The following is a 907,875-nucleotide window of genomic DNA, read 5'->3' as shown; positions in this document are numbered from 1 at the left end:
CTGACATCAAAAAGAATACAAGAAAAAAACACATAAAATGATATCTTCAAGGAATATAGAAATATATACAGAAATATGTGGAAGACGAACATTATCAAATTTTAGTAATTCATTTAGATATTTATAGAACTCTACACTCAACAATGTCAGAATACACCTTCTTACCAAAACATTACAGAATCCAGAAACAGTCCCACACCTATGTGGAAAACAGACATTTATCAAAGGTACAAAGGCAATCTAATGGAGAAAGAATACCATTTCAACAAATGGAGCTGGAGCAACTGGATATCTTTAGATTTAAAAAAAGACTCAAAATAGACATACACCTAAATCTAAAACCTAAATAAAACTGTAAAACTTCTTGATCAAACCTAGGATAAAATCTGTGTGACCTTAGGTTAGGCATAAAGAGAAAAATAACTTCTCAGTAAAGAAGAACATCAATATGATTAATGGCAGACTTCTAATTTGATATAACAAAGGCCTGAAAGCAGTGGGATGACTGAAAAAAAAAAAAAAGTGAACCAAAAAGAATTCTGTATCTAGCAATATTACCCTTCGGAATTGAAGGTGAAACAGACATTCATAGATAACCGAAGACTAATAGAATCAATTGCTAACAGACTTGGTTTATAAGAAATAGTAAAGGAAGTCTTTGAAAGGGATATTCTAGATAATATCGTGTAGTAACTATTGTTTCCGATTTTTATTCCCCCTCCCCCTGAAGGTTATTGCTCTTTTTTGTTTGTTTAGTAATGTGGCTGGACTATACTAATAAAATCTTTCTTTCTCACAATGTGTGTTAGCTGAGGTCTTGGCTTAGTTTAGTTTTATTATTGTTGTTGTTGTTATTATTATTTTAAACATGGCTACCTAGGAGTAGCCTGTGTTTCTGCATTGCAGGGCCAGGACTAAGGTGCGGCCAGTAAGGACCCTTGAAAGGGAAATTTAAGGGAGTATTTGTTCTCAGTATTGTGCAATACAGGATTGATTGATGGGTCTGTGTGTAGTTTAAGTAGCACACTCAAAGTTATGCACTTTTCAATCTCTCCCTATTTTCTTTTTGCTAGAACCTCTCATGTGTCATTTGCATGTGTGTGCAGCCTCCTTTTGTTGGCAATATTTTGATATCTTGAACTATATCCAGTGTTTGATACAAATGGGCACAGCCTCTGTTCATATCCAGGCATACTTAGAGAGTATATAAAGGCTGTCTATGGCTATCTCACCTTCCAGATTTTCCTGTTAAATCCCTGCTTAGTCTTTTGGCTCTGCCACTTACCCCAACTGGGACTGCAATCTCAGTCTAGGATATCTTCAGGCCTTTGCTTTTCTCTGCTGGGTGCAGGGTTTTTGCCTTCTAGTCTAAATTAATTGATCTTTCTCCAGCATCAATGCTGCTGATTTTCCCAGATTGTCCCTTTCTGATAGAATCACCCTGCCTACTAAGCTGGAGGGCAGGTATCAATAGATGGGAGCAGCTCCAGGCAAGAATGCTACAGACACCCACTATTCTTATCTGAAAGTCAGTAGTTCCTCATGAAAAAAAAAATGCATTTCCATTTGCTGTATGCATTTGGCTGAATCCCAGAGAACCAAAATGGTTGTTTTTGGCAGTTTTGTCCAACTATATATTTACTTTTGAGAAGAGGATTTGCCAACCTCCTCATTTTGACATGCCGTAAGTAGCCTATGTTCATTTGACCATCTGGGACGTATTTTCTTCACCTATGAATTAGGTCTAAATGCTGTTTAATGTGCCAATCTCACATGACTTTTGTGGCAGTCAAATGATACATTTATAACAGCTAGCATTACGGACATATATACACTACCAAATGTAAAATAGATTAGCTAGTGGAAAGCAGCCACATAGCACAGGGAGATCAGCTCGGTGCTTTGTGACCACCTAGAGGGGTGGGATAGGGAGGGTGGGAGGAGGAGCAAGAGGGAGAGGACATGGGGATATATATATATATGTATAGCTGATTCACTTTGTTATAAATCAGAAACTAACAGACCATTGTAAAGCAATTATACTCCAATAAAGATGTTAAAAAAAAAATAACAGCTAGCATTCACTGATAGCCTTTTTAACACCAAAAGCTATTTTGAGAATTTTAAATATATTACTTTATTTAATCCTCAAAAAAACTGATTGGCTATGCATCCTAATTATTAATGTTAGAGATTAGAAAACTGAAGGAATTAAGAGGTTAAGCTGTCTATGGACACAGAGCTAGTGAGGAAAAAATAAGGATCCAGAGCCTAAACTTTTAATACCCATATTTTGTCACCCACATTGTAAAGTGTGAGAATAAGGTATTTATGCTGTCCTCCATATTCTGTCTCATCCTCCAGATATTTACAGGAGTTTTCAGTCACTGGTTTATCTACTGACTCTTCGTTTTCTTGATCAGCTCTGTGTCTCAGAATGGATAACCTTTAGGTATGAATAGAACCAGAATTTTCAGAGCAGAGGGCAACAAGCCAAAGAGATTTTGATTAGGAAACTGAAGAGCTATGGCATAGAAAACATAGCTCAGAACAGCACATGGCCTATCTAGTTGTCATTCTGACAAAGCGATTTTTTTCCCTTTAAGGATGGTCAGAGTTCATGAGTCATCTCCAGTCAGCTGTCTGACAGAGTCTTTGGTGTGCTGAGAAGCAAATCATATTTTCTTTTCCATGCCACTGGATCTTCAGAATTGAGGATATATCACACAGTGTTTTATTTTCTTATTGTTATTTACTTTTTACTAAGGTCTTAAGAGAGGTACAGAAAAGATATCTCTGGGAGGAATGCAAGTAACAGCCACCACATAAAGTCTGGGTGATGACATGAAAACATTTCTCCCTAGAGGTCGATAAAACAAATGGAAACAATCCTCGCACTTCATCAGTTTATGTCAAGGCTTATTCCCAAGTGGCCACATGGAGCCCACACAGTTGAAGCCTCCTCTGACATACACAAATACACTCTGGATCCTTTGCAATAACAACTGTCTACCCTACATTATTCTGTCTCCATTATGTCAATATTAAATAAGCATTATGTCCAACATAAAGAACAATGACTGCCCTTTATTTCAAAGGCCATTGATTTCTCTATTTGTTTTTGAAGTAAATGTCAGTTAGGAGGAAAAAAATGCACCAGTATTAAAACCGGATGTGACTGGGTTGCAAAGCACTTACTTCTTGCTCCTAAAGTACTTGGGCTTGATAACAGCAGTGCCCTAAAGGTGCACTCCCACAGAGAGGCAGCACGGGTTCAAATTCAGCTCTACCACTTATACCTCTGCAATATTGGTCTAATATTTGGATTTTTAGATTTGGATTGGGTTTTTTCATATTTACTTTGGATTTTTTTTTTTATTGGTGATCCATAATTAAAATATTTTGTACTAGAAGATAGTCATTGTAGGAATCAGACTATGAGGGTACGAGGAGAAAACTCCATGAATGGGGAAGATAAATCAGCTGAATGGGAACTGTTGCATGTTGCAGAAAAGAGTATGAGTCTTAGAGTTGTACAGAAGCAAATTCAAATTCTGATTCTGCTAATTTATACCTGTGGGGACAGAGGCAGAATACTTAATTTAAACTCTGTTTTCTCAGTGGTTAACTGAAGATAATAAGAAATGCCTACCATCTACTGAGTATCCATGATGTACAAAGCACTATATTAAACATACATCATTTAATTTTTCAGGAAAACACAACGAAGCAAGTTCTATTAATATGCCCATTTTATAGAGGAGGAAATTAAGCCTTTCAAGGTTTGGGTGACTTACCCAAAGTCACAAAATTGGTAGGTGGGAGAGCCATTTTTATATCCAACTGTCTGGTTCTAAAGGCTGTACATTTAACGACTAAATTAAAATGTCTCCTTACCTCTTTAAAGTGATTATGTATGTGTGTGTCTGTTATTATTATACATGGGTATATATGTTATTTGTAATGATATATCTGTCATTATATGGATATTTATCTTATATATAAATTACATATGTTATACATTTAATGTATTTCATAAGCATTAATATTAATAAATGGCTATTTTTGCTGATGAACTCTTTTAAAAAGACATCATCAAAGATTTTAACAAATGTAATTAATATTTTATTACTTCAGATATTGAACTATGGTTTCTTCCTTAATTTAACTCATTTAATTTCAATGAAAAACATGCTGAAGCAAATATAATTATCTATTAATTAAACAGATTAATTAAAAAAGAGAGAGAGCTCAGGCAATTGAGTGACTTCCTCTGGATTACATAGCTACTAAGTAGGAAAGCTGGAATTTAAACTTGATTTTCTAGCGTCAATGTACACATCTTCTCACTATATCACACAGTGGATTAAACTGTGCTCCATGGTTTATAAATATATTTTTGACAAACGTTTTGTTATCAACCTATTAGCTTTTTCTTCATCTTTAAAAAAAAAAAACTTTTTCCATTATTTTTTGAACATACACCAGGAGTTATGATTAACACATGCCAGGGAAGGTAGAAGAATGTCTTAGTTATCAGCAAACATTTTTCCATAAATCCATGAACATTTTTAATTAGGGATATGACATACTTGATAGACAACCTAGTTTTCAAGTGTCTATTACTGAAGACATCCTGTAATCATGATTTTCTCACCTTATTATTGCATAAAAGGACATGTGTATAATACTGATGAAGCTGCCAACATCTCTGATAGCTAATGCAATATCAAAGTAACTTGGTGTGATCCTAGGTAGATGAAGGGGAGAGAATCCAGAAATACTGTATGTCACAATACATTCTGAGCTACTGAGCTCATCTGAGAGTCATCACTGTTTTGACTTGTGAAGGTAAATTGACCCAGACAAGGAATCAGAAACACATGCAGATATTTGCATCACATCATACATAACCCTGGGTTTTTCTGCATTGGTAAATATGCCAGCAAAATCATGACTTTTGAAGTAGTTTACACATCAGAAAGACCTGGGTTCAAATCTGATACCTGGCCCTGTTTAGCTGAAAAACCAAGGGTGAGCTAGTTAACCAATCTGAGTCTCATTTATAAGAGGGAAAGCTGAAATACTGTGAGATTCACATGAGACAAAGCGTAGCACAGTGTCTGTCAGCTTACTATTACTTCTTTTGTTATCTGTCTGCGGCAGATTTTCCCGAATTTCTCTCAGTTTGCTAAATGCAACAAGGTATTCATTGTTCATATTACAAGTCTTCCTGACAATAGTGGGGAACCTTAGTTAGATAAAGGACTATAAAATTTTTAAACTGTCTTTTTTCAAGCACTTCTATTTTCATGCCTACGCTTTTAATGTTAATTGTTTTTGTCTTCATTTGTGGCAGATCTTTATGGTGTACATGGGGTGTAGAAGTTGTGGAAAAGAATATAAAAATGGTTAAGAACTACTTTCAGAAATTTGTAATTTACAGAATGGATAGACATGAAAAGGACTCCAAAGGGAGTGCACTATGGTAAGTTCTAAGTAACGGATGAGTAACAGAAGAGTCATAACATTCTGAGAGGAAAAAAATATGTCTCTTGGAAGGATCAGGTAACATTGAGAGCAGAAAGTAGGCTTTGAAAGGCTGAATAGGAAGCAACAGAAGGCTATTAAAATGTAGGAAATTACCAAGTAGAACATAAGCCAAGTTCTTGGGAAGTGATAGATTATAGGCAACAAATGAGAACCAAGACTAGATAGTAAATGCTGAAGAACTGAGGGCAGTGGAGAATGAAAAAAGGGTCAATTTGTGCCATGTCCAGGAGCACCTGAATCAAATAGGTCATTTCTAATGACCAATAGGGTAAAGAAGTCATAAAATCACTTCAGGAAAACAACTACAGAATCTTATATTACTTCCATGTGACATGTCACCTTTGCTTGTTGGCATTTGAAATCTCCAGTAACCATGTGGGAACCTCTTAATTTGTCACCTTTCATGTGTTTTACACTAACAGTAAAGTGATGTTCAGTAAGAGGCATTTATTTAGTTTTAAAAGATTTTTGCCACACAAAAGTTCATGCATTGAAATCTGAAGGCAACAGATTTATGAGAAGTGATTCTGCATTGTCTCTACAGGGTTCCTGGGATTATTGGTTTTGGGTGAGTTTACCTGTTAATTTCTCCACTTGCAATGCTTTAATGTGAATAGTGCTGAAATCTGACTTGTTACCCTCGTGATACATAAGATTGGAGGCCCTGTTTCTAAATTTGGCCTTCTGTACCTCATCCCCAGTCCAGTGAGAGGAGATTTTCTAAACTATCTCATAGAATGGACAGTACTTCAATTTTCAACTTAGGCAGGGATCTCAGAAATTGCTCCCCACAATGCACAAGGCTGAGGCCACTTTCTTATTTTCATTTGCCTGTTGAAGCCTCAACTCCTGTAGTCTAATCATTTTTCTGCTACTCTGGTGGGCTATATACCGTCAATTGCTGCTCATGATTCTGGCTTTGAATTCTTTCTTCTTTCTGGTATATAAAATTTCTCTTCTTTGCTTATTTTTTAAAATGCCTTTATTGGGATGTATTTCACATATCCACACAATTCACCCATTCAAAAGATATAACCCAAAACCAAATCCAAAAATACATTAAAAGGATCATACACCATGATCAAGTGGGATTTATCCCAGAGATGCAAGGATTTATCAATATCTACAAATCAATCAGTGTGATACACATTAATAAAATGAAGAATAAAAAACATATGATCATCTCAATAGATGCAGAAAAAACTTTTGACAAAATTCAACACCCATTTATGATAAAAACTCTCCAGAAAGTGGGCATAGAGGGAACCTACCTCAACATAATAAAGGCCATATATGACAAACACACAGCTAACATCATTCTCAACAGTGAAAAGCTGAAAGCATTTCCTCTAAGATCAGGAACAAGACAAGGATGTCCAATCTAGCCACTTTTATTCAACATAGTTTTGGAAGCCCTAGCCGTGGCAATCAGAGAAGAAAAAGAAATAAAAAGAATACATCTTGGAAAAGAAGTAAAACTGTCACTGTTTGCAGATGACATGATACTATACATAGAAAATCCTAAAGACACTACCAGAAAACAACTAGAGCTCATCAATAAATTCAGTAGAGTTGCAAGACACAAAATTAATACACAGAAATCTCTTGCATTTCTATGCATTAACAATGAAAGATCAGAAAGAGAAATTAAGCAAACAATCCCATTTACCATCACATCAAAAAGAATAAAATACCTAGGAATAAACCTACCTGAGGAGACAAAAAACCTGTATGCAGAAAACTATAAAACACATGGAAACAATCCATGAAAGAAGTCAAAGATGACACAAACAGATAGAAAGATATACCATACTCTTGGACTGGGGGAAGAATCAATATTGTCAAAATGACTATACTACCCAAGGCAATCTACAGATTCAATGCAATCCCTATCAAATACCAATGGCATTTTTCACAGAACTAGAACAAAAAATTTTCTAATTTGTACGGAAACACAAAAGACCCTGAATAGCCAAAGCAATCCTGAGAAAGAAAAATGGAGCTGGAGGAATCAGACTCCCTGGCTTAAGACTATAGTACAAAGCTACAGTAATCAAGACAATATGGTACTGGCACAAAAACAGAAATATAGATCAATGGAACAGGAGAGAAAGCCCAGAGATAAACCCACACACATATGGTCACCTTATCTTTGATAAAGGAGGGAAGAGTATACAATGGAGAAAAGACAGCCTCTTCAATAAGTGGTGCTGGGAAAACTGGACAGCTACATGTAAAAGAATGAAATCAGAACACTTCCTAACACCACACACAAAAATAAACTCAAAATGGATTAAAGACCTAAATGTAAGGCCAGATACTGTAAAACTCTTAGAGGAAAACACAGGCAGAACATGCTTTGACATTAATCACAGCAATACCTTTTTGGATTCACCTCCTAGAGTAATAAAAATAAAAACAAAAATAAACAAATGAGACCTAATTAAACTTAAAAGCTTTTGCACAGCAAAGGAAAACCATAAACAAAACAAAAAGACAACCTACAGAATGGGAGAAAATATTTGCAAATAAAGCGACTGACAAGGGATTAACCTCCAAAATATACAAACAGCTCATGCAGCTCTATATCAAAAAAAAAAAACAAACAACCCAATCAAAAGATCTGAATAGACATTTCTCCAAAGAAGACATACAGATGGCCATGAAGCACATGAAAAGATGCTCAACATCACTAATTATTAGAGAAATGCAAATCAAAACTACAATGAGGTATCATCTCACACAGGTCAGAATGGCCATCATCAGAAAGTCTACAAACAATAAATGACATAGAGGGTGTGGGAAAAAAGGGAATCCTCCTACCCTGTTGGTGGGAATGTAAATTGGTACAACAATCCTGGAGAACAGTATGTAGATTCCTTTGAAAATTAGAAATAGAACTACTATATAATCCAGCAATGCCATTCCTGGGCATATAACCAGAGAAAACCATAATTCGAAAAGACACATGAACCCCAGTGTTCATCGCAGCACTATTTACAATAGTTGAGACATGGAGACAACCTAAATATCCACTGACAGAGGAATGGATAAACAAGATGTGGTACGTATATACAATGGAATATTACTCAGCCATAAAAAAGAAGGAAATAATGCCATTTGTAGCATCATGGATGGACCTAGAGATTATCATAATAAGTGAAGTAAGTCAGATAGAGGAAATTAAATATCATATGATATCACTTATATATGGAATCTAAAAAAAAAAACCGATACAAACGAACTTATTTACAAAACAGAAACAGAGTCACACACTTCGAAAACAAACTTACAGTTACCAAAGAAGAAATGTGGGTGGGAGGGATAAATTAGGAGTTGGGGATTAATATATACACACTATTTTATGTAAAATAATCAACAAGGGCCTATTGTACAGCACAGGGAACTCTACTCAATATTCTGTAACAATCTATATGGGAAAAGAATCTGAAAAAGAATGGGTATATGTATGTATAACTGAATCACTTAGCTGTACACCTGAAACTAACACATTATAACTTACCTATACTCCAATATAAAATAAAAATTAAATTTAAAAAATAATAAAAGTAATAAAATATACAACCCAATGACTCTTCCAGTCCAATGCACAGTTTTGTGATTTTATCACAACCAATTTTAGAATCTTTTTATTACCCCAAAAAGAAACCCTTTACACCTTACCATTTACCCCTTAATCCTTTCATCTCCTCCACCCATAGGGAACCACTAATTACCTTTGTCTCTATATATTTGTCTATTCTGGACATTTCATATAAATGAAAGCACACAGTATGTGGTCCTTTGTGACTGATTTAATTCACTTAGGATGTTTTCAAGGTTAATCCATGTTGTAGCATGCATCAGTATTTCATTTCTCTTTATCCCTTAATAATATTCCATTGTATGGATATACCACATTTTCTTTTTCTATTCATCTGTTGATGGACCTTCAGGCTGTGTCCACTTTTTGTCTATTATGAATAATGATGCTATTAAAACTCATATACAAGTTTTTGAGTGAACATATGCTTTTAATTATCTTGGGTATATACCTAGGAGTAGAACTGCTGGGTCAAATAGTAACTCTATGGGTAACATTTTGCAGCACTGCCAGACTCTTTTCCAATGTGACTGTATCCTTCTACATTCCTACCAGTAGTATGTGATGGTTCCAATTGCTTCACATCCTCAACAACACTTGTTATTACCTATCTTTTTTATTATAGCCATGTTAGCGGTTAAAGTGATAATTCACTGGATTTTGACTTCCATTTCCCTGATGGCTAATGATGTTGAGCAACTTTTCATGTGCTGATTGGCCATTAGTATATATTCTCTGGAAAAATATCTATTGAGAAATCAACATTTAATGAAGCATCTCTCAAACGATAATTTTTATAGAAACCTGAGAGTACCCAAATTCTGAATAAATTTGAGAAATATTAGGTTTTTCATTGCATCATCAATATCTTATCATCATTACGATATATGTTACCTGAAGAGGGCATATGTCCCCAGTATCACTCCCTACCAGACTGTAAAATCCAACAAGAAAAATACAGTCTGTTTTTATCATAATTGAGATGTTAGTAACTAATAAAGTACCTTTAATATGGTGGATATTCAAAAGTATTTGATGGATAAATGGAGACATCTCTGTAAAAACACACACACACACACACACACACACACACACACACACAAAACACTGCCCTATTCCATTTGCCTGGGGGTTATTTGTTCTTTTTTATTCTCCCCAGACTAGTTTTATTCTGAAATTATTAAAAGTAATAGTACAATATGAACCACTTGCAACTTAGCTAAAAACCATCATTATTAGCCAAAATATACTTGATTGAAAAGAAATACCATACATATCAGGCAAAGAAGATGACTCAGCTGATATATTTCAGGCCATTTTAAGTATACCCTCCTTTCTTTTCACTATTACACATTCACCAATGGTCTAGCATGCAAAGCTCTAGATTAGCACCAGCAAATAGCCATCAGAGGCCCGTGCTCTGCTGGTGAGGTAATATTTAATTATACATTTACTGAACTTTGGTCACTAAGTGGTCTGTTTAAAGAATCTGCAGAACTGGCAGATAAGACACTAAAAGTCCTCCTGGAAACCTGCTCTTTGGGTTTGGTATTTTGTATCTTTCTAGGGATTTATCCATTTCATCTAGGTTATATAATTTGTTGGCCCACATTTCTTCATGATATTCTGTTATAACTATTTTTACTTCTGTGAAGTTGGTAGTAATGTCTCCCACTTTCACTTCTGATTTTAGCAATTTGAGTCTTTTTTCCTTTCTCAGTTTAGGTAAAAGTCTGTCAATTTTGTTGATCTTTTCCAAGAACCAACTTCTTATTTTGTTGAATTTTCTCTATATTTTTCTCTTCATTAATTTTCATTCCAATCCTTATTATTTCATTTCTTCTACTTGCTTTGGGTTTAGTTTTCCCTTCTTTTTCCAGTATCCTAAGGTTGAAAATTCAGTTTTTATTTGAGATTTTTCTCCTTTTTTTAAGGTTAAGCATTTACTGCCATGTTTCCCTCTAAGCACTGCTTTGGCTGCAATCCGTATGTTTTGGTGTATTGTGTATTTATTTTCATTAGTGACAAGGTATTTTCTAATTTCCCTTGTGATTTCTTCTTTGACCCACTGGTTATATAATTTCCATGTTTGTGAGCTTTCCAGGTTTCCTCTGTTACTGATTTCTATTGTCATTCCACTGTGGCCCAGAAAACATTTTTATGATTTCAATCTTTTTAAATGTATTAAGACTTGTTTGTAGCCTACCATATGACCTATCCCAGAGAATGGACCATGTGGACTTGAGAAGAATATGTATTCTGTTATTTGGTGCAATTATATGTTAGGTCTAGTTTATGTATAATGTGGTTCAAGTCCTTTATTTTCCTCATTGGTTTTCTGTCTAGATATACTATGCTTTACTGAAAGGGGGACATTTAAATCTCTGACCATTATTGTTAAATTGTCCATTTCTCGCCTCAATTCTCCTCATGTATTTTGAGACTCTATTATCTATTGCATAAATGGTGATAATTATTACAGCCTACTGACAGATTGACCCGTTTTTCATTACACAACATTGTCTTTTATATCTGGTAACCTTTTTTTTTTTTAATAACTTTTCAAGTCAAGTTTGTCCGATGTTAGTATAGGCACTCCAGGATTCTTAGGGTTTCAGTTTGCATATCCTTTTCCATCCTTTACATTCAACCTATTTATATTTTTTAGTCTAAAGTGTGGCTCTAGATAGCCCACAGTTGAATGTGTTTTTCTTTTTCTTTTTAATCCAGTCTGTTAATATCTTCTTCTTATATTAGTTAATCCACTCACATTTAATGCTATTTATATACTTGAATTTTTATTACCTTTTTACTTATTTTCATATGTTATACTGCTTTTTTCTTCCTCTATTTCTCCTTTATTACTTTCTTTTGCATTAAGTGAATATTTTTGAGTGTAATCTTTTAATTCCTTTAAAGATTTTTTCACTATGTTTTTAAAGTTATTTTCTAGTAGTTCCTTATCTTATAAGACTTATCAGAATCTACTTCAGATATATACTAACTTAATTCTAGTGAAATATAGAAGCATTACTCCCATATTGCTCTACTTTCTCTTCCCTCTTTCTGTGCTATTATACAATACATAGTATGTCTAATTATATTACAAACCCAAAATATATTGTTATACTTATTATTTTATGCCTGTTAAAGAAGATGAGGAAAGAAAGATGAGTTAGTATATATCTTTTGAGTTTGTTATATATAACTTATTTTTTATTTTAAGACTGTATATATTAAGATCAATTTTAGGCTTACAACAAAATTGAGAGGGAAGTAGAGATTTCCCATATACTCCCTGCCACCACACAATGGTGGCCTCTCTCATGAGAGAGAGGCTTCCTAGGCAGCAGGCTCTCCACCCGTGCTTGCAACTCATACTTGAGTTAGGAGAAACTCATGGGCCCTTCATGCCCGTATCTCAAGCAAAATCTTAGTGGAAGAGCATACAAAATGTCCTAATATGACAGCTGCTGATCTCATAATTTCCCTAACATTTGAAATCCTTTCCTTTATCCAGAATGAATTTCAACGGCAGTGTTCTTATTATGAAAATTAAAAAAGAGATAATTATGTAAAAAGGATACAACATGGAAATACACAAAATCTCCATTTATGAAGTTTTGAAAACTAGCAAAACAGACATAACAAACAAATATAAACTTCCTTCCACAGGCAGCATTCAGGTCATCTAAGAACACCTATACCTCTTGTTTAAGCTGCTGTTTTTCAAATATAGCCAGGCTCTCTTCAGAAGCAGCTGCATAGTAAAAATAATTCCTTCATTCTTCAAACCTAAGATTCCAAACATTCATAGTGACTCATGTACATATTTAAGAACTTCTCTTTAGCATCAATATATTAAATACACTCAATAAGGCATTCACTTATTTTTAGGTATTCTGTGTAGTATATTTAAAGACACCATTTGATATCATTTTCTATGTTACAAGCTTTCACTGCCATTGATAAAGAAATGATTTCAAAGCTTTCAACAAAATTCAACACCCATTTATGATAAAAACCCTCCAGAAAGTAGGCATAGAGGGAACTTTCCTCAACATAATAAAGGCCATATATGACAAACCCACAGCTTAAATCGTTCTCAATGGTGAAAAACTGAAACCATTTCCACTAAGATCAGGAACAAGACAAGGTTGTCCACTCTCACCACTATTATTCAACTTAGTTTTGCACGTTTTAGCCACAGCAATCAGAGAAGAAAAGGAAAGAAAAGGAATCCAAATCGGAAAAGAAGAAGTAAAGCTGTCACTATCTGCAGATGACATGATACTATACATAGAGAATCCTAAAGATGCTACCAGAAAACTACTAGAGCTAATCAATGAATATGATAAAGTAGCAGGATACAAAATTAATGCACAGAAATCTCTTGCATTCCTATACACTAATGATGAAAAATCTGAAAGAGAAGTTAAGGAAACACTCCCATTTACCATTGCAACAAAAAGAATAAAATACCTAGGAATAAACCTGCCTAAGGAGACAAAAGACCTGTATGCAGAAAACTATAAGACACTGATGAAAGAAATTAAAGATGATACAAACAGATGGAGAGATATACCATGTTCCTGGACAGGAAGAATCAACATTGTGAAAATGACTATACTACCCAAAGCAATCTACAGATTCAATGCAATGCCTATCAAACTAGAACAAAATATTTCACCATTTGTATGGAAACACAAAAGACTCTGAATGGCCAAAGCAATCTTGAGAAAGAAAAACGGAACTGGAGGAATCAGGCTCCCTGACTTCAGACTATACTACAAACTACAGTAATCAAGACAATATGGTACTGGCACAAAAACAGAAATATAGATCAATGGAACAGGAAAGAAAGCCCAGAGATAAACCCACGCACATATGGTCACCTTATTTTTGATAAAGGAGGCAAGAATATACAATGGAGAAAAGACAGCCTCTTCAATAAGTGGTGCTGGGAAAACTGGACAGCTACATGAAAAAGAATGAAATAAGAACACTCCCTAACATCATACACAAAAATAAGCTCAAAATGGATTAAAGACCTAAATGTAAGGCCAGACACTATCAAATTCTTAGAGGAAAACATAGGCAGAACACTCTATGACATAAATCACAGCAAGATCCTTTTTGATCCACCTGCTAGAGAAATGGAAATTTAAAAAAACAAAAACAAATGGGACCTAATGAAACTTCAAAGCTTTTGCACAGCAAAGGAATCCATAAAAAAGATGCAAAGAAAACCCTCAGAATGGGAGAAAATATTTGCAAATGATGCAACTGACAAAGGATTAATCTCCAAAATTTACAAGCAGCTCATGCAGCTCAATATCAAAAAAACAAACAACCCAATCCAAGAATGGGCAGAAGACCTAAATAGACATTTCTCCAAAGAAGATATACAGATTGCCAACAAACACATGAAAGGATGCTCAACATCACTAATCATTAGAGAAATGCAAATCAAAACTACAGTGAGGTATCACCTCACACCAGTCAGAATGGCCATCATAAAAAAATCTACAAACAATAAATGCTGGAGAGGGTGTGGAGAAAAGGGAACCCTCCTGCACTGTTGGTGGGAATATAAATTGATATACTAAATGTAAATTGATACAGCCACTATGGAGAACAGTATGGAGGTTCCTTAAAAAACTAAAAACAGAACTACCATACGACCCAGCAATCTCACTACTGGGCATATACCCTGAGAAAACCATAATTCAAAAACAAGCATGTACCACAATGTTCATTGCAGCTCTATTTACAATAGCCAGGACATGGCAGCAATCTAAGCGTCCATCGACAGATGAATGGATAAAGAAGATGTGGCACATATATACAATGGAATATTACTCATCCATAAAAAGAAACGAAATTGAGTTATTTGTAGTGAGGTGGATGGATCTAGAGTCTGTCATACAGAGTGAAGTAAGTCAGAAAGAGAAAAACAAATACCGTATGCTAACAGATATATATGGAATCTAAAAAAAAAAAAGGTTCTGAAGAACCTAGGGGCAGGACAGGAATAACGACATAGATATAGAGAATAGACCTGAGGACATGGGGAGGGGGAAGGGTAAGCTGGGACGAAGTGAGAGAGTGGCATGGACATATATACACTACCAAATGTAAAATAGATAGCTAGTGGGAAGCAGCCACGTAGCACAGGGAGATCAGCTCGGTGCTTTGTGACCACCTAGAGGGGTGTGATAGGGAGGGTGGGAGGGAGACGCAAGTGGGAGGGGATAAGGGGATATATGTATATGTACAGCTGATTCACTTTGTTATAAAGCAGAAACTAGCACACCATTGTAAAGCAATTATACTCCAATAAAGATGTTAAAAAAAAAAACAACTCATGATTGTTTTCCAGAACAACTGTGGCATAAACTACTACCAATACTGTTTCAAGGTATCTGTTTCATCAGCATTATCTTCTGTCATTAAAAACATGTCAAAAATTTATCCTTGTGAATTTGACAATACAATAATATATCAATTAAAAAATGCATATGAGCTTACAAGGTGACTGTGTGAATACACTCCAGAGATCTTCAGCTTTTAATGTAGAAACAGAAGACAAAAGAAGGCATTATATGTTAAATACTGAAATATGTTGTATTAATTACTAAATATTACTAGAGTTCAAGAAAGTATGAGCAACTGTTATTGAAGAAAGCTTCTAAAAAAAATTGATCTGTGTCTTGTAAGGTATTCTAGGGTAGAGAAACCACAAAAAGACCACTGAAATTTATAAAATTTGTACAAAATGAAAGAATGACTCACAATGGTGGGACAAACAACACCTGAGCCCACATACTCCACCTGTTCCCTCCTGTTTTTACAGGTGAGCTGTCCATATTCTTATGAAAAGCTGATCCTTCCATTTACGCACTAGATACCATATTCTTTTGCCTCTTCAAGAACACAGATCCTGAAGTTTCCTCTCATCATCTTGACACTATTTCTTCTCTCTCTTCCAGATGGTTTCTCTTGGCTTATACATACATTGCAATTTCTGCCATCATATAAACAAGCCCTCTCTTGACCTCACTTCCCCTTTCAAGTAACACCAATATTCCATTCACATTTACATCAAAACTCTCTGAAAGTCCTATGTACTCCTTTTATCCAATGTCTCTCCACCAAATCAGTCTACTGTCTCCAATCCTCCATTATAACTGCTGTTGTCAAAGTGACCAATGACCTTCATATATCAAAGAGAATATTTAAGCCTCAGACGTCATCATTGTTGTACTTTCTGCACATTTAACATTTCATCCATCCTTATTAAATAACTCTTTTTGCTTGGCTTTCAGAACACTACATACTGCTGCTTTTCCCCCTACCTTACTGTCACTCTTCTATCTTTTTTGCTCATCTCACCTCATATTCTCAACCACTAAGCAAAGCTCAGTTCTAAATTTTCTTTTCTAATCTTATCAATGCCCATTACCTTGTTGATTTCATCTAAGCTCACTGTATTAAATCCAATCTATAAGATATCTCCTCACAAAGTGACTATTCTAATCCGAACTCCTTCTATGAACTTCATTTTTAAATGTTTAAGTATTTATCTGACGTCTCCACTTAGATGTCCAATAATAGATATTTCAGAATTACATTCCAAACTAATTTCTTAATTTCACCCTACCACCCCACCAAAATATGCTCCTTTCATAATCTTACCCATCTTAGTTAATGGCAATGCCATCCCTTCAGTTTCTAAGGCCAAAACCTTTGGATTTATTCCTGATTTTAAATCAACCAGCAAATCCTACTGTCTCTACTTTCCAATATATTCAGAAAACTCATCACTGATAGTTCCACTCTGGTCCAAATCAACAGTATCTCTTGCCCAAATCACTGCAACAGCTACCTAATTGTTTTCCCATCTTCAGCTACTGTACAGTCTCTTAATGGTGGAGAATCCATAATTTACACAGCAGTCTGAAGATCATTTAAAATGTACCTTGGAAAATATTCCTAAGCCCCACGTAACTACTATTTCACTCAGAGGAAAAGCCAAAATCCATGCAGTGCCTTCCACAACCCTACATGATCTAGCCCCTCATAACCTTTCTGATTTTATCTCTTCCCCTTTTCTCCCTCTATCACTCTACACTAGCAGCACTGACAACTGTGCTGTGTCTTGATACCTAAGGGTTTTATGTTCACTCTTTCTCTGCCTGGAATATTCTTCTCCAAGATATTTAACATCCATGTATCAATTCTACTCTTCATCTCATTCAGGCCTTAGATCCAATATCACCCTTTCATTGATCCCTTTCCTGCCTATCCTTTCCTGCCCCTTTTTCCAAGGTTACATTCCTTTATAACACTGATCACTAGCTATGTCTGTCTATCTATTTATCTACCTACCTATTTATGGGATTTCTTTTTGTCTGTTTTGTTTGTCTACTGAATCTCTGGTACATAGAAAAGAGTCTGGCACCTGATAGACACTCAGTGAATATTTGTTTAATGACTCAATGAATAAGTGAATGGACCAGTTTTAGTAAGGTTAAAATGCTATGGACTATTAAAATAATAGTAAGATATTATAATAATAATCTTATAAAAATTACTTAGTGTAAACTATCGATGTCAGAGTGGAAAACAGGGATTTCAAGTCACTACACAGCTTGTGGCATATGCAAAACAGAACTGTGCCACTGCCCAGCTGGGAAACAACATGCTCATATCACTCTGGCCATCTTTTCTTTTCACTACCGTCTCTCACAGTACCAGCGGTGAGCCAAACGGCTTTACACAGTGCCTGGACACAGCATTAAATAATACTGAATCCCATCATGAGAAATTCAAGTCCTTTTTCTTGTCATTCTTCCTTTTACAAATCTTGCTTTTTAACTAAGAGTGACAGCTTCTCACTCAGAATTTTCAGGAAGTAACCATATTTACAGATAGGATTGAATAATATTTTGGCTTTATTATACCTGCTGAATACACATTTTCTATTCAGAGCAAACAGTACTGGCTTTCCAATCCTATTCTTGGCATAAAGTCCTCCTCTAAGATATTTATTTAATAAACCAAAAATTTATTTAAGGAGAGATACTGAATAACTGACAAGCTTTTGACATGTAAATATGGCAAAAAAATAATTAAAATGATACAAGAATAAGTGTATATTTAAAAACTTCAACTGGATAGGCAAATGACTAAGTTTGAGAAAATGGTGATGTTTTATCCATCCCACATTGGAATATTTACAGAATGATATTGTTTGGGTCTAGCATAAAACTTAAGAAAACAGGATAGATCGACATAAAATAAAACCTCTTTAACCTCTCCATCAATCCCTTGAGGCAGAGCAAGTGGTCTTTAGAATTAGTTAATATGTATCTAATTAATGAGGCTTGATACTTCAACATCTGCATTTTGCTCTTCATTTATTTTCTTTCTCCAACAAAAAACCTCTGAACAGTCAAACTATATATAATAGGGCCAATTAGTAAAGAAGGAACCTGAACATCTTTAGAGAGGATCTGAGAAGGCATAGTTGGTTTAAGATTAAACCTAATTATCTTACTTCATTTGTTCTCATTTCTTTTTCTCTGCAAGTTTAAATAAAGTACCCATAAATTTCAGATTAAGACAAAGGAAAAAGCCAAGGTAAAGTTATGACAAAGGTAATAGCACTATGTTTTGCAGGCCATTTACTTCGTGCCAGCCCTGTCCTTATTTGGGGTAGTTAGGGAGCTTGAACAAAATTTCCAGGAATTAAACACATTTCCAGATGTCTCCTCTACCCAGCTCCCCTTGGAGATGGATGCTTATTATTGTCTCCCATTTTTCAATACTGCCATGCTTCCTGTAAAATCCTTTTCTGATACCACTTCTCCTTTCTGAAATTGCCACCGCCATTGTTCTCTACCAATTTGTGCTTCAAAGCCCAAATAAAGTCTAGCTCCTCATGAAGCCTTCTTAGATTATTCTAGTCACCCTCAGTCTCTCTAACTGAGCTCTCTTTAATATTATTTTCAATCACAAAATTAGAATTTGGTTATTAACAGGCTATTTTCTATGGTACAAAATTAGCAATTTATTACATGTAGTCTTGTTCTCAACAATCATTTCATATATCTAACATGAACATGTGCCTTTTAATTACCATAGGTTGTATTATGTTACTTTTGATCCCTACAGAACTTAGTGTGTGTGTGTGTACATATATATACATATATATTGGGTTGGCCAAAAGGTTCGTTTGGGTTTTTCCATAAGATGTTATATGTACATATACGTACATATATATACATATACATACACATATATACAATATATACATATATATAACCCATAAATTTCATGACTTTGTAAGCCATGTGGAACAGAAATGTCAATAACTTACACGTCCTAATTATATAAGAGAATGCCTGCATGTGTTTTGAAATTCCTGTTCTTGTTGATGAAATCCTTACATGTAATAAACATCCAGCTGTGACAGCTAAAATTAACAAACCTTTCTGTAACATTAAGTAGAATGCGCTATAAGCCCACACTGGAATAAAATGCAGTATTTGCCAATTTTAGAACCTCTAGGAAAACAGGGCACTTCTTAGCACAATTGACAGAAGCATCAGTGAGCCAAACATCAGAGGCTTCATCTTCCCAAATTTTTAAGTATTATATAATTATTATCATAATAATGAAAGTTACCATTTATTGATGTTTACTAGACTCCAGACACTTAAGATTTTTACATGTGTAAAAATCGTATCATCCTCCTGACAACTGTATCACATAGTTATAATTGTTACCGTGATTTTACAAAGGAGGAAACTGAGGCTCAAATAGCACATAAAAGACCCAGAAATAGAACTCAGTCTGGTTCATTCCGAAGTTCATGCATTAAAGCTTTTAAGACCTTAGTCAATTAACACAACAACAACAAGGCAATCTCAGTGAATGAATATAATTCAGAAGCCCCTATCACGTTCAAATCAGTCAGTTTCCACCCCAACTTAAGCAAGACTACCCCTATACATAGCCTCTATCACCAGGAAGCTACCAGTACCAGAGACAGCCTCCTTCTCCTTGTCCTGCTCTCTGTTTCTAATACACTTGTTCTGCCTTGGAAGATCCTATTTCAGTCCTCTTGTCTAGTGCTTGATCTGCTACAGCAGTACTTGATCCCACCTTCATCCTTCTTTGCTAGATTTCAGCTATATCCTAGTACCATTCCTTATGAATATATCTCAGAAACATTCCCTAGTAAGTATAGATCAAACTCTCTGCATATACACTGGTCATCATAATCCTTCAACCCAGTATAACATATAGATTGTCATTTTTCCATGGGGAGACATCTACTCATTACCAACCCAACAGGGATTCACTAAATTTCTTCTATATATAAATCATAGTCCCGACAATTGTGAAAGCCACAGAACTTCATGACAGAGCTCCTATCATTATGGAATCTACACCATGTATTTGAATTTATGAAGGAATATTAGTTTCCTATTGTTGCTGTAACGAATTATCACAAATTTAGTGGCTTAAAACATTAGTTGATTATTTTACAATTCTGTAGAAGTCCAACAGCAAATTCAAGATGTAGTTAGGGTTGCATTCCTTTCTAGGGGAGAATCCATTTTCTTGCCTATTCCAGCTCCTAGACGCTGCCCACATTCCTTGGTTCACGATCTCTTCTTCCATCTTCAAAGTCATCAGCTTTGCGTCTCTCTATGGCTTTCTTCTATAGTCACATCTCTCTATGCCTGTCTTCTTCTGTATCTTTCCTCCAGTTAACTACCTTTGTGATTATATTGGGGTCCCCTGGATAACCCAAGATATTATCCCTATTTTAAGGTCAACTGATTGGCAAACTTAATTCTATCTGCAACCTCAATTCCATTTTGCCAGCTAACCTAGCATATGTATAGGTTCCAGGAATTAGGACAAAGAAAAAGGGATCCATGAGAAGAAAAGCACAGAAAAAAGGGAAAACACAGATTATGTCCAGAGAACACTCTTGGATAGAAATCCCACCTCCTGTTTCATCAAGACATCTTACAGATGTTACATATTACTGACAAGATTCCAAGAACATACGAGTACTTTTTTGTATGGTGGCCTCAATTTATTTTTGAAACTAAGTTATAAAATATTAATAAATAAATAACTATGACACAGAGGGGAAGGGAAAGGGAAGGAGAGTGAGAGAAATGCAAGAGACAGGTCTCGAATGCTATTGAAGTTAGCAGATTTACTCCAGCCTAAAAATCTCAGCCCTGATCTTTCACTTGAGGTTTCAGCACATCAGTTCAACTCTTAGAAGGTGGGTTGTCTTCAACCAATACTCAAGGTGTGTGTGTGTGTGTGTGTGTGTGTGTGTGTGTGTGTGTGTGTGTGTGTGTGTGTGTGTGTGTGTGTGAGAGAGAGAGAGAGATGGGGGTGGGAGGGTGGTGATGCCTAGTGAGATGCCAGCTTCAGCCTTCTTGATGCCTAGGCACAGAACACTTGTTTTAGGCCCAGCTAAGGGCCTTTGGCTGGAGTCAAGATGTAGAGTGTTAGGTTCTAAGATGAAAAGTATGGAGTTATACTTGTGATGGGCCATACATTTGCAGAGTACTCTTGGTGAGAGATTATATAATCACTTTTAGATAGTGTTAAGCATCTAAAAGAACTCATCCCACTGTTCACCGTGGAGAGAAAGAACTCCAGTATTACTTATGTTAGATTTTCTTTCTTTTTTCTCTTTAAAATAAAATCACCTAAATTCTCATCAAACCTGAAGACCCAAGCAAGCTTTATCTCTTCAAGAATACTTTTCCAAACTGTATTTTCAGTCATATCGCCTATATCTTACTGTTTAGCATTTGATCACACAACATTATCTATTACTCTGTAATTGTTTTGCAAACTTGACATCTTCCCAATTCTATTACATGCTTTTTAAGACCACTTTTTAAAAAAGTTCTCAAGTTTCTAGCCATACAGATCAGTACATAATGAATATAAGTGAATACAACTGAAAGGTCCTGGTCAAAAACACTTCCCTTAAGTCAATTTCTATTTCAAATGCAATCATCATTCAAATGTGTTTGAACTTTTTTTGGGGGGGGAGTAGGTTGTCATTGCAACTACTGCAGATATTTATGATCATATATTTTATGTTCATGTACGTTTAAGTTTCAAATAATAGTAGCAAGATATAATAAAAGGAATAACACTACCATTCGTTGCATAATTACTATTTGCCAGAAACCATTAATTCCAAGTATCTTATAGGCACTATCTCATTGCATCTTCATCAAAACCCTAGATCACAGATCACTGTGAAAATTAAATGAAGGATTTTAAATAGAGTCCTAAACACAGAATCTTACCAATGATCAGTGAAAGGGAGCAGAATATACAACCCCAAAACATGACTGCAGGAGTTCAGGACATACTACCCCAAAATATGCCACTTTGGTATGTTGATTATTTTGAACTGCAAGCACTAGCAATGCAGCAGCAAATGCAGGGGGAGGCTTTCTCTGAACTGCCCTTATCTGCCTAAAGACATATCCTCCAAAAGAAACTCAGCTGTCACAGATCCCCTCCCCTAGAGTTTCATCAGCCAAGAAAGATAGACTCTTATCAAAGGAGACGAGACTAGACATTGACACCACAGCCAGACAAACTTTGTCTCAAACTGTCATACCTCCCATCTATTCTTCTAAGACCCCATTCAACCCTTCCTAAAAATCATTCACTCTCCTCTAAGAAGCCTATATTTCCCCTCCCTTTTCCCTATTAAGGTGGTATTTAATCATGAATTCTAAGCCACCTCAGGGAGTTACTAATTTTTCCCTGGGTATCTCCCATATGTACATGAGATATACATGTTAATAAACTTCTGTTTTTCTCTTGTTAGTAAGTCTTTTATTACACGGGTCTCAGCTAAAAATTCAAAAGAGCAGACAAAAATTTATTTTTCCTCCCTTACAATCAGCTGTCAAAAACTGTTAGCTACTATTTAATTTTCATATTATATCTTTCACCAAAACAACTGGAATTCAATAATTTCAGTGACCCATTTCTTGGTATTTAATAAAAATTAATAACCCCTCAACAACTAAGAAGACATTAACAACAGCATAATAAATTATTCTGACCTAGTATGGCTCATTTTCTTGCCCCTGGATTCTTCCCAGTATGCATAAGCATTTGCAATATTTCCCAATGATAGCAGACAACTTGCTTAATTTTGTTCCTATGGCATCAAAACTATTCCACAAATAAAGTTTTTAAATGAAAGGCCTTGGGTGACTGAATTATAATGACCAAACATTTCAAAGCATCCACCAAAACAATCTGAGCCCTCAGAAGAGCTGAACACATTAATGAAATGGCCTCCCTGTGGAGAGAAATACAAAAAGAACCACATTTTGTTTGTGTTTGAAAATAAAGCATCCTATTTTCAGGGGTCCAGAACATTAGAGAAGGATGACACTCTTTGGTTTGGAGGATAGAACGATTAGGTGGTAGGAAGCACACCTGCATACCACAGGTGAGTGCATATCAGAAAGACCTACTTTAGAGTTCTAGAAGGGTCAGCCATACATGCAAAACCTGAGGCAAACAACAAATGAGTTTGAGTATCTTTGAAAAAACGTTGCATACTATAGCAAAACTTGAAAGAAAGTAGGTGTTTCTTTAAGTTTTGGACTTAAGTACAGTAATCGCCATTATAATTCATCTACCATCAAAGCAAGCTTGTGGAATAGAGCTTGGGGTGCTGTTCTTCAAAGGGCTTCTCTATTTCTCAGGATTTAGCATTGCCCTTCAGGCAAAACCACCATAAAAGTCCCACCTGCTATTTCAGCGTAAACTTAAAACACTAATGGTGCTGAAGAGCAATATTGCCTTTGGAAAGCCATCTATCATCTGCAACCATACTTTATTTTCCAGGGAACTGAGATACTTCAATACTGAAATGAAAATCAGTGGAGGAGGAAGGGCAGGTTTTCTACTACTTTCCAACCCATATTTTTCATGAAAGTAGAACTACAAAACCCTTTTCTAGCCCAGACTCTGTTAAGACCCCCTGGAGACATTTCATGTCTTGAATATCTCTACCTTGTTCCATTTTGTTTTTCACAGCTCTTCTTCACCAGCTCTGCAGGCTGATAGCAAAATTTTAGAATCTCACTTTGATATACCTCATATCAGGACAAGTAACAATTTCAAACAGTAGGAAAATCACCTGGGTAATAAAATACCCAATTTTATATATTTAAATACAATGATATTAGTCTTCAGATTATCAGGGAAGAAATAATTTACTTATTAGATTGTTTTCACATCCGTTTTACTTAATTCTTTCACACTATTCACTAAATTCATAGGTGTGCCAATAAGGAAAAAATGTTGGGAAACCATTCCTTAAATCAAAAGACATAAAACTGACTAACCAGTCCAACTTGGGTGAAAAATGTTACCTTTCTGTCGTATATTGATTTAATATTTTACTCAACTGTCTACATGTAACATACTAACAATAATAATAAAAACATCATCATTGAAAATTTACAATGGCATTGTAATGAATAAGCCCTTATCAGCCATTACTTTTTTTAATCCTCATAGCAAACTCTATGTGGTACGTACCATGTGTTATTTCACAAACGAGAAAAATGAAGCACAGTGTGGTTTAAGGCCCTTACCTAAAATCACACAACAAGTACACAGTAGTCAGGATTTGAACCTAGGCAGTGAGTGTGACAACCAATGACACACTCTAAAATTTCTCATTCATTTCGAAGAGAATTGTCTACTCCATTTCTTTTCCCATATGGGAAAATGGAATGGGGAGTAGGAATTTGATATTTAATGAAAACTAGTGTGCACCAAGCACTGAGACACTGTATTGTTTCATCCTGGTATCTTTGTAATTGTTTTTGTACAGCACAAAAACAATGAGGTGCTTCTAAAATGTTGGTGGTGTTTCAGTGCTTTACAATATTAACTCATTTAATCTGCATAATGACTCAATTAAGTAGATACCATTTTATATACCCGTTTTCCAGTTGAAGCGTCTTTAGCACAAAACAATTAAGTAATTTAACCAAGATTATGCAGCTGGTAAATGGTAAGATATATTCATACATAGTTCCCCATAGCCATAGCCGATGTGAATCTTATTATATCAGTTCAATGAAGTGGATGTTTCCTACACTCAGAGGAGACTCTTTTATTAATACCTATGCCTTAACCAAGAAAAGCTGGTATATGACTTAGGAACAAGGCATTTCTATCTTCTATCCTCTGGGACTCCCATTAAATAAGTTTTTTCACAAGGTTCACCGGACTAATTCCAGTTTCTCACATAATTGCTAAGTTATTCCTCTTAGTTCCTTCTAAAACAGTGGCTCTCAAAGACGTCTAAACAAAGGAAAGCCAGTTAAGCAGTTGTATATAAATGGGCAATAGTGGAAACAGTCCTCTCGCTGAAAGGTTTAATACCAGCTTCTCCAACAGACTGAGAAATGCTTCTGACAAGCTGCAAAATGCAAAATCATACTCTTCAAAACTCACTATTTGTATGAACTGCATGACTTAGTATGACAGGAGTAGTTCTTGTTTTTGATATTCTGAAACTGGATATTACAACTAATATTGTTAACAACAAATTTATTCCTTAAAATACTGTATTTTCTTACATGTTTCAAAAACTAATATTTCTCTGAATTATATTTTTATAATAAAAAATTGTGGTTATCTCTGGAAATTATCTTAGTAGTTGCCAAAGGTGCAAATAGTCAAATAAGCAAGTCAATAGAGGTAATCTAAGTAGCAGAGGTGCTACAGAGAGGTGAAATATTAAGTGGAGAGAAATTCCTAGTGAAACAAGAACCATAAGGGTAGTCTAATTGGTTTAATTGGGTCAATAGCCATAGTTAAATAAACCTGTGGCTACTGACCACATTGAGACAAAGAGATCCATTTCTACAAAGTACCTTTAGGAGTCTTTTCTTCTTTTTCTTTTTCCAAATGTTGACAAGAGAGATGAATGAGCAACCAGTCCTGCCAATTGAAAGAGTCATCTTTTCAGTTTATCTCCAGAAGATTAAATGTAGTTCAAGAAAATTAATCATTTTATACAATCTAAAAATCTACATATTGCTGAAAACGTGATCAGAGCATTTTCATGATAAATTTGGAAAAGACCAAACTGAAGTCCTTTACTGCAAATTATCATACTTTGACCTGTTTAAAACAAGCACTTAACCTGATACCTGTGCCACTATAATCAACTTCATGTCCACATCATTTCCTGAGAGAAACAAATATCTCATCAATAAGAATTGGACTGAGATTTTAAGCACCACGAGCCAGTATGGTATTTCCTTACTCACAGCTGTGTTTCTAACACTCTTAAAAGCAGTTATACCTTATGCCTTTTAAATTAACTTATCCCTTCCATGCAACAAACAGCTTGTTAAAAAAGTCTAGATGCCAGAAGTTACTCACCAGTTCACCGTTTAAGGTCACCATTCCTTTTTCTATAATTGCAGAGTTCAGTACCGCAGTCCAGATACCTGCTACATGTTTCTAAAACTCACAAGTACATTCTTTTGAACTCTAGCCCCTGTACTCTATGAAACTGCATACTTGTCCTCAGGCTGAGTGAACTTGCAATCATAAGAAACACTTGTTGGAGGAGGCTATCGAGAGGCTGTGACCACTGGTTGACCCTCAAGCTAGATCCAGGCAATTGGAGGCTCCCTTGTCCTTGGAATGTATATTCTGACCATCATTCCCACACAAGGAGCCGTTTCAAGGACGTAGCCTTGAGAGAGTAACGTGCTGTTGAGACCATCTGGAAGGTAAGGCGACTTAACTCCACTGAGGCCTCTATAAACTTTTAAGACTCTGCCAGGCGGGTGCGGAGATGTCCTCGTTTTGCGGCCGCCCAAGACAAGCGTCATATGTAAGTTCCGTGGCTTAGTAAACCTGCTCTAACCGCAGAACCACCCCCCACTGCCCCTGTCCCGGTTCTAACAAGATACTGAGCTGTTTTTCAGCGGTAACAGAACAAAAGCGAAACTCACACAGCCGAAGCATGCGCAGAGGAGAAAATTTTGACCTCAACACCCGGAACCAAACTTCCCCCTCCCACGGAACCAAAGAACCAGGGCATGACCGGAAGCTGAACGCCGGAACCCGAACGCCGGAACCCTTTCAAAAAGGACGGGTCCATTGTCCAGGAGGTTGTGCTGCTGAAGCCGTTTTCCCACGCTTTTCCATAAATGGCCATGTTCCAGAGCCTTCCAGTCAGAACCTGCACCGCCAGGACTCCAGCATACCAGCTGTCCTCCCCTGATTTATAAAAGCTGGACAGGTATGACCCTTGCTTCCTGTCTCCTTGCCAGCCGACCTTGCAATAAAGCTTTTTCTTCTCTCAAAAGCCTGTGCCATAGTATTGGCGTCTGTATGCATCAGGCAGCTGGCTTACGCGGCCACCTATCAGTGTGGAGTGGTCGCCCTCTTTCTTCACTATCTCCTTGCCCTCACATATGGGGGGCCCATTTGTGAACCAACAGCACTCCCACTACCTGTCCTGTCTCTTCAGGACTCATCCTGACAAGGCTAGTTTATCCAAGTTTCGTATCAGTCAGACAGAACAGGATCAATAGCTGACTCTCAGGAAAAGAGTCAGGTATAGTTGTGGGTTATGGCCGTCTGCAAAAAAGAAACTTGCAAAAGAAAGGAAAAAGAGTAACTTATTTTCTTACTTAAGCTATGACGTGAAAAGAGAACAGGAAAATCACCTGTCCTGCATGAAGATCACAGCTCTACTGCTACAGTTCTCACCCTGCACAGTATTCTGTTGTACTAATGATGCCCCTAACTCTCATCCCACCTCTCTATCGAGCAAGCTACTGTGCCTGAAAGTGCTTCCCATCTGTGATGGACATTCTTCTGCAAAGATTACATTATATTTTGAGTTTGGAAAAATCCACTTAAAATATGTAATCCTTATGCAAGTGCAATCTGTCCACTGTACATCAAGCCTCTGCTTTCACACCAAAACCCTGAATCTGTTTTCTTTTGCCTCTGATTTTCAATCAGTAATTTTCCTCCTCTGATTCCAAGAGGAAGACCAAAATTCAAAAATTAAGTGTACATAGCACCTCCATAGTTGTATGTGCATTATGTACAATAAGATTATGGGCTTCTCCCCTTCAGAATATTAACTTCCAGAGGTCAGATAATGTGTGTTAATATTCTGCAGGAAAATCCCAATTTTCACCCTGGTATGCATACATTCACCCTAAACAGTTTCCCATTTAAAATGTCTTGCCAGAATCATGTACCAGTACGTATAGACTCATACCTCCCTATCCCTAAAGAGGAATAAAATAACTCGGTGTTTTTAGCAACCAGCTAAAAGCATACTGTGGCATGTTTCCAATGGAGTATCTCTCTGGAAAACAATTCCTGTGGATTGTAAATAATGGTGTTGACCAATCGCCACTAAAAAAAGGTAACACAGTAATTGATATTTCTCCTAGAGTGACCAAGGGAATGGCTTGACTATATTTGTGAGAATTAAAAACAAATTGCAAGCTCCTAGTCTGTCCTCTGTCCTTATAAAGCACCAACAACGTTTTGTTGTCTCTCAGTACCCCATTTGGTGCATCTCAACCTGTTTTTTTTTTATGTCTTAGTTTATTAAAATAAATGTTGTACATTCTCGTTGTGGTCAAAAATAAACGACGGCTCATATTGTGCGTAGGTTCTTGCTCATGACAGTCCAGACTGCTAACAGATTGCTAATATGTTAACAGCTCTATTATAAGACTCTTAAGAATGCAATTTTTTTGTGCCATTTCTGAAGTCAAATTCTCCATGTTAAAGAAGTACTGCACAGGAACACTGGGATAGATGCCCGGACTCTTTCTGCATGCAGATATCTACAGTGTAATAGATCCAGATGGCTGAGAATTTTAAGGCAACATTCTTCAAGGTGTGCTGCTTATGCAGGTGTGCCCACTCTGGAAACCAGAATATTGATCTGAAATACTCAGATAGGATCTCTGCCTCCTGGTCCAGATCCGCATATAATAAAATTTAAAGGTACCCTAAATGTAGAAGTTTCTGGAAATGATGGAAGTTAAAAAAAGTTTTAAGAATGGCTGGACTCAAATAGTGAACTTAGGTAATTTTTCAGTTTCTCCTTCCAAAGATACTGGTGAAAATCTTTAAATAGATGTGATTCAGTGTCTCTAGTTCTTGTGTGATCCAGATTTTTTAAAATATGTATTATTTACATGGTTTAATATCCTTTTATGAATTTTATGCCGTTTGTCCCATAGAGTCTTGGTACTGATATCGTCAAGGGAGAGTCTGACTTTAGATAGGAGCACGGATGGTGGCTAAGAGCATGGATACACGTCTGATACATCGAATGTGCTCCATAAAGGCATCCCAGGGAAGTTGCTCAAGATTATTGGTTCTAACTTTTTCAAAATCATCTGTTCTGTTTCACCAAGTTGCTCATTAGTGCTAGGAGAATATTCTGTAGAAGACTGTCATGGTCCCTCAATCTTCAGTTTATACTGTCAGTGAGGTTCAGCCATTGATTTAGATTGACTCAGGTAACATGCAAACAAATCACACTGAGTGCTTACCTGCCAGTCACTATGGCAAAAACATACTTTATAGGCACAAAATTCCTACAAGAAGAATATAAATATTACAAATCTTACTCTGTGTGTTCAACACACTCTTTTCATAATAATAATAATAATAATAATAATAATAATAATAATAATAATGATAATAATAAATGAGATTTATTTGTTCATGAAACTGAAATTGTAAGGAGGGGATTTGGCTTCCGGCACAGCAAGATTCAGATGCCCAAACAATACTGCATGAATTCTCTTTACTCTCCAGTTGTTTTGTTTTCCATTATGCTGACTTTATTTGGAAGCACATTCTTTAAAAAAACATTTAGGGGCTTCCCTGGTGGCGCAGTGGTTGGGTGTCTGCCTGCCAGTGCAGGGGACGCGGGTTCGAGCCCTGGCCCGGGAGGATCCCGCATGCCGCGGAGCGGCTGGGCCCGTGGGCCACGACTGCTGGGCCTGCGCGTCTGGAGCCTGTGCTCCGCGGCAGGAGAGGCCGCGGTGGTGAGGGGCCCGTGCACCGCGGTGAGGGGTGGCCCCCGCTCGCAGCGGCTGGAGGGGGCCCTCGGGCAGAGGCGGGGACCCAACACAGCCATAAATAAATAAATAAATAAATAAACCCAAAAGTTAAAAAAAAAAAAAAAAAAAAATTTAATCACCCCTCTGGATTTGCCATCCTAGTAGATTTTCTAGTAATTCCAACTAAGATCCTGGGCTGTTGCTTGCTCATTGATACTCTGTGATTGTGCCTAAATCATCTGCCTACCTCTGAAGCCACACCGCAGGTTCAGCATACTCTGAAACATGAGCATTGAATCTAAGGGAGGTTAAGTTCACAGAAGAAACTCAGGAAGCTGTCATTGGAAGAGAGCTAAATGGAGTTGTGCTGACTAAAACAATAGATATCCACTGTACTCTCACCTTACAGAGAATTACATTGAAGCTTTGGTAATGTACCAAGTAAGTAAAACCAAAACTCCCACTCAGGCCTACTGACCTCAAAGTCACTCTTGACAACTGTCCCTTATTGTCAATCAGTACCAGTTAAACTAGCTCTGATATCAAACTTAGGGAGGATTGTTTATTCATTGTTTATTGTTTATTCTAGATCCATTCTCTAGAACTGAAAGGAAAGTAATTTAACAAGTGAAAGTATATATGTTTTCTTCAAATTTTTATCTGTAAAAATAATATGTTTTTCTTAAAATTCAGATTTATATATGAATATCAAGAACTTCAGAGGTATATCCCACTAAGATCCTACCCTGCTATAAGGGCAATTTATAAACGGCTTCAAAGTCTCAGAAAAGATGAGCTATTAGTCAAACACATTATGATTTTTTTGTTGTAGCTTGGATTTTTTAAATTATTATTTTAAATATAAGTAATTAACGCCAAATTTATTTTCTATAAGCATAGCTCTGAAATATGACAAAGCAAAGAGCTTAGGCAGACAAAGTAGAGGGTGATTCAAAGACCTTCCTTTCAGTATTCTTTTTAAAATCTCTGTCATTCCTCATCATTTTTTTCTTTACCATTGACAGTCATTTTTAAAAAGGCTTTCTGAGATCAGAGAACAGATCAAGTTTCACAGAACTGGATATGTGTCTGCTCACATAGGAATGCAGCCTTCAATCCAAGTTCTATGTCTTGTGCTCTAAGTCAGCTAACTAGCCTCTCACTATGACTTCTAATTAAAAATTCTCATTATACCACAGCATGCTTGGCAGAGCTCATACTGCTTTACATAAAACGTCTTCAAAAGTGAGGAAGAAAATATACATTGCCTCACACGGGAGTTGTGTTGATTATGACATTATCATTTTCGAGATGAGAAAACATAGAAAGGTTAAGTGACTGTGGAAGGTTACACATTTCCTCTGTGTAAAGGAGGATGACAGTTTTGTTTGCAAAATTTGAAGAACTGGAAACATCATTATCTAAGCAGTCACAGATTAACAGTCACTGCACCTTCTGGCTGTAGCACACTATTAGGAATGCATATACCCTCACAGATATGTGTCGTCGTTTTGCTCCTGTGTAATTAATTAATTGTCACAATGATGCTTAAGGTGCTAGATTTTTTTTAAATTTTCACTTAGTTTTACATAAAGATTTACCAATTTATTTAAAGATGGTTCTTCTAAATCTCATGCAATGTTGGCATTTTTACTGTACAGGATAACTGAAACTCTATAACCTCTACCTTTATATAATTTAACATGAGAAAGCAGCTGCCCTAAAGGGTAGTTCTAAGAACTGAGACTCCCCTTTCTGAAAAAGAACAGCATCCATGAAAGCTTTTAGAGCAGTAGTTTCTGACTTGTTAAAGATACCTAAGAAAAGACCAAATCATCTTTTGAACCAAGCATAACCCTCCCACAAAACTTTCCTGTAATAAAAATATTTTAATGCTCTGAAGGGGAAAAAAAAAAAACAGAACATGGAGAGAAGATACAGATATTTAGCTGATTCAACTAAAATCTGGTTTCTTTTAAATTACCTTAAGTTTTTTCACTGATTTTTCCCATGGCACAATCAGAATGTCATCAACACCGCGCCTACTATGTGAATCAACAGATGGGTTAATGTGAAGAGTGAACTTTTATGACTAGAAGCCCAGCTGACACTAATTCCTTGATATAACCTTCCAACTGCAGGGGCTCTGTAATCACATCAACCATTTTTCTTAACTTTGACAAATTTTGAACCTCTGTTTTCTGTTTTATAGTATTCCAGAAATACTAAGAAGCCATTTCAACTTAGTACATGGAGGTCAGCTCGGTTCTTAAAGGAACTGTCCTTAGGGATGAGTTGATCAAAAACCCTTATTCATGGAATGTAAAAAGACTTCACCTGAGATTGTAATTATAAAATAATTATTTTTTATTCAAAAAATATGTATTTCTTGTATATGAATTAAAAGTCATTATGCTAATACAAAATAAATTAGAGTCCCTGCCTTCATGTTGTTTTCAAGCTAGTGGCATTGGTTAAACATGTATAAAATTAATTTTAATGCAACTAGGATGTAATCCCGTCATAAGAGAGAGACTGTCTTTATTGAATTTTAGAATAGGAGTGGTCACTTTCATGTATGACTGTATGGAAAGGACAAAAAGGGATGACTCTGGAGCAGGAAACATTTGAAGATCTTCAGAGATGGTTACAATTTTTAATGCTGAAATGAGAAGCAAGAGGCATAGAGAGAATAAGACACAGAAGTAGAAAGCCACATAGATTGTTCTGCCATATATTGAAACCAAACACATAATGGCTTGAACAAACGTTGGAATTCATAAAGCCAGACTAAACTAAAATGTTACAAGAAACGTTTTCCTCTTTGATGAGTATGGTAGAGATAGTGATATGGAAGCCTGAGAGTGTCTTTTGGTATGTTGGAAATATTTTACTTTTTGATCTGTAGGGTACATTACAAAAGTATGTTCACACTGTGATAATTCTTAAGTTATACAGTTATGATTTATACACTTTTATGTAAATACATTAAACTTGTACTAAGAGTGTGTTAAAAATAAAATAATATAAAATTTGTGTGTGTGCGGCCTTGACTTTCTTATGAAAGCATGTTAAATAGTCCAGTAACTATGATAACGTCTTAACTATATCTTCATTTAATAATTTCTCTTGTCTTTGAATAATTCAAAACACTTTGTAATCTGTGAACAGGGAGTTGAAAGCCTCAAAAAGGATGTATCCCAAGCATTGGAAACAAGGGTAGGAAATACCACTTGCAGAAACTGAATAAAAATCCACATAGCAAGGGTTAGATTACTCATTATGGAAGCTATTTACAACAAATAAATAATTTGTATCTAAGTTATCTATAAGACTTCAGCGGTTCTTAAATATATACTGTCATTTTAAAATATGTAAAATGGAAGAAATATTTAGAAAATTGTAATATTTCAGGTGGGATGAGTTATTACAGTCATTTTTTTTAATGGCTAAGTGAAACAAAAGATAAGATATTAAGTAGAAATTTCCAGTCAGTAAAAAGCGTGATTTGATTTTAATAACTGTAATATTCATTAGCTAGACAGACATTAACTCCCTGTACTGGAAAAGAAAATATCAAATACTTGTGCCTTATGACGTTGTCTCTTTGTTCTTCCATTAACTTCCTTTACTCATCAAAAAATCTACAAACAATAAACGCTGGAGAGGGTGTGGAGAAAAGGGAACCCTCTTGCACTGTTGGTGGGAATGTAAATTGATACAGCCACTATGGAGAACAGTATGGAGGTTCCTTAAAAAACTAAAAATAGAACTACCATATTACCCAGCAATACCACTACTGGGCATATACCCTGAGAAAAACCATAATTCAAAAAGATACAGGTACCACAATATTCACTGCAGCAGTATTTACAATAGCCAGGACATGGAAGCAACCGAAATGTCCATCAACAGATGAATGGATAAAGAAGATGTGGCACATATATACAATGGAATATTACTCAGCCATAAAAAGGAACTAAACTGAGTTATTTGTAGTGAGGTGGATGGACCTAGAGACTGTCATACAGAGTGAAGTAAGTCAGAAAGAGAAAAACAAATACCACATGCTAATATATATATATGGAATCTAAAAAAAGAAAAAAAAAAAAGGTCAGAAGAACCTAGGGGCAAGACGGGAATAAAGATGCAGACCTACTAGAGAATGGACTTGAGGATACGGGGAGGGGGAAGGGTAAGCTACGACAAAGTGAGAGAGTGTCATGGACATATATACACTACCAAACGTAAAATAGATAGCTAGTGGGAAGCAACCGCATAGCACAGGGAGATCAGCTTGGTGCTCTGTGACCATCTAGAGGGGTGGGATAGGGAGGGTGGGAGGGAGGGAGATGCAAGAGAGAAGAGATATGGGGACATATGTATAACTGATTCACTTTGTTATAAAGCAGAAACTAACACACCATTGTAAAGCAATTATACTCTAATAAAGATGTTAAAAACAAAAAACAAAAAACTGTTTTGTTACTTCATTCTTGAATGGTCCTACCTATATAGAGTGATGTCCTTTGTTAATAATTAATTTGTTCCAAATATCAGTAACCTGCCAAATATAAAATTAAGCAGCTATCATTCTGGATCATTAGTATTCTCTGAGCTAGTATTGATATGATTAGAGTAGGCTATGGATAAAATTAGATATTTTAAGCACCTCCAAAAACACCTGGGACATTGCAGGTGCTCATTAAATGTTTGTTATTACACTAGAAACTAGAACTGACTACTACCCAATAGAAACTTACTGTTGATTAGTATCTTATTAGTGTGTCATAGGAGGGGGCTTCTTAGTGTCTTTGAAATACACTGAATAAATCTGCCACGCAAAGCAAAAGCTAATGCTTGTTAAAAATTATCATACTCTGGCTTCTTTCATTCAGCATAATTATTTTGAGAATCATCAGTTGTTGTTGCATGTATCAATGGTTAATTCTTTTTTAGTGTTGAGCAATATTTCCCTAGAAATACTCTAGAAAAGAACAATTTTGAGCTTTCTCCTGTTAGGAGAAGAAAATTATCATGAATCACTGGAACTTCCATCTTTTTTAACAGTTAAATGAACCTTCTTGACCAAAATAGGTTGATATTACATACAACAACACAGATGGCTCTCAAAATAATTATGCTGAGTGAAAGAAATCAGATTTTAAAAAGTAATACTGTACGATGATCTATTTTATATAAAACTCTAGAAAATGAAAACTAATCTATAGGTAAAAAAAAGCTGAGGTCGGGCACTGGGAAGGGTAGGAGGGAAGGATTACAGAAGGGCATAAGAAAACTTTCTGGGGTAATGGATATGTTTACTACTTTATGGTGATGATTAATGGGTGTGTACATGTGTCAGCTGTACATTTTAAATATGGAGTTTACTGTATGTAAATTACACCTCAATAAAACTGTTTTTAAAAGATAAATAATAATAACAACAACAATTATTTTTCCCTCCATATTTTACAAATGTTTATTGAGTGGGTTTCCTGTGCTGGGTTTGAGCAGCTCAGTAGAGATTAGGTCAAATATAATTCTTGCCCCATGGAGTTTAGTTTAGAAAGGGAAACAGACATGCTTTAAATGTAAGTGTAATATGCATTACAAAGTGTATTGTGAAACTGCACAATAAAGAATTGAACCTAGTCTGGGGTTTAATCTGAGTGTTCCAAGACTTAAAAGATGAGAATCATATGGCCAGGCCAACAGTAGAAGAATGATCTTTTCTAGGCAAAGAGAATACTATATGCAACCCTTACAAGGTAGTGAGAAGTTTCTCATGTGGCATAAAAGGTCCATGTAACTCAAGGAGCCACCAGAGAAGACTGAGAAGATATAGCAGGGAAAAAAGAGTGGGTTATTGATTAGTAAAGCTCCTAAATATATGTACTATCGGAGAAATACTAAAAATTATTCATCACTTATCTGAAATTCCAATGTAACTGAGAATCCTTTATTTTTTATTTGCTAAATCTGGCAACCTGTGTTATCAGGGATGTCAAGAGTAGAAAATATTTCAAGGAAAACACAACAATTACAAATCCTGTTTATGGAGCATTGTGCCAAGTGCTTTACATGAATTATTTAATTTTATTTCCCCATCTCTGCCAATTCCAGTGGTCACAGCTGGATCTACTGATGGCCTGATTTGAATTTCCTGGTAACCTCAATTTGTTGTAGGCACTAGAATAGACAAAGAAAGTTTTAATATTTTTCTGTCTCAAAAACCCATCCATATTGGCCTAGCATCTTTGTATGATCCCTACTTTGCTGACAGCAGAATTATTCGAGAACCATAATGTCTTTCTAGGACTAAGCCCCGGCCCTAAAGTTTTGTCTAATTAGAATTATGCAAGTGCTAGTTCTTCCCTGAGTAACAGGGTCTCATTCTTCACATTCTCTTAACCCCCAGAATTCTAAATCACAATTGGCTATCACCATCTTAACCCTAATCATTATAATATTTAACAGTTGCTGAGTTCTTATTATATGTCAGGCGCTCTGCTGAGAGCCCTGTATGAATTATCTCATTGCATTTCACAACAGTTCGATAATGTTAATTTCTTATTCTTCATACTCGTGAAGAAACTGACACCTGCAGTTAAGCCACTTGCCAGGATAAGAGAACTGAGGCTCTCAGAAGTTGCTTGTCCAAGTTCAAAGTGAAATCCCTTGACCAAGACCACTCAGCTATGGATTCAAGATTCAATTTACATGACTGTCAACTAAGCCCAGTCTCTCTCTTTTTTTTTTTTAATTTTTTTATTCTTTTAAGCCCAGTCTCTTAATAAATAACCCTATATTCTCCCCCATCAACTGACACATATCCTTGTCATTTTCAAAGCCTGACTTCGGCCTGTTGTCTTGGCCATTTGCCCAAATGTCCCTCTAAGAAACAAGGACTTGGATCTTTTGACAGTGTCAGAGTTCCCCTTTTCATCAACCCATTTTAGCATGTCTTGTATGCAAAGCAACTGTCATTACCTCAAAAGTACCAACTCTACTGTACCTCTAAAAAAATCCACATAACATTTGGGTTTAGGATTCTCCTTTATATCTCAAACTATGTGTGGAATTAAGGGAAATGAGATGAATTGTGTATCTGGATTAGATTGTGAATATATAGAAACATTGGTTTGTTTCATTTAATTTGTGAATGTAATACAGAAGCTTTTTAAAAAAATCTCTTTAAACATGTCTATTGGGGCTTCCCTGGTGGCGCAGTGGTTGAGAGTCTGCCTGCCAATGCAGGGGACACGGGTTCGAGCCCTGGTCTGGGAAGATCCCACATGCCGCGGAGCAACTAGGCCCGTGAGCCACAACTACTGAGCCTGCGCGTCTGGAGCCTGTGCTCCGCAACAAGAGAGGCCGCGATAGTGAGAGGCCCGCGCACCGCGATGAAGAGTGGCCCCCACTTGCCGCAATTAGAGAAAGCCCTCCCATAGAAACGAAGACCCAACACAGCCAAAAATAAATTAATAAATAAATAAATTAATTATTTTAAAAATGGAGCATTTATTAAAAAAAAAAAAATATGTCTATTAACTCTCAGTATAGGCCCTGCTTCATTAAGCCTCCTTATTGTGACTACATTAGTACCTCCATTTCTGTTCCAGTTAGTTTATCAGATCGATAAAGTACAAAAAAAAATTGCTGATGAAACCATTTGAAATGGCAGATCAAATAATCTGGAAGATTTAAGGGAGATTATGTAGGCTCTAGGCAATCATTTGAGAGAGTTAAATCTCCAATGGCTTTAGAAAGATGCAAAAATTGCTTGACATTCTGGAATATAAGTTGAAAGACATAAGAATGTTTAGAAAATAACCAAAAAAGATAATGCTAAAAATAAAATACCTACTGTGGGACAGCATGGTGACTGAAATAAATTTTTTCCCAGCAAGTAGTTTTTTAAAAGTTTACTACACATTATTTTGGGACAGAAATGACATTCCAATATAGGATATACATTTGTTCTGAGGTAACATAAGTTCTAGATAGAAAAAAAAAATACTAGGAAGCTGATAAATGGGAGTATTTTCCTGTTATAACTAAAAAAGCGGTAAGTCAAATATAATGAAGAACTCTCAACTCGGTTCATTACAACTAAAGCTACCTGTGGCGTGCTGTTGAAATTAATCTGAGGAGCCCCAGATTAACATGATCTCATGTTTTAGATTCAGGCCAAGTAAAGCTTCCCCCATTAAACTGTATATTATTCAGGATGCTTTCATTGCAACAATAAACTGTATATTAAACTGTATATTATTCAGGATGCTTTCACTGCAACAAAAGACATCCAATTCAAGCTTACTTTATATAAAGCTTACTTTATGTAGCTCCTGTAACTGAAAGGCATATAGCTTGGGATATGACTGCCCAAAGGTTCAAACAATGTCTTTATGTGCTGGCAGTTTTCTCTTCATCTTTAAGATCTGTATTTCTCCCTATTGGATTTACTATGTTTGGCCTTCTCCAAGCCACCCTTTATAGTTTCTACCTCCCATCCCATTTGAAAGAGAGATACTCTCTTCCCAAGAGTTTGGGCAAAGGTTCTAGAATTAAGGTTGCTTACCCTGATTGGGTAAATAAGTCAATCCCTGAACCAGTCACTTTGGTGAAGGAGATTATAACTAGTAGATTGTTAAGCATGCTTAGATCCAGAGGTGGACTGAGTTCTTACTCAAACCAGTGGTGCTAAAGGGAAGGCTGAATGTCTTGGAAACTGGATTAAGACACTATCGCTGGGCGAAACAGGAAGGGGTGCTGGAGAGACCAAAGCCACAAATGTTCCCTTTACCTTTGTTCCATTTTCTCTCTCTAAATAATAAAAAAAATTGTTAAAACTTTCTTTTTTCCTCTGTATTTACACTTCACTGTAGCTCACACAGCTAAGAGTAGTTCCTTGAATGGATTACAATGTTTTAATTCTCTGAGTCTTTGTACATGCCAGTTCTTACTTCGTGGAATTCCTATCTCTCCCTTATTCACTCTTTCTCACTCTTATCGCATGACCAACTCCATTAATTCTCCATTTAAATGTCAGTTCCTCAAGGAAGTCTTGGAGTAAAGGTTCAGAGACTTTGATGTACCCGATGCCCTGTTAGAGTAAAACCAAACGAAAGCCTTTGCCTCATGGCACATGAGAAAGCATTTGCATCACTGGAGACCAGAAGCCCAGATCTCATGAATGTGCTATACTGCAGCATAACCAATATTGAATGAGAATAGAAATGTACTGAAAATGGGAGATGGGCAGAGAGGAATACAATCTGACAAGACTGAGTTATTATGGCCAGAGGGCAAAAACCAGAAAAGTTTGTTGGAGAGTGAAAAGTTAGAAAGGCAGTAACTCCACATTGGGTCTTTGTGTATTTTACAGTGTTCTACGGCTGCAATGAGCCAAGTATAAGCTGACATTTGAAAATTCAAAAAACCCAACAGCAACAAAACCATGAAATCAGAAGTTACTGTATAACTTAAAAACAACAACAAAATAAAATTCAAACATTCTGATGACTATTTCTAAAATACCTTCTATTCTCTTTTAAGAAAAAATTTTGAAAGACAGAGAAAGAAATCAAAAAAGGAAAAAAAAAGATATTTCAGGCTCTTTTCCTAGGAGTTTCCAAACCATCACTTTTGGTCATGTTCTGAAATTTTTTATACCTTTTTAAATTGAGGAATAATTGACATATAACATTATGTTTGAGGTATAGAACAGAATGATTTGATATCTGTATATGTTACAAAATGATCACAATAAGTCTAGTTAACATCTATCAACATGCATTGTTACAAAAAAATTTAGTCTTCATTTTTTTTGTAACTATGCACAGTGTTCTGAAATTTTTATATTAGCATAATGTTCAGTGAAGGCAATGCTTTAAAAATTCTTTTTTAGTTTTTTGTTTGTTTTGGGGTTTTTGGGGGTGTTTTTTTTAGAGGAAAACTCTTTGAGTAAAATAAAGGGAATCTTGCTTTTGCTACCTGGTATGCTCTTCTCTCTGTCTTTGCTCAGCTAACTTCTACTCCACTTAAGGTGTCATCTCAACTATGATTTTCTCCAAGAGAGGGTTTCCCCGAGCAATTTATTAAGATTTTGGTCTATCTGCAATGCTGTCTTATTAAATTTTCCTCACTTATCACGTATTTTTACTTGGGGATTATTTGTTTTATGTCTGTCTCCCCTCACAGGCTGTGAGTTCATGACTGGCAGTGTTCATGCCTGTCTTGTTCCCCCATAGTATATTCAGAGTGTAGCCTAGTTCCATAGAAGTCACTCAGTAAATATCTGTGGAATGGATAAATGCAACACATCCTCAAGACTCAGCATAAGTACTTGGAACTCCAGGTAGCTATCTTTGATGACATCTGCCTGTAGATGTCCTTGTTCTTATTTCCAGAGCAGTCTGCATATATACCACTATCATAGCATATATAACATTGTACTATGAATCCATCATTATTATTCTCTCTCACCTTCTAGAGGGTACTTAACACAGTTCCTGGAACACAAAGAATACTAGATTGAATGTTGTTGAAAGAATGATTGTATAAATGAACAACATAATGAATATGCCATACATCCACCAGACTCCCAGGCACCACACTCAGCATTACAGCCTGGCTGAGGATCCAAGGAACTGCTATGTTGAACACCTCTGAAATGCACTCTTCACTTGAAAAGGCTATTACCCCAGACAGAAAAGATGCAATTATAATAGCCTCATCCTTTAATAATAGTTTTAAAGGTAAGCTTTTAGTGTCCTCACTCCCTTATATGGTAAGAAAGTATCTTTAGCCACTTGATTCTAGAGTTTTTCAATGTGACAATATCATTAACTACACTTTTCATCATGTGAATGAAGTCAAATAGTTGACACATTCCTCATGGGGCAATGTGATTTCAGTATGATTCAGCTGCTTTTCACCTACATTAAGTGAGAGTGATTCACAACACCTGAGGAGTGGCATGACCCCTCCTGAAAAGAAATGTTAATGGAATATCCAAATCAAGACCTCCAGGTCCCTTTCAAATGAAAGGGATGAGGCTATCTATTCAAGACTACCACTCCCTTTTTATTTGGGATTTAGAGGAGATTCCTATGCCTTTGAATAAAAGAACTTTCATCACTAATAAAATGCACGTTTACTAGCATCTAAGATATTACACATGGATTGTGTGTGCACATAATTGGGTAATATGTCAACCTCACATACAGACATATGGCTTACATAAACAATATATACACAAATAGCGTATACGTATATAATACCCTATCTATTAATTTAACAGGTATGTACTGAACCCCTATTATGTACCAACCATTATTCTAGGCCCTAGGAGTGCAGTGGTGAATGTAGCATAGAGAGTTCTTATCCTTATGGAATTAACATTCTATTAACAGAAGATAAAATAAACAAATAAATTTTTAAAATTGATGTTTTATAAGGGATTGAATAAGACAATATGGTAACTAAGGAGGGGAGCCACTTTAGATATTTCATTTGTATACATATGAGTAATATACAAAATTTACTGAATATCTCAGTAAAACTTTAGCATATTTTTTAAAAAACTAGAGTTTAATAACTTAATTTTTAAGGAGTCTAAAAATAATTAAGGGTAGTTCCATATTTAGGCATTTAAGAAGTCAAATATATTAATTAACTCTGGTAGAGTTAAAAATAAATCAGATGATTGCAAATATTCAGATATTTCCAAAACTGTAGAATACTAAAGATGAGGCTTATATTAATGTGTTTTTAGAAAGTCATTCCCAAGTATGGCTCTGATAAGAATTATCCGAGGTGCTTCTGTAAAATATAGATTCTGGTTGCCCATCTTAAGATCTACATAATCACATTTTTGTGGATGGGACCTGTCACTATAAGTGTTTAAATGCTCCCAAGGTGATTATGATAACTGGCCAGGTTTAAGATCTGTTCATCTAAGGTGTTCAGTGTATGCATATCCAGAAAACATTCAAAACAGTGCTTTCCAGATTCAGGGAAATAAACTTGCCCGTTTGGTAAAAATGCAACCTACAGTTCCCAGCCCAGATATTCTGACTCACTAGGCTTAGAGAGCTGTTTATCCAGCTTTTATAAAACTCCCTAGAGAATTCTGATATGCAAATAAGTTTTTGGAAATCATTGTTTTGAATAAAATATATTAGACAGGAAAAACTGCCTACAGGTATAAGCATGGTAATTCTTTGCACAAACCTGGGGAAGCCTACCAGCAAAATTTCAAATAACTTCTTCCTATGAAGAAATGCTACACAGACTATGTCAACAACTAATGTGGCTTCATAAGAAAATGCTGTTTTGGAAGAAAAAGGAATAGATGTGTATGATATCTGAGAGAAAAGTATATTTGGCAGGTTTTCATGAGTATCTACTGGTTATTGCATTTAGATGAAAACAAAGGTTTTTATTTACACATGAAAGAGGAGATTTAAGGACTTTTCTGACACTGTTCCTTATGATAATTACTGGGCATGAAGACCAGAGTCATAAATATGTCATTCATACAGACATGAAACTTAGTCTGCTTTGTGTTACATTTTTCATGTTTGCTTCCCTATTACTTAGATAAAATATTTCTGCTCTCCACCCCTTTTCTAGCTTCATCTAGCTTAATTTTCTAATGAATTTTTGCTCCCCTCAATTAATCGCTCACACCTATTAGAACAAGACATTCCCATCCTGAGCTGAGAATTATGGGAGCAGGAAAGGGTTTGAAGAGGCATCAATGTTGGACCAGGTGTAAGAAATAATGAAGGGAAAAGGCGTAGATGGTCAGAGAGATGGGGCTTCCTCACAGCACTCAAATGGGAGCTGTCTGGGTGGGAATGTATATCACAGTGGCTTACTGTGAATATAAGAGATTTGTCACACCTTGGGTATCAGGCTTTGGAATAGGCAGGTGAGTGAAAGAGGCTCTATGAAAAGGAAGAGAAGAAATAGAGAGAGTGTATTACAGCCTATATTCACTGAAAAGTAAACACATTATAAACCTACAGTAATTTAAACTGTATAGCACTGAATAAGAATTGACCTACAACTTAATGAAAAGAATTAGAACTTCTAGAAAAAGAAGCAACAACATGTGAAAATAAAGGAATCATTTCAATTCAACTTAATATAGATTGTTATAAGAATCAGAAATTGAGTAAAACATAGCAAAATTCAATATGTTGCTATTGTTAAAAATAATATCAAACATAATAAAAATGTGTGTGGGTCCTTATCCCATTCTTTCATCTTGGTTTTGGTACTATACATCTTGAACTCACCAAATAGTTCACATCTTTGACGGCATCCCCCTGCAATTACTGTTTATTCTTCAGGCTTCCTTCTTTCTTCAAAGCTCCATTCTGGGAAGCCAAGTCTCTAGTCTGAGAAGTGCATTGGTTTCCTAGATATAGAACCAAAGAAAAGAAAAAGAGATAGGAATTAATGTACCCTTTCCCATTACACAGTCACTTTCAGAAAAAAAAAGTGTTTGCATTGACCTCAGGTTGACAATTATTAATATAAAATATCTCAGATTGTAGGTACATCCTACATTTGGTTTAAAAAAAAGTTTTTAAAAATTATTAAGAACATGAAATAAATTACAAAAAAGCCATTCCACAGATATTACCTAATAATATATAGTATGCTGGTTGATTTCTCTCAACCACACCATCTTTAGGTTTGCATTTACACTGGGTACCAATAGAACTTGATGTTGTTTAACTTAAAATAGTAGAAATTCCTTCACATATTCAAGAATGCTGAGAATCATTTCATTTCTCGGACATAATTTTGCAAAATGGCAAGAGCATGATGTTTCTAAGGAAGATGCCTTTATGTGGCTCTGAATCAATCACTGTTTCTAGTTTTGTACTGAAATGAAGCCAAAAATATAATTTTATTATAGGCCTCTGACAAATAAATAGCAGAAAATAACCCACTGCAAAAAAATGAACCAAAAAATCCTGTTTTCTTATGTTCCTACAGCATCATATCAGTGTGTAAAGCCTGACACATTTAGATATAATGTTTTCATCTGAGCACTTATTCCAGGCACCTATAAACATGTGTAAACAGATTAAAGGACAACAATTATCCTAAGTTGCCTATTTTTTTGGCAGATGCAAATATAACAAGACTTTCTTATAATTTATGTTACTACTTGATTTTAAAAATACACACTTTATGATTTGTTGCAGGACACTGCTGTGAATAATCAACAGTTAATTAAAAAATTATTCAACCAGCACATTTTTTAAAAAGGTAATTATTAAATGAATCTATAACTGATTTTTCCCAAGTGGCTTAATGACAATGGAGAACATATTAATTAAATAGTTACTTTGAAAAGCATCCTTTCTGTGGCCTCGTTTCTCCAGTTCTAACAAAGATGTTTCTAGTGATAGTACTCTTCACAAATGAACATTGGACACATCATTCAAATATAATTTCAAACTATTGTCCTGTTCTATTTAATCCTCTCATTTTTCCAACTATAAAGGCTGAATATACTATCTACATAGTCTTTCTCTCTGATAGATCCAACAAGTAAAGCAATATTTCTGAAAACTTTCTTACACATGAAAAGGATCAAGCCTTCCATTAATTTTTTGAAAATACTTTTCAACTTCTACGTGGAAAATCTTGACAATTTTCAAAAAAATATTCTCGGGCTTCCCTGGTGGCGCAGTGGTTAGGAATCCACCTGCCAATGCAGGGAACACGAGTTCGAGCCCTGGTCTGGGAAGATCCCACATGCCGCGGAGCGGCTAGGCCTGTGAGCCACAACTACTGAGCCTGCGCGTCTGGAGCCTGTGCTCCGCAACAAGAGAGGCCGCGATAATGAGAGGCCCGCGCACCGCGATTAAGAGTGGCCCCCGCTTGCCGCAACTAGAGAAAGCCCTCGCACAGAAATGAAGACCCAACACAGCCATAAATAAATAAATAAATAAATAAATAAAATTCTGGGCTTCCCTGGTGGCGCAGTGGTTGAGAATCTGCCTGCCAATGCAGGGGACACGGGTTCGGGCCCTGGTCTGGGAAGATCCCACATGCTGCGGAGCGGCTGGGCCCGTGAGCCACAACCACTGAGCCTGCACGTCTGGAGCCTGTGCTCCGCAACAAGAGAGGCCGCGATAGTGAGAGGCCCGTGCACCGCGATGAGGAGGGGTCCCCGCTTGCCACAACTACAGAAAGCCCTCGCACAGAAACGAAGATCCAGCACAGCCATAAATAGATGGATGAATTAAAAAAAAAAAAAAATTTTCTATTTGATTTTTTTTCTCACTCCTCCAAAGCTCCTAAAAGTCTAAGAATGGAAAATGGAAATCTACTGCATTAACTTGTATACATATCAGCTGTTACTATCTATATTGGGGAATATTCTTTCGTCTCTTTTATCAGGTTTCAAATGGATTAAAAGTTAACTGAAAAAGTATTCAAAAGAAAGACAGTGGCACAAGGTCAAATAAGTTTTTAAAGATACAAAGTTTCATATTTTTTATATTGGAACAGATGCCCAATGCAAGAAAAATTTTCTAGTGACTAAAGAATGCAGGGAAAATTTCACCTATCTATAACCTGACTATAATGTGGAAAAATTAAATGAACCTTTTGCAGATCCACTTTATTGAGTAGGTTAAGAAGTATTTGTGATTACAGCCTTCAAGGTCCCCTAGTATTATACATGAGCTTGATCTATTTTTTAAAGTGCCCTTCACAACATTCTTTACTTATAGACTAGGACCTGCTCTACTCTTGCTTGTGTTTTTCTTTCTGCCTATTTTGCCTTTCTCCTCATCTCCACGTTCTAAAATACTCCATATCCACTGATATCATCTCAAAAACTTTCCTCTCTCAGGTCACCTTCCCCAGCTGCCTGACTGGGTATTATATTTTCTTGCTGATACTTAGAGCTTAATCTACATGTATTGTGATTATGCATATGTTTGTTCTACGTATTCATCAATAGTTTAAGATTTTGAAACCACAGATACATCTGAGTCATCCTTAGCTCCCATAGTACAATTATATGCACAAAATAAACATGTTGCCTTGAATGAATTTGAATTTGGCTCCTTAATCTGTGGAAAGAGCATGAAGTTTTGGTTAAATGTATTCTGACCCCCAACAGCTAGAGCCAATCCTAATATGTGTGTACCTGTAGTCTTAAAGTAAGTTCCAACTTGAAAAAAATATGTTCTCAGTTATTATTATAATTCAATCCAATGTTGAAGTGTTTCAAACTACTGTCAAAATCTCACTATGGGGTTTCAGTTGAGTGACTAAGAAGAAAAGACAGAGGAAAGAAAACAAAACATATCTAAAGTTCACGAAAATGTTTTGAGGTCATCTTAAAAGTTATAATGTACTATAGAAAGAGTCTATGAACATGTAAGTAATGACTATACCAATAGCTCCTTTTCTGAGAGAAAAATAACAATGAGGATAATTATTTCTTTAGTACTTGCTCTATAACAAACATGTGCTAAGTACATTAGATTTATAACTTAATTTGTTATATAGTGGTCCTAGATTACTACATAGCACTAATTTGTAATAATCCTATGCATTATTGTGAGCATGCCCATTTTATAGATGAGAAACTGAGTGTGAAAGAAAAATTGCATACTCACCGAGTACACTTCTCCACAATTCCCAATGTTCCTGTAGGAAACAGGGGAATGTAAGTAGTTCTGGACCATGGACTATGTTTGGAATTGATTGGTGCTAATCCAAATATTTAGAATGGGTGTGAGTTTGCTTACCTCTTTCTTCCCCTGGAAGCTATCGGTTGAGATGATGATGCCACAAGATTGAATCACACTGGGCTGCTGAGTTATATGTGGCATTAAGCTACCCTGGAGTCACTGATCTGCAGCAGATTAAATGAGCAAGAAATAAATCTTTGTTGTGTTAAACCACTAAGTTTGGGGGCCTTATTTGTTACCACAACATAACCTAGCCAACCCTAATTAATACTCTGAGACTCCAAAATATATTGTAAGTTGTAATTCTGGGAAAAAAGTTGAGTAATTTTGAGTTAAGTTCAGAGCTTATCATCTTGCACAGTATGCTTCTTGCAAGAAAGCAGTTCCAAGTGGTTTCTCCTGAAGAGGATCGCTCATGTCATGTGTGCAGCATCAACAAAACATCCCCGGCTTTCTTTGGTGGGAACGGTGACTAGTGCCCAAGCCAAAGTCACTCTGTGAAGACCTGGATATGAGGAAAGTTGATACTCTCTGAGATGGCACATTACCCTAATAAGATTGACACTCCAGGAAGTATAAATTCCAGGTGCCCAGGAAGAAGCAGGTTACTGGAGCTCAGACTGAATTCTTTGAATAATGCTGAGCTCAGCTTCCACCTCTCCATGAGACCATCTATGCTACATATGAAGTGTGAGATCCAGAAGAAATGTTAAGGTGCTAAGGCTGTTTCCCATGCTACTTTCCTTTCTCTGTGTCCTTATTATAAATCCACAGCAACAAAGACAATCTGGGGTTGACTCTTTTTGGAAACCATAAAGAGTCTAAGTAATGAAGATACTACTCCTTTTCTAAACAGCATGTTTTCAAAGGCTGGAATGATACTCACATGTTCATTAGCCTAGATGTCCTACAAATTATAGCCTAAGCACAGTGCACTTTTAAAGTGGTGTTTCACAATTACATTTCCAAAGACAGATATCAATTTACAGTTAGTTAGAAAAAGATATCTCAGAACAAATGATAATCTGGGGATTCAGAAATGTTACAAATTGTGTTGCTTTTCTAACTTCCAAGTTTGCTTGTGTGTGTGTCTGTGTGTGTCTCTATCAGAAACTAAAAGGAATGTTGCTGTCTCTTTTCACAAGAAAGCCCAGTTTATCTTTAAAAAGACAGCTTTGCAACTAAAATGACCTAGAAGGACATGTGCTTCTTAGCATACTAATTGCTTTTGCCTTGAGGTGGGAGAAATACCTTGTAGCTGGCTTTGCATTTCCTAAGCTACATATGTAGACACCCCCTAACCAGGAGGGAAATTTCACTTAATGTGCTTTGTGACTTTCAGAAATGATTACACACTGGACCAGCAGGTACCACTACACTTTCAGCATGTAGCTTTGCAAATGTGGTAATTCTTTTTATAGATATGTGACTGCTCAGTTGAAAAATACTGGGAGAAGGGAGGAAAATTCAAGGTTTATGGTCCACGGCAAGCTAGAAAAGTGATAAAAAATTTTTTTTTAACTTTTAATTAATAGTACTTGGTTTCTTCAAACATTCAGATATAAATTATAGATGCCAAGTCCTTATTAAAATGATGAGTTTACTGGCATTAGAATATAAAGTTATACACAATAGGAAAACAATTAAAAACCCGACAGCTTATATTTTCTTTGTTTATAAAAACGAAAGCACCAGAGGGCAGAGAGTGGAAGCAAGAAGAACTACAATACTGCAGCTGATGCAACAAAAACCACATTCACAGAAAGATAGATAAGATGAAAAGGCAGAGGGCTATGTACCAGATGAAGAAACAACATAAAACCACAGAAAAACAACTAAATGAAGTGGAGATAGGCAACCTTCCAGAAAAAAAATTCAGAATAATGATAGTGAAGATGATCCAGAACCTTGGAAAAAGAATGGAGGCAAAGATCGAGAAAATGCAAGAAATGTTTAACAAAGACTTAGAGGAATTAAAGAACAAACAAACAGAGATGAACAATACAATAACTGAAATGAAAACTACACTAGAAGGAATCAATAGCAGAATAACTGAGGCAGAAGAACGGATAAGTGACCTGGAAGACAGAATGGTGAAATTCACTGCTGCAGAACAGACTAAAGAAAAAAGAATGAAAAGAAATGAACACAGCCTAAGAGACCTCTGGGACAACATTAAACGCAACAACATTCACATTATGGGGGTCCCAGAAGGAGAAGAGAGAGAGAAAGGACCAGAGAAAATATTTGAAGAGATTATAGTCGAAAACTTCCCTAACATGGAAAGGAAATAGCCACCCAAGTCCAGGAAACGCAGAGAGTCCCATACAGGATAAAACCAAGGAGAAACATGCCGAGACACATAGTAATCAAACTGGCAAAGCTTAAAGAAAAAGAAAAATTACTGAAAGCAGCAAGGGAAAAATGACAAATATAAAAGGGAACTCCGATAAGGTTAACAGCTGATTTCTCAGCAGAAACTCTACAAGCCAGAAGGGAGTGGCATGATATACTTAAAGTGATGAAAGGGAAGAGCCTACAACCAAGATTACTCTACCCAGCAAGGATCTCATTCAGATTCGATGGAGAAATCAAAAGCTTTACAGACAAACAAAAGCTAAGAGAATTCAGCACCACCAAACCAGCTCTACAACAAATGCTAAAGGAACTTCTCTAAGTGGGAAACACAAGAGAAGAAAAGGACCTATAAAAACAAACACAAAATAATTAAGAAAATGGTCATAGGAACATACATATCGATAATTACCTTAAACGTGAATGGATTAAATGCTCCAAACAAAAGACACAGGCTTGCTGAATGGATACAAAAACAAGACCCATCTATATGCTGTCTACAAGAGACCCACTTCAGACCTATGGACACATACAGACTGAAAGTGAGGGGATGGAAAAAGATATTCCATGCAAATGGAAATCAAAAGAAAGCTGGAGTAGCTATACTCATATCAGATAAAATAGACTTTAAAATAAAGAATGTTACAAGAGACAAGGAAGGACACTACATAATGATCAAGGGATCAATCCAAGAAGAAGATATAACAATTATAAATATATATGCACCCACCATAGGAACACCTCAATATATAAGGCAACTGCTAACAGCTATAAAAGGGGAAGTCAACATTAACACAATAACAGTGGGGGACTTGAACACCTCACTTACACCAATGGACAGAGCATCCAAAATGAAAATAAATAAGGAAACAGAAGCTTTAAATGACACAATAGACCAGATAGATTTAATTGATATTTATAGGACATTCCATCCAAAAACAGCAGATAACACTTTCTTCTCAAGTGTGCATGGAACATTCTCCAGGATAGATCACATCTTGGGTCACAAATCGAGCCACAGTAAAGTTAAGAAAATTGAAATCATATCAAGCATCTTTTCTGACCACAATGCTATGAGATTAGAAATCAATTACAGGGAAAAAAACGTAAAAACCACAAACACATGGAGGCTAAACAATACGTTACTAAATAACCAAGAGATCACTGAAGAAATCAGAGAGGAAATCAAAAAAATACCTAGAGACAAATGACAATTAAAACATGACGATCCAAAACCTATTGGATGCAGCAAAAGCAGTTCTAAGAGGGAAGTTTATAGCTATACAAGCCTACCTTAAGAAACAAGAAAAATCTCAAATAAACAATCTAACCTTACACGTAAAGGAACTAGAGAAAGAAGAACAAACAAAACCCAAAGTTAGCAGAAGGAAAGAAATCATAAAGATCAGAGCAGAAATAAATGAAATAGAAACAAGTAAAACAATAGCAAAGATCAATAAACTAAAAGCTGGTTCTTTGAGAAGATAAACAATATTGATAACCATTAGCCAGACTCATCAAGAAGAAGAGGGAGTGGACTCAAATCAATAAAATTAGAAATGAAAAAGGAAAAGTTACAACAGACACCGCAGAAATACAAAGCATCCTAAGAGACTACTACAAGCAACTCTATGCCAATAAAATGGACAACCTGGAAGAAATGGACAAATTCTTAGAAAGCTATAACCTTCCAAGACTGAACCAGGAAGAAATAGAAAATATGAACAGAGTAATGAAATTGAAACTGTGTAATGAAACTGAAATGTAATGAAATTGAAACTGTGATTAAAAATCTTCCAACAAACAAAAGTCCAGGACCAGATGGCTTCACAGGTGAATTCTACCAAACATTTAGAGAAGAGCTACCACCCATTATTCTCAAACTCTTGCAAAAAATTGCGGAGGAAGAAACACTCCCAAACTCATTTTATAAGACCATCATCACCCTGTTACTAAAACCAGACAAAGATACTACAAAAAAAGAAAATTACAGACCAATGTCACTGATGACTATAGATGCAAAAGTCCTTAATAAAATACTAGAAAGATAATCCAACAACACATTAAAACGATCATACACCATGATCAAGTGGGATTTAGCCCAGGGATGCAAGGATTCTTCAATATACGCAAATCAATCAATGGGATAAACCATATTAACAAACTGAAGAATAAAAACCATATGATCATCTCAATAGATGCAGAAAAAGCTTTTGACAAAATTCAACACCCATTTATGATAAAAACTCTCCAGAAAGTGGACATAGAGGGAACCTACCTCAACATAATAAAGGCCATATACGACAAACCCACAGCAAACATCATTCTCAATGGTGAAAAACTGAAAGCATTTCCGCTAAGATCAGGAAAAAGACAAGGATGTCCACTCTCACCACTCTTATTCAACATAGTTTTGGAAGTCCTAGCCATGGCAATCAGAGAAGAAAAAGAAATAAAAGGAATACAAATTGGAAAAGAAGAAGTAAAATGGTCACTGTTTGCAGATGACATGATACTATACATAGAGAATCCTAAAGATACCACCAGAAAACTACTAGATCTAATGAATGAATTTGGTAAAGGTGCAGGATACAAAATTAATGCACAGAAATCTCTTGAATTCCTATACACTAATGATGAAAAATCTGAAAGAGAAATTAAGGAAACACTCCCATTTACCACTACAACAAAAAGAATAAAATACCTAGGAATATACCTACCCAGGGAGACAAAAGACCTGTATGCAGAAAAGTATAAGACACTGATGAAAGAAATTAAAGATGATACCAACAGATGGAGAGATATACCATGTTCTTGGGTTGGAAGAATCAATATTGTGAAAATGACTATACTACCCAAAGCAATCTACAGATTTAATGCAATCCCTATCAAATTACCAATGGCATTTTTTACAGAACTAGAACAAAAAAATCTTAAAATTTGTATGGAGACACAAAAGACCACGAATAGCCAAAGCAGTCTTGAGGGAAAAAAACAGAGCTGCAGGAATCAGACTCCCTGACTTCAGAGTATACTACAAAGCTACAGTAATCAAGACAATATGGTACTGGCACAAAAACAGAAACATAGATCAATGGAACAGGATAGAAAGCTCAGAGATAAACCCATGCACCTATGGTCAACTAATCTATGACAAAGGAGGCAAGGATATACAATGGAGAAAAGACAGTCTCTTCAATAATAAGTGGTGTTGGGAAAACTGGACAGCTATATGTAAAAGAAAGAAATTAGAACACTCCCTAACACCGTACACAAAAATAAACTCAAAATGGATTAGAGACCTAAATGTAAGACCAGACACTATAAAACTCTTAGAGGAAAACATAGGAAGAACACTCTTTGACATAAATCACAGCAAGATCTTTTCTGATCCACCTCCTAGAGTAATGGAAATAAAAACAAAAATAAACAAATGGGACCTAATGAAACTTCAAAGCTTTTGCACAGCAAAGGAAACCATAAACAAGATGAAAAGACAACCCTCAGAATGGGAGAAAATATTTGCAAACAAATCAACAAAGGATTAATCTCCAAAATATATAAACAGCTCATGCAGCTCAATATTAAAAAAACAAACAACCCAATCCAAAAATGGGCAGAAGACCTAAATAGACATTTCTCCAAGGAAGACATACAGATGGCCAAGAAGCACATGAAAAGCTGCTCACCATCACTAATTATTAGAGAAATGCAAATCAAAACTACAATGAGGTATCACCTCACACCAGTTAGAATGGGCATCATCAGAAAATCTACAAACAACAAATGCTGGAGAGGGTGTAGAGAAAAGGGAACCCTCTTGCACTGTTGGTGGGAATGTAAATTGATACAGCCACTATGGAGAACAGTATGGAGGTTCCTTAAAAAACTAAAAATAGAATTACCATATGATCCAGCAATCCCACTACTGGGCATATACCCAGAGAAAACCATAATTCAAAAAGACACATGCACCCCAATGTTCATTGTAGCACTATTTACAATAGCCAGGTCATGGAAGCAACCTAAATGCCCATTGACAGACGAATGTATAAAGAAGATGTGGTACATATATACAATGGAATATTACTCAGCCATAAAAATGGACGAAATTGGGTTATTTGTAGAGACGTGGATGGATATAGAAACTGTCATACAGAGTGAAGTAAGTCAGAAAGAGAAAAACAAATATCGTGTATTAGCGCATATATATGGAACCTAGAAAAATGGTACAGATGAACCAGTTTGCAGGGCAGAAATTGAGACACAGACGTAGAGAACAAACGTATGGACACCAAGGGGGGAAAGCGGCGGGGGATGGGGGTGGTGGTGTGATGAATTGGGCGATTGGGATTGACATGTATACACTGATGTGTATAAAATTGATGACTAATAAGAACCTGCTGTATTAAAAAAAAAAAAAGTAAGCACCAGCTTTAGGAGATTTTAAAATTCCCCCTGTATAGGACATTATAATCAAGAACATAGCTGGTACCACCATCTTCAAGTAACTAATTTACCATTTTGCCTGCTCAGAATCCATTCCCACTGCTACTGGTAATAGAATGTATTTTATTTGAGAATCATCTCCCCCGCCCTCAGTTCATGTAACTTAATTTATCTGACAGTACCTCTTGTTCAAGGAGATAGTATGTGACCAAGGCTTGTAAATCAGAGCAAAAATGATCCCCTAGTATAAATGGTTAGTTCAGGTATAGAAACAATCCAACTCAGACTAATGAAGTTCAATTCCAAGACATTTGTTGTCATAAAGAAGAGAGACTCTAAATTAGACCTAGAGCTTGGAGAGTGATTTGCCTGAGTGTGAAGCCAACACAAAAGGAAGCTAAAAGACAGAGAGAAATGGCTCTTGATATCACATGAGCCCCTCCATCCAGCTACTACTGTACTACCTGGAGTTTTTCAGTGACTAGAGGCAATAAGGCCTCTTATTTTGCTTAACTGAGTTTGGTTTCAGTTTTAGTCACTTTTATTTGTGTTCCAATTTATGCAATTAAGAAAATCTGGCAAGTAAAACTATACTTGATGACCATGCTTTTTTGGCAGGATCTGAAATTCACATACTACATGTCAATCAACATCTGGAAAAGGCCCATTGCTATTGATAAGACTGATTTCCTTTTGGCTTGCCGTAAACGGTCCATCTCCTGTTTCTCTTTCATTCATTCATTGAGGAAATATTTGAAGTCCACTATGTGCTAGGTTCTTACACTATCATGGGTAATACAAGTCTGTGAACAACACCATAAAGTCCTGACCCTCACACAGTTTTATATCTAGTGAGGGAGGCAGACCATGCTTCATGATAAATAAGACTAGACAGCAAAGGCTGGTGTGGGTGTATAGGAGCACATAGGAGAGCACATAACTCAAATTCAGGGGCTCAGCAAAGGTTCCAAGACGAGGTACCACATAAGACCAAAGGATGTGTACAAGTTGTCACCAACTGTATGCATGAGACAATCTTACTGAAAGAGAAAACACGAAAGGAGCAGCAGGTTTGAGGGGCTGGGGAAGCAGGGAAGTAAAATTTTAGAGAAAGATATCCGAGAGTAAATACTAGGGATTTGGCTCTAGAGTCCTAGAGATGAAGGTTTGTGAATCATCTGCATAATCTTGGAGTTTGAGGCCATGAGAGTAAAGGAGTTTCCCAGAAAGTGTAGAGACTGGAGAAAAGCAGGCTTCATGCAGACTCCAGGGAAAGACTAACATGGTCAAAGGGCCCTGAAAAGGAAACAAAGAACTATCCACAGCAGGAGATAGAAGAACGGCAAGTCTAGCGTCACAGGAGCCAAGAGGACGTGTTTCAAGGAGGAAGTAGTTGTTCTCAACAGTGCCAAACAGTGTAGAGAAGTCAAATAAGGCCTGAAAAGTGGTCACTGCATTTAACATTTGAAGAATGGTTCATATCTCGGTTTTTGAGATCATTTTCAATGGAGTGGTAAGTACAGAAGACAAATTACCATGTGTTAAATGTTTGGTGAATAAGAGGTATTAGATTGGGAAAATTACATATGAATATGAATATATATTTGTTTAAGTTGATAGATATTTGAGGATTTTTAAATTTTTCTTTTAGGAAGAAGTCGGCAGAAGGAGAGGTTTCAGATCTAGGAGAGAAAAAAAATTGCTAATAGATAATTAGGCACAAAGGACACGAGATGGAGATATACAGAAACTAGCTTACCTTTCTCTTTGTACTGAAAAATACAAAGCATGGCATTGCCACGAGCAATATTAAATCTTCACATACCTAAATATTATAGCTCAGCTCAGGTAATCATCCCTTCCTTACCTTCTTTGTCTTCAAAATTCCTGATGGATTCTGGAATCGGATGTTGGCACATTATGCATTGGATGGTTTTACCTCTTCTCTTAAAAGAATAGAAAATAAAGAGAATCTAGGTAAGTAGACATGCCGCTTTCTCATCATACTTTCAGAATTTATACACAGACACATCTTTTTATAGAAAAATAAGTGGGCAAGCGTTCCAAATTGCATGATTTTTTTGACTTTATAAATTACTATGAAAAAACATACACACACCACACAAAAACCTTATCTCTTTCTTTCTGTTTTTATCTACTCTGTCTTTCCAACTACCATCCATCTTTCTTTACCCACTTATTTTCTGTTTCTGATGAGAAAATTCAACTCTGTAATTCCTCCATATTTTATATGTGTATCTTGTGTTTCTTCACTAAATCTCTATTCAGTATATTCAAAATAAAAATGTGGAAATATTTCTTCAGTGGACAATCAGGAATGAAACCTTCAACAGATCCTTAAAAATATATCTCATGAAGTTACTCTATTAACAATATAAATAGGCAGATGTTCTCTGTAAATACAAGTATTTGACTGATTTTAGAAATATACTTTACTCTCCAGGAAAAAACATTTGGATTCTGAATTAAAGCATTCAAGCACAGATAGATTAAATTCAGCAGATAATTAATTAGCTCTTTATACAACTATCTCATATTCCAATCCACAAAAAAATTATACAGTATACAACGTACATTTAATTTGTGAAAAGCTCATTAATTCCATTGCTGTTTTAACCAATGCTCAAAAAGAATATTGAAGATATTGCTACTATATGGCTTAAAGCCGTTAAGTATCTTCCACATTCAATCCAAAGGACATTTCATGACAGATGGAATAAAAATGACATGGAGTTACTGCAATACGAAAATGACCTTATAGTTTGGTAAATTTATAAGCTATTCCCACTTAAAGAACTTTTTAAAAGTATCACAGACATTTTCAATTTCTTGATATATCTTTCTTTGGGTAGATGGAAGAAAGCCAAATAATCACTAACAATCCATCAACCATATACTGGAATTTATGCTTTAACAAACTGACTAAATAATGGCTCACATTTAGGAAAATGGGCTTTTTAAATGGCCTAATTATAGTCCTCAACTATATTTTAAAGATATTTCTTCTGAAGGCTTTAAACACTGTATAATTAGATAGGTAATGCAGTATATCATGCTTTCGCTCTAGGGCAAACAAAACAAACATACCAACTAGTCTAGGAACAAGAACTCCCGAGAAGAGTGAGAGAGAAAGAGACTGGGACACTTCCTAGAAACAGAATGAATCTGGCATATTCCAGCCTCAGGCAGCCAAGGAAGCCACAAAGAAAATCAGAAAACTTAGGACAGAATTACAGATACAGAAATCGTTGTATAATGACAACAATTCTGCCTACTTCGAGGGCAATGTAAATTAAACCTCACAGGCTTCACAGGCAAAAGTAAAATGCATTGCAAAACTAGCCAACATTCTTTTCATGCTAATTCATGTTACTGGATTCTAGGAGGCACTATATACATGAAACTACCTGTCCACAGAAATAGAGAAATGAGACTCAGTATGGCAGGAAATGTGTTCCTTGAAAGGAAATTAGAACATATGGTAGTAGCCAACTCTACTAATTTAGAAAATGAAAGTTTCTTTTGATTTTGAGTTAATCTAACCCTCCACGTTCACAATCAGAGAAATATCGTGACTTAAGTCTTATTTTATCCCTCATGGCACATTAAGGCAGAGAAAACAAAGCACAATCCCATATTTTTAAAATAAGTTCTATATAAACTACATAAATTATTGTAATGATCTTTCACTTTGCTTTTGAATGTGGAGACTTGGCCTTCCTGTAGCAAATTTTGGTTTGGTTTTACTCTAAGCAGCTGCCTCTTTTTAAATGACTCACCGAGCTTATCATATATCAGACAGTTGTTCAAAAACAGACTTGGCCTAGATTATCAAGAGTACAATTCAGTAGCCCATGTAGTATTTTCCAGGAACTTAAAGTTAACATCAACTAAAGTAAAAAATCATCAGCATCAGGTCAGCCAGATTCACAGATGAGCAAAACAAAAAGATTATGTTTTTCACAAATAAAAGGTCACCTTTCAGAATGAAAATGCTTTGTGTGATCATGCAAAAGTAACCCATGTATTCATTTGTTTATCATTTTTTTTGCTTGTTGAGGCAAAGGGATTAAGAAACCAGCGATATTTTTCTTCATCATGGTTTATATTTATGTACTGTATCTACATTTGGAAAGGGTTGTTGGGTAACTATGAGTAGAAGGCAACTCTGGCAAGGTAAAGTAAACTTACATAGGGAATTATAAAAAAGGAAAAAATATGAAGCACCAGACTTCATAAAGGGCAGGCACAAGAGAAGCTTGAGGAACTAGGGAGCAGAAACAATTGGATAATCACTTTAGGCCATCCTTCCATGAACTGCTCAGGATTCAATTTCTCAGGAGAAAAACCTGAGTTTGGGTTTCATGTCCATCTCTTGGTCGGTTGAGCATAGGTTTAAAAGTCCCCCAAAGATTATACGTAATGAAGATATGCAGCAAGGGAGAGAATTTATAATTGGGTATCTGGCCTGTAACTTACAGATACCCTTGGATAAATTTATTCTGTACTAAAATCATCCATAGTTTCTTTTCCTTGCAAATAGGAAGACAGAATAATCAGCTTTCACACCAGTAAGCCTATATTGTACTTGCCTATAATATATCAGATAATACATAATATAAATTGGGAATTGAAAATTAAATCAAATTAGGTTGTTAAACTCAAGGCACTACTAATAAAAATAGGAAAGGCAACTAAGTTTACAGTACAATAACAGCTATGCTAGATGCATATGGTTAATGGAATTTTTGATGAAGCAATTTGTGATATTCTACAGGAAAGAGAAAACAGATCTCTAGGCAGAGAAATGTTACGTGGCCCACCATGCATGTCAGTGTGACAGTTCACCATTGGAAAGCAATGGTAAGTGTTTGTGAGTTGACCATAAACTCAAATTTAAGGTTGGCTACCTTCTTTTGTCATAACATTCCTGATGCACTAACTCCTCCCATTTGTCAGATTATTCCTCTACCCACTGCAGAAGAGATCATTTTACTGCTAAAACACGGAGAAAACAACAATGACGACAACAACAACAACAAAACAACTCTCTTGAACTTTAGAGGACATTGAAGAACTCCCTGTGGTATCACGGTATGTGTGTGTGTGTGTGTGTGTTTGTGTGTGGTGTGTGTAGGGATATCTTTTCCCATATGTAAATACACCCTCAGAGATTTCTCTAAAATAATCCAGCTATACAATGCCTCTAAATGTTTGAAAAACTAAGTAGTTACAAACACATGAAATATTTGAAAATTTATTTCTGGACTACACCCTATGAGCAATTATTTATATCCTTAAAGATGTTATATTTTAATATTTTTAGTGCAATAAAGGAACTCACAGTCTATTAAACTTCAAAACTTGCTTCTAATCCAGGGCATCCCCTGTGACTTTTTAAATAAATTTTAATGCATTATTTGTGATTAAGAGTAATAAAGTAGCAGAGTTTATTTAAAACACAATAAAAGGCTTATTAAACATTGGTAAATTGCTTGGGATTCTTCAGGGAGACTTCTTTTCCTTCTCCTGAAATAGTGCTCTCCTTCTCTGCAGAGTTTCATGAACTTTATACACCTTGAGTGGGATTAGAATTCCTGCTGCTACAGTAGAAAGCTACTTTCAAAGTGTTTTTTTCATAAATGGCTAGTATCCCAATAGAATAAATTGAAAAGGTCATTGAGAAACCTTTGGAATCCCAGCAGAACAGGCAGGAGTGAGGCAACTGAATCCTAAGAAGAATTCGACCATGTTGGTCCACACTGTTTTTCATCCATTCTATCATGAAAATTAACATGGCAACAATATTTTCTTTTTCTCGGAGGCTCTTGCAACTCCTCTCCTCTGAAAACCACACATATTTTCCTCCTGATGAAGCCAGTTTGCTAATCAGCCAAGGTGCACTAAAAAGTCAAGTGCAATCAGGTATTAAGAGACAAGTGATTAGGGAAAGTATTTAAGAATCATAAGCAGAAGTCATATTAAATGTAAATGCTTCTGTTTCTAAACTTAGAAAGTTTTGCTTTGTGACATTTAATTTCTGTTCTCACCTATATTACCCATCTGCTATTCTACTTAACATTCTACATTCACTCCCAATGTCAGCCTCTCCTATTGGTTTACGTCACTATGAAGCTAGTTCCTCTCCAGCAAAGTAGGTCTTAAAGCAGTTCTAGTGAAACCTTGTGGGGTCTAAATAGATGAATTATTTAGCCACTAGTCAATATGCTTTAAGTTCAGTTTCTTGATTATAAAATGAAAATATCACTTTTTAAAACATGAATCTTTAATATAGTCAAATCAAGGTATGTTTCATGGGAACAAACTTACGTTCCAATAACTTTTCAAGCTAACACATGGTAATAATGATTGAGACAGACATACTTAAAGACTATTCTGACATTGACCCGTGGGAACTAAATGTGGACCATGTTCACAGGCTTAAAGATTCTTCCATACAAATAGCATGTGTTTAAGATAGGCATTCATCATACAGAGACTTCTTTCTACCTTGTCTCTGACAATGTAAAGTGTAGAGAAATATAATTCATCAACACTAGGAAAGGTTTAAGGATTGCAAGCTAAATGAAAACTGTTTTCCCCTAAAACAGTGTTTCTCAATAGTAAATGTTTAAACATAAGTGACTGCTTTCAGAAATGTCCTCCTGGTACTTCTTGTGGGTATTTCTACATTCAGGTCAAAGGAATTGCATGCACCTGATTAACAACTGAGGAAACTTAATTTTCCCTTTAACCTATTTGGGTGTTTTTGTGGTGTTTTTGTCTTTTTCAGTTCTTTCAGTATCTGTTATCATCTTAATAGCATAGTAAACATCTTTTCAGGAATTTTCAGCTGAAGGCTTTCAATTTAGTTACCTTTGGTTTAATTAATTTATGGCCAACATCTGTCACATTCTAAATAATATTTGGCTTAGTTTAGTCATACATATTAAAGACTGTTTGGCAAGGGCCTACAAGTGGTATGGGAATCAGGGAAAGGCTGCCTCTTTGGTATTTCATCTGGTATTGATTAGTGCTGCCAACCTTTGGGGAGAAATGGTCACAATGAAGCCCTGTCAAAATTTATTAGTACTGTCTTTGTTCCTTCAAACACTTGAACAGTTGTGATAATATTTAAGGAAAATAAAGTTGAATTTCAGGTCTTGCCATTGCCATTAAAAACAAATTAGACAGAAAGCTTGGTTTTACCTGGGTACAAACTTACTTGAATATTCAGTACCTGAGGCATCTGACCACTGTCACTGTGCCAGACCAAAGAGCAGCTACATCTTAGTGGTCACTAAACTTGCACTGCTTACATAGTATAGTTGCATCTTTGCATACGGATGATTTTTTAAAATCCTTTTACATATTTAGTGGTTATGATCCAATGTGTCATAAGTTAATTTAAATTAGTTTAAATCAAATATGCAATGTTTACTTGAATTTTATTTCTATTAAAAGCAGATTTTGACTGTTTGTAGGATTTTCAGATTTTCAGTCATGTAAGATTTCCCTTCAGTCATCTTTAAAGCAGATGCATAGTGTTAGGATCTGCATATCTGGGGCACTGAAAAGACAAATGACTTACAAATATGTTTTGCTTACATTTTGTTCTAGGACTAGCACTGCTATCAGTGGAAAGTATTTTTAACTAGTCTGTTATTGAGAAATTAACCATATTTTTGCATTTCAGCCAAAATAAAGACCATATCTAATATTCTGTAAGATACAGCTAATTTGTAAATCTGAAATTCATGTGTTTCATATGATCTGAACTGTATTTTCCAACTTAAATTAAAAATGCAATATAGATTCAGAAAGGTCCATATTTTTCTAATGACTTCACTTTATATTATTTTGTTGAGTTGCATAAAGAAGCAAGGAATTGTATTTGTATTAAAAGCTTCAGCAAGCTGTTAGTTGAATTTATATTTGTACATGATTGCAGATTAGTCTATTCCCATTTAAAGAAAAGATGGACACTATTTTAAAGTGATCTTTAATATGTTTTTATATAAACAAATTTGAAATACAGTTTACTTTGGTTGTTTTTACATATCAAGTCCCATAAGTCTTGTATTTGTTTCTCATAAGTATAACCCTGGACCATGACTTAACGTTATCTTTGCTTTGTCTTTTGGGTGGCCTAACCTACATTAACATGAAGGCTGAACATTTTTAAACTTTTTTTCCCAAAAATCATAATAATGATTACTTTATTAATAAAGTCCTGTATTTGGAAAAAAAAAAAAAATGAGGAGCCTTTTTAAGACTACTCATGTCTAGACCCCAACACAAACAAACAAACAAAAAGTTAAGGTTTTCTGGAGATGAGCCCCAGACCCTGGTATTATCTCAAAGCCCCCCAGGTGCTACCAATGTGCTGCTAGGATTGAGATTCACTACCCTAGAAAGTACACATGTGCACACACACACATATCCAAAGTAGTAATTTCAAGTTTACAGTGAAGGGGATTTAAATATTTTTCCCTGAGTTTCTAAGAATAATCGATATAGATGTACCAAAAAGTTTTAGTAGCAAACTTTCTCATCAACTGTTTGTTGAATAAGAAATGCTTACTAATTTTCCAAGATGCATTAAGTGGCTAATATACAAAGATGAAAAAGTCCATATCTTCACAGAGGATAGAGTAAGCATAAGCATTCCTCAGTTTAGGACCGCTGGGGGAAAACCTGGTAGGTCCTCAAGAACCAAGAAATTTGTGTAGCAGAAACACATTCTTTAATATTATAGTCACTTTTATTTTTTCTTAATACTTTCAGATATTTTCCAAATATTTCTCAAAATGCTACTTGAAAACAAAGCGTTATATTCTTGAAGGACATCTGAAATATGTTAAATAGTAAATGTATCCTATCACTGAAAGAAATTAGAATATTAACTTTTACTTGTTATTCTTGTTGGGTTTTTTCCCAACTACCATGAATTTGTTATCAAACCAAGGTGTTTTCTGGATGTAATTTTTCTATGAGCCGAGTGAATTATTCATTTAGAAAACCTTTTTTTAGTTCTCTCTCTCTCTCTCTCTTTCCTTTATCATGATTCTCCTTCATATAACATTGTCACTTGTATCTGTTGTCTTCCTGTTCATTGTTCCCAAAATTCTCCTCCAGGATCTGAAGTCCTATCCCATTGGTCTGTGTTTGGATCTTTGTGTTTCTTGGTGTGGGTCAGGAAAGCAGGAGTGATTCAGATTATTCATGGCACATCTGCCAAAAATGAATGTCTAATGTCATTAGACTACTAATGAAGACAGTGGGGCCTGAGTGGCCCAGATTAGCCTAATTCACAATAAAGGAACTCACAGGTATGAATGTGAAGATAAGGATGCAACCAATTAATTGTCATACTTTATTTTTCCTATATTATCTTAACGTCCCCACATCCCATTAGCTCTTGAACATCCTACTCAATTTCTACTAGCTCCAAACCCCCTTTTCTACTCACGGGATACAGAATTCCTTTAAAAATCTGTCCAAAGTAATTTTTGAAGTTTCCATGCACTTATATTCACTTAAAAATAATTTCTGGATTTTGATGCTGTTGATGCACCTCATTTATGCTTCGATTCCTGTATTCCACAACAATTCAACAATCTCTAATTAAACAAAGATGCTCTCCATGAGTTACCCACAGTGAAGCGCTCAGGGTGCCAGCATGTCCCTAAATAATTAAGATCTTTTAATGAACAAACTCTACTTCCCCCACAAGATGAAAAAACATTTATCATTTTTCTTGATCAGAGCAGTATTAGTCACCATAACATGTCCAAAAATCTGCTTGCTTCTGAAGACAATGTTCTGCTGTGAAATCTAGTTAAATCAGACCACATTTTCTCTTGTCTCCTCTGCCATATGAATCCCACTGTCTCCCTTCTTCCCAGTCCACAGTACAATAGTTAAACTAGGGTTCTGCTTGAACCCTAGTCATCGACACAATTTGAGTGATTATCCTTATGTAAGTCAGTGGATGCAAATGACTATGAGAGAGTTGCTAGGGGTTGCCTAGTTCCACCTTTGAGTTACATAAATCTGAATTATGGTACCAGTAATGCTGCTACATGTGATTTTCTTCCATGCACAACAGGAACTCCTTGAGAAGAAGGATCGTATCCCCAAAGCTTGACTCCTTTCTACAGTTCAATAAAGATGTATGGGACAGTTGTACAAATGAAATATTGAGGGATTATTTAGAGGTAGGAAAAGGGTAGGTATATCTGAAACATACTTGTCTGTATTCCACAGCATTCTTTTTCATTGAGAACCTGGTTTTTCCCCTAGCCTAAAAAAATGCCAAAGATATAAAAAATCCATAAAGTCCTCTTTATCTTCTCCTACCTCAGCCAACAGAGAGGCCATTGCTGCTCTTGTTCCCTTGGAAGAGCATTTCCCTTGGAACAGCTTAACAGTGCACTTATCCCAGCAATCAAGGTTAAATCTATCTCAAGGAGCAGTAATTCTGCACAAGTAGGGCCACACTGAGGGATGCCTTACTATGCAACAGTTATCTGGGCCAAAAGAACATGGGAGATGTTGATGTGATTATTTTGTTCCATCTGATTTCTAGATGCTAAACCTGATAACCTGATATATAGCCTCTCTTCTGAGTAAAAGTATGATTGTTGAAAGCGTAGCCAAGCTCCATTCCATTAGATTTACGATTACATCTTTTTTAGGAAGGAGGGGGAAATGATATTTTCTGATATTATAGCAAAGACAAAATTAGTTTTTTGCTCCTTAATATGCTTTGTAGCTCCAGGTTTCCACTTCACACTCAGCCAGTCACTGATCTTTTAAAATGCAGGGCCTAGCACAGTGCCCTGCACATTTATGTTTTCTTTTATTCAAATAAATATTTATTGAGCTTCTACTAAGTGATCAATAAATATTTATGATAGTCTTATAACTCAAAGTCAGAAAGAAGATAAATAAGACTGTAGAAGAATAAATGGGAGGATAACATTACTCACTACATGATGAACGTTTTCAGGGCAAGGGCTGTTTTTAAGTACCTAGCAAGGTGGCTGTACTCAATAAATAGCTGCAGAAGTGAATTGTGAAGCAACCAGGAAAAGGACCTAAACTAAGAAATTAGGAGAGCAAAGTCAATTTTATTTGAAAATGAGTTGAAAGGGTAGCTAAGGAATTTAAAGAAGGACATGGAAGACCCAATTTGTATCACTTGCTTACTCTTCTTGGAATTCTGCAGGAACGTGAAGAACTATGCCCCTTCTCTTGCCTGTCTTACAGTCTAGTCATAGAAGCTAGACATAAAGAAGGATTTGCTTTTGTTAAACAGTGAGCACATTTGCATAGGGCACTATTAGAGAATTTAAGACTCAGTGTCAAATTTAAAAATGCCGACATCGTTAAATACATAGGACTGTAATATTACTGTTGGTTTCATAAAGATGGTAAGACTTGGGCTATTCTTGCTTAATAAATTACCTAGGTATTTCTCCTAAATATAGGTTCCTGATAAACTTCCATCTCTAAGAATAAAAATAAAACATTCCCCATGAAAAACATAAACCCTGTGTGTATGCGTGTGTTTCAGAAGCACCAAATATATTTTATGTGTTGATCACAATTTATTTGCCAACCTGTGACAGGTTTTACACAACATGCAATGCTTGTCAGAAACCGCTGATTTAAATACTTTGACACAAGTTGACTTGTAAAATAGCAACTTATAAAACAAGCTCTAAAATGTTACTCACATTTATTTCACCTATGATTATCTTGTGACCACAACTATATTGTAAAATACCTGAATATTGATAATACTATTAGATATCTTTTTTGCTTCCACAACAGTTTCTAGTATGATGCTCAGGAATTTACTAATTTACATAAAGACATTAATTGTTGGACAATCTGAAGCTATCTCATATGATTTCTAGGTAAGACGATATTAAGAAACCTATCTAGAAAAGTCTAAGAGTGGAAAAGGGAGTAGTTTTCTGTAATTAAAACCTTAAACAATATTTTTTCATGAGTTGACTCTAACTCTGAAAAGATTCTAAAAATGTAAACCTTCTGCTGGCCTGGAAAAGATGAAAAAAATATGGAAATAGGTATTACCATTCAGTATTCAGATGCTTGAAATGTATTAGATTGTTTCAAACTCTGCTCTTAGCAATTAGGCCTTTGAGCTTGCAAATACTTAGAAAATTTAGGCAACTGTAGGTATGAATGTTTTTAAAGCTTTAAATGTAATTGAAGCAATACTGAATCGATCTGCTTCACAACCTTGGGTGAAAATAATTTTAAATAAAAGAGCTAGGATTAAGCACTGAGAAAGGTAGATGAGTCACATGGGAGTTAGTCAAGTCAGTACAGAAGGCAAAATCAATTATGTATAAATTACCCTGAAATTACCTGGAAAATACAGTACACAAAATTCTGTGTACCCTATTTAATCCAGAAAATTGTTTGCACACTAAAATTTGAGAAACATTGAACTAAGGAAAGAACAAAAGAAATTCTATATACCTCTCTGCTTTAAATGCAATGATGAAATCTGTAGAGGTAAGCTGGGGTGAGTGGGGATTGCAAAGTGTTTGTCCTTACACATCAATTTAACCAGTTTTAACATTAAGCCCTTATCTCAAGTTATTTTAAGACATTTATTAGCTGGTGTGAGAGGTTAGATTCTAAAGTTAGCACATCATGTAAATGTACCCTAGTCTATGACTCCACTAATCTTAAAAGGACCTCCTGTCCCCAAACTCTCCCTACTGCCACTTCAGCGTACCTGATTATCTCACAGGTCTTACCAAGGTAGAAAATGGTTTGAAGACCAGTGAAAAGGCAAATGCTTTATGGAAAAGGTAACTGCATCATCTTTGGCTAGGCGCTGAATTTCTCTGGATAGTTTAATTCACACTGTCCATATCTCTATGTAGAGTTAGTTCCATTAAGGATATTGTTGTCTACTCATGCTGTCCAACATGAAAGCCAGTAGCTACATGTGGCTATTTACATTAAAATTAATTAAAGATAAATAAAATTTAAAATTCAGTTCCTCAGTCATATTAGCCACATTTCAAGTGCTCAATAAGCACATGTGTGTAGTGGTCGCCATTTTGGACAACACAGATACAGAACATTTCCAGCATCACTGAAACTTCTACTGGGCAGCACTGGTATAACCATGTATCTAATTGCCTCATTATATTATTTCTGTGGAAAACTCCACAAGTAGTTGGGGTAAATATTGTACTACAACCAACAGACTAGTAGTTTAATTACCTATAACAGATTCATTTACCTCTAATTTACTTGGAGCTATTTGTCTCCATGAACATGATCCCTGTTTACAATGAATAATCTCATTTTGCTGATGAAAGAAATGTTTTATTTGTAGTCCACAAATAGAGAAATATTGTGCTCTGACATTATGGAAATAGCAAGGTACAACCCAGCATATTAGGCTTTATAAAACGTTTATTTCTCTCCTCTATATACTCTTTTGGCGGCAGGGTATACTTTCTATGTGATGCGTTGCTCTAAAATTGACCAGAGTATCTGAGCCAAAAATAAAATTAAGTATGGTGTCTGCTATTGATGGAAATTACACTACCCTTTATCCTTCACCCTTGGTGGTTGTTCATTTCTGGGAAAGTGAATTTGGGTACAAATGTCAAAAACATGCTAATCTCTACTGCAGGGAATTCATTTTCAAACACAAAGCTTTCTTGTTTATTTTCATATTGAATGCTTGGGTTCAAGGAGGGAGGACTACCACAAGTAGGGCAGTTTATTGTCTTTTTCCCATCCAATAACATTTCCACTTTGTAGAAGTGGCTTTGTAGCTCCCGCAGTTGGCTGGTTGCCCACTTGTATCCAAAGCAGAAAAATAAATACATAAAAGCAGAAAAATAAATGGACTTAAGACAACTTTTCATACTGGGTTCATTAACTTTTATTCCAACTCTGGTTCATTCATTCAACAATTATTACTGGGCACATACTACATGCCAGACACTATTGTATGCACAAGGCAGAAGCAGCCCCTGCCTCTCATGGGGCTTTAAGTTTATAGAGCTTGAGTAAGTGGAAGGTAAGGAAGGTAAGATAAAAATGTAAATAAATGCATAAATAAGATAATTTCAATTAGTTACAAATTCTATGAAGAAATTAAAACAGGCTAATGGGAGAAAAGTGACTAACACAAGGGGCTACTTTAGGTAGAGTGCTCAAAAAGTCCTCTGTAGGGGGTGACGACTGAGATGACAACTAAATGATGAGTAGGCATTAGCTGTGCAAAGACACAGAAGTAAAGGATTTCAAGAAGACAAAACAGTGTGTAAAATCCCTGAAGCAGAAATAGCCTCAGTGTGCTTAAGAAATAGTATATTTTTGTAAAGGTTAGGATTGCTAGAGTGCAGGAGAGAGGACAATAGTAGGGAATGAGTTTAGGCGTAGGTAGAAGGAAGATACTAGAGTCTCACAGGCATGGTACTAAGGTAGGAATTTATTCTAATTGCAGTACAGAGCCATTTGAAGCACTTTAAGAAGGGAAGGGATACCTTCTGATTTCTGTTATTAAAAGATCATGAAAACAAATTTGTGGTACTAACAGAAAATGGTAACATGACTAGAATGGTGACAGAGGAGATGGGGAAATATTGATCCAGGATATATTTTGGATGTAAAGTAGACATAACTTGTTAATGGCTATGGGCAATGAGAGAAGAAGGGCGGTTAGGGATGAACCCCCATTTTTGGCCTGAGCAAGTGAATGGATGGTGGTTCCATTTAACGCAAGTGTGGTTGTCATAAACTACTATGCTACACAACTAATCTTACATGGAAGACGACTAGCAATGTCCACTTGGCTCAGCACACCATAGAGGGAGATATTTCTTGGTCACCAGTTTGGCCATGACCAAAAGCATTCTGGGACCAGAGAGGAGATTTCTTATCAGGATTGATGTAGTTGCTAAAATGTGACATAAAACCACCATATAATATGTAATTTTATCTCAGCCCATCATGATAACCTTAACATGTACATAAACTTATATGTATACTCTTAAGATAGCAGAATACTCAGATTGGAAAGAAATGGTAAATATAACCCATTTCCATATCTCACAGACCTGAGTTCAAATTCTTGCTTTGACACTCTGTAATCTTAGACAAGTCACTTAACCTCTTTAAGTCTCATCTGAAAACAGGGGAGATAACGTTGGCTTTACAGGATTTATGTGCGATTACATGAAACACTCTGTGTAAAACACTTCACATACTGCCTGTGATATGAGAGATGTTTGATAAAGAAGAGAGCCCCTTTTTCATTTCTTCTTACTCCTCCCCTTCCAGGAATTGCCAGGTTGTCCCTTAGCCTCACCTAGCTCATCAATTTAGCAACCTTAGCATAAAATATTGTCTCTCTCCTGGTAGTTCCAGCAAAAGTTCCAGATTTGTCTTATTTGCATGTATGCACACCAGAATTCCTCAAACCATGTCTAGTGAACATGAGAGAATGGTGGTTCCACAAAGGGAAATCAAAATGAGGTTACCAGAAGAGAGAGTAATGAATGCTGACCAGAAGAAAAACATCCACTGCGATGTATATACATCTATTTCTTGAAAAATGCTTAGAAATATCAATAATTATTGCCCCAATTTTATTTTATTTTATTTTAAAAGTGCAAATCTTTCAAGCCCCCTCTCACCGCTGAACTGCTCAGAGGAGTCAAAATTATACTGTAGGACTGGTTCTAGACAACAGTAGGCACAAAATTTGCTTTTTCATAAATGTTATCAGCTTGAGTCTTGACTTTGTACTTCAACAGCAAGAATGGAAACACTTGGTATTCAACTCTTCCTTGTAGTTTAACAAAGCTCAGACTCTGGCAGTATTTGTTTTTGTTTTCGGTTTTTGACTCTAGTGTGGATTTCTTATGACCATTAAAAAAGTCTAGAGTATATGAAGTGGTTTGAGATATTGTATTGTGGATTTTTTTGTTTTAAATTTGAATGAAGTAATACAAAAATCTTGAAATACTTTCTAAATTGAGCTCATAATTTTTTCTTTTTGAGGACTTTACCGAGCCTTCCTGTTGGCTCTACATCTGTATTGGTTTCCTATGGCTGCCATAACAAATTACCGCAAACTAAATGGCCTAAAAGAGCAGAAATTTATTCTTTCACAGTTCAGGAGTGAAGAAGTCTGAAATCAAGACACCAGCAGGGTTAGTTCCTTCTGGAGCCTTTGGAAATCTGTTTTATTCCTCTCTTCTAGCTCTGGTGGTTGCCAGTAATCCTTAGCATTGCTTGGCTTGTAGCTGCATTACTCTGATCCCTGCCTCTCTAATGGTCCTCTTCCCTGTGTGTTTCTCTATGTGTCCTCTCTTCTCTTTGTAAGTACACCAGTCATTGAAATTAGGACTTCTTCTAGGACCCAATATGATCTCATCTTAACTAATTACAAATAAGGCCACATTACGAGATTCCTGATGTACATAAATTTAGGGGGAACATTATTCAACCTGCTACATTGTGAATTGGATTCTTCTTCATAGTTCAACAAAATTCACACTCTTGTCATTTCTCTGGAGTAGATTTCCTCTTACCACTGAAAAAGTCTGGGGTATATGAAGTATACTGTGCTTTTTTTGTGGGGGCACAGGGCCCTGCTTCTACAGCATCTTTGCACAAATCTACCTCATCAAGTACCACTACAAAAAAAAGAAATCTTTTCTATTCCTTGTTTTTCTTTGAGAATGCAGGCTTTTTGAGGAGGGGGAGCATGAGTTGGCACTCCTGAAATCTCAAGGTTTTAGCAACTATCCAGAACATAAAAGGCAAAACGGTGGTGACATTATTCATTTATTCATTCATTTAGTCATCAAATACTTATTGAGTGTCTTCCATGTGCCGGCACAACCAATATAGCAGGTGGGAGAAGATATTTTGGATCACATACCTATTTGAATATTAATTCAACAATTTCCTAAAGTGTATACATATGCGCACACAGGTTAGCACACAATTCCACAGAGTTCATAGAACCCAGAGATTCATGCACTCTTGGTTAAAATTCCCTAGCTACTTATCTTGCTTCCATTTTCTCATTCCCAAAGTGGCTACAAGGCTATTCATAATAATACCTGTCTTATGCATTTGGCAGTAGATAATAGAAATCTCAACTAATATGTATTAACCCAATATAGTTTTGTCTTTCTCACTTAAAACTAGTTGTAGATGTTGGAAATTGCTCGGTTTTCTTCAGTTCCTCAATGACTTCACCTGAGACCCAACCGCTTTCAACTAACTTCTCTCCCTTTCTTAGTAAGGGTATTGACTTTGGACTGTATGTCTTCATTCAAAGACAGAAAACAGTGGTTAACTAGGAAAGTAAGGACCTTATCTTCTCTCACCTCACATTAGAGAGCAAAGATCTTTCCCATTAACATGCCAGCAGACTTCCTGTTCTGTTTATTCAGCCAGAAGAGAGTAACATGGAAACCCTTCAGTGCAAGCAATGCTGAGAAATTAGTATCTATCCATGACTAGATTAGATCAATAATAAGTTATTTCCTGGGGCTGGGTACATTGCCTTGCAGAACATAATTAAAATTCTTTTAGCAAAGAAGACAGGTGGGATGTCTGTTGAGTAGATGAATAAGAGTATCTGCCACACATGCGTACATCTTCAAAGCTTAGAAGTACTTTCCAAAATGTAGTCTCATCTAACCATCATACTTGCAGCTCAAGAATCACTTCCCATCTGCATGATGAAACCAAGGCAGAGCAGAGTAAACTGACTTGCCTAAAGTTGCACAAGTAAGTTGCTGAGCTGAGATATAATCTAATCTTCCAAGCTATTTGAATCTGGGCACATTTTTAAAGGATGTTCTTTCAGATGTCATTAAGCATTCAAAACAGGTAATGATCCTTTAAAAGAACACTGTTAGAGAAGGCTTAAGGATGAATTCAACTGAATTCATTTGAATTTCCAGTTCACATTGCCCGTGAAAGGTTGATTCCCTCAATATAATAATAATAATAAAAAAGAGAGAGGTCAATTTAAAGGTATACTAAGTGAGCTTAGAACTAGGTAGAATAAAGCATGAGAATCCCATGCCATTTTCTATTTTAAAGGAGAGATGTCTGAGAGGGGTCTGTATCTAAATTCAGAGTTTGCTGTTCTCTCCTTCTTTCTTTCTTTCAGTAAACCTCAAAACAAACCAGTGAGGTCAAACAGCTAACATGACTTGGAACATCATGGAAGAAAAATACTCATCCCACTAAGCGAGCTATATGTTATATATTACTAAGTGAAAAAGATCGTTTTCCACGTGGTTTTATTTTCTATTAACAGCTAAGAACATCTCATTTTAGTGACATGCACATTACATTTACATTAATTTTATTTTTAAATTTGGATACAAACAAGTTAATTTATATACTTTTTTAATAAAATAAATAATTATAGAATAAATGTAAGGAATATAATTATTATGCATTACACATTATGAGGATATTTTCAAAAATAAGCATCTGAATAATATATGGAGAAACAGTTACATGCTGGGTTTTAAATTTAATAAGATATTTTAAACAATCATTAAAAAAGTAAATAAAAGCAGTTGAGAAGCTTGCAAGGTAGTAACTCCAGATGTTTAAGATTTTCAAAATGTTATTCATATCTGCTCTATGCACTCTTCAGTTCTCTTTCCCAGGAGCTGGAGTTGGAAGGAAAGCCTAAAAAGCTATCCAATTACAGAAAGATTTCTGTATGTCTTACCACCTGATTTAGGAACTCATTCAACATATTATGCGTTAGAATCAGAGATAATTCTCACTATGTTCTTATAATAATCATTGTTGTTTTAATTGTCAATGAGCAAGTGAAGCTTATTCAGGGTGTTTCTCAACTGAAAAGAAGAAAATAACACAGGTCCAGTCTCCCGGACAAAGAGTTTTACTTGGAAATTGAAGGCGTTTTAACTATTATTTCCTCCTTCAGTTTCTCCAGGTCCAGGTTCTAGATCCAGACTTTTCCTTTTATACCTTGCCAACCATTGTTTTAGCTTCCTCCTGGCAAATGTGGAACATGACCAAAATATCATGGAGGAGAATCCATGAGATCATTAGCCCATGATCCCATTTTATTATGGCAGGTTACGGTGTCAAAAAGCAAACATTTTTTGAGTGCTTACTCTGTGTCAGTCACCATGATAGGCATTGGATTTTCAGCAGTTAAAACAGACATAACTGCCTATGGAAGACAGTATTACTTCTCTTAACATTGGGATGTTTCTATCACTGATCCAACCTCTCCTAGAGACCCTGGTTTCTTATTCCACTCTCCACCATGTTGAAACCTTTAGTTCTAGACTGCTGTGTAATGATTAATACTGTAACTTCTGTTTTAGTTTACATAGTTAAAGAAATATTTTGATAATACTAGTATGTTTCCAAATTGAGTATGTTCCCTACCTTGGGATGTTTTGAGTGTGTACTGGAGAAGGGTATCTGGAATCCTCCCATGACCTCAAGAGCTCCAGATGGTGACTCATCTCGCCTGTTTGCAGCTGGTCCAAAATAACTGTGAAAAGAACAGTTTTAAGACACTTAATAGGCTACTTTTCCTCTAAGAGTTTTGCATTCTGTTCTGAAAGATGAAATTTAGTTCACTTCTATAATAGTTACAACCAAATGGCCAAATTGCCTACCTTTTTGCATTCTGATATGTAATTATCTATATTCAACTAAAATAAATAAACAAAACTCTATGCAGTAGCAAAAGCACTAGCCTGAAATGCTCAAACCCAGAAGAAGTGACATTATACATGTTTTAATTTACTTACTTTGGAATTTTGCCAGAATTGCTTATGAACTAAAAGAACTATGGCATTTAAAATAACCCTAGAAGGCTATGTTCTAGCATCAAGATAAAGACACCAAAACTTATCGACATCAAAAGCTTTCCTTATACCCCTTTTCTCTTAAATTCTGGCTATATTCATTTGCTGATGTAATGTTGCAGCTATGTTAAATTGCTTTAGTGTTGCCCTTAGGGAGCACAAATGAGCTGCATTGTTAAATGTATTCATTTCATACCCAACGATTATACCCACACATACTTTCTATGCTAACTACACTTATTTTTTATTCTCTCTTGTTAGGAAGTTTAAAAACAGATTTTTCTGCCTTTTTCAAATTTAAGGAATTTAATTCAAATCTTCTCAAGTGGCCTATTTTTATTCATCTGTTATGTAGATTTATTTAATCATTAAAGTATCTCTTTTGTAAATAACACTAAAGAAGTTCAGCCTTTAAATAAAAATTTAAAAACACAATTCTTATCCTGAAAATAAGGAAACATTAAAAGTTCATGGGGAAATATTTTACACCTGAATTTTATAGGCACTTATCTTCCAGAAGATACTGATGAAAGTCTTTTGATGATGTAAAACAATAGTAATAGGTAATTGTATTTATTATAGCCATTTGCTTTGTTTATTGTCTGAAGTTAACTTTGTTCTGTCTAATGCTATTTTAATTAAATTTACACTGCAAGGAGGTCAATGCTGTTAGATGTTGGGTCAATATAGTTATGAGGCAGTTTATATTTATAATGACTCTCTTGCTCCTTTCTAGCAACATTTAATGAACTATAAATTAAAACAGCTGAACTGCCTCTTGAAAATAGGACTAAGAATTATTTTCAAAAAATGAACATTCAAAGTAGGTTAACATCCATGAGTGGAATTGTGAGCCAGTTTATTTCACACATTTATAGTGTGTGTGTGTGTGTGTGTGTATGTATTCATGCAACCAAGCTAACTTGAGTGAGATGAGGTCACTTAGCAGAAAAAAAAATAAAACATTTATACGAAACCCCCAAGGCTTATGCTTTCTCACATCAAGAGAAAATATCATCAAAAGTGATAAGACACTTGGTGATATTAATGAGTTAAAAAAGGAAAACCTCGACACATGCATGCACACACACCAACTTATTAATGTTCACAATAATGAGCTAAGCTGAAGCTCTTGCACAGGTATCAACACATGATAATTGCAGCATTGCTGAAACCACAGAAGTCGTGTTCCACTGGGCACTGCCCACATAAGGGTACCAGAAGGTAAAGGAGGAATGAAGTGCTGAGGTGGTAAAGCCACTTACCCAAATGGCCTTTATGGAAACACACAAACAAACAAAAAAACAGCTAGTAGTCTTGATTAATTGAGAAGTGAAATAGATTGGGGAATTCAGTAATAAAATGCTTCCAAACGTAAATGAGAATACAACTTATTTTGGAGGATGAAAAAAAAATACAGTCAAAGAAAACTGTTAGGAGGGAGCAAGATAGGGAGGGTGTTTGGAGCAGGACAGAGGAGAGGAACTCTGATTGTGGTGCTTCGAATTGAAAGCGTGTATATCACAGGGCTCTGAGACCAAGACAAAAGGGCTTAAAGATAGTTCCCACAAAATTTCATGTGCTTTAGAACAATAGCTAAGACAGTAAGTTCTGAGTCATAATTTATAATTACATCATATGTCTAGGTTTTCTACAGTTTGGAATGGGAGATTCTGAATAGCGAATTCATTAATTTTTAATGGACAAAGATATGTGAATATTACATAAAATCTAATGAAAAGGTCATCTTGTAGTGGTTCCTTTGTAAAAAATAAAGTTGAGAAATTAAAATGTGTACAAAAAAAAAAAAAAGGAAAATCTCAATAGCCTCCAAAGTTGTAGCTTCAGAATCTCAAAATCATTATGTCACTGTATTGGCAAGGATCTTTGTGACCCCTCTCACAGGTCCAGAGATAATGTCTACAGATAAAACTTCAAGGTCCCACCAACTAGAAGTTTCCAAAGACTCAACCATCATACTTTAACCATACAAACTGATGTCTGACAGACATATTGAAATATTCAATCAATCACATTATGACCTCATATTCCTTGATTTTTCAGAAAAACAAATTGTGTCTGAGGCAAGTAAAAGGATGGTTCTGCCATTTGGGGCAGAGCCTGACTATCTACACTTCTTGGTCACTTGTATCAATAATATGGGATATGCTCTAAGATTCTCAAATTGCAAAAAAATAGATACCTTTAGGTTTTATTTATCAAAGTTAAAACCAATCTCTTTCTGAGGTATGGGAAACAATAAAAGATAATCTCTTCCTGCACAAACCCCTTTTAATAAATGTAAAACTGACTTTTAGATCGATTGAATCATCCTTTTGCATCACAGGTTTCTATGTGAATAAATGCAACGAGGATATCTAATGAATAAGCAAATCATCATCTTAAAGATATCATAATGTCTAAAATTTTAGGAAACCAGGTTCTAGAAATTTGTTTGCTTAGTAAGTACTTTCTGCAGGCCTACATTGTATCAGGTATGAAGAAGAGCTGCAGGGAATATAGTAGTAATAATCCAATGCATTTGAAACAAATATCTTGCTTTCATGGAACTATATAAATCTAGTGGGGAAGATAAGAGATTCGTAACAACTATGATATGAAGATGTAAATGTTCAGAACCAAGAGAAAGTGGTCCAGTACAATACAAATTTAGGTCATGAAGAAGGCATTTCTATTAGCTTTAAAATGCCCACATACTCCCCAGGCATCCATCACAAATATTTTTCACATATATATTTTGGTATATAAGTCAAATATTTTCTAACTTGTGATGTGCAAATTTTTAAAAACATTAACATTTTGACAAACGATGAAGGGAAGGAAAAGTAAACCAGTTAAGTTGTCTGTCCTTTACAGGCCCCAACCCAGAGAAAAACATTAATACTCTACAAATGTTAGTTACTGTTTATTATTATTATTATTATTACTATTTCTAACATTATTCAGAACCATTCCCTAAACCTGTGCCAAGGTATATTGATAACTCTATATTCTGAATATAGGTCAACATTCCCTGAATTGCACCTCTCAGAATATTAATTCTGTGAAACTTTTGTGTTAGTGTTATATTTAAAAAGAGAAGTTTCTTTCAGTGTCAAACATGTTTGGAAAATGCTGGGTTAGTCCTTCAGGGAGAATCTGCAGGACTTTTCTGAGTCTTTAATATGATTCTCCTAGAGGACACAGCAGTTGCACAACTTCTTTGAGCAGAGAAATTTTTTCTCTCAGTTCACTGAAAAATCATCTTTCTAATGTGTGCAATTTGAACTCTAAGGGACTTCTGTTAAGTCCAAGACTGGCTAGAATTCACTCCACTGCCACTCCTGGCCAAGACTATTTTAAGTTGATAACTAATTTCTCCCTTCCCCCTTCCCGCTTCCCTTCTTTCTTTCTTATATTGCTGTTTATAAAACACATGGGAAAGGCAGATGGCACAGCATCAGGTTGTTTGAGGCTAGGGTAGTTGGAGTTTTTCCAGAAGATCCAATACTTTGAGAACTAATATTATTTTTCTTAGGACAGACATGGTCTGAGATGGTGAACCATGTTCTGAAGAGGGGAGAAGAGGACTAAAAGAAGATATGAATTGTGGATTGTGTTTAGATCTAACATGATCCTCTTTAGTTTGTTTTTCTCTCTGGAATAAGCAATTAAACCAGTGCACCCTATAATATAAAGAAAATACATGATCAAGGTAGTAGCACATACTTGTTCTTGAAGTAGTGAGAGAGGCATTACAAATAGTCTGGAAGCATAATTTATTGATATACATTGCATTATGTATCAGACTAAGAATTCTCCACACCAGGACACTCATGATACTTTCTCTGAAACTTCTATTTCCATTTCTATCATCCCACCTCATACCAATTGTTCTTATGCTGATGTGATGTGACTCAACAATATTTTGGTTTGAGTAGCTATCAGGGCTGGGATTAGGATGAGGAGAATGAGATCCCCTCCTTAGGGACAGATTTCAAGGAGATGCCAAAAAATAGAACACTAATCAAAATAAGTAATATTTTAGTGAATGTTTTAAACTAAAATTAACATAAGAAAATCCATGATGAACAAAACATCAAAATTCTAAATAAAGACAGGATCATAATACTGAATTTTTTTGTAACGTAGGCTCTACATGGCTCCACATGGCACCAGTAGATGCCTCTTTAATCAGAACTTCCCTGGGTTTGCACTCTGTCACTCTCGCACCTGAGGATACTTAGTTTGCAGTAGCTGATTCTTACATAACCCATATAAATAAGCACATTTGAACACAAATGGTTTAATTCAGTCACTTAAGGTGTTATCTTTGTCAACAACCATTCAGTACTTAGTAGCTAGATTAAGCAGATTGTTCTTCTTTTTCTCTAAACTTGTTTGTGAACAGACATATTCTATGTGACAAGATCAATGGACAACATAAATATTGCTTATTAGAGCTCTGATGGAAACTTCAAAGCCTAGAAAAGTTAACACAAGGTCAAAGAAAGACTTCCAGATTCTGAACACCTCCACTCTGTCTTTTCCTCTCTCTCAGAAAAAAAAAAAAAAAGAAAGAAAGAAAGAAAGAAAGAAAAGAAAAACATTATTTTGGGCAAATAGAAAGTACAAATCATGACACTAACTTTTCTTCTTTTATAAATATGTTAGAACTATTTTGATCATTTTTCTAGAGGTTAGAATGAGGGATTTGGTTAGTCTTGTCTAAAATAAATTTATGAGCCATTATTCTACTGCCCTCTATTGTTAAAAAGTGAATAATAAGGTCCTTGAACAGGGTGAAATAGAGTGAAATGTTTTTTACAAAGCAGTCATATATATCTGTCTCCAATATATTTATTGATCACCTAGAGCATTCTCTGGAAGGTAAAACATTTGTAGTTTTTCTTTGGAAATCCAAAATCCATTAGCAAAAGTTTTTATGCTGGCATGTATACTTCAGGACACAATATGATATACTATTAAGATTTATTAAAATTAACTTATTTATTTCAATAAAATAATACACACACATTTAAATATAACTGTGCAACATAGAAATGTTCAAGGAAGAGAACAAAAGACCCCCAAATCCTATACTTATAGATAAACACTAGTGACATCTGATGCTATACTTCTAGACTTTACTGTACACAATTTTATTGAATACTTACCAAAAAATCACAACTATTCCTAAGTATACTTTTGTTTTTACTCAATGTAAAAGGCATTTTATCTTCTTCTTGATTGGTTCTTTCAAATACCTTAAGAGTTCAATTGCTCAAGCACATCGCCCATGAAGATTTATGCCAGGAACAATGAGGACTATTATAAAAACTACCCAATAGCCTTGAGAAACATATGACAAGCACACATGAAACAACCAACTACAGAACATGAATGGCAGCATAATGTTATAAAAATAAGTCACAACTAGAGAAATGAAGTGCAGAGCAGCAAAGGTAGTGGAGCTCACATCTGCTACAAAGATGGTTAAGGAAGGTTTGTTCATTCTGGAGAAAGCAAGAATGAAGAGGGGGCAGAATGACATTACTACAGATGTCAAATGAAGGCTGAGTAAAGGTAACGGTGGGTTGTACCACAATGAGAATAAGCATGATTCTTACTGAGGATAGTGAAGCACATAATACAAAAAAAATGAAAAGTAGAACAAAACACTGACCAGGCTCACCCTAGACTGTGAGCTCCTTAAGTGCAGTAACTATTTCATAGAGTTTGTGGCATTTTCAGATCAAGATGCAGTAGACAGTAAGCAATAAGAAATGTTAAAGAGAAAGAGGAATGATATAAAGGAAAGGAGAAAGATGGGATAAAGGTAGTACAGGAGGGAGGAGGGACAGTGACAGGGAAAGCAGAGAAGAAATAAATAATAAAGAACAAAGAAGAAGAGTGGAAGGAAGGAAGGGAGAAAGGATGCAAGGAGGAGAGAGAATCATAGGGAATATTGAGAAGTACAATATTCATATATTCAGATATGTGTGTTGCTTTATTGGATAAAGAGCACAGCTAATAAAAATGCCATAAATGAAAAAAAAAAAAACCTTTAAATTCATTCATTAACGTACCTAAGCAGACACTGAATTTTGAGCAGTTCAATGATAGTATGAAAATAATTTGGCCTTGGGTGATATGTGCAGGTGTACAATAAATAAATGTTGGCATTACCTGATCATGCAGAATAGTATTTGTAATAATACATTATTGCTAATAATAATCTTCCTATAATTGTAATGTACAGGATAACATTTCCAACACTCCCTAGCCTGCTTAATCTGCCTGCTATTCATTCATCCATTTATTCAAAGAAGAAATATCTATCGTATATCTTATGTGTGAGGGGCACTGTTCCAGATCTAACAAGAAAGTGAAGACCATTTCTTTATATATGTACATGTTCTGCACCTTATTCCAAAAAGGATTTAAGGCAAGAAAATGTGATTAATATATGCTTGCTTCTCTTAAGAATGTTATAATCTCAATAGCAATTATATGCATGCATGACAAAACAAAGCAAAATAATCATTCTATGACAGCTCAAAGGAGTCTAAGATGAATTCCAAATTGCTGAATTGGGGAAGTTTTAAAGAAAGATATGGTGGGGCTTCCCTGGTGGCGCAGTGGTTGAGAGTCTGCCTGCTAATGCAGGGGACATGGGTTCAAGCCCTGGTCTGGGATGATCCCACATGATGCGGAGCAACTAGGCCCGTGAGCCACAACTACTGAGCCTGCGCGTCTGGAGCCTGTGCTCCGCAACAAGAGAGGCCGCGATAGTGAGAGGCCTGCGCACCGCGATGAAGAGTGGCCCCCACTTGCCGCAACTGGAGAAAGCCCTCGCACAGAAATGAAGACCCAACACAGCCAAAAATAATAAAATAAATAAATAAATAAATAATTTTTAAAAAAAGAAAGAAAGATATGGTGTAAGAGTAGAGACATGAAGGAATCACAGAATTCTAACAGGCAGAGGAGACAAACACATACTGGGCATTGGCCATAGAAAGTGAACTAGATGATCAGAACTATGACGGTTTCAAGGAACAACAAAACATAGAATGTGGCTACATTCCAGGTGGACAGTGGCTAAGTAGATAGTAGTGGTGATATACTTGCAGTGCTGGAAGATATTACAAAAATTAGGGAGATTTAAATTATTGACAGTTAAGAATATCATATGACATTTGGATTTCCTTTTCTTTGAAAATAAGACTTCTATTCAAGACGGTGGAGGAGGAAAATTTTAAAAATTTTTATAAAGCAACGAATGCTAACAAGAGTACAAAAATGAATTACAGAAATAACAGATGGGAGTCAGAGAGACCACAGAGAAGGCTATGTAACATTGCAAAGTACCCACGATCAAGTCTTTAATTTAGGTTTTTGTGATGGAAAAAAATGTATAATTTAAAGAATCAAATAAATGTAGTGACCAGTTTTATGAGGGAGAGTATAAGGAGGTGGTTAAAAAGATAGTATTTCTAGCTTTAACAATCAATGATTTCAGAAGAATCTTAGAGTTCAGAAAAGCTACTAATTAAATTGTTTTGGATATGATTTTTTTGGACTAGTGGGATATTTAAAAGAAGATATTACACAAAGAACTGTAAATAGAGATAAAAAGACATTAGGACTGCAGGTACAGATTTAGAAGTCATCTTCATTAAGGAGTTTTTAGGTCAAGCAACTGGACTGAAAGAGATTTCCATGGGAGAGGATGCTGAGTTAGAAGAAATTAAGATGAAGATACAACTTGGAGAATACCTATACTTTAAAAGCAAAGAGAGGAAACAGAGGCATGAAGAAGATAAAAAAAGGTATGGTCAGACATGCAGGAGGTATAATTTGATTTACTGCTGATTTATACTGCAGGTTAGTAAAAGAGACATTTTATTATATTAGACATATGTGTTATATTTTCTATTAGGAATAAATATGACCCTGAGTAGCTAGCTTGATTTTATCTATAGGTATTATTATATTCTCTGTTCAAGGGAGAACTCAGAGGCAAAATTGTGGCTTAATTCTTCTAAATATGTGAGTGTTCTTGGTATCATTTCATTTATTAAATTATCATGCGATAAAATTGACTTTTTGGTATGTATTTCTTTGTATTTTAAAGTAAATATCTGTGTGAACATCACCATAATCAATATACAGAACAATTTCACGATCCAGAAAACTTTCTCATGCTACCTCACTTTGCAATCATACTCTACCTCCACCCTGGCCTCTAGCAGCCACTAATCTATTCTCCATCACTACAGTTTTGCTTTCTTCCAGGAAGTTGTCTAAATGAAACCATCCATTACAGAACTTTGAGGACTGGCTTCTTTCACTCAGCATAATGCCTTTGAGATACACGCATGATTTTTTATACATCAGTAGTCCATCCTCTTTATTTCTGAATAGTATTCCACTGTGTGGATATACCACAGTTTATCTATTCACTCATTCAAGGACATTTGGATTTTTCCATTTTCTGGCAATCACAAATAGAGCTGCTATAAACGTTCATGTACAGGGTTTTGTGTGATTATAACCTCATTTGTCTAGGGTAAACACCAAGAAACGAATCACTGGTCATAAGTAAAGTGTATGTTCAACTATATAAAAAACTGCCAAACTGTTTTTTGGTGACATTTTGTATTCCCACCAGCATGTGAAAGTGCCAGTTGCTCTATATTCTCAGTTGCTAATGGTGTTGAATATCTTTTCATTTGCTTATTTGCCATATATGTATATTCTTTGGTGAAGTCGTGTTTGAGGTTAAAGGGCATTTATTTTACACAGTATTTTAATACCTGGCTCTATGTTATTTCCATATCTTATTTTGCCTCAATTTTTAGCCTGGTTTTAAGTGTATTCATTCTTTATTATATGCCTTCTAATAAGCCACTAAATATTCACGAAATAAGTTTGGGGACTTGGACGAGAGAGAAAAATTATAGTTACATGTAAATAGTTAAATATGCAAGAAATGGGATTAAAAACTGGGGAAAATTAATTAAATTCTCTCAAGAGCATTTTTAGTTTACCAAATCAGATTTGTAATTATATAGTCATATGAAGAGAGCTTGGGTGAGAGCTAGTCAGGAACGGAAAGGGTCCTATTTTTTTCCTCACTACATTTTTAAAGAAAGAATTATTTTGATGGGTATCAAAGACAAAATGGAATCTGGAATACGTTAATCAATGAACTTCACATTTGCACAAAAGTGTTATAAATTCAAACGGAACGCTTGGTTTTCCTTTCTAGGAGAGCTGAAAGCCTTAGGGTAAGAGGTGCCTTGTAAATAAACATTATTATTCCCCCAGGCTCTGAAGAGAGGTTATGGGACATCAGCCAGAGTTTAATTAAAGAGTCTCAGCACTGCCGAAACGGTCTCTAGCATCTTTCTCGGGCTGCTTGAAGAACTGTCTAGCAAATGAATTGCTGAAAACCAATGTGGCATTTATGCTGTAATTAGCACAAATCAACCTGTAATACTACAGCAGACCTTATGACTTCCACTTCACATTTTGTTTCATATCATTGGCTAATGCAGAGCAATGAAAATTTTCCAAAAAGATGATGGATACTAAATCCCAAAGGCATATCTCTTTTATTTCCTCCAACTGACATCATGTATCTTAAATCCTAAAAATCAGGCATCACTATCTATAAAGACATTACTTTCAATAGAGCTAATCAGATAACAGCTTTGGAAATTATATAAGAATAAATGCTATCACTTAGAGAAACAAAATAAAATACAGGTCAGAGAACTGTATTGGAATCATAAAATAGTTCTTATTCAAATTTTGAAAAGTTTCCAACTCTTTCATGTGTAATTTAAGCAGTAATTTTTATCACAGCTTCATCAGATTTTCCTCAGAGAAGCTTTCAAGAAAAAAAAAAAAATTGCAATGGAAATTTAAAACATAATGGTAAGAATTTGCCTTTACAAATAAAAAAAATATGATGTTTATTGTGCCTGTTTTTTGTGGAAAAAATAATGCATTTCGTTGAAGTTATTTAAATCATCTTTACACAGAGAAATGTTTCTGGCAGCTTTAAATCAAACTTTAATTTGGCATCTATTAAAATACACATTTTAAAATTGCTTGGTGATATTAACTTTTTTACATTGACTAAATGCTTAATTTCCCTTTAAAATACCTTTTTATTAATCACTATTTAAATGAAAGTGCAAGTTCACATTAATATCTTGCCTGTGGCCAAAATTCCAATTCTCATTACCCATGTTACTATTTGCTGGAGATAATTAGAGGAGGAATGAGATATCATACAGTCCTTCTTAAAATTCACAATGCGCTTTACAATAATGACTTCAATGTTTTTCCATGCACTAGAAAGCTTATGCAGCAATTATGCAGTCTCCTCCATTTTCCGGTGATGCTGCATCATTGCAAAGAGGAAAGAAAAGAGAACACAATTTGAGCAAGAAGGTAAGGCTTTGCATGAAAAAAAAAAAAAAAAAAACAGGAAAGGGAAATTCTGTTGGGTTTAGAGCTACTGTGAAGGAAACCAAACCAGGTGAGTCAGAGTAAGTATCTCAAGGGCCAGCGTTGATGCTTGCAAAATGTCAGGAGAAGGCAATGAGCAAGGGACATGACATGAGACTTAAAAGGAGCCTGGCATGATGGTAATCCATAAGGAGATCTGATGCAGGGACAGTGCTTTTTCCCTTTCCTCAAGGTGATGAAGGAAGGTAGGAAGGAGGGAGGGAGGGAGGGAGGGAGGAAGGAAGGAAGGAAGGAAGAAAGGAAGGAAGCAAGCTTCATCTGCTGCTCCCCATCGTGCCCCATCGCTCCCCATCGCTCCCCATCACCGCCTGAACTAACCATGCCCCCCCACACACACAGCCCCCGCCCCGTCCGTGGAAAAATTGTCTTCCATGAAACCAGTCTCTGGTGCCAAAAAGACTGGGGACCACTGCTCTAAACCACTTAAAACTCTCTTATATTGTCCGAGTTGAGCATCCCATATGCTTAGAACTATTAGATGATACCTTATATTCAGATGTTGGAAAAAACCATGTTTCTCACTAAATTTCAACGAATAGGCTTACTATCCATCGTACCATATATGGGCAGGATTACACAGAGGTTGAGAATGGAGTCCTGAGTTCAAACCTGGTCTGCCACATATTAGCTGGGTACCCCTGGATAAATAACTAATTTAAGCCACAGTCTCCTAAGGATAACTGAAGATAATAAATGTGTATAACTGATAGCATTATTGGGAAGTTTAAATGAATAATAACAGGTGAGCTTTAGTATGGTGACTAGTCTATGGTGAACACCCAATAAATATCATTGTAATAATAATTCTTATTATTATCTGCTAACAGTAGGATAACAGGCAGGAGGCACCAAACTTTTTAATGTACGCTACTCTTCATCTGAAAATTAAGCTATAAAATGACAAGTAAGGACATGTTTTCATTGCAAATTTTAAATATGATTTCCATCAGAAAGGTCACTGTATGCAAATGGGTTATTTGTATGACTATTTAAAAAATGCATGCTGCATTTTTGGAGTGAATTTGGGATCCAGTCAGTTTCAGTGATACTTGGAGTTATGTGATTGTCTCAGCACAGGACACTGTTTCCTTATTTTGGTTTCTGCTGCCTGCCTTCACAGTGCCTCTCTGCCACTGTCATCAGAATGACACACTGATTGGATTGATCATCATGATGATGTGGCTCAGAATTTGTCAGCTGTATATTTAAAAATTATTTCTAGTACTTGGGACCTTCTCAGCAAACGAGAAGAAGAGATTCATTTTAATGTATCTCACAAATCTCCAAAAAATGGATTATTCTGTCATAAATAGGACTATGTATAAGATGCACATTAAATAAAAAAATTAAATTTCCTTACTAGGTATGATTCAAATTATAACCATTCAGATGGGTCTTTATTAACCCAAACAATACATCCTGAGCATCTCTCTGCTATGTTCTTAGCTCTAGTTTTAGGAATAAATAACATATTTGGGGAATTTTTAATATATGGTACATATTATATCATAACATTAATAAAAATGGCAATATAAAGAATGACTTGCACCATTTTACTCAGTGATGTAATAGCTAACATTAAGTCAATACAGGGCACTTGGGTTCTGTTCTAAGCTATGTTATGTGTATTAACTCACTTAATCCTCTCAGAAAGCCTATGAAGTAGGTAGTCTGATTATCCCTATGTTATAGATGAAACAGATACAAAGAAGTAAAAAAGGGACTTCCCTGGTGGTCCAGTGGTTAAGAATCTGTCTTGCAACTCAAGGGATGCCGATTCGATCCCTGGTCAGGGAACTAAGATTCCACATGCCACGGGGCAACTAAGCCCGCACACCGCAACTACTGAGCCCACTCACTCTGGAGCCCATGTGCCACAACTAGAGAGAAGCCTGCATGCCACAACTAGAGAGAAGCCTGCGTGCCGCAACGAAAGATCCCGTGTGCCACAACTAAGACCTGACGCAGCCAAAAAATAAATAAATATATTTTTTTTTTTTTTTCAAGTCACATAGCTAGTAAGTGGTGGCACAAGGTTTAAACTCAGACATTCCGGTTTCAGTGTCTACACTCCTGATTACCTCATAATTTTCAATAATGGTAGTAACAACACTTTTCAAGTTTTCCTATGTAAACTAGATGTATACTTAATATCAACTTTTACAAACAACCCTGTTATTTTTGTCGTATTAATTGCATACGTCACGTACGTTATAATGGATGGAAGAGCAGGAAACAATAGAAGACGTTTCTGAAATTTATTCTCATGTCCTATCTACTCCAGTATTGAGTCTAGCCTGCTTTCATTGTGACGAATCTTTCTTCTATCCAGACTATTTAGTTTTCAGGACTCGTGTCTCTCAAAGCAAATTTCTTCTAGATTCATGCACCTCAAAGTAACCCTACTTAATTCTATATCCAAGACAAGAACCTTCTCTGAAGTCCACTTAGATACCTTCCAAAACTGAAACACATTCATATTTCTTCATATGGGAGTTTCTGTGCTTTCTTCCTGACCATCTGACTGACTAATACCATCCTGACTAATGATCATTCATTTTAATACCCACCACTAGTAGAACTATGGGCTCTGGAACTAAATCACCAGTGTCATCATACCCAGGTCAGCTCCTCTTTTTTGTTTTTGTTCTTTTAATTTTTAGTCACAGGTAAACTGAAATATACCGTATCATCAATTATCAGTAATATTCCATGAAAGTGCCAGTGCAAATGGTATAATTCTTGGGGATGATCAGAGGCTCCATTGCCCCTTTTTTCCTCCACGAACTCTCCCGTGCTCAAGGAGATCTGTTACCTGATCCCTCTGCCAAAGTCCCCTGACCATTTCCAGGATTCATGTCTATGTCCATAAGATAATCCTCTCCAATATAAAATGTGAAAATAACTAAAGTAATGATTGAATAATCAAGAAAACAAGAGGAAAATTAAAATTGCAGCTGAAAAAAAAAGAGGAAACAAACTGACTGTGTTCAGTATTTTCTATGTGCCAACTATTAGGAAAAGTACTTTTTGTGTATTATTTCATTTAATCCTCACAAAATCCCTATGCCATGAATCCGTTAGTGTGCTTATTCTACAGAGAAGAAATCTGAAGTTCAGCGTATTTAAGTTGCTTGCCTGATGTGATACATTTTGTAAGTATCAAGACTGAGATATAAACACAAGTCTGTCTGATTTGAGAATAAATTATTTTAATTCTGCAGCTAGTAAATAATAGAACTGAATGCCTATAAAAAAAGCAGTTCACAAGACTCAGATAGAAATTTGGATTGGTTTTTTAAATTATGCCCTATATTAAAATTAAAGTTAAAGTAATATCAGTACTATGTTCTATGTTGCAACAAAGTAAATGGAAAATTATACTCAAGATCAGAAATTCAAATTACACCATGCAGAGTGATGTCTGGTTGAACGCAAATGAGCCTCACTTTGCAAAATGCCTATTGAAGAACTCAGTGTCAGCAAAAGTAAGATGCTTACATTGATAAGAAAAGATCTTAACATTTGTTTTGGATAAAAATAACTTATCAACAGGAGATGACATCAGTGCTATGAGGTGAGCTATTTTCTACTACTAGGGTGAGAAGTCAAAGTTACTTAAAAAGTTTGCTGAGCAAGCATGCAAAGTTCATCACATTTTTCACATTCTGTGTGACGGTGGTTGGTGACTAAAACCCATACTTGGAAAAAGTATTTTATTAGCAATGAGTTTAAAATTCTAGTATTTATTAACTCAACTGTAGGTAAGTACCACAGGCTATGTCTACATGACAGAGCAAAATATTACACACACACATACACTTATATATAAGTTCGAAATCTCAGATTTATCTCTTTCTGACTATCCACATGACCTCAGACATTTAGTTTTTCTAAACTTTGGTTTCTCACCTTTCAAATGGGAATAATATAAGAACCTATGTCATTGGGTGGTGAACCTATGTCATTGGGTGGTTGATACTATTCAATAAGATACATATGCAAAGTGCTTAGCGCATTTTTCAGTAAACACCAGCTATTAGCATTATCAACACTATTTCCCCATTTCCATTCAAAAGAGTTTGGTGCTCTTTAGCAGACAACTTGAAAGGTGATTTGACTGTGTTTTTGATGAAGCTGATTCACCTGGTTGAATCTGTCGAAATAATTTGTGGCTGTAGATTTAGCCTAAGTTGCACGTACCCTAATATTTGGTCTCAGGCCAGGTAATTAGATTTTCTGACAGCTGTCCCACTGGGCTATTTAAGATTAATGGCTTAATAGCTTTATTCCCACCTTAACGCCCTTCTTCAGGAGAACTAACTAGTGCAGGAAACTCCAATGCCACTGTGTTAAATAAAAGTGATCTTTGTAAATTTTTCTAAGTAAAAGGCCTAGTATAAGAAGCACTTTTTATTACTACTCTACTCTTTGTTTCCAGTTTCTATTAGGGTTTTAGTTTTAATGTATCTCTTGGTAACAAATGTTCTCAGAGTTTCAGGCCGCCAGCACAGAACATGAATATCCCATTACAACTGGATTTCCAACTATTTTCTTACTTTCAAACCCTTGTTCATCTGTCTTGAGATATAATTATTAAGCACAGTCAAGGCATAATCACAACGATGCTACTTAAGTGATTTTTCTCTGCAGGAAAGCTACTGCAGTTTTTGAGCAAAAAGGAAAAAAAAAAATCCAGGAGACATTTCATGCAGTATACTTTCTGATTCTCTCAGTGAAGCATATGTGAGCACTTCTGGTCATAACTTATTTTTGTACAAAGAATTGTTCCTGCCTAAGAACAGAATTGCCCTAGGGAACTTCTTGAGATTTCCCGGTATAGAAAAATAGTCAGTCATATTCAGATTCAATTTACTTCTGTTTCAGGACAGAAACACAACTAGGGCCACTCATAAAGTCAGAGGTCACTCTCTTCAAAGTCTGCAGGTTCAGACAGGTAACAGCAACTTCTAACCTATAGTTGATGCCTGCCATGTAGGAATAGGGTCTGGTACTGCAGTATTTTGACATTTTTTTTTTTCCACAGGAAGAAGTAAATGTAGACTGTGAATTTCTTGACTTTTAAATGCCAGTAATGAATTCACATATTTAAAATATATTTTGTGTGTCACACTAAACTTTCAGGCCAGACCTAGCTAATGAGCTGCTAGATGAAGACTTCTGCTTTAGGACCTGAATGACTGCCGAAATTGATTTATTCAGAGATCCTAAACCGAGCGTAAAATAGTGCTAGATATAGTGAGATACTGCATCATTTCACAGCTACCGAAGGCAGTATCTGTGCATCTGATCACAGTTGTGGTCTTTAGTAACCACTGGCTTAATGGAGTCCATTGTAGGGAGGCCATTGTGGACCAGAAGAACTGAGCTATTTCTCCCTTTTGGGTGAAAAGTACACTCTTTGCTAATGCCATGACAATGAGCCAAAGAGCCATCATCTTTTAAGATCTTCTCTGGGTCTCTCTCCTTTAATTGCTGACAATAGGATGATAATAATCTTCCTTGACTGGGTTCTAAATATTTCTTCGTATGACTCCATTTCATGTTATTCCAGACCCGCAAGTATCAGAAAGAACTGTCAGTGATAACATGTCTGAACCTTTATCATAGTTCTATATTATTATATTAGGGTTTTTTCTTATCCTTTGAATCAACTACCAGCTCCTGATGATCTTCCTGCAAACTATTAACCAAGAACAATGAACAATGGTTATCCCATCGCTTTTTGAAATGATAACTTTTTTCAAAGTAACTATTTTACAAGCAACTCAGTGTGTAAGAAGAAAGAACTACTCTTGATGCAGACAAAACTCGCTAACTCTCAACCCTTCTGTTTCTTTCTTTTCTGTCTCTCTGTCTCTGTCTCTCTCTCTCTCTTTCTCTCTCCTTCCTAGCACATCTTTGGATATTCATGGAGTCCTAGAGTACAACAAAGAACAACTTGAACCTTGAACATCTCTATAGAGAACACAATGATATCACTTGCTTGAATCTATGACTAAACTCAGAATGTACAAATGTGTATATGAGTGTGTGTGTGTGTATCTTAAATCGACTACTATTTTTGTGTAACATTTTAGTTGAATTGACAAGCTACTCTTCCTATGGCTCCTTTCTTCTTAATACATCTTCCTTTAAGATCTACTTTTTACTTCTCTTCTTGTTTAGAAATAGAAATGTTCTTCTCTTACAATTATCTCTTAGAACTTGATCCATCAACTATTCCCACCTCTGTCTCTTTCACTCTTCACTTTATCATTAAAAAAAAAAAAACAACTATCAGTCTTGAATTTCTACATAAAGAAGTTCTTAAATTTGATGTTACTTATTACCATTGCTTACCATGTTAACCAATTTCAGCAACATTTTTCTAGCTTTATTGAGATATGCTGCCAAATAACAATGTGTGAGTTTAAGGTGTACAAATATAGTGATTTTAAATATGTATATATTGTAAAATGGTTACCACAATAAGGTTAGTTAACACATACATCACTTCACATAGTTAAAATTTGGGGGGGGGGTTTCGGTCAGAACTTTTTAAATATACTCTCTTAGCAACTTTCAAATATACAACCCAGTACTGTTAACTACAATCACCATGCTGTACATTACATCCCCAGAACTTATTCATCTTATAACCAGAAGTTTGTACTCTTTGTCCACCTTCCTCTATTTTCCCCTCCCATTCACCCCCCAGAGAAAGGGACAGAGAGTTTATTTAAACCTATTTCAATATGTTTAGACAAATAAATATATGTTATAATATCGATACATTTACAATGCCAACTAAAAAGTTTCCATTTCACATTGTCTGGAATTGTATTAAGTGTTTTTGTCAAGTCATAGTTTTATTCATTCTGTACAAAGCCATGATATTAAAAGGGAAATGATATCAAGCTAGAAGAATAGGAAATGTAATGTGAAGTCTCTGGGCTTGAAGGAGGTAGATAATACAGTACACTGAGGCTCTTTGTTGTTGATTGGGCAATATTTATCTAAATAGGAATGTGTTTTAGAAGCAAATGGAAAGTACTTGGGCATAGGCAGAAGAAAGAGAATGTAAAATCCATGAAATCTGGGGGCTGTGTGCATGCTACCGAGATCTTGAGGAAAAACAAAATAGGGAGAATCCTTCAGAATATTAGAATGCAATGCATTATTTGAAACACAAGAATAAGAAAAGCTGAAGACACAGAGGTTAATAACCATGGGGTTAAGTTTTCAGTTAAGGCTGAGATGCATATGTACACTCACAATTTCCTTGCAATATCCCACTCACCACCCTCATAGAGTCATGGCAATAAGTAGTTACAAAGCCAAATGTAATCTAGTCAGAATCACTTGGGGGAGAGTGTGCGGAAGAATTTGGAACAATTAGTTCCTCAAAGTGAGACTATGAGAGAAAGAAGACTAAAAAAATAAATTAATTAAAATAAAAAATAAAAACATTTAAAGTGAGCACCTGGGGTAGTATCAAATAATCTTTTCCAGTATACCTGGCCAAATCAGTGGTTAAAATCATGCAGCTGCATTTCGTCATTGCCTCATTCTTTTACCTGTCATCATCTTAGGAATACACTTGAGAAAGGATGTATTCATCTGGATGAAAATCACACTGACGCTAATTTTATCATCACAAAAGATGATATTTAGCTCCTTCACAATATGTTTACTTATTATTCAATTTTCTTGTCTCATTATATAGGCTAGCATTTTTAAAACAATATTCCATAATATATTAATAGTAGGGATCTTTATTTAGTTCTTATATTTGTAGGAATATCTCTAGTGTTTGTTATGTTTAATGTTTTCATTTGATTTAATAGAGAAAACTACTTATTAACCTTAAAAATCCTTCTAGAGGGAGTTTAATATGTTTATGTGTGTTTTCAGGAATGGGTATTTAATTTTCTCTAATGATGTTTAGTAACACCAAAATCATTTTGTTCTGTTTATTGATGTGATTCAACACACAGATGTTAAACCAACCTTACATTCCTGAGGTAAAACCAACTAAGTCACAAAGAATTGTGTCTTATACTGTTAAATTCCCTCTGAGAATAACTTATCCAGTATATTTATACCCATATTCCAAAGTGAGCTTATTCTACAATTTTATGTTTCAGTGTTGCCTTGCTTATTTCCTATTATGCTTCATTTCCCTTTTTTACTACACTCCTCTCTATTTCTAGAAGATCATGTCCTTTTTTTGGGAAACCATGTTCGACAGAGTGTTTTAGAACCAGAGGGGAAAAAAAAGACAGCAAAAATGACAGTCAAAAAATGGAATGTTAAAGACAGAATATGTGCTGTCACTGAGAGAAAATGTTCATGTAAAGACACAGGGGAAATCTTTCATTATACCTCCAGAGTAATAATTATCCATTAGGCAGCATGTTCTGACAATATGTCTATTTTTATATCTAAGTATTTTCACTTATGAAATCAATGAGTGAACTAAAATTAATAATTAAGAGCAAGTGAACATTAAATTTAAATTCTACTTTATCTTTAAACTTATTGCCTGTCATTTTAGTACATAGATCCAAATATTTGAGTGACCTATTTTATGAGACTTTAAAGGAAAAAAATCCCTTATGTGAATTTTTTACATATTTTTATATGCATTTAATATATTTAGCAGTCTAGACATGTTCACCCTAAAATCAATAGAGAGAAACTTGAAAAATAGCTGATTTCTAAAAATTTAGGGCTTATTCAATTATGCTTTTCTGAAGAAAGGGAAAGTTATGGAAGAAATTAAAGTTTTCTTTAAAGACCATGAATCTATTGAAAAATGTCAAAACTTCTTATAAAGATTAATTGTTTAAGCTTCACTGCACCTCAATAAGGTGGAAATCTTTTTTTTGTTTAACTGCAGTTTGTCACTTTATAGACAAACATAGTTGGAGATTATATAGTAATTTACAATGCCAAAATTTTTTAATGTAACCCAATTACTTTTATATGAATCAAAAATAATGCATATAAAGCAACAACACCTATTTAGCAAGAATACAAATAAACAAAAAGAAACTCATTAAACATGTTAGAATGAATGTCTATCATGAAAGAGAAAGGGAGGTAGAAAGTAAGGATAGAAGACAGGAAAAAAGGAATTTTGTAAAAGCTTTTTATTATTAAGCTATTTTAAGTACGTAAACCAGATTTTTTGAGTGTCACCTTGAAGCTTTTAAAGCTTAATTAGATGTTGACTAAACAGTTTTCTGGTTGTACTAGAGTGATACAACCTCTAAAATCAGCTGGTTAAAAAACCAGGGAAAGATAAACATGCTTGAATAAGATGCCCCCTTATTTTTGTGTGATTAGGGATATTAGATAGTTCTGATTCAGAAATATACATGGTATGGAAAAAATTCCTCAACCTCCTGTATCCACATTCTTTTCTCCAAGACAAATAAGAAGATAGTGAGAGTTCACTTTCTACCTAAAAAAAAGTCTCTACATAGAGTTTACCAAGTGCCAAAGACTGTGGGTCCTATTGGGCCACTTTAAATTAAAAATAGAATTACTATACAGTCCAGCAACCCCCTTCTGGGTATATTTCCAAAAGAACTGAAATCAGAATCTCAAAGATATATGTGCACTCCTATACTTATTGCAGCTTATTCATGATAGCCAAAATGTGGAAACAACACAAATACCCATCAACAAATGAATGGATAAAGAAAATGTGGTATATACATACAATGGAATATTATTCAGCCCTAAGAAAGAAGATAATCCTGCCATTTTCAGCAACATAGATGAGCCTGGAGGACATTATGTTAAGTGAAAAAAGCGAGTCACGAAAGGACAAATAGTGCATGATTCCAATAATATGAGGTATTTAAAAGAGCCAAACTCATAGAAAGAGTGAGTGAAATGGTGGTTGCCTATGCCTGGGAGGAGGGAAATGGGGAGTTGTTATCCATTGGGTTTAAAGTTTCAGTTACACAAGATGAACAAGTTCTAGAGATCTGCTGTACAGCATTGTGCGTGTAGTTAACAATACGGTATTGTGCACTTAAAATTTTATTAACAGGGTAGATCTTGTATTACGTGCCCTTACCACACACAAAAATGTTTTTTTAAACAAATTTTAGATGGGAAATTTAATCTCTGGTCTCTCTTTGTGGGGAGAGTAGGAGCTAAAACACTGTCAACTTCACATTCACATATGGCCACGTTTGGTAGGTATTGAGCAGAAGCTCCTCCCCACCTCTTGGGCTCCCTTCCTGTCATTAAGACAATACAGCAGTTAAGTTGCCACAATCCCTTTCTCTCTTTATGCTTCCTAACACTGAGATGGAGGGTCTGTTCATAGTCGTCGTTGTGCTTGCACTGCTGTTCTCCCAGAATCAGAAAGAATGAGATGTATTATTTGTTCCCATGTCTGTCAAAAGTGGCAAAATGAATGATAAACTGAAAGGCCTGCCTATTCCAGTATAAGTGGAAGAAAACAATTTTCTGTATAGAAGTGAAGATTCCATTCAACCAGCTGCAATCAAGTTATCAACCTGGTTCATGAATGCATTCAAGTTTGGGATCCCTGCTCTATGAAACTGAGGTACAGCAGATAACTATAGTAACTACTAAAAGAATCAAGACTTTCTATTTTTCATGATGAAATAGAGGGTTGAGGACTATTGAAGGTTCCTAAACTATAATATTACCCAATTTCCTTAGTTTTTTTGTAAATTGACTGAATTACCCAACTAGGCATAAAACTTTAGGAAAGAAATAGTAGCAACCCTTATAGGCTATTGCCCCACACCCCAAATTCAGAAACTCTTCTGACTGCCTTATCTCCATGGCAACAAAATATCTGGTATATTTAGTAATTTTCATAAAACTTCAGTCAAGCCTAAGAGTGTTTACTGTGTAAATCACACATTCTTTTGTGCTGTTATTGTTGAAAGTTTCCATGGATTAACTGGGAACATAACATAGAGCAGAGGATCTCAAACTTTAGTATGCGTCAAAATCACCTGGAAGACTTACTAAAACACAAATTTCTCAATCCCATTCCCAAATTTTCTGACTTAGTCAATCTGGGATGGGGTCTGAGAATTTTTATTTCTTCCAAGTTCTCAGGTGATGCCACTGGTCCATGGTTCACATATGAAGAATCACTGAAGCCATAATGCACTTGTGAAGTAATACATTACATTTTTAATCAGAGATTATAAATAAAATTTGTCATGGTAAATATTTATAACTTCAAATAACATTTTTATATGAAAGCTAATAGCTTGACCTATGTATTAGCACTTCCTAATGGATAAAACCTCTAAGGATTCTTTCAATACTTTTATTTGGATAAGCAGCCTCTGGTTAGCATAAAAATGGACTTCCATAGCAAGTATCATTTTTTTGTGTGACTCTTTAGGAAAAATACAGAGAAAAATACTAATATATTAATACCTTGCAAAAAGGAAATCTATCTAGCTCAGAAGTTTACAGCTTATTGATTTTTAAAATAGATCTGTACTCAGGATTGTAAAAAGCCTAAAAGAGATTATTTTTTTTTAAAGATTGCAAAGGTAAGTTGTCTTACTGAAAATAAACCTTTAAAAAACTTATACACACACATATTTTCTAATATCCATCACTGTTCACATTCAAAATTATATATTTCACTCAAGTCTATGTAGTACAATATAATATTTTGTGTCTTAGGTAAATTATATTCTTGAAGAATTTATATATATATAATGCATTTGAAAATATTCATTCACATTAGCTTGTCCATAAGCTGAATTTATATTTTCTATCAGTTAAAAAAAATTAAAACTTGTTAACTACATTGAATGCAGCATCTAAGCTCATTTCCACAACAATTTTTCATATTGAAGATGTCATTAATATTTAGCTATTTAAACACCCCTTACATCTTTTACAAAAATTATAACTATCAATAATTCTAAAAAATAAAACTAAGAGAACTGCCCCTCTTAGAATATTTCATTCAAATACCTTATTTTTATAAATTATAATGCTTAATGGGCTCAATTATTACTATCCACTTATATACATTCTTATTAGTCACTCACATATGAAAATAAAGACCACACAACGAGAACAGAGACTATTCAGAGCTTCCAATAGCAAGGAAGTCAATCACCATCATTTGTATTTAAGAGACTCAAAGGCAGGGAGGGAAATGAGAGCTTTACAATGAAAAAAGGAGGGCTTCAGGTATATTCAGACTGGAAGTTGTTGGCATGGAGAAGCTGAAGGTAGGCTAACTGAAAGCCAAGCACCTTATGTGAGTGGTTTGGGAAGCTTGTTTGGCTTTTTCTGGCTGGTCCTGAGTTGGAAGCAAGGGCAAAATACAGGGAAGTTGCAGTTATTGACTAAGTCCTAACCATTCTGGGCTGACTGCTACAGAAGTTGTGGTTTGGCTTCCCAGGCCAGTTGCTGCAGAATTTGTGGGTCAGAAACCTGTCATCATATATGGTCTGGCCACTGTTCATTTGCATATTCAGTAACTCATCCATATAATATTCAAACAACAGGACTCCTACATCTTCATGTGAACCTGCCATTAGACGAACTCCTTAGCACGAACCCAGAGCTAATAAAAGTATCTGTTGATATTTCACAATATAAATTCTAATTAAACAAATAAGGTAAAGAGATGTCCAAATAATTATTTTTAATCCAGCATCATATGGTCCTTGTTGTATACACACAACAATGATCTGGAAAAAGAATACTTTTTCACTTAACAAAGATTCATTGAACACTACAGTGGTTTAGTTGTCACATCCCAGGAAACCTAAAGCACTTCTGTAACATTTTCTTCACCTTCTAGTAGTAACAGGTATCGAGCTTTCCCTTGGGGTCCCCTGAAGTTCTCTCAATTGGTGGCTGCTTCAGCTGCCATATCCTAGACCTAGAGGTGGGGTAACTGATCACCCTGCCTCACATTGCTGCATTCAAATCACCATTCCTTCCTTCTCCCTAATGAACCCCCAGATCTTACTGTCAGACCGCATCATGTTTCCTAACCTGTGGTGCCATCTGCAGACTGATCTCATTCCTTCAAGATTTTAGCACCTTGCTCAAATATCTTCTTGCATCTTCTATTCCTATCATTTTTATTTGTGATTTCACAATCCAAAGAAACAATTCAACCAATACCTTAATTTGCTCACTTCAAATGACAATAAGTGATTCCCATGAGTAGCCAGGGGTGCAAACCAGTGTCATAAACCAGTAGTTCTCTGTATCAACAGCACCTGGGAACCTTTTTTTAAATTTCAGTGTTCTGGTTCCACAGCCCAGACCAAGTAATGTCATAATTTCAGGGAATGGGGCCAGGCAACAGTTCTCCTTAGAATAAAGAAAGGAAGGCAGGCAGGCAAGGAAAGAATACATAAATGGATGGATAAATAAATAAGTAAACACACAAATTTCCTAAGGGATTTTACAATACGTTAGAGTTGAAAAAGCTGTACTTTAGACCATTTTCATTACCAATAGTTCCCTTGCCTCTGAAATCTTTTTTTTATTAACCGTAACTCTGAAATCTCATTTCCCTCAAATAGGCTGAAATCACCAGTTCCTCAACCACATAGAGACATCTGATCTGCTGACCCTTCTCCCTTATATTCGCATTTCCCTCCGTAATCAATTTAGATTCCAAATTTACCATGTTAATCACTCTCCTACAAAATGCTCAAATCACTTGTCCCACTCTTTCCTTGCTGTAATAATGAACTGGTCTTTCTCTATTTATTTGAACCATGCTTCTTGCTCACTATAGAACATTTTTCTTCCAGTTTTCTGCTCTATCTTATTCATCACTAATATCTTTTTCACTGGATCATTTCCACCATCAAAAAAATTTGTTATGATAATTCTGCATTTAACAATAAGCTCTTACTCTGCATTCCTTTTTAGTTAGCACCCATTTATCTTCTTTTTACAGCATAACTCTTTGAAATGCTGTCTCTATTTATTATCTTTTCACATTCTTTCAATCTACTCCAATCATCCAATCCATTCTTGTGAAGGTCAGTAATGACCTCTACATGAAGAAATACAATGGCCAATTTTTAGTTCTTTTATTATTCTATTAACTAGCATTTAATGTACATGATCACTCCTTTCTTCTAGAAATACTGTCATTTTATTTATATGATACCCTGTTTTTTCCTTTCCTCCTACCTCATCCTACTTCCTAGCTCACTGTCTTCTTTGCTGAATTTTTATTTTCTTCCCAAACTCTAAATAATAGAGTGCACAAGGGTCTGTCCTTGGATATCTTATTTTACCTAGGTACACTCAATCTCTCGGTGACCTCACTGTTTATATGCCATCTTTATATTGATGACTCACAATTTAATTTCTTCGGGCTTGGCTTTCTTCTGAACTTAAGACTCCTATATCCATCTGCCTCCTTAATTTATCCTTGTGAATACATAATAGGAGCCTCAAATTGAACATGTCCCAAAACAAACACTTGATGTTTCTCCCCTGCTTTTTCCTCAATCTTCCCAACCTCAATAAATGACAATAACATTCTTCCAATTCTCAGGATAAAAATCTGGCATTCACTTTTGATCTTTCTCTTATACCCCAATCCAAAAGCAAATCTTGCCGTCACTCCCTTCAGAATCCATCCTGCCCCAACCTCCCCTACAGGTTCTACTGCTCGAACCTGTGGGACAATTACCTCTCACCCGGGCCACGGCATCAACCTTCTAACTAGTTCCCCTGTTCGACACCTCCACTCCTAGCATCATTCTCCTCTCCACATGTTAGCCATAGTGATAACTGTACAATATGTGTCCAATCAGCCATCACTGTCTCATGCTAAAGAGAAGTAAAAGCCTCTCTTTACAAATACAATTTATAAGTTTTACCTGGTCCCCAAATGTCCTATCTCCTATGATTTTCTTTTGGAATCACTTTTCTCCAGGCTTAATAAACGTTTTTTTTCCTGTTATTTGCACATGCCCAAAACAATACTACTTCAGATATTTTCTACATGCTCTACCTTCTGCCTGGAAGGCTCTTCTCCCAGACGTCTCAATGACCTACCCCCTCACTTAATTCATCTCTGTTGCAATATCATCTCCCCAAAGAGACTTTATCTAACCACCATATCAAAAAGAGCACCTTCCATCACTCTCTATCCACTTCCTACATTTTTAAATTTTATTTTATATTTTTCCTTATTCTTTTATTTATCTACTCATTGTTGTGTATTATTTGTCTTCCCTCATGAAAATATTAAGTTTAAAAAGCAAGGACTTTGTCTATTTTTTCATTGTAGTATTCTGGAGTCTAAACCATGCCTGACACATAGTAAATGTTTAAATATACTCAAATAAATGTTTGAGTGAACATTTACTATAAGCCAGGCTTTTTTTTTTTTTTCCTGGTCCAGCCCTCATGCAGAAAATAAACTAATAGAAAATAAATAACCAAGACAAAAATCCAGATAATTACATATGAAAATAAGTGCTGTGAGGGAAATATATACAACGATGTGTTTTATAGCAATCCAGACTACCTTAAGTCGGCCTGGGAAGACATTTCTGGGGAAGTGCTATTTAACTTGATGCCTATAGGCTAAGCAGAAACTAACCACTGAAAAAGCTAGAGGCAAAATACTCCAGTAGAGGAAACTGCAAATATTAAGGCCTCTTATTAAAGGAAATATCCAAATGCTATGTAACTGAAAGGAATAAAAATACCAAAAAGGAGCTCTGTGAATGAATACACGAGTAAAGCAATGAGTCTAACAGCAAGTAAAGAAATGTTACTTAAGAGGATTTGTATAATAACCTAGGTCTACAGTAAGATTTAATTTTCTGATGACTCTCTGCATTACCAATGCCTTATGGCCTAAATATAATCCTGACCAATGTCTCAACAATAGCTATTTTCCCTGCATCACATGGGCTAAGCTATTCCACACTCATTCTAACCAGCACCACACACGTTGTCATTCTTCAAGAATATAAAATATACAGCTTGATTAGACTATCCTGACATCTGTTTAAACAACATGATGTGATTTTTTAAAAACTGATTACATCTGCAGCAAAGACAGAAAATTAGATTCTAGTTCCAGCTCTGGCAACAGCTTAGAAGGTAGCATTACATTAGAGACTTCAGTTTCTACATCTCAGGGGATTTTTATCTGCATAATAATGAGGTTTGACTCCATCATTGGTTGTCAAATTGTGTGCAAAGGAACTGACACAGTGGTCCCCTCAGGGAAGGGCTAACTAGAGCAAGTGGACCTCTGGACGTTAAGATCTAGTGTGATGACAGCATCCTTGAGTTGATTTTAGGAAATACTGGGGTTCCCTGTAAGATTAAATTTTAAAATGTATGTTTCTGTATACATTGATAGATATGTGATAAAAAAATATAGTTAAAATTTTAATAGTAGAATCTACATGCTGTGAATATGGTGTTCACTATGAAGTTATTTCAATTTTTCTCTATATTTGAACATTTTCTTAATAAAATATTGTCAAAAATGGGTTCCGGGGTTCCCTGGTGGCACAGTGGTTGAGAATCTGCCTGCCAATGCAGGGGACACAGGTTCGAGCCCTGGTCTGGGAAGATCCCACATGCCATGGAGCAGCTGGGCCCGTGAGCCACAACTCCTGAGCCTGCGCGTCTGGAGCCTGTGCTCCGCAACAAGAGAGGCCGCGATAGTGAGAGGCCTGCGCACCGCGATGAAGAGTGGCCCCCGCTTGCCGCAACTACAGAAAGCCCTCACACAGAAACGAAGACCCAACACAGCCAAAAATAAATAAATAAATAAATAAAAATAAAGGAATTCCTTTAAAAAAAAATGGGTTCCACTATAAAAAAATAAAGTTATAGAATCTTTTGGACTACTTAATTAAAGCTTTATTAGCTCTTATATCCTATGGATCAATGAAGTTGTACTCTAGCCTTTGGATTTAAGGAACAGTTTTTAACGTACTACTAATACACCAATGCTTCTATTGTTGAGAAATCATTAAATCAACATAATCCTCTAGAAGACTGTATGCAGCTTAGTGGCAGAGCTGCTCTTATTTCTTTCCAGGTTCCCAGATACTAGAACAGGGACAAGCTCATCAGAGGCTCATAAATATTTGTGTGTGATTTTTAATGAAAAAATAAAGAGATGGCATAATAGCTCAGTAGTCATTTTGATAAATAATTTCATTTTATTTTATTAAGTGACAAGGCCTTCAAAATCAGTTTGTATATCTGAGTTTACAAAGTGGCTTTTGTACAGGTGCAATATTCCTTCATTTTCTTTCTTTGGCATATGTTAAAAAACAATACAAGGCAAACAGAACAAAGCAGTCTGAGTTCAGCAAAGTACTTACCAAAAAAGGCCCTGTGGGCTTTTTAAGCCACCATTTCAGTAAGTGACAGAAACTAACTAGCATCATATTGTCCCAAACACTTTGCAATAATGAGCAAATCCCTCTCTCCCCCACCCCCAGTGAAGGGACAGCCTTTTCTTCTTTCCTTTTTCAAAACATTTTAGGATTCCACTCAATCTCACAATGTCAGTCCTTTGAAGATGGAGTTGAGGTTGTCTAGTTTTGAACCTTTATTGCAAACAACTAATTTCCTTGTGTTCACTTGGCACAGAGATTGGGATATTAACTCTTTCATGGGTATCTCCTAGGCACATTTTAGAGAAACCATTTACTGTAATAATTATCAAAACAGAACAAGCAATAAATGAAAACCTGATGTTCTAATAGTCATAACGGAGAAAACAAGTAATAAAATATACAAAGGATTTTCACGCCTGGCTCACAGGTTGTGACACTAAGCACTCAGGTATTTCAGTTAATGTTGCCTACATTTCATAATGATGGCAGCAGGAGGTTACAAGCAGTTTCATTTGTGATGTGCTGACACATTAGCAAGTAAGTACTTCTCCCCAAATGTCTTCCACTAAGTGAGCAAACATGAATAGAGAATTTTACGTGTGATCAAATGGAATTTTTCTCCCATACTTTAATGAATTTTAAATGGTATGTGTTCATTTTACTTGTTAATTACGGTCATGTGCACACTGAAGCTGATGAAAATCTAATTCACTCGAATTAGGACTGAATGGTGTATTTCCAAATGTCTTCATTAATGAGAAGGTAGTCCACTGACAGAGCAAATAAAACAGTTTCAAACAGCCAGCTGGAGAGGTTATGCCCTGAATCACTATGGTTTAGAAGTCATTACTTAGTGGTTCCAATAAGAAAATAAAGAATGACAAACTGAATACTTATTTTGTACCAGGAACTATAATGAATGTTTCAGTTGCTTAATTTCATATAATCCTGACAATTTTTGGAAGAAGACCGTTTGATTTTAACTTCAAAGATGAGGAAACTGAGGACTGGTGAGGCAAACTGTTCAAGGTCACGCAGCTGGTAAGTAATGAAGCTGTGACTCAACCCAATTCTATTTGATTCTAAGGCACAAATGCTAAACCATCAATTTTGATGGCCCCTGTTCAATTATGCCTCAGTGTGGCCCAGCACCCTGACTGGATTGTAGGAAACTAATTTTCACCCAGAGCTCTTTTGTTTGCATAACACTTCTAGTCTGTGAATATAGAATATGAAGGTGTCAACTCTTACAGACATGTCCTTTCTGAATTCTTTTCTCAGCACAGTGAAAGTGAAAAATGAAATGTTAAAAAAAATCAAAGCTTCCAGAACTTTATAGAGTATATTTTGGCAAGGAATATATATATATTCTGAAAATTAAGTATAAAAATATGTAATGACCAGCAGAAATAAAAGACAAGAATTTAAATAAACTTCCCTTTAAACTTATTTTTCATTTGCCAATAAAAGTGAAGACATAACACTAATTAACCAGTTTGTTAATACTTATTCTTTATTTACAACCTTTAAAGGGAGACTAGGCTTTGGAATACTATGATCAGTACTGTTACTCAACAAATATTTTTCTATTTTGACATATCAAATATGAATGGCTCATTAATATCCTGTAAGTATTATCAACTTACATCTCTCAAGGAAGTATATCTTGTAAAATTACTTTTTTTCTCTATTTTTCTCCTACAAATATATCAAAAAACACATCACTTTATTTAAACTTGAAGGAACGACTTCATCGTTTGAGTATGCTCAGTACCTATTTTTCCTTTCTGCTAACTGATACCTTGATTTTTTTCCTGGTGGGTCATCCCACCTCATGCTCAGACAATGTGATTAAAGGGGTCTGAGACTAGTCCAAGGACTGAGAGATTAGCATATGGCTAGTCAGAGCTACATATCATGGTTTAAATATGGCCAAAGGACCTGATACAGGCCAATGAACTCAAGCCTAGAACTTTTGTTTGTTTGTTTGAATTGGGAAAGAGAGTATCTCTCACATAGAGTTACTAAGCTGGTAAAATGTGAGCCTGGATCTCCTGGTGGTCCTTCTCCTACTTTATAAGACAGCTTGCCAGAGACTAAGGTCAACTTCTAGGACAGCAAATCCAAGAAAAGGTAGAGAAAGAGTCCTGAAGACATTTTGAAACACCTAGATCCAACTGTGCCAGAAGCTTTGATCTTTCCAGGTAGATTTTCATTTCCTGAGCCTATAAATTTTGTATGTTGTATAATCTGTGTGAGCTGGGTTTTTAGGACTTGTACCCAAAAGAGTCTTGCTAGTATATTTTGACACAAAGGGAAAAAAATATTCACCAAGATGTGACAACACGCAAAACTGAGAGGATTATTTATTTGACTAAAAATCGTCTTCCTATAGGATTTCTCTTCTCTATGATAGAAGGCAATTAGGCACAGCATAGAAGTTGTGAAATGGATTTCTAGCCTTAGTCCTCAAATTTCTACATGAACACAATATAACACAGTTAAATATATCTACTTATTCTAGAGTTAACTCCAAAATAGAATTTATAATTCTTTTTGATTGTGAAAGTACAGCATTAACTTAAAAGACATAGCTTCCTTACAAGGCAAGGAGATGATAGTCAAATAAGAGACAATGCATAAAGGTGAAGTTGAATCAATAGACTGGGTTCTAAACCCCCTGTGACTTTTTCCTCTCCGGTTGTCAATGTTCTCATCTATAAAATGAGGATAATAAAATATTCTCTGTGTGCTCCTCAGCTTTACTGATAATATAACAGTGTATTTATATGTAACCAGTTGGAAGGCATGACCCACATAAATAGCAAAGCTTTATTATCTGGACTACTTTAATCACTAAAACCTATTTCACAACACAATGCTGACTTTATATCATAAACATAGATCAGTTTTTACCATCCCAACAGAAACATCTTTTGTGACTTTTTTTTTTAAAAAGGCATTTTACTTGTATAAGTTATGCCTCCTTAGTTTTCCAGCCACTTGAGACATAAGAAAAGGGATAAAGTTAAGCATGTCTATCTCCTGTGTGTTGGGAACCATGCCATTTCTGAGCCTCTAGAAGCAGATGTCCCAGATCCCAACCCTGAAGTTGATTATTGGTGTTTTTCCAATGGTCCCTACCATATTTCTTATAGGGTATTACAGTTGTCCTCTGTAAATGCTATCGGCTGTTTACCTCTGCACCCTGCCAGATGCAGCCTCCTCCTGTTGTCCTGCTGATACTGTCACTTCTCCACATGTGTTTTACCAGCACTTGAACTGACCACACCCTTTATCCCCAAATGATTTCTTACTCTTTACCTACAGTCTGGGAAACTAAAGGCCAAAAGCCACCCCACTGACCATGATAGGCTGCCCGTCTGAGCTTTTCAGAACAAACTGCGAACCAGACTACTTGAATTCAATGCCATACACAAACCCCCATCACTCTCACACCTCCTGTTGTGTGGCTGACTGCACAAGGTGCCATCCATGCTCATAAATTGACATTAATTAGCAAATGTAACCAAGGGTGAGTAAAATTAATTATACAGTTATGAACATTTCAAGTTTAACCCCTCCAAAATTACTTCATGAACTATGTTATGAATAATGCCTGGTTAAAAGAAAATAGATATGAATACTTTTAAGTCACATTCAATAGTCACATGCCCCATGCAGCCAACATAAATATGCAGAATTCTGATCACATACCCCATTACTGACAAAATATTAACATCTCTAGACTTGTAATCATTTCCAAAGACACAGTTTGAATTTCATGCTGACTTTGGCTTTAGGTATTGTTTTGTGAACTCTTAAATTAGGTCATGTCCTATAGTGGTACAAGTTGCTCTGGTTAAGCCGAAAATAAGCTCTCTTTCCACAAAAGATACCCTTCCTTCCTCCTTGCTTCCTTATTTCTCTCTCTTCCTTTTTTTATTCCCTCCTTTCCTTCACTTTCTACTTCTTCAGTCTTTATGGAGCTCCTTCTATGTTTCAGATACCATACTAGTATGTAGAGGTTATAATATTCAACAAGACAGAAGCTCATTTTCCTTCAAGGATATTAAAATCCAGCAATAGATACTAAACTGGAATAATGAATACATTGAGGGAGGAATAGTTGGATAGATATATTAACAAAAAGACAGCAAAATATTCATTATGAAATATAGGTGGTAGAGTTAATATAGATGCTCAATCTGTAATTGTTTCATTTTTCTGTACACTGGAAATTTTTCACAGTAAAACTTTGGAGAAAAGTTCAGTAGAAGAGATAGAAAATAAAACAAGCAATTCTATAAAGTGTAATAATTGCTTTAAAGAGAGATGTACAAAATATTATGGGAGTGAATCCTGTCTAAGGGATAAAGGAAGAAGTCAACAATTTCTAGATGAAAATCAACAATTTGGAGATGGGCACTGATGGTGACTCCAACATCCATTGTGTGAGAGCCATGTGGTTTGTGGAGATGGACTCCATCCCCCAGTTCGAGATTCTATTGGTTCATCTAACCTAGGCCTAAACCAGGGAGAAAGCAAGAAATGTGCGTGTGACTCAGCTGGGGCCAAAGCAAAAAAAAGTGGGTATTTTCAGGAGATAGAAATTTCTTTCCTTACACTTTTGAAAAATGATACCAGAAGCCATTATGTCTCTCTTTTTGAATAGTGTGATATGGTTTGACAGCTAGGACTGCTACATTCATATTTCTATCATGACAAACAAGACTTCATATGTGGTTGACAACTCAGACCTTTGATGACATCTTAGAACCAGTAATACAAACCAAATCTAAGGCCACATTTACTCCTAGATTTTCAAATTATGAGACCCAATAAAGTCCCTTTATTTTTTAAATTACTTTGTATTTTCAATTATTGCAAGAGAGAATCCAAGTTTGTTTAGAGGACTATTTCTGTTGTTCATTTGTTCGTTTTGTTTCTAATATATACAGTTCCTAGTTCATCAATTTTAAGTGACTAGTTTTTCTAGTGTTTTGCAGCCCTTGACATGCAGCCTCAGTTGATGAGTCAAAAGATGATATGAATAAAAAGACATTATTGTACCAAAATCCTACCTCTAGACCAAGGAATATGTGGGAACAAAGCTGGAACATCTTGACCCTCTCTCCCTGGTTCCAACTAGCTTATCTGTTGTCAACCCCAGGTACCCTAAACTAACTTATCCCCAACATTCCAAAATTCTCAATTTAGTCATATATTAAACTGGACAATAAACTTTTGACAGTGCTACATTTATTGGCCCAGAAGTCTTTATTTTCTTATCACAAGTAAAAAAAAAAATGTCTGGAAATAACTCAACCCATCTGTAAGTATTTTGTTTCTGTTTTTAAAACAAAACCTTTTCATGTTTGTATTCGTAGAAGAATAAACAAAAACAAATGTTGGCATTGTTAAAAAAAAATAATTCAGTGTTTGGGAAATGAGGGATTTTTTCTATGTAAATACTGAATATATGATATTGGCTTACTTTTTATGCCTATGCCTGCATATTCATTGAGAGAAAAATTCTAAAAAATAAAAAGAGTTCTGAGTATATTTTAAGGTTTATGGGTCAGTGCAACATATTTCATCCCCTAGACCAATCAGCAGAAATTCCAAACTGTCCTCCATTTTTATTGGTCCTTCTTGCAGATAGAAAATAAGGATCTTTTGATCTGTAAATGATAGTAATATTATTCTATCAGGAGAAGCATGTTTAGGGTGAAAACCACTTAAAAACAAGAATAGCCAATCAAACAAAGATCAAATGTGTCTTCAGTAGCCTTCAAATTGCTTTTTATGGTCCTCTTTTTCTCTCCAAATTCTGTTTCCTATTCCTCTCAATCCCTACACATCCTAGCACTTGATGCTAGGATGCTGTCTTTATCTATATGGCTCATTTTTTTGTACCAGAAGGCCAGCTATCACTCTCTATCCCCACCTTTTCTTATTTCCTTGTATTAGTTTTCTATTTCAAAACAAATTACCATATGCTTAGTGGCTTGAAACAACACAAATTTATCATATTACAGTTCTGAAGGTCAGAAGTCTGGGCTATCCCTGGTTCAGCTGGTTTTCTGCTCCACGTTTCACCAGGCTGAATTAATGTGTGAGCAGGACTGAGATATTTTTTGGACCCCCTGGGGATAAATCTGCTTCCAATGTTATCCAGGTTGTTGGTCAAATTCAGTTCCTTGTGACTGTATGACTGAGGCCCCCATTTCCTTGCTAGCTGTTGTCTGGGGGTCCTTCTCAACTTCTGATGGTTGAGATCCACATTCCTTGGCTCATAGCTCTCTATCTCCATCTTCAAAGACAACAGTACATTTAGTTTTCATGCTCTGAATCTCTCTGACCTACCCTTTAACTTCATTTCTTCTCTGCCTTCCTCTTCTGCTTTCAAGGATTCATGTGACTGCATCAGGCCCACCAGGATAATCTCTTTATATTAAGGTCAGTGGGTTAGTAGACAAATTCCTTCTGTAAAGTTTGTTCACAGCAGTACCTAGATAACTTTTTAAAATAGTTTTATTGACATATAAATGATATACAAAAAACCTACACATATTTAATGTATACAATTTCATGAGTTTGGGCATATACATACACCCATGACACCGTCACCACATTCAAGGTAATAAACATATCCATCACCTCCAAAAGTTTCTTTGTGTCACCATGTTGTTTCTTGCTATTGTGTTGTGTTTTGTTTTTGTTGTAGTAAGAACACTTTTACCCAGGATCTACCCTCTTAACAATTTTTTTTAAGTACACAATACTATACTGTTTATTATGGGCACTATATTGTACAGCAGCTCTCTAGAACTTATTCATCTTAGATAACTGAAACTTTACAACCATCAAGCAACAAATTCCATTTCCTGATGCTCTCAGCTCCTGGCAACCACCATTCTACCATTCCACCATTCTGTTTCTATGAGTTTGTCTATTTTAGACACCTCATATAAGTGGACTCATGTAGTACTTGTTCTTCTCTGACTGGCTTATTTTACCTAGTGTAATGTTCTCCAGGTTCATAATGGCAAGGGTTTGCTTCTTTTTTAAAGTGAATATTTCACTGTATGTATATATCACATTATCTTTATCCATTTACCTGTAAATGGACATTTGGGTTATTTTCATATCTTAGCTATTGTGAATAATGTTGCAATGAACATGGGAGTACAGATATCCCTTTGATATCCTGATTTCAATTCCTTTGAATATATACCTAGAAGTAGAATTGCTGGATCACATGGTAATTCTATTTTTAGTTTGTTGAGGAACCTCCATACTGTTTTCTTCAGTGGCTGTAGTTTTTTACATTCCCACCAATAGTGTACAGTGGCTCCAATTTCCCCACATCCTCTCCAACCCTTGTTATCTTTTGTACTTTTGATAATGGCCATCCTACCAGGTGTGAGGTGGTACACACTGTGGTTTTGATTTGCATTTCTCTGATAATTAGTTATGTGGAGCAGCTTTTCACATACCTAGTAGTCATTTATATGTCTTCTTTGGATAAATGTGTAATCAGGTCCTTTGTCCATTTTTTAATTGTGTTACTTGTTAGGGTTTTTGTTTGTTTGTATTTTGCTTTTGAGTTGTAGAAGCTACTTAGATATTCTGGATGTTAACCCTTTATCTGATATTTTCTCAAATTCTACTGGTTGCCTTTTCACGCTGTTGATTGTTTTCTCTATGAAACTTTTTAGTTTGACACAGTCCCACTTGTTTATATTTGCTTTTGTTGCCTGTGTTTTTGTTGTTATATCCAAGACCAGTGTTAACAAGTTTTTCCCTGTATTTTCTTCCAGGAGTTTTACAATGCAGATCTTATGTTTAAGTCTTTAATATATTTTGAGTTGATTTTTGTATATGGTATAAAATAGAAATCCAGGCTCATTCTTTTGCATAATGATATACAGTTTTTCTAGAATCATTTACTGAAGAAATAATATTTTTCTCATTGTGTATTCCTGGTACCCTTATCAGAGATCAGTTAACCATATATGTGTGGGTTTATTTCTGGTCTCTCTACTCTGTTCCATTGATCTATGTATCTGTCTTTATATAAGTACCATACTGTGGCTTTGTAACATATTTTGTAATCAGGCAGTGTAATGCCTCCAGCTGTGACCTTCTTTTTCTTAAGATCACTTTGGCTTTTCTGGGTCTTTAAATTTTAAATATTTTTTTGTAAAAAAAAGTTGTATTAGATTTTGATGGGGATAGAATTAACTACGTAGAACATTTTAGGTAGTATGGACATTTTAACAATATGAAGTCTTCTAATTCATGAACATGATATGTCTTTCCATTTATCTGCGCCTTCTTTAACTTCTTGCATCAATGTTTTATAGTTTTCAGTGTATAAGTCTTTTAACCTCTTGGTTAAGTTTACCCCTAACTATTTTTATTCTTTTGATGCTATTTTAAATGGGATGATTTTCTTAATTTCCTTTTCTGATAGGTTCTTGTTTGTATATGGACTAGCAATTGATTTATGTTTATTTTCTATTCTGTAACTTTACCAAATTTATTCATTAGTTTTAAGTTTTTTTGGTGAAATTTAGGGTTTTCTACATATAAGGTCTGTCATCTGCAAAAAGTGACAATTTAATTTTTTTCCTTTCCAATTTGAGTGCCTTTTATTTAACTGTCTTGCCTAATTGCTCTGGCTAATACTTTGAGTACTATGTTGAATAGAAGTGGCAAGAGTGGGCACCCTTGTCTTGTTTCTAATCTTGAAAGTCTTAGTTTTTTTATTGTTGAGTGTGATGTTAGCTGTGACTTTGTCATGTATGCCCTTTAATATGTTGAAATACATTCCTTCTATACCTAGAAAAGCAATAGAAAAGATCAACAGAAGGAAGAACTGGTTTTTTGAAAAGATAAATAAAATTGACAAACTTTTAAGTAAACTGTATAAGAAAAAAGAGGGAAGACTCAAATAAAATTAGAAATGAAAGAGAAAGCATTACAGCTGATGCCACAGAAATACAAAGAATCATAAGAGACCGTGAACAATTATACACCAACAAATTGGAAAACACAGAAGAAACGAATAAATTCCTGGAAACATATAACCTACCAACATTGAATCATGAAGAAATAGAAAATAATCTGAACAGATCAAAAAACAGTAAAGACATTGAATCAGTAATCTAAATGGCCATCATCAAAAAGTCTACAAATAATAAATGCTGGAGAGAGTGTGGAGAAAAAGGAACCCTCCTACACTGTTGGTGGGAATGTAAATTGGTGCAGACACTGTGGAAATCAGTATGAAGTTTCCTTAAAAAAACTAAAAATACAGTTACCATATGAACGATCCTGCAATCCCACTCCTGGACATATATCCGCAGAACACTCTAAATTGAAAAGATACATGCACCCCAATGTTCATAGCAGCACTGTTTACAATAGCCAAGACATGGAAGCAACCTAAGTGCCCATCAACAGAGAAATAGATAAAGAAGATGTGGTACATATACACAATGAAGTATTACTCAGCCATAAAAATAATAAAATAATGCCATTTGCAGCAACATGGATGGGCCTAGAGATTTTCATACTGAGTGAAGTCAGTCAAACAGAGAAAGACCAATACCACATGATATCACTTATATGTGGAATCTAAAAAAAATGATACAAATGAACTTATTTACAAAACATAAATAGACTCACAGACATAGAAAACAAACTTATGGTTACCAAAGGGGATATGTGGGGGAGGGACAGATTAGAAGTTTGGGATTAAAATATACACACGACTATATATAAAATAGATAACCAACAAGGACCTACTGTAGAGCACAGGGAACTATACTAAGTTTCTTGTAATAACCCATAATGGAAAAGAATCTAAAAAAGAATATATATATATATATATATATATATATATATATATATATATATACACACACATACACACACACACACACACACATATATATATACTTTGCTGTACATCTGAAACTAATACAAAACTGTAAATCAACTATATTTCAATAAACATTAAAAAAAATAAAGAAATAAAATTTAAACAACAACAACAAACTTCCTAATAAAAAAGCACCCAGGACTAGATGGTTTCACTGGTGAAGTCTACCAAACATTTAAAGAAGAATTAATGCCAATCCTTCTCAAACTCTTCCAAAAAATCAAAGAAACTTCCAGACTAATTTTACAAGGCCAGCATTATCCTGACACTAAAGCTAGGCAAAGAAAAGAAAACTACAGGCCAATATTCCTGATGAATATAAATGCAAAAATCCTCAACAAAATACTAGCAAACCAAATTCAACAGGACATAGAAAGGATCATACACCATAATCAAGTGGGATTTATCCCTGGGATGCAGGGATGGTTCAACATACACAAATCGATAAATGTGATACAAGACATTAACAGAATGAAGGATAAAAATCATATAATTATCTCAATAGATGCATAAAAATTCAATAAATTTTATTCAATAAAATTCAAAACATTTTAGTGATGAAAATGCTCAACAACTTGGATTAATATTTAGTTGTAAAATCAAGGCATGTTTATCTGGGGAGTGAGCAATCTTTAGAATTTTGACTACTCCACTTCTCCATCCTTCAAAATGTAACTGTCATACATTTTATTCTGTCAACTAAGGGAAAGAACTTACATTTTATTGAAGATTAATGGTGATATGAGCTTAATAGGGTCCTTCTTCCAAATCTGGGTTTAATATACACCTTCAAGGTGTTTAGGTAATGAGAAAGGCTGATAAGAGAAGTTTCTTCAGGTTCTTTGACGCATGCTATAAAACATTTTGTCTACAGTTATAGTGTACTGTGTGTCTTCCTGTGATTCCATCAGGGTGATAAATTCTGTATTGCATTTTTTAGAATACTGAACTTCTTTCCCATGTTTGGGGAGTTCCTCACTTTATGAATGAGTATCTCCAACCATAAAAGCTGGAAAATACTGGATACTCATTTCCCTAGGTGTCAATGCTATGACACAGACATGTAACCTAGATGCAGCCTTAACAGTGCATCAGGCTTAGTGATTGGATCAGCAAGGGTGGTAAGGATCTCTCTCTTTAGAGCGACAGTAACAGTTTCTGAAAATAATAAATCCCATCAAAACTGCCAGTTCTATTAACAAACGAGCTCTATTGTTTAGTTTTAGACATGGATTCTGGCTGCATACCTTTGAGTCTTGTTTTCCAGCACCCCAACAATTCTATGAACTCTCAATATTCTTATAATAAATTCTTTTTCTATTTACTCAGCTAAAGTCTGCTTTAGTTGCTTTCAACCAAGAACATTGAACAGTACAGACAACATCAAATTTCCTAATGGAGACTCTGAAGGAGTTGAGAGCACTTCAAAGGGGACCTGATTTACTGCAATCCAGGGCTTAGATTCTGAGAGAGTAGAATACAGCCTTGCCCCTGATGTAGTTTTGTCATTCATCCAAGGAATCTCATTTGAAAGAATGTAACTATGCATTTGGAAATTGCCAATTTAATTCATACTTTGTTTTTGTTTTGCTATCAAGTCACTATTTTTTCTATTTACATGACTAAGTGTTCAATGAGTTATAAGCAAAATAAAAATTGTCAGTTTTGACACATTTGCATAAGAAATTAGTGTAATGATCTTTAATTGCATTCCAGTGAAATAAATTCATAGCCATATGGAAAACCATGCATATTTTTCCTTTAATGAAAAATAAAGTTTTTCATTTAGAAGAGTAAAATTAAACTCTGTATGTTCTTAAGGAAGACTTGAAAGTAATTTCAAACAAGAGCGATAGAAACAATAAAAAGTCAAAGTTAAACATTGTACCCAGCCTAAATTATTCATTTGGCCACACCGTGCATTATTTTATTCTTCCATTTCCCACTCTTTCTTTTGCTATAGATAATATGAAGCTAAAGACAGCTTAAATATCTAATTGTGGCAACGTCCTCCAAAACTCTGGATGATGAGTAATATTGGAGACAGACATCTATTATAAGTGACTGTCAATGAAAAAGAGAAAGAACATAAAAGTCACACATCAATATTTATTGTTTATTGATACTACTTCCATTTTGTTTCAGATATTGGCTAGAAAAGTAAATAGTCAGGTTACCCAGAATACACCTTTGTATTCTCTATCTTACCTTAAAACAAAGCCTGGTTCTGAGTCTGGACGGTGGGTATAACTGACTTGGTTCTCTATACATATACTTGGTTTATTATGAGATACAGTTTTAAAGGTCATGTTAATACTAACAAATTCTTTAAAACATGACATTTTTGTGAATTATGATTCTTCCCCAGCCTTTTCAAAAGAAGCTTTTACCAGAAACACTATTTATTTTGTGTCAATTTAAAATTCATAGAAAACAGATTCCAGAACTCCCTCTCTAAGCTGTGACTGACTAGCTTTAACAAATCTTTATTAGTAAATCATACCAGATGACTGTTTTGCTAAATTAGATTTATTTAGTCTTACCAATCTTAATTGCAATAAATAAACAAGTAAGTGTTTTCTGAGCACTAACTGTATATGTTTCAGGGCATGTATGTACATTTCTGTGTGTGTGTGTGTGTGTGTGTGTGTCCGTCCAATGCTCCATGCCCTTCCTCCTTGAGGGGAACCCTTCATTGCAAATATAATAGGTGGGATACTTTACATCACATCCCTCTGTAGAAGGCTGGTCGGGGAGAGCTACAGAATTGTTAATCCTTATTCTGTCCGCTTTGCTTACAGTTGTATGCAAGTACACGGACTAGGTCACCAATCACAAGTTCCCAAATCTACTCTTATTCACTTGATGGTGAGGTAAAGAGGACAAGCACCTGCCTCTTTAAGCATGGTATATGCTGCCTACTGTCAAACCAGCTTTCTTTCTACCCCTCCTGCCCACATGCACACTTTACAAATCTGGTTCTCCAGCCTTTATTCTCCTCTGTGAATTCCAAAGAGCTTTTTATTAAATACTTTTTTCTCTCAGGACAGCTAGAGATGGTTTCAGTTGCTTGCAATAAAGAAATTAAAAACTCAAGAGCCCTGACTGTTATACTGTCAGATTTAAAGGATGGTATTGACTACTCAGTACGGTGCCAGACATTCAGGAAAAGTAATTGTATGTGTGGGTAAAAGGGATGGAAAAGAATATTGATGCTAGGTTTGCAAATGCTAATTGATGATCTTAAACCCCTGCCTTTCCATCTCCTTTTTTAATAGCATGAGAATGACTGTATGAAAATATCTCAGTATTCTCTTTTCCGAGTGAGATCATCCCATTTTTTTAAGGTTAAAAAATGTGAAGTTTAAAGCTTTCATTTAGCAAATATGTACCCTTTTAAAAAGATAAAAATAAAAATTAAACAAATATTAATAAAATTGACTTTGAGTGCAATCACCATTACATACAAAATTTTAGAAAACTCATTATGTTTGCATCCCTACCCTTCTACAGTTGAGCTTATGTACTTTCACTGTTTACATTTTATTTGACATAAATGAGAAGCTAAGTAAGTAAAGTAGCTCTAAAAAAGATCTGCAACTAGCATCATTGTGTTAGAGTTGCAGACAACCAAACTCAGGCTCATGAGTTTGCCTTCAGATTTAATTCTAGATGTCCTTTCTCTCCTGCACATGTGAATAAATAGGGAAATGATTTCTGTTAGCTAGATCTCTGGTTTAAGCAGAAATGCAATCATCACGGTTCCTAAGTGTTGTGTGTACACTCTCTAACTCAATTTTCTCAGCATTATTTAGACACGCTCACTGCTTAAACCTGATATGAAGCCTTCCTGCCCATACCAATTAACCTAACCTTGCAATTTAGTTTTACCCAGTCGTCCTTGAATCCTCCCTTGTTCTCCTCTGTGCTGCTCATTTGAATTGGTTTGAATCCTTTCCCAGAAAGTGTTTGTAATCTAAAAATTGTCTTAATCTCTTTGGTCCAATTTTTCCTGCTCTTTAATTTCCTGCAGGACCCAAGTGGATTTCCAAACTTTTCCACACATCGCATGGAACACTATTTTTTAGGTACAATTTTCTTTTTGTGTTTTGCCCATGGGAAATGGCACTCTTAAAAAAGAGCAGTCATCGGCCAAACCGCATTAAAGACTTTCTCTTCCTCCAATTCTCCTGGGATTTCTAGCTGTTTCTCTCAGTAGGATCCAGGAGGGAAAGAAGAGACAAAAAAATGTCTTAACTGCCAAGCTAATGCCATTCTCTACAGGTTAGGCACTGGAAAATAGAAATCAATTGAGAGCTATGAAGTCAACGGTGACCTTGGAATGACTAATTCTATGAGTACTTGGGACCAGATTTACATAAATAAATGTAGCTTAGAGAAATCTTCAATTTGGCTCAAACGGGAAATTAATTATGAACCCCATATCACCTAGCAACATAAAAGCAAGATACAGTCATCAGAGGGGATAAGTTCTCTGAAGGTTTCATTTAAAACTTGGTTATCTTTTAGGTCCTCACCTTTACATCTTCTATGATTACCCCTGAAGTGACAATATGGGTTCATATGTTTAATTGGCTTAATTCGATGCATAAATTCATGATTTTCTGCAAAAACATTGACAAATATTATGTCACTCTTCATGTGTTCACATTTTTCTTATATTTCTCTAGGTGGAAATTTTTTTGTTGATATTCTCCATTCAGTAAACAAATTAAGCCCTGTAATAGTATGTCGTAACAAACTGGTTGACCTTGGATCTAACATCTCCACAAAATAGATTTCCTATAAAAACAATAACAAAGCAACATAAAATATGGTAACATATCTCATTTCTCTTTGGCATCTTAATGATTTTAAATGGTGTCTCTATCAAGTTATATATATTAAAGAAAACTAGTTTAAATTTAAAAATTTCCACAACTCTTTACCTCCTCCATTTCCTCAAATAAGATTCTTCTCAATTGTTTTTCTTGGCAAAACATGGAACAAAGACTCTAACAATAATAACTTAAATGCTAGACACTATATTTGTATCATTTCACTTTGTCCTCAAAATAACATAATTTAGGTATCCATGTTATTTCAGTTTTACAAATGGTGTGACTAAGGCTTAGAAAGAATTGTTACCTGCCCAGAGTGGCACAGGTAGTAAATTGTAGAGCCAGTATTTGAACACAGGTCTATGTGGCTACATAGTTCAAATTCTTAAATACATCCCCATAGAGGGTCACAAATGTTTATATCATAAATGTAAATCATACAAGCAACAATTTTGAGATTAAATCTATGCTTGGAAGGAACAACTGTACTGTGCTATTTATCTTTGGCAGTGGGAGGAAAAGTCTTTCACATACACCAGAGTTTTTCCATTTGTGCAATAATGATTTTCATTTCTCTCTAAAAGAGTAGAGAAGATTTGAAATTTCCCCAAAGACCATGACATGATTACCAATCTACTCACAGCTTTTTGCTTAACCTGAACTTACATTAATCTTTACGTCCAAAAGTTCCAAATATTAAGACCAAACATACTTGTGAACAGTGACCTGGTGATTCAGTATTTTTGTAGTATTATACAATGGACCAGGGATATGTCCTAGATACACAGGAAAGCAGAGTGGTTCACTTGGCTTACTTTTAGTATGCATGTGAGTATGTGTGGGAGTTTGCATATGGTGGACATAGAGAAAAAGGAGAGTATTCAGAACCATCTAGCCTCACAGATTTATTTTAAGAGTCACCAAATGATATATGTCTTCAGAGCAAAGGATATTTTTAATTACTTATTTAAAGAATCCCATGTATTCTGTAATTCATGCATTAGTTGAATTTTCTTCAATACTTTGAATATTTTTATCCTTTAAAAGTATGCAGCCAAAATTACACACTCTTGAAACTGTCTTTCTTGAGTTTGATTTACTGCTCTGATGCTTGCTAAATAGAAATATATCAGAAAAGGCTAAAATAAATAGCTAACCACATGACAGAAGCTAGTGCTAAGCTATGATAGGCCTAGAACTGTATATATTTTGCATTACCATGTGTTAGTAGTTTTCAGATTAAAAACGATTTATAAAATAACTGTTTTTCTCAAAACAGACATTTCACCAAGGAATACTATTTTTCTCTGTTCATGCCCTAAAATATTTGAAAGGAAATTTTTAAAACCTGGAATGTGTGTGTTATAAATCAGAGACCACAAAATTAGAGGCCACAGGCTTTTGTTAGTCCACAGAAAGGTTTTACTTGAGTATAAATTTGAGCCATATGAAAATACAGACTTTGCATGTCAGTACTCTCCTATGTAAAATGTAATTTTTGGACAAGGTGATCTCTGAGCTCTTCTTCTTTGAAACAGTTTGACATGCTGAATGCTGAAAATTGCTATCTGCCATTTTAAAATGGAAGGAGGACTGCCGATTTCCACTAAAGTGATACCTTCCTACGGTGGAGCTGAAGAGGTGGTTAGTACGAGTGGATAGTAATGTTGTTTGCAACTCTGTAAGGCAGTACTTTTCAAACTTTAGAGTGTGTAAGAATCACCTAAGAATCTGAGAAAATGCAAATTCTGGGGCTATACCCCCAGAGATTCTGACTCAATAGGTTGGGAGTAGAAACCTGCGTATTTGCATTTCTAACAAGCTTCCAGGTGATGCTGCTGTTACTGGACCTCAGACACATTTTGAAGAATACTCACTGACCTGAAGAAGGGTCTCAACTTTTCAAAAGGCATTCTACTCACATCACATACAAAAATTAGCTCAAAATGTAATCAAAGACCTAAATGTGAGAACTATTTTAAAAAGCAGTAAAATCCTAGAAGCTATAAAAAAATAAAACTTAGAAGAAAATGTAGGCATAAATCTTCAGGACCTTGAATTATACACCAGCGACAACAAAATCAAACAGATAAACAGACATCATCAAAATTAAAACAGGTTTTCTTCAAAGGACACCAATAAGAAAGTGAAAAGACAATTTATGGACTAGGAGAAAAATTTTGCAAGTCATGTATATGATAAGGGACTATTACAGCTCAACACCACACAGAGACTTGTGCATGAATGTTCACAGCATCATTATTCATAACAGCCAAAAAAGTAGAAATAACCAAATATCCATCAAATGATGAATGGATAAATAAAATGTGTTATATCCACACAATGGAGTACTATTTGGCAATAAAAAAGAATGACACATGCTACTATATGGATGAATTTTGAAACTTTATGCTAAGTAAGAGAATTCAGCTACAAAGGAGCACCTATTATATGATTCCATTTATAATAAAATGTCCAAAATAAGCAAACCTATAGAGGCAAAAAGTAGATTTGTAATGCCTACGGCTGGGGAAGGGGGAATATAAGGATTGCAGGGGTGTGTGCTAAGGGGTGTGGGGTTTTGTGGGGGGTAATAAAAATGTTCTAAAATTGGTTGTTGTGATGGATGTACAACTCTGAGAATATATTAAAAATCACTGAACTGTATACTTTAAATGGGTGAATTGCATGTAATGTGAATTATATCTCAATAAAGCTCTTTTTAAAAAGGCATTAAAATGTTTATTGAGCAACTACTGTATTTTGAGCACTGTCTTCCGATTAAATAGCAATTTCTCTGGAAAATTTTTGTAACCTTTACCCTTCCCAGTGACTTGATTTGATCCTTTGACTATGTGCTTTCAACACACCCTCTACTCCCCGCTCAGAGCATATGTGACACTTTAATGTGAAAGAGTGTTTAACGTTCTGTCATCTTTCTCAGATTCCAAATTCCAGCGACAAGGAATGTTTTGTCTGCTATGTTATCCTCATAACTTAACACAGTTTTTGGTAGAGTTGCTGCTTAATGAATTATTCTCAAATAATTAATGAAGGGCTCATGGTCTTATGGGAAAATAAATCTCCTTGTTTATAATCTCATAACACTCTGGTAGCATGAGGTGAAGAGAAAGCCAAGCACTTCCTAGGCTATCCACAGGCATACAGGCATAGTTACTGTGGAGACAATGCGACTTTTGTTACAATCAAAGAAGAAACCAACAGAATAGCTTAAAAAGGAGCATAGGCTTGCAGAAGATTTAGATTAAAATTCTGACCATGTTTTTCGTTATTGTTGTTTTTGTTTTAAAGCCGTGCAGCTCTGGGCAAGTTGCCTCATCCAGCTAAACTTCAGTTTCCTCATCACAAAGCGCTGGTAAAGATACTCTCTTCTTTCCTCTCTGGGTGGTTTTGAAGAACAAACAACATAACCCAGATGTTAATTCCTTGCAAAGATATGAAACTGTACAAATATAATTTGCTAATGGTGTAGCGTAACAGTAAAGAATTAAAAATATGACAACTAAAGAAAGACATTTATTTAGATCAGAACCAAACAGCAGACATTCTTAATTGTCCTCACAAAAGCTATTTCCCCTTTCTTCCTTGCTAACAGATCCCAATTTTGTTTGGGCAGCCAGGCGTCCTCCCTAGGAAATAAATTATAACTGGTTGAAGCAAATCATTAAAATTATATTTCTGTTACCTACAATTGGTCTTGGGGTAGACATTAATTCAATTCTGGCCAATGACAAGCAGGGTGAATCTATTTTGTGCTCCAGGGAAAGATTTTCCTCCTTGAAAAGAGGCACGCAAGAGAAATTCTTTGACAACCACCCATCCTACTTCCTGCGTGAGAATCTGTCCTATAAGTTCCTCAGGCAGAGCTCTCTGCTGCCTCCAACCTCCAATCAAGAAGGAAGGGCTAAGACAATCACAGGGACGCTGCACCAACAACTGCCACTGACCCAGCAACCCTGGAACCACCTCCCCCCAGACTTGTCACCACGTGAGCAGAATAGCTGCATGTAACATGGAAGCCGCTATTAGTGAGGTTTTAAAATAGTTGTTTTTGAAATCATTCTAACCAATACCGAGCTCTTTGGGTAAGTACAACGGCATGGTGACATGGGGAAGGCTAGGAATCTCTCCTAAGGGCTTCCTCAGCTATGTAAAGCACTGGCAGTCCACTGTCTCCTTGTTTTTTTGCTACGTTAGAGCTGTAACAATAGGCAATTAAATTTTTGAAAACTAGGAAACTTGCTCTTGAAATTAAGCAGATTAATTGAAATGATAAAAGGTATTTTTAAATGTTCACCTCTAAGTACTTGTCACACTACTTTTGATAAAAGAAGAGAAGACAAAGCATAGGAGAAAAGAGGGTGAGGTTTTTAAGCCTGAAGAATTTGCTGATCTCTAACGCAGATTCCTATGGGTTCACAGCACCGTTTTAAACAAGGTACATTGTATAGTTGAAGACTAATGATGCAATTTTCTGTGTGGCTTTTGTAGCCTCGCTGTCCCAGCCAATGTTTGTCTCTTTTATTAGAGTAACCAGGTCAAAGCAGCTGTGAGGCCCAGGAATGCATAAGCAGAAACACATACACACACACATTCACACAATTATTTATGACAATTCTTTAAAGTAAATGAGATTTAATTTCTACCCACTTGGATTTCTTTGGGGGATACTTTCATTGAAAATACAGAAGTGCTAACTCTTAGGTAAATAAAGCATCTAGTGGGAACTCAGACAATGGATCTTAATGCTGCTTAACACTGTGTCTAAAAGGAATGATTACTGACACATAGTTTTCAATGAATTTATTCCTCTTCCCTTCAGAGATAAATCCAAGGCAGTTTCAGCCTTGGTAAGCATGGATAAAGCTGAATGATTCTAAACTACAGTAATGAGTCATTTGTCTGACAAGGCTGACTCTAAGCTCATCGATGGCAAGGCCCTTCCTTTGCCTTATTCATTATTGAGTTCCCAATGGTGGGCAAAATGCCTGGCACAGAGTAGTGGCTCAAAATTTTTTGCAGAATAAATGTTTGAATGAATGAGGGAATTAATAAATCAGTAAGTCTCCAAATTGTATCACTATGCTTCCCTTTTAATTTCTTTTCTAGATCATGGACATTTTTATAAAATATCTTTCAAACTCCATGTATTACGAATTTTTTTGAACCATGAGGACATATATGACACTACACAATTTAGATCATTATGCGCGAGAGTGAAGAATTGTTAGATTTTAGTTTTATAAATGTTATGCATTTATAAACTGAGAGTGGGTAATATGTGGTTTCCAGTAGGGACTCAGGACACGAAAAGTAACTCACAGACCCGATAATACCTAAGAAATCCACTAGGTTTAGGGTCATCGGTGTAATCATGGCCTGTTCTGGACAATAAACTTTGACCAAGAAATGGTTCTCTTGTAATTTGGTAAGGTCATCCTTTTTCGTACAATCCCACAGCTTCAAGCAAGACTCCTAGGAAGGAATAAAAGAGGATCCAACTAGATCGGCAGTACAGCTTAATACTGGGATGGAAGACATTGTAGCCAAGTTGCTCTAGGCTCTCACCCTTCGCCATCTAGAGGAAAGGAAATGGCCTAAACAACCTCATATGCAACCTCCCAGATCAACCATGTTGTTGCTTTATTTGATACTATCCTTTATACAAACTTTGCTCATTCCCGTTTTAATTTCCCAGGTCATGACAACCTCAAAAGTATCCTTCTCAGCTCTCCCATACTCACCATAATGCCCTTCTTCTTCATAACAATTTATGCAATCAGTACATTCTGAAGTAATCTCTTCCTTCTCTGAATTCCTAAACCATGTATAACCTGCCCTATGTCATTTGCCTATGCATGATCTGTCCTATATTATTTCACTATGTATAGCCAATCGCATAAAATTTCAGCATATATAGCTTGTCCTATATCATTTCATCATGATCATTATTATTTTTAACAATAGATACCTTTTATTCTTTATATATTATGTGTTAGGTGCTATGTTGGGTGCTTCATAAATGTGTGCCATGGTTATATCTCACGTATATCCTGACAACAGCCTTCTGCATTACCCAGCCTATGCCAAAGTAGAAACAAAGACTCAAAAAAGATGCTGACATCAGTATACATTCTTGACTAAAAAGTGACTGTGCCTCCCCTTGAGTACTAGACAAAGCATTTATCCCTATGCTTTCTATTTTCTTTCTAGATCATGGACTCTGTGCTTTTATAAAAGCAGGGTTTGCAGAAAGGCCAGGAGAAAGAGGCGGAAAGAGTGGAGGGTTCTGAGTAACCAGAGAAAAAAGAAGTTTACATTCTGGAGGACCAGGAAGTAGCATAGAAAGGACAACTCTCCCAATTTTTCCGAAGAATGGAGGACCCATTATCTAAGGACAACCCACTAAAGCAACAGTCCTGGTCACTTGTAAGTCCCTAAACTAAGGGTGCCCAAGTATAGGAACTGTTACGTAGTTTTTCCCATTTGCTCTGAATTAGGAAGCCTTGGTCTATATGATATTTGGAAGGATTTTGTGAAAACTATCACCATGTCTATATATCTTATGAATTCACCTTGATTATAAACCTCTAAAGGACAAGAATGGTATTCAATCATCCTAGAGGTACAGTAATTATCCTATTAACCAATATACTCAATTACCCAAGATGTCCTATTCATCGAAAACATACTTAATAAACAGAAGCTCATTTAGATAAGAGAAAGCACAGGCTTCTGAAAGACCAGTAAATTTCAGGTGGCAATAAGATTAAGAAACAATTACAATCCATTTCTGTCCTCTACCATCCAAGCAAACAACAAACTGTCATTCTTTTGATACTAAATCATATAAAACGTTAACAAGGCTAACGACTTTAAAAACTAAGCAAAGCACAGAGCATATCTATTAACGGGGAGTAAGATGGTCCCAGAAACTTAGGCCTTTCTTACTAGTTAACCAAAAGAATTGAAAAATGACTTTTATCATTTTTACCTTTCCCTCTAAGCAACAAAGTACTAGTTAAGAAAGTTTTCAGGTTTGTCTACTGCATAATTTGTGATATCATTAATCATGAAGGAATTAATTATTTTTGCCACCTAATTAGTGAAACAAACCTCCACTTAACACCTTGTGCAGAAAACGTGTCAGCACTTCATTACACAGATATTGGAAACTGCAATCTGGTTGCTATGGTAACAATAAGATCCAATGGGGATTTTTGTGTTTAGCTGACATATCTAGATCAAACAGAATACAATTAAATGGAAAAAATCTAACTTAAAGCACTTTTGTACTCAGAACAATGCAAAAATTGTTTTTTGAAACTGCCAATTTCAAATAAAATGATTGCATAACTCTCCATAGAAATAAAAAACTTTCTTTTTCATATTTCATTATCCTTGGACCTGCATTTTTTTTTACTTTGAAAATGAAAATCATTATTGTAGAAACACTCAGATCATAACCCCCATTGTTTCAAAATTTTATTGATTATAATAATGTAAAAATCAGGTTAGAAGTCACAGAGTTAAGCCAAAGCAAGGAAAACAAAAGATGTGTGGCCTTAAAACAACAAATAAATCAGAAACAGAGACTGCTTTATGTTAATATGATTCTGTGACAGTAATTGGCAGGGAAGCTTTTTAAAAAGGCAATTCATTAAAAGTTATAGCTTTGGTTGGTTGGATGCCAGATTTTCCCCATCTATCCTTTATGCTGTGCCTCTGCCTTCATTTGCAATACTTGATTTGTACAATTTGACATATGTATAGTGGAGCTCTTGGGTCAATATTAAAATATAAAAAATATTCCAGTCAGCAAATAATTATTGAGCTCTCACTCATTCCAAAATAAATATAACACACTATAATTTGTATACTTTAATCCTCCTTTTAAAATTTCAGTTGATCTCAGAATATGCAATGCCTGACTTGCACCACCCAATTCAGCACCTAAACAAAGAATAACGCTGCATAGCCTTGGGTAGTCAGGACCTAGTTTCTGTCAAGACTAAGGTGCCATTAGCCACAGAGCAGGCAAGACCCAAGAGACTAAGAGAAGCCTAGGGTGGGTGTGGCTCGTGCTTAGCAAGTGAACTCAAGAGCAAATAACGCCAGCAAAGTGTAACAAAAAGAGAAGTCGCTTGACAGTTGGAACCCCAAATGGTCAGTGCCCAGGAAGGCTCTTAGCAGCAAAAAGGATTTGAAATTTAATTGTAGCAAAGATCTCACCATTGAAAAACATAAAATACTGGGCAGGAAAGCAAGGTATTAGCGAACCTGCTACTTAGTTTGGGAAGCTGTTTTAAGAAGTAATTTTTGCTGATGCAGAGTCCACAGGAGCCAACAAGCCATTACTGAAGTCCCACATGACACAGAATAGGTAGCTCTGCCACTGGACATGCAAGTTTGAGAAGTGATAACTCTTTTGAGACTCTGACCATATATCAGAATATATTAGTGACTGAAGACTCAAGAGAGCCCTAAAATAACTACAAGAAGTGTGTTCATAGAAAATTTTTATATAGAAATTATTTTGCCAGTCTTAATAATGAATTATCAGGATTATAAATACAGGGAGACCCTATCCATACAACTTCAAGAGTCATGACCAAAGCCTTTTGCATAAATTATTGTGCTGGCTTCAACTTCACTGGAAGCACAAAAGGTAAATACTCTTCTATAAAATAAAAATATGAAACCACACTTTGATAATCCAGATCCCATTTACTCAAGGCAAAATAATATACATTAAATTTTCTATATTTCTGTAGAATTCGTAATTATTTAAGTCAGCAGTAGTCATGCATATTGAGTATAACATGTCTTCAGGGCTACTTTGGTGGCTTCAATTTGGTGGCTTCACTTTTAGCTGTCCTTATGCTAACTAGAATCTCTCTTAGCACTACACTGAGTTCTCACCTCCATGATTGGAGATGTAATACACAGGCTTACAGCTGTGGAGCAGACTGAAGTTTTGTGCATGATTTACAAAAAGTGTCTGAGCTTCACACATTATTGTTAAATATTTATTTAGTCAATTCCTACTTATCACTTAGGAAGATGGATGGCTTTATTATGAGCTACACAAGACTATTTAAACATCAGTCTATAGCAAATATGAAAGGATACACTATTTTTTTGTTTGTTTTATAATTAAACCTTTTATTTTGAGGCAATTTTAATCCACATAGTATAGTTTTAAGAAATACTATAAGAAGCTCCTGTGTACCTTTATTCAGTTTCACCCAATGGTAACATCTTGTAAAACTACAGTACAGTATCCCATTTAGGATATTGGCACTGATACTATCAAGTTACAGAACATGTCACCAAGTATCCCTCATGTTGCCTTTTTACAACCGTACCCACTTTACTGACAGCCCTAGCCTCTCTTCAGTCCCCGGCAGCTGCTAATCTGTACTCTGTGTCTGTAATTTTGTCATTTCAAGAATGTTATATAAAAAGAATCACACAATACATAATCTTTGGGGACTGGCTTATTTTATACAGCATAATTATCTGGAGATTCATTCAGGTTGTTGCATTTATCAAGAGTTTGTTCCTTTTTATCGCTGAGTTACTATTCCACAAGTGTTTAACCATTCATTCATTGAAGGACAACTGGATTGTTCCCAGTTTTTAGATAGTATGAATAAAGCTACTATAAATATTCATATACAGACTTTTGTGTGAATGTGTTTTCATTTTTCTGTGATAAATGCCCAGGAATGCAACTGATAAGTCATATAGTAGTTGCTTGTTTAGTTATTGTTTTCCAGAATAGGTGTACCATTTAACATTTCCAAAAGTGATGTATAAGTGATCTAGTTTCTTAGCATTCTTGCCAGCATTTGGTGGTGTTACTATTTTTTATTTTGGACATACTGATTAAGTGTATAGTGAGATCTCATTGTGGTTTTAATTTCCCTAATGAAAATGATATTGATTTTCTTTTCATGAACTTGTTTGCCATCTGTATATATCTTCTTCACACCTTTTGCTTATTTTGGAATAGGAATGTTTTGGGGTTTCCTTTTACTGTCGGGCTTTTTAATTGAGGTAACATTGATTTATAACGTAAGTTCCATATATATACTATTCAGCCATCAAAAAAGATGAAATCTTACCATTTATGATAACATGGATGGACCTTGAGGGTATTATGCTAAGTGAAATAAGTCAGATGTAGAATGACAAATACTGTATGACTTCACCTGTATGTGGAATATAAAAAACAATCAAACAAAAATACTGCTGAGCTTTGAGAGATCTTTATATACTCTAGATTCTAGTCCTTTGTCAGATATGCAGTTTGCCAAATTTTCTCCCAGGCTGTAGCAAGTTTTTTTTATCTTCTTAACAGTCTTTCACAGAGCCAAAGTTTTTAATTGTGATCAAGTCCAATTTACCAAATTTTTATTTTATGTATCATGTCAAGTGATAGAACACTTTGACTAGCTCTAAATCCTGAAGATTTCATCCTAACTTTTCTTCTAAAAGTTTTATAGCATTATGTGCTACATTTAAATTCACAATCAATGTTAACTCAACGTTTGCATAGTGTGTGAGACTTAAGTTAGAGCTCGCTTTTTTGTTTATGCTACGTATGTGCTCCAGCACCATTTGTGGAAAAGTTTTTTCTCCACTGAATTAATTTACTCCCTTGTCAACAGTTAGTTGGCTGTATCTGTGTGGTCCATTTCTCTGTTTCTAGTCTGTTCAACTGGTCTCTCTGTCTATCTCTGCCAATAAGGTATAGTTTGGATCATAAGTCTTGAAAGTAAGTAGACTGATTCGTCCCACTCTATTCTTTTGCAAAATTGTTTTAGCTATTCTACATCTGTTGTCTTCCTATTAAATTTCAGAATAATTTTGTTTATATAAAAAGCGTTGCTGGGAATTTGCTAGAAATTGTGTTAAATCTGTATATCCATTTAGTCAGAACTGATATCATTATTCGTTGAGTCTTCTCTTGATGAACATGGTACATCTGTGTATGTATTTAATTCTTCTCTGAATTCTTTTTATCAGCATTTTATAGTTTGCAGCATACAACTCTTGTACATGTTCTGACTGGCTTACATTTAAGTAATTTAATTTTTTGAATGATTATAAGCAGCTCTGTATTTTTAACTTCAGTGTCTCAAATTCATTGCTAATATATAGAAATACATATTAAATTGTATTTAAATTGATTTTTTAAATTGTATCTTGTGATCATGATGAATTGACTTATTAGTTCTAGGAGTTTTTCTAGTAGAAAACTATGTCATCTGCAAATAGGGGAAGTTTGAGATCTTCATTTCCAATCTATGCATTTTATATCCATTTCTCGCCTACTGCACTGGCTAGAACTTCCAGCAATATGTTGTGTAGGAGTGCTGACATATTTGCTTTGTTACCAATCTTTAGGTGAAAAGTATGTAGTCTTTCACCATTAAGTAAAATATTATATATGGTTTTTGTGGGGGGTTTTTTAGATGCTCTTTATCAAGTTGAGGAAGTTCCCCTCTATTCCTATTTTTCTGAGAGATTTTTGTGATGAATGAGTGTTAAATTTTGTCAAATACTTAAATTGTGTGATTTGTTCTGTGATTGTTATTATGGTGTGTTACACTGATTTTTTAAAATACTGAACCAATCTTGCATCCCTGGAATGAACCCAACTTGGTAATGGTATATAATTCTTTTCATGTATTGCTCAGTTCTGTTTGATAATATGTTTTGGGGTTCTGCATCTTATTAATGAGGGATAACGGTCTATAGTCTATTTCTATTTTTGCACTGTCTTTTTCTGGTATTGGTATCAGGGTAATAACTGCTTTATGAAATGACTTAATAAGTGTTCCCTCGTCTATTTTTTGGAAGCATTTGTGCAAAACTCGTGTTAATTCTTCTTTCAATGTTTGGTAGAATCCTCCATTGAAACCTTGTGCCCCTGAGGATTTCTTTTTGGCGAAGTTTTTACTTACAAATTCAATTCCCTTAATAGTTATAGGACTATTCAAATTACTACTTCATACTGGGTGATTTGTATTAGTTTGTACTTTTTGAGAAATTTGCCTATTTCATCTGAGTCGTCAAATTTCCACGTGAAGAGTTGTTTGCAACATACCCTTATAGGCTTTTCTGTTGTCTGCAGGTCTGTAGTTACACCCCCTATTTCATTTCTGCTATTGCTAAATTGTACTTTCTTTCTTTTTTTATATTTTCTTTGTCAGTCTGGCTAGAATTTTGTCAATTTTACTTATCTTTTCTCAGAGCTAAATCTCTCTTATAGATGTACTCTATTGCTTCTGTTTTCAACTTAATTGCTTTCTGCTCTTATGTTTATTATTTTCTTCCTTCTGCTTGATTTTGGGTTTATTTGCTCTTCTTTTTCTAGATTTTTGATGTAGAAGCATAAATTACTGATTTGAGATTTTTCTTCAATTCAAATGTATGTATTTAGTGCTATAAATTTTCCTATCGGCACTGCTTTAGCCATTTAGCCCCATCAATTTTGATATGTTGTATTTTCCTTTTCATTCAGCTAAGTATGTTTTTTATATTTCATTTGATACTTCCTCTTTTACTCATAGATTGTCTAGAGGTGTGCTGCTTAATTTTCAAGTGTTTGGAGATTTTCCTGATATATTTTATTATGATTTCTAGTTTTATTTTATTTTAGTCAGAGAGTACAATTTGTATGATTTCAATTTTTAAAAATTTGTTCAGGATTTTTTATAGGACCAAGATATGGTCCACGTCGGTATATGTTCCATTGGCACTAGGAAAGAATGTGTATTCTGCTATTGTTGGGTGGAATATTTTATAAATATCTATTAGATCCTGTTTGTTAATAGTACTTTTGAGTTTTTCTATATCCTTGCTAATTTTCTATTACTCTAATCAATTATTGAGAGAAGACTGTTAAAGTTCAACTATATTTATGGATTTGTCTACTTATCCTTTCAGGTCAGTTATTTCTCCTTTCAGTTTTTATTTTACATATTTTGTAGCTTTGTTATTTTGTGGATACATATTTAGGATTGTTATGTCTTCTGAAGGACGAACACTTTTATCCCTATATAATGACTTTCTATGTCTCCAGAAATTCTCTTTGTTCTGAAGTCTACTTTATATGATATTAATATCTTATACTAATATCCTGCTTTATTTTGATGAATCTTTGTATGATATATTTTTCTATCCCTTTACTTTCAACTGGACTATATCCTTACATTTAACGTGAGTTTCTTCTAGACAACAAAAAATTGGGTTATTTTTTATTGTTGTTTCAGCAGTGGTGTTTTTTTAAATCTACTCTTTCAATCTTTGTATTTTAACTGATTTTTTAAATCATTTATATTAATTTAATTTTAATATTTTAGGGCTTAACTATGCCATTTTACTTTTGTTTTATCTCAATATTTTTCATTTTTCTCTTTTTTCTGTCATCTTATGGAATACTTGAACATATTTCTTTGGAATTCAATTTTGATTTATCTATACTGTTTTGTTTTTTTTTATCTTTACTGGAGTAAATGTTGTGTTAGTTGCTGCTATACAACAAAGTGAATCAGCTATATGCATACATATATCCCCATATCCCCTCCCTCTTAAGCCTCCCTCCCACCCTCCCTATCCCACCCCTCTAGGTCATCACAAAGCATCGAGCTGATCTCCCTGTGCTATGCAGCAGCTTCCCACTAGCCATCCATTTTACATTTGGATGATACTCTCTCACTTCGTCCCAGCTTCCCCTTCCCCATCTGTGTCCTCAAGTCCACTCTGTGTCTCCATATTTATTCCTTCCCTGCCACTAGGTTCATCAGTACCATTTTTTTAGATTCCATATATGTGCATTAGCATATCTATATTCTGGTTTTGAGTGTATGTCTTTGTATAACTTTTTAGTGTTTGCTTTAGATATTACATTATACATTTACACAGTTTATCACAGACTACTACTGTCAACATTTTATAAGTTCAAGTATAGTATATATACTTTACCTCCCTTTCAGTCCCCTTAAACTCCATTTAAAATTTTTGTAAATATTTTCTCTGCATACATGTAGAACCAAATCTGATGGTTTTATAATTTTCACTTCAACCATCAAAAATTTAGAAAATTCAAGAGAAGTATTTTTCCATATTTTTGCTTACTGTGTTGAAATGATGTTTCAACATTTCATCTTTTACCATTTCTTTGTTTAGAGAACTCCTTTTAGCCATTCATTAGGGTATGTCTGCTGGAAACAAGTTCTTTTTGTTTTTCCTTATTTGAGAATGTCTTGATTTCCCCTTTATTTCTTTTTTTTTTTTTTTAAAGATTTATTGATTGATTGATTGATTGATTACTATGTTGGGTCTTCGTTTCTGTGCTAGGGCTTTCTCTAGTTGTGGCAAGCGGGGGCCACTCTTCATCGCGGTGCACGGGCCTCTCACTACCGCGGCCTCTCTTGTTGCGGAGCACAGGCTCCAGACGCGCAGGCTCAGTAGTTGTGGCTCACGGGCCTAGTCGCTCCGCGGCATGTGGGATCCTCCCAGACCAGGGCGCGAACCCGTGTTCCCTGCATTAGCAGGCAGACTCTCAACCATTGCGCCACCAGGGAAGCCCCTCCCCTTTATTTCTGAAGGATATTTCCATTTGGTATAAGATTCATGGTTGACAGTTCTTTTCTTTCAGCACTTCAAAAATGGTGGGTCACTTCTTTCTGTCCTCTATGGTTTTCTATTAAAATTCATTGTCATTTGAATATGTTCCTCTATAGGCAAGGCATCATTTCTTTCTCTTTCTGCTTTCAAGATTTTTCTTTGTCTTTAGTTGACAAAAGTTTTACCATGATATGTCATGTAGATTTCCTGAGGTTATTCTATTTAGAGTTTGCTTAGAATCTTGAATTTGTATGTTTACATCTTGCTATAATTTGGAAGTTTTCAGCCATTCAAGTACTTTCCAGTACTTCAAGTACTTCTTTATCTCAGCTCTATTTTTTCTCTTCTACTGAGACATCAAAGACAAAAAAGTTAGATCTTTTGTTATAGTCCAACAGGTTCCTGAGGCTATGTTCATTTTTTTTCACTCTTTTCTTTCTGTTGTTAATTGGATAATTTCTATTGTTCTATCTTCTTGTTCACTGATTCTTCCTTCTTTCCCGCTCTACTCTGTTCTTGAGCCCATCAACTGATTTATTTTGGTTACTGTATTTTTCAGTTCTAAAATCTCTGTTCACTTCCTCTGATAGAACTATTTCTTTGCTAAAACTTTCTATTTATTTTGCTGAGACTTTCTATTTATTCATTTGTTTCAAATATGTTCATAATTTCTCACTGAAGTATGTTTATGATGGCTGCTTTAAAATCTTTCAGACAATTCTAATATCCCTGTCATCTTGGTGTTTCTATATGTTAATTTTTTTCCCCTTCAGTGTGCAATCTTCCTGCTTCTTGGTATGACAAGTTATTTCCTATTGAAGCCTGGATATTTTGGATATTACTTTATGAGACTGCCATAATGACAAATCCAGTGGTCAATGATCAATCCTTATGTTACTTATCAGTAATATTTGGCATTTTCTAGATCCTTCCTTCTTAAAGAACTTTCTTCACTTGATCTCTTATTATCCTTCTACTCTATTGCTCTTCCTTCCTTTAGTTCCTCTTGTAACTATTAAAGGGTCCAAGGACCCTTTCTCTTTCTACATTCCCTAAACAATCTATTCCGGGTTTTAATATACTATAATGCACACTGCCAACTCAATACTCACATATCCAAGTGAGACTTCACCCATAATTCAAGATTCATATACTCTACCAACTACTCAACATCTCCATATGATTGTCTAATAAACATCTCAACCTAATCATATAAGTGGAATTCTTAAGTTGTTCTCTCAAACCAATGTTTTCTGCCATCTCCCAAATCTCAGTAAATGGCCCTACATTCCTTCATTTGCTCAAACCAAAGTCCTCAAATCATTTTTAATTTTTAATTTACTCTCTTACCTCATACTGAATTCATCAGAAAATACAATCCTTCAAAATATACCCAGAATCTTATTAGTTCTGCAAACCTTCATTGATATCATCCTGGTCCAAATTATCATCATTTCTCACCTGTTCTTCTTGCTTCGGTGCTTGCCCCTTGCAGACTAGTCTTTCTTCTACAGTAGAAATAAGATTATATGACCCATCTGTTAAAAATATCCCAGTGTTTTATACATTCCATAGAATAGTATCAAAAGGCCTCACCATGATATATTAAGCCTTACATGATTTGGTCTTTTTCTTTTTTAACAATAAGATACAATGGACAAAAAGTGGTAGAAGTAGCAAGTGCCCTAGTAGCTACACCTATTACTTTTATATCATCTTTTCTATTGAAAATTATACAAATATTTGTTTATACTCTTTTAGCAGAGAAACTGAATTACTTAAGGGGTTACTAGCAAGTACTTTTTAAAATCAGATTTTGTAGTGTTTTTTAAATTTAATGAGTGTCTTCATGAAATTAAAACTTTTCCATAGCAGTCAATTAAAACAGAAATTGTGCTTAGAGTCTCACAATTTACTTTCATACCTTAGTATGTCATGTAAAACTCAGAAACTGTACTCTTACAAATCACTGTCCTATTACTGTTATGGCCCATCTTTCTGAATCCTCAAAAGATGTTTCATAACCCTTTCAATAAATTGTTCTAACTTAAAATTAAAAAACAATAAACTTTGTTTATGTCAACGCATAGCATGGCACACCATGCTAAACTCTGAAATTCCCCCCTTTAATTCAGAATAGTATATAATTAAGGAAAGAGAAATTTTATATTGAGAAAAAATTATTGGGACAATGAAAAGGACAAATACTATTCTAGATAAAGAGTTCTCCAGGTTTTTTTTAAGAGTTCCTTTAAGGGTCTCTTTATCACAATCATCAATGGCTATTTTATGATTATTATGCAGATGTACACCTCAAAGTTTAAGAATTGATAATATAAAGGATCCATGACACCAAAGCCTATTACCATTTACTTATTCTCTAAACAAAAATTTATTGAATATCTACTTTTATACAAAGAATTATATTTGACATTCTTGTATTTGATGAATGTAAGCAATAAAAGTCCTTAGTCACCTTTTCTGAATAAGGCCAACACATTTATAGTTATAAAAACTAAGGAGATTGGAATGACATTTTGCAGCAGATGATTTTTCTTTTTTTTTTTTTTGAATTTTATTTCATTTTTTAATACAGCAGGTTCGTATTAGTTATCTATTTTATACATATTAGGGTATATATGTCAATCTCAATCTCCCAGTTCATCTCACCACACCCCCACTTTTCCCCCTTGGTATCCTTACATTTGTTCTCTACGTCTGTGTGTCTATTTCTGCTTTGTAAACTGGTTCATCTGTACCATTTTTCCAGATTCCACATATATGTGTTAATATACAATATTTGTTTTTCTCTTTCTTACTTACTTCACTCTGTATGACAGCCTCTAGGTCCATCCACGTCTCTACAAATGACCCAATTTCGTTCCTTTTTATGGCTGAGTAATATTCCATTGTAAATGTGTACCACCACTTCTTTATCCATTTGTCGGTCGATGAGCATTTTGGTTGCTTCCATGACCTGGCTATTGTAGATAGTGCTGCAATGAACACTGTGGTGCGTGTGTCTTTGAATTATGGTTTTCTCTGGGTATATGCCAAGTAGTGAGATTGCTGGGTAATATGGTAATTCTATTTTTCATTTTTTAAGGAACTTCCATATTGTTCTCCATAGTGGCTTTATCAATTTACATTCCCACCAACAGGGTAAGACAGTTCCCTTTTATCCACCCTCTCTCCAGCAACTATTGTTTGTAGATTTTCTGATGATGCCCATTCTAACTGGTGTGAGGTGATACCTCACTGTAGTTTTGATTTGCATTTCTCTAATAATTAGTTATGTTGAGAAGGTTGTCATGTGCCTCTTGGCCATCTGTATGTCTTCTTTGAGAAATGCCTATTTCAGTCTTCTTCCCATTTTTTGATTGGGTTGTTTGTTTTTTTAATATTGAACTGCATGAGCTGTTTATATATTTTGGAGATTAATCCTTTGTCCATTGATTTGTTTGCAAATATTTTCTCCCATTCTGAGGGTTGTCTTTTGGTCTTGTTTATAGTTTCCTTTGCTGTGCAAAAGCTTTTAAGTTTAATTAAGTCCCATTTTTTTATTTTTGTTTTTATTTCCATTACTCTAGGAGGTGGGTCAAGAAAGATCTTGCTGTGATTTATGTCAAAGAGCATTCTTCCTATGTTTTAGAGTCCAGTCTTACATTTAGGTCTTTAATCCTTTTTGGGTTTATTTTTGTGTATGGCATTAAAGGGTGTTCTAATTTCATTCTTTTACATGTAGCTGTCCAGTTTTCCCAGCACCACTTACTGAAGAGCCTGTCTTTTCTCCATTGTATATCATTGTCTCCATTGTCATAGACTAGTTGACCATAGGTTCATGGGTTTATCTCTGGGCTTTCTATCCTGTTCTGTTGATCTATATTTCTGTTTTTGTGCTAGTACCATATTGTCTTGATTACTGTATCTTTGTAGTATAGTCCCAAGTCAGGGAGTCTGATTCCTCCAGCTCTGTTTTTTTCCCTCAACATTGCTTTGGCTATTCGGGGTCTTTTGTGTCTCCATACAAATTTTAAGATTTTTTGTTCTACTTCTGTAAAAATTGCTGTAGGTAATTTGATAGGGATTGCATTGAATCTATAGATTGCTTTGGGTGGTATAGTCATTTTCACAATATTGATTCTTCCAAACCAAGAACATGGTATATCTCTCCATCTGTTTGTGTCATCTTTGATTTCTTTCATCAGTATCTTATAGTTTTCAGAGTACAGGTCTTTTACCTCCTTACATAGGTTTATTCCTAGGTATTTTATTCTTTTTGTTGCAATAGTGAATGGGATTGTTTCCTTAATTTCTCTTTCTGATCTTTCATTGTTAGTGTATAGGAATGCAAGGGATTTCTGTGCATTAATTTTGTATATTGCAACTTTACCAAATTCATTGATTAGCTTTAGTAGTTTTCTGGTGGCATCTTTAGGATTTTCTGTGTATAGTATCATGCCATCTGCAACAGTGACAGTTTTACTTCTTTTCCAAGATGGATTCCTTTTATTTCTTTTTCTTCTCTGATTGCCGTGGCTAGGACTTCCAAAACTATGTTGAATAATAGTGGTCAGAGTGGACATCCTTGTCTTGTTCCTGATCTTAGAAGAAATGCTTTCAGTTTTTCACCATTGAGATGATGTTTGCTGTGGGTTTGTCATATATGGGCTTTATTATGTTGAGGTAGGTTCCCTCTATGCCCACTTTCTGAAGAGTTTTTACCATAAATCAGTGTTGAATTTGGTCAAAAGCTTTTTCTGCATCTATTGAGATGATCATATGGCTTTTATTCTTTGATTTATTAATATAGTGTATCACAGTGATTGATTTGCATATATTGAAGAATACTTGCATCCCTGGGATAAATACCACTTGATCATGGTGTATAATCCTTTTAATGTGTTGTTGGATTCTGTTTGCTAGTATTTTGTTGAGAATTTTTGCATCTATATTCATCAGTGATATTGATCTGTAATTTTCTTTTTTTGTAATATCTTTGTCTGGTTTTGGTATCAGGTTGATGGTGGCCTCGTAGAATTGAGTTTGGGAGTGTTCCTTCCTCTGCAATTTTTTGGAAGAGTTTGAGAAGGCTGGGTGTTAGCTCTTCTCTAAATGTTTGACAGAATTCACCTGTGAAGCCATCTGGTCCTGGACTTCTGTTTTTTGGAAGATTTTTCATCACAGTTTCAATTTCATTACTTGTGATTAGTCTGTTCATATTTTCTATTTCTTCCTGGTTCAGTCTTGGAAGGTTATACCTTTCTAAGAATTTGTCCATTTCTTCCAGGTTGTCCATTTTATTGGCATAGAGTTGCCTGTAGTAGTCTCTTATGATGCTTTGTAATTCTGTGGTGCCCATTGTAACTTCTCCCTTTTCAGTTCTAATTTTACTGATTTGAGTCCTCTCCCTCTTTTTCTTGATGAGTCTAGCTAAAGGTTTATCAGTTTTCTCAAAGAACCAGCTTTTAGTTTTATTGATCCTTGCTATTGTTTTCTTTATTTTTCATTTATTTCTGCTCTGATGTTTATGATTTCTTTCCTTCTGCTAACTTTGGGGGTTTTTTTGTCCTTCTTTCTCTAATTTCTTTAGGTGTAAGGTTAGGTTGTTTATTTGAGATGTTTCTTGTTTCTTGAGATAGGACTGTATTGCTATAAACTTTCCTCTTAGAACTGCTTTTGCTGCATCCCATAGGTTTTAGATCATCATGTTTTCATTGTCATTTGTCTCTAGGTATTTTCTGATTTCCTCTTTGATTTCTTCAGTGATCTCTTGGTTATTTGGTAGTGTATTGTTTAGCCTCCATGTGTTTGTGTTTTTTATGTTTTTTTCCTTGTAACTGATTTCTAATACCATAGTGTTGTGGTCAGAAAAGATGCTTGATACAATTTCAATTTTCTTAAATTTACTGAGGCTTGATTTGTGACCCAAGATGTGATCTATCCTGGAGAATGTTCCATGTGCACTTGAGAAGAAAGTGTAATCTGTTGTTTTTGGATGAAATGTCTTATTAATATCAATTAAATCTATCTGGTCTATTGTGTCATTTAAAGCTTGTGTTTCCTTAGTAATTTTCTGTCTGGATGATGTGTCCATTGGTGTAAGTGAGGTGTTAAAGTCCCCCACTATTGTTGTGTTACTGTCGATTTCCTCTTTTAGAACTGTTAGCAATTGCCTTATGTATTGAGGTGCTCCTATGTTGGGTGCATATATATTTATAATTGTTATATCTTCTTCTTGGATTGATCCCTTGATCATTATGTAGTGTCCTTCGTTGTCTCTTGTAACATTCCTTATTTGAAAGTCTATTTTATCTGATATGAGGACTGCTACTCCAGCTTTCTTTTGATTTCCATTTGCACGGAATAGCTTTTTCCATCCCCTCACTTTCAGTCTGTATGTGTTCCTAGGTCTGAAGTGGGTGTCTTGTAGACAGAATATATACAGGCCTTGTATTTGTATCCGTTCAGTGAGCCTGTGTCTTTTGGTTGGAGCATTTAATCCATTCATTTTTAAGGTGATTATCGATATGTATGTTCATATTACGATTTTCTTAATTATTTTTAGTTTGTTTTTGTAGGTCCTTTCCTTCTCCTGTGTTTCCCACTTAAAGAAGTTCCTTTAGCATTTGTTGTAGAACTGGTTTGGTGGTGTTGAATTCTCTTAGCTTTTGCTTGTGTGTAAAGCTTTTGATTTCTCCCTCAAATCTGAATGAGATCCTTGCCAGGTAGAGTAATCTTGGTTGTAGGTTCTTCCCTTTTATCACTTTAAATATATAGTGCCACTCCCTTCTGGCTTGTAGAGTTTCTGCTGAGAAATCAGCTGTTAACCTTATGGGAGTCCCCTTGTATGTTATTTGTCATTTTTCCCTTGTTGCTTTTAATAATTTTTCTTTATCTTTAATTTTTGTCAATTTGATTACTATGTGTTTCAGTGTGTTTCTCCTTGGGTTTAGCCTGCCTAGGACTCTCTGCGCTTCCTGGACTTGGGTGGCTATTTCCTTTCCCATGTTAGGGAAGTTTTCGACTATAAACTCTTCACATATTTTCTCAGGTCCTTTCTCTCTCTCTTCTCCTTCTGGGACTCCTATAATGTGAATGTTGGTGTGTTTAATATTGTCCCAGTGGTCTCTTAAGCTGTCTTCATTTCTTTTCATTCTTTTTTCTTTATTCTGTTCTTGGCAGTGAATTCCACCATTCTGTCTTCCCAGTCATTTATCCATTCTTTTGCCTTAGTTATTCTGCTACTGATTCCTTCTAGTCTATTTTTCATTTCAATTATTGTATTGTTCATCTCTGTTTGTTCTTTAATTCTTCTAGGTGTTTGTTCTTTAATTCTTCTAGGTCTTTGTTAAACATTTCTTGCATCTTCTCAATCTTTGCCTCTATTCTTTTTCTGAGGTCCTGGATCATCTTCACTATCATTATTCTGAATTCTTTTTCTGGAAGGTTGCCTATCTCCACTTCATTTAATTATTTTTCTTGGGTTTTATCTTGTTCCTCCATCTGGTATATAGCCCTCTGCCTTTTCATTTTGTCAGTCTTTCTGTGAATGTGGTTTTCATTCCACAGGTTGCAGGACTGTAGTTCTTCTTACTTCTGCTGTCTGCCCTCTGGTGGATGAGGCTATCTAAGAGGCTTTGCGAAGATGATTTTTTCATCTAAGAAGTTTACCAATTTATTTTCTTAAGTGTAGAGCCTTCCTACATATGTACATTCTTGAGGCCTTTTACAAGTTGCCTCCTTCTTTTTACATGATAGGTAGCTGTTTTTACTGGTGTGTGACATATTTATGTCATCTAAAAGGTTTGTGGCATACTTTGTGTCAAAACCTTTGAGTGGAAATTGTGATATAACTGTCATTTGTCATTATCATGAGACCCTCCAGCTATAAAAAATGTTTTCAAATATTGTCAATATTTAAATATTGTCAATACTCCTACCTCAAGCAAAATAATATACTTATTAGTTGTGAATAACAACGGTTAGCTACTGTACCTTGTATCCGAGTAAGCACGTACTTGTTGAACATTTGTGTTAAATTGTTCTATATGTTTAGAAGTTCTGTTCATTACTCCATGCTGACAGGCCAGTACCATGCTGTGTTATAGTTGTCTCAACAAACCATAGTGTACTGATCCATGCTTTTAGCTAACAGCAATAACTTCACTGATTGATAAGAAATTATAACAGAGATTATAGGAGAGCCCATCATTTTTTTTTTCATTTTATTTCTCCCAGAGAAATAAAAGGTGGGATATCTGGCCTCATGTTTGCTCTGATTTCATACTGGCTCTATCTACTCTAATCAATCAGGCCTCCTGTTGCTCCTACTTTGGGATTTTCATTTGCTGTGTCCTCTTCCTGAAATGCTATTGCCTGAGATATCGGCATGGCTTGTGTGCTTCTTTGAGATCTGTACTCAAATATCAAATCTTTGCGAGGTGTTCCCTAACCACCTGATATAAAATAGCCCTACCCCATCACTCTTTATTATGCCTTATTTTCCTTCAAGTTACATATCCTCATCTGACCCACTGGATATATGTTTGGTATGTGGTTATTCTCCATAAAGCAGAATGTGAACTCCTTGAATACAAGGACTTTTTTTGTTTTGTTTATTGCTATATCCCCAATGACTAGTACAAACAGCCAAAGTATTCAGAATATTTTTTAATGATTGAATAAATTAATGTATGTTATCAAATTATCTTTTTCTCTTTAACAACTGACGCTTTATACACCTTGATGCTAGGGTTAGATTATTTGTATTATGATTATATATCATTTTTGTAACTTTTCAGTGACTTGTACTTAAACTATGTTATATATTCCTGTTTTATTTATCTAATGCCTTTTGCCTTGAATTCACCTGTTTCTCATATAAATATCATCAACTGTTTCTATGTATTTTTATTTCTATAATATTTTCCCCAGCATCAACCAAAAGATCAATAGGAAGTTTCGTATAGTCCTCAATATTTAGACTAAGAAAAAGTTTTAAATATATAAATGTATTACTGTTACGGACTTGAGAGTCCTTGGAAGGCATTCATAAGTTCCATTCTCAGCCAGTGAGTATGTTCAAGAAAACGTCACAGCAAAAAGGATCTTGAATGCTCAGAGTTTTTGAGTTATAATTTCTTTTTGATTAATATAACAGCCTTTCCAACCTAAATAACCATAGTTGGTTTATTTTTATTTATTTATTTATATGTCTTGCCTACTGTCAAAAAGGACTGTAGTCAGCTTATCCAAAAAAAAATCTCACATATACAATAAAGCACATTAAAACAGAAATAGAAATAATGAACCATGGAAAAGAAAGAAAACTTATGGCAAAAATCTCAGCTAATGTGGTTTCTACATGTATAATACATGATTCTAATTTATATTAGCTTTAAGCTGCTTTATTTTTATAGCAAAATAGAAGAGAGAGAAAGAGAAGGAGAGAGGGAGAGAGACAGTTGGGGAGGAGGGGAAGAGGGAGAAGAATATGAACTGTTATTTAAGTTGATATTTCTGCATTAAGGAAAAAGTGAAAAGCAGTGGACAAGAGGGAAACAAGAATCATTTATTAAGTGCCTACTTTGTTATAGGAACTGTACTAGGACATACACATACATATTACCAAGAATATAAATTCTTTGAGATATGACTATTATCCTTACTTTACAGTTAAGAAAACTGAGCCCCAAAGAGATGAATAATTTTCCAGAGTTCATATGACTGGATCGTGGTATACCCAGTATTGAATTTTGGTCTTGCTACACCAAAATAGCCTTCATAGATCATAATTAAGAGTTTTAAGGATAAATAAATATAATTCCAGGATATGCACACACACATACACACATGCATGCATCTAGTATATGCACACACAGTATGCAGAATATCAGAGAGCTTTTCTCCATGTTCAAACACTGGGAAGGGAATACTATCTACCTTCAGTCTGCAGGTAATTTCTATCCTGGTGTATTGAGTTAGGGAAAGTTAGGATGTTGTAGATCAAGCCTCTTCTTTCCTTTCATTATAGGAAGATATTTCTGACTTAGCAAATTAAATCAAATTGAATCATCATCTCAAGAACACAGAAGAGGCTTCTATACCAATGGGCCACAATCTAATGCTCTGTAAGTCATTATATCCATGCTAAGGTGTTTCACAGACCTGAGCTGGAGAAACAGAAGTAGCCCTAGGGAGACAAGTTTCTCCTGGTTCCTAAATAACAATCTTCAAAAGTAGCAGTCCCACTTAAAACTATTTTATATATTGGTCCTTTTATTAGTTAATCATTGCTGTGTAACAAATTTATCCCTAAATGTAATTACTTAAAAAATATTTATGTGTTCCCACAGTTTTTAGAGTCAGTAATGTGGGAGGTAGCTTAGCTATGTGGTTATGGTTCAGGGTCATTCATGAGGTTGCAGTTAAGTTCCTGGTCAATGCTACAGTCATCTGTTTCCAAGGTGACTCATTCACACAGCTGTTAGCTGGAGTCCTTAGCTGCTCACTGTGTGGAACTCTCCATAACACTGTTGAGGATCTTCATGACATAGTAGTTAACTTCTCCCAGTGGTTATCCAAAAGATAGAGCAGAAAGAAAACCCCAATGTCATTTTTGACCTAGTTACTCACTATCATTATTGCCATACTCTATTTGTTAGAAGAGAGTCAGTAAGGCCAGGCCACAGTCAAAGCAAGAAGACTTAGACTCCTCCTTTTGGAGGAAAGGGTGTTGAAGAATTTGTTTTAAATCCACCAGCTAATTCCAAATAAGATGCTATTTTTTTTTGAAAAGTGTTTTGTTATTTTAAAATCTAAAGGTTAGAAAATATTTTTCTAAATTAATTTCATTAGTGTACATGGCAATTCAATTATATCACTATTTAGGCATCATAAAGCTTGTTCTTGGTAATCTTTAGTAGGGGAACATAGGAAATTGCAAAATGAGGAATCAACAGTATAAGAGATAGTCTAATATTTGATTATAAATCACATAAATGTTAAGTGACACTTAAATGCTGTCAAGAATCTCTTTATTTTCTATCAAGATCTCATTAGTTTTATTTTGTTTTGTTTTTTTACACTTTAGTTGGAATGAAATATATAGGAGGCCCTAAAGCAGTAGGAATGAAATGTAACCTGGGCTTTAGGCAATAGTACTGGGCAGACAAGTGCTGATTGTCTTACCTGAGATCAGTAATACATACTAGTTTCTAGTTTCATCTTTTTCAAGTTGTGCTAAGTTTAGATATATATCCTATGATTTGATTTTAGCATTGAGAGAATCATAAACTGACATCAGAGTGAACACAACTATAAAGCTCAAATGGGAAGCCAGTTTACCAATTCCAATAAGAGTCAAGATTTTTCACACTGTCAATTTTCATCATACTGAACTAGTTTAAAAAGAAAAGAAAAAGTGTCTGCTGCAAGCTTTGCAAGACAATTTAACATACAACCACACACACATACGCATCTCTACTGTCCATGCCCATATCCAGGCACATACACTCATACACACTCACTTGTCTAATCCTAAGTTTTCCCATGTGTAAAACAGCGATAATAATAGTATATAACACATAAGACTGTTGTGAGGGTAAAATGAGATAATACATGTAAAGTACTTAGCACAATTCTTGATCCATGGTTAGGGCTCAAAATATGTTAGCTATTTTTATTATTTAAGTGACGTTATAACTAATATGACTTTCCAATGATTGTGAATAGGAAGATAGAAGTTATACAGCTTTAATTCTGCCTTCTGGTATATATAATTCTAAAATTAAATTTCTGAAACAGAACCATCTTATTTCTCCCTAACTATAGTCCTATTTTTAAGACTCAAGATTACTCAGCTAGTAAGTAGGCAAATTGGGATTTAAGCCCACAGTTTTTTGATCTTTCTTCTACACTACAAGAACTGAATAGATGGTCTCTCAATATATATCTTTAAGTGTGTCTTTTTGTAATCATCCATTCATGTACAGGTTTCTAATATAATCTTCATTATACAGATATAATATATTCTATATACTTAGATGTATGAGGTCCTCAGGGGTAAGGTCTAAACTCTTACTGCTTTCACTCTCCTCTTTGCCCATCCCTTCTCCAACATAATCTCTCAAGACAATACAATTCTTTGTACAGGTATTCAATAAATTCATGCTTCTCGAGAAGATGAATTCCTTCCAGCACCTACTTATTTGCAATAGCTGGTGTTACCTAAAAACAATCATCTCTGACATAGGAATTGATCCAAATCCGATATTCAGTAGCTAACTGACTCTATAAATATGGTAGTCATGTGAATACATTGACTTATATGTGTCTTACCATTCTGAAGTTAGTTTTTCTCTTCAATGACTACAGGTTGTGCTATAAACAGTATAATCATGTTGGTATTTCAAGTAAATGAAAAAAAAAAGACTTTTCTCTCAGACTTTAACTCTACTCAAAAGCAGGAAATTTACTGTTGTTTTTCACTGCAAAAGATACCTAATGATGGATGTAGCTCACTGGTTCTCAGAAACAAAGAATAAGTATATGAATGGAAAACACATTTCAGTTCCTATATGGGTAATAACTTCTGAAGAACTGATGGATAGAAGGAGATTCTTATAAAATGACAAATTGAAATTGGCTCTGGTTCCCTTGCTCATGAAGTGTAATCCAACAGATCATCTCCCAAATTAAGCTGGTTTTTCAAAGATAGAGTCAAGTCCTCTGGCCGTGCTGAGTTCTCAAGAAGAGATAAGGAAAAAGTGAGAGTCTGGTAATGGTCTGGAGAGACCTCTAGAATGGGTATCTAACCAAACATGGTGAAGAAATACTGACATACTGCCCCTGCATAAGTAATGTGTCTTGGAGGTTAGATGTGACTCTGGATCAGAGGACCTAAAAAGGAGTAAATGTTACATGAAAACCTCCCTTCTCTCACAAGATGAGGAACACCAGCTTTAGCAATAATGAAGTTGGTAAGCAGAGAACCTTCCCTCAGGGATCTAGACTCGAGAAGGAGCCTTACAAGTTGCTGCCTGGCTCACTAGCTCAACCAAGACTATCCAGATAGATATTGCAGATGGTCAGGACTCAACATGCTCCAGAAATTCAACCTCAGCACCAAGAAGCAAACAAAGGGGAAAAAAAAAAAAAGGCCACTAGATAAGGAAAACATAAGCAGAAAAAAACAGAATGAGAGACTCAGTGAAACAGAACTAATGGGGGAAAAGACAGTAACTTGAGTAACAGAAAAAACCAATAAGAGCAATTAAAGACATTCAAAATTAGCACAAAAAAGCTTATGTGAAAGAAAGTGATATACAACTATAAAATTCAAGGACAAATTGATGAGGAATTGAATAGGCATTTTTGAAATCCCAATTAGTGGTCTGGAAGATTAAGAGAAAGACATAATACAAAAAATAATAATAGAAGAGATGGGAAGCAAGACTTGCAAGATGAATCTGAGAGTGCTAGCTAAAAATAATAGGTGGTCCAGGAATAAAATATCATTAAGTAAATTAAAGAAAAATTTCGGAGAAAAATTCTCAGGAAAAAAATATAACCAAAAATACAAATGTTAGGGCAGAGACCTCAAAGTAAGATAAAAAATTGAAAGAGAGTAGAACAATGAACTTTGCAGTATACACAGCTGAATCTAAATGGATAATAATATAGTGGTTGACGGTATGTAATTTAAGAGCCAAGTAAGGATTCTTGGCATAGAAAAGAAATACTACTGGGGAAAACATAACAATAATCTGGGACTTCCCTGGTGGCGCAGTGGTTAAGAACCCACCTGCTAATGCAGGCAACATGGGTTCAAGCCCTGGTCCGGGAAGATCCCACATGCGGTGGAGCAACTAAGCCTGGGCGCCAACTACTGAGCCTGCACGTGCCACAATTACTGAGTCCGTGTGCCACAACCACTGAGCCCATGCTCCTAGAGCCCGTGCTCTGCAACAAGAGAAGCCACTGCAATGAGAAACCCACGCACCACAACGAAGAGTAGCCCCCACTTGCTGCAACCAGAGAAAGCCCGCGCGCAGCAACAAAGACCAAATGCAGCCAAAAATAAATAAATAAAATAAAATAAATTTTTTAAAAAAATAAAAAACAATAATCTGGAACTAAAAATACTAAGATATCTCAGAAAAAATAAATAAAACATTAAAATGTAGTAGGATACAGATGTAGACTATTCTCAATGTCTCTTCTTCTTGGAATTGAAAAACATAGTTTACTATGAGAATTATTTATAAATTACTTTCATAAAATGATACATGTATTTTGCCATTAACAAACATAGGCAGACATTAGAGAAATAGAATAAACAATTAAACTCCAAAATAGCAAGACAGATTGGGAGAAAAAAAGCAGCTTGGTCCAACCAACGAAAAACAAAGTGGAAAAAAAATACACAATAATATAAAATAAATAGTAAACATATATGAACCAGAAGAAAGAAAATCTATTATATCCATTGTTATGCTAAATATGAGCATTGTAGAACTTTATATAGAAAAGATATTACAAAAGAAGGAAGGCACATGAAAAGATGCTCAGTATCTCTAATCATCAGGGAAATGCAAATCAAAACAACAATGACATATCACCTCACACCTGCCAAAATGGCTATTGTGCTTGGGATCCTTCTGAAGTTAATACAGACACCACAGTTTAAGGGATCAGGCCCACAAGATTGCCCCCACCTTTAGATGCCAATTGCAAGGCCCTGGTTGTCACCTATACAGTGAGTCCCCTACATATGAACAAGTTCCGTTCTGAGAACACATTCATAAGTCCAATTTGTTCGTAAGTCCAACAAAGTTAGCCTAGGTACCCAACTAACAGAATTGGCTACATAGTACTGTACTGTAATAGGTTTACAATACTTTTCACACAAATAATAGATAAAAAACAAACACAAAAAAAATAAAGAAAACATTTTTAATCTTACAGTACAGTACCTTGAAAAGTACAGTAGTACAGTACAACAGCTGGGATACCGGGGCTGGCATCGAGTGAACAGGCAAGAAGAGTTACTGGCTGGAGGAGGGAGAGAAGGTGGGAGATGGTGGAGCTGAATGATCATCAGCAATAGGAGACGGAGGGCAAGCTGTAATGTCACTGACGCCTGACATTGATGGCACAGATTCTGGTTCCATGCTGGAACCAGATGCATGTTTGCATCTTTGAAAGTCTGCAACTTGAAGGTTCGTATGTAGGGGACTTACTGAACTTCTGCATGAGCAGCTATAAATTGGAGGTTCCCATGACTTTCTCCTCGGGTTCAATTCTTCTCTGGAATGGTTAACAGAACCCAGGGAAACAGCTGACTCACTATTACCAATTTACTACGAAGGATACATTAATGGATACAAATGAACAGCCAGATGAAGAGATACATTAATGGATACAAATGAACAGCCAGATGAAGAGATACATAGGATGAGGTCCAGAAGGGTCTCAAGCACAGGAGCTTCTTTCCCCATGGAGTTTGGAGTGTACCACCCTACTGGCACTTGGATGCATTCTTGTTCACTAACCCAGAAACTCTTCAAACCTCTTTGGTTAGGGTTTTTAATGAAGTTTTTACTAAATAGGCATGAGTGATTAAATTATTGGCCACTGGTGATTAACAATCTCCAGCTCCTCTCCCCTCCCCAGAGATTGAGTGTTGGGGCCAAAAGTGCCAACTCTCTAATCACATGATTGGTTCACAGTAATCAGCTTCCTATCCTAGGTACTTTCCAAAAGTCACCTCATTAAAATAAATGCAGGTGTAGTTGAAAAGGACTTGTTATGAATAACAAAAGATGCTCCTTTTACCTTTATCACTTTGGAGCTATTTCAGGAACTGAGGGGAAAAAAACCAAATATTATTTTATTTTATTATATTAGTTGTTCTGTGCTAAGAACCAAGGACAAAGATCAAATATATATTTCTTATTATATCACAATGCCACACTTGGAAAGACCCAAAGATACGATCTGAATCATCTTCTTTTCTTCGCAGGGGTGGTATTCTCTTGAATCAAGTATATTTTTGGTTAATTATAATAATTTTTAAGTTGCAGGTGATTAAGATCTTACTATTACTTTTAATAATTTCAGGATAAACCTGACCTAGTGGGGATAGAAAAGATCATATAAACAGGCCCAGGTGAGCAGAATAGGTTGGTGTTTTTGAACAAGAGATGTCTCCATTCATTTATCCATCAAATAAATTTTATTCTCTCTCATATTAAAAGTCCAGTACTAGATGCTAAAAACTCGCTAATAACTAAAACAGACTGTATTTGTCTTCTTGGAGTATATAATCTGGTGGGGAGAGATACTATGGGCTGTGTACCCTCTTCAGATTATACACATCACATAAAATGATAGATCAAATTTAGGATTAAAAAAGTCTAGTATATCTCACTTATTAAGAATTTGAGCACTCTCAAGTTTCTACTAAGAAATTATTATTTGAGAAACACTCAATTAAAATGGATTGCTGGATAGACATTTCTCCAAAGAAGAAATACAACTGCCTAATAAGCACATATTAGCCACTGGGGAAATGCAAGTCAAAACACAATGAGATGCCACTCTACACCCACTAGGATAGCTGTAATCAAAAAGGCAGATAGTAACAACTGTTCTTAGGATGTGGAAAATTGGAACCATCACACACTGCTGGTGGGATTGTAAAATGGTACAGCCACACTGGAAAACAACTAAAATCTCAAAATGTTAAACACAGATTTATCATTTGACCTAGCAATTCCACTCCTTGCTACATACCCAAATGAAATAAAGACATCTGTTCTCACACACACACAAACTTATACAAAAATGTTCACAGCAGCATAATTGATAATAGTCAAAGAATGAGGAAAACCCAAATGCCTGTCACCTGACCATTTGATAAGCAAAGGTGGTATATGCATACAATGAAATATTATTCAGCAATAAAAAGGAATGAAGTATTGATACATGCTACAACGTGGACAAACCTTAAAAATATTATGCTAAATGAAAGAAGTCAATCACAAAAGACTACACATTGCATGATACCATTTATATGAAATGTCTAGAATAGGCAAATCTATAGAGACAAAAAAGTTCATTAGTGGTTTCCCAAGACTGGAATGTGGGAGTAGGGGAAGTTGGAGGGAAATGGGGATTGACTGCTAATGGATATGAAGTTTCTTTTTGGGGTGATGAAAATGTTCTAAAATGATGTTGTTTGTTGCACAATTCTGTGAATATGTTAAAAACTACTGAATTTTCCGCTTTAAATAGCTGAATTATATCTCAAAGCTATTTTTTTCCTGTTGTGATTCCTTTGGTGTATTCTTTTTTTAATTGAAGTATAGTTAATTTACAATGTTGCATTAGTTTCAAGTGTACAGGAAAGTGATTCAGATATCTATCTATCTATCTATATATATATATATATATATACCTATATATATATACATATATATATATATATATATATATACACACACACACACACACATATATGTATTCTTTTCCAGATTCTTTTCCATTATAGGTTACTACAAGATACTGAGTATAGTCCCCTGTGCTATACAGTAGGTCCTTGCTGTTTACCTAATTTATATATAATTGTGTGTATATGTTAATCCCAAACTCCTAATCCTCCCCTTTCCACTTTGGTAACCATAAGTTTGTTTTCTACGTCTGTGAGCCTACTTCTGTTTTGTAAATAAGTTTATTTGTATCATTTTTTTTAGATTCCACGTGTAAGTGATAGCATATGATATTTGTCTTTCTCTCTCTGACTTACATCACTTAGTGTGATAATCTCTAGGTCCATCATGTTGCTGCAAATGGCAATATTTCATTGTTTTTATGGCTGAGTAGTATTCCACTGTATACAGGTACCACATCTCCTTTATCCATTCATCTGTCTATGGACATTTAGGTTGTTTCCATGTCTTAGCCCAGTGTTTGCAGCAGCACTATTTACAAAGACGTTATTTTTAAAATGCCAGTTGCTATCATTTTAGGTGCCTAATTCTTGTCAATATGATCTTAAACAAAATGTAAAAATAGTCACTAAAGTATAACACCCATTACTGATATAAACTGATTAGCCAGATGAGCAAATTATGCTTTTATTCTTTACAATGTTTGACAAGATAATGGCTCAACATTAGCAAAGTCAGGTAAGGAATCGCACTCTTCCTGCTCTCAGAACAACGTTTTTTCCATTATACCACTGTGAGAGAATTTTTTCCTGATATGTTACGTAACTTTAAAAGGTGCCATTGACAGGACAGTACAGTGAATGGCACCCCCTTGGAGTGTACCATATGAACAGCGGTACACGGTTATCCTGGTTGGGCCACTGCTCCAAAGAGTAATAGAGGTTTACTACTAAGTATTTGAACTTCCCAAAGGTAACACACACCCTGATTTGTTTACTGAGATTTATCATGCACCTTGCCTTCTATTATTCTTACCCAGACCCACGAAATCAGCATTAGGAAAAGCAAGGCATTTACTGACATCTGCAAGACACCTCTCTAAAAAGCAACCAGTATGCTGGTTGGAGTCATGGACTGCTGTCGGGATGAACAAACTTGTCTCGGTGATTTTCTACAGTAAAGCAACCCAAGCAAACTTCAAATCAAAACTTAAATCATTTTAGTTGTAGAGAAATATTAAAAAAAAAAAAAATTAACATATGATAGAATTCGGCAATTTAATTTGTTTCCCTTAATTTAATTTTCACATGCCCAAAGTGCAGACTAAAGAGGTATTAAAATGCAGGGAACAACTTTATAGAATTAACCTTGCTCCCTGTAAGAGGTTACAAAGATGACATTGGTGAGCATTTCCCTGAACCACTGAATTTTAATGCATTGATGTGGGCATTTTGAGATGAAGTGTGTAAAGGGCTGAGTTCCTTGAGATTTCACTGTGTACATAGATCGTAAATGCATATCCTTGGTGTTTCCCTAAGGTCCTTATGTTATCTGTTTAGAAGGCAGTGCATTATTCAAGTGAAATGCGGAAATCATGTCCCCTCTATGTAGTTAGCAAGTAAAATTGCTTCTGGAAACGTTGATTCTTCTTCAAAAGGTACAATGAATTGATGAAGAAATACTTTTTTTTGTTGTTTTTGTTTTTGTTTTTAACATCTTTATTGGAGTATAATTGCTTTACAATGGTGTGTTAGTTTCTGCTTTATAACAAAGTGAATCAGCTATACATATACTTTTAAATGTTAGACTGAAACAAATAAATATGTTTAAGAAATATTAAGTTTGAAGAGAACCTAAGGAAACGAGTCTTTCCCCGACAATAGTTATAGATAAAATGATAAAGAATGTTACCTTTATTTTTCATTAGAAAAGTAACCCTTATTCCTTAAAGAAAAGGTTGAACATAGACATTTTTAATACCTCAAGAACCACCATCATATATATCCATAAAATATCTTTGAAGATTTAAGACATGAAAAAAATAGGGTATAAAAGTATAAATTCAGCATGGCCATATGTTAGCAGTGGTTACGTCTTGAAAGCTGGATTACAGATGGTTTGTTTTCCTAATACTTTTCTCTATGTTCCAAACTTTCCACAGTAAACATATTATACTGGACTTAAACAAAAAATGAGTTTTAGTACAAAATATAAACTAACAAATAAAAATGTGAGGGACAGATAGACATGAAAAGAAATGTCCTCAGTTGAATGTGTGGGGTTTACTTTAAAATGATCCACCATCCTCCCCCCAATAGTTGGGAGAAAGATGAACAAAAATGGCAAAATGTTGAAAATCATTCAAGATGAGTAATAGAAACACAGGGTTTATTACACTACTCTCTCTACTTTTATGTTCAAAAATGTCCAATAAAACAGGGAAAAAGAAAAAAAAAACCACTATCATAAAACAATCAATGTTAATGTTTTGCTGTACTTCCTCCCATCTTTCTTCCTCATGTATAATTTTTGTTTGTTTTGCAAAGCATCAATCATCTCTTGTAACCATACTGTTTATCTTTACAGTTTGGTTCCAAAGCACAATACTTAAACTGGAATCAGGCCATGTTTACACACACACACACACACACACACACACACACACACACACACCCAACACACACAACTTCACCTGCAATTCTCTCATCCAAAGGACAATTCCTGTTTGCCCTCATTTCCTTACTTAAGCCAGAATATGTATGTACTACCTTGAAGATGAAAGGTTCCAGAATAACGACCAGAGCTGATTAGTCTGGTCCAAACAGTTCCCAAAACAGATGACTGGGATTGAATCGAAAAGTGGAGAAAGGCAGAGTCGCCACTGCGGACTTTGAAATACATCATAAGCCTGTATGTTTCCAATGCTAATGCTTGGGCCTGAGCCTTCTTTTGAAGAAGTTATTACCCTCCAGGCAGATCACAGGGCTTCTTCAAGGTGGGAGACAGGATGAACTTTCCATCAGTGTGATGGGAGCTAAAGATAAATATCTTTGCACTACCATTAGTCTTGGATCCCAGGATTATAACTGGATTCAGTCACAAAAACCACTTTGCAGGGCACAAGCCTGTCTAGCATAGGGCATATCGCTATATCATTCATCCCTGTATCACCCATAGAAGCACACCATTCCCTTTTGACCTATAGCTTTAGAGCAGTGGAGAGCCCACAGGGTCATTCTGTACTTTTCTGCTTTTATTCAAAGTTTATCTCTGGAGTCATAATTGCTCTTCCCTGATCCCAGAGCATCACTCAGGGCCACCTCAGTCCAACTGGCTTAGGAGAAAGGAGTTAGGTCTTGATTCTTTCTCTTCAAAAACCGCCCTGGCATCTTAGGTAAATGAGCCCATTAATTCCAAGACAAATTTCAAGTCACATCAATCAATGTTTTCCTCAAGCAGACAAAATAGAATTTTACCCCACCAGGCATAGTCACTATATTCTATATATAAGGCAACATCTCCTGGCAGTTAAGAATATGGGCTCTGAAGCTTCAGTGCCTGGGTTCAAATCTCATCTTTGTCATTTACTTTCTTTATGACCTTGATCAAGATACTATAAATCTTCTGTGTCTAGACTTCCTCATCTGCATAATAGGGATACTATCAGGGTCTTCTTCACAGGGATCTTATGATAATTCAGAGTTAACACATTTAATGTACTTAGAAAAGCACCTAACATATAGTAAATGTAGAATATGTGCTAATCAGTATCCTGATTTTTTCACTTAATATTATGAATATTTTTCATGTTATTTTTAATAGTTGCCAATTTTCTATCAAATGAATACGTTTATTCAACAATTCGCTTCTAATTGAACATTTAGTTTCTTTTCAGTTTTACTATTATAAACTATATTGATATAAATATTTTTATGCATGGATTTTCTCATGTTTCGTGTCAAATCTTTGAAGTTCCCAAAATGGAAATTACCACATCAAGGAATAAACATTTAAAATTGCCTGATAAATTTTGCCAAAATATCTTACAGGACCAATCTGACTGTTTTCACTAACTTTGATGCCAATTTAGTCCCAGACTTCAAAAGATAAAATCTGAAGGAAAAAAAGACTGTCCCAGAATTTTTAAACCAAATTTTCAAACACAACCTTCAGACATTATTTCAGGTATTATTTGTCCTCATCTTTTGCTCTGATAGCAATGATACCATGCCAAACCAATATGTAGATGTCTCTTGTTTTCGACTTTTCTGGGACTTTAATTTAAACTTGATAAATATGCAAAAGTGGTAGCTAACCTCAATACAAACTCTTTCAGTCTATATACCGATCTCTAAATATTGCTTACATTTACACTGTGTCCAAAGCCTTACAATGGAATCAGAGGAAATAAAGGGGTGACTCAGAGACAAATACTATAAATATCTGAAATAACCAGGAATACATAAAACTCAGGATAGAAGATGGAGAAAACTTAGAAAACCAAACACTGCCATCAAAATGTTGCTATAGAATAGTAGTAACACAGTGGTTACTGCAAGCTCTAGGTTAGAATGCTTAGTGTGAATGTGAGGTCTATCACAAAGAATTTTTATTTTGAGTTACTCTTAAAATAGGTAAAAGCTCATGGAAGGCTGAATGTAAGTTTCTACCAGTGGAGATTATTTTGCATGGTACAGGTGTGACTGATTTTAAGTTGTTCCTGAATAACTTCCCCCCTTCTCATAAAGTTTTAGATGAGTATGTGGCCACCCAGCTAAACTACATTTCCCAGCAACCCTTGCATCTGGGTTTATCCATATGCTAAAGTTCTGGCAATTGGAATATGAGAAGAAATGAAGTGTGCAATGCCTGGATATTGCCTTTAAAAGGAGTAGATGTGTATCCTCTACGCTTTGCTCCTTCCTATAGGTTGATAGATGGTGAGAAGTAAAGGATCTTCCTTGGTTACATAAAGCGAAAATGGCAGCTGACTGTGCTGGACTGTTATATGAAAACAAAATAAAGTTACAGGCACTTTAATAGTAGGGTTTCTTAGTTAAAGCAACTTAACCTGTACCCTTCCTAATATAATATGACTCCAACCGAAGTCAAGCTGGTTTTGATTTGAATTTTTGAAAAGAATGACAATAAAATATTATCAGAAAAGCATATTCAATATTCGCTAATGACTTCTACATTGCTGAGTGATCTTACCCCAGCTGCTAGGAGTAGTGGGGGCCCACCATCTTCATCTGTCAGTTCAGTTAGTAGACATTTGGTCATGTTCAAAACGTCCATAAGACATTTGGTCCATGCCAAAAGGTCCTTAATATTTGGTCCTGTCCAAAACCCAGTGGCATTAACCAAATATGCTCACAGACGTTTTGGACAGCACCAAATTTCAAAGACCTTTTGCCAAAGACCAAACGTCTTATGGACCAAATATCTTATAGATGATTTGGACAGGACCAAATGTCCTACAAGGGTCAGTTCTTCATAGTTTGCCTCAGCTGTATAAAGCCACCTTGCCCAGGATCTCACCCTAATAAATGGCCGGCACACTAAACCCATCTCATGGTCCAATTCCCAGAAAGTTCAACATGCAATAGTATGTAACAGGAGTGGAACAAAAAAATTAGGCAATAGAATAGATTTTTGTAGCTGGATTAGTCACTGTCTGCCTAGCAATTAGGGTCACATCATTGGTGATAGATATAACACAAATAGACGCTGGTAAAACAAAATGCCCCAAATGCTACAATTTTCACTGGTAGTGAATTGTAATGATGTGCTAGTGCAAGGGGAGGCAAGAGCTAACACACTGCATCAGGCATTTGAAAAATACGGGGAAATAGTAACTATAATGATAATGGAATTAAGTGGCTATTACTAAGCTCCATTGATGGAACTAGAAAAAGACAATAAAAGCTAAGAGCAATTAACAGGCAATTGAAAGCCAAGTGTGAGAGCCAGAGAGCCTCTTTGGTGGTATACAAATAAGCTCTCATCTCCTGCAGCAAGCCAGAGAAAGTTAAGAACCAGACCTAGGATTTAATTGTCACTTGAGGGATTTGTAATTTCTCTCCCCAAAACTCTAGGTACTGCAGAATTAGAGGTCTTAGTAACTAAATAAGGCTAGGGGACCAAGCAAGAGTCCCTTTGAATTATAAACTATAGATGCTGCCTAAGCATTTGTGGCTCCTTATGTCCAGAGACCAGACATCAAAGAGTCACCACCTTGACAGGGTTACTGTTACGCAATGAGGGCAAGAAGGAGTATTTTTGGCACTCCAGTGATACACTTAGGTGCCACTTGATACTCTCTTGCTAAGTCTTTATGATAAATCAACAAGTGAAGTAACATTAATTTGAGAAGAGCACGGTGACCAGAAATGAGGTTCTGGGCCATGCTACCAGACAAGCCCTGAAATCACCAGAGATGCTAACTGTTGCTGAGGGAAATCTGGAATATATAGCAGAGGAGAAAGAAAATGAGCATTCATTGTGACCCCAAAACCAATCAGAATCATGGAGGATCTGCTCTCTGAAATAAAAGTAAAACAAAACAAACAACAAATGCAAATATATACATATATATACATGGGCACCGACCCACCCAACACACACACACAGTCAAAAGTCCACATACTGGGGCTTCCCTGGTGGCGCAGTAGTTGAGAGTCTGCCTGCTAGTGCGGGGGACAGGAGTTCGAGCCCTGGTCTGGGAAGACCCCACATGCCGCGGAGCAACTGGGCCCGTGGGCCACAGCTACTGAGCCTGCGCGTCTGGAGCCTGTGCTCCGCAACAAGAGAGGCCACGATAGTGAGAGGCCCGCGCACCGCGATGAAGAGTGGCCCCCGCTCGCCGCAACTAGAGAAAGCCCTCACACAGAAACGAAGACCCAACACAGCCAAAAATAAATAAATAAAATTAAAAAAAAAAAAAAAAAGTCCACGTACTGCTATCTCTGCCTCAAAAACAAAGGAATTGATAAAGGACACACACAAGGGCAGGAAGCTGAAACAGTATGGATAGAATCAAGACTCAAACCCTAGCTCTTTTGATTCCATGCACTGTGATCTCTAATCAAAAACAAAATTTTCCCCATATTTAGTTAATTTAAAGATCTGTAAAATGAGAATATTAGTACTGTACTTATTGAAAAACACTGCATATAAGTGGACTCATTCAGATCAAATCCATGTTGGAATCTGAGTGCAAAGAGTGGATTATAGTGGGCACAAAGATGCACCACTCAAGAAAGGACCTGTTGCCTCAGCCATTATGAAGGATGTCAGCCAACAGCCTGTGGTTGTCAGACCCTTAAGGAATTGCCTCAGCTGCGAAGAGTCACCTGGCTCAAGGTTATACCCTTCCCAGGGAAACACATATTTAATGACTAATTGCGGTAGGGCATTAAAAGTCCAACAATTTCAATTTAACAAGGGACAACTATGAGGAGCCATTTTACTTCTGTGGGATCAACCTAGGCTGTCACCAGATCACGGCAGCTCCATCTCTCTCTCTGCCCCATGCTGCTTTCTTCCTCTTCCTCCCACAGGTTTTCCTCCCACCAGCGTTCCCTAATAAACATGGCATATACTGCAACTGGTCTCAGAGTGGGCCTGCCAGAGAATCCATTCTTTTGGGACACACACTTTATTCCTCATAGTCCTTGAAACACGTTACTCATGTAGATTATAAGACACCATAGGCGGATTTTTCATCTACTTGACTGACCACTATTTCTTACTCTCTTTTGCCATTTCTCTAACTTAGTATGCCCCAGGACTCCCTTTCTAGTCCTGTTCGCTTCTTTTCATTACCTACACTCTTGCTAATATTACTAGTCTTGTTGCTGTAAATACCATGCAATCTGTTTTTAATAAAGCAGCCAAAGCAGTTATGTTAAAACACCAATCATGTTACTCCTCTCCCAAAAACCATTCCACAATTTCTCTTCTCAAAGAAAAGCCCCGTTTCGTTCTTGTTGTTGTTTGTTTTTTGGGTTTTGTTTGTTTTTTGGTTTTTTGCTACAGTGGTCTGTAAGGGCCAATACCAGAGGTTCTCAACCCTGGATATATATGTTATATATATAGGTTATATATAGGTTACATATGTTATATATACCTGAGAAGCTGAAAATCCAGTGTACAAAAAATAAGTACTTCACCTTTATGAACTAAAAATAACTTTATAAAACAGATATATCATCATATTACTAAATCAAGTACAAATAATGTTACCAAGCAATAACAGTTATGGATACAGATAAATAAAGCACACTTCTGAGTTAAAGTCAGGTTTGTACTGTCAATAGCCCTGCCCTACCTTTCCCCCAATTACATAGGTCAAACCCTTTTTTCTCCCACCCTTATAGTCCATTCATCACTAAAGCCTGTAGTTCTATTTTCAAAACATGTCCCTTATAGAAGTAATTGTTAATGTTCAATAAACATCCCCATTCCCCTTCACATTCCCAGTCTCACTGCTGTTAGGTTGAAACCATGGAATTAATTCAAGCCAAATAAGTTTGAATGGCAATAATGAGTATCACTTCCAGTCTAAGATAATTAGGAGCTGGTGTGCCTCCTTCATCTCTCTCTTCCTCTGCTGTAGTGACCTTGAAGGCCATGTGTTCCAGAGAGTAGCTAGAAGATGGAAGGTACGTGGATTCTTGAGTCACCGTTTGGAAGAGAGTTGCTTTGGAGATCTGCCCAAACTGCGTGAGAGTGAAATGAATTTGGGATCCGTTAATTACTCTAAAAATTAACAAGATTGGTACCAGGAATGGGCAGGAGCTTCCTGGTACCAAAGACAAAAAGCAATACATGTGGTATCTGCTTAGGAGTCAAGTGTTAGGACAGCCAGGGAAGTGAAATTGGAAGTTGAAAAGATATTAATCTCTCTTACCATGAGCAAAATATGTGATCATGCTACTACCTACAGTAACTATGATCACATCATTAATGAGCTAGAAACTCTCGGAGAAGAAATGGGAAAATAGAAAATGAGTGGTGTTAGTCGCTTATTCTAGGCTCTAAAAATGTCACCTCATCACAGAGGACTTTGCTTTCATCACTCCCCACAAGTTAACCTTTCATTACTCTCTGTATCAGTTCATATTATTCACCATAATCCTAAATTAATATGTTGTTTACTCATGAAGGATCAGTCTCTCTAGAATAAAATCTCCATGAAAAAGAGACTTGAGTCCCATGTTTACCACTTTATCATCAGAATCTTAACAGTGTCTGCCACACAGTAACAAAAATAAATGTTAAACAAATGAAGAAAATAAAGAATGAATGCACTCTATTTGTTTGAGATGAAGACTCATTAATTAATATGCATTGGTACCTGTCTGCTTCTCTTTCTCATTCTCCTTCACCTTCTTGTTCTCTCTACACAGCTTCTCTTCTCTTTTTTTTTTCCCCATGCATTTGCTTTATTCTTTTCTCCCTAAAACTAGTTTCCCTGCTTCCAAGGTCACATAGCAGCCCCACAGCTTCCAAATTAATGTTAGTTCTCTCACTACACAGTAATTCCAAATTATCTTGAGAAATAATCTGATTGAGCTAGTTTAGGTCATTTATGACCAATCATTTATGGACACTGGTGGGGGAGAAGGGAGGAGGTATATACACAATTGTCAATGTCCTAAGCAGAAATCTGGAAACGTGATTACTACAAATGCTCTTGACAACAGACTAATAGAGAGGAAGCTGCTGAATAAATTTTCAAATAACTCCTTTATCAGGTGGGGTCTCAGGATACCAAAAATTTAAAAAAAGTAATGAAAAAGTCCTAAACTTTGCATTCTAAAAAGGAAATAGATAGCTGAGTGATATTACTGACCATTTTAAAGAACAAGGAAATAATTAAAATTTTAATCAAATTGTACATAAAGCAATATTCCAAAATCTTTGGAGTTACTTGTTCACAATTACTGTTCACAATTACATATTTGAAGCAAAACTCTCTTTACTGGGAGCATCTTTAATGACAATGTGACCAAAAAAATAATGAAGATTAAAAATAGAATCACATGTAATTTTTCTCCTATACTTGTTTTATTCCCTCTGTCTTTCATTTAGGAATAGAAAAATTAACTAGCTCAAGCAACCAATTTGTAAGCAGATGATAAAGAATGTTTGCAACAGTTTACTCTGGTACTTCACTGGAAAAGTCACAGATGAGACTAAAAGATTCTGACAGTAAATATCCTGTTTATGAGTATGATTTATCCATAGATATAGCTACTGATTTAAAATAAACTTATAAATCGTACTTTATGAACTATGCTTTAAATATTACTCCAGTTATGTAGTCTAGTCTAATCAAGCCTGTTGGCATTCTGATTTGGGAAAATAATTTTAATATATCATTTTATTATTATTTGATAATTATTTAACGTTCAAGTGGTATTTACAGTTGTATAACATACACGTTTATATTATATAATACATACAATATGTACACACATAAATGCACACAAATGTGGGTTGAAAACATTAAATTGAAATTATATCTAAAACTATGTCATAAATGGGTATCCTACCTTTTGACTCTTCTCCTCAAATTCTTCAGATACCCATTATCCTTTGCTGCCCAGAGCTGTCAAATTGTACTCCAATACTAAGATCTCTTTGTTTTACTCCATAAAATGTCTCTTCTGTTTCTCTTCCCATATCAATCAGAAGATATATCCCAGAATGTAAAATAGATGATTATCTTATTACTTGACACCGTAAAAAAGTTTTAACACTCTCATATTCATTCAAGAAGTATACACACACACATTTAAGTGTTCACACACACACAATAAGCTGACAATATGGTAAGTACTGAAGAAACCATGGTGAACAAGCCAATTTCCTTCCCTCAAATTGCTTAGAGTCTAATAAATAAAAAATTATTATGCCCTTACTATATGCCAACAGGTGATGATCAAAGTATAGTAGCTCATTTTACTCCTTAAACCCTTTGACCTAGAGTTAATCCTATTTTAAAGATGTGATAGGGACTTCTCTGGTGGCCCAGTGGCTAAGGCTCTGTGCTCCCAATGCAGGGGGCCCAGGTTCGATCCCTGATCAGGGAACTAGATCCTTCATGCCACAACTAAGAGTTCACATGCCGCAACTAAAGTTCCCTCATGCTGCAACTAAAGATCCCATATGCTACAACTAAGACCTGGCACAGCCAAATAAAAAAATAAATATTTTTTTCAAAAAAAGATGTGATAAATTATTTAACAAGTCCAAGTTTAGATAGTATCATTTTTTAAGTGTCTGGATATCTAATCCTCAGATGCTAATATTAGTAATCAAGGTAGGGTTTGAAGTACTAGTTGATGGAATTTGAATAAGAACCTACGAGCCCCACAATTCCTTTCCACCAAACACCCTCTTCTTCTATATAATTGCTAAGGCAGATAAATACGTATTTCACTAATAAATGGGAACCCAAAACATCACTTTAGTATTAGGTGGGCTAACAGTGATACCCAAATGTGAGACTTTCTTGTAACCTAGATCAAACCCACAGCTTACATCCAAGCCCTACACAGCCTTCTCTATGTCAAAGAACGGAACCCAGCGATGATGATTCCCTAAGGCTTGGGGAATGCTCTGAGAGGAAGCACAGAGATACAGGATGGGTAACTGGCCCTCCCCTGTAGTGTGGGCCTTGGTCTCACACAGGTCCTGGAGATAAGGAGGAGAAAGTAGGAAAAAGAACTGCAGTAGAAAAAAGACCCTAATTACTAATAACAATGGTCCAACCACTGATCCAGAGTCTGAGGAATTAGATTTCTCTCTCTAGGGAAACAGAAAAAAAAAAATGTTTCGGAGAGAGGGGCGCTTCTTCTCCCATGAAATTAGTAAATGTTGAAACCAGAATATGATCTGGGTATATTCACTCCAAGATTCCAAGTTTATTATTTTAACTGCTCTATTTTTTTAAAAAAAGAATGTGTTACCCTTGTTTTTTGTTTGTTTGTTTTTGTTTTTTGGCCACACTGTGTGGCATGCAGGATCTTATTTTCCTGACCAGGGATCGAACCTGAGCCCCCTGCAGTGGAATCAAGGAGTCCTAACCACTGGCCCACCAGGGAATTCCCTATCCTTGTATTTTTAAAAGGGCTTTATTTACAAAAATGAACCTCTAAATAATGGAATACTCAAAGGATTCATTTTAAAGCATAAATGATTCCTCTCGGGACTTCCCTGGTGGTCCAGTGGCTAAGACTCCACGATCCCAATGCAGGGGGCCCAGGTTCGATCCCTGGTCGGGGAACTAGATCCCACAGGCATGTCGCAACTAAGAGATCACATGATGCAATTAAAGATCCTGCGTGCCGCAACTAAGACCCGGTGCAGCTAGATAAATAAATAAACATTTAAAAAAAATGATTCCTCTGCTTCTCTTTCTAGCAAATTGCCTCTTCCCACTATACCTATTCACTCCACTCATTCCTCACATGTGAATTCTTACCAAAGTGGTTTTCTCAGGTTTTATCAACCATTATTAACCCTCCAATTTGAGGAACAATCTAAAACTTTACATTAATGATATTTGATGAAAACAGAGAGATCAAAATAATTATCATGATTAAATATCAAGCAAAGCAATGGCCATTTTAGAAGAAAAATTTTTTAACCTTCCAAGAAATATATTTTTCTTTATTTTTTAAACTTTAAAACTGTAACATTAATGAAAGGATAAAATTGTCTAGTTCATCAAATATTATTATTTGAGTAATATGGAACATATAGCCCATGAAAGTCCACTATTACTGTTAAGTAAGCTCCGCTGTGCTTTTTTTTTTTTTAATTTTTAAATACTCATTTCTTTCTCCCACCACTAGATTTCAGGGTAGTATTCTCTTCAATGTCTCTGTGCCCTTGAAATTTGTTTTCCCTATTTCTGGAATTATTTTCCTTTCTCTCTAATTTGTAAACTATGACTTGTCAATCTTTAACACTCAGATAATACGATGAGGGCATTGGCACTCCACCTCATAGATTTATGTGCCTACAAAATTGTACACTTCCTGATTTCAGAACTTGCAACAATACTTTCTGTCCCGTGACACTGTGACATCCTTGAAACAAGAGACTATATTCTATGCAACTCTGAAATCTTCTTCCCCCAAAGCCCATCACTGTTCCTGTCTAAGGAATGAATGAACAATTTTTGGAAGGGAGTGAGTACAAAAATTCACAGCTCTAAACTCTCAGAAAATTATTCCTCTCCCCTCACCCCTACATCTATTAATACCCATATGTATATAACAAGCAAGCTCTGACTTGGTATTTTAACCTTTATATAGTTCTGGGAAGTCTACGTCTTTTAGGATGCTACAGCATAAAAAGAATGATTTGTGATGACTGATTCTGATCCATGTCAAGTAGGACAATAAAATATATAAAACTCTTCACATTTTTAGAGTCTAGCTCCTACATGATTTACTGGAAGAGAGATATGGTATCTTACCAGAAAATTAAATTGACTAGCCAGCTCTTTGCCTATTTAATAACTCTACTCTCATAAGGAAATATTTTGATTCAGCCATTCAACTTCATAACACAAATCTACGTGTAAAAAAGAAATAAATTACTGGCAAAGAATTTTAAACTTGATAACTTAGGAATATGAAAGAAAAACTCTTCTTAGTTACTGGAGTTGACTGGAAAATAGACATAACAAAGTATTCAGATGGGCTGCTGACTTAAACTATCTAAATCATTTTAGATTTAGAATCATTTTTATACAATTCTTAAAAGGTCTGTTTCATTCCACAAAGATTTTTGACCATTTACTAAGCACCAGTCACCCCTCCGCTAGGTAAGGAAGAAAGCCAAACACAGCATCATTTGCATGAGCTGTTATTAGAAAATGCCTGGCAGAAGGATTTTAAGGAGTATCTAACTTGTGTTATAGGGCATTAGCATGAGGAGGCTGGCCAAATTGCAGCCATTTTCAGGAACAATGGATGAAAGATGGTTCTGGGAAAAAGGAGGAATTTTTCCTGTAAATTACCATTCATTGATTGGACAATGTGGATCTTATCAAGAGGGATGCAGAGGAACAGTAAGGAGATAAAGTCTTGTGCAAGAGGGAGTGGGGGAAACAAAGGCAAGGGACAAGGACATGCATTTTCAAATGCACAGAGACAAGGGGATGAGGTACCACTGAAGACATATATTATCACCAGCAATGCCAAAACAGACCACTCATTTGAAAAAAACACAAAGTACACAGATGCCCCACCTCCAATTCTCATGCATAAATAATAAAAGTATAAGGCATAGCTATAAGTTGTGTTTATCATGTGGGAGTTATCAGAGATTTTTTTTTTCTTATATCTTACAATACCCAGAGGAAAAGCTCCACTCTATTCTGACATCCAGAAAGATGTTGTGCTTCTTCTAATAAACTATTTTGCGTTTATTATATGAAAAGAAATGTATTACATGAAAATGAAACATGTAATTGATAAGCATTCCCTCTTCCTATTGATTACTAGAAAACTCAGGACCTACTTTATAATCCTCCTAATGCAAATGTTCATGCCTTATAGAGAGTAATTTTGTTTTAGATACCATCCCTGTATTTATCATATTTTTCTTGCTTTGCCTGGATATCTTGAGTACAATTTAAAATATGTCATATATATTTCTTTAAATGACCTTAAATCATTCTTAGAAATTTGAGGAATGAATGAATGTACAGACAAATGAATAAGTGAATTAATGAGTAAATGAATGAATAATAAATAAAACCTATCCCTCCAGAAAATTTTTACAAGTAATGGGCAAATGCAAGTTCAATATAACACTACATTAAGTTGAACACTAAAAACAAAATTGGTTATTATTTAAAATTTGATGTTGGGCATTCTCCCAGCTCACATTTTCCACACCAGAAAGTTAGAGTTTGACTGGTTTTAATTCCTGTCTCTACACTCATTTCATATCCAAACAAGCTGTTTTATTCTATAAATATTTATAAAGCTCTCTCCTGACATGCATTCAAAGTTGTTCTGTCAAAGAGAAAAGGTTAGCGAAGCTCAATTAGACCAAATGGAATGCGTGAGAGAACAGAACTGTCTTTGGCATTTTTTGAACGTTAATACTGAGTTAGTCGATTCTGTGTCCTTGGACAAGGAATTTTGTAGCTCTGGGCTGGAACTGACAAATGTGTCAGTAACACCTGCCCACACCAATCTCTATATGGAAATGGGTAATAAGCCATCGCATCAGGGTTACACATGATAGTGTAAAGAAAAAAATATATTTTCAGGTAAGCATTTTCCAGCTATTTCATGTCCTTAAAAAAGTGACTGCACTGTTGCTTTGAGAGTGATAAACAGATGGCTCAGAGGAATGTACCATTTAATACAGAAATATTTGCAGAAGAGACAACTAAGCAAAATATTTAGGGAATCTTCTGGAAAAAAGGTGTTACTCTCAAGTCACTGAAACTCTATTTTCTCATCTTCTAATTGTGCCTCTTAAGTAAAAGCTAAAATGTGCATTAATTCCCAGCTTGGTCACCAGAGAATTCTCATTTAAACACTGGATACAAACAGTCGAAATTGAGATTCAAACTGAGCAAATGTTCAGTTTAGTAAGACAAGCACATGTTATAGCTGTAGATTTGGGAAGAACCATGAGGATCTAAAATGCAATGCCTATATCTCTATGGGATAAAGCAAGAACAAATACAGATCTTTTTTGTTACATGACTGATTTGTGCAATTGGATAGAGGAGAATTCTACTGGTTATTAAGGAGGTATATAGAAACATGAAGGAATCTCTGGTAAGAATGAAATCAAAAGAGTGAAATGGATTAAATATCAGCAATTTTACTTCTTTTCTCAACTATGTGTTACCAACGGAGGTTACCACATAAATGCATTTTTAAGTCATTAGTCAATGTTGGACATTTTCTCACCACATCAAAAATGCATACGTTCTGGTACTTAACTTTACCACTAACTTGCTATTTGAGTTTAGGCAAGGTTCTTTGTGAGACACTATTTTTATCAATAAAAATGAAACTAATATAGTTCCTCCCTATCGCCCAAGATCATTGTAAGGTTAAAATGAGATAGTAGGTAAATGTAAAGTTTGGCATTTAAGTTCAAAAAGTTAATTGCTCAAAATAAATCAACTGTGCAAATATAGGATAGAAGAAATGTTAAAATAAGATTACAATCGCCTACGAATGGACATTTCAATTAACTGGTTGCTAAAAAGCTAATGAAATCCAAGACTACAAAACAGAACTATCGTCTAGCTCAAGGGACAGACAGGGTACCACACGCTGTACTGGTCACAACAAGCAGACATTGCTCAGAACATTGAGAGCCTAAGTAGGATTAAGTGAAGTGTTTGGAATCTGTCAAAAGAACAAACTTTCAAACAATCAGGGATGACTACCCAGGACAAGTAAGGTTTCAGAAGTGTTGTCAGTAGAACACTACATGGAAAAAAGAAATCTGAGTTGAAATATGCCTAGCAATTAGAGCTGTCCGTAAGTGAAAAGACAAAGCTGCAATGTAATGAACTTTCTGTCACTAGAAGGGTTCAAGCATAGGCTAGGTAATCAATCAACTGTTACTGTGCTATACAAAAAAAAGTACTAGATATGCTCCAAAGTCTCTTCCAACTAATTATTTTAAAATTGTGAATATATCCAGTGCTCTTTCCTACTGCACGAAATTATTTTCAGTTCAGCATCTGAGAGCTACCAGAAAAGAAAAATAAGAGTTATTGCCAGGACATCAGCACATTCAGAAGAGATCGAAAATGCTATGCTTCTGTATGCAGGGCTGGGATTGTGATTTGGACGCATTAAAAGTTAGAAATAGAATGTCCAAAGTGTTGTCCTGCTGGAATTGAGTACTTATTAAGAAGATGGATGGAAGTTTTGAATCAGAAGATCAAAAGGACTTTGCACTTTTCCATACATGTGACGAGTGGCAAAGGAGAAGGGGCAGGAGGAGGACTGGAGGTGTGTGCCAGGAGTTCAGAGACAAGCCACATGCAGCAGTTTGGGGAGGTGAGCCAGGTTACCAATGTTTATCGCAGCTCTATTATGAGATGGAACTTTCCCTAGACCCAGTGACAGCAGCCTCTCACCTTGGGAGTAAAGAGCTATACCAGGTTCCACCATTAACAACAGACCTCTCCACTGCCCACAACATGCCCCTTCCACAGTGTCCCTCCTTTGGAACCAGGGAGTGGCATCTGGCACCTCCCTGTTTTTAATGACCCTGGTCCTAGGGGGGGCAGAAAGAGAAATATTCCAACAGAAGATAATGCAAAAAATATACAAATTTTTCATTTTTTTCATGGCTAAGTCGGAAAGGTTACTCAAAGGAAAATATCCAAGGATGCATTTTCATGGTAGTGTGAAGACTGGCTCCCTTGTTCATGAGAGAAAATGTAAGCAGTATTTAGATAAGCAACAGTCTCTACAGCATTTTGTGTGAACTCTCTAACTTGTGTTGTTTATTGTTTTTACTTTTACACTGGCTTTCCCAACTATATTTTTAAGACCCATGGGGCAGTATCACTATCACATGCCTCCATATATTATTAGCACTGTATATGGCGATTTGCAAACAGCATATGCTTAATAAATGTTTGTTTTCTGACAATAAAAGAAAATAGTGAATATAATAGTAATTTTAAAATTAACAATATTATGCAAAGGAGAGACATCGTCATTTGTAGGAATAGGTTCCTCCAATGAAATATCATTGAGTAATATGCTAATATGCCACTACTCTGAAGATGATGGGTCTAAGTGGTAAAAGGAGAGAGGGAATAAAACCAATTAGTTCTTATTCACCATTTTCAAAGTGAATGCTTATGACTTAGATGCTGCTGTCAAATGCATGATTAAAAACATACTTTTCAACGTGAATATGCAACTTACCTATCATTTCTATTAGTGGAGGCATGAGTTGCTTTTGTTTTGAAAATAAACGTCAAAGAACTTTCTGCTCAGAAATAACTTGAAAGGAGAAAAACTGATTTTATTTAGAGTTAATACTAGGAAAACAATATTGAGACATATGATCAAAATGAAAACTGTTTCATGAAATAAGTTATGACTCAATATTTAGTGACTTGAGTTTGTTTGTTTGTTTCATTTAACTCTATAGCCCGTTCAGACTGAAACTGATGGCATAAATTTAAATCAGTTTTCAGAAAGCATAACTTTCCATGAGCTATACTGAAAACCTCTTGTATATGTATAGTACACATACATTTATCTGAGGTTACATATAAATAAACACATTTTTGTAGACGTATCTGGGGAAATCAGAAAATCATTCTAAAATCGTATTTGATTATAGGATAAAATTAAATGTATAATTTGGCTCCCCAATCTTTTTGCTATTCACTTATGCTAAGTAAGCTCCAACCGGGCTAGTTGGCCCACTCCAAACCTACATAGTTAGAATCATAAGATTTTGAGAACATAACTATCCTAAGGGAACATTTCCTGAAGGGAACACAGAATCAACTGTCTTCAAGGACCAGGCAGGTAATAGAAATAGAAGACATCAGAGAGTGACAGAGTTTGTGGAGAACTGCAGACTCTCCCCTGATGAAATGCATCAGATTCAATTTATAAAAATTCCCTGATGATGAAACAAACATTTGTCTGTACTAGATCTGACTCAGAGCCAACTAGGTGAAATTCCAGGTCTAATGTTCAGCTATCTTACAGATAGAAAACTGCAGTGGATATTGGGTTAAATAAGTGACTTAAAGCCATTATAGTAAGTTGTAGCAAAGCTAGATCTAGATTCCAAGTGTTCTGTCTTTTGGTTGTATACTTATATATTATACAACTGATTCTCTTTCCAATATCCAGATCCTATCATTCTGGCCTTTCAAATATATTCATGTATATAAAAATTGTGTTGAATTGTACATTGATGTCTCTTGTAATCTTAATTCTCTGTTCTTTTTGCTTTTTCCTATTAACAAAAGACTATTACATGAAGTAAAATTATAGTGAAAAAACCTTATAAACATATCTAGGTTTTGATGGGAAAGTGATCCTCCTTTACAAGTCACAAAGAACCAAAATTTTCTATTCTGAGAGGTGGACTTAACTAATAATAAAAACTGAGCCTACCATATTGTTTATTCATGTCTAGTTCTGCTACATTTGCACGCCTATTTCCTTGGAGAGAACAATAAACCATTTTATAATCCCCTCTGCAGTTAGCCTGGCATGGATCTTCATAGTCTGCTATTAATAAAAGAAAGTTTGTTAGGACAAACCAAAGAATAATAAATTTTTGCTTTCTAGAAGTAATTTGCAGATAGACTATCATCCCACTTTTTTTTTTTTTTTTTTTGCACATCCTAACCGTGTGTTATTGCATCTTGGGAAAGATTTGTTTTCGCTCAGATGAGACAAGGCAAGCAATTGGAGCCTTCAATCTGGTGATCTGCAAGGATGACATCGTGCCAGGAATAATCACCATGTTTACGCTGGTTATGTCCATCAGGACATTAAGCAATTGTTGCTCCTAAATAGTCCAGAGAAGAGAAACAAAAAATCTGATGAGTATCATTATTGAAGTGGCTCCAATCTCTTGAGTCCGAATTATAATTATTATTTGCCTCTAAGGCTTCTGATTATATAGGAATTCTTCAGTAACAAGTTATCTCTCCTCGAAATTTGTTCTTCATTCTTGAAATAGAAACATAGCTCTACCTTGAACACAATGATGAAAGATGAGAGAATGCAGCCCAATCTATTTGTATGAATGGGTTGGATTGATTTCCTTTTTGGCAACTGCAAACTCAAAGCATAGGAATAAATGTGTTCATTGAACAGAAGTGTGTCTTATTTGATTGAATAATGTCCTGATCCAAGCAAAAGAGTCTTAGAAAAATGGAAAAGATTCATTAGGAAGTGAATAAGATATTCATGTAGTAATGGAAATAAAACCACACACTGGAATTTGTTAAAGACATACATAGACATTCTCATCTAGAATATAAGAATGATATACAGCTCTCCTCACTGACCCTTAGTTGCTAAACAACTATAGTTATTCAGTTATTTCCTGGTCCCAAGACTGTTTATCCAGCCTCCAGTATTAGTACTGCCTATGTCAGTTAGGATTTTGTTGGTTGTAATCAACAGAAGTCAACACTGAATAACTACAGACATTAAGAAATTAACTAGAAGGCTGTTATGTAGCACACAGCTTCAAAGATAATACTAGTGAGCCAGACTCCAAAAAAGACAAGAGTCAGGGAATCTGCTCGAATTCTCAGAGGAACACATCCAATTGGTCTTATTTGGGACATTATGCCCAGAGAAGGCACAATGCTTTAATTGGTAATCCCAACAAAACTGCATAGGGCAAAGATGATTCCCCAAAAGGAAAAGGGGATACTATTATCAAATGGGAGAGAGGGGAATAAAATAAACATGCACTGCACTGCTCTTCACATTTTGGCATTGATCAGGGTAAGATTGAAAAGGCAGATTGCAACAGAGGCCCAGAACATCAGTAGAGGCTTATGCCCATGCCTCTCTATTTTTGTCTTTATGTGACTCTAGCCTTGCTGCCTGACTGCAGGTATATTTTCAATACTGATTTGAGACCAGGCCTGCACATGGGGATTCTTGTTGTTTTGCCCTTCTTATTGCAAAAAGGAAACCAAACAAACTGCCAAGACCCATTTAACAGGAATCAAGCTGAAAATCTGTGAGGTTCTGTTTTATTTTACTTTGTAGAAAACATAACTGCTCACTGTCAATAGTTTCTGGCTGTTGCTACACATCAGTATATGAGTTTATCATAACAGAAGTAGTATTAAACAAGGAAAAATTAGTTTTATGTAAATCAGAGGTGAATAACCAATTTCTGTTTTTCAGATTTACAATCTTTTACTTATTTATTTTTTGGCCAGGCCTCACGGCTTGCAGGATCTTAGTTCCCCAACAAGGGATCAAACCCATGCCCCCTGTGGTGGAAGTACGGAGTCCTAACCACTGGACCATCAGGGAATTCCCAGATTTACAATCTTTTAAACTTGATGTGGAAATAAAGATTTGGGGAATATTTATTTATTTACCAAGAACACCTAAAAACAGTTTTACATGCCCAATATGCACAGTGAGAATTTTGACTGATGAATTTTATTTTATTATGTGCTTAGTAAGCCTAAATGAAATCCTTATCAGCAGCATCAATCACTAACATTTGCTATTTCAGCCCTGTGATGGATGCTTTGCAGACAACAGTCACTGACGCTTACAGCCACTTGTAAGAAGAATGGTCCGATTCCCATGTTATAGGTAAAGATGATAAAGCCCACAGTGGTTAAGTAACATACTGTACTTAGAATCATTTAGCTAGTAAATGCTTAGAACTGGTGGTTAAGGCTTCCTGGACCTCAGTTTTTATCCACTATGTCATAATTCTCTAAAAATCATCAGACAGCTTTGAGCAATATTTAAGAAAAATGAATCTAATTTATTCCTATCAAGTGGCTCAAATTTAATTGTGTTTATTTAGTCACAGATGTTGTCTATAAAATGTTATAAAATTTAAAAGGAGGTAGAATTCAATGTCGGGGGGGTCAAGAGCACCTATAACAGTCACATTTCATATTATAAAAACAAATTATAGTAACTGTAATGAATTCAGCTAATTCCTTTTTTTTTAATTGCTCATTATTCCCGTGTTACTAGGAAATAGACATTACTAGAGACATAGTTTAATTAACCATGGCTAATATTTATTGGGTAGTCACTATGTGATTAATACTGGATGTAAAAATATGCCCACTTCTTGCTCCATTCTATTCCTCTACTCTTTTCTTACATTGAAGTTGTCTGTTCTTCTAAACATGCTTACTCATCATCAACACTACTGTCATTTTGAACGGAATAATTCTTTGTTGTGGGGACTGTCTTGTATGTTGTAGGATGTTTAGCACCATCCCTGGCCTCAACTTACTAAATGCCAGTAGCACCGCTTTCCCACTTGTGACAAAGATATATCCAGAATTTCCCAAATGCCCTGAGGGGTGGAAGAGGAAGTTATGGGTTAAATCACTCACAGTCAATAACTACTGCTCTAGAGTTACTCCTTTCTGTACCTATTTCTTATACTCACCCCTGACATTTTTTGTAAGAATCTTACCCTCTCTATAATCATCTCTCCAAAATCTTTAAACTCTCTCTTTTAATTAGATTATTTCCATTGGTTTTAAATACACAAGCTACCCCCTTTTTAAGAATACTAATTAATCAATTAATTAAAAATTTTATCTGGCTCCTTAACATTTGTCTGAACCCTGTCCTCTCTTCTCCCCTTCATAACCCAAGTTTCTTGGAGAGACATCTATTCTTGCTGTGTCATTTATCCACTTTCCTTTCACTCCTTACTCCACCCCAAACTGATTTCCATCAGTCCCTCTCCTTCCTTGGCTTCTGTGCATAACAGTCTCCCAATTTTCCTTCCTTTCTGGGAAATCTCTCTCTCTCCCCCCTTTCTCTCCTCCCTCCCTCCCTCCCTTCTGCCCTCCCTCTCTCCCTTCCTCTCTTCTTCTTCACTACCTGGCCATAAAATGGTGGTGTTTCTCAAGGCAGATTCCTAATTCCCCTCTTCTTTTCACTCAAGCTTCTATGCCTCAGAGATCCCATGGCTTTAATAGAAATGTATATGGTGAGAGCTCACAATAACCCCAGGTCTCTCCTCAGAGAACCAACCCACTGTGTCCAATGATCATTTGACATTTCCTTTGCAGATCCTAGAGCACCTCAAACTCTACGTGTCCAAAATAAAACTTATGACCATGTCATCTCTACACCTATTTTTGTTCATTTCTCTACACAGTCATTGGATCCTTGACTCATCTTGTTGTGCTATTGAGAAACCTAAATGTTATTCTTCAAATCTCCATTTCCTTTGACCTCCATATCCATTTAATCACAAAATTATGTACACTTTACCATTTAAATATCTTTCATTCTATCCACCCTTGTCATATTCATCAGCTCTAGCCTAGTACATACTACTTTTTTTCATGCTCAGAGTTTTGACAGTCTCCTAGTAAGTCTGCACGAGTCCACTCTGGGCTGCTCCAGGGAAAGTGATATATTTTACTTTTAAAATTATTTATTTATTTAGCTGCACCGGGTCTTAGTTGTGGCACGTGGGATCTTTAGTTGCAGCATGCAGGCTCTTTTAGTTGCAGCACGCACGATCTAGTTCCCTGACCAGGGATCGAACCCAGGGCCCCCTGCATTGGAAGTGTGGCGTCTTAACCACTGGACCACCAGGAAAGTCCCAAGAGAGTGATATATTTTAAATGGAGATCATTGATCTCACTATTCCCTATGCCTTTAAAAACTTTAAATGGCTCCCCAATGCCATGTGAAACACACATTATTTAAAGTTTATACTACAAGCAAATGACTCTACAAACACTGTAGCTAACTCCTCCTCAAGCTATACAGCAGTGAAATCTGTAAGAACAACAGTAACAACAACAGTAACATAACAGCAACCAAAACATAAAAACTTTATTATGAATCATGTACTATTCTAAGCACTTTACATACATTAAATAATTTCTTTCTCACAAGAGTCCTAAGAGGTAAATATTATTTTTATGCCTATTTCATAGATGAAAATATGGAGTCACAAAGAATCACAAGTGATCTGAAAAGGTCACACAACTATGAATGGTCAGAGGCAGGATTAAAATCCAGAACAGATTGGTTCTGGGTTCACACCAGGTCCTGGACAATCACACTATTTTTGCTCTCAGTAATGTAAAAGTTTTAACTACCTCACAAAATATACACCAGGATTTTTATTTAACTGAACTTTCCTTGCTACTTTTACAGTTGTAACTGCTGTAAAAATTGGAAGAAAAAAAAAGGTATTCAATTGCGACCATTTAAGAGACATTTATCATTTTCAATCAAATGTGTATTATAGTAATGCCCCCTTCCAAACAGCTTGGATGTGAATGGAAATGGGATCACCCAGATAACTATGAAACAATATGTATCACGGAAGAGCGTGAGAGCGCCATACTAACGATATAAAATATTATCCGTGATAGTCAACACAAAACTGGATTAAATACATTACAACTTCTAAAGGAGAAGAGGGCATTAATCAGAAGGGAACAGGGAATTCACAGAGGTATACCTCTACCATCAACAACCACCCCGAAGAACACAGGAAGGGCTGATATTTACTGAACATTTACAAAAGCAAAAAATTGAGTGGAGCCCTTCACGTGCTGCAACTCATTTACTTCTCACAGTAACTGTAATACATATTATTACCTATAATTTACAGGTGAGTCAACTGAGACTCAAGACCATGGAGCTAGAAAACCTCAGGGCTGGAATTTGAACCCAACCTAATCTAACTCTAGTGATCATAAAAAAAATAAACAATCTACTTCTTACAGAAAAAATAAAATCATAAAGCATACTGATGCAGAATATAGGTGGAATCTTTCCAGGTCCTGGTCCAGTGGTGAGACTGCCTTGCCAAGAAGTGACAGTGAAATGTATGAGAAAACCCTCAGAGGCTCAAGGAAAAGGAGCTGGGTTTCCTTATAACAACTGCCCTTCTTGCCTGCTCTGCTTTTTGCTTCTGCTCTGCTCTGAGAGCTTAGTCATTGGTTTTTAAAGTGAAAGTTGTTCTCTAGCAAAAGCTTTTGGTCCAGCCTTTAGGTAGATTAATTTTTTAAGCTTTCACAGCTTGTTCTTCAAACACTACTCTCTGGCATTGCCTGAAGATGGCAATAACTGAAGACCCTTGACACACAGCCAGAACTGGGGAGTGTAACTGCTGTACAACAGCAACAAAAAGGAAGAGATGATGAAATTCAAATAAAAGCTGAATTGAAAGTTTTCTCCTGACCTCCGGAGAACTTGCTTGAAAATACGTCTCTTAACATGTATTCAGAATGCCAGAATCAGAGGCTGCCCTTCTGAAGTACACAAAGTAAAAGAGCCTGAATACTGTCCACAGACTCCTCTAAGTGACAGACTTTCTAACCCAAGTCCTCCTGTAGAATTCCTTGCAGGATTTGCCTGACCATAAGCTTCTCTCTCAGAGACATCTGTAGCGGCAAGATCACTTTTCTGCATATGAAAAATTAAATTTCAAAGACTGATAGGAATTTGAAAAGAACAAAATTATCTGGCTGTGAAAAAATAGGCTGCATAATATTCGGGGACATTTGTAAAAAGAAGTGTGTTTTCCTTCCGATGGATCCGCCAAAAAGCCCGTCTCAGGCTCAGTGATTAAGCATATGTCAAGACTTCAATAAACATTCATTCATCACGTCATGGACCATTCTATGATAAATAAGAGCGCAATCAAAATTTCTTCTGCACTTGCAAACAGAAAGAAGTCTGACTTGAGGATGCAGAGCACAGTTCACAACCCAAGCCTAAATCCAGGCCACAAAAGAACTTAAGATGCCAGGTAGCTTGGAAGAGCCACTAGGCATCTGAACATGTGTTAGAGAAGACAATATAGAATTATATTCCACTATTACTATTATAAAATAGGACCGATTTTATTGATAATAGAAATGTTAGTAATGTTAGACTAGAATACTCTTTTAAAAAGAGGTCCAAAACTCTAATGTCTCAGACACAGTAGTTGCTTATTTCTTCCTCAGTGCAAAGCAGGTGATGTTGGCTGGTGGCTCTTCTCTGCACAGTGATCTGGGCCCATAGTTCTTCCATTCTTACATCTCCAGAACCTTGTTAGTGCCCATTCCCCGCTAGATGAAGGGGATAAAGACCCACACCAGCTTTTTAAAGGCCATAAACCAGAAAAGGCACACAGCAATTCCACTCACATTAATGAAAACTAGGTGCATGGCCCCGTGGAGATGCCAAAGGGGCTGGGAAGTATAGTTCCTGTCTGGGCAGCCACCATACAACGCTTCTATTGACATAGAAAAGGACAAAGGGTTTTTGATAGTCACTTAGTCATCTGCATCTCAACAAGAGTACAAGCAGGTTCATCTTGACTGACAATGGAATTTCAAAGGCAGACTATTACTAGTTCAGGTTCTAAGGACCACTAATCCAAAATCAATGTAAATCTATCAGGAAAATAGCAAATTTAAAAGTAGAAAGAATCAAAATGTTGGAATGGCATTATACAGAAGAACTGAAAATTCAACCTTGGATCAATGGTCAAGGGAGAGTAGCATCAACATATATACACTACCGAATATAAAATAGTTAGCTAGCGGGAAGCAGCAGCATAGCACAGGGAGATCAGCTCGGTGCTTTGCGATGACCTAGAGGGGTGGGATAGGGAGGATGGGAGGCAGGCTTAAGAGGGAGGGGATATGGGGACATGGGGATATATGTATGCATATGGCTGGTTCACTTTGTTGTACAACAGAAACTAACACAGTATTGTGAAGCAATTATACTCCAATAAAGATCTATTAAAAAATAGTTATGCTATTTTATGCTGTTCTATTTCACTGAAACAGTATTTAACAGGATAGTCAGACAGACCTGATTTAAACTAAGGTTCTGTGTATTTCTAGCTGGGTGAGCTTGGGAGAGTCAGTTAAGTTCTCTGATTCTCAGTTTCCTGTTCTCTTAAACGGAATTAACATCATCTACTCATAAAAGTTTTAATGATTAATTAATATGTACATAGAACTTAGCAGAGTTCATGGTACAAATAAATGTACATAAGGTACTATTACCATTATTATTCTTTGTCATATGTTTTAATTTTAGAGGTTACTGCAACATATCCAAAACCAAGTTCATTATCTTCCCCTGTTAAGTCATTTCAAGTTCTTTGCCTGAGAGGTACTTCTAGTATTACAAAAATACTGGACCTGGGCTCAAAACTTTGTAACCAGCTTTGATTTCCTCTTATCTCTTTATCCAAATTCCAGGTGTATAAATACCCATCACGTGCCTATTCAATCTCCCTAATTCACATTTCTATCATGTTTCTTATGGAGTACCACAACATCAACCCAGACTAAATGTCCTAAGGAAAATACCTTCAGGAAAACAGGGAGGGAGAAAAAGTGAAACTTGAATCTATGTGTTTAAAGTCAGAAAATAAAATGAATCTCTAGTATCTCTAGTTTGATGCTTGTGGAAGCTGGTAAGGATTTGTCTCCAAATGAATGAAAAAAGGCATCAGATCCCCTTGACCAGGTTTCTGATTCAAAGTGGGCTTTATAGATATCGTCACTGAGATGGTATGGCTATACTAAAAGTAGGACAATATTAATAAAATCCTCTTTAACTTCATGTGCACTGAGACCATCAAAATGTGGTAAAGCCCTGACAGCACCATCTGCCTATCTTTTTACTGATCCCTGAACTAACATGTTCTATTCACTAAATAAGCATCTCATTGTTTAAATCGGTCTTTTTTACTCCAGGTTTTTTTTTTTTTTTTTTTTTGGAACTGCATGTTCCCATAAAACAATAAGGTATATTTTAATTTTTACTGCATGACATGACACATTCAGCTCCAATGACTTGTGTTGAATCACTCGAATTATAAACAGCGGTTCCAGGCAAAAATGCAAACTAGGTCTGGGCATGTTTTTGTAGTTTAAAATACAGGGGGAAAATGGCAATTGGAACAACCACTGTTCAGTGTCTTATGGAGCTTTGCTTTTAGTCAATGCCACAAACTGAGCCACAGATTCAGCATGGTACCTCTAAAACCAAGCAATCAATAGCTTACCATAAAGATATACTATAATGCCGGTAGACTTAGTAAGTTGTGTGTTATAATTTCCTATTTTCCGGTACCTCAGCACTTTCTAGCTCTTTTTCACAGAGGTGACTTTAATATGCATCAAAGAACGCAGCCCTGCAGTTCTGTTCCCTCTTGAGTCTGTGCTTATCAGAATATCAAACCAAACAGCAGAAACCAGAACTGGAAAAAAAAAAAAAACAGGGTAAGAAACATGTCTGAGAAGAGGCAAAAGACAGGGTTGCTTGGGTTGATTTTCCTCCCTTCACCTGTGATCCTTTGTAAGGCTAAAATAAGGGGCCAGTACCATTCAAGCACATTTACATGGTGTAGCGCTTTGTAATGGGCATATTCTTCCAGACAGGCCTATAACACAAACCCCCATAGTGCTGAATCACAGGGCTCAAATCTACAGAGGAAGCGCAGGTTCTAGGAAATTGTAGCAAGAGTCCCACATCCTTCAGTGATGCAAAGAACAGTTGCCCGGAAATCGTCAAGGGAGGCATCAAAGTGAGCAGGGATGAAATACCATTTATATAGATACATCAGTCATAAAAAAGTCTTCTTAGTGTAACCCAGATGTCTCAAAGTCCTCTGGCCTTTGGGGGTCCATTTGCAATATCCAGATAACGTTGATCCATTCTGTGAACAGTAGGAAAACATCCAATATCTTCAAGGTCTCCCAAAGGGCTCACATTCCTGTTCATCCATTTTTAACATAGTCTAATTTCTAACTATTACTCTCATCCTCTCTGTTTCTCCTTTAAGGATAGAGCAGGAAGTGTAGCACATGGGAAAAAGAAAGTTGAAAGAAGAGCAGGATTCTACTCTGTAACTTATAACACAATTCAAAGGATTAAACACTGATTAAAATTGATAAAAAGTTTTAATGTCCTGGCAGGAAGATCCTCATAATTTGTTATTATTAGCTCTGTACTAGGATTTCTGAATTACGAGTTCTAGTAGCAACTACCTTGTCTAACTTTATCAAGCAAAAAATGCAGCATTATTGCAATTCTTTATTTGTTTAATGAATGAGTTACTTAAGAGGTATCCAGAGTTTTCTGAAGGCCTCTAGGGAAAGATCAGAGTACATATTTAAAAGCATTATCTATTTTTCTGACCCTAGTAGTTAGCTTGTCCCATTTTAGAAATGTGGAGACTAACAACCAGACATGTTAAATATCAAGCTCAAAGTCACAGATGGAAGCAGGAGCCCGTTTTAAAAATATGCTCTCCTGACTGGTAGGTTGTTTCTTTGTTGGGCAGCGGGCCCGAGCTTTCTGAACCAGCTCCAAGATCTCCACCTTGTCCCAGAATTTACATTTCACTGAAGCCAGCAAGTCTTTCAGATTCTTCTTTATCTCTAGGGCACTGATTAAAGCCAGCAATGGGACAAATGCAAAAGCTTCTTCAGGGGAGCATCTTCTCATGATGCTTGGGCACAGCTGACTGCCATCTTGATTTTCAGCCATATGACCTTTCCATAGAGGATTAAATTCATGTGAGGATACTATAAGGAGAGGTTGCTTCAAAGATGGTAGGGTTTCATAGTAAGAATCATTTTTACACCAAAGGGCTTCCCTGGTGGTGCAGTGGTTAAGAATCTGCCTGCCAACACAGGGGACACGGGTTCGAGCCCTGGTCCGGGAAGATCCCACATGCCGCGGAGCAACTAAGCCCATGTGCCACAACTACTGAGCCTGCACTCTAGAGCCCACAAGCCACAACTACTGAAGTCTGTGTGCCACAACTACTGAAGCCCACACGCCTAGAGCTCAGGCTCCACAAGAGAAGCCACCGCAGGGAGAAGCCCACGCATTGCAACAAAGAGTAGCCCCTGCTCGCCACAACTAGAAAAAGCCCGCACAGCAACAAGGACCCAATGCAGCCAAAAATAAAATAAATTAAAAAAAAAAAGGGGGGGGCCTCGGGAAGATGGCGGAAGAGTAAGACGCGGAGATCACCTTCCTTCCCACAGATACAGTAGAAATACATCTACACGTGGAACTGCTCCTACAGAACACCCACTGAACGCTGGCAGAAAACGTCCGACCTCCAAAAAGGCAAGAAACTCCCCCCGTACTTGGGTAGGGCAAAAGAAAAAAGAAATAACAGAGACAAAAGAATAGGGACGGCACCTGCACTAGTGGGAGGGAGCCGTGAAGGAGGAAAGATTTCCACGCACTAGGAAGCCCCTTCGCGGGCAGAGACTGCGGGTGGCAGAGGGGGGAAGCTTCGGAGCCACGGAGGAGAGCGCAGCCACAGGGGTGCAAAGGGCAAAGCGGAGAGGTTCCCGCACGGAGGCTCGGCGCCGAGCAGCACTCTCCAGCCCGAGAGGCTTGTCTGCTCCCCCGCCGGGGCGGGCGGGGCTGGGAGCTGAGGCTCGGGCTTCAGTCGGATCGCAGGGAGAGGACTGGGGCTGGCGGCGTGAACACAGCCTGAAGGGATTAGCGCACAACAGCTGGCTGGGAGGGAGACCGGGAAAAAGTCTGCAGCTGCCGAAGAGGCAAGAGACTTTTTCTTGCCTCTTTGTTTCGCGGCGCGCAAGGAGAGGGGATTCAGAGCGCCGCCTAAACGAACTCCAGAGAAGGGCGCGAGCCGCGGCGATCACCGCAGACCCCACAGCAACAGGGGCGCAGAGGAAAAAAACGGAGAGACTCCCGCACAGAGGCTCGGCGCCGAGCAGCACTCACCAGCCCGAGAGGCTTGGCTGCTCGGCGGGCGGGGCTGGGAGCTGAGGCTCGGGCTTCGGTTGGATCGCAGGGAGAGGACTGGGGCTGGCGGCGTGAACACAGCCTGAAGGGGTTAGCGCACCACAGCTGGCTGGGAGGGAGACCGGGAAAAGGTCTGCAGCTGCCGAAGAGGGAAGAGACTTTTTCTTGCCTCTTTGTTTCGCTGAGCGCAAGGAGAGGGGATTCAGAGTGCCGCCTAAACGAACTCCAGAGAAAGGCGCGAGCCGCGGCGATCAGCATGGACCCCAGAGACGGGCGTGAGACGCTGGGGCTGCTGCTGCCGCCTCCAAAAAGCCTGTGTGTGAGCACAGGTCACTCTCCACATCGCCCCTCCTGGGAGCCTGTGCAGCCCGCCACTGCCAGGGTCCCGTGATCCGGGGACAAGTTCCCCGGGAGAACGCACTGCCCGCCTCAGGCTGGTGCAACGTCACGCCGGCCTCGGCCGCCGCAGGCTCACCCCGCCTCCTCTGTACTCCTCCCTCCCCGCGGCCTGGGTGAGCCAGAGCCCCCGAAGCAGCTGCTCCTTTAACCCCGTCCTGTCTGTGCGGGGAATAGACGCCCTCAGGCGACCTACACGCAGAGGCGGGTCCAAATCCAAAGCTGAACCCCAGGAGCTGTGCGAACAGGGAAGATAAGGGGAAATCTCTCCCAGCAGCCTTAGAAGCAGCAGATTAAAACTCCACAAACAACTTGATGTGCCTGCATCTGGTGAATACCTGAATAGACAACGAATCATCCCAAATTCAGGAGGTGGACTTTGGGAGCAGGATATATTAATTTTTCCCCTTTTCCTTTTATTTGTGAGTGTATATGTATATGCTTCTGGGTGCGATTTTGTCTGTATAGCTTTGCTTTACAATAGCTTTATTTTACTTCACTATATTATAGCCTCTTTCTTTCTTTCTTTCTTTCTATTTTTTCTCCCTTTTACTCTGAGCCGTGTGGACGAAAGGCTCTTGGTGCTCCAGCCAGGCATCAGGGCCGTGCCTCTGAGGTGGGAGAGCCAACTTCAGGACACTGGTCCACAAGAGACCTCCCAGCTCCACGTAATACCAAACGGCAAAAATCTCTCAGAGATCTCCATCTCAACATCAAGACCCAGCTTCACTCAACGACCAGCAAGCTACAGTGCTGGACACCCTATGCCAAACAACTAGCAAGACAGGAACACAGCCCCATCCATTAGCAGAGAGGCTGCCTAAAATCATAATAAGGCCACAGACACCCCAAAATACACCACCAGACGTGGACGTGCCCACCAGAAAGACAAGATCCAACCTCATCCACCAGAGCTCAGGCACTAGTTCCCTCCACCAGGAAGCCTACACAACCCACTGAACCAACCTTAGCCACTGGGGACAGATACCAAAAACAACAGGAACTACGAACCTGCAGCCTGTGAAAAGGAGACCCCAAACACAGTAAGATAAGCAAAATGAGACGACAGAAAAACACACAGCAGATGAAGGAGCAGGGTCAGAACATACCAGACTTAACAAATGAAGAGGAAATAGGTAGTCTACCTGAAAAAGAATTCAGAATAATGATAGTAAGGATGATCCAAAATCTTGGAAATAGAATAGACAAAATGCAAGAAACATTTAACAAGGACGTAGAAGAACTAAAGAGGAACCAAGCAATGATGAAAACCACAATAAATGAAATTAAAAATACTCTAGATGGGATCAATAGCAGAATAACTGAGGCAGAAGAAAGGATAAGTGACCTGGAAGATAAAATGGTGGAAATAACTACTGCAGAGCAGGATAAAGAAAAAAGAATGAAAAGAACTGAGGACAGTCTCAGAGACCTCTGGGACAACATTAAACGCGCCAACATTCGAATTATAGGGGTCCCAGAAGAAGAAGAGAAAAAGAAAGGGACTGAGAAGATATTTGAAGAGATTATAGTTGAAAACTTCCCTAATATGGGAAAGGAAATAGTTAATCAAGTCCTGGAAGCACAGAGAGTCCCATACAGGATAAACCCAAGGAGAAACACACCAAGACACATATTAATCAAACTGTCAAAAATTAAATATAAGGAAAACATATTAAAGGCAGCAAGGGAAAAAAAACAAATAACACACAAGGGAATCCCCATAAGGTTAACATCTGATCTTTCAGCAGAAACTCTGCAAGCCAGAAGGGAGTGGCAGGATATACTTAAAGTGATGAAGGAGAAAATCCTGCAACCAAGATTACACTACCCAGCAAGGATCTCATTCAGATTCGATGGAGAAATTAAAACCTTTACAGACAAGCAAAAGCTGAGAGAGTTCAGCACCACCAAACCAGCTTTACAACAAATGCTAAAGGAACTTCTCTAGGCAAGAAACACAAGAGAAGGAAAACACCTACAATAACAAACCCAAAACATTTAAGAAAATGGGAATAGGAACATACATATCGATAATTACCTTGAATGTAAATGGATTAAATGCTCCCACCAAAAGACACAGGCTGGCTGAATGGATACAAAAACAAGACCCATATATATGCTGTCTACAAGAGACCCACTTCAGACCTAGAGACACATATAGACTGAAAGTGAGGGGATGGAAAAAGATATTCCATGCAAATGGAAATCAAAAGAAAGCTGGAGTAGCAATTCTCATATCAGACAAAATAGACTTTAAAATAAAGACTATTACAAGAGACAAAGAAGGACACTATATAATGATCAAGGGATCGATCCAAGAGGAAGGTATAACAATTGTAAATATTTATGCACCCAACATAGGAGCACCTCAATACATAAGGCAAATACTAACAGCCATAAAAGGGGAAATCGACAGCAACACAATCATAGTAGGGGACTTTAACACCCCACTCTCACCAATGGACAGATCATCTAAAATGAAAATAAATAAGGAAACACAAGCTTTAAATGATACATTAAACAAGATGGACTTAATTGATATTTATAGGACATTTCATCCAAAAACAACAGAATACACATTTTTCTCAAGTGCTCATGGAACATTCTCCAGGATAGATCATATCTTGGGTCACAAATCAAGCCTTGGTAAATTTAAGAAAATTGAAATCGTATCAAGTATCTTTTCCGACCACAACGCTATGAGACTAGATATCAATTACAGGAAAAGAACTGTAAAAAATACAAACACATGGAGGCTACACAATACATTACTTAATAACGAAGTGATCACTGAAGAAATCAAAGGGGAAATCAAAATATACCTAGAAACAAATGACAATGGAGATACGACGACCCAAAACCTATGGGACGCAGCAAAAGCAGTGCTAAGAGGGAAGTTTATAGCAATACAAGCCTACCTCAAGAAACAGGAAACATCTCGAATAAACAACCTAACCTTGCACCTAAAGCAATTAGAGAAAGAAGAAAAAAAAACCCCAAAGCCAGCAGAAGGAAAGAAATTATAAAGATCAGGTCAGAAATAAATGAAAAAGAAATGAAGGAAACAATAGCAAAAATCAATGAAACTAAAAGCTGGTTCTTTGAGAAGATAAACAAAATTGATAAACCATTAGCCAGACTCATCAAGAGAAAAAGGGAGAAGACTCAAATCAATAGAATTAGAAATGAAAGAGGAGAAGTAACCACTGCCACTGCAGAAATACAAAAGATCATGAGAGATTACTACAAGCAACTCTATGCCAATAAAATGGACAACCTGGAAGAAATGGACAGATTCTTAGAAATGCACAAACTGCCGAGACTGAACCAGGAAGAAATAGAAAATATGAACAGACCAATCACAAGCACTGAAATTGAAACTGTGATTAAAAACCTTCCAACAAACAAAAGCCCAGGACCAGATGGCTTCACAGGTGAATTCTATCAAACATTTAGAGAAGAGCTAACACCTATCCTTCTCAAACTCTTCCAAAATATTGCAGAGGGAGGGACACTCCCAAACTCATTCTACGAGGCCACCATCACCCTGATACCAAAACCAGACAAAGATGTCACAAAGAAAGAAAACTACAGGCCAATATCACTGATGAACATAGATGCAAAAATCCTCAACAAAATACTAGCAAACAGAATCCAACAGCACATTAAAAGGATCATACACCATGATCAAGTGGGGTTTATCCCAGGAATGCAAGGATTCTTCAATATACGCAAATCAATCAATGTGATACATCATATTAACAAACTGAAGGAGAAAAACCATATGATCATCTCAATAGATGCAGAGAAAGCTTTCGACAAAATTCAACACCCATTTATGATAAAAGCCCTGCAGAAAGTAGGCATAGAGGGAACTTTCCTCAACATAATAAAGGCCATATATGACAAACCCACAGCCAACATTGTCCTCAATGGTGAAAAACTGAAACCATTTCCACTAAGATCAGGAACAAGACAAGGTTGCCCACTCTCACCACTATTATTCAACATAGTTTTGGAAGTGTTAGCCACAGCAATCAGAGAAGAAAAAGAAATAAAAGGAATCCAAATCGGAAAAGAAGAAGTAAAGCTGTCACTGTTTGCAGATGACATGATACTATACATAGAGAATCCTAAAGATGCTACCAGAAAACTCCTAGAGCTAATCAATGAATTTGGTAAAGTAGCAGGATACAAAATTAATGCACAGAAATCTCTTGTATTTCTATACACTAATGACGAAAAATCTGAAAGTGAAATTAAGAAAACACTCCCATTTACCATTGCAATAAAAAGAATAAAATATCTAGGAATAAACCTACCTAGGGAGACAAAAGACCTGTATGCAGAAAATTATAAGACACTGATGAAAGAAATTAAAGATGATACAAATAGATGGAGAGATATACCATGTTCCTGGATTGGAAGGATCAACATTGTGAAAATGACTCTACTACCCAAAGCAATCTACAGATTCAATGCAATCCCTATCAAACTACCACTGGCATTTTTCACAGAACTAGAACAAAAAATTTCACAATTTGTATGGAAACACAAAAGACCCCGAATAGCCAAAGCAATCTTGAGAACGAAAAATGGAGCTGGGGGAATCAGGCTCCCTGACTTGACTATATTACAAAGCTTCAGTAATCAAGACAGTTTGGTACTGGCACAAAAACAGAAATATAGATCAATGGAACAGGATAGAAAGCCCAGAGATAAACCCACACACATATGGGCACCTTATTTTTGATAAAGGAGGCAAGCATATACAGTGGAGAAAAGACAGCCTCTTCAATAAGTGGTGCTGGGAAAATTGGACAGGTACATGTAAAAGTATGAAAATAGAACACTCCCTGACACCATGCACAAAAATAAACTCAAAATGGATTAAAGACCTAAGTGTAAGGGCAGACACTATCAAACTCTTAGAGGAAAACATAGGCAGAACACTCTATGACATACATCACAGCAAGATTCTTTTTGACCCAGCTCCCAGAGAAATGGAAATAAGAACACAAATAAACAAATGGGACCTAATGAAACTTAAAAGCTTTTGCACAGCAAAGGAAACCATAAACAAGACCAAAAGACAACCATCAGAATGGGAGAAAATATTTGCAAATGAAGCAACTGACAAAGGATTAATCTCCAAGATTTACAAGCAGCTCATGCAGCTCAATAACAAAAAAATGAACAACCCAATCCAAAAATGGGCCGAAGACCTAAATAGACATTTCTCCAAAGAAGATATACAGATGGCCTACAGACACATGAAAGAATGCTCAACATCATTAATCATTAGAGAAATGCAAATCAAAACTACAATGAGATATCATCTCACACCAGTCAGAATGGCCATCATCAAAAAATCTAGAAACAATAAATGCTGGAGAGGGTGTGGAGGAAAGGGAACACTCTTGCACTGTTGGTGGGAATGTAAATTGATACAGCCACTATGGAGAACAGTATGGAGGTTCCTTAAAAAACTACAAATAGAACTACCATACGACCCAGCAATCCCACTACTGGGCATATACCCTGAGAAAACCATAGGTCAAAAAGAGTCATGTACCAAAATGTTCATTGCAGCTCTATTTACAATAGCCAGGACATGGAAGCAATCTAAATGTCCATCGACAGATGAATGGATAAAGAAGATGTGGCACATATATACAATGGAATATTACTCAGCCATAAAAAGAAATGAAATGGAGGTATTTGTAATGAGGTGGATGGAGTTAGAGTCTGTCATACAGAGTGAAGTAAGTCAGAAAGAGAAAAACAAATACAGTATGCTAACACATATATACGGAATCTAAGGGAAAAAAAAAAAAAGGCCATGAAGAACCTAGTGGCAAGACGGGAATAAAGACACAGACCTACTAGAGAATGGACTTGAGGATATGGGGAGGGGGTGGGGTGAGATGTGACAGGGTAAGAGAGTGTCATGGACATATATACACTACCAAATGTAAAATAGATAACTAGTGGGAAGCAGCCGCATAGCACAGGGAGATCAGCTCAGTGCTTTGTGACCACCTAGAGGGATGGGATGGGGAGGGTGGGAGGGAGGGAGATGCAAGAGGGAAGAGAAATGAGAACATATTGTATATGTATAACTGATTCACTATGTTATAAAGCAGAAGTTAACACACCATTGTAAGGCAATTATACTTCAATAAAGATGTTTAAAAAAAAAAAGACGCAGATGTAGAGAATGGACTTGAGGACATGGGGAGGCGGAAGGGTAAGCTGGGACGAAGTGAGAGAGTGGCATGGACATATATACACTACCAAACGTAAAATAGATAGCTAGTGGGAAGCAGCAGCATAGCACAGGGAGATCAGCTTGGTGCTTTGTGACCACCTAGAGGGGAGGGATAGGGAGGGTGGGAGGGAGATGCAAGAGGGAGGAGATATGGGGGTATATGTATATATAGAGTTGATTCATTTTGTTACACAGCAGAAACTAACACAACACTGTAAAGCAATTATGCTCCAATAAAGATGTTAAAAAAAATAAAAAAAAAACAAAACTTTTTCATCATGCAGAGAAATAAATGTAAATACTAATAGAAAAAAAAAAAAAAGAATCATTTTTTACACCAAAATACTGAGGCTTCATTCTTTTACTGCTCTGGGGGTAAAAAATAATACCTGGAAGTTTCTAGGTGCAAAGAGAAGACAGGTTTTAAATTTTTTGTTGTTGTTATTACTGTTGCTGCTATTTTAATGTTCTCAAAGAAATAAAGCTGATTAATATCCTCATATCTGAACAGCAAAAGGTATTTTGAAACAATTACATTACCTAGATATGTCTAGAAGTCAATCTGCCAATCAATCGTCCCTTTAGAAACTTTTCAATATAAATGAATAGCAGGTATGGGATTATTAAATATGTAACAAAATGTCTTTGGTTCAATTAACTAATGGTAATAACAGTCACCTTATTTTGAGTGTTTGCTATGTGCTAAATTGTGAGCTGATCACTTTACATCAATTATCTCTAATCCCTACAACAACTTTTTGAGAGATGAGCATAATAAATAGTTGTTAGAATAAAAAACTTAAGAGTGTCAGTGTAGCACGGCCCCTCCTTTTCTACAGTTCTTGTGGAATATCCTTCCTATACTCTGTCCTCTGGGTGTGTTCAGTCATGCTGCCCTACCTTCTCCAAACAAAGGGAGGGAGCACAAACCCCACACTGGCCATCGAGAATGCCTTCATGTGCCTGACCACACTCATAACCCAAGCAGATCCAATCAGATCTGCCGAGGCCTCTGTGAGCAACAATTCCTCTGGGCTTTCTATTGTGGAGATGTAAGTGGAGATGGCAGAGGCCTTCCTGCCTGATCCGGAGAAAGTATGACATGAAGCTGAGCAGAGAACAACCAAGCCAAGAGGTGAAAAGAGAAACACTGTCTCAGCAACTATCTTTTGAAACCTCCGCACCAAACTATGCCTAAAGCCAGAACTACACTTGGATTTCAGTTACGTGACCAGTCAATTCCTTTTCTGGTCAATGGAGTTGGATTTGGATTTCTGACACCTCTAGCCAAAAGAGGCCAGACTAAACTTTATGAATGAAATCCATTTTACAGATGAGAAATAAATATCAAATAAATTACTCAAGGCCACTTAAGTGGTGAAGCCGAGGTTTAAAACTAGGTCTCTAGACCCTACAGCGCATGTTTTGGAAGTTGGTATGAGAGTCTAATGCTTGCTGTCCTTGAAGGCATCATATACTTAGATTTTTTTGTTCCTCTAGCTGGAGATAATTTGTTAGTTGTGCTCTAAATCTCAATCTTCCTTATCATCCATGGAGCGCAGTTCTGAGACAGTGGCTGAGACCAGCACAATGAAACTAATTGGTTATCCAACATCCAATTTTTAGCCTTGTATTAATCAATGGATGGAAGGGGGTGTGGGGATAACAAAGAAAAAAGAAAATCCTGCCCTCAAGGAGCACTGAATTAAAGAAAGTGCAGAGAGACAGATGAATAAGCAATTACAATATGATATTATAAGTCCCAGAGTTATTTATGCAGTGAGGTACAAGGGCAAGAAAAAAGTGTGAAAAGATAACTGGAGAATGTGAGATTTCCCAAAGGGACAATACTTAAACTGAGGGTTAAAAGAAGAATAGAAGCTTGGCCATTATAGAAAATTGAAAATACACTGTTGGTCAGGAATATTCTAAGACATAGAGAGTCAGCCAGATACAGTTAGAAAATGGATTTGGATAAGCATCAAATCCATGAGTCTAACTTCATTAATGCTGGTCTTGCATTTCTTTTTGAACTGACTAAATCAGTCCTTGAATTCCAGTGCTTTACTTACTCTTCTAGGATGTTTTAAGGCAAATCTATTTCATTCAGTTCAACAAATATTTACTGAGCAATTTTATTTTTTTTTGGTCCACGTGGCGGCTTGCAGGATATTAGTTCCCTGACCAGGGATTGAACCTGCACCCTCCCTTGGCAGTGAAAGTGCAGAGTCCTAACCACTGGACTGCCAGGGAATTCCCACTGAGCACTTTTTATATCCAGGCTCTATGCTAGGAAATGAGTAGATGCCTGTGGGCAGGAGTGGGGCATAGCAGGAGGAGTGGCTGGGGAACAGAGCTGGGTTATAGAGGATACACTCTCAACAGTCAGGTTCTTCAAGGAGTTTATCCAAAGAGAGAAATACAAATAGATAATCTCAAAGCAAGACGGTAAGTACCGTTCTTCTGCTGTAAGAGCACAAAGAAAGGGCTCAGAGGAAGTACTTGGAGGTTATGGCATTTGACCTGAATCTTGAAGGAAGAATTAGAATGAGACTAATTGAAAAAAGGGTGAGAAGGGCATTCCAGACCTGAGGAACAGGAGCAAATACAGAGGAGAGAAACCACACAAGGTATGTAAAGAATTCACAATAATGTGGTATTATTTCAGCAGCAAGTGGCTGAGAAGTAGATAGAGACTAGGACACAGAAGACCGAAAGATCTAAAACTTTATTCCATGGACAATGAAGGACCACCAAAATGTTTTAAGCAGAAGTGTGACAATGCCATGCTGGTTTTAGCTGTAATACGGAGAATGGAGCTAAGCAGGGGAGAATTGAAGATCAAGTTGTTAGGAAGAAGGCTAGTGTAAAATTTAAACCTACTGGATGCATTTTAAAATATAGTTTGGAGAGCAGCTATAATTCAGGAGCATTTAGACTCCATTCTCTATCAGTCAAGGCGTTGGTGCAAAGCTGTCCAAATCCTCTGGCCTCTTTGGATTATAAAAGCAAGGTAATTGTACAGTTGGCTGTGCAGGTTACAGATGAAAGCCATATTTAAGGTTAGCTGTTAAAGAAGCCTCTCCATCCTTTAAATATTCCTCTACTCAAAAAAGGATTTTACTCGGTTCTTCCTTCAGCAAGCCTAACCAAACAAAATACTGTTGGCAGGGAAACAAATTATACAGTTCACTGCTAAAACCAATGCAATAAAATCAACTTGTTTGGATGGCCTTTTGTTTATTTTAAAGTCACATCGAAGCTCTTATTATAACATCTCAAAGGTAAATTCCAAATACAGATCATTTCAGAGTCAGGCTGAAATAGATCAAAAAAGTGCATTTATACATTAATCCTGGGGTTTTTGTTAAGTACAATTTTTTTCTAGAAGTGTGAAGTTTGAGCATGCAATCCATAATTACCACTACAGTAAATAAGAAAATTAATTCCAAGGACAGTATTTTTCACAGTTATAATATGTAAACTAACTGGAGTTTTTAGAGTTAGTATAAACTAGGAGGTGGTGAGGAACTGGCTTTTTGGAGTATTTGAAATGTTTAGAAATTTTATAAGAAGCCCAATATATATTCTGCATTTTGAAGGTAATCTGCGCTCATGTGGTACAGTCTTTCTCTGAGATTCTTCTACATTGTAGAGTTTATGAAATAGTGGGAACCATCAGTATTATCATTACAGCATAACATCTAAACTGATGAGTTTTAATTTGAGAATTCAGTTTTGACTGGGGTTAGTTTGTCACATTGACAGTGACTGAAAGTCAATTCAATTTTTCTCATGTAAGAAAAAAAAAAATGAAGAATACTGGTAGAAATCCAAAGAAAATAGAACTATCAAAGAGCTAGGCATAGATGATACAGATGACGTGGAACTACTAGTGGATCAGATAAGTATTCATTTTACTGTCCCTCCTCTATTCAACCACTTCTATAAACAGAACATCCATTAAATGCTAGATTTGTGAAAACCAACTCCTTTCCTTCACCCCAAACTTGGTGATCTGATGACATGCCTCATCTCCCAGCAAGTCCCATAGCCTGTGCCTAAACTACTCAGCATATGTTATTCTTTTGACAGCAGTAATTTGGTCAAGGATGGAATTATGGCTTATATTATAACAATTATAACCATAAAAACTTACTTCTACGAGTTTTTTCTGAACTGTTAGCAAAGTTGACTACCCATCAGGTTCGGGTAGATCACGCTCTATATTGGCAAGGGGTCCCTGCCTAATGGCATGTTTCCAGGACTCAGGCTGATGGAAGCACCATCATGACAGGCTCCCATGATCACAGCTCCAGGAAGGAGAGAATTTGACAGACTGCATATGTCCCTTCCCCTCACAATTCATAGGCCAAAAGAAACCATATGAGTTCTAACTTGCATTTGCAGTGCAAAGCCCATCTCTGTGTTATCTTCTACCCAATGGAAATGAGACTCAATTTCCAATCAGTCCTCTTCCAACCCTGATATTCTAAACTCTCTCCTTCCCCCTTTATTCATGCTTATACACTGACCAATAATTTTCTGAGTTATCTGTTTCTTGCAGCTCCTTGTTAAAGGCAAAAAATAATAAGCAAACATCTTAATAACATTCTGTTTGTTAATATCTTCACCTAAAACTCATGATCATTAGGCACATTATATGTCTAATAATAAATCATAAGTATCCACTAAACAATAAATATCTACTAAATTAAAACTTTAGAGGTAAATTGTATCTAAGCATTTTATCATTGGATATAATCATAATTAAGTAAACTCCATTAAATAATTTAAACTATATGGCACATTTGATATATATTTTTTTGCTGCAGCAAATTACTGTAATATTGAAAACAACACAGATATACTCTCTTTCCATTTTGACAGCCAGAACTCTGACACAGGTTTCACTGAGCTAAAATCAAGGTGTCAGTAATGCTATGTTCCTCTCTGGAGTCTATCAGGGAGAATCTGTTTCCTCACCATTTCCAGCTTTTAGAGGCCCCCACATTACTTGTCTCATGGTCATCTTCAGAACCAACAATACTGCATCTCTCTGGCTCCTGTTACATGGTCACATGTCCCTCTGACCACAGCAGAAAAATGTTCTCTGATCTTAAGGACTCATGATTAGTTTGAGCTCATCCAGATAATCCAGGATATTCCCCCAATCTCAAGGTCCTTACCTTAATCACATCTGCAAAGTCCCCTTTTCCATGTAAGGTAACACATTTACGGGTTCTGAGGATTAGGAAATGACATTGCCAGGGGAGTGTGGCATTATTCTGCCTGCCACTGTGTACCTGATTCTTTTGGATGCTTCAAACCATGTAAAGCAGACAAACCACACCAATACAAGTATCATACAAGTTAGCTCTATTCTTAGACACATGTATTCTAAAAATAACACCAAAGGTTTAAGAAATTTGTGAACTATTTTGAACTGGTTTTACGTCACCCTACAATAACAGATAGGCTTAGCTTAAAACGTCCATCAGGAAAATGACTGTGAAAGCCTTTTGTAAGGGTAAGATGAACTTTTAAAGTCTCACTTTAAAAGTTCGCATGACACATATACAGTATTGATACTATGTATAAAATAGACAACTGATGGGAACATACTGTATAGCACAGGGAACTCTACCTAACGCACTGTGGTAACCTAAATGGGAGGGAAGTCCAAAAGGGAGGGGATGTCTGTATGTGCATGGCTGATTCGTTTTGTCATGCAGTGAGGCTAACACAACATTGTAAAGGAACCATACTCCAAAAAAAATTAATTTTAAAAATAAATAAATAAATAAAAATAGAGTTTGCATGACATAATCCATTGTTCTGTCAGTTTGCCATATTGACCTGACTTGTTAGAATTATTTAAAAGTTGATGCATCCCTTATTAACATAATATTGTAATTAGCAGGGCCATGTAGAGGTTTCATCTCCTAGAAAGTAAGAGATTGAGTCTACGTAGTTAGCTGTCTTTTTTGAGAAATTTGCTAATTTATTATCCAGGAACAGGCTGTATAACTTTTGCTACTTGATAACTGTGTAGGAACTTATCATTCTTTGCCATACAATAGAGTTCTTAGATTTCAAGGACTACTTGTCTTAATTTACAACTCCCTATGTTCATGCTTCACTGCTTATACAGTTAGAAAATAATTTTGTTAGACGTAATATGTAGACAAATACCTAATGAATATAATAGTATTTTAAAATATGTATATATATACACATATACACACGTGTGTTTATGTGTGTGTGTTTGTGTGTGTGTATATATCCTGACTCATGAATATAAATTTGAAACAAGGAGTGCTATTTAAAAGTTAACAACTGGGAGAGTTCAAATGCCAGTTCATCAAAACAGATGCCAGCTGCAAAAAAATGAATGCCAGCTATAACGAACCGCTGGTACCTCCATAAGTCATGCTTATTGAACCTTTTTAACACTATGTAACTTTTTTTATACTCTGTATTTTCTTTTCTAATTATCATTGTGAACATAGTAGCCTTAACAAACTGAAATTATTTCAATCAGCCATAATAGCTATGATGGTTTTTGCTGCTGTCATTTTTACTGAAACTGTGCTCAGATTTCTTGGCCGATGGAGACTCTTTAAGTTAGCTCTATTTTCTTCCAGCACTGCCCTTTCAAGGGATTCTGACCTCTTTTATTAGAGAAGACTTTGGGACACCCATATCAAGGGGTGAGATGCATGAGAGCTCGTGGTGGTCAAAATTGCCGTTGTAATTGAACCACTTGTGAAAGAGCTGTAAAAAATATATTTCAAAGTCACTGATTATTCCAAGTATTCCAATATATACTGTGATATTTTATCACACTATTTTTAAAGAATAAGGTTTCACACTTTAAAATTTTTCTACTACATAAACACCTCAGAAGCATACCTATACTCAAACACTTTACTCCATTTCTTGAGGAAATAATTCCTATTTTCTTCCAAACTTTTCAACAACTACACAAATCTTTTACACTTATGAAATCTGAGGACTATAAATGTATGCATTTATTAAAATACATTTTACTAGCACTAAGGATGTTTGGTATTCATTTTAGATAGCTGATTGGAGACACACCACAAAACTGGGGTGAACCATGCTGAATGCCTATCCAAATTGATAGATAAATCATGACATTTATGAACAATGGAATTATAAAAATACCTACTCAAGTGAAATAATCATTTTTTCCTGTTTTTCGTAAGTTATAGAGAAAATCAAGTGAATAGTTATTAGGGGCTTAAAAGCTTAATAAATGGCATGACTTAGGTTTAAAAAACATAATCTTATTTCAAAGTACATGTATTTAGCCTCCATATTTTCCAGAATTTAAAAATGCACATGAGAACTACATTTACCATTATGGCCATTCGCTGAGAATAATACATCTTGAAAATATATTCTCCAAAATGATTATGTCTTCTAGAGAATCCAGTAGTTGGGGAAAAGTGGTTTTTTTCTTCTCTTCTCTTGCTAATATGACTATGAGGCTATTTAAAATAGTAGGCATATTAATTTTTCTATGTTTAAGAGAGTTTAGCCTCTTCAACTCAACCTTGGATTCTTGAAATTTACCTACTCATTCATACAATTATAATGAATCTACCATTTGCGGTTCTAAGTGCCGGGAACAAAATAATGCAGAAAGTAAATGCACTTTTCCTGAAATTCTGTTTTGTCTTTTGCTATTCCACCCTAGCGCCTTCCTCCTGGCTATTTCTTATTATACTTAAGAACTCTGCTTAGGTACTATATTTTCTGGAAAACCTATCTTGATTCTCCAAGAGTGAAAGATGTTCTTTCTACATGCTTCCACAATGCTCTCTATTTAGTTCTTTTGTAACATTTTTATCTTGGACAGTCATTGGCTATTTTCTTGTCTGGACTCTCCCTGCCCCTCAGAGTCCTACAAGCAATCACTGTGGCATTCACCATGGTGTTTCCATGGCCTAAAATGTGCTTGAAAAATTCAGATATCCGTAAATATTTACTCATTAAATTAATGTGGGTTAATGCAGGGGTGGTGTGTCTACCTTCCAAACACTTACTCTTTAATGAGTACAGTAAACAGACATAGATATTGCAGGATTATACATGCACCACTATAGGAGTTATGGAGTGCGATGAGAGCGAGCAGCAGAGGCAATTAACTGGGACTTGGTGAGCCATGGTCCTCTCAAGGGAGAGATAACATCTACAGCTGTCCGCATCCGAAGGGCCGTATAACACGCGAAGGAAACATGGTCCTTGCATTTCCTGACTGCTTGTTTTGAACCTTACCCAAATTATAAACAGCTATTTCCTGTTTATCCTTACCCCAAAAAACACCATGGAATGCCCTAACTCTGAAAGACAGATAACAGAATGTCTCTCCATTTCCGGTTAACCAACGTTTTACTGTGAATGGAATGAAGAAGTAGATAAATATTCCACACCAAGGCCTAACTGACTGAAAGACAGAAGCTTATCAACTGCCACTTCTGTCAAACTGCCCCAATTTCACACTCTGGCACTCTTCCTATCATGGAAGGGAAAAGATATTAACTTGGAACAATGATCAAGAGAACTATAATATAACAATGATCAGACCAAACTGGAATGGGTTTCCTAACCTGTCGTCAAAACACATAACTAAAGGTAGCGGTTAGAAATTCACATTAAAATAGAGGGAGGGGCTTCCCTGGTGGCGCAGTGGTTGAGAATCTGCCTGCCAATGCAGGGGACACGGGTTCGAGCCCTGGTCTGGGAAGATCCCACATGCCCTGGAGCAACTGGGCCCGTGAGCCACAGGTGCTGAGCCTGCGCGTCTGGAGCCTGTGCTCCACAACGGGAGCGGCCGCGATAGTGAAAGGCCCGCGCACCGCGATGAAGAGTGGCCCCCACTTGCCGCAACTAGAGAAAGCCCTCGCACGAAACGAAGACCCAACACAGCCAAAATAAATAAATAATAAAAATAAATAAATAAAATAAAATAAAATAAAAACAACAGCAACAATCATTTAAAAAAAAAAAAAATAGAGGGAGAATGACATCTACTGGTTGAGAGAATTCGGCCTACTGGACAGCTGATAATGGTTTCTCCCTATAAAGTTTAAATGTTTCCCTTTCTTCTTACACATAAAACTCCACTTAATGATAAAGGGAATTATCTACACACAAAGGGGGAGGAATTGACCTCTAATCTGTGCAGGTCTAATAGTAATGAAAGAAAATTAATCCTTAATTGGCTAGCATTGCAATTGGAAATATTTTGCAAATGCCTTTAAATGCCTTTGATTTTATTTCTGTACATTATGTAAGCAGTATTTCATAATCATCTCTGGTACAAAACTAAAAATCATCATCTTGCTTATTAATAAAACAAAGATTTGGGTGAGAATTTTTTTTAAAAAATCATTTATTATAGTTATCACAGGCGCTTCCTGTACTACAAGTTATTTGTACTCTGAAAAATAACCATCAGGAGAAAATGTGTGTGACCTCAGGTTTAGTGATGAGTTCTTAGGCAGAGCACCAAGGCATAATTCCTGAAAAGTATTTGATAAGTTGGACTTCATTAAAATTAAACACTGTTCTGTGAAAGACACTGTTGAAAGAGTATAAAGACAAGCCAAAGATTGAGAGAAAATATTTGAAAATCAAATATCTGGTAAAGGGCTTGTATCTAAAATATGCATAGAACTCGTAAAACTCAACAATGAAACAAACTTTAAAATAGCCAAGACAATTTAAAAATAGCCAAAATTTCTGAACAGACACTTCCTCAAAGAAGATATAGAGATAGTAAATAAGCATATGAAAAAAAATGTCCGACATCATTTGTCATTAGGAAAACGCAAAGTAAAACAATAACTGGTTACCTCTACATGCCTATTATAATGACTAAAATCCAAAACACTAACACTACCAATTTGCATGGAGCAACAGGAACTCTTATTCATTGCTGGTGAGAACGTAAATGGTACAGCCACTTTGGAAGTTTAGCAGTTTCTTATAAAGCTAAATAAAGCCTTACCATACAACCTAGCAATCAGGCTTTTAGGATTTACCCAAATGAGTTGACATTTATGTCCACACAAAACCTTCACATGAATGTTTATAGCAGCTTTATTCATAATCATCAAAAACAGGAAGCAACCAAGATGTCCTTCAATAGGTGAAAGGACAGGCAAACTTGATATGTCCACACAATGTAATGCTTTCAGCAATAATAAGGAATGAGCTGTTCAACCATGCAAAGACAATGATGAATCTTGCATACATATTGCTAAGTGAAAGAAGCCAGTCTAAAAAGTCTACATTCTATACATTTCCATTTGTATGGCACTCTGGAAAAGGCAAAACTATAGAAATGGTAAAAAGGTCAGCAGTTGGCAGGTGTTTGAATAGGTGAAGCATAGGGGATATTTTAGGGCTGTGAAATTATTCTGTATAGCAATGTAATGTTGGATACATGACACTATGCATTTATCAATACTCACAGATTCTTACAGCACAAAGAATGAACCTTAATATATACAAATAAAAAAATCAATTAGGAGATTGAGGGGCCCAAGATGCAATGCGGACACTGGCAAAAGTATCTACTGGCAAAAGTATCTAACTGTGTAAAAATGTATGACACACCTCTGAAGTGGGTGGGAGGAAAAGTGCTGCCCTAAGTAACATGGGAAACAATGTTAGACTGTAAAACTAAAGACAAAAGGAATTGTAGGCAAGCGCGCTATGCACTGTAGTTGCTAAGTGGTTTCCTATAGGGATATGGATTAACAATTCTAAAATCACAGGACAAGTGTACTGGGATTGAACAAATAAGTAAATGGATGACAGATGGTAGGAGCTAGGATTCTCACTGTTGGAGTGAAAGGTTACAGATAAGCAAGGGAAGAAGACTAGAGTAATCCGTGTGGTACTGGATAAAAGTCAGAGACATCAGGATGAATTCGTGTTTAGTTTAACATTGATACAGATGGACATTGCATTATATATGATTATATATATAAATACATGTTATGTGTGCACACACAGGTTGGTATTCACACATGTATTTTCTAGCTCTATCTTTTGAGAGGGCCTAGAAGCAATGACACTCAATAGCAAAAGGTCCCTTTGGTCCTAAATTCCACATTACTTAGCATTTATCATTTCACTGCATCCCATTTAGTCATGTGTGTGTTTCACAATCTGCCCCTGACTTCAAGACTGTATAAAGAGGACCCATATCTCTTCTAACTAGCAGCTCCAGTGGTTAAAGGAATCATACATAACTGTAACCAAGGGGGAAATGCCTTATGACATTAAACTTAAGAACTTAGACTTACATACATTATTCATATATTCAGTCCTTCATAAACTTTTACTGTGTCTACTATGTTCAGGTAACTTTAGTTAAGTGCTGGAGATGCACAAAAGAACCAACGAGTAAAGCCTCTGTCATCAGGGACATTAGTCTAGGGTCAAGAGACAAAAAAGTCAAACCAAGTAAAATGTAATAAGAGCAAGAATATCAAAATTGTGACAAATGTTACAAAGCAAATAAATCAGGGTGATGTATAGAAAGATTCTGGGTTAGGCCTACTTTAGAATATGAAAGGTCTCTCTCAGATTACATTTGGATCTGAGGTTGAAGGAGTTAAAAGATGAACATTTATTCTATTATTAACATGTGAAAAGTCTAGGAGAGAGCTTGACAGTAAGAAGGAAAAGTAGGTCCACAGGAGCTGTTGAAAGAACAGAGAGGAGCCAGTGTGGCTGAGGCATACAGTTCCAGAGGGAGAGCCAGGTGGCATCAGCTATAACTGCAGGGAGAAGACAATGCAGGGCCCCACAGATCGTGCTAAGACAAAGCACTGAAGAGTTTTGAAACTGGGGATGATTTATGTTTTAATATTACAACTCTGGCTGCTCTGTGTAAAATGAATTGTGGCACATCAAAACTGGAAGCAAACAGACCAATTAGGATGCTACCCTAATAGACAAGAGATAACTACCCAAACTTTGACCAGCATAGGACTCCCAAAAAGCAGCCCCTGGCTTACATTAGTCCCCTGCTAGAGAGATACCACAAATAACTTTTTTTGGAAAACCTCTAAATTCTTCATTTTCCCCAGTTAACCTTCTGAGAAAGTCAATTTCAATTCAACTCAGCTCTATGGACATATATTGACCCTTTTTTTTTTTTTAACTTGGCCACTATGTTTATTTTTTTTATACATCTTTACTGGAGTGTAATTGCTTTGCAATGTTGTGTTAGTTTCTGCTTTATAACAAAGTGAATCAGCTATACGTATACATATATCCCCATATCCCCTCCCTCTTGTGTCTCCCTCCCACCCTCCCTATCCCACCCCTCTAGGTGGTCACAGAGCACCGAGCTGATCTCCCTGTGCTATGCGGCTGCTTCCCACTAGCTATCTATTTTACATTTGGTAGTGTATATATGTCAGTGCTACTTTCTCACTACGTCCCAGTCTCCCCTTCCCCTTCCGTGTCCTCAAGTCTGTTCTCAATGTCTGCATCTTTATTCCTGCCCTGTCCCTAGGTTCATCAGTACCAATTTTTTAGATTCCATATATGTGTGTTAGCATACGGTATTTGTTTTTCTCTTTCTGACTTATTTCACTCTGTATGACAGACTCTAGGTCCATCCACCTCACTACAAATAACTCAATTTCGTTCCTTTTTATGGTTGAGTAATACTGCATTGTATGTATGTGCCACATCTTCTTCATCCATTCGTCTTTGACACCTTTTGTACTGTGGCAGATGTGTATGACAAGATGTGTAGGAACAGACCCCTGCCCACAAGGTCTCCCAATCTAATAGAGGAAACAACATGGGTACAAATAAAATCAGAGAATTCGCCATATACTGCGTGAAATAAGATCTCAATTTGTTTCTCTTATATCTACCTCCTTCACAGTTCAGAGGATGTTTCTAGGATTAGATAATCAAGTCCTAACAGTTAGGATTTTTATGTCTCCTTTCTAAACCCTATCCACCTTTTTTCTTTCTCATGTGAAAATCTATTTTTAACCTCAATCCAAAGAGAACTGAGGCTTCCAATGGTCTTTAGATGTACTCTTCGGAGGTCACAGCTGAAGGCAAGAATGCAATCTAAGCAGGCTGTTTAATTTTTTTATATATATAAAAGCTTCAGATGAGAAGCAAAATGCTCAGAGATCAACATTTTTGCAGCTAGGAGAAAGATGTGATGGAAGCAAATTAATTTGAGCAGATACTTTGCTTTAAATATTTCAGAGCAATTTCATCTCAAGATAAAGTGGAATTCTCCACATGCTGGAGATATTGCCATCAACTTAATCATTTAACCTGGCCCTTTCCAGCACTTGCTTTCTTCTTGTAAATAATATTTAAGGACACCAATTTGAATCAACAGTACCACACTCATCTAAATAAATCTAAGTAAAGCATCATTGCACCCCAACTAATCTCTGCTTTCTCACATTTATTCTACATGTTTCAGGTATTAGAATTGTATTTCTTTAACACTGATTCTCTTCACAAGTCAACTGGGAAAAATAAAGGCTTTTTTTTTTTTTTAAATCACAGCAGAATAAAAACATGCATAACAAACTAATTGAGAGTAGTTAGGAAAAGGGATTCATGACCCTCTCATAATCAGATTTGCAAGATTTGACTTATGGGAAATGATATGAATCTTTTTAAGCAGCAGTGTATTCATTAAAAAATAAAAAACTTCTCCTGAATTCAAATATGTAAAAAGAGAAATAGATGAGAAAAGGACTAATTAGAAAAGCTAACTATACCACAACAGATTTAGAATGTAGATTTCAAGTGAAAAGAAGAAAATTTAAGATGCAAAATTTTTAATTAGCAACATGGAGGATAAACAGAAACTTCTCTAGTCATAAAGGTATGAGGGGCTTTCTGCTTTCAATATCTTAATGGACTAGAGTCTCTGAATTGATTTGTAACTAACATATAACTAGACCCTTGAAAAAATTCAAGGCATTTCCCAAGCAGGAGGGGAAGAGAGGAAGAGAAAGCTGATACCTGAGAGCCATAAATAATGCAAGAGCCAAGAGGAAGGCAATGCCAATTCCAGGACAAATATAAGACAGAGCTTTAAGTCCTACAAGAGAAAGATGTAGACCCAGAGACGCCCTTTCAGAGAATTACAGTGATCCAAGGGTGTGACAAATTCCTGGCAATCAGAAGAACAATTATGAATCCTCTCTGAAAATAAAAATTGTCCCTAATTTAGACACTTGGGATTCTCACAGATTAACCTCAGCATATAAACTAACATTAAAAAATGATGTACAAGAAAACAAAAGTCTGCATGAGATTGATACCAAAACCAAAAATAAACAATGGGCAGACGCTCCCAAGAATTTAAGATTTTAGAATTGTCAAAATAAATAGATAATAGCTAATACAGAAATATATTTTAGAGGATGGAATGACAAGCAATAGGAGGCTATTAAGAATGACCAGTCATATCTAAAACACAAATTCAAAGGGAATTTCTATCACTTAAAAATATAATTATTGGAACAAAAAACAATAAGTGGACAAAGAGTAAACTAGGAACCAACTAAAGAGAAAATAATTGCACGAAATATATATCTAAATAAATTATTCAAAGTAAAGCATTGAGAGACAAGATGAGAAATATCAAAGAGTTATTAAGTGAATATATAGAACAGAATAAGGTCGAACATATATAATCAGTGTTCTATCAGGAAAGAATAGAGAGAGTGGAGGGGAAGAGGTATTGAAAAAATAATGGCTAGGAATTTTTCAGAACTGAGGATGGAGATAAAAGTAAATTATAAACTAAACAGTATAAATTAAATGAGATCCAATATTAGACCTATTGTAGTGATACTAAAGAGCACAAAAAACAAATAAAATATTAAACTTAAGCAGAATAAAAAAGGTTAATCAAGCAGGAACAAAAACAGAGTAACAGCAGACCTTTTAAGAGCATTAATGAAAACAAGAATACAATGGCATAATATGTCCAAACAGCTGAGGTGGAGGGGAGGGGGGGGGAAGTCATCCTAAAACTGTATTTCCAGCAAAACTAGCTTTCAAGGACAAGGGTAAAATAAAAACGTTTCTGGATAAACAAAAATGTGATCAGTTTTATAGAACTTTACTACAGAAATTTCTATTAATATACTTTAAAAAGAAGGAAATGACCCAAAAAGAAAGTCTGTGATGGAAGAAGGAAAATGAGGGTAAAATATCCATGAATACGTATACATATGGTTACCTAAATGTAGCCAAATGAATACGTATGGCTACCTAGTTATTTTTAAATAGGAATGTAACTATCCCTCTCACAGGGTATTCAGAAATGTGGTGAGGGGAGTATTTTTGACTGTCACAATACTTAATGACTATGCTACTAGTATTTAGCTGTAAGGCCAACAATACTAAATACCTGTAAAGAGAAATGGCAAGATCACTTTCAATGCATGTTGATAAATGAAGCATTTCAGTTAATATTTCATTTTAGTATTATCCGTATCTCACTATCAGAATCCCATTTTTTTCCAAAAACATACATTTTTATCTCTCTAAGCATAAAAGCTATTTATGTTATCACTTGGAAAATATTTAAGACCATATATGTTTAAAACTACACATAATCTCACTACCCCAAAAAGAAAGGATACCAATATATCAACATTTGAAAGGATACAGATCCTAACATTTTCATTTTGTGTGTATCTACATATTTGAAGAATTACATTGTGGCTATTACAACTGCTATTTTTCACCCAGTTTATGTTGTTTTTTTCAAAATATATTTATAGTCATAAATTTTCTCCCATGTTAATGTCACGTTTCCTAGTCTCTAAGGCTGCTTAGCATTCCAGCACTCGATGTAACACAGCTGATCTAATCAAGTCTCCAATGGCCAATATCTGAGCTCTTTCTGATGTTCACTGTTGTAAGTGATGCTGCTATTTCTTGCCCTTATTGGTCTTTTTAGCCACGTGAACTACATTTCCTTTGGTTGTATCTTCTCCAAAATTTCGGAATTATTACAACTGGCTCAATTCCAATTGTGGCTACTTTTGCTTTTTTATAGTAACCAACATATAATTGTTCAACGCACATATTTCTAATGTGTGAAAGATGCTTATATATATAACTGGTTTTAGTGCCCAAACCCTGCCATGTTATACCACAACTTTCCCATTATAGAATACATTAAATCACACATTTACTGAAATGTACTTCACATATCATAAATTTCACCCTTCTAAAGTTTACAGTTTGGAGTTTTTTAGTATATTTTACAAAGTTGTGCAACCATTACCATTATCTAATTCCAGAATATTACAATCATCCCCAAAAGAAACCCCATACACATTAGCAGTTACTCCCTTTGGCCCCTCCCTGCAGTCCCTGAAAACCACTAATCGGTTTACTATTTCTTTGATCTTTCTCATCTGAACATTTTACATACATGGAATCAAATAATAAAATATACTGATTAAAGAACCAATCCCAATGTCATGCAGTAAATATTTACTGAATTACTACATTGCACACTTATTTATTAATATAATCCTAGTTTTCCATGAGGTCTCAAAGATTATCAGCCCGTTTCACTTTATAAGTAAGGAGAATTATGACTGGAAGATGAGATGATTGCTTCAGACCACGCAGAGAAAGGGGCAACCCTGATCTTCTGAATACTATTTGAAGTTTCCTTTTTCTATACTAAGCTACATGCACCCTATACTGAGACCCCCAAAAGACACACCATGACACTACAGATACTGACCTAACTAATTCTCTTTCTAGGTAACACAAAATTAATCAAAGAAGGGAGAATTAGGGATGTGGGAGTGGGAGGTATGCATATTGGTAAACCAACCAATGCTATTAAGAACCAATATAAACTAATTCAACTTTCATTTGCAGCCACAAGCAATGTTTCTTTTGCATCCTTCTAAAAGGATTCATTAGTTCAATTTCTGATTATAATCTGGTTTGTTCTTTCCCTTCCTTTTCCGTCCTCTCCCTTCCCTTCCATTTTCTTAGCTTCCTTAATAGTTAATTCTTATATCCATTAAGTACAACAAAGCAAAGTAGGTATTCACACACTGGGAGAGGAAGAATGTGTTGGTCCAGAGAAGGACAGGTTGAGATATTGCCATAGACGGGGGACCCCAAGCAGAGTATCAGAGCCTGTGCAAGACAAGGAAGGCAAATCTGAAATGGGGCGACCTGGTACGGAGTGCCAGGGTCTACATAGGATCACATGGGATGGGAATGTCATCCATAGGGTGGAGGGAGGGAAGGTGTAGTCAGCAGTTTATGGCACCATTTGATGAAAGGAAAGGAAAGCATCCCCATGAGGGTGTGGTCCAGCATGGTGGGAGCCCATGCAGGGTGAGAAGAAGGGTGTCTACATAGTGTGAGCAGGCATCCAGGAGTGGGGAGTCAGAGTCGAGCATAGTGAAGGGGGCATCAGTACACAGAAGGGGTGGCAATGGTAAGAGAAGATTGGCTGTATAGAGGGTATTGGTCATATGAATAAATATATAAGGATGATGCAAGCCAGTCTTCCTACTGTCAGAAAATGGAGTTACAAATACGCAAAAGGAGAACTCTATTATGACCCATGTGGTGGGGGATTGCAATTGGGAGTATGGTGTGAATTCATGGTTTTCAACATATACAGATAGATATACAAATAAACATAAAAGTAAGTGCATATACACCTATGCGTGCAATGCATACTGTGTTCAAAGAGATGGTCTAGGACAAATGACACCCTAGCAATAAATATACCTAATGCCCAGGTCTTCACCAAATATCATTCTTCACCAAAAGGACGTAGGACCCTTTGTAGAAATGACTGTTTCCAGAGTTGAGGCACGAAAAGTAGAATGAGCCAGAGACAAGTTTTTGCGTGCCTAAAGCAGGTATGTATTCAAGAAATGATTAGATCGTGTCAAAGGGACATAAAGAACAGCTTGGAGGGACTCTTGTTGACTAGATCTGAAGCAAACTTGAGTATCAAAATAAATAATCAAATTAATGGATTATAAAGCATTGACAAAAGTAGGAAACCATGAGTCCATAATATGATAAGTAATGGTTAAAAAATAAGGTCCACAGATATTTATTAATTTCAAAAGAGAAAATAGTGACTGGTAGACACCAGCTTAATTAATTAATCAAAGCAAACAGCATTAGTAACACCACAGATCAAAACTGTGTGCCATCTGACAGGATGCATCAGACATACAATCAATTCTGCAATATTGCTCCTAGAAATGCATAATTTAATATACTCATGAGTAAGCAAAAGACAAACACAAATTGAAGAACATTTGAAAAAAATAACTAGGCTTATCTTTAAATGGGTCAAGGTCTTGAATGTCAAGAAAAAAATTGGAAAAAAACACTTCCATAGTTCAGGAGAATAAAGATCCATGACAACCAAATGTAGTAAAAAGTTCTGAACTGGATTATTTTGCTATAAAAGATATTATCAGGACAATGGTATAACATGAATAGGATTAAATGATGGTAATGTATCTGTGTCAGTTTCCTGATCTTGGTAGTTTATTGTGATGCTATAAGAGAACTGGGAATGTACTGCATATAGGTCAATATTCTGGTTGGTTCAAGAGGATAAAGGACAAATTTCAAAACCACAGATATCATAGGAAAAATTCTAAAGTAATATATTAAATAAATACAATATACACACATTAAACCAGTAGGGGGTCAGGAGACATCAGGTCAGATCACCTCCTCTCAAATGTTATAGTGACAAAAAGTTATTTGTACTTTCCTAAAAATTTGAGACTGCTTTGAAATATTATAGAATCCTAGTAAAAAAAATTATCTGAATTTTATATAAACATTAACATTCAATTCTTTTCATCACATATACAAGCCAACATATGACTTCAGGTTTCATAAACAGTTCATTAGGCTCAGCAGGATTGTCATTTATTTTTCACACCTAAGAGAAACAAAGCAGAACCACAGAAGAATTGTGCCTCTTTGTCAGCTGAAAGGGAACATTTGCTAATCAAAGCACTGCTTTCTTTCTGCTTCTTGCATACAGTTTTGTCACGCATATTTGCCAAATATCTCCTGAATCCAGAACCAAGTATAGTGTTTGGCGTACAGTATTAACAGAAATACTAGTAATCGTCCTAACACTCTTAAATATTGCTAATTATATACAAGGCACTGCTCTCAGCACATGACATAGATCAATTCATTTAACCCACACAGCAAACCAATAAGATTATGCTAACATCGTTCCCATTTTATAAAAAAGGAAATCAATATACAAAGAAATTAAGCCAATTACTCAAGGTCATACAGCTAGTAAATGTCAAAGCTAGAATTCAAAGGTGGAGTATTTGACGACAGAGTCATATAAATAAATATTTGTTTACTAAAATTTAATAAATTTACTTCCCTGAATTAAACAACTTATAATGGATAAAAAGGCTAATTCACCTACTGGATTGCATTTTGAAATCACCGAAGACATAACATAGCTCTGGTTTCTTTAAAAAAAAAAAAAAAAAAAGATCAGCATCTAAGAGGAATATAAACCATACCATATTTACATTTATATATACAATATGAGTCATATCCACAGTAGACACACTCTTTTTCTGTTACTTTACAAAAGTCACCAGTTTTAAGATAAATAGAAATTTTGAAGTTAAAATATTTTAAGCATTTTCTCTTATGAATACAAGCTCATAAATTAAACTAATCCATTCAAAACTAAATTTTGAAAATGCCATAACATATTAATTCATTGCTTCAACAAATACTGAACACATACCATGCACAACTCTATTCCAGGCACTACATAAATGATTAAAAAAAGGAGAAAGAAGCTAATTAAATTAATAGCATTATATAAAGGTCTCATTAATAAATCCAGTTTTTTAAAGATGCACAAAGTATCATTCATTCGTCCATTCATTCAAAATAAACTCATTCTCTACCATGTTCCAGAATGTAGTTGTAGATACGTATGAGGACAAGGGCAATAAAAGCAAAGAAAAACAAGAACAAGCTTAAGAAAGTCACTGAGAAAAAAATACCCAAAAATGTTATTACAAATCAAAAAAAAAAACACAAACCTATTTTGGCATGTACAAAGAGGAATACTTAAAGTCCAAATAAGAACAAGGAAATAGAACCACAATATTGAGACAAAATAACAATAGCTAACATGTTTTCTATGTGTCAGTAAAATTATATATTATTATCTCATTAACTCTTCAATTCCCCAAAACAGTAAGGTAGGTATGATATGATTCCTACCTGTCAAAGAAAGTAGAAATATTCAACTCGGTGTCACTGTGAACTGCAACTGAATTAGAAAGAGCAGTGTTAATATAAAAATTAACTGGAGAAAGGAAAGGTGAAGAGAAAGCTGCTTTTAAGTGGTTTGATTTTTCAAGTACACAGGAACTGCTTTTCAAACATGGTTTAGGTTAGTGGTGCTGTTTGGGGAATCACAGAGAATTTAGAATAAACTGCATATAGTCCAATGTTCTGACTATTTTCAAAGGGAAAAAAAGACAAATTTCAAAACAGAACTCCTAAAACAATGTTTAAGCTATTTATTATACAGAAAATTTATGAGTATTTTAAAAGTAAATTAGGGGAAGAACTTCAACATGGCGGAAGAGTAGGATGCGGAGATCACCTTCCTCTCCACAGATACATCAGAAACACATCTACATGTAGAACAACCCCTACAGAACACCTACTGAACGCTGGCAGAAGACCCCAGACCTCCCAAAAGGCAAGAAACTCCCCATGTACCTGGGTAAGGCAAAAGAAAAAAGAAAAAACAGAGACAAAAGAATAGGGACGGGACCTCCACCAGTGGGAGGGAGCTGTGAAGGAGGAAAGGTTTCCACCCACTAGGAAACCCCTTCGTGGGCGGAGACTGTGGGTGGCAGAGGGGGGAAGCTTCAGAGCCACGGAGGAGAGCGCAGCCACAGGGGTGTGGAAGGCAAAGCGGAGAGATTCCCGCACAGAGGCTCAGCGCCGACCAGCACTCACCAGCCCAAGAGGCTTGTCTGCTCGCCCGCCGGGGTGGGCGGGAGCTGGGAGCTGAGGCTCGGGCTTCGGTCAGATCGCAGGGAGAGGACTGGGGTTGGCGGCGTGAACACAGCCTGAAGGGGGCTAGTGCGCCACGGCTAGCCGGGAGGGAGTCCGGGAAAAGGTCTGGAGCTGCCGAAGAGGCAAGAGACATTTTCTTGCCTCTTTGTTTCCTGGTGCGCGAGGAGAGGGGATTAAGAGCACCGCTTAAAGGAGCTCCAGAGACGGGCGTGAGCCGCGGCTATCAGCACAGACCCCCGAGACGGTCATGAAACGCTAAGGCTGCTGCTGCCCCCACCAAGAAGCCTGTGTGCAAGCACAGGTCACTATCCACACCGCCCCTCCTGGGAGCCTGTGCAGCCCGCCACTGCCAGGGTCCGTGATCCAGGACAACTTCCCCGGGAGAACGCACGGCACACCTCAGGCTGCTGCAACGTCCCGCTGGCCTCTGCCACCGCAGGCTCGCCCCGCCTCCTCCATACCCCTCCCTCCCCCCGGCCTGAGTGAGCCAGACGCCCCGAATCAGCTGCTCCTTAAACCCCATCCTGTCTGAGCGAAGAACAGACACCCTCAGGCGACCTACAGGCAGAGGCGGGTCCAAATCCAAAGCTGAACCCCGGGAACTGTTTGAACAAAGAAGAGAAAGGGAAATTTCTCCCAGTAGCCTCAGAAGCAGAGGATTAAATCTCCACAATGAACTTGATGTACCTGCATCTGTGGAATACCTGAATAGACAACGAATCATCCCAAATTGAGGAGGTGGACTTTGGGAGCAAAGATATATATATTTTTTATCCCTTTTTCTCTTTTTGTGAGTGTGTTTGTGTATGTTTCTGTGTGTGATTTTTGTCTGTACAGCTTTGCTTTTACCATTTGTCCTAAGGTTCTGTCCATCCGTTTTTTGTTTTTTTTTATTACTTTAAAAAAATGTTTTCTTAATAATTATTTTTTTTATTTCAATAACTTTATTTTATTTTACTTTATTTTATCTAATCTTCTTCCTTTCTTCCTTTGTTCCTTTCTTCTTTTCTTCCTTCCTCTCTTTCTTTCTTTCTTTCTTTCTGTCTGTCTGTCTGTCTGTCTGTCTTTCTTATTTTTTCTCCCTTTTATTCTGAGCTGTGTGGATAAAAGGCTCTTGGTGCTCCAGCCAGGCATCAGGGCTGTGCTACTGAGGTGGGAGAGCCAAGTTCAGGACACTGGGCCACAAGAGACCTCCCAGTTCCACATAATACCAAATGATGAAAATCTCCCAGAAATCTCCATCTCAACACCAAGACCCAGCTTCACTCAACGACCAGCAAGCTATAGTGCTGGACACCCTATGCCAAACAACTAGCAAGACAGGAACACAGCCCCATCTATTAGCAGAGAGACTGCCTAAAATCATAATAAGGCCACAGACAGCCCAAAACACACCACCAGATGTGGACCTGCCCACCAGAAAGACAAGATCCAGCCTCATCCACCAGAACACAGGCACTAGTCCCCTCCACCAGGAAGCCTACACAACCCACTGAACCAACCTTAGCCACTTGAGAGAGACACCAAAAACAAGGGGAACTACAAACCTGCAGCCTGCAAAAGGCATAGCCCAACACAGTAAGTTAAGCAAAATGAGAACACAGAGAAACACACAGCAGATGAAGGAGCAAGGCAAAAACCCACCAGACCTAACAAATGAAGAAGAAATAGGCAGTGTACCTGATAAAGAATTCAGAATAATGATAGTAAAGATGATCCAAAATCTTGGAAACAGAATAGAGAAAATACAAGAAACGTTTAACAAGGATCTAGAAGAACTAAAGAGCAAACAAACAGTGATGAACAACACAATAAATGAAATTTAAAATTCCTAGAAGGGATCAATAGCAGAATAACTGAGGCAGAAGAATGGATAAGTGAACAGGAAGATAAAATAGTGGAAATAACTATTGCAGAGCAGAATAAAGAAAAAAGAATGAAAAGAACTGAGGACAGTCTCAGAGACCTCTGGGACAACATTAAACGCACCAACATTCGAATTATAGGGGTCCCAGAAGAAGAAAAGAAAAAGAAACGTACTGAGAAAATATTTGAAGAGATTATAGTTGAAAACTTCCCTAATATGGGAAAGGAAATAGTTAATCAAATCCAGGAAGCACAGAGAGTCCCATACAGGATAAATCCAAGGGGAAACACGCCAAGACACATATTAAGCAAACTATCAAAAATTAAATACAAAGAAAAAATATTAAATGCAGCAAGGGAAAAACAACAAATAACACACAAGGGAATCCCCAAAAGGTTAACAGCTGATCTTTCAGCAGAAACTCTGCAAGCCAGAAGGGAGTGGCAGGACATATTTAAAGTGATGAAGGAGAAAAACCTACAACCAAGATTACTCTACCCAGCAAGGATCTCATTCAGATTTGATGGAGAAATTAAAACCTTTACAAACAAGCAAAACCTAAGAGAATTCAGCACCACCAAACCAGCTTTACAAAAAATGCTAAAGGAACTTCTCTAGGCAGGAAACACAAGAGAAGGAAAAGACCTACAATAACAAGCCCAAAACAATTAAGAAAATGGTAATAGGAACATACATATTGATAATTACCTTAAATGTAAATGGAATAAATGCTCCAACCAAAAGACACAGACTGGCTGAATGGATACAAAAACAAGACCCGTATATATGCTGTCTACAAGAGACCCACTTCAGACCTAGGGACACATACAGACTGAAAGTGAGGGAATGGAAAAAGATATTCCATGCAAATGGAAATCAAAAGAAAGCTGGAGTAGCAATTCTCGTATCACACAAAATAGACTTTAAAATAAAGACTATTACAAGAGACAAAGAAGGACACTATATAATGATCAAGGGATTGATCCAAGAAGAAGATATAATAATTGTAAATATTTATGCACCGAACATAGGAGCACCTCAATACATAAGGCAAATACTAACAGCCATAAAAGGGGAAAGCAACAGTAACACAATCATAGTACGGGACTTTAACATCCCACTTTCACCAATGGACAGAACATCCAAAATGAAAATAAGGAAACATAAGCTTTAAATGATACATTAAACAAGATGGACTTAATTGATATTTATAGGACATTCCAACCAAAAACAACAGAATACACATTCTTCTCAAGTGCTCCTGGAACATTCCCCAGGATAGATCATATCGTGGGTCACAAATCAAGCCTTGGTAAAGTTAACAAAATTGAAATTATATCAAGTATCTTTTCTGACCACAGCGCTATGAGACTAGATATCAATTACAGGAAAAAATCTGTAAAAAATATAAACACATGGAGGCTAAACAATACACTACTTAATAACCAAGAGATCACTGAAGAAATCAAAGAGGAAATCAAAAAATACATAGAAACAAATGACAATAAAAACACAATGACCCAAAACCTATGGGATGCAGCAAAAGCAGTTCTAAGAGGAAAGTTTACAGAAATACAATCCTACCTTAAGAAACAAGAAACATCTCAAATAAACAACCTAAACTTACACCTAAAGCAATTAGAGAAAGAAGAACAAAAAAACTCCAAAGTTAGAGGAAGGAAAGAAATCATAAAGATCAGATCAGAAATAAATGAAAAAGAATTGAAGGAAACGATAGCAAAGATCAATAAAACTAAAAGCTGGTTCTTTGAGAATATAAACAAAATTGGTAAACCATTAGCCACACTCATCAAGAAGAAAAGGGAGAAGATTCAAATCAACAGAATTAGAAATGAAAAAGGAGAAGTAACAACTGACACTACAGAAATACAAAGGATCATGAGAGATTACTACAAGCAAGTATATGCCAATAAAATGGACAACCTGGAAGAAATGGACAAATTCTTAGAAATGCACAACCTTCCGAGACTGAACCAGGAAGAAGTAGAAAATATGAACAGACCAATCACAAGCACTGAAATTGAAACTGTGATTTAAAATCTTCCAACAAACAAAAGCCCAGGACCAAATGGCTTCACAGGTGAATTTTATCAGTTAGAGAAGAGCTAACACCTATCCTTCTCAAACTCTTCCAAAATATAGCAGACGGAGGATCACTCCCAAACTCATTCTACGAGGCCACCATCACCCTGATATCAAAACCAGACAAAGATGTCACAAAGAAAGAAAACTACAGGCCAATATCACTAATGAACAGAGATGCAAAAATCCTCAACAGAATACTAGCAAACAGAATCCAACAGCACATTAAAAGGATCATACACCATGATCAAGTGGGGTTTATCCCAGGAATGCAAGGATTCTTCAATATACGCAAATCAATCAATGTGATACACCATATTAACAAATTGAAGGAGAAAAACCATATGATCATCTCAATAGATGCAGAGAAAGCTTTCGACAAAATTCAACACCCATTTATGAGAAAAACCCTCCAGAAAGTAGGCACAGAGGGAACTTTCTTCAACGTAATAAAGGCCATATATGACAAACCCACAGCAAACATCGTCCTCAATGGAGAAAAACTGAAACCATTTCCACTAAGATCAGGAACAAGACAAGGTTGCCCACTCTCACCACTCTTATTCAACATAGTTTTGGAAGTTTTAGCCACAGCAATCAGAGAAGAAAAAGAAATAAAAGTAATCCAAATCAGAAAAGAAGTAAAGCTGTCACTGTTTGCAGATGACATGATACTATACATAGAGAATCCTAAAGATGCTACCAGAAAACTCCTAGAGCTAATCAATGAATTTGGTAAAGTAGCAGGATACAAAATTAATGCACAGAAATCTCTTGCATTCCTGTATACTAATGATGAAAAATCTCCAAGTGAAATTAAGAAAACACTCCCATTTACCACTGCAACAAAAACAATAAAATATCTAGGAATAAACCTATCTAAGGAGACAAAGACCCATATGCAGAAAATTATAAGATGCTGATGAAAGAAATTAAAGATGATACAAACAGATGGAGAGATATACCATGTTCTTGGATTGGAAGGATCAACATTGTGAAAATGACTGTACTACCCAAAGCAATCTACAGATTCAATGCAATCCCTATCAAACTACCAATGGCATTTTCCACAGAACTAGAGCAAAAAATTTCACAATTTGTATGGAAACACAAAAGACCCCGAATAGCCAAAGCAATCTTGAGAAAGAAAAACGGAGCTGGAGGAATCAGGCTCCCTGACTTCAGACTATACTACAAAGCTACAGTAATCAAGACAGTTTGGTACTGGCACAAAAACAGAAATATAGATCAATGGAACAGGATCAAAAGCCCAGAGATAAACCCACACACATATGGCCACCTAATCTTTGATAAAGGAGGCAAGAATATACAGTGAAGAAAAGACAGCCTCTTCAATAAATGGTGCTGGGAAAACTGGACAGGTACATGTAAAAGTATGAAATTAGAACACTCCCTAACACCATACACAAAAATAAACTCAAAATGGATTAAAGACCTAAATGTAAGGCCAGACACTATCAAACTCTTAGAGGAAAACATAGGCAGAACACTCTATGACATAAATCACAGCAAGATCCTTTTTGACCCACCTCCTAGAGAAAGGTAAATAAAAACAAAAATAAACAAATGGGACCTAATGAAACTTAAAAGCTTTTGCACAGCAAAGGAAACCATAAACAAGACCAAAAGACAACTCTCAGAATGGGAGAAATTATTTGCAAATGAAGCAACTGACAAAGGATTAATCTCCAAAATTTACAAGCAGCTCATGCAGCTCAATATCAAAAAAACAAACAACTCAATCCAAAAATGGGCAGAAGACCTAAACAGACATTTCTCCAAAGAAGGTATACAGATTGCCAACAAACACATGAAAGAATGCTCAACATCATTAATCATTAAAGAAATGCAAATCAAAACTACAATGAGATATCATCTCACACCGGTCAGAATGGCCATCCTCAAAAAATCTACAAACAATAAATGCTGGAGAGGGTGTGGAGAAAAGGGAACCCTCTTGCACTGTTGGTGGGAATGTAAATTGTTACAGCCACTATGGTGAACAGTATGGAGGTTCCTTAAAAAGCTAAAAACAGAACTACCATACCACCCAGCAATCCCACTACTGGGCATATACCCTGAGAAAACCATAATTCAAAAAGTGTCATGTACCAAAATGTTCATTGCAGCTCTATTTACAATAGCCAGGACATGGAAGCAACCTAAGTGTCCATCAACAGATGAATGGATAAAGAAGATGTGGCACATATATACAATGGAATATTACTCAGCCATAAAAAGAAAGAAAATTGAGTTATTCGTAGTGAAGTGGATGGACCTAGAGTCTGTCATACAGAGTGAAGTAAGTCAGAAAGAGAAAAACAAATACCAAATGCTAACACATATATATGGAATCCAAGGAAAAAAAAATTGGTCATGAAGAACCTAGGGGCAAGACGGGAATAAAGACACAAACCTACTAGAGAATGGACTTGAGGATATGGGGAGGGGGATGGGTAAGCTGTGACAAAGTGAGAGAGTGGCATGGACATATATACACTACCAAATGTAAAACAGATAGCTAGTGGGAAGCAGCCGCATAGCACAGGGAGATCAGCTCGGTGCTTTGTGACCACCTAGAGGGGTGGGATAGGGAGGGTGGGAGGGAGGGAGATGCAAGAGGGAAGAGATTTGGGAACATATGTATATGTATAACTGATTCAATTTGTTATCAAGCAGTAACTAACACACCATCATAAAGCAATTACTCCAATAAAGATGTTAAAAAAAAAAAAAGTAAATTAAATCAGTAGGCACTAAAATAGTAGATGACATTTACTGAGGACTTACTATGTGCGAGGCACTATTCCAACTATATCTATATAGTCCATATAAAAATTGACTCACCTAACCCTACAAATATTCTATGGGATAGGTATTATTAGTATCCTCACTTTACAGAGGGGAAACTGAGACTTAGATAAATTCAATAACTTCTCCAAAGTCGTATAAATAACCATTGGCAGTCAGAATTTGACCTTGTGTGGCATGATTCTCATCTGCACTTTAGATCTACCTTTGTTAGAAAAAGACACAATTGAAATGCCATTGGCAAAATGCAGAGTCTCCCACAATGGGGGTGCCTGGCACATCCTGAGCATGCAGTAGATACTTGTTGAGTGAATGAATAAATAGCCTTCTAGCTTATTTCCACCTCAGCATCTTTACACATGTTGTTCCCTCTGCCTAGAATGTTTTCCCATTGTTTTTTGAAGGGAGCTCTTTTTCAACAATTGGATCTCAGCTTGGTTATTTTCTCCACAGGGAGAATTCCCTGACTACCCTTCCAAAAATACCAACATGTATGCCCATCATATATCCAGATATATATCCATATACATCCAGGTATATGTCACTTTTTTTCCCATAAAACCATGGAATTTATCTAGTTTATGTATTTATTTACTTGTAGTTTGTCTGTTTTTTCCCAGTAGGATATTGGCTGTAGGAGAACTGGGGTCCTGTCTGCCATGTTCATCACTCTGTATAGCTACTAGGCTTTCAATGAATGTCGAATGAATAACTGGATAGATGGATATGTGCATGGATGGATGATTGAATGGATGGATGGACAATGTATCTGGATTGCAGCCAGGCATTCGGTCATAATTCTTATGATGTTGAGATGGGCTATATATATTTCCAGGTGGTTAAATGACTGGACTCCAAAAAACCTTGATTTTACCAAAGTAATAACAGCTTAGAGAAGTTCTCGTTAACACTTTTCAAAAAGGTTTTTCATGTGTGTCAAAAGCATGAATGTGAAATATGTAATCTGTAAGCTCTAACTCAAGTGCTCAAAAATATTTTAGATTCAATTATTTTATTTGATGTTCTAATATTAATAGACAATACCTAGAATCATTTCCATGCTCAAAAATATTATCATTTCAACGTACTACATGGTAAGGCTTCAGCTATACTTTTATTGTTGGTGGGAAGTGTGTGTGACTAAAAGTTAAGCAACAAAAAAAAATACAAGAAAAAATTTTTACAATTGTTTTGCGATGAATATGGAAGGCTAAGTTGTTACTTTATTAATACACAAATCCAGAAACGTTATTTAGGAAGATGTTATAGTTTAGTATCATTTATAAACATTAGAGTTACAGAGCAAACATTGCTTTTTAAGCATATAGTAAGGATTAGAAGGTATGAGAGCTCCTGATTAAAAGATTACACATCAAGCAGATATTTAAAATAAAGTTCATTCTTCCCTAAACATGAGCAGAGTGTGTCTTCTTAGGTATAGCCGCAGACAATATGGGTGTGAGGAAGCATGAAAATGTGGATCACTTCCTCTTTCCATTCCCTACTTTCACCATCACTTGGTATCCTTACCCAAGGACAAGACAAGGACCCAGAATCCCAAATCTTCTCTTCTCCTCTTTCACACCACTGCATGCTCCCTCTCTACACACAAACACACTTGACATTTTTTTTTTTTTTTTTTCTGATACAAAGTCATTCCAATGGCTCTAATGAATAGAACCATTTTTAAAAGGCTCTTCAGGAGCAACAACTAACTGACCAGGCAATGTGAGTGCCTGTTCAGAAAACAATTTCCAGGCAAAGAACATGTTTCAATTCCCCAAATTATACCACCATGGACACTTATCTCTATGCCTCATACCAGCCTTGCTTCCTCTCTCTAAGTCTGTGTGTAATTCAGGTCCTAGCTTTAGTCAAAATGAAAAGACTGCCACCTACTGAATTACAGGCGAAGACAACTGGAATCTTGAGGCACGTTTAATTTAATGCGTGGAGTCAGTCTTCTTCCGAGAGCAGGCACCACCTGTTCTGAGGCATTATGTGTAGGGAGAAGGCAAGAGGATGACTAGCATGTGGGTGGTAACTGGCCGTTGATTGGGAATAATTTCTACAAAAGCCTCTCCTTGAGTGACAATATAAAGTGATAACAAGGTAATTCTCAGCTCAATAAGAATCAGTGAAAGCAGGATAATAAGTTCTTTGGGATATTTCCTAATATAAATACTGAGATTGTGTTTCCCTATTCATCTCTTCTGCCTGCTGAGGTTGTTAACCACCTTCCCTTGCTGAAACAGTAAAATCAAAATGGGCAGCTAAAGCACTATAAAAACTATCAAATTAAAGGAGGACAAATCATAAAGATTTCTTATGTCTGTCTGTATTTGCATCTTCATTCAGTGTCATCCCTGCCACTTGTTACCTGCAACTTCACACATCTCACTCCGCAGATAAAAATGAAGGGTCTCTTCAAAATTCAGATTACAGCAAGCAAGCAACAGTCATATCACTGACAGTGACAGGGATTGCTTTTTATGATCCACAATAGAAAAGAAAAAACACGATTTTTTTCCATTAACCATAATTACCTGAGGTTTAAAGAAAAATTAATGTTGAGAAATCAAATATTAACTCATTAGGAGAAAACAGTAGATCACCTTCAAATTCATGAATGTTGGCCTTCATTAGCTAAAACAGAAAAAGCACAGATGCAGGAACTACATAATTTACACAAAGGCTACCTGAATGATGCCAAATACTCTCCAAATACAACTAAAAGCTTGATTAATCGCTTTTAACAGCCAATGAAGCTCATTTAAATTCACTCAGGGGAAAACGTAATTTTCAAACTAAACTAATAAAAGTCTCACTGTTTCTTGAACTAAGTTAACTTTATTAAGTTCTTTCTTTAAATTCATGATGACTTAACATTTAAAATGTGCTTACTGTTAAAAACTCAATAGTTTATTTCATTATTTTAATTACTCATTAATCCAATACTAAAAAAAATCTAAATCATGTCTGTCAATTGTTGATGTGCCAGTTTATTTGGAAATGTCCTGATTCCTAAAGATATATAAATACTTCCCACAGATATGTATTTCCTGAATACACACACACACACCTATTTCCTGCATATACATATATATGTACTTCACTATTATTTTAAATTTTCAACAAGTGTATAAATTTTGTATACAGATAATGTGAGGTTTTTTATTTTAAAAAAAAGAAAAATCCCAATTAGGCACACTTATAGAGACAGAAAGTAGATGAGTGGTTGCCTAGGGGTAAGAGGGTTTATTGTGTCTTACAGGTATTGCTTACAGTTCCAGAAATTCATGAAGCACCAGGAAAATTTTTACCCACAGTTTATATTCAATGTCTCTGAAATGCCATTTTCTCTCAATATCAGATGTTCATGTTCCATCTTGAAACCAAATCACCTGGTACCATTTTCTTCACAGATCTTATCACTGTTACTTTTTAATATTTTTTCTCCTCCTGCTAAAATATAACCACGATGAAACAGAAAACCTATCTTTCTTGTTCATTGCTTCATCTTCAGTGCCAAGAACAGTATATGATACATGATAGGCACTCAACAAACATATGTAGAATGAATAAACACTCATTAATTTCCCAATTTCATTTACCTGCTTGAACTAAGAAATTCTGAGAATATCTTGAATCTACAAACATTTATAAATATTTCCTATGACTAAAGAGCAGTTGGTTATAGGGCAGGGGCTAGGAAAGTGTCATGAAACTGTTTTTTTTCCTCAGACCTTAGTTTTTTGAAAGACAGATATCATTTTTCTTGAGAAAGCTAAGAACATAACATCGACCATCTCTTTGGTCTAAAAAGAGTCTCATCAAAGTACTGACCTTTGGAACACATGTCGGACATAACTGATCTTCCCAGGTAAGAAAACTCCAAAGCTTCATCTGGATTTTCTATTTTCCTTTATAATATTTAGTTTTGAGAAACCTGACTTAAATGGTTGCCATGGAAATGAGCACAATGGTGAATCATAAAGCTTTTAGAAGGATGCGGCATAAATGTAAGAAAGGGTTATTTTTATTAACTTTTTAAAACTGATAAATCTCAGGGTAAGGAAGGTACTACAGAAAAAGAGAAACGATTATTATAGCTCTCACCTAGGTTATGTTTTGTAAATGCTGTGAAAAAAATAAGGACACTGTTGCAATGAATCAAAGCAAATACAAGAAGACTATTTCTATATACTGATTTATTATTTTATAAATGTGCATATATCATAAATCATAAGCCCTTTGAACCAATATAACAGCTATTCATTTACACACGTATATAGGTTATCTTGTCCAGTCTCAGCCTTGTAAGGCATGTCCTCTTTATTTTCTACTATAGCACTCAGCTCTTTCTTTAAAGCCCAATAAGCAATAAACAAGCAGTTTAATTAATTAAATTGTTAACTATGAAAATAAACCAATTTTATTTTTTAGAGCAGCTTTTGCTTTTGCTGCCTTATGATGTAAAAAGAGACAAGTACAGATCTGTGAACTCAACAAAGCAACTGTAGTGGGAGACAAGGTGTTAAAACAATTTTAAGGGTATTGCATGAAATGTTTATTGACCAGAATTTGGTACAATGGAAAAAGGCTCCAGCATATAATCAGATTTCCCACATGGAAAATGAACACCAAGGAACTACAACAATAGCCTTCATTTTTTTGTAATGTATTTTTAATTACATGTTCATTATTTTAGGCTTATATAGAAATTTTCCCTATCCAATTAAATAATTTTAAATTGACCTCATTCAGTGTATATATAATAGCTACAGTCAGTAAGTGGAATGATTTCCCACAAGGATTAGCAAGGTAGTAGATTGTGCTTTTGCTGTCCCTTCTAATTTCAAACTAAATCATTTATTTATTGCCTTTATGGCTACTGCCATTTTTGAAGACTATCACCACATCTGAATAGGGTTTATTGAGCATGTATGTTTTCCTCTTCTGTTTCAAAGCTAATTTTTAGAATTCTTTTGTCAATTAGGAAATGGAGGTAACCATGAGGACTGGTAAGCTAAGGTGAAACCTAGCTACTAGTTTCCTATATATTTACTAGTTTCCTGTATATTAAGGTATATTTGCCAAATGGCACACTTCCCCTTATGATGTTAAAGAGTATAAAATAAAAACTCATTTTCAATTTAAACTCTAAGTCCTGATAGTGTTCTGGAAGTCCTTTCTATGAGAAATGGATTTTTTTTCCGTATCAAGTATAGGAGGATTAAAGAGTTACCTTTACGTTTCCTACAATTATAACTCATTTGAACCTAATGAGTCCCATTTACCCTCCCTAGAATATTATATTATAAGATCAATAAATAAATACCAAATACCAAATAAATATCAATAAATAATACCAAATACATTTGCCTGTTATGGAAGGTCAAGAAAAGTAATTTTCTTCTAGTGATAGGGAGAAATATTAGGAGATGGAGGTAATGTTCAAAAGATTGTGTGTGGTTTTGAAGTTACCTGCCATGATAGAATAATCAATAGATAACTAGGAAGACCTTCATTTGATCATTCATGCCTCATTGCTCATGAACATTATTAAATATTCTCTTGGTTTCTCAGCAGGTTGCCTTTGAAGTTGCCACATGGAACATTTTTCTGCGTGAAGAATTATATTTCCCAAAAATGCGATACTGATGTGTAGCAACAAGATAAAAAGAGATATAAACTTGCACATAGCCCATCAACTGCTCACTGACCTTGGATCATAAGATTATTTTATCAAAATATGCATGTCTCCTCCTGAGAAGTCAGTTTTGCCAAATGGCCAACCTTTCCTGTGGACCATGGGGTCATACGGGACAGAGGAAAACCATTTAAACCATAACTGTTACAGTATATATGTCAGAGTTTCATAAAGAAGCAAGTCATCTTTCTTATCCTCATACTTTTTGTCAAGAGTTATGGTAAATTAAAATCGCTTTCTTCAGGTGTGTGATATTTGTGATTATTAATGGAAGCATTTGGTGAGCCAAAATTAAAATTTAGAAACCCTGTGCCATTAGCGCTGATATTTTTCAAAATCTGAAATATGTAGCAACCGTGAAGCAGAGCACAAGTGTTAGCCTACAACGAGGAATTTTATGCACAACCACAAAGGACATGTGGCCTAAAGCATTGAAATGATTTATGTTTACAAAAATCCAAGACCCTAAAGAAAATTCTGTCATTTCTGAAGAACAAACCCTTAGGAATGAGTCGGTTTTGACTAGCTTTATGTTCCCACACAGAAAACACATTTATTCACTTGAAAAGATCTCCAAGACCCCTTCTAAGAGTAAGAATGAGAGGAAGTTACACTGAGAAGTTATTCCATAATCTCTCAATAATGGCAAATCTTTCACTTTAAAATAATGTTTCCCATTCACTCAAAAGGCATTTATGAGAATCAACTATGGGCTAAGACATGCAAAAGGAGCTGAGAATACAAGGATAAATAAGCCACACTCACACAGTGGGGAAGCGAGGCACACATACAGATTGCACAGTCCTGTAACAGAACCATGCTCAGAGGAATCATGCCTGATCCACCTGGGACATTCAAGAGAATGTCCACAGAGAAAGTAATATTTCAACTTAGTCTTGAGGAGTAAGTTTGCAATACTGAGAAAATATGAGAAGACAATCTATGGAAAGAGCACAGACTGAGAAAAGGATTTGAGTTTTGAAACTCATGGGTGATCTAAGAACTGTGAAAAATTCCGTGTTACAAGAGCATAGAATGCAAAGGATGAGGCAGCTAATATAGCTAAAGAGAGATTTGTTACCAAATTTTGATATTTTCAATGGTTAAGACAAGAGATAGCAGTTTGAACAGTTATAGTAGGGATAACATTAAGGGGCCTGATCAATAAACTTTATAATTAATTATGTTGGGAAATGAGTGGAAAGGCAGAAGTTAAGAATGACAGCAGTCTTTCTTGTATAGATTTAAAGTCAATAGTAATGTCATTAACCAAGATAGGAAATAGAAATAAGGAATTAATATCAAGACAGTGAATTCTATTTTGGACATTTCAAGTTTGAATTTCCTAAGAAACATCTATTGGAAATGCAAAAATTCTGTTACAAATACAGAAGTGGATCTCAGGAGAGAGATCAGGTGCTGGAGACATGTAGTTGGAAATTAATTGCTCTAGATGGTATGGTACTTGAAATCTTGAAGCAAATGTTATCACCCAGGGAGAAGAGGAAGAAAAAGCAGAGAATCAAGGATAAAATCTCAGAGAGTGTCAAAGTCTAAGAAATGAAGGAAAGTGAGAAGAGGTCAAATTTTAGAGGAAATCTAAGGGCACAGAGGTCGGGGGAGTGGCTAATGGCAAAGGAGAACAGTTTTCTTGAAGCCAAGACAAGATTACATCAAGGAAGAAAGACAGGAGGACTTGGTCAAGAAAAACTGAAGAAAAGGTCTAAGGACAAACTAAAATAGGTCATAGGATTTAGCGATTAGAAAATAAGCCCCTGGACTTTGCAAGACTCTCTGTGTAGTAGAAATACAAGCCAGGTGTCAGCTGGCTGAAGAGAAGGAATGAGGTGATGATGTGGGAAAAATAATTATATACTACTTGACCTAGAAATTCCAGAAGGATGGAAGAGAGTGACAAAATGGAGGCAGCTGAAAGCAATAATAAGCATGAGGGCAGGTTTTTTGTTGATGTTTCATTTTATTTTTGTTCAGAGATGGAGGAGCAAATAGTGTGCTTTAAACAAAAGGGGTTTTAAATAAAGGGGCTGCATAGAGAGGCAAAAACGAATGCACAAAGTTCTAAAGAATTTGCAGTAGATGAGAGGCTTAATCTTAAGGTAAAAGGTAAAATGCACTGCTTACTCTCAGATAAGACTGCTATAATGACACATGAATCTTTTTAGGTGTATTAAGAAACTGAAAAAAGAAAAGTGATAAATGTTGTAAACTAATAGATTCTATTTTCTTTGGGCTGTACACTTATCTTCTGAAAGGTATACATCAGAAGGGAAAGACTCTACAAATTACACTGTAGCAAAAATAATTTTGTTAATCTAGTGATTAGAAAGATGGAGATAAAATGGCTGTGAAATCTATAACATTGAAAAATACACAAGGTGACAAAAGTTGAGGGTCAATATCAATAAAACATGGGTCATTTTTAACACTAGATGTGTATAACCTTCCCACCACACCCACATGCACACATACATTTAACTCATTTCTCCACAGTTGCTCAACAAAGCCAAAGTGTGTGGGCTAGAAATTCAGAACACAGTCTCTCAAATCAGAAATACAAGTTGGTCAATGGTATTAAAAGACCATCAAGCATTGTGTTGCATTTGTATTGAGTCACATGATACTTAAAATATTTACCAAGCATTAATATTAATTATATAAATTAAATATATTAAAATTGAATTATAATAATATTAATTATATAAATTAAATATATTAAAATTAAAATATATTATATAAATATTGGGCATATTTAACCAAGAATTCCTAGCTATTGGTTAGAGATTTGAAGATGGATTTAATGACCTTTTAAAAAATATTGTTCTCTCACTCCTTATTGTTTTGTTGTTCTACCTTGAAAAGCAAATCTGGAAAACTAGGTCATTCAAACTTTATTCCTCCAAAGCACAATTAAATCACAAATGTCAGGAAAAATTTTTCAAAACTTGGAAATGAATGGGCAAGAGATTACTGGGTGTCTTTAAGGAGTATGTCCATGCTTTCTAGCATGCCCTCTGGGAATTACTTGATTCTATTAGTTGAACATCTAACTTTCTATTGAGTAGATTATTTTACATCTCTCTAATGGCAGAAGATAACTTGAAGAAATCTGATAGCAATGCAAATTATCCTTACCCATAACAATGCAAATGAAGATCATCTGGTGGAGAATCAATTATTTATACCTTGCAGAATAGATCAACATTACACTGTTTTATTGTCCTATATGATGTTAACCAGTTTTACATCTATTAGCAACTTCATTTTTATATTCCTGTATGTGCATGCATGCACACACACACATAGAATCACACACACATCAGTTCTTCAATTTTTTTTAAACTGGTTTTAACATCTTATTGGTTCCCTCACTAATTAATGAAGCAAATAAAATTTTGAATATGTGTTCATTTTATATTTTTAAGAGAATAGTGGTTTACCTTTTTTAAAACTGAGTTTTAGCACAAAAAAATTAAGTGAACTGGATAACTACATTTAAGAATACCTGTCTAGAAGCTTGTCCTCCAGATCTTCTTAACAACCGTCATTGTATCAACCTCACAGCATTAATAATTTTAAAATCACAGTCTCCCATTTATATGGATTCACCACTTGAATATATGCATTTTTGTCAACCACAAACAAAGTAAAATGCATCTAATCAAATTAGAACTGTACATATCTGTATAGTAAGAGAATCTCTATTTTATTGAAAAAGAAATGTTACACAGATTGAGTATTAGCCAGAATGTTCAAGAGTATATCCTTAGTCACTGTGGAGCTATTTTTGCAATAAAACCTGCACTTTGTCTAACAAGTTCCCTTGGGAATTAAGAGAAAAACATGTTGAAATGGGGAAAAAAATGCAGTTGGAAAATTTCAGCCTAACAACTATATGGTCTAGCTTCATACTTTAGGGTAAATATTTGCAACATATTATTAATGCCCTAAGTTTTCATGTAATGAAACAGAATAAATTATTCAATATTTTAATTATACCTATAAAAATAAAATTTGCATAATAATGAGCTATTTGAAAAAGTAGGCATAAATTAACAAAGTATGAACCATGATCCTTTTAAGAAAATAAGTATGGACTTACTGATGTTAATTCACTGGTGCCATGGAAATTACTTCTTTTATGAACTCCATTTACCTCAAAAATAAACATTTTCATGACTCAGGGAATGCATTATTTTGACTACCCATAAGTGTTCACCTTATCTAGTTAGTGATTCATACAGATAGACTCACCTTCAAATACAAAGAAAAAGCCATTTGTATAATGACCTCATCAAAAGAAACAAACACACCAAGCCGCACGATTACTCTTAAACACATGACGGTGCAGGTGGAATTTTCTAATTTAATCTTGTGAGAGATAGTTCTAAGATCAACATGCTCCATATTTTCTAACACTTTGGATTTGGCCTCCAACCATGTTTTAATATTTTACTACAGGTTAAGTATTTGTAATTATGAAAAAGTAATCAGGATATAATTTGAAATGCAAAACAAAAATATTACATAAAATGTCAAATGAATAAAAATAAAAATAAACTATGTTTTATATATACACACATGTATACAGGCATGTAAAAACTGGAAAGAAACCCTCTGAACTCTGAACTGTTAATAGTAATATTTCCTGAAGCAGTTTATGGTTGATATGTTTTGTCACCTTCTTCATAATTGATTGTCTAAATTTTTGACAGTGAAATAAAAAATTACTAAAAAAATCTATGCTTTTCCACTGGTCACACAATGAGCTACACATTTTTCTCTCTTTAAAGTTTTCATCTGCCATTTCTTCACTCAGGTGTTTCAAAAGCTCAAGAAGAATAATGATTCCCACTATTTGCACAATTGTTTCTATCTTTTTAATTGAACTGAATTCATAAAATATGGTTCATAAGCTTCCAGCTGTGGCAGGTTTACTTAATACCTTGTCCCTGATGCGTTATAAATGTTTTACATCCTTTCATACCCATTTTGAGTAAGTCACTTGGCATAACTGTTCACTGCTACAAAAGGAATCCACTCTGAAGTCATACCCACGACTAACTAGAAACACATTGCCTGGACATTTGCAAAGTCAGCATGGAGCTGATTATTTTCAAGAAATTGAACAGTATATTTTCAGTAGTAATCAAACTAGAAGCAAATAGCGTTGTTCTAACAGACATTTTAATCACTAATGATTATACTCTTTTAATTTTTTTAATATTTATTTGTTTGTTTATTTATTTATTTATTTTGGCTGCACTGGGTCTCAATTGCAGCATCCTGGATCTAGTTCCCCTACCAAGGATCGAACCTGGGCCCCCTGCACTGGGAGCATGGAGTCCTACCCACTGGACCACCAGGGAAGTCCCACTCCTTGAGTTCTTCATGTTTACAAAATAAACATGTAAAATGAAAATGGCATTTTAAAAGTAATTTTTTGGTATATTCGAATGATTGAGAAGTATTAGTTTCATCTAGCAGTTAGGAAAGTTCCTTGGAAATACAATTATTTCCACAGCACAAGGATTCTTGGAAGATGGTGGCTTGAATGACTCCCACCTTGGTTAGCCTCTCAGTTCTCACCTGTTCACTTTTGCTAAACGAGCCCCTACTGAGAAGAAAAGGTAGGCAGAGCCTAGGAGGGTAAATGTGAGGTTACAACTTTGTCTTCCTCCTCACGGAGACGGACAGTCTCTCTGGACCAGAGGCGAGTCTGGAGAACAGCAACAGAGAGGCCTGAGACAGGATACAGATTGCCAAAAACAGGCCTGTTTTCCTTGGAGACCAAGCACTCAGTAAGTGATGGAGACCAACCTCTCCATGAGACTAAAAGACTGAGACGAGAACAGGGAGCAGGGAAGCTTTTTCCTGTGTATCTAGAGGTGACTGCAGCTTGTCAGCTGTTATAATACCAACCTACATATACTCAGAGTCTTGCAACTTACCTCACTCATGGGATGCCAACATTTAAGGTACCAAGCAACTGGCATACAAAGGAAAATTACCACAAGCTCAGTGGCACCCTATCAGCATGAAAGAGGAAATGGACAAGCAAAATGAGCCCTTACAGATACTAGAGATTCTGAAGGAGAAAGATAACGACATGACCAAACCTAAAAAGAGCACAAGAGCACATCAATATATTTAAGAAAAGCACAAAACAAGGTTCTGAAAAGAGAACACATCATTTTCAAGCTAAACAAATATTCTGAACTGAGAGAAAGAAAACTTATTGATGACATCTGAATTCAGTAGAGCAACAGGATCTGCTCAAACCTTCCTAATGATTTCCCATCTTATTCAAAATAAAACAGCCATTTCTTACCATGGCTGGTAAGGCCCACTGTGATACTGCATTGCACTACTCTCAGACCTAGAATCTGACTTGTCTCCCCTTACTGTAATCCAGACACATTTCTGTTCCTCCTTAAACGCTATCAGCATGATCATGCCCCCAGATTTTTACACTTGCTATTCCCTCTCCTAGATAGCCACATGTCTTGTTCCCTCATGTCATTCAGGTCTTTATTCAACTATCACTTCATCAGAATACCCTTGGTCACCCTATCTAAAACTGCTGCAGCCCTGCTCTCTCAAAATTCTTATTCATCTTTATTTTCCTTATAGTATGCATCATCATCTGTTATACATTTAATTATTCATTTTTTAAATTGTATCTCTTCCCCAACAAGAATATTCTCCCTCGGAGCTTATCTGTTGCATTCATTTCTGAAACCTTAGTGCTTAGAACAATGCTTGGGACATTGTAGACACTCAATAAATTTGTTGAATCAGTGAATAAATGAGTGGTGAGAAAGTTCCTATTAAAATTGGCTTCTCAATGTCCTCAAATTTTAAATTGAAGTATGGTTGATTTACAATATCATATTAGTTTCAGGTGTACAACACAGTGATTCAATATTTTTGTAGATTATATTCCATTTAAAGTTTTTACAAACTAATGGCTATATTCCCCAGTGCTGTACAACATATCCTTGCTGCTTATCTATTTTATACATAGTAGTTTGTATCTCTTCATCTCATATCCCTATCTTGCCCCCACTTGCCTCTCCCCAGTGGTAACAAATAGTTTGTTCTCTATACCTGTGGGTCAGTTTCTGTTTAGTTATATACATTCGATTTATTTTTTATATTCCACATATAAATGGTAACAGAGTATTTGTTTCACTGCTGACTTATTTCACTAAGCATAATACTCTCTAGGTCCATCCATGTTGTTGAAAATGGCAGAATTTCATTTTCTATGGCTGAGTAGTATTCCATTGTATGTATATACACCACGTCTTCTTTACCACTGATGGAACCTTAGGTTGCTTCCATATCTTGGCTACTGTAAATAATGCAAACCTTGGGGTGCATATATCTTTTTGAATTAGTGTTTTTGTCTTCTTTGGATATATACCCTGTAGTGGATTGCTGGATCATATAGTAGTTCTTTTTTTAGTTTTTTGAGGAACCTCCGTACTGTTTTCCATCGTGGCTGCACCAATTTACATTTCCACCAACAGTGAGTGTATGCGGGTTCCCTTTTCTCCAAATCCTTGCCAATGTTATTTGTGCCCTTTTGATGATTGCCATTCTGACAGGTGTGTGGTGATATCTCATTGTGATTTTCATTTGCATTTCTCTCTTGATTGGCAACGTTGAGTGCCTTTTCATGTACCTGTTGACCATCTGTATGTTTTCTTTGGAAAAATGTCTACTCAGGTCTTCTGCCCATTTTTCAATTGGGTTGTTTGGGTATTTTTTTTTAATATAAATTAAGTTGTATGATCTGTTTATACATTTTGGATATTAACCTTTTATTGGTCATATCATTTGCAAATATCTTCTCCCATTTGTAGGTTGTCTTTTCATTTTGTTGATGGTTTCTTTTGCCGTGAAAAAGTTTATTTTTAAGTTTAATTAGGTCACCTTGTTTATTTTCCCTTTTATTTCTTTTGCCTTAGGAGACAGATCAAAAAAATATCGCTACAACTTATGTCAAAGAGTGTTCTGCCTACGTTCCCCCTGAGGAATTTTATGGTTTCAGGTGTTACATTTAGGTCTTTAAGCTTTTTTTAAAAAAGCTTTTTAAAAAGTAATGAGAAGCATTTGTGGAAATGAATTCCTATATTATTGTGTATGTGTATAATACTGCTGAAATAGTGATACCAAGTAGAACAAAAAGTAACTACTAGAAAAATATTTACTACCGGGGTGAATTTTATTAAACAATAAACAAATTAAATTGCTCACAATTTTTTGCTTCCTCTGCACCCCTCCCATGCTTCCTTGCAGGCAGATTATAGTTACCTGCCCCACCAATCTCAGCCTTAATTATGTGACTTGCTTTAGTCAAAGAAATGTGAATGGATGCGACTATTGTTGCACCTGGGCAAAAGCTTGAACAGTAGCTGTGTCATTTTGTGTTGAATTTCTTGCTCTGAGACAAATACCATGAGAAATGAATGTTCAGTTGTCACCTATTCTTTCAGCTTGGGTTCTAGAGAAGATATATGGAGCTCAAGCAATCTAAACAGAATCAAAGCCTTCACAGAGCCACATAACATAAACAAGAAATAAATACATATTGGTATATGTCACTGTGGTATTGGGGTTGTTTTTGCTACAGCAAAAGATGAATAACACAACTAAGTATTTCAGAGTTTAATATCTTTGCAAAAAAATAATAAAAGTAATGGGTATTTTTTTTATCTGCAGCTGTATCCCCAGTGGCTAGAACAATGCCTAGCATATAGTAGGTATCCAGTGAATAGTTGTCAAACACAAGGGACCATTGTCTATCCATTAAAATCTCTCATGTATGACCAAGGTGAGCCTGTACATCATCTGTAAATACTTCAATGACAGTTTTACATTATGAGATAAAATCCTGATGAATTCTTAGTGTGTGAAACCTGTGTTTTCTAACTAGCAGACAGACCTTCCCTTTATTACCTCATACTTTGAATTTGGCCACCCATACTTAGGTGACAACACCTGATTAAGCTGACAGCTGAATACACATCTGAATGAGCATCTAAAGTTTGTTAGTATCACTATATTCTTAAATTGGTATTCAATGCCAGTTTAATTTGAAGAAACTCTCCCTCCTTGATTTCTAGAGGGCTCCCTTCAACATAACAACCAAATACGTTTTTTGTCTAGTCTGAGTCAGTCTCTAAGCTTTCAGAATTACACAAATTCTTTCAGATACGTCTTCCTTAACAAATGCAACAAGAATAATAGAAGTGACTACCTTTAATGTTGTATTTACCTAATTGTGATTTAATAGGTTAGGAAAAATTAAGTAATAAAAATAGATATATATATATGTATATGTATATATATATATATGTAAAAAGTGAGAATGTTCATGGCATATTCTTGAAAGAAAGAAGTAAATGAAGGAAAATTGTGGTCATCACTAGAACTGTTGAAATATTTCTTAATCTCCATCTTCTAGACTGAGTATGATTGCAGTTCCTGGCCTTTCACAGTTCAGTGGAAACAGACAACTAGTTCTAGACAATGAGTTGTGAGTGGAAGTGACATGGGTCACTTCTGGGACAAAGCATTTAATTGCTGGTTTGAGACATTAAGAGTTCTACGAGACTGTGAGCCATGTGGCAGAGCAGTTCTCCTGGGTTCCCTTACCCTACTGCTCTCCACCTGGGCGCCCCTTCTGGCACCGTGACTGGCAAGGTCCCACACGGTAGCTTCTCCATGAACTTGGGTCTCTGTGGCGACAAAGAGCAGATCTCCAACCAACCCATCTTGGACATGTCATGTGAATAAGAAAACCATACCATTGTTTTAAGACTGGGAATTTTTGGAGTGCTTACTGTAATGCACAACTTAGTGTAACCTAATTAAATAAAACAGAATACATACATATAATTGAATGTATATCTTCAGTGTGTATGTATATGCACAACATAATTGGTCTAGAAGAATAACACAAACTAGTTAGTAGTTATAATTATGTAACTATTAATTTTAACTAATTGATTAAAATTAATAACTATGATTAACTGTAAATAAATATTAATTATATAATTAATATTATAATAAAGGGAGATTTTAACATTTATATACTTGCATGGCTTTCTTTTTGCACTGTGCATGTAGTAATGTTATAAATTTTCAAAATAATTTATAACAATAAATGCAACCTCTACACTCCTGAAAAATGTATCTTTTAGTAGAAAAGTATAGGAAACAAGGTAAGTCACGGGAGCTCTGTTTGGAATAAAGAACTAGCAGCAGAATCTCAGAAAGGTAAACCATCAGCTTCATGCCCACGATTTCACTTTTGTGTGGTATCCGGTAGTAAACAGTAAGATTCATGTTCCACCAGCACGTATCTCATATAAACTGTTGAAACCTGTGGTGTTTCAGGTGGAAAAAATTTACAGCAGTAGAGACTTGGGCCCCTAATTCTGCTAGCTTTACATCAAATGTTAGTACTGTGAAGCAGAGGAACACAATGGATAACCTTGAATCAATTCAGAGCATCAGAGATAAAGTTTAACAACCTCAGATTAAGAAGATGCAGCACAGCCTAAAGCACTTTTTTTTTCTGTCTTTATTCATACTCTTTTCTTTTTCTCTGCATTGAATTCAATCCTCCAAAGCAGACTTTTTTAGCCATTTTTCTAAATTACTGCTGATCTCCATTTTTTCTCTTTGATATCCAATGCACTGTTTCCATCAGAGCATTTATCATAATTTGTAACTGTTATTTATTTTTTTGTATTTGTTTATTGGCTGTATTTCCCCCTATGATCTGTGTTTTATGAGGGGAGGAGCCATGTCTATCTCTTTTAGTACTTTCTTCCCAGATTCAGGCAGTGATGGACACTCAATAAATATTTTTTCATAAATAAATAAGTCATTAAGTCAGTCAACATTATTCCATAAACTGAATGGCTCTAACAGGGATAAAACATGAAAATACTGATAGTTACTTATATTTCCCATTGTAGGAATTATCTTATACAAAATATAGTTCACTTTTAATGAACTCCCTGGTATCACATGTAAAGTAAATGGGATTGTTTCTGTCTTTTTTTCTTTCAAATTTTAGCAAAAAAATTTATGTTCATTCTTTGGAATACCATTGGATCTTGAACAGAAAAAAAGATTTGAGAAACATGTCCTGAAACTTACGTAAGAGTTCAAAATTCCTTGAAGATTTTTTAAATTTTACAAAAATAGATCAAATTGCATACTAAAGAATTTTTTTAAATCATCAATTGATCAAGCTTTTCTTCAAAGGCATGACTTTTGAAAGAATTAATTCAAATAATTAATAGCTAAGAGTTTGGCTGTTTCTTAGCAAATTGTTTTGAATACCTCTACAGATTAGACTACTCTTGTTTGAAACTGGAATTAGAAATCTCAAGGAATTGCTGGCATTTCTAATTTGATCCATACCAAGAATAACTCAAACAAGGGGCATGATATGTTCAGATTAATTAAAATTCTAATTAGAAATGAATTTAAGAAGCCACCCCTGAGAACTCTAGAAATACCTGAATCTGTGTATTTTAGATCTTGCAGGGATTTATCAGATACCCTTAAGTCCTTGCTCATTGAAATATACTGTCAAGACATTGTCTACATTTTGAAAAGAGGTTTAAGTTCGATTTATGCTTTAAACTAGATTTTAATCCTTTCAGAAAAAGTTCATCTTTAACTGCTTTCCTACAGCTAAAATTCCTTACACAGAATTTTCTCTTGGTCAAAAATACTTTCACAATAACTATTTGCTAATTATTTTTAACATTAGGGCTAAACAAACTTAACTCAGTCCCCTTACTGAATTAGGGCTTCACCACCACCATATTAAATGCAGATCATGAGATCAGGCCCTGTTTTGATAAACAAACAACAACAACAAAAAATCCTAAACTGGGCAATCTTCAATGTTGCAATTACTGCTGCTTCTGTAAGTACATTCACTGATTCACTGTAACAATGAATTCAGTGACAAGTTGGTTGACCCTCTAAAGTTTCTGATGCATATCAATATTCATGAGCAAAGATTAGAAGAGTCTGCTATTTATATTCCTAAAAACTGTCATGGCCAATAGCATTTCTAAATCCTGCTCATCAAACTGCTTGACTCTGCTTGTGAAATTGAGAGAGAAGTGGGCTTGGGTCTGAATTATCCTCTGCTTAATTCTGGTAGGACCAATTCAAATCTAATGACTTTTTCCAGAATGTACATATTAGTTTTTATGGCTTATTCCCAGGTACCTTCTGGTAGGCTGTACTCAGGTTGTAGATTTGATGACAAAGCAAGGGAGAAAAATGTAAATAGGTCGATCGTGAACTATGGTTTTTAGTGTGTAGTCCCTCCACCAGCAATAGGAGCACTACCTGAGAACTTGATAGAAATGCTGTTCTCAGGCCTGTCTCAGATCTACTAAATCAGAAACTCTAGATTATGGGCCCAGTAATCTATGCTTCAACAAGGCCTCCAGTTGATTCTGATGTTAAGTTTCAGAACCACTGCATTAGCATGTTCTTCTAGTCAGTGGACTCTTGCATGCTGGCATCTCCCCCTGCAGTGGACCAGGCCTCAGAGCTCCTCTGCCCTGGAGAGTTTCTACCTCCACGTGGGCTGTGTTGGCCCCTGAACTTTAGGCTTATCTCCCCTAGGAACCAGGAGGGTGTTGGCTACTTGCAGAGCTCCCTATGTTTATATCCTTAACTACTGCATACCTGCGGTTATGCTCAGATCCTGATTAAAATTAAATTAAACCAAAGCCAGCATGATCCTCATGAGTTAGCATCATCACCAATCTTCAAACCTAGACCAACACTTTACGTCCAAGCCCAGCTCAGTGACAGTCCAAAAGCACAAATGAAAAACAAATCTACTGTCCTTCATATATGAGTAATGGTTCATGAGGGCTGTCTAGATAATCTAGATTTCTGGATAATGAGATTTACACTTTCTATTCTGATCTGAATAACTTACTTTCAATATTTAACAAAAAGATGTAAGCCCCCCCACTGATGTTTTGCCAAAACCAGCATCATTCTCAGTATCTGTTTTGATAGTTCAGAGGGTGTTGCTTTTACTCTGATCAGTAAATACAGGTAGTTAGCATACGGTCCGCAGTATCCTTTGCCCTTCTGAAAGAGCCATTGAATACTGTTTGAGAATTGCTGTTTAAAATCGTCATATATTCTAAACAGCATTGTCTACATATGTCTAAATTCAATTTCCGTGCCACCTTCTTCTGAAATAGTTACCTCCTTCAAACCATTATTAATCTTATATAAATGTAACGTTCCAGAGAGTCAAAGGGTCATGCTGGGAAAACACCAGTATCATTTAAAACTCTGAAAATATGTGACATAAATTTGAAATAAGGTACTAAGAACAGAGACATTCAATATTGCTACTAAGGGTCAAATTTAAATATGAACCAAGAACGCAGCTGGAAGGAAAAATGGCAATTTCCATGAACCTAAGTCAAAAACAGAAACAAAGCATTTTCCCAAAATTGTCCTCATTCTCTATGTAGAAATACAAAGTTCTGATAATTAGTCTTGTGTGATTACAATTCCCATTGGTAGGCTTCCACGCCTCAGTGATAGGCTAACACTTGGGTGGTAGTATTAATTGCATTTCCATTTTCAGTTGCACTTTGACTAAGTAGAATGTCACTGCCATTCTACCGCTGGCAGAATCTTAAAGGTAAGTTATAAATTTCAAAAAATTAAGGAAATTATCTAAGAAACTTGAAAATTGGAAGTTATTCTTTGTTGCTGCATTTGTCCAGAACTACTGTTACCATTCATCTTTTATATCCTTTTTCACTGAAAAATATTATAGTCTAACCTTCAAAACTCATGACAAGAAGTTGTTTATTCTGATTTTTGACACAATTTATTTAAATTTAACTGGTGTAGTCTTAGGCAATGCTTCTCAAATATTTCATGGCATACCTAAAAAATGGTAATTTTATGTAGCACACTGAGGCAAGTGACCAAGAGTATTTTCAGCTATCCTAGCCTCTCCCACCAGTGACCACCCCTGAGTCACCCAAGCACATTTGTGGCCCATTCATTAAATACTAAAGCACTTATACACTTCAGTTGTCAGACTCTGCCTTCAGTTTTTGACAATCTGTAATTCCTAGAATGAATTATAGAACAAGAAAAAGGAAGGAAGGAAGGAAGGAAGGGAAGGAGGGAGGGAGGGGGGAGGGGGGAAGGTTAGGGTGGTAGAAAGGGGGAAAGAGGAGAAAAGAAATTTCAAAAAGAAAGAAAGAAACAAAAGATGGGAAAAGAACAAAAAAGATATTTTAGAAAAAGAAACAATTAAAGAACAAAAATACTGGTCAAAGCTGAAAGGTCCAAATTTAAAAAGCAAAGAAAAAAGATACAAGCCAAGCAACAGAGGTCAAAAGACAGATTGATTAACAAAATAATTATTATTGTAAGGATAAGTAGATTAACAGGAAAAAAAGTTAGTTTTGAGGAGTGTAACAGATAATTATAGGTGGTACAAAGTGACAGGCATTAATAAATAAATGTATTATGCTCCCTTTCTCTTTATTTTCTGATTAGTCAAGGATAAATGTTCAGATCAATACTAGTACGTCTTTCAAACTTCTTTTAAACTTTCTAACCTTTTTTTTTTCTAACCTAAGCGCCTTTGAACTCTAAGTGGAATTCAATATTATTTTGTTACTCATTGTAATTACACCATTAATTTATGTATAAGGTACCCAACTGGTGCAAGAGTGATAGAATTTTGAAATCTGGTCTTGCCCAAACTTTACATCGCAAGAGTCTTCTAATTACTGAACTGGACATTAAAAAAGTATGCTTCTTTCTTAAAGTCGCATGGTTTCCAAGAGCCAAAGTGGACACTGGAAAACAGTTCTCTCCCTCTCTATCTCTGTCTCTCTATCTATCTCTCCCTAATGAAAAGAGACTTAGAAACATACTTCAACTAATTTGTTACAGGTTTCTTAAAATCATCCTCATTTATGTTCAACCATCCAATTTTCTAAAAAAAAAAAAAATAGTGTATGTCTGTTTCATTCTCTTAACATAAATAAAACTACAGCCAGATAAAACCATGCTTGCCAAGGCTGCTTAACGAAAAATGAAAACTCTTCACTACCACAAGATCTGGTCACATTCCCTCTAAGCAAAAGCAATGCTACTTAAACATGAGAACTACAGAGCCCAGTGCAATAGCCATAAAGCTATTAAACACTTAAAATACGGCCAGTCCAAAATGAGATGTGTTGTATTAAACACTGATTTTAATGGTTTAACATGAAAAAGGAGTGTCAAATATCTTATTAATAATTTTATGTGGATTAAAATAATATTTTAGATACATGGATGTTAATAAAATATACAATTAAAATTAATTTCATTTCTCTACTTTTTTAACATGTCTATTATAAATTTTTAAATTACATGTGTAACTCACCTTATATTTCTATTGGATAGTGCTATTCAGGAAGCTCTCACCAATGGATTCAGCAACGTGAAGGCCATTAATGACTTTGTGGAAAACATAATTTTTGTGAAATTTTTTCACAATTCCTTTCATAATCATAAGTCTATTCTTGAATTATTTTTTATAATTTAAATTTTCCTAGAAAATAGTTCATTTCAGAGCTTTTGAAATATTTAATACATATAACTTATGTATACTATCCTCATGAACTTCTGATTTTCTCTGGATTGCTAGTTATATTTCTAATGTTGAATTGTATGTATTTGGAATTTACCTTTTTTTGGAATTAATTTATTATTTTTATTGCTTTTCTGTTTTCTACTTTTACAAGTTTCTCCTTCTAGATTTACTAACATCTTGTTTATTTTACTATAATTTTGTTAATTTCTAAAATTAAATCCTTATTTTTTCTTATTTAACAATAAACAGCATTAAGAATGTACATTCACCTGATTTTTGTAGCATGACATACAATTTTTATGTTAATGATTTCTTTGACATTGTTTACTAAATGGTATATAATTTGAGCTTGATGTCTACCTTATGTTGAGTGTTTAGATTTTTTTTTTTAATTTCAAATGTCTTAGTGCTTTCTATTTAACCATTCATATTTAGCATATGGTATTGATAATGGTAAATGTAAACTGTATGGCTTCTACTTTGAAAAATTCATTGAACTTATTCTAGTGACCTAGAATGTAAACAGTGTTAGGACCCAGGGCAGTCCACACAAAAATACCTCAACAGAATATTGATTATTTTGAATTAAAGTTATTTAAGAAATGGCCGATGCAAGAGGACACTTTGACCCTCCTCTATATCTCCCCGAAAGCAGGAAATAAATCTCCAGTGTGAAAGGTACCCTTCTTGTAACAAGAGGTAGAAAGACATCCTTATCACCAGAGACAGGGAATTCAGGGCCAAGAAGCCTGTATAAACCAACTTTGTTACTTCTTCACTAATTTACTACCCAAGCCCAAATTTGGCTTAAATTCCTTACTAATTAAGCACCCAAACTTAAGTTTCTTTGTCCTGTCAATTTCTCTCAAATTTATTGTTTCTTCTTCTAAAAAGTAGAAAAGCTGCCTGCTTTGGACACTTCTTAGATCCCATTTCTATAAGACCTCCACTGGCATGAATTAAATTTGCTTCGTGGGCTTCCCTGGTGGCGCAGTGGTTGAGAGTCTGCCTGCCAATGCAGGGGACACGGGTTCGAGCCCTGGTCTGGGAAGATCCCACATGCCGCGGAGCAACTGGGCCCGTGAGCCACAATTACTGAGCCTGCGCGTCTGGAGCCTGTGCTCCGCAACAAGAGAGGCCGCGATAGTGAGAGGCCCGCGCACCGCGATGAAGAGTGGCCCCCGCTTGCCACAACTAAAGAAAGCCCTCGCACAGAAACGAAGACCCAACACAGCCAAAAATAACTAACTAAATTAATTAATTAACTAAGCACTTTTTAAAAATAAATAAATTAATTAATTGGCTTCTTTTTCTTCTGTTAATCTGTCCTGTGTCAATGTTATTATTAGTCCAGCCATAAGAACTCAAGAGGGGTAGAGAGGGAAACTTCCTCCTCCCCAACAATAGTCAACATTTATTTAAAAATTCCTGTACTCTCTGTAACACAAAAAAATTTATATTTATATAGTACATATAGCCTATTAATTCATATTTCAAGTTTTCTAAATCCTTGCTTTTATTTTCATCCTTTGTCAAAAGCCTGAGAGAGCATTTCTCTGCATATTCCTAATGGTTTGCCCAACTCCACAGAAAGGGTAATCTTACATTCCATGCTTGAATAAGATGCTTCTCTTTCTTTCTCTTGATGTTTGTAAACAAAAATGTATGTTATACCAATTCTGCTGTTAGCTATCTTGTAACCCGGAGGGAAGCCAACTTGAGATAAAGCTGATACATATAGTAGTCAGCAAGTAGAAAGATGAAAAAGAACTGGATACTTTATTCATATTTCCTAAGTTACATAATATCCTTTTCCTGTTCTAGGATCCATCCAGGATACCATATGAGATTAAGTCATCATGCCTCTTCATCTCCTCCTGGCTAAGAGTTTTCTTACCTTTTGATAACCTTTACAGTTTTCAATAATTTTGATCAGGTAGTTTGTAGAATGTTCTACAGCTGGGATTTATCTGATATATTTCTCATGACTGGAGTAGAGTTATGGAATTTACAGAAGATTACAGAGGTAAAGTGTCATTTTCATCATATCATATTAAGAATAGATACTATAAGATGATTTACACCTGTGGGTGTTAACCTTGGTCAACTGGTTGAGACACTGTTCGCCAGGTTTCTGCACTGTAAAGTGACTCTTTATTCTGCCGTCTCCATACTATACCCTTTGGAAGGAAGTCACTATACATGGCTTACATGTAAAAAGTTGGAGGTTATACTCCTTAAGAGTGCATTCTCATATAGGTTATCTGAAACAGTTCTTCACAGGGGATTTGTGTATTCTGTCCAATTTATTTTTTTCAATCAATTAATTACATCAGTATGGATTCACAGATGTTTAATTTATACTTTGGGTTATAATGCAATACTTCTTTATTTTGTGTCTCAAATTGTTTCATCTTCTCCATTGGGAGTTTTTCCAGTTGGCCCCAGTGTTCCCTGAATGTATGTTTTCGTGTGGGCAGGTTTTCAAATCAGTTGAATAAACACCTAGAAGCATAACTGCTGGATTGTAATGCCTTTGCTTTATTTGTTTTTGCCCATTATACTTTGACAATTTTTTTATTTTTTAAACTTCACATAATTTTGGTTTTAGGTATATCTCCTGTAAGTAATAATATATAACAATGAAATATACTGCAGATGGCTTTTTTTATTCAAATAAAAATCTCTGACTTTTAGTAAGTTAAATGCATACGTATATATATGTATTTATATTTATATATATTCTGAAATTTGATGGTTTCCTTTAGGTTTTAAAAAATGTATCTCTACATACTTTTATTTTTAAAATACTGCCAGAAAGAGACAGCATTCAGTGACTATCTCTGGGAAAACTGAGGAATTTAGCATACTTTTGCTTCATTAGTTTTCCATCTTTCAAAGTTGTAGGTATAATCTAGAATAGTTAATTTAAATCTTTTTAGTAGTGGAAACTTGTCTTCAAATTTTACATGAAAATATAATAAAGTGGCTAAACAATGCAATTGCTCTAGTTGAGTCATAGTTATTCCTCCCTCAATTCTTTTCAATTTCTCCGAGTAGGCTCAAAGATTGTCTTTGTGTGATAACAGTATTTCTTTATAATCTCATTAAAATGTGTCACACTCATCTCACAAAGGGTAGGCAGGCCTTTAGAAGCAATGTGTTTTCACTGTATGAATTTACTGTTACTCCTTATGACAAATGATCCTAGAGTTTAATTCACCATGGTGATATAAGATCTCTTCCTGAGATTAATTAAATTACAGAAGTGAGTTGATCTAAAGAAAAATACTATGTAAAACTCATGCAGACAATATGATTTTTAAAATCTCAGTGGTGGATAAAGGAATGATACAACCTTAGGAAGCTCCGCTCTATAACCAAGCCTCCTAGAAGAAGAAAAGTACAGTCAAGGAGAAATAGAAAGTGTTGTCTAGGACTACAACAGATAGATCGGGGATCTTTCAAAGATTTTGCTTCAACAACAAAATATTAGGGGAAATATAATAGGTTTAACAGATATGGTGATAAATGGTATAAGGCAACAGACCCATGTTAGAGCCATGGACTGCTCCAGTTTGCACACACCCCTCCTCACTTTATTCTTAGGAAGGAGCCAGCCTTCTTAAGGAATAAACAGTAACCAGAAACAAACCACCACAAGATGTATGCATGAAAATGCACAGAGCAAATGATAAATGTGGAGGATACACAAATCATATCCAAAGAAGAGTCCCAAAATGCAAAAGAAAAAAAATATTCGGGATGTAATAAAACTCTCCTTGAAATAAAGAAAAGATAATGAGATGTAGATTAAAAGAGCATCCCATATACTGATACAGTATGCCAGTGATATATTGAGACATTACTGAACATCAAAAATAAGGAATGAATCTCATATGCATCTAAGCAAGAAAACTGAATAATGCACTAATGAAAAACTGATTTACCTCAGACTACTCTATGGCAATACTCAATGCCAAAATTAAGTGGGTTAATGTGTGTAGTAGGTTGAATAATGGTCACCCAAAGATATCAAGTTCTAATCCCTGGAATTTGTAAATGTTACCTTGTTTAGAAAAAAGGTGTTTGCAAGATTTGACTAAATTAAGATTTCGAGATGAGGTTACCCAGGATTATCCAGGTGGGTTCTAAATGCCATCGTAAGTGTCCTTGTACAACAGAGACAGAGGGAGCTTTCACACAGACACACAGAGGCCACGACAGTCAAGCAGCAGAATGATATAATCACAAAACAAAGAAGGCTAAGGCAGCCATCAGAAGCTGAAAGAGGCTGTTTGCCAGGTTTGTAAACAATTACTAATTGTACAGATTCTTCCCTAAACCCCCGGAGGGATTGCTGCCTTGCTAGACTTCAGGCTTCTAGTCTCCAGACCTGTGAGAGAATAAATCTCTGTTATTTTGTCATCAACTTTGTGGTAATTTGTTATAGCAGCCACAGGAAACTATCCCAATGTATAAGATATGATGAGGGAAAGAATATTATTCCCAGACAAACATGCACAAGTATGCGAGAAACTAAGAAACAGAGGCCATCTTAGAAAATAAAACAAGCCAAAAATAACTCACTTGAGTATGAAATCCAACCAAGACATAGGTTAAAATAAATAATTAAGGAATAAAGGAAATGAAAAACAATAATAAGTCAATTTGAATATAGAATCAAGTTTTTAAAGCTGTGAGAATTATGTTTATAAACATTATACAAACATTAACATATATTTATATATATAAACCTTAACAAGATAATAATAATATAACTAAGATGAACCAAGGGAAAGTAGACTAGGCAGAAATGAGGAAAATGAAACTGGGACAATAAAATATCTTTTATGAAAGGGAACAGAAAATATCTAAATTAAATACATAGTACAAATACCTAAGAATTTCAACCTATAATTTTTTATAATCTTTTTCTTAAGTTTAGTGTTACCTTTTAGGAACACATTAAAGTGTCAACCGTGCCAATTTAAATAGACTATAGTACCTCGTTATTTAAACACACACTGATCTCAGTATTGCTGTGAAAATATTTTATAGATGTAGTTCACATCTATAAACAGTTGACTTTAAGGAAAATACCATCAATGATCAGGAGCTTACCTTCAATGACCCTTCATCCAATCAACTGAAGGCCTTATGAGCAAAGACTGAGATTTCCCAAAACAGAAGAAATTCTGCCTCAAGCCTGGAGCATCAATTCCTGCCTGAGTTTCCAGCCTCCCCACCTGCCCTACAGATACCAGACTTGCCAGCACCCAAAACTGTGTCAGCCTGTTCCTTGAAACCCCTCCCCATCTGTTTCTCTTTTTCTCTCTCACCTATCTATCTACCACTGGTTCTGCTTCTCTGGAGAGACCTGACTGATACAGGACCTAATTCTGTTTTTCTTCAGATTCTTTTTTAATAAAATTAAATTAAAATGAAATTTTAATTTAAAAATATGGCCTGTATAATTAAATTATATTTAAAATATTTTCTTCTTTTTTCCTTATAGTTCTCTTTCTTTGTTTTGTTTTTCCCCTTCCATCCTTCTTTTCCTTCTATTTTGGTAGATCAATATGCACAAGGGAGAAACGACTACTAAAATGTTCATTAACAGTTATGAAAGTTGTATCTAGCTACTGAGATTATTTTTAAACTTTCTTTATTGTACTTTTTGGTGTGCTTAGAAATGTTACAAGTGATCTTGTGTGTGTGTGTGTGTTTTTAAGCATTCAAAAATAAGTAGTCCTGATATAATCAATTATTTGGAAGAAAATCAAGTTGAGACCCTTTCTCTCTTACACACACATGCATGTATGCACACACATACAAATGAATTTTACCTTAATTATTTAAATGCAATAACATAAATGAATGTAAAAGAAAATAAATTAGCCCTAATATGAAAAATAGAAACTATTAGTGGATAATTTACTAAATATTAGAGTGAGATAGTACTTTCTCACATAAAATCAAGAAAAATGAATTACAAAGTGTATTCATCAGGGTTCTCGAGAGAAACAGAACCAACAGGATGTAGATATAGATACAGACATAGAAATAGCGAACTCATGCAATTATGGATGCTGGCATGTCCACAATCTGCAGGGTGAGCCAGCAGGCTAGAGACCCAGGGAAGAGCTGATGTTGCAATTCAAGTCTGAAGACCATCTGTTGGCAGAATCCCTCTTCCTCGGGGGACTGATTGGAAGAGGAGGGCTGACTGCTCTTCAACTGATTGCATGAGGCCCATCCACATTATTAGAGCAATGTGCTTCACTAAAAGTCCACCAATTTCAATGCTAATCTCATCCAAACACATCTTCACAGAAACAACTGCAATAACGTTTGAGCAAATATCTGGGCACTGTGGCCCAGTCAACTTGACACACAATTATTCAGCACATGAAAAGAATTGCTTAATATAAAAATATAATAATAAAAGAGAAAACTAAAACCCAAATATGTCCTAGAAACTTAAGTGGCAGACTATTTTAAAAATGTATTCATACATCTATTCCATCCATGAGGAAAAGGGTTACTTCTGTCTTGTTTACTTCTGGAACCTCCAACTCTTAGTACAGGCACGGGCACAAGATAAGAACTTAGCGCACTTTTTAAAATTGGAAGGAAAGAAAGGAGGAAGGGAGAAAAAAGGAATGGAGAAAATATGTCAAAATTTTAAGAGAATGACACTGTCTTCTTTATTTTTTTCTCTATTTCTCATCTTTTTTTTATAGTGAACATTCTATTAAATACATATTATTAGTTTTAAAATAAATACGCTTTAAAAACTAAATAATGTGGAATTACATGCATTGACATATTCCTCTTTAATAAAATGTGATCAAAACTATATATTTACCATAATTTATTTTCAAAGGTAGCTTAAAATATGAATACTTATAAACTATGCCTCTGAAAAGATTTAGTTTTGGTCTTATAGAAAATATAACTCTTTAACTATTTGCCTTTGAAGTATTAGAATAATAGCATGGGTTTACAATTTAGGTATTAATACAAATTTTCTAATTCCACAGTTACTATAGTTATCTCTCAGTATCCACAGAGGATTAGTTCCAGCACCCCAGCCACCAAATACCGAAATAAGCAGATACTAAAGTCCCTTATATAACCTACATACATCCTCCCATATACTTTAAGTCATCTGTAGATTACTTATAATACTTAACACAATGTAAATGCTATGTAAACAGTTGTAAATACAATGTAAATGTTATGTAAATAGTTGCTTTAGGGAACTTTCTGGATTTTTAAAATATATTTTTGGTCTGTGGTTGGTTGAATCCACAGATACGGAACTGCAGATATGGAGGGCCTACTGTAGTTGTATGACCCCAAGCAAGCATATGAAATACTATTACAGTGTCTGGAAAATAAAAAGGGCTCAATAAAAATATAGCTATTAAGATGCATCTAAAGAAATTTTTCAGTATAGTAATCTGAGAAAGGATATCAGTGGAAGTACCATAGCACAATAAAAACAAATTCACACTACCAAAAATTACTTTAATGCCATTGTAAAATATCCATTCATGTCCTCTGAAAAGGAAATCTTGCTTGAATTACAAACAATAATAATCTGGAGATTATTATTCTAACAGTGAGCAGATGAAACTGATAGTCTCATCTGTGACTGTGCATTGTTATTATTCAAACTCACAGCTACACAGGGTGAATTACTTCATCTCTCTTTACATGCCCAAGCATAGCTTTATTTTTACTTAGAGCAGTTTACATAGAAAAGCCAAAAAACAACAGGGACACTTAGATCCAACCCAGGTACTTTTAATACCACATTTATTTCATATTTCCTTACATGAAATTGAACATTTCCGTCAAAAAATAATCACTGATTTAAGTAAATTTATGTTTTATAAGGGCCACATAATGAAGATAAAAGTCTAAAAAGAATTCCTGTAAACAAAGCCTATCCAAATCCATTGAAAAGAAAAATTAATTTCTCCTTTATATATCTACAGCCACCTAAAAATTATCTAAGGCAAAAGAGTGAATTGAAAGTAAATTTTTATGTTTCTGGTTCAACTTTACAAGTTCAAAGAATGACGTAAGAACCACATAAGTAGAGTATGACGAATCAACTTTCCTTCGCCAAAGTTAAATAAATATTCTGCTGTTAGAAAAATTCACTGCTCAAACTGTGGATCTCTGTCTTCAAGGTTTATTATAAATTTGATTATCAGGCATTTTAATTTCCTGCATTTAAGTGTGGAGTCTCTAGCAGAAACATCCATTCAAACACTTGGAGTTAGCTATAGTTTGTGAATACAATGATAGCGCTTTTTCTATAGAAGAACTCTAACAATCAAAACACTTTAGACAATTTACAAATATTATCTCTATAGATTAGGATAACGATAACAGGCAAGATTTAAGTAACTGAGATCTGTTTTGTTGCCAAGATTACATAACATTTGCTTAATCCAATCTCCCCCATAATACTTTCACTGATCACTCTCACTGCATTAGTTTCATCTTTCTTTTCCCTCTTTATGCTCATCATCAGAGAGCAGCATGAGGATTAGCACTTAAATGCAGGGTGTGATCTAGTCTGGTTCCCTAGCCTAAGAAAAGGCCTTCCTTTATATGCATGGTATTGCCTGGCTCACTGTAAAAAGATCTTACTAAATGCCAAACAGTTTCGTAGGGGATTTTACATGCAGTGCCTCATGTGATTTGCACAACAGCCCTGTGAGATGTGTATTGTTATCATACCAATTTTTCCAAAAGAGGGAGCTGAATTACAATCAAACTAGAGTTTAATCCTAAACCACCAGATTCCAGAGTCTTTCCTCATCTCATTACATACAACCACATAGTAGCTGTCCAATAAGTACTTGGGAGCAGAAGGAAAAGGAAAACAGATCTCAGATTCATATCCTAGTAACTCAGTTTTAACGTTTCCTTACTCTATAAAAGTAATGGGGATGAAATAACTAAAAGCATACAGAAAGTAGTGGGATTAAACTAATTCTAGTCAAGTTTACTGAAAGTAATTTTAAAATTAAATTCCTCTATCAGTCATTCATGCTTCTTTAAAAAAAAAAACCTTTGGAAGACCTACAATAACAAGTCCAAAACAACTAAGAAAATGGTAATAGGAACATACATATCAATAATTACCTTAAATGTAAAGGGATGAAATACTCCAACCAAAAGATATAGACTGGCTGAATGGATACAAAAACAAGACTCGCATATATGCTGTCTACAAGAGACCCACCTCAGACGTAGGGACACATACAGACTGAAAGTGAGGGAATGGAAAAAGATATTCCATGCAAATGGAAATCTAAAGAAAGCTGGAGTAGCAATTCTCATATCAGACAAAATAGACTTTAAAATAAAGAATGTTACAAGAGACAAAGAAGGACACTACATAGTGATCAAGGGATCAATCCAAGAAGAAGATATAACAATTGTAAATATTTAATGCACCCAACATAGGAGCACCTCAATACATAAGGCAAATACTAACAGCCATAAAAGGTGAAATCAACAGTAACACAATCATAATAGGGGACTTTAAAACACCACTTTCACCAATGAACAGATCATCCAAAATGAAAATAAATAAGGAAACATAAGCTTTAAATGATACATCAAACAAGATGGACTTAACGGATATTTATAGGACATTCCATCCAAAAACCACAGAGTACACATTCTTCTCAAGTGCTCATGGAACATTCTCCAGGATAGATCATATCTTGGGTCACAAATCAAGCCTTGATAAATTTAACAAAATTGAAATCGTATCAAGTATCTTTTCCAACCACAACACTATGAGACTAGATATCAATTACAGGAAAAAATCTGTAAAAAATATAAACACATGGAGGCTAAACAATACACTACTTAATAACCAAGAGATCACTGAAGAAATCAAAGAGGAAATCAAAAAATACCTAGAGACAAATGACAATGAAAACACGACAACCCAAAACCTATGGGATGCAGCAAAAGCAGTTCTAAGAGGGAAGTTTATAGCAATACAATCCTACCTTAAGAAACAAGAAACATCTCAAATAAACAACCTAAGCTTACACCTAAAGCAATTAGATAAAGAAGAACAAAAAAAACCCAAAGTTAGCAGAAGGAAAGAAATCATAAAGATCAGATCAGAAATAAATGAAAATAAATGAAGGAAATGATAGCAAAGATCAATAAAACTAAAAGCTGGTTCTTTGAGAAGATAAACAAAATTGACAAACCATTAGCCAGACTCATCAAAAAAAAAAAGGGAGAAGACTCAAATCAATAAAATTAGAAATGAAAAAGGAGAAGTAACAACTGACACTGCAGAAACACAAAGGATCATGAGAGATTACTACAAGCAACTTTATGCCAATAAAATGGACAACCTGGAAGAAATGGACAGATTCTTAGAAATGCACAACCTTCTGAGACTGAACCAGGAAGAAATAGAAAATATAAACAGACTGATCACAAGCACTGAAATTGAAACTGTGATTAAAAATCTTCCAACAAACAAAAGCCCAGGACCAGACGGCTTCACAGGCGAATTCTATCAAACATTTAGAGAAGAGCTAACACCTATCCTTTTCAAACTCTTCCAAAATATAGCAGAGGGAGGAACACTCCCAAACTCATTCTACGAGGCCACCATCACCCTGATACCAAAACCAGACAAAGATGTCACAAAGAAAGAAAACTACAGGCCAATATCACTGATGAACAGAGATGCAAAAATCCTCAACAAAATACAAGCCAACAGAATCCAACAGCACATTAAAAGCATCATACACCATGATCAAGTGGGGTTTATCCCAGGAATGCAAGGATTCTTCAATGTATGCAAATCAATCCATGTGATACACCATATTAACAATTGAAGGAGAAAAACCATATGATCATCTCAATAGATGCAGAGAAAGCTTTTGACAAAATTCAACGCCCATTTATGAGAAAAACCCTTCAGAAAGTAGGCATAGAGGGAACTTTCCTCAACATAATAAAGGCCATATATGACAAACCCACAGTCAACATCGTCCTCAATGGTGAAAAACTGGAACCATTTCCACTAAGATCAGGAACAAAACAAGGTTGCCCACTCTCACCACTATTACTCAACATAGTTTTGGAAGTGTTAGCCACAGCAATCAGAGAAGAAAAAGAAATAAAAGGAATCGAAATTGGAAAAGAAGAAGTAAAGCTGTCACTGTTTGCAGATGACATGATACTATACATAGAGAATCCTAAAAATGCTACGAGAAAACTACTAGAGCTAATCAAGGAATTTGGTAAAGTAGCAGGATACAAAATTAATGCACAGAAATCTCTTGCATTCCTATACACTAATGATGAAAAATCTGAAAGTGAAATTAAGAAAACACTCCCATTTACCACTGCAACAAAAAGAATAAAATACCTAGGAATACACCTACCTAAGGAGACATAAGACCTGTATGCAGAAAATTATAAGACACTGATGAAAGAAATTAAAGATGATAAAAATAGATAGAGATATATACCATGTTCTTGAATTGGAAGAATCAACATTGTGAAAATGACTGTACTACCCAAAGCAATCTACAGATTCAATGCAGTCCCTATGAAACTATCAATGGCATTTTTCACAGAACTAGAACAAAAAATTTCACAATTTGTATGGAAACACAAAAGACACCGAGTGGCCAAAGCAATCTTGAGAAAAATAAACAGAGCTGGAGGAATCAGGCTCCCTGACTTCAGACCATACTACAAAGCTACAGTAATCAAGACAGTATGGTACTGGCACAAAAACAGAAATATAGATCAATGGAACAGGAAAGAAAGCCCAGAGATAAACCCATGCACATATGGTCACCTTATCTTTGATAAAGGAGGCAAGAATATACAATGGAGAAAAGACAGCCTCTTCAATAAGTAGTGCTGGGAAAACTGGACAGCTACATGTAAAAGAATGAAATTAGAACACTCCCTAACACCTAAGAGTTTATACACAAAAATAAACTCAAAATGGATTAAAGACCTAAATGTAAGGCCAGACACTATCAAACTCTTAGAGGAAAACATAGGCAGAACACTCTATGACATAAATCACAGCAAGATCCTTTTGACCCACCTCCTAGAGAAATGGAAATAAAACCAAAAATAAACAAATGGGACCTAATGATACTTAAAAGCTTCTGCACAGCAAAGGAAACCATAAACAAGATGAAAAGCCAACCCTCAGAATGGGAGAAAATATTTGCAAATGAAGCAACTGACAAAGGATTAATCTCCAAAATTTACAAGCAGCTCATGCAGCTCAATATCAAAAAAAACAAACAAGCCAATCCAAAAATGGGCAGAAGACCTAAACAGACATTTCTCCAAAGAAGATATACAGATTGCCAACAAACACATGAAAGAATGCTCAACATCATTCATCATTAGAGAAATGAAAATCAAAACTACAATGAGATATCATCTCACACCAGTCAGAATGGCCATCCTCAAAAAATCTACAAACAATAAATGCTGGAGAGGGTGTGGAGAAAAGGGAACCCTCTTGCACTGTTGGTGGGAATGTAAATTGATACAGCCAATATGGAGAACAGTATGGAGGTTCTATAGAAAACTAAAAATAGAACTATCATACGACCCAGCAATCCCACTACTGGGCATATACCCTGAGAAAACGAAAATTCAAAAAGAGTCATGTACTGGGCTTCCCTGGTGGCGCAGTGGTTGAGAATCTGCCTGCCAATGCAGGGGACACGGGCTCGAGCCCTGGTCCGGGAGGATCCTGCATGCCGCGGAGCGGCTAGGCCTGTGAGCCACAGCTGCTGAGCCTGCGTGTCTGGAGCCTGTGCTCCGCAACGGGAGAGGCCACGATGGTGAGAGGCCCGCACACCGCGATGAGGAGTGGCCCCCGCTTGCCGCAGCTGGAGAGGGCCCTCGCACGGAGGCAAAGACCCGACACAGCCAAAAATAAATAAATAAATAAATAAATAAACTCAAAGTTTAAAAAAAAAAAAAAAAGAGTCATGTACCAAAATGTTCATTCCAGCTCTATTTATAATAACCAGGACATGGAAGCAACCTAAGTGTCCATCAACAGATGAATGGATAAAGAAGGTGCGGCACATATATACAATGGAATATTACTCAGCCATAAAAGGAAATGAAATTGAGTTATTTGTAGTGAGGTGGATGGCCCTAGAGTCTGTCATACAGGAATAAGTCAGAAAGAGAAAAACAAATACCGTATGCTAACACATATATATGGAATCTTAATAAAAAAAAAAATACGTCATAAAGAACCTAGGGGCAAGACGGAAATAAAGACACAGAGCTACTAGAGAATGGACTTGAGCATACGGGGAGGGGGAAGGGTAAGCTGTGACAAAGTGAGAGAGTGGCATGGACATATATATACACTACCAAACATAAAATAGATAGCTAGTGGGAAGCAGCCGCATAGCACAGGGAGATCAGCTCGGTGCTTTGTGACCACCTAGAGGGATGGGATAGGGAGGGTGGGAGGGAGGGAGATGCAAGAGGGAAGAGATATGGGGACATATGTATACGTATAACTGATTAACTTTGTTATAAAGCAGAAACTAACACACCATTGTAAAGCAGTTATACGCCAATAAATATGTTTAAAAAAAAATCTTTAGGCAATAATTTTAGACTCAGTACAAGTTGCAAATACAGTACAGAGTGTCAATGAAAATAATCAGTAAACAATCTATAATAGGAATAGAAAAGAGTTTTATTTGAGCCAAACTGAAGACTACAGCCTGGGAGATACAGATTCAGAGGCACTTGAATTGTGTTCTGCCAGACTACAAAATGGGGGAGGCAAAAAGTGAAAAATTACATAAGTTGTTTGTCAAGAATTTTAACTGGAGCCAGCAAGAAGGAGGGGTGCTTGTTAAGCAAGGATTGGTTGGGGTCTGAAATGGTTGCATAGTTTCAAGGGGAGACCTTGAGACCATAGGGTTGCAGCTGGTGGCAGCTAGCAGATAATGTTTTGAAAACAGCTGGTGATGTCCTTGAGTCTGACAGAGTTCAGAAAATTCAAGTTCTCAGTGATGCAGGAACATGTCTGAAAGCATGTCCACAGTGGCCACCCAGCTCCATTCTGCATGCCTGAACCACAGCTGAACCATTTAGATTTTTGAATACATTCTTTTCTTTAATGGTTAAAGCAGATGTACAATGCATGTTTAAGAAGCCACAAAACAGGCTGTTCTTTTGATAATTAGCATAAAGTTTAAGTTAAATCATGTATAAGTCAGAATGACTTTCCCATACATCAATATGTGAAATTTTCTTCTATCAAGAGAGCTACTATATAGCCTTCACTCAGTTTCCCCCGATGTTAATATCTTATCATATCATAGTACATTATTAAAACCAGGAAAATGACATTCACAAAACACTCTGTTGTTTTTGAATGTTATGGTTTGTGGAAATGGATAGGCCCATTTCCTAAAAGTTGTTTCAAACTAGTAGAAATGCCAAGCTTTTGCTAGGGAATAGTATCTTATAACGACTAGTCAAATTCTACAAGAGAAAGAATAAGAGCCTCATAAATACAATTTTGTTTCTGCTCTTGTAATTAAGCAATTGAAACCGAAAAGTTATGTACTTGGAAAAAGGTAGTATCGTATTCATGAACCTGCAGACATGGAAATGCTCTTAAGGAATATTGAGTACAACCCCTCATTTTATCAAATGGTATAAGATGCTAGGAGACTTGCTCACCATCACACAGGAAGTCAGTGATTTAGTCTGGATGAGAACCCATGTGTTTCCAACCAGCATACTTTCCATTATACCCCACAGTTGTTTTATAAGTATAAAAATAGATATATAGACTGACTTCTGAAAAGGGACAGAGAGCCCCAGAGGAATCTAGCTTCAAAATCAGACCAGGTTTAGATTAAACAGGGATTGATAACATTTAAAGATGAGTGAGAGAGCTGCATAATTACACACGATATTTAAAACTTCCAATTTTTCATTTTAGATGTGATAACATTTAAATTAGCTATTTTTATTCCAAGTAAATTTTAATGAGTAAGCTGAGCTGCATTAACTAGATATGTAGTCTGATAATATTTAAACAACAGGGAATCACTGAAATGTGATAGGTGGACATACATCACAATGAACCAAACATTTAAAGATTAATAAAATTAATGTAAATTATACCTGCAAACCTAAATTTATAGGAATCATCCTCTTTTACCCACAAGTATAATTCTTAACCTATTTCAGTTCCGACTTTTCTCTCATGTCTTAATTAGTTCATACTAATCTAACTCATCTCTGATCTACTCTACTACTGCTTATAATCTGTATCAACAAATTTAATAACTGATTAAACCCTTTCATATTCTTCTTCTCTATATGTTCTCTCAACGTTATGAAGAGCCCTTTGGGAAGGAGCTTGTGTTTAATGATTTTCTTGTCCAAAATGTCCACAGAGTAAGTGTTCAGTAAATAAGTCCAAAATTATTTTGACGAATGTTCCAGCATAAAGAGCATTTTATGCCATATAAACTGAAAATCTTCTTTGTGTCAAGTCACTAACAGAAAAGAAAATTAATATTCTGAAAAGGTTGATAAAATAGGACTAAACATCTGACAATGAATCATCAGTAATTTATGCACGGAGTAGCTTTACAAAAGTTACCGCTTATTACTTTAGAAGGTTGGGGAGGAAAGCTCTCAACTTTAGAAAAGTTTTTAGCCTGGGCTATTCTTCCAGCAAGCTGCATGACCTTGGGGAAGATACATAATTTCTTTGGGCCTCAATTAGGATTGATCTCTAAAGTAGTTCTAGGTCTAAAATATTATGAGTTTATTTAAGTTCTAAAAGCATCCTTTACTTATACAAAGGAAAGAGGAATTTAACTTATAGCAGAGCTTAGAAAATCAAATGTTTTAGATTATCTGTTTCAATATCACATAACCATTATTTTAAGTTAATTTGTGAAAACCTATTTCAGAGACAAAAACTAAATAAGAAAAATTCTGAAGGTTTAAAAAACATATAGATGCTGGTGTCAGCTGACTTGAATTTAAGACTCTGCTTGACCCTTACCAGATATTAGAACTGGAGGAAACTGCTTTACTCTCTCTTTGCTTATTTTCTTATCTATTAACAGGTGTGGGTGCTGGTGGGGGTGAGGGTGTTATTATGATAAAAGAGTCTTTAAAGACCTTTCCACATTTTTTATTATATCTTAGGAAAATGGTGTGATATTTCAATACCACCACTACCTCAAGAAAGAAGGCTCAAGAAAGCAAAGCATTAAATAGTATAGTGAAAGCAAAGAGTATGGGTCTGAGTCAGTCACAGCTCCAAAGGTGAATTTGGGGCGGTGGGGGAAGCCATCCTATGATCCCTAGAGAAGAGAGGTTAGAGGGTAAAGCTGGAACTGCAAGGTCACAGGAAGGAGCTAGAAAACACTCCAAGGAGGCAAATCTCTGTACGTATTTGCCAACTTACCCCTCGCTATAAACTGAATGTTTGTGTTCCCCCAAATTTATTTTTGAAGCCCTAATCCCTAATATAATGATGTTTGGATGTGGGGCCTTTGGGAGGAAATAAGGTCTGGAGGGTGGGGCCCTCATGGTGGGATAAGTGCCTTTATAAAAGAGATGAGAGGGCTTCCCTGGTGGCGCAGTGGTTAAGAATCTGCCTGCCAACGCAGGGGACACGGGTTCGAGCCCTGGTCTGGAAGATCCCACATGCCACGGAGCAACTAAGCCCGTGAGCCACAACTACTGAGCCTGCGCGTCTGGAGCCTGTGCTCCGCAACGGGAGAGGCCGCGACAGTAAGAAGCCCGCGCACCGCGATGAAGAGTGGCCCCCGATCGATGCAACTGGAGAAAGCCCTCGAACAGAAACGAAGACCCAACACAGCCAAAAATAAATTAAAAAATAAATAAATAAATTTTTAAAAAAAAGAAGAGATGAGAGGTGTGTGTGAATGAGAGAGAGAGAGAGAGAGAGAGAGATCTCCCCACTGTGTAAGAATACAGCGAGAAAGCAGCTAACTGCAACAGAGCTCTTACCAGGAACCAAGTCAGCCAGCACCTTGATCTTGGTCTTGCCAGCCTCCAGAACTCTGAGAAATAAATGTTTCTTATTTAAGCCCCACAGTCCGCGGCATTTTGTTAAGGCAGCCCAAACTAAGACAGTCCTCCACTGAGGCAGCCAATTATTTCTTTTAAACTAACACTTTCAAATCTAGCCCATACTTTTATTCTGAAGTGTGGATCTATATGCCTATTTTTACTTAGATGTCTTACAGCCATTTCAACCTCAACATGTCCAAAATCAGGGTGACTTGATTTGTCCCCTCAAAGTTATTCTTCTAGTGTCACAATTCATCCAGGTGCTCAAACCAGAAATTCCTGATTCCTCCTTCCTTTCTACCCACCCTCAACATCCAATTCCTAATAGTCATAATAGTCCACCTCTAAAATGTCTTGAATGCATTCACTTCTCCCCATCATTACTGCTATTCTCTAGTCAAAGTCACTGTCAGTTCTTGCCTGGACTATTCCAGTAGACAGCTTCCATTCCTTTTTCACCCGAACCAAAATCCATTCTCTCTCTCCAACAGTCAGAATAAACTTAAAAAATATAAATAAGATTGTCATGATTATGGTTAAACCCTCCATTGGATTCCCAGTGCACACTGTTTACCACACTCTGCAAAACCCTTTATGATTTATCACGGGCTTCTCTCCATCTTCACCCCGGCTGGCTCTACTCCTTGATCAATTTTTTCTAGGAGCCCCTGATCCTGGAATAGACCAATCTCATTTTTCCCTTTGGGTTTTGCATAGGCTGTCTCTAATTCTTCTGCGTGGCATGCTTTTCCCTTTCCCTCCTCTTATATCTTAGCCCATTCCCCTTCACATGACCAGTTTGTTTTCCTCCTGTAGGGTTTAGTTTGATGCCAGACAAAGACAAGACAAGTTTTCCCTCACCACCCTACCAAAAATAGCTTCTCCTTAATCACTACCTAAGTCCTTTATTTGTTTCCTTCATGGCTCTTACTAGAATGTGCAATTATTTAACTCATCTGTCTCTTTATTTTTAATCTCTCTTCTCCTCCCTCCTCGAAGGTGGGGAACAAATATCTCATTCACCACCGTTTCCTCAGTACTTAATACAATGTCTAGAATATGACAGGAACATGGTAAATATTTGTTAAATAAATACATAGTGTGTTGAGAAATTTACCTATCAGGAGACATCAAATTTTCTCATGAAAACTAATTATGAAATGATAGTCATTTTCTCCAGTTTCTTCTTTGCCAGATTTATTCCACAAAGCAGGGGAAACCTGGAATGAAATAACTGAGAAACTGCTGTTTATGTGTCTTCTTATCACGTTGCTCATTTGAACTTGTATTTTATTTCTCATGACTCAGAAGTTTCTTAAAACTATTTCTTCTAGATATTAGACCATATCTTATACTTAAAACGTTTGAAGACTCCAACATTAGTATCCTCAGTATTCCTTGTTAGTAAGTTTACTGGAGTTCAGAGTTGCTGATTAAGCTATTATACTGTGAAAACTCTGAGAATATTATTGGATACTTTGAACACAAATTGGCTGGTATTAAAAATGGTATTCATGGGCATATATACTGCCCATGGGGTATTCATGGGGTAATCCACATACCATCAACATTCCACAGCACTTATAACATGCCATATAGTTTACTTCTTCAGGACAAAAATCAGTTTTCTAGGGAGACTGTGCAGTCAAATTAAGCTTGCATTAATTTGAACCTTAAGTGATTTTTTATAACTCAAAAGGATAATGTTTCCAGCAATAAAAAGTGAAATCGTATTAAGTAGTGCTTTGAATAAAGTTGTATCTGCATTTATAAGTTATCATAATCCTATTTTAGACAATCTTATATTTTCAATGGGTCTGTTTCTGTATGAATTCTTCTGAAAATTAAAAACTAGTGGGGAAAAAGAGTGAAAAAAATTAACCTACTGGTCAAAGCAAGGAACCTGTGAATAGACCTATTTACCTTTGCTCAATCAATATTTCTTTTGCAGCAGGGTTTCAAACCAGTCGACTGGATTTATATAAAACTTTGACCTGAATTAAGAGCAGATGGGGGTGACATAAAATTCTACTGCATGAATTCTCTTAGTAAAAAACACCTAGCATTTACAAAAAATCTATCAGTTAAAACTAGTACTCAGAGTAAGTTGCAGAAAACTGTTAAGAATTAATTAACTCCTAAAATCTTAGTAGGAGCTGATTAGGAACAGTCAAAATGGTAGAATCTGCAAAACTTGCCTGAGGCATCTCAAATAAAGAGTGGTAATAAGTAGTCAGAGAAAGTTTTCTTAAATTATTCAGTTTATATTTGGATTTGGGGATAAGAAATTATACTTATCATTGTTCTAACTGACTTCACTATTTTAAAATATAAAGAAGTCAACACATTTTTAACCATATATTGTGAAGTGCCCAGAGGTAAAATTGATTATAGATATATGCAAAAAATTAGATCCTAAAATGCAGCATAAGACTGGATATAATAGAAGGTAGAAGGTATTCTCAGCACAGCAGCCAGAGTGATCCCTTTGAAACGGGAGGCAGATCCTGGCATTCCTCTGCTCAAAACCTTGCCAAGGTGCCTCCTCACTCAGAGTCCAAGCAAAACTCCTTAAAGGGAACTTCAAGGCCTTCTGTGATCTGCTCGCCTACAGCCTCTCTAAAGCCACAGCAGCCTCACCTCGCCTCTGACCTCACCTCCTTCTCTCTCCTCCTCTTTCACTCCCCACCAGCTACGGTAGCCTCCGTGCTGTTCCTTGAATGTTGCAGGCACATTCTCACCTGAAAATCTTCATACCAGCTGTTTCCTCTGCCTGGAATGCTCTTCCCCAATATTTACAAAGCTAACCTCACACCTTTTTCACATCTTTGCTCATATGTCGCCTTTTCAAGGAGGACCATCCCTACCACTACATTTGAAGTTACAGCCTGCCCCCCACACTCTCAATTCCCAGTTCTTGCTCTACTTTTTCCTTTTGTCTCCATGACGCTTACCACCTTCCAACATGCCATGTAATTTACTTCTTTATTGTGTTCATTGTTTATTACTGCTCTTCCATTATAAGAATGTAAGCTTCATGAAGATAAGGATCTTTATCTGTTTTATTCCCAGACACCCAAAAGAGTGCCTAGTATGTGGTAGGCATTCAGGACATATGTACTGAATGAATGAAATGATAAGTCCATGACTTTTCTTCATTAGAAAATTTAGAGCCCTAGGAAAACCTAGACTAGGAACAACTTGGCTTGGAGTGATTAGACAAAGAAATTCTAAAATGGGGAAGTTTAAAGACTTTAAGTTAGCCAAAGTTGGGTTTTTTCTATAATTCCTTTACATTGTATAGTAATCTTTTTGATATCAGAAAGTCGGTTAGTAATATTTTTGATACTAGGAGACATTTTCTGTGAAAGTATTCCAGATGCCTTCTTAGGAAAAGAACAAGAAGAAAGTGAGGCTATCTCTGTTTGGCTACAAACCAGCAATCCAAGTATTAGTGGCAAGTGACCCTAGAGCCAATGAACCATTGCAAATCTGTAATATTTCCCTCAATATCCTGACTCTTGGGATTTCATTGACCATTAAAGAAAATTTTCTTTCATCCAAATTGACATTTTATCCAGAACAGGGATTTTTGGTTGAAGCTTTAAGATACTTTCTTTGTTATTTTTCTAATTAGAACTGCTGCTCTATCCAAAAATTGACTTTAAACTTTAAAATTAGGATAGACTTAGAAGCTGAGATCTATAATACATTCTCAAGATGAAAATTACTCATTCTCTAATCTTTATCAGAGAAGTTTAAGTTGCCTTTTAAAATCTCTATAATAAAAATGAACTAAGGTCCCTATAATTTCATGAATAGAGTAGGTAGGCAATAGGAGAAAGAAAGGCAAGACACTACCACTGGTGACAAAAATTCAGCTATTCTGCTATTTTGGCAAATTATAGCTTCCTTCACTCAAAATTCCATTCTCTCTTATCCCATCATTGCTCACCTATAAATTTATTTGTAAAATTTCTTGCTTATAAATTTATTTACTTATTGACTTTAGGTAAAGAGGCTTCTCAGGGAAGTTTCATCCTATACAGATTCCAGAAACGTTCTAGTCTTTAGATCTGTGACTATGTCACTACCTAGGTCTAAATCTAACCAGAAACTGCTAACATCAGTTCATACTTTCAAATGATTTTTATAAAAAATAAAATTTATAGCTCAAGTATGTATAAAATGACATGTATTAACATAACCTATTCAACTGGACGGATACCTAGTAATCAGCAATTACTCTAGAAACTGGATGTGAATTTACCATAAATTTTTTATGGTAACTCTGACATTTAGAGAAGGCAGATGATGTAAACTGTTTACTTTTTTCTTGGGGAATAATACCAAATGATGTTTTGAAATAACACGCAATGTTTAATTTAGCCAGTTGTTAACTGTCTTCCCTTCAGACTTCATAATCGTTAGTAACCAAAGGGGTTTATTGATAGGCATTTTAAATCCCTAATTTGGTACTAGTGTTCAATAAGATATCATCTAAATTGGAATCACAGTTGATTCAGTCAGGTGGGTAGTGGACATCAGAGCCTCTGAGTGGCAATAGCTAAGTACTGAGGGTTGGTCTAGGGAGATTTCTCAATGACCTCAATCTTACATTTATAAGAAATAATCAAACAACTTGAATAGAAACATAGATTAAAACTAAGAGGGGCTTCCCTGGTGGCGCAGTGGTTGAGAATCTGCCTGCCAATGCAGGGGACACGGGTTCGAGCCCTGGTCTGGGAGGACCAGGAGTTGCCACAGAGCAACTAGGCCCGTGAGCCACAACTACTGAGCCTGCGCGTCTGGAGCCTGTGCTCCGCAGCAAGAGAGGCTGTGATAATGAGAGGCCCGTGCACCGTGATGAAGAGTGGCCCCCACTTGCCGCAACTAGAGAAAGCCCTAGCACAGAAACGAAGACCCAACACAGCCATAAATAAAAAAATAAATAAATAATTAAAAAAAAAAAAAAAACTAAGAGAATTTTTCATCATTAGGGAAATCATGGTACATCCATCTATTAGAATATTCTGAGGTCACTTATAAAGAGAACTTTGATGTTTATGTATTGACCTGGAAAGATATCCATTAACATATTTTTAGTAAAATGTCGTAAATAAAGAAAGTGAAGAGCAATACCCCATTAATACCAGTTGCTGTGTTGAATACCAAACGCTTTTTATGTGCATTACCTCAGCATTTTATGTGCATTACCTCACTAAATCCTTATATTAAGCCTATTAATTAGGTACCATTAGAAACTCTATTTTAAAAATGAAGAAACTAAAGCTCAGAAAGATTAAGTGACTTGCTTAACTTCACTCAGTAAGGCAATGGTAGAAGTTGAGCCCTACCTTGGATCAGATCAAATTCAGAGCCTGCATAAGAAAAACACGCTTGAAATGTGCCAAACGTCAAAAATGGTTCTATCTGGGGAGTAGAATTAAGTAAGGAGTAGAGGAAAAGAAGCAATTTTCTATAATCTCAATTATTTAAATTTTATAATAAATATGCATTATTTTTTAAATTGGAAAATAAATGTATCAATATTTGAATATTAAATTTAAGAGAAAAGCTCTTAGATGACATTTTTTCAACTGTTCTTTCCATCCTGCAAAAGAGGGATATTAGCAGTTCTTCAATCCCTAGAAATTGACTTCTTCTAGGATTAACTTTGAGAACTCTTCTTAGAGGAAAAGCATCTGTCTCAAGCTGTAGGCGGCTCTACTCTAAGGTGAAAATGAAATGACATATGTGGTCATGAGCAACATCAGACTATGTGGAAGATCAGAAACAAAACTGCAACCCAATGAAACAGATTGGTAGATAAAATATGAGATCAACAAAGATTCAAGGCATATAGAAATTAAGATGGCAGAGACACACTGAGGCTGGAAAAAGGTCCAAAGTTTTTGCAAACAGCGGCAAGAAAGATCTTCAAATGAGTCCAAATTACCAGTCAAATTGACTACTTGAAGATTCTGAGGAGCAATGTTTAGAGACTACTGGATACTTGGCACCCACAACAAGATAGCTTGTAGGCCATCATTAATTACTTTTATTCCTTTACTTTCCTGGCATCCTATATGTGGCACTATCAGGCTGCTATTTAACAGGATATGGGACAGACTCAGTTCTCTGGCAAGACATTACCCTAATGTGGATAGATGTGGGAAGTTGAATTCTTTCAACTTGAACAAATGGTTTCTGAATCATGCTTAGACTTAAATATTTTGTCTCTAACGCTTTGTAATGTTAGGATTCAGAATTAGATATTGCCCACCCAATTCCACCCATACAAGTGATAACTAACGAATATATCTTTCATTCAACAAAGAATTAATGAAAGATTATAATAATATAAAATGGAGATCAAGATACAGAGACTTTGCCATCAGAAAGCTTATATGTACAGTAGAAAAGAGAGACTAGGACTTCCCTGGTGGCGCAGTGTTAAGAATCCGCCTGCCAATGCAGGGGACATGGGTTTGAGCCCTGGCCCGGGAAGATCTCACATGCCACGGAGCAACTAAGCCCATGCGCCACAACTACTGAGCCTGAGCTCTAGAGTCCGCGAGCCTCAACTACTGAGCCTGCGCACCACAGCTACTGAAGCCCACGCACCTAGAGCCTGTGCTCCACAACAACAGAAGTCACCCAATGAGAAGCCCGCACACCACAAAGAAGAGTAGTCCCCACTCACCTCAACTAGAGAAAGCCCGCGAACAGTGATGAAGACCCAATGCAGCCAAAAATAAATAAATTAATTTAAATAAAAAAAGAGGAGACTAAATAAATTACTAAATAAATAAACAAATTTCAGTTATAGAATGTGATAAAATGGAGAGACAATGGGGTATTATGAGAATATGTAAGTGATGATTAAACTTTATTGAAATTTCTAATCATGGGAACAAGAAGCATACAAATATGGAGGGCTTGGAATTCCTTTAACTATTGCTCAGGCAGATGTTTGTTTCATGGTTTAGACTTGTTTCTTTCAAGTGCAAAATAATTCTACACCAAGAGCAAGATTTATTTACTCTTTCTAAATAATCTAGTGCCCTGTCCTTATATGTAGCAACTGAAATTAAATTTAAAATATTGGAGCAGTGCCTTTACTTGGATTCTGCAGTAAAAACATTTGTCCAATGTGGTTCAATAAATGGAGGAAGGAAATTCAACAGCAACTGAGGCTACGAGTGAAACTTGATAAAAGAATTACGTGCTGACATTTGTTCCTGAAAAACATTTGTGAAGAGGAAGGATTATGTTTCTACAGCAACCAACTTTGTTGGGTCCACTGAGCTCTATTAAAAATGAAGAAAGAAACAGAGAGAGACGGAAGTGAAGGACAGAGTGGGGTCTAATGTGAAATAGCATATTAGGCAAAAATTCGGACTGCTGAAGTCAAGGTCATTGGAAGAGGGATAGAAAAATCCCCAAGCTACCCATGCCTATCCAGTTGTGTCCCTTTTAACTTTCAGATCAGTGTTTTGATTCCCAATTTTTTTTTTTTTTTTGGCTACACCATGAGGGATCTTAGTTCCCCAACCAGGGATCAAACCCATGCCTCCTGCAATGGGAGCGTGGAGTCTTAACCACTGGATGCCAGGGAGGTCCCTACAGATCAGTGTTTAAAAACACAAGTGCCAAAAGGGCAAATGAGTAAAGCGGGCCAGGTGATAACTTGTATAAATAAGAGTCCCAGGTTTCAACCAAATGGGGCCTCTACTACTCAACTCTAATCCAGTGTGGACAAAAAATATACTTAGACACATGAATTTCTGTGTGAAATATCTCAGTACTAGTTTCCTTTCACTGCCATAAAAAAAATTACCACAAATTTAGGGACTTAAAACAACACTCTTTTATTATCCCACAGTTCTGGAGGTCAGAAATCCAGTTATAGCATAACTCAACTGGGTCCACTGCTTAGAGCTTCTCAAGGCTACAATCAAGGTGTCAAGCAGGTTTAAGTTACTTTCTAGAGCTTCTAATGATAAATTGGCTTCCAAGCTCATGCAAATTTGGCCAAATTCAATTCCCTGTGGTTGTAGAAGTGAAGTCCCTATTTCTTTGCTGGTCTTTGCTGCTAGAGGCTGCCCACATTCTTTCTCATGCTTTCCATGCGGCCTCCCTCCTATAGCAATGAGTTGAGCGTTGCGTTTTTTTTCTAAAGCTTTGACTATCTCAGGTATTCCCTGCTGTCACATCTATCTGCCTTTCATCTGGAGGAAGTTCTTTGTTTTTAAGGGTTATTGTGATTAGATAGGGCTCACCTGGGCAATCCAGGATAAACTCTTTATTTTAAGGTCTGGTCCATAACCTTAATTATATCTGCAAATTCCCTTATGCTGTGTAATGAAACATACACAGTCTAAGGAATAAGACATGGACGTCTCTGGGGAGCCATTACTCTGCCTACCACAACCCAAATTTAAAATGTTGGCTAGTAATTACTAACACCACTTGGGCCAGACAAAACATGTCTGTGGTCCACATCTTGACTTGGGGACATAATTTGTGATCTCTACTTTAGGAGATACATGTTATTAACGAGACCAATATTGTGCTGTATCTTTTAAAATAAAATGTTCTTTCTTAAGTGAACTGGCATGAAGATAAAAATATCATTAAAAAGAAAATGGATATTTGGTTTTATGGATATTTGGTCTTTGCTCCTACATGCATTTGTTAGTACTACATAGAGGTCAAGATCCTTCAGAATGGACTTTGTTAATATTTGAATAATTAATAATCAACATTTGTTTGTAACCTTTCTCTCTTTTGCAACACTATTAGAGTCATTACTATTATGTACGCTGCTTTGAAGGCAGTTTAAATATGTCATTTTCTTACTGGGCTTGATTTGTATAATCTAATAGATATTTTTCACTGGGTCAAGAGACAGAATTAATATTAACCCAAAGAGTAATTTGTTATTTGTATATTCTCATTAATCCTATGGTAAAATGAACCATGGAACTATATTAAAGTATGTTTGCATTAAAAGTCTTCCTTAACATTTTATTTATATTTTAAATCTTCAAGCTAAATTTCAATGCAATTTTAAACGCTGATAATTTAAAAAGGAAAACAACGAATAGGACTGGGTAAGGCCACGGCAATAGAATTGCAATACCTCTTCACCAATTTGCCCTCACCATAGAGAGCTGCCTTTTTTTCACTTTTTTTTTAAAGTTTTATTTTATATTTTTATTGAAGTATAGTTGATTTACAATATATTAGTTTCAGGTATACAGCATTGCTTTAAACATCTCATTTATTGGGAGGCAAGGGTCTAGGCTTGGGAGACAGACCTGGATTGGACTCCAGGATAAAGCACCATCTAGTCAGTTAACTCAGGACAGACTGCTAAACAAACTGAGCTACAGTTTTCTCCTCTGTAAAATGATTTACAAAAAAATTTTACCTATTGTTCATAGGGGCTGTTGTGAGGATTAAGTGAGATAACTCACGGACAATGCTTAGACAATGCACAATACATAGTATACTTTCAGCAATATTAACATAATTCTGATTTTAGCTCAGATAATATGTTTGGTTCATACAGCGAGTACTACTCATCTAATTTCCTTTGGACAATTCTCTTCTAATTTCTAAATTCCTCTTAAAAATTCAACCTGTTATTAATTATTACTGCCATTTTTTTGAGGACTAACACATTTCCATATACTGAGTTAAGGACTTACATTACTGCATTTAGGATTGCTTTAGTTAATAATATTCTATTTATAAAAATACTTATTACAAAGGCCAAATAGAATTGAAATAAATGTATGAAAAAATGTGAAATAAAAAAATACAAAAATTGCACATAAATGCAACTCTGTAAAATATATATAAGGAATATAGACAAGACCTAGAGGCAAATAAAAAATAATTTTGTTAGGGATTACGGGAGGACATCTTTTTTAGTAGTAGGACATCCATGTTTTCAATTAAAATAATAAGTTGTTTAAAATCCTTAAGAATTGTCAACAGGCTTTTTAACATGTATATACAGTTGCATAACAAATTTGAAGAATTCATCATTTACAAATAGAATTTTAAAAGGTAAAGGTGACCTTAGAGGCTAGCCAGCCAGGAAGTTTTCACACTATGCACAACAAAGCCATTGCAGGTCAATGGAAGTGCTTTGGGTATAATTACATGGCATGGTTTTTATAAAGCACATGGCAAGCAGGCAGAGACCCAGGCCTCTCCAGCACTGCTTCCATTAGAACAGTTTCACTCCTATTTGCTTTACATATTTATATATTTCATTAAAAGAAATGCTTCACTGGTTAAGAAAATAAAACAAAAAATCAAAATCCCCTCATGTGGAAGACAAAGTCACACACACCAAATATTCCATTTGCTCTCCTCTATTTCTCAGCTTTCTTACAGTTAGAGGGGACCAAGGACTGTTCCTTACCAATGAAATATATCACTTCTAGGATGAGGCAGTAACAAGCTCATACACAATTCCCTACTCTCTCTCTTCTGTTGATGAGGTGAGATGGCAAGTGGGGAAGGCGCATGTTCACACTGGCTCAACTCCAAGAGAGAGAAGCCTCCATCTCCTTGCCCAAGTGACTGTGGAGCAGACCCCTCTGTCCAACCACATGGGACATGCAAAATAAGTGAAAAGGTAACTTTGTTGTATTAAATTTCGAGTTACTATGGTTACTTGTTACTTCTGAATAATTTAACCCAACCTTACTAATACACTCCATTTTAAGATGAGGAAACAGGATTGCAGATAATAGAAGTGAGTTGTTCAAGGTCACTGAGATCTGCACTGAAATCCAAGTTTCCTGACACCCCAATGCAAAGGGGGTATCACTATACCAATCTATAAGGCCTGACTGAGCACAGTGGAATAATAAGCCACGGTGTTGGGGGTGGACCTAAAGATCACCTAATCCAAACTTCTCTAAATTCAAGACGACAGAAGACCATCCAGATGATGGTGAAAACCAGTGACGGCGATCTTACCATTTCCAGGGTTGGTTGATTCCCATTTGATTGTTGCCATTATTAGCAAATCCTTTTCTAAAGACATGGCATTGAAAATAATGAAGCAAGGAGAGTGAAGATTTGTTCAAGACTTGTTAAGCAATTAATTTTCGAGCCCTTACTATGTGATAAACACTGAGTTACAGCATAAACAAATATGTAAGCACTGATGAGTAAACATAGACATGATTCCTACTCTCATGGAGCTTTCAGGCCAGTGAAGTTATATATATATATATGTGTGTGTGTGTGTGTGTGTGTGTATATATACACACACACACACACACATATATATATTCATGAAATAGTCACAAATATAAATCAATGATCACAAACTTCAATAAATCCTATGAACCAAAAATCACACAGTATTATGAGAGCATAAGAAAAGGGACCCAACTTAGTCTGAGTCATAAAGGGTGGAAGAGGAAGGTGTCAGGGATAACATACACACTTCTGGTTTGCCCACCTTGGCAGATTAGAGTATTATTTGTTGAAACAGGGACACTTCTGGTTTTGGGGAGTGAAGGGGTTGAGTTGAAGAAACCATGAGTTCAACTTCAAAACATCTGGAGTTAGAGGCATCAATCTAACTTCCACATACAAAAGAATACATGAGGATGCCAGGACTCTTTGAAGGAGTATCTCTATTAAAACCTAAAAAAAGATGGAACTGGGCATGACAGCATATTCACTCAGCTGGAAGCATCAACCCTCCCTGCCCATTCATTTTCAAGTCACTGGCAACAGAGGCAGATGACTGCAGGTGAAGCCCAGCAGCTGTTCCTCCTGTCCCCTCTCCTCTGACATTTGCCAGATGGTGTCATTCTGTGGGTAATCTTTATTAGAGAGCAACGCTGTCAGTGTGGACCTTAAAGAATGGCCTGAGTCAGGAGGTGGAAGTGGCTGCCCTTTTAATTCATACCCATCTCCTGCCATCCCTTTGGCCTGGTGTGTTCCAGTGCTGAATAAAGTGCTCCCCTCTGAGGCTGAGAATCCTCCGAAGCCTTATAATGACATCCCGCATCCTGACGCAATACAACCTTAGCCTTTTCGAGCCTTACCCCTGGAAAACCTACTCAGCTAGCACTACTTGTCAATCAATTATGATTTTTTTTTTTAAAGAAAAAAAGCTTTAAAAAAAATTCACAGTAAACCTAGTGGACCATCACTGGCCTCTGGAATCTGGATCAACAGAAAGGCAAAAGCTTGAGCTTCAAATGTACCAACAATCTGAGTTATGGAAGCCGCCGTCAGTAACCACTTGTGGAGCTTTGAGCAAGTGATGTAATCATTCTGGGTCTTGGTGCTATTGTGTATAAAATTGGGCTAATATCCAATATTGGGTTGCCATGATGACTAATGATTATAAGGGCTTATTTATGCATTGTACTTGGAAGTTTAATGCATTTATAATCCATATTATTTTACACACTGATTTGTTTCTGCCTAATACTATAAAAAATAGTAGCTACCTTTTACTAAGTGCATACCGTGTACCAGGCACTTTCTTAAATGCTTTCTGAATATCAGTTTATTTAATGTTAACAAAAATATGTGAGGTATTTACCATTAATAACCTCAGGGTTTTTTTAGATGAGAACACTGAAGCAGAGTTGCTTACTCAAGGTCACATAGATTACAAATGAGGGCAGTGAGATTTGAACCTAAGCAGTCAGACTTCAGAAGCCATATTCACACCCATCATGCTAGGGTACCAAGGATAAAAGAATGCAGTGTGACTAAGAAGCAGATAGACCTATGTAGTGCACACCTCTTTTTTTAGGGGCAATATTAACACTTGAAAACGTTTCTATAAAATTGCAAGTGCATCCTTCCTCAGCTGGGCTAGATGGGGAGAAAGCCGTGTTACAGGGAAGATGGGAGATGTGAGGCAAGGTTTGTGGGAGATTAGCAGCAGGATGACTATTTTGACTAGCTAAAGACAACCTGATGGCTTTAAGGTGTAGCTGGGAGCATACTGAACTAGAAGCCAGGAGATCTATGTCCTCGTTTCAGCTCTGCCACTCACAAGCATCTAGCATTTCACCTCACATAACCTATCACACTACCTTGGTGTCCTCATCTAAAATGAAGAGTTGGGTCTAGCACTAGACCAAATTAGTTTAGACAGATAGTCTCTAAAGATCATCTCAGTTCTAATTTAATTGTATTATTGTATTAAAATCCAAAAACACCATCTTTAGCCAGAAAGACCACCAGCAATATCTTTTAATCTTAGAAACAGGATTTTTAATTAAATTTGTCATTAAGTTTAATGAATGCATGTTATACTACTTGATTCAAGAAAACTGGATAGATATAATTTTGACTGAGGAATTGAATACCCATGTGTCAGTGTGTGATGTGCCACTAGCTGTAGAACTCTTGGGCCAGCCCATACTTGACCGTAAAGCTCAATATCTTGACCAAAAGGGGTAATTTCCACATTCTTTTCCTGATATAACATTATTCATGGTCCAGTTTCAACCAAGTTAATAATCTCTTGGAAACGCGTCTGTTATATTGATTTTACCATTTATGAAAAGCACCTTATGTGAAGAAAAGGGAACCCTCCTGTACTGCTGGTGGGAATGTAAGTTGGTGCAGCCACTTTGGAAAACAGCAAGGAGGTCCCTCAAAAAACTAAAAATAGAGTTGCCATATGATCCAGCAATCCTACTCCTGGGCATATGTCTGTACAAAACCATAATTCAAAAAGATATATGCACCCCTATGTTCACAGCAGCACTATTCACAAAAGCCAAGACATGGAAACAACCTAAATGTCCATCAACAGATGAATGCATAAAGAAGATGTGGTACATTTATACAATGGAATACATAAAAAAGGACAAAATAATGCTACTTGCAGCAACATGGATGCAACTAGAGAGTATCATACTAAGTGAAGTAAGTCAGAAAAAGAAAGACAAATACCGTATCACTTATATGTGGAATCTAAAATATGACACAAATGAACCAATCTATGAAACAGAAACAGACTCAACAGATATAGAGATCAGACTTGTGGCTGCCAAGGGGGAGGAGGAAGAGGAATAGGGGAGGGATGGAGTGGGAGCTTGGGGTTAGCAGATGTAAACTATTACGTATAGAATGGATAAACAACAAGGTCCTACTGTATAGCACAGGGATCTATATTCAATGTCCTGGAATAAACCATAATGGAAAAGCATATAAAAAGAATGTATATATATGTATAACTGAATCACTTTGCTGTACAGCAGAAATTAACACAACATAGTAAATCAACTATACTTCAATTAAAAAAGAAAAGCACCTTAAAAAAACATCCATTGTTTTCTGAAGAAACAAAGCTCCGAGGATTCTCAGCTGGTGACATTATGCAGCGCAAATCTGCCATTGACAGACAGAAAGCCTCTGGTGTTGCTTCTTTTCAGAAGGCACACAGCTAAGTGGTGGCTGAAAGTTCCAGGAGTTAGCCTCCTGACTTTCTGATTTGTCTGGGTAGGAAACTTTCCACTACTAGTAATTAGTACCCTCTAGCCACCTGTTTCCCTGGGGGAAAAAAAAATACATAAGCCACAGAAAGATTAAATCTAATTATTATGATTTCCATTTCTGGGGCAAGGCCTTTTCATAAATAATTATGTCTTAGTGCAACACTGGCAAATTTTAAGCACTGGCCCTATCATTCATAATAATAAGTAGATTTATAACCCCCAAACTCATTAGCTACAGAAGGCTAATTAGGACTTTAACCAAAAACACCACTACGTGAACTGCCCATTGAGGTAACCACAGTATCTTGGCTTTGAAAACGCCCACTTCTTACCAAATGAACACCATATCCAGACCCCAGGGTAAAAGTGAAGTAGTGACTACAACTCCAGGAAAGAGGGGTTTACAGCTCCTGAAGAAGTAACCCTCAGAGAGGCAGGTTTCTGAATTCCTGAGGACATATATACTTAAAACATGTGCGAATGGAAATCATGACAGAATAAAATACTAGAAAGAGCACTGGATAGGCATGAGAAAGACCTCAGGCCTAATTCTGGCTGAAATACTGCCCATTCTCTCAGCTTCATTTCCTCTCATTTAATACGAGAATACTGAACTAAATACACTCTAAAGCCATTTCTAACCACCTAATATGATGGAAAGGAATTAAGGCAGAGGCACATTTTACCTCCTGTTTCATAAGATGTGTTTATTAATTTAATTTTATTTATTTTATACACATACTCCACTTATACGTGCCAGGCACTGTTCTAAACTTTTTACAGACATCATCTCATTTAATCATCACAGAAATGCCTTAAAATAGGGAGTATGACTCTACCTTAAAGACAAGGCAACTGGACCATAGAGAAGAGGTTAAATAATTGGCCCAAGGTCATCCAGCTAGTGGTTCTCAATCCATGTGCTACAGAGTGCTGGTGGGCCACAGGTTCTTCACGACCCAATGCTGATCAAGGTGGTAATTTGATTTAATTACAATTGATATGTACTTTTACTAAAATGTCTGTCAGAAGAAGTAGTTACTTGAGTGTCTTGTGTGATACGGAGATTTTTCATTTTTGAAAGATAACTATCAATATTGGAAATTATATTTTTGACATATTTTTTTGCTTTTTAATTTTCCACCTCTTGTCAGTAAGTATAAACTCCATGAAGACAGAATTTTCTCTGTCTTTTACAGTATTCTATCTCCAGAACCTAGAATGAATAAATAAATGAATGAATGAGAATCTCTTTCCTCAGTGATTTAATAGATTATATTTGAAGAAACACATTATGAGGAAAAAAATTTGGAAATAATTATATAAATAACACTGCCAAAATACCTATATTATGAAAAGTCATAAAATTCAAGCCACATCTCTTTCAACAAAGAAATCTACATATACAAATTCTTATCAACCCTACCATAAATCATCTTCATTAATCAGAATTCAAATACTTTAACAACTTTTTATTACTTTAATAACATATGTTGTTTGCTATATTGCTTACTGTGTTTGATGACCCCATGTCACCTCTACCCCTAATCATTCCTCTAAGCTGATAATGATAAGCTCATCCCTTTTCCAATAATTGGCTCAAGAACAGACTGGTCATATAATGCTCTTCATACATGAGTAGGAATCTGTTGGATGGGACTCTGAAATACCTCCTCTTTTTTACTGACTGCATAGAAAGATATACTGTATCTTCTTATCCTGTCTAGATGTGGTGGAACTGTTGCCACCATTTTGAAATGGGATTGTAGAACAGAGAGATGGAAAGAAAAGGATCCTGGATGATATCATTGAGCCACTGAACAAACATCCCCTGCAAACTACCTTACCTCAGGCTTTCTAGTTATGACAGCAAGGAATTTCTTTCTTGATTAAAGCAGTTGTAGTTGAGTTTTTTCAACATGCAGCCAAATTTATTCAGACACCCCTACAAAAGAATATTCCTTTAATTACCACTGCTATCCAGCGCACTCTTTCCTATGATAACAGGTAAGTTCAAAATACTGAAACAACTGGTGGCAAGAGAACTACTTCCCTATCCTAAGCTGTCCTCTGTAGCTTTCACCATTAACTTTCACTTCATGGAGGCATGAGTCTCCATCTGATATTTTCCCATCAAACACCAAGGAGTCTTGCTTCCTCTATTTTCAGCAATCCAATGTTTGTAGATGGTCATTAAATCCTGATACTCTGAATTCTCTTTGACCAACTGATACAGCTCTGATCTTTACCACATCAATACTCTTCCACTCACTAATGATAGTGTTGGCATTTGATGTTTGGCAGATAGGATCCCAAACCTTATTTGTATATTGATTAAATATACTACAGTTGCTTCTTTGATGTTCTCAATATGTCTTGGTAGCCCTAAATTGGCCAAAATGGGAAATTAGAGGTGAAAAAGCAAGATGATATTACATAATTAGTTTGGAAAAAGGGAAAAGAGGTAAAAAAAATTCTCTTTTTATTAAATAAGGAGCTTCTGCACTCATTATACTCCTCACAAACCAAGCAATTTAGTCAAACTTAGCAATATGGCAGGAGCCAAACACTTCACTCCAAACTTCAAGGCTTTCAACTAATAGTAATTTTTCTCCTTATTTCCTCTTCATAAGAAACTTACTTTTGATTACATGTCAAAGCTGTTTCTGACTCTGCCAAGCCCACCTCCTTGCTAACTCTTGTTACCTCCTAACTATATCAGTTAACATGCTTTTCTTTCCATCTAAAAAACATTCTTATCTCTGCACAAGCCCAGCATATATTCCTCTCCCCCAATCCAACTGATGACTAATAAGATAAAATGAAGGAATGTGAATAATACTGGAAACAATGAATATGTCCAACAAATGAGATTAGCTAGCTATGGAATATGTGTATTGTGAACGAATATGCAACTAGCAAAGGCATTCTGTACAAGAGTATATATAATAAATCGATATGTGGAAAAGAGAGGTGCAAACATCATAAATTCACCCACTGATAACATTTAATAGGCTCCTTCTGTGTGTCACCTATTTGTCATATGATGATGAGCAAATTGCACACACTGCCCACCTTTCACAGGCTGGTGAAAGTGACAAATATTAGTCAAATAATTACATGATATAAAGGACAGCTTACATGGACCTATTACTAAGTATCATAAGGATACCTGACTCAAATGAAGGTCCAAAGACTAAGCAGAGATTTGAAGCATGGCTTGAGGTTAACTTGGTAAAGACAGGATGGAAGAACATTCCAAGAGGAAGTAAGAACAGGAGAAAAATGCCTTATGATAAAAAAAAAAGAGGATACTTTGCAGAACACAAAATAGGGCCAGTAGAGTTGGAGAACAAAAGGAGTGGAGGGAGCGATGTTACCTCACATGGATGTATGGATCATGATACTGCAAAAGCTAGGGGCCTTCTTCACACAGACTAAAATGTGTCAACTGCTTCCTGGAGCTGTACAGTACGCAACAGAACACAACTACACACAGCAGCCTTGAGGCACAGTGTGACTGGTGCAAGATGTTGCTAAAAAAGTAAGACGTCGCAGGGTCTTAAATCTATGATAGATTTATCTTCATCTGAAGTGTAAAGGGAAGCCACTGCATGGTTTAAGGATCAGATGTGCAGTTCACAAAGATCACTAGAGTGATGGAGAAGAGTTTGGAGGGCAAAGTGTGGATGGGAAGTAGAGCAGTTGAAAGGTCATTGGAGCAGTGCAAGTGAAACGTGATGGTAAGGTGACCATTGACAGCCACAGTTGTAGTATAGCTGAAAATAACTCTCTAGATCTGGGAGATATTTTAGTAATAAAAATCACCAGGATTGGGGTGGACTGGATATGAGGACAGAGGAAAAAGATTTTTAAAATGACTCCATGTCCTGCTTATATAACTAGTATCTACTAGTTGAAGGTGTTGCATTCACAGAGATGGGAAAGAACTGAAGAGGAGCATGCGTGGGGTTGAGAGATTGTAGAGTGTCATCACATACTGTAGGACCCTATTTTTACAAAAGAACCAAGAACACATGCTCAGAGCGGGACAAGATTTTGAAGGAAGTAAAGCCAAATATTAACATTTAAATGTGCACAGTGATAACAGAGAGGACTACCACATCATCGTGTGAGCAATATATTTAAAATACTTTATAGTTTTTTTAAAGGCTTTTTAAAAACATGTCCCTGGTGGCGCAGTGGTTCAGAATCTGCCTGCCAATGCAGGGGACACGGGTTCGAGCCCTGGTCTGGGAAGATCCCACATGCCACGGAGCAACTGGGCCCGTGAGCCACAACTGCTGAGCCTGCGCGTCTGGAGCCTGTGCTCCACAACTAGAGAGGCCGCAACAGTGAGAGGCCCGCGCACCGTGATGAAGAGTGGCCCCCGATCGCCGCAACTAGAGAAAGTCCTCGCACAGAAACGAAGACCCAACACAGCCAAAAATAAATAAAATAAATAAATAAATTTAAAAAAAAACAAAAAATATATTTAAAAAAAAAACATGTCATTCCAGTCTTTGTGTTATACTCAGGGTTATCAATTACTACTCTGTGACTTCCCCTCTGATAGTCGTGTACTCTGCTTTAGAAGAATTTATAAATTCTACACTTTCTCACGCTTTGCTGCATCACTGATATCCTAGTGGGCTACAAGTCCCTACAGGGGAGAAACTAGTTTCTTCTGGCTTTTTGCACTCACCCCACAGAGCCTAGTTCAGAGCTTGACATTCAGAAGCACCCCATGCATATTACAAACTGACTTTTTATCTACTTCCACAGTTACACTGGAAACATCAGTGAGGGATTGTTCAAGCTCCATCAAGGGAACAGCCAGTGCAGTTTAATTTAGCATATCATAAAGTACTCTGCAAAAACAAAAGAGGAAGAAATGAAGATTTGGCTGCAGAGAGGACAAGTTTATAATTTGTGATGTGCTCCCAACCAGAATTTACTCCCAGGAGGTATGGAATGGCATACAAACCAATAAATCACTATTCACTCACGGAGTCCTGCCCAGCTCAGAGCAGTCTGATAATCTACTGCCTTTCATTCAACTCCCCGGTATAACTTGGTAAATTAGCAATAAGGTCTGGCCTAAGTGCAGTTCACATGTAGTCAACTATAATAATGCATATGTTACGCTTCATTTACACAATCCGTTACACCTATTTCCACTGGTTGATTTTACCTTTTATTATTGTTTCAATGTTATTTCAGGAGCTAAGATGAATTGATGCCTTAGCAAACTTATCCACTGGCTCATATATTTCCTGTGAAGGCCTCCTTGAACTTTTTTGAATTGATGAAGGACCAAAGGAGATAATCCCTACCTCCCAATATGCCACCCTACAGTAATCATTTTCACTATACACAACCCTATTAAAAATCCTCCAGGTGTTTTCATGATTTTAAAGTAAGATGAAAAAATAAAAATAAAACCAAAGGAAGAATTAGAGATTCTGGGTGCTTCAAAAATGTGTTCCAAGGTCAGTGGCATAATACTAGCATTTTCCCTTCTCCTCAAACCTAAAATACTGGCTTCTGGGAAGCTCCAGGACTCTGACAGAAGTTACAGCATGGCTTTTCCAAAAGATGGTTCTTTCTCATATTTTGTCCTGAGAAACTGGTAAACTTTTATTGCAGAAAAGGTATCTCCAGAAAAAAAAAATGCAATCAGATGTGCTGCTATTCATTTTCAGGAGACCACATAGAAGAGCTATTCTTACATTTTTTTGGTCTCACAATCCCTCTACATCCTTAAAAATTATTGAAGACCACTAAAGGCTTTTGTTTATGTGGATTTTATCTATTTATATTTAGCAGATTTCAAAACAAAAAGTGAGAAATTTAAAAATATTTGCTTAATTCATTTAAATAACCTATATAGCATGTTCACATGAAGAGCATATTTTTATAAAAATAATAAAAAGTAATTTTAAAATAACTTAGTGGGAACTGTATCACTATTTCCCATTTTTGCAAAACTTATCAATGTCTGGCTTGATAGAAGACACCAGAGTTCTATTTTCCTCTGATATCAATCTGTTGTGATTTGTTGTGATGGTCAAAGTATGTGTAGGAAACTCAGCCTCTCACAGATAAGAGAGTTGGAAAAATGGTACCTCATGTGAAAAACAGCTAGCTCTGCCTGCAACTCAAACAACCACCATACTTCAGTAGACAGAGGAAGTGCTTTATGTGCACATCTGATTTTGTCACACAGAATGTTAAAAAGATGTGTACTCAGAGGTTGAGATTTATTAAAATTATCTTTTTTTTGGTTCCTTACAGATGTAAACTGAACTTTGTTTTTTTAAGATTTTACTTTTTTAAGCAGTTTTAGGTTCACAGCATAATTAAGAGGAAGGTGACTCCGTGACACATGCACAGGGCTCCCTACGCACCGCCACCATTATCAGCATCTTCCACCAGAGTGGCACTTTTATTACCATCGATGAACTACATTGATACATCATAATCAGTCAAAGTCCACAGTTTACCCTAGGATTTACTCTTGGTGTTAATACATTCTGTGAGTATGGACCAATGAATGTATAATGATATGTATCCATCCTTATAGTATCATACAGAGTATTTTCACTGCCCTAAATATCCTCTGTGTCCCACCGATCATCCCTCCTCCCACAGTCAGGCCCTGGAAATCACCGATCTTTTTTACTATTTCCATAGTTTTGCCTTTACGTTCCTGAGAGATACTGGTAATTTTCTTTTCTTATAATGTCTTTGCCTGATTTTGGTATTAGGTTAAAACGGGTCTCACAGAATGAGTTAAGAAGTATACCACCTGCTTCCATTCTCTGAACAATACTGTAGAGAACTGGTATGATTTTTTCCTTGAATGTTTACTAGAATTCACCAGTAAACCCATCTGAGCCCAGTGCTATTTTGGAAGGTTATTAAGTATTGATTTAATTTATTTAATAGAGAGAAGCTTATTAAGTTTGTCTATTTTGTCTTGTGTGAGTTTTGGCAAATTGTGTTTTTCTAAGAATTGGTTCATTTCAGCTAGTCTGTCAAAATGTGAGCAAAGAGTTGTTCATAGTATTCCTTTAATTATCCTTTTAATGTTCATAAGTTCTATAATGATGTTCCTCCTTTCATTTCTGTTTTAGTAATTTGTGTCTGCTCTCTTTTTTCTTAGTTAGCCTGGCTAGAGGTTTATCATGTTATGGGTCTTTTTGAAGAACAAGCTTTTGGTTTCATTTATTTTCTCTATTGGTTTTCTGTTTTCAATTTCATTCATTTCTGTTGAAACATTTCTTTCTTGCTGCTTATTTTAGATTTAATTTGTTTTTCTACTTCTAGTTTCCTAAGGAAGAAAATTAAGTTATTGATTCTAGATTTTTCTTCTTTTATAATATGTGTGTTCAATGTCATAAATTTCTCTCTCAGCACTGTTTTTACTACATCCCACAAATTTTGATAAGGTTTGTTTTCATTTTCATTTAGTTCAAAATCTTTTTTCTTTGAGATTTCTTCTTTGAGACCCATGTGTTATTCAGAACTGTGTTGTTTACTCTCCATGTATTTTAGAAATTTCCAGTTATCTTTCAGTCATTGACTACAAATTTGTTCCATTATAGTTTGACAGCAGATACCCTCTGATTTCTATTCTTTTAAATTTATTAACGTGTGCCTTATGGCCCAGAATGCCATCTACCTTAATGAATAGTCCATATGAGTTTGAGCAGAATGTGTACTCTGCTGTTGTTGGACAAAGTTGTCAACAGATGTCAATTATATCCAGTTCACTGCTGGTGTAGTTAAGTTCAACTATGTCCTTTTTTTTCCCCACATATTTATTGGAGTATAAATGCTTTACAATGTTGTGTTAGTTTCTGCTGTACAACAAAGTGAATCAGCTATATGTATACATATATCCCCATATCCCCTCCCTCTTGAGCCTCCCTCTCACACTCCCTATCCCATCCCTCTATGTCGTCACAAAGCACCAAGCTGATCTCCCTGTGCTATGCAGCAGCTTACCACTAGCTATCTATTTTACATTTGGTAGTATACATCAATGTTACTCTCTCACTTCATACCAGCTTCCCCATCCCCCCCGTGCCCTCAAGTCTGTTCTCTACGTCTGCATCTTTATTCCTGCCCTGCCACTAGGTTCATCAGTACTCCTTTTTTAAATTGCATATATATGCATTGGCATATGGTATTTGTTTTTCTCCTTCTGACTTCCTTCACTCTGTATAACAGATTCTAAGTCCTTCCACCTCACAACAAAAAACTCAATGTCATTCCTTTTTATGGCCGAGTAATATTGCATTGTATATATGTGCCACATCTTCTTTATCCAGTCATCTGTTGATGGACATTTAGGTTGCTTCCATGTCCTGGCTATTGTGAATAGTGCTGCAATGAACACTGTGGTACATGTCTCGTTTTGAATTATGGTTTTCTCAGAGTATATGCCCAGTAATGGGATTGCTGGGTCATATGGTAGTTATATTTTTAGTTTTTTAAACAACCTCCATATTGTTCTCCATAGTGGCTGTATCAATTTACATTCCCACCAACAGTGCAGGAGGGTTCCCTTTCTCCACACCCTCTCCAGCATTTATTGTTTGTAGAATTTTTGATGATGGCCATTCTGACCTGTGTGAGGTGATACCTCACTGTGGTCTTGATTTGCATCTCGCTAATGATTAGTGATGTTGAGCATCTTTTCATGCCTTTGTTGGCCATCTGTATGTCTTCTCTGGAGAAATGTCTATTCAGGTCTTCTGCCCATTTTTGGACGGGGTTGTTTGTTTTTGTGATATTGAGCTGCATGAGCTGCTTGTATATTTTGGAGATTAATCCTTTGTCAGTTGCTTCATTTTCAAATGTTTTCTCCAGTTCTGAGGGTTGTCTTTTCATCTTGTTTATGGTTTCCTTTGCTGTGCAAAAGCTTTTAAGTTTCATTAGGTCCCATTTGTTTATTTTTGTTTTTATTTCCCTTTCTGAAGGTGGGTCAGAAAAGATCTTGCAGCAACTTATGTTATAGAGTGTTCTGCCTATGTTTTTCTCTAAGAGTTTTACAGTGTCTGGCCTTACATTTAGGTCTTTAATCCATTTTGAGTTTACTTTTGTGTATGGTGTTAGGGTGTGTTCTAATTTCATAGAAATTAGCTGTAGCTGTCCATTTTTCCCAGTGCCACTTATTGAAGAGGCTGTCTTTTCTCTATTCTATATTCTTGCCTCCTTTATCAAAGGTAAGGTGACCATATGTGGGTGGGTTTATCTCTGGGCTTTCTATCTTGTTCCATTGATCTATATTTCTGTTTTTGTGCCAGTACCATACTGTCTTGATTACTGTAGCTTTCTAGTATAGTTTGAAGTCAGGAAGCCTGATTCCTCCAGTTCTGTTTTTCTTTCTCAAGATTGCTTTGGCTATTTGGACTCTTCTGTGTTTCCACACAAATTGTAAAACTTCTTCTTCTAGTTCTGTGAAAAATGCCATTGGTAATTTGATAGGGATTGCACTGAACCTGTAAATTGCTTTGGGTAGTATAGTCATTTTCACAGTATCAATTCTTCCAATCCAGAAGCAGGGTATATGTCTCCATCTGTTTATGTTATCTTTGATTTCTTTCATCAGTGTTTTATAGTTTTCTGAGTACAGGTCTTTTGTCTCCTTAGGTAGGTTTATTCCTAAGTATTTTATTCTCTTTGTTGCGATGGTAAATGGGACTGTTCCCTTAATTTCTTTCTGATATTTCGTTGTTATTGTATAGGAATGCAAGAGACTTCTGTGCATTAATCTTGTATCCTGCAACCTTACCAAATTCACTGATTAGTTCTAGTAGTTTTCTGGTGGCATCTTTAGGATTTTCTATGCATGGTGTTATGTCATCGGCAAACAATGACAGTTTTACTTCTTCTTTTCCAATTTGTATTCCTTTTATTTCTTTTTCTTCTCTGATTGCTGTGGCTAGGACTTCCAATACTATGTTGAATAATAGTGATGAGAGTGGACATCCTTGTCTTGTTCCTAATCTTAGTGGAAATGTTTTCAGTTTTTCACCATTGAGAATGATGTTTGCTGTAGGTTTGTGATTTATGGCTTTTATTATGTTGAGGTATGTTCCCTCTATGACCACTTTCTGGAGAGTTTTTATCATAAATGGGTGTTGAGTTTTGTCAAAAGGTTTTTCTGCATATATTGAGATGGTCATATGGTTTTTATACTTTAATTAATATGGTGTATCACATTGATTGTTTTGCGTATACTGAAGAACCCTTGCATCCCTGGGGTAAATCTCACTTATCATGGTGTATGATACTTTTAACGTGTTGTTGGATTCTGTTTGCTAGTATTTTGTTGATGATTTTTGCATATATGTTCATCATTGATACTGGTCTATAATTTTCTTTTTTTGTGTGATATCATTGTCTGGTTCTAGTATCAGGGTGATGGTGGCCTCATAGAACGAGTTTGGGAGCGTTCCTCCCTCTGCAATTTTTTGGAAGAGTTTGAGAAGGATAGGTGTTGACTCTTCTCTAAATGTTTGATAGAATTCGCCTGTGAAGCCATCTGGTCTTTGACTTTTGTTTGTTGGAAGATTTTTAATTACAGTTTCAATTTCATTACTTGTGATTGGTCTGTTTATATTTTCTAATTCTTCCTGGTTCAATCTTGGAAGGTTGTACTTTTCCAAGAATTTGTCAGTTTCTTTCAGATTGTCCATTTTATTGGCTTAGAGTTGCTTGTAGTAGTCTCTTATGATCTTTTGTATTTCTGCGGTGTTGATCATAATCTCCCCTTTTTCATTTCTAATTTTATTGAGTTGCATCCTCTCCCTTTTTTTCTTGATGAGTCTCGTTAAAGGTTTATCAATTTTGTTTATCTTCTCAAAGAACCAGGTTTTAGTCTTATTGATCTTTTGCTATTGTTTTGTTTCTATTTCATTTATTTCTTCTCTGATCTTTATGATTTCTTTCCTTCTACTAATTTTGGGTTTTCTTTGTTCTCTTGGGTTTGTTATTGTAGGTCTTTTCCTTTTCTTGTGTTTCCTGCCTAGAGAAGTTCCTTTAGCATTTGTTGTAAAGCTGGTTTGGTGGTGCTGAATTCTCTTAGCTTTTGCTTGTCTGTAAAGGTTTTAATTTCTCTGTCGAATCTAAATGAGATCCTTGCTGGGTAATCTTGGTTGTAGGTTTTCCGCTTTCATCACTTTAAATGTGTCCTGCCACTCCCTTCTGCCTTGCAGAGTTTCTGCTGAAAAATCAGCTGTTAACCTTATGGAGATTCCCTTGTATGTTATTTGTTGTTTTTCCCTTGCTGCTTTTAATATTTTTTCTTTGTATTTAACTTTTGATAATTTGATTAATATGCCTTGGCATGTTTTTCCTTGGATTTATCCTGTATGGGACTCTCTGTGCTTCCTGGACTTGACTGACTATTTCCTTCCCCATGTTAGGGAAGTTTTCAACTATAATCTCTTCAAATATTTTCTCAGACCCTTTCTTTTCTCATCTTCTTCTGGGACCCCTATAATTTGAATGTTGGTGCGTTTAATGTTGTCCCAGAGGTCTCTGAGACTGTCCTCAATTCTTTTCATTCTTTTTTCTTTATTCTGTTCTCTGGCAGTTATTTTCACCATTTTCTCTTCCAACTCACTTATCCATTCTTCTGCCTCAGTTATTCTGCTATTGATTCCATCTAGAGTATTTTTAATTTCAGTTATTGTGTTGTTCATCACTATCTGTTTGCCCTTTAGTTCTTCTAGATCCTTGTTGAATGTTTCTTGTATTTTCTCTATTCTGTTTCCAAGATTTTGGATCATCTTCACTATCATTACTATGAATTCTTTTTCAAGTAGGTTGCCTATTTTGTCTTCATTTATTTGGCCTTGTAGGTTTTTACCTTGCTCCTTCATCTGTAACATATTTTTTTTTTTGTTTCATATTTTTTTTTGATGGGTGGGGCTGTATTCCTGTCTTACTGGTTGTTTGGCCTGAGGCATCCAGCACTGGAGTTTGCAGGCAGTTGGAAAGAGCCAGGTCTTGGTGCTGAGATGAGGACCTCAGGGGTGCCTCACTCCGATTAATATTCCCTGGGATCTGAGGTTCTCTGTTAGTCCAGAGGTTTGGACTCGGACCTCCCACCACAGGAGCTCAGGCCTGACCTCAGGCCTGGGAACCAAGATCCCACAAGCCAAGTGGCGTGGCAAAAAAAAAAAAAAAAAAAAAGGAGCAATATAATTACAAAGAATAAAAAACAAAATAAAAAACAATAAAATTAGAAAGGTAAAAAATATATTAGGAAAAATTAAAATATAATTGAAACAACTGCAGCAAGATAAAACCACAACAGAAAAAAAAAACAAAACAAAACGCTTGGCTATGGGGGGTGGAGTTTAGGCAGATGTGGAACTTAGGCAGGGGTGGGGTTTAGGGTGCGGCAGGACCTAGGCAGGTTGGGGGTGACCTCAGAGTGTGGGGTGGGGCCTAGGCTCAGGACCCACAGAGCTGGAAAAGGCCTTCAGGGTGGGGCCTAGGCGTGATGACGTTCAAGTGTGGGGCAGGGCCTCTTCTTAGGACCTGTGTGCACAAGGGGAGAGGCAGCACATCGAAAGGAGGGTCTCCGGAGTGTGTAGTTCTGGAGTTTGGAGGTAAGGCCCTGGGTGAGGGTGTGTGGGTGGGGTTTAGGCCCAGCGCAGTTGGGGGGGGTCTCAGAGGGGGCCTCCGAGTGTAGAGGTAGTGCCCTGGGTGGGGGTGTAGAGGCAAGGCTTGGGTTCTGAGCAGCAGGAGTGAGGCTCGGAGGGCAGAGGATTAGGCCCGGGAGCCCAACAGGTTTCCTGGTGCCTAAGTGGATAGGGAAAGTCCTGGCCACATTCCCTTCCGTTCCATCGCGCCGCTCCCCCCATGGTCTCCCACAGGGTCTCCCCTGTCCCCTCTGGACCCCTAACCATGGGTGGGTCCCACCGGATGTAGGAACTCCACCCCTCGCCCAGCCACCCCTGAGAGGTGCCGGTCCTGTAGGTCTGGACTTTACTTTTTTTTTTTTTTTTTTAATTTATGTATTTATTTATTTATTTATGGCTGTGTTGGGCCTTCGTTTCTGTGTGAGGGCTTTCTCCAGTTGTGGCGAGCGGGGACCACTCTTCATCGCGGTGCGCGGGCCTCTCACTGTCGTGGCCTCTCTTGTTGCGGAGCACACGCTCCAGACGCGCAGGTTCAGTAGTTGTGGCTCACGGGCCCAGTTGCTCTGCGGCATGTGGGATCTTCCCAGAACAGGGCTCGAACCCGTGTCCCCTGCATTGGCAGGCAGACTGTTAACCACTGTGCCACCAGGGAAGCCCTGGACTTTACTTTTATTCCTTCCTTCCCTCCCACTCCCTCAGGACCCAGGCGGCTGGAGGGTGCCTCGGTGGGTAGAGGATCAAGCCCAGGATCTCATCAGGCTCCCAGGGGCCCAAGTGTGCAGGGGAAACCCGGCCACGCTCCCTTTTGATCCTCTGCCCTCCCAATGGTCCCCCAATTTACCCCTTCGGGCATGGGATCCCTTCCCCTCCCCACCAGCCGCCCCTCAGGGGCACCAGTCCCGTTCCGCCTCCACTCCTCCTCCCCCTTCACTCTCCCCATGCCCCACATCCTACCCAGTTGCTGGGGTTCCTCCCGTCCCCTTAGGTGTCCATGGTCGCCCACCGATGCCTGGTAGGGGCCCTAGTTGTGCGGAGATGCGAATTCTGTGTCCTCCTAGTCTGCCATCTTGACTCCACCCTCCCAACTATGTCCTTAACTGATTTTCTACCTGCTGCATCTGTCCATTTCTGATAGAAGGGTGTTGAAGTCTCCAACTATGAAAGTGGATTCATCTATATATGCTTACAGTTCGACTAGTTTTTGCATCATGCAGTTTGATGCTCTGTTGTTAGGTTTATCTGCATTAAGGATGTTTATGTCTTCTTGGAGAGTTAATCCCTTTATAATTATACAATGCCCTTCTTTATCCCTGATAATTTTCCTTGCTTTGAAGTCTTTTCCATCTGGAATTAATATAGGCAGACCTTGGAGATATTGCGGGTTCAGTGCTAGTCTACCACAATAAAGTGAGTCACATGAATTTTTTTGGTTTCCCAGTGCATATAAAAATTATGTTTATACTCTACTGTACTCTATTAAGTGTGCAATAGCGTTATGACTTTAAAAAGTTCATATCTTACTTTAAAAATACTTTATTGCTAAAAAAATTTGCTAACCGTTATCTGACAATGCAGTGTCGCCACAATACTTCAATTTGTAAAAAATGCAAGATCCATGAGGTGCGATAAGGCAAAGGGCAATAAAATAATGTATACCTGTATAGCTACTCCTACTATCTTTTAATTAGTGTTGGGATTTTATATTTTTCTCCATCTATTTACTTTTAATATTTATGTACCTTTATATTTATAGTCTTGTGGGTTTCTTGTAGACAATATACAGTTGGGTCTTATTTTTTGACCAACTGGTAATCTATCTTTTAATTAGTACATTTAGACCATTGATGTTCAAAGTGACTACTGATATAGTTGGATTAACATCTACCATATTTGTTACTATTGTCTATTTGCTGTCCTTGTTCTTTGTTCTTATTTTTGTCTTTCACTCTTTTCCTGCCTTTTGTGGTTTTAATTGAACATTTTATATGATTCCATTTTCTCTCTTTCCTTAGCATACCAGTTATTTTTTTCCTTAAAGTTTGCCATATACATTTACAACTAGTCTAAATCCACTTTCAAATAACACTATACCATTTCACAGGTATATAATAACAAAATCATCCTAATTTCTCCCTCCTGTCCCTTATAGCATTGCTGTCATTGTTTCTTTCCTCTGGCTTCTTTAGGGACTTTATCTTCGATTTTCTGTAGCTTGAGAATGATATGTCTATGTGTCATTTGTTTGTCTGTTTGTTTTCAGGGGTAGCATTTACATGCTTGATGTTCTCTGAGCTCCTGGATCTGTGGTTTGGTGTCTGACACTAATTTGGGGAATTTCTCAGTCATTATTGTTTCAAATATTTCTTCTGTTTATCTCTTTTTCTTCTTCTGGTATTCTCTTTACATAAATGTTACACCTTTTGTAGTTGTCCCACAGTATTTGAATATTCTATTCTGTTTTTTTCAGTATTTGTTCTCTTTGCTTTTCAGTTTTCAAGGTTTCTAATGACATATCCTCACGCTCAGAGATTCTTTCCTCAGCTGTGTCCAGTCTATGAATAAACCCATCAAAGGCATTCTTTATTCATGTTATGATGTTTTTGATCTCTAGCATTTCTTTTTGGTCTTTTCTTAAGACTTCCACCTCTCTGCTTACATTGCACATCTGCTCTTGCATGTTGTCTACTTTATCCATTAGAGACCTGAGCATATTAAGCATGGTTGTTTTAAATTCCTGGTCTAATAATTCCAACATCCTTGCCGTATCTGCTTGCTATCTCATCAAATTGTGGATTTTGCCTTTTAATATACCTTGTAATTTTTTCTTGCTAGCTGGACCTAATGTACCAGGTAAAAGGAACTGCTGTATATAGGCCTTTAGTAATGTGGCAGTAAGGTGATAGGGCAGGAGAAGAAATTGATAATCCGATGATTAGGTCTCAGTCTTTTAGTGAGCCAGTGCTTCTGGACTGTGAACATCACAAGTGTTTCTCAGGGTTTTTTTTGTTTTTTTGTTTTTTTTTTGATCCCCTCTTAGGTGGGAAAGGATGGCTAGAGTGGCCTGGAATTTGATATTTCCTTTCTTTCACTGTGGAAAGCTTGAGGGGGCTGGAGTTGGGTTTTCCCTTCCCCAGGTCAGTTAGGCCTTGTTAAGAAGAAGAGTGCTCTACATATCTCAAAATTATTCCTTTTCCCCTCCCCCTGCCCGAAACACAGCTAGATTTTTTTTTTCTGATATTTACTAAGAACCTCTTTGAGCTCCCTGTGGTAACTCTCACAATATTCCAGGGCCCCTTTATGCCTGGGTTCCCCTGGAGTTTTAACTCTCAGAGTTGTCAACACTGAGCCTCCAGCAATTCATCAATTACAGTTCAGGTTTCCCTGCCCCAGTTCTACTTTCTGCTCTTGAGTCTCTGCTCCACTAAGCCATGACTCTTTGTATTTGCCTGTCTGTCTCTCCATCCTTGGGGCCAGCAGTTCGTTCTGTGTCCTCCCCTCTCTTAGAGATCCAAGAAGAGTTGTAGATGTCTTAGTTTGTTGAGCTTTTTACTTGTTGTTAAGATGAGTAGTGACTTCCAAGCTCCTTATATGTGGAATCAGAAGTCTTTTTTTTTTTTAAAACCATGAGTGCTTAGTAAAAAGAATATAACAACTGCTAGTACAATTTGCTGCCACTGAACTGATTTGTACTAAGGCACCAGCAATTTTACCTGTTATTGCTTTTTGTAAAATTATGGCAAATTTCAAACACTAAAATAGCAAATAATGTGTTAGTATTACTATAAACATAGTTTTGACCCTGTGGATCCCTGAAGGAATCTCAGTATTCCCTAGGGGTCCTTGGATTCCACTTTGAGATCCACTGTCTTAGAATTTAGCACATATAAAAACTCTTCTTTTGTATGCTATATCAAAATTACATACAAAAGTGGAATGGTTAACGGTCTATATTTCTTTGGCTCTAAAATATGTCTTTGCTCAACAGCTTTTTTTTTCTCTAGGAACAAAAATGACCCTCCAGGGCACCTACCTCTACCAGCACTAGTTACCTTTTGTTATCACAGAAATGAAGCTAGAAGTAACCAACAAAATTGCCTAATCTGGGCTTTTACCCATGAGGAAACTGAGACCAAAGACAGGAAAATTCACTAGTGTAAGGCTGTTATTTTAAGTCCCCTGATTTCCAGCCAAATCGTGTTTTATTTTTGTATATATGTCTTTATTCAACCATTAAATTCTTCTCTCTTTATTATGTTTATTTTCTTCTTTCCCTCTCTGTTTTCCTTCTTTTAATCAGATGCACTCCTAATCATACCCAGTAATGTTTCTCATTTATGTTTTGCTAGTTCAAGCTAAAAGATCTTTAAAATATCGTCTCTGGGTGGTTTGACTACATTTAAAAGCTGTGCTATAGCCCAAAGCAATTAAAAATGGTTTAGTATAAATCTCTGTATGATACAGTTTACGGAGAAAACAGAATGCATATAACTCCTAATTATCTTTGCATGAATTTGAAATCTTTCTGGAGAACAAAATATTGTTTAAACATAAATAATTGCAGTGGAGAGGAAATAAGTTCACCCTGGAATGCTGTCTCTGAAGACAGCAGTTTACTCCACCCTTCAGTGGCTGTCATCTTGACTAAATTAAATATAATGAGTAAGAAACTATTAAAAAGGAAAGCAGAAAGCGCAAGAGGAGAAAAATGCAATCGATATTTTCAGTCCTAAATTACAGGTTTACTAATCTAGCTGCACCATGTTGCAGATGTTTCTTGATCCATTATGAGTGAACCTCAGCAAATTTCCTCCTACAGAGAATAAAATTGTTAACTTAACCCCCCCAAAATACATGAGATGATGTGAGCATCAAGCACTGGGTAACAGCTTTGAAAATGTGCCCATCCAAAATCTATGATGCCTTTAGCAATTAAAATGTGGTTAATAATTCTCATGTCAGTCATTTATGGGCTATTTAGGTCTTGTTAATTGAATTTAAAAGAGGACTTATCATAGAGATAGGACAGACTGGTTTTGAATATCCTCCCGAAATAAATAAAGAACATTTCTATGTCCAGTGTATGGAACAAGCTAGTGGCTTGTTTAAAAATGAGGTGCCATGTTGCTTTTCAGATCTCAGGATAATAATCTGAGTGCCAAGGGGTCTATTAGAAGTCAATATTGTAAAGCTGAATTCCCTTATGCAGCTTAAAAGGTAGGTTTTGTATACTTGTTTTTGAGAATTATACCTTAGCTCTTTCTAGGTTTTGTGTAACACAGATCTAAAGATGGCTCCAGCTTAACCAGCTGAGCATATCACCCAACAAACAGCTCTGGCTTACATTATAACAAGCAAACAAGGTGAGCTGCACACTTCTTGTCAATCTTTCAGTCTTTAATGGCTCAAATTTAGTGAGAACAGTGCTGTAGATTTCTGTTTGTTCTGTTAGAATGGCACGTTAACTAGGCATCCATGGCTGTAAGTTTAATATATTATCCAGTATTCAGATTTTAGTCATAACAAATTGTTTAAAATTAGAATGCATTTTTATATCATGTTATAAATTATAAGGGAGTATCTAAAATTTCAGCGTATTTCTAAAACATTGGCTCAAATACTTTTGCGACAGCTTCCTTTGATCCAACAACTTTCCAGACATTACATATCTAAGCTTAACATTATAAAATCTACAAGGAAAAACTGAAACAGTGAGTGTCTGCCCTGTGTGGCTCTCAGTATGTTAGTGTCACTTCAAGGTGCTAAAATCAAACCTGAAATCTTTTCCTCCTATGGGTATGGGCTGAACAGCTTTGAGTCAAATGTTAGAGGGACTCCTGATGATTAGTTCTTCCAAGCTAGTTTTATTTCATTCCTTTCTTAACTGTGTATGCAACAGAACACTAGCAGGTAATTACCAATGAGCTATGGTAAGATCAAGCAATGCCAAGTCTGATGTTTCTGTATGCAAAAATGATCACTCCAAATCCAATCCAAATCTGGCTGACCAGAACAAATGTGAATGTTTGCATATTCAGCTTTGCTGAGTACACACTGAGAACATCACCCTAGAAACATTATTATACTCTCAGCTATAAATTTGGGATGAAATTAAAAGTGGAAAAGAGAAAACATGACAATTTACCTTTATTTTACAAAGAGTAAATCGTCTTTGGTTCAACTGTCACGCAAAGTGACAGAAACCCGAGTATTCTGAGGTGAAACTGGCTCAAAGAAACAGAATACTGAAAGGAAGAAGAGGAGTTTAAATCTGTGTTCCATGTTCCAGGTACCTTCCAGAATATCAAGAGACAGGGAATAATAAGAGCAGCCATATTTACTGAGCATTTGCTCTAAGCATGACTCTGTCCTTCATGTGCCTGTTCATTTTATAGGGAAGGAAAAGAATATATACAAGAGATATAAGAATCCAATAATAAAAATAACTAGTGGCAAAATGCATTGTTTAACTCTACAATACTTCAAACTCAGACTTCACTTCCTGGGTTACTTAACAAAACTGTCATTCCATGAAGGTATCAGAATTTTTATTTATCTCTCTCTCTATATATATTATGTATGTTTGATGTTAAACAAGTTTATATATCTAGATATATAGATAGATAAGTATATATAAAGACATACATACATATAAATATATGCATATTTATATAGCAATAAATTAATAGATATGCATACATATATTAATGTACATATGTGCGTATAGAGAGAGACAGAGACAGAAAGAGAGACAGAGCGAGGCAAATAGAAAACATTTTGTAAATCTTTAAACTCATCCCATAGTTCCACTGCCTGAGTCAGGGGAAAAGAAACTGGGCCACAGCTCCTTTGCATTAAAATTGCATTTGAACTATTATATTTGGCCTAAGTGTGATTATCCTCTTTTCTCAAATGAATTTGGTCCTTGTGAAAAAAATATGGATTGTCAGCACTGGATCACAACCTTGAGCCCACGCTGAGCACACTTTATCAAAAAAAAGTGTTAACTATGTCTGCAGGGATTTTAGAGATATAATATGCTTCCACAAATATAAAAATAAAATTTAGATGTTGTGACAATAGAACAGCATTAAGGAGGAGAGTGTGGAGATGTCTCTCTAACATCTAACATTGAGGTTCTTAATCATTAGTGAATGTACACACACAAAAAATGGGGCCATAGGGAACCAGACTGACCAGAAGCCTCCTGTTTAGGCAAACCAAACCAGGCCTTAGTTATAAAAAAAATCTGTACGTAAGGTTGTATAATGACACTTAAAAACAATTTGAAGTGAAATAAATCACACAGCAAAAGACATACTGTATGATCTCACTTATATGTGAAATCTAAAAAAAGGAAACTCATAGAAACAGAGAACAGATTGGTGGTTGCCAAAGGCAGGGGGCTGGGGTATGTAATATATAGCATGGTGACTATAATTAACAATACTGTATTGTATGTTAGAAAGTTGATAAAACAGTAGATCTTAAAAGTTTCTACCACAAGAAAAATAATTGCAACTATGTGAGCAATTTGAACACATATCAGTTTGATGGGAAATAACTAGAAATAAACTAGAACTCATTTAACTCTTTGAGCCTTGTAAGATTTAGAAAGCCCTTGAAATAAGAAGGAAAGACTATCTCTGACAGGTGTTTAGAGTAGAAGGACCATGAAGGCCCACATATATCTCACATCCACTAAATCTCTCACTACTAAGTTGCATTCACAACCTCAGTGAGTCTAATATAATCATTCTGATCTTCTTCAGTGGTAAAGTAGATATGTCAATCCCTGGATTAACTGCAATAATTTTAAACTAAAAATAACTACAGGTATAAAAGTAATTATATGTGTGGTGGTCAACAGTTCCATTGTAAGTACTTGTGGGGAGATTTTTGTTTCATTTTAACATATATCCAAATTTCTCAGAAAATTGTAATACTTATAATTACATTTTAAATCAAAGCTATTTATATCCAATAATTAATATTTGATTTCAAAAAAATGCATAAGGGAAAAAACACATATCAAGATATCAAAAATCTCAAATTACCAATGGCATTTTTTACAGAACTAGAACAAAAAATCTTAAAATTTGTATGGAGACACAAAAGACCCCGAATAGCCAAAGCAGTCTTGAGGGAAAACAACAAAGCTGGAGGAATCAGACTCCCTGACTTCAGACTATACTACAAAGCTATAGTAATCAAGACAATATGGTACTGGCACAAGAACAGAAATATAGATCAATGGAACAGGATAGAAAGCCCAGAGATAAACCCATGCACCTATGGTCAACTAATATATGACAAAGGAGGCAAGGGTATACAATGGAGAAAAGACAGTCTCTTCAATAAGTGGTACTGAGAAAACTGGACAGCTACATGTAAAAGAATGAAATTAGAACACTCCCTAATACCTAACAGTTTATACACAAAAATAAACTCAAAATGGATTAAAGACCTAAATGTAAGACCAGACACTATAAAACTCCTAAAGGAAACACAGGAAGAACACTCTTTGACATAAATCACAGCAAGATCTTTTTTGACCCACCTCTTAGAGTAATGGAAATAAAAACAAAAATAAACAAATGAGACCTAATGAAACTTAAAAGCTTTTGCACAGCAAAGAAAACTATAAACAAGACAAAAAGACAACCCTCAGAATGGGAGAAAATATTTGCAAACGAATCAACGGACAAAGGATTAATCTCCAAAATATATAAACAGCTCATGCAGCTCAATATTAAAAAAAAAAAACACACAATCAAAAATTGGGCAGAAGACCTAAATAGACATTTCTCCAAAGAAGACATACAGATGGCCAAGAGGCACATGAAAACCTGCTCAACATCACTAATGATTAGAGAAATGCAAATCAAAACTACAATGAGGTATTGCCTCACACCAGTTAGAATGGGCATCAACAGAAAATCTACAAACAACAAATGCTGGAGAGGGTGTGGAGAAAAGGGAACCCTCTTGCACTGTTGGTGGGAATGTAAATTGACACAACCACTATGGAGAACATTATGGAGGTTCCTTAAAAAACTAAAAATAGAATTACCATATGACCCAGCAATCCCATACTGTGCATATACCCAGAGAAAACCATAATTCAAAAAGACACATGCACCCCAATGTTCATTGCAGCACTATTTACAATAGTCAGGTCATGGAAGCAACCTAAATGCCCAGTGACAGATGAATGGATAAATATGTGGTACATATATACAATGGAAGATTACTCAGCCATAAAAAGGAACGAAACTGGGTCATTTGTAGAGACGTGGATGGACCTAGAGACTGTCATACAGAGTGAAGTAAGTCAGAAAGAGAAAAACAAATATCATATATTAACGCATATATGTGGAATCTAGAAAAATGGTACAGATGAACCGGTTTGCAAGGCAGAAATAGAGACACAGATGAAGAGAACAAATGTATCAACACCAAGGGGGGAAAGGCGGGCGTGGTGGTGGGATGAACTAATATGAACTACATATTAGTGTATATATGGGTTGACATATATACACTAATATGTATAAAACAGATAACTAATAAGAACCTGCTGTATAAAAAAATAAATAAAATAAAATTTTTTTAAAAGATATCAAAAATCTGAAAGGGACAACATCCCAAGAGATTTTTCATTTTCTTTTGAAATGAGGTAAAAGGAGTCTTTTTTCAAAGTCTTACCTCATCATTTGACAGCAATATCCAGAGATACCAATATACCTTGATCAAGCTGAGCAATAAAGAATATTCCCAGGTTTATGGAAAGAGGCGTATTTGATGGACTCCTACTATATGAGTGCTTTAGACAAATAACATTGCATATAAAAGCAATACTAATTGAAACTTTTTTTTAAATAGTAAAACATTGGAAATGTAAAGAAGTAAAGTTCAATACAAATAATGACCTTACCTCCCACTTGAGACAATACTGTTATAATGGACATTTTTTAACACTGATTATAAACCAAGACCGATTTTTTTTTTAACACCTTAAGCTTGTTGAATTTGGGAAGATAAAATAAATTATACTTCAAACAAAAATTATTTGTGAAAACAGAAGAAATACTGACCCAAAATATTGATTTTTGAAAAGTTTAGATAATCTTCTAGTGACAAACTGTGGGCTATGTTAGAGATGTTTTCTATAAATTAACTTCAGAGAATTTTTCTATAATTTTGCCCTTGTGCCTGTCCTTGGGTGAAACAACAGACTGAAGGAACCATATATGTAACCCAGTAAACTAATTTGTATTCACTTATTTACACAACAAATATTAGAGTACCAGCTATGTGTCAGGCATTTGAGGCTTCCTGCTGGGATTAAATAATACATGATGCATGGTTAAATATGCAGGAGTTACTATATTGTTTTAAAGTTGAAATAATAGTTAATGTTACACATTAAGTAAAGCACATCCTTGTAAGGGTGAAGAGTACAATATACAGTGAAGATGTAACTGTGGTTTACCTATGGGCAAACTACTATAGTATCACAACACTTAGGGTCAAAACATCTGGGTATGCAGAGACAAACAGGTACAAGCAGCAAGGTGTTTTAACACAGTTCTCATTCTTTATGTGAATAAAATAATCAAAAGTGACTTAAGAGAGCTGAATAAAAGAAAATTAATAAGAATTGAACTCTGTACTCTGGAAAAAAAAAGTGCATTTTCTTTTCAAATATCCATGAAATAGTAATCAAATTTTGATCATATATTTGGCCACAAGGAAAAAATTAATTTTTTTAAAATGAAAAGCATACAAATGACATTCAATGACTATAATCTAATTTTAAAAAGCAATAGATAGTTATTTACAAAACAGACTCACAGACACTGAAAACAAATTTAGGGTTACCAAAGGGAAAGGGTAGGGGGAGGGATAAATTAAGAGTTTGGGATTAACAGATACTATATATAAAATACATAAACAATAAGGACCTACTGTATAGCACAGGGAACTATACTCAATATCTTGTAATAACCTATAGTGGAAAAGAATCTGAAAAAGAATATATATATATATACATATATATATATATAAAACTGAATCACTTTGCTATACACCTGAAGCTAACACAACATTGTAAATCAACCACAATTTTAAAGAGCAATAGAAATCAAAAGTAAAAACTATATCCAGACCCTCAGATATTTAAAAACACTCTCCTAAACTTCTTTTGAAGCAAGAAGTAAATAATCTCAATGGCTAAAAAAAAAAAAAAAGAGAAATCAGTGAGAATTACCCTTTGTTCCACAATTCATGGGAGGTGATCAAAGAACACTCATTTGAAAGGATAAAATAGAATGAAGGCAATCACTGTTTTGTTTTGTGGTTGTTATCATCATTACTAAGGAGAGGGGCAGATAGTAAAACAGAACCAGCCAGCCAAACTGACAAAGGGACACAGAGAAGTGGTCTGAGAAGACCCTGGTCATTATGTTGTCATCATTTTAACAGTGATGAGAAGGTGTGCTCTGGGCTCAGTGCCTGGAATCAGATTCTTTTTCTCCCATGTTCTAGCTGAGTGATCATGGGCAAATTTGCCCATCTTTAAATTGGTAATAATAAATACTTTCATGAGGTTTTCATAAAGGGTAAATAAGTTATTCAAGGCTAGAATAGTGCCCAGGACAAAGTAAATTCTCAATAAACGTTAGCGAAATTCCAGTGAGGAGAATCGAAAAAATAGGAGGACAAAAGGTATCAAATACTACAAAAAGGCAAAGGGCATAAGAGTTAAGAGGATATTACTGGATTTGACTAGCTGATTGCCACTTGAAATTACAAGAATGCAATTAGAGAAGAACAAGGGAAGTTAAAGATGATAGACTGCAGGAGCTTATTATGTTCCCATGTAATGTTTGGGGGAAAAAATTGTCCAGGATGTCTAATAGGCAATTCTTAAAGATTAGTATATATGAATCATTTTGCAAAGCTATTTCAAGATGGAAAAAAACAGATCATTCCACTGGCTTTCTCTCCTGTATCCTCTGTTGGCAACCTAAAGGCCCATGGGCATGACTCACTCAATCACAATCACGCCATATTCTTTGTTTAGTATAATCACTCCTTAATGTGTTTAACTATCTACTGAGCACCTATAACATATAACAGTGCCAGCCTTTATGCTAAAATTTAGAAATCAACACATATCAGTCTCAGAAGGTAAAACAGATCTGATTTTGAAGATGAACCAAAAATCCAAATGTTTATGTAAAATATACTGATTTTTACGTGTTGGCTCAAAAATATTGAGACCATACAAACCAACAAAATAGAAGGTTAAGTAGAGTTCATACTTGATCACTGTGACAGTTTAGCTCTTTATTTTTATTTTTTGACAATTTAGTTGTTATCCAGTCTCTCACTTATTCTCATTTTTAATCTCTTTCAGTGTTTCCTGTAAAATTCATGTCTTTTTTTTTGAAGAAAACAAAAAAAAGCCTCTAAAGTACAAGAGATTTAGAAATAAAGGAAGTCAGAGAAGAGTACTACCTGTCCCTAGGGTATTTATTTCATGTCCTTAGGTCATCCCATTTTATTTTCTTCTAGTTCTGAAAATATCATGCTGACCAGATTTCTGATTAAAGGTGGATTTGGACTGAGCAGAAATTTAGAGAACTACATATCAACTGACCAAAATCCTTTTCAGGAATGAAACTGAAGAAAGTACACTTTCCTTTTAGGTACAATTCTTATAGGAGTGAAAGTATTTCTTCAGTATTTAGCAATCCCCCTATCTCTTAATTCCAGGAAATCCATACAAGACTCTTTTATAATTATGTATTATAATTGAATAATTATTATATGCCAGGCATTAGGCTAAAGTGAATAATAGCATAAAAAAAGAACTATTAGCCATCCTATTTTCAAAAGAGAAATCAGGAACTCAAAGAAAATAAACAATTTACAATAGGTCACATAGCTATAACCAGAGGAGCTGAGATTAAAACCCATAATTATGTGATAATTCTGTAAGGACTAAAGAAGATAGCTAGGTTGCAAACAACAAAAGACTGTGGAGTAAAGGACAAAAGGAGGAGAAAAGAGTAAAAGTAGCACACAGAAAGGGAGGCAGTGGCAATAATAGATATAAAGTCCCACAATCAATAGTCGGCCTTTACAGAATTCTACTTGGTATTTCATCCTGCACAGGAAACAGGAGATGAGCTTTTGGAGGGTGCCTCTTAATAAGAATGATCTCTAACCCGCCAAGGACAGCTGACAATAGAATCCAAAGAGATAGTTGAAAAATGTCTGATTGTTCCTGTGGGGTTTTTTTTTTTTTTTCTCACTCACTGAGTAGGAAAAAAAAAAAGCAGCCGGAAGAAAAAATAGGAAGATGTGTGCCACCTTTTCATCTTTGCTCCAAATGGGAGAGGTGGAGGGCTCATTCATACATCCATTGGTAACATCCGCATACTTCCAAAACAGTTCTGGGATTCTCTTTTTTGATGGAATTATAGCATTGTTATTTCTTTAATGAGGTTCATATCAGAAATCTTTGTCAGAGAAAAATTTAGACAATAGCCCAAATGTACCACAGTGAAGGCTGGATGATTAGATAAGGAAATAAGCTACACTATCATTTATGAAAAAGGGATGAAGAGAGATGCTGACCATTTTTGTAATTAGATTTCTTCATATTTGGATGTAAAGGTATAATCTTTGGATCTTAAAACATAAAAAAATCAATTAATGAGATTATTTCCTTGGAAATAAATGAGATGCTGTGTAAATCAATACCAAAGTTACATAGAAGTCAGGAAATAAAAAGAACAGTGCTTCTCTACGGTTTTAATAAGCCATAGTTGGGATATCAATCCATCACTTGCCAAGGTTGTCTAGAATTCATATGAAAATGTTCATAATGAATGGAATCAGTTGAGGAAAGAAGTGTCTGATGTCCACAGTACAGCCTGTCAGGTCATTCTGAGAAGGGCAAAATGATTTAGACAAGGATTTCCTATATTGCTGGAAAAAACTGCATCACCAATCGTCACAGGCTCAATTGCAATTCTAATCTTTGGGCTATAGAATTCATCTGCTGCTGAGAAACTACTTTGCCATGTGTTTCTAAATCTTGTGACATTTAGCAGTGTTACAAAGATTGCCAAATTTATAATAAATACTGAACTTCAAAAGAAGAGGTATTTTTTAGTCATTTCTTAGGTGTACAAATGCTATACAGAAAATAATTATGTACCTGACAACAATAATATGAGTAATGGAAATGGCTAACTAATTTGTTATTTCTTATTTACTTCAACATTGATAATTTAGGAAAGATCATGTAGTCTTATACTTTTAAATCTAAATTTTTAATATATACTGTAGCCACGTGGGTGTATTACAGTCTGTCTAAGCATTGTAAACACAAATGTCTTTCAGGGTCCATACAGGTAAAGTCAAGGAGTAAAGTGAACCCAGTTGCAGAAAAACCACATGGCCATCTTGGTCTACATTTTTTCATCAATCTTTTGACAGGGATACAGTGAAGATAAAAATTTATATACTATACAAATATGATGATGAATGGTAAATAATGTTCAATACTAGTGTCAGAGACAAGAGGGAAGCATTTGGACTTTGGCAAAGTGAAGACCCCATATCTCACCAAAGGTGTCAGCTATTCCCCAGTCCTATCTTACCACTGCCTTTGAGAATTTAGGTTCAGAGCTGTCCAATCTTTTGATTTTTTATATTTTTGAAAATGTTTCTAAAATATCACGCTAAGACAAACAAAATGCATCTGTGAACTATGTTTAAGTCTAAGTCTGAGGAAGGATAGAGCACAGATAAGACAAAAATCATGCAGTTGTATGTGAATTGGTAAAGTCTGGGCAACACTCCCACTATGGTTCTATTTAGATGTCTAGTTCATTCTCAAGTTCTTCTAGGTTGTGTGCTCAAGGGGGAGGGAGGGCAGGAATGAAGAGGGACATGTAGTCCAGGCTTCAGGAAGATGGACAGAATGGAATTACTGCAATCGACTGTGTGTACTTGGGTACTGGAATCAAATTTGCTGTTAACTGGCTTTATGATACTCTCTGACTCATTTAACATCTCTGTGCCAGTTTTCTCCTCTTTTGAATTAATGAGAATTACATTAGATAATGTCTAAAATCTCTTCTACCCTGAAAAATCTAGAATAGAAGTAGGCAAACTATATCCTAGCCTCTCAGTGACACCTAAGGAAGTTGTTAGTCATATTGTATCAAGCCTATAATTTATCTTTAAATCTTCTTTCATAATCCTTTTCACTGAGGTAATTTTCATTTTTAACAATTACCTTTATTTTTATACTTTTATGAGTTTAAAAAATTCTAGGTGTGTGCCTTAGGAATAGGCAAACAGATTTCATCTCGTGTATCAGGTCTAATATTAAAGTAGCTTCCTGGAGGACAGCATTCAAAAGGACTGTGGGAGTTCTAGAGGCGGTGCATAGTGTCATGCTTGATTAGCAATGTCTGCATAGGCGAGGGAGAATGATTTACAGTTTATATCAGAACTAGGTTTAGAAGTATTGATTCTGAATCCTAAGATTTCAAAATTACCTGAACCTTAGATTAAACAACCAAGATTCATGGCTACTTTTCTCTATATATGTCTTCAAGAACTTTAGAAATAAAATTTTTTAGCCAAAATATCAACCTCCCTCATTTATTTTTTTTGGGGGGGAGGGTGGGGAGGGCATAGGGTGGTACCTTTTTTCTCAAATTATAAAATACATTATCAAAAACATCATTGCTTTAAGTTTTATTTCAAAATCCTGGAAATTCGTAGGCAAAATATATAAAGTATATGTTGAATTAAAATTAAGCAAAATTAATTCTCCATATCTCAGTTAAGTATTTTCTAGCAAATCAGGAACCTAGTTTATCTTACTCTTCACAACTTAGATAAATATCAAGGAGAAGAGTGGTATGAAATATACTAGGCCTGTTAAAATTTAGCCACATTTAAGATTCTTATCAGGTCTTTTACACAGGTACATGAAACATAGAATCCAATGTGCATCATCATTGCAAAAGGATTGAATGTTCCAGAAATGTCAGAATTTAAAATAAAAGTAAGATCTTGAAATACTTAGAGGAGGAAAGAGTCTTGTTGCCCAGACGTTTCAGCAGGGACTTACAGTTAAACATTTATTCAAGAAATAAACAAGAAGAGATAACTCTTCCAAATGCCATGATCTCTAGAGATACTTTTTTGAATAAAGTTCCTAAATTTGTTCCATTAAAAAAATATATTTCTATTAATAGTATGATGAGATTTTATTGTCTCAAGTAGATTTTTAAAGTTCTGATTTTAAAATGTCCATATGTAGAATTTTTTAAAATAGTTTTATTATTTGTAGTGCTTACTATTAAGTAGAATAGAAAAGGACTACCTAATAGATGTCTTATCACTTCCTTGGTGAAGAAACAATAATAATTTGGAATTTATTCTATTAATTTTCAGTAGATAACTGTGTGCCAATTTAGGGATTTAAGATTCTGAACAAAATTGTTCTCTAAGATTAAGTCTTATCTCCACAAGTAACCTTCATGAAGATACCGTTTCCTAAATTGAGGTAAATTCAAATTACCACTGGCTCTGAATTTCTGAATTAGTAAAGAATAAATTATCATGTAGTCATCTTACCACTCAAAGTTCTTACTTATTAATAAATATATTTAAAAGAAAAGCAACAACTTTGGGGAAAAGGATAGCCACACTTTGAAAGGTCAGGTTCTCAAAAACACTTCCCTCACAAAGGTTGCTCAGATGAACATTTTATATCTCAATTAAATTTCTACATGATCTTCAAAACCTGTCTCCTATGTTTGCTTTTCTCCCAAGAGCCAGAGCCATGGCTTTTCCAATTACAGGCATGCTTGGAAATCCCTAAATCTCGAAATAAAACCTTTTCTGGATCCCATGGGAAGAATTTCTGTGTGGTTTGCACAACAACTTTAACTCTGACACAACATTTAGGCTAAGAGAGCTGTCAATCCAGAGGCAAAGAAATCCATGTATTTTTCATGCTGCTAAAGAAAATCAGTCCAGCTATTCTGGGGGGAAAAAATCATGTTTCATTTCTCATTCTGGGCAATTCCCCATTGAAAGTAACATGTCTTCTATCTTTGAGAATCTTCTCACTAAAATTCCAAACATTTTTCCAATTTTCCAAATTTCTCTAAATTGTCATATGGCCTGAAAAAAATTCAACCTCTAAAACTTCTCCATGCTAGGAAGTAACAGTATGTTAAATTTATGCAGGTCTTTTATCACCACGAGGTAATAATTACATTCATTATGGAAAAACACCAAGAACAATACCATAGGATGACAGGATTAGTCTTAGCGTTAAAAGGAATTGCATGCCCTGAAGCATGTCCTTAATTATTCAGAAGACCAAGTAATCATCTACATGGAATTTATCAATAATTAATATGCCTCCCTTAACGCACTTTAACTGAACTCCCCTTTTTATAGTGAATCATCCACATTCAACACCATAAACGCTTAAAGTTTTAATGAACTTTCATGTGATATCAACAGTGAGAGCTCAGGCATGTGTCATTTTCTTTATTTACACTCTCCCTTTGGGTCCTCTCATCCAGTCTTAAATCTCTGAATACCAATTATGTGCTACTGTTGTCTCTAAAGTTTATTTCTCTAGCTTGGTGCTCTCCACTGTACTCCATATCCATTCATTCAACTGCTAATTTGATCTTTCCACTTGAATAGGCATCTAATGAACATTTTAAACTTCATGCTTCCAAAAGTCAACTACTACCTCCAAAAGTCAAATAAACTCCTCTAACAATTTGTTTTTTCCATTGGGGTAAAAAAGGGCTACCATCTACTCTATGGCACAGATTTAAAAATCTACAAATTGTCCCAGATTCCTTGCCTTCCCTCATTCTCTCCATGCAATCCTCCAGCAAGCCCTGTTTGTTCTACGCGTAAAATATAACTCCAAGGTGCCTACTTCTCTCCACCTTCACTGCTACCATGCTAGTCCAAACCACCACCATCTCTTGCCCAGCAAACTGCAGTAGTCTCTGAAATAGATCACTGTCTTTATTCTTGCCCCTTCTCCAAACCATTTTGCAAGTAGTAGCCAGAGTAATCTTCTGAAACAGAGTATCATTGCGTGTCACTATGCTGAACAAAACCCTATACTGACTTCACATTGCATTGAGAATAAAGTCCAAACTCTTCACCTAACAAGGCACTTATCCTCTAATCCCTGCCTTATTCTTTGAATCCTCTCTCTTTTTTTTTTGTCATTCTCTCCCTTGAATACAAACTTTAGAAGAGAAGAGACTTTCCTGTCCAGTTTACCTTCAGCCCAGCCCTTAGAATAATGTGTGGTATATAGTAGACTCTGAACATATGTTTCTAAAAAGAATGACTCAGGTTTCCGAAATATGAATACAAATGTATGCATGAAATATGGGGAAGGGAGCAGTGTTGGTCATTGTGTTATTAAAATAAGATCATATAATACACATTTCTGTACCTTTTTTTCCTCATGAAACAATAATTTGAGGGATTTTTTTTTCTATTCAGACAATAAAGCTTTAGTTTCTTTTTGTCAATCATGTACGATATTGCATTAAACAGCTCAAACATTTTTTCAGCCATAACCCTATTAATGGACATTTATTTTTTTCACTTTTTGCCACTTTGAATAATGTTGCTATATCCTTGTACATATGTCCTTACATAAAGATACATTTATATGTATCAATCAATGAGATTGACTTCCAAAATCAAGAGAGTTGGGTCAAAATTATATATTTTTGAATTTAAATAAATATTACCAAGAACAATAGCTGTAGCTTTTTACATTTCAACAGCAAAATATGAGATTATCCTTTTCCCACATCCATTCCGTTACTAAGATTTTAAGAAGTTGTTCTTGTATATTTTTTAATTTTTCAATTTTGAATTTTGTTATATAATTTACCTACAATGTATTTATATGTATTTATAATACCAAAAATATTTTTGTTTTATACATTTAATTTTTTTTACCTTTTTTCCTGTTGTTTTTCTTTAGTTTTGCATTTTTACCCTTGATTCAGAAGGTTTTTCCACCGTGAGATTATAGATATAGTCTCCTATATATCTTATAACATTTTTATTGTCCAATTGTTTAAATTTATAGGTTTAACCCATATAGACTACACTTTTAAATGTAGTTGGAGATGGAGGGTCCAATATCATTTTATTCTAGAGCTGTTTTGACAGTATCATCACTATCCTATTCCCATAGTGAGTTAAGCTATCATTTATATCATGTGGTAGTTTATCGTATGTATATCACATGTCTCCTTTCTCAAATATTCTGGGATATATTCTTGTCCACTAATTTATTTGCCTTTTCCACATACTACTACCACACTGAATTGGTTGCAGTGACTTTATATTATCCTCTCATTGTTCTTTGGGTATTTGCCAGCATTTACGGTTCCATATAAATTTTAAGATTATCTTATACCAGTAAAAATCCATGTGGTACTCTAATAGGAATTGGATTTAATTTATGTAAATCTGGGGACAACTCATCTTTTCATAAGAAGTCTTCCCAGTTAAGAATATGATTTTAATGAAATAATGCCATTTGCAGCAACATGGATGGACCTAGAGATTATCATACTAAGTGAAGTAAGACAGAGAAAGACAAATATCAGATGATATCGCTTATATGGGGAATCTAAAAAGATGATACAAATGAACTTATTTACAAAACAGAAACAGATTCACAGACTTAGAAGACAAACTTATGGTTACTAAAGGGGAAAGGTGGGTGGGAGATAAATTAGGAGTTTGGGATTAACATATACACACTACTATAAGTAAAACAGATAATCAACAAGGACCTACTGTATAGCACAGGGAACTCTACTCAATATTCTGTAATAACCTATGTGGGAAAAGAATCTGAAAAAGAATGGATGTATGTATATGTATAATTGAATTACTTTGCTGTACAACTGAAACTAACACAACATTGCAAATCAACTACACCCCAATATAAAATAAAAATTATATTAAATAAAAATATGATTTTCTTATCCATTCACTAAGATTTTGTTTTATGACTTTCAAAAAGATTTTCTCACATAAATCTTATGTAATTTTTTTCCTGAATTTATTACTAAGTACTTTTCAGTGTACTTTTGCTGTAGTTGATTATTTCCAGTACAGATTTACCTGTATTATTCTAAGTATTGCTGCAGTAGGAAAAAATGGGTTTATTTATGATATTTCTTCTCCCCATTCATAGTATCCAATTTTTGTTGAATTCGGGAAGTTTTAATATTTTTTCTTGGTTTCTTGCATTTTATAGAAATACAACACATCAGAAAAAAGACAGAATTGTATTCTAGTTTTTCCAATGTTTATGCAAGAGTTACTAACTTTTACGAACCTTTAAGTCAATGAATAATAATGTTGATAATAAACATGCCTATCTTGTTCTTATTAAATTCAAATAGTTTTATTTTTAACAGTATTAATTTAATGTTAAATTAAAACTACAAATTTTACCTTTTTAGAATTTCAAATATTTGAGAAATGTGAAAAATTATTCAATTCATTAAAACACCTCAAACCCACTATATATTGTTCTCAACAACTACCATGATCTAACTGCAAATGTCCACATACTTTTGTCTTTGGAAAAGAGATCTATATCATATTTTATTAGTATATTTTTTGGATAAATTACTTATATATAGGAGTTGCATGTGAAGAAATAACGTTGTTGAATTTTGTCAGATACATTTCATACGTATTGATATAAATTGTCTACCTTAATGTGTTAATACAATGCACAATAATTATTTCTAGATATTAAAATAAACTTGCATTCCTTAAATAAACTCTGTAACAGTCTATTATTCTTTGACATATTTCTGAACCATTTGCTAATATTTTATCAAGAATTCTGCTCAATATTTAGGATGAAAGTGGTCTCTTTATACTAGATGTTTATGTATTTATAGTTATTAAAGCAATTTTAGTTTTCACAAAATAAATTGGGAAACAATTCATCTTTATCTATGTCTCGGACTACTTTAAATGCCATTAGAATATTCTGATCTTTAAATCGAACCTAAACTCAGTGGTGAATCCATCAGGTCTTAATTACTGATCAACAGTAAATATCACTACACACTTATTAAATTGGCTGAAATTAAAAAGACTGACAGCATCAAATGTTGGCAAGGATGTGGAGAAATTGGAACTCTCATACACAACTGGAGGGAATGTAAGATGGGTCAACGTAGTCAAAATAATTTGATAGTTTCTGGAAAAGTGAAACGTGTCCACCATATAATTCAGATATTCCAATCCAATCCAAGAGAATTTAAAACATATTCATGCAAAGATAAGTATGCAGATGATCACAGCAGATTTATCTGTAACAGCCAAAAGCTGGAAACAAGCCACTGTCCACCACAAGACGAAAGGATAAACAAACTGTGATACAGGCATACAATGGAATACTACCTAGCAAAATAAAGGAATTAATTCCTGATACATGGAAAAGGATAAAGAAACTCAAAATAATTATGCAGATTTTTAAAAAACAGATGAAATGATTACATACTGTATTATTTCATTTATATAAAGTTACAGATACTGCAAACTAATCTATAGTTAAGGAAAGCGGATTAGTGGTTACTGAGACAAGAGGGTCAGGGAGTGTGTAAGGGAGAGAGTACAGAGATGCACAAATAAACTTTCATTATCATTGCTGCAGTGATATTTTCATATATATATAGAACATTCTCAAACTGTGCTCTTTAAATATGTATAGTTTATCATATGTCAATTGTACGTCAATAAAGCTGTTTAAAAATTCCTAAAGTTCCTTCCTGGTCTGTAAAGTCATAAAGGATGAGTAACTTGTAGGGACTAAGAGTCAGAGTGAGGCTCTCTGAATCCAGCCTCGTGTTATCCCAGTCTCATCTTTACATCCATGGGACTGTCAAATAGATGTCTGCCACAGGTGTCGAACAAAATCTTTATTGCTAAATCTTAAAAATTTCAATGACACATTATGAAATTAAAGGGCAAAACAAGATAAATAAAAATATTAGAGCATACGCAATACATAAAAATATGAATCAATTGGCACTTATTATATATCACTTAGTATGACAGTAATTATATGCACTTGTGCATATGTATCCTTAAATAAACTCAATTAATAAAGAGCATTCATCAACACTCACTCCAAACAACCATACTTAATGATATCCTTAAGAATTAAAAGCCTGACTCTTGTCATTAGTTTTTAAAGCAGTGTCTATGAATTTGATTAATAAACTCTAGGTACTGATTACGCTATCTACTCGTGCATGCATTCGTCTACCAAAACTCACTGTAATTCAGAAACATCATTAACTCTAATGGTCATTGTTGAAAATGAGGGTGTTGTTAATATCATGGCCATCAGCATTAGCACATTAAAGACACTTTCTCACACTCCTCCCAGCTTTAGTGACTTAATTTTGTTTTGACAAAATGGGAAAGTATTTAATATGATCTTATTATGATGTATAGCAGCAGCATTTGAAATAGCAAAGGAAAACCCTTTATTCTCTGAGAGGAATATATGAATAAGTTCCATAATTGTAGGACATAATGCAGTTATGGAAAAAATTATGTATATAAATATGAAAAGTTTCCAAGTTACATTGTTAAATGAAAAAGGAAATTAGAGAATAATTCTATTTTAAAAGATGAAATCCCTCTATAATGTACGTATAGCCTTACTGTAATACTAGAAAAAGTATGAAAAAGTGTTTACAAAATTGTCAACATCAGTTACCTTAAACTAGATTGCAAAAGCATGGGTAATTTTCTTCCTTATTATTATTACAAAGTATATATTTTATTTTAATTTTTATAAAATCTGTAAAGAAATATTATCTCTCAAATACACTTAAAATTTTGAAAGTCCCAGAAGACCTCCCCTGAAAGTAAAAATATCTATATGACATTATTCATTCAAATTAATAAAGTTAGTTCAAGGAATTATCATATACTGAGAAGACATAGATATGTACTCTATTTCTTACAACACTACAAAATAAGCATCATTATCTTCATTTTACAGGTGAGGAAATTAAGGTTCAAAGAGGATAAGTGTTATTCCCAAACATAGTGCATAATTACCAAATAGCATTAGTTAATTCGCACTCAAGTCTGGCTCTAAATCTTGAGCTTTTGACTCTACAATATTACTTTCATATGCTTATAGCCTATTTTAAAACACAGAGCATTCTAACACTGCAAATATTATAAAGGACTGAATATTATAGAGCAGACACTTTGCCTTTAAGAAACATTGTATCTTGAGAGAGAGAAGAAACAGTCACTATATGAATAACATAGTATGCTCAGTGACCAATTCGAAATGAAAGAAGCCACATCTATTTCATTCATCTCTGCTTATCTCCATGCCTTTCATACAGTGGATATTTAACAAACATTTGTTGAATAAATGACGTCTTTCATTGTGGAATATAAACGTATTAAAAAGTCTCAAAATATTCAAATGTGTTCTGCCCAAAGGGTATGCAGAGGCTGTGTCAATCCAACGTGGACAAAGCACAAACCATGAGGCATTTCTCTTCACTTAGAGCACTGATACCACTCCAGCAACACAACCTTATGCGCCCTCTTTTGCCAACAAGAGAAGACACTTATGAACAGGCTGGTTGGAGGGATATGCGTTGTCCATGGTCCTGAAACTTGAGCTCTCTGGGTAAAGCTCACTGGCGTTTTTAACTGTTTCTCATTTCAGACTCCCAGAAGCCACATGCCAATTTAATGAAGCTAATTGGCATTTAAAAACAGTTCTAAATATAGGTTATTAGGCCTGAAAATAGACTCCAATGAAAAAAATAAATTTACATGCATCTCCAGGGGTCTTTCATTCTCCTTAAAACAACTGTGCCTTTTTTCCAAACAGTAAGATTTGGTATTAGATTACTCTCACAGGTCAGGTCACTTTCCATGTGGCCTTCTCAGAATTTTATGGCCTTCTACGGTTGATAGTTTCATGCTCCTAAGAAAATTATTTTAAAACTTCTTGGATTCCCAAGCAAGAGGCTCTGCTGACATTGCATCTAATTGACTATCTCAAACAGGGACTCAGAAAGACAATATAAAATGAGTTACCAATGGCTTTTTTCAGTAGGCATGATCCTACACCTTTCATTTGGTTATTTTATGTGTCAAAAATGTGTATATACATATATAGGTATACGTATACATATACATTTGCTGCTAAGAAGCAGCAAATTTGGATATACCATAGGTCAATTGCCTCTTTGATTATCTGCTATCAGAATAATCAATATTTATAGTTTTAAACCTATTATATTTGAATTTACTCCCTCAACCTATGAATTTTGAATAAGAATTATATATAATGTACATAACTTGTTAATGTAAAATTGGGAAAGACTACATTCATTCATTCACTCATTCATTCAAATAAGTATTAAAAACCTATTATTTATAAAGCAATGTGCCAGGCACTGAATTTTTAAAACATTCCAACATCTAGCAATTGTTTAAATACAATTATTTAAAATATCGACTGAAGTAATTATGAGCAGTATTTTGATTACTGCATAACAATCTGAAAAATCCATGTTTATAGAAGATTTCAGTGTCTTATTCAATATCTATTAAATACTAGATTTCCTATTTTACTGGTTGAACGTACAACCAAATGTTTTTACTTTTCAAAATCATAAATTTTGACAAATGTAAAAGGTCATTAGCTGCACTGAAATCCTTAAGACCTGCTATGAAATGTGCTCTCGATGGGATATTAATTTCAGAGACATCCATTTCAGTTGATTACCCTTGAACAAAACATAAATGTTACAGGACCACTGCTGCTAAAGATATGTCTTGCTTTTAAAAGAGTAAGGAATTAAATGAACTGGCTTTTCTTTTTCTTTGCTTTTCTGCAAAAAATAAAGGCTATAAAGATACTTTACTTCCAATTTTACTTAAAAATAAAAACAAGATTCTTAAATAATTAGACTCTCTTTGTCTTAGAAATTCTTTCATAAATTTTTCTTAAGCAATAATTAAAAACTTGCACAGAGAGTTACTTACAGAAGTGTGCTTGAAACACTGTTTATAATAGTAAAATAACTGGGAAAAAACTATTCAGTGGGAAAATATATTTTTATATAGTGCATATATCTGAGTCTCTGTACATATTTTATTTAATATATACTATATATATAATTCATTAATTACAACTGGGATAATTATGATATACTTATATATTTTATATTTATATCATTTATAACTTTCTGCAGCATGTCTTTACTGCTTCTACAATGAGAAAAACATTGTTTGAACCAAATTTTTTAAAAATTAAAAAATCTGATACTGAAGTTTTGTAAATTTTAAGCATCAAGTATGTATTTTATTAATTAGTCCTTCTCCATTTTATGAGCCTCATGAAATGCAAAGTTAATCTCACTCACTTCCACAAATTTGTTTACTGGCTCCTGCCTTTACGCTTTCCCACCCCTCCTCAACATGCATGCCAACGATATTCTATATACACCCTTGAAAAAGTTCCTTCTTTTCTCTGAATCTCAGTTGTTCTTTGTTGTAAAATAAAGGCATTAGAGTAGCTTCTTTTTATACTTTAATATTTAATATTCTTATGATATTCTAGGAAGCATCCCTAATGTAAGCCTTGGTTAGTTCAATATATAACTCGCAGCCTTGGTTAGTTCAATATATAACTTCATTCCCATATAGATGAACTTAATTTTCCATTAATCGAACAAAGCATACTCACTAGGCATACATTTTCTCTCCTAATACAGCCTAAACTTAAAGCTCAGCACTTGTAGTGCATATATATTGTTTTATCTCAACATCCCTCCTTTAGTCCATACGATTTTCATGAAACTGTGAAGTCAGAGTGTTCATGTGACACAAGTCTGTCAATCATTATGCTCTAGGTCATAGGTGTAAGTCTAGGATAGCGTGGAAGAAGAGTTCTTATGATCTATATTTTTATTGGTAGATACTAAGTTGTAGCTGGACTTATCTGTCCACATTTAAGAGTAAACATTTTGTTTTATTAAGGAATAAAATAAATGTTATGTGAAATAAAAGCATTAAGGCCAAAGTGAAGCTAGAGCTGCTGGCCATCATTTTTTCCCCGGCTACATAAAGAAAGACCATTTGCAAAGCACAGCATGTGACCAACATAGAAGGTATCAAAATTGAGAGATGGAGGAAGGAAAAGAAAATTGCTAATGACATTAGTTAAGCAGTTGGACTAAATGCGAGTAAATCAGTCCTACATCCTGGATTTCCCAGATATATGACACAATATATTTCCCTTCCTTATTTAAACTAGTCTTTGCTGGGTTTCTGGGTCCTGCAATGAAAAGAATTCTGGTGTATAAAGAGCAGGAATTATCCATTTATGTGTGTTTTGGTTTGGTTTTTTTCTATTTTAAAGCTTTCCCCATCACCTACAATAAATTCTATACTATGGTATTCTCTATATTTCCTGGCTTAAATACGTAAGAAAATGTTTTCAACCATTTAAGTTTTATCTCCCTCCATAATGTCTTTTTCACAGTATTCAAAAGCTTAGTGAATAAATTCTAGAAACAAAGCAATACAGTAAGCCCCCTACATACGAACCGTCAAGTTGCGAACTTTCAAAGATGCGAACATGCGTTCCATCAGTGTCAGGCGTAAGTGAAATTGCAGCTTGCCCTCTGTCTCCTATTGCAGACGACCCTTCAGCTCTACCATCTCCCACCTCCAGTCAGTAACTCTTCTTGCCTGTTCACTTGATGCCAGCCCCTGTATGCCAGCTGTTGTACTGTACTACTGTACTTTTCAAGGTACTGTACTGTAAGATTTAAAACGTTTTATTTTTGTGTTTGTTTTCTTAATGTATTATTTATGTGAAAAGTATTATAAACTTATTACAGTACAGTACTATGTAGCCGATTGTGTTAGCTGGGTACCTAAGCTAACTTTGTTGGACTTAACGAACAAATTGGACTTAACGAACATGCTCCTGGAATGGATCTCGTTCATATGTAGGGGACTTACTGTATATCAATTTGTAATACAAAACTTACATTTCTACTTTGGTGTCAAAGGTCAGCAGATACTCTGCTCATGGTAAACTGACAACAAGCCACAGAGGAAGGAAAACTGTTCTTTTCTATAAAATTAGTGTAAGATCAGAACTGGACATGCTGGGCATTGTTTCAAATCCTCTCTGCCTCATCTCTTAATCCAGTCATCGATACAGTCATGGCCCTTCACCTCCAAACTGGACTGGGACCCTCTCACTTCCTGCCCTAGCTTCTCTAATGCCCTAGGCTGGGATGCCTGCAGAAACTTGTTCCTCATTGCAGAAACATAATCAGAAAGTTCAGAATTCACTCCTGAGACTGCTAAGTCAGTTAATTTGATAGTAATCTCAAAACTATTATACTCACCATGCCTAACCATGCTGAGTTGACAGAAGGCTACTGGTATGGCCTTCTAAATATCTACTGGACGTGAACAGTCATTTCCAAAAGCCACCTTACCATTTCTACAAATTATTGATGGATTTTTTTCTTTTCCTGAATTGGCTAATGTGATCCTCTAGAAACAAGCCATTACCCAATGGCTCAACTTAGCCCCTGATACTTCAATTTTACTTTACATTTCTCTTCCTTCAAAGGTTGACTTGTAAAGAAATCAGTAATTAAATATCACACAAATAAATGAATGTAATGTTGTGGTAAGTCTTAGGAAGGAAAAATATAGAGTGCTTTAGGGGCTTAAGATAGGAGACATAGTTTAACCTACATACCAGGAAAAGATTCCCAGAGGAAATGTCATTCAAGCAGACCAAAAGGATGAGATTAAGTTAACTAAGAGGATTTAGGACCAGCGGAAGGAGAGGCATGTGGGAAAATATGGACAAAGCTCTGTGGTTGGAGTGAGCACAGAAAGTAGACATAGCTAAAGGAAGATCAGTGTAAATGGAGTGAAGAAAGTGAAGAAAGTCTTCACCATATGGGGTCCTGTAGACCCTGTTAAGGTTTTCATCTTTATTCTGAGAACAGAGGAAAACAATGAAAGGTTTTTAAGCAAAGTTTGGTGTGAGAAGACATAGGATTGTAGTAGTTGTTAAGTTATTTCGTTGGTCAAAGTCTACCTTCACTTTCTCAAGACTCTTAACCCCATGCAACTGTGAAGATAAATCTTATTTTACTGGATGAACCAAGGAACAATTTTTTCTTAAATATCAAGGCACTTACATGCACAAAGATAGCTAAACTTACATGTACTCACACACAATATTTCACACACAGATAATCTTAACTCTCATCTTTTAGCTCATTGTTTTTTAAATATGACAATATGTAACCACCTCTATGATTATCAAAATTTTCAAAATTTTGCATCAACATTACCTATTTCACAGTCTTATGACAGAAAGCATGCATGGTTTAAGGCCTAAAATTAAAATCCAACGTTACGTGCTACCTTGACATCTGGGAGAAACCAGGAGGGCTTCATCTGGCCTAACTCCAAGTTTCCCTCCCCATTCTGATCCTGTGGGTAAGGTCCCCTAGCTAAACAACCTTCCTTACCAAGGGAACCAGGCACAGCCCCTGCTTATCCCTAAGTAGCATATTTCAGTTCCCTGCCATCCCATGAAATTATTCAAACATGCCAACCGCATCCTCCTGCTGGAACAAGAGGTCACCTCACCCTCTTGGTGCTACAAACCTTGCTGCCCACAGCCCCTGGCTGTTCATTCTGTTCCTAAATACAACCCCTGTATGGCCCTGCATGGCACAGTATCGTCCTTCCTATATATGTGACTACTTAACTGCTGTCAATCTCATCTGTCCAGTGTTATGGTGTCATGTGTTCAGCCATTGCCATAGCCCAATGGTGGAATCTCTCTGTCATAAACAAGGTGAATAGGAGATGATTAAAGAAGCATGTGAATTAAAAAAACCAACATGTGAAAGTGTTGTGAAAGATATTAAGTACTTTACAAATATAAAATCAGACCTTTAAATTAAGCTAAGACTCCTCATTTTCGGCTGTCAAATTGCCCTGTTTATTTTACAGATGAAGAAACTGAGGCCATAGAAGCAAAGTTGTTTTCCTAAGTTCATGCAATTACTAAGTTTTATGGTTAGATTTAAAACTTTTGGTCATCTGAATCCAAAGCTCATACTCTTCCTATTATGTCATATTGCAATCATTTGTCCCCGTTCAAGTGTGAAGTATATACAATGAAAATAATTAATATTTCTACTTTAAGAAAAACATAAATAACAACCATGTGATTTTCTTTAAAATGATCATATTATACCCAGCACATCCACCCACAAGCATAGGCAAACACCTCATAAAAAAGCTCTCAGGTATCTCTGGTTAATCCATCACTAATGTCCTTTGACACACACACACAGACATACTTGACCACCACTGCCACCTCCATCGCATATTCTTGCATTTAGTGTTAGCACTTCTAAAAGGAAGGAGAAATTCATCTTTGGTAAAGCAACACAACCATGGAGAATGTTCCATCATAATATTTCAACTGCCAAACAATACATTATATCACTATTGTTACAGTATTTAAATTTCCACATGGCACCATTTATTTGGTAACTTCTAACATGGCTCACTATCACAGAAAGATATCTGAAGGAATGCAGTATAGCCTAGTTCCTTGAGAAAGGATTGATAAACAAACATGATCAGTGTTTACACTTGCCTCAGCTCTGAAATGTGCACAATAAACACAGATGAGAGTATCCAGAACCCAGTGCTGAAAAAAACATCTTAGAGGAATAAAGAAGTGGTATGTTTCAACCTGTTAAAAAGATGATTTCATAAAATCTCTTAATCTCTTAACACAGAGTTTAAGATGCAGAAATTACTCAACATACAGTGCATGTTAGATATTAGGATTCAAAGGAAAATCTGATGCTGCCTTATGTAGTCTTCAAAGCACAATAAGTATTTTGCATGTTTAACACTACATAATACTCACGAAATGAAACACTTGCAGCTATCTTTATATTGAATTTATTCTTAAATCAGTAAATGGATTTTCCCACATAAAGTTATTTACTTATGATTAGTCAGAAGTAACAAAATTTTCAAAACCCAAATCAGCAAACTAGAGATTTTCATTCTCAAAAGTCAGCTTAGCCTTCTCTCTATAAGAGGAAACACACACACAAACACACACACACACCCACACACACCGTGCTTAATACGTAATCTAGCTATGCTCTGTACATTTTACCATCCTAAATTTAATTTACTTTGCTCAGGAAAATTTCAGCAAGGAAAAGGACAGCTGTGGGAAAGGGAGTAGGTATTCGATTTAAGTTTACAAGCATTTATTGAGTGTCTATTCTCTGCCAGGAACCTGTTACACTTTGAAGATAAATGGTAAATTAAATGCACACACACAGTCGCTCTTACAGAGTTTGTGTGTGGCAAAAAAACACAGACTCTCCTACAACACTGTTATTTTATTCTGCTCATTTGTTCATAGGACTTACTTTTTATTTGTATTTATCTATTTGTCCGCTTATTTGTTTGTAATTTGGGTTCTCCAACATCAGCTGATACACCCATGAAGAAAGGACTCATGTCTACTTCATTCATCACTGTAAATCTTGCCCCTAATAGATGTCTGGCACGTTAGACAAGTAATAGACTATGTTTGGGGTCCCCATACCACCCTCAGTTTCAATGATTCACTAGAAGTACTCACAGAATTCAGAAAAGCTGTTATGTTCATGGTATGGTTTATTACAGCAAAAGGATACAGATTGATATCTGCAAAGGAAAAAGGCTCATACAGCAGAATTCAGCAGAGATTAGGCACAAGCTTCTGGCTGTCCTCTCCCAGTGGAGTCATACAGACAGCACTTAATTCTCCTAGCAATGATGTGTGACAACAGGCATTAAATATTGCCAACCAAGGAGCTCACCTAAGCCTGCTGTCCAGGGTTTATTACTGGAGGTCAATCACATAGGTAGGAAACACTGACACTGGTTACTCAGTGACCTCTCCTGCCCCTTTAGAGGTCAAGCTGACACAATACTGCTCAAGGCCGCCCTGTGAATCTCATTGTTAGCATAAACTATCTGCTGTGGCCCAAGGCCTCAGGTGTACAAAGATACTCTTATCAGGCAGGATATTCCAAGGGCTTAAATGTTATCTCTCAGGAGCCAGTCAAGGGCTTTTTAGAGTGCTTTAAGAGTACATAGCAAAGGATTTAGCCTAATTTAGGGATAGGGAATGTCTCCCTGAGTACATGCAAGTTTAAACTGTGATCTAGAAGACAAACGGAATGTACCAAATTAAAAGATGGGGAAAGTGAAAAGGGAGTAAAAAAGGAAGTGACAGTGGCAGGGATAGCCTACCAGAGTGAATAAGCAGCACGGAGAAAATCTGGAGACACATTTATCATTTTTAAATTACTCCACCCGATCTCTGTAAAAAACATACATCGATGTTTATAGAGAAGAGAAAACTCTGCATAAATTTCTTTTAGATGCATCATTTAAATTTTATACCAAGAACAAACAACCCCTTCCTCTGGCCTGTATAGTTTAGGCTCCAATCTTTCCTTAGTCTTCCTTGGTAGTTCACTCACTTAAAAAAATATTTAGTGACATTTACAACGTACCAAGCATCATGCAGGACTTTGTCAATATAGCAGCTAATCTCAGTTCTTGACCTTAGTGAGGAATTTTATCTAAAATGAATTGGCACGGTTTTACATTGTGAGAGTGTAAAATAAAGGAAAAACTATAAACAGGAATAACAGGTGGAATAAAATTTGTATGATTTAGATTTGGGTGGCAAGGCCATCCTCTCTAAGAAATCACATTTGAACTGAGATCTAAAAGACAGAGGAGTGAGCCAGGTAAAGCATGAACAGGATGGGGAACAGGGAGTGAGTAGCAGTACCGGAAAAAATCACAGGACCGTCTGAAGATTCCGAGTGGGAAATACCTTGATGTGCCAGGGAACAGAAAGCGAGCCAATATTTCTGGGGTGTTATATATAGAAGGGAAACTGGTCCAAGGAACAGGTAAAGTGAAAAATAAGGGCCAAATGATGGAAGTCCTTCTGGCCTATCATAAGAGTGTGCCTTTAGTTTGAAATGCAGGTACAGAGCAGAGTTCTAGAACCATTAATAGCCTGTTTGGGAAGGACAGCTAATGGCTAGTGGTTACGGCCAGCTCTGAGTCCCACTCGTGCCTAGATATGGCTGTTTCAAGTCCTTTAACACAACACACTCACATACACACGCACACACACACACCAGACTTTGTGCTTTCAGACAAAGAGCAGACTAAAGAATATTGTACACTCCCCATTAGCTTTGGGACGGGGGAGTCCTGAGTTTACGTAAGGTCATTCTTTGAGTCCAGAGCACCTGAACCAAAAGGATCAGATCTCCAACCCTGGCAAATGTATAGGCTTACCTATGACTCTCCTCCTCAAGGCAAATTTTTCACCTCCTAGCCCTGCATTCACTGGTGTGCTGAGTCACCCAAATTAGGCCCAGAAAACAAATTTAATGGCCCTCAATATATATGTATGTATTGGAGACATTTAAAAACTGTAAAAGTATTCCCTGTTCTTAAGGAGCTTGGAACATAGTAGGGAAGATAAAACATAGACAGAAATTTTCTCAAGTTCAAGCCATAAATCACAGAAGGGGGAAAACAATAAGATACAGAGGAGGAAAAAAAAAAAAAATGAAATCAGACATTATTTCGTGGAAGGAATATTTTAGCTGCACTTCAACTATGTAATAGCTTCAACAAAAAGAAACAGGTAAATGTATTAGGAAAATTTGCAAAAGCTCTTTGAATATATACATGGGAAGCTACATGGATTGGTTGATCTTAGCTTCTACTGGTGAAGGCCAAACTTCTGTTTCCCTCCACATGTTCTCAGAACAATTTGAAAGTTCCCCTTTCTGTCCGGGGACATATGCACAATACAATATACTTCGTCACTAAAGCATCTGAGCTATGGGTTTAGAGCAAAGTCAGGTGGGGTGTTGAAAAATTCAAATCAGATAATGCCAAAAGTGATGGAAATGTTTTACAATCGGCTGAGCTTTCAGCTATGATTTCAAGAAGCCCAAAGAAAAAACGTTTCATGGACCTCATCACAAGACAGGAAAATTTTACTGAGAGTTCTCTGAATAAAAAATTAACCAAGGATGGTGATCAGGAGGTTCAAATTGCTGGTAGGTTAAGTCTCTGTGGTACTGCTTGTATCTTGCTATTAAATTTACCATAGACAAAACAGACGGGACAAGGCTTGAGTCCCTTGTCCTCAAAAAGCAAAGCCTTTCAAAATGACACTGTGACAGGTTAAATTCCACATGCTCTATTTGAAGGAAAAATAAGAGAGGTCCCTAACAGAGGTAGGTTTGGCAACACTAAAGAAGCGTTAAAAATTCAGTTCCTCTCATTTTTATTTGCAGCAGGATGAGAATTTCTCTCCCTGTCCCAGACTTTCTTGTCTTGCATCCTCCTCCACTCTCACCCCTCATTCAGTACTGTAAACAGAGAAGAGGGGCAAAGACATCTCAGAACTCTAACACATTTATTTACTCATACATTTAACAAGTAAGTCCTGAGCACTTACTAAGTACTGATAATCCCATAATGAGCTAATAAGGTCCTGTCCACATAGCACATGTATTTTTATGGATCTTACATTCTAGATCTTTCATCAAAATTATTTTGTGAAAAATTCTTTATTATCCAAAGGAAGATGTGTTTGTCTTTGTGTTTCACCCTAGAGACTATTAAGAACCTACTCCTGCGACACACGTGGGGGAAGGCCTGGAAGTACCTCCCCAATATGGAACTAAGACCCTCAGGGAGGTGGAAGAAAACAAAAGGACTAACACACTGAAAAAAGGGAGACTATCAGACAAAGAAGTGAACTCCATGCTGCCTAGTCAAGATGGACTGACAAATCATTTAATGGAAAAATCAAGAATTCGTATGTACCATTTTCTTTTGGGTAATGGATGATATCTATACCCTCTCACACATTATAACAATAACCACAGAGTTTACATTTGAAGAACTCATTTTTCTCCTTCCCCCTGACCCTTTCCTTGGAGGAAGGTCTTCACTAGGGCAGAGTAAAGGGATGTTTAATATTAGCAAGAGAAATTTTGTTTTTATGTAGATGCTCCAATCCAAAAGAATCTAAATCCTCCTCAACTGATACTCAGGGTCCTGCCCCTTCGGGGTAGAAAGTGGTTTCAAAGAAAGAACAAAGGGTTGGGGGGAGAATGAGGAAGAAAACAGAACACTCTGCCGTGTACCCTTCTGTTCACGCTATGAAGCGGGCATTGCTTTGGGCCCTCAAAGAGATGGAGCCTCAGTCCCTGTCATGAAAGGCCCACACCTTGAGGGGGTGTATTGTACCTCACAGTCTGGTCCACAGGAGACAGCCATAAGGAACACACAAGTTGCAAAAGGAGAGTTTGCCTCTGTTCTGCCCAAGGGAGAGAGCAAGCTTCATATAAACGGAGATGCAGGAAAAAAGGCATGGTGGTGGTAATACCAGTTCACACAAACGTACAGATCTAGAGGATCCCAGAGTATGTTAAAGGTAGAGCCAGCTCTCCAGTCTCCCTGCATTATAGAGTATCAGTAGAATTTTCTGGGAGTGAGACCAGAAGATATAATTAGATTTCAGGGTTTGGAAAAGTGTGTGAGAAAAGGAAGCCCATCAGAGAAGTTGGAACTCAATTCAGCAGGAAATGTGAAATCAACCCAAAGCTTGCTGTCTGAACAATGATGTCAGGATTAATAATTTGCCTGGAAAGGAGAATTTGCTATTTCTAAACTCACTGAGGTTGGGACAGGAAGACTTTAATTAGAGCCTAAGAAAAACTTAATAACTTTATATGGGTAATATGAGAAAGAGGAACTTTACACTCATTGTTCAGTTACTTCCTTTAGAACTAAATTGGAACATGATGGGAAAACATCACTATGGTAAGAAGAACAAGCTTCAGGACTTCCCTGGTGGCCCAGTGGTTAAGAATCCACCTGCCAATGCAGGGGACATGAGTTCGAGCCCTGGTCCGGGAAGATCCCACATGCCACGGAGCACCTAAGCCCGTGCACCACGACTACTGAGCCTGTGCTCTAGAGCCCGTGAGCCACAACTACTGAGCCCGTGAGCCACAACTACTGAGCCCGTGAGCCACAACTACTGAGCCCGTGTGCCACAACTACTGAAGCCTGCGCGCCTAGAGCCTGTGCACCACAACGAAGAGTAGCCCCTGCTGGCCGCAACTAGAGAAAGCCCGCGCACCACAACGAAGACCCAATGCAGCCAAAATAAATGAATTAATTAAAAAAAAAAAAAAGGACAAGCTTCAAAGTATGCCATTAGTGTTTAATAGGAGCCTGATGCTATTTATCTGAGAATAAAATTTTCCCAAATGAGCTAATACCAAGTGTAGCAGATCTTGAGCTGTACCATCATTAGATAAATCTAAATGATATAAGGAATTCCTAATATCCAACCCAGCAGGCCAATGAACTCTTCCTTGAAACTGTATCAAGCTCACTAAGAACACACTCTTTGGAGTGAGATAGGATGACACTAGCTTTATCACCTTGGGCAAGCCACTTAACCTCTGGCTGCCAATGACGCAAGAGGGAGGAGATATGGAGATATATGTATATGTATAGCTGATTCACTTTGTTATAAAGCAGAAACTAACACACCATTGTAAAGCAATCATACTCCAATACAGATGTTAAGAAAAAAAAGGAATGCAGTTAAATATTTACTAATCATTGGCTGTGGATCAGGTGTCATGCAAACTACTGGAGTATAATAGAGAAACAGGCAGATGTAACCCCTGGCTTCCTAGAGTTTACATTCACGTGGAGATTGTTCAAAATGGGAGTGAACAAACAATGCCAGTTTTGTAAAATGAAGATATTTTTACAAAACCTTTGTTATGCTTATGTTATAGGTTATTGTGAAAATTATATAAAATAATGTATATAAATCCCTTCACTGACCTAGTAATAAATACTGAATAAGGCTTAGTTATCATTAATATTATTACTGACACTGTGGGCTTCAGGAAGTTGCATTTGTAAAAGCAATTTGCAAATGCAACTTTTGTGGAAGGCTAAAAAAGTCGAGTAAAAAATGATTTCAAAGCAAGCAGATTCTCAGTTTCTAACAGGATACATAAGCACAGTGAAACTGACACTGTGCAAAAAGTATATATATACTTTGTTATTTTAAAAGGACACCTACTGTGGCAGACATCACTCCTTTTATCTAAGTGCTTTGCCATCCAATCACAGAATCAAGATCTAATTTAATGGTAACTGGTTACTTTGGACAAAGAGAAGCAAGAGACAGGTTAATTGCATTTCACCGGGACCGGAACATTAAAATAACCCAGGGAGTAATTTATTCTAAAGACAAAGAATCCGGGGCCAGGAACATTTTAACCAACTATGAAAGACATCCATGGAATGGGGCTGTGTTAAAGAAAAGCCTAGTAAAATTCACAGGCTCCCTTTTCTCAAAGTTTGCAACCTGAAAAAAAATTAAATAAGATAGAGTGGGTAATTTTTTTCAACTATAAGTTTTCTAAAAATGGGAAAAACAAGTTAAGATTTAAAATGCAAAGACTTTACCAAACTGTGGTCTTCTAGTAGTCAAATCCTAAAGCTTACTCAGGATTCCCTGGTTCAGTGTCTGCTCACAGCAAGCTTTCAGGAATTACTTGTTGGATAAAGCAAATTTTCTGGCCTTGTAAATTCCACTCTGTGTTTTAATAATTCAATAGCAAAAATAAAAAAAATAATAATTCAATAGCAAAGCTGAAAACATTGCTTAGTCATTCCTCATGCAAAGGCCTTGCATGTTATACCACAGTTTTATTAATAAGCCAAGTATTTCAGCTTTCATGCTGTCTGACATGAAATTAGAATAAATTTAACTGTGCTATTTCCTCACACTCTTTCCTGCTCCTTACTAATCATTTTCCGTTATCAGCTGTTAACACGTGAGCCATCACAAAACCCAGCCTAAGCCTCTACTGCAGTTCCCTATGTTCCATCGTCAAATGGTGTTTAAAATAATTTGTTTTGATATTCCAGTGCTCTTAGGATCATAGGTGGTTCCGCATTAAAGAGGACTATTGAAAAAATAGTGAGTTTGCTGAGTGATGTCACAAAAGGAATTGTCACAAAAGGAACTGAACAAGTGATTAGCTGCTAGAAGTTTCATAGAACTTAAAATAACAGTTCTAAGTACACGTTCTGCTAAATTATTTTCACACTGAATGTCTACCATGGTCTGAAACATTATCCAAGCCACCATCAGTATTAAACTGGACCACTGCAATAGCCTCTTATATGGCTTTCCTGCTTCCATTCCTGTTCCTACAAGTTCATCACTGAGTGGCCAGAGTTACTGTAAAATTTAAATCAGATCATGCCGCTCCCTTGTGTAAATTGTTCCATTGCTTTCACTGCACTGGAAATTAATCCATATTCCAAACTATGATCTTCAAGGCCTTATATAGGGTTCTGGCCCCTGCAGACCTCTTGAATGCCAACTCATGCTAGGAACCTGGACCTACTATATGTGAACCACACTGGCCTTTCTATTCCTTGGGTACACCAGGTACCTCTCTTCTTTAGAGCCTTTGCATCTGCCTTTTCCTTTGACAGAATGTACTGCCCCAAGGTTTTTCTAATGAGCACCTTCTTATTCAACTCAGTTCTCTGCCCCATGTCTGAAGAGGCCTACTGTCAACATCCAATCTAAAGGAGCAGCTACTCCCGAATTCACTCTCAACTCCCTCTTACTTCAGTCACAAATTTATCACTGTCTAAAATACTGTCTTCAAGTATTTGCTTACCTATTGATTAGCCGTCTGTTCAACAAGCCCACCCCTAAGATTTTCAATGCCCACTGACATATGTTTAAACATTTAAAAGTTATAAATCAAGCTAAAAAAACCTGCTAAATAAAATACATTCTATCCTCCTACCTTTGATAAAAAGGTTTAATAATGAAAGGCCAAGTTCAAATTTACCATGCTCAGACTGCTTGATGTACTGTGCCAGAATATGCAGCCTGAGAGAGGGGGTCAAACCCTGGCTCATGGCCCAACCCCTTTCCCTTCCCACCCTTTGACAATGGCCCACTCAGAAAAAAAGCCTCATATTAACATACAAAACACACCAACCCATTCAGCCATGTCTCATCTACAGTTCCTCCTCCCAGACAAGTAACAAGGCCCTGGCCACTCCGCAGACACAGAAGGGAGCACAAGAGTGTCATACTAGAAGGGATTCATGAAACAGGCTTGTGCACTCTCTAGAAGTCGGCTCAGGGTGGTTTGGGCAAGGAACTCAAGGTGCCAGTTACCTGGTTTATGATCTCAAAAGAGAGGCAAGTCAGCAGCTTCCCTTGGCCATTCGGACACCATGGCCAATATGGAGGGATGTGCTGGATAGGGCCAAAGTGTGATCCTCTTACATGTAAGGCCCAGGACAGGGCCCTGCTTGTATGAATTTCAGAGAGGTATCGCAGTCTAAACCCCACCCCTACCCCATCTATAATCAGAATGCAAGTTCCACAAGAACAGCTCTATTTTGTGTTTTCATCTTTAAACATTTCTATGCACTTAGTATGTGCTTAATAAATATTTGTTGAATAAACGAACAGCTGGTACTTGAATGTTTATGGAAATGCATATAATGTTTTAACCTCAAAATATCTTTATGAGTGTCTAGATAATTGTATATTCAACTTTTTAGCCCAAAACTTGAGTACAAGTTTGGGGGGCCGGTGGGGGTGGGGGGGAGATAAGTTCAAGTTCACATACTAACTGTTAGAACTAAAAATGAGGATTAAAAGGAGCCAGGTATTCAAGAGTAGAGACTCAGTTTTTGCCACCCATCAGATTGCAATTATGTGGAATACATTTTTTAAAATACTAGACTACTTTTTAGAGCAGTTTTAGGTTCACAGCTAAATTGAGAGAGTATAAAATGTTTTACCTTTCAAGTAACACAGAAGAAAATGAGAAATTTAAGATCCACACTTCTTCACCAAAAATGATAGGGAACCGGGACCTAAATCATGTCAAGGTTAGGAAGGCCAACAGGCTGACCCAGGGTCCTCCCTGGCAGGGGGTCCACTGTTCTTTGGAAAACTTAGAATCCAGAGATGCTAGAAACAACCTGAGATCTGCTGTTGGACCTCTCAGAGCCTACCAGATGGGTTCAATGGACTGGGTGAAAACTTTCCCTTAAATGTGACGGTCATCAAAGAAAAAACATCTAGGAAACAGGGCTTCCCACCATCATCAAGTTTTTCTAATCAAGGAAAAGCTATTGGCTCCAACTCAAAAGGAAGAATGTCAGCAGTCTGATCATATGGCAAAAGAACCATAGCAATAACAATGACAATCATCATGGCGAACGTATACTGAGTTTAGCTTTGCAAAGTCATGAACTTCTTGCCCTCTCCACTCCCCTTTCTCTCTAATCCAAGGTGCCATCAGCCCTCACCTGGTGGACAGCAGTCCCCTCCTCACTTAGGTCTTTGAGCATCCACACCTACCCTCCCCTATCTTCATGCTGTGACCACAATTCAAAATGCAAACATACTCATGTCAACACCACCAACACCTTATCCTTCTTAAAACCCTTCAGCAGTTTCTCAAAAATCTCAATTTAAAAAAAAATCAGAATCTATAACATGGTCTAAAAGGCCCTATATGTTCTAACGCCTGCTAGCGTCTCCAGCCTCATCACACATCACTCATCCCTCTTGTTGCCTGGGCTCCAGCCACACTGGCCTATACTGCGTTCCTCGGAAGCCTCCTGCTCCCTGCTGATTCCAGGACCTTTGCACGTCTTACTCTCCATGTGATGAAACCTCTCCTCTCTCTCTCCCCATCTTCCCTTAGCTAGCTTCTTCTACTCATCTTTGAGATCTAACTCTGATGTCACCTTCTCAAGGAAGTTTTCCTGCTCTTCCAGACTCAGAAGATACCTCAGAGCTGTAATACTGTATTGCTTTATTTCATAGCACTTGTCACAGTTAAAATGTTACACATATTTGTGTAGTTATTTAATTCATAGCTGTCTTCTCAACTAAGCTCACAAACTCCCCAACTATATTATAGGCTCCATGAAGGCAGAATGAGTGTGCCTTGGCTCACCCCTTTATTCCCAGAACTTAAAACCGTTCCTGGGCAAGTGACATCAGCAACATGGCTGAATAAGACATCCCTCGTTGTATCCCCCCCATCAACAACAACAATTTGGCATCCATCCACAGACAAAAGTGCCTTTGGGGGAGCTGTGGGACCTAGCACCATACACCAAAGAACCCAGGAAGAGTCCCGCTCACCCATACATTAGATAATAGGCATACAGACCTTGGTCCTGACTGTGGACACTGCAGGGTGTGTGAACTGGCTCCAGCCACTCTCAGCCATGGTCCAGGAGGCCCTGGAGAACACTGTCTTGGACAATCATACAGATAAGAGAGTCCTTGCAGAAGTCCAAGTTTCCAAAAAAGAAGTTCCAGCACACTGTTGGAGAAAAAAAAATGAGTTTAGATGCATTGAAGAAGATTGGAGGGAAAGTTTCCCTTTACCCATGTCATGCCTCCCCCAGGGTGGCACAGCTCAGTGTGCCAAATGAGACCTGCTAGGCCCATGATTGCTCCCACAAGGAAAACTGAGAGCATGTAGGTGAGTATCCAGCTTCCCTAGCTATATGAGATGTTGCCATAATCCCATTTCTCTCTCGCCCCATCCAGGGTACTAAGTCATGAGCTGTATGAGTAGGGGAGGGAAAAAGCTGAGAGAGCTGCAGATAGGACTCTCAGACGGCTTTAAAGAGACATAGATCCTACCAACTACATCACAAACTACACCAAGAAGCCTGTCCATGAGACATTGGGGATGCCTCACCTACCGATACCCCCAATTAACCCATGGGCATCCTTGGTGCTCTGGGTGCCTTGCCAACACGTATCCCCACCCTGCAGCTAGGTCTCCGTGCATGCTCCAGATGGTGGCAGAGCCAGTTTTGGAAGATGGCTAATGAGCACATGCAGAAAGCTGACCTGAATCTGTGAGCTAGAGACAGACCATAAATTTGAGCTTGAGTTTGGCCCTTGGGAAAGCAACAGGAAGGTTGTCAGCATTTGGCCTGGTGCTTTTTGGGGTGGAGAGAAACCATACACTCTTACAAATTCTGCCACAAGAAGCATGGAGCAGTTATATCCATAGAAGTTCTGAGAAAGCCTCATATTTCCTTAGTAGGGCTGATGGAAGGTATTTATTTCCCAAGGGCAGTTTAGTAAAGACAGGAGGACGTGACTAAAATGTAAATAAGACAGCAACAGAAGACTACAAGGAACATGAAAGAAATCAAGAAAATATGACCACCAAAAGATCAAAATAATCATCCAGTAACCAACTTCAAAGACATGGAGATAAGATATTGAAAATAACTGTTTGAAGGAAGATCACTAAGTTACAAGAAAACACAGAAAGACAATTCAACAAAATCAGGAAAACAATATGTGAACAAAATAAAAAGTTTAACAAAGAGACAGAAATCATAAAAAAGAACCAAACAACAATTCTGGAGCTGAAGAATACAATGAATAAAATAAAAAATGCAACAGACAGAATCAACAGCAGACTAGATCAAGCAGAAAAAATGATCTGTGAGTTACAAGATAGGACAAGAGATCTTCTCTAAGACATGTTATGATAAAACTGTCAAATATCAAACACAAGGAGAGTTTCTTAAAAGTAGTAAGAGAAAAGAAGTTGCAATTTACAAGGGAACCCCCATTAGGCTATCAGTGGATTTCTCAGCAAAAACCACTTAAGCCAGGAGAGAGTGGGATAATATATTCAAGTGCTAAAAGAAAAAACTGCCAAACAAGAATACTTTATCCAGCATTTCTTTATTCCAGCATTTCTTCAGAAATGAAGAAGAGATAAAGACTTTCTCAGACAAATAAAAACTGAAGGGAGTTCATCACAACTAGACCTGCCTTATGAGAAATACTGAAAGGAATTCTTCAAGATGAAATGAAAGGATGCTAACTAGTAACATGAAAACATATGAAAATATAAAACACGTCAGTAAAGGCAAGTATGTAGTCAAATTCAGAATACTATTATACTGTGATACTGTGGTGTGTTAACCGCTTAATTCTAGCATAAAGGTTAAAGGACGATAGTATTCAAAGTAACTATAGCTACAATAATTTGTTACTGAACACACAATATAAAAAGAGGTGAATTATGGCATCAAAGACATAAATGGAAAGGAGGAATAAAAAGGTAGAGTTTTGTATGCAAAAAAGGTAGAGTTTTGTATGCAAAAAAGTTAACTTGTTATCAACATAAAGTAGATATTTATAAGAAGTTTAATGTAAGCCTCATGATAATCACACAACAAAAACCTACAGGAGATTCACAAGAGAAAAATAGAAGGGAATTAAAGCATATCACTATTAAAAATTATCAATTCACAAAGGAAAGCAGCTGGAGAGAGAAAGGAAGACTGGAACTACAAAAAAGCCAGAAAACAATTAATAAGATGGCATTAGTCAGTCTTTATCTATCAATAATTAATCTTAATGTAAATGGATAAAGTTCTGCAAACAAAACGCACAGAGTGGCTGGTTGATTTAAAAAACAAGACCCAACTATATGCTGCCTACAAAAGGCTCACTTCAGCTTTAAGGACACACTTAGGCTCAAAGTGAAGGAACAGAAAAAGATATTCCATGAAAGTGGAAACCAAAAGCGAGTAGGGATGGCTATACATGTTTCAGACAAAGTAGATTTTAAACCAAAAATTAGAACTAGAGACAAAGAAGGTCATTATATGATGATAAAGAAGTCAATTCATCAAGAAGATATAACAATCATAAATAATATATGTACCCAACATCCAAACACCTAAATATATTAAGCAAATACTAACAGATCTGAAGGGAGACATAGACAACAATACAATAATAGAGGACTTCAATACCCCACTTTCAAAAATGAATAGGAACAAAAAATCAAAAGGAAACTTTGGACTTGAACTATACTTTAGACCAAACGGACCTAACAGGCATATACAGAACACTGCATCAAACAGCAGCAGAGTACACATTCTTCTCAAGCACACATGGAACATATTCTTCAGGATACGTTATATGATAGGTAACAAAACAAGTGTTGGCCAATTTAAGACCAAAATCATACTAAGTATGTTTTCCAACCATAATAATATAAAACTAAAAATCAATAACAAGAGGAAAGTTGGAAAATTCACAAACATGGAAATTAAACAACACACTTAACAACCAATGAATCAAAGAATAAAATCAAAAGGGAAATAAAAAAAAATATTGAAACAAATGAAAATGAAAACAAAACATACCAAAATACATGGGATGCTGCAAAAGCAGTGCTGAGAGAAAAGTTTTAGTAATAAACACCTACAAAAGAAGCAAGACAGATTTCAAGTAAACAAAATAACTTTATACCGCAAGGAACTAGAAAAAGAACAAATGAAACCCAAAGTTAGTAGAAGAAAGAAATAACAAAGATCAGAGCAAAAAGAAATGAAGTAGAGACTAAAAAGACAACAGAAAAGATCAGTGAAAGTAACAGCTGGTTTTTTGAAAAGATAAAATTGACAAACCTTTAGCTAGATTCACCAAGAAATAAAAATGAAAAGACCCAAATAAAATCAGAAATGAAAGAGACGTTACAACTGATACCACAGAAATATAAAGAATCATAAGAGACTATACTATAAACAATTATACACCAACATATTTGGCAACCTAGAAGAAATGAATAAATGCCTAGAATCGTACAACCTACCATAACTGAATCATGAAGAAATAGAAAATATGAACAGCAAATAATGAGTAAGGATTAAATCAGTAATAAAAAATCTCCCAACAAAGAAAATTCCAGGATGGTTTCCCCAATAAATTCTACCAAATATTTAAATAAGAATTAATGCCAATTCTTCTCAAACTCTTCCAAAAAATTAAAGAGATGGCAACATTTCCAATCTCACTTTATTAGGCTAGCATTACTCGATACCAAAGCCAGATAAGGATGCTACAAGAAGGAAAAAAAAGAAACTACAGGTCAATATCCCTGATTAATATAGATGCAAAAATTCTCAGCAAAATATGAGCAAACTGAATTCAACATCACATTAAATAGATCATACACCATGATCAAGTGGGATTGATTCCAGGGATGCAAGGATGGTTCAACATATGCAGATCAATAAATGTGATATATCACATTAATAGAAACAAAACCAAAAATCATATGGTCATTTCAATAGATGCAGAAAAAGCACCTGACAAAATTCAACAGCCTTTCATGATAAAAACTCTCAGCAAAGTGGGTATAAAAGAAATGTACCTCAACATAATAAAGGGCACATATGACAAACTTAGAGCTGACATGACACTCAAAACCTTTTAGATGAAAATTTTTACTCTCAGATGAGGAAAAAGACAAGGATGCCCACTCTCACCACTCTTATTCAGTATAATACTGAAGTCTTCACCACAGTGATCAAGCAAGAGAAAGAAATAAAAGGAAGGAAGAAGTAAAATGTTTGGTTGCCGATGACATATCATATAGTATATAAAATCCTAAAGACTCCACCAAAACCTGTTAAATAAATAATTGAGTAGAGTTGGAAGACAGAAATTCAACATACAGAAATGAGTTGTGTTTCTATGCATTAACAACAAAATATCTGAAAAATAAAGGAAACAATCCTATTCACAATAGCATCAAAAATAATAAAATACTTACGAATAAATTTAATCAAGGGTGTTACATCTGTGAGAATGGCTATTATCAAAAAGACAAGTAATAACAAGTATTAGATGGGGAGAAAGGGAGCATTCATGCACTACTGGTGGGAATGTAAATTGGCACAGCCACTAAGAAAACCAGTATGAAGGTTCTTCAAAATTTAAAAGAGAACTACCACATGATCCAGGCATTTCACTTCTGGGTATATATCCAAAGAATATGAAATCACTCTCTTGAAGACATATCTGCACTCCTATGTTCATTGCAGCATTACTACACAGCCAAGATATGGAAACAACCTAAGCATCCATCTATGGATGAATGGATAAAGAAGGGGTAGCGTGTATATATATATATATATATATATATATATATATATATATATACACACACACACACACACACACACATACCTATATATACATATTATACATATATTTACATATATATATAAATATATATATATATAAAATGGAATACAATTCTGTCATAAGAAAGAAGGAGATCATGGCTTTGGGACAACTTGGATGGACCCTGAGGGCATTATGCTAAGTGAAATAAGTCAGACAGAGAAAGACAAATACTGTATGATATCACTTGTATGTGGAATCTAAAAAAGATAAACTCACAAAAACAGAGAGTAGAATGACGGTTGCCAGGGACTAGGGGGTGAGAGAAATGAAAGATGTTAGTCAAAAGATACAAATTTCCAGTTCTAAGATGAATATATTTTGGAATTTAATATGCAATATGGTGATTATAGTGAGTAATACTGTATTATATACTTGAAATGTGCTGAGCAAGTAGATCTAAATAGTCTCAACACAAAAATGAAATGGTAATTATGTGAGGTGATGAAGATGCTAACTGACCCTACTGTTAGTTGGGTTTTGCAACAGATACATTTTGCAATATATGAGTATCAAATCGTTACACTGTACACCTTAAACTTACACAATGTTGTATGTAAATTATATCTCAATAAAGTTGGGAAAAAAACATCCCTAGCACACATTTGGTGTTCCGTAAATAGTTCTTGAATAAGGGAATAGGTAGAATAAAGGAATAGTTCCTTGTGTGCAAAGAATTGTGTTCTGCATTATTCATGTTATAAATGAGGAAACTAAAGCTTAAGAAGTTGACTAATTTCCCCAACATCATATGTTCAATAAACTGATCCTGCAGCCAGGAATCAAGCCCCCATTTTCTGACTGAGAGCTTCTATATGTTCAAAAATACTATGTAATAATATGTCTGCAAAAATTTACTTCACCTGCCTCCCCATATCTAACTTTTCTTCCATATCATAACTTCATTTGGAGATAATGTTTCAGCAGAAACGAAAATATTCCTAAGTTATTCTAGCACTTATTTTCAAATAGCAATGTGAGGCACTCTTTCAAAAACATTCCCACTTTTTATGAAATGGAAAAGACGTTCAAAATGTATTTATTTACCACAGATAAATTGAAAAATAATGTCAGGTACCCACGGTGTTACACTAAATCATTCCATTTTCTTTCCTAAAGCAAATGGTATTATCAACCTCATGCCACACAAGCCTTATACTACCCTGCTCCATGGTATTGAATTAACCTTTACCTGACATTTCTAGGTAATCATTTTGGGAGCCATCCAATAAATCATTTAATAAAATGAAAATGCAATAACTTTTCAGAAAGAATGTGTGCTCATTTTAAGTACTCCTAAGTGGAGGCAACTGCACTCAACAACAAAAATAGCTGTTTGCATCACCAAACATAAACGAGTGGATTGGCTTTCCACAAAGGCAGCCAGGAAGTATCTGGCCATGAACCAGAACAGGCTTCTTAATGACATCCTCAAACAAGGACAACTATGCCTGTGGGGTTTTCTTTCCTGCCCTCTTCCCCGTTTGTGGCCACTGAATTTTGCAACTGATCAAAAAAGCAGATTGCTTTTTGCAAGGACAATTGCATCACTGTGTGGTATAAAAACTGGTAACTAAAACTCCTTACCATTTATTTACCTTAAGAGACCACTTGTCTTTTGGAGAGAGAAGCTGACATCTATTTTAAAATATGGAAATGGATGGAAAAGTCACCTTGAAGAGAATTTTGGTTCTGCAAAAGGTCATTTTAATGACTTAGTTATGCCAATATAAGGAAGTGGGAGTCAGCTGTTACGTTCTTGAGTACCTTAGCAAATCTTCATTCCTTCATATTCCATGTTGGTTTCTCAGAATGAATAGACTAGTATGCCTAAGGAGGCTAGAACCTGAAGGAGGGAAAGGAATCATAGCTGAAATCCTTATCTTTGAGAGTTGATGTTTGGAAATTAGAGGAGTGGCCCAGAATAGCTTCAACCAAGGCCCAGTGGTAAGACAAGGAAATAAAATTTCTTTGAAAAATGAGGCTACTACAAGCTGGCAACTCTGCCTCAACTCAAGAGTCTGAGATTGTAGGAGAGGGTAGATTTAACAGGAAAAAATAGCTTATATAGCTGCTACTTCCTCTGAAACACTTCCTTTATTGAGTTCTCAGATAAAAAGATCTGCCATTTCACCTCATATGGGATCTTTGAACACTTACACAGCAAAGACCTTTCTGAGGATTTTAAATGATAATAATTGGCTTGAGAGAGTAATGCAATCAATGTATCCAACAGCAAGTAAAAAAAAAGCACAGAATAGTGATCAATTAGGAGTTCCCCTTAACAACAATGAAATCAGGTAATTACTTTAAAAAGCACTAGCATTTGTTTACATTCCATAAAATAAGGAAGTTTTGCATCTCTGCGAAGTGTATATCTACAGATCAGTGGCTATCAAATAGGGGCAATTTTTTTTTTAATTTAATTTATTTTTAACTGTGTTGGGTCTTCGTTTCTGTGCGAGGGCTTTCTCCAGTTGCGGCGAGCGGGGGCCACTCTTCATTGCAGTGCACGGGCCTCTCACTATCGCGGCCTCTCTTTGTTGCAGAGCACAGGCTCCAGACGCGCAGGCTCAGTAGTTGTGGCTCATGGGCCCAGCTGCTCCATGGCATGCGGGATCTTCCCAGACCAGGGCTCGAACCCGTGTCCCCTGCATTGGCAGGCAGATTCTCAACCACTGTGCCACCAGGGAAGCCCAAATAGGGGCAATTTTGCCCTCTCTCACAGAACATTTGGAAATGCCTAGAGACATTTCTGTTTGTCACAACAGGGTGCTGATATTGACCTCTAATGGATAGAGGCCAGGGATGCTTTGAAACATTCTACAATGCAGAGGCCAGTCTCCCATAACAAAGAATTGTCTATCCAAAATGTCAGCAGTACTGAGGTTGAGAAACCCTGATATAAATCAAAAAGAATCATCTTAAAGTCACAAAAAAAATACTCAGATCTCATTACAAACTCCACAAAAGTCAACGAATATGAAAACTGACAAAAACTTTGAAATCTTTCCATTTTTCAGACACCTGATTAAGTTCTTCATCCCAGGAATACATTCATAAAGGCTACTGAAGAAAAACTCTTCAGTCATTCTTTCCAGTATCATTCTAAATCCACACTGACATTCTGGAGGTGTATCTAAGACAGGCTTTGAGAATTTTATCTATACTTAAATGGACAACCCAAGTTACTATACAGTACATTATGGGGCATTTTGTGTACTTGGCAATTTGGCAAAAGAAACTGAACCAAAACAAAACTGTAATAAAAAGCCAGTGCTGTAAAGTAATATCTAGAAGCAGCCTGGGGCCACCTAAAATGAGTTGTTCTTTGATTTCTAATGTAGTACTAAGAGTGTGAAGTCTGGTCAAACAGAAGAAATTTTGAGTCCCAGCTCCATTTTAACAAACTGTTCTATTATAGAATCCAGGTTCACATACCTCACCTAAAACTAATGATTGTACTTATCTCAGGGGGTAATTATGAAAGTTAAACTATATGGTGCTTATCAAAATATTTAGGACATTAACAGCTTGACACTCTACAAATGTAGATAATAGTGACATGTTCCAAGCTAACTTAGGTAAGTGTCACAGGATGAAACTTGATTGAAAGAAGAGAATTTGGGGAATTTTCTCTATTGAAAGTGTCTCTTCTTTTGGAAAGTTTGACTTTCAGTAAGACATCAATTTAAACCACTAAGATATTGAAAGACAGGGGAAAGCTTATGCATTACTTCATGCTGATTCTAAATCAGGGTATTTTGTTAATGTTGATATACAGTAAAAACTTTGTCACAAAGAATAGAGTAATAATTACACAGAATTTCCACAGTTTTACTATTATAGAACTTCAATTGTTGGATGACCAATTTAAGTATCTCAAGATCTCACCTAAAGAAATAAGTATAAAAATAAAAGATAAGACATAAAAGTGACATAGTTCTGTTGGAAATTACAAATTTATGCATTTAAACAAAACATAATAAAACAAAACAAAAATTAGCATAATTGTCAATTTAACATTAGCCATATATGATTTAGAGGTGAGTAACTGAATAAATTCTCAACTTCTCAATGAGAATTTCTTAGGGGACATACCTACCTCGTCTAATAGAGAACATACTACCTACTCAGTAATCCCAAGATATCTACCCCAGGGTACCTATCCATACTATACCATTAATATCATTTGATTCATAACTCTTCCAGCTTGAAACCAACTTCATACTTTGTCCAGTTATACACCAATGGCCCAGTACATACACATAATTTATTGTTCCAAGTGGGTAGCTAAATCTATAGCCTTCAAATGATTTACACTTAAAAAAAAAAGATTTACACTTTCCTATGCCCAATCTGTTACACATGTCATAATCTTGATATTAGAGATCTGATTTTGGCCTAGGATTTTGAGCCTCCTGGACACTAATATAAGAACTAGACAGAAGCTATACAAGAAGAAAAGCAGCTTTATGATAGAGTTTGCCCAATACACCTTTTATGTTGCAATACTCCATTGTCAATAAACAAAAACTCACATGCTTTAAAAAGCAGTGCTTTTGTGTTATCTCAGTAAGCATGAAATTCTCCATAGGTTCCCATCAAAAATTAAGGAATAACAACAGGAGTAAGAAAGTTATGAGAGGTAACACAAACTAACAAAGTGCCTGGAATATAGTAGGAAATCAATAATGTTAACTATATTTAATATTACTAAATGAACTCAAAATATCAACATTTAAATCCAATCATTTTCTAGAACCAGAATACAGAGAGCATAAAATAATTTACCCCACCAACTTTCGACCTCTATCCAAATATCTCCAAGAGACTTTTAAATTATTTCATTATGTGGGAATTTACTGTAGCAAATTGCTTGATATACTTGTTTAAATACAGGTTTAAATAAAAACATTAGTTGACAGCTGGAAAATTACACTATATGCAGAATAATTTTATTCTAATTATATGACTAGAGAGAATATGTGTTATTTTATCCATTGTTCATCTCTTTCTTTTGGAAGATTTCTCTCCCCGAGTCCATGTAATTTGGGGAACTGAGATTGAGAACCATTAGAATGGCATAAATATGAGCTTCATGGGGACCTCTGCCCCAAGTATGGAGAAAGTATGCCTGAGAAATACAGGGGGTTTAGAAGAAATGGGACTCCAAATATAAAGAGATATAGTCATTACAGTTCCTGATCATTCCTAGCAAGGATTTTAGTCTTAAGATTTTAGTCTTAAGACTAACGGGAAGCCATGAAGAGAATCAATCAGGAGACAAGCATGGTCATGTTAACACATGGCAAAGATAACTCTGACTACAGTGTGGGACACAGTTTGGATGCGAAATAGAGTGAGTGTGTGAAATCCATTTTAGAGGTTATTTTTGACATTCAGGCAAGAAATCAAGGCATCTTTTCATGTGAGTCTTCCCTGACCAATATCAAACCTGACAAAGAGTTTATCCCCAGCTACTATGTACTTTAATGGTATCTTTTTTCCCATCATATTTATCTCAATTTAAGATGTATAATTTGTATGCTATAGTTTTTTTTGTAATGCCTGCTCTTCACTAGACTTGCCCATGAGTGGCAGGGATTGCATCAGTTTTATTTACTTCTTTTAACTCCAGTACATAGAAGAGGGTTTAGTTCAGAATTTAGGCCCAATAAATATTTGTTGAATGACTGAATGAATGGCCAGCTGAATAAGAATTGACACTAACCTTCATTGATCTCAGAAATATGGTTTCAATAGAAATGCTATCTCGACACATGATAAATAGAGATGAAAATAAATACATGGCTGAACACTCATTTATATCAATAATTACACAACTACAAGCAGATTTTTTTCCCATGGCTGTCGGTAAAGGAGACTGCTTTTATCTTTCTTTTGCTCAACATTATACATTCCAACAAACAGAAAATTAGCAGAAGTTGTTGGAAATTGGAAGAGTGGAAAAGAGTTGGACAACGTATAGGGCAAATCCTTTGACTACTAAGTAAAAAAGTTACCTACAAACTAAATCTACATCAAGATCCTAAAGCAACATTTTCACTCACCCTCCAGTAAATTAGTTTGATAATATAGAAAAAGAGTTCCTTTAAGGTTACTATAGCTCTAACTGAATTTTCAGTCCCTTCCCCCTCACCACTGTAGGAAAGTGTACTGTTCATGGTGCTGAAACTACAAAGATGGATGACTAAACTTTCTGAAGGTCTAAACACAATCTCAGCTCTTCTTTTTGATGCATGACCACAGGACCATAAGTTTGTTGCTGGATTCATAATGAACCTCTCCCACTGGCTTAGTGAGATAAGGCACATTCTAATTATTTACTTTCAGGTTCTGAAATCACATTGAGCACAAACCAGCAGAGAATCAAATCATGTTTTGACTGACTAATCTCTCAAGCAATACTGAGTCATACTTCAGAGAAGGTGATATTTTGCATGCACTGTTTAGATTTTCCATAATATGACCTTAATAAGTAATTTTGATTGTTTTACAAAATTTGAATCTGTTTAGATTTAAATAAGAAAGTATTTCATCTCTGTATTAGTAAATATATGCTATACTCCTACTGTATGTGTGTTTTTTTAAATAAATTTGGTTCTACATTAATGTGATGATTTCTTTTCACTTGTCTCCCTTGGATAATATGGTTTATTCTATATAAAGTCTCAAACGAAACTTGCAACATTACCTAACAAATGGGATGTAGAGATTATAAATGCATTATGGGAAGGTATAGGAAGCCAAATTTGCTAAGCATATTACTTCTGTGTGCCCTATCTAGGTTCTAAAATGAGTTGGTTTCTGAAGCTGGAATCATTTCCAATTATTTCCAGTGGTTAACATTACTATTATTCACCATAATAGAATAATAATCTTAGCTTATTTTTGTGTTTAGCTGTTACTTAGCTACTTTCTTATTATAGAGCTCTAAATTCAGTTAACAAATGTCCTTTTGAGCTCTGGACAGAAATTATTTTGGCTGAGTTCCTTAAATCAGGAAGATAAATAAGTACTTAAATGGATATGACTTGTGCCTTTGAGTAAATGTCCTGGGAAGATTACTGTCTTTTAATTAATCTGCTTTCTCAGAACAAATAGCTAATTTTTTTAATTTGCATGAAACTTGGGACATTGTATATATTGTGTCATGCTCAGTTTAGACCACAGTATGTCAGATTAAAATCATATTCCTGTAAGAAGAGAAAGAAGTGAGAATTACCCAATATTTCAATAAAGTCTTCACAATAACCTAGACAGAGTTTGGGAACAGATGTTGGAATTCTCTGAAGATAATACCCCAAACTTAACCACATTCTGTTCTTCGTGTCCATGCTCTATGACCACCTGATAGGGGAAATTAATTGATTTAAATAATGTCTTAGTACTTTAGGAACTCAATGAATTCTTTAGAACACAGTCAATTCTTTCTAATTTTCATCAATCTTCTTCGTAAAATCCTGTGTTCCTTTAATAAATATCTAATCTCTTTTTCTATTTTCTGCACTGTATTGAGGGATTTGCAAAAGAAAAATAAACACATCTTACATCTCTATAGTTCTCTATGGCTTGCAAAGGGTATTTCACTACATTTCATTTAACCTGCATAATAATACAGTGAAGTAGCTCTCTGGAAAACAGACCCAAGGGAGGTTGCTACTCACCCAAGTTCATATAGACAATGACAGAATTGGGACTTGACCTGGGATTTCTGACTATAGGTCCAGTGTGTTTATAACTGTTGTAGACCATGATGTCTGACCTAAAGAGTATATGATTAATTGAAAACAAAATGCAAACAAATATGGAAAAATTTAAGTACCACATTAAAGAGGCAAATCTAAATAATTTCAGGAATTTTTCTAAAAAATCTAAGAAAAAAAATTCTCTCAGAATTTTTACTGGGAGGGTTTTCCAGATGCTTTCATAAAGGAAAATCAAAGAAGCTTCTCTATGACTAAACAAACTAACTAAAAATAATGTAAACCAGATGAGGTAGAAATAGTATCTTCCAATAGCAGTACACATTTAAAATATCATTCCCTATATTTCCATGTAGATGGCAATTCTATAGAAATACTCCATGTTTTGTTGTTTTATTCTTGATGATGCTTTGGAGTAATATAGGGTGAATTATTATTTGCTGCCATAGACATTGAAATGGAAACTGGAAGTTAAATTTCCTAAACATTTCCAAATGCGCAGATATTCCATATTTTGAAAGCAGTTCAACTAGTATTGGTCTACACTCTTTAGTTTTCTTTCTGATGTTAACATTTAACGAAAAAAATAATTCTGTAAAAATATGGGTCAGAAAAAATTATGTTGCACTTAATAATCCAATTAATTTGATATAATGAGGAAATGAAATCACTAGCTCATTTACTGCAGAGCATATGGTAAGTACTTTCCTACTTTTGGCCCACAGTCCACTAAAACTATTAAGAATTATAAAAACTGGACTGATATTATAGAAAGTTGTATATTGAATAATGCTGGTCCTTGCTGAGAAAGAAAGGGTGGGAAAAAAAAAACCCAGACATTGTTGCTGAGAGAGAAAAATAGAGCCCTTAGTGTGAAGGAACCTACATGTTATGTGACTTCTTAGTGACTCACAAAGAAATCAGAGCTAATAAGAAATTTTCTATGAAATGAGTGGGTTGGATAAGAAATCCATTCTAAAATTCATTTCAGCTCTTAAAAATGATGCTACTTTTCAAAAGTCTGATTCTTTTATTATAAGAAATATTCTGACTGCAAGTAGCAAAACACATTTCAAACTAGCTTGAGCTACGTAAATAAATAAGTTGATAAGGGGTGAGCCTAACTCAAAACTCAAAAATAGTTCAGAGAAAATACTGAGATTATAATACAAGAGATGATGGTAGCCTCGACAAGTATTATCAGCAGAGATGGTTAGAAATGGAAAGGCACAAGAGAAATTTCTGATGGCAGAAACAACAGAACCTTTTGAATGATTGGATATTGAAGATGAGGATTAAAGAAATACCAAGGAAAGCTTGTTTTTGTTTTGCTGTTGTTTCGTTTGTATTAACAATTGGATAGAAGAATTCAGGGCAGTTTGGGACATGTTAACTCTAAATACTTTTGCATAGCCTGGGGGAAAAAGTAATATATAAAGTAGTGATATAGTTAAATCCATCATTTTTCCCTTTAGGATTTTTCCTTCGTGAATCAAAAAATATATTCCACCCAATGTCACAAAGGTCCCTTATGTTTTCTTCTGTTGGTTTTACAATTTTACTTTTTACATTTAAATCTTTAATCCACAGAGTGTATAAGCTGAAGGGAGAGTCAGGTTATACAATTTCTAAAATGATTTTCCCACAGATGAAGGATAACTATGTGCCATGAACTGATGATGATCTCAATTCTGGGGACTTAAAAACAAAACAGAACAAAACAATTTTTTCAATAGAGGCATTAATAAATAATTATTAAAAATGGTCTATATTTACATTAGTAGGCTTAAACCATATCCCAGATAATTACACATTGGTGTTGAAAAACGCCATGGAGATCATCTAGTAGTTCTACCTCTGGAATGAAGACTCAGAAGCTCAAAAAAATTAGTTAGTTAATATAATACAACAATATGTAAGCAGAGCTGAGACCAGGACCCTCTTTTCCCAGTACCCAAATGAGTTTTTCTTGCCCTCTTCCATTTACTGATTCATCAGCTATTTACTCAGCATCTATTATATGCAAGGCGTGTGTTAGGTCCTATAGAGATGTCAAAAGGTCAGTCCTCATGGCCAAGATTCTTAAAATGTATTGGCAATACAACAGTATACACAAAATCTATAATACAAGAAAGCACATAAGGACCAAACAAGTGGTTAGATATAGCTTTTGAGTTCAAAAGAGAAAATAAGTCAAAGTTAGTATTTCTTTCCAGGCACTTTGCTAAATGCTTTACAGGTCTTCTCTCATTTAATCCTTAAAATGCAACTCTATAAGACAGTTATTATTAAACCCACTTTACAGATGAAGACATGCTGAGAGTTCTGGGTGATGTGTACAAGATAACATAGCTGTTAAATGTTCAAACCCAGGCAGTGACTCCAACTATTGTACCCCACTGTTCACCTACAGTAGTGGGAAGGATGACAAAATTTTGGAAAGAATATGAGATTTGCTCTAGGTCATAAAGTATACATAGTATTTCCAGTCATGAGAAAGAGAAGGAATATCATGGACCGAGAGAACATATTGCGGGCATCAGGAAAAACATGATACTGCAGAGTTGGCGAAGTCCATGAGTTCACGTAAAGCGGTATTAGAAAATTAAGGTGGAAAGTTAGGAAGGGACCAAACAGTCAAAGAGTATGAGTACCAAGCTAAAGTGTTGGGCTTTATATTGTAGGCAGTGGGAGATATTAAAACTTTCTGAGCACAGGAGCAGCAGACACAAAACAGACTTTTACTAACGTTAATCTGGCAGGAGTATGGAATTTACAAAGAGAAAAAGAGCAGGAAGACCCAAAGAGGAATTGAAATATTTTGAAATCCAGGACAGCAGCCTACACTAGAAATAATAACCAGCCAGATTTGTTTACGGAGTCCTTGCCACCAATAACAACGCACCAGATTTGTTTCTTACCAGCTCTGAAAAAAGATGTCCTCACTTTCAATGTTTGTTTTTACTCACTGGCACCATTTTCAATTATAATGATGTTCAATAATGTTTTGAAAAATTGAAATGTTGATTCTTAATTACTCAAGGTTTTTTGGTTTTGCTATAGGATGAAATTATTGAAGATTGACTCTGGTTACCAAAGAGTCCCTAAGTAAAATAGAATAATTGGGATATCTATATAAAATCTGACCTAGATTGCATATGTCCCAAATGTTTCCCATTGTAAAGGACACCTCTCTGTGCATAAATTGTTGAGAATTCAGCACATTACTTGTGAAAAAGGATATCATAATCAAGTGCCTGGTAGCCCAATTAAAAAACAAAACAAAACATTATTCTTACATAAGAATTCTTAATGTCAAGAATCTAAGAATCTGTGTGTCTTCTTTTTAACAAGGCAGAAAAGAATATGCAGTAAAAAGAAATGTTCTAAAAATGAGAGGACTAGAAAAGATAAACCTTTCTAAAGAGTCTCCCCCTCTGTTCAGAGAAATAGAAGGCCTATTCTGAGCATTTCTCCCCAACTCTATTTTCAGTGACACTATATTAGAGGCTAGAAACTGGTCATGCCGGGAAAATATACAGCATGGAAATCAGAAAATACTACAAATGTGGGCATCTTTTTTCAGAGAATTTATTTGCCAACAAATTTGCCTATTTGTTATCCCTAATCATATATGTTCCAAATATTTCCTATAGTTAAAAATCCCTACTCTTATAAAAATGTTTGAGAACTTGGAACTTGAAATAGAAATTTTAGAGAGACTTTTGAAATGAAAAGTTTCGCATACTTTTGTTTTTTAAAGAACAGAAGTTTTCTAATATTTATAATTTTCCCTTTGTTATAGCATGGCTCAATAATGTATTGCCACTAAGTATTTTCCTTAAATATAACAGTCTAGTTCAGTTGTTCTCAAATATTAAAGTGCATCAGAATCATACAGAGCAATTAAAACACAAATTCCTGGTTTGAGAATTTCTGATTCTGTGGATTTTAATTGGGGCTCGAGAATTAGCATTTCTAACAATCTAACAACTTCTAACAAGTTCCAGAGTGATGCCCATTTCCTGGTCAGGTACCACACTTTGAAAATTATTAGTCTAGTGTAGTACATTTTATTACCAACTAGAAAATTTACCATAAACAATTTTAAACATTTTAACTTTCTGATAAAAAATCTTCTGAAAGGGAAAGGTCTACATTCTTATTTCATAATGCTTACCAGACATAATTTAATGTTTCTTTAATAAAGGATCTCTCTGGATCCCTCTGGGTCATTAAGTCATTATTTGGACATCAGTTCTCATTCTTCAGAATTTTAGATAGAATAGATGATTAACATATATGCTATTGTGACCCCAGGATACAGTGTCTCTGAGAGTTTTCCATGGTAATCTATAGTTAAAATTATCATCAGACTGTTTTCCTATGATTTTCCTCCTTTCATAGGAGTAAAATCATTCTGCTATAATTGAGAGTTAAGATTATATTGTCTATATTTTTTAAGGCAACAGTAGCATTTAAAAAGTATAAAAATCCCACACACGTGAAAACTGACACCAAAAATGGCAGTATTTCAAAATCTAGCCTTGGTTGATCATTCTCTCTCAATCTCTCCTTCTCCACACACATTCACACACACACCATTTCCAAATCTATTTCCATATTTATTATTGTCCCCTTAAGTTTGAGCAGTTATCTACCTTTCCTATAATTTAACTTTTCTTCTCCAAAGTAGAAATATCAGTATTTCCTTCTTAAGGATGTTGTGTTAACCAAGTAACTAATGATGGTTAATGTTAAGCAATGTTACTGACAATGTTCAAATATTCAAAGATACACTGTAATAGAGAATCTTATTTTTAGTCGGAAACTGAAATACTTTGAAAAACAAATAGGGAAGATAAAATAGCTAGCAAAATGTCAAGGGACTGTTTTAAATTATATACCAAGAGTTGTATATTAAAGGGAGCATTATGCATACACCAAAGACTGTCTATTCATTTACTGACATATGCACTTGCTTGTTCCTTCATTAAACTAATATTTATTGAGTACCTACTATGTGTTAAGGACTATGCATTGGGGATACTATACTGAACGAAAACAGACATGGAGCCTGCCCTCATGGATCTTAGAGTCCACCAGGGCATAGAGATATGAATGAAATAGGCATGTTAATGGATGTATCATTCTAAATTCAAATAATTTATCCAAAGAAAAGAAACAAAATGTTATGAGCGCATATAATGAAAAATGACTGACCTACATTTGGAAGTCAAGGAAATAGTCCACAAGGAAATGACAGTCTTGTTCTGAGAGCTGGAGGATTATCAGGAATTAACTAGGCAAAAAGAGAACAGCGTTCCAGAGGGAGGAAGCATCACACAGGTAGGTCCCTGGGCTAAGCGAGAGGATGCTGGAGTGTTGGAGGACAGGAACGAAGACAGCTTAGGCCTGGTCGTGGGAAGAGAGCAGAGCAAGAGACTGAGAGCGAGTGAGCACATAGGCTGGATAAATCATGGCAAGAACTCTACCATGGTAAGAATTTTAATGAACCTGAGAACACTAGAAAGGCATAGGTGGGTTACAAGAAGTGAGGAGACATGGACAGCTTTGTTTAAAAGATTGCTACTCTGGTTCCTTTGGATATATTGCATCAAATAAGATATATTATAAAATTAATTTCACTTTATTTTACTCTTTTAATGTGTCTATTAGAAAATTTAAAATTTTATACGTGGCTTTCACATTTCTCGTGCACAGTGCTATTCTAGAACTTTAGTTTTCTCTGCTGCTTTGAGCTAAGCATTGGAGAAAACCCAATTGGTGAGAAACCAGAACGCTCTTTCCTCTCAGATAAGCTTTCTGAATACTACTAAACACTTAGATATTACATACTAAAGATGATGACCAAAAATGAAGATGTTAAAATGCATAACCTCAAGGAACTTAACAAATCTGTGGTAAAAAGCAAGGAACCCTATTTATTAGACCTTATAAGTTCTAGGCAATACATTTAACTTTTTCATTATGACATTTATGAACTCATTGAACAATACGCAGTAATGATGTTTACACTAACATAGGAATACTCATATCAAACCTGATTCTTAAATTGTGACTCACACAATATGAACTTAGACACATAATTCATACCCCATACTCAGATGCTTAGCCCAAATCAGTAGAAAAAGTAAAGTTCTAGGACAGCACTCTCCATGAGAAATAGAATGAGAGCCACATATAAAATGTTTAAGTTTTCTAGTGGCCATATTAAAAGAATTTTTAAAAAGTGAAATTACTTTAATATGTTTTATTTAACCCAATATATCCCAAGTCTCACCACTCCAATGTGCAGTCAATATAAAATTATTAATGAGCTATTTTATGTTCCTTCTCTAGTACTGTCTTTGAAATCCAGTGTTTATTTTACTCTCAAAGCACATCTCAATTCAGAGTTTTCACATGCCAAGTGCTCAACAGCCAAATGTGGCAGGTGGTTGCTGTAATGTACATCACAGTTCTAGAGGGAAGTGATTTTAGAATCTTGTTCTGACTCCATCACTAAACAAGGTAACCTTGAAAATGTCACTTAAACTGTAAGTTTCACTATGTCATCTGTGAGATGGGCATAGTATCCATTGTATCTGCCTTGAGAAGTTGTAAGAATAAAATATTAAATTTTAAAGTAATTCAGTATGTATTTCACATTATAAGGAATGACTTTGATCTTATTTTACTTTCATGATTTTTATCCCTCCTAAATTAATAATAAACACATAAAGCACTCAAAAGGATTACTGTTACTGTAACTACTACTACTATTATTACTATTATTTGTACTGTGGTTTTAAAAATATACACTATGTGATGTTTAGTTTTCTCTAAGTGAAATTAGAACTCACACAAATGTCCCTTATGAATGGAGTCATTAGCCAATATTTCAAAAAGAACATTCACAGGAATTTCAATAAATTGGAAATACTTAATGATGCTAATGTGCAAATACTGGGCAGGTGACTTGTTGATGGGTACCATACGCATTTCCATTACCAGAAAATTGGAAATAGCATAGATTATGAAGGAAATAATGAATAATAGCACAGAATTTTAATTAATATTGAAATACTCTAAGTTTAAATCACGATGACATATAACAATGCTATGGCAGCAACTCTAGATTTCTATCTTTATATAACTGCTGAAAGGTAAGTGAAGTTGAATAAAGTGTTTGGCACTTAATTTTTTTACATATCTTAATGTTATCCATTTGATACAGAAGACTTTGACTGCTTAGTTGATTATATGCAGCATAGCAAAGCCTAATAAATGGGGTTTGACTCCTTTCCTACAGCTCAAGTTTGTCATTGTAACTAGTATTCTGTGTGGTAAGGAGACTGGGTGTCCTGTCACTGATATTCTTGAACTCAGTTCCAAAATTCAAGTCCCTGTTACATACAAAGTGCTCTGCTAAGACGGATATAACACCTCACCACAATTTTTTAAAACTGTTACAAATGTCAAAGTCATCTGAAGAAAATTAAATTTTGCAATGATTCACTGTGCTTTGAAAAAAAAATGTTACTGCCTTTAAAATCCCCTCTGCGGTAGACTGATTGGTTGAATGTCCCCACTTATTTGCTTTTCTGTGCATCCATGCCCATTTTGCTACATGTCTTTGCGGTAATAATTACTAATGAGATTGAATCTATTCTCTTTTTATGTATTTTTTTATTGTGGTAAAATATACATAGCATAAAATCTACCATCATAACCATTTTTAAGTGTACAGTTCAAAGACATTAAGTACATTCACATTGTGCAATTATCACCACCATCCACCTCCAGAACTTCTTCATCTTCGCAAACTGAAATTCTGTACCCATTAAACATTAATTCCCCATTCCTCTCTATCTCCAGCCCCTGGCAACTACCATTCTATTTTGTCTACACAAATTTGATGATTCTAAGAACCTCATATATGTGGAATCTTATAATATTTGTCCTCTTAAGACTTATTTCACTTAGATTAATATCATAAAAGTTCATCCATTTTATAGCATAGTCAAAATTTCCTTCCTCTTAAGACAGAATAATATTCCATTATGTGTGTGTGTATACCACATTTTGTGTATCCACTCATTTATCAGTGGACACTTGGCTTGCTTCCACTTTTGATCTACTGTGAATAGTGTTGTTATGAACATGGGTATGAAAATATCTGTTTGGGGTCCTTTCTTCAATTCTTTGGGATACAGACCCAGATGTGGAATTTTACATTTAATCTTTTGAGGAATGACCATACCATTTTCCCCAGTGGATACACCATTTTACATTCCTGCCAGCTATGTGTACTTCCTTGCCAACACTTGTTATTTTCTTCTTTTCTGATTACAACGAAACTAATGAGTGTGAAACGGTATCTCATTGTGGTTTTGATCTGAATTTATTCCCTTACTCCTGAATCTGACTTTGGTACTAACTTTGGTCAATGGAATATTAGCACAGCAACTCAATAATAAGCTTTAAAAAATGCTTATGCCTTGCTCTCTGCCAATAACATGGGAAGAACAAGCTCAGGCTTGCCTGTTGGAAGAGGGAATATGAGGAACAAAGCTGAGTTGCTCAAGTCATCCCAGACAAGGTCATCCTAGATTAGGTAATAGGCAGCTGATCCTCAAACATGTGAGTGAGCCCAGCCAAGATGAGCAGAGCTACCTAGCTGACCTGCTCTGAGTGCAGAGACACAGTAAGCCCAGCTGACATGAACCAAGCATAGCCAAATCAGCCAAACCCAGTTCAAATCAGAGAAACTCCACAGACTTGAGGCTAAATAAACTATTATCTTTGCTTTATTTTGCAGCCATATCTATAAATACATAATCTTCTGGGATAAACCAAAGAATAAATTATTGCATGAAACTCTATTGTTACATAATGAGTCAAGGTAGAAGTATCAGTGGTAAGAATGTACCAAAACAAAAGATCAATTAATTAAATGTTGCCAGAGTACAGTGGAGCAGACCATTAGAACTGGGATGGAAATACTGAATTTTGCTTTTTTGGAGAAAGTACATTTTCCTTTCTCCATCCATTCTTTCAAACCATGGCCAGTGTGTTTGGCTCCCGAAACCTCTTTCCAAGAATCCATAACTGAAAAAGCAAAGAATCAAGGGCATTGGTTTGTACCTATGGAAGACCCAGAAATTTATGAATCTAGGCATGACCATCTTTCTCATAGTTAGACATGAATATCTCATTGGCTACACAATTTTCTTTTCACTTAACCCCACTCCCTGTGACCTATGGTCATCTTATTAGCCCTTCCTCTGTTTTGTACCTGGCCTGTTATAGGCTTGTATGTTTCCTGCCTGACCTCCGTCAACATTTGAGTCATAACCCTGATCTGGAATTATGACTTCCTTTGGTTTCTTCTCATTGTGTTCCCTGGAAATGTAAATTTTCAGAAAACAGAAACAAAACATGACTTGGATATTAGGAATGTTATACTTGGTTTGCTATTGAAGACAGCTTTATTTAACTATGGAAACTCAAATTCCAAGAACTTTAAACACAGTATTAGAAACAAGTATGTTTTTTCCCCATTTGGTTTCTTTCTCTCCTACATTTTGGACGGTATTCTCACAGTTGTCATTATCATCATTATTTTCATTACTCATGAAATGAGCCATGTAGCATGCTCAAGTGGAAGCCAAGGAGCTTGGTGCCAATTTTTGTCCTGTGATCAATTTGAAATGGCTTGCTGTTTTGGTCCTGACTGAGAGAGATTAATAACATCTTATGGTAAAATGCTATTGATTAATCTACTCTTAAAAAAAATCCCTATTCCCATAGAAATGTGTTATTTCTGATCATCAGATCCTTTTATTTAGTTCTTTAGTCTAACAACATTATTTTTATAAATAGACACCCTTCCCCAGCAATGTCAGAGTATACAAATACCACAGGGATTTTATTAAATGCATTTAATTGAGATGGGCATGCCAAGGGAACATTTTGCTTCATAATAATAAAAAAAGCAAAAAGAACAAAATCTAGTCCCAATTTCCCTACAGAAATATCATTTCAAGGATAATTTTTCAGTGTTACAACTTATGTTATGAGAAATGCATCAAAACTATTCTTTGACATATAAGAAGTCATCTGATATATCTTTTCTTAATCTATGTAACAAGAATGTCTAACCTGGAGAACAACAGGCCATCAAGGAGACCATGGATTAAAGTCAGGCAGTCCACAGGGAGAGGGAAGGGTAAGCTGGCATGAAGTGAGACAGTGGCATTGACATATATACACTACCAAATGTAAAATAGCTAGCTAGTGGGAAGCAGCCGTATAGAACAGGGAGATCAGCTGGGTGCTTTGTGACCACCTAGAGGGGGGGGATGGGGGGTGGGAGGGAGACGCAAGAGGGAGGAGATGTGGGGATATATGTATATGTATCGCTGATTCACTTTGTTATACAGCAGAAACTAACGCAACAATGTAAAGCAATTATACTCCAATAAAGATGTTTAAAAAAAATTATATCCTTTGTTTTTCACTAAACTGTACCTGATTTAGCTTTTCCTTTAATCATGAGTGAAGGCAACAAATTCCAGTACTGTTAGCAGAATCTATGGTTCTATCAGGAAAAATCAAGATATTTTTGTATTACATTGCAGTTGTTCCAAATAGTTCAATATATCATTAATGTTCACCACTACTTCAAAATTATGGTAATAATTAGGTAATAATAAATCCTATTATTGTGTTGAAGAAGTATATATGTTACCATGTCACAAGTTTGTTTTTATTCTGTTTTGAGAATTGTATTTAAACATAATAGGTTTCCTTTAATCGTAGGTGTTCTATTTTTTACCTTTAATAACATAATTCAAAAAAGAGGTCCATAGGTTTTACCATGTGCCGTAAGAGGTCCATCGTACAAAATTGCTTAAGGACTTCTGCTTATCAGAAATATATTCTCTGGCGGAAGAGGCTTGTTGAACCTCTTAAGATAGCGAAAATAGCATCCATTTAGGAGAATGAAATTTGATGAGTCACTGACTGAAAACTTTGTGTGGGCAGCCCCAAGAAAAACTAAAATAAGCAATATCTGAGGCAGTCCTCCTGTCTCTGAGCTCGATGCCCTAATTCTGCCTGTGCCTAAGTTTACCCAGGACCCCCCTGGACAGCATGCCGTTTTCCCTCCTTTCTTGGAAGTTCTCAAATGTTGAGACTTTTATCAATATTCCATTAAAACTAGGTCCCTACTACAAATATAAAGTACTGACAGGTGTTTTTATGTTCAGTGCCTTATTGGAAAAAGATCTGCACTTTTACAGAAGCTTTATGGAGCCAGTGTCGCAACTGATTACTGAAAATTCTTAAATGTGAGGAAAAGAAAGAAGACACTGTTGACAACCAGGAGTTCATAAGCTCAAGCTTCTCTACTCACCTGTATTTCCAAAAACTCTAGAAAAGGTCAAGCTCACAAATTGGGCTACACATTACAGCCAAATTCCCAGGTTTGAGTTAACCTAGGGATATGAATTCTACTCTTCTGCTAAATTAGAAAATAATAAAAATCACAATGTAAGTTTTTTTTCTTCACACCTATGAGAGACCCTCTGAGAGCAAACAGGTTTGGACCAATATTCCAAAATCCAGATGTTTTCCAAAGCTCAACATATCTGTAGGTGTCTTCAACCTAGCTTAGTTTGTCCCATGTCATGCCCTCTTCTTAGATCTGAATATCTGAATTAACATATATTCATTTCTAGTAAGACAAACAACATACGACATGAAGTATCACAAGATAGCAAATGATTCAGCCAAGTTTTTTCTTCCTCTCTCTCTCTCTCTCCATTCCTCTATAATCTAGGGCACCCACTGGATCAGTAGAGGAACATTTTAAGACTTTAAATTTTAAGTTGAAATTGGATAGTTTTAAACAAAAATTGTATTCACATTTCTCTGCCAACCTCAAGGGAAATGTACTAACTGAAGATCACGTTGAAAGGGAGGTGTATTCAGACACTTCCTGGGTTTTTATATTTAACTTCCTTTAGACTCAAAGCAAGAGCACAGGGAGCCCACCTCCATTTCATAGTCTGTTAGCATGTTTCATAAAGGAGGGAAGAGATGATTGAACAGTTAGAATGTGTAGCAATTCTAATTATGTGGGATGCTGAATAAGATTAGCAACAATTGAAATGCTGACAAGCAGACTACATCTTCAGAAACAGAGTTAAGAAAAGTCTCAGCATCAGAGATTTAAGAGTGTAGGTCTGTTCCCAACTAGCTTATTATAACAGGCAGATTTAAATTTAGTACATAGTACAGAGCAAACCTGAAGATGGCTGACTCTCTTTGGTCAGGAAATAGATCTTTAACCTTTTTTTGAACTGAAAAACTTTAAGAGTAAAACAAACACCCTTGAGGTATGAGGTTCACATATATTCTAATGCACTCAGCAATTAATAACTGCAATGTCATCTGTAGGAGGAATACAGCATTATTCCACTTGGTCACATCCAGAGCGCCTATGCTTACAGGCCACATCACTGTCATGTTTTGCTTACATCTAGGATCAACATACCATAAAGAAGATGTGTTAGATAAATATAAACATATTGACAGGTAAATGCAAGTATGGACAGTAATACCTTTGAAAAGTACAAATTAATATGACTTACTTCTATGAGAAATATTTATTCACTTAATTTGGCCCTTTCATACAGTTTCTGTTCTTACCTTCCCCAAATATCATTTATCTGCCAAGTTGTATTTATTTAAAAGCTTTTGGACTATTTAAATGAAATTACACTTAAACTACTTGCAAGGGCAGAGGACAAGGCCTCAGATTTTGGCAGGACCTCTGCCATTTGTTCAGTTAACTCACCGATGATCTGAAAGTAAATCTGGTATTACAGGGAGTTACATAATGCCCATCTATGTGACAATCAGCTGAACTGTATTAGCTCTCTCTGAGAAGGTAGAGAGCCAAAGTCACGATGAAACGCAAGCCCCCACTTGGACACGGGGTGGGGATGGGGATTCAACAATTCAGAAAAAGTGCTGGGTTAGCTGAATCTGTAGGTCAAGCTCAGGGTCATGGCCAAGGATGCCTCCTTAAATTTTGTACCTTGGGTTCCTTGCTTGCTGCACCCAGCCCTGATTTAAATAGTATCATTTCAACCACATTTGACATTAGGACGCATAGCATACAGGAAGGCAATATTTTCCTTAGTGTGGCTTATAGTATTGAATCAGAAGTACTTGCAAAACCTGGCAAAATTGAGATTTTTTTTTATACCAAATCCTTAATCTACTGAGAGAGATGTTCAGAGAATGAGGCCTGATAATTTTCATTGATAATCACTTGAGGAGATTCTGATGCATTCTAAAATAGATCCTCAAATGCAAAAGAATGAAACTGGACCCCTATTTTGTGTTGATGCACAAAAATCAACTCAAAATGCATTAGAAACATGAACATAAGACCTGAAACCATAAACTTCCTGGAAGAAAATACATGGGGTAAAAGCCTTGACATTGGTCTTAGCGATGACTTTTGGGATTTGACAACAAAACCAAAGGCAACAAAAGCAAAAATCAACAAGTGAGACTACATCAAACTAAAAAAGCTTCTGCACAACAAAGGAAACCATCAACAAAATGAAACGGCAACCTATGGAACGGGAGAAAATATTTGCAAATCATATAACTGGTAAGGAATAAATAAATCCAAAGTATATAAAGAATTCATATAATTCTACAACAACAACAAAAAAAAATGATTAAAAATGGCAGAAGATCTGAATAAACATATTTCCAAAGAAGACATACAAATGTCCAGCAGGTACAGGAAAAGGCACTCAACATCAGTAATCATCAGAGAAATGCAAATTAAAACCACAATATGGTAACACCTCACACCCTTTAGAATGGCTATTATCAAAAAGACAAGAAATAGGGCTTCCCTGGCAGCGCAGTGATTAAGAATCCGCCTGCCAATGCAGGGGACGTGGGTTTGAGCCCTGGTCCAGGAAGATCCCACATGCTGTGGAGCAACTAAGCCCATACACCACAACTACTGAGTCTGTGCTCTAGAGACCACAAGCCACAACTACTGAGCCCGTGTGCCACAACTACTGAAGCCCGCGCACCAAGAGCCCGTGCTCCGCAACAAGAGAAGTCACCACAATGAGAAGCCCGCGCACCGCAACGAAGAATAGCCCCCGCTCACCGCAACTAGAAAAAGCCCACACGCAACAAGACCCAACACAGCCAAAAAAATAAAATAAATACGATAAATAAATTTTTTTTTAAATGACAAGAAATAACAAGTATTGGCAAGGATGTGGAGAAAAGGGAACCCTTGTGCACTCTTGATGGGAATATAACTGGTGCAGCCACTATGGACAATAATATGGAGGTTCCTCAAACAATTAAAAATAGAACTACCACATGATCCAGCAATTTCACTTCTGGGGATTTATCCAAAGAAAATGAAAACAGGATATAAAAGAGGTATTTGCACTCCCATGTTCATTACAGCATTATTCACAATAGCCAAGATATGGAATTAACCTAAATGTCTGTCAATGGATGAACAGATAAAGAGGTACACAGTGAAATACTATTCTCCCATGAGAAAGCAGGAAACCCTGCTGTTTGCAACAACTTGGATGACCTTTGAGGACATTATGCTAAATGAAATGTCAGACAGAGAAAGACAAATACTGTATGACCTCACTTGTATGTGGCACATTAAAAAGCCAAACTCACAGAAACAGCGTAAACTGGTTGCCAAGGATCGGAAAGTTGAGGAAATAGGGAGAGGTTAGTAAAAGGGTACAGATTTTCAGCTATAAAACGAAGTCTGAGGATCTTATGTAAAACATGGTGACTAGAGTTGATAACACTGTGGTATATAATTGATATTTGCTAAGAGAATAGAACTTAAATATTCAAGGAAATAAGGAAAGAAGGAAGGGAGGGAAGGAGGAGGGGAAGGAGGGAGGTCCTTCAAATACTTGCTATATAACCGAATGATTGATTGACTGAATAAACAGAAGGTAAGTGAAGACTTAGGCGCGGGCGGTTTGGGAGTTATCTTGTACTCTGGGCATTTTCCTTGAACTAAAAGAAACACAAGGCAGAAAGGAGAAAAATATCTGCATGTGGATTTACCCATTCACATAATTTACCACGTTGTTTTTCCTAAGAGAACATATTCTAACATCTTTAAATAATTTCATGTAGAAATATTAAATTTAGTCTGAAATATTATTTTGTACTAGATAATAGCAAATACTGCTATTTTCTCAGGTAAGTAAATTGAAAACAAGTGGCAATTCAATTACTTAACTTTTGTGAACTTACATTTTTTAAATTTCTGGTCCCCAGTATTTTACTAGCCTGCTCACCCAGAATGCTATTAAATTAACAAAATATATGTTCTTAAAAAGTCAGACAGAGTACCTTAACAGAAATCACATATGCACTTAAAATAGGAGCACAAAATAGGATACAAGTTTTACACTATTCTTCAGAAAGCATAGGATTGTGATATTTCCCTCTAGGAGAAAAGGTTACCTTTGGAATCAAACTTTAGGTTGTTTACAGAAGAAATACTTCCGTTTAGGAAGCCGGAATAATGATACGGATTGGCATTAGACTTTTGATTGTGGAAAACACCTATGATTGTATTTTACAGGTTGGCATATTGCTGCTGGGAAAGGAAGTTTTATGTTTTACAGTCTTGAATTCATTTTTGTTTTTTATATAATATACAACTCCTGTGGGTCCACCGAAGCCTTACTCAATAGATACTCTCTGTTACCCCATTTATTACAGCAATGATTATGATATGAAAACATATTTTGGTGCTAACAAAGCCATACTGTAGGCTTAACAGCTAAAGTGACAGAGCAGAATGGCCCACCAAGGTACAGTTTCTGAGAAAATACTGCCACAGAATGTTCATCTAGGGAAAAAGAGATTGTTTCTGTGTGTTAGTTGAACATAGATTATAGTACTTGGGGGATTACTGGATGGTGTTCTGGAACTTGGGGCTTCTATGAATGTGGCAAAATCTTTTTCTGTTTTCTAGGAACAAACGCCTAAGTTAAAGTGCAGTAACCAGGGTAACAGATTCTGAGAAAAGGTGAATCCTCAGTCTTTTTCACCCAGTCACTAGCTCCAGCTCCCAGTCTCATCAGCTTTGGCCCTTTTCCCATAGGTAGAATGAGAAGATAAATAAGGTTATCAACACCGAGACCAATGTGATAAAGAAACTGGAGAGTCAGAGAAAGACAAACACTGTATGATATCACTTACACGTGGAATCTAAAAAATAATACAAATAAATGTATATGCAAAACAGAAACAGACTCACAGACATAGAAAACAAACCTGTGGTTACCAAAGGGGAGAGGGAAGCACGGAGGAACAAATTAGAGGCATGAGATTAACAGATACAAACCACTAGGTATAAAATAGATAAGCAACAAGGATATACTGTATAGCACAGGGAATTATCTTGTAATAACTTATAATGGAGTACAATCTGCAAATATACTGAATCACTATGCTGTACACCTGAAATTAACAAGCATAATAAATCTCAAGCAATGGAAGTATGAGTTTAACATACACAAGAAATAAGCAAGTAACAGGGATGTTAGGAAAATAGGTCTCTGATTCGTTTAGGGTATTTCTCTAGGTAGCCTTTTTAGTAAGGCTGAAGCATAAAACAATATTTTCCAAAGGGGAGCCTTGGACCACCTGCACAAAATCACTTGGAAAACTTATTTAAAGTGATGTAGTCAGAAATCTGTTCCTCTCTGTCTCTCAAGTCTGCTTTCCTGTGTTGGCATCATCTTCAGGCAGGCTCTCTCCTGAGATGTCACAGGCTGCTCCAAGATTCCTTGTTCTGCACAGGTAGCAAAACAGATGCTCCTCTGCCCCAGCCTTTACTAGATTACATGCTAATGGCCTGACTCATGTCACATTGATGATTCCTGCACCAGTTATCATGGCAGGGGATGAAATATGTCCACGCCTAGGTTGTTTGCCTAACCATGGTGCCAAGAAAGGAGGTCAGTCTCATCCAAATCTTAGACTGTGGTAGGGGCAGTTACTCCTCAAAATCAGGCTGCAGCTACTAAAAGATAGGAAACTAGATACTGGCCTGGCAGAAACAAGAAATGCCTTTTACAAGACAGGTTATGTATTTTCATTTAGTTACTTTTTAGATATTAATTTATACATTTATTGGTACCATTCCTGTTCTAAGAAGGATTTAAGATCAAACACCCGCTATTTAAAAACCCACACAACACAGAAAGAGATGAATTCTCCACACTAGAGTCAACACTATTTTTACCTAGATATGAGGAAGTGAAGCCTATCTGCTTTGTTTTTTTAACCAATTAAGGTATGATTAACATGTAAAAATCTCTACATATTTAATGTATACAACCTATGAGTTTGGAGATAAGTATACATCCATGGAATCCATGGAACCATCACCACCATCAAGGCCACAGACATATCCACTGCCTCCCAAACTTTCTTCTCACTCCCTTTGTTACTATTAATATTGCTTTTTTTTTTTTTAAGATATTCGCCATGTATTTCTTCTTTAGGTCTTTTTTAAAATTTATTTATTTTTATATTTATTTTTGGCTGTGTTGGGTCTTCGTTTCTGTGCCAGGGCTTTCTCTAGTTGTGGTGAGCGGGGGCCACTCTTCATCGCGGTGCGCGGGCCTCTCACTATCGCGGCCTCTCTTGTTGCGGAGCACAGGCTCCAGACGCGCAGGCTCAGTAGTTTTGGCTCACGGGCCTAGTTGCTCTGCAGCATGTGGGATCTTCCCAGACCAGGGCTCGAACCCGTGTCCCCTGCATTGGCAGGCAGATTCTCAACCCCTGCGCCACCAGGGAAGCCCAATATTGCTATTTTTATTTTCTGTGTCTGATAAGAACACTTAACATAAGATCTACATGGGTAGTCCTGGAGGACATCGTGCTGAGTGAAGGAAGTTAGACACGAAGACAAATACTACATGATATTACTTACACGTGGAATCTAAAATAGTCAAACGTATAGAAGCAGACAATATAATGGTGGTTGTCAGGGGCTGAGGGGAAGGGAAATGAGGAGGTGATGCTCAAAGGTTACAAAGTTTCAGCCATGCAAAATAAGTTCTGGAGATCTACTATATAGAGCATAGTACCTATAGCTAACGGTACTGTATTGTATATTTAACATGTACTACCAGAGTTGCTCATATGGTTACTGTATTAATCAAAGTAGAAGCTCCCTGGGGGTACTTTTAAAATTCTTAATTGTTTTTATAATTTCTGCCCTTGCTCTGCATTTCTTTGCCTCATTTACTTCTACACCACACTAACTCTCATTTTTGCTCTCTGTAGTTTGGCCTTCCCACAATCTTCCCATGAGCTTAAAAATGGTTTAGTTTGGAAAGAAGACCAAGAACATAAAACTATTAAAAGCATCACATGAATTTGGAATTGCATTCAGCTGCTAAAACAGGCCTCAAATAACAGTTGTTTGAGCAAGATACAGTTTTATTTTCTCAATATGGAAGCCCAGAAGAAGTAGGACAACCAGCGCTGATATGAAAGATGGACAATATTCTCATTGTCCTAAGCCTCTTCCATCTTACTGTCACATTGTCTTTAGCACGTGCCTTTCATTCTCAAGGTTGTCTCAATGAAAACAGAGAATATGCTACTGCAACCACAGTGTTCCCAGAGAAGGCTGGAAGAAGGGAAAAGGGGGAAGGACAGACAGCATGCATCTTGTCACCAAGTTGCTCCCTTTACAAATTTTTTCCTGGACTCTCTACCAAATGACTCCTGCTTACACGTCAGTCATTTTTATCTGCCGGAAAGACTGGGCATTGCAGAACTTTGATTTTGTTTTTGCTTTTTGTTTCTTGAGCAGGGCACATTGCTTCCCTTCCCTATCTCCACAATTCATGGAAATGTTACTAATGAAGAAACAGAAGATAAATATTAAACAATTTACAATCTTCAGCACAAGTGAGTATCCATTGGTTCTTGAGACTCTGCAAATTTAAACCTCAAACTCAAGAGCAACTCATTCTTTAAGAAACTCTCCCAGAAAAATCTTGATAATGCCTCCCACAAATTAAAATGAAAATCAATTTGATTTTAATGTCATCCAGTTTGATTAGACAATAAACATTAAGGTGTAATTTAATGAACAGGAGTGCTCATATTTTAGAAAATAATGGTATCATAAAGTAGAGCCACTACACTATAAATGGGCAATATGCATTCCCAATTTCTCCAGGGGGAAAGGTTTATTAGCCCAAATCGCAGACAGAGGTAACACCTTCTTGTTATTGGAAACTCGGTCATATAGTTCTCTGCTACCAGATAAGAAATCTAAGGAAGCCTTTCGTTTATACAACAACATGGTTAACTCAGTTCCCTAACCTGCTATTAATGTCACCTCATTGGATCCCAGGGCATATTCTTAACCTGAGCCCACCAAATTATGTGTGTGTTTTCTGGTCAACAAAGGCGAAGGAACTTTTTATTAATTTGAGAGAACAGTAGAGTGTAATAAAATACAGTGAAACAACCATTCCCTTGGCATAAACACCCATTTACTGAAGAACAAACTGTAGACCCAGTCATTTAATTCTAAGAACCCCTCTAGTCCAGATTGCTATATTCACTAATGCTTTCCAGACTGATCATAATTCTTCTACTTTTGCCTCCTTTGCAGCCTATTTTAGTTGGAAAGTTACTAACATCACCCATTTTTAATATTGTAAATGGGTTGTCCACTGAAATGATGTATGTCATTTTAAAAGTAGGAGAGAAGCAAAAGAGCTCTGCTAGGCAATGTATTCCTACTATTAATGCTGTGGCAATATGTTTTCACAATTTGTTTTGTTTTGTTTGTAGTTTACTGCTACACCAGCATCAATTCCTTGTTTGTTTTTTTGTTTGTTTGTTTTTGTCACAGGACCCTGATTTTTCTTTGAATATAAATTTAGTGGGAAAATAGATCAAGGCCCCCTCAACTCCTGGCCAAGGGTGGGCAGGACGCCAGATGTTCTCTTCCTGGAACTTGAATTTTAAGCAGAAAAACCCACAGATTAAAAAGTTCAAGTTCATTCATCCAAGAGAAGTACCCTATAAGGACCATCCATTTCTGCTCCCTGAATTTTCAGAGCAACTGTAGTCATTTATAAAGTTTACAATCTTTACACAATTGTTCAACAATTCTCTGAACTACTCTATATCCTTTCAACAAATATCTACTTTGCTTAGGCTTATCAGAGTTTGTTTTATTTGCTTTCAACTAAAGAACCATAATTGATATGAAGAGCGAAGACCAAATGTGATAATAGCACAAGCCCCCAAAGTCCCTCTACATCCCTGAGTGCTGTGCTTCTTAAGCAAATGGGGAGAAGATAATCCTCCCCAATTCTTGAAAGAAAAATATAGGTTAACTCTACAGAAAAAAGTGCTACATAGTTCCAAAAGCTTGATTTATAACTCAGAGCTTCTGCAGTTCATGTCCATGTCTTGGCATACAGGTATTTTTAATGATTTAATTTTAGCTGTCTGATGCACTTAAGGAAATTTAAAGATTTGAACCAATATACCACTGTTTTTTAAAGTACAATTTTATATTTTTAAGTAGAGGATTTAGTATTGGAAAGAATCAGATACACTGACCTGAGCTATAGTAAGAAATAAGAGGGAAAAAAGATACTCAGTAGAAGGAACTTTGTTCCTAGAGCCCAACTAGCTTCAATCTTTACCACTCTTTATATTACATGTGGCACCCTTCAGAGAGACAGAAAAATAAGCCTTTTCCCTAAATGGTCCTTATCTTTGGTCTTCTTCCTATATCAACTATAAATTACAATTACTGGGAAATTAAAAGTGGCATTAGTTGAAGGTTACTACCTTTGAATAGGCGGATCAGAAGTTCTTTCTTACTTAATCGATCAAAATGCTTGGGCAGTATTATCAAAGAATAAGAAGCCAGCCATGAAGAACAGAGAACAATATTTAGGGAAAAAATAGAATACTATGCACATAAATTTCTATTGTCTTCCTTTACTACACATCTCTTCTTCCAGCCTTCAATTGCATGCACTTATAGTAAGAATTTTCTTCTAGTTCATCTCTATAGAAAAAAATAAATTAAAAGCTCAAAATGTTCTTTACAGATGGCTACTTATCAAAGCTCTGAAGGGTTTTCAAAGCATCTAATAAGAAAACAAGTTGTCTTTGGTACATAAAGAAGTGCATAACGGTATTTGACAATAACAACTTACATTTTACTTACTCAACTGCACATTCGATTACCCATATCCAAACATGAAACTGGTGTTTCTTTCACCAAATTTTAAAGCCTAAAAGCAGGGTATACAATGATAAATGAGGAATAAACTGCTTTCCTGTGAAAGAATTTTAGGGATGCTTAAAGGAAGAAATAAAGAAATAGAATCAATTTGAATTGTACTAGCGTGGGAAAATGATTGCTTTCCGTTTGCATTGTGGAAGTATAGCGTTATGGTATATTTATGTTTTATTTATTTTTCAATTGTGAACTATTTTGTGCATAGAAAATAGCACCTGTAATGCTTAAAGTTTGTTAGGTGTATGGTTTAAATAATGATAAAAACAACACCTAGCACCCAGAACCCAGCTTAAGGAAGAGACCCTTATGGGTATTTTGAAGATCTCTGGATGCTCCTCCCTGAACAGAGCCCCTCCATACCCCCTGAGAGGTAACAGCTGTACTAACTTTCTTTTAATCATCATTTGGTTTTCCTTAGACTTGCCCTACAAACAGACGTCCCTAGTTGACAAGCTTGCTCATGCATGTTTTTAAGGTTTAGGTAGATCTTTCCACCACTTTTATTTATTGATTGATAACCATTGTTTTTAAAATCCATCTATGTTTCATTACTAAATAGTAATCCACTGTATGCACAAACCAAATTTGGTTATCTACTGTTTCTAATGATGGAAGTTGGACTGCTTCCTCTATTAAGAAAATAAGCTGTGATAAATACACATATCTTATCACTTACAAATGTGTAAGAGTTTATCCAAGGTGTGAGCGTACAATACCTTATACAATTGCTGGTTCTTAAGGTACATGCATCTGCTTTTCTACTAGATAATACTAACGTTTCCCACGTGATTATACAGTTGACCCTTGAACAACAGGGGTCCACTTATACAGGGATTTTTTTTTTAAATAAACATACTGGAAAATTTTTGGAGATTTGCAACAATTTGAAAAAGCTCGCAGATGAACCTAGTAGTCTAGAAATATCGAAAAAATTAAGAAAAAGTTAGGTACGTCATAAATTCATAACTTATATGTAGATACTAGTCTATTTTATCATTTACCACAATAAAATATACAGAAATCTATCATAAAAAGTTAACATTTACCAAAACTGCACACAAACTGTACATGGCGCCATTTGCGGTCAAGAGAAATGTAAACAAACGTAAAGATGAAGAATTAAGTCATAACTGCATCAAAGTAACAGTAGTACATACCGTAGTCCTGTGATAATTTCATAGCCACCTCCTGTTGCTACTGCGGGGAGCTCGAGGGTTGTGAGCCTCGGTTTCAAACGCCAGAGACGCCAATCATCCCCACCTGAGTAGCTCTGTCTCGCCCGTAAAATCTCATCTCGCGGGAACATGATCTCTCGCAGTTCTCGCGTATTTTCCATCGTGTTTAGTGAAATACCTTAAACCTTGAACAACACCATGAGACCCATACAATGTGCCACTAGTGATGCTGGAAGTGCTCCCAAGAAACAGAGAAAAGTCATGACATTACAGGAAAAATCTGAATCGCTTGCTATGTACCGTAAATTGAGGTCTGCAGCTGTTGTTGCCGGCATTTCAAGATAAGTGAATCCTGTGTAAGGACCATTGTAAAAACAGAAAAGCAAATTCATGAAGCCATCCCTGCAGCTACACCAGCAGGCACGAAAACCTTGCACTTTTTGCAAAATACCTTTTTATCTCATATTGACAATGCAGCTTTTATGTGGGTGCAGGATTGTTATAAGAAAGGATACCTGTAGACTCTAATAGGATTGGAGAAACAGTGAAGTCACTATATGACATCTTAAAGCAAAAGGAAGGTAAAGTATATAAAGCTGGAGAATTTAATTCCAGCAAAGGATTGGCACCATATAAAAAACTTTAGAGAAATTAGAAAGTCAGACAGAAATTACAGTGTATTTCCATAAAGTTTGCCGAGTGTGCCTGCCCCTCTTTTCTCCCCTTTCACCTCCCCCACTTCTTCTGCCTCTGCCACTCCTGAGTCAGCAAAACCAACCCTTCCTTCTCCTCCTCCTTAGCCTACTAAACTGAAGGTGACAAAGATGAAGACCTTTATGATGATCCATTTCTACTTAATGTAGTAAATAATCATCATGTACACTTAATAAACGTATCTGTTGTGTATGTGTGTGTGTCTTTGTGTGAAAATCTAATAACTATATGGAAAGAACTATTTGAGATGTTTTTGTGTCATCATCATCACCTAAGTATTCATCATTAGAACATCGTATACAAGACAGTCTGGATATTAATCCTATGAGAGTCATAAGTATTACAAATACATCATAGTTTTTAGTTTGCATTTTCATGATTTACAGTCTTTTCATAAATGTAAGGTCTTACCTTTAATGTAAAGTTATTAATTTTCTGTATAATTTGACGGTTTGTGTCATGTTTAAGAATATAATAAAGAATATGTTTCTCTAAAAATATATAATTACATCTTTTATAATTAATGTCACCAAGAATTGATGTTTGTTTGTGGGTCTGTAGAAGTGAAGCGGATTCAATTTCATATCTTTCCACATAAACAAATGTGTGTCCATTAACTTTTTTATTGCTAAGCCCACCTTTTTTCAAATCATCTGTACAGCACTTCTGTAATATGTTTTCATATATAAACATGAAATATTTGGATATATGGGTATAGTTCTAGGATTTCTAACATTCCATTGATTGATTTATCTATTAGCAAGAGTTTTTTTGCACCTGCTGTTGCTTCTACCTGGAAAGCATCTCCAGCAGGTCTTTTCTTGGCTTACTCTTTTCTCCATTTAGGTCTTTTTTCAAAGGGTACTTTTCTGACAATTTTAACGTAAAATAGTCCCCAATCTCTCATTTTTACCCCATCTCATATTGTATTCACTATATCCTTTACCACTGCTTTATATTTATACTTACTTGTCTGTTTATTGCCTGCATCTTCCATTAAAATGTAGAACCATGAGAACTGAGACCTTGTCTGTCTGGCTCATTTATGCATCTTCAGTGCCTTTGGAATACTTGGAAGATAGTAGGCATTTAATGAGATATTTCTCAAGGAATAAATGAAGAAATAGGTATAAAGTTTGCTCTGTCACTTATGAGATGAGGAATCTTGGGCAAGTTAATCATTCTAAATGGCACTTCTAAAATGTCAATATTATTTCCTTATTTGCAGGCTAAGGCTTAGGGATAATGTTTATAATGTGCCTACGATGGTGCCTGGCACACAGAAAGTGCTTTGTAAGTGCTATATACTATTATATACCGTCCACTGATAAGAAGAGACAAGATGCAACTTGCCATCAAGAAAACCACAAATATAAAGATACAAAATCTCAAATGAGAATTTTGGACTCTGATTATTAAAAAATGAAAGATTTTTAGAGAGAACCCCCTTGAACTACTTTAAATAGAAGAGGGACTCCATTAGGAGATTACAGTGATACCTCATGGAGCACAAGACTGGAAATAGGGAACGCAAGGAATCCTCCTTCTCCCTCTCTCATTGCTGCTTCCCTTTGCAATTAATTTCATGTCTTCTTCATTTCAACTAGCTTTCTGTTTTTTAGTTAATAGAGCAGCCCCAGGCTACTGAATTTATATGTTACATATTCAGCCAATCAAAAAGAGGTCAACCTTATTTTTTCAGTCCCAATTCCAAATTGTCATGGGAAGGATTGATTTGACTGCTTTGATTTATATACCTACCATTCAACAAATTGGTTGTGGTTAGAGAGCAAGGGTCATATTGTACAAATATAGCAGCTCCCTCTGACCCATGTGGGTGGAGAGAGCAATTACCTGCTCCCCAAAAGGAAGCAGACCTCAGTAAGTTAAGGGGGCTGAGAGGATCATGGATAGGAATCCACTCTCACCATATTCTTTTGAATGTTAATAGTGTCCTTTAAGCATCAGCTCACAGAAGAACCACAATCAGAGGCATAGTACAATGAAAAGACCACTACCCTGAAAGTTAAAAGACTTGGTTTCCAGTATCTAGTTAACCAGCCGGAAGAATTCAGAGAAGTCACTGTACAGTAAAAGGGTTAAATTAAACAGTATTACTTTTTATTGCTTTAAACGTTTATAATTCAATCCTTTCAGTGATGGGCTAAATTCCAGGATATGTTGATGGCTATAAATAATACTTATTTTTCTCCAAAGTTAAAGGCAGATAGATATTGGGACTGACTTTCCTATCATGAAACTCTTATTTTACCTGACATACTGAATGGCTCCAAAAGGGCAAGGCACTGAGAAGGATATATTTTTCTTCCCTCATTTGACCTAACATTACTCTGGAGGGGTCACTCCCATGGTGACAGCTTCTGGGAAATTTGACAGTACCATCACCAATTAAAGTGCCTCTTTTTCTTGACAGTCAGTACCTATTTTATTCTAGATGTGCAATTTGGCCTCTTTCTGTCATAAACCTTCTCTCCTGGACGGCAGTTTGAGGAAACAGACACTGCTACTTGATTTCTCTCATACCATGGGAAGTTTCAGCCCACTGAAATCTCATCCACATGGTACTAATTCATGTTCCCTTTACAGCCCTCAAATTCAAAAGGCACTATCCACAGGTCCACGAAGCAAAAGACCAAGTAGATAATAGTTTGCAAATGATATAGACAGCAAAGCCATTAAGGTAAAAAAAATAAAATACTGTGTTAACGACTGTATTACAGTAATGTAGGCCAGATTCATACATGAAAAAGAATGGTTAGAGAAGCTAAGGCTTCTTTTTTCTGAGCAACCACCAGAACCAGGTATTAAGCTAAGATGTTTAAATAGGTTATCTCATTTAATCCTGTCATAAAGTCTCCATTCTTAAAATGAGGAAAAGAAGGCTTGAAGAAGAGTTTCCCAAATTACACAGAAAAAAAAAAAAGTATTGTTTAGTGCAAGTTTCACAAACTCAAATGTTCACAGGAGCCAAGCAGGTAAGACAAATGAATAAATTAGGTGTGGCACTTGCATATTAAACAAGAAAAATTTTCTTTGCTTCTACAATTAAGAGTACAGCAACTTTCAAGTATACAATACAGTATTATTGACTATAATTTTAAATGTTCTCATCACAAAAAAAGAAAGGGTAATTACGTGACACGATGGAGGTGTTAGCTAATGCTATGGTATTAAGCCTTCTGTAGGATATAAGTGTATCAAATCAACACGTACATCTTAAACTTAAACAGTGTTATATATCAGTTATATCTCAATAAATCTGAAAGAAAAAAAAGAGAACACTGTCTCCTTTTCCTTGAAAATCCCCACCCTCTAGATCCATCCTTCATTTTTTTAAAATGATTTCATTTTTTTTTAATTAATTTATTTATTTATGGCTGTGTTGGGTCTTCGTTTCTGTGTGAGGGCTTTCTCTAGTTGCGGCAAGTGGGGGCCACTCTTCATCGCGGTGCACGGGCCTCTCACTATTGCGGCCTCTCTTGTTGGGGAGCACAGGCTCCAGACGCACAGGCTCAGAAATTGTGGCGCACGGGCCTAGTTGCTCCACGGCATGTGGGATCTTCCCTGACCAGGGCTCGAACCCGTGTCCCCTGCATTGGCAGGCAGATTCTCAACCACTGCGCCACCAGGGAAGCCCCCATCCTTCATTTTTGAAGGTACATTTTCTCTATTATAAGAAAGGCAACAACGTGAAAGAAATGGTCACTGCTTACTGTCCCAGCTTTGCAGTCAGGACAACAATATAGAAGGATAGAAACTATGGCAAACTGTAGAGGTCATGTCTTGACTAAATTGAGGAGACAGAGTAACTCTCTAGTTGATAGTTCCCCTAGGATATAGACACATTTTTCAAGGGAAGATGCAAGTCTGGATTTTTACATGAAGTCCTCCAATTTTTAAATGCTGGCTCAAACAATTTAAAAATATAATACATAGGCCAAATAAAATACACCTGTGGATAAGTAAAAAAAAAAAAAATGAAGATTCTCGATAGTGCACACCTGGGTTTGAAACCTAACTATGCCACATAACAACGATGTCCTTAGCTTCTCTAATCCTCAGTTTTCTCATTTGTAAAATGGAGATTAAAAATAGTACCTGTAGGGGCTTCCCTGGTGGCGCAGTGGTTGAGAATCTGCCTGCCAATGCAGGGGACGCGGGTTCGAGCCCTGGTCTGGGAAGATCCCACATGCCGCGGAGCAACTAGGCCCGTGCGCCACAACTACTGAGCCTGCGCGTCTGGAGCCTGTGCTCCGCAAAAAAGAGAGGCCGCGATAGTGAGAGGCCCGCGCACTGCGGTGAAGAGTGGCCCCCGCTTGCCGCAACTAGAGAAAGCCCTCGCACAGAAATGAAGACCCAACACAGCCATAAATAAATAAATAAACCCCAAAGTTAAAAAAAAAAAAAAGTACCTGTAAAAGAATCATTGAAAGGATTACATGAGATAAAAAAAAGCACTCAGTACACAGTAAATGGTCAATAAATGTTAGCTAATGTTTATGCTAAGTAAATGAGTCAGGATTTAAACTAAAGTTTACCTTCCTCCAAAGCTCATGCTTTTTCACATCACCATTCATTTAACCAGCTGAGGATCCTTCACAGTGATTTAAGCACCTCTCCTAATTTCGTTCCATCCTGTAGTTGCTTTCCCCCCATATAACTGTGATTAATCCCCTGAACTTACTTTAGTTAGCACACTTAGAAAGCTAAACATTGGCTTTGGTCACCAATAAAAGAAATACCTAAAAAGTTTAGGCTCAACTGTATCACAAAAGTTGTGTGTGCATGTGAATGTGTGTATGTATGTGTGTGTGTGTGTCCCATATCTCACTCTGCATGCCAAGATGTTTACATATTCCTAAAACCAGCCTATTTGGTGATCTCAAGATGGCTGCTAATACATGGGATACGTGCTTCCTTATCCACATGTAGCAGGAAAAGAGAACATCTTTACTCCTGAATTCTCAGCAAAACCCTGAATTTCACTTCTATTAGAGCTAAGCCGACATGAGAATGGGATGGCAACCCCAGAACCAAAGCATACAATCAATGAAACGAACTGATCTGACTGGCATAGTCTACCTAGGTTTTTGGCTTCACCACTAGATGCCCACAAGAGAAATCGGCAACTGTTTTAAAAAGGGATTGAGGAGAGGGTTATCACAGAAGATATCAACAAATGTCCACTAAACTGGTTTTGAAATTTTGTTTGTTTGGAGAATTGAAGGGTAAGTTTTATTACCAGGGGGTGTTGAGATAGCCATGGACTGCACCAGTTATGCTCAGTGATAATTTTACATTAAATAATGCCACATTTTAACACAAAACAAAATGATACTTAGTATCACAAACTCTTACAGCTTAAAAACTAGAAGAAATCTTAGAGATCAGCTAATGCAACATATATATTTGATAGATAAATAAACATGTTTCCTGAATAGCATAAATGTCATGCTTAACATCAAACTTAAAAGTTAATTGTAACTGGAATCCATATTTCTCTACTCATATTTATGTTTTCTTTGAGCAGCTTAGAAAAAAGATACAAAACAAACCTCAATCCTTATAGAGAAAATTTAGATTGATAAAACATAAAGCAATTTTTAAACCAGACTTACATTCTCTAAGTACTTCTAAGAGGAGACAACTGATGGATCCCTGTTTGAGGGAGGAAATAGATAATAGTCTCTACATCTGCCTGGACACATGCTATGGTCCCACATAGCTATTCATCTGGCTTGATATATTTTCAAGTTCTCCAGCCTATAATATATGAAAAGAGAAAGGAGAAGAAGAAACAGAGAAAGGGGATGGGAAGGGAAGAGAAGGGAAGGGAAAGAAATAGCTTAATTACTAGACCTTGTATTTTGTCAAAGGCAAATCTTTTTCAAGGTTTTCAGATTTAAAAAAAAAAAATTTATATTGTTCTCGGATTTTGTCTCTGCCAACATCAATAGCAGAATATTGCCAGAAGTGGTAAGCAATGCAATACTAATACAATGCAATACCATACCATACCATACCATGCCATATCATACCATACCATGCAATGCAATACTATATATATATATATATATATATATATATATACACAAACATATACAAATATATACATATATATGCTTCACTTGATAGGGAAACCAAATCCATTATAAAATCTACATCTTTACAAGTTTTTTGTTTGTTTAGGGATAACAACGGTAGTATGATAAACCTGTGTTCTATACTCCTCACTTGAAAGTTAAAACATTGTGTTTTTATAGCTTTCAAAGATATTCCATAATTGAACCCTCTAAATGGTAAAGAATCTGTGCATATCCAAAGCAAGAAGAAAAATGAGCAAAGATTTCATAATGATTTTTCCCAAAACATACATTTCTCAATCTCACTATTCTTCCTGGTATTTTTCTCACATAAAAAGTATGATTTATAGCCTAGACTTTTAATGGAATAATGATTCTAATGTTAAGATTAACTATGGTCTGCATGGAACTGCTGTGTCAAACAACAGAACACAGGTTGAAAAAAGCCAATTTGGGGTTTAAATTAAAAATTAAAGATTGAAAAAAAATTTATTTCTCTGGAAATAATAGCCTTCTTGGACTACGTGGTTATCATTGTGTCCCTAATTCACTGGTAAATAAAGATTTACAAAGTATATATGTGGCTGCACAGCAAATAATCTTTTAACTACTTTTACCACTAGTTCGACCAGTTTGTTGGATGTTATTCATCAATGTTTCACTTCAGGGAAAAAATACTTGGAGCAGTGTGAAAATTATTTAACAGATAGCACCAGATTTCTTTTTGTGGAGGGAACCAACTTTGTGTAGGAAATGCAATGATACAAAAGTGAGTTAGGGAAGAGTGAAAGTGGTGATAGGTTGGCAAAAGCAAGTACAACAGAAGAAATATTTAAAATTCTCCACACTGGAAAAAAAGAGGTAAAGTATCCTCTTTTGCTTGCCTTTAATTACCTATTGTATACACAGAGAATCAAAAGTAGGGAAGGTGTGAAAACAAAGAAGAGAGAAGGAGGCACAAAGAGGATGAGGAAACACAACTAGGGAGCCTGGAGCTCAACTTCTGGAAATAGCTACAGGACTTCTAAAAACAGGCATGTCTTACCGTGAATTTTAAGTTATATGTGTTTCTTCAGGGTAAAAGTCTCCACCTACTCAAAAATTCAGGAAAACCTGGACACAAATTCCTTAAATAAATGGTTTGGTGAAAAGTGAGGGGAAAGGCTAAATACTCTGCTTCTTGGTTCATGTGGTGTGAAACAGAGACAGAGGCAGAATGGACAGACCATCCCCAAACTGACCTTACTCATCAGAAGATGATGACTTTATTCATCACTCATCTCAAGGACCTTAAATAGTATCTGGCATGTAGTAGGTGCTTAATAAATATTTGTTGGTTGAAGGAATGAATGCATGAATGAATGAATGAATTAATGGAGAATTTGAAAGGCAGCAGTGATTTTAAGAAAGTAAGCCCTTTGGGAACCATGCAAATCCTGGAGAGGTGGTCATACTGTTATATATGAAATGAAGTTTCAAGTAATCTTATCAAAATCTTACAGGTCAGTAAAAGCCTGGTTAACATCTAGTTTACATCTAGGTTAACATCTAAGACTTTTAAAAATCATTGTTTCAAGAATAAATATGACCAAAAGGTTTTTGTTTTTTTTTTTTTAAATCTTAAAGTATCTACTTTTGCTTGCCTTTAATTACCTATTGTACAGAGACTCAAAAGGTTTTTAAAGTCACTACTAAAAATAAATGTCCAGAGCATAATTTACAACTACTGGAAGAAAAGCATCCTGAAATACAGCTTTATGGACATCTAGTTAAACCAAAAACTCTATCAGGCTGATTTCAAAGTATTAAAGGGTTAAGCCTAACAAACTACCTTAAAACTTAGTGGCTTAAAAGAGCAAAAAATACGCATCATCTCCCAGTTTCTATGGATTGAAATGTAAGAACTACTTAGCCCAGTGATCCTGGCTTGGAGTGTCACAGGAGGTTGCAGCCATGATGTTGGCCACGGCTCAGTTTTCTGAAGGTCTGAATAGGGCTGGAGGATTTCCTCCCAGAGTGGTTCATTCAAGTAGCTGGCAAGTCAGTACCGTTTCTTGGCAGAAGGACTCAGTTCCTCATTACAAGGATCTCTCCTTAGGGCTGCTTGAGTGTCCTCACAAGTCAGCCAACTTCCACCAAAGCAAGTGATTCAAAAGAAAGACAGAAGCTTCAGTATCTTTTACAACCACCCTTGAAAGTGACACACCATGACTTCCACCACATTTGATTCATTAGAGGAAAGTCACTAAGTACAGCCCATAGTCAAGAGGAGGGAAATTAGGCTCCACCTTTTATAGACAGGCGTGTCAAAGATTTGGGGGACACATTTTAAAACCACCACAATTACTGTGAGTCAAAAATGTTAAGTATTCAGTTAAAAAGCTATATTTTAAATATATGTTGTACTTCAGTAATACAATGCAATTTAACAATTTAATGACTTTTTTTTTTTTTTGGGCTCTGTTGGGTCTTCATTGCTGCGCGCGGGCTTTCTCTAGTTGCAGTGAGCGGGGGCTACTCTTCGTTGCGGTGTGAGGGCTTCTCATTGCAGGAGCTTCTCTTGTTGTGCGGCATGGGTTCTGGGTACGCAGGCTTCAGTAGTTGTGGCACATGGGCTTCAGTAGTTGTGGCACATGGGCTTCAGTAGTTGTGGCTCGCGGGCTTTAGAGCTCAGGCTCAGTAGTTGTGGCGCACGGGCTTAGTTGCTCTGCAGCATGTGGGATCTTCCCGGACCAGGGCTCGAACCCGTGTCCCCTGCATTGGCAGGCGGATTCTTAACCACTGCGCCACCAGGGAATTCCCTTCACTGACTATTATTTTAGCAATTAGAAATGCATTATTTAGCAAATTAGAAGTAAAGTAGCCCGTGAAGAATATTCCTTTACTGTGTCACACTATTGAAGAATGTTGTTAAAATTAGATCTTAAATACAACTTCTTTAATGCCAAATCAGCAAGGTCTGCCAGGTTGATGAATTTTTATCCCATTTTTCCATCTTTATTCATTATTCCTAACATTTTTATTTAATTAAAACTTGGCCATCTCCAAATGAAACTGAAAATAGTTTTTAAAGACAGACGTCAATGCTTTGCATTCTAACAAAGGACAACGTGTGTATAGTTTCATGCATGCATTCCCAGAAAATATGTAGGTATTTATAGGCACTGTAGTGTATCAGAATGAAATTGATAATTCATTAAAATCACTTTAAAGAGCTGCCCTTGGCCACTGGGTTTGAAGATGAACTTCTAACTCACGACATTTCTTTTTGAAGGAATCGCTTTAAGAACACAAGTTATATTAACCTTAATGTACACCACTACAAGAAATAAAAAATGTCATAGTAAAACATTCAGTTGAAGAATTGCTACCCTTAGGCAACACAGAGAATGTTACCACCAGGTTTTGTAAAACAGTAAGTATTTGATATCTTTTAGGGACCACTACTAAAGTGTTTTTATGAATGAGGATACTAGATCTTAAGATTCCTATATTTGTGCTTTTGATTAATCAGTTATTAATTTAAATAACAAAAAATCATGGAGATTGTTGACATACAAGAAAGAAAATGAGCATTAAATATTAAAGATCTTTCCTAAATAATGCACTGTTTGAATAACCAGACTTGCTTTAATTAATATTTTCCATTGCATGTTTATTCATACCAGACAGGGGAATAATTCATGTACAGACTATTGAACCAATTTTCTGCAAATGTTAGAGAAACAGTGGACAGCTAATTTGACCAGAAATGGAAAAACATGACTGCTAGCTGATAATGATCATATCTTACTCTGAAATTATGGGTCAAAATTGTAAGGTTTACCTCCTTACTTCACTTAAAAACTTGTTGTGCTATTTTCCCATGTGTAATCCCCTCAAGGAACTTCTAATGTCCTTGAGGAAATTAGACCGGTATACATAGAAGGATCCCAGAATCCCGTTTAAGGCAGTATATGAAGAAGTACTGGGTTTTAATGATTATGGTATCAGAGGTCACACAATTCCAACATTGAATGCACCTCTAATATATATATTAGTGTCCCTTTAGCTGAGACCCTATGAATAACATGATTCCTGTTAGAAATGGAAGTTATCAACAGATTTTTCAAAGGTTCTAAGGGCAATATAATTAGTAACAATAAAAGATATATAACCCATCAATAGTATAATAGTTAACTGTTCATATACAAATTTTAATATTAACGAGCATCTCTTCCTCAAAGCAAGTCATACATAAGACTTACATTCCAAAAGCAGGACTCTATATGTACCTAGACCAAGCCAAAAACAAAAAATGAAAGTTTAATCTAGTGTTGTATTTGCAAGTTTTAATAACTGGAATCTTGAGGAAAGTAAATAATTCTGGGTTAACTTAAGTTTTCAGCATATTTGTCATTCATCACTGGGTAGAGTATAGTCAAATTTGATCTTTTGCATTATAATTGACGGCATTTTTAACTATATATTTAAGGTAACCACAGAAAATAATATCATCCAACACTGATCCATCATAATAATTCATGATTAGTATTTTCTCAGAAAAAGACATTGAGTTATATGCTATTATAACCATATTAACTGCTTATTCATACTAATACAAAAAGAAAAACATAGTCACCTATTCGCACAAAGATTTCTAAGTTTATAATAGCTAATGATCTTCCTAATATTAAGAAACCTACAAAACTCTAGAGTGACTCAGATGCTCCACTGCAGACTAAACATTCTCGAATAAAAACCAGAGCTGGGCAGTAGCTAAAAAAGCAAAAACAACTTTTACTCAGGACTATTGCAATAAGGTAAAAGTGACTCAGTACCAAACCTAGATTAATTGCAAATACAGGGCAAGTGGGAATATACAGCCAAGGAGTGGAAGGGGAGGGAGGGTAGTAGATGGAAAATTACTAAGGGGAACATCAGGGATAAGGAGAATTTCACCTAAACTGACCTAACAGGGTTCTTTGCTGAAGATAGGCCAGGGTAATCAGGCATCATCTGGGGGATGATGAAGGATGAAGAACCTGATCAGATATAGAGGGTGATCAGATATTGAGGATGGGGGACTCTTGCTAAACTGACTTGGCAGGATTCTTGCTAAAACTGGATTTTACAAGGAAGTATACAGGTGAGTCCAGGAGAAGGTTCAGGAGCCTAACTAAAGTTTGGTCAATCAAGCAAAGAATCTGTCAACATAAACATAGATGATTTTAGGATACATACTGTAGTGATGTACAATCACTGCATGATCATTTTCATAGTTAACATCTAGTTTCAAAAAGTTCTAAGTGTGAACACACTTATCAGTAGAGTTTAAAAGAAAAAACTACAGTCATCCTTCAGTATCCATGGGGGATTGGTTCCAGGATCCCCCGCAGATACCAAAATTGGACGGTGCTCAAGTCCCGCATATAAAATGGCATAGCATTTTCATACATAACCTACGCACATCTCCCATATACTCTAAATCATCTCTAAATTACTTATAATACCTATTGCAATGTAAATGCTATGTAAATAGTTGTAAATAAAATGTAAATGCTATGTAAATAGCTGCAGGCATGGTGCAAACTCAAGTTTCGCTTTTGGAACTTTCTGGAATTTTTTTAAAATATATTTTTAACCCACAGTTGGTGGAATCCACAGATACAGAACCTGCAGATACAGAGGGCCAACTGTATTTTTCTTCATAATTGTGAGCACATGGAGGGTCATTCTAAACATATTTTCAAAGTTCAAAACTGTAAAGAAGGAGGCTGATAGATTTGAAAACATAAACATTTCAGAAATTTGAATAATAAAATGCCATTATCAATGTTTACAAAAGACACACTGGCCTCAGCACTAGTCCATTGATCCAATAAGAAGCCTCCACCTTAGAATTTCTTATATTCACTGTTGCCCCTACTAGGAACTCTGTTGCTCAGGTCTCCAGATGTCCTTATTTCTCTCACTTCCTTCAAATTTCTACTCAACTGTCAGTTTCTCAGTGGGGTCTTTCATGACCACTTTATATAAAATAAATGACACACCTCCCCAAAAGAAGCGGGTATTCTTATTCCCCCTTACGCTACTTTATTTTGTTCAGAGCATTAGTCTGCCTCTGACATACTTTGTATTTAGTTGTTTGTTTATTTTCTGTCTCCATTCCCACTCTAAACAAAAGCATGATCCATGAGGTTAAGGACTTTATTTTGCCACTACCATATCCCCAGTAACTAGAATGGTTGCTGCTCCATAGTCTGTGCTCAATAGGTTTTCATTAAATGAATTCATAAAAGAAAAAAAGGATTTTAAAATATTGCTACATGCTGCCAGAATACCTCCCCAAAATGTTGCAGCAATCACCACTATTCTGCAATATGTAAGAATGACTGTAACTGCTTCCCCATACTTTCACCAACACTAGACATTATCAATCTATTATGTATTTATTTATTTATTATCAAAAGGATAGGTGTAGCTTTTATCAAATGAATAGTCAAACCTAATTTATAGCCAGGAGTATATATTTTTGTTGATATATCCCTATGTAACACACTATACAGAATGCAAACAGAAACAATGCAGATGAAGTTTCAGAGTTAATATCCTCAATAGTTCATGCTCATGCCTTTTAGCTCTAAGAATTAAAATGCAAATAAAATACATCTTCAGGGGAACCTGGGTAAGGCAGTAATCCTTCCATTTCAAGAAAGCATCTTTCAGCCAGCACCATCCTTCTGTGAAATAAGCAGTTTCTCTGGCAGGTCTGAAAGAAAGAATGAGAAAAATGAGAGGATCACTCATTATAACTGCCCTCCTGGAATCCTTTCAAGATATGCTTCCATGACGTAAAGAGAATTCAGAGGCTAAGAGGCACTCTACTAAGATTTACGGGAGGCTTTGGAATAGATCCACATGAAAGATAAATACAAATGTGCAAAAGAAAGCCAGATGTGGCAGTGGTAAAGACATTCCTCATGTGACATGGAAGACCCCAAGGAACAGTGATTCTGGGGATGCAAACTCAGCCTGTTGAATAGCTCTTGAGAATGACAGTTGTAAAAGAACATCAAGCAATTGGAAGACCTATGGGGAAATTGGCTTAGAATCGGTAACTAGATGGTCTGCATGATAAAGTTTCTAAGGCACAGATTATCTTTAAAATATCTCAGTGTTCAAAGATCACTGCCGTACCCAATGTAGAAATTACAAAGATGGGCCATTCTTTGGATAGTTCTGAGTTAATACAAATAATAGCATAAACCAAAATTAAAACAACATTCTGCCATTCTTTTCTTTTTAAGTTATTCTTTCCTCTCGTATTTAATAGGATTTTAAAATGTAAAATAGCTGTCTTTCCAAATTGCAAACTATAGATGTTCTATATAAACGCCAAATACTCAGGCTTACTTCTAATTTTAGCCAAATTCCCCATTTGAGAGACAGAGCTTAAGCTGTCATTAAAGCAAAAAAATAAAAAAATAAAAAATAATTAATTAAATACTGCCAGATTACAGAAGACTTGGATCATTTCAATGATGTTGCCAACAGATGGCAAATTCAGGGCAATTGAAGATAATGCCAAAATAATTACTTCTCATGCCAGGATCCAAGCTAAGAGTGTGCTCTCTGAGAAACAATGATTCTGCTCACTGCTGAGGAAAAAGACATACACACACAAATATTAGGAGAAAAATAATCAAATCTATAGAAATTAAGGCTGAGAACTAAGGTTAAAAATATTCTAGTAGAAGGAAAGGAAAAGGGGAAGGAATACTTTAAATAAGCCAATTAAGAATAAAATTATATTAAAATTATTCAATGGTAATAATGCTGACCTTTTTAAAGCAGTATATGTATAGTCCATGTCCTTTTACAAGTATGTTCTCATTCAACCCACAGGAACGCTATGAGCTTGATTTTATTATTATCCACATTTTACAGATAAGGAAACTGAGGGATAAAGAAGTTAAATAACCTTCCCAAGGTCACAACTTGTAAGTGGTAGAGCCAAGATTCATTGCTAGACATTCTGATTCCAGAGACCCTACCCTTGGACATCACACCACTATGTATCAGGTTAAATGTTCAATGTAAACACCCAAAAGGCAGTTTAACTTTCTGTTTGAAGGCAACCCAACTCTGTAAGCCTGGTTCACTATGACAGCATTGCTCTGCTCGCATAAAACTCAAAGGTTCATTGATTCAAACATTTAATTAGCACTACGTATAACACAAACATCACATCAGGCACTAGAGAGATGACAATTTATTTCCAGCTCAGAAACAGCTTATAGCCCAGCAGGAAATAATACAGATATGTAAACAAAAATAATCATAATGTGATACAGGAAGTGACATCCTATGAGGTACATTTCAAATATAAAAAGTTACAGACTTACCAAAATACTATTGCATTTTTATCTCAGGTAGGGAGGGGGAAATGAGAAGAAAGAAAAGAATAAGAAAGAAATAACGGCTGAAAACTTCCCAAACCTGGGGAGAGATTTGTATATTCAAGTTCATGGAGCATATAGGTCATGCTAAAACTTCAATTCAAAATAATCTTCTCCAAGACACAGTATAAGAAAACTGCCTAAAATCAAAGTCAAAAAGAGAGTTTAAAAAGCAGTAAGAAAAATCAAATTTCTTTCATACAAGGAAACCTCCATAACGTTATTAGCAGATTTCTCAGCAGAGACATTACAGACCAAGAAAGAATGGGAAGATATATTCAAAGTGGTGAGAGAAAAAAAAACTGCCATCCCAAGAATACCCAGCGAAGTTATCCTTCAGAAATGAAGATGAGATAAAGAATTTCCTAAGACCTATCTTACAAGAAACACTGAAAGCAATTCTTGAGGATGAAATGAAAGGATACCAACTAGTAACATGAAAACTTATGAAAATAAATAACACACTAGTGAAGGCAATATATAGTTAAATTCAGAATATGCTAATACTGTAATATGGTGGTATATTAACCACTTAAAGCTAATATAAAGGTTTAAGAACAAAAGTAATAAAAATAGCTACAGTTACAAGAACTTATTAATGGATACACAATATAAAAGGATGTAAAGTGTAACATCAAAAATATAAAATGTGGAGGGGGTAATGAAACAGTAGAGTTTTCATATGCAATTGAAGTTTAGCTGTTATCAGCTTAAAACAGACTATTATAACTATAAGATATTTGAGGTAAGCCTCAGGGTAACCACAAAGCAAAAACCTCTAGTAAATACATGCAAGATAGAGAAAGAAATTAAAATATACTGCCATGGAAAATAATTAATTTACAAAGGAAGATAGCAAGAGAGGAACAAAGGAATAAAGGAATTACAAAACAGCAAGAAAACAATTAATGAGATGGCAACAGTAAGTACTTACCTATCAATAATTACTTTAAATGTAAACGGATTAAATACTTCAATCAGAAGGCACAGTGGCTGAATGGAGACAAAATAAGACCCAACCATATGCTGCCCACAAGAGACTTACTTCAGCTTCAAGGACACACATAAGCTCAAAGTGAAGGGATGGAAAATGTTATGCCACACAAATGGATACCAAAAGAGAGTAGGCGTAGCTATACTTATAGCAGACAAAATTAATAGACTTCAAGTAAAAAATGGTAACAAGAGACAATGAAGGTCATTATATAATGATAAGGGGTCAATTCATTAAGATAATATAACAATTATAAGTATATATGCATCCAACATCAGAGCATTTAAATATATTAAGCAAATATTAACAGATCTGAAGGAGTAATAGACAATAATATAATAATAATAGTAGGTTACTTCAATATTCCACTTCAAAAATGGATAGATTAATCCAGACAGAAAATCAATAAGGAAATATTAAATTTGAACTATACTTTAGACAAAACAGGCCCGACAAATATATACAGACATTCCATCCAACAGCAGCAGAATACAGTTTTCTCAAACACACATGGCATATTATCCAGGATAGGTCACATGTTAGGTAACAAAACAAATATCAAAAAATTTAAAAAGATTAAAATTATACCAAATATATTTTCTGACTACAATGGAATGAAACTAGAAATCAATAACAGGGGAAAAATGGGAAAATTTATTAAAATGTGGAAATTAAACAAGATGCCACTGAACAACCAATGGGTCACAAGAAATCAAAAGGGAAATCAAAAAATACCTTGAAATGGACAAAAATGAAAAAATTGACTAAAACTTATGGGATGCAGCAAAAGCAGTGCTAAGAGGGACGTTTATAGCAATAAATGCCTACATTAAGAAAAAAGAAAGATCTCAAACAACCTAACTTTATACCTTAAGAAACTAGATAAAAAAGAATAAACTAAGCTCAAAGGTAGAAGAAGGGAGGACATAAAAAAAGATCAGAACAAAAATAAATGAAATAGAGAATGAAAAACACAGAAATGATCAATGAAACTAAGAGCTGATTCTTTGAAAAGATAAACAAATTTGACAAACCTTTAGCTAGTCTCACCAAGAAAAATATGAGTACTCAAACAAATAAAATTATAAATGAAAAAGGTAACAGTACAACTGATAAAACACAAAGGATCATAAGAGACTACTATGAATGATTATATGCCAACAAATTGGACAACCTAGAAGAAATTAATTAAATTTTTAGTAACAAACAACCTACTAACCCTGAACCATGAAGAAATAGAAAATCTGACAGATCAGTAACCAGTAAAGAGATTGAAGCAGTAATCAAAAACCTCCCAACAAGGAATATCCCAGGACCAGATGGTTTCCCAGATAAGTTCTACCAGACATTTAAATAAGAATGAATGCCAATCCTTCTCAAACTCTTCCAAAAAACTGAAGAGGAGGCAACATTTCCAATCTCAGTTTCTTAGGCTAGCATTACTTTATACCAAAGACAGATATGGATACTACAAGAAAAGAAAACTAAAGGCCAATATCCCTAATGAATATAGATGCAAAAATTCTCAAAAAAATACTAGGTAACCAAATTCAACATCACATTAAAAGAATTTTAGGACTTCCATGGTGGCACATTGGTTAAGAATCTGCCTGCCAATGCAGGGGACACAGGTTCGAGCCCTGGCCCGGAAAGATCCCACATGCCGCAGAGCAACTAAGCCCATGCACCACAACTACTGAGCCTGCGCTCTAGAGCCCGCGAGCCACAACTACTGAGCCACGTGCCACAACTACCAAAGCCCATGCACCTAGAGCCCATGTTCCACAACAAGAGAAGCCACCTCAATGAGAAGCCCCCTACTGCAACAAAGAGTAGCCCCCGCTCTCCACAACTAGAGAAAAGCCCACGTGCAGCAACGAAGACCCAATGCAGCCAAAAATAAATAAATAAATAAATTTATTAAAATAAAATAAATAAAAGAATTTTACACCATGATCAAGTGGGATTTATCCCTGAGATGAAAGCGTGCCTCAACATACAAAAATCAATAAATGTGATACACCACATTAACAAAATGAAAGATTAACATCATATGACAATCTGAATAGATGCGGAGTAAGCATCTGACAAAATTCAACATCATTTCATGATAAAAACTCTCAGGTATAGAAGGAATGTACCTCAACATAATAAAGGTCATTATATGATAAGCCCACAGCTAACATCATACTCAACAGGGAAAGGTTGAAAGCTTTTCCTCTAATATCAGGAGCAAGACAAGGGTGCCTACTCTCACTACTCCTATTCAACATAGTACAGAAAGTCCTAGCCAGAGCAATTAGGCAAGAAAAAGAATAAAAGGCAAAAGGCATCCAAATTGGAGAGGAAGAAATAAATTGTCTTAGTTTGCTAACAACATGATCTTGTATACAGAAAATGCTAAAGAAACTACCAAAAAAAACTGTTAGACCTGATAAACAAATTCAGTAAAGTTTCAGGATAGAAAATCAACATACAAAAATCAATTGCATTTGTATATACTAGCAATCAACTATCTGAAAAAAGATAAAGAAAACAATCCCATTTACAACAAAATCAAAAACAATGAAAAATACTTAGAAATAAATTTAACCAAGGAAGTGAAAGATCTATACACTGAAAACTATAATACATTCATGAAGAAATTAAAGAAGCCACAAATAAATAGAGAGAGATCCTGTTTTCATAGGTCAGAACTAATGTTGTTAAAATGTCCATACTACCCAAAGCAATCTACAGATTCAGTGCAATCCTTAACAAGTTTCCAATAGCATTTTTCATAGATATGGCAAAAACTACTCTAAAATTGTATGTAACCGCAAAAGACCCTGTACAGCCAAAGCAATCTTGAGAAAAAACAAAGCTAGAGGCACTATACTTCCTGATTTCAAACTATATTATAAAGCTATAGTAATCAAAACAGTATGATACTGGCATAAAAATAGACACATAGACCAATGGCATAGAATCAAGGGTGCAGATTTAAACCCTTGCACATGTGCTCATATAATTTTTGACAAGGGAGGCAAGAATACTCGATGGGGAAAGAATAGTCTCTTTGATAAATGATGTTGAAAAAAATGGATAGTCACATGCAAGAGAATGAAACTGGACCCCTATATTATACCATTCACAAAAATGCAATGCATTAAAGACTTAAATGTAAGGTCTGAACTGGTAAAATTCCTGGTAGAAAATATAGCGAAATGCTCCTTGCCATAGGTCTTGGCAATGATATTTTTGGATGTGAAACTAAAAGCACAAGCAACAAAAGCAAAATCACCAAGTGGGATTATATCAAATTAAACAGCTTCTGCACAGCAAAAGAAACAATGAACAAAATGAAAAGGTAACCTATGGAATGGAGCACATGTACGCAAACCATATATTTGATAAGGGATTAATATCCAAAATATATAAGGAACTCATACAACTCAATAGCAAAAAAAAAAAAATCTGATTTTAAAATGGGCAGAGGACTTGAATAGACATATTTGCAAAGAAGATATACAAATAGCCAACAGGTACATGAAAAGTTGCTCAACATCATTAATCAACAGGGAAGTGCGAAACAAAACCACAATGAGATACTACCTCACACCTGATAAAATGACCATTATCAAAAAAGACAAGAAATAGCAACTGTTGGCAAGGATGTAGAGAAAAAGGGGCCCTTGTGCACTGTTGGTGGGAATGTAAATTGGTGCAGCCACTATGGAAAACAGTATGGGGGTTCTTGAAAAAATTAAAAATAGAACTACCATATGATCCAGAAATTCCACTCCTGGGTATTTAACTGAAGAAAACAAAAGCACTAATTCAAAAAAAATATATGCACCCTCATGTTTACTGCAGCATTTTTTACAATAGCCAAGACATGAAAATAACCTAAGTGTCCATCAATGAATGAATGGATAAAGATGACATGATTATTATATATATACACATACATATGTATATGTATATATACATATATGTATATATACACATATGTACATGTATATACATATATTATACTACACACACACACACACACACATACACACACACACACACACACACACACACACACACACACACAATGGAATTCTATTCAGCCAGGGAAAAAAAAATGATATCTACCATTTGCAACAACATGGATGGAACTTAAGGGCATTGCGCTAAGTTAAGTAAGTCAGATAGAGAAAGACAAATACCATGTGATCTTATTTAATATGTGAAATTTTAAAAAACAACAAACAAACAAACAAAAACTAGTTCATAGATATTTGCCAGAAGTGGGGGGTAGGAGATAGGTAAATGAGCAAAGGGGGTCAAAATAAATGTCATGGAGATGTAATGTACAGCATGAGGATTATAGTTAATAATACTGTGTTGCATATTTGAAAGTTGCTGAGAGTAGATCTTAAAAGTCTTGATCACAAGAAAAACAATTGTAACTATGTATGGTGATGGTGATGGACGTTAACTAGACTTACTGTGGTGATCATTCTGCCATATATACAAGTACCAAATCATTATGCTTTATACCTGCAACTAATATAATGTTATACGTCAATTATAATTATAATACCTCAATTTTTTAAAAAGTATTCAAATATAAAATGCAGGCTATGGCAAAAGAACAGGCAAAAAAATTTTTTTACATAAGCAGTACTCTAGTTGATAACGTTTTTTCCCACAGGGGCTTAGATTAACAGTTTTAAACAACTATATATGTATATCGGAATTGAACAATGAAGTAAATGGATAGTGGATGGTGGGAGCAGGTTTTTCACTATTTGAGAGGAAATTACAGACAAGCAAGGGGACAAGACTAGAATGATCCTTGTGGTAATGGATTAGAATGGGAGACATCAGTATAAACTCATGTTTAGCTTAATATAAATATAGATGGAAATGTACAGAAATACTTACAGATATGTGTATATGCACAGGTTTATATACTTACATATACTTCCTTTTTCTGTCAGCTGTGAGGCCTAAGAGAAACAACATGCCAGTAGCAGCTAACACACCTAAAAGCCCAAATTTTGATTTATAATACCATGCTCAATAAAAGAAACCAAAGCTACCTGGAGAAATGTCTGATTCTAGGACTTGGGAAGTAATTATTCAAGATGAGCATGGAATATCTTGTATAGAGTAATTTTAAAAATAAGCCAAAATTGGTAAGGGTATGTCAAAATGGTACAGAAACCAACTGCAAGAGCTCCCAAAGGCCAAAGCTGGAACAATTTGAGCAACAAATAATAAAGTTGTATTAGATTATAACCCAAAGTATAAAATAAATACTCATAAGTCCATACTAATCTAAATAACTGAATGAATAAATAAACAGAGGGAAAATACAGAAATCTCAATTTGACCTGGAGAATATTCTGCAAAATGCATGAACAGTACTCCTCAAACTATCAAGGTCATCAAATACAAGGGAAGTCTAAGAAGCTGTCACAAACAAGAGGAGCCTAAGGAAACATGACATGTAAATGTAATGTGGTATCTTGGATGGGATCCTGGAACAGAAAAAAGACATTAGACGACAAAAACTAAAGAAATCTGAGTAAAATCTGGACTTTAGTTGGTAACAATGTATCAATGCTGGTCCATCAGTTGGGCTAAATGTATCATACTAATGTATATATTAATAATAGGGGAAACCAAGTATGAGGTATTATAGGAACTCTCTGTACTATCTTCACAACTTTTGTGTAAGTCTAAAACTACTATAAAATGTAAAAGTTTATTAAATATAAATATCTATCATAAGAAATAAAAAGAATTTAAAGAATGTACAAATCAAATTGACTATTTTTACATTTATGAGTTTCTAAAAAGAAAAATAGCATCCTATGAATATGTACCTCCAAGTATTACGTGGTTAAGTACCTTAAAAACTTATACATGGGAAAGATGGACATTTTTCTCAATATGTAAGAATATTACAAGAATAGAGCAACTTTTTAGCAAATTCCAAGAAGTAGGACTTCTGAAAAAAATAAAGGACTCAAGTAAAGAGTTGCAGGACAAACCTGAAGTGGATAGAATTGGTATTATTAAAGAATAAGATTGTCTCCCTGAATGACTCTCTCTCAGTTCCTAGGAAGGCTTGTTCTTATTTTTCTAACCAAAACTTTCAAAAAGATGGGCTTGAAATGAACTGCCAAAGACTGAATGGACAGTGGTCAATTGTCAAATCAATTGAACAAAAGAGGATCATAGACTCTCAGAGCCGGCAAAATCACCAGGGTCAAACCTCTATTTCTTACATGAGGAGGCTGAGATGCAGAGAGATGAGGTGCCTTGTCCTACAAAATATGTGCAGCTGGTGATTCAGGATTCTACAGCCGAATTCCCTCTATCTCCAGGGCCATGCTTCTCCCAGTGTATAATACCAGTGACAGCGAATGACTGCTACCTGTTACTTCTTATAGCCACTGCTTCCCCAGTACACTCTCATTCTCTCCCCTCTCTTGGGATAGACAAAGGTTTTTCTATCACAATCCACTTACTCACTGAGCATACACAGAGATTCAAATAGTTCTCTAGGCAGTACCCCATGCATCCTCTACCCAGGATAAGAATTGACACAATTGATAACAGTAAACTTTTAGTCCATTCTTAAAAGACAAGAAACAGTACTAATATAAAGCAGCTATGCCCTAAGGTGACAAGTTAATGCTGGAACTGGAGTGAACAGCCTCCTATCATAATAAACCCATTAAAGTAATGTTTGCTTATTAAACTGGAACCAATTAAAAGTAATCAACAAAAAAAAGTGATCTATTTCTTCTACTATATTAATTTAATTTGCATGGGAATAAGCTCTACCTCGAATTAATCACTTCAATGAGAGTTGGTTAAAACAGTTAGGTTTTCCAGCCTATCAAGTTTTAAACTAAAATGGAGAAAAACACAAAAGCAGTTCAGTTTAAATAAAAGTACTTTGAAGCTTTGAACTTCAAAATAATCAGATATTGAGCAGACATAGCTATTTTTCCAACTTAGATCCTAATTAGTTTTCTTCGGTATGAGGCTGATATGCATCCAATAAACTTGCAAATTTAGCAATTATCTGTAAAAATCTTTTCCTTTAAATAACTTGAGAGTTGTCTCCTGGGAGTGAACATATAAGCAACAGATAGAGAAATGTTTAAAAATGACAAATTTGCCTGACTAAAATATATTTAGAAACGTGAAAAATCTGTGCTTAAATAGGTTACCTCAAAATCGCATCACGTGACCATGAATTTCAAACTTATTAAACTTTCAAAATCTCAAAGGTGTAAGGAAAATGTCAGCAGTTCCTGGCAAGCAAGAGTAAACTTTATACTATGATAATGCTTCACAGTCTGCAAAGTCTGAATTTCAGAGCAGAAAGAAATCTCAGCAACCACCTAAACGAAATTCTGTGTTTCACATTTGTTCATTATACTTACAGTCTGAGTGAACTCCCAGAAGGGACAAGGGTAGCTGGGATTAAAACCCCAGGGTACTGCCTGCTCACTCAGGGCTTGCCACCTCTTCCCATCATAACGTGCGGCCCTCTCGGTTTCCTCTCTTCAGAGCTGGCTGGCTGCCAGGCTTATACAACAAAGAAACCTGCACTCCCTCATCCTCATCTGTTTTCTTGGTTCCTCTTCACCCTAAAAGTCAAGACTATTTACTTTGGGATCTTTATTTCCTCATAGAGCTGGTCAAGACCTGACTGTTTGCTTTCTAGCTTAAAGTAATAGGTCTAAAATATAATAACAACCTTTATTTTTTTCCTTCTAAAATAGGGTGACAGTAAGTAAAATATATCTTTCGGATCCAGGATGAGCAAAAGAGAAGTTATTAAAGTATCTGCTAATTAAAGAATAATCATACTAAGTGGAGCTCCGCTCAGCGACTCAACATAGTTGGTTTTGTGGTAAAGAAACAGGCTCTGGAGTCAGACTTCCAGAGACCTTACATCCTGCTTCTCCCACTGATTAACTGTGTGACTTTAAGCTCGATGCTCTTCTTACCACATCCTCACCAGTTTTATAGCTCAAAAAAAAAAAGGAAAGAAAACATCAACATACATATATTTATATATCTGAAATTATAAAAATATGTAATTATATATAAAATTATATATATAAGTCCCTGGATTACTGCCTCAATGCCTCTTTTTAAAATATCAAATAACACATTATTTCATTACTTTTTATCTTTCAGGGGTTATCTCTGCTATACTAAATACGTGTCAGTCAGCCTATGATGTAATCCAGGGGCTACTTACACAACAAGTTCCTTAAAATTTCCAGGTCTCAGGTTTCCTCATGTATAATCCTTAAAGAATGAAAGGAGACAACAACTATTCTGCTATGTGTTAAATGTAGAGATTTAGCAGACTTTTCACCCTCTTCTAGGCTTCTCCCTTTATAACAGAGGCTAGAATCTTAGGAACTATATTTCTCAGACTCCTTTGCCAATGTGATTCTAGATATAGTTTAGTTTCTACAATTCGGGTGAGTTTTGGAAGACAGAGACAGCTACAGTACATTACTCTTCCTTTGGTAGTGGCAGGTAATCATGTGACCTCTGGCAGACATAATGCTTCACAGTGGCCTCTGGATATTTCCCACCCCCATCCCCGCCCACACCTCAGCATTACCTATCTTCATGCTACAAGTTGTCTGTCTTTTCCTAACATGGCAAAAGCAGCAACCTCTTGATCCTCTAAAAATCTAGAGCCAACAGAAAGTCGGTGACTTTTCCTGACCTTCACTCTTCAAGCCCATCCAATAATTCTGTAATCAACCAATCACCTGTATTAAATTCCTCTCTTCACAAAATACTTAGAATAATGTCTGTTTTCCTGACTGACCTGACTGATAAACCTATAAAGTATTCATCACAGTGCAGTGCCTAGCACACAGTAGGCACTCAATAAAGATAACTTGTAATGGTAATAGTAGTAATAGCCACAGCAGGAGGAGGAGTAGAGGCAGTAAACTAAATACCCACATTCTCAAACAAAACAAGGATAAAGTACCACGCAAATGAGGGGAAGTTCTGGATTATGGAAATCATGAGAGAAATGCTACCTTAGTTTTCAGAATTAGATGCAATAATTCAATTCAGGTGTCATGCTATTTTGTTGAACAATACATGGATTTGCAAGTATTGTTTGTGTATTTTATATCCATGTGATTTGGAGGAATGATCTCTAGACAAGAAACCAGGAAATCCGGATTCAAATCTCACTCAGCCAATTTTTAAACTGTGATCTTGTATAAGTCAGCTTTTGGTGCTTCAGTTTTCAAATCTGCAAAACGAAGTAGTTGAACCAAATGCTCAGTGAGGGCCTATTCAGCTGTTTAATGTTCTGCTTTTATAACTAAGTATGTGAAGGGCTTTAAGGTCCTTGAAGACTATTGCCCAAAGTCATTTAAATATTCCCCTGAAATCAAATGTATGTGATTAATTTTCTGAAGAAAGAAAGCATTTGCATATCAAAAGGTATTTTTCATTTTGATATAGCCTAGCTCCTGTCCCAATTATCACCAAATTTTTATTAATAAAGTAATGCTGTCTCACTTCAACCAATTTACCATCGAGAGAAAGGAGACAGACCTGAAAAGTATCCATTCATTCCAGCTCCATCTCAGAGAGCAATTATACACTCTTTTCAATCATCAAATCCAAACAAACAAGTAGCTCCTAGTAAAAAAAAAAAAAGGAAAAAGTAGAGGAGAGATGAGAGAGATGCAGAGAAAGAGAGAGAGAGAGACAAAGAGACAGAGAGTCAGAAACAGAGATGAAAAGACAAGAGAGAATATGGAAACATTTTGAAAAGCACAAAGCACTCAATAAATGTAAATATAGGCAGCTTCAACCACCCACTGGAGAATTAGTTAACCAATCAATGAATTGTACTTCTTTATGTTGCTTGAAAGTTTAAATTACCTAAGGCAGTCCAGCAGACAGTGGTGAGAGCACGAGCTTTGAGTCCAGGCAGACACAACTGAATGCCAGATTCAGTAATCACCAGCTGTTTAACTGTAAACAATTTGACCTCCATGTGCCTCCGTTTCTCATTAGTAACATGAGAATAACAGTAATATCATAGGATTGTTGTGTGGATTAACTGACAAAATACATGTCTACACATGCACTTATCAAGGTATTTAGTATAGAGTAAATGCTCCATACCTGCTAGTTATTGGTAGAAATTGCCCCTCCCGCCTGAGTTGTCTCACTTCATGAACTATCCTTAGCTAACCCATTGGTGCCTTTTGCAGCAACGTCATTATTCTAAGCCCAGCTCTGTAGGGCTAAATTGATTTCAGCCTACCCCATTTGGGACATGTGAAGATATGCTGAAAGGAAAAACCAGAACAAATTAGAAAGTAAATTAAACTAAGTTGAAGCTGAAGTTGAATTATAAAGGAAAAGTATGATCTTTTTAAGTGATTAGGAATACTCTATTCAGTCACAACTCAATCTTTTAATCTGCTTTTATTTTCAGCAGATGCTTACCCATTCAGTCCTAATTAAATTATAAAAATGACTGTGCACCTGAAAAGACCAACACGTGTGCTGGCACTTCCACATGAGCATGACTAATCAGATAACCTTCAGTGACAGAGGATTTTGCAAAATCTAAAGGAAAGAGGGAAAAGGTACAAATCCAAGGGGCCTCAGAAAAATATTTCTCAGTATACTAATAAACTAGTATCTTATCAGGCAGTTATTCTCAAAGTGTGGTCCATGGCCCTTTATGGGCTGTCACACACTTTACAGTGGGCCACGAACTTCTCCAATTCAGTGGCAATACCATTAACAAATATTCCTTAGATGTAATATGTGCTATTAACTATTCTAGATGTTGAGGATACAGCAGTAAATAATATAGAACAAGTCCTTGCTCTCCTGGGCTTACTTTCTAGTGTCCAGAGACAGACACATAAAAATTAATAAGTAATATATATTCTGTGTCAGATGATGATAAGTGCTTTGGAGAATAATAAACAGTTTAGGTGCATAGAATTGCCATGGTGGGGAGCAAGTTTCAATTTTAAATAGAATAGTCAGGGAAAGGCTCACCAAGATGATAACATATGAGTAAAGATCTCAGTGAGGTGAGTTGTAAGCTATTTGCATATTTGGGGAAAGAGAATTCCAGGCAGAGGGAAGAACAAGGCACAGACACTAGGGTGAGGAAGTGCAAGGAAGCCAGTGTGGTCAATCTTTTTTCTAACTCCCTTTTTCACCCAATGCAGTAAGTGCACCATGGAATATTTTGACCTCCCCAAAACCACCTCCCCCAAATCAGGAAAGTCCTCAGATGCACTGCTGCAAGTTGAGCCCTGTACAGCGGAGACCTGGGCAAATTACTCAGAACAACATGATACAATTAAAAAAGAAGCATGTCCAGTGAAGATTCGTTTTGTGCTGGTATATGCTTCAAGGCACTTCCCTAACTTTATCTCATAAGAACTCCAAGGACTGAGACACCATCTCCCTCCAGAGCCACCCTGATTTCTATATTTGGGTTACTTTCCTACACAGTTTGCCATGGACTGAGATACAGTTTTAAGACTTCTCCCCTTCCTTTCCCTGCCCCTTCTTTAGACAGATTCTTTAAAGGTTTTTCCCTGTGATTTTACCAATAACAACTCTAGGAAAAGCAAGGGGAATTAATAGCATAATAAACACAGGGATCCTACCAAGTTATAAGACAGGACACGGGGAGGGGGAAGGGTAAACTGGGACGAAGTGAGAGAGTGGCATGGACATATATACACTACCAAACGTAAAACAGATAGCTAGTGGGAAGCAGCCGCATAGCACAGGGAGATCAGCTCGGTGTTTTTTGACCACCTAGAGGGGTGGGATAGGGAGGGTGGGAGGGAGACGCAAGAGGGAGGAGATATGGGGATATATGTATATGTACAGCTGATTCACTTTGTTATAAAGCAGAAACTAACACACCATTGTAAAGTAATTTTACTCCAATAAAGATTTTCAAAAAAAAAAAAAAGAAGCATGTCCAAATGAATATCATATTACAGTCTCTTAACTCTGGAAAATACAAGCCCTGTGAATAAAAACTAAAGAATAGCAATCATGTAATAATGGCATTCATTCAATAGTCAGCAAATATTTGGTAAGCATGAATTATGTTTCAGATATTATTCTTTATATTATTATTAGGAATACAAATAAGTAGACCATTTCCTCTCATCCTGGGCTTGGACAGATAAAAGGGACACATTCACAGAATCATGTGATAAAACAATTCACACACTTGGAATCAACTTTCCATCCCACCAAGTGCCATCAGGAACATTCTGAAGACAATTTCCTTTGGAGTCTCACATTATAGCCACAGTAATCTCCATTTACAGACAATCCTGGGATTACCAATTTAACATTATTCACAAGTACTGGATAGCATGGGTTCTAAAAATAGATGTAAACAGATTAGATTCTGTGTTCCTAGTAGAGATAAATTTCACATAAAGCAAAGCAAGAAATAAAAAGGTACTCTGGAGAAAAAACTTTCCACTTACCCTTGGGCTGGACAACCCTTTGGTATTTTATGGATGCAGAAAATAGCACAGACAATTCCCCCTTGTCTTCTATTCCCATAGTGAACATCTGCTGCATTTGTCTTTCCACAGTCCCTTTTTCCCTTCTCTTAAAGAATCATTTCCTTTCCCACTCTGAGTCTGTTACTTTGATTATGACTCACAACTCCAGGGGTAAGCAAGTGACTGAGATTGAAACAGAGTATTTCCCGTGCCCTTGAAGGGCCAGCCAGCTTTACAGGCATGTGAGCTGTGAAGGTGTACAGGGCCCTGCACTTATAAGGGCCTCACACTGGGTTTAATGCTCTTCAGTCTCTGTTTCAAAGTGCTAATAATTTTCTCTTTGAATTTGTGTTTTGTAAATAAAGTCCAATGAGACAATAGAATATACATGTGCGCAGAGAAAATACATACAATATGCACCATTCCTGGTCACTCCATTCACATATAAAATGTATATCACATTCTGGAGGCCCCGTGAATACAACATTCCAGTCTGTAGAGTTATGAAGATTCAAAGCAAACACTAACTAAGAATTTTTACCTAAAACTGAGTAATTGAGGCCTCTGAAAACCACACTTTCCACTTGAATCAGGCTTGCTTCAATGGAGAAAAAAGCAATGGCATTCTAAGAAACACAAATGACCAGAAAACCCAATTGTATTCATTTTTTACTGTTACTTTCCTGTATTAGGCAACCACTTATGCTGAAAATAATGACACAGAAGAAAAGAGAACTATGGGGTATCTCATAGTTCCTTTTCCTTTTGGTCCTTCCTTACTCAACAGTAATCTGAAAGATGGAGAATGTTGATAGAATGAGCACATAACAAGAAGTGAAGTTAGTTTGATGAAGCATCTCCACTGCTTTGGTAAGAACAAATTTCATGTGCATGGGCAGGCTATGAAACTTATACAATGTTATAAACCAATGTTACCTCGATTTTCTTTTTAAGTTGCATTATATACTCCTACTTATGTCGCTTAAGATGAAATGGAATTAAGGTGTTCCACATCCTACCTGATCAAAATCCTCCCTCACCTTTACTCACAGGTTCCATCAGACAATGCTTCAAAGAGACAAACTCTACCAACCTCTGGTCTGAGTCTCTCAAGTCACAGGTATTCATCTTTGTGGTACAACAGGAAATATACACTTGGTCTTTGTCCCAGATTCCTGGCACAAAGCTCCTAGAAGCCTTAGGATCTCCAGAGTGATGTGTCTTTTGTGTGCTAGTGACATGACTGGTGCTGAGGGCCCCTAGATACCTTCAGGATGGGGACTGATCACCAGAAAGACCAATCATGATTAGAAGGTTGGAACTTTCCATACCTTCTCCATCTCTGGGATAGGGAGAAAGGCTAGAATTTGAGCTAATCACCAATGGCCAACGATTTAATCAATCATGTCTGTGTCAAGAGACTTCTGTAAAGTCCTTAAACTACAGGTTTCAGAGAGCTTCTTGGTTGGGGAATGCATCCAGTGCCGGGACAGTGGTGGTGCACCCCAGTTCTACAGGGAAGAAGCTCCTGTACTCAGGACCCTTCCAGACCTCACTCTGTACACCTATTCGTGTGGATTGTTTTGATATGATTTCAAATCCACTTGATTATGACAAAAATGAAGTTGTTTTTAAGAGTAAAGTTGTTTCTAAGAATGAAGTTTTTGTCTTGATATAAAAGTAAAATTGTGTGTCAGGATGTCATTATCCACATCTGTGGTTTCCAATAAGCATTCAGAAGCTCAGCTCCTGAGGGGCCCTGCTGGGGCCTTATTAGTAAGAACATAGGGAGAAGCAACTATGCGGAGGAACATTTAGACTATAAATACCAAAAGCTTATGAGCACTAACCGAGATCGTTCATCTAGGCAAGGCTAACCTTTGATGGTCTAAATTAGTGCTCCAAAGACCGTGGGGCACCAGCTCCCGCTGGAGTAAAGGCAACTCTTTTACTGGCAGTGCGGTAGCTGCAAGAAGAGGATCATCTTGCCCACCAGCATCAAGGCCATTGTTCCCTAGCAACGTGCTCTAGCAACAGGGGACCTTTGTTTCACTGGCAGCTGGATGTCAGCTCATGGTTGGTTAAGCCCACTCTCCCAAGAAGCAATTTGTAGAAAGGGTTCACCTCAACTAAATCTGAACTTTATTTCTTTCATCTCCCCTTGTCTGGAAGAATAGCGTGATTAATCTGTCATTGGTTTGGAGTATGTTACATCTTTACTGGCTTATTAAGAGATATTATCCTGTATGCTGTTAGCTTGTGAAATTATTACAATTCCCACAGTGAACCTGTGTTAAATAAACTATTGGCAAAAACAATCTCAGTCTCTGAGTATAATTTTCCTTGAAACAAAACATGACTGATCCTTTTAATATATTATAGTAAACCAGTGATAATAAATGGAGTGTCTTCCTGAGTTCTGTGATCCATTCTAGCAAATTACTGAACATGAGGAGGGTTTCATGGGAACCCTCAACTCATAGTCAGGTGGCCAGAAGGATGGGAGACCCAGAACTTGCAATGGACATGTGAAATAAGAGGTAGTCTTGTAGCACTAAGCCTTTAACCTCTGGGGTCTGTGTTAACACAAGGTAGTTAGTGTCAGAATTGAATTGAATTGTAAGACACTCAGTTGGTATCTGGAAAGTTGGAGAATTGGTTGGTGTGGGGAAAAAAACCCAAAACGTTTGGTGTCACAAATGTTGTGATTAGGAACAGATCAAAATCTTTTAGGCAAAATCAGCACTTGGATATAGAAAGTCTCATATTGTATTCCAAACTGTTTTGTATTCAATAAACAATAAATTCAATGAAATCAAAGACATACCATTTAATTTTCTTCCATCTTTCCCTCTCTTCTACTCCTAGAACACAGAAAGCATCCAATAAACATTAGCTGAAAGTTTTAAACTAAGATTTAGTTATTATCAAAGTCTATTCCTTAAATATTTCTTCCACAGTTGTTTAGATACTCTAATGTAAATGGCACCCACGGAAGGACAGAATACAACATGAACATTGCCTCTGGAGTTTTGCAATGCACTGGCCCTGTCTTAGCTTGAGTGTCTCCATAAACAATGATATGGGTGCAAGTAGTTTATTTAGAAGGTGATACCAGGAAGCACTTTGAAGGAACAGAAAAATGAGAGAGGGAAGGGAGGAAAAGTTAAAACAGGGTTCACAAATAAGCAAGTTACTACTGTAGACAACTGGATATCAATCCTGCTAAAGACCCTCTGAGAGTCTTTGTGGAACACACACTAAGATTCCCATTCCTCACTGGGTTGAAAGTCACTCCAGGAACATTAACTCTCTAGCACGTCTGGCCTTCCCCTTGGCTGCCATACTCCTGCAGCCAGAGAAAGTCCTTGGGCAAAGAAGAACAGAAGGCTCTGGGCATATAAGGGATCTATGTGCAGTTGTCCTAGGGTATGCTGAGGTGACACAACTGACAGAATCTACTACAGATCCCGATACGGGTCCATGACATGCTGTTAGAGTGCCAATACTTATCTACTATGTGGCTGCTATGCGCTAGACATTGTTCTAGATGTAAAAGATACAAAGTTGAAAATAACAGATTAAAATCTCTCCCATTTTGAAACTTGTAGACTAGTGTAGTTAAAGGATATTAACTAAAATATTATATTGGGTTGGCCAAAAAGTTCGTTCGGTAATGAATACATTGTTCAATAAAGTTCTTGGTGAAAATGAAAAATGTATCTTTTATTTTTACTTAAAACTGAACGAACTTTTTGGCCAACCCAATACAAATACATGGAGCATGTTTCAAGAAAATATGTATATAAATGATGATTTGGTCTTATCTAGGAGATTGGTAATAAGCTTCATAGAAAAAGTGAGGTTGAGATGAGGAATGAAAGATAAATAAGAATGTACTAAGAAATACTTTCAGTGAATTAAAAAAAGGAAATATAGATGAAGTGTAGAGATAAAATGGGAAAACTAGCAGGAGGTAAGTCTGAAAAGGCAAGCAGGGGCTGGGTCATTCTGGGCCTTAAAGGCCATATTATAACCTGTAGTCCTTAAAATAAGATTGATGTTGTTCAAGGGTACAAATTTGCAACCAGTAGTAAATAAGCCATGGAGACCTAATGCACAGTGTAATAAATATAGACAATAATTATACTATAATTATATAATGTTAGAACTATCACAATGGCAATCATATTACAATATATATACATGTATCAAAGTAGCACATTGTATGCCTTAAATTTACACAATGTTATATGTTGAATTTATTCAATAAATAAATAAGATCAATAAAAATCCATTGAAAGGTTTTAAGAAAGGAGTATATCTGTGGCAAGAAAACTTTGTGTGTTTTGAAAAGACTACTATGCCTATCTTGTAGAGATTAGTTTAGAGAAGTACAGAGTAGGTATAAGAAGTACCCTTGAGGCCATGTATAGCACACTGGAGCAAAAATGGTAGCTTGCACTAGACACAGAGCTAAAAAATAGATGAACTGATTTAAATTGGCAGGATTTGATGATGACTACGAGAGAGGGAGTATCCGTGCAGATACTGCCCCTTCCACTTCTGGACCATAGAACATGTTAAAAAACAAACAAACAAACAATATATATATATATATAGAGAGAGAGAGAGAGAGAGAGGGAGTTATATAGAGTTATATTTGGATACAGTTTAGATAAATATTAGAGAAGGAGCAAACATAGATAAGGGAAGATTATTTCACTTTGGACATGCATTTGAGACATTCAAGTGGAGCTGCTCAGTAAACATTTGGAAAAGGAAGCCAATAGCTCACAGAAGGGTCTGGTGTGGATATGCAAACTGGAATAGTCACATATATTTGTTACCTGAGGCCCTGGCCATACTCGGGATTGCCTGGGGAGAGAAGTTAGTGTTAGAAGAGACCCATGAGGAACTTGATTTTCCATATATTAAACCTAATGTGTAACTGCAAAACAATTTCTCCTTTGAAAGTTTATGTCAATATTCATGTTATTTTGATATAAATAAATTGTCAAGACAGTAGCTTTTGGTGTTGCTTTTTTGCTTTGTTTTGTATTTTACATTGCCTTGATTTCTCAATCTCTTAGAGATAATTTTGCTTTTCTCTCAGATGTTAATTTCCATCCAGACACAAACACACAAGTGGGTCTCACATTTTAAAAGCCTGTGATAAAGCTTAACACAGCTTGAACTATTATAAATAAGAAAACTATTCAACAGTGTTCTGAAATAGCTCTCTTTACCCTCTAAATTTTCTAAAATGCAGAGTTAATTACTTAGTGGGACATAATGGCAAATAAAATTAAATGGAAAGAAGGCACAGAGTTGTCAATAGAATCCCAGAAATAAGGCAACTGCTTACTTGTAGGTTGATAAAGCAAAGAGAAAAAACACCTCTTTCTAATTTTTTCAACAGAAACAGAACATACACATCAGATGAATGGTTTTTATCTTACATCTAACAATGCCATAAATATACAGAAAAGCATTTGATCTTTGCGATCTTGTAACCATACACCAACCAGAAAAACAGTAGCTAAATGATATTTACAGCACTGGAAACAAAGCCATATAAACTGGAACTTCAGGAAATTCTACTTATTTTAAAACTTACTTCAGTTTAGATTTTCCTCAAATGTTTGTTTAAGCCCCACACACTAAAGGGAGAAAATAAGTATATCCCCAAATCATAAACAGTTAATAGCAGTTCTGGCATTTGGATCACGGTGTGTCTTAGACCAGGACTCTCTTCCTCAAACCACACTTTTCATTTTTACCTCCCATGAGTTCCTCTATTAAAATGAGTCTCTTCTCTATCATGTAGATTAATCCAAGGGTCATTATTCTAAATCAGCAAGAGAAGTGAAAGATGAAGCTTACATTTTAATATTACTGAGTCATCACCACCTGCCCATCAATGGATTGAAAAAGGAAACTAAGAAAAAATGGGCTCCCAGAGTTACATCCAAGTTACATCCATGAATCTCTTCGATAGGCGATATCAGCCTTTAGTTATTCAGGGTGACTTGACGTCAACGAAGACTGGGTGGCGAAGTGCCCAGCTGTGACTACCATTAACTGGCTCTTCCCCCTGCTTCTGGGACTATACCCATGAAATGTCAAGATTCAGACTCACTAAATTTTAGATTTTGGAAATACTACTAGACATGAATGAGGAAAATACAGTTTTTAAAATCTGACATATAAGTAAAATTAGATGTATAAGTGGACTTGCCTCCAGCAAACCAAAACTTCACAGGAAACGGTTCCTATATGTGATTAGATTCTGTTTATTAGTTTCTCAAACATTTAAACAAATGTAGAGGTGCCCCAAATGATAAACTCTAGCTTCTACCTCTCCTCTGACTTCCAGATTCATACCCACTCCGTGTTGACTCTTCCACTAGGCTATTCCGCAGAATGCTCTAAAATTTGATTATGGATTGCTACCTTCTCCCTCCAAAGCTGTCCACCCTTTAGGTTTCCCTACGACATTGAACTGTGTTCAAGCTACCCAGCTGCTTCAGTCAGAAACATAAGAGTCATCCTACTCCTTTACATCTCACATAGAATTTATCAGCAGATCCTATTGCTATCATATCTAAAATATGAACGGAATCTATACAGTAGTCTCCAACTCTGCTACCACTAGCACTGTCAAAATCACCATCAATCCTCTTCTGCATAACTACCTTAGCCCCCTGTCTAATCTCCCTGCGTCTAAATTCATCCCCTACCCAAATTAATAGTAGCCATAGCAATATTAGAAAAAGATAAACATGATCGTGTCATTTACCTGATTAAAACCTTTCACTAGCTTCCAGATGAACTTCAAATTAAACCCAAACCCCTTTTCACGGTCAAAGGTGAATCCCTGCAGGCTGGGCTCTGCCTACTTCTCCCACCTACCCCACATCATCACTCACCACGTACTCACTGTCATGTACTCACTGTCACCCAGTCACAGGGCCATGTCAGGGGCTGGTCAAATACGCTGAGGTCTTTCCCACTTTGGGATTTTTGCACGTGCTGTCCCTTTCACTTGGAATTTTATTCTTTCTGCTTATCCTTTTTTGTTCCTTTTCGTATTCTGGACTCAGCATAAATGACATCTTCTCAAAGAGTCCTTTCAGAGTCACTCAGTTGGAAGAGAAACATCCTCTCTCCACACCCTTATTCTCTGCTCAGCAGCCTGGTCTTTGCTTTCTTCACAGTGCTTGGGGCAACAGGTACTTAGTTGTTGATTGCCTTGTTTACTAGCTTATTTCTCATTTTCCCCATAACACTGTGAGCTCTGTGAGGGCTGGGCTTTGTTTTACTCACTAATTTACACCTAGCACCTGGAACATTGTAGATATATATTTGCTGAAAGAATGAATGATGCAGTGAAGTGATAAATGCTCCTCCTTGGAGAATCAGGCATGCATCTTCAAACATCAGCCTGGCTGATTTTTGAAGGAAATCATCAAGAGGATGTGACCTCCAGTTGACCCTTGATCTGGACCCAGGGAATTGGAGGCTCCTCACCCCCTCCTGTGTCCTTGGAATGTATGTTTTGCCCACTCTTCCCAAGTGGGAACTGTTTTCAAGGACACAGCCTTATGAGAGCAATGTGTTGTTGAGACCATCTGGACGACATACGTGAATGAATCCCGTTAGGGCTTCTACATGAACTTAAGATTCTGGTGGGTGGGTGCGGAGGTCTCATTTTGCAGCTGCCCAAGACAAGCTTTGTATGTAAGTTCCCTTGCTCACTGAAACTGCCACCTACCAATCTGGAGTGGTCTGCCTCTTTCTCTGGTCTCTCCTTGCCCTCCATGTATGCGGGCCAGTTTGCAAATCACCACTAATAATCTACTGAATTCAGAACCTACTATCAGTAAATAAAGCAAAAACTGAAACCACAATCTGGCAGTTTTTTTCTGCAAAAGGATGCTATTTCCCTCTCATTTGAAATATGCTAACCATAGAGTAGTCCATTGATGTCTCCAATTTCACAAGTCCTCAAAGATCTTGGATTTTATTTTTAACCTTTTTCCCAGTTTCAACTGAGTGTTTGTTTCAGTCAGCATTAATGGGTATGCCATGCTGATTTCAGAGAAGTGGAATGAAAATTTAAGACTTTTATTTCCAAAAACTCAATTATTTTGGATGTTATGAGAAACTGAAGGCTCAAACATTTCTAATCTTTTTTTTAAATAAATTTATTTATTTTATTTATTTATTTTGGGCTGTATTGGGTCTGTTGCTGTGCGCAGGCTTTCTCTAGTTGCGGTGAGCAGGGGCTACTCTTCGTTGTGGTGTGCAGGCTTTTCATTGTCGTGGCTTCTCTTGTGGCGGAGCACGGGCTCTAGGTGTGCAGGTTTCAGTAGTTGTGGCACCCAGGCTCAGTAGTTGTGGCTCGCGGGCTCCAGAGTGCAGGCTCAGTAGTTGTAGCGCACGGGCTTAGTTGCTCCACAGCACGTGGGATCTTCCCGGACCAGGGTTTGAACCCATGTCCCCTGCACTGGCAGGCGGATTCTTAACCACTGCGCCACCAGGGAAGCCCTCAAACATTTCTAATCTTAATAAGAAGTTCCCAAAAGAACTTTTTAATAAAAACAGTTGTTCCAAGAAGTGATGGTGTGTATACAAAAACACATACTCACATACCTATATACATACATAAGACAGGCATTTATATATATACACACAAGGTATTTATATAGTCAAATAAATATAGGAAATACTGAGTTAGACAAGGCTAAATAGGCCTTATAATTGTCAATTTCTCAGAGCCTTTAACATGCAAATATGATTATGAATTTCCAAAGTGGAATAAAGTACTCAGCATTTCCAATTTTATTTGACCCTCAAGTCCTTGTCAAGTGCTCTCATCTTGTAGAAGCACTGTTCTACAGAGCAAAGTATAGAAAATGCTTTCCTAGAGAGAGTAATTAAAATTCTAATTCAAGAATTTTAAAATTGTTGGGACTTCCCTGGTAGCGCAGTGGTTAAGAATCCGCCTGCCAATGCAGGGGACACGGGTTCGAGCCCTGGTCCGGGAAGATCCCACATGCCGCGGAGCAACTAAGCCCATGAGTCACAACTACTGAGCCTGCGCTCCAGAGCCTGCAAGCCCCAACTACTGAGCCCATGTGCCACAACTACTGAAGCCCGCACACCTAGAGCTCATGCTCCGCCACAAGAGAAGCCACCACAATGAGAAGCCCGTGCACCACAACGAAGAGTAGCCCCCGTTCGCCACAACTAGAGAGAAAGCCGGTGCACAGCAATGAAGACTCAACACAGCCAAAATTACTTACTTACTTACTTAATTAATTAATTTAAAAAAAAGAATTTTAAAACTGTAGAACCAGAAGAAATCTCAAGAGATATCTCACTTGGTCTCCTGACCAGATGTCACAAACTCAAATGCAGAACTAAAGTACACTGAAAAGAATATATCCAACATAGAGGAGAAAGTAATGACTTAGCTTCAGCTTTAATGCAGAATCAATGTTCCAGATTATTTAATTTTCCAAAAGAAGCCAGAAACTCAAAGTTTGTATTAAAACTTTCCATTTTTAGATATTTGTAACTATTTCAAAATGATGTTTTTCAAACACTACACAGACTAAATAAAAATACCTGTAGGCCATATTTAATACACAATCCACCAGTTTTCAATCTGATTTAAACTACCTAGTATAGATATTTGTCTATTCCATTTTTCAAAATTTGTACTTAGTGACTCACCTAATGCTGCTGCATTTGTAACCATCTTTGATTTACTTTCCTTTATGGTCCCCTGTGAATCCTCCAGTTTGGCAAATCTTTCAACTGGAAGGTATAAATAACATCAAAATGGTCAAAATTTCCTTTGCATATAACATTAAGAAAGGGCCAGGTAATGTGCTAGAGTAGATGTCCTCCAAGATAAGCTCCATTCCATTGAAAGATCCATTTACTGCCATACATTCTATAATGTTCTATTCTACTCAAATAGAGATATCTAAACTAACTCAATAAAGACCATTTCACTTGGAAAAATAACAAAAATTTTCAAAGGGAAACTTGTCTATAACTCCTGTAAATAATAACTTTAATATCATTAGGACCTAGGCATTTTTCAGTTACAAAGTAGGTGAAGAAAAATGAGCAGCATAGATAAGAGCATAGGCTCTGGAGTCAAATAAGCCTGTGTTAGAATCGCAGCCCATTTCTTACTGGCCAGCTGATTTTTAACACGGCATCCTCCCAGACTCTTGGCATCTTTGTGTCCTAGGTTAAAATGAAGAAAATAATAGTACCTGCTTTAACAGGTTGCTGACAGTTCTAATTATATAACATGCTTAAAGTAATAAAGTTATAGCAATTGAAAAGAGATCAGTGGTTATCAGATTGTTTAGTTGGGATGTGTGACTATTATGGGATAACCTGAAGAAATTTCTTTGCAGTGATGGAACTCTGTATCTTGATTGTGATAATGGTTACATGAATAGATGCATATGGTAAAATTTCATAAAACTGTATACCAAAAAATGCATGTAAAACCGATGTAATCTGAATATGGTCTGGATTCAAGTTAATAGTTTACTAATGTCAGTTTCCTGGTTTTGACAATGTACTATGGTTATGTAAGCAATTATACTGAGGGAAACTGGGTGATGGATACAGAAGAACTCGCTATATTATTTTACAACTTCTAATGAGTCAAACTATTTCAAAATTAAAAGTCTAAAGAAAAACAAATGAAAGAAAAGCTTGCTAAGAGGATTGTATGTGAGAGTGTGCAAAGAACTTGGCATAATATCTGGCACATTATAAATGCTCTCTAGATGGTAGATATCATTTTTTAATTATTAAGTCTAGGAATTGAAACTTAAGAATAATGAAAATGGAATATATACCACTGAGAAATGAGATAAAATTTATCAGTTATCTAAGGAGGTAACTCAAATTGAATTTTGAATATTAAGACCAATAAAAGGGCAAAAGATGAAGTGATAATAACTCATCAGCTTCAAACTCATTTCTCATTGCCCACCTACCAACATTTCAGTCACTTGACATTATACCCAGGAATCACTAACACATCACTGAAATTATGCAGTCCTTTAAAGGACTGCATAATTTACTGTAATGACACAGTAAACTTTTCTATCTCTATGCACTTTCAGACTAATGATGCTTTAAATACTTACAGCTTACTAATAGCTATAACACATTATAAATAGTTTATAACATAATCACCTGTTTTAATTAATAGTAGGGCTTAAGCAGTAGGGAAAACTTAATTTTGATAAATCTTTATAGACAAGTTAAACTGACTTTCTGGTCAGTATAATGTTCCCTCCTCTTGAAGTAAACTCCGAAAATAATTAGAATATTAACGTACATGAATCTTTACTTTCTTCTTTCCAGATGTACAGCTGCTTAAGAAATACAGTTTGATGTTCTAGTTTTTATGAGTAATTATGAAAGAATTATGAAAAACATGTTCTAATCACTCTTTAATTGATACATGTCTAAAATGATCTATAACCATACAAATATTCTGATTAAGGTATAATAAAAATAGCATGTGATTTGAGGTCAGATAGCATGGGCTGTTATTGATACATTTATTCAACAGATTTTATTGAGCTCATACTATGTGCCAGTCATTTTTCTAGGCACTAGGCATACAGCAGGAAGCAAGACAAAGTCTCTACCCTTATGGGGCTTACATTCTAGTAGGGAAGACAGACAAACAAATGGCATACAAACAGAATAGAGTATTTCCTGTTATAAAGGAGAATTACATAGATCCATAATAAAAAGTGGGGGGGTGATGGAGAGAGGGGTGACTATAATATGTAGTGATTAGGGAAGGCTTCTTCAAGGAGAAAGCATTTGAACGCCAGAAATGAATGAAGATGAGGAAGTAAGCCATTTCAAGCCCCAACAGAAGAGTATTCCCAGAAGAGGGAGCAGCCAGCACAAATGTTCTCAAGAGGGTCAGGCTTGGTGGGTCTAAGGGACAAGAGATAACCATCGTAACTAGACTAAATTAGCCATGCAGAAGATGAGGTAGGCAAGAGAGCGAGAGATAGGTTCACGGGATATGGGTGTTACTGAGTGTGATTGGAAGCCTCTAGGAAGTTTGAGTAAGTGTGTGTGTCATCCTCTGACTTAGATTTTTTAAGTTCAAACTCACTGCTGGATGGGGAACTAACAGTAGGTGGGACGGAATGAACAGGGAGGCCTAGCTTAGCAATATTCTTCCCGGTGAGACGTGATGATGTTCCTTCTCAGCTCTGTGAACATGTTGCTTGGCCTCTCTGCCTTCAGCTCCCTCACCCACAGACTGTGAGCTCTAAGTGAGCTGTTCTTACATGTAACTTAAATTCTGCATGGAAAGTGAAACAAGCTTGGATGGCTGACCACAGATTCTGCATCTGAAATAAACATCAGGTTCCAGTTCTACCCTAGGCAAAACTAAGGGCTATCTTTCACAGAATTTATTTCATAGGTACTGTATAAATTTTGGAAACGATCCCCAAGTATAAAGAACAACGTAAAAATTCTGCAGCAAGTCTACCATGTAAGAATGATGATCCTGATTATGTTGCGTTTTTCCCCCACCCACACATAACCTTTTTGGAAAACTGCTTTTTTCCTCAGAAACATTTACTATACTTCAAATCATTAAATATTCTTCAAACGTATGAACTTTTGATTTATTTGCATAAGTCCCTACCATGGTACATTTCACCTGTTTCCAGGCCTACGTAACTATAAATGACGCTATGATCAACATGCTAATATGTAAATCTTTGCATGCAGAGTTGGTCGTTTCCCTAGCGTAAACTCTTAAAAGTAGAGTTTCTCAACAGTCAAAAACTGTATGAAAATTTAATGCATTTAACATATGCTGCCAAATTTCCTGCCAGAAACTTATTCCAATTACCCTTTAGACAAGTGCCCGGTAATATTTTTGAGTCCTCTAGGGCTTTTTTTGAAATCTCTACAGTCCTCTTTATCACTAATCTTACAGGGCTTCTTGTATCTACTGCAATTTCTATCTCTGTCTGTTCCTCTTGGGAGTCCTTGCTCCAGACTTCTGCTGTTCATCCAGATCTAACCCCACGTAAGTCTACACACTCAAAGCCTCCCAAGGTGGGTCATAGCACACACTGTTGACTCCCTACATAACTGCCTTTTCACCGTCTCCCTGGCTAATAGTGACATGCTCTTGTCTGGGTATCAGATTGCCAGCAATGTACTTGAGGAAAGTAGGCTTCTCTTCCAACCCTGAGGGTGGAGGGTGAATATTTATTTTTCTCATCCATTGCTAGGGGATAAATCTCTTTTTTTTTTTTTCTAATTCCATTGCCTTTGCCACTAATTAGCAGCATGTGAACTATGTCTAGTGAATAAAGCATAAGGGGAGATATGCTGGGGGCTTCTGGAACAACAATCTATCATTCTGAGATAAAAGGAAAGAAGTAGTTCTCAAGCTGCCCTAGTTCTCTCCTGCTTCCTACTTTTGAACAGAAATGTGATACATGGACATTTGGCAGCCATTCTGCAGCCATTAGTTGTTTCAGGATGAAAAAAAAAAACAGGTCAAGGATAGTAGAGCAAAAGGACAGAAAGTGGCTGGCTTCTGGACATTACTCAGGCACTGAACAAATCTTGAAGACCATCTGTATTTAATAATTGACATTTATTGAAGTAAGGCTCCGAATGTTCCACAGAGACTGCGAGATAGAGGCTCTGTCTTTTTTGATGGTTACTATTCAAAGGAATGGCTCCTAGGTTCTTAAGGAAGACATTCTTGGGTTGTAAAACTGGCAGGAGACTGGGAAAAGATTTATATCTCTAAGGGGCTGAGAGAGATTTTATAGTTGCAAGTTTTCTAAAGTAAATACTCTAAGGAAAGGAATCTCAGGGGCCTATAGTCAGAAAGAAAACTGTCTATGTTTAGTGATGGTGAGAAGAACACTGAAGCCATCTTTGTCAGTGAACATGCTGCTTCTCCCTCAGTTACCCTAATCACTCCCCACTCTGAAAACCTGTGCTAAGGAATTAAGTGAGCCTCTTATGACCTTGCAGAAAATTCCTAAATTGGCCAGTTAGCTTCTATCCTTTGCAACTAAAGCCCCCCTGATGAATCAAGATTGCATTCCTTACGTTTCTCTTTTTTTGGAAATTAGGAAATGAAATTACATTTTCCACTGAGAGTAAATTATAATAGATCAGATATAGTGGGGGAAAAAAGGTACTGAGCTTGGAGACCTGAGATATGGATTCTAGTTTCAGTTTGGTTACTGTATGTTTGAGGTCTGATGCTCGTTTTTCTCAACCTGACAAATGAGAAGGTTGGACCAGATGGTCTTTGAGGTCCCTTCCAAATCTGACTTTCCGAAACTCTGTGATAATTTTGACCAGTTAAACAAATGAACCTTTAGAAATGTAAAACCAAAAGATCATTTCTTTATTCTAAGATTTTCATTAGCTGGAAAGAATAAAAATAACTATGCCCAAACTGTCCATGGTTTAGCAGAAGCAAAATCACAGTCAGAATTTCAAGCAGCAGGTTTTGATTAGAAGGAGTTCAAAGTAGTCATAATTTACTTGCTCTTCAAAGAAGCTCTTAGCATAGACCTGCACAAATTACCAACATAAAGTGGTTGGCAGGTACAAGGTAAAAGACAAGAACCATATTGAGTAGATAAAGAATTATCTCAGACACTGGATGATACTTTAGAACAGTAACTTGGGAAAGGAGGAATATGACGAACTGAGCGTCATAGAATAAGTTCATTTTTCCAGCAATCTGAAAGCAGCAATCCAGAGCAATGAAATAAAATCAGCACGTCTCACCACATGGGGCAGCTCAAGTTGTAGTCTCCACAAAAGAAGGATAAATGGAATGTGTCACAGGGGATTAGGTGTTTAAGGGAGTAGAAAGTTCTTATAACAGCTGCTACTTGTGATAGATTTCAAGAATGCTTTTGAAATGAGTAGATAAGGTACTGAAATTCTTGCATTCTGCCTGGGCTCGATCCTTTGGGAAAGGGAGTAGGGTAAGAAACAAGCACTGAAATTTGTTGCTGGAAAATGCTGAACATAATTTTAAATATAACATTTGTCTCATTGGAATCATAATTCATGCTCATTTTAGGAAAACTGCAAAAGAAATATATACAAAAAAAATTAAGAAAACATATTTCCATTACTCATCTAGACACAACTCTACTTCTTCATTTTCCCTGGAACAAAATCTCAGCTATTCCAACAGGGGAATTATTGCTTTCATTACTAGCCACATACCTAGAAGGAGCGTGTTCAAATTGGAGGACTAAAGAGAGATGGGTTGTTGCCTTTCTATCTCTCTCCCTCTAACTACAGATATAATTACATAGATATTACTTAAAGAGCCTAGGAATGTTGAGGGCATAACTTGGTTTGCCCAAGCTACTAGGTTAGGCTACTGGGAAACTACCTACTTCTACTAGTAAAACTAGTTTTCCTATAAGCCTGGCATCCCTTCTTGGGCAAAGACAGCAAAGGATTCCCATATATTAGGTTTCCCTCCAAAGAGAATTATCAAGGTATAATTCCCTGCATTTAATCCCTTAGGTTCTCCTCCTACATGCCAGCATTACTGGGTCATGGTTCATGGCGAGTAATGCATATTCAAGTACAGATACTGCCTCTGTCAGCACCTACTACCTCTAAGCCCCACCCACTCAGGGAAGCAAGTGTTTTAGCACGTAGCTCCATCCTTATCCTCCTGCTATCTGCATACCACTTGAAGAGGATTTAGAAACCCTGTATGGCTCCCAAATGCAGCATAGGTCATCTTTCTAGTCTGGATAATAGGGGAACAGACCACACTGAATGGCATGAAAATCTCTGTCAAAGGCACTAGTAAGGATTTCCATGGGGTGCTATAGCCTTAGCCAAAAAAACCACTGGGCTTTTCATTTAAAGTCAGGTGTTATTCCCTTGGATAGAGGCAGAGCCAATCACTTACACATATTTAAAAGCACTACTGACCAACCCAATACTTTAAACATTTAATTTTTCTCTACTGGGTGGGCAGTTCAAGCTGTGCAGCCAACACCAACTAGTTTTTGCATTACTTCAAGCAAAGGCAACAAAAGAAACAAAACTCATTACCTTTGAGCATTCAAACCCTGACAATACACCACATAAATCATCACTTCAAAAGAACATGTTAACGATGACTTGACTTCCCCATACTAAGCAGCTAAGGAAGCATTACAAAGTATGTTGATTGGTTGGTTTTGCCAGGGGCAACCTATCCTTTTAAAGGGGTGTCCAAGATATTGGAATTTGTCATTTACTGATACTATCTGTGCACAAGCTGTATGCTGGGACTAGATGTTGGAAAATATGGCATTCAGAAAGAAAGAGGGCTTGAAGTGGCTTTCTGCAGACTTCTGAGAAAAGGTCTCAGGATTCCCTCTCTTATTTCTCAATCCATCTGAGAAAGTTAGGAAAGAACCCTGAGGTGAAGTATGGAAATGAAAATAATTCTGAGGAATTTTCTAGAAATTTCCACAATCCAAAAATTTCTTTCTCAAAATTTTAATGGAGCAGAAAGTTCTCCCACAGTTCCATGAGTTAGCCTTTATTTGCCAGTCTTAAGCAACTTTGGATCAATGGTTAAAAATCTGAAAGAGATAAATATTGCCAATCAATGTAAACAACTGATGGCTGTTGACTGATGATTAAGTTGTGTCATCGATACTATAATGGCATATTACTCTGTGATGTGATATAGGTTGTAACAAGATGCAGCCACGGTAGCTAGGACCAGTGATGTACCAAATATGTGGGTGTTCCTAATTCTCTCAGTTGAAAATACAACCTGACGCAACCCTTCTAGGAACAATATAGGCCCTTTGTTTTGTTATCTCTATTTTAAAGAAAGGAGAGGACTATCATGTAGTAGATAAGTTATGCTAAGAATCAAGTATAATCTCCTTATCCTCTTTTGGAAGATTCTACATGAACTGGACTTGCCTATCTCTCGAGTCTCTTATCCTATGACCATAGCCTCAAAAGTTAAGTCTCTTCTGACTTTGCTCACTTTCCTCTACAAGAAATTTTCTTCCTTCACCCAATCATCACAGAGGTAACTCCTTCTTACTTGGGTTTCAGCTCAAATGTTAGCTTTTGAAATGTTCTTAACTGACCAATCTAAGGTATCTTGATACCCCAGATAAAGCTTTATGTTTTTCATGGTTCTTACTCCTATCTGAAATTATCTAGATTACTTGCTTATTGTCTTTTTGTCACTATAACAATATAGATTGGATTGGGGATAGGAAACTTGTATATCATGTTTATTGTTAGATTCCTATTTTCTACAAGAATGTCTAGAATATTTGTTAAGGAATTACTGAATGCAGAGTATAGTGGTTTTCCAAGGAAGAAAAATTAAAGAAAGATGTTGTTTCTTCAGTATTGGTATGTGCCTCGTACTTGGAACATATCATGAACATTTTCTTAGAACAGGGTGCAAAAGACAACTTAATCAAATGCTGATCACTATAATGAAAAAGATGTTAAAGTACCTCCACTGTCTTTAGTGCATTATTGCTACTTATGTGGCATGAATAAAACCAAAGGCATATGTAGTATATTTTTACATTTTTCAGTGGGGGTTGTATATCTTTTTTGACAACTGGCTCCCAGCACTTAATTTAATGCTATACTGAGGTATGTTTTAGCATTTTTGTACTCATCTATTTCTAATCAAATTAAACCAAGTCTATACCTTATCAGCCAAATGCTACACCGACCCAAAGTTTAAATTCCTGCTGGAATCTCTCTGGGAAGGTGGTCTATGTTTCAGCATGGTTTTCAACTTCTCTTCAACATTAACCTGTTATTCTTATTCCGAGATGTAACCCTTGGCCATTCTTACAAAAGACATGACCCTTTTTTCATACTAGGTCCAGTAATAAATTTGGGAGCTCCATCAAGCCTAGGAATTAGTGCAAATAAATACCAGAGTTTATGATTATCTTTTCGAAAACAATATTATCCTCCAACCTCCTAAAGAGATTTCCTGGAAAATAATTTAAATGAAAGTGAAATGATTAACCTAGTCCCACTAGGTTACTGCTAGCTTGTTTGGAATCTGGATGCTTTATTATTGCTTTCAGCCGATTTAATACCAACTGTCTATTTGTTGTCAATGTCAATGTCTTTAAAACTCCTTGACTGGGTCCCTAATGGAAAGACATTAGATGATAAGGCAAGTGATTTCTCTACCTTCCTTTTGGTGTCTGACATCATTAATGTGATTAATGAGGTGACCAGGGAACCAAAGTCACTTGTCACCATTAGATTGCTAATACAATAGCCAAAGCTCAAAGGTGAGGAAGGAATGAGAAAAAAGTCTTCTCTTATCTCTGTTCTCTACTTTATCAAGGAGACAAACAACCTACCTTGTGTGAACCTCTTTGTAATAGTAAACATTTTGTAATAGAAAATGCTAAGAAAATGAAAAATGTGTTTATTTGGTTCCAAATTATTTGTGATGACTGAAAAATAATTATTTTACCTTTAAAGATTAAGAATCCCTTCTAGATGATTGAATAATGACTATACAATAGAAAAGAAATCGCTGGATCTGTGCCTTTAAAAAGGAGTAAGAGGAAAGGTAGACTCACCAATGGAAGTGATTGGCTCATGTTGATATAAAGTCCAGCAGAAGCTCTTGCTTCAGGCACAGCTAACTCTGTCTTCCTCCTCCTGTCCCCCTCTTCCTCTCTTCACCATTTCCCCCTTCTCCCTCCATTTCTCTGCTATAATTTTCTCTGTTGTTTTCAAAATCCTGGAAAATAAAACAGAGAGAGAGAGATTAAGAGAGAGAACTTCTTTTCTCTCATTGTAGTAAAATCCCAAAATTGATACAAACCTGGCTTGGACTACTTAGTCAGTCTTAGAGGATGAGAATATGTATATTGATGTGTTCATATGAGCCCAGACCTGGAGCAGGGGAAAGTAGTTCACCCAAATGTGAAACATACAAGAGTGGGAAATTGTGATGCTTTTTTACACATAAAAGGAAAAATCAATCCTGAGCAACCAAACAATAAAAATAAACTATCTATCTACCATAGAAGGAACAAATGGTTTTTAAAGAGAAACTGGGTTTGCATTTGGTCATACAGACTTTTTCTGTAGAGTTATATGGACTGATGGGCATTCTCGTGCATGGCTGGTGGAAGTGTAAACTTTAGAATTTTCCTGAAGAGCACATTGGAAACACTTTAAATATGAATATACATCTTAAATATGAATATACACCATTCTAGAAATTTATACTAAAGGAACAATAATAAATCATCACAAAAATGTGACTAAAGTGATGTTTCTCTCATTGTATATATGACAACAAAGAATTGGCAGCAACCTAAATGTCAAAAAATAGGGGAGATTAAAAAAAAGCATGGAAAGTACTATTTTAAAATTTATGTGTTTGTTATTTATTTATTTATATAATCTGAAAAGATATATACCAAAAGACCAGGAATATTAGGATGGTTGAAATATGGGTGATTTTTCCTGCCTTCTTTTTGCTTATCTCTATTTACTAATTTTCCCCCAATGAGTATAAACATGTATTAACTGTGTAATGTTTGTGTTCTGAGAAGAGAGCAGCTTGAACACAGATTCCTGATTCACTCTAAATACCTTTTCTAAATAATACCATATTGGGATGGGAGGCTGGTGAGCAGGACATATAACACTTCAAAGGTGTCTTTAGGGACCAAGAATCAGCTGTAAACTATTCTCTTTCGTGATCTAAGCCAAGGGATCAGACCCAAGGGAAAGGGCTTACCTATGTTTGGGGTCTCCAATGATGACTCAGGTTTCTTTGTTTCTTGAAGGAAATCAGCGAGCAGAAGCCTGGGCTTCTCCTCCAGAACGACTGCACCTGTCCATTTGCTGCATGTGGTCCTACTGACCCAGAGGCCTGGAAGAAATTACACAGAGGAGAAAAATGCCCTGTCCCTGAAGTGGGGAAAGGACTGCCACTTGTACCCCAATTTCACATGATATTTTAAAATTAATTCCAGATGAAATAAGTTTTTAAATGCAAAATACATAATGGTTAAAACATTACAAGAAATTTAAGAAGAGTATTTGTATAACCTTGCATTATACAAGATTATCCTAGGCAAGATAGGAGACCTAAAAGCCTTATGTAATATTTCATTATGTAAAAATTAAACACCTTTCATGGCAAATATACCATAAGCAGAATTAAAGAGAAATGAGAAACTGAGGAAAATATTTTCAATGCCTATGTCAGATAAAGGGTTAATATTCCTTGTATTAAAAGATCTCCAGAAATAATTAAGAAAAAGGGAAGTAACTGAAGGAAAAATGGATGAAAAGGCAAAGACAGAAGAAGAAATTCTAATGGCCAATAAATACACAAAAATTCTCTTAACTTCTCTAGGGTTTAAAGGAATGCAAGTGAAAGCAACAAGATGTCATTTTTCCATTAATCTCATATAGAAATAATAATATAGTGAGACTAAAGCACTGATGAAAAAACAGGGATACATAACCTCTGATAGGAAATAATTTGTGAATTGCAATGACCTCTTAGATTGACCTATTAATCTCGATTTGGAAAACTGTCCATTAGAAATAAAAACCCTGTGTTCTATGAACAAAGATGTCTATTGCAACTCTATTTTATAGTAGCAGAATAAAAGAAAAAATAAAGGGACACCAACAAGGGAAATGGTTGGATAAATCACAGTACATCTACTCCATGCAACAGTCCATAGCTATCAAAAAGAATAGATTAGGCCAATGACTCTCCAAGTGTGGCCCTTGGACCAGCAGCCTCAGCATCACCCAGGAACTTGATAGAAAAGCATGTTCTCTGGCCCCATGCCAGGCCTACTGAATGGGAATCTGTGAGGACGGGGCCCAGTAATCTGTGTCTTAAGTTATCCATGTGTTTCTGGTACATGGTTAGATCTACATCACTTGTCTTGAGAAGTCTATTCATATTGTTAAATGAGAAAATTAAATTTCGGAGTAGTATATATATATATATATATATATATTTTTTTTTTTAAACTTTGGGTTTATTGATTGATTGATTGATTGATTGCTGCGCCGGGTCTTCGCTTCTGCGCGAGGGCCCTCTCCAGCTGCGGCAAGCGGGGGCCACTCTTCATCGCGGTGCGCGGGCCCCTCACTATCGCCGCCTCTCTTGTTGCGGAGCACAGGCTCCAGACGCGCAGGCTCAGTAGTTGTGGCTCACGGGCCCAGTCGCTCCGCGGTATGCGGGATCCTCCCAGACCAGGGCTCAAACCCGCGTCCCCCGCACTGGCAGGCAGACCCTCAACCACTGCGCCACCAGAGAAGCCCCAGAGTAATATATTTAATGTGATGCATTTTTATAAAAACAAACATCTATAAAGCATACACTTTTTTGATATGTACTCATACTTCTGTATGTGAAAGCATAAAGTTGTGCCAATAACATTTTTTAAGGTAGGAAAGGAGTAGGGAAAGAGAAATAACCTCTCTCTTCATGTATCTTTGCTTCCTTTTTCACTGGAAACAGTGAGCATATATTACTTTCCTAAAAAAAAAAAAAAAAAGACATTTAAATAATAAGTTAAAGAAAAAATGGTCTTTGAGCCTAGATTTTCACCTGACCTAGATCAAATAGACTCTAAGCTATGTGGACATCAATTGGTTAGATCTTCCTTTCACCAAGCCTTAACTGGCCTTAAGACCTAGCTAGGGATGGCTCTGGCATAATCCTTTACTAAGCAAACTATTAAATAGGTAGGCGGATCAGAGCAAGGATTCTTGGATTTTGCATGAAGGGGCTCAAAAGCACAATTTCTCTGGATTATTTTCTCCAAACTACCTTTATAGTTAAAGTTAAGACCCATCCATTGGACCCTCTGAAAAGGATACGGTCACTGTAAGTAAACTATATAGATGTCAACAGCTATAACACAAGTCTATGCACAGTTTACTGAATTTAAAAATTTTGTCGACTGGTAGTTTATTCCAATCCTTCTTTCCATTGTGTTTTAAATGTTAAGTGTGGAGAAACAATGGTTTCTTCTTCAAAGCCTTAATCATTGATTGAAATACCATTTTTAAAGTCAAATTATTAAGTTAAATGTTGAATTATTACATTTTTTGGCTAAGATTTTCCCTTCAAGGACAAAATACTCCAATGCTATCATTTGAGATTGGTTTTAGCTATATCTGAAGTTTGTTAGAAAATACATGTGTTTGCAAAGCTCTAGCAAGTCATAAGTACATGATTGTTGGATCCAAAATTTACATCCCAGGAAGTCACAAAAGTTAACAACATGGGCCAGAATAATCATGGAGATTAGGTAAATTTAACTTGTGATGTTGACTTCCTCCTTTTAATTACTTAGCTCTTGAATATAGTCAATAGTCTGATGAGCTCTGATTATGGAGAACTCAGCTAAAAATATACTGAATTAATAATCACCTGCAATGTGACATTTAAAATTCTACGATTTTAGTTCCCCTATACACCCATTCTTCTTCCATGGGACAACTTTAGGGTTATAAGTGAAATGAATCTCTAATGACTAATGCCCCAGTGATTTGATTTTTGCACATTGCTGGAAAATTAAGAAGAATGTTTACTTGCCCTTTAAAAACCTATATTCCACTGAAAGGAACCTAGATTTAAAATTCTCACAAGCCTGAAAGAAATAATTTCATAATCTAATATGTTATGGTGGTCTAAATGAGAATTTTCCAGCTCAGTCTCATAAAAAGAAGCCTTTTGCCACTAGACTTATAAAAGATTAGACATACAATTTAATTAAGTTAACAAAGTCCACTGTAATTCCTTAGAAGTGAATCTCTTTTAATCTTCCAAGTTTATTGGCTTCATTACTGTTGCAAAGAATTTCTAACCCACGATTAAATCTATGCCTTTCTGCAGAGCCATTCAGCGTCCTGAGAAAAACCCAACTAATTTGATTACATGCTTTGGTTCTCAACAGATCCCAAATAGAGAAAATCCTTTCTGCCTTTTATCTAAAATGTTTGCTCTGCATTAACATATTTCACTAGTATAAGTAAATAAGCTTTTTTTCCTTCAACCAAGTATTCGAGAACCTACTATGTGCCAGTGCTTGCGAAGCACTTCAAGTGCATAAGGAAAATCAAGACAAGGATTTGACATAAGTAGCTTACATTACAGTGAAGATCTCTCTCTAAAAGGATTCCTTAAATATTTTTTGCTAACTCAATATTTATCACTTAATCAGATGCTTGATTTAACACCCATGCTATTTGCTACCCTATTAATAACTGATTAATGCATTTTACTATTTTGCTCTAAATGTTTTACTACCCTCCAAGGGAAATATTTGGACATTTCCCTTCACTGAGGCCAGATTATCACTGGCACCCAACCAAGGAACAGACCCTATGTTCCTTCCAAAATTATTTGACTTTATTTCCATAACATAACACCCTTTCTTTTATCAAAGAGTGCCTGAAATGCTGGAACTGAGGAGAATATTTTTATTTAAATATTAGAAATTTGTACCTGCATAACTTAAAGCACCATACCTTACCCTGAAAGGATTTATATGTTGCGCTGAGAGAGTGTATCAATTTTATTTGTGGTGTTAACGGAAGTTCAAATTGTTAAATTAGATTCAGATAACATATTCATGGTTTGCATTAACAAGAAAATAAGCAGACAGTTGAACAGATTCAGAAACTATGCATGTTTAAAGCAATGAGCATTTTAAGTGTGAAGAGAAAAATAATGTAGTTTTAGTAAATAGTCTTTCTACTTTAAAGTCTCAACCATGGCCATGGGACTTCTGTTCTCATTAAATCTTAGTTTTTTCTTAGTCCTAAAAAGACTTTTCAGTAGAGGGAGGAAGAAATCCAGTTTTGAAGAATTCATGTTACTGAAATCGCCATGGTCAGACTCTACAGGTGAGAGAATGTAGTCCCTCCTACAAAGTTCGTCCTGTTAACCAGAGGAAGGACACAACCTTGGGGCTGAAAGAGTTCAGATTCACTACTCACAACTGATACTAAATTTCCCACGTTTGTAGTAGGTGATTATCCAAAAGATACTTCTATACTTCCTTTGCAACAACAAACTTTTTAAAGTTTGATGCTATTCAGTAGGACTTTTCCTGGAAATTTTAACTAAAAAGTACTTTAAACTTCACACTAGAATTCTTAGAAGGGTGATTTATAGAACCCACACTGGGGTTTTCCATTAGAACTGTAACTAAAAATAAATAAATAAGAACTGCCATCTCCAACCAATGGTTAGGAATGAAGGTGCTGGATTTGATATCCTGGGCTTGATTTCCAGCTGTGTAATCTTGCACACATTACTTTCTCTAATCTTGCTAAGCCTCAGATTCTTCACAGGTAAAATGAGGATAAAAGTAGTGCCCATCACAAAAGGCTCTTTGTGAAGATTAAATGTAATAAGGTGTTTATCAGTACAATGCCCTGCACATAGTTCCCATTCTATAAATTCATGATTCAACAAATAAATATGTGCTACTCTGGTCATTTTCAATATTTTTACTCTCTATTATTTTCCTTAATAGGCTTTAAGGGTAATGATGTTACTGTCATTTTCAAAGAACCAGATTAGTATTTATTCATCTTCTCTAGAATTTTTAAAATTTTTGCCTTCTTTTTCATAAATAACATCTTTTATTTCTATTTGTCTCTTCTTGCTTTTTCTTTTAAGTTTTTTTTAAATTTTATTTATTTTTAGCTGTGTTGGGTCTTCGTTGCTGCATGCAGGCTTTCTCTCATTGCAGTGAGCGGGAGATATTCTTTGCTGCAGTGTGCAGGCTTCTCATTGCAGTGGCTTCTCCTGTTGTGGAGCACGGGCTCTAGGCACACGGGCTTCAGTAGTTGCAGCACGTGGGCTCAGTAGTTGTGGCAAGTGGGCTCTAGGGTGCATGGGCTTCAGTAGCTGTGGTGCGCGGGCTCAGTAGTTGTGGCTCAAGGGCTCTAGAGCACGGGCTCAGTAGTGTGGCACACGGGCTTAGTTGCTCTGCAGCATATGGGATCTTCCTGGAGCAGGGATCAAACCCGTGTCCCCTGCATTGGCAGGCGGATTCTCAACCACTGCGCCACCAGGGAAGTCCCTCTTCTTGCTCTATTTTTCTTTTTTCTAACTTCTTAATTCTTTTATGTTTTGCTTTCTCTCCCAAGGTAAGCATTAGGACTCTGATTACAACTTGTACTATAGCCTGTAGGTTTGTATGTGATGTGTCTCATTAAATTGCTTTCTAAAGAATTTGCAATATTCACTGTCTTCTCTTGGATTCGAGAATAATCTGGGAGTGAATTTCTTAGTTTCCATGTAGTTGAGATTCTTTTTGATCATCTGTTAACTTTTGGATTACTCTATTTGACAATACCTTTTAATTTAGAGTCATCTTTACAAAAAAGAGATTTCTGTCCTAACAGTTAGTTAAAAATTCATTATCATCTAAGGGAATTTGTTTTTATTTAATAATTCTGATAGCCCTTTAAGAATTCCCAAGAAAAATTTCACAGTTTCTGTAGCCTCAATACTGAGAAGCATGCAACAATGAGTAAAAGCAAAAGAAGGTCCATTTAAAATGTCTGGGCATTCAATCTATTTTGCTTTATTATAAATCTTAAATATCTAGTAGGAATCAAGATGGAGAGAATTTAAAGTATTCCCACTTGCTTATACACTTTATTCTTCTCAATTTTAATAAAAAGCCTTTATAATAGAAGCCAGTCCAGGGAATTTTCTGGAAGTAAAATTAATAAGAAGTCAAGCATCAAAGCACAGTGTTAAACATAAAATGAAGCCAACAGACTGGGTGCAAGGAGTATGTAGATGATGAAAGTCAAGCCTATGTTTAAAAAAATAATAAGTACATCATCTGAGCCATATGTATGATCCACCAAGATAAGGAAACCCTATCACTGTTGTATCTCCACCTCAAGGAGAAAAGAAACCCCAGGAACAAGTGGTTTAAATTCCGAGACATAGCCAACAACTCTAAATGCAGAGACTTCCACATTAGTTCTAGAAGTTTATAATCTAATCCTCAGTCCCAGGAAAACAAAACATTTTACCCTGGATCTAGAGTACTCTCCAGTTTTATGCAGGGTTATAGAAAGAAAAGACTATTTCCACAGCTTTAGGCAAGTGGTTCTCGCTGACCCTTAGTTTCCTCATCTGCCGAATAGCTACCAGGTGGCAAGAGCCCTGATTATATAATCTGTATGTTTATTTTTAGCTCTAGCATTTTAAAATTCTACAGGCAGGTTAACATGTGTCTATTCTAAGCATTAAAAATGTATGAAGAAATTCCAGTCACAAATAGCAGGGCTATAATAGAACTTACTAAAATAGTTTTGATCAAATATACAACACCCTGAAGTATTACTTGATAAGACTAGTTTTGAACTAATCCTATCATTGATAAATTAAGTGTTCAGGTATGAAGATTAATCATGTCAAGTTATTTCATGATGAAGAAATTTTATTTACCCAAAAGAATAAGAAGAAAGTGGCCCCTGCTTGCTGCAACTAGAGAAAGCCCGCAAGCAGCGGTGAAGACCCAGTGCAGCCAAAAATAAATAAATAAAATAAAGTTATTTAAAAAAAAAGAAAGTAAACTTTTGAGTACTTTAAATGGGCTGAGAAATACGTGCTAAGCATTTTACACGTGCCAAATACCTGGAAATCATGAAAATAAAAATTGTGGACTATCAGTCTAGAGCAGATGTTGCTGGTTCCCTGCCCATATCCCTCTGGTCTTGTTACTTCAGTTTGCTCCTGTACAAATACCAACTGCCAGAATCTGCATCTCTTCGCCCACAAGCCTTTGAAGACTTGGAAGGCTGCCACACCTTGCACCCAGCAGACCTGCGGTGGGGGGAACTAACACCTCTACCCCAGGGAGCAGTCTAAACCAAGGGCTGAATGGAGTTGCTTGGTAAATGCCCAGCTTGCTCACCCCACAGGCAAGGTGTGTGTTTTACACCATTTTTTCAGAACTTCCCAGGGGTGTTAAGATCTAGTTACCAATAGCAGTGGCTGCATTGATAGTTCTTCGCACACTGGCTACCCCACCTTCCTTGTGTCTCTTCCCCACTCCCCTACTCATGTTTCCTGCACCTGCCAAGCTAACTACTTGCACTCAAGTCCTTCTATCGTCTCAAGATCTGCTCCTGGGGGGACCCAAACCAAGACTGACTACGAGAAACAGATTGATCTCATTGTGCAAGTAAATCTTCAAGTCAGTTACGATTTTGTCCTTCACCACCCCACTTAAATATACCGTCATGCTCTTTGCCCCAAATTAGGAACAAACTGGGCAGGAGTCTTGTGTATGCAATCAAGAAAGCAATACTCACTTCCAAAAGAAAAACAAATACAGAGGTGAAACTGGATACCCACCCTGGGAGCAAAGAACATGACAGAAACCTTTTGCTCAAATGAAGATATTATAGGATGGGGGGATGGAAGGAAGAGGATTAGCCCTTTGATTACCATTTTCCCTACTCTCAGGAGAATTTTGATGATAAAGATTTAGATAAGCATATTTTAGCAGGGTAGACATGAGTTAAGGGTTCATTCTGCTGAACACTAGTTCTGAGTCTGAAAGCAAAATTGTGGCAGGGACACATCATGGATATAACCTGTACCTAACACAGTAGTTGGAACATAGTAGGAGATCACTATGTATCTGTAAATGTAGAGTGAGAACCAAGATGGATCAGGCAAGCCTTAAAGACTAAGAAAGAGGAAGTTAATCCACTATAACTAGCTCAAGACTAGTTAGAAGGAAAACTAAAACGCCATCCCGTTTCAGCTCACCAAGTTAGGAAGGAAGCCTGCTTGATCAAAAACTCCACATGTCCTGCTTTTTAGGAGCTTGGAGATAATGATAGAAAGGGGGGTGGACATTCTCCAAAAGGAAGAAAGGGAAACGTCCATCATCCCAATGATGTTTTCATTATAAAGTCCAAACCAAAGCCAAACTTAAAATGTTATATTCAGAATGACTAAAGAATTAATTACTGTTGTAATATCTCAGTTCTCATGTGTTAAAGTCAAAATTATACCTTCCCAAATGTCTATTTTCATATCTCTGAATCACGCATGAACACACTGTAGGTTACAGGCATGCTACTTTTACCTGACCATTGTGGAGCCCTTCATATTAATAGACCTGATCTTAGGTAAAAATATTCTGATGGAGACAAAAGAAATTTAACATTTGACTGATCCTAGCCTTCTTACATCACCTCCAGTTATAAAGAATTTGCTCATTCTCTTTCTCTTCCTTCTTCTCTGCTCTCTTGAAAACCTGGTCCCCAGGATATTATCATCCTGAATTTGGAGAACAGGTATAGTGATATCTGGTTGGAGGAATGAGGATGCTTCCAAACACAGTGGACACATGGTTTGGGGCTTGGTAAGACAGGAAATAAAGGGAGAGAATGAAACATTCAGGGATACTATGGTAAATTTAAAAATGAGAGAGGAAGGGGGATTTTATAAAGCATTGTTGAATTACAGAGCTGTGATTCAAATATAAACCACTAAAATACTTGTCTGGAAGTGTAAGTTTAAAGTATAGTATGGTATAGTAGAGTAGAGTATAGTTTAGTATAGTATAGTATTGTCTGAAATACTATAGCTTAAGCTGCCTCTAGGCTAAGCTGCCTCTTCTACCCTCTTTCTATCCTGAAACTATATACAATAATGTTGCTGGGTCCCCAGAGCACTAGCAGGACAGCTTTGAAATAATTTATTAGAAAAGCAAGTCACCAAAGAGGCATTAAACTATCATCTTTCCATCAACCACAATATCCTTCTGTCTTTAAAAGACAGATGTTCAAGGAGTGAAAATGTGCCTATTTTATCTGGGAAAAAGTGGGAATTTTATTTCAACTTCCTGTGTATCATTAGGTTGCTGGAAATCATGGAAACCTAAATTACATATGCAACCACTTCATGCACTGAGACCTCTTGTAAGAAGAAAGCAGCAATATAATCAGTCAGCTCAAATCATCCTCAACATTAACAAGGTGGCTGTAGAGCCATTTTAAGAAATGACTTTCTGCTCCTATTAGTAGACTGATTATACTCTAGCTTTTGTTCCAGAAGCATATCACCAAACTAGTCTCCCAAAATGTGTATTAAAAATGATACATTTTCCTTGCCAGTGTTTATATTCAAGTCAAAGTTTCTTTAGAAAAGAACAGGAATACAAAAAAATTTGAAGCCATGGCAGTTTGCATCTCTCCAACAAAAGCAATCATCAAGGCAAATATTTATTGTTTGAGTTGTTGAACATAGATGTGTGGACAGAAGTTTAATGTCCATGCAATCTGTTTCCAGTGCATTAGCTATCACATTACAAATGACAAACAAGATTCTTTCATGTTTAAAATGTGTCGCACATGCTCAGAATCAATCTTGATCAACAGACTGTGGTATAATTTGGCAGTTCAGAGATAAGAAGATTATGGACACATTTCAGTTAAAAAATAAATTCAAAGAAGACAACTTGTATGCATGATGTATCTAAAAATGCTTCCAAAAGACATTTAGGAATCTAAGTCAACTCTGAACAGAGAGTCTTGGTCTATTTTGTCAAACAATATAATGTAGAAGAATTACTTATGGAGAAGCTACAGACAACTTTCCACTTTTTATACAACAAATTCCTGAAGTATATTCAAAAGCTGAATGTGAAAAAATAAAACGATCTGTGTGGAACCTTAGCTCTACTAATTACTAGTTAAAAGAATTTAAATTATTTAATGTCTCTAATTCATACATTTATACATTCAACACATATTTATTGTGTTCCTGTTACATGTCAGACACTGCTCTAGGGTTTGAAAATACAGAAGTTAACAAAAGAGGTTACAATCTCTGCCTTCACACTTTGAAATGAGAGAGGCAAAACAGACTGAGGACAAATATATATTAGAACATGATAATGTTAGAAAGAAAAATAAAATAAAAGAATGGGATACGAACTATTGGAGGGGTATTACACAGGTATTTGACAGATATTTTAGAGAGGGACAGGTAAGATGTCACCAAGAAGATGACCTTGATGATAATCTGAAGAAAGTGAGGGAACAAGTGTGGATATCCATGGAAAGAAACAGCATTTCATGAGTGGCAAGTGCAAAGGCCCTGAGGCAAGACTATGCCTGACAAGAAAAGATAGCAAAAGACAGCAAAAGCAGAGAGATGAAGGGTAGAGTGTCAGAAGAGGAAGTCAAGAAGTAAAGGGGGTCAGAGCTGGGGAACAGACCTGTTAGTTCATAGCAAGGACCCTAGAGAGAATAAAAAGCTATTAGAGGATTTTGAGAAAAGAAATGATATCACCTGCCTTACATTTGACAGGAATAATAACAATTCTTCCTCATAAGTTTACTGTAAAAATTAAGATAGGTACTTCCCTGGTGGCGCAGTGGTTAAGAATCCGCCTGCCAATGCAGGGGACATGGGTTCAAGCCCTGGTCCGGGAAGATCCCACATGCAGTGGAGCAACTAAGCCCGTGTGCCACAACTACTGAGCCTGCACTCTAGAGCCCGCGAGCCACAACTACTGAGCCCACGAGCCACAACTACTGAGCCTGCATGCCACAACTACTGAAGCCTGTGCACCTAGAGCCCGTGCTCCGCAACAAGAGAAGCCACAGCAATGAGAAGCCCACACACCACAACAAGAGTAGGCCCTGCTAACCACAACTACAGAAAGCCCGCACGCACCAACGAAGACCCAACACAGCCACAAAAAAAGTCTCCCTTTTAAAAATAAAAATTAAAAAAAAAGCCCTCTTCTCGAAAAAATTTTTTAAAAAATTAACTAAGATAATTGACATAAAATGCTTCCCACAGTACATAGCAAAAGGTAAACATAAAATGTTAGCTGCTATAATTATTTTTGTTATTCAGACAGGGATTAGGAAAACATAATAAAAAATGAAAGCCATTGCATGGGTTAGGCTTCTTATTTTTTATTTTGTCTTTATCCTTAAAAAACTCAGAATAACAATCCAAGGAGGGAAAGAAGAATAATGAAGAGATGCTCTGGTTCAAAGATCAAGTGAAGATAATTTCTGATACATTTAAGTGCCTTTTTTAAAAAATGGAAGAAAAAACTTAAAGTACAAAACAGAAGGATATTAAATTTTCCAGGTAAATCTCTCAATGCTCTAAGCACAGATATAATTGGAAATCTATTTGAAGCAATTTGAATTGATGTTTCTTCCAACTTAGGGCCAGGAAAGAAGCATCAAAACTGTTGGGATGACTTTTGGCAAAGAGCTATACATAGTAAATAGAAAGAATTTATCATAAATAGATTCCAAGAAAGCTACTAATAGGCCTCCCTGCTGTCTGAGCAAGATTACTGAAACAAAATAAAGCAAAGCAAAAGGTATTATTGCCTACTTAAGCAGTCTGGCATAAAAATTATTACAGTAGCTGAACTGGAGAAAAAATAAACAGATCATGCTTAAAACATCATGAGAGGCAAAGTACATTTTTCTCTCTCCTAGTATATCATGACAGGTGTACAATAGGCATAAATGATATAAATATTGGAGAAGGATTTATGATTTGAACTCCCAGAGAACCTTCAAAGTGCAGAATCTCATTTCATACACAGCCCAAGGAACAGTATATTGTTATCTTTCATTTTTATATCATTTTATGTATTTCATTCCTTTAAAAAGCATTTGATTACCTATTATGTGCAAGGAGCTGTGGAAAATAGAAAATTGTGTAACACATGGTCCTTGTCATCCAAGAAACCCGCGTTATAGCAAAGGGACACAAGGCATAGTGTCTATTTCACTGAACATAAGACACCATCAACTGGAGTTAAATCAAAATAATAATTTTATAGGAAAAAAGAAAATCAATAAATATACATAGAGTTTTTAAGATAAACCCAATATCAGAAACATTAAAATTTGAAAGAAATACATATCTTAATATACAAAATCAGGTATATAAATATCTACACTAAGAGGAAGCATAAGTGTCAAAGATGGTTTTTGAAATAACAGGATGTTATAGGCACACAAAGGAAAAAGTATTACCACTGGGTCAGAGAGGTTAGCAAAATCCAGATGATGTTAGCATTTCAGCTGGGCTTTAAAAAAAGCAATAGAGGGGGGGTCTGGGCAAGATGGCGGAAGAGTAAGACGCGGAAATCACCTTCCTTCCCACAGATACAGTAGAAATACATCTACACGTGGAACTGCTCCTACAGAACACCTACTGAACGCTGGAAGAAGATGTCAGACCTCCCAAAAGGCAAGAAACTCCCCACGTACTCGGGTAGGGCAAAAGAAAAAGAAATAACAGAGACAAAAGAATAGGGACGGGACCTGCACCTCTGGGAGGGAGCTGTGAAGGAGGAAAGGTTTCCACACACTAGAAGCCCCTTCACGGGCGGAGACTGCGGGTGGCAGAGGGGGGAAGCTTCAGAGCCACGGAGGAGAGCACAGCCACAGGGGTGCGGAGGGCAAAGCAGAGAGATTCCCGCACGGAGGAGCGGTACCGACCAGCTTTCACCAGCCCGAGAGGCTTGTCTGCTCCCCCGCCGGGGTGGGCGGGGCTGGGAGCTGAGGCTCGGGCTTCGGTTGGATCGCGGGAGAGGACTGGGGTTGGTGGCGTGAACACAGCCTGAAGGGGTTAGCGCACCACAGCTGGCTGGGAGGGAGACCGGGAAAAAGCCTGCAGCTGCCGAAGAGGCAAGAGACTTTTTCTTGCCACTTTGTTTCCTGGTGCGGGAGGAGAGGGGATTAAGAGCGCTGCTTAAAGGAGCTCCAGAGACGGGCGCGAGCCGCGGCTATCAGTGCGGACACCAGAGACCGGCATGAAAATCTAAGGCTGCTGCTGCCGCCACCAAGAAGCCTGTGAGCAAGCACAGGTCACTCTCCACACCGCCCCCCCCCCCCGGGAGCCTGTGCAGCCCGCCACGGCCAGGCTCCCGTGATCCAGGGACAAATTCCCCCGGAGAACGCACGGCACGCCTCAGGCTGGTGAAACGTCAGGCTGGCCTCTGCCACCGCAGGCTCGCCCCGCATCCGTACCCTGCCCTGCCCCCGGCCTGAGTGAGCCAGAGCCCCCGAATCAGCTGTTCCTTTAACCCCGACGTGTCTGAGCGAAGAACAGACGCCCTCAGGCGACCTACATGCAGAGGCGGGTCCAAATCCAAAGCTGAACCCCGGGAGCTGTGCGAACAAAGAAGAGAAAGGGAAATTTCTCCCAGCAGCCTCAGAAGCAGCGGATTAAAGCTCCAGAAACAACTTGATGTACCTGCATCTGTTGAATACCTGAATAGACAACGAATCATCCCAAATTCAGGAGGTGGACTTTCGGAGCAGGATATATTAGTTTTTCCCCTTTTCCTTTTTTTGTGAGTGTATATGTGTATGCTTCTGGGTGAGATTTTGTCTGTATAGCTTTGCTTTCACCATCTGTCCTAGAGTTCGGTCCATCTTTTTTTTTTTTTTTTTTACTTAAAAATTTTTCTTTCTTAATAAATTTTTCCTTAATAATTTTTTCCTTATTTTTTATTTTAAAAAATTAAAAAAAATTTTCTTAATAAGCGTCTTCTTATTTTTTATTTTAAAAAATTAAAAAATTTTTTTCTTAATAAATTTTTTTCGTAATAATTTTTTTCTTATTTTTTATTATAATAGCTTTATTTTATTTTATTTTATTTTATCCTCTTTATTTCTTTCTTTCTATTTTTTCTCCCTTTTATTCTGAGCCGTGTGGATGAAAGGCTCTTGGTGCTCCAGCCAGGCATCAGGGCTGTTCCTCTGAGGTGGGAGAGCCAACTTCAGGACACTGGTCCACAAGAGACCTTCCAGCTCCACATAATACCAAACGGCGAAAATCTCTCAGAGAACTCCATCTCAACATCAAGACCCAGCTTCACTCAACAACCAGCAAGCTACAGTGCTGGACACCCTATGCCAAAAAACTAGCAAGACAGGAACACAGCCCCATCCATTAGCAGAGAGACTGCCTAAAATCATAATAAGGCCACAGACACCCCAAAACAAACCACCAGACGTGGACGTGCCCACCAGAAAGACAAGATCCAGCCTCATCCACCAGAACACAGGCACTAGTCCCCTCCACCAGGAAGCCTACACAACCCAGTGAACCAACCTTAGCCACTGGGGACAGATACCAAAAACAACGGGAACTATGACCTGCAGCCTGTAAAAAGGAGACCCCAAACACAGCAAGATAAGCAAAATGAGAAAACAGAAAAACACACAGCAGATGAAGGAACAAGGTAAAAACCCACCAGACCAAACAAATGAAGAGAAAATAAGCAGTCTACCTGAAAAAGAATTCATAATAATGATAGTAAAGATGATCCAAAATCTTGGAAATAGAATAGACAAAATGCAAGAAACATTTAACAAGGACGTAGAAGAACTAAAGAGGAACCAAGCAATGATGAAAAACACAATATATGATATTAAAAATACTCTAGAAGGGATCAATAGCAGAATAACTGAGGCAGAAGAACGGGTAAGTGACCTGGAAGATAAAATGGTGGAAATAACTACTGCAGAGCAGAATAAAGAAAAAAGAATGAAAAGAACTGAGGACAGTCTCAGAGACCTCTGGGACAACATTAAATGCACCAACATTCGAATTATAGAGGTCCCAGAAGAAGAAGAGAAAAAGAAAGGGACTGAGAAAATATTTGAAGAGATTATAGTTGAAAACTTCCCTAATATGGGAAAGGAAATAGTTAATCAACTCCAGGAAGCACAGAGAGTTCCATACAGGATAAATCCAAGGAGAAACACGCCAAGACACATATTAATCAAACTATAAAAAATTAAATACAAAGAAAACATATTAAAGGCAGCAAGGGAAAAACAACAAATAACACACAAGGGAATCCCCATAAGGTTAACAGCTGATCTTTCAGCAGAAACTCTGCAAGCCAGAAGGGAGTGGCAGGACATATTTAAAGTGATGAAGGAGAAAAACCTACAACCAAGATTACTCTACCCAGCAAGGATCTCATTCAGATTTGACGGAGAAATTAAAATCTTTACAGACAAGCAAAAGCTAAGAGAATTCAGCACCACCAAACCAGCTTTACAACAAATGCTAAAGGAACTTCTCTAGGCAGGAAACACAAGAAAAGGAAAACACCTACAATAACAAACCCAAAACAATTAAGAAAATGGGAATACGAACATACATATCGATAATTACCTTAAATGTAAATGGACTAAATGCTCCAACCAAAAGACATAGACTGGCTGAATGGATACAAAAATAAGACCTGTATATATGCTGTCTACAAGAGACCCACTTCAGACCTAGGGACACGTACAGACTGAAAGTGAGGGGATGGAAAAAGATATTTTATGCAAATGGAAATCAAAAGAAAGCTGGAGTAGCAATTCTCATATCAGACAAAATAGACTTTAAAATAAAGACTATTATAAGAGACAAAGAAGGACACTACATAATGATCTAGGGATGGATCCAAGAAGAAGATATAACAATTGTAAATATTTATGCACCAAACATAGGAGAACCTCAATACATAAGGCAAATACTGACAGCCATAAAAGGGGAAATCGACAGTAACACAGTCATAGTAGGGGACTTTAACACCCCACTTTTACCAATGGACAGATCATCCAAAATTAAAATAAATAAGGACACACAAGCTTTAAATGATACATCAAACAAGATGGACTTAATTGATATTTATAGGACATTCCACCCAAAAACAACAGAACACACTTTCTTCTCAAGTGCTCATGGAACATTCTCCAGGATAGATCATATCTTGGGTCACAAATCAAGCCTTGGTAAATTTAAGAAAATTGAAATCGTATCAAGTATCTTTTCCGACCACAATGCTATGAGACTAGATATCAATTACAGGAAAAGATCTGTAAAAAATACAAACACATGGAGGCTACACAATACACTACTTAATAACGAAGTGATCACTGAAGAAATCAAAGGGGAAATCAAAAAATACCTAGAAACAAATGACAATGGAGACATGACGACCCAAAACCTATGGGATGCAGCAAAAGCAGTTCTAAGAGGGAAGTTTATAGCAATACAAGCCAACATCAAGAAACAGGAAACATCTCAAATAAACAACCTAACCTTGCACCTAAAGCAATTAGAGAAAGAAGACCAAAAAAACCCCAAAGCTAGCAGAAGGAAAGAAATCATAAAGATCAGATCAGAAATAAATGAAAAAGAAATGAAGGAAACGATAGCAAAGATCAAGAAAACTAAAAGCTGCTTCTTTGAGAAGATAAACAAAATTGATAAACCATTAGCCAGACTCATCAAGAGAAAAAGGGAGAAGACTCAAATCAATAGAATTAGAAATGAAAAAGGAGAAGTAACCACTGACACTGCAGAAATACAAATGAACATGAGAGGTTACTACAAGCAACTCTATGCCAATAAAATGGACAACCTGGAAGAAATGGACAAATTCTTAGAAATGCACAACCTGCTGAGACTGAACCAGGAAGAAATAGAAAATATGAACAGACCAATCACAAGCACTGAAATTGAAACTGTGATTAAAAATCTTCCAACAAACAAAAGCCCAGGACCAGATGGCTTCACAGGCGAATTCTATCAAACATTTAGAGAAGAGCTAACACCTATCTTTCTCAAACTCTTCCAAAATATTGCAGAGGGAGGAACACTCCCCAACTCATTCTACGAGGCCACCATCAGCCTGATACCAAAACCAGACAAAGATGTCACAAAGAAAGAAAACTACAGGCCAATATCACTGATGAACATAGATGCAAAAATCCTCAACAAAATACTAGCAAACAGAATCCAACAGCACATTAAAAGGATCATACACCATGATCAAGTGGGGTTTATTCCAGGAATGCAAGGATTCTTCAATATACACAAATCAATCAACGTGATACATCATATTAACAAATTGAAGGAGAAAAACCATATGATCATCTCAATAGATGCAGAGAAAGCTTGTGACAAAATTCAACACCCATTTATGATAAAAGCCCTGCAGAAAGCAGGCATAGAGGAAACTTTCCTCAACATAATAAAGGCCATATATGACAAACCCACAGCCAACATTGTCCTCAATGGTGAAAAACTGAAACCATTTCCACTAAGATCAGGAACAAGATAAGGTTGCCCACTTTCACCACTATTACTCAACATAGTTTTGGAAGTGTTAGCCACAGCAATCAGAGAAGACAAAGAAATAAAAGGAATCCAAATTGGAAAAGAAGAAGTAAAGCTGTCACTGTTTGCAGATGACATGATACTATACATAGAGAATCCTAAAGATGCTACCAGAAAACTGGTAGAGCTAATCAATGAATTTGGTAAAGTAGCAGGATACAAAATTAATGCACAGAAATCTCTTGCATAAACTAATAAACTAATGACGAAAAATCTGAAAGTGAAATTAAGAAAACACTCCCGTTTACCATTGCAACAAAAAGAATAAAATACCTAGGAATAAACCTACCTAAGGAGACAAAAGACCTGTATGCAGAAAATTATAAGACACTGATGAAAGAATTAAAGATGATACAAATAGATGGAGAGATATACCATGTTCTTGGATTGGAAGAATCAACACTGTGAAAATGACTCTACTACCGAAAGCAATCTACAGATTCAATGCAATCCCTATCAAAATACCACTGGCATTTTTCACAGAACTAGAACAAAAAATTTCACAATTTGTATGGAAACACAAAAAACCTCGAATAGCCAAAGCAATCTTGAGAATGAAAAATGGAGCTGGAGGAATCAGGCTCCCTGACTTCAGACTATATTACAAAGCTACAGTAATCAAGACAGTATGGTACTGGCACAAAAACAGAAACATAGTTCAATGGAACAGGATAGAAAGCCCAGAGATAAACCCACGCACATATGGTCACCTTATCTTTGATAAAGTGGGCAAGCATATACAGTGGAGAAAAGACAGCCTCTTCAATAAGTGGTGCTGGGAAAACTGGACAGGTACATGTAAAAGTATGAAATTAGAACACTCCCTAACACCATGCACAAAAATAAACTCAAAATGGATTAAAGACCTAAATGTAAGGCCAGACACTATCAAACTCTTAGAGGAAAACATAGGCAGAACACTCTATGACATAAATCACAGCAAGATCCTTTTTGACCCAACTCCTAGAGAAATGGAAATAAAAACACAAATAAACAAATGGGACCTAATGAAACTTAAAAGCTTTTGCACAGCAAAGGAAACCATAAACAAGACCAAAAGACAACCCTCAGAATGGGAGAAAATATTTGTAAATGAAGCAACTGACAAAGGATTAATCTCCAAGATTTACAAGCAGCTCATGCAGCTCAATAACAAAAAAACAAACAACCCAATCCAAAAATGGGCAAAGACCTAAATAGACATTTCTGCAAAGAAGATATACAGATTGCCAACAGACACATGAAAGAATGCTCAACATCATTAATCATTAGAGAAATGCAAATCAAAACTACAATGAGATATCATCTCACACCGGTCAGAATGGCCATCATCAAAAAATCTAGAAACAATAAATGCTGGAGAAGGTGTGGAGAAAAGGGAACACTCTTGCACTGTTGGTGGGAATGTAAATTGATACAGCCACTATGGAGAACAGTATGGAGGTTCCTTAAAAAACTAAAAATAGAACTACCATATGACCCAGCAATCCCACTACTGGGCATATACCCTGAGAAAACCATAATTCAAAAAGAGTCATGTACCAAAATGTTCATTGCAGCTCTATTTACAATAGCCAGGACATGGAAGCAACCTATGTGTCTATCATCGGATGAATGGATAAAGAAGATGTGGCACATATATACAATGGAATATTACTCAGCCATAAAAAGAAATGAAATGGAGGTATTTGTAGTGAGGTGGATGGAGTTAGAGTCTGTCATACAGAGTGAAGTAAGTCAGAAAGAGAAAAACAAATACAGTATGCTAACACATATATATGGAACCTAAGGAAAGAAAAAAAAAAAAAGGTCATGAAGAACCTAGTGGCAAGACGGGAATAAAGACACAGAACTACTAGAGAATGGATTTGAGGATATGGGGAGGGGGAAGGGTAAGATGTGACAGGGTGAGAGAGTGGCATGGACATATATACACTACCAAATGTAAAATAGCTAGCTAGTGGGAAGCAGCCACATAGCACAGGGAGATCAGCTCGGTGCTTTGTGACCGTCCAGAGGGGTGGGATAGGGAGGGTGGAAGGGAGGGAGACACAAGAGGGAAGAGATATGGGAACATATGTATATGTATAACTGATTCACTTTGTTGTAAAGCAGAAACTAACACACCATTGTAAAGCAATTATACTCCAATAAAGATGTTTAAAAAAAAAAAAAAGCAATAGAGAGTCTATAATGGAAATGATGTGTAAAAAAAAAAAAAAAAAATGCATTCTAGGCAAGTAGAAATGGTGGGTAAGAAATGCATTCCAGGCAGATGAAATAGCACGTACAGAGTAAAAATTACTTTGCACAGAGGAGCAGCCATACTTTCAGATTGACTGAAGAAGGTTCACATTGGACCCAGTTGTAAGGGGTTTTAAATGCTAAATAAATGATTGTAAACACTGCCCTGTCAGAAACTAGGAAGCTTCAAAAGTAGACAACACACGTTGTTTAGGAAGAATAACAAAAGAAAAATCCACAGTGAACTGGAGGGAGGCTAGACTGCAGAGTGGAAGAGCAGTGGGGAATCTTCCATAACACTCCAGGCAAGATATGCCAAACCAGACGAGCGAGGTGAAAAGGTGGGTTGAAGAGAGATGGATGTGTCTCTCCCTTTAGCGTGCTTTTACTCACATGCTCGTAATTAATCCGTAATAATGTGACATCAAAAGAATTATTCAGATTTTAAAGAGGAAGAAGCCAAGAGAGAAAATTTATGACTTTTTTTTTTTTTACTATATATCGTGTTGAGATAAACTGAGTCATATTAAAATTTTTAAGTTTATTTGAGCAAAAATCAATTGGAACCAGGCAGTGCCAAACCTTCAGTGGTTAAGAGGGCTCTGCCGAGAAGAATGGGGGGAGATGTGTCTAGAGAAAGTGCAGAGGCAGAGAAAGGAAAGCATAACTTGGCTATAGCTTAAAGCCTAGTTGGCTCTTTGTGATTGGTTGTCCTTAGTGTATTGATTTTGGAACCCTAAAGCATTTGCAGGCTTAGATTTTGGTTTGCTCATGTAGGCCACAGCATTAGCGCCTCCTCAGTCTAAGGGGCTTGTTGTTTAATTAATTTAATACTAGATAGTGATGGAGTCAGCCCCAGAAAACCATTTGACCACCCCAGAGGGCAGATCTGCCATTCTCTTCTCAGCACATCACTTTCATAGGTTTATAGGTTTCTGACCAGAAATTACAGAATGAATGCTTTAGGATGAATTGGATGTTTCAACTTGAAAGATAAAAGCACTGTGAACATACAGGGTGCAGTGCTTTGCTAAACAAAGATGGCTATACTGACTCAGCTGTTCAACCTCACGCAGTTGTTGACAATTTTCGCGGCAGTGACAGTTTGTAAAGGCATTATCTCTGTGCCCAGCCTGTGGCCATGTAATCAGAAAACTACGACAGATGGCTGAGTGACATGGGATGAGAGGTGAATCAGAATTTTGGCTACTTCGTTAGCAAAATCGTGTTTAGGGTGATTTGGAATTCCACATTCCTATTTCAAATGATAAAATATTTCTGAAGGAGATTAGGCATGCACACATCATCAAAAGAAATTTCATTTAATGATGTTGGACAAATTACCAATCAAAATAGACTAACTTCCCCAAGCATCACTTGCATGAAGAACACTGGTTCTCAATTTGTAAATCATTTCTTAGATACTTGGTAGAGTTAAAAAATAAGGGTCTTATTTTGTGGAGTCTCTGACAACTCTATCAGAGTCACCTTGGGTGACCCATAATTCAGATTATAAACCAGGCGGAATGGAGTCAGGTTTGGAAATCTGTAGCAACCAGATTTGGAAAACACTGCTCCAGGAGACACTGTGACCAATAGATAGCTCCCATTGAATCCATGAGAAGAAACTAGTTTTTCTCTCCACGCCATGGTAACTTACATCTTCAAATTCATTCCAAGCCACATTCTTTTGCAAGCAACCAATTTCTATCTTTTGCGATAATTATATTAATATTGATACTAAGCACATATGAAAACCATGCATTCTTTTCTACCTGGCATCTTTCAAGATAATCCACGTCATGGTGTGTATAAGTAGTGTGTTCCGTTTTATTGCCAAGTATAATAAGAAGGTTGGGAAGGAGAAGCAAACCTGACCACAAGTGGGATTTTTCAATCATGAAAACTATTCTTAATTAGTAAATACTTACACATATGTACACATATATACATACACTTTCATATACATGCATCCTACGAAGGTCATCTATGGTTTCAAGATTATTCTATTTGTAGTTATGCAGTTTGTGATGACAGTTTATTGGTCTAGGGCAACCTCTGTTTATATAATGTCCGCCAAAAGGTGTTTTTATTTATTTATTTATTTATGGCTGTGTTGGGTCTTCGTTTCTGTGCGACGGTTTTCTCTAGTTGTGGCAAGTGGGGGCCACTCTTCATTGCGGTGCACGGGCCTCTCATTATCGCGGCCTCTCTTGTCGCGGAGCACAGGCTCCAGATGCGCAGGCTCAGTAGTTGTGGCGCACGGGCCTAGCCGCTCCGCGGCATGTGGGATCTTCCCAGACCAGGGCTCGAACCCGCGTCCCCTGCATTAGCAGGCAGATTCTCAACCACTGCGCCACCAGGGAAGCCCCAAAAGGTGTTTTGTTCAACAAAGAGAGGAACACAAAAGTCTCATTTTTGCCAAGTTCTTTGTAGGATGGACCTGTATAAATTCTAAAACAGTCATCAGGGAATGCGCTGAAAAAAAATATTCTAAAGCAAGTCTCCACAAACTTTTTCCATAAAAAGCCAGACAGTTAATACTTTAGGCTTTGTGAGCCATATGGTGTCTGTCGCAACTACTGAACTCTGCCAATGTAGCATGAAAGCAGCCACAGACCACAGGTAAAGGAACAAGCACATCTATGTTCCAATACAATTTTATTAATGAAAACAGGTAACTACCAACACCTATTAGAATGGCCAAAATCCAACACACTGGCAACACCAACTTCTGGCAAGGATGTGAAGCAATAAGAACTCCCATTCATTGTTGGTGGGAATGCAAAATGGTAGCCACTTTGGAAGATAGTTTGGTGGTTTCTTACAAAAGGAAACATACTCTTGCCACACGTTCTAGCAATGATGCTCCTTGGAATTTACTCAAAGGAGTTGAAAATTTATGTGTTTTGTTCATTAGAATACTCACAGGGGATTTTTAGGGCAGTGGAACTAACTCTTCTCTATGATAGGTAATGGTGGATACATGACATTATGCATTTGGCAAAACTCATAGAATGTACAATGTGAAGAGTAAACCCTAATGTAAACTATGGACTTTAGTAAATACAAATGTATCAATATTGGTTACTCAATTTTAACAAATGTACCACACTAATGCAAGATGTTAATAATAGGGGAAACTGTGAGTGGGGTGAGAGCACACTTTCTGTTGGGAACTCTCTACTTTCTGTTCAATTTTTCTGTGAACCTAAAACTGCTCTAATAAAACAAAACAAAACAAAAACAGGCAATGAGCCAGATTTGACCTGTGGGCTATAGTTTGCTGCCCTCTGTTCTAGAGAATGAAGACATCATCAGAGAATACTTGGAGTTCATAAAGTTGTCTTTGTGAATGTCACTGACTTCAAAGAAATTCATTCAATACTGCTTTCAGAATTTTGTTTAGAAAAGCATGATAACACTCCTGCCAATTACATTCATATTTTCATATTTTTATTTCCATAGCAAAAAGTTATCCATTATAATCATGAAACTGAACCCATGCACTTTTCTTACAAGCCAACAGTTAAGCAGATCCTTCTTGCTCCAGCATTGGGGGGACCTCCCACAAGCCACAGAGCCCCTGTGTGGGGAACCTAGCACATCTTAATGTAACACAAGCAGCGCTCCAAATACAGATGTCTTCAGGCTATGGCTTCATCTAGACTGCTCAAAAAGATTAAATACTTTATTGCCTTCTTAAATAGTCTCATATTTTATACTTTAGAAAGTTTTATCTTCTAGAGTTTCCACCTGTCATGTTGCCATCAGTAGCACGGGAAACAACCCTAGCATTTTTTTAAAGAGTGCTATAAACTCAGTCTTATCTCCATGGCCACTTTACAGTAGTGGTGTGTATTCCATTTTTAAGATACTAATCAAATTTTAGTTACAATAGTAACATGTATTCTCAGTAACAATACTATAAATAATCTGTTTTGCACTTAATGTAACAGTAAAAACATATGTTCAATGGTGTTATTATTATTTTAAATATTTAATTGTTTTTGTTTATGTTTCAAAATGCAGCAATAAAATTTACTTCAACTGCAACCACCAATGCAACTACAACTTTTCTTATAATTTGCCATAAATAATAAATAATGCAGTGCCTATAAATGCACAGCAATCTTTCTTGAGAAAAGTTGGCTTTTGATTGCTGTAATTTATGTGAGATTTGTCAAGATAGAATTTTAACTAACTTGGGGTCCACCTGCTGCTAAGTGATCTAGGAACGTGTAGAAGACTTGTTTTCTTTAGGACAAGCTATAACTGCTCTGGGAATCGTAAAATGTATATTTCTGCCCCTTTTTTGTTATTTTCAACAGAGTATACTCATTAACAATGGGAAAGTAGCTGAACTTCAACCATTTAGTATAAGGATTAGGTTGATTAGCTTCTGAGGGTAGGATGGCTGAGTTGGAATGAAAGACTTGACTTCTCAGTATCTGCACACATAAGCTATTTGCCACTCATAAAAGACTAACAACTTTCTGGGCTTCCCTGGTGGTGCAGTGGTTAAGAATCTGCCTGCCAATGCAGGGGACACTGGTTCGAGCCCTGGTCTGGGAAGATCCCACATGCCGCAAGGCAAGTAAGTCCGTGCGCCACAACTACTGAGCCTGCATGCTACAGCTGCTGAAGCCCGCATGCCTGGAGCCCGTGCTCCACAACAAGAGAAGCCACTGCAATGAGAAGCCAGCACACCACAATGAAGAGTAGCTCTCGTTCACCGCAACTAGAGAAAAGCCCGTGTGCAGCAACGAAGACCCAACGCAGCCAAAAATAAATAAATAAATAAATAAATTTTTTAAAAAAAGACTAACAACTTTCTTTCCTGACCATGTCTGTAACTAGGTCAACAGCCATTTTGAAAAGAGACAGATATGTATATTGTGGAGAAGGTAGAATAGAAAAGAGAGAATCCAGAAAAATCTCTTTTAAATAGAAGCAGCATCATCTGAGTTATGAATTGAGTTATTTGTCAAGTGATCTCGTCTTGAGAAAGTATAAATAACCTTTAGAGAAGTGACAGAGACATCTACTACCAGCTATTGACCACATACCATGCTAGAACAGAAGTCAGTACATAAGCAAAACAAGGTTAAATACATTAACAAGGACCCAGTGCCATATAACTGCAGTTTGCCCCAATCCTTCTCTCTCTCTTTTTTGTCTCCAAGTTTTATGTGTAGGAGGAAGGCAAGAGGGAATCAAAGCTTGCAAGGAGAATTTTGCCTTGTTATTTTGCTAATTTAATGTTCAGCATCTGGTCCATCTGCTGCTGTGCATGGTCTATGGTGATCTGACACTGATCATGGAATGCTGATTGAAAAATAATGAAGAGTCGACTTCAGATTGAAACTCTTTGCGGGTGAACTAACAACATTCAAGCTTACTAAGACCAGTCAATAACGAACCAGATTTTTGCTTTTGAGTTATTTTAACAGATGGCTGCTTTATCTTCTTTCATAAGCTCACAAACAGTGCTCATCTGCATTTTCTTTACATCTTAGAAAACAGTTGCTGTGGTTCTTCACTTTTATTCCCTTATGCATTTAAGTTGAATTTTTTATGTTGAAACTTTGGTCTGGGCTTTTCCACTTTATAGTGGCAAGGTTAGAATAAGTTAGTAATAATTAAGTGTGGGTCAGAGGCATATGCAATTTTCGACATATGCCTTGGAAACTCAAGTTGCCTTAGGAAAACACCCCACCCATTTCTTCAGCTGCAAAATGAGAGATTCTGTGTTTGCCAGAGTCAGCATCTGTCTATATAAAACAATTTTTCAGAGTTAGAGAAAGTTTAAGGCAATAAGGTGACTTTTTCTAATAGTGACGGTGACTTTTTGTAACTACAAACAGATATTTAAGCAATTATGACAAAGTCACATCTCTGAGTGCTTACAGGGCAAAGTTTTCCAATGGCTCAAAGCAATATACACATCATCCTACGTCTAGGACTATTTGGCGAGTATCATAGTGGCACATTACAGCAATATGGAATTCATCCCAATTAGTTGAAACTTTTTCTCCTCTTGTCTAGCCTAATTTAGTTCTAGAAATACTTGAAAGAATTTTTTTTATCTCATGGATAGAGCTTTCCTTTAATCAAGGATAATAAGTGCTATATGAGAGAAATAGGAGTCTTGATCTGTTGGGAAGTAACATAAAGGCTTATATTGCGGAGATGTGGTCAATTAATTGCAATATTCATAAAAGTTCTCAAAACAATAAAAAGAAAATTGGTAGCAGGTCTGAAAATATCATAATTACCATCCCAAGATACAAGCAAACCAGTTTACACATAAGCTAGTTTGATAATTCTGCAGCCAATTAGTAACAATACAACCAAAGTTACCTGAAGTACTCAGAGAACAGAGATTGTTCTTGTTACACTCCCCAAACAAAACAAAACCAAGCCTAGTATGGTAGACTGGTTACATTAACGGTCCCAAATAATGCCTCCCTACACTGTGGCCCTTAACTGTGTGGTCCTCTCCCACTCTGTCTCCCGCTGTGGCCAACTAACTTATTTTAGCCAGTGGGATACTAGCCCACATGCTGCAAGCAGAGACTTGAGGACATGTACGTTTCTGCTGTTCTCTGGTGTGACTGGGCTGGCTTACTCTTGGACCCTTACAACTACCAGATGAACATTCCTAGGCTAGTCTGATGAAGAGATATGAGAGACATATGGACTAAACCCAAACTGTCCAAGCTAAAGTCATCCTAGTTAAGACAGCCCTCTGCTTACCTGCCAGCTGACCAGAGATGCATGAGCCAGCCCACCTCAGATCAACCCAGCCTCTATCAATAAAACCAGTAGCCAACCCACAGACTTATGAGAAATAATAAATGTGTGTTTTAAACATCTTTGTTTTGAGGTGATTTATTACACAGTGTTATTATGGCAATAGATTATTGATAAACCTTGTTACAGTCTGAAAATCTTTCTGAGAACTTATAAATCCACCTTTTTGCCTGAATCTGTTGATTTGCTAAACACAGTAATTTTCTCCATTTGTCTCTTTCCCTCAATAAATTGAAATTAAATGCCTCATTACGTACTGAAATGTCTCTCTGTTATTACCATTACTTGCATTTCCAGTGCAGTATACCAGTTATCTAAAATTACTATTCAACTTCCAGGTCAAATTTTTGCAGTTTTCCAATATGCCTTCTACCTAAAAGAAGTCTTAAGACTTGAAGGGACACTTCTAAAAGAGATTAGTCTTAATCAGAGAAAAAAATATCCTAAAGGTCTTTGAGGAAATAAATCAAAAACAAAAAACAAAAAACTTGGAGTATATGCAATTCCTTGCTGCTACATTTTTTTCTCTTTTTGAGTTTTAAATAAAGGTCAGCTTAATGACAACTAGAACCAATCTATTTATTTCTTGTCGTTATCAGTCAAAGTTCAGGTCATTTTAAAGGGACCCTCCACTCCTTGACAAGTTTTCCATACCTTTCCTAAGGACAGTACTGTCCCAACATTAGTATGATATGCTTATCATACGTCTTTGCACTGAGGGATTGGAAATCATCGATTTTTCTTTACAGAAAGGAAATCTGGGCCATTGAAGAGGCGAGGCCATTTGCTTTTTGCTCAGCCTCTCAGAATCTTGGTTTGTTCTTTTATCACAAATCAAATGAAGTTGTTGGGCACAGAAAGTTTTGAGCAATTTGATTGTCTTCAAATAACTATTTTTCCTCCATATTTCTGTGGGAATAGAGAATACAGAATCAGAAAACAGAAATGATTTGTTTTTATCATAAATCCATCAACCCAAATAAAGGCATAGGTGTGGAAATTTAATGTGAGAAAGTTATAGGTTTTAAAGTTTTAAAATAAAGGTAAGATACTCTATTTCTAGTGGGTTTATAGCATGTGATGAGAGTGTAGGATATAAACAAAGAGATGTAAGATTGCCAAGCTAATGGCAACTTATTTATAATGATAAAACACGTTACTGAGAATGATAAAAACTGCTATATCTTCTTACTCTAAGTCAGACTCTCTGCTAAGTGCTTTCCATACATTTAATTTAATGCTACAACCACCATATGATTCAATGGCAAATACAAGTAGTTGGCAGAGCCATTTCTCTCTCCCTTCTCTCATACTACCTTCTACTACTGTGGCTAGAAAAGTGAAATATTCAGTTTTCCTTGTAGTAAGAGATGGCCATGAGATAATGTTCTGTCCAAGTATATATAAGCAGAAGTTGGTTCAGGAGATTCCTGGGAAAACTTTTGTTTTCTTAATCAAAAGAGACAGTCATGAATGACATGACTTTTCCCCCTTTCTTCCTGCCTTGAATGCAGATTTGACACCTAGAGCTGTGGCAGCCATCTTGTCACCACATGGAAAAGGCCTAGAGGATTACAGAGATGCCAACCCTGTTAATACTGAACCACTAAACCAATCCCAGGAGCCTCTACCTCCAGATTTCTCATCATGAAAGAGAAAATAAACCTCTACTTATTCAAGTCACTGTTAGGCAAGAGTTTCACTACTTCAACTTGTAAACATTCCTAATAGAAATTTCAGATCCCATGTTTGTTTCTTTGTTTGTTTTTGTTTTATGTTTTTCTTTTCGCCAATTTGTAGATTAGTTTCTTTAATTCACCTCCAGTAATGTTAAAGTTCAAAATAAATCCACACATTCAATTAAAAATTTATATAATATCTAAATATGAAACATATCAGGTAGGTTTTAATTTTGCCTTGTTTAACATTCAACAAATTGAAATTGGGCTGAGCATAGATATCCTAGTAACTTCAAGCATTAAAGCAATCTCTTAATTTTGAATACCCATTCATTCTAAAATATACACAAAATATGCAAAGAGGTGTTCATACTTAGCTAGAAACAAATAGAAGCTATGATGTCATAATTGAAAAATAACCTTAAGTAAATATCCTATACTATTAAAAGTATAGATTTTAAAATGTAAACAATTAAATAAAAAATCAACTATCCATGCAAAATACCCAATGCAGAAGATACACTTTATATTCATTCATCTGTTTTTCACACATATACCTAAGTCCTTATGTCTGGGAAGGTACTTTGTATTTCTGTTTGTTATCAAATCCCATGTTCTTAAGCAAGCTCCGTACTGCCTCTCTCTGTACTCAATACTGAAGTAAACATTCTATCAGCAATCTCTCCAAAACTTCCCAACACCAATCTTATCCTAGATTCCAAGGGCATGTAATGTGCTGGTTATAAACTGAAATCAATTGATTGCTGATTTTAGTATAATGATCACCAAGAGAAGCAGAATTAGTAGATGGAATAAGCAAAAGGTTTACTTTTTATTTGGCCATACGGTGGATATAAAATAACAGAGACCAAAACAGACATTAAAGTATAAAATGAATGACTTTCAGAGAGTGTATTTCCTGGGAGCAGGCCTTGCATTCATCCCTTTATCTCTGAGGAGGCAGTAATCCTCAAACTACTCCTAATTTAGAGAACTTTGGAACTATTAGAATGACTCAGTGAGGATTTTGAATTCTGAGGACAATGAAGTATAACTGCAGGCTCAGACTTTGGTATCATAGAAAGAGTTCAGGCTTTAAAGCCAGATGAACATTTACTAGTAAATCACACCTGGGGTGATTTACTTAGCATCTTTGAGCATTAGGGTCTCATCTATAACTCACAGAAAAGTTGCAGACTAAATATACCATTTTTTAAAGTGTTGGTACAGACTATGGCATATATTAAATGTTCAATAAATGATGGTTATTTTTATTAGCTTATCATTTTGATATATTATCTTATTTTTAAGTATCATTAGACAAAGCTAGAAAAAAAATCACAGTATGTTCAGCCAGTTTCACACTTACTCAAAATGAATTTCTGGCCTCAAAATTAAATCTTCTTTTATAACCTATAATCTTTAAGTATGAGGCAAGAAAACTGTGGTGAGAGCAGCCATCGATCATGACGAGATCCCTGACTGAGCTGAGTAAACACTGGGTAAAGTCCAAGTTCAATGAGGATTGAGCGAAAATGAAATAAAACCACAGCAAGTACTGTTTGCTCCATCTGCCTAAAATGTGGAGAAAGTGCAAATGGGGTGTCCTGTTAGTCTTCTCTTTATTTGTTCAGTAAATGTGAGAGTGGTCAAGGAGCCCATGTACATTTGGCAACGTGGGTCACAAAATGTTAGCTATAAATAAAAAACAAGATCCGATACCCTCTTTTTATCCGTTCTTCCCTCAAGACTGCTCATTTAACAAGTATTTCAGCTCCTTCTGTTTGTTAGGCACTGAGGATACAAAGGTTAATGAGATACAGCTCCTGCCCCTGTGAGATCTCCCACGGTGGTTAGAATGAGAAACCTTTAAAATCTGACTGCTGGAGCAACCATGATGAGCAGCAAGGTGAGTGCAGAATGAGAACGTGGAAAATAAAAGCTCTGCGGCTCAAGTTATTAATCGAAGTTATAACGTGAAAGGTCTCCCCCTCCCCTGCCTCCCTGATCAAGCTTCTCTATGTGAGTGCCAAACCTGGGAGACTGGAACGAGGCAGAGAGGATGACCCAGGCTTGGATTGAGCTAAGATTATGAAACCAGCCTGAGGAAAAACAAGGAACTATGGATAATGTGTCCCATCTAGCCTGACTCAGAAATTCCAAATGTCCACTCTGCCCAGCAGTCCAGGTGGGCAGCCTGCGAACCCAGCTCACGTCCCCATGAGGTGACCTTCTCCCAAGGAGAAATAGTGGCAATTGTGTCCTGGTGACACATCAGAAGCCTCCCTGGTTACCAAACCCAACCAGGTACACTTTGTCTATGGTCACTGTGCTCCCTACCACAGCTGAGTGAACAGAGATGGTGGAGTAGTAGTGAGATTGACATGCAAACAAGTAATTATAATACAATGTAATGTGGAAGTTCAGATTGGTGAGCAATGAACTCACCTCAGTCCTGGGATCAGCTGCTCACAGAAAGCTCAGAAGACTTGTCACCTGGTGATACTTGGAGGAGGATATAGAAATTTCATGAAGCTGGTGTGTGGAAGCGGGGAGTCAAGGAGAGAGCATGCATGCCAATGGAAGAGCAGGAGGTAAGAAAATGATTGAAGTGCTCTGGGAAAGATAACAATTTGACATAACTGGAGTGCAAGTGCTCTGTGTGCGGGAGAGGTGAGGGCAGTGGGTGGTAGGGGTAGGAGCAAGGAGAGCAATGAGACAGAATGTTAAACCCAGATTGGGTATGGCTTTTTATGCATAAGTAAAGGGTCAGACAAACTATGTGCCCAAGCAGCTCAAATTTGCTCCCCAAAAGGGCATTTTAAAATTTCCTATAGATTACATAATCATTTTTACATAAAATTCCATATTTTTATTCTTTCTTGAAAACTCAGATGTGGTGATAATCTCAGAGGTGAGGTGATCACGTGGCCCTCTTAGAGCCACGTGTGATCCAGTGGGCCACGGACCCTGCCCAGTGCATGTCACTTGTTTTGTTTCCTGCCAGAGCCTGGAAGTCATGTGAGTTTTTCACTCCTGCACTCAGTGATGGAAAGATAACAAAAGTGTTTGATAGGAATACTGATAAGATCGCATTCATTATCTACTCAACACTGTGAGCAAAAAAAGAAGGGATATCACAGAAACTCTACTAATGCCAGCATTTTAATAGTTTAAAACTCTTTCACTGTTGCCTACACAATTTTAAATAGTATGTAAAATGGACCTCTGAAATACAACTATCTTACTACCAAATCCTTCTTTTTCTCTCCTTTTGTACAATAATTTTCAAATCATGGAGCCCATCCCCAGAAAGCCACAGAAGATAAATTATTTTATTGTGCTGAGTGCCTTAAACAATTCAAATCAAAACAAACTCTGAACTTAATATCACTCACTGATGATGTTCTAATGCACATTAAATATCTAGCATTGTTCCAATTGGTTATATAAAAGTTTATCCTAATTTGTAGTGTTTGCAAAGCCCTTCAGCATATGTGTTGCTGTGGTATGTGGCCTCAGTATGTAGTGATTTAGTTTCACCCCCAAGTCAGAGGAAAGTTGAGTTTAACAGTATCAGCATACTTCATTGCAGTGCACTGAATTAAAAACAAATTAATATTTTATCCTCAGGTAACTCTTAAAATCTACAAAGTCTTATTGAAAGAGATTTATTAAAAGAACTAGGAGTTTGGCTGGTTTAGTTTAGCTTTTTATTTATTTACTAATCAGAGCAATTTCGACATTCTCCAAGATGCATAGCTAAGATGCATAAAATGTAAAGCTTCTCAAGAAACTGAAGTTACAAAATCCTCTAAAGTAAAATATTGACCAATGAAGAATATGAAGATGTATCTCATGCCATCACAACAAATGAACTCGAGGTGGGAAAAAAATGATTGACAAAGAGATAGATCTCTATTATTTACTGAACACCTTCTAATGTCAGGTACTATATTGGGCTTTTTACACATTATACATTTAAACCTTACAACAAATCTATGAGAAGTTTAAGTCCCCACTTTATAGGTGCAGAAGCAAAGGCTCAGAGAGGTTAAGTAACATGTGTAACATGTCACAGCTGCAAGAGGCACTCAGTTTTGAACCCAAGATTCCAAAGCTATGCTTTTCTCTTATATACATATATATGTGTATATACATATATGTATGTATATAACTATAATTGACTTACAGTATTATATTAGTTTCAGGTATACAACATAGTGATTCAATATTTTTATACATTACGAAAGGCTCACCATGGTGAGTCTAGTTACCATCTGTCACTGTACAAAGTTATTACAATATTATTGACTCTATTCTCTATGCTGTACATTACATTCTCATGATTTATTTTTTAACCGAAAGTTTGTAATTCTTAATCCCCTTCCCCTATTTAGCCCATCCTTCCCACCTCCCTCCTCTCTGGCAACCACTAGTTTGCTTCCTGTATCTATGAATCTGTTTCTGTTATGTTATATTCGTTCATTTGTTTTATTCTTTTAGAGTCCACAAATAAGTAAAATCATATGGTTTTTGTCTTTCTCTGTCTGACTTATTTCATTTAGCATAATATCCTCTAGGCCCACCCATGTTGTCATAAATGGCAAGATTTCATTTTTTTTATGTCTGAGTAATATTCCATTATATATACATGCCACATTTCTTTATCCATTCATCTACAGACAGACACTCAGGTTGCTTCCACACCTTTACGATTGTAAATAATGCTGCAACCAACCTTGGGGTGCATATATCTTCTCAAATTAGTGTTTTCATTGTTTTCAGATAAATACCCAGAAGTGGAATTGCTAGATCATATGGTAGTTCTAGTTTTAATTTTCTGAAGAACCTCCATACTTTTTTCCACAGTGACTGCACCAATTTATATTCCAACCAATGGTGTACAAGGGTTCCCTTTTATCTACATCCTCAACAACACTTATTACTTGTCTTTTAGACAACACCCCTTCTGACAGGTGTGAGGTGATATCTCATTGTAGTTTGGATTTTCATTTCCCTAATGATTAGTGATATTAATCTATGACAAAGGAGGCAAGAATATACAATAGGGAAAAGACAGCCTCTTCAGTAAATGGTGTTGGGAAAACTGGACAGCTACATGCAAAAGAATGAAACTAGACCACTTTCTTATACCACGTATAAAAATAAACTCAAAATAAATTAAAGACTTAAATGTAAGACCTGAAACTATAAAATTCCTGGAAAGAAACATAGGGAGTACTCTCTTTGACATCAGTATTAACAATTTTTTTTTTTTGGATCTGTTTCAAAAGGCAAAGGGAACAAAAGCAAAAATAAACAAATGGGACTACATCAAACTAAAAAGCTCTTGCACAGTGAAGGAAACCATCAACAAAATGAAAAGGCAACCTACTGGATGGAGAAAGATATTTGTAAATCACATGTCCAATAAGGGGTTAATATCCAAAATATATTTTAAAAATTCATACAACTCAATATCAAAAAAACAAACAATCTGATTTTAAAATGGGCAAAGGACCCAAATAGACATTTTTCCAAAGAAGACATACAGATGGCCAAAGCTATGCTTTGAAAGGAAACTCAAAATGATCAGGAGTTATACTGAGTATTACCCAGTCCTGCTGAAGAACAACTGCCAATCTCAGCTCTATGGAGGATCTGAAGCTAGATGCACATATTAGGGAAGGGAGGCTTACAGGTGTCTCATATTTGTTCCTCTGTTAAGGGGTACTCCTGCAAAGGTTACACAAATACACACACACACACACACACACACACACACACACACACACACACACACACCAGCAGCATTATTATCATCAAACTGACGGCAGTCCTATATATCTAGAAAGTTATGAGAGGATGGGCCATTCCTCCCCCCAAAATAGTTAGGCCATCTTAAAGGAGATCAAATATTGGGTACCTGGACAGACACCGCCCCTGTAAGTGCATAGATAAATGTGCACTATCCTGCTAAAAAGACAGCAATAAACACGCTCACAAGCTATCCATCATGGCTAACACTCTGAACTGAACTGGGCACCAGAGGCCACTGAAAAGAAATCCTTAAACCGAAGACCCCCTTTTACTTGTTTCTTTAATATTTCACTAGGTTTGAGGAAAAGCTGGCCAAACAACTCCACCAAAGTAGCAATAGTTCCATCCAGATATTTTTGTATGCAAAGGAGCCAAAAAACTCAAGGGTGAGAATAATGAAGCTGCCAAACAAGATGGATGTAATGGCAGCATGAAGCAACAGGATGAGTGACTGAATTGCAGAATGAGGGCTACGCTGCTGAGGCCAGTAAACCAAAGGTGGCTTGTTGGGACTAAGCTCTAAACATTAAGATCAGGTCACATCAGAGGCCCGCGCACCGCGATGAAGAGTGGCCCCCACTTGCTGCAACTAGAGAAAGCCCTCGCACAGAAACGAAGACCCAACACAGCCAAAAATAAATAAATAAATAAATAAATTAAAAAAAAAAAAAAAAAGATCAGGTCACATCAGAAAAACTCCAAGAAAGGCTTTGAAAGAGCAGATCCCTTTCTGATGGCTTCATTTCATTTACGAATTCACACAGTTACACACCTACTTTCAAATTTTGCTATCTGCCTAGTATGGAAAAACAGAAAGAGCAGGAAATAATATCCTCAAAAAAAAAAAAAGACAGGTAATAGCAGTTATCAGAACTTAAATGAAATCATTATTCTACTTGATGTCAACAACTGTGCTGTAAATGAGCACATTTCCAGAATCTTGACACTTATTTTATGTCCAGATTTCACAATTTTTCCCAGTTACAATAGCATTTGCAGGGAGCTCTTATCTTCCTGCCTATATATTGTCTTAGATCTTAAACTCTTAGAGGCAATGACATGTTTTACACTTACTTTTATGTAACCGGCTGCACTTTCTTTTAAATAATAACTCATTGCCTTTATAAAGCAGATTATATATTTCAATAGAGTTTTTCCATTATATCATTTTCTTTGACTCTCATTGTCTTGTGGGGATGAGCAGCATGGCATTATCCCAATTTTGCGGTTAAATTTTAAAAGAATAGTTTCTCAAGAACACACAACTATTCAGCCATAGAGTTGAGGCAAGAACCTGAATCTTCTGATCTAAGGATAAATGAACCCAATTTTCAGATCTATTTTTTTTTCCCAAGAAGGAAAAAGCAGCAATGATTTTCATGTAATCCTCTTAAGTGTACTCAGCCTAAATCATGCGTCAAACTCTGGAAACCCATGAGCAAAATCTTCATAACTTGTTGTTTAGCCCAGATATTGTTATAAAGGGCAGTATAACAAAGTGCCTAGGCAGTTGGCAGAAATGTGAGTAAGCTATTTTCTTTGAGGAAGAAATTAATTTTGATTAGGTGTGTGTTGAAGTTTTAATTAATATGATGGCCTATTGAATAGCTTAAATATAAAATAAAGCAAATGTCATTGCTATGGACTGAATGTCTGTGTGCCCCTAAAATTCATATGTTGAAACCATAACCTCAACATGATGGTATTTGGATATGGGGTCTTTGGTAATTAAGAATATGGTAATAAGGTAATTAGAGTTAGATTAGGTTGTGAAGGTGGGACCCTCATGATGGGATTAATGCCTTTATATCAATACAAAGAGGATGAGACATGAGAGCTCTCTCTTAGGGCACACACCCAGGAAGGCCATGTGAAGACATAAACAGGAAGAGGACCCTCACCAAGAAACTGACCATGTTAGCACCCTGATCTTGGATTTCTAGGCTCCAGAACTGTGAGAAATAAATTGTTTCTCAAATTTATTTTTGAGAAACAATTATTGTTTCTCAAATCTAAAATTGTTGTTTTAGCCACCCAGTCTATGATATTCTGTTATAGCAGCCCAAGCAGACTGAGACAGTCACACTATAAGGCAGGTGTCATGCATGGCCATAATAGACAAGCAGCTTAGCACCAATTCCTTATACCAAGTGGCCTCTGTTGTCATTTGAGATTGTGACCCTGCAACCCAAATAATGATTTGTCCTTAATTCTTCTAAAAGGTACTATACTGAAAATCCTGCTCTTAGTAAGTTATAGCTCCTAAAATGCCACAAGGTAAAGAACTTTACAAAACAGGTTAAAATATCTATCAACTGAATCAATCAAAAATTGTATAAGTAATATTGACTTGTTAAGTCCATTAGATGATTACCTCAGTGTTCCATTCACTGTTCAATAGGATGTTACATATTATTCTCCAAAATAAAAGCAAACACCTCAAAAAAAAAATCTTGGAAACGCTGAGTGAGATATAATACCTAAACACACTGCTTACACAGTGAGAGTATTAATATATTTCCAAGGGAAAAATATAAGAAGTATCTAAACATAATAAGCACAAGATTCAAGAAGCCAAAGGGATGGACGAGTCAAAACATTTTTCTGTGCATTCTTTGAACCTCAACATGTACATAAATTAGTAAATATCTAAATGAAGTGCCAGTGCAGTCATTCAACCAGGAATAAGGCAAGGTGAATATGAAGTCAGTACAAATCACTGGGCCCTGCTGGGTAGAAAGAGGATGGGGTAAATCCCATGTCTGCCCTTCCTAGGGAGACATTTTTTTCCCACTGGGCCAAAATCAGGTCATAATTAAAGTATTCAACATTTATTCAAAAAATATTAACTGAACACTTACAATGTTCCAGGCATTGTCCTTGACACAAAGAATAGAGAAATGAACAAGACAGAGAAGGTCCTTGATCTAATAGAACTTGCAATCAATTTGCGGTAAATAGGTGAGAAAAATGTAAACAAATGAACAGGAATGTTTCTAGGGATGATACCTTTTTATGACAAGTTAATTTGACAGAGAATAGTCTGGCTAGGTATATGTAGATAGCCTGGTATTTGCCTGTATCTCTAACCTAAATTCTTATCTTCTTCCACTCCCTGCAGCTGCCTCAGCCTAACCTTTTCTGATGACTGGAAGGCACTATAATTCGCTGTCCCAGGGCTATAATATGAGAAAATTTTAATGTCATTTAACACTTTACAGATTACATTCACATACATTGTCCCATTAAATCCTCACACCTTAGGAGATAAGCAGAGTAGATATTTATTATTTGGGGGATATCCTGCCTCATTTCCACCTTCCTAACCATACCCTATTTCTTTTTGGGGAGTTATCTGTCTCCCATCGTTTGTAGTCTGGGTAAGATTATAAATCCAGGTGTCTGTCTGCCACTAGAACCCAAATTGACTGGAGTATTCTGCACTGTCCTAGTACACCAAGCAGTTGAACATATAACCTGAACCCTGTCAAAGTTTTCTGACAGAAATTTTACTATTTAGGGCAAAAATGGAAGAAGAAAACATCGTTGATGTTATTCGCCCTGATAGTGTAACCTTAACTAGACTGTCCCTATTACCAGAAATTCCTGTAGTTCTTCCTTTCTAGCCTTCAGAAGAGGCTTTGTTTCAAGTCATCCTTCAACCTTCCCTTTGATTGCTGAATGCTAGGTAGACTTTCATTTAATGCCTTTTCCTTGAGTTACCCAAAGTTTCTGTTGCTTGCAACCAAAGTCTTCCAACTAATAAATTAGATCATTATGCCCATTTTACCAATGAAGACTGAGACTGAGACGAGTTACCTGTCTAAAGTCATACCCTTAAACAGTACTAGACCTAGAATTTGAACCTACTTGTTCTTATTCCAAATGCAGTACTCATTTTGTGACACTTTGACTAATAAAATGTATCAGAAAACTATAAAGACTATAAAGACCATAAATTGAAAACATGCATTTACCTCTTCTTTCCCCTCTTCCATTAAATAAAAAAGAAAGTAAAGAAAATTTCTAAAATATAAACACAGAAGGATTAAAAATAAAGGGATGGTAATAAAATTCTAGAAACTGGAGAGTAGAAGCATGAATAGTATACACAAGAAAACTGAGTCCTAAGCCAAGAGTAAGAAAGCTGTGATGCAACCTGATTTCGACTACAAAATCCCTCAAAAGACACATATGTTGTCTGTGCATATTACTTCTAGAAGTGAATGTAAAAATAAGGCTAAAAATTAGAGAATAGGTATAAAATCTTTTTAGAAAGCTATTAAACTTCAGATTCCTCCCCAACCTAACAAAGAAAATGGAAGTTCATTTTATGGAAGGGTAAAATTGAGCTTCTGGATAGGTCATAATGAAAGGCAGGATAAGGAAAACCAAAAGTTTTCATGGAAACACTAAAATGTAGAGCCACCTCCCCAGCTCAGCTTTCAGAATACTGGAAGCAATTATATCATCAAGACAGGAAACAGGATTCTTCATTGGGTGACACAACCAGCCGAAGAAACAAGATCTAAACTCACCAATACAACATATTCCCCCAATTAAATGGCTCAGATATATTACCCTATAATGAAGCCCACATTTAGCCAAACATCTGAGGAAAATTTCAAATATAAAATATATACAGCAAAACACATAAACTGAAAAAGGGCTAGTTGAAGGAAACAAAACTTTGCAGAGAACTAAACACTTTAAAAATAATTAATATCCTCAGAGAGATAAAAAAGATACTCCATTCATGAAAAAAGAATAGAATGCTATTTTTAAAAAGAGCAATCAAAGATCAAGAAAGAACTCTTAGAAATAAAAAATACAGTAACAGAAGTGATGAAAGGCCCAGTAAAAAGTTGGACAGTAATATTGATGAAATCTCCCAAAGGCAGAAATTTGAGGAAAAAACATTTTTTAAAATTAGAAAATAAATTCATGAGCTCCAATAGTCAAGAAATGAAAATTGAGAAAGAAGAATAAAGAAATGGAACAGAGCAATATATGAACAAAATAATTCAAGAAAAATTTCCAGAACTGAAAAATTTGAACCTCAAATTGAAAGAGCCAATCAGTTGTTCAGAAAAAAAAAGCTAAAGGAAAAAAATCAAGGCACATTTCTTTGAAATTTCAGAATACTAGGGGAAAAAGAAAAGATACTAAAAGCATCCAGAGAGGGGACAAAAACAGGTTACTTAATTAACTTCATGTTTAAGATGGACTTCAGATTTCTCAAAATCAGTACCATAAAGCAAAAAGACAACACCTTCAAAATTCTAAGAGAAAGTTATTTCCAACCTAGAATTTTATTCCCAACTGAATTATCATCCATAGGTAGACTGAAGACATTTTCAGACATTCAAGATCTCCAAAAATATCCTACATACCATTTCTCAAAAAAATTACTAGAGGAGATACTCCCCCAAAACAAGAAAGTCATAGGATCCAGGAAACAAGTGAGAGATAAAGGGAATCCCCTTGTCAAAGATGATAATGAAGAGAAATCTCCAGCTGACAGCTGTATAGCTGAACAGATTGAAGCAGGTCAGAGAGGTTCTGAGGGATATACTGTCAAGATGAAAAAAATAGAATACCTGATGCATTTGAAGTGATTGAAAGGAGATTTAGATAAATGTAGAAGAAATGGTTAAATATATATTTATTTATTTATACATATGTATATATATATACATTATATATATTTATACATATGTATATATATATTTTACATATCTGTGTGTATATATACATTTTAATTTTAAAAAGGACAATTAGCAATTAAAGGGAAAAAAAGGAAGTTATGCAACAAAGGAATAATGTTTGGAATATACCACATGGCTCCACTGAGCCTACGGCTTATGTGATCATAGTAAATACAAAAGGTGAATATTCATCTATCCCAAATAATTATTTAACTATGTTCATTGAATGGGCAGTTATGTTTCTATGCTTGCCTGTGCTAGGAGGGGTGATGAAAGAGAGGTAAATTTTCCTCTACCAAAGTGAGAAGTAAATAGATGCTGGTTAAAATGTAAAAATCAAAGAGAAGTACCATAAACCATTGTTCAGAAATGTGGAGGTACTTTTCATAAGAGGCTGTTGAAAATAGTTGCCTCTGGAATGCAAAAAATGGGCAGAAGAATCTGGAGACAGATATTCTTCCAAATAGCCTTGGAGAGCTGTATGAGTCTTTAAATTAGATCTTGAAAAAATTAAAACAACATAATAAAAATAAAAATTAAATTAAAAACACCCAACTGGCTATCCTTTTCCACACTAAAGAAGCCACACATCTAACCTTTCCTTCATAGGTCAAGCTTTAGCTTAGTTAACCGTGAAACCATATACACTTATTCTGGTGACAAATCAAGGATGCATTTTGCGTGTGTGTGTGTGCGTGTGTGTGTTACTCTCATGGAAAATATTATCCTCCTGCAAGATTGTAGCTGGCAGAGACGAATGCCTGAAAAGGTTAGGAGAACCACTGACTTGATTGGAAGAGAGGACAGTTTGTTAAGAAACTGTCCCAAATCCACCACGGAAGAATGAAGCTAATTTCCAAAGACCTTGATGCAATTTTCTGTCCTGGCCCTACCCACCTTCTCTACATTGGTAGGCAAAAACCACGGAAGCAAAAACCTTTTCCTAATTTAATAGATGCTGAGAAACAAAGTTGACTAATGAAGGTGATCAGAACACCTAGGCAAACTGGATACTTACCTAACACTTGAATTTTCCAGATTAAAGAAAGAAGGTTACAGTTCCCTTCGTTAATGTTCCGTTTAGAATCTCTGCATCTTCTTCGGAAGAGAGACCTTCCATCCTTACAGGGATAACAACATTTTCTAGGGTTTTAAAGCTTCCTTTGAGCGGCTTAAAGTAGGGATATTTCACTATTGTCTTCATTTTTGAAACTCTATGCCATTGAGCATGGTGTTTTCCTTGAAGCGTTTAGCTAGACCAAAATCACTCTGAGATGTACACACAGGAGACACACCTGTCTCATGCCCCAAACACACACATGGCCATACAGCACGAAACCTAATTAATCTGGGGTATGTAGTCACATTAACAGATGTTTTAGTTGTGCCATTTTGCTTCTTCACTAGTTTTCTATTCTCCTTGGCAGTGACTCTCAGAGTTTAGTTGGCTTAAGTATCACCTGGGATGCTTTTTCAAAAATGCAGGACCTCAAGCCCCCAGTGATTTGGAGTCTTCACCTCTAGTGTTGAGTTTGTGAATCTGCTTTTTAACAAATCCCCCTCCATCCTATGATGCCATCACAATATTTATAACACACTAGCCTGTGGGATAAAATCAATCCCTTATCACAGCATACACAGTCCTCCTAATCTGGCCCTTGCCTACTTCTATAATCTATACTTCTTACATCCCAGAATGAATGTCACTGCTCTAGTGGAACTTGCAAATTTCCATGCTATTTCATATATGCATGCCATATTTCACATTATTCCCTGGGATACATGTCTCTAGCCAATATTTATTATTTTATGTTCCCATCATCCTGGGAATAATCTTATCTCCTGGGAATAATAAGCTCTTAGGAGGGGGGTGGGGTATGCTTTTCATACCCACTCATTCATTCTAAACATGTTTCACAGGATCTGCTAACCATAGTATCCACTCCCCCAGCCACAGGGAAATAGGAGTAGGTATGTGAGACCAACAAAATATTTTCCCTGGGATTTTTCAAACTGGAAATTTTAAAAAGAGGTAGACCTTTACTAGTGAAAAAACTAAAAAAATGTAAAGGACAGGAGCTATGTAAAGACTTGTTCCTTGAAAATGGAGGAAAGCCGTCAGAGTAAAGCTAACGTTCACAAAGGAGCAGAGATAGTTAATAAATGTGAATTGACCAAAATACAATTTTGATATGGATGATAACATTTTTAAGTTAAATATTCTGAAAGAATTATTACATGACTGGTAGGTAGACTGAGGACTGCATGGACAAATTTTATTTAGGAAAAATGTATTTAATTCTAAGATTTATTTAGGACTTTAGTGTTGTTCACAGTTTACTTCAAAATGCCAATAATACCTTAATATAATAGCATATATTAACATGTAGTGAAGATAAATAACTTCTTATAAAGTGCCCTAAAATGACAGAAAATTATAACATTTTCTAGATCATAGATCTTTTTGAGAAACTGATGAAAGTTAAAGATTCCTTTGGGGCAAAAAAAAAAAAAAAAAGCACATTCACACAAATTTTTACAATTTCTAGAGAATCACAGATTCCCCTGAAGCCCATTCATGGACCTCTTAGAAATCCCTGGGCTCAATGAGGCTTGTTTTGGTTCTATTTCACACGTCTGCTACACGAGCCTACCTATGTACATAAAAATGGATAAAGTAAAGTGACATTTGTGAGAATTGAAATTTTTTTAGTTTCCAGGTTGGAGATGGTAGACAATAAAATAAATGAGAGAGTTCCAAGTGGCAATTAGGAATCAAGAAAAACCTTAACCTAACCAATTTTAAAAACATCTTCCTTCTCTCTAGTTTTTATTTGGTTTAGTTTTTGCTTTCTTTGTTGCTGTTGGTGGAAGTGTTTGCTTGCTTATTTTTCTTATGATTACTTAGTATATTTATTTCATCTAATGTAAAATGCAAATGCTTTTCTCATGATTTTTCTTCAGATTTCCTTGTGATCTCTGATGCAAAACATAGGTGCTTACTTGCCACATTCCAAGTACTTTGTCTTCATATCTATTGACTGTGAAAATGCGGCAGCACTTTGAAATATTAAATAGATAATTCAAGATTGAATAGAGTACAGATTTTACATATTGAATAGAGATTCTAAACTGCCTTTACAACCAGCATCTCATGAGACAATTTTTAGACTATTTCATAGTCTGACATTTAACAATATATTTTATATTGTTTTCTAATAACTACATGCCTGTTAATCTTCTTTATCTTATTATAGCAAATTACTTATGAGCAGGTTTCAGGTCTCCTATTTCCCAGGTAATTTTCACAAAATATTTTGGTCAATATTTTAAGTTACATGTGACAGTGAAAACTCATACTGCCTTAGGGGAAAAAAAGGAAGGGGAGTGCTATTGTCTTCAAAAACTGAGGAGGTCGATGATGATTCCTCCTTCTGGGACAGCTGGTTCTAGGGGTTCAAACAATGATGTCAAGGATCACTCCTTCTATAGTTTGCACAGTATTTCTCTGTGTTAGCTTCATCATTTGATGGGTTCTTTCCATGTGGTGGCTCTCAGCACCTACAAGCTTACATTGCCCTTGCATTCTCCTTCCCAATTATACATTCTTGCACATTTCTGGAATTCAGTGCCATGTACCCAACTTGACTAATGTACTCATCTCTGAACCAGTCTGGACATAGGGATTGATTATATACAAACTAAATGAGTTAAGGACTGAGAAGAGAGGGAGAGATCAATATGGCAGAATAGAAGGACATGGAGCACTCCTCCTCCCACAAATACATCAAAAATACATCTACATGTGGAACAAGTCTCACAGAACACCTACTGAATGCTGGCAGAAGACTTCAGACAACCAAAACTGCAAGATCACCATATAACCAGGTAGGACGAAAAGGAAAAAAAGGAATCATGATGGGACCTTTGCCCCCTGGGAGAGAGCTGTGAAAGAGGAAAGGTTCCCTTACCCTGGGAACCCCCTTCACCAGCTGGGAGATCAGACAGGACAGAAAGGGAGCTTCAGAGGCTCAGAGAAGAGTGCAACAGCTGGATTGTGGCAGGCAGAACAGAGAGAGACCAGCACAGCCTGTCCTGGCCACCTCACTGCACTCCCAAGCCCAAGAAATGCATCTGCTAGAGCACGTGTGGGCTGGGTACTGAAAACTGGACTTCAGCGGACAGACCTGGGGAGAGGACTGTGGTTGGCTGAGTGGAGATAGCCCGAAGGGGAGGGAATGTGGGCCAATCCAAAACCAGGGGTATATGCAGGACAGAACCTGGGTCCACCATAGAAGCCCTGCTGCTAACTCACATGCGAAGGGAGGAGCAGGGCCCCACCATAGCAGACTCATTCTTCACATGCTCACAGAGGGCACGGCTCTGCCTCTATGAGCTCTGGGAGTGTGCAAGCGCCAGAGGTGGCCTGTACATGAAGGTGGGGCTGAAATTTGAGCCAATCTCAGGGGCTGAGTGACTTAAGAAGCAGGGCTGAAATCTGAGCCCAGCAGCTCTGAGATCCACGGATTTATAGTGCTGCCACCTGTGGCTATGTAAGCTCTGCACCTGAGGGACATCCAAGCCAATTACTTTGCTCCCATGTCTGGGGAGGGTCTGGCATCAGTAGCTGCAGGCTTTGTGGGCACAGGCTCGCAGAGGCCGGGCCAGGGTCTGGGCTGATATCATAACTCCCACCGCGGGTCCAGGTACGTGACTACACATGACTACAGCAGGTCCCAGTGCTTGACTTCAGGGGACCTGCACTGGTGGCTTTCTGAGCACAGAGCCTGAGGGACACCTGGGCTGATTGCCAGCATTCCCATGGTTGAGGCAGGTCCAAGGGCAGTGCCAACAACAGTGTACTTTGTGAGCCCACACAATGGGTGACAGGTGATACCACACAGTACACTTCCTGGTGGACACCTCCTATGTCCTACAGATGAATGGATAAATGTGGACAGATGTGGTACAATGGAATACTATTTAGTCATAAAAAAGAATGAAATAATGCCATTTGCAGCAACATGGATGGACCTAGAGATTATCATACTAAGTGAAGTAAGTCAGATAGAGAAAGACAAACATCATATGATATCACTTATTTGTGGAATCTAAAAAAATAATACAAATGAACTCATTTACAAAACAGAAACAGACTCGCAGACATAGAAAACAAATTTATGGTTACCAAAGTGGAAAGGGGGGAGAGGGAGGGATAAATTAGGAATTTTGGATTAATAGATACAAACTACCACATATAAAATAAACAACAAGTTCTGTGTAGCACAGGGAACTATACTCAATATCTTGTAATAAACCATAACAGAAAAGAATATTATATATATATATATATATATATATATATATATTTGAATCACTTTGCTGTTCACCAGAAACTAACCTACAACAGTGTAAGTCAACTATACTTCAATATATTTTTAAAAAAGAAGAAGAAGAACTGAGAAGAGATACTTCCCTTTCTCTTGGTAATATGCAGTCAATTTGGTAGCCATTGTTGAGAAAGAATTCATTATGTAAAAAATAATCATGTAATAAATAAAGTAGGGCCATTCCTACATCTGAGCTTATATATTATACAGCTTTTATAATATATATGGTGATTATTTTTCCATATCTGTCCTACCCACCCTCACTGGACAGTGAGCCCCTTGAGGGCAGTGATTTTGTCTTATCTTTTCATCCTTAATTCAGACCTTGGCACATATTAGGTCTTAAATAATTACTTGTAAATAGCATTGAACCTAAAAATTCCTACAATTCCTAAAAATTCCATTATTCCTTCTAGGATGTAGAACTATGCGGCTCTTTATTCTGTTTTATGTAGCTGAAGTGCATAAAATATATTGCCCTCTGAAACCTTTAGTCAAATGCCACAAAAAAAGAGGCATTTGTAAAACAGTCTATGCAGTGTTTTTTAACCGGGAGAGGAGCTTAAAATCTCAAGGCAAGTACTGAGTAAATGTCTAACAAAACCTAACTGATATTACATCTTAAGTTCTTAGCAACTGGTATAGAAAAAAGAAGCTGCAACATTTTTTGAGACATTGCATCAGAATTTTTGGTTCTGGGCTCCAAACCTTGCTGCATCAATCTACATTCTTTTTCTTTTTTTTTAAATTAATTTATTTATTTGTTTTATTTTTGGCTGCGTTGGGTCTTCGTTGCTGCGCGCGGGCTTTCTCTAGTTGCAATGAGCAGGGGCTACTCTTCGTTGTGATACGCGGGCTTCTCATTGTGGTGGCTTCTCTTGTTGCCGAGCACGGGCTCTAGGCACGTGGGCTTCAGTAGCTGTGCCTCGAGGGCTCTAGAGCGCAGGCTCAGTAGCTGTGGCTTGTGGGCTCTAGAGCACAGGCTCAACAGTTGTGGCGCACAGGCTTAGTTGCTCCACGGCATGTGGGATCTTCCCAGACCACAGATGGAACCCGTGTCCCCTGCCTTGGCAGGCGGATTCTTAACCACTGCGCAATCAGGGAAGTCCATCAATTTACATTATGAAGGTTATCTTCAGAGCCAGAAGGGTGAGAAACAGAAAGGTTTAAAATAAAAAATTTCTCAGGGTTACTATATCTAAAAATCCCTGTATTTTAAATTCTGCTTTCACCTTGATAATAGGACTCTGATTGTGGTAGGAAAGAGCCTTAATTCTGTTTTCCTTGAAAATGTACTTTTCCAGTGTGGGAGAATGCACTGAACTACTTTTAAAGTTATGTTCATGGATATTTCATAGATTGCATTGACTTGCGGGTCCTGAAAGGGTTAGTATTTCTCTCCTTTGGGATCCTGACTCAACTCCAGGACCAAAAATCAGCAAATGAAACTGCATCCTAGTTAGGAGCTTTGAACACCTCCCACTTGTTTCTAAAGGTGCCTCAGGGACTTATCCGGCCTAGATAAAATTCAGCAAACATTGAAGATGTGTGCTAAATTGCAGAGCAGGGAGAGGTTGACTAAAGTCAGATCATCTAACACCTGCCTGGAGAGTAAGGAAGAAGTGTTTATCCTGATCTAGGGGCAGAAAAGTGGGTGATAAGATGAGGTTGCAATACTGAGGAAGAGAAGGAACCTCAAGGTGAAGGGCACAAAGAGAGGAGAAGGTCATCAGTGGTCACTTTGTGTAAGGGTTCTAATCAAACATTGCTAATTATTCCAAGTTACAAATCCAGAAAAGCTCCTGCTTTGGACAGAGTGAGTGCACCTGTTTAAAACATGCTCCAGCATTCTTAAACTGACAATGTTGGGAGTCCCTTGGGTAGAGTCCTGGGTCCTCTTTTCTTTCCCTTTTATAGTCCTTCTGCCCTTAGAAAACTTGTCCAGTCACATGACTTCAATTAATTTATATACCCTGATGACTCCAAATTTTTATCTTCTAAGCTCCACCTGCCTACCTAACATTTCAATGTGAAAATCTCAGCCACCTAACTGTATCCCCTCTAATGCAGAACCCTTGATCATCCTGCAAAATCTTCTTCACTTCAATTTTCCTTGACTTAGTAGATGGTGCTAGTATCTACTTCCTTCTATTTTCCCTGACAACATCCAAGTTGAAGTAACTGTCCTACCTTGTCTGGACAACTGTATCTGTCACCTGAAATGGTCTTCCTTTTGACAGTCATCTTTGTCCTCCTACCATCCATTTCCCATACTGCTGCCACAGTGATTTCTTTTTTCTTTCAAGGAATGGTGTTTGATAGTGTCACATTCCTGAGTAAAGGCTTTACATGGTTTACCTTTGCTCTTAGAATCTAATCTCAAATTCTTAATGCAGCCTAAAGGTCCAGCACAACCTGGTCCCTTTCAATTAACACTTTTCCTCTCCTTTCTTAAACTCCAGATATACCAGTGCCTTAAATATGCAAAGACCCACCTGAGTGCAGGGCCTTTGCAAACAGTCTTTTTCCACCTTAACCCTCAAGCACCTTTACAGAGTAACTTCTACTCATCTCTTAAGACCTAATTTAAATGCCACTGCCTCTGGGAAGCCCTCTCCATGTCCTGGACCAGGATAAGTATGAGCTTAGTTTCCTTTTCCTTTTCCTGTACTGTAAATATAAGATTCTTTATACAATTTTTGTGTACAGGCATACCTCGTTTTATGGTACTTTGCTTTATTGAGCTTTGCAGATATTGCATTTTTTACAAATTGAAGGTTTGTGGCAACTCTGTGTTAAGCAAGTCTATTAGCGCCATTTTTCCAACAGCATTTGCTCACTTCACGTCTGTGTCACATTTTGGTCATTCTCCCTCTGTTTCAAACTTTTTCGTTAATATTATATTATACCATATTATATTATTATTATTATATTTGTTATGGTGATCTGTGATCAGTGATCTTTGATGTTACTATTGTAACATCAACATTGTTTTGAATTGCCACGAACCTCACCCATATAAGACCATGAACTTAATAGATAAACGTTGTGTGTGTTCTGACAGCTCCACCAACCAGCCGTTCCCCCATCTCTCCCTCTCCTCAGGCCTCCCTATTCCCTGACACACAACAATATTGAAATTAGGCTAATTAATAACCCTACAATGGCCTCTAAGTGTTCAAGTGAAAGGAAGAGTCATACATCTCTCACTTTAAATCAAAAGCTAGAAATGATTAAGCTTATTGAGGAAGGCATGTCAAAAGCTGAGATAGGCTGAAAGCTGGTCCTCTTGTGCCAAACAGCTAGCTAAGTTGTGAATGCAAAGGAAATGTTCTTGAAGGAAATTAAAGGTGCTACTCCAGTGAACACACAAATGATTTTTAAAAAGTGAAACAGATTTGTTGCCAATATGGAGAAAGTTTTAGCGGTCTGGAGAGAAGATCAAACCAACCACAACATTCCCCAAAGCCAAAGTCTAATCCAAAGCAAGACCCTAACTCTCTTCAATTCTATGAAGGCTGAGAGGAGGTAGGAAGCTGCAGAAGAAAAGTCTGAAAGTAGCAGAGGTTGGTTCATGAGCTTTAAGCAAAGGAACCATCTGCACAACATAAAAGTACAAGGTGAAACAGCAAGTGCTGATGGTAGAAACCACAGCAAGTTACGCAGAAGATCTAGCTAAGATCATTAATGAAGGTAGCTACATTAAACAACAGATTTTCAATGTAGATGAAACAGCCTTATAGTAGAAGAAGATGCCATCTGGGACTTTCATAGCTAGAGGGGACAAGTCAATGCCTGGCTTCAAAGGTTGAAAGGGCAGGCTGACTCTCTTGTTAGGGGCTAATGCAGCTGGTGACTTTAAGTTGAAACCGATGCTCACTTACCATTCCAAAAATCCTAGGGCCCTTAAGAACTATGCTAAATCTATCCTGCCTATAAATGGAACAACAAAGCCTGGATGACTGCACACCTGTATACAACATGGTTTACTGAATATTTTCAGCTACTGTTGAGACCTGTTACTCAGAAAAAAAGATTCCTTTCAAATTATTACTGCTCATTGAGAATGCACCTGGTCACCCAAGAGCTCTGATGGAGATGTACAAGATTAATGTTTTCATGCCTGCTAACACAACATCCACTCTGCAGCCTGTGGATCAAGGAGTAATCTCAAAGTTCAAGAATTTTAATGTTAAGAAATGCATTTCATGGGACTTCCCTGGCAGTCCAGTGGTTGAGACTTTGCCTTCCAATGCAGGGGGTACGGGTTCGATCCCGGGTCAGGGAGCTAAGATCCCACACGCCTCACAACACATGCCAAAAAACCAAAACATAAAACAGAAGCAATACTGTAACAAACTCAGTAAAGACTTTTAAAATTGTCTACATCAAAACAATCGTAAAAAAAAAAAAGAAATGCATTTCATAAGGCTAGAGCTGTCATAGATAGTGATTCCTCAGATGGATGTGGGCAAAGTAAATTGAAAACCTTCTAAAAAGGATTCACCATTCTAGATGCCATTAAGAACATTCATAATTCATGGGAAGAGGTCAAAGTATCAACATTAGCAAGAGTTTGGAAGAAGTTGATTTCAACCCCCATGGATGACTTTGAGGGGTTCAAGACAGTGGAGAAAGTAACTACAGGTGTGGTGGAAACAGCAAGAGAACTAGAATTAGAAGTGGAGCCTGAAGATGTGACTGAATTGCTGCAATCTCATGATAAAACTTTAACAGATGAAGAGTTGCTTCTTATGGATGAACAAAGACAGTGGTTTCTTTAGATGGAATCTACCCATGGTGAAGATACTCTGAAGATTGTTGAAATGACAACAGAGGATTTAGAACATTATATAAACGTAGCTGATAAAACAGTGGCAGGGTCTGAGAGGGCTGACTCCAATTTTGAAAGAAGTTCTACTTCATGAAAGGAAGAGTCAATCAATGTGGCAAATTTCATTGTTGTCTTATTTTAAGAAACTGCCACAGCCATCCCACCCCAATCAGCCAGCAGCTATCAACATCTAGGCACAGATGATGGTTAGCATTTTGAAGCTATAAAGTATTTTTTTAATTAAGGTATGTACATTGTTTTATTAGACAATTGTATTGCACACTTAATAGACTACAATATAGTGTAAACATAGCTTTTATTTGCATTGGAAAACCAAAAAATTTGTGTGACTTGTTTTACTGCAAAACTCGCTTTACTGCAGTGGTCTGCAACTGATCCCACGGTATCTCCAAGGTATGCCTCTGCTGTGAGCTTCCTAATTAGTCTGTGAGCATCAACAGAAGCAGAGGCAATGTCTGTAGTGTCATCTACTGAATGTTCAGCAGCTAGCAAACTACTTGGAAGGTACTTTGTAGAGAAACAGTAAATATAGCATTTTTAGAAAACTCACTAATGAAGGAAGCAAGTATATTAAAAGATCAACTAAGGATGGCAGCCCTATTAGTTAAGGTTCTCCAGAGAGATTTATTTTGAGGAATTGGCTCATGTGATGATAGAGGCTGGCAAGTCCCAAGATCTGTAGGGTGAACTGGCAAGCTGGAGACCCAGGAGAGCTGATAGTTTAGTTCCAGTCCAAGTCTGAAGGTCCAAGAACCAGGGGAGCCAATGCCCAAGTTCAAAATTCTTCCTTGCAGGCAGGAAGAATTCTCTCTTGCACAGGGAAAAGTCAGCCTTTTTGTTCTATTCAGGCCTTCAACTGATTAGATGAGGCCCACCCACATTATGAAGTGCAATCTTCTTTACTCAGTCTACTGATTTAAATGTTAAGCTCACCCCAAAACATCCTCACAGCAACATCCAGTATAATGTTTGACCAAATCTCTGGGCACCCTATAGACCAGTCAGGTTGGTACATAAAGTTACTGTATCAGCCAAATAATCCCATGGGTTTGGCTTTTTATTGGCCATTAAATGCCCTTATGTCTCCAAAATATTAATGTCAAAGCCAAAGTCCTAACACACAAAAGGTTTTAGGAAAGTCAGTTTGTCTGACATGTTGCTGCACAACCCTGTTTACGATTTTCTTTTCCTAACTGCTGAGCTGCATTTTACTTCAAAAACATAAAAGCCAGAAAATGACAGTAGAACTAATCATGTTAGATGGTCCACGGGCTCTCCCTACATCCCCACCACCACCACAGATACGTTCCCAACAACCAACACAAGTCTGTGTGTTCCAGAGACAACTAAAGTAAGTCACTGTAAAGAAAAAGAAATTTAGACATGGATACTCAACACAATTGTTTTCAGAGTCTAAGGGAAGGAATTTTAAATAAATAGTTAGCTCTTGAATATTTACAGGGATCCTCCTAAAGGATGATCCACAGTCTCCATCTTTGTTTCTCTGTAAGTCCTTCCTCATCTGTCCATCCTCAAAGATGCAAATCCGTACCCTTATTTTGAAGAAATGCTCAGTCTTGTCATAGGGTCCATTGCCTTCCCCTATCCATGGCTCACAGTAAAACACAATTACACAGTCTAGTACATTTTCTGAAGAGTGTTCCTTCTATAAAAAGGGGGCAAAGACCTCCAGCAAAACACTGCACAGTGGAAGAGTTTTGACACTCCAAATCTAGTTGATCTCAGTGGCTTTTAGTACATTGGGTTCTTTCATTAGGCAGCTCTCCAAATGTTATGGACTGAATGTTTGTGTTGTGGTTGCCAAGGGGGAGGGCAGGGGGGGAGAGGGATGGACTGGGAGTTTGGGGTTGGTAGATGCAAACTATTACATCTAGAATGGATAAATGACAAGGTCTTACTGTATAGCACAGGGAACTATATCAAATCTCCTGTGATAAACCATAATAGAAAAGAATATTTAAAAAGAATGTACATATGTGTATAACTGAGTCACTCTGTTGTACAGCAGGAATTAGCAGAACATTGTAAATCAACTATATTTCAATTAAAAAAAAAATCACATGTTGAAATCCTATCCCCCAATGTGATGGTACTAGGTTTGGCCTTTGGGAGGGAATTAAGTAATGAGGGTGGAGTCTTCACGAATGGGATTAGTGCCCGTATAAAAAGACACAAGGGAGCTTGCTTTCTCTCTCTGTACTCTCTGCCATTGTGAGGATGCCATGAACTATGGTGGCACGCTGATCTTAGACTTCCAGCCTCCAGAACCGTGAGGAATATATTTCTGAGAAGCCACCCAAGCTATGGTATTTGTTATCTCAGCTCAAATCGACTAAGACACCAAACATACAATATTTACTGTGTCCCTACTACATGCCAGGCCCTATTCATTTTGAAGGGTCCACCACCAATATAAGGTAAAGATATGTCCCTTCACACTTTCAACTATCAGAACACAGTATATACACACACACACATGCAAATACACTTCATGGAAAAACAATACCTTCCCAAATGTAAATTTCTCTGCAAAAGTTTCCCCTGCCCACAGTGCAGATAGCCTTTTACATTTCAATACAGGGCAAGTGGACTGAGTTCCTCTATATGCACTGTCTTGTTCATACCCAGTCAGGCTATACTTCTGCCTAAGAAACTAGCAGATAATGGCATGTATATGCAACATAAACATCTGCCTCCCATAACCACTCCTAGGTACAAATGACTTGAAAAAAAAAAATTGAAGTTATCATTTTTTTGTTTCTCCTTTTACCATTGTCCAAACTCCCCCTGCCCCCACTTCCGCACAACTGGTTTCAGTAGGCAGAAGCGGAACAGAAAGGGGTAAAAAGGATGGGCATTCCTTCCAGTTATACAAATATATACCATGTATATATATGTATATAAATACGCACATATACATATACATGTATTTACATAGTCAAACTTGATGTGTCTTAAAATAAAATGTAACATGTTGTCAGAGGAAAGCTCTTTCCCAAATGAAACTTTGCAAGATGGATTTTTAAAGTAGGATCATACTGCAGTCACTGGGTTCTTGAAAGGTGACCTTCACCCACAACTACATTAGTCAGCAATTCAATTTTCTCAGTATCTTAAAGAGGTGATAATAGCTGCAAATTGTCCTGACACATGCTACCAGCTGCTTCTTTAAAACAACAGTTTCACAACTTGCTTTCTCTCAATTTGAATTTTTTAAAAAAATGTTCTTCTTTAACAGTTGTTTTACATTTTCAAACTCAAGTTTGGAATTGAAAGTTGGGAACTCATACGTACAGGAAGATCCAAAAGCCAGTCTCAACTAAGCATATTAAAGCCACTTTTACGGATACATAATTGCACCTTTTCTCAATCTCATTATTTTTTAGATAACTTGAAATGCTATCCTATTTGATCATGTTTATATCATTTGTCATTGCTATTTCACACTACATCTGAAATAACACCACATTTTTTCATAGAATGTTCACATCTCTCATTTCTCGAAAGCCTCACAACTGTGAATACGGTAGGTGGGGTGGGTAATATTAACCACAGTTCAGAGTAGGCGAAATGGAAGCTTAAAGAAATTAGAGTGTGAATATTCTCAACAACTCTGTCTTGAGTCCCCATTCTTCCATTATCCAAAGGAACTCGTGTACTATATAATCATACATTCAACACAACTTTATGTGATAGCCTCATAAAATTCTAACTTTAATTCCTCCTGTTTATCTGAGCGCCAAGCTTGTGATTCCAAATGTCTCTTGTCCATTTCTTGTTGTATATTTGACCATAATTCAAACTGAACTGAACATCTCCTATGACCTTTTTCTCCTTCACTAATTCCTACTGCTAGCACCTCCATATCCCGCTCTGACTTAAAAACCTTCAGATTTTTAGGGATTCTCCCATCCCTTTCCACAAATAAAATTAGTGTGAGGTCATCCAACTCCTCCCCTCAGAAATCTTCAGTAGCTCCCCATTTTCTACCACAATTAGCTAAAACTTCTCCCAGGTCTTTAGCATCCTTGAATAACAGGTTGAAATCATCTTCTCTACCAACTTCATTTTCAGTTGCTACCCATCCCTTGTCCTGGTTCTAATCAAATTTGCATACTTGACTGCCTTGTGAAGATACTAGAATCATTCTCGAATGTCTACCTTTTATGTTTTTCTTTTTACCCGAAATACTTTCCACCAATGACTCAGTCATCGCTATTTTTTCCTTGTATGGCTACTAAAATTAATGTCTATACCAAAATTTCAGCTATTCAACATTTTGGTATGATTTATTACTTGTTTTCTGAAATTTTTCTCATCTTTGAAATTCTTAAAGAAAATATGAAAATAGATAAGTTGAATTTTATATACCTTCCCAAGTACCCTAGCCCAGAGATTAGACACACTCAAGCAATGTGGGTGGCAAGGGTAGTTCTGAACTAGAAATCTGCAAGCTTAGCCTACTAGCTTGTAGTGTGATTTTGGATAACTCATTTAACCTCCTGGATTGCAAGATCTCTATCTACAAATATAGGAATAGTAAAATAGGGGGGGAAATCCCTCAAAACTCATTTCCTGCCCATCTTCATGATTCACCCACTGAATTATTCCCATCAGCATATAAATAGTGATATCACCATCACCCAGAGCCCTCACTGCCTTCCACCAACCACTCCATTTTTCTGATGCCCTTTATGGCAAGGCTGCTCAAAAATGTTATTCCATTCTTTTTTTTTTTCACTTTCATTTTTTCCTCAACCCATTCTAATCAGATACTTTGCTTTTTGCACACTCGTAAACGATGTGTGTTAAGGTAACAAATTATCTCCATTCTGCCAATCCAGTGACCAATTCTTAGTTCTCATTTGACTGAATCTATTAGCAGCATTTAAAATTACAGATCACTCTATCCTTCTTTTTTGTTTGTTTGGGTTTTTTTTCTTCCAGTTTTATTGAGCTATAACTGACATACAGCACTGTATAAGTTTCAGGTGTACAGCATAATGATTTGACTTACGTACATCATGAAATGGGTACTGCAATAAGCTTAGTGAACATCCACCATCTCCTATAGATACAAAACAAAAGAAGTAAAAAAAAAATTTCCTTGTGATGAGAACTCAGTATTTACTCTCAACAATTTTCATATATAACATACAGCAATGTTAATTTTATTTATCATGTTGCACATTACAGCCTTAGTACTTATTTACCTTATAACTGAAAGTTTGTATCTTTTGACCACTTTGATACAATTCCCCCTCCCCAGCCCCTCGCCTCTTGTAACCACAAATGTGATCTCTTTTTCTATTATGCATTTTGCTTGTGTACTTGTTTTTGAAGTATAATTGACCTACAACATTATGTTAGTTCCTGTTACACAACATAGTGACTCGATATTTTTGTACATTTCAAAATGATTGCCATGATAAGTCTAGTTACCATGTCACCATGCAAAGATATCACATAATTATTGACTATGTTCCCCAAACTGTACATTTCACACCAGTGACTCATTCATTTTGCAGCTAGAAGATTGTACCTCAATCTCCCTCACCTATATCTCTCTTGAGAGAGAAAAGTCCTTCTTGAAATACATGCTTAGCCTGCCTTCTAGAATACCACACTACTCTGAGTCTTTCTCTTACCTCACCTTCGCCTACCTCTTATCTACCAAGGCTCTATCCTCAGCCCATTTCTCTTTTCAACATACATTAATTCACGAGACACACATTTAACTTTAATATCATCTACACATATACGCTCAAACCTATATCCATTTGTAACCTTTCATTTACACTCCAGATTCATATACACTGCTTATTAAACATCACCACTTGGATGTCTAATAGGCATCTCACTTTTAACATGTCCAAGATAAAATCCTTTAACAAAACTTGCTCTCTTTAAAATCTCCAAATCTTCTCTTCCCTTACACTTCCCCATCTCAGTAAGTGGCAATACCTCTCCTTCCATCAACAAGGTCAAAAGCATTGGAGACTTTCTTGACTTCTCTCTTTTCCCCAACCCACACATCTTACCTATTAGCAAATCCTATTGATTAAACTTCTGACACTTATCCTGATTTCATTCTCTTCTCACCACCTCCATCATCACAACCCTAGTAGAAGCAAGGATGCTACTGGCCTAAAATTGTCACTGTACAAAATTTTTAAAGGTACCCACTTGGGGCAGCAATATCATTGGATGAGAAAATGGGGCATCTGTGAGATTTAGAAAAAATATGCCCCTCCTGTGATCACATGGCTTGGCAACAGATGAACTTTGCAACGATTGGAAAAGGCTCTCCTTCCTCTAGGTGAAAACAACCGTTGCCAGGGCACAAGGCTTGGAGAGCAGAGCTCTAGCTGTATTTCAGCCCCTACTTGATCCTCATCCTGCAAAACTGTGCTTAGCAGCCCTGAGTCCAAGCCACCACCACCTCTCACCTAGAAAACTGCAATCACTTCCTGTTCACCTCCTCGCTTCAGTAGGTGTCCCACCACATCCAGTTCTCCATAAAACTTCCAAAGTGGCATTTCTGAATTATAAAGCTCACAAGGACTCTCTCCTTGACCAGACTTGAGTCAGCTCCTCCCACCCCTCTTCTCCACTAGGCCCCAAACTTAGGCTCTGTCCTTGGTCTGCTAAGTCCAGTTTTAGCAAGAAACCTGCTGGATCAGTTCAGTGAGACCCCCCCACCCTCAATATCTAATCAAATTCCTCACCCCCCACCTTTGGTTCTGATGACCCTTGATATCTTACCACTCTGGCCAGCCTTCAGCAAGAATCCTGTCAAAGCAGTTTGGCCAGAACACCCTTTACCCCTGATGTTTCCTCTTAGGAATTTTCTACCTACTGACCCCCACGCCCAGCTCCTTGGCTACACATCCATACTTGTCCATATTGTATCGGGAGTTGAGCCCCATCTCTCTCCCCCACTGCAAAATCCCCCTTGCAGAAGTCTCCTCTTGAATAAAACCTTTCTTATCATCTTTAACCATTGTCAGGAAGAATTTTTCTTGAACAAAGTAGATCTCAGCACACCCTGACTCAAAGATCGCCAATGACTTCCCAATCACACTCAGAATAAAATGCAAACTGCTTACCATGGCCAACAAGGCCTGGCATGATATCACTCTTCCTCTTTCTCTGCTTCATCTCTCAACATTTTCTGCCATATTCACTCCTGTCTAGTCATGCAGCTTTCTTGCTGTCTCTCCAGCCCACCAAGCTTATTCTGCCCTAGGTCTTTATAGCTGTTGCTTCTTGTACCTATAATCACCTTCTCTAAGAACTTTGCAAATATTGCTATCTCAATTTATCCCAGTCCTCTTTAAAAAGTTCCTTCCTGAGTGTCTTTTGTCTAAAATAGCACACACACACAAACTTTCACTCTCTATCCCCTAGCCCACTTACTTGTTTTCACAGAATTTATTACAATATGATATTTTTTATACTCATTCATTTTTTTATTATTTGTTTTTCCTTCTAAGTTGTATAGTTGCTAAAGGGGAAAGTATCTGTCCTATCACTATATCCTCTAATGTCTAGAACACAGACTGGCACTAGTGGATACTCAATACTTGTTGAATGAATGAATGATAATTACCGTGCTTATAAACCAACTTTACAACTGTTTATTGACATTGTCTTATTTAAATTGAACGTCTTTGTTACTTACATGGCTATATTTTAAATGAAAATTTTTTTCATTTTAATTAGAAAATGAAAATAACTAATCAGCAGTAGGATTTGACACATAGAAGGTAATCTGAAAATGGATATATTGAAAACAAAATAGTATTTATGGCATTTCAGTTAGCTATTATTCTAGTCAAAGACTCTGCATGTGGACCTTCCTCTGTTAAAAAAGATGACAAGGTATTGGAGAAGTGATAAGAACTCACCAGTACCAAACTGAGAGTTTCTCCTCCTGAGTAAATCAAAACAATCAAGAGAAAATTAAAAAAAGAGAAAATCTTTTTTACTTATGAGATTCAAAGTAATTAAATGCCATGTCATTATACTACTTAAAATCATCACACATGTCATCAGTAGGCAACTTTTCACTAACTGGGATGCCCTGCACTAGGTAGTTAAGCCCTTCACACCTCTCAGTCTGTGAGGAATAAAAGCAGCTTGCCCAGGGTCACACAACTGTTCAGGGTATACTAATACTTGGAACCAGATTTTCTGATCCTATCTCATGGCTCTGTCCACTAAATTAATCATCTCCCCCATTTGACATCAAAACTATAGTTGCCATCTTTCTATACACCTGTAACCTGGCTTTGGCCTTTCCTAAAGTGATCAAATATTCCCAAGTCTCTGGCCATGAATTGCACTCAAAGCCTACCCACGGGTTAAATCAAGGTCTAGGAGAATAACAAATTTTACAATCCTTAATGCAAAGTCAATTACACCGCTCTTTTTTTAACAGCTTACATCATCTGCATATGTGAAATGAAGTTGATGTGCAGTTGAAATGACAGAAACAGATGCTTCTGCCATCACTTAATATGAAACATAATTTTCCATGCTGGTGAACAGAAGGCACTCAGCTGCAGAAGCTATAGGTACAAAGGGTCTTACATTTTAGAATCCACTGAGTATAAAATGTCTCCAAACTTATCCCCAAACACGTTTTGTTTTGTTCATTGAATGCTGTGCATTCCTATATTGGTTTAGGTTATAAACCCCACTGCTTAATGGTTGTCCACTGGTTGACAGTCTCACTCCTGCTTCTAAGATATAAATATCCAGATTGAAAACCTGAGCTTCTGACCACCCTAAGCTTGATAAACACTCGTTCATTACAAATGGTTGTCATAGCAATAAGCAGGGTATTACAAAACCAAGATAGAATAATACGTTCACATAAAATTTAGATAACTTAAAATATCCAATCAACGATCTTTAAGGTAAAATTCTACATCTGCTATAGTATAATGGTGATTTAAATGCCCATATTCAGCAGGTTTTCCAGCCTTAATTTATTCATTACTCAACAGTCATTTGTTGTTAGGAAGCAACATAATATGGTGAATAGGATAAGAAATTTGGTAATATATACTGCTGGGTTTGTATCCTGCTTCTCCCACTTACTGGTTCTATGGCCTCGGATTAGACATCTGGCTCTCCTGAGACTCTGTTTCCTCTTCTACTTTAGAAATGATTATACCTTTCAAGACTGTTGTAGAATTAAATTAAGTAACATGTGAGTCCAGTGTTTGACAGCTACTAGGCAACTAACAATCAACCCCTCTTCCTTCCCTCGAGGCAGCCTCTCCTACTATGTGCTGTTATATGTATAAACACAAAGATAGAGGGTAGAGTTGTTGACTCAAGAGTTCACAGTATAAAAAAATTCAAATTCTTTTCTACCTTAGGGCCACACATAGGATTTCTCAGTCTAGGAAGCCGGACACAATTCTACTCTCCTCTGATATCTTGTTCCCTTGTCATATTCAGATCTTAATCTAAATGTCATCTCTGAAGAAGAGTCTACCCTGACTACCCCCTAACACATACAATGAGTCTTAATTCCAACATCCCATTTCTTTCTTTCATGGTTTTTATTACTATTTATATAATCATTATATGTGTGTGCGTGTGTGTATTTTCCTCCACTGCTCGATGTAAGAGGGCTGGGAACACATTTTTCTTATTACTAATACCCCTAGTTCTTTGTCTAATGCCTGGCACTTAGTAAACACTCAAAAATATTTGTCCAATAAGTGAATAAAGTGTTGAACAATAAAAACACATCTCTTTCACTTATGAAAATATTCTAAAGTAAAAACAAATATTAAACAACAAATTAAAAAATAATTGTCCAGCTATAATTGAGATAAGAATATAAAATAGGAAAAAGATGCTAAGGATATTCATTTTTGAATGAAGACATATCTATAATACAATTTGATGAGCACTATAATCAAGGAATGTTCAAAGTGCTTCACAAACAAAGATGATGGAGAGATTTGTTTTAACTAAACACAGAGGGTAAACCTGAGATTTCATGGAGTAGCTGACATTCTGACCTAAGCCTTGAAGAATAAATATAATATGGTGAAAAGTGGAAAGGGTAAGAGAGTATTCCATGATAGAGGTCTCACAGTAAACAAACAACTTCTAACAATATTTGTCAAAATGTAGAAAGGAAGGTTAAGCGGGGTAAAAAAGAGGAGCATAGATCAAAAGTAACTTAATAGGGACACCTTCAGGTTCAGCTCTGACATGTAAAGAGTTTGGCAGTCATCATTCCCATCCTTATAAAAAAAAAAAAAGTGGACATATGGACAAACTGAAAATAAATGACTTTTCTTGGACTATTCAAAGAACTGAGTTTGCAGAGTAAACCACCAGCCTGAAATCTCAAGAGATAGACTAATCTGGAGAGACAAAGTCAATGATCGGCTCTGTGCTATAAATTTAAATCATGTATGATTTCCTAGGGCTGCTGTAACAAATTACCACAAACTTGGTAGTTTAAAACAGGAGAAATTTATTCTCTTACAGTTCTGGAGGCTAAATGTCTAAAATCAAGGTGTGGATAGCGCTATCCTCCCTTTGAAAGCTCCAGGGAAGGATCTTTTCTTGCTCCATCCTTCTTTCTGGTGGTTGACAGCAAATCCTGACATTCCTTTGCTTGCAGCTGCATCATTCCAATTTCATCCTCTGTCTTAACATGGCTGCTTTTTCTCTGCATGTCTCCGTGTCTTCCCTCTATGTGTTGCCTCTCTATGCAATATAGATAAGCTGAGATTTTTTTCCAAGTCATCAAGTTCTGGTTCCTTTTACTTAGCAATTCCTACCTCAATTTATTTCTATTCTCTCACATTTTACTATAATCAGAAATCTCCCTCTCCTTTCTCTTATAAGGACACCAGTTATTGGATTTAAGGCCCATCTTAATCCAGTAAAACCTCAGCTGAACTTGATTACATCTGCAAAGACCCTATTTCCAAATAAGATCACTTTCACAGGTACTGGGGTTAGGACTTAAACCTATCTTTTTGGAGGGAAACAATTCAACCCACCACAGATTGCCCTCTGGCCCCCAAAATTCATATCTTTCCCATGTGCAAAATACATTTAACCCATCCCAACATCCCTGGAAGTCTTAATCCATTTCAGCCTTACATCTAAGTCCAAAATCTCATCTAAATATCATCAACTCAAAAAATCTCAAATCTCATCTAAATCATCTAAATTAGGTAGGGTTGAGACTCTGCCTATAATCCCTCCTAGGGCAAAATTCCTCTCCATCTGTGGCCATGTGAAAATAAAAATAAGTTATCTGCTTCCAAAATACAATAGTGGGACAGGCATAAGGTAGGCATTCCTATTCCAAAATAGAGAAATTGGAAAGAATAAAAGGTCATTGGTCCCAAGTCTAAAACCCAGGAGGGCAAATTCCATCAAGTTCCAAGGCCTGAAAACAATCTTCTGTGGCTCTGTGCTTTGTCCCCTCTGCTCACTGCCCATTGCAAGGGCCCCTCCTCTGCTGCCCTTGCACTGGTATCCCTTCCCTCTCAGCTGATAGCTCTGTCATTTGAGTCATTCTTCCCTTTTCTTGAAGGACAGAACATGTTTGCAACTGAATAGCTTGATTGGCTCATTCCCTGCCTGTAGAATCCCAGAAGCCTGATAGTCTTCCATCATTTTATCCCATCTTTGTCCCTTCAATCCAAACTGGCGGTGTTTTAGGTGGCATAACATTCTCAAAACCTTTGTGGGTCTTCTGAGTATTTCAAGAAGATCCACATCATAGACATAAGAATCCTCCACAGGTCCTGCCTAGATAACTAAACCTCTATTCCTGGCTTCTGCTGAGATGGTTGCAATCAACCATTATGTGATCCATGAATCACATGCCTAATCTCACCAGCAGAAGGTTGCCCAGCTACACACATGGCACTCTCTCTAGAACATGTTTTAGCATCTCTTGCAATATAAATAGGCTGAGATTTCTCTAAATCATCAAGTTCTGGTTTCTTTTTGCTTAATAATTCCCTCCTCAACTTATCTTTTTCCTCTCACATATTACTATAATCAGCAAGGTGAACAGGCCATGCCTTCAATACTTTGTGTAGAAATCTCCTCAGCTAAAATATTCTAGTTCATTGCTTACAAGTTCTATTTTCCACCCAATAGTAGAACACAATTCAGCCAAGTTTCCTGCTACTTTATAACAAAGATAACTTTTCCTCCAGTTTCTGATAACATTATCCTTATTTCCATCTGAGAACTCAGTGGAAACACCTTTAACATCCATATTTCCATTAATACTCTCTTCAAAGCAAGCTAGGATTTTTCTACCAGGTGCTTCAAAGTTCTTCCACCCTCTCACATTACCCAATCCAAAGCCACTTCCATATTTTTAGATATTTGTTACAGAAGCATCCCACTTGCTAGTACTAGATTCCTAGGGTTGCTATAAAAAAATTATCACAAACTGGTAGCATAAAACAAAAGAAACTTATTCTATCACATTTCTGGAGGCTAGAAAATTAAGGTGCCAATTCAATGTATCAGCTGCGCCATATTTCCTCAGAAAATTCTGGGTAAGATTTTTTCTCTTTCTCTTCCAACCTTCTAGTGGTTTAGTGGTTGCTGACAAGCCTTGGCTTTTTTTTTCTTTCTTTCTTTCTTTCTTTTTTTTTTTGGCTTGTAGTGACATCACTAAATTCGATTCAGCTTTCCAGCTGTCTTCCTTCTGGGTGTATCTGTGTGTCAGATTCACCCCTCCTTTCTTCTAAAAAGACAGCAGCTGAAAATATTTGAAGAGATTATAGTTGAAAACTTCTCCAATATGGGAAAGGAAATAGTTAATCAAGACCAGGAAGCACAGACAGCACCATACAGGATAAATCCAAGGAGAAACATGCCAAGACACATATTAATCAAGCTATCAAAAATGAAATACAAAGAAAAAATATTAAAAGCAGTAAGGGAAAAACAACAAATAACATACAAGGGAATCCCAATAAGGTTAACAGCTGATCTTTCAGCAGAAACTCTGCAAGCCAGCAGGGAGTCATATTTAAAGTGATGAAAGGGGAAAACCTACAACCAAGATTACTCTACCTAGCAAGGATCTCATTCAGATTCGACAGAGAAATTAAAACCTTTACAGATGAGCAAAAGCTAAGAGAATTCAGCACCACCAAACCAGCTTTACAACAAATGCTAAAGGAACTTCTCTAGGCAGGAAACAAAACAGAAGGAAAAGACCTACAATAACAAACCCAAAACAATTAAGAAAATGGTAAAAGGAACATGCATATCGATAATTACCTTAAATGTAAATGGATTAAATGCTCCAACCAAAAGACACAGTTGGCTGAATGGATACAAAAACAACACCCGTATATATGCTGTCTACAAGAGACCCACTTCAGACCTAGGGACACATACAGACTGAAAGTGAGGGGTGGAAAAAGATATTCCATGCAAATGGAAATCAAAAGAAAGCTGGAGTAGCAATTCTCATATCAGACAAAATACACTTTAAAACAAAGACTATTACAAGAGACAAAGAAGGACACTACATAATGATCAAGGGATCAATCCAAGAAGAAGATATAACAATTGTAAATATTTATGTACACAATACAGGAGCACCTCAATGCATAAGGCAAATGCTAACAGCCATAAAAGGGGAAATTGACAGTAACACAATCATAGTAGGGGACTTTAACACCCCACTTACACCAATGGACAGATCATCCAAAATGAAAATAAACAAGAAAACACAAGATTTAAATGATACAGTAAACAAGATGGACTTAATTGATATTTATAGGACATTCCACCCAAAAACAACAGAACACACTTTCTTCTAAACTGCTCATGGAATATTCTCCACGACAGATCATATCTTGGGTCACAAATCAAGCTTTGGTAAATTTAAGAAAATTGAAATCGTATCAAGTATCTTTTCCGACCACAATGCTATGAGACTACATATCAATTACAGGAAAAGATCTGTAAAAAATACAAACACATGGAGGCTACACAATACACTACTTAATAACGAAGTGATCACTGAAGAAATCAAAGGGGAAATCAAAAAATACCTAGAAACAAATGACAATGGAGACACGACGACCCAAAACCTATGGGATGCAGCAAAAACAGTTCTAAGAGGGAAGTTTATAGCAATACAAGCCGACATCAAGAAACAGGAAACATCTCGAATAAACAACCTAACCTTGCACCTAAAGCAATTAGAGAAAGAAGAACAAAAAAACCCCAAAGCTAGCAGAAGGAAAGAAATCATAAAGATCAGATCAGAAATAAATGAAAAAGAAATGAAGGAAACAATAGCAAAGATCAAGAAAACTAAAAGCTGCTGCTTTGAGAAGATAAACAAAATTGATAAACCATTAGCCAGACTCATCAAGAGAAAAAGGGAGAAGACTCAAATCAATAGAATTAGAAATGGAAAAGGAGAAGTAACCACTGCCACTGCAGAAATACAAACGATCATGAGAGATTACTACAAGCAACTCTATGCCAAGAAAATGGACAACCTGGAAGAAATGGACAAATTCTTAGAAATGCACAATCTGCTGAGACTGAAACAGGAAGAAATAGAAAATATGAACAGACCAATCACAAGCACTGAAATTGAAACTGTGATTAAAAACCTTCCAACAAACAAAAGCCCAGGACCAGATGGCTTCACAGGCAAATTCTATCAAACATTTAGAGAAGAGCTAACACCTATCCTTCTCAAACTCTTCCAAAATATAGCAGAGGGAGGAACACTCCCAAACTCATTCAATGAGGTCACCATCACCCTGATACCAAAATCAGACAAAGAGGTAACAAAGAAAGAAGACTACAGGTCAATATCACTGATGAACAGAGATGCAAAAATCCTCAATAAAATACTAGCAAACAGAATCCAACAGCACATTAAAAGGATCATACACAATGATCAAGTGGGGTTTATCCCAGGAATGCAAGGATTCTTCAATATATGCAAATCAATCAATGTGATATACCATATTAACAAACTGAAGGATAAAAACCATATGATCATCTCAATAGATGCAGAGAAAGCTTTTGACAAAATTCAACACCCATTTATGATAAAAACCCTCCAGAAAGTAGGCATAGAGGGAACTTACCTCAACATAATAAAGGCCATATATGACAAACCCACAGCCAACAGCTTTCTCAATGGTGAAATACTGAAAGCATTTCCACTAAGATCAGGAACAAGACAAGGTTGAACACTCTCACCATTATATTCAACATAGTTTTGGAAGTTTTAGCCACAGCAATCAGAGAAGTAAAAGGAATAAAAGGAATCCAAATCGGAAAAGAAGAAGTAAAGCTGTCACTGTTTGCAGATGACATGATACTATACATAAAGAATCCTAAAGATGCTACCAAAAAACTACTAGAGCTAATCAATGAATTTGATAAAGTAGTAGGATATAAAATTAATGCACAGAAATCTCTTGCATTCCTATACACTAATTATGAAAAATAGGAAAGAGAAATTAAGGAAACACTCCCATTTACCACTGCAACAAAAAGAATAAAATACCTAGGAATAAACCTACCTAAGGAGACAATAGACCTGCATGCAGAAAACTGTAAGACACTGATGAAAGAAATTAAAGATGAAACTAACAGATGGAGAGATATACCATGTTCTTGGATTGGAAGAATCAACATTGTGAAAATGACTATACTACCCAAAGCAATATACAGATTCAATGCAGTCCCTATGAAACTATCAATGGCATTTTTCACAGAACTAGGACAAAAAATTTCACAATTTGTATGGAAACACAAAAGACCCTGAATAGCCAAAGCAATCTTGAGAAAGAAAAACGGAGCTGGAGGAATCAGGCGCCCGGACTTCAGACTATACTACAAAACTACAGTTTTCAAGACAGTATGGTACTGACACAAAAACAGAAATATAGATCAATGGAAGAGGATAGAAAGCCCAGTGATAAACCCACGCACATATGGTCACCTTATTTTTGATAAAGGATGCAAGAATATACAATGGAGAAAAGACAGCCTCTTCAATAAGTGGTGCTGGGAAAACTGGACAGGTACATGTAAAAGTATGAAATTAGAACACTCCCTAACACCATACACAAAAATAAACTCAAAATGGATTAAAGACCTAAATGTAAGGCCAGACACTATCAAACTCTTAGAGGAAAACATAGGCAGAACACTCTATGATATAAATCACAGCAAGACCCTTTTTGACCCACCTCCTAGAGAAATGGAAATAAAAACAAAAGTAAACAAATAGGACCTAATGAAACTTAAAAGCTTCTGCACAGCAAAGGAAACCATAAACAAGACGAAAAGACAACCCTCAGAATGGGAGAAAATATTTTCAAATGAAGCAACTGACAAAGGATTAATCTCCAAAATTTACAAGCAGCTCATGCAGCTCCATATCAAAAAAACAAACAACCCAATCCAAAAATTGGCAGAAGACCTAAATAGGCATCTCTCCGAAGAAGATATACAGATTGCCAACAAACACATGAAAGAATACTCAGCATCACTAATCAATAGAGAAATGCAAATCAAAACTAAAATGAGATATCACCTCACACCAGTCAGAATGGCCATCATCAAAAAATCTACAAACAATAAATGTTGGAGAGCATGTTGAGAAAAGGGAACCCTCTTGCACAGTTGGTGGGAATGTAAATTGATACAGTCACTATGGAGAACAGTACGGAGGTTCCTTAAAAAACTAAAAATAGAACTACCACACGACCCAGCAATCCCACTACTGGGCATAAACCCTGAGAAAACCATAATTCAAAAAGAGTCATGTACCACAATGTTCATTGCAGCTCTATTTACAATAGCCAGGACATGGAAGCAACCTAAGTGTCCATCGACAGATGAATGGATAAGGAAGATGTGGCACATATATACAATGGAATATTACTCAGCCATACAAAGAAACGAAATGGAGTTATTTGTATTGAAGTGGATGGACCTAGAGTATGTCGTACAGAGTGAAGTAAGTCAGAAAGTGAAAAACAAATACCGTATGCTAACACATATATATGGAATCTTAAAAAAGAAAAAGGTTCTGAAGAACCTAGGGGCTGGACAGGAATAAAGATGCAAACGTAGAGAATGGACTTGAGGACATGGGGAGGGGAAATGGTAAGCTGGGACGAAGTGAGAGAGTGGCGTGGACTTATATATACTACCAAATGTAAAATAGATAGCTAGTGGGAAGCAGCCGCATAGCACAGGGAGATCAGCTCAGTGCTTCGTGACCACCTAGGGGGGTGGGATAGGGAGGGTGGGAGGGAGACGCAAGAGGGAGGAGATATGGGGATATATGTATATGTATAGCTGATTCACTTTGTTATAAAGCAGAAACTAACACACCTTTGTAAAGCAATTATACTCCACTAAAGATGTTAAAAAAATAAATGAACTAATTTTAAAAAAAGACTGCAGCCATTGGATTCATAGCCTACTCTAATCCAGTATGATCTCATCCTAACTTGATTATATCTGTGAAGACCCTAATTCCAAACGTGGTCTCATTCATAGCTACAGATGTTAGCAAGAACTGAGGTGAGCTAGAGAGCTGAGTTGCCAAGTTTTGGAGTAGCCAAGTAAAACAACAAGCCAGATGAAAGTAACAGTCGAGTGTTTGTTTGTTTTTTAATAAATTTATTTATTTATTTATTTTTGGCTGTGTTGGGTCTTCGTTTCTGTGCGAGGGCTTTCTCCAGTTGCGGCGAGCAGGGGCCACTCTTCATCGCGGTGCGCGGGCCTCTCACTGTCGCGGCCTCTCCCGTTGAGGAGCACAGGCTCCAGACGCGCAGGCTCAGTAATTGTGGCTCACGGGCCCAGTTGCTCCGCGGCATGTGGGATCCTCCCAGCCCAGGGCTCGAACCCGTGTCCCCTGCATTGGCAGGCAGATTCTTAACCGCTGTGCCACCAGGGAAGCCCCAACAGTCGAGTTTTTAATCACTTAATGCCCCATAGTATAAGCAAGAGCCTAAACTAGAGAAAGCAATGACTTCCCCTCTGTTCTGTTTTCCCCATGGAATGGTTCTTGTGGAGAACAAATGGATCAGCACAGACATAGGGAGGTTTCTCACTGCTGAGAGAGCCCCCAACCAAAAGCCCCTGCAGTTTTTTGGACCTGGGGGCCAGAGGGCGAGTGAGCGGAAAGGCTAGTAATGGAAAAGTACTGAGTACTGTCAGAGCAGAGAAAAAGTGTCTTCAAGGTAGCCTCCCATGAGTAAGGAGGCTTTGACAGGTGTGCCTGAGGAAAGCCCCAATACAAAGGCTTTTGAATGCAGGCTCCTAGGCTAGGAATGCAGATATCTGTAAAAGGATGGTCCTTGACTGCAGCTTCCTAAAGAGACTTCAGTTCATTGATTGTGCACCCCCAAGTCTGGTGTGGGGAGGTCAGATTTTCCTTGTGAGGCATGGCAGCTAAAGCCTTTGTAATTGTCTGTGTTTGGGCCTGAAAAATCACATGCAGGTTTTTGACCAGGAGATGGATTCCTCAAGGACTTGAGCATATCTTTTTGGAGGGGGCAGAATTCAATCCACTACTAATGGTAATTTGGACATTGCTGGAGGGTGAGTGGTCTAGTATGAGAGTAAGAAACTCCTGAGGCTGCAGTCTTAAGGCTTCACCTCCAGGAATCCCACCAGATGTTCACAGCAGAGATCTAAGAAAGATCCTCTCTTGGCTCTTGCAGGAAAGAGGAATATTAATCAACATGAAATACACCCCAAGTCTTCTTCATAACAAAGGCCTTCTCTCCAAAGAAAATTACTTTTCCAGACTCTTATCCTAGTTGGGGAAAGGGCATTCCTCCCATTCCAGCTCCCTGTAACCTTACTGTTTCACCTAAGGGGAAAAAAATTATAGTCAACAGGGCTCAAGGCTTCAAGGAGATAAACTGGGAATGCTGTAGCCAAGGAAAAAGATAAGGGACAGTGAGGATAAAATGTATACTACTGGAAAAACAAGTGTGAAGGTCATGGGCCCAAGACAGGGAGTCACCAGAGGCTGAAATTTAATTAGAAGATTACAGAATGCTCCCCCTCCCCATACCTTACCACACCACCAAAGAGACTCAGAATAATAACCTTGGATTACAACTGAAAGAGCTATAAGACAGACTCTCTCTGTGAAGGGATACTCAGGAAAGTTCAAAGTCAAGAGAGAAGACAAAAGCAAAGACCCAGAGGAATTTGAAGTCTCTTGCACCTATAACTATAGCAATCATTAAATACAGTCCAAGTCCTAGGCAGGTTACTATAAATCCTCCCAACAAAGGCCCATTTACCTTTGGTTCTATTGCCTGATACCATAGCTATCACAAAATATTACAAGCATGCCTAAAGCTAGAAAAAAGAGTGAAGAGACAAAGCAATCATCTAAGCCAGACTCAAGTATGACACAGCAGGTGGAATTATCAGACAGAGAATTTATAATAACTATGATTAACACATTAACAGCTTAATGGAAAAATAGAGTACATGTATGAAAAGATGGGTAATGTAAGCAGAGAGATGAAAACTCTAAGGAAGAATCAAAAGGAAATGCTAGAAATCAAAAACACAATAGTGGAAATGAAGAATGCTTTTAATGGGTGCATCAAAAGACTCAGCAGGGATTCCTTGTTGGTGCAGTGGTTGAGAATCTGCCTGCCAATGCAGGGGACACGGGTTCGAGCCCTGGTCTGGGAGGATACCACATGCCGCGGAGCAACTGGGCCTGTGAGCCACAACTACTGATCCTGCGCATCTGGAGCCTGTGCTCCGCAACAAGAGAGGCCACAATAGTGAGAGGCCCGCTCACCGCGATGAGGAGTGGCCCCCGCTTGCCGCAACTAGAGAAACCCCTCGCACAGAAATGAAGACCCAATACAGCCAAAAATAAAATAAAATAAATAAAAAAAAAATTTAAAAGACTCAGCATAGCCAAGAAAAGAATTAGTGACCTTGAATATAGGTTGATATATAGTGCAAAGAGAGAAAAAAGAAGAAAAAAACAATAGAACATACAAGAACTAAGGGACAATTACAAAAGGTGTAACATACACATACTTGGAATACCAGAAGGAGAAGAAAGACAACAAAGAAGAAGATATTTTTGAAATAATAATAACCAAGAATTTTCTAAAATTTATGACAGATACCAAACCACATATCCAGTAGGCTCAGAGAATAGGAAGCAGGATCAATACCAAAATAAAAACAAACCACAACAAAAAATCCAAAAAACAGAAACAAAAGTGACCAAAACATATAAAATCCACAGTTAGGTATTTCATATTCAAGCTACAGAAAAGCAGAGACGGAGAGAAATATCTTAAAAGAAGCCACAGGAGAAAAAATATTTCACCTCTAGAGGTAACAAGAATGGGAATGACAGCAGACGTCTCAACAGAAATCATGCAAGCAAGAAGAGAGTGAAAAGAAATATTTAAAGTGTTGGGGAAAAAGACACATAAAGGACTTGTATCCAAAATATACAAGGAATTATTAAAATCACCAATAAGAAAACAACCCAAATTTTTAAAAAGCAAATGATCTGAACATACATCTCACCAAAGAAGATATGTAAGTACATAAGCATATGAAAAAATGCTCAACATCATTTGCCATTAAGAAAACACAAATTAAAACAATGAGGTACCACTACACACCCATTGGAATGGCCAAAATGCAAAAATCTGACAAAATCAGTTACAGCCAATAGGAACTCTCATTCATTGCTGAAGGGAATACAAAATGGTTAGCCACTTTGGAAGACAGCTTACAAATTTCTCATAAAGTTACACATAGCCAAACAATACAATCCAGCAATCACATTTCTAGGTATTTAAGCTACTGATTTGAAAACTTATGTCCTCACACCAAAACCAGCACATAAATGTATATAGCAACTTCATTCATTAACTGCCAATCTGGAAGCAATCAAGATGTCCTTCACAGGTGAATGAATCAGCAAACTGTACTTGTTATCCCACTCATACAATTTGAGCAATAGTAAGGAATGAACTACCAAGACATAAAAAGATATGGATAGATCTTAAATGCATATTTCTAAGTAAAAGAAGCCAGTATGCATACGATATGATTCCAACTATATGACATTCTAGAAAAGTCAAAACTGTAGAGACAGTAGAAAAAGGTGTGAACCTTAATGTATGCAAACTTTAAAAAATCATTTAGGAGGTCAGGGATCACAGGATGGAATACAGTATGTAACAAAAGAATCCAACAATATTGCAAATATATGAAACAACTTCACTGAAGAAGATTGGGGAGAAGATACTGACTTAAGTAACTTTAGAAATGAGTAGAACTTGTAATGGTAACAGCAAAGGGAACCGTACATAAGCACGGTACTCCAGTTGATAAAGTATCGAAAGCTTCCTACATGGGTATGAGCTAACAATTCTGAAATTATACTGTAACTGAAAAATTAAGTAAATAGATCATGGATGGTAGGAGCCAGGTTTCTCAGTGTTGGAATGGGAAGCTAAAGATAATCAAGGCGAGAAGACTAGAATAATCCACATGGTAATGGCTCAGAGTCGGAAATATCATATGAACTCATGTTTAGCTTAATAGAGGTACAGATGGTTACAACATATAAATATTTATAGATATGTGTATACACACACATATATTTCCCTGGTCTATCAGCTGAGAGGGCCTAGAGGCCAGGGTATCTAGCACCCAGATCTTGGTTTCCAACACCATTCTCCAATGACAGGAACCAGGGCCCTTTGGAGAAATGGCTGATCCTAGGAATATGGCAGGATATACACAAGATGAGCCTGGAGCACTTTGTAGTGCCAGAAAGCAAGTGTTAAAACACTCATACATACACACACACATACACACAATGATGGGGGTATGTCAATAGGAACAGGACCAACTGAAAGAGCTCCCGCTGGTCAAAGCTGGAACAATTTGAGCAACAAAATAAAGGAGTACAACGCAAAGTATAAAATGCATATCCATACTGATATCAATAAAGGACTGAGTATGTAAATAAGGGAAAATAGACAAACCCATTCAGAAGAATTCCAAATGGGTTTGTAGATACTGCCCCCTCAAGGACATGGAGCACAAATCCCCACTCCTTAAGTACAGGCTGCTCATAGTGGCTTTTCCCCAAAGAGTAGAGTACAAAAAGAGGGAAAAAGAATAACTTTACAGTGGAGAAATCTGGCAAACATTGACTGCCAGGAGATCAAGGTAAACATCAACAGTGATAACTTGTATTGATAGTGTGTTCCCTTGATAGGATGTGATGAGAATCAAACTTTACCTCTGTGGTCTTCCTCCCAAGAACACAATGCTCCAGGCTAATCATGAGGAAAACAGACAAATCTCAATGGAGGGATTTCTACAAAGTACCTGACCAGTACTCCTTGAAATGGTTAAGTACATTAAAAACAAGGAAAATCTGAGAAACTTTAACAGCCTGAGGAGACATGAACGACAACTAACGTGGTATCCTGTTTGGAACCCTGGAAGAACAACAACCACAAAACACAATGAATTAAAAATGAAGGAAATCTCTGAGTCTGTTTCTGTCTTGTAGATAGGTTCATTTGTGGTTGCCAAGGGGGAGGAGGGCGGGAGAGAGATGGACTGCAAGTTTGGGGTTGGTAGATGCAAACTATTACATTTAGAATGGATGCAACAAGGTCCTACTGTATAGCACAGGGAACTAGATTCAATATCCCGTGATAAACCATAATGGAAAAGAAAATTTAAAAAGAATATCTATGTGCGTATAACTGAGTCACTTTGCTGTACAGCAGAGATTGGCACAACATTGTAAATTAACTATACTTCAATTAAAAAAAAAAAGAAAAGACTCTGCACTTCCACTGCAGGGGGCACAGGTTCTATCTCTGCTTGGGGCAGTAAGATCCCGTGTGCCCCACAGCACAGCCAAATTAAAAAAAAAAAAAAAAAAAATGAAGCAAATATAAATAAAGTACATGATTCTTATATAAGATATTAATAACAGGGAAAACTGAATGTGGGGGTACATGGCAACTTGCTAAACTACCTTCACAATTTTGTTGTATATCTGAAATTATTCTAAAGTTAAAAGTTTATCTCAAAAATCATTAAATATTTTCGGTGGTCACTCATGAACAATATCCTCCATATACCACCACAACCCTCCTTCAACAACACTTCCAAATAGGTACAGAAGAAAAAGACTAGTAAAACTCATACATAGTGATGCCAAAGCAACTATTCCTCAAAACCACATTATTATCTTCATTCTTTTACTCACAAAAATGTTCCACCATCCTCCTGAGAGCCAGAGAAAAGCTTTCTCTTGGCAAGAAAGGTGAAAGGGAGAGCAACGTTCACCAATTTACTTTAAAAATGTGACTCCTTTACTTCTATAAAGTCACCATTTTTGTTCTGACACTTTGGGTTACCCATCCACCAGGTATTATGCCCGTTTTCTTATTTTCCAGCACAGTCTGCTTTGCATTATAAAAGCTGAAAGCATCAGATTCTCACCTTCTCAGATACTTTTAAAAGTTCAGAGTTGGACATTGTGATACAATCCTGGGGAATTCTGTTTAGAGGCTCTGGGAATAGTTTGACTTCCAAATCAAAAGATATGTGAGGAGAAACTCCCCATATTTCCTCTTATATACATTTCATGGATATACTTGTATGAGGACATGATGTCTGAAGCTACAGCAGCCATGTAGCAACCATGAAGGGATAACCCTAACAGTGAAAATCAATCCACCAAGAATGGTGGTTCTCTAAAGGGTAGAAAAGCATCATCTTTCAACGGCATCAATGAGCTTCTAAACTTGCTAATCCTAAAATCTGCCCCATGTCCAGAATCCTTGTTAAATGGTTAATAAATATCCTTATGGCTTCAAATTCTTTTATCTATATGTTGTTACTTAGAGAGGAGAGCCCTGTAACTGTTACACATCTAATTATACTGTTCCATAAATTTGCTCTTCCCCACACCAACTTATGTTTGTCTACCTGAACATGACATATGTTATTCAAAGTACAATGAAATTTTCAACACCTGACAATCTCATTCCAAGAGAAGATAGCCCTGCTCTAGTTCATTAACCTTTACTATCTATAGCAGTCATTCAAACTGCTTGTTGCTCAAAAGAATTATTTGAGGAACTCGTTAAACATTCAGCTTCCCAGACTCTACTTCAGACTTACTAAATCAGTCTATGAAAGAAAGAAATCTGGAAATTTGCATTTTTAACAAGCTACTCAAATAATTGCAGTAATCCTCTAAATTTAGGAAGCACTGGTCCATACTGCACTGATACTTAGTTGATATGTTCATTATCTAACACCATAACCAGGTTTGTAAGCTTCTAGACAGCAGAAACTAAGCCTTAAGTCACATGTTTTAGTTTTTCTGGCATATTTTCTGCATTCTTCTGGGGTAGTATTACTCAAAAACATAGCCCAAGTCCATGTAAGGTCTAGAGATTATTCTAGGTGGAGCATTATACATTATACAAAGTGGATGAATGTGATATGCTTATCTTACAGATATGGCCTGAAATCTAATCTCAAAGCAGTCATTAAGAAGTAGCAGGGGTGGAATGTCCCATAAATATCAATTAAATCTATCTGGTCTACTGTGTTATTTAAAGCTTGCGTTTCCTTATTTATTTTCTGTTTGGATGATCTGTCCATTGGTGTAAGTGGGGTGTTAAAGTCCCCTACTATTATTGTGTTACTGTCAATTTCCCATTTTACGGTTGTTAGTATTTGCCTTATGTATTGAGGTGCTCCTATGTTGGGTGCATAAATATTTATAATTGTTATATCTTCTTCTTGGATTGATCCCTTGATCATTATGCAGTGTCTTTCCTTATCTCTTGTAACAGTCCCTAATTTAAAGTCTATTTTATCTGATATGAGTATTGCTACTCCAGCTTTCTTTTGATTTCCATTTGCATGGAATATCTTTTTCCATCCCTTCACTTTCAGTCTGTATGTGTCACTGGATCTGAAGTGGGTCTCTTGTAGACAGCATACACAAGGGTATTGTTTTTGTATCCATTCAGCCAGTTTGTGTCTTTTGGTCGGAGCATTTAATCCATTTACATTCAAGGTTATTATCTATATGGATGTTCCTATTACCATTTTCTTAATTGTTTTGGGTTTGTTTTTGTGGGTCTTTTTCTTCTCTTGTGTTTCCCACCTAGAGAAGTTCCTTTAGCATTTGTTGTAGAGCTGGTTTGGTGGTGCTGAATTCTCTTAGGTTTTGCTTGTCTGTAAAGCTTTTGATTTCTCCGTTGAAGCTGAATGAGATCCTTGCTGGGTAGAGTAATCTTGGTTGTAGGTTTTTCTCTTTAATCACTTTAAGTATATCTTGCCACTCCCTTCTGGACTGCAGAGTTTCTGCTGAAAAATCAGCTGATAAGGTTACGGGGATTCCTTTGTATGGTTTTTTGCTTTTCCCTAGCTGCTTTTAATATTTTTCTTTGAATTTAATTTTTGATAGTTTGATTAATATGTGTCTTGGTGTGTTTCTCCTAGGGTTTTTGGGACCCTCTGCACTTCCTGGACTTGGGTGGCTATTTCCTTTCCCAAGTTAGGGAAGTTTTCCACTATAATCTCCTCAAATATTTTCTCAAACCATTTCTCTTTCTCTTCTTCTTCTGGGACCCTTATAATTCAAATGTTGGTGCGTTTAGTGTTGTCCCAGAGGTCTCTGAGATTGTTTTCGATTCTTTTCATTCTTTTTTCTTCTGCTCCTTGGCAGTTATTTCCACCATTCTGTCTCCCAGCTCACTTATTCGTTCTTCTACCGCACTTATTCTGTTATTGATTCCTCCTAGTGTATTTTTCATTTCAGTTATTGTGTTGTTCATCTCTGTTTGTTTGTTCTTTAGTTCTTCTAGATCTTTGTTAAACATTTCTTGTATTTCCTCAATCCATGCCTCCATTTTATTCCGAGATTCTGGATCAACATTACTATCATTATTCTGAATTCTTTTTCAGGTAGATTACCTACTTCCTCTTCATTTATTTGGTCTTGTAGGTTTTTACCTTGCTCCTTCATCTGTGACATATTTTTCTGTCTTCTCATTTTTATTCTTTTGATGGGTGGGATTGTGTTCCTGTTTTACTGGTTGTTTGGCCTGAGGCTTCCAGCCCTGGAGTTTGTAGGCTGTTGGGTAGAACCAGGTCTTGATGCCGAGATGAGGACCTCCGGGAGACCTCACTCCAATGAATATTCCCTGGGGTCTGAGGTTCTCTGTTAGTCCAGTGGTTCGGACTCAGGGCTCCCGCCACAGGAGCTCAGGCCCAACCTCCGGCTCGTGAACCAGGATCCCACAAGCCATGCAGGGCGGCAAAAAAAGAGAAAGAAAGACAAGAAAGAAAAGGAAAAACAGCAGCAGAACAATAACAAAGAATAAAACATAAAATAAGATTAGTGGGATTTCCCTGGAAGTCCAGTGGTTAGGACTTCGCCTTCCAGTGCATGGGGCAGGGGCAGGGGGGCAGTTCAATCCCTGGTCATGGAGCTGGGATCTCACATATTTTGCAGCCTAAAAACCAAAACATAAAATAAACAGAAGCAATATTGTTAACAAATTCAATAACGACTTTAAAAATGGTCCACATCAAAAAAAAAAAAAACTTAAAAAAAAGTAAATAAAATAAAATAAGATTAGAAAACTAGGAGATATGTTAGAAAAAATATAAATATAAGTGAAACAACAACTGGTAGATAAAACAAAACTACAATAGCAAAACAGAGGGGAAAAAAAGCCAGAAAATGCCTTGGCTGTTGGGGGTGGGGCTTAGGCAGGGGTGAGGTTTAGACAGGGGACGGGCCCTATGCTTAGGACCCACAGGGCTGGAAAAGGTCCTGTGGAGGTGGGGGTGAAGCTTAGGCTCAGCAAAGCAGGAGGGGGCAGGACTGCCTCTGGCCTTGGAGGGTGGAGGACCAGGTCTGGGACCCCAGCAGGCTCCCTGGGCCCGAGTGGCAGGGGAAATGTTGGCAGAATACACTTTCTTCGCAAGTGCACATGGAACATTCTCCATGATAGATCACATCTTGGGTCACAAATCAAGCCTTGGAAAATTTAAGAAAATTGAAATTGTATCAAGCATCTTCTCCAACCACAACACTATGAGATTAGAAATCACTTACAGGAAAAAAACCCCACAAATATATGGAGGCTAAACATTGCACTACTAAATAACCATGACATCACTGAAGAAATCAAAGAGGAAATCAAAAAATACATGGAAACAAATGACAATGAAAACACGATGACCCAAAACCTATGGGACACAGCAAAAGCAGTTCTAAGAGGGAAGTTATAGAAATTCAGTCTCACCTCAAGAAACAAGAAAAATCTCAAATAAACAATCTAAACTTACACCTAAGCAACTAGAGAAAGAAGAACAAACAAAACCTAAAGTCAGTAGAAGGAAAGAAATCATAAATAGCAGAGCAGAAATAAATGAAATAGAAATGAAGAAAACAATAGTAAAGATCAATAAAACTAAAAGATGGTTCTTTGAGAAGGTGAACAAAATTGATAAATCTTTAGCCAGACTCATCAAAACAAAAAGGGAGAAGACGCAAATCAATAAAATCAGAAATGAAAAAGGAGAAATCACAACTGACACTGCAGAAATACAAAGGATTATAAGAGACTACTACAAACAACTATATGCCAGTAAAATGGACAACCTCAAAGAAATGGACAAATTCTTGGAAAGGTACAATTTTCCAAGACTGAACCAGGAAGAATTAGAAAATATAAACAGACCTATCACAAGTAATGAAATTGAAACTGTAATTAAAAATCTTCCGGGTTGGTTCAAGATGGCAGAGTAGAAGGACATGTGCTCACTCCCTCTTGCGAGAGCACCAGAATCACAACTAACTGCTGAACAATCATCGACAGGAAGACAAAAAAATATCCCACATCCAAAGACAAAGGAGAAGCCACAATGAGACAATATGAGGGGCACAATCACAATAAAATCAAATCCCATAACTGCTGGGTGGATGACTCACAAACTGAAGAACACTTAAACCACAGAAGTCCACCCACTGGAATGAAGGTTCTGAGCCCCACGTCAGCCTTCCCAATCTGGGGGTCCGGCAACGAGAGGAGGAATTCTTAGAGAATCAGACTTTGAAAGCTAGCGGGATTTGATTGCAGGACTCCGACAGGACTGGGGGAAACAGAGGCTCCACTCTCGGAGGGCACACACAAAACAGTGTGCACATTGGGACCCAGGGGAAGGAGCAGTGACCCCAGGGGAGACTGAACCAGACCTACCTGGTAGTGTTGGAGGGTCTCCTGCAGAGGCGGGGGGCAGCTGTGGCTCACCGTGAGGACAAGGACACTGGCAGCAGAAGTTCTGGGAAGTACTCCTTGGCATGAGCCCTCACAAAGTCTGACATTAGCCCCACCAAAGAGCAGGGTAGGCTCCAGTGTTGGGTCACCTCAGGCCAAACAACCAACAGGGAGGGAATGCAGTGCCACCAATCAGCAGACAAGTGGATTAAAGTTTTACTGAGCTCTGCCCACCAGAGCAACACCTAGCTCTACCCACCACCAGTCCCTTCCATCAGAAAGCTTGCACAAGCCTCTTAGATAGCCTCATTACCAGAGGGCAGACAGCAGAAGCAAGAAGAACTACAATTCTGCAGCCTGTGGAACAAAAACCATATTCACATAAAGATAGACAAGATGAAAAGGCAGAGGGCTATGTACCAGATGAGGGAACAAAATAAAACCCCAGAAAAACAACTAAATGAAGTGGAGATAGGCAACCTTCCAGAAAAAGAATTCAGAATAATGATAGTGAAGATGATCCAGGACCTCGGAAAAAGAATGGAGGCAAAGATCGAGAAGATGCAAGAAATGTTTAACAAACACCTAGAAAAATTAAAGAACAAACACCTAGAAGAATTAAAAAACAAACAAACAGAGATGAACAATACAATAACTGAAATGAAAACTACACTAGAAGGAATCAACAGCAGAATAACTGAGGCAGAAGAATGGAAAAGTGACCTGGAAGACAGAATGGTGGAATTCACTGCTGTGGAACAGAATAAAGAAAAAAGAATGAAAAGAAATGAAGACAGCCTAAGAGACCTCTGGGACAACATTAAACACAACAACATTCGCATTATAGGGGTCCCAGAAGGAGAAGAGAGAGAGAAAGGACCTGAGAAAATATTTGAAGAGATTATAGATGAAAAGTTCCCTAACGTGGGAAAGGAAATAGCCACCCAAGTACAGGAAGCGCAGAGAGTCCCAGGCAGGATAAACCCAAGGAGAAACACACCGAGACACATAGTAATCCAACTGACAAAAATTAAAGACAAAGAAAAATTATTGAAAGCAACAAGAGAAAAATGGCAAATAACATACAAGGGAACTCCCATAAGGTTAAGAGCTGATTTCTCAGCAGAAACTCTACAAGCCAGAAGAGAGTGACATGATATATTTAAAGTGATGAAAGGGAAGAACCTACAACCAAGGTTACTCTACCCGGCAAGGATCTCATTCAGATTCGAAGGAGAAATCAAAAGTTTTACATACAAGCAAAACCTAAGAGAATTCAGCACCACCAAACCAGCTCTACAACAAATGCTAAAGGAACTTCTCTAGGTGGGAAACACAAGAGAAGAAAAAGACCCACAAAAACAAACCCAAAACAATTAAGAAAATGGTAATAGGAACATCCATATAGATAATTACCTTAAATGAAAATGGATTAAATGCTCCAACCAAAAGACACAGGCTTGCTGCATGGATAAAAAAACAAGACCCATATATATGCTGTCTACAAGAGACCCACTTCAGACCTAGGGACACATACAGACTGAAAGTGAAGGGATGGAAAAAGATATTCCATGCAAATGGAAATCAAAAGAAAGCTGGAGTAGCAATACTCATATTAGATAAAATAGACTTTAAAATAAAGAATGTTACAAGAGACAAGGAAGGAAACTACATAATGATTAATGGATCAATCCAAGAAGAAGATATAACAATTATAAATATATATGTACCCAACATAGGAGCACCTCAATACATAAGGCAACTGCTAACAGCTATAAGAGAGGAAATCGACAGTAACACAATAATAGTGGGGGACTTTAACCCCTCACTTACACCAATGGACAGATCATCCAAACAGAAAATTAATAAGGAAACACAAGCTTTAAATGACACAATAGACCAGATAGATTTAATTGATATTTACAGGATATTCCATCCAAAAACAGCAGATCACACTTTCTGCTCAAGTGCACCCAGAATATTCTCCAGGATAGATCCCATATTGGGTCACAAATCAAGCCTCTGTAAATTTAAGAAAACTGGAAACATATCAAGCATCTTTTCTGACCACAACACTATGAGATTAGAAATCATTTACAGGAAAAAAAATATAAAAAACACAAACACATGGAGGCTAAACAATATGTTACTAAATAACCAAGAGATCACTGAAGAAATCAAAGAGGAAATCAAAAAATACCTAGAGACAAATGACAATGAAAACATGACAATCCAAAATCTATGGAATGCAGCAAAAGCAGTTCTAAGAGGGAAGTTTATAGCAATACAAGCCTACCTCAAGACACAAGAAACATCTCAAATAAACAATCTAACCTTACACCTAAAGGAACCAGAGAAAGAAGAACAAACAAAACCCAAAGTTAGACGGAGGAAAGTAATCATAAAGATCAGACCAGAAATAAATGAAACAGAAACAAAGAAAACAATAGCAAAGATCAATAAAACTAAAAGCTGCTTCTTTGAGAAGATAAACAAAATTGATAAACCGTTAGCCAGACTCATCAGGAAAAAGAGGGAGAGGACTCAAATCAATAAAATTAGAACCGCAGAAATACAAAGCATCCTAAGAGACTACTACAAGCAACTCTATGCCAATAAATTGGACAACCTGGATGAAATGGACAAATTCTTAGAAAGGTATATAACCTTCCAAGACTGAACCAGGAAGAAATAGAAAATATGAACAGACCAATCACAAGTAATGAAGTTGAAACTATAATTTAAAAACTTCCAACAAACAAAAGTCCAGGACCAGATGGCTTCACAGGTGAATTCTATCAAACATTTTGAAAAGAGCTAACACCCATCCTTCTCAAACTCTTCCAAAAAATTGCAAAGCAAGGAACATTCCCAAACTCATTTTATGAGGCCACCATCACCCTGACACCAAAAACAGACAAAGTAACTACAAAAAAAGAAAATTACAAACCAATATCACTGATGAATATAGATGCAAAAATCCTCAACAAAATACTAGCAAACAGAATCCAACAGCACATTAAAAGGATCATACACCAGGATCAAGTGGGATTTATCCCAGGGATGCAAGGATTCTTCAATATATGCAAAACAATCAATGTGATACACCATATTAACAAATTGAAGAATAAAAACATTTGATCATCTCAATAGATGCAGAAATAGCTTTTGACAAAATTCAATGCCCCCTTATGATAAAAACTATCCAAAAAGTGGGCACAGAGGGAACCTACCTCAACATAATGAAGGCCATATATGACAGATCCACAGCAAACACCATTCTCAATGGTGAAACACTGAAAGCATTTCCTCTAAGATCAGGAACAAGACAAGGATGTCCACTCTTGCCACTATTATTCAACATAGTTTTGGAAGACCTATCTACGGCAATCAGAGAAGAAAAAGGAATAAAAGGAATACAAATTGGAAAAGAAGAAGTAAAACTGTCACTGTTTGCAGATGACGTGATACTATACATAGAGAATCCTAAAGATGCCACCAGAAAACTACTATAGCTAATCAATGACTTTGGTAAAGTTGCAGGATACAGAATTAATGCACAGAAATCACTCGCATTCCTACACACTAATGACGAAAAATCTGAAAGAGAAATTAAGGAAACACTTCCATTTACCACTGCAGCAAAAAGAATAAAATACCTTGGCATAAACCTATCTAAGGAAGCAAAAGGCCTGCACTCAGAAAACTACAAAACACTGATGAAAGAAATCAAAGACAACAAAAACAGATGGAGAGCTATACCATGTTCTTGGATTGGAAGAATCAACATTGTGAAAGTGACTATACTACCCAAAACAATCTACAGATTCAATGCAATCCCTATCAAATTACCAATGGCATTCTTCACAGAATTAGAATAAAAAATTTTACAATTTGTATGGAAACACAAAAGCCCCCAAATAGCCAAAGAAAACTGGAGAAAGAAAAACGGAGGTGGAAGAAAGAATCAGACTCCCTGATTTCAAACTATACTACAAAGCTACAGTAATCAAGACAATATGGTACTGGCACAAAAAGAGATATATAGATCAATGGTACAGGATAGAGATCCCAGAGGTAAACCCATGCACATATGGTCACCTAATTTATAACAAAGGAGGCAAGAACATACAATGGAGAAAAGAATTCAATAAGTGGTGCTGGGAAAACTGGACAGCTACATGGAAAAGAACGAAATTAGAACACTACTTAACACCATACACAAAAATAAACTCAAAATGGATTAAAGACCTAAATATAAGACCAGACACTATAAAACTCTTAGAGGAAAACATAGGAAAAACACTGTTTGACATAAACCACAGCGAGATCTTTTTTGACCCACCTCCTAGAGTAATGAAAATAAAAACAAAAATACACAAATGGAACCTAATGAAACTCAAAAGCTTTTCCACAGCAAAGGAAACCATAAACAAGAAGAAAAGACAACCCTCAGAATGGGAGACAATATTTGCAAACGAAGCAACAGACAAAGGATTAATCTCCAAAATATACAAACAGCTCATGGAGTTCAATATCAAAAAAATAAGCGACCAAATTTAAAAAGTGGGTGGAAGACCTAAATAGATATTTCACCAAAGAAGATATACAGATGGCAAAGAGGCACATGAAAAGATGCTCAACATCACTAATTATTACAGAAATGCAAATCAAAACTACAATAAGGTATCACCTCACACCAGTCAGAATGGCCATGATCAAAAAATCTACAAACAATAAATGCTGGAGAGGGTGTGGAGAAAAGGGAACCCTCTTGCACTGTTGGTGGGAATGTAAATTGATACAGCCACTATGGAGAACAGTATGGAGGTTCCTTAAAAAACTAAAAATAGAACTACCATATGACCCAGCACTCCCACTACTGGGCATATACCCTGAGAAAACCATAATTCAAGGGACACATGTACCCCAATGTTCATTGCAGCGCTATTTACGGTAGCCGGAACATGGAAGCAACCTAAGTGTCCAATGACAGATGAATGGATAAAGAAGATGTGGTGCATATATACAAGGGAATATTACTCAGCCGTAAAAAGGAATGAAATTTGGTCATTTGCAGAGATGTGGATGGACCTAGAGTCTGTCATATAGAGTGAAGTAAGCCAGAAAGAGAAAAACAAATACCATATATTAAGCATATATGTGGAATCTAGAAAAATGGTACAGATGAACGTATTTGCAGGGTGGGAAAAGAGACATAGACGTAGAGAATGTACATGTGGACACAGGGGGGAAGGGGTGGGTGGGACAAATTGGGAGATTAGAATTGACATATATATACTACCATGCGTAAAATAGCTAGTGGGAACATGCTATAAAGCACAGCAAGCTCAGCTTGGTGCTCTGTGACAAGCTAGATGGGCGGGATGGGGGCGGAGGTCCAAGATGGAGGGGATATAGGTATACATATAGCTGATTCACTTCATTGTACAGCAGAAACTAATACAACATTGTAAAGCAATTACACTCCAATTAAAAAAAAAAGTTGCAGGGGTAAAATTATCTCTAGAAAACTAGAGAGTTCTATGAGAATCACTTTGTTATATCAGACATCTCAGAACTTATTTGTATATTTACCTTCTCTTTATTATACATAATGTTAATTTAGATAAAAATAATATGTAAAAAGAGTGGAGGTAGAACTCAAGTGGTTGAATGTTGAAGTAGATTGCTCTGTGGGATTGTGGTAAATAGTTTTCATTTTATTAGCCATGACAGTAATCCCTTTAATTAAGTAGAAAAAAAAATGAAATGCAATCTACCTTTCAATTTGGTTTGGCGCCTTGCACCAAGTGTTGCACATAGTAAGAAATGCATTAGTAAAAAAAGGGAAATAAAATCACACATTTCACCCCTGAATAGTGAATCTCTAAAGTCATTCACACATTCAGTCCTTCAGTCATTCAACAAATACTCATTGAGCATCTGCTATGCAGCAAGCTCTGTTCAACCAGCCATTTGTATGCTACAATGACTGTGTAAAAAAAGCTTGAAATTTTCATTTTTAACAGGTTATCTGGATGAGTGTGATGAGCCTTCAGGTTTAGGAAGCACTGGTCTGTGTTACATGGATGTTTAGTTGTATATTCATTAACACTGCCCTAATGAAACATGTATTTTCCATGTGGGAGAAGTAGCCAACAGACAACTTAGCAAATAAATACATAGTCTGACATATAATAAGTACTATAGAAAAATAAAACATGGTAGTACCAATTTCAGGCAGGTGGTGTTATTTTATATCCAGTAACCAAGAAAGTCCCATTTATAAGGTGGCACTTGAACAAGATCTGAAGAAAGGAAGTGAATGAGTCATGGGCTGTCTCGGGGAAGAGTTCCATGAAGAGAGATCAGGGAAGGCCCTGAAGCAGGAGCTTAAATGGAATGCTTAAGGAACAACAAAGAGGCCAGACAGGGAAGTTGAGCCACAGGGAGAGATGTAGGAAATGAGGTTATTGAAGTAGCGGAGGAGCTGATCTTGAAAGCCTATTTGACCATAAAAAGACGTGGAATTTATTCTGAATGAAATGGAAGGCCAGTTGATGATTTTGAGGAGAAGGGCATAATCTAACTTATGTTTTAGAAAAATTATTTTGCCTGCAACGTTGAGTATAGACCATAGGAAGAGTAAGTATGGAAGCAGGGAGACAAGTTAGATGAATGAGGCTGTAATGTGTGCAGAGAATTTGGGAGGTGATCATAATAAAAGTGGTAAGAAATGGATCAATTCTATATGTATTTTGACAGTAGAGCCAACAGGATATCCTGAAAGATTAGGAGTGGGGCTTGGGAAAAATAGAGGAATGAAGGATTACTCTATGGTTTTTGTTTTTGTTCTTGGTTTGCTCATTTTTTATTTGTTTTTGCTGGGGTTTTTGGTTTTATTTTGGGGTTTCTGTTTGTTTGTTTGTTTGTTTGTTATCTTTGTCTGACCAACTGGAAAGAAGGAGTTTCCATTTATTAAAATAGGGAAGACTCTTAGAAGAGTAATACTGGGGAGAAATCAAAGTGCAGTTTGAGACATACAATACTACGTTTAATAAGTTTACAGTACATTGAAGTGGAAACAACAAGTAGGCATTTGAATCTATGCGTCTGGTGTTCGGGGAGGGGGTCAAGGTTGGATACAGAAATTTTGGAGTTGTTAATATTTAGAAGGTATTAAAGCCATGAGATCTGATGAAATCACAAAGTGAGGGAGTGTGGATAAAGAAAAGGGACACTCTAAGGATGTAGCCCTGAGGTGTCCCAAATAAGTTAGGGAGATGAGAAGGAACTACAGACTGAGAAAAAGTACCCAGTAAGGTAGAAGAAGAATCAAGAAAGAATGGTGTCCCCAAAGCTAAGTTGAAAGTTAGGGAGCGAGCACCTGTGTCAAATGATCTGAAAGGTTAAATAAGATACAAACTAGGGATTGGTCATTAGAAGAGCAAAAGGAAAGTCACTGATGACTTTGACAAGCATAATTTTGATGGAATGAGGGGAGAAATGCACAGAGAGAATGGGAGGAGAGAAATCGGTCACAGGTGATAGAGACAGTTTTTCTAGAAGTTTTGTTATAGAGGGGCTACAGAATGGGATGGGAGCTAGAGGAGGAAGTATACCCAAAAGTTTTTTTAGTGGATAATCATACCACTAGGCTGATAAAAATTTTAGTGGGAAAATTGATTTACAGGAGAGAGGAGAACTGCTAGACTGATATTTTTGAAAAAGCAAAAGAAAATGGGACCCCGTAGACCAGGGGAAGTTGGCCTTAAGTAGGAAAACAGATAGTTTTTCCATAGTAACAGAAGGGAAGGCAGGATAAGTGGATATAAACGCATACAGGCTCATACATGTGGTGGCATCAAACAGTACCCCAATACCAGATCTCAAAAATCCTAAAACATTATCCTATGTTTCACTTGACAAGAAGAAAAGATGAGCCATTATTCTGTTTTCCACCGATAGAGGATTTTAATTGGGTCCAAGTTTTGAATGAACTTAGTTTTACAGAGATGTTCTAATCAGCTGGAAAGAAAAAGTAGAAAATAGCAATATTCAGATATGTAATCAATCGAAACTATGTTGACTTCAAATGCTCCCTAATAATGAATGAAGGAGGGAGCAAAGTTTGAAAGTTTCTTTCACTTACGTATATTACTCTTTTTATTTTTACTGTTATCCATAATGACTAATAATTACAAAACTCAATAATGTATCATTTCCTTTTGACTACAGTTGGTCCTAGCTATAGGATGAGGTGATTGATTGTGGCCTGACATAGTCAATGATGATATGTCTCTTTCAACTTTCCAATCGAATTTGACTTAGGAATCCCTGGATTATGGTAAATTTGATATTGAAATGATAATTTAAAAGCCTGTAGAAATATGTAATACACTAAAATTGTGCACACCTGGATGGGACCCAAAACGTGATGAGCTTTTCCTGCTACCCAACATCAGGCCAAAGTCCCTGGAATGCTGAAGCATCCAGGGTCAGCCTTGATCAACATCCAAAATAAATCAATGATGTAGGAAAAGTTGAACAAGATTGGCCATTAAGCCCTTGAGAACAACTGAGGCTTGCATTTCTCATTCTGATGAGCTAACAAAAAAATCCAGAATAATGAAACTACACAATCTTTCACTTTAAGCTGATTTTTCCATAGACCATAAGTATATGCAGCATCCTCTCAATAATAAATAGCTTAAGAATAGCACCTCTAAATGCAAAAACATCTCTGCGATATTTGAGAAAATCTGATATTTACATATGGAACCAGTAACTTTTCACATTTGATACAAAAATGATGGCTGGGGCAAGGCCTACAATTACTTTATTTCCATTAGGTGTTGGGAATCAGTCGTTCTTCTGCTTCTGATGTAAGTGTTAAATCACTTTTCTTTCCAAATTAGTGACCCAGAGTCACCCTAAAAGCAGACCAATTCTTCTTTTAGGCAGTAGAAGATTAAATTGTTTAACTTCCAAATGTTGAAGGCTCTTATAAATCAAATCTAAACTTTACTCATCATATAGTTACCAATCCTTCACCATGGCTAAATGAGAATATAAAATACTTAGCTCTGAATAGATATGTCATGATGTAATATGTAATATTGTCACCTTTCAGTACATCACTTTCTGAGTCATTAATAAATACACAAATCTGCACAAAGTACATGTCATTGGAAAACCAAGCACAGGAAATACCTGAATGAAATGCAAGCACCTGACAATCATGAGAGATGGTGTCTTGAAGGACAAGTTGAGCTTTTCAGGTGCTCTAACCTGCATGAATCATTAATACTTCTTCAAGTATTTAGGACACAATTTTTATTTTTCACTGAAGGCATTGTGAGAAGATTTATAATAGTTTTTCATTGGTTATATTACCACTTCTATTTACCTAAATAAGACTATATCTTGTTTTATGTATGTGCTGACAACCACATTCTAATGCTAAAGACCAAATGCACAGTGCAGCAGGTTTTGTGACATCAACACTTCATTTTTATTAATCCCCAAAGATATCAGAAAAGAATATTTTAGCACTTTTAAATACCTGTGTCATAAGGAACTACAGCAGAAATAACTGGAAATAGAATTATGCGTACTATAACTAGCTGACATATAATTCCACATGTCAAATACAATAATATAAATACATAAATGTTTCTAATCATAGTTTTCTACCTACTGAACCAAATCTAGCTTTTCTTCTCTTTTTTCCTAACTAGAAATTTCATGGGTGAGTCAGAGCTCAAACCTAAAAGAAAGTGAGGAGGGAAATGAGTCAGGAAGTCTTTGAAAAAAGCTATACAAAAAAAAAAACCAAAAAAAACCCACCTAATTTTCTTATCTATATTAACAGAAAACAGTTCTGTCTCCATAATGTCATCTAATACTATAAATGCAAAGTTAATAGCATAAGTCAAAAGCCTTTCACTAATTCTAGAAGCACTTCTGGGTTCAGACCCCCTTTCTTCACTCTTTATGTCCTGTTTATGGTTGGGGAGTACATGGAGAGTACAGGATTCTCAGAACTGATCACGCATCAGAACCAGGTCTGCTTATCTGGAATCTGCCTTTCCCATCAGGAAGAGCTCAGTCCCATCAGGAGGAGCTCAGTCCCTGAGGATTATATGGCTTCGATTTCATTATTTATGATTAGTCTTCCTATTAAAACAACATTAAGAAAGCAGGATAAATGGAAATGCTTTTGAGTTTCCGTTTGCGGTATGAGTACTTACAGAAGCTTGTAACAGCCAGGGTAGTGAGCCCTGGTGATTGTCCACATATGACATGAAAGGTAGGAACTAGGTACTGTTTAGCATCTACCAAAATGTGAACATAGGGGCTTCCCTGATGGCGCAGTGGCTGAGAGTCTGCCTGCCAATGCAGGGGACACGGGTTCGAGCCCTGGTCTGGGAAGATCCCACATGCAGCGGAGCAACTAGGCCCGTGAGCCACAATTGCTGAGCCTGCGCGTCTGGAGCCTGTGCTCCGCAACAAGAGAGGCCGCGAGAGTGAGAGGCCCGCGCATCGCGATGAGGAGTGGCCCCCACTTGCCGCAACTAGAGAAAGCCCTCGCACAGAAACGAAGACCCAACACAGCCATAAATGGATAAATAAATAAATAAATAAACAAAATTTAAAAAAAAAAAGTGAACATAATTCCTTCTGCTCTTGCTTTCTACTCTATGCTCCAAGAAGGCTATGGCCTTTAGATATTCAGTAGATGACAAATTTAATAATTCTGTAGACCCAAGGACACCCAGGCAGTATTTTTCATGAAAAAATATGACCATATTGTCCCCGGCATTAATCAGTAATGCATTGAAAACTGGTTTTTATAAATTCTAATGGCAACATAGTTTAGCGGGGAAAAGATGACAGTTATGATGGAAGACCTACAGCTTACTCTAAGCCACCAAATATTTATGATTGCAATCCTGTCATTTTTCAGGTTCCCTTGCTGGTATATGGGGATGGAATCTGATTACAAACAAATGCTGTGGGGTTCTGATTGAGAGAATGCTGGATACAAGTTCACAGCATATGGTCAAAGGCAACATGCACTTTCCAGTCTATCACTATGACACTCATCCCCACAAGGCCACAGGGTATAAAGGCAATGACATCTGTGAGATAATAAGTTCACTGGAGATTGTCTTTGGGATTGAGTCAGGTCTCAAAGTAGAATTTAAACAACTGTGTATCCCAGCAGTCCCAGTTTTTTATAGCTTTTACCTGCACTTGCTTCAGCAGTAGCAGGGACCCACCTATCACCTTTCCATCCCACTCATGGTGGCTTCTTTGGAAACCAGACGACACATCTAATTGGCTTATTCACTCTGAAAACACACACACACAAACACACACACACACACACACACACACACACACACACAAAGCGAGGCTACTTTTAATGATACAAGGGTTTTTTTTGTTTGTTTTCCTTGCTCATTGAGGTAAAGCTCAGTAATCTTTAAAAAATGAAAGATCTGTCAAGTACAAGGTCCAGTACAGTTCCTTCTCTGACAACATTTTACTGTAGAAAGTCTCTAATTAACCTTCATTTAAACAAATCACTAGATTAAAAGACCTGTTGCATTCCCTCTGATAGACTCACCAAACTAATATCCGTGGCATGATAAACTTATAGGCATTTTTCTAGCACTCTATCCAATTATGGGCCCACCAGTTGGGTTGTACTTTTACCAAGAGTGAACTGTGTTTCTTTGTTCCTACCCTGTTAAGACCAGTTGAACTTGTCAAGGTAATTAAAGCACTTAATAAACTGTTGTGTAAACCACGGAAATACGAATTCAAAAGAATGAAAGGTGTTTTTCTATGACAGCCAAGGTAAATGTTTTGAAAAGATGTTCTAAATAGGACCACTATCAAAAATTGCTATTAAGTTGTGTGAATGAGATGTGGGTGGTGATAAAAAAAATCTAGATGGAGTCTGGAAGTAGGCAGCTTCACAACATTTTAAAATTCTGACTCTTTTTAAAGAAATGGAACCTGAAACAGGATATAAGTGAACAGCAACCTCACGGGTATAGCTTAGTCAAGAAAAAAGATAGAGAACTCCAATCAGTGAAGCTCCCCTCAAACAAAGGCCTCAGATTATATCAGTGAGATTGGCAAATGAATATATATTTAAATGTTTTACATTAAAACAAAATATTTAACTGTGTATGTTTCATTTCTTTTATGATTCCCTCATTAAATGACTTTTTCAATTAACCCACCACCCATTGTTCCTACTTGCTTTGGGTAAGAGCTCTGCTTCTATTTTTCTAATCTAACCACATTTCACTTTCTCCTGTTACTCACTCTACTTCCCCAAGGCAAACCCCTCAGAATAGTATTTATTAAAAAATCTCTCTACAGCATGACTAAAAATGCTGGCAAATAAAAAAATACAAGTCTTTGCATTCTTTGTGAGTAGTGATAAGGAATCCTATCAACCTGCATAAAGTAAGATTTCATTCTGGCTTCAATTTCCTTCTAGCCCTGTTATCATTCCATGACATTTTGCACTACTAGGGGAAGAGGCTGGCTAAATCGTTGGTGCAGATGTAATTTCTGGCAATTTAAACTGAGTCAAGAAGTTAATAACTTTGAAATAATGCATGCACCTCATACTGAGTTTAATCAGGGTTTATTAAAAGATGGGTTACATATGCCTTTTTGCCCTTCACGTATCCTCATGCAGAAACAAGTTTACCAGTAATTAAGCAAGAGCCCTCATAGTGCTCTTAATCTGAATTGTGAGCTTTTTGTAAAAATGACTTGTCAGAACGTAAACGGTTAAAAAAAGATTCCGCAGCTCACCTTCATCACTCCTAGGGTATATTATCAGCAAAAAGCACATCTCTGTCCACTCTGAAATTGTAGAAAATGACCCTCTTGTGAAGCCTGTGGGACTCCTCACTAAGCATGAATATTCAGCACCGAGAACAGAAACTTCAGCACATCAAATTAAATGTAACCTTAAGAAGAGCTTATCATTTTTAAGTCATTTGCATCTTTTCCTTTCCCAACTGTGGAGAATGACTTGGCATCTCTACCCAGTAAGCATGAACTTCAAATGGATGCCTTTGCTGGCAGCTCCAGGGTGAGAAGCTTGGGCTGGTCACCTGGAGCAGCCATATAACCACCAAATAGTCAGTATTATATGGGATAAGGTTATCGCTGACAAGCCTCACAGCACTATTCAAGTCCTGGGAGAGCAAGTATGTGTTAGGAATTCTCAATTATGATTGTTTGGTTACAAGTATCAGAAACCCAACTGAAGCTGATTTAAGCAACAGCAGGAATATATTGTTACACTTAACCTGGAAGTTACAGGGGAGCGGACTGGCCTCAGACACAGATGGCTGAGGGGTTCAAACTATGCTGTCATGTCTCTTGCTCCCTCCCTAATCTCTGTTCTCCCAGATATCCCTCACTGTATAAGAGCAGGGATAAGGTATGCTGTTCTCTGAGCCCGTAAATTCAGCAAAAAGAGCACCCCTGGGTGCCTGTGTCAGCCTCTTGATGGCGCCATCCCTGTTTGGGTTACATGCTCATGCTTTGGGCAGGGAACCCAGGGCCAAATAATTAACCCTTTCAGGAGAGCAGGGTATGGAAAAAAAAAAGACAGTTCCCCCCAAAAACAGATGCAGGACAGACCAAAATATAAATTAAATAAAATAGCCAACATCCACAAATATCCCTTAAAAGAGTCAATAGACAGGGAGGTAGGCAGAGAGGATTTATATGGGTAAGAAAAAGGATGCACGCTTTGGAGCCAGAGTTCTGTCTTTGAAAACTGTTTATACCACCTACAAGCAGTGAGCCCCTAAGTCACTCATCTCTCTAAGCCTGTTTTCCCCCCTGCAAAGCAAGTCCTAGCTTGCAGAATTATTCCAAGAATTAGATGTCCTCTTTGTAAAGCACCTAGTGTGGGACCTGCCAGATAGTAGACATCCAGTAAAGGGTAGTTCTTATTATTTGGGTGAGGCAAGGGAACAGAGATTAATTCTAAATCTCAGTCAAAAAGAAGCAGACAGTTGGAGAGATATGAAAAAATATAAATTTACTCTCTCTAACAGGGAGTAAATAAAATGACTATATTTGCTTTGAAATATTTGAAATAAAATTTAGCATAAACTTACAAAATAGCAATTATATTTAAGTATCAAAGTATTGTTATACGGTGAAGTATTACAGTGACATTTACAAACCAAGCATGTTGCTCAGAGTGTGTAGTTGCAATAAATAAGTGGCAAATATTTTCAGCCTCAATATTCACATTGATATTTAATACACACTAAATAATTAGCACAACTCAAGATGTTTCTAAAACATCTAAAAGCAGAACTAGGAGAAGGCAGCAGCAAAGGCTTGTGGATGAGCAAGGAACAGAGGGCTAGAGTTTGAAATCCCATTTCTGGTTCTCACACTAACCTCTTCTGTGACCTTGACTGTCAGTCCATTAACTTTTCAATGCTCACCTCATCTGTGAAAGAAAAAGCTAGTGGGCCCTAATCACCTCTAAACGACAGTTTGCGCTTGAGAACACGCCATGAGAAAGAAAGAGGATTTATTTCAATCCTCAATTTCACCTCACCTCCCAGGACAATTTTATTAAATGAACAGTTAATTAATACACACCTATCCTTCTGATTAGTTGCACATCTATGTTAATTGGGTCTTAATATGCAAGACCAAATCTATTAAATAGGCATATTTTGTAGTTAATATAGGAATTCAAATCCACAGAATCACAAACCTATAGAGACAGAGGTAATCCTAGAACTGAACTAGTCCAACTCCTTCATTTTATAGATGAGGAGAATCAGAACCAAGTCCATGTCTTCCAGGCCTGAACTGTATTCTACCACTCCAGTTAAGCAAGAGCTTTTAAAGGTTTTAAAGTTATTTTTAAGGCAGTGTTAGGTCTCTCAGCTACAAAGAGTAAAACCGAGTCCTCTGCCAAGTTTATGACTAACCTGTCTCTCCAAAACCTTATTCCCTTTCTTTGCCAACACCTGTTGACTGAGGAGTAGCAAAGAAAAGGGGGGACTGAAACCTAGCAGGACCCTGTGGGACCCTCCCAGACATGAAAGCCTTTCCGTGTCGCCTATTTCTTGTTTGTAGGAAAAAGGTTTCAGTCGCCTAGACCTTCCCTGAATTCCAAAGGGCAGATTCAAACAGTCACTAATTAGGGAAGTGAGGGAATGCAGAAAGAAACCGTACTGCAGAGATGGGGCCTGGTCCTGGCTCCTCCCCAAGGGATATACATAACAATCTGATACACATCTCTGAGTCCTTTTGCAGGAACTAGGGCCCTCACCCAGGTGGAGGATGGTAACTCCAGGGTGAAAACTAGCACTCCTGGCTGGAACCAGAGGTGGAGGATGGTAACTCCAGGGTGAAAACTAGCACTACTGGTTGGAACCAGAGGCTGATGACTGAGATACCTGGAACACCATCCTTTTACCTCACCACCTACCAATCAGAGGAAGGTCACACACCTTGCAGACCTTACCCCAAAATTTGCCTATAAAAGCTGTTCCCTGAAAACCACTTGGAAGTTCGGGTCTTTTGAGCAGGAGCCACTCTGTTCTCCTTACTTGGTCCTGCAATAAACCTTTCTCCACTCCAAACTCCAACGTTTCAGTTTGTTTGGCCTCACTGTGCATTGAACACACAAACTTGGGTTCGACAACAAGAGGAGAAGACTATAAATAAGAAAAAATAAAGATGTAAGAGGCAGTACTGAACACATATGGTCCAGATCGGGGTCTGAAACTGGTTGAAAAGATGTCCTTGAGATGGGAGACGGGAGAAAGCCATTAACCATGGAGATGAATGAAAGAGCAGAAATGAGAGAGCCTCAGAGAATTTTAACTTAATAATCTTCACATCCCACAAGGACAGCACATGACTATCTACAAAGTAAAGAATCAATGAAAATATTCACTAACCAATGTAATATAAGGTTACTAAATTAGCAGTTGATAAGGAAAATGTTCAATAAAATGTCATCACACCATACAACTGTTTTGAGTAACTACAAGCAAATTCTAAGGAGAGAAGTGATTATTAGTAGGCGGTATGTGCCAATGCCTAGAAAATCAACAAATCCATTGTGTTTAATAATAGAAAAAAATTTTTAGTCTTAAATATACAACCTCTGTAACCTTATCTTTATGGCTCAGAGAACTGCTAAAAAGTGACTTGAGCAGGACTCTTGGAATGCTGGAGTAAGAAGCTCAACAGATCCTCTCCTCAAAAAGCATTGATAAAACTGAACAAAATTATCCAAAACTAACATTTCATTTTGAAATGGGCCAAAGGTACGATTTCATTGGAAACGGACTGAAGGCATACAACAAATTGAGATATGTTTATTCAAGAAAAAAAATCCTAAATCTTGGGTCATAACTGTGGGAGTCCATGGGGTTTTAGCCTGGAATTGCTTCCAACCCCTTACCCAGAACCATCAGCTTCAAAGATCTACTAGGGTGGCGGCAAGCTCTGAAAACCAGGGATATTGATTTAGATATTGATTGAGAGGGATACTGATCTGGAGGGATACTGTTGCCTGAGAGGGATATTGATTTGGAGGAAAAAGTCAGAAAAAGCCCATGCTCCTGGGAACTATCAAAAAGAGTAGCCACCTAGATGTTAACAGAATGGGGAAGACCAAAGTCACAGCTGGCCTGAGGAGACGATCCTGGTTGGGTCTAGTAATAAACTGGCAGACTAGCTAGAAATTTAACAGGGAGGTCCAGAGAATGAGACATACCTATTTGGCTTCGATAAGCAACTACATATCCCTGGTAGTCTGAGAAGCTACACATAAGGGCAAGGTCATGAAAACCAAGCAGGACCCTGTGGGGTTCCTGGGCACAGAAGCCTTTCTGTCCTCTGTTTATTGTAGGAGACAGACTCTAGCCTCCAAGACCTTCCCTAAGTTCCAAAGGGCAGATCTGGCAGTTGCTTACCTGGGAAGGGAAAGGATGAAAAGACAAAGGAGGGGCAGCCAAGAAACAGTAGTGCAGCCTTGGGGCAGGGTCCTGGTTCCACCTCAAGGGACACACATAACAATGTCTTTAAGCTCTTTAAGATGTCAATATTCTTCATACCAAAGAAAGACCACCTGAGGCTACATTAAAGGAACCAGAGAAGCTCATCAAGAAGATTACCTGAGAACAGGTTAGAGGAGTACAGGCCCTTCACACACCCTTATCTTATCAGCAACCCCACCCTTGAATCGTTGCTATAAAACTCCTCATCAATCTGCCTGCTAATGCAGGGGACATGGGTTCGAGCCCTGGTCTGGGAAGATCCCACATGCCGCAGAGCAACTAGGCCCGTGAGCCACAACTACTGAGCCTGCGCGTCTGGAGCCTGTGCTCCGCAACAAAGAGAGGCCGCGACAGTGAGAGGCCCGTGCACCGCGATGAAGAGTGGCCCCCGCCTGCCACAACTAGAGAAAGCCCTCGCACAGAAACGAAGACCCAACACAGCCAAAAATAAATAAATAAATAAATAAATAAATTAATTAAAAAAAAAAAAAAACTCCTCGTCAAATCCTCCCGTATTGAGACACACAGTTTTTCAGGGCAGGAGCCTGCTGTGTCCCTCTTTGCCTGGAAAAGCAAAAAAGCTATTCTTTTCTACTTCACTCAAAACACTGTCTCCAAGATTCGATTTGGTACTGGTGCACAGAGGCTGAGCTTTCGGCATCGATATTCTTTTCTACTTCACTCAAAACTCTGTCTCTGAGATTCGATTTGGCACTGGTACACAGAGGCCAAGCTTTTGGCATCAGTCAGACAGGAGAGCAATCACACTCCCCTAGCTGAATATGAGGCCATGCACATGTGCAGAGGTGAAAGAGGGCTGAGCAGTAAATAAAAGCCAGGGTAACTGTAAACTGATGGAACTTTGCATGCACTCCCTAAACCACACATACATCCATTGGTGAAGGGTGGAAATGTTACCAACTTGAGATGTTTGAACATGAAGGAAATCAGAATATGTAACCCCCAAATAAGCTACTTTGGCACAAGGATTATTTTGAGCTGAAGGCATTTGAGAAGCAGATACAAGAAAAGATCCCTGCCTTCTCCCTCTTTGCTAAAAGCAGGACACAAATTTTCAAAGGTGTCTTTCCTTCCCTCTCTACCAGGAAAGACAAAAGTTAATCATTGGAGACAACTTCAGACCCTATTAGCCCAGTAGCCTTTAACTATTGTACCATTAGTTTCCCATATATTTACTTCCCCATAGTTTGTTGCTCTTGAAGCCTATAATTGCTTTCCTTTGTCCTATCATTTCTTTACAAATTTATTGTTTCTTTGTTGGAGGTACTATATAAGCCTGAATTCTAAGCCAGATCTCTGAGTTACTCTTCCCTGAGTTATATATATACATATAAATAAACTTCTGTTTCTATTTTCTCTTGTTAATCCTTTATTACAGAACCCCAGCCAAGAATTGAAGATGAACAGAGTAAAATTTTTTCCACCCATGCAAACATAACCTTTGACCAAACATTGGCTGAACATCAAGTCATGCTGATTCAAGGGTGACCCCAAGTTAGCCAGATTTTAAAATAAATACAAAAATTAAGGAAAAACAACAATAACAAAAACACTAAACAGAGACATCCGTGGCTACACATGAAGGGGGAGATAGACTCCAGAGAATTAGTCCAGGCAACTTACTTACAAAACAAACAAAATAGGAACAACAACAAAAAAAAACTCAGAAGGGTAAAAATCAGAATCCAGAATTATATTAAAAATGCCCAGTTTCAACTACAACAAAAAATGAGATATGAAAAGAAATAGGAAAATTTGATTCCTACTGAGGGAAGAGAAAAATAGGCAATTAGACATGTTTCTGAGGGTTCCCAGATGTTGGCCTTGGCAAAGACTACAAAACAACTATCATAAATATGTCCAAGGTACTAAAAGAACTATATTTAAAGAATTAAAGGAAATTATTATGATAATGACATATTAGACAATTTCAATAGAAAGCATTTTCAATGAAAATTCTGGAGTTGAAAAGTATAATAATCAATTACTAAATCTGACTCTAGAAAAAAGATAAACAATATTCTTTCATTTACTCTCCCATAAAATTCCATGAGGCTGGTATTAGACACAACAAGAAAATAAATTACAGAACAACATCCCTCATGAACATAGATGTAAAAATTCCTCAACAAAATATTAGCAAGCCCAATCCAGTAATATATAAAAATGATTAAACACCATGACCAAGTGGGATTTATCCCAGAAACATAAAGTTGGTTTACTAGCTAAGATCAATCAATCTAATGTTTACTGGACTAAAGAACAAAAATCACATGACCATGTCAATAAATGCAGAAAAGGCATCTGACTAAAATTCAACATATTCATGATTTAAACTCTCCACCAAGTAGGAAAAGAAGAGACCCTTCTTCAGCTTGATAAAGAGCATTTAAGAAAATCTATGGTTAACATCAAACTAGATTTTGCCTTCCCCCTAAGTTTGAGAGCAAGGCAAGACGGTCACTGTCTGACCTGCTGTCACCACTTCTATTCAGCATTGTACTGGAGGTTCTAGCCAGTGCAATAAACCAAAATAATAATAACAATAATAATAACTGTTATAATACAATAATAATAGAAAGGAAGAAGGAAGAAAGAAGTAAAAGTGTAAAAATTTCTTCATCAACAGACAATAAAATCTTGTAGAAAATCCTATGAAATCCACAAAAACACAGTTAGAACAAATAAACATGTCAGCAAGTTCACAGAATACAAGATTAATATTTAATAACATTGCATTTTACACATTAACAACGAGCAATCAGAAAAGGAAATTAAGAAAGAAATTCTTTTCACAATAGTATCAAAAAAGAATAAAATACTTAGGAATATCTTTAACAAAAGAAGTACAAGACTAGTATACTGAAAAATACAAAGCTTTGCCAAGAAAAATTAAAGATCTAAATAAATGGAGGTACATTCTATATTAATGGATTGAAAGACTCAATAGTGTAAGATGGGAATTTTCCCAAAATTGATCTTTAGATTCAATGCAATCTCTATCAACATTCCAGCAGGCTTTGTGCAGAAATTAACAAGTTGACCCTAAAATTTATATGGAAAAGCAAAGGATCTAGAAGAGCCAAAACAATTTGAAAAACAGAAAGAAAGTGGGAAGACTTACTCTAAGTTCAAAACATTCAATCAAACTACAGCAATCTGGACTGTATACCACTGGCATAAGGACAGACATACAGATCAGTGGCACAGAAAAGAGAGTCCAGAAATAAACTCTTACACTTATAGGCAATGATTTTCAATAAAAGTATCAAGAATTAAGAAAGGATAGTGCTGGGACAGTTGAATCTCAATAAGCAAAATTATGAATTTAGATCCTTTCCTCATATCATACTCAAATATCAACTCAAAATGGATCATAAATCTAAATGTAAGAGCTACAGTTATAAAACTTGTACAAGAAAGCACAGGAGAAAATCATTGTGAATCAGTTTCAACTAAGTGTTCTTACATGCAACACCAAAAGCCTGATCCATTAAGGAAAAAAATTGGTTGATTGGATTTCATCAAAAGACACCATTAAGAAAAAAAATTTTAAATACCAATTGGGAGAAAATATTCATATATCTAATGAAGCTCTTATATCAAGACTATTTTTAAAAGAGAAAAAAATAAAACACTCTTACAACTCAGAAATGGAAATGCAAACAACCAATTAAAAAATAGACAAAAGGTTTGAACAGATATTTTATTAAAGAACACATACAAATAGCTAAAAATCACATGACAATGTTCTCAATATTTTTAGTCATTAGAGAAATGCAAAGTAAAACCACAATGAGATACCACTTTATACCGACTATAATGACTGTACTTCCAAACCAGATGATCACAAGTGTTGGCAAATATGTGGAGAAACTGGAACTCTCATGCATTGCTGGTTAGAATGTAAAATGGTACAGCCACTTTGGAAAAGAGTTTCACAGTTTTTTAAAAAAGTTAAACAGTAAACTTAACATATGACACAACAATTTTATTCCCACCTAAGAGAAACAAAAACATATCCACACAAATATTTATACACAAATGCTCACAGCAGTTTTACTCAAAAACCGGAAACAATTCAAATGCCTACCAACTAGAGAATGAATGGATAAACTGTAGTATATCCACTCAGTAGAATACTATTCAGCATTAAAAAGGAACTAACTACTGATCCATGCTACAATTTGCTCAAAAACATTATACAAAAGACTAAAAAATTATATATTGTGTAAGTTCATTTAAGTGAAGTGTTCCAAGCAGGGAAACTGAAGAAATAAATAGCAGTTCAGTGGTCGTCTGATGCTAGAGGTGGAGCAGAAATTGACCACAAATAGGCATGCGGGATTTTTTGAGCTGATAGAAATGTTCTAAAATGGAATTATAATGATAATTGCACAACTCTATAAATTTACCAAGATCAGTAAATTTTACATTTACAACAGGTGAATTTTAGAGTATGTGAATTTCGCTTCAATAAAGCTACTAAAGTAAATGATAGATAGATTTAAAAATTAAATGACTGGGGCTTCCCTGGTGGTGCAGTGGTTGAGAGTCTGCCTGCCAATGCAGGGGACACGGGTTCGAGCCCTGGTCTGGGAAGATCCCACATGCCGCGGAGCAACTGGGCCCGTGAACCACAATTACTGAGCCTGCGCGTCTGGAGCCTGTGCTCCGCAAGAAGAGAGGCCGCGATAGTGAGAAGCCCGCGCACCGTGATGAAGAGTGGCCCCCGCTTGCCACAACTAGAGAGCCCTCGCACAGAAACGAAGACCTAACACAGCCATAAATAAGTAAATTAATTAATTTTTTTAAAAAATTAAATGACTATGGACACCAAGGGAGGAAAGCAGGGGTGGGCAGCTGGGATGAATTGGGAGATTGGGATTGACATATATACACCAATATGTATAAAATAGATAACTAATAAGAACCTTCTGTATAAAAAAAAATTAAGCAACTAGAAGTATATAATTCACACCACTTGCAAATAATTTGCATTGAAATTACACACAGGAATCTAAAACAACTTTGGAATCTATCTTTCCTTGATATCCCTTACAGTGGGGGATGGTTCAGTCAGTCCTCTGTCAATTTCAAATCATGACTTGGAAGAGATTAGGGAACTGAACTGAATAAAGGAGACAAGTGAGGCAAAACGTTTTAAAGACTAACTGAAAACCTAAATCACAGTGTATGACATAATAAGAAGATCAAGATCATACACAGGTCACTGAGTACTAAGATTCATGTAACTCCATTTTAATAACATGTAAAGCAGATGATACATGGGTGAAACCATGAATGTTGGTATCTCTGAGTCCTAATGTTATCATTAAAAAAATCTGAGTGATGGTTCTAAAAGTCATAAAACTTAAATATTCATACTTTGCATCTTTCACTCTTTCCTCACAAAGAAACTGATAAAATGTGAGATTTTTGAAATCATTGTTTTCCCAGATAAAGTATTTCAGGAATTCTTTTCCCACATTTGCAATAATTTCTTATCTGAAGAAGACCAATAAGACTTTTCTTCTTCTTTCTAAGGACTAAATTAGGCTGAAGAAAGCATGTTTCTCCTATACCCTACATACATTCAAAGAAAATATGGATGTTTTTATTTATTGATATTTATTTATACTGGAGTTACAACCACAATATTATTATATTAGGCACTGAGGAGTCTGGAATGCTTGAACACTAAAATTTAATTGGCAGTGTTGTAGGCAACAGACTGTCAACAAGAGCAAGTACAGGGAGATCAGCTCTGTGCTTTGTGACCACCTAGAGGGGTGGGATAGGGAGGGTGGGAGGGAGGGAGACGCAAGAGGGAAGAGATATGGGAACATATGTATAACTGATTCACTTTGTTATAAAGCAGAAACTAACACACCATTGTAAAGCAATTATACTCCAATAAAGATGTTAAAAAAATAAATAAATAAAAATTAAAAAAAAACAAAAAAGCAAACATAAGTTGCTTGTGGAATGTATGTTGTTATAGAAACTGGAGTAAGGATGAGGAAAATAAGGAGACTGGAAAGCACTGTCATAATGGACAGAAGCTCATCTACAAACTGTATAAGACCATTCTTCTTTGAGTTATGCGTAAAACCAGCCTGATCTATTGTTACCATCAAGTTCAAAATAAGTCTCGCAAGGTTCCAGGAGTCAGGCTGATCTCTGTATTTACCTTGCTTACCCAGGATTCTCATGGAGCCTGAGTTACAGGGTGTGGGGAGGAGTATCATGGTATTTGTAACAAATTGACCTTATTTAACAACACTGAGGGATTACAAAGATCTTTAACACTAGAGTTTGATTCCTATTTTTATAAAGATGGACTCATCCTGTTTTTCAAAATTGAACTGGAAGGCAGTGGAAATTTTAATAGAGAAATCCTAAGTCACATTCAGTTTAAGACAGGAACGGGGCTGTGAGCAGAGACTAAACTTTTAAAATAATGCTACCTATGGAATAAAAAAAAAGAAGAAATCCCTCCTGATGTTCTGTTCTAAGTGTTAAGGGTACAGGGCTCAAAGCTGCATCATCAATGCTATAAACTGCCAGGAGCATGGGGTGAGTGTCTGTGGGGCATCTCTCATAAAGACCTCCTGTCTACTCTTACCGTAAGTAAAGAGGTGCAAACCTCTTCTGTTGACTGAGTGTTCTTCTAGATGATATCCAGTCCATATATTCATGAAATGATTTACTTATTTTTTTCACTATATCAGATTACAGCCTGATATTTTCATTTATCTGCTTTTTAGATGTTAACGTTGATGTTATTACTGCTTCCTCAAGTCATGAAGTTAGCCATCATTGAGAAGACATTAAGGTATTTGCATTTATTTCAATCTTTCTGGACACCTAGGAAAAATAATGTTCTAGTGTAAAGAGCTTTGAGGTCAATAGGCTTTAGAAGTCTGGGCTTTGTCACTAACCAGCTGTGAACACTGGGGCAACTTCCTTAATCCCTCTGAGCCTCTCTAGAGGGCTAAGAGACAGTTTAAAGAAACTGCATATATAAACTATTTATGATAGAGCCTGAGAGGGTACATTCAATAAGACAAATAAGGGGACATTTTCATAGTTAAATCTGGGTGTTTGATCTTAGGAATTGCCTGGATCCTGCAACTCAGTTTATGTGTTATGGAAAAATTAAAGCTGTAGAAAACTGCATTACACTGAGAATCAACCAGATCTTAATGCTTCTTCTACTGAGGCAGGAGTGAGCAAATTATTGCCCAGAGGACAACGAATCTACTACCTGTTTCTGCAAATAAAGTCTTATAAGAACACAGTATATCCAGTCATTTACATACCACCTATGACTACTTTTATGCTGCAAAGGCAGATTTAAATAGTTGTGACAGAAACTGTATGGCCTGTAAAGCCAAAAATATTTACTATCCAGTTTTCTGAAAAAGTTTACCTACCCCTCCTGATACTAGAGTATGCTATATAAGCACATACAGCAAAATCAGTATCAGAACCTATATAGTCTTGAAGGTAATTTCAAGCTTAATCATTCAAACTTAATCTACTAGGAAAAGAAATAAACAAACTGCGGCTGTTAACTATCTGACAAAAATTCCAGAAGAATATGCCATGATTATGATCCAGTGGAATTTCTTAGAAATCCTACATTCTGACTGCGGGGTAGGGAGGTGTTTGAATGTACAATATAGCTTTCTTAACATATTTTCTAACTTAAATTATCAACACTCAGGTAATTTGCAGAAGAACAAGTTTATTCCTAAATAGACTAATTTCTTGAGTGACAGCTAGGTATCAAACAGTCCACAGAAGTGTTATCTCATGGGCACTGAGTCATTTTTCCTGTGTGTCTGTTTTTTAAGTTTAAACAATGAACACTGGTCAAGGGACAGAGACTAATGGAAGACGATATTCTGTCAGTCTTTCTTAACCAGTATTCCCTGAGAGCATTAAGTCCTGATGGCCCAAGACACTCATCATATATAGTGAAGTAACTTATTTCCTATGCACCTAGAATGGCACTAGCATACTATCCTTGGGAGAATTGAGCTCAATCATTTTCTACATGCCTTAGTTTTCTCACAGAACACTGGTAGACAAAAGCTGGTAGATATAGGGTTGGGGCACTATGATTTAGTCACATTTTCTTGACAAGAGCTATGCACGCCCTACCCTCTGTCCTGAGATTTGACCATCAGGAAATGTCTATGGGATGTGAAATTAGAAATAAATAGACTAGAATGAGAGATTATAAAGAAACCACAGAATCATCCTAGCTCTGGAATTAAATAACTACTAAGGGTGAGACTTTGGTAAACTAAATGTAATAATGCTTGCTAAGGGCTTGCAATTTAATAGGGACTCAATAAATGATCATGGTTATTAATTATTCCTACTATTATATCCAATTCTCAAAATCTTCTAGCATAAAGAACCACCTTGCTTTAAATGCACCATACTATAATTGCTAACCAAAGTCTCAGTAAGCAAATGTCTAGAAGATGAAAATGGAGAAAGTACTTGAGCATATCTTTTAGATTTTCAGTAAGTTACTGAGTCAAATAATTCAAAGATGTAAGTGACTAAAGAATCACTATTCTTACCATCCCTTAGAAGAAAAATAATGCAATTTTATAATGCCTGAATTTTTAAACACTGATTCAAATCTTAATAGAAGGACCAATATTTTATAATAACTATAAGTAGAGTATAACCTTTAAAAATTGAGAATCACTATATTGTACACATGTAACTTATATAATATTGTACACCAACTATTGTACATCAACTTTTTTTCAATACAAAAAAAAATTAGGAGGACCAGAGCATAGAGGCTTGTTGCTGTATGAAAGAAGACTCTTCATCTTCAAGAAAATTTCACTGGTAATTAGAAAAATACAAATAAAATAACAATGAGAGACCATTTTCACACATTAGTTTGTAAAAAGTAAAAATAAATAATAAATATCCATTGTTACCAATGGTATGGAGATAAATACTCTCACACTGATAGAAGTATAAATTGGCTCAGCCTTTTTAGAGGGTAATTTGATATCTATTTATGTGCACATCTTTTCACTGAGTAATTCTACTTTTATGAATCCATGCTGCAGAATTCTGACATGTTCAAAGATACATGTTCATCCCTAGCTTTTATCTCCAGGCTTAATATTTCACCTTTACTGTAGATTCTTACATACAACTGCCTATTGGACATCTCTATCTGGATGAATGATAGCATTCTCACAATTTAACATTTGCAAATCCAACTTTTGAAAATACTCTTCCCCAAAAAGAAAAAAAGAAAAAAGAAAAAAACCCCAAAGATACATGTTCAAAAATATTATTGTGTACTTTTTTGCAATTAAAAATGAACAAAAATTTCATCAATAGGAAAATGCATACATTATTTATGATTACACTATGCCATGGATGCAATACAACCATTTTAATCATGAAACAATTTTTATATGCTGATTTGGAAAGTCATCCCAGATATACTGTTAATTGAAAAGAGATTTTAAAAAGGCACATTCCAGAACAAGTTTCACAGCATGATATTATTTATGTAAATATTATTTATGTCATTAGGGTACATTTGTGCACATGTGTGTACATACATGATTCCAAACGCAAAGAAAAATATGTGGGAAGATATATATCAAACAGATGATAGGATTTTCTCTGGGAAAAGAGATGGGATTAGGAAAATATGAGTAGGGAAGCGTTAGTTTTTACACTCTACTTACTAATTATTTTAAAGTTATTTAAAATTGCCATCAAGCATACACTACTTCTGTGATTAAAAGTATTTTGAATCCTTACTAATAGATATGATATCTATTATTCCTATTTGGTTCAGATACAGACCTAGAAGCTTCATCTAATAATGAAGACTTCTATCAATAAATATTAGTCAGAAAAATCAGTGCTAATTTTCAAAAATAAAGAACAATAAATATTTTAGGATAACTATAAGGACAAAGAAATGGATAGCCTAATTTTAAATTCAACAAACATTCATTTAGTACTACCAATATGTCAATCACTGTGAGTTGCTTGGCATTGAAAGATTGTTAAAACAGATACAGTCCCTGGCCTCAAGGAGTTCTCCGTTTAGTGGAAGCATTTGACATATAGGCAGATTGCTTCAGTATCCTAGGATAAATGCAGTGATTGAAGATCAAAAGGCTATAAGAACAGTGAAGAGGAGTCCCAGAAAGGAAGTCTGGATGTTTACCCTTAGACTCTAAGGAATTAATCTCTAGGAACTGAGACTCTTATCCATCTAACTGCAAATAAGCCCAATTGAAAAACAGAAAACACTGAAGAGGCCATGCCCTAATAACTCTTCAATACATTTTTTTTACTTAAGGAGTAGAGAATTAAAGATCCATATCAAAACCGTGTTACACTTTAGCTTACTACAAACAAATTAAAAGATTCGGGTTTACATCATTTATTTATTTGTTGCTGAGCTCCCAACGATATAGTCATAGGCAATTATTCAGTCATTTATAGTTTACAAAGCACCTACATATACATAATTTCATTTCATCCTTACAATTTCTGTGTTAGATGTAGGAATTTTTCCCATTGCAAAGATTAGAGAAGGGAGGTTTACAGAGGTTATAATAGACTGTCCCTAGCCAGATGACATTCTGCAAAAAATGGGGCATTTTTCTTCATCTGGAGGAAGATTCTGGATTTGCAAATACACTATTTAGTAATTAGAGAAAATATAATAAAGTGTTCCTGTTTTATCCCAAATTAACAGCAGGACCTTTTCATGCCATGCTTATATGATTACAGTAATTATGACAGTAACAAGAATAAAACATACTGTAAGAAAAGGGGAAAATATCAGCCTAAACTTCCCTCAGAACTCCTAGAAATGCCCAAAATGGCACCTTATGTTTTTCAAATCTTAATTCCTTCAATCTAGTTGTTCCCTCCATCCTAAGCTCTTTTAGTAATTTAATTTTCCATTTCCATGACTTACTTCACTAAGTTACTACATCAACCATGTGACTTTCCGGAAATTAAACACAAAATAGTTTATTTTAAAAAGGAAAGGTATAAGAATCACATAATGTAAATTCCAAGAATATGTTTGTTTCAGGTATGTCTTGATCCAAGGGCTCAAATAATGACATGAGGACCCAGATCTTTTCTTTCTCCTGGTTCTGCTCTCCTCAATGTTGGCATCGATCTCAGGGGGCAAAATAACTGCCAACATTTCCAGACCACAGCCTTCCAGGTTCAAATCCAATAGGAAAAGTGCCCATACCTTTTTCTTAGCAACTTAAGAAAGTTTTGTTTTACCTCATTGGCTTTGCCTCATTGACATACTTATTCCTAAACTTTGGCCAGAAAAAAGTGATCCTTTGAATGGTTAGGCGTTAATCTCAAGTCAATCCCTTAAGCTGGGGGTGAGTCAATGTCATACAAAGCACACAGAATGAGAAGGAAAACGAAGTGTATCCCCACAGGAAAATCAGTATACAGTTGCCAGAAGAAAGTTTAATGGATTCTGAATGGCAGAAACAATAGTCATTCATGACAGTTCCATATAGGTCTTATATTAAACCCCAAGCTCAATTTTGTATTAATTGAAGGCTGAGTGCTAGTTTTATGGCCTAAAGCTACATAAAGAAGGGTAAAAAAAGATGCTGTAGATCAGGTTCCCTGGGAAGCAGACTCTGAAATGGAGATCACATACATGAATTTCACTGGGACATGCATTCATCGACACTTGTGAATGGGTGAAGGAAGCAGTATTGAGAGGTGGAAAAAGAACTCTGAACAAGTTGGTCTTAGCCAGTGCCACAGGGAGCTCTGAAACTAGTATAGTCTTCAGAGTTGTCCTGAATTGTGGCAAGTAATTGGCTCCCCACATTGTCCAGTAATTGGATACAGGCTGTGCTGGGGGAGGGGACATAACCTTGGGTGACACAGCAGCCTTCCACTGAAGTCAGTTCCTGGGAGACACTCAGCTGTGCCCTCTCAGCAGATAACACTACCAAAAGTGCCTTGATACTGATGTAGGTGATCTAGGCAGCATACCACAACATACACGGGTTTGCCTCTTTGCTACTCAGATCCATTGGTAGTAAATAAGTTTACCGCATTTGGAAACACCTCCTCTAGCATTCTGATTGCTCTCTTTTCCTGGGAAAACTTGCAAGTAGAAAGTTAGTTGGATAAACTACAGCTCCTCCACCACTGCAACTATTCTCAGGGCCTCAACTGATATTCATCATCTCCTTCCTATGCTACCAATTTGAGATTCCCTTCCCCCACCCCCAAGCTAGCACATCTGCCAGTATAAGCCCCTTTTCATCATGACTTTCTCAAGTCACTGCACTTGTCCACTTATGGTCAAAATCAGGCAGGGGAATACCAAGAGATGCCCAGTGGGTGTTTGTGTGGATCTGGGTATGTTCATTACATAAAAGCAATCCTACTTCCTCCTAATGATGACAGTCAATTATCTTTGCCAGGGTGGTCCCACCTTACCCTGCTTTCTAGTTCCTTGGTACAAGGATATCAAAGTGACTGGATCCTTAGCCATAGATTAGAACTTAATGGAATGCTTGCTGTGTCCCCTGGTGGATGGATTTCTCTCTGAGACCATAATCTCTAGACCCACAGAACCCAGAGTTAAAAGAACAAGAAAAAAATTCCTTGAAAGGATCATTGGGAGTGATAGGAAGCAAGTCAACTCCTACCACCACTCCTTGGTTTCCAGACCTATGCAGTCAGCTTACTGGGGCCATCATATAATGGCTACTGACTAAGAAGGATTGTATCTGGTGTTCTGCGCCCTTAAAAAGCTGTTCATTCATCACTTACTCTGACAGGCCAGCATTTTTCAGATGTTTTGGTATAGGATAGAACAGTGAATACCACAGTCAAGCATTCACAGTCGCACCTCCTTAACTATAAAGTGGGTCCCTTGGTCTGAAGCAATTTTATGTGGAATCCTATGTCCATGGATCAAACACTACTAAACCCTTGGATAGTGGAGCTAGCTGAAGCCCTGTGGGCAGGAAAGTCAAAATATTCCAATCCCAGTCAACATTAATCTCTTTTCATTCATGGTGGAAGGGGTCCAATATAATCAACTTATTGTAATGACTACCAAATGGCTAGTCAGTCTTTTCAAGGAATGGTGGCATATCAAGGGTTAAGCATTGTCTCTGTTGCTGGCAGTTCAGACATTAATCAGCAGCAGCACAGCTGGATTAGCCTAGATGAGTTAAAGCTGTGGGCTCATGGATAGCCTGCATCCTTGCTACCACAGCTATTCCCAGAACTTGGGTGCTGATGATAGGCTGGTAGACATCTCCTCGTATAATCATTGTTATCTATTTAGTAATTTGGTGAAATTTTGTACAAATGCTCTCTGATAAGTATTAACATATAATGCAGAAGCTTTCACAAATGATGAAGTTAGAGACTAAATTTATACTCCCACCTGAAACGATTTTTAAAAACCCATAAAATATATGAAAGCACAGTTTCAGCATACTAGACGTCAGGCAACAAAAGACAGTAATTCCCTTCAGTTGAGGAGATACAGCTGACAGTCCATCGTTAAGGTACAGAAAGAAACTGTCAATCCAAAATTATATACTCAGTGACAATATCTTTCAAAACTAAAGATGAAATAAAGGCCTTTTCACACATATAAAAACCAAAAGAATTTATCAACAGCAGAGCTGCACTCTAAAAAGTGGTAAAGGAAGTCTTTGAGCCAGTAGGAAAATGATACCAGATGGAAACATGGATCTACACAAAAGAATTAAGAATAGCAGAAATGGTAAACACATGGGTAAATATTTGTTTTATCCTTATTATTTAAATATAATTAAACCACTTGACTGTTTGAATAAAAAGAATACCAAAATATTGTGGGATGTATAACATATATACATATGTAAGTATGTATAAAACAAGGGCATAAAGCTGGAAGGAGAAAAATGGAAGGATACTACCATAAGGTACTTACACAATTTACACTATATATGAAGTGGTATAATACCACTTGAACGTAGATTGTAATACGTTAAACATGTACTTTAAATCCTAAATCAACCACTAAAATAACAAAAAGTTATAGCCAACAAAAGAGATGAAGTGGAATCATAAAAACTACAATTATGCCAAATGAAGGCATAAAAAGAGGAAAAGAAAAAAAAGAACAGATAAGTCATATAGAAAATGAACAGCAAGAGGATAAACTTAAACCTACCCATATCAATAATGACATTAAGTGTAAATGTCTAGATAGAAAAATATATTCCATAAAAATGGAAACAAAAGGAAAGCTGGGGTAGAAATAGTCATATCAGATAAAATAAACTTTAAAACAATCTATAATAAAAGACAAAGAATGACATAATATAAATAAAGGGGTCAATCCAAGAAGAGGATATAACATTGGTAAATATATATGCACCTAGTTTAGGAGCACCTAAATATGTAAAGCAAACATTAACAGACATAAAGTGAGAAATTGACAGTAATACAAAAATAGTAGGGGACTCTAACACTCCACTTATACTGATGGATAGATCATTCAGATAGAAAATCAATAAGGCAACGGTGGTCTTAAATGACATACTGGAACAGATGAACTTAATAGATATCTACAGGACATTCCATTTAAAAACATTCTTTCCAAATGCACATGGAATTTTCTCCAGGATAGATCACATGCTAGGCCACAAAACAAGTCTTGGTAAATTTAAGAAGACTGAAATTATATCAAGCATCTTTTCCAACCACAATGGTATGAAACTTGAAATCAATTACTGGAAGAAAAATGAAAGACAAACATGTGAAGACCAAACAACTTACTACTAAAAAAACCAATGGGTCAACAAAGAAATCAAAGAGGAAATCAGAAAATATCTTGAGACAAATAAAAATAAAAACAAAACTTTCCAAAATCTATGGGACAGAGCAAAAGCAGTTCTGGGAAGATTATAGCAATATAGTCCTATCTCTAGAAATAAGAAAAATCTCAAACAAACATTTTTCATCTAAAGAAATGAAAAAAAGAAAACACAAAGCTCAAAGTCAGCAGAAGGCAGGAAATAATAAAGATCAGAGCAGAAATAAATAAAATAGAGACCAAAAAAAATCAATATAACTAAGACTTGGTTTTTTGAAAAATAAAAATATTGATAAACCTTCAGCAAGGCTCATCAAGAAAAAAGAGAGAGGGTCCAAATAAACAAAGTTAGAAATGAAAGAGAAGACGTTACAACCAAAATATAATCATAAGAAAATACTACAAACAGTTATACACAAACAAATTAGACAACCTAGAAAAAATGAATAAATTCCCAGTAACATACAATCTTCCAAGATTTAATTAGGAAGAAATAATCTGAACAGACTGACTACTAGTACTGAAATTGAATCAGTACTCAAAACCTCACAACAAAAAAAGTCCGGGATCTGAAAGCTTCAGAAGGGAACTCTACCAAACATTTAAAGAAGAATTAATACCTATGCTTCTCAAACTATTTTCCAAAAAAATTGAAGAGGACAGAAGACCCCCAAATTCACTCTACAAGGCCAGCTTTACCCCATTAATGAAAACAGACAAAGACACAAGAAAGAAGGAAAGAAAGAAAGAAAGAAAGAAAGAAAGAAAGAAAGAAAGAAAGAAAGGAAGGAAGGAAGGAAGGGAGGAAGGAAGAAAGGGAGGAAGGAAGGAAGGGAGGAAGGAAGGAAGGAAGGAAGAAAGGAAGGAAGGAAGGAAGGAAGGAAGGAAGGAAGGAAGGAAGGAAGGAAGGAAGGAAGGAAGGAAGAAGGAAATTACAGGCCAATCTCCTGATGAACATATATGCAAAAATTCTCAACAAAAATTTAGCAAACTAAATTCAACAATACATAAAAAGGATCACATACCATGATGAAGTGGAATTTATTCCAGGAATGTAATGATGGTTCAATATCTGCAAATCATTCAATGTGATATACCAGATTAACAAAACAAAGAATAAAAGTTACATGATCATCTCAGTAGATGCAGAAAATGCATTTGACAAAATTCAACATCTATTCATGATAAAAACTCTTAACAAAGTTGGTATAAAAAAACATACCTCAGCATAATAAAGGCCATTTATGACAAACCCACAGCTAACACCATACTAAACAATGAAAAGCTGAAAGCTTTTCCTCTAAGATCAGGAACAAATAAGGATGCTCACTCTCACCATCTCCATTTAACATAGTATTCAAAGTCCCAGCCACAGAAATCAGACCAGAAAAAGAAATAAAAGGCATTCAAACTGGAAGGAAGAAGTAGAACTATTTGCAGATGACATACCAGATAGATAGATAGATAGATAGATAACCCTAAAGACTCCACCAAAAGCTATTAGAACTAATAAATGATTTTGGTAAAGTTTCAAGATACAAGATTAGTATACAGAAATATGTTGCTTTATTATACACTAATTATGAACTATCAGAAAGAGAAATCAAGAAAACAAGATACCTAGGAATAAACTTAACCAAGGAGGTGAAAGACTTATACTCTGAAAACTATATGACATTGATGAAGGAAACTGAAGACAATACAAATACATGGAAAGATATCTCGTGTTCATGGATTGGAAGATTTGATATTGTTAAAATGTCCATACTACCCAAAGCAATCTACATATTTAATGCAATTCCTATCAAAACACCCATGACAGTTTTCACAGAACTAGAAAAAGTAACCCTAAAATGTGTAAGGAACCCCAACTAATCAAAGCAATCTTGAGAAAAAAATAGAACAAAGCTGGAAGCATCACCCTCTCTGACTTCAGACTACACTACAAAGCTACAGTAATCAAAACTGCATGGTACTGGCACAAAACAGATGCATAGATCAATGGAACAAAATAGAAAACCCAGAAATAAACCCACGCACCTATGGCCAATTAATCTATGACAAAAGAGACAAGAGTATACAATGCAGAAAATAGTCTCTTCAATAACTGGTGTTGGGAAAACTGGAAAGTTACATGTAAAACAATAAAACTAGAGCATTTTCTCACACCATATATAAAAATAAACTCAAAATAGATTAAAGACCTAAATGTAAGACCTAAAACCATATGTGGAGTCTAAAAAATAAAACAAATGAACAAATATTTTAAAAAGAAACAGACTCACAGATACAGAGAATAATCTAATTGTTACCAGTGGGAAAAGGGGTGGTGGGAGGGGCAATAAAGGTGAAGAGGATTAAGAGGTACAAACTACCAGGTATAAAGTAAATAAGCTACAAGTATGTGCTATACAGCACAGGGAATACAGCTAATATTTTATAATAACTTTATGTGAAGTATAATCTATAAAAATATAAAACGACTATGTTGTACACCTAAAACTATTAGAATTGTTTTCCTCTTTATGACTTAAATGATGAACAGAAGATGAAATAATTTTAAAAATTAGGGCTTCCCTGGTGGCGCAGTGGTTAAGAATCCTCCTGCCAATGCAGGGGACACAGGTTCGAGCCCTGGTCCGGGAAGATCCCACATGCCGCGGAGCAACTAAGCCTGTGCACCACAACTACTGAGCCTGCTCTCTAGAGCCCACGAGCCACAACTACTGAAGCCCGCATGCCACAACTACTGAAGCCCATGCGCCTAGAGCCCATGCTCCACAACAACAGAAGCCACCACAATGAGAAGCCTGTGCACTGCAACGAAGAATAGCCCCTGCTCACCGCAACTAGAGAAATCCTGCAAGCAGCAACAAAGACCCAATGCAGCCAAAATTAATTAATTAATTACTTAATTTAAAAAATAAAATTAAATTAAAATTAAAGGACTTTATGATGTTTCCATTAAAGAAATGTGAATGATGTAAACATGCCAATAAGGCAAAGACTGGAAAATAAAAAAACAAGACCCAATTACATGCTGCTTACAAGAAATGAACTCTAAATATATAAACACAAATAGGCTAAAATTAAATGGATGGAAAAATATACTTTCCACAACTTTTTGATAGATAACACTAATCAAAAGAAAGCTGTGTTGAGTATATTAACTTCAGCATCATCTTCAAGCACAGAGATTGTACTAGCATTTAATAGGATGTAGTGAGCCACTTCTGCAGGTCCAGAGGATTCAGAAAGATCTGAAGTTTCAATTTTCTCAGGTAATTTAACTTAAATGTCCCCATCCCAAGACTCAGTATCCTGCTCCTTCCCAACCAGGATCTTTACCTTGCATAGCAGAATTCCTGGCCTTGAGAATATTGCAGTTCCCTTAGGAAGCCCATTTTGATCCTGATATTCAGTGCTCTCATTTCTCTGACTTTGAGAGACGAGAATTTCTTTGTATCTTATTACTGAGGTCTTTTGACTTTCACACTTAAGTCAGTGATCAATCACATGCAGTCTTTCACTCTCTTCAAAGTACTCATGGCACCGAGCAAGAGATAATCAATTCCACAGACCTTACGATTACTACTTTCCCTAAACCTTTCAAATGTCTGTGATATTGAATCTTGTAGTATATTTCCTTCTATCAGCACCTGATCTTGATTCACCACCAAAGGATATTTGAATACTTGCACTGATACCACAGACTATATACACTCTGCCTACCATCGGTGATGTAATCCTTATTGCCAGCCAACTGGTAATCAGCACCAAAATCTCATTTTAGAATCTGCTTGTCATTTAGATTCTGCTGATTCCAACTGTCTTAAGTCAGGCTCACCAGGTAACAGACTCTGAGATTGAATTTACATTCAAGTAGTTTATTAGGAAATGCTTTCAAGATAAAATCCTATAGGAATGAAAAGAAGTATATAGGACTGAGTAGGAGAACTTCAACTGTGATGTAGTTGAAACAGACACTTCAGCTGCTCCCATGGGGACCTCTGAAGCTGAGATTTGCCAAATAGAAGCAAGAGAACCAAGCCCTTATTCCCCACATTGGTCAGTCTTTGGATGTGGGTGGTTCCTGAGGTGGGGCATAATCTTGGGCAAGAAGACTCTCCTTTGATGAAGGTAATGCCTTGGTAGGCACTCAGCTATGAGCTGTCAATAGGTAGATTATGACAAGTTAAACATGTGTACTATAAATCTTAATTCAACTTCTAAAATGAAGCTGAGCAACTGGGTGCCTAGATGCTAAAGGTAGAGGGTGCTGGGGAGAATGGGGAAGGCAGGCTGAGAATTTAGGTAGCACACCATAGATCTACCATAAAAGAAAATACTGAGTGAAAAGGGGTAAAAAACAGTTAATCTCACTCCTGTTTTTAGTTCTGTGAACTACATTATAAAAAAAAAGTACCACTACTGCTTCACCTTCTTGGGCAAGGGGCTGATGATAACAAGCAAACCCTTCAGTAGGAATTTTTGGCATCTTCCTAAAATAACCAGAAAGAATAGATCCCCCTTACTTACAGATGTCAAATGGTTACACACTTATTATAGACACATAATTCTTTTACTTCAGATTGATCGATGGATGCATCAGTCTGTCATAGATGAAAGGGAAAAGGCCAAAGGATCAAAGAATCCAGCTGTTGTTACAGTGGAGGATTACTGGACTGAATGTCAATATTATGACATAGTATGAGTGTGTTTCGTGTTTGGTAATTGCAATCATTGCTGCTTTTGTTGTGGTCATCCATTTACAATGCTTGGTGTCAGTCTATTTATCTCTTGTAAAAATAAAATACAGTGTGTGTGTGTGAAAAAAAATAAAAAATAAAAAAATAAAGATAACAGCCTTATTGAGATATAATTCACATACCATCTGTATTAGTCAGGGTTCCCTGGAGAAACAGAACCAATAGGATCTATATCTATATCTATATAAATATATATTTCTAAGTAAAATATAAAAAAGAGATTTATTATAAGGAATTGGCTCCCATGATTATGGAGGCTAAGAAGATCCACAATCTGCCATTTGTAAGCTGGAGGCACAAAAAAGTCAGTGGTGTAGTTCTAGTTCGAGTCCAAAGGTCTGAGAACCAAGTACACTAATGGTTTAAGTCTCAGGGCAAGAGAAGTTGGGCAGAGAGAGTTGTTCTCTTCAGGCCCTCAGTGGGTTGGGCGATGCCCACCCACACTGGGGAGGGCAATCTGCTTCACTCAGTACACCAATTCAAATGCTAATCTCTTCCAGCAATACCCTCACAGATATGCCCAGAATAATGGTTAACCAAGATCTGGGTACCTTGTGTCCTCCAGTCAAGTTGACACATAAAATTAACAATCACACCATCAATTCACCTTTTTAAAGTATCCAGGTCAGTGGTTTCAGTACATTTACCAAGTTTTGCAACCATACCATTATCTAATTTCAGAATATTTCGTCATCCCACAAAGAAACCACACACCCATTAACAGCCACTCCCCATTGCCCCCTTCCCCCAGCCCCTGGAAACCACTAATCTACTTTCTGTCTATAGAGATCTGTCAAATCTAGACATTTCATATAAATGGAATCATATAATATGTGGCCTTTAGTGACTGATTGCTTTTACTTAGCATGAAGTCTTTAAAGTTCATCCATGTTGTTGTATGTATCAATACTTCATTCCTTTTTATGGCTGAATGATATTGAATTGTATGGAATAACACATCTTGTTTATCCAATTTTCAGTTGATGGCCTTTTGGCAGTTTCCACTTTTTGCCCATTATGAATAATGCTGCTATGAACGTTCATGCACACATTTTTGGATAGACATATGTTTTCAATTCTCTTGAAATTAGGAGTAGAATTGTTGAGAGTGGAATTGCCGGGTCATATGGTAACTCCATGTTTAACTTTTTGAAAAACTGCTACGCTGTTTTCCAAAGTGGCTGCACCATTTTCCCTACCAGCGACATATGAAGGTTCCAACTTCTTCACGTCTTGAATGCTTGTTATTATCCATCTTTTTGATTATGGCCATCCTGGTGGATGTGAGGTGATGTCTCATTGTGGTTTTTGATTTGCATTTCCCTGGTGACTGGTGATGTTGAGCATCTTTTTATGTGCTCACTGGTTATTTGTATGTCTTCTTTTGAAGGTAGACACACTTGAGAAATGTATATTCAAATCTTTCAATATCTGATTAAAAATCCAACTTAAAAAAAAAGAATCCAGCTGATACTCATTTTCAAATCAAACAAAACCATTTCCTAAGTGCTAATTTCTCTCAATTGTTAACATGGGTTCAACTCTTCTGTTTGATCCTCATTGAACCCATATTGTAGAATTGGCCTACTCAACCCAATACTAATTCAGTTGAATTAATTTTTAATGTGTATACAGAAAACATGGGTCTGTTTTTCTCCAAATAATTATCATGTGGAATAAGCATTTTTGAATCATACAATTTCTTTCTATCTCCATTTAACTCAAATCCCCTCATAATGAAGTTTTTCTCTTTTAGAGTTGATATGAGCCAGACCTATCCAAAAGCAAAGAGCTGCCCCCAAACCAAATGTATCAGACAGTTTCATTTCCCTGACTAAAGCTAGCTTTAGGAGACTTCCCTGGTGGCACACTGCTTAAGAATCCACCTGCCAATGCAGGGGACACAGGTTCGATCCCTGGTCGAGGAAGATCCCACATGCCACAGAGCAGCTAGGCCCGTGTGCCACAACTACTAAGCCTGTGCTCTAGAGCCTGCAAGCCACAACTACTGAGCCCATGCAACTACTGAAGCCCATGCACCTAGAAGCCCATGCTCCGCAGCAAGAGAAGCCACTGCAATGAGAAGCCCACGCACCGCAACAAAGAGTAGCCCCCGCTCGCCGCAACTAGAGAAAGCCTGCATGCAGCAACGAAGACCCAACACAGCCAAAAATAAATAAATAAATAAATAAATAAATAAATAAATAAATAAAAACTGAAAAAAAGTTGTTGATTATTCAAACCTGTAGCTATTTTAAAAAAATAAAATAAAATAAAAACAGTAAACTGATTTTTAAAAAATAATTTAAAAATTAAAAAAAATAAAAGTGTTCTCCCAAAGTAACACTCTAACAATATTCAATTAAAAAAAAAATCTAGCTTTACTCCAGATTCTATTTCAAATATAACTCACCAAGAACTTACCCCATACATTCTCCACATGGTACCTAACAAAGTCACAAGAAGCCAACCACACCGAACCATCACAGGTTCCACCTACACTTCCAATGTAAGCTTTGACAAAATACATGCCATGAAATCCATATCATTTTACATTTTCAAAGAGCTTCAGAACAGAAAAAACACCTGCCTTTACATTCCAAACAGTCATTGCAGAACTCTGATGCATGGGTTACTAACACCAGAGTGACGAGATAACTACATTTGTCGGCTCAGGCTGCCATAACAAAATACCATATCCTGGGTGCCTTAAACAACACAAATTTATTTCTCACAGTTCTGAAAAGTACAAGACCAAGGTGCCAGGCTATTCAGTTCCTAGTGAGGGGCCTCTTCCAGGCTTGCAAGTGGCCACCTTCTTTCTATGTCCTCACAAGGTAAAGAGAGACAGAATTTTTGGTCTCTCTTCCTCTTCTTATATGTACACTAATCTCATGATGGGGACCCCACCCTCATGAAGTCTTCTAAACCTAATTACCTTCCAAAGGACCATCCAAATACCATCACACTGGGGTCAGGGTTTCAGCATATGAATTCTGGAGTAACAAATATTCAATCTATACCACTAACACACTCAAAGATTCATGATTATGTACTTTCTTGGTCATAATTTCAAGTCTGTTTTCTGTATATTAAACAAATGCCTACGTTAGCTGCCTTTTATATAAGAATTAAAATTGGTCACAGAAGTACATTTTAACAATGACTTTTAAACACAGATTTCATAATAAGTAACTGGTTAGATAAACGCTTTTGTGATATGGTCTTGAATTTCATTTTGTATTTTAATTGAATATTTTATCAGCTAATCTAAACATTTTACATTAAATAGAAAGCTCATGCATTGAAAAACTATGGTTAATTGAATTGTCTGGTTAGTTAAATATTGAGGCAGAAGATCCTTTAATTCAACAATTTCTGAATACAAACATACACACAAACACACACTGTCTCTCTATATCAACCTATCTATATCTAGCTATCCATATATATGCTGCATAATTTAATCTTTCTCAGTGCCTGAATGTCTTTCAAGGCTTTAAGAAGACTTTGACCAGCAATAATTACACCATAAATGCAGATGGTCAACATCAGGCTGGTTTGTACATATCAGAAAGTAGATTTGTATATTTTTCATTTTCTGAAAAAGAGACAAAGAAATAATTTAGAGTCCTTCATTAAATGTATGTAATACATATTGATAAAGAACCTGTATAAGTCCAGCCAATTAGATGCTCCAGATTACCAAAAGAAACACTGATCTGTTACCTAGAATGACAAAAGCTTACCACAAATATTCATAATATAATAAAGTAGAGGTGAATTTACTTGTAACGGCATAGTCATGCTCGCTTTCGTCTTCCCAGCTACAGAATATTCAGTAGGCTTTAATAATAACTGCAAGTAGTCGTTCCGTCTTGAAAGATACAACAACCTTGAACTAAAAGGCTTAAATCATCTTTCTTTGACCAGCATTTACACTTCCCAAAAGTGAGGATTTTATTGATGCCATTCAATATGAAAAATTTGTATTAAACCCCCTTCCTATCTACTCACCCCTTATTCAGAGCTACCTATGAAGTGACAGATTCCCTTCATATTCATCCCATTTATAGTTCCTAGCTCCTGGCCCCATTTATAATTCCTAGTCCCTGGCCCACTCATCTGTTTTAATCCAACAACTGGCTCCATCTCCCTAACACAGCATTCTGCAAAGATGGCTGGGGCTGAGGTAGAAAAGTAAACAGCTAGGGTGCAGAAATAAGAATAGATGGAATCCAATTGGTCAGGTTTGCAGGTAATGAAAGTTAATTCACAGGAATCTACTTGACTGGGTTTCCTATGTATGAAGCCCTCAAGAACATCTTCTTCCCAAATCCTTTTCCCCTAAGTACACCAAACAAAACAAATATAAAGTCTTTCTTTTTACCAGATCATGAGTCCATCTTTTATGCAGCACCTAAATTTCTCACTATACAGCTGACAACTCTTCCACCCCAATTTCATTTAATTATCTTATTCCCAGGAATCAGCATAATTCTAATTACTCTTAATCTTTTTTGGAGGCATATATCTATTAATCTTCAGTAATAACTTCACTTAGAAAAGTCTTTTTATTTTTCATATACCCTTAAGCTAATTCTGAAAATCACTGACTACTCACATATATGATTCTTGAGCTGGGTGCTTAAACAGTGGTCTTTGAACACATTGAACAAAATAGAGAAATCATCAGTCCATATTCATGTCTGATCCTTTTCCCTACTCTGGGATAAACAATGGGCTTGTAATTTTTTTAATTGAAACTGACAGATGAAGGTTTTATGTTTCTTATGTCCCCAAAAGAATCACCTCCCCCAAAAAATATTGGTTAAAAGTTATAGTTGGTTAAAATTTTTTGTCAGTTTGATTTAACTTTAAACCTATAATATAAAAAATATTCTCACCCAAAGCAAGATAAAGTAAAATAGACAATTAAAGCATAGTCTTAGCTTTTTATGTACTCAACTTCAAATTTTTCATGCTTTTTGTAAAATTGCCATGCTGAGAACCTTTTTTCTCTGTTTAACATTCAGGACAAAGCAAAGTATATGTCTACAGACCTATTTGTCTAGAAATAAAAGTAATAAATGAGAGTCACATTTGAATAACAACAGTGGACTAGACATGAGAGAATAGAACAGGCCTAGGCAGCTTCAATTGTCCATCTTAAAATTACTTACTATTGTTGGGAATAATAGAACATCAAAAGGATAAATTCAAAACTCAAATTAATTCCTGCCCTCCCAGGAGAGACTGACTGCCTGATTCTGATCTTTCATGCATCGTTCTCACTCAAAAGTTACAATTTCAAGGGCTAGAGTGTCATTCCAATATGCAAAAGAGAGTTGGCATTGATGAGAGTTATATTTAGAAATCCTTCTACTGTGAGATAGAATATAACATTAAACTTGTGAATTTTAAGGTTATGACAAGGACATATTGACAAGCTAAAGTTTCAAAACTATGTAAATTAGCTACTTGGATAATCACAGGCTCTACACATCTTCTGCTCAAATTAAGAGACAAGCTTGTTCATTCTTTCCACAATTAAGAATCTGTCAGAATAGGGCTATGCTATTTTCTGCTGACAAACAATCCTCAAATCTCACTGACTGACTTATAAAAGCCAAGGTCTATTTCACACCACATTGCTGCCACTGTAGGTTGTCTCACTCTGGGTGGCAGCTGATAGAGGAGCAACCATCTCAAATGTTGCTGGTCACGTTGACAATGGGAAAACATAGCTCTAGGGTGTGTTGCACCAGTGATTAACTGTTTCTGCCTAGAAATGACTCTCACTTCACTCAGAAATTATTGATTAAAACAAGCCATAGCCATACTGAAACAGGAGGGAAGGGGACAGGGCACAACATTTAAAAGAATGACACAGCCATAAGACATGACAAAAACTGGTTAGAACTAACTAGATCCAAGATGGCAGAAGATTCGACTTGCAGTGGACCTTGAGCCTCATTGTACGCTCATTGTAATACATCAGCACACTAAATGACACACCCACAGGAACCATGGCAGTTCCAAGGCTAACCATAAAAGGTCAAAAAGTGGGCCATGGCCCAATTCTGGAAATCCCCACCCCTTCCCCAAAGTAGCTGGAATACTCCTCCCACTCATTTGCCTATGAAATTACCCACCCCTATAAAAACTGATAATCCCTGTATCCTGGTGCCTCTTCCGAGATGACCCACACTCTGTCTGTGGAGCGTGTTTCTCTCTAAATAAATCCACTTCTTACCTATCACTTTGTCTCTCACTGAATTCTTTCTGTGACGAGACATCAAGAACCTGAGTTTCGTTAAGTCCTGAGACCACGTGTGTGATCTGAATTAAAAGACCTTGGGTTCAAGTCCCAATCTGGCTTTAGGCCAGGTTCGAGTCCCAGCACATGGGTTCAAGTTCCAATCTGAGCTACATGGTTTCAGTACCAACCAACCGTAATGGGGGCAGGGAAGTACAATCTCTCCAGGTACCTAAAGGAAAAGAAGATGACAGCCAGAGCAGCGATCACAACAACAAAAGTCCCTGCTCTTAGAAACTTATTAGTGAAAGGAGTCATACAAATACAAAATATACAAATGAATAGGGGAGATATGTACCCCCAAAGGAATAAGTGATATGGAGGAGATAACCAATGATGTGGTAGAGAGTAATGTGAGGGGAGAGAGATGAATCAGAAGGTCCATTTTAGACAAGGTGGTCAGCTATAAGATAAAGTTGACAGTAGATACATTTTGATATCTTCCCTTTGTCCTTTCAGGTTCACTCTTCTTCTTTTTCCACCCTGCTCTATGCCTTGAGAAGACATGGGAAGGGTAGCAAAATATGGCACCCCAAAATATGGCTGTATGGGTTCAGGACATGCTACCCCAAGATATGAAATATGCCGCTTTGGTGTATTGATTATTCTGCGCTTATAGGCACTTGAAAAATAGCAAATGCAGGGAGAGGCTTTCTCTGAACTCCCTTTATCTGGCTAAAGACAGATCCTCCAAAGGGAACTCAATTGTCATAAACCCTCTACCCAGGAGTTTTATCAACCAGGGAAAATTGAGGCTTTTTTTTTTTTTTCCATTCTTTTCCAGTTTATTTTCTGTTGGTGTTGAAATACCGATTTTGGGAAGGAGGGCCTCAGACAAGTTATGTCATTAGTGTCACAGGAATTTGAATTAATTTGAATGTGATTTGAGTTGAGAAGTCTTTGGGTATCTTTAGGATAAGATAATGAAGGTCATGGTTTAAATATAGATATTTTGGATGGGGACATAATTGGGTTATTAGATGCCTGGTAGAGAATTAGTCCCTGAGTCCAGGCACACAGGGTCAGAAGTGAGGGATCAAGAAGTAATAGATGAGGGGTTGCTAAGGGGAAGGAAAGAGAGTGGTGAATCTGGATAAATGAGAGTAGAAGGATGCAAAGAAAGGGTCCTCCTTGGGGGTAAGCGCTTTAGTCGATCTCTGCTAAGGTAAGGCTTTGTCCTCATGAAGTATGCAGAGTCATGACCTCAGGTGAAGATCTTTCTGGTTTCAGTTCCCTAGAGAAGAGGCAGTTTCTCAGACAGGAAACCTCATGTAAGGAGACGAGCCTTAGGCAGACAGTAGAATGGTGGCATGGTCAATTTCATGTGTCAACTTGACTGGGCCACGAGGTGCCCAGACATTTGGTCAAACATTATTCTGGGTGTGTTGGTGAGGATGTTTCTGAGTGGGATTAGAATTTGAATCAGCAGACTGAGCAAACCAGAATGCTCTCTCTAATCTGAATGAGCCCTATCCAATCAATTGAAAGCCTGAATAGAACAAAGAGCCTGGCCCTTTCACAAGTAAGAGGGAATTCTTCCTGCCTGACTGTCTTGAGCTGGGACATAGGTTCTTTCCTGCCTTCAGACTCAGACTGAAAGAAGACTGACTCTTATCACAGGAGAGGAGAGTAGCAGTAAACAGCACACCCAGACAAAATTACTCACAAACTATCATACCTCCCATCTATTCTTCTAAGGGCCCATTCATCTTTCTTAATACCATTAACCATCCTTTAAGGGGCCTACAATTCCCCACCTCCCCTTTCCCTGTTAAGATGGTATTTGTCTGTGGAGAACAGACTTGTGGTTGCCAAGTGGGCGAGGGGTGGGGGAGGGATGGATTCGGAGTTTGGGATTAGCAGAGGAAAACTACTATATACAGCATGGATAAACAACAAGGTCCTACTGTATAGCACAGGGAACTACATTCAGTATCCTGTGATCCTGTGATAAACCATAATGGAAAAGAATATTAAAAAAAAGAATGTCTATATGTGTATAACTGAGTCACTTTGTTGTACAGCAGACATTGGCACATTATAAATCAATTATACTTCAATTTAAAAAATTAAAAATTAAAAAAAAATTTTTAAGGGCTTCCCTGGTGGCGCAGTGGTTAAGAATCCACCTGCCAATGCAGGGGACACAGGTTCGAGCTCTGGTACAGGAAGATCCCACATGCCGTGGAATAACTAAGCCCGTGCACCACAACTACTAAGCCTGCACTCTAGAGCCCATGAGCCACAACTGAAGCCCGCATGCCTAGAGCCCATGGTCCTCAACAAGAGAAGCCACCGCAACGAGAAGCCTGCACACCACAACAAAAAGTAGAACCTGCTCGTCACAACTAGAGAAAGCCCGTGCACAGCAACAAAGACCCAATGCAGCCAAAAATAAAATAAAATAAAATTTTTTAAAATAAAAAATAGAGGAGCTTCAAGATGGTGGAAGAGTAAGACGCGGAGATCACCTTCCTCCCCACAGATACATCAGAAATACATCTACACGTGGAACTGCTCCTATAGAACACCCACTGAACGCTGGCAGAAGACCTCAGACCTTGCAAAAGGCAAGAAACTCCCCACGTACCTGGGTAGGGCAAAAGAAAAAAGAAACAACAGAGACAAAAGAATAGGGATGGGACCTGCACCAGTGGGAGGGAGCTGTGAAGGAGGAAAGGTTTCCATACACTAGGAAGCCCCTTCGCGGGTGGAGACTGTGGGTGGCGGAGGCGGAAGCTTCGGAGCCACCGAAGACAGCGCAGCAACAGGGGTGTGGAGGGCAAAGCGGAGAGATTCCCACACAGAGGATCAGTGCCGACCAGCACTCACCAGCCCGAGAGGCTTGTCTTCTCAACCGCCGGGGCGGGCGTGGCTGGGAGCTGAGGCTCGGGCTTCGGAGGTCAGACCCCAGGGAGAGGACTGGGGTTGGCGGCGTGAACACAGCCTAAAGGGGGCTAGTGTGCCACGGCTAGCTGGGAGGGAGTCCAGAAAAAGGTCTGGAGCTGCCGAAGAGACAAGAGACATTTCCTTGCATCTTTGTTTTGCAGTGCGCGAGGAGAGGGGATTCAGAGCGTCACCTAAACAAGCTCCAGAGAGGGTCGTGAGCCACAGCTATCAGCATGGACCACAGAGACAGGCATGAGATGCTAAGGCTGCTGCTGCAGCCACCAAAGAGCCTGTGTGCAAGCACAGGTCACTAGCCACACCACCCCTCCCGGGATCCTGCGCAGCCTGCCACTGCCAGGGTCCCGTGATCCAGGGACAACTTCTCCGGGAAAACAGACAGCACACCTCAGTCTGTTGCAATGTCATGCTGGCCTCTGCTGCCGCAGGCTCGCCCCGCATCCGTACCCCTCTCTCCCCCCGGCCTGAGTGAGCCAGAGCTCCCTAATTAGCTGCTACTTTAACCCCATCCTGTCTGAGCGAAGAACAGACGCCCTCAGGTGACCTACATGCAGAGGCGGGGACAAATCCAAATCTGAAACCCAGGAGCTGTGCAAACGAAGAAGAGAAAGGGAAATTTCTCCCAGCAGTCTCAGGAGCAACAGACTAAATCTCCATAATCAACGTGATGTACCCTGCATCTGTGGAATACCTGAATAGACAATGAATCATCCCAAATTGAGGTGGTGGACTTTGGGAGCAACGATATACATATTTTTTCCTTTTTCTCTTTTTGTAAGTGTGTATGTGTATGCTTCTGTGTGTGATTTTGTCTGTATAGCTTTGCTTTCACCATTTGTCCTAGGGTCCTGTCTGTCCGTTTTTGTTTTTGTTTTTGTTTTTTTAGTATAGATTTTAGCACTTGTTATCATAGGTGGATTTGTTTTTTGGTTTGGTTGCTCTCTTCATTCTTTCTTATTTTTAATTAATTAAAAAAATTTTTTTTAATTTTCTATAATTATTTTTAGTTTTTATCTTAATAACTATATTTTATTTTACTTATTTTTTCTTTCTTTCTTTCTTTCTTTTTTTCTCCCTTTTATTCTGAGCCATGTGGATGACAGGGTCTAGATGCTCCAGCCGGGCATCAGGCCTGTGCCTCTGAGGTGCGAGAGCCGAGTTCAGGACATTGGTCCCCCAGAGACATCCAGGCTCCACTAATATCAAATGGTGAAAATCTCCCAGAGATTTCCATCACAACGCCAAGACACAGCTCCACTCAACGACCAGCAAGCTACAGTGCTGGACCACCTATGCCAAACTACTACGAGGACAGTAACACAACCCCACCCATTAGCAGAGAGGCTGCCTAAAATCATAGTAAGGTAACAGACACCCCAAAACACACCACCAGACGCAGACCTGCCCACCAGAAGGACAAGATCTAGCCTCATCCACCAGAACACAGGCACGTCCCCTCAACCAGGAAGCCTACACAGCCCACTGAACCAACCTTACCCACGAGGGACAGACATCAAAAACAACGTGAACTATGAACCTTCAGCCTGCGAAAAGGAGACCCCAAACACAGTAAGTTAAGCAAAGTGAGAAGACAGAGAAACACACAGCAGATGAAGGAGCAAGGTAAAAATCCACCAGACCAAACAAATGAAGAGGAAATAGGCAGTCTATCTGAAAAAGAATTCAGAGTAATGATAGTAAAGATGATCCAAAATCTTGGAAATAGAATGGAGAAAATAAAAGAAATGTTTAACAAGGACCTAGAAGAACTAAAGAGCAAGCAAACAATGATGAACAACACAATAAATGAAATTTAAAATTCTCTAGAAGGGATCAGTAGCAGAATAATGGAGGCAGAACAACAGATAAGTGACCTGGAAGATAAAATAGTGGAAATAACTTCTGCAGAGCAGAATAAAAAAAAAAGAATGAAAAGAATTGAGGACAGTCTCAGAGACCTCTGGGACAACATGAAACACACCAACATTTCAGTTATAGGGGTCCCGGAAGAAGAAGAGAAGAACAAAGGGTCTGAGAAAATATTTGAAGAGATTATAGTTGAAAACTTCCCTAACATGGTAAAGGAAAGAGTCAATCAAGTCCAGGAAGCACAGAGAGTGCCATACAGGATAAATCCAAGGAGAAACACACCAAGACACATATTAATCAAACTATCAAAAACTAAATATAAAGAAAAAAAATTAAAAGCAACAAGGGAAAAGCAACACATAATATAAAAAGGAATCCCCACAAGCTTAACAGCTGATCTTTCAGCAGAAACTCTGCAAGCCAGAAAGGAGTGGCAGGACATATTTAAAGTGATGAAAGGGAAAAACCTACAACCAAGATTACTCTACCCAGCAAGGATCTCATTCAGATTCGACGGAGAAATTAAAATCTTTACAGACAAGCAAAAGCTGAGAGAGTTCAGCACCACCAAACCAGCTTTACAACAAATGCTAAAGGAACTTCTCTAGGCAGGAAACACAAGAGAAGGAAAACACCTACAATAACAAACCCAAAACATTTAAGAAAATGGGAATAGGAACATACATATCAATAATTACCTTAAATGTAAATGGATTAAATGCTCCCACCAAAAGACACACACTGGTTGAATGGATACAAAAACAAGACCCATATATATGCTGTCTACAAGAGACCCACTTCAGACCTAGGGACACATACAGACTGAAAGTGAGGGGATGGAAAAAGATATTCCATGCAAATGGAAATCAAAAGAAAGCTGGAGTAGCAATTCTCATATCAGACAAAATAGACTTTAAAATAAAGACTATTACAAGAGACAAAGAAGGACACTATATAATGATCAAGATATCGATTCAAGAGGAAGGTATAACAATTGTAAATATTTATGGACCCAACATAGGAGCACCTCAATACATAAGGCAAATACTAACAGCCATAAAAGGGGAAATCGACAGTAACACAATCACAGTAGGGGACTTTCACGCCCCACTTTCACCAATAGACAGATCATCCAAAATGGAAATAAATAAGGAAACACAAGCTTTAAATGATACATTAAACAAGATGGACTTAATAGATATTTATAGGACATTCCACCCAAAAACAACAGAATACACATTTTTCTCAAGTGCTCATGGAACATTCTCCAGGATAGATCATATCTTGGGTCACAAATCAAGCCTTGGTAAATTTAAGAAAATTTGAAATCGTATCAAGTATCTTTTCTGACCACAACACTATGAGACTAGATATCAATTACAGGAAAAAATCTGTAAAAAATACAAACACGTGGAGGCTACACAACACACTACTTAATAACGAAGTGAACACTGAAGAAATCAAAGGGGAAATCAAAAAATACCTAGAAACAAATGACAATGGAGACACGATGACCCGAAACCTATGGGATGCAGCAAAAGCAGTTCTAAGAGGGAAGTTTATAGCAATACAAGCCTACCTCAAGAAACAGGAAACATCTCGAATAAACAACCTAAAATTGCTCCTAAAGCAATTAGAGAAAGAAGAACAAAAAAACCCCAAAGTTAGCAGAAGGAAAGAAATCATAAAGATCAGATCAGAAATAAATGAAAAAGAAATAAAGGAAACAATAGCAAAGATCAATAAAACTAAAAGTTGCTTCTTTGAGAAGATAAACAAAATTGATAAAACATTAGCCAGACTCATCAAGAAAAAAAGGGAGAAGACTCAAATCAATAGAATTAGAAATGAAAAAGGAGAAGTAACAACTGACACTGCAGAAATACAAAGGATCATGAGAGATTACTACAAGCAACACTATGCCAATAAAATGGACAACCTGGAAGAAATGGACAAATTCTTAGAAATGCACAACCTTCTGAGAATGAACCAGGAAGAAATAGAAAATATGAACAGAACAATCACAAGCAATGAAATTAAAACTGTGATTAAAAATCTTCCTACACACAAAAGCCAGGACCAGATGGCGTCACAGGTGAATTCTATCAAACATTTAGAGAAGAGCTAACACCTATCCTTCTCAAACTCTTCCACAGTATAGCAGAGGGAGGAACACTCCCAAACTCATTCTACGAGGCCACCATCACCCTGATACCAAAAGCAGACAAAGATGTCACAAAGAATGAAAACTACAGGCCAATATCACTGATGAACATAGATGCAAAAATCCTCAACAAAATACTAGCAAACAGAATCCAAGAGCACATTAAAAGGATCATACACCGTGATCAAGTGGGGTTTATTCCAGGAATGCAAGGATTCTTCAATATACGCAAATCAATCAACGTGATACACCTTATTAACAAATTGAAGGAGAAAAACCATATGATCATCTCAATAGATGCAGAGAAAGCTTTTGACAAAATTCAACACCCATTTATGATAAAAACCCTCCAGAAAGTAGGCATAGAGGAAACTTTCCTCAACATAATAAAGGCCATATACGACAAACCCACAGCCAACATTGTCCTCAATGGTGAAAAACTGAAACCATTTCCACTAAGATCAGGAACAAGATAAGGTTGCCCACCCTCACCACTATCATTCAACATAGTTTTGGAAGTGTTAGCCACAGCAATCAGAGAAGAAAAAGAAATAAAAGGAATCCAAATTGGAAAAGAAGAAGTAAAGCTGTCACTGTTTGCAGATGCCATGATACTATACATAGAGAATCCTAAAGCTGCTACCAGAAAACTACTAGAGCTAATCAATGAATTTGGTAAAGTAGCAGGATACAAAATTAATGCACAGAAATCTCTTGCATTCCTATACACTAATGATGAAAAATCTGAAAGTGAAATTAAGAAAACACTCCCATTTACCATTGCAACAAAAAAATAAAATATCTAGGAATAAACCTACCTACGGAAACAAAAGACCTGTATGCAGAAAATTATAAGACACTGATGAAAGAAATTAAAGATGATACAAATAGATGGAGAGATATACCATGTTCTTGGGTTGGAAGAATCAACATTGTGAAAATGACTCTACTACCCAAAGCAATCTACAGATTCAATGCAATCCCTATCAAACTACCATTGGCATTTTTCACAGAACCAGAACAAAATATTTCACAATTTGTATGGAAACACAAAAGATCCCGAATAGTCAAAGCATTCTTGAGAAAGAAAATCGAAGCTGGAGGAATCTGGCTCCCTGACTTCAGACTACACTACAAAGCTACAGTAATCAAGACAGTATGGTACTGGCACAAAAACAGTAATATAGATCAATGGAACAGGATAGAAAGCCCAGAGATAAACCCACGCACCTATGGTCAGCTTATCTTTGATAAAGGAGGCAAGAATATACAGTGGAGAAAAGACAGCCTCTTCAATAAGTGGTGCTGGGAAAACTGGACAGCTACATGTAAAAGAATGAAATTAGAACACTCCCTAACACCACACACAAAAATAAACTCAAAATGGATTAAAGACCTAAATGTAATGCCAGACACCATCAGACTCTTAGAGGAAAACATAGGCAGAACACTCTATGACATAAATCACAGCAAGATCCTTTTTGACACACCTCCTAGAGAAATGGAAATAAAAACAAAAATAAACAAATGGGACCTAATGAAACTCAAAAGCTTTTGCACAGCAAAGGAAACCATAAACTAGATGAAAAGACAACACTCAGAATGGGAGAAAATATTTGCAAATGAAGCAACTGACAAAGGATTAATCTCCAAAATTTACAAGCAGCTCATGCAGCTCCATATCAAAAAACAAACAACTCAATCCAAAAATGGGCAGAAGACCTAAACAGACATTTCTCCAAAGAAGATATACAGATTGCCAACAAACACATGAAAGAATGCTCAACATCATTCATCATTAGAGAAATGCAAATCAAAACTACAATGAGATATCATCTCACATCGATCAGAATGGCCATCACCAAAAAATCTAGAAACAATAAATGCTGGAGAGGGTGTGGAGAAAAGGGAACCCTCCTGCACTGTTGGTGGGAATGTAAATTGATACAGTCACTATGGAGAACAGTATGGAGGTTCCTTAAAAAACTAAAAATAGAACTACCATATGACCCAGCAATCCCATTACTGGGCATATACCCTGAGAAAACCATAATTCAAAAAGAGTCATGTACCACAATTTTCACTGCAGCTCTATTTACTATAGCCAGGACATTGAAACAACCTAAGTGTCCATCAACAGATGAATGGATAAAGAAGATGTGGCACATATATACAATGGAATATTACTCAGCCATAAAAAGAAACAAAATTGAGTTATTTGTAGTGAGGTGGATGGACCTAGAGTCTGTCATACAGAATGAAGTAAGCCAGAAAGAGAAAAACAAATACCGTATGCTAACACATATATATCAAATCTAAAACAAAAATAAACTGGTCAGAAGAACCTAGGGGCAGGATGGGAATAAAGATGCAGACCTACTAGAGAATGGACTTGAGGACCTGGGGAGGGGGAAAGGTAAGCTGGAACAAATTGAGAGAGTGGCATGGACATATATACACTACGAAATGTAAAACCGATAGCTAGTGGGAATCAACCGCGTGGCACAGGGAGAGCAGCTCGGTGCTTTGTGACCACCTAGAGGGGTGGGATAGGGAGGGTGGGAGGGAGACACAAGAGGGAGGAGATATGGGGATATATGTATATGTATAGCTGATTCACTTTGTTATAAAGCAGAAACACACACATCATTTTAAAGCAATTATACTCCAATAAAGATGTTTAAAAAGAATAAAATAAAATAAAAAATAAATACATTTTTTAATTTAAAAAAATTTTAAATGATGGTATTTATCTGAATTCTAAGCCAACTCAGAGTGTTACTCATTTTTCCCTAGGTATCTCTCATGTATACATGAGGTATATGTGTTAATAAACTTCTGTCTGTTTTTCTCTTGTTAATCTGTCTTTTATTACAGCGGTCTAACTCAGAAGGGTAGAGAAAAAATCATCTTTTTTCCCCTACATATGTATGGATTTCATCAATGAAAATTCTTTTCCCTCTGGCTTCCAGTTAGGTTCCTCCGCTGAGAAGCACAAGGGTAAAATCAGAGGCAGGCAGAAGAGTGAAGCCCTCACATCTTTGCTGATGGACTGCTGCTGCTGGCTGGCTGCATTCCCCAACTATGGTTACAGCTCCTGCCAGGTAGCCGTCACCGCATGCATTCTCTCTCTGCCCATAGTCGTGGCCAAACCCTCTTCAGTTTCTTCAGGCCCAAGAGGGGTAACTCCCTAATGTTTCTAGCCACAGGGCACTGTAGTATCCAATGCAGCTTCCCTAACTGCTACGGACTGAATTGTGCCCCCACAAAAGTCATGAGAGGACACGATGAGAAGGCAGCCCTCTGCAAGCCAGAAAGAAAAGCTCTCATCACAACCCAGCCATGCTGGCAACCTGACCTTGTTGCAGGAAGGAGGACCCCTTCCAGGGACTGAGAGTGGGCTCTTGTCTAACAATTGGAAATGAATTGTCCGAAGAGACACACGTGCTGACAAAGCAAGAGACTTTATTGGGAAGGGGCACCCGGGTGGACATCAGGAGGTAAGGGAACCCAGGAGGACTGCTATGCCACGTGGCTCGCAGTCTCAGGTTTTATGGTGATGGGGTTAGTTTCTGCGTTGTCTCTGGACAATCATTCTAACTCAGGGTCCTTCCTGGTGGTGCACGCTTCACTCAGCCAAGATGGATTCCAGCGAGAAGGATTCTGGGAGGTTGGTAGGACATATGGACTAGTGTCTCCTCTCTCCTCTGGACCTTTCCCAAATTCTTCAGGTTGGTGGTGGCTTTTTAGTTCTGTGTTACTTACCAGGACCTCGTGTCACAATGTAACTCATGAAAATGGTTACTGTGGTGCCTGGCCAGGGTGGGAGGTTTCAGTCAGTGGTTCCCCTAACAACCTCAGACTTCCAGCCTGCAGAACTGTGAGAAAATAAATTTCTGTTGTGTAAACTACCCAGTCTATAGTATTTTGTTATGGCAGCCTGAGCAGTATTAGACACTAACCTATACTCTTACAATAATCCCTTTATTAAACTTTTCTCAAATTATCCCACACAAGTGTCTCTTTTCCTGCTGAGATCCTTATCATGCAAAATATGTATTTTGAATTCTCATTTGTTTGCACCTATAATTTCTCTTCAACTTGTAATTTCCTATATACATGACAGCTTAACTATGACTTAGAAAATTAGAACAAACTTTTGTTTTAAAAGGTAAAATATTTAAGTAAATATACCATTTATCTTTTATTTAAGTCACGATAGAGCAGAATCATTCAGAGAGCAGGCCTAGAGGTTTAGGCAGACTTGGCGTTCAATCCCATTTCTGTACCTGGTAGCAGAGTTACTTGGCCAAATTACTTCTCTAATGTTCATGTTCCTCATCTGTCGAATAAGAATCACAATCTGCTTTATAACCAATGTGGTTATCACAGGGTTGCAGTAACAGCCCAAAGTGAAACAGAGAAAGCTATTACTATTACTCTTAATCATTATTATTATTATTCTCTTACCAAAAATCCTTTCGTGACATTACTATTTGGGGAGGCTTCTAGAAACTTGAGCGTATCCAGGGATACTAGTTCTCACAACCCTCGAAGACTTCGGGATTTTTACATCAAGGAGAATAGATTAGTACCCATATACAGGCTCCAAAGGTAACACGAACTAAGGCCAGGAGGCATCCTGCATTTTGCCTACAGAACATTCCCTTCAGAGGGGAAGTTAATCAATGCCTTATTACCTTTAATGAAGTTCTCATATTAAATGCAGGACACTTGATATAATTTAATTAATTACTTTTCTATGCTTAGAGGAAGCTGCTTGACAAATTATTTGTTCTGCCTGTATATTCTCTTTTTATCCTTTTTCTTGCCTGCTGCCACATCAGACATGGATATGACCTGTACAGAGAGCTGAAAAATACTCACAAGCATTAACCCCTATCTCAGCAACTGACCTAAGACTTATTCACACATCACTTAATTTTTCTTTAATTACACAGAATTTTCTATGGCTCAGTCAATAAGCATCTTATAGGAAAGTCAAGCTAGGCTCTGAAGTCTGCACATATTATGAGCCTTTGCAATAGGAGAAAAGATTTCTCAGCAGGCAGATGAAATCATGAAAAGTCTGAAAACCAACCATTTATGCAACAAGGTTATGCAGCAAGGAATGTCTAGCTTTCTAAATTCAAAGTTCAAAAATAATTTCTAATAAACTGCTACTTATACATGACCTTGAAAAATACCTAATCAACCCATACTTCCAAGATGAGAATATTAAGCAAATGAGATACATGACCTTGATCAAGTTCCTTAGCCTCTCTGATTTTTAGATTCCTCATTAAAATGGGGAAATAATAGAACATAGGGCAAGAGCTGCTGAGAGAATGACATGAAATAAGGCATGCAAACTGTAGTTCCTGTTACATAGGAAAGCACTCAGTAATTGTTAGATAGTGTATTATTAAGATATCTGATATCCATTCTAGCTCTAGTATATTATGACCCATTGCCATTTAGAAAATTTGACTCATCCTACAATAGAAAAGGGTTATTCCTATTACTATATGACTACACTTTTAGTTTAAAGCTTTCTTGTAAATATTTGTATCCCAAGAAAGATTTGACAATTTTCAGTTTTCAAGGTTATCCCATGGGGGTGTGCCCATGAAGATCACTGGCTTATTAAATAACTTCATACTGATAAGCAAAAAAGCTTTTTCTGATTTCTGGCTCATCACAGTCTAGAATATAATAAAACTAGGGTAAATTTTACCCTAAATAGCTTGAAGAAATAGGGAGACCAGGTTTTAAACATTAAATCTTAAGTAACTACTAACTTGCTCCAAGGATTCATTTACATAAACCATAAAGTTTATAAATGTAAAAAAAGATAAAGTAAAAATGAACAAATAAACTAATAGAGAAGTTCTTATTCATGTTTTGAGGTTTTTGAATTTTATGATAGGTATTTTTTTAATAACTCCAAAGTATATTTGTAAAAACATTTTTTAAATGGGGAGGGAGTATAATCCCAGAGAGCCTACCACACGAAGAAATGTTTCTGAAGTGCATTCATTCATGCCACACAGTTGGTTGCCCTTACTAGACAAACTAGTCAAAAAGAAGGCATGTTCATGCAGTCAGACATTTCACAATCCAGTTTTTATTTCCCCAGTCAGGACCCAAAATGTAAGGAAATAAGCAAATGAAACTCTAGTCCTTTTAAATATTTTTCTATTTGGTTAATTTTCTTTGGAAAGAAGAGAGAAGTCTTAAGACAAAAATAACTATTTTTGCTCCAGAAATTAATTGCAGTTACATTAGCTTAAGGAATAAAGCCTATCATATAAAAATACAATTCAAGCAAAGTTGGCATGCTAGTCAAGAGAGTCCATTTCTACAGTGAAGTCTAAAGCTGGATGAAATGTGAGCTTTCCTACAGGATCAGAACAAAAAGGATTGAATATTGATTTTCCTAGGATAAATGTTCACAAGACAAATTCTCAGTATCATGCCACGGGCAAATGCCTCCTACCTTAAATCCATTCTCAACTGGAGTTAGCAACCAGAGAATTAACAAAGTGACTGCCTACCAAAGGCTGTGAAATAAAAGGGCTCAATATAGTGTCCTTTAAAACACTTTCAAAACCTCCTGAATGTGGACAGTTCCACAAGATGTCGTTCATAGACTCTTCAAAAGTCAATGTCATGGAAAACACAAACAAACAAACACATACATCAAAAAAAGTTTAAGGACTTACCTGGTGGTGCAGTAGTTAAGAATCTGCCTGTCAATTCAGGGGACACGGGTTCGATCCCTGGTCTGGGAGATCCCACACGCCGCAGAGCAACTAATCCTATGTGCCACAACTACTGAACCTGCGCTCTAGAGCCCATGAGCCACAGCTGCTGAGCCTGCGTGCCTTGAGCCTGTGCTCCACAACAAAAGAAGTCACTGCAATGAGAAGCCTGTGCACCACAACCAAGAGTAGCCCCACTTGCTACAACTAGAGAAAGCCCAAGCCCGCACGCAGCAACAAAGACCCAGTGCAGCCAAAAATAAATAAATAAATAAATAATTTTTTTTTAAGTTTAAATAAATAAAATGGGAGCACATCTATTAAATGGCTAAAATTTATAAAAAGTTATTTTACAAAGCGTTGGCAAGGAGGAACTGGAATTTTCATACACTGCAGCTGAAAACATAAAATGGTACAACCACTATGAAAAACAGTTTCGCCATTTCTTCAAAGGTTAAACATAGAGGGACCTTCAAGATGGCGGAGGAGTAAGACGTGGAGATCACCTTCCTCCCCACGCATACATCAAAAATACATCTACATATGGAACAACTCCTACAGAACACCTACAGAACGCTGGCAGAAGACCTCAGACTTCCCAAAAGGCAAGAAACTCCCCCACGTACCTGGGTAGGGCAAAAGAAAAAAGAAAAAACAGAGACAAAGAACAGGGACGGGACCTGCACCTCTGGGAGGGAGCTGTGAAGGAGGAAAAGTTTCTACACACTAGGAAGCCCATTCACTGGCGGAGATGGGGCATGGGGTGGGGAAACTTCGGAGCCACAGAGGAGAGCACAGCAAGAGGGGTGCAGACGGCAAAGCGGAGAGATTCCCGCACAGAGGATCAGTGCCGACCAGCACTCACCAGCCCAAGAGGCTTGTCTGCTCACCCACTGGGGCCAGTGGAGGCTGGGAGCTGACGCTCTGGCTTCAGAGGTCAGATCCCAGGGAGAGGACTGGGGTTGGCTGTGTGAACACAGCCTGAAGGGACTAGTGCACCACAGCTAGCCGGGCGTCCGGGAAAAGGTCTGGACCTGCCTAAGAGGCAAAAGACCATTGTTTCAGGGTGCGCAAGGAGGGGGGATTCTTTCCCTGTCTGCCCACAGAAGGCAGAGCGCCACCTAAATGAGCTCCAGAGACAGGCACAAGCCGCGGCTATCAGCTCAGACCACAGAGATGGGCATGAAACACTAATGCTGCTGCTGTAGCCACCAAGAGTCGTGTGTGCAAGCACAGGTCACTATCCACACCCCTGCCCTGGGAGCCTGTGCAGCCTGCCAATGCCAGGTTCCCATGATTCAGGGACAAATTACCCAGGAGAACACATGGCACGCCTCAGGCTGTTGCAACGTCATGCTGGCCTCTGCCACTGCAGACTCGCCCTGCATTCCAATTATAACTACCATATTCCTCCCTCCCCCAGGCATGAGTAAGCCAAAGCCCCCTAATCAGCCACTGCTTTAACACCCTCCTGTCTGAGTGGGGAACAGATGCCTGAGGGCAACCTACACGCAGTGGTGGGGCCAAATCCAAAGCTGAACCCCGGGAGCTGTGGGAACAAAGAAGAGAAAGGGAAATTTCTCCATGGAGCCTCAGGAGCAGCGGATTAAATCTCCACAATCAAGTTGATGTACCCTGTGTCTCTGGAATACCTGAATAGACAACGAATCATCCCAAAATTGAAGTGGTGGACTTTGGGAGCAACTGTAGACTTGGGGTTTACTGTCTGTGACTGACTTGTTTCTGACTTTTATGTTTATCTTAGTATAGATTTTCTGCTTGTTATCATTGGTGGATTTGTTTATTGGTTTGGTTGCTCTCTTTTTTTTATCACTATTATTAATTTTTACTTTTTATTTTAATAATTTTATTTATTTATTTTCTTTCTTTTATTTCTCCCTTTTCATCTGCGCCGTGTGGCTGACAGAGTCTTGGTGCCCTGACCTTGTGTCAGGCCTGAGCTTCTGAGGTGGGAGAGCCGAGTTCAGGACATTGGGCCACCAGAGACCTCCCGGGCCCACAAAATATCAATCAGTGAGAGCTCTCTCAGAGATCTCCATCTCAATGCTAAGACCCAGCTCCACCTAACTGCCAGCAAGCTCCAGTGCTTGATGCCCCATGTCAAACAACTACCAACACAGGTGCACAACCCCACCCATTAGCAGACAGGCTGCCTAAAATCATACTAAGTTCACAGACGCACCAAAACACACCACCAGACGTGGCCCTGCCCAAAGAAAGACAAGATCCAGCCACACCCAACTGCACAGAGGCACCGTTCCCTCCACCAGGAAGCCTACACAAGTCACTGAACCAACCTTACCCACGAGGGACAGACATCAAAAACAATAGAAAATACGAACCTACAGCCTGCAAAGAAGAGACCCCAAACACAGTAAGTTAAACAAAATGAGAAGACAGAGAAATATGCAGCAGATGAAGGAGCAAGGTAAAAACCCACCAAACCAAACAAATGAAGAGGAAACAGGCGGTCTACCTGAAAAAGAATTCAGAGTAATGATAGTAAAGATGATCCAAAATCTTGTAAATACAATGGAGAAAATACAAGAAACGTTTAACAAGGACCTAGAAGAACTAAAGAGAAAACAACAATGATGAATAACACAATAAATAAAATTAAAAATATTCTAGAATGAATCAATAGTAGAATAACTGAGGCAGAAGAATGGATAAGTGACCTGGAAGATAAAATAGTGGAAATAACTACTGCAGAGCAGAATAAAAAAAAGAATAAAAAGAACTGAGGACAGTCTCAGAGACCTCTGGGACACCATTAAACGCACCAACGTTTGAATTATAGGGGTCTCGGAAGAAAAATAGAAAAACAAAGGGTCTGAGAAAATATTTGAAGAGATTATAGTTGAAAACTTCCCTAACATGGTAAAAGAAATAGTCAATCAAGTCCAGGAAGCACAGAGAGTCACATACAGGAAAAATCCAAGGAGAAACACACCAAGACACATATTAATCAAACTATCAAAAACTAAATATAAAGAAAAAAAATTAAAAGCAACAAGGGAAAAGCAACACATAACATACAAAGGAATCCCCACAAGCTTAACAGTGGATCTTTCAGCAGAAACTCTGCAAGCCAGAAGGGAGTGGCAGGATATACTTAAAGTGATGAAAGGGGAAAACCTACAACCAAGATTACTCTACCCAGCAAGGATCTCATTCAGATTCGATGGCGAAATTAAAACCTTTGCAGACAAGCAAAAGCTAAGAGAATTCAGCACCACCAAACCAGCTTTACAACAAATGCTAAAGAAACTTCTCTAGACAGGAAACACAAGAGAAGGAAAAGACCTACAATAACAAACCCAAAACAATTAAGAAAATGGTAATAGGAACATACATATCGATAATTATCTTAAATGAAAATGGATTAAATGCTCCAACCAAAAGACACAGTTAGCTGAATGGATACAAAAACAAGACCCGTACATATGCTGTCTACAAGAGACCCACTTCAGACCTAGGGACACATACAGACTGAAAGTGAAGGGATGGAAAAAGATATTCCATGCAAATGGAAATCAAAAGAAAGCTGGAGTAGCAATTCTCATATCAGACAAAACAGACTTTAAAATAAAGACTATTACAAGAGACAAAGAAGGAGACTACATAATGATCAAGGGATCAATCCAAGAAGAAGATATAACAATTGTAACTATATATGCACCCAACATAGGAGCACCTCAATGCATAAGGCAAATGCTAACAGCCATAAAAGGGGAAATCGACAGTAACACAATCATACTGGGGGACTTTAACACCTCACTTTCACCAATGGAGACATCATCCAAAATGAAAATAAACAAGGAAACACAAACTTTAAATGATACATTAAACAAGATGGACTTAATTGATATTTATAGGACATTCCACCCAAAAACAACAGAATACACTTTCTTCTCAAGTGCTCATGGAACATCCTCCAGGATAGATCATATCTTGGGTCACAAATCAAGCCTTGGTAAATTTAAGGAAATTGAAATCATATCAAGTATCTTTTCCAACCACAACACTATGAGACTAGATATCAATTACAGGAAAAAATTGTAAAAAATAAAAACACATGGAGGCTAAACAATATACTACTAAATAACCAAGAGATCACTGAAGAAATCAAAGAAGAAATAAAAAAATACCTAGAAACAAATGACAATGAAAACACGACGGCCCAAAACCTACGGGATGAAGCAAAAGCAGTTCTAAGAGGGAAGTTTATAGTAATACAATCGTATTCAATAAACAAGACTATCTCAAACAAACAACCTAACCTTACACATAAAGCAATTAGAGAAAGAAGCACCAAAAAACCCCAAAAGTTAGCAAAAGAAAGAAATCATAAAGATCAGGTCAAGAATAAATGAAAAAGAAATGAAGGAAACAATAGCAAAAATCAATAAAACTAAAAGCTGGTTCTTTGAGAAGATAAACAAATTTGATAAACCACTAGCCAGACTTATCAAGAAAAAAAGGGAGAAGACTCAAATCAATAGAATTAGAAATGAAAAGGGAGAAGTAACAACTGACACTGCAGAAATACAAAGGATCATGAGAGATTACTACAAGCAACTATATGCCAATAAAATGAACAATGTGGAAGAAATGGACAAATTCTTAGAAATGCACAACTTTCTGAGACTGAACCAGGAAGAAATAGAAAATATAAACAGACCAATCACAAGTAATGAAATTGAAACTGTGATTTAAAATCTTCCAACAAACAAAAGCCCAAGACCAGATGGCTTCACAAGCGAATTCTATCAAACATTTAGAGAAGAGCTAACACCTATCCTTCTTAAACTCTTCCAAAATATAGCAGAGGGAGGAATATGCCCAAACTCATTCCATGAGGCCACCATCACCCTGATACCAAAACCAGACAAAGATGTCTAAAAAAAAAGAAAATTACAGGCCAATACCTCTGATGAACATAGATGCAAAAATCCTCAACAAAATACTAACAAACAGAATCCAACAGCACATTAAAAGGATCATACACCATGATCAAGTAGGGTTTATCCCAGGAATGCAAGGATTCTTCAATATACGCAAAACAAGCAATGTGATACACCATATTAACAAATTGAAGGATAAAAACCATATGATCATCTCAATAGATACAGAAAAAGCTTTCAACAAAATTCAACACCCATTTATGATAAAAACTCTCCAGAAAGTAGACATAGAGGGAGCTTACCTCAACACAATAAAGGCCACATATGACAAACCCACAGCCAACATCGTTCTCAATGGTGAAAAACTGAAACCATTTCCTCTAAGATCAGGAACAAGACAAGGTTGCCCACTCTCACCACTACTATTCAAGATAGTTTTGGAAGATTTAGCCACAGCAGTCAGAGAAGAAAAAGAAATAAAAGGAATCCAAATCAGAAAAGAAGAAGTAAAGCTGTTACTGTTTGCTGATGACATGATACTATACACAGAGAATCTTAAAGATGCTACCAGAAAACTATTAGAGCTAATCAATGAATTTGGTAAAGTAGCAGGATACAAAATTAATCCACAGAAATCTCTTGCATTCCTATACACTAATGATGAAAAATCAGAAAGAGAAATTAAGGAAACAGTCCCATTTACCATTGTAACAAAAAGAAAAAAATACCTAGGAATAAACCTACCTAGGAAGACAAAAGACCTGTATGTGGAAAACTATAAGACATTGATGAAAGAAATAAAAGATGATACAAACAGATGGAGAGATATACCATGTTCTTGGATTGGAAGAATCAACATTGTGAAAATGACTATAATACCCAGAGCAATCTACAGATTCCATGCAATCCCTATCAAACTACCAATGGCATTTTTCACAGAAGTAGAACGAAAATTTCACAATTTGTATGGAAACACAAAAGACCCCAAGTGGCCAAAGCAATCTTGAGAAAAATAGACGGAGCTGGAGGAATCAGGCTCCCTGACTTCAGACTATACTACAAAGCTACAGTATTCAAGACAGTATGGTACTGACACAAAAACAGGAATATAGATCAATGGAACAGGATGGAAAGCCCAGAGATAAACCCACGCATATATGGTCACCTAATTTATGACAAAGGAGGCAAGAACATACAGTGGAGAAAAAAGAGCCTCTTCAATAAGTGGTGCTGGGAAAACTGGACAGCCACATGTAAAAGAATGAAATTAGAACACTCCCTAACACCATACACAAAAATAAACTCAAAATGGATTAAAGACCTAAATGTAAGGTCAGACACTATCAAACTCTTAGAGGAAAACATAGGCAGAACACTCTATGACATAAATCACAGCAAGATCCTTTTTGACCCACCTTCTGGAGAAATGGAAATAAAAACAAAAATAAGCAAATGGGACCTAATGAAACTTAAAAGCTTTTCAAAGCAAAGGAAACCATAAACAAGACCAAAAGACAACCCTCAGAATGGGAGAAAATATGTACAAACGAAGCAACTGACAAAGGATTAATCTCCAAAATATCCAAGCAGCCCATGCAGCTCAATATCAAAAAACCCAACAACCCAATGCAAAAATGGGCAGAAGACCTAAATAGACATTTCTCCAAAGAAGATATACAGATTGCCAACAAACACATGAAAAGATGCTCAACATCACTAATCATTAGAGAAATGCAAATCAAAACTACAATGAGGTATCACCTCACACCGGTCAGAATGGCCATCATCAAACAATCAACAAACAATAAATGCTGGAGAGGGTGTAGAGAAAAGGGAACCCTTGTGCACTGTTGGTGGGAATGTAAATTGATACAGCCACTATGGAGAACAGTACAGAGGTTCCTTAAAAAACTAAGATAGAACTGCCATACGATCCAGCGATCCCACTCCTGGGCATATACCCTGAGAAAACATAATTCAAAAAGAGTCATGTACCCCAATGTTCATTGCAGCTCTACTTACAATAGCCAGGACATGGAAGCAACCTAAGTGTCCATCGACAGATGAATGGATAAAGAAGATGTGGCACATATGTACAATGGAATATTACTCAGCCATAAAAAGAAACGAAATTGAGTTATTTGTAGTGAGGTGGATGGACCTAGAGTCTGTCATACAGAGTGAAGTAAGTCAGAAAGAGAAAAACAAATACCGTATGCTAACACATATATATGGAATTAAAAAAAAATGGTTCTGATGAACCTAGGGGCAGGACAGGAATAAAGACGCTACATAGATAATGGACTTGAGGACATGGGGAGGGGGAAGGGTCAAGCTGGGACGAAGTGAGAGGGTAGCATTTACATATATACACTACCAAATGTAAAACAGGTAGCTAGTGGGAAGCAGTTGCAGAGCACAGGGAGATCAGCTCGGTGCTTTGTGACCACCTAGAGGGGAGGGATAGAAAGGGTGGGAGGGAGGGAGATGCAAGAGGAAGGGGATATGGGGTTATATGTATACATATTAGTGATTTATTTTGTTATACAGCGGAAACTAACACAACATTGTAAAGCAATTATACTCCAATAAAGATGTTAAATTAAAAAATTTTTAAAATTAAATGTTAAACATACACCTACTATATGATTCAGCCATTCCAATCCTAGAAATATACCCAAGACAAAAAAAGCATATGTCCTTACAAAGACTGGCACACAAATATTCCCGCAGCTTCATTTGAAATAGCCAAAACATAGAAACAATCCAGGTGGCCATGAACAAGTAAATGGATAAACAACTTGCGATAGATAGACCCTCAAAACTGAATGCTATGCAGCAATGAAAGAATGAACTATTGATATATGTAAAAACATGGAGGGATTTCAAAATAATGATGCTGAAGGAAGGTAGTCAGACACAAAATGGTACATACTGGGTGACTCCATTTATACGAAATGATAGAAAACACACACCTATCTCTAGGGACAGAAAGATGAGTAGTTGCCTGGGGATGGGAAAGGGGGACAAAGAGGGGGATGGGAAAGATTAAAGAGGGGAACGAAGAAGTTTGAAGGGTGATGTATATGTTCCCTGTCTTGACTGTGGTGACAGTTTCACAGTGTAAATCTGTCTAAACTTATCAAACTGTACGGTTAATTTGTGTACTTTTAGGTCAATTATACCTCAATTTTTAAAAAATGGATTCCTTTAGAATAAATAAGACTAAAAAGCCATTTCAATGTGTGACCATTCATTGGCCCCTTCTTTTAAAAATCATATAAGATAATTGTAGGACAACTGAGGAAATTTATCTATGGATTACATAGATATATGAAATTAGGGATTTTTTTCTTAGGTATAACAACAGTACTGTAGGGAATTTTTTTTCTCTTAGAAGATTCTCCCAAAAGGATTTAGGATGAAGAGTTGATTTCTACAGACTAAATAAAAGAAAAAATAGAGAGAGAGAGGAAGAGAAGAAGCAAATGTGATATAATGTTAATTGTTGAATCTAGGTTGAGGTTATATAAATGCTCATTTGACTATTTTTTTTTTAATTTTTGAATTTTTGAAATTTTTCATAATAAAAGGATAAGTACACATTATTCTCTTTCATTTCACTCTTGTCTTCAGTCAGTAAGCAATAATACTAAGTAGGAGTATTTTTTAAATATCCTCCTATGTAGCAGAAAACTATAGTCATAAAATCTTCTATCATTTAACTGGTAAAAATTTATTCTCTCTTTGAGCGGCTGAGATCACTCCACAGATAGTAGCACAGGCTGTTAATGAAGCAACTAACAATAATAATGATCATAGCAGCGAACTACCATTGGCACTAACCATGTTCTACAATATTTACATGTATTTTAACTCTCTTACCGCTCTTAATATAATTCTTTTAACAATCTGATACTGTAGATATTATTATCATCATCCCTATTTTGCAGATGAGAAAACAATACAAAGAAGATTAACCAGCTCACCACGAGTTCCACAGGGCAACTGGAGGAGTGGGTACTCAAGACCAGCAGTCTAAGCCTACAGCTTGTGTTCTCAAGTCTGAGGTCACAAATTCCAAAGCCGCTGAAGTCCAAGCCAAGTGGGAATCACCAGGTAGGGGCTGTAACAAATTGGTGTGTGTGCTCCCTGCTTCTTGGCCGATATTGCCACATGGACTTTTGTAGCCACATGTATTTTGTTTGGATTTTTCAAGAAAAGACAGAAATACGGATTTTTAGGTGAAATGTCCTAGTTGCTTTTGTTTATTTGTTTACACTGGTGGCCTATTTCTTTTTTTAAAAAACAGTGCTGCTAAGAAAGCAAAATTTTTAAAAGAATTAATGTGGCCCACAGCTGCCAGTTTGCAATCTACGGCGAATCAATTAAAGCCCCTTGGCGCTGCTGCATTAAGAAATAATTAAGAATTTCCAAAAAATTCTCTTTCGAGGATCCATGATCCAAGCTGTTGGTTCACAAACTGTCCCTCATGCACGGAGGGCACAGAGAGACCAAAGAAAGAGGCGGATCACTCTGGATTGGTAGGTGGCTGTTAGAATAAGCAAGGGAACTTTCAGAGGAGGTTCGTCTTGAGGGGCTGCAAGGTGAGTAGGTCTCCGCACCTGCCTGCCCAGATCTTAAAAGCTTTATATAGAGGCCTTAGTGGGATTCAGTCACATACACAGTCCAGATGGTCTCAACAACACATTGCTCTCTCAAGGTTGCATCCTTGAAACGGCTCTGGCTGTGGCAGCAGTGGGCGGAATGGACATTTCAAGGACGGGGCGGGAACGAGGATCCTCCAAATGCCTGGGTCCAGGTCACAGGTCAAGGGGTAGTCACGACCTCTCAGTGACCTCCTCCAACACAAGCCAAGAGTTAAACTATCTACTTCCATCCACTGATCCTGTTCAATGATCATTCTGAAACTAGAAATCCTGTCATGCCAAAACACTGGATGGGTAACAGGTTTTGTGGAATGCACAGCAGTACACACAGAACCTAGGGTGTGCCTTAACTCTCCACAATCTCACCAAGTCCCTACGTCTACAGTACACAGAGGGGACACAGAAGGGACAGCATTAACAAGAAAAGCCTTTTCTAATCTCTGCCCTTACACGACCCCACCTTATCAACTTTCCAGAAGGAAAGGCAGAAATGAAACAGATCAAAGTCTCTACTTTCTCTGCTCAGTGCCCTCAACAGACAACGTAAATGTGCAGAACCATACCTTTATCCTGCCTTGTGCCTTTCCTATTCAGCACCCTGTGCAAGATCAGAGGTCTCTGGGAGCCTCACTGCCTACATGCTCTTTGCTCTGCTGTCAGTCTCGTAGCACTCCTCTTTCTCCACCCACGACGGGGCTCAGCAACTCACCGATGAGCCTTCATTCAGAGCCAAAAAGAAAGGGAAAGGTGGGAGTAAAAGAACAGAACTCCTAGCATGAGTACCCCTGATATAAACCTCCAAAAGCTAACACTTTGGCGCTGGCAACCCCACAGGCAGTCAGTGCCAAGTAGAAATCAAGGTCATAATAACATGAATGTTTAAGCACTTACCGTGTACTAGATATTAAGTAAGGCACTCTCTGAACATCACCATCTGAGGGCCATTTCACAGATGGACAAACTGAGTCAGAATCAATTTACCAGCCTCTGGTCAAGAGTTCACCCTTAGGAAATTCTACACCTAGGATTCAAATCCAGACCTCATGCCAGTGCCTGAGTTTCTTCCATAACCCTGTATCTCAAAGACCAGGGGTTTGTGGTGAAGAGGAGAGAAATGAGAATTAGAAAAAACTAAACTTTGAGAGCAAAGATTGATACCTCCCTATCCTCTGCCACAGCTCCCAGCCTGCTAAAAAGACTTGAGCTGTTTCTCACAGGCTTACCTAGTACCTCTGCAACAGAATCACCTAGGGAGATAATTTAAAATGCAGATTCCTGGGCCCTCCTCCAGCCCTAATAAATCTACATCTCTAAGGTAGGGACCAGCAATGTGCATTTCTAATTGCTCTTCCGAGGTGAATTTTAACCAGTTCTCCAGGTGAACCACTGGATTTGATGATTCAGAAAAGGAGCAAGGCAGAGTTTAAAAATCTTGAACAGTAATTTAAAGGTAAAAAAAAGACATTTTAAAGTCACAACACAGGAAGGAATTTTGCTGTCAGACTTATACAATTTTTAATTTTTTAAGAGAACAATTATTATCGGCAAACATCTGAAGGAAATCTGGTCCATTTATTTTACTTGTTTTGACGTCTGCAGATAATGACAAGCTGGAGGGAAAAACAGGTTTAAGGTTTGCAGCAATTAGCTAATTTGTGACTGATTATTTAAAATATAATACATGCAGCTCTGTGCTTCTCCAGAGGGGAGAGTTACAAATTACTATGGTTGTTGCTGCTGCTGCCACTGCTGGTATTATTGTTGTTTTTAAAAGAGTGCAGCCTTCAGAGATGTTTGTGAATATTAATATTGTTTGAGGTTTGTCAGGTTGCCATAGCCACCTCGGTTCCCTTCTGCCAGCAGGACGTAAAGCATTGGGAGTCAGAACTGCAAAGGAATCCACAGTGTAAATGCAAACTGGGAAGCTGCCTCTTTCCTTCCCATATTTCCACACCTTGTTCGTTTTGATACATTGACCAAAACACACCTGCTTCCAGCCCGCTAGCCCTCTCATGCTTGTGTTCTCTCCAGCTCATTTACCCTCCCCCTCTCCCCTCCATTCCCCTAGTACCCCTTCACTGTGCTCTTTTAAACCCTTGGACACACATTCTCACTCAAACCCTTCTAGTAACACTTGCTCTACCTTCTCTCCTAAACTGAAACCTGGCTTTGTCCAGATGATACTACTGAACTCTCAAGTGTACACAGATCCTGGTGATGTCATCTTTCCTCCCCCTCGCCCCCCTCTAATCCACCCCTAGTCCCATCATCCCAAAATCTCAGCGACTAGAAGTAGGTCATTATCAATTATCAATCTCAGTATTTCTGCTTCCTCTGCTGATTCACCATTGCCATTCAAGGACTCCTCTCTCCTTTGAACTTCCTCTGTCTGACCATGCCACCCTTTTCTGATCTCCCTCTTTGTCTTCTAGCCTCTGGGGGACCTCCAAGCTTTCCTGTTGGTGCTGCCCCTCCCCCGCTGAGAGGCCACACATGGACTAGACCCCCAGCCACAGCCACTTGGCCCCCTCTACTCCAAATCTGCTGCCTCAGCTCCATCTCGTGCTGATTTAAGTCCCACCTACAGGCCCAAAGCCAGTGCTTCCAGCACTGGGATAATTTTCCTACAACTTGACTGACATTCTCTTTGCAACCCCAAAGCATGGCAAGCAATAGGACGTGGTGCTTAGGAATATGGTGTCTGGATTAAACTCCACAGGTAAAGCCCTGGCTTTACCACTTACTACTTTCGTGGTTCAGTGCAAGCTATTGAACTTTCCAGGCCTCAGCTTCCTCATCCATAAAATGATGACAATAATATCATCTATTTCATAGGGTTGTTATGAAGACTGAAAAAGAAACCTCCTTAGTATAATTTAGACTATTTGAAGGTAAGAGAAAGCCCAACTCAGACTAGCATAAAAAAACAAAAGTGTTTTATTGGCTCGCTTTTCTCAAAGTCCAGAGGAAAGGTAGGCTTCAGGCTTGGATTGATTCAGTGGTTCAGCCATGGATCAAGGATCTAATCTCTCTCCCTCTGTTCTGTCTTCTAAGGTGTCAGATTCAGTTTAAGGCTGGTTCTCCCTCATGCTTATGAGAGTCTATCATTGGATTATAGGCTTCCTCATCCAAAACAAAGGAGTGAAGAAAATGATCACTTCGAAAAGCTCTCCCAGAATAGTAATGGAGAACTTTTCCAGACATTCTTAGAAAACCTCTCAGGTCCCATTGTCAGTGTGAATAAAAAGCCCATTCTGGAACCATTGCCTGGATCAGAGGAATTACTAATTGGCTCAGACCTGCTCAAATGGACCATAGTATAGGAGAGGGGATTACAAACCCTGGAAAATATTTATCTGCCTATAAACTGCACAGTAAGTATGAGATGGAGACGGAGAGGGGAATGGATGCTGGGGAAATGACCTAAGACCCACTGTGCAGAGTCAACTCCTTAGTTAATGATGGGCAATTAGTAAACACTATGCTAATATTAGCACTTATTATTATGTCATTTTTACCTTTGATGACTACTTCTCATTCTTCTTTGTATTATCATTTATTATTTACATGATAGTCTCTCTATACTCTCCCATCCTCAAGCTTGTCAATACTTAAGGCAGTGTGCTTTCTTGAGTTTTTTTTACCCCTAACGTGGTTCACCCCAAACTCTGTACCTAGCAGAGTGAATAAAAAGAAGAGAGCTTCATGGGCTTCCCTGGTGGCGCAGTGGTTGAGAGTCTGCCTGCCAATGCAGGGGACACGGGCTCGAGCCCTGGTCTGGGAGGATCCCACATGCCACGGAGTGACTAGGCCTGTGAGCCACAACTACTGAGCCTGCGCGCCTGGAGCCTGTGCTCCGCAACAAGAGAGGCTGCGATAGTGAGAGGCCCGCGCACCGCGATGAAGAGTGGCCCCCGCTTGCCGCAACTAGAGAAAGCCCTCGCACAGAATCGAAGACCCAACACAGCCATAAATAAGTAAATAAATAAATAAATAATTTAAAAAAAAAAAAAAAAGAAGAAGAGAGCTTCAATAAATGCTGGTTGAATACATGAATAGACTATAAAAATGGTTGCACCCAGTGACAAAGCCTCTCTGGCAGGAGTTAAAGATTATGCAATGTTCTCATGCCCTTCAGTAAAGAACAACTTAACACATTTAAAAAATATTCTTTCTTGTATAAAATAATATTACTAACCCCCCACTGACTACCCAGGCACGGACAGCGAATATGTCTTTGTTATTTTCTAACTGATCAGTAAAAGCTTATTCTTTAACACAATTACACACAATTTATTCTTTTTCAGTTTTCTTTCACAATAACTTTTGAAGTAGATGATTCCATTTGACCAGACTACATGCAGTACAAAGAATACTATGAGACACGTGATTTTTTTTTGGTCACTGTACCCTCATAATGAAAGCTAAGAAACCTTCAAATTGGTACATTTTAACTAAGAGCTATACTTCTCAAAACCACAAAATAACAGGGAAAACTCCCATATTACACAGTACGAAGTTATAAGATATTTATGTAGGAAAAGACTTCCCTGTTCAGATTATTCTTTAAAATGTCCCATTTTACATAAAATATACTTCAATTTTAAACCAACTTAGATATATGCCTTATTCTGCCTTGTTTTTTTTAGTAAATAACATCACTTCCAAAGAAGTTTATTTTAATGTTTTTAAAAAGTAGGTAATATCAGCAATTCTATAATAAGGCAACTTACTAATGGGTAGCTGTAATTTTTAGATAGACATGGTAAATGGCTCGGTATGTGAGGTTTTTTTTTTAATTCTTTGTATTTCTTTTAAAGTCTGCAGGATTCCAGAATTTTATTACCTGAAAATTATCTGACTTTTAAAAAATACATTATTAAACTTGAAAATGTCTTTGAGAGAAGAAAAGTGTGTGGGAGACTATAAAACATACTGGCAGCCTAAGAGTAAAATGAGGAAAAATGTGGATTCCCTGTCTTTTAACTGAGAGGCTGTAGCAATGCAAAACCTTCACTTCTTGTCTGTGGAGACCATGCAGTGAATTTTAAGAGGGGAATCTGATGAAAGAGTAAAACAAGAAATGTTTAGAGAATATAAACTAGTCAGACTATCTGAATTTCACAAAAAAGATAGTAATAAATGTAAAACTAATTATAGCACATGAGTCCAATCCAGGTAACACTACATATATAAAGCTATATTATACATTTGACATCCAATAATCCACGTGCACGACCTCTCACGTTTTTATTTCATGTGCCTCTTAAAACCGCCACCTTAGTTATCTCTAGCCTCAAGCTTTTCACCATCCAATACAAAGTACAGCCTCAGAAAATAATGAAACAACATGAAGGATAGTTAATGCAGTGGACAGTAGTACATCCCCATAGAATTTGATACCTGACGCAACTCCATGAAGTAGATATTGTTACCTGAGGCCAAGATGTTAAATAATTTTTCTCTATGCTTCTGAGTATTGGGAATCAGGTCCCAAAGCCCCTGACTGCATTGCAATGTGACATCTAACCAATAAGTCTCTTTCCCAAAGCAAAATCCAGCAGAGAAAGTGTGCACCGTTGATCTCATACATCCAACTAAATAGCCAAAAGGCTGTGCAATGTAAGTTATTCTATTACCTCTGTTGGATTTGGGGGATGAGTCACTTGGGTGAGGCTTCTGATGTTTCCTCAGTGATCAGCATGCTTGATGGAGCAGCCAAAGTTCATTCAAACCCGTACTCCCTGCAGTCTCCACTCTGGCTTCTCTGGCGACCCTAAGTATAGAAACAGAGTAGGATGCAACAAACATACTATAGAAAGAGCCCTAACCTCAGTCATGTTTACAAATGACCTCTTTGAGATGCACAATATCACTCAATATTTGAAAGAAAAAATTAAGAGAAAAATTAAATGCCTTTTTTGCCCATAAAATTTAAACAATATGAATTGTTTTAAATGTCTCACTTGTGGGTAGATAAATTGATGTACTCATGATGGATTTAAATTTTAAACATGCATACCTTTCGAGCCAGTAATTCCATTTCTATAAATGTATCCCTAGAAAAGTAGTCAAAGATATATGCAAAAAATATTATAGTGTTGGGGCTTCCCTGGTGGCGCAGTGGTTAAGAATCCGCCTGCCAATGCAGGGGACACAGGTTCGAGCCCTGGTCGGGGAGGATCCTACATACCGCAGAGCAACCAAGCCCGTGCACCACAGCTGCTGAGCCTGCGCTCTAGAGCCCGTGAGCCACAACCACTGAGCCCGCGTGCCACAACTGCTGAAGCCTGCATGCCTGGAGCCCATAGTCTGCAGCAGGAGAGGCCCACCGCAATAAGAAGCCACACACCGTAGCGGAGCAACTAGATAAAGCCTGTGCGCAGTAGCGAGGACCCAACGCAGCCAAAGAAAAATATTACAGTGTTGAATAAGAAAGTAGCTAAATTTATTATAGTAAATCCATGCAATGGAATGCCATGAAGCCTCTAGAAAAAATGAGGTAAATCTATATATACTGATATGGAAAATATCCCAATTTTATTGCAGAGTGAGGAAAAGCAGTTTGATAACAAATCTTTAATATGAGTTCTATTTGCACATTATGATCTTATTTGTGAAAAGGCTGTATATGTATTTTTTTCCTTGTAGACATAGAAATTTCTGGAAGTACAAAATACACAAAATACTGATAGCCTGTGGAGTGGGAGAAGGGCCAATGTGGGATACAACAGGACCTTAACTTTCCACCTTATCTTTTCTTTATGTTGAAAATTTTTACCATGAGAAGGGCAAAAAATTCTCTTCTCCCATGTCTTGGTTGTATGAGGGTGAATATGGATGATGTAAATGTTCCATGTAAAGAACCTGTCAGACACCTGGAACCCATGAATGTTGGTTCTCCCATTCAAACACGAGTGTGCGTGTGAGCACACACACACAAACACACAGCCCACTCCTTTCCAACACCTTCTGAACCCTGACACCATTTTACATGCCGCCAATCTTACCATACATCTCCATTATCTTTTAGATATCCTTATTCCATTCAAGGGAGAATTGAAGAAAGGCACAAGGAGAAGATTTAATTTGGACATTGTTGTCCCCTAATACCTAGCTTAGGTTTTTTCAAAAGAGAAAGGTAGTATTTTATTTTCCATTTTCAAAACAGAGGGAAATAACATCTTCCCAGGTACTATCAGTGACATAGGAAAATACTTCATCCTGCTTCCTACTCCAATCAATCTTGAAAGAGAGACTGGGGTGGGAACATTTAAAACATGCCTCAACTGTTATTGAAAACCACAAGAATGATGAAACTTCATGCATAACGATGTTGAAATAACCCTCCGTGAATTGTGGGGATTCTGACAGGCAGTGAAACGTATGACTCCTTTCCTCCATCCCAAATCACAGAAACAGTAAAAAGCTACCTTCCAGGTCAATGGTCTCCAAAATAGATGTTGATCTCACACCCCAGCAGTAAAGAAACTTTGAACAAGCATCCTCAACATATTTTTATTTACTTATAAATCATATACATCACACCATTGTACTAATATATTAAAATATGAGCAAATATAAAAGTAGAAAATAAAATGGATGAAATTTAAAATACATAGAAAATCAAGCATCTAGTATTTTCTTCCCACACTCACCCGATGGGATACTGTTCCAAGTAACTCAAATAGCAGCTACCATGGTGTCTCATACACAATTATGAAATTTACATTTCTAATATCACATGAGTTATTATACCAATGAAAAAGTTTCAGGACAATGCTTTCTGTTGTAATGCCTCCTCAGATGGCCTAGAAGTATATAATTAAATTGAGAAAATAAATAATTCTTCTTTCAACTTGTTGGGGGGAGAGTGGATAATATTTAATGAGTCCTTTCTCAGTGCCAAGATTTAAAACATCTCATATTTAATGTTCCCAACAACTCTGTATGGTGGACCCTTTACAGATACAGAAAGAGGATTAAACTGGTCCAAGATCAACTAGTTAGAAACTGGTAAGGGATAGTATCAGAATCTGGTTGAACTGATTTCAATATCTAAACACTTACTCCTCTTTACTGCCTAGAAAAGAAAAACATTAGGAGTCAAAAATGCGTAAACATGGTTATAGAATCTGAGATCACAAAATACTGTAGAGTCAAAAAGATGAGAAGCAGTTTGAGAGTTGGGCCTTCTCTCCTATATCCCTGATTTCTATCGCTCTCTCTTTTTTTTTTTTTTTTTTTGTGGGATCTTAGTTCCCTGACCAGGGATTGAACCTGGGCCCTCGTCAGTGAGAGCATGGAGCCCTAACCACCAGACCGCCAGGGAATTCCCTCTGTCACTCTCTTGCTACATAGAGTGATTCTTCTGTAGCTAAAGTGGAATAGGACCCTGCTGTATTAATCCCTGGGCACAGTCAACTCTAAGAATTTTGGTAGGAGAGGTTTAGGAAAAAATTTTTTCACAAATTTTTAAGTTATCTCTCTATATCCTATTACTTTCTTCAAATTGAAAATAAAACCCACATAGATTTTTTTTTTAACTTTAAATTGTGCATATCATTTATGTGAAAATTCTTCTTCAAAGAACTTACTCTGAGTCAGCAGTTTTCAATGGCGGAGAAATTCTGGCTCCTAGGGGACATTTGGCAATGTCTGCAGACTGTTTTGGCTGTCACAACGAGGAGTGGAGGTGCTACTGGCATCTAGTGGATAGAGGCCAGGGATGCTGCCCAGCCTCCTAAAGTGCACAGGACAGTCCCCACAACAGCAACAAAAAGTTTCCTTCCCAAAATGTCAATAGTGCCAAGTTTGAGAAACTTTGCTCTAAGGAAATAACCAGTAATATGTCAAAGATGACTATCCAGATGTGCTCATTAGCACTGTTTGTGACAGTTTCATAATCTGAGACTCATTAAATTACAGTGCCTCCATTCACTGGAATGCTGTAGACATTAAAATGATGTGAAAGTTTTTAATAATATGAAGAAATGCTCATGATATTTGTCCTAAAATAATATATTTAGTATGAGTAGAGCATTGTAAAAGTATACATATACTTGTGTATAGGCCTGGAAACTACTTTGAAAGAGTATCAACCAAAATAAGTATACCATTTATTTTACCATTTATTTCTAAGGAGTGGTAGGGAATTCATACAAAAGATACTTCACAATTAATGTCATTAAAAATACCTATACCATTTATCATCCTGAGGAGAAGGACATTTGATATAAGCCATTATCTCAAAAGCTATTCAAACTTCCCAAGTATATAAGGCTTTGTACCCTTTCTTTTCTGAATGTGTCAATGGAAGAGTTTTACTTCCTGACATTAAGTTCTTTAATGGTAGAAAAGAGGAGCAGCAGGTGTTTCTCACCAGGTGCCTCGTGATGGCAGCAGGCAGAGTTCACTGGGCATTTTTGTTCAGAGCCAAAATAGCATCTACTATTCTCATTCCTTCTCTTTAAAAACCTTCATTGTTATTCTATGATTCAAAAGTAGAATTACTCGCTTCCACCCACACCAAAAACAGTATGGTCATGACACTCTGAAAATTCAATAAATGTTTCAAACATCATGAACACTCATCCCCAGTTGAGAATGTTTATGAGTAAAAGGCATTATGATATTGTCTGCTATGCAGCCTTATAACTTCCATACTGGGGTTTAAACTGTTGATGTTGCTGATAAATTATCGTTATTTTAGTGACCAGTAGCCTCATGTGAAGAAGGAAGCAAAATGGCAACAAGTTCTCATAAATACCACAATGTTTATATCAATCAACAAAACTGATCAGTTTTGCTCACCAGTATAATTGAACTTCTAATCTGGATTGGAGAGAAAGGGAAGGTGGGGGTGGGGGTGGGGTGAAGTGGGGACAATTTGGCCACGCTACTTGATGTCAATATAATACAATTAGAAATTTTAAATTTTTATGGTATAGTAAAGGGAAAAAAAAAAAACTCCCATAAAAGAGATAGATCTCCTCTACAGAAGAATTCCAAATAATTTGAGTAGATATTGCCCCTCAAGGAGGTGGGACTTAACTTCCATCCCTGAGTGTGAGCTGTGCTTAGTGACTTGTTTCCAAAGAGTAAGAGTATGGAAGGATGAAAAAAGTAGCTTTACAGTGGCGACCCGGACAAGCACTACCTCCACCAGGTGATCAAGGTTAACATCACTAGTGATAAGTTATGCTGACAGTATACTCTCTTGATATGATATAATGAGAATGGCATTTCACTTCTGTGATCTTCCACAACCATATACTAATCATGAGGAAAAACTTCAAACAAAACCAAAATGAGAGACATTCTATAAAAAAGCTTGATTTCAAAACTGTTAAGGTCATCAAAAGACAAAAACAAACAAACAAAACACAAGAACAGAAAGTCTGAGAAACTAGCATAGACCAAAGAAGGTTAAGGAGACATGTAATGTCTCCTGGATGATTCTGGAATAGAAAAAGGACAGTATTAAAAAACTACTAAAATTCGAATAAAGTATGGAGATTAGTTAATAGTAATGAACTAATGTTGGTTTCTTAGTGGTAACAAATGTACCATAGTAATATAAGATGTAAATAATAGGAAAAACTCGGTGAAGGGTATTTGGGAACTCTCTGTAATATCTTTGCAACTTTTCTGTAGATCTAAAACTATTCTAAAATTAAAAGTTTATTTAAACAAAAAATAAATTAAAAAGTACCACAAAAATATCTGTCCTGTTAGAATTTTTTTAAAGTTATGTGTAAAAATGAACATTAAAACTGGAATTAATTAGATAATAAAAGAATAGTATGAACAATTTTATGCTAACAAATTTAATAACTGAGATGAAAGGAACAAATTTTCTGAAAATGACAACTTACCACGACTGAAACAAAACAGAAAATATGAATAACCCTATTAAGTAATCAAATTCATTATTAAACACCATCCCAAACTGTAGGCCCAGATAGATGGGCCTAGATCAGTCTGTCACTGATGCAGTCTGTTGCACATTTAGGGGAAGAATAACACAAATCTCATGCTAACTCTATCATAAAATTAAAAAGGGGAAAACAATTCTTATTTTATGAAGCTGACATAATCTTAATAGCAAACCTGATAAAGATATGACAAAAAAGAAAAGCACAAATCAACATTTCTCAAAAATATGTACACAAGCATCATTTTTTTAAAAGTCAAATGTTTTGAGCAATACATAAAAAGAATAACACACCATTAGCAAGCAGGGTTATCTGAGGTATGCAAGGTTGGTTTAACATTTGAAAATCAATATACATAACTTACCATGTTCAGACTAAAAACAAAAATCCATATGATAATCTCAATAGATGAAGAATAAACATTTGACACAATGTAACACCCATTCATGATTAAAACCCTCAGTCAACTAGGAACAGAAAAGAACTCACTTCATCTGATATAGGGAATCTATGAAAAACCAATAACTGACATTACACTGTATGGTGAAATATTGGGCACTTTCTCACTAAACAAGAATAAGACAAAAATGCCAATCCTCACTACACCTATTGAATGGAGATCCATCTATTGCAATAAGGCAAGTATTGGGTGGGCCAAAATGTTCGTTCTTTTTTTTCCGTAAGATGGCTCTAGCAGCACTTAGTTGTTTTTAACTTCATTCGAAACAATTTTGTTAGATTGTATTGTGACAGCAGCCATATCAGCGTGCATTTAAAAAAAGACATCAAAATTGGTGAATTTTTGTGTAGCCATTTTAATACTGAAGATGGAAGAAAAAAGGAACATTTTCAGTATCTTATGCTTTATTATTTCAAGAAAGGTCAAAACCAACTAAAACACACAAAAAGATTTGTGCAGTTTATGGAGAAGGTTCTGTGACTGATCAAACGTGTCAAAAGTGGTTTGCGAAGTTTCGTGCTGGAGATTTGTCACTGGACAATGCTCCACAGTCAGGTAGACCAGGTGAAGTTGATAGCAATCAAATCGAAACAATAATTGAGAACAATTAATGTTACACCACGCTGGAGATAGCTGACATACTCAAAATATACAAATCAAGCATTAAAAAGAAAGCACCAGCTTGGTTATGTGAATCTCTTTGATGTTTGGGTTCCATATAAGTTAAGCGAAAAAAACCTTCTTGACATATTTCCGCATAAGATTCGCTACTGAAATGTAATGAAAATGTTCCATTTTTAAAACAAATTGTAACGGGAAATGAAAAGTGGATACTGTACAACAATGTGGAACAGAAGAGATCCTGAGGCAAGCGAAATGAACCACCACCAACCACACCAAAGGCCGGTCTGCAACCAAAGAAGGTGATGTTGTGTATATGATGGGATTGGAAGGGAGTCCTCCATTATGAGCTCCTGCCGTAAAACCAAACGATTAATTCCAACAAGTACTGCTCCCAATTAGACCAACTGAAAGCAGCACTCGATGAAAAGCATCCAGAATTAGTCGACAGAAAACACATAATCTTCCATCAGGATAACGCAAGACCGCATGTTTCTTTGATGACCTGGCAAAAACTGTTACAGCTTAGCTGCGAAGTTCTGATTCATCCGCCGTATTCACCACACATTGCACCTTCGGATTTCCATTTATTTCGGTCTTTACAAAATTCATTTACAGGAAAAAATTTCCGTTCCCTGGAAGACTATAAAAGGCACCTGGAACAGTTCTTTGCTCAAAAAGATAAAAAGTTTCGGGAAGATGGAATTATGGAGTTGCCTGAAAAATGGCAGAATGTAGTGGAACAAAAGGATGAATACGTTGTTCAATAAAGTTCTCGGTGGAAATGAAAAATGTGTCTTTTATTTTTACTTAAAAAACCAAAGGCACTTTTTGGCCCACCCAATAAAAGAATTAAAAGGCATACTGATTAGAAAGGAAGAAGCAAAACTGTCTCTATTTGCAGCTGACATAATTGCTTACTTGGAAAATGTTAAGGAATCTATAAAATAGATACTAAAGAGTAAATTTGAAAATTTTGCAGGGTATATAAGAAAAATATACAAAAAAACTTGCATTTTTACATACATGCCATTCAACAATTTAAAAAATGATTTTTAAAATTACATTTACAATAGCATCAAAAATAAATTTGGAATTAGAAAATTCCAAATTTATTATTTAGAAATAATAAATTATTTTCTTAATTATTAGAAAATAATTAAAGGCAGGAGAGCTTAAAGATGGCAGAAGAGTAAGACGCGGAGATCACCTTCCTCTGCACAAATACATCAGAAATACATCTACATGTGGAACTGCTCCTATAGAACACCTACTGAATGCTGGCAGAAGACCTCAGACCTCCCAAAAGGCAAGAAACTCCCCACGTACCTGGGTAGGGCAAAAGAAAAAATAAAAAACAGAGACAAAAGAATAGGGACGCGACCTGCACCAGTGGGAGGGAGCCATGAAGGAGGAAAGGTCTCCACACACTAGGAAGCCCCTTCAAGGGCGGACACTGCGGGTGGCGGAGTGTGGGGAGCTTCAGAGATGCGGAGGAGAGCGCAGCCACAGGGGTGCAGAGGGCAAAGCTGAGAGATTCCTGCACAGAGGATCGGTGCCGAGCAGCACTCACCAGCCCGAGAGGCTTATCTGCTCACCCGCCGGGGCGGGCGGGGGCTGGGAGCTGACTCTCGGGTTTCGGAGGTCGGATCGCAGGGAGAGGACTGGGGTTGGCTGCATGATCACAGCCTGAAGATGGCTAGTGCGCCACGGCTAGCCAGGTGGGAGTCCGGGAAAATCTCTGGAGCTGCCGAAGAGACAAGAGACTTTTTCTTGCCTCTTTGTTTTGCAGTGCGCAAGGAGAGGGGATTCAGAGCGCCGCTTAATGGAGCTCCAGAGACGGGCGTGAGCCGCGGCTACCAGCAAGGACCCCAGAGACGGGCATGAGACGCTACGGCTGCTGCTGCCGCCACCAAGAAGCCTGTGTGCAAGCACAGGTCACTATCCACACCACCCCTCCCGGGAGCCTGTGCCGCCCGCAACTGCCAGGGTCCCGTGGTCCAGGGACAACTTCCCCGGGAGAACACACGGCGCCCCTCAGGCTGTTGCAACGTCACGCCGGCCTCTGACGCCACAGGCTCGCCCCGCATCTGGACCCTTCCCTGCCCCCGGCCTGAGTGAGCCAGAGCCCCCGAATCAGCTGCTCCTTTAACCCCGTCCTGTCTGAGCGAAGAACAGACGCCCTCAGGCGACCTACATGCAGAGGCAGGTCCAAATACAAAGCTGAACCCCAGGAGCTGAGGGAACAAAGAAGAGAAAGGGAAATTTCTCCCAGCAGCCTCAGGAGCAGCGGATAAAAGCTCCACCATCAATTTGATGTACCCTGCATCTGTGGAATACCTGAATAGAAAACGAATCATTCCAAATTGAGGAGGTGGACTTTGGGAGCAAAGATAAATTTTTCCCCCCTTTTTCTATTTTTGTGAGTGTGTATGTGCATGCTTCTGTGTGTGATTTTGCCTGTATAGCTTTGCTTTTACCATTTGTCCTAGGGTTCTGTCCGTCAGTTCTTTGGTTGTTTTTTTTTCCTTTTTAAAATATTTTTCTTAATACTTATTTTTTATTTTAATAACTTTATCTTATTTTATTTTACTTTATTTTATTTTATTTTACCCACTTTCTTTCTTTCTTTCTATTTTTTTCTCCCTTTAATTCTGAGCCATGTGGATGAAAGGCTCTTGGTGCTCCAGCCAGGAGTCAGTGCTGTGCCTCTGAGGTGGGAGAGCCAACTTCAGGACACTGGTCCACAAGAGACCTCCCAGCTCCACGTAATATCAAACAGTGAAAATCTCCCAGAGACCTCCATCTCAATGCCAAGACCCAGCTTCACTGAACGACCAGCAAGCTACAGTGCTGGACACCCTATGCCCAACAACAAGCAAGACGGGAACACAACCCCATCCATTAGCAGAGAGGTTGCCTAAACTCATAATAAGGCCAGAGACACCCCAAAACACACCACCAGACGTGGACCTGCCCACCAGAAAGACAAGATCCAGCCTCATCCACCAGAACACAGGCACTGGTCCCCTCTACCAGGAAGCCTCCACAACCCACTGAACCAACATAAGCCACTGGGGACAGACAACAAAAAAAAAAACGGGAACTATGAACCTGCAGCCTGTGAAAAGGAGACCCCAAACACAGTAAGTTAAGCAAAATGAGAAGACAGAAAAAGACACAGCAGATGAAGAAGCAAGGTAAAAACACACCAGACCTTACAAATGAAGAGGAAATAGGTAGTCTACCTGAAAAAGAATTCAGAATAAAGATAGTAAAGATGATCCAAAATCTTGGAAATAGAATAGAGAAAATACAAGAAAAGTTTAACAAGGACCAAGAAGAACTACAGAGCAAACAAACAATGATGAACAACACAATAAATGAAATTAAAAATTCTCTAGAAGGGATCAATAGCAGAATAACTGAGGCAGAACGGATAAGTGACCTGGAAGATAAAATAGTGGAAATAACTACTGCAGAGCAGAATAAATAAAAAAGAATGAAAAGAACTGAGGACAGTCTCAGAGACCTCTGGGACAACATTAAAAGCACCAACATTCGAATTATAGGGGTCCCAGAAGAAGAAGAGAGAAAGAAAGGGACTGAGAAAATATTTGAAGCGATTATAGATGAAAACTTCCCTAATATGGGAAAGGAAATAGTTAATCAACTCCAGGAAGCACACAGAGTCCCATACAGGATAAATCGAAGGAAAAACACGCCAAGACACATATTAATCAAACTGTCAAAAATTAAATACAAAGAAAACATATTAAAAGCAGCAAGGGAAAAACAACAAATAACACACAAGGGAATCCCCATAAGGTTAACAGCTGATCTTTCAGCAGAAACTCTGCAAGCCAGAAGGGAGTGGCAGGACATATTTAAAGTGATGAAGGAGAAAAACCTACAACCAAGATTACCCTACCCAGCAAGGATCTCATTCAGATTTCACGGAGAAATTAAAAGCTTTACAGACAAGCAACAGCTAAGAGAATTCAGCACCACCAAACCAGCTTTACAACAAATGCTAAAGGAACTTCTCTAGGCAGGAAACACAAGAGAAGGAAAACACCTACAATAACAAACCCAAAACAATTAAGAAAATGGGAATACGAACATACATATCGATAATTACCTTAAATGTAAATGGACTAAATGCTCCAACCAAAAGACATAGACTGGCTGAACGGATACAAAAACAAGACCTGTATATATGCTGTCTACAAGAGACCCACTTCAGACCTAGGGACACATACAGACTGAAAGTGAGGGGATGGAAAAAGATATTCCATGCAAATGGAAATCAAAAGAAAGCTGGAGTAGCAATTCTCATATCAGACAAAATAGACTTTCAAATAAAGACTATTACAAGAGACAAAGAAGGACACTACATAATGATCTAGGGATGGATCCAAGAAGAAGATATAACAATTGTAAATATTTATGCACCCAACATAGGAGGACCTCAATACATAAGGCAAATACTGACAGCCATAAAAGGGGAAATCGACAGTAACACAGTCATAGTAGGGGACTTTAACACGCCACTTTTACCAATGGACAGATCATCCAAAATTAAAATAAATAAGGACACACAAGCTTTAAATGATACATCAAACAAGATGGACGTAATTGATATTTATAGGACATTCCATCCAAAAACAACAGAACACACTTTCTTCTCAAGGGCTCATGGAACATTCTCCAGGATAGATCATATCTTGGGTCACAAATCAAGCCTTGGTAAATTTAAGAAAATTGAAATTGTATCAAGTATCTTTTCCGACCACAATGCTATGAGACTAGATATCAATTACAGGAAAAAATCTGTAAAAAATACAAACACATGGAGGCTAAACAATACACTACTTAATAACCAAGAGATCACTGAAGAAATCAAAGAGGAAATCAAAAAATACCTAGAAACAAATGACAATGAAAACACGATGACACAAAACCTATGGGATGGAGCCAAAGCAGTTCTAAGAGGGAAGTTTATAGCAATACAATCCTACCTTAAGAAACAAGAAACATCTCAAATGAACAACCTAAGCTTACACCTAAAGCAATTAGAGAAAGAAGAACAAACAACCCCCAAAGTTAGCAGAAGGAAAGAAATCATAAAGATCAGATCAGAAATAAATGAAAAAGAAATGAAGGAAATGATAGCAAAGATTAAGAAAACTAAAAGCTGGTTCTTTGAGAAGATAAACAAAATTGATAAACCATTAGCCAGATTCATCAAGAAAAAAAGGGAGAACTCTCAACTCAATAGAATTAGAAATGCAAAAGGAGAATTAACAACTAACACTGCAGAAATACAAAGGATCATGAGAGATTACTACAAGCAACTCTATGCCAATAAAATGGACAACCTGGAAGAAATGGACAAATTCTTAGAAATGCACAATCTTCCGAGACTGAACCAGGAAGAAATAGAAAATATGAACAGACCAATCACAAGCACTGAAATTGAAACCGTGATTAAATATCTTCCAACAAACAAAAGCCCAGGACCAGATGGCTTCACAGGCGAACTCTATCAAACATTTAGAGGAGAGCTAACACTTATCCTTCTCAAACTCTTCCAAAATATAGCAGTGGGAGGAACACGCCCAAACTCATTCTATGAGACCGCCATCACCCTGATACCAAAACAGGACAAAGATGTCACAAAGAAAGAAAACTACAGGCCAATATCACTGATGAACATAGATGCAAAAATCCTCAGCAAAATACTAGCCAACAGAATCCAACAGCACATTAAGAGGATCATACATGATGATCAAGTGGGGTTTATCCCAGGAATGCAAGGATTCTTCCATATATGCAAATCAATCAATGTGATACACCATATTAACAAATTGAAGGAGAAAAACCATATGATCATCTCAATCGATGCAGAGAAAGCTTTCGACAAAATTCAACACCCATTTATGATAAAAACCCTGCAGAAAGTAGGCATAGAGGGAACTTTCCTCAACATAATAAAGGCCATATATGACAAACCCACAGCCAACATCGTCCTCAGTGGTGAAAAACTGAAACCATTTCCACTAAGATCAGGAACAAGACAAGGAGGCCCACTCTCACCACTATTATTCAACATAGTTTTGGAAGTGTTAGCCACAGCAATCAGAGAAGACAAAGAAATAAAAGGAATCCAAATCGGAAAAGAAGATGTAAAGCTGTCACTGTTTGCAGATGACATGATACTATACATAGAGAATCCTAAAGATGCTACCAGAAAACTACTAGAGCTAATCAATGAATTTGGTAAAGTAGCAGGATAGAAAATTAATGCACAGAAATCTCTGGCATTCCTATAAACTAATGATGAAATATCTGAAAGTGAAATTAAGAAAACACTCCCACTTACCACTGCAAGAAAAAGAATAAAATATCTAGGAATAAACCTACCTAAGGAGACAAAAGACCTGTATGCAGAAAATTATAAGACACGGATGAAAGAAATTAAAGATGATACAAATAGATGGAGAGATATACCATGTTCTTGGATTGGAAGAATCAACATTGTGAAAATGACTCTACTACCCAAAGCAATCTACAGATTCAATGCAATCCCTATCAAACTACCCATGGCATTTTTCACAGAAGTAGAACAAAAAATTTCACAACTTGTATGGAAACACAAAAGACCCCGAATAGCCAAAGCAATCTTGAGAACGAAAAATGGAGCTGGAGGAATCAGGCTCCCTGGCTTCAGACTATACTACAAAGCTATAGTAATCAAGAGAGTATGGAACTGGCACAAAAACAGAAATATAGATCAATGGAACAGGATAGAAAGCCCAGAGATAAACCCCCGCACATATGGTCATCTTATCTTTGATAAAGGAGGCAAGAATATACAGTGGAGAAAAAACAGCCTCTTTAATAAGTGGTGCTGGGAAAACTGGACAACTACATGTAAAAGTATGAAATTAGAACACTCCCTAACACCATACACAAAAATAAACTCAAAATGGATTAAAGACCTAAACGTAAGGCCAGACACCATCAAACCCTTAGAGGAAAACATAGGCAGAACACTCTATGACATAAATCACAGCAAGATCCTTTTTGACCCACCTCCCAGAGAAATGGAAATAAAAACACAAATAAACAAATGGGACCTAATGAAACTTAACAGCTTTTGCACAGCAAAGGTAACCATAAGCAAGACCAAAAGACAACCCTCAGAATGGGAGAAAATATTTGCAAACGAAGCAACTGACAAAGGATTAATCTCCAAGATTTACAAGCAGCTCATGCAGCTCAATATCAAAAAAACAAACAACCCAATCCAAAAATGGTCAGTAGACCTAAATAGACATTTCTCCAAAGAAGATATACAGATTGCCAACAAACACATGAAAGAATGCTCAACATCATTAATCATTAGAGAAATGCAAATCAAAACTACAATGAGATATCATCTCACATCAGTTAGAATGGCCATCATCAAAAAATCTACAAACAATAAATGCTGGAGAGGGTGTGGAGGAAAGGGAACCCTCTTGCACTGTTGGTGGGAATGTAAATTGATACAGCCACTATGGAGAACAGTATGGAGGTTCCTTAAAAAACTAAAAATAGAACTACCATATGATCCAGCAATCCCACTAGTGGGCACATACCCTGATAAAACCATAATTCAAAAACTGCCATGTACCGAAATGTTCATTGCAGTTCTTTTTACAATAGCCAGGACATGGAAGCATCCTAAGTGTCCATCAACAGATGAATGGATAAAGATGTGGCACATATATACAATGGAATATTACTCAGCCATATAAAGAAATGAAATTGAGTTATTTGTAGTGAGGTGGATGGACCTAGAGTCTGTCATACAGAGTGAAGTAAATCAGAAAGAGAAAAACAAATACTGTATGCTAACACATATATATGGAATCTAAGGGGAAAAAAAAGGGTCATGAAGAACCTAAGGGCAAGATGGGAATAAAGACACAGACCTACTAGAGAATGGACTTGAGGATAAGGGGAGGGGGAAGGGTAAGCTGGGACAAAGTGAGAGAGTGTCATGGACATATATACACTACCAAATGTAAAATAGATAGCTAGTGGGAAGCAGCTGCATAGCACAGGGAGATCAGCTCGGTGCTTTGTGACCACCTAGAGGGGTGGAATAGGGAGGGTGGGAGGGAGTGAGATGCACGAGGGAAGAGATATGGGAACATATGTATATGTATAACTGATTCACTTTGTTATAAAGCAGAAACTAACACACCACTGTAAAGGAATTATACTCCAATAAATATGTTAAAAAAAATTTTTTAAAAAGAAAATAATTTTAGCAGAGTAACATCAAAATGTGCAGACTAAAAATATACAAAACATTGCTGAAGGAATTTTTTAAATGAAAATTACATATATATGTGTGTATATATGTATGTATGTAATATATATGTTATATATATACACTGGCATAACTTACACAGTTATTTGATACTTAACAGAGGCACCAAAGCAAACTAATGGAGATCTGAAAATCTTTTCAATAAATGGTAATGGAACAACTGACTATCCATATGGGGAAAAATAAACCATGACCCCTACCTAATACCACACACAAAAATTAATTCAAGGTGTATCACAGACCTAAAGTAAAAGCTAAAACCATAAAACTTTTAGAGAAAACATAGGAGAATATGTTCATGACTTTGGGTAGGCAAATGTTTCTTGGGCAAGTCATAGAAAGTAATAAGCATTAAAATTTGATAAATTATAATCATCAAAATGTTAAACTTATGTTCATCAAAAGATGGCATTTAAAAAGTGAGTAAACAAGGCAGAATTATGTGCAAAACATATCTGATAAAGGATGTTATCCAGATTATACAAAGAGCACCTCCAACTCAAGAATAAAGAGATAAATAACCTAAAAACTGAGCAGAAGTTTTAATCAGAAACTTCACAAAAGAAGATATACAAATGGCCAATTAATACATGGAAGTTAATAGTAAAAACTGGAAATAGGCTGTGTCCATCAACAGGAGACTGGATAAACTGTGGCACATTCATTCAATAGAATACTATTCAGCAATAAAAAATGAATAAATTACTGAAACATGCAAAAACATGGATGAAGCTCAAAAACTTTATGCAGTGTGAAAGAAATCTTACACATAGGAACACCTATTTGATTTGATTCATATGAAATTCTAGAAAACGCAAAACAAATCTACAATGAAAAAAATCAGGACAGCAATTGCCTCTGGAGATGTTGGGCAGAGACTGAGTGGGACAGGAAATGAGGGAAATTTCTGGGACCTCGGTAACATTCTGCATCCTAGTAGGGGTTTGGACTACACAGCAATACGCATTTGTCAAAATTCAGCAAGTGTGTAGTTTACATTTCGTTGCATATACTTTTTTTTAATTAAAAAATTTTCTTCTTCCATTTTTATTGAGATGCAATTGGCACACAGCACTCTGCAAGTTTAAGGTGTACAGCATGGTAATCTGACCTACATACATCATGAAATGATGACCATAATAAGTTAAGTGGACATCCATCACCTCATATAGAACAGAAAAAATATTTTTTCCTTGTGATGAGAACTCCTAGAATTTACTCTAACAGCTTTCATATATAACGTCCAGCAGTGCTAATGATATTTATCACATTGTCCGTTACATCTCCAGTACTTATTTACCCTATAACTGGAAGTTTGCACCTTTTGATTGCCTTTATCCAATTGCCCCTCCCCTCACTCCCCCCTCTAGGAGCCATAAAACTGATCTCTTTTCCTATGTGTTTGTTTGTTTTCAAAATATAATTGACCTACAACACTATGTTAGTTCGTGGTACACAACATAGTGATTCAATTTATTTATATATAATTTTTAAATCCAACAAAATAATCTATAAATGAATACTGAACTCTAGTTAAAGATACATATGCATGAGGAAGCATGTAGGGGGAAATATACTGAACACTGCAATTTACTTTGAAATGTATCCAAAAGAATATAATGGCTTAATGCATAGATAGAGCAATGGGTACATGAACAGATACATGGTAAACAGTAGAATAAAAGGGTAATGGTAGAATCCAGGTGGTGGGTATACTGGTCTTCGCTCTAAAATTATTTCAAAATCGCTGAATGTTCATAATAAAATATTAGAAAAACCGAAATTAAGGACAATTTAGAAGTAAACTATGCTAAATATAAAAAACTATAGAATAAGGTTAAATTTATAGTGATAATAGTTTGAAGTGATGATGCAGTCAACGAACTGTTACACTAGGAGAAAGTACTGAGAAACTGGAGAAAGTACTTGAGAAACAGTTGTCCTTGAGAAAGTACATTGAAGTACACTGAGATAGAGGGTTGTATTCAAGGTCGTATGTTGACGTTGAGGTTACAGATGAGGTGCCACTTTTTAAGTGGTTCTGAGTGTGTCTATGGAACTAAAAGGCTGGTATAGTAAAGGAAAGGATCATTCATACTAAGTTCCAGGAATGAAGAAGCCAGATATTGAAGGGTGGCAACTGGATTTGCCAAGAATGACGATAGGCATCGAAGTTACAGGGAAGACCATGTGATGTGATAGGAACACTATGAGGAAAGGGATTATGTATCTCCAGAAGGAGTAGGTTTTGTTCAAGAAGGAGAGAGTCCTGGTCTAGAAGTACCAATAAAGCACAAGGAGGGTGCCTACTCTAACATCTGCTCTTGAGGTACATGGAGCATGAGGGAAGAAACAAAATACAGCCTTTTTAAGAGAGTTGAACCCAGAGAAGACACCTATGTTTCAGTTACAATAAGAAGAGAACAGGCAAGGAGAAGAGGAAAAGCAGGACAGTTTACTGATCAGCACTGCAGGTCCCAGAAGACACAGGGGAGGCTCTGGGAGCCAGGAATGAGGGGCTGGTCACACACAGGACAGTACACAGATGAAAAAAAAAAAATGGGATTGATAATAAATGTTCAGGAAGATTATATTTTCTAGAGGTGACTGAGGTAAACAACGATGTGTGGCATGATGAGTTTAATCCTCACAGGCTTTTTGGGGAAAGAATAATCAAGTCCAGTGCTGTGGACAGAAATGCTTCCAGGGGCTTCCCTGGTGGCGCAGTGGTTGAGAGTCTGCCTGCCAATGCAGGGGACACGGGTTCGAGCCCTGGTCCGGGAAGATCCCACATGCCGCGGAGCAGCTGGGCCCGTGAGCCACAACTACTGAGCCTGCGCGTCTGGAGCCTGTGCTCCGCAACAAGAGAGGCCGCGACAGTGAGAGGCCCGCGCACCGCGATGAAGAGTGGCCCCCGCTTGCCGCAACTAGAGAAAGCCCTCGCACAGAAACGAAGACCCAACACAGCCATAAATTAATTAATTAATTAATTAATTTTAAAAAAAGAAATGCTTCCAGAAAACAAGTCAAACCTCACTCCTCTCTCGAGCAGCATCTAGATGTATGGTTAGAATAAAGCCGAAGAAAGGAAAAGAATAGGATTCATCAGAAAAAATTATCAGAAATTATTAGAAAGTAAAACAAATTTTAAAGATGTAGACTGATGAAACAACAAAAAAACAACAGTCTACATCTGTTTTTCAGATGTAGACTGAAGAACAACAACTGGTTCTTTGGAAAGATTAATAAAACAGACAAACCTCTGCAAAGCCTTATCAGGAAAAAATGAAGAAAAAGTAAATAACCAATATTAGTCATGAAAAGGGGACCATAACTAGAAATACAAAGATATCTGGGGGTTTTGGAAAATTTCAAATGTGTACAGAAGTAGAAAAAATACACTAATGAATCTGGTATCCATTAGCCAGCTTCAGTAATTGCTAAGTCCTGGCTAATTTTGTTTCATCTCTATCCCCTATCACTCCCCACAGCCTAGATGATTTCAAAGCAAATCTCAGACATCAGATGATTTCATCTGTAAATATTCAGTATGTATCACTAAAAGGTAGTAGCTTTTTTTAAAGATAGCCACTATATCATCATCGTGCTTTCAGTATTTATATTTCTGTTTTTACATTTCCCAGTCATCTTATAATATTTTAGTTTGTTTGAACCAGAATCCAAACAGTCTCTACATTGTTATTGGTTGATAGGTCTTTCCTGTTTCTTTTAATGCATGTTTCCCTTATCTTTTCCTTGTAATTTTTTTGTTGAGGAAACTGCCTTTTGTCCTATGGTTTACCCACAGCCTGGATTTTGTTGATTACATCCTGCAGTGTCATTTAGTAGGTTTCTCTGTTCTCTTCATTTGCTGAAAACTGGCAGTCAGATCCAGAAACTCCATAAGATTCAGGTTCCATTATTTGATAAAACAACTTATTTTATAGGTGACATTGGGTACTTCCATCGGGATCCGATTCTCTGCTTTTGTGATATAACAGCCATTGATAATCATTGGCCACATCAATTAATTCACTGGGGATGAAAACTGGTGATATTCTATCATCAAAATAATGGTCAGAGAGTATTCTCTACAGTTTCATACTGATAAATCAACAACTCAATAAAATAGACTGTTCTCTTGGAACATCTATTATGAAAATCGAGTCTTCAATCAGTAAGAAACTTTAACAGACTAATTACCATACAAGAAATTTAAAAGGTAATTAATGAAACATCCATGTTTAGTAGTGCAAACAAAACGTACAGTTGTTTAAAGTTTGAAGATGATATGACTACATACCAGAAAAATCAAAGATTTCAACCTAAAAACTGTTACCAAAAAAGAAAATACAAATAAGTAGGCTGGAATAAAATTAATATACAAAAATTGATGGCTTTCACATTTGCAAACAATAACCACCTAGAAAGAATAATGGAATAAATGCTGTAAAATCAATAGCAATTAAAATAAAAAATATTTAAGAATAAACATACAAGAAATTCACAAGATTTAAATAAAGAAAAGTTTTAAATGCTCTTGACGGACTCTAAAAGGTGAACAAATAAAAGCATACCATATTCCTAGATAGGAAGATTACACATCATAGAAATGTTATTTCTCCTTAAATTGATCTATGAATGTAGAGTAATCTTAACTCCAAAATTTATATGGAACAATAAACAAGCAAGAATATCCAGGAAAAAAAAATCTGAGGAAAAAAATCAGAGTATTGAAAGGGACTGGCCCGAAAACATTATGAAGCCACAATAACTAAAGCACTGTGGTAGCAGCACATGAAGAGATAATCAGTAGATTAGAACAGAAGTGCAAAAATGAACCCAAATGCATACAAAGATTTAGTATTATTAAAAAGCATCTTAAATCAGTAAGGAAAAGATAGCTTAGGCAATAAGGACAACTATTTAGCTGTTTGGAAAACTGGATCCCCCTTATACTTAGATAAACTCCCCAAAAGATGAAGGAATTTACAAAACATAGAAGTGTTAGAAGAAACCATTTGTAAATTCTTTTAGAATCTCAAATTGGGGAAGATATGTAAAACTATGACACAACATCTAAAGAAAAACTTGATAAAAAGACAAACTAGGCAAAGACAATTACAACTAATAATATAAAAAGCAAAAGGTTTTTCAAGTATGTGAAATATAGGAAAAGTCTGGTCAGAGCATTAAAGTGTCTCTTCTGTAACACCTTTGTCGAAACAATGTGCTAACTACTTTTGCCTTACTGATAGGTGAAAAGTAATATTTCCATGTAACTTAAGTTCATGCTACATATTTTTAATTTAAATTATCTGTATTCATTTCAAGGAAAAAAGGCTACTTTCCATAGTTTCTGTTGCAGGCGTAAACAAAGTTTTGATTTCAGTGGAAATACCCCCAAAATTGAAGTTTAACTGAGCTGGGTCCAAATCTCACTCTGCACTTCATCAATATGTGTCTTTGCATAAATTACTTACTGTTACTGAGCTTGAGCATCTCTATCTGTAAAGGAGAGCTACTAATATCTACTGTGAACCCTGTGAGGGTTGTCGTTAAAAAGAAAATGAGACAACATTTGTGAAGTTCTGGGCACAGAGTAGGGATTTGACAAGTATTATCTTTTTTCACTCCTTTCCTTGCCCTCACACCTAAAGAAGTTACATTTCTTCAAGCTGAGCTGGATGGAGAACACTTTAAAAACACCTCAGAGGCACAGAATGTTCTAAGGGGAAAGGAGTGGAAGAAACAGCTAATAGGTCCCTTTCGTTTTACAAACGGTAAAACTGAGGCCTTTCAGGGATGTTTCCAGGAGAACATCCACGAAGATGTGAATGAATAATGACAGTTTCCTCCCATTCTCCAGAAATTATCAAAACCACAAGTCACTCCAAAAACCCCAAACTCCAAACCTCAATAGGTCTTTTGGCTGGTTTTACCATGTCCCATGAAATCCTATAAATCAGCCTCCTCCACAAACTATCCAAGGTGGCAATCCAAAAGTTAAAAAACAGTCACAATTTCTTTTCTAGCCTGTGTCTTTTCTAGAACTGCTTAAACAAGTTTAGAAGAGTTAATGCTAAGAATGTCTCTTGGACACAGCACAAGGGCTCCACCTTCAGCTCTCAGACTGAAGAGGAATTCTTCAAAAATGCTGCTGAGTGCTCAAAAAGTAGATCTGAAATATGTTTTCTCATGAAATTTAAACCACACAACCTTTCACTTTTAAATATTTCAGTCCAGAATATTTATCTACTGTCCATAGGTGAAATGAAAGGTAAGAGTCTTACGATGTGCTATATTGATATTAAACAGACAAGATTTAAAATATATTACACTTTCTTTAAATTCTTCAGGATGCTTGTCTTGGTGTCATTTTCTTTACTGCTGCAGCAGAGTCTGATAAGATCTTTCATTCTAATTCTTCTACGTTTTCACTCCACTGGACTTATGGTCTTATAATAAAGGAAAAGGTTAATTCTTGCCCAGCAGGACTATCCATAAATTACCAACAGTTTTTGAATATCCCACTAAATATATGCCAGCTTTTGAAGGGAAATTTTATCTGGGCAAAGGAAAGCAAAATTCAATTCTATGAAAGGGCATTACTTGGGCCTTGAAGATTGATATCTACCAATGGGTAATGGTAAGGAATATCAGTTTATTAAAAAAAAGCAAACTACCAAAAGATAGCCCCATCATTCCACAGAATGAAACTCCCAAATCTAAACTGAATTCTAAAGTAGTTTATATAATTACATAACAGAGTGGACTAATCTTCCACCACATACTTTATGGTAATCTATTAAAGAAAGGTGACAAAGTGCCCGCTTCTTAACACACTGTGGCATGTAGAAGGGATATTAGTCATTTTTCTACATTAAAAGGTATCAGTAGATGCGGATTATACAAATACATACACAGACACTGAATCTTTCAAAATCCGATCATAAGAGTAAATTTGTTGTTAATTTCTCTCCATTTCTTTCTTCTTGCCTCAACTAAACTCAGATTTCTGAGTGTAAGTGAAAGGAAGTCATAGACATTCAGGGTTATAGAACTGTGTCTAGGTAAGGAAAACTGGAAAATTAAACTTATGTGTTATACCCTGGAAAGTTTCTACATGCCTCCTAATGATGCCCAGAATTCTCATCTTTTTTGCCCTTAGGCTGTTTACAAGTCTGGAATCAGATGTTGCCACAGAGAAATGTGAGTTTTGTGTGTCCCAGAGACCCTGAAATGGGGTTACAGCACCACCAGAGCAAGGATTGAAACTAAGTTCAAACTTCTGTATTTCAACACCAAAAAAGTTTCCAAATCTTAGGCGGTTCCAGGATGTAATGGAGAACTCTGGACTCTGAATCCAAAGTTTCCAAGTCCTTGGCCATATAAAGTCTCCTTCGTAAGAGTGAACAGGTAAAATTTGTAGAGCAATTGATATGTGCCTAGATTCTTGGTAAATATTTTACATGTTTTTAATTTTCATAATGATCCAATGACTTAGTTTTCTTTTTTTTTCTTTTTCTTTAATTGAAGTGTAGTTGATGTACAATATTATATGTTACATAACAATATAACGTGTACAATATAGTGATTCGTAATTTTTAAAGGTTATGCTCCATTAGAGTTATTATAAAATATTGGCTATATTCCCTGTGTTGTACTATCTATCCTCATAGCTTATTTTATATATAATACTTTGTACATTTCTTTTATCCTTTGTTCTATCATTAAGAAAACCAAGTTTTAAAGAAATTAAGCCCAGTCACGTAGATGGACTAAGCAAGCCCAAACTCTTACTCCCCATGCTCTATACACAAATCACCCACAATAACCCTGGATGTAGATGAGTATCCAGTTATATTCATTAAATAATTTTTAATAAATTTCTATTTGACAGACATTATGCCTGATGAAAACGAAGCACAGAAATGTTAAGGGGCTTGCCTAAGATCTCAGAGCAACTTCACAAATGCTAGGACTAGAGCTTGTGCACTGAATCTCAGTCCTGAAGAGTAAACACGATGATATGATGAAAGACTCCAGGCTCTGGAAGCAGACATGTCCACATTCAAATCGCAGATCCACCATACACTAGCTGTGTAACCTAGTTGAAATTACCCACTATTTCTTTTCAGTGATTTGTGAATAATAACAGTTCGCCAAACTGTTATAACTATTGAAGCTACTATATAAAAAGGGTCTAGTACAAAGTATATATGCAAGTACTATTACTTTTCACTCCATCGCAACTAAGATCTCTTAGGTCTTTTGCCCACAGTGAACAACTGTCCCAGGTCACCCCAACTGTTAGTGACCTTGGTTTTTCCACTTGCCCCAAACAAGAGAAATTTAACATCCTAGATGAATGAGCCTGGAGCATGGTTGTCCCCAAGGTCCCTTACTGTAGCCTCTCCTCTTCTTCCTCATCTTCTTCTTCTCCCTCCTCCTTTCTCTCTCTCTCTCTCTCTCTCTCTCTCTCACACACACACAGTGTCCCAAATGAAAGAAAAAACAGTAAGATTACATAGTTTCACTCAATGGAAGCAACAGAATAAATACAAACTCTACAGAAAGATGCCTGATTCAAGCGTTGCTATCTTTTTGAAGATTAAAAAAAATGCCCCCGAGACCTTCAAGATGGCAGAGGAGTAAGATGTGGAGATAACCTTCCTCCCCACAGATACATCAGAAATACATCTACATGTGGAACAATCCCTACAAAACACCTACTGAATGCTGGCAGAAGACCTCAGACTTCCCAAAAGGCAAGAAACTCCCATGTACCTGGGTAGGGCAAAAGAAAAAAGAAAAAACAGAGACAAAAGAATAGGGAAGGGACCTGCACCAGTGGGAGGGAGCTGTGAAGGAGAAAAGGTTTCCGCACACTAGGAAGCCACTTCACAGGTGGAGAATGTGGGTGGTGGAGGCAGGGGAGCTTTGGAGCCACGGAGGAGAGCGCAGCCACAGGGGTGCGGAGGGCAAAGCGGAGAGATTCCCGCACGGAGGATCGGTGCCGAGCAGCACTCACCAGCCCGAGAGGCTTGTCTGCTCACCCACAGGGGCGGGCAGGGGCTGGGAGCTGAGGCTCGGGCTTCGGTCAGATCGAAGGGAGAGGACTGGGGTTGGCGGCGTGAACACAGCCTAAAGGGGCTAGTGCGCCACAGCTAGCCGGGAGGGAGTCCGGGAAAAAGCCTGGAGCTGCCTAAGAGGCAAGAGACCATTGTTTAGGGGTGTGTGAGGAGAGGGGATTCAGAACACCGCCTAAACGAGCTCCAGAGATGGGCGCGAGCCGCGGCTATCAGCGCGGACCCCAGAAACGGGCATGAGACGCTAAGGCTGCTGCTGCCGCCACCAAGAAGCCTGTGTGCGAGCACAGGTCACTATCCACACCTCCCCTCCCGGGAGCCTGTGCAGCCCGCCACTGCCAGGGTCCCGTGATCCAGGGACAACTTCCCCGGGAGAATGCACGGCGCGCCTCAGGCTGGTGCAACGTCACGCCGGCCTCTGCCGCCGCAGGCTCACCCCACATCCGTACCCCTCCCTCCCCCCGGCCTGAGTGAGCCAGAGCCCCCGAAGCAGCTGCTCCTTTAACCCCGTTCTGTCTGGGCAGGGAACAGACGCCCTCAGGCGACCTACACGCAGAGGCGGGTCCAAATCCAAAGCTGAAACCCAGGAGCTGTGCAAACAAAGAAGAGAAAGGGAAATCTCTCCCAGCAGCCTCAGAAGCAGTGGATTAAATTTCCACAATCAACTTGATGTACCCTGCATCTGTGGAATACCTGAATAGACAACAAATATCCCAAAATTTAGGTGGTGCACTTTAGGAGCAACTGTAGATTTGGAGTTTGCTCCCTGCATCTAATTTGTTTCTGGTTTTATGTCTATCTTAGTTTACTATTTAGAGTTTATTATCATTGGTAGATTTCTGTATTGATTTGGTTGCTCTCTTCCTTTTTTTTTATACAGAAATATATATTTTTTTCCTTTTTCTCTTCTTGTGAGAGTGTATGTGTATGCTTCTTTGTATGATTTTGCCTGTACAGCTTTGCTTTTACCATTTCTCCCAGGGTTCTGTCTGTCCTTTTTTTTTTCTTTTACTACATCTTTTCTTTTTTAATAATTTTTTTTTATTTTAATAACTTTATTTTTTTATTTATTTTTCTTTCTTTCTTTCATTTTTTCTCCCTTTTCATCTGACCCATGTGGTTGACAGGGTCTTGTGCTCCGGCCAAGTGTCAGGCCTGTGCCTCTGAGGTGAGAGATCTGATGGCAGGACACTGGTCCACCAGAGACCTCCCGGCTCCATGTAATATCAAACGGCGAAAGCTCTCCCAGAGATCACCATCTCAATGCTAAGACTCAGCTCCACTCAATGACCAGCAAGCTACAGTGCTGGACACCCTATGCCAAACAACTAGCAAGACAGGAATACAACCCCACCCATTAGCACAGAGGCTGCCTAAAATCATAATGAGGTAACAGATACCCCAACACAAACCAGCAGATGCGGCCTTGCCCACCAGAAGGACAAGATCCAGCCTCAAGCACCAGAACACAGGCACCAGTCCCCTCCACCAGGAAGCCTACACAACCCACTGAACCAACCTTAGCCACTGGGGGCAGACACCAAAAACAACGGGAACTACGAACTTGCAGACTGTGAAAAGGAGACACCAAACACAGTAAGTTAGGCATATAACAAGACAGAAAAACACACAGCACATAGAGGAGCAAGTTAAAACCCACTAGACCAAACAAATGAAGAGGACATAGGCAGTCTACCTGAAAAAGAATTCAGAATAATGATGGTAAAGATGATCCAAAATCTTGGAAATAGAATGGAGAAAATAAAAGAAACGTTTAACATGGACCTAGAAGAACTAAAGAGCAAACAAACACAGATGAACAACACACTAAATGAAATGAAAAATTCTATAGAAGGGATCAATAGCAGAATAACTGAGGCAGAAGACCGGATAAGTGACCTGGAAGATAAAATAGTGGAAATAACTACTGCAGAGCAGAATAAAGAAAAAAGAATGAAAAGAATTGAGGACAGTCACAGAGACCTCTGGGGCAACATTAAACACACCAATATTCAAATTATAGGGGTCCCAGAAGAAGATGAGAAAAAGAAAGGGACTGAGAAAATATTTGAAGAGATTATAGTTGAAAACTTCACTAATATGGGAAAGGAAATAGTTAATCAAGTCCTGGAAGCACAGAGAGTCCCATACACGATAAATCCAAGGAGAAACAAGCCAAGACACATATTAATCAAACTATCAAAAATTAAATACAAGGAAAAAATACTAAAAGCAGCAAGGGAAAAACAACAAATAACACACAAGGGAATCCCCATAAGTTAATAGCTGATCTTTCAGCAGAAACTCTGCAGCCAGAAGGGAGTGGCAGGACATATTTAAAGTGATGAAAGGGAAAAACCTACAACCAAGATTACTCTACCCAGCAAGGATCTCATTCAGGTTTGACAGAGAAGTTAAAACCTTCACAGACAAGCAAGAGCTAAGAGAATTCAGCACCACCAAACCAGCTTTACAACAAATGCTAAAGGAACTTCTCTAGGCAGGAAACACAAGAGAAGGAAAACACTTACAATAACAAACCCAAAACACTTAAGAAAATGGTAATAGGAACATACATATCAATAATTAACTTAAATGTAAATGGATTAAACGCTCCAACCAAAAGACATAGACTGGCTGAATGGATGCAAAAACAAGACCCATATATATGCTGCCTACAAGAGACCCACTTCAGACCTAGGGACACATAAAAACTGAAAGTGAGGGGATGGAAAAAGATATTCCATGCAAATGGATATCAAAAGCAAGCTGGAGTAGCAATTCTCATATCAGACAAAACAGACTTTAAAACAAAGACTATTACAAGAGACAAAGAAGGACACTACATAATGATCAAGGGATCAATCCAAGAAGAAGATATAACAATTGTAAATATTTATGCACCCAACATCGGAGCACCTCAATACATAAGGCAAATACTAACAGCCATAAAAGGGAAAATCAACAGTAACACAATCATAGTAGGGGACTTTAACACCCGACTTTCACCAATGGACAGATCATCCAAAATGAAAATAAGTAAGGACACACAAGCTTTAAATGATACATTAAACAAGATGGACTTAATTGATATTTATAGGACATTCATTCCAAAAACAACAGAATACACTTTCTTCTCAAGTGCTCATGGAACATTCTCCAGCATATATCATATCTTGGGTCACAAATCAAGCTTTGGTAAATTTAAGAAAACTGAAATTGTATCAAGTATCTTTTCCGACCACAACGCTATGAGACTAGATATCAATTACAGGAAAAAATCTGTAAGAAATACAAACACATGGAGGCTAAACACTACGCTACTTAATAACCAAGAGATCACTGAAGAAATCAAAGAGGAAATCAAAAGATACCTAGAAACAAATGACTATGAAAACACAAAGACCCAAAACCTATGGGATGCAGCAAAAGCAGTTCTAAGAGGGAAGTTTATACCATTACAATCCTACTTTAAGAAACAAGAAACATCTCAAATAAACAACCTAACCTTACACCTAAAGCAATTAGAGAAAGAAGAACAAAAAAACCCGGAAGTTATCAGAAGGAAAGAAATCATAAAGATCAGAGCAGAAATAAATGAAAAAGAAATGAAGGAAACGATAGCAAAGTTCAAGAAAACTAAAAGCTGGTTCTTTGAGAAGATAAACAAAATTGATAAACCATTAGCCAGACTCATCAAGAAATAAAGGAAGAAGACTCAAATCAATAGAATTAGAAATGAAAAAGGAGAAGTAACAACTGACACTGTGGAAATACAAAGGATCATGAGAGATTACAAGCAACTCTATGCCAATAAAATGGACAACCTGGAAGAAATGGACAAATTCTTAGAAATGCACAACCTTCCGAGACTGAACCAGGAAGAAATAGAAAATATGAACAGACCAATCACAAGCACTGAAATAAAAACTGTGATTAAAAATCTTCCAACAAACAAAAGCCCAGGACCAAATGGCTTCACAGGGGAATTCTATCAAACATTTAGAGAAAAGTTAACACCAAACTCTTCTCAACTCTTCCAAAATATAGCAGAGGGAGGAACACTCCCAAACTCATTCTACGAGGCCACCATCACCCTGATACCACAACCAGACAAAGAGGTCACAAAGAAAGAAAACTAAAGGTCAATATCACTGATGAACAGAGATGCAAAAATCCTCAACAAAATACTAGCAAACAGAATCCAACAGCACATTAAAAGGATCATACACCATGATCAAGTGGGGTTTATCCCAGGATGCAAGGATTCTTCAATATATGCAAATCAATCAATGTGATACACCATATTAACAAACTGAAGGATAAAAACCATATGATCATCTCAATAGATGCAGAGAAAGCTTTCAACAAAATTCAACACCCATTTATGATAAAAATCCTCCAGAATGTAGGCACAGAGGGAACTTTCCTCAACATAATCAAGGCCACATATGACAAACCCACAGCCACATCGTCCTCAATGGTGAAAAACTGAAACCATTTCCACTAAGAACAGGAACAAGACAAGGTTGCCCCCTCTCACCACTATTATTCAACATAGTTTTGGAAGTTTTATCCACAGCAATCAGAGAAGAAAAAGAAATAAAAGGAATGCAAATCGGAAAAGAAGAAGTAAAGCTGTCACCGTTTGCAGATGACATGATACCGTGCATAGAGAATCCTAAGGATGCTACCAGAAAACTACTAGAGCTAATCAATGAATTTGGTAAATTAGCAGGATACAAAATGAATGCACAGAAATCTCTTGCATTCCTATACACTAATGATGAAAAATCTGAAAGAGAGATTGAGGAAACACTCCCATTTACCATGGCAACAAAAAGAACAAAATACCTAGGAATAAACCTACCTAAATAGACAAAAGACCTGTATGCAGTAAACTATAAGACACTGATGAAAGAAATTAAAGGTGATACAAACAGATGGAGAGATATACCATGTTCTTGGATTTGAAGAATCAACATTGTGAAAATGACTATACTACCCAAAGCAATCTACAGATTCAATGCAATCCCTATCAAACTACCCATGGCATTTTTCACAGAACTAGAACAAAAAATTTCACAATTTGTATGGAAACACAAAAGACCCCGAGTGGCCAAAGCAATCCTGAGAGAGTAAAACAGCTGGAGGAATCAGGCTCCTGGACTTCTGACTATACTACAAAGCTACAGTAATCAAGACAGTATGGTACTGGCACAAAAACAGAAATATAGATCAATGGAACAGGATAGAAAGCCCAGAGATAAACCCACACACATATGGTCACATTATTTTTGATAAAGGAGGCAAGAATATACAATGGAGAAAGGACAGCCTCTTCAATGGGTGGTGCTGAGAAAACTGGACAGCTACATGTAAAAGAATGAATTAGAATACTCCCTAACACAATACACAAAAATAAACTCAAAATGGATTAAAGACCTAAATGTAAGGCCAGACACTATCAAACTCTTAGAGGAAAACATAGGCAGAACACTCTATGACATCAATCATAGCAAGATCCTTTTTGACCCACCTCCTAGAGAAATGGAAATAAAACAAAAATAAACACATGGGACCTAGTGAAACTTAAAAGCTTTTTCACAGCAAAGGAAAACATAAACAAGACGAAAAGACAACCCTCAGAATGGGAGAAAATATTTGCAAATGAAGCAACTGACAAAGGATTAATCTCCGAAGTTTACAGGCAGCTCATGCAGCTCAATATCCAAAAAACAAACAACCCAATCCAAAAATGGGCAGAGGACCTAAATAGACATTTCACCAAAGAACATATACAGATTGCTAAGAAGCACATGAGGGGATGCTCAGCATCGCTAGTCATTGGAGAAGTGCAGGTCAGGGCTACGATGAGCTATCACCTCACACCAGTCGGAATGGCCATCATCAAAAAATCTACAAACAATAAATGCTGGAGAGGGTGTGGAGAAAAGGGAACCCTCTTGCACTGTTGGTGGGAATGTAGATTGATACAGCCACTATGGAGAACAGTATGGAGGTTCCTCAAAAAACTAAAAATAGAACTCCCATACGACCCAGCAATCCCACTACTGGGCATATACCCTGAGAAAACCATAATTCAAAAAGAGTCATGTACCACAATGTTCACTGCAGCTATATTTACAATAGCCAGGACATGGAAGCAACCTAAGTGTCCATCAACAGATGAATGGATAAAGAAGATGTGGCACATATATACGATGGAATATTACTGAGCCATAAAAAGAAGCGAAATTGAGTTATTTGTAGTGGGGTGGATGAACCTAGAGTCTGTCATACAGAGTGAAGTGGGTCAGAAAGAGAAAAACAAAAACCATATGCTAACACATATATACGGAATCTAAAAAAATAAAAATAAAAATGGTTCTGAAGAACCTAGGGGCAGGACAGGAATAAAGACCCAGCCGTAGAGAATGGACTTGAGGACACGGGGAAGGGGAAGGGTAAGCTGGGACGAAGTGAGAGAGTGGCATGGACATATATACACTACCAAATGTAAAATAGATAGCTAGTGGGAAGCAGTTGCATATAGCACAGGGAGATAAGCTCGGTGCTTTGTGACCACCTAGAGGGGTGGGAGGGAGACACAAGAGGGAGTGGATATGGGGATATACGTATACATATAGCTTATTCACTTTGTTATACAGCAGAAACCAACACACCATTGTAAAGTAATTATACTCCAATAAAGATGTTAAAAAAAAAAACCCTCACAACAACAAATAATTAACCTTAGGCTAATTATTTCAATTGAAAAAAATGGAAAGTTATGATATTAATGCCTTTCAAAGTTCTCTCCTCACTAGCTTCATGCCAGATTTGGGAAACAGCCGCATCTATATAGGTCCTTTTATAAAATAAGAAAAAGATCCAGGAGTCAGTAGTAATATTTTCATTACTGAGACAGTATAAAGGAAGGGCTATTTACCACCCTGAAATCCATCACCAAGACCATTCTTTAGCAGAAAAGCTCTGGATTACATTAAAAATTCGTTTTCTTTCCACATCATGGCTCATCAAATTTTAGAGCAGGAAGAGACCATAGAGATTATCTAGCTATGCTAGAACCTGCCTAACTTTTGTCCTTTTGTCCCTCTTCTCTGAGAATTAACTCCCTCCAAATACTGGAGTGGACCTCTCACCCGTGTTTGTAATAAATGATTCTTCCCTACCTGTTCACAGGCATAGATTTCCCTGAACCGACGTGGGAGAATCAGATTAGATTTGAAACTCAAACATGCTAATTAGCCTCTGGAATTAAACTAGAAGCTAGAGAAGCCATTTTTGATCATGTACATACCAACTCAGGGAAAGGAGTCCATAGTATTGGAAGAAAAAAAAAAGAAAAAGCAATTTAAGAAGAGAACATATGTGGAATGAAAGAGATAAGGGAAAAAAATAAGAAGAAAGTAACCTCCTCAGATCTTGACCATTTTCCAGTTCCAGGTATTAATATTTCATGAAAACAAACTCTACTTTCTGCCCTTGATTTCCATGCTAACTCATGATTCATTATGGCCACTTCTTTCACCCTTATAGTTTCTGTTTCTATCCACCAAATAATCCCTCACTAAAATAGTAGACCAATGCTATCTTACAATGACATTTTACAGATCAGAGAGAGGCCCAGAAGGGCAATGTTCCTGCCCATTGTCACACACATAATTAGCAGAACCAAATTCAATTTGTCTGTTTACAACTCAAGTCCTCTTTCTCCAACACTAATTTCCATTTAATTCCCTAAAATACTAATATAAAAAGTATGATTGGGGCTTCCCTGGTGGCGCAGTGGTTGAGAGTCTGCCTGCCAATGCAGGGGACACGGGTTCGAGCCCTGGTCTGGGAGGATCCCGCATGCCGCGGAGCAACTGGGCCCGTGAGCCACAATTGCTGAGCCTGCGCGTCTGGAGCCTGTGCTCCGCAACAAGAGAGGCCGCGGTGGTGAGAGGCCCGCGCACCGTGATGAAGAGTGGTCCCCGCTTGCCGCAACTGGAGAGGGCCCTCGCACGGAAACGAAGACTCAACACAGTCATAAATAAATAAATAAAAGAACGTGAATTAAAAAAAAAAAAAAAAAAAAAGAGTTTAAAAAAAAAAAAAAAAAAAAGTATGATTAAACCCAAATACCATATTTCATAAAACCTCAGATCCATCAATTGTATGATACATCAAACATTACAAATTAAAATATGACATATTGCTAAGATGCCAATGATAGTAAGAGACATTCATATTTCATATATATTAACATGTGAAATAAAATGCTCACTTGAGAAGTTGTGAAAATAGTAATACAAGGGATTAGGTGCAAGTATAAATGTTATTAGTTGTGGCCCCTGTTTGGGAAGAACTGGCTTTAAGGTTTCAAGTAGGAAAATGAAAATTGTGGAATTAATTCCTATTTTGAAACCCACTCATGTTGCCAACAGTGGAGAATCTTCAGGTCCAGAATGTTTCAAAGATGGATAGAAAAGGCACTTTCAAATCCTGTCTTGATTTCCAAATCCCCCATTTTGTTGATGTCAAAGTCCTAACACTGTGCTATGCACTGAAATAGGAGAAATTGAGGTGGGAAGAGAATATGAGGAAAGAGAGAGAAAAAGTAGAAACCCCATGTCTAGCCCTCATGCGTTATTCTTTAATCAGTAATATTTATTACGTCCCCACTCTGGCTCAGGCACCATTTCAATAGTGGGCCTATAGCACAGAACAAGAGATGAAAAGTCAGTCTTAGAGCCAATATTGTAGTAGAGGAAACAGATGATAAATAACAAAATAAAATTAAAATGTCATAGAAAAATATTAAGTAGTATATGTGCTCAAGAAAAATAAAGCATAGTAAGGAGTCACTCCCTCCAGAAACATATAGTTTAGAAATGAGTTTCACATGCATGAAATAATTTTGCAGATCCTTTGAGAAGCAGGTGATGAATAGGAGTTGTTTGGACCCTTAGTATACCAGAATTCAGAGATACTCTCCCAAAGGTTCCCTTTACCCTTAAACTTTGATCTACCAACTCCATCATTTCATGACTCTGCAAAAGTCTTGATTCAAAAATCTGGTACTTGGTAAGAAACAGCTGCTGAGGTTATCAACCTAGCAAGTAGGAATCAGCTGCACATAAACTCTACTCCTAATTTCTATGGGTACCCATGACCAGTCACTCTAGCATTTCTTGCTCTATAACTGAACCTTCAAATATTTGGTAAGGCAAGCTTTTGCATATGCACCTATGCATTCACTGTCTCAAAATCAGTGTCGCTCTGGTCTACTTCATGTCACACGGTGCTTTCCTTACTGGTAATACCATCTCTTCCTAACTGGTTGTCCAGAAGGTTCTCTTCATTACCACTCAGAGCAACTTATGCAACTCTCAGGGCAGCAGCCTGAAGCTAAGTCACACCTCTGTCATCACACCACCTGTCCCAGGTTTAGCAAAGATTACTTAATTATCAATTATGGAGAAAACAAAAACTTAAACTTCTCAAAGAGACTGAAATCTCTTTCCAGAAGCATTTTAAAATATTTTTTTTGATTTAAAAATATCACATTAACATTTATTAATTTCCAAAACCTCAAGCAACAGAGACAATGAAATAGCATTCATGTTCCCCTAATTTTCCAGTCTCCAAAGAAAATTACTCTTACCAGTTTGATGTGTATTCCTGTACAGTGATTCTGTGCATTGTTTATTAACACATATATAAACATAAATGGGATTTTTTTATATGTATAATCTTCTGTAACCCACTTGTTCACTCAAACATTAATTGTAGATACCTTTTTCAGTAAGTAAATACAGACGTTTTAGTAGCTACATAGAAGTTAATTGTATGGGGATACTGCAATCTATTAAAGTATTGCCATATTGATGAGAGTTTAAGTTCTTTCCAATTTTCACATATATAATGATGCTAGAAAGAACATTTACTGTATTTGCCTGCTTGATGTATTCCTGAAATTTTAACTTCTAGATAAAAGGAAATGTACATTTTACATTTATCAAGATAGCCATATGACTATGAAAATGACTGTACTAATGTGTATACCTCTGTCATTATAACAGATTGCCTATTGTCCCATACCTGCACCCACATTGGTTATTATCAAACATTTTCATATTTAATTATCTGATCATTGAAAAACAATTATATCATTACAATGCTTCCCAAAAAATCATGGTATTCCTCACAAAAATTATTCCTTTTAAATTAAAAAAAAATTTACCCTTACAAATAGCATATGTTCATGGTAGAAGATTTAGAAAATAAAGATTTACAGGAAAATAAAATATCAAGGGACTTCTGGTGCAGCTAAGATGGAGAAGCTGATAAAGGTTCTCTCTCCTACTGATTTACAACTAAAGATTCTGAATAGAATGCAAAATGCACCACCTGAGGACTCTGAAAAGAAAAAATAAATAGCTGGTAGATTGAGGACTAAAATCAGAATTTAAATAATTGTCTGCAAAGTGGGAGGCACCAGTCACGAGGAACTTCCTAACAGTAGAGAAAGCTAAAAGTCTGAAGAAAATATTTAAATCTTTCTGATCAGAGGTGCAGGGAAAAGAGAACCCTGGGATCCAGGGAGTATGGGGGAAATCTCAGAGGAGACAGCTGAAGGAGATTCCTCTAATTCTGTGTATGAAGTCACATAAGTTCTGGACTTGTCTTCAAGGCGTGCACACACATAACAGACCCAAAGAAAAGAGCAAAGGCTTCAAGAAGTGAACTACCATATAAACCTTTGCCCAAGTCCAAGACTAACCCCAAGAGGCACCTGTGCCAGGCTGATCCAAAAAGCACAGCAAAGGTTTAAAATCCAATCTGACCTTGGAAACAACACCATCAGGAGTTCAGAACTTGTGATCTGAATGTAATGAGGTTTAATTGCCTGCTTAAACAAAAAAATAACACTCTGAGGAAGATTTAATAGGACCCAGAGTCTATCAACACAACATTCAAAACATCAAGGATACCATCCAAAATTATTCGACATACAAAGAACCAAAATTATCTGACCAATACTCAAGAGAATAGACAGCCAACAGATAACAAGACTGAGGTGACCAGATGTTGGAATTATCAAAGACTTTTAAAGTAGCTATTATAACAATATTCCATGAGGCAAAGGTAAACACTATTGAAATTAAGAGAAAGATAAAAGTTCTCAGAAGCAAAATTAAAAGTATAAAAAAAAAACCCAAATGATAATTTTAGAACTTAAAAATACAATAACTTAAGTTTTAAAAATTCATTGCAGGGGCTCAATAGCAGAATGGATGTGAAAGAGGAAAGAGCCAGGGAAATTAAAGATAGAGCAATAAAAAGTATGCAATCTAAAGAACAGAAAGAAAAAGATTGAAAAAAATAGAGACTCCAAACTGTAAGACAATATCAAAAGATCTCACATGTTATTAGAGTCCCAGAAAAAAGGAAAAAGAAATGGGTGTAGAAAAGTATCATTAAGAATCCTGTCATCCATAGTCAATATTTGATATAGACTCTTCTAGGCTTTTTTCCATTTCCATAAACACACACACATACACACAAACACAAATACACACACACACACTTTACATGGGATACTAGAGTACTTGCTGCTGATGAAATGTTTTTTCCTTTAATAATACATTGTGAATGTTTGTATATTTCAATAAATGTACATCTGCATAATAATTTTTAATAGATGGCTAATAGTTCATTAAATAATGGAGCCATAAGTGTGTTATTCAGTAACCTGCCACTGCTTATTTAGTTATTTCCCTCTTTTTTAACTACTATAAAAATTCTGCACTTATCCTTATTGCTAAATCATTGTCACCTCCTTATTATTTTCTTCATTTATATTCCTAAAAATAAAATTCCTGCTTAAGAGGTATTCATTCAACCAATATTCAGTCAACAAATATTTATTGAGCGTTTAGTATAAAGTAGGCACTGCCAATATGTGGAAGTACTACTTTCTCTGAACCCTTGCCAATTCTAAACATAATCAACAACAGTTAGTCAATCCTGCATGACAAAGTTCAAAAATATGCGTATCTTTAGCTTCAATGGCACAAGAAAATTTGGTCTCAAGGGGACACTGTTGGTGCAAGATCAAATCTCCAAAAAATTCTTTAAAAGTCAAGAATCAAACCACTAAATATTAAAAATACAGGAAACACGTTGATACACTTTTTTGCATATTCCTTTTCTTAAATAATATGAAGCAGCTTCAAGATTGGCTCATGTCAGAGCTACCCATTTTGTCTCAATCAGCCCACTGGTGAGCCACATACTTTAAGACAGCCTCAGCGTTGGATCAGTGTTACAATTATCTAACTGGCTGCAATTATTTCATCATTTCTGCCAAACAACCAAATTCTACAAGTTTTAAGATTGCTTTCTAAAGTTTCTATAAAAGGGCATTGAAAATATCTTGTTGTTATTATTACTACCTAAAAGTTGATTCCCAAGAAGGTAATCCGTTCTTCCGTATTTTTTTAAGAACTAAACTGTATGAAGATAAAATGGTAGTGGGAGAAGAGCAGGAAACATATTATTAATGTGTGATGTTACTATCCCTTAGTTGGGACAATAATGCTCAACTATTTTGGTGTCACTCCTTCCTTTGTGACCTCACTTTATCTTGGATATACCACTAGTACAGCACGTATTAAACAATTATCAGATGATATTCTTTGAAGTCTGTCTCTCCTAGTGTACACTGAACCCTATGAGGGCAGGAAATGAATCTTATTCATTTTTATATCCCCACCAGTTAACTCAGAAAATGCTCAGTATATGTATGCTAATTTTTTTAACATATTTTGGTCTCCTCCTTCCCTGTAAATCCAGAAGATATTCCACTTAAAGATAAAATGAATTAAAACAATATATGGTTGCCAGATAAAATACAGAACACCCAGTTAAATCTGGATTCAGAAAACATTTTTTTAGGAACAAGTATGTCCCAAATACTGCATGTTTATCTGAAATTCAAATTTAACTGGGCGTCTCATATTTTTGTTCACTAAATCTGCCAGTTGAAATAACTGGAGATTTCCTAGAATATCACTCAGACCACAGCAAAAGTTTCTCCCTGATCTAGGAAGTAAGGGTTCCAAAAATCTCCATAATTGGAATGCAGGACTTTTCATCTCACATGGGGCTAGATACGCCACCTTATCAGGAATGCTGTGTTGCTTAACAGTCTGGACAATGTCACTTCTAAGTCTCTACCTTTTTGCACATTATCACTGTGTCCCTGTGCTTTAGTTTCTGAGTCCTTTTTGCTAGCAAAATTAGAACAGTTTTGTATTTGATTGATTCATCTCCACCAGTGAATCTCGTGGCTTTGAACCATCCATCTCTCCATGGCAGGTTCCCTACCTTGCTCTGGAACAAGACCCTGGTGGGTCCTCCCAGGGGAGATCCTTTGGGAAAGAGCTGTGTGAAGATCACAGAAGCTGCATTAGTGCACAGCCAGGCTTCATCTCAGAAGCTATTTTGTAAGCATGGATTTACTCCCCGCAGATAATTCTTGCTCAGTTACCTTCCCCAAATCCCAAACTGCTGCCAAGGTGAATGCAGGCCCTGACTCTGGCTGTTGATTCTTATTAATTCAGCCAATCAATGATCTTGTATCATAAAGTGTCTGTTTTTAATGTAACCTATTTGATGAGGCTGTATTAATTTAGGAGAAATATGTACTGGTATTCTGGCACGCACTTTTCCTAATTATATTACAGCTCTCATTCAGCAGTGAAATTAGTCTCTGGTGATCACAGTTAATAGAAGCCCATAGCTCTTAGTTAAGTGATCTCCACCAGTCACCTGACCTTTTCTTGCTCTCTGCTGCATAAACGTGATGGCACTATCTATGCAGTCCCTGGTGAATGCATAATTTGAGTGTGGGTGTGAATGTTTTAGCAAAATCTCCTGCTTCAGAGCAACAAGATGGCACTCTATTCTGGTATGTTTCTTTAAGTGGATGGTAACAAGATTGGAAAGACAAGGCTGTGAAAGGAAAAGTTACACAATAACAGGACCGAGGTAAGGAGACAGCTTCTGAGGATACACAGATTCTCCATCAAAAGCAGAAAAGGGCATAAAATTCTCCGTGTCTTCACCCTAGTGTTCTTGAGCTCTACAATGCCTCTCCTACATTTTCAACCTCTCCCTTAAAAACTGTGTGGAGTGCCTAGTCAAATTATTAATTTCTTCTCTACATTCCCATTCACTATATTCATTCATTCATTAAATAAGTACCTACTAGACACCAAACACTATGAAAGGTACTGGAGATAAACCTGCAAATCAAACAGAAATAGTCCCTTCTCTCATGGAACTTCAGTCCAGTCAATGACACAGGCAAACAAGTTAATTAAAACCAATAATTATAAATTGTTAAAATGCTAGGAATAAAAAAATTTAAATTTAAAAAAAAAATTTTTTAAACAGGGTGCTCTGATAGAAAATGACCAGGAGGAACCAACTTTTATAAAAGTATTCAGGGAATGACTCTGAGGAGGTGATATAGGAGCTAAGACTTGAATGACCACAAGGAATCAGCCCTTCTAAGTACTAAGACAGAACAATCCAGCACAGGAACAGCAAATACAAAGGTCCTGGGGCAGGAATAAGCTTGGTATGTATCCCAGCTAGGCTAGAGTATCTGAAGAAGAGGAGAGAGGCTAAGAATACGACCCTTTACTAAGCCCTTCTGCCTTTGGAATCTGGGTTGTAAATGGCTGTCTGTCTGTCTCTTTCCACTTCTCTCAGTGGATAATAAACAACTTAAGGGCAGAAGTGATACAGTATTCATTTTTCATTACCCACAACTTCAAGTGTGACACCTTGTGTAAAACAGATGGCCAAGAAATGTTAGTTGAATTTACTTGTATTTATTTAAATGCACTATGAATTCCAATTCTATCTGTAAATAGAGAAAGCTACTTAGTTGCTGAAAAACTTGCTAATTATAATAGTTAACATTTATTGAACAGTTATTTACCAGACACTGTTCTAAGGTGCCTATACATATTCATTTCTTTAAGGCTTACAAAAACACGATGAGTAGATATTATGTTTGTTTCCATTTTAAAGATGAGAACCTGAACAGCAGATAGGTCAATAAATTAAAATTGAGAATATAGTAAGTGTCCAAGCCAGGATATGAATCTAGGCAGTCAGGCTCCACAGTATGTCCTTAATCATGATGTTAATGCTCCTAGTAGGCTAAATGTGTCTTGGAAAACTAATTAAGCCATTGAGATACATCAGTATTTAACACTCTGGGATTTAAGTCAGATGTATGACATGACACAGATGGAACATACTTATCCTGAATATGTACTTGAATATATTTGAACTATACCTTTTAATAAATTTCCATCTCTGCTTCCTTGGTTATAAGAAAGGATTATCTAGCCTTCCTTCAAATGGCTTGAGTGTTGCCATAGAAACTGTTTTTCCTTAAGTTTGCAAGGTGGCTCTCTCAGTAAGACACTCAGCTGTAGAAACAGTAGATCACTACAGTTCTATCCACAATGGCAACACCAAGGATTGGCTTGGGGAAATCTTCAATTTTTCCCAATATTGTCTATCTTTTTCTCTCCCTCTTCCCCCAAACCAATTCAAATACAGAATCTAAATAAAATTAGTGTGCTTGCTATGGAAACATTATTTTATGACAACTCTCTAACTACCTCTTCTTCCAACAACCTGCTTGCTCCCCCTAAAATAATCTTAAATAAAGCTCTGGCATATCCACTGCCCGTTGGTGATGAGGAAGCACTATCTCTCAGAAGACTCCTATTCCTTGGTTATCACCTTCTCTTAGGACTTTTTCCTAAGACATAGGCCATAGGCCAAGGCAAATGGAAAACATATTAATGGTGTTCAGAAAAGCAGGAAGGTAAAGTTTTCTGGAAAGAAATGAGAAGGAAGTACTGAAGTTTTGGCAAAGCAACTCACCTGTCCTTAGAAACCCACATCTTACTCATCTTCTTATCCACAGCATCTAGTATAGTTCCTAGAACCAGTTAAGTGCCCAATAAATGTTGCATTAATGTATGATGTCTCTGGTCCTTTGGGAGACAAATATATGAGGTACAGATGATAGGAAAGATACAGGCAATTCATAAGGCTATTTCCCTGATGACTCTAGTCACAGCCATCTCTAAGTCCTTGTGCACAGATTGCCAGACCTGCCCAATCGACATCCAAGATTATCTTTGCAATTACTTCGAAACGTTTTTATTTTGTAATCAAGCATGTTAACCATGCACTGACATATTTTATTTATTTTTATTTAGGTTTATGTACTATCTCTCCAAGTGGATGTTAAGACACATGTGGAGCCATTTCCCTTCTCACTGTTCTTTTAACTTATCCTTTTTAATAACACAGTGCTGGCCACATTTTAGAGGCTCCATAAGATTCAGTTAGTAGCTGATAAATACAGAGAGATGGAGAGCTACCTGAGGGATCTTGTTCTTGCAGTAAATACCATTTTGTCACGCAAGCTGGGAAATTTCCACAGAAATCTTTCATTCACTCTTCACTCAAGAAACCTTGGAAAGGAAGGGGAGAGAGGGAAAAAGGATAGAAGAAAGAAAGAGAGCAAGAAATTGGAAGCAATTTTCATATAGGAAGGAGGAAGTTTAATGGGACTGAAAGAACATGAGTTTGGAGTAAGACAATCTGAGATATAATAACACAAGACCTTGGGCAATAATTGAACTAGGTCTCTCTTTCCCTGAAACATGAATATTAATACCTTTCCCAGAAAATACAAATAATAATATGAATTTCAAAGAGGCAGAACTCTTTGACTTGCAAGTGGGAGGAACACATCTAGCGGTAGCTAAAACCTAGGAAGGAATACTGGGGGTGCTCATAGAATACAAGGAGCTAAGGAAGGGGGAAGGCATAGAGACCTCAGAGTCTTCTAAAGCTTGACAAATGTTGTAACCTAAAAACTACAGACTACACATTTTAAGTTTAGATGGTTTCTATTATGATTTTCCACGCAGGGAGATGAGCGAGAGAAAGGAAACAAAACAAAACAAAAGCATAGACCACATGTAGACAGCACGTCTCTCTCAGCTCCATTGTAATCTGAACTTACAAATGTTCTTATATACACGTTTTTGTAGATCTAGGCTAGTTACCTCAGGAAGCCATTATATGTATGTCTCTTTCCAAGCCACCTTTTCCTATGTTTAGAATTTTCTTATGATATAGGGTAGCCATGGGCAAGGCAACCTTGAGACACAAGGAAGACTGAGTGGGCCTGAGTGAATCTTCCCTGATTTCTTGCTGACTTGGCCTGGGGCTGCTCTAGGGCCTCCTAGATGCTATCCTCAGACCCTGCTATGTGGCCCTCTCCACAATGTGGCAGTTTGCTTTTCCAAGGCCAGTAGGAGACTCTCTCTCATTCTTTGAATCTCTCTTTTCAGAAATATCAAGACCACTTCTCCTCCTCTATTTTGGCCTCTGCTCCCATACTAACTGCTTAAATAAGTTAAAAACGAGCCTTAAATCCAAACTGTGCAACAAAAGATCTGATTGGTTCAGTTACTTGTCTGTGGCCACATGAGGCAAAACTTTTCCATTCCACTCCTCACCACAGAAGACTATCACACAGAACAGGGGTCCCCAACCCCCGGGCCGTGGATAGGAACCGGGCCACACAGCAGGAGGTGAGCGACGGGCCCGTGAAGCTTCATCTGCCGCTCCCCATCGCTGGCATTACCACCTGAACCATCCCCAACGCCCCCGACGCCCCCCCCCACCCCGCAGTCCGTGGGAAAATTGTCTTCCACAAAACTGGTACCTGGTGCCAAAAAGGCTGGGGACTGCTGACATAGAACACAGGCCAGCTTTTGAATTGGTGACTTAGGATCAGGTGTTCATCTCGAGCCCAATTTCTTGTACTCAGGTGGTAGGGTAATGGAGATTTAATGTTAAAGAAACCACCTTGGAAATGGATTGTGGCAGGCTTGGATTAATGTCTCCAACCAAAGGATAATTTCAGGTATGGCACTCAGTGTCTTTCCTAGTAGACGGTTTTTTCATTCATTATTTCTTTTTAGCTTGATATTCACAAAATTCTATCATATGTATGGAGAAGGTATTCTATCCCTCATTTTAAAGTAAGAAAACTTAAGTCCAACAAAACAAAGTCATCCACCCAAAGTAACCCAAAAGATAGTGTGAAAGCCTGGACCATATTCTGTGACTCTGAATTATTCTTTTGCTCTTTTTACTACATTACATAATCATTGTGGTCCTCCATTGCCTTATATTTTTATTATTCTTTAAAACAAAAACAAACAAACCTAAACTCTTTTGTTCTCACCATCTCAAAGACAACAATGACCAGAGGAGATAAAGATATCAATAAAGGGGGAGAGACAGTTGCTGCCTGAAGGCTGGTAGAAGGTAAGACAATCTTATAATCAGATCATGCTCCAACTAGGATCAGTTGGTAGGGGATGACTGTAGCTCCATGTCAAGAACTTTAAAAGCATGTCTGGTTTCTCCTGCGTGACGGGAAAGTTTCCTGATAGATTAGTAATGTCTGGGGGGGAGGAGAATATTTTGTGTTTGCTTAGTGATGTCTGCTATGTGCTCTGGAAATAACAGGGGAGAAAGAAAGAGATTACTTACCGTGCCAGGTCCTTATGTCAACATCAGCCATTTGAGATTATGGCACAAAATTTATTATTCTGGTGTTTCTAGCAAAATGAGGGGAAATAATCTTTGAGAGCTGATCTCTGTGGGGGCCTAAATTTATTGGGGGCTTCCTATAAATTCAAATGAAGTTAAAAAATGGAACTTTTCTTCTGAAGAGAAATTAAATATAAAATTTAGGGATTGTAATCTTTGACAAACTATGGCTGGCTTTGGTTAAAAGTACAAAACGAATAATGATAATGATGATCATGATGGTAATAAAGATGATAATAGGTCATAATGCCTAAATATAAACATTCTCTACAGAGAAGAAAGCTGATAAAGGAAAACTAACCTGAAAGATTTATACACAGACCTTCCAAAATATAAAGCATCTTTCAAACTTGTGAAAAAATAATATTCTGCAGCTGTTTTTCATCTCTAAAAGAGTACTGAAGAGCTATAGGAAAATTAGAACATCATTCAATTTCCATTTTTAATTGAAAAAATTTTTAACTAAGACATATAACTGTCCTTGCACAAAAACAACACTGCAGATGCAAAATTTTCTAGATTCTAAATTTATTTTCTGATTTCTAATTTTCGATGGTATTTTTTGTTGTTGTTGTTGTTTCTTACTTTAAGGTTGTTTTTCACTATAGAGCATCATCCTAGAATATCTCTGCTTGGGGGGGAAAGTTAAGAGTCCATTTCAGATGATCAGTTTGAGAGTCATAGAAAACACAGGGAAGTGTAACCAGGGATTTAGAAGCCTTCACTGTACCCAGATCAGCGGGACGCTAGGAACAAGATAAGGTAGGAAAATCTGGGAAACCAGGAAGCAATGTTCTGAACACTCCATGGCAGAAAGCAAACCTGAAGGGCAACCAAATTACCGAAGGGCAACCAAATTACCTATGAGAGAATAAAACAAAACAAAAACAAATCAAATAGCACTGATTTTTATTTTCAGATAAAGTGTAATCTCATTGGAAAGCTATTTATCTCAAATAACAAAAATATAGAAAAATAAATTGACAATAAATCAAACTTGTTCATCTGGAAGAACTCCATGAGGACCAATTAAGAAAACTAACAGCCTATGTAAAAGACAATTTATACATAAAAATAAAAATATATAATATATATTTATATATTTTGGTTTTTATATAGGATGCTAGTAGGTTATATATAGAGAATACATACTTCTTAGTGTATATGTATATATATTACTTCTTAGTGTATGTGTATATATACATATACACACTAAGAAAAAATCTAAAATGTGTGTATGTATATATATTTGTAAGTATTCTAAGAAGACCTTCTGTAAAATAGAAGCAAAACTAAGCACAGTATTCATATGTCTTATTAAAAATGTGGGACATTTAAAATTGGGCTTGCCATTTCTGTGGCAAGAAAAGATATTTAGTCAATTTAAGATTGAAAAGAAAAATGGGCACTACATATATATATCAAATGGAAAGTAAAAGAGAAATGAAGTAAATGAATCCAGGAATTTCCAATGGAGCTCATTGGAAAAAAAAAAAAAGAGAGAGAGAAGCCAGATGAACAACAGACTCTAAGCACACACGTGATAACAAACATGCAATGATGTACAGACTCATAGCCTCTCTCCCAAAGTTAGGTCTGACTCTGCGTTGGGGTTGGGAAGGGTGGTCTGCAAGGCAAAAGGTATGTCAGACAGGCCCAAGGCACACATTCTTGTGGATGCCTCTGCCTCGGGTCCCTTGCCTAGATCACGAGCCAGAGAGTCCCACCCTGCCTGGATCTCTCTGAACAGAACCTCTACTCAGACCCCTAATCCACTGGTTCTCATTCACCCAAGCACCCTAGGCTCCATGTTTAATCTCTGTAGATTCAGAGCACAGTATGTTTCTCTTTGCCTCAGCGGATTGTTCTGGTCTCTAGACATTATCCTTAGTTATTTAGAGTTACTATGCCAGCCTGATCCCCCCAGCCACTGGTTACCCTCTATAACTCACTACCAGTGCCTTTGGCTCACAATCAATGAAATGCTACATGATACAGTAGAAGGAAGTTTCCAAGTCAGACAGACCTTTGTCCATGCCTGTTCCTTCACAAACTGCTGTGTGAGTCTCAGCAAGTTGCTTCACCTCTCTGAGTTTCAGTTTCACACTTGTAGAATTATTGTCTAAATTTACGATAACTTCTAGAACACAATTCACTGGCACATCACATACACTCAAAGTTATAGTAATTATTATTATCTGAATTCCAGGATTGACATTTCATTCCATTCTACTATTTTGTCATTTCTGATCCTCTGTGGAACTAAGCAAAAAAAAAAAAAAAAAAACTCTTACTCTTCATTAATTCATTCAGTCAAAAATTATTTTACTGGATGCCTACTAGGATATCAGCCTTTGTGGTAGACACTGGAGATGCAGCAAGGAGCAACAAAGAGATACAGATACAATGCCTGCCCTCATCAATCTTTTAGTGAAGTAAAAATATATATATATATATCTCAAATTAATAATTACATATGCTCTTAACTGCTATGGTAATAAGTGCATGAAGAAAAAGTACTGTGGGCCTAACCTATTCTAGGAAAGGGGTAGGTCAGAGAAAATCCTAAGAAAAGATGCTTCAAACTGAGACCTAAACTATGAGTAAGATGAGTTATTCAAGCAAAGACAGCAGGAAGCATCTCAAGAGGACAGAACAATATGTGAGAAAGGCCAGGAAGTGGGAAAGGTTTGGCACATTCGAGGACCAGGAGACAGAAGACAGAAGACAGGCTGCAGAAGTAGCATGCTCAGGGGAAAAAGGATCACTGTTAAACATATAAAGAGCAAATGGGTTCAATTTGAACCATAGAAGGAGTGCAACAAGAAACTATTCCCAAGTCTTTGAATTACTCAGTGAGCCAATGAACAAGGGGGCACTGAATCTCTGAGACAGCATAGTAGCTAACAGGTTTCTTGCACAGGATTGAGCTGTAGGTGGTGATTGTCACAGCAATGTTGGGAAAACACTTGTGTCCCAGAGAACTCCTGCCTTGTAAAGATGTCTCAACCTATTTTAGGGACACTTTAAGGTAGCAACTGACAACTAAATGATTGTTAAGGTAGCAACTGACAACTAAATGATTCTTAGCCAACACATGTCAGTCAACCTCATAATATTCCAGCCACAAAATCTTTTCCTCCTCTGTGCTGCCATAGAAACATGTCCCTAAATCTCTTTTTTAACAGTTCATTGACTGAAATGTATGTTTCCATATAAACTGGAACGGTTTTATCTCCAGTGCCTAGAACAGTGGGACGCTAAGGCTCAATAAAAACTGTATTCAGACATTTTCTTCCATGCTTGGAATATCTTTCCCCTCCCACTTGCTTTTTTTGTGAATAACCTCTCTCTCAAATAAATAGATGGACTTTCTGTGTATTTCCTCTAAACTTCACTCATCACTATCACCTATCCACCTGCATTATAGTGGTCTCTTTCCTTCTCTCTATCCCATCAGATAGAAACCTCCAGGGAACGGTCACATTTATTTTATTCACTATGCCCCAAAGACCAATAAAAGATGCTTAGTAAATACAGGTTGAATTAATTAATGTGTTGAATTCATGAAAAATGAACTTGCTCATGAGGCCAATTAGCCTCATGTTCATTTTATAAACAATGAGGTCTGTCCTGTCAGCAAATTTAGAGCAGCACCAGAATCACAACTCACCAAGCCTGAGTTATAACTGTGGAACTCGTCCCACTGAATTTGGCTAATTTCCTGTGGCAGACATTAAGGAAGAACTATTGGCATTTAGATTTTGTTTCTTTGTTTTATTTTGTTTTGTTCTATAGGGGGAAATGCTTTGGCATTAGTATCAGCCATTAAAAAAACAACAACAGAGAAGACGTAAAAGCAGAGTATCCTAAGTACCTAGAAAAAGGTAATCAAGCAAGAAAGTGAATAAAACCAATTCATCACAAAAGAACAGAAAACAACAAGGTAATTCTAAGGCTCTCTGGAGGCTAAAAACAACACATGAATAAACGCTAGCTATGCCACAAAATATTCAACAACCATGGGCCTGAATTGTTCTTTTAACAGAAAGAATCAGGCCATTTATCGCAGCAGTGTTTGCCTCAACATACCACAAGCAAAATTCTCTGTGAGGGTCCGGGGTTGAGTAGGTTTGGGCTGAATGCCTCATCTTCCTCTATGATTAACATGTATGACAGTGAAGAAACTGGTTCCACCTGTTTAATCCAGTGCTTCCCAAATTTATTTAGCTTCAAAAAATTTTGTCCTCCTCCCTTTAACACCAGTGAATACTTAGAGAAAGTAATGTTCCCCCAAACACCCTTTGGAATATACTTGTGTATGCAGCAGGAGAGAGTGGACGAAAGGGAAAATCTAGGGGTGGGGGGGAGCTTCAAGATGGCGGAAGAGTAAGACGCGGAGATCACCTTCCTCCCCACAGATACATCAGAAATACATCTACACGTGGAACACGTCCTACAGAACACCTACTGAACGCTGGCAGAAGACCTCAGACCTCCCAAAAGGCAAGAAACTCCCCACGTATCTGGGTAGGGCAAAAGAAAAAAGAAACAACAGAGGCAATAGAATACGGACGGCACCTGCACCAGTGGGAGGAAGCTGTGAAGGAGGAAAGGTTTCCACACACTAGGAAGCCCCTTCACGAGCGGAGACTGCAGGTGGCGGAGGGGGGAAGCTTCGGAGCCACAGAGGAGACCGCAGCCACAGGGGTGCGGAGGGAAAAGCGGAGAGATTCCCGCACAGAGGCTCGGCGCCGAGCAGCACTCACCAGCCCGAGAGGCTTGTCTGCTCACCCGCCGGGGCGGGCGGGGTTGGGAGCTGAGGCTCGGGCTTCGGTCGGATCGCAGGGAGAGGACTGGGGTTGGCTGCGTGAACACAGCCTGAAGGGTGCTAATGCGCCACTGCGAAACAGGAGGGAGTCCAGGAAAACGTCTGGAGCTGCCCAAGAGACTTTTTCTTGCCTCTTTGTTTCCTGGTGCGCGAGGAGAGGAGATTCAGAGCGCCGCTTAAAGGAGCTCGAGAGACAGGCGTGAGCCACGGCTTTCAGCGTGGACCCCAGAGACGGGCATGAGACGCTAAGGCTGCTGCTGCCGCCACCAAGAAGCCTGTGTGCGAGCACAGGTCACTCTCCACACCGCCCCTCCCGGTAGCCCACCACTGCCAGGGTCCCGTCATCCAGGAACAACTTCCCCGGGAGAACGCACGGCGCGCCTCAGGCTGCTGCAACGTCACACTGGCCTCTGCCGCCGCAGGCTCACCCCGCGTCCGTACCCCTCCCTCCCCCCGCGGCCTGGGTGAGCCAGAGCCCCCGAGTCAGCTGCTCCTTTAACCCTGTCCTGTCTGAGCGAACAACAGACGCCCTCAGGCGACCTACACGCAGAGGCGGGTCCAAATCCAAAGCTGAACCCCGGGAGCTGTGCGAACAAAGAAGAGAAAGGGAAATCTCTCCCAGCAGCCTCAGGAGCAGCAGATTAAATCTCCACAATCAACTTGATATACCCTGCATCTGTGGAATACCTGAACAGACAAGGAATCATCCCAAATTGAGGAGGTGGACTTTCAGAGCAACTATATATATATTATTTCCCTTTTTCTCTTTTTGTGAGTGTGTATGTGTATGCTTCTCTGTGTAATTTTGTCTCTATAGCTTTGCTTTTCCCATTTGTCCTGGGGTTCTGTCTGTCTGTTTCTTTTGCTTTTATTACTTAAAAAAATTTTTTTTTCTTAATAATTATTTCTTATTTTAATAACTTTATTTTATTTTACTTTATTTTATTTTATCTTCTTCTTTCTTTCTTTCTTTTTTTCTCCCTTTTATTCTGAGCTGTGTGGAGGACAGGCTCTTGGTGCTCCAGCCAGGCATCAGGGCTGTGCCTCTGAGGTGGGAGAGCCAAGTTCAGGACACTGGTCCACAAGAGACCTCCCAGCTCCACGTAATAACAAACGGTGAAAATATCGCAGAGATCTCCATCTCAACACCAAGACCCAGCTCCACTCAACAACCAGCAAGCTGCAGTGCAGGACACCCTATGCCAAACAATTAGGAAGACGGGAACACGGCCCCATCCATTAGCAGAGAGGCTGCCTAAAATCCTAATAAGGCCACAGACACCCCAAAACACACCACCAGACGTGGACCTGCCCACCAGAAATATAAGATCCAGCCTCATCCACCAGAACACAGGCACTAGTCCCCTCCACCAGAAAGCCTACACAACCCACTGAACCAACCTTAGCCACTGGGGACAGACACCAAAAACAATGTAAACTACGAACCTGCAGCCTACGAAAAGAATACCCTAAACACAGTAAGTCAGGCAAAATGAGAAGACAGAGAAACACACAGATGATGAAGGAGCAAGGCAAAAACCCACCAGACCTAACAAATGAGGAGGAAATAGGCAGTCTACCTGTAAAAGAATTCACAATAATGATAGTAAACATGATCCCAATCTTGGAAGTAGAATGGAGAAAATACAAGAAACGTTCAACAAGGATCTAGAAGAACTAAAGAGCAAACAAACAGAGATGAACAACACAATAAATGAAACTAAAAATTCTCTAGAAGGGATCAATAGCAGAATAACTGAGGCAGAAGAACGGATAAGTGACCTGGAAGATAAAATAGTGGAAATAACTAGTGCAGAGCAGAATAAAGAAAAAAGAATGAAGAGAACTGAGGACAGTCTCAGAGACCTCTGGTATAACATTAAATGCACCAACATTCGAATTATAGGGGTCCAAGAAGAAGATGAGAAAAAGAAAGGGACTGAGAAAATATTTGAAGAGATTATAGTTGAAAACTTCCCTAATATGGGAAAGGAAGTAGTTAATCAAGTCCAGGAAGCACAGAGAGTCCCATACAGGATAAGTCCATGGAGAAACACGCCAAGACACATATTAATCAAACTATCAAAAATTAAATATTAAAAGCAGCAAGGGAAAAACAACAAGTAACACATAACGGAATCCCCATAAGGTTAACAGCTGATCTTTCAGCAGAAACTCTGCAAGCCACAAGGGACTGGCAGGACATATTTAAAGTGATGAAAGAGAAAAACCTACAACCAAGATTACTCTACCCAGCAAGGATCTCACTCAGATTTGATGGAGAAATTAAAAGCTTTACAGACAAGCAAAAGCTAAGAGAATTCAGCACCACCAAACCAGCTTTACAACAAATGCTAAAGGAACTTCTCTAGGCAGGAAATACAAGAGAAGGAAAAGACCTACAATAATAAACCCAAAACAATTAAGAAAATGGTAATAGGAACATACATATTGATAATTACCTTAAACATAAATGGATTAAATGCTCCAACCAAAAGACATAGACTGGCTGAACGGATACAAAAACAAGACCCATATATATGCTGTCTACAGGAGACCCACTTCAGACCTAGGGACACATACAGACTGAAAGTAAGGGGAAGGAAAAAGATATTCCATGCAAATGGAAATCAAAAGAAAGCTGGAGTAGCAATTCTCATATCAGACGAAATAGACTTTAAAACAAAGACTATTACAAGAAACAAGGAAGGACACTACATAATGATCAAGGGATCAATCCAAGAGGAAGATATAACAATTGTAAATATTTATGCACCCAACATAGGATCACCTCGATACATAAGACAAATACTAACAGCCATAAAAGGGGGAATCGACAGTAACACCATCATAGTAGGGGACTTTAACACCCCACTTTCACCAATATACAGATCATCCAAAATGAAAATAAATAAGGAAACACAAGCTTTAAATGATACATTAAACAAGATGTACTTAATTGATATTTATAGGACATTCCATCCAAAAACAACAGAATACACATTCTTCTCAAGTGCTCATGGAACATTCTCCAGTATAGATCATATCTTGGTTCACAAATCAAGCCTTGGTAAACTTAAGAAAATTGAAATTGTATCAAGTATCTCTTCCGACCACAATGCTATGAGACTAGATATCAATTACAGAAAAAAATCTGTAAAAAATACAAATACATGGAGGCTAAACAACACACTACTTAATAACCAAGAGATCACTGAAGAAATCAAAGAGGAAATCAAAAAATACCTAGAAACAAATGACAATGAAAACACAATGACCCAAAACCTATGGGATGCAGCAAAAGCAGTTCTAAGAGGGAAGTTTATAGCTATACAAGCCTACCTTAAGAAACAAGAAACATCTCAAGTAAACAACCTAACCTTACACCTAAAGCAATTAGAGAAAGAAGAACAAAAAAACCCCAAAGTTAGCATAAGGAAAGAAATCATAAAGATCAGATCAAAAATAAATTTTAAAAAATTGAAGGAAATGATAGCAAAGATCAATAAAACTAAAAGCTGGTTCCCTGAGAAGATAAACAAAATTGATAAACCATTATCCAGACTCATCAAGAAAAAAAAGGGAGAAGACTCAAATCAATAGAATTAGAAATGAAAAAGGAGAAGTTACAAAAGACACCGCAGAAATAAAAAGCATTCTAAGAGACTACTACAAGCAACTCTATGCCAATAAAATGGACAACCTGGAAGAAATGGACAAATTCTTAGAAAAGCATAAACTTCCGAGACTGAACCAGGAAGAAACAGAAAATATGAACAGACCAATCACAAGTAATGAAATTGAAACTGTGATTAAAAATCTTCCAACAAACAAAAGCCCAGGACCAGAGGGCGTCACAGGGGAATTCTATCAAACTTTTAAAGAAGACCTAACACCTAGCTAGCCCTCTCAAACTCTTCCAAAATATAGCAGAGGGAGGAACACTCCCAACCTCATTATACGAGGCCACAATCACCCTGATACCAAACCAGACAAAAATGTCACAAAGAAGGTAAACTATAGGCCAATATCACTGATGAATAGAGATGCAAAAATCCTCAACAAAATACTAGCAAACAGAATCCAGCAGCACATTAAAAGGATCATACACCATGATCAAGTGGGGTTTACCCCAGGAATGCAAGGATTCTTCAATATACGCAAATCAATCAACGTGATACACCATATTAACAAATTGAGGGAGAAAAACCATATGATCATATCAATAGATGCAGAGAAAGCTTTCGACAAAATTCAACAGCCATTTATGATAAAAACGCTCCAGAAAGTAGGCATAGAGGGAACTTTCCTCAACATAATAAAGGCCATATATAACAAACCCACAGCCAACATCATCCTCAATGGTGAAAAACTGAAACCATTTCCACTAAGATCAGGAACAAGACAAGGATGCCCACTCTCACCACTATTATTCAACATAGTTTTGGAAGTTTTAGCCACAGCAATCAGAGAAGACAAAGAAATAAAAGGACTCCAAATCGGAAAAGAAGAAGTAAAGCTGTCACTGTTCGCAGGTGACATGATACTATACATAAAGAATCCTAAAGATGCTACCAGAAAACTACTAGAGCTAATCAATGAATTTGGTAATGTAGCAGGATACAAAATTAATGCACAGAAATCTCTGGCATTCCTATACACTAATGATGAAAAATCTGAAAGAGAAATTAAGGAAACACTCCCATTTTCCACTGCAACAAAAATAATAAAATACCTCAGAATAAACCTACCTAAGAAGACAAAGAACCTATATACCGAAAATTATAAGACACTGATGAAAGAAATTAAAGATGATACAAACAGATGGATAGATATACCATGTTCTTGGATTGGAAGAATCAACATTGTGAAAATGACTCTACTATCCAAAGCAATCTACAGATTCAACGCAATCCCTATCAAACTGCCACTGGCATTTTTCACAGAACTAGAACAAAAAATTTCACAACTTGTATGGAAACACAAAAGACCCTGAATAGCCAAAGCAATCTTGAGAAAGAAAAACGGAGCTGGAGGAATCAGGCTCCCTGACTTCAGACTATACTACAAAGCTACAGTAATCAAGACAGTATGGTACTGCCACAAAAACGGAAATATAGATCAATGGAACAAGATAGAAAGCCCAGAGATAAACCCACGCACGTATGGTCACCTTATCTTTGATAAAGGAGGCAAGCATATACAGTGGAGAAAAGACAGCCTCTTCAATAAGTGGTGCTGGGAAAACTGGACAGCTACATGTAAAAGAATGAAATTAGAACACTCCCTAACACCATACACAAAAATAAACTCAAAATGGATTAAAGACCTAAATGTAAGGCCAGACACCATCAAACCCTTAGAGGAAAACATAGGCAGAACATTCTATGACATAAATCACAGCAAGATCCTTTTTGACCCAACTCCTAGAGAAATGGAAATAAAACAAAAATAAACAAATGGGACCTAATGAAACTTAAAAGCTTTTGCACAGCAAAGGAAACCATAAACAAGATGAAAAGACATCACTCAGAATGGGAGAAAATATCTGTAAATGAAGCAACTGACAAAGGATTAATCTCCAAACCATACAAGCAGCTCGTGCAGCTCAATATCAAAAAAACCAACAACCCAATCCAAAAATGGGCAGAAGACCTAAATAGACATTTCTCCAAAGAACATATACAGATTGCCAACAAACACATGAAAGGATGCTCAACATCACTAATCACTGGAGAAATGCAAATCAAAACTACAATGAGATATCATCTCACACCAGTCAGAATGGCCATCCTCAAAATATCTACAAACAATAAATGCTGGAGAGGGTGTGGAGAAAAGGGAACACTCTTGCACTGTTGGTCGGAATGTAAATTGATACAGCCACTATGGAGAACAGTACAGAGGTTCCTTAAAAAACTAAAAATAGAACTACCATACGACCCAGCAATCCCACTACTGGGCATATACCCTGAGAAAACCATAATTCAAAAACTGTCATGTACCACAATGTTCATTGCAGCTCTATTTACAATAGCCAGGACATGGAAGCAACCTAAGTGTCCATCGACAGATGAATGAATAAAGAAGATGTGGCACATATATACAATGGAATATTACTCAGCCATAAAAAGGAATGAAACTGAGTTATTTGTAGTGAGGTGGATGGACCTAGAGACTGTCATACAGAGTGAAGTATGTCAGAAAGAGAAAAACAAATACCGTATGCTAACACATATATATGGAATCTAAAAAAAAAAGAAAAGAAAATGGTCAGAAGAACCTAGGGGCAAGATGGGAATAAAGATGAAGACCTACTGGAGAATGGACTTGAGGATACAGGGAGGGGGAAAGGTAAGCTGGGACAAAGTGAGAGAGTGGCATGGACATATATACACTACCAAACGTAAAATAGATAGCTAGTGGGAAGCAGCTGCATAGCCCAGAGAGATCAGCTCGGTGCTTTGTGACCACTTAGAGAGGTGGGATAGGGAGGGTGGGAGGGAGGGAGATGCAAGAGGGAAGAGATATGGGGACATATGTATATGTATAACTGATTCACTTTGTTGTAAAGCAGAAACTGACACACCATTGTAAAGCAATTATACTCTAATAAACATGTTAAAAAAAAAAAGAGAGAGGGAAAATCTGTCCCAAGAGCGGATACATACTCATACGTCTCTAACCACATGTAAATGTAAAGCTTTTCTAAAGAGCACTCTCTCATTACTGCTTTCAGTTCTGCTACTCGAGATATCTCTGTGTATCCTAAAATCAAGACAAGTTAGACCATAAGGAGGACTGTGGGAGATGACTGTCCTCCCCACAAATGAAATAAAACTAGTTTGATATGAAATGAGAAATCCCAGTAGCTTTATAATACAGTTTCCATTGTCAATCACACCTCTTAATGGATGCATAGCCCCCAGCAACCTCCTAGTCCGTTTTTTGGATGCTTAGTACAAAATATGCTGAGAATTTCTTTTTCTCCCTTGCTGCTCTAACTCGGTATGGCATTGTCTATTTCAAACACATGTCTAAGGACATTTCTAGGGATTTAGAGGTAGGAGATACAGAAAGGCCCACAGGAAAAGTGACAGTCATCAAGTCCTCAAGACACGAGCTGTGCAGGTAGCAGGCAGTTTCTCATAATTGAGCTGCAACTTTAAAAAACTTCGTGTCATGGACTGAATGTGTGTTCCCCCCAAAACTCATATGTTGAGCCCTAGCCCCCAGTGTGGTTGTATTAGGAAGTGAGGCCTTTGGGAGGTGGTTAGGATTAGATGAAATCATGAAAGGAACCCTCAAGAATTCACGAATGGGATTAGTGTGCTAATAAGAGTCACGAGAGAGCTTACTTCCACTCTGCTCTGTCACGTGAGGATACAACGAGAAAAGGGCAGTCTGCAACCCAGAGGCACGTCCTCACCAGAACCCAACCAAGCTTCCACCCTCATCTGGGACTTCCAGCTTCCAGAACTGTGAGAAATAATTTTCTGTTGTTCATAAACCATCCAGTCTATGGTATTTTTGTTACAGCAGCCTGAATAGACTTAGTAGCATGATCCAAAAATGTATTAATGTGAAAAAAATGATTCAAAAAGCATATCATTGTGAAATGAGTTTAGCATTTTCCAAGAAGTTTTAAATTTACAGAGAATCTGTAACAGAGTTGCTTTAAGTGGTAAGCTTTCTTGGGAATTTTGTCAAGGTGTGCTCAATATTTATTAAGCATTTTCAATATGACAAAATATATTAGAGATGCAAAAATGCAAGGGGCTGACCTATGGAAGTTCACAGAAATGGTGGCAATGAACCTGTATGTTAAATAATTGAAATACTGTGTAATACATCTTCTAATCAGATAAGATCACACAGATTAGCATGATGAGACGAAGTGATTAGCCAGGCTTAGAAGAGTAAGGGAAGGCTACGTAACAGAGAAGATGCTGGAGTGACCTGTTGGAGGATTAATAGAAGTGTGCTAGATGGACATGTTAGAGAGACGCATTCTGAGGAAGTGAAATCACATAAGATACTTGAAACAGTCTGGTCAATTCAAGACACTGTGAGGCAATGAGTTTTGGAGGTTATCAAGAGGCTGGCAGGGGAGAGGCCGAAGCAAGGAAGTGACATGGGTCTGCCCACTCTCCCCTAGGATGTAATAACAACTTTAACCATTTTTAAGTTATTTCACATCTGTCAACCAAGACTATTTTCTTCCTCATTTAAAAGATAAATTAAATGCCATAAGAAGAATTTAACTTCACAGAGTTTTTATAACAGTAAGCTATGACCAAAACTCAACTCTTTACCTACACTCCTTTCTACTGGACAACAGGAGCTTCTGAGTGAAACCAGAATTGATTTCTACCAAAAAAAAAAAAAAAAAATTAACTTTTCTGGCACAAAATGGCAAATGGCTGTTTGCAAGGAAGGACAAAGTCCTTATCAACTCAGAGCAAGAAAGCAACAGGCCCAAAACTCCACACACCTTTCCTTCAAGCCGTGAACCCCTGTCCTGGTGTTCCAATCTGAGCTGATGGAGGCCCTCCTGCAATACCACTATGTCAGTCTCACAAAAGAGAGACAGTTGTCAGTGGATCCATTAAGCTTCTTTGGCTGCAAGCAAAATAAATAGAATTTGGTTATCTTAAGGCAGAAAGGAACTTATTTGAGAGACCTGGCACGGCTCACGGAAGTGAAGGAAAGTGAACACGACATACTTCTAAGAGGGCACAGCTAGAGCGCCTTCAGGAATCATAATGTACTACAAGAACTCTGGTCAGTCTCCTCCTGAAACCCTCATCAAGATGGAAGAACTGCAACTATTTTTGGTCTTTCTCATTCCCCTTAAGATTCAAAATCCAGGGACAGAGGATCTGATCTCACCAGCTTGCATCCCTAGTCTACCCTTTAGCCAAGGGAAGGCAGGGCACCCAAATAAATACTGTATGATGAGGGAGAGATAGTTTTCCTAAGCAAAATCAGGATGCTGATACCAACATAAGAGAGAGGAGACACTGAGCCAACAAAATCAATCAAGGCCACCATAATCCTTTATCATTTCTCTGCAAATGCTATCACACATCTGGCAATTTATAAATAGTCATCCCACTTATTCACTGAAATCTACACCCTGTACCCACATAAATAGGATGAGATGGAAGAGGTATTACAAGGGAGGGAGGCATGAGAGTAGAGAAGTTAAGAGCAAGATCCAGGGATGCAAATTATGGGATCCAGTCTCAGGTCCACCATTTACTACTGGTGAGAATTCAGCCACGTTTCTTAAATTCTCTGTGCCTCAGTTTTCTCAGCTATAAAAATGGGATGATAATATTAGAGCTATTGGCAGAAAATATGAGCTAAAGCATGTGAGGCATTTAGTGCTATGCTGGCATCCTATAAGCACTCAGTAAACATTAGTTATTATCATTTCACTGTCTGGCACTGTGACATCTATAGATATTTTCCTCCCCCTTTTAAAAGTTCTTGTTTTGATTCTTGTTTTCTCTAGATCCTCTTACATACCATCATAATGTCACAATGTCGTAAGAAATTCAGGGTGAGAAGCATCTTTGTTTTTCTTTACCACCTTGTTTCTCTCCTACCTGAAAAGAATAGTCAAGACACCATTTACATTTCAAACTAACATTCTGTGGCAATTGTTCAGCATGGGCAGCATTCAAAATATACCTCCAGTGATTTTTTTTTCTGAGAGGTATACAACTAAGGTTAATAGAGGTGCCATTTTCAAAATACATCTGCCCTGGGCCACATAAAAGGATTATTTTAAGAGGGCACAGGGCATAGGACACACCCTGATATGAAAAGGCCTAGAAACTAAAATTAATTTTACAAGCTCCCACTCATAACAATTTTCATTGACTCTGATTTTTCTATCTAAATTACTTTTTTCCCCTTGTTCAGGGAGGTCTAAAAAAAAAATGAGTAGGAAGAAGAAAAATCCTTTCATTTGCAAACCATTGCAGACACCACCTGCACATTTTGAGCATTTAAAAGTAAATGACTTTGTCCTTTTGTTGTTCTTTTTTTCTGTTTTTCTCTGCAGAGTTGAGTGACAGCAGTATCAGTACTAAAATAAAATACATATTTCCCCTCATCAAGTCTCACTGCTTTTTAAATTACCTTGGATAGTCTTCATTTGTAAATACCCTATCTATGAGAACAGATACCTTGAAATTTGCTAAAGAAAAGGGTAGCTTTCTCTGCTTTTTAATCAAAAAAACATATCTTCAACATAAGTAAAACAGAGGAAGATTTCTGATTTTTGAAAAACTTTATGGCCCTAAAATGCTTATTTTTTAACTTGTTCAAACTTTAAGATAGAGGATAAAGTTCAAAATTAGACTAGACAGTTTTTTGGTTTTGTTTCAATTACATTCCTGGGATAGACATTTGAAATAAACTTCAAGCTAACAAACTGTTGCTCAAAATATTCTCAGAACTATTTCAAAGTCCAAGATTATGTCTTTATTCTCTTAACAATTGTTTAAGAGTTTACCTCCATTAAATCATTCGAATTATTATTCAAAAGCAGCTACATGCTTTTGACTCTTAAGTGGCTCTGATGGCTTAGTATTTTAATGCATAATTTTGCTTTTAAAGTTCTTTAAATTGGCTTAATGCTATTTACATATTACATAATTCAAAGACTAACAAACCAAGATATTAGAGAAGGAATTTTTCAGTTCTATCATTTCATAATTAAGACTGCAGTACTCACATAAGAGAGCTCTAGATAATCTAGACATCTCTAGAAATAGGCTAGTTGCCCCATCTTATAGGAAAAAGGAAACAAAAAGCTGACAAAATTTTAGATATCATAAGATGACATGAGGTCTTGCTTGGTGCCACTTTTGCCCCTATTCCCTAACCTTCTTCAATTAAGCTTATAATTTAAGAGATAGAGTAACGGAGAAGTTTAACAGGGTGTCTCTGATTGTAGATCCTCTTGATGTCTCACAAAAAAAAAAATTCTCATAAATATTCACACATAATAATTTTTTTAAAAAGTTTAAAGTAAAGATGAACAAATACATTATTTCCAAAATCTGGGAGGATTCCCACAATACTATGGCTTATGAAACTGGACAAAGAAAAAAAATGCTTTAGTTCATCAGACAGAGCAACCCATATAACAGAGAGGAAGAGATTTTATTCCTTTTCCACTCTGGTCTGATGCCTGAAAGACCCAGGATCTGGACAATAGGAAAAGAGGGTGGGCATTCAGCTACTAAAAGAGATGGACAGGACACTGCCTGTTTCTACCCTCTCCTTACTGGACCACTGGATTTCTGCTATTGGCCAGCATCCACCTGCCCCCTTTACAATTTCAGGAGAATTCCCCCTATTGTGGGTTGTATTCATTTCCTAGGACTCCAATAACAAATTAAAACAAACCACGTGGCTTAGAACAACAGAAATTTATTCGCTTACAGTTCTGGAGTCTGGAAGTCTGAAAACAAGGCATAGGGAAGTCCATGCTCTCCCTGAAGGCTCTAGAGGAGGGTCCTTCCTTACCTCTTCCTAGCTTCTAGTGGTTGCCCGCAACCCTTGATGTGACTTAGCTTGTAGCTACATCACTCCAATCTCTGCCTCTATTGTCACATGGTGTTTTCCCTGTGTAGCTGTGTCCAAATTTCCCTCGTCTCATAAGGACACCAGTCCTTGGATTAGGGGCCCACCCTAATCCAGTACGGCCTCATGTTAACTGGATTACACCAGACCCTATTTCCAAATAAGGTCACCTACAAAATTCTAAGGGTTAGGACTTGAACATATCTTTTGAGGGGACACAATTCAACCTACAACGTGTGTATTTTGGTGCAAGGCAGTGCCCTGTGGCCCTGTACTGCAGAAGGAGTCAGACTGTCCCACTTTCCACCCAGGCACATGACCTGATGGATCTCAGCCCACTGGATGCTCCCAGCCCCTATATTAAAGCTTGACCAAGTGACACAAAGGTGAAAGACATTTAAATTTCATGCCCAAATGCAGCAGTGATGCCCATCTAGTAACCCAATAATTGTACAATTCTCTAATTTTTTCCAAAATATCAAATCCCTCTGGCTTATGCGACCCAGAATCAGTTTGTCATTTGGGAAGAACAACTCTCAAAAATATAAATAGGAGACATAGAAAGAAGAAAGGCACAGATATATCTCCCATAGAAGGTGTAGTCTCTGCAAGAAAAGAATGTGGTCAAAGAAAAGCTAAGAAAGGAAGATCTTGATAGAAGTACTTACTGAAGTATGTATATGGAATCAGTTCGAAATGTTCAGGTTCTAGGCAGTAGTGTTTAAGAATCCCTGTATTTTGGATTTTGGAATGAACACACACACACTACTATATATAGGATAGATAACCAATAAGAACCTACTGTATAGTACAGGGAACTCTACCCAATATTCTGTGATAACCTATATGAGAAAAGAATCTAAAAAAGAATGAATATATGTATATGTATAACTGAATCACTTTGCTGTACACCTGAAACTAACACAACATTGTAAATCAACTATACTCCAATAAAAGTAAAATATTAAAAACAAAATCCCTGTATTTAAATCTATAAAGCATTGGAAAGAGAGTTACTTTCCTATGGTTGATTTGACACAAGAATTTAACAAGCAGGGAAGAACCATGAGAAATGTACACAACCCTCTGCTGGTAAACATTGAATCTGGATAAGTATCTCCTGACTGGGGGATAGAGAGATAGACAGAGATGTGTCCTCAAAGAATGATGATATATGCAGAACATTAAGAAGAAAAATTGCACTGAAGAATCATAAGACCATGACTCTGAAAGGGATCTACTAGTAGAAACAAAGGAAAAACATTATAAATGCTACAGCACTCCTCAAAAGGATGCCAGAATATATAACCTGTGTAAAATAAGAGCAGAAAATCAAATGTAAAGTAGACTGAGAAGAAAAAAACAGCATAATGCTATGAAAACATAATGGAATGAAATAATCAATAAAATTTAAATTTAAGATTTTAGTAATTCATGGATTAAAGACTATGTATTAAAGAATAGAGTTGACAATATTGTGAAAATTGGGCATGGAGGTATGTTAGGTTTAGTTTGGTTTGGTTTGATTTTCCATCAAGACAAAGGTAAACACCTACCAGACTAAAATGCAAAAGCAAAATACCGAGTAGAGTTGGCTCCTACTCCTAAATTCCACATTTATCATGCATCTCTTAACAGAGGTGTCTTCTACAATTAAAGTAAGAATCAAGTGAGGAAAAAAATTCCTTTGTTTCTTGAAACACTACAAACTGTATTATAAACTGACAATTGGTTTGCCATATTTATCTGATACTTTGAAAGAATAGCGTAGGGTTTTAGATCTACGTCTTTGAACAAGTCAATTTGGAAAGATGAGCCTAACTGAACACGTATTTGAATGGAAATGGATAAACTACACCTCAACATGCTGTGAAAAGATAGTATACAGTAAAGCCTCATAGAAACATCTTCTTATACCCTTTCCTCCTAGTCTCAACCTGTTCTATAAAATAGAAGCTTTCGTCAAAATTTCAGCTTTCTCTAGGAAGAGCTGGATAAAAAAAGCTTCCACACTTCTCTTCACCCCTTATTGGATTCTCTCCACAGGAAGAAAGGCTATAAATGGTTGGGGAGTTTGGTGACAGTCTGACATGCATACATTTACTTTCTTATACTGAAATTCTCAACTAAGGGTGATTTTGGCTGCCAGGGAAGATTTGGCAACATTTTGGCTGCCAAGGGAGATTTGGGAACATCTGGAGACATTTTTCATTTCCACGACTTTGGATGGGGGTTGGGGGGGAGATACCACTTGCATCTGGTGGATCAAGGCCAGGGATGTTGCTAAGCACCCCACAACACACAGGACAGCCTCCTACAACAAAGAATCATCCAGCTCAAAATGTCCATGGTGCAGGGTTGCTGCACCAGATGGAGATCGCTGCTTCTTCACAGTCCTGTCTCATGTTCTTCCTTCGTCTTGCCTATTTCTACTTCCCATCTCATGAAATGAGAAAATCAAGGAGGATCTACTTAAATTTTCCACCTTCACCTGGGTTGGTGAGCTGTATCTGCATGAGAACCAGGAGGCCCTGCTTGTTCATGAGGTACCAATATGGCTTTGTAAGTGGCAGTTTGAATCTCACAGAAGATGAGCAGGCAGATTGGCCACTATATATGCTGTGATAGGATCACTCTAACAGAATATTTGATCCGCCAGTACCTCTTCTTCTAATCATGGGAAAGACTCAGAGAGAGATGGGTTTGGAGGGTGGGATCAAGATTTCTGTCAAGTGTGAGATACTTGTTAGATCTCTAAATGCAAATGCCAAGGAGGCAATTGGACATATGAGTTTGGGACTCTGGGAGAGATGGAATTGGAGATGTAAATTTGTAAATTATCAGTGATAGTTATTTGAAACCATGTAACTGGGTGGATTCTTTAGGAAATCAGGATAGATTAAAAACAGAGGACTGAGAACTTAACATTCCAGTATATCAATATTTGGAGGTCAGAAAAAGGGAGAAGAATCAGCAAGAAAACTGAGAACCAGAGGCTGCACAAGTTAAGGAAGCTGTCTTCTGAGAGAAGAATGAGACAGACATCCAGAGAAAGGAAAGGACTGAAGGAACCCTTGAGAGATGGAGAAAAAGATCTCAGTTCTTGTCTAGACGGACGTTAATTATTTTCCCTGTCCAACGTCCAGCCCTAAATCTTAGTTTAGGTTCCCCAGAAGCAGAGCCTGAGAAGGAGTTATTTATTAAGGCTGTACTCTCAGGAAAAAGGGAGTGAGGGAAGAGTGATGGGAAGGGGGGAAAGCTAATCAAGGTTGTGCTCTCCCCTAGAACTTTGAAACATGATGCGCATTATGAACTTATTCCCTCCTTGAGAAAAGAGGCAGGCTTTTGTGCCCTTGAATCAAACAGTCACGAGATGCAAGCTGCTGAAGAAAGGGGTGATTTACTTTCCGGATGAGCTGCTTCCTTTGGTGAAGGCAATTAACTGGAGAAGAGGGAAGCTCTGAGCTGTTAGCAGCCAACAGTCACAGCAGCTCAGGGATGGATGCCCCGACTTGGTAAATGGATCTGGGAGGAGCACCAACAAGCACCAACAGCACCTACTGCATTTCTTCTGTTAATAAACCTCATTGTTCCCTCAGGGAAGCACTCTTCCTTTACTCTCAGCTTGTTCTGGTGGGGTTGACTCCACTCTTCCCACCCCAACTCCAGTGATCAATAGACATGAGCGAGGCTTCCAACTAACAGGGTCGTAATTATGGGTTTAGCCACCAGCTCATGACCCAGTTTGAAACGGTGAGGGCCAGACCCAGAATTTTTGTAAGAACTCTTAGGAGAGGGAATATCTCTTCACTAGGGTTGCTAAGATCTGAGGATGTAAGGCGAAGTTGCAACTTTATCACCAGAAGGAAGGAGCCTACCTAAGAATGAAGCCAAATGAGAGGAAAGCTCTGTTTAGGGACAGAGACAAACTCCTGACCTTGTCTGTGCACCTGGATACAAACATACTGATTCATCCATGCTTTTTAGGTTTGTGACACAATCCCTCTTTTGCTTTGGCCAGCCTGAGTTGAGTGTCTGTCTCTTCTACTCACCTGGAGGTCTAGCTATACTGCCTAAAACTGACTTCTCTGTGATTCCCCTCTATTATTTACAGTAAGTCCTCAAGCAAATTTGAATAGCTCTCTTTTCTCTGCAACCAAACATGCACTGACACATATAATATACACAGATTAACAGTTCAAAGATTATAATACAATTAAGTGAACAACCTCAAAATAGCACCAAACATACTTCGATCTTTCCTAGATGACTTAGAAGGCCCTTCAGAATAATCCAGTGTCTTTGGGTTATGTTTTCTAAGGTACCTTGAGGATTCTTTTAAACTCTAAACTCTAAACTTTAACCTGACTTTTTTTAAGTGCTTTCCAGTCATTTCATTGTTTTTTGAATCTTCTTACATTGTTTCTTACATTACAAATATCATTATATTTTCCATTTGGAATAAATATTAAAGGGAGAAAAACAGATTTTTACTGGCATTTTTCCAGACTAAAACAAAAAAACTATCCCTTGATCCACTGCTGTGTGAAAAGCCAATATTAGGACTAGAGGTTGTGTTCTACTTTGGTTAACTATGTTCTTTTGTCCGATTTAACTTACATAAAATGCTCTAAGAAATCAGTTATTTCTACTATAACTGTTATAAAATGCTAGTTAGAAGTCATTTATTTCCTCTACTTAACCCATTGTTCACAAAACATTTATCAAAATTTTGCTAATATACACTGATCCAGCACAAATCTAGGGAGAAAATATATCACAACTGACCTTGTGGAAATCTGACAGTTTCATTTAAGCCCTTATTCATATCTGTGCATGTGTCCTTCTACATTATGGTTTCAACATACTGAGGTTGTTCTTTGACCGCGAAATGGCCTTGTTCATTCATGTTGATTTCAACCCCGTACAGTTATAGCAAAGGCTGAATACTGAGTCCCCTGCCCAAGCGTCCTCTCTCATACATGCTCATAGCTGTCTGACTAGGCATTAAGCTATTGCTGGAACCACACAAGTTTAACTTTTTAAAGAGAGATCAATGAGAGCAAATAGGTCATAAAGAATCTTAACAGATATTTAGTGCAAAATAATAATTAATAATAATAATATCATGCATCCAAATAAATGTTATGAATGCAATTAGAAAGACTATGCATGATGAGATAAAAAGGCTACTGGGAAAAATGTGATGATGGATAGATTTTTGTGCCTGTTTGTTTTTTATTAATATGACATCACTCAGTTACAACAGTCCTGTTCTCTCTGCATTTTGTAGCCAGAGGAGAACCTTCAGAAGAGATGAATTTTCTTTGATTCCACCTCCCCACAATCCTCTGAGCTCCTCTGGGAGCAATGTCAATTATACCATCGTCAATGCAAATGGCATTTTAAAGAGTTAGTACAGCAGGCAGAGAATGCTAATGCTGCTCAGAAGTGCCAATGTGCACTGCAGACTTTCCCCTGAAGTCTGCAGCCCATCACATACCTTTATTCATTCAGATCTAATCCTATCAACTGAGAGGACAAGCCACTGGCTTGCTCTCTGCCTTTGTCACTCAAACTTACCCATTAAAAACAATCCATTTTCTAAAGTCGGACGGTGTGGAAATCAGGTTTGGCAGCCAAAAGATAAACTCCTATATACAGAGAATGATAATGAGGAGCCTGCTGGCTTTCTTGCTTGATGGGTTATTCTTATTAAGATAAAATACGTTCCAGAAACGACTCGGAAACATGGAAATAAGCTAGTGCATAAAAAGTTATGGGAGCTTAGGCTTTCAAATTAAGGAAACAAATATGATGAACATGAACTCAAACTCAGTAGAAAAGTGTCATCACTAGAAAGTCCTTCTTCCATTGTGTTCTCTAACGTTGCAGTATTATAAAGAAAAATCTCCTTCCATTATCACGAGAATTTAGATGGCTTGAAAATTGAATCATCTCTACTAAGCTTTTATGTAATGAATGCTTCATTTGTGGTAACAAATAAAGCCTATAAATAAATAATTACCTTACTTTGATGGAGCATCTACCATGTACAAGGCACTGTGTTAGGCATGGTAAAGGGCATAAGAAAGTGTAAGATGAAAGACACAGGTGTTACCCAAAGAAATAATGTTGTATTAGAGAAAACAATAACCAGAATGCAAGAAAAGATATAAAGCTGTGGAATGTCATACAAAGCAAATGTGTGTATATAGCAATCCTATAGAAACTCAAAAAGCAATAAAGACATGGGAGTAGCCCATACCGGGTCTGATTAAGATCAGGTGATGGACCTTAAGTCTTAGGATATTTATTTTATTCTCTAGGCAGTGAAGATCTAAAGAATCTTTGAGCAGAGAGGTGACATGATGAAGCATCAAAGGAAGATAATACTGTTAGTAGTATACATATTGGACTAGAAAGAGAGTTTACCAACTGATGGTATATGAAATGATTTTAGGTGGTACCTGAACATGGAATTAAGTAATACTGAATTACACAGTGAAAAATATATTCTACTTTAATTTTCATTTTCAGAAGACTTGAAGGAGTTTTTGGTGTGGCACTAATATGACTTTAACAGCTCTATAACACTTTGTTAACATCCCTTTTAACAAAGAGAGAAAGCAACCACATCCACTTCAAATTCAATAAAATTTTTTTCCATTCAATCTGCATTTACTTTTATATTTACCATCTATTTATGGCAAATGGCACTCTTTTCCTATTTATATAAATAAATAGAAATAACACTATAAAGCTTCCATTGCAAATAAAATAAAAATTAGTTAATTTAAGGGGAAATTAAGTATATAATAGTACATGTGTTATGCATATATAGCAAAAATCAAGAAATGGAATGCAACTGAGTTAAGTTTGGAAAACACAGACCTAGGCTAGGAGCCACTAAACATTTTCTTAAAGAAATACTTGTACATGTGCAAAAAAAGTTTGTTCCAATATGTTCACTACAGCCTTGTTATAATACAGAAAAACTGAAAAAAAACTAAATATTCCTAAATGGAGAAGAAGTTAAATAAAATATGGTACCACTATTTTAGATTACTTTGCAGCTGTTCAAAGAACAGGAAAGAACTATAATACATGTATTTATGTGGAAAGATCACCAAGTCTAAAAAAGAAAAGCAAACAAAACAACATAAAATCATGTGTTTGATACAATCCCAATTATTTTTTGAAATATGTAAGTAAGTGCATGTAAATGCACAGAAGAAGAACTGGAAAAATAATCATGATAGTTAATATTGTTTAGCTCGGGGGAAGTGAATGTGGAATCCAAAGGTGGGGGTGGGGGGAAGATAATAGCCACATCTTCTTTAATTTATTGCTGGATTGTTTGAATTTAAATTCATGTATTTTTGAATTATTGTTGTAATTTTTTAAATACTTAAGAGAACAAGGGAGACCTTCAGGTAAATTTCCATTTATTTAACTCCCTCCCAAAACTACACTAAAACATCAGAAAAAAACTTTCTAAAGGGCACAAACCACAAGGACAAAGAAAAAAGGAACAACTGCAGCACAGTTTTGAAAGCTGGATGAATGGGAAAGAATCTAAAGAAAGCTCAGTCCTAAACCATCAGTGGAAGAAGCCCGGAAGAAACCCAATATGCTTTGCAGAATCTACAAAGGCTCCAGAATTGGCAACATTAGGTCCTCTGGGAATGGATGTGGAAGTGAAATTAAAAACAAGAGGACAGTTGGAAAGACGGTTAAAGAAGCACTTGGAGAAATCCGAAATTCACTTACATCCCTATCCCTTCCCTGTTTCATACAGTCTGTGCATCATCTCTGCCCCAACAGGATAAAAGGGGCTTATCCTCTACAGGAAATAAGATAGGTTTACTCTCTACATGGAGAGCAAAAGGCATAGATAATTAAGGGTGAACATAATAGATGGAAAAGGAGGGATTCTCCATCAGGAGTTGCCTCAATGAAAGGGCCCACTGAGATCAAACTACAATGGAGCCCACAGTCCAGAAGCCCCACACATGCGCTCAGGAGCTTCCTGTCAGCTGTGTATTGCCCCAGTCTTGAAGGATCCCCAACATCAGAAAAAAAAGACTGAAACATGTAAGGTAGGGTTTGAAAGAAATAAAAGCAATTTGGAGGACGCAGTCTTTGCAAGGAGAATAAAACTTTAAACAAATTATCCTTGCTTTACTCAAAAGATAAGAAAAGCTATAATATATATGAAATAAGAACATGGTACTATTAAAAGAAGAAGGAGGAGGAAAAGAAGTGGGAGGGGAGGAGGTGAGGGAGAAAGAAAAGAAAGAACAAAAAAAGAGCTACTGGGGAAAAAGTTCTGGGAAAAACAGAACATAGTACATATACATACATGTGTGTTTATATACAAGGGTGTGTGTGTGCATGTAACTCAACGGAATAGATAAAAGAAGGTGAGGAAATCTCCCAGAAATTGAATAAGACTTCAGAGAATAGTGCCTGTATTTATTATATTCATGTGCTTTTTTTCCCAGAGTGGTTTGCTCGGAGCTTAACACAGTATACCTCATTGGCCCATTTGCTTATCTTGATCTTTCAATTTCCCAGTTTCTTCTAACACTTACGTTCCATTATCACCTCAAGGGCTAAGTTTTCTATAGAAAGTTCCAATTTGTATTTCCCATTTTGACTTCCAATCCAATTTCCCAATCTAAAAAAAAAAAATGTTAGAATGTACATCTCTCATTTCTCTGCTTTTGGTCCCGGGAGAGGGTGAAGTCAACGCTTGTAAAAAGAAGGGAAGAAAGAATTTAGTTTTTATTTGTTTATGTCAATTTCTCCCACTTGAATGTAAATTACATCTCATAATCATGGACTCTGTTTTGTTTTCTCACTGCTGGAATAGTGCCCAGTGAAATATAAGAGGATGGAAAATACTTCTTGAATGAATGACTGAACAAATGAACAAACATATGCCAGGTTGATGTGTCTTTTAGAAGCACCATTGCAACTTGGGGAAAGAATGGATATAGTAACAAAGAAGCAGTGAGAAATAACTCTGACAACCACAGACTTTATCTCCTATGACACTTGTTTTGAAAAATCTCAAGTAAGTTATCTCTGCAATTAACCCCATTTCCCCAGCATAACTCTAATCAGACCATACTTGGAGGTACAATAGTCAATCTCTGTAATGACTCTCTGTATATACATATTGGTGACCCAGGGATTCCCATCTGTTATAGGATACCCTTAGGAAAATTCCCTATATGGGCCTATGAGCCCTCACTCTTGCCTCATGACAAGCATTTTTTTCTTCTTCTTGTTAGAAGCAGATGGTTTAACAGGCTGTGAGTTATTCTTTTTCACTTAATGTTTTCTTAATTTTAGCAAAGTAATGCATCCACGTGGCTTTCAAGTCACAATCAGATGGTGGGGTAGAGAGTGGGCCATTTGGTTGAGGAACACCCAACTGTCAGCATTTGTGGCTTCCTCCTGTTGGGGGTATAAGCCTGGCTGTCAGTATTCTGAAAGCATTTCAGGAGAATAGGGACAGGGGAGCTCACCATTCAAGCTGCAGACATTCAACATCTCACTGTGATCCCCAGCTGTACAAACCTCTCCAGTGTGAACTTCCCATCTTCTACCAGGAGGGACAAGGAGCAGCTTCTAGGCTAAGAGGGCTAAGAGAGGTCATCTAGGGGTCTAAATGCTCATGACACAAAAGTTTAAATGAATCTCTATTTTTCACTTCTTGCCGTGCTCCCTTTTTTTTTTTTTTTTAATAAATCATCACCTTTTTTGACCAGGATTCTTTCTTTCTTTCTTTCTTTATGGCTGTGTTGGGTCTTCGTTTCTGTGCGAGGGCTTTCTCTAGTTGCGGCAAGTGGGGGGCACTCTTCATCGCGGTGCACAGGCCTCTCATTATCGCGGCCTCTCTTGTTGTGGAGCACAGGCTCCAGACGCGCAGGCTCAGTAGTTGTGGCTCACGGGTCTAGTTGCTCCACGGCATGTGGGATCCTCCCAGACCAGGGCCCGAACCCGTGTCCCCTGCATTGGCAGGCAGACTCTCAACCACTGCGCCACCAGGGAAGCCCCATGGTCCCTTTTTAAAACCACCTGGTATCTCTAATTCCTACACCTTTCTAGACGCCGGGACATAATTTTCCTCTTCTCTCGTTGGCTTCATCCACTGCAGGCTTTAGTTTCAGCTTTCCCAGGTTGGCTAATTCAGTGTCTACTATTCCATCTGCATTCCCTTCCCAAAATGTCCTGTGTTGTCCTCTTCTGTTTCACTCTTTTAAATAAGCACATATTTTTATTCATTTTGGGGGACTTAGGAAGGTGTGAAAATAAATGCATGTGTTCAATCCTCTGTATTTAACTGGAAGCCCTTAGTCAATGTCTACAAGTCAATGCCTATGTGCACTTCTAAGAGATAAGCTGTATATCTGCATTGAAAAAAGAGAATATATAATGTCTTTAAGTCTCCTGCTCAAGGACTCTTTCTTTAGAAATTGTGTCTTTGCTTTTTTCAAGATTTTATAAAACAATAGTGGTGGGGGTTGGAGTCAAGATGGCTTACTAGGAGGATGCAGAATTCATGTCTCCTCACAACTAGGGCACCTACCAGGCACCGGTGGGGGACCACGGACACCTAAGGGGACGGGAGGAACCCCCAGCAGCCAGGTAGGGTGTGGAGCGTGGGGGGAGGAGAAGTGGAGGCAGGACAGGACTGGCACCCCTCAGGGGCAGCTGGGGGAGGGGAAGGGATCCCACTCCGGAAGGGGGAAATTGGGGAACCACTGGGAGGGCAGAGGATCAAAATGGAGTGTGGCCAGGTTTCCCCTGCCCACTTGGACCCCCAGGAAACTGTTGAGATCCCAGGCCTGATGCTCTGCCTATGGAGGCCCCCTCCAGCCACACGGGTCCTGAGGGAGTGGGAGGGAGGGAAGGGGAAGCAAAAGTAAAGGCCGGACCTCCAGGATCGGCACCCCTGAGTGGTGGCTGGGGGAGGGAAGGAGTTCCTACACCCAGCGGAACCCACCCATGGTTACAAGTCAAGCGGCGACAGGGGAGACCCTGGGGGAGATGGTTGGGGAGGAGCATGAAGGAATGGAAGGGAACGGGGTCAGTGCTTTCCCTGTTCCACTTAGGCACCGGGGAGCCTGCTGGGCTCCTGAGCCTAATCCTGTGCCCTCGGAGCCTCCCTCCTGCCATACAAAGCCCAAGCCCCGCCCCTACACCCCCACCCAGGGCCCCACCTCTACACTCGGAGCCCCCATCCAATGCGCTGGGCCTAAACCCCACCCACACACCCTCACCCAGGGCCCTACCTCTAAACTCCAGAACTCCACACTCCAGAGGCCCTCCTTTCCACGTGCTGCCTCTCCACTTCCCTGAAGGTCCAAAGCAGAGGCCCCGCCCCAAGCTTGAACATCATCCCACTTAGGGCCCACCCCCAGGGCCTTTTTGGTCCTGAGCCTAGGCCCTGCCACACACTCAAAACTCATCTCCCCCCACGCCTAGGTCCTATCCACCCTAAACCTCTTCCCTGCCTAAGTTCCACCTCTCCATCCCCGCCCTGCCCCGCCTAAACCCGGCTCCCATAGCCAAGGCTTTTTTTTTTCTTCTCTTTTCTTTTTTCCTCTTTTAGATGGGGGTTCTGTTTTACCTTGTTGATTCATTGTTGTTGATTCTTTTATATTTTTATTTTTCCTAATAAATCTTTTCTTTTTCTAATTTTATTTTATTCTTTATACTTTGTTAGTGATCTCTCCTTTTGACTTGTCCCCCCCCCTTCTTTTTTTTTCTTTTTTCTGTTGTGGTTTTTCCTTACCTTGTTGCAGTTGTTTCAATTATAGTTTTATTTTTCCTAATATGTTTTTTATCTTTCTAATTTTTTTTTTTATTCTTTGATATCGTACTGCTCCTTTTTTTCTTTCTTTCTCCTTTTCCTTTTTTTTTTTCTTTACCGCACCACAAAGCTTGCAGGATCTTGGTTCCTAGGCCAGAGGTCGGGCCCAAGCTCCTGTGGTGGGAGCTCTGAGTCCAAACTACTGGATTAACAGAGAACCTCAGACCCCAGGGAATATCAATTGGAGTGAGGCCTCCTGGAGGTCCTCATCTCAGCACCAAGACACAGCTCTATCCAACTGCCTGAAAACTCCCGTGCTCGACGTCTCAGGCCAAACAACCAGTAAAACAGGAACACAGAACCACCCATCAAAAAACAAAAAAAATTAAATGACAAAAATATTTGTTACATACAAAGGAGCAAGGTAAAAAGCAATAAGACCAAATAAATGAAGATGAAATAGGCAACCTACCAGAAAAAGAATTCAGAGTAATGATAGTAAAGATGATCCAAAATCTCAGAAACAGAATGGACAAAATACAACAAAACGTTTAACAAGGACCTAAAAGAACTAAAGAGCAAATAAACAATGATGAACAACACAATAAATGAAACTAAAAATGCTCTTGAAGGAATCCATAGCAGAATAACTGAGGCAGAAGGACGGATAAGTGACCTGGAAGATAAAATAGTGGAAATAACTGCTGCAGAGCAGAATAAAGAAAAAAGAATGAAAAGAATTGAGGACAGTCTCAGAGACCTCTGGGACACCATTAAATGCACCAACATTCAAATTATAGGGGTCCCAAAAGAAGAAGACAAAAAGAGACTGAGAAAATATTTGAAGGGATTATAGATAAAAACTTCCCTAACATGGGAGAGGAAATAGTTAAACAACTCCAGGAAGCACACAGAGTCCCATACAGGATAAATCCAAGGAGAAACATGCCAACACACATATTAATCAAACTATCAAAAATTAAATACGAAGAAAAAATATTAAAAGCAGCAAGGGAAAAACAACAATAACATACAAGGGAATCCCCATAAGGTTAACAGCTGATCTTTCAGCAGAAACTCTGCAAGCCAGAAGGGAGTGGCAAGACATATTTAAAGTGATGAAAGGGAAAAAACTACACCCAAGATTACTCTACCCAGCAAGGATCTCATTCAGATTCGACAGAGAAATTAAAACCTTTACAGAGAAGCAAAAGCTAAAAGAATTCAGCACCACCAAACCAGCTTTTCAACAAATGCTAAAGGAAATTCTCTAGGCAGGAAACACAAGAGAAGGAAAAGACCTACAATAACAAACCCAAAACAATTAAGAAAATGGTAATAGGAACATACATATTGATAATTACCTTAAATGTAAATGGATTAAATGCTCCAACCAAAAGCCATAGACGAGCTGAATGGATACAAAAACAAGACTCATATATATGCTGTCTACAAGAAGCCCACTTCAGACCTAGGGACACATACAGACTGAAAGTGACGGGATGCAAAAAGATATTCCATGCAAATGGAAATCAAAAGAAAGCTGGAGTAGCAATTCTCATATCAGACAAAATAGACTTTAAAATAAAGACTATTACAAGAGACAAAGAAGGACCCTACATAATGATCAAAGGATCAATCCAAGAAGAAGATACAACAATTGTAAATATTTATGCACTCAACATCAAGAACCTCAATACATAAGGCAAATGCTAACAGCCATGAAAGGGGAAATCGACAGTAACACAATCACAGTAGGGGACGTTAACACCCCACTTTCACCAATGGACAGATCATCCAAAATAAAAATAAATAAGGAAACACAAGCTTTAAATTACACATTAAACAAGATGGACTCAATTGATATTTATAGGACATTCTATCCAAAAACAACAGAATACACTTTCTTCTCAAGTGCTCATGAAACATTCTCCAGGATAGACCATATCTTGGGTCACATATCAAGCCTTGGTAAATGTAAGAAAATTGAAATCGTATCAAGTATCTTTTGCAACCACAATGATATGAGACTAGATATCAATTACAGGAAAAGACCTGTAAAAAATACAAACACATGGAGGGTAAACAATACACTACTTAATAGCTAAGAGATCACTGAACAAATCAAAGAGGAAATCAAAAAATATCTAGAAAAGATGACAATGAAAACACAACTACCCAAAACCTATGTGAGGCAGCAAAAGCAGTTCTAAGAGGGAAGTTTATAGCAATGCAACCCTACCTGAAGTAACACGAAACATCTCAAATAAACAAACATAACCTTACACCTAAAGCAATTAGAGAAAGAAGAATTAAAAAAACCCAAAGTTAGCAGAAGGAAAGAAATCATAAAGATCAGAGCAGAAATAAATGAAATAGAAACAAAGAAAACAATAGCAAAGATCAATAAAACTAAAAGCTGGTTCTTTGAGAGATAGAAAAAATTATAAACCATTACCCAGACTCATCAAGAAAAAAGGGGGAACTCTCAACTCAATAGAATTAGAAATGCAAAAGAAGAAGTAACAACTGACACTGCAGAAATACAAAGGGTCATGAGAGATTATTATAAGCAAATATATGCCAATGAAATGGACAACCTGGAAGAACTGGACAAATTCTTAGAAAAGCATGACCTTCCAAGACTGAACCAGGAAGAAATAGAAAATATAAACAGAACAATCACAAGCACTGAAATTGAGACTGTGATTAAAAATCTTCCAACAAACAAAAGCCCAGGACCAGAGGGCGTCACAGGGGAATTCTATCAAACTTTTAAAGAAGAGCTAACACCTAGCTAGCCCTCTCAAACTCTTCCAAAATATAGCAGAGGGAGGAACACTCCCAAACTCATTCTACGAGGCCTCCATCACCCTGATACCAAAACCAGACAAAGATGTCACAAAGAAAGAAAACTACAGGCCAATATCACTGGTGAACATAGATTAAAAAATCCTCAACAAAATACTAGCAAACAGAACCAGCAACACATTAAAAGGACCATACACCATGATCAAGTGGGATTTATCCCAGGAATGCAAGGATTCTTCAATATACGCAAATCAATCAATGTGATAGACCATATTAACAAATTGAAGAATAAAAACCATATGATCATCTCAATAGATGCAGAAAAAGCTTTTTACAAAATTCAACACCCATTTATGATAAAAACTTTCCAGAAAGTGGGCATAGAGGGAACCTACCTCAACATAATAAAGGCCATATATGACAAGCCCACAGCAAACATCATTCTCAATGGTGAAAAACTGAAAGCATTTCCTCTAAGATCAGGAACAAGACAAGGATGTCCACTCTCGCCACTTTTATTCAACATAGTTTTGGAAGTCCTAGCCATGGCAATCAAAGAAGAATAAGAAATAAAAGGAATCCAAATTGGAAAGCAAGAAGTAAAACTGTCACTGTGTGCAGATGACATGATACTATACGTAGAGAATCCTAAAGATGCCCCCAGAAAACTACTAGAGCTAATCAATGAATTTGGTAAAGTTGCAGGATACAAAGTTAATGCACAGAAATCTCTTGCATTCCTATACACTAATGATGAAAAATCTGGAAGAGAAATTAAGGAAACACTCCCGTTTACCATTGCAACAAAAAGAATAAAATACCTAGGAATAAACCTACCTAGGGAGACAAAAGACCTGTATGCAGAAAACTATAAGACACTGATGAAAGAAATTAAAAATGATAGCAACAGATGGAGAGATATACCATGTTCTTGGATTGGAAAAATCAATATTGTGACAATGACTATACTACCCAAAGCAATCTACAGATTCAATGAAATCCCTATCAAATTACCAATGGCATTTTTTACGGAACTAGAACAAATCATCTTAAAATTTATATGGAGACACAAATAGACCCCAAATAGCCAAAGCAGTTTTGAGGGAAAAAAACGGAGCTGGAGGAATCAGACTCCCTGACTTCAGACTATACTACAAGTCTACAGTAATCAAGACAATATGGTACTGGCACAAAAACAGAAACATAGATCAATGGAACAAGATAGGAAGCCCTGAGATAAACCCACCCACCTATGGTCAACTAATCTATGACAAAGGAGGCAAGGATATACAATGGAGAAAAGACAGTCTCTTCAATAAGTGGTGCTAGGAAAACTGGACAGCTACATGTAAAAGAATGAAATTAGAACACTTCCTAACACTATACACAAAAATAAACTCAAAATGGATTCGAGACCTAAATGTAAGACCAGACACTATTAAACTCTTAGAGGAAAACATAGGAAGAACACTCTTTGACATAAATCACAGCAAGATCTTTTTTGATCCACCTCCTAGAGTAATGGAAATAACAAAAATAAACAAATGGGACCTAATGAAACTTCAAAGCTTTTGCACAGCCAAGGAAACCATAAATAAGACGAAAAGACAACCCTGAAAATGCGAGAAAATATTTGCAAACGAATCAACTGACAAAGGATTAATCTCCAAAATACATAAACAGCTCATGCAGCTCAATATTAAAGAAACAAACAACCCAATCCAAAAATGGGCAGAAGACCTAAATAGACATTTCTCCAAAGAAGACATACAGATGGCCAAGAAGCACATGAAAAGCTGCTCAGCATCACTAATTATTAGAGAAATGCCAATCAAAACTACAATGAGGTATCACTGCACACCAGTTAGAATGGGCATCATCAGAAAATCTACAAACAACAAATGCTGGAGAGGGTGTGGAGAAAAGGGAACCCTCTTGCACTGTTGTGGGAATGTAAATTGATACAGCCACTATGGAGAACAGTATGGAGGTTCCTTAAAAAACTAAAAATAGAACTACCATATGACCCAGGAAAACCATAATTCAAAAAGACACATGCATATACCCAGAGAAAACCATAATTTCTCTACTGGGCATATACCCAGAGAAAACCATAATTCAAAAAGACACATGCACCCCAGTGTTCATTGCAGCACTATTTCCAATAGCCAGGTCATGCAAGCAACCTAAATGCCCATTGACAGAGGAATGGATAAAGAAGATGTGGTACATATATACAATGGAATATTACTCAGCCATAAAATGGAACAAAAATTGGGTCATTTGTTGAGACGTGGATGGATCTAGAGACTGTCATACAGAGTGAAGTAAGTCAGAAAGAGAGAAACAAATATCGTATATTAACGCATATATGTGGAACCTAGAAGAATGGTACAGATGAACTGGTTTGCAGGGCAGAAATTGAGACTCAGATGTTGAGAACAAACGTATGGACACCAAGAGGGCAAAGCGGCAGGGTGGTGGGGGTGGTGGTGTGATGAACTGGGCAACTGGGATTGACATGTATACACTGATGTGTATAAAATTGATGGCTAATAAGAACCTGCTGTATAAAAAAATTTAAAAAAAAAAGGGCAGTAGACCTAAACAGACATTTCTCCAAACAAGGTATACAGATTGCCAACAAACACATGAAACGATGCTCAACATCACTAATCATTAGAGAAATGCAAATGAAAACTTCAGTGAGGTATCACCTCACACCGGTCAGAATAGCCATCATCAAAAAATCTACAAACAATAAATGCTGGAGAGGGTGTGGAGAAAAGGGAACCTTCTTGCACTGTTGCTGGGAATGTAAATTGGTACAGCCACTATGGAAGTCAGTATGGAGGTTCCTCAAAAAACTAAAAATAGAACTACCATATGACCCAGCAATCCCACTACTGGGCATATACCCTGAGAAAACCATAATTCAAAAAGAGTCATGTACCACAATGTTCATTGCAGCACTATTTACAATAGCCAGGACATGGAAGAAACCTAACTGTCCATCAACAGATGAATGGATAAAGAAGATGTGGCACATAAATACAATGGAATATTAATTACTCAGCCATAAAAAGAAACGAAATTGAGTTATTTGTAGGGAGGTGGATGGACCTAGAGTCTGTCATACAGAGTAAAGTAAGTAGCATTGACATATATACACTACCCAATGTAAAATAGATAGCTAGTGGGAAGCAGCTGCAATGCACAGGGAGATCAGCTCGGTGCTTTGCCATCACCTAGAGGGGTGGGACAAGGAGGGTGGAAGGGAGACGCAAGAGGGAGGGGATATGGGGATATAAACATGCATATAGCTGATTTACTTTGTTATACAGCAGAAACTAACACAACACTGTAAAGCAATTATACTCCAATAACGATGTTAAAAACAAACAAACAAACAATAGTGATCCAAATAAGGAAAAAGAATGTCATGAGTGGTTGTCACCAAGGTCCATAATTTCTGCCATAAGGGAAATAACAAAGGAGAAATTCGCAGTCTTCCCTGGTGGCACAGTGCTTAAGAATCCGCCTGCCAATGTCGGGGACACAGGTTCAAGCCTTGGTCCGGGAAGATCCCGCATGCCACGGAGCAACTAAACCCAAGCGCCACAACTACTGAGCCTGTGCTCTAGAGCCCGCGAGCCACAACTACTGAAGCCCGCCAGCCTAGAGCCGTGCTCCGCAACAAGAGAAGCCACCTCAGTGAGAAGCCCATGCAACACAGTGAAGAGTAGCCCCCACTCACCACAACTAGAGAAAGCCCGTGCGCAGCAATGAAGACCCAATGCAGCCAAAAATAAATAAATAAATTTATAAAAAAAAAAAGGAGAAATTCACTCCTCCACCTCTGTCTCTCTTTCCAAGAAGATGCCTTTGTCAAAATTTCACGAAATTGGTAGCATTGCTAGAAATCCATCTCCATTTATTTGTCCATGTCCATTTTCTTTAAGCTACATCAGTTCTTGAGAAAGTTGAAGAATCCCAACTTCAGACAGGAATTAAATAGAGAATGAAATCCTCTGACCAGTGCCTGTCTCTTAGTATCCTGCAATTTGCGTTTCCTTTGGGATCAAAAAGTTTCCAAGTAAGACCTTCTCCAGTGAAGCAGCAATCTTGGCCCAAAATAAGGGGCAGATTGGAGAGGCTTCCTGAATATTACTCCTGGTGCATTGATCTTGATCCTATCAGACGTCTTGGAGTCAGTTCATTGCTATGGTATACTATTGATAATACCGACCATCAAGTTTTGGTCCCTTCTTTCCACTTTACTTAGCAACCTTGTTCCTGGGTCTTCATCCTGAGCCCTAATATCCCAGTTTTCCCATTTGTACCTCGATTTCCTGACTCACAGACTGATAAATCTGAGGCCTCCCACTGCCCCTACTACCAATACCATCAGCTCTATAGTACTAGGTTTATTCTCTCTCTTTTTTCTGATTCACACTTAAGAAGTGTTAACTGGCTGACAGCCATGTCTGTGACAACATCACACCTGGTTCAAAAAAGTCTGAAGTCTCCCTAGATAAAACCCACTGTGTGGATTTCAGCCTATAAACAAAGCCATGCACGAAATATCTTAACCTAAAAATTACCCAGATGGGTGAAACCACTTCTTCACCAGCTATCTTTCCCATCATATTTAACTAAATATCACTCTGAGGTATTCCCTTTAGCCGGTTCAATCCTATACATGCTTAAAGGGCTAGATCACATGTTACCCTTTCTAACAGTCTCACCTAACATTTTGGGTTTACTTTCATGTCTCCTTTTCCACTCCTCTCAGTTTTACATTTAACTCTATACTGCCTTGCATTGTTATTAACGGCTCCTGGTTAAGTAAAGGACAAAAAGATGAGTCTGATGAGAGAGAAAATGATAGAGAGAAGAGAGAATGGTCAGTCAAGCTAAGAATTATACACACTCCGAAGCAACAAAACAGAGCAATTGCGACAAAAGTAATTATTAATATATATTGCTACAGTGCTATAAGCTTGTTATAAAAGGGAAAAGCTTATATCATGCAGTTAAGTCATGACTCTATGATGATTCTTCCAGCTTATTTACCAACGCCTCCACCCACACACCTATAGTCTTCTCTCTATCTATAATGCTCTCTCTTGCCTCTCTAACAAAGGTGCTAGCTGTCTAATGATGTTCACAGTGAGAAGAAGAGGGGTATGGACAGGAGACTGAGTGCCACCTGAAATCTCTGAACAGAAGAAAGGAATCCAAGCACCTCCTTCCACTGTTCACAGGGACCCAGGATCATATCAGAAGGGCCACCAAGGAGAGGCTGGGTCTGTTCCAAGGGACGAACTAATTTAGTAATGAAGAGTATTCAGAGAAAATCATGCTCAAAAGCCATGACTGAGAACCCTAAACACATTTTCATCACAAACTTAATGGAAAAATCACATAATATGGCAGAGAGAGTTTAAGCTTTAGAATCAGAAAGACCTAAATTAAAATCCTAACAATCCACCCACTGGCGTTTAATTTGAACAAGTTATTGAAAATCTCCGACCCTCTGTTTGCTCCTTGGCAAAATGAGAATAACAATACCTGTCTCATGGAGCGCTTATGAAGGATTGAGTTAATATATGCAAACTGTATGTTTACTCTATAAATATTAATAATGATGTCTCCAGATCAACTTAGAGAAAAGAAGAAATCAGGGGACTTTGTACCTGAAGTAAAAAATAATAATATCAACCAGGAAAATTTATTGTAAACTTACTATGTATCCTTCAAAGTTTGCAGTGCTGTGGAGTATTTTAAAATTATGGTTTTGCCATATTTATCAAATAATAAACTCCTGAGGGTCATGGACAAAACTATGAGCACTAAAAAAAGTAAAAAGGAGACATATATGTAGAAAGAGGACCAAGAAGAAGGCAATGAGAGCTGAGCCTTACAGAATGAGCAAATGAGAGACAGAGAAGGGAGGAGAGAGCAATCCACAGAGGAAATTCAGAGTGAGTGTCTGTGTGTGTGTGTGTGTGTGTGTGTGTGTGTGTGTGTGTGTGTGTGTGTGTGTGTAGACAGAGAGAAGAAGGAGGAGGAGGAGGAGAAGGAGAAGGAGGAGGGGGAGGGGGAGGAGAGAAGAGAGATAGAAGCATGCGTTGGATACCCAATGAGGGCCAGTACTGCACTCACTGCATTACATAGTAATCACATTTAATCATCAGAACACACGTGCAAGTATTATCTCCATTTCTTTTTTTTTAAATTTAATTTAATTTATTTTTTATACAGCAGGTTCTTATTAGTCAAGCATTTTATACACATCAGTGTATACATGTCAATCCCAATCGCCCAATTCATCCCACCACCACCCCAACCCCCTGCCGCTTTCCCCCCTTGGTGTCCATACGTTTGTTCTCTGCATCTGTGTCTCAATTTCTGTCCTGCAAACGAGTTCATCTGTACCATTTTTCTAGGTTCCACATATATGCGTTAATATACGATATTTGTTTTTCTCTTTCTGGCTTACCTCACTCGGTATGACAGTCTCTAAATCCATCCATGTCTCAACAAATGACGCAATTTTGTTCCGTTTTATGGCTGAGAAATATTCCACTGCATATATGTACCACATCTTCTTTATCCATTCATCTGTCGATGGACACTTAGGTTGCTTGCATGACCTGGCTATTGGAAATAGTGCTGCAATGAACACTGGGGTGCATGTGTCTTTTTGAATTATGGTTTTCTCTGGGTATATGCCCAGTAGTGGGATTCCTGGGTCATATGGTAATTCTAGTTTTAGTTTTTTAAGGAACCTCCATACTGTTCTCCATAGTGGCTGTATCAATTTACATTCCCACAACAGTGCAAGAGGGTTCCCTTTTCTCCACACCCTCTCCAGCATTTGTTGTTTGTAGATTTTCTGATGATGCCCATTCTAACTGGTGTGTGGTGATACCTCATTGTAGTTTTGATTGGCATTTCTCTAATAATTAGTGATGTTGAGCAGCTTTTCATGTGCTTCTTGGCCATCTGTATGTCTTCTTTTGTGAAATGACTATTTAGGTCTTCTGCCCATTTATGGATTGGGTTCTTTGTTTCTTTAATATTGAGCAGCATGAGCTGTTTATATATTTTGGAGATTAATCCTTTGTCAGTTGATTTGTTTGCAAATATTTTCTCGCATTTTCAGCGTTCTCTTTTCATCTTGTATATGGTTTCCTTTGCTGTGCAAAAGCTTTGAAGTTTCATTAGGTCCCATTTGTTTATTTTTGTTTTATTTCCATTACTCTAGGAGGTGGATCAAAAAAGATCTTGCTGTGATTTATGTCAAAGAGTGTTCTTCCTATGTTTTCCTCTAAGAGTTTAATAGTGTCCGGTCTTACATTTAGGTCTCGAATCCATTTTGAGTTTATTTTTGTGTATGGTGTTAGGAAGTGTTCTAATTTCATTCTTTTACATGTAGCTGTCCAGTTTTCCCAGCACCACTTATTGAAGAGACTGTCTTTTCTCCATTATATATCCTTGCCTCCTTTGTCATAGATTAGTTGACCATAGGTGGGTGGGTTTACCTCGGGGCTTCCTATCTTGTTCCATTGATCTATGTTTCTGTTTTTGTGCCAGTACCATATTGTCTTGATTACTGTAGCTTTGTAGTATAGTCTGAAGTCAGGGAGTCTGATTCCTCCAGCTCCGTTTTTTTCCCTCAAGATTGCTTTGGCTACTTGGGGTCTTTTGTGTCTCCATACAAATTTTAAGATCTTTTGTTCTAGTTCCGTAAAAAATGCCATTAGTAATTTGATACGGATTTCATTGAATCTGTAGATTGCTTTGGGTAGTATAGTCATTTTCACAATATTGATTCTTCCAATCCAAGAACATGGTATATCTCTCCATCTGTTGCTATCATTTTTAATTGCTTTCATCAGTGTCTTATAGTTTTCTGCATACAGGTCTTTTGTCTCCCTAGGTAGGTCTATTCTTAGGTATTTTATTCTTTTTGTTGCAATGGTAAATGGGTGTGTTTCCTTAACTTCTCTTTCAGATTTTTCATCATTAGTGTATATGAATGCAAGAGATTGTGTGCATTAATTTTGTATCCTGCAACTTTACCAAATTCATTGATTAGCTCTAGTAGTTTTCTGGTGGCATCTTTCGGATGCTCTACGTATAGCATCATGTCATCTGCACACAGTGACAGTTTTACTTCTTCTTCTCCAATTTGTATTCCTTTTATTTCTTTTTCTTCTCTGATTGCCATGGCTAGGACTTCCAAAACTATTTTGAATAGTAGTGGCGAGAGTAGATATCCTTGTCTTTTTCCTGATCTTAGAGGAAATGCTTTCAGTTTTTCACCATTGAGAATGATGTTTGCTGTGGGTTTGTCGTATATGGCCTTAATTATGTTGAGGTAGGTTCCCTCTATGCCCACTTTCTGGAGAGTTTTTATCAGAAATGGGTGTTGAAATTTGTCAAAAGCTTTCTCTGCATCTATTGAGATGATCATATGGTTTTTCTTCTTCAATTTGTTAATATGGTGTATCACATTGATTGATTTGCATATATTGAAGAATCCTTACATCCCTGGAATAAATCCCACTTGATCATGGTGTATGATCCTTTTAATGTGTTGTTGGATTCTGTTTGCTAGTACTTTGTTGAGGATTTTTGCATCTATATTCATCAGTGATATTGGTCTGTAATTTTCGTTTTTTGTAGTATCTTTGTCTGGTTTTGGTATCAGGGTGATAGTGGCCTCATAGAATGAGTTTAGGAGTGTTCCTTCCTCTGCAATTTTTTGGAAAAGTTTGAGAAGGATGGGTGTTAGCTCTTCTCTAAATGTTTGATAGAATTCAGCTGTGAAGTCATCTGGTCCTGGACTTTTGTTTGTTGGAAGATTTTTAATCAAAGTTTCAATTTCATTACTTGTGATTGGTCTGTTCATATTTTCTGTTTCTTCCCGGTTCAGTCTTGGAAGGTTATACCTTTCTAAGAATTTGTCCATTTCTTCCAGGTTGTCCATTTTATTGGCATAGAGTTGCTTGTAGTAGTCTCTTAGGATGTTTTGTATTTCTGCAGTGTCTGTTGTAACTTCTCCTTTTTCATTTCTAATTCTATTGATTTGAGTCCTCTTCCTCTTTTTCTTGATGAGTTTGGCTAATGGTTTATCAATTTTTTTTATCTTCTCAAAGAACCAGCTTTTAGTTTTACTGATCTTTGCTACTGTTTTCTTTGTTTCTATTTCATTTATTTCTGATCTGATATTTATGATTTTTTTCCTTCCACTAACTTTTGGGTTCTGATTATTCTTCTTTCTCTAGTTCCTTTAGGTGTAAGGTTAGATTGTGTATTTGAGATTTTTCTTGTTTCTTGAGGTAGGCTTGTATAGCTATAAACTTCCCTCTTAGAACTGCTTTTGCTGCATCCCATACGTTTTGGATCGTCGTGTTTTCATTGTCATTTGTCTCTTGCTATTTTTTGATTTCCCCTTTGATTTCTTCAGTGATCTCTTGGTTATTTAGTAACGTATTGTTTAGCCTCCATGTGTTTGTGTTTTTTACATTTTTTTCCTGTAATTGATTTCTAATCTCATAGCGTTGTGGTCAGAAAAGATGCTTGATATGATTTCATTTTCTTAAATTTACTGAGGTTTGATTTGTGACCCAAGATGTGATCTATCCTGGAGAATGTTTCATGTGCACTTGAGAAGAAAGTATCTGCTGTTTTTGGATGGAATGTCCTATAAATATCAATTAAATCTATCTGGTCTACTGTGTCATTTAAAGCTTGTGTTTCCTTATTAATTTTCTGTTTGGATGATCAGTCCATTGGTGTTAGTGAGGTGTTAAAGTCCCCCACTTTTACTGTGTCACTGTCGATTTCCTCTTTTATAGCTGTTATCAGTTGCCTTATGTATTGAGGTGCTCCTATGTTGGGTGCATATATAATTATAATTGTTATATCTTCTTCTTGGATTGATCCCTTGATCATTATGTAGTGTCCTTCCTTGTCTCTTGTAACATTCTTTATTTTAAAGTCTATTTTATCTGATATGAGTATTGCTACTCCAGTTTTCTTTTGATCTCCATTTGCATGGAATATCTTTTTCCATCCCCTCACTTTCAGTATGTATGTGTCCCTAGGTCAGAAGTGGGTCTCTTGTATACAGCGTATATATGGGTCTTGTTTTTTTTTTTTTAATTTTATTTATTTATTTATTTATTTTTGGCTGTGTTGAGTCTTCGTTTCTGTGCGAGGGCTTTCTCTAGTTGCGGCAAGCGGGGGCCACTCTTCATCGCGGTGCGCGGGCCTCTCACTATCGCAGCCTCTCTTGTTGTGGAGCACAGGCTCGAGACGCACAGGCTCAGTAGCTGTGGCTCTCGGGCCCAGTTGCTCCGCGGCATGTGGGATCTTCCCAGACCAGGGCTCAAACCTGTGTCCCCTGCATTGGCAGGCAGATTCTCAACCGCTGCGCCACCAGGGAAGACCCTGGGTCTTGTTTTTGTATCCATTCAGCAAGCCTGTGTCTTTTGGTTGGAGCATTTAATCCATTCACGTTTAAGGCAATTATCAATATGTATGTTCCTATTACCATTTTCTTAATTGTTTTCGGTTTGTTTTTGTAGTTCCTTTTCTTCTCTTGTGTTTCCCACTTAGAGAAGTTCCTTTAGCATTTGTTGTAGAGCTGGCTTGGTGGTGCTGAATTCTCTTAGCTTTTGCTTGTCTGTAAAGCTCTTGATTTCTCCATCGAATCTGAATGAGATCCTGGCCGGGTAGAGTAATCTTGGTTGTAAGTTTTTCCCTTTCATCACTTTAAGTATATCATGCCACTCCCTTCTGGCTTGTAGAGTTTCTGCTTAGAAATCAGCTGTTAACCTTATGGGAGTTCCCTTATATGTTATTTGTCACTTTTCCCTTGCTGCTTTCAATAATTTTTCTTTGTCTTTAATTTTTGCCAGTTTGATTACTATGTGTCTCGGCATGTTTCTTCTTGGGTTTATCCTGTATGGGACTTTCTGCGCTTCCTGGACTTGGGTGGCTATTTCCTTTCCCATGTTAGGGAAGTTTTCGACTATAATCTCTTCAAATATTTTCTCAGGTCCTTTCTCTCTCTCTTCTCCTTCTGGGACCCCTATAATGTGAATGTTGTTGCGTTTAATGTTGTCCCAGAGGTCTCTTAGGCTGTCTTCATTTCTTTTCATTCTTTTTTCTTTATTCTGTTCCACAGCAGTGAATTCCACCATTCTGTCTTCCAGGTCACTTATCCGTTCTTCTGCCTCAGTTATTCTGCTATTGATTCCTTCTAGTGTAGTTTTCATTTCAGTTATTGTATTGTTCATCTCAGTTTGTTGGTTCTTTAATTCTTCTAGGTCTTTGTTAAACATTTCTTGCATCTTCTCGATCTTTGCCTCCATTCTTTTTCCGAGGTCCTGGATCAACTTCACTATCATTATTCTGAATTCTTTTTATGGAAGGTTGCCTATCTCCACTTCATTTAGTTGTTTTTCTGGGGTTTTATCTTGTTCCTTCATCTGGTGCATAGTCCTCTGCCTTTTCATCCTGTCTATCTTTCTATGAATGTGGTTTTTGTTCCACATGCTGCAGGATTGTAGTTCTTCTTGCTTCTGTTGTCTGCTCTCTGGTGGATGAGGTTAAGAGGCTTGTGCAAGTTTCCTGATGGGAGGGACTGGTGGTGGGTAGAGCTGGCTGTTGCTCTGTTGGGCAGAGCTCAGTAAAACTTTAATCCACTTGCCTGCTGATGGGTGGGGCTGGGTCCCCTCCTTGTTGGTTGTTTGGCCTGAGGCGACCCAACACTGGAGCCTACCCTGCTCTTTGGCAGGGCTAAGGGCAGACTCTGGGAGGGCTCACGCCAAGGAGTACTTTCCAGAACTTCTGCTGCCAGTGTCCTTGTCCTCTCGGTGAGCCACAGCCACCCCCCACCTCTGCAGGAGACCCCCCAACACTAGCAGGTAGGTCTGGTTCAGTCTTCCCTGGGGTCACTGCTCCTTCTCCTGGGTCCCGATGCACACACTACTTTGTGTGTGCCCTCCAAGGGTGGAGTCTCTGTTTCCTCCAGTTCTGTCAGAGTCCTGCAATCGAATCCTGCTAGACTTCAAAGTCTGATTCTCTAAGAATTCCTCCTCCCGTTGCCAGACCCCCAGATTGGGATGCCTGACGTGTGGCTCAGAACCATCACTCCAGTGGGTGGACTTCTGTTTTATAAGTGTTCTTCAGTTTGTGAGTCACCCACCTAGCAGTTATGGGATTTGATTTTATTGTGACTGTGCCCCTCTTATTGTCTCATTGTGGCTTCTCCTTTGTCTTTGGATGTGGGATATTTTTTTCTCTTCCTGTCGATGACTGTTCAGCAGTTAGTTGTGATTCCAGTGCTCTCGCAAGAGGGAGTGAGCGCACGTCCTTCTACTTCGCCATCTTGAGGAGCTCTCTTATCTCCATTTTATAGATAAAGAAAGTGAGGTTACAGAGGTTAGAACACAGAGCTAACAGCAACAGAGGCAGGATTTGAACCCAGGTCTGCCCAACCCAGTACTTAGGCTTTTCGCAGCATCATGATTGTCAAAGTCATGATAAACATGATCAGACTGGAGTGTGTTCTGCCTGTTGAGGAAGGAGTACATTTATGTTCAAAGGTCTCTGAATGTCCGTTTTGTGACAAAAGTCTCAATTTTCTTGAATTCCAAGATTGAAGTAAACGTCTCACTTTCCTTAAAGCTCTTTTCCCCTTAGAGAAAACTTGCTTAGCAGATCCGGAAACCCCTGTAAAAACTACTATTCCCTTCATATACTAAATTCCCTTGTCACCTACCTCCTAACCCCAGTAAATTCTGTTTCTCACTCAGGGAGGAATTGATTTTCATTGGTATTCATTTGAAGTAGGGAAGGTCACAGGTTAGAACATTGGAAATGTATTGTCTAAAGAGCACAGTTTGTACCTTGCTTCTGAGAGAAGATCTTTAAAGATGGCTTGGCTTAGCTGACTTTTCTTCCCCTCCTGCATCCAAGAAACATCCTCCAGGGAGAAAGTCGATTTCAAATCTTCACACTGCAGAGGCGCTGGGGCAGTCACTTGCTGAATGCAGATCAGCCTGTTTCTTCTCCTTTGAGATAAATGGAAACTGGGAAGAGTTCTGAAAGAAAAGTTTTTAAGCAATCCTTAGGGCCTGGACTATGCTCTGATCAGACCAAGAAATAAGGTTCCAATCTAAAAGGCAGCATGTTCCAATCTGAAAGCCAAATGGACTCCAGCCTTGATCCCCACTGAATTTATTTTTATTTTCCAAATCCTCCCCAGACTTTGCATTTGATATGTAAACATTCTCAATTAGTCTAGCCATTAAGTAGTTCTCCTTTGCAAAAGCGCATCCATGACGGGAGGTTTGTCCTTAAAGTGGTGAGTAATAGGAATGAATTATTCTGCAGTTTCCTGAGAAAGAGCTCAGTAGAATCTGGAAGCATTTGAGGGTATTCTTAATTACTCAGATGCAGAATTATCAAAGCACACAGTGGCTCCATCTATCCCTTCCTAGCATCTCACTCTAATTTTCTTTTTCATAATGTAGATATTTTACATAAAACTGTCTGGAGAAAAACAGACTACACTTGAGGGAGCAAATGTTAGGCCAGCCTTTCTCTGCTGCGACTGGTGCTGGTGAAGGTCTTGAATATTCATACAGAATACTTCGTAAAAATCACATGGAGTGAATATCACTTCTTTTTCCTTTCCCTCAACATTTTCCCACACTGACTCGAATAATTCAAAACTTTAGGCTGGGCACAAACCAGATTACATAATTTATAAGTTTCAGTTGCAACAAGTAGCCAAGTTTGCAGCTCACAGGAGGTCCTTTCTGAGTGAAGATTACTGGGGATGCAGGAAGTTCTCCTTGACCTGCAGCTCCACTTAGGTAGAGAGGGAATGAAGACAATCCAGGAAGTTGACTACCAAGAGCTATAAACCAAAGATTCCAAAAGACTAACCTTGGAAAAACAATGCTGTGCATTAACTCATACGCCAGGCCTGCAGTAAAAGTTTTGCATTCATTCACACATTTAACCCTTAGGACTCTATGAGAGGTGTCATTATCAGCCACTTTTCACAAATGAGGAAACTGAGGCATAGAGTGGTCACACGGTAAGTAAGTGGTGAAGCCAGGGTTTGCACCAGGCAGTCTGACCCTGAAACAGGAGGCAAGGGGGCAGGGCACAATCCCTAAAGAATGACAGAGCCCTGGAGGAAACGACAAAAACTGGTTAGAACCGATTAGGCCCAAGATGGCAGAAGATTCGCCTTCCAGTAGATCTTGAGCCTCATTACATGCTCATGGTAATTCATTAGCTAAATGACCCACCCACAGGCACTGTGACAGTTCTTTTTTTTTTTTTTTGCAAAGGATATGTGTATTTTATTTTATTTTATTTTATTTTTACATTTTCAAAGAGGATACTTTTTATTTATTTATTTATTTTATTTTTAACATCTTTATTGGAGTATAATTGCTTTACAATGGTGTGTTAGTTTCTGCTTTATAACAAAGTGAATCAGTTATACATATACATATGTTCCCATATCTCTTCCCTCTTGCATCTCCCTCCCTCCCACCCTCCCTATCCCACCCCTCTAGGTGGTCACAAAGCACCGAGCTGATCTCCCTGTGCACTGTGACAGTTCTGAGGCCTACCATCAAAGGTCAATTCCGGGTCCAATTCCTGGAAATCCCCGCCCCTTCTCCAAGATAGTCAGAATAATCCTCCAACTCATTAGCCTATGAAATAACATAGCCCATAAAAACAACCACCTTAAATATGGGGATATATGTATATGTATAGCTGATTCACTTTGTTATAAAGCAGAAACTAACACACCATTGTAAAGTAATTTTACTCCAATAAAGATGTTTAAAAAAAAACAATTAACCACCCCATATTTTGGGGCCTCTCACAGAGGGTGTTTCTCCCAGGGCTGCCCTCACCTTCTGAGATGGACCGCATTCTGTCTATGGAACGTGTATCTCCCTAAATAAATCCACTTCTTACCTATCGCTTTGTGTCTCATTAAATTCTTTCTGTGCTGAGACATAAAGAACCTGAACTTCAGTAGGTCCTGAGACCAGGTGTGTCATCTTAATTAAAAGACAGTGGGTTCAAGTCCCAATCTGAGTTGTGCAGTTTCAACCCCAGAGACTACATTTTTAGCCACTGTGCAATCCCATCTCTTTCAATTACTCCCCAGACTGTGAGCCCCATGAGGTCAAGGACTTGATCTATCTTGCTCACTTGTATACCTCCAAAATCCTAGAACACTGTCTGGCACACATACGTGGCTAATGAATGTCTAATTATTTAATTATATAATTAAATGATGAAAATATGAATAAAGTTCTCAATCTAGCTTGTTCCTTTGATCTTCAGATTTCTTGGGGACAGAAAACAGGACACTCCCAGGCACATGAAAGATACAACCAAGTGTGTATATGTCAATACCAATCTCCCAGTTATACACACTACTATATATAAAATAGACAACTGGGACTTCCCTGGTGGCGCAGTGGTTAAGAATCTGCCTGCCAAGGCAGTGGACACGGGTTCGAGCCCTGGTCTGGGAAGATCCCACATGCCGTGGAGCAACTAAGCCCATGTGCCACAACTACTGAGCCTGTGCTCTAGAGCCCGTGAGCCACAACTGCTGAAGCCCGCGTGCCACAACTACTGAAGCCCACGGTCCTAGAGCCCATGCTCTGCAACAAGAGAGGCCACCACAATGAGAAGCCCACACACTGCAACGAAGAGTAGTCCCTGCTCGCCACAACTAGAGAAAGCCTGCACGCAGCAACGAAGACCCAACGCAGACCCAACGCAGACAAAAATAAATAAATAAAAAATAAAATTAATTTATTTTTAAAAATAGATAACTAATAAGAACCTGCTGTACAGCATAGAGAACTCTACTCAATATTCTGTAATGGCCTATGTGGGAAAAGAATCAAAAAAAAAAAAAAAAAGACTGGATATATGTATATGTATAACTGATTCACTTTGCTGTACACCTGAAATTAACACAACATTGTAAATCAACTACACTCCAATAAAATTTTTTTAATTAATTAATTAATTAAAGATACAGCCAAGTGAAGAATCCCTGCTGCAACTTTCTCTGATGTGGACCCAGCCAACAGACAAATAAGATGGCGATGCCTCGCCTGCCCACATCCCTGTGGATATTTTTTTCCTCTTTTTCTATAATCCAGATTAGTCTCTACTGTGAAATTTCCAAACATCATTCTTTTCCAGCATTTAAGTAAATGGGATTTGAGGTCAAGAGGAAGGAAACAATTTGCCTCTCCACACTTATCTACGGTCTCTCAACGTGAAGGCGATGGAACTCCTGCTTCAGAACTGCCTGAGGTGTTTGCTGGAGACGGGATTCCAGGGGCCAGTTTCAGACCTTCTACCTCAGAACCTCAGGGCGTGAGGTTCAGGAATCTGAATGTTTAACCACCTTCCCATGTAATTATTGTACAGACTTGTGTTAGTGAAGCAACACCCCTATCAAATCTCTTCCCCCACAAAGGAGGCTACAAGCTCTTTTTAAAAGTCCCTGGGGACTTCCCTGGCAGTCCAGTGGTTAAGACTCCATGCTTCCCATGCAGGGGGCACGGGTTTGATCCCTGGTCAGGGAACTAAGATCCCACATGCCACGTGGTGTGGCCCCCCAAAATAAATAAATAAATTTTTTTTAATTAAAAAAAAAAGTCTCTGATGTTGGGCTCCCACATTTCAGGAAACTCTGAGGCAAGTCTATTTTCCTCCATGCTGAACCTGTCTACTCTTTCCCAACAGCTCTAGCTTCTGTTCTGCCGCCTCCCTCAGACTCTGTGCAGCTCCCCTATGTTAATCCTCTGGCTGAAGTGTGTTCCTGACTTGACTAGCATCCTGCCTGGTTGTCTGCTTTACGATCTTTCTTGGTGTGTCCTTGGAAGTCCGTGAGCAGTACCGTCCCATCCAGACCTGGCTCAAGCGCATAGAACTCCAGGTCCATCCAACTCCTGGCCCCCACTACCAGGGCAAAAAATCTGAACATCTGTGAACTGGTCCAGGTTACTCCCACTCCCCTTCTCCCAAACATTGTTATTCAAAGGGAAGTATAGCATCAGGCTTAAGAACGCAGATTCTGGAGCCTGACCAAACCCATATCTCAGCTTGGCTACTTACTAGCTGTGATCTCGGGCAAGTTATTTTTTGTTCTTTGCCCTCAGTTTCTCCACTTGTAATAGTACCTCCCCTCATAGGACGCCTGTAAGGATTAAATGAACACGTTTAAAGCATGTAAGTGTGAGCTGCTGTTACTGCTGTTGTTGTTGCTGTTACTATTATTCATGTAAAATAAGGTATCATGAGCATCCAAGGAGAGGCTTAGAGTGGGAACAAGATGTTATGAATATGAACCTTAAGGGGAACTCAGTGAAAAACAGTTTATCCCCCCTGTCTTGCTAGATGCGCTATACGAATAAGGGCAAGTGATACAGACCACAGCCTCCTTTTCTCCCAGTGATGTCAGCAGAACATTCTTCTTATTTACTCCTTAAGTACAGAAGCCACACTCTAAGACAAGTTTATATCTCCCTTTAAGAAGAAATATATTTAGAGTTTTTTCAGTCTTTCTGTGACTCTCTTCTCTGAGTAAGAAGTTAAGAATCCTGAGGAACTGGGTAAAATAATTAATTTTCCTAGGCCTCAGTTTCCCATTAAATGAAAGGGTTGAATTTAAAGTATCCAGCTTTACTATCCTGCAATGGGCTGGGCTGCCAGGCTTAGCTGACTTCAGCTGAGCCAAGGAAAGTTAAGCCTCCTGATCACCACTGTGTCACTGCCTTAAGAGCAAGGCATGGCCCTTGACTTTCAATCACATGCCAAAAACGTGGTGAGGAGGCTGTGGGTGGGAAATTAGGGCAAAGAGACTAGAACAAAGAACGGGTAGAAAAAGAAAGTCAGAATGTACTTATAACATTGGTTCCAAGGCATTCAGTTTAAAAAAATGTACCAGAGACTTGGAATTTATGTAAGATATATTACAGCATAAGAGTGGAAATAACTTATATGTGCAGCAATAGAAGTGGGTTAAACAAATTATAGTAGCATCACAAAATGAAATGTTATGCAGCCTTTAAAAATAATTATAACTTTATAATAATTATTAACTTTATAATAATTATATTATAGTTATAATAATTTATAACTTTATAAATCTTGTTAAGGAAAGATGTCCAAGGCATATTGTTATGTGAAAAAAACAAAGTCAGAGTAAATAAAATATTCTCTCTCTCTCTCTCACACACACACACACACACACACACACACACACACACACACACACACTTTTATACATACACAGAATATCTATGAACAAATAAATAAACCAGCCACAGTGGCTGGAGGGAGGAGAGAGGGAGAAGGAGGAATCTTAACTTTTTATGGATACCTTTTTAAATCTTTAGAATTGTGAACTGTGTGCATGTACTACCTGTTAAAAAGTAAATAAATATTAATGAAAATTTTGAATTTATTACAATTCCCACAGTGGAGACAATAGATAGAGAGGTATGATATTTGAGAACATACAACATATATTATACAACGTATATTATATACTATATACTTTTAAGTTATATAAAGCAAGCATATGCAATTCTGCTGATTTAAATTAAAGCAAAAAAGCTTCATTAATATAATACCTGGGAATTTCTTTAAAATAATACAGGAGGAGGGGAAATGGATAGGGGTTTAGATGAAAACATGACTGGTCACGAATTCATTCAGGTTCATTGCAAAATTCAGGAGAAGGTACAGAGATTTCCCATATCCCTCCTGCCCCTACACATGCATAGCCTCCACCATTATCAACATCCCCACCAGAGTGGTACATTTGTTACAACTGATGATGAACCTACACTGACACATGATAATCACCCAAAGTCCATCGTTTACCTTAGGGTTCACTCTTGGTGTTGTATATTCTATGGATTTCAATTTGGACAAAGGTATAATGGCATGTATCCATCATTATGGTACCATACAAAGTAGTTTCACTGCCCTAAATATCCTCTGTGCTCTGCCTGTTTATCTCTCCCTCCCCCTTAACCCCTGGCAACCACTGATTTTTTTTTTTGGGGGGGGGGGTGCCATGCTGCACAGCTTGCAGGATCTTATCTTAGTTCCCGGACCAGGGATTGAGCCGGCGCCCTCAGCAGTGAAAGCACAGAGTCCTAACCACTGGACTGCCAGGGAATTCCCTAGTTTTGCCTTTTCCAGAATGTCATATAGTTGGAATCATACAGTATGTAATTGACATCATTTTAAATATGTCGTGGGTTTCCCTGGTGGCGCAGTGGTTAAGAATCCGCCTGCCAATGCAGGGGACACAGGTTCGAGCCCTAGTCCAGGAAGATCCCACATGCTGCGGAGTGCGCCACAACTACTGAGCCTGCGCTCTAGAGCCTGCGAGCCACAACTACTGAAGCCTGCGTGCCAAGAGCCTGTGCTCCACAACAAGAGCAGCCACCACAATGAGAAGCCCGCGCACCACAACGAAGAGTAGTCCCTGCTCGCCGCAACTAAAGAAAGCCCGCGTGCAGCAACAAAGACCCAATGCAGCCAAAAGTAAATACATAAAAAATAAATTAAATTAAAAAAAAAAGTCGTACCTAACTTTTTTAAGTCTTTTTAAACCAGGACCACCATCCCAGCAAGGTGTTCAGGCTTCAAAAATTGCAAATAACCCTGTTCTTTTTAATTGGATATTTCTTAGAGATTCCATGTTGATATTTGCTTTCTGCATATATTCAAGGATAAGAAATATCAATAGAACGTTTTTCAATTTATCGCAATATTTTTACACCTTGAACAAATTCAGATACTTTAAAAGAATCTGACAACTTCAAGGAATATGACATAAAAATGGTATTCCTATTTTAAACTCAAGCTGCTCAAGAGTTCAGCAGATACACTTCCTATGTCCAGCTGATGCAGTTTCTCATTGTGTTGCTGTTGAATTCCGGAGAGACCAAGATGTACCATGTGAGCCCATAAAAGGCATATCTGATACTGATACTTCCAGGATCTAGCACTTCTTGTCAGTATAGTTGAAGCAAAAACGATGAGTGTCTCTCATACTGATGCTTAGCTTTTTAAATTCTCCTCAGTTGCTTATTGCTGTCTAAATGGTGGTTCTTTGAATCTTCCTTTAGAAATGCACCATTTTCATTGTGCAATGAACCTAGGGTCTCCTGTCCTCTGCAAAGAATTAGGTGTGTTCCATCCACCATTTCATTCACTTACAAAAGGTAGGAACCAAGTGTAGGGCCAGTTAGAGTGGAGAAATATGTTAATTGGGTATGGATGCTTTGTTCTTGGGTCACTTCTGCCTCTCCTGAACATTGCCTCCCCTTATATATGCAAGAAAAAAGGGTACTGACCTTGATTCTGTAGACCTAGTTTCAAGCCCTGGCTTCTGTTACTCAGTACTGACTTGCTTTGAAACTTTGAGTAAGTAACTGATTATCTATTTCTTATCAATAAAAATGGAGATAAAAGACCTATCCCACTGACTTGATAGAAGTCTTGGAAATGAAAATGAAAAGTCCTACAAAATTATCATGTGTTACATGGTGAAACAAGCTGGTTTCATGCTGCTTAAAAGATATTTGCTGCCTCCTTCAGTGCCCTACACCCCCCTCCTCTGTATCTTCTCCCCCACACAGACTGTCTTTGCCTTTTCCACCTTCCAAACAGCCTAGCCCAGACTGGCTTCCATCTCCACTGTTCCACTGAAACTGGTCAGACAAAGATCACCAATCACTTCCAGGCTATAAAGATCCAGTGGACATTTTCAGTCAACACCTTTCTAGACATCTCTCCATAACTGATCACTTCCTGGAAACACTCTTTTCTAAATTTAGGCTCTGTTCTTCCACTCTCCTAGTATTTCACCAGCCTATCTGGTGACTCCTCAACCTCCTTTGCCAGCTCTTTCTGTCTGTCATATTAAATGGTTTTTGTTTTTGTTTTTTAATTTCTGAAATATTTTGTTTAAATAAGAAATTAGCAGAGATTTAGGTTTCTTTTGTTGGTGGTGGTGTACCTTCATACATGTAGAGGAAGAATGCTCCCCTTCTGGTTTAACAAAGAAAACTCACAAGTATTTAAAATTCTTTGAAAACAAAGATGTCAACTGAAATATTATTTTTTGGGCCACACATTCTTAAGCAAAACTAATGAGATTTACAGACATTTTAGAGGTTAAAGGTTATTTTCATAGAACCTATCAATATGTGAAGTCCCAGGGTCTTACAAGATGCTATTATTAAAAATATCCATTGCAAAGAGAATTCTATGGTGCAAACAAACAGAATCTGCAGCTACAAGAGAAGGTGGAAATTTTTCTCCTTGGGGCACCAACATTTCTTGCACCAGCAATTACAGGTGGCTAGAGTTTGAAGGCTAATACTGGAATTCCGTTAGTTAGCTCAGTGAGCAAAAGAAGCATGACTGATAATATGGAACTTAAATTTGACGGGTAGAGGAGAGGGTAGAATAGGATTTTTAACAAATGTGAACATACACTGTTCACATTTGTTCACTGATGTTTTGCATTTCTTCGGGCCAGATTTGAAATATTTAAGTCCTTCTGTGCTCAGTCCCAGGCCCCCAACTACTGTTCTTTCTCTACACCTCTTCTCACATGATTACATCTATTCTTGTGGTCTTAATTAACACCTCTTTGTAGGTGACTCCCAGATTATGTCTCTAACCTGACTTCCCTTTAGGTTCCTGACAGGTATTCTACAATTTCTTGCTTGGAATCTCCAATTAGAAGACTCACAAGCACCTCAGTATGATTAGATCCAAAACAGAACTCCTGGCTTCTGCTCCCTATAACCTCTCCCTCCCCTCTGTCATTGACATTTAACTAAATGGCACCATTCTGCACCTACCCAGCCTTTCAAACCAGGAACCTACATCATCCTTGACTCTTCTCTTTTCTTCACACTCCTCTAAAGTTATCCCCTTTATCATCAATTCTTATCTATTCTACTTTTAACCTGTGTCTGGGTTCCATCAGCTTTTCTTCAGCTCCATTGCCACTATCCATGTCCAGGCCATGATCATCTCTTCTCTGGGCTATTCCAATCAACTTCAGTTGATCTCCTGCTTTTATCCTTGTCCCAATCCAATCCATTTTCCCTACAACATCAGTGGGATCCTTTTAAAACCATAAATAAGAACATTTAAGTCCCTTGCCTAAATCCTTTCATTGGCTTTCCCTTATATTTACAAAATCATCCAAGCTCCTTAACAAGTCTCCAAGAGCTCACATGCTCTGGTGACTGCCTGTGTCTTTATTCATTCTAAACTCATTTCACCCCCTCTCCCGCTCACTAACAACATTCCGGTCATACTAGCTTTTTTCGGGTCCTCTAACACGCCAAGCTCTTTCCCACCTCAAAACCAGTAAACACATTCATCCCACTACCTGGAACATCCTTCTATTCATCCTTTAAAAGACTAACACCATTTTACTCTTCAAGGCTCAGCTCAACTGTCACCTCTTCAGAGAGGCTTTCCTGTTGTTTTCCCTTATGACAATGTATTTTAAATTTTATTAAGCATTTCTTTGTTTACTTGTCACTGTCTGACTCATCCACAAGACCGACACTGTGTGAAGACATAGACCATAACTACTTGGTTCTTCATTGCACGCCAGCACTCAGCACTGGGCCTAGAATGGAGGAGGACTTCCCTAATCTGTTCATAAAAATCATGTTTCCAAATGAATTTACAAATTTTAGGACGATATAAAGTAGAGAATACTCATAAATATTTTTCCGAATTCTTCAACAGTAAAAAGAGAAAAATCTTCAACTAATTTCATGATTATGGTAATTCTTTAATATGGCAGGAGGAGGGCAGGGTGAGGCCTGTCCTGTCCATTGTAGGATGTTGTGCATAAGTTATAGCCTTTATCCATCAGATGCCAATAGCATGGCCCTACCTCACGTAGGACAACCCAAAGTGTCCCCAGATATTGCCAAATGTCCACTGGGGGGCGAAATCATACCTGATTGGGAACCACTGACCTGCATAATCAACATTTAATACGTCATTTTATCCCCCACAAAGATAAAAATTAAAAATAAAAATATTAAGTGAGGAAATTAATGCACAAAGAGCATAAGTGACCTGCTTAAGGCTGCATATAATTAGGAGTAGAAAGGGGAGCAAAATCCAGCAAACAAACCTCCCAATTAATGCTAAAGTAGGTTCCTGTTCATAAACACATGGTTGATCTGCTTTTCTGTATATGAATATATTCATTTTGAAAGAACACAGTAATCATATTCACATCAGAGTTAACATTAATTAACATCAATTCACTGGAAAGACAGTTACACTGAACTTATAAAAATTCTTTGAGGCATGGAATTGTCTTTCCCAGTCTTCAAGAAGCCTTACATCAAATGGCTGGTTTCTAACTCTACAGATACACCAGTACAGCTTTAAAACAAAATTATTTTAAATTATAAATTTATATCTCATGGTTAGCTTTTTCCAGTAAAATCTCAGAATCACATAAGCATTCTAGATTTTAGCTGCTTTTTAACAATTCATACACTGTGCATCCTTATCTGACTTCAACGAAGGCTTAAAACACTCTGAATGTGAATTATTTTCTCATATTTCATGCATTAGCGTCTCTTATTTCTTAATGAGATTCATTTGTGTTCTGGACCAGGTACAGCTTTGGGTTCTCCTAGAGGTAAACCCAAAGTTGTGTTTACAAAATATTACGTCATTATTACACCCACATAAGCAGACTATGGAAAGCCCTCACCATAGAATAATATCTATTATTAATTGACTGCTATGAGACTGGTGCTGTAGTAAGTGCTTTACATACTTTATATCACTTAGGCTTTATAACAGCCCTTTGATATAGAGACTATTATACCATTTCACATATGGAGCAAACAAAGAAATTAAGTAACTCACCTAAGCTACTATATAAAGACAGGGGTGGAAATACAGGTCCCTCTGATTCCAAACACCAACTTATTAACAACCAAATGATATGTCCTACTCGGTGGGGCTGAGAATCAACCAATATTGTTCATCTCTAATGGCCATTCTAGTCATGATACCTGGCCAATGGTTTTTTGTAAAAAAAACCCCTGAGGCTTAAGAGAAACCTCGGGAGAGACCTTCAAGATGGCGGAAGAATAAGACGTGGAGATCACCTTCCTCCCCACAAATACATCAGAAATACATCTACATGTGGACCAACTCCTACAGAACACATACTGAACGCTGGCAGAAGACATCAGACCTCCCTAAGGGCAGGGAACTCCCCACGTACCTGGGTAGGGCAAAAGAAATAAGAAAGAACAGAGACAAAGAATTGGGACGGCACCTGCACCAGTGGGAGGGAGCTGTGAAGGAGGAAAGGTTTCCACACACTAGGAAGCCCCTTCGCGGGCGGAGACTGCAGGTGGTTGAGGGGGGAAGCTTCGGAGCCACAGAGGAGAGCGCAGCCACAGGGGTGCGGAGGGCAAAGAGGAGAGATTCCCGCACGGAGGATCGGTGCCGAGCAGCACTCACCAGCCCGAGAGGCTTGTCTGCTCCCCCGCCGGGGCGGGCGGGGGCTGGGAGCTGAGGCTCGGGCTTCGGAGAGCAGATCCCAGAGAGAGGACTGGGGTTGGCTGCGTGAACACAGCCTGAAGCGGCTAGTGCTCCACAGCTGGCCGGGAGGGAGTCCGGGAAAAAGTCTGGAGCTGCTGAAGAGGCAAGAGACTTTTTCTTCCCTCTTTGTTTCCTGGTGCGGGAGGAGAGGGGATTCAGAGCACCGCCTAAACGAGCTCCAGAGACGGGCGCGAGCCGCGGCTATCAGCACAGACAACAGGGACAGGCATGAGACACTAAGGCTGCTGTTGCCGCCACCAAGAAGCCTGTGTGCGAGCACAAGTCACTCTCCACATCTCCCCTCCCGGGAACCTGTGCAGCCCGCCACTGCCAGGGTCCCGTGATGCAGGGACAACTTCGCCGGGAGAATGCACGGCGCGCCTCAGGCTGACACAACGTCACGCCGGCCTCTGACGCCGCAGGCTCGTCCCGCATCCGTGCCCCTCCCTCCCCCCGGCCTGAGTGAGCCTGAGCCCCCGAATCAGCTGCTCCTTTAACCCCATCCTGTCTGAGCGAAGAACAGATGCCCTCAGGTGACCTACAGGCAGAGGTGGGTCCAAATACAAAGCTGAACCCCAGGAGCTGTGCAAACAAAGAGAAAGGGAAATTTCTCCCAGTAGCCTCAGGAACAGCAGATTAAATCTCCACAATCAACTTGATGTACCCAGCATCTGTGGAGTACCTGAATGGACAACGAATCATCCCAAATTGAGGCAGTGGACTTTGGGAACAACGATACATATATTTGTTTCCTTTTTCTCTTTTTGTGAGTGTGTATAAGCATGCTTCTTTGTGTGATTTTATCTGTATAGCTTCGCTTTTACCATTTGTGCTAGGGTTCTGTCTGCCCGTTCTTTTGGGGTTTTTTTTTTTTTTTTTTAGTATAGTTTTTAGCGCTTGTTATCATTGGTAGATTTGTTTTTTGATTTGGTTGCTCTCTTCTTTTTTTTAATTTTTAATTTTTTAAATTTTTAATAATTATTTTTTATTTTTTATTTTAATAACATTATTGTATTTTATTTTATCTTTTCTTTCTTTCCTTCTTTTTTTCTCCCTTTTCTTCTGAGCCGTGTGACTGACAGGGTCTTGGTGCTCCGACCAGGTGTCAGGCCTGTGCCTCTGAGGTGGGAGAGCCAAGTTCAGGACATTGGTCCACCAGAGACCTCCTGGCTCCACATAATATCAAACAGCGAAAGCTCTCCCAGAGATCTCCACCTCAACACTAAGACCCAGCTCCACTCAAAGACCAGCAAGCTACAGTGCTGGACGTCCTGTGCCAAACAACTAGCAAGACACGTACACAACCACACCCATTAGCGGGGAGGCTGCCTAAAATCATAATAAGGTCACAGACACCCGAAAACACACCACTGAATGCAGTCCTGCCCACCAGAAAGACAAGATCCAGCCTCATCCACCAGAACACAGGCACTAGTCCCCTCCACCAGGAAGCCTACACAATCCACTGAACCAACCTTAGTCACTGGGGGCAGACACCAAAAACAATGGGAACTACAAACCTGCAACCTGTGAAAAGGAGACCCCAAACATAGTAAGTTAAGCAAAATGAGAAAACAGAGAAACACACAGAAGATGAGGAGCAAGGTAAAAACCCACCAGACCAAACAAATGAAAAGGAAAGTTCTACCTGAAAAAGAATTCAGAGTAATGATAGTAAAGATGATCCAAAATCTTGGAAATAGAATGGAGAAAATACAAGACACATTTAACAAGGACCTCAAGAACTAAAGGGCAAACAAACAATGATGAACAACACAATAAATGAAATTAAAAATTCTCTAGGAGGAATCAATAGAAGAATAACTGAGGCAGAAGAACAGATAAGTGATCTGGAAGATAAAATAGTGGAAATAACTATTGCAGAGCAGAATAAAGAAAAAAGAATGAAAAGAATTGAGGACAGTCTCAGAGATCTCTGGACAACATTAAACACACCACCATTTGAATTATAGGGGTCCCAGAAGAAGAAGAGAAAAACAAAGGGTCTGAGAAAGTATTTGATGAGATTATAGTTGAAAATTTCCCTAATATGGGAAAGGAAATAGTTAATTAAGTCCAGGAAGCACAGGGAGTCCCATACAGGATAAATCCAAGGGGAAACACGTCAAGACACATATTAAGCAAACTATCAAAAATAAAATACAAAAAAAAATATTGAAAGCAGTAAGGGGGGGCTTCCCTGGTGGTGAAGTGGTTGAGAATCTGCCTGCCAATGCAGGGGACATAGGTTCGAGCCCTGGTCTGGGAAGATCCTACATGCCGCGGAGCAACTGGGCCCGTGAGCCACAGTTGCTGAGCCTGTGCGTCTGGAGCCTGTACTCCACAACAAGAGAGACCGCGATAGTGAGAGGCCCACGCACTGCGATGAAGAGTGGCCCCTGCTCGCCGCAACTGGAGAAAGCCATCACACAGAAACGAAGACCCAACACAGCCATAAATAAATAAATAAAATTAAAAAAAAAAAAAAGCAGTAAGGGGAAAAAAACAAATAATATACAAGGGAATCCTCATAAGGTTAACAGCTGATTTTTCAGCAGAAACTCTGCAAACCAAAAAGGAGTGGCAGGACATATTTACAGTGATGAAAGGGGAAAACCTACAACCAAGATTATTGTACGCAACAAGGATCCCATTCAGATTCGATGGAGAAATTAAAACCTTTACAGAGGAGCTTCAAGATGGCGGAAGAGTAAGACGCAGAGATTACCTTCCTCCCCACAAATACATCAGAAATACATCTACATGTGGAACGACTCCTACAGAACACATACTGAACGCTGGCAGAAGACCTCAGACCACCCAAAAGGCAAGAAACCCCCCACGTACCTGGGTAGGGCAAAAGAAAAAAGAAAAAACAGACACAAGAATAGAGACAGGACCTGCACTGTGGGAGGCAGCTGTGAAGGAGGAAAGGTTTCCACACATTAGGAAGCCCCTTCGCGGGCGGAGACTGTGGGTGGCGGAGGCGGAAGCTTTGGAGCCACTGAGGAGAGCGCAGCCACAGGGTTGCAGAGGGCAAAGCGGAGAGATTCCCCCACAGAAGATTGGTGCCAACCAGCACTCACCAGCCCGAGAGGCTTCTCTGCTCACCCGCAGGGACGGGTGTGGGCTGGGAGCTGAGGCTCAGGCTTCAGTCGGATCGCAGGGAGAGGACTGGGGTTGGCGGCGTGATCACAGCCTGAAGGGGGCTAGAGCACCACAGCTAGCCGGGAGGGAGTCCGGGAAAATGTCTGGAGCTGCTGAAGAGACAAGAGACTTTCTCTTGCCTCTTTGTTTCCTGGTGTGCGAGGAGAGGGGATTCAGAGCGCCGCTTAAAGGAGCTCCAGAGACGGGCGTGAGCCGCGGCTACCAGCAAGGACCCCAGAGACGGGCATGAGACGCTACGGCTGCTGCTGCCGCCACCAAGAAGCCTGTGTGCAAGCACAGGTCACTCTCCACACCACCCCTCCCGGGAGCCTGTGCCGCCCGCAACTGCCAGGGTCCCGTGGTCCAGGGACAACTTCCCCGGGAGAACACACGGCGCCCCTCAGGCTGTTGCAACGTCACGCCGGCCTCTGACGCCGCAGGCTCGCCCCGCCTCCTCTGTACCCATCCCTCCCCCCGGCCTGAGTGAGCCTGAGCCCCCGAAGCAGCTGCTCCTTTAACCCCGTCCTGTCTGAGCGAAGAACAGATGCCCTCAGGTGACCTACATGCAGAGGTGGGTCCAAATACAAAGCTGAACCCCAGGAGCTGTGCAAACAAAGAGAAAGGGAAATTTCTCCCAGTAGCCTCAGGAACAGCAGATTAAATCTCCACAATCAACTTGATGTACCCAGCATCTGTGGAGTACCTGAATAGACAACGAATCATCCCAAATTCAGGAGGTGGACTTTGGGAGCAATGATATATATTTTCTTTCCCTTTTTCTCTTTTTGTGAGTGTGTATGTGTATGCTTCTGTGTCTGATTTTCTCTGTATAGCTTTGCTTTTACCATTTGTCCTAGGGTTCTGTCGGTCCACTACTTTTTTTTTTTTTTTACTTAATTTTTTTTTCTTAATTATTTTTTAATAACTTTATTTTATTTTACTTTACGTTATTTTATCTTTTTCTTTCTTTATTTCTTTCTTTTCTCACTTTTATTCTGAGCCATGTGGAGGACAGCCTCTTGGTGCTCCAGCCAGGCATCAGGGCTGTGCCTCTGAGGTGGGAGAGCCAAGTTCAGGACACTGGTCCACAAGAGACCTCCCAGCTCCACGTAATAACAAACGGTGAAAATATCGCAGAGATCTCCATCTCAACACCAAGACCCAGCTCCACTCAACAACCAGCAAGCTGCAGTGCAGGACACCCTATGCCAAACAATTAGGAAGACGGGAACACGGCCCCATCCATTAGCAGAGAGGCTGCCTAAAATCCTAATAAGGCCACAGACACCCCAAAACACACCACCAGACGTGGACCTGCCCACCAGAAATATAAGATCCAGCCTCATCCACCAGAACACAGGCACTGGTCCCCTCTACCAGGAAGCCTACACAACCCACTGAACCAACCTTAGCCACTGGGGACAGACACCAAAAACAACGTAAACTACGAACCTGCAGCCTGCGAAAAGGAGACCCCAAACACAGTAAGTTAAGCAAAATGAGAAGACAGAGAAACACACAGAAGATGAAGGAGCAAGGCAAAAACCCACCAGACCTAACAAATGAAGAGGAAATAGGCAGTCTACCTGTAAAAGAATTCAGAATAATGATAGTAAAGATGATCCAAATCTTGGAAATAGAATGGAGAAAATACAAGAAACATTTAACAAGGACCTAGAAGAATTAAAGAGCAAACAAACAGAGATGAGCAACACAATAAATGAAATAAAAAATTCTCTAGAAGGGATCAATAGCAGAATAACTGGGGCAGAAGAACGGATAAGTGACCTGGAAAATGAAATAGTGGAAATAATTACTGCAGAGCAGAATAAAGAAAAAAAGAATGAAAAGAATTGAGGACAGTCTCAGAGACCTCTGGGACAACATTAAACACACCAACATTCAAATTATAGGGGTCCCAGAAGAAGAAGAGAAAAAGAAAGGGACTGAGAAAATATTTGAAGAGATTATAGTTGAAAACTTCCCTAATATGGGAAAGGAAGTAGTTAATCAAGTTCAGGAAGCACAGAGTCCCATACAGGATAAATCCAAGGAGAAACATGCCATGACACATACTAATCAAGCTATCAAAAATTAAATATTAAAAGCAGCAAGGGAAAAACAACAAGTAACACATAAGGGAATCCCCATAAGGTTAACAGCTGATCTTTCAGCAGAAACTCTGCAAGCCAGAAGGGAGTGACAGGACATATTTAAAGTGATGAAAGAGAAAAACCTACAACCAAGATTACTCTACCCAGCAAGGATCTCATTCATATTTGACGGAGAAATTAAAAGCTTTACAGACAAGCAAAAGCTAAGAGAACTCAGCACCACCAAACCAGCTTTAAAACAAATGCTAAAGGAACTTCTCTAGGCAGGAAACACAAGAGAAGGAAAAGACCTACAATAACAAACACAAAATATTTAAGAAAATGGGAATAGGAACATACATATCGATAATTACCTTAAATGTAAATGGATTAAATGCTCCCACCAAAAGACACAAACTGGCTGAATGGATACAATAGCAAGACCCATATATATGCTGTCTACAAGAGACCCACTTCAGACCTAGAGACACATACAGACTGAAAGTGAGGGGATGGAAAAAGATATTCCATGCAAATGGAAATCAAAAGAAAGCTGGAGTAGCAATTCTCATATCAGACAAAATAGACTTTAAAACAAAGACTATTACAGGAGACAAAGAAGGACACTATATAATGATCAAGGGATCAATCCAAGAAAAAGATATAACAATTGTAAATATTTATGCACCCAACATAGGAGCACCTCAATACATAAGGCAAATACTAACAGTGATAAAAGGGGAAATACACAATAATGCAAACATAGTAGGGGACTTTAACACCCTACTTTCACCAATGGACAGATTATCCAACATGAAAATAAATAAGGAAACACAAGCTTTAAATGATACATTAAACAAGATGGACTTAATTGATATTTATAGGACATTCATTCCAAAAACAACAGAATACACTTTCTTCTCAAGTGCTCATGGAACATTCTCCAGGACAGATCATATCTTGGGTCACAAATCAAGCCTTGGTAAATTTAAGAAAATTGAAATCATACCAAGTATCTTTTCCAACCACAATGCTATGAGACTAGATATCAATTACAGGAAAAAATCTGTAAGAAATACAAACACATGGAGGCTAAACAACACACTACTTAATAACCAAGAGATCACTGAAGAAATCAAAGAGGAAATCAGAAAATACCCAGAAACAAATGACAATAAAAACACAATGACCCAAAACCTATGGGATGCAGCAAAAGCAGTTCTAAGAGGGAACTTTATAGCTACACAAGCCTACCTTAAGAAACAAGAAACATCTCAAATAAACAACCTAACCTTACACCTAAAGCAATTAGAGAAAGAAGAACAAAATACCCCAAAGTTAGCAGAAGGAAAGAAATCATAAAGATCATATCAGAAATAAATGAAAAAGAAATGAAGCAAACGATAGCAAAGACCAATAAAACTAAAAGCTGGTTCTTTTAGAAGATAACCAAAATTGATAAACCATTAGCCACACTTATCAAGAAAAAAAGGGAGAAGACTCAAATCAATAGAATTAGAAATGAAAAAGGAGAAGTAACAACTGACACTGCAGAAATACAAAGGATCATGAGAGATTACTACAAGCAACTATTTGCCAATAAAATGGACAACCTGGAAGAAATGGACAAATTCTTAGAAATGCACTACCTTCCGAGACTGAACCAGGAAGAAATAGAAAATATGAACAGGGCTCTGGGAGGGCTCAAGCCAAGGAGTACTTCCCAGAATTTCTGCTGCCAGTGTCCTTGTCCTCACGGTGAGACAGAGACACCCTCCGCCTCTGAAGGAGACCCCCAAACACTAGCACATGCAATGGCCTACAAAAGGAGTACTTTGCACTCCAATTAAGAACAAAGCACCCTGAACCCCTTGAAAGTGATGGAGACTTCCCTGCTGATGAAAAATTCCCTGGGATTGCAACCTCCAAGCCAGACAGCTTTCGTATGGAATGACAGAGAACTTGTCAAGATGAAACACCAGTGTGCGGGAGAAAGGGAAGAAGAGAATGATGGAAATCGTTTCTGGGAAACTATTTTTACATTATGTTTTGTTTGTTCCTGGTAAATAAACTGAAATCTTCTTAACATTAAAAAAAAAAAAAAAGAACAAAGCACCCGCTTAGATAGCCTCATCCACCAGAGGGCAGACAGCAGAAGCAAGAAGAACTACAATCCTGCAGCCTATGGAAGAAAAACCACATTCACAGAAAGATAGACAAGATACAAAGGCAGAGGGCTATGTACCAGGTGAAGGAACAAGATAAAACCCCAGAAAAACAACTAAATGAAGTGGAGATAGGCAACCTTCCAGAAAAAGAATTCAGAATAATGATAGTGAAGATGATCCAGGACCTCAGAAAAAAAATGGAGGCAAAGATCGAGAAGATGCAAGAAATGTTTAACAAACACCTAGAAAAATTAAAGAACCAACAAACTGAGATGAACAATACAATAACTGAAATGAAAACTACGCTAGAAGGAATCAATAGCAGAATAACTGACGCAGAAGAACGGATAAGTGACCTGGAAGACAGAATGGTGGAATTCACTGCTGCAGAACAGAATAAAGAAAAAAGAATGAAAAGAAATGAAGACAGCCTAAGAGACCTCTGGAACAACATTAAACACAACAATGTTCGCATTATAGGGGTCCCAAAAGGAGAAGAGAGAGAGAGAGGACCAGAGAAATTATTTGAAGAGATTATAGTCGAAAACTTCCCTAACATGGGAAAGGAAATAGCCACCCAAGTCCAGGAAGCGCAGCGAGTCCCATTCAGGATAAACGCAAGGAGAAACACACTGAGACACACAGTAATTAAATTGGCAAAAATTAAAGACAAAGAAAAATTACTGAAAGCAGGAAGGGAAAAACGACAAATAACATACAAGGGAACTCCCATAAGGTTAACAGCTGATTTCTCAGCAGAAACTCTACAAGCCAGAAGGGAGTGGCATGATATACTTAAAGTGATGAAAGGGAAGAACCTACAACCAAGATTACTCTACCCGGCAAGGATATCATTCAGATTCAAAGGAGAAATCAAAAGCTTTACAGAGGAGCAAAAGCTAAGAGAATTCAGCACCACCAAACCAGCTCTACAACAAATGCTTAGGAAACTTCTCTAAGTGTGAAACACAAAAGAAGAAAAGGACCTACAAAAACCAACCCAAAACAATTGAGAAAATGGTCATAGGAACATACATATCGATAATTACCTTAAACGTGAATGGATTAAATGCTCCAACCAAAAGACACAGGCTTGCTGAATGGATAAAAAAACAAGACCCATATATATGCTGTCTACAGACACACACTTCAGACCTAGGGACACATACAGACTGAAAGTGAGGGGATGGAAAAAGATATTCCATTCAAATGGAAATCAAAAGAAACCTGGAGTAGTTATACTCATATCAGATAAAATAGACATTAAAATAAAGAATGTTACAAGAGACAAGGAAGGACACTACATAATGATCAAGGGATCAATCCAAGAAGAAGATATAACAATTATAAATATATATGCACCCAATATAGGAGCACCTCAATACATAAGGCAACTGCTAACAGCTATAAAAGAGGAAATTGACAGTGACACAATAATAGTGGGGGACTTCAACACCTCACTTACACCAAAGGACAGATCATCCAAACAGAAAAATAATAAGGAAACACAAGCTTTAAATGACACAATAGACCAGATAGATTTAATTGATATTTATAGGACATTCCATCCAAAAACAGCAGATTACACTTTCTTCTCAAGTGCACACGGAACATTCCCTAGGATAGATCACATCTTGGCTCCCAAATCAAGCCTCAGTAAATTTAAATCATATCAAGCATCTTTTCTGACCACAATGCTATGAAATTAGAAATCAATTACAGGGGAAAAAACATAAAAAACAAAAACACATGGAGGCTAAACAATACGTTACTAAATAATCAAGAGATCACTGAAGAAGTCAAAGAGGAAATCAAAAAACACCTAGAGACAAATGACAATGAAAACACGACAATCCAAAACCTATGGGATGCAGCAAAAGCAGTTCTAAGAGGGAAGTTTATAGCTATACAAGCCTACCTCAAGAAACAAGAAAAATCTCAAATAAAAAATCTAACCTTACACTTAAAGGAACTAGAGAAAGAAGAACAAACAAGACCCAAAGTTAGCAGAAGGACAGAAATCATAAAGATCAGAGCAGAAATAAATGAAATAGAAACAAAGAAAACAATAGCAAAGATCAATAAAACTATAGGCTGTTTCTTTCAGAAGATAAACAAAATTGATAGACCATTAGCCAGACTCATCAGGAAAAAGAGGGACAGGACTCAAATCAATAAAATTAGAAATGAAAAAGGAGAAGTTACAAAAGACACCACAGAAATAAAAAGCATGCTAAGAGACTACTACAAGCAACACTATGCCAATAAAACGGACAACCTGGAAGAAATGGACAAATTCTTAGAAAAGCACAAACTTCTGAGACTGAACCAGGAAGAAACAGAAAATATGAACAGACCAATCACAAGCACTGAAATTAAAACTGTGATTAAAAATCTTCCAACAAACAAAAGCCCAGGACCATATGGCTTCACAGGAGAATTCTATCAAACATTTAGAGAAGAGCTAACACCAATCCTTCTCAAACCTTTCCAAAATATAGCAGAGGGAGGAACACTCCCAAACTCATTATATGAGGCCACCATCACCCTGATACCAAACCAGACAAAGATGTCACAAGGAAGGAAAACTACAGGCCAATATCACTGATGAACAGAGATGCAAAAATCCTCAACAAAATACTAGCAAACAGAATCCAACAGCACATTAAAAGGATCACACACCATGATCAAGTGGGGTTTATTCCAGGAATGCAAGGATTCTTCAATATACGCAAATCAATCAACGTGATACATCATATTAACAAATTGAAGGAGAAAAACCATATGATCATCTCAATAGATGCAGAGAAAGCTTTCGACAAAATTCAACACCCATTTATGATAAAAGCCCTGCAGAAAGCAGGCATAGAGGGAACTTTCCTCAACATAATAAAGGCCATATATGACAAACCCACAGCCAACATTGTCCTCAATGGTGAAAAACTGAAACCATTTCCACTAAGATCAGGAACAAGACAAGGTTGCCCACTCTCATCACTATTATTCAAAAGAGTTTTGGAAGTGTTAGCCACAGCAATCAGAGAAGAAAAAGAAATAAAAGGAATCCAAATCGGAAAAGAAGAAGTAAAGCTGTCACTGTTTGCAGATGACATGATACTATACATAGAGAATCCTAAAGATGCTACCAGGAAACTACTAGAGCTAATCAATGAATTTGGTAAAGTAGCAGGATACAAAATTAATGCACAGAAGTCTCTTGCATTCCTATACACTAATGATGAAAAATCTGAAAGTGAAATTAAGAAAACACTGCCGTTTACCATAGCAACAAAAAGAATAAAATATCTAGGAATAAACCTACCTAAGGAGACAAAAGACCTGTATGCAGAAAATTATACAACACTGATGAAAGAAATTAAAGATGATAAAAATAGATGGAGAGATATACCATGTTCTTGGATTGGAAGAATCAACATTGTGAAAATGACTCTACTACCCAAAGCAATCTACAGATTCAATGCAATCCCTATCAAACTACCACTGGCATTTTTCACAGAACTAGAACAAAAAATTTCACAATTTGTATGGAAACACAAAAGACCCTGAACAGCCAAAGCAATCTTGAGAACGAAAAATGGAGCTGGAGGAATCAGGCTCCCTGACATCAGACTATATTACAAAGCTACAGTAATCAAGACAGTTTGGTACTGGCACAAAAACAGAAACATAGATCACTGGAACAGGATAGAAAGCTCAGAGATAAACCCACGCACATATGGTCACCTTATCTTTGATAAAGGGGGCAAGCATATACATTGGAGAAAAGACAGCCTCTTCAATAAGTGGTGCTGGGAAAACTGGACAGGTACATGTAAAAGTATGAAATTAGAACACTCCCTAACACCATACACAAAAACAAACTCAAAATGGATTAGAGACCTAAATATAAGACTGGACACTATAAAACTCTTAGAGGAAAACATAGGAAGAACACTCTTTGACATAAATCACAGCAAGATCTTTTTTGATCCACCTCCTAGAGTAATGGAAATAAAAACAAAAATAAACAAGTGGGACCTAATGAAACTTCAAAGCTTTTGCACAGCAAAGGAAACCATAAACAAGACGAAAAGACAACCCTCAGAATGGGAGAAAATATTTGCAAATGAATCAACGGACAAAGGATTAATCTCCAAAATATATAAACAGCTCATTCAGCTCAATATCAAAGAAACAAACACCCCAATCCAAAAATGGGCAGAAGACCTAAATAGACATTTCTCCAGAGAAGACATACAGACGGCCACGAAGCACATGAAAAGATGCTCAACATCACTAATTATTAGAGAAATGCAAATCAAAACTACAATGAGGTATCACCTCACTCCTGTTAGAATGGGCATCATCAGAAAATCTACAAACAACAAATGCTGGAGAGGGTGTGGAGAAAAGGGAACCCTCTTGCACTGTTGGTGGGAATGTAAATTGATACAGCCACTATGGAGAACAATATGGAGGTTCCTTAAAAAACTAAAAATAGAATTACCATATGACCCAGCAATCCCACTACTGGGCATATACCCAGAGAAAACCGTAATTCAAAAAGACACATGCACCCGAATGTTCATTGCAGCACTATTTACAATAGCCAGGTCATGGAAGCAACCTAAATGCCCATCAACAGACGAATGGATAAAGAAGATGTGGTACATATATACAATGGAATATTACTCAGCCATAAAAAGGAACGAAATTGAGTCATTTGTTGAGACGTGGATGGATCTAGAGACTGTCATACAGAGTGAAGTAAGTCAGAAAGAGAAAAACAAATATCATATATTAATGCATGTATGTGGAACCTAGAAAAATGGTACAGATGAGCCAGTTTGCAGGGCAGAAGTTGAGACACAGATGTAGAGAATGGACATATGGACACCAAGGGGGGAAAACTGCGGTGAGGTGGGGATGGTGGTGTGCTGAATTGGGCGATTGGGATTGACATGTATACACTGATATGTATAAAATTGATGCCTAATAAGAACCTGCAGTATAAAAAAACAAACAAAACAAAACAAAACAAAAAAAAAATAAATAAACTCAAAATGGATTAAAGACCTAAATGTAAGGCCAGACACTATCAAACTCTTAGAGGAAAACATAGGCAGAACACTCTATGACATAAGTCACAGCAAGATCCTTTTTGACCCAGCTCCTAGAGAAATGGAAATAAAAACACAAATAAACAAATGGGACCTAATGAAACTTAAAAGCTTTTGCACAGCAAAGAAAACCATAAACAAGACCAAAAGACAACCCTCAGAATGGGAGAAAATATTTGCAAATGAAGCAACTGACAAAGGATTAATCTCCAAGATTTACAAGCAGCTCACGCAGCTCAATAACAAAAAAACAAACAACCCAATTCAAAAATGGGCAGAAGACCTAAATAGACATTTCTCCAAAGAAGATATACAGATTGCCAACAGACACATGAAAGAATGCTCAACATCATTAATCATTAGAGAAATGCAAATCAAAACTACAATGAGATATCATCTCACACCGGTCAGAATGGCCATCCTCAAAAAATCTAGAAACAATAAATGCTGGAGAGGGTGTGGAGAAAAGGGAACACTCTTGCACTGTTGGTCAGAATGTAAATTGATACAGCCACTATGGAGAACAGTATGGAGGTTCCTTAAAAAACTAAAAATAGAACTACCATACGACCCAGCAATCCCACTAGTGGGCATATACCCTGAGAAAACCATAATTCAAAAAGAGTCATGTACCAAAATGTTCATTGCAGCTCTATTTACAATAGCCAGGACATGGAAGCAACGTAAATGTCCATGCCAGATGAATGAGTAAAGAAGATGCGGCACATATATACAATGGATTATTACTCAGCCATAAAAAGAAACAAAATTGAGTTATTTGTAGTGAGGTGATGGACCTAGAATCTGTCACACAGAGTGAAGTAAGTCAGAAAGAGAAAAACAAATACCATATGATAACACATATATATGGAATCTAAAAAAAAAAAATGGTTTTCAAGAACCTAGGGGCAGGATTGGAATAAAGATGCAGACATAGAGAATGGACTTGAGGACACAGGGTGGGGGAAGGGTAAGCTGGGACGAAGTGAAAGTGGCATGGACATATATACACTACCAAATGTAAAATAGCTAGTGGGAAGCAGCCGCATAGCACAGGGAGATCAGTTCGGTGCTTTGTGACCACCTAGAGCGGTGGGATAGGGAGGGAGGGAGGGAGACGCAAGAGGGAGGAGATATGGGGATATATGTATATGTATAGCTGATTCACTTTGTTATAAAGCAGAAACTAACACACCATTGCAAAGCAATTATACTCCAATAAAGATGTTAAGAAAAAAAAAAAGAGAGAAACCTCATCTCTCATCCTAGAAGAGCCACAAACTAGAGGTGCTCTGAGTCAAGAGGTAACCTTGTATTGAGCCAGATATGACACCTTGGAAGTTGAGAAGGGATGCCTTCCACTGCTACTAGTCTCCTAGAATTCAATCTTTAGTTTTTGGCCATGTGGTTTAGGGTGACCAATCATCTGGGTGTTCTCAGGACCATCACAGTTCTAGCCCTGAAAGTCCTGCACCTGGGAAACCCTATCTATGGATGTGTTCCCTCTTTACCCTCTACCAAATCTCCCTGATGCCAGCTGCCTTTCTACATCTCTAAATGTTCATTTTTTTAAGAAACATCAAGACTTTACTATGTGGCAACACTTTACTACAGTAAGATTATACCAGGTGTAAAGGATATCAAGGCAAAAAAAATCCAAGTCTCCGAACAGGTACCATCTGCCTGCTGTATCATCCTTTCAAACTGACAGCCATCCTTTCAAACACCAGCCAGGACTAAGACCTACCACCTGCCATCATGCTCTATACATACCAGGTCCCATCTGCCCAGCTCTTCTTCCTCTAGCTGGTTGCTCTAATAACTGCCTTGTGTCCACCTGCTGTTCCCACATGGTCTGGTCTATTCACCCAGTGATTGAACTCCTAATCCCACCCTGACAAGTGGCTAAAAAGAAGCCACTTGTCTCACTAGCCTACCTAGCTAAGTGGGAAACTAGAAGTGGCTAAAAGCCTCATGCCTCAGGAGAGCTGTTGAGTCAATGATATGTTTTCTCAAGTTCTAGACCATAGATCCTCAAGTAGAACAACAGAAAAATGGTTATCAGGGGATCTCTGTTTTAAAATATAATTGGGAATTCTGGAAGTCTTGTTTTCTCATCCTCAGTACTTTCATTTCTCTGCCCCCTTAGGTCTATGCTTGTGCAATTTTTTCCTTGACTTGATGTAGCACTTGGACTGAATAGTAGGCCCTCGTAACTACTTTGCATAACTGCTTTTCATAAAGAATATGTTTCTGAATATATTGGTATCAGCTCAGCTACTTATTACCTCTGCTACTTTATGGATGTCACTTCATCTTTCAGGACCCCAGTTTATACAACATGAATGGGATGATAATATCCTAACAAAATAACTAACATATATTAAGATGAATGTCATGGATATCTGTTGTTTTTGCCTATCCTATACACATCCCTTTACCTTCTGTGTAGTAACAGGACCTGTCTTACAAGTGAGAAAGTCATTACAAGTAGTCTGGACTGAGTTTGTGCCACCATGATACACTTCTTCCCAGCAGTTAACTCCCTTTTCTCACCAACACTACCCTGATATTCTTTATGGAATATGCGTCTCCCCATTCTTAGTCATGTCCTAGCTGAATAAGTAAGCTACTTTTGGCTTAATGCAATTGACACATTCCATCCCCCAGGCCATAGGAGGAGGCATGTGACCCAATGCCAGCCATTAAGAGAGGGGATGGGGCTTTCCTGGTGGCACAGTGGTTAAGAATCTGCCTTTCAATGCAGGGGACACGGGTTCAATCCCTGGTCCGGGAAGATCCCACATGCCACGGAGCAACTAAACCCGTGCACCACAACTACTGAGCCTGCGCCCTAGAGCCCGCAAGCCATAACTACTGAAGCCCGCGTGCCTAGAGCCGGTGCTCCGCACCAAGAGAAGCCACTGCAATGAGAAGCCCACACAGCGCAACGAAGAGTAGCCCCCGCTCGCCGCAACTAGAGAAAGCCCGCTTGCAGCAACAAAGACCCAATGCAGCCAAAAATAATAAATAAATACAATAAATTAAAAAAAAAAAAGAGAGGGGATGAATGTCAGAAATTGTGTGGGAGCACTGAAAGAGTACTCTCAACCTGAATCACATGGTGTGAGAAATCAAATCATTTTGATTCCGTGAAGAGAGAACCTCCAGTTGCCAGGGCCATGTATGGAGCCCGATAATGAAGTCAACAATATAGGATACAGAGTGAAGAGATGGGGAGAAATCTGATCCCTGATGACATTGTTTGTAGATTGAACCCCACCTGAAATCAAATCTGTATGAGCCATTAGATTTCCTTTATTGTTTCTAATAGTTTGAAATGAACTCTCTGTCTCTTGCAAACAAAAGACATTTGAACCAGCATGAGACCCAGGCCTGGCCAATTAGAGCACATCCATCCCTCAGATTACAGTAATTAGGGTTCAAGGGTGCACAGAGAAGCCACGGCAGGAGCTCCCCAGGAACGTTCAGCCAGTGCTCTTAGAGAGAGATGTTTCTAGGAAAGAACCTATTTCACAAATGAGTCTCTCTTTATAATCACATTCTTTGAATTATGGAATCTAGCAGCGCCAAATCCAGGTCTAGCCTTGATTTTTAGTCATGTAAAACATATTCTTTTTGCTTAACAAGCCTGAATTGTGTTTCTGCTACTCATAACCGAAAAGGTCTTGACTAGCCCCTTTATGCTAGATTCTTTGGTAACATTTTTATGTACATGAGAAACCATAACTATCCCCATTTCATAGATGAAGGAGGTGTGACGCAGAGAAGTTAAGTGAATTGTTCAAGGTCACACACCAGGTAACAGAGTTCCTGAAGTCAAAACTTTGTTGTTAATAATTGTGTTAGGGAGGGTGGGAGGGAGGGAGATGCAGGAGGGAGGAGATATGGGAACGTGTGTATATGTGTAGCTGATTCACTTTGTTATAAAGCAGAAACTAACACACCATTGTGAAGCAATTATACTTCATAAAGATGTTTAAAAAAAAAAAAACTAAAAAAAATAATAATAATAATAATTGTGTTAAATGGTTTCCAGATGCTTTCATGAGGTTTTTCACAATTCTTGGATTCTGATTTAGCAGCTAAGCTCTATGTAATAAAATGGAATGGGGCAGTCTTGATGGATGACCTCACTGGCATGTCCTCAGAAAAGATTTCATCAAAGGTTTACTCTGCTAACTTCTCAACAAAACTCCCTAGTACCTGTAGATTCTGCTTGTCACAGGCAAATTCAAGGAGTTCAGTATGACTCATTTCCCTACAAAACCAAGGGTGCCTCCCAGGTGGACGTTTATCACCTGGTTTAAAGGAATGCATGATATTGGTACCTAAAAGCCAAGTCAGCAACATTTACATTCCATTGCTTATAAACAAAATAAAAAGCAGGCAGTTTAAGGTTGTCAAACGGCAGCATCTTCTAGTGTTTAATTGTTGTTGGTAGTGGTTCTATTGGTGCAGTAGTGCCAGTATCTTGAAAACAGACGTTTAAATCCAAGCAGGAAGAATTCTATTAAGAAAACAATAAACAAACAAAAGCCAACCTCAATAAAACCACCTAAACATTAAGTCCATCCCATTCCATGGTACCTTAGGAAATCATGCTCCATCAGTCTTCCCTCCTTTTCAGAATAAAGAAAAACCCTAGTGGAGTGTGAGTTTGGTTGCACATTTTTCTTGTACTCTTCAGTTACTACTGCTCAGACACTAGACAGCATTTAGGGCTGGCCCTTACTAATTCAAAACTTTCGGATGGATTCATCTCTTCTGGCTCAAAGAAGAGAGTAAGGGTTTAGTATGAGCAATTAGACTCAGTCTTGACTCTCAGCCTCTGTAAATGGGTATATCTATAGAACTCTGTATTAGTGTATTCGTCCCCTATGGCTGTCATAACAAATTACCACACACTTAAAACAACAAAAATGTATTCTCTTACAGTTTGGAGGTCAGAAGTCAAAATGAGTTTTAAGAGACAAACATCAAGGTGTTGGGAAACTTGTTTCTTCTAGAGGCTCCAGGGGAGAATCTGCTCCTTGTCTCTTCCAGATTCTAAAGGCTGCAACATTCCTTGGCTCCTGGTGGCATCGCTCCAATATCTGCTCCATCGTCACATAGCCTTCTTCCACCTCTGATCTTCTTGCCTCCCTCTTATAAAGACCATGGTGATTACCTTTAGGATCCACAGGATAATCCAAGATAATCTTACCATCTCAAGACCCTTAAATGAATCACATGTCCAAAATTTCTTTGCAACATTGGTGACATTCATGGGTTCTGGGGGCTAGGAGGTAAACATCTTTGGGGGACCATAATTCAGCCCACCATAATTTGGAAATGTGAATCACCACTGGACACTGGGATAGAGAGGCAAAATCTAATATAGGAATTTTTAAATAATCAGATGAACGAACTCCTAGGCAGCTTTCTAGACAGAGTGGAACAGGTGGATTAAAAACAGCCAGGCACCATCCTTTGTAGAAATAGTCTAATTTACAACACGGTACAAGTCGCCTAGATCTAGGAAAGCCACACCCAAAATTTTTTTTAAAAAAGGTTGTAGCTGATCTACCACTTACCAGCTCTGTGAGACCTTATATGAATTACTCAATCTCTCTAAACCTGTTGTACTCTCTGTGAAGTGGGGAATACTTACCCACCTCATAGTGCTGTTGTAAGTATAAAATTTTCATGTAAAACATCAGGTCAATGCAAGGAATGTAGCAAGTAACCTATAAATGTTAACCATTTGTATAATGTTAATGATAATGATAACAATAATCATTTCTGATTTTTAAACTTGTGAAATACTTGACTATATTGGCCAGGAAGGTTTGCAATTTCATAGGGTTTTTTTAAAGCAAGAGTAGAAAACAATTTTTCTCAGAGAACGTCGTAATTTTTAGAAGCAAAGGGGATCATTTTTGCCTAAGGTCTGTCTCTAGCAAACAAGAAGAAGGTATTGATCCCCAACTTGTTATGCAACCCTGCCCACGCGCTTTATAGCAGAAGATTAAAAAGACTAAGATGTGTTCTTCATCCTCAGAAGCCTTGCACTGTAGTTAATGTTGACAAGACTAACTTATCTAAAACACAGAGCAAAATAAGAGACAATATCGAGTTGAGTCTGAATTACACAGAATGGATTATAAATGCAATAAAATCCCAGAAGAAAATCAGATTAGTATGGGTGAGAGTGGTCAGGCAAGAGAGCAGGCATAAACTAGAACTTGAAGGGTGAGTAATATTTGGATAGCCGGGAAGAGGGCATTGTGAGACATGGAAAATGGAAAGAACAGAGAAGCAAAGGCTAGGGGCCAAAGAGAGGTCAATCATTGTAGCCTGGCACCATGCCTATGAATGTTAAAGACTAATAATGTAAGGACGCAAGTGCTGGAAGTTTAAAAAGAAAGAAAGAAAGAAATACGTGGCAGTGGTTAAGAGTAGGGACTTGGGAGTCAAAATATTTGGATTTTGGTTCATGTCTTCACCACTTGCTAGCTTTGGGACCTTTGACAATTCCTGTAACTTCTCTGGTCCTCAACTTTCTCAACTATTTAACAAACTTGATAATATCTACCGCATAGTATTGCTTCAAAATTAAAGATAATGAATGTGAAATGTTAACACAATGGCTGGTATATATTAATCATTCAATCAGTGACATCTATAATAGCTGTAATAGTGACAGTAGTAGTAGAATAATCCTGCTTGACTGCAGAATCATAGATGTTCAAACATAGAACAAACTCCAGAGATTATTTTATCCGGGCCCCTCATTTAAGAGGGAAGATAACTGAAGAGTGGGGACATGAGATGACACTCAGCCTCTCATTGGCAAACTCAGAATCCACTGTTCTTCCTTCCACACCTGTCAGATTCAGCATCCCTGTTCCAAAATAACTAGTGGTTGGTGCTCTTGAATATGCAAAATTAGTGCTGATTTAGGAACCCTTTTTAAAGGACTGCTGGGTGTTAGCTGCCTCCAGTCAGAGGGAGAATATGAGAAAGCCAAATTCTACAAAGAGACGTTTTCAACGCTCCAATAACCACTCCACCAAGAGTAGAAGCTGAACAAGGACACTTTGGGCTTAAATTCATTTGCCTGGTCTTCCTCCAGTCAACCTTTTAACCGATCTTTGCTAGAAAAATTCCACGTCGGTCTCCTGGAGTTTAAACCAAGGCCATTAGACATCTCTCGTATATGTTGGAGGGTTTTTTTTTTTAATGCTCTGGAATTTCTCAGCCCTGGAAATATATGTAAAAATAATTTCACAAAGCACTTGTGTGATTTCTAACAAAAAACATTCTCAAATGCAGGTTCTTCAAAGAGTTGGTGCAGTTAGCCTTGAGCAAACCATGTTCTTATACTGTCCCCTTCTGGTGGATGGCCAAAAGGGACAGACTGTATGGTTTAAGAAACTAGCTCAATTTCATTTTAAATAAAATCCCTCTCTTTTGTAATCACCTTGCCCTAGCCTTGTTGATAGGCAGCTGTAGGTAATTTACTTGCTAGACATAGTTATATCAGCTGAATAACTCATTAATGTTACAGTGAAGACAGCTTTTGTGCTTTGGAAGAGCAGTAAGTAGGGAAAAACTTACTTAGCTGTCTTAGCCTCAGGCAGGAGCACTGAAGCAGAGAAGCAACAGAACTTGCTTCTTGGTTGCTGAGAACGGATGATACGAAATTTCTTCAGATGCCAAGTCTAGCCAAATCGCAGGAGAATTCCATTAAACATAAGGTTAGCAGCAGGAATATCCACCTGAGCTTTCTTTTTTGATGAGACAGAGGCAAGGAAAGGCCAATTTCTACAATAATGTGGCGAAATAGAGATTAATTTGAGGAATGAATCCTGGCCTCTGAATATCTTCCTGAAACATGAAAAAAAAGGCTTGAGAGAGGATTTAGGCAGGTGTAATTCCTCTTATGCAGATACAGTCTGTTAGTTATGATAAGATAAGCTATGCCATAGTGACAAACAACCATAAAATCTCAGTGGCTTAATCCAAAAGAAAGTTTATTTCTCACACTCACATAAAATCCACATGGCCAAGGCTCATTCTTATCACACTGTATAGTAATAGCCCATTTATTTACTTACCATAGCAGACTGCATGGACAGGCCACTGAAGATAGCTATTCCTCTTGCTCTCTGTACATTCCCTGCTCGACCTACACCTACTCACACGACTATCCAATCCTCTTTATTATAGGGCTTAATCAGTAACTCCCTACATGCTTGCCCCCTGCCCCAGCTTCTGGTTTCCCTGGTAACTGATAAGCCAAACTGACGTCAATTCCCCCTATAACTGGTAGCCTCCTTCTCACCCCCCTTCCCCCGTCCCCAGTAGTGAAGACTGTTGCCATGTCCTGTCGACCAGCTGCTGTATACAGTGGGTTGTCACTCCAGGACTTTGCTTCAGACTTGTAAGATTCCCTATACAATAAACCACTGATGTCTCTGTCACTGTCTCTGGGCTCTTTCTTTAGTCTCTCGGCTGAGCAATTACAAGGCTTGCAGGCCCGTGGGATGCAGCCCAACAAGACCATGAACTATCTTCAGGGAGGAACTATGTCTATTCAGGTCTATGCTGTATCCCCAATACTTAGCACAATACCTGACACGTAGGTACTCAAGGAATATTTGTTGAATAATGAAAGAATGAAGGAAGAGATGAATGAATGAATCAAACTAAATACCTCTGGGCATCATTTCCAGGAGCTCTGACTTCTCTTTTCTCCCTCTCCATACTTTAGGTACAGACCTAAAGCAAATGCCCATTTTACATTGGGGTAGCATTACTGTGTTCCCCTAGGCCTCTGTCATGGTATCATGCCCATGTAATTGTGCGATCTCTTTTAAAGGTCTTCTTGGTGGGCCCTTGACACGCTGGGGATGTGAGTCAACAAGGGTGGGAAGTAAATATTCTTAGCAACCAAGCTTTGTAATGCTTGCATTAAGAAGAGGGAGATGGATAGAGCACACAGCCCACTGGAGCCCTAACAGATGGGCTGCTTGGGGAGCCATTTCACAAAATGGTGCCAGCACAAAGCACTAAAAGTTAAAAAGGCAATGTAAGACCCAATGAGATCACAGGGAGAAAGAAAAGGGGGCAAATATCCTTATGGATAGGAGGAAGATAGGAGAAGAAACTGGCACCTTAAGACGTGATTCTCATCAAAACAAAACATATCCATACATCTTACCAGCAGTGTAGAAGACCCCAGGAGATTCTTTTCCTTTTGCTTTTCTCTTTTCTTTCTATAGAGTTTCACCATTTTTCACTGACCAAATACTAACTGAAGTAATACTGTGACCAACTATCTTGAATCCCCATCCCTAAAGATCTTACCATTTCTACCTGTTTTTTGGCAAAGACCCTTTTAACCATTACACATTGATGGATACCAAGCTGGCAGCTTTGGCTCTCTAAGTTCCTCAATTCTTTATGTATTCATTGGAGAATTTATAGATTATTATTTTGCACCTAAGGCAAGATAGGGAGTGTGTTTGAAACCACAGAAGGTGCTGGGACATAAAATCTCTGAACCATAAATCTTGCAGTTTAACAAGAATTGCACCCAGGGGTACTGGGTCTGTCTGTATATGAGGTTTTGGAAAAAGATCCAGATCTATCGATCATAGCCCCATTCTTTGTACTTAGAGATTGAGGATCAACTTATAATTTGTGCTGAAACACAGAGCTATTAGCCCAAATTCCTTCCTCCTTCCTGGCCCCCCCATGCGCCTGATAGTGTGTCTCCCAGAGAAGATGCAGTTCCCCACCACCACCCTGTGGTTAGAGGGAGAACTGCACTGTCATTGGGGCTTATATTTGCGTAACCTTTTGCATACTCACATTAGGCAATGATGACTATTTCTGGACTGCAAAATACTAACTGAAGAATAGATAGATTATATAGCGTGCCTTCTAAGTGGCATGTTGCTATGGTTCCCCACTGAAAGAACAGAATTCTCACCATTAGGTTATCTGAAATCTGCAGGATTGCTCCAAAATGTTTCCGCAGAGCAATGGAATGTCCTTTGAACACAACTCCATCTGTATGATCAAATGCAGTCTCAGACTAGCAGGGAACACGATGTGTTTTTTGAAGAATGTCTTCATTGAATGCAGTAGGATTTGCAGGACATTTATAAGGCTAAAACAGGCACTGACCTCTGTTGATAAGGCACCTTTCCTGTATTTATTACCTATATCCCTTATGCCAAACACTTATTGAATATGAACCACCTAGACATGCAAATGGGATGCTTTAAACTCTCCAAAAGCTTCCCACTGCTCTTAAGATAAAATCCAAATCCTTTCTCATGGCCTGTGTTCCTCATATGGTCAAACTCCGGACTACTTCTCTATCCTCACCTTACCCCACTCTTTCCCCCCAGTTCACAATCTGCTACACTCACCTTTTTTTACATCCTTCAAAGCATCCTCTAAAACGCCAAGCTTTTCCCTGCAGTAGGGTCTATACACACGTTATCTCTCTTGCTTGGAATGCTTTTCCCCCATTCCTGGCCTGACTTAATTCTTTCAGATCCTCCAGTTCTCAAATTTATACCACATCCTGAGATACCCATCACACCAATTTAAATTAAGTTCCCATTTATACTCTCTGACAGGACTCCGCACTATTTCACAGCACACATCAAAATTTGAAATTAATTGTATATTCCTGTGATTGTTTAATATATATCCCCTCCACTAAAATAAAGCCTTGAAGTCATGGATTATGTCTTTTTGGTCTGCTATACCCCCAGCACTTACTACAGAACTTGGCATATGGTAGGCATTCAATACTGAATGAATGAATCAGCCCACTGACTTCAATCCCCCTTTACTTAGTAATTAGGAGGGAATTCAATGATCCATTGAATGAGTATTAAAACTGAGGAAAATGCAAAGAAGTCTTGCCCTCAAGTAGCTTATGAATACAGTAAGAAGAAATACAACAGGGGAGACAAATAGGCATATATAAATGAAACAGAAATTTATGTGGGACATTTCTTGTCTCCTGGAACCCTAATGACAATCATGGGCAGTTAATGCCCATACATTGCACACCTCTGAAGGAATTGCTATCCAGTCCAGTAGGAGTCCTTAGGTCATCACATACCCCCACCCAGGATAAAAGAAGCCCAGAGATTCAATAAGGAAGAGAGAGCATACTTTGAAGGGTATTTGTGGAAACACAGTGCTCTGACACATACCCCCTCTCTCTCCTCAAGCTCCGTGAAGGGTCAGCAGGAGAATCCTTCAGGGAGATTGTGGGGAAATAAATCCAGAGTGTTGGGGTTGCAGGGGCAGGTGGGCACACAGAATGGTAGGTGAGCCAGAGCCATCTTGAGAGAACTCCTGCTTCACGACAAAGGGAACACCAGGAGCGCACTGCCAGTGGGCAGAAGTTAAGGGGATGTCAGTATCCTAAGAGGGCAGCACTTGTTCCTCATGGGGTATCCAAAGAGTCCTTACAAGTGCCCCATGGTAGGAAGAGCCAGCAGGTTACCCTTGTCATGAAAGAAAGCACCAGCAATCAAATTGACCAGCATCAGAGAAGTAACACTTCGCCCTTTCTCTGTAAGTTCAGCGCGTGCGTGCACATGTGCACACACACACACACATCCACATACGCTCGTGCACGCTCTGTGCTCAACTCTAGAAGAGCCATAAGCAGCAGAGTGGATGGAAGGACCAGGTGGAGCAAGCAGAACCAAAGAATGAACCACATTGCCCTTTCCCAGTGGTAGACTAGGGATTCAGTGGTCAGGCCTGCAGGGAGGAGGTTGGTTAGACAGAAACCCTGACTTAGATGAGTGATTAACGTTTTGATTTGGGTTGCACACAAATTCATAATATCGATAATGAGACTGTTCAAATACCTGAAAGTGTCTGAGATTTGGCGAAGAAATCCTCTGAATTGGGGAAGGTGATCCAAAGAGTCTAGCTGAAGGCAGTGCTTGGAAAATAAAGAAGCTGGTTCCTGATTGTACCTTCTCAAGTCCAGTCTGTCCAACAAACCATCTACATAAAACAAAAAACGTTAAGTTCAATGAGAAGAGTAAAAATAAAGTACAATAAGATATCTCAGTTGTTGTAATTAGCTCAAACACTTCTCTGCTTAGAAAATAACTTACACCCAGTGTGCTAGGAATATTAGGAATAAAAGAATCATATTTTTACTATTACATATGCAAAATATATTCAAATTTTCCCTTCAGCAAAAATTATTCATGAAAAAGATAAATTTCTCATCAACTCCCAGGAAAATTGTGCATCCTGCAACTGTGGATAATTCAATAATTTTTGTGAATATAAAATGACAATATATCATATCTGAACATGTTGCCCTATGCAAAGAACTTCAATGACAAATGCCTCTCACTCATCACCACCCTAGGTGGTTGGTAGAGAAAATATCCTCCCATTTTACCAGCAAAGAATGTCATACCAAAACAGGGGTCTGCAAATTATGACCCGCCAGGTAAATTCATCCCACCACCTGTTTTGGTATGGCCCACGAGCTAAGAATGGTTTTTACATTTTTATTTCATTGAAAAAAATCAAAGAAGAATGATATATATTTCATAACACATGAAAATAATATGAAATTCAAATTTCACTATTCATAAAGTTTTATCGAAACATAGCCAATGTTCATTCATTTACATATTGCTTATAACTGCCTCCATGCTACAGTAACAGAAATGAATAGTTGTGGCAGAGATTGTATGGCTGGCAAAGCTTAAAATATTTACTATTTTCCCATTAAGATAAAAGTGTGCTGATCCCTGCTCTAAAAGGTTAAATGGCATCTAATTCCACATGCTTAGTTAGCTGCAAAAAAGTCATAAGACCACTGATTCAGAACATAAATCATTTCATCATATTTCCTATATAATAACAATAAATATTGGTAGTCTTTGTATGTTTTTCTTTTCCCCTTCTATTGGGCCGCAACATTTTTTGGGGAAATAAAATCTCATAAAACTCATAAAACTTGGAATGCCCTTCCCCCATTCTTGGCCTGCCTTACTTAACTCTTACAAATCCTCCAGGTCTCAGATTAAATATTGCCTCCTGAGATACCCATCAGCCCCTGACAGCACCCTGCACTTCCAGCTCATAGCATTCATCAGTGGAGTGCTGTGAACTGGGCAGGACCTTAGCAATCATATAATCCAGGAGTCAGCAAACTTTCTGTAAAGGGACAAATACAGTTGTCCCTTGGTATCCATGGGGGATTGATTCCAGGAACCCCTGCAATACCAAAATCTGCTTATGCTCAAGTCCCTTATATAAAATGGTGTAGTATTTGTATATAACCTACACACATCCTCCCAAATACTTTAAATCATCTCTAGATTACTTATAATACCTAATACAATGCAAATGCTATGTAAATAGTTGCCAGTGTGCAGCAAATTAAAGTTTTGCTTTTTGAAACTTTCTGGAATTTTTTTAAAAGATATTTTCAATCTATGGTTGGTTGAATTCATGAATGCAGAACCCATGGATATGAAGGGCTGACTACAGTAAACATTTTAGGCTTTTCAGGCCATACAGTCTCTATAGCAACTACTCAGTTCTGCCACTGCAGCAAAAAAGCAGCTATTACAGACAATACCTAAATGAATGGGTATGGCTGTATTCCAATAAAACTTTACTTACAAAAAAAAGGAGCTGGCTGGGCTTCCCTGGTGGCGCAGTGGTTGAGAGTCTGCCTGCCAATGCAGGGGACACGGGTTCGAGCCCTGGTCTGGGAAGATCCCACATGCCGCGGAGCAACTAGGCCCGTGAGCCACAACTACTGAGCCTGCGCGGCTGGAGCCTGTGCTCCGCAACAAGAGAGGCCGCAATAGTAAGAGGCCCGCGCACCGCGATGAAGAGTGGCCCCCGCTTGCCACAACTAGAGAAAGCCCTCGCACAGAAACGAAGACCCAGCACAGCCAAAAATAAATAAATAAATTAATTAAAAAAAAAAAAAAAAAAAAAAAAAAGGAGCTGGCTGGATTTTGGCCAGTGAACTGTAGTTTGCCAACACCTGATATAGTCCATACCCTCATCTTAGTGTCATAGGATTTCCCTCCACCCTGGAACTTATTACAGAACCTGACTTACAGCAGACATGTGATAAATTTTGATGAATAAATGAATAACGGCAAGCAAGAAGGAAAGAAGGGAAGAATGCAAGGAACACAAGTAAATGTACTCACAGTCCTTGTCTTGAAAGTATTCAAAATATAATTAAGGAGACAAGCTATATACAGGTGAAAATGCCTTGTATTACAAAGCAGGATGGTGAGTGACTTAGATACCAAGGACCATCTAAACTCAGAAGACTTCATAGGTAAGGTCAGATTTGAGCTGACTATTGACATTTGTTGCTTGTTTGGATTTTTATTGTTGTTTTGGGGAGGGGAGGTTGGCATTAATCAAATTTGTACAAAGAAAATCATCACATGTGCAAAAACTCACTATTATAAAAACAAAACATAAATCTTTTTATAGAGCAAGAAATCCTTGAGAGATGCATATAATCATTACCTAATCATTTTTATTTTATTTTATTTTATTAATTTATTTTTGACTGCACCGCACCGCTTGTGCAATCTTAGTTCCCCAACCAGGGAGTGAACCTGGACCCTCAGCAGTGAAAGTGAGGAGTCCTAACCACTGGACCGCCGGGTCCTACCTAGTCATTTTAATTCTAAGATTTGAGTATGTTAGGTTTTCTTAAGACATGGAATATTTTTGTTTGAAGCAACAGAATCCCAAAGCAGTACTTCCCTTGGGCCACTGGTTTTCAAATTTTAGGTGCCCAAGAATCATCTAGAGAGATTTTAGGTATGCAGATTCCTGAGCCCTACCTTAGACCTTCTGAACCAAAACCTCTAGGGTAGAACCAAAGGAATTTGAATCTTAAAACTTTCGCCCTCATGTAATTCTTCTGCAGTTAGTCTGTGGAGGCTTTTGATGTCATGGAAATTGAACTTCTACAACTAATGGTAAAGATGTTATGACCTCATGGGAAAGACTGTTCAGTAGAGAGTAAATAAATGTCAGTACGTCAAACACTATTGTTTTCTTGCTAATTTTTTCCAAGTGTATATTTTTTCCAGTATCTTCCAGATGCTCATCACCTTACAAAATTTCAAGTTTTTAACTCAGAGAAAGATTGTGTTGTTTTATTTTGAAGCCATTTTTATAATCTTGAAAAATCAAACAGTTCCTTAAATATGCAGAATACCATGAATTCAGAGAGTCTCTTTATATTTGGTACCCCAAGTTGCTGACAAGGTCCACTAATGATCATTACCAATGAATTACCAATGAATGCCAGATACCAACAGGGGGCACAGTATTTAAGAACTTAAAATTTTCATTCTCCGTACTGTCTAGCAAAATGTTCCCTATCGAAAGACATTTTCAACCATCATGTTGGCAAGCCTTGATCACTGCACTGAACTATACTATTAATACGTATGCCTGGCCAGAAGCTCATGAACAGAAAACTCTTCCATCTTCCTTCCTAAAAAGAACCAGTTCTTCATGCTTTAATGTGAACAGACTTGGAGCCATAATGATAAAAGCTAACTAACTGAGCATTTACTATGGACCCAGACACCATAATAAGCACTTTAAATATCAGTATCCATTTGTTGTCATGACAGCCTGTGATGGAGGTTCCATTATCGTCCTCATTTTACAGACGAGAAAACAGGGTTAACGTTCCCAGGTCACATTAAATAACAGAGATGAGATCTGGACTTGAGATCATCTGACTCCAAATCCTGTGCTACATGTTTTCACCAAAGTTATGAGATCCTGGTGAACTGGAATGAGCACTGGGCTGAGATCCAAGAGATAAATGTTCTTGCCTCAGCTGTGACATGAAGTAACTGGGTAGTTCTAACCGTGATTATTTCCCCTCTTTGGGTTTCCAATGCCTCTTCTACAAAGAGTTGTAATTGGACTACTAGATGAATAATAAAATTGCTTCCAAGACTAATATACCATGATTTAAGAGCAGCCACTTTGCACAAAAAGAGGACTAGAGAGACAATGGGAGCCATCTGGATGTGAAAATGATAAATGGCAAAAGCTGTTGGAGGGGATAGTCTCAGATTAGCATTCGCTGCCACTGGGTCCACACACCACATTGCCAGTCTCCTGCAAATTGCCCGCAGCTGTGCTGATCTAGAGGCCATTTAGAGTGCAGAACCCTTAACAAATTGTTCAAGGTATTTAGTCTTGGGTTTCCCAGGAGCCCATCTAGCCCCATAAAATTAAATGTCTTGTGATTTGCCAACTTTGCCGTTAGAAGTGCAACAAAGTTTTCTACTGTTGTTGTTTGAACTCAATTATCACTTCGTTCTGGGTAGAAAGGAGGCCTTTGCAAATTCTTTCTTGAGTAGCTGACTGTGGAGGATTTTCACATCAGTCAAAAACAAATGAAAACCATCTAAAGAAACAACCTTTGTCGATGATGGGAGAAAAGCTACAGTATTCTCGTAATCTACATGTCTGCTTCCAATTTATAGGGTCATTCTTCCATTACTCCTGCCCCCCAATCCATAATGCTCTTCCCAATGCTTCCACAGATTTTAGGAAATTATATTCTCATTATTACTACTTATTCTTATTTCGAGATCCTACAGAAGCCTTATTCTTACTCATTCTAGCTTCCTATAGTTATCTTTTTCCCTGTCCAATGTTAACTGAATATCTCCCTAAGTATGTCTCCCACAGGGTGGTGTTGGACATAACAACGGAGGGTTCCGTCATGGCAGAGCAAACAGTTATAAATCAAACATTACACATCACTGTTCTTAAATTTCTCCAAGCCATCTTCACCACTGGAAATTTTGCAATGGCCATATTTTACCTTGCAGTCCTGGCCCTTTCATCATGTTGCTTGACCCTCTCCGCATCTCCCTGGTTCCTTAATCCCTTAAGATACCCTCTCAAAAATCACATTCCCATGATGTTTTTATGCAGAAAAAGTAGTTTTTGATACTGCCCTCTCCTTCCAGACGATGCCCAGAGCCTATTTCTTCATACTAGCAAAGAACTCTGCCACTAGCATGATTTATCAAAAAAATAACTTGGAGCTCCATCTACTGTTTCCCAATCTTAGTACAAATCTACTACTACTCGAATATAAGTGAGGGTCTATATGACCCAGTCTCACAACATTCAAAGAAAAAAAAAAAGTGATTCTGATTCTGATTCTTCAAGTTATTTTTTAAAATAAACCTACTGCACCACATCTTAAAATTCTTCTCACATTTCTCTCCACCCCCATCTTTCATGGTAACTGCCCAAAATTGTTCTCCCCATTCTTCATTCTTCATTTTCTAGAAAAAAAAATGTTTTAATTACCCAACATCCCTATCATCACAGACACTTCTGTTTTCTTGTTCCTCTCCTGAACTCTCTTCTGTACTAGCATTTTGGGCGGGCATTTTTGCACTTCGCAATACCTCTTAGCTCTTTTTGAAACAACTCCCTCCCCATCCCTGGTTCACTGACTGGCCTGATGAGCACGGTAGGTAAAAGGAGAGGAGGTAGCATGGGCAGGCACAAAACCTTCAGGTTCAGGTAAGGGGAAAGGGAAAAATGTGATACTCATACATCATGAATTTTTGCCCCTTTTACAAATAAATTAAAATTTTTGAACAAGACAACAAATGAACTGCAGCTGAATTGTGCAGTGACAATGGTCATGCCTGGAGTTCTTAGGACTTAAAAGAGATAACATGCCAGAAACAAATTAAAGTTCTTTTTGACACAGTAAAAGACTTGACTGAAAAGAGGTTTAACCTGAGAACTGTACCTGAAAAATGACAGCTGTGAATGGATTTGAATTCAACAACAGCTATTAAAGGGAACCAAAAACAACTATATGCTACAAATACAAAAGAATCTTTTGGACAGTGTATTTGTAGCTTTAGGCAATATTCAGGCAACAGAATAAAACAGGACCCAGTGTAATGAAATCCAGTCCAACTGAGTGTTGACAGCAGAATGCAAATCGAGAGAGTTGCAGAATCAGTTAAGCTTCATTGATTTCAAACAACAGAAGAGATCCTAACTTAATCAAAATAGAATGTCATTATAAAAAAATGAAGGAATGCACAGAATGGAGTAAAAGGTGTAATTCTGGTCATCTCACTCCCCTGCCGGAAATGCTTAAGTGGATTTCTTTTAACTGTAATTAAGATCAAGACCAAACCATTAATAGTGCCTATACACGGTGCATAGCCCAGCCCTTCCTGCCTCTCCAGCAGTTTATTTCATCTCTCTCTCCCTTAATCTCTAAATTCTACTCACCCTGACCACCTCATGGTTTCTCTTTTACCATTGTCCTATAGCCAGAGGGCCTCTGCACATATTCTTCCCTCTTAATAGATGCTTTTCCTCTTTCCACCCCTCCATCAACTAATTTTCATGTATTCATCTTGCAGGCAAAAGCTCAAACTGCACTTCTCAGGTAAGAGAGTTTGGGGTTGGATACATATATGAAAATCCAAATAAAACAACAAAACAAGATTGTTAACTCCAGCAGAAAAGCCTCTGTAAAAAAAGAACAATTACTGTATACTTCATGACTAAGGCATGAATAATATTTACAGACAACAATCATATTGCTGAACACTGAACTCTCTAACCAAAATTATGATATAACTGTTTTGGGTGGGAGAGGGGTCAGGAGAGTGATTACATTTGTAAGGGGGGAGAACGATGGGGGAAGGGGGAGAGTGAGCTAAATCTTTATCTTCCATAGCACAAAAGTTGCCATAAAAGTGCCTAAAACTGGAAAGTCAAGATATAAAACAAAAGTCTATTATTTAGAATTGTGAAGAAGTAACTGGAAGAGTTCGAAGTATTTGTCTCTGGAGGATTGGGGCAAGGGCGAATCAGGAAATAGGGTTAAAAGATATAACTGCTGTCTTTAAAATAATTCTAGAGTAATTTTTTATTCTTAAACCCAGGTATATGTATAACTTTAATTTTTAAATGACAGTATTTTTAAAAAGTAGTAAATGTGGGCTTCCCTGGTGGCGCAGTGGTTGAGAGTCTGCCTGCCGGTGCGGGGGACGCGGGTTCGAGACCTGGTCTGGGAGGATCCCACGTGCCGCGGAGCAGCTGGGCCCGTGAGCCACAACTGCTGAGCCTGCGCGTCTGGAGCCTGTGCTCCGCAGCGGGAGGTGCCGCGACAGTGAGAGGCCCGCGCACCGCGATGAGGAGTGGCCCCCGCTCGCCACAACCGGGGAAAGCCCTCGCACAGAAACGAAGACCCAACACAGCCAAAAATAAATAAATAAATAAATAAATTTAAGAACAGTTTAAAAAAAAAAAAAAAGTAGTAAATGTGCTAATGGGAAACTAAAATATGCAAGATACAATGAAGACTGGAGTGAAGCTAATGCATGCTGTAAAAACTTGTGCATCTCCTAGAAATGGGCCAACAATTTGATTTTCTCTAATAATGTATTTTTTGAAAGAACTTTTAGCCAAAAATCTTGTTCTCAGAAAAATATGTCTCTATGATTGCAGTTAGCACCTTGTGTCTAAAAAAAATGTTCTCCTTTAAAATTACTCATTGGTAAGCTACTGGTAGAGCTTCTAGAAGTGGTAGGTCTCTGGGAAAGGTTTATCTAGAATTCTCTAAAATGCATCATGACCACAAGTGACATTTTCTTCAAGATAAAAAATAATGTTTGATGGCCCATGTATGTTGTAAGGCAATTATTTCTGATATGAATAATAATAAGAAGGTCATGTTTTGTACCAGAGAATGCATAAGCTTGAGAATTAAGAGAACTAGCTTTGGATGTCCTGTCCAATATAGTGGTCATCAGCCACATGGGGTACTGAATGTCTGCAACGTTGCTAGTCTGAATTGAGACGTTCTGTATACGTGAATATACGAGTGGCTACTAGGAAACTTAACATCATGTCTATGGTTTGTATTTCTGTTGGACAATGCTGCTCTAGGGTTAGTGCTTTCATTTCACAGTGCTAGGGATGTTACTGCAAGTCACTTAAATTCATTGGGCTTCAGTTTTCTTACGTATAACATGGGGGGTTAGACAGAAGTCCTGTAAAGTCCCTTCTCAGAAATTTTATAAAGCTAGCATCCTAAAATATGATGGAGACTAATGGATTCTGGACTTGAAAAGTCAGCAGGTGGTTCCTTCCCATGGTCCACCCCCACCATGCTGTACTGTCCTCCCTGCCACCATCAACCTCATCCAGACATCTTTACCAAATGCTGCTTTCACCAGTCACCAATGCATGTCCTACGTGGAATGCTTTACAATTACGTCATCACATCTTAATTCCTACATGATGAAGTCAGCGTTATTACCCTGTTTCACATATGAAGAAAAAAATCTTGAAAAGGTTAGGCGACTTTGACAGGCATCAGAGCCAGGATCTGGAGGAGTCACAATACACATCCCTCTGAATCCAACACCTGATCTCTTCGTCAGTGTGCTCCGCTCCCCTTTACAGAAACCAAACGGGGGTTTTTTTGGAACCTAAATGATAAACCCAACTTGTTGAGTCGGTACGCCTCTCCTGCATTATTTTCCATCCCTGGATTCTCAGCACTTGAAAAAGATAGTTAATGAACAATATGTCATATAATATTCTGAACTTCCATGTCACTTGGTTTAAAATGAAGATCACACTTTAAGGTATGCCTGTAAAACAATGTGAAGTGGTTGGGTTTTTAAGAATAAATATCACCAAAAAATTTCATATGACTATTGTCCCCTTCAGATGAATTACTTTGAATACTTATTCCAACATCGTTGTCAACTCAAAAAAAATTAACCTCTCTTTATAATCCTCAGAACTAATATATTCCTTTAAATGTCTGTGGCAGAAATTTTGTCTCTTCCTTTAGGTATTGTTTATGTTGTGCCAGAGAACAAGATATCAGAAGGCCAACCTGATTCAAGACCCAATCTTGAAGAGACTCCTAGCAGCCTAAGATGGGACAATTTGAGTATCAAAAAGGAATAATAATAGTATCTGATTAAAATATAGCAAATATTTGAAAAACCATACTGGAAAAGAAACCTCATTTTCATTACAGGAATTGGCTATATCACCAACCCATTACTTTAAAAACTGACAAATAAAGGGAATAAATTGAGTACTTAGCCCAACTTTCCTGTATGAGCTATATTTCAGCAAAGCCAATAGTTGCTGAGGAAAGTCTTTTACAGAACATTTCTAGCCAATAAGTGCAGAAAGTATAGTAAAATTAGAAAGTCACCATTCTACAACCTCTAATAAAATAATGGATCAGGGCAATAATCATCATAGGTGCTAAGACCACTAGGTGAAATTTGATAAGGAACTTTATAAGCAAGAAATCAGGCTGACACCATCTGAAAATGGAACATCCAAAATTATGCCTCCTCATGTGATGCAACAAAAAGTACAAAGCACTTGCTTCAAAAAAAAAAAAAAAAGGAAAAGAAGAATAAAACAAAGAAACCCGGCTCTAATCAAGCCTCCAGTTCTAATTTCCCATGTACAAAAATAAGGAGGCTAGCAAAAAAGTTAAACACCAGAAGAAACCAATCAGCCACATTCAGAATCCAGCACATTCTTCAGGAAAATTAACTTGGTTTACTCAATAAACAATAGCATTTTTTAACAAGAAAAGGAGAGACCATTATAAATTAAAAGAGTTAAAAATATAAAAACCAAATGTGATGTGCACATTTTGTTTGGACCCTGATTCAAATAAACTAACTCTAAAAAACACTTTTGAAATAATCAAGGAAACTTGGACTGGGTATTAGATAATGTTAAGAAATTGTTAATTTTGTTAGGTATGGTAATGGCATTGGTTTGTGTTTTTAAAAAAATATGCCCTTATATGTCAGACATATATTATGCATATAATGTGCATAATAAACTAGTAACTCTAGTTAGATGACAGGATAGTTGGGATTTTCTTTAAAGGCTGAAATATACCAGCAAAAACACTATCACCATCACCAGTAGTAGTAGTAGTAGTAGTAATAGTAGTAGTAGTAGTAGTAGTAGTAGGGATGGGAAATAATATAAGACTGGGCTTCCCTGGTGGCGCAGTGGTTAAGAATCCACCTGCCAGTGCAGGGGACACGGGTTTGAGCCCTGGTCCGGGAACATCCCACATGCTGTAGAGCAACTAAGCCCGTGCGCCACAACTACTGAGCCTGCGCCCTAGAGTCCACGAGCCACAACCACTGAGCCCACGTGCCACAACTACTGGAGCCCGTGCGCACAGAGCCCGTGCTCCACAACAAGAGAAGCCACCGCAATGAGAAGCCCGTGCACTGCAACGAAGAGTAGCCCCCGCTCAACACCGCAACTAGAGAAAGCCCACACGCAGCAACGAAGACCCAACGCAGGCAAAAATAAAAAATAAATAAATAAAATAAATCTAAAAAAAAATAATAATATAAGACTAACAAAATGTTTTATAATATGGAAACTGAATAATAGGTACACTAGGGTTCATTATATTTTTCTCTGTACTTCTGTATATGTTTGAAATTTTCCGTAATAAAAATAATTTAAGCCTCAAATAATTTGGAAGCAAGTCTCATGAGTGAGGTGTTGATTCAAATGTATTATTCCATTTTGGTTGAAAACTATGTTTGTCTCTACCACAATGAGTGGTTTTCTTGTGTGTTTCTGAAGGCAATTTCATAAGAAGATAACTGGGTTTTAATTATCATTCTGGGTGAACTTGAGCAACTTAGCCTCCACATAGCTTGCTTTCCTTATCAGTCATCTAAGAATGACTTGATCACCAAGGTCTTTTCCAGCACTATTCTAGAGCTGTTTCACTCTCTAATAGAATAATTGGATAAGGGAACGGCCTTTAATGCAATAATAATCATTTGATTTTATAAGTATTCATTTTTTAAAGTGTTTTTTAAAACAGCTTCATTACCTGTAATGACTATATTTAATATTCGACCACAGTGATTATACAAGGTCAGAAATGTCCAAAGGCAACCAATTCTATGAACAATATCTTATGAGGAAACTGCTTTAATTTATACTTTTCCTGTAAGAGTGAACCCATAACCCCTAGAAATTCTTACCTGCTAATATGAATCCAATCATGATTGTCTACATGGCTCAGATCACCAGATAAGAGCTTAATTTACTACAATGAATGGACTGATTGCCCCATCACATAGCAAAGATTCTTCAAAATAGTAATCTGATTCTGCATAGATTAAAAGAAACATCTGGAGGTCTCATACTCTTCAGACGGTTTGTACTGATGACTCGTAGATGACCTTGTGGATCAAATATTACCAACTGAACCAGCCATTACACCCACACCTTCCAGAGACACAGAAGTGAAATGAGGCCAGCAGGATCATCCAGTGTGGGGTTTGGTTTTTTGTTTTTGATTCTGTTTTTGTTTTTTCATTCTCAGTCCATTATTTTTTACAAAACTCCATTCTATACTCTTACTTCCTAGGAACATTTCCAGTTCAGGATCAAACAGATCACTCATTAAGAGTAATGTTTCCATACCTTTCTTTTGATAATTTTAATTTAATTCAATTGCTAAATTGCCACTGCATAATTTGATTCTTAAACTATTTTTATAAGGCAGAGAAGGGAGATTTTTTATATCCAATATTGTCCCTCTTAAGTTGATTTTAAAACTCCAAGTTACAGCTTTTCAAGAAGAGAGAAAACATAACTTGCAATCGGTAAAATAATTCAATATTTATATCGGAACATGATAGGTATAATTAACTAATTAGGTTTAAATCTGAAATATTTGAGTGACGGCTACTTACCTTAAAAAATAAAATTATTACTCAATATGAGTACTTGTTTTCTTAATTGCAAATAAAGAACCAACCTGTCAATAATTTTACTGTTAAAAGATGTCAGACTTGGAAGAAAGCAGAATTTAATGCTTCAGTTTTGAAGATTTTAGAAATATCTTTGATTTCTTGCCCTGCCTTAGGAAGAAAGTAATCACACTCTTGGTTAGATTTAGAATTTTGAGAGGCTTTATACAATCACCTTTTGTTTCATTCTTCTAAGCCCTTTCAGGGTAAATTTCTCTATTGCTTCAGGAAAGGAGAGGTCTGATGAATTTGAAACAAAGTATTGCCTTTGAATTCTTTCATTAATTCATAGTAGGCTACCAGATAATTCTGGGTTGAAATGTTTGAATTTCCCTTGAAATAAACTTCCAAGTACAAATTATCACTGTTTGCAAAAGCCCTGTGGGGCATCATTTGAAATTATTTTGTACTTTCATTGCTAAACCAGAAAATATATATTTCAGCCTCCTCACTGCATACCTTCCAGCAGTACCATGGCATCCCAGTCCATATGAATGATGCCCCTTGGCTGTACAGCATGGTTGTGTACAGTTGCCTCTGGCAACTGCATGCTCAATTTCATAAAAATGCTCTACCAAGAGTAAAGTCTCAATAAATATTTGCTAATTAATTGGCAGTTTCTGTAGCAGCAGATTCAGGTGAATATTGGTGGGATATTAGAAGACTCCGATTCCAAAAATGAGGATCTTGAATCAGATGCGTATGTTTGGTTTATTTATTTATTTATTTATTTTGGCTGTGTTGGGTCTTCGTTTCTGTGCTAGGGCTTTCTCTAGTTGTGGCAAGCTGGGGCCACTCTTCATCGCGGTGCGCGGGCCTCTCACTATCGCGGCCTCTCTTGTTGCGGAGCACAGGCTCCAGACGCGCAGGCTCAGTAGTTGTGGATCACGGGCCTAGTTGCTCTGCGGCATGTGGGATCTTCCCAGACCAGGGCTCGAACCCGTGTCCCCTGCATTAGCAGGCAGATTCTCAACCACTGCGCCACCAGGGAAGCCCTCAAAATTTCTTAATGATCAAGTAGTGACTGTGAAAGTTTTTATTATATTAAACTCTCTTACTTGGGCTATATCTGTTGCAGGAAAGGAGGACCCCCTTCCAGGGCCCGAGAGTGGGCTCCTAACACTCGGAAACGAACTGTCCAAAGAGACACACGTGCTGACAAAGCAAGAGAGTTTATTGGGAAGGGGCACCTTCCAATAAGGAGGAGAGCAGCAGGGCCCAGGAGAACTGCTCTGGCAAGTGGCTTGCAGTCTCAGGTTTTATGGTGATGGGGTTAGTTTCCGGCTTGTCTCTGGCCAATCACTCTGACTCAGGGTCCTTCCTGGTGGCGCACACATCGCTCAACCAAGATGGATTCCAGCAAGAAGGATTCTGGGAGGTTGGCCCGACTTATGGATTGGCATCTCCTCCATCCTTTTGACCTTTCCTAAATTCTTCCAGTTGGTGGTAGCTTGTTAGTTCTGCATTCCTTACCAGGACCTCCTGTTGTAAGATAACTCATGCAAGTGGTTACTATCGGGGCTGGCTAGGGTGGGCGGTTTCCGTCAGTGGTTCCCCTAATATAACCACACAGTGCAAAGTGAGTAAATATTTGGCAATCTTTGCATTCATTTGTTAGGGAGAAATAGAAAACTAGACTTGTAATTCAAACCAGCAGTGTGATAGTAGGCATTAACCAAGCAAATATAATGAATACCAAAATTCTGTTTTGCTCTTGGAGAAAGACCTAATCATTACGTCAATGTCCAACACAATATAATGTTTTCTATCCATAAGTGCCTTGTTCTTAACAAAATGCTGTCACAGACATCTTATCTTTTCCTTCCCTTTTCAACAACTGTATGAAGTGGTATTATTATCCATATTATTATTATACATGGGATGAAACTGAGACTTAGAGAATTTAAATAGCTTAACCATGGCCACAGCAAGGGGTAGCACCAAAACTGAAACCCATGCCTTCTAACTCCAAAACTTGAGCACGTTCCACCAACAAGGTCAAGGTCAAGTTCTATTTCAGTCATTCTTTAATTCTTCCAATTAGCTCTCTTATCGCTTGAATGTAAAACCATGATGAAAAGAGAATCAGGTTATTTGAAATAATTATGATGAAGAAAACTGCCAAAAACAAAGATAGGTAAGTCATTTGATCTGCAGACTTTTGATTGTAAAGTTTATAAAATAAATGGCATGGAACATGGAGCCCACAAGTTGCCCTTTCTCACTAAGAATCTTTTCCCTTTCAGAAATTGGCAACAGTGGGGGGCAGGGAGAGGTGGAACAGAACAGTAAGGCTGGAAGCATCCCTTGAAGCCCAGACTTACTCCAAAAATCTGGCTTCCAATCCAATTACGTGTCCTTGAATGTCTCTGAGTCTCAGTTTCTTCATCCATAAAATATATAGACTAATATATCCGTCCTCACAGTAGGTATCATAAGATTAAATGAGGTAGCATATGTAGGACATTAGTACATGACAATTGTTCAATATAATCGCATCAACCTGGATATTTCCCAAATGGTTAGGGATGTTATTTAGGTATTTTTTTACTACCTCTACACATACCACACCACACAACATATTGAGGTAGATGCAATTGTATGCAACAATTATTATTTCAGGTAGTTTACACATAACTCACCAGATACTATGCAGCACAGTATCTCCAGACACAACCTGCTCAGTTTGATATGGCTGTTATTCATCCCCTCCTGTTTCCCTATTCTAAAACCTCCAGCTTCTCTGGCCCCTCCTAACCTCATCCATCCTTCTGCCCCCACCTCTGAATCCCCCTCCAACCTTCCCTCCAGGGTCCCAACTCCCACGCTGCACTTTCCCTCGGCTCTGCCTTCCCTAAGGAGGGGCTGTAGGGGACAGGTTAGACACCAGTGAGCCTGAAGGAAGCACAAGGTGGTGGCCTGAGGTTCCAGCAGGGTGGGGTTGGGGAAAGAGGCTGAGGGAGGAAGCCCAGTGTGCTTCAACGTGGAGCAGACAGCTCTGCGGCCCCAAGAGTCCTCTTTCCTAAGCCCCTACTGGCAACCTTTTAATTTAGAACCCTCTTTAGTCTTAGATCCTCCTACTCTCTCCATCACTGGGCCCAAACTTCTTTTCCTAAAGAACTTCCAGGAAGCCCAGCTCTGTCTGCCCTCACCTGTTCTGGCAAACTCTTTCCAGCCTCCAACCCACTTCCCTCTGCCCTGGCCTTTCTAGGCTGTAGCTTATTCTCTCCTGGCCATTGTCTTCACTATCTTTCACACCTGCCTTTCATTCCTCATCTACAATATTTACCTCAGTTAAAAGGAAAAAAAAGAGGCTTATTTTAATGTTAGCTCAATAAGAGTACAGATGTGAGGAGGCATCAACAACAATTAAAAAAAAGAAAAAAACCACGAAGAAGGATATACAGATAATGAAGTTTGAGGAACACTGAACATTACCTTTGGAAATGAGAAAACTGAAATGCAGTGATGTTACGTGAATTGCTCAAAATCACACAGCTGACTAGTGCCAGAGCCTGAGCTATCCTTAGCCTTTTTTGCAGTACGTCTCCCAAGGCAGAGTTGTATTAAGATTAGCTGTGGTTATTCAACACAAAGACATAGTATGCCTATTATGAAGAGGCCCAATTTTCCCACTTTTTGGGATGTAGTCTAATGTCCCTTTGTTTAAAGATTTCCTGGCCTCTTCTATTCCCCTGTTTTCAATTACAATCTCAAATTGCAGAATAAATGTCTGTTAAGATTTGGGGAAAGAGATGTGGCTAGCAAAATATTATCACACAGACCTATTAGTGTCTTTTGAGGGAAGAAACACAGAAACACACACACACACGACTCAAGAGAAGAACCTTGGTGACCGAGTCAAGAAAAATGAAAACTGCACCTTTTTCTTTTAATGACGAAGAACTGAAATGAGAAGGATGTCATCCTGGGGATCTTCAAAATGTTTAGTGACAACATCTGAAGTTTTTATAAGGCCCTCCAAATGCTACAAGCACTCCACTATTAGAACTTAGTCAATTCTTTTTCTAGGAAAGAAAGTAAAGGTAATAAAGACCTATTACCTAATTCTGGACTAAGGCTGAGTCACTGTGTAAACAAACTTCAGTTACTGGCCTGCTTTCTCAAGGGTTAATCAATTGCCTTGAACAATGAATATGACGAGTCTTCCAGGCTTAGTCCAGCAGAATAGAACCACTCACCATCGTTTTGTGGAAGAATGAAGTACAAGTCAATGTCTTCGGGGTTTGCAGGCACTCTTCTGTTTTGGAATTCGAATTTGCCCAACAAGCCTGCAAAGATGAGCAACTAAGAGGGAAGGAGAATTGGTACAGTGCCATGAAGACAAGAGATAAGGGACTCAGAGACCTGGATTCTTTTCATGGCCAAAACAAAACTCCAAAGTCCCTGGAAAAAGAAAACTTCCCAATACCTTCACAGTAAGATGCAAAGGACTAATTTCACAGACTTTCCTTCCTTCTTTTTCAACAAAACTGCTCTTGGGAAAAAGCTGGGCCACTACTGATCCACTGCCTCCTCTCTCCCTTATTAACTAATCTTAGACAGGTCAGGTAAGCTTTATGAGCCTCTCCTCACCTGTAAAATCAGATATACTATCACCTACTATTAGTGTGAGAATTAAATAACACACCTAAAGTATTTAGCAACATGCCTGGCATACAGCCCAATAAATGACAGTTATTATTTTTATTATGATGTATGGCAATGACAGCGTTGCTGCAAAGTAGCTTAAAGATTACTCAAGCCACCTGACGTGTGATGAGGGAGAAAGATAAAGGTAAAAAGTTAAAAAACAAAACAGACAACATTTCCCTTTCTCTAAGATTTTGCTAAAGAATGATTCCAGGTTTACAAACAGTTGGCAGCCAAGCACCAAGGATGTTTTCTTAATTTTTCTTTCAAAATCCAACCAGTCCTCATAAGAATAGACCCTATGTTGGCCTAAGTAAACTAGGGTTGTCAGATTTAGCAAATAAAAATGCTGGACGCCTATTTAATTTGGAATATCTGATAAATAATGAAATTTTTTAGTATGAGTATTCCATGAGATATTTGAAATACCTTTACTCAAAAAGTATTTGTTGTACAGCTGAAATTCAAATTTAACCGGCCATCTTGTATTTTATCTGGGAACCCTAATAAACACCTGGGTTCCAGAAATCAGGAGAATCCAAATGGTGTACCTAGAGCAACCTTCAAACACAAGTGTAAGCCTGGGGGCTGATAGGATATTTAAAGGAAATGGAAAAGTGATATTTACCTTCACTGGCTTCAATGCGTTTCTATTCCTGAATACCAAAACACTTACCTTGTCCACTTTAGTTTTCCTATCTTAACAGATAGAGGAATAAGAACCATAAGGCTCTTGTAAAGACAAAATAGAAACTGAATGTGAAAGTACTTTGTAAACTAGGTTTCGGGGACTTCCAGGTAAAAATGCTAGACTGAACACATCCTCCCTCCAGCAACCCTTCTAAAATTAGAGGCAAGGGATTTTTTTCAAGCATGAACCCAAAAGAAAAAGGAAAACAGGACCCAAAAGGACATAGAGGAGACAACAGCAGTGGCAACACCTCCAAGGTGCCAGACTGGTGAGTGAAGCTGTCTTGGATATTCTAGACCAGACCAGCTAAATACTATCAAGTGACCTCAGTCAACAACAGATGGAGAGCAATCCCCCAGCTAAGTGCTATTCAAATCCTTGACCAAGAAAATGATGAGTTATAATAAAAGAGCCATTAATTTGGGATCATTCATTACACAGCACTGGAATCCATAACAGAAGGCAGAATGGGATTGGTGTCATTAAGACATAGGGTGATATGGGACACAGGTAAGATCCACTTCTAAGCAAGCAAATTGGAGAAGAGTTCACCAGTAAGGTAGCATTTCAGCTGGTCTTAAAGGATAAGTAGAAAACAAGAAGCATTTCATATAGTGTATAGCATAAACTTAAAGACCTTCCTCTCTTTCAGAGGACTTTGAGAGCCCTAGATACAGTTTTAAGGTCCCCTCAGATTATGGGAAATGCAAACATGAAGTGAGAAGTAAAATCCCAGATGATAATGGAAGAGTAACTCCATTAAAAATATTAGCTTCAATTCTAAAAAATAAGATTATGAAAAACATATTATTCCTAAAACCTTTCAAATACTGCTACCTGCAGAAAGTTTTCTTTGCCACTGAAAAGAGAGACCTGAATTTTTTTTTAATTTTTTAATTTTATTTATTTTTATTTTTGGCTGTGTTGGGTCTTTGTTGCTGCGCAGGCTTTCTCTAGTTGCGGCGAGCGGGGGCTACTCTTCGTTGTGGTACGCGGGCTTCTCATTGCAGTGGCTTCTCTTGTTGCAGAGCACAGGCTCTAGGTGCGCAGGCTTCAGTAGTTGTGGTGCGTGGGCTTCAGTAGTTGTGGCATGCAAGCTCAGTAGTTGTGGCTCGTGGGCTCTAGAGCACAGGCTCAGTAGTTGTAGCGCACGGGCTTAGTTGCTCCATGGCATGTGGGATCTTCCCAGAGCAGGGCTCGAACCCATGTCCCCTGCATTGGCAGGCAGATTCTTAACCACTGCGCCACCAGGGAAGCCCCAAGACCTGAACTTTTAATACAAGTTTTATTGCTTTTTCTTTTTATGGACTGTCTTAGAAAAAGACTATTTCTGTTGCAACTGACAGAATGCCAATTGAAACCAACTTAAGCAATGGGACAACTTTATCGACTCAAGAAACTTAAAAGTTCACACATGAAACTGACCTTGTCTAAGAATTCAAATGATAATGTCATTCTCTCTTTCTCTCTGTGTGTCTATGTGTTGTCTAATTCTTTCCTATCATATGGAGGCTTTGGTCATAAGATGTTGAGCAGGCTATGACTTCAGATAAGACTAAGTCATCCCAGCTTGGTAAGCTCACAAAAAAATGAAAACTTTTTTTCCCAACCTTGCCTTAGTATTTAAAATCACAGGGAAGGTCTCTGATTGGCTGACTTGTTCACATGTCTTTGTCCAATCATTGTCCAATCATTGTCACCAGTTGATAGGGTAATATGACTGGCCAGTGACAAAAGTTCCTACAGAAGAAGGGGTAATAGTGCCATAAATCAGAAGAAGCAGGGTAGAAGTGTTGCTGGGCTGATAAAAAAAAAATATATATATATATATATGGCTAGTACATGGACGTAAGGACCGACTTTGTTTGCAGAATTACAATTTGAACAATGAACCCTCATACTTTTAAAGGCAGCATAACTATTCATTCCTAATTCACTCTTTCCTCATCCCACCTCAGTCTAATCTGATTGACTCTAGACTTAAGGAATCATAATTAATTCCTTGAGGAATTAAACAACTTGCACATCACAAAGAAGTCAATGAATAGACCTAGAAACATAATTCACCTTTTCTGAATTCCTAAGATGTGCAGGAAAGAAACACACAAGCAGGGATACATACCTCTTGAGAATGCAAAATAAGGATATAGACAACAAAAATAATGTGAGGAGTGGATAAATTTTACACTCCTGCACAGCAGATTTTATTTCCAAACATCTCATTCCCTCTCAAAAACTGCAGTGCAGATTTTGCAAACATGATGGGTTACATAAGTAGGATTATGTACTCTTCATGCAAACTCTGAAGCCAGCTGTCCATCTGGTCCTATTTCCCAGATAGCAAAAAGGATTACTACACAGCTCCAACGCAATGCTGAACAGATATTGATAAATTCTGACTCTCTCATTTCAAGTTAGGAAGAGGAAATATATACATTTGAAAAGCTTATCCAACCAGACTCGCTTAATGAAGGCAATGGCATGATGATTATATAATTATGGTTTTATAATTATATATTCAGTGTGTATATAAGGGATCCACACAATATATTAGAGTATTATGGGTTTAATTGTGTCCTCCAAAAATTCATATGTTGAAGTCATAGCCCACCCCATACTTCAGAATGTGACCGTATTCAGAGACAGGGTCTTTACAGAGATAATCAATTTAAAATGAGGTCATTAGCATATGACTGGTATCTTTATAAAAAGGGGAAATTTGAAGACACTCACAGGGAAAATGCTATGTGAGGATAAAGGCAGCAAGCATGGTGATGCTTCTACAAGCCAAGGAACATCAAAGATTGCCAGAAAACTACCAGAAACAGGGGAAGACGCATGGAACAGATTCTCCTTCACAGTTGCAGAAGCAACCAACCTTGCTGTGAGATCTGTGAGACAATACATTTCTATTGCTGAAGCCACAGTTTGGGTTACTTTGTTACAGCAGCTGTAGGAAACTAATATTGGGCTGGCCAAAAAGTTCCTTCGGTTTTAAAGTTAAAAATAAAAGACACATTTTTCATTTTGACCAAGAACTTTATTGAGCAACATATTCACCGTTTTGTTCCACTACCTTCTGCCATTTCTCAGGCAACTTCATAATTCCAGCTTGCCAAAACTTTTTATCTTTTTGAGCAGGGAACTGTTCCAGGTGCCTTTTACAGTCTTCCAGGGAATTGAATTTTTTTCCATTAAGAGAATTTTGTAAAGACCTAAATAAATGGAAATCCAAAGGTGCAATGTCTGGTGAATATGGTGGATGAATCAGAACTTCCCAGTCAAGCTGTAACAGTTTTTGCCTGGTCATCAAAGAAACATGCGGTCTTGCGTTATCCTGATGGAAGATTATGCATTATCTGTTGACTAATTCCAGATGCTTTTCATCGAGTGCTGCTTTCAGTTGGTCTAATTGGGAGCAGTACTTGTTGGAATTAATCGTTTGGTTTTCCAGAAGGAGATCATAATAGGACTCCCTTCCAATCCCACCATATACACAACATCACCTTCTTTGGATGAAGACAGGCCTTTGATGTGGTTGGTGGTGGTTCATTTCGCTTGCCCCACGATCTCTTCCGTTCCACATTGTTGTACAGTATCCACTTTTCATCACCCGTCACAATTTGTTTTAAAAACGGAACGTTTTGGGGACTTCCCTCATGGTGCAGTGGATAAGACTCCACACTCCCAATGCAGGGGGCCCAGGTTTGATCCCTGGTCGGGGAACTAGATCCCACATGCATGGCACAACTAAGAGTTCGAATGCCACAACCAAGGAACCCATGTGCTGCAATACAGAGCCTGAGAGCCAAAACTAAGGAGCCAGCAAGCCGCAACTAAGGAGCCCTGGAGCTGCAACTAAGGAGCCCACCTGCCACAACTAAGACCAGGTGCAACCAAATAAATAAATAAACATTTTTTTAAAAAGAAAAGAAAAGAAATAAATAAAAACGGAACGTTTTCATTATGTTTAAGTAGAGAATTGCATGTGGAAATACAGTCAAGAAGGTTTTTTCACTTATGTGGAACCTAAACATCAAAGCAATTAACATAACCAAATTGGTGCAAATGATTTTCAACTCTTGATTTGGATATTTTGAGTATGTCGGCTATCTCCCACATGGTATAACATTGACTGTTCTCAATGAATGTCTCGATTTGATCGCTATCAACTTCAACTGGTCTACCCAACCACTGAGCAGTCTCCAGCATGAAATTTCACAAATGACTTTTGACGCATTCGATTAGTCACAGTACCTTCTTCACACACTGCGCAAATCTTTTTTTGTGTTTCAGTTGTGTTTTTTACTTTCTTGAAATAATAAAGCACAATATGCAGAAAATGTTGCTTTTTTTCTTCCATCTTCAATATTAAAATGGCTACACAAGAATTCACCAATTTTGATGTTTTTTTTTAAATGCATGCTGATATGACAGCTGTCCCAATACAATCTAACAAAATTGTTTCGAATGAAGTTAAAGGCAACTAAGCGCTCGCTACTGGAGCCACCTTATGGAGAAAAACCAAACCAACATTTTGGGCAACCGATCCATAAAGCAAGAAACATCATCACAAGAGTGGAAATGAAAGAAGGAATACATTACCTCTGAGAACTTTAAACTTTCATTTTTGCATTCACTCTAATGAAGAAAGGGTTTAGTCTATTCTTCTCAGACCAAACTACCTTCATAACCCAGGCCAAAATTTCTACTGTTTTATTCAGTAAAATCAGATTAATTGAAGCAAAATTAGGTTTCTTCCTATTGACTAAATTATCCAGATAATGGTCTCAGCCCTCAACTTTGGTTGGTCGTTATGTAGTAAACCTGATTTCAGGTAAAGGAGTTTAGATTACCTTTGACCAAAAGGTCTTAACACCTTAATCAGTCTCTATTCATTGGCCCACAGAGAAGAGACCATTAAAAGGCAGAGCTTTCCCTTTCTAACCTGCTAAGCAATTTAGTCCTAGTTTCAGTGTCTAATCCAGCTCTCCCCTTCAGTTCCATGTGGGTTCATGTTCCTTCCTGTGCAAGTGGTGGGAGAGGGGCTGGAGGGAGGGATGAAGATAATATTGAAAATGCAAAACTAGCAATCCCAACCATCTGTGTCTATGTGTCAGGTGAAGGTCAAGACCCAGAACTGCCTGGGAAGATATCTAGGCTGCTCCACTTTTCCATTTCAGAAGCATTAGCCTCACACCCAGCCAAGAAAAGGAATCAGAGCTTTAGTGAAGAGACTATAAATCTGATACCCCTGATCCCATGACTCCAACAAGTTTCTTTTATAGGCCTGTGTACAGTTTTGGCAGAACTGTATGGCCCTTAGCATCCTATTCATTGGTCAATCTGAGCATGAAATTCAGTTGTTTCTCCAATAGGTAGCGAGAAAGCAGGATGCAGTGAAGGTAGTTATTAACTGGCCCTAAAGTAGCCTGGAAAGTCTGGGACTTGTTGTCATTTCAACCTCAGTTGAAAAGCACAGAAAGTAAAACGGGGTTAGGGTTACTGCATTGTTCAAGAAACAAGGGTTCTAGGAGAAGCATGTTGTCCTGTTCTTGCCTCCGTTGTCTTTTAGTTAGAAAACGTGGCTATTTACTCAATTTCAGAAGCCCACTTAGGAATGCAAAGAGCATGGCAGGTGTGCCAACCTATACATTCAAAATGGCAAATGCCAAGTTGTTTTAAGTAGGCAGATGGTGTGCATTTGGAAAAGGCTTTGAGGTACAGATGCTTTGAGCAGAAGTAAAACTGCAAAGCCTCAAGAAATCTCTACCATTTCTGCCCCTTTTACCCTCCCAAACCTGCCCAATCCCCCAAGATGACACTCCTTTCACTTTATTCTTGGTTGTTACCTCTCTGCATGCCCCACCCCCTTATAACTTGACCTTTCACACTGCCTTTTGGTTTTGAAACTTGCTTCACTTAAATTGCTCTATTAATACCACACTCCCACCTCTACCTGGACTTCACCCCTATAACCAAAGATCATCTCTGTCTCATTCCTACATCCCAGCACCAGCTCACCAGCCTGATGATTCAAAGCCTTGGTTTGCTGTTGTTATTTTTAACATCCTCTATATCAAAAAAGATATGTGATTTTATCCCAAATGCCACTTCCTATTAATGGATAGAGCCTATTTCAGGTGCTGTGTTAAGAAGGATTCTGAGTCCTTATCTTAATTTAGTTGAAAGGATGCCTCAGCAATTAGCAATATCTGCCATAGTCACTAAGAGAGAAATGGAAAAATGCCTGTTATATGTTTGCCAACTGTCCTGTGTATCACTAAATCCTGTGCTTTGGTTTACTTATTTCTTCAAATACACACACACACACACACACACACACACACAATCATTTTAAAAGAACTATTTTAGTTACATATTCTTGCATCTAGTAGTACAAGCCACGTGATCAAGGCAATTTTAACCACATGGTAGCAACCTGGTGTTGCAAGCCCATTTAAAAATGGGATTGCAAATTTAATTCGTAAAACGATAATAGTGGAATTTCCCAGCAGCCCGTTGGTTAAGACCCCCACGCTTTCATTGCCGTGGGCATGGGTTCGATCCCTGGTCGGAGAATTAAGATCCCACAAGCCACGCAGTGCAGCCAAAAAAATAAATTAATTAAAATAAAATCATTCTTAATTTAAAAAATAAATAAATAATAAGAAATTTTTTAAAAGATGATAGTAACATCACAAATTATAAAACATGAGCACATTCACTTACATTTGTTAACCATACTGCCTCAACAAATCCTGAATAAAGAGAGCACAGAATGAGTCATTTTGACGGACTAGCAGGAAATAGAAGAAAGGTCTAACGCATGGGGTAGGGTCTAAAATGTCAAGCCTAGAGGAATGCTGAAAAAAGGAAGGGACTTCTGAAAGAAAAAGGCACCAGAACCAAGTTGCCTTATTTCAGGGCTTTTGAGGGTAGCTGCTAACTATAGAGAACATCTCATGAATGAGATGGGATTAGACTCTGTTCCAAAATGAATAACCTTGAAACTGAAATCCACAGAAAGAAAAATCACATGAGTTAAAGCTTCCATAGTCTATCTTTAAACACAGGTTTTTTTTGTGGGGGGGGGGAATCTATTTTAAACAAGCATTTAGAAAAGTATTATTTCCCTGGCATGATTATTATGTGCTTCATGTTGGCAGGAAGACTTCATTTCCAGTGATATTTTCCAATTGTTAAAATTAAAAAGAAAAAAAAAACCCGCTGCTTTCTTTGCAATCCATAATTTTGTATGTTTAATTTCGATAACTCAAGTGTCTCTAAGCAGAAATAAGCTGCATATTCATGAGTCCTGATTTGCTGTAATCATTATTTCTGTCGCTCTCTATCTATGAAGACTCCAAGTACTTGAGTCCTTGTTCTCAGGCAATTATATCAGATTGGCTTGGAGCTGAGGGAGCTCGGAGACCCCACTTTTCCCTTTTTCTCTTTGAAAGGCTCTGTTGCTCCATCTGAGGTCAACTTTCCTTGCTCCCAAATGGGGCTGTTAATTAGTTGCCTCAACATTGGCAGGAGGGATAAAAGTCTATTTAATATGCTAACTAGAGAATTGTTAACTTTTCATCAATCAGCCTTTGGTCATAGACAGCAAAGGGGAAAAAAAGATATATTAACATGAGCTGAGCTGAAAGTAAAGGAAGGCAAATAGACATCAACAATGTTTTGTGTACGTGAAAGATATGGATGCAGAAGTAAAAAAATGAAATAAAATGAGGATGGCCAAAGGGTAAAAAAAAAAAAATACTAGGAACTAGAAAAACATCTAGAAATCATCTATATTCCTGTCTAAAACTTGGCTTCTCTTAGTGGAAATAGCCCAGGTTTGATGTTCAAAGAAACAGGAGATTGAACGTCATAGCTGCTGCCTACCAGCTATCTGTCCAAGGGAAAGTTCCCTAATCTCTTGGCCTTACTTTCTTGGTCAGGACTGATACCCTCATCTACAGTGGGGTGATCATACTTCCTGCTAAAGGTTTGTTGGGAGACTTAAATGAGATGTATTGAAAGCATATAGTATTGAGTCTAGTACAAAGAATACACTCACAATAAATGTTACTGTCTTGCTTTGCCTGATTTCTCTTCTAGCTAAATAGCTATTCTGTTTTTAAAAGCCCAACAGCTCCCTTTAGCAACCATTCCAGGCTACAGCAAACATCTCATTTAGGAAGTTCTTCCTAAAAGATGATACCAGAAAAGATGTCCCTGGTCATCTACCCATTTGCCTACAACTGGGCTTTCTTTAGATACAGTGGAAAGAGCACAGATAAGAGTTCCAAATCTGGCTCCACCATTTTCTAGATATTATGACCTTGGGTGCTCTAAACTTGTTTCCTCATCTGTACTCTTTAGATTTAAAAGAGATACACTGAATAAAGGGGCTTACCATGGTAGGTGGACAAAGTAGTAGATTACCAAATAGTATTTGTTGTTATGTCTCTTCTAGTTCTCCTACTTCCCCCATGAACATGCCAGCAGGAAGAAAGAGCACATTTGGGAAATGTGTCCTTCCTTTCTGCAATTATTTGGCAAGAGTTACATGGTCACATCATTCAGTTCCAGAATCAGCTTGAATCAACAGCTAGATTCTACCCAAAACCTCCATTTTTCAGATGTTGTGTGTGAAGCCCAGAAAGTTAAAGTTCCCATTGGAGGTCACACAGCAGAGGAAGTCTGAGATTTTAAAGCCATGAGATAAAAATGATAGTCTGTCTTAACTGCTCAGCTTCTTGGAGTGACTCAAGTCTACATCTTAAAATAAAAATCTGACCCCACAGACCATTTTTTCTGCCTGTCAGCTGGTTTGTTTGTTTAGCATAAGCTAAATTTGAGATCTATATTACCAGCATACACAAAGCTATAGTATATTTATTTATTCATTGACTTAGAGAATGAATCTCTACCAGGGAAATAATAACATTTTCTATATAAATTCCTTGGGAGCAAGGACTATGTCCCTAAAAGTACTTAGTAAAATGCCTCCTAATCAGTATTTGTTAAATAAATCATAAAGAATTATCTAATTGGGAGGGGGGCTCCCCTACTTTTCACTGGCTCCTTCCATACCATGCCATTCGTGAAGGACAGAGGTGCACTTTCCACCACTGAACCTTTGCACCTGCTGTTCCTCTCCCTGTGATGCTCTTCCCCATCTCTTCAATTAGCTGGCTCATTCTCATCCTTCAGTTCTTGGCTTACATGCCACTTCTTCCCAGAAGACACCCCAGACCATCCTTTGTAAATTCCAGTGACTTACTATCTTACACTCCGGGTAGCTTCTTTAATTGTGTCCACCATTAACAGAATGACCTGATGGTGTGTTTCACATAAGCCAAATGGGAACACATTGCTTATCTGACTTGTTCTTTGCTATATGCCTAGGGCCTAGCCTTGTGCTTGGCCAATAGAAAAGGCTCAACAAATAATCACTGGAAAAGTGAGCAAAAGAATGCAAAGCAGGAACCCAGAGTGAATTTCCGATCCAGTGTTAGGAATACATGAACCTGTTCCTACTTGTCTTTTGTTAGAGATAGAAAATGTGGACTTGGTGCTCTTGGTTTTCTTTCTTCATTATTTAAAACATTAATCAATTAATTAAATTCATTCCAGGGTGCAAGAGCACATGTGGTGAGTTCTGAAGGCTTCACTCCCCAACCCAAGACTTCATCTTGATCCCAGGCGAGGCCCCTAAAATCAAGACTAGCAATTGCATTGGGGAGTTTCGTGTTTCTTTTGAAAATTAAGTCCTGCCTGCTGTTCAAGAGATCAGCACTTACACCTCAGTTTTTTCTTGTTTGGTTACAGAGAAAGAGCAGGTCGATTCCCAGCAGGATGATTAAAAGGGCATTTTCCCCCTCTCTTAATCTTTCTATGTAAGTGAATCAGAGCTGACAGGCCATTACAGCAGTACAGTACCCAGCTGACAATATTGACTGAAAAGCAACTACCTTGCTTATTTTCTGTTGACTTAATGATGGGACAGGCACAAATGGAGCTTGCTGTCTTAGCTTTTAGTCCTTAATCCTGTAAGAGTGTTTAACCACGACCATATTGGTCATGTAGAAAGAGACAGCAAGCTAAAACTAAAAGCCTGCCCAGAATATTTTGAGACAATCACAAGGCCATTTCACTCTCACACATACAGATTTCTCCCTCACATCATGTTAATGAATTATATGAGAATATAACTACAAATGCCTCATTAAAATAATTTTTGCTATATAAACATTCTTAAACATTTTACAAATTTTGCTTGTTAAATTATTTGGCTCTGGATAACACATTTAATTTTTATCAGCAATCATCACACATACTTAGGAATTCCTACCAGGTGAGCAAATTAATTTTTAAAAAGTTTTCAAATTGAATGAATTTTTATGACATACATTTAAGGTTATTAAAATTGACAATATATTATATTTTGTGAACATCTGATTTAACATTTATTACATTACGACTTTTTAACTTTTTATGGCATTTTTGAGCTGCTTCAAAGAATTTTTTTTTTTCAGGTCTCAAACACAGCCCTTTAGAAGCCCACAGGCCCTAATCTCTTAGGGGATAAATTAGCCGTACCTATGCCTCATCCATGCAAAATTCAGATTTAGAACTGATCAACTTTCAATAGATAGTTATACCTCTAGAGTAAAATCACTGGTGGATTAACCTGAAATTGTGCACAAAAATAAAATAAATAAATAACATTTGATCTACGGGGTGGAAAAATGAATAAGTTCTTGACCCCCTTCAGAGAAAGACTTAATGGAAATGAGATATTTTGGACAGACCTAAATACAGAACCTACCAAATAGTAGTTGCTAATAATATTTTTACTCATGTGAGTTTATATTATATAGAGTAGCCAGAAATAGCTCTAGTTATTCTGCCTAAACCAAATACCCATGTATTTTCATTTGGTGGTGGAAGAGACTACATTAAAGTATTTTACCGTGGGGGGGCTTCCCGGGCTTCCCTGGTGGCGCAGTGGTTGAGAATCTGCCTGCCAATGCAGGGGACACGGGTTCGAGCCCTGGTCTGGGAAGATCCCACATGCCGCGGAGCAACTAGGCCCGTGAGCCACAGCTACTGACCCTGCGTGTCTGGAGCCTGTGCTCCGCAACAAGAGAGGCCGCGATAGTGAGAGGCCCGCGCACCGCGATGAAGAGTTGCCACCACTTGCCACAACTAGAGAAAGCCCTCGCACAGAAACGAAGACCCAACACAGCCAAAAATAAATAAATAAATTAATTAATTAATTATTTTTAAAAAGGCAGATGCTTGCTTTTAAAATATATATATATATATTTTACCCTAAATTTATGTTTCTTTTATGTCCAACTATTTGGAAATTTCTGGTACCCTAGAAATGTTTGCAAGTTATTATAATCAGTTTCAAAGAGAATTCCCTGGTGGTCCAGTGGTTAGGATTCCACGCTTCTATTGCAGGGGGCACGGGTTCAATCCCTGGTTGGGGAACTAAGATCCCTCAAGCCACAGGGCACGGCCAAAAAATTAAAAAAAAAAAACCAAAAAACAAAGAAATAGTTTATACACTATACATTCTCTTATATACACAATGAAAGAGCTTCTAATCACCGATATTTTCTGAGAAAGTGTCTGTGGGGTGCAGTTGAGAACATGAAATAATACAGGGCATGAACCGTATTCTCATTCCCTAACAGTTCAGTGTTAACATTCAGTGTAATTTGAAACAACCTTTTTAAATCACATTGGTGATTAGGTAATTTTCCTCTCCAGCTATCCAATTTTTCTGAAGCTCATCCCTTGAATTGAGTACATTAATATTAAAGTTTGCAAAATAGCAACCTTGAAAGAAATGTATGCTCTGACTTTCCCCCTTTCGGAAGTGACTTCACCAGTGGCTGCAGCCATCGGATGCTCAATCAGCTGAATAACAATGATGATAATTAATATTTATGGAGCACTTGTCATATGCCAACACTGTGCTGAGCACTTTACATACATTACTTCATTTAATTTCTGCAGCAACTATGAGACAGATATTATTCTCTCCATTCTAGAGATGAGGGAACAGACACTCGAAAGGTTTAAGTAAACTACAAAAGTCCCATAGTTGACAAACAGTATAATCGGGATTCAAAGCCAAGCAGTCTGACCCAAGAGCTCACACTCTTACCTTCTTGGCTAGTTCTTTTCTTAAGTGGATAGTTTAATTCAACTATTTAACAGGCACAGGCAAAATTCTAGAAGATAATGGATTTTTATTTTAACTAGACCAACCATCCTGACATTATGATGATAAAAACACTACAGCCTGAACTCCCAAGAACTAAACTGATTATTTCTTACTGTCAATTGTTCAATATGATTTAATTCTTAGTGAATGCAGATGAAACCTTTCTGGATATGAGGTGGGAGTCCAGACAGCCTCATAACAATGGCACCAGCTTAAAAGATGTACTCTAAAAAAGCTACAGCTTTTAATCTTCAAAGTAAATATTGATTGACTCGGTGTTTTTTCTCTAACTTTTGAAAAAGCTTTAAAAAGAGAATAAAAGGGTGAGCTAAACTGAGAACATGATCAAAGAGGAGAGGATCAAGAAGAAAAGGAAAAAAAATATCACCACTATTCTGTGTTTCTCAGCTCTAAATTTTTCCAGTAAACTAATCTACTCTGATATCTACTTGAATAACTCCACTTGACTTGGGTGATTTCTCAGGGAAACTGATAGGCATAGAACTGGGAATATCCTTTTTTCCACGCAAAAATCTGCATTGTCTTCTTGAAGACTTCTTTTGTGGTCGTTATTAAACACTAGCAAGGGATGCACGTAAAAGGTTCACTGGAATTCAATGCAGGTCCTCACTTATACTCCGTCATAGTCCATTCGGGCTGCTATAACAAATCCCACAGACTGGCGCCTTATCAAAAACATAAATGTATTTCTCACAGTCCTGGAGGCTGGAAGTCCCAGATGAGGGCACCAGTATTGTTGGGTTCTGGTGAAGGCCCTCTTCCAGATTACAAACTGACATCTCCTTGTGTCCTTACATGGTGGAAGGGGCAAGCTAGCTCTCTGGAGCCTCTTTTATAAGGGCATTAATTTCATTCATGAGAGCAGAACCACCATGACCTAACCCCAAACACCCCACACCCTAATGTCATTATATTTCAACATGTAAATTTTGGGGGGACACAAACATTCAGACCATAGTACTTTCCTAGATAGGTATAATCTCTCTCTCTCTCTCTCATACACACACACACCCAAAATGACCTTTATTTACTTCACAACTGCATACACACCTCAGAACATAAGAGCTTTATGATTCCAATATTTAGTCATTTCTAAATGCTCTCATCAAAGATTTATTGGGTATCTGTTGTGTCCCAGACACTCTGAATAACACCAAGGATACAAGATGAATAATCTATAGTTCCTACTGGATTTTAAAGGATCTTTAGTTGAGAAGACAAACATAAAAAAAAGAGTTACCTTTTTTGAGCATTTAGATGCCAAGCTAAGTGATTTCCATTTATTCTCTCGCTTGGTCATCACAAGAGCCTCATGATAAAAGTACTATTATTTTTTCCATATGCCAGTTTGGTAACTGAAGCTTAGATAAGCATGTAATTTACATAGGATCACAGTGACAGAACTACTGCTACTATAATTAGTAGGAATATACATATACGGTATTTACAATGTACCAAGAATTGTTCTAAGCACCTTACATAGATTAGCTTATTTACTCATCACCTTCCTTTAATCAATGAGGCAACAGCAGCAAAGAGATGTTAAATTCTCCAAAGTTACCCAAATACAAAGTGGTAGAGCCAGGAGGCAAACCCCAGCATTATAATACCAGTTGTTCTTAATAACACACAGACTCAATCTGACCATCCCAAACCCACACTCATAATCACTATAACACTGGAAAACAACGTATGGTGTCCCCGATTATGACAGTATGTCAATCTTCCTGGTCAGAAAAACTAATGAAAGAAGAGGAGTTAAGGACAATGGTTTATTTCAACAGGTTAAACTTCTTTCAGAATATTTTCTGGTCTCAATCTGCAAACTGTAGTTAGAAGCTATAAAATTAATCAGTGAAACAGGGCTCCATTAAAGTGCCATTACATGGCTCAGTTTGCCACCTGTTTTTCCTGTTTATAACAAAGAAGTGAGTAACTAATAGTCATTTGCTGCATAAGAGTGCTTTCCACCTTTACATAGGAAAAATAAAGCTCCATGAGAGAAAAATTAGGTCCATCTTTACTCATCATTTTGTTTAAAAAAACTGAGCACAGTGATTGGCATGTAGTAGTCACTCAATAAATTTTTATTGGATAAATGTTGAGGAAACCCATCTGAATAATCACTTAGGAGTATTTCCACGGCTGGGACTAGGGAAAGGCAAGTGAGACACCCATTTCAGTGCAAAATTTAACGGGGCATCGAAAAACCTTTTGGAACCTTTTGCCTCAGGCTCCAAGATGGATTAGCATGGCACTGATACTGGTCCTGTCTTTATATAAATATTTGATATTTTCTTCATATGGATTATTTTGCATTTATTTTGTTTCTGCCCTGATTACACACATTCTGACTATACACAAACTCAATAAAGGCAATATAAGGCAAGAATATGAAGATATGGCTCAGGCATGAATCCTATCTTCCTGAACTCACAGGGAAATAGATGATTTTATCTGTGTACTACTTTATAGTACAAAGTAGAAAGTGATATGTCATAAGAAAATCATGCCTATATTTCTATAAGCTTTGAAGCAAAAGAGAGTTCTAACGTTCAGTTGGAATAGGAGATTTTTTTAGATCTAAATCCTGATTAAGCCGATTTCTTTTCTATAATAAATCTAGAAAAGGCTAAATGCCATCCCTACAAATAAAACCAATGAAACTTCTGATGCTGGAATATGGGGAACAGTTAATTTAAAGCCTTGTGCATGAGTCCCATCTTATAAAACTTGGGGTTGAATCTAGCTGTAATTTACTGAGATTTTTAAAAAATCTAACTGCAATCAACATTTTCTCAAGAATTAAGCAAGGGTGTTTTACTGGCAAGTTAAGCTAACCTGGGTTCCAAACTCAGTTCTACCTTTTGGCTGCATTGTCTTGGGCTCATCACTAAACCTCTGGACCCTTAGCTTTCTCCAATGTAAAATGAGAGGTAATAATACTTATTTCATGGGGATGTTATGAGAATTAAATGAAACAATTCATGTAAAGTGCCTGGCGCATGGTAGTTATTGAGGCAGCGCCCCCAAGGGTTTAATTAAAGCTTTGGCTGTCTGCCTCTCAGTGAACAAAAAACTTTGAGTGTCATAATTAATGGAGGAAGTCCAAAAAAATAGAATGTCAAAACCACGCGCAGGATACAGATGAATGAGCTGGCATCCTTTCCAAACTCCTAAGCTGGAGTTTTTTCCTCCTAAATTTAGACTTTGCTGACTATTCGAAAAGTGACACGAGGCTGCCACCTCGTGGTTGAGTGAATGAAAGCCAAACTCTTTGTATTTCAGAACCAGAGCTATGAATCCTTCCAAAAGGTACCCCTATTTTTAAAAACGCTCCCTCGCCACAAGACTTGATTGGCAGTAAAGTGCCAACTTCCTTAAGCACAGCAACAAAGCTACTGACACAAACCCCTTCTCTGAGTTCTCTCCTACTTGGTGCCCCACCTTCCGGCCAAGGTCTTGCTAGTCTTAGCCCTGTCCAGCCCGTCAAAACCTGCTGTCGGCCACGTACCACACTGGAAAGAATCTGACTCATTTTCAGTACTATTTTATTTTTAAAAATTCTTAATGCAGGGTCACTCCATGGGAGATTTGCATTTTAATTTTTTTTAGTTTGGATTTCATTTTATTTTGCGTTTCATCTTATTCTGTTCAGTTAAGGACACAATTGCTTAGGCAGTGTCTCTCACACCTTGGTGTACATCAGAATCACCCTGAGGGCTCTATACATCATAGAATATTGGCCCCTACACTTTCTGGAAACATGGATTTCTAACAATTTCCTGGATGTTGTGATGTTGCTGGTCTGGGGACCACACTCTGGTCTCCAATTTCCACGAGAGAATTTCATAACAGGATACAGCTGATGAGGGAGAGAATTTTTAAAGGAGCACCTCTGCAGACTGTTCCTGTGGTATCTCCTTTATTTCTGAAATCCATCCATCCTCTCCATCCCTGCTGCCATCTCTGTACTTGAGGTGACCACTGCCTCTCTCCTCCATTCCTACAACAGCCTCTTTCAGTTTTGTCCATCTCCAACAGATTCTCCATACATAGACTGAAGCAATCAAAAGTATGTCACCATCAAGCCCCATCAAAAGCTTCCAATGGACCTTAGGACCCAATTCAAACATCTTTTAAGACCCTTTTTAATCTAGCCCCTGCTTCATGTCCAGCCCACTTCTAGCCAGTTCTGCACCTCATTCACTGTGCTCTTTCTAGCCCAGTGGTTCTCAAAGTGTGGTCTCCAGACCAGCAGCATCTGCATTACGTGGGAGCTTGTTAGAAATGCAAATTTTCCAGCCCTCCCAGACCTACTGAATTAGAAACTCTTGGGAGTAAGGCCCAGCTACCTGTGCTTAACAAGCTTCCAGGTGATTCTGATGCAGCCGAAGTTTAAGAACCACTGCCTGGCCATCCTCAGCCATTTCTCAAGCATGCTACACCTTCCCTCTCACTGCCACCATTGTCACATGCCTGTCCCAGAACGCTCCAGACCTACGCCTTCGCCATCATAACTCCTCGGTGTTCCTCAGGTCTCAGCATTCAGGTCACTTCTTCCCAAATAATTTCCCTGCCCACCCGTCTAGGTTCTGGGCTCATGTTAGGAACTTCACAGCATCCTGCACTTCATTCAGCACTCAAGCCATTACCATAATACAAGTTGAGTGTTCACATGTTCCAGTCCCAGTCTGGGTACCAACTGCTTTATTATATGTACACTGTATCTCAAATGCCGAGGGCAGGGCCTGGCTCAGAACAGCTATTCAGTGTTTGTTGAATGAATGAATTAATGAGTAAGCATCACATGAACAGTTGCCCTCTCCACTTGGCTCCATATCTAAGACATGAAACAGGTGGGTAGGGCTTCCCTGGTGGCGCAGTGGTTAAGAATCCGCCTGCCGATGCAGGGGACACGGGTTCGAGCCCTGGTCAGGGAAGATCCCACATGCCACGGAGCAACTAAACCCGTGCGCCACAACTACTGAGCCTGCGCTCTAGAGCCCGCGAGCCACAACTACTGAAGCCCATGTGACTAGAGCCCGTGCTTCGCAACAAGAGAAGCCACCGCAATAAGCCTGCGCACCCCAACGAAGAGTAGCCCCTGCTCGCCGCAACTAGAGAAAAGCCCGCGCGCAGCAACGAAGACCCAACGCAGCCAAAAATAAATTAAATAAATAAATAATTTTTTTTAAAAAACAGGTGAGTAAAATGTTTTCTAGTTCAGAGACGGTATCGGGCCTTGGTAGGAGCTCACTGATTTCACAGTGGATTGTGAGCAGCTCTGGTCTGAATAACATAATTGTGTTGTAAGTCAGCCTTGGAATGACAAAGTGACATGAGCAATGCTTTGTTTAGGTTCAACAAGCACGCTGAGGTCTTACAATATGTCAGGCACTGTGCTAGGAACACCAAGTCTAAGGAGCTCCTAATCTCCCACGTGAAACAGGCACACAAACAATTAAAATAGTGCCACAGAATCACAGAGGAGGGGGAAACGGTGTGGACTGATTAGGAAAGACTTCAGTGAGAAAAGTGAGTTAGGCTGCTGTAGTGAGTTCAGCAACAGTCCCCAAAAGATATGTCCAAGTCCTAGTCCCCAGTATCTGTGACTGTGATAGAATTTGGAAAAAGGGTCTTTGCAGATGTAATTAAGTTACAGAGCTTGCAATCTTCCTGGATTTAGATTCAATGACTGGTGTCCATATAAAAGAGAGAAAAGGGAGATTTGAGAAGAGGAAAAATAAGGAGAAGGCCACGTGAAGATGGAGGCGGTGACCGGCGTGATAAGGCCAGGAAGGCCAAAGATTGCCAGCCACCCCAGAGCTGGGAGAGAGGCACGGAACTGAATCCCCCTCAGAGCCTCCAGAAGGAACCAATCCTGCCAACACCTTGATTTTGGACTTCTGGCCTCCAGAACTGTGAAAGAAAAAATTTCTGTTGTTTTAAGCCACCAAGTTTGTGATTTGTTATGGCAGACTTAGGAAACCAATACAGCCTTGAAGGATGGGTTAAAAGTAAGCTGTTGGATAAAGAAAACAGAACAAAGGAAAGAAAAGAACAATGTATAAGCTCATGAGGGTATCATGTGTTCCAAGGACAGGAAGAGATCTGATGAGGGAACACCAAGCGAAATACGTCAACTCGAAAGGTAGACGGCCACCAGGTTGAGAGGGGCTGAGAACCTCATGCTGTGTTAGAAACTGGAGTCATACTGAGAGCTATTTGGATGTTGTTATGGCCATCAAACTCAGGAATAAGGGAATTATCTTAGCTATTATCCTTGCTCTTACCCAGATATAGAAAAGGAAAGGAACACTTTAGTACCAGCCAGAGCCTTGGACCCAATCTCCAGACAGAAATCTAATAATCAATTTGTACCATATGGAAGCTTTCCTTCTCCTAAGCCTCAGACCAAAACAGACTCTGAGGCCGGCTCTCCCTCTGTACCCTGCCCCCACCTCCAATGCTCTTTACCACCATGTTGCAGTAAAAGCAAACTGTTAAAAGGTAAACTGAGGCACATTAAAATTTTTTTTTCAAGAATTTACTTGAGCACACGTCCATTCAAATCAGGCAGCACCAAACCAGAAGTTGTTAGGAGCGCCCCGTTGACAGGAGCAGGGGGAGAGGTTTTTATAGAGAAGACATAGAAGCAAAACAAGGAAATCATTACCTTGGCTGTAACTGAAGTGATTGCCTTATTTGGGAAAGCCTAGTTGCTGTTTGTGATTGGTTGTTCATAAGTTCCATCTTCTTGGATTCAAGTGCATTGACTTTGACTTAGGGTTTGGTTTGCTTGCTTCCTTAAGCTGCCAAGGCATTGAAGCCACCCCAGTCTAATGGCCTTCTCGTTTTTAATTACTTCAAAACCAAGCCTGCACTCTGCAGCATCACTGGAAATGAAGCCAGTGAGTCCCAGAAAGATCATGTTTACCCCTCAGTGCCTGGCACTGAGGCCCCCTGAGCCATTGTTCTGGGACCAGCTTCAAAGTAGAAGAGAGAGGACATGTAAGAATGACCACACCCACTCCCCCACATGTCACTGCCCTTCTCAAACTCCACACAGGTTGCCTGTTGTAAATTTTACATTTATAAAAATACATATATACAGGGACTTCCCTGGCGGTCCAATGGTTAAGACTCCACGCTTCCAATGCAGGGGGCACAGGTCTGATCCCTGGTCAGGGAACTAAGATCCCACATACCACAGTGCAGGAAAAAAAAAAAAATATATATATATATATATGTGTGTGTGTGTGTGTGTGTGTGTGTGTGTGTGTGTGTGTGTGTGTACATGCACATATACATATACATACATACATACACATATATACATATTTATAAAGCAAATGCAATTTGCATTAATATAATTCTTTATTATTTCCTATTCATTGAAGGAACTTTTTTTCTTTTTACCTAACATCACAGTCACTTCATAACTAGCATGTACTGTGGTATCTATACAGTTGAATTCTAGGGTTTTGAACATGTTCAGCTGTTAGTAAGATACTCTCTGTCTCCTTTGACAGATCCTGTAAACTAGTTAATTGTGAAATGTTGTTTGCTCATAGCATCTCTTCATAGGTAACTGTGCAAAATAAGCTGTTTCAAATGAAAACAAGATAGACAACTATATTTTTCAGCCACAGAAGACCTCTTCAGTCTACTTACTTTGAAACGCATGATTTGCCTCAGCCGAGGTTAATTTCACTTTGACAATGTTCTTAGCCTCCAGGCCAAATGCCCCCATCATCCTACCCTCAGAAATTCCACTCACACTACACCCAAGGTCCCAGAGCTTACCAGTCTGGGTTTGATCCATTTCCCAGACCAAGCTGTGGGGTATTCAGACACCCCTGATCCTCCCTCATCTGTGAGACCAGCCAGCAGAACACAGAAGCACTCGATCAGCACAAGACCTCAGAGGCAAGAGAAGTGGGTCCTCTCTGGGCCAGTTCCTAAAATTATAATGTAGAAGCAAACTAAAATGGAGTCACTTATGTCAGGGACAAAATGGAGACAGTCAATGCAGGCACAGAAAGGGAAAAAAAAACACCTCACCTAACGGAAACATACAACTCTTCTCAGAGATCAGCAGAGGACGCCACCTAATCCCCAAATGTCAAGTCTGTTCACACTATTTCTGGACTTCCTCGTTCCCGTGACCCAGCTACCCTGATCCAGATAAGGAAGAAGGCCACTAGGCAACCAGTCAGCTGGAAAAACCAAATAACTAGTGCCACATTTACCCCATAAAAATCCCTTAGTCTGTGAGCAACTCAGAACTCATTGCTCACGTAAGCCTTGAGTTTCCCAGCTTCAGGTTGAAACCCTTACAAAAAATTCATCTTCCTGCTTTGTTTTATCCAGTACCCTGAGTTTGTTTTTTTGACAATAGCCTGGTCGCTGGTCCAATATAGGGAGAGCGCATGTGGTTGTCCCATACTGGTCTGTATCATCTAGATTCATCTTGCACTTACTCCTCTTCCAATTGCGCTGTTTACATTTCTTTCATTTCTACTTCCTCATCACTATAATGTCCCCCTGAAGTTCGGAACGTCTAGGGGCCAACATACTGAAATTTTCATAGCAATAAATAGTCTCCATAGTCTTTGCAGTAAAAAAAGATGTTTTAGGCCCCCAACAAGCCTTTGAAAACATCCTAGTTTCATATTAATTTATGTCAGGCCATAGTGAGTCAGTGGGACAATATTTCAAACATATATGGTATATGTGACACCTAATTCACCAACTCGAGTGTGTAAGAAATCTCACATTTATTTTTCTTTAACCCAATTCCATCATTATTTCCTTCTCTAGAGTTACATGGAAATCTGGGGAGCTTAAAAGTATTGTACTGAAGAAATCAACAAAATTCATCTCCTCTTCGGTCCACTGTGATTCCTGCCATTATCCTCATGTCTGATTTTGCAGGGCCCCTTGAAGTGGGCGGTTCCACTGCCACCATGTCGATAGAGCACAAGGGACTTCCCTCAGCCAGTAGCCCCAGAATTCAGCTTCCTGGGCCCACCAAGAGCAGTTCCTTCTGAGGTTTTGCCACTCTCTAGATGGGGGCTAGAGCTGCAGCCAAGGTTCCATCACATCATACTGCTGTTGTATCCTGGCCTCTTACCCTCTGGAAGTGGGGCAAGTTATTCCTTAATCATGCAGCTAAAATTCCTCTCATGCAATCTGATGTCTGACTTTACTGGATCTCTGTGCTGCCCTAGAAGGAATGGGCAAAAGTACCCACCTGCCTGCTACTTCTGTCTCTGTGAATTTTCTCCAGTGGATATTGCAGTATCAGGTCTGATGTGTGTGCTCTCTGGTTATTTGCCTTTGTTTGGCCATCACACACCCTATGCCAGAAAACGAGACGATGAATCTCTAGAGTGAAAATCACTTCATTCTTTCATGTCGGTTTTTTATTATGATACGTCAAAGCCATGCAAAAGGATTGACAGCATTCTGGACTTCGTTTAAAGTGACAGGGTGGATACATGTGTTTACTGCCACTACTTTCTGACACCCACTGAAAAAACAGTAAAAGAAATGAAAACAGTGTAATTCCAAAATACAAAGAGAATGGGAGCGGAGACAATGAAGAAGAAGTTAACATGTTTTTGAAAGATGAGAAGTAGTTAGCACAATGGTAACTGATTTACCAGAGCTGAGAAAGCATAAACCAGGACTGCAGGAAAGAGCTTCCCTCTCCCACCCTTCCTGCTGCCAAAAAAAGAAAACCTACTCAGTCAAAAAAAGAAAGAGAAGAAGGGAAAGTGGAGGGGAGGGGAGGGGAGAGAGAGAAGCACCACAGGAATTAAAGGCTCCAGGTATCTCAGAAGACAGTGAAATATTGGTGATCATTTGAAACTCTGTAAAAGGAGCAGTAAACCACCCATTTCCCCATCCCCATGTCACAACCAGGTAATTGCTTCTCCCAGACCACCATGGACACTGCTGGGCTTATTCTCTAAAGAGACTGAGGCAGAGAGATCTTGGGCTCTGGAAGACGAGGCACTGAGGAGAGGGGGTGGGGCACCTTGCTGAAAACAAGTGGACTTCCCTACCTCACTCCCCAAACACTGTCAGCTGAACTTATTTTCTTTTAGTTCTGCAGACAAACTATTAGAGTAGATCCCTTGGTGGAGAAAATGAATGCTCCCCAAGAAGCTCCATAGATAATAATTTTTGAAATAGTTTTGTGAATATATCTCCCAGTTGTCTCATCACTAATATAGCAGAGGTCATTATACCCAATCACCTAGACAGGATTGACATTTTGGACCCTATAATTCTTTGTTGTGGGATCTGTCCTGTACTTGATAGGATGTTTTAGCAGCATCCCTGGACGCTAGCCAGTAAAAAGGCATAGATCTTCCCCAGTGGTAACAATCACAAACATCTCCAGATGTAGGCAAATGTCCCCTAGAGGGCAAAATCATGCCCAGATGAGAACCCCTGCCCTCCATTTTATTTTATTTTATTTTATTTTTTTCCTCCATTTTAAAAGTATGGTTGTAAATGCAAGAAAAAGTAGTTAAAATGTTAAGGGCTTTTATCTCTAATGAACAGAAGTGAGGGATGGGAAGAAGTGGAGCAGGGATTTGAGTCACATTGATAGATACGAAAATGGCTGTTACTATTAGTGCTAAGAAGACATAAGGTGATAATTGACAAATGCAGAAGACAAATGATGTAAAAAACTTAAAAGAGAAAAAGCTATTTTTCTTTTGAGAATTGGGAGTATCTTCATTGAAGAAGCTGTGTTTGAAAACTATCTTAAAGGGCCATAACAATTGAGAAGGGAGGAGCTAAGAAGGTGGGAGACATTTCAGGCAGAGGAATTTATGTTTAGGTGAGATAGAATACAAAAGTCAGGGAGAACAGAATCAATGTTACTGGAGTAGTTATAGGGAAACAAGGGAAAGAGTTCAGTTTCTTCAGCTAGAGGCAGAGGGCTGCACTGTTAGATGCAGTGCATGTTATGTCATGTCAAACTCTAATATTCTAGCAATTGCTGTAATCCTCAAACATTTTAAGAGGGGGATGTCAACCCAGTGTTTGGGATTAGGAGGTGTCTGTGGGGTGCTAGTCTTGTAGGGAGAATGAATGTATTAATATCCAGGTTTTTAGGAAACTACCAAGAGGAAGAGTATTGATTTAGGATGTCCTCATTATCTGAGGATAAATAATAACAAGAAAACTACATCTACTTAAAAAGAGAATATCATTTCATAGCAAATAATGAGAAAATTTTTATAAGGATATTCATAATGAGAAGAGAAACCAAAGATTATGAAATAATTTTATCACACATTTAAAAATTAGTTTATAATTACAATTAAGTTCTAACACAACAAACAAAAAATGTATTAAGGGTAGACTTTGTTTTATTTTTGGCATGATTCTTTTGATAAAGTTGTCTGAGAGTAATAAGTCAGTCTTTCATATTCAATTTTCAGATTTTTTGCAAAATGTTCCAGAGCTTCATTAATTTTCCCAAGGGCCTCTCCTTATCCTTTGATATTCACATCATTCCCTTCTGAATCATCTATCCTGTCATCATCCTTTTTACAAGGTTTGCAATTTCATTTTGTAATCCATTTGTGTCCTATTTACATTATATATTCTGCTTGACAAAGACGTTGACCTGATGGGTGGGCTAGACACAAGTGCTAATGAGTGAAAGAATCTTTGAGATGAGACTAATTTCATAAGTGTTTAGTTCATTAGTGAGTATGTTCATATTATAATCCACTACTGCAACTGTGGGGTAACTTTCATAAGCACTTGTTTAACAAGAACTCCCTGTACCTACCACAATAGTCTTGAGCTTACATATGAAATAAAGGCTCTGTTGTCCAGGGAATGATAAAGGAGAGTTACTCAAATATTCTGGTTAACTGATAGCATTCGGGTTTCCTTAATCTTTAACCCACAATTCAAGGGACTAAATAGGGAGGGACAACGCCACCAGTAACAGCATATGACCAAGAGAATGAAGCAACGGTGTCTTTCTTCTCAAATCAGAATAATACTAACTGTAGCAATTCAATATTCACTTAATGCTTAATTCCTGTGAGTGTCAAAATTTGGTACCAGTAAGTAGACTGAAGTTCGCATAAAAATATCAAATATAGGGCTTCCCTGGTGGCGCAGTGGTTGAGAATCTGCCTGCTAACGCAGGGGACGCGGTTTCGAGCCCTGGTCTGGGAAGATTCCACATGCCGTGGAGCAACTAGGCCCGTGAGCCACAACTACTGAGCCTGCGCGTCTGGAGCCTGTGCTCCGCAACAAGAGAGGCCGCGATGGTGAGAGGCCTGCGCACCACGATGAAGAGTGGCCCCCGCTTGCCGCAACTGGAGAAAGCCCTCGCACAGAAATGAAGACCCAACACAGCCAAAAAAAATAAAATAAAATAAAAAATAAAAATAAATAAAAATTAAAAAATATCAAATATATCTATTTGCAGAACTGTCTGTTTAGCAAAGTGACAAACAATAAAATTTGGAGTAGTTCTCCCCCACCCCAGTCATGAGTAACTTTCTCAACAGGCACATACTGACCATGGAAATAATCAGACCTGGTTACACAAATGTAAATCACTTAGACTTTAAGTTCAAAATCAGCATGAATAAAGGCACTGACCATATTCTAGCAACACAGTGACTCTTTCTCCATAGAATTCTAAATGGCCTTCAAATCCAATGTCTTTTTTTGACCTTCCTTGACATATTACTTTGTTCAACATTCATCTTTCATACTGTCTAAACTTTACTAATTTTATAATTAGGTGGTTTCGGAGTTTTAAAAAAGAACCCACACTGATAACATCCTGACCATTTCGGACGGCAATATTTCTGTACAAGTTTAAGTAGAATGATAAAAAAAACTTATTAGAACATTTCCTTCAAATCCTGAGATTAGTGAGTTTGCAAAAATAAATTCTACTTTGCAAGACTTTGCATGGAAAGCTTGGTTCATTTAAGCCTTAGAAAAGTTCATGGTTCCCTTTCAGAACTGAAGACTATGTGATTGCCTACCTAATGTTACTGAAAGAGCTGCCTAAATATCTCTGCCAGAGGTGTGCTTTATTGCCTGAAATTCCCACTTTGACAATCATTTCTTTAGATTTTAATCTTGCCTTTTTAAAATTTGTGTACTACCATTGAGAGGTGCAGAGATTATATTTTTCAAAAATAGCCACAGCCATATTTCCAGTTTTACATGCTCTTCCAGAACCTGGCAGCTCTCCATCAAGAAGTGGAACCTATTTTCCCTGTCCTTGAATTGGGCTAGGCTACCTGACCAATATAGAAGAGCAGAAGGAAAGAAGCATGACTTCTAAAACTAGCTCAGACAAGACAATATGGTTTCTGCCTGCTCTTGTCTCTCTCTGTCTCTGTCTCTTTCCCTAAGTGATCACCCTTGGAAGCCTGTCTCCGTGCTGTGAGGAAGCCCAGCGGCCACATGAAAAGGTCACATGTAAGCATTCTGACCACAGCCAAGGCTGAAGTCTCAGATAGCATTAAGGACACACGTCTGAGTGAGTGAGTGAGTGAGTGAGTGACCCTTCAGAGAATTCCAGCCACCAGCCTCCAACCCACTCTAGCCAACACTACCTGAGTGTAGATTTGTTAGTAAGTAAACGACATTATTTTACGTCACTTAGCTTTGAGAGTTTTTTATGTGCCCATAGATAACCAACAGGAGTAAAACATTAATATTGGTACAGGTTAACTTTTCAGAGTAGCTAGCCATTTTGTAGTAGATATAAAAACCGTAAGGGGGACTTCCCTGGTGGTTCGCTGGTTGGGAGTCCGCCTGCCAATGCAGGGGACACGGGTTCGATCCCTGATCTGGGAAGTTCCCACATGCTGTGGAGTAACTGGGCCCGTGTGCCACAACTACTGAGCCTGCACTCTAGAGCCCGCGAGCCACAACTACTGAGCCCGCGTGCCACAACTACTGAAGCCCGCACGCCTAGAGCCCGTGCTCCGCGGCAAGAGAGGCCACCGCAGTGAGGGGCCCGTGCACCACAGGGAAGAGTGGCTCCCATTTGCCACAGCTGGAGAGAGCTCACGCGCAGCAGCGAGGACCCAACGCAGCCATAAATAAATAAATAAATAAATTTATAAAAACCATGCGGGATTACAACATGAAGAGAAAAAGGAAGAAGAGAGATACTGCATCTAAGGCAAGATTTTTTTTTCTGCTTATGTCGAGTAGGCTAAAACTATAAAACTCTTAGAAGAAAATACAAGGGGAAAGTTTCTTGACATTATATTTAGCAATAATTTCTTGTACATGAAACCAAAAGCGTGGGCAACAAAATAAAACATTGGACTGCATCAAAATGAGAAGCTATTGTGCATCAAAGCTCACTACCATCAGAGTGAAACGGCAACCCACAGAAAGGGAGAAAATATTTGCAAATCATATATATGATAAGCGGTTAATATCCATAATATATAAAAAACACCTACAACTCAACGACAACAAAAAAAAACCTGATTAAAAAATGGACAGGGCTTCCCTGGTAGCGCAGTGGTTGAGAATCTGCCTGCCAATGCAGGGGACACGGGTTCGAGCCCTGGTCTGGGAAGATCCACATGCCCCGGAGCAACTGGGCCCGTGAGCCACAACTACTGAGCCTGCGCGTCTGGAGCCTGTGCTCCGCAACAAGAGAGGCCACGACAGTGAGAGGCCCGCGCACCACGATGAAGAGTGGCCCCTGCAACTAGAGAAAGCCCTCGCACAGAAACAAAGACCCAACACAGCCAAAAATAAATAAATAAATAAATAAATAATTTAAAAATGGACAAAGGACTTGACATTTCTGCAAAGAAGATATATAAATTGGTCAATAACAACATGAAAAGGCACAACATCCCTGTGAAATTGGTGTTATTGCTTTTACACAGAAGATGGAATGGATTCTCAGACAAGTTAATAATATTCCCAAGGTCACTCAGCTAGAGCTATCCTAAATCCAAAGAGGTCTTAAGCACTAGATTATACTCTACTAAGAAGAGCTTCTTGAGGTCCAGGATTATGGATGTACTTTGTTTCTGTATGCCCAGACCTAGGTCTTGGAAGACACCTAATAAACAACAGTTGAATTTAAAAAAGAATAAAAAGAACATGAAAAGATGCTTAACATCACTAATCATTAGGGAAATGCAAGTCAAGACCACAGAAATACCACTTCTTACCCATTAGAATGGCTCATATAAAAAAAAAAGACAAAAGAAAAGAAAATAGCAAGTATTGGCAAGGATGTGGAGAAATTAGAACTATTGTGTGCTATTGGTAAGAACGTAAAATAGTGCAACCATTATACAAAACAGTATGGCAATTCTTCAAAAAATTATAAGTCGAATTACCAACAATCCCACTTCAATATACACAAGAAGACTTGAAAGCAGAGTCTCAAAGAAATATTTATACACCAACGTTCATAGCAGCACTATTCACAAAAGCCAAAAGATGGAAACAACCCAAATATCTACTGACGTATAAATGGATAAACAAATATGGTACATACATACAAAAGACTACTACTTACTCTTATAAAGGAAAGAAATTCTGACACATGCTACAACATGAATGATCCTTGAGGACATTATGCTAAGCGAAAGAAGCCAGTCACAAAAAGACAAATACTGTATGGTTCCATTTACATGAAACACTTAGAATAGTCAAATTCATAGCCAAAAAGTAGTATGACAGTTGCCAGGAGCTGGGGAAGAGGGTATGGGGAGTTATTGCTGGGTACAGAGTTTCAGTTTGGGAAGATGAAAAAGTTCTGGAGCTGGATGGTGGTGATGGTTGCACAACAATGTAAATGTACTTAATGCCACTGAACTGTAGACTTAAAAATGGTTAAAATGTGGGCTTCCCTGGTGGCACAGTGGTTAAGAATCCACCTGCCAATGTAGTGGACACGGGTTCTAGCCCTGGTCCAGGAAAATCCCACATGCCGCAGAGCAACTAAGCCTGTGCGCCACAACTACTGAGCCTGCACTCTAGAGCCCGTGTGCCACAACTATTGAGCCCACGTGCCTAGAGCCCGTGCTCCGCAACAAGAGAAGCCACCGCAATGAGAAGCCAGCGCACCGCAACGAAGAGTAGCCCACTCTCACGGCAACTAAAGAAAGCCCACATGGCAACGAAGACCCAATGCAGCCCCCCAAAAAAACTTCCTCCTTCTAGAACTTGCAATCTCTTTAAAAAAAAAAAAAAAGGTTAAAATGTAAGTTTTATCTTATGTATATATTACCACAATAAAAAAAATTGGGCAAAGGCTTTGAACATTTTTCCAAAGAAGACATTAAAATGACCAATAAGCAAATGAAAAGATGCTCAACATCGTTAGTTACTAGGTAAAAGCAAACCAAAACTATGAAATACCTACTAGGACGGCAATCATCAAAACAACAGATAGTAACAAGTGTTGACAAGGATGTGGAGAAATTGGAACCCTTACCTATTGTTGGTGGGAATGTACAGTGGTGCAGCTACTTTAGAAAATAGTTTGGCAGTTACTCAGAATGTTAAATATAGAGCTACCACATGACCATCAATTCCACTGCTAGGTAAATACCCAACAAAAATGAAAGTATATGTCCATACAAAAACACGTGCATGAATGCAGCATTATTCATAATTGCCAAAAAATAGAAACAACCCTGTTATGTGTCCCCTTATAATTCGTATGCTGAAGCCCTAACGCTCAATGTGAGGGGATTTGGAGGTGGGAGTCTCTGGGAGGTAATCAGGTTTGCATGATGCCATGAGAGTGGGGCCCACTTAATGGGATTAGAGAGTTCTCTCTCTCCTTCCCCCACCACCCCACCATTGAGGATACAGCCAGAAGGTAGCTATATGCACACCAGGAAGAGGGTCCTCACCAGGAACCAAGTCTGCCAGCACCTTAATCTCGGATTTCTCAGTCTCCAGAACTATGAGAAATAAATATCCGTTGTTTAAGCCATCCAGTCAATGGTATTTTGTTATAGCAGTCTGAGCTCACTAAGACAAATCCAAATGCCCATAAACTGTAGAAAAGATACACAAAATTTGGTATATTCATACAATGGAATATTATTTAAAAGGAATGAAATGCTGATACATGCCACAACATGGAAGAACCTAGAAAACATTATGCTAAGTGAAAGAAGCCAATTGCAAAGGACTGCATATCCTAAGATTCCATTTATATGAAATGTCCAGAATAGGCAAATATATAGAGACAGAAAGTAACTTATTGATGGCCTAGAGCTGGGGAATTGAGAGAAGAGAATGAAGAATGACTGCTAATGAATATGGTGTTTCTTTGGGGGTGAAATGATCTAAACTTAGATTGTGGTGATGGTTGCACAACTCTATGAATATAATAAAATCCATTGAATTGTATACTTTGGGTGTATGTGAATTAAAATCTTGATAAAAATATTCAAAAAGTTTTAAAAATCACTCTAATTGAGAGAAGAAATGATATATACGGTCACTTATGGAAGGCACATACATGTGAGAAGGAATTATATATTCAAAAACAAACACTTATGTCCATAGATTCATTAAATTCCTTTTAGTAATGATCTCACATTGGAGGTAGGAAAAGGGTAGCAGGTGTGCCTTTTGTGTGGATATCTCTCTGTATACAGAGTATTGGTATGATGACCTCTCCTTGGAAGAAAGGGGATTATAGTCATACTGGCTATGAAAACACCTTTTGCTTGAAATGTACAGTGAATCAGAGATAAGTCTGCATGAAACATCTTTTTTTTTTCAATATACAATGAATCAAGAGTAAATGTGTAAGTGTAATAAAATGTCTGATTAGAAAGATGTCCTCAAATATTACCAAATTCTGTTACTCAACATTATATAAATTTTTTGAGCCTAGTGGGATGATGGACTGTGGGTGGGAGAGGCCAGAAGAACTGAGACTCTGTATTCCACAGAGGACATTTCATTTGCATCAGTACTGACAAGATGTCCCTATTCATTCTCCTGTTTTAAAAAAATGAAAACTTGGAACCACAATAATAATTAATTCACGGCCCAAGAGAGGTTCTTAACATCACATGCCTCACAAGCAATTTCATAATCGGCTCTTTCCTTTTTCAGGTTCTTATTGTTAAGGGGTTTGTGTGTTAGGGAGTATTTGAATAAGCTAGCCCTTAATTTCTCAAGATAGTCCAAAAGTTATTGTGAAACGACCATCTAAAAATTAACAATAGTGAAGTCTAAGACAGAGTTTAGTTGAATAGAGGAAAGTACAATCAAGCAATGAAATTGTGAAATTCAGGATAAAACAGCATTCTTTAGTCCATGAACTTAAAATCATTTTCATAAACACATGCCATCAAAAAAAAAGCATTTCTGGAGAAGTAATTCCAGAAGGGAATGTGGGACGTTCAATGGGGAAAAATAGGAGGATGAAAAGTCCTGCCAAGTGACCCTGAATAAAATCATTTAACCTCTCTGGCCTTACCGTTCTCCCCAAGAAAATATGGATCACAATCTGTTATGGACTGAATTGTGTCCCCCCAAATTCATATCTGACTATATTTGGAAATAGGGCCTGTAAAGGGATAATTAAAGTTAAATGAAGCCATAAAGGTGGGTCCCTAAGCCGATATGACTATTGTCTTTATGAGAAGAGGAAGAGACACCAGGAAGATGCGGATACAGAGAAAAGTCCACGTGAGGACACAGCGAGGAGGTGGCCACATGCAAGCCAAGGCAAGGTCTTAGAAGAACCCTAACCTATCGTCTCATCGATCTTGGACTTCAGACTCCAGACTGTGAGAAAACAAATTTCTGTTGTTCAAGGCAGCCAGTCTGTGGTATTTTGTGATGGCAGCCCTAGCAAACTAACACACAATCTATGCCCTGAAAATCTGGCAAGGATTTTAGGGAGTTTGAGAAAATATATGTGAAAATCCTTGGTAAACTATGAAGTTTACTAAAAATAGAAGATTTTTATCTTGATGGGAATCATCATACACTTTCATACGTAAAGGAGAGTCCGCTTAAGGAAAATGCTTCACAGAAGAAAGACTAAGGAAAAACCTAAAACATTGGTTTATGTTTGTTAGTTGATTTGTACTAGCAACTCCTCCCAGTTTATGAGGTCTTATATCTGGCATAGTAGGAGATGAATTCCCACTTTAAAGTGAAAACAACAGGAAGACAAACTTATTATTGTAAGTAAAAAAAGAGCAAAGACCTTGATAACATTGCTTCATTTAAATACACTTAGTAATTGATGTCAGCAGTATCGTGGGTTGTAATTTATTTATCTCACAGAAGGTTACTTATTTCTGCAGATAATAATATCTAACATTTATTAAGTCCTTACATATGCTACTTCTGAGTATTAGTTCAATTAATTAAACCTCTGATGTAGTACTGTTACTATTTTCCCAATTAAAATATGAAAATATTGAGGGTGGGAGATAGTAACTGGGGAAAATGAGACCCAGACTGTAGTCTGTCCCTTCATGCACTGCTTTTAGTTATTAAAAATTCTTCTACAAGGCCAGGATTGACAGGAAATATGTTATAGAAAAATCTATATCAATGCTATTTGGCAGTATTACTTATCACATCCACATATTTCCATGCTCACACACATTTATGGTTGTATGATGTAAATATATGTATATTTCCATTAAAAGTAGAAACCTCCATAATGTGCCTCAAGTTTTTATTCTATTTGAGCTAAATCTATGTATGGCTGACTTCCAACAAAAGCTAGATATTTAAGGCTTGAGCAAATGGATGCCTTGTTCTATCATATTTTAACCACATATGGGTACATAAAATGCATGTTTTTATTTATTACTTTTACTTCAACACTGATATAAAGCTCCTAAACCTGGCAAGCCAGAATATTGTAAATCAAGAGGAGTGCTTTGGATAATCTGAAACTGGAAATCCTGAATATAAAATAGCTATAGAAAACATAAACATTTATAAAGCATGTAGTGATATTTCTTAACACCTATTTAGAGAATTTTAGGCATGCTAAACACATATAATTTCTGCCCCTTTGTGTTGTTCACTTCCATTGTAGTCTGTGAGTATTTGACTATATAGAAGCTTCTATAACAATACAGCTGACAGAATGCAAATTGACTAGTGTCATCTGAGAACTTAGATTGTTCTAGCCGTCAGATCCTTCTTTTTCTCTGCTGGCTCTTTCTGGTCATTACTTAAACATGCACAAGTCTAGCTCATCTTTGAAAAGCAAAATATCTCTCTCAACACCATGTCCACTCTCTGTCCAGGGTCTCTATCCCTCTTGCAGTCCAGCCCCTTGCAAGAGTGGGTCACACATTCATTGATTTCATTTTCTTTCTTTGTTGTTCATACTTCATTTTATCCTCTTTGCAGCATCAGACACTGGTGCTCACTCTCTCCTTGAAACACTTTCTCTTGACTCCTGTAACATGCCTTCTCCTTCTAGATCCCCTTCAGAGACTCCTGTTCCCTAGACTCTCTCCTCAGGCTTCTCTTACCACTTTCAATTGTCCCTGACTGATCTCCTTCCATGATTCAATCACCTCACATATTCTGATGAGTCCCAAACTTCTCAGTAGCACCAAATGTTTCTCTGGATACCTTTGGACATCTCCACCTGGAGTTCCCTCAGGCATCTCTAGGTCAACGTCTTCCCCTACAAACTTGGTCTTTTTCCTGTATTCCCTGAACTTAGCACATAAATAGACTCTCCATTCAACTTTTTGCCTGAACCAGAAATTTGAACAGTATTCTTGACTCTGCCTTCATCCTGATCCTCTAACCAATCAAATCTAATAAGTCACCACAATCCATCAGCTCAACCTCCTAAGGTCCCTTGAATCCATCTCCTTCCCATTCCCACTCTCACTCCCTCAGTTCAATCTTCTCATTTTTTCCTAGGTTACGGCAGTGGCCTCTAAAACTGCTCTTCCGACTCCACTCTTGGCCCCCTCTTCCCACTCTTCACACTGATGCCAAATGGTCATTTTAAATCACAAATCCAGTTGTGACATTCCCTTTAAATTCCATGGTTGGTTCCCCAAAGCCTATTAAGTCCAAAATTCCAATAATGGTATATATGGTATACCTGGTCCTTCAGGATAAGCAATTGCTTCTTTCCCCACCTCACTGCTAGACTCCCCCACCTCCAACACCCTCCATGCTTTAGCCAGAGTCATCTATATTTCATTTACAGAAATCAACTTAGTCTCTCTTTCCTCTATGCCTTTGCGCATACTGTTGCTTTTGTCTGGAATGCCCTTTGCACCAACCTCTTCACTTGGCTGCATCAAAACTCAGATCACGAGTTAAAGAGTTAAAAGGCTAAAGAAATGAGGCAAGTGGTGACCTCAAGCAAGGAACGCTGACCTAGAGAACAAAAGTTCAGACCTATGAGATCCCTAAGGGACAAAAAAGCTAGATTCGAAAGTACTTCATTTCCCAAAACTCAACTCTGTCAAAATCTTTTGTAAACGGGTGTGTGTGTGTGTGTGTGTGTGTGTGTGTGGGTGGGTGTGGGTGGGTGTGGGTGGGTGTGTCTGCATGCACCTTTGTGAGGAAGGTTAGCAGTACAGGCAGAGACCTAAATAAGGAAGGGAACTGTTATCCCTCCCCATTCCCTCCTTCTCCTACCAAAGCAGCAGACCCCAGAGACACCTTCAGTGTGGGCTTCAGAGTAGAAAGAGATGCACCTGGAGAATGACCCAGCTGATCCTTCCAACCTCTATCTTCACAAAAAACAATAGCCAACACACCCTATGGCCCAAAATCGTAACATTTTCAATCCGGGACTACAAAACACAATGGTTTGGCACCTAGAAAGTTCTCAATAAATATTTGTTGAATGATGGGACAAACAGAAAGTAAATAGGCAACATGGGCGAAATGTTGATGATTATTGAAGTTGGGTAGTGAGTTTAAAAGGTTCCAAAATAAAAACTTGTTTTTAAACGCTGTAAAATCCAAATTCAAGTTATGTGTTAAGAATATTTAGTAAACAGTAAAAAGTAGTTGCTAAACAGGAGATATACAAGATATTCCTCATTTCTGAAGATAATAATAATATCAGAGTTGTTAGAGGACTAAATAAGATCATGTGTGTTTAAGTTCAGCACACAGCCTGGCACTTGGGAAATACATAACAAATGCAAACTCTTTTCATTATTGGCTGATCTTGGCTTTGAGCCCTGTACTCAACAGAGTCTATGGCCATTAGATTAAATGCTAGCAAGTGGGAGATCTCCGTCTAATGTCTCCCAGTGCCTTTATATAGCAGTGGTTACTTGACAAAGTTTATTTTTCCACTGAATATAGTAACACCTCAATTAATTGGAAAGGGTTACTTTATCAGAGACAGCTAGAATCTCTGAAGGGCAAGATATACCTGACATTACTAATCTGTTTTCTATGTATCCTTTTCCCTGCCTCCCCATCACCACCCAAACTATACACAATTTCTCTGCTATCCCAGGGGCTAATGAAGACTCCAAAAAGCCACAGCCAAGCAAGTTCTCTTCTAAGACAGAGCAGATGCACTAGAGAACAGTTGGAGAGGTGGAGAGGGCCATAATTAGTTCCAGGAAGGATCAGGAAGTAGAGGGGAAGAGACTGAGCTGAGATCTTCTGGATCCTCACTTTTTCAGCCCTCATCACAGTTGGACAAGCCCACATCCAAAAGTTCTGGACATTTGTCAGGGAGCCTCAACAGAGGGTGAGGTGCAAAGACTCCTCCAGTCTCTAGGATGGAAACAGAACCAATGAGGAATTTCCCTGGTCAGGGCAGCATTTGACAAGCCACCACTGTTATACCTGCTTGTTATAATTTTTGCTGCTCAAGGCACTTCTATAATCCGTAATGTAGAGAATATGATTAAATCTTCCTGTTACTGCCTTGGATTCTTGCCCAGCCTCGAGGCCATTATTCTGAGCTTCAGTTCTTGCTGAACTTAACTGCTGATTGAGAAGAAAGTGTGAAGATGGCAGCTGAATATATCACTGAGCCTAGAAAATACCCTGGAAGTCAGTCCTTTGAAAGATTCCTGATAGACTCATTACTAAATCTGTAAGTCTTTAAAAATAAATCACAATTAACAAAAGGCTCATTTTTTTTTTCTTTTACAATAGTATATAATTGAGTCTTACATTTGCACACTTTGCTAATTAGGACTTTAAAATTATTTAAATGATAGTCTGTATTCTAATATTATGGAATAAAAATGCCAGTGGAGGTGAGGGGAAGGAGAAAAGGTAAAAAATGTCCATTTGATTTGATTTGTATTGAATCAATGTTTCTTCAGTGCTATAGAAACAATTTTTTTCATGCAGGTAATTTCAGATTTTAATAAAAAGTAATAAGATCCTAACGTAAGAGAAAACATTTTTATTACATAAACAATGATATATTACCTAAAGCTGCTTGTGAAAATTTTAAGTATAAAAAAGGCACATAAATTAATAAATTAATACACATGAGACTTCCCTGGTGGTCCAGTGGTAAAGAATCCACCTTACAATGCAGGCGACCTGGGTTCGATCCCTGGTCAGGGAACTAAGATCCCACATGCCATGGGGCAACTAAGCCTGAGTGCCACAACTACTGAGCTCGCACGCCTCAACTAGAGAGAGAAAACCCACACATCACAACTAGAGAGAAGCCCAGGCACCACAACGAAGAGCCCATGCACCGCAACAAAAAATCCCACATGCCACAACTAAGACCCAACGCAGCCAAAAATAAAATAAATAAATCTTAAAAAAAAAGAAATTAATACACACAATTTAGATACTTTCATTAGTGTTAAGTAAACAACTCCAATACTCCGATTCTAGAAGACTAATTCTGACAATAGATAAAACAGAATTAAATGTATGTTAAGCAAGACATTTCAAAAGAAATGTTAGTAATTTAATAATAAAGGCTACCATTTATCAAGTACTTACTGTGCTCTGGGCACAATGCCTACCTCTTTAGGTACTTTGCATTATTTAATCCTCTCAATAACCCTGTGAATAAGGTACTTTTACTTCCTATTTTTTAATAAAAGAAAATGGAAACTCAATGTGATTAAAAACTTGCTAAAAGTCGTGTACCTAGTTAGTAGCCTGTGACTTGAAAATAAATCAGTTTATATTGTCCACAAAACTACACGATCCACAAGGACGGGAACCAGTATATTCTGTCCTCCACTGGCACATATTACGTGTTCAACAAATAGTGAAAGAGTGCATGTGTACATACCTATATTCCTAATTTTGTTACTAATTTTGTTCCTTTGTTACTAAAGGAGAAACGTACATTTGTAAACTCACACATTATTGTAAAAAGAACTTTTTAAATGGTTTTAATTGCCCATTTATATTCATTACGTGAGTTCTTTTTCAAGGGTGACCAAGGCCTCTTCCCCATTTGAAACGCAGAGGTTTGACAAACTGACCTAGTGATGTGGCTAAGATAATATTTTGGGGCATTAACTTTTTCTCTCAGGTTTTCCCTTCCCCTTTCTCTCCACAACTCTGCCCCCATTTCAGGGCTTGGTTCTGTGCCACTGCCTCAGGGAAGCACCCGGCAGGGCAAACAGCAAACATGCCAGCAAATCTTTCAGATTTTCATTTTTTCAAAGCCCAGGTAGCCACCAGCCAGGAAGAGACCGTGAGAACAGAGACGTCAAAGTACAGTCCACCAGAACTGATAACCAATTCCTTGTTCACCACCAGAACTGATAACCAATTCCTTGTTCACCAATCCTCAGGCCCTTTTAATGTAGACCCTTCCCATTTGTGACAATAGGGAAAGAAAGAGGGAAGGAGTGAGTCCAGGAAGGCTTCAAGCTAATTATTTTTCCACTTATCAGGCAAAGGCTCACAATCAGAGATTAAGTTCATGGACAGCAAGTAAAAAGACTAATATTGCTTCACACACGGATCTGTGAACTCAGATTCATAAGCACTACAATTATTTTTGTCTACTTATTCCTCCTGAGTCAACCACACACCTTTCATTTTAAGCCGATGAAGAACTACCAACTTTTCTATTTCTAATTTGTTCAAAAATCAAATTCAGGAAATTGGTAGGAGACCAAGAATGTACGTAGTCCAACTCCACCCTTTGATAAATTACACAAAAAAGCAAAACAAGGCAAGGAACAAGTGATTTCCAAAGCTCACAGGGAGAAACTTCTGGAAATTTAATAAACCACATCACAGAAAATCCACCACCTCTCCAACTGCAATGAAAAATCAGGCCTTTACTTTTTTTTTTTTTTTTTGGAATCAGACACTGTATTTTTAGAGAGAGCAGAAGCACTCTACTAAACCGAACGGAACGAAAACTCCCAGTACATTCTGGAACGATATTCTGGCCAATCCGCCTGCCAGCAGAGGCCTTACCGGGCCTGGGTTGGTGCGCGCAGCGTTTAGCTCTCCCTCCTCTTCATTGAAGACACTTGGAGAAATCCTCCAATGAGAGACGCCTAGAGGTAGGGGGCGTGGTCTCAAGGGGCGGAGAATTTGACTCCGGGATTGTGAAAAGCGTGTGCTGATTGGCCGGACTTCTTCCCTCTACGGACCAACCCTCTTTGGACCGCAGGAGCCATCCATCATAAGATTTACACCAATCAGCGGCGAAAATGCCTCCCATGTGCCCCTCCCACCGCAGCGAGAAAACCCCGCCCTCCAATATATTACTCAGGCGGCTAGGCGCTGCCCCTTCGGCTCCGAGCTGACCCCGAGGAGGGCAGTGTCGTCTCGGCGGCGCTGTAGAGACCTCCACCCAAGACAGCTCCCCCTCCCCGGGCCTTTCCCGTCTTGCCCGCGAGCCCTCTCGCCTCGTAGGCCTCTCGGTTCTAATATCTTGGGGTGAGGTGAGAGCAGGCCCGGGGAGGGTGGTTACCGCTGAGGAGCTGCAGTCGCAATCAAGGTGAGCTCGGATTTCGGGGTTGACCTCGGAGTGCGGGTAAGGAGCAGGGTTGGGGGGCGCGGGGTGAGGGGTAGGTCTCGAGCCCTTTTCCTCGGTTAATTCTCCCCGAGCAACAAGTTCAGGCTAGTACGAGCATGGAGGGGCGGGGCCAGATCCTACCTCCTGAGACGTCTTAGTGTCTTATGGGCCAGGTCCCAGGCACCAGCCCAGGGGCCAAAGAGTTGGACCCCTGAAGTTTGCGGTTCTTCATCTGCCCACCCTTTCCGTCGCGCAACCCTAAGGATTCTTTCTGCCTTCCTGTCTTTCGGTTGTTGGGGGGAGGGACCGTCCGTGTGTCCAGGGCTTAGCCTGTGCCCGGAACAGGCACATAGTAGATGTTCAGTATTGTCTTAAATTAATGAAACTCCCAGATTCCTCTTGCAGGCTGGATTACCTCCCGCCCCCACTGCGTGCGCCCATAACTGCCTTTAAGCTTCCTTTCCTAACATCAATAAAAGTGAACAGTTACTGAGCAGTGAGTGCCAAGCACTATGCTAAACTCTTTAGTTGAATCATCTTGGTTAATCTTCACAGCCATTCAAAGAGGCAGATATTGCCTCATTTTACAGACTAGAAATAAGCTCATTAATATTGCCCAGTGTTTATTAGGCACCTACTGTATGTGCTAAGTACCTGTGTACCTAGATGAGCTCATTCATTCCACACAAGTGTCTATGAAATAGGTAATAACCTTATACCCACTTTACAGATTAGGAATTGAGGACTAAGAAAAATTTACTAACTTGAACAGTTCACATTGTTAATAAATGGCAGAATACATGCTACCATCTAACTTCAAAGTTTGGGCATGAAGATTTGCATTTTTTTTCTTCAAAAAGGCATGGCTACTGCCCTCTAGGAACTCACAATTTAGGATGTGACCAACTGGTTGGGGAGGGGGAGAATAACAGATGGCATTTTGCAGTGACTTAGATTCACTAATAGCATTGAGGGAGGGGAGACTTGTGTTATAATGCACCTGGCACAACACAAGGCAGGAAGGGCTGTTCTTTCACTCCTTTCTGGGCTTTGTTCTATATATAGATGATAGAGGTAGTGACAACAACTGACTCTCAGAAACTGCTACACCAGCTGAATGCCCTGTTGGAACAGGAGTTGAGATGTCAGCCAAAGGTCTGCGGCTTGAGACTAATTGAATCTGCACACGATAATGGCCTTAGAATGACTGCAAGACTGAGGGACTTTGAAGTAAAGGATCTCCTTAGTCTAACTCAGTTCTTTGGCTTTGACACGGAGACATTTTCTCTAGCTGTGAATTTACTGGACAGATTCCTGTCTAAAATGAAGGTACGTCTAAAGCTACATTACCCTATTTCGTGGTTTTGTTCAGTGTGTTTTGGAGGTGGTATTGCTAGCTTTGGGCTGGTATTCATAATTTGACCTTTTTTGTTTTCAACAAGTAGCCAAAACATTATGGTAATTCTGTGTACTACAGCACTGATGAAATCCTTGCTTTTAATTAAGAGTGATGCATCATTTATTCGACTTACCTTCTGACATTGAAAAATAGTCTAATATCAAATAATTAATTGCAGAGTCTCCCAGTAGGAGAGTTGGCTGTTGTTTTTAAAAGTCTTTTTTGATAGGTTGGGTGTTTTCATTTATTTACTGTTGTTTCTAAATTTTAAGAAATGTGTTAGAGGCAGAATGCTAGATTGTCGGTTAAGAATTAGACTATATTTCTTTTCTTTTTTTCCTTTTTGTTGATACTGTCAACCACCTGGTCAATAGAGTATATTTCTTGATCTCTATTCATACAGAATAAAGTTCTAATTGTTTTAGCCTTAAATTTACTCAAGTTGTGCTTATGCTTATCATTTCCAGCCTAAGTTTGCATGCAATAGAGAGTATCTTCTGAAGGAGCATTTATACATAGTTATTTCCCTGTATTGGATAAGCAGGACATCTGTGTAGCTTTCAGAGCTTAATTATTAAAAATACATCTGACTTCTCTGTGTGCTAGTGGTCATTGGTAGATAATGAAATAATGTGACAGTTAAAATGCAACTCATCTTTTAGTCCTCAGTACCTAACAGAATGCATCATATATGGGAGGAACTCAATGTGTATTGAATGGTTCAAGAAACTTTTTCAATAGCCTAATTAAACAACTCTTTAGACCATGTGCAGGCACTCCCTTTGACTATAAATGTTACATAGATGAATGACATACATCTATCCCTTAAGTGTATTATAATCTTAGTGGCAGTAATGTTTGCACTGATAACTATTATATAGTACAAGGAATAATAAGAAAAATGATTACATTATACCTCAAAAGAGGCATAAATGTATTGCTGAAGGGGTTCTGAGAAGAGGAGAGCACAAATACTGGTAAAGGCTTCTTAAAGTTTCCGTTGAGCAGAACTTAAAGTGGACAGAATTTTGACTGTGACAAATTTTGTAGACATTCAGAAAATGATGAATAAATTTAAAATGTTGGTAGTGAATAGAGCTTTACAGGCAGAGTAAACAGTATGTGCTATAGTATTTAAAAACATTTTACATGTGTTACTACAAAGAAAACAGCCTGGAAAAACACAACATTCTGGAAAGAAATTTTGTGCGTAAGCTGTAAGGTATTTCAGTCCTCATATAAGCCTTTGACCTAGTAGCTTATTGCTTATCGTTCTGCAGTGATTTAAACAAGACAAAAGAAGTAAGAATTGTTATGTGCTGAAGCCACACTTTATACTGAAACTTAGTCTGTTTACTCAAAAATTGGTTCCAAGTGGGTACATATGGTTAAGAGGCTACAGTTGAGGTATCAGTGGATCGTGTTAAGTCCTTCACAGCTGAGAAAAATACCTCAAAGATACATTTTCTTTTTTTTTTTTAATTTATTTATTTATTTATGGCTGTGTTGGGTCTTCGTTTCTGTGCGAGGGCTTTCTCTAGTTGCGGCAAGCAGGGGCCACTCTTCATCGCGGTGCGCGGGCCTCTCGCTCTCGCGGCCTCTCTTGTTGCGGAGCACAGGCTCCAGACGCGCAGGCTCAGCAATTGTGGCTCACGGGCCCAGTCGCTCCGCGGCATGTGGGATCCTCCCAGACCAGGGCTCGAACCCGTGTGCCCTGCATTGGCAGGCAGATTCTCAACCACTGCGCCACCAGGGAAGCCCCAAAGATACATTTTCGAAGTGATGGGTTGAGTTCTAGATTATCCTTTATGTTTTTTTAACTGAAATAAGGTAAAGACATGGACTTACTGTCTTTTTAGGTACAGCCCAAGCACCTTGGGTGTGTTGGACTGAGCTGCTTCTATTTGGCTGTAAAATCAATAGAAGAGGAAAGGAATGTCCCATTGGCAACTGACTTGATCCGAATAAGCCAGTATAGGTTCACGGTTTCAGACTTGATGAGAATGGAAAAGATTGTGTTGGAGAAGGTGTGTTGGAAAGTCAAAGCTACTACTGCCTTTCAGTTTCTACAACTCTATTATTCACTCCTTCAAGAGAACTTGCCATATGAAAGGTATGTGATCTTTGTTTTTAACAAAGCAGATTTGGAAATCAGAATGATATTGTCCGGATATTACATAAAATCAATATCCTGGGAGAATTCCAATCAAAATAAGTAAAATGACAGCTAAGCTCCTTGAGTTTCACTTCACTCTCCAGCAGAAGTGAGAAGACTTTCAGTCAAAAACACCTTCTTGAAGTCTGTGAATTCTTAAGATGGACATTTCAACTTTTTTTTTAAATTATGTTTTCCATTTATAGACTAGTTAACTTATAGAACCTAGTAGGTAAGCATCTAACACAGATTTATGGAAAAAGGAACTTCAGATTCAAAAATAGATTTATTAAAATGAAAAGAAACCTTGGGAGTTGTAGCATGATACTTTTTTTTTGGCCCAAATCAGTTAAAATTCATATATGGTATCCTTAAGAAGTTAATGTTTCTGAAGGAAGGGAAATTCTTTACTTCAAATAATTCACTTTCTATGATAAGTGTGCATAAACTTCACTTTAAAGTTGACTTTTCTAAAAATTTCTTTTGACTTGATGTAAAATTATCTATATAAAATTGATTTCATTTTCTTTTTAAAGGAGGAATAGCCTTAATTTTGAAAGACTAGAAGCTCAACTTAAGGCATGCTACTGCAGGATCATATTTTCTAAAGCAAAGGTAAATATTTTACAAAGATTAAACCTATTTATATACCTACTTTTATATTCAGCATTTACTTTAAAATTTATCTCTTTTAGCCCTCTGTGTTGGCATTGTCTATCATTGCCTTGGAGATCCAGGCACAGAAGTGTGTAGAGTTAACAGAAGGAGTAGAATGTCTTCAGAAACATTCCAAGGTATGTACAGGTCATAGCCTAAATCCTGTTCACAGCTGTAAAAGAAACTAAACCACTTGTTCCTAAAGTAAAATGAGATGTCCTGTGTTTATTTGAAACTTAAGTAGCTTATCCTCAAATTTTTTTGACGAGGAAACACACGTTAATAAGATTGCAATTATTACTATAATTAAATACTGTAGGACTTTTATTTTAAGGAATATATTTTTTTAATTTATGCACAGATCAATGGCAGAGATTTGACTTTCTGGCAAGAGCTCGTATCCAAGTGTTTAACTGAATATTCATCCAACAAGTGTTCCAAACCAAATGTTCAGAAGTTGAAATGGATTGTTTCTGGGCGTACTGCACGGCAACTGAAGCATAGTTACTACAGAATAACCCACCTTCCAACGATTCCTGAATTGGTCCCTTAATTGGTAAATTTGGTTCATAGTTTTTCTCCATGTAGAGAAACTTTTCTAATGCTATAATTTTCTTCTGCAACTCAAGAATTTAAATCTGCATTATTTTCAAAATAAACAAAATGGAATTGGACTAGCAGAGGGGAAAATGACTTCACTGATCTAGTCAGCTAGTATTTGAGGGCATTTACTGCATTCAAGGTACAACACCCTAAGAGTAAGGAATCCTCTTAACCTTTGATATATATGTTAGCCATTTCATTAAATTTTCAGCTTAAAAAGCAGCATCCTTAATAACCTGAACTTTAAAAGTAGCACTAAAACAGCATTTTTTTTTTTCAATTTCACATCATTTTGCTATATGTAGACTTAGGCTTTGGCTCATTTAAAGTTACACAAGCCTGAGTAAGGGAACAGGACCAAAAGTTTGAACCATACATTGAACTAATTTGAGACTGTTAGCTTATTAGCAAAATCAGTATGAACTTGGGTATTGTACTTAAAAAGTAAGTTGTGACAGGTGGTCTCTACATTGAGTGTCTAGAAACTGCCAGGATGTCTCAACTGTATAGTGTATCATTATACATCTCAACTGTATGTGTATCATTATACATCTCAACTGTATAGTGTATCATTATACATCTCAACTGTATAGTGTATCATTATACATCTCAACTGTATGTGTATCATTGCTATAGTAGTTGAACACTGGAAAGTATTTACATGCATGAAAAAATGTAAGCCTCCTCACAAATATACGATATACACTCTTGCCATCTAAGTTTAATTCATGTTGGTGATTTCTTTCTTCCTACTCAAAACTAAATATTAACATAGAACACATCTACATAAGACGTGATTATGAATCTTAGATATTTTAACAGGTAGTAATATTTGTGTTTGGCAGACTTCTGATAACTTGATTTTTTTGTTTATTAAATAGGATTCTTACAGCAACAAAAAACTCTTCTGAAGCCTTTCTCCACAATCCTGAGCTGTGGATTCCATAATGTTATAACGGATTTAAGCTGTGAAGCCTCAAAACATCACAAGTAGATTAACATTGGTGTTCTCAGATTTGGGAAAACTGCCTAATTAACATTACCCTATAGTGGAATTACTCACATTTGAATTCACCTGTGAAGCATACAAATCAAAGCTAACCAGCATAAATGTGAAATGCTAATGACAAGCCTGGGAAGGTAAACTGTGAATCTTCATTTCTAACATTGATCCAACTTTCTGTATTGGGTCAATATATTGTATTTTAGGTGGTGTTAAAAATGGTAACCTACTTAATTTAAATTTAAACTTTAAATTTAAATATGAGGTTTACATCAAAACCACCACTTCACAAATGCACTTTTAAGGCATAATAAGGGTCAGTATTCTAGGCAGTGAAAATGGTTTCTTGGCACTCATAATGCAAGTAATACATAATCCAGAGATGTGGACTTTATTGCTACATGGGAATCACATTTAAATTTGAGGGCATTTTATATAAAGCAAAACTACAGACCTATTAATTTCAGCATATTAAGTTATCTTTAATATTTTTCTATCAAACAGGTGATGTTTATATCCATGATTTAAAAAGTTTTATACAGAATTTACTGCCTCAGTCTAGTCCCATCAAGAAAATTAGAAAATTAGTTTTTATTGTAGTAGTAACTCAAAACAAATTAACGTCACTCTGAAAACTTTCTGATTTAACACTCCAGAAGTTTTTACTAAGCACTGTTTTTATGAAACTGTCATTGCTTCTAATTTAGAATTTTGCTTAAAAGGGAGAGAATATACTTTAATTTCCCCTACTGTGCCAAAAGAAAGTATTAAGAAAGGTAAGTAGGCATCTTCATAATTATAAGGTTGCTGAGGTAGTGTTCAGGATTTCAGTGAACCTAAGGAGATCTGTGTTAAAGTGTTATAAACAGTTAGTGGAATGTGTAGCCTGAATCCATCCAGGATGCCTGTACCCAAATTTGACATCATGTTATGGAGAGATATGCATTGGAAAATAAACCAAAGAACCACAGTGTATCTTATACTTTTGTAAACCATGTTTTATGGATAACTTTCCAGTTTTCCCAAAAGACTGATAAATTTCAGTATTTTGAATACATCAGTGTTAATTTTGAGTTGGCAGAGGTAACCTAACCAACTACCATTATGTTTTGGTACTAAGGGATATACCTTTCAATAAAGTTACTGAAATGCATTCCTTTGCTGGGTGGTTTTCTATTTGTTTCTCTTCTAATTTAATTAACTATTTTGGCACTGTGATAATAGAACCACAATAAAAAGCTGTCTTCACTCACTATATTTAAATTTAGCACTAAAGATGCATGGTAGGAGAAACACAATTTCTTATAAGAGTATGGCTATTACCTAATTGACACTTTCCTTTCTAATGGTTTTTTAAAGATAGACACAAGATGATGACAATTAAATATGCTTAATATGCATTAAAAAGTCAGTGTTTATACACTATTGGTCGCTTTTATTATTTAGATTCATCACTACTATGGCTATCCATAATACAAATTCACCATCAGATTCAGCCCACCTGAAGTTCTGTGCAACCCTATTATCTAATTAAACAGTATTCCAGCAGGTGGTTGTTAATCTGCTTAGATCACTGGTTAATTATTATTGGAACTCAAACAATATATGACTTTGAACTGTTCATGTTTAAACTAACAAGATATAAAGTAGACACTGTACGGAATTACTGATGAAAGAAAAACTTTTATAAAAGAAGGTTCCTTTGGTATTTGACTTAGGTTAGATATATTTAATAATCCCTCTTTTCACAAGTGTTGTTTTTAAAAAGGGACCTGAACCTTCTATGTATTTCTAATTATGTGACATACTTTCTAAAAACTAGACATTTCTGATCTAACATTTGTGGTTAACCACGATAAGTTTTTACTGTCAGGTACTATTGTCAGATGTTTTAGATGAATCATCTCATGTAATCCTTAATCCTACAAATTGAATGAGATTATCCCAATTTACAAATGAACCAGAGCCAAGGAACAGGTAAGTGATGAGCCCAAAGTCATACACCTGTACTTGGATGTGTGATTCAAACCAGGCAATTCTGACTCGGAGGCTATGCTCTTAACCTCTCTGCACATTACTTCCCAATATAGATTAAATGGACTCATGTGAAATTGTATCAAAATTACCAGGAATAAAGAGGGATATTAAAAATGATAAAAGAATCAATTCACCAAGACATGACAATCTTAAATATGTATGCACCTAACATCAGAGCTTAAAAATACAAGAAGTAAAAACAGCAGTGAAAGGAGAAATGAACAAACCTTCAATTACAGTTGGAGACTTAAACATTCCACTCAGTAATGTATAGAACTACTAGAAAATCAGCAAGGACATAGAAGGACTGAAAAATACCAACAACCAAATAAAAAATCATTTACAACAGCTCCAGAAAATGAACACTTAGGAATAAATCTAACAACAGATGTACAGGTTCTATAAGCTGAAAACCATAAATGCTGATGATCTAAATCAAAGAGGTGCTAAATGAAGATGCCCCATGTTCATGGATCAGAAGACATGCTATTCCAGTGGAAACTCCAACAGGACTTTTTGTGATACAGACTAGCTGATTCTAAACTTTACACGGAAAGGCAAAGAAAATTAACACAGCCAAAACAATTCTGAAGAATTAAGTTAAAGGAATCACTCTACCCAATTTTAAGACTTGCTTTAAAGCTACAGTTGTCAAGGCAGTGTGGTATTGGTGAAGGGAAAGACACATAGATCAATGGAACAGAATACTGAGACCAAAAACAGACCCATATAAATAGCAATTGATTTTTGAGAAAAGTGCAAAAACAATTTAATGGAGAATGAATAGCCTTTTCAACAAATGATTTTGAAACAACTGGACATCCATATGCAAAAAAATAAACCACCTATATTTCACAGCTCCTACAAAAAATAAAATAGGTCACAGATCTAAATGTAAAAGATAAAATTATAAAACTTTTAGAAGAAAATACTGGAAAAAAGTCCTCATAACCTGGGATTACAAAATTCTTAGACATGACACCAAAAGCATGATGAATTAAACTACATCAAAATTAACATTCATGCTTCAAAAGTCACCATCAAGAAAGTGAAAAAACATACATAAAAGGAGAAAATATATGCAAATCACATATCTGATAAAGGACTTTTGTGCAGAATATATAAAGAACTCTCACGTCTCAATAATAAAAAGGCAGATAACCCATTAAAAAATGGGCAAAGGATCTGAATAGACATTTCTCCAAGGAAGATACACAAATGGTCAATAAGTACAAGAAAAGATGCTCAACATTAATTAGCGATCAGAGAAATGTAAATCAAAACCACAATGTGATACAAGTCCATATTCACTAGGATGGCTAGGATCAAAAAGTCACATAACACATGTTAGCAAAGATGTGGAGAAACTGGAACTCTCATATACTGCTGGTGGGAATGTAAACTGGTGTAGCCACTTTGCAAAACAATCTAGCAGTTCCTCAAATGATTAAACAGTTTCCATAAAACTTGAAATTCCACTCCTAGGTAAGAAATGAAAATACAGATGCACAAAAAAATTTGTACTTGAATGTTTATAGCAGAATTATTCACAGTAGCCAAAAGGTGGAAACTTCCCAGATGTCCATCAACTGGCAAATGGATAAATATGTGGTAGTCATAAATGGAGTATTATTTAGCCAGCCAAAAAGAATGAAGCACTGAGACATACTAGAACATGGATGAACTTCTAAAACATTATGCTAAGTCAAAGAAACCAGAAACAAAAGACCACACTATGATTCCAGGTACATGAAATATCCAGAACAGAGAAATCTATGCAATGGAAAGTAAATTATTGGTTGCTTCAGGGGGTTGGGTGTCTGTAGGTGGTTGGGTGGGGTGATAGTTAAAAAGTATGGATTTGGTGGGGGTTTTTTTCTGAGGTGATGAAAATTAAAGTTGACGATGGTGATGGTTGAACTTAATGTGACTATCCTAAAAACCACTGAATTATACACTTTAAATGAGTAAAATGTATGGTATGTGAATTATCTCAAAGCTATGTTTTTAAAAAGATTATATATGATTCTATTTAAATGAAGATCTTGAAAAAAAAAAATATTGAGGCACAGACTAAATCAGTGGACTCCAGGGTTTGAGGCTAGGAGTAGGGTGTGACTATAAAGAGAAAGCATGAAGGAGTTTTTGGGCTGACTGAACCGGTCAATTTCCTGATTTTGGAGGTGTTTACACATATCTTTACATAACTTAAAATTCACAAAACTACAAACAAAAAAAGTTGATTTTACTGTATGTTTATTCAAAATATTAAAAATTTTTAATGTCACATAGATAAGCCAATTAAAAGAAAAAAGCCTCTTCCCCAACAATTCATTCCTGAAGTTATTGGGTAAAATGAACATCATAGGTATCTGGCCAAAGGGTGTGGTTGGGCTGCAGTGGCCCAGAGTGGGGCATTAGGATCCAAGTAGGTGAGGCGGGCTATCTCTGCTTGGCATAGGGTTTTGGAGCCTGAGCAGAGTGAGATAGGTATTCGCATGGGAAGATGACCTAGAATAGTGAACCAAATATATTAAGGATAATAGGGATCAGGTATCTCACTGTTGAAAGGAGTTTTATACAAAGGGAGAGAGCAAAAATGAACCCCATGGGATCAGAAATGAAAGTTTAAGTGTGAACTCATGGTTTTCAATATATACATAAATATAAAAATACAAATGTAAATATATGCATAATAAACACACACCAACAGCACCTACTCACTAACACATAGAACCTGGCTTCTAAACACCATTCTTCACTAGAGAACCAGGGCTCCTGGGAAAAATGGCTGAATCTTGGGCTAGGGTAGGGAAAGCAATAATAAGTCTGGTATAGCTTATGCCAGAGAATAAGAAATTGCTCAAATAATGATGGGGACATGTCAAAAGGGCATAGAAGCCACCTACAATGACCTTCCACTGGCCGAATCCAGAAAAAATTTTGAGGATCAAAGTAATGGGAATAATAGATTTTAACCCAATGAATAAAGTGGAAATCATGAGTATATATAGATAAATTTAAAGTTTGATAAGAAACAAGGTGGTACTTTGAAACTACATCACACAAAATACTTAACCATAAACATGAAAAGAATAGCTTTATAGTGGAGAAGACTGACAGACACCACTTAATCAGTGATCTAAGTACAGTCATCCCTCACTATCCACAGGGTATTGGTTCCAGCATCCCCCTCGGACACCAAAATCCACAGATGCTCAATAATATGACACAGTATTTGCATATAGCTTACCCACATCCTATCCCACAATACTTTAAATCATCTCTAGATTACTTATAATACCTAATACAATGTAAATGCTATGTAAATAGTTGTAAACAACATAAATGCCATGTAACTAGTTGCCTGTTGCAAGGCAAATTCAAGTTTTGCTTTCTGGAAGTTTCTGGATTTTTTTTTTTTTTTTACTATTTTCTATCCTCAGTTGGTTGAATCTGAGAATTTGAAACCCACAGATATGGCAGGCCAACAGTAAACACTATCAGAAAAAGGACAAATTGAAACTAATAACTTAGGATACAGAGAGACCACAGCATCACTCCTGCAACAGTCCTGTCAAAGATTCATAACCTGATTCTAATCGTGAAGAAACATCAAACAAAATTCACAATGACAGAGATGTACAAAACTAGCCTGTCATCTTCAAAAGAGCCAAGGCTGTAAAAGTCAAGGTTAAAATGAAGACTTGTTCCAGTCTGAAGCAGACTAAAGACCCTGATATTAAAGGCAAGGCATGGGGAATTCCCTAGCGGGCCAGTGGTTAGGACCTAGCACATTTTCACTGATGGCGGCCCAAGTTCAATCCCTGGTCAGGGAACTAAGATCCCACAAGCCATGTGCCATGGCAAAAAAAAATAAAGGCAAGGCATGATTCTGACTGGACCCTTTTGCTCTAAAGAACATTATTGGGACAATAAGTAAACTTGAATGGAATGAAGGTCCAAGGATTAGGTGGTCATAATGTGTCAATGCTACTCTCCTGATTTTAATGATTGTATTGTAGCTATGTAGCAGCACGTCCTTCGAAGGAAATACACACTAAGGTACTCAGAGGTGATGGGGCATCAAGTTATCAACTTACATACAAACCTGAAGAGTCAGGAAGAAAACAATTCTGTGTACCTTACTTGTAACTTTTCAATACATTTAAGACTCTTTAAAATATTTAAAATTAGAAAGGACATAAAAAGGATGAAGTAAAACTTCAAGACAATTCTTACCTATATGTCTGGATCACTGGAGATCAAAATGTCGTCACTGACTTATAACCATTGACTATAATTTGTTTTTGTCACTAACAAAGGATTCATCCAATAACCATATTCACCTCACCAATTCTCTTTTGCACTAATCTATTCTTATTGATAGGTTTTTAACTATTTTTCAATTTCTTGACTTAAAGGCATCTCTCAAGGAATAATATACTAATTCAGAAAATTTCAGTAACTCTTAAAATTAACTTAGAATATATCTGTGGATTGTTTTTTCCTTTCTGAAAATTTTTTTCAGTAATACAATTTCCTTGTATGAACTGGTACACTTAGACAAAGAGGTACACAATTCCTATTTGGAAAAGTTTATTGAACATTATTCCTGCATCACACTTATTGAAAGAAAAACTTAATTTTCCCTGATGGCACCCTGTCATTTCACATGATCTATACCCTAAAGATTTTTGTATTAAAAATACAGGTTAAATATGAAATTAGTAAAATGCAGCATATAAAACTTCATGCTGAGCAAAAACAAGTCCAAAAAAAAAGTTACCGTATATCAACAGAATAGTTCCTACAGTATTTAAGATGTTTCCTATGTAACTCATATTTGAATGCAATTTTTAGAACCATATTTAAATATATTTTGCAATTTGTTAACTGTAGACATTCACATTTTTCTTCCACCACATAATCTGTTCCTTTGATTAAGTTGGCAACATCTGCTAGGATCCACAAAATGCAGCAAGAAGATGGCAGTTATTTCTCAAGATTTGAGAAATCTGGTCCACCTTTAGTGTAGTTTCCTGAGATTTCTGCTCCACTGAAGTCAAAACCAGGATTCTGAAAAATATGAAAAAAAAAACATGATAAAACTTACAAGGAAAAATATAAGTAACCCAAAAGGAAAATGGTAAAAATATATAAACCAGCAATTGACAAAAAAGGAAATCTAAATGGACAATAAACATGTGAAAAGATATCGAACCTCACTGTAATCACCAAAGTGGAACCTAAAACTATGAGGTACTTTTTCAACTTTCATATTTACAAATATTTAGAAGATCAATATGCATACTACAATGTTGACAAGTGTATGGGCAAACATATACTTTACCATCAGTGTATAAACAGATTTTTAATAACTAGCATTTTTTGAGAGCTTATTACATGCCAGGCAGGGTTCTAAGAGCTATATATATTTTAAAATACTCAATCCTCAAGACAATCTTATGGAGTAAGTACTACCTCAGGCTTCAGTATTTTTAGAGACATTTCATTTATTCAACAAACATCTATTGAGTTCCTACTGTTTAGAAGACACCATGAGAGGCATGCGGAATTTAAGAATGAACAAAATAGACAAAGATCCATGTTCTGGTGGAGATTACATTCTAACAGGAGGAGACAAATAATAAACCCTAAATTACCTAGAGCAGGGGTCAGCAAGCTTTTCTGTAAAGAGCCAGGTAGTAAATACTTTAAGCTTTGAAGGTCATAGAGTCTCATAACTACTTAATTCTGCTGTGGCTATATGAAAGACAATACACAAACAAATGAGCATAGCTGTGTTCCAGTAAAACTTTCCTTCAAAAACAGGCAGTGGGCTGGATTTGACCAGTGGCCATAGTTTGCCAACCCCATGATCTAGTGTGTTAAAAGTTCCTAAGTGCTATAGTATAGGAAGAAAAAAAAAAAAAAGAAAGTAGGGCAAGTAAGGAAAATGAGGATATTTGAGTATTTAAATAGAATGATCAAAGTATGCTTCATTGAGAAATGACTTGAAAACAGTAAAGAAATTACCTAAGCTTTGGGAGAAGACCATTGCAGTCAAAAGGCCAGGCATGTTTAATGAACAGCAAAAAGGCCAGTATGGCTAAAGCAGAATGAATGAGGGGGGCAGTAGTAGGAGAGGAGGTCAGAGACACCATGGAGGACCAGATCAATTAGCGCCTTGTAAAGACTTTGTCTTCTACTTGAGTGAAACAGTTCTGAGAAGTGATATACTCTGACATGCATTTTTAAAAGGACTGCTCTAACTGCTATTTTCAGAAGACGGTAGCTTGGCAAGGGTAGAGGTAAAGAGAACAATTAAAAGGTCATTAGAGTAACCCAGGCAAGACATTAGAGGTGTTCCAGGTGAGAGTGGTAGTAGAGTTGGTGGTGATGAGTGGTCAAATCCTGACTATATCTAGAAGGCCATGCCAGTAAGGTTTCCTGACAATTGGATAGGGTGTGAGAGACAAAGGAATGGAAGATGATTCCCCAGATTTTTTTAATCTGAACACCCAGTTTCCATCATGTGAGATGAGAAGGCCATAGGTAGGACAAATGTGGGAGGGAAATTAGGGAGTTCACATTGGACATGTTGAGTTTGACATGTCTATTAGACAGAAAAGTGAAGATGTTAAATAGGCAGCTGGATATGCAAGTCCAACATTCAGGAGAAAAGTCCAGGCCAGAGACATACGTTTGGGAATTACCATCATATAGATGGAAATTATCCATCAAAACTTTAACAGTGGTTTGATCCAGTAATAATTCTCCCATATATCTATCTTAAAGGAAAACTTGAATATTTTCAGAGATGAAAGTACAAACTGTTTGAAATAGACACAAACAGAGAAATCTAAATCTCATCAAAGAGGAACAGCTAAATAATAATGATACACTCAAACTAGGGAACACTCTAAAGCAGTAAAAAGTAATGAATTTTATCTGTATGTACTAGTAGGGAAAGAAACCGAAGACATTTTTTTTTTTTTTTTTTTGCTGCACTGGGTCTTAGTTGCAGCACTCGGCATCTTTGTTGCGGCATGTTTAGTTGCGGCATGAAGGCTCTTAGTTGTGGCATGAGGACTTCTTAGTTGAGGCATGCAAATCCATATATGGAAAGGCCAATCATTTTTCTAACCATTTAACTTAAAAACTTTCTTTGAAGAATTTTAGTAATTTTTTAAAACCACATTTGAGTTTTAATTTCAAATAATAATTACTCTATGAGCTTAAGATGTTTAACTATACATATTCATACATTCATCTGACTTACTTCTTTCTGGAATCTCTCTAATGTAAGTTTTCTCTGCATTTGGTCTTGCACCCAAGGGTCAGCTGCATATCCAGATTCTAGAAGAGAAGTCCAACAATTTGCCGCATCTCTCTTTGTCTTTGTAAGAACAATACGGACCATTTTTCTATCCTCTAAACAAACAAACAAAAATCACAAAGAAATCAGAGTTAATCATTAATTTGTATTTTCAAAAATCATTAGGGAGGGCTTCCCTAGTGGCGCAGTGGTTAGGAATCCGCCTGCCAATGCAGGGGACACGGGTTCGTGCCCCGGTCCGGGAAGATCCCACATGCCGCGGAGCAACTAAGCCCGTGAGCCACAACTACTGAGCCTGCGCGTCTGGAGCCTGTGCTCCGCAACGGGAGAGGCCGCGACAGTGAGAGGCCCGCGCACCACGATGAAGAGTGGCCCCTGCTTGCCGCAACTGGAAAAAGCCCTCGCACAGAAACGAAGACCCAACACAGCCATAAATAAATAAATAAATAAATAAATTTATTTAAAAAAAAAAAAATCATTAGGGAATCTTGACGTACAATTGTTTTCAATACATTTCTTTTACTATATCTTCCAAAGCTGCAAATCTACAGCAGGGGGAAACATACTAATTTCCAAGACAAAATTAATTTTTAAAAAGATTCTAAGAAATATAATAGATTACCCTTACCCAGAGTCCACGTTCCCTCATCAGCTATTGTAGAATCAAAGAGTTTGCCCTGAAAAATAAACATATGAGTACTAAAAATAAAGAAATTCCATTAATTTTCATAAAGTTTTCATGATTTAAGACTTACCTTACTTCCCATCTAATCCACATATAATTACTTAATTTGTTTAGAGTAGGGAGATCAAATTTTATACCATTTCAACACACCGATAGGTGCTCAACCCTAAGTTCCCTCCTAGCGAGTGAAACAGAACCTAGTTTACACTACGGAATATATACTACGACAAAGAACACAGGGCTCTCTACAGAAAGATAAGGGCTCCTTAATTTTTAGAAAATGAAGAAATACTACTGATCACTGATTGGCCAAATGTGAAGTTAATATCTGAAATGCTTTAACTTTACCAACTATAATAAACTACAAGAAGAGCTCTCCTATGGATATTAAGAAGAAATGCTGTCTTTTAAAATAAACTTTTAAAAAACTAAAAACAGAACTACCATACAACCCAGCAGTCCCACTACTGGGCATATACCCTGAGAAAACTGTAATTCAAAAAGAGTCATGTACCACAATGTTCACTGCAGCTCTATTTACAGTAGCCAAGACATGGAAGCAACCTAAGTGTCCATCAACAAATGAATGAATAAAGAAGATGTGGCACATATATACAATGGAATATTACTCAGCCATAAAAAGAAACGAAATTGAGTTATCTGTAGTGAAGTGGATGGACCTAGAGTCTGTCATACAGAGTGAAGTAAGGCAGAAAGAGAAAAACAAATACTGTATGCTAACACATATATATGGAATCTTAAAAAAAAAAAATGGTTCTGAGGAACCTAGGGGCAGGACAGGAATAAAGGTACAGACCTAGAGAATGGACTTGAGGACACGGGGAGGGGGAAGGGTAAGCTGGGACAAAGTGAGATGGAGTGGCATGGACATATATACACTACCAAATGTAAAATAGACAGCTAGTGGGAAGCAGCCGCATAGCACAGGGAGATCAGCTCAGTGCTTTGTGATGACCTAGAGGAGTGTTTTTCTTATAAAGCTTTGTTATAAAGCAGAAACTAACACACCATTGTAAAGCAATTATACTGCAATAAAGATGTTAAGAAAAATAAAATAAATAAATAAATAAAACTGGTTCAATCTCTTTGTAGGGCAATTTAGCATTAAAAAAATTTTAAAGCACATACTGTACATCTGAGGTCAGATGAGTTGTCACTGATTTTTCAGAAACTCGTTTTAAGAAAGAACTAAGCAAAATATAAGTTTAAAAGAGAATGCATCTGCTAAAATCCATTTTGATTTGTTGTAGGAAATGAAATTAAAATGTCACATTAAAAAAAGAAAACACATTCTTTTCATGTCAATACCAGTGGAAAAAAATCCTACTTGTCTAAAATCCTAGAGTTAGAGTTATTGCTAAATTCCCTAAGCTATTGCAAATTAACTAAATTTACTAAAGTAAATTTGACATGTAATATTAAATCACCGTTCAGTAAACCGCACAAAATTGCACAACTATTCAGAAAGGTCATCAAGATCCAAGCTGACATAAATCAATGTCTTTCACATGAATCTTCCTTTTCTCTGAGGCACTCAAAACCCTTTCATATAAAATAACTAACACGTAGTGTGAGCTTATTACATACCAGTCACTACTTACTCCAAGCTCTTCACTCACCATGCTATGCTCAAAACAATCCTGAGAAAGGTACTATAATTACCCCACTTTGTGGATGAAGGCTTAAACAATGAATAATCTCTTGCCCAAGTTTACAAAACTGGAAAAATGACAAAGCCAGGTATCTTACCAAGCAGTATCCCTTGACCATTACACAACACTGCCATCAAATATCTTGGGCATCTAATCTGAGAAAGAAATCTAACTTCAACTTAACTGAATTTAACTATAAATTTTAACAAGGAAAAAATGGGTACCAGATCCAAAGGGTACTGATGAGAATAAAAGGGATATTATTTTCTTCACGACCTCTTGACACTGCTTAACCACTCCACAAACGAGAATTTTTCTAATTTCAGATGAGAAAATAAATCACCTGACATCACCTCATCCTGACATCTTTATCCTTCATTTTCATCTTTATTTTCTTATAACTGCCTAAATATTTATTAGTTTAATTATGACTCCCTACAAGAGCATAACCTCTCTTGAGTGTGGGAACATTATCTGGCTCGTTCACCGCTGTACTACTAGCACCGAGATCAGTGCCTGGAAGAAAGTATAAGTACCATAAGTATTTGTTCTTTCAACGATCTAGTTAAGCAGTTCTCAGCTGAAGACCCGCAGAGAAACAAAACAAACAGCTTCATTTGGCTTAGAAACAAAGCCAGGAAAAGTGGCATACTCAAAATTCCCACCTCAACTCAGGACTGGCCCTGAGGGTGGGGTCTCCGCAGACCAGTCTTTCCAAGGAAACTATGAACTCTAGCACTCAGAGATTTGAGGGGGCCGGGAAGAAACTGAGCACAAGCCCCAACCTGCCGCTACCTTGAGGATCTCGCGGCCCCCCACGGCCAGCGCCACATGCCGGCTCTGCAGGCCGCACTGAATATCCTGGGCGCGAGTGCCTGGCGGCACCTGAACTTCAATGAACACCTCCTCCAAGGTCTGGTACCACTGGCCCCACGGTGTTGCGCACGGAACCACCCCACTGCGCTCCTCAAACGGGGCTGACATACTCCAGTCGCCTCCCGGTCGCGGTGGCACCGAGCGAGCCGAGCGCACGCACGGAATCTCCGCGTTCGAGCCACACCCCGGCTTCTCCGCTCGGGTCACTGCACATGCGCAGGAAGGTAACCTGAAGTCTCCGCTCGTGTTCGTTTTTCCCTTTCAGGGGCCATTTAGGACGCTGGCAGGACCCAGGTTTAACGAACTGAAATCCGGAAAAGTTTACATCCAAGGAACGATGGGAGAGGGCTGGAACCAGTAAAGTCAGAATTCATTACACTGCCACCAATATGACGTCAAAAGCGACTGAAAATTCTTTGATGTGAACTGCGCTTGCGCAAATGCTGCTGGTGCGTAGTTAAAATTGAGTAACGCCAGTGGGGGTTGGGCCCGTGCGGAGGAGGGCGGGGCGAGAGGAGACAGTAATAGTCTCCTATTGGATGGTAACCTAAACAGATCACCTAATTGGACGCTGCAAGAACCGAGTACGCATGCTCTATGGATGTTCCCGTCCTGGATTGGTGTGCCCAAGACTTTGGCTTTCCGATTGGTTAAAGTTGGGTGGGCGGGGAATAAGCAGGGAGATTTGAATTTGAAGCGAATAGGGCTTAACAAGCCGCAGGAAGTTGCCGAGGAGCACCTTAGAAACCTTCGGTTTTGTGCAGCTGGTCGTCAGCATGTCCTTTTCTAAGGCGCCCCTGAAACGATTCAATGACCCTTCTGGTGCGTACGGGGAAGGGATCTGGGGGACAGAAGATGCTCTCACGCCCCTTGCCCCTCTTGGTTCCCTTCATCAGAGGCAAACAGAAGGCGATTTTTAGGGCTGGGATGGGGCTCACTTAATTGATTCATTTTCCTGAAACACATGCTAAGGTTTTACTACATGCCAAGCACTATTCAGAATGATAAGTTTACAACAGCGAGCGAAGCAAAATCCCTGCTCCATGAAGCTTACCTTCAATTGGGGAATGCAGCCAATAAACAGTGCTGTGGAGAAACTAAAGCAGAGGGAAGGGAATAGGAATTAGGAAGCATTGATAGCTATTTGTTGCTCAAGTCCGAAGGCCTCACTGTTAAAATATATATATATATATATTTACTGTTGCTTTTGGTTTGAACTTGTGGATTTCTTTTGGATATCCCATTCAGGCGTAAAAGAAGGAAGACTGGTAAAGGCAGTTTATGGGTGTAAAATTATGGCAGTAGCACTTACTGAAAACACTATAGATGAAGTAATGGGAGCTAATTTTGACAGTACCCCAGGCACCACACTAAGTCTTTACATAGATTATTAGTTCTATTTTATTTCCCCCAAATCCCTATTATTCATTATTTTATTGATAAAGAGATGGAGACTATTTGCTAAATGTTACACAATCCAAACTGTCAGAACTGGGGCTTGAAACCAGGCCTCCACGAACCCATCCTGTGCTCCTAACCGCTGCGGTGCAAAAGCACAATAACGATGAAGCCTTCCATGTGGTTGGTAAGGCATTCATCATTTAGTGACTACTCACTGTATGCAGGGACTATGCTAAGGTCTTCCCTACTAGCTCTGGTTTATTCTTGCCAACAGCCAGGTGAGGCAGGTACTGATATTGTCCTCATTTTACAGCTGAGGACACTAAGGGGTTTTGTAACTGTACTGAGCAGCCTGTAAGTGACAGAGCTTAATATCAAAGCTCATGATTTGTCCTTTATAATGTACACTTTTAACAGTCACTCATTACACCTTAATTTCTATTAGCTAAAATGCAAATGGAAAAGACCTCTGCTCACAAAGGAAGGCCAAGGGAGCAAATGCATCAGCACAAGAATATTTTTTAATTAGAAGACTCAAGAACCATATAATTTTCCAGACATTCAAAGAACCTACTCTAAGTTCTGTCAGCAGTGTGTCTTTTAAGGAGATTTGTTTGTTTGCTTGCTTTATAATAGATTAAACTGCTTTTTCCAATTACACAAAATTTCAAGCTCATAGTTTCAAGAGTAGTAAGTTACCATTTATTTGATGCTTTGTGTGTGTGTGTGTGTGTGTGTGTGTGTGTGTGTGTGTGTGTGTGTGGCACTGTAGTGATTTCTCATATTACTCCAGAAATCCTAAGAACCAAAGTGTGAGGTAGATACTATTTTTTATTCCTGTTTCGTGAATGAAGAATCAGTCTCAAATAGAAATAACTTCCCAGGGGTCTTAAAGCTAGACTGGAAAAGGAGAGAGTATAATGTTCTTATTCATCATCTTCTCGCTATGACTGCAAAGTACCTGGCATATAGTATTATCTATTGATTGGCAGGCAAGGCTGGATTTGAACATCCATCTAGCTGATTACTATACAAAACTCTATTCCCAATCCCACATCCCAAGTAACTTTCTGTTTTCTTTGCCACACTGCCAAACCCTGAGCTAAATACTGAGGAAATGGACATGATTGAGACTGTCCCTAACTTCAAGCAGTTTTGTCTAAGGAGGGAGATGGATAAGTACACTATTATAACCCATTACAAAACTGCAAGAAGCTCTGTGATAGTAACAATATGCGTAGGCTGCTGTGGAATGGAAGTTTCTAGCTTGATTTGGGGATTTGGAGAAAACTGGAAGAGGCGACCTCCAGGCTGAGATCTAAAGTAAGTAAGAGCCGGATCTCAAGTCAGCTTTGCATAAGCACTCTGAAATGCCTTCAATTTGGGACTCCAGTTACATGAGGTTATACAGTATAAATTGCTGGAACATAGAAATATAGTCTAGCGTAGTTTGTACTTTGCATAACATGGCTTTATAAATTTTCTGGTGTAATGATATTAGAGATGGATCGTCACTAAATTTTTATTCCAAGCTAAATCTTGAGGGCTGGACATTTTTAGTAACTTCATTTCTAAAATCTGGTAATAGTTACCTCAGTGAATCTCTCTGAGTAGAGTTGATTCCAAATATTTTATTTCTTATATTCAATCCTTAATAACAAAGCTGTATTGCTTGTTCTGACACAATGTTCATCCCAAAACTGTCTTTGTTGTTTTGCTCAGTTGTCTGTGTTCCTTTGACCCAATTGAAATAAAGGTCATTTGGGAAGATAATGATATTGTTCTTCACAGAGAAGCCTAATATCAAATGGGTGCTATTTTTACATTTGAAAACAAAGGAAGCAATTTTTTTTTAAATTTTATTGGAGTATAGTTGATTTACAGTGTTGTGTTAGTTTCAAGTGTACAGCATAGTGATTCAGTTATACATACACACATATATTCATTCTTTTTTAGATTCTTTTCCCATATAGGTTATTACAGAATATTGAGCAGAGTTTCATGTGCCATACAGTAGGTCTTGTTGGTTATCTATTTTATATAGATATGTATGTGTGTATATGTTAATCCCAAGCTCCTAATTTATCCCTCCTCCCCATGTTTCCCTTTTGGTAACCATAACTTTGTTTTTGAAATCTGTGAGTCTTTTTCTGTTTTGTAAGTAAGTTCATTTATATCATTTTTTTAAATTAGAAAAAGAAGCAATTTATTAATAGTATTTTTACATTTATATTACTCACTTTACTATGACTTTTTTTTTAACTGAAGTATAGTTGATTTACAATATTGTGTTAGTTTCAGGTGTACAGCAAAGTGATTCAATTATATTTTTTTCAGATTATTTTCTATTATAGGTTATTATAAGATATTGAATATAATTCCCTGTGCTACGCAGGAGAGCCTTGTTGCTTATCTGTTTTATGTGTAGTAGTTTGTATGTGTTAATCCCATACACTTAACTTGTCCCTCCCCCCTTGCTCCCCTTTGGTATCCATAAGTTTGTTTCCCATGTCTGTGAGTCTGTGTCTGCTTTGCATATATATTCATTTGTATTAATTTTTAGATTCCACATATAAATATCATATAATATTTGTAAGACATGTTTTTAACTTAAGATCATAAGTCACATTAGATGAGATTTTAATATTTTATGTTTCCTCTAGGATGTGCACCATCTCCAGGTGCTTATGATGTTAAAACTTCAGAAGTATTAAAAGGACCAGTATCCTTTCGGAAGTCACAAAGGTTTAAAAACCAAAAAGGTAATTGATCCCAAAATAAAATAATGGTTATATGATCTTGTAAATTTTGAAGTTAAGAAAACAGTATTTAAATTTAAAGATGCTGTAGTATTTCTAAAAATGTGAAGCTACACCTATATTTAATTTTTCTTAATTGATAGATTTACAAAAGGGTCAACTTCAGAATAACACTTTCATCATTACACTGTCATATAACCAGGAAAATTAACCAAGATGCCATAGATATGTAGTTTTCCTTTTCGGTTACTTTAACTCTCTGTTGGAGAATATTAGAAAGAATATTAGGGAAATCAGGAAAGAGATGTGTAAAAAATATTGTGCAACTAATTATTTGAAAATGTACAATCAAGAAAAGAATAACTTTATTTTGCTATAAGAAATCTGGGAATTGTGTTTTGTCTGTGGTTCAAATATGTAAGCACAAACCATGATCTGTACAATTTGTTTTATAGCAGAATCTCAACAAAATCTTAATGTTGACAAAGATACTACCTTGCCTGCTTCATCAAGAAAAGTTAAGACTTCGGGATTAAAGGTAAGGAGCTCTTATATTCTAGCTGGTTTATAAACTGTAATATGAAAATATTTCTGAAAGGTACTATATTTGACTAGAATGGGTTAAGTGTATAAATTAAGGTTATTGGTAAATCTGTAAATTAGTAAAACATTATCATTGGAACTCTAGCAAGCTTTACATACCTGCCTGGGTCATTACTAAATATATTGTGTTTAAATGTGCCCTTAGTTCAGAATTACAAAATGGTCTCCACTTCTCAGTCATTTCTATAGCTGGGTAAATTTTATAATACTTAGTAAGGCTTTAAAAATTATGCAATGCTTTGATTTGTTAGTTACCATAATTTGAGTTGTTCTGGTTTTGTTTGTTTATTTGTTTTGGCGGAAGAGTAAATATTGGCGAAGATAAAGGAAAAAACTTCTAATGCCTAAAGGAGGTTTGCTACTCAGAAACTGCCAAAGAGTGGTAGGAGATTAAATTCTTAATAACTTCACGTTATAGCTTGTGCAAGAGCCTACTATTACGGTTTCCATTAGTTCATAAAGCAAGTTGTACTTCCTTAAGGAGTTGTACAACTTGGTATTTTAATGTGAAAAGATTCAGAGTTGGGAAATCAAAGCTGTAAGTTAAGTTTATTCTTGTTCATTAATTTGGCGATTACCTAAGTCTCTTGTTCTATAAAAAAAGAGCTGTTGTCCAATATGGAAGTGATCAGCCACGTGTGGCTACTGAGCACTTGAAAGTGAAGAATTGAATTTTTAGTATTATTTAATTTTAATTAATGGGTAGTTAAAAACTGATACTCGATTCTGTTGTTATAAAACTTAAATGTTTTTGGAATAACTTGGGTATGTGAATCTACTTTTTCATCTGTATATTTTGTGAAATCTAAATATAGATAGATATTTCTAATGAAAATTTAGCATCTGAATTGAGATGTGCTGTAAGTGTAAAATATACAGCAAATTTTGAAGACCTAGTACCAAAAATATAAAATATCTTGTTAATAATTTTATACTAATGACATGTTGAAATAATATTTTTGATATCTTGAGTAAAGTAAAATGTATTATTAAAAATTTTACCTTTTAAATATGGCTACTAGAAAATTTGAAAATATGTACATAGCTTGCATTATATTTTTATGGGCAGCACTGATACAAATACCCTTTTCTTGGAAATTGATGTAAATTTCTTGACTTGAATTTCTTGGAGAAACAGTTCTGAAATTTAAAACTAAATTACAAACAAGTTTGTGTAAAACTCCTACGTAATAGGCCTTCCTTGGTAGAAAATGCTATCAGGCGTGAAATTAAACATGAGACTGGTGGCCCTCCCCCAACTTAGAAATATATGAAACACATTTTGTTCAAGGTGTTTATGACTTTTCTTCCATCTTTAGATGGAAAAGATAGATATTCTGTTTTGGGCCATTATCTCAGAAAGGCTGTTGGATATAAAAAGATACGTAAAAATACATCTTCTTGAGAATAAAGGCAATGAGTAGATTAGAATCAGTTTGTATTATTTCAGTTTTTCTTTATGTTTTTGCACTTGTAGATTTTTTTTCATATTTGGGATCTAAGTTTAAGCTGATTTCTCTCTTTTTTTTTTAATAAATTTATTTTATTTATTTTTGGCTGCATTGGGTCCTCGCCCGTGCGCACGGGCCTTCTCCAGCCGCGGAGATCAGGGGGCCACCCTTCGTTGCGGTGCACGGGCCTCCCACTGCGGTGGCCTCTCCCTACGGAGCACAGGCTCTAGGCGCAGGGGCCCCAGCAGCCGCGGCACGTGGGCTTCAGCAGCTGTGGCTCGCGCGCTCTAGAGTGCAGGCTCAGTAGTTGCGGCGCATGGGCTCAGTTGCTCCGCATCACGCAGGATCTCCCCGGACCAGGACCCGAACCCGCGCCCCCTGCATTGGCAGGCGGATTCCCAACCACTGCGCCACCAGGAAAGCCCTGATTTCTCTTTTTAAGAGTCTTTTTTTTTTTTCTGAGATAGCATACTTAAGTATTTAAAATGCATTGCTGTTTAACATTAGAAAAGAGGACCTGTTCTTTTCAGTGGACTTGTTAGCAAAAGCCTCATCTATTGGGGTAAAAATGTGCAAGCCTGAAATATTTTAAGATTCGAAGAAACTTTTCCTTCATTTGCTAAGTAAGTCACCTACAAAATATTTTGTAGAGTCAGTGAAATGTTTGGAACCCTTAATCTTTTCTGATAACTAAAAATCAAATTTGGCTATGGTATTTGTGGCACTTAAATTTGATTGTCTCTGTTCTTTGATTTTCAAATAGAAAGAATCTCAAAAGAATGAAAAAGATTTGAAGATGTTGGAAAAAGAGGTAAGCAATACTTTCAACTTACTGAAAAGTAAGTGCAATATCATGGAAAAAGAGTTACCCATAGTTAAGAGACAAGGATTCTGTTGCTATTTGAGGAGTCACATAGTGAGGCATATGTACCATCCAGGCCGGTACCTCCAGGGTAACCAGTCCTTGGCTTGGATACCATATTTTACAGCTTGGTTGTCAGTGTGGTATGCAATTTGTTAGCGTACTAAGGAACGGATTCAAGATAATCTACTTCATGAAAAACTGCTAGCTAAAACTCTATATGTTAGTTTATTACAACTATACGTGGATCAAATATTAACCTTTACTCATAGCATACACTCTTCCTATATAGTAATCTATGTGTTAAGACAGTAACTAGCTAGAAAACTTGGTGAGCATGAAATCCTAGCAGGTTATTTGAATTGTGATGGAGTTGTGCTAACTTACTGCATCTCTGCACTATAGGTATATGCCTTCCTCAAGGATACAATGACCTACTGCCTGTACTATCCAATATAGTAGCCATTCACCACGTGTCTCTATTTAAATAAAATTAAGAATTCAGTTCTTCAGTTCCACTAGTCACATTTCACCTGCTCAATAGGCACTTGTGGTAAGTGGCTACCATACTGCACAGTGCATTTCCATCGTAGCAGAAATCTCTATTGAGCAAAGCTGACCTAAAAAACCTGCCTACTTCCCTAAGCAGGGCGAGGCTGGTCACTGCCAGCTTTTCTTTTCTGGCAGTCTTTTTTCTGTGTTTCCATTACTGAGCAACTCTTTCTAGTAGACATATTCTTTTTTTTTTTTAAGAATTTTCTATTTACTTATTTATTTATATTTTTTGGCCACACCACACGGCATGTGGGATCTTAGTTCCCGACCAGGGATCAAACCTGTGCCCCCCGCATTGGAAGCGTGGAGTCTTAACCACTGGACCGCCAGGGAAGTCCCCTAGACATATTCTTTTGACGTATTAAAACTTACTATTGATTACAGTTAAATGTTGGCTTAAGATCAAGAATATGTCAAAATAACTTTGCAAATCTCTGCCCTTGTTGCTCTGATCCTTTTTGTATTTATTTTAGTAATATTGGCTATCATTTTATTGAGGATACATGCGTATGATGTAGGAGTTAATACTTAGATATATAATAACTGAGTGTCTCCAAGTCTCTATGAGATAGCTGGTGAGTGAGTGGCAGTGCCAGGATTAGAACTGATAATTTGTATCAGTTACTTAATCTTTTAGAATAGAAATTTTTGACAAATACAGCTCTATTTTATTTAAGCCCCACAGTATTTGTTGTTTGTTTGATTAATTTGAATTAATTATCAATATTTAAAAGTAAAATATGCAAAACAAATTCAGATTTCTGACTTCTCTTGCAAAATTAGAAGATCTGATAGCACAGTTTCCACATCCGTTGCCTTCTTTAGACCCCACATTTGCTCAGTCAGTCCTCGCCTGGCTCTCTTATTTATATTATCTGCTTGGTCATGTAGGCATTTGAGTTTACAGTCCTTTTTTGGAGCTTAAGTTTCTTTAGCTGAAAAAAGTGTGATGTAGATAATCTCAGCCTCCTTTTTTCTGCTTTATGTTGTGCTATCAACATTGGTTTTAAACCAATAATGTAGGCATAAAGAATCTTATGGTAGGGAATCTTAAAGCTCGTTCAGTCCCTAGCATCTAGTTTACAGCTATATATGTAAGGGGTGCTTGATATAGTTTTAGTAAAAGCAATTGGCTTAGAATACTGAGATTAGTATGAATACAAAGCCAATAAGGGTAGAAAATACTTTTCATGTGATTTAATGCAGCTGTGCTTTCTTGATACTTTTATACCCAGCTAATAGTCTATTTTGGTAAATGTTTTATGTGCACTAGAAAAGAATGTATATGCACTTGTTGGTTATAGTGGTCTATATATGACAATTAGGTCAAGCTGTTTAACAGTTTTCTTCAGGTCTTTATCTGTACTGATATTTTTGTCTGCTTATTCTATCAGTTACTGAGAAAGGTATTTTTAAATTTGTAGCTCTGGGGATTAGTCTATTTATCTTTTTAATTCTGTCAGTTTTTGCTTTGTATATTTTGAAGTTATGATATTACTTTGTTGTGCACAACAAATTTAAGATTATGTCTTCCTCTTGAAATAATCTTTTACCCGTAAAATTCTTTATTCCTAGTAATATTTTTTGCCTTAAAGTCTACTTTGTATGATATTAACATAGCCATACCAGCTTTCTTTTGTTTAATGCTTACATGGTAAATCTTTTCCGATCCCTTTATTGTCAATCTATCTATGTCCTTAAAGTGCATATCTTACAAACACCTGGGATCACTTTCCTTCAGCCTGAAAAACTTCCTTTAGAATTCCTTATGCAGTTCTACTGTTGACAAATACTCTCAGCCTTTTTTTTTTCCCCTCTGAAAACATCTGTATGTCACCATATTTTTAAAGGATATTTTCATTGGGAATAGAATTTTTGATTGGCAGATTTTCTGCATACATTTTAAACATTTCGTTGTCTTCTGGCTTCCACATTTTCTGTTGACAAGTATGTGTTTTTGATTTAGGTTTTGGTTTTTACCTAGTAATTGCAGCAGGAATGATGGCTTGCTGATGCCTACCATGTCCTACTCAGAAGCCCAGTTCTGCTTTCCCAGAAATGAAAAAGATATTTAGCATTTCAAGCTATAATTTGACTTCCTACAGTTAGAACTAGAGTAAAGAAGAACTTTTATAGGTAGAAATACCTTACAAGTGAGTAAACAGTTTAATTACACCTAGAAGTTTATGACAGTTCAAATCCTCTGTTCTTAAAATGCTTACAGTTTTTCAAGATGTGTCATAAAATAAATATGATTGCTGAAACAGCTAAGAATATCTAAGAGCATCATGTCACAATCAGAAGTTTGTCTAGAACGTTAATATTTTGATTATCAGTAGCATTTAGCGATTATGTTGGCAGTAATCAGTGAATTATTCATTCATCACCTTGTTTCTGTCCAGATTCGTGTTCTTGTGCAGGAACGTGGTGCTCAGGACAAGCGGATCCAGGATCTGGAAGCTGAGTTGGAGAAGATGGAAGCAAAGCTAAATGCTGCTGTCAGGGAAAAAACATCTCTCTCTGCAAGTAATGCTTCACTGGAAAAACAGCTTATTGAATTAACCAGGACTAATGAGCTACTAAAATCTAAGGTATTTGAACCTCATGATAATATTTACAATTGAATAAATAATAAACATGTTTTTTTTCCTCATATAGCTGTTTGGGAATTTTAGGCCTAGTTTAGTCATTTTCCTTCACTAAATGTACTTTAAATATTAAGCTGCTTCCAGTAGGAATTATTATTGCATCTTTTTTATTTTGGTGCCTGGCACATAAGAGGTTATAAACAAAACAGTTTACTTTTTGTTTTAATGTCTGACATTTTCTCACCTTCTTCAAAGTCACCCCCAATAAATAAGGCCACTAATAAATGTTGCAGAATTTACATCTAGAAGTATCTTTAAAGATCTTTCTCTGAAATAAATAATAGCATAATAGCAAGCTTCCATCTCAAATCCTTTTGGAAATGTAGTGGGAAATGAATAATTGTGTGGACTAAATGTGTTCAATAGATAAATTGTATTTATCAATATTAATATACTAATGATCTTAAAGGACTTAACATGGTCGTCTTGCTTTTTTACAGAAGTAGAAGGAAGCTGTAAATCACTGTTCAGCTTAATAAGAGTCATTTATTCAGGGCCTGTAATGTGCTGAGCTCTTTGCTTACAAAGGGAGTAAGGATGCGTAAGAATTAAGCACGGGGAAGGGAGCAGATTCCTGGTCCCCACTCAGGGAGATTCTGATTTATTAGACCTGCGATGGACCCTATAGTCTGCGTATTTCAAAGTAGACCAAACAATGCAGATGCATTTTGTTAAGCAAACACACTTTACGAAATTCTCTCCAAGAAGCTTGTTTTAGAGCCACACAGTGGACTTTCTAGCATATACAGATAAATGACCACTGAAGCTGATTTCAGAAGTAGACCAGAAAGCCACATGAAGGAAAAGGAGAGACAAGAACAGTAGCAGTGTAAAACCAGTAATCCTGGCTCTTTTCTCTACCAGAGTATGTTGTAGGCAAGTAATAGTCCCAATAATAGATAGTCAATATTTAAGTGATTTTTTTTACAGCACTTAATAGAAAATATTTCTTGATTTTTTATGTTTGTTGTACTTAGTTTTCTGATGATAGTAACCAGAAGAATTTGAGAGTTCTAAGCCTTGAGTTGATGAAACTTAGAAACAAAAGAGAAATAAAGATGAAGGTGAGTGATACCTTTGGTAAGTTTGCTGTGTCTGGAACGGGGGATCTGAACAAGTTCTCATTTCCTAAAACAGATATTTCTGTTGTGTAGAGCATGATGGCTAAGCAAGAAGGCATGGAGGTGAAGCTGCAGGTCACCCAGAAGAATCTTGAAGAGTCTCAGGAGAAAATAGCACAACTTGAGGGGAAACTGTGAGTGACTAAAAGGAAAGAGATTCCTTTGTATAACCAATTTGTGTGTGTGTGTGTGTGTGTGTGTGTGTGTGTGTAACCAATTTTTGATTTACCTTTCTCGGCTAGTTATTTACTGAGACTTTAACCTTCCCTTCATACTTACCTCATTGCCTGCCTCTACTTGCCCTATTTCTCTTCCTAAGTGACAGTTGAGCCCTAATCATTCCCAAACATTTTATGCTGAAAGATGTATGAATGTATTACTTTTGTACATCTTCTATATCAATGATGAGGAAAGACTCATAGTCCTTCTAACAACATAATCTTATGGAGGTTGTAGTGAGACCAAAACTGAGAAGTATTGGTATAGGAAGCTGTGATTAATGCACAATCCTAACCTTTTTTTTATTACTCAGCTGTAATTCGTGTACAGTAAAATGCACAGATCGTAAGTATTCAGTTTAGTGACTTTTGACAATTGTATACACCTGTATAACCACCACCCAAATAAGGTAGAGAGCGTGGCCATCCCCTCAGAAAGTTCCTTCATGCTCCTTCCTGCTCCCCTGTTCCTCCCCCATGGCTGCCTCCGTACCCCTGCAATCACTTTCTGACTTCTATCATCATAAATTAGTTTGGCCTTTTTGGGGACATTTATTACCACATGCATGCATATGTGTGTATATGTGGCTTCTTTTGTTTAAGATAATTTTTTGAGATTCAGCCATACTGTTGTGTGTATTATAATTTGCTCCTTTCATTTCTGAGTAGTATTCCATTATATGAATATACCTCCATTTGTTTATTATTCTCCTATTGATCAATACTTGGGTTTCCAGTTTTTGACTATTATCAATAAGTCTACTCTATATGCCTTTTTGTAGACACAGCCTTTTATTTCTCTGAGTAAATATCTAGGAGTGGAATTTCTGTGTCATAGGGTTGTATACATATAACGTTTTTTAAAACACTCAAAGTGGTTTTGCTGTTTTACACTCCCACCTAACAATGTGTGATAGTTTCATCTGTTCCATATCTTCATCAACATTTGATGTTGTCATCTATTTGATTTCGGCCTTTCTAGTGGATGTGAAGTAGTATCTCATTGTGATTTTATTTATTTATTTTAATTTATTTATTTTATTTATTCTTAGCTGCATTGGGTCTTCGTTGCTGCGCGTAGGCTTTTCTCTAGTTGCGGTGAGCGGGGGCTACTCTTCATAGCGGCGCATGGGCTTCTCATTATGGTGGCTTCTCTTGTCGCAGAGCACAGGCTCTAGGCGCACAGGCTTCAGTAGTTGTGGCACATGGGCTCAGTAGTTGTGGCGCATGGGCTCAGTAGTTTTGGCGCACGGGCTTAGTTGCTCCATGGCATGTGGGATCTTCCCGGACCAAGGCTCGAACCCATGTCCCCTGCATTGGCAGGCGGATTCTTAATCACTGCACCACCAGGGAAGTCCCTCATTTGTGATTTTAATTTGTTGTTATTAATGTCGAGCATATTTTTATGTGCTTATTGACCATTCGTATATATCCTTTTGTAAAGTGTCTGTTTAAGTCGCTTGCCCGTTTCTCAAATTGTGGTGTTTGGAGGAGGTAAACACATAAGTAATTGAATATAAGGCAGCCTAGAACAGAGGCTTTGTGGCACACAAAATGCTGTTTTGTATGTGTGGGAGGTGGGGAAGCTAGGAAAGCTACAGAAAAGATGATTTCTGCTACACTTGGAGTGTTGCAGATGATGACTCTCATCATCATAACCCTTTTGTCAGAATATATTTGGAAAGCTTTCTTACTTAAAAAAAAACAACTTGAGCCTCCTATTTGCATATATTAAGTTGTCAACTTGAGAGGTCACATAAGTGAATGGTTAGGAGTTTGGACTCTGGAGTCAGCCTACCTGAGATAACAGTATCTGGTACAGAGTAAGCATTATGCGTGATTATTGTGTATATTAATATGTGCAATTTTTTTTTAGTATTTCAATAGAGAAAGAAAAGATTGATGAAAAATCTGAAACAGAAAAACTTTTAGAATACATCGAAGAAATAAGGTAATATGAAGAGTAGTTTTAAATTGGACTTTATTTTGCTTAACTGTGATGAATACATCATTTTCATCTCTTTTCATTTAATGTTCCCTATGCTTAAATAGATGTGCTCTTCAACATAATTTGTTTTAATGCAGTTGTGCATCAGATCAAGTGGAAAAATACAAGCTAGATATTGCCCAGTTAGAAGAAAATCTGAAAGAGAAGAATCATGAAGTTTTAAGCCTTAAGCAGTCTCTGGAGGAAAATGTTGCTATATTGTCTAAACAAGTAGAAGACATGAATGCTAAATGCCAGCTGCTTGAAAAAGAAAAAGGTATTACACTGTTTATAGTACTTCTTTCTTTAGATAAGTACTACCGATGATATTTTTTAAAAGTACTGCTATGTTATAACAACTTTCTAAAATAATTATATAAACAACAAAAATTTTGTTCTATGTTTGGGAATTTTTGTCTTTTATGATATTTGTTATCTGTTTATTTCAATATATTTCTTGTCTTGATTGAAATATATGTAGTTGTGCAGTTCTTGACTTCCCCATTGGGTGGCCATTTAAAATTGGTAGATACATAGAACTAGGTTTGAGGGTTTTATTATATAATATACATACTATTTTATATATAGTAATCATACCAACTTCAAAGTTATTTTTCCCCCCTTTGGAAATACTCGATCTCTGTAACATGCTATAAAGCAGTATAGTGGGATATTATGGGAATCTGGGTTTCTCAAAGTTAATATTAGTATCTAATTACAGCATTGTTAATGTTCTCCCTTTTCTAGAAGACCTCATCAATAGGGACAGAGAACAGGATGAAAATCTAAACTCTGAGATGCAAAACTTAAAAGAGAGGTCTGTTCTTGAGCAACAAGAACATGAAGAGCTACAACAAAAAGTATTGCAAATTGATTCACTTCTGCAACAAGAGAAGGTAGTTTACTACAATATTTTAAAACACTAGTGCTTCTTTTAGGTAATACATTTCCCTGTGTATCAGAAAACCTTTAAATTGTATTTGTCCTTTGATCCATCAGTTTTACTTCTAGAATCTTATCCTGAGGAAATAATTGTGCCTATGCCGCATATTTAACTGCTGTTCACCACAGGGTTATTCATAATGTGAAAAAATTCAAGCAACAGTTGAAGCAAAATAAGGAAATTGTTTTAAAAAAATTTTCAGCACATTCTTGTGTTAGATTACTACATAGGCATTTACAGTTCTATGGTAAAAGAGTGTCTAATTAGACAAGAAAGGAAACTGACAGTTTTTTTAAATGCAGATTACATAAAGAACACTTTACATATCAATGAGGAAAAAAAGACAGTTCACTAAAAAAAAAAAAAAATAGGCATAGGATGGAAATAGATAACTCTTAGAAGTAGAAATTCAGATAGCTTCGGAAATTCCCTGGCAGTCCAGTGATTAGGACTCCATGCTTCCACTGCAGGGGGCCCAGGTTCGATCCCTGGTCAGGGAACTAGGATCCCACAAGCTGCATGGTGCAGCCAAAATATAAAAAAAATTAAAAAAATAAATAAATTCAGGTAGCCTGTAAACACGAGAAGATGCTCTACCTTAGTAGTAATCCAAGAAATAAAAATAATTTGTTTTTGTCACTTACAAGATTGGCACATATTAAAACATTTACTACTATGACACATTGGTGAGAGTTGGGCAAGCAGGCATTCACATGCACATGAAATATTATATCGTTGGGCAATCTGCAACAACAAAGGAATTAAGTAGATCTGTATATATTGACTTGAAAAGATCTCAACTACTATTTTTATGATATTTTAAATGACCTTTACATACACAGTATATATCATTTACACTTTAAGTATATAAATATATAGAAAAAGACCATAAGGCATAGAATACCAAACTAGTGGTTATCTCTGGAATGGGAAAACTAAGGTTAGAATACGAGTAGGCAATTTTCATTTTATTTGTAATGTTAGAATTTTTTCACAAGTGATTTACTTGTATTTATTTATTCATATTTCCTCATCTTATATAACATTAAAATATTTTATATAACATTGAAATCATAGTACTCTTTTTATATAAATCATATGAGAAAAATGGTAAAAGTCAGTTGTAGAATATGATTTTAGTTTTCTAAGTGTGTGTGTGTGTGTGTGTGTGTGTGTGTGTGTGTGTGTTGAGTAGGAAAAAAGACTGAAATAACGTTTACCATAATGTTAACAAGGTGTAGGGTATAATCCATGATAAAATGAATATGATATCTCTCTATTTTTCAAGTTTCCTGGAGGCCCTTGAATTTAGTGTCCATACTTCATCATCTGTACTTCTTTTTTGCCCTTAGTAAAACCTCACAAATCATTAAATTTAATTATTTATTAAATTTTTAAAAGCTTTCAAATTGTTTTGATGGTTTTCTATTTGGATGCAGGAATTATCTTCTAGTCTTCAACAGAAGCTATGTTCTTTTCAAGAGGAAATGGTTAAAGAGAGGAATCTCTTTGAGGGAGAATTAAAGCAAGCACTGGATGAGCTAGATAAATTACAGCAAAAGGAGGAACAAGTTGAAAGCCTGGTCAAGCAATTGGAAGAGGAATCAGGGTCTAGAGGTGAAGAAATAAAACTCCTAGAAGAAAGGCTGAAAGGGTTTGTATTAATAAGACTTCATTTTTATATATGACTTCAGATGTTAACAAGTGTTTTCTAGTACATTCTCTCAGGATTCTCACACCAATCATGTGAGTGGTGAGGTTGGAATTATTTTACAAACAAGGGATTAAACACAGACAGGTAAAGTACATGCACAGGATGTGCATATAAACAAGTATGATAGCCAAAGTCAGAAGCCATGCCCTTTCTTTATTTAAGGCCCAAGGTTTAACTAAAGAGAGTTTTAATAACCAAAATTTTGGATTCCTATACTGCTCTTATATTTTCTAAAAATTATTGGACATTAACATTACAATGATAACAGATTTAGAAAAATACCCAAAATAATAAGATTCCCACCCTTTAATAAGAAACATTTTCATTTTTTGTCCATATGTGCATCATAGTGTAAGTTATACTTTTAATTACCTCTTTTGAGGGAGCACAAACGCTTCAGAAGTAACAATCAAAAAGCACAATGGGAGAAAAACAACCAGGACTGGGAAACATTCAAAAATTAAAAATTTGTCATTAAAAGTAGAAAGCCTGGGGCTTCCCTGGTGGCGCAGTGGTTAGGAATCCGCCTGCCATTGCAGGGGACACGGGTTCGAGCCCTGGTCCAGGAAGATCCCACATGCCGCGGAGCAACTAAGCCCGTGCGCCACAACTACTGAGCCTGCGCTCTAGAGCCTGTGAGCCACAACTACTGAGCCCACGTGCCAAAAATACTGAAGCCCGGGCACCTAGAGCCTGTGCTCTGCAACAAGAGAAGCCACCACAGTGAGAAGCCTGCGCACCTCAGCAAAGAGCAGCCCCCGCTCGCCACAACCAGAGAAAGCCCGCGTGCAGTAACAAAGACCCAGTGCAGCCAAAAATAAAATAAATAAATTTATAAAAAAATAAGTAAATAAATAACCTCAGTCTCCAAAGCCAGAAAGAGGAGGAGGACAATTTCAGGTAGACAAAGCTAGTGGATTTTTAAAAAAAAAAAAAAGTAGAAAGCCTAAGATCTCATGCTTTTTTTTTTTTTTTTTTAAACTCTTATTCCACATTATTTTCATCACATTATAGGTCCTTCTCCACTACATTTATTTAAATGGGTTTAGGGACTTCCCTGTTGGCGCAGTGGTTAAGAACCCACCTTCCAATGCAGGGGACAGGGGTTCGATCCCTGGTCAGGGTATTAGATCCCACATGCGTGCTGCAACTAAGAATTCACATGCCACAACTAAGGATGTGCATGCTGCAACTAACAACCTGCAACAAAGGAGCCCACCTGCCGCAGCTAAGACCCGGCACAACCAAAATAAATAAATAAAATAAAATAAAAATAAAAAGTTTAAGTTGTTAAAAAAAAAAAAGAAGAGAGCTAATAAATACAGAAGGTATAAAAACAAAACAAAAATATCTGGGTTGATTCTTGAGTTCAATTTGTGAATAATTATTTGAATCCTTGGGATTTCAGCAGTAAAACATTTTCTAGCAAGGAACCATAGACTAGACATAAAGCTACAGAATTGCCACTTATTTCACAAGTGTGTATCTATCTCTTATTAGGTACTTTTGTTATTAATCCCTTTTCAGTTTTCTTTTAGTTGTTACTGATTAAAAAAACACCAAAGTTTTATCTATGCTTGCGTTTTGGGGAACACTACCAAAGTGTACTTAGGGGGATTGTTCTATACTGCAACCAGCCCCAGGGAACAAGAAACTTGAGTGGATGATGTCAGTTTAGGAAAGAAAGATGAGATAATCATTTATTCCAACTCAAAGAACTCAGTCCAGAGGTCAGGAGATAAGGATTTTATTCCTAGATCTGTTAGCTAGTTGTGTGATTCTGAGCAAGACAATCTTAATTTCTTTTATTTTCTGTTTCATTAGATATAAAATAAAGGAGTTTTACGAGATCATTTCTAAGGTTCTTTCCAGCCTGGAAATTTCAAGCTTAAGAGAAAAACTTAGAAGTTGACAATGATTCCTCTAGGGGGCAGGAAAGAGAATATTTTTATTATAAACCCTTTAGTACTAGTTGATTGCTTTTAGCTGTGGTATATATTTTTTAAACACTATACTCATTACAGAATGAATTTGACCAACTATCTTGACTCAGTGTCCAACTTAGTCTGTAAGTGAATAATGCTTCTTACTTACAGTTTTTATTAGTTCTTTAAAAGATCTCTTATAAGCTCATATGCCTATCAAAAAAGTTGTATCACTGTTGTGGTAATATGTAATATTAATATTTTTAAAAATCTATAGATTTGTAGTATATATTTATAAAGATGTCTTAAAAGCCATTCTGTCTATGCAAAATATTCCACTAAATAAGTTGTTGAATCTTTGGATAATTAACAATTTATTATGTGGGTAATTGGTATAATCAAAATAAATCTACATAGTTCCGTAACTCTTTTTTCAAAAGAACTCTTAAAATGAAGTTAATTTAACTGTACCTAGTGTTCCTTAAATGTCTAAGTGCAGAGAATTAAATTTCATTCAACCCTAGTGCTTTTTAACTGGTAGTCCTTCACATTCTTTAGTTTTGGCTGCTATCAAGATTCTGTTTCAGAGTCTTTTTAATCTACTTTCTTCCAAAAAAGTGTTTAAACTACCTACCTAAGTATGTATGATATGAAATGATAAATAAGTAAATTAGGATGAAAACAGAAGTAAAATAAAAGCAGGAAAGATAAAATGAAGCTGTATGTAAATGAACAGGCTATTAGATGTAGGTCATAAATTTAGGTCTAAGCTGCCAGTATCTGATATAAACATGAAGATATGGGATATATGATTCACAGTGTCAAAGGTACATCCTAGTCTCTTTCTGAGACTAATGATTTGCAGTTAGCATTTTGTCTTTTAACTGTTCCTTTTTCTTAGGAAAGAAGCTGAACTGGAGAAAAGTAACGCTGCTCACGCTCAGGCCACACTGCTTTTGCAGGAAAGGTATAACAGTACAGTGCAGAGCCTGGGAGATGTTACCGCTCAATTTGAAAGGTATTTGTATGGGGAGACTGCACTCTCGAACACACATGAGCAAGGAGGGGTGTTTACGTAGGAACATCTGTCAACAAAACAATCACAAGAATAAAACAATTGGTATTACTTTAAATTCCATAGTGTCCAATCATAAATGGGCATTTAATGTTACCTCGTATCTTAGAATATATAGTAATTTCCCTTTCCCACTACCCACTTCAAATTTCATGCATTCTCAGACCTTTGGCACTTCTGTCTGACTCTCCTGATGTCATCATTTTCCTCATGAAGAATCCTAAAGCTTTTATTTCCCCTTCATCAAACCTGTAAACGCATCTACATCTATGCTCATCCCATCTTCCTCCCAGTTATTACAGATGAAGTATCTAATTACTTTAACCTTCAGTGACCTCATGCTATCATTTATCCCTTGTCTCATAATTTTCAGCCTTTCTTCTAGAATTTTTCCAGTCAATATTAAAACATGTTAATGTGCCTTCATCTTTAAAATACATTTTTAAAAACTCTCTGTTTACCCCCCACTTCCTTCTGCAGTTATCCAATAACACCTGTCACTCCCAGCACCCTTCTTACCCCAAAATTCTACTCCTCTTCATAGCCTTTTTTTTTTTTTTGGCCATGCAGTTTGTGAGATCTTAGTTCCCCCGACCAGGGATCGAACCCGTGCCCCCTGCAGTGGAAGCGTGGAGTCCCAACCAACCACTGGACCACCAGCGAATTCCCCCCATCTTCTTCTTTTTTTTTTTTAATTTATTGAAATATAGTTGATTTACAGTGTTGTGCTAATTTCTGCTGTATTGCAAAGTGATTTAGTTATACATATATATACATTCCTTTTCATATTCTTTTCCATTATGGCTTGCTTGTCACAGGATATTGAATATAGTTCCCTGTGCTATACAGTAGGACCTTGTTGTTGCTCCATCCTATATATAATAGTTTGCATCTCATAGCCCATCTTCTTGATAGGAGATTATATACTGTATCCACTTCTTCACTTCCTATTTTTCTCACTTGTTATTTTCCCTTTTTTTAAAGTTTATTTTGGAGGGGACTACAAATTGCAAAGGATAATACAACAAATACCAATACATCACACAGTCTCACACCAAGAGTATATTAACGTTAACATTTTTACTTATTTACTTTATATAATTTGGGGGGAAGGGCTCTTCTTTATCTATTTTAGTATGTTCAATAAATAGAAAAGATATACAATGTATACATAAATTATAAAGCATAAAGGTAAAATTAACGTGCATGAGCTCATAGAAGACAACCTACAGGCTAAAAGATTTTCAGCCGCTCAGTATATATATGAGTTCTTCCACTATCGCATCTTCATGCCTTCATGCTTTCCCCCGACAGATAACACCATCTCAGAGTCTACATTGATTATTTCCTTGCTTTTTTTCCTGTGTATAATTTTATAGCATGTATATCCATATGAATAATATATTATCTAATTTTGTTTTTTCCTGAACTTCACCAAAAATGTCATGTAGTGTATGCCATATCCTGGGACTTGCCTTTTCACTCTGCGTTATGTATGTTTCTAGGATTGAATCACAATGTTGCCTGAGGCTATAGTTCATTCATGGTCACTGTTATAGAATATTTGATTTTATCAATCTACCACTATTTATCCATTCTCAGTTTGGGCTTTTGGGTTGTTTCCCATTTCTTTCATTTTATTAATAGTACTCTATGAATATTCTTGTGGTCTCCTAGTATACACGTGTAAGAATTTATCTAAAGTAATATTTAAGTGAATGTTCAACTTTAAAATTTAATGCCCAATCACTTTACAGAGTGGGTGTGAAAATCTACACTCCCACTAGTGATGTGTGAGTTCTCAATGATCTATCTCCCCTCCAAAACTTGTCAGACTTCATAAGTTTTGCCAGTGTAATAAGTGTAAAAGAGCTTTTTCTTATGGATAATTTATCTTTCCATTTCTGTAATAGGCTTGTATGTGACTTTTTTTCATTTCTCTCTCATTTCATTTCTTTTCTTCATTGATTTGTAGTTTTTATCAGCAATATGGGTTGCAAATATCTTCTCGCAAAGTGTGGCTTGTCTTTTTACTTTCTTTTTGGTTTCTTCTTTTTTTTTTTTTTAAAGCTTGTGTCTCACTACGTCTTTTTTTATTAATTTTTATTTTGGGGGGGGTAACATTTATATACAATATTGTGTATGTTGTAGGTGTACAGTATCTTTTTCTGTTATACATATACATATATCTATTCGTCTTCAGATTCTCTTCCCACGTAGGTTATTACAGAGTGTTGATAGACCTCCTTGGTATACATAGGTCCTTGCTGATTATCTATTGTTTTTCTATATTTTTTTGGCTGCATCAGGTCTTAGGTGCAGCACACAGGATCTTCATTGGGGCATGTGGGATCTTTCATTGCGGCATGCGGTCTCTTTGTCGCAGCGCTCGGGCTTCTCTCTAGTTTGGTGTGCAGGTTTTCTCTCTCTAGTTGCGGCGCCCGGGCTTCAGGGTGGGTGGGCTCTATAGTTGTGGAGTGCGGGCTCCAGAGTACGTGGGCTCTGTAGTTTGTGGCACACAGGCTCTCTTGTTGAGGCATGCGAGCTCAGTAGTTGTGGCACTCGGGCTTAGTTGCCCCGCAGCATATGGGATCTTAGTTCCCTGACCAGGGATTGAACCCGAGGCCGCTGCATTGGAAGGCGGGTTCTTTACCACTGGACCATCAGGGAAGTGCCTATGGTTTCTTCTGATGAATAGAAATTCTTGATTTTAATGTGCTTAAGTTTACAAATTTTTATGTGAACACTTTCACATCCAAAACTTCTTTCTATCCCAAGAACACAAAGATATTCACCTATTTTTTTTTCTAAAAGTTCCAAAGTTTCACTTTTCATTTTTCCACCTAGAACTGATTTCTGTATGTGTAGTGATAAAGGGATAAAATTTACTTTTGTTTTCCCGTATGGATAATCAATTGCCTAGAACCCATTCATTGACTAGTACCTTCTTTCCCCAGTGACCTGTTCCTACATCTGATATATTATGACATACATATATATATACACACACACACATAATGTATGTGAGTATATATATTTTAATTATAATTTACGCATGTCAACATGAATATAAATTATATAAATTAAATATATATAAATATATATATAATTTTTAGTACTGTTCTCAACCCTGAAAAGCAATTTCCCTTCTTGCTGTTTTAAAAAATACTGCCTTAAGAAGTTTTCAACCATTCTATGATGTCACTCACCATCAGTATGCTAATAGCATTAAAATTTATTTCTTCAAACCAGACCTGTCCTTTCTGCTTCCTACCCATATATCCAGCTGCCTACTTGACTTCTGCAAGTAGATATCTCACTATCGTCTAACATTAACCTGACCAAAACAGCTCTTGATTTCCTTTCTACCTCTTTCTCCCTCTAGTTTGTCCTTCTTGTTGATCTCAGTCAGTGATATCTCCATCTTCCGAGCTTCTCGTTCCATAAATCTTAGAGTCATCTTGATCATTTCCTCTCCCCTTCTCCCAACATCCAATCTATTTCTTGAATTTTTCAATTCTGCCTCCAAAAGAGAGCTCATATCTTTCCATTGCCAACTCCTTGGTTCAAGATTCCTTTACCACTCACCTGGGCTGAAAAATACTTGCCTTCTAGTTAATCCTCCAGTTTAGCATTCCTGCCCCTTCCCCAGTCAGTTCTCCATGTATCTCTAGAATAATCTACACACTTACTTAGAGACCTGTGAAGTCTCTCCTTTATCCCTCAGGTGAACCCACTCACTGTGCCCCACCAGTGATGACTGGCCTCATGCCTCTTGCTTCTGCCCCTGCCTCTCTTGTTCATTAGACTCCAGTCCCAGCTCTTTATGGACTGTGTTCTGCCTGTCTCTGAGCACATACGCATCTTTTCCCTCTGAAATACTTGTCCCCAACTGGCTAGCTAAATCCTTCCTATCCATCATGTCTCAGCTTAACTGTAAATTCCTCAGAAAGGCCTTTTCCATTTCTATCAGCTAATCAGCTAAGGTGTTCTGTAGTTTTCCTTCAAAACACTTACTACAAATGTAATTATATATATTTATTTTTCTTTTTTTTTTTTTTTTTTTTTTTTGCAAAGACCTGTGGAGGCATTTTTTTCCCTCTCTTACCCACAGGATGATAAAGTCTGTGACAATAGGTGGAAGGATGTGTGGGCTTTTTGTTCTGGGATAATTTTGATGTTTGGTAGTTGATTTCTTTTCATCTCTAGGCCTAGTTTCCACACATAGTAGGCACTTGACTCTTTAAATGAACAGTGTATGTCATATAAGTACTGACTTCAAAACATTGAATTCTTACCTATGCAAATGCAAAAATAGATAAGATTCTATTTGTTTTACCTAAAAGCAGCAGTCCCCAACCTTTTTGGCACCAGGGACTGGTTTCACGGAAGACAGTTTTTCCTTGGGGTGGGGGGAATGGTTCAGGCTGTAATGCGAGCGATGGGGAGCGGCAGATGAAGCTTCCCTCGCTCGCCCACTGCTCACCTCCTGCTGTGCGGCCCGGTTCCTAACAGGCTGCAGACCGCTAGTGGTCCATGGGCCAGGGGTTGGGGACCCCTGCCTAGAAGTGCATAAAATATAAGCTAATCAGTTATAGATTTGTCATGCATACAGCAGTTAGAAAAACCCTTTAACCTTTTTCTTTTTTATAAGCTATAAAGCATCAGCAGCAAGTGAGATAGAAGATCTTAAGGTGGAGAACATGTCACTTCACGAAAAAGTGGCCAAGGCTGAGAAAAGTGCAGAGGATGTTCAGCATGAGATATTGGCAACTGAGAATGCAAATCAAGAATACGCAAGGTATTGGGGGATAAATAAAACCTGCCGACACCTGTGACCTGAGAACCCTTAAGACAATTTAATGTTGTTGAAAGTCAGCTACTAAGTGATGCAGGAAACTGTAGTCCCATGGCTTGCTTTGGGTGATCTTCAATTGCAAATTAAGAATGTACACAGTTAAAAAAGTACAATTCTTGATAGTTGCTTGAGTTAAAAAAACTAAAATGGCTGTAAATTGTTTAGTGGACTCTTCTCTCTCAAACCCAAGGATGCTTCTAGATCTGCAGACCAAATCAGCACTTAAAGAAGCAGAAGTTAAAGAAATCACAGTTTCTTCTCTTAAAAAAATAACTGATTTGCAGCACCAACTCAAGCAACAAGGCGAAGACTTTAAGAAACAACTGGAAAAGGGAGAAGCAAGGTAATTTAGGTTTAGAACCGAAATGCCATGTGTCTCAGTTATTTTTTTCTAGTATACTATGGTTTAAAATTTAATTTTCCCTTACAGAAAAGCTGGAAAAGAAAACTCAATGGCAGAATTAACTGAGGAAATGAATAAGTGGCGTCTTCTCTATGAAGAATTATATAATAAAACAAAACCTTTTCAGGTCTGTCAATTAGGACTTAACTTACTTGTATTTAAGAATTTATGTTGTTCCCTGTCACAGTCATGACAGTGACATGGTTCTTCTGAAAGATCATTTTGCTGTGCATTTACAGTACCAATTTAACTTCCTATTTTAAAAAGCCTATAAATTTTATTGCATTATTATGCATACTTTTTTTTTTTTTTGGCTGCCTTGGCTCTTCGTAGCTGCATGTGGGCTTTCTCTAGTTGTGGTGAGCGGGGGCTACTCTTCATTGCAGTATGCATGCTTCTCATCGTGGTGGCTTCTCTTGTTGCGGACCACGGGCTCTAGGTGAGTGGGCGTCAGTAGTTGCAGCATGCGAGCTCAGTAGGAAGTCCCCATGCATACATTTTTTAATGTAACCTTTATAGGCTTAAAAATTACCTTTTAGGGACTTCCCTGGTGGCGCAGTGGTTAAGAATCCGCCTGTCAACGCAGGGGACATGGGTTCGAGCCCTGGTCCGGGAAGATCCCACATGCCGCGGAGCAACAGAGCCCATGCTCCACAACAAGAGAAACCACCGCAACGAAGAGTAGCCCCCGCTCGCCGCAACTAGAGAAAGCCCGCGTGTAGCAACAAAGACCCAAAGCAGCCAAAACTAAAAATAAAAATTAAAAATTACCTTTTAATAAACTTCTTAAAGTTAATAGCTTAGAAGGCTCTCCTGATGTGAACTTTTGATAATTAAGCTATGTAAATTTGTGACACTTACTTTGTTATGATTTTTCTCAGTGTTTCTCTAATACACTGATCGTAAAAGGATAAATGCTAATCTTGGTAGTTAAATAGAGTCAGAAGGCAGTATTAGTTATAATGGGGTGATGTGGCTGATACAGATTAGGCTGGCTAGCAGGGCTTCTTTCCTCATTTCTTTCCCTCTGTTTTAATAATGATCTTTGCAATGAAAAACAACTTTTTTTAAAAAGAGTCAATTTATGGAGAACCCTAAGAGTAAGTCAGCATAATTTTTTTGTCTTTTGCCTTTTTATTTTCTTTCACTTTAGTTGTACTTATAGCTTATATGAGTCAAGTAAGATTTAACAGTTTTAAATCTTAACTTTATAAAAAAATATATTTTTCAGCTACAACTGGATGCATTTGAAGCAGAGAAACAGGCTTTGTTGAATGAACATGGTGCAGCTCAGGAACAGCTAAATAAACTAAGAGATTCGTATGCTAAATTATTGGGTCATCAGAATCTAAAGCAAAAAATCAAGCATGTTGTGAAATTGAAAGATGAAAATAGCCAACTCAAATCGGTTTGTAAAATCACATTTAGTTCTATTGATATTGATATTGGGGTGGGGTGGTTTTTATTTTATTAGGGTAGTGCTGACCTCATAAAATGAGTTGGGAAGTGTTTCATCCTTTCTAGTTTTTTGGAATAGTTTGTGAATAACTGGTATTAATTCTTTATTGAATGTGTAGTAGAATTCAGTGGTAAAGTCTTAGGGACCTGGGCTTTTCTTTGTGGGTGGTTTTTGATTGCTAGTTTAATCTATTTGCTTATTATAGGTCTATCAGATTGACTGTTTCTTTCTGAGACAGTTTCAGGAGTTTGTGGATTTCTTGGAATTTGTTCATTTCATTTTAGTTATTTGATTTGTTGGTATTCAGTTGTTCATAATATTCCCTTACCATCCTTTTTATTTTAGTAATATCAGTAGTAATGTCCCCTCTTTCATTTCTGATTCTAGTAATTTGAGTATACTCCCTTTTTTTAGTTCCTTTACTTCTGCGAACATGTTTATAATGGCTTTAAAATCTTTTTTGGATAAATTCAATATCTGATTACTCTCTTGGACAGTTTTTGTTGCCTGCTTTTTCCCAGTATATAGGTCATGCTTTCCTGTTTGCATACTTTGTAATTTTTTGTTGGAAAATGGATGTTTTAGATAATATGTGGTAGCACCTCTGGGTACTGCTATCCCTTTCCAGGTATGTCGTTATTTCTTGTTTAGTGAAGTCTATTCCTCCTCCCCACCCCCAGTAGTTTGTGCCTCTGATGTTGCTACTGAGGAAGGCTCAGTTTGGGGTGTGCCCACAGTCACCCTGAGATGACTTTGGTTTTGGTAAGGCTGTCTTCCTGTCTCCCCAAACACTCCTAGCTGCTGGCTTATCCCTCTGTTATTTTCAACAATGCTCTGGGGCATAATAAGTTGCTCTACAGACTAATCCAATCCAATTCTGGCTCCTTTGTTGAAATTGTGTCTTAGGTCAGTACTCCAGGAGGGCTCCTCCCACTCCTCTCATTAAGCAGTTTTCCTCTACAAAGCAGACAGCCTACAGTTTAGCCTACATTTTGAATCACTTTCCAATTCCCCTGCCCCACAAACTCTACTATTCTTTTTTATTTTTTGGCTGCATTGGGTCTTCATTGCTGCGCACAGGCTTTCTCTAGTTGCAGCGAGCAGGGGCTACTCTTCGTTGCAATTCATGGGCTTCTTATTGCGGTGGCTTCTCTTGTTGCAGAGCACAGGCTCTAGACGCATGGGCTTCAGTAGTTGTGGCACACGGGCTCAGTAGCTGTGGCTCGCGGGCTCTAGAGCGCAGGCTCAGTAGTTGTGGTGCACGGGCTTAGTTGCTCCGCGGCACGTGGGATCTTCCTGGACCAGGGCTCGAACCTGTGTCCCTGCATTGGCATGTGGATTCTTAACCACTGCGCCACCAGGGAAGCCCCTCTACTGTTCTTGAGAGCACCCTTCAGCTTGAACTTCTCTAAGCTCTGTTGCAAGTCAAGTCAGTTCCTTTGGGAATAAATTAGGAGCTCTGAGTTTTATAGCCTGCTTCTCCTTCCAGGCAAACTTTCTGAGCCCAGGCTTCAGAGCTGGATTTGCGGACGATGGCAAGCTTTTCTCTGAATGGCACCTCTGTCCCAGTAGCTAGATGCTCAGTAGACTTGGGGGAGAGAGAGATGGGGAGGACCCTGAGGTTCTCTCACCTTGCCTCTCTTGGTTTGAAACCATTGTCTCATGAGCCAGGGAAAGGGTGGTCAGGGTCTCAGTATTTTCAACACTCTGCACCCGAGATAAGGCCTCCGTTCCTTGGAAGAAAAGACCCCCCACCTCTCAACAACATTTGCTGTGGTTCAGAGCAACAGGTAGCTGGGGGGCAAGAAGAGAGATGCTGATGTCCTGCTCCCCCTGGCAGGAAAAGCCTCTGACTGGGAGCTGGGGAAAGAGGGAGCCCTGGGCACTTGGCTGCAAGGGTCTGATGTCAAGTCTTTGCTTCGCTAAGCAGGGATTGGAGAGAAAGGGAACAGGACTGGTTCAAACACAATAGGCTGCTGCCTTTCTTAACCACCTTTTTGTGGATGTGCTTGAATAAATATTTCTTCACTTGCTGTTTTACCTTAGGACATTTTCAGAGGCTTTAAGTGGTTGCCTTTTTATAATTTTTTATGTCACTGGGGAACAGGTCAGCAGAGCTTCTCATGCTGTTATGCTTGTAGTGGATCTCAGCATTTAATTTGGTGTTGAACTTTTATCAGAAACATAGCTTTGTACCTGTAGAGGGACAAGAAGATTTAAATGACTTGTCTTCTTTGTCACAGCTGTTCAAAGTCATTTTGTAATTTATAGTCTGAAAGCCTATATCTAGTAGGCTTTTGCCATTAAGGTTCGAAAAATGAACAACTTTGAGATTGTCAGTAGCATTGGTAATGCATTTCACCAACATGATCTTCAATAATTATTTATTGACTGTATTTTTTCTTATATAGGAGGTGTCAAAACTCCGTGCTCAACTTGCTAAAAGAAAACAACGTGAAACAAGACTTCAGGAGGAACTGAATAAAGTTCTGGGTATCAAACACTTTGATCCTTCAAAGGCTTTTCTTCATGAAAGTAAAGAAAATTTTGTTCTCAAAACCCCATTAAAAGAAGGTAAGAAATGAATAAATGTCCATAAGTCTCATCTTCCTTTGGATTTCCTTTCACAGCATTGAGCAAGTTATCCATCTTTGTGAAAATTTGTTAACAGTTTCTGATATAAAAGAAATTCTTACTGAGATTTTTTGTATAAAATGCCTTTTCTTTCCTGCTTCCATACTCTCTATTTTCCATTTGTTCAGATCCCATCTGTCCTTCAAGCCCAGCTCAAGTTATATCTTCCTTGAAACCTTGTCTGACTTTTTTTGCTCCTACCCACCCCCTACCAGAGTTAATCCCTCTATCATACCCTTGGCATTTTTAACCTAAATGTCCAATTTTTAATTTTGAAGAAGTAGATTTTCCCGCTTTCTTGACTACAAATCTCTGTATCTTTGACAATAAACTGAAATTGGCTGAAATAGTGAATGAAGAAATATAAATAAAATTGTGCTAAAGAACGCATGCATTGCTTCATCTGCCTTAGAGAAGATAGAAGGTGCCTGTTTTTAGTTCATAATGACTGATGAACTCATTTTAATTTAGAAAACTAACACTGCTGTTTAATACTCCTTTCAGGCAATACAAACTGCTCCTGAGCGCTTAATGGAGTTTCAAGAATCATGCAAGTAAACATCTGAAAAACCTGTTGAAGATTATTTCGTTCTTATTATTTTTATTGTTATTGTTGCTACTTTTGTTGTTGTTATTGTTTGTAATGAATATTTTTAAATCTCTTATTTAATATTAACTTCCTGTCCTTACATATGTGAAAGGAAGTTCAGAATTTTTACATTTACTAAATGTCTCTGACATTTTAGTTTCTATTGTCAGCACTTCCTCCTTGATGCTCACCCTTATTACCTCGTTATAAACCTGACAGGCTTTCCAGCTTTGCAGCTCATCCCATCAAGTCAATATTCTTTTAAAAATGTTGACTCTCATACTATTATTTCCGTATTCTGAAACATTAGGTGGTTTCACGACTCTAATCCCCAGGTTTTTTAGTTTGATATTGGAGGCCTTTTCTAATCTGAATCTTAAGGGCTAAAATACCTTGGCTTGGTCTTGCCTCTATTTTGATTCTCCTAATAATGTTCATTCTGTCCTACCCATCATCCATTTTTCCAGTTCAAGTAAGAAATAAAGGTATGCTTAATTCTGTAGCAACCTCTTTATCTCTTACCAAAGTCACTGAGTTGGTTAATAATTTATGGATTCCTAGACCCCATCCCAGTCCTCCTAAATTAAAATCTGGGATTTGGTCTAAAAATCTGCATTTTTAACAAACTGCAGTTATTTCTTAGAAACTCTGCTCATAACCTCTTTAGAGAATTTGTCTTATGCTGCTTGGCATCTGCCTGATTCCTGGGTGTTTGATTTATATTTATGTAATATGAACTAAAATCACACACTAACTCATTGACCCAATTATACAACTTGTATTATATGAAGTTACATTAATCCTTCTATTTCAGGTGTGTTTATTGTCTCTTCCCTCCCCTCCCCAACTTGTCTCCAGAATCACTAATGGTAATATAGTACTTAGAAAGTGGTCATTCTCCATCTAAAATATCTCATTAACACAGTTGGTATGATATTATAGGTCATCTTTTTTGTAACATTTTCCCATTGATGGACCAACAGAGACTATTACAATAAGAATAACTTTTCATAATAAATTATTTTATTAGATATTAATACATAATTAAGTTCAGAGGAAATATAGAAATTAGAAAAATTGTCTAATAAAATGAAATATTTCAAGACTTCTGCTTTTAGCCAAGATGGAGTAACAGCGATCAGATTTATTGCTCCTCCTCCTACCCTCCACACACACAAAAACACACGCACACCCCTAAAACTATCCAAAATGACAAAATATACAAAAGAATGATTTTCCAAATGCTAGACATGAGATAAAAAACACAACAATCCCTTGGAGTTTAGGAAAATCAAGGTGAACCCTACAATTGCTCGCTGTTTACAGCCTTGAGAGAGTTTCCAAACTATGATGCAGGGAAGGGGAACCCAGGCAGAGCCCACCGAACTAACTGAGTTGAAAATACAGAACTGAGACCTGGGGAGATGAAAGAGGCTAGAGACTGCAGGACAGAGTACCAGAAAGGAGAAAATTGCAGGGAGAGAGAATTCTGGAGATACACAAAAGGTCCCTCAAGTAATCACCTGAATACTGACTAGTCGTATATATAAGGAAACTACCTGAAGCCTAGGGAAGAACCACCCTCCAAAATTAAAAGTAACAGTGCTCAAAGTTCACACAGGCTAGAAAATACTGCCTGTTCCCACAAGCCAAACTGGAAAACCTCATGATTAATAGGGCATTGAATAGGGGATACAGAAGTGTTCAGTACTGGGGAATAATTAGTACTAAAATGAGCACTGCTCTAGTCCCACCTAACAAATCTTAAAAGGAAGACCCAAAAGGATCAAACTCTTTCTAAGAAACTTAATTATTACATCCCAGAACAAAGCTCAAGAAAATGTATAGGCTTATAAAAATATCAAGCACTCAGAAAAGTAAATTTTAAAGTAACATCCAATCAAAGCAAGATTCCAAAAATGAACAGAACACCAAGGTGCTCTGGGACAGCTTCAAGCAGCCTAATATATATGTAATCGGAGTTCCCAGAAGATAGAAGGAGGGGACAGAAAAATCATTTGAAGAAATACTGGTGGAAACATTTCCAAATATGATGAAAACTAGAACTCTAGGAACAGTAAATATGAAACATCACAAATTGCTGAAAGGTAATGATAAAGAAAAACTGTCAGCCTAAAACTATCTCAACAAAAATAGTTCTCAGAAGCAAAGATGAAAACTTACTTTCAGACATAAAAAACTTTTTTCTTATTAGTGTCTTTAAAATATAATTGACTGTTTAAACAAAAAGAATAGCAATGTGGTCTGTAGTTTATACATACTTAAAATTAGAGTATGACAGCAATAGCTCAAAGCCCAGGAGGGGAGAAATGCAAGTATATGATTGTAAGTTCCTTATACTATATGTAAAGTGGTATAAGGTTACTTGAAGACAGACTGGTAAGTTAACAATGTGTACCGTAAACCCTAACACAATCACTAAAATAAAACACTTGTAGCCAATAAACCAACAAAGAAGATAAAACGGAATCATAAAAAAATATTCAATTAATTCAAAAAAAGGCAGAAAAAGAGGAAGATGAAAACAGAGGGGTCAAAACGAAATCAAATAGCAGTATGATGAATTTAAACTTAACCATGTCAATAGTCACGTTAAATGTAAATGGTCTGTATACCTCAATTAAACTGCAGAAATGATCAAATTAGATTAAAAAGCAAGACTTGGCTATATGCTGCCAACAAAAATACACTTCAAATATAATGACAAAAACAGGTGAAAAGTACAAGGGTGTTAAAAGATACACCATGCTGAAGGGATAGGAAGACCTGGTCCCTCCTTCCTCCCACAAACACACTGATTCAACAGCAATACAGAGACAAATTCCCTTTGGAGATGGGGAAAGAATAGTCTCTCCAACAAATAGTGTTGGGAAAATTGGATATCCAAATGCGAAAGAAGGAAATTGGAACCTTATCTTACACTACACAAAAGTCAACTCAAAAAGGATTAAAGGCTTAAAGACCTTAAACTAAAACTACTGTAACGAAACATGGAAAAAACTTAATGACATTGGTCTTGGCAACAGTTTCTTGGTTATGATACCAAAAGGTCAGTCAAGCAAACAAAAATGGGCAAGTGGGACTAGATGCAACTAAAAACTTTCTGCATAACAGAAGAAGCAAAGTAAGTGTTGGCAAGGATGTAGAAAAATTAGAACTCTTATACACTGTTGGTGGAAATTTAACATGGTGTGACGCTATGGAAAATAGGATGGAGCTACCTCAAAAAATTAAAAATAGAACTACCATATGATCCAGCAGTCCCACTTATGGGTATTTATCCTAAATAATTGAAATCGGGATCTCAAAGAGATATTTACACTTCCACGTTCATTGCATTGTTATTCACAATAGCCAAGATGTGGGAATGGATGAGGAAAATGTGATACATACCTGCAATGGAATATTATTCATCCTTTAAAGAGAAGGAAATCCTGCCATATGCAAGAAATGGATGAATCTTGAGGGCATTATGCCAAGTAAGCTAAATTAATCACCAAAGGACAAAAAACTGCATGATTCCACTTATATGAGGTATGTAAAATAGAATCATAGAAGCAGAGAGTACAATGGTGGTTGCCAGGGCCTGGGTGGCGGGGGAAATGGGGAGTTGCTAATCAAGAGGCATAAAATCTCAGTTATACAAGGTAAGTTCTATAGATCTGCTCTACAACATCATGCCTATAATTATTAATTAATTTATTTTTGGCTGTGTTGGGTCTTCGTTTCTGTGCGAGGGCTTTCTCTAGTGGCAAGCGGGGGCCACTCTTCATCACGGTGCGCGGGCCTTTCACTATCGCGGCGTCTCTTGTTGCAGAGCACAGGCTCCAGACGCGCAGGCTCAGTAGTTGTGGCTCACGGGCCTAGTTGCTCCGCGGCATGTGGAATCTTCCCAGACCAGGGCTCAAACCCGTGTCCCCTGCATTGGCAGGCAGATTCTCAACCACTGCGCCACCCGGGAAGCCCCATGCCTATAATTAAAATACTGTATTTTACACTTAAAATTTTCTTAGAGGGTAGATCTGTTAAATGTTCTTACCACAAAAAAAACAAAAAACAAAAGGATGTGCCATGATAATGTTAACCAATTGAAAACGAAAACTAGAGTAGCTGTATTAATATCAGACAAAATAGATTTCAGAGCAAAGAATATTACCGGGAATATAAAGAAGTTCATTTCATATTGATAAATGAGTCAGTTCATCAGGAGGCCAAAATCTAAACATTTATGTACCCAGTGATAGTCTCAAAATACATGAATCAAAAATTGATAGATTTGGGCTTCCCTGGTGGCACAGTGGTTAAGAATCCACCTGCCAATGCAGGGGACCCGGGTTTGAGCCCTGGTCCACGAAGATCCCACATGCTGTGGAGCAACTAAGCCTGTATGCCACAACTACTGAGCCTGCGCTGTAGAGCCTGCAAGCCACAACTACTGAAGCCCATGCGCCTAGAGCCTGTGCTCCGCAACAAGAGAAGCCACCGCAATGAGATGCCTGCACGCCACAGCGAAGAGTAGCCCCCACTCACCACAACTAAAAAAAGCCCTCATGCAGCAACAAAGACCCAACACAGCCAAAAATAAATAAATAAATTTTTTTAAAAAATTGATAGATTTACAAGGAGAAATAGAAAAATCTGTAATTATAGTCAGAGATATCAATAGCCTCCCTCATTAAATTGTAGAACAAATAAATAGAAAATGAGAAAGAACAAAGAAGATTTATTTTTTTTATTTTTTTTATTTATGGCTGTGTTGGGTCTTCATTTCTGTGCGAGGGCTTTCTCCAGCTATGGCAAGCGGGGGCCACTCTTCATCGTGGTGCACAGGCCTCTCACTATCGCGGCCTCCCTCCTTGCGGAGCACAGGCTCCAGACGCGCAGGCTCAGCAATTGTGGCTCACAGGCCCAGCCGCTCCACGGCATGTGGGATCCTCCCAGACCAGGGCTCGAACCCGTGTCCCCTGCATTGGCAGGCAGACTCTCAACCACTGCGCCACCAGGGAAGCCCCAGAACATAGAAGATTTAAAAAATACTCTGAACCAACTTGATCAAATTGACATTTATAGACATCACCTAACACCAGCAGAATACTTTTTAAGTGAGCACACAAAATTTACCAAGATTGGTTATACATTGGGCCATGAAAACAGTCTCAATAAATTTAAATAGATTCCAGTCAAACCAAGTATGTTCTCTGTCCACAATAGAATTGAATTAGAAATCAATAACAAAAATCTCTGGAAAACCCATAAATGGTTGGAAATCAATTATCACACTTTTAAGTGAGCCACTGGTCAAAGAATAAATCAAAATAAATTAGAAAGTATTTTGAACAGAATGAAAGTGAAGACACAACATATCAAAACATGTGGAATGCTGCTAAAGCAGATTTAGCACAAAATTACTTCACTGATGGCTTATATTTCAAAAACAAAAGGTTTCAAATCAATGACCTCAGCTTTTACCTTAGAAATAAGAAAGAAAAGAGCAATTTAAATCCAAAGTAGGTAGAGGAAAAGGAATAATAAAGGTCAGAGCAGAAATCAGTAAACCAGAAAACGGAAAAACAATAGTGAAAAATCAGTGAAAATAATTCATTGAGAAAAGCCAGTAAAACTGATAAACCTCTAGCTAGACTGGTAGAGAATATAAAAATACATAAACTAGCAATATTAGGAATAAGAAAGGTGACATAATTACTTTTGTGTGTGTTGGATATATTCACTATCTTGATTATGGTGACAACTTTATGGGTATGTATTATGTATATCAAACATACCAAATTGTTCAAATTGGACACTTTAAATACAGTTTATTATGTCAGTTATACTTCAGTAAAGCTCTTAAAAAGTAGTTCATTCTGCAACTAAAGTTTTAATATTGCGATTATTCTTGTTTCTTGGGCTACTGGGTTTTTTTTGTTTGTTTGTTTGTTTTAATTAATCAATTTATTTATTTTTGGCTGTGTTGGGTCTTCGTTTCTGTGCGAGGGCTTTCTCTAGTTGCGGCAAGCGGGGGCCACTCTTTATCGCGGTGCGCGGGCCTCTCGCTATCGTGGCCTCTCTTGTTGCGGAGCACAGGCTCCAGACGCGCAGGCTCAGTAGTTGTGGCTCACGGGCCTAGTTGCTCCGTGGCATGTGGGATCTTCCCAGACCAGAGCTCGAACCCGTGTCCCCTGCATTAGCAGGCAGATTCTCAACCACTGCGCCACCAGGGAAGCCCTGGGCTACTGGTTTTAAATGGCTTTATTTCTGAAGAACTTTTTGGGGTCTTTGGGGATTTTTTTTTTTTAGATTTATTTTTTATTGACCTAAGACCCGTTCATTTGTGTGTGTGTGTGTGTGTGTGTGTGTGTTTAATTCTTTTTTTTTTTTAACATCTTTATTGGAGTATAATTGCTTTACAATGTTGTGTTAGTTTCTGCTGTATAACAAAGTGAATCAGCACAGTGTATACATATATCTCCATATCCCCTTCCTCTTGCGTCTCCTTCCCACCCTCCCTATCCCACCTCTCTAGGTGGTCACAAAGCACTGAGCTGATCTCCCTCTGCTATGCAGCTGCTTCCCACTAGCTATCTATTTACATTTGGTAGTGTATGTATGTCAGTGCTACTCTCTCACTTTGTCCCAGCCCTCAAGTCCATTCTATACGTCTGCATCTTTATTCCTGTCCTGCCCCTAGGTTCATCAGAACCTTTTTTTTTTAGATTCCATATATATGTGTTAGCATAAGGTATTTGTTTTTCTCTTTCTGACTTACTTCACTCTGTATGACAGACTCTATCTAGTAAGACCTGTTCATTTTTACATGCATTATTTTTAGTTAAGATTTGTTCAAAGGAAATTAGTTTTCATTCTTAGAAAATTTTGAGCTTTGTTTTGGGGGGAGGGCTTCAGAATGTGTTTGTTTTTTAATTATTAACAGAAGAAAATCCCTTAAGGGAAAAAAAATATGCCCTTTTTTGTAGATGCTAATGATTTCATCCCTTTTGAGATTATGAGGAAAATGTGACAGTTGTTAGGAGGAATCTTTGGTACCACATGTATGATGGTTTCAGATTGAGAATGTCAAGTCCCAAACTTTATTTTCTTGTCCCCACCTAACCCCTCTCATCCCCAGCATTATACAATCCTTCAAGTATGAAATGGTAAACAACCCCTTTATCTCATTGTATAAAGTACTAAATTCCATTTATTAGCAGTTTTAATAGATATTTGGAACAGCTTCAAAATATATTCCCATATTTTTGCTAACACCACTCCAGAGTGCCTACAATTTGTAAGAAGCACCCAATCTTGAAAAGCCACATATTGGAAAGTGTTCATGGTTAAGCCCTAATAAAGATTTACGAGTACTCGGCTCCTGAAGACTGGGCTTCTGAACATATAGGTCTTAACTAATCAAGTTGATTCCAATTTTCCTTCTACTGCAGATAAAATTTTCCGGAGATGGCCACAATAATATTTCCTAACCAACATGCTCTTCTTTGAAGTGACATTCTCTTCCATTGGGAGACAGTGGTCTGTTTCCTCCCCACCCCATGAATTGGGAAGGCCCATTAACTATAGTGGAAGTGGCACTATGTAACTTCAGTAGCTAAGTCATCTATATTAGTTTCATATTGCTGATGTAACAAATTGACCCCAAAATTAGTGGCTTAAAACATCACAAATTTATTATCTAAAAATTCTGGAGGTGAGAAGTCTAAAATGCATCTTGCGGGGCTGAAATCAAGGTGTTGGCAGGGCTGCATTCTTTCTGGAGGCTCCCGGGACAAATCAGTTTCCTTGTCTTTCCCAGATTCTGGTGGTCACCTCCATTCCTTGGTCCATAGCCCCTTCCTCCGTCTTCAAAGCATATCACTCAAATCTCTGCTTCCACTGTCACATCTTTTCTGATTCTGACCCTCCTGCTTCCTTCTTATAGGGACTCTTGATTACACTGGACCCACATAGAAACAAAACATTGTAAGTCAACTATACTCTAATAAAAATTTTTTTTAATTAAAAAAACTAGAAAAATATTACAAGATAATGTGGGAGAATGTCTTTATAATTTCAAAATGGAGAGGCTTTCTAAAGAAGATTATGAAGCCAGAAAAGAGAGCTGTGATTTCTTAAAAAGTAAAAGAATCTGGATGTAGAAAAATTCCATAACAAAATGACAAACACAAAGTCATGCAACGCAAATTTCCTCTGATTAGAGGCTTTTTTAAATCAATAAGTAAACCAGATCCATACAGATATAACTTAAAAGAAGAAATGCAAATGTTCTTTATTTTTGAGAAGATAATCTTACTCATCATCCAAGTTATGCAAAGTAAGATGAAATGTTAATCTTTCCATATCAGATTAACAATGATCAAAACTTTGATGATACACTAAGGTGAAGGTAGGAGGAAATGGCATATCATACAACTTAATCATAAAAATCATCTTTTTAAAAAATTAATTAATTTATTCATTTATTTTTGGCTGCATTGGGTCTTTGTTGCTTCACGTGGGCTTTCTCTAGTTGTGAGTGGGGGCTACTCTTCGTTGCAGTGTGTGAGCTTCTCATTGCAGTGGCTTCTCTTGTTGTGGAGCATGGGCTCTAGGCTCAAGGGCTTCAGTAGTTGTGGCACACGGGCTCAGTAGTTGTGGCTCACAGGCTCTAGAGCGCAGGCTCAGTAGTTGTGGTGCACAGGCTTAGTTGCTTCATGGCATGTGGGATCTTTGCAGACCAGGGCTCGAACCCATGTCCCCTGCATTGGCAGGTGGATTCTTAACCACTGCACCACCGAGGAAGTCCCCATAAAAATCATCTTGACAGTATCTGTTAAAGTCAAAAATCATGTGCTCTTTGATCCAGAAATTCCTCTTCTAGGACTTAGTCTTTCAGATATCCATACAAATATGGATAGAATTCAGTATAAGAATATTCTCTGCAAAACTGTTTGGTAGCAAAAGACAATGTAGTCCTTGATTAACTAAGTGCCTGCTTAAGTACGTGCTTGATTAGCTAAGTACTTAGTGATCTAGCCAGGAGTCTCTAACCTCGTCCAGGTCAGGTCAGGAGGTGAGTGCTAAGGTAGAACCTCAAGAATTAGTAGGAGTGAGTCAGATGAAGGGGCGTGGGGGTATGAGGACTCAGTGCAAATGTAAATAACATGAAATGGGAAGGTAGGAGAGTTCGGCATATTTGAGAAACTGAACATTCAGTATCACCAGCAGAAAAGTGGTGAGGAGTTAAACTGCAAGGGTAAGTAGATCTGATTGTGTGAATCATAAAGAGCAAAACATGCAATAAGAGTTTGATCTTTAACCTGTGGACAATGGTGAGCCATTAAAGGGTATTAGAGCAGCAACAGGTACGTGTTTCAGAACATCACTCTGACTGCTGAGTAGGAAATTAATTGAATGGGAATAAACCTGAAGTCAGACTATTCATCCAATACTATTTATGAATACCTCGTATATAGTTAGACACTGTCTAGTTGCTTTACAAAAAAAAAACAATACTCCACGTAAGGGTAAAATATGGCCCCTGGCCTGAGGAAGAATTCAAGGCTTTCTGGCTTGGGCAGTTGGAGGAAAGACCATACTATTCCTTGAGATAAAGAACTTGGGTGAAAAAAAGCACATTTGCAGAGACAAGTTGACACTTTCGGTTTGATACATACTGAATTTGAGGAAGTGGAGATGTCAGGTAGAATCTTGCATACATATGTCCTCAGGAGAAGGCTCTGAGCTAGAGACACACATCTAGAAATGATGAGTGTGCAGATGGTAATTGATTTTTAGGATCAGTGAGATCTGCCAGAATGTTAGAGTCATTTAGCAGCTATCAAGATTTTTTAAATAACCACTGTGCTAGAGGCTATAAAAGAACCAAGACAATTCCTGTCTTCAGAGTTTACAGTATAGCGAGAAAGACAATCAGTCATCCTTATAAATGTAACATTACAAACTCATTTAACTACTCTGAAGAAAAAGGAGCGCAGCTTTAATAGTGTTATGGGGATGAAGGTACAGATGATAATAAATGACCAACAAGGGTTTACACCAACTACATGAGTGAGTGGCCAATGAGGTTAGCTTTCCATAAAGTTGCTAATAATAATAGTAGTAGTAGTAGTAGTAGTAGTAGTAGTAGTAGTTAGTAGTAGTAGTAGTAGTAGCAGCAGCAGCAGTAGTAGTAGTAGTAGTAGTAGTAGTAGTAGTAATAGTCCTGGCTTTCTGCAAAAGAAGAGGATATCTAGGGGGAGATTTTAAATCTTTCAGAATTCAGCTCTGGTATAAGTGGACTGCATTCCTGAGGGAGTGCCAGGCTAGAGTGTATTGAAGGTGTGGGTGAGGTCTTTTTGGGAGGAAGGAGCTAAACTGCAGTCTGTTTATTAAGCCTCCAAGCTTTTGCCTCAAGGTTTTTGCCATGCTGCCTGCCAAGGAACATGCAGGACCTGGCCTGTGTGTGTTGGGCTGACAGTTAAAAATCCAAGTGATGAGAAGGTTGGGACATGTCTAGTTCCACTCAGGCCCTATGTCTCCATAATAGCCCTTAACCGTGAATACCCATCCATGCTCCACACTACTGACAAGAGGGGATTGTCTGCAGTTTGGGCTGCTCTGCCACCTTCCCCACTATCCCTGGAACCCTTCTACCACATCCTCTCTTCTTGCTGCTATTCATGACTTCTACATGAACACCACATTATACAGGGTGGGGCCCAGGAGGGTGGAGGCAGTGTGAAAGATAAGGACCCAGAGTCTGAAGACATTGAGACATCTACTCTCATTACAGAGGTTTTAGTTAGGACCCCAAGTCTAGCTCATTCAATAGTCCTTTAACATAGAAGTCATCTGAACCTCAATCACAAATCAAATTTTGTCGACTAGATTTTCTGGAGACTGTTACAACAGAGAGGGTGGCTTCAATACCTTCTATCTCCATCTCAGTCAGAGTAACGTTTATCCATTCTCCCTGAGCCGGAATTGATTGATCCTCTCCCTCCCCCATTCACTTCACAATCTCTGTTAGCTCTAGATTCAAGAGAATAACAACAGCAGAAAAAATATTTGCTCTTTCTGTGTGTACTTTCACTTGAATCATCCTAATTCTCCTCCTGACTCTACGGATGCTTGCCATCTGGGTAGGAAAAATTAAGGAAGTGCAGTAAGAAATGTAAAAACCATGAAGGTTAGTATTTCAAGATCTAATCCCACCATGCTACACTTCAAAGTTCACGTTGAGAGAAATGACCAAAGGAAGAGAAATAAATGTAAAATTTGTGAAAGCCAATAAATGTTTATTGACATGCCTAAGCTAGAGATAATTGAAGCCACCTCTGAAAAAGGTACATCGTATGGCTCTTTCTCCTTTGTTAGTTCTCATTTACTCTAACCCACTGTAGTTTGGTTTCTGTCCCCAGTCCTCTGTGAAGTCTCCTGCTAATTTCTCCAGTTCTATCTTGCCAAATCCAATGGACACTTCTCTAGTTCCTCTTACTCTAATTCACAACTTCCTCTTTCTTGAAAGCTCTCATTTCTAGACCGCTGAGGCCATTTCCTTGGTTTTCCTTTCACCTGTTTGTTTCCTCACTCCTTTGCTGGACCATCCTGCACTAGACTTGTAACTGTTGGGGTGAGTAAGGGATTAACCTTTTCTTCTTTATCCACACTCTCTTCCTACATGAGCTCACTGAATTTCATGAATTCAAACACCATCTTTACCACTTTGCCGCATCCGATGTAATAATTGATTTAGATGAGGAACATCAATGGAGGCAATTAGGTGAAAGTTGTTAGGTTTCAGGATATTTACAGATTCCAAAGTAGGACCCCAAAGATTACGTACTATTACAAAGGGTAAAAAAAAGTACCACTCTAACAAATGGGAAAACATATAATCACTAATATTGAGATGACCTTTTGTCATCTAATGTGATACAACATGGAATACACAGCATCGTCAATCTAATCAAGTCTCAAAAAAAATTCACTTTACAGAAAACACAAAGCTTAGGGGAATATTAAATGACTCCCTGAAGAAAATAATCAGATAATTGGTATCATCATTGGTATCTTCAAAAAGCCAAAGCGACGGAAAAAAAAGTAGGAATGTCTGCACAAAAACCTGCACACATGTGTTTATAGCAGCTTTATTCATAACTGTCCAAACATGGAAGCAACCAAGATATCCTTCTGTAGGTGAATGGATAAATAAACTGTGGTACATCCAGACCTCCAGACAATGGAAGCTCATTCAGCACTAAAAATTACTAGCTGTCAAACCATGAGGAGACATAGAGCAGGAACCTTTTTTTTTTTAATTTATTGATTTATTTATTTTTGGCTGACTTGGGTCTTTGTTGCTGCACACAGGCTTTCTCGAGTTGCAGCGAGCGGGGGCTACTCTTGGTTGCGATGCATGGGCTTCTCATTGCAGTGGCTTCTCTTTGTTGCGGAGCACAGGCTCTAGGTGCGTGGGCTTCAGTAGTTGTGGCATGCGGGCTCAGTAGTTGTGGCGCACGGGCTTAGTTGCTCCGCAGCATGTGGGATCTTCCCAGACCAGGGCTCAAACCCGTGTCCCCTGCATTGGCAGGCGGATTCTTAACCACTGCGCCACCAGAGAAGTCCTAGAGGAGGAATCTTAGATGCATATTTCTAAGTGAAAGAAGCCAATCTGCAAAGACTATGCACTGTATGATTCCAAATATATAACATTCTGGAAAGGGCAAAACTATGGAGGCAGTAAAAAGATCAGTGGTTGCCAGGGGGTGAAGGGTGGGGTGGAATAAATAGGCAGAACACAGGATTTTTAGGGCAGTGAAAATACTCTGTATGATACCACAGTGATAGATACATGTCGTTATACATTTGTCTAAACCCATAGACTGTACAACAGCACAAGTGATCCAAAATGTAACTATGGGCTTTGGGTGATTATGATTTGTCAGCGTAGATTCATCGGCTGTGACAAATGTGCCACTCCGATGGGGGATGTTGATAATGGGGATGCTGTGCATGTGTGAGGGCAGTGGGTATTTGGGAAACCTCTGTAACTTCCCCTCAGTTTTACTATGAACCTAAAACTGCTCTTAAAAAAAAAAATAGGGCTTCCCTGGTGGCGTAGTGGTTGAGAATATGCCTGCTAATGCAGGGGACACGGGTTCGAGCCCTGGTCTGGGAAGATCCCACATGCCGCGGAGCAACTGGGCCCGTGAGCCACAATTACTGAGCCTGCGCGTCTGGAGCCCGTTTGCCGCAACAAGAGAGGCCACGATAGTGAGAGGCCCGCGCACCGCGATGAAGAGTGGCCCCCGCTTGCCGCAACTAGAGAAAGCCCTCGCACAGAAACGAAGACCCAACACAGCCATAAATAAATAAATAAATAAATAAAATTTAAAAAATAAATAAATAAAATAAAGGTTTAATTCTTTTAAAAAAGTAGAAGTGTTGATTTAGATGAAAATAAAACTAATAAGACATAATAACCAAACAAAATTTGGGTAGAAAGTATAATGGTATCCATTAAGCTATTCTTTAAACTTTTCTGTAAGTTTGAAAATTTTTATAATAAAAAGTTTTAAAGGGGACTTCTCTGGTGGTCCAGTGGTTAAGAATCTGCCTTCCAATGCAGGGGACACAGGTTCGATCCTTGGTCAGGGAACTAAGATCCCACATGCCATGGGGCAACTAAGCCTGTGTGCCACAACTAGAGAGAGGCCTGCGTGCCACAACTAGAGAAGAGCCTGTGCGCCACAGCAAAGACCCGATGCAGCCAAAAATAAATAAATAAATATTAAAAAAAAAAGTTTAAAAAATTTCCCCACATTAGCTAAAAAGTGATAACATATAATTTTAGCTCAGGCCTCTCCTCAAAGTCCTGACTCATGTATCCTTCGTTCCTTATCACCCTCAGCTGATGGCATTACCACATACTTCACTGAAAATTGAAGAATTCAGACAGCGACTTCCTCATCCCTCCTCTATTAAATTTTCCAACATAAATACATATGTACTCATATCCCCTGCCTTTACTCCTTACAAGGTGCAGCACCTTGTATTATTCTTCAAATACAGTAATTCCAAGGGGAGGATTATACTTCTCACCTCCACTGATGTTAGGCTGGGCCATGGAACTCGCAGTGTACCTCCCTTTAGGAGAATTATACATCCCTGCCCTGGTAAATGTGAGTTGGTCAATGGCCCTATTTCCAAAAGAGATCACATTCTGAGGTGTTGCGGCTTAGGACTTCAACATATCAATCCATAACACCTCCCATTGGTTAACGGATCATGCCCACTATCATATAAACATGATCTAATATTGGACCTGCTAAAACAAAACAAAACCTAAAACCAAAACTTACAATTCTCCTGGGATCTTCTATCACTCTCCAGCTACTATGCCTTTACTTAACCCCTTCACAGGAAAAGTACTTGGAAGAATTTTCTACAGTATTGGCATCCATGTCTTTATTTTCCATTCTCTTTCCTCACCCTTCAGTTGAACTTCTGTACCTTCTCTCCACCAACCTGACAATTCCAATGGTCACTTCAGAGAATTTGGCAATGGTCACTGAATGGTGGGTGGCTGCACAGCTCTGTGAATCTACTGAAAACCATTAAATTGTACAATTTAGAAGGCTGAATTTTATGGTATGTGAATTATATATAAATAAAGCTATTTAAAAAAAAATCCTTAAGCAGAGTGCCATCTTAAGTTGCCTAGAAATATGTTACCTCCTAGAATGCAAATTTTCTTGCCTGTACAACATAAAAATAGTCTGACACAAACAAAGCCTAGTTTTGGTTGGTGTTTTCATCTTCAACAATAAATATTTTGAATATTTGTTCTTTAAATATACATACTTCAATTTCGCTATTAGCAATCATCAACAGAAATAGACTCTCTCTACTCTTTTTCTACTATGCTGCCTTTTCCTATAGTGATTTATTTTCACAGTTAAGATGTGCTGTCTCTTCAATCACTGGTGCTTAGAAGAGCAAACAAGTTATCTCTAGCAACAGAATAATGACAAACACATACCTTATTAATTTGGATTGTTTAGAATAAAGTCTATTTTGGGGGAAAAACAATCAAAAAAGTATTCATGTACTTACACAATTGAGAATTTAGTAAGAATGAAGTAAATTTACCAATAAATTCTGCTTTTGATATTGATTTTAATCCATTCATTTACTCATTGATTCATATATTCAAAAAATATTTACAAAATATCCATTCTGCGCCAGGTGCTGAGTCTGGAGCTGATACACAGAGGTGAAAAACTTAAGTTTATAGTTGAGTGGAAGGAGACAGACATGAAGTAAATGATGGTAATCACACATAAAAAACGGTAAAAAAATAAAGGTATAAAATGCTGTGAGAAAGGAAAACATGGAGGCCTAATTAAGATTGTGTGTGTGTGTCTGTGTGTCTACGTATGTCTGTCTGTATGTCTATTTGAGGAGAGAGGCTGACAGTGTGAGTGGAGTCAAAGGTGGGACAAAGATCATGTATGCTCATGTAGACCGGAAGTTATCGACAGGTTGTAAGAAAGTAGGAAAACAATCTGATCTATGCCTTAAAAAGGTTATTCAGTGGGTGGTGGTGTAGTGCAATGTGCAGAGACGCCAAGAATAAAAACCAAAGTTATCACAGTGGCCTAAATGGCCCTAACAGATCTCCATCCCCACATGCCCACCCCTCCCCTCTCTGGCTTCACCTCCTACCTCCCACTTCCCTATTTTACTCTTTTCAGCCGCACTAGACTTCTTGCAGATGCTTGAGCCCATCAGGCTGCCTAGGCACGTGTTCTGTGCACTTGGTGTTTCCTCTGCCTGGAATGTTCTTTTATTAGATATTCTTGGAGTTACAGAATGGAGGAACCTCCTTTACCTGGCTTTCTGGGGTAACTGTAAAGCAGAGTCCTGGATGGTTGACCTGTAGGAGTGGGAAGTAAAACTTCTTAAAGTGAAGCCACTGAGATCTTGGATTTAATGTGTTAACTTAGTGTAAACTAGCCTATCTTGACTAGTAAATACAACAGTTAACATAACGGACAAAAATTATTAATTAAAAAAATCTTTAAAGATTTTTCAACCTGTTAGAGAACTTAAAATAGTGTCAATTTCATTTTGTTGACTAATGGTGAGGTTGAGTGTTTTGTCACGTGTTTTGGCCATTCAAATTTTGTCATCTTGAATTGCTTTTTTAAAAAACATATATTCAAGTATAATTGATTTACAATGTTCTGTTAATTTCTGTTCTACAGCAAAGTGATTCAGTTAAACATATATACATTCTTTCTCATAGTCTTTTCTATTATGGTTTATCACAGGATAGTGAATATAGTTCCCTGTGCTATACAGCAGGACCTTGTTGTTTACCTATCCTATATACAATAGTTTGCATCTACTAACCCCAAACTCCCAACTGAATTGCTTTTTAATATCAATATTCAATTTCTTGTTTATTTATTTATGGCTGCATTGGGTTTTCATTGCTGCGCGCAGGCTTTCTCTAGTTGTGGCGAGCGGGGGCTACTCTTCGTTGCAGTGCGCGGGCTTCTCATTGCGGTGGCTTCTCTTGTTGCGGAGCTGGGGCTCTAGGCACGCGGGCTTCAAGTAGTTCTGGCTCATGGGCTCTAGAGCACAGGCTCAGTAGTTGTGGCACACGGGCTTAGCTGTTCTGCGGCATGTGGGATCTTCCCAGACCAGGGCTCAAACTCGTGTCCCCTGCATTGGCAGGCGGTTTCTTAACCACTGTGCCACCAGGGAAGTCCAATATTCAATTTCTGTTTATTGGCTTTTTCCCTATTGATTTTCAAAAGTTCCTTACGTAGCATGGCAATTAGCTCTTTGTCTCTCATGCATCACGTATATTTTCTCCCAGTTTGTCTTTTGATTATGTTAATTATCATTATTGTTGTTGTTATGCAGATATTTACAAAAATCTATGTAGTCTATTTTCTTGATATTTTCACTTTTGGTTTCTGAATTGCATGATATGCTTATAAAAGACTTCCTCACTCTAAGATTATTCTACACATTTTCCTCTAGTACTTTTGTTCCATATTTTGGTTAAACTTTTTAAATCTGTCAAGAACTTATTTTAGTATAAGAGAAGTAGGAATCCAGCCTTATTTTTTTTAAATTAATATTTATTTATTTATTTATTTGGTTGCATTGGGTCTTAGCTGCGCCATGCAAACTCTTAGCTGCGGCATGCATGTAGGCTCTAGCTCCTGGATCAGGGATCGAACCTGGGCCCCCTGTGTTGGGAGCTCAAGAGTCCTATCCACTGCACCACCTGGGAAGTCCCCCGGCCTTATTGTTTTTAATGATTCATTTTTAATTTATTATCTTTATTCTCTAATAAATTCCCATATGCATATTTGAGTCTAGCTGAATTAATTAGTGTAATAGTATCTTTCACATAAACCTGGGAGGTTAAGAGGAAGAGCAGGTTTGGGGGCAAGATGAGGAATTAATATTAAATTTACTTTCAGTTTCTTGTATCTGTGAGTTTGATATGTCAGTGGAATATCAGGTATAAATGCCTTTTAGGCATCTAGAATACGGAAACTATGGTTTGGGAGAGAGTACTGGTCAAAGCCATTAGTGTGGGCGTCAGTCACAGAAATGGGAACAGCTGGGATGGGGGAAGCAGAGGGTAATTTACACAGGGACACAGGAGGTTGTAAAAAGGAAGAAACAGAACTCTTTGTTCTTGTCCTTTGGTATCACGATAACTTAGAGATGGATTTCTCAAACTTGAAATATGTATGCATACCATGTCAAGGAAAAAATTTTTGATTTTTAAAATCCTAATGAGTTTAGAAATTTAAAAACTGTCCATTTATTTCATCACTTGGTTCCAATGCAATGGTTAACACTACCTCAAACTAGTATCCTGGAAGTTGTTGCCTGTGTCTAAGGTTGTGACCCAAATGATCCAAAATATGACTGTGTTATTGTTTTTAAATTGAGGTATAAATTACAAACAGCAATACAGACAGTGAGATAAACAGATCTTAATTGATATAGTTCGATGAGTTCTGATAAACATATATAGTCATGTTACCCACACCCCTATCAGGATATAAAACATCTCCATAACCTCAGAAAGTTCATTTATGGCTGCAACAGTCAATCCCTACCTTTCCCTAAGGCAAGATAATTTCTTTCACCATAGATTAGTTTCACCTGTTTTAGAATTTCACATAAGTCAAATTATACTGTTTTGTGTCTGGTTTCCCACATAGTATAATGATTTTGAGATTCCTTTGTCAACAAAAATTCATTTAACAATCAACTTAAGGAATAAAAGGGAATTTTATTTGAGTCAAACTGAGGATTATAACCTGGGAGACAGATTCTCATAAAGCTCTGAGAACTGTTCCTCCAGTTAGAAGTTGAAAGCACAGTCATATACATTTTTGAGACAAAGGCTCGTACATCAAATGACATACTAATGTTTACATAAAGTTCACCAAAGGTACGTAGTCCAGGTAAGCACATACAAAGCGAGCAGTAAGTCACTAGACCCCTTACAGAGCTGGGAGGGAACTTTATTCTTTTAAGAAGTCACATTGCTAGCATCAAAAGAAAGGAAAAAAATATTGATCTTCACAGTCGAGCAGGCACTCCCATCTTTGATGAGCTCTGGTTAATGTGTAATGCAGATGCACAGTGCATATTAGGGAGGGAGGGAGGAGGCCGAAGTGGACAGAGAGAATTTTATGTTTAATTTTTCTTGTCTTGCCTTAAAATATAAAATTTTATTTCATTACATTCATACAGTTCATTACTTCGCATAGCTGAGTAATATTCCATGGTATGGTTCTACCACAATTTGTCTATCCATTCATCTATTGATGGATGTTTGGGTTGTTTCCAGTTTTAGGTTATTTTGGGTTTTTTGTTTTGTTTTAATTTGGCCATGTGCAGTATCTTAGTTCCCCAACCAGGGACTGAACCTGTGCCCCCTGCAGGGGAAGGGCATAGTCCTAACCGCTGGACGGCCAGGGAATTCCCTAAGTTATTTTGAATTAATCTGCTGTGAATATTCTTGTGCAAGACTTTGTGAATATATGCTTTCATTTCTCTTGGGTAAGCACCTAGAAGTGGAATTTTGGGTCATGGGGTAGGTGTATATTTGACTTTATAATAAACTGCCAAACAGCTTTCTAATGGCATTCTAATTGCTTAAAATGCTTGTTAGCATATAATATCAGTCTTTTTATTTTAGCCATTCTGTTAGGTATGTAACTCAGTGTGATTTTAATGTTCATTTCCCTGATTTTGAGCATCTTTTTATGCGATTATTGGCCATGATGTCTTTACTTTGTAAAGTGTCTGTTCAAAACTTATGTCCATTTTAGAAATGATTTTTAAAAAACGATTGAGTTGTAGGAGTTTTTTAAGTATTCTGAATATGTCCTTTTCAGGTATATGTATCAAGATTTTTCCCAGTCTGTTTTATTTTTCTTAATATTGTCTTTTGATGAACAGAAGTTTTAAATTTTGATGAATTTTAATTTATCAATTTAAAAAAATTGTATATTCTTCATCACTTACAGACCCTCTACATGCCTCATACGGTTTACCACATGCTGTGTACTCTGCTAGAATATAAAGAGTTAAGTGACTTTTTTTTAAAGCTCTATTTGAATGGCAATTTTTTGTTGGTTGTTCTTAAATTGTTAGAGCCTTAATCCAGAACAGTTGTTCAAAATTTAACTGAGCATATTCATCACCCTTGAAATTGTTAAAAATAGGATTGCTGGGCTCCACTTGATGGTGTTTCATAGGTTCTCCGGTGTTGGCAGGTCTGGGAATCACTGATCTAGTTGTCCTTAAAGCTCGGCCAAACTTAAGGCTACTCCACCTACCATTTCCTCAAACAGAGGCCAGGACACTGTTCATGGAAATAACCTGTTGCGTTTTAATTTCTGCGTATTGTTACCACCAGTGCCTTTTACCGTCCTTTGAAATAGTTAATTAGAAAGCACTGGTTGGGAAAGCACTGGCAAACTTTACCAAACGGATTCTGTTGTAACAAGGCATAACTCAATAAAATATTTCAAAACAGGAATCAATTGCATAGTCTGTGTGCTTTCCAACTGCTGGCTCTTGCTTTTCTTTTACAAGAGAAAACTGCAACAAGTTTTCACAGGAAGTTTTTGTTGTTACATCTTTATTTCTTAAAAAAAAAAAAGTTGGTTTTCCAAATGGTTTTGATAATGGACCTTCATTTGGCTGGCAATAAAACATGAAACTTCTCATTGGATATTTTCAAGATTGCCACGGGGAATCAGCTGCCAGTTTACTGCAATGTGGAAAACTGCACGAGATTCTGGGATTGGACTCAAAATGCTAATTTCAAAGGTCGAGTGAAGCTGTAGCTCACGTTTTCGCGTGCCTGCGCTCTCTGCAGGCAGAACAAAGACCCAGCCCGAGGAGGCAGAGGCAGAGACCCATCTTAAATCTTTTTCCTGAGGTAATTTTGGAATCATGCCTGAAATGCCGGAGAACATGGAACAGGTAAGAGTTAGCTATTCAAGAAAAGAAGCATTCTGGAGTTAAGAGTTTCTTTAAAAGAATCCCAATGAAGGTCTGGTAAAAGCCGAAAGGGTGTGTAAAAAAACAAATAAGTGTCATTCATTTCTTTAAAACGTGTAACTTTGGGACTTGGAATAATAAAGCAACTTTAATTATTGACGCTGTATGGAGAGCTCAGCTAAGTCTCAATTGACAAAAATAAAATCCAAAACAGAACAGCAGTTTCATTTACCAGATTATAATGCAGTGATGTAGGTGAAGGTTCTATATAAATAACGGTTTTTATCTATAGTCGTGTGCTCCAGCCTTTCTTTGTCTTGGCGTGAAATGAATCTGCTAACCTAACTTTTATCTCCAGATTGCTGTCTTTAAATTTATAGACTTAGCCACCACAGGAACTTGGATATTGTCTGTGTAACAGTGGCGTTTTTGTTCACAAAGAAACTTCCATTTTTAAAAAGAATGATTAAAACCCATACACGAACATGTGCCCCTGGAACCATACCCACGTTTTATCTGGCAAACATGAAAACAGATCCTCAAATGCAGGCAAGTAAACTCTATTTGTTCCTCACTCTAGATAAGGCTGCTCTGAGACTCAAAATGCTAATTGCATATGCATGACCTTAAACCGTCTTCGCGTTGAACACAATTTTTTTTTTCCTGGAAAGATCACACTGCATCACACGTTGCAACTAGAAACTTAACAAAAATTCCCGCTCCTTAAAGAGAGGATCAAGAGGATCTTGATTCCGCTCCCCCAAAACCCACCCACACCTTTTCTTTGTTGTTTGCAGGTTATGCATGGTTTAAGTGTTTGGGGCATTCGTCTCAAGGACTCTAAGTAATGCTAAATTGATTAACAGCCTGGATTAAAACAGAAATTGAAAAGTGGGGGGCCTCAGGCTTTCTGTTACTATTCCAAAGAAACTTTATGCTTATGCAAATAAGGAAATGAGTTCTTGTTGGGGGTTGGGTAGGAAGGAAAGTCACGGGACTCAGATGTGGAAAAAAAATTTTCAAGGCTGCTTAGCGTTGAGCTCTAAGATTAAACCAAAAAAAGGTTTATGAAAATAATGTTTTAGAAAGATCCAAACAGTAATCACGTTTGCGGGCGACTTTTAAGGTCTTGGTATCCTGTATGTCTGGACAAGAACACTCAAGACTGTTCGGTGGAAAGTTGGCGAAATCTATGCGGTCTATGCTCTGGTTCCCCCGCCCCCGCCCCCCGAGTAAATTTCATAAGCATCTCGGCTGGCGGGGGGCTTTTCGGGTTTGAACTGGAAAAGAAATCAGTTGCAATTAAGTGCTAGGTCAGCCTCAACGCTTAGAGCTGTCTTTGTCACTTTAAAAAAGCGCGATCCAGGTGGTAGAAGGTTCAGTATTACTATATTCCCCTGGTTCCTTTAATTTTCCTTGGTAGCGGAGGTTCGGCTCGTGTAGCCCGACGCTGCAGCCTGTAAGGCGGTGCTTCTCAAAGGCTGATCTGGACTCCTGTTAAATCCACCAGAAGTCCCAGGCTCTACTACCACAGCTCATTCTGCAATTACTGGTAAAGTCCGAGAATATGCGTTTTGAAGAGGCACCCAAATAATTCATCCCCCAGCCTCCCACATCTTTTTATTTTTAACTAGTCAAAATTAGTTTGACATCTTTGGAATTTCACACGTACTACTTTTTAGCATCCCGGAAAGACGAATGGGTTCTTGAGGTGTTAGTGACTCAGATACCAACACTTTTATTTTTATTCCAGTGTCTTTCTAAATCTCTCAAAAAACACTCTTAATGCTCTAGAGACACAGGTCCATTGTGCTTCCTCCCCTCCCCCGCCATGACTTTAAACTATTTTATCCCACTTTATGTATTACGTGCCCAGTAGATTCTTATGCAGTAGATTCTTATGCACTGCTCAAGTCTAGGCGATCCAATTCAATCCTTACCTAGTCGGGAAGGAAAAACACACAAAATAAACAACTCCTCCTTCCCCCCCGCCCCCGGCCCCAAAACAAAACTCGCATTCCTTGCTTAAGACCAAGGCCTTTGTTTCCCTTTAAGAGTTGGCGCGTGGGCTGAGAGCGTCCCGAGCGCGCCAGTCCCCTTTCTGGGGCGTCGGCGGAGCGTGGCCAATCAAGGGGCGCGGTCTTGGCGGCGGAAGCCGGAAGCGGTGAGCGGGGGCTGGCCCGGACCTAGGGGAGGCGGGCCGAGGGCGTTAGAGCTGCGGACCGCGGCGAACCTGGGCTGGGGAAGTGGCGGTCGCTGCGGCGGCGGCGCCAAGACGGCGGGCATGGTGGGGCGGGAGAAGGAGCTCTCTATCCACTTTGTTCCCGGGAACTGCCGTTTGGTGGAGGTGAGGGAGTCGGCCCGGGTCTCGGGGCGGGGAGGGGAGGTGCGTCTCGTAGGAACTGAGTGCGCGGAGGGGGACGAGTCTTGCAGCGGGAGCTCGAGTGGTTTTCCAGACGCCTCCTGCCGGAGTCGGAGGCCCCGGGCGGCGAGGGCGGCGCCGCCGAGTTTGTTTACCTCGGTGCACACCCTTCTGTGTTTTCTTTTTCAGCCGCTGTGACGGGAAAAGAGTAGGTCGGGTTTCACTTTCGAGCCTCCCGTCTCCCCTCCCGGGAACGAAGAGGGGTTTTCAGAGCTGTTTCAGTTTTGATTATTTCTAAATTTCGTTTTCATCCTTTGTTCGTATCCTTCGGTCTTAACAGTTCGTATCCCTAAGAAAGAAGGGGCCAGGTGGCTTTTCAGAAATAATAACAGGATTGGAGGTGAAAAGTTACTGAACTCGTCACTGTGTTATGCACTTTACATGCATTATTTACTTTAGTCCTCATATTTATGAGATACTGGTTTTGTTCCATTTTACAGATAAGAAAATTGAGGCTTAGAGGGCAAGTCCTTGGCCCAAGTTCATTCAGTAAGGTTGCAGCTGGGATTCAAATACAGATCTATTTGAACCACTACGGAGGTTGCATAAACGAAAGCTACTACTGTGTTTGGAGAGCCCCCATTCTCTCCTGTTTCATTCCAGGCCCCCCAGCATTCATCAGTCCACAGAATATATCAAGCACTGGGGATAGGAAGAATGTTAATGCCCAGGCCAACATATCTTAAGGATATAAGAGAGGATATAGGTGATGGCTATTTTTGATTATGGAGGATTTTTACACCTTCAAAATACAGCATATTTAGTGTTTCCAAATCGTTTTGGTATTTGGAGGGTAAGGTTAGAATAATGGGCTGTTTAAACCTCTCTTTTGTTCCTGTGTACCCCAAACAATGCTGAGTACTGTAATGTTACATATTGTTTGTTTATGTCAGTGTATATGCACACATGTATGTATATACAGCTTAATCAGTTTTCACAGTAGGAGTTCAGTAGACTAATGAAAATGGATTTTCCTTCAGTAAAATTGCACTACCAAAAGCTTGGCACATATTTGCTGCTCTCAAAACCGGAATTAAAACTTGCTCGTGTCTTACAGTTTCTGTTTGAGAAATAGACTGTAGTGGTTCCTTTTAGTAGTACTGTCTGTGGGGTACAATAGGATGCCAGTAGGAGTTAGACAAGTGTCACCTAGGTATCTAAAGTTTTTTAAAGTCCAGGAGTATCTCCTCAAAGATCTGCCTCAAGGGGAATGTTGTTAGAATCATATAAATCAGTGTGAAGCTTTGCCAAATTGAAGAGGTTCTAAAAATAGCAAAGTATAATTACATTTACCACTAACATTTAAGAAGATCCCTCTTTAGATATTTGTTTTGTTTCACTCTTGACTTTTTCTAGGACATTTTTTAGTAGAAGTTAATCCAAGTGTACTGAAGTAGAAACCTCTGTTCCAGAGTACTGTTTAGACCATTTTGAAAGAGCCATTTATCTTCCATTACCTGTACAGTTTGGTATTATTTGATTTGATGGCATAATAAGAGCTACAGCTCTTCGTTTATTTATATGCATTTACTTTTTCAAGTGTTTTTTGTTTGTTTGTTTGTTTTCGGTGTCTGTAAATCTGGTCACCTGAAGTTACTGAATTCTGTACATCTAAGAGTTTATAGGATAAGAGGCACATATGTTCAGGGCAACTTAAAGTGGTGTTTAATATTCCTGACCCATAAGAATAAAAATTGAGAAATAGACTCTTCAGGCAGACAGAGTATCTTCAACTCTTAATTATTCTTTGTGTTAACTAGACAGCTTTTTGTTCCTCTATTCAGAGTTCCTTGAAGTGTTTGGACATTCCTGTGTTTTGCAGAACTAAAGTAATTTACAGAGTAATGGTCCAAAATAATTTTTAGAGGACTATTTCTCTTTTAAAAAGAAAAAAATCAAAATAGTGTGCTTTAAGAAGCTTCAGGTAGAGTTCTGTTTATACAAAGTCAAATACAGAAGAGAGACTTTTGTTTGGCCTCTTTTAATTTCAGAGTGATGCATATTTTATTTGCTAACCACCAATAAACTTGCAATCCAAATGAAAACATCTTGTTGGGCTCCTATACTGGTGACAGAAGGTGCTCATTGAGTGTCTAGAGAGAACTATATGAAAAGAGAATAAGTTACTTTAAGTACATGAACCTTCTTTCACTCTATTCAGATTCCTCTGTGGTAAGGATAATATGGAATTGTAGGACTGTAAAGCTGGAAGAGCCTTAGTCATCTTGTCCAAATGCCTCATTTCACCAGTGAGGAGTTAGATCAGTAGAGATGGAGTAACTTCTCAATGCCACAGAGTGTGGTTAATCATCATGAAACCGTGTATAAGTTCAAAGGATTGAGACAAAACTTGGCTGGATGATAGAAGCAAAAGGGCCCAAGTTCTGCTTCCAACCTTTTCCCTTTTACTGTGGGCAAAACCTTTAACATCTGTAGACAAGGTTCCTCACTTCGGAAGTGACATCTGCCCTGCCTGTCTAATAGGACTCCTCCTGTGGTCAAAAGGTATGATGCAGGTTTATATAACACATGATAGTTTTCAAATATAAGATTGTGCAGAATCATTTGTTTCAGAAAATGCTTGTACTTTAGATCTCTGCTCTTTTAACATAGAAAATTCTTGAGCATTGACATGTGACCACTAGGTAACACAGACTGTTTCATATTTTCTTCCAGGGACCTTACATATTATCCCAGGGTATAAGGATGTAAGGTTGTATTTTTTCCATGTAACCCCCGTCCTTTTTTAAAGTTAAGTGGTATTATATTCCCTAAAGAGCCTTGCTGTGCTTGTAACTTAATACTGTATTTCATCAAATCTAAGATGCTCTCAATTATAAGATAATCTGGGCTCTTACTTTAAGATGCACTAAAAAGCAAAAAACACTGCCAAACCATCTTTATTTCATTCATTTAACAGAGATGATAAATGAGGAAAAAATGTGCTTCACAGAATCAGTGAAGTACCTAGAGATCTTATTTTCCTGTTTAAGAATTTTGTGGTTACTGCAAGCATGATGCTTGTTGTTTAACCACTTCTAGTTTTCCTTTTTAAGGGGGAAAATGGGAAAGATGTTGTCGCTGCTATAAAGGTAGATGGCAGTTTTTTGACTTCTTTGATTAAGAGCTATCTTTAGGAAGGTCTTGGACTTCCCTGGAGTTCTCAAAGTTCAGTTTCCAAATCACCAGCATCAGCACCACCTGGAAACTTGTTAGAAAGGCAAATTATCAGGCCTCATTCCAAATCTACTTGATCTGAAAGCCTTGCAGTCGATTCCTATCCTCAGCGAATAAAGCCTGTGAACCACTGATCTGAGAACCCTTGTCTGTTCCTTTCCTTCTTGAGAGTGAAGTGAGAAACTCAGAAGAGACCACATCATAGCTCTGTTAGTCTTTTCCCAGGGATCTTTATGGTATTTATCCTGTGTAAATTGTTTTCTGATTGTATCTCTACTAGACTTGGCATATTTTAACCTCTTTACAATTAGAATCTTTGTAGAGTTGTTTTCTTGCCAGAAATTCAAAGAAAATATTTTGCTGGCTGAAATCCTTGTTTTTATAGATCATTTGGCTTAGAGCCAAGTTTTGCAACACAGAGCATAGATGAATTTTTCTCTAACTTCTAAAATGTCTTGAAATTGGTTGAACTAAGGAAAAAATATCTTTAAGAATTACCTTTGTACTGTCTCTGTCAGCCCTTTCATTTCAGGTTTTTCGTATGATAGAAATAATTGATTTGGGTGGCCTTTTTAAAAAAAATGTATAGTCTTCTAAGTTAGCTGAATTGAGGGCCAGGAAAAAAAAAAGTCTTTGTGTGTGCACAAAAAAGGTTATTGTGTGCATATTTAAGATTTTTGACAGCTCAGAATTAGGTGACTATAACAACATTTGAAATTTAAAAGGCCTCAAGTTGATAAAATTTAATAAAACTTTTTGTTGTTTTTTAATAGTAAATGTTGACTTAATTCAAGAGTCTGAGGAAATTCGGTGTTACCTATCTTGGGAAGAAGGGAAAGTTCTATGTAAACATAGAACTTAAATTGTTTCTTAAATAGTAGTTCCTTTTTAATTTCAGTGTGTGAGGAATTTTTCCTTTTTCACAATAGCAGCACAGACCAGTTTAAAATATTTATTTTTTTCTTATCCTCTATCTTTGTTTATTAGTTTTAACTGGTCTAAATAGGTAAATTAAGAGTTAATGCAGGAATATGGATGATGGTGGTGGTATGAATTGGGAGATTGGGATTGACATATATACACTAACATGTATAAAATAGGTAACTAATAAGAACCTGCTGTATAAAAAATAAAATTAAAAAAAGAATGTTATATGATGTATCTAAAAAAATGATACAAATGAAAGTATTTACAAAAAAAAGAGGTAATGCAGGAATATTTGCCAGTTTGGTTAAACTTAGAAAGAATGGTAGTGCTGTAAGGACCAAATTTATTTTTCTTCTACATAAATTCTGTGAAATGTGAATTCTCTAATTTGGACCTATCACAGTATGATAAAGTCAGTGAGATTTGAAAAAAAAACTTGAGATTAAAAACTGAAGACCAAAAATGTCAATTTGGAAACATATCGGCAGAACATAGCCCCAGTATTTAATCAGGCCATAAAGTAAGTAAGCTTAGAACTAACTGCGTTTTTATAAACAGAAGAACGTAATTGCTGTTTTTTACTAATTTGGACATCATTGATCGTAAAAATAAGCTTTTCCATTATTACCACAGGAAATCTAAATCTATTTGACTAGATGATTCCTTGCAGTATCATCTTAGGTTCTTTTTCTTGGGTAAGATTATTAAAACTTTTTTTTTAATAAATTTATTTTATTTTTAATTTTTGGCTGTGTTGGGTCTTCGTTGCTGCGCGCAGGCTACTCATTGCAGTGGCTTCTCTTGTTGCGGAGCACGGGCTCTAGGTGAACAGCCTTCAGTAGTTGTGGCTTTCGGGTTCTAGAGCGCAGGCTCAGTAGTGGTGGCGCACGAGCTTAGTTGCTCCGTGGCAAAACTTTTTAAGTGACGCACTTACCCATGCATTTTGATTAATCTTTTTTCTAACTTAAGAATTGGCTTATAGGTATGGGAAAGGAAGCATATAATTAAGACTTGAAGTATTTAGTGAATGAAGATGGTGGCTGATTTTGTTGAGAGACTATTTTCAAATTAAACAATCCTTTTCCGCCCCCTTCACATTTAGGAGGAAGTTAACATCCCCAACAGGCGGGTTCTGATTACTGGTGCCACTGGGCTTCTTGGCAGAGCTGTTTACAAAGAATTTCAGCAGAATAATTGGCATGCTGTTGGCTGTGGTTTTAGAAGGGCAAGACCAAAATTTGAGCAGGTTAATCTCTTGGATTCTAATGCAGTTCATCACATCATTTATGATTTTCAGGTATGGTTTATTTTAACACATAAGTTAACTATTAATAATTGTCTGGATGACTTGAAAAGTGCTCTTGTTCTCACGGAAGTTACTGTACTTAAAGCTCTAACATATTAAGCAACAGTAATATATAGTACACTTTTTTTTTTGGCATGGATAAGAATATGTCATCCTTAAAAAGATTAGGTTGAGACATAGGTTGACAAAAGGCAGAAAATGAAGCATTTTGTAAAATGCTTATGTTTGTGAAGTATTCTTCTAAGTACTACTTTCTATGCAAATCCTTTCTTAATATTATCTGTAAACCTTACAACACTGCAAAATATTCTCATTTGCATTTTAGAGATCACAAAGGCAAGAGTGGTTAAACCACTTGTTGGCGATGGTCACAGAAGACTTACAGAAAAATTTAGATTCTGTTACACCTCTGATCAAATCAGAAGTTCAGATTCTTTCTAAAAACATGATCCAAGGAAAACCTGCATCAGAATCACTTGGGAAACTTGTTCCTAGGGCTCACTCCCAGAGATTTTCATTCAATAAGTGTGTGGTGGGCCCTGGGACTCTACATTTTAAGAACCATCCCAGCTTATGCACATTTAAGTTTGAAAACAGCTCTCAGATCATGCTTCCTCAAGCAATTGCTGAGAAGGAGGAAGTTGGGTGAGTGGGTACACGAGCCCTGTATGTCACTGAACTTCCCAAATCTTAGCTCTTACTCAGCTCCTCTGGGAAGTAGGTGCCCCTTCTCTACAAAGGACCCTCTGCATTCCTCTGTCCTGATGTAGGTCATATGATATTGAAACAGTCTCTTCACATATCTGTCTTTTGCATTAGATTGTGAAATCCTTGCTCCTCGCACGGTGCTTAGCATATAGGTGGCATACTTAAATGCTCAACTGGGAATACAATTTTTATGGATGGTTAATCTTCTTTAAATGATTGGTTTAAGAGATTGGAATTTATGAATTTAATTTGCAATTGATATTCCTCTCCCTTTACCGTACACTTATTAAGTATTTAGGTCATGTTAATTACATAAATGATCGCTCTTTTCTGCCACCCAGATTAGGGGGATGAAGCTTCTTTTGATTTAAAAGCATGGTTGTCAACAAGAGTTGTGTCTGATTTTGCCTAGGAATTGCTAAATTGCTCTTTCCCTTTCAGGAAGTTTGAAAGGTGAAAAAGGGAAGTGTGACAAAACTACATTAAAAATTACAGTGATTCTTTAGTTGAAGGAATGTCGATTTAATAAACATTTTCTATGAATTAATTTACTGTTGGAAGGCTACAGTTCTTCTGTTTTATTCCTTTTTGGGTTAAAAACACATCCATGCTGAACTCCCAGCCCCATGTCATAGTACATTGTGCAGCAGAGAGAAGGCCAGATGTTGTCGAAAATCAGCCGGATGCTGCTTCTCAACTTAATGTGGCTGCTTCTGGGAACTTAGCAAAGGAAGCAGGTAATGATGTCTTTATAAAATCTTCATAAGATATTGAGTGATTGCTGAGTTTGTAAAGATTAAACTTTTGTACACGGTTTATAAAAGATTGGTTATATATATGATGAATAAGCTGTTAGAAATTCCAGTAAAGAGTAATGTCGTGTAGTAATTTAATAGATTCTTTTCTTTGTGTCTTTTTTTTTTTTGTAGCTGCAGTTGGAGCATTTCTAATCTACATTAGCTCCGATTATGTTTTTGATGGAATAAACCCACCTTATAGAGAAGAAGACATACCAAGTCCCCTAAATCTATATGGCAAAACAAAATTAGAAGGAGAAAGGGCTGTCCTGGAGAACAATTTAGGTAAGACACATCTCTTTAGCCCCGTACGTGACTGCTTTTGAGGATTCCTTTTTGTTTATGATGTATATATATGTTTCTAATTTAAAAAAAATTAGTCAAGGAACATAAATCATTGGAGAAAAACTAGGGAATGCAATTAATAGAAAAACAAGAATTTTCGAAATCCTGAAGAATTTATGAATCCTTCCAGACTTTTTCCAGAATCAGTGGGTACAGGAATATCATTAAAGAAAACAAATCATACAGTACAAATTTTTGTAATACAGGTCAATATCATTTTTCTTGGATTGCGGTATTCTGTTTTTTGTATGGTTTTTCTTTTTTCCTGTGTGTGTTTGTGTATATATACGCACACATAAATGTGCTGATTATAAAAAGTATACCCTCCTTGAAAAAATTTTTAAAAACATTTAACATTGTAAAGAGTTCTGTCAGTACTCCCTCAGAGAGAGAAGCACCAACTGTGCTTATGTATGGAAGTATTTTTTTTGAATTTTTAAACCTGTGTGCATGTTGTTTTGTAACCTGGTTTTTCTCCCCCCACATACATGCATTTCAGTTCTTACGGAGCCATCTCTGGAATATCTTTTTCATATCAGTAGCTGCATAATATTTGACTTAATGATCCCCTGCACTAAAACTCCTGCCTCAGACTGTACTACATCCCTGAGAAGCATCCCCTAGTATATATACCATACTAACACATTTAGGGGTTTTTTTTTTGTATTATAAATTATTCTTCAGAAATCATCCTTGAATATATTATCAATATATAGCTGACCCTTGGACAGTGCAGGGATTAGGGTTGCCAATCCCTGCATAGTGGGAAATCCATGTGTACTCCCCGAAGACTCACTCACAGCCTACTATTGACTGAAGCCTTACTAAAACATAAACAGTCGATTTACACATATTTTGTGTGTTACATGTATTTTTTTTTAATGTAATTCCCAGGACAGTCACGTCTTTAACCTTTCCTTTCTTCTCTTTCTCTTTCTCTTTCTCTTTCTCTTTCTTTCTCTTTCTCTTTCTCTTTCTCTTTCTCTCTCCCTCTCTCCCTCTCCCTCTCTCCCTCTCCCTCTCCCTCTCTCCCTCTCCCTCTCCCTCTCTCTCTCTCCCTCTCTCCCTCTCTCCCTCTCTCCCTCTCTCCCTCTCTCCCTCTCTCCGTCTCTCCGTCTCTCCGTCTCTCCCCCTCCGCCTCCCCCTCTCTCCCTCTCTCTCTCTCTCCTGCGTTGGGTCTTTGTTGCTCCACACGGGCTGTCTCTAGTTGCGGTGAGCGGGGGCTACTCTTCGTTGCGGTGTGCAGGCTTGTTGCAGTGGCTTCTCTTGTTGCGGAGCACGGGCTTAGTGGTTGTGGCACGTGGGCTCAGTAGTTGTGGCTCGCGGGCTCTGGAGTGCAGGCTCAGTAGTTGTGGTGCGTGGGTTTAGTTGCTCCATGGCATGTGGGATCTTCCTGGACTAGGGATCCAACCTGTGTCCCCTGCACTGGCAGGCGGATTCTTAACCACTGTGCCACCAGGGAACTCCCATTGTTGTCTTATATGATACAAAACACTATAGATGTTACACATATTACTAACACTACACATCAAAAATGAAAAGACAGTGTGAGAAGAAATTTGTATTTATTTACAGGTATGATTCAGGCGTTGATAAGGAAGAAGCAGTAATATGATTGCTTTATGGTAGCCTAGTATAATCGATATGATTGTTTCATGGTAGCCTAGCCTATACACTAACGAGTGAATCTTTGTAAAATTTAAATGGCATACAGTATTATAGTCATATAATTATATATAATATAATTATATGACTATAATTATACAGTATTATAGTCATATTCATAATACAGTGTTAGAAATACTGGTATATTTTTTTCAAAAACCACTTATCTGTGTGGTAGACTGATACGGAGTTTCTCCAATTATGAGAGAGAAGAGAGGCATGCTGTATGGTAATGTAACTCTTTGAAAACAAAGTTATAAAACAATAAGGAAACTAACACGTTATTAATTTTATATTAATGGTCACTCACCTTATGCCTATGTAAGGATAGGCTGACTTAAGTCTTGTACATGATGTGCTACATGAAAAACATCCACATATAAATGGATGCACACAGTTCAAACCTGTGTTGTTCAAAGGTCATCTGTGCAGCTGTGCAATAAGTTAATTTAATTTTAAATAGTTTTTTTTGAATTTCAGTTAAAGCGTTAATTATTTAATCTGTTGTAACCCCTCAGTATTGACCAACATAAAATAGAAATACCTCATAATTCCTTAGTCAGTGTTTTCAAGGACTATGTGGTGAACACTCATATACCCTGTATATAGATTCACCAGTTGTTAATGTTTTGCCACGTGTTTTATATGTACAGTCTTTTCTTCCTGAACTCATAGAGAATTAGTTGAATTTCACCCTGAAATACTTCACTGTGTATCTTCAACAAGGATGTTCTTCACATAATTACAATGCAGTTATCACACTTAGAAAAATTAACATTAATACAATACAGTCTCTAGGAATTTTGTCCCAGTAATGTCCTTTATTGCATTTATTTTTTAGGTACAATCAAGGATCACTTGTTGCATTTAGTTGTCATGATCAGTTTTATTTTTAATGGCCACAATAATGAAGAAATTATTTAATTAATATAATTATAAAAAATACCCCACATGACAGAGACACTTAAAAATATTCAGGATCACATTTGTTAAATAGGTGAGCTGTGTCATTTTGGTATATTGCAAGTTTTCTGCGGTGATGTCATTTAAATCCGCACACTTTGATCTTATAGTAAGACTTAAGAACCAGTCAGCTTTGAGGTATTATCTGCTTTTATTACTCTCTAGGAGCTGCTGTTTTGAGAATTCCTGTTCTGTATGGAGAAGTTGAAAAGCTTGAGGAAAGCGCCGTGACTGTTATGTTTGATAAAGTGCAGTTCAGCAACAAGTCTGCGAACATGGACCACTGGCAGCAGCGGTTCCCCACACACGTCAAAGATGTGGCCACTGTGTGTCGTCAGTTAGCAGAGAAGAGGATGCTGGTGAGAATCTAAGTGCTTTTTTTTTTTATAGATTTATTTATTTTTGGCTGCGTTGGGTCTTCGTTGCTGCACGTGGGCTTTCTCCAGTTGCAGTGAGCGGGGGCTACTCTTCTTTGCAGTGCGGGGGCTTCTCATTGCGGTGGCTTCTCATTGCAGAGCACGGGCTCTAGGTGCGCGGGCTTCAGTAGTTGTGGCTCGCGGGCTCTAGAGCGCAGGCTCAGTAGTTGTGGCTCGCGGGCTCTAGAGCGCAGGCTCAGTAGTGGTGGCGCACGGGCTTAGTTGCTCCGCGGCATGTGGGATCTTCCCGGACCAGGGCTCGAACCCGTGTCCCCTGCATTGGCAGGTGGATTCCTAACCACTGCGCCACCAGGGAAGCCCTCTAAGTGCTTTTTAAAAACTTAACAAGGACACCAAACAAAAGTAGTTCAGATAGTAGGCTGTATTTATGAATAATAAAAGTATTATGCTCTTACGTTTGATTTTATTTCTCAAATACTATAGACCCCATCTGTCATTCTCTTATTGCAAGATAACTGAAAACTGGTATTTTTCTTCGGGTAACAAAATAATCTAATGTCTTTTAAGAAGACTGTCTTAAATAATGTCTATTTAAGATTTAGGTAGTGGTGAAGAAGAACCTACATAGGGATTTATCATTTCAGCCAGTGTAAGAATAATTTGTAATTGTTTTTGGATATTTGAATAGTAGTTCATTTTAAGCATTTGAAAAAATAGAATATCCATAGAAAGAAAGAGACTGATTTATTTTAGAATATTAATAGTAGCGTGACTTTTTTTTTTTTAATTAATTTATTTATTTACTTTTGGCTGTGTTGGGTCTTCGTTGCTGCACGCGGGCTTTGTCTAGTTGCGGCTAGCCAGGGCTACTCTTTGTTGCGGTGCGCGGGCTTCTCATTGTGGTGGTTTCTCTTGTTGTGGAGCATGGGCTCTAGGCTCACCGGCTTCAGTAGTTGTAGCATGTGGACTCAATTGTTGTGGCTCGTGGATTCTAGAGCACAGGCTCAGTAGTTGTGGCACACGGGCTTAGTTGCTCCGTGGCATGTGGGATCTTCCCGGACCAGGGCACGAACCTGTGTCCTCTGCATTGGCAGGCGGATTCTTTTTTTTTTTTTTTCAAATAAGTTTCTTTTCTTTTAAACTTTGGGTTTATTTATTTATTTATTTATTTATTTATGGCTGTGTTGGGTCTTCGTTTCTGTGCGAGGGCTTTCTCTAGTTGCGGCAAGTGGGGGCCACTCTTCATCGCGGTGCGCGGGCCTCTCATTATCGCAGCCTCTCTTGTTGTGGAGCACAGGCTCCAGACGCGCAGGCTCAGTAATTGTGGCTTACGGGCCTAGTTGCTCTGTGGCATGTGGGATCTTCCCAGACCAGGGCTCGAACCCATGTCCTCTGCACTGGCAGGCAGATTCTCAACCACTGCGCCACCAGGGAAGCCCAATAAGTTTCTTTTTAATTTATCTGTATTTGTTACAACTTTTAAAACAGAATGTGACTTGAGCACTATGTCTCCATTCACAAAACTTGATCCGAGTCACTTTTCAAACAGCTTTACAACATGCCTAGATAGGCTTATAATTTTGCTACTTTCAACAACACTTTTCTTTGGAAAACAAGCCCTATGTATGGGCAGTGACTCCCATCAGTTTGGTTCAGTTGAACACACTAATTTCTAGGGACCTGGCACATGCAGTCAATACAGGCGATGGAAGGTTTAAAAAGTAAATCCCAGAAGATGAAAGTTGCTTTAAGAAGTATTTTCTTTTAAACATCAAGGTATATACTTCAGAACACTTCAGTGACAGAAGATTTGGTCTACTAAAGAATCCGCTTGATAGCTAAACACTTCAGACCATGAAGTTAACGTAGGTTACGTACACCTGACGACAAACGCTACTTCCGTCTGTTAAAATAAGCCAACATGAAACTAGAAAAAAACTAGCTCTGCTTTTAGTGTCTGAAGTATCACAGTATCACACTTAGTAGAAAGAAATCTTATCTTCCCCTTAAGTAGTTGTCATGCCATACAGGTTTTTAAATGTTAACACAAATAAAGAAATACTTGAAAACATATTATCAGAAGAAATGGAAGACAAGAGTGTTGAACACGTGGCCGCGTAATCCTCAGGCAGAGCTCAGTCTGCCTCTTCCATGCGGGACGTGTCGGCGTCTCCTTCGAGGGGCGGCGTCTCCTCAGTTACAGCAGCACTGCTGTTGTCAGCAGTGGGGTCATCTTCATCAGTACCAAGACCAAGTTTGATCATCCTATAGATCCTGTTAGCATGTGTCTGGGGATCCTCCAGACTGAAGCCAGAAGACAGGAGAGCCGTTTCGTACAGCAGGATGACCAGATCGTTCACAGACCTGTCATTCTTGTCAGCCTCTGGCAGGCGGATTCTTAACGACTGCGCCACCAGGGAAGTCCCGCGTGACTTTTTTTAATACATCAAAATTTATATATTTAAAAAAAAAAAAATGTACCATGACAGTACTTAAGGATGTTATGACTAATTAGCTCATCTTGAAAAATGGTTCTGTTAAGTTTTGGTTTTAGCTTCTTAGGATAATTGGAAATACTCTTTAAATTGGCCTGTGTTTCATAAAAATCTGTAATCATTTTAGGATTCCCACTAAAATTGGAGCTACTTACATTTTTATTTAAAAAAATTCTTAAGGCTAAATTCTAGAAATTGCTTTTCTTGTTTAGCTGGGGGTATTTATAGGAATTTGATTTTAGATATCTTGTGTATAGCATTCCAGAAAGGAGCGATGCATTTTATTTCCTGAGCCTGTTTAAGTTAGTTTTCTTGTCAAACTTGCCATTCCACTCAACTCAAAAAGTTTGAAACCATTTTGAACTTTTTGTGTCCTTGTCAGGATCCATCAATTAAGGGAACCTTTCACTGGTCTGGCAATGAACAGATGACTAAGTATGAAATGGCGTGTGCAATTGCAGACACCTTCAACCTCCCCAGCAGCCACTTAAGACCGGTAAGTACATGGCATTTAAAACCTTCTTACTGGGAATTCCCTGGCAGTCCAGTGGTTAGGACTTGGCGCTTCCACTGCAGGGAGCACAGGTTCAGTCCCTGGTAGGGGAACTAAGATCCTGCAAGCCTTGAGGCGTGGGCAAGAAAAAAAAACAAGCTAACCTTACTGTTTGGAAGTCCCGGTCTATCACTGCAGTGTGTACTATGTATAACATTTTTCTTGTTGTTTGGAAGTTTTGGATAACTTTATTTTCTGGTACTAATCAAAGTGAACTTTGCTTGTATTTTGGCAGTTTCTATTGTTAATTTTCTCTAAATTACCATGTATAAAGAAGCCCATGAGTATTGGTGAAGTTTATAGAAAAAGTATTGTCTTGATTGTGGCGGACATTTTATTTATTTTTCCAGGGATCAAATCTGATTTCTTGCACCGAGGGCAAGAGGGCAGAGGGAAGTAGAGAATATAAAGCCTCAGCCTGGGGCTTCTTATTTTTGATTTTTTGTTTTTGTTTTAAAGATAACTGACAGTCCTGTCTTAGGAGCACAACGTCCGAGAAACGCTCAGCTTGACTGCTCCAAATTGGAGACCTTAGGCATTGGCCAGCGAACACCGTTTCGAATTGGAATCAAAGAATCACTCTGGCCTTTCCTCATTGACAAGAGATGGAGACAGACGGTCTTTCATTAGTGTATGTGTGTTGTTGTTGTTTTTTTTAAATGAGAAGTCAAGTATGTGGCACTTTTTAAAGAAAAAAGGAAATAGTTTTGTACGAGTGCTCTTTGTGACTCATGGTCTTTCAGGTAAATGATGCTCTTGCACTAGTGAAACTGTCTAAGGAAACCAAGGGCAGTAATGCCTTGTTTGAAGTAATGAGTTTTCTGTTTATCATTTTGTTCTGGCTTAACTTGCTGGTTGAATATACTAAATTATGATTTTCAAACATTTGAGAGCCAGGATGAAACACATCTGCTGTAGACATTTTTTTGGATGAAATGCATTGTTCATTCCTGTAAATAACCTCTACGTTTTCAGGACTTTTGCATCTGTTGATCCTTTTATGTTTTAAAGTGTGTTAAATAGTATAAAAATCATTGGTGTCCATTATTTGCTTTGCTCGAGCTCAGATCAAAATGTTTGAAGAAAGAAACTTTATTTTTGCAACTTAAGTGTAGTTTTTATGCTTGAGATGTTTCAACTTGTTATGTATATTGGAACTCCTGCAGCTTGATGCCTCCTGCTTTTGTAGCAGTGAATGGTGAGCCTTTGAGAGAGAGAATGTGTGTATGTGTATGTATTTTTTTAATATATATGAAATTGTCCTTTTCACTCCATGTCACTAAGTGATATTTCATATGTGTGGTTATACCAATAGTAATGGGCCTTGTAAGTCTTTTGACCATTCATGAATAATAATAAATATGTACTGCTGGCATGGTAATGCTTAGTTTTCTTGTATTTACTTCTCTTTTTTTAAATGTGAGGACCAGATATCTGAACTGTTGTTTTGTTGCTTTAATTTTTTACAATTACCTTCTTATCATGTAACATCTGATGCATACAAGAGAATATAGTTAATATACATTAAGATATAAAACACAATAATAAAATGAACCCTGGTGAACATACCACTTGAAATCTAGAATGTTACAGATATCGTGTTTACTTGTTGTGACCACTGATTTTTTTTAATGGAAAGTAAATAACTATATACTCTTGTAATAGATTTACATAGAATGTTCCTTTTGAAGAATGCAGAGTATTTGAATGTGTTTTCTGTACCAAGTGATATTCAGGTTACCTTAGCCTCAACAATATTTTTGGTCCTTAATAAGGGAGCAGAAAGGTAGAGTAACTAGTGAGACTTGGCTTCTATTTGGAGTTCGAGTTCAGTGCAAATCCTGGTTTCAGATATTCCAATTTCACTTGTGGAGTATTCTTTCCCTAGATGTTATGATCTTATTTTCTCATTAGACAAAAAGTATTTGTTTCTAATTTCCTGATTTACTCAGAATTTGGTGTTTAGAGAGCATCAAGTCTGGGTGATTTGATTAAAGCAGCAGTTCCCAAACCATGCTATGTTTTATTATTACCTAGGGAAATTTTACCGCTACCTGAGCCCTATCCTGGACCCACTGAAATAGAATTTCTGGAATTGATGCCTGCTAATGTAGTTTTAAATGTTCCCCAGGTTCTTCTAAGGTAGCCAGCCTGACACCTGTATTTGGCAACCACTGAAGCATTCTGGCTTGTCTTTTTAAGTTACTTCATTTCACATAGTACAGAATTCAAATTTTCAGAGTAAAAAAAACTTCTTTCTCATTCTTCTCTAGCCACTTATCTTTCATCTGTGGAAGAAACCAGTGTAGATAAGATTCTGGCATGTTTTCAGAGGCATTCTACCTATATAAGAATATAGTCTCACGACATACGTATTCGTGTTCATACTCTCACCATACTTTATTTACATAGCGTAACATAATACACATTTTTCTGCACTTAGTGTTTTTTTTTGTTGTTTTTCATTTACTATGCCTTAGAATTTATATAGTTACAAAGACTGTCTTTTTTTTCCTATTCATTTTGAAATTTCAGTCTCTCAGAAAAGTTGCCATAATACCATACAGAATGCCTGTAATCCCTTTTTCCAGATTCCCCAGTTGTCAACATTTAGCCGTATTTTTCCTATCATTTTCTCTTTCTCTTTTTTACATATATGCACAGGATACATGTATTTTCCCCTGAACCATTTATTTTATTTTATTTTATTTAAAAAAATATTTATTTATTCGGTTGTGCTGAGTCTTAGTTGCAGCAGGTGGGCTCCTTAGTTGCAGCTCGCTGGGTCCTTAGTTGCGGCATGTGAACTCTTAGTTGAAGTGTGCATGTGGGATCTAGTTCCCTGACCAGGGATCAAACCCGGGCCTCCTGCACTGGGAGCACAGAGTCTTATCCACTGCGCCACCAGGGAAGTCCCTCCCTGAACCATTTAAGAGTAAGTTGGAGTCATGATGCCCAATCACCTACTTAGTGTATAAACTTAAGGTATGTTTTTTAACAGTAAGAATACATGCCCACATATCCCATAATGTAACCGTCAAAGTCAAGAAGTTAACACTGATACAATATTATCCTCTAATTCATAGACCCTATTCACATTTCATCAGTTGTCCTAGTGATGTCCTTTGTAAGTCTGTCCAATCCAGGGTTACTCATGGCATTTGTTACCATCTTGCTTCAGCTTCAGTCTAGAATAGTTCCTTAGTCTTTTTTTCTCTTTCATGACTTGACTTTTGGACATCATGGATTCACATCGATGCCTCCAATTCTAATGTTGCTCCACAGGGTTTATTTTAGCTTCCCTCTTCTCGTATTTGTAGTTCCTTTCTCTTACAGTTAGAAACCTAGCTCCCATTATTTTCAACATTCAAGTCATCTTTAAGAGCCATTCTTCCGATCACACCAAGTCCCTCCTGCTCCCCACCCCCTTACCACACAGGCTTCTGTGAGCCAGTTGAGCATTCCTGACCCCTGGGCCACGGCCCTGATGCCAGTGACCGAGTGGGCCACTGCCCCTGGTTGAGGACCTTCTCCCAGCCCAGGAGGCATTGCATCAGCAGCCCTGCAGTCCACCATGTACCAGGAGAGCACCAAAGAGAAGCAGCTAGGTATTCTTTAATGGCTGCATTTATTCCCTTGTATCAAGTGAATGAATCAGTTTCTTACTGATGTGCTTTTTTAAATGTATTTTATTTATTTATTTTTGGCTGCGCTGGGTCTTTGTTGCTGCTCACAGGCTTTCTCTAGTTGCGGCGAGCGGGAGCTACTTTTCGTTGTGGTGCGTGGGCTTCCCATTGCAGTGACTTCTCTTGTTGCGGAGCACAGGCTCTAGGCACGCGGGCTTCAGTAGTTGTGGCTCGCGGGCTCTAAAGCGCAGGCTCAGTAATTGTGGCGCAGGGGCTTAGCTGCTCCACGGCATGTGGGATCTTCCCGGGCCAGGGCTTGAACCCGTGTCTCCTGCATTGGCAGGCGGATTCTTAACCACTGCGCCACCAAGGAAGCCCCCTTACTGATGTGCTTTTGATTGTATGGAATCTTTAGTCTTGTGCCTTTTTTTTTTAAAAAAAAAGTATAGAAGTATAGTTGATTTGCAATGTTGTGCCAGTCTTTACTGTACAGAGAAGTGAGTCAGTTATTTGTGTGGAATCTTTAGAGCATGCTTTTCGTGGGCTCATTGTCTAAAACTTTCAAGTTTGGGGGATTTTCTCCTCTATTGTATGTCCACAGATTATACCTATAAGCTGACAAGTATATGCTACAGGTCCTGAATGTGTATCAGTCTGTGAAGTAGGAATGAACTCAGAAAAAATTCATTACCAAAATAGGAATACTGCTTGAGATATGGACCTGAATGTGTGAGGAAAAGAGTGCATCCTAATCAGACTATTTTTATGTTACTTGCTTAAACTAACACTGTCCTACCTCAAAGTATTTGCTTATTTCGCATGGGTTTTAATACGAAATAATCATTTTAGCTACTTTCAGAAGGAAGGAAGGAAACATCCAACTTGCCAGTATCGCAAAACCTTTGGAATAAATTACCGTTGGAGTCCAAATTAAATCCTATCTCTTTGAAAACCGTATCATTAGTAGTACTTTGCTACAATGAGCATACTTTTATATTTAGAAATAAAATTTTGAAAAATTGAAAATAATGTAAATTATTTTTATAACCTGTTTAGCCTAACAACTTCTGAAATTTCTTTTCCATATTTTGCCACACACATGAGAAGATACATGAATTTATATGCATGTATTTGTATATCTGGAAATTGGATAAATTAAAATTCATATATTTATTTGCAGATGATTTATATCAAAAGATGGCTGTGAAATTGCTCAGCTCACACTCACGATTGTTTGCTTTCCCTGGTCCCCATCTCCACTCTAATTTTTGAAAAAACATAGTACATGTTACTGGGCAATTCCAATTTCTCCGTACTTTGTTATAGAACTCAAGAAATGTTACCTTTGAGGCCGTTCTCGCCTTCTGAGATGGCCTACACTCTGTCTGCGGAATGTGTTTCTCTAAATAAATCCACTTCTGACCTAAAAAAAAAAAAAATTACCTTTAAAATGTAAACTTGACTTAGAGGCTTCAAAACATCTTAATATGAGATGCTAAACTTATTCAGGAGAGGACAAACACTTGGGTATGTTGAAGGGTGGGGAATAATTTCTTTTTCTCCTTACACTGTCTCACCCCAGACTTTATGTGCTTGGTACATAATAAGTCATTGGATAGTTGAAAGAGTGTTGAGGGTTCTTCTGTAGTTAGAATTCACACTGAAACTAAAGGACGAGGATGGATGATGGAAAAAAATATGTGCTATATGAGCTAAGACCATGTGAGATGGCACCAGTTTCTATCTGGTTTGATAACATGTCTCTCAGCAGCCTGAGGGGTAGTCATCTTTCATAGTGTCAACCTCTAAACATTCTTAAGTTTTTAATGACTCATTTCAGATCCATCATTCATGATCCACTTAACTCTGCCAAGCCAATTTAATCATCTTCAGCTACAGAGAGGTTTATCAGGCCCAGGTTATTTATTTAAAATCTTGAAGGGTTAAGAAATCTAGACGTGAACTTTGGTGAATAGATTGGGTTTCATCCCAATCTTAGATTTTTAAAAAAAAAGTATTTTTAATGGTGAAAAAAATCTTACGTGCAGAGGGTGCATAAAATGTATGTGCAGTTTAAAGAATAGTGATAAACACTTATGTACTACCACCCAGGTTGAGAAATTGAACATTGCAGGTATCTTAAAAGCTCTCTGTATGCCTTTCCCCTATTGTGCCTGTATTAATTAGGGCTCTCCAGGGACACAGAACCAATATGATGTATGTATATGCGGAGAGAGATTTTTATAAGGAATTGGCTTATGTGATGGTGAAGGCTGGCAAATTGAAAATCTGCATGGTGGGCCTGCAGGTCGGAGACCCAGGAGAAGCGGTGTTGCAGTTTGAGTCCGTAGGCGGTCTGTGGTAGAACCAGGCAGAGCTGATGTTGCACATGAAGTGTGAAGGCAGTCTGCTGGAGCATCCTCTCTTGCTCAGGGGAGGCTGGTCTTTTTTTTCTAGTCAGGCCTTCAACTGGTTAAATAAGGCCCACCCACATTATGGAGGGCTTTATTCAGTGTCCGCTGATTTAAATGTTAATCTCATCCAAACGGCCTCACAGAAATACCTGGAATGATGTTTGCCCAAATATCTGGGTACCCTGTGGCCTAGCCAGATTGACACACAAAATTACAAAATTACTACACACAGTGCCAATTCTCCCTCCAGAGGTAACCGTTATCTTCACTTTAAAAAATTTTTTTTATATTGTGATAAAATACACATAAAAGTTACCATCTTGGGCTTCCCTGGTGGCGCAGTGGTTGAGAGTCTGCTTGCCAATGCAGGGGACACGGGTTCGGGCCCTGGTCTGGGAGGATCCCACATGCCGCGGAGCGACTAGGCCCGTGAGCCACAAGTACTGAGCCTGCGCGTCTGGAGCCTGTGCTCCGCAACAAGAGAGGCCGCGAGAGTGAGAGGCCCGCGCACCGCGATGAAGAGTGGCCCCCGCTTGCCGCAACTAGAGAAAGCCCTCGCACAGAAACGAAGACCCAACACAGCCAAAAATAAAATTAATTAATTAATTAATTAAAATACTTATTTAAAAAAAAAAAAAGTTACCATCTTAACCATTCTACAGTGTAGAGTTCAGTAGTATTAAGTACATTCATCAAGAAATTTCCAAAACTTTTCATCTTGCACAACAAACGATACACATTAAACGACTCATTCCCTCCTCCCCCCAGGCCTGGGCAGCCACCATTCTACTTTGTCTCTGAATTGGACTCTTCTAGGTACCTAATATAAATGTAACCGTACAGGATTTGTCTTTTTGTGACTGGCTTATTTTACTTAGTGTGATATTCTCAAGATTCATCCATGCTGAAACACGTGTCAGAGTTTCTTTCATTTTTAAGGCTGAATAATATTCTATGTTTGTATGTACACATTTTGTTTATCTATTCATCCATTCATGGATACTTGGGTTGCTTCCATTTCCTGGCTATTGTGAGTAATGCTGCAGTGAATATGGGTGTCAAATAGCGCTTGGAGACCCTGCTTTCAATTCTTTGAGGTGCATACTCAGAAGTGGAATTGCTGAATCATACACTAGTTCAATTTTTCAATTTTTTGAGGAGTCACCATATTGTTTTCCGTAGTGGCTGCACCACTTTACATTCCCACCAACAGGGCAAGGGTCCCAGTTTCTCCACATCCTTGCCAACACTTGGTATTTTCTGTTTTTCTGATAGTAGTGATCCTAATGGGTGTGCGGTAGTATTGTGACTCTTGTATTAGTCACTGTCTTGATTGTCTTTATTTACAATTTATGTACGCATCTCCAACTATATATTATTTACTTCTGAAAAACGGATAGTAAGCACACAGCCAGGGAAGAAAAGGATAATATTGCTACTGCAAAGCGACAGCTCCCAGGAGATGATTTACTGAATGTCTCTGGTTTCAGCTTTCCTGCAAGTTTACAGTGTGCAAGGGCGTGAACGAGTCTTGGGAAAATTGGACCAACTACTGTTGTGTAGGTCTGGAAGGCCAGTAAGAATGTGGTAACAGGGACTGGCTTGCTCTGTGTTTTCTGCTTCTAAGCTTGTTGTGGCCTACCATCTAGCTGTCACAGGTAGGTAGCTCTTTTTCTTTGGGGTTAAGATGAAGATCCCCACCAATTCCAGGCTTCACAGCATGAAGGGCAGAGCAGAAACAGAACAAACTGGGCCAGACTCATCTGACATTCTCAGGTTTAAAACAAAGATGATAGGATTGCAAACACCCTCTTGGAGATAGCTCTCAGCTTACTCTCTTTAGTCATGTTGCTCCAGTCTGGACTTGCTGCCCTGTATTTTCTGATCTCCCTTCTCTGTTGTCCTGGAATTTCCTTTGTCTCGCCTGTGTTGAGTCTCCTGTTTCCTGCGTTTCATTTCTGTCACTTTATTGTGCTTTCTAGTTGTGGTTGCACATCCTTCAGTGGCTTCCTGAGAAAGGGTCGATAAGGGATGAAAATGTTGAAACTTGACCGCCTGGGTATAAAATGTTAACAGGGGAAACAATTCCCCCCAGAATTTTGGAGACATTGTTCCATTGTTTGTGCTTCCAATGTTGGTATTTGAAAGTCCAGAGCCAGTGATTTTTTGTCCTTCGTATGTTCCTTTTCCCCCTCGCTAGAAGCTTATTGAATCTTCTTTTTATCTTTGCTATTCTGAAATTTTACAGTGGTGCCCCTGGTCTATTTTCATTCATTTTGCTTAGCCCTTAGCCCATTCAGTCTTTAAACTTAAAGCCTTCAGTATTTCATTACTATCTCCTCCTCTCCATCTTCTTTTTCATTGTACTTTATGGATATCACGCCTCGTAATCTGATTGTGGTAGGCCAAAAAATGCCCCCTGCCCAACTTGCCCATGTCCTAATCCCCAGAATCTGTGAATGTTACTTTATATGGCAAAAGGAACTTTGCAAATGTGATTAAGAATAATGAGATAAGGAGATTATCCTGAATTGTCCTCGTGGGTTCAATGTAATCACCGGGTCCTTTTAAGAAGGAAGCAGGAAATTAAGTAGTAGATGTGATAATGGAAGCAAGAGATGGAAGTGATGCAAGGAAGAGGTCACAGACCAAGGAATGCAGGCAGCCTCCAGAAGCCAGAAAAAGCAGTATGGAAACAGATTTGCCTCTAGCACCTCAGGAAGAAGCATGACCCTGCCAACACCTTGGTTTTGGACTAGTGAAACTCATTTCAGGCTACTGACCCCCAGAGCTGAAAGATAATAAATTTGTGTTGTTTAAGCCCCCAAGTTTGTGGTAATACGTTACAGCAGCAATAAGAAACCAATAACTGATCCTCTGATTTAGTATTCTCATTCTGGGAGATAACGTTAACTTTAAAAAAATTTTCCCCACTTCTATTAAATTATTCTTTTTGTTATCATCTTAGTTTCCAAGAACCTGTGTTCTCTCAATATTTCCTTTTTAAAAAAGAGCATCATTGTTATGTTTCATGGATGTATGGACTGTGTTATCTCTTTTTTTATTAATGATAGTTTTAGTTTTTTTTTTTTGGCTGCAAGGTATGTTTCCTCCAAACTGCTTTTATTTGTTTGATTGTGCTTAGTCTGTTTTCTTCTCTGTTACAGGCTTTGCTAAGCTGTCTGGTAACCCTTGGCTGTCTGATCATGACTGAGAGCGAGACACTGAAAGGCTAATTGGAACTGCTGAGTATCTGTGTGTAGGAAGATTGTCCTGTGTATTGTAGGATGATTAACAGCACCCTTGGCCTCTCCTTACTAGACACCAGCCACACCCCTCCCGTCTTGACAATCAAAAATGTTTCCAGACATCGCCAGATATTCCCTGGGAGCAAAGTCATCCCAAAGGAGAACAACTATTCTAGGACAATGTGAGTGCTTCCCGTTAGTTGGGGGAGCTCCCAATGTCATTATTTTCAGGTTTTTCCTTTTGGGCAGGTCAGATTCCTCAGAAAAGGGTCTTCCAGTCCCCTGCTTGGAGGGCAAAGGTTTGACTGCCAGTGGTCTGGTGGCTGGTTGGAGAAGAAGCCTGAGATCTGTACTATTAAGCCGTTTGAGGGAGAGTGAATCAGAGAGAAAGTTTTATCACAAAAGAAGTGTTGCCAGAGGGAGCAGGGCACTAAGTACATCAGCACATCACTGCCTTTAAGCTCCCTTGAGATGCTGGAGATAGAAGGGCCAGACGGGTGACCCGCCTGGGGCAGGGGGTACTCGTAGCCTCCAAGGACTCTCTCATACCATCCTTTTCCTACTGAGGTTAATACGGTTTAGAGATTCCATAATTAGTAATGTAGAGGGCCACTGTTAGAGAGCCAATTTTATCTTTTACATAATAGGCTTTTCTTTTTTTTTACATAAATTTCACTTTATTTAAAACATGAACGAGGGTATTTCAAATCACACTAAACATAATAAATATATAACTTGCTTTGTTAAATATCTGCAGTATACATTCAAGGAAAGGCTAAACTTCCAATGCCAACTATATATGAGACAAAATTAAATATTTACAATAATCAGTTTCCTAAAAGTGCTATTTTTAATACCTGTAAGAGGAAACTCATTCTGGTGCTTTGTTTCCATCGAAACGTCTGTACATTCCTTTATTCACAGAACCAGGTGCTTCTGTTACTAAAAATACATATCCGAAGCTTTTATATCCTTTTAAATAGATTTAACATTTTAGCTCTTTGGGGGAGGAACAGGGAAGTCCAAACAACACAGACCATCTTAAATTATTAGAGATGATTGACTTTTATAACACACCCTGTTTCAACTCAGATGTGAAATTTGATGAACATGTTAATGAAAAAAAAAGAAATCCCAGTTCACGTGTCTAAGGTAAGTCATCCTTCTCTACGTGAGAATTTGTATAAGTCGAGGAGCATCCACTATAGCAACCTTCCTGTGATCCAGACCTTGATGCCACGCTCCACTTCTGATTTGTACATTCTCTTCCAACCTGATTTGGCTTAGATTCTTCAGGGGTTGTATTTAGTACATTGATTGAACTATGTTCAGATACACAGGAACGTGTCTGGCAAAAGTCGGAAGTAGAGGGAGAAGCAGGAAGAGATTTAATAAGTTTAGACTTGCAAACTGGAGACCCACTAGGCACACCGTGAGGTTTCTTTTGCCGTGGCCTCGAGTGTACTGTAGGGTTGTCCCGATCATAACTTCCTGAGAACGCACTGAAAAGTTTCACATTTTCTGAGTTCTGGTGGTCATAGGTAGTCATATTTAAAACCTGTTGCTTTAACCAACTGGCTCTTTCTTCTTCAAATGCCTTTCTCTCCAATCCTAGCCGAATAGCTGCTTCTGTAAAGCTTAGTCTTTCTTTCTCGAAATTCTTCTTTTGCTCTTTAAATAGGGACCATTCTTCTCTGAGACGCTCCTTTTCTTCCAACAAGTAACAGTCTTGTAGCAGTGAAGTGGTGTCATCATCACATGCAGTAGCGAGCTGCTGCTGTAAAAGTTGCTGCTGAGGTTTTTTGTTTTTTGTTTTTAATAGTAATCTTTATTTATTTATTTATTTTTATATTTATTTTTGGCTGTGTTGGGTCTTCGTTTCTGTGCGAGGGCTTTCTCCTGTCATGGCGAGCAGGGGCCACTCTTCATCGCGGTGCGCGGGCCTCTCACTGTCACCGCCTCTCTTGTTGCGGAGCACAGGCTCCAGACGCGCAGACTCAGTAGTTGTGGCTCACGGCCCTAGTTGCTCCGTGGCATGTGGGATCTTCCCAGACCAGGGCTCGAACCCGTGTCCCCTGCATTAGCAGGCAGATTCTCAACCACTGCGTCACCAGGGAAGCCCTGCTGCCGAGTTTTAATAATTTCTTTACACTGTTGAATTTCTAACTCGAGTTTTTTCAGTTTCTTGTTCATGGTCTTGTCGCGAGATTACATCTTCATCCTTAAAACCTTCTAGGTGTACCTTTGAAACTTGGTTATCAAATTTTTCTACGTGACTTTTCAAAATTCTCCACTGTTTTCTGATGCTGTTGGTAAGCTGCTCTCTCACAGTTTCACAGGAAAGGTGAAACGTACTGTCTCTATTCAGTTCCCCAGCATCTTCTTCAATATCAGGGATAACAGTTCCTGTACTATCATCTTCTGCTCTTTCTCTAGGTTTCTGCTTTTGGGGAGAAAGAAGAGAAATTATTTCCTTTTTCATTGGCTGAAAAACCTTAAGTTCAGCATTTTCCATTAGGATTTGTTTCTGACAATATTCAAGAGAACATTTTACATTTCATCTTCATGCCTGGCTTCAGTTGTACCCGTCCTCCAGGAGCCTCTTTTTCCATCAGCTCTCCCCACGTAATTTAAAACTTCCATAGCTATTTTTTTATCCTTCTTGTTCGTAACAAGTTGATGTAGACGTTCCTTTAGTTTATTATATTCACACTCTTTTCTCTTCATATCATGATTATGTTGAGTAGCTTGACTTGCAATGATATTTTGTAATTTCTGCACCTCATCTTTCTCATTTCAGTAGCTGATGCAAATTTCTGTCCTTGCATTGTAACTGTCTGTCTCTCTCCTGAAGACCAATCATTTCTGTCCTGGAGGTTTCCAGTTGTTCCTTAAGTTTTGCATAGCAGTTCTGCAGATGGTCCATATCGCTTCCCAGTTTCAGATTCTGTGTTTCCACATTTTCCTGAGCTAGAAGGTTCTTCCGCTGAGTACACGTAGCTCATTCATACAATTTAAAACAGCAAGTATATTTAATTCTCTCTTTGTCTCTTTACCTTTGGATTCTTCATATACTGAAGGAAAACCGAAAGTAGTCAATTCCTGATCAAGATATGAAATACTTTGTTCAATATTCTCTTCTGTGCAGAAGGCACTAAAAAAACCGTGCACATTTTTTGATAAAGGTATTGAAGAACATAGCACTTGCTGTGAGTATAAACTTGATGGAGACATCTTTGCTTCTGAGGTATATTGAGAGATATTTTTGCTTTCTGAAGACAGACCTCGATCTGTAACAGTCATCCAATCTCCCATAGCAATCACCAGAGCCAGGATACCTGAGGAAGCAGTTCAGCGGTGAAACATTTAGCCCAGCTGCCGTCACTGTACTATGTAGGCATCATGGCCCCTGGGTGCGGCGGAGATGCACCGCTCGGCGTCCTAGACCTGCTTGCGCAGCCCCGAGGGCCCGTACAGGCAGCCTACATAATAGGCTTTCTTAAGGTGTGCAATTCATCCAGTAGAGACCTTGACCCAAGGTATTGAACTCCTTGCTAGATTATGTTAGCGCTCCCACACAGTTCAAAGTCCTGAAGTTAGCATCCAGCTTTCATACATTCACTTACTCCTCCTGTCTTCGGTGTAGTACCTCCATCCTCAACCTGCCCATCTCACCTCCTGTACTCCACTCCAGACATCATCTGTGTTAAAAGACTATCCAGAGGATAGATGTTCAGAAATCTGGAGGTGTTGGGGAGAGGATCTGGGAATCTAATTTCACTCATCTCTCTTTACTCTCTTCCTTCCCTTTCACCCAAGATTTGGAGGTATCTGGTCCTGAGTCTTTTAAGGATTTTCAGAGTAAATTACTTTGGTTCTCAGCTCTCCCAGCCACTGGCTACAACTCAGCTTTTGGGGGTTGGTTAAATCCTTTACCATAGTTCCCTTTGCTTTCCAGCTTCCAAAATTTTGTTACTGTTGTCTCCTTTCCTGTTCTTCCTGTCCTTGTTATTTTATGTCTTTTTTTAAAAAAAGTATTTTTCACTGGGGTTTTGGGAGGAAACAAAATTTGATACATGTATTCCATCCACCATCTTAAAATGAGACACCATACTTTTATTGATTTATAGACTTAGATCATGAATCTCCTCCTGACCTGCTTTATGAGCTGAACGCTCCCAGTTTTCTTTAGTTTGATGCCTTCCATAGCAGTTTTTGTGATCTCCTGCCTCACTTGAATTGCTATGCTTTGCTGTTGTGTCTTTGGGAAAGTTAATTAACTACAACTGGAACATGATACCTAGGATAAGGTCATCCATCGTTTAATACAAGTGAAGCACCAAACTAACCATTTTATTTTTGGCTATTAATATTGCCTGCATTACCTGGAAAAAGCGATTCTGTTATTAGTTACGATTCCTATCATTTTGGAGTATCTTTTAGTTGAAAAGATCTAAATATTCCTTGAACTCCTGTGGACTTCTTACTACAGACTGCTAAGGCTAAGCTTTAAAATTGAAAACAATCAGTTTTCCAATTCCTGCCAAGAGCAATTCTTGGGAGATGATTAAGGGTCAGCATGGCATATTAACATTGTTGATCTAAAACAAAGCTAGTAATTTTCTTCCTTTACCCAATGTCCCAGTCAGTGTTCTTAAGTTAATAATGTCAGCTTCCTAAAAGGACACTAGAGTCTTTATATTTTCCGTTTGTGAGATATAATTTAATTTGATTTTAGCAAGCAGTATTTGAATTTCCATTGCACCAGGTGGTACTAACTAAATGCTAAATGATAAGACAAGTCCTATTAAATCTCTTGTATTTGGGCATTACGAAGATGATCTGGGTACCAAAATAGGATATTATACTTTAGACAGCATATTGGTTTTCTGGGCACCTTTAACAAATAATCACCAACATAGTGGCTTAAACAACTCAAATGTATTATCTCACAGTCCTGTAGGTCAGAAGTCTGACACAGGTCTCAACGGGCTAAAATCAAAGTGTCTCCAGGCTGTATTCCTTTGCAGAGGCTTTAGAGAAGAATAATTTCCTGCTCATTAGGGTTGTTGATAGAATTCAGTTTCTTGCATCTGAGGGAATGAAGTCCCCATTTTGTTGCTAGTTATAAACTGAAGGCTGTTCCCAACTTCTAGAGGCCACCACATTCCTTGGCTTGTGGCCCCCTCCTTCCATTTTCAAAGCCAGCAGCAGTGGGTCGAGTCCTCAACGTTGAATCTCTCCAACGCTTCCGTCTCATCGCTCTCTGACCACAGTCGGGAAAGGGTCTCCAATTTTAAGGACGCACCTGAGTAGATTGGGTATCTCCCAATGATCCAGGATAATCTCCCCATCTCAAGGTCAACAGTCTTAATCATATCTACAAAGTCTGTTTTGCCATGTAAGGTTCTGGGTGTCAAGGTATGGGCATCTGTGGGCAACCATAGTCCTGCCTACCATGTACATTAGACAACAGTTCTGTAACTAAAAAATGGAATTATTTAGAATAGGCAGCTTGAAAACTCAAGGTAAAAAGGTTCTAAAAAAGTGTTCCACCATTTGCTTAAATTGTTAAATGGTGGGTTGCAGAAACACAACCAGCTTTTGACAGCATTTCTTCTCCTCCCCCAAAATTTGGTTATTTTATTTTTGCTTTAATCTTTATTTAATCTTTGGTTAGGATTCTTCAGAATAACAAAGACTGTACTTTTGTCCATTTTAAATAATGACTGCATCTACCGCCCCCCACAAAGTGACAGCCATTGCAATGGGGCAGATAAAAATGGGAGATTTTCTTCTTGCTATTCTTAGACACTGCCATTTAAATGGAAACCAAATTAAAATAGAGATACTAGATCGTTTAAGAGGCCAATGTTGCCTTTCTTTGCTATCTCTTACCCATAAGCTTCAGCGTGTGATCTGTAGACAGACTGGCAATATTGTCTACTGTCTTTTATCATCCTCCCAAAAGCAGTTGATTATCTTGGAAGGGCTTCAAAAGCAATTAAGAAAATCCCTTATGTCAAGTTACATTTCAGACAGGATAAATTAGATGTATGGGGAAATGTCCTGATAAAGTACTCGAGAAATAATGAATCTGTGTACAATTTGTAATTGCTCCTACAAAAAATTTACAGCATAGAAGAGGCTGTTAACCTGAGACTGGAAGCTCAGAGATGGTTTTTTTTTTTTTTCTCATTACAAATGCAAATGCCTTATGAAATTGAGCCCAGAGCATTTTTAAATGTCCAAAATGTAATTCAAAACATTGTTTATTACATTTCTGTCCTGGCTCTTCACCGCATCACAAGCTTCTTTGTAAACGCTGCTTTTTAAGCCAGCGGGTCTGCAATGAAAAAATGGCCGATTTGACTCACTAATGTGGAACAGGTCCTAAAGGGCAGCTCTGCTCCAGAATGAAGGGTGAGGGTTAGCACCAGTGCCACAAAAGGATGGTGATGGATGGTGATTGAAAAGACATTGATTTAAGTGTCCATGAGATTATTGCATTTGGTTTCTACTTTATGCATTAAAGGTAGACAGATGATCTTCAATCTGCTTAACCCCATCCCTGTGACTCCAGAACAATACAGGCTCCATGGATGGCCCGTAATGAGTTGGTGGGGACAGGGATTGGTGGGTTAGATGCTGGAGTCTGGGGATACTCTGTCAAAAATAAGTATCTAGATAGAATACTTTTATTATCACAATGCTAGGAAATTCAAATGCAATTTCCTTCCCTTATGAACTGCTATTCCCTTCTGAGTAAAGTGATTTCAACTCTTCCAAACTACTTGGATTTTATCTCCCATTTCCTAACTTTTGAAGTATGGGTGTACCCGTTGCTAATTTTCCTCCTGTGATAAACATTAGCAAGTGGGAAGTTATTAGAGGGTTATTATACAATATTCATAGACCGCTTTTATTTGTGAAAGTGTTTGAAGGTCTCTTAAATATGAACTGTTTCCAAATAACCTTGGGCTCATTTTTCATCTTGATCCAAATCCCATGGAAGCAAACCAATCATGAAGCTCTCTGAAAAGTCACTGGAAGCCCCAGGCTCAGAACCCAGCTGTGGAGCATGAACTATTAGGTTCTGTGCTGCTGGAAGCTTTGAGCAACTGAACCACAGGGACTGATGCTCATTTAGGAATCAAAGTTGGTGCTTTGTTCCCAGAAGCCTTTGCCTGAGCTGAGGAAGGTAGACTAAACCTCTCATAGGAGTTCAGATTGTATAGACTTTACTTTTTACACAATTGCTTTTGAGATGGTTCAACAAAGTGATGTTTTTTCTGTTTAAAGAATAGGGAACAATAACAACAGCAAAGCCAGTGAAAAACAAACTGCAGGGTATTCCCATCCACAGAACAACTCTGATTTCTAAGTTTGTCTTCGTTAATGTTCTGTCCATTGGCATTCATCCACGTTCTCTCTTGGTGGGCTGTTTCCCGCTCCCATCCTCAGATACCATCGCAGGTCGAAACTGAGACCTCTGCATTATTTCTCTTGCCTTGATCTACCTTCCTCTGATTTACAGCTTTATCATACTCCTTTCTACTTCTCATCAAAGTATGTTTGTCCTGATTCTCTCCAGAGTCAGCAGCCAACATAATAATAATATTGCTTACTAAGTACATTTCTAAGTGCTTTATTTGTAATAATCTTATCCTCAAAATAACCCTCTTGGGTAGTTACTATTCTTGTGCTGATTTTGCAAATGGAGGTAAGAGAGACAGTGATGAAAAATGCTAAGCATGTTGTTTAAGTCTCACAGCTGGCAAGTGATGGGGTCAGGATTCATGCCCAGGTGATCTGGCCCCAGAGCCCCTGCTGTTCACCTCTGCTTTTCACTGGCTGTCAGAACTGGGAGAACTAATTGTTGCTTTAAGTCAGATCCTAAATGTAGATTCTGACATTTCAATGGCTGTTTGATCTAGGGCAAGTTAACTAACTTCTCTGAGCTTTAGTTTCCTCAGCAGTAGAATAGGGATATTTGTGTGAAGAAAACGGAGATAACCCCCATAAACATTCATGGCTATAGTAGGTCCTTGAGAAAATTTAAAGTGTTAGCTAACCCTTTCCTTTCCTTAATGTTCTCTCCTTAATGATATAATTTGCAAATGAAATCAGCTGATTTCTGATGTTGATGGGGAAAGTGGTTTACCATGTTGCCTCTCTCTTGTGGTAACATCAAGCATTGTGACTTTTCAGATTGGCAGACTTTTCAACACTTCAATCCATTTAGGCAAGGACTATATCTCCTTTGAAGTTGTACCAAGTCACATAGTCTTAGATGTACTTGTTCTTGATCTGGAAATTTTATATTTCACTTACCATGTGCTCATTGCTATGTCTTCAGGAAATGTTTTGAAGGAGGAAATGAAGTGGAGTGGCAACCACCTGCTTGTGGGTTTGTATCATATCATGAAGAGCTGGTGGGCTGGTTTGGTGCTCCAAGAATGGCAATGACCCATGGAAAATGCTTTGGCAGAAGTCAGCATATTCCCTGGCCATGGGACCAGCTGTTTCTAACTACACACTATGTAGTTACACTACACACTACGTGGTGGGAAGTTCCCTTTCCAAGTTCTGGGAACCACACGGGCTATTAATTTTATGATGGTAAATATAACTGCAGGTGTCTGTGTGGAAGACTGGGTTGCAGGATAAACATGATGAATTATCCACTTTCTGGGGATGAAATGGAAAGTTATCTTTTTTGTTACACTTATCACAATAGCCAGTAGAATGCACAGGCTTTTGCCAAGTTTTAGTCACACATTTATATGAGATAAGAAGAATATGAAAAGTTCATTGTATTGTATTTGAATATCTCCTCAAATAAGCCCTCACATTACTTTCATCTTCATTTTGATGAATCTTTGTCTCTACGCCCCATCTTTACTTAGCTTTACCGTATGTAACTCTGAGCATGTTAATCCACAGCCTTTTATTGAGTATCTACTCAGTGTGATTTCCTGTGCACGTGGGAATATAAAGAGGAACAGAGCATGATCCCTGCCCTGAGGGATCTTGAAATCTAATAAGAGCTAAGAATCAAACATGTAAAAATGCTACATAAACATTTTAATATTTTTGGAACAACAGCTACTTGCAAACTACCAATTATTTAGATATCCTCCCAGAGATAGCCTGTGTATAGATTGAGCATATATCTATACACATACTTCTTTTAAAAAGTAACAGTTAAAAGCATGCCATATGTACTGTTATGGTCCTTGTTTTTTTCCACTGGATAATATGTCTTATAAGTCATTTCATAGCTGTGCATATATATCTGCTCCATTATTTTTAATAGCTTCATAGGATCCCATTATATGGAAGCCAGTTATTTTCTATTATTACCTTATTGTTTCAATGCCAAACAGATTCATTAAACTTGATCACTGTCTTTAGTCTCGTATATAAATAAATTTTAATTGATTTTTGAATATCTGGTCTTGGGAAAAATTTTAGACACAGAAGTTTGGAACATCACTGAAACAAGTATATATCTTTTCTCTGAAACTGTTTTGAAGGGGATGACGTTTATTTGGATTTATATTCCGTCTTGTACGTTAAAAGAGCCGCCTCGTTAAATCACCGTCATATCAACATTAACAAACAAATGCCAGGAAAGTATTAAAGGGGTTTTGAGTATGGAGAGACTGTTGGAGCCACGTTTAACAAAGTGGAACCCTCATGTGTCATAGCCCTCAATAACACAGATGTAACCCCTGCCCCATTGCTCTACCCACATTTTTTTTTTTAATATTTATTTATTTATTTATTTATTTGGCTGCATCGGGTCTTAGCTGCGGCATGTGGGATTTTCATCGCCGCGCATGTGGGATCTAGTTCCCTGACCAGGGATCAAACCCGGGCCTCCCGCGTTGGGAGTGTGGAGTCTTAGCCGCTGGACCACCAGGGAAGTCCCTCTACCTACATTTGGAACTGTGGCTTTGGCTTCTTCACTCTTAGGTTTTGTTTGTTGGTTTGTTTGTTTTGTTTTTGGTAAGAACACTTAGTATGGGATTTACCTTCTTAATAAATATTTAATTGTACAGTAGAATATTGTTAATTATGGGGACAATGTTGTACAGCAGATCTCTAGAACTTATTTTGCATAACTGAGACTTTATGCTCATTGATTAGCAATTCCCCATTTCCCCCTCCCCTTAGCCCCTGGCAAGCACCATTCTACTCTCTGCTTCTATGAGCTCGACTATTTTAGGTACCTCATTTAAGTGGAATCATGCAGTATTTGTCCTTCTGTGACTGGCTTATTTGATTTAGCATAATATCCTTAAGATTCTTCTATGTCATATTGCAGGATTTCCTTCTTTTTAAAGACCGAATAATATTCCATTGTATGATATACCACATTTTCTTTATCCATTATCTGTTGATGAATATTTAGGTTGTTTCTATGTCTTGGCTATTGTGAATAATGCTGCAGTGAACATGAGAGTACAGATATCTCTTTGAGATCCTCATTTCAATTATTTCGGATAAATACTTGGAAGTGGAATTGCTGGATTGCATGGTAGTTTTATTTTTAATTTTTTGAGGAATCTCCACAGTTTTCCATAGTGGCTGCACCATTACTACATTCCCACCAACAGTGTTTTAATTTCTCCACATCCTTGCCAACACTTATCTTTTGTTTTTCTGATAATGGCCATCCTAACAGGTGTGAGATGATCTCATGTGGTTTTCATTTACATTTCCCTGATGATTAATGACATTGAGCATTTTTTCATATACCTGTTAGCCGTTTGTATGGCTTCTTTGGAGAAATGTCTATTCAAGTCTTTAGCCAATATTAACATTGGGTTATTCGTTTTTTGATAAGTTCTATGAGCTCCTTATATATTTTGGAAATTAACTCTTTATGTGATACGTGGTTTACAAATATTTTCTACCATTCTGTAGGTTGCCTTCTCACTCTGTTGTTTACTTTCCCTCACTCTAGGTTTTGCTGTTGTTATTGTTTTCTTGTTTGTTTTCAGGCAACATAAAAAGAGAAATACACACTGCAGATTTTGTTAACTGGTAACATTCATATTTTTAATTCAACAATAGTTGATGCTTATAATGATGTTTTGGACATTCTGAGGTGCCTGTATTATTGTTGAAGAAAGATGACATCCATTCTAGTTTATTTTTTCTATGTATCTCCTTTATTTTTACCTGTATTTTATTTGAACTTTTTCTCGTGCACTTACTCTTGTGCTAGGTGCTCTACATGCATTATGTCATTGATTCCTCACATCATGTGAGGTACGAATTATTCTATTTTACAGATGAAACAAGCTCAGGGAGACTAAGTAACTCACCCAAGGCACAGCAAGGGGCAGGACTGGAACTGAGATCTGCTTGTATCTAAAGCCCTATTATTTCTGTTCTGCCACACTACCTCTAAATCTTTGAAAACTGTGAATCTGAATGTTATACACACACATGCAAGCATATACGTGCACACCATCCACAATGTTAACCAGAATAGTAGTCCTCAAGCCATTCCAGGTGGCCTTTTGTTGTAGATAGGAGGTTGAGACCTCCTATATTGGAACATTATACTCATCTTTTTACTTAAAAAAAAACCTTTGGCCAGCAGTGCCAACAAGTAACCAACTTGATTCATGTGAATTTTATCTCATCTCAGATTTGCCTGCTTTCAGATGGAAGTGATGAAGTGAGGCAGAAGAGTGAGTTGATGGAAAAGTCACTGTGTAATATTCACTATGTGCTTCACTAAGCAAAGAGCCTTGTAGATGTTGTGTATGGTGGGAGCCCATCCACATCTTATTGAAGCCCACTTTTCTTGAGGAAGAGCCATTCCATGTGGTCTCATGGGACTGAACTCCCCTCCTCCCTGCCTGTGGCCATATGATACATACCTGGGCAGAGGACCCCGTTTCCCTGGCCAAAGAGGTTGGATCAGAGATGGGCATATCACCCAAGCTGTGCTAATATGACCTCTCCATGGGATTTTCGCTGTGACTATCAGGAGTTTTCTCTTTTTTCTTAGGAAAATAAGCATCAGCAGCTATCTTAGCCACCATGTGTAAGCATTTGCCTAAGAATGAAACTGAGAAAAGCAGAACCAAAAGTTTGAGAGAAAGGTTTGAATTCCTAGTGACATCCGTTGAACCCTTTGATTCAGCTGTGCTTAAAGCCAGCTTCATTGCCTTGAACTTCCCAACGATGTAAGTTTTCTTGGAGAAGTGGCTCATTCCAGGGCTAGAATTATGAGATGGGCATAGGTGCCAGAAACTGAGGAAGGGCCCGAAGAATAACAGAGGCAAGTTAAAAAGACACAGGAACCCAACTTGAAGGATCGCCCAGTGACCAAATCTAAGGCAATTTTTTTTTTTAAGTTTAATTTTTATTTATTTATTTATTTATTTAAGGCTGTGCTGGGTCTTCGTTTCTGTGCGAGGACTTTCTCTAGTTGTGGCAAGTGGGGGCCACTCTTCATCACGGTGCGCGGGCCTCTCATTATCGCGGCCTCTCGTTGTGGAGCACAGGCTCCAGACGCACAGGCTCAGTAATTGTGGCTCACGGGCCTAGTTGCTCCGCGGCATGTGGGATCTTCCCAGACCAGGGCTTGAACCCGTGTCCCCTGCATTGGCAGGCAGATTCTCAACCACTGCGCCACCAGGGAAGCCCCAAATCTAAGGCAATTTTACCAATAAAATAAAATTAAAATAAAGGTAGTAATGGATTATATTCTATAGAATAAAATATTTGTGAGTCCATACATCAGTAAATAAATAACTGAATAAATAAGTCAGGGAGATGGGACAACTCTTCCTTACAGTAAAATTCCAATTAATAAATGCAGAATGCATGGTGGAAATAGAAACCATTTGCCAAACACCGTGGTAATAATTGTTGCAGGAAATGATCGTTGATGGATGCTATGAGTGGACACAACTATGATGAGAAAAAGCATATTTGTACAGTCACAAGGTATCATCTCACAAAATAGTTACTTACAAAGGAAAACTTAGTAACCCTACAGTGAAGAAACCTTGCAGACACCACCTGGACCAGGTGATCAAAGTTAACATCATAGCAATGGGACATATTGACATCTGGCTCTTGATGCGCTGAGAAGAGTACAACATCACTTCTGTGGTATTCTTACTAAAAATGAATAACCTCAATCCAAATCATGAGACAATATCAGACAAACTCAAATTGAGAGACTTCTGTAACATAACTGGCTAATACTCTTCAAACTTGTCAAGGTCAAGAGAATAAAGAAAGTTGAGGCATTTTCCCAGGCGGTGGAGACCAAGGAGATATGAAGCCTAAATACAATGTGGGATCCTGAACCAGAAAAGAGATGATTGCCAAAATTTGAATCAGGTTTGTGGATTAAGGTATTTTTGTCGATGTTAATTTTCTGGTTTTAATAATTTTATGGCAGTGAACTTGTTTATATTTGGGGAAGCTGGCTCAAGGGAAACATATTTTTGTAATTCTTTTGGAAATATAAAATTATTCTAAATAAATGTTATTTCCCTCTTATTATTTTAAGTTATTTTATGTCAGGTTTCTCTCATCTGAAACCATAAATGTCCTAATTTAATAAAATATACTTATTTTGTCTAATTTTCACTTCAACCCTATAATGCCAGGCTTATTATCTTCATTTACAGATCATGAAACTAAGCCTTAGGTAGTTTAAATAATTTTCTAAAGCTCTCATAGCAAGTGACAGAGCCAGGATTTGAACCTATGTCTGTTTGACTTCAAATTTTTATGCATATTAGAAAAATAATCAACCAACTGGATAACTGATCCATCTTTTTTTTTTTTTTTAATTTTAAATTTTTGGCTGCGTTGGGTCTTTGTTGCTGCGCGCGGGCTTTCTCTAGTTGCGGTGAACAGGGGATACTCTTTGTTGCAGTGCTCGGGCTTCTCATTGCGGTGGCTTCTCTTGTTGCGGAGCACAGGCTCTAGGTGTGCAGGCTTCAGTAGCAGCAGCATGCGGACTCTGTAGTTGTGGCTCACAGGCTCTAGAGTGAAGGCTCAGTAGTTGTGGCTCACAGGCTTAGTTGCTTCACAGCATGTGGGATCTTCCTGGACCAGGGCTCGATCCCGTGTCCCCTGCATTGACAGGCAGATTCTTAACCACTGCACCACCAGGGAAACACCCATCTTATTTTAAAACATACTGTATTTTCAAAACTCCACCTTGTTCCAGAGAAGACTTGAGACAGAATACTTGCAACTTGGGTGCAGATTAGAAGAAATATTGGAAAAATATTAGAAAATGTTTTGGTGTTTGTGCTTTATAAGCATACAGTAGAACTCTATACACATGGTGCAGGAGGGCATGCAAATTATTCTCAGTATGGACTTCCTCTGAAAACAATGAACATTTGGCAGACAGTATGATCAAATAAATCAGATAACTTGAGGCATTTTTCCAATGGGATAGATAGTTGGTTCAAACCTTTGATGAACTGGTTTTTTTTTTTAATATATATATGGGAGTAGTTTAAATTTAAGGAAAAGCAAACAGTGGGGCATGTTAAAATATCCATTAACTAAACACTCTGAAAGGGTATAAAATACCTCCAGCTGCCAAAAAACAATTAGGCTGCAAATATGCCTTTGGTTATCTAACCAGACATTCCCTGAACACTTAGTTCTAATTAATTTTCTTCATTACACAACAATGCCTCTCCTAATTACACTAGAGAAATTCTATAAACCTACTAGCTATTCAAAGTCTTTATTGCACAAATTATTCTGGTAGGTCTCTATTAGAAGCAAATCCTCACACTCTAATTTATACATACCTCATCACAGCAGACGTGGGCTACTTAGTAAACCCTTGACAGCCAGGCAAACTAGTCTTCTATGTGATAATATTCCAAATTATGAATTTTAGTGTGATGGAACATCAAGGCTGAATCATTGAAAACATACCAAGGTAAAGGTGAAAAGTACAAGCGCAAGAAGCACATAGGGTCTGAGATCATACGCATGTTGCAGAAGTTTGTGATCCCGGGACCAGCAATAGAGGCTGACTCAGAGGAACAAAACTGTGCTTTCGCTGAACTCAAGTGCAAAGGGTAGGCAGTGGCAATCTTCAGCTCCAGAGGCAATATAGCAAGTATAACAATTGGACTGAATGGGTCATAGAACTACAGACTTTTAAGGGTAGGCAAAGGCCCCAAACCTATCACTCAATATGTGAGGAAATCAAGGCCCAGTGAAGTGACATGAGTCAGAACTAGGAGTCCCCAAGTCCCTGACCAGAGCTGTCTATACAACAGAGTCCGGTCTAGAGAGAGTTAGTATAATTTATCAGAGCCTATTAGCTGACTGGTGACAGTGTTTGTAAATTGGGTCAGAGTTTGATCCTTGCGAAGCCATTTTTGGCTTCCTTTCCTACCCACGTAAAAATCTGTGATCTTACGGGAGTTCCCTGGTGGTCTAGTGGTTAGGATTTGGTGCTTTCACTGCAGAGGCCTGCATTCGATCCCTGGTCGGGGAACCATCCTGCATGCTGCACAGCGTAGCCAAAATACCAAAAAAAAAAAATTGTGATCTTAGTTATCACGGTTTTGGAGGATGGCCTGTGGGCCAGTCAGTACAAATGCATCCCTCGTATTCAGAGCTCAAATCCAACTGATGGTATTTTAGCAGCTTCACTTTCTGTGCTTGGAGTGTGCTGATTTCGTAATCATTTCAGCCTAAGCCTGGGAACACGCTTTTTTTTTTTTTTTTTTTTTTTTTAACATATGAATTTTATCTCATACCATTAGATAAAAAGTAACCTAGAGTTTTGTTCCTCAAAGTGTGGTCTATGAACCAGCAGCATCAACGTCACTTGGGAGATTTTTAGCTCCCATACCTACTGAAACAATTTGCATTTTAACAAGATCTCCAGGGAATTCATATGTGCACTGAAAGTTGAGCGGAATGGGTCTAGAGCAGTGGTCCTCAAATTTCAGCATGCCTCAGACTCATCCTGAGGGTACCCCATCCCCAGAGTTTCTGATTCACCACTTCTGGGCTGAGGTGGAGAATTTCTAACAAGTGTCTCAGGAGGCTTCTGAGACAAAACCTACTTGGATTCTGGCAATAGATTCTTTGCTTTCTCAAGGACTTTTGGGGTTTTGGAGATTCAGTTGCTGGAGGTTTTGGTAGCCAAGGGCTCTACCAGAGTTACTGTTCCCAAAGTGTGGGTTGTGCAGTCTTTTTTAGGTGATTCTAGAAATTCTGCATATTTGAGGATAACAATAAGTCAGTGGTTCACAATTTTAGAGGGAGATGGTTAACAATACAGATTCCTAGTCCCCACCATCAACCCCCGCCCCCTAAATTAGTGGGTCTTGGATGAGGTCCAGAAATCTGCATTTTTAATAAACATCCAGATGATTCTGAGACAGGTGGTCAGTAGACACACTCTGAGAAACATTGATTTAAATGCTGAACATCTTAGGGAGAGAGCAGAATTTGTGCTCTCTCAGCAGCAGAATTGCAACGTTCCCCCGATGCAGCAGCAAGCGCTTCTCATAATTTAGCAATTGAAGCAGTTCCAGGAAATCAGTCCACTGAGCCTTTCCCTCACTGAAGCCCCAGTAGGACTTGCTCACTCCTCCTTTCTTAATGATGTCCGGCCAGCAGTGAGCATTCCAGCTGCTGTGCTCTTTAATCCACTTATCCATCTTACAACTCCAATTAACCAGGTGCAGCCATCCATCTGGTTAATATGAGGACAAGCTGTTAATTTGTGAATGAAAAAAAGGTCTGCAGACAACAAACAAACTAGCTAGGAGCTCTGGAAGATAACATTTACCCCAATCCTTGTGAAACAGGGTGAAGGAACAGGGGAATTCATTTGTTACAATAAAAGAAGGAAATGCTTTTTGGTGGAGGGAAGCGAATACAGAATTTGGGCAGCTTGGGTACCAATGTGACTTGCCCCAGGTCATCTCTGAACTTCGTGTTATGACCTGTAAAATAGAAAAGTAATAGGACTTAATTTTCATCTCAGGGAAGTTAGGAGACTCCACTGAGATCAAGTGAGACAAGGCACTTTGTAAAATGCAACAGAAACATTTTCATTTGTTTCTGTGCATTTATTTTATACATGTATGTGGGGGGATCTCTTTTCATGCACATTTATTTTATGAATAATGTTTTCTAGCAAGCACATTGTACACTTTGATTACATGCTAGCTTTACTATTTTATTGCCTTCAAGTGTTTTTCATTTGTTTGTTTTTAATATGCATAATAAGACAGATTTCCTCCATCCCTTCTACCCCCAGTCTTAGATTTAAGTGTGCATTTGAACGTGTTACCGAGGGAATGTTGTCCTCAAATTCACATGTTGAAACCTTAACCTCCAGCGTGATGGTGTTTGGAGGTAAGGCCTTTGGGAGGTAATTAGATTTAAACTATGTCTTGAGGGTGGGGACTTCCATAACAGGATTTTTTTTTTTTTTTTTTTGCCGCACCTCGCGGCATGCGGAACTTCCCCGACCAGGGATCGAACCCGTGCCCCCCGCAGTGGAAGCACGGGCTCTTAACCACTGGACCGCCAAGGAAGTCCCACAATGGGATTTAATGACCCTATGAGAGAGAGAGAGAGCATCTAGGAAAGGCCACGTGAGTATACATCAAGAAGGCGGCCATTTACAAACCAGGAAGAGAGCCCTCACCAAGGACCGAATCTGCCGGCACCTTGATCTTGGACTTCCCAGCCCCCAGAACTGTGAGCACTAAATGTTTCTTGTTTAATTTCCCCCCTCCCACCCCCACCAGTCTGTGGTACTTTGTTATAGCAGCCTTAGCTGACTAAGACAGAAGCAATCCCTGGAGAACTTGTTAAAACTCATATGTCTGGGTGCACTGCCAGAGTTTCTGATTCAGTGGGTCTGGGAGGAGCCTGAGAACGTGCATTTTCCATAAGGTCACTTTAATTTGGCTGGTTGTGGACCGCATTTTGAGGACCATTGCATTAAAGCGAAACTTGCCCTGATTATGAAGTAAAAGCTTTTTTAAAATTTTAAGTGATAATATTCTCCACCTGATATTCCTACTCCTGGTCTCCAATTTAAAAGGAATCATACTCCAGATTTAGAGCTGAATGAGGCAGCATAAAATATACACCTAGTGACCTTGGATGCACTTTTGTCAACGGCGCTGAACTAAGCACATTTTCTCTCTTTCCATGTCATTACAAAAATTTTTTTAAAGCCTTCCAACTACACCAGGAGTTTATAGTCAAGCTGGGGAGACCAAATACACCCTGTAAAACATTTTGTGAATAATTACCGAGAGAAATAAACTATAAATGCAAAACAGCATTGCCTAAAGTTCCCAGGTGAGAACGCTGTCACATTCCTAAAAGGAGAAATTGAGATTTAAATGTCAGATGCTCAGAAAGTCTACTTTATTACTTCAGCTTTTTTTTTGTTTGTTTTACAGCTAGCTAGAGGCAAACCTTTTTTCTTTTTTTTAAATTTTATTTATTTATTTATTTATTTTTGGCTGTGTTGGGTCTTCGTTTCTGTGCGAGGGCTTTCTCTAGTTGCGGCAAGTGGGGACCACTCTTCATCGTGGTGCGCGGGCCTCTCACTGTCGCGGCCTCTCTTGTTGTGGAGCACAGGCTCCAGGCGCGCAGACTCAGTAGTTGTGGCTCGCGGGCCTAGTTGCTCCGCGGCATGTGGGATCTTCCCAGACCAGGGCTCGAACCCGTGTCCCCTGCATTGGCAGGCAGACTCTCAACCACTGCGCCACTAGGGAAGCCCTGAGGCAAACCTTTTGACTTCAGTTCAACCAGAGTTGGGATAAAATGTTGAGGCACTTCTGTTGGCCTCACTGTCTACCCTGTGTCATTAGATAAAGTTTGGAAGCACTGTTTCTGAGTGTCATCTGTGGACTGTCTGCAGCGGAATTGCCTTAGAAACCTATTCAATGTACACATTAAAAATGACCTACTGAAAAGGAATCTTGGGAGCGAGGTCATGGAAACGTCTCATTTCACCAGCTCCTCAGGTGAATCTGGTGTTTGTTTACTTTGAGAGGACACCCTCCAGGAACTTCTCCCCCGCCCCACCCCATGCGTCTAACTTCGGGATTACCACTTGTCCTTGCGACAGCTCTATGTGTCAGGTATTAGTAAACCTGCAGCTGTAAGGAGTTTCAGTTTGAGACAGTTTCCGGGTGGATATAAGGTCCTAGCAGGCTCTTGGTCCTCCCTGTGATAGGGGCCTTCCCTTTGCACCTGCAAGAAGCACAGAGATCTGCGATGGACAAATGGGAGGCAAGACTCTAAACCATACATAACAAAAGGTATCCAAAGGGAGAGAAAAGGATCAGGGGCTGAGGATAGTCAGAAGAGTCATGTTGCTGTTGGTTGGGTCCAGGGAGCTTGACAGACTAGGTTAAGAGGTAGATATATTTTTGTTTGTTTTCTTAAAGAGTCCTATTTCTAAAAAGAGAATTGCTTTCATTCACCCATACTGTCTCCAAAGGGTAGATGATACGACTATGAGGGCAGTAAATGTAGTCCTGTGATCCAATTGTGAGCTTCAGGCTGAAGGAAAGTCTGTCTTCTTGAACTCCATGGAGCAGTTTCTAATTATGAATGAATACATATCCAATACAGACACCTCCTAAAAGCAGCAATAAGTGCAAGGAAATCTAATCACACTGAATTAATCTAATGATGATTACTGAGTATTTAGTGGTATGGGATTTCAGATTATTAAATAAAAGGAGCTACCTTATGCATTTGCTACCTGCCATTTCCACCTAATATACATGCAGTCACTGTTTTTCCCCCTTGAAATATATTCTGTGATCTGATTTTTTAAATGGCTGTATACCTTCCCATTGTATTGATATTATGGTTTATATATGTAGTCATTGACGATAGTCATTGATGATATTATGGTTTATATATGTAGTCATTGATGATAGTAGTATCATTTGATCATTCCCAACAAGATTTCTCTATTTTATATCAAATGACTTTTCCTAGCTTTTGCCTAATGATCGAGGGATAATGTTCTGAATATAGTAGTTCCATTTCCCTTCCTCCAGATCTCTTGAGCTCTCATTTCATCTTCAGGGGCTTGCTGCAAGCAAATGCAACAATCTCAACCCCTATGTTTCATTCATTAATTCCTTTATTCATCAAATATTGAGGAAATAGAGGTGACTTTATGGGTTTGATTCTGGTGGTGCTCAAGGGCAATATACAAGGGAAAATAAATGTATAATTTAATACCAGGTAGTGAGAAGAATCACTTAAATAGGTCTGGATTTATTACTCTTAACTGGAAGGTCATCTGTTATATTACAAACACTATTATCAGCAAAGTCAGGGTAGCAGGATGAGGTTATGGTAGGTCAAGGAGGGGTATCATGGACCTCTTCCCCCAGCATAACCACGATTCTTGCTCAGTCACTGATGGTCTTCCTGCTTCCCCCTTTTATCTACCATAAAAAGAGACTCTCTGATTTTTAGCTCAATGCATTATAATTTTTAAATTAGATGGAGAACACTGGGCCTCTTTTCTAAAGCAGATCATTTTATTTATAATGGTCTTGCCTTTGGCTTGCTGCCTATTGTTTTTGTGGTTTTTCATTTGTTGTTGCCTTTCCTTTTTTTTTTTTTTCTTTTTAATCAATGAAAGGTTTAGATTGGTATGGACAGTGTTGGGAGTCTAGTTTCTCTTTTCAAGTTGAACAGAATGCTATTTACTGCGAATTTCTGGGGTCAAGAAAATCAATAAAAGAGGCCAACAAAAGCCTGCCCTCCAGAAGGCACCAGCTCATGGAACGTATGTTTTGGCAAAAACTGGACTTTTAAGAAAAAGGGACAGATCCCAATACTGACTGTTCTGTGAGACAACAGATGAAGAGAAACCTGTCCAAAAAGTTGTTAATGGTTCTTCATTGAACTTTCAGATGTCTGTTCACAGATGAGCTTCTAATTAACCAAAATCTGGCTCCCGTGAGGTAAGTACAAATCTGACACCTTTTCAGAAGTAAATTTTAGAGTGACTTTCTGGTCATTTTTGAGAGCACTGAAGCATAAAAGCAGTTTGCTTTCCTATAGAAGTTCTTTTCTGTTAGTGTCAAAGATAAAATCTCCATGATCCCTTCTGTACTTCTCAGCATCATAGCTGAAAAACTCAAAGAATTTTCCCATCAGTTTTCTACAATTCAAACCAAAGCAGGCTTAAAGGGAACAATCATGATATCTAGGATTGGCTTGTGTAGCCCCAGATGGCTTTTGCATATTTTCATTACGCATTTATTTGGTAATCAGAGGAAGTTATTTTGATTCTTATATATCCAGTTCTTCAGACAGTCAAGTCAGAATAAAGTGAACCATCAAGCATTATGAGTAGATCCATATTAGAGGAAAATACCCCTTTAGACTGATCTTTATGAAAAGGGAATTAGGAAGTGGAAGTTCAAACCTCAGTCAGTCTGACCATTGTAAAATGTTTCCTTAGATTCTTCAATGTGGCATGGTTAAATTTTTGTGTTAAAAAGAAAGGGTGATGAGTTAGTTGACTTAAGGCCACCATAATAAGTTATCACAAATTGGGTGGCTTAAACAGGCATTGATTTTCTCACAGTTCTGGAGGCTGGGCTTTCCACATCAAGGTGCTGTCAGGATGGGTTTCTGGTGAGATCTCTTCCTGGCTGGCAGACAGTGGGTGCCTTCTTGCTGTGTGCTTACATGACCTTTTCTCTGTGTGTGCACAGAGATTGCGCTCTGGTATCTCTTCCTCTTCTTTGAAGGACACCAGTTCTATTAGATTAGGGCCCTACCCCATGACCTCATTTAACCTTAATTATCTTCTTAAATAGTCATATCATGGGTCAGGGCTTCAACATATGAACATCGGGGGACACAATTCAGTTCATAACAGATGGATCAATTTTGAGGAACTTTGTTTGGGATCCTTCTGGAAGAGGTCTTCTCAAGTGTGAAAACCCTTGTAAGTTCTATTGTTGCAGTGGGTAGGGAGGGGAATGAGACCTTTCAGAATTGGTGACAGAGCCTCAGACCTGACTATCCACGGGGTTCCTTTTAGGAGCTTGTTGATACTTTTCAATCTAGATACATGAGGGTGCCCACACTCAAGCTTGGAGAATGTCCACAGGGTAGTGTGATGCTTTACCCTCCCAAAGCGTCCTTCAGCAGGTTAAGTAAGAAATATATTTATTAATAACCAAGCCTCCTTTTCCTTTACCTTTAGTGTTAATCCACAGCGAAGCTAAACACATACTTCGGAACTCTGGATTTAATGCATATCTAATGATCACTTTTGTCAAGGATTTATTCAGTGTTCCTTATGCTTTCTGAGAAACTTGGGCAAGTGCACACAATTTTTTTTTAACCTGTCTCACTCTACTGTATATAATAGTATACAGCATAGCATACAGTATAGTATAGTATTGTATACTATACTATACTGTATGGTATAGTATACAGTAGAGCTTATATATGTCAAGCTCTCAGCCTTCATAAGGGAACAATTGTGCCTTCTTTGGACATAAATGCTCTTGCTGTCAGTGAACCCAGGTCTGTTTTTTCAATTGCAGGACTCTCTCTCTGGATGCCTACAATTGAACATTATGTCTGGTCAGTTTTGGGTCCTTTAACTTCCAGGTGGAAGTAGTGTGGCCAGGAGAAGACAATTTATATTTTTCCTGATTAAAAAAAAAAAGATCGTGGATGTTCATTATCAAAAACAGGAAAAAAAAAAAAAAAAAAAGCAAACCACACCTATAAGAAAGATGGCTCACATTCTTACCACACAGAAGTCATCATTGCTAACATTTTGGCTTGTTTTCATCTGGTTTTTGTTTTAACAGTATTTATGGAGTATTTGCCATATGCAAATACTTTGCATTCATTAAGAGATAGATCTTATTATGCTAGGTTCTTAGAAACTACTATGCCACATACAATACAAGAGGGCTACTCCCCCATCTACACACCTCTTTGCATGGATTCCTCTGTACCTTATTTTGCTCAATGTGCTATCGCAGACATTTAACCATGACAATAAGCAATCTTTTAATATATCTATGTCATACTATTTCAGGTTGCAAATGTAACACCATGTATTTAATCACTTCCCTGCTGTTGGCTTTTTAGGCTATTGCTCCCCCTTTTTTGATGTTACTTTCTGCACACTTGGATGTTCTACCAAATTAGAACCAAAATGTCTATTTTCTGAGACTTGGGTATTTACAATGGGTATCGGGCAATTTTTTTTTTTTTTTTTTTGCTATCTGAAAATTTTCTCTTATGTGGGGTTATAAACGAGCAGACTTTGGATATGGTTATTTCCAGAAAGAGGGAAGAGGCATTAAAACAACTCTAAAAGGTTGAAAGCACATCTCAGAATTCTCAGTCCTTTTATTCCACAACACCTTCTATCTCCTGACCCCTTCCATCAATTTCATATACATCTTTTTTTGGGGGGGGGGCATGAGGTGGGTAACTTTTTATTTTGATGAAATTATAAGTTTTCAGAATACTTGTAAGAATAATATAAAGAGCTCCTTTAAAAATTTTTCTGAGAAGTTTTAGATTCACAGCAAAATTGAAGGGACGGTTCAGAGAGTTCCCATAAACCCCCTGAACCCACACATTTACAGCTTCTTCTGTTATCAACGTCTTCCTCCAGAGAGGTGCACTCGTTACAATTGATGAACATACATAATCACCCAAAGACCATGGTTTATTTAGGGTTGACTCTTGGTGTTTTATATCCTATGGGTTTAGACAAATGTATAATGACATGTATTCATCATTACAGTACCACACAGAGTAGTTTCACTGCTCTAAAAATCCTCTGTGCTCTGTCTTTCATTCCTTCCTCCCTCCAACCCTGGGCAACCACTGATTTTCTTCACTCTCTCCATGGTTTTTGCCTTTTCCAGAATGTCATATAGTTGGAATCATACAAGTCTGATCTTTTAAAAAAAAATTTTATTTATTTATTTTTTTGGCTGCGTTGGGTCTTCGTTGCTGCATGTGGGCTTTCTCTAGTTGCGGTGAGCGGGGGCTACTCTTCGTTGCAGTGCGCGGGCTTCTCATTGCGGTGGCTTCTCTTGTTGTGGGGCACGGGCTTTAGGCACGCAGGTTTCAGTAGTTGCAGTACGTGGGCTCAGTAGTTGCGGCACGTGGGCTCTAGGGCGCGTGGGCTTCAGTAGTTGTGGTGCATGGGCTCAGTAGTTGTGGCTCTCAGGCTCTAGAGCGCAGGCTCAGTAGTTGTGGCGCACGGGCTTAGTTGCTCCACAGCATGTGGGATCTTCCAGGACCAGGGATCGAACCTGTGTCCTGCATTGGCAGGTGGATTTTTAACCACTGTGCCACCAGGAAAGTCCTGATCATTTTTAAGAATAGGGCACAAAAAGCTGGAGTGAGAATAAGGGTTGCCAACTGTGAGCTTCACTGTAAGGTGACTTCACTGGCTATTTCCTTAGGGTACCCCAAATACCAGGATTGTTAGGTATTTCCTCTCTGGCTGGTCAGATTCCATAGTGAGGTCTTTTGTTACATCCCGCCCAGAGGGTATAATTTAAGGTATCAATATTCTGGGCTCAGGTGGGGGAAGAAGGCTGGGAGTCTCAAGTTTTGGTATGTAACTTTTCTCTTATTCCTCCTGTTTTTGGTGGATGCTTCCTACCTTAGCCTCTGTAGTACCCTCACTGCCTCTCTGTGCATAATGAGGAAAGGGCTCTGCGCATCTAACTGCTTATGAAACAGGCTCCATCAATTTTCAGGTTTTTAGTTTCATCCTTATTCCACAATCCCAGAAGTATCTATTGTGACAAACTCCTGTGCATTTTGGGTTCTGATGTCAAATGGGTTGCTTCTCGGATCTCCCTCTGCCAGCTTAGGATTCTGTTTTCCAGGTCTGCTAAATCGATGACCACTTAGTCTACTTTCCAGATCTTAAAATTTTATTTTCATTTTTTCTTCTCTTCTTTGTTCTTATGCCTTTTTCTTTTAAAATCCCTTTAGTGAGGGATATAGTGAGGTCTTGGGAGGGAGAGGAGGTAATGTGTGTTCCATTTCCTAAATTTTATTGAAAGTCTCCCATGTAGGTGAAGCAAACTATTGATTAAGGAGCCCACCTAGTTGATCTTACTTCACCGTTCTTATAATTACAAGTGCTGGAGGGAGACAGATTTCTGTTCAAGCAATGGCTCTGTCGGTTATTACCTCTGGGACCCTGGGAAAGTCACTTCATCTCTCCACACCTCAATTTCCAGATTTGTAAAATGAAGATTAAAATGGTACTTGCCTCATATGAATGTTTTAGGGATTAACTGAGACAATAGCTTTAATGTGTCATCACGGCGCCTGCCACATAGTAGGTGCTCAGGAAATGGTGGCCCTTAGCTTCTTGTTCATGCTTAAATCAGTTTATGATATGGGCAGAAAATGGTCGAAAGAGGTATGAAATATTCAGGAATTGAGCCTATTTCTGAAATGCTGATTTTTGTGAGACATAATCTTTAAGTCTCACCTGAATGGGCAACACTTGACATTCAAAGCAGAGTGACCTAATCCACAGGCGAAAGCCATAGCCACCCTCATCCTCATCCATCCATCCATCCATCCATTCACTCATTTAACGAAGAGTATCCGCTGTGTGCAGCATTTTAAAGTAAATATTACATATCCTGTCAGTGAATCACTAAATGCTGCAAAATGCCTCTCAAAAAATGTCTGTTTTGTAAAAAGCCAATAGAATTAGGAAAATATTCTTAATATTATCTAATATCCAGTGCATATTAACATTACTTTATTATAAACTTATATTCTAACTATTGCTCTGCTTATTGATTTGGTTTCCAAATGTGGTCTGTTTTTTTTTTTTCATTCTTACACCTGAATTTTCTCTTAGCTCTACTTTTTCCCCTCTAGAACACTTCCCTTTCTTTCATTCCCCATGTCTTTGCTTGTTGAAGAAACAAGGTAGTTGTCCCACAGTCTGGGTTTGGCCGATGTTTCCTTGTGGTGCAGGTTAACGTGTTCCTCTATCTCCAGTATTCTGTGGGAGGGAAGGCAGAACTAAAGTCAAACTCGTTTCAAAATCAGTTCACTTTTTATTTGTTTTATAAGAATATGCTGTAGGGGTGCCAAGTGGTTTACATTTTATCATGTCGTGTCATATGTAATGTTTTGTTGTTTAGCCTTTAGTGACACTAATATTGATCAGTGGGTTCAGGTGGTGACATCCTCATCTTTTCAGTGTAACGTTTTACATCAACATTTTGTTTAATCTTTTTATGATCTGCTGTTGACTATTATGCATTGAATTGTGTCCTCCCAAAAAGATATGTTGAGGTCCTGACCCCTGGTACCTGTGAATGGAATCTTGTCTGGGAGTAGGGTCTTTGCATAAAGACATAAATTAGCATGAGGTCATTGGGGTGGGCTTAAATCTAATATGACTAGTGTCTTATAAGAAGAGGAAACTGTCATGTGAAGTCAGAGACACACAGGGAGAATGCCACGCGGTGACAGAGAAAGAGACTGGAATTATACAGCTGCAAGCTAAAGAATGCCAATGATTGATGGGGCCACCACCAGAAGTGAGAAGGAGGCAAGGGGAGATTCTATCCAGAGTCTCAGAGGGAGCATAGAGCCCTGCTGACATCTTTGTTTCAGACTACTAGCCTCCAGAATTGTGAGAAAATAAATTTCTGTTCTTTTAAGCCACCCAGTCTGTGGTACTTTGTTACAGCAGCCCTAGGAAACTAATACATGATCATTGCCTGGATTTGGTATTTCATTAAAGACTGTGAAATGGTGATTTGTGAATTCTATCATTTCTTTTGTATTTATTAGCTGGAATTCTTTTAGATAGAAAACTTTCTTTCCTTCACTAAAGGTGTTTTCATTGCCTTAAGATATATTTACCCTAGAAGGGTGCAGTATATTCTGACCTTTTTTTTTTCCCTTTTAATTATCAAATTTCAGAGTCATGAATTGGTTTTCTAGCAACCCTTAGTGATGTTAAATAAGTTTATTTCATTCCTCTTTTTCCTTTTGAATATACTATGGACTTATGAAGGGAACTTATTTAAAGCAAATGTCATAAATTATTCTGAGCCTCTGGGCCTCTCCCAGTTGTCAATGAAATGTAGGATTGGTATCTTGCCCTTATGTACACCAAGAGAAATGACCTTGTTAGGATGTGTAAGAAAGTACCTTTTGGTGACCCAGTGGGAGACTATTTAAGTTCCAATAGGGTCAAAGTTGAGTTTGGTTCAGATAATTCTCTGAATACCAGTGTAATATCAGGTATAATTATATTACTATTTTTTCCAGTTTGATAAATTTTATATCTCCTTGGAACTACTACCTTTTTATCTGAAAAAAATTAAACTTCGGTGCACTCTCAGAATTTATGTCTCAAAACCATTACAAGGTATGACTAGAACCCCTCTTTTTATGCAGCAGATGAACATCAGGATAAAGAGTTGCAAAGTAGCGACTGAATGGAGATTTGTGTTTGACTGAAAATAAAAATTTGGGTATGAGAATTAGTATATTGAAGGAAAAGGACAGATTACTTAAAACTGGAAATGTCTTGAAAAATTCAATTTTATAGTCTCAGCTATATCTCATATCTCCTCCAGTGCAAGACCATGTCTAGTTTATCCTTATATTCTCAAATACTCAGTATAATGTTTTCACAGAGTAAGTGCTTCATAAATAAGTGAATATAATTAGAATTCAGTGCAAAGTTTCTCAAAAGAACAATATACTTTAGACACATTTAGAGCAATGAACATCATGGGAGAAGATGAAATGGATCCAAGTACCATAAAAAGGATACATGAACTGTATACAAAATGATGTGGAAGTACATTGATGAAACAATGTAAAACAACTTATGGCATAATATAGTATCCCATTATATAAAGAACAATGGTAGGTAATATTTCAATATGAATTAAAAGCAACTTAGAGGAATATATAGGTATATAATGGGCTTTGTCAGTCAAGATGCAATTAAGCAAACAGAAACCGTACAAAATATTTCAACAAAAGGGACTTGGTATAAAGAAATATATACAAGGTTGGAGTGCTGAAAAAGTAAGAAGGGAATATTGAGATATCGCAAAGACAGTAACTGTGGGAAGCAGCTACCACATCTAAGAATGAGAAATAGGATGAGGCTGAATGTTATTAGAACCTCAGAGGAGGGCTCAGACCTGCGAGAAGGGAGCGCTTCCTGGCTTTTGCTGGTACCCTTCCAAAGGGGGCCACAGGGATGGTGCTAGGAGGGCTGAAAGAAGCTGGAGGCTGGAACCGGAACAAACTGCGCTCCTGGGGTCAAGGGATGTTGCTGCCTGGCAATGCCCCTCTTGTGAGAAATGTGACATGCTGAGTCCCAGTCAAAGCATCACAAAGCAGATTATGGAAAAGTAGGCTTGGAGCCCAGAGACAGGAGCTTAATGACAGTCATGTGGGGAAAAGGGAATGCAGACACTTACTCTCATGTTATATGTTCTTCTGCTTTGTTTGAATTGGCTTATGGTGACCAAGCCTTACTTATTTTTTATTGAGATATATTTCATGTGCCCCTTTAAAGTATACAATTCAGTATTTTTTAGTATATTCATAAAGTTGTACAATTATCACCACTATCTAATTCCAGACTATGTTCATCAGCCCAGAAGAAATCTTGTACCCTTTAGCTATCACCTCCAATCCCCTACACCCCCGTCCCTCCCCTTAGCCCTAGGCAACCATTAATCTACTTTCTGTCTCTGTGGATTTGCCTGTTCTGAACATTTCATATAAACAGAATCATATAATTTGTGGCCTTCTTTATTTTACTTCTTTCACTTAGCAAACTTTTCAAGGTTCATCCATGTTGTAGTGTGTTATCAGTACTTCACTGCTTCTTACAGCTGAATAATACTCCATTACATGGATATACCACATATTGTTTATCCTTCATCAGTGGATGGATATTTGTATTGTTGCTACTTTTTGGCTATTATGAATGTCGCTGCTATGAACATTTGTATACAAGTTTTTGTGTGGCCATATGTTTTCAATTCTATTTGGTATATACTAAATAGTAGAATTGCTGAGTCGTATGGTAACTCTATATTTAACATTTTGAGGAACTATTTAACTGTTTTCCATAGCAGCTGTACCATTTTACATTCCTACCAGCAATGTATGAAGGTTCCAGTTCTGTACATCCTCATCAAGACTTGTTATTGTCTGTCTTTTTGATCAGAGCCATCCTAATGGATGTGAAATGATATCTCATGTGATTATTTCTGTAAAATGAAATTATACTTTATTAATAACCTTAGCATCTTTTCATGTGCTTGTTAACAATTTGTATAAATTCTTTAGAGAATGTCTATTCAAGTCCTTTACCCATTTTTTTGTGAAGTGTAAATGATTTTTTAAAAAATTAATTAATTAATTAAGTTTTGGCTGCGTTGGGTCTTTGTTGCTGCTCATGGGCTTTCTATAGTTGCATCGAGCGGGGGCTACTCTTTGTAGTGGTGTGCAGGCTTCTCGTTGCGGTGGATTCTCTTGTTGCGGAGCACGGGCTCTAGGTGCACAGGCTTCAGTAGTTGTGACATGTGGGCTGTGGAGCGCAGGCTCAGTAGTTGTGGTGCCCGGGCTTAGTTGCTCCGTGGCACGTGAGATCTTCCCAGACCAGGGCTCGAACCTGTGTCCCCTGCACTGGCAGGTGGATTCTTAACCACTGCACCACCAGGGAAGTCCTACCCATTTTTAATTGGATTGTTTTTTCGTTGTTGAGTTGTAAGAGTTCTTTATATATTTTGGATATTAACCCCTTATCAGATATATGATTTGCAAATATTTTCTCCCATTCTATAGGTTGTCTTTTTATTTTCTTGATAATGTGCTTTGCTGTGCAAAAGTTTTCAATTTTGATGAAGTCTAATCTGTTTTTTATTGTTGCTCATATTTTTGTTGTCATATCTCAGAATTCATTGCCTAATTCAAGGTCACAAAGATTTACATATGTTTTCTTTTAAGATTTTTGTAGTTTTAACTCTTAGATTTAGGTTTTTAATCTATTTTGAGTTAATTTTTACATGTGGATACTCAGTTGTCCCAGCATCGTTTGCTGAAAAGACTATTCTTTTCCCTAATGAATTATCTTAGCACCCTTGCCAAAAATCAATAGACCATAAATGTCTATGTTTTTTTCTGGACTCTCAATTCTATTCTGTTGATCGATATGCCTATCCTTACACTAGTACCACACTGTCTTTTTTTTTTTTAATAAATTCATTTATTTATTTATTTATTCACTTTTGGCTGCATTGGGACTTCGCTGCGGTGCACAGGCTTCTCATTGCAGTGGCCTCTCCCGTTGCGGAGCACGGGCTCTAGGCACGCGGGCTTCAGTAGCCATGGCACGTGGGCTCAGCAGTTGTGGCTCGCGGGCTCCAAAGCACAGGCCCAGCAGCCGTGGCACACGGGCCCAGCTGCTCCGCGGCACGTGGGATCTTCCCGGACCAGGGCTCGAACCCATGTGCCCTGCATTGGCAGGCGGACTCCCAACCACTGTGCCACCGGGGAAGCCCCATACTGTGTTAATTGCTGTAGCTTTGTAGTAAGTTTTGAAATTAGGTAGAGCATTGGTCTTATTTTTCGAGATTGTTTTGGCTATTTGCGGTGCTTTGCATTTCCATATGAATTCCAGGATCAGTTTGTCAATCTCTGCAGAAAAGGCAACTGGGATTTTGATAGGGATTGCATAGAATACCATGTCTTACTTTTAGCAAAAACAAAAACATTTCCACTTTGACCGGAAAGTCTATGGTTTTCAAGATGCTTGGTGGTAGGCAATTCTTATAAACTGCATTAAGTTAGCTCAATAAAATCAAGACTTTTGTCTCTCTGTTGCAGAACACATCACACTGATAACTTTAAATTTGGGTGAAATAAATACTTGTGTAACTTTGTAAGGACAAGGACTATGTCTAGTTTTGCTGACCACTGTATCCTGAGGCTAAGCCCAGAGCCTAATATATAGAGGAGGCTCAGAGTTGTTGAGAAAGGCAGGCATCTTCACTAAGAGGATAGAGAACAAAAGAGTAAGGATATATGGGCTTTTGGGGGCTGTCCAAGGTGATGGCCAAGGCACTAGGATATGTAAAAAGAGCTCAGCTTGACCAGATACAAAAGTGCATGCTTTGTATTATTTCATTTACATGAAATGGTCAAAAGTCTGGGGGGGTGGGACTGTGGAGTGCCTGTAAATGGGCACAAGGTTTCTTTTTAGGTGGATGGGAATATTCTAAAATTAGATTGTGGTGATGATTGTACAACTGTAATGTTACTATCATTCATTCAGCTGTACACTTAAAAGTGGTAAATTTTAAGATATGTAATTTCTATCACAAGAAAACTATAAAACAAAAAACCCTCCAGCTTGAGACTGGGATGTCAATTTCAGTTTTTTATCAGGGAAGATGCTGCAGATGAGGCAGGTCAAACGGGCTTTATTTCACTGTCAAAAAGAAAAAGTGGAGGGGTAGTGATTGAAAGGAAGAGTGGATCTGCACAAAGCAGTTGGGACCAAAGCTCCCTGAAAAGGTAATGATGGATCAAGGGCCAAGATTCCCATTGGGGATTGGCCTGAAAATGGGTCCGGAATACAAAGTAGAGAACGGACTCTAGGTTGAAGGGAGACCGGGGATTGGAAGCTTAATCCATCTGCCCAGCACTCGACAGCAAAGAAACAAAGAAGGTCGTGGCTTGCTTTTCAGCAGCATTAGGAGCACCACATTAGAAACGCTCCAGGGCAGGGCTTGGTCACCCTGGTGTGAAAAGACTACAGCAGCAGCCAGAGAAATGCGGCATCATGAAAACCTCCTAGTTAGGAGCCAGCACTTTGCCGTTCACCCTTGTCAGCCCAGCTGCGGGGATGGCTCAGAAGGGAAGGAAGATGATCGATAGTGGCCCCTGACAGGTTACAAGGGAAGGAGTAAATGTTCAACAAATGGCTGTGAGTCATGTTGGCCGGGCTGTCGGACTCCCAACCCTGCCCTTGATCTTGATGCTGGAGAGTTTGCATCCCTCATAGTCACTAAGTCTAAATCGCATCCAGAGGCTTTTCCGGCTTCGATACTTTTGCTCACCCCAAGCTCAAATTCACCCGGCCTTCAAAACCTGCTTCAATTATTTACAGTGCCAGCTCTGTTGTCATCATTTAACAACATGTGTCGTGTGCCAAACAGGGATGCATTCTCACACCAACCCAGTGAGTCAGGGACCGTTATCCCTGTTTTATAGATGAGGATGGAAACTCGAGACACAGATTAACTCGCTGAGATCACACAGCTGGTAAGGGGCAGAGGTGGGGTGTATTGAGCTTGGGTGTATCTGATGCCAAAACTCATTTTCTCGGACACTGAGTGGGCACTCGCACAGAGCGGCAGACACGCCTGATATGAATAAAACAAAGACTAGCTATGTTGCCCGCCCGCTTACTAGCTGGGGAGTAAGGGTCCCACTCACTTTTGCAGCAGGATCTGGGGCAGTGGCGGGAGTTGGGATGGGGCACAGCAGCCTGCAGCCCTCAGAGGTGCTTGGGGTCCAGCTGGTTAGGACCTGTCATGGCCAGCCACTCAGCCAGCAATCCCAGCACTGACTGCAGCAGCCTGGACCTTGCAGCTACGTTGGGCTCCCTTGGGGAGGAGCTTGGGGGCTTTCCGCTTTTGCAACCAGCTGGCCTGGTTTCAACCATTGCAGGGAGCAACAAGCCATTCTGAGTCACAAAGCTCAAGACATCCACTCAGCTTTCAGATTATCAACCAAACATCCCATTCACTTGCACCTCAATTCAAACTAGAACGTTATGATGAAAGCCTACAGGCTTTGCTCAATCTTGGAGAGACTTTGATGCCCATCACTCCATAGGGTGATGGTAAGGATTAAATAGAAGGCATTATTCCCATTTTACAGGGAAGAAAGCTGGGTGAGAGGTGTTTCTACTCTGAGTGTGCCTGCCACCTTGTTTTGTGTTCATAGATATTCCATTAAAAAAAAAATTTGTTCGTTGAATAACTGAGTCACCCTAAAGTCAGTGGAAGAGAGAAGAAAATAGAAGTATTATTTATTTAGTTTGTTATAATGTTGTCTCCATCCTGTCTAGTTCACCATGCTGGGGAAGTTTTCCTTTCTATTCCCTGTCTGGGCACTGAATTCCTGCCACCCCCTCGGATGATGCCCACTCAGGGGGAGCCTCTGGGATATTCAAGCCCATGGACTTGAATGGTGTAGTGAGAGGTGGTGGTCCAAACTAATGTTGTGGAGCCAGTAAATGTGAGTGGGAAGTAAAAGGTCTTTCCCCCACCTTTGCAGAACCATACAGGAAAGCAGTGAGGTGGGAAGCCAGGTACCGGCACTATGGCAGAGAAGTGACTGACGTCATCATTAGGTCTGAGAGTTCTGCGTCCCTGCTATCCAGCTATTTCCTAATGACACTTGTTTCCCTTGATTTCTTCTCCCTTTCATAAGAAAGCTCAGCGTGGAATGAAACTCAGAGTCCAGCGTCTGATTTGAACGGAGGTTTTTATTATAAGTGATATTTGTGTTTTTTAAAATGAAAGTTTTTCCATGTATTGTCCCATTTTATAACTGACATATTTATAAGTACATTTTGCAGTCAGAACCTTTCAAGCCTTCTCGGAAAACAGTTGCATTATATCTTTAGACCACACGAGGGCAGCGGTGTCACATATAAAAGATGCCTGCCTTTGCTTTCTGAACAGATGGCACGTTTGTTAGATTTCATTGGATGTATTTTTCCTTTATTGAAGCACAGGGGAATTTCACATTTGCAGGTAGAACGGGGGAAGATAGTTAAAATTTTATACCATATTTTTATCTTTGTTTATGCTGATAAATGTAGCAAAGGCAGTTGATTTATCCTCCTTTTTGCTGTTTTGAGTGATTGCTGTGCTAACAAGCTGGGGTGAGTGCTCATTACCACTGTGACCCTGGCAGAAGATGTTCTGTTGATTTTGCATTTAATTGGAAATGTCACAAAGATAATACATAAGCCCATCCTTCCTCCAAACCCTCAGTACCCTTAGATAGGACTTAAATCCTGCTGTTGCTATCAGAAAATTTTTGCATTTAATCTTTCTCCACACCTATTCAGTAGGCAGAATCTAGCCAGCTTTCTCTGAAGATGGAACTCTGTGACCTTCCTTAACCTCATGATCATAGAAACTCTGAAGCACCTCTTTCACAGATAGGTCTAGTCCTGCTGGGTTCCTAATGTCCCCTGGCCCCTTTGGATGCAGGAGGTCTTAACTCAGAGCTAATCAGCTGACTCTTCCTAAGGTAGGACAATGCAGAGGTTACAATGGCAGACAGTTCTAACACCTATCCTATGAGCATATATGGTTTGTCAGGTTGTATGGGCCCATACGGTGTTTAACATTTTTTTTTTTTTAATTAATTGCCAACACTTAAATGCAAAGAGGTCTTACTAAAAATCCAGGTTTCTTGCTGAAACCTGGATTTTTCTGGAAACATTGGACAATTTGGTATGACTAGCCTGGTGACAAAGGGCAGCCTTCTCTGTAGCTGTATGTAGTCACTACACACCCGGGTGTCCCCTTTTGCTTCTCTGACACTGAAGGAGGTGCCAACTGAAATCACTTTGCACTGTTTTTGTCACAATAAAAAGGAAAATGAGCATTTAATACCCATGCCTGTCTCAAAGTAGAAAAATGAAAGATATAGTGAAGGCGCCACATGTCTCAAGAAAAATCAGCCTGAATGTGGAGCTCCCCGCTTGGGCAGCACTGAGAGAAATTGCCAGCACCTTGAATTTCATTCCTGGAAGAGCTCTGTTTTTGAAGGTGGGCAGACCCGAGGTGGACCTTGGGTAGAGTCTCACTGTGATTTTGGTGAAATGGGGATAATCTCATTTAACCCTCACGGCAGCCCTGGCGAGGCAGGCACTGCCTTAACAGGGTACGCTGCTTGGCACGGTGCCCGGGAGGCCACCTCCTGGCTCTTTCTTGGTTTGCTCTTGGGAGCGCTGGGTTTGCAGGCTGGTGATTCAGGGAGCTTCCTAACTAGCACCCTAGCAAGCTGCAGATTCCCTGCCTGACGGTGCTTGGGGAAGAAAGGGTTAAGCGAGCCGCGGAGCAAGAGAGGAAAGCCTTTGGCTTGGGGCTCCGACCCGGACGCGGCTGCACGCCTGTTCTGGAGCCTCGCGGTGCTAGCTGAGCTCCGTGCGGCTCCAAGAAGCTAGAGGAACAGACAGGAAATCCATGCTCGCTCTGCAGAGACAGCGGCAAAACGCCCAAAGCAAACAGCAGAGGAAGTTTGCTTTGGTGGAGACAAAGTCACAACTTTGCTCTTTCAAAGCCTCTGTTTACAAGTCAAAGCCGAGGCTCAGGCGGGCTTTCTCCGTACTCTCACCTCCAGCAGATGCCGCCCGCGGGCCTGTCGCTGCCTCTGGGGCTGCGATGACCCTGCGGGGGCGGCTCAGATGGAGAACCCGCTCTCTACGCCACGGGGAGCCGGGGCTGCTCACCCCAGACCTATCAGGGTCTAACTCGAGAAACGAAAAAAAAAAAAAAGCCTTTAGAACTGGTGACTTTTAGAGTTGTTCATCACCTATAGAGTGAGGTGACGCAAAAGGAAATGGACAGGTGCTGTTCTTAAGCAATTGCAGCCGGAACAAAGGTGCTGAACCGTGCTGCTCAAAGAACAGAAACCACCAGAGATATCCCTAAGGGGTGGCGTTGGCTCTGTCACCTGAACGGTGGCCAGCGGTGTAACTGGACTGGGTGTATCTGTTAGCTTGAAATAAAATAACTATCATAATAGTCAGTGTCTGGAATAAAAATAGTTGGCTAAAGGTGGTGTTGGGTGAATTTTTAAAAACAATAGCACAGATCTTATGTAACTTTGTATTCCAATAACACCTTTCTTGTGGGGCACAGGTGATACTCTCAGCTGACTAACAGGGAAGTGGAGAGGCAGAGGTACCAGGGAGAACCATGGAGACTGGGTGAGTGACTGGCTTTCTTGCCCTTGAGGGGCTGAAGGGAAAAGATCTCAGAGATGGTATAATACCATGGTCCAGCCCAATGGTTCTGGAGGCAGCCAAATGTGGTTTTTTTTCTTTTTTTTTTTTTTAACATCTTTATTGGAGTATAATTGCTTTACAATGGTGTGTTAGTTTCTGCTTTATAACAAAGTGAATCAGTTATACATATATATATGTTCCCATATCTCTTCCCTCTTGCATCTCCCTCCCTCCCACCCTGCCTATCCCACCTCTAGGTGGTCACAAAGCACGGACCTGATCTCCCTGTGCTATGCAGCTGCTTCCCACTAGCTATCTATTTTACACCAAATGTGGTTTTGAATCCTGGCTGAGATGCTTTTTGCAGTGGAATGTTGGGCAAGTCACATTCCTTCTTTAAGCCTTTGTTTCCCAGCTGCTGGAAAGGGGATGGAGCCCCAAACTCCAAGGTTACACGGGGGTAAGTGACAACATTGACATTCAAATGGAAATGTCTGATTTCAAAGCTCTGGCGCTTTCCACAGCATACACTGCCTTTGAGTTAAAAACAGATCCCACCTCCTCACCCCACCACCCTCACCAACATTCTCTCCCGATTTAGATTTTGAGCTCTTAGACCCAGCACATTCGATCTCTGCTGTTAATGTTATGATTCCTCAGTTCAGGACTCTCCCACTTTCTGTCCATTCTTTGACTCTTTCCAACCATAATTCCTGGTTAATCTTGGCCCCTCTTCATGCCTTTTTCTCTGGCCATCTCCACTTTCTGTAATACCCTTCCTTCTCTCGAGAAGGCTGGTTTTGTTCTCTGCCCCTGCATTTCTCTACACTATTCATTCCTAGGCTGTGTTCTGTGGGGCTCAGTGGGCAAACAAATTTGGAAAATGTTTGCTTTTTTAAATGGAGTTTTATGCTAATGTGCATTATAAATCTCTCAAAGGATGCTCTTGCATGCAGGGTTTCTCAAGCTATTTGGACCTAGGAATTTAAAACTCTTCTTCCGTCCCTCCCTCCCTTCCTCTCCCTCTCCCTCCCCTCCTTCCTTCACCCTTTCCTTCCTTTCTTCCTTCCACCCTCCCTTCTTTCTTTGCTTCCTTCCTTTTCTCTTTTTTTTTTTCCTTTTCTTTTATTCTCTTTTCTTTTCTTTTCACATTTCATGGGGCCAGAATGTCATAGTCCATGTTTTAGAAGCTACAGTTCTTTCCATTGTGGTTGAGGTTATCATGTTCCTCAATAGGGGGAGCCTAAGGCCAGAGTCTGGGACCAATTAGATTCCCAGGCAGCATATAATGAGGGTATCAATCAGCTCTGCTATTGCTTTTCTGGCAACTCATATTTTGCATCTAGAATTGTACTCTTACCATCTTACCTGGTAACCAAGTCCCTGTGTTATAAGGCATTCCAGTAAGGGCATCCCTGCTTTGGTCTCTTATCTGTTATCCCAATTCTTTTGGACTTATTTGTCATTCCAAGGTCTAGCATCAAACTTGACTCTGTATGGCTAGACTCTCCTCATGACACCTGCTTACATCTCTACCTGTTGTCTTTCAATATGCCTTTCCCCGTGGGCCTAGCAGGTTTCCTGCTCTTCCTTTTTGGTCCTATGCCTCACTGATCCATCCTCTCTCTTTGCCAAGTGTTTGGTATGATTTAGTTGTTGAAGACTTCAGGTTCTGGGGGTCAGACAAACTGAGTTCAAATTTCAGTTCCACCACCTAAGAATTGCACAACCTTGGGTAAGTTATTCAACCTCGGGCTGCAATTTTCTCATCTGCAAAGCAGAGGTAATTCCCTCGTACAGTCCCATGAGGGGTCAATGAGACAGTGCGTGTGAAGTGCTTCTCATACCACCTGTTACAGAGTGAGGGAGCAGTAACTCTCAGCTAGTCTATCATCCAAGTCCCAAGAAGCCCTTGGGACTTGGATGATAGAATTTAGCCCAATTTAGCCCACACTGAGCTCTCTCTGGCTCTATATACTTTATGGTTGGTATCTCAGACTCGGCACTTGATTTTGCTGGTGGCTTAGTTATCGCTCCCCAAACTAAATTTGGACTTAATTAAGAAAAAATATCGATAATTTCAAACATACCATAAGGAGAGAGAAGAATAACATGGATCCTCCTAGACTTGTCACTGGACTGGGTCTTTCATGATAGTTCTTTTTACTTTGTTCTGAGGTCAAATCTAACATGGTTGCATACACAGAATTCATGACCTTGGCCCTGACTGAGCAAGAGCGACCACTATGTATGAGGCTGTGTATAAGGATGTCTTAACTCAGCCTCTCTTGGAGGGTGGGCCCACCAAAAAGCTCTCTTTTCTCCATTTTTCTAAGGGCTGGGGAGGTGGAAAAATAGCCACCTACTGTACGGCTTCCTGCAAAATACACTTCATTGTCCAGAGCTAACATCTCCCGTCTTCCCCTGTTAGTTCTTCAAGGGCTTGAACTATGTTTAATTCATTCTTATATCCCCAGCCTCTACCTAAACTAAGCCTGGTGCAAAATAGCATTGTTTGAATGAATGACTTGCTATTTTTTTCTAAAGTTTTATTAGAATTGCTTTTTAGTATCAAATTTGAATCCCAGTTGTCCACTTTTTTTTTTAACCACTATTTACATTTTTTTAAAATTAATTAATTTATTTATGTTTGTGTTGGGTCTTCGTCTCTGCGCGAGGGCCCTCTCTAGCCGTGGCAAGCGGGGGCCACTCTTCATCGTGGTGCGCGGGCCTCTCACCATCGCGGCCTCTCTCGTTGTGGAGCACAGGCTCCAGACGCGCAGGCTCAGTAATCCGCAGTGTCAGTAATCGTGGCTCACTGGCCCAGCCGCTCCGCGGCACGTGGGATCCTCCCAGACCAGGGCTCGAACCCACGTGCCCTGCATTGGCAGGCAGACTCTCAACCACTGCGCCACCAGGGAAGCTCCCGAGTTGTCCACTTTTGAGGCATAAAGCTGCAGGCTGTAGAGGACAGATCACAGAGCTAAATCTCTCTTTTTTCTTTTTGTTCTTTTTTTTTGTACTGGGTGATTGACATCTTGGGACAGAGCATGTTGACATCTCTGAAGCTGTTGAACAAAATAAAAACTTTGTGCAGGAGGGAACATGATCCGACATTTATTAATGTGGCACCAGGCAACGTCTCTGGAAACAGATGTCTTATGCCGCAATTCCTCTTGATGGCACTGGAGCCTTAAGTATCGTACCAAGTCCTGTCTTTCACATTCTAAATCCTATTATCTAGGTTAGCTCATCTGTATTCAAAAGATCAATGTTGCATTATTACAAAGATCCTTTCAAGTGTAAAAAGGATGGCACTTCATTACAGAAAGTAAAAGAAACTAATCAAACTTTCTTGGTGAAATCATTGACTTTTTTTAAGTAAAGGGCAAATTTAAGAATTGGAAGTCCGAGATGGGAGAGAAGTCAGTGGTTTGGGCTCACTCCGGCATGCGTCTGGTTGTAGTGTGTGGGTCTTGGATAACCTAAAGAAGAAAGAGGCTTTCTTGAAAGAGTCTCAGTGCTTGCAGCTGTTCTTGTTTCTTCTGTCATTACTTGGTTGTGTGTCTTGGAAGAAATGAGCTGCTGGTGGAAAGACTCAAAGAGACACTCCACGATGCATGGCATACAGGTGGCACATGTATTGACCTGGTTAATAGAAATTGTTAGAAAGCCACTGGTAAATATTGTTTATTCACCATCTTAACTCTTCTTTCGACAGACAAGTCTGGTTTCTTATCATCCATCACCAGTTGGGTTCTGTGAGTTGTGTGTTAACAGGCAGGGTGTTTATTAGGGAGAGCCTTTAGGATCGACACCTGTGGAAGGAGGGGAAGGCAGCAGCATAGGGTAGAGGGAGAAGTCGATGCACAATGCATGCTCAAGGTTACATACACAGGGATGAGGGTCTCTGGAGCTGGTATGGCCTTTTGGAGCTGTCTTCCCTGCGGAGGAGAGAGCCTGCCTGATAGTTGTATTGTAAGTAAACAAACCTGGAAAAGGTGCTTGACTTTAAGCAAGCCATTGGTCTTCAGTTGAGGCAATCCCAATAGGGAGAGGATAGCTGAGGGCTGCCTGCTAACAGCATGCCCAACAGCCCGAGTTAAATTCCTTTTCGTTCTGAAAGCAGGATCTGGGCAACCCATCACCGCATCTTACCACTCTTAACAGCTTAAAAGAAAATGTTCATTGACCATGTACCAGGTCTATGCTAGGTACTGGGGCTTAGCAGTGATGAATAAGGAACAGTCCTTGCCTTCAAGGTATTTCTTTTTTTTTTTTAAATTTAATTATTTATTTATTTTTGGCTGTGTTGGGTCTTCGTTTCTGTGCGAGGGCTTTGTCTAGTTGCGGCAAGCGGGGGCCACTCCTCATCGCGGTGCGCGGGCCTCTCACTATCGCGGCCTCTCTTGTTGCGGAGCACAGGCTCCAGACGCGCAGGCTCAGTAGTTGTGGCTCATGGGCCTAGTTGCTCCACGGCATGTGGGATCTTCCCAGACCAGGGCTCGAACCCGTGTCCCCTGCATTGGCAGGCGGATTGTTAACTACTGTGCCACCAGGGAAGCCCCTTCAAGGTATTTCTGATCAGCCTCTTCTTGCCAGGATTTGTTGATTGTTATGATATGCCAGGAATGGTTCCAAGCGCTCTACTTGTGTTCACTAATTTAACCGCTAAGCCATATGAGATAGCTTGAGCTCTTATCCTCACGATACAGATGAGGAAACTGAGGCAGGTGGAGGTAAAGCTTGGGCAGGGTTTTTCTCAGATTCCCTGTGGCCTGGTACTATACGGCCTCCCAAATGTTGCCATTTCATCAAAGCCATTATTCATCTTCCTGTAACTTGTGTCTGAGCTGACTGTAGCATTTGTTTTCTGAAAGATATTTAGGGTGGCTAATTACCTTAGAGCTGCACTGTCCGTCGTTGGTAGTTACTAGTCACATAAGTCTTTCAAGCATTTGAAATGCAGAAAGTTGGAATTGAGATGCTGTGCAGTGTAAAATACATACCACGTTTCAAAGACTTACATGGAAAAAGAATGTAAAAAATCTCATTAAACATTTTATATTGAGTGCATGTTGAAATGATAATATTTTAGATCTATTGTGTTACATAAAAATATTTTAAAAATTAAGTTCACCTGTTCTTGCGTTTTAATGTGGCTACTAGAAAATTTTAAAATTACCTAGTGGCTTGTATTTGTGGCTTGCCTTTTATTTTATTTTTAAATTTATTTTATTGAAGTATAGTTGATTTACAATGTTGTGTTAATTTCTGCGTACTACAGCAAAGTGATTCAGTTATGCATATATATAGATTCTTTACATAGTCTTTTCCATTATGGTTTATCACAGGATATTGAATACAGTTGCCTGTGCTATACAGTAGGGCCTTGTTTATCCATTGCCTTTTATTTCTATCTATTGAGCAGAGCTGCCTTACAGTATCTGAGATGCTTCTGATGGGGATGTTTTTTGCTCTTAAATTCAGAGAAAATCCTATTTAGTTTGGTACTGGGATCGGGTTCTTTTGATATGCTTCATTTAATTTGTATTTATTAATAGGGATTCTATCCACCGAATAGCCACCACTTGCTGGTTGTTTAGTGATTGTTGAAAACTAGTTAGAGGCAGCCTGAGTGAGATGAATTAAAGTTCTATTGTTGTAGGGGAACAAGGTCATCAACTTGAAATTAATCAACGGATTTCAAATCACCTGGAAGGGATATTTTACCCTCAGCTTTGCAGTTTCAGCACGTAAATTGCTGTTCAGAGGAGACTGTAAAATCAATCCAGCCTTTCTCCCTTCAGAAATTAAAAGCAATTTATTTTTATTTTTGGCAACTCATGGAAAGCACTTGTACATCCAGCTCCTTTGCCCTGACACCACCTGCGTTGCATGTTTTCTGGACTTTTGAGTATAGAGGTGGGCAATTCAGTTGTCTTAGTGTCCCACAAGATTTGGAGGAGACCCCTCTGATCCCCGTTGGGGGGGCCCATCTGTTCCCACCTGATACACTTCACTTCAAATGAGTCAGAAACCCCAAAGCTAAACTTGGCCAAAGTAGCACATATGGTGTGGACTCCAACCGAAGCCATGTAAATCATCCCCGGATCTCACCAAACTTGGCCCCCAAACCGGGCACAGATTTTCCAATCTGGTCCTGGAGTTTGCCAGAAGGCAGGAGGACCACAGGGACGTGTGGGATGCATCTGGCTTTTATCCCAGCTTCTGTGGTTAGTGAAGCTTGTCTGAGCTGGGATTGGGTATAAACACAGCTTGTGGACTTGAAAGATACCAAATCACCTTGAAGGGTCATTTGGTCCAAGCCCCTGCAGAAAACACCGCTACAAATAACTGTGTGTCCCACTGTGTAACCTTCCTCATACACCCTGTGACCCCTGGAAGGAAGAAAGATCCAGAGATGGGTTTTAAATATATACATTAGGCATTCCAACTGATTGTTTTCTCAGGACTTTTTAATATCAATACTTTGATGATAAGCCTAAGTTGGGCTCCCAAGTGGACTCTTTCTGAATAAGAGGCTGCCTTATTTGGTGGACTGATTCTTGAATATAGCAACAGCATGTTTGGTTTATCTGATTTCTAGGGAAAATTCTTTTTAAAGTTTTGTTTGTTTGTTTGTTTTGTTGTTGTTTTAAATGGAGAGACCCAAGAATGATAAGCTTTGTTTATCATAGTTTGCTCTCCTTGGATCAACATAATTTATTTTCTAGTTTTCACTGAGGTGGTGCTATGCTATATGGCATTTGTCTGATTCGTGAAGTAACCTATATTTTGGGGAAGAGACCTAGAATGGTTGCGATAGCAATTTTGTCTTCAACTCTACCTAGAAGCCCGCACATAATTGCACTTCTATGTAAAGAGAGGTACTTCATTCTCCATCTATTCTCCTTGCTGCTTTTTCTAACACAAGAATTTAGTCACCCATTTGATAATCAAATAAAGGCATTACTGGAAACCAAGAAACAGGTATGGATGGGGCTTCCAAGGAACTGAGTTAAAGCAAAGTCACTGCTTTCTGTGAGAAGGATTCTTAGTCTGCCCAGGTAATTGGCCAGCTGGGTAAGAGTTTAGGATTTATTGGCTGCACATTTGGGCAGTTTACTTAACCTCTCTGTGTCTCAGTTTCTTAATCTGTGAAATAGGGATAAGACCTTATCTTAGAGTTTTGTGTGGCACAAATAGGAGAATACTCTAAAATGACTAGCACAGTTTCTGGATTATAGTGAGTGATCAGATGTAGGGAAGTAGTTATCCAGCGTAGGTGAAAGAGGTGTAGTGAAGGATCATCTCTTCCAGTCTTAAAGTGTTTCCATAAAGTTGTTTGTTTAAATACTAGAAGAGGTTCCTGATAGCATTTGTGTCACTCGCTTTTGTGAACATCTTACAGATAGAATACGTGTATAATTCCTAAGATATTTGTCTTGTTTAAGCTTAGGATGAGTTGGAGTCAAGGCCATGGAATGTGATTGCCTCATGAGTCAGTACTTTCAAAGAGAAGGAATTAAGAAGAGCTCGGTTACTTTCAGTTCACACAGATGTCGGCAAGTTTAGTTGTCACCTCTCTGAAACACACAGTAGGAACACAGAAACCTGGTCATACTTCTAGTCTGTCTTTTATTGAAGTATAGTTGCTGTACAATATTATATAAGTTACAGGTGTACAATATAGTGATTCACAATTTTTAAAGGTGAATTTTTTTAAAAAATTTATTTAATTTTTGGCTGCATTGGGTCTTTGCTGCTGCACGAGGGTTCTCTCTAGTTATTGAGAGCAGGGGCTACTCCTTGTTGCGGTGCGCAGGCCTCTCACTGCGGTGGCTTCTCCCGTTGCAGAGCACGGGCTCTAGGCGCGCGGGCCTCAGCAGCTGTGGCACATGAGCTTCAGCAGTTGTGGCCTGTGGGCTCTAGAGCACAGGCTCAGTAGTTGTGGCTCACGGGCCCAGCTTCTCTGCGGCATGTGGGATCCTCCCGGACCAGGGCTCGAACCCGTGTTCCCTGCATTGGCAGGCGGATTCCTAACCACTGTGCCACCAGGGAAGCCCCTAAAGGTGAATTTTTATACTCCACTTATAGTTATAAAATATTGGCTCTATTCCCCGTGTTGTACAATATATCCTTGTAGCTTATTCTGTAACTAATACTTTGTCCTTCTTAATTCCCTACCCCTAGATTTCCCCTGCCCTTTTCCCTCTCCCCACTGGTAACCACTAGTTTGTTCTCTATATATGTGAGTCTGCTTCTTTTTTGTTATATTCACTAGTCTGTTATATTTTTTAGATTCCACATATAAGTGATATCATATAGTATTTGTCTTTCTCTGTCTGACTTATTTCACTTAGCATAATGCCCTCCAAGTCCATATATGTTGCTGCAAATGGCAAAATTTCATTCTTTTTTATGGCTGAATAGTATTCTATTGTATACATGTATACACCACATCTTCTTGATCCATTCATCTCTTGATGGACACTTAGGTTGCTTCCATATCTTGGCAATTTTAAATAATGCTGCTATGAACATTGGGGTGCATGTATCTTTTTGAATTAGTAGGTTTTTTTTTTTTTTTCAGATATATACCTAAGTGTGGAATTGATGGGTAACATGGTAGTATTCTTTTTAGATTTTTGAGAAACTTCCATACTGTTTTCCATAGTGGCTACATCAATTTACATTTCCACCATCAGTGTAGGAGGGTTCTCTTTTCTGCATATCCTTGCCAGCATTTGTTATTTGTGTTCTTTTTGATGATAGCCATTCTGACAAGTGTGAGGTGATACCTCGTGGTTTTGGTTTGCATTTCCCTGATAATTAGCAATGTTGAGCATTTTTCATGAGCCTCTTGGCCATTTGCATTTCCTCTTTGGAAAAATGTCTATTTAGTTGAACATGTCCAGAGAAAGTTGTTTCTGACATCACTATAATGCTGTTTTCATTCTTGTACCACACTGATTATTGGAATATTCTTTCTAGGAACCTGATGTTTGCTCCTTCCCTATATCATCTGATCTTGGTCCTAGATCTGTCCTTTGGAGAATAAAGCTCTTCTTTAGTTCACATGCTAGAGTTTCAAATACTTGAAGATGGTTATTATCCTTTTCTAAAGTGTTCCCTTTTCTAAGCTAAATATCCACTGTTCTTTTAATCATTCCTCATGTGGCAGGAAACAGTCTGTGAGACAGGAACCTCATGTTTTAGTTCTCTATTGTGTAACAAACTTAATGGCTAAAACCACTTTTTATTGTATTAATACTTATACATGATATAGTATATAAAATTGTGATCATGTTATTATTGTATCTCATGAATCTGTAGGTTGACTGAACCCACTTGGCTGATTCGTGCTTGGATCACTCATGTAGTTGCAGTCAAATTCTCAGTGGGGCTGGTTTGACTTGGGCTGGCTTTCCAAAATGTCATCAGTGTCTGGCTCTGGTCTGGGCCAGGAATTGATTTGCTAGGTCCTGGAATATCTTGAGACTGGCTGGGCTTCTATCTCTCCACAAGGCCATTCCCTTTCCTCCCAGCATGATGGCCTCTGGGTACATGGCCATTTTACATGGTGGCTCCATGGTCCAAGATGGAATAAGTAAAGGCTACTAAGTACCTTAAAGTCTGGGCCTAGAAACTGTTAGAGTCAGCTACATTCTATTGATCATAGAAGTCACAGAACCCACTCAGATGAGGAGAAAGGGACATAGGTTTACCTCTCTGTGGGAGGAGCATCAAAAAATTTATGGCCATCTGCCCCTCCATTTTCATGTCTAATGTCGCTTCTTAAAATGTAGCTACAGTGTTCACAATAGGACATATTAGCCTAGTATGCTATTGGAGAGGCCATGAGATTTTCTTTTTCATCTTTTCTCTTTTTCTTTAATTTATAATTTCCTAATAGCTTTCCCAATAGCTGTCACCCACTGTGAGCTCCTAATAAACTTGTCCTTTACTGGATCCTTCAAATCTTGATTTCACAAACTGTTATCAGGCCTCGTATTTGCATGAACTCCTTTTTGCATTGAAAGGCAGTATTTGGTTTCTGTTAATGAAAGGTTCACCCTGTTGCATTGAGCTGGTTATTGTTTCAGTAGTAGTTATCTTTAGGATGCCTGAAGAGTGTATACACAGTTCAGATGGAGTCTGTGGCCTTGCTTGCTCTTCCAATCCTGCAGCTCGAGGGAACCTCCTACAACACAAATCTGGCTGTTGCTGCCCCTGCGTACGACTCTTCAGAGTCCCAAGGTCTTGCCCTCAGGAAAAAGTGTGACCTTTGTGTATGAACTACAAGGTTTTCCATATCTGTATCCTGACTGCACCCTCATTCTCACTTTGTGTGTGTTGGGGGCAGGGTGGGCAACAGCATATTTCTGTTGGAGAAGGTCATTAAGAGGGTGTGACCACCAGTTGACCCACAAGCTGGATGCGGGCAATTGGAGGCTCTTCACTGCCCCCCCTAACCCCCTCGCCCCGTCCTTGGAATGTATGTTCCGCCCATCACTCCCACTCTAGGAGCTGTTTCAAGGATATAGCCTTGAGAAAGTAAGGTGTTGTTGAGATCATCTGGATGGTATGTGTGACCGAACCCAATCAGGGCCTCTATATAAACTTTTAAGGTTCTGGTGGGCTGGTGTGGAGATCTACTCAGTCTTGCAGCCGCCTGAGACAAGCCTCATAAGTAAGTTCCCTTGGTTACTAAACCTGCCACCTGCCAACCTGAAGTGGTCCATCTCTTTCTTCGGTCTCTCCTTGCCTTCCGTGTATGGGGGTCAGTTTCATATTTCACCTGGGAAGCTATTGAGTTTGTGAACCAACAATTTCCTTTAAAATTTTTCTCATTGTTTATTGGTATATTGGAAAACAACTTTAAAAGAAATTGATCTTATATCTAGCAAGTTTCTGATTCTTTTTATTTGTTCTAATAGTTTTTCCATAGAATAATCTGGATTTTCTATGTTCACAATGTCAATGCCTATGAATAACAGTTGCTTTTTCCTTTCCAGTGTTACACACTTTATTTCTTACTGAGTTGTCTGCCCTATGGTTCAATGTTGAATAGATGTAGTGGTTGGACAGCCTTGGCTGGTTTCTGACTTGAAAGGACACACTTCTGACTTTTCATCATTAACTATTCTGTTTGCTGTAGGTTTTTGTTTGAAGATACTATTTATCAGATTAAGGCAGTGTCTTTCTCTTTCTTAGTTTGCTACTTTATTTTTAATGCCTGAATGGATGTTGAATTTTAGAAGGTCCCTTTTCCACATAAACTGATGATCACAATCTTCTTCTTTCCTTTAATTGTTTGAATTAATGGGTGACTTGTAATGATAGGTACCTATAGTTAAGTCCACCTTTCATTCCTTTTTATTGCTCACCGGCATTCCCTTTATAGATGCATCATAGTTTGTTTATCCACTTACTTGTTGATGGGCAGTTGGGCTGTTTTCAGTGTTTGGCTATTAAAAATAAGTTGTTATGAAGATTCATATACAAATCTTTGTACAGACATACATTTTCATCTTTCTTGGATGAACACCTAGGAGTAGAATGGCTGGATTATATGGTAGGTGAATGTTTAACTTAAAAAAAAAAAACTTGCCAAGCTGTTTTATAAAGAAGATATACTATTTTATACTTTTATCAGCAATCCATGAGAGTTCCAGTTGCTCTACATCCTTGCCTTTACAACTTGATATGATTATTTTTGAAACGTAGCTCTTCTAATGTATGTGTAGTGATAGCTCATTATGATTTTAATTTGCATTTCCCTGATGACTAATGATGTTTTCCATCTTTTCATGTGCTTCTCAGCTATTTGAACATATTTTTTATGATGTTTATGTTCAAAGTTTTGTCCTATTTTTTAAATTGGGTTGTTTTCTTATTAATGAGTTACACTGTTTTTTATGTATATTCCGGCTACAAGTCCTTTATCTGATATATGTTTTTGGAATATTTTCCCCTAGTCTGTAACTTGCTTTTTCATTTTCTAAAAATGATGTCTTTTAAAAATCAAGATCATTTAATTTGGAAGCCCAATTTATCATTTTTTAAAATAACTTGCATCTTATATGTTCTATCTAAAAACTTATCTACCTCAAGGTTGTAAATATTTTCTCTTGTTTTCTTCTGGAAGCTTTATAATTTTAAGTTTTATATGTAGGCCTATGATCCATTTTGAATTAATATTTTTGTGTGGTGTGATGTAGGGGGTTAATGCTATTGAATTTAGTTCTCCAATTCTTTTTTTTTTAAATTATTTCTGTACTTATGCTCCAGTGAGTTGGCTGTGTTTTTTTCTTTGTCATTTATTCTTCATCTGTTTTGAGATAAGGTTGTTCTAGTCTCATAAGATGAATTGGAGAGCTTGCTGCTTTTTTCTATTCTCTGCAATAGTTTGTATGAGATTAAGATTATTTACTTCTTAAAATGGGGGAAAATTGACTGCTTCAGTAGTCTTGGCTTGCTGGTTCTGTGTGTGTATATAAATGTTGACTTAATTTTTAAAATGCTATTCTATTTATATTTTGTCTGTCTTCTTTAGTTATGTTTAAGTTATATTTTTATGGGAAATTATTTTTATGTTTTAAAAATTATTAACACAAAGACATTATGTTTTAGAATTTTTAAAAACAAGTCTGACTCACTGCTATCAAATGAGAGCTCATCGAGGGCTGTGACCAAATCTTATCACTGTAGACTCTGGCACAAGCACCAAAACCTGGGGGTTGAATAAACTGGTAAAACTGGAGTTCAGTTCAGTAGCAGGTCTGGTCAGCTCTACCTACAAGACATATCCAACCACTTCTCACCATCTCTTCTGCTATCCACCTATCCCTTCTAGGCACCATCATCTCTTGTCTGGACTTCTGCTGCAGACTACAGATTTCTCTGCTCCACTCTTGCCCCCTTACTTTGGTCTATTTCCCAGAAAACTCCCAGAAAAATCATTTTAAAACTTTCACCAGATCATGCCAGCCCCACTGCTCAAAACTCTCCAGTGGGGACTTCCCTGGTGGCGCAGTGGTTAAGAATCCACCTGTCAATGCAGGGGACACGGGTTCGAGCCCTGGTCCGGGGGGATCCCACATGCTGAGGAGCAACTAAGCCCGTGAGCCACAACTACTGAGCCTGCGTTCTAGAGCCCGAGAGCCACAACTACTGAGCCCGTGTGCCTAGAGCCCGTGCTCTGCAACAAGAGAAGCCACCGCAATGAGAAGCCCGCGCACCTCAACGAAAACCCAATGCAGCCAAAAATAAATAAATAAAATAAATTTATTTAAAAAAAAAACCTCCAGTGGCTTCTCATCACGCTTAGAATGGAGGAGAAATGTAGAATTGACAAAGGGTGTCTTCAGAATCCCAAAGCTTTCTGTTTAGTAAAACCAACCATAACTCCTATAACTTCCCCACGGTACCAAATATCTCTATAGTGCACCTTTGTACTCCAGCTCCACCCCCAACCTCAGTCCCACCAGTTTATTGGCTGATTGGAATCTTCAGAATTTGGGGGAAGGTTTCTCTGCAGTTTGATGGAAATGTTTGCCTTCAAATGAACTGGTGACATTTGCCTAGTGTCTTACAGAGCTACAATGCAGGAGGCTCTCTTAATGCATCTCCTTCATTAATTCAAGGCTGTTCCATAATGCTCACATATTTCTAAATTCACCCAAGTGGCTAGATAATGTTTTTATTTGGTAATCTTTTTCTTTTCCAATTCTTTGGAAGATAGTATTGGTTATTTAATAGGAGTTTTTACAATGCAAGTTCTCCATGTAGTTATATCTATTGTAAGCATTTATTTTTATTTTGTCTTATTTCATACAAAATTTGAAGCAATTTAACTTGCAGTGATTATTATGCCTCAGATAAACCTCACTGGCTATGACACTGCCACTGTGCAAAGTTTTGAGGCAGCTTATAAGAATGTTTCCTATAAGATGAAATATGCAAAAAAGATATCAAGACCAGAGAAGACAGAAATTATGACTGAAGGTAATCACACCATTAACTCCTATATAATTACTACAGTTGGAAGAACTTTTGTTTTCTGAACTTCCTAGCAGGCAAATTAAAAGAGGAAGTAATGTCAGTTAAATTATCTGTGAAAATCATATACAAACATAACAGTTCCTTGGAAGAGGGAAGTCTTTTCTTGGTACCTAAGTTATCATTCAACACTCATAACAGGGAAGGGGAAATATATAATTTAAAAAATATATATACTTAACATCTTAAAACAAATGAGTGGCATTTCCTGATAGTGGCATTCCCCGACGGTGACATTCCTTGGTGACAGCAACTCAGTAAAATGATTTCACATGTAACCCAGGAAAATGCTGCTTTCTGATGACCTAGCTTAATTCTAGTATATAATTTAGAACATCTAGCCTAAACATTCATCCTCAGAAGAATTACTAGGTTCTTTACAAAAAATTGTGAGCTCCTAAACCCTATTACACATCTACTACCTCTGAATCTCTGGAGATGGGGCCCAGGAGCTGAGGTTAAAATTTTGTTTTGACTTTTAACATATTTATTGAGGTGTAGTTTATATACCATTCAATTCAACCATTGAAAGTATACATTTCAGTGATTTTTAAAGTCATTTATGTAGTTGTCTTATTATCACCACAGTCCAGAAAAAGCTGCATTTTTAACAAGGGATTTCCCATGAAATGGTCTGGGCTCTCAAGCTGAAAAACCCTGTTTGATGTGATCCCATGGATTGCAGGAGCTTTACCCAATTTGCTTTGAGCTTTAGTATTGTTGCATAGGTCTTTGGGCAGGAGGGAGTCACGATTGTTCCATAGAACCTTGGCAGTGATAGGTTTAACATTTTTTGCTTTCAGTATCCTCAGGTGATTGTGTGAATCCATGATGCACTAACATTTACTTTGGCTGAAGTACAGCTTTGAACTCTCCTTGCTGTGTCACTGGCTCTAAGACTAGTTTCTCAGCTAGTGCGTGACTCTAGTTAACTCTCCAGCATTCATGATCTCAGAACAGCTTTCTTCTATTTTACTTATAAGCACAGTGGTTAGTTTTCTCAGAACTGAAAGGTTATGCTCTACGCAAAGCTCTTATTGTTATTACTGAAACTGGAAGGCCTTAGATGTCCTTCATTCCTAGGCAAAAAATAGAAATTTTGGATGCACTTGAAAAGTGTGCGTGTGTCGAGAGGGGCGGGTGGGTAATGAAAAGTGAAGGCATCTGCATTTGCTATACAGGGATTCAGGAAGTCTGAGGCATTAGAAAGGACAAGGTACCCTTACAGAGAGTCTTCTCCAACAATTCTCAAAATGGGTAAATCAGCATGTTCCTTGATATAATGTAAAGAATGCATTTTGTGGTTAAATAACTCACAAACCTTTGAAAAGTCACTCCAGCTTACTTCTGTAGGATGTTTCAGGGCCATTGTACACTGTGAATCTCTACTGCAATCATGTGTTTTATAGTGGAATTTAAATTCTTCTGTAGAGTATCTCTGCAGGATACTTTTTCAGTCTCAGTATCCAATTTATCTTATTTTGATTGCACGATATTGAGGAAAATTATAATTCATAAAGATAAGTAGTTGCAAATGGTAGCAGCTTTTGGAAACAGATTGCTTTGATGTGTCAAGATCCTTGTCAATTAAACTGAGCGGAAAAAGTGTAAACAAGGAGCGGTAGGACATTTTTGTTTAAACTGTCTATGTTTAATTGTTTATGTCATTGGTTTAAATATGTCTATTTTTTGATCAGTGTCTGATTTAAAGATATTTAAAGACTGAGATAGAATCTGTATGCTTCTTACCAGCACTGCTTAAATTGTGGTATGTGGAACAGCAATTTTACTGCTCTAGGTCAACAAAAGAATAGAAATGGAGAATTAGTATTTAGAAAATTTTATAACAATTTGTCACTGCTGTGACATTCAAGCAAGTGATCAGTGAACTCTTTTTTTTTTTTTCAGTCAGTGTCTGGTCCAGTTGGGTGATGTCAAACCCATATGGTGAATCACATCTACTATAAGCTACTTGTTGTCATCAATCTCCTATGGAAAGGAAGTTAATAAACAAAGGAGTGAAAACAGACTTGTCCTTCACCACAGATAGTTTGGGAAGCTCTGCATTGAAGGAAAATTAAGCTGTTGGTCATGTGTAATTAGATACAATATGTATACTTTTAAAAGGAACGGATCAGGTTGTTGCTGTGTCCATGGCATTATAATTATTACATTGCTGAAGATGCTTCTATAAAACTTCTTGAAATCTTGTTGAGTTTCTAGAATCTTCTACCAGAAAAAATCCAATTTTCTTACCCAGAACCAGAGGGCAGTGTCTTCTCCACTGGGGATTTTCTCATCCCAGGACATCAGAAACATCGAGGGGGGTCCGTCTATCATCATTCGACTAGTTATTCACCCTCTCCCCATTATTTAATATGATCCGTTGGCATTTTCTTGATTTAAATTCTATACAAATAGAGCTCAAGTCCAAACCCCTTTCAGATTGCTGGCTCTAGGTCCTGCTCTATAGAAATTCTGGAGCAGCTATGACCTACAGATTTTGCATTTTAGTGCTCTTTTCCCTTCTTTTTCTGGCTAACACTTTCAGAACTAACACTGTGATTGGTTCCTTGTAAGAGTTTAATAATGTGTCGACATTACTAAAATTATTCTCTGATAACTGTATGTGGAGAAGGACAACTCAAACATTTTTACAAGGAGAACTGTAGAATTGTCTCCTTATCTGGTAGTTTTAGAGGACAATCGGAGATGATTATCAGTTAGGCACTATTGGGTGGCTTAGATATACTAGTTAAAGGTATTATACCTGAATGCTTTCACATTTTTCCTTATGCACTGATGCATTTTTGAATTTTTTTAAAAAATGAGAGCCTCTTACCTTCTTGATTTTTCTTTTCTTTCTCAAAATTGACTTCTTTCTAAGTGTTTATATGAATGGGATCAAACCTTATACCTTGTTTTCTAACTAAACTTTTCTCACTTAATGATGCAACTTGAGTTTTCCATGTTGGTACGTTCAACATAAGTCCACCTTATTTTTTGGATGACAGTTGAGTTTTCTGTTGATTGCATATACAGTTATGTGTTCTCCCACCCTACTACTGATGGATACTGGCTGACCTGATTGTCTTCATGACTACACACACTTGTCAAATTCTAGAATATTAATGCAGATAAAATGTTTTCACATTCATGCAAATTACCATGTGCTAAAGGGACTAAAGGAAATCAGCTTGGCCCTAAAGGGAAAAAGGCAGCAATTTCAAAGCCATTTGGACAACAACGCTAAAATAAAATTAATTAACTCCCCTTTAAACAAATTCTTTTAAGTTTTCATGGCAATTTGTGCTTGTGAAAAAATTCTTGGCATGTCTTCTATAGGGAAGACACTTATTCTCTGTAAACCCTAAAGATAGGAGGAAAAGGGGATAATGCCAAGTGGAAAGAGAAGACTCTATTAACATTGGACAGAGCAGAAAACTATTTTAGTTGCATGATTGTTTGCTAAAAGGCCCTTTGAAGCAATCTGAAACTGCAGTGTTAAGGCCATAGTAAAATTTCCCCATAGAATATTAAAATACAGGCTGGATATGAGACAGTCTCTAGTTTGTTTTCAGGCACATTGTAGGTGCTCAGATGTTTGTGGAATGGATGTGGTTGTAGGATGAATGATCAAATGCAAACCCAGAAACAGAGATGTGGCTGAAGTCTTATGGTGAGCCCAGTACTGCTTGGACCATGGTTAGCAGCTCATTGAGTCTTCCTGAAGGGCTGAAAAGTGATCCCCCAAATCAGGAAGAGCCCATGATTTAGAGTATGGAGAATAGGAAGAGTCATTCAACCAGGCTCTAACCCTTCAGCAGCCAGGCAGAATTTAGGAGAGGCTTCTCCTTTTCTTATTTTATTTTCTTATTTATTTTTTTGGCTGCGTTGGGTCTTCATTGCTGTGCGCAGGCTTTCTCCAGTTGCGGCGAGCAGGGGCTACTATTCATTGCGGTGCGTGGGCTTCTCATTGCGGTGGCTTCTCTTGCTGTGGAGCACGGGCTCTAGGTGCACGGGCTTCGGTAGCTGCGGCACGCGGGCCCTAGAGCGTGCGGGCTTCAGTAGTTGCAGCACGCGGGCTCAGGAGTTGTGGCTCGCGGGCTCTAGAGTGCAGGCTCAGTAGTTATGGCTCACGGGCTTAGTTGCTCCATGGCATGTGGGATCTTCCCGGACCAGGGGTCAAACCCGTGTCCCCTGCATTGGCAGGCGGATTCTTAACCACTGCACCACCAGGGAAGTCTGAGGCTTCTCATTTTTGCTCCTTAAACACTTTTATATCTTTGGGCAAGAAACTTAGGCTGACAAGGCTTTATCGTCAGAGAGTTGGGAATAAAAATACCAGTTCTGCTTATTTTGCAAGGTTGTTGCAAGGATGAAATGAAATAAATGAATCTGAAAACATTTTATAAACTACTGTTACACAACTCTAAAGTCTCATTACTTGCTCAGATTATAATGTCCTCAAACTTGTGTGGATCAGAGTCATTTGCGGTGCTTTGCTAAGAATGCAGTTTTGAGAACTTCTATTTCCAGCAGTACACAAGGCAAGAGAGCCCAAAAAACCCTCTTGCTACACAACTCCTAGAAATGTTGGATAAAGTATAGCCAACATGATTATAAATGCATAACTGAGCTTGTGACCAAGAAAGGAAAATTCCTACAGCCAGAAACGGGCAGGAGGAGCTATGACTTGAAGAGGTAATTGGGTGCTCACGCCACAGCCGCCTCGAGGGGCGATAATCTAGAGTAATGTATTTTAGGCTAGAGGTGGACAGAAGACAAGGTCTGAGGCTGCCCCAAGGCGTGGGGTAAGAATTGAGACCTCTATCTCCATCTCTTCGAAAGGGCATTTTCCTAATTAAAAAGTGGCAGACTGAAAGACAAATCTACCATTGGCAAAGGGAAGTGATAAGGAGTCTAGCCCTCCTGGTCTGAGTTCCAGGAGGGGGTGAAGGTGGGCTCTCCCCTGTGGGTTATACCACAGGCTTGCCCTTTGGTGAGTTCACACTACTTGCATGGTCCACGAAGACCCCAGCCCTGAAACTAACTCCTAGTTCCTGGGTTGATGGAATGGAGGCATGGAGGACAGAATCCAGAGTATTTTCCTTGCAGGGTTGCCCCTCTGACCAGGTGGATTCTAGAAATAAAGCCCAGTCTAACATTAACTCCAGTTTCCAAATCCATTTGTAACCTGACCCAGGAGAAATATAGACTCTCAAGGACTTTTAGACATTGGATATGAGGTACAGAATATAAGTATCTTTAAGGTGTTTGAAAAGTGCAGATTCCTGGGTCCCAATGAATCAATAGGTAGTCTGGGTCCAGAAATTTGCATTTTAAATAAGCATCCCAGAGGAGTACGATGCAGATTGCTCTCAGAAGACCCACTGGGAAATGAAGCTTTGCTGCTTTCCTAAAATGTATTCCACTGGCCACTTTAAATACTGAAGGTATCCACGCTTGGGTTCACCTCCACATTAGTGGGTTAAAAGAATACCCTTTAATGACAAATTTACTTTTCTCCTTTGTGTCTATCTGGCTTTATCCGTTTTCTGACTTCAGTGGATAATTAGGTAGCCAGGATTTTTCTCCCCTGGCCTGAAAGACAAGCAAATGACAATAAATAATAATAATAATAATGATACTGAACCAACATAGAGAGTAAATTGAATTGACATTCAATTCCCCTCTTCTGCATCTGCTTCGCTGGCCTCCCAAGTCCGTTGCTGCTGAGTCTGTCCAGGCTGGAGATACCCCTTCACCTTGTTATGACTTATGGAGGTTAAAATGGTGCATGGCGAGCCTTTGAGGCAGATGGCAGCCTTCTTTACTGCTTATGTTCTTTCCACATTGAAGACTTGTAGCTGCTCTGGATGATTTTGCCCTTCAGAGGAGGGCTGGGGCAGGGATGGAGGAAGGGTTAGGGGAAAGCCACCAGGAAACTTTTCGTCCTGGCTCTGCATCTTCTCATTCTTTATCGCTTTTTTTATCTATTGAACTCAACATGAGAGGGGTTTACTTTTGAAAGCCCTGTGCAGGGAAGAGTTGTTTTTCCTATCTTTGAGCTGTTCAGCCATCTGTCCCAATTTCTTCCTGGTTTCCTGTTATTTTCATTTTGCCTTTTATGAAGATTAACATGCAGCACAACCACATATTCTATTAAGCTTGTCTCCTCACTACTTTATCTCATTAACTGCTTGATCACTGTGAATAAAAATAATCTTCCATTAAGTCACAACTTCAAACGTCTCTGAGACTTTAGATCAAGCAAACCTTCAACAGTTTAAAAAAAATCTCTTTAAATCCAAGAGGTTCACTTCAAAGGAAAACCTATGGGTGTTCTCAGCCCAACTGGCAGGTAAATAGTCATTTGTAACTAAAGATATGCGAGTAAGAAAACACAGCTTACTCTGGAGTTTGTAGCTGCTCTGAACTTTTTCTCTGGGTAAGGCAACTTAGAGCTGGCCCTGGGATGGAATTGGCTTGAAAAACACACCATCCTACATGTGGAAATGGGGTATATCAGTAAGCAACCATGCAGATTTTCATCCTATTTCATACTTTATTTTTCTATTTACAAAATTAATACAAAAAGAAATAAAAGAGAAGACAGGAAAAAAAGGAAGGGGTGGTAGGGACAAATATCACCCCAACCAGATATAACCACTCTTAATATTCTGATAGTCCTAATTTTTAAGTGTGTGTGTGTGTGTGTGTGTGTGTGTGTGTGTGTGTGTAAAAGTAGTATAATGTGCATATGCTTTTGTAGCCATTCTTTTTTCCACATCCATGTATTTTCTTCATGCAAAGGATAACAACTTTGTGTGAGCTGTTTCCTTTGACTGGACTGTCCTTCTTTCTCTTGGGAACCATTCTTGATCTCCCTGACCTATCTATTCCCCATTAGATATTCTCATGGCTTAGCGGTTTTCTTCTGGGCACCGATCACTGTTATAAATTTTTAATTCCTCTGTGATTTTTGATTGTTCTGTTTCTCCCACTAGACTGTGAGACTCATAAGGGTAGGGGTTGTGTATTCTCAAGGCTCAACATAGTGCCTGACACACGGTGGAAGCTTCAAGAACTTTGGTTTGGATGAATGAACAAGTTTTCACACCTACAGGATACTCCAGGCATGGATAAAACCATTGTTTGTCTAGCTATAGTTTAAGTTTGAAGTTGCTTATTGGCTATTATAAATGAGAATATGGGCATCTTTGTATGAAACAGTGGTGCCCACATTCTTAGTTATTTCTTTAGAGAAATTCCTAGTAGTAGAGTCACTGATTAGAGGGTATGGGACATTGTATGCCTTAGATACATACTTTTAAATTGTTTTCCAGAAAGATACCAATTATTACACAGTCTCCAGCAGTAGAGGAGACAGTTTCCCCACACCCTTGCCAACATTGTCATGCTTCACATTTTTATTTTTTTTTTGCTAATATGTTTTCTTTTCCTGCAAACTGACTATTCCTAATCTTTATCTTTCTACTTGGACATCTTATCTTTCTGTATTTATAACTATTCTGCAAATTAAGATTTTTGGCCTTATATCACAGAGTATGTATTGGCTTAAATCTTTTTAAATCTGTCAATTGATATTGCATGTTTGTTTGCACAGATGCAAACCTCTCTGTCTTTTTTCCTTTTTTGTTCTTGTCTTTTATACTTATAAAACTTTCCACACACTAGTATTATAGAAGTAATAGCTCAGAAAAAAAAAATCTAAGGGTGTATATATGAGTATATAGAGGGAAAGGCTGGATTAGTTTATAAATGATACTGGTGAATTGATCAGTTATATGGAGGAGAGAAAGTTATTTTCCATCTAACATTTTACATCAAAGTATGTTCCAGATGGATTCAAATCAAAAATTAAAAAGTATAAAAGAACAGGAAAAAATATTGGCGAGTACATGTTCCACTCATCTGTCTTATCTGACTGAATACTCAGACTTGTGAGAGTCTAAGAATTACGCTGGATGAAAAAAATTCCTTATTGTTAAAAGTTTTGTTTAGATATTTTGATCAGAAATTTCCCAAGTAGTTCAAAGTTGAGAGGGAGATTCTAATGCTTAATCTCTGAATCCCAAATATCTTTTCCTGAGCAGCAGAGCACCACTTTTCCTAGTTAAGCCAGGTTAAGTAAATAGTATGATGGAGAAAGGACCCTGGCCTTGAATTTGGAAGACACTGTGTCTAGTCTTATCTTTATCTCATTAGTCATCACATAGTGAGGTGATCTTAGGAGAACTTTCTCTCAAACATTCTCTTAATCTGTAAAACGGAATAACAAAAATCCCTGTGCTGTCTCCTTCACAGAGTCATTGAGAAGTTCAGATCAGATACTGTAAATGAGCAGTATTTATTACTGAAGAGTGCTAGATCCCATAATAATAGCACAATATGCTTTATATTATTGCTATTTATATTCCTATCTATCTCTCCTACAGCACTATTTCTTTTTTTTAAAAAATTTTTTAAATTTATTATTTATTTATCTCTTCATGGCTGTGTTGGGTCTTTGTTTCCGTGCGAGGGCTTTCTCTAGTTGCGGCAAGCGGGGGCCACTCTTCATCGCGGTGCGCGGGCCTCTGACTATCGCAGCGTCTCTTGTTGTGGAGCACAGGCTCCAGATGTACAGACTCAGCAATTGTGGCTCACGGGCCCAGCTGCTTTGCAGCATATGGGATCTTCCCAGACCAGGGCTCGAACCCGTGTCCCCTGCATTGGCAGGCAGATTCTCAACCACTGCGCCACCAGGGAAGCCCCAGCACTATTTCTTTAAGAGCAATTTTGTCCTCCCCTGCATTCTGAAAATGCCTAGCAGGACGGCTTTGCTTAATAGATTTTACAATGATTAAGAGCTCTGACTCTGGAGTCCCACTGAGTTTGGTTTAAATCCAGGTTCTGTCTTTTGTATTGGTGTGACCTTGGGCAAGTTATTGAATCTCTCTAAGTTTCAGCTTTCCCATCTTTGTAAAGAGGATAATAATAGTACCTGTTTTGATAAATCAAGGCTGTTTGGTCATGTCAGCATCCAAATTATGGTTGCTGAAGCCAAAAAGGGAATGTGCTAGCTAACCTGTCTCTGTCTGTCTCATCACCATACTCTCCAGGAGTGGTTAAGTTAAGGTATGACCTTGTTGCCCTCCTTTGATTTGCTGCCTCTTTTAGCCTCAATCGTATTTTTGCCTACAGGATTTGTCCACATAGCAGAGAAGAAGGTGTTGCCATTCCTCATTTACATTATCTAGTTCTTTAACTTGAAGTTTAAACAATTTACTGATTTTTTAAAAAGTGGTAAAATAGTCTAAGTTAGTTCTACTTTGGTCATATCCCCACCCTGGACCAATCACGTGGTCTGGTGAGGGGACTTAGATTGTTTAGACCGTTCTACTTGCCCTCTTAGGGCTATGGTTGTGGGGTATGGGACTGCCAGCCCCACCACTATCATAGGATTGGAGAATGGCAGAAGCAGGTCCCCAAAGGAATGGGATAGTGTAGCGTGTGTTAGCAGACAAAAAATAAGCAACGCCTACTATTTTCCTCATAGGACTATTGTAAGAATTAAATGAGAGAAATTTTTTGTACCATTGATATACAGTAAGTACTCAAGAATAAAAAGAAAAGAAAAAAGGTCTTCCTAGTATTGTTATTCATTGGAATATTCATTGGAATTGGAATATTTCTTTCTAGGCCTCTTGCAGGTATCATTTGCCTTCTGAACTGTTGCAGTGAAACGACCTCTGAGTAAGCTTATTTTAAACATCTAGGAAAGAGTTCTAGGTAGTCATGGGATAAGAGATGTAATGGAGCCATCGTTACTCTTCACAGGAATTAGCCAAGAGAAGGGCATTGGGGGCTGGAGTAGAGGAAGGAGGCCTATCTCTTCCGATTAGGGATTCTTCACAATAAATGCTCATTTCAGGGACAGCAGTAGGAGTATACTAGCCTTGAATCTCTGCTGCCATTCCCAACCTCTCTTTAGAGTCCAATGGTCAGTCTTAAACATAGAGTGACATAAGACTGTGGTTCCTCTCTGTTTTCTTTCTTCCCTACTGGTTAGTCTGCTACCCCTGGATTTTTGTCCTTTTGTCTCCTCAGGCTTGGATTTATCTTAGTGTAGACTTTTCTTTTAGTCTGACTCTGGTCATGCAGAGTTAAAGCCTAATATTAATACATAGTGAGAAAAATGGAATTTAGTTTAGCTAAATTAGTATGTGTTGTATTGTTGAGACTAAAAAAAAAAAGGCTGAACCTTTTGACTTGGAACCATGGAAACACTCTTCTTATTTAAGCACCATCGACTTAAATTTGAGGCTTCCAACTGGCATAGATCATCACAGCAAGCAGGTGAATCTATTGAAGTAAACCTAATTTTTTTTTTTTTTAAACCCTGAGGTTTGCACCCTGTTCTTTCTTTCTTTCTTTCTTTCTTTCTTTCTTTCTTTCTTTCTTTCTTTCTTTCTTTCTTGCTTGCTTGCTTGCTTGCTTGCTGTGTTGGGTCTTTGTTTCTGTGCGAGGGCTTTCTCTAGTTGTGGCAACCGGGGGCCACTCTTCATTGCGGTGCGCGGGCCTCTCACTATCGCGGCCTCTCTTTTTGCGGAGCACAGGCTCCAGACACACAGGCTCAGTAGTTGTGGCTCACGGGCCTAGTTGCTCTGCGGCATGTGGGATCTTCCCAGACCAGGGCTCGAACCCGTGTCCCTCTGCATTAGCAGGCAGATTCTCAACCGCTGCGCCACCAGGGAAGCCCAAACCCAATTTTTTTTTTAAGGACAGACATCAGGAGCACATAAAAAAATCATGTGCACAGGTTGTATTTTAGGGGGTAATTTTCCTTGACTATCAGCAACATTTTGATGTACTCATATCTGGAACATCTATGAGAAAGAGTTAAGTGAATAAATAGTTTCTGCATTTCATGATATGATTTTAATTCTCCCACCTTGGCTGCTTAGGGATGACAGCTTAATCTGATATCACTGGAAATAAGAAATAGCTATATTTCCATGATCACTGAAAGTTCAAATTGGATTGTAAACTCAGATAGAGCTGACCTGAGGCTTATCAGAGCTGAAGCAATGGAACTGAACGAGAACAGAGAAGATTTCATCAGAAAGAAAATTCTGCTTAAGAAAGTCTTTGCCTCACCAAATAAACACTTGAGTTTAGGAGGAAGGAGGACAGGAGATGAGAAACAGAAAAAAGGAACATTTCAAACATTTTTAAAAAATAGCACTTTTTCCTCCTGGTAACTTCCCCACTTAGGTTTGATAGAAAGTAACCCTGCATGTTCCTCAGGACATCTCCTGGAGATGTTCTTAAAGCAGGTGGAGGAATGGAGATTTTGTTTTCCTGCCACACTGGAAAACGGCACCGACTGATAATATTGTACGTTTTTGTTTGCCATGCCTTTTTGCAGCTGACTTGCCTTCCCCTCTCACAGTAGCTTGGCTGCTTTATTTATAGACGTGATTTTTATCTTCTCTAATCCTCATGGGGATGTTTGGAGAACCAAGGGAACTGTTATGAAAGCAACTCTAGGGCAAATAACCAAGCCTGTAGTACTGCAGTGATATCCTGAAGTCACAGCCCGTGTGGAGGTTGGTGTGTTACTGAGGCCGAAGTGCATGTACATCACCCCGTTCAGAGTCTATTCACGGCAGACAGATGTGGGCATCGAAGCTGTTGCTATTGGATGATTTTTCTGCTCAGGCAGAATGACGTACTGTAGCTAAAGCTTTAAATTTAGCAAGTAGGATGATTGTTACTTCTCTAATGCCTCTGATTAAGGTCAGCAGCAGATGTTACTTCGGAGCAACTAAGCTTGCTTTCATGAGCAGATGACATGGGAAAAACATCATTTTTTTTTTCTGTCTTGAAAATGGGGGAGTATCAGAAGGAAAAGAGTTAGGTACAGATTGTATCAATTATCTAACACACTGTGACATGTCACCCCAAAACACAGTGACTTAAAACAACACCCGTTTATTCATACTTTTGCAGTTTGGGCAGGGCTCAGCTGGGCTGGCTCATCTCTACTATGTGCTTATGGCTGGCCTCACTCATGCGTTTGCAGTCAGCTGACTGGCTCCCAGGGCCTCTTTGACATGCCTAGCAATTGGCTGTGTGGCTTGGTTCTCCTCTGCATGGCTCCTAAGCAGGACAGCCTAGGCTTCTTACATTGCATTGGCAGCCTCCCAACCGTATAACATAAGACTCAACCCCCTTAAGAAATATTTCATCCTGGACCATTTCCCATACTTCCTGAGAATGTGTCACAAATGTTCTCAGAATATACCCTTCCACTGAAGCTGTGCTGCTCTGCCAGCTGCTGCAGTGTTTGCCCACCCTTCCATTAGTTCAGCACGGCAGAGCTGCCATTGCAGGTCTCTCTTACCGTATACCTTCCTCCATGCATTCGACCCTCGTGTCCCCAGAGCAGTGTGGTTCTCTGGGGCAAGGCGGGAAAATTGCTCCTTCCCTCTTTGGACTACTGTTTTGGAGGGGCCCCCAAGCAGGACTGCTGTGTTCTCAATTTTGCTCATCTTTCTCCATTCTCTGTTGTATTTCATCCATTTCAGACATGAGTCCAGCATGGGCTTGGCTGGGAATGGTTGGATTTGCTCAAGGGCATCACATGGAATGAATCGAATGACATTTTATTTGACTAAGCCTATCATGCCCCATTCCTTCTATCTTTAGGGTAAATTCTCCCGAGGTCCTGGTTTTCTAGACAGCCTCTGATCTTTATATAACTGTCCAGCTAGGACCTCTACTTCACCCATCATCCCTCTCTTGAGCTAGCCCCATTATCAAGTGAGGTTTGTCTCATTTTAGAGGTAAAGGAATTAAGTAAAGGAAATGGGAAATTCAACTGCCTTGACTCAGGCAGTCACTGCAGGTTAGGGTAAAAAAAAGAGTGAGATTCTAGGGCTCTATTTAGTCCATATCTCACTTGGCAAAGCCTCCTTATCCTAAGAAATCAAAGACATCCTGTGGGGGTAGCAGCGAGCTGCTCCATATGGTGCTCTGCTCTTTCTCACCCTTTTAATTTGGCTCATTGTTCAATCTTAATTTGCAATTGTCACAGCTGTGATCACATTCCCAAGTTCCACCAACTCCCAAAACCCTTGAATCTGAAACCTTGGTGGTTTTAATTTTATTTTTGTTGAGAAAGGTTATGTTGTCGCAACGGGTAAAGCTAGCTCTTCAGTGAGGAAAACATTTTTTTGGGGGGAAAAAGCTAATTCTAATTTCGAACTAAACCTCAGAATGGGCTGCAACTGTGGAGCCTCAAGTTCAGGAGAGTTGACAACTCAGCTATAATCAAGCTAACTGAATTGGACAGAGCAATGTGAGACATAATTAGCAATTCCATTCAGCGAGCTGTCTCCTGAAAAACTTAAAATACCTTCTAGGCCTCATGCATATTCAGTGCCTCATTTGCTATTGTTTTTATCCAACAGGTTGAAATTCAAAAGGAAAGAATTCTGAGTTGTCTTTCTCACTTTCATCCTCTGCGTTCTCCTCTCTTTTCAGCAGCTCCCCCTCCCCAAGCCTGTCCCACTTCCATGCAGCAGGTCACCCCAATGCCAACTGCACATTGACAAATACAAAATACTCTGAGCACATTTTTTTCTCTTGCTTGTACGTTTGTCAACCTTTTCTCTCAGTTAGATAGACCGAGCAGGTACATTTGCCCTGGGGACTTAGGACCATTTTGTTGTTGTGATCAGGCTTCTGTCGGGAATTCTTTCTGTCCCCTGGTTACTAGGTCATGAGTGGGTCTGTGCTGAACTGGAGATTGATGATCCCACACTTTCCCTCCTGATCTCCATCCACCTTGATGGGTTATGCTTTCACTTTCCTTGATGTTCCAGGTGGCTGGGCTTTTGCCTGGAGGATGTGAAGGGAGATCGTAAGAGGCAATGAGAGGAGAGGGGGAAAAATCATATATATTTCCATGTGTTCACTGTGTCCCCTGGTTAGCTGAGCCTGGGAGTTCCCCAGTAGAAGGCTGTCTCCTTGGCACCCAAAATGTGTAGGGTGTGACTATTCTGGAAGGACCCCTGAGGAATGATTGGTTGTTTGGAGAAGCAATATAGTACCACGAAGACAAGAGTCTGAGTTAGATCTAGAATCAAATCCTAGTTCTGCACTGTGTGGTCTAAGCTGTGTGGTCTTGACCAAGTTTCTTTACCTCCCTAATCTTCAAATGCTTCATCTGTAAAACGAGGTTCCTAATGACCCTGTGTGTGGCTGTTAGGAGGATTACATGAGATAATGTATATGGAGGACCTAGCCAAGTGTCTGGCACGTTATTGGTGCTCAAGAATTGTGTTCTTCTTTTTCAAGGTCCTTTTTTCCTTATCTTAGTCTTCATTTTCCTTTTCTTTCTGTTTTATTGTATTTTACAGTGTGATATCGAGAAATGTGAAATATGCTGCATTTTCAAAGAAATTACTCAGTACTTTCAATCTCTTTCCCTATAAACTTTCTAGCAATTAGTAAATGCTGATTGAAGTTTCACCATTGTTCCCCTCCCCTCTTAATATCTGGTAAAGGTGACTGGCCAAAAGCATACATTGAGTTAAATGAGAAATTAAATATTTTTCTAATCTTAAATTCCTGGAAGCATCACCGTATTTCCTCATTTCAGAATAGCCTCTTTCAGATTTTATTTCTTCCATCTGGGGAGCATTAGAATAAGAAAAGTTTACTGGTAAAACTTCATGTTAAAATTTTCAATTTGCTGACCTAACTTGGATGCTGAAGCTTTGATTTTTATGTCTTTTTTTTTTTTAAACTGTGAATTAGAAAGTTAAGGCATACTCAGCCTTGTAAATATTTTAGAGGAGGCTGAGATACACTCTAAATGGATTCCTGTATCATATTTGATGGCAATTTTGGTAGTTTGGAGTTTCAAGGGGAAATAAAAGAAAGAGAAATGTCACCAGGGTTGTAAATCAGAGGAGGAGAGTTGAGAACTTGTTCCTTTGCAAAGTCACATTTGCCATAGCAGGATGACATCTGAATGAGTTCATAGGATGAAAAATGAATGCAAGGACTGGATTAAGTAGAAGCATTTCTTTCCCTCTGCCCCTTCCAGTAGATCTTATACGTATCATACCATTTGGCAGGTGACTTAGCCTTCATTAATTACCATCACACGCTGTCCTCTAATTGTTTTCCAAGTAGAAGTCTTGTTTTGTTCAAAATATTGCAAAATACTTGAGGGGATGGGTCATCTCACATACTTACTTGGTGTGACCTCCTACAGCTCCTAACCCCATTCTGTGCGTGCATTATTGCAAGTTGGGAACAGGATGAGAGAAAATGAAGCCCTGAGCCTATATCCCATCTGTGGTGTCCCTCAGTTAATGAATATGTTAAGGCCAAGGATGTGACTCACCATGCTCACCAATAGAAGTGGATGTACAGGGAGGGTGAAGAGAGGCCAGAAGAGAAGCCTTTGAAAAGAACACGTTAAACTCCAACAATGGAAAGAGATGAAGAATGTCGTGAAGATGGGGAGAATGTGAAAGATGAAAGAGAATTGGTGATTGCTCAGCTGCCATGGGGAGAATTTGGCTGTGAACAAATTCCAAAACAATTTCCATGTCATAAAGGTGGGGAACAGGGTAGAGGATAATCACTGGAAATCACGGCCCTTTTGACTGAATAACCTCAGTTAGTTCTTCAGGATACCCTCTTGTGTCTCTCCAGCAGGAGCTTGATAATCAGTACTTAATGAAGAATTGAGGGAGCCAATATCCCAAAGAATGGGAATGAAATAGTTTCTGGACATTTGGAGCTTAGGGAGAGGTTTGCACACTGTTAACGGTGAAAAATACCATCCTTTGCCTCCTTGAGCAAAAGTTCCCAGAGTTTTGAAAGGAATTAATCTGGTGTTTCTACTTTAACCCCAATAGAAGCCTAAATCCTGAAAAGTCTCTGCAAAAAGTATATTTTGTTGACAGGTTATTGTATAGGGTATAACCTCCTACAAAAATCTTGTCTAAATCCACCAGAATGGTGAAAATGAATGATACTATATCAAAGTCATTGCTGTATTTGCTACATGGCCTTCGATTTTTTGCTTCTTTTTTCCCTCACACTTTTTTTTTAAAAGCAGTGAGTCTATTGAGAAATCTTATTAAAAATCACAAACTGAACAGCAGACCTTTTTTTTTTGAGAACTAGAAACAGATTTTAAATGACAAAAAAAAAAACTCCTTTAATCTTTTTGTAACATCTTGACAGTTGTGCCAGAAGATGTCTGGTTCTACCTTCAAAATATAATTGCTTTTGGTCTGAAACAATTCATTTCCCACTCTTTTTCCGCTACTAGAAATCCTTGCCCTTTAAGCTGGATATTTTCCCTTAATTTTGTGGCTACTTTTTTGGTAAGGTAATGGAAAGGGGTAGGCAGCCAGGAGGCTAAGGAGACCAGAATGAATGTTGTAACACAACACTATGCCTTGTGAATGTATAATGTGAGATAAAGAGAGCATCTGTGAACCAAGGAAAAGAAAACTGAAATATTTTGTCATAAAAATGAGGTTGACTGTCACAGAGTTGAATATCTAGTGTCACCAAAGATATTTGACCTTTCTAAATCCGTCAAAGCATCTTTCTATTGCTTTGTTTTCAATAACTCAAGTGAAGTCATATTATAGTTGAAAACCTTAGCAGTTAATGTCTTAAAGATCCCAAATCTTACGTGTATTTTCTTCAAAGAAGCATTTTATAAATATTGGAATAAGAGTGTCATCAGATTTCCATAAAATCTGCATCTATGGACTTTTTAGCACAAACATTTCTGATCTATAGAATAAACCTAATGAGAATTAGAAATAGGTGATCTCAGCAAGAAGGGAAGCTTTAATGGAGGGGGATGGGGAATTTAAGCGTCAGTGAGAATCCATAGCTGCAAAGCGACATGGTGTGTCCTAATCCCTAAACTCAAGCCTTGAATCATGAACGACAGAATAGGAAAAAAAATAATAAAGGGAAAAGAGGGACGTGAAATACAGTCAGAGGTGTTGACCACGCAGTCAACCTAATAGTTTGGGCTTCTTGCAATGTAGTGTACATTTTTTTCCAATATATTTCTGTCACTTTTTTTTCCAAACTAGCTCTTTGAGAGTAAGTGTAATTCATCAACTCTTTTATGACTCAGTTTTTAAAAAAATAGTTATTTATTTGGATGCGCCGGGTCTTAGTTGTGGCACGCAGGATCTTCCTTGCGGTGTGTGGGATCTTTAGTTGCGGCATGTGGGATCTAGTTCCCTGACCAGGGATCGAACCTGGGCCCCCTGCATTGGGAGTGCGGAGTCTTAGCCGCTGGACCACCAGGGAAGTCCCTGACTCAGTTTTATGAATATGTTTGGCTTCTTTGCATCTACTCCTCTCTGTCGCCACTAGAGCCTGGAAGAAGACTGTGCCGTGCAGTTGGGGGACTCGTGGGATTAAGCAACTCAGTGCTGTCCACTTCTGTCCAGATTTGATCTGCTGGATGCATTGAGATTTGTCTTGTAGAGCATCTTCTCTGCTTTCCTAATTTCTTGAGAAATAGGAAATACAGGAATAAAAAGAGGGAAAAAAAGACAACCCCAGTCCTCCGTTGCAGGACCCTTTGGAAACTGTATCAGGCACACTGTTGCTTCCACTCACCTGGAGGCTACTTAGTTATAAGGGCCAGGGCAGAAATGGTGCATTTCTATGTAGGCAGGAACCAAGGTGCACTTGGAGAAGCAAGTCCAAGCCCAGGTTTTCTTCTTTCTTAAGGGATACAAGGATGAAAATCAATATGCATTAATCATGAGCACTTCCTGTGAGCTGGGCATTGTGCTTGATTGCCCCCCTTCCCCGCCCATGATATATGGTCGGGTCTCTATCTGATTCCCCAGAAAGACAGGGTCACCAGTAGTCTGGGGGAGGATCAGTTATCTTAAAATTAACTCATAGTTTACACTATATACTACTATGCTCTCTTAGGAGTTTCTCAATTGAAGAGAACAAAGATTCAGTCTTGCTAGCTGGGTCCAAGACCTAGAAGTAAGAAATTGATTATTTTTTCCTTATATTTTCTTCCTCTGAGTCACATGCCCTGATATAATAAAGGTATCCCACCCCACCATCCATTCCCCAGGGGTGGTCTTTTTGTTTTTCTAACTCAATTCAGGACCTTATATGTCTTTTTCAAGTCTCTTAACTTTCTTTCACAGTCCCATTTCCAGGATTCTCACTATACTCCATTATTTTTAATTCCATTCTTCCTTCTTAGGAGCATAGCTCTTATCTATTTTGGTCTTTGGGGATGCTAGTAGTTTTATGCAAACCTAATAATCTTTCGTTATTATTAAGAGGCCTAGTATTTCTGGAGAGTCATTTACCTCAACTCAGAATCCATCTCATTTGATCCTAAAAACAGCTTTGTGAGGTAGGTTGTACCCTCCTTCTCTTACAGCTGAGGAAACTGAGACCCAGAGTTAGATAAGTTGCTTAAACCATGTGAGTAATACACGGTAGAGCCACAAGTTAAACCCTGGTCACTTCGGGTCTAATGAAGGTGCCTATGTTCCTTCTATACAATGATGTCTTAAAATCTAACATTTATTGAATTGCCTACTAATAGGTCGAGTACTGTGCCAAGGCTACTGTGCTGAGGAATTCTAAACTGAAGTTGGCATAAGAACTGAAGACTGTTGGCTTCCTGAAATACTGTGATGAGAGAGATTCTATGGTCCTGTCTACACTCAATGGGAAAGGATGCTGGGATTCATTGTTAATGTCTATCATGGGAGCATAATAGAGTGACTTTGCCAATTATTCATCTCCTCTCACAGAGTCGCCCAATAATAGCAGGGGCAGAATGAGAGGGTATTTAAGAGCTAGGGTTTGGACTGATACAGATCAGATTCAAGTCCTGATTCCACAATGTACTTAGCTGTGATGCCTTGAGGAAATTACTCAAACTGAGTCTCCATTATCTCATTCTTTAAATGAGGATGATTATAGTACCTGCTTTGGTGTTATTGTGAGGCTTGATGAGACAATGTACTTAAGCACCTAATATGATGCTTAGCACATTAGGTCTTCTGTTAGAAAGAAATGTAATGGGGCTTCCCTGGTGGCGCAGTGGTTAAGAATCCGCCTGCCAGTGCAGGGGACACAGATTCGATCCCTGGCCCGGGAAGATCCCACATGCCGCAGAGCAGCTAAGCCCATGTGCTACAACTACTGAGCCTGCGCTCTGGAGCCCACGCGCCACAACTACTGAAGCCCGTGGGCCTAGAGCCTGTGCTCTGCAACAAGCGAAGCCACCCAATGAGAAGCCCGCGAACCGCAACGAAGAGTAGCCCCCACTCGCCTCAACTAGAGAAAGCCCACACACAGCAACGAAGACCCAACACAGCCAAAAGAATAAAAACAAACAAATAAATTAATTTAAAAAAAAAAGAAAGAAATGTAATGAGGATGGAAGGTTAACTGACAGACCACTTACTCTCTTTCATTTTCCTTTCTCTAATCTTAGAGAGGTTACCTCTTTAAAGGATACCTAATTGACATATTTTTTCACAGTGACATAAAAGAGTAATTTTTCCCCATTTATTTCCCTGACAAGTTTCTCTTCACTTCCTTGAGATTAGAAGTCCTAATTTGGCTAATTGATTTAGTCAGTAATGAGCACCAAATGCTGAATATGACACTTGGGTAAGAAATCTGTAAAACCACAGAGGAAGGCGTGATGCATTTCGAAAAATCAGGATGAGTGTAATAATTTTAAGGGACTGTAGGCGGGTACAGGGGAGAGAAAACCCTGTAGTCTGTATTTTGGGTGAAGATGACATGGCTTTTTCAGACCACAGTTTCTCTGTCTGTGCTGCCATCTTGTGAGATAAGAGAAATACGGAAGGATTTGAGGAGGGGGTTAAAACCGAGAAATGTAGGTCCAAACACTGTTTCCTGTCCGAATTCCATTAGCACCATACTGTCAAGTGCTCCAGCATCGTGAGTGTACTTCTATAGCTTATAATTGCCCTGTGCTTCAGTCAAGAGATGGGTAATTGCTCCTATGGGCCATAGATTTCCTGCCAGCAGCAGCTGATTGAAACCAGCCATATATTGCAGTTAAAAACCCCAGACTTGCTGCAGTGTTTACAGATAAACCTTCTGTGCGACAGTCATTTACTGTACCCAGCCATCCATATGTTAAAGATATTATCCACGACCCCCTCATTTTCTCTTGAAGACAGATCAACTGTTCTTTTCAGTTTGATTAAATTTCACTCTGTGGTGTTGATAGGCCAACTCTTTTATTTTGTAGCTGATGCTTTAAATAAAGTTGCATTTCTCTGGATCTAAGTTCTACTTTGGGGGCATTTGTTAATAGCCACACTACTGTGGTATTAGTTTCTTCTGCAAAGTTTCTTATTCCTCTTTTTCTATTCCTCTGATAAGCCAAATACAGATATTAGCCTGTGCGTCTGTTGACGTCCTCAAGAATTGGAATCTAGTAAAGGTAAGCCATCCACTCATTAGCAATCATGACATTTTGGGGTTTTGGAGAAGCTGAAGGGGGATTGTGTGTTTTCTAATTTTAGTGACACTTGCATCTGCAGTGGACACAATGGGTGATGCTACATAATATTAAAAGGTAGATGACGCTCTGTGTCCATACTCACCTTACGGGGGTTCCCATTTCTCCACCCTTGCAGTTTTATTAAATTTAGGCTTTAGAGGCTAAATAAACAGTTTGATATCTATGTATGATTCAAGTCTGTCCAGTGGATCTCAAGATTTTGGGTGGTTTTAATTCAGTTTCTCTGTTTATCAATAGTAGCATCGATGTCATCTTCTTCTTGCTCCCTTTATTCTTTTTTAAAAAATTTGTTTTATTTATTTATTTATTTTTGGCTGCATTGGGTCTTCATTTCTGTGCGTGGGCTTTCTCTAGTTGCGGCGAGCGGGGGCTACTCTTCGTTGCGGTGCACGGGCTTCTCATTGCGGTGGCTTCTCTTGTTGCGGAGCACAGGCTCTAGGTGTGCAGGCTTCAGTAGTTGTGGCACATGGGCTTAGTTGCTCCGCGGCATGTGGGATCTTCCTGGACCAGGGCTCGAACCCGTGTCCCCTGCATTGGCAGGCGGGTTCTTAACCACTGCGCCACCAGGGAAGCCCGGAAAAAAAATGTTTAATCCATTTTTTTAAAAAACTGAGTGACTGAAGAATTTGTATCATCATGGTCAGACCTAGTCAAATTAACAAAAGAGATGGGATTTGTCATGTGTTTCCTTTAGTTCTGTCTTCTCTTTTTGCAGCTCTATCTTCCTTAGATATATGGAGCTGATCAATTTATTGGTAATGCAGTGGTAAAGAATATATTAACATTTGCAGGGTTAGGTCTAAGCATGGGTTCCTGGAACCTCAGATAATGATTACTTACTTACCTTCCAGATTCTGAGGTTGAAATTATTGGTTTGAGTAGAAGGAAAATATAGCAGTTGAAATAAAGCAAAGAACACTTGTCCATAGTATACAAATCTATGAATTTGGTCACAGATGGGGTGTATATGTCCAGGTGTTAAAGAATGTGGGTACAGGACAAGAAAACAAAACTTGACTCCTATGATGGTACAGTTGTATGAAGCATTTTAGCAGATCCAAATTTAACCCAACGATGAATGAAGTAATAGTGAAATATACAAAATAATTCTTCATTAAAGGCCAAGGGAAATGATAAATGAATGAACACTTGCTTGTAGGCCCAGGTACTTTGCTTGTATCTTCTTATTTATTGTTTAACTTATGAGGTAGATATTATCTTCTTACCTAAAAATGAAGCAGAGTTTCCCAGAGGTTAAATAACTTGGCCCATGTCATAAAACTTGTAAGAGAACAACTAGGATTCTAATTCAGGTAGGCCTGACTCCTAAATCTATGTGCTTTCCATTATTTCACCCAGTCCTTGAATTTTTCTTATGATTTGTCTGAATATCAAATTTCCTTAGAATAGTTAAACATGATTTGATTGATCAGTATTTGGTTTTCACTTGGTTTTTTAGGAACTCATTCAATTATTTATTCATTCAGCTAATACTTATTTTTGTATCTCCCATGTGTCAGGCACCGCTAGGCACTGAGAATACAAGATTAATGAGACATGGTTCCTGTTCTTGAGAAGCTTTCAGGGAGGGAACAGATATGTAAAAGAAATACTTGTGATTCCGTATGAGAAGTGCATTAGAAGTATGTCCAAGTTTCAGGGGTAGAACAAAAGAGTAAGTAATCAATATGTTTGGGAGAAGAGGTTGTATTTGGCCAAGAGTTGTTTTTCTTTTTTTTAAAGGAGGTTTTTTTTTTTAAACATCTTTATTGAAGTATAATTGCTTTACATTCTTGTGTTAGTTTCTTCTGTATAACAAAATGAATCAGCTATACATATACATATATCCCCACATCCCCTCCCTCTTGTGTCTCCCTCCCAACCTCCCTATCCCACCCTTCTAGGTGGTCACAAAGCACTGAGCTGATCTCCCTGTGCCATGCAGCTGCTTCCCACTAGCTATCTATTTTACATTTGGTAGTGTATATATGTCAATATTACTCTCTCTTTTTTTTTTTTTTTAAACATCTTTATTGAAGTATAATTGCCTTACAATGGTGTGTTAACTTCTGCCTTATAACAAAGTGAATCAGTTATACATATACAATATGTTCCCATTTCTCTTCCCTCTTGCATCTCCCTCCCTCCCACCCTCCCCATCCCACCCCTCTAGGTGGTCACAAAGCACCGAGCTGATCTCCCTGTGCTATGCGGCTGCTTCCCACTAGCTATCTATTTTACATTTGGTAGTGTATATATGTCCATGACACTCTCTTACCCTGTCACATCTCACCCCACCCCCTCCCCATATCCTCAAGTCCATTCTCTAGTAGGTCTGTGTCTTTATTCCCGTCTTGCCACTAGGTTCTTCATGGCCTTTTTTTTTTTTTTTTCCTTAGATTCCGTATATATGTGTTAGCATACTGTATTTGTTTTTCTCTTTCTGTCTTACTTCACTCTGTATGACAGACTCTAACTCCATCCACCTCATTACAAATACCTCCATTTCTTTCTTTTTATGGCTGAGTAATATTCCATTGTATATATGTGCCACATCTTCTTCATCCATTCATCTGTTGATGGACACTTAGGTTGCTTCCATGTCCTGGCTATTGTAAATAGAGCTGCAATAAACATTGTGGTACATGACTCTTTTTGAATTATGGTTTTCTCAGGGTATATGCCCAGTAGTGGGATTGCTAGGTCATATGGTAGTTCTATTTTTAGTTTTTTGAGGAACCTCCATACTGTTCTCCATAGTGGCTGTATCAATTTACATTCCCACCAACAGTGCAAGAGGGTTCCCTTTTCTCCACACCCTCTCCAGCATTTATTGTTTGTAGATTTTTTTATGATGGCCATTCTGACTGGTGTGAGGTGATATCTCATTGTAGTTTTGATTTGCATTTCTCTCATGATTAGTGATGTTGAGCATCCTTTCATGTGTTTGTTGGCAATCTGTATATCTTCCTTGGAGAAATATCAACTTAGGTCTTCTGCTCATTTTTGGATTGGGTTGTTTGTTTTTTTGATATTGAGCTGTATGAGCTGCTTGTAAATTTTGGAGATTAATCCTTTGTCAGTTGCTTCATTTGCAAATATTTTCTCCTTTTCTGAGGGTTGTCTTTTCATCTTGTTTATGGTTTCCTTTGCTGTGCAAAAGATTTTAAAGGAGATTTAACTGGTGTCTTTTTAAAGAAAAAAAAATATTTATTTATTTATTATTAGTTAATTTATTTATTTTTGGCTGTGCTGGGTCTTCATTGTGGCACGTGGGAACTTTGTTGCAGCATGCGGGATCTTAGTTGTAGCATGCGGACTTCTTAGTTGCGGCATGCATGTGGGATCTAATTCCCTGACCAGGGATCGAACCCAGGCCCCCAGCATTGGGAGTTTGGTGTCTTATCCACTGGACCACCGGGAAGTCCCTAACTGGGGTCTTAAGAGAGAGTGATAATGAGGAGGATGCTAGTGACAATAGCTAATAGTTTTTGAATACTTAGTGTGTTCTCGAAAGCTACCTATAAAGTCTTACCTCCTTTAAACCTCTCAACATCTCTAGGTATTATTCCTCTTCACATCTCGGTGATGAAGAAACAAAGACACAGAGTAGTTAAGTAAACTACTGGATGGTAGAAGCAGGATGCAAATCCAAGTTATCAGCTCCAAAGTCAGCCCCATTTTGTGGCTCTGTTTGATTAAAGTAGTGGTGAGTAAGGGTTTGCCTGGAAGAGTTGGAGGTCGAGTTGGGATAAAGGGAGGGTTGGGGAATTTGGAAGGGTTTACCTGGCCAGGTGAGCAGCACATGCAAGACAGAGAGATGTGAAACAGTGTGGCACAAATCGGGGGTTTGTAAGTAGCAGCGTACAGCTGAACGTGCCTTGTACACTGAGGATTGTTGAGGAGGGGAACCCTGAGGCTGTGCCCAGATCAGGAAGGACTTATTTGGACATAATAAGGCATTTGGACTTGGTGTCATTGAAGGATTTTAAGTAAGGGGATGAAATGACCCCGTCAGTTTTCATCACTAAGGTATACACAGGTAATTAGGAGAAAGTCAAAGTTTCAGCAGTATGCGTTAAAGCACTCAAAATACATTAGTAGCAGGAATTTTGATAACCCGAACTTGAAAAACATTTTACTAGTATTCATTATTTATCTCAGTATTTAAAGACGTGATGACTTCAACTTTTAATTGCCTCGCTTTCTTTCTGGTCAAAGCACTTCTAACAATGAAGTTAGACCAATCTCTGAAACTGAAATCTGGAAATATCATAATCATTTATCTGGGATTTAGACAGACCAGCATAACCTTAGTTACTCTTTATGTTGCCTGAGATAGAGATTCATTCTGGATCTGAGCTTCAGATCACATTACTTTCTCCCAAAGGAGAGCCTCATGAAGAATTTGTAAATCACAGTTTTAGCTTTTGTGTCTTTTCAGGAGCCCATTCTAATGTTTCATAGACCATAACCCAAACTCCAGGCTTCTGAGCCCACGAATAGGTGTTGACAACCCATTATGGGAGGGAGAGCCGTGGTTGAAAGGGCCACTGGGTTACTGGTTTTGATTGCTGCCTTTCTGGGCACTGCAGCTTCAGAGGGAATGCACCACCTACAGATTTAAAGCAATAAGCAGTCTTAGTCTCTCTTGATATTTTCTGCCTTAGATTGGATCAAGCATTGCCTGACACTGGCAGCTGTTTTCCCTGACTTGTTTTGCTGTTATATGATGACCTTTTCTTTGTTTATTGTTTTATTTGAACTTGCTGGGAGTTTATATAATTGATGGGCTTGTATGCCACAGTATGTCTGGGAATCTGCTGGTGATATACTACAGTGTCTGAATGGGTAGTTTTTTCTTTCTTTCCTCCCCTACTCTCACCCCTAATGTCAGAAAGTCAACATCCCAACTGGTGAACTGACATGGTAATAGAGACTCTTATCTTGTGAGCAAAGGGTTTGGGTCAATCAGAGTCACCCAGGGTCAGCCTATATTAAAAATTTCAACATTTTGACAGTCTCTTGAGCTCTGCTATAATACCTGAGTTTTAGGTTTCAATATATTTCTGAACAGAGATCCATCTTTGTTCACATCGCCTCAGCTTGACTGGGGTGTTGAAATGTACAAATCATGAAATTGTTCATTACTTATCAAAAATAAGTACGTGGTTGTCAATATAGGTTTGACAGCTAATCATTTAACATTTTTATCTGATTTTAAAAACTATAGGCATTAAAGACAGACAAAGAAAATGAAAAAAGCAAGTTACAAAACAATGTATATGATCCCTTTTTTTAAAGCTAAATGTTATGTGATCTTAAATGAAAAAAACATGGAAGAAAAAGCATCAGAGTTAGCAGTGATACTGGATCACAAGGACTTTCTATGTCATCCCTCCCTGTATTACTGAGTATGCAATTTCTTGTATTTAGAAAAGTTTAAAAGCACAAGCAATGTTTATGCTCCTTGTATAACTCAAAAGCCTCTAATGTGTAACAGAGTAGAATGATTAGTAAATGTAATTCAAATATATTGTATGTTTCAAATAAAGTAGTTAATTGTTCAGTTGACGTGGTTAAGCCTTAAGTTTCTGAGTTGTCATTTTAAATTAAACTGTGCTTAGGTTTTGCAGGAACAATTGAGTTTCTTACATTTTGGCACTAAGGAATCAGGCTTGGTAAGTTACTACTTTCATATTCTTAGAGCCTTGTTCAAGGCAAGCATCAAAAACACTTCCGCTAGTTTTGGAAACTGATATGCAAATAGATGTACTTGTAATGACTCTTGTTCACCTGTGATGTTAGCCTTGGTCTTTAACTTGTATATGTCTCAGTACCTTCTCTGCCATTCAGTCAGCCTGCCCAACATCTACTGGAAGCATACAGTGTACCAAACATTGTGATGGGTGTTCAGGATAAAAACAATATATGGTTTCTGTCCTCAGAGAGCTCATGGTTTCTTTGAAAAAGAATTCAGTGTAAATATTGAATTTCATTGCTTATATATGTCTTCCTTTAGAGAAGTAGATGGTTTCTAAAATTGGTTTTGCTTTGCCATCCCTTTTGAGAGGTATTCTAAAGCAAGCCATGGCTGCCAGGCAATGTTGAGATTGAATATTTTATCAAGGGCATATAGTTAATCATTAAGCATCTAGTTTGGTACTGATTTAGTACCAATTCTCCATGAATGTTCATCATTGAGATTTTCCTTGAGTTCCGTAGAAGGAATTTGGAAACCTGCAGGCAAGAGCTGAAGTGCTGGATTTGTCCCAAGGGCCTGACATGGAGGTACTTTTTAGAGTTTCTGCAGGATTGTATAAAGTTGGTTCTGTGTCCCCTCTTCATGGAATAATACAGTAAATAAGAAACCTGGAAGGGAAGAAAACCAACTAATAAGTAGTGAAGTGGGCAAAAGAAATGTCAAACTCAGAGGGTGTCTGTCAAAGCTGATCAGTGTTTTAGTCTATTTGGGCTGCTAGAATAGAATACCACAGATTGGGTAGCTTATAAACAACAGAAGTTTATTTCTCACAGCCTGGAAGCTGGAAAGTCCAAGATCAGGGTACCAGCATGGTCGGATTCTGCTGAAAGCCTTTTTCCTGGTTCACAGCCAGGTTCTTGCTGTGTCCTCACATGGTGGAAGGGGTCAGGGATCTCTCTGGAGCCTATTTTATAAAGCACTAATCCTATTCATGAGGGCTCTAGCTTCATGGCTTAAGTACCTCCACAAGGTCCCACCTCCTAATACCATTATCATTGAGGTTAGGAATTTGGGGGGGTGGGGAACACAAACATTTAGACCATAGCCATTAGGCACTCACATGTCCAGATTGGTCCCAAGTCATCCTGAAGGGATGGATCTTTGTGATCAAGGAAAGCAGCAGGGGTTGGGAGTGCATGTAGTGGTGATACTCAAGGGTATTCCTTATTTCTGTTAGTAAATAAGTCTGGGGTGTATGTGTGTGTGTGTGTGTGTGTGTGTGTGTGTGTGTGTGTGTGTCTTTATTTATTTATTTATTATTTATTTACTTATTTATTTACTTATTTATGGCTGTGTTGGGTCTTCGTTTCTGTGTGAGGGCTTTCTCTAGTTGTGGCAAGCGGGGGCCACTCTTCATCGCGGTGCGCGGGCCTCTCATTATCGCGGCCTCTCTTGTTGCGGAGCACAGGCTCCAGACGCGCAGGCTCAGCAGTTGTGGCTCACGGGCCTTGTTGCTCCGCGGCATGTGGGATCCTCCCAGAGCAGGGCTCAAACCCGTGTCCCCTGCATTGCCAGGCAGACTCTCAACCACTGTGCCACCAGGGAAACCCTGTGTGTGTGTGTCTTGATATGTAAGATATCATGACACAAAACTTAAAAAAAAACTAATGAGAAAATTCTATGCCAGGAACATTTCAAAGGTACAGAAAAATGCTTTCTCATTAATAATACCACTATTTTGAGAGAAAGTATTCAGATTTTTGAAAGGACTTAATATTTCTTATAATCTGCATTCATATATGGATTTGATCTATCTATCATCTATCTATCTATCTAAATTTGATCTACATATATACATGAATTTCATCCAGTTGTTTTGGCTTTGAAATAGTTATCTGCTACACTCTCATGTGTTGAATAGTAAAAGGTAAGGCATGATTTTAACTTAGCATTTTAGTTCACAGGATACAATTAATAAGTGTTGAACAATTTAGAAGGGGAATGAGTCTTTCTGGGTCAGACATTTCTTCTGAGACATAACTATATTCTAGATTTTACCTACATTTTCTCAGGGTCAGAACTATGTCGTCGCTCATTGTGGTTTGTTTACAATGTATGGTTTACTTTTGGGAATTTATTGGGAGATGACATCTTTCACCTACTCTTTCTCTCTCATTCTTCCTTGCCTTCTCTGAGTCCAAGTTCCAGGAGAGCTTCTGCATTGGACTCATATTTTATATTTCCTGAAATCATGTTGCAAAATACTATCAAAAAGAAGAAAGGCCGTCACCATTTCCGTCTTAATTTTCTGAACCTGATTTCTTCTTTCATAAGATGAAGACCTTGATACTTTCCTCTCCTGGTTTGGGGAAGTGGTCTGGCATGTGGTGGGCGCTCAGATCAGTTTGTGGACCTAAGGTTAGAATGCTTGGCAAAAGTCAGATGTTCAACAAATGTTACACCCCTTCCCCATCTTTCTGCCAGGGATACAAAGATGAGTGAGACATAGTTTCTGCTTTCAAGGACCTTGAAGCCTAGAGGAAAAGAAAAACAGGTAAATAAATAGAGCCAGTGAAACCTTTTAATCAAGGTGCTTTGGAAGTAAAGGAGACAATGACTAAGGACCTCTGTGTTCTCAGCCAGCCTGAATAATCTGTGTCAGCCATGGTATTTGCACAGGGTATAATTGAATGTTCACTCAAAAGACCTAAAGTTATTGGCAACCTATAAAAAATGTTGTAATGGTGAAAGCTATTAATGTGTACACTGAGTAGAAAATGACTTTAGCAGTGGGACTCTATTAGTCTGCTGGGGCTGCCATAACCAAGTACCACAAATGGGTGGCTTAAACCCTCATAGCTTATTGTCTCACAGTTCTGGAGGCTAGAAGCCTGAGATCAAAATGTCAGCAGGGGTGGTTCCTTCTCAGGGCTAGGAGGAAGCATTCCATGCCTCTCTCCTAGCTTCTGGTGGTTTGCTGACAATGAGGCATTCCTTGGCTTCTGCTGCATCACTCGGATCTCTGCCTTCATCTTCACGTGGCATTCTCTTTGGAGGCCTGTCTGTCTCTTCACATGGTGTTCTTTTAGTAGGGATACCAGACATATTGGATTAGGGACCCACCCTATTCTAGAATGACCTTGTATTAACTTAACTAATAACATCTGCCACAACTCTAGCTCAAATAAGGTGACCTTGTGAGGTACTGTGGGTGAGGACTTTAACATGCAAACTTTGGTGGGACACAGTTCAAACTGTAACAGGGCCCTTTCAGACATAAAAAAGTGTTTCTGTATTTTTCAGTGTACAAACAGGAGCAACTGATTAGCATTTCTCCCAGTTGCTGCAGCCACTGGAAAGGTACACATATTATCCTGACAAGAAAAATGGAAGAACATGTATTGGGAGGGAAGGGAAGGAGCGAGGCTTCATTGGATGCTTTCTATAGCCTAGACAGTATTAGGTTCTTTGTCCAAGTTACTTCCTTTAAAGTAATTTGATTCTCATTAAAACATGTTTATTAGGTCATCTCCATTTTGCAGATGTAGAAACTGAGGCTCAGAAACATGGAATCACCACCCATAGTTTGGAGCCAGAAAAGGGTAGAGCTGGGATTTGACAGCTAATAGGTTGGGTGCCAGAAAACATGCTCTTTCCCTTCTAGTCTGATATCCTCCCAAGAAAACTGTGATGATGAATGTAAGATTGTGGAAGCCAAAGATCCTAGAACACCTTTCCTATAAAAACTGTCTATCCCCAGGTGGAATAACCTTATCAGTTACTTTCTTAGTCAGTTTTTAAAACTTTATAATGGAAGCAAATAACCCAATGTTCTCTCACTCTTGCAAAGGTCATTTTATAGGCTAATATTAGAAACTCATTAATCTACATTTCCATTAAAAAATTTATAACTGTCTACATTTTCTTACCCCACTCATCAGCTTGTAGACCACTATGGGAAAGAGCTGTGTCCACAATGGAATCATCAGGAGAGACTCTCATGGTGGTTCACACGGAAACTTGGAGCGCTACAAATTTGACTTTCTTCTGTCTGGCATTCAACATACTCAATTTCTCCCCCATTCCCCTTTCTTCTTCTCTATTCTTGTCCCACCACATCCGTGTCATGAAAATGGCTACTGAAATAAAGTAGTTTAATTTGTGAAATCACAGTATGGTTCTCTCTGCTCATCCCAGTTTGCCCAGATTAGCCCAGGCAGATGGCTGTGGAGTTTCATGGCTGATGAGAAAAGGGGCCCTTTCCAGAGCTGAAGAACAAGTGTGGGAGAAATGTTATGGATGCCAAAAAGCTGTGTGCTTGAGTTTTTGGGCAAGCAAAAGCAGGGTTGTGCATCAGGACGACTTTGCCTTCTGAACAGAGGGCTTTCTGAGAGCTAGAAGCAGCTGGTTCTGGAGAAAAGATGGCTTGCAAAGACTCAGAGGCATTATGAGTCTTAAATTATTTAAGTTCCTCCTGTGGCAGCAGACTGTAATTGCTTCCTATTTCTGTAAATATTAGCAGCTGTGAGCCTTTAGTAAGGAGCTAAAACAGTGCTCAGTGTATCATACTTAAACTCTGGAATATTGTTATTAAATACCTGACCTTGGGCTGTCAAAACACACTCATTACCCACACTAGCCCTTGTGCTGGGAGCTGTCGACACTCTGAACTGGTACATTATTTTCAGCCTAGTCTGTAATAGCCTCGATAGATGGAGAATTGGCAAAGGGAATTGCAAGTCACCAAGTAGCAATGTCATGATCTATTTCCTTGGGGGAGGTCACCTCTGTGCCTTCTGCCTTTTAGTTGTTTTCACACCTGTGGCTCCACCTACAGCTGTCATGGCGAATCCTTTATCAAACTGGCAAAAACTTGAAATAGGACTAATTGGCATACCAGCTCTTACCTCTTTAGTCTCACTTGATCTCTCTGCCTTATGTTCAGTGATTTAGTCCTACTGAATTTTTTTTTTTTTTTGAGCCTTCAGACTCATTGTATTCTCATTTGTCTTTTGCATCTGGCCTATCCTGAGTCTTCTGTCTGGAACTCTGCTTTTTCCATAGCATCTCTATGCTAACTTCTACTTATTCTGTTGATGACACCTGCTCTTTGGAAGTCTTCCCTGACGGTCTGTATGTGGGCTAGGTAGGTCTTCTTTATTATCTCATGGATGTGTAGGCACATTCCCTTAAGAACACACGTCAT

General features: G+C 37.7%; 4 protein-coding genes, 4 long non-coding RNA genes and 1 pseudogene across 29 annotated transcripts in view; 4 read left to right on the top strand and 5 right to left on the bottom strand.

Annotated features, from left to right (window-relative positions):
* The window catches only part of LOC309658248, a 428,936-nt gene extending 346,417 nt beyond the window's left edge, over window positions 1-82,519 (bottom strand). The window contains exons 1-4 of the long non-coding RNA XR_014262137.1: window positions 73,389-82,519; window positions 55,711-55,831; window positions 43,650-43,771; window positions 26,143-26,209 (exon numbers count right to left, since the gene is read on the bottom strand). This is a non-coding gene — a long non-coding RNA (uncharacterized lncRNA). The remainder of the gene's footprint in view (window positions 1-26,142; window positions 26,210-43,649; window positions 43,772-55,710; window positions 55,832-73,388) is intronic.
* Window positions 82,520-194,911: 112,392 nt separating this feature from the next.
* On the bottom strand, window positions 194,912-732,599 carry LOC309658247. Its single transcript, XR_014262136.1, has 9 exons — window positions 732,382-732,599; window positions 677,327-677,468; window positions 641,084-641,278; window positions 554,472-554,608; window positions 389,020-404,168; window positions 386,997-387,033; window positions 361,704-368,919; window positions 320,181-320,336; window positions 194,912-206,268 (listed from the first exon to the last, which is right to left on the bottom strand). It is a non-coding gene; the product is annotated as an uncharacterized lncRNA (long non-coding RNA).
* On the top strand, window positions 422,245-438,745 carry LOC309658264. Its single transcript, XR_014262156.1, has 2 exons — window positions 422,245-434,841; window positions 435,142-438,745. It is a non-coding gene; the product is annotated as an uncharacterized lncRNA (long non-coding RNA).
* Window positions 732,600-732,695: 96 nt separating the features above from the next.
* Window positions 732,696-739,898, top strand: CCNG1 (cyclin G1). Of its 4 annotated transcripts, none has more exons than XM_082456560.1 (7): window positions 732,699-732,946; window positions 733,994-734,257; window positions 736,187-736,440; window positions 737,019-737,097; window positions 737,178-737,276; window positions 737,501-737,695; window positions 738,624-739,898. In XM_082456560.1, exons 2-6 carry the CDS (start codon window positions 733,994-733,996, stop codon window positions 737,690-737,692), a joined length of 888 nt encoding a protein of 295 aa, XP_082312686.1. In that variant the 5' UTR covers window positions 732,699-732,946; the 3' UTR covers window positions 737,693-737,695; window positions 738,624-739,898. The 4 variants fall into 4 exon arrangements, with proteins under 4 accessions (XP_082312688.1, XP_082312686.1, XP_082312685.1 ...); XM_082456559.1 differs by having other exon boundaries at window positions 732,700-732,910; XM_082456562.1 differs by lacking the exon at window positions 733,994-734,257 and having other exon boundaries at window positions 732,696-732,910.
* Window positions 739,899-745,364: 5,466 nt separating this feature from the next.
* Window positions 745,365-751,581, bottom strand: NUDCD2 (NudC domain containing 2). 3 transcript variants are annotated; one of them, XM_082456614.1, is made up of 4 exons: window positions 751,278-751,581; window positions 748,753-748,801; window positions 748,068-748,144; window positions 745,365-745,861 (listed from the first exon to the last, which is right to left on the bottom strand). In XM_082456614.1, exons 1-4 carry the CDS (start codon window positions 751,464-751,466, stop codon window positions 745,778-745,780), a joined length of 399 nt encoding a protein of 132 aa, XP_082312740.1. In that variant the 5' UTR covers window positions 751,467-751,581; the 3' UTR covers window positions 745,365-745,777. The 3 variants fall into 3 exon arrangements, with proteins under 3 accessions (XP_082312740.1, XP_082312739.1, XP_082312741.1); XM_082456613.1 differs by having other exon boundaries at window positions 748,068-748,219; window positions 751,278-751,578; XM_082456615.1 differs by lacking the exon at window positions 751,278-751,581 and adding an exon at window positions 750,580-750,615 and having other exon boundaries at window positions 748,068-748,219.
* A 6-nt stretch (window positions 751,582-751,587) lies between these two features.
* HMMR (hyaluronan mediated motility receptor) lies at window positions 751,588-799,774 on the top strand. 4 transcript variants are annotated; one of them, XM_082456426.1, is made up of 18 exons: window positions 751,588-751,807; window positions 755,423-755,521; window positions 755,974-756,056; window positions 758,336-758,383; window positions 761,392-761,580; window positions 762,615-762,701; window positions 762,792-762,892; window positions 764,853-764,927; window positions 765,062-765,240; window positions 765,711-765,859; window positions 767,346-767,560; window positions 770,447-770,563; window positions 775,275-775,421; window positions 775,669-775,821; window positions 775,909-776,008; window positions 777,113-777,289; window positions 779,752-779,914; window positions 780,479-784,644. In XM_082456426.1, the coding sequence occupies exons 4-18, from the start codon at window positions 758,369-758,371 to the stop codon at window positions 780,496-780,498; spliced, it is 1,887 nt and encodes a 628-aa protein (XP_082312552.1). In that variant the 5' UTR covers window positions 751,588-751,807; window positions 755,423-755,521; window positions 755,974-756,056; window positions 758,336-758,368; the 3' UTR covers window positions 780,499-784,644. The 4 variants fall into 4 exon arrangements, with proteins under 4 accessions (XP_082312552.1, XP_082312553.1, XP_082312551.1 ...); XM_082456427.1 differs by lacking the exons at window positions 751,588-751,807; window positions 780,479-784,644 and adding exons at window positions 752,024-752,180; window positions 795,079-799,774; XM_082456425.1 differs by lacking the exon at window positions 751,588-751,807 and adding an exon at window positions 752,024-752,180 and having other exon boundaries at window positions 755,977-756,056.
* A 1,178-nt stretch (window positions 799,775-800,952) lies between these two features.
* MAT2B (methionine adenosyltransferase 2 non-catalytic beta subunit) lies at window positions 800,953-818,273 on the top strand. Of its 13 annotated transcripts, XM_082456513.1 has the most exons (10): window positions 800,976-801,122; window positions 801,499-801,689; window positions 802,564-802,692; window positions 803,196-803,304; window positions 808,769-808,963; window positions 810,242-810,417; window positions 810,610-810,762; window positions 813,616-813,809; window positions 816,705-816,818; window positions 817,335-818,273. In XM_082456513.1, exons 5-10 carry the CDS (start codon window positions 808,866-808,868, stop codon window positions 817,503-817,505), a joined length of 906 nt encoding a protein of 301 aa, XP_082312639.1. In that variant the 5' UTR covers window positions 800,976-801,122; window positions 801,499-801,689; window positions 802,564-802,692; window positions 803,196-803,304; window positions 808,769-808,865; the 3' UTR covers window positions 817,506-818,273. The 13 variants fall into 13 exon arrangements, with proteins under 13 accessions (XP_082312648.1, XP_082312645.1, XP_082312647.1 ...); XM_082456524.1 differs by lacking the exons at window positions 800,976-801,122; window positions 801,499-801,689; window positions 802,564-802,692; window positions 803,196-803,304 and adding exons at window positions 803,374-803,487; window positions 803,692-803,822; window positions 805,999-806,067; XM_082456512.1 differs by lacking the exons at window positions 802,564-802,692; window positions 803,196-803,304 and having other exon boundaries at window positions 800,972-801,122; window positions 810,249-810,417.
* Window positions 818,274-819,397: 1,124 nt separating this feature from the next.
* LOC309658281 lies at window positions 819,398-825,793 on the bottom strand. The gene is made up of 2 exons (XR_014262172.1): window positions 823,568-825,793; window positions 819,398-823,240 (listed from the first exon to the last, which is right to left on the bottom strand). It is a non-coding gene; the product is annotated as an uncharacterized lncRNA (long non-coding RNA).
* A 196-nt stretch (window positions 825,794-825,989) lies between these two features.
* On the bottom strand, window positions 825,990-829,499 carry LOC309658233 (afadin- and alpha-actinin-binding protein-like; annotated as a pseudogene). Its single transcript has 2 exons — window positions 828,288-829,499; window positions 825,990-827,952 (listed from the first exon to the last, which is right to left on the bottom strand). The product of its transcript is annotated as an afadin- and alpha-actinin-binding protein-like (transcript).
* Window positions 829,500-907,875: the final 78,376 nt, after the last annotated feature.

Source organism: Balaenoptera physalus (genome assembly GCF_965194825.1).
Source record: "Balaenoptera physalus genome assembly, chromosome: 3".
Classification (NCBI taxonomy): Eukaryota; Metazoa; Chordata; class Mammalia; order Artiodactyla; family Balaenopteridae; genus Balaenoptera; species Balaenoptera physalus.
This window is presented reverse-complemented; position numbering and strand designations above follow the sequence as displayed.

Coding starts and splice junctions, on each gene's coding strand:
- CCNG1 (XM_082456560.1), top strand. CDS start 733,994: ATGATAGAGGTAGTGACAACAACTGACTCTCAGAAACTGCTACACCAG. Junction 734,258..736,186: donor GATTCCTGTCTAAAATGAAG/GTACGTCTAAAG, acceptor CTGTCTTTTTAG/GTACAGCCCAAGCACCTTGG. Junction 736,441..737,018: donor GAGAACTTGCCATATGAAAG/GTATGTGATCTT, acceptor TTCTTTTTAAAG/GAGGAATAGCCTTAATTTTG.
- NUDCD2 (XM_082456613.1), bottom strand. CDS start 751,466: ATGTCAGCCCCGTTTGAGGAGCGCAGTGGGGTGGTTCCGTGCGCAACA. Junction 748,802..751,277: donor GGGGCCGCGAGATCCTCAAG/GTAGCGGCAGGT, acceptor TTTATTTTTCAG/GGCAAACTCTTTGATTCTAC. Junction 745,862..748,067: donor TAGAGAGATTCCAGAAAGAA/GTAAGTCAGATG, acceptor CATATTTTTCAG/AATCCTGGTTTTGACTTCAG.
- HMMR (XM_082456427.1), top strand. CDS start 752,135: ATGTCCTTTTCTAAGGCGCCCCTGAAACGATTCAATGACCCTTCTG. Junction 755,522..755,973: donor AAGGTTTAAAAACCAAAAAG/GTAATTGATCCC, acceptor TTTGTTTTATAG/CAGAATCTCAACAAAATCTT. Junction 779,915..795,078: donor CAAAACCCCATTAAAAGAAG/GTAAGAAATGAA, acceptor CTCACCCTTCAG/TTGAACTTCTGTACCTTCTC.
- MAT2B (XM_082456512.1), top strand. CDS start 801,603: ATGATTAAAACCCATACACGAACATGTGCCCCTGGAACCATACCCACG. Junction 808,964..810,248: donor ACATCATTTATGATTTTCAG/GTATGGTTTATT, acceptor GGAAGGCTACAG/TTCTTCTGTTTTATTCCTTT. Junction 816,819..817,334: donor CCAGCAGCCACTTAAGACCG/GTAAGTACATGG, acceptor TTTGTTTTAAAG/ATAACTGACAGTCCTGTCTT.